This window comes from Balaenoptera physalus, assembly GCF_965194825.1.
Source record: "Balaenoptera physalus genome assembly, chromosome: 16".
NCBI classification, from domain to species: Eukaryota; Metazoa; Chordata; class Mammalia; order Artiodactyla; family Balaenopteridae; genus Balaenoptera; species Balaenoptera physalus.
This window is the reverse complement of record NC_138898.1, coordinates 72,146,236-73,299,668: the sequence shown is the minus strand read 5'-3', so window position 1 is coordinate 73,299,668 and position 1,153,433 is coordinate 72,146,236. Positions and strand designations below refer to the sequence as shown.

At 43.1% G+C, this 1,153,433-nt stretch overlaps 13 protein-coding genes, 9 long non-coding RNA genes and 2 pseudogenes across 72 annotated transcripts in view; 11 read left to right on the top strand and 13 right to left on the bottom strand.

Annotated features, from left to right (window-relative positions):
• The window catches only part of SLC5A11 (solute carrier family 5 member 11), a 55,400-nt gene extending 2,626 nt beyond the window's left edge, over positions 1–52,774 (bottom strand). Inside the window, exons 1-13 of one of the 2 annotated variants that reach the window (XM_082431042.1) lie at positions 51,022–52,774; positions 40,618–40,776; positions 36,574–36,645; positions 31,527–31,631; positions 30,271–30,330; positions 22,655–22,759; positions 21,407–21,512; positions 18,624–18,704; positions 12,904–13,109; positions 8,833–8,968; positions 2,582–2,689; positions 2,093–2,243; positions 336–504 (exon numbers count right to left, since the gene is read on the bottom strand). In XM_082431042.1, the coding sequence (XP_082287168.1) occupies positions 336–504; positions 2,093–2,243; positions 2,582–2,689; positions 8,833–8,968; positions 12,904–13,109; positions 18,624–18,704; positions 21,407–21,512; positions 22,655–22,759; positions 30,271–30,330; positions 31,527–31,631; positions 36,574–36,645; positions 40,618–40,752 (1,434 nt within the window). In that variant the 5' untranslated portion in view covers positions 40,753–40,776; positions 51,022–52,774. Of the gene's footprint in view, positions 1–335; positions 505–2,092; positions 2,244–2,581; positions 2,690–8,832; positions 8,969–12,903; positions 13,110–18,623; positions 18,705–21,406; positions 21,513–22,654; positions 22,760–30,270; positions 30,331–31,526; positions 31,632–36,573; positions 37,785–40,617; positions 40,777–51,021 lie in introns of those variants that run through there. The other variant, XM_082431043.1, reaches the window with a different exon arrangement.
• The window catches only part of LOC309645687, a 702,435-nt gene extending 335,365 nt beyond the window's left edge, over positions 1–367,070 (top strand). The window contains exon 2 of the long non-coding RNA XR_014255016.1: positions 361,332–367,070. This is a non-coding gene — a long non-coding RNA (uncharacterized lncRNA). The remainder of the gene's footprint in view (positions 1–361,331) is intronic.
• Positions 67,084–69,934, bottom strand: LOC309645667 (large ribosomal subunit protein eL21 pseudogene; annotated as a pseudogene). The gene has a single exon. The product of its transcript is annotated as a large ribosomal subunit protein eL21 pseudogene (transcript).
• Positions 75,523–172,077, bottom strand: TNRC6A (trinucleotide repeat containing adaptor 6A). Of its 12 annotated transcripts, XM_082430920.1 has the most exons (26): positions 171,921–172,077; positions 171,493–171,540; positions 171,324–171,383; positions 149,655–149,742; positions 141,898–141,919; positions 124,673–125,056; positions 112,073–114,649; positions 110,551–110,727; positions 109,482–109,657; positions 108,321–108,353; positions 106,657–106,737; positions 106,252–106,303; positions 101,187–101,329; positions 100,647–100,793; positions 100,346–100,483; positions 99,732–99,860; positions 99,203–99,280; positions 98,729–98,939; positions 95,140–95,271; positions 85,000–85,158; positions 84,213–84,353; positions 82,683–82,790; positions 81,241–81,462; positions 79,047–79,117; positions 78,124–78,263; positions 75,523–77,602 (listed from the first exon to the last, which is right to left on the bottom strand). In XM_082430920.1, the coding sequence occupies exons 1-26, from the start codon at positions 171,923–171,925 to the stop codon at positions 77,227–77,229; spliced, it is 5,898 nt and encodes a 1,965-aa protein (XP_082287046.1). In that variant the 5' UTR covers positions 171,926–172,077; the 3' UTR covers positions 75,523–77,226. The 12 variants fall into 12 exon arrangements, with proteins under 12 accessions (XP_082287046.1, XP_082287053.1, XP_082287054.1 ...); XM_082430927.1 differs by lacking the exon at positions 100,346–100,483; XM_082430928.1 differs by lacking the exon at positions 100,647–100,793.
• LOC309645694 lies at positions 102,604–106,245 on the bottom strand. Its single transcript, XR_014255022.1, has 2 exons — positions 104,185–106,245; positions 102,604–103,230 (listed from the first exon to the last, which is right to left on the bottom strand). It is a non-coding gene; the product is annotated as an uncharacterized lncRNA (long non-coding RNA).
• LOC309645693 lies at positions 198,517–304,771 on the top strand. Its single transcript, XR_014255021.1, has 2 exons — positions 198,517–203,812; positions 299,251–304,771. It is a non-coding gene; the product is annotated as an uncharacterized lncRNA (long non-coding RNA).
• LOC309646081 (5'-AMP-activated protein kinase subunit gamma-1 pseudogene) lies at positions 263,885–266,120 on the top strand (annotated as a pseudogene). The gene has a single exon. The product of its transcript is annotated as a 5'-AMP-activated protein kinase subunit gamma-1 pseudogene (transcript).
• On the bottom strand, positions 312,902–345,069 carry RBBP6 (RB binding protein 6, ubiquitin ligase). Of its 3 annotated transcripts, XM_082430938.1 has the most exons (19): positions 343,786–345,069; positions 339,117–339,216; positions 336,783–336,819; positions 332,302–332,346; positions 330,111–330,199; positions 329,897–329,993; positions 329,402–329,541; positions 327,511–327,624; positions 326,375–326,547; positions 324,805–324,908; positions 324,349–324,686; positions 322,297–322,393; positions 322,110–322,188; positions 321,946–322,000; positions 320,549–320,617; positions 318,170–318,532; positions 317,786–317,887; positions 315,191–316,948; positions 312,902–314,902 (listed from the first exon to the last, which is right to left on the bottom strand). In XM_082430938.1, the coding sequence occupies exons 1-19, from the start codon at positions 343,949–343,951 to the stop codon at positions 313,321–313,323; spliced, it is 5,508 nt and encodes a 1,835-aa protein (XP_082287064.1). In that variant the 5' UTR covers positions 343,952–345,069; the 3' UTR covers positions 312,902–313,320. The 3 variants fall into 3 exon arrangements, with proteins under 3 accessions (XP_082287064.1, XP_082287062.1, XP_082287063.1); XM_082430936.1 differs by lacking the exon at positions 327,511–327,624 and having other exon boundaries at positions 343,786–345,068; XM_082430937.1 differs by lacking the exons at positions 317,786–317,887; positions 327,511–327,624 and having other exon boundaries at positions 343,786–345,068.
• Positions 367,071–376,028: 8,958 nt separating the features above from the next.
• LOC309645684 lies at positions 376,029–970,991 on the top strand. Its single transcript, XR_014255013.1, has 2 exons — positions 376,029–378,064; positions 970,462–970,991. It is a non-coding gene; the product is annotated as an uncharacterized lncRNA (long non-coding RNA).
• LOC309645680 lies at positions 385,197–479,938 on the top strand. 6 transcript variants are annotated; one of them, XR_014255004.1, is made up of 5 exons: positions 385,197–386,738; positions 387,164–387,300; positions 388,681–388,799; positions 476,418–476,469; positions 478,322–479,938. It is a non-coding gene; the product is annotated as an uncharacterized lncRNA (long non-coding RNA). The 6 variants fall into 6 exon arrangements; XR_014255005.1 differs by having other exon boundaries at positions 476,418–477,287; XR_014255006.1 differs by lacking the exon at positions 478,322–479,938 and having other exon boundaries at positions 476,418–477,828.
• CACNG3 (calcium voltage-gated channel auxiliary subunit gamma 3) lies at positions 464,813–552,014 on the bottom strand. Its single transcript, XM_082431119.1, has 4 exons — positions 550,972–552,014; positions 475,876–475,959; positions 470,111–470,251; positions 464,813–465,652 (listed from the first exon to the last, which is right to left on the bottom strand). The coding sequence occupies exons 1-4, from the start codon at positions 551,180–551,182 to the stop codon at positions 465,141–465,143; spliced, it is 948 nt and encodes a 315-aa protein (XP_082287245.1). The 5' UTR covers positions 551,183–552,014; the 3' UTR covers positions 464,813–465,140.
• Positions 516,601–543,301, top strand: LOC309645681. The gene is made up of 3 exons (XR_014255010.1): positions 516,601–523,503; positions 540,866–541,863; positions 542,633–543,301. It is a non-coding gene; the product is annotated as an uncharacterized lncRNA (long non-coding RNA).
• On the top strand, positions 576,550–584,696 carry LOC309645688. Its single transcript, XR_014255017.1, has 2 exons — positions 576,550–577,474; positions 578,651–584,696. It is a non-coding gene; the product is annotated as an uncharacterized lncRNA (long non-coding RNA).
• On the bottom strand, positions 585,280–900,933 carry PRKCB (protein kinase C beta). 3 transcript variants are annotated; one of them, XM_082431039.1, is made up of 18 exons: positions 900,376–900,933; positions 899,310–899,341; positions 769,249–769,331; positions 735,831–735,942; positions 732,976–733,104; positions 680,198–680,354; positions 678,864–678,998; positions 673,296–673,392; positions 666,186–666,332; positions 640,336–640,509; positions 628,097–628,188; positions 626,287–626,349; positions 620,997–621,135; positions 616,873–616,953; positions 616,477–616,584; positions 611,365–611,505; positions 592,159–592,307; positions 591,889–592,040 (listed from the first exon to the last, which is right to left on the bottom strand). In XM_082431039.1, exons 1-18 carry the CDS (start codon positions 900,543–900,545, stop codon positions 591,983–591,985), a joined length of 2,067 nt encoding a protein of 688 aa, XP_082287165.1. In that variant the 5' UTR covers positions 900,546–900,933; the 3' UTR covers positions 591,889–591,982. The 3 variants fall into 3 exon arrangements, with proteins under 3 accessions (XP_082287167.1, XP_082287166.1, XP_082287165.1); XM_082431041.1 differs by lacking the exons at positions 591,889–592,040; positions 592,159–592,307 and adding an exon at positions 585,280–585,927 and having other exon boundaries at positions 900,376–900,928; XM_082431040.1 differs by lacking the exon at positions 592,159–592,307 and having other exon boundaries at positions 585,805–592,040; positions 900,376–900,931.
• Positions 748,970–762,004, bottom strand: LOC309645692. Its single transcript, XR_014255020.1, has 2 exons — positions 754,626–762,004; positions 748,970–749,580 (listed from the first exon to the last, which is right to left on the bottom strand). It is a non-coding gene; the product is annotated as an uncharacterized lncRNA (long non-coding RNA).
• CHP2 (calcineurin like EF-hand protein 2) lies at positions 927,690–976,238 on the bottom strand. 8 transcript variants are annotated; one of them, XR_014254994.1, is made up of 9 exons: positions 975,984–976,238; positions 975,495–975,567; positions 975,306–975,386; positions 975,049–975,179; positions 974,800–974,861; positions 973,917–974,039; positions 954,619–954,693; positions 948,401–954,144; positions 942,622–947,816 (listed from the first exon to the last, which is right to left on the bottom strand). XR_014254994.1 is itself a non-coding variant. In XM_082431133.1 (8 exons), the coding sequence occupies exons 1-8, from the start codon at positions 976,048–976,050 to the stop codon at positions 939,819–939,821; spliced, it is 696 nt and encodes a 231-aa protein (XP_082287259.1). In that variant the 5' UTR covers positions 976,051–976,233; the 3' UTR covers positions 927,690–939,818. The 8 variants fall into 8 exon arrangements, 4 of the variants coding, with proteins under 4 accessions (XP_082287259.1, XP_082287260.1, XP_082287258.1 ...); XR_014254995.1 differs by having other exon boundaries at positions 948,401–953,991; positions 975,984–976,232; XR_014254996.1 differs by having other exon boundaries at positions 948,401–953,370; positions 975,984–976,231.
• Positions 976,239–992,218: 15,980 nt separating this feature from the next.
• On the top strand, positions 992,219–1,020,403 carry ERN2 (endoplasmic reticulum to nucleus signaling 2; the record flags this gene model as incomplete). Of its 6 annotated transcripts, none has more annotated exons than XM_082430975.1 (22): positions 999,822–999,905; positions 1,001,533–1,001,638; positions 1,001,999–1,002,032; positions 1,002,251–1,002,323; positions 1,006,203–1,006,275; positions 1,006,415–1,006,522; positions 1,006,849–1,006,950; positions 1,008,216–1,008,480; positions 1,010,317–1,010,395; positions 1,010,488–1,010,635; positions 1,010,747–1,010,868; positions 1,011,573–1,011,728; positions 1,011,998–1,012,166; positions 1,016,778–1,016,862; positions 1,017,001–1,017,190; positions 1,017,269–1,017,368; positions 1,017,448–1,017,647; positions 1,018,925–1,019,072; positions 1,019,161–1,019,288; positions 1,019,825–1,019,948; positions 1,020,030–1,020,097; positions 1,020,180–1,020,403. In XM_082430975.1, the coding sequence occupies 22 exons, from the start codon at positions 999,822–999,824 to the stop codon at positions 1,020,390–1,020,392; spliced, it is 2,775 nt and encodes a 924-aa protein (XP_082287101.1). In that variant the 3' UTR covers positions 1,020,393–1,020,403. The 6 variants fall into 6 exon arrangements, with proteins under 6 accessions (XP_082287098.1, XP_082287097.1, XP_082287096.1 ...); XM_082430974.1 differs by having other exon boundaries at positions 1,011,995–1,012,166; XM_082430972.1 differs by lacking the exon at positions 1,001,999–1,002,032 and having other exon boundaries at positions 992,219–999,905; positions 1,011,995–1,012,166.
• A 99-nt stretch (positions 1,020,404–1,020,502) lies between these two features.
• Positions 1,020,503–1,039,980, bottom strand: PLK1 (polo like kinase 1). Its single transcript, XM_082431056.1, has 10 exons — positions 1,030,303–1,039,980; positions 1,029,426–1,029,594; positions 1,028,516–1,028,660; positions 1,027,416–1,027,509; positions 1,025,863–1,026,082; positions 1,022,927–1,023,082; positions 1,021,900–1,021,977; positions 1,021,544–1,021,698; positions 1,021,260–1,021,442; positions 1,020,503–1,021,012 (listed from the first exon to the last, which is right to left on the bottom strand). Exons 1-10 carry the CDS (start codon positions 1,030,708–1,030,710, stop codon positions 1,020,806–1,020,808), a joined length of 1,815 nt encoding a protein of 604 aa, XP_082287182.1. The 5' UTR covers positions 1,030,711–1,039,980; the 3' UTR covers positions 1,020,503–1,020,805.
• A 2,856-nt stretch (positions 1,039,981–1,042,836) lies between these two features.
• DCTN5 (dynactin subunit 5) lies at positions 1,042,837–1,063,123 on the bottom strand. Of its 2 annotated transcripts, XM_082431136.1 has the most exons (7): positions 1,062,955–1,063,123; positions 1,062,135–1,062,203; positions 1,054,649–1,054,767; positions 1,050,995–1,051,106; positions 1,047,108–1,047,210; positions 1,044,194–1,044,418; positions 1,043,452–1,043,564 (listed from the first exon to the last, which is right to left on the bottom strand). In XM_082431136.1, the coding sequence occupies exons 1-6, from the start codon at positions 1,063,000–1,063,002 to the stop codon at positions 1,044,195–1,044,197; spliced, it is 675 nt and encodes a 224-aa protein (XP_082287262.1). In that variant the 5' UTR covers positions 1,063,003–1,063,123; the 3' UTR covers positions 1,043,452–1,043,564; position 1,044,194. The 2 variants fall into 2 exon arrangements, with proteins under 2 accessions (XP_082287263.1, XP_082287262.1); XM_082431137.1 differs by lacking the exon at positions 1,044,194–1,044,418 and having other exon boundaries at positions 1,042,837–1,043,564; positions 1,062,955–1,063,120.
• A 53-nt stretch (positions 1,063,124–1,063,176) lies between these two features.
• PALB2 (partner and localizer of BRCA2) lies at positions 1,063,177–1,086,969 on the top strand. Of its 7 annotated transcripts, XM_082430942.1 has the most exons (14): positions 1,063,178–1,063,433; positions 1,065,231–1,065,290; positions 1,065,428–1,065,530; positions 1,068,022–1,069,491; positions 1,070,065–1,070,196; positions 1,071,401–1,072,215; positions 1,072,576–1,072,647; positions 1,074,370–1,074,531; positions 1,075,644–1,075,729; positions 1,075,986–1,076,147; positions 1,077,574–1,077,690; positions 1,081,800–1,081,887; positions 1,084,103–1,084,251; positions 1,086,465–1,086,969. In XM_082430942.1, the coding sequence occupies exons 1-14, from the start codon at positions 1,063,359–1,063,361 to the stop codon at positions 1,086,673–1,086,675; spliced, it is 3,702 nt and encodes a 1,233-aa protein (XP_082287068.1). In that variant the 5' UTR covers positions 1,063,178–1,063,358; the 3' UTR covers positions 1,086,676–1,086,969. The 7 variants fall into 7 exon arrangements, with proteins under 7 accessions (XP_082287069.1, XP_082287068.1, XP_082287070.1 ...); XM_082430943.1 differs by lacking the exon at positions 1,077,574–1,077,690 and having other exon boundaries at positions 1,063,177–1,063,433; XM_082430944.1 differs by lacking the exon at positions 1,070,065–1,070,196 and having other exon boundaries at positions 1,071,392–1,072,215.
• A 5,028-nt stretch (positions 1,086,970–1,091,997) lies between these two features.
• Positions 1,091,998–1,101,141, top strand: NDUFAB1 (NADH:ubiquinone oxidoreductase subunit AB1). Its single transcript, XM_082431143.1, has 5 exons — positions 1,091,998–1,092,214; positions 1,098,045–1,098,167; positions 1,099,037–1,099,124; positions 1,100,088–1,100,187; positions 1,100,977–1,101,141. The coding sequence occupies exons 1-4, from the start codon at positions 1,092,047–1,092,049 to the stop codon at positions 1,100,177–1,100,179; spliced, it is 471 nt and encodes a 156-aa protein (XP_082287269.1). The 5' UTR covers positions 1,091,998–1,092,046; the 3' UTR covers positions 1,100,180–1,100,187; positions 1,100,977–1,101,141.
• A 6,565-nt stretch (positions 1,101,142–1,107,706) lies between these two features.
• UBFD1 (ubiquitin family domain containing 1) lies at positions 1,107,707–1,122,587 on the bottom strand. 3 transcript variants are annotated; one of them, XM_082431131.1, is made up of 7 exons: positions 1,122,408–1,122,552; positions 1,121,894–1,122,223; positions 1,120,796–1,121,004; positions 1,118,105–1,118,170; positions 1,117,838–1,117,943; positions 1,113,935–1,114,017; positions 1,107,707–1,111,457 (listed from the first exon to the last, which is right to left on the bottom strand). In XM_082431131.1, the coding sequence occupies exons 1-7, from the start codon at positions 1,122,430–1,122,432 to the stop codon at positions 1,111,347–1,111,349; spliced, it is 930 nt and encodes a 309-aa protein (XP_082287257.1). In that variant the 5' UTR covers positions 1,122,433–1,122,552; the 3' UTR covers positions 1,107,707–1,111,346. The 3 variants fall into 3 exon arrangements, with proteins under 3 accessions (XP_082287257.1, XP_082287255.1, XP_082287256.1); XM_082431130.1 differs by lacking the exon at positions 1,107,707–1,111,457 and adding an exon at positions 1,116,512–1,116,562 and having other exon boundaries at positions 1,122,408–1,122,587; XM_082431129.1 differs by lacking the exon at positions 1,113,935–1,114,017 and having other exon boundaries at positions 1,122,408–1,122,584.
• A 174-nt stretch (positions 1,122,588–1,122,761) lies between these two features.
• Positions 1,122,762–1,150,777, top strand: EARS2 (glutamyl-tRNA synthetase 2, mitochondrial). 7 transcript variants are annotated; one of them, XR_014254988.1, is made up of 10 exons: positions 1,122,762–1,122,972; positions 1,125,377–1,125,532; positions 1,128,768–1,128,957; positions 1,131,488–1,131,960; positions 1,133,091–1,133,199; positions 1,135,656–1,135,809; positions 1,135,923–1,136,053; positions 1,137,541–1,137,646; positions 1,140,391–1,140,426; positions 1,140,693–1,140,727. XR_014254988.1 is itself a non-coding variant. In XM_082431072.1 (9 exons), exons 1-9 carry the CDS (start codon positions 1,122,834–1,122,836, stop codon positions 1,141,357–1,141,359), a joined length of 1,572 nt encoding a protein of 523 aa, XP_082287198.1. In that variant the 5' UTR covers positions 1,122,766–1,122,833; the 3' UTR covers positions 1,141,360–1,142,165. The 7 variants fall into 7 exon arrangements, 5 of the variants coding, with proteins under 5 accessions (XP_082287200.1, XP_082287202.1, XP_082287201.1 ...); XR_014254989.1 differs by lacking the exon at positions 1,140,391–1,140,426 and having other exon boundaries at positions 1,140,693–1,140,710; XM_082431072.1 differs by lacking the exons at positions 1,137,541–1,137,646; positions 1,140,391–1,140,426 and adding an exon at positions 1,141,276–1,142,165 and having other exon boundaries at positions 1,122,766–1,122,972; positions 1,140,693–1,140,828.
• LOC309645678 lies at positions 1,142,528–1,149,459 on the bottom strand. The gene is made up of 2 exons (XR_014255002.1): positions 1,149,329–1,149,459; positions 1,142,528–1,149,000 (listed from the first exon to the last, which is right to left on the bottom strand). It is a non-coding gene; the product is annotated as an uncharacterized lncRNA (long non-coding RNA).
• Positions 1,150,778–1,153,433: the final 2,656 nt, after the last annotated feature.

Sequence of the window (1,153,433 nt, the reverse complement as noted above, 5' to 3'; positions counted from 1 at the left end):
TCCAGAAACCTCAGCAAGCTCCCTCAAGAGCGTGGCTTTCTAGTGATGGTCACAGCAGGGGTCAGTGATTCGAAAAGGGCTGGAGATACTTATCTGTTTATCTTTTACATATAATTAATCAATTACATATAATTCCCTGTTAATTCAGCTTCCCTGTTTAAGCACAAAATGCATCAAAATAGAACCCGCATTGCTTTTTTTCAAAAGCCAGGGAGCACCTTCCCTGTATCTTCCTCCACAGAACTCATCCTCCCTAATGACACCTGCCATCCTCATGTCCCTCTCCAGTCCCCTTCTCTCCCATCTGATGGGCTGAAGGGCTGATCCAGAGCTACCTTTTCGTTGGTCCGCTTCCAGAAACATCCCATGATGAAGACCACAGCCACGGGAGGCTGCAGGTAGGAGCTGATAGACTGGATGTAGATGAAGAGTTGGCCGCCCTGGCTGGCCTGGACCACAGGGATCCAGAGGATGGAGACCAATACCAGCAGCAACACAAACACCCTGGTGCCGGATGGAGAGAGACACCCCCCCATTAGTGTTTTATCTCCCCTGAACACTTCTCTCTCTTTTTTATAGCTTTTTGGAGGTAGAATTTATATACCGTAAGATTCACCCATTATAAGTGTGCAATCCAGTAACTTTTAGTAAATTTATAGAGTGGTGCAACCAACACCACAATCAAGTTTTAGAACTTCCATCACTCCGAAAAGTCCCCCCATGCCCATTTACAATTTATTCTTGTTCTCACCCTAAATAAGCACTTATGTACTTCTGTCTCTCTAGGTTTGCCTTTTCTGGATGTTTCAAATAAATGGTATCATACAATATGTGGTCTTTTGCAGTTGGCTTCTTTCACTTAGCATGTCTTAGCATGAGGTTGATCACATATCATGTATCAGTATTTCATTCCTTTTTATTGTTGAAAAATATTCCATTGAGTGGATACGCCATTGTGTACCATTGTTCACCCTTCACCCATCAGTGGACATTTGGATTGTTTCTACTTTTTGGCTATTGTAAAAAATGCTGCTATGAACATTTGTATACAAGTCTTTGTACAGCCAGATGGTTTTATTTCTAGGGATGCAATTGCTGGGTCACATGGTAAGTTTATACTTAGCTTTTTAAGAAAATACCAAACTGCTTTTGAACAGTTGAACCATTTTACATCCCCACATGCAATGCACTAGAGTTCCAACTTCTCTGCCTTCCTGTCTGCCTTTTTGATTATCGCCATTCTAGTGGGTGTGTAGTGGTATCCTGCAGGAACTCTCTAGACTACAATCTCGCTTTTTAGATTATTCTAGATTACAAGTCCTTTGTCAGATATGTGGCTTGCAAATATTTTCTCCCAATCTGTGGCTTGTCGTCTCATTTTCTTAATGGTGTCTTTTGAAGCAAAAAAGTTTTGGGTTTTGATGAAGTCTAATTTCTTTTTTTTTTTTTAATGGATTATGCTTTTGATGTCATACCTCTCCCTAACCCAAGGCTGAGACAGCCCTTAGGTACACCTTCTTGAGGGGCAGAGTCCCAAGATGCTTATTAGCATGTATTTTACATAAAATGTACATGCCACTCACTTCAGTCATTTTCATTCCCACCATTAGATATCAGGACTTTGCACAAGACTTGTTAGAGAAACCTTGCCCCCAACCCCCAGAACACCCTTCTCCCTTTTACCTGGCTAACTCCTGTTCACCCCTCAGGTCCCAGTCCAAGTTGGAGACTTTTCCTCTGACTCCCTAGGTCTCCTGGCTCCTCCATCATAACATTCACTGTGGTTATAACTACCTGTTTACTTATCCTTTTCTTCTTCTAGCTCCACAAAGGCAAAACCGAGTCTTTTCTTTTCACTGCTATATGCCCGGCACCTGGCACGTAGTAGGTGCTCACTGAATAGCTCTTGAAGGAATGAACGCCTTACTCATCCACGGAGCCCTGATGTACTTCACCTTTGCCATCAGAGGAGGCTGAGACAGCCTGGAGAAGTCGAAGGCTGGACTTGCCCTCTGGGTGGCTCAGCTTTCTCCTCCCTGGGTTATCTGGACTTTTCACACCCCTGCCTGGCCCCAACCCAGTAAGACTTTACCTGCCCACAATCATGAGCTCCTTCTCAGATGCCCGAGGCCGGAGATGATTCCAGAGGTCCATGGTGAAGATGGTGCTGGCACTGTTAAAGATGGAGGTGAGGGAGGACATGAGCGCCGCCACCATCACGGCCATCATGAGCCCGCGGAGCCCTGGGGACAGAAGGGAGGTCTTTGGGCCTCAGGCTTTTCCTGCCTTCACCGCTGACCCCATTTCCCAGGCCCATAGCCAGCTGGTCCCGAGAAGTTCAACTCGGAGGAGGCGGAACTCAGGGGTGGGAGCCGACAGGGGGGACTCAGAGGGGCGGATGGGGCAGAGCCCGCTGTGTAGCCAGGGCCGGAGCTTTATCTGGGGGCTTAGTTCCTCAGCCCAGAGCGCATTCTTTCCCACAGCCCTCCCATCTTGTCCCCCTCCTCAGATTAGAGCCCAGCCAACGTCCTCCTTTCTGGGTGCCCCGGGGGGACTCAACTGAGGGGTGAGGGACCATTACCTGTAGGCAGGAGTTCCAGCACAAGTTTGGGATACGCAATGTCAGAGCAGCCGGCGGGGTTGCTACAGACCTTCTGGCAGATTTCTGGGTCTGCACAAGCCACTTGGTCTATGGAGGAAACAAGCCCAGAGCTGAGCAGGCGGACCCTCAGAGCCCCAGGTTTGGCCAAAACACGGCCTGGCGCAGGCCAGCACCAGGAGACAGGGTTACTGTATATAAGTGTACAGTTCAATGAAATAAAAAGGAGCCTAGACTTGATAAACCACGGCCTTGTTACTTAACCATTCTGGGCCTCAGTTGCCGTCTATCTGCAAAACTGGGACAGTAACAGAACTCTACTTCATAAGATTATAGTGAGGATTGACTGAAATGATATACATTACACGCTCAGCACAGAGCCTGGGACACAGGAAGTGCTGAATACATTTCAGCTGTACTCTTGTAACCCAAAAAAGGCCGAGACACCTCACGGCCGGTCTCAGCACAGAGCCCTACATGGGGCTCCCTAAGCCCCCCAAAAGGACACAAGCAATTTACATCCTTACCTAAGTTCATCGGAAGTGCAAAGGAGAATGCCATCACTTGACACGTGGCAAATATTTTAAAAGCTCCTCTTTTCCCCATCTCCTTCTCAATAGTATACATAGTTCAACAGCTGTTCCTCATTTTAGACTCATAAGAACCCAACCAGGCTCTGAATTTCTCTCTCCTCCTCTTTCTCCATTTCTGTATCAATTCTTTTCTCTCCTGAACAGCATTTTGATTTTCTAGTGTAAATCCACCCAGACTTCCTGGCACCTCTAGTTCTTCATCTCTATCATGATGAACACATGCCAAGCTTAGAAGCATAGACCTCCTGCTTGGAAGACAGAAGAAGAGATTTGAAAATTATACGAGTGTGTGGTGCAGAGTAGACGCTCGATACATTTTTCTTGGGGAGAGACTAGCTATCTCATTATTAGTGTAATCTTTACAGAGGGGAAGGGACCTGGTTATAATTAGCCAGCAAGGTCATGTCGGAGACAGAACAGGTCTCTCCATCCAATCCAATCTTCCAGAAGAGGAAGGCCAAGAGAATGTAGGTTGTTTCAGTGGTATGGCACGTGTGTCTGAATGATAGCTTTCTTATTACTTTCTGTCTTCCTCAGCTCCGCATATCTGAGCTGAGCCACGCTCCTCACCGCCAGCTCAATGCCAACACAACACCACTTACCCCCGCTGGACCACTTATAAATCCTCAAGTCAGGACTTCCCTGGTGGCACAGTGGTTAAGAATCCGCCTGCCAATACAGGGGACACGGGTTCGATCCCTGGTCCGGGAAGATCCCACATGCCGTGGAGCAACTAAGCCTGTGCGCCACAACTACTGAGCCTGCGCTCTAGAGTCTGTGAGCCACAACTACTGAAGCCCACACTCCTAGAGCCCGTGCTCTGCAATAAGAAAAGCCACTGCAATGAGAAGCCTGCACACCAAAACGAAGAGTAGCCCCCGCTCGCTGCAACTAGAAAAAGCCTGCGTGCAGCAATGAAGACCCAACGTAGCCAAAAATAAATACATTTTAAAATAATTTTTAAAACTAAATAAATAAGTAAATCCTCAAGTCTCTTTGGCCTGTTGCATCTAGGAATAATTCCCATAAATAACTCCTAGACCCTCCCTCTGCTCAATCCAAAGGCCTCTGTCCTTCTTCCTCATTCTGATGAGTAACGCTGCCTTCCGTCCCACCTTCTATGGCAAGTGGGAACTACCTCGAGCCTCAGTTTAGGGGTGGGCTTGGAGCCCTTCACTGCCCACACCCATCTCCTCCCCGGTTCTGATGCAGTATCAATGTCATGATGATCATGTAGCTGAGGCCTCAAATTCACAAGTGGCCTCAAATAGAGATGTTTGACAGTATCTCCAGATGAGGTGGTATGTCTAGTCTTTATATTTTTGTATGTGTTAAAACTGTTAATTTAATAAATGTAAACATTTAAAGTACACCATAACTTTAAAATCTAATATTGTTGGGTTTTTTTAATTAAAAAAATTTTTTACTGCAGTATAGTTGTATAGTATACAAGTTTACAATGTTTCAGGTGTACAGCAAAGTGATTCATATATAAAGAGAATATATATATATATGTAAAAAGATATGTAACCCTGTGCTATATAGTAGGTCCTTGTTGTTTATTTTATATATAGTAGCGTGTATCTGTTAACCTCAAATCCCTAATTTATCCCTCCCCTAATATTACTGATTCTTTTTTTTTTTTGCCACACCATGTGGCTTGTGGGATCTTAGTTCCCCAAGCAGGGATCGAACCTGGGACCCCTGCAGTGGAAGCGTAGAGTCTTAACCACTGGACCACCAGGGAATTCCCGATCCTTCATTTGCTTTTTTAAGATAGCATAATACCTAAGAAATGGAAATCACCCCAGGCCCCTTCATCCATTAGGAAGCCCAAGGACTATCTGGTCTTTGTAAAGTTTCTCCACTCACTGTTATGTCTTCTCAAAGCTGGGACCCTTCCCTCCACTTACATCCTCCAATGGGAGAGGAAATGGGTGCTGTGGCCACAATTCATAATACGAGTAACAATTGCTATGGAATAAAAGTAGATGCCTCCAAAACTCTGATTCAGCCTTAGACAAAATTAAGACCGCAGACCAAAAATGATATTTGACAGGAAGTATTGAGAAGAAACAACCTCGTTGAGAAAAATGCTTTTGAGAGGTCAAAGTTCTTGGCTTGTTTATGACTTGTCTGCGGAAGTTTAGGAGAAGATTAGAAAATAGTTATATTCCTGTGGCCAGAACATGGTATGGAGCCTCCCAAGCGGGGCGAAGATCTTGTTTATGTTCAAGTCTTCTGGGTTTGGGCTCTTGTTGTCCAAAAGCTCCTCTCTTCAAGGGACACCAAGAAGGAACAAGACTCCCCCTGAAAGAATTCATTTAATGACCTAGTTTTTGTTTAACCTTCTAGGAATGCAACCTTCAACCACGAAACACGTGACAGACACAAAGTTTATAAAGCATGTTTAGGGCAGAAAATTGTGTTTGTTCATTCAGGCTAAAGAATATGTTCATCATAGGGAACTAGTTGGCTCAGCTAAGTTATAAATGAAACCAACAGCCTTGTAATTGTTAACCCACCATTCACTAATATCAGCTCACCTGTCTTGGGTGAATTAATCAACCATTTCATATATGGAGTGGACTCCCTTGTCAGATCCTATGATGCTTGAAATAAAGGATGGCCCTAGCAGAGTCCAATCCAAACACAGCACCAAACCTCCTTCTTCCAAATGCCAACATTCATGGAAGTTCACTATGACTCGGATGCGGCAAATAAACACTGTACATACACCTTCTCATGTAATCTTCACAACTCCGTGGGGAAGATATTGCTATTATACCCATTTCAGAGACAAGTAAACTGAGGCCCATAGAGACTAATAACATCCCCAAATCATAAAGCTAGTATCATGGATAGGATTCAAAACCTTAGCTTATTCCAAAGCTCAGGTGGAGATGATTGGCTTTGTAAACAGGAACATTTCTAGACTCTTGTGTTTCATTGTTTTGAGGGTTGTTTTGTTTCTTTCTTGGTTTCCACTAGAGTTCCTTTATAAGTGGGCGCTATTTCTTGGACGGACTAAGTGGAAGAGGATGTTGTCCAGGTTCAAGAGAGCTCAGGATCAGAGCATCCTTTTAGGCAGTGCTGGACCCATTTGAAGATTCAGCAGGTTGCTGATGGAGCTGAGATGGAGAGAAGAGTGGAAATGGGTAGGAACAGTGGCTTGGCCTGGCACCTGGCCCTTTAAACTAGGGCTTCTCAATCTTCTGCCGGGCACCACCCCCAGAGATTCAGATTTAAAAGGTCTTGGACGGGACCTGAAAGTTTGCATTTTTAACAAGTTCCAAGGCAACCCTGATGCTGCTAGACTGGGAACCACACTTTGAGAAGCTCTAGTCAAGACCTTCAAATACACCGCACCCACCTCACCATCTCCACCCTACCTCACTCTCTTAAATTCCTTTCACACTATTGCTAGTACCAAACGCTAGAGTGTTTTGATATCAATTTTCTCTTACTTTTTCACGAGTACCAGACTCATCTGTTACGTTATAAACTCCTTAGGCGCATGGAATGTGACATTATGTTTCACTTAACAACCATTATTGATTGGCTGACTGCTAAGAGTGAGGGTCAGGGTCTTGTTATCGATCATCCTGATACTGATCCAAAGCTTAAGATGTGATTTCCTGAGAGAGACAGTAGCATGATTAAGAGTCAGGTTTTGGAGGCAGATGCCCCTGGATTTAAATCTTGGCTTACCCAGCACTAGCCAAGTAACTTCCAGCAAGTCCCCTGACCTAGGAGTGATCTAGAGTCCTCTTTTTTCCTTAACAGCTTCATCCAATCCATCATTCATCTGGTTGGCTCCGCTCTAAATTATATTTTCAAACCATCCACATGAATAAACTGTTGCCTCTTCACAGAGGCCTTCCCTGGAAACCCTGTCATAGGAGCCCCTGCCCAGCCTTCCCTGTGATGTTTCCCTATGCATTTTCCTCACAGCACTTAGCACAGTCAATGAATAGCTCACTGACGTATTTTTGCCTCCTTCACCACTGAAGCGTAACCCCCCCAACAGCAGGGATACTGTATGTCTTGTTCCCTTATGGATCTCCAGGCTCTTCTAGAAAAAGGCCTGGCAGATAATTGGCTTTCAAAATATTTGTTGAATCCATGGAAGAATAATAAATGAGTGAATCAATTAATTTCTCTGAGCTTTAATTTCTTTCTTTCTTTTGGCCACGCAGATTGTTGGATCTTAGTTCCCCGACCAGAGACTGAACCCTCACCCTCGGCAGTGGAAGTGTGGAGTCCTAACCACTGGACCGCCAGGGAGTGCCCTGATTTCTTTATCTATAAATGAAAATAACAATAGTACCTATCTCATAAGGTCCTTTTGAGGAATCAATGAGATAAAACATGTATAGAATAATAAAAGTGAACACTTCTATAGTGTTTACCATGTGCCAGGAACTGTTTTAAGCCTTAGGAAATATTATCCCCATTTTACAAGTGAGGAAACAGAAGCACTTAACAGAAATTAAGTGATTTATTCAAGGTTCACAGGAGCCAGGTAGTGGCAGAGCCAAGATTCAGGCAAGGCATTTCAGATCAGTGTTCGTATTCATAACCGCCACACTCTACTGCAAAGCTCGTCACACAGGGACTGGCCCTTAGCGCAATGAATGTTGGCTGCTTTAAGCCACTTTCTTTGTTCATATGTTGCCTTGCCCCTTAGCTGTATATTTTCCATCAAGTCACCATAAAAGCAAGATCCCAGTTCTTATCCACATCTGGGATTTTTCAAGCCTTGTGCCGCTTCCCTGGAAAGAGGACCCATGGCTCTGGGTTCGTCATCCATCAGGGCTGGAGAAGCGCAATCCCAGCATCTGGCACCACGGACGGCTCCCCATCCTTTCTCTTCCCCAAGTCCTTCCACCTAATTCATAGTTCTAAATTATTTTGACAAAACTTCTGGACTAACCATTTCATCCTACCCTTCCTTTACCTCTGCAACATCATGTAAGATAAGGCATAGGGGAGGGAGATTTCTGCCCATTTGAGTTAATAACAGCTTTGGTCAATACAGGGTTAAACTTAATGAGGCAGAAAGGCGCTTTCTTCCACACAGATCACCAGTTCCTGACATCACGGCGACTCCCAATAACATCCCCCACCCCTAGTCCTGTTTAACCCCCATGCTGCAAACCTCATCCCTCTACCAAGTTAAAAAAAAAAAAAAAAAAGCTAAGGCAAATACTCTAGAGGTTTTGATACCCCTGATTTTGTTAAGAAAAGGAACCCCCAAAGGGTTCTATTGGGCCGAAGTTGCCAAACCACTGGGTTCAAACATTGAAGTGTGAGGGGAGCCCTCACATGAGATTTCAGGGAGCTGACATCTGGAACCATGAGATTTTAGCCTAGTTTGTGGTTTCAGAAAATATATAGTTGAGGCAAGGTCAACTATAGGTCTCCATTCAATTTGGCCTGGGACATTTATAGGACGTTCCCATTGAACCAATGTTGGGAAACAGCACTGAGTCAGTAGTTGCCGGGATGGAGACACCACAGCTGAATCACCAGGAAGGGACTCCAGCTGCATTCTTGAGGGGCAGTCAGTAATATGTTCAGGACACTTCCCAGGTTCTGAGACTCACAGACAACCTGTCCTCCCAGCTGTCTCCTTACCTGGAAAGAGGACACGGCTGACCATACCAGGGAACACCATGATGAAAAGGGGCAGGACCTTCAGGTATGCGGCCATCAGAGAGCCTCCTTTGGCATGGGACAGGTTCTTGGCAGCCAGAGTCCGCTGAACAATCACCTGGAAAACAGTGGTGTGGTTGGAAGGTGAGATAGCTTTCTCTTAAGGCCAATTAGGTGTGCATGGCTTCTTGGTAGGCATAGTAGACCCAGGAGCTTGGTTTGCCTGCCTTCTCTAAGGAAACATCTCTCCTATTCTCAATCCCTGTGATCCAGTGGTCCAGTTGGGGTAGCTATACCAAGGCAGAGAAATCAAGAACGGGAAGGAGGATAGAAGAGGAATGCAAATACTTTGCTAGGAGTGATGAGTTAAGAGAAAGAGAGGATCTGAGATATTGCTACCAACAGGATTGGCATGTCTGGACTTGTAGTTACTGCATACGGTGTGCCTAGGTCTTATCCTAACCCCCTTCTCTCTGTTGGGTGGCATAAGGTAGGACTTGTTAAGATTCATCCACTTAGAACAGATTGGTGGTTGCCAGAGACAAAGGGTGGCGGGTGGGCAAAATGGATGAAGGGGATCAAAAAGTATAAATTTCAGTTATAAAATAAATAAGTCCTAGGGATGTAGTGTACAGCATGGTGACTATAGTTAATAATACTGGATTGCATATTTTTAAGTTGCTAAGAGAATAGATCTTAAAAGTTCTCATCACACACAGAAAAGGTTTCATCACAAGAAAAAGAATTATATCAATAACTGTATGGTGATGAATATTAACTAGATTTATTTTGGCGATGATTTTGTAATATATACCAATATCGAGTAACTAAAAATATTTATCCACTCAAAGGGAATGACATGTTCTAGAGTGTTTTCTGAGTAGAAGACTGGTCCCCAAAAATCCTACTCCAGGCTTCAGATTGAATCTACATGAACTCAGAACTTTCTCTACTATTTCCTTAGGCTTTGGATCTTGAAGCATCTGGAGAAGTTGCAGAGGCCTTGGTGAGTTACTAGAGCTTTTATGAGTTGGTTCAGCGAACTGTGGACAAGAGGAGTGAAATGTCATGACCATTATGGTGCTATGGTGAGCAGGACAAAGTGGGAATTCTCCCCATTTTTTAAAATAATGTTCATCAATGGCATAAGCTTCCTAGAGCGTCCTGCTTCTTCTTTTGAAACCCATTCCCTCTCCACAAGGCTACCCTGTCATCTTGGGTACGGAATCTGCCTGATCCAGGGGGAGGCACTTGACCCACCCCTGGCCAACCAGAGCCCTTATACAGGGTATTTGGATTTGGGACTTGGAGAGTTGTCAGTCTCTTTGCAGTTGGTCTGCAGTGAGAGACCATGAAGTCAGCAGGTAAGAGAGAAAGACAATGGAGAAAGAAACCAGAATAAGTTCCAGCAGTTTCTGAAGGCTAGTTCAGCTTCCTGCTGTTTGTATTCCATGAGCTAATAAATCCCCTACCCTCTTCCTAAGCTGGTTTAAATTTGATTTTTTTTTTCTGTGTCTTGCAACCAAGTGTACCCTCACCTGCACAGATTATTATTATTTGTTTGGATGCTGTCAGTGAAAGACTCTAAAACGTGGCGTCAGCTTATGTGAGGAAAGGTGGAGGAGCAGTGAGTTTCCCTCTATCCAGAGCTGGGAAGTCAGCTGTTTAACTGTTACCTGTCATTTCTCAGGACTCCAAACATAACACCTATTGGGCTTTCTAGAACACTTAAGAATGTGATAGTTACATGGAACGATACAGCAACTATAGAATACTTTTTACTGCTTCATTAAGGTGCCAAAAGGGGCATGCAAGCTTCAATCCTTGTCGGTCCATCTGGAAGCAGAGAGGAAAGAATTTAGAGCTTTGGAAAACCAAGCCCTTTCGACAGGAGATCCAAAGCTGTGACTGAAAAGAACGCTGGCTTTTATTCCCACGAAGCGGCGCCTCCAGATGTGAATCTGAGACAGCTGAGTAAGTTTTAAGAGAGTTGTTCGGCTCAAAACCCCACAAGCCCTGGGAAGAGGGTGTCGCCCTGTAGGACAACCCCCGGACCCAAGTAACGGAGCATGACTCGTAGGAATGTTATGAAAATCAGTGAGTTAACATACAGGAAATGCTTGGATCAGTTACTGGTACCTGGTCCAGCGTCAGTCAATGTTGGTGTCATTACGATTATCGATGGTGATTTACCTCTTCCGTCTCTGCCCGGGAGGATGAGGAACACGCCCCCAGTCAGTGAACAGCGAATGCTGCTTTGTCTTTCTCCTGCTCTGAAATGAGCTGCACAGGGCAGCAGCAGCACAATGGACTAACACGGTCTTTGGACTCAACGGAATTCAGCTCAGCAGCCACAAAACCAGAAGTCATGGGGTCCAAGGAGGGCTTGGGTTTCTGGGCCCTCTGGCCCTGCCTGCCATTTGGAAGAAGATCAAGTCATCCTGGATTAAGTCCCCAGGCTCTTGAACAATGCGAGGTGGGCTGGAGGTGGGCTTCAAGCCTTGCACACTGGAATCCCAGCTAGTAAGGGTGTGAGGCATCTCAAGGAAATATTTGTATGGATTAATAAATATAAGCTGTTGAGCCGCATCAAGAGCCGTGGCATAAACCCACAGCAAAAATGTAAATGTTTTAAACGGTGTATTAAATGCCCCTGCAACAAAAGGGGTTGTGAGCAAATTCCTAATGCTTCCCTTTTTCGCAATTATTAGGAAGCCCACTTAATGAGGAAACAGAGGCTCAGAGATCTTAGACAGTGTCCCGAGGTTTTGCCACCTGAACTTGATTCCAGGCCTGTTAAGGTTAAAGCCCGGGCTGTTAGCCTCCGTCTGAGCTGTCTCCCAGGGTCTCTCCAGCCTGAGATTTGCTAACAAAGAGGAGGAGTGCTCTCTCTTAATGGGGCAGTATCGCACCCGTCGTCTCTAGCTCTTTACTCAGGAGTTCTGACCCTTGGGGTGACCTGGATTCACTCTCTGCAGCGTCCCCTCCATCAATTCAGTGGTCCGACTCCATGATCATTATTTAAAGTCTCATCAGCCCTGAATATGAAATAGGGCTTCCAAAATGGCACACAGATCTCTGATCATTAATGTAATGGAAAAAACCATTTCAACAGATGATATATTCACAGGGTTTGAAACCTGAGAAAGTATAAACAGGTGTGCAGTGAAATGGCTCCCATCCATCCTGGCGCATCTGCCCACCTCCCTGCCCACAGGTAACTGCTCTTAGTTTTATATACGTCCATCGGAGTTTCCTTCAGCACATACAAGCAAGTGCAAATATGGGTTCTATCTCGCCCCCCCACCTTTTAACACCAAAGGGCTTATTATACACACCACAGTGCCTTTTGCTTTTCTAATTTCTTTTTTCACACCAGTTATATATTTGCTGGAAGGGCTTTGCTTTGGCGGGTCCCTCTGCCTAAAACTCTCTTCCCCAACAATCACCAGAGCCCACACACTCTCCTCCTTAGCTCAGAGGTCACTTCTCAACCATGACTCCCTTAATCACTCTATTTTAGATGACACTCCCACACCCTCCATTTCCCACCCCCACCCCCCGCTTGTTTTTGTTTTTTTCTTTAATGACAGTTATCACCTTTTAACGTTCCCCATAATTTATTTATTGCCTGTCTACCTCCACCAGAAGAAGGTGAGCTCCGAGAGCCTGTTTGATTTGTTTCCTTGTGATTTCCAAGTGGCTGGCACATAGAGGACACCTAGTGAGTATTTGTGGAGCAAATAATACCAATACCAGTTTTCACCTCTCTTTAAAATGTTTCATCTCTTTTGCTTACTGGATCTTTCCAGACATCCAGCAGGATGTATCAAGCTCTCCCCTTTGCAAATGTCAGCAGCTTTGGATTTGCCGCGACATGAGCAAGAATAAGAAGATAACATGTAGAGCAGTAGCGAGAAAGAAGTTCTCAAGGAAGTTTGGGGAGAAACGCAAATAAGAGAACAGATAGCGGGAGAAAAAAAACCCAGCCTCCAGATACTCCAAGGAAGGAAGCGTCCCAGAGAGCACCTTGCTCAACCTGCTGCCCTGTACCTGATCGGTGCACCAGTACCAGAGGGACGGGATGGACATTCCAAATAGGATCCCAGGCCACGGGAGATCAGATGTCAGTGGGTCTCGGAAAATATGGAAGGCATCTTCCCGGGGCAGCCCGCAGCTGCTGTTCCCACTCCGGTTGCTGGCCACAGCCAAGAAGTATTTCTCTTCCAGGGCTTCCAACCCGCCGACTGCAGCAAAACCTAGTATTCAGAGGAAACCCAAATTTGCCAGGAACTCAGACTGATCCACAGCAACTCATGAGGGAATGGTCGGAGATTGGTGAAATCCTACTTAGAACAGAGATACCAAGGAAATTTAGTTGACTTAAAGGTTCTTCACCTTTTTTTTTTTTTTTTTCATGCCTTTGGTAGTGACTATGGATTGCTTCTCAGAATAATATTTCTAAATATACAGTACAAAATACATAGATTGTAAAGGAAACCAAATATGTTGAAGGCACCCATCAAACCATAAAAACTCTGACATAGTAATTTATTTATTTGCTCCGTTAAGTAGAAAGACCCCACAGTGGGTCAAATAACAATTTAGTTTAAAAATAACCATGGACACAGTGTTTCAATACATCAGAAGCAACTGTAAAAACACTTGGATAAAAACCTCGGGGGGGTATGTTTTGGTATCAAAGTCACAGATATTGCAAATATTCCTGTGGTTTGTTGCCTACACTAATAATTGAAAGGTGATAATATGAAAATAGAGATGAATTTCTTTCCCATCCAAGATTCACAAAACCCCTGAATTCTGTCCAGGCTAAGAAAGCCTGCCTTAAGGAAACATTCTTTCACCTCTGAACTTCTTCTCAGCTACTCTCAATTCATGGTATCACAAAAGTGGTCCAAGTAACTTATGGCCTTGAGCAAGTCACTTCCCTGTCTGAGATTTGGTTTCCTCATCTGCAGGTGGGGATAATGTAGCACCAACCTCACAGGGCTGGAGAAAGAGTAAGTGAGATAATGCACATAAAATGCACAGCATCTGGCACCAATGTGTGTTGTCCTTAAAAAATAATAAAGCACTGCAATTTGCAGATAATTTGCTTCTTTTCATTAATTGAACAGATTCAAGATTATCCCCAAAATAGCATTGCTCTCACCAGATTATGTTCTGGAGGGTTGTGTTTGTCTTTTTGTTGTTGTTGTTTTGTTTTTTTTCTTGTGTTTTATTTTTGGTTTTTTGTTTTGTTTTTTGTTTGTTTCTTTGTTTTTTGGAAAGAGAAAGGGTTGATGTTACCACTTGAGTAGGAGTGATATGTAACCTGCAGCCTGGCTTATCTTTGCTGAAGATTGTGGTGAACAGTGGCTACTGGGGGAAAAATATTGTGATGATAAATTTTTGTCATGCTTTTTTTTCCCTGAAAAATTATTTTGTGGTAATGGGAGGGAGGGAAGTTTTATTAATAATTGGACCTGCCCATCTGAGTGTGTAAAGCACATACATATAGATAATATCAGGTAGAAAGGCTGAGAAAAGAATCACCCCAGGATGGGTGAAAATAAAGTAGGCAGAGCATCGTAAACTTTAATGTACCCACGAATCACCTGGGAACCATTAAAAAGCGTACCCTGATTCAGCAAGTCTGCAGTGGTGCCTGGGAGTCTGTCCTTCTAATGGGCTCCCAGTTGACACTGATGCTGCTGGCCCATGGACCACAGTCTGAGTAGCACCCATGTAGGAGACATCAGGGTACCAGATGAAATTTGGAATCTTCTTGGTATAAAGGAAAGTGGGGGAATCTTGATTTCAGTCACTTTAATAAGCTCCATTTTAGGTCAGTTTTTCAGTTTCTCTTGTTTTTTGTTGGTTGTTTTGTTTTCCCTAGATAACCAGTCATCTACAAATAATAAGAATTTTGTCTTTTTTTCCTGTGTGTGTATTTTATGAGTTTTATTTTTTATTGCATAAATAATGAGATAGCACTCTTTTTTTGATTCTAATGGTATTGCTTCTAGTTTTCTTGGTGCCTCTTTTTGAGTGTGTTTTTAAAACAAATATGCTAATCTCTATTAATTTCCATTAAGGTTTCCTACCCCTTGAGTCAAATTTAGTAACTAAAATTTTCCTAGAAAAACATGGATTTTAAGCGAGTTTTCATGTAGCTTTGTAAATTATATTCTTATCATCTAAATTTTTCTCTCTGTGCTTTTAGTTCCTTTTCTCATTCCTGATTATACTGCCTTGTTTTTCTCCATTTTCCTTTATTTGATTTCCCACTGTATTTTCTGGTTCTTTTCAAATAAGTAGATATGAGAGTAATTCATTCTGTAGTTTTTTCTAATTCACTGGATTGGACTTTCATATTCATGAATGTAAATGTTTTTCTAGGAGTACAGCTTTGATTTCACCATTAGGGGTGAAATGTAATGTGCTCATCATATTTTCTAAAGTCTGTAATTGCAGTTTTTATTTCCTCTTTGACCAAGCACCATTAAGGAGACTGCTTTTCTAAGTAATTAGATTTTTAAAATTTATACTTTTTCCTAGTGAATTGAAATTTTTTTTTGTTTTGTATAGGTAAAATAATATAATCTGAACAATATTTACATGAATATTTTTGCAAAATTTAGTTAGTTTTTCAATGATTCACTTTTGTAGATGGTTCTGTGATGCTGGGGAAAAGGTATACTCACTATTATGAGAATGTTTATTCATTTATATAATTATAACTCCCAAAAGCTTATTTATGTTTTGGCTTCTTGTTCTGTCATGTGTTAAAATTTTTGGTACTATTTTGGTTTCTATCAGTTTATTTTATTTATAACAACTTTTGCTTTGTGAATCTTGCTGCAAAGTTATTTAATACATAAAAGTTATATCTTCATTGTAAGTTTGCTTTTTTTTAATGTAAAATGACTTTTCCCTCTGTTTAATGCTTTTCACCTTATGTTGTTTTATGTGTGCCACCTGAAAAATTATATAAAGTGAAAAATTATATAAAGTTTAATTTTCTTAACCCAAACTATAATCCTTAAGTTTTGTTGAGAAAATAAACAATATATGACTAAATAAAAGCATAATAGCACAAATAGTTATATTCGTGAAGGTGAAAGATCTGTACATTGAAAACTATTGATATAAATAACAGTGATGAAAGAAATCGAAGAAGACACAAATAAATGGACAGATATTCTGTGTTAATGGACTGGAAGATTAATATTGTTAAAATGTCCATACTACCTAATGTGATCTAAAGATGCAATGCAATCCACAGATGCAATGCAATCCCTATCAAAATTCCAATGGCATTTTTCACAGAAACAGAAAAAAACAATCCTAACATTCACACGGAACCACGAAAGACCCTGAGTATCCAAAGCAATCTTGAGAAAGAAGAACAAAGCTGGAGGCATCACATTTCCTGATTTTGAACTATAGTATTTTGAACTACAAAGCTATAGTATTCAAAACAGTATGGTATTAGGACAAAAACAGTCATATAGATCATGGAACAGAATTAAGAGTGCAGAAATAAAACCATGATAAACCAGGCGATTGGGATTGACATATACACACTACTATATATAAAATAGATTAATAAGAACGTAATGGGAACTCTACTCAATACTCTATAATGACCTACATGGGAAAAGAACCTAAAAAAGAGTGGATATATGTATATGTATAACTGATTGACTTTGCTGTACAGCAGAAGCTAACATAACATTGTAAATCAACTATACTCCAATAAAAATTAATTTAAAAAAATTTTAAAAATAAGCTTCATGATGAAAGAAAGAATGAAAGAAAGAAAGAAAGAAGAGAAGGAAGAAAGAAAGAAAGAAAGGAAGGAAGAAAGAAATAAAGAAAACCATGCATATATGGTCAATCAATTTTCCACACTTAAAAACCTGCAGATACCTTGGGAGAAAGTCTACTACATATAGCAGAATGATGAAGGTTGTTGAAGGTTGATCTGTAATCTCTCTCCTGACTGATTGTAATGAATTAAGTAATGGAACTTCCTCATTGAGACCCCATACTTTTAGGGAGAAAGATCAGGAAGTTTGGCTAACAATAACAGACCATGTCAAGATCTATCTTTGGGCTCTCTTGCCTCTAAAACCTGAAAGTGTTGTGAGTCATTTGTGTGGCACTGGGAGGTTCAAAGTTTTGCTATTTATGATAGCAACTACACCAAACATTTATCTAGTGAGGCCAGACATGTGTCCTTTATATATTTATGACTCATTTGTATTTCCTCTTTATATATACCAGTGAAGTTTTTCTTCTACATGACGGTCCAAAACATTTCCTGTTAAAGTTAATAATAAACAAGTCTTGTTGCTGTTCTTGTTGTGAAACTAATTTATTATTCCATGAATTTTTGTTTGAAAGGTAGAAGTGACACATGCAAACATTCAAACTGTGCAGAAAGGCACAATGTTAAGGTAAAAATTCTTGCCTATACTCTTTGCCTCCTGCTCTTAGACTCTTCCCACAAAAGTTATTACCACATTATCTTCCCACTATTATCACCAGGGCGTATGATGGGGAAGGAAGGGTATGAGATCTGAAGTCAATCTGACTGGGTTTGAATCCTTTCTTTGAATTCTAGCTTTGTGACCTTGAGCTAACAGTTGGTGCCTTAATTTTCTCATCCAACAAAAGGGGTAAAAATAATACTGATATCATTGGGTTGTTATGAGCATTAAATGATAAAACATCTGGATCACAAGTGTTTTAATAGGTATTCGTTTATAAATTTTTAATTTTGAGATAATTATAGACATACAGAAGAGTTAGTTGTATAAGTAGTACAGAGAGTTCCCATACACCTTCACCTAGTGTTACTGTCTTACATAAGCAAAGTACAGTTACAGAAACTAAGAAATTAACATTGGTGCCTTACTATTAACTACAGTACGGGCTGTTCAATTTGCACCACTAATGTTCTTTTTCTCTTCTGGGATCCAATCCAGGATCCCACATTGTGTTTATTTATGTTTCCTCCTCTCTCTGTAGTTCCTCAGTCTTTCCTTATTTTTCATGTCCTTGATACTTTTGAAGAATACTGGTCATTGTAGTGTGTAAAATGTCCCTCAATTTGGGTTTGCCTGATGTTTATTTACGATGAAGTTGAGGTTATATATTTTGGCAAGAATGGCACAGAGGTGATGCTGTGTCCTTCTTAGTGTTCCATATCGGGAGCTACATATTGGTACGTCTGATTACTGTAATACCAGTTAATATGCCTCGATCGCTTAGTTACAGTGGCACGTGCCATGTGTTTCCACTGTAAGGTGGCTATATTGACCTTTGTAGTTAATAAATATTTTGGACGTGATACTTTGAGACCAAGCAAATATCTTATTTCTTCATAAACTTTCATGCGCTGACTGCAGCATTTATCATTGGATCTTGTCTGTAGTAATTATGACTGTGGTGTTCTAATAGTGATATTCTATTTCCCTCAGTCTGTCTTCATTTATTAATTGGAATTTTCCTGTAAGGAAGAGTTTTCCTTTTGCCCCCTTTTATTTGTTTATTTAATTATTTATCCATGTCAACATAGGAGGATCTATTAACTTTTCCTTAAAAAACAGTAAGTTTCCATGATATGCACAGTTCTCTTCCAGCTAAAATTACCATGCCTCAAGCAGGAATCCCCAGCTGGGTTTGAAACAGTGATGAAAGCAGATGTCCATGCTTGAGAGAGGTGCTGTCATCCACCCAAATGACCCTGGGACCGCACTTACTGTAGCCCATCAGGGTGAGCGCTCCTACAAGCATGATCAGAGTCTGTAGAGCATCCGTGTAGATCACAGCAGCCAGGCCACCTAGTGGGAAGATGAGCACTGAAGTGAGGGTCAGGTACCCTGGTGGAGAGGAGTTACTCTGGGTGGCAGAGGGAACTTGGAATTTCAAGACCTGACGGGGGAGAGTTCCTAGTGTTGATTGTTTGCAAAGATGGCCACAATATCTCCTTCCCAGGTGCCTGCCCATTTTGTAATGTGGCTTTGCTGCTCCTTTCATGTGGAGGTGAAGTTGATTTCTCTTCTTCTTAAATACGGTTTGGCTGAATGACTTGCTTTAACCAATAGATACGGTGGAAGTGATGTTGTGCAGCTCCAAGTCTGGTCCTCAAGAGGCCTGCAGTTCCTGCTCTTGTTCTTGTGTTGCCCCGAGAACACTATGCTTCTTTAAGAAGCCCAGTCTAGCCTCATGGAGCATGATGGGCCACCTGGAAGGAAAGCCCAGCTGACAGCCAAGCTAACCACCAGCCACCTGAGTGAGACCATTTTGTTCCACCCAGCTGTTCCAGGTACCATCTAACTAATATAATTCAACCGAGCCAGGTGAGAACAGCAGAAAAACCACCCAGGCAACGCATGGAATGAATTGTGGGCAGAAATAAACCATTAACTCCCTAATGGGGGGGTAGGTGGTTAGTTACACAGTAATTTCTAACTGACATGGGAAGTGATGCTTGGGCCATGGTCCCCAAGCTCTGAAGACCTTTATTTTAACATTGGAAAAAGGATGTGAGTACTAGGTATTCGGAGTCTAATAGGCTTCCCAAAGAGGGTCTCAGTGGTTGGCCTCAGTGGATTCTTATTGGTCTCACCACCTAGAAAAATCTTTGTAATGACAATCATGGTAGCAAATCCATCAGCATCTGGACAAAACAATCTTTCCAGTCTCTTCCCTATCCTTTTCTCCTTCCTCTTTCCCTACAGAGAAGGGACACTTATCTGACATGAACATATTTACTCATAGGTAAAGTCACAGTACACTAAAAAAACCAAACAAACATTCATGTGGGTGTGTTGTTCTGTGATTCCTCCTTCTTTGCCCCAGGAATAGGGTCATCTCACAAATGGAGAGAGAACTGGCTTAGCATCTGGCCCCAATTCTCTGCTGGCCCCACTCAGGCAATTAGTCAGCCTGAGTGTGGTGAGATCCTGAAGATTGGTACCACTGAAACCCACCCACGTTTCTATACTAATGTTTATTGGGCATTTATCACTTACCAGGCACTGCATCTAGTATTTTATTCAATCACTCACCAAACATCTGGTGAGCGCCCAACCTAGTTCTACGTGGTAGGGATACAGAGGCAAACAAAACAGCATGTTGCCTGTCTCCTCGGAGCTTCTAATGGGGGAGACACCCCCAAACAAGGAAACAGAGAGATAGATTGGCAATTGCAACTAAATCTTTCCTTTCCCTGTGCCTCAGACACGTGGCTTCTGTTAGCGCTGAAAACTCAGCCCAGATCTTTCTGCATCAGCGGGCTTTTGAATTTCTGAGAACTGGTCACTCTTCTGTCTAGAGCCTCCAGTGGTGTTCCACGGCATTTGGGACTAAATCCAGGCTCATCTGATTTCCTTCGAGGCTCCGGTGCCTGCCCTTTCCTCCACTCCTTTCTCCTCCCATCAGGGCTGTGGCACAGCACGATGCCGGCGTCACCACTGTCACTCCAGCTTTTATGAGTGGCCTCTCCCGAAGCTGGACAAAACTCAGCCTCAACACGTGTGCTCGCTCAGCTTTAGCCACCCTGACCGCCTTGCTATTCCTCAAACAAACAACACGGGTTCTCATGTCAGAGTCTTCCCTTTATCTCATTTAAATCTGGTCCACATGTCACCTTAGAGAGGCCTTGCCTGAACGTTGGATGGAAAAGAATCCTCCCACCATTATTCCCCATCTTGTAATAACAGTACACTCTGACATCACTTACTGGCTTCCTTGTTCATTGTCTGTCTCCCCATCCCCACTAGAATGGAAGTTCCTCTGGAGTAAAAATTTTTTCTGTCATGGGAATTCCCTGGTGGTCCAGTGGTTAGGACTGGGTGTTTTCAACGCCCGGGTGGGCCCGGGTTCAACCCCTGGTGGGTGAACTAAGATCCCACAAGCTGTGCGGCCAAAAAAAAAAAAAAAAGAGATTTTGTCTATCTTGTTCACTGCTATGCCCCATTTCCTAGCACGATGCCTGGCATATAGTAGGTGATACATAGATAGATATAGATACAGAATTTGTGGAATGAATTACACCAAGAGGAGGTAGAGAAGGATGAAACTGGAACAGAAGATGAGAAGGTGAATACTCAAAAGCAGATACATGTCCAGGTGCTGCACTCCACCAGCCACTCTTCTGGGATGCAAGTCTGAGGGGGAAAGTTGAGGCTCCCCGGCCTCAGGCTCCAGAATTGCAGTGGTTTATGGTCTAGCTTTGTATAGTGTGTGTGAATACACATGCTCAGCAGTTAGTAGGTTCTAATGAATAGTTCTTGAATAAATAAATGGAAAATAGCTTTATGCAGTTGTGGTACCTTTTTAAATCCTCCCTTCTATCAGGCATCCCTCTTCCTTTGGACAATGACCAAGAGAAATCATATTATCTGGGGTGATGGACTGAGGGTTCATGAAGACATGGTCTTGGCACACTGGAACATCAGAAGACAAGCCAGGAAAAGACAGGGTGGCCCACAGCCCCTGCCCACCACCTCTCCCAGAATCACCCCTTGTTCAGTCGTACCTGCAACAGTGTATAGAGCTGTGATGACCAGCAGCCCAACTATGGCCAGGTACAGATTTAGCTGCAAAGACTGCTGAATGAAGATGGCACCTGCATACATGTCTACCTGGAGAGACATGAAGTTGATGGGTGAATGAATGAATGGACGTTTTAGCACAGTTTCCCCAGGCTCAGGCCCTAGCCTTGATTCTGGCAAACACAGAAACATCATATGATGTCTTTTCTTCATCTCTTCCTAGATCAGGGGTCTCAAACGGGAGCCCTGTGGGTGATTATGTTTGAGACCCCTTCACTGGGTTAATACAAGCTCCTGAGTCGTCTTCCTGCTTCTATTCTTGATCTGCCTACTCTCCATCCTCCACACTGCAGCCTTTATCAAATACCATCATGATCATCTCATCCTCATCAAAACTCTTCAGTAGCTCCCTACTGCCCCCAAGATAATGTCCAAATAAGTTAGAGCTGTATACCAGGTCCTTCATGGTTTGCCTGCCACTTGACCTCATTTTCTTTACTCACTTCATGCTCCCAGTTCTCCAGACACACTGAAATACACCCTGTTTCCCTTATTCTGTCCAGCCCTCTGGAATGCCAATCCCCCTTTCTCTACAGCCTCCTCAGATGTAACTTTCCTTGGGAAGGTTTCCCCACATCTGTAGCTTCCTACCAGAATGAGAGCGAGCATTGCCCTTCTGCCTTTCACATCTGGAGCTGACACAGAGTCAGTTATTGTTGTTTGAATTGAATGGAATTCCTCTGCCCACCCCCCTCCCCCACATAGGACAAGGTTCCCCCCAGCTCCAGATGGAAGAAAAGAGGGCATCAGTGTGAGTCAGGCTGAGCAGCACGTACTGGAGGTTGCAAAGCATCTGCTCTTGGCTGCTTTCCAGAAGATCTGCCCATCCAAACGTCAGGGTGGGGCAGGCTCAGTGGACCATCACACGTATGATTAATAGTTGATAACTGCCTGATCCCAGGAGGAAGATGACAGACCTACCTGAGGGCTCTCCGAGTCCCATTCAGTGATGGGCACCATCCCAAGATGTTGCTGAAGAAGCTTTGGCAGGAGAAGGGGGAGGAGTCCTTTCCTCTACCTTTTTCCCGTACTTCCTCTGCCCCTGCTGAGCTTTTGCCCCCTCCCCTCCCATCTTCCTTGAACCTCCCAGAAGCTTCCTCAATAGGAGGAGAAAGTGGATGGGGAGGGACACCACCAGCTGAGCTTCTCACCAGGCTGTGTCCCCACCTTACCGAGATCTTGGTGAAGATGTAGATAAACAGGTAGAGCACAGCCAGGATGATGGGGATCCTGTTGCCGCCAAAGCGTTTCCTTAGGTATTCTGGCATCGTGGTGACCTGGGGACCAGAATTGAGATCTTGCCACCCAACAGCCCTTCTTCCCCCTCCCCACTTCTCCCCAAACTCAGAAGCACAGATGGTCTTCTTGGGATTCTCAATGGGAGACTTAAAAGAGAGGAGAAAATGGGAACAAAGGGGTGGGGTGAGGATGGACCGGGGTTCTGTGCAGAGTTATGTATCCAACTATCATATATCCCAAATGTATACGCCACCCCAATTTTTGCCCTCTCCTGTGTTATTAATGTTATTACATAAAACTTATTAATATAGATGTTACTATTATAAAACTTAATGTTTTTCTTTAAACCCACTCATGTTTATATTGAAGTAAACTTATCTAAAAAGAAAACTTCAAATCACCACTGTAAATGAAAAATCAATCCTAAACTTAAGGGAACAGCAAAAATACGCACATGGATAATAAAATAACTCATTCATGTTCTATTCTTTCCTGGCAACTTCCTCTTGCACACCAAAAACCCTGGGCCCAGAGCCTACTCATTCTTTCTTTTACAAAAAAAAAAAAGAAGTTGTCAGGAAAAGTGTTGAACAGGTGTTAAATGCTCACTAACACCAACATGCGACTTTACCCTTGAGCTCACTGAAAGATGATGGAAGAGGAAATAAGTTCGCCAGGTGATTCAGTGTAGTTGGCTCCATGTCTAACACCTAAACTCATCTCAAGCATCTCCATTTGTCCATGTTCTAACCTTTGGGGAAGTTGCTCTCATGTAACCCTTCAGTCACGTTACCAGGAGCAGAGAATCCAGAGACAGCAGAGAAACCAGGGAAGCACTGAATTAGGTCCAGATGGGTGGGCCAAAGCTAGGTGCCATTACCATATAGGGCACCCCAGGGGTTGAGCCATACCGAGGAGAACCATTATTTGGGTGGCACTTTTCTTTGGGGATAGCATGTCCTTGCCCAGTCTCCTCACTGTACCCACAGACTTGGGGGTTGAGACAATGCCATGTCTAGACAATGGAACCTCAAATGCACAACTGTTCTTCCATGAGGTCCTGGATGTTGGAAGGGAAAAGAGTAATGATTATGTTTGCAGCCCCTCGACCAGGCTGTTGCTGCTTGGGTGTTCCTTAGTCTAACCCAGGGAGTAGACTAATGGGTACCCGACCATGAGCTGATAAATGGCAAACCATGCATCCCAAGGTCAGATTGTGAAGGCAGAAGAAGCTGGGAGTGGAGACTGGGAGAGACTGGATGGCCAGACTTGATTCAAGAATGGTAAGTTGTTAATAGTAGAACATGGGTACAGTATTCAAGACTATAAGGGTGTCCAGTGTAAAATTATTTCAACACTGATGTAGGTTTGAAATTTTTTTCATAATAAAATATTGGCCAAAAAAATTGAACTCTAGGAATAAACAGACACCTTAAAATTTAAAAAAAGAAAAGAAGCATCTCTTTCCTCCCCCTGTCCCCAAAAGGGCAATTCGGGATTCTGACCCTCATGAGTGGCTTGCCTCAACCCTCTGATTGGCTGCAAGGCAAACACAGCAGGGATTTTCCAGAAGCACATTGCACTGAGCTCTGACACTCTATCAGGGAATAACACATGGAGAGATTCAATCAAACCGTATTGAATGGACACACTCTTGGTGATGGTATGAAAGCTAATTAGAGAGAGTGCATGAGAACTTCAGCCCATTCAGATAAGTGGACCAAGGAAGATGCTCCTCAAGAGGATTCGCTATCTCGTCTGTGAATGACAACCACCAGCTGGTCTTGTTGTGGAGCGAGACGCCTATCACTGGCTGACAACTTTTATTATCAGTTGTCCTCCATTACGATCTACAGAGAGCCGCGCAGCCTGCTACAGGCAGGAAGTTTCTAATGAGCTAAGAAAGGAAGGAGGCATGAAAGTCATCAGAAGCCGAGCAGCACTGGTATCTAGAAATCAAACTCTGGGGAGAAATGTGAAGCTAGCTGACAGATGGGAGGCAGAGCCTAGGCTGTTTGTCGTAAAGTAGCTAAGAAGGCAATTTGCCAGCAAGCAAGGCTGAAAGAGACAGAGACAGAGAGGTGAACGACTGTTAACACAGGAACCACCCTCTGAGTGTTGCTGGGTGAATGTTTACAGGAAATAAATGCAGCCAATGACGACTGCCCTGAGGGAGGACCGCCCAGGTTCCTCGGTCTGGTGACCCCTCATCTCCTGGGGGTGGAGGGCAGTGAGGGAACTTCAGCATCTCTCTTACTCTCCCTTGAATCATGTCCAGACGCCACACTCGGTCCTCATATAAAACCCCTCCCTCTTCCTCGGAAACCCATGCCATCCGGCCATAGCAGCTTCCGCCCACCCCAAGCCTCCCGGGAACGCTGTCCAGCAGCCAATGAGAATTCAGCTCCTTCACTGTCTTCCCCTCTTTCTAGACTTTCCCCGAGTCTGGAAGCAGCTTCAAGGACAGTGAGGAGCGCCCACTGGGACGTCTTGTACAGTGTCTTAGTTTGTTTAACAGATGGGCATTTCCACTCCAGCAACCCATTTCTCCGGCCAACATCCAAACCTCATCATCTCCTGGACCCCATTCACCTCCGAAACCCCAAATTTTCATCAATGCAACCCTTTCGTTTGCTGACTCTGATGACCCCGGCTTTGGGACCTGACCAAGACTTTCAGTCCCTAATTGGTGCCTCTTCTTTTGGGTGTGAGCTCATCCTTCATTTCACTTCCTTCTGAAATCATGGACCCTGCTACTGAGTAATTTCAACAGATATTTTTCAAATATCTACTATGTATCAGGCACTATTCTAGACACTGGGAGAAAACAGAGATAGTTCTTGCCCTCCTGGAGCTTACAGTCTAATGGGAGAGACACACAGTCTAGGGCAGTGGCTCTCAATGGAAGGAAGAGATTTCATACCTCCCCAGGGAACATTTGGCAATGTCGGGAGACACTGCAGCTGCCACAGTTTGGGGGGGTGCTATTGGCATCTAGTGGATAGAGATCGGGGATGTTGCAAACATCCTACAATGAACAGACTACCCCATCCCTCACACCTGCATAAAAACACACAACAAAGAATCATCCTCCCCCAAATGTTACTACTGCTGATGTTGAGAAAGTATAGTGGGAAAAACACACAGTCTAATGGGAGAGGCGTATTAATTTAATAATCACACAAGCAAATGCAAAACGGCAACTATGGCAAACACAATGAAGGGGGAGACTTCACCTAATCAGAGAGGTCAGAAAGGGCTTCCTGGAGGAATAGTTGCTTGAAGTAGGATTTGGATAGATGATAGGAGTTAACCGAACCACAAAGGAAAAGGAAAACTTTCCAACAAGAGGGGAAAGCACTGTAATGGGCTGAGGACGTAGAGAACCTGGTGAGGATGAGGAACTGCTGGACCAGTGCTTGGAATGCAGTTGGCATTCAGCTCAATAAATGCTTCTTCAATGAACAAATAAATGAATGAACTGACAGGAGTAAACTGGTGGTTAGAGAGTAGGGTGGGTCCCACAGAGTAGGGGGGGAAAAGATATTTGCAACACCTATAATCACCCTAAGGGCTTGTTTCCAGAATGTATAAAGAGCTTCTATCAATAAGAAGAAGCTATATAACATAATAGAAAAGTTGGCAAAAGTCCTAGACAAGTTACTTCCCTAAAGAGAAAATCCAAATGGCCAGAAAATATATAAACAGAATTGCCAATGGAAAGAACAGTGAGGGGGACTTCCCTGGTGATCCAGTGGTTAAGAATCTGCCTTCCAATGCAGGAGACCCCTGGTTGGGGAACTAAGATCCCACATGTTGTGGGGCAACCAAGCCCGCACGGGGCAACCAAGCCCGCACGCTGCAACTACTGAGCCCATGCACCACAACTAGAGAGAAGCCCATGTGCTGCAATGAGGAGCCCGTGCACCACAGCAGAGGATCCCACATGCTGCAGTGAAGATCCCATGTGCCGCAACTAAGACCTGATGCAGCCAAAAATAAAATAAAGAAATAAATAAATATTTAAGAAAAAAAAAAAAAAAGGAAAGCACAGTGAGACATTACAACACACCCACCAAAATGGCAAGAATTTTAAAGTTGGAAAATACCAAGTGTTGGCAAGGATGTGGAGCAATGGAGCAAAGGGAATTTGCATACACTGCTGGTGAGAGTATAAACTGACAGAGCTACTTTGGGAAAAAGTTTGGTAATATCTAGTAAAGCCAGATAAACACATCCAATGACCCAGAAATTCCACTTATAGGTAGATTTTCTCCAGAAATGCATGTTTATATGCATCAGGACACTTGTATAAAAATGTTCACAGCAGCATTGTCCATCATAGGCTAACATTAGGAGCAGCCTTGTTTATGTGCATCAGGACACGTATAAAAATGTTCACAGCAGCGTTGTCTATCATAGGCCAACATTAGGAACAACCTAAATGCCCACGAACAAAAGAATAGACAAATATATTGGGGTATAGTCAACTACAGAATACTACATAGCAATGGAAATTAACACACCAGCTACATGCAAGGAAAGAATGTAACCCCCCCAATTCCATGTATATTTCATTCCAAAAAAGTACAATTAAACCATCTTGTTTAGGTATGCCCAATTGAAACTGTGAAGAAAAGTAAAGAAGTGAGTCCAGGGCTTCCCTTGTGGCGCAGTGGTTGGGAATCTGCCTGCCAATGCAGGGGACACGGGTTCGAGCCCTGGTCTGGGAAGATCCCACATGCCGCAGAGCAACTGGGCCCATGAGCCACAATGACTGAGCCTGCGCGTCTGGAGCCTGTGCTCCTCAACAAGAGAGGCCGCGATAGTGAGAGGCCCGCGCACCGCGATGAAGAGTGGTCCCCACTTGCCGCAATTAGAGAAAGCCCTCGCACAGAAACAAAGACCCAACACAGCCATAAATAAATAAATAAATAAATAAACCCCCCCCCCAAAAAAAAAAAAAGAAGTGAGTCCAGTGAAAGTCACTGTGAAAGGAAGGCATCGTGATCTGCTAAAGGCACGTGGGGGAATGTTATATTTTGTGTCTTTTTTTTTTTGGCCACCCCATGCAGCATGTGGAACTTCCCTGACCTGAGATTGAACCCGTGCCCCCTGCAGTGGAAGCACGGAGTCTTAACCACTGGACCACCAGGGAAGTCCCTATTTTGTGTCTTGATCTGGGTGTTCATTTTACAGTAGTTTGTTAAGCTGCACATTTGTGTTTTACCACTTTTCTCTGTGTTTATTTTATTGCCCAATAAAAATAGATTGGGTAGCTTTTAATCTTTTTTCAGCACTCTGGCATTTATTATCTAATATGGGCTTAATCTTCTCTCTGAATAAGATGTTGTCCAAAGAATGTCTAGAGCCACAGGAATTTTTTATTGAACAACAGAGCTTGGAGATTCTTTCACAGCAGCACAACTCTGTCAGTTTCAGCCCTTTTCACAGCATGATATCCACAGTACAGATGCCCAGTCCCCTAATGAGCGATACTGTGGTTGCCCACAGGTATTTCTATTACAAACTATAGAAGTCATTTCAATTCTTCATGCCTCTCATTAACCTTCGACCACACAAATTCCTTCCTCATTCAGCAAATGACACTGTCTTCTACTTCCCAGGGAAAATGGAAACCATCAGCTGAGAACATCTGGCCACCCTACCCATGAATTAACCTGCATCTCCACCATCCTTTGCTCTTTCCTATACTAGGTGCTCAAGAAATATCTGCTGATGCTTTGGCCCAGAGATCCTCAGTCGCAGTCAGTGTTGTTCTATCCCAGAGATTTTGTCTGTGTGGGAGCTAATCACAGGCGGGTATGGGCAGACCCAGGCCCCCAGTCACCAAAAACCGTGCTTTTAGACTCAGTATCCTCTCCAAGTGAGGTTATTTATCCCTACATCACTGCCCTTTGCATAAGATTGCACTACTTCTGGTACAGAGTGATTTTTTTTTTCAATGATTTCTCTGATCATTAAGTAGTTCTTTCCACTTTGTGTATTTTTTTTAATTTCTGTAATAAAAAGTTAAAATCAGTTATTGCTTGATGAATAACACTATGATATTGTATGATCTTGCCCTGTGTAGTAGAATGTCTAAAACAGAATTAAGTCTAGATGGTATGAATGACAGAAAGCTGTCAGTAAGATCACAGGTGATTTTTAAGTTTATTTTTTATTTTATTTTATTTTTTAAATTTTATTTATTTACTTATTTATGGCTGTGTTGGGTCTTCGTTTCTGTGCGAGGGCTTTCTCTAGTTGTGGCAAGCGGGGGCCACTCTTCATCGCGGTGCGCGGGCCTCTCACTATCGTGGCCTCTCTTGTTGCGGAGCACAGGCTCCAGACGCGCAGGCTCAGTCATTGTGGCTCACGGGCCCAGTTGCTCCGCGGCATGTGGGATCTTCCCAGACCAGGGCTCGAACCCGTGTCCCCTGCATTGGCAGGCAGATTCTCAACCACTGTGCCACCAGGGAAGCCCCTAAGTTTATTTTTTGATTTTATTTTTTGGCTGCACAGCACAGCATGTAGGATCCTAGTTCCCCCACCAGGGATCGAACCTGCGCCTCCTGCATTGGATGCACGGAGTCTTAACCACTGGACTGCCAGGGAAGTCCCTAGAAGTGATTTTTTTTAACTACTTTTTTTTTTCAAAAAGTCTAAAGCAGCATTATTTTGTAACAAAAATTTTGACATATCACATCAGCCAGAAATAATTATTATGGTTTTCGGTGCAAAGGAAGAAAAATAATCACTGAATCGTGTGTGTGTATTTGTGTCTGTGTGTGTGTATGTTAAAAGCAGTAATATGTTGTGGCTTAAACATTTAGAAAAGACTGTGATTTTTACATTTGTGTTTTGGCATTTAAAAAATTTTTTTGAGCCTACGTTTCTTCCAGCTTCCGAAAGCCCCTGCCCCCCATGTATCTCTGATGTCCATTACCAGGTGGGAAATGCTAAGGACAGGGTCCCTAATTGTCTCAGCTGTGCATCATCCCACACTAATGCTGGGACCTCTTAGGGACTAACGCAGAGGCCCCCAACCCCCGGGCCGCAGACCAGTACCGGTCCGAGGCCCATTAGGAACCGGGCCGCACAGCAGGAGGTGAGCAGCGGCCGACCCATCGTAGCTTCATCTGCCGCTCCGCATGGCTCCCCATCGCTCGCATTACCTCCTGGACCATTGCTCGCATTACTGCCTGAACCATCGTTCACGTTACCGCCTGACCCATCCCCACCATGCCCCCTTCCGTGGAAAAACTGCCTTCCACAAAACCAGTCCCTGGTGCCAAACGCACTGCAACGGAGAGTGGCCCCCGCTCGCCGCAGCTGGAGAAAAGCCCGTGCGCAGCATCGAAGACCCAATGCAGCCCAAAATAAATAAATAAATAAATATTTAAAAAAAAAATTTGGGGACCGCTGGTATAATGGATGTCCACAGGCAGGAGGGAGGGAAGGATGCTGGTGGGAGGGAGGGAATGCAAAGCTGACCCTCCCAAAGGGTCTTCCTATTCCATGGCACCCCAACCCCCCTCAGACTCACCTGACCAGCGATGTAGATAGGCAGGAAGATCCAGGCCAACATCAGCACGGAAAATAAGCCCTGCCCGAGAAAGCAGAATCAGGGTTCAGCTCCGCCCACACTGCGGTGCCAATATGGCTTTCCCTGTGTCCAGATGGAACCCGGCCTCACCTGCCTCTGGTCCCATCTCTTACTTACTGAGTAGCTCACCTTCCCTGGGCTGTCACATTTTCATGTTTAAATAGGACACAGGGATGAAGTGGGGCAGAATGGAACTAGAAGCTCTTCGTGGCTCCCAGTGTTGTGTGCCCTAAACCTTGCATGACCCCCTTCGTCCCCTTGTGTTCCCTCCCCTCCTTGGGCTGGGCTTAAATCAAGCCTGTGAGTTCAGGCAGGCCACCCTGATGAGTAGCTGGTGATGCTGGAAGAGTTTACACAGGTCTCTGAGACTCATTTTTCTCACCTGTGAAATGGGAGTAACTGCCCCCACTGGGTTGTTGGAAGGAAATCAGTGAGATGATGCTTACTGAGTACTTACGATACACAGGCATTCCTGTGCACACTTTATAAGCATGAATTCATTTAATCCTCTCAATGACTCGATATGGCAGGTACCATCATGATCTCTGTTTTATACCTGAGGCTCAGAGAGATCTAGTAACTTGCCCAAGGTCACACAGCTTATAAGTTTTAGAGCCCAGATGTGAACCCAAGCAGTCTGGTTCTAGTCTGTAATTGAATCCTGTAATATGATGATGTATGTGGTGTACTTAAGTCTGTGGCACAGAGTAAGTGCTTAAAAAATGTGAGCCATTATGAAGATGAAGATCACTATTAATAAGTGCATCCCTTCCCACTAAGTGAAAATCATCCTGCTACATAGAAGAGTGTGTCTTATCTCTTGGGTATATGTGGGGTGGCGAAAGATCAAGAACCACTGAACCACAAAGTTTCGTCATGGGCAATTGATATCTAATACACAGAAACACCCTCCAGTCCCACAAAACCTTCTATCTTCTGCATCCACACGGGAGAGATTCTGAGCCTTCTTCACACATATATTTGCCTTATGGGCTCCCATCAAACAAACACAGGGAGGCCTGGGACTTGCAGATCAAACTGATTTTTGTTAACTAGGGGTGCCCTTGATGATTCCTGTTTGTTTTTTCATAAAGCACCACTCTATTTTTGAAAGAGCAGAGCATGCATACAACTGCCCCCCGGGATCTACCTACTGGGTACAGGGTGGGCTGTCCATGCCCTGGTAACATACGTACATTAAATTCATAAGCAGTTACAGAAAGACCCGCAGCAGCACCTGACCCTGCCAGGCCAATGAAATGTCCACTTCCAACATTGCTGGCAAACAAGGATGCACCCACCTGTGGGGAGATGATAGATCAGATCTTGGAGCCAAGGTCTGCTGTAGCTTCTTCCCACCACCAATTCTTCCCATTCACCAAAGAGACCAAAACAAGAGAAGTGGAGAAAGCAGGGCCATCCCTAGCCCATCTAAGCAACTTTTTAAAAATTAGAAGCCTCTGCTTCCCTAAGACTCTTTTACTTCCATGTTTAAAAAACTGGCATAACAAATATACATATCTATGATGCCTAAGATGTGAATTGTGTCCCCTCTAGGGTTGTGCAGTGCACAACTTGAACAACTGTATGCAGCATCCCTGGGGGGGGAGGGAGGATGACAGGTGTTGCAGAAAGTGCTTCAGGATGAGAATCATGAAGGCTGTGTTATTCCCCAGCTCCGCTTCTAACTTAGCAAAGAAGAGAGCCCTCCTTCTAGTAGAAATCTAAGTGGCCAAGACGGTACTTGATGACCCCAATCCCTGGTCTCAGCTGATTGCATGAGACAGGCCTGGGCACCTGGCCCAAGCTGAGCCAATTACATTCTCTCTCCTGGGAATCTGGAACTGGGGAACCATATTTGCTGGTCCCTTAGACTGGGGGTGTGTAACCCAGGGAGGTGTGTGTGTAGTAAGGGGATGGGGGGGCAGTGAGTAGCATGTTCAGCTATGCACTCATCACTGCCACTCTGCTGAGAGAGAGGAGAATGAGGTAGACTTGCAGAGAAAGGCAGATCAAGAGAGGACAGAGCGAGATGGAGACAGATAGAGACAGAGATAGGTGAGGGAAGGAGGGAGAAAGAGACAGAGAGGGAGCTATCTGTGAGAGGACTGTTGTGCCTCCCATTGACTTTCTGGTCTCTGGTTTTCATCTGATTCTATTCCATTGATCTGTCCTTATACCGGTATCACACTCTCCTGATTACTGGAGCTTTGTAGTAAGTTTTGAAATCAGGAAGTATAAGTCCTCCAACTTTTTTCTTCCTTTTCAGAATTGTTTTGGCTATTCTGGGTCCCTTGTATTTCCATCTGAATTTTAGGATTGGCTTGTCAATTTCTGCAAAAAAAGAGGGGGGGATGCAGCTGGAATTTTGATAGGAATGGTGTTGAGTCTGTAGTTCAGTTTAGGGAGTATTACTATTTATGTTAAATAGATACTATCTAGTGTGCCATTTTAATTCCCTTATTGCTAGCTCAGGCAGCTACAATGCCAAACAATTGCCACTGATTTTTTTTAAACTAATGCCTCTGGGTAAAGGGCTGCTCACACTGGATGATCACTGAGTCAGATCAAATAAAGACAAGTTGTGCAAGGGAAGCTTTCCAGGGAACTGCAAGATGGGTAAAATACTGACAATAATATGAGAATGGGACTTTGAAAGAGATCCAATCCTGTTCTAACCAGTGGCCTTCAAGACTACTGCAGAGCTGAAGAGACCAGAATGAGAATAGAGCCAGGTAAAACACCACAAAACTTCCTGTTCTTATTGAGATTCAGCTGTTTTTCTTGAATTAAATCTCCCTGGATGGTTACTAGCATTAGGTCAATTTCCAGAGTTCTGAAAAAGTTGATTTTGACCATTTTGCCACTGTTCTCATTGCTTTTATGCAGGAGGAGATTTCAAAAATCTTTATTCTGCCATTCCCAATGACACCACTCTGCGTGCTCCTCTGGTTTTCCACTCTTCCCATAAAGAATCTGCGCTGGCCTGTGGCTTATTTTGATCAATATAATGTGGTGAAAGTGACACTGTGTGACTTCCAGGCCAACACACAACAGCCCGGCAGCTTTCATTTTTGCCCTTGGAATCAGATGCCTTGTAAAAAACCTTGGGCTGGGCCATTCAATGATGAGAGGCATACAGAGAGAGTGAAGTCCTAGCCTTCTAGCCAGTCTAGCTCCTACCAGAGCCCCAGATCTGTGATGAGGCCATCTTGGACTTCCAACCCTTCCCAGCCACCAGCTAAACGCAGCTCCATGAGTGACTCTAAAACAGCAGGGGACGAATCACCCACTCAAACCATGCAATCATTAGAAATAATACACTGTAGCTGTTTTAAGCCACTAAATTTGTAGGTGGTTTTTTAGGCAACAACAGCTAACTAATGTACTTGTTCCAAAGCCTATTCTCTCTCTCTCTCTCTCTCTCTCTCTTTTTTTTTTTTTTACTTAGTCATTACAGAGAAAATGGATTTATTAATCAGGGGCAGACCTGGATTAACAAAACTCCTAAGATTTACACATAAAAGCAGAAAGCTAATTGATTTCCAGTGAGACTTACAACTGGGTATGCAGCCGGATATTCAAATTGTCTAGCCTCTCCAGCCTCTCCATGTAGATAAGCTACGTGAGAAGCCAAACTATAATCAGAAGGTTGCTTTGTGGACTAGAGCAGTTCATAATGTGATTCAAATGTTTAGTGCTATCAGACTCTGTTTACCAGCGATAGACATCTGCTACTTGAAATGAAATGATGGGATCTGCACAAAGGCACCTGCCCCCTGGACAGTGTTTAGGTGGGCCAAGGCTGTGAGACACCACATAAACCTCTAGAACCAATTCCTATAAGAACTAGTATTGATTTTCTATAGATGTTAACATTTTATCAAGCCAAAGCCCATACTCTTAACCACATCTCCTTCACATTGACATCATTCGCCTTCGGTGAAGAAAGCAAAAAAAGCTCCAAAATTTCCCTTTGCTTCTTGACCTGGGGAAGGGTCATCCAAGGAATAAGAGCAGAGAAATGGTCCCAGAAGTGACATGCAAAAGCAGGCATACTTAGGTGGGCTGCTGTATTCCTACTGAATTTTAGGAACTCAGCATCACTCATCATAGAGACCACTAGACCAGGATTTCTTAAAACTGTCACTGAATATTTCCTTTGTAGCCTTCTCTAAGTTCACTGCACCTGCACTGCTATTTACTTAATATTTTACCTTATATTGACTTCTTCTTTAACTCATATATATGAATCACATATTATTTAATCAATGTATTATATATTAATACAATATATTTGTAATATAATAGTATATGCATATATGTATATATATATGTACGTATGTATCCACAGCCTTAAGTAGAAAATCAGTGTCACTCGCTCTACATAGAAGAGAACCATACAAATAAAATGAAATTGAAAATAAAATTATTAAATTCTAGCTAGGTTCTCTGGACTACCAAATTCACTTAGCCTGAGGCTTGCATTCTCTTTTATTTTTATTTTATTTAATTTATTTATTTTTGGCTGCGTTGGGTCTTCGTTGCTGCACGCAGGCTTTCTCTAGTTGCGGCGAGCGGGGGCTACTCTTTGTTGCAGTGAGTGGGCTTCTCATTGAGGTGGCTTCTCTCATTGTGGAGCATGGGCTCTAGGCGCGTGGGCTTCAGTAGTTGCGGTACGTGGGCTCAGTAGTTGTGGCTCACGGACTTAGTTGCTCCGCGGCATGTGGGATCTTCCCGGACCAGGGATCGAACCCGTGTCCCCTGCATTGGCAGGTGGATTCTCAACCACTGTGCCACTGGGGAAGCTCCTGCATTTTCTTTTAAACACAGAGATTAGCCAGTGCTGGAAGGTTGGTAAAACCATATTAGTACCAAACTTTGACTTTTTCTTTTATGTAACCAGGAGGATTGACAGAGAATAGGAAAGGGAATAATGTTCTTACTAAGTAATTTGATGTTATTTAATGCTGTGTCTGTGCACAACTGAAAAATCATGGGGCACATGTTACTTATATTTTGGGAAACACTGCACTAGATTACAAGCTCCCTGAGGGTGAAGACGAGCTCACTAATGTCTCCTGTGTTTGGCACACTGCTGGACATATTCCTCAGGGAATTTTTTAAATGAATTCATTGAATATATAATCCAGAGCTCATTTTTGGTATCTTTTGAGGACACTGTGGTCATTGTCTTTAGACATCTCATGGACCAGAATCTTATATACCTGTTATCTCTGTATCTTACATCCTACATCTTTTGGACTCCCTGCAAATGGGAGATGTCTTCTCTCTTTTTAGTTCAAAGATTTAACACTTATATTAGGAGATCATGAATAAAATTATTATTCCTGATCCCCTACTCAGGGCCCAGGAAGCAGAGGTCTGTGTGCATGTGTATGTGGTGTGTGCACATGTGTGTGCATGTGTGTATTTAGTAATGCCTTTAGCTACCCTTGAAAAGAAAATACTAATTGGGCTGTTGTGTTTGTTATTTATGTTCTCAACGCCCATTCCACCTTGTCCCAGTCATGCTCTCCAGTTTTCCTTCAGGGTCTAGCCCCTCTCATTTCTCATCACATATGCCTCAGAGCAGGCGCCATGCTCCACAGCTTAGGCACTGAGTGTGTGACCCAGGCTTGAGCCAGTTGGCACATCATGAGCCAGTTAGCACATCAAACTACCTTGGTCACAGTGATTGGCACAGAGATGGGCAAGGGACACAATCAAAGATGGGATATTTTCCAGGGATACTGCCATGGAGGCAGGTGCTCTTCCCTTGCTAGGCTGGAACTTGAGAGGATGAAAGGTCTGGAGCAGTGGCCGCCATCTTGTTGACATGAAGTTGAGCCTGTTTGGGAATAGCACCCATCCAGAAGAAGAGAAGCAGATAGAAATAGATAGATGATAGATAAATAATGGATAGATAAATGATAGATAGATAGATCGATGATAGGTAGATAGATAGGATAAGCAGAGGGAGAAACCAGGTCCTAGTTATCACCTGGGCCCCTATACTGTGCCATACCTGAAACCAGACCAACCCTAAGTTTTTCCCTTAGGTGAGCTGATGAATTCTTTTTGTTCAAACAAATTTGAGTTGGAGCTAAGCCTTCTCTAGTCTAGACTGTGACTTCCAGACAACATGGAACCAGAGAGTCCTGAGCGAGCAAAGGTTAGACAGAATATCAGCACTTGAAGAGTCCTTGAGAAGTAATTTTAATTGAACCAAAGACTACTTACTGGCCACCACACCATGTCCCCTCCAGCTAGAAAATAGCCTTTCACAGTGTCTCTTTTGGTCTTCACTGTGGACTGAAACAAAGAAGAGGGGTGGGTGAGGGAAATGTTAGCAATCAGACACCTCCCAAAATGGTCTAGGCCACAGATTATAACCCGGGAGTCCAGCAGGCCAGACTCAGACATCAAATTTATTTTGGGTTTTTTTTGTTTATTTGTTTTTGGGTTTTTGTTTGTTTTTGGTTTTTTTGCAGGGGTCCCTGAGCGATACTTCCCATGGACATTGTTTTCCTGAAATATCTTACTTCACTTTTTTTTTTTTTTTTTTGCCACGTGGTTTGTGGGATCTTAGTTCACCAACCAGGGATCGAACCCGGGCCCTCAGCAGTGAAAGCACAGAGTCCTAATCGCTGGACCGCCAGGGAAGTCCCTCAACTATAATTAAAAAAAAGATAGAGGGACTCCCCTGGCAGTCCAGAGGTTAAGACTCCATGATTCCACTGCAGGGGGCACGGGTTCGATCCCAGGTGAGGGAACTAAGATCTCACATGCCCCGTGGCTCGGCCAAAAAATAAAAATTAGAAATTTTTTAAAAAGTACAAAACTCTGAGGTCCTTTAAAAAAAAATGACTTCCCTGGTTGTCCAGTGAGTAAGACTGCGCTCCCAGTGCAGGGGGCCAGGGTTCAATTCCTGGTTGGGGAACTAGATCCCACATGCATTCCGTAACTAAAAGATCCCACATGCTGCAATGAAGACCCCGCGGCCAAATTAAATATAAATAAATAAATAATTTTTAAAAAAAATAAAGTATAGTTGATGTGTGATATTACATAATTTACAGCTATACAATATGGTGATTCAAAATTTTTAAAGGTTATACTCCATTTATAGTTGTTATAAAATATTGGCTATATTCCTTGTATTGTACAATATATTCTTTTTTTAAATAATTAATTAATTAATTAATTTTTTTGGCTGCATTGGGTCTTTGTTGCTGCGCGCGGGCTTTTCCCTAGCTGCAGCGAGCAGGGGCTATTCTTCGTTGTGGTGCGCGGGCTTCTCATTGCAGTGGCTTCTCTTGTTGCAGAGCACGGGCTCTAGGCGTGTGGGCTTCAGTAGTTGTGGCACGCGGGCTTCAGTAGTTGTGGCGCACAGGCTTAGTTGCTCCGTGGCATGTGGGATCTTCCCGGAGCAGGGATCGAACCCATGTCCCCTGCATTGACAGGCAGATTCTTAACCACTGCGCCACCAGGGAAGCCCTGTACAATATATTCTTGTAGCTTGTTTTATGCATAATAGTTTGTACCTCTTAATACCCTACCCCTGTATTGCTCCCCACCCCCTTCCCTCTCCCCACTGGTAACCACTAGTTTGTTCTCTATATCTGTGATTCTACTTCTTTTTTGTTATATTCACTAGTTTGTTTATTTTTTAGATCAAATATATTTTGTTTGACCCATGGTTTTTAAGAAGATTTTCATCTGAATGCCCTTAGAGGAGACATAAACTCTTGAGGTCAACACAGCCCCTACCACTCCCTCCCTCACAGATGTATAAGAACCCACTAGATCCCCCTAGGCATTTGAGTTTTAGACTCATGGCTTGTATAGACAAGCCACAATGAGCTATAGATAGCTCACAATGGATATCATTTATTGAGTATCAGTACTACGTGATGGACACTATACTAGGCATTTTGAAGCATCATCTCATTTTTAATCCTCACCAACTCCTATGAGGCTGATGTCATCAGGCCAGTTTAACAGATGAAGAAACTGAGGCTTGGAAGTAAAGTCACATATCTAGTGCCACATTTCTACAGAGCAGGAGGCTGGGAACTCAAACCCAGGTCAGCCTGATTTCAGAGCTCTTCAGGAGTGAGCTTCCTGGCATTAAAGATACTTTAACAGAGACATTTTAACCACTAAGTAGCTATTTGTGATCTTGGATAAGTTGTTTAAAACTTCTCCCAGCCTCTGGGTGCAGGTGTTGGTGAGAGGAGTCTTACTGGATGGGAGATGACATGAAATGATACCTTTTCATCCCTGCAAATGATCTTACTATAGAAGACAGACACTACGGCTCATTCCTGCTGAACCCTGACGCAGGAAGTATTTTCCAAGAGTAAAGAACTCCTTGTGCTAAAAGGGATCATCTAAATCCATGGCTTCAAAAACCAGTAATACATCAGAGTCTCCCAATTCTCTTGTGAAAATATAGATTCCCAGGACCTCTAACCCTCACCCTAACTCTACCCCTACACCTAATCCTGATCTCAAACCTGTCTGACTCAAAAGCCCTGACTGTTGGGAATTCCCTGGTGGTCCAGTGGTTAGGACTCAGCACTTTCACTGCCGGGGCCCCAGGTTCGATCCCTGGTCAGGGAACTAAGATCCCACAAGCCATGCAGCACGACAATAAATAAATAAATGCCCTGACCCTTAACAACATCTCACCCATCTCAGTATCAGATCCATGGTCTTTGGGATGTCCAGCACTTTTATCCCCTGATTGATCTGGAGGAGGGAAAGCTAAGGGGTAAGAGTAGAGAAATGATCTACGAATAGTCAAACTGAAGTGGGGACACCTCAGTAGGCTACAGTTTTCAAGTCATTTGACCTGAAAATCAGATAGCAGCACCTCCTCTGCACTATCCTTTATCCCAAAGTTACTATCTCTTTAATATGTAAAGCGTTCCTAGAAATTGATAAGAATAAGAGCAAGAACTTAATGAAAATGGAAAAAAAATATGAAACCATACTTCACATAAAGGAAGCAAGTAGTTCTTAAACATATGTAAGGATGTTTATTTTAGCCTCACTCATTATAAGATAGTACATTTAGATATTGTGTTTCCCTGTCAGTTTGGCAAAAATGAAAAAGTTTGACAATACAGTGTTGCTGTGGATGTGATAATGTGACTTTCATACATTTAATGATTTTGTGCAGATTGGCACTACACCTAAGGAGGGCAGTTGGACACAAGCTATCATAATTACAAATACATATAACCTTTAACCTGACGATTCCACTACAGGGAATTTATCCTACATTATAGTTGTATACATCCAAAATAATGTGTCCAAGACTTGTTTATTACAGCATAAATTTTAGTGTTAAGAGATGGGGAACAATCCAAATGACCCTCAGCAAGAAACAGGTTAAATAAATTGCAGTATGATCTTCTATGGAATACTGGGCAACTTTTTTTTTTTTTAACAGCTTTATTGGAGTATAATTGCTTTACAATGGTGTGTTAGTACTGGGCAACTTTTAAGAAGATGCAGAAGCTTCCATATACTGATATGAAAATATATCCAGGAGACATTGATCAGTGAAACATATCAAAGTAATAAACAGTATGTATAATAAGCTACCTTCTATTTAAGAATGAGGGAAATATACACATTAAAATTTGCTTGGATTTACCTAAAGAAACTCTGGAAGAATACACTAATGAACTAAAAAGTTAATAACAGTGGTTGCCTGTGGAGGGAAGAGTAGTAGTAAGACTTTTCACTCTGTGTCATTTTAAGTTGTTTTTATTTCATTGTCTTTAAAAAGAAAAACTACTTTTTAAATAATTTTTTTTGAAAGAGCATGGGCTTCAAAGTGAAGGAGATATGGATTCTAACCCCAGCTCTCCTAACTTACTAACAGAAAAAGGAACTTAAATTCTTTGAGCCTCAGTTCTCTTATCTATAAAATGGGGTATAGCAATAGTACCTTCTTCATAGCGACCTGTGCAAATTACATGAGATAACATGAGTGAAAGTGCCTAACACGGTACTTGACACACAGTTGATACTCAATGCATTCTTTAAATATTAAAGTTCTGATTAGGAAATTCCCTGGCGGTCCAGTGGTTAGGACTCTGCGCTTCCACTAAAGGAGGCACGGGTTCGATCCCTGGTCGGAGAACTAAGAACCCGCATGCCATGTGGCACGGCCAGAAATAAAAATAATAAAAGTTCTGATTACTGTATGACCTTGAGCTAGTCTCTCACCCCGCCCCAGCCACTTTCCCTCCCCCTGACCTGGCTTACCCATAGTCCAACGGCCAGGACAAAGAGGAAGTACAGAACCAGCACTGCGATGTCAGCTGGTTCCAGTGTCCTCTGGGGAAATGCCTCCAGGGGATCTGACCGCGTGGGCTGAGGACCGCTGGGGCTGCTCTCCATGGTCCTGAATGAACTCTCTCACCCCTGTGGAAGAGCAAATGTGTGTCAGATGCCAGGACCCGGGGCCACTCTTCTCACCCTCTCCGTGACTGCCTCCTTGCGACATCCGAGCAAGAGCACACACGTGGAGGAGACAACCTCGGGAAGGCAGATGTATCCACCCACTTACTCACTCAGCAAACATTTACAAGGAAGTCACGTCAAATCTACAGTTAATGTTTACCAATCCAACCACTCACTTGGCAAAATACAAAGAAGAATACACAATTTAAGTAGTACAGGTGTTTCACCACCCTCTTCCACATATCCGGGAGTGAGAGAAAAACAAGACACCTGCGTCAGTCTCTGTTCCCCAGGTACCTCACTGCTGGGTGAAAGTCAAGCCAGCAATTTTGTCAGAGGCTCAGCCAGTCAATACAATCTTGTTTCACTGCTGGATATGCCCATGAAAATGCATATATTTAATAAACACTTATATAGTACTTACTACATGCCAGGCATCATCCTAAGTGTTTATAAACCTGCGAAATGGGCACTGTTGTTATCATACCATCTTACAGCTGGCAAAATTGAGGCACAGAGAAGTTAACTAACTTGCCTAAGGTAACACAGTTCAAGTGGTAGAGCTGGGATTTGAAGGCTAATAATCTTGCTCCAGAATCCATGTTTTGAACCAGTATCTTAAGGTATTTCTCAGTATATTGCACTTCCTTGGGCAATTTAAGGGATTCCTGTGGTGGGTAGAATCGTGTCCCCCTCAAAGATGTTTACATCCTAATCCCCAGAGCCTGTGAATGTGTTACGTTATATGACAAAGGACAATTACATTTGCAGATGTAATTAAGGTTGCTAGTCAGTATCCCTTTAAATAGGGAGTTTATTTAAGTAGGACTAATGCAATCATTAGGGTCCCTAAAAGTGGAAGAGGAGATTAGACGAGAGAACCAGAGAGATGAGAGTGTGAGAAGGATTTGGCCTAGTTGCTGGCTTTGATAATGGAGTAATGGGGCCATGAGCCAAGGAATGCAGGTGACTTCTAGAAGCTAGAAAAAGCAAATTAATGGATTCTCCCCTAGAGCATCCAGAAGGAAGTCAGCCCTACTCTCACCTTGACTTTAGCACAGTAAGACCCATTGAGAACTTCTGACTCCCAGAACTGTAAGATAATGAACTTGTGTTGTTTTAAGCCACTAAGTTTGTGGTAATTTGTTACAGCAGCAATTGGAAGCTAATACAATTCTCAAGGGTAATTTTTTCACTATAAGCGATCTGGGCTTTGACTTATTCCTGTGTTAAGATGGCTCCAGTCTGGAGGTGTCAGCCTCTAGGGGTTCAGGAACGAAAAACTCAGTCCTGCCCTCTATGATGTGCACCCCAATAATGGGGTAAACCCACTCAGATAATAACACAACGTGATGTTTCATACAGTGGAGGTACATAGAGGTAGAGGTATTAAGGATTCAAGCTTAGGAGTCATCAAGCTGGCTCCACCATTTACCAATCCTGAGAACTTGGACAAATTCCCTAACTTCTCTAAACCTTAGCATTCCCATCTGCAAAATGGGGCAATAAGAGTTTACATTTCATAGACTGCTGTGAGCTAGCACCTGTGAAGTGTTAAGAACAGTGCCATGCACTGCTGTGCTCAGTAAATTGTAGCTGCTATTATTACTATTACTAATTTTCTACAATGTGCAATGAGGTAAGGACCACCTAATTTTACATGGAGAAATCCAGATGGTAGCATATGAGCTGGGTTTTGAAGAATGAGTGGGTGGTCCTACACAGCATAAACAGGTATGAGAGAGCGTTCCAGGCTAAGACAACAGTACCTACAGACATTGAGGTGTGAAAAAACATGTCATGCTTAAGGAAACATCAGATTCTTGCCTGAGTATTAAGTAAGATTGGAAGGAGGGAGATGGGCTGTGAGGCTCGTATAATGCTATGAAGACATTATACCAGCCCTTTGATGTCAATCAAAGGATTCTGTAAGGTCAGTAATTTTCAAAGATAACATCAGTTGTCATCATCTTCAGATATCATCCCCTGTTTTTATGTTTTTCATTTTAATTTTGTTTTAATTGAGCATTTTAAAATTTATTTAATTAATTTATTTTTGGCTGCGTTGGGTCTTCGTTGTTGCGTGCGGGCTTTCTCTAGTTGTGGCGAGTGGGGGCTATTCTTCGTTGCGGTGCGCGGGCTTCTCATTGCGGTGGCTTCTCTTGTTGCGGAACACGGGTTCTAGGTGAGTGGACTTCAGTAGCTGTAGCACACGGGCTCAGTAGTTGTGGCTCACGGGCTCTAGAGCGCAGGCTCAGTAATCGTGGCTCATGGGCTTAGTTGCTCTGTGGCATGTGGGATCTTCCCGGACCAGGGCTCAAACCTGTGTCCCCTGCATTGGCAGGTGGATTCTTAACCACTGCGCCACCAGGGAAACCCCATCCTCTGTTTTTATAACAAATATTTTGTAATATTCCTTTTACTGAAAACTGAAATGAAATTCATAGTGTTACCTACCTACACACATAATTTTTAAAAAATCAATACAATGCTCTAACTCTATTATAAAAGAGAAATAAAAGCAATTTATGATTAAAATGATGGATAATCCAAAATGTAACTGCTCCATCTGACTCCCCTGCAAGACTCAAAGGGACAGTCAGATCATTTTACCTATTATACTGAATAAATTTTTAATTTAAGAGAAATAAGAAAATAGGAATCCATTCTATTCCAGAAGCGCAGAATAGAGCCTGAATTTACAGAGGAACACCAGAATGTTTAAATTTGTGAAAAACGCTTTGTGATTTTAAATGTTATGAAGAAGTCCAAACAACTCCCACGATATGCCATGCTTTTAACTTAAGATAGAGCCCTCTGAGAAATATCAGAGACAGCTTGGTGAAAATAAAAAGCAGGTATATTTTTTTAAAACCATTTTTTAAATGAAGTAAAGTTAATTTACAATGTTGTGCTAGTTTCAGGTGTATAGCAAAGTGATAAATATTCTTTTTCAAATTCTTTTCCATTATAGGTTATTATAAGATATTGAATATAGCTCCCTGTGCTATTTTTTTAATGTAAAAAAAACCAACAGCCAACACTTTGTGTTTTGTGCAAACTGTTTCTACTCTCGGATAATTGTAAGCATGTTTTTCGTCTGCATGAAGGTCAGGTAGGACATCTGAAAGTCCTGGTTGCTTGGGGAAGTTCTGTGGATTTCAAGATGTCTAGCACCTCTGGTCTCCACCCAGCCATGGTACCCCAAGTCGTTGTGACAACCAAAAATATCCTATAAATTTTCAAAACATCTCCCGGTAGGCAGCAATGCCTCTGTGGCACCCCTCTGCTCTAGGTTAAGAAATGCTACTGAAGAATTTTGAACAAGGCGGTGGAGGTGGTGCAGGGCAGGAGAGGCTTGACTGGAAGCAAAAAAGGTGGGTGGGAAGGGTATTTTGAAATGACCCAGACTTGAGAGGAAGTATATGGAGGGTGAGAGAAAGTGCATTAGAGAAATAATTTGGGTTAGAATAGGTAGGACCTGGAGATTAATTAACAGGGTAAACGAGAGAGGGGGAGAACTGGGGATAGTTTCCTGCTTCTAATCAGAGCTGCTCAAAGACAGAATGGCCTGGTCACCTGGGCGGGATGTTCCTTGTTCTTAAAGCGGAGTTCTTCATCTGCAATACTATTGGCATTTTGGCTCACTTAATTCTTCGTTATAGAGAGCTGTCTTGTGCATTGTAGGATGTTTAACGGCATCCCTGGTAGCTACCCACTAGATGCCAGTAGCACCCTTCCCACAGTTGTGAGAGCCACAAGTGTCCCCTGGGTTGAGAACCACTGCTTTTGGGCCCTAGAAGATTGGACAGTCACTTAGAGAAGATGCCTCAGGGGGGCGCTCAATAACTTTTAACGTCCCTTCCCACGCCGAGTACAGTATACTGGGGCCAAGCCTTGCTCTTCTGTTGAGAGGATGCTCACAGCTTCTCAGACCTGTGAGAAGACTCAAGCAATCAGTGATCCATAGCTCTCATCCAAAGATGAAAGGACAAGAGAAGGCGGGAAGGAGGGAATATAGACTTGCCAGTATCAGGCAAACCCAACTCACTTACCCCGCTCGAATGCAGGAGTGCGTAGTGGAAGCCCCAATTCTACCTCAGATCACCCCTCAGCCTTCCCTGCCTCAGTCATGCCTAGGTTTTATGATCGTTGTCATCTGTCCAATGGGATGCTAATAACCTAAATGAACCAGAGAACTTGCAGGGAGAAAGTGGGAAGGGAAGACTGGTGCTGGAGACCCTCCCTAGGGTGGAAGTAGAGGTTCATAAATGAGGGTCTAACCAGGAGGCTGATTCTGGAGGCTTGGGGAGGACAGGGTAGATGGTCCTTAAGGCTGACTCAGGGGTGAAGTGCCTGTTAGGTAGGTAGTGTCCTTATTGCTACTCCACAGGCAAGGAAGTGATGTCACATGACTTGAGTGCCCAAGGCAGGACTCAAATCCAGATCTGTCTGATTTCAGAGCCTGCATTTTTTTTCTTTCTTTCTTTTTTTTTTGCCATGATTTTAAAAAAATTATTAAAGTATAGTTGATTTACAATATTGTGTTAGTTTCTGGTATACAGCAAAGTGATTCATATGAGTATATATATTCATATATATATATATATATATATATATATATATATATATATATATATATATCCTTTTTCAGATTCTTTTCCATTAGAGGTCATTACAAGATATTGAATATACTTCCCTGTGCTATACAGTAGGTCATTGTTGTTTATCTATTTTATATATAGTAGTGTGTATCTGTTAATCCCAAACTCCTAATTTATCTCTTCTCTTTCCCCTTTGGTAACCATATGTTTGTTTTCTATGTCTGTGAGTCTATTTCTGTTTTGTATATAAGTTCATTTGTATCATTTTTTTAGATACCACATATAAGTGATGTCATATGATGTTTGTCTTTCTCTGACTTACTTCACTTAGTATGATAATCTCTAGGTCCATCCATGTTGCTGCAAATGGCATTATTTCATTCTTTTTTATGGCTGAGTAGTATTCCATTGTATATATATATATATATATATATATATATATATATATACCACTTCCTTATCCATTCCTCTGTTGATGGACAACTAGGTTGCTTCCATGTCTTGGCTATTGTAAATAGTGCTGCGATGAACACTGAGGTGCATGTATCTTTTCGAATCAGAGTTTTCTCTGAATATATGCCCAGGAGTGGGATTGCTGGATCACATGCTAACTCCATTTTTAGTTTTTTGGGGACCCTCCATACTGTTCTCCATAGTGGCTGCACCAGTTTACATTCCCACCAACAGTGTAGGAGGGTTCAGAGCCTGCATTTTCTTTTTTTTTTTTTTTTTTTTTTTTTTTTTTAAATTTGTTTATTTATGTATTTATTGGCTGCCTTGGGTCTTCGTTGCTGCACACAGGCTTTCTCTAGTTGAGGTGAGCAGGGGCTACTCTTCGTTGCTGTGCGCAGGCTTCTCATTGCGGTGGCTTCTCTTGTTGCAGAGCGTGGGCTCTAGGTACGCGTGCTTCAGTAGTTGCGGCACGCAGGCTCAGTAGTTGTGGCACACGGGCTTAGTTGCTCCGCGGCATGTGGGATCTTCCCGGACCAGGGCTTGAACCCGTGTCCCCTGCATTGGCAGGCGGATTCTTAACCGCTGCACCACGAGGGAAGTCCCCAGAGCCTGCATTTTCAAACAGTTCAACTGCTCTGAAGTATTTTGAAGTACTCTGCTGCTTCCAAAACAGGGGGCTTGGGGAAGATGAGCACTAGGTAGTGGAGGAAGCAGCTTAAGGTGGAGATTGATGCTGAACTGGGGAGTGGGGCAGCTTGTTCCAGAACCCCACAGGTCCGAAAGGGAGGAAGGGGAGGAAGGAAGGAAGAGGGGCAGCAGAAAGACTGGTGAGCCAGCCCTCCCCCGTGTCCAGCCCAGCTCCCAGCCGCCCCTTCCAGGCCTCTGCCTGCCAGGCACCGAGAGGGGCGGGAGCAGATAAACAAGTCATTCATCACCAGCTCCGGGCAGGCTGGCACCAACTCCAGGCTCTTCCTGAGTCCCAGGGAGGGGGGTGGGCCCTGCCGGCACCCAGGAGGGACTGACTGTGTCTTCAGGGTGGGAATAGGAGCTCAGACAAGGGACCAGAGAAGCTGTGGAAGCCAAGTGCTGCGGCCTCGGCCACGTGCTCCCAGGCGGAGCCCTCCACGTGCCCTTGTTCAGTAAAGTCACGCTGCCACCGGGACAGGGATCATCTCTAAAGCTTCGTGAGCACTATTTATTGAAGTGCCAGGCCTGGCGCTCGCTTTACATTGGTCCTCTTATCTCATCCTCGTCAGCCCAGTGAGACAAACACATTACACCTCCATTTTACAGGTGGGAAATGGAGCCACCAAGAAGTGACAGTGAGCTGGGTTCAGGGCCTGGCCGTGCCACTGGCCTCTGGGTCACACTAAGTGCCAGAGGTGGGATTTGAACCCAGGTCCTGAACCGAAGCTCATTGTTATCCAATACTAGCTGGTGTGTCTCTTTTTCCTCCCTTCCTCCTGCCCTTCTCTCCTTCTTTCTCTCCTCCCCTCCTTCAGTCCTTCCCTCCCTCTACTTGTTTCTTTTCCACAAACATTTATTAGGCACCAGCTGTGTGCCAGGCTCTGTGCTAGGCACGGAGGACAAAGTGGTGATTACTGTGGATGTGGCCCCCAATCCTCGAGAGATCTCACTCAGCCCCTTGCAGCTCCTTGTGTGCCCAGAGCCACCCGTTGCACTGCCCTGGGAGGGCTTCACCTCCTGGGAGGGACCCTCCCCTGTGGGAGGCCAGGGTTGACAGGAGTCTAGGTAAAGCGGGCGTTGTAACAACGGCCCTGTTTGCAAGAACACCCTACCCTTGCAGTTGCCAATTGGCCAAAGAACACAGGAAACTCAGCAAGCAGAGACGGCTGCTCACCCCTTTCCTTTCAGCCGCTTACATAATTTGCCAGAGCAGATGTGGAAATTTTCCCCAGTGCGAGGCAAGGATGGGGAAGTGTGTCCACAGCAGGGTGAGGGCTCTGACTGTGTTCCCTGCGTTCGGTTTCTGAGGCCGTCTCCTGTGTGTGTGTGCACTGGCGGGGCTACAGTATTCTCTACAACGTGTGCATCTGAAACATTTCATGATGGAAGGAAAAGGAACAAGCGGAAAAAGATTTACAGCATAAAACCCTATGTGTATATTAAACACATTCTGAGGCAGAAAATAGTACCAACTATTTTGCCAGGATGCAGGCCTATTTGCTAAAGAACAGCAAACACGTTAGCAGGGACAGAAAATGAAAGAGACAGAGAGAGAAACCAGGGAAGGACTCTGCTCTGGCTAAAGATGACAATGACCATCTAATTACAAATTTTAATTATAGGCAAAAACTCCCCAGGAAATAGATACACTGCGATCAAGTGTAAAGATGTTAGAACTGCATTGCCCGGTTCAAATCCCAGCTCTACCTCTTACTAGCTCCGTGATCTTGGGCAAATAAGCTCTCTGAGGCTCAGTTTTCCCATCTATAAAATGGGGATATTAATCAGACCTATGTCACAGTTTTGCTAAAAGCATTAATCGAGTTCGTTATAGAACGTGATCAGGTCCAGAATACTTGGTCTGACTCCATCCTTCTTGTAAAACCAGTAAAGGAAAAAAGAAAAAGAGCATGGACTTTGTGGTCACGCAGACCCTGGCCCCTACGTGTGTGAATCTCACTTTAAGCACACCGTACCCCTAAGAGGTCAGGTCTCTGGTTAACCCCATTGAACAGGTGGGGAAAACAAAGCCCAAGCTGGGGCCCCAAGGCCACGCCACTGGTAAATGACTGAACCGGGGCTTCCAACCGGGGCTTGACCTGCAAGTTCCTAACCACTGCTCAGCATGTGCGCCCTTGGCAGGGAAAATTCCAGAGGTGACAACAAGGGCCTGCACAGGCCGCACCTCCTGGGCCAGCAGATACTCACACCCTTTCCTTCCACTCCTTTGTGGAGGCAACTGCCTCCTTCCTCAGCCACAAGCCTGGCCTTTGGCTCAAGTCCAAGATGCCCAGAGAGGCTGGTGGTAGAGGGAGCCCAATCAGAGGGAGGGGGTCAGTTCTGTCAGGCTGAGTGGAGCTGTCAGAGCCTAAAACTGCAGAAGCGAGGGCCGAAGGAGGACCACCTCTGGCCTGCTCAAGCAGCTGATGCTATGTGGTTCATTAGGAACGGGTCTCTAGAAAAAAGGGCCAGAGGACAGATTCCAGGGGTCTCTGAGCTGAAGCAGAGGCTGGGACTCTCCCCAGCCTGTTAGAAAGAGCCACCTCTCCGGTCATTAGGAAGGAAACAATGGGCACGGTAGGGTCTGGCTCAGGAGGTTAACACGTGTGAGTACAAGGGAGCCAGGTGAGGTTTCTCCTCCCCCCGCCTCCCCCCTTCAGTGACGACCTTGTCTCTTGATTCCTAGAGAGAACAGATGTCACAAGAACACCTTCTGAGCCCCAGACCTGTCCATCCAAATGCCGGCGTGGAATCTCTCACGGATGCCCAGTCGGCATCTCAAACGTAATACATCCAATTCAGAGACCGCAGTCTTCAAGAGCTGTCAGTCCTTCCCATCTCACTAAATGGCAACTTCATCCACCCTGCTGCTCGGGCCAGAAACCCGAGAGTCATCCTTAGGTCTTGCATTCATTCATTCATTCATTCACTCATCCAGTGGTCTGTGAGCACCTCCTACGTGCTGGCCACTATGTCTAAGCACCAAGGATGCCAGGGCTCGCAAACATACCATCAAAGACATTATAGTGTCTCTTGCTCAACTCCCGGAATCTACTGACCTCTAATTCCATTCTGTTCTACTTCTAAAGCAGAGCTGCAATCTATCCATTTCCCCTCACCTTTACTTTTATTGCTTTCATTCAAGCCACCGTCACTGGAAGAATTTCCCATCTTGCCTTCCCGATGACACTCTTGCTTCCTTGGAATCCACTCCCCTTACATGGAAGTCAGAGAGATCTTTAAACATAAATCAGATCAGTTCCCTTTCCTGCTCAAAGAATCAGCGTCTGTTGATGTGCTCTGCTGTGGCCCCAGCCCCATCTCACCCTGCTCTTATTTCTATCCCTGAGCACTAGTTCTGCCTCAGGGTCTTTGCCATTCTGCCCATCCCACCCACCCCGGCCTGGAATGCTCTTCCCTGCACTCTTGGTTTGACGAACTCCCACTCATCCTTCAGATGGCACCCTACTGTCACAGCCCCAGAGGACTCTTCTCTTGGCTTCAATCTAAGTTGGATCCCTAAATGATTTGCCATCACAGCAAACATGACTTCCCATAACCGTTGAATCAAGCAGGACATTTGATTTGTACGATTCTCTCATTACCTCCCGCTCCCACTCTACTGTAAGCTCCGCGAAGGCAGGAACCCTGTCTCGCTCACATCGTGTCCTCAAAGCAGGCACTCAGTAAACACTTGTATAGCAGACAAATGTGGAATTTTCTCAGCCTGCGATTGTGACATCCACCCCCAAACCCCGCCGCTGCCAAAGTCATATCCTCAGGATGCCCTTTGGAGGAGGGCATCTCTCTCAGCTGCTTCCCTGGAATTGGTCATCAAGATATCATTTGAAAACCAGACCTTGTGTCTAAGCTCACGGCTGGCCGTGGGAGTTGGGTCTCAGCTTTGCCTCCTCACTATCTGTGCAAGCTTGGGCACGTTTCTCAATGGCTCTCAGCCTCTGTCTGTGAGTTACAGTGGCGGGGCCAGCCAGACCAGGCCCAGGATGTGAGGCTCTCAGCACGTGCCTGGCATATTTGCTTTGCATGGCAGTTACACATCCCCCAGGGTTTTGTTGTTCTTTGTAGGTATTTTTCACCTGCTTATCTCTTGGGTCCTCGTGAGTCCGCCACACCTGTGGCCTGGGCTGTGCTGAGGTTCACGCTCTCATTTGACAGATAAGGAACCGGAGGCTAAGTGAGGTGAAATGATCGCTCCACGTCCCGGAACTCGGTTGAGTGGAGGAGCCGCGAGCCTCGCCTGCCCGGTGCGCCTGCCCGGTGCGCCGGCTGTACCCACCCCCCCAGACACACTCCGTTTGCCTCGACAAGCCCTCTCCCAAGGAGGGGAGCTGTGCAGCCCTCACCCCGTCCTTCCTGCCAGCATTGCCTCCGGTCCCCAGACCAGCTTCCCCAGTTTGCGGAATGGGTATCAGTTTGGGGGGCTGGGAGTAGGGAGTCTTACCTTCCACTGGATGCAGGGCCCACCTGCCCTGGGTCCTGTCGGTGGCGTCTGAGGCAGAAGGAGAGAGAGGTGGCTGTGAGGAGGGAGAAACTGGGCTCCTTTTCCCTCGCAGCCAGAGTCTGAAAGAACAGCAGTGGCCCTCCTTCCGGCACCGCCTGCTAAGAGAGGCTCCTTGCAGGTCAAAATCCAAATTCCAGCCTGGGCTACAGCAGGGCTTAGAGGAAGCGTGAATGATCTCCCTCGGGGCAGAGGAGAGGTCCCCGGCCGGCCCTGAACCCTGAACTTGAACTTGAACTCTGAGCAGGCCCCTGCGGGGAAGATGGGCTGACCTGAGCCCCGCCCACATGGCCTCCCCTCCTCACCTGGTGGGGGGCCCATGGCTGGGGAGGGGAGGGGAGCTGTTGCAGCCCGGGGCACCGTCCTGCTCCACTCACCCACTCTGCCACTGGCCCGCCTCCGCGCTGGGGACGGGCGGGCTTGGGACGAGCTGGAGGGGGGGGAGGGGAGACGTTGGCAGGGGAGGAAGGGGACAGATGGAAAGTCCCAGGAGGGCACTTGCCACGGCCCTACCGCTGCTGCAGCACTAACAGTGACCACCTTTGTTCGGCTCCTTTTCCGTGCGCTCTCCAGACGAAGGCAGCACAAAGACAGGCGCCTGGAGCCCAGATGAGTTGTCAGGAGTGACCGAGCCGTGGCCGGGGGCCCACGTCCAGCCCACAGCACCAGGACAGGCAGTGGGGGACAGCAGAAGGCTTGCACTGGATGCTCAGAGCATTCAAAATTTAAAAAAAGAAAAAAAAAAAAAAGATAGCTACTAGCCTTTGCAAAACGAGAGACTGAATAACACTCTGGATTTCCCACTTTACTAGAACAATCTGAAGATCTGGCCAGACCAGACCCACATGGACACAGGACGGCCACTGGCTAGAGCAGAGGTGTGGCCATCCCTCCCCCCTCCACCACAGACCCCACCTCCAGCCCACCTCTCTCCTTCCCTTGTCCTGCCCAGGCCCTGGGCGGGGGCAGCCCCTGGCACAGAGTAGTTCAGAAAGCATGGTGAGAATCAATATGCTCCTGGTTCTGTTCTAAATGTTTCCATGTCTGCTCACTTGGTCTTTCCAGCAAGCCTCCGGGACAGATCTTATTATTATGTCCACTTTACTGGTAAAAAGACAGAGGTAGAGAAGGGTGAGTAACTTGCCCAAGTCACCAGCTGTGAGTGGCAGAACCAGGATTTGAACCCTGGGCGTTTCATTCTAGAACGCTACAGGGCCAGTGGGTGTGGCTTAGAGACGCATCCCACTGGACAGAGGGCACCCTGGATGCACAGAGACTCAGCAGTTGGACTGACGTCAGCATGAGCTGGGGCCTGCAAGGTGGTGGCCTGCCTGGGGGGACAGATGGACAGAAGGAACAGCTAGAATTTGGAGAAAGGAGATGGGCGGACAGAGAGCCAGGGAATGGACGGCCTGAGCCTGTGATCTGCAGCGGAGGACTCAACATCAGGAAGGCAGAAGATGCATTGCTCCACCAACCTGGGGTCCAGTCCTGATTTCTTGGGGGCATGTCTGGGGGACCACGGGCACGTTCCACGGTCACGGTGCTACAGACAACGCACGCAGATGAGAGAGGTGGGCCAGATACGGCTGTGGCAGACAGGAGAGCTACATCCCAGCCGTGACTCAGCTCCAACTGGGGGAACACAGGCCCAGTGGGGCCAGACCTTCCAGTTGTCCTAGAAAAACCGGAAGTCCAGAAATTTTTATCCTCATGATTATTCATCTGTGAGGGCTGATTGTGGCCCACTGGTCACTGGCATGTCACCTCTCACAGTTTCTCTGATTGTCAGGCTTTTTTGGCCCTCTCTTAGTGCTGTAAAGAATAGGAGAGAAGATGGTGCAACCACTTCGGAGAATGTTTTGGAAGTTTCTTATAAAGTTAACATACCCCTACCTTATGGCCCAGCAATTCCACTCTTAGGTATTTATCAAAAGGAATGAAAACATAGGTTCCACAAAGACTTTACACACATGTTCCAGCAGCTTTGCTCACAATAGCCCCAAGGGGGAAACAACCCAATGTCCATCAACAGATAAATGGACAAACCGTGATGCCTTCATACTGTAAGCAGATAGGTTAGGGGGGTCCCTGGAGAAAGAGAACCAGGCATGGCTTTCTTGACATAAGAGAACCCATTTTGGCCGAAGACATTTTGTGATCTACACCTGGCCACAATGATTACCCTGGAACACAGTATTTAATGATCTTAAGGGAACAAAGGAATGCAGGAAGAGAAAAAAGGCAGTCAAACAATGGTGCTATGATAAGGGAGGGTCCTGGTTCCTCAAGGAATATACATAATAATATACCTTTGAGTTCTGCAGGAACTAAGGCCCCCCCCCGCCAGTTGGAGGATGGAAGGATGATGTTGACCCTCTTAACTTCAGTCAACTAAAGCTTGGACTCTGTTGACCTTTGCCCCAATTCTATGCTGAATTCTCCTCTGCTCAAGTCCCCTCATGAAGATGCATGTACCCTTCCCTTAAAACTTCCCCAATTTTGCTGTTCTGGAAAACACTGCTTTGGGAAGGATCCCCGGTGTTCTCCCTACCTGCTTCAAGTAATAATAAATCCTTCCTTCTTCCGATCTTAGGCTTGGTTGTGTCTACTGACACCATTAAGCTGCAAACCTGTTAGGGGAACGAGTGACTGAAACCGCCCGCCCTGGCCAGGCCTGATAGCAGCCACTTGCATGTGTTATCTTACAACAGGAGGTCCTGGTAAGGAACGCAGAACTAACAAGCTACCACCAACTGGAAGAATTTGGGAAAGGTCAAAAGGAGAGAGGAGACACCAGTTCATATGTCCTACCAACCTCCGAGAATCCTTCTCGCTGGAATCCATCTTGGCTGAGCAATGCTCGTGCCACCAGGAAGGACCCTGAGTCAGAATGACTGGCCAGAGACAACCCAGAAACTAACCCCATTACCATAAAACCCGAAACTGCGAGCCACATGGCAGAGCAGTTCTCCTGGGTTCCCTTACCCTCCTGCTCTCCACCCGGGCCCCCCTTCCCAATAAAAAGTTTCTTGCTTTGTCAGCACGTCTCCTATGTCTCCTTGGAGTCTTAGACTAGAGCCCGCTCTCAGGCCCTGGAAGGGGTCCCCCTTCCTGCAACAAACCCAGTTTTTGGGTAGCAAAACTCCATGGAAAACCACATTCGTTTTCAGTAGGACAAACTAGTGACACATAACGCCATGCATGAATCTCAGAATTATGCCAGATGCAAGGAAGTACACACCTTATGACCCATTTATGTGAAGTTCAAGAACAGGAAAGATGAATCTATGGTGATAGAAGTCAAGAGAGTTAAAAGCATTTTCTGGAGAGACGGAAATTTCCATATCTTAACTAAGTGGTAACTATATGGGTATATACCACTGTTCAAATCCATTGGACTGAATAAGATTTGTGCATTTGATTACATGCAAATTACACCTGAAAAAAAAATAGGGCAGAAAGTGTGAATGATGAGTTTGGCAAATGCAGCTCTTGCTTCTCTGATGGTAGAGACTGCGGTCTTCACTCAAATCTTACCTCCCAGGATTTAGTTCCAGCCCATTGTCTCACGTAAGAATGTGGGTCCCATGAAGTGCCTGATTTTTCAAGAGAAATCCCAAAGTCTGGGCTTTTATATGAACGCTCCTGTTTATAAGGTTTGGCAAGTAATTTGGAATTAACAAAAACCGTTGAAATGCTGTACAGTCAACCCTCTGTATCTGCAGTTCTGCATTCTGGAATTCAACCACCCACAGATCAAAAATATTCAGGGAAAAAAAATCTGGAAAGTTCCAAAAAGCAAAACTTGAATTTGCCACGTGCGGGCCACTATTTATATAACATTTACATTGTATTAGGCAGTGTAAGTAATTTAAAGATGATTTAAAGTATACAGGAGGATGTGATACGTGTAGGCTATATACAAATACTACACCATTTTATATAAGGGACATGAGTATCCTCAAATCTGGATATCCATGGGGGTCCTGGAACAAACCACCTGTGGATACCAAGGGACCACTGTGTGTATCAAGAGATGCATGTGTGATGTTGTGATTTATAGGAAGAAATATACATTTGGTCTTCGCCCCCATTTCTGGCACAGAGCTCCTAAAACTTTTGGAATTTTCTAAGTGACCAGAGTGAGTAAGTTGTCTTTTGTTTTGTTAATGAGGCTACATTGGGATCTCACCTATTGTTGGGGCCTGGTTACCAGGACAACTAACCAGGTGTTTAGAGGGTTGGAACTTTCCGTCCCACCCTCTGACTACCGGGGAAGGGAGAGGGGCTGGAGGTTGAATCAGTCACCAATGGCCAATGACTTAATCAATCGTGACTATGTAATAAAGCCTCCATAAAAAATCCCAAAGGACAGGGTTCTGAGAGCTTCTGGGTTGATGAACACGTGGAGATTTGGGGAGAGTGGTGCTTTTGGAGAGAGCATGGAAGCTCCTGGCCCCTTCCCCATGCCTTGCCCTGGGCATCTCTTCCATCTGTCTGTTCCTGAGTTATACTTTTTATAACAAACTGGTTATCTAATAAGTAATATGTTCCTCTGAGTTCCGTGAGCCACTCTAGTCAATTAATCAAACCTGAGAGGGGCTTCCCTGGTGGTGCAGTGGTTAAGAATCTGCCTGCCAATGCATGAGACACAGGTTCAATTCCTGGCCCAGGAAGATCCCACATGCCGTGGAGCAACTAAGCCCGTGCGCCTCATCTACTGAGCCTGCACTCTAAAGCCCGCGAGCCACGACTACTGAAGTCTGTGCGCCTAGAGCCCGTGCTCCACAACAAGAGAAGCCACGACAATGAGAAGCCCACGCACCGCAATGAAGAGTAGCCCCAGCTCGCCGCAACTAGAGAAAGCCCGCGCACAGCAACAAAGACCCAACACAGCCAAAGATAAAAACAAATAAATTTATTTAAAAAAAAAAAAATCAAACTTGAGGAGGGGGTCTTTGGAACCACCGATCTAGACCCGGTGAGTCAGAAGCACCTGAAGACCTGGATTTGCAATTGGCGTCTGAAATGGGGGAGGAGGTGGAGGAGGGCCGTCTCGTAGGACTGAGCCCTTAACCTTTGGTATCTGATGCTACCTCCAGCTAGATAGAGTCAGATTTGAGTTGAATTGGACACCCCGCTGGTATCAGAGCATTGCTTGGTGGCCAGGGGAGGGGGCTGGGGAGAGGGACCCACATGCTGACATTGGTCCCAGAATCTTACCCAGTATCCCCAGGGCACACCCTCTGCTAGACTGGAATCCAGGCTGAGCTCCACATGAGGTCATGATTCTTTCCTGTATTTTCTACAGCCTTTTAGAAACACACCTTCATCCACCCACACACTATACTCCAGTGTTGCTATTTATAGTAACAATGGAAAAGAGTTGTTAAAAACCCTGAAAACCCTGAAATAGGTGAGTTTTCCTGACCAGCAGGCAAGGGTGGTGCAGTGAGCCCAGCTGGGGGATAAAACGGGATACATTTTTTAACTTAGTAGCTGTGAGACCTGGGTGCAAACTGATGTTCACACGCCTGCTTGGCAGGAGATGAAACAAACGAGAGGCCACGGGAGAACGAGAAACACCGGGCTAGTAGAAGGTGCTTGGTCAGTGCTGGCTCCTTCCCTCTGCCTGAACATAACCCCCAGTTACCTGTGTGCTGCCTGCCTTGCGTTTAGTTGCCACTGGGAATCTCAAGCCTTATTCTTTCTCTTTATGATGGCTTCAACCAGGAAACACTGAGCATTCTCTCTCTGTCTCTGGTTATGTTTGTTCCCTGCTCCCAGAGTCACGTTTCCCACAAATCTGTGACTTGGGTGGCCTTTCATCCGCAGCGGCTGCAGGACAGTGCGCAGCTCAGGAGCCCAGAGATGGGGGCAGGCAGACCCCAGCCTCCTTCTGATTCCTCTGCTGCCGGCTGTGTGTTCTTGTGTAAATGACTTAAGTGCTCTGAACTCAGATTTTCTCATCTGAAAAAGGGGATGTCATAACAATAGTCCCGAGCCATTTTATCAGGAAGACTCAACGAGATAATCCATATAACATTCTCCATAGTACTAAGATGCTATTTTTTTCTTTTTTCCTCTCATTATTTCATGAATGTCCAGTTGAGTTTCTGGAAAACTACAAGACCTGAGGCGTCACAACAGACTGAAGGCGGAAGCAGATGTCGGCATCCAACTGTCTTCTATTCAAACAGTCATTAAAGAGATTTGCAAATGTGTAAAACAATGCCACTCTTCTCACTAAATCTTTTGGGAAAATATGGTTGTTTTTCATAAAAATGTTATTTACTTAACACGCAAAGGGTTTGTTATTGTTCTTCTGAAATTAATTAATATTTTAAATTGTTTCTTCATTTAAACACCTAATTTGGTAAATATCTCTACCTATAACCCACATCAATGAAATGAAGGTGTTCTTCCTTATAATGGGATCCTGAGACAAAAAGTTTGAGAATCCCTGCGCTGTGACAAACTTGAAAGGAACCTGTGGATCTGGGAAAACTCTTGGAAATGGTCTGTCTAAACCCAAATCCATACAATTCATTAAAAGGTGTGTCCTGATCAAGTGGACCCTACCTGGGAAGCCTGTTCGTGGCCATAGGGTCTGTGGGAGAAAGTTGTTTGTAACTCAGGAGACCTTGCCGGTCAGTGTATAGTGTGGATCGTTAATGAATCAACAAGGATTCTCCTTAATCACTAAACACTTTAACAGCAGGTCATCTGTGACAGCGAGGTTGAAGTTTGGTGTGTGACATGGACACACTTGGAGATCATTGGAGTGGAACAGGATCCCGTGAAAGCCAGCTTGACCAACACTGCCCCCACTGCCCCACCAGACACTGCACGCGAGTCTGGGTTACAAGAGGTGGTTGTAGTGACAGCGCACGGTCATTGCCATCATGTGAGTTCCAGCCTGGGGCCAGCCGTATGGCTTGTACTTGAGTCCCTGGGCTCTGCCTCCAGTGTTTGTTTAAATCCTGGCTCTACTAACTTGGTGGCTTACAGCCACCTCTCTGCTTTACTGTGCTGTGCCTCAGTCTCCCCCATTTGTCAAATAGTTAGGGTTGTTGTAGGGATTAAATAAAAGAATTATTTGAAGCAGTGACTGGCCAGCAAAATCTGCCCTTCTCCCTCCCTGCATGACATGTGAGAGGGGGTGGAACGAGAGGGGGTGTGATCTAGGTGATTTCTGTCTCCCTTGCTTAAGAGAGAGCCATTCTTTCCTGCCTTCCTGCTGGTCAGGATGGGGATGAACCGGAGTGACGTTGGAGGCACATGTGGAAGCCAGAACTGCTGCCAGCAGCCTGGGTTCCTGGTGAAGCAGAGAAGCCGCCAACGTGGAGCCTCCCCGTGGATGGAGAAATGAAACAGACAGTGTTGCAGGAAGGGGGACCCCTTCCAGGGCCTGAGAGTGGACTCTTTTCTAACACTCGGAAATGAATAGTCTGAGGAGACACACGTGCTGAATAAGCAACAGACTTTATTGGGAAGGGGCACCCGGATGGAGGGCAGGAGGGTACGGGAACCCAGGAGAGCTGCTCTGCCATGTGGCTCGCAGTCTCAGATTTTATGGTGATGGGGTTAGTTTCCGGGCTGTCTCTGGCCAATCATTCTGACTCAGGGTCCTCCCTGGTGCCATGTGCATGCAACTGCTCAACCAAGATGGATTCCAGGGAGAAGGATTCTGGGAGGTCGGTAGGACATATGGACTGGCATCTCCTCTCTCCTTTTGACCTTTCCCGTATTCTTCCTGTTGGTGGTAGCTTGTTACTTCCGTGTTCCTTACCAGGATCTCCTGTCATAAAATAACTCATGCAAATTGTTACTGTCTTTGCCTGACCACGGGGGGGGGGGGGGGGGGGGCAGTTTCAGTCAGTGTTTCCCCTAACAGGAGTTTGGAGCAGAGAAAGGTTTATTGCAGGGCCAAGCAAGGAGAACGGGTGGCTCGAGTTCAAGAAACCTGAACTCAAAAAAAAAAAAAAGAAACCTGAACTCCCCAATTTTTTTTTTTTTTTTTAGCCAGGTGGTGCAGCATGTGAGATCTTAGTTCCCCAACCAGGGATCAAACCCATGCCTCTTGCAATGGAAGCACAGAGTCTTAACTGCTGGCCTGCCAGAGAAGTCCTCCCCAGTGGTTTTGGGGGAAAGTTTTTATAGGCAAAATTTGGGGTGAGGGCTGCAGGGTGTGTGACTTTCTTCTGATTGGTTGGTGGTGAGGTAACAGGGAGGTGCTCCAGGGATCTTGCTCTCAGGCTAAAATTGCCATCCTCCACCGGGGTGGGGGCCTTAGTTTTGCAGAAGAACTCAAAGATATTGTTATGTATGTTCCTGGCAGAGGAACCAGGACCCTGCCTCATGGCTGCACTATTGTTTCTTGACTGCTCCCTCCTTTGTTTCTGCATTATTTTCCTTCCCTGATTAGCAAGTTTTGCCCTTGCTCTCTGCCCTTTGGAACTCAGGGAAGGTCATGGAGGCTAAATGAAGCCTATTTCCTACAAACAAGAAATGGGACACACAGAAAGGATTTGTACCCGGGAGCCCCACAGGGTCCTGCTCAGTTCCACCCACCAAATATGGCCCCCTGCTTGTTTTTGTAAATAAAGTTTTATGGGAACACAGTCATGCCCATTTATTTGCATATTGTTTCTGATGGCTTTTGTGCTACAGTGGTAGAGTTGAGTACTTGTGACAGAGACCATATGGGCTGCAAAGCCTAAAATATTTACCATCTGGCTCTTTACAGAAAACTTTTGCTGCCCCCTGACCTACAGTACCACCCAGTGAGTTAGTGTCCCCAGAGTTTAGGGCACTAACAGGAAGGATTTTCATCCCCAACTTTCCCTCTCAGAAGGTAGTACAACCCTCTGGTTGGGGAAATGTGAGTGGAAAGAAATGTAATCCAAAGCAACTCTCTGGTAAGAAAGATAAGCCATTCTCAGAAACCCTTCAGGGGACTTCCCTGGTGGTCCAGTGGTTAGGACTCCGCCCTTCCACTGCAAGTTCGATCCCTGGTTGGGGAACAAGGATCCCACAAGCTGCTTGGTGCAGCCAAAAAAAAAATGTCCTCCAGTCTGGTTAACAAGCCATGAACATCAATATGGTTATTTTGAGGCTTTTAACGTAAATATAATCCTTCTATATCTTTATCAGCTCCATTGAGAAAAGCAACAAACAGGATGGGATTGTGAACAAAGCAATCTCTAGAGACTTCTCTCTGTTACATGCTTTCATACTTAAAATCTCAAAATAGTTTGCTGAGGGGAAGAAGCCAGACAAAAAAAGAGTACATACTGAATGATTCGGTTTACACAGGATTCTAGAAAATGTAAATGAATCTGTTGTGACAACAGATTAACATTTGCCTGGGGGTGGGGATGGCAGGACAGAGGGATATTACAAAGGGGAACAAGCAAATTTTGGAGGTGACGGGTCTGTTTATTAGCTGGATTGTTGTAATGGTTTTTTTTTGTTGTTGTTGTTGTAATGGTTTTATCAGTTACACATTTGTCAAAACTCTTCCCATTGTACATGTAAATATGTGTCCTTTATCGTAGGCCCTTTATACTTCAACAAAGTTGTTTTTAAAAAGTATGAGTCTTAAATATCATATCACTTATATGTGGAATCTAAAATATGGTGCAGATGAATCTATATATAAAACAGAAGCAGACTCACAGATATAAAAAAAACCTTATGGTTACCCAAGGGGAAAGTGGGGGAGGGATAAATTAGGAGTTTGGGATTAGCAGATATACACTACTATATATAAAATAGATAAACAAAAAGGTCCTACTGTATAGCACAGGGAACCATATTTAATATCCTGTGATAAACCATAATGGAAAAGAATATGAAAAAGTATGTGTATATATATATAACTGAATCACTTTGCTGTATACTTGAAACTAACACAGCATTGTAAATCAACTATACTTTAATTAAAAAAAACAAAGAGAACTCAGATTGAAAAAAAAAGTGTGTCTTAAAAATAGAATAAAACAAAATAAAAAGTATAAGTCTTCTGTAAATGGGTTCTTATGGAGAAACACAGACCATTGCAACATGAAAGGGAAGCAGTGAGGATCTCTTTCCAGTTCTTCCTCTACAAACTTCCGGAAGGAGATGGTTAATCTCCACTGTTCAACCACATCACCCACCCAGGATTCCTTTTCTACTCTTCCCGCTGTGCTCTGTGCCCCAGGAGGCTGACCTCAACGAGCTGTATCACCTGGCCTCCTTTGTTTTCCAGCCTCCAGTTAGATTTGGCCAATGGGAGGCACCAGCAGGAGATCAGAGGGTAGAGGAGAGTGGTCGGGGTAATTTGTCCCTTCCCCTGGGCCACACTACCCCTGCTCCCTTGCTGCGTCCCTGCGGTCCTGGCAGTGGCTTCGTTCTTCCATGGCCACTGCTCCGCAGAAGCTGTGTAACATTATTGCCTCCTTCTTTCCAGTCTAGGAATAGCTGTTCCCCACAGTGACTATACGACTATACCAACCCTTGTTGGTACCCCTAACCCCGCCTAAATCTCAATAAACAGTCCCTTTAATACGGTGTCTTTGGTTAAATTCTTTAGACTGTGATATCTCTTTCATGCTGGAACCCTAACTCACAAGGCTTCCCATTGTCTGTAGGATAAATTCCATATGACACACTCTGTTGGGATTATTCTCCTCTCCTCGGTTCCTGGGAACTTGGGTGTGAAATTCTACCTTTTACTTACTTACTTACTTACTTATTTATTTTGGCATAAGTTTAGGAGATTTTCCAGGAGAAAGGCTTTCCTGGGTCTAGCTGTCTGCTCTTCTAAACAATGGTTAAAAAAATTTTTTTTTCCTGCAGGCAATGGGGAGTGGTATCTTTAAACACCCTCTTGAGTGTGAGCTACAGAAACCCAACTCAAACTAGCTTATGCAAAAATATTGGTTCACACAACTGGAATATCCCAAGCTTCAGGTCTGGCAGGATCCGGTATCTCACGTCATGTCATCGGGCCCTGATTTCACTGGCTGTGATTTCTGGTCTTGTCTTTGCTCTCAAGCAGCCTTCTTCTTCACCATGGTCTTGAGAGGCTCCAGCTAACATCCACTCAGATTCAAGTCCAGTAGGAAATGAAGATTCCCCAACAGATTTGACAACAGTCCTAACAGCCGTTGGCCTGACTCTTACTGGTCCACATTGGGTCACATGCCTATTCTTGAACCAATCACCCGAGCCACAGAACGCAAGCTCTTTTTCCCTGCCGTCCTTGAGTTGTTGCCAAAGAAAATCAAGGTTCGTATTTCTAGAAGAAGGGGGAAGTTGTGCTGGACAGACAAAACCAATGCACATCCACCCCTTTTGCTCATTGGTTCATTATGAGGATTGAGTGAAAAGTGCTTGGCTGGGGCATGGTTTATGATGGGTTCTCCCACAGACATGTGGCTGTATCCTTTCGCTCCCAGAAATTGAATGCCCCAAATCCCTTCCGTGAGAGGGTAGATGTGCCCAAGAATGGAGACGGTCCTGTGTCATCTTTCTGTAACTCCTTTCTATCACATAATCCCCTGAGGAGCCATATCCTCCTGTGAACCATTCCAGACTCTTTCTAAAACTAAGCAATGTAGACATAGATGCACGTGTGGCCCATCAACTTCATTTGCACCCAAATAAAAATGAGATTATCCTAATAGGGTTTTCTGTAACTGTACTTATTTTCACTTAACTATGTCAGAGATGCCTTCCCGTAGTGGCTTATCCCTATCTATCTCATTGTCTTAGTGGCTGAATATTCCAGCTTCTGGATAAACTGTAGTTTATTTAACCAGTCCTTTCTTGGAGCAAATACTGCCGATGTCACCCAAAATCCAGTTTCCACTTTTTCACTAATAACAGAACACTCACATTGTCTATGGGGACATGATATTCCAAATAAAGACTCCAAGTCACAGCCCCCCAGCTCGGCGTGATTAAGTTCTGCCTCGTGGCAGGTGAGCATAATTGAGGCATCGACATGGGGGTCCTGCCCTTAAAGAGAAGGGGCATGTACTCTCCATACCACTGTATCTCTTCTTGCTGGCTGGGATGTGACCAAGGGAAGGAGATATCTCGGGCCATGCAGATGAAAGAAACACTGCAAGGATGGAGGGAACCTGGGGTACCAGCCCTGACTTCTGACAGCCAGATTGCTCAGTGACAGAGAAGCCACAGCAACATGGTCTTGTTAGTGAAGCCACTACTCTTTGGGGGTCTCTAGTCCAGCGGGTGAGCCAATACCCTGAATATATGGTCCTCCAACCAGCATCAGCGTCACCTGGCCACACCCCAGACCTTGGGACTCTGACTCTGCCTTTTAACAATATCTCCAGGCGAGTCCAAGCACGTTCAAGTTTTACGACAGATCTGATATCCTTAATGAAGGGCGGTTCCACTGTCTGCAGTTTTCTATTACAAGCAAGGTTGCAGTGACGATTGCGGTCAACGTCCTCTCCTAGACTGGAATCTCTCTAGGTCAGATCCTAGGCGTGGGATTGCTGGTCCATGGAAGATGGACCTTTACAAAAGTTTTTGAGAGTATTTGTTTGGCTGTTTTTGATATTTTTGTTTTGTTTTGTTTGTTTTTTTAAGATTTAAGAAGTTTCTAGTGGGAAAATCTCAGAAAAGCTTACTTCTCATACCTTCTTCTAGAAAAAGGGAAATCACGGTACGCCCCCTGGTGGCTGTCTTCTCCATTTACAAGCAAGTGGGTCCAGGGCTAAAAGACCTTGCAACCCCAAACCCGCCAAGGGTTAGTAAACCCAGAGCAAATGAGGATTATGCTCTCACTGGGTGCCTTCAAGGCTTCTCCCCACAAGAACCGCTGCAATGGTCATGCAAGCAAAGGGCTGTATGCAAGAGGACTGACACGCCAGTGCAAGACTGACAAAAAGAGTCCGAAAAAATGGCTAGATGGAAACATAATTGTTGCACAACAAACCACACATATAAAAAATGTCCAATGCTTCCCTGGTGGTCCGGTGAGTAAGACTCCGCACTCCTTATGCAAGGGGCCTGGGGTGGATCCCTGGTCGGGAACTAGATCTTGCATGCTGCAACTAAGAGCCCGCGTGTCACAACTAAGACCAGGTGCAGCCAAAATAAATAAATAAATACATAAATTTTTTTTTTTTTTAAAGTCCAATGGATGAGTTTTTTTTAAATTGAAGTATAGTTGATGTAAATATTATATCTTTCAGGTGTACAACACAGTGATTCACAATTTTAAAGGTTACATTCCATTTACAATTATTATAAAATATTGGCTATATTCCCTGAGCCGTACAATATATCTTTGTAGCTTATATATTTTATACATAGCAGTTTGCACCTCTTAATCTCCTACCTCTACCTTGCCCATTCTGTCTCCCCACTGGTAACCACTAGTTTGTTCTCTGTATCTGTGAGTCTGCTTCTTTTTTGTTATATTCACTAGTTTTATTTTTTATACTCCACAGGTAAGTGATACCATGTGGTATTTGTCTTTCCCTGTCTGACTTATTTCACTAAGCACAATACCCCTCAAGTTCATCCATCCATTTGTTACAAATGGCAACATTTTATTCTTTCTTATGGCTGAGTAGTATGCTACTGTATCAATATATATATCCCACATCTTCTTTATCCATTCACCTGTTGGTGGACACTTAGGTTGCTTCCATATCTTGGCTAGCATAAGGGATGAAATAAAATTTATATTTTAAGGCAAGACAAGAAAAATTAAACAAAAAATTCTCTGTGTTTGCTTGGGCCTCTTCCCTCCCTCCCTCCCTCGCTAATGTGCAGTGTGCATCTGCATTACACATTAACCAGAGCTCCTCAAAGATGGGAGTGCCTGCTCAACCATAAAAATCAATTTTTTTCTTTCTTCTGACACTAGCAATGTAAATTCTTTAAAGAATAGTGTTCTTTCCCAACTCTGCAGGGGGTCATGGTGACCTGCTTCTCGCCTTGTACGTGCTTACTTGGACTATGTATCCTTGGTGAACTTTATGTAAAATTATCAGTATGTCATTTTGATGTATGGTCCTTAGTCTCGAAAATGTGTATGACTGTGCTTTTGGCTTCTAACAGGCAAGTTAGCTCTCAGAGCTTTCTAAGAGTCTGTTTCCTGGGTTATAATCCTCAATTTGGCTCAGATAAAATTCTTTTTTTTTCTCCTTAACTTGATTGTTAATTGAATTTTTGTCAAAATAAGTAATGCTGTTATGAACATTGAGGTGCACGTATCTTTTTGAATTAGTGTTTCTGTTTTCTTTGGGTATATACCCAGGAGTGGAATTGCTAGGTCATGTGGTAGTTCTGTTTTTAGTTTTTTGAGAAACCTCCATACTGTTTTCCACAGTGGCTGCACTAATTTACGTTCCCACCAACAGTGTACAAGGGTTCCCTTTTCTCCACATCCTCGCCAACATTTGTTATTTACAAATAACTTTTTGATGATAGCCATTCTGAGAGATGTGAGGTTATGTCTCACTGTGATTTTGATTTGCATTTCTCTCACGATTGGCAATGTTGATCATCTTTTCATGTGCCTGTTGGCCATCTGTATGGCTTCTTTTTTTTTTTAAATAATTAATTAATTAATTAATTTATTTATTTATTTTTGGCTGTGTTGGGTCTTCGTTTCTGTGCGAGGGCTTTCTCTAGTTGCAGCGAGCGGGGGCCACTCTTCATCGCGGTGCGCGGGCCTCTCACTATCGCGGCCTCTCTTGTTGCGGAGCACAGGCTCCAGACGCGCAGGCTCAGTACTTGTGGCTCACAGGTTTAGTTGCTCCGCGGCATGTGGGATCCTCCCAGACCAGGGCTCGAACCCGTGTCCCCTGCATTGGCAGGCAGACTCTCAACCACTGCGCCACCAGGGAAGCCCTGTATGGCTTCTTTGGAAAAATGTCTATTCATTACTTATGCCCATTTTTTAATTAGGGTGTTTCTTTTTCTGATGTTGAGTTGTATGAGCTGCTTATATATTTTGGATATTTACCCTTTGTCAATCATATTATTTGCAAATATTTTCTCCCATTCACTAGGTTGTCTTTTCATTTTGTCGATGCTTTCCTTTGCTATGCAAAAGCTTTTAAGTTTAATTAGGTCCCATTTGTTTGTTTTTGTTTTTATTTCCTTTGCCTTAGGAGACAGATCCAAAAAAATATTGCTATGGCTTATGTCAAAGACAACCATTAAGTTTTGACATATGCATGCACCTATGAAACCATTGACACAAGAAAATATCCAACATCCCCTGAAGTTTCCTAGCACCCACCCCATCCCCAGACAGTCAATGATCTGTTTTTTGTCTCTATAGATTAGTTTGCATGTTCTAGAATTTTATATAAATGGCATTATGTAGCATGCACTCTTTTTTGTTTGGCTTTTTACACTTCGCATCATTATTTTGAGATTCATCCATGTTGTTGGGTTTATCTATAGTTATAGTTCCATCGTATAGATTGATTGATCAATTGATTTTTTTATTTTTTTAATTAAAAAATTTTAATTGAAGTATAGTTGATTTACAATGTGTTAATTTCTGCTGTACAGCTAAGTGATTGTTATACATATATATACATTCTTTTCCATGACAGTTCCGTTGTATGGATATACCACAATTTGGTTTTTTATAAATTTATTTATTTATATTTTATTTTTGGCTGTGTTGGGTCTTCGTTGCTGCACGCAGGCTTTCTCTAGTTGTGGTGAGCGGGGGCTACTCTTCGTTGCAGTGTGTGGGCTTCTCATTGCAGTAGCTTCTCTTGTTGCGGACCACGGGCTCTAGGCACGCAGGCTTCAGCAATTGTGGCATGCAGGCTCAGTAGTTGTGGCTAGTGGGCTCTAGAGCGCAGGCTCAGTAGTTGTGGTGCACGGGCTTAGTTGCTCCACAGCATGTGGGATCTTCCCAGACCAGGGCTTGTACCCATGTCCCCTGCATTGGCAGGTGGATTCTTAACCACTTCACCACCAGCGAAGTCCTTGTTTGTTTTTTTTTTTGTTTGTTCATTTTTACAGTCCAGGTCTTTTATTTTCTTTACACCATCATGCCATGAATTAATAAGGAACAGGCTCCAACAGTTCAGGCTCCTTTTCATTGGTTCTCACGAAGTGTGCTTCTCTGGGTGGAGCAGGCTGGCACTTCAGTTGAACCCAAGTACCTTTCTCCTTGGCTTCTTTTTTTTCTGATCATTTTCCTTCACACGTTTCAGGAAGCTATCTCGGCTCTTAGAGTGCTTAATATGCTCCATATGCACATTAATTTTCTTGGCAAGAATCTTGCCCTTAACTTGTTTGTTTACAATGATGCCAACAACATTCTGGGTAACATGGTAGACTCTGCCAGTTTTGCCATGGTAACATTTATGGGGCATTCCTTTTGAACAGTGCCCATTCCCTTGATATCTACAATGTCAACTTTCTTGTACATTCTCATATATGTGGCCAAAGGAACAACTCCATGTTTTCTAAAAGGCCTAGAGAACATGTAGCGGGTGCCCCTCCTCTTTCCCGTTGTGTTGGTCATTCTGGCGAATTACTGGAAGATGGCGATTCCGGCCAAAAGGAAGCCACAATTTGTTTATCTGTGCATCTGTTGGCGGATATTTGAGTTGTTTCCAGTTTGGGGAGACTGTAAATAAAGTGCTGTGAACAACAGCATAAGTCTTTGAATAGACACATTTCTTCCTTTCTCTTGAGTACACGCCTAGGCGGGGAATGGCTGGATTATGTGGTCAGTGCAAAATTAGGTATTTAAGAAACAGCCAGGACTCCCCTGGTGGTCCAGTGGTAGAGAATCTGCCTTCCAATGCAGGGGGCACGGGTTCGATCCCTGGTCGGAGAACTAAGATCCCACAAACTGTGCAGTGCAGCCACAAAACAAACAAACAAACAAACAAAAAATTGTAGATAAGGGATAGTGGACTCAGATTGTATTATATTTCTGTTGTACAACTAAGGAAGCAGACTCAGGGCTATTCAATGTCATCAGCAAGGCTACCCAGCCGTGCAACCGTTCAGCACATCGTTATTATCTGCCTGCCACCAACCACACACTCTTCCAGGCACTGGAGAATCGAGAGGGGGAAAAACAGACAACCACTGTCTCTTAGGAAGCTAATGCTCTCACGCAAAAACTGTGCATGAATGTTCATAGTAGCATTATTCATCACAGCCAAAGAGTAGAAACAACCCAAATGTCCATCCGCTGAGGAATGGATAAACAAAATGTGGTCTATCCATACAATGGAATATTATTCCATTTTCTGACACATGCCACACATGGATGAGCCTTTAAAACATTATGCTAAGTGAAATTTGCACTAAGCCAGACATGGAAGGTCACATATCATATGATATAGATGGTTTATATAAAATGCCCAGAATAGACATATCTATAGGGGCAGAAAGTAGGTTAGTGGTTGCCTAGGGCTGGCAGACGGAGAGGAGATGGGGAGTGACTGCTAATGGTAGAGAATAATGAAAATGTTCTAAACCTGACCATGGTGATGACCCCACAACTGTGAATATACTAGAAACCACTAGATTTTATGGCATGTGAATTATCTCTCAAACTTGTTATGAAAAAAAAAAGAAGCAAATGCTCTTGGAGTGAAAGTAGATCAATAAAGACAAAAATACAACTGATTTTTTCCAGAAGTAGCAACCTACTGGAGGAATACACTTAAACCAGCTTTAGTTTGTCTGATCGCTGCTGCTAACTATTCTACGTCTAATAGCTCAGTTATTATGCTTTCTGTTATGAGGACAGTCTCACTCTGGGATTTAAGATTCTGTGTTAGGGTTCTCCAGAAAAATAGAAACAATAGGACATTTAAGGAATTGGCTTATGTGACTACAGAGGTCAGCAAATCTAAAATCTGCAGGGTAGTCCAGCAGGCCAGGGACCCAGGAAGAGTCAACGGTGTAGTTCAAGTTCAAAGGCCATCTGCTGTCAGAATTCATTCCTTCTTGTTCCAGGGAGGATCAGCCTTTTGCTCAATTCAAGCCTTCAACTGATCGGATGAGGCCCACCTGCACTATGAAGGACAATCTGCTTTAATCAAAGTCTACGAATTTAAATGTTAATCTTGGGACTTCCCTGGTGGTCCAGTAGTTAAGAATCTGCCTTCCAATGCAGGGGACATGGGTTTGATCCCTGGTCAGGGAACTAAGATACCACATGCCTTGGAGCAACCAAGCCTGCGTGCTCTAGAGCCCATGTGCCGCAACAAAAGCTCCTGCATGCCGCAGTGAAGATCCGAGTGCCACAACTAAGACCCAATGCAGCCAAATAAATTAAATAAATAAATACATATTTAAAGAATAAATAAAATAAAAAATTTTTAAGTGTTAATATCATCCAAAGACACTCTCACAGAAACATCCAGAATAATAACATCCAGGGGCAGGGACAGATGGCTGCGGGCCAGGTCACTTCAGAACAAGTCCCCCCCCCTTTTAATGGTCATTTTCTTGGAGAGCCTCTCCCTTACCCTACCCCTTCCCCCCACCAGGGTGGCACCCTCTTTCCTTAGCCTGTTCCCTCACTCCCAGGATGGAGACACCCTTCTTTAGCCTGTCCCCCCTCCCCAGGGTGGAGACCCTCACTGCCAGGGGTGTGCAAGTGCCCTTGGGAGTGAGTGCCTCCTTCCATGTCACACCCCACGTACCTCCCTTGCCTCTCCATCATCCCAGTCCTGCCTCTCCAGGAAAACTGCATCCCCATCCCCCAAAGGGTCCAGTGGTCCAGTGGACCCATCCCTGAATACGGATGGATTCAGTTGTTCTCAGTAGGTCTTGCAGGGAGGGCCTGCTCCCCCCAGCTGTGACTGGAGGATGAGAAGGATGTCCCCAGCCCCCATGTGAGGTGCATGAGGAGCTGACAGGGGCGGGGTGGGGGTGGGGGTGTGGGGCAGAGCATCCAGCCATTGCCAGCAGGGAGCCAAAGGCTGGTGGGGAGAGAGGGCTGGACGTACTGAGGGACTGGAGGGAAGCCAGTGGAAGGCTGGTGAGCGGGTGGAAAGGGCAACAGGGGAGGCCGAGGCCAACAGGGCAGGTCCTGCAGGGCCTTGAAGGCCATGGGAAGGAGCTTGCGGTTTTGCCAAGTGCAGTGGGAACCACTGAAGGACTGGCGGCTGGGGAGTGACCGGATCTGATCTTCACTCCGCAGCCTGATGGCAGGATGACAGTGCGTTTGTTCTGGTAACGCACTTGGGCTCCTTGGAGATGGCAAGAGATGCTGTGAAGGAAATAAAAGAGGTCACGTGCTACACCTGGCTTCTCATCCTCCGCGCTGTTGGCACTTGGAGCTGGATCATCCTTTGCTGTGGGGTCTGTCCTGTGCGTTCAAGGACATCTAGTAGCATCCCTACCCACTGGATGCCCGTCTCTACCCACTGGATGCCAGGAGCAGTCTCCCCTCCCCCTAGTTGTAACAGCAAAAATGTCTCCAGACATTGCCAACCGTCCCCCGGGGCGGGGCCCTAAATCGCCGCCAGTTGAGAACCACTGTCCTGGACTAGAGAACAGCTGTGGGTGGGAGGGGACTATTCGAGAGGAGTCTGGGAAAGGGTTCCGTGCAAAGGCACCTCTGCTCGGGGTGGGATCAGGAGTCAGCCAGCTGAACACCTGGGTCACGACTGATTCAGAGGAAGAGGGGATGCCCCGGGGCGGGAGTGAGAAAGAAGGTCTGGGGAGGACTGAGGAGAGGAGAGCAGGTGAGGACGGGGGTGACAGCCTTGGGTACACCAGCTTGCAGGCTGCGGTAAGGGTTTGGGTTTTTTCCTAAGTGCTACGGAAAGCCATCAGAGGGTCGTAAACATGGTGGTGATGTAATTGAGCCGAGGCCCTAGAGTTTAGTGGTACAAGAGGACTTTCTGGGGTGATAGGCTCAGGTTATATCTTGACTGGGATGAGGGCTACATGAGCGCATGCATTTGCCCAAACCCACTGAGTGGTACACTTTAGAACTGGGCTCCAGCACTGTATGAAAATTATGTTGGTTTTTAATTTTTTTTTAAAAATTTTATTTATTTTTGCCTGCATTGGGTCTTCGTTGCTGCACGCGGGCTTTCTCTAGTTGTGGCGAGTGGGGGCTACTCTTTGTTGCAGTGCGCAGGCTTCTCATTGCGGTGGCTTCTCTTGTTGCAGAGCACGGGCTCTAGGTGCATGGGCTTCAGTAGTTGTGGCTCGCGGGCTCTAGAGCGCAGGCTCAGTAGTTGTGGCGCACGGGCTTAGTTGCTCTGCAGCATGTGGGATCTTCCCGGACCAGGAATCGAACCTGTGTCTCCTGCATTGGCAAATGGATTCTTAACCACTGCACCACTAGAGAAGTCCAAAATTTATGTTGGTTTTTAAAAGGATAAAAAGCAAAGCTCGCCCTAGCTGTTGTGAGGAGGGTGGATTGTGGGGCAGGAGCAGAAGCTGGGAGAAGAGAGGAGTGGCTCCAGCAGGAGACGTCCGGGCTGAGGTCGTGGGGCTGAGGATGGAGAGATGGTCAGATTAAGGATCTCTTTCAGAGGAAAAGCAGATGGATTTTGGATGTTGGGGGTCAGGGACTGAGCTAGTAGGTGGTCTGATGAGAATTTCAACCCAGAGTGGTCTAATTCCAAAAGCCATGCCCTTAACCAATAAAGGTTATTTTACCTACTCTCGCCCTCTCTCTTTTTTTTTTTTTTTTGGCCACGTGGCATGCGGGATCTTAATTCTCCAACGAGGGATCGAACCCATGCCCCCTGCATTGGCAGGCGGATTCTTAACCACTGCGCCACCAGGGAAGCCCCAGGAGTTGATTTTTAAAACTATGAAATCAGCGAAAACCCAGGTGTTCAGTGATATGGTGAAACTGAGCAGGATCCTGTGGGGCTCCTGGGCACAAAAGCCTTTCTGGGTCCCCCATTTCTTGTTTGCAGGAAAAAGGCTTCATTCAGCCTCCATGCCCTTCCCTGAGTTCCAAAGGGCAGGTTTAAACACTTGCTAATCAGGGAAGGGGGGAGTTGGGGAGACAAGGGAGGAGCAGCCTAGAAACAAGAGTGCAGCCTTGGGGCAGGGTCCTGGGGCCCCCTCAAGGGATACACATAACAATGTTTTTGAGCTGTGTTGCAGACACTGAAACGCCCACCAGGTGGGAGAAGTTAACTGTACGCTGTCCACAGGCACAGACCCCAGACTGGATGGATCCAGAAGGTTGATGATGCTGACTCCCAATTGCCTCACCATCAACCAGTCAGAAGAACGTCCACGAGCTGATCACACCCTCTTGGAACCATTACTATAAATCTCCTCACTAACCCCTCCAGGTCAGGACACACAGTTTTGAGGGCACTAGCCCGCTGTGGCCCCTTTTGCCTGGCAAAGCAATAAAGCTATTCTTTTCTACCTCACCCAAAACTCTGTCTCTGAGACTCAATTCAGTACCGGGTACAGAGGCCAGATTTTGGCTACAACGGTAACATGGTAATGGGGTCCATGAATTGGATTCAGGCTTGCAGACTGTTTAGATCTTGGGATCCAAGTTTGTCCTCTTCTGGAAGTTGCTGGACTGTGGATACAGCTTCCCTCACTATCCAAAACCCAGCCCTGCTGTACCAGCAGGTTGGGGTGCTTCCCTACCTAGTGAGTCAATGGCTGGCCAGGACAGGGGCGTACTGGTCCCTGAGGGCTGAGACAGGGCCCAGAGACTCAGTGTAACCTAGCAGGACCCCATGAGGGCCTTCCCCCAGATACTCTGCTTTAGCTCCTCTATGAAGTACCTAGATAATGGTATTTGATGCAAATTTCCTGAGATGTTCTGCAGATGTGAAACTGCCCCCCCCCCACCAAACGGAAGATGTTAACTACTTGATGACCATGAGCACGTAGCCCCAGGCCTCCTGGAGCCTAAGGACTGATAAAGTTAACCCCTGTGACACCACCCTGTTCCCCCATCATCAGCCGATCAGAGAACTGTGCACGAGCTGATCACGTACCCTGCAACCCCCGGTCCCTCACCTGGCTTTTAAAAATGCTTTGCTGAAACCCTTGGAGCTTGAGGCTTTTTAGGGCATGAGCCACCTTGTCTCCCTGCATGGCCTTGCAATAAACCTTTCTCTGCTCCAAACTCCGACGTTTCAGTTTGTTTGGCCTCACTGTGCGTCGGGCACATGAACTTGTGTGAACATCAGGACTGGGAAATCACTCTGACGCCCCTTTACCAGAGTGATCTCTGCCACTCAAGTCATCCGGAGCTGGAGCTCTCCAGCCCTGCTTCTTCAATTCAAATAGGGTTCGTGGGCCTTATCATGGCCCATCTTTCTGAAGCACCGGAGACTTTTTGAAGAACAGCAATTTAACTGGCTATTTGAAACATTATCTCTAGGTGAAAATGGGTATGATGGAGCCAAATGCAACATTCATATGCAGCTTTAACCTAAAGTGAAGAGTTCAAAACTCTGCCCCCAGATCCCAGAGAGATCCACATCTTCCATCCTCTCCTTAACTTCGGGAGTGTGTTGGTGGACAATTTGAGCCACACTGTACTAGGACTTTGTGTTTCCTGTCCTAGGGCCAGGCTGGGGTGCTCTGAAAATGAGAAAACACGTACAAACACTAGGTATGTAGAGAAGCCTTTAACATACTGTTACTGTTATCCCCTCCCCCCAGGACGCTGCAAACACCTACTCAGAGGCAGGGCCAAAGCCCTGGTCTCTGTAAGGGGCTCTCAAGTTTCATCTGGGTGGTTTCTGGCTCTCGCCCAGGGACCCTGCTGCTCACATCTGAAATCAAAGGATCGACTGGAAAAGATCTCCTAAGTTTTGAAGAGGGAAAATCAGTCAAGTCCCAATGCATGCAAATTATCTCTCAGCCAAATATTAAGCCAGCTTGCTCAGTGCAACCTCGTTGTCGCTCCAGGCTCGATTCAGCTACCTCCTCCTTCACCTCAGCCGTTATCTTAACACTATTTAGACCCTACCTGTCAAGGACTTCACCTCCACCTGGTTCATCCACCCCCCCAGTTTGACAGCACGGCACTACCACAATTTTTGGTCCTCAAATGTCAACCGGCAGCAGCTGTTATCCCTTCAATATCTACTCAGCAACTACTGTGTGTGTGACCACGTGGATTACAAAGACTAGCAAGAGATTATTCACTGGCTGCAGCTCATTCATCAACAGCAATGACCAGAAAGGGGATCGTGGTTTTGAAGCACGCACCAACGGGAGGAGGTACCTAAATATGATGGAGGAAAAAAGCCACCCCGGGTAAGCTGAACCCAGTGATTACTGTCTTTGAGGGGAAGGCAGGGTTGGGCAGGCCTGCAGGGGAAGGAGAGTGGAGCCAGAGCAGCAAGGCACAGCAGCTCAGGATGTCCAGAGCTAACACACGTCCAGGGGCACAGCAGCTCAGGATGTCCAGAGCTAACACACGTCCGGGGGCACAGCAGCTGTGTGGCCCTTGCGAGCTGGATTTGGAGATGCGTGACTGGACGTGTTAAAATGTTTAGATCAACTCGTACAGGCTGTTAGTGACTTGAGGTCACAGAGCCAGGGGAATGTCATGGTCAAACTAATGGCCTGGACTAAGGACTGAGGGACGGGCAGTTGGGAGAGATTAAGAAAGATTTAGGAGGAACACAGTCGCTCAGGGACCAGAACTGTTGTATGTAAGGACTAGGCAAACACCAAACCACTTCTAATTTTTTAAATCAAACACTTTATTTTCACATAACAAGCGCAAAAAACTCCCAAACACTTTAACAATACAATTAACGCAGTTATGAAGTCAATTATATACTACTCAAAGCCCCAAAAGGTCAATCAGCTTAACGTTCCAAACATTTCCAGACGTGGTTTTTCAAAGCTACCTTTGGTTTTTGGAAAAACCAGTATGGAAGTCAATATACATTGAATGCATTGAACAACATTTGCTTATATTAAGGTGTCCAACAACATTAGCTTACACCTGGCAAGTTGGAGCATGATTTGAAGTCATACACTGAAATACGTACACAGGTTCTGCCCCGGAGCTCCTGCAGTGAGGAGCGAGGAGGGCCGTGAAGGGGGAGGAAAAAGGCCAGTCCAGGCTGTGGCATTTCTCATTGTGTAACAGAGGTATGAGAGTTTAACACTAGAACACTGTCAAGTCATTAAGCTTCATGTTCCAAATGGTCTCTTGCTGAGGCTTGAGATGGGCACAGATGGTGGGGAAGATGAAGTCACAGAAGAGTTTTGAGCAACAAGATCCCAAAGACGCTCAAAGAGGGCAGGAAGGAGCAAGCGACAGTTTCCCATCGTCCTCACATTATTTCAGGGTGAAATTGTGTCTAAGTTCGGATAAAATATTCAAATATTTGCTTAGATTTTTACCGGTTGCTCTATGAGAACCCTCATACATAGCAACTTTGAAACTTTCATTATAAAAAAGAGCGTACAAATAAATTCACAAAAAAGAGACAATTAATGTTGAGCAGCCAAAAAGTCATGGTTTATTATATCTGAAGAAATTTCATAATTCAAACACAACCAAACTGTACATTTTACAATCACATTCTATTTGTAAACAGTTAAAAGCCACTGACTTCTTTTGCATCTTAGGACACAAACAGTTAGAATCAAGGCAATGAAATGATGGCAAATTCTGTACTGTTAAAATTTTTACCCTTGTTTAGTCTCTCTTCTTTGACTAAGCAAGCATTATAATACCATTTGTGGGCAAAAAAAGGGGAAAGGAGAGAAAGAAATTTTAAAAATGGTGTAACTCGTTAGTTTGCAACAACATTTAAAATTTTCTTTATACAACGAACAATCCTGTAAGCCCAATACCTTGGTTACAGTATGCATAGTTACTGATTTCGGCTTTAAGGTACAACAGTTAAACATTAACACAGTCACAAGAGAGCAGAAACATATAGAGCCACTTGATGGGATTACAAAAAATCATTACCTACTGATAATTAGCAAACCATCATCACTCACTAATAAAAAGACAGCATCTGAAAGCAGAATCTCAAACTCCAGCTTTAAGCGTTTTTTTGTTTTTTGTTTTTTTTCCTTTTTGGCAGAGAAAATTCTTTAACAGAGCAATATGTAGTATCAGTGCTAAAAGTTGGGGTTTTTCGTTTTTTCCTATAAGAAACTACAAGGAGGTTTTTTTTTTTTGTTGTTTTTTTTTTTTTTAAACTGGGGAACTGGTTTTCCTGAGAACCATGCTCTTTGATTTAGGACAGGAATAGAAAAACAAAAGAACATGGCCAAATGCTGCTCCTTTTTCCCAGAGATAGAAAGCATCTTTTAAATCATCCTCCATTTTTTTTTTTGTCTTTTAATTTTTTTTTTAAATGATGGAAGAGTAAACATTTTTTTCTCAAAAAACAAACAAAAAAATCTGTAAACAAGAAGGTTCAACGTGGGAACCTTCAAAACAAAATGGAAAGCCTATTCAAAGTGCAGGGCCCGTCCTGGGTGGCAGGTGGGCTGCAAGTCACAGCTGTGGCCACAGTTTTTCAAACTGCAGAGCGAAATTCTTTAGTTTTATAACATGAAAAAACTGGTGCAATACTTTCATTTATAGTCCTAAGTCAGTATCATAACTTGATCTTTTAAACTCCACGATACCACAATAAGGTAGGCAAACATCAAGGCATAGTAGAGAGCGCACACCTTTTAAGAACATCCTTGAGTAAACATTTACACTGGAACAGCTGCCCCCCCATATTGCCGATTAGACGGAGAGAACATCATTCAGTGCAAAGTTAAAAGCTCATACATTATCAGCCCAAAAAATGGTTTTGCAAAAAGAAAAAAAGAAAAGAAGAGAAAAAGAATGAATGGGGCGGGGGGGGGGGGGGGGGGCGGGGTAGAAAGGGGAAAAAAAAAGAACCCAAAGGCTAAACATGATGAATATACACAAGTGAGCTCATTCTATACGGTGTAGCATGTATGGCGCTATTTGGGAGTGTAAATAGATAGATACCTTTTCACATTATAATATTGGCCTGCATGATTCAAGTATTCAAACTGATATGTTTCAGGGAAAACAAAGTGGAAAATGTGCAGAGAATAGCTGTTCCCACAGGTGGCCCTGGCTGCAGGCGGCGAGCCCAACTTAGTGCTCCTTTCTTTCGCGTCTTGAGGTCGCAGTTCTGAGTCGAGTCTACACTGTTACATGGACTCTCCACCCCCACCCAGGTGGTCAACAGAAAGAAAAGCGTTAATGGGGGATGGGCTGCTAATTCCCCGGGGGTCGCTGCTGCTTGGAGGACCCCACAAGCTTGTGGAATAATGTGGGGTCCCCCAGAGGGAAGTGCCATGAAGGTCTCCACAGTTAGTTCCCGACAGCCCAGCACCATTCCAGTGATTGAGATCGGTCCGGCTGGAGAATGAGTGGGAACAGTCGAGGGAGCCCAGCCGGCTCTGGCTGGACCCGAGAGACTGCCAGCTGGGAGAAGGGGTCAGAGACTGACTTTGTGCAAAGAAACGACTGATCTCCTCTTCACTGGCAAACTCAGCAAGAATAGTAGTGTTCCCCAGTACACACCTGGAGGAGAGAGACACAAGCGGGCTAGCTGAGGGGTCTGAGTCAAAGTCAGGGTGACACTGTCTCTGCTACAAAAGCAATGGAGGGCGAGAGGGAGAGGGCGGCGCACACAAGGACCCAGCGTGCCCTCCCTTCCAGCCAGCGTGTGCCCCGGAGGCTGCACACGGCGGGGGCACAGCGCCCCGGGCTCTCCGGGCCCAGCCGTGCCACCCGGTGCTGCTGTGGCATCAAGATCATGTCATGTCTTCTTGTCTCCTACCAGGCAATTTAAGGGATTTTCTAGGGCCATTTGGATCTGGTGTGACACACGCCCTTCTGAGCACTGCCCTCGGAGCCCAAGACACAGCGAGGCTGCAGCTTTTAGGAAGCGCTCACCGCGGGACCCCGAGTGCTGGCCCAGAGGTGGCACACAGAGTCACCAGCTGCGTTTTCATACACACAAGGGAGCCCTAACGAGAGAATTCCAAACTTGCAATCCCAAGGGCATTTTCCAGGTGCCATGCGCAGAATGGCCAACTTACATGTGCAGAGACTTTTGTGCCTTCACTACCTCTTCTTTTGAACTGTAACGGACCAAAGCATTTCCATGTGGGAGGTTCAGGTGGAATGTTATCAGTGGGCCATGCTGCATGCACAGAGTACGCAGAGTCGAGCCATCGATCTGGAAACAGAGCGTGGCAACTGCCAATTAGATGCACCGCCGTGAAGACTGTCCAGGTAGCTTGTCCCAGGCTGGGACTCTGGTCCTTTCTCTCTTGCCCAAGGCTCTGCACTCCTGGTGCCACTCTTCACTGGGACTCACTGCTGTGACAGGGTACAGTGCCCCCCTCCCCACCTCCACTGGTCCCAGAGCCATACCTCCGTGGCCTCTAGACTCCCGGGCATTCCCCAGATCCCCAACTCCTTAGTTAGTCACTGCCCCTGCTGTGGCTTCATGTCTTCTCTCTTCCCTGCCCTGAGGACAGGATGCAGCAAGGCACTGCTCCCTGGGGAGGAGGGGGGTGGGCTCTTAACACCCAGCCTCCAGAGGAGGGGGCAGTCCAGGGACTAAGAAAACGTTCTCATCTAAAAGGGCAGACAAGTTTTCTCAAAGTGCAGTACAAGGACCACCTGCATCAAATTCATCTGAATGCCCTTATAGAAATGCAGATCCCTGACCCTAGCCCAGATATACTAAATGAGAGTCTGTGCGGTGAGGTCTAGGACTCTGTATTTTTGGTCAGCTCCCGTGCATTTTAGTGTAAAAACCACTGGATCAGACCACCAGCCTGCCTGAGGCATCTAAAGACCATTCTCTGCTATTTCCTCTGCCTGGCCTTGACATCTACTCAGCACCACCTGGAAGGCCTGGGCAGTCCTCATCTCAGACTTAAACCAGAATGGAAACCTTTGCTTCCATGCTGCCTGGCGTATCCACATAAGCCAGGACACCTGATGTTCTTACCTGAGGTGTAAGGTTTTTCAGAACAAGCCAATTTGTTATTCTCCCTGAGCTGCTCTCACCCCAGCTGGAACCTAAACAAGGAAGAAAAAGGACAAGTCAGTTTTCCAAGACTGTGGCCTGAATGACTGTTGAGGACAAACACACTCCAGTCAAACTGCAGACACTCAGGAGGATCATCTGGGTGCGTGGCGCCCTTCTCTTCCTTCTTACTTACCTGTGCGTCTATGTGGGTTATCCTCTCTGTGGGCCCAGGATGCCAGCTCACTCCAGCTCTGACCAGGTGTTAATTTCTGGGGCACGGGGCTCTGCCTCTGGGGGCTGGGGGCTCAGAGGGCTGCCAGCTCATCACATGGTGGGCTAGTGAACCAAAGGCCAGATGCCTTTGGGGTCTTCCCATTTATAAAGCTAAAACTATCGCAGAATGGTAGCCTTTGGGGAACGGCCTCAGCTCACGATGATCTCAGGTTATCACGTGATGACTCTGCATGCACGTCCCACAGGGTGTGAAGTTCGAGGGGATTTAAGAGCTGGCAGTCGTCCAGACGTTGCTCGTTTTAGTCTGGGCTACCACAGGGGCTCCACATCTGGCTCTCCTGCCCAGCCCTACAGCATCGTCTCTCTCTCCCAGCAGCAGAGGTTTAAGACATGATCAAGTCACTTCTGTCTACAACTATTTAAAAGTGCCTCAGACCTGATGAGGATGATTATAATTTTTGTGACTTTCTGTTTGAATAAAAAAAAAAAAAATCCCACAGGACTCAGAGGCAAGAAATATACACATCAATTTTCACTGCAAAGTAAAGGAGCTGTTACAGTGGAGGATTACTGGACTGAATGTCAATATTATGACATAGTATGAGTGTGTTTCGTGTTTGGTAATTGCAATCATTGTTGCTTTTGTTGTGGTCATCCATGTACAGTGCTTGGTGTCAGTCTCTTCATCTCTTGTAAAAATAAAATACAGTGTGTGTGTGTGTGAAAAAAAAAAAAATAAGTGCCTCAGAAACACTCCAGGTGGCTTAGGAAGATGGCTGCGTGACACAGCCCGTGACAAGCTCCAATAATTCCAACAGGAAACGCTTGTGCTTTCCCAGGTCTCTGCGCCTGGCACATGCTGCTCCCTCTGCTGGCCTGGCTGACTCTTCCAGGCTTCCTGAGCCCATTCAACTCCACCAACCCTCCTGAGGGGGAGGGTGCCACCAGGCACTTAGCTGGCACCCAAAAGACGTCTGTGGCCTGAAAGAACCACTTACACATGACACCAATTACACTAACTTGCATTCAGTAGCTTGGAACAGACTCATGTGCTTTTTTCACACAATTAAAACTTTCCCCCAAAGGAAACACTGCAAGTTTTATTTCAGCCAATCACCTGTCCTAAGATCAGAAAATTATTAATGAGGTTTTACTACAATTTTCAGCCTGGAGATGAGAAAGTGTGGTGCATTTGGGGGGCGGGGTAGAATGGATGAACTGGTAGACGAGCTCTGAGTTGTGTTTGTGGCTGTGTGTGCTGTGTGTGTTGTGTGTGTTGGGGGGAGGCGGGCGGGGACATGATGCCAGTACAAATCCAGCGCTAGTCATTTACGGAAGGTGTAGAGAGGTAAGGGAACCATCTGTCCCAGTTTTCCTGGGACAGTCTGGTTTAGGCCTGTACAGTTAATTAACAGCACCCCTTTTCACTCTCAAACGTCCCTGTTTAATCAATAAATTTTATGGTCATCCTAAGTACAGGCCAAGCTTTCACCCAAACAGACCCCATTCTTCAAGGCCCAGATGGGCTGCTCCCACCTCCCCAGGCCTGTCACATGACACTTCTGCTCCATGTGACACGGTATTATGACAAGCCTGCCATGAGCAGGAAGTTACTATACCTAATAAGATGAGCCCTTGAGGAACTTCTGAAAGAAAGGAGATCCCCATTCCATTAACTTTGTCACTGACAGGTGTGTGTCTTTGGGGACATGTAAGTAAACTGGGCAAAATTTAAAATAAAATTTAAGACTCTCAAAAGCATGGCAATTGCAGAAGATAGCAATGAACTAGGAATCTTATGTTTAGTTAAGTTCTAATCTTACTTTATAGAGGCTAATGCAACAGTCTGCTATTTATGTCTCTGTTAAACTAGACTGTTGGTACTGGTTAGTGTTCAGCAAATAAGCCACATGAAACCACCTTACACATGTCGTCTCACCTGGGGTGTACCTGGCGTCAGAATTTCCCCATCCTCCACCTACACGAAGGGGAGAATTATCCCACGTAGACAAGGGTGGCTTCTGACCAGTCAGTCCCGGAGGTGGGCGGGACGGAGCAGTGATGTTTTTAGGTGGCAAAGGGACCTTCCACAGCTCATGAGCCAGAGACGTGTTTGTAACTGAACCAGGAGACCATGTCAATTTGGAATCACTATTTCTGGCTACTCAAAGGAAGAAAACAAAGTGGGAAAGAGGGGAGACAAATGCTTTCAGAAAAGAGGAAATTTAAATAATGACAACACCCATTCCCCCACTAAAAGCAAATCAAACAAACAAAAAAACTTTAAAAAAAAACCCCAAATCAAACTAAACTGAAGAAGAAAAACAAAAAGCCAAAAGGAAACTGCTCCCTTGCCTCAAAACAGACTGTCTCTTATTAATAGTTTTAAGACCTGTGAGACCCTTAGTCCAGCGTAGACAACTACACTGAACACTGCTTTGAGCTGCTCTAAAGTAGCAAGTGGGAACTCCATACCTTAACAACCATAATGAGTTGCTCAAGACCAACACTTAGGCCGTGAGATTTCAGCATTGTGTTATTCATTCATGAAAAAAGGACTACAAAAGCAGCCCTAACTCAGGGAGTCTTCAGAGCAGACATTCGCCGGGGGCTGCTCTGTGCTGAGCGCTGGGCTGCTGGGCGCTTGGCGTACGCTACCTCTAATCCTCACACACATTCTACTGAGGTTCAGAGAGGTTAAGCAACTTGCCCAGGGGTCCAGTGCACAGCCAGGAACACAGAAAACTAAATCAAAATAATACTAAAAAAAACGAGAGAGCAGAAGGGGATAGAAAATTTTATACCTTCTGTCACCATCAATTATTTTTTCTACCTGCTCATAAGGAGCATGTCTTTAAGTCAGCACGTCTCAAAGTGTGATGGGAAGACTGGTCACAACACAGTTTATTACTGGTCTGTGACAGTACAAATACAGAAATTCAGAGTGAGCGTTTGTAAACTCTAACAGCAATATGACGCTGCTGTAACTCCCGTGTGTACTTTAGCAATTCCAAGTTCAGGTTTACTATATTTTACAAGTTATCAGTCTGCAAAGGATTGGGCATTAAAAAAATAAAAGGTCCTTCACTACAGACTGTTGAGGACTACTGCTTCGAACTGAATTACATTTAATCTGAGACAGCTCTCAGATGAGAGTGGCTATTCAGTGAAACCTGATTATTTTAGTAAATGACTACTGGATACAGTGCATTTTAAAAGGGGGCAAACGGTGTTAAAAATATCTTCCCAGGCTCAGAAATATACTCTCCCAGCTCCCTGAAAAGAAGACTGAATCAAAAGAAGAGGTAAACACAACGGCCCTGGCCCCAGGTTCTGCCCCTTCCTCTGCCAGAGCCTTGGCAAACTCAGGACAAGGCCCACCTGAAGTGCTTTGTGCTGTACTGCTGAGGGGAACGTTGTAGTTGGAGGCACGAATGGATGACCAGGCACTAGTTGAAGGCAGCGTGGTGTTCAAGGATGAGGATGACCCTGCACGGGGAAAGAGCACAATCAGTCACCCCAGAGCAGGGGACACGGCGTTAGAGAAGAAGCGAAAGCACCCAGTGAACCCGCAACTTAACAGTACGCCACAGAAAGGAAGCAGCCATGTTCAGGGCCACAGGAACGGCGCCCATGACTGTAGCTTCCTTCCTGCCTTCAAAACAGCATGTGGAGAGCTTGCTCACTGTTTCCACCGTGGCTCAAAAGAGGTATCCCTCCCATTCCGGTCTTCTCATAACCGTCTGTGAGAACGCACCCCAACAGTGGGATCCAGCAAGAGACAACACCAGCCCTGCTTCTCAGTAGTGGGCTCCACTGGAGCTCCCAACCTGTCTCTGAACTCTAATGACTTCTTATTGGGCAGCTCACCAAGGTGCCCTGGCACTGGCACTACCAGCGAGCCAGGCCTTTGTCCTCTCCCATCGTGCCCCATGTTCAGTCTCGAAAACCTAGCCTTTCTTCCTATTTTTTAAAAAACCCCCTTGACCACTACCCTAGTTTAGCTCCAGACCCGACCATTATGTGGATCACTGCAACAGCTCCTGCTGCCAGATTCTTTCATTAACTACCAGGCTGTGAGGTTTTATTGCTGGATCTGTCCCCACGTTCTCCTGTGAAAGTAGTGGCTTTAACTATTTCTATACATAGTTGTCTGCTAAATTCAGTCATTTTAGAATGATGAGGATTCTTATCTTACCATTGTGATCTGGCAAACACCTGTTAACAAATTATGTATTTAACAGAAAGTGTTGACTGTTTTATATTTTCTTTATTACAAACTGTTTAAAGGGAGAGCTGTGAGGCTGTATGTTACAGAAAGAGAAGATACCGTCATTCATTTCATTCACCTTTCTTCTACTGCATGCATGGAATACTTGTATATGCCTGGGGTGAAAAAATAACCATGTGGTAGGTAGGAGGAAGATTTTATTTGATAACCCATTAAAAAGTGCATCTGGACTGTAGGGACCCTTAAATTTTTCTTATTTTCACTCTCTGTGAGACAAAGAAAGCCAATTCCTTCTGCAAATGAAAGTTCTTTAACATCCAGAGTGTATAAACAAGTAATATAACATCTTCCTTAAGAAACACCCATTTCTTAATAACCACAGTACAGAAACTTGTTATAAAATGGGTAACAACCTTCAGTTGTTAATACAGTTACTGGAAAGCAAATGTTTGTTGGTCCTTTGCGTTTACCATATCAAGTGATAATAAATCCTCATCATTTTAAAAGTGGCTAAAGAGTCACCTACGGGAAATCGAGAATTCTGTTATCACTGTCACGAGCCCCTTGGAGGTCAGGCGCTGTGTTGTGCTGGAGTGACTCTCGCTGCTCAAAGTTTCACATCTACTTTGAGCCACTGGCCTGCATCATTCAGAAATCCTGAGTCGTATCCGCCTACATACCACTGTTCCTGTCCCTGAGGTGGTCGACTTCCCGCACAGTATTAATTGAAAGATTGTTTATGACACTGCCAGGAGTGACATAAGGGTCAGTTTCAGGGTCAATGTTTGGATAACCTTTCCATGGTTCACCAGGGCGAAATTCTGGAAATAAAAATTTAAAATTTGTTCAGGCTTAATCATCATCTGAAAATCCATCAGTCACTACCCAAAAGTTTTATTCCTAAAGTCTATGCAATTATCAAATATCTTCCAATACTCTCAAATTATTCTCCAATACCCTAACAGGCTGACTCAACACCACAATTAATATAAACTGTTTTTTATGAATAACTTGCAAATTTTTTCTGGGTTTATATATTCTTAAAAGTAACATTTTAAAGTGCTTTATTACAAATCACAAAGCCACAGCAACTTGGATAGGATGAAACCGGTCATAGGTGCATTTCTGGTGATTCCTCAGTAAATGGAAATGCTGTCACCTCTGTCCCCAGACACAGCTAGAGAAGAACAATGAACGAATGTTTATATCATTCTTCGCACTGGCCTAATCCCTCTGAGGGACTAATCCCACCTTCACAGATTGGAGCATAAAGGCACTGGTAATGGGCCAGGTCACTCATCAGCCCAAGACCTGGGCTCAACTTTCCATTCACATTTCTGTGTTCTTGCTCATCCTTCGCATAGTTCAGTCCAATCACACAGAATCGGGGCCAAATCATTAGTATATCTAGAGGTATCGACATCTTATGGGCACAAACTCTCATAAAAGAAGATGTCGGCATCTTACCTGGTGGCCAATTAACACTGCTAGAGCCGCTGGGCGATTTGGCACGTGGCCAGCCGTCCCCTACGGAACCCGGAGGGCTGGCTGGTGAAGCACTGCTGTTCATAAAGTCATAGGGAACAAACGGAGACTCTTCCAGCCTGAAACCACTTGAAATAGCACCTACAAAGAGAAAACGGAAGGGAACTGTGAGCAAAATATAGTATCGCATTTATTTCTTGTAGTTTGTCAAATATAGTAAGACAACTTTTTATTAGATCTGTGGGTTCCAAACTCTTCTGTAGATTATGTGAAGATGTGAGGAGGAAAGAAAGCCCTGTGCTTTCTTCCAGGCTTCAATCACTTCTAGTCTCTGATATGAATGAGGTCCTTGCCCACAATGACAGTATATTCTCACAAAAAGCCAAGTAAATGGACAGAGGGCAGAAGGAGAGAATGTGTGTTAAGGAGGGGGCAGGGACCGCATGGAAAGAGTCTGGGGGAAAAGATTCTAGCCAGTGGGTGCGGCCTGCACAAAGACTTGAGGAGAAAAACTGTTCAGCACATTTGAGGAACTGAAAGATCATTTTGCCTGAAAAAGAGTAAATGGGAGAGAGAACAACATGAAGGAGTGGGGCCCTGATCGTGAAGGGCAGGGATGACCAAGTACATTTCGTTTAAAATGCTTGGCATTCAAAGATCCTGAGGTGGGGTGTGCACACTCTAGCTGTCCCAGGCCCTACCACTCCAGCCTGGCCTACGCCCTGCCTGTTTCCCAAAGGCATCAGAATTTACAACACCCTCAGACAGGGCTTTGTAGGACTTGGCAAGGAGTTCTTTATACTGAGGGGCTTTAGGAAGGGAAGTAATACAATCCCATTTGTTTTGAGGTCCCATTTGCTGCAGCGTGGAAAATGGAAGGAAGGCTAGCATAGAAGCAGGGAGACCATTAGGAGACACAACAGATGCATAAACTATGTATTTGGGAAGCAGAATGGGTACTATTCACAGATGGACTCAATGTGCAGATTGGAGGAAGGAAGAAATCAAGAACATCTCTTAGGCCCAAATATCCATCAACCGATGAACGCATAAACAAAATGTGGTATATATTATCCAATTCAACTATAAAAAGGAGTGAAATACATGTGCATGCTACAACACGGATGAACCTCGAAAACATTAGGCTAAGCCAAAAATGCCAGTCATAAAAGACAAGATATGAAATGTCCAGTACAGACAAATCTGTAGAAAACAAAAATATTAGTTTTTACTTATGGCTAGAGAGATGGGAAAATGGAGGTGGGAGGTATGACACCTAAGGGGTTCTTCTAGGGTAAGGAAAATGTTCAAAAGTTGATTGTGTGGGGCTTCCCTGGTGGCACAGTGGTTAAGAATCCGCCTGCCAATGCAGGGGACACGGGTTCGAGCCCTGGTCTGGGAAGATCCAACATGCCACGGAGCAACTAAGCCCGTGCGCCACAACTACTGAGCCTGCACTCTAGAGCTGCGAGCCACAACTACTGAGCCTGCATGTAACTACTGAAGCCCACGCGCCTAGAGCCTGTGCTCTGCAACAAGAGAAGCTACCGCAATGAGAAGCCCGCGCACCGCAACAAAGAGTAGCCCCTGCTCACTGCAACTAGAGAAAGCCCTCGCACAGAAACGAAGACCCAACACAGCCATAAATAAATAAATAAATAAATAAATAAATAAATAAATAAATAAATAAAAACCCCACTTGGAAATAAAGTGGGATATATAAAGAAGTAGTTGCAAGTAATACAGTAAGAAAGCATAATTGCCAAATTCTAAGTGATTAATTCTTACGCAAGAACCAGCAATGATAAAAGCATCTGCCCCTCTTTTTAACAAGAAACAATATCTACTTATTCAAACTTCATTTTATTAAAAAGGACAATAGACATAACTTAAGCGGCAGCCTCGATCCAATTACATTCTATTAGACACTGCATGGGAGAGCATCAGAAAAATGAAATGTAAAATTTATGTGGTAGGTTTAGTTTAAGCAAACAGAGCTGGATTTACACTGGAGAAATGGTGCTGTCTTAGAGGCAGGGCACTCATGAGATGACAATGAAGGCAATAACAGTAATGCTGAAGGCTGAGACCCACCGGCCACTTACGTGTCTAACCCTATTCTAGTGCTTAGGTGCTTCAGAGTTATTGCCTTATCAATCCTCAAAACATCACAAGGGGTACTATTATTACTCCCATTTAGCAGATGAGGGACCGAAGTTCAGAAAGGTTAAGTTACTTGCCAGTAGCTAATAAACAGCAGAGCTAATTAGTAGCAGAGGTAGGTGTCAATTCTAGGGTCCATATTTATTTTGACATTTTGCCATTGTCTCAGCTCCCACTCCCTCTCTTAAGGAAAATTCCAAATGTGATATACCACCGCCTGGCAAATTAGCTTAGAATTCAGGGCTGCTTGATTTCATGTTCCAATGTTCCTTCAATTACACGACAATTTCACCTTTAATTTCTGATAATCATCAGTCCAATGTCTACAAACCAGCAAACTGACCTTTAAGCCAAGTTTAGTCAAAGTTTCAAGATAAAATCCAATGAAAAGGGAAGGAATGAATGTAACAAAATATCCTTTTAATACTAATCAGAGGAACAATGATTTGGTGTTACTTAAGTCAGAAAACAAGAGTTTCTCCCGGCTCTTCGCTATTATTTTAAAATCACTAAGTCCTGTCAATCCTGCTGCCGACCTAGCTCTTTTTTCTCCTCCTGTGATTGCAAAGGTTTCTGAATTATTTTGTTCTGGGTCCCCCGGTATACAGAATAGAGTCAGATTTTGCTTTATGGTTCAATATGAATTTCTTTTCATTTCTTTATAGATTCTTTAAAAACTCTTTGAAAATGTTGATCTATCTTTTCTGAAACTGTGGAAGGCTTACAGTTTTTGTTTAGTGGGTATCCTTATAACTTACACATTTAATCTTCATTTCTTTTTAGAATACTTTGAGATATAATTGACATACAACATATTAGTTTCAAGTGTACAACATAATGATTTGCTACTTGTATATATTGTGAAATGATCATATAGCTTTTGAATAACGACACATGAGATCAGACTACTGTGATCTCTCGTTTGGCCACGCTCTGGATTAGGCAGCAGTTTCCTAACTATCTCTCTGTCCACTTCAACTCCCCAGTTCTTCGCACTGCCTCTTCAAAAATGCCAATCTGATCATGTCACTTTCCAGCTTAAAACTCTTCAACAGTTCTCCATTACAGAGGAGTAAAATTCAAACTCTTCAATAGTTCGTAAGGCTCTTAAAACTCTAGCCTCTAAGGCGTGAGCCTTACGGTTTTCCCTCCTTCCACCTCTGCCTGGCTAATGCCTGTTTATCTTTCATATCTCAGCTTAAGGGATCACAGGCCTCCTGGAAACCGTTCCCAATTGCCCTCAACTAACTCTAAGACTAAAATAAATGTATTCCAGCTCCTGAACATTGTACTTTTCTCTGGGCAATGAGGAGGGGAAAGGGATTTTATAAACTCTGGTTAAGTCACAGAATCTTAGGACCATAAAGTATCACAAATTCCCCAGTCCAAACCTCACTTGACCCACAATTCCCCTGTTAAACGGCCTTGCCTCCACTCTACTCTACTTCCCTTAATGAATCTCGTTTTTTGACTCTGGAAGGTGTGCAGTAAAGGGTTAGCACAGGGCTAGACTGCACATGGCAAAGAGCTTCAGGGACTAGCCCTTGATGGCTCCTGGGCTCCTGTTAACTCACAGAATAGCATGCCAGATAAGAGTTCCTCTGCATACATTGGGTCATGGCCACGCCAGAGAGTTTATGATAACAATGTGATTTATGGTGAACATCTGTTTTTGTTTGCATGGGGCCTGGGTCATTCTGTTTTTGTCTGAACTCTGAAGGGTCTGCAGGGGGTTGGAGATTGACAAGCAGGTGTGCTCCATGTCTATACAACTGACCCCTGACAAAAAACTGAGGACACTAAGGCTTGGGTAAGCTTCTCTGGCTGGCAATACTTTGTGCACGTTCTCACACATTGTCGCTGGGAGAGTTAAGTCTGAGAAACTGCACTGCGAGATGACAACAAAAAGCTTCTCCTGGTTTCTCCTGGGCTCTGTTCGGTGTGCCTTTTTCCTTTGTTGATTCTGATCTGTATTCTTGTGCTGTAATAAACCATAACCATGAGTATTACTGTTTGTCTGAGTTCTGTGAGTTCTTCTGGGAAACCAGTGTCCTTGGGGATCTCTGACACGGAAGATTCTCTTGAATTTGCCCTTTCTTCTCTGCTCCACAACTATCTTACTAGCCCTCTAAGCTTCACTAGATGGGGATAAAAATAGAACCCACGTAAGACTGTGATGCAAAAGATCAGAGCCAGCCAAGCGTCCCCACAGGCCTCTCCTGTCTCCAGGCTCAGCCCATCTCAGCCCAGCCTGACTATTGCTATCAGATCATTCCCCCTTAAAAAATGATCTCTACACTACTCTGGTACTATGGAAAAACAACCCCGTTTCCTACAACATGGAAATACAAATGCCAATGAGGCCAATCAGGTTTTATATACAAGTGAAGCAAGTTGCCTACAGAAAAAAAATCCCATGGTCCCTCCTCAGATAGAAACATGACTACAGGGAAATATTTCTCTGGTTAGGGGTTACAGAAAAATACTTCTCCACCAATGGGAGGGAAGGTACAGGTGTGAGGGGAATGGGAAGAATGAGCCAGTAAGCACATGGGCAGGAGCCACTCAACTCTGGGTGGTGACTGCTCTCGAGCTTGGTGCCGGCAGATCTTCACATTTCTACAGAGATGCCAGAAATCTGAATCTGTACATGAAATTTCCTGAATGTTTAAACAGATGTTGGTTCAAAAAAATTATTTTCAAAATAGTGTCTAACAAAACGTAACACACAGACCAGCAGTTTTGGGATCTCTTCTAGAATACAAAGTTAGATGCCAATTTTATCTTTATAAGGACAAAAGAACAAACTGCACCAAAATAATAATGGAAATAAGATGATTAACATTTCTCTATTTTTTTAATATAAGGAAAACTGAAAACAAAGCAAACAAATAAAAAGACTGTGCCTGAGAAGAAGATTCTAAGTCTCTACCAGGAGAAAGAGAGATAGTAAGAGAAGGAAAAGAACCACAGAGCAAAGAGGAGCACTTCTGGGAGAAAATGATAGTATAAACAATTAGAGAATTATTATGATAAGAAAAAGCACTGTCTTTAAACAGACTGAAAAGCTTAAAAAAAAACCCCCAAAAAACAAAACCCCAACCTTTTAAGACTTGAAATTTAGAGGGTTCTTATATACAGATATAAAACTAACCTGGTCTTTCTTTCTAGAGATGAAGACCAAAACCACACCAGGTCAACGTATATTTCTGAAGTCATTTTTACAAGGAAGGAAAAAATACAACAATGAAGAAAGAATAAAAGCAACCATAGAGGAGAAATTCTATCAAACATTCTTGATTTTTAAGGGGATAAAGTAAAAGCCTGGAGATCTCAAAATAATATCCATGAAGGGAAGACTACTAGTCTTGGGCTGGTTCAGATTAGTTACAGGGCCTGCTAAAGTAAAGAAAATGAGAACATTTTGGGGGTGGGGAAGCATATAAAAATTTAATTTGTATTAACAATACAAAAATAATTTTAAAAAAGAAAAAATGACAGTTTCAAGGTGTCAAGTAAATAAAGAATAGTAGAATAAACTCACGCACTTATGGTCAATTAATCTACGACAAAGGAGGCAAGAACATACAATGGAGAAAAGACAGCCTCTTCAATAAGCGGTGCTGGGAAGACTGGACAGCTGCATGTAAAAAAATGAAACTAGAACATTCTCTAACACCACATACAAAAATAAATTAAAAATTGATTAAAGACCTAAATGTAAGACCAGAAACCATAAAACTCCTAGAGGAAAACATAGGCAGAACACTCTTTGACATAAATTGTAGCAGTATTTTTTTGGATCCATCTCCTAAAGCAAAGGAAATAAAAGCAAAAATTAAAAAATGGGGCTTCCCTGGTGGTGCACTGGTTAAGAATCCGCCTGCCAATGCAGGGGAGACAGGTTCGAGCCCTGGTCCAGGAAGACCCCACATGCCGCAGAGCAACTAAGCCTGTGCGCCACAACTACTGAGCCTGCGCTCTAGAGCCCGCGAACCACAACTACTGAGCCCGTGTGCCACAACCACTGAAGCCCACGCACCTAGAGCCTATGCTCCGCAACAAGAGAAGCCACTGCAATGAGAAGCCTGCGCACCGCAACGAAGAGTAGACCCTGCCTGCCACAACTATAGAAAAGCCCGTGTGCAGCAATGAAGACCCGACACAGCCAAAAATAAATAAATAAAATAAATAAATTTATTTTTTAAAAAAATAAATAAATAAACAAATGGGACCGAATTAAACTTAAGAGCTTTTGCACAGCAAAGGAAACCACTGACAATGAAAAGACAACCTAATGAATGGGAAAAAATATTTGCAAATGATATGACTGATAAGGGGTTAATATCCAGAATATATAACAGCTCATACAACTCAACATATAAAAAAAACAACAACACCCAATTTAAAAATGAGCGGAAGACCTGAACAGTTTTGCAAAGAGGACATGCAGATGGCCAACAGGCGCATGACAAGATGCTCAACATCGCTAATCATCAGGGAAATGCAAATCAAAACCACAATGAGATATCACCTCTCACTGTCAGAATGGCTATCATCAAAAAGACCACAAACAACAAATATTGATGAGGATGTGGAGAAAAGGGAACATTGTACACTGTTGGTGGGAATGTAAATTGGCGCAGCCACTGTGGAAAACAGTATGGAGGTTTCTCAAAAAATTAAAAATACAACTACTAATGACCCAGCAATCCCACTTCTGGGTATATATCCAAGAGAAATGAAAACAGGATATCAAAAAGATATCTGGGGCTTCCCTGGTGGCGCAGTGGTTGAGAATCTGCCTGCCAATGCAGGGGACACGGGTTCGAGCCCTGGTCTGGGAAGATCCCACATGCCGCGGAGCAACTGGGCCCGTGAGCCACAACTACTGAGCCTGCGCGTCTGGAGCCTGTGCTCTGCAACAAGAGAGGCCACCAGAGTGAGAGGCCTGTGCACCGCGATGAAGAGTGGTCCCCACTTGCCGCAACTAGAGAAAGCCCTCACACAGAAACGAAGACCCAACACAGCCAAAAATAAATAATTAAAAAAAAAAAGATATCTGCACTCCCATGTTTATTGCAGCACTTTTCACAAGATATAGAAACAACCTAAGTGTCCATCAATGAATGAAGAAGGTGTTGTATACACATACAAAGGAATAATATTCAGCCTGGAGAAAGAAGAAAATTCTGCCATTTACAACAACATGGACGAACCTTAAGGGCATTAGGCTGAGTAAAATATGTCAGACAGAGAAGGAAAAATACTGTATATCATCTATATGTGGAATCTAAAAAAATACAAAAAAACTAGTGAATATAACAAAAAAGAAACAGATTCAGATATAGAGAACTAGTAGTTACCAGTGGGGAAAGGGGCAAGATAAGGATAGGGGATTAAGAGGCACAAACTATTAGGCATAAAATAAGCTATAAGGATATACTGTACAACACAAGGAATTTAGCCAATATTTTGCAATAACTACAAATGGAGTATAACCTTTAAAAACTGTGAATCACTATATTGTACACCTGTAACTTATATAATATTGTACATCAACTATATTTTAATTAAAAAAAAGAATAACAGCAACCTACACTGAAGTAAAGGAGGAAGAGCATCAACCTCCTTATTCTGAAGAAGAGAACGTTACTAGAATATGTTCATTAGATTGCTATGTATACAGGAATAAAACTATTGTTTAAGCTAATTACTAAAAAACAAAAACTCACTGCTCACATTCCAGGTTTATGCAAAATCAAACAATAAAATGCATGATGAAAAAAATGATAAAAAACAGATACTAAGTTTAAAAAAAGAGAGAACATAAAATACAAAATTAAAAATTAAAATATAAAATTACTAATTGAATTGAATGAAAAACAAACTTATGATAATAGGCTGCTTATAAGAAGACACCACCACCCACTACCTGCATGTCACATGCCAGGCAATGAGATAGGAGCTTAATAGTTATTATCTCATTCAATCCTCAACAGTTCTATGATGTATCGTTTCCACTTTACAGATGCAAACACTGTGGCTTAAACAGGTTAAGAACTGGGATCAAATCCCCAGTCTATCTGCCCTCAAAACCTATGCTGCATGATGACACGCCATTATATGACGCATACTATATACCAGTATGCCCTAGGTAAGTATGCCGAGCACTTGAGAATATACGATATACATTACACCTAAAACAGCAGTGAGAGGAAGGAAACGTTTTTACAAAGAAACTGAGGGTCAGACATGCAAAACAGACATGGAAAAATGCATTTTAATCAGAGGAGACAGAAAACCATACGGCAGAAACATTTTTCTGAGTCTCCACGTCCTATCTCTCTACCCATTCTTCTCCAGGTTTCTTTACTACTACTGGCTCTAGGATTGTGTGTCCTTATTCCCTTCGATGCACCGTCTCTCTGGGCAACCTTGTCCATGTCGACGACATCAACATTCTGATGAACACAAAATCTTACTCTTGCCCAGATTTTTCTTCTGAGTACCAGGCCTCTAATTCTAATTTCTTACTGGGCTTTTCCATGTTGAGCTATCCTTAAAATACCACACTCAACAAGTCTAAAATCCATCCATTACCTGTCCCAGCAGGCCTGCTTCAATTCCTACATTTACTCTACCATTAACTGCATTACCGTCCACTCATCCTTTCACCTAGCAAATGTCCCCCGAGTGCTGCAATGTGCTCAGTGGGGCTACAGGTAAGCAAAGCATGGACTCTCTCCTCCAGGAATTTATGTCCTGTGACAGAAACAGGCCTAAATGGATACTTACACAAGACAGATACACATAAGCGGTGCTATTCGAACACAAAGCCTGGAGGAGGCTTCTTGGAAATGACTCTTGAGCCCAGGGTAAGGTATAGGGTTGGACTGGGGAAGGCAAGAAGCACAGGAGGCACATCACAGATAATCATGTATTTGCAGAATGAATTAAGTTAGTTACCAAGCTCTTTTGTCCTTAATTCTAACACTCTCTTCAATGCACTCCGTCTTCTCATGTCCGTTGCCCTTTCTCACTTACGACTCCTTTAAGCCTTAGGTGCCTTTAGATATCCACCATTTTCCTGTTTAAGGTGATTTTTTTGGCACAAAAGTTTTCCATGATTGCTCAATACCTACTATTGCAGCTACACCTTCCTCCTTTCTCTCACTTGTACCTTCACCCCCAGACATGCCCACCTAGCAGAACTCACCAGGAGGTCCTGTCTTTGAACGTTTCACATGCTATCCTCTCCATGGTGTTCTTTCTCCACTCCTTTGGTAAGCTTGAAGACTCAGTTCAGACCCATGGTTTGTTATTCCTGACTCACTTCTCCATTAGATTTCACATTCTTATACTATTTATCCTATCGTATGTATTAACTTTTATAGCACCTATCACAGTGTAGTAAAGCTGTTTACATGTTTATTTTTGCTACCAATGAGCTTCTTCAGGGCAAGTATTTTTACTTGCTTACATACAGTCAATTGTGTGCATGTATGTACATATGTATCTATGTGTATTCCAGGTGGCCTAGCACAGTTCTTGGAAAGCAGAAACTACTCCATTAACAATTACTAGATGAATGGAAAGAAACTGTTAGAAATCAAATTATGGTAGAAGTTTTTAATCCCTTATATCAGATTAAATTGAGTAAATGTTAAGTAGAACACAAAAACAATAAAATAATAGCAAAAAACTAAATGACCATCTAAAGAGGGAATAATTAAAAAATAAATGTGTAATCTGACCTGTTTTTCACAATAGCACAATAAAGGTCAATTTTTTTGGTTTTAACTAAGACTTAATAACTAATAAAGCACTTTTTAATAATGAGAAAAGGTTCTTAAGAGAATTTAGCTATGAAAATATATATTTAAAATAAAATAAAGCCTAAATTTAGTATTCTACAGTTTTTTTTTTAAAGTCAAAATATAAGAATGTATTTTATACCATGTTTGCTGGAGTTTTGATCCAAAGATGTGTTCACAGAAATGCTGTCCACTGTAGTCCACTTCCTTAGTCTTGACTGTGGCTCTTTAATACTGTTCATATCCATATTTACATTCAAGTTTGAGTTCAAGCCTAAAAATAAGATAATAATTTTAAAAAACCACTTTATAAAATATAGCATATTTTCCTTCTGGTACCACACCTTTCATTTTCTAGAAAAACATATGTAGCTAATCTAATGTTTTCAATTCTAATGTTCCTTAATAAATATCATCCTGCAAATGTGGCACAGCCAAATGATTATAGACAAAGGCAAGGCAGGCAGGACAGACACTCTGGACTCCTGGCCGATGCCACGCAGAAACAACGTCAGAAGAAAGAGCCATGGCTAGATTATCAAAGAAAGCAACACACAGAAATCCTAAATAGCTTGTCTAACACTCATTAATATAACATTTTCAAAACTGTTAGTACCATAAAACTGTTAGTACTATAATTGCATTAACTGTGGGAAACTACTCCATATAATTTTGATTATTTTTAAATTCCTTGGCAAAATAACAGAAAATTCTACGACAGCCAAATATTAAACTTTATCTATTAAAATATACCTTTTAGGTACTTCCCAAGAGAAGAATTACATATGATCACTTTCAGTTGCTAACTTTTGCTTATAAACAATTTTCAACTGCTTCACCCGCGAAAGGATATTATCATTTAAAAGTAAAAATGTCTTGCTCTAACAATTGTACCTTAGGGCAAGACTCCCGTATCCCAAGGTGCAACTTACCTGAACTTTGCTGATGACACACATCAGACTTAGATATTCTCTTGGAACAAAGATGGAAATTTCTATCTTAGATACTATAGTCAGAAAACTGACCATTAAGCCAGTGTTTCTTAAAGTGTGATCGTGGGGACCAACATCAACAGAATAATCTGAGATGCTTGTTAAAAATGAGAACTTTAAAAAAAAAAAAAATGAGAACTTTTTGGAATTCCCTGCTTCCACTGCAGGCGGCATGGATTCGATCCCTGGTCGGGGAACTAAGATCCCAAAAGCCGTGCAGCGTGTCCCACCCCCGCCCCCCCGAAAAGAATTGATGATAGATGTTTTCTTAAACTGAAGTATGCACAGGGTAAGAAATTACAAGTATAGGGACTTCCCTGGTGGCGCAATGGTTAAGAATCCACCTGCCAATGCAGGGGACACAGGTTCGATCCCTGGTCCAGGAAGATCCCACGTGCCACAACTACTGAGCCCTCGTGCCACAACTACTGAAGCGTGCAGGCCTAGAGCCCGTGCTCCGTAACAAGAGAAGCCACCGCAATGAGAAGCCTGCGCACCACAACTAGAGAGAGCCCGGGAGCAGCAATGAAGACCCAACGCAGCCAAAAATAAATAAATAAAATAAATAAATTTATTTTAAAAATACAGTTTAAAAAAAATAATAAAAAAAATAAAAGTATATAAATGGGCACACAACGAAAAGTCAGGATGAGTTCTTAAAAAGTAAGTCAGGTTCTATTACTTTCTTGCTTCAATCTTCTCAGCGCTGAAACTCACACTAAGATCCTGCATGCCATGTGGCACGACCAAAAAAAAAAAGAAAAAAAGAAAACTTTTCAGTGGGAGCCAGAATCTTTAACACACATCGAGGTGGTTCTTAAACTAAAGTTTCGAAACAAATGTTTTTTAGATACTTGGGTCTGATGAGTCCCTGTGACACCAGGTCAAGCTTAAAACTTTAATAATATAAATTCTCTAATATCACCCCTATTTGGAGAGAGTAATTAAATTTGCTGCTCTCTGGACTCATTAATTAGACCCAATACTTGGCAAGTTTCTTCTGTGAAGGCTTAGATAGTAAATATCTTAGGCTCTGTGGGTCACATGGTCTCAGCGTCTCTATGCAACTCTGTTGTTACAGCACAAAAGCAGCCATAGGAAATACACTAACAAAAGAGCATGGCTGTGTTCCAATAAAATTTTATTTATAAAATCAGGCAGCTGGCCAAATTTGACCAATGGGCTGTAGTTTGCCAATGCCTGATTTAGACAACCATACTTGTGCTTGCCTGGGTTAAGCAGACTTTTTTTTTTTTTTAAATAAATGTATTTATTTATTTATTTATTTATGGCTGCATTGGGTCTTCGTTGCTGTGCGCGGGCTTTCTCTAGTTGCGGCGAGCGGGGGCTACTCTTCGTTGCGGTGCGCGGGCTTCTCATTGCGGTGGCTTCTCTTGTTGCGGAGCACAGGCTCTAGGCGCGCAGGCTTCAGTAGTTGTGGCACATGGGCTCAGTAGTTGTGGCTCGCGGGCTCTAGAGCGCAGGCTCAGTAGTTGTGGCGCAGAGGCTTAGTTGCTCCGTGGCATGTGGGATCTTCCCAGACCAGGGCTCGAACCCGTGTCCCCTGCACTGGCAGGCGGATTCTTAAGCACTGCGCCACCAGGGAAGCCACTAAGCAGACTTTCTTAATCAAGAAAAAGTCTCTTGCTGTAAGGGCAGCGAGGCTAGGAAATCCCTTACTTAGAAACTTATCTCCTCACTGGCCCAATTTATATGTCCAGTATGTAATCAGTGAGAGTCACTTCCTTTCACTAGTGAGACCAAAACCTCTCAGTGTACACTTGGGTATTCTTTTACCACTATACTGTTGTCTCTGGGATGACCTGGCTTCTCTGGTATTCACCTACAGTGGTAACTGACAAGGGAATGTAAAGAGATTGCTAACAACCCCTAAAACTCAAAGTTCCACCTACGTCCTAGCTGAGAGTCCATGGCAATACCAGGGAGAGCCAAATCATGTATCAGGTTCAGCCAAAGTGAAACGGCACCAGGGGCAACAGCAGGCCCAACTCCTGCCCACCGCCCGGAACGTGCTAGTTAACTGACTGTCTTCAACAAAACTGGGCCTGTTAACCAACAAAGCTGGTTTACAAGAGAGAAAGCAAAAGTAAAATGAATAGGGTGTGAACAATCAAAGGTCAAAATATATTCAAAGGCACAAGAAGAAAAGGGACCTAAGGAAGGAGAAGACATATAAGCCTGAAATTCCCAGAGGGAATAAAAAGCCTGGAGACATCATAAAAAAAGAGAGGGGGGGGGAGCTACGGCAAAAGGAATAAAGGCAATCCCTTCTCTCACCCCTATTTTCTACATTTATGCCAGTAATCATTTATAAATATTTAAACAGTAATTAAAATTTCAGATGTGACTGTTCCCAGTTGTTTCCTCAAAGCAGCACTGCTCAAAATTTCTCTGGCGTGCTCTAATAATTTCAGTCCTCCCCTCCAATTCATATCCTACAATTCAGATATCTGAGTGTTAAAAAGAAATAATATCTTTACACTAACTCATTTCAAAAGAGCATGGGATTTTTTAAATAGTGTGATTTTCTCGAATGGAGAAGGGCCTTCCTGAAGCATGAAGAGGCTAACGCTAGAAGGGGCGTGGCCACTCTCTGAGAGGGAACAGCTAAAGATCAGCGTGGCACTCACAAGAGAACATCTGGACAGGTAAGAGAGCAGGATGTTAACTTGTGGTCATGAAGCACCAGCCGAATGCTTTGGCCAAGGAGAAACCCACCTATGGGGAAGTTGCTGAAAGCATTTATTGGTGATGGCCCTTTTTGCAGCTCAGGTGTAGTGTGGGGCATGACATTTTCAAGGAAAGATTTCATGGCTGGCTGATGGAGTGACTGCTGCTGAGACGGCGGAGTCTGTTGCTTCACCAACAGGTTTGGATCAAGTTGACGAGATGGTTGCATCATCTGCTGCTGCACACTAAGAGGTCGACCCTTAAAACGACAAGATGACTGTGAAAAATTGTGGAGAAAAGTCTTTAGAGACACCTTCATTCCCCTTCATTTTTGAATTCACTTCCTTCTCAGCAGGAAGGTGAAGAATCACTATATACCAGTTAATAAGACTTCTGGGCAGACAGAAGACTTAATAAACAACCTTTTCCATTATAGTTTAATAAAGGCATTTCGACTGTCCTCTTACGATGGAATTGATATAAGTTGAGAACAAGCAAAGCAAGGGGAAGGATCAGATCTACCTGCTGGTCTTGCTGCTGCCGGTTCCCAGAAGGCACGCTTCTCTGACTCTGCGCCCTTTGCTGCTGCGCTAACAATCGCTGGAGGGAAGATTGCAAAAAGGTCATCAGTATCACGTCATCATAGACTAGCGTGCCCTAGAGTGACGGTGGCAGAGGGACCTACAAAGGCATGGTTTCATCTAGTCAATGCCCACATGCCCTGCCTCATCTAATATCTCTTGTTTGGACTCTCTGGCCTCCAGCCATTATGTTGAATTCAGTCTTTTGCTCAATCTAAACTTCCACTTCACCAGGGAAATTTCTCCTGATCATCACACCCCGACCACCAGCCCAGACTTGGCTGGCCTTGCTCACAGAGCACCCTGCCCTTCGAGTTCACCATCTGTCTTCACAAATGGACTGTACGCTCCCTGAAGGCCATGACTATGCCCGTTTTGTTTCCTGCAACACTTCCTGGGCACATTCTAGTGTTTAGCACACAGTAGACACTCAATAAATGTATACTGAGTAAGGCTATTATTCTACTTACCTGTAACTGGGAGATCTGAGAAAGCTGGTTTAGTTGGGATAGCTGGTTCAGCATGGCTACCTGCTGAGGGCCAAAGAGCGGATTCAGGCCACCGTTGTTTGGTGCATACTTCAGCAATGAAACTGGAACCTTAGGATCACAATGGTAGGTTAATAATAACAGTAAATAAAAGTAACTCAAGCTAACAAAATGTACTGTGTATTTTAAATTATCAGTAGAGCAATTAAAATTTGTGGACTATTACTGGGGGGGGGGATTGTGTTCTAATAATTGTCTTTCTTGACTTCACTAATTTATTGTTCACATATATTTTCACATGTTAAGTATACAGTGACAGAGATGAATCTTAAGCCAGTCAATTTACTTTGCTATTGTCTTCCTCCCCTCAAGGTATTTTATGAAAGAGAATGATAAATTTTAGGTTTAAATTATCTTTGACTCATTTTCTTCACCCTACCCACATCCCTCTGTAATAATAACTAATTCAGAATTAGTTTCATCTCAAAGTTGCCAATGAATACTATGATGGTCAACTAGTCATCTCATTCAAATATAAATGTATTCAAGGTTCTTTTCCAGATAAAGAGTAGAGAATATAGTGGGAATTTATTGACCTGAGGGGAGAGTAATGGAGGAGGCACTTGAGCACGGAGATGAGGCTGAGATGAACTGAGAGGTTGTGCTGGAGGCTGCTGCATGCCCCGGGGTTGTGCTGCTGTGTTTCCAACACCAAACATACTGGGATTGCCATTCTACGAAAACAAACAACCGCCACCAAGTAACACTGGGATTCTTTAGGGATAAACACCTCATTACCACACTGTAATATTGATTTAAACACAGCAACTACATGTAAGAGAGATCTTATTACTTATACAAATCAACAGAGAGCCTAAAATACTCATGTGGACTTACCTGTCTAACAGAATTCAAGTTTTGCATACCCAGCCCTGCTATGGAGCCAAGGGCCTGGTTAGGTAGTGCACTATTTGAAGGGGGAAGCTTCATGCTTTGACTGGACATAAACTGCATGTTTTGGGATTCATCTGCTACAATGCCATCCTGATTGGACAGACAGAAAGATGTGCAACACCAGCCAAGCAAACAAGTGGAAGGGAGAAATCATTGCAGGAACAGAAGAGAAGTCATATGACATTCCAGCATCAACAGGAAACAGGTAGAAAACAGAAGAGATCGGATTAGTGTTAATTCTAGAGTACATAAAAAGAACCAAACATACTTTATGGGATTAAGAGGAAAATATAAATGCAACCCCTATGATAAATCGAGACATAAAAGGACAATGAACTACAAGTCCAGTAATATTTGGCACTGGGTTATAACACTTTATATTATATTAAATGTTCTAAATTGTTAATGAGAAAATTATGCTATTAAGTGTATTGCTTTCTTAGCCACAGGGAAAAACAAACAAAAAACAAACGAACAACTTACCTTATCAAAATAAGGACTGCGCTCCATGGAAGACTCTTTGGAAATCTGAGGCCGAGAACCAGGGCCTTTCCCGACCGTTCGATTGTAATCACCAATATTTAGGCTATGTTTATCTATCTCCATTCGTTTGTCTTGTAACATTCCTAATAAATGCAGGAGACTACGTTATCAAGTAGGAAGATAATTAACCTAGATGGTTTCAGATAAATGTACAGTAGAAAGAAAAATACTCACTTCCAAACCAAAATGACTTCTGCCTTGACCAGGACATGTGAAGAATGCACTAGCATTTAATAAATCTTGCATTCCTCACAAGTTGGGTTTAGCGAATACTGTTATTTTATTGAACCAAATTAACTTGAAAATAGACTAGGAAATAGACGGTTAAGACATCTTTGGCCATCTATAATCTGCTTAATTTTAAAATAACAACATAGTTTGCAATAACAAACAACAGAAATAGCACCAAGACAAGCCATCATCTAGCAGATGCTTACAAAGTGCCAGGCACCGTTCTGAACGTGCATTCTCATTTAATGCTAATAACTCTACTATCATCACCCCCATTTAGCAGACAGGGAAAGGTCTTCCTCTTTTCTCAGGGCTTGCTCCGCTCTCCTCATTCTGACTAAGCTGCAATAAATATGACCTCCTCTCATGGAAAGCCCCTGTCCGGCAAAAAATCTTTACTCAAAATAGCCAGCTCCCAGGCTACAATCCTACTTAAACAAATCTCTAACTTCACTTCCTTATCTTATTATACCCGTTCTGGGTTCTCTTTCTCCTCCTCTTTCCATAGCTGAGCCCACTTCTTTGTGTTTCTTCGATGCTGGGATGTACTCAGTATGTTCAAGGTCTCACTCTTTCAATTCTCTCTCTCTCAAACTGGCCTCCCTCAGGCTTATTCACTACCAAGGTGACCCTCAAATACAAATGCCTACTCTGACTTCACTCCTGTGCTCAGTCGCACATCTTTAACTGCCTGCTAAGCACAGCCACTTGAATGCCCCTTTGTCACTTTTGACAGGTGAAACCAAGCACATGATATCGCCCCTAGATCCTCATGGGACTCAAAAGTGGCATCTTCATTCTCCTAGTCACACAGCCTTGAGACCTTGGTTTTTACCTTGCGAAAATACCTTCTCCTCCCATTTCCCAGTTCCTCAGGCTCCACATTTTCTCAGTCCTCAGATCTCACCCATAATTTCTTTGCAACTGCTGTCCTTCTTTGACATGCCTGCTGCTGCAGCCACCACAACACTCACCCCTACTACCCTCATCCTAGGCAAGTGGAAAAGAAAAATTTTAACAAAAGGAAAGTATTCTTAAAATAGGTACAATTTTCAAATGCTGCTGCTTTCCAGAAGTACTGGTCCAGATATGTGAATAACCCACCTTTCAGCACTTGTAATTAAGAGCTCTCCCTTAAATGGCAACGAACTTTTTTTTTTTTTTGGCAACGAACTTTTGCAACAACCTCTCCTCTGTTCTCTTTCGCCCGTTAACGGTGTCACCATTCACTGACGCACCCAAGCTAGCCATCTTGAACTCTTTTCCTCACTCTCCACATCTAATCTTGTAACCAAACCCAACCAACTCTTCTTCCAAGTCTCTCTCCAAGCTGTTCTTTCCTAACAATCCACATTATTTTTGCCTACCTAAATAAAATCTTTTCAAAAAGTGGCACGATACATCCTCTCTCCAAACCACTCCTCCAACCATTCCGCGTCACTTTATTCATTCAGTCATTCATTCATTTATTTAGTTTTGGCTGCGTTGGGTCTTTGTTGCTGCGCGCAGGCTTTTCTCTAGTTGCGGCGAGTGGGGGCTACTCTTCGTTGCGGTGCGTGGGCTTCTCATTGAGGTGGCTTCCCTTGTTGCGGAGCATGGGCTCTAGGCACACGGGCTTCCGTAGTTGTGGCACACAAGCTCAGAAGCTGTGGCTTGTGGACTCTAGAGCACAGGCTCAGTAGTTGTGGTGCACAAGCTGAGCCGCTCCGCGGCACGTGGGATCTTCCTGGACCAGGGCTTGAACTCGTGTCCTCTGAATTGGCAGGCAGATTCTTAACCACTGGGCCACCAGGGAAGTCCCCGCATCACTTTAAAAACCATCTGAGTGCCAAACGTGGCAGCCGCCCCTTGACCAATCCTTTAAGAAGACCCTTGGCTAAAGTTACCAATGACTTGTCCTAACCCCCAGGATCAAATCCATTCCAAGACAATCACTTTCCTCTTCTCAAATCTCTATTCTCATCTGACTACTGAAAAATTACTCTATTCTACTCTAACTTGTTCCATTTCTCCTCAGATCTTTCCTTAAATGTCATTATTCCCCCTAGAGTTTGTCTTTGGTCCATTACTCTATAAGCCTCCAGCCAACCTTCTTTTTTTGTTAAACTTTTTTACCTTTTTTTTTTCCTGGCCGTGCTGGCGCAGCTTGTAGGATCTTAGTTCCCTGACCAGGGATCGAACCCAGGCCTTTGGCCGTGAAAGCGTGGAGTCCTAACCACTGGACGACCAGGGAATTCCCTAGTCAACCTATTTTTGAGGCTGTACTATCATCAGTGTCTAGTTACACTTACTATCTCCAGCCCTATCTCTTCTAAGCTCCACATCCAGATTTTCTACTGCTTACTGGACATCACCACATGGTTGTCATAGCAACTTTAAACTCAGTCACCTTGTCTATCAAACCTGTTTCTCCTACTATATTTCCTATCTCAAATAATGGCCAATTATTGATTTATTGTCTCTCAGCTTCAAATTCACACTTTCTGACTGCTCTGTGAAAATATCTGGGCTCTACATTTCTTTCCTTCGCCAGCTGGCACTGAGGCTTTGTCACTAGAGGGCGCCGGAGAGACACTGCAGGCGGCAGTTTTGCCTACGTGCCCTTGGCGGCTTTGGCAGTGCTTCCAGCTTCTCCTGTGCCCTACACTTGCAGTGCAGGGTGGTCAGCCTCGCTCAGAGGCCACCTTCTCCCAGCATTCCCACGTACCTCCAAGCAGCTTTGTAGCAGAGTGTCTAAGGTGAGACATCTCTCCATGAACAGCTTTTCCCAGCACCCTAGAAGGGTAGATTTCCAGCAAGTTCCAACAGCACAGCAGCACAGCAACCTCTCTGCCATTCAGTGAGCCATGGAGGAGGCAGAGCCTTGTCATCACAGGAATAGACACATATTCTGGATACGGACTTTTTTCCCCTGCCATCCATGATCTCACAAAAGGCCTTATCCATCACTCCTCACAGCACTGTGAGGACGTGATCAAGGAACTCATTTCATAGTAAAGGAAGTAGAGTAATGGGCTTAACTAACTGGTCTTACCACATATATCATCACCCAAAAGTAGCTAGCCAAACTGATAGGTACAAGTGGTTCCTGAAGACCCAGTTACAAAGCAAGCTGAAAGACAACATCCTAAAAGGATGGGCTTCTGTGCTACAGGATGCAGTTAAGAACCGATGTCACTGAACCAGCTGGCAAGGGGGCGGGGGGGGGGGGGTCACCTGCTGGCTGGAGTGACTGACTCTGATTACCAAGGGGGACCTGGTTTCCTGCTACAAAATGAAGGCAGCGAAGACTCTGGAATCCGGGCAGGTGGGCAGGGGGTGGGTGTGTGCTTCTGGGGGTGCTTCTTAGTAGTTCCATGCCCAGTAGTAAAGGTTAATGAAAAAACTATAACAACCAAAAAAGGCAAGATGACCGAGGGCTCAGACCCTGCAGGAATGAAGGTTTGGGTCACTCCATCAGCAAAAGAACCCAGAGCAGCTGAGGTGCTGGCTGACAGTGGGGAAGTATGGAATGGGTAGTAAAAGAAGGAAGCCAAAGATACCAACGAGAGCTTGTGACCAATTACAGAAATAAGGATGGCAGTAGTTTTGCATGTTATCTATTGCTTATCTGTATAGGCCATTTTCTTTTCTCTTCCCTTTTTTCACTTTTTAAGCTGTTGAACAGCTGTTTAAGCTGTTGATTTTACAATTTAGTCTTTAGGTTACTTCTTATACCTGCTATTCATGTATTCATATATTCTTGAGGAGTCTCGTTATTACCCCTTCCTAGCCAATCCCTCATTAGTCTAACAGTGACTCTTTACATTTGTATTAAACGTTCCCTGTTCAGATCACTACGTAGTCTCTCTCTTCTGCCTGGACTCGGACGGATACAACAGCAACAGCACCACAAACTAAACCGTCCAGGCAAGAAAGCTGGGGATTATCTTTCACCTTTTACCGCACCCTCACCCTCATCCTCCACAGCAAATCGATTCAAGCCAGTCATCAACTTTTATTGATTCTAATTCCTATATCTCCACTGAATTCAGATTCTTCCCACCAACTGTCTTAGTTTAGAGCTTTGAAAATTCTCACCGGCTACAGCAACAAATCTCTAACTGGTTTTGCTATGTTTAGTATCTTTTAGTCTTCCTCTGCTGCCAATGTTTTCTGCCCCAAGATATTTTCAATCTACAGCCATGATTATTTTTGTAAAACATAAAACCAAATCATTTCATTCTCCTGGCTTAAAATTCTTTAATCCCATACTTTCAGAATAAAGCTCAGACACCCAAGCTCCTCATGATTTAGCACCTACCTAGTTTTCTAGCAACCTCACCTAGGTAAAGCTTTTACCGTCACCACACTCCCACCACCTCAACCAATTTATATTTCTTCTTCCATTACGTGGAACTACTTGTTATTTCTCCAGTATGGTTTAAGATATCTCTATCATGTATCTGGGTCTTTGTACACACTGTTCCCTAAATTAAGAAGACTATATCACTCAACCTGGATAACTTATTCTTGACAGGACTAAATTTGAGGTAACCAAAGACTAACAGTACCGCTACCTTAGATCTGCACAGTGACTTACACTTTAAAAGGCACACTGACTCATAAAATCCCCACATTCTAATGTATGCTAGAGAGAATAGGAACACTGAAACAGAAACCCAGGTCTCCCTCTCCTGGTCAAGGTCAGTGCTCTTTTAGTAGGATCATGTCACAGATAAGTTTCTCCATCAATGATGAATATAAAACTCAAACTGATTTAATTTTTTCTTACCTCCAGAAAGGTCCATCTTATTGCTCTGTACATTTTCTTCTGGTGAGTCTCTCTGAAGAAGGAAAAAGTAGCATGTAAGTAGACCTTATCAATGAAAATAAATTAAAAGTGAAGAATTTTACTTTATTTCCTTATCTGTGAAATTTAAGTGGCTCATAAAACTTCATTTTTCACTAATATGATAAAAAAATTTTTTTAAATGAGACATGAAAAAAAAAGATATGTGATCAATGTTTTTAGCTAAAAAAAGAAAAGAAAAAGACCTCATGGAAAATTTTATTCTAACCTCAGCATATTCATAAGGACTCAAAAGAATTATTTGTTAAGAAAACAAAAAAATGAAATTAGGGTAAGTTTATGGATCACCATTAAAAGGGGAGGAGGTCGCCAAGAAAACATACTTACCGAAAAACTGATATTTGAAAACTGTTTAACAAATGGATTTATCCATGCTTCTTCTTGTTTGTTTCCACCTTTCATCATTCCCTTTGTAAAATAAAAGAGTAGAAAGATGCCATGGCCATCTCTATTTATCTGGGTATAGTGATGGATTAATAAAACTTCAAGACAATTCCCAACTCTCATTTTTAGCCAATAAATTTCTCCTCCAACCAACTCTTCTCACAGAGTTGTTCATAATTAAAAATCAACTTATTTGATTTTCAACTTCCTTTGCTCCAGTCCTCTGGTATAGCTGTAATGCACAGAGAAATCTCTAAAGGCAAGCAGTCAGAAGGAAAAGACAGAAGCAAAGGGCCTTGATGACCCACAAAAAGTAAAAAGGTCCTCTGGATAATGGAGAACTGTTCATCCGACAGTTTCCAATTTATAAATGAACTGTGTCCTACAAGATTAATTATAATTTGGATTTGTAGAATTCTCACACAAAACCAAAGTAAGAAGAGTCACCAGGTTTCAGGTTAGTCCAAAGAAACCAATTAAACCCATAATTTAATTATGCTATGTGCACTGTACTGAAAAAACACCATATGTTTCCATATGAAAGAGTATTTTAAAATTCCAATTTATGCTGCCAAGAACACAGTATCCCCAGCAGCAACTAAAGCTGGGATTCCTCCTACTTGGTGTTGGCTTTCTGTGGCTGCTTAGGGTATGGGAGGTACGGAAACTACTTGGAGACATGACTTGAGAGAATAAATGGTCCATGATTAGCAGTCTGGTAGACGGGGAGGCTGGAAGCCATAGAGACCAAGGCCTCCCATTAACGTGAGGATCACAGAACCATTCTCAGTTTGTTGCCTTCATTTCCCTTTCCCATTGCTACTACCTATTCCTTCTGACTGTGGAACAGAACACAGCTTCGTAATTTCCCCCTAACTGCAGGTCTCTGAAGCAAGCATCTAACCCTTTCCAAGGTTTCTGAAGTAGGCTTTGATTCCTTTTCCTTTTTCACCCCCACCCCGTGCCTAACTGGTTGCCAAGACCTGTCTCTTTTATTCCAAATGTCTCTCACAACAATCCCTTCTACTAAATATTTATTCTTGCTTCCCAATTCAGGCTGTCCTTTCTAACCAGAATGAATGCAGAAGCTTCCTAACTAAGATCACTAACTCTGGTCTCTCCTCTGTTCCAATTTATCTTTCATACTATCACTGGTTAGCTTTCTTTAAAGAAATTAATTTTAAAAACCAAACTGATGTTGCCTTCTATTCAATTTGATTGGCTCCATATTTTATACAAAATAAAGCTCAAATTCTCTGGCATGTTACTGAAAACACTTTGGTATCTGCCCCTAATCTAACTACAGATTAGACTGTCACCTCTTCCCTAAAATTCTGTATTTTAGTAACATCAGGCTAACACTTTCCCTAACACACCCCACTCCCAGGCATCTTCCAAATTCAAGCTAACACTCCTTAGAGCAACTCTTAATGCCCCATACTAGACCCTGAGCTCCTTGAAGGTATGCTCTTATCCTAGTGTTTCTGAACCCCCAGCACCAAGCACAGTACCTGGCACACAGCAGAGGCTAAATAAATATTTGCAGTTGCTTTCTAAAAGATTTTTACTAGTAGAAACAAAGGAGAAAGAGTAAAAAGGCTACACACCCTTTCCCTTCTCCTTTTTTTGCCACTCAGACCCTGTAAGGAAAGACAAAGTCACAAAACAGCATGGTCCAGTGGGAAGAACACAGGGTTTGGAATTGGAAGACCTAAACTTAAGTCCTTGCTCTGTCACTTACTAGTTATGCAACTTTGGGCAAGTCACCACTTTTTCCAGTCTCAAATTCCTCATCAGTATTCTATCTCAGAAGGTTATGAGGATCAAATGATTTATGTAAAATATGGGAAAGCACTTCATAAGCTATATGGTGAGGCAGTAGGCAAATTCAGCCAAATGAAAAATTTTAAAAATGAAAATGGCAGGTCCTAGACTTAGAATCCCAGGATAAAAAGGGAGGGACCCTGGCAGTGAGCTACTGGGTATTTGACTTCTAAGGTCCCTCAAAAAGAAACTGTTCTCAAATAGGGTGGAGAGGATATATCAGAATCACCTGGGGGACTAGGCACATATTTTCGAAACGGTCCCCAAGAAAATCTGACACCAGTGTTCTCAAACCTGGCTCTGCATCAGAAACATTCAGAGAGCTTGTTCAGGACAAGAAACTTGGTCCAATTTCCAAAACAACAGTAGCCTAGGGTACAGGAAATTATACTTTTTAAACAAATGCCATACAATTCTGATGAACAGCCAGGTTTGGGATAAGATCTGTCCACATTTAAAAGCAAAACAAAACTCTATTCATTCCTAGGGATTTTTGTCACAGGACCTTTCAGGGTGGAGAAGGGACAAAGATGGGGGATGAATGAGGAGGATGGTAACTCTGGGTAATGGGGAGGTCGGGGACTCCAGCTGAGGAGGTGGAATGGGAGACGAACTGGCAGTGGGATGGAAAGAGTCGACATGGAGATTTGCCCTTCTCTTCATCCTCGGCACTGCAGGCACCACCCTGGGGCGAGGGGTTGTCCCAGGCAGCACTGGTGGAGGGGGAGGAGGAGAGAAATCCCAAGCTGTAGCAGTGGGGAGAAAGGAAGTTCCTGTAGTCTCGTGTTTTTCTAGGTGGCTGCCCATACAAGAGGTTCTACCTAAGTTGGGGACTGCATAGACTATACTGATTGCCATAAACGGGTAGGCAGGACATTAGTTTTCCGTGGGTAAACTACCTTTGGAATTTAAAGTTTCAAGGGCTTTGCCCTTGAAATGTTTACCTTCGATGACATTTTCTTTGTATATGGTGGCCAATTTAAAGATGAATTAAGCTCTTGAGATGAATTACTATTCCACATTCCAATCTCTACATCCTCTTCCTCTTCCCAGCCAGTGGGGCGATTTCCAGGTAATGGCATATCATCACCACACCAGCCATCTTGCATAGATTTTGGCCCTGATTGTGGATTTGTGATAAAGAGAAACATGCTTTAATCAAACAATTCTCTCTGGAGGCTGAGCATTCATTAAGCAGGCAGAGCTGGGGGAGAACCTAAAAAACCCTCTTTTATCTCCCTTACCAGATCTGCATGGCAAAAACGTATGTTACATGCTGAGCTAAAAGCTACATTAAACAAGAATTTATTTTTATTAAAATTTTCAATAAAACACCTGCCATGCTTTTACAAATCAGAGGGTTCCTAAACATGGGACATCGGTGGCATTCTTGTTCGTACTTGCTTAGCAAGCTGCATGGTGACGCACAGGGCCCAGAGGATGAACAGAATTTTTAAAAATTAATTTTAATACATATTTTTAAGGAGAATGGCCCAGAAGTACAGCAAGTCAAAAGCAGAAAGTATCTCATCTCTATACTCGGCCTTTGGAATTCCTATGGGAATAGTGACAATGTTCATCTGAATATTGAGGGTCCTTCCTGAACTCTGTTCATTTTCTGTGTAATATTCAGGGAATTATCTGGAACCTGAGCCAGACAGTTTGGACATGTGTCCCCATGACTATTATACTCAGTCTCTCGTGCTGGATAGCATGAAAGTTGCTTGACTATTTCTAAATAATCCAATTTGGTAAAATATAATATTTAGATTTGGTGAAGTACATGCAAATCATTAATAGTTATACACTTCTAAGAAAAAGAAAAGATAGGAAATTCAAAAAGGTAATAAAGCAAACCACGTTAACAAGTTCAAAGAGCCAAATAGTGAAATCTTCTAGTATGATAATACACAGATACAATATCAATGACGTAAGCATTATCCAATTACTTAATTATAGTCAATGAGATCACCACTGCTACAAAACGGAAACCAGGAATTATCAATAACTTACCAGATTTGCTTAATGCTTGTGGACCAACAGAGCTGGAGCCCCACGTGGATGTGCTGGATGCCGCAGCAATGGGTTCGCCCCAGCTGGGACCACTGTCTATGGGTTTACCCCATGCTGAAGTACCATTATCCACAGTTGTGGCTGGGGTAGAAGTCTCACCCCAGGGCTCACCCCAGCCTTTAGAAAGTGTGGGAAAAGAAGTCATCAGCACATGGTAGGGGCAATAAGGAATACTTAGGGAACAAAAAGAAGAAGACCTTCACATTTATGTATTAAATAATAATGTTGTGATAGGCAGAAAGGATGGCATCTGTTTTATGTAAAGAAGACAAATAATTTCCCATGATTGTAATTTAACTATATGGTATGAATTTTTTTTTCACCTCTTCTTTCAGAATTGCCCTCTGGGTGTACAGCAGATTCTTTTGAATACCCTTAATTATGGCAAGTCATCCTCCTTTGAAGATGAATTTAACTCCTGGAAAAGTCAAGTCATTCTGAGTCAAACCTAGTGAATTAAAGCAGGTGATCAAGCTGGGTACAGTATGTGTATAAAATTTTTACTATACGTACAACCTTTCAACATCACTGTTCTGGAAAAAGCAATTTACTATAAGACTAATAATAGGTAGGCATCCTACTTTTATACATGCTGAACAATGCTTCTTAAAAATTTTTTATTAGGTTGTCCAAAGCAAGGCAAAGCCAAGCCATAAACACACTGTTTAAAAGAACCAAAACAGCCTTTCCCTTAGACACATACCTGTTTTTTCTAAGAATTATACCTAAATTAATAATACTCAGAAAAAAAATTAGGTGCTGAAAGGTTAGTTCATGAAAACACTTCTGTCTCTACATCCAATGGGATTATTATTCAATAAAACCTCCATTAACAAAGACAACACATCTCAATGACAACTAATGAAAAATGTCATTGTCAAGATAATTTGCAGAGGATAGGAATTAGTTCCTTGCTATAAGACGAAAGTGGAATATACTAGAAAGATATTATTAAATGTTTTAAGCAAACATACATACACGCTATATCCAATAGACTTAGATTTCATGCTTACTTAAGTAAATTCCTTCTAAGGCCAAATATAGTACCTAGTTTTTTAGAGAGCACTGTGCTTATTAGACACTTGTTTTATTTCTGGGGATATTTTAGTCAAATAATAAAACCAAAACGTGATGGCTTGACTCAGAAGAACTGAAAAAAGTGTACAGCATTCCAGCTTGACATCACTTTTCCAATTCTGCCTTCTACAGCATTCCTAACAGAGAATGGAGTGTGTGGGATTCACAGCCAACACTGCCAAAGGCAGAGCCCTGTTCCCTGATGGTAAACACCTTCCGCATAATTTTCTTCCCTATAAACTTCTCCTGGATTAGAGTTAAAAAAAGCTTTGTGTGCATATCCAAATACTTCGTCAAACAGATCTTATAGTAACAGTAACTTGAAACAAGGTTCACAATACTGTGAAGTACTTTGTAACACAGACTCCATAAAATAAAAACTTACCAGAGCCACTGCTTGCCTCTTTGTTTGAGATGGCACTTGCAGATGGTAGCAACTGATGATGTACCTGTGCTTGCTGGTCTGAACGGCTGCTGCCATTTGGGACGTTTTTGTTCCACATGTTCACATTTTTGTAGTTGTATTTGCTTGGATCTCCCCAAGCTGAAGTCCCATCATCGATCTCCATCTTGCGACGTATGGATTCTGGGGATGGTTCCTCCCAGCCTGTGGGCTCTTCTTCTTTTGTTGGGGCTGGTATAGGTCCTCCCAGCCAGCCTGTACCAGGAGGTTTGCCTGTAGCTGATGGGATTCCCCAAGATCCGACATCTTGTTGCTTGTTCCAGTCTGGAGAACTGACTGGCTTTGACGAATCTCCCCAACCTAGAGACTGATTAGACTTTGGAGGATCTCCCCATCCCTGGGAAGGATTCGGTTTAGAAGATTCATCCCATCCTGATGAATTATTTGGATTTATGTTATTTCCCCAAGTAAAAGAACTAGTTTTACCAAGTTCGTTCCAACCAGAAACGGACCTATCACTGTCACTACCTCCTGAGCTAGATTTCTTATTAGCCTCACCCCAATGGTTACTCCTTGAAGTTTCTCCCCAGTTATCACTGGCAGAAACGGACCAACCTTGGTTTGATTTTTGTCCATCACCCCATCCCTGTTTGTTCTTTTGCGAATCATTCCATGCAGACTTCTCTTCTTTGCAATTCCCCCACTGATTGCTCTTGGCCATTCCTGTAGCAGCAGAATCATCTTCCCATCCCCCCTGGCAGTTTGAGCCTTTGGAATCTCCCCACCTCAGAGTAGGTTTGGGATCTCCCCACCCCGATACAGATGAGGTATCATTACTACTAGGGCTAGTCTTATCTGTACATGCCCCTGAGTTAAAAGTCTGTGTTGCAGAGCTTCCCCAGGCCTCTGTCCCATTGTCAGTCTTTCTTTCCCCTCTAGGTGATGTTTCGGTATCCCAGGCAGTATTCTGCTTAATAGGAGTCTGTCCCCAACCAGAGTTGGATAGGACACGTGGATCTAAGTCAGTTCTGTTTACAATGCTTTGGAGTAATGTGTGCTGATCAATTTTTCGTCTATCTCTACTCTGATTTTCCCCAGTTACTTTTTCCTCAAGGCGTCCAGTGCTTTCTGTACTACCTTCACTCTCCACTGTACCTCCCGTTTTGGCCCACACACTGTTTTGCTCATTTGTCTGAGATGTGGCAGAACCCTGATCCTCTTCCTCAGTAGATTTCCATCCGTTTGTAAACTTCTTACCATTGCCATTTGCACTGTCACTGGAATGCTGATTGCTAGGCAGTTTGCTCCATTCCACGCTGGGTATATTAGTGCCAGTGTTTTGTGCAGGAGTTCCCCATCCTCTTCGACTTCCTCCAGAATTTGCACCATTTCCCCATGATGCACTCTGGGAATTCACTGCCCCAGACTCCCACACACCTCCTCCTTTACTTGTGTTAACTTGAAAGTTAGTGCCCATAGGCCCGTTTATGCCAGGCTGCATTAGAGTTGCATTCACAGTGTCACCATTAGCTTGGCCATTAGGGCTTGAACATTTGTCTCCAGAGTAATTAGAACCATAGGCACCCCATGTAGTACCGTAAGAGCCTCCACTTTTTGACTCTCCATTGCTAAGGTGAGAAAGGGAAGTGCCATTTACAACCGACGGAGCCTGTATCTGAGGATGATTCATTGTGCTCACACGCCAGGCCCCTGTATTACTAGGCAGTTCGTTATTCTGTACTGAACCGGAGTTTGGTAAACTAGAGGTCACAAAGTTAGTAGTGTTATTTGGTCCAGTCATTTCAGTGGTAATATTTTGAGGTTGACCACTGAATGAAACCTTCTGTGTACCACTTACTTCAGATTCACAAGTTTCCTGAAGGCTTCCCCAGGTACCATGGGTAGAAGAACCACCCACTTTAGAGTTAATACTCTGATTGTTAGGCATCTGGCCTAAGGTACTGCACTGAATATTGATGCCAGAACTACCACTCCCTACAGGCCCTTTTAGGGCAAGTCCGTTGTTCTCTAACACTGGCCAGGCACCATGGTTGCTAGCTGAATTCAAAGTGCTTGGATTTAACCCTCCATTTGATGAAGAACTTACAGTGCCCCAAGCATTCATTCTATTGTTGCTACTTTCTGATTTGCTTTCAGGAGCATCCACAGAGACCTGACATGTGCTTATTATGGCTCCATGGGAAAAACCCCATGGCCCAGTACTACTTCCATGGCCCACATTATTGCTGCTGCTACCAACCACAAACTTGTTTTGGGATCCAAGTCCAGTGCTATTCCGAAGGCCATCATTTTCACCACCTGTGCTCCCTGAAGCCATGATAGTGACGTTTCTCTCTGATTCAGAACTGGAGGCAGAATCAGCGTCCACACATTCTGAGGCCAACTCTGGATCACTGCCAGGGACTGAGGGCCATGCTTCTTTTTCAGGCGAGTCGTTTACAACAGCATTCTTACAGTTTGTGCTAGAGTCACCTGTAGAAGACACAGGTCCCCGCTGCGAATTTTCATAATGGGATCCTGAAGTATTGTGGTTTATATCTAGAATAAAGGAGAAGCACAGAAATATATGATATGTTTGGAAAACTGATGAATATATTATAAATGTACGTGGCTCCTCAACATCAACAAGATATAATACTTGGCAGTGTAATTACAAGGGCATTGGTTATATCTCAGCCACCAATTTTCCATATCCAATAATTAATTCCACATAGGCAGGGAATTTTGCTGCTTTGTTCATGGATGTTATTCCAAGAGCCTAGAGCAGTACCTGGAACATAAGAGTTCCTCAATAAATATTTGAATGAGTGAATTGTTAACATATCAGCAAGTAAAGAATTTGGAGTCAGGAAGGACAAGGTAGTAATGATGTATTAGGATAATGGAGCAACCCAGGCTTGGAGGCCCAACATGGGAAAGAAGGGGCTGGGATATAAATGGTTAAGGACAAGTGAACAGGCCAAACTTGATAAAATGTATTAGAAATATATTAGGAATCCTTTTCTATCCATACTTTTTTAGAATAGCTTTTTCACACAACTGTTTTGGGTATTACAAGTTTATAAGAATTATAAAGCCTTTTCCATTATATTTCCATTTCATTAGTGTTCATATTCAATCTGAAAAATACTGCATGCAAGTAAAAATAATTTTAGTTCTACTCTCCTTCATAAAAATGTCTTAATAGCCATGTTTATTAGAAGACAACAGAAAAATGGCTGATATGCTGAAGATCAAAGTTATTATGATTAAAAAACCAACTGCTGACATTTGAAGACATTAATGACTAGTCACATAATCCTATCTTAGACTTACTGCTATGTACTGATGTTATCATCTAGTTATTGTACTGCATGTAGGGCAGGCAGTTTTAGTGCTTCTAATGCTTTCCCAAATTCATTACTCTCAATTCAGTTTAAGGATCTGGTAGTTAGAACTCCTCAGAGATATTAACCTGCATAAGATGTTTGCATTTAGACTGTCCCTAGCGGGTTGCTCATATTGTAGTTCTCTACTACAGTAGTAACCAGAGTCATATGTAGTGTTTCTAAGTAATACATATGCTCAAGTCATGTCCCAGATGCAATGAACCAACCACCAGGCATTGTAAGCCCAGAAAGTAAGTGTCACTCACTATAAGGGTATTGCTAATATGGAAAATCAGGTTCATCTTGCATCATTTTCTCTCAAAGCACAATTGTTAAGCAGCAAAAGGTGATGCGCTAGAAAGAGTCGCAAAAAAAAGGACCAGACAGAGACCAAAAATGTATACATAATTCACCAAATATAGATATACAGATATAGATATATAGATATACATTTTAAAGTTCTGTGACTCTGACTTCTGCTCTCTGATTAAGAATCATTTGGCAGTTTTAAGCTGCCAAGTAAAGCTTTTCATCTTTCAGTGCCCATGAGGAGGATTCTTCTCATGAAATAAAGGACACTAAAATGTCACTCAGTCTCACTGGGTAAAAGCAAATCAACAGACCAGCACTGCACTGCCAGCAACACCATTTGACACGCTGGAGCACATGCTTTATGTGCAATGTTGTCACAGAATCCTTGAAACAACCCTAGAGCACAGGCATTACCTTCACTTTACAGATGAGGAAATCGAGGCTCAAAGGTGGTAGAAAATAAGGTAAGAAAGGCAAGAATCATCATTAGGTAAAAAAGCAAGGTGGCCCAGAACATGGCTGGAACTCTAGAGATACCCAGGTGCAAGTCTGGACTCTATGTAGTAGCTGTATGACCAAACCTGCAAAATGGGGATACAAACAGTACGTACGTACTTCTTTACCTGGTTGTTTAGTTAACCTACTGTCATACGCGAAGTATGTAGCTCAGTGCCGGTTTCAAATAAGTGCTCCATGAAGGGCAGTTTGGTGTAGTGATTAAGAGCAAAACTCTGAAGCCAGCCTGCTTGGGTTTAAAAGCCGCTCTGCCATTTACCAGCTATGTGACCACAGGTAAGATCCTCAATCTTTCTGTGCCTTAGTTTCTTCATCTGTAAAGTGGGAATAGTAACAGTACCTATCTCACACAGCTGCGAGGATTAAATGATTAATAATTAAAAGTGCTTTGAACCATATCTGATCCAGATTAGGTACTTAATAAATGAGGACCATTATTTTCACTAATTAATGTGTATCAGTGATTATCATTATTTTTCAGTCCTATCTCTAAAGCACATGTCATTCCACCATGCCTCCCTCATGAAGAACAAAATTAGAAATCATATAAGAAATTGCTTACTTTAAATCTCCATTTAGATATCTCAGAAAGGATGCCAGCTCCTAGATTATATCCCTACAGGTGCCTCCTCCCAAAGGAAAAAAACAATCATGCTTCTTTACTAGTTTTCCTCATCTCAGTAAGTTTCCTAAAACCTAACATTTATCCTTGATTCCTTCCTGTCCAAAACATCACGAAGTCCCAAATCCATCCACTTTTCTCCAAATCTAAAACAAGCAAGCCATCACCATCATCATCTCATGGACTACAGCAAAATGGGATGAAAAAAGATCCTAATTGTAATGGCCACAAAAACTATAAAGGAAGTTGGGGGACTTCCTTTGTGGCGCAGTGGTTAAAAATCCGCCTGCCAATGCAGGGGACACAGGTTCAAGCCCTGGTCCCGGAAGATCCCACATGCCACGGAGCAACTAAGCCCGTGCACCGCAACTACTGAGCCTGCGTGCTGCAACTACTGAAGCCCATGCGCCTAGAGCCCGTGATCCTCAACAAGAGAAGCCACCACAATGAGAAATCCGCACACCACAACAAAGAGTAGCCCCGCTCGCCGCAACCAGAGAAAGCCCACACGCAGCAATGAAGACCCAACACAGCCAAAAAATAAAAAACTATAAAGGAAGTTGGAATAAAGCTAACATAAATACTTAAAAAGTCATATATGATTAAACTTTACTGCAGGCCATAGCAGACAACTTGATTAAGTATAGAAACTTGTTCCTCAATAGGAAGATATAACAATGTTCCTTTTAAGTATAATTCAATTATAAAAAAATTACTAACAAGAGTCTGTAATTTGATTAAAGTGATTTAAAAGTTCACGTAAAACAAATAAGAGGATTAAAAAAACTCTTGTTATCATGTAACAGTTAAATAGCACTGTACTACCAGAGTACATAAGAACTTCAATTGAACAGAAAAAGTAATCCAGAAACAGACCCAAGTATATTATCTAAGGTTATATGTCAACAGTTAGCATTTTAAATCAGCAAAAGAAAAGGAATATTCAATACTTTATAAAGATTTTTTTAAATGGACAACCTATCAAAAACAATTCCAAATGATTCAGTGTTAAGACGAAACCAAGAAGTTATTTGTGAATGAGAATTTTTTATACATAAAAGCAAAGAAAGAAACCATTAAAAAAACAGAGATTTGACTACTTACAAGTTTGTTTTTTTTTTTTAATGCCCAAATACATCAAAAGCAAAAAGCCCCAGAAAACAGCAAAATACACTTTGCAAACCAATTCTATCACCTTTAATGTTAGTGAAACTTTCTCTCACAATCTGGTCATGACCTAGTTTGGAGGTGGTAATGTTCTAAATTTGCCTTTTGCCGTGTACTCCCATGCATTTTAGGAAAATAAGAGATGCCAGCAGTAATTATTAGCTAAAATTCCATTTTTAATCTGGAATCTACTCGACACTTTCCCAAAAACCTAAATTAAAAGGTATCTCGGGCTTCTCTGGTGGTGCAGCGGTTGAGAGTCCGCCTGCCGATGCAGGGGACACGGGTTCGAGCCCTGGTCTGGGAAGATCCCACATGCCGCGGAGCAACTGGGCCCGTGAGCCACAGCTACTGAGCCTGCGCGTCTGGAGCCCGTGCTCCGCAACAAGAGAGGCCGCGATAGTGAGAGGCCCGCGCACCACGATGAAGAGTGGCCCCCGCTCGCTGCAACTAGAGAAAGCCCTCGCACAGAAACAAAGACCCAACACAGCCAAAAATAAATAAATTTATTTAAAAAAAAAAAAAAATGCTATCTCAAAACCTGCATTTACCAAGGCTGGATCACAAAGACATTTTTGTTATGAAAAACACTGCAGCTTAGACAGAAAAATAAAAATCTAAGAGTAGGGGAGTGGGGTAGGGAGTCAGGGTGGGGGTGGGGAGATTACTAGCCTGACTAAAACTATAAAAAGTGCAGGACTCCTCAGCAATCACAACTAAAACATTTCAGAGTCGGAGACTACTTCAGAATTGGAAGAAGTCAAATAATATATTTCCCTTACACATAAGGAAGCCAAAAGCCAACATTACAAATGATCTGGAAGACAAACATATAGAAACATCATTAAGTAGAAGGTGATAATTACACTTTTCCAGGAAATGGGAGGAAAGGGGACAGTTCAATATTACTGAGTGTAATGCAAAATACAAATTTTAAACTAAGATTTGGAAGACTGCACTGAGAAACATCTGAAATCCAAAATATCATCAGCATCCTACTCTCATACAAAATTGCCTTAGCAGGACTGAGGGCAGCTCTAGTACCATACCTCAAAAAGAATATTAAAAAAAAAAAGGAATTCCCTGGCGGTCCAGTGGTTAGGACTCTGCGCTTTCACTGCCGAGGGCCCTGGTTCAATTCCTGGTCGAGTTCCTGGTCGAGGAACTAAGATCCCGCAAGCCATGAGGCATGGCCAAAGGAAGAAAAAAAAAGAACATAGCAGTGCATTACGTAGCACCTATTCAGAAAGAAGATATGTGGGGTAGAGCAAAGACTGGTGATAATTCAAGGGAATTGCATAATTCATTCAGGAAGAATTTAGATCCAGGAAAATTCATACAATTTTCTAATTAAATATGTATCATGTAACAAAATGGCTAAATATGTGCTTTCTGCCTTAAAGACTTCCAATCTCACCAAAAAGAAAGACCTTCAGAAGTTAAGAGTATTTAGGTTTTATAGTACTTCCAGGAAGTATGAACTGTTATCATTGGGAATATAAGAGAACCTTAGAGGCACAATTTCAAATAGTATTTGAGTGAGAAAGTTAAAAATGTTCCCTTAGGGACTTCTCTGGTGGCGCAGTGGTTAAGAATCCGCCTGCCAATGCAGGTTTGAGCCCTGGTCTGGGAAGATCCCACATGCCGCAGAGGAACTAAACCCGTGCGCCACAACTACTGAGCCTGTGCTCTAGAGCCCGCGAGCCACAACTACTGAAGCCCACGCGCCTAGAGCCTGCGCTCCACAACAAGAGAAGCCACCACAATGAGAAGCCCGCGCACCGCAGCGAAGAGTAGCCCCCACTCACCGCAAATAGAGAAAGCCTGTGCGCAGCAACGAAGACCCAACGCAGCCAAAAAAAATTAAAAAAAAAAAAATGTATCCTTAGTTATTCTAGCCTCTAGTCCAGGGGCTGGCAAATTAGAAAATATTTTAAGTTTTGCCAGCCAGATGGCCTCTGTGGCAACTACTTACCATAGTAGCTAGGAAAGCAGCCACGGATACCGTGTAAATGAACGGGCATGGCAGGTTAAAGAAGACAAAGGCAATACCACAACCAAATGCAATGTATGGATCATGACTGGTTTCTGGGGTAGGGACTGTGGGGAGACGACTACAGAAGACATTCATAGGGTTGTTGCTCTAGACCAGGTGGTGAGTGTCTGAACCAGGTCAATGGTGGCAGCAGTGCAGAGGAGAGAGGAAAGCTGAGAGATGTTCTGGAGTTAAGATCAGCAGGGCATGATAAACCAGTGGCCTGTAGACATGAAGAAGAAGGAGAGTTAAGCATGATTTTAAGAGTTCTAGATGGGTGACTGGATGAATGGGGTTGCCGACCTTTTGAACAATGGGATCTGGAAGGAGAAACTGGTATGTGGCAAGATAATGAGTTCGATTCTGGACATGCTGAGTTTGAAGGGCCCAACATCAGCTGAAGACATCCAGAAGACATGGAACCTAAAACTGGGGAAAGAGATGAAACAAAGCCATGGGAGGGAATAAAATCTGAAAACTGGTCAAAGAAAAATGAAAGAATGAAAGAGCTTTAAAAAGGAGGAAATGGTCAATGATAAAAAATGTAGATATATATTAAGATAAGAATGAAAAAGTCCGTTTTTTAACCACAATTAAAAATAAAAAAAGTCTGGATCTGGCATACAGAAGATCAGTGCCCTTAGTAAGAGCCACCTGAACCAAGTGAGCAGGAGCCAGGTTACAGAGGAATGAAGTAATGTATTAGAGATTCCAAGTATAGATTATTTTTTTAAGAACTCTAAAAGTAGAGAGAAATTCTACAATAGCCCCAAGAGAATAGGAGTTTAAAGGAATTTATTTTAAAGATTATAAAGACCTGAATATGTTTACAGACCATGGGACAAGCTGAGAGCAAGAAGTGGAAGTTCCAGGACAGCGAGGACGTGTATTATACTGAAAAGACAGCTAAGAGCATAGGTGGATGGACAGTATTTTAATCTTTAAACATCTCTGGAAACTTTAAGTTTCTTAAAAAAATCGAAATGTAGGAAAATCTATAGTGTAATATAAAAAACACTCACACACCCCTCACCTTAAGAAATATACTACTAAGATAATAGAAAACTCCTGTGTACCCCTCCTCTTGATTACATCTCCTGTGTACCTACCCCTCCTCTTGATTACATCTCCTTTCTTCTACAGTAAGTAACTGAGTGGTAACCACATAAAATGCTATATTTGAGTTTATTCATAAGCAAAATACGTTGTTTTGCAAGCTTTGTATTTTATATAAATGATATCACACTATAAACAAAAAGACATTCTTGGTACCATCTGCAAAAATGTGAACATGAACTACGTATCACAGGATATTGCTGAAAATATCCCTCTTCTGCTTAACGGTGACTGTGGTATCATGGTTGTATAGAAGACTATCCTTATTCTTTAAGAAATTACCTGTGGAAGTATTAAAGGTGAAGTGCAATGAACATCTGTGCACACGTGTGCATATGTATCTATATATAATGTACTAGTAACGGATGGATTTGAATCTATTTGTTTAACTTTTCTGTATGTGTCATGTCAGTTGGACGATAAAAATGTGGGTTGGAACACTCTGGCCCATAAGAACAATACTGCTGCCAGCCCTGTTAAGCATTAAGTCCCCCCAAATCCTTTATCACATAGCCTTCAGGCCCCCCAAATTCAAGGGTTTTTTGTGGGAGTAGCAGGGCCTGATACCTTAAGGCTCTAAGAAATCAACTGCAAAAGAGAGGTCCTTCAGTGATGACTGAAACCATCACTAAGTGTTTGAGGCACAGCCACAAACCGGCAGCTCAGCCTGCAGAGTTGTGTGGTTTGACCAGCACAGGGTTCTAAAAACTTAAAATGAGAATGTAAAGGTAGTCAGGCAGGGTACAAAATTAATACATTTACCACAGTTCCCATTACTTCTTTTCATCCTTTACTCCACTTACCTGCTAGCCTATGAAGGCATTTAGTTTGTGTGACCTCTAATTTAGAAAATACCTAATGTCATCTAGGTACTATCCCTCTTCCTTGATTGCAGTGAATAAACAAGAAATGCACTCTGTGAGTACAAGGGAAGCGCATCCAGCACTCCTCATCTTTACCATGCAAACTTTTAAGTAAATGTCTATGTATGTATTGCATGTATTAATTTAAATGTCAAATCTATTCCATTACCTATCTCTGTTCAGGAAACAAAAAAACCAAACACAAGTACAAACAGACAAAACAGTTAAGATTATGTTCCCACATTTCTGAACTACATATAATTCACAACATGCAATTTTTGGGTTTCTGGGCTATTGTTCATGCTGTTTGTACTGTCCAGTACGCTGCTCTTCATTGATTGCTAGGCTATTCTCTAATCTGCAAAATGAAAATTAAACATGTTAATACAGTGTGTGGGTCATAAGCACCCCGTAAGGGTTAGTCACTATATTATTATTATTATTGTTGTTATATTATTATTAGCCCTTCGGGAGCCAGGACAGACCTAAGAAGTCCTCCCTAATTCACAGACACCCAATGCTCTATTATGTGACTAGTGTTTCTATTATCATTTCTAGTAGCACCTAAAAAATATTTTAAGGTAAATATGTGACTATGCTGTTAAAGGGGGATTCATAAAAGTTTAAAAAAAGACAAAAGCACAAGTCTGGTTCTTCTGCAGAATGCTTTGCCTTCATCCTCTGCAGTCTCTAGCTGTGTGGGGATTTAATTTTAAGCCTCAGTCAGATTGCTGCACCCTCCTTATTTCCATCTTAACCTCCACATTCACTCAGTCCACCTTTGTAAAGTTGTTTTAGAAACAGGTGGGATATTTTTCCTTCTCAGCCTTGTTTTGAAGCCTTCTTCCTATGCCCACATCTTAGGCTTTCTTTTCATCTGAATGTATACCCATAACACTTTTGGGTTTCTTGACCCATATCAATTTTTGAGAAATAAGATTCTTATACTCCCACTGTTTCCATTTCAAAAACAGCTTTGCTTTTTCATTTCCCAAATTGAAAAAGCATATTCAACATATATTTTCTAAATTTACTATCCCACTTTCCTGTTTGTTAATTATCATACCACTATTACTTAGCTTGCAGTAGGTACTCAAGCATTTGTTGTATAAATAACCTCTCCTAGGTTTTAACCACAATGATGCTGATGACTCAGTACATCTGCTTTGCTTCCAACCTGACTTCCCAGAGGAACTTCAAACCAAATTGTTAATTGCTTGGCATTAGATCTAACATGTCTAAACCAGACTCTTCCTCCTGAAAAGTGCAGGTCCTTCGGTAAAAGTTTCAGGGAAGTTAATTCATTCAGTGCCTAAATATTAGGCACTAAACTAGCTGCTTTAACATGTCACATAAAATCATCCTCAAAGCAACCTTACAGATTGGGTACTACGCTTTACAGATTAGCAAAGACAGTCAGATAAGTTAAGTGATTTGGCCAAGCTTATGCAAGAAAGTGTGTAGGGGAGTAGAAGTAAGTATTAACTTGGGCTGATAATTTAAGTTTGCATCCTTTCCAATAATGTGCTTCTCTGATTACCTATGCTAGAAAAATCACATCTGTGTCCTCTTCCTCCTTACCTATCACCACCAATATGCTGCCAAAGCAAAGCACGGTTGTTATGAACATAGCTTTGGAGTCAGACAGATCTCGATGTGAGTGCAGGCTCTGCTACTTATTAGCTGTGAAATACCATATTACAATGTAGAGTAGTTCCTGGTATATATAAGAGAGCATAGAGGTAGAAAGTGAATATTCTACCTGGGATAGTTAGGAAAGGCTGCTCAAACGAGACTCGAACACACGGAACAATTAAGTAACCTGCCAAGGTCACACATGCTGGTATATGGTGGAGCTAGGACTTCAAAACCAGGTCCATCTGGCTCTAGAGACTCTGTTCATTACCAGTCTGCTACTGTTTTCATGTGTGGGAACCCTGATTATCCTCTATTCTCTATATGACTTGTGGTAAAAGTGTCAAAATAGTTCAATAAGTGAATGGACAAACCAGTCGTCAGAACATATCAAAACAAACTGGGCTTTGAGAAAACTGTAATCACATACTGGATATATCTTCTGCCTCACAATCATGACTGAGCTGAGAAAAGCCATTCTGAGGCAATAACTGAAATGCATGTGCTCTGAATAGAATCTTCATGGCTGGTAGTCTCTTTACTGCACGTGGTAACTGATCTCAAGCCATTTTTGTCTTGGTGCCTCAGTTTCCTGTACTGAAAAGCGGAGATAAGAACAGCTTACACCTCTCAGGGTTGTTGAGGATTAAATGCAATGACGTGCACAGTTGCTCAGCACGTAACTTAGGGGTGCTCAATTTTAGCTGTAAGCTGTGTATTCAAATGGGTAAGACCTGGAGGGAGAGCTCTAGTTAACCTACAGGAAACACTTTCAGATTCCCCATTCATAACTTCTGTATAGAATTCTTATTTTTACAACACAGATACTGATGAATACAAATACATCACCAAACAGGCATGAATTTATAAACTTGCTACACTGCTAATGATGACAGTTGGAGTCTCGTAAGAAATGCCTTCTCTCACCTGACTGGTTTTTGCTGATCTGCACCTCTCCGTTATTTTGTGGCTGTTGATTTGTTAAAGCACTGCTCTCTGACTGGCTGCTTAACACTTTAACAGCAGATCCCAGGTTTGCTGCTATGACAGGAAAATGCTGACCCCTCTTTAGAAGCTGCTTATGTTCCTGGTGGCGAAATCGAGGTGGAACTTCGCGCGGATACCGAGGCAAGGCCTGTGGTGGCTGCGGCTGCGGCGGCTGCTGTGGCTGCGGCGGCGGCTGCGGCGGCGGCTGCTGATTGTTGGCTGTGGCTCGCTTGGCATTATTATTAGTGCTGGTTGCTGTGGAAGTGCCGTTATTAGAGTTGGCAGGCTGAGGCTGGCTTACACTGGGCTTTATCTGTTCTGGCACTAATCCCAACAAAAGAAAAGGGGTGGAAAAGATTAGCCAGGAAAGTGCACCTCCATTGCAAGCCATCTAAGTAAAAAGGCGCTAAGAAAAACAATCCTAAAGGAACAGAAGCGTTACGTGTGCAGGGGTATCCTCGTTCACGGGCTCCAGTTCTCTTGAGAAGGATCACTGCCAAGTGTCAAACTTTACTTCCGCTAACCACCTGTCCGGTAAGGGGGTGGACACCAGTCAGCAGCCCCTGTCCCGGCCGACAGTTCACGCTCACCACCTCCTTCCCATATTACCTCCAATTAGAGAACAAGCACTGACCGCACAACGCTGGAACTCACAATAACTAAAAGAACAAAGGTGACAAATCAAGTTTTGGTAATCCCAAAAGAATCCTCAACTCCCCAGTAACCGTTCTTAATCTGCCTCATGTTTAATGTGTTTGGTCCCTATTTTTCATCTTTGAAAGACAACACAAGAGTAAGGGTAGAAAATAATCCTGCTAGTTCCCTTACAAAACAGCAAAGTTAACATTGTTTTTTGTTATTAAAATATAAAGCCTGAATCAAATAAGACAAATTCAGAATTGGGATGTAAATAAAAAGATCATAGACTGAAATCTATGAGACTAACCAAAATTGGAGAAATAACTTGGATACCCTGTCTTAAGCGAGTCTGAAAAATAGCTATCTGTCTACTGTATGAACAGTCAGAGACTACAGTGAATTTCTGGACTCCTAAAAGAGATTAAATAAGTAAATAAACTGACGGAAATGCTCTAAACCAGTGAAAATATACCCCATCTCTAAAACTACAGGGAGGCAGCGTGGCGTATGAACTTTTGGTGCCAGATGGACCCAGGTTTCAATCCCAGCTCTGCCTTTAGTAAGCCTTGTGTCTTTGGACAAGTTGTAAAAACCCAAGCCTGTGGTCTCCTCTGTAAAAGAGGGATAACACCTATTGCTTGCAGAGCTATCCTAAGGTTAAATATATTTATGTTTACAGAGCACCAAACACAAGGCTATACACGCATACTCTGGTTTATTGTGCTTCACTTTATTGCACTTAGAAGATATGGTGGTGGTTTTTTTGGTTTTGTTTTTTTTTTTTTACAAATGGAAGGTTTGTGGCAACCCTGCACCGAGCAAGTCTATCGGCGCCATTTTTTCCAACAGCACCTGCTCACTTTGTGTCCCTGTTTCACATTTTGGTAATTCTCGCCATGTTTCAAACTTTTTCATTATTATTAGTTATGGTGATCTATGACCGGTGATCTTTGATGTTACCGCTGCAAAGAGATTACGATCCACAGAAGGCTCAGATAATGGTTAGCATTTTTTAGCAATAAAGTATTTTTAAATTAAGGTATGTACATTTTTTAAGACATAATACTATTAAACACTTAACAGACTACAGGATAGTGCAAACATAACTTTTATATGCACTGGGAAACAAAAAAATTTGTGACTCGCTTTATTGTGATATTCACTTTATCATTTTGTGTGTGGCAGTTTTAAGTTATTAGTTTTTAAAATAAAAATATATATTCACTTTACTCCGGTGGCCTGGAACTGAACCCACAATATCTCTGAGGTATGCCTGAAGAGTGCCTATTTTTTAGTGATTGGCATAATACCACTTTGTACTTTTGTAGCAGTTTAATGTTTCTCTGAGATTTTGATGCATCTTCACAGATGTCACTGTCAGATAAATAAAGTGATTCGTCTCCATGTGATCCGTGAGGACACTCAGAGAAAGCTGTTCAAGAGTTAAGAGCTCCAACCCCACCACTCACTAGCTACGCTGTATCTGTGTCTTTTCCCTTGTCTATATGGTATAGACAGTCTTGATCTAGCACCCAGCGTAATGTAAACACTCAGTAAACAAAAGCTATTGCTGTGGCCCAAATAAAAGAAATATTTATCAAATGCCTCAAATGTATACGATTCTGTGATAAAGTGTTGGTCACACGGGTTGTTTCCAATAGCCACCCAACTTCCTCTTACAAACCCTCAGATCTAGAGCCACCTTTCATTTAACAGTCTAGCCTCACTATTGTCTTCTTTCTCTGAACTGGTAGATTTAGTCTATATCACTAATACTGATACTTTTTAATATATGATCTTGACCTCTTATTTTTTAAAATCTGATTGTGATTTTTCTAAAGTAATACAAAGAAATTGTATTTCAGGAGGAATTACACTGAAAAATCACAAACATTACATCTATTGCTTGGAATTCCTTCCATTCTTGAAGGCAACCGAAAAGCCTCTTATTAGCATTTGGGTCAAGTGCATTCTAGGTCTAATTACTTTATGTAGAAAATTCTGTCTCCTAGACAATTTTATGCTCCCAGAATGTAACAATAATGTATATTCCTCTGTCATGAGGAAAATAAGGAACTAGAATATTCTAAAGTACCTCTGAAACCAAAAGAAGATCAAGTATATGTAACTATGAAATTATACGGCACATAAAAACTCTAACTCAGCTTTTACATGCCTAGTATTGGGCTCAGTATGGTATTTGGCAATTGAATGTAACCTTAAAGTGGTACAGTTACCCACTGCTAAAATACAAATTTGCCCGCCACTTCATTACTAAAGGGAAAAGATTGTGACAACAATTTAATACCCAAACAAGATGTTATTTATGTGAGACAGTAAAGTGTTGTTTAATACATTCAAGGAATTAGAAGATATCCTTCATGCAAACACTGTGAATAACCTACATGAAGACGTGTATAAGAACCCTAACACTACTTCAGAAGTGACTAGGAACTCAGAAGCAGTATTTACATCGGTCACCCAGCAACCCCACACCTACCTCAAAAATTCAAAGAACTCCTGTATTTCTAATCAATAAAGCGCCATGGGGAAAATAAGGCTGAAATAGATACTAGTTTCTAGGGCCAGAAAACTTCACTGACACCAGTAAAAACATTAAGACACGTAACTACTGATTATAAAACTAAACTAAATAATCTAAAGTAAAATCTCAGATGTAAACATGGGATGTAGTCGTAAAGAGTAAAGGAGAAGCTAACAGCGCGTGCACGTGTGCCAGGGTAAGGGTGGAGCTGCTGGGTAACAGATATAAATACTGAATAATTTTCGCTACTGTATATGTGTAGTTAAAATTTAGGTTAATTATGTCAGTAAATATCTAAACCATTGGAAGGGGGAAAAATGACAAAACGATCCATTCAACAGACACAGAAAATGCAATAAAGAGAATTACTTTTAAATTGTGGTTAACATGAAATACAAAATGAAATGTCAAGCGTAAGACTCAAAATATCTGTAATCACAATAAAAATGTGAGTGGGTTAAATTAACTAGTTAATAAAAGACCTTAAACAGGGTTAAGAAAAGAAAAAACAAACTTAAGGAATATACTTATCAAAAATCACTCCTGAAACGAAACAATGCAGGAAAATTGGTGGAAAAAAGTCCAGAGACAGATATACTAACAAGAAATGCTAACAAAACTTAGATGAAAGCAACACTAATATCAGACTTTTAAAGTTAAAAGAGAAAGCATTATAAAGATTTTGCATATTGATAAAAGAAAACAACTAAAAAGAAATAAACAGCTAAGAACCTTTATATACCAAATCTTAGTATCAAAACATGTAAACCAAGTGGGGACAGAAAAGAAAAACTGAGAAAAAGCAAAACCATATATCTTGAAATGAGGTAACACCTTTTTTGACAAGTACCCAAGAAACAGTCATGAAGTGCACACACAAACTATTCAGCACTAAAGAAAACATCAATAAATTACAAGAAGTAGGAATAATACAGATGGTATTTCTGGATTACAATGGCATCACACTAGAAACACTAGCAAATACAACTGCCTTACTTAAATAAATTTTGAGTTGAAGAGGAAATAAATACCAAAACTGTAGAATTATATATATTAAAAAAAATAGTGAAAACAATACACATAATAAATTTTAAGATACCATAGACTTAATTATTTTCAACAAATGAGAATGAATGTGAAGCAACCAACTCAAGTTAAAAATCGAACTAAAGGAAGCAGTAAGAAGGAATCAGTAAAAATAAAAGTAGAAATCAATGACTTTAAAAGTGAACCAATAGCAAATAAAGATTTGAATAAATATATGACACAAATATAAAAAAGGAGTATAAACAATATATGCTATAATTTTACATTTTGATCTCTGGAATATTTTACATTGTTGATTCAATAAAAGTTTTTTGGAATGCAAATAAGAGAACCAATAAATCCAAGGCATGGTTCTATGAAAAAAGTAAACTACGAATTAACCTAATTTTTAAAAAAGAAAATGGAAAAAAAATAAGAAATGATTTTCTAAAATTAAGATATTTCTTAAGGCTCCACTCAATAAATAATTGGAAAAACTGGAGGAGGGAATTATTTAACACTGATCCCAGAAGAGGCAGAAAAAAATAGATTAATTAGTATAGAAGAAGTGGAGAAATTTATGAAATCATCAATCAGGATCACATAGTTTGATCAATACTACCATGCATACTTCTTCATTTTTTTGTTAACTAGCATACTTTTAAGAAATATTTATCTCTAAATCAAATGCTATTTAAATTGTTGTAGGGCACAGCATAAGATGGGATACCAACATTAACACTGTTACAAATAAATCAGACAAGATTTTCGTAATCCTAAACAATGGGGGAAATAAAAGAAGAAATATAAATAGTACTGGGGAAAAAAGGACATAACTTCAAATACAGAGATTCTGTAAAGACAAGAAAATACTATAATCTATACCAATAAAACAGAAAACCCAGCTAAACTGAGTGTTCTACAACATGGCTTGGCAAATCTTTCCTGTAAAGGGCCAGAGAGTAAACATTTTAGGTTCTGCAGGCCATACAGTCTCTGTTGCGACTACTCAACTTGCTGCTGTAGCACAAAAAAACAGCCATAGACAGCACGTAAGTGAATGGATATGATTGTGTTCCAACAAAACTTCACATAAAAAAAACAGGCAGCGGGCCAGATCTGGCCTGCAGGCTGTAGTTTTCCAGCCTCTGCTCTGTAAAATGTAATTTACCAAAATGAGCTCACAGAGGAGTAGAAGATCCTATGGAATAATGACAGCAGAGGACACTGAAAGATCCTGCAAGATTTACCTCCCTAACGAGCACCTGGCTCAGATGACTTTACAGGGAGTATGTAAATAAAATCCTCAAGAAGCATATATAATATCAATCTTACATAAACTGTTCCAGAACAAAGAAGTAAAGGTTCAAAAGACTGGCTGGATTCAAATTTTGGCTCTCCAACTTACTAGCTACATGACCATGGGCAAAGTACTTATCCCCTCTGTACCTGTTTCCTCATCTGCAAAACAGAGTTAAGTATTAATACGTACACCCATCAGGTTTTTGTGAGGTTTTAACAAGATAATAGACGTAAAGAACTAAAAACAGTACCTGGCACATAGTACTCAATAAATGTTAGTGATTACTATTACCATCTGGGTAAAAAAAGGGAGGAGGAATTAGGATGAACCTCAGGTTTCTGGCCTGGAATCCAAGTAGACAGTAGTACCATTTACTAAGATATGAAATGGAAGACAAAAATTAAATTTGGGAAGTATGTGAGAATGAGTTTAGTTTTTTTTTGTTTGTTTTTTTAACTGTTAGGTTTGTTATTACTATTGGACAGCCATTCTCAAACTTTTTGGTCTCAAGACCCCTTTACACTTTAAAAAATTACTGAGAACACCAAAAATCTTTTGTTTATGTGGGTTACATCTATAGATGTTTACCATACTAGGAATTTAAACAAAGAAGATTTTAAAATATTTATTGACTCATTAAGAAAGTCCTTTATATATTAAAATAAATGTTTTTAAAAAAAAATTTTCCAAAACAAAAAAAGTAAAGTATGCATTGTTTTACATTTTTGCAAATCCCTTTAACATCTGGCTTAATAGAAGGCAGGTGGATTCTCACATCTACTTCTGCATCCAATTTGTTGTGACTTGCACATTATGTACCCTCTAGAAAACTCCACTATATACTCATGAGAGAATAAGTGGCTAGACAAAGTCTTTCTACTATTATTATGAAAATAGTTTTAACCTTGTGGATCTCATGAAAGCTTCAGGAAGCCTCTCAGGTGTCCTCGGGTAAACTATGAAAACCACTGCTATAAGAATGCTACTGAATATATGGTTCTAGAATTTAGTAAAAGTTTGAACTAAAAATATGGATTTAGGATTCAGCATACAGGTAGAAAAAGAAGTTATGAAGTTGTAAAATAAGAAATGGCAAGACCTAAAGAATAGGTTTAAATAGCAGACAGAAGAAGAGAAGTCATGGCAAGAATAAGTTACAACTGCCAGAGAAGTAGGAGCGCTGTTGTTTATTTTAGTAAACGGCCTCACTATCTATCTAATTACTAAAGCAGGGACATCTTCCTCAAATTCTCCCTATCCCTTTAGGTCCAGTCAGTGTAAAGGTCCAACAGATTAATTATCTCCTTGATACAATCCAAATGCATCCTTGGTATCTCCAATGTCACTGCTGTGATTTAGGCCCTTATCATTTCATCTTGCAAAAACCTAATTGGTCTCCTTGGCTTAAGTGTTGATCCCATCCCACCCCCTTTTCACTCTCCCCAAATCTATCATCTCTCTGCCCCACATTATCTATATTATTAAAGTGCTCTCAGAATTAATGCAAAGTCCTTAGCACAGCCCCTATCTACCACTTTTCCAGATTCATATCCTGCTACATCCACACACATCTCCTCTTCTGCATCAAATACCTCCAATTCTCTGAAAGGCATCATGCTCTTTCATGACATTCCTTTCTTGAAAATCTTTCTGTCTACCACCTTTCCTAGGAAACAACTAATCACCCCCCACTACCCCCCTATTCAGCTAATCTTAGAAGTATTTTATGACAACATCCCCTCCGCACTCCCATAAAACTCTTAGGCATTCCTTACACCAGAAGTCCCCAACCTTTTTGGCACCAGGGACTGGTTTCGTGGAAGACAACTTTCCACAGACGGGGGTGGGGCGGTGTGGTTCAGGCAGTAATGCGAGAGATGGGGAGCAGCACGTGAAGCTTTGCTCCCTGGCCTGCCACTCACCTCCTGCTGTGCGGCCTGGTTCCTAACAGGCCCGGGGGTTGGGGACCCCTGCCTTACACTACATGTGTTCTGTAAGTGCAGGTTTCTTACTTCTTCTTCCTTTTTCCACTTGGTGTTCCCAGCACCAAGAACAGCAAATGGTATGTTCAAAAATCCTAGAGAAATCAGAAATATACCTTTGCCTGGGTCTTAGCTCTGCTTCTTCAAGGAACTCTTACCTTCCTACCCAAAATTTCCCATCTTAAATTACCAACACAAAGAGGAACATAGCTGATTTGTCCTACAATCCTCTAGGTTTAGCTGACTGAATAAATTCTTCCACCGAGCTTCATTAATGAATTTCTGGATGAAACGACCCTATTAACAAATTCTGCTCTTCAGCAAAATACCTTAGGCAAGGTACATCTGTTCTAACGTACAGATCTTCTTTAAGAGCTAGAGGATACCCATACAATATTCACAATATGGTATTTCCAAGATATTGGTTAATCTGTCCATCAACTTTTGTCCAAATATGTGAGATGCAGAAAAGGGGGATGATGAAAGATTTATTTTTCAGGCAGAGGCACGTGCTTTAAAAAAAAAAAAGTCATCTACTGTATAGCACAGGGAACTCTACTCAATATTCTGTAATAACCTATATGGGAAAAGAATCTGAAAAAGAATGGATATATGTATAACTGAATCACTTTGCTGTACACCTGAAACTAACACAACACTGTAAATCAACTATACTCCAATATAAAATAAAAATTAAATTAAAAAAGTCAGATTGTCCTCAAGTCTCTCTTTCATAACTAACAATTCTAGAAGTGATCCCCAAATTTATTTAATTAAAAGTGCTATGGGGCATGTGTTTAAAACAAAAACAGGTTTTTCAAGCCTCACAGATATACTAAATCAGAATCTGTATTTTTAAAAGCACATATCACATGTTTCTCATTTCTGAGTAAATTTGGAAAACTGTTCTACTAGATACTGTAGCAACATCTACAGAGCTTTTGACTTCCATTTGTGAGTCCAAAACAAAACAAAACAAAACAAAAGATAATACCTAACAATTCAACTACAAGTTAGTGACAGGAACAACAAAAAAAGTCCCAAACACATTGGGGGAAAAAAAAAGTTTGCAAAAGTTATATAATAAAGGAATTTTTAAATTTAATTTTTGATTAATTTGATTTTTTTAATTAGAAAAAATGGTCCCAAATATATATAAAAATGAAGTTCAGATAAATTAAACAGTTATACTATACAATGCTAAATTTTTTAAAAGCTTTCAGAAAACACAGGCAAAACTTTTTCTAAAATCTGGATAAACGGTGGGTTTTCTCAGCATAAAAATGAGTCAAGAAATCAAAGAGTAAAAATTGGTTAAGTTTGAGCAAATAAAGTTATGCAGTATATTTTATTTTTTCAAAGGTGTCTGTGTGTATATATTTATTCCAAACTAAAAGGCAAACTGGAAAATATCTGTCCTTTGGAACAAGTTAAAGGGATCCATTCCCTCCCCTCCCACTGCCCACCCCAATTTTCCCTAACCAAAGGGGAAAAGGTACTGTTTTGGTTTAAGGCTGCTAAACCTAACATAGGAAAGCATTCAACAGAGTCACTAGAGTTTAGGACCGGAGTCTTAAACTAAGAATATAAATGTTATTTAATTTTGCTTTCCTTCTTCTAAACATATATTTGCATCTTCTGCATATGTACCCCCTATGGGGTCTGATACTTAGATATTTCTACCAGGTATCTCATCCTCAGAACAACCTCAAACATATAATACAGTCCATAATCTTAGAAATTTTTGCATCAAACACATTAAATGTAATGTTAATGAGCTTCTTATACAGAGAGCTCATGTAAATAGATAACAAAAACTCTAGGCCCAAGAGGTAAATGGGTAGAGAATGGGCAATTCATAAGAGCAAAAAAGTACAAACAATTAAACATATGATACTCCATTTTATCAATAAACAAACTGATTTATATTTTAATCAAAGCAATAAAATACCAATTTTGGCCTGACAAATTTATAAAGATAATATATCCCATTCTTATGTTGCAAGACATATTCCTTGCACTATGGCAGAGACACTGCACTGTGATTCACCCATGCTGGGTTGGGTTCTACTTTAATGAGAGGAAAAAGCAAGTCATCGTCTGGGTGAGGAGGAACTCTGAAATGACTGGGGAAACTGCTAGTATGATGTTTCAAGGGACTAAAAGGTTGCCAGGATACTGCAAAACCATAGTTGTGGGAGCTACAATTTACCAAGTATCAGTTGGATGCCACACAATTTATCTAATATCTCTTCATCCTCACCATGATTCTATGCATTTGAATTATTACTTCCATTTTACCGATAAGGCAACTAAGGGCAGAAGAAGGCTGCCCATGACTAAACATCTAGTAAATGGCGAAGCTAAAATTTAAAACCAAATCTGACCTCCCAACTAATGTTCCTCCCAGTATACATTTTCATCTTACTTATAAGAGCAAAATCAAACTCTCCAAAAATAAAGGAATGACTAATTCTGGCTTAATGACTTCGAAAGCTACAAATCAAAATTTTCTAACCAGCATTTACAATAATAAGTTATCTATTACACACTCAGCATTAACTACCCTCCAGTGACTTATGTTCTATATTATATATCATTTCATTCCCACATTAAGTAACCTGGATTATCTCCTTTTGATAGAGTCAAACCGAAGTTTAGAGGTTACAGTACTTACTCAAGGTCACAGAGATAAGAACTACAAAGGCAGTATTCAAATCCAAGTTTATCTGACTCAGAAGACTGGACTTTTAACCACTATGCCTGGTTTACAGCAAAAATTCCAGGATTATCTTATTAGATGAATCAATGCTTTTTGCTTCTGGCAAAATGCTGCCTTTAAGTAACATTTTATCAGGCCTACTTTCACTAAGGCTACTGGCACTGAGAGAGAGAGCTCTTAGTAAGCATTCTGAAGCACAGCTACTATTCTAATTAGAACTACAAGTATATAAAAGTGAAAATTATGATATATAATGTGTTTTTTCCTAGTCTGGAGCTTTCTTTTACCTGGTTATAACTGATAAAGCTATTCTTGCTAATCCATCCCGACTTCTACTCCAAAATTTAAACCAGAAGACTCCTGATTTGTTTTCTTTGAAACTGAAGACCTAATTGTTGCCCAGGCAGAGTATCTCAGGGATCAGGACACAACCATACGATGCCTCCAACAACTATGGGCTCATTAGTCTCTGAATCTAGTTTTTGACAATAGTTTACTTTGTTAACTGCAGTAATCTCTGCTTTTCTCATATCTATTTCCTGTCTCCTTTGTCCTGCTCCAGTCTCATCAGACATCTGAATTCACCAAAATCTTTAATTTCTACTTATTTTAATAATTTATTAGTATTTATAAGCAAACACATCTACATTTGGTAGAAATAAAATGGTTCTTACCTAAAACAAAAAGGGGTCCTTAGCATTCTTCATAACCTCCTGAGTACATAAATCTAGATTTACATGTATAAATCTATATAAATCATTTTTCTTTCTCAATAGGAGAAAAGGAAAAATGGTGACTCTGATATACCTAAAAACAGTACTTTTTATTGACTCCCATGGAAGTAGACGCCCATTTCCCCCCTTCCTGTTAGTGCAGAGTTAGAAATCTTTTTGTTACACAGCTCAAAGACATCTTCATAGAAACACATTCACCATTAGTAAATTCTTAATCAGTAACAACCTCTTCTTCTTCAAAGAGGTCAGTACCCATTTGCCTTCAAAATCTCTCATAAAGCCAAAGTACTATCATGGCACGTTTGGAATCAGAACCTGGTCTTCCAAATATTACCTAATACCTGCCTGTAGTACAAAAGTCATGCTTCTACCATGCATACTGTGGAGAGAAACACTGAACTGAAGCCCGATTCTAACAGCAGACCTTTCCAACCTGTGTGACAGGAGTCGGTTACAGGGATGCTGAGGGGAGCAGCACTTCAGAGGCCAGGGGACCAGACTCTCTAGGATCGCCATCCTCAGCTGAGAGCAGCCTCTTCTGTTTACAACAGCCCCACCAATGTCATTTCCTACATGTGCCATTATGTGAACAAGGTCAGGCAATGTGCTTCAAGTCACAGTCTATTTGGGTCTCAATTTTCTCCTCTGAAAATTTATGCAGTACAGTGATCCTTTGTCAGGCCACCAAAGTTCCTGAATTTCATTATCGTAGGTGGCTTTGTGATTGAGAAACTTATGATCTCATGGGAAAACAGAGTGCTAAGCTGAGATCACAGGTAAAAACATTTAAAACAAAGATGAGAATGGAAACACAGTGGGGTCAAGGACTTGGAGTTTGTTTTGTTTCATGCACAACAGTGACCACAACAGTGCATGAAACAGGGTGGGCACACAATAAGTATTTCATGAATGTTAAATGATTCCTGAAAAGTCAACCACTTCACACATCACAAAACTGTCGAAACCTCTCTGATTCAAAAAATTTTGCTGGTAATACAATTTTTTATTTATTTCTTTGTGCTCAGTCAACAGGGAAATACTATAAAATCTGCTGGAAGATCTTTCTGTAATATTTTTAAAAGATGCATTGTTTTAGTTCATTCGTTGCATATTATTAAAGCATGGGCAATGGTGTAGCTCTCCTGTTCTGTCTTCCATGTAACTAACTACAGGGATATTTTCAAAGAAAAAGAAGCAGTACAGCCCAGTAGGGTTAGTAGTCCAACCCTTACTCAGACACCAATCAGCTGCATAACCAACAGGCAAGTTACTTAACCTTTCTTAATCTTGATTTTACCTGTAAATGGTGATAATACTATCCACTCTCATAGGGCTGTTGAAACGATTAAATGCAGGCTTATATTGTGCTAGTATACACTGATGAAGCCCTATTCCTGTATTAGTTTTTAAATATCCACTGCATTAAATCTCACAGTTCCCAGGCTGCTGCCCTAGTCCCTTCGCTGGGTCCCACACACTTCCCAAAATTCAATAGCTAAGGGTTACTCTTAGCACATTAAGATCTTAGGTCTGCTCCAGTACAGTGTTATGAACCACTGGTGCCCATTCACTATTCGTAATTAAATATTTAGAATCTCACCTTGACTAAATGAAATATAATCAAGCACAATATAAATATAAAGCACAGTGCATACTACAGAGTAATTGCTCAGAGTTAGCTATCATGATGCCTCCAATATGATGTGACATGCAGCTGATTTAACAGCTCTTGAATATTTTGATCACTCCCTAGATCAATGGATTTAAGTAATGAAATTGTGTTTGATAGAAAAACAGGCTAGAATTGAATACAAATAATGGTTTCCAACTATGGCAGGAACAAAAATGTGTTTTAAATGCTGATTCAATTCTCATGAGTTTCTAATTAATCCGGAAAGAGAATAGCCACAATAAACTATGCTTCCCTATGTGATCACCAGAAAACAAAAAATCTGTATCAAATTTTCTCTATTCCTGCTTCCATCCCAGGCTCCCCTCATCTCCTTTAGGAGCTCTAGGGTTTGTTATTCTCTGTAATTAGCTTGCTTATGAAACCACTTGAAGAAAGCACTGGCATGATATAGACAGACAGACAGAAAAATAAATATTAGCTGTCAAAAATTAACAGTGCTTATTCTTTTGCAAGGAATGTACAATCAGTATGCTTCTAAAACAAGCCAGTGTCAGAGCTGGAAAGCTGTTTTTTAAAAATGACGTTTATTCTTGACAGAGTTCCCAGTCCTTCCCTGTCTTTACAATGTATAGGTCCACAGGATACCCATCCGTTCCTATATCTCACCATCATTTTTTTAGCACTTCATTCCCCTGCTGTTTCAAAGAGATACTCATCATATACATATTTTAGAAAGGAATTTCAAATATTCAAACGTTCAAATAGCTATGCTCCTTACAGTTTTTCAAAGTTCAAGTCACAAGGTAAGAATAAAATTTTCAGAAATTTCATTATGTCACTCATTATAATGGTCCACATTTTTATGAGATGACGCATGAGTCCACTGCACCAAGAAATAAACATCATATTGTTTTCATATAAGAAAGCTGGTCCAGAATTTAATTTATGACACCTTACAAAAATCCAGCTTTTATACAGTTTCACCACTGAATGAGAGCAGCATCAGTAGGTATTATTTAGTCGGGAACGGCAGTAGCCTTAGAAAAGGAAATAGCTCATTAAGGCAGAAGTCTACAGGGAGTGCCGGGCCTAACCAGTTATGCTCAGTCTGAGCACTAAAATCTTGACTCTTAACAACCAAGAAGGTTCTAGAGCTATGTGGTCCAATAAAATTTAAAATTCAGTTCCTCAGTCACATTAGCCACATTTCAAGTACTTAACAGCCACATGTGACTAAACCTGGGCTTTATATAGACTCTATAATACAGAAAGACAAAAATGATGCTGACAGTATAAACTATAATCCTGAATTAGGTGAATTCTCCTGATTTTTAAATGTTGGCAATCAATTAAAAATTTAAAGGGTAACAATAAAAACACTGTGTGGAGACCAGAGGAGATCAGGGAGAAATGACAACTAAACAAATTATCTTGCATTGGATCCTAGAACAGAAAAGTTAATGGAAGAAGTGGTGAAATCTAAATACAGTCTGGAGTTCAGTAATATCAACATATGTCAGTTTCTTAGTTTTGACAAATGTACCACAGAAATGTAAGATGTTAATAATGGGGAACTGGGTGAGGTCTATATGGAAACTCTCTGTACTATCTTTTCAACTTTTCAGTAAATCATAAATTATTCCAATAAAGTTTAGTAAAAAAAACAACTGTGTGAGCCAAACCCATATACCACAAGCCTCCAATTTATAATCTAATCACTGCCATAAACACCATATATTGTACACACCACGAAAATAAATACATTTTCATGAATCAGAATAAGTGTGACCAAGTATGAAGGGAGCTGCCATCAAAAGAAGGATGAAGTGAGTAAAATAGTTGGCAAAACAACACATAAAGCATTTTGAAGTGACTTTCATATACTCAGCCTAACATTCTCAGAATTGTGGAAAATCTAAAAAAAAGATTCAAATATGTTCATGTTTTATGTATGGATGTAAAAGAATGACTTACATTTGGAAAGGATATAAACAGTAGGTACTCAAAGATCATGTCTGAAGAAACAAATATCCATGGACCAGTTAAAAATCTAAGACAGAATATAAGTGAATGCCCCAAGCTTAATACACATCACAACATCCTAAGAAACTGGAAAGGGAAGGATCAAGGGCAGTAAGAGGGATCCATTAGAAGATGAGTTCTGAGAGGGTTAGAAAAGCTGAAAGGCATCCTTGGCTAAGAAATGGGATCAAAAAGAAACAAACAGGAATGAACATGAAAAAGATAAGAATGATCTGAAAAGTATAAAGGAGTGATGGGAAACAAGTTGGTTAGATCATGGGAGGTCAGATTAAAGAGGGACTTGAAAGTCAACCAGGAGTTTGGTTTTGAAGCAAAGCAACAAGGAACAACTTAACATTCCTATCCAGACGAGTGGTGTGAGAAAAGTGGAGTTTTAAGAAAATTAATTTGGTCATGTTCCTACTAAAATTTTTTTTTCTGGGGGCCACGCCGCAAGGCTTGCGGGACCTTAGTTCCCCAACCAGGGATGGAACCTGTGCCCCCTGCACTGGAAGCTCAGAGTCCTAACCACTGGACGGCCAGGGAATTCCCCATGTTCCTACTAAATTAATTTGGCAGTGCTACTCCCTATATCATTCCACATCCCTGTAACTTTCTTAGACATCCAAATTCAAAGCCACAATATCACCTTCAGGTCCTCTTCTGATCTCACCAGTTGCCAATCCTGTCAATTATATCTCAAACATCTGTCATCCATCTCCTACCTCTACTGTCAAGACCTCAGTTCAAATCCTCATTACCCTCTCTATTCCTTCTCTTCTCTCTCTGGTACTGCTCCTTTTTGGTGACACTAGACACAACTGACAAAGAAATGTTCTTAAAGCATAGCTTATGACCATGACCTCTAAGTGCAAGAACCTTTGCTAGCTCTCCACTCTTTAAGCAGCACGAAGTCCTCTGGTTCCCCCTACCTCTATGCCTATATTCGGCCCCTTCCCTTTAACACCCTTATACTCGTTCTCTGAATATTCCCTCTTCTTGTCCACCTGCCTCTTCTGCCCAGTGTCTTTTTTCTGTTAGCTCCATCTTTCAAATCCCTGCCCATCTTTCAACCAAAACTTTCCATGTTAAGTGACTGCTAGATTTAAAAGAATGAAAAAACAAATGATGTCACCCTCTTCTTAAGCTCTTCAGTGGCTCCTTGAGTACATTTAGCATATAAGGCCCTCTCTGACCTGGTCCCTGCCTACCTCCTTCAGAAAAACCCTTCAACCCTGACCACTTATCACTAGGTATTTAATGCTCTTGGAATACCACCAATGCACATAACATCACATTATGTCTTGTCTCTGTGCCTTCAATCATGCAGATCCCTCTGCCATTTCATTCTTTCTTTGACTGGCTGTCTCATCTTTAAGACTCACAACCTCAAAAAGGTCTTCCTTATCTGTTCTTGTTCACTCTCATACAGCTGCACCTAAAAATGTTACCTTAAGCAATGCCTTGGACTTCCCTGGTGGCGCAGTGGTTAAGAATCTGCCTCCCAATGCAAGGGACACGGGTTTGAGCCCTGGTCCGGGAAGATCCCACATGCCGCAGAGCAACTAAGTCCGTGCGCCACAACTACTGAACCTGAGCTCTAGAGCCCGCAAGCCACAACTACTGAGCCCGCACATCACAACTACTAAAGCCCACGCACCTAGAGCCCGTGCTCCACAACAAGAGAAGCCACCGCAATGAAGAGTTGCCCGCGCACCACAACGAAGAGTAGCCCCCGCTCGCCGCAACTAGAGAAAGCCCGCGCGCAGCAACGAAGACCCAATGCAGCCAAGAATAAAAATATAAATAAATAAATTTATTTTAAAAAAAGCAATGCCTTACCTTAACCTCTAATAAAAGCAAGCAGTTTTGAGTGCAGGTATCAGCCAAATGCAGAGATTATACTTTTGGTATAGCTTACGTAAAAATTCAGAATCTTTTGGCCTAACAAGTTCAGCATCAGAGAGCCCTACACCTTTCATTACAGGTAGTCAACTCCTGGGAAGGTGAAGAACTCCTGATTCAGGATGTGAGAGGAATTAGGTTCCTGTTTCCTTACCACCCTGAAGTCTTTTGCTTGGCATGTACTGGGGGCTGTTCAACCTGACCATAAGGTTAGCAATCTACTATTCTCAGTGATAATATAGAATGGATGTCACTGTCTGCCTACAGGAAGGAGTGGGGGACAATATTATACAGAGAACAAGGAATAAAGTCCTAAAGGTAGCTCCAGACAAGAAGACTTTTAGATGGAAGACTGAAGGAAAGGCACATGTGCTCAAAGACTCCAATCAAGGAAGTATGTTAGGAAGTGGTGTTTATTCTAGGAGATAAATGTAAGGTAGGTCTCGAAACAGTATATTTTTAAGGTGGTAATATATACTACAATAAATCATAAACCCCAAAAGATGACTCCACGGTGATGTCACTGAAGAAGTCTGTCCCCACCCCCTGTTCCTTTCATGCTCTTCTCTCTCCCATCCTGGAGGTGAATAAAAATGCATATCAACAACCTTCCTTTAATGAAAAAAGAATAAAAAATAGCTTTAAACAACGTACCTTTGATTTTTTGTTCAGTGGCCTAAAATAAAAACAAACAAACAAAAAACAATGTAATTATGAAACTGAAAGAAATGGATTGTTATGATAAAATGCTCATATATTACTATTACATAAGACATATACATTTTTATTAAATAAGGAATTTGTCATTTAGGTGAACTGCATAGGAAAAGATATGCAAAGAAAGCATGCTTTTCCCACAGATGTGCCCCATTGTCCCTGACACAATGTTTATTAGTAAAAAAAAAATTCTTGAAATGCTTTAGGCACAAAGCAGAAGAGACACCACTGTACGACAGTATATAATAATAATAATGATAAATGGAACTTCACTTCTCTCATCATTTAGCTTTAAAATTATATAACTGTCACCTTTACCTTTTAATGGCTCTAATGAGTTTTGCAAATGTTTAAAGGGCTTCAAATTTTCTTGTTTCACATGATAAAACATGAATTAAGTTTTCTGGAAGAAAAGCTGCATAAAGCTTCTTCGGCCAAATTAGTAATACATTTAACTCCTGGAAGTTAGGCTGCTACAGTTAAGCATGGTGAACGTTTAAGTATTTTTGGGTGGGAAAATTTTTGAAACATTTGTCACTTCTGACACATCTGACAATTCAATTAAAATTACTGTGTTCTAAAGTTAAACTGACATGGGCCCTGCTTCCCATGCCTGCCCCTACTTCCACTGTCTCTGACACAACAGGGAGAGGGGCTTGAGGACAGTAGGCCTGCCTCAAGGTGTCTGGCTCAAACTTCAAGGGCCTCAAAAAGAACTGATTACAGACAAAGGCCACAAGTGAAAATCAACTTTTTGATTATGCCCAACTGTGTGGGAATCCTAAAAAAAAAAAAGATACAAGGATAGGCAGGGAGGTGAGGGAAGATTGAATAATTACTAACTGAATAACCAGGAATTGTTTCTAAATGAAGATAAAGCTTTTCTTAACTGTCATAGGGCAGGATAATTCATTTTGCTTAGTCATATTAAATTGTTACCAAAAACACCATTTTAAAAATTATATCATTATAGAACTATATGGTAAAGAACTATATGGCAATTACCATAATACTGAAGCCACACCAAACAGTAATCTTTCCCCGGAAAGCCAGAGTCAATCTATGCACTGAAGCACTTTCCCAAGTTTTAGAGCACTAGTGACACATAAGATAATGGAGGCCCATCTTTTACTTTATATGGATCGAAAATTAAAAAAAAAAAAAAAATTGATGGAAGGACAATGGCAGAAGACCAGTCAACTAGCTTGAACACTTAATTTATTTCTGGAAGAAATTGTTTTTAAAATCTGGTAATAGAAAAATAGTCTTATTAGAGAGAACTCAGTATCTGAATACTTCCAAGTATTACAGGCATCACGTCAAACTATAAGATAACATAATTTTCTGAAACCCAAAAAATAAACACGGAAATTATTCTGCATGTTGAAAACAGATTTTATGTGTTGTTCTATGCGTTGTTTTGTTTTTTTGTTTAACTCACCTGGTCTCTTCCACGGTTTACTTCCAAAGGAAACTAGGCTACAGTACATAGAAACCATGACCACATTACTAAACCCCACGATATACAGTGTTGCTCTTCTAGGCCTTACAACATGAAGGATATCTACTATGCCAACCCCTTTGGGAAGAAAACCTCCATGTTGCTTGAGAACAATGATCAACCTCATTCAGTACTGTGTCATCTACAGAGAACAGCACCAAGGGGACACTCAAAGGAGTCTGCCCATCAGAACACCAACTGATCTAGTGAAAGAATGTAAGTAATAGAACCCAAGAGCTCCTGATTAGGAGGAAATGGAACTGAAAGAGTTCCATTTCGTTCAAATAGGTTTTGTTGGTTGGTCCAGGGAACTTGTGTATTACTCAAACTATTAAAAAGAGAATTTTCCAAGTGGGGTCAGTGATTTTAAGAATATTTGTCTGCACTGTTCAAAAAGGTGGCCACTATCCCCATGTGTTTACTGACCACTGAAACAGAGCTAGTGTGAAGTGATATGCACAAAATACATACCAGATGTCTATTATTTAGTATTTTTTAAAAAGGTAAATAATTTCACTGATAATATTTTATACTGATTACATGTTGAAATAGTAATATTTTGGATATATTGGGTTATATAAAATATATTAAAATTAACTTCAACTTTTTTTTGTTTGTTTTGTCTTACTTTTAAATGACCTTGTCATTTAAACCCTCTGGGTCTCAGTTTCCTAATCCCTCAAATGGAGGAAGAGAAAAAAAACCTGTTCTGCTTACCTTTTCAGGGCTATTATAGGGCTCAAGTAAAATATAAAAAGATCTTTTCTGGATAAATAATACTATTCAAACGTGAGGTATCATTGTGGATCTTGTACAACAGAATTAAAGGATTCTGGCAAACTGAGAGGCAAAAATATTTCTATTTTGAATATTTTTTTCTTAAAAACAAACAAAAAACCTGAGCTGTGATTCCACAAGCAATTATCACAATTGCCTCAGTTTATTAGTGAAGGCATCAGACAAGTGGCAGACACACCCATGCCAGGTCCATGCCAGGTGCTTTGTTTCTGTCAGGCTCTGCACCACTTATCCCAGCTCCTCGACCCGTAAGTATACCTCAGTGGTTAAGAGCTCAGAGTCTGAAGCCAGACTGCCTGGCTTTGACTCCTGGCTCCACCATTTACAGTGCGACCTTGGTCAAAATTAGTTAACTTCTCTAAAGCTCGGTTTCCTCACCTATAAGACAGGCAACAAAAACACCTACCTCAGAGTTGTTGTGAGGCTAAAAGGATTGAACTCATATAAAGAGCTTAGGGGGAAAAAAAAAAAAAGAGAGCACGCTTAGGACGGTGCCTAGCATACAGAAAGCATTCAACAGATATTCCCTAGTGCCCTGAATCTGAGTTATGCTTTGGCTTTCGCCCATGCTTTGGCTCCTTTCTCTCACAAACTTGACTCAAACTCACTCCCAGATCCCAGGTCTTACTTTTTTCCTCTTTTTCTAATCATCTAAAATGTCTTAACAGTGCCAGGTATTAGAAACTAAAACAAGGAATAAAGAATTAATAGTTTGATTCACTTATTTTAAATGAGATAATTACTGGTTAGAGATCTTTTCTGTGATTTCTCAGCAAGCAGCACACTGTCTAGAACCCAGGTGTGCTGAATGATTTTTTTAAAAAGATAAAAGAGAAGAGTAAGCTTAAATAAGGGCCAGGACTGTAAATACAATACCTAACTGCCCTCGATGAGTGCAATGCTCCAGGCCTGGTCATATTACCACTTAGGTTACTGAGAAAATTTGCTACTTAGACTGCTGAATATGATCTCTAGTCTCAGAACAAACAGCCTTTGGGAGACATAACTAGTAAATACTAAAATTTCCAAAAAGGAGGAATGAAACTGGAAGTTTTCTACAACGAAAGTCTAATTTAAGCTCGAAATGAGTACATTTAAATCCACAAAGCCTTTCATAAAAATCCCTTCAAGCTTTTAACACAATAACAAAAATATCCATGAACACTGACTTTTAAACGTTCTCAACCGAAAGGTCCCAATTTGTGTTGGTGCCTCCTTCCAACCCTCAACCATTATATGCTTTCTAGGAACTACAATTACATGTTTAAAGTAAAGTTTATACTAAATGATCCCTCTATAATTAACCTATTTCTCATCCTCCTTTTTCCTCCTCACTACATTTCCCTCAAGATTCCATCTAGAAATTTCTTCTAAAAACAGAACCTAGAGATAAATCCATGGTAACAACCTACTACTACTATTGCTACCCTTTTCTTAAGTACAGAAACTACATTCCTGTGCTATATCAAATTATTTTCTGAGCCTAGAATCAGAAGATAAGCAAATAGCCATAATTCTTAGATGTGAAATAGAAGGCTTTTCAAAAAATGAAAAATAAAAAATCATCCATTGATTTCTATTATTAACTAGAGATGTATGGAACTGAAATAAAATAAAAACCATGTAATTTTGTGTCAAAAAATTTTAAAGGAATTTAAATATTTAAATTGATATTTAACTAATTAACAAAATTAGAAAAACTATCATAGTACAAATAGTGCACTGAGCTTTGTTTGGTGTCTAATTGTTTATATAAGGAGTTGTGTATCTAGTTTTTTATTTAAAATAGAAATTAAATTAACTCTGGTCTGAATTTAAATTTCTTTAAAAGACCACAGTTAGGGACTGTTAAATCTGTTTTCTGTATTCATGGCATAAAGACTTATTAAATGCCTTATAAAAACCACCATATTATTTCCAGCTTTAAAGTTCACCTTTAGTTGGTGAAAAATAAAGTAAGAGTATAAGATAATGTTCTGTACCAAAAGGATAAAGCCATAGCACCGAGTTTTGGAAAACCTGGGGGAATTAGAAGATTTCAATTCTATTCCTGTTCTGTCACCCTGATGGTGACACTTAACTCATTTTAATGCTTGTGCTCCTTATACATAAAATGAATGGATTAAGACAGATAGTATCTGAAGTCTTTTTCAGAAACAAAAATATATAGTTTTTTTCAAAGTGTGCATAGGTTACATAAAACAAACAGATTGTTTTTACCATAGTGAATTCATGTTTCAACATTTATATAAATGGGCCTGTCTCCCTAGCTTATGGAGATCTCTGTCACCTACCTGGATACACCTGCTGGCTCCTACTACAGACAAAAGACAAGCTCCAGGAAACTTATGTTAAAACTCCTGTGACTCACAATCTTTCATATGGGCTATAAGTGTGCCAGCCTGGGATAGTTTTCCTTTTATTTTGTTTTTAAAGAGCTATGTGGTAACAGCCTACAGAAATACCAGCTGTCCTCATTTCACCAATGGGTTGTATTCAGATTCAGTTGTAAGCTGGTTAACTAGAGAACAGTCTTATTTACAGTGGCATTAGTCTACTAAGCTTAACATTTATTAGAGATATTAAATATTCCTTTATATTGTGTTCAATCACTAGATATTACTTTTTCTATAGGATACATAGGAATCCCTATCAATGCTGAAGATCTGACAAAAGAAAGGGGGGAAAAAAAAAAACCTCCCCATCTCTCTAATGGTCATGGAACCACATCTCTGATGATGGTTCCAGTGGGACATAGTTGGGGTGAGAGCCTGGAACCCTCAGTGAGGCAGGGATGGAGTGGTAAACAGTATGAAGAACTCACTTCAGATTTTGTGAGGGGCCAAATGCCACGAAAATCATCATTTGTGTGTTAAAGACACTGCCTTGGTGATTTAGATTTGGTTATAAAGAATATAAAGGTAAACTTTAACAATTAGAGTCATTTATTTATATACGTTACAACTTAAAAATTATACTCACATTACATATTTAAAAATACAATATTTAAAATTTTAGAAGTTCTCATTACAGGAAAAAAAATTCTCCAATTAAGTATGGATACGATTAACCAGATTTACTGCGGTGATCATTTCACAATACATACACAAATACTGAATTATTATGTTGTACAAATGAAACTATTAAAATGTTGTATATGCCAGTTATACCTCAATAAAAAAAAAAACACACTAAAGAAATCATTCGAGGGACTCCTCTCTTTCTTAGAATTTCCTCAGTAAATAGAGTAAATTCCAAATAAACATACTTCACTATATAATAACTTAAGGCCTCTTCTCTTGTCATTTCACATACATCCTGACTTACCAGCTAAATCTTAAACTCCTTAGAAGCAGGGATCAACATGGCCTAATGCATCACTCAGATGCTTGCCAAACTAATGATTCTACACAAAGTATACTCAAGCATCTTCCTCAATATATCTCAAGTTTCTTAGAGGCTCTTTTCATTAAGTAACTGGCCTTCACACACGGAACAAGAGTCTGATAAGCCTTCCTCCCAACCTTAGACTTACAGAGGACACAACTTTTTCATAACAAATCCTAAGCAAAGATTGATCAAATTGCAAAGACCATCCTATACCACCAACAGGCCTCTGACAACGGCCTAAGGCATCATCAATGCCAAACCTCTATACTAGGAATCTATTCCAAACCCTATAACAATTACCAATGAATCTCTTCCCATCACTCCTGAGTAAACAAAAGGCCGACAACAAGGGTCACCTATTAAATCAACTCATCCTCATCACTCTTAATCCTCCACAGTGCTCTGTACTCTGCTCTTCCCCTGTTTATTTGCTTCATCACACCCTAAACTCTGCAAGTTCAGAACTGAATTATATTTCTTTTCCCCTTTCTGTGTATCCCCTAGCCTGGTTAACTGCTCCCAAAATGTACTCAGCCACTCACTCTGGAACCTAAAAGTCAATCTAGGTTACTCTCCCTTCATATCCTTTCAACAAGTTCTGTGGATTCTTTTAATAGTCCCTTCACCAATAACTCAGCCTCTAGTTTCTACCCCTTCCAATCCAATTCCACAACTGGCCAAGGTTCTAAATACAATTCTAAAATACAAATTTTTATGTCACTCTACTAAAATGTCTTTGGTGTTTTCCCCAACACCCGATGGCCAAAATGTGAGAAGTGCCAACAGTTATGACCAACCCCTCCAGTCTCATCCCGACATTTCTACACTTGGCTCCTTCCCACCGCCACCCCCTGCAATCAAAACCCATACTTTAACACATACAGGCTATAGACACTTAATTCTCAGTTTATACTGCTGGAATCATTTTCCATTCTGCTCCTTATTCACTTGGCTAATTTCTATTCTAAGAAAATTTCCCTGTCCCTCTACCCCATTTCAGGCTGAGTTAAGCACTTCTCTCTGTGCTTCAACAGATCCCTACCTGCCATAGTTTTGTATCCTGTTTTTCTCTACTAAATAGTGTGGAGATAACTATGTTGCTCTAGTCTATATCCAGTTCCTAGCACAAAAAAGGTATATATTAAAAATTAAAATCATAACTTTTCATTAGAATACAGAAATGGAACAGTAACGTCACTGGGTCTTCTGGAACATTTTTAAGGTCCTTGAAACGCTGATGTAGTAGGAGATGAGTGCCTAACTCGGTTAACTGTCATCAGCCTCTAGTATTAATTTGGAAAAATCTTTACAGGCATGTTTTATTTTTCTGCAATTTGTGTTGCTTTGATTACAGTTTTTGATTAATGTATTGGTTAAAGATCTTCTGCAGCAATTATGTCTTTGGCTTATTTTTAAATATCCTAACATAATCTGCAAATTAAAAAAATCAGCCCATGTACTAAATAAAAAGAGAAAAGGAAATTGACACTTTGTTTCCTATTGTTTATTACTATTTCCTTTATTACTTTATTTTCTATTATGTGTATGTATTACATTAACTTATTTTATTCAACTCTCATTTTACAAAACATAAGGAAACTAAGGCCCAGAGAGGCTAAATAAAGTTGAAGGCCACACTGTTCTGTATGCTATGTGGGAGAGCCCGATTTCAAAGCCTCTCTATGCAGCTACAAATTCCATGCTCTTCTCACTATAAAATGATGTATTATGAAAACCTAGGAACACCTAATCGAAAAATAAAGACCTATGCAAAGCACTTACCTTCGAAAAAAATTATTGGCAAAATCAAATAACTATGCATTAAATTGTACACACTTAACAAGTTACTATTAATGCATATTCAAAGACATTAAATATTAAAATGAATCTCCACTGAAGTTAAAACATTAAATCAAATGCTTTAAATAATCCGATAAGAGTAATTTTCTTTTTTAATCTATGTTTAAACTGCTTAATATAAATAATTAGTTTATACATATACTACCTTCTTTTGAGCAGCTTCCTTCTTTTTCTTGTCGTCTTTTTTCTTTTTCTTTTCTTCCATCAACTGTTCTTCTTCTTGCACTAAATCCCTGAACCACACAGTTGCAATTAACTTTCCCAAAATGAATTAATAACAGTAATGTTGCATATAGATTCATTTTCACTCTTATTAGAAGTAAAGACATGGCAAATTATTCTTTTATCATTCATTGAAATAAAACACAACTTGCAACCTCAGTCTAACTATACAGCCACTGCACAGTACTTTTCTTTAGTAAGCCACAAGTAGTAGAGCTTTTATCTTAATGTTATATCAAGGAAGACAACCTAAAGTTAGCAAATTTTACACTGGGAAACAAGCAACTGCCTCCAATTCTAGAATGTAAACAACATCTCATGAGCAGAGTTACCTTGCTTCTGGCCCCAATTATCAATTAGTAGCTAATGGCAATGCCTGGAACCTTCCCCACAATCCTCTCCTGACCAGGTATCTGGGGTATCTTCAGCTCTCCTTGCTCTAAAAAGCTTTATACCTATTTTTAGAACACAACTTATTCATAAATAGATGACTTGTATTTTAGCATTATACTAATTTCATATCCTATAAACATTCTAAACTATTCTATCAATACTTGGGAAACAATCCATAATGCACTAACATATGTAAGTTTGTTTCAATTCTTAAAATCAGAAATGTTCAAATTTGTCAACAGAACCTCTGGCTCGGGATTTCAAAATGAATGGGCAAATGTATTTGTCTTCTCCTTTCTACTCTCCCTCACTGAAATGATAGGGAAAAGGGTACTAGATCTATTCAGAGCTGATGAATAAACAAGAGCAAAGGAAGCTGCAACCTAAGAATAAACACAAGAGAAGTCTTAAACGGCTGTATGTGCCATCCTCTGGTAGAGCTCCAGAGAGGCTCCAAGATTAGAGCTGGTTGAGCAGAAATAGGCACAGAGCAAAGACTGCATAAGGAATAGAAAGGCCACAACTACTCAGCTCTTTCCATCCACTTTCCATTCCTATATGGCTACATGGCCACAGGTAGCAGATGCATTTAAATCCAGCCTAAAACCAAAAAACCAACTCTCAAGTGAAGCCTAACGATCAACACCCTTCACATACACAGGGCTCCCCATCAGCATACCCCCAGCCCTTTCAAGGTAGGGGGCTACTGGGTAATGAAATCTACACAAAGTTGGAGGAAACATACTCAAGTTACCTACATTAATTACCCTAGAGTCTAGAACCTAAACCTTCATTCATAGTATCAAAAGACAACCAAAAATCACGAGATACTTAAAGAAAATCAATACACAAAGAAAAAGTACCTAACTCTGCACTGAGGAAGCTTTCCAGAGGGGACATTATGAATACCAGGCAGAGAAGGTTCAAGGGACATGAACTAGACACTTGGGAAACTGTAAATAATTCATTAAGGCTGGAATGCATATGGCAGTGGGGATGCAGTAGAAGATAAAATGGGAAACACAGACAAATACATACAAAACTAGAAGGGGTGCTATAGGTGCATTCCATTGAGATTACACAAAACTTAAGTTGGCTTTGCTGATGGAAGAAACTGAGAGGAGACGCAGGGAGACCATGAAAAACAAAATGAGTGACATTATGTAAATTGATGATAATTTAGTAAAGTATACAACTGCTAAAATCAGAAGTTGGAAGAAGAGGATGGTAACTGTTGCTGTATTTCATTCCGTTTTGTTCAAAGCAGCACTGTCATGTGGCTAATGGAGTAGCAAAACAGATTCAAGCCAACTGTAACCATGACTCATTCTCTAGCGTTCTGTGTGAGGGAGGTAATGAGAGTGAGCAAGCTCACTCACTGTAATCCTGGAAGCCAAGGCTGAGACAGCCACAGCATGTGAGAGAAAGAGTAAATTCGTAAACAAAAGCAAATAAGTGACATCATTGTCATGTTACTCAACCAAAGCTGTTTACTAGCTCCAAATACCTAAACTCCTTCAGCCTCAGTTTCGTCATCAAAACTGGGGATAAATTACCTTACGCATCTACTTCCTAGCATTTTTGTAAGGTTTAAATGAAGAATGCTTACTTAACACATTTGAGTAAGACACTCAAATGCCTAGTCAGGAGCCCCTCTCACCAATTCTCAGTGGCATCTCTAAGACTGTACTCAGTCTACTTTTGTCAAGATATTTAGGGTCACTTATTATGCAGAAACTCAGGAATCTTTAGCATTTGTTCTTTGTGTTTGCCTGTGAATTACAGACAAGTCCTTTTCTAACCTTGTTCTACATCACTATAATTTTACTCTACGGGATGTTCCTTTACTATTTACCCGGAATTTTTTTCTCCCTTCTCAAACTTCATTTTGAAGACTTTTTGATGACATTAGCAAATGTTTTCTTGACCAAAACTGGTCTCTTTAGTACTTAAAAGATGAACCATATTTCCTCAAGGAAATATTATAGTATCAGTTGATACCAGAAGCATAAGAGAAAAAAGTTCTCTTCTTCAACACTGTCATCACCACCAACTAACCACACATTTCCCACATCTCCTTCAGAAAGCCAACTGGAAAAAAATATATAAATATACCCAAACACTTCGACTTTCAGAATTTAAATGCTAGTAGAGAGTCATTTAAGATATTTAATTCTATCTTTCACCATACCTATCAAAAGGAATAAGGGTTGATGGATTTGATAGGTCTAAATTGTCCATGTTGTACATGCTAAGTTGCACATGCTCCACAAAGACAACATTCCAGTCAGCAATCATTCATCCCTTGAAAGTTAGTAGCAAAATATCTCAAATATGCAAGTTCTGGATCTAGGAATGAGAACAAACCTCTGAGTGATTAAAATGTTACAGTGACTATGCTGGGCAGTTTATTTTCCCATTTGTCACTTTTTTTTAATGATAGGGACAGGTTTCCCTTCTATAGATGAAGAAACTGAAGCTCAGAAAGGTTAAGTGACTTGTCCAAGGCCATATGGCTAGTATACAGTGGAGTAAGGATTCAAATCTTGGTTCCCAAAGTCATGGTCCTTCCTTTCCCCTACACCATAATACCTCCCAAAGTACTAGCTCTCTTTTCAGGAGCCACAGAGAATAATCCTTTTCCTTTAGATAGGTTAAGTGATAGATCTTCTCACTTTTATCTTTTCTCCAGACTGTGTGCCTCCACAATCCTTTTCTTATTTCCTTCCACCTTTTATAAGAACACTTAAGAACAATGTACTACAGGAAATACAAAGTACTGGAGTTCCAAAAACCATGGGGTATATAATCAGGAGCAAGAACTGCAGAAGACTCAAAGACAAAGACTAAACAACCACTGGTTTTAACAAGAGGGGACCAGGCATTGGTGATATTTAAGACAGCAATTTCAGTATTTTTTATTTTATGAATGTTTGTGGGAGGACAATGTGGGAGAAACAACTAGACCACAACTAGTGAATAGTTGTAAGGTCCATATTTGAGGAGTTCAATATTTTTGTGGGGGTTTTTTGTTTGTTTAAGAAGAGAGAGAAGTAGGAGAGTAGCTAAAAGGCTATCAGAAGTGAGCAAAAATGCCTGTCTTTTTAAAAAAAACACTCATGAAAAATGCAAGGTGCATGACAGAGTACATAGTACTCTATCATTTGTGTATAAAGCGAGAGAGCCTATGTATTCATATTCATCTGTATGTGTCTAAAATGACTCTAAAAGAACACCTGAGAAACTAACAGTAATTGTGGGGGAGGAAGCAGAAGGAACTAGGCATCTGGGGCCCGAGAGGAAGGGAGATCTCACTGTATAAACCTTTTCATACAGTATTTTAGTTTCTGAGCCATGTAAGTATTCAAAAACTTAAATATTAAAATTTTTCCAGTATTAATATTAAATTTTAATATTTAAAAAGTAAAAGGCTAGGGCTTCCCTGGTGGCACAGTGGTTAAGAATCTGCCTGCCAATGCAGGGGACACGGGTTCGAGCCCTGGTCCGGGAAGATCTCACATGCCATGGAGCAGCTAAGCCCGTGCACCACAACTACTGAGCCTGTGCTCTAGAGCCCGCGAGCCACAACTGCTGAGTTCGAGCGCCACAACTACTGAAGCCCACGCGCCTAGAGCCTGTGCTCTGCAACAAGAGAAGCCACCGCAATGAGAAGCCCACGCACCGCAACAAAGAGTAGCCCCCGCTTGCCGCAACTAGAGGAAAGCCCATGCGCAGCAACGAAGACCCAACGCAGCCAAAAAAAAAGTAAAAGGCTGTTCTGTTTCTGGTTTGCTCGGAGATTCAGTCATGAATGCATGCTATATTCTGTTAGATTTCTTTTCTGTATCTATTGAAATGGTTACAGAATTTTTGTCTTTTGATCACTGATAAGATTAACTCTATCGATGGATTTTCTAGTATTGAACCAAGCTTTGTACTTCCTAGTATAAAGCCAATTCAATATATTATTTTTTAAAATAAATTGCTGAGTTTTCTTTCTAATAAAGGCAAAAAACTATAATGCTACACTATTTTTTAATACTAATTTCATTGGCAAAAATGTTCAAGAATAACAATATCCAGTGCTGGCAAAAATGAAAGTTAAGAGGTTCTTGCTTATATTACTGGTAGAAAACTACTATAACCTTTTGGAAAGTATTGTGGTAACAGTTTTAAAAATTAAAGTTACACATAATCTGAGACTTCCCTGGTGGTCCAGTGGGTAAGAATCCGCACTTCCACTGCAGGGGGCACTGGTTCAATCCCTGGCTGGGGAACTAAGATACCTCGTGGTGCGGGTGGGACGTGGGGGGGGGGGGGGGGGGGAGGAAGGGAGGGAGGGAGGGAGGAAGGAAGGAAGGAAGGAAGACATAACCTAACCAGCCACCCCATGCTTCAGAATGTGTCTTACAGAAATAAAGCACTAGTACACAAGGCCATATGCGTATGAAGGTTCACTGCAAGGTTCACAAGAGCTGAAAAGCAGAAAAGTTGAATGTCCATCAATAAAGAAATGGCTTTATAATAGCATAGCATATTGTATTGAAAAGAAGTTGATCTGTTTATTGATTTGAAGGAATGTCCCTAACATTGTTAAATGAAAAAAAAGCAATTTGCGGAACTGTGAACAGTGTTAGCCCATATTTTTTTAAAGTTGTCTGTATATTTGTATAACTTTATACAAATTTAAGGAAAGACATGAGGAAATACCCTCCTGAACTAGGACATCAGAGTAACCTCACAACTGAACCAACTGTTTGGGGAAATTGTGACTTTTTTAAAAAGCATATCCCCATGGAAAATGTTATGGTAAACATGCATTATTTTTGTAAATTAGTACCAAAAAAATGTTTTTTAAAAACATCATGTCTAGGATTTGCTTTTACTACTCCAGGCCCCACCCTATCTTCCCAAAAAAGGAAAACAGAAAAATGAAACAAGATTGACAAAATGTTGACAATTGCTGAAACTGGGTAATAGGTATATGAAAGTTCTTTACTCTGTTCTATTTTTGTGTATGTTTGAAATTTTCCATAATAAAAGACAAAAATGATCACAAGCCTCCACCCAAATGATTAAAGACAACAAGGTGGGAGATTAGAGATAGATGAAGCAGATAACTGTGTGAACCAAGTGTCTTGGGAACAGGAAGAGAATGGGTAAGACAAGTGTCCATAATGGCAGCAAGACAGACCTGGGATCTAGAAAGCCGATCCTGGAACTGCTCTTCCTGATGCTTGGTCAGTTTTCCCTACATTCCCAAAAGGAGTATCATTAAAAGCAATCATTTCCAAAGGATACTCTTGTAAACTGCTGTTGGATATGTACTAGCAAGGACCTCTGGTGAGCAACTTAGAAGTATCTATTAATACTAAACTTTTAAATGTCACTATGTTTATGACCCATCAATTTCAATCTAAGCTTCTACAAAAGGAAATGTACAAAAATAGATACTGTGAAATAACAGCCTAAAAGCCAATCAATAGGGAAAAATTAAACAAATCATAATGTACTCATACCATGAAATACTATGCATTAGTTAAAAAAAAAAAAAAAAAGGAGGGGAGTTATAGATTTCCATGATGTGCAGAAAGGAGTTATTAACACAGCAGGTTTGAGACTGTGATCCTAAGAAAGGACTGCAAGGTTGGCCACTGGCTGGTGTCAAGGAACTTGGATTTCAGGGAGGTTCCCACCAATCCCTAACTGATATGGGTAAGCTTAGTACAAACAGTACAGTTATGCTGAAAGCCTACTTTTTTTTATGGCAGTTGGGAATTTTGGTACACGTTAGGCAGAGGGTACCTACATAACCAGCCCCTAAGAAAACCCCTAGGCACTGAATTTCTAATGAGCTTTCCTGGTAGACAGTTTACATATGTTATCATAATTTGATGCTAGAGAAATTAAGCACATCCTGTGTGACATCACAGGGACAGAAATCTTGGGAGCTTACACCTAGTTTCCTCTGGATTTTGTCCAATGTGTCTTTTCCCTTTACGGATTTTGTTTTGTATACTTTCACTGTAATGATTCACAGCCATGAGTATGACTATATGCTGAATCCTGTGAGCCTTCCTAGTGAATCATCAAACCTGAGGGTGGTCTTGGGGAACCCCCCCAAATGTGGCCTTAAAGAAAAGATCTCTAAGACACACTGCTGAGTTGAAAAAAGATCAAGGTCCAGATCAGTATATCACTTGTTAGAAAAACAAAAACAAAATCCCATTAAAAAAAGTACACATCCACAGGATAGCAAGGAAGCAGATCCTCAAGGTACCTGGATGATCTGACTCTGCATCCAAATCATTTAATAATAACCTACACAATGTTTAATCAATAAATCAATAAGAATGTGCCTGGGGATTCCTAAAGTCAAGCAGTCTGCTGTGTACTGGGAGAACCCAAGTAGAATACATGGTTTTAAACTACAATTTTGTAGGAACAACAACTGAACACACCCGCAATATGGAAACAGGAAATCATTTGGTAGAGGCCATAAGCAAGTTCAGGAAAATAAGACATGCATATGAGCTGTCACAGCTAAGCAAAGCTTCATGGAGCAGTAAGAAGTTGATCTGGGTCTTAAAGCAGAGGCAGGATTTCTAAAGAGAGGTGGGCTTTTTCAAGCAAGGGAGCACGAAAGGGCACGGACACCAGCAAAGCATGGAGACCTGTTAGCACGGCAACTGCAGGGGCCGGTGTCGACTGGGATAGAAAAGGGAGGAAAAGCACTGGGTAAAAGCAGGAAATAAATGTGCTAAATAGGGTGAGAAGGCTGTTGCAGTAATCCAAGTAAAAGCGCTATGTCCTGAACCATGGTGGTGGCAAGTGGAAATGAATAGCAAAGAATAAATCCAAGATAATCACAAGAAATTGGAATAGTTGACAATATTAATAAGAATGACAAAAGAGAGACAGGTTAATGACAACTCCAGACTGCAGAAAGCAAAAATTTTTAAATGGAGGCGCTGCTGTTAGAAATGATAATAGAGGGGCTTCCCTGGTGGCGCAGTGGTTGAGAATCTGCCTGCTAAGGCAGGGGACACGGGTTCGAGCCCTGGTCCGGGAAGATCCCACATGCCACAGAGCAACTAGGCCCGTGAGCCACGACTACTGAGCCTCCGCGTCTGGAGCCTGTGCTCCGCAACAAGAGAGGCCGCGACAGTGAGAGGCCCGCGCACCGCGATGAAGAGTGGCCCCCGCTTGCCACAACTAGAGAGCCCTCGCACAGAAACGAAGACCCAACACAGCCAAAAATAAATAAATTAATTTTAAAAAGGAAAAAAAAAAAAAAGAAATGATAATAGAAAATAGGGGGTTACTTTCCACAGGGCCCAACTAGCCTATCAGTCACAACTTACCATAAGTCAGCTCACCTTCACACAGAAGCCAACTGTATGTTACAAGCTAGTTTTGAAAATAATTTCACATCTTCTGCCAAAAAATGTTCACCTACTTTTTCCCTTACACTTTATTCTGTATTCTCCCAGCCTTCCTGCTTCCCCTTTTCCTATCTGCTTGTCAGCCTCTTTTTTCCTCCTTCTTGTCCTCCTATGCCTAAATTAATCACCAAAGCCAGTCTAGCACCACACAACAGAAGTCACTGGTAACCTTCAAAGCTATAATTTCACTAGATAGTAAAGATGGAAACCAAACTGCCGCGAGAGGTTAAGAGTGATCAGATTTTCAAAAATTTAGCCATGATATGAAAAAAAAAAAACAGGATAAAACTGAAGTTTTTTTTTTTAAATAAGGAAGACTAGTACTTATTTGGAAGTAGAAAAGGGGTTAAGGAATAAAGGTATCAGAGAAGGTGATAATAAATGGGGTAACACAAGAGAAGCTTGTTTACAGTCACAGGTAGTTTATACCTGCAAATGCTAAAGTAGTCAAATAAAATTGATACACCCATAAAACGGAATAACTACGCTGCTGTAAAACAGATAAGGAAGGCCTCCATATTCTGATATGAAAGGATCTGAAAGGTATATAGTTAACTGGGGAAAACACTAAGGTTCAGTATACTATCTTTTGTGTTAAAAGTGGGGAAGAGATAGGAATATATATCCCTCATATGCTTGTATTTGCGTAAAGGAATTCTAGAAGCACACACATACAGAAACTAATAAAAATACCTATTTGTGATAGAAATATGTGGAGAAAAGAGGACAAAAGACAGGGTGGCAGCAACACTGTGTGTTTCTAGATAGCATTTGATTTTGAACCATAAAGCATAGGCAGGTAGTGAAGCATAGGTGGTAGTGAAGTCAGCATATCTTCCTCTTAAGAATGAAGAGAAAATAAGAAAATAGGATATGATGAGACAGCAGTGAAGACACAGAGGACACATAGTCCGGATCTCCTCAAAAAGCAGGAGGCTGAGCTTGAAGGCGGCTTCTACTGGCCTCATCAACTAAGCAATAAAATAATGCTAGTAAAGGATTACAACCCACTGAATAAATGAAGAATCCATGCGTCCCTACTGATGTGAATAAATGAATGAATGGATGAATTAACAGGGTAAAGGGACAGATCATACAGTAGAATGTCAACTAATGTAGCAAAAATAATGGACTTAGAAAATCACTATTTAGCAATCCATTGACTCAGGCAAGAATCTTGATGAGAAATAATATATTTACATAGTCTCAAAGTACTCCCAACAATATAATTATTAATTACAAAGAGAAAGTACTAACTTTACAGTGGTGAAACCTGACATATACCAAGTAGTTGGTATTCAACTTACCCAAGTAGTGTAAGTTACCATCGCCAATAATGAGATAAATGGACATGATGCACCTCCTTATGTGAGGCACTAAGCAAAACAACATCAGTCCTGTGCTATTCCTGCCAAAAACACATAATGTAAATCTAATCAAGAGGAAACATCAGACAAATATAGATTGAGGGACAGTCTACCAAATAACTAACCTGTACTCTTTAAAAAATATCAAGGTCTTCAAAAACAAAGACAGACTGAGAAACTGTTCGAGAATACAGGTGACTAAACAAACTTGAAAACTAAATGCAGCCTGTATTCCTAGATCGAATCTCTGACCAGAAAGAAGTTTTGTTTTTTTTAAATTTGCTCTAAAAGATATTACTAAGACAACTGGCAAAATTTGAGTAAGATCTGCAGATTTGCTATTAAGACTGTACTGAATAATACTTTTCCAATTTTGATAATGGCACTGTAGTTACTAAGAAAATGTCTTTGAATTTAGGAAATAATTATTTTATTTTTAAATTGAAATATAGTTGATTTACAATGTTTCAGGTGTCCAGCAGTGAGTCAGTTTATACACAAACACACGCACACACATTCTTTTTCAGATTCTTTTCCATTATAGGTTACTATAAGATATTGAATATAGTTCCCCGTGCTATACAGCAGGTCCTTGTTGTTTATTTTATATATAGTAGTGTGTATATGCTAATCCCAAATCCCTAATTTATCCCTCCCTCCCCTGCCCTTCAGTAACCATAGGTTTGTTTTCTATGTCTGAGTCTGTTTGTTTTGTAAATGAGTTGATGTGTATTATTTTTTTAGATTACATATATAAGCGATATCATATAATGTTTGTCTTTCTCTGACTTACTTCACTTAGTATGATAACCTATGTTTGCAGCAACATAGGTCCACCCATGTTGCTGCAAATGGCATTATTTCATTCTTTTTTTATGGCTGAGTATGTTAGGAAATAAATAAGTTTTTAGGGGTAAAGGGACATCATGTCTCTAAGTTACTCTTAAATGGTTCAGGAAAAAACCCAGTGTGCATGTAAAAGAGAATGAGAAAGCAAAGGTGGTTAAATATCACCATTTGAGGAACACAGATGGAGGCTATTCAGGAATTTTTTGTCTATTCTTGTAAAATTTCTCTCGGACTGAAATTATTTTCAAATAAAAAGCTCAGGTCGAGGATAGTGATATTAGAATTTTAAAAGAACTGGAACCCCCCACCGTAGTGACAGGAGCACTGTACAGTTTACAAGGTGCTCTGAAGAGATCATCCATTTTGAACCCACAACGCCAAAACACAGAATTTATGTTATTCCCATTTGACACTAAAAGAAACCAAGGATTGGAAGCTCTAAGTGACCTGTGTAGTATAAGACAATGGTAAAGGCTGACCCCAAATCTGGTTTGCTAAACTACTCTCCTAAATCTGCACCTCTTTTGAGGCTTAACAATTACTAGTTCCTTCATAATTCTTTCCAACTCATACAGAACTCACCCTTGACCTCTGATTAAACAATGCTCATTTTCTAATTATTTCAGATGTTAATCTCACTCTTCCAAATAGAACTAATTACTGTTCTGGGGATAAAAACCAGTTCTACTTATATTAGTACTCCAATTTAATACCAATTCCTTCTTCCCTGCTGTTACTAACACTCTAACCCCATCCACCACCACACATGCACTCCTGTCACTCTTTCTTCTACCCACATTCTACTTCTTTAAGGACCAGTTTAAATCCAGTCTATTCAAGCAAGCATTTCCTGGGCAGCACAGCATGAGGTTAAGAGCTCTGGCTCTGATCCCAAAGAGGTGTGGGCTTAAATCTCAACTCCACTACCGACTTGTGTAAGCAACTTGTTTAATTTCTCTAAAGCCTCCATCTCCTCGTTTATAAGAGGTCTTAAACTGCACCTCCCTGAGAGGGTTGTTGTGAAGATTAAATTAGGTAATGCAGAGGAAGTGCTTAAGAGATGCACATAAGTGTACACTAAACATTAGCTACAAGAAACTAGGTACAAAATATGGCACTAAACTAACATTAGGACACAAAGAAGACTGCGACCAAAGAAAGGAGAGGATACGGTAGAAAACGGAATTGACACACCTCTTAGAATGGCTGTCATCAAGAAGACAAGAGGTAACAAGTGTAACAAGTGTTGGTGAGGACATGCAGAAAAGGGAACCTTTGTGCACCGTTGGTGGGAATGTAAATTGGTGCAGCCACTATGGAAAACAGTATGGAGGTTCCTTAAAAAACTAAAAATACAACTACTAATGGCCCAGCAATCCCACTTCTGGGTATATATCCAAGAGAAATGAAAACAGGATATCAAAAAGATATCTGCACTCCCATGTTTACTGCAGCATTATTCACAAGATATAGAAACAACCTAAGTGTCCATCAATGAATGAAGAAGGTGTTGTATACACATACAAAGGAATAATATTCAGCCTCGAGAAAGAAGAAAATTCTGCCATTTGCAACAACATGGACGAACCTTAAGGGCATTATGATGAGTAAAGTAAGTCAGACAGAGAAGGACAAATACGATATGATTATCACTTATATGTGGACGCTAAAAAACCTGAACCTGCAGTTACCAGGGGCTGGGGGATAGGAGAATTGAGGAGATGTTGTTAAATAGTACAAACCTGCAACTCCTGAAACTAAGGGGAATAAGTTCTGGAAATCTAATGAACAGAATAGTGATTATAGTCAACAATACTATGTTATATGCTTCAAAGTTGCTCAGAGACTGGATTTTAAATGTTCTCACCACAAAAAAGAAATGATAATTATGTGACATGATAGAGGTGTTAGCTAATGCTTCAGTGGTAATCATATTGGAATACTGTAGACCCTTGAACAATGCAGGGGTTAGAGGCACTGATCACATGCAGTCAAAAATCTGCATATAACTTTACAGCTGGCCCTCCAAACCCACAGTTCCACATCTACCGATTCAACCAACCACAGATTGTGTAGTACTGTAATATGTATTTAGTGGAAAAAAAAAAATCCACATATAAAAATCCACACAGTTCAAACCCATGTTGTTCAAGGGTAAACATGCATATAAATATTTCAAATCAGCAAGCTGTACACCTTAAACTTGCACAAAGTTAGATGTCAATTATATCTCAATAAAACACACACACATACACGGGCAATGCACTAACTGCTGGGGGGAAAAAGAAAATGGAATTGATTTTGTTAATCATACCTTAATAAAGTGGGAAAAAATTAAAAAGAAAAAATGGAACTGGATATGTAAAAACAATTATTAATGCACAATGCAGAATGAGGTAGATGCCAAACCAAACAGCTCAAGACCCCAGATTCTAGATTCCAAACCAGACCATACCCGGTACCAAAAGACAAAGATATCACAAGAAAGGAAAACTACAGATCAATAACCCTTGTGACCACTGACTCAAAAATCCTTAACAGAAGACTAATAAATTGAATCTAGCAACATATAATAAGGACTATATGCCTTGCCCAAGAGGGATTTATCCCAGGAATGCAAAGTTGGTTTAACATATGAAAATCAATGTAATACAACATTAATAGAACAAAGGATAAACCAACATGATCTCAACAGACACAGAAAAAGCATTTGACAAAATCCAACACCCTTTCATGACAAGACAAAAACATTCAAACTAGGAATAGAAGGAAACTTCCTTAATCTGATAAAGGCCATCTACAGAAAGCCCACAGTTCACATTATACTTAATGGTTAAGACTGAATGCTCTTCCTCTAAGATTAGAAACAAGACAGGGATGTTCACTCTTGCCATTCCTATTCAACATTTTACTATAGGTTCTAGTCAGGAAAATTAGGCAAGAAAAAGAAATAAAAGGCACCAAGATTGGAAAGGAAATTATAAAACTTTTCTTTATTCACAGTTAATATGGTCCTAGATATAGAAGTCCTAAGGAATACACACACACACACACACACACACACACACACACACGAGTTCAGCACAGCTGCAGGATACAGGACCAACATACAAAAATCAATTGGCTAATGTGCTAAAACATGTATGAACCTTGAGAATATTATGCTAAGTGAAAATAAGCCAGTGACAAAAGGACAAATATTACGAGTGGTTCTAGGAACCACTCAAGAGAGGTTCCTATAACAAATTCATAGAGACAGAAAGTATAATGGTGGTTCCCAAGGGTAGAGGGGAGGAGAGAATGGGGAGTTATTGTTTAATAGGTACAGAGTCTCAGTTTTGCAAGAAGAAGAGTCACTGGTAGTGACAGTTGCACAACATTGTGAATGTGCTTAATTTCACTGAAATGTACACTCAAAAATGGTTAAGACAGCAAATTGGCCATACCAAAATTTTAAATTTTTGTGCTTCAAAGGACATCAAGAAAGTGAAAAGGCAACCCACAGAACAGAAGAAAATATTTGTAAATCATGTATCTAATAAAGGACTTGTATCTAGAACATATAAAGAACTTTTACAACTCAACACTAAAAACATAACCAAATGTAAAATGGGCAGAGGATCTGAATAGACATTTCTCCAAATCAAATACACAAATGGCCAGTAAGCACGTGAAAGGATGCTCAGCAGTATCAGTCATTAGGGAAATGCAAATCAAAAAAACCACAGTAAGCTATCACTTCACATCCACTAAAATGACTATAATCAGAAAGAACAATAACAAGTACGGGTGAGGATGTGGAGAAAATGGAATACTCATACACCACTGGTGAAAATGTGTGCAGCTGCTTTGGAAATAGTTTGGCAGTTCCTCAAAAAGTTAAACATAGAATTACCATATGCCCAGCAATTCCACCCCAAAGTATATACCCAAGAGAACTGAAAATGTACGTCCACACAAACACTTGCACATGAATGTTCACAGTATCACTATTCATAATAGCCCAAAAGTGAAAGCAACCTTAATGCCCATCAACTGAGGAATGGATAAACAAAATGTGGTACAGCTATACAATGGAATGTTTTTTGCCCATAAAAAGAATTAAGTATGTGCTACATGTATGAAATGTGGAAACATGCTAAGTGAAACAAGCAAGACAAAAGGCCACATATTATACGATTCTATTTATATGAAATGTCCAGAATAGGCAAATCCATACAGAGTATAGATTAGTGGTTGCCAGGGGATGGAGTGAATGGGGAGTGATTGCTAACAGGTATGGGTTTTTTTTTGGGGGGGGGGGGTATAAAAAAATGTTCTGGAATTAGGTAGTTGTGATGATTGCACAATTCTGTAAATATACGAAACCACTGAATCATGTACTTTAAAAGAGTGAACTTTATGGTATGTGAATTTAATCTCAATAAAGCTGTTAGAAAAAAAAATTGAGGGAGAAATTGAAGGAGACATTCAGAGAAGGAGGAACTGAGGACAGGGCAAAAGGTAGAAGGGATAAAGCTAAACAGATAAGCTTAGCACAGACAAGAGTTTGGTCTTCAATTCCAGAGTCACTAGGGAGGCAGCAGAGGTTTCTAAGAAATAGTGCGTGACAGGCTCAGAACTGTGGCTTGAGCATGATTAACTTGCAGCAGTGTAGAGAATGCACATTTTATGTCCCTTTCTATTTTTACATGGTAAGATTCTCATTTATATGCCTCACATCACCTAGGGATTCACAAGAAGAATATTAAGTAAAACATATTTCTCTGACAGCCTTTGTATGGTCAATTATCAAAGTAATGCTTAAAAATACATTTTAAATTAGTGCATATTTCACACCACACAGCACTATTTCCTTGTGTTTTAGGGGGATACTCCAAAAGAATAAGAGAAAGAAGGGACCCAAGTCAACAAAACACAGATGTCGAAATTATAAAAATATTCAATATCACTGCAGCAAGCTGTTCAATAAATGCTGGCTGACTCAAAACCACTAGTAAGAATAGCAAAACAAGTGACTTGGTTTAATCTTGTTTGTTATTATACAAAATCCAATCAATTGTTGTTTGCAGAAAATATCTTGTAAGGTTCAAAGTATAAAATTCCTTAACCAAGTTTCAATCTGTTTTCAACATTCCATCTGAAATGGGAAGTCAGCTGAGTCATGGTCACACAACATACTACTGCCTAAAATTCAAAATGCTTTTCCCTAGTTACAAGAGTAGAAATGTTAGGATTTCTGCTTCATAACCAGCTCACACAGAGTACGCAATTCATTTTAAAAATAAGACCACCTTAATATGACATTTAAACTATACAGTTGGCCCTCCATATCCCAGGTTCCAAATCCACAGATTCAATCAACCAAGGATCAAAAAAAATTCCAGAAAGTTCCAAAAAGCATAACCTGAATTTGCCATACATGGGCAACTGTTTACATAACATTTACATTGTATTTACAACTATTTACATAGTATTTACATTGTATCAGGTATTATAAGTAAACTAAAGATGATTTAAAGTACACAGGAGAATGTGTACAGGTTATATGCAAATACTATACCACTTTATATAAGGGATTCGAACATCCTTGGATTTTGCTATGGGCTGGGGTGCGGGTTCTGGAACCAATCCCCCTCAGATACTGAGGGACAACTGTATTTTCATGTTGTTGGTCTTTTGGGTTTGTTTTTTTTTAGAGAACCTATGCCTTAGTCAAATTTTACTTTCTCTCTTTTAAATCTTAAAATCTCCCTTTTACTGACATTATTCAGCTCCTCTAACATCCTCCCTATAACACAATGTTTCTTAATATTTGGGGAGCCATGAGCCTTTGAAATCTGATAAATGCTGAGGATCATCTTTTTCTTTTTTTTTTAAAGCACACATTCAGTTTTTCAAACTACCTCATACCAACTGTGGTCCCTCTGTGGAATCCAGGATGAGAAACCCTGTTCTGGTGGCACAATGCCACTCTAATTTCATTGGGGTATTCTTCTGAAGAATGCATATCACAAGCCCATCCTATGTTTCATTTTCTTACCAGGGTTCAGTTTACTACTGGTGAAAGCCAAAAACACGCAACTTTTATGTCTAACAATAGAAGAGCTACCTTCAGAATAACCCTTCAAAAAAGCTGCAATCATTATAGTTGGCCAATTTAAAAAAGATTGTAATTACTGTAACCTCAACTATTTAAAATTATACCTCAGTTTCAACTAATTGTTTGGCATATCCTAAAATGGAAGAAACACTGAGCTAGTGTAAAGGTAAAAGTACTGGGCAAACTTTTAGCTAATTTCCTTCAAAGGGGTCAGGGAGAGAGCCTGATGTGATGCACTAAGAACAAACACGTCACCTATGTGATATTCCTGCCAAAAAGGTTTAACCTGAATCTAATCATACAGAAACAACCAGACAAATCCAAATTGAAGCCTGCAAAAACAACTTGTCTGGACTATTCCAAAATGTCCATGTCATGAAAGGGGAAGAAATGCATAAGGAACTGCTCCTGATGGAAGGAAATTACAGATGACTAAATGCAACTCTGGATTAAGGAACTGAGAGAAAAGAACAAACTACATTTTAAAAGATACTATTAGGGGTTTTCCTGGTGGCGCAGTGGTTAAGAATCCGCCTGCCAATGCAGGAGACACAGGTTCGAGCCCTGGTCCGGGAAGATCCCACATACTGCAGAGCAACTAAGCCCGTGCGCCAAAACTACTGAAGCCCGCGCGCCTAGAGCCCGTGCTCCGCAACGAGAGAAGCCACCGTGATGAGAAGCTCGCGCACCAAAACGAAGAGTAGCCCCAGCTCGCCCCAACTAAAGAAAGCCTGCGCGCAACAACCAAGACCCAACGCAGCCAAAAATAAAATAAATTAAAAAAAAAATTAAATAGCTACCCGACCCCCCCAAAAAAATGTCCATAAATAAATAAAAAATAAAAGACATTATTAGGACAACTGGGAAAATTTGAATATGGACCAAATAGTACTGTAACAAAGTTAAACTTCCCCGACTGTGATAATTTGATTGCTGTTATGTAGAATGCCCTTGTTCTTGGAAGATACATGTTGTCTTATTTAGGGGTGAGAGGGCATGATAAAACAAATTTAGCAAAATATTAGTAACTGGTAAACCTAGGTGGAGATACAGGTGTTCACTGCACTATTCTTGCTACTTTGCTGAAAATTAGAATGATTTTTTAAATTTTTTAAATGAGAGGACATTTTCTTGATTTTGAGTGAGAGACGTCATAAGTCAGTCTGACAAGAATATATACAGCCATATCTATTTTAGTCTTTCCAATTATGGGCAATACTTCTGAGGTTGTCATAAAACAGAACTGTAAAGGACTGTATTTTATACTTGCACACTTACTTCAGATGCCAAAACTCCCAAGAGTTACAGAATGGTACTCAGATTTTTAAATGATGTTTATATTTAAAATTTCCAGAGGGTTGTTACACATTTTAAAATTAAGCTTACAGTTTGTGATTCATTTATTCTACCAATTGATATACCACATAGCTACCAAATAAAGCTAGAAAGAAACCTACTAATATGAAATTGCTGGCCTACAAACTACATCACAGGAAAACAACAGAAAAGCTTAACAAAATCATAAGGTGATTTTTTTTTTTTTCCCAGATAAAGTTTGGTGAATTCCAAGAGCAGGGTCCACCTTATCTAGGAAGACCTAATGCCCTGGTTTACTCCTGCTGTCCCTAGTCTTTTCTTATTTAGCATGTCCCAAGTAAAGGTGTCTCAGATAAAAACGTTCCAATTTAGATGCTACATTATATGGTACATAGCATCTTTAACGACTTCTCTTAAATGATGGCATTTAATGGTTGGTTTAGGGAGAAAAAAAATCAGCATTAACATGAAGCATGTAGTTCTACTTTAGACAACACACCCTACATTATAGTAAATTAGTAAAATGGTCATGAAATATATTGAGGGAATTGTTCTCACATTTTCAGAAAAAAAGGAGAAACCAAAGTTATCTTTCTTCTATTGTGCAATATAAAACACTGCCTAGCTGTAAGAACCCTATAGTGAGAGTCAAAAGGCCTGTTTGAATCCCAGCTCTGTCACTTGTTAGAGACTATAACCTTGACCATAGCTTTCTCATCTGTAAAATGAAGGGATAAGAATGTTGGCTGGGATCATAGTCTAAATCTAAATATTCAATGATTCTATCACTTTGGATATATATATATATATTAAGTTAGATAAGTTGAGTTACAAGAGATTTTTTACAACTATAAACTGTAGCTTACCATCTTCTCTCTCCAAACTCCTATTTCTGTTCTCACATCTGTTCTGTTCAGAGGCTGGGTCAATCTCCCATTCAGCCAAGATAGAGACCCCGTGCATTTAGACAACTAATCACAGACTAAGTAGCTGCCAAACCCCAGATTCCACATCTTCAGTATCTCACACTCTCCCTTCTTTTCTACTACCATTTTAATTCAGGTCTTCATCACACCTCTTGCCCAGATCACTAGTTATCATTTTTCTATCCTATCACCACTCTACCTAAAAGCACCTAGTAGCTTCCCACAATGTAAGATTTATGCAAAAAGTCCTCAACCTGATATTCAAGAAACTCTACACCTGCCCCCACCCTTATATGCCAATCCAACTGAACTACTTACTGCTATTTCAAAATTCCCTATACTTTCTGGATTTTGTGCCTTCATTTCTGCTGTTGTTCCTACATTGCCTTTTTCTCTGCCTTTCAAAACTGATTCCATTCTTTAAAATTTAGTTCCAATGGCAATCTCGCAGATCTAGACATTACAGTTCTCTTTTGAATGCCCAGGATACCGACAAAAAGTGACAATTTTAATGGCCAACAGTAAATTAAGATAGTTTACCTCGTGTGGGCAACTAAACTTATCTATTGTGCCAATTTTGTTTAACTGGCACGGGCTACCTGGCATGCTGTCTTGAGGGTTTGCAGTTTAGCAAAGGGAAAGGAGAATGGCAATATAACTTTGTCATTCATTCAGAGACTAGAGTTTCCAAACACGGGGTCTACACAATGGGAATTTGGAGTTCCATGGTATTAAAACATATCTAACATTTAAAGATTTAACGTTAAAAATCCAAATGTTTGGTTATCTTCGTGAAACATGAAGATCTACAACAGTGTGGGTGATTTTGCCCTCCAGGGAACCTCTGGCAGTATCTGAAGACATTTTTGATTGTCACGTCTGAGTATTTCTGGTAGATGCTGCTGAACATCCCACAATGCACAGGGCAGAATTCACAATAATACATGATCTGGTCAAAATGTCAACAGTGCCCAGGTTGAGAAATTCTGATCTACAAGTGTTGCTTGTATGTGTGGGTTGTGCCTCCCCAAAAATTTTTTCAAATTTTTCAAGGTGAAGAACCATGCCTCTTGTGAAGCAACACAATACAGTCCAAAGCATACCAGTGGTGTGGCCTCCTGAAAGCTACTTAACCTCTCTGTACATCAAAGTCTTCACCTATAAAACAGGAACAGTAAAAGTACCTACCTCACAGTGTTCCAGGATCAGATGAGTCAATATAAGACCTTCAGAAAAGTGTGCCAGGCAGACAGAAAAAACATTCAATAAATTCAGCTACTTCCATTCTTCCCTTCCCTAGTGCCTAGTCTTCCATTTGGAACATATAAGATGCTCAAGAAATGTTTACTGAATGAATATAGGATAATGCCTTCCTGGGGAGAGCACAAATGGGTAAAGACATACTCTCCTTATTTGTGAAAAAGGAAGCACAGAGCTAAGGATGGAGTTGAAAGGAAGCATTTACCCACCTAATCATCTCTCTCCCTCCTCAGGAAACTTTTAACCTTTAGGAAATGTTCCCCTCTCACAGGGTCCTTAGTACACAGTGCCCTGTTGTTTTTCCTTTTCATTCCTTCTGACCAACTGAAGAGCCTTAAGTATATGAATGGAATGGTATCTTCTTTTGACTCTTACATCATCTACCTTGTATTAGTTATTTATGTACCCATGACAGTCCTCCTCCTAGATTGCACATGCTCTCTGTGGCCAGGGACAACACTTGACTCCTTTTTATAAAACCCTAGGGACCTAGCAGACCTTAGCAACTAGCTGGCCCAAACCTCTTGTTTTATAGATTAGGAACAGAGAGGCTAAGTGATTTGCCAAGAGTCAAGGTCATATTGTAAGTGCCAAAGCTGGGATTCAGACTCTGATACATAGCTGATACAGCGACTCCAAGTTCTATCCAACTGTAATAGCATATAAAAATTATACCTGTGGTAGAGACCGTTTTTAATTTATAGTCCCAGAAAACCTCCATAGGAATTACACTGATATAGTTACCTGACAAAGCAAAAACAGAGAGACTGATACCTCCAAGCTCCTTTCTGAAATTACACCTTAAAAACTCAATCTGTTTTATTTAACGGTTTCATATCTTAACATTTCTTTAATAGCTTTTGACAAAACTTATTTAAATATCCAACAGTTATTTAGTCAGTGACATCGGGTTTAATTTCCTTTAAGTGATCCTGTAATTATTTTGAATAACAGAAAATCTCTTATTTGGTAAGACGATGACGTCCATCCTTCACCGACTGAACAGATTCTTTAATGATCACTTTAACAAATTAATATCTATAAAACTCAAAAGACTAGCAGCTTGAAATTATTCTATATGCTGAAAAATATTCAGATGATTTGAACTGTGAATGTTAAGAACCTCAACACAAGCATAAAACTTACAATCACCAAGCACAAACTACATTAAGATCTGAGACAGAGAAATTTTATTTTATTCTGTTCAAGTGAAAGAAAGCTGCTCACTGATTAGGTTTATCTAGAAGTTTCTCTGAGTGTCCCAATACGATGCAAAAGAAAACGGCGAATAAGAAAGGAAAAGACTGTAAGACAGAAAATGAATGTGAAAAAGAGTTAAATACGGTGCAATGCCCTGATGCTTAAGCAATTACAGCTCAATAAAGCTCAACATTTCCATAAAGGCATCGTTTAAAAAAACCAAAAAACCCCTTTGTGGTGATGATTTAAATTACCAGTGCAAAAGCACTCAGGTCCAAGAGGAATGAGAACCACTTACTGGGAACAGATTTTTAATTATTTTACCAGCTGATAAAAAGAGCACACACCGAACGTAGATAAAAATGTATTTGCAAAAGAAAACAAAACGCAGCTTATGCTTGGTAAAGTTCAAGGGCAAAACTGTTTCCAGTGCAACAGAATCCGCCTGACTACAATGTGTTGAAAAAAAATGCGAACACATAGTATCTTTTTATAAAGGCAACAATTTGAGTTACAAAGTAATAACGGGGAAGCCAAAACAGTTTGACAGCCCGCCATAAGGGCCGCCTCAATCATGAGTCACACAATGCCTGCAACCATTTACAATAGTAATTAATGCACAAGTCCCCTAATTAAATTCTAAAAGGGTGAGAATGCTTTAACTAAGTTTACAAGAATTGCTTTTCGCTGTGGTTCCCCCCCCCCCAAAGAAAGGAACACACGCGTAATTACGCATCTCCCCGCAATCCCTCCATCCAGTATTCCCTCCGGCCTCTTCTCCGTGTCTGCTCCCTGCGTGCAAAAGAAAATGACACCGGGTAACTTCTAAACCCAGCAAGGGCGAGCCAGAGTGGAAATACAAGATTAATAGGTCGAGAGGCGGTAAGCTAGCCCATCTTACCTGCTAAGATTTCTTTCTACGTCTTTGGTAGCTTTAGCTTCCAATTCTCTGGAACAGAAAAGAAAAAGGGAGAGAGAGAGAGAGAGATGCGCATGAAAACGGAGCTGCTGCGGCAGAGGCTCGCGCCGGGGCCGGATGGGGAGGGGGAGGGGGAGGGGAGCCCGTGGGGGCTCACAAAGCTGCGGGGCTGCAACCCCGACTGCGGTCAGGCGGCGCGGGCGAGCCGCAGCCCCCAGCCCGGCCCCAGCCGCGCAGCGCGGCCCCTCCGGGCCTCCCGTCCGGCCTCCGCAGCAGCGCAGCCGGCTTCCCTCGCGCCGAGGCCCGAGGTCTCGGGGACGCCCGGCGCCGCCGCTGCAGCCCGCGGTCGCGGGCCCTGCGGCAGCGCCCGAGGCTCCTCCCGCCCGGAGGGAGGCCCCCGCCCCGCTCACCTCATGTGTGTAAAGTGCACGAGCAAGTGGGGCGCGGCGAGTGAGGCTCGCGAGCCTCAAGCCCTCCGTACCGCCGCGGGGAGAGGCCCGAGCCGCTGCACCAGCGCCATTTTCTACACCGACCCGCTGCCGCCGCCGCCGCCGCCACCGCCGCCGCCGCAGGCCCCAAACCGGAAGTGAATGCCCCACTCGGCAACCCCTTCCGGGGGTGTCGCGGCCACCGGCCTCAAGATGGAGGTCCTAGCAACTAGAGCCGCAGACGGGGTAGGCCCTTGGCAACCGCCCCGGCGCGGCGCGGCCCCCGGCTGGACCTCCCTGGGGGGATGGGGGGGTGGGGGGTCACAGCCTCGGAGGCGCCCCGCACAGCGGCAGGGGGCCTCGCCGAACTCCGAGCCCAGCCTTTCTTGGCACGGCCGCCTCGGATTCTGACTTGAGTCCCTCTCCTCCTCCTTCTTTGCTGCGACACAAGTTTCCTTCCCTGCTGCCCGGCCCCTCCCCCACCAAAACACACCAGAAAAAAAAAAAAAAAAATCGCCTAAACCGCAAATTCTACCCCAGCCGCAGCATGATGATCCCGCGCTGCTTTTGAAATCCGCCACTTCTAATTATTTTTGACCTTGGGCCAATTATTTAACCTCTCTGCTTCTCTGTTTCCTCCTCAGATAAGAATGCATACCTGAGGATGACAGGTTTAAAAGCGATTTTTATCCTTCGAATTTGGCAGACCATTTGACTCAGCAATTCCACTTGCATGAACTTCTGTTCAAAAAATAATCCTAGATAGCTACAGATAATGTCACCGTCGTGATATTGTCCTGCGTTGATGGTGGTGAAAAATTGTGAACGGCCAAAATGTCCAACATTACGACGTGGCTTTAAAAACTAAACTCCTGTAAATAGTGCTGCAATGAACTTTGTGGTAAATGTCTCTTTTTGAATTATGGTTTTCTCAGGGTATATGCCCAGTAGTGGGATTGCTGGGTCATATGGTAGTTCTATTTTTAGTTTTTTAAGGAACCTCCATACTGTTCTCCATAGTGGTTGTTCATTGCAGCACTGTTTACAATAGCCAGGACATGGAACCAACCTAAATGTCCATCGACAGATGAATGGATAAAGAAAATGTGGCACATACATACAATGGAATATTGCTAAGCCATAAAAAGAAATGAAATTGAGTTATTTGTAGTGAGGTGGATGGACCTAGCGTCTGTCATACAGAGTGAGTCAGAGAAAAACAAATATCGTATGCTAATGCATATATATGGTATCTTAAAAAAAAAAAATGGTACCGATGAACCTAGTTCAGGATTAAAGAGGTAGACATAGAAAATGGACTTGAGGACATGGGGTGGGAAGGCGAAGCTGGGGTGAAGTGAGAGTAGCATCGACATATATACACTACCGAATGTAAAATAGTTGGCTGCTGGGAAGCAGCAGCATAGCACAGGGAGATCGTCTCCTCGCTTTGCCATGACCTAGAGGGGTGGGATAAAGAGGATGGGAGGGAGGCTCAAGAGAGAGGGGATATGGGGACATGTGTATGCATATGGCTGATTTGCTTTGTTGTGCAACAGAAACACAGTATTGTGAAGCAATTATACTCCAATAAAGATCTATTTTAAAAAAAACTGAACTACTGCATGCGTTAGGATACTATAAAAATGCTGGAGAGGAAGAGTAATGGCACAGCGGAAAATGGTTACAATAGAATAAGTAAAAAAGCAAGTTCCTAAGTAGCTCACACTGTGAAAGCAGGTAGATACAGTAAGATACTTATATATGAAGACAGTAAGATACATATGTGTACATAAAGTAAAAATATATACCGACATGTAGATACAAGATACATACCTACGGGTAGATACAGCAATATACATACCTGTATATACAATAAGATACATATATTCGTGTGCGTATGTGTGTATTCTTCCTCTCAAAACGCTTTTTCTTTTTTTTCTTTTCTTTATTTTTGGCTGCATTGGATCTTCGTAGCTGCATGGGCTTTCTCTAGTTGCTGAGAGCGGGGGCTACTCTTCGTTACCGTGTGCGGGCTTCTCATTGTGGTGGCTTCTCTTGTTGCAGAGCACAGGCTCTAGTCACATGAGCTTCAGTAGTTGTGGCACGCAAGCTCAGTAGTTGTGGCGCATGGGCTTAGTTGCTCTGCAGCATGTGGGATCTTCCCGGACCAGGGCTCAAACCCGTGTCCCCTGCATTGGCAGGCGGATTCTTAACCACTGCGCCACCAGGGAAGTCCCTCACAACGCTTTCTTCCCCCTAAAGATGATTCCAACTCTGTGCTTGCAATCCATTCCTTCTCAGGAACCTCACTTTATGGACCATCCCATTTTCCTCTTTCTACTGGCTTTGATCCTTTCATTGCCTTTAAAACATGCCCAAATCTCTCCCATTAAAAAGAAACAAAACCTCCCTTGACTGTCCAGTTCCTGTCCTCTCTCAGGGAGATGTGTAATAAGTTAATGAATAAGGGAATGAATGGATGCACAGAAAGTCCTAAAGCATATGTACAAAAATATTAACTGATGATATAGTTAAGTTTTTAATTTCCTTCTCTTAATGTATCTGGCTTTTTATTTTTTCATTTTTATACAATGAGCATGTAAAAAAATTTTTTTTTTAAATCTGGTTTACAAAATGTAAAATGTAGGGGGCACCAAATAAATGCTAGTGACTTTCCTTTTCTTGCCATATCCCTAAGTTTGATTCATCCATGCATATATTTGGGTTTGTTTTCTTTTATTGTTCTTTCTACTTAAAGCATTAAAAATTACATTACAGCATTTCTTTAGGAGTTAAAAAAATGAACATGTATATATAGAACAGTATGCTTTCATACCAGGTTTGTGAATAGTTTTCCACAAGAGCATAAAGCAATGTAATATTTATCAACATTTACACAGCTGTTAAGATTAACTGATTTTTTTAAAAAAATTAGACTTTCTTAGGTTTGAATAAATCATTGATTCTCATTTGGGGCAATTTGGCTCCCTAACCCTCACACAAAGATTTAGCAATTTCTGGTTTCTGATGGTCACAACTGGATGCTACTGGTACCTAGTGGGTAGAGGCCAGGGATTCTGCTAAACATCCTACAGTGCACAGCACAGCCCCACTCCCCCCCCCAGCGTGAGAGTATCTGAACCAAAATACCAATAGCACCCAAGGTTGAGAAACCCTGGAACGAATTCCCAGCTCCCGGGAAGCTGAGAAGATATAATTTCTTGAAGATCTTTTCAGAGTGGTTTGACACAATCACATATGACTTCTCCAGGGCTGCATTATGAAGTCATGCTAATCACTTTTTGATTATCTCTTAAACTAGGTGCATAGGGGTAGGTCAAAGAAGAATGACAACAGAAAACCAGCACTGATTCCTTATCAGAAACCTACTGGACTTCCCTGGTGGCCCAGTGGTTAAGACTCCATGCTTCCAATACAGGGGGCATGGGTTCAATCCCTGGTTGGGGAAGTTCCACATGCTGCATGGTGTGGCCAAAAAAAAAAGAAAAAAGAAAAGAAGCCTACTAAGGGGTCTTCTCTTATTATTCTTTCTCTTTATTAATAATTAGTCTCTCTATTGAATATTTCCCATCATCATACAAACATATTCTAGTAACTTCCACAATAAGAAAAAAATGCAAACAAAACAAAAAAACAACTCCATGGATGCCTCATTCCTCTCCAGCTTCATTTCTTTTCTTTTTTTTCTCTCTTTCCCAGAAAAACTTCTTGAAAAGGTGTTCTATACCAGCTGCTTCCAGTTGCTCACCTCTTTTCCCAGCCCACTCTAACCTGACATCCCCACTCCTCCCCCCAAATAGCTCTTATCAAAGTCAGAAATGACCTTGAAGCTCTCAAACTCAATAGTAACATTTCTATCCTGCTCTTGATTTACTTCTTTTTTTTTTTTTTTTTTGGCTGCCTTGGGTCTTCATTGCTGCACATGGGCTTTCTCTAGTTGTGGCGAGCGGGGGCTACTCTTCGTTGTGGTGTGCAGGTTTCTCATTGCGGTGGTTTCTCTTGTTGCGGATCACGGGATCTAGGCACGTGGGCTTCACTAGTTGCAGCTTGCAGGCTCAGTAGTTGCAGCACATAGGCTTAGTTGCTCCACGGCATGTGGGATCTTCCCGGACCAGGGCTGGAACCCATGTCCCCTGCATTGGCAGGCAGATTCTTAACCACTGCGCCACCAGGGAAGCCCCTGATTTACTTCTTAGCTGTATTTGCCACAGCTGACCAGTCCTGCCTTCTTAAGAGAGCTTCTTTTCCAGAATGTCTTGGCAGCACATTCTCCTGGGTTTCTTTTTACCTCTCTAGCCATTTGTTTTTGTATCCTTTGCCATCATCTCTTGCTTTGTACCAAAGAAATGTTGGAGAACCCCAAGGCTTTGTTCCAGACTCTTCCCCCTCTCTGTCTCTCAACTTTCTCCTTGGGATGAGTAATTCCATCCTTTCTCTTGTATTTAAATACTATTTAAATGTAGATGACTCTCAAATTCATATTTTTAGCCCATATCTCACCTGTGTACCCCAGAATGCTAAAATGCCAGTCTTTCTGGGCAACAAATACATGTGCTAAGTACCGTGCTAGGGCCCAGTTCTCAGCAATACAGGAGCAACTACTCCTGTGCATTAAGTCTTAAGAGGCAGACAGATTTTTTCTTTTTAAAGCAAACTATAAAGTGTATAATTATAAACTATGACAAGTGCACAGAAGGAAAGAAATGTTGTGCTAAGCATGAAACAAAGGAACGTTACATAGATTGTGTGGTCAAAGAAGGTTTCTTTGAAAATGTAAAGCTTCATCTGAGAGCTGAAAGATAAGGGGCAGCCAACCCAGCACCTAGGGAACAGCAGAGGAAGGGTCTCAGGCTGGAGGCTTAAACTGTGGGTCCTTATTGTGGATGAAAACAGGCTTCGTATTGTATTTAGCTTTAAATCCACTGGTGCCACCATTTTTACTTACTTGTATAAACAATTAGGGACAAAACCAGAAACAAGGTTTTTACAGAGTAATGGGTTTCACTAACATAGCTGGTTTAAGTAAGCAAATGCCATTTCCTACAACAAGCATATTCTCTAGATTAAGTGAAATTATAATATGTTGCATGCCTTATGGTTGAAGTTTCCAGTTTGAGAATTTGTATATAACATTAAATGACTTTCCTACCATAGCTTTTTATGGAATAGCTCTGGAAGAATCTGTAACTATCTCAGGAAGCTTCTTGCTTCTTCTTAGTGAGCATAGTAAGAAACAGAGGCTGTACAAAATTAAACGTAAATAAGATCTCTTCTCCATTTGTCTTTCTTCCTTGGGTTTTTTGTTCCTTTGGTTTCTGAGGTTACCAGAGCTTAAGTGTTCTTCAACCCTCTCTTCCTTATCTAAGAAGGGTAAATAACTAGCCTAATACTTGAAAAATTATGTACTTGAAAGGATTATTTTTTCTCCCAAGTCTCTACCAAATACCATCGTGAAATATATATATATATATAGACAAAGCTCACTCAAAATATTTTTAAATTTAGAAAAATTTTCACAATAATGTATAAATGGATATTGAAAACATGAACACAAATGAAATTTCCTGGAAAGAGTAGTTATTTTATTTAACTAAAATCTATTTGGTGCTTAATACATGCCAATTATGCATTGTTCTAAGTGCTTTAAAAATATTAACTGATCATTATCATTGTCCTCACACAGCCCAATGATGTTATCCCCATTTTACAGATGAGGATAATTAACTTGCCCAGAGTCACCTAAATAATAAGTGGTAAAAATCAAGCAATTTGGCTTCCGAGCCTAGATCACTAACCACTACATTGTAGATCTGTTTTTCTCCACTGAATGAGACCCCACAGCTCCTTTTGATAAGAAATATTTTGTAACACCACCCTTTCTATCCCTAAATGATCATCATAGATAGTATAAGCTACCTAACATATAATTTTAAAATCACATAAAATGACATATCTGAAATAAAGTCAAAGAAAAGTAAATAAACTAAAATGTCTTTCACTATGTAAATACTCAGTAATGGTCTACACTGGAAGACTCAGTAAAGTAGGCAGATCCTGGCACCTATGTGTTGAATCACTCCTACAAATGCAGCAGTGTTCAAATAACTACTCATACACCAAGAACTGTAGTGATGCTGGAGATGTAATTTATCTGGAAGAGAGAACAACTCTCAGTCAAGTTCTGAACAACTACAGAACAACTCTCTTTCAATTTAGGGGAACATTGAATTACTGAAAATTTAAGTGTATAGTAACACTGAAAAAAGTAAAGAGTTAGGTCCTCGGATAATTATAAACATGCTTTCACTCATGAGAATGTCCGGGGTCGGGGGGTCCTACATTTTGTGGGACTGTCCCTGTCCAGCCCCTCTCCACTGAATCCCACCTCTTTGTGACAACCCAAACCCCTTCAGCAGTTTCCCCCACCCCTCTGAGGAGTGGAGGTGAAATATTACTCTATGGAGAACCATTGCTGTGGATTGAGGAAAGAGCAGAGGAATGCTACTCCAGTGACAACCTAGCAAGGCACGATTAACAGGATTAAGGGTACTATAATGGGGACAAATGACGCTTCTCAGATTGATGTGTCAGAATTTAGCCTTATTCCGGACTTCCCTGCTGGCGCAGTGGTTAAGAATCCACCTGCCAATGCAGGGGACACGGGTTTGAGCCCTGGTCAGGGAAGATCCCACATACCGCGGAGTAACTAACCTTGTGCGCCACAACTACTGAGCCTGCGCTCTAGAGCCTGTGAGCCACAACTACCGAGCCTGTGTACTGCAACTTCTGAAGCCCGCGCACCTAGAGCCCGTGCTCTGCAACACGAGAAGCCACCACAATGAGACGCCCGCGCACCGCAACAAAGAGTAGCCCAGCTCGCGGCAACTAGAGAAAGCCCACGCGCAGCAACGAAAACCCAATGCAGCCAAAAATAAAAAAAAATAAAAAATTAAAGAATTTAGCCTTATTCCTTCTCTGTCCCATTCCCCCCACCACACACAAACCTGTCCCCAAAGAGACAATTTCCCCCAAGTAGCAGTAATACCCCGCACTAAGCTGCCCCAGCCAGAAACCTGAGTCAATTTTGACTCTTCCCTCCCACTCATCCAATGTATCACTGTTACTTTGTTTCCAAACTTCTCTTATTTTTCCCTTCCCCTATTTCTCCACTGCCAGCCCCCATAGTATACCCTGAAAACTCCACCGATTCACTTTTCTTCCCCTCTCTTTTTTGTTGTGGTATAGTTTAAATACAATAAAACGCACACATTTGAAGTAAAAAAAAATTGATGAGTTTTGACAAATAAATACACCCGTGTAGTTATTTGTCAAAATAAATACCAAAATCAGTGTAACCAAAATCACTATATAGAACACTTGGTCAGCCCTGAAAATTCCCTTGAGCCCCTTTTCATCACTCACCTGATCCCCCTCGCCCCTGGCCCCCCCCCACACACCTGACACCAAGAAACCACTTTTCTGATTTATATCACCATGGGTTAGTACTGTCTGTTCTGGAAGTTCATATAGATTGAGTCATATAGTATGCGTATATGTATACTTTTGTGCCTAACTTCTCTTGCTGAATATATCCTAGTCATTCATATTGTTGCATGTGTCAGAAGTTCATTCCTTTTTGTTACTGAGAATTATCCCATTAAATGAATGTACCACGGTTTGTTTACCATCCTCCTGTTGATGGACACTTGTTTCCAGTTTGAGGTTATTATGAATAAAGCTGCTATGAATAAAGCTGTATTCTTGTACAAGTCTTTTTTTTTTCTTTCTTTTTTCTTTTTTTGTGGACAGTAGACATATGTTTCTATCTCTCTTGGATAAACAGCTAGGAATAGAAATACTGAATCACAGAATAAGTTCATTCTTAACTACATAAGAAGCTGTACGGTGTTTCTGAAGTGGTTACACCAGGTTACATTTCCAATCCCCGGAGGGGCTCTGGTGCGCCACATCCTCACCAGCTTTATACACGTTCACATGAAATCATTCTCCATTCAGCAGCCTCAGTGATTTTTCTTAAATTGAAAACTTGATCATCTTACTCCTGAACTTATTAAAATCATTCAAAGGCTTTCCAGGGCTCTTGATTCAAAGCCTAGTATCTTTAACATGGTCTGCAAGGTCTCCCACTGTTATCTCCAGCCACCACCCCTCTCTCCTTGCTCCAGACAATTCAATCCAAGGGCTTTTGGGGGTTTTTTTGGCCATGTCACATGGCTTGCAGGATCTTAGTTCCCCAGCCAGGGGCTGAACCCGGTCCACAGCCATGAAAGTGCCAAGTCCTAACCCCTGGACCACCAGAGAACTCTCCAAAGGGCTTTTCTTTCGTTTTCTAAAACGTGTCCAGTTCTACACCCAGCCTTACCATCCTTCAGCTCTCAACCACATGTCACTTCCTCAGGATACTTTTTGACCACCACCCGCCTTGACTTTATTAGGTCTCCCAATGACATATTGGGACATATGTCCCAATGACATAAAGGCATCCTCTATTTCTGCTTTCTGACATGATCACATTTGTAATGTACTACTTCCATCATTATTTGTTTAATTTTTGATTCTCCAGATTCTTTTTTTTTTTTAATTAATTAATTAATTTATTTATTTTTGGCTGTGTTGGGTCTTCGTTTCTGTGTGAGGGCTTTCTCCAGTTGCAGCGAGCGGGGGCCACTCTTCATCGCGGTGCACAGGCCTCTCACTATCGTGGCCTCTCTTGCTGCAGAGCACAGGCTCCAGACGCCCAGGCTCAGTAGTTGTGGTTCACGGGCCCAGTTGCTCCGCGGCATGTGGGATCTTCCCAGACCAGGGCTCGAGCCTGTGTCCCCTGCGTTGGCAGGCAGACTCTCAACCACTGCGCCACCAGGGAAGCCCTCTCCAGATTCTTTATAAGCTCCAGGAGAGCAAGGACAATACCTGCCTTGTTCTCACTATATCTTTCGCGTCTAGCACGTTGCCTAGTACATATTAGGCCCTTAATAAAATTTATTGGATGAAGGAATGATTCTTCCATGCTTGCTTACCTCCCTCTATCCAAATATCCACACTGCTACCAAACTGGTTTCCTAACAAGTAAGTCTCATCAGGTGCTGCTGCTGCTAAAAATTCTTTTTTTTTTTTTAACATCTTTATTGGAGTATAATTGCTTTACAATGGTGTGTTAGTTGCTCCTTTATAACAAAGTGAATCAGCTATATGTATACATATATCCCCATATCTCCTCGCTCTTGCGTCTCCCTCCCACCCTCCCTATCCCACCAGTCTAGGTGGACACAAGGCACCGAGCTGATCTCTCTGTGCTATGTGGCTGCTTCCCACTAGCTATCTATTTTACATTTGGGAGTGTATATATGTCCATGCCACTCTCTCGCTTCGTCCCAGCTTACCCTTCCCCCTCCCCGTGTCCTCAAGTCCATTCTCTACGTCTGCATCTTTATTCCTGCCCTGCCACTAAGTTCTGCATAACCATTTTTTTTCTTTTTTTTAGATTCCATATATATGTGTTAGCATACGGTATTTGTTTCTCTCTTTCTGACTTACTTCACTCTGTATGACAGTCTCTAGGTCCATCCACCTCATTACAAATAACTCAAGTTCGTTTCTTTTTATGGCTGAGTAATATTCCATTGTATGTATGTGCCACATCTTCTTTATCCATTCATCTGTCGATGAACATTTAGGTTGCTTCCATGTCCTGGCTATTGTAAATAGAGCTGCAATGAACATTGTGGTACATGACTCTTTTTGAATTACGGTTTTCTCAGGGTATATGCCCAGTAGTGGGATTGCTGGGTCATATGGTAGTTCTATTTTTACTTTTTTAAGGAACCTCCATACTGTTCTTCACAGTGGCTGTATCAATTTACATTCCCACCAACAGTGCAAGAGGGTTCCCTTTTCTCCACACCCTCTCCAGCATTTATTGTTTGTAGATTTTTTCATGATGGCCATTCTGACCAGTGTGAGGTGATACCTAATTGTAGTTTTGATTTGCAATTCTCTAATGATTAGCTATGTCGAGCATCCTTTCATGTTTCTTTTGGCAATCTGTATATTTCTTTGGAGAAATGTCTATTTAGGTCTTCTGCCCATTTTTGGATTGGGTTGTTTGTTTTTTTTGATATTGAGCTGGATGAGCTGCTTGTATATTTTGGAGATTAATCCTTTGTCAGTTGCTTCGTTTGCAAGTATTTTCTCCCATTCCAAGGGTTGTCTTTTCGACTTGTCTATGGTTTTCTTTGCTGTGCAAAAGCTTTTAAGTTTCATTAGGTCTCATTTTTTTATTTTTGTTTTTATTTCTATTTCCGTAGGAGGTGGGTCAAAAAGGATCTTGCTGTGATTTATGTCATAGAGTGTTCTGCCTATGTTTTCCTCTAAGAGTTTTATAGTGTCTGGCCTTACATTTAGGTCTTTAATCCATTTTGAGTTTATTTTTGTGTATGGTGTTAGGGAGTGTTCTAATGTCATTCTTTTACATGTAGCTGTCCAGTTTTCCCAGCACCACTTATTGAAAAAGCTGTCTTTTCTCCATTGTATAATCTTGCCTCCTTTATCACAGATAAGGTGATCATATGTGTGTGGGTTTACCTTTGGGCTTTCTATCCTGTTCCATTGATCTATATTTCTGTTTCTGTGCCAGTACCACACTGTCTTGATGACTGCAGCTTTGTAGTATAGTCTGAAGTCCGGGATCCTGATTCCTCCAGCTCCATTTTTCTTTCTCAAGATTGCTCTGGCTATTCGGGGTCTTTTGTGTTTCCATACAAATTGTGAATTTTTTTGTTCTAGTTCTGTGGAAAATGCCATTGGTAGTTTGATAGGGATTGCATTGAATCTGTAGATGGCTTTGGGTAGTATAGTCATTTTCACAATGTTGATTCTTCCAATCCAAGAACATGGTATATCTCTCCATCTGCTTGTATCATCTTTAATTTCTTTCATCAGTGTCTTATAGTTTTCTGCATACAGGTCTTTTGTCTCCTTAGGTAGGTTTATTCCTAAGTATTTTATTCTTTTTGTTGCAATGGTAAATGGGAGTGTTTCTTTAATTTCTCTTTCAGATTTTTCGTTGTTAGTGTATAGGAATGCAAGAGATTTCTGTGCATTAATTTTGTATCCTGCTAGTTTACCAAATTCATTGATTAGCTCTAGGAGTTTTCTGGTAGCATCTTTAGGATTCTCTATGTATAGTATCATGTCATCTGCAAACAGTGACAGTTTTACTTCTTCTTTTCTGATTTGGATTCCTTGTATTTCTTTTTCTTTTCTGATTGCTGTGGCTAAAACTTCCAAAACTATGTTGAATAATAGCGGTGAGAGTGGGCAACCTTGTCTTGTTCCTGATCTCAGTGGAAATGCTTTCAGTTTTTCACCATTGAGAATGATGTTGGCTGTGGGTTTGTCATATATGGTCTTTATTATGTTGAGGTAAGTTCCCTCTATGCCTACTTTCTGGAGGGATTTTATCATAAATGGGAGTTGAATTTTGTCAAAAGTTTTTTCTGCATCTATTGAGATGATCATGTGGTTTTTATTCTTCAATTTGTTAATGTGGTGTATCACATTGATTTGCGTATATTGAAGAATCCTTGCATTCCTGGGATAAACCCCACTTGATCATGGTGTATGATCCTTTTAATGTGCTGTTGGATTCTGTTTGCTAGTATTTTGTTGAGGACTTTTGTATCTATGTTCATCAGTGATATTGGTCTGTAGTTTTCTTTTTTTGTGGCATCTTTGGTTTTGGTATCAGGGTGATGGTGGCCTTGTAGAATGAGTTTGGGGGTGTTCCTCCCTCTGCTATATTTTGGAAGAGTTTGAGAAGGATAGGTGTTAACTCTTCTCTGAATGTTTGATAGAATTCACCTGTGAAGCCATCTGGTCCTGGACTTTTGTTTGTTGGAAGATTTTTAATCACAGTTTTAATTTCAGTGCTTGTGATTGGTCTCTTTATATTTTCTATTTCTTCCCAGTTCAGTCTCGGAAGGTTGTGCTTTTCTAAGAATTTGTCCATTTCTTCCAGGTTGTCCATTTTATTGTCATGGAGTTGCTTGTAGTAATCTCTCATGATCCTTGGTATTTCTGCAGTGTCAGTTGTTACTTCTCCTTTTTCATTTCTAATTCTATTGATTTGAGTTTTCTCCCTTTTTTTCTTGATGAGTCTGGCTAATGGTTTATCACTTTTGTTTATCTTCTCAAAGAACCAGCTTTTAGTTTTACTGATCTTTACTATCATCTCCTTCATTTCTTTTTCATTTATTTCTGTTCTGATCTTTATGATTTCTTTCCTTCTGCTAACTTTGGGGGTCTTCTGTTCTTCTTTCTCTAATTGCAGTAGGTGTAAGGTTAGGTTGTTTATTTGAGATGTTTCTTGTTTCCTGAGGTAGGATTGTATTGCTATAAACTTCCCTCTTAGAACTGCTTTTGCTGCATCCCGTAGGTTTTGGGTCATCGTGTTTTCATTATCATTTGTTTCTAGGTATTTTTTGATTTCCTCTTTTAGTTCTTCAGTGATCGCTTGGTTATTTAGTAGTGTATTGTTTATCCTCCATGTGTTTGTATTTTTTACAGATTTTTTTTCCCTGTAATTGATATCTACTCTCATAGCGTTGTGGTCCAAAAAGATACTTGATGTGATTTCAATTTTCTTAAATTTACCAAGGCTCAATTTGTGACCAAGATATGATCTATCCCAGAGAATGTTCCATGAGCACTTGAGAAGAAAGTGTAGTCTGTTGTTTTTGGATGGAATGTCCTATAAGTGTCAATTAGTCCATCTTGTTTAATGTATCATTTTAAGCTTGCGTTTCCTTATTTATTTTCATTTTGGATGATCTGTCCATTGGTGAAAGTGGGGTGTTAAAGTCCCCTACTATGATTGTGTTACTGTCAATTTCCCCTTTTATGGCTGTTAGTATTTGCCTTATGTATTGTGGTGCTCCTACGTTGGGTGCATAAATATTTACAATTGTTATATCTTCTTCTTGGATTGATCCCTTGATCATTATGTAGTGTCCTTCTTTGTCTCTGGTAATAGTCTTTATTTTAAAGTCTCTTTTGTCTGATATGAGACTTGCTACTCCAGCTTTCTTTTGATTTCCATTTACATGGAATATCTTTTTCCATCCTCTCACTTTCAGTCTGTATGTGTCCCTAGGTTTGAAGTGGGTCTCTTGTAGACAGCATATATATGGGTCTTGTTTTTGTATCCATTCAGCCAGTCTATGTCTTTTGGTTCGAGCATTTAATCCAGTTACATTTAAGGTAATTATCGACATGTATGTTCCTATTACCATTTTCTTAATTGTTTTGGGTTTGTTATTGTAGGTCTTTTCCTTCTCTTGTGTTTCCTGCCTAGAGAAGTTCCTTTAGCATTTATTGTTAAGCTGGTTTGGTGGTGCTGAATTCTCTTAGCTTTTGCTGTCTGTAAAGGTTTTAATTTCTCCGTCGAATCTGAATGAGATCCTTGCTGGGTAGAGAAATCTTGGTTGTAGGTTTTTCCCTTTCATCACTTTAAATATGTCCTGCCACTCCCTTCTGGCTTGCTGAGTTTCTGCTGAAAGATCAGCTGTTAACCTTATGGGGATTCCCTTATGTGTTACTTGTTGTTTTTCCCTTGCTGCTTTTAATATTTTTTCTTTGTATTTAATTTTTGATAGTTTGATTAATATGTGTCTTGGTGTGTTTCTCCTTGGCTTTATCCTGTATAGGACTCTGCGCTTTCTGGACTTGACTGACTATTTCCTTTCCCATATTAGGGAAGTTTTCAACTATAATCTCTTCAAATATTTTCTCAGTCCCTTTTTTTTTCTCTTCTTCTTCTGGGACCCCTATAATTCGAATGTTGGTGTGTTTAATGTTGTCCCAGAGTTCTCTGAGACTGTCCTCAATTCTTTTCATCCTTTTTTCTTTATTCTGCTCTGCAGTAGTTATTTCCACTATTTTATCTTCCAGGTCACTTACCATTCTTCTGCCTCATTTATTCTGCTATTGATTCCTTCTAGAGAATTTTAAATTTCATTTATTGTGTTGTTCATCATTGTTTGTTTGCTCTTTATTTTTTTTCTCTTTATTAATTTTATTTATTCATTTATTTTGGCTATGTTGGGTCTTCGTTGCTGCATGTGGGCTTTCTCTAGTTGCGGCGAGCAGGGACTACTCTTCATTGCGGTGCACGAGCTTTTAATTGTGGTGGCTTCTCTTGTTGTGGAGCATGGGCTCTAGGAGCAGGGGCTTCAATAGTTGCAGAACATGGGTTCAGTAGTTGTGGCTCATGGGCTCTAGAGCGCAGGCTCAGTAGTTGTGGCGCATGGGCTTAGTTGCTCCGTGGCATGTGGGATCTTCCTGGACCAGGGCACGGACCCGTGTCCCCTGCATTGGCAGGAGGATTCTTAACCACTGTGCCACCAGGGAAGCCCTGTTTGCTCTTTAGTTCTTCTAGGTCCTCATTAAATTTTCTTGTATTTTCTCTATTTCCAAGATTTTGGATCATCTTTACTATCATTACTCTGTATTCTTTTTCAGGTAGACTGCCTATTTCCTCTTCATTTGTTTGGTCTGGTAGGTTTTTACCTTGCTCCTTTATCTGCTGCATATTTCTCTGTCTTCTCATTTTGCTTAACTTACTGTGTTTGGGGTCTGCTTTTTGCAGGCTGCAGGTTCGTAGTTCCTGTTGTTTTTGGTGTCTGCTCCCAGTGGGTAAGGTTGGTTCAGTGGTTTGTGTAGGCTTCCTGCTGGAGGGGACTGGTGCCTGTGTTCTGGTGGATGAGGCTGGATCTTGTCTTTCTGGTGGGCATGACCACTTCTGGTGGTGTGTTTTGGGGTGTCTGTGAACTTATTATGATTTTAGGCAGCCTCTCTGCTAATGGCTCGGGTTGTGTTCCTGTCTTGCTAGTTGTTTGGCATAGGGTGTCCAGCACTGTAGCTTTCTGGTCATTGAGTGGAGCTGGGTCTTAGCGTTGAGATGGAGATCTCTGGGAGAGCTTTTGCTGTTTGATATCATGTGGGACTGGGAGGTCTCTAGTGGACCAATGTCCTGAACTCAGCTCTCCCACCTCAGAGGCTCAGGCCTGACACCTGGCCGATTCACCAAGACCCTGTCAGCCACACGGCTGAACCACCCTTCTAATGTATCTGAAACTCACTTTGACTTTACTTGTCTAGTTTTCCACAATTTCCCCCAGAGCCCAAGTGGCTGTAATTAAGGATGTTGAGCACAGCTTCCAACAGAGCAGAGGGGTAGCGTACTGGAGCTGAAGGACCTAAAAATTCTTAAAGAGATCTCTGTACTCTATAGAATATTAACTGAACCCCCTTGCTTAGCATAAAAGAACCCTTCTTCAAGAACTCTTACTATGTAACCTACCCTATTTCTTAGAATTCCTATTTTGTGTTCCAGTGACACTGAGTTATTGCTACTTTCTCATGTTTTCCAAAGCCTCTCTGACTTAAACATGTTATTTCTTCTGGGTGGAACATCTCTCCTATTATGTATACTTAACATAAACTTCTACTTCAAAGCCCAGCTCAAATGCTTCCTACTTTAATAAACCTTCGCTGAGGTTCTCTGGACCTCATACTAATATAGATGGGATTCATGTATCAAAACTAACCTAGACTTCACTGATTGTTTTCCCTTCCTATTCAGGTGGAAACTCAGCCCCCCCTAGAAAGGACCCCTTGAGCATTTAGGGCTGGAATCTTACATGTTCTCATGAGATAACTCATTTTTTCCAGTCACTGCTGCCATGTAAGGTCCATAAGAGTGGGGACTTGTCTGTGATGTTCAGAGTTGTATTCCCAGTACCTAGAGTGGTGCCCAGGGGTATCAAACGTTGAATTAATATTTGTTGAATGATGAAGAATGAGTGTTGTCTTCCTTCCAAGCAGTCCCACCAGGTGTGTCAAGGAGCATCATTGTTCTCCCAGGTACCTGCTTGTGACCATCTTGACTACCAGCAAGAAATAGATTCTCCTAGACATCTGCTTACTTTCTTAGATCTGCTGGGTTTTGCTTTATCTTACAGATGCAAGCAACATTCTTTCATAATGCTTTTGTTTTCCACCAGATCCACCAGGCACCTCCATTGTTTTGTTGAGGATCAAGTAGGTACATCTACCTCTTACTAGGTCCCTCAACATTTACTGCTAAAGTAATCAGTTATTGTTTCCCTTTTTCTCTGAATTGAACAAGTGATAATGGCACCTGCTTTGCCTTGAGGGCAAATCTCCTTTACTCTCAGTCCATTAATTTTGATGAAGAAATGCTGCATTGAGCATTTTTATGTTTAAATTTTTTTATACCCACTGACCAAATTTAGGGTAATTTTAACACTAAAATAAATAAAGACATTAAGGGATTACAACCCTCTCAATAAAATAGGAAACTATATATCTGCGTAGACACAAATGTATATCATTCATTCATTCATTAAACATTAGGTGAGGAATAGGGGCTTCCTCATCCACTTCCAACCAAGGTGGAGCAACCAAAACTCTATTTACCCTCCCTTCTGAAAAAGCTAAAAATACAAACAAAATTTATGAAACAACAGTTTTTAAGATATTGAACATCAAGGAGTGAATGAGGGTGATCCCTGAGGGAGGGGAAACAAATGAGGTGAGCCCTATGATTGCCCTAGACTACTGTTTGAGGATAGTTTCCAGGCAATGGTACAGTGGTACAGGGAGGGGGAACCCAAGCAGAGTGGACTCCCTGAATTGAGACAATGTAGCTGAGAGACTGGAGCAGTCAAGGTGGCTAGATTGACAGGTCAGAGCCCCAGAAAGCAGAGAACCACACACATGGAGGGCTCTGGAGATCTGCAGAGGGTCATGTTTGGGTCTTTAGCTGAGAACTGAATAGTGCCTCCATGTCATGAAATAATTCAAGATTGGGAAATATTGGAAGGATTAGAGGAACAGAGTCAGATAACAACAGACTTCTTGTTAGAAACAATGCAAGCAAGAAGACATGGAACAACATATTTCAAGCATTAAAAGAAAAAAATTTGGTCAACCTAGAATCCTATTACCTGCAAAAATACGTTTAAAAGTCTTTTAAAATAAAGACTTTTCAAGCTTAGAAAATCTGAAATAATTGTCACCAGCAGATCTGTACTACAAAAAAAAAAAAAAAAAAAGTGGTAAAATGAAGTCCTCAGACAGAAGGATAATGAGCGAGATAGAAATCCAGATTACATAAATGATAAAGCGCACTGCAAATGGTACCTACATAGGTAAATCATAGATAAATAAGAAAAATATTTTTCTTATTATTTAAATATCATTAGAAGATAATTGTTTAAAACAAAAATGAGAAAAAGATACTATGGGGTTGACAACATATGTTGAAATAAAATGTAAGACAAAGTAACACAAAATCTGGGAGGGGAGAAATGGATGTATTGTTGTAATGTCTGTTTACTAAGATGTATACTATTGCTTAAAGGTAGACTATGATAAGTTAAGACTGTAAGTGTAAACCCTGAAGCAACTGCTAAAATAATACAATAAATAGTTATGGCTAATAAGCCAACAGAGGAGTAAAAAGGTGTAAAGTAAGGGTTCAACTTTATTCTTTTGCAGGTGGATATCCAGTTTTCCCATCACCATTTGTTAAAAGACTGTCCTCCAATCATTAAAAGTTCTTGGCATCCTACAAAGTAGTAAAATGAAGTCATAAAAATTACAGAACTAAAAGTATACAGGAAAAAAAAAAAAAAGGAAAATGGAAAGAAAGAACAAACAGGACAAACAGAAAACAAATAGCCAAAATGTAAAATTTAAATCTACCAGGTCACATCAGTTGTCTAAGCATCTCAATTAAAGGCAGAAATAGAATGGATAAAAAAGGAGGATCCAACTGTATGCTGCGTACAAGAAACCCCCTTTAAATACTAAGACACAAACAAGTCAAATGCAAAAGGATGGAAAAAATAAACTAGGCTAACACCAATCCAAAGAAAGCTGAAGTGGTTATATTAATACCAGACAAAGTAGATTTTAGAGCAAAGACTATTACCAGGGAAAAAGATGATTGTTTTGTAACGATAATGGGTCACTTCATCAGGAGGGCATAACAATCCTAAGTTTATGCAGCTGCTAGGAGGGCTTCAAAACACAGCAAAAATTGACATAACTGAAAGGAGAAAAAGACAAATCCACAATTGTATCCAAAGATTTCAACACCTCTCGCTCAATAATTGATAGAACAAGTAGACAGAAAATCAGTAAGAACATAGAACAAGTGAACAATATTATCAACCACTTGACTTAATTCACATATACAGAATACTCTACACAATAACAGCAGAATACACATCCTTTTCAATTGCATGCAGAATACTTACGAAGATAAACAATATCCTTAGTCATAAAAGTCTCAATAAATTAAAGAGAATTCCAATCATACATGGCATGTTATCATACTCAACAGAATAAAATTAGAAATTGATAACAGAAAAAGATCTGAGAAATCCCCAAATATTTGGAAACAAAATAACACACTTCTAAATAGCCCAAGGGTCAAAGGAGAGATCAAAAAGGAAGTTATAAAGTATGAAAAATGAAAATGAAAATATACCAAAATTTGTAGAATGTAGCTAATGCAGTACTTAGAGGGACATTTATGGCACACTAAATATCTATATTAGAAAATAAGGTCTCAAATCAATGACCTCAGTTTCTAACTTAAGACATCATAAAAAGAAAAGCAAATGAAACCCAAAATAATAAGAAAGGAAATAATAAAGATCAGGGTGATAATAAGTGAAACAGAAAAAAAAAAAGAGAGAGAGAGAGAGAGAAATCAATGAGGCAAAAAAAACTAGTTCTTTGATAAACTAGTTTTATCAATAAAATTCATAAATGTTTAGCCAGAAAAAAAGATAGAAGACACAAAGTAGTAATATCAGAAATGAGTGAGGTGATAACACTATGAATTCAATAGATATTAAAATGATAATAAGGGAATATTGTGAACCAGTTTATGCCAAAAATTCAGCAACTTACGTAAAATGGTCAAATTCCTTGAAAGACAAACTACAAAAACTCACTCAAGAAGAAAGAGATGACCTGCATGGTCCTTTATCTATTTAAAAATTTAACTTTAAACTGATTCACTTTGTTATAAAGCAGAAGCTAACACACCATTGTAAGGCAATTGTACTTCAATAAAGATGTTAAAAAAAAAAAAAAAATTTAACTTTATAGTTAAAAACCGTCCCATGAAGAAAACTCCAGGTTAAGGTTTCTTCATTTATTCTAGCAAATATTTAAGAAATAAATAATATAAAAATCTACCAAACTCTTCCATAAAATTGAAGAGGAGGAACTATTTCCTATTTCCTTCTAGGAAGTCAAAATTACTCCAGTAACAAAGGCTAAGATATTACAAGAAAAGAAAACTACAGACCAACATCTCTAATGAACACAAATGCATGAATTTAAAATTTTTTTGCAAAACAAACCCAACCATACATAAAAAGACATATATATATTCCACAACCAAGTGGTATTTATCCCAGAAATGAAATCAATGTAATTCATCATATTATAAAACTATAAAAGAAAAACCACATAGTCATCTCATAGATGCAGAGAAAGTTTTGGACAAAATCCAATATTTATTCCTTATTTAAACAAAAAAAACCTCATAGCAAACTAGGAATAGAAGGGAATTTCCTCAACATGATAAAGGGTATCTATAAAAATTCTACAACTAACATTGTACTTAATGATGGAATACTGAATATTTTTCCTCTAATATCAGGAATAAGACAAAGATGCCTGCTCGAACGTCTTCTATTCAACATTGTTCTGGAAGTTCCAGTCAATGCAAAAAAGTGGAAATGAAGAAGTACAACTGTCTTTATTCACTTTCTATGCAGAGTGTTCGATGGAATCTAAAAAATGCTACTAGAATTAATAAGTAGGTTTAGTAAGGCTGTAGGATACAAAAGCAACATACAAAAATCACTTACATTTCTATACAATAGCAATGATCAATAGGAATTTGGAATTAAAAATCACAACCATTTTCAATGGCATCAAAAATATGAAATGCTTAGGGATAAATCTGACAGAACATGTGCAAAACCTATACCCTGATAACTACAAAATATTACTGAGAGAAATTAAAGTGTACCTAAATAAACAGAGATATATGGTGTTTATGAATCGGAAGACTCAGTATTATTAGGATGTCAGTTCTTCCAATTTGATGTATAGATTTAATGTAATGATAATCAAAATCCCATCAGGTTTTTTTTGGGGGGGCGGTTTGGCGAAAATCGACAAGTTGATTCTAAATCTCATCTAGAACTGTAGAGGACATATAATAGCAAAAATAACCTTGAAAAAGACCAAACAATTGGTGGATGTAGACAACCCAACTTCAAGACTTACTAGAAAGCAGCAGTTATCAAGATAGACAAATGGATCAATGTAACAGAACAGAGAGTCCAGAAATAAACCTATACACATATGCTCAATCTATTTTCAGCAAAGGGTGCAAAGACAATTCAGTGGAGTGAAGATAATCTTTTCAATAAATTTTGCTGGGTATTTATATGCAAAAAATAGTACCTCAACCCTTACCTCATATCATATACAAAAATTAACTCAAAATAGATCATACACCTAAATATGAAAACAAAAACTAAAAAACTTTGAAAAAAAACCTCAACTACTTTTGGAAGTAAATATAGGAGAAATCTTTGTGACCTTGGGTTAGGCAATGATTTCATAGTCACCGAAAACACAGTCCATAAGGTATCAGAATTAAACATTTCCACTCTTCAAAAGATGCTGTTCAGAGAACGAAAAACCACAGACTGGGAGAAAATATTTGCAAACCCCATAAAGAATTTATATCCAGAATACATAAAGGAGTCACAAAACTCAATAAGAAAGCAACCTATTTTTTTTAAATGGGCCAAAGATTTGAACAGACCTTCAGTAAATAAGATATATACATGCTCGAAAGCTTTAGTAATTAGAGAAATGCAAATTAAAACCACAATAAGATACCACTACTCACCTATAAAAAATGTCCAAAATTAAAAAGACTCATTATACTATTGTTGGTAAGGATGTGAAGCAACTGTAGTTCTCATACACTGCTGGTGGGAATGTAAAATTATTTGATTATTTTGGAAAACCATTTTGATAGTTTTTTTAAAAAGATAAGCACACACCTACCTTTTAACCTTGCGATTACATTCCCAGATTCTTACCCAAGTGATATGAGTGCATTTGTCCATACAAAGACTTGTGCATGAATGTTCATAGAAGCTTCATTTGTAACACTTCAGAACTAGAAACAACCCAGTTGTCCATCAACAGAGGAATGGATAAACAAACTGGTATAAATCTATATGGTGGAATATTCTTCAGCACTTAAAAGGAATGAGCTATTGATATATACAACATGGATGAACTCAGACCAAAATTAGTACAAATTGTATGGTTCAGTTTATATAAAATTCTAGAAAATACAACTTATTTTATAGTAATAGAAAGTAGATCAGTGCTTGCCAGGGGATGGGGAAGATTCAGGGAAAGACAAGAGGGAAAGATTACAAAAAGGCAAGAGAAAACTTTTGGGGGTGATGGATATGTTTACTATTTTGATTGTGGTGATGGTTTCACAGCTGTATACATATGTCAAAACTTATCAATTATACACTTTAAATATGTGAGTCAATAAAGCTGTTCCCCCCCCCCAAAAAAAAAAGCTTGGCAAGGAACAGGATATTTACATAATTTCAAAACACCTCCCACAAAATACTCAAAAATGTAAAAGGAAAACAAGTAACTTGGAAATATTACTTGTAATTGGAGAAGCCTGACAGACACCCCCTCAGTCGAGCGATCAAAGTGAACATCATCAAGAGACGGATACTTCTAAATCTAGCACCACCTGGTAGGATGCAATGAGAAGAACACAGCATCGTTTTGTGCTGTTCCTGTCAAAGATGCATTACTTGAACCTGATCATGAGAAAACCTCAGACCAACTAAATTGTGGGGCATTCTTCAAAATAACTGGCTTGTAATTTTTTTAAGTGTTAAGGTTATGAAAATCAAGGAAAGACTGGCTGAAGGAGATTAAAGAGATGTGGCAAACAAAAACAATGCTTGACTCTGAACTGGATTCTTTCCCTACAAAGACATCATTCAGATAACCATAGACCTGAAAAGGGTTTGAGGATTAGATGCTATCAATGTTAATTTCTGGATTTCAATCATTGTATTAAGGTTATGCAGGAGAGTTTCTTAGCTCGTAGGAAATATACACTAATTTATTCCAGGGTGATGTGGCACGGATTTGGGTCTATTTTCAGGTTGCGTCAGCAATTTACTCTCAAATGGTTCAGGGGGAAAAAAGTTCTTTTTCTGTACTTCCAACTTTTCTGTTAACTTGTGATTGTTAAAAAAGAATTCTTCTATTTACAACTTTGTTAATGTATTTGAGATATCTGTGGAACAGATTCATAGAAGTGGACTAACTGGGTCAAAGGTTATGAACATCTTTAAATGCGGTAAGTATCACCAAATTGCCTTTCAAGGAGATTGTGCCAATTTATACCCTGGCCAACAGTTTATGAAAGCATTTATTTCCTCTCACTCCTTTTGGACACTATTAAACACTTTTATCTTTGCCAATCTGTTATCTCATTTTAATTTATATTTCTTTAGTCACTAGCAAGGTTGAGAAACTTTTTATGTGTTTAAAAGCAATTTGGATTTCTTTTTTGTGAACTACATCTTCATATCCTTTGTCCAATTTTAAAGCTATTCATATTTTCCTTTTTATTTATGAGCTCTTTGTATATTAAAGAAATTGTTTTTTTGTAGTCTGAATTGTGAACACTTTTTTCCTAGCATGTTATCTATCTTTTAACTTAGTCTATGCTGTTTTTATACTATGCAGTTATTTTCATTTTTATGTTGCCATTCATTCCTGTTCAGCTTCTGAGTTTTGTGGCTTGCTTAGAAAGATTTTCTTCAGTTCAGAATTATATGTGTGTGTACACATGTTCATGTTTTCTTGTTTTTGGTGTCACTTATTTACATTTAAATTGTTTATTCGTCTGGAATTTATCTGGTGTAAGAAATCAGATAAGCACCCAGCTTTAAGTTATATTTTCTCAAATGGCTAGCCAATACCCCAGTACTGATTACTGCATTGTATGATTTTATTTCTTTTCTCCCAGATTTGAAATACAGCTTTACCATATACTAGCTTCTCAAGTGTACTTAGGTCTATTTCTGAATTCTAACCTGTTTCGTTAATCTGCCTTTCTTTTTATGTACCAGTACCAAACTTTTTTCATAAAAGCAGCTTTATAATATGCTTCAATGCATACTAGGGTTAATCCTTCTTTATTACTTTTCTTCTTCAGAATTTTCCTGGCTAGCCTCACTTGTTTATTTTTCCATTTGAACTTTAGACTCAGTGAGTCTACTTCCAAAAAAACCTCATATGTATTTTTATTGATATAAAGTTAAAAATAAAGGTTAATTTAGGGAGAATATGCATCTTTACACCATTAAATCTTCTTATTGATGAACAGGGTATGTATTTTCATTTGCTTCTTCTTTCATTTTCCTTCATTTTTGTTTTGCCAACCTTGTAAAAGTGGGTGTTGGTGCGCTTTTAAGTACAATATTTTTCTTCCTTTTTTTTCATAGCTTTTTTTCTGAAACATAAAAATGCTGTTGATTTTGGATATTTGTTTTGCAACCAACTACCTTTCAGACTTAATTCATTGTGTCTAAGAGATTTTCTTCACTTTTTAAAAGAGATTTTTCAATAGTACTCTTGGATTGTCTAGATATGTAATTATACTACCTGCGAATAATCATTATATTGTCTCCACATTGGAATTCTTAAACTTCTTATCTTTAAATCTTGGTACATCTAGAACAATGTTTAAAAATAGCTGTTTAAAAAAAAAAGCTGAATGATACTCAATACTCTGTAATGACCTATATGGGAAAAGAATCTAAAAAAGAGTGGATATATGTATATGTATAACTGATTCACTTTACTGTATACCGGAAACTAACACAACAACGTAAATCAACTATACTCCAGTAAAGAATTTATTTAAAAGTTTACTGGGATGCTTTTATGATTGACAAAACAAAAATTTCAATTAGTGAAAAAAAAAAGCTGAATGAACTACAAAAGTGAACACACACGTAACTCCACACATCCCCCTCCCAGTTTCCACCCCGACACACCTCCCCCCAGGAAACCACCACCCTTGTTACAGCAAACAGGTTGTGGTGCATTTTGGTTTTGAGATGCTACTGGATTCTGGTTTGTTTATCAACAATATGCCGGCTTTGTGGAAAAAGTTGACTTTCTTTATACAGTAGGTTGAAAATTACTAAATTGCCAATATTCAACTGTTTTGGAACTACAGAAACAACAATTGCATTGGAGAAGATTTAAACAAATTAAAGGACATCCAGAATGCTTAATATTGTTAAGATGGCAACACTCCTCAAATTGATTGAGAGATTTAACACAATCTGTATTGGAATACTAGCTGGATTCTTTATAGAAATTGCCAAGCCAGTCCTAAAATTTATATGGAAGTATAAGGGACCCAGAATAGCCAGAGCCGTCTAAAAAAAAAAAGAACAAATTTGGAGGACTCATATTTCTTGATTTCAAAAGTTACTACAAAACATAGTAAATAAACAGTTTGATACTGACATAAAGAGAGACATATAGATAAATGGAATAGAATTGAGAATCAGGAAATAAACCCTCACATTTATGATCAATTGATTTTCAACAAGGATATTAAAACAATTCAATGAGAGAAAGAGTAGTTTTTTCAACAAATGGTGCTGGGACAACAGAATAGTCAAATGCAAAAGAATGAAGTTTGACCCCTAACTTATGCACATAAAAACATTAACTCAAGATGGATCAAAGACCTAAATGTAAGAACTAAAACTGTAAAACTCTTAGAAGAAAACATAGGAGTAAATCTCTTTATGATCTTGGATTTGGCAATGGTTTCTTAGATATGACACTAAAAGCACAAGCAACAACAACAAAATAGGTAAATTAAATAGATAAAGTGGACTTCATGAAAATTAGAAACTTTGGTGCATCAAAGGACATTACCAAGAAAGTGAAAAGATAACCCATGTAACGGAAGAAAACGCTTGCAAGTCATACGTTTGATGAAGGACTTGTATCTAGAAAACCAATGTAAGGAACACTTAGAACGCAATAATAAAGAGACACAAAACCCTGCACGGCAAAGGAAACCATAAACAAAATGAAAAGACAACCTACGGAATGGAAGAAAATATTTGCAAACAGTGCGACCAACAAGGGCTTAATTTCCAAAATATACAAACAGCTCGCACAACTTAACGTCAAAAAAAACAACCCAGTCAAAAAATGGGCAGAAGACCTAAATAGACATTTCTTCAAGGATGACCAACCGTTAAATGAAAAGATGCTCAACATCGCTAATTACTAGAGAACTACAAATAAAAACTACCATGAGGTATCACCTCATACCAGTCTGAATGGCCATAATCAAAAAGTCTACAAATAATAAATGCTGGAGAGGGTGTGGAGAAAAGGGAACCCTCCTACACTGTTGGTAAGAATGTAAATTGGTGCAGCCGCTATGGAGAACAGTGTGGAGGTTCCCTGAAAAACTAAAAATAGAATTACCAGATGATCCAGCTATCCCACTTCTGGGCATATATCTGGAAAAGACAGAAACTCTAATTAGAAAAGAAACATGCACCCCAATGCTCATAGCAGCCCTATTTACAATAGCCAAGACATGAAAGCAACCTAAGTATCCATTGACAGATGAATGGATAAAGAAGATGTTTCATATATATATATATATATAAATATAAAACACACACAATGGAATATTAGCCTAAAAAAGAATGAAATAATGCCATTTGTAGCAAAGGGATGGACCTAGAGATTATCATACTAAGCGAAGTAAGTCAGAGAAAGACAAATATCATATGATATCACTTATATGTGGAATTTAAAAATAATGACACAAATGAAGTCATTTACAAAACAGAAACAGAGTCACAGACATAGAAAACAATCTTATGGTTACCAAAGGGGAAGGGGACGAGGGATAAATCAGAAGTTTGGGATTAACAGATACAAACTACTATATATAAAATAGAGAAACAACAAGGACCTACTGTATAGCACAGGGAATTATATTCAATATCTTGTAATAACCGATAATGGAAAAGGATCTGAAAAAGAATATATAAGTACGTGTGTGTGTATACATATATATAGTTTTATATATATATATAACTGATTCACTTTGCTGTACACCTTTAACACATTGTAAATCATCTATACCTCAATTTAAAAAAAAAGGCACATAACACAAATAAGAAATGTGCAAAGGATCTATATGACATTTCTCCAAGACAAACGGCCAATAAGCACATGAAAATATGCTCAACGTCATTAGTTATTAGTTTTGCATTATGTTAGAAATGCAAAAAAACCAAAACCAAAAAAACCTCAGTGAGATATCACTTCACACGCACTAGGATGGCTATAATCAAAAAGATAATAACAAGTGTTGGCAAGGATGTGGAGAAACTGGCACCCTCATACACTGCTGGTGAGAATGTAAAATGGTGCAGCCACTTTGGAAAACAGTCTATCAGTTCCTCAAAAAATTAAACATATAGTTACCATATATACTGACCCATCAACTCCACTTCTAAATATACACCTAAGAGAAATAAAAACATGTGTCCACCCAAAAACTTGCACACAGACGTTTTTAACAGTTCTGTTTATAATAGTGAAAATGTAGAAATAACTCAAATGTCTATTGACTGATGAATGCATAAAAAATGTGTATATCCATTCAATGGAATATGATTTGGCCATAAAAAGGAATGAAGTACTGATACCAGCTATGACATGAATGAATCTTGAACACATTACCCTAAGTGAAAGAAGTCATTCGGGAAAGATCACATATTATATGATTCCATTTACATGAAATGTCCAAAATAGGTAAATCCGTAGAGTCACAGAGTAGATGAGTGGTTGCCTAGGGCTGGGATGGAGAGTTGGGGGACTAGAGTGGGAGATAAACGGTATTGAGGTTTCTTCTTGGGATGATGAAAATGTTCTAAAATTGATTATGGCGATGGTTGCACAACTCTGTGAATATACTAAAACCCATTGACTTGTACACTTTAAATGTGTGAATTGTAGAGTATGTGAATTATATCTCAAGAAAGCTGTTGCCAGAAACATGTCAATTTCATACGGTTCAACCCAATATTGTCCAGTATCTTAAATAGCACTGGCTTATATGGTATGGCTTGAAGATTTGATAGAGTTTATGTGTGAATCTGGGAACAGAAGAGTGAGTATAAAGACTACCTGCATGAGAAGATAGGAAAGGAGGCGACCCGTGGGGGCAGCGGGAGGTTTGTTTGCTTGCTGAGGATGGGAGAGACTTCGACTTCCCATATAGGAGGAGGAGAAAGAACCAGCAGAGTGGGAGATGCTGAAGAAATAGGAACAAGGTTGATGGATGACCTCCAGAGTCGGGGCGGAAGCAATCACCTGGGAAGGAGTCCAGCCTCCCTCCCATAAGACCAGAAGGAAGGGGGAGAGGATGAGTTCGGATACTAATTAGTTGATGGTGCAGAGAATTTTTTTTTTCTTACTGGCCTCAATTTTCTCTGGAAAGAAGGCAAAATCATTTGTAAAAATAAGAGAAGAGAAATCAAGGTCGTGGGTTTGAGGAGAGGGGAAAGTTAGAGCTCAGTAAGGGGAGTGAGCGAGGAACCCAGAGGGGCTTGGGAGCCTGAAGACCCGGCTGCCAGCAGAGGAATAGATTCTGAAGTGATGTCGAGACAAGACCCCTGCAGTTCTTCCCTGCAGCCTCGTTCGGGAGCCATTTCCTCCTGAGTCATTCCTGCTTCGGGCCAGACAACCCCAATTCTTTCAATATTACTCATACACTTTGGCTTTGAGCCTCTTCCTCTCTGGATAGTCTCCTCTGAACTGGCTGCCTTTGGCAACCTTCCTCCCAGAACTGAGTGTTCTTGGCCGGTGAGGGCTGATCCAAGTCCACCTCCCTGGTTCTGAGCCCTGTGCTTTCATTAATTCAACCTAAGATGACTAGATTCCCCTTGGCAGCCTCACGGCATTGGGTCAGTGTCAAACAAATCCAAAGAGCAGACAGAAATCTGTCTGATAACACATCAGCCCCCCTTGTTAGGCACGGGAAAATGCGGGGTGGAAGGAGACCAGTGGTTTGTCAAAGAAGCTAGAAAGATATTTAACATGTTGGCGAATGTCTAAATGTGTGGGATCAGGGAACAGGGTGGAGACACATAGGTGGGTAACATTCCCCAGGGGTGGGTAAGGCCAGCCAGACTTGCACATCACCCATCACCTTGAACCTAATTACTGAGCATAGCCAATCAAGCACCTTTACCCTGGAGATCCTCAGCCCATTAGGGTTCAGGAGAATCACAAGAGAAAGGGGAGGGTGCCAGGGAACCCTAAGAAATATCTTTTGACCCCAGCTATTGGAGTTATACTGGAGTTACTGCTGGTCTAAGTCTCTGGGCACCAGGAGGCATAGGGTTCCTGATTCTAGAAGGGACAGTATGAAGTGTGGTTGAAGGAACATAGCCTTTGGTGTCAGATGTAGACTTCAAGCCTGTCTCTGCTACTTATTTGCTGTGTAACACTAGAATTTGACACACTGCTTAGCCTCTTGGAGCCTCAGCTTCCACATCTGTAAAATGGAAATTAATTAATATCTCTTCTCTTCAGGGCTGGCTGTTGAGGAGATGGTGTCAGTGGCCGTCCAGGGCTACTTTCCTGTTCATTTCTGGGTCTTTGTTTTGGTTGTTCCCTCGGAAGCACATTTTACACAAGCCAGGTTTGCCTGAATATCTCCTGGTCATCCTTTGCATCTCATCTGGCTCTCTTCTGTCTCCTGCAAGCTCTTCTTGATTAGGTGTCCCTCTCATGCCCGCTTCGCTTACCCCCTTCCCAGGACTAACTGCACCACATCAGAACTCTTTACCTGTCTGTCTCCCTGCCAGGTCTGTGGAGGCAGGAGCAGGATCTTGCCACCGTCGTACCCCCAGTTCAAGGCACACGTTGGGCACTCAACAGATAAATGTTGATGAAAGGAAGTTTTGAAGATGAAGTGAGATCATGCAGGTTTAGCCCACGCCTCCCAAAACACACTAGGAACACGAAAGAATACTTACCCACTTTGTACCCTCTCTGTAGGTGCTTTGGCTCCCTTAAAATTCTCCCCAAATCCTGTGGGGAGACTCCAGGGAAGAAAGCACAGACTCTGGAAACAGAATGCATGGGTTCCTATCCTGCCTCTGCCACTCACCAGCTCTGTGATTGACCCTATCTGTGCCTCAGTTTACTCACCCATGAAATGAGTCATGAGGTTGCCACGGAGATTAAATAAGCTACTATTGGCATAACGCTTGTAACAGTGCCTGGAATGTAGTACATACCATGAAAGTATTTAATAAGCATCTGGAAAATGCCCCACACCAGTCCTCCTGGCTCTCCCGCCATGCTCCTTCTCTCCCACTCCAGCTGCCTGTGATGATCTCCCACTATTGTTGATAACAAAAATGGCACCTAATCCAATCTTGTGGAGTCTAGGCAACCTCTGTCTCGGTTAGATTGCAATCAGCCACACTCCTGTGATTACTGAAACCATGGCTTCTCCCACTTTAATGTGTCTCTGAATCAATTGAGGATCTTGTAGATTCTGATTTGGAAGCTGGGGCAGGCCTAAGATGATGCATTTCTAACAAGCTCCCAGGTGATGCTGATGTTGTAAGTCCACAGACCACATTTGACTTAACAAGGACCTAAACAATAAGGATTGGTTTTTCTCACAAATAAGTGAGAAACAAGCATATAAGTTAATATTAGAAAGAGGATTAGAAAGAAAGAAATCAAAAGGTACCCTGACATAGGTAGTTGCTACCATTGTTTTAGCATTTTAATGTTGTCAGGGTCTGTGATTCTCTTGGCCACAAAATGGCTGCTTTAGCTCCAGCCATCAAGTCCAAGACCCAGGCAGAGAGAAGGGGGATGGGTCAACAGGAAGGCCTGTTCTGAGCATGTCTTTTTAATACAAAAGCAAAAGCTATCCCCCACACCTCTAACAAAGCTCTGCTTACATCTCATTGGCAAGAATGCTTTCACATGGCTACCACTAGCTTCAAGGAAGGATGGGAAGGTGTTTGGGCACAGTCCTGCCTAAAACAAAATGGGAAAGAATAAGAGGAATGGATAAGAGATAAGCAACTGGTAATACCAGCCAGTCTGTGCATATGCCCAGATTCATGTACACACCACTTCTTGTCACTCTCAGAAAATTATGGGATTAGTAAAATAATTTTTCTCTGCCTCTATGGTTCAGGGATGGTGCATAATCTTTGAGCTGAACAAGCACCTTTAGCACGAAGTCTTTCCCAGGAAGCTTCTCAAACCGTCATACACATAAGGAGGGCAGTGGAATAGTGAAATTCTGCCCATTCCTGCCATCAACTGTTTCCCTTCTTCTATTATTTTTATTTTTTTAAAATAACAACTTTATTGAGATATAATTCACATACTATAAAGTTCATCCTTTTACAGTGTATAATTCGACGGTTTTCAGTATAGTGACAGACTTGTACAACCATCACCACTATCAACTTTAGAACATTTTCATCACCCCCAAAAGAAACTTCATATCCACTAGCAGTCCCTCCTCACTTCCCTTCCTCCAGCCTCTGGCAACCACTAATCTATTTTTTGTGTCTATGGATTTGCCTATTCTGGATATTTCACATAAATGGGATTATACAATATGTGATATTTCACTTAGCATAATACCCTCTGTATTCATCCATGTTGTCACAAATGGCAAGAGTTTATTCATTTTTATGGCTGAGTGATATTCCATTTTACATATATATATATGTGTGTGTATGTATATATATACACACATATATATAATATCACAGCTTCTTTATCCATTCATCTGTTGCTGGACACTTAGGTTGCTTCCATGTCTTGGCTATAGTAAATAGCGTTGCTACGAACATTGAGGTGCATATATCTTTTCAAATTGGTGTTTTCATTCCTTCCTTCAATTAAACTAGTTTGCATTGGGCTTCGGTCACTGGCAGCTGAAAGCATGTGGCTAATACCGTCAGGCATTGTAACTTAGGATGGTTATGGGCATGGGCTCCAGCAGCAGACAAACTCGAGTTGAATTCCCCTCCTGTCACTTGCTAACTGCTTGACCTCACTTCCAAAAGCCTCAGTTTCTTCAGCTTCAAGAGTGGGTAAAAGAAACACCCTCATGGTGGGATTCACTGGGAGGGCCCAGCACACAGGTGCAAGGAATATCACAGTGCTTCATGGCTTTTATCTAAACCACAGGGAATGCTGCTCAATATTCTGTAATAACCTAAATGGGAAAAGAATTTGAAAAAGAATAGATACATGTATATGTATAACTGAATCACTTTGCTGTACACCTGAAACTAACACAACATTGTTAATCAACTATACTCCAATATAAAACAAAAATTTTTAATGAATGAATAAATAAATTAACAAACAAATAAGCCAAATTAAAACCCTGGGAGCTTCATCAGCTCACTGGACCTGCTCAGCTGCCCATGCTGGTGGGTGATGGTCGTGGCAGAGCTCTCGGGCCTTGCTCTTGGATCAGTGCATTTAGCACCATTGTCTGAGCCCATGTGTTGGGCTTTTAAAGATAAGTGGCTTGGCTTCTGCTGTGTGGAGCTTGGACAAAGGGTCCTTGGCTAAGATGGGAGCCCCAGGCCACAGTCCAAATGGCCACATGAAATCATTTCCCTCCGAGGTACTGCCACCTCCCCAGGGTGCTGTAAGAGGTGGGACATGGGTGGGGACACGCCAGTCTCTGGCCCATGTCTAGTCCTGGGGACAGTTCAGCTCCACTCGGTACTCATAGCTCTGTCTCCCCTCCATCTAAGATACCTGCCTTTTCCCCTCATCCTCAGCGATGACCCAACGTAAGTCCTGCAACAAATAATATTTCGAAGAACAAAGCCAGAGATGGGGGCTGTTTTGAGGTTCCTTCTGCTTTCCTCCATATCAGCCAATCCCTTTCAGGTGAGAGAACACAAAGTCTGGTTTCCTTCTTGGAGCAAGGGAGGGAAAAATCCACTGGGACCACACTATGAATTAATAGCTGGCTAAATTATCTTGCCATAGTATGAGTATGCTTATATGATTATTTTTCATAATACTACTATTATTATTTTAAAACTATTATTTTAAATATACTTCAGTTGGGAATATATTTGCCAGTTCACCCTAGAATAAATACAGCTTTGGCTCAAATCTGAGACCTCAAGGATTTGTCATCAATCGTTTAGTGCAGTGTCTGGCACCTACTGGAACCATGATAAATATTAGTTTTCCTCCCAGAAGGTTCACTAAGAACAGTTCTGGGTGAGGTGTTAGATATTAAGCGTTGACCATCTTTTTTTTTTTTTTAAGGTGCTGGTTGGCAATATATTCTTTTTTTTTACTTGAAGTATAGTTCATTTACAATGTTGTGTTAGTTTCTGGTATACAGCAAAGTGATTCTATATATATCTATTCTTTTTCAGATTCTTTTCCATTATAGGTTATTACAAGATACTGAGTATAGGTTCCTGTGCTATACAGTAGGTCCTTGTTGATTATCCATTTTATATATAGTAGTATGTATATGTTAATCCCAAACTCCTAATTTATCCCTCCCCGCCTCCTCTCTGGTAACCATAACATTGTCTTTTTTTTTTTTTTCCTGCAGTTGCATTATTTATTTATTTATTTATTTATTTATGTTTGGGTGTGTTGGGTCTTCGTTTCTGTGCGAGGGCTTTCTCTAGTTGTGGCAAGTGGGGGGCCACTCTTCATCGCGGTGCGCGGGCCTCTCACTGTCGTGGCCTCTCTTGTTGTGGAGCACAGGCTCCAGATGCGCAGGCTCAGTAGTTGTGGCTCACGGGCCTAGTTGCTCTGCGGCATGTGGGATCTTCCCAGACCAGGGCTTGAACCCGCGTCCCCTGCATTGGCAGGCAGACTCTCAACCACTGTGCCACCAGGGAAGCCCAACATTGTCTTTTTTATTTTTTTATTTTTAAAGTTTATTTTATTTATTTTTTAATTAAAAAGAATTTTTATTGGTGTATAATTGCTTTACAATGTTGTGTTAGTTTCTGCTGTACAATGAAGTGAGTCAGCTATACATAACATTGTTTGCTATGTCTGTGAGTCTATTTCTGTTTTGTAAATAAGTTCATTTGTATCATTTTTTTAGATTCCACATATAAGTGATATTACATGGTGTTTGTCTTTCTCTTTCTGACTTACTTCCCTTAATATGATAATCTCTAGGTCCATCCATGTTGCTGCAAATGGCATTATTTCATTCTTTTATATGGCTGAGTAATACTCCATTGTATATATGTACCACATCTTCTTTATCCATTCCTCTGTCAATGGACACTTACATTGTTTCCATGTCTTGGCTATTGTAAACAGTGCTTCTATGAACATTGGGGTCCACATATCTTTAGGGCTGACTATCTTTTAAATAAAGACTGAAAATTACAGAATTGCATGTACAGTATGACACTTTATTTTTTTAAAAAAGCACATAGACAGCAACAGTATGTGGATTCTATAGAAAAAAAGAAACGTTTAGAAAAACATCCAGAGGGATAGACTCCAAGCACGCTGAACCGAGGCAGGGAAGGGGAGCCCAGGATTGGCAATGGCAACTAAAGGGGACTAATCCTTACCTGTTACATTTTAATTGTTTTAAGGAGAAGATATTCATATATTTTGTGTACAATTAAAATCATTTTCTAACAAGTTAACTTATGATTGGAAAACAAGTGGGCGGGAGAGGAGCCAAGTAGCCCCGAGGAAGGGTATGCACAGAGTACCCTTTGCTTTGCTTTTTTGGCCCTTGGGTCTCTAACATGGGGTTTCCATAACCACATGGAGTTTTATTTGTTTGTTTGTTTGAGAAAGGGACAAGGAACCCATTATCTGAAATCTGGTTGACTCATTGCTCTAAATATCAAAGATCTTCACCTTTCTGGGTCTGTTCCAGATCTCCAAAAACTCCAGGCAGCCCTGGAGATTATAAATTTGGAAGCAAAAAGGAGGAGATATGTGGGCAGTGGAGCAAGAGGGAATCAGAATATTGGTGAAAAGACTAGCCAAGTCTGGAGGTCAGGCTGACCTATCTTTACTCTCCAGAGACTTTTATATTTCCTCTCACAGAACACATTTGAAAGACCGCATTTATCTAATCAAACATAGCTTTCATAACAAATTTATTTTCTCTTTGGCTGTCTTATCTAATACTACTAATTGTAGCTGCTGAGAAACATTTATTTGGGATTAAGCGGAGTTACTCCCTAAATTACCATCATACAGTCAAAAAGCAAAACAAGGGACTCAGTGTTGAACGAACCCAGGTTCACAGTTATTGCCACCGTGCCATCTTGAGTGGCATACTTTACATCACTCACTTTTTGTTCCCTTATCTATAAAATGGAGCTTAAGTAAACTAGTATTTGTGAACCGATTGGAACAATGCTTTTGGTTTTCACATAGTAGGCACCCAATCAATGTTAGGGTTACTTTATCTAGGAAGGATGTTTCTGTACCTTATCAGCCACAAAATAATACAGAAAGTTACCATTCCTTGAAGGTTTTTGTCGAGAAAAACCTCACTTTTGAAGACCATGGAATGGGAACTTCTGGCTGAATGATATCCCTGACACTCCCTATTTCTTTTCCCTTAAAAATTTTTTTTCTTCATAGCATGTATCACCACCTAACCAACTTTATCCGTGTATTTATTCTTTTTGTTTATTGCCTGTCCCTCCACTGAGACGTCAGCTCTATAGGGGCAATGATTTGTGTCCGTCTTGTTCTCTGCTGCATCTCTGGCAGCTAGCCTAGTGCTGGCACATAAGAGCTCCAAAAATTGTGTTGGATGCATGAATGAATATTCCTAAATTTTCTCCAGCTCTGCATACGGTCCCACCATCTCAGAACGTTTGGAGTCTGAGGAAGGATTCTTGTCAAGGTGGATATTTTAGCCTCCAGTCTTAGGTGTCTCCTTCAGTTTGTCCTTGACCCATGTCCACACCAGGCATCTAACAACATGGTCCTGCTTCAGTCTCAAATCCGGCTCACTTTCCTCACTGCCACCAGAGGGCTCTTTTTAAAGCACTGGATCTGGTCATGTAACTCTTCTCTGGAAGAATCTATGTTGCCTCTTGATGGCTAGATCCCCATGTTACATGTTTATACCAGTTAGGATGCTCCTGGATTTATTTTTAAACCAGAAAACATACCTTCAACGGAAACAATGTGGACATGAAATGAATCCAGTAAAGAGTCTGATTTGACCCCGTGGCTCCTGCTCCATTGGCCTTGGCTCAGTCCTACGTAGGTTTCATTCATGGGCTCGTAGAGAGAAAGCAGCTTCAATGCTGGCCTCGCTTCCTCACTCAACAACGTCCAGAAGAGGAGAGACCAATATACCTTTTTAAAAAATTTTTATTGAAGTATAGTCGATTTACAATGTTGTGTTAATTTCTGCTATACAGCAAAGTGATTCAGTTATATATATATATATATATATATATATATATATATATATATATATATATATATATATATATATATACATTCTTTTTAATATTCTTTTCCATTATGGTTTATCACAGGATATTGAATATATTCCCTGGGCTATACAGTAGGAACTTGTTGTTTATCCATTCTATATATAACACTTTGCATCTACTAATCCCAAACTCCCAATCCTTCCCTCCCCTACTCTTTCTTCCCTTTGGCAACCACAAGTCTGTTCTCTATATGTGTGGGTCTGCTTCTGTTTTGTAGGTATGTTCACTTGTGTCATATTTTAGATTCCACACATAAGTGATAGCACATGGTATCTGTCTTTCTCTGTCTGACTTACTTCACTTAGTGTGATAATCTCTAGGTCCATCCATATTGCTATAAATGGCATTATTTCATTCTTTTATATGGCTGAGTAATATTTCATTGTGTGTGTGTATATATATATATATATATATATATATATATATATATATATATATATATGCCACAACTTCTTTATCCATTCATCTGTTGATGGACATTTAGGTTGTTTCCATGGAGAGACCAATGCATCTTAAGGCTCTCTCTCAAATGTCATGAGCCCTTGCCTCACTTCCCTCTGGACTAGGTTGGGTCATTTCCCCTTCTTAAATCAGTCCCTGCCTCTAGGAGAAAGCCATGCTCTGGTTGACCTAGGTCTGGATTTCTCAATCAATCACTGACTTGGAGGATGTAGTATCATAATTGGTTTTTATCAATCAGGCTCCTCCCTTTACCTGCTTCCATGACGCTGAGGGTCAATGCCACTAGTGGCTTCTGAATGGTGGAGAGGAGGTGGGAAGGGTGTTGAAGGAATAACACAATGTGCTTCACAATATATCTCACAGCACCCCATATACTATTCCTTCAATTATCACAATTAGTATTTTGAATAAATGCGAGTAAATGAATAAATGAATGAGTAGGGTTTCATCTGCTAGAGATGAAAGATGTTCAAGAAAGTTGGAACAGCCCATAAAGCCAAGACTTCTTAGGGTTTGTTACAACTAGAGCCTAGGATGGTAGGGCTGGGAAGAATTTCCAGGAATTAGTCCAAGTGAGTGTTTCAGAGTTCTCCAGAGAAACAGAACTAATAGGTTGTATATAGAAAGAGATTTATTATAAGGAATTGGCTCACAGGATTATGGAGACTGAGAAGTCCAGACCGAGGAGAGCCAACGGTATTGCTTCAGTCTGAGTCCAAAGCCTGAACACCAGGAGAGCTGATGGTGTAAGTTCTGGCCTAAGGCTGAGTCTGAAGGCAGAAGACCGATGTCCCAGCTCAAAAACAGTCAGAGAGAAAGAATTCTTTCTTACTCAGACTTTTATTCCAGTCAGGCCTTCAACAGATTAGATGAGGCCCACCCACACTGGGGAGGGCAATGTGCTTTACTCAATCTACTGATTCAAATGTTAATCTTTACATCCAGAAACACCCTCACAGACACACCTCACCCATAAATAATGTTTAATCAAATATCTGGGCACCCTTTGGCCCAGTCAAGTTGACACATAAAATTAACCATCACAGTGGGTCTTAGTCAAATTGTAGAAGGTCTTGAATGCCATGATAAACAGGTTGGATCTATTCTTTAGTCATTCGACCAGTCACACATTCTTTGATTCCCTGCTTCATGAACTGTGCAAGGAGGTAGGGATAAGATGATGAAATAATGCAGATATAATCCCTGACCTCAAGGAAGTATAGGGAGATACATTCGTCCCCCAGGTATCTGCAGAGGTTTGGTTCCAGGACCCCCCACAGATGCCAAAATTCATGGATGCTCAAGTCCCTTATATAAAATGCCATTGTATTTGCATATAGCCTATGCATATCCTCCTGTATACTTTAAATCATCTCTAGATGCTTGGCACGCTTATGCATGTTGGTACCATTGGGCATCTTCTTCCAGAGCAAGTAGAAAACTTGCTCTGGAAGATAGCCTTTCTCATCTATGAGTTTCTTGAACTCTCCTGGGAACACTGATGCTGCTTCAGCATCAGCCAATGCTGATTCCCCCCTGATTTTTAAGTTCTTGAGGCTGCAGCTTTACAAAGCCAGCCAGCCAACCCCTGCCAGCCTGCATCTCCTTCCTCTCACTCTCCTCAAGCCCCTCACAGTAGTGTTCACAGCAACTGGGTGCTTTTTCACACATAATTTTGCCACCATCAGGGACATCCTTCTGTGACGTGTCTTCTGGCCACACACTTAATGCTTTCTCAGGCTTTGCAGGTACTTTATCACGAACCAGAGAGACCATTTTTGCCATTGTAGGGCCAGCACTGACCCTTCCACAAATTTCAGCTTCTTTCTGCTTCCCTGTGTAAATGCTTGATTCGTTCTTAGCAACCTTATTCCCACTTCCGCAAGCCACATGCTGCTTTTCAAAAGATTAAGATTTTTATTTTCTTGTTGCGATGGCACTTTAGGCCCCCTCTTAGCATTTGATGGATTGCTTTGACCACTTAATTGCTCTTTAGAAGCTATTTTTTTTTTTCACAGAAACAAAGGGTGCACACAACACAAGGAGCAAGGGAACAAGAGGTGAGGCAAACAATGCTCAAGCAAGGAGCTCTGGAGAGATACTGAGGACCTGTGAGGGGCCCGAGGCCGCAGCAGGGCGTGCCTACACATCACTGCATTCATGTGGATTCAGTACAGTGCTCAGTAGGTGGCAAATTCAAGTGTTGCTTTTTGGAAATTTCTGGATTTTTTTTTTTTCAAATACTTTCGATCTCAAGTTGGTTGAATCCACATATGTGCAACCCAGATATGGAGGGCCAACTGTATAGCTAATTGGATAGCTAATTATCTACATGCTACCTCCTCTGGGAAGGTCCCTCTCACTGCTCATCACCCAGTTCTCCAGGGGGACCCGTTTCTCCCTCCTCTGGGCTCCCAGGGTCCCCTGAGGTAGTGGTAGTAACACAACAGGTCTAAGGGCCCTGTCCTAAGTACATGCACTCACTTACGTAGACCTCACACAGCTCTATGTGATGGGCACCAGGACCGTCCCCATTTAACAGCGAGTGTAAGTAACTTGCCCCGAGACACAGAGCTAGTAAGTGGTAGAGCTGAGACCTGAACACGTCAGTCCCGCTCCAGAAGGCAGACTCCTAAACACCACGCTAAGTAATGCCCTCGAGTGGGTACCAGCATCATCCCCATTTTACAGATGAGAAGACTGAGGTGCAGGCTAGGATTTGCCTAAGGCCATGGAGTTTAGGAGCTGAACCTGAAAGCAGGCAGGTGGCAGAGACTGAGCTTCTTCCCCGTCACAACTCCACACCACCCCTGAAGAGGGCTTTGTGGAGACACCATACTGTATATGTTTGATTATTTCCACGTCTTTCTCCATTCTCCAGTAGAGAGACTCCTCAAGACTGAAGACCTGATCTATTCCCCTCTGTTTCTTCAGCTCTAGCACAGTTTTGGCATTTGATCCAGTATGCAAATGTTTGCTGAATGAATGAAACAGTGAATGAATGAATGAATAATTGTAAGTGAAGTTTCCATACCCAGGGTATGGCCTGTGATCGAGAGGGTTTTGAAATATTCTCTGCAAACTGGCCTGTTTCCTAGGCCTCAGGAGGAAAAAAAAAACCTTGAAAAGGAAGAAAGAAAATGGGGCGTAACAAGGATTCCGGGCTGGATTCCATGACGTCACCCTGAAGTTGGATGTCTGGACTGGTAAACAAAGGCTCTTGTGACAGGGGCCCTGGCTGGCCACTCGGCCGTGTGGGAGAGGCAGGGAAAGCAGCCTGCCTCAGAGCTGGCCTCCACCCCAAGCTTTAGCCCAGGCGCCTCTGCATTCAGCAGGTATCTCATCCAAGGGAAAACCAGGACAGGAAATCACGTTGCCATGGAGACCAGAGAGGCCCTTCCAGACACAGGGGAAAATAAACACATTCTGGTTGGACTTAACCCCCACGAAGCCAGGGTAGCCTCACCTCCTAGTCTAAGAGGTCCTGGTTTTCTTTAGAAATGTCCAGTGGCCTCTCCTCCAAGGACCCTTAGCACCAAGGGCTGAATGACGACAACTCCAGCCTGCTCTGGGTCTCCAGGGCAGTGTCACCCCAGGGCTGAAGGAGGAAGCCATTTTTCTGCCTGGACCTAAGGCCTCAGTCTCCTTCACGGCTGGGGGCTCCCTGCTGACAAGGACTGACATTTATATGGTGTTTGCTGGGTGCCAGGCAAGATCTATTAACTCCCCCAATCCTCGTGACAACTCAGTGAGGAAGGCATTGTGTTATTGTCATACCCATTTTACTGATGAGGAAGCTGAAGCACAGAGTCCTTGTGACTCACTCAAGGTCACCAGATTGTTGATGGTGGCATCAGAATTTGAGGTGCTTGGACAGTTCTTGGTCAACAGAGTATAGCACTTAAGACAGGACTTTGGGAATTCCCTGGTGGTCCAGTGGTTAAGACTCTGTTGCTTTCACTGCCAAGGGCCCGGGGTTCAATCCCTGGTCAGGGAACTAAAATCCCACAAGCCTCGCAGCATGGCCAAACAAAGACAGGACTTTGGAGCCTCCAAAACTAGCTGTGTGACCTTGAGCAAGTTAATTAGTGTCTCTGAGCCTCAGTTTCCCCAGTGGTATAGAGCACCTGCCTTGAAGGATTGTTTTAGGGTTAAATCCAATGCACGTTTATTGAGCACTTGCTGCATGTGGGGCACTATGTTGGGCCTTGAAAGTACAGCAGGATGGAAGACAAATGCAGTCCCAAGATCAAGCAGCTTATAGATGGACAGAGGCACATTCAGGACAGAGGGAAGTGCCCCCCTGGGAGCCCCGAAGCAGGAAGGAGTTGGCCCCTTGGAAGAACTGGAAGCCAACGGGGCTGCAGAACCGAGCAGCATGGAGAGTGCCAGAAGCTGGATCACACAGTACCCACGGTAGATTTCTCTCTAATGGGAAGAGGAGGGGTTCCTTCCCAGTCCTGATGCTGTGAGATTACAGAAGAAAGTCAGGTTTCACGGTCACTGTCAGGGGTCAGTCCTGCCTGAAGGGGCCTACACTAGGGGTTCGCTAGCCAATTCCAGACTGAGAGCTAAGTTTGGCCAGCTGCGTGTTTTTGTACACGCCCGCCAACTAAAAATGGCATTTACGTTTTTAAGTCATTGAAAAAGAATTTGAAAAAATATTCTGTGACATGTGAAAATTATATGAAATTCAGATTTCCATGTCCCTAGATAAAGTTGTATTGGAACACAGCCACGCCCACGTTGGCCAGTGGGCTCTGGCCGCTTTGGCGCCGCGCCAGCGGGTTGAGTACTTGAGACAGAGATGCACCGCCCACAGAGCCGATAATATTGAATGTTTGACCCCTGATGGAAGGAAGTTGCCGAGCCCTGGACAAGACGCCTCCGGTTTTGCGGAGCAGAGTGTAAGTAGGTAGAAATCGAGCATCTGGACCTTTGAAGGGCAGCGAGGCCAGGAAGCGGCAGTTCCCTGCGAGTTAGCGGTGATGCGAGTAACAAGGTGATGGGTACCACGCGTGTTGACTTCTGAGGTCCCTCACCACAGTAGGTACGATGATGATCCTCACTTAACACACGAAGAAACAGGACAGATGTCCTTGGGACCTGTCCAAGGTTACACAGCTGGTGGGTGACAGGATCAGGATTTGAACGCAGGCAGTTTGCACCCTGCCACCTCTCCCAGGTGGCGTCAGTGATGAGGCCGGTGTCCCCGGGGACGCCGTGCTGGACCTACAGCTGAGAGCGTGGCTCTTCACTGCACCTCACCTGAGCTACCACCTCACCTGTCACAGAAGCTGCAGGAGAGTCTTTCGAGACCACCACAACTCCTTGGATCCTGGCCCATGTTGGGGGACTTAATTATTTGACAAAGTGTTTGTGGTGACAACCATCTACTTGCCCTCAGATCCAAGTTCCACAGCGCTTCAGAGCACAGGGCTTGGGAGCCCTCCAAAACTAGCTGTGCGACCTTGGGCAATTAATTAATCTCTCTGAGCCTCAGTTTCCCCAGTGGAATGTAAATGCCTACCTTGAAGGACTGTTGTGAGGGTTGAATTCAGGGACACACTTATTGGGCAATTACTGTATGCTGTATGCCCTGTGCCTTTGGGAGGCCAAAAAGATGGACTATTCACAGGGCTCCCTTGCCCTGTGGCTTCCCATTGGTTTTGACCAATAGGGAGCTGGAGAAGGTGAGTGGGGGAGGAGAAAGTTGGAAGGATTTAACCTCCAGCTTCCTCCCTGCTGGGTGGGTGTGACCTCCTTAGGGTCACAGCTCCTGCCTGGTGGCCCTTTTCACACGGGCTTCTCAGTCTCCAGGTTACAGCAGTCACTCTTCCCCTTGGCCCCTTCAGGTCTAGGGGTGATAACAGAGCCCAGTGTAATTAGTCCCTGGGGATACTTATGGTTTTCTGACACCCTCCTTTTCTGCCCTCCTTTGGAAAGAGTTTCTGTATTAAACGCCCTTTAAATTACCTAATTTGAGTGTGCCCTTTCCTGCTGGGACCCCGACTGGCACACTCTTCATTTAAATTAATTTCCCAGCATGGTAGGCTCATTATATTCTGCCCGGTCCCACAAAGGATCTGCTCTTCAGTTCCCCAACACGCTATTTGTAGTTGCGAATCCCATCACAACTTTATGTCAGAGATGAATTACATCCCATACTGGTGAGGGTGTAGGGGATGTAGGTATTTTTATATACTGATGGGTAGGAATGCAATACAGTAAAGACTAAATGCAGGGGAATCTGGCAACATGTTTCAAAATGTTAAGACATCCCTATGACCCAGTAATTTCATCTTTAGGAATTTACCTCAAGAAAATAATCATACAAGTGTGAAAAGATGTTCTATTATAGTCAAACAAATTGTCTATCAGTAGTTGACTAGATAAATTAATTCACCCAGTGAATTTTTTTGAGTACCTATGGAGCTTCAAGCACTGTTCTAGCCCCTAAGGATCTAGCAGTAAACAAGTTTGATGAAGTCTTATTTTCGTGGAGCTTACATTTTAGCAGTTGAATTAATTACAGTACATGTATATAATGAATGACATGCAAAAACACAAAAAAAATTAGTAGTTCCAAATGTATGAGTATAGAAAGATGTCCGTGATATTAACAGAAAAAAAATCTGGCTACAGAACAGTAAGTAAAATAGGATCCCATTTTTATTTGTCAGATTTAGAAGAAAATATGGATGAATATAAAACAAACTTAATGATTATTAATTGGGGCAAGGAGGTAATTATGGACTTTCATTTTATATTTTATACAGTCTATATTATTTGAGTTTTATTGGAATAAGCTTTGCCAATTAAAAAATATATTTTCACTTTGAACAATAAAATCTCTCAGCCTGCGTTTTTCCATTTAAAGTAGTATTTACTTTTTTAATTTTAAAAGTTATACATAAATACATTCTTTGTGTTAAAGTTTCAAAAAATATAGACAAAGTTTAAGCTCTTCTTGACTACTCCAAGGTAACCACGGCTATGAGTTGATATGTTTACCTCCAGATTTATTTCCATGCATTTACATACATTTACTTGTAGCTACAGAAAATATATTGTGTATTGAGTTTTTTTCTTTTACATGAATGATATCCTACAGTAAGTATTGTTCTTCACCTTGCTTTCTAAAATCCAGTGTTGTAAACGCCTTACATTAGTACCAAAAGATTGGCTTCGTTTCTCTTAACCACTCCATTGTACTCACAGTATGGGTACACCAAGTTAATTTAGGCCCTCAGAAGGTTTAGAGCTTGTAATTTAAAATTAAGCCTTAGGTCATGATTTAATTATTTATTTTTACACAATAAATTACCCCAGAATTTAGCATCTTAAAACAATAAATATGGGCTTCCCTGGTGGCGCAGTGGTTGGGAATCTGCCTGCCAACGCAGGGGACACGGGTTCGGGCCCTGGTCTGGGAAGATCCCACGTGCCGCGGAGCGGCTGGGCCCGTGAGCCACAATTACTGAGCCTGCACGTCTGGAGCCTGTGCTCCGCAACAAGAGAGGCCGCGATAGTGAGAGGCCCGCGCACCGCGATGAAGAGTAGCCCCCGCTTGCCACAACTAGAGAAAGCCCTTGCACAGAAACGAAGACCCAACACAGCCATAAATAAATAAAAATAAATAAAATTAAAAACAACAACAACAACAACAACAAATATTTACTATCTCACAGATTCTGTGAATCAGGGTCTTTCACAAGCCTGCACTCAATGTGTTGACCAGGACTGTGGTCTCATCTGATGGCTCAAGTGAGAGAGAATCCACTTCCAAGCTCACTCACATGGTTGTTGTCAGGCCTCCTTGCTGTCTGTTGGCTAGAAGTTCTTCCTCAGTTCCTTGCCATATGGGTCTTTCCAGAGGCTAGCTCACAACATAGTAGCTGTCTTCCCTCAGAGACAGCAAGCAAGAGAAGGCATGAGAAATGAAAGCCAGAGTTTCTTTGTCACTGAATCTTAGAAGTGACATCCTATCACTTTTGCCACATTCTATTCATTAGAAATGATTCACTAGGTCCAGCCCACATGCAAGGGTGAGAAGATTATACAAAGGCAGGAATATCAGAAGGCAAGAATCATTGGGGACCATCTTGGCCATTACCTATCCTGGGAAAGATAAGCAACCACATGAACAATGGATATGATGAAAGATAATAGAGGAAGCACAGGTAATTCAAGGCAGGAGCTGTGTAAGGAGTTATCCATTCATTCAACAAGTACTGAGCCCAACAATTATGTATTGTGACCAGGCACTAATCTAGGTTCTGAGCAAAAAAGTGACGAACAAGGCAGACCAAGCTCAGGCTCTCATGGCGTTTACAATATAGCAGAGGCAAGACAAGGCAACTAGAGAGGTAATGAGCCTAAGAAACAAGACAGCGGTCCTGCAATTCATAAGGGATTTAACAGGTAGACTCACCACAGTCTGTTGGTGACAGGATGTGGTGAGTGAGGGGGAGGGAGGAGTTCAAGATGATTCCCATGTTTCAAGGCTGGGCAACTGGTGGACTCTGGTACCTTGCCCAAGAGGAAGAAAACTGGAGGGGGAATAGACTTAGGGAAGGATAATAAGCTCAGTGTTGGATGTGTTGAGTCTAAAGAATCTCTGGAACAACGAGGTGATACTCAGGAGGCAATGGACACCAGTCTAGGAGCTCAGCAGTGATGCCTGGACTCAAGACAGAGAACAAGACGTCAATGGCGTGGTGGTGATATTTAAGCCACACTAATGAATAGAGAGAGGAAAGAAGGCTAGTGGAACCCTGAGGAATTGGAACATCTATGAGGTGGGGAAAAGGAAAGAGGAGGCAAAAGGAGAGAGAAGATAAAGGAGCAATCAGAGAGGGGGGAGGGAGTGTCATGGATTCCGCAGGAGAGAATTGGAAGAAAAAGGAATGAGCAGCTCTGTCAAACCCAGTTAAGATGTCTCCCTTGGGGCAAAGAAGTCACGGGTGACCATGATGAGAAGAGCTTCAGAAGTGGGGAGTGGGTTAGGGAGAAGGTTGAGGAGTGATTGAGGGGTGAGGAAGTAGAGATAGTGAGAGTAAATCATTCTTGACTTTTCTTAATCCTATTGGTACGTATATGAATACCGAGGCATTATCTGAATTAAACGTCCATCCTTGACGTTATTTTAGTGTCTGCGACGCTGTCAGCTCTTCCTTTCTCATTCAGTCCTAATACTTTGGTTGGGAATAGTTCTATTAGGCAAGAAGGATAGGATTGCTTTTGACAAGTGGGGAAAGAGTAGGAAGAAAAGCCGGGGTGGGGGGGACACCTCTTTCTGACCTGTGATTGTGAGGTTGTGTAACCTCCAGTCAACAGAGAAGCAGAGGTCTCCAGGAGTGCAAAGGCTGAGGTGCTGTGAAGTCCTAGATCCCTTATGGGTACTCAATATCTCCTACCTAAACTGAATCCTCTTTCAAAGCTGAAATGTGTCCATATCCTTTAGCAAGATGGAATCTTTCTTAGAAAATTCAAGCATTTACTATCTAAGTAGGAAGAATCTCAGCTTTTCTCACGCCAACTATCTTTTTGGACTGCTGCAGTATAAACTTGTTCTTTCTGTCCACCAGAGGCCTTGCTTCTTTAATTTTTTTTCTTCCCCTTGGGGTCAGAAAACTGCATGAACTTGATGGTGTTGATTGGAGAATTTGAGTGGATTGACTGACATGGTTCCTTTGGCAGTCTTTACATAATCTTTCTTGTGATCCTTGTGAAAAAATTTACTTCACATAATTGTTCAGATGTAGACCAGCCTGTATATGTGTGTGTATGTGTGTTGGGTGAGGGGGGGGGTGTTTTAAGAGAAACAATGCTTAAAAAGTTTCCTTTACAGGTGTCACCTTCTGTCACAATACACTGAACAATCCATCTGCTTTTGTGTGTCACTCTGTTGCAATGGAGAGAAAAGGATGTCCCCACCTCCACCTGAAATCCAGGCTCTATTACTTGCAAAGTCCGTTTCTAACGAGTCCCAAATTATTAATCCCACCCAGGAAAACTGGCACCTTGCTCTTTGTGGACCACTGATTCATTTAATACTATTTTACTTTTGAATCACTTACAAGTTGGAAATAAAAAGTAGACCATTTCTAAACATTAGCATTTGACCTGCATCGACCTTCTATTGCGAGGTAGCATTTAGAAAGAGGTGGCCAGGGCTGGGAAATTCTAGAACTAATTTGCCATTGGCATTTTCTTGTTCACTTGCTTCCCAAATAATCATATCCAAAGAGCTGTTTTGTTTTTATTTTGTGCCATCCCCACAGTTTCATTTTATTAATGTATGTTCAGACATTAGACTTGCATTTAGGACCTGAAAACAGGCAAGTTTTGCAAAATGTTATGGACAATAAAAATGATCTGTAATCTGTAGACTTTACTCCTTGGGAGAGACTCATCTAGGTCTGACGTGATGTTCCTCAACCAGACTTTTATCATGTATAACAGTGCACCATGGAGGAGGATTTGTGTAGCTCCTTCCATCTTCTCCTCCTCCCCATGATAATGTTTCTGGGGACTGAACCATTGCTGTGTTATATCATTAATTTTAGTGTTAAGTTTCCCAGCCAGTTCATTCCCACTGCACTGAATTCAGAAGCTCCATGATCACTTTTTTCTGTTATTTTTTTTTCACTTCTTGACCTATTTCCTCTGCATTTCACAAGTTCTTTTGTTGCATTGATACAACCTTCTCCTGTATCATTTCTGTTTTTCTTGCTTCCAATAAGATTTTTGTTCCGTTGATGTTTTAAGTTTTCCTTTGTACCTGCTTCATTTTTTTTTCACTCTTGGCCTGTTATCTCATTGAGTGTAGACTGTTTTTCAAACATGCTGCCTTCTTTGCAGTAAATCTTTGTATCAGGAGAAACATTTTCTTCTGAGCTCTTTCATCTTTGTAATTCATCTCATGCTATTAAATATTTTCATAAGTTCCAACATTTTATTTTTTATTCACTGATAATCTATTATTAGTTTAATTTGTTGATCTATATATGTGTTCCTAGAATGCATTTAAGACCGAGTAGATGCTTCAACCAACATTTGGAGCAGGAGGGCAGAAGGAGGTCACTAACTCTATTTCTATAGTGTATTTAAGACTAGACCCTACCATACTTTATTCAGAATCCCCAAAGCTTAGTGCTTGGCTATCAGTTGTCAAAACTTGCCAGGTGATTCTACTGTATAACCAGGATGAGAACCACTGCCTATCTCCTGGCTTATCAGTAGAAGCTAAAAACACCCAGCAAAGCTAGCCCATAGCGCTAAATTTTGAGCCAAGCACAGATAAAACAATAAAGACATTTATTAAGTTCAAGTCTATTATAACTTCATTTTCTTAAATGAGAAAGTGACAAATCTCAGCAGGAGCCTTTAAGGCTTATTGTTAAGGCTAGTGTTGAAAGTAAATTTTGGACATAGTGCTTTTAAAAAACACTCTTGATATTGTTGCTAATGTCGTTATTGATATCACAGATATTTTTTAAATGCTACAAAATTATGGTCCATATTCCTGACTCCCTTTCCGAGGCTGTTTTATGTTTTGATGGTATCTGATGCCAGGCTCTGCTGCTAAGGAGAATGTAGTCTAAAGTGGATGCAGTGTAATTACCACAAAGGTGGGAACTTTGGTCCATTTTCATTCACAGCTGCATTTTGTTAGCTGGTTAAGGTCACCTAGTTGTCTCACAAAAATATTTCTTGAGTGAGTTGCTGAAGGGTTGTTTCACTGCTTGGGTCAGTGGGATTCTCATATGCTGCCACAACCTTCTTCCTTACCTTTGCCTGAGACATGGCCCTGCAAGGGGAACTCTCTGGCATCCCTAGGTGAGCAAAGCCCTGTCCTCTCTCTCCGGGAAGGCAGCGGAGCCATGCCCCCAGGACATGAGCTTTGAAGCCTGGCGGTTCAGATCTGAGTTCACTTCTGACACCTAATAGCTGTGTGACCTTGGGTCTTGGGCAAGTTACTTAAGCTTTCTTTTCTACCCTCTCTCATAATTTTATTATGAAAATTTTCACAGATATAGAAAAGTTGAAAGAATAGGACTATTATGATATATATGATAAATATACAGTAATATACGATGTACTATATTGATAACCCAATGATGAGCCACCTAGATTCAACATTTGTTAACATTTTACTGTATTTGCTATGTTTGCCATATATGCTTACGTATAAGGGTGATATAATTAAAAAAACGATCTTTGTCCCAGGTTCCTGGCACACAGCTCCTAAAACCCTTGGAACTCTGGAGTGATGAGCGTCTTTTGTATGCTAATGAGATGATTGGTGTCTGGGGGCCACTATATATTTTCAGGATGGGGCTGGTCCCCAGAGAGACCAAGGTTTGATGACAGGGTTGGAACTTTCAGTCTCACCCTTCTCCCGGGAAAAGAGAGGTGCTGGAGATATGAGCTAACACCAATGGCCAATGATTTAATCAATCCTGCCTATGTAATGAAGCTTCCACAGAAACCTCTGAATAATGGTGTTCAGAGAGCTTCTGAGTTGGTGAACACATAGAGATACTGGTACATGTAGAGAGGGCATGGAAACTCTGCACCCCTTCTCCCACACCCCGCCCTATGTATCTCTTCCATTTGGCTGTTCCTGAGTTGTATCCTTTATAATAAGCCCCCGAATGTAAGTGCTTTCCTCAGTTCTGTGAGTCATTCTAGCAAATTATTGAACCTGGGGAGGGGGTTGTGGGAATCCCCTGAATTTATAGGCTATCAGTGAGAAGTGCAGGTGACAACTGGGGCTCATGACTGGCATTTGAAGTGGGGCAGTCTAGTGGGACTGAGCCCTTGGATTGTAGGACACCCCACTGGTGTCCAGAGAACCAGAGAATTGGTTGCTGGTGTTGGACAACATCACAGAGTAAGTATATGTACAAGTAAATTACAGGCATCATAACACTTCTCCCCTAAATATTTTGGCCTGTATCACCTAAAAATAAGGCCATTCTCCAACATAAGTACCCTACGTGGCGTTTTCACACTTAGCAAAAATTAACAGTGATTTCCTAATGTCATCTAATATACAGTCCATATTCAAATTTTACCAAATGTCCCTCAAATGTCTTTTTAAAAAACTATTCATTTATTTATTTGGCTGCATCGGGTCTTAGTTGTGGCATTCGGGCTCTCTAGTTGGGGTGCAAGGGCTCAGTTGCTCTGTGGCATGTGGGATCTTATTTCTCTGACCAGGGATCAAACCCGCATCCCCTGCATTGGAAGGTGGATTCTTAACCACTGGACCACCAGGGAAGTCCCTCCCTCAGATGTCTTTAATGACTGTTTTTATTTTCCATATCAAGTGCAAGTAGGATCACAAATTGCATTTGGTTTTTATGTCTCTTTACTCTCCTTTTTTTTCTAGAAAATATCCCTACGCTTTTGTTAATGATATTGTGAAGAATCCAGGCCAATTGTCTTGTAGAATGTCCCACATTCTGGATTTCTGTGATTGTTTCCTCAGGCAGGGTGTGATATTTAACTTTTCTAGGCTTATATACCCATGGGTGCAGTAACAGTACCTGCCAGTTCTTACTAAATACTACTATTTAGTCGATGTGAGGATTAAATGCAATAATGCTTGGAAAGTACGGTACCTGGCACACAATAAATGGTACTATTGTCACATCATGATCAGCACCTTCCTCATCCTCCTCATCCACATCCTCCTCACCACCGCCATCCTCAGCACCGCAGGCTCCAAGCTGCAGTTGTACACAAACTTTCCTGATTCTTTCCTCACCCTTCTGGGATATCTTATGCTCATCTTGCTCTGTTCCTTCTGTCCTGGAGAACTTAATTGATTAATCCTAAGCCAAGTGACTCTCTTAGCCCCTCCAAGAACTGGTGGTTAGCATCTACCCATCCTCCTAAGGACACCCTCTTTGTTCAGAATCACAGATTTATTACTACAAAATGGCTCAGATGATAGTGAGGCATTAACTGGTGTAATGTCCACCTGGGGAGGAAGCAGTTGCTTTGTCATTGTTGGCTCTGGTGGTGACCTTGGTGCTGAGTTTGTTGGTGCTGCAGCTGCTGCAGTGCTGATGGAGGGATGCTGGAGAAAGGAGATTGGCTGGTGAGGAAGGTGAAGAATGTGCTGCCAAAAGACTGGGCTCAGAGCCAGATGCTAATTACGATGGCCCGGGTGTGCTGGTACCCTCTGTCGGCGTCATCTAAGGAAGCAGGGGGGAAGCTGGTGGGAGTGGGGGAGGTGAGAGAAACGGGAAAGGTGAGAGGGACTGACAGGTTGGAGAAATCCACTTGTTCCCCTAGGGTCCACCCTCCCTTCAGACCCAAGCTGTCTGGGAGAAATTGTGGCTGTCACCATAGCAACAGCAGCAGCTGATGCGTGATGCACAGTGTCTTTATTAGAGAACCTCGGTCAAGCTTGTGCCAGTATTTTTCCATCTGAATCTCATTTCTTCAGTCAACGAGAGACCAGAGGCTGGGAATGGCATGGGTGGGGCTGGGGGGTGTTTGGAGATGGAAACAGGAGAGTTCTCAGATATTCTACTGAATTTCTGGGAATTGTAGATTGAAGAGAAGCAGATTTTTTACATTACCTTGATAAGACATAATTTAAATATTCAAACTGCTTCAGAATTCCCTTAAATTATACATGAATTGCTGAAGCAGCATTCCCATTGCCTTCGGAAAGGTGCAAAGCACTGCACACTGGAAACCTCAGTGGAAGGAATGTCTCTGGTCGTGAGCAGGGCCAACCTGGGAATCAGACTGACCTTAGACTCCCAGCCCTGCTACTTCCCAGCTGAGCGGCTTTGGGCTAATTACTTTACCTCATTAAGATCAATGTCCTCATCTGTGAAATGGAGGTAAGAAGAGTAGCTGCCTCACAGGGTTGTGATGAGAAATAAGGGAGCAGATGCATACAGAGTTAAGCCCAATTCTTGACCCTCATTAGTGCTCAATAAGTGGTCTCTACTCTTCCTACTGTGAATATTTCTGTTACTACTACAACTATTCCTATTATTCCACCTATTACTCTTACTACTACTGGTACTCTTACTGTTACTATTCTTACTATTACGATAACAATGACTACTGTTACTCCTCCTCTTCCTCCTCCTGTCACCATGGGGATAACACAAATCAGCTGAGTCAGGATTATGGCTCACTGGCAACTGCCTCTTCTCCCTTAAATGGTACCAGCGCCTTTGTGAGGAGCTGGGGTCAGAGACTGGGAAGACCTTGTTGTTGCCCTCACTGGCTGTGAATCTAGGGTCAGGCAAAAGCATGACTCCACAGACAACTAGGGAATCCTGGAAGAGCAATAGGATCTTTGTTAGAAGAGATCGTACAGCTAATGTATTTCAGGACTTTTTCCAAACTTGTCACTCAAGTATCCCCTCTCTATTTTTGTCCTGAGTACCACCCACGTTGTTCTTTATTTCAGGTTCTTCCCTTGAACTTGACTCCCTTTTTATTGGCCAAATAAATGTGGTTTTGAAGGAAATTTTAGAGCACTATGAAAAATGTAAAACTAGTATCACTTGCCATGAAAGAAAGTCACTGTAAAAAGAAAAGTGATGGAAACAATTCAGTGCTGTTGAATTCTAGCTAATACTTTTTTCCTATTGAAATTTTGAGACTCGGGCTCACCCTCTCTGTTCATAAAGGAGGTTGGCAAGAGGTTGTTAAAGATACGCTAGCACCAAAATGAAACTTTCCTGTGTGAAGTATTGAAAATCACTGGAGGGGAATGAATTTCTCACTGTATGGTCCAGTGATATCTTATGCTCCATGTGTGTCCCCCTGAAATCACTGCTGACCTTAATTAAGAACAAATAATTACCTCTTCTTTGAGGGGAAGGGGGTGGGCAAGAAGTAGGCCCTAGAGCAGACTGCATTTCAACTGCTTCTAATTGTTCAGGCCGCCAAGGACACAGGTGGACATCCCAGTGGAAGGAACGACATGGGTGAAATATGGGGGCACAGGTTATGACCATGCTCCATCAGGCAGCTTTAAGTAGTTCAGTCACTGAAGCAGGGAGGGGCAGGCCGACAAGGTCCAAATCACAAAGGCTTTGTTAGTTGCACTAAGGAATTCCAATTTCATTCACTGAGTAAAGTGCAACCATTGAGATATATTAAAGAGTAGAATAATAAGAGAGTAAAAATAGCTATTGTTTACAAGCACCACTATACACTTGGCATCGAATCTTCACAACAACTCTGAACGGGGCAATATTATCCCTGTTTTACAGATGAAGAAACTACGCCTTAATGAGGTTAAGTGGCTGCCCAAATGTGGTAGATTGCAAAAATGACCGCAACTCTCCATCCCTCCCCGGGTTTGTCACATTGTAGTCACTTTGCAAAGGGACTCTGCAGTTCCTCCCATCAAGAGCGGAATCTGTTTTCCCACCCACTGGCCTTGGGGTCAGCTTGAACCAGAAGAATGTGGGGAAGGGACAATGGGCCAGTTCCAAGCGTAGGCCTCAAGAGGCCAGGCATGGTTCTGCTCATTCTTCTGGAACCCTGACATCACCACGTGCACAAGGCCCGGTTGGCCTAATGAAGAATGAGAGGTCGGGTAGGGCAGAGTCCAGCTGTTCCAGCTGCAGCCCAGGCACGTGACAGAGCCCGGCCAAGATCAGCAAAGCCACTTCTCCAACCTGCAGCTGACCCCAGACACAACAGTGAGCCCAGGCGAGACCAGAACAACCACCGGCTGATCATAGACTCATGAGCAGTAGAGAGTGGGGTTAGTTAGTTTTAGAGCCACTTTGGTTAGCAAAAGCTAACTGAAAAACCTGGCTAACCCAGCGTATAAATGTTGGAGTCAGGATTTGTTCCCAGGCTACGCTTTTTTTCCCCTCCAGGCTGTGCTTTTAAACACTATTTCTCAGGAACACTGAGATTTCCCAGTTACACTGGTAGGTATCATTTTCTCAGCACAGCTCACAACTTTCCACTGAATGTGGACCACAGCTGCCCTGCATCACCACCTCAAAAAGATTTGGTCAACAGATAAAGGAGGAGCAGGAAAAGACTTGGGTCCCGAGAAAATTTTCTACAAATGGCACCTTCAATAATTCTTTGAAGGCAGTGGGTCTCAACCAGAAGTGATTTTGACCCTCTAGGGGACATCGGTGGTGTCTGGAGACATCTTTTATTGTCACAGCTGGGCAGCGCAGGTGCTCCTGGCATATCGTGGAGAGAGGCTAGGGGTGCTGTTAAATATGCAGCCTAAATGCGTATGACAATGCCCCCAAACAAAGACTTATCTGGCCAAAATGTCAGTCGTGGCGAGGTCGACAGACCCCGTTTTAAGATAACATGTAAACAAGACCATCATTATGGCTATGACACAAACGCTTTTGAGCAGCGGATCTCAGCCCTGGCTAGGCATTCGATTCATCCAGGAAATTTTCTTGAAATACCAACACCCAGCCCCCATGCCCAAAGACCCTGACTCAGTTGGGGTGGGGCCATTTAAAAAATTCTTTCCAGGTGGTTGTGACGTACAGCTAGGGCTGAAAACCACTACTCTAGGAAAAGTAGCAGACAATGAGTCATACACATAAGATAGTGAAATGATGTTTTTAAAAATACGTTTGCCCCTTCTCTTTGTCAGAGTAGCCTCTGCACCCGGATTCTTGCTCCCCTGGTGTTAGAATCTGACTGCAACCCTGTGCATGATTCCTTTGAGTCCTGTGGTTTACTTCCCCTAGCTTCCGTCTGTTTCCACCACACTTGCCCCAAACAAACACGTTTTCTCCGATGCAAGACTCTTCCTGCTCACAGATTTTCCTAAGACCTTCATATACAGGAAGATTTCATGATTTACTATAGGCTCTTCTTGGATATTTGGGGATTACTGGCAGGACACTCTTTTCAGGAGACTCTTCTGATATCTCCCTACGTTTATTCACCCTTCTCTTCTGTGCACTCTGGGGTTAATTCAGCAGGCTTGGGATGGTCAAACCATGTACATATCAAAGAAAAGGACCGGCCTCTGATCTGCTTCTGGGAGATGACCTCTAAGCCCTTGGAATATCCTGCCTGATAAGAGTGTCTTCGTATACCTGGGATCTTGGGCCATGCCAGATGGTTTATGCTAACGTGTGATTTATGGTGAGGGCTTTGGGCCATGCTGTATTAGTTCTACTTCCGGAGAGGATGGAGACTGAGTAACTAAGGTCAGTGACACAGTCACTCTATGTCTACATGACTGACCCCCAACAAAAACCATGGATATCAAAGCTTTAGGTAAGCTTCCTTGGTTGTGTTGGGAGAATTAAGCAGTATCTCTATGATTCCACTGAGAGGGTACAACTGAAAGCCAGTGCCTGGAGCCTGCCCTGTGTACCTTTCTCCTTTGCTGATTTTAATCTGTATCCTTTCACTGTAATACACTTTAACTGTGAACATAACAGCTTTTCTGAGTTCTGTGAGCCCTCCCAGCAAATCTTCAAACCCGAGGTGATCTTGGGGACCCCTGACACATCTTCCCACTCCCTATTCTCTCTTTTCACTTCTTCTGGAATAAACTAAAGAGTCCTCTATTTTCTCTTGTAAGGCAATTCTGACCATATGCAGATTATTTGGGGTCTCATGTTTTCTTCTAAGTAGTTTATCAATAAATTTCTTTCAAATAAATTCAGTGCTCTCCATGGAAATGAGGCTGGTAAAAACAATTTTCTCTAGCTTATTACATACTTTTGCAGATATTACTTTGTAAGCATGTATGTGTGTGTGCCTGCACACATGCGCACACACACACAGAACTGTCCTACCATTACCAGAACCAGGGCTGGGAGTTACTTTTCTGCTAGAATCTAGAAATCATTTCCACTCACCATAAGGCCAGTGAAAGTAGAATGAGAAACACAATTGGCAGTGTATCTCTCTGCAGATAAGGTGAAGGTCTCTTCATCACTTCCTCCCAACAGCTAATGACTGTGTAGATTCCACCGTATGGATGTACCATGATTTTTTCCACCAATTCTCTATTGTTAGATACTTGGGTTGTTTCCAACATTTTTGCTCTTCCATATAAGGCACCAATAAAGATTCTTGCATAGTAACCATCAGGCTCTTCTATAATTATTATCTTAAGATAAATTTTTATACATGGTATTTCTGAATTAAAGAGTACAAATGTTTTTAAGATCTTTGATAGAGTATTTTCTTTGAGGACTATATCAATTAAAAATTCACCAGTTCTGGGCTTCCCTGGTGGCGCAGTGGTTGAGAATCTGCCTGCCAATGCAGGGGACACGGGTTCAAGCCCTGGTCTGGGAGGATCCCACATGCCGCGGAGCAGCTGGGCCCGTGAGCCACAACTACTGAGCCTGCGCGTCTGGAGCCTGTGCTCCGCAACAAGAGAGGCCGCGATAGTGAGAGGCCGCGCACCGCGATTAAGAGTGGCCCCCACTTGCCGCAACTAGAGGGAGCCCTCGCACAGAAACGAAGACCCAACACAGCCAAAAATAATAAATAAAATTAAAAAAAAAAAAAATTCACCAGTTCTATGCAAACATGATTGTTTCCCTGCTTCCTTATCACATTGTGCATTAATTATTTGCTCCATTTATTAACAAATTGCTCTACCAATAAGAGGATAGTTAGCTAAATTACAGGACACTTATACTACAGAATATTATGCTGCAAAGAATAAGGGAAGCTTCTGGAATATAAAGGTGAAGAGAAGCAAAGAGATAGACTTTTCCTATCCCAACATAATGAAATGGACAAAAATTAACAAAATCTAGATTTAAAAAACCACCAGGATCATTTAGAGGAAGAGAGGAAGATGTATGACCTCAGGTTTTGGCTCTAAAACGTCAATGGAAAAAAATACAGAAGCTTCATGCAATTAACAGGCAGCTTCTGCCCTGTACCCCAGGAATTGTGAAGAGGGGTGAGGAAGGGGTAGAAGGTAAAGGTGAAAATCCTGAAAAATCCTAGTAATATCCCCCCATTTGGAGAGAAGACAACTGAGGGGATAAGCCAGCAGCCGGGGGGAAAGTCTCCCACACCTACGGGAGGAGAAGCTCCTTGCTTCCATCTTGGTGTCCTTCCAGAGAGCTGAAAAACAGGTAGTGTCTGGCATGGTATATCCTAGGTGGCAGGAAAGCAGGAAAGGAGACAGAGACTGGTCTCGACCACCTCGCTCTACCTACTCACTGCCATAAAAGGACTGGACGGAAGAGGAGACAGTAAAGAAAATATCAGTACATCAGATAAGTCTCCCGATGGTGTGTGTGGCAGGCGGAAGTACCTGGTGCCTGTCCCCCCTCTCCCCCGCCTTCTGGCTCAGAGGGGAGTGGGAGGAACCTTTGGGAAAGTTGGGTGAGGGGATAACAGAGGTGGAGTGAGCCCTGTGATGGGGCATTTAACACAACTGCAGAAAACGGGAACCAGCCTTCAGCAGCCACTGTGGCTCATTGGCTCAGCCTAGCTCTGTTTCCCTTTGCTGCCTGCCCCACCCTATCCCAATGCAAAAACTGACAAAACAGAACCCCAGCAAGCTCACCCATTTTCCTTTATTTGGGGAACTCAATAGACATTTACTAAAGTTGACAAATCAGGAAATGGAGGTTTAAAATATTACCTAAAAGTATAAAGGCAACCTAAAATTATAAAGCTAAAAATTACCAGAAACAAAGTAAGGGGAAGCAAAACAAACATAATCCTCGTATCAAAATAGTAGAAAACAAAGAAAATATTAAAAACAGAAAAGATGAGAGAATGAAAACAAATCATATCTGTTATTTCCATAAACGTATGTGGAGTTTTATAAAAGCAATTTAAAGACAAAGACTTCTTGGATCAAAAAAGCAAAACACAACTTTTGGCTGAAAACAAAAGAATATGTCAAACAAAATATCTCAGGAAGGTTGAAAGGTATGAACAAAGACATACCAGGTAAAGATGACAAAAAGGAAGCTGGGTTCATGATATTAATATCAGACAAAGTTGAATCTAGAATTACACGAGGTAGTTGAGACCAACAGGGGCATTTGATAATGACAAAGGGTGTGTACACGCCACAATTAGGCTAAAACTTCAATGATATGAGGACACAATTGAAGACAGTATCAAAATGATCAGAGCATCAACTACAAACAGACACCAAGGACTAACAGACTTATGTAGCTCACCTCTCCCAGTCCACAATAGAGAAGGAAATTAAAAATGAAGATTTAGAGAACCTCAGCGTACATTTAATTAGGTTGACTTTGTAGTTTTGTATCAAATGCTGTACACTGATAATAGAGGATACATCTTTTCATAGTCCTGTGGAATTTTTACAGCAATGGACTGCGTATCAAGCCACAAAGAAAATCTTAACAAAATTCAAAAAGTAGAAGTATTACAGACCATTTTCAAATAACACAAGAAAACTAGAAATTAACCACAAAATTAGGAGGGAAAAACCTACCACCTACCTGGGTGGGGGAGAAGTGTGGGAAGAGAGAGAGAGATCAAAGAAAATTTTTAAACCAAAATTTCTTAATATCTCAAATAATGGGGCTTCCCTGGTGGCGCAGTGGTTAAGAATCCACCTGCAAATGCAGGGGACACGGGTTCAAGCCCTGGTCTGGGAAGATCCCCCATGCCCTGGAGCAACTAAGCCTGTGAGCCACAACTACTGAGCCTGTGCTCTAGAGCCTGTGAGCCACAACTACTGAAGCTTGTGTGCCTAGAGTCCATGCTCCTCAACAGGAGAAGCCATCGCGATGAGAAGCCTGTGCACCACAAGGAAGAGTAGCCCCCGCTCGCCGCAACTAGAGAAAGCCTGTGCGCAGCAATGAAGACCCAATGCAGCCATAAATAAATAAATAAATAAATAAATAAATAAATAAATAAATAAATAAATTTATGTTTAAAAAATATCTCAAATAATGAAATAAAGTCGATACATATCAAAACCTGTGTCATATGGCAAATATGCATTGTTAAGAGGACAATACAGAGCCTTAAACAAATATATTAGTAAAGAAGGCAAAGAAAACGAATGTAGTATTCAAAGAAGAAGAAAAACAACAAACTATTCTAGGAAATTAGAAGGAAGAAAATCATAAAGAAATGAATCAACTAGAAGACAAAACAAATTTTAAAAGTACAACTGGTTAATCCAAGAACTAACTCTTTGGGATGGGGTGGGTTAAAGTGAAATAGATAAACTACAGAGTGAACTAATTAGAAAAAACAAAAACAAAACAGAAAAAGCACCAAAAACACATTGAAAGTAAGAAGGAAACAACATAATACAGAGGAAATGAAAAGATTTAGTATCTAGCAAAACTTTGTGCAATTAAATTTGAAAATCTGAAATAGATGACTTTCCAGGAAAATATAAATAACTGTACCAAAATAAATACAATGCTAGAAATCTTAAAACAGTAAGCAGGAACAAAACTGAGAATGTTATCAACCAGCTCCCTACCAAAAACCCACCAGACTCAGAGTTTCTTAGAGGAATTCTTCTAAATAGCCAAGAAATAGACAACTCTGCTTCTATGTAAATTGTATCAGAGCACACAGAAGTAAAAGACGTTCATATTTCCTGTGAAAGCCACATCAAAACATGAAAATCATGTCACAAAAACCATATACCAAGATCATTTATAAATATTACATCTCAAATAAGATATTACTAAACAAAACCTAACATATTTCAGGAATGTAGGTAATGCTAAGTGTTAAGAAATCTTTTTTTTTTTGGCCGCATGGCCTGTGGGCTCTCAGTTCCCAGACCAGGGATTGAACCAGGCCGTGACAGTGAAAGTCCAGAAATCTAACCACTAGGCCACCAGGGAACTCCCAAAAAATCTCTTAATAATCATTGTTCCCCATACATTTTGTTTTTTTAAAAACTCGCCATAATATAAAAATTTTAATGTTATTAGCATAGACAACAAAATATTCTCTTACGTCTTTCTAAATCTCTACTGTATATCTGGCTAAACCTCCTTTTTTATTTCCAATTTTTGAAATATGCACTCTCTTTTTCTTTGTAAATCTCTCTAGAGTTTTATTTTATTGATCTTATCGAAGATCTGGTTCATGGATTTATTTAACATTTGTTTTTCTCTATTGTTTAACATAGTAGTGGCTGACTTTGTCATGACTGATTCTATCTACCTCCTATTTTAGTTCATTTAGTTCTTTCCCATAACATCTTTTTATCAGAAATTTATTTCATTACTTTTTATGCTTTCTTAATAAAAGCATTTAAAATTATGATTTTGCCTCTGATTACTAGGTTGCCTCTCTCTCCTCAGTTTTGAAAGGTAGTGTTCTTTTTGTGTTATTTTGTACACAAACAGAAACTAAAGTTTTAATTTCCTCTTTTCCCCAAAGTAATTTTTTAGGGGATTTTAAAAAATTCTAAGTATTTTGATTTTTTCAGTAATCTGACATTATTCATTTATAGTTTGTTTTTATCAAATATGTAATTTGACTTGTACAATTTCTGCCTTTGGAATTTATTTAAGTTTTCATTTGACCTGACGTGTTATCATTTTTTATTCAAATCCTGATTTTCTTGTATTTTGTTCTTTCAGAATGAGAATAGCTTGTTAATCTCTTGCTTAATTTTATTTTTGTTAATATTTCTTATAATTCCATAGAAATAGTTATTTTTTTAAAAATTTTATTGGAAATACATTTTTTTTTTAATTAATTTATTTTTGGCTGCGTTGGGTCTTCGTTGCTGTGTGTGGGCTTTCTTTTTAGTTTCGGTGAGCAGGAGCTACTCTTCATTGCCGTGCGCGGGCCTCTCATTGTGGTGGCCTCTCTCGTCTTGGAGCACCGGCTCTAGGTGTGCGGGCTCTAGAGCACAGGCTCAGTAGTTGTGGCACACGGGCCTAGCTGCTCTGCAGCATGTGGGATCTTCCTGAACCAGGGCTCGAACCCGTGTCCCCTGCATTAGCAGGTGGATTCCTAACCACTGCGCCACCAGGGAAGCCCCGAAATAATTATTTTTAATCCCCACATTCTTTGCCTCAGCCTTGCTTTAAATTTGAGGTAATAAATTCAAAGGCACTTAATGAAAGCTCTAAGATAAAAAAAACTGTTGACTCCAGTTCTTTTGAGAATGCAAAACACTGGCTTTTACTTAAATAGAGTTTTAAAAAACATGTTAAAAACATATTTACAATCTAGTGATAAAATTAAGTTAAATATGTACTTTTATGAATTTCTGTCACCATAAAATTAAGTTTTGGTCTAAGTCTGATAACTATAAAAGGCAAGGAACTTTCTTAAAGTCAGAAATTATTTTAATACTCCTAGGACCGTTAATCTAAAATCTTAAAAAATTAAATATTTGATACAGGAAATGGCATTTGCTAGAGTGTTTGTTGTAGAGAATTTTGCTTGTTTCCTCAATGTTCTAAGCTACATTTATCATGGGAGGTTAATTTTTCTTACTGATGCAATTATAATTAACCCAGCCAGCATATAAACTCTGTATATTCTCTTGGAGTTAAGGAAAAGCTCTTGTTAAGACTTTTCTCCTTACCGAAGTCATATTATAGAAATAAATGGCGATTATAGTGGAAACTATTTAAAACCACAAAGTAGAATCTCACTTTCTTTGACAGTTCCTATCATTTTTTTTCTGCAGTGCTTTGTTTTTCATCTCATAGATGTTCACAAATATTATTATCCTTTAGGAGGATTGTACCTTCTGCCATAAAATAATACTCTGTCCAAAATGCTTTTTTGTCCTCTTTCCTCTAAAATTAATATTACTGTTCTGTTTCTTTTACTTTTATATTTCTGATGTATTTTAGATCACCCTCCTCCCCCTTTTTTTTTGCTTAACACTTTTGATTCACTTTCCATAGGTTTGTCTCCTGGAAACATGATATAGCTAGATTTTTAAAATCTCATCTAAAAGGGCTTTGTTTTTTAATGGGATTGGTTAAGTCTTTCCATTACTGTTCTGTTAGGTCTTATCATTGTCATCTTACTTTATACTTTCTGAAGTTAATGCTCCCTTGTTTATTTTTTCCTCTTGTCATTTGCAATATGAATCATTCTGCCTTTGTTGGTGTTACTGTTCTACTTTTTATAGATTTGTTCATTTGTTTTATTCCCAGACACACATCCTCTGCTTGGGTAGTTCAGAGTTTCCATAATCCTGTCTTAGTGAAAGGCTGTGATCTTAGGGAAGTGGAATGCAATTTCAATTTAGGAAATGGTTTGAAGCGAATGCTCCCAAGAAGCTCCAATTTCAGGACACTTTTACACAAAGTTCAAGAAGATTCCCGAACTGCTCTGCTGATTTAATTGTCTTGACTAATCTGTTTACTCAATCAATGTCAGGTAGGCTGAGGGGAATTTGGGATCAGGATGAAATTAATCAATCCATGTCCTGTAGGCCCTGGGGTAAACTTGATCTATGGGAAGGCAAAAAACTAGCACTGGGGCGTTTATTAATTTGAAATTGGGTTTCTCTAGGTACAGAAGGGCAAATTGAGGATCCCAAACACTTAGATATTTTCCCCTCTCTTTCCTGAGAAAGGTTATGTCGTTTGATCTCATCACCACTTGTTTGGATCCTAATTGCCACTGAATCAACATCTATATTTAAGAAACAAAGGAAGCAGAAGAAAAAGAACAGTAGATATGAAAGTAGGAACTACAAAAACAATTGATGTGTTGGAAAACGTTGAGGTCAGGGGGTTGGATGCCAGTTGGGACCTTAGACTGGAGGCTTTTAATGCAATAGCAGATGGTGATGGGTGTTCTCCAAAACGCTGGTAGAGGCGAGCCTCATAAATTAGTTTTGATCACTGTTTGGCATTTCCCATTTTCAGTTTACAGAAGGGCCACTATATAATTTGTACATCTTCTTTTTTTTTTTTTTTATTGGGGTATAGTTGTTTTAAAATGTTGTGTTAGTTTCTACTGTACAGCAAAGTGAAGTAGAGTTCCCTGTGCTATATGTATATCTTCTTTTTGAAGAATTACTTTTGACATATTCATTAAATATTATAATCATGTGATTATACTTATTTAGACACCATATAATCTCTATTGCAGTTAATTCTATTTAATTGGTGTCTTTGTTCATCTTTCCACTTCAATCAAGGCTTTCCTTTTCTTAAGATCTTTTTTTCCAAATTATTTTAGTTACATGAGTAAGACACGAATGCATTCTTCTTATTAAATCCAAGTTAGTCTAAGTTTCCTCTCTCCCTCTACAGAGGCACAGAAGTAACCACTCTGGTGTGAATCTATCTTTATCTCTCTCTCTTTCTCTCTCTTTCTCTCATCTATCCATCTATCTATCTAATCAATTTTAAAATGTGGTATTTTTTTAATGACATCACATTGTACAGCTTGCTTTTTCCCCTTCCCCACATAGTGATATGTTTTAGAGATCTAACCATAGATCTATTTTAAATTGCTACATAAAATTCCTTACAATGGATACACCACAATTCTTTTGGCCATAACCCAATTGACGGATATGAGATTGTTCTGTTTGGGGGCCACTGTAAACAATGTTTACAATGTTGCAAGGAACTTCCTTCTATATGCCTTCCTGTGTCCATATACAGAACTTTAGGGAAGAAACTAAGCAGTGGAATTGCTCAATTTACTGTTGTCGTTTTGTATTTCTAGAGCTGTGCTATCCAATACAGCAGCCACTAGCCACATATAGCCACTGAGCACTTGAAATAGAACTAAATTTTTAGCTTTACTTAATTTTTAAAATTTTGAAACTGAATCAGAATAAGTTTTTTTTTGTTATATTGAATTTTGGTAGGACAAACAAATAATTGCATTGCATAAAATATTATTGTTATAATGTAGGGCACATATGCATTGGTATAGGTAGGCCACTTGTGCACGTTCCTAGGATGATATATAAACACAACACCTATTTAATTGGTGTATATGGACTGATTCAGTTTGAATGATTTTTTTCTGTGCACTGATGTAAATCACTGTAATGTGTTTACTGGAATATTTTATGCAGACAGTATGAGTTGCATGATACCTTTTAAATTGCAGTTAGTAATTAAATCAAAATATGTATTATTTTAATTATAATTCAGTTACTTTTTTACGTAGGAATCCATTTTAAAGGTATAAAATGAAGGCGTACAAATGATGCAGAATCAAATGGAGTTGCAGAAGCTAGTGACCAAAATAGTAAAAAAAAAAAAAAAAAAGGGACTGGAAGAAGATAATGCCACGAATTTCACAATGAATTTCAATTGTAATTTGCTGTGGCAGAGCAAGATGAAAACGCTGTGTTATGGTGAAACAAACATTTAAAAAAATAATAAAGTGGAAAATATTGAGGCATTTCCAGCAAATATACAGTTGAATTTGATAAGTTTTCTCTCAACATTCAAAAAAGAATTGGTGAAGCACATGAAAAAATGCCCAATATCAGCAGTCATTAAGAAAATGCAAATCAAAACCAAAATGAGATACCTTTTCGCATCCATTAGGATGGCTATTACTGAAAAAACAAACAAACAAACAAAAAACAAATCCAGAAAATAACAAGCTTTGGTGAGAATGTGGACAAACTGGAACCCTGTGCGTTGCCGTGGAAAATGGTATGGTAATTCCTCAAAAAACTAACATAAGAAATACTGTATGATCTAACAATTCCACATCTTGGTATATATCCAAAAGAAGCAGAAGCAGGGACAGGTATTGGTACACTCATGTTTGTAGCGGTATTATTCACAGTAGCCAAAAGCTGGAAGTAACTCATTTGTCCACCAATGGATGAATGGATATACAAAGTGTGGTATGTACTTAAGTGGAATATTATTCAGCCTTAAAAAAGAAAGAAATTCTAACACTTGCTACATGGATGAACCTTAAAGACATTACATATACTAAATGAAATAAGTCAGTCACAAAAGGACAGATATTGCATGATTGCCCTTATATGAGGTACCTAGAGTAGTCACATTCATAGAGACAGGAAGTAGAACGGTGCTTGCCCAGGGCTGCAGGGAGAGGGAAATGGAGAGTTAGTCTTTAATGGGTACAGAGTTTCAGTTGTGGAAGGTTTTAAAAGTTCTGGAGATGGATGGTGGTGATGGTTGCTCAATGTGAATGTACTCAGTACCACAGAACTGTACACTTAAAAATGGTTAAAATGGTAAATTTTATGTTCGGTATGTTTTAACACACACACACAACATTGAAATTAGTTGCCTGAAATCAGAATAAAATGCTGAACAACAAAATTTTAAATAGGTGTTAACAGAATCAGAGATTGCAAATTTGGCCAGTTATAAAATGATTCTTGCACACACATACGTGTGCACACACAATTTTTAATGGAAAGATGGTAAAAGAAATTATTTTTTCAGTTATGAAAATTTTGTTAGAAAATTATGAAGAAGAGACTAAAAAGATATTTCATAACAAGTGAACAAGCTTCAATTAAGCCACCAAACAAATGCCCATAGAATAAAAGAATTTATCAAAGATAAATTAATTCAAATTTTGAAAAATAGCAAATTTTAGCTGAATCATGCCATGAGACACTGCCAAATGAATACTTTGGGTATATAAAGGTCTTCCAAATTTATACAGAAACATTGTAAATTCATGGCTCTAAAAAAACTATAGATTAGAATTTTTGAATCTTTGACATCTGATAAAGATGAATTTCAGTTAGATATGAAAAAAAATACAGTTTCTATCATGCCAGATGGTGCTCCAGCTATGTTCAGTCAAAAATGTGGATTTATTGGAATTTCAGAACAAGAGACTGATGTTTCCCTTATTGCTTCATCCCACCGTATGATATATATTGAAAATATTTGTGTTCACTTTCAGAAGTAAACTCTATGGAAAGTGTTATGGATACAGTTGTTAAAATTACTCAGTGTATGCATTCAAATGCTGTGAATCATCACCAGTTTATGGAAAGGAAAAGAAAGCAATGAATACGATGATCTTGTTTCTTAATCTATGTTCACGGGTTGAGTCATGGAAGAGTTTTACAAAGATTTACTGTACTGTCAATTCCAATTCAAGATTTACTTGAAAGAGAAGAAATTCTTACCAAATATTTAACAATCAAAGATTAAAAAAATGGCAGCATGATTTATGTTTTCTTACTGATGTCATAGTGTGTATGAATGAGATACATTTGAAGCTCTAAGGAAAGAGAAAAAGCTTACTTGTGACCAGGCTAGAAAAGTACAAGGATTTACACTGAAACTGAAATTTTTTTATAATGCAAATCAATAATTTTTACACATTTTAATATGAATCAGTGTACATAATACTTTAAATGGTAATAACCAGCACTATGTAAATTATCTGCAAAACCTACCAAAAAACTGGAAGAAATTTGAAGAAACATTTTTGTGGGTATTGATAAAGTTACTTTTCAATTTGTGCAATACTCCTTTACATTCCATGTGAATAACACTGAGTTGATGCAAGAAACAATGTATTAACATAACTTGGACAAACATAGCTTTGAAATTGATATGCTTTTGCTTCAAACAATTCTTCTAATAAAGATGAATTTGTTTTGTCAATGTGGAGGTGAATATTAAAGGCAAGTGATTTTTTGGTACTTGATTCAGTAATTGGAAAACTTTTAAGCAGGTCTGGAACAACTTGGGAATGTGATTCTACTTTTTCAGCTGTAAATATAAATACAGATCAAATATTTCCAATGAAAATGTAGCATCTGGCTGAGCTGTGCCATGAGAGTTAAATACACCCTGAATTTCAAAGACTTAAAACAATAACAAAAAGGAACATATCTGGATAAACAGTAGGATAAAGGTCCTACTGTGTAGCACTGGGAGCTATAGTCAATATCCTGTAATAAACCATAATGGAAAATAATATGAAAAAGAATATATATACGTATAACTGAATCACTTTGCTGTATACCAGCAAACACTAAATCAACTATACTTCAATAAAATAAAATTTTTAAAATGGAACATATCTCACTAATAATTTTTTATATTGATTACATGTTGATATGACAATATTTTGGAAATATTGGTCAAATAAAATATAAAACTTAATTTCACCTGTTTCTGCCTTTTTTAATGTAGCACTAGAAGATTTTAAGTTACATATGTGGACCTAATTAAACTTAAAAGCTTTTGCACGGCAAAGGAAACCATAAACAAGACAAAAAGACAACCCTCAGAATGGGAGAAAATATTTGCAAACGAAGCAACTGACAAAGGATTAATCTCCAAAATATACAAGCAGCACATACAGCTCAATATCAGAAAAATAAACAACCCAACCCCAAAATGGGCAGAAGACCTAAACAGACATTTTTCCAAAGAAGACATACAGATGGCCAACAAACACGTGAAAAGATGCTCAACATTGCTAATTATTAGAGAACTGTAAATCAAAACTGCAATGAGGTATGACCTCACACCGGTCAGAATGGTCATCATCAAAAAATCTACAAACAACAAATGTTGGAGAGGGTGTGGAGAAAAGGGAACCCTCTTGCACTGTTGGTGGGAATGTAAATTGATACAGCCACTATGGAGAACAGTATGGAGGTTCCTCAAAAAACTAAAAACATAACTACCATACGACCCAGCCATCCCACTACTGGGCATACACCCTGAGAAAACCATAATTCAAAAAGAGTCATGTACCACAATGTTCATTGCAGCACTATTTACCATAGCCAGGACGTGGAAGCACCCTAAATGTCCATCAACAGAGGAATGGATAAAGATGTGGTACACATATATACAATGGAATATTACTCAGCCATAAAAAGGAATGAAATTGGGTCATTTGTAGAGACGTGGATGGACTTAGAGAGTGTCATACAGAGTTAAATAAGTCAGAAAGAGAAAAGCAAATATCGTATAATAACGCATATATGTGGAATCTAGAAAAATGGTATAGATGATCTTATTTGCAAAGCAGAAATAGAGACATAGACATAGAGAACAAATGTATGGATACCAAGGGGGAAAGGGGCGGGGTGGGAGGAATTGGGAGACTGGGATCGACACATATACATTATTGATACTACATATAAAATAGACAACTGATGGGAACGTACTGTATAGCACAGGGAACTCTACCTAATGCACTGTGGTAACCTAAATGGGAGGGAAGTCCAAAAAGGAAGAGATGTCTGTATGTGTATTGCTGATTCATTTTGTTGTGCAGTGGAGGCTAACACAGCAGTGTAAAGCAACCATACTCCAATAAGAATTAATTTTAAAAAATCAGCGAAAAAAAAAGGTACATATGTGGCTTGCATTATTATTCTATTGGACAGCACAGATTAGAATCCTTCCCTTCTGATTAGCACCAGATCTCCCTCTGGGAGAATTACCCACTGTGATTAGGTCTGACAGGAGGGCAATTTAAGGCACCTGCCACCTCTCTCAGCTCCCACACTGTGGAAGCCTAAGGAGCCAGATCCAAGGATCCACGAACTTGGGCAGTCAGATGCTTACTCCTGGGACTTTGATTCTGGGCTAAGTGGTGCAGAGACAGAAGGACTGTTTGGAAGTCAACCTTGACGTGGTATCGGTGGTAGTGTGTGGATCAAATTGTATTGCTGTTACTAATGGGGGGTGGGTTGAAGAGTCAAACAGAATGTCCACTACAGAAGTGTAGCCAGAGGAAGATGTCAAATCAGGCAAAGGTGGTGTCAAGCCATGTGAAGGTTGAGCTAAGCCTCCACATAGGGAGTAAGTGAGAAATGTAGAAGCCAGGGAGGTGGAAACGGGATGGAACGCGGACTGCAGCAGGCGCTGAGGCTAAGTGGTGGCTGAAAGAACCACATAAAGATTAAGTAAGACGCAGATAAGGACTCCATGCCTGCCCTAATCAGCAGTCCTGCTAAGAAAACCATCCTCTGAGTTTTGGAGTGAATACCTGGATTAATTCAGGAAAAAGGACTCTCTGGAACCATCCAATACTATGGCAACCAAGGAAGCAATAGTGGGGATTCCTGCTGACAACAGGAGCCACAGACATGATCTCCCCCCTCCTTCCTTCTGCATGGGGCGGGGGGAGGAGGGAAGTGGTGCCCATTTCCTGTCCCCTCATCCTGCTTTCTCTAAAGACCAGGTCCTGTGCTTCCCATCAATGGGAAGGAGTCTTAATCCAGAGAGAGATTTAAAGGTTCAGGAGCTCAGTCCCTCTGGCTATCATCTCAGGTTTGATGAAGGGTCCAGCTTATAACTGGGCTCCTGTGAGCAAGTCCCTACCTTATGCCCTGGTTCTGATGGCATCTGCCTTCTTTGCTCCTGGACGGAGTCCCTGTCTCAATGCCTTGCTTGGAATGTGGTTTATTCCTCCCAGAGGCTGGAAATGTTCTTTGAATCTCAGCTCAGTGACCACAGCCCTGCTTTCTGCCCACTGACTGATGCTCACCTACCTGACTTACCTGGATCTCAGGTGCTCCTAGACTTCCCACGGCTTGCTCCCCACACCCCTGTGTTGAAACCACCTGTGACAAAATTGCTTGGTCTCTTAAAGTCCGACTACCCATGTAAACTGACCATTCCTTTGGGCACTCTGTTCTGTCTGCAGATCTGAACCTCGTCACCCGGCCTGGGTCGAGAGTCCTTCCCCAAGTGCCTCCTGTGTTGCAGTTTGTCCCTGGGTGTCCAGTCCTGTTAGGAGCCTCAAGATCACAGCCACTAATCTGGGCTGAGCCTTTGGGACGATTCTGCTATCTCAGTTCTCTCTGCCTAGGAAAAAACCTTTCTCTGAGGAACCCAGTGAAACTCAGCCTATTTTTTCTGGCTTTTACTTTGATTAATACCATTTCAATTAGCAATTTTCCTCCTAGCTTTCTTCTCCTTTGTTTTTCCCAAGAGACTAGCTTCTTTAGCTACTTTTCCCTGATTGAGCTCCATGAGGGCAAGTGTATTTGTTTGTTTAGCTCACTTGATGTGTTCCAAGTACCCAGAATAGAACCTGGCACATAGTAGGTGCTCAATAAATAACCATTGAATAAAGGAAAAAGAAACTATGACTCAGACTCCTCAGAGGGATTAATACGCGTTAGCAGTGACTAGTACCCATATTAACATATAACACACAGGATAAAGCATCTTAGGTAGTTTTTGTTTATAGCAAAACAAAAACTTAGGTAGTTTTTGTTTATAGCATCTTAGGTAGTTTTTGTTTTATCAATACTGGTCTTAAGAACATTCCTTAATATATGAAAGCAGGAACTCTTTTCCTCCTCATTTTGATGTGGATTTCATTTTTTGTCCACCTTTCCACTATCACTGCAGGCCAGCTTTACCAGCCATTACCCAGGTGATGTCACACTGATCCAGCAGACCCACCAGCCAGACTTTCCTTATTATTTCCCTCCTGGGTGTCTACAAAAGCCTCCTAACTGGTCTTCCTGACTCCCTTTTTCCCCGACTCCCCAACTGTCCTCTTTAAGCGGCCATTGACTTTCCTAACACTAAATTGCATTGGAGAGAGCACAGGTGTCAGAATGGCCAGAAGGTGACTCACCACCTTGCTATTTGAAGATGGACATGATACGGCGAGCTAGATCCGCCTTGAGAAGATAACCGCTGCCGTGGGAGCATGGCCCATTGGCCTCTGTCTTGGACTCATCAGGGTTACGTTTCAAACCTCCCTTTCTTTCTCTTACCCAGTTTTGATTTCATCCCTGAGTCATTCAGTGGTCAGAATTTTGAGCTGACGCTTCCTCTGGTTTCCTTAGTTGGAACCCCAGGCAGCTCTGGGCTGAACGGACTGACCCATGGGCCCCAGTGTGAGTGATACTACCTGTTCCATTCCTCGGGCAGCGGAATGTCTTGGGAGCCAGGACACCTGGCTTCTAGGCCTGGCTCTGCCACTAGTTGCATGACTTTGGGCAAATCACATCACCTCTCTGGGCCTCAGTGTTCACACCTGAGAAATGAAGGGGTTGCATTATATTAGTGATTCTCTGCTTTTAATTTTTTTCTCCCTCCCGAATATAGCCAGTGATATAGATTTACTTATGAGACACACACACATATGCAACTTTTTGATGCTAATTACATCCCTTTCTTTCCCCCTCAAGAAAGCCTAACAGAATGCAAGGGAATGACAGTGAAAATTTGTTTTTATTAGTATTTTTAAAAAATAAGTAATCTGCAAGCTTGATATTTGGACTGTAATAGAGTTACACTTATTGAGGATTTAATTACCCACTTTCAGAATAAAAAGAGAGAGAGAGGGAGGGAGAGAGAAAGCATAAGGAAGAAAAACTCATCACCTTAATAGTGAGGAATAGTGTGACATGGGAAACAGGGACCTGGTGGCTTCTGGGTTGGTCTCGGTCTCTACAAATCTCCCATCCTGTGAGGTTCATTAAGCTGAGAGTTAAACAATCATTTTTTGATACAAAGCCCCTACAGGCAAACCAATGACATCAGCTCATGTTCAGCTAAAGAAACAAAAATCTCCACCTATGCTTTTCTGCAAGAAAACTTGCCAAGAAAGTTTCTCATCTCCAGTATGGCCTCTTCCTTCGAGATTTTTCACTGGAAACTTCATGCAGTTTTCACCTTCTCTGCTGGCTTACTGATCCTCATGTCAGATATGACTCTGCAGAATTCTATGCAGTCTTCACCCTTGACAACTGCTTGATTTGTGAACCGAAGTGGGTAGCTGCTGAATTAGGTATCTCTAAGGTCTCACCTAGCATCCAAGTTCTGGGAACAGCTTGGCTTAAGCCTACCATCCCCTACCTGGTTTCACCTGATCTAGTGTATGTCTCCACACTCCCGCCTAAGAGGAGGGCTCCGCACTGCTGTTTTAATAATTTTTCTTAGCAACATTTGTATCCATCTTTCAGTATTATCCCTTTGTAAGAAAGGGATATCACTGCTGTCTCACTGTAAGAAAAGATCCCTCTTGCCCATGCTAATTCTTCCCCTTGTACTTTGATCAGCAGCCACCCCTGCCCCTGCCCATGCCAGCATCATTCTTTCTGTCACCTACGTCTTCAACGTCTCTCTTCCCTAATAGACTGTAAGCTGCAGGAGGGCAGAGGTTGTGTCTAGTTTATTCACTGCTCTTTACCACGATCAAGAACTGATACAACAGGTACTTAGTAAGTAGTTGTGGACCGCATGAATGACTGACGGATTGAATGAAGACGTAAATGAATGAAACTACTCTTGTCTACTGATTTCCCACTTTAGCATGTAAACATGCTCTAGTTTTTCTCATTTTTCATGATAAACACTCACACAAACACTAAAAAAAAAAAAAACAACTATCAACCCCAAATAATTCTCTCCTAACTTTTAAAGTACTTGAAATATGTCAGCATTCACTGTTTCCAGTTCCTCACATCCCATTTCCCCTCAGACCTCTGCCGTCTGGTATCTGTTGCAGCCACATGAGTGAAACTGCTTCCACCAACACCTTCAGGAACCGAAATGTTGCCAAATCCAATGGACAAATTTTTGTCTTCATTTTACTTGATCTCCTGACTCTAAATCATAAAAGTGTTTGAATGTCTGCTGAATGAATTTATTATTCTCATATAAGCAGAGGGGAGACAGAAATGATTTTTTAAAAATATATGTCCGCTCCTGGGCATGTATCCAGAGAAAACCACAATTCGAAAAGATATATGCACCCCAGTGTTCATTGCAGCACTATTTACAATAGCCAAGACATGGAAACAACCTAAATGTCCATCAACAGATGAATGAATAAAGAAGATGTGGTACATATATAAAAGGGATATTACTCAGCCATAAAAAACAATGAAATAATGCCATTTGCAGCAACATGGATGGACCCAGAGATTATCATACTAAGTGAAGTAAGTCAGACAAAGACAAACATCATATGATATCACTTATGTGTGGAATCTAAAATATGATACAAATGACCTTATTCACAAAACAGAAATAGACCCACAGACATAAAACACAAACTTAGGGTTACCAAGGGGAAAGGTGGGGGGAGGGATAAATTAGGAGTTTGGGATTAACATATACACACTACTAGATATAAAATAGATAAACAACAAGGACCTGCTGTATAGCACAGGGAACTATACTTAATATTTTGTAATAACCTATAAGGGAAAAGAATCTGAAAAAAAAAATAAGATATATATATATATGTATGTATAACTGAATCACTTTGCTGTACACCTGAAACTAACATGACACTGTAAATCAACTATACTTCAATAAATAAATAAATAATAAATAAGTAAATAAAACCTAAAAAATAAATAAAAATAATAATAAAATGCAAAAATGACAATAAAAACAGCTATTGCTTCAGTTTTCTCCAGGGTGATTAGTTTAAGGGAAGCCAGGTACAAAACCAGTTAGAGATTATAGAGATGCATTTGTTTACTGACTCACTTATTCATTCAAACACACGCATGTAATGAATCCCTTTAATGTGCCAGGTATTGAGGAAAAAAGACAAGGCAGCAGATTTCAGGGAGGGTCCCTCTGGTGGTTGTGCCATCTACCAACGAGACAGGTAATTTTGAATTAAAAAATAATAATAATGCAAACTATTAACGTGTAACTTTTATATAGAAAATGTACACAGTTACAAATGCTCAGTCTAATGAATTTTCAGAGACTGAACACACAAGTGTTAAGAGCACCTGGATTAAGAAACAGAACATTACCAGAATTCCCACTGGGTCTCCTTCTAGACACTCCTTCACCTCCATGATGACTGCTGGCTTGACTCTGACATTATAGATCAGGGTTCCTGTTTTTGTGCTCTGTATAAGCAGCATTGTACAGAATGAACTCCCATTGCCTCATTTCTCTTGCTCAACATGGTATTTTGGGGATTCATGGATATTGTGGTAAGTAGCTGTAGACATTCATTCTCATTGCTGTCTGAATTCTCTTTCAGCAAGACCCTCAACCTCCTCACATAATTATGGTTCCCTCTCTCCCAATAATATTTCCCATCCCCCTTCCCTGCTTTCTCTCCATACTTCTTATCACCATCTAACATACTGTACATTTTATTTATTTTATCTTTTGCTGCCTGCCTAGAATGTAAGTTCCGTGGAGTTGGATAAGTGCTCAATAAATACCCTGTGAACAAATGAACCTCAGCTACTTCCGCATGGCTCCCAGCACGCCCAGAGTCAGGGTGGGGGTGGAATGCCATGTCGCCCAGAAAGAACAGATGGGTCAGGACTGCAACAAAGTGTCATTTAGCAGGAGACGCCAACCTGATGTGGAGCCAGGTGTGGCTCTCCTACTGTGACATCTGTACCGTGACCACGAATACCGATGCGAAAATCCTACATAAAATCCTTGCAAATGATTTTTTTAAGTTTATTAAAACTGAAAAAGAAAAAGGTCCAGAAACATCTATCAGTAGGGAATATCCCTTGGGATATCAGAAAAGTGGATGTGAACTTTCTGTCTTTATATGCTTTTGCATCTATTGAATTATTAATAATAAGGTCTATTGCTTTAGTAATTAAAATTTAAAGAATAACACACCACGGTTAAGTAGAAGTTATCCTAGCATTGTAAAAACCACTGACTATTTATAAACTGATATTAAAGATATCACAAAGGCCTACAGTGTTTTATAAAAAGCACAAATTTAATGTCACAATAATAGAAGAATGCCTGGCTTAGAGTAAGCACTCAAATATTTTTTGAATGAATGAATGTAAAATATATTAATATGTTAGATCATCCCTATAGGTCAAATAAGAAAAAAATAATTGAACTAATAAATGCTGAAAGAGCATTAAAAAAGAATTTAGCATAAAAGAAGCAAGTATATATATGTATAAAGGAATCACTTTGCTGTACAGCAGAAATTAATACAACATTGTAAGTCAACCATACTTCAATAAAAATAAATAAATAATAAATAAAATAAAAAAGAATTCAGCATCCATTCCTGATGAAAACCCTTGGCACATGTTAAAGAAGGTTTCCATCATATGCCTCTCTGCAAACCACTGCAATCTGGCTTCTGCTGGCACCACGCCATGAAAACTGCATTCCCCAAGGCTCTCAGTGCCCTACATATTGCCAAATCCAATGCACTTGGCTGGGGACCAATAAATATGTAATGAATTAAGGAATGGATGATCAAAGAATCTCAGATCAACAGTCAACATCATACTTAACAATAAAACACCGGAGTTGTCTCTTTAAAGTCAGAAGCTAAACCAGGATATGAGCTACCACTATCATTTGATGTTTTTCTGGAAGCTCAAGCAAAACCAAACAAAAAACCATGGAGACAATACACGGTATAGGTCTTGGCAAGGAGACAAAAATGATCTTTCCTTGCATGAAACCTAGCAGAATCATCCAAAAACTATCAGCAATAAGAAGAGAGTTCTGGAAATTTACAAAATAAACACTCAAAAGAGCAATAGTTTTCCCCCCAAATCAGCAAATGGAATGTCCATGGAATGATGAGTTATGAGACAGCTGAGAAAGTACAATATAAAGAAGGCACAGGGAATTCCCTGGCAGTCCAGTGGTTAAGACTTGGCACTTTCACTGTGGTGGCCCAGGTTCAATCCCTGGTTGGGGAACTAAGATCCTGCAAGCTGTGTGGCACGGCCAGAAAAAAAAAAGGCACAGAATCCCATGAATAAAAAGTAAAACAGTCTAGGTGAAAGATACAGAATCCTAGCTTTACAAATTAAAAAGAAAAAAGTTGTATGGAGAATAAGATTTTTTTAAAAAAATTGACTAGGGGCTTCCCTGGTGGTGCAGTGCTTAAGAATCTGCCTGCCAATGCAGGGGGCACAGGTTCAAGCGCTGGTCCGGGAAGATCTCACATGCTGCAGAGCAACTAAGCCTGTGCGCCACAACTACTGAGCCCGTGTGCTACAAACTACTGAAGCCCGCATGCCTAGAGCCTGTGCTCCGCAACAAGAGAAGCCACTGCAATGAGAAGCCCGCGCACCGCAGTGAAGAGTAGCCCCCACTTGCCGCAACTAGAGAAAGCCCGCGTGCAGCAATGAAGACCCAATGCAGCCAAAAATAAATAAATAAAATAAATACATTTATAATAAATAAATAATTGGCTAAATGTGAAGAATAAATGATGCTTATGTTGTGAATTTAACATTAAATTCTAGGTGAAAGAGACAGGCTAGATATCTATCATGAGCAGATCACATACAGCTTAACTATGAGAGAGGGTCAAGGTTGTTAAAATGGGGCTGATATTGCCCCACCCTGGAAAGCATATCCCACTTCTCCCGTTACTGTTTGTAATCACTGTCTGAAGTTCCCATACTTGTAACCTCAGTTTCCCTGAGATGATAATCTGCTCTCTTAGAGAAGTGACTTGACAAACATGGGAAAGTCTAAAAACAAGAATCGGGACGATGACCTTATTTAGGTGCAACTTGAACCCCTTGGTTCAGCAGAAAGTTTTCACGGCCCTTGTGATAATTTGTGGTTTTTGCATATTATTTGAGGTGCGTGAAATACTTAAAAGAATTTTATTATCTAATGTACATTTATTTTGAAATGTTATTGCTTGAATTTTCACACTATTCTAAGTACTGGGCATCTCGTCCCTGCCTTAAGTGAGCTTAAGTTCTACTCAGAGATGGACACAGAGAACAAACAAATACACAACTAATATTATTTCAAAAGTGACTGATACACCTATGGTCAATTAATCTATGACAAAGGAGGCAAGAATACACAATGGAGGAAAAACCATCTCTTCGACAAGTGGTGCTGGGAAAACTGGACAGCCACGTGTAAAACAATGAGATTATAACATTCCCTCACACAAAAATAAACTCAAAATGGTTTAGAGACCTAAATGTAAGACCTGAAACCATAAAACTCCTAGAAGAGAACATAGGCAGAACACTCTTTGACATAAATAACAGCAATAGTTTTTTGGATCTGTCTCCTAGGGCAAAAGAAATAAAAGCAAAAATTTTAAAAATGGCACCTAATTAAACTTAAAATCTTTTACACAGCAAAGAAAACAATCAACAAAACGAAAAACAAAAAACCCTAAAGAATGGGAGAAAATATTTGAAAATGATGTGACTGACAAGTGGTTAATATCCAAAATATATAAACAGCTCATACAATTCAACATTAAAAAAAACAAACAACCCAATCAAAAAATGGGCAGAAGGCCTGAATAGATATTTTTTCCAAGGAAGACATACAGATGGCTAACAAGCACATGAAAAGATGCTCAGCATCACTAATTATTAGAGAAATGCCAAGCAAAACTACAATGAGATATCACCTCACACCGATCAGAATGGGTGTCACAAAAGAGTCTACAAATAATAAATGTTGGAGAGGGTACAGAGAAAAGGGAGCCCTGGTGCACTGCTGGTGGCAACGTAAATTGACACAGCCACTACAGAAAACAGTATGGAGGGTCCTCTAAAAACAAAACTTGGAGCTACCGTGTGATCCAGCAATTTCACTCCAGGGTATAGACCCAGAAAAAACAAAAACACTAATTCAAAAAGATACATGCGCTCCAATGTAGTAGCAGCACTATTTATAAGAACAGCCAAGACAGGGAAGCAATCCAAGTGCCCATAACAGATGAATGAATAAAGAAGATGTCATACACACACACACACACACACACACACACACACACACACACACACACAATGGAATATTGCTCAGCCATAAAAAAGAATGAAATTCTGCCATTTGCAGCAACATGGATGGACCTAGAGAATATTATGCTTAGTGAAATAACTCAGAGAAAGACAAACGCTGTATGATACCACATATATGTGAAATCTATAAAATAATACAAATGAATGTATAGGCAAAACAGAAACAGACTCACAAATATAGAAAATGAGTTAGTGGTTTACCAAAGGGAAGAGGGAAGTGGGGGAGGGAAAAATTAGGGTTATGGGATTAACAGATACAAACTACTACGTATAAAATAGGTAAGCAACAAGGTTATTTTGGATAACAGGGAATTATAGCCATTATCTTGTAATAGCTTTTAACGGAGTATAATCTACAAAAATACTGAATCGCTACTGAATACTAGTTTCATATACCTGAAACTAGTATAATATTGTAAATCAACTACACTTCAATTTTTAAAAAGTAATTGATACTATGAAGAAAATAAACCTGGTTAAGGTGATAGACACGAAAGAGAGTGTACTTTGGATCGAAGACTTCTCTGGGGAGGGATTTGAACTGAGATCTAAAATGTATGAAGGAGCAAACCATGCAGAAGCAAAGCATCCACGCACAGCAAAGAGAGAGTATAAAGTTTCAGAGGCAGAAAAGAGCTTGGTGTGTTCCAGACTCTGCAAGGCAGCACTACGGCTGCAACAGAGTGAGCAACGGGGAGAGGAGGTAGAAAGTAAAGCAGATGTCAGGTCACGTAGGGCCTTGTAGACCATGTGGAAGAGTCTGGATTTTATTTTTAATGTGAAGGGAAGTCTTTGGGACGTCTTGAACAAGGGTGTCATGTGGTCTGATTTATGGCTTTTAAAAGCCCATGGGGGCCGCTGTAAGAATTAGTAGTCTGTTGGGAATTCCCTGGCAGTCCACCAGTTAGGACTCGGCGCTTTCACTGCCAGGGGCCCGGGTTGGATCCCTGGTCGGGAAACTAAGATCCCTCAAGCTTCGAGGCGCAGCCAAAAAGAGAAAAGAATTCGTAGTCTGTAGTGAGGAGGGGTATGAGTGGGAGCAGGCCAGCCAGTTGAGAGGCCCCTTAAAGAGTCCAGGTGGAAGATGATATTGGCTTGGAAGAGGACGGTAGCAGTGTAATTGGAGAGGAGTGACTAGTCTGAAGACAGGTTATGAAGACAGAACCAAAGAACTTACCTATGCCTTGACTGGGTGTGGCATGTGAGGCAGTGAGAAATCAGGAAAAACATGTAGCACTTTGGACCAAACGTCTGGGTGGATGATGGGAACATACTGGGGTCGGGGGGACAGGTTTGTTAAAGGGAAATCAAGAATTCTAGTTCAGACATGTAAAATTTGGGGTGCCTATTAGATACCCATGTGGTGGTGATAAGCAGGGAAACTAGGAGTGCGTTATCAGCCCGTAGGTCAGCGGTCCCCAACCTTTTTGGCACCAGGGACCGGTTTCGTGGAAGACAATTTTTCCACGGATGTGGGTTGAGGGGGATGGTTCAGGAGGTAACGTGAGCGATGGGGAGCGGCACATGAAGCTTCGCTCACTTGCCCACGGCTCACCTCCTGCTGTGCGGCCCGGTTCCTAACAGGCCGTGGACCGCTGATGGTCTGAGGCCCAGGGGTTGGGGACCCCAGCCGCAGGTGGTGTTTACGGACATGAGACCTCAGATAACAAAGGAAAGGATTTAAGTGGAGTGATGTTGAGGTCTGAGGCCTGAACCCTGGGGCATATTTAGGGTAAGTGGGAAGAGGAGGAGGAACAAACAAACGGGCCAAACCGAGAGGGAACAGGAGGCAGACCAAGATTTCGGGGCTGTGGAACACAGGAGAAGAAAATGGTTCATTGTGTCAAATGCTGCTGAGAGGTTGAGGAGGATGACGACAGAGATGTGGGCATTGGATTGGCAAACTGCAGGTCATCAGCGAGCTTCACTAGAGAGGATTCATGGGACTTGTAAAAATCTGATTGGAGCGGGCAATCATGGGGCCAAAAGTACAAGTGGAGGTCTACACATCACACGTCTAAATATTTAAATTTTATCAATCGAGCAAACTGCTAAATAAAATATTATTGTATTTATTACATTTTGGAAGGCGAGATTCAAATTTAGAATTCTCCAACTCCTTGAGTTCCTTACCAGAAGGAACTGGCATAGAGAGAACTGGTACCCTGACCTGCTCCCCCAGCTTTTTCTTCTCTCCCTCCAGATTGAATATCCAAGTTCCACCTACACATGCTTCCCCAACCCTCCACCCTAGTCAACAGCCATCTCTGAGGCATAGAGATAAATACACCACATCCCTTGGATCTGGGGAACAGCCCCTAATAGGCCCTGGGAGCTGGTTTGGGACCATTTAGACAGGGTCCTAGGCATCCTGAGTGAGGTCTGGGGAGGCGGCAAGTCCAAAGGTTTGTGTTCCCCTTGTGGGGAGGCGCATAGCCTGAGGGGGGCCCGAGTGGGGTCCTCTAAAGCATGGGGCCTAGGGGCAGTACTGGAGTGGGTTAAAGAGAGAATGGGGAATATGAGGTGAAGTGGTGAGAAAGCAGTGTAGTCCTCTTTGGAGGGACTTTTCCTATAATGGGGAAGTAGCTGGAAGGAAAGGAAAAGCCAAAGAAAGCTTAGTCTTTTTGCTTTTTAAAGACAGCACTTTTGCATGGTGATGGAAAGGATGAGTGGAGGAGAGAATGGGGATAATGATGGGCCCACAGTCCTTCAGCAGGTGAGAGGGACAGGATCCAAGCCTCAGGGGGAGAGATTGGTACAGACAGTTCTTCCACTATTAGATGAGGGAGAGCAGATTCAAAGAGCACAGATGTAGGCAGCCTCGTAAATCTGGCAGTGGGAAGAAGAAAAATCATTCTTTTCTAATTGCTTCTAATGTTTACAATTATTTAGTAAATGAGATCATCCACTGAGAGTAGGGAGAGACAAGTTGTGAAAAGTTATCTGAGACACTTAATGGTTAAGATGGTAAATTTTATGTTATTATGTATTTTACCATAATTAAAAATAATAATCATCTTAGGGAGTTCCCTGGTGGCTTAGTGGTTAGGTTTCTGGGCTTTCACTGCCATATCCCAGTTCAATCCCTGGTCGGGAACTGAGATCCTGCAAGCCGTGTGACTCAGCCAAAAGAAAAAGAAATTTCAAAAGGTGAAAAAAGGCTAATAAATAACCATCCTTCCTTTTTTCAAAAAAAAAAAAAAAAAGCTACCTGGGAAAACAGGAGAGTAAATATATTAGGGAAATGTAATATTAGAGGCAGTACTAGGAGCTTACTGGAGATTTATGGACATAAATTTAAAGCAAAACCAATAAGCTTAATCGTGCATGTTTTTCCTCTGCTACCTTCAGTTGCCAGGGTACAAACAGGTGAAGCAGGCAGAAAGTTGGGTTAAGAGAGTTTGATTGATGTAAGAAGATTTGTGACTTTAATTAAAAAATATTTAAGAGAATTTGATTGACTTAGACTAAAACTGAACGCTTAAAAACTTCTGGATTAGTAAACAATTTCAGATTTATTAGGTTTGTAAATAGTGTTTCAGTGCTTAGCAATTTTGTTTGTTTCATTTATAAGTCTGCCTTGTCAGACATTTGAAGCACTGAAGAGAATCAAATCTGTAATTGTGGTTAAAAATGCCAAAGCTAAGGGAATGTTATTAATCAAGTTTGTAAGTGATGTTAAATATTTAGGAGAATTTACTATGTCAAATTTACAAGCTAAGTTAGCACTGATATGAGAACAAATGAAAATTAGTCATTAACTTTAGATAAGACTTATAAATACAACAAAATCATCTGTGAGTTATATGTTAAAGGCTTAGGGAAAATTGGGTTTTTACATTTACAAATTTAGCAAATTGAGCATTAATTAAAATACAAGTAACTGCAAGTATACTCTTGTACTCACTAAGGCCCAAATTTAGATGCTAAAAATATGGCTGTTCCCTATGAGATGCCATCTTATGCCAGTCTCACCCTTTTATTTTCTCAGCACAGGTATCTACCTTCCATGTTCCAAAATTCCACTAAAATGACAGAAAAGTATGCATTGTTTATATATACAAAATCATTTATATTTAATATATATTATTTATATATAAAATATTTATATGGTCTGGCAAATTTTGCATGTAGATCTATAATTGCCAAAACTAAGAGTCCTATTGGTAAATCAGAAATGATGAAGAATTCCTGTAAGATAGAATATATAAGGGTTCCAATCAACGGCAAAACTAGGGTAGAGAAACTTGACACTAAACACTCCTGAGGGAAGGTAGCTCTTCCCAAGGAATCCAGGGGGAAATCCAAGATTAGAGTAAACAAATAGAAGAGAGAGAGAGCGGTCTGCCTGGACAGTTGTTAAAGTAATTAAATACAGGGCTGCATTTGGCCTGGCTGGATCAGACATCGCCCTCTAGCTGGCACCTCAAGGCAGATAAAGTTCCCAGGATAAAGACTCCAGGACTACTTTTTGAACAGGGGAATAAATACCTTTCTTGGAGAAGGCTCTGAACTTGAAGGCTGGCCTGGATGGGGAAGCAGAGCCTTTCTTAACAGGGTCTCCATAACAATAGGGACCGAGGTTGGGGAGGAAGAGAAAAGGTTGTCCCCAGTGCCTGGTCCTGTCATTGCTACATGGGTAGCTCTCCAAGGTAGGATGCTTCAGAATAACTGCAGGGGCAGCCGAAGGAGGCAAGCAGTGCCCCGGAGAATACTTAGCTACCTACAAAGAAGGATAGAATATCTCTACCCCTAGAATATAAACTACCTGGTCTGGCAGTACATTTACCACATCTCTTAAAATCCCAGGAATTGGCTCCTGAAATAAGAACAGGGATTCTCATTTGGACTAACAACGCTCCAGCTTCCAACACTGCAAATTCTAGAGAAAGGAGTGGTGGATACAAGAAACATAGTGTCTATAAACACTAGTAAAACTTATGACTATATCTAAATAAATGTGGATATGTTCATTGTGAGAAAAATTAAAAACTGGAACTAGAATTTCATAAGATTTCAACATTGGAGGGGGCAGGAAAGGGTTTGAAAGTAGGTTATGGCTTGAATTATTCCAAGGGGGCTGTAGAGGCAAAGTCAGTCTAGATACTAATGGGAAGATATCTGACAGGAGATTTAAGATGAATTGGAATGGGTCATGTAGGAGGCTTCTGGGGTGCCGGAAATATTTCATTTCTCAACGTAAAAATGTTAAATTTTGTTTGCTTTATGTTTTTTTTCCCTGAGTGTCTTATATTTCTGTACATATGGTATTTTATAATAAAACATTTTAAAAATCAAGAGTGACTGCTAGATTTGGGATTTTCAAACCTGGCTGCATATACAACATGGGGAAGGTTTAAAAATACTGATGGCCAGAGCACATCCTAGACCAAATGAATTAGAATCTCTGGGATGGGGACATATGTATCTGAGAACCACTGTACTAAAAGAATAAAAATAAACAAATTCAACAGGAGGAAACAGTAATCACAATCAATGTTAATGGGTTAAATTCTCAAAGTAAAAGAACTCAACAAGATCACTGAGATCCAAGTTTCCTTCATATCTCAGGTTTCCTATCTCGGTATTGGCTCTGTTCTCAAATTCCTTGTGGCTACAGGACTGCTGTAGAAATGTTATCCCTATGTGCTTTTAGGTTTATATTAAGAGGGAAAGAACTCTTGAGTTTATGCCAGATATCTCAGCAAAACCTTCATGGCATCTCTTTTCTTCTACTGTGATCGTGTGCTTAACCCTGAGCTAATCACTGTGACCAGGAGACTTTGGTTGGCCAGGCCTACATCACAGGCATGCCCACCCCCTGCCCCAAACTCAGGGTGTAGTCAATATTGCCAGAACGACATGGGATGAAAGTATGGGGGAGAGCTGGAGCCTCAGGCAAAACCCAGAAGCTGTTAGCAGAAGTAGAGTGAATGGAAGCTGGGCAACCAAAGAGAAAAAAAAATTCCATAATGGAAATATAGATTCAAGGCATTAGAAAACAATAAAAACTAAACGAAAGTGGGTAGGTTCAAAGTGGAGGTTAAGAGATGGAAACTGGTTAAAAAAAATATCCTGCCCTACAGAAACAGTTGTCTATGGCCTTGACTGAGGCCAGAGAAGAAACTATTAAGGACAGTGGACAAGCTGAGTCAATCTCCATGGTTACCAGTCCATCCTATATCCCCAAATATGTATCTGCAGCTCAGATTTCTCTCTCCACATTTATATACACACTTGCCTTCTGGACAACTATACTACATGTCTGAGAGGCAGTTCAAATTCATCATGTCCAAAACTTAATTATCAAAAGGTGCCAACCCTCCTCTTCTTAAATTCCTTTTCTTCATTAATTACCTCAGGCTCTAAACCAGGAACCTAGAATCATCTTTTAATTCCTTCCTCTCTCACCTCCATATCTCATCTTTCTCTAAGAATGGTTTCTCTCTCCATTCTTCATCAGGATTTAGCACAATTGTAATTTAATCTTTGGGTAATTTGTTTGAATAGTGATCACTCCCACTAGGCTGGATCCAGGACAATAGGCCCATTGCAGTCTTTCCATTTTTGCATCCCCAAATCTGAGCTCTGTTACTGGCGTTCAGTACTGGCGAGTATTTGTAGAAAGATTAAAATCAAGTCTGCCAGCATCGAGTTTTATGTGCCATTTTCCAAACTCAACACTATATTACTACCTGAGTAATCTTCTGAAAATGCAGATCTGACTATATTTTCCCTTCTGTTTAAAATCTTTGCATCTTTCAATGACCCCTCATTCCCTAAAGGAAAGCAGTGTTTCTTAAACTTTCAGTGTCTAATAACTACTTATTAGCTGTCTGGAGCATATTGAAAACCTCCAACTTTAGGTAAACATTCATAAAATTTTTAAATAATAAAATTAGTATAAATTAACTTAAAAATTAATAAGAGGGGCTTCCCTGGTGGCGCAGTGGTTGAGAATCTGCCTGCTAATGCAGGGAACACGGGTTCGAGCCCTGGCCTGGGAAGATCCCACATGCCGCGGAGCAGCTAGGCCCGTGAGCCACAACTACTGAGCCTGCGCATCTGGAGCCTGTGCTCCGCAACAAGAGAGGCCGCGACAGTGAGAGGCCCGCGCACCGCGATGAAGAGTGGCCCCCACTTGCCGCAACTGGAGAAAGCCCTCGCACAGAAACGAAGACCCAACACAGCCATAAATAAATAAATAAATAAATTTAATTTTAAAAAAAATTAATAATATTCAAGTATCCCTTGTTATCCAAGCCTATTTATCTCCTGAGTTTGAGTTTGGAAATCAAGTTCATATAGCAAGGGATACATATACTTGGTACCTGAATTCTGGATAACAAGTAGCAAGAGTTTGGATAGTGCAGTATACCAGGCCTACTAAAAAGAAGTATTCAAATATACTCAGATCCTGAGTTTGGGTAGAGAGAGTTGAAATAGCAAAAGTAGAATGATGAGAAATATCAAGTCAGCGAAAGGGATACTGCTATTTGCAATCAATCATTAAAGTATATAACATACACACATATATATGTGCATCTGGATTAATGACAGATTCCATTTATTTTGTTCTGCTAAACTAGAAAGCATAACTAAGAATTATGGGCAGCAAATGCTTGGTGGCCCTACAGACGGTTGTGTATATTTGGATGGGACCTATACCTAGAAACAGTGGTGAAGTATCTCACTAAAGGCCACTTTTACAAGCAGGTAAGTCAAAGAATATATCTTATTCAAAGGCTGGATGGCTGGATGTTTTAACTTGGATGGTAGTTGCAAATGAATTTCTAATGTTTTTTGTTTGGGCTCAGCTCTGGAAAGAATTTCTCCATGTTTTCTGGCATAGTGAATGGTTTTTAAATATGCCCAATAATATGTTGTTGATGTCTTTCTCCAGAAAATGAAAAAAATCAAGTATTAGGAAAGAGTCAATGCCTGCTAACAAAGCCTCTTCACCACAGTTCAACTTCCTGATATCTTATCCTTGGCACTGAATGTCCTAAGACGTTGGGCCTGAAGTGAGAGGTTTGAGCTTTTCAAGCTACTGCCCAGGGCGTGTTGACACCCACTTGAAATCATTGAGATAACATTTCCTTACAACACTGGTAATGACGACAAGGACCAGATTTATGGTTTCTGGCTCACCCTGGCATTATTGGTGTTATAAAGAAGTCTTATCTCCTCCCTCCTTTCAATTATTCACATGAGTACCTTCCCCTTGGATAGACAGCACGCTTTAGGGTGGAAAAACAGTTTTAATACACGACGTCCATTTCTTCACAAAACACACAGGAAAGACATATGCTCCCTGATGGAGATTTGATTGTGCTAACAATTTTTGTTACTTCTTCAACACTTAGTGAAGATCAGCATGCATAACTGCTCTTGGTAAATAAAACGGTGCAATTTTAGCACCTGGATACAACTATTTTTGAGTAGTCAAGTGAGGTACATGGCAAAAATGGCCCTAATTCTTCATCCCTCCTTATGTCCATGCCCTTTGTCACAGTGTGGTAGCTCCCTCGCACTCTACATCTGAGCTGGCCATGGGACTTGCTGGGGCCCAATGGGATGGCAGCAAATGTGACAAAGCAGAGACCTGAAAAGTGCTTGCATGTTTGGGCTTGCTCGTTCTTGCTCCTCTGCCTTTGCCATAAGAACATGCTTGGGCTAGCCTGCCAGAAGATGAGACGCATAGAGTAGAGTTACCCCACTTGCCCCAGCCAAGTCTATCCCAGACTAGCCATGCTGATACCCAGACACATGAAAGAACCCAGCTGAGAGGAGCAGAGCTGCCCACAGCACCCACAGCCAGGACTGGCTTCATGGCTATGGGGCCTTTGTAGTCACACAGGGTCCTGTGCTAAGAAAAGTCCCATGCTTGGTTTAATGTTCTGCTGTCATGACCTTGAGATTCTTAATAACTTCTGAATAAGGGGCCATGCATTTTTATTTTGCACTGAGCTCCACAAATTATGTAGCTGGTCTTGCCCACATTTTAGCATGACACCTGGATGAGCCTAGCTGAGATGGGAAGAACCACCTCACTGGCCTACAGACCCATGAGATTAATAAATTCCTATTATTTAAGTGACTAGGGTTTGTAGTTGTTTTACATTTTTGTAGCAATAGATACTGACACACCAAACCTCTTTTTGCTGGACGCATGGCTGGTCCTCCATCAGCATTATCTCAAATGCACTTCTAACCTGCATCATATCTCACAAAAATATTAGATTAATTGATAATGAGAATTCAAAATTATAAATTATGTCTTTCTCATTCATATAGCTACCACGGAGATGCAAAAAGCTGGTTCATTCTTTTCCCACAAGTGGTTTTACTCAACTGTAAAACAAAATATTGGCTGTCATCAGTACAACAGTAATAGTTCCACCATCTTTGTGTGCCATTTGTGCTATGCAGCATACTATCCTGACATTAGGTTTGCTTATGGCTACTTTGGCTTTCTCTCTCAGCATTTTATTTGTCCTGAATTTGAGGCTGGCTTTATAAGCATGTTGGCCATAGCATGACTTGTATCTGTTGGTGCTGCTGCCTTGGCATCTTTGCATTTAGAAATAAAATTAATCAATTTCATACTAGAAAATATTATTTTGCTCTTGGTCCCAGAAAAACTACTGGTTGACCTATAAGGTTATGCTATTTTGGAAATGATGCAAAATCTCTGAGAGCATCATGAAGCTCTCTGACAGAGTTTTCTAATACAGAGTGCGCAAGGGGGGATAAATCCCTTGTTCAATAAAGTCCAGTTTTTAGATATTCATAGCCACACTTCCCGTTCCCACTTTCCCTTTCAGCTGCTTGGGTGAAATCATCACGTTCACAGATGCTCTTGTCCCAATAGATCCTGAAGTCCTGTTCACTAATTATGCTTCTGAACTGTAGAGTTTATACTACTATTTTTATCATTGCTTTTATACTTCAATGAACCACTTTTTAGTCATTAATCTATTTTTGTTAATCAGAGCCATAACACAATAGTAACAACAAAAAATGCAAATTTTACACACATAAACAATAATATTCCAATGATATAGCTAAAATAAACTATATCCTAGTAACTGATTTTAACTACACCTTGTTAAGTGTCTGACCAATTTGATCCATCCATATGCATGAACCATTATTAAGAACATAATGGTATTTGATAATTTTTCTTCCATTTCAAATTCATAAAATTTTAAAGAACATATCTTTTTATTACTTGCGCCACAGAAGCTGCTTGAGGACCATTAGTTTTACAGGTTAATTGATCACATTTTAGAAACACTGACCTAAAAGGCCTGAACTCTTTGACATGATATATAAGCCACTTCATAATCTAGTCCCTTGATTCATATAAAACAATAGTTGTTATTAGTGTGTATACACACACACACGTTGTTATTAGTATAACAATAACAATAGCAACAACAACACTTTCTATTTACTGAGATGATGCCATGTGATCAGGTGCCTTTCTAAGCATTTAAAAGGGATTCTCTTATTTCAAACTCACAGTAACCCTAGGAGGTAGGTACTAGTTTGTTATTATGAATTTACAGATAGGGAATTATGAATATTACAGAGGTACTTGCTCAAGATCACAGAGCTAGTAAGACGCCGAGCAGGAATCTGATTCCAGGCTTGTCTAACTCTTAAGGACTATATTACCTGGCCCCACCCTGCCTCTTCAACCTCCCCTTCCTGTACTCTCTCACAAACGCACACAGCCTCTGTATGCCCCAGCCAGGCCACACTACCTTCCATTCCCCAGAGAAGAGGTCTTCCACCTGTGTCTGTGCCCATCTTGTTCCTTCTGTCTGGAATGCCCTCCGTTTTTCCCCACGTCACCCTTGTGAGCTTTCATTCACCCTTCAGCACCCAATTTAAGAGTCTCCTCTATGAAGACTTTCCTTCCACCCACACCCCAGATTTTTACCTTGTCTGTAATATCAGCCTAAATTTTATTTCCTTCCATTCTCCAGACAAAAATGCAAAAATGTCTAGAGTGACAGCTGAGTTACTAAGAATTATAAGATGACAGAACATAATTTACTACATTGTACCTGATTGTTCCCTGGTCTATCATTAGTCGACTCCAGTTATTGATTTATGCCTCAATGAATAGGCAATTCCTTACCTTAAAATGTTATTCTCAGGTGGTCAGAGGACAGAATTAATTTTTATTGCATCTATAATAGCAACTAGTTAACTTCATGAGGCACAGGGAATACATTCTCTATTTTACCCTCTCCAATTTACTATCGGAGAGTGAGATCCATGATAATAAGTAAAATTTCTAAATTCACTGGCGCTAAGAACTGGTAGGGATATTGTTTTATGGATACTTAGAAAACACAGCTCTATCAAGGTGGCAAGAATATATCTTTGGGTCTACTGGTAATTAAGGAAGCTGTAAGTTAATCAGTTATATTCTCTCTGAAGAGAAAGTAGGGGCTTCCCTGGTGGCGCAGTGGTTAAGAATCCACCTGCCAATGCAGGGGACACGGGTTCGAGCCCTGGTCCAGGAAGATCACACATGCTGCGGAGCAACTAAGCTCACGTGACACAACTACTGAGCCTGCTCTCTAGAGACCACGAGCCACAACTACTGAGCCCACGTGTCACAACTACTGAGCCTGCACTCTAAAGCCCACGAGCCACAACCACTGAAGCCCGTGCATCTAGAGCCTGTGCTCTGCAACAAGAGAAACCACTGCAATGAGAAGCCTGCACACCGCAACGAAGGATAGCCCCTGCTCACTGCAACTAGAGAAAGCCCACATGCAGCAACGAAGACCCAATGCAGCCAAAAATAAATAAATAAATTAATTAATTAAAAAAGAGAGAAAGTAGAAGGTGGTGGTTTAGAGCAACAGTTTCTAAACTCTTTTGAACACTCACTTCAGCAGTAGACATTTGAACCTGCACCCCTGCAAATGTGTGTATTTATTTATAGTTTATGTATGTGTACTACTGAATTAACATACAGTATATTACAAAACATTCATGAAATGGAAACGAAAAGGAATGAGGTAAGGAATAAATAAAAATAGAAGTTCCACTATTTTCCTTCCTTACCCAGTGGATCATCTTGTGTACCTGCTGGGATACATTCACACTACTATTGAAGACCAACAGTCTACAGATCAGTCACTGGACAAATACCAACTGGCCCTGGTGGATCCAGATGCTGGGCTCACCCTAGTGGTCCCCAGCACCTGGTTGGCCCCTGTGGACCCAGGATCCAGGTCCAACCATGCAGACTCTGGTCCCAGACCCATCACTGCAGACCCAAGCACCAGGCCTGCCTGGTGAATCCGGGCTCCAGGTCCACCCCCAAGGACCCAGGCACCAGGTCTTCCCACCTGCTGACCCAGGCACCAGGCCTGCCCACTTATGGATATCACCTAGAATCTCTGGATGGGCTGACTGGTGAAGGGCTTTGCCTACTGAAGCCAGTCTATAAAGCCATTCTTCAAGTGTGTAGACACCAACACAAGGCCACAGGATCATGAATAATGAAGAAAACATGACACCACCAAAAGAAACTAATAAAACTCCGATGACTGACCCTAAAGAAATGGAGATCTATGAACTGTCTGACAAAGAATTCAGAATAATCCTCTTAAAGAAATTCAAGGAACTACAAGAAAACACAGATATACAAATAAATGAAATTAGGAAAACAATGCATGAACAAAATGAGAGGTTCAACAAAGAAACAGAAACTATGTACTAAAAAAAAGTAGAAATTCTAGAGTTGAAGAACACAATAATTGAACTGAAGAATTCAATAGAGAGCTTTGGCAGATTTGACCAAGCAGAAAAAAGAATTAGTGAGCTAGAAGGCAGATCATTTGAAATCATCCAGTCAGAGAAGTCAAAGAAAAAAGAATGAAAGAGTCAAGAAAGCCTATGTGACTCGTGATATACCATTAAAAGAAACAGTCGATGCATTACTGGAGTCCCAGAAGAAGAGGGGGAAAGGGGGAAAAGAAAGCTTATTTAAAGAAACAATGGCTGAGAACTTCCCAAACCTGGGGAGAGATTTGGACATCCAAGTTCATGAAGCTAATAGGTGACTCTAAAATTTCAACACCCAAATCATGTTTTCCAAGACAACTTAGAATAAAATTGTCTAAAATCAAAGAAAATGAGATAATTTTTAAAGCAGCAAGAGAAAAAAAAAAATCTCACCTATATGGGAACCCCCATAAAGCTATTAATGAATTTCTCAGCAGAAACTCTGTAGGGCAGAAGAAAGTGGGATAATATATTCAAATTACTAAAAGAAAAAAAAAACTGTCAAGAATACTTTACCTAGCAAAGTTGTCTTTGAGAAATGGAGAGAGAAAGATTTTCCCAAACAAACAGAAGCTGAGGGAGTTCATCATGACTAAACCTGTCTTACAAGAAATGCTGAAATGAGTTCTTCAAGCAGAAATGAAATAACATGAAAATATATGAAAATATAAAAGATACTGGTAAAGGTAAGTATATAGTCAAATTCAGAATACTCTAATACTGTAATATGGTGGTGTGTTAATCAATTAACTCTAGTATAAAGGTTTAAAGGACAAAAGTATTAAAAATAACAATAGCTACAATAATTTGTTAGTGAATATACAATATAAAAGAGGTACACTGTGACATCAAAAACATAAAATATAGGGTGGCAATAAAAGAATAAGAGTTTTTGTATGCAGTCAAAGTTAAGTTATCAGCTTTAAATAGACTGTTACATCTATAAGATGTTTTATTTAATACTCATGATAACTACAGAGCAAAAACCTACAGTAGATACACAAAAGATAAAGAGAAGGGAGTCAAAGCATTCAATTATGGAAAATCACCAGTTCACAAAGAAAGACAGCAAAAGAGAAAGAAAGGAAAAAGGGAACTACGTAACAGCTGGAAAACAATGAGATGGCATTAGTTAAGTCCTTACCTATCAATAGTTACTTTCAATGTAAATGGATTAAATTCTCCAATCAAAAGGCTCAAAGCGGCTGAATGGATTAAAAAACAGAATCCAACTTTATGCTGCCTCCAAGAGACTTACTTCAGACTTAAGGACATGAACAAGCTCAAACTGAAGGGGTGGAAAAATATATTCCATGCAAATGGAAACCAAAAGAGAGCAGGAGTGGCTATACCTATATCAGACAAAATAGACTTTAAGTCAAAAGTGTTAACAAGAGACAAAGAAGGTCATTATATAATGATAAAGGGGTTAATTAATCAAGAAAATACAGCAATTGTAAATATATATACAACCCAAATCAGAGCACCTAAATATATTAAGCAAATACTAGTAGATGTGAAGGGAGAAATAGACAACACTACAATAATAGTAGGAGACTTCAGTACCCGACTTTCAATGATGGATAGATTATCCAGACAGAAAATAAATATGAAACGTTGGACTTGAACTACACCTTAGACCAAATAGACCTAACAGACATGTATAGAATATTCTACCCAACAGCAGCAGAATACACATTCTTCTAAAGCACACATGGAACATTCTCCAGGATAGATCATATGTTAGATTACAAAACAAGCCTAGCAAATAGCAAATGTAAGATGATTGAAATCATACCAAGTATATTTTTTGACTGATATGAAACTAGAAATCAGTTACAAGAGGAAAACTGGAAAATTCACAAATGTGTGGAAATGAAACAACACACTCTTGAGCAACCAATAGGTCAAAGAAGAAATCACAAGAGAAACCAAACAATATCTTGACACAAATAAAAATGAAAACACAACATACCAGAACTTATGGGATACAGCAAGACTAGTTCTAAGAGGGAAGTATAATGCAATAAACATCTCTATTTAAAAAAAAAAAAAAGCAAGGTTCCTAAAGTGAATGAACCCAGCCAGTGCCTCTTGCAATGGAGATGGCCACGTCTTGAGAGTTTCCAACTCCGGAAAAATGAGCATCCTCAAGAGACCCCAGAATCTAACAACAGCATATACACTTCCTTTATAGAGTCTCTTGCTGCTGTGACTTGATTATCACAAGCTCCAGTTTGGTTGTATTTGCTACTTCCCTGCAGGTGATGAAAGCTTTCTTTGCTTTGGTGACTAATGGTATACAAGCTGCCCCTTTCTGGGATAGCAAAAAGCAAGGACTTGTGGGCATGTGTACTATCACTAATTTCATCAATATCCTGCACCATTACTATAAATCAGCCTTGGTACAGATCTATGAGTTGGAAGAACACAAGACAGAAACTTGGAAGGAGGTGTACATACAGGACTTCTTTAAACCACTTGCCTGCATTTCTCCTAATGCCAGCATGTTTGATGCTGTCTCTTCATTAATTCAAAACAAGATCCACAGGCTGCCAGTTGTTAACCCAGAATCAGGCAACATCTTGTACATCCTCATCCACAAATGCAGTCTCAAGTTCCTCAAATTGTTTATCACTAAGTTCCCAAGCCAGAGTTCATGTCTAAGTCTCTGGAAGAGCTACAAATCAGCTTCTATGCCAACACTGCTATGATCTGCTGTATGTGGCTCTGGGCATCTCTGTACAGCATCAATTCTCAGCCCTGCCAGTAGTGAATGAGAAAGGTCATGTGGTAAACATCTTTTACAAGTCTGATGCTATCCACCAGGCAGCAGAAAAGATCTACAACAACCTAGATGTGTCTGTAGCCAAAGCCCTGCAACATCAATCACATTACTTTAAATGTGTCCTCAAGTGCTACCTGCATGAGACTCTGGAGACCATCATCAATAGGCTGGTGGAAGCAGAGGTTCACCGACTTGCAGTGGTGGATGAGAGTGATGTGGTCAAGGGAATTGTATCACTATCTGACAACCTGTAGGACCTAGTGCTCACGGGCAGAGAGAAGCAGCCCTGAGCTGAAGGAAGAGGGCAGGCAGCACCAGCGGATGTGCCCCACTCACTGCCTGCCTAAAGCTCTGGGAATCACAGATAAAACCCGGTGAGTGTTCCTTGCTCAGGAGTCCCCCTACCCTTCTACCTGGGAGCTGGAGAATGCATGGGGAAAGGAAGGAGAATAAATTTTTAGGTGTCCTTATCCTCACAGTACTCAGAAAAACTTTCAGTCTAGCCCATCCTAGTTCCTATCCTTTTATTCATATCCCCCTTTCTGGGCAAACTATGGGCTCTGTGCCCCCCCAGAAAATTCTGATCTGTAAGAGATCCCTGGGCTTCACTTAGCCTTAGCCTCTATCTCTGCCTCTGACTCCACTATAAGATAATAGCACCATAAAACTCTTCATAAAGATATTTTCATTCATCCTGTTTCATGTTGGATGAAAGAGGCTAAATTCATTTTGTGACATTTCTTCCCACAATGGGAGTGGGGTGGATCATTGGAGGAGGGTTTTGGGGTGTCTATGCTGTATGCATGTGAAGGGAGATGGGAGTTAGGTGGAAGAAGAGGGCAGAGTGGTTAGCTGAGGTTATTGCTTTTCATGGTGAACCTAATTAAAATGACAAGAACCCATCCTGAGGGTTGTCTTTTCATCCTGTTTATGTTTTCCTTTGCTGTGCAAAAGCTTTTAAGTTTCATTAGGTCCCATTTGTTTATTTTTGTTTTTATTTCCATTTCTCTAGGAGGTGGGTCAAAAAGGATCTTGCTGTGATTTATGTCATAGAGTGTTCTGCCTATGTTTTCCTCTAAGAGTTTTATAGTGTCTGGCCTTACATTTAGGTCTTTAATCCATTTTGAGTTTATTTTTGTGTATGGTGTTAGGGAGTGTCCTAATTTCATTCTTTTACATGTAGCTGTCCAGTTTTCCCAGCACCACTTATTGAAGAGGCTGTTTTTTCTCCATTGTATATTCTTGCCTCTTTCATCAAAGATAAGGTGACCATATGTGTGTGGGTTTATCTCTGGGCTTTCTATCCTGTTCCATTGATCTATATTTCTCTTTTTGTGCCAGTACCATACTGTCTTGATTACTGTCATACAGAGTGAAGTAAGTCAGAAAGAGAAAAACAAATACTGTATGCTAACACATATATATGGAATCTAAAAAAAAAAAAAAAAAAGGTTCTGAAGAACCTAGAGGTAGGACAGGAATAAAGATGCAGACGTAGAAAATGGACTTGAGGACATGGCGAGGGGGAAGGGTAAGCTGGGACGATGTGAGAGAGTGGCATGGACATATATATACTACCAAGTGTAAAATAGATAACTAGTGGGAAGCAGCCACATAGCACAGGGAGATCAGCTAGATGCTTTGTGATCACCTAGAGGGATGGGATAGGGAGGGTGGGAGGGAGAGGCAAGAGGGAGGAGATATGGGGATATATGTATATGTATAGCTGATTCACTTTGTTATAAAGCAGAAACTAACACACCACTGTACACTGTAAAGCAATTATACTCCAATAAAGATGTTAAAAAAATTAAATTAAATTAAATTTAAAAAAATGACAAGAACCACCCCCCCAAAAAAGAGAAAGATTACAAAACTTTATACCTTAAGGAACGAGAAAAAGAAGAAAAAACTAAGCCCAAAATTAGCAGAAGGAAGGAAATAACAAAGATTGGAGCAGAAATAAATGAAATGAAGACCAGAAAAACAATAGAAAAGATAACACAATTAAGAGCTGGGTTTTTTTTTAAAGATAAAAAGTTGACCAACCTTTAGCTAGACTAAGAAAAAAAGAGGGGACCCAAATAACTGAAATTAGAAATGAAAGAAGAGACATTACAGCTGATACCACAGTAATGCAAACGATTATAAGAGACTACTATGAGCAATTATATGCCAACAAACTGGATAATCTAGAAAAAATGGACAAATTCCTAGAAACATTCAAACTAACGAGACTGAACCATGAAGAAATAGAAAATATGAACAGACCAATAACAAGTAAGGAGATTGTATCAGCAATCAAAAACCTCCCAACACAGAAAATTCCAGGACCAGATGGTTTCCCTGATGAATTCTAACAAATATTTAAAGAAGAATTAACACCAATCTTTCTCAAACTCTTCCAGAAAATTGAAGAGGACAGAACACTCTTAAATTCATTTCACAAGCTAGCATGACCATGATGCCAAAGCCAGATAAGGATGCTACAAGAAAAGAAAACCAGAGGCCAGTTTCACTGATGAATATAGATACAAATATTCTCAACAAAATACTCAGAAACTGAATTCAGCAGCACATTAGAAGGATCATACAACATGATCAAGTGGGATTTACGTCTGGGATGCAAGGATGGTTCAACATATGCAAATCAATAAATGTGATACACCACATTAATAGAATGAAAGATAAAAATCATATGATCATCTCAATAGATGCAGAAAAATACTTGACAAAATTCAACATCCTTTCATGATAAAAAATCTCAACAAATTGGGTATAGAAGGAATGTACCTCAACATAATAAAGGCCATACATGACAAACCCACAGCTAACATCATCCTCAACAGTAAAAGGTTGAAAGCTTTCCCAATAAGATTAAGAACAAAACAAGGGTGTCCCCTCTCAACATTTTTATTCAACAGAGTCCTAGAAGTCCTAGATAGAACAGTTAGGCAAGAAAAATAAATAAAAAGCATACAAATCAGAAAGGAAGAAGTAAAAGTGTCTTTGTTTGCAGATGATATAATCTTATATACAGAAAATCCTAAAGACTCCACCAAAAAAAAAAATGTTAGAACTAATAAATGAATTCAGTAAAGTTGAAGATACAAAATCAACCTACAAAAATCAGTCGCATTTCTATACAACAACAATTAACTATCTGAAGAAGAAGTAAAGAAAACAATCCCATTTACAGTAGCATTACAAATAATAAAATACTTAGGGACAAATTTAACCAAGGATGTGAAAGGTTTGTACACTGCAAATTATAAAGCATTGATGAAAGAAACTGAGGAAGACACAAATAATGGAAAGATATCCTGTGTTCGTGGATCAAAAGAATTAATATTGTTAAAAGTTCATTCTACCCAAAGGCATTTGTAGATTCAATGCAATCCCTATCAAAATCCCAATGCATTTTCCACAAAAATAGAAAAAGCAATCCTAAAATGTGTATGGAACCACAAAGACCCTGAAGAGCCAAAGCCATTCTGAGAAGGAAGAACAAAGCTGGAGGCATTACACTTACTGATTTATTACAAAGCTATAGTAATAAAACAGTTTGGTACTGGCATAATGACAGACACACAGATCAATGAAAAAGAATCTCTTGATTATTTATTCTAGAAACAAACCCATGCATATACAGTCAACTAATATTTTACAAGAGAGCCAAGAATACTCAATAGGGAAAGGACAGTCTCTCTTCAATAAATGGTGTTGGGAAAACTGGATATTCACATGCAAAATAATAAAATTAGACTCCTATCTTATATAACCCACAAAAATTATCTGGAAATGGAGTAAAGATTCAAATAGAAGATCCAAAACTTTAAAACTACAAGAAGAAAGCACAGGGAAAAAGCTCCTTGACATTGGTCTTAGCAACAATTTTTAGTATATGACAACAAAAGCACAGGCAACAAAAGCAAAAATCAACAGGGCGGACTAGATCAAACTGAAAATTTCTGCACAGCAAAAGCAACAATCAGCAAAAGGAAAAGGCAACCTCCAGAATGGGGGGAAATATTTGCTAACTATCTTTTTATTTATTTATTTATTTATTTATTTATTTATTTATTTATTTATGGCTGTGTTGGGTCTTCGTTTCTGTGCAAGGGCTTTCTCTAGTTGCGGCAAGTGGGGGCCACTCCTCATCGCAGTGCGCGGGCCTCTCATTATCGCGGCCTCTCTTGTTAAGGAGCACAGGCTCCAGACGCGCAGGCTCAGTAATTGTGGTTCATGGGCCCAGTTGCTCCGCGGCATGTGGGATCCTTCCAGACCAGGGCTCAAACCCATGTCCCCCGCATTGGCAGGCAGACTCTCAACCACTGCGCCACCAGGGAAGCCCCCTAACTATCTTTAAAAATTTTTTTATTTTACATTGGCATACAGTTAACAACGTTTTGTTAATTTCAGGTGCATAGCAGATTGATTCAGTTATACATATACATGTACCTATTCTTTTTCAAATTCTTTTCCCAATTATGCTAACCATCTATCTGATCAGAGATTAATATCTAAAATATATAAGGAACTTGTATAACTCAATATCAAAATAACAAATAACCTGATTTAAAAATCTAAGGACTAAGGACTTAAATAGACATTTTTCCAAAGAAGGCACACAAATGACCAACAGGTACATAAAAAGATGCTCAACATCACTAATCATCAGGGGAATGCAAATAAAAACTACAGTGAGATATCACCTCACACCTGTTAGAATGGCTATTAACAAAAAGACAAGAGACAACAAGTGTTGGTATGGCTGTGGAGAAAAGGAAACCCTGGAGCACTGTTGGTGGGAATGTAAACTGGTGGAGCCACTATGGAAAACAGTATGGAGATTCCTCAGAAAATTAAAAATAGAACTATCATATCATCCAGCAATCCCACATCTGAATATATATCTAATAGAAATGAAATCACTGTCTCAAAGAGATATCTTCACCCTCATGTTCATTGCAGCATTATTCACAATAGCCAAGACATGGGAACAATCTAAGTGTCCATCAATGTACGAAAGGAAAAAGAAAATGTGATACACACACACATACACACACACACACACACACACACACACACACACACACACACACACACACACTGGAATATTATTCAGCCATAAAAAAGAAGGAAATCCTGCCTTTTGTAACACATGGATGGACCCTAAGGGCATTATACTAAGTGAAATAAGTCAGACAGAGAAAGACAAATACTACACGTTCTCACTTATATGTGGAACCTAAAAAATTCAAACTCATAAAAATAGTAGAATGATGGGGATTCCCTGGTGGCACAGTGGTTAAGAATATGCCTGCCAATGCAGGGGACATGGGTTCGATCCCTGGTCCGGGAAGATCCCACATGCCACAGAGCAACTAAGACCGTGCACCACAACTACTGAAGCCTGCACGCCTAGAGCCCATGCTTCGCAACAAGAGAAGCCACCGCAATGAGAAGCCTGCGCACCACAACGAAGAGTAGCCCCCGCTCACCGCAATTAGAGAAAGCCCGCGTGCAGCAACAAAGACCAATGCAGCCAAAAATGAATATATAAGTAAATATTTATTTTTAAAAAAATAGTAGAACAATGGTTGACAGGGGCTGGGGCTTGGGGGGAATGGGGGAGATGTTGGTCAAAGGGTGCAAACTTCCAGCTATAAGATGCATAAGTTTTGGTAACTAGACTTAACAATACTGTATTATATTCTTGAAAGTTGTTAAGAGAGTAGATCTTAAATGTTATCACTACACACACAAAAAGGTAATTACGTGGAAGAATGAAGGTGTTAACTAAGCATATTGTAGTAATCATTTCACAGTATATATATATATGTGTGTATCAAATCATCACATTGTATACCTTAAACAAACGTATATATATGTCAATAAAGCTGGAAAAAAGGGAGAATTCATCAATACAATTCACTACACTATAAGGATAAAGTAGGAAAATCATTTTATCATCTAAGAAGACACAGAAAAAGTATTTGATAAAATTCAAAAAACAATTCATATTTAAAAACTCCAAGCAAAGAAAAATAGGAATTTTCTTAATCTGATAAGAGATAAAATTCTAAAAAACCCCATTCAACCAAAAAAAAAGAAAAAATCAGTTACTTAATTGTGTAATGTTGAATGCTTTCCCTTTGAGATCAGAATGAGACAAGGATAATTGCTTTCACTATTTCTATTATATTGTATTAGAAGCCTTAGCTGGTACAATGAGGCAATGACAACAAAAATTAAAAGGTGTAAGGATTGGAAAGGAAAAAAATTAACTTTCAGAAAATAGTTTGGCATTTTCTTGTAAAATTGAACTTATGCATACTCTATGATCAGCACTTTCACTGCTAGGTACATAGCTTAGAGAAATTCTTGTACAAGTCCATAAGACATGTACAAGACCAAATGCCCATCAAGAGTAGAATGGATGAATAAATTGTAGCACATTCACTTGGTGGATTATTATACATCCGTGAAAATGAATGAACATACACAAACACAGATGAATCTCAAAAATAAAATCCTGAGTAAAATAAATGTCATAGAAGAATATCTATGATCTGATTACATTTATATACAACTCAAAAAGTTGGAAAAACTAATATATTGGTTAGGGATGCACACATATGTAATAAAACTAGCAGAAAAATTATTATTATAACAGTCAAGATAGAGGTTACCTCTAGGGAAGATGAAGAGAGATGTTACTGGAGGGCTTCTAAGGCACTAGGTAGGTGTTACAAGGACATTTTTATTCTTCAGGCTGTCTGTATATATGTATGTATTTATAATACATGTTTCATGTGTGATACATTTCACCATAAAAGTTTTTTTGAAAGCAATTCTTTTTAGGTCTAATTACCTAGAGGTATTTAGAGGAACATATTCAATGATACCTTGAGCAAACAATCAGTAAAGCCTAGATTTTGGGAAAATCTAGAGGACAAATCATCTTGTTTCTCCAATACAAAATTTCAAGTAAAAACAAAAGAGATGAACAGGAACCTATAAATTACAAAAGATGTAAGAGACATGTTAACCAATTGCCAGGTACAGACCTTGTTTGGATGCTAATTCAAACAAACAAATTACTACAAATATGACAACTGCAGATATGTGAACACTAACTGGATATCTGATGATAATAAGAATTTATTCTTGATTTTATTGGGAAGCGGTGATACAGTGGTTATGTTTTAAAAGGGGGCCCTTGTCTTTTAAGGGACAATCATTCCCTTGAAATCCCCCTCAACATCCTCACCCTTTTCTCTCCTGTGGAATTTGTTCAGCAAAACTTCAACCTGACTTGCACTCCAATATTTACAGATGAAATTTTATCATGTCTAAGATTTGATTCAAAATAATCCTGTTTGGTGGCAGCAGTGGGTGGGGTGGAGGGTTAGTATAGAGAAAACAAGATTGGCCATGAGTTGAAAGTTATTGAAACTAATGTTGGTATACTGGTTTTCACTATATTTATATATACGTTTGAGATGTTGCATAATAAAAATTAAAATAAAATGAAAACCAGGGCAAAATTTTAAAAAAGAACGTCTGCTAAATCAAGATCTGTTTTGAAAGGGAAAATAAATAAAGAAGTGAGTGTGACATTTTGGGGTTCATTACCTTCTCACTCTGCCCAGAATAGCACCATTTATTTTGTTTATTTTATTTTGGCTGTACCGCGCAGCTTGTGGGATTTTAGTTCCCCGACCAGGGATTGAACCCAGGCCCTCAGCAGTGAGAGTATGGAGTCCTAACCACTGGACCACCAGGAATTCTCAGCACCATTTATTTTTCACAAGACAATCTAGATCATGGCTTCTAAATCTTCAGTGTACATACAAGTCACCTGAGGATTGTTAACATGCAGATTTGGATTCAGAATATCTAGGTTGGGGCCTGATATTCCACATTTCTAACAAGCTCCCATGTGATGCTGATGCTGGACTACCTCCAAGAATGCAGTCTTTCACCTCATCATAACCTCTATTCCGTTGAGCTTACCACTTACTCATCCTCCATCATTCCTTCCTGGTTCCATTCCCACTCTGGTCCAGCTTGGATTCTGTGGCTCACCTGGACAATCATTCCCTTGAAACCCCCTTCAACATCCTCGCCCTTTTCTCCCCTGTGGAACTTGTTCAGCAACACTTCAACTCGACTTTCACTCCACCATCTCCACGTTCTTGAACCCAAGCACTTAAATGTTACTGGAGAAAATGAGACAATTTTAAATACATGCTCTCTGTTCTCAGTAGGCACTCTGCTTTGCCCAGCAACCCTACTTCTCTCTTCAGGATGCTTATTTCCAAAATGACCATTTTATATCTTTACGTCCTCCCTCTTCTCACCTCCTTTCTCTCTACTAATCTCCTTTCACTGGGAAAATAAAAGTTGGCAGATAGGAAACTCTTCATCCTCTCAATACCAAACTCTAGAAGCCTTCATGTATCTGCTCCATCTTTTTTCTCGTTATTCCCTCCTTTAAAAAAATAAAAATCTATCATCACCTATTCATTCACATACACTTTGGATCCCATTCCCCTCTCTCCCTTTCAGCTGGACCACTCCAACAGTTTACATAATCTACAGGTTCCTGTTTTTGTTGTTTTAAAGCAAACATAAAATCAAGATAGATTCCCGACCCTGACCCATATCTAAATGGTGCTTGATTTCTGTGCTCCCTTTCACAGTTTATTTACTTTTATTCACTCCTTAACACACTCCAATCTGGTTTCCATTATCACCAATCCACCAAAATTGCTCTTGTCAAAGTCTTCAGCTATCTCCATGTTACCAACTTGAATAGACAATTTTCTGTCCTCAATTTACTCAACGTCTCAGCAACTTTTGACCCAGTTAATAGAATGCTTGATTTTTTTCCTGCCTGCTCCCTTTCCTCCACCAAAATATTCTGATCCTCTCCTAATTCTTCCACCTTAGGAAATGATATTACCAAGTTTAAGTCCCTTTTCTTAAACTCCTATCAAATCCATCAGCAAGGCTTGTTCTTTCTACCTCCTAAATATTTTTCTAATCTGTCTACTCCCATGCCATTTCCACTGCAATTACATTAAACTAATGCCTCCTATTTCCCAAAACAAGCCACCTGCTTCCTTGCCTCAGGGCCTTTGCACACACTGTTCTCTTGCCTAGAACACTGAAACACACTCCGAGTTCCATATGGCCCAAATTTCATTCTAGGATAACAATCACAAAGTCTTCTTGGACTCCAAGTCATTCCCAGATAACCCCATGAGAAGAGGAGACATTTCGACATTTCTACACTGCTTTCTATACCCTCTCATGATTCACGTCCAAAAGAGATGCTCAGACCCCTGCTTGTTCTAAGCAGATAATAAAGTCTGATATATGACCAGGTCTAAGTTCATCTCTAATCATAGCAAAACTGGCTCCAAATTTCCTCTTGGCTTTCAGTTCTTCCCACAGTAGAGGAAGAGAGTATCCAGCTTACCATTTTGAATTCATGTAGTAGGCTGGAAACAAACAGACACAGTATTTTATAACTCCTCTTGTCAAGAGGTATATTTCTTCATCCCTTGAATCTGGGATGTAACCTGTCTAGGCCAATGGAGCACTAGCAAACACAATGCAAGCAGATGTTTGAAAAGTGCTTGTGCATTGGGGCTCACCCTCTCTTGCTGAATTTGGAACTCAGCCATCATATGAAGACAACTGAGCTAGCTAGCTTGTTAGATATGGAGACACATGGCCTGGTCAGTTTCAATTGCCTCTGCCGATTAGCAGACATGTGAGAGAGAACATCTAATATCAACCACCGCCAGCCAGACTGCCAGCTAACTAGCTATATGAGTGAACCCACCCAAGAACAGAATTCCTGTCCAGATGATCCCAGCTGCAACTGTCAACTTGCAGCATAATGACCTATAAATGATTGTTGTTTTAAGCTGTTAAGTTTTGGGGTGCTTTGTAACACAGCAAAAACTAACCGATACACCTCTGGAAGGAGTCTTTTCATACTGCAAATCCAATTATGCTACTTCCCTACTTAAAATGCATTAATGGTTGTTCATTGATCCTGGGATGAAACCCAAGTGTTTTCAGCAAGGCCTACTGTGACCCACATTACCTGACGGCTTCACCTCCTATTGTCCCACTCCTTCTTGCTGCTCTTGAAGTGGTCCCAGTTCTTTCCCGCACCGAGGCCCTTACACATGCCATTCCCTCTACCTGGAATGCTCTTTCTGGCTCTTTACCTGGTTGACTCCTGCTCCTCTTTCAAGTCATAACTTAAATATTATTGTACATCAGCAGAGAGGACTTGTTTGACCACTTTGACCAACTCTTCCCCTTTGCCCCCCAACTGAAGTATGTCTCCATTTATATATTCTCATGCTACCCTATTATTTTTCTTCTTAGCAAATACCTTAATTTGAAATGATATATTGTCTTGTGTGATGGTATGTTTATTAGCTGCCTTTTCCACTGGATTGCAAACTTCATGAGAACAGGATGTCTCTGTTTGTTCACAAATGTAGCCCCAAACCTTGCATACCACCTGTCACATAGGGATGTGGATAGATATTTTTTGAGGCAGTTTATCATAGTGGTTAACAGTGCAGGCTCTGGAGAAAAGCTGCCTGGGCTCACATCCTAGCTCCATCACTTACGAACTGAGTGACAACTAACTCCTTTGTGCCTCAGTTTTCCCATCTCTAGAATGGGGATACAAATAGCACCTCCTCATTGAACTGTTGGATGGATTATGCTCAGTAATTCAGGTGTCAGCATACCTGGAGAACAGTGAACCAGGAGCTTCTGACACTGCCAACATCTTCTTCCTATGAGGCTACAGACACTGCCATGATTAAATTTACATTTGTCTTCCCTGTGGCTAGTTTCTCAGCTAACGCTCTGCTCGTTCCACCAAGGTGCAGCCTCAAACTCGAAGCCGTCTCTGTGGGGTGCCTTGTGACAACTGAGTGAGCCCCTATGAACACGGGATTTTGACTCCTGCTTTAAGACCCAACTTCTTGCACAGAGTGTCAGACATCTGGGGTCAGAGGACGTGGGCTCCTAACTGCTGTAACTGCCCCTCCTGTCTCTTGATGATCCCCTGGCTGAGCAGGGATCTGGAGCCGCAAACAACCACTCAAGAAACAGTTCTGATGGGAAATACATCCATCACCCTTAACACACACGCACACGCACACACATGCATGACAGGAACTGGGCCCTCTGCATTGTCTTAGTAAGAAAATCATCTCCAGAGGGACCGTTAGTAGTTTTCCAACCACCAAGTCCTCAGAAGCTGGGCCTTCAGGTTCTGGACAGAAAGAACATAAAACCTAGGTACCCCACCCCCCAAAAAATGTTTCAAGGCGAGGGGAGAGGAACTCCTAAGACAAGGCGTGGGAGAGAGAAAAACAGAAGGTGTGGGTGAATGAAAAGAGAAAATAAGAGGGGGTGGAGAGGCAGGAGGTGCGAACTAAGAGAGGCTGAGAAGAGAGAGACTCAGACGAGCAAGCTGAGAGAGGAGAGAGATGACGGAAGAGGAGCCCGGGAAGGCAGGAAGAAGAGAGATGGGGTACACATGCCACCCCGGCACAGCCGCGCAGCACTGATCCCAGGAAGCCTGCGTCTGTTTGGCGGGGCCAGAGCCGCAGCTCCCCAGAGCCGGCAGGCACGTTCCTTCCAACGCGCCCAGCCAGGGTGCCTGTGCATGCTAATGAGGCAGTCTAGGACGGCTTCACACACAATTGCTCCAAGTGTTCAGGAACTTACCGGGCTGCAGAAAGATGGGGCACAGCTCCCGGGGCGGGGTGGGGGGGGCCCCCTGCAGAGGGGCCTGGCCTCCAGGTACCCGGCGCTCACGGGTTAGTGGCTGCAAGACGACGGGTTTTCCATTCAGTCAGGCACCAACCCAAAGGGAGGGAGAGCCAGACCAAAAGGCAAAGGAGAGGAGGGGAACCTGCTTGTGTTTTTGGATTTAAATTGTTTTTGAGCCCACGTAGCCCTGGGAGTCACATGCTGCCTGCAACATCACCGGAGTCATCACGTGATACAGGTCCCCCATCATGTGATGAGACAAATCTGCCTAACTTCAGACCCCCGCCCCCACCTCCAGCTCACAGACTGGCAGATCAAGTGCTTCTGGAGGAGCCTCCCCTTCCCCAGGAAGTCAGTGATAGAGGGAGGGATGCAGATGGAGAACCTCAGAGCCCACGCGACGCTCGGGTCTTGATGAATAGTAATATGCCTTTCGCCCTCCTCCTAAGCTACCGCGACTTGGAGCAGTGCCAGCCTCATTTGAATTCCAGCCTTTGTGAATAACTCAAGTGTCGCCACCGTTGCTCCAGCAATTGCAGAGCGTTTGAGCTCACACCATCCTGCCTCGTCCTGGAAAGCCCCGTTCGCCTGCCTGCCCTTCCCACAGCTTCCATGCCTCCTCACAGAGCAGTGGGAGTGGGGCGGAGGTGGGAGACGCTGGAGCTGCAGGAGAAGGGGAGCCGCTCCTGCCGAACCTTCTAGTCTTTTTTTTTTTTCTAGCTGCAGTAGGAGTCAGGTGGGGCCCGTCTGGCTCTGATTAGGCTGTCTCCTCTTAGTGATTGTAGCTCGGCTCTGTCTGCAGCGCTCTCTCTCTCTCTTTCTGTGCCCACAAGCATTCCTTCGTTTCCCTCCTTAATCAGGATTCAGTTAAGTAGATCTGGTTTAAAAATCCATTAGGCTTGTTTCCTCCCATTGCAGTAACCTCCTTGTCTCACTTGTTCCTTCACTCAAACAATCTTTTATTAAAGAAACTCATTTTTGTCGAGTACCTACTGCGTTGTGGATCTTGTGCTAGGCATTGAGAAAGGAGAAGGGAAGGGAAGAGATGTTAAAGAAATGCGTAAAACAAGATCTCCATCCTGGAGGCGCACGTTGTTTGTTAGGGGCAACAGAAACATCAACAGATGTAGTAGACGTAAATTTCAGAGTCACACAAACTCAGGCATGCAAAAACGTGAATCCTCTATTTGTCTACACCCCAACCTCACCTCTCCCTCCAGCCCCCCGCCCCCATTCTGCCCAATATAGGAGATTTAATCTAATCACTTCCGAATAAACTTGTCGGTGATTTTTCTCTGCTTCGGATTTAAAGTCAAATTAAATTTCTGTTCTCTTATCACTCTGCATACTAGGGTTGATACTCAACTCTGACACTCGCTCAAATAAATAAACAGGTAAACAAACTGTATGGACCACTTTCCTTGGAAGGAGATAGTATGACTGTTACTTTACAATCTGGGGGCTGTTTGAGCAAAGGAAGATTACATTTTAAGACCAGATGGGCAGCAGTGTAAAATGCCTATGAGAGAAAAGATCCTGTTCTGAATCAGAAGTTTTGTTCTATTCCGTCCTATATAATAAGAGCAGAAAGGGTGTCTGTGGTAGGCACAAATGGCTGAGTTTACATGATGTGATAGATTAAGTTTCCTGTGTGGGGCAGAGTGAGGGCTGAGGGTAGAAATTAGGCTTAGGAGTAGACAATTAGAGCACTTATGTTTTTGCACTCCTGAGTTTCTGTGACCATGAAATTTGGGTTTGCTGTGTTTGAGTTTCTTCTGCCTTCCACTGACAACGTGTGCCTCAAGGACAGAGATCTTGCCTTACGTGTTTCTACAACTCTTATTCTTTGTCAACAAAACCCCATTATGGTTCCAACAGCAATGTTTCCAGCCCCGGGGATGACTCCATTCTCCTTTGCCAGTGATTGCTCCAAGGATGGACATGTGACAGTTCTTGCCATAAGGGCAAAAGGGTCAACTTCTTGGAGATTCTGGAAAGATTTTCCTACTTGATAAGAGACACACTCATGAGGAAAAAGTTCTCTTCTTGCTTGCCACCTTTTGTTACTTGGATGTGGTCATGGGAGGCAGCCATCATGTGACCATGAGGTTAAAAAAAAATCATTGTCATAATACTAAGGATGGCAAAGAGGAAGAACAGAAAAAACACAGGTCTTTAATGAAACTGAGTTGCCAAACTGACCCTGAGTCCACCTCTCTTAGAAAAATTAAGCACCTTTATGGTTTAAGACACTTTTATCCAGGTATTTTTATCACTTGTGTTTGGAACATATCCTGACATAGCATCCACTGAATTTGGCAGTTGCCTCCTGGTTATCAATGGGCTTGGAAGAATAGCATTGGTGAAGTTGTGGAGGTGGAAGTCTGATGATAGTGAGTCAAGAAGTAAATTGGAAAATTCTGTTCCTGACAATACAGAGGACCAAATAAGCATAGAAAAAAATCTGGATAAAATATAACACATTTCTTTTAAGTGCATAGTTGAGTACTCTGAGAGGGAAGAAGAAAAAGAAAAGCAGAGAGCTAAGCTCATGAGGTAACACTGTGTCATCCTTGGGGAGCTGGTGCTTAATGGGGACATGGCAGCCTTAGAGGATTGGGTTGTAACCTCGAGCAGTGTAGAAGACAAAGTCTGGGGAATTGGAACTGAAATTTCGACAACTTAGGACCCTTAAAGTGCTGTATTCTCACTGAAAAGGTGCAACAGAAAAAGGTCTACATTTAAGTCCAAGAAAGCATGGAAGCTTGTGTGATTTGACCTGAATTCTGGGTCAAGGGAAAAATGACTCCTCTGATAATTAATAACCAAGGCCTGGCTCATGTACTTTGATGTTTGAATATACACTACTTTTATGACCCAGGAATACCCAAAATAAAAAATAACACATAAAGAGAGGAGCCTTGGAGAGGCAAACATAAAACTGACAGAGGCAAGTTCCCTAAACCCAGGCTCCACAGACTTCCCACAGATTAAGTTCCCACAGCAGATGAGTTCATAATCCAAAATGATAAAACACCAGTTATAACATATAAAGCACTAGTAGACAGAACAAAGAGCAGTATTAGGTCCCTCTAAATTTCATACAATAAAACAGTTAGATGGAGACTATTTTAAAAAACTTTATGCTTAACTTTTTAAAAAGAGATACTGCCTCTTGATTTCAAATAAGATGGAATAACAGGATTTGGATGTACCCTTCTGTGTGAAACAACTTAAAAGATAAAATATATAAAACAACAGTTTTCAAGACATAGCACATTAGATAACAAAGGACAAAGGAAACAAATGAGATGAGCCTTATTATTGCCCCATATTACTTGTCTAGAAAGAGTCTTCAGGCTGCAGTGAGAGAGGTGGGACTCAGACTGAGACTGGCAGTCTCCCTGAGTTGAGGAGACAGAGCTGAGAGGCCAGGGAGGCCAAGGCAGTTATAGTTTGCAAGGCAGGGTACTGGAGAGGAGACAGCCTCACGGAGAATGACCTCCAGAGATTGGCAGGGGTGCCCTTCAAGTCTCTAGCTGAGTACAGATCATCACACACATGTGATAAAACTACCCAAGACAACTGAAAGAACCACCCAAAAGGATTAGAGAGACCAATTCCTGGGGCACACACAGGGCCAGAAATAATTCCTGCTCACCACCCTAGAACGGAAAACTTTGTAATTTACAGGGTATTGGGTAGAGTACTAAGAAGTGTCTTGCCTCAGTGGTGGGACCAAATTATCCCCAGACTAAACACAACTCTAGTTCAGCCAAACAATCTTTAAAGCAAGCCTTAAAAAAATCAGTATATTTCTGAGTAACTTAACTCTACCCCATATCAAAGTTAACAATATTTAAAGAAATACAAAAACATCCAGCACATGTCAAAATAAAGTTCACAATTCTACCATCCAATTTTGAATATTATCAAACATGCAAAGAAACAGAAAAATATAACAGAGTGGAAAAAAATCAATCAAAACTGACCTAGAAATGACACAAAATGGAATTAGTATGTAAGAAAATTCAAGCAGTTATAATAATTATGCTCCATATGTATAAAAGCCTAGAGGAAAGATGAAATATGTTGAGTAGAAGCATGAAGATACCAAAATCAAGCTTCTAGATATGAAAACTATAATGACTGAGAGGAAAATTATAATACATAAGATTAAAAGCAGATTATACTTGTAAAATAGAACATTAGTGAACCTAAATACGTAACAATAGAAATAATCCAAAGTGAAGTGCATAGAGAAAAAAAAGATTGAAAGAAACGAACAGACTATTGTGAGCTTTAGAAAAACTTCAAGTGGCCTAGTATACATGTACTTGGAGACCCTGAAAGGAGGGGGATAGAAAAAATATTTTAAGAAATCATGGCTGAAATTTTTCTAAATGGATGAAAACTATAAACACACAGTTCCAAAAAGCTAAACAAACACCAAACACAAGAAACATAAAGAAAACAACACAAAAGAATATCATAATGAAATTTTTAAAAACCAATGATAGAGAGAAAGTATTAATAGCTGTCAGGGGTCACTTCATATCTGCTAGGATTGCTATAATAAAAGAAGATGTTTTGTGGATGATATGATACTATATATAGAAAATCCTAAAGACGCCACCAGAAAATTACTAGAGCTCATCAGTGAATTCAGTAAAGTTCCAGGATGCAAAATTAATATCCAGAAATCTGTTGCATTTCTATACACTAACAACAAAATATCAGAAAGAAAAATTAAGGAAATAATCCCATTTACCATCGCATCAAAAGGAATAAAATACCTAGGAATAAACCTACCTAAGGAGGCAAAAGACCTGTACTCTGAAAACTATAAGACACTGATGAAAGAAATTGAAGACGACACAAACAGGTGGAAAGATATACCATGCTCTTGGATTGGAAGAATCAATATAGTTAAAATGACTATACTACCCAAGGCAATCTACAGATTCAAAGCAATCCCTATCAAATTACCAATGACATTTTTCACAAAAGTAGAACAAATAATTTAAAAATTTGTATGGAAATACAAAACACCCCAAATAGCCAAAACAATCTTGACAAAGGAGAATGGAGCTGGTGGAATCACACTCTGTGACTTCAGACTATACTACAAAGCTACAGTAATAAAAACAGTATGATGGGCTTCCCTGGTGGTGCAGTGGTTGAGAGTCTGCCTGCCATTGCAGGGGACATGGGTTCGAGCCCTGGTCTGGGAAGATCCCACATGCTGCGGAGCAACTAGGCCTGTGAGCCACAGCTACTGAGCCTGCGCGTCTGGAGCTTGTGCTCCACCACAAGAGAGGCTGCGACAGTGAGAGGCCCGCGCACCGCGATGAAAAGTGGCCCCTGCCCGCCGCAACTGGAGGAAGCCCTCGCATAGAAAACGAAGACCCAACACAGTCAAAAATAAATAAATAAATAAAATTTAAACAACAGTATGGTACTGGCACAAAATCAGATATATAGGTCAATGGAACAGGATAGAGAGCCCAGAAATAAACACATGCACTTATGGTCAATTAATCTATGACAAAGGAGGCAAGAATATAAAATGGAGAAAAGAGTGTTCCGTTTTTTTTTTTTCTTATAATAATGGTACTTTGTTTTTGTTTGGTTTATATTTATTTTTTTATCTGGCTGCGCCAGGGCTTACTTGTGGCATGCGGGATTTTTAGTTACAGCATGTGAACTCTTAGTTGCAGCATGTGGGATCTAGTTCCTGGGCCCCCTGCATTGGGAGCATGGAGTCTTAACCACTGGACCACCAGGGAAGTCCCGACAGTCTCTTCAATAAGTGGTGCTGGGAAAACTGGACAGCTACATGTAAAAGAATGAAATTAGAACATTCTCTAACATCATATACAAAAATAAAACTCAAAATGGATTACAGATCTAAATGTTAGATCAGATAGTATAGAACTCCTAGAGGAAAACATAAGCAGGACACTCTTTGACATAAATTGCAGCAATATTTTTTTGCATCCATCTCCTAGAGTAATGGAAATAAAGGCAAAAATAAACAAATGGGACTTAATTAAACTTAAAAGCTTTTGCACAGCAAAGGAAACCATAAACAAAATGAAAAGACAACCTACGGAATGGAAGAAAATATTTGCAAACAATGCAACTGACAAGGGATTAATTTCCAAATATACAAACAGCTGATTCAGATCAGTATCAAAAAAACAAACAACCCAATCAAAAAATGGGCAGATGGGACTTACCTGGAGGTCCAGTGGTTAAGACTCCACGCTTCCACTGCAGTGGGCAAGGGTTCAGTCCCTAAGATCCTGCACGCCGCATCGCATGGCCAAAAAAAAAAAAAAAAATTGGGCAGAATACCTAAATAGACATTTCTCCAAAGAAGACATACAGATGGCCAACAGGCACATGAAAAGATGCTCAACATTGCTAATTATTAGAGAAAGGCAAATCAAAACTACAATGAGGTAACACCTCACAATGGTCAGAATGGCCATCATCAAAAAGCCTACAAATAAAAGATGCTGGAGAGGGTGTGGAGAAAAGGGAACCCTGGTACACTGTTGGTGGGAATGTAAAGTGGTGCAGCCACTATGGAGAACAGTGTAGAGGTTCCTTAAAAAAACTAAAAATAGAGCTAACATATGTCCCAACAATCCCATTCTTGGGCATATATCCAGAGAAAACTCTAAATCAAAACGATACATCCACCCCAATTTTCATAGCAGCACTGTTTACAATAGCCAAGACATGGATGCAACCTAAATGTCCATCAACAGAGGAATGGATAAAGAAGATGTAGTATATATATACAATGGAACATTACTCAGCCAGAAAAAGAATAAAATAATGCCATTTGCAGCAACATAGATGGACCTAGAGATTATTATACTAAGTGAAGTAAGTCAAAGACAAATATCACATGATATCACATATATGGAATCTAAAAAAATGATGCAAATGAACTTATTTACAAAACAGAAATAGACTCACAGACATAGAAAACAAACTTATGGTTACCCAAGGGGAAAGGCATGAGAGGGATAAATTAGGAGTTTGGGATTAATAGATACACACTACTATATATAAAACAGATAAACAACAAGGACCTACTGTATAGCACAGGGAACTATATTCAATATCTTGTAATAACCTATAATGGAAAAGAATCTGAAAAAGAATAAATGTCTATCTATCTATCTCTCCATTTATGTATAGCTGAATCACTTTGCTATACACCTGAAACTAATACAACATTGTAGATCAACTATACTTCAATAATTTTTTAAAAAGATAATATCATCTGTGTAGGCCAAGATGTGGAGAAATTGGAACCCGCATACACTGCGCTTTTGAGAATGTAAAATGGTACAGCCACTTTGGAAAACAGTCTTGTATTTCCTCAAAAATTTAAGAATACCATTTGATCCAACAATTCTAATCCTAAGTATATAACCAAGAGAAATTAAAACATATGTTCACATAAAAACTGGTATATGCGTGTTCATAGTAGTATTAATCACAATAGCCAAAAGGTGGAAACAACCCAAATATCTATCAACTGATGAATGGATAAGCACAATGGAATATCATTTGGCCATAAAAATAAATTAAATACTGATACATGCTACAACATGGATGAACCTTGAAGACATTATGCTAAGTGAAAGAAACCAGTCACCAAAAGAACCACATATTATGACTCTCTTTAGATGAAATATCCAGTATAGACATATCTGTAGAGACAGAAAGGAGATTAGGGCTGAAGGAGATGAGGATATTGGAAAGTAATAGCTAAAGGGTACAGGGTTTCTTTTTGGGGTGATGAAAATGTTCTAAAATTGACTGTGGCAATTGCTGCCAACTCTGTGAATACACTAAAAACCACTGAATTGTATACTTTAAATGTGTGAATCATATAGGATGTGAATTATATTTTGATAAAATTGTTACAAAAAATTAAAAAGCAATGAGAGGGAGGAAAAGACATTTTACATATAGAGGAAACAGAGATAAGAATGAGAACAAAATTTTTGTTGGAAAAATACAAGTGAGAAGACAGTAACAACATCTTCAAAGTACTGAAAGGAAAAAAAATCAACTTAGAATTTTATACCACAAAAAAATCTGTCAAAACTGAAATCATATTAAAAACATTTTAATTCATATGAAAGCTGAAAGAATTCATCACCAGCAGACCCACACTATAGGAATTGTTCAAGGAAATCCTTCAGACAGAGGGAAATAATTCTAGATGGAAATCTGGATCTACATAAAGGAATGACAAACACAAGATATAGTAACTATGCAGGTAAATATAAAGACTCTGTGTCTTATTATTTAAATCTCTTTGAAAATAATGTTTAAAGCAAAAGTAATAACAACGTACCGTGGGTATACAAAATAAATAGAAGTAAAATGGATGGTGAAAATAGCATAAAGATCAGGAGGGGGAGATGGAAATATACTGTTGTAAGATTCTTATATTAACTATATGTGAAGTGAAATATCACTTGAAAGTAGAATGTGGTAAGTTAAAGATGCATACTGTAAACCCTAAGGCAACCACTAAAATAACATAATTAAGAGTCATAGCTAATAAGCTAAGAGGAGCACAACTGCATATAGATATGGATAAATCACTAAGGAGAAACAGATAAATCCACAATTATAGGCAGATATTTCAACATCTCTCTTTTAATAATTCATAGAAAAACTAGACAGGAAATAAGTAAGGGTATAAAAGACCCAATATTTTAACCAACTTGACCTAATTGATATTTATAGAACATTCCACATAACAGCAGCAGAGTACACATTCTTTTCCAGTGTACATAAAACATTTACCAGGATAAACCATGGTCTCTGTCATAAAACAGATCTCAAGAAAATGGATTAAAATTATATGAAGTATCTTCTCCGACCAAAATGGAATTAAATTGGAAATCAATAACAGAAATAAATCTGAAAAAGCCCCCAAGAGTTGGAAACTAAAAAACACACTTCTAGGGGCAGAGTCAAGATGGCGGACTAGGAGGATGAGGAATTCGTGTCTCTGCACAACTAGGGCACCTACCAGGCACTGGTGGGGGACCATGGACACCTAAGGGGATGGGAGGAACCCCCAGAAACTGGGTAGGATGTGGGGAGTAGTGAGGGGAGAGGAGAAGTGGAGGCTGGACTGGACTGGCGCCCCTGAGGGGCGGCTGGGGGAGTGAAAGGGATCCCATGCCCAGAGGGGAAATGGGGGGGACCATTGGGAGGGCAGAGGACCAAAAGGGAGCATGGCCAGCGTTTAGCCGGTCCACTTGGGCCCCCGGGAACCTGCTGAGATCCCAGGCCTGACCCTCTGCACACTGAGTCCCCCTCCAGCCATGCGGGTCCTGAGGGAGTGAGAGGGAGGGAAGGGGGAGCAAAAGTAAAGGCCGGACCTCTGGGACTGGCACCCCTGAGGGGTGGCTGGGGGAGGGGAGGAGTTCCTACACCTGGCGGGACCCACCCACAGTTAGGGGTCCAGAGGCAATGGAGGAGACTCTGGAGGGGGAGGGGGTGGAGGAACGGAAGGGACCGCAGCCAGCATTTTCCCTGTCCACTTGGGCACCAGGGAGCCTGTTGGACTCCTGGGCCTAATCTTCTGCCCTTAGAGTCTCCCTCCTCCTGTGCAGAGCCCAAACGCCGCCCTTACACTCCCACCCAGAGCCCTACCTCTACAGGTGGCACTCTGAGACCCCCTCCAACTGCCCTGGGCCTAAACCACACCCACAAACCCTCACCCAGGGACTTACCTCCAAACTCCGGAACTCCACACTTCAGAGGCCCCCCTCTGGACGTGCCACCTCTCCCCTTCTGCACAGGTGCTAAGCCTAGGCCCCACTCCATGTTTAAACTGCACTCCCCAGCCTAGGCCCCACCCCACCCTAAACCCAACCCCTGCCTAAGTTCCAAACCCCTGTCCAGGCTCTGCACCCCCCTAGTCAAGGCCTTTTCGGGCCTTTTTTTTTTCTTTTTTCTTCTTTTAGGTTGGGCCTCTGTATTACCTTGTTGTTGTTGATTCACTTATATTTTTACTTTTTCTAATAAATCTTTTATTTTTCTAATTTTATTTTATTCTTTATACTTTGTTATTGTTCTGCTCCTTTTGACTTGTTCCTTTTTTTTTTCCTTTTTTCTGCTGTGGTTTCCTTTTACCTTGTTGCAGTTGTTTCACTTATATTTTTATTTTTCCTAATATATTTCTTATCTTTCTAGTTTTATTCTTTGTTATTGTACTGCTTCTTTTTTTCTTTTCTTTTGCCTCGCCACACGGCTTGCAGGATCTTGATTCCCAGGCTGGGGGTCAGGTCTGAGCTCCTCCAGTGGGAGCGCCGAGTCTAAACCACTGTACTAACAGAGAACCTCAGACCCCAGGGAATATTAACTGGAGTGAGGCCTCCCAGAGGTCCTCATCTTGGCACCAATACCTGGCTCTACCCAACTGCCTGCAAATTTCAGTGCTGGATGCCTCAGGCCAAACAACAAATAAGACAGGAATTCAGTCTTGCCCATCAAAAAAAACAAACAAACAAACAACAAAAAATATGTTACAGATGAAGGAGCAAGGTAAAAACCCACAAGACCAAATAAGTGAAGATGAAACAGGCAACCTACCTGAAAAAGAATTCAGAGTGACAACAGTAAAGATGATCCAAAATCTCAGAAACAGAATGGAGAAAATACAAGAAATGTTTAACAAGGACCTAGAAGAACTAAAGAGCAAACAAACAGTGATGAAAAACACAATAACTGAAATTAAAAATACTCTAGAAGGAATAAATAGCAGAGTAACTGACGCAGAAGAATGAATAAGTGAGCTGGAAGATAAAATGGTGGAAATAACTGCCACAGAGTAGAATAAAGAAAAAAGAATGAAAAGAATTAAAGACAGTCTCAGACACCTCTGGGACAACATTAAACACACCAACATTCGAATTATAGGGGCCCTAGAAGAAGAAGAGAAAGAGAAAGGGTCTGAGAAAATATCTGAAGGGATTATAGATGAAAACTTCCCTAACATGGGAAAGGAAATAACCACTCAAGTTCAGGAAGTGCAGAGAGTCCCATACAGGATAAACCCTAGGAGAAACACACCAAAGCACATATTAATCAAACTAACAAAAATTAAATTCAAAGAAAAAATATTAAAAGCAGCAAGGGAAAAGCAAAAAATAACATGCAAGGGAATCCCCATAAGGTTATCAGCTGATTTCTCAGCAGAAGCTCTACAGGCCAGAAAGGAGTGGCAGGATATATTTAAAGTGATGAAAGGGAAAAACCTACAACCAAGATTACTCTACCCAGCAAAGATCTCATTCAGATTAGACAGACAAATCAAAAGCTCTTTACAGACAAGCAAAAGCTACGAGAATTCAGTACCACCAAACCAGCTTTACAACAAATGCTAAAGGAACTTCTCTAAGCAGCAAACACAGGAGAAAAAAAAGACCCATAAAAACAAACTCAAATCAATTAAGAAAACGGTAATAGGAATATACATATCAATAATCACCTCGAATATAAATGGATTAAATGCTCCAACCAAAAGACACAGGCTTGCTGAATGGATACATAAACAAGACCCTTATATATGCTGTCTACAAGAAACCCACTTCAGACCTAGGGACACATACAGACTGAAAGTGAGGGGATGGAAGAAGATATTCCATGCAAATGGAAATCAAAAGAAAGCTGGAGTAGCAATACTCATAACAGACAAAATAAACTTTAAAATAAAGACTGTTACAAGAGACAAGGAAGGACACTACATAATGATCAAGGGATAAATCCAAGAAGAAAACATAACAATTATAAATATTTATGCACCCAACATAGGAGCACCTCAATACATAAAGCAAACGCTAACAGCCATAAAAGGAGAAATCAACAGTACCACAATAACAGTGGGGGACTTCAACACCCCACTCACACTAATACATCATCCAGACAGAAAATAAATAAGGAAACAAAACTTTAAATGACACAATAGACCAGATAGACTTAACTGATATTTAGAGGACACTCCACCCGAAAGCAGAAGAATACACTTTCTTCTCAAGTGCACACAGAGCATTCTCCAGAATAGATCACATCTTGGGTCACGAATCAAGCCTTGGAAAATTTAAGAAAATTGAAATCTTATCAAGCATCTTTTCCAACCACAATGCTATGAGATGAGAAATCAATTACAGGGGAAAAAAACTGTAAAAAACACAAATACATGGAGGCTAAACAGTGTGCTGCTAAATAACCAAGAGATCACTGAAGAAATCAAAGAAGATATTTTAAAAATACCTAGAAACAAATGACAATGAAAACATGATGATCCAAAACTTATGGGACACAGCAAAAGCAGTTCTAAGAGGGAAGTTTATAGCAATTCAAGCTCACCACTTTTGACAAAATTCAACACCAATTTATGATAAAAACTCTCCAGAAACTGGGCATAGAGGGAACCTACCTCAACATAATAAAAGCCAAGTACAGCAAAGCCACAGCAAACACCATTCTCAATGGTGAAAAACTGAAAGCATTTTCTCTAAGATCAGGAATGAGACAAGGATGTCCACTCTTGCCACTATTATTCAACATAGTTTTGGAAGTCCTAGCCACAGCAATCAGAGAAGAAAAAGAAATAAAAGGAATACAAATTGGAAAAGAAGAAGTAAAAATGTCACTGTTTGCAGATGACATGATACTAGACATAGAAAATCCTAAAGATGCCACCAGAAAACTACTAGACTTAATCAATGAATTTGGTAAGGTTGCAGGACACAAAATTAATCCACAGAAATCTCTTGCATTCCTATACACTAATGATGAAAAATCAGAAAGAGAAATTAAGAAAACAATCCCATTTACCATTGCAACAAAAAGAATAAAATACCTAGCAGTAAACCTACCTAAGGAAGCAAAAGACCTGTAGTCAGAAAACTATAAAACACTGATGAAAGAAATCAAAGATGACATAAACACATGGAGAGATATACCATGCCCCTGGATTGGAAGAATCAATATTGTGAAAATGACTATACTACCCAAAGCAATCTACAGATTCAATGCAATCCCTATCAAATTACCAATGGCATTTTTCACAGAACTAGAACAAGAAATTTTACAATTTTTAGGGAAACACAAAAGACCCCGAATAGCCAAAGCAATCTTGAGAAAGAAAAATGGAGCTGGAGGAATCAGGATCCCTGACTTCAGATGATACTACAAAGCTACAGTCATCAAGACAGTATGGTACTGGCACAAAAACAGAAATATAGATCAGTGGAACAGGATAGAAAGCCCAAAGGTAAACCCACACACATATGGTCACCTTATCTTTGACAAAGGAGGCAAGAATATACAATGGAGAAAAGACAGCCTCTTCAATAAGTGGTGCTGGGAAAACTGGACAGCTACATGTAAAAGAATGAAATTAGAACACCCCCTAACACCATACACAAAAATAAACTCAAAATGGATTAAAGACCTAAAGGAAGGCCAGACACTATCAAACTCTTAGAGGAAAACATAGGCAGAACACTCTATGACATAAATCACAGCAAGATCCTTTTTGACCCACCTCCTAGAGTAATGGAAATAAAAACAAAAATAAACAAATGGGACCTAATGAAACTTAAAAGCTTTTGCACAGCAAAAGAAACCATAATCAAGACGAAAAGACAACCCTCAGAATGGGAGAAAATATTTGCAAACGAAGCAACTGACAAAGGATTAATCTCCAAAATATACAAGCAGCTCATGCAGCTCAATATCAAAAAAACAAACAACCCAATCCAAAAATGGGCAGAAGACCTAAAAGACGTTTCTCCAAAGAAGACATACAGATGGCCAAGAAGCACATGTAAAGCTGCTCAACATCACTAATCATTAGAGAAATGCAAATCAAAACCACAGTGACGTATCACCTCACATTGGTCAGAATGGCCATCATCAAAAAATCTAGAAACAATAAATGCTGGCTGGACTTCCCTGGTGGCGCAGTGGTTAAGAATCCACCTGCCAATGCAGGGGACACGGGTTCGATCCCTGGTCTGTGAAGATCCCACATGTCGTGGAGCAACTAAGCCCCTGCGCCACAACTACTGAACCTGAACTCTAGAGCCCACGAGCCACAACTACTGAGCCTGCATGCCACAACTACTGAAGCCCGCACACCTAGAGCCTGTGCTCAGTAACAAGGGAAGCCACCACAATGAGAAGCCAGCACACTGCAACAAAAAGTAGCCCCCGCTCGCTGCACCAGAAAAAGCCTGCGCACAGCAATGAAGACCCCATGCAGCCAAAAATAAATAAATTAATTTAATTTAAAAAAAACAATAAATGCTGGAGAGGGTGTGGAGAAAAGAGAAACCTCCTGCATTGTTGGTGGGAATGTAAATTGATTTAGCCACTATGGAGAACAGTATGGAGGTTCCTTAAAAAACTAAAAATAGAATTACCATATGACCCAGCAATCCCACTACTGGGCATATACCCAGAGAAAACCGTAATTCAAAAAGACACATGCACCCGAATGTTCACTGCAGCATTATTTACAATAGCAGGACATAGAAGCAACCAAATGTCCATCAACAGATGAATGGATAAAGAAGATGTGGCACATATATACAATGGAATATTACTCAGCCATAAAAATGAATGAAATTGAGTTATTTGTAATGAGGTGGATGAACCTAGAGTCTGTCATACAGAGGGAAGTAATTCAGAAAGAGAAAAACAAATACTGTATGCTAACGCATATATATGGAATCTAAAAAAGTGGTACTGATGAACCTAGTGGCAGGGTAGGAATAAAGATACAGACATAGAGAATGGGCTTGAGGTCACAGTGGGGGAAGGGGAAGCTGGGATGAAGTGAGAGAGTAGCACTGACATATATACACTACCAAATGTAAAATGGATGGCTAGTGGGAAGCTGCTGCATAGCACAAGGTGATCAACTCGATGCTTTGTGACGACTTAGAGGGATGGGATAAGGAGCGTAGAGGGAGGCCCAAGATGCAGGGGATATGGGGATATATGTATGCATATAGCTGATTCATTTTGTTGTACAGCAGAAACAAACACAACATTGTAAAGCAATTATACTCCAATAAAGATGTGGAAAAAAATATTTAAAAACTCACTTCCAAATAACCCATGGGTGAAAGGAGAAATCAAAAAGGAAACTAGAAAGAATTTTGAACTGAATGAAAATGAAAACACAACATATAAAAATGTGTTGAATGCAACTAATGGAATATTTAAATGGAAACTTGTAATACTAAGTGAATATTTTAGAAAAGAAGGATCACAACTAAATAACTTTAGCTATTACCTTAAGAAATTAGAGAAAAAGGAGCAAAAGAAACACACAGTAAACAAAAGAAAGGAAATAATAAAGATTAGAACAGAAATCAATGAAATAGAAAACTGAAAATACAGACAAATCAATGAAAAAAACCCTGATATTTTCAAGATCAATAAAATTAATAAATTTCTAGCCATACTGATCAGGAAAAAAGAAAGAGAAGACACAAATTACCAATATCAGGAATGAGAGAGATGACACTCCAAATTTATGGATATTAAAAAGGATAATGGAGAATATTATGATAACTTTATGTTGATAAATTTTACAGCTTAGATAAATTAGACAAATTCCTGGAAAGACAAAAATGATCAAAGCTCACTCAAGAATACTGTACCATATGAGATCAATATATAAAAATCTATTGTAGTTCTACACACTAATAATGAACAACCAAAAATCTAATTAAGAAAGCAATTCCATTTACAATAGCATGAAAAAACATACCTAGGAATACATTTAAAGAAGGATGCACAAAGCTTTTACACTGAAAACCACAAAACACTGCTGAAAGAAATTAAAGAAGATATAAATAAATGGAAAGATAACCACTGTTCATGGACTGGAAGACTTAATATTATCAAGATGGCAATACTATCAAGAGAGATCTAGAGATTCAATGTAATCCCTATCAAAATTCCAACTGCCTTTTTTTTTTTTGCAGAAATGGACAAACTAATCCTAAAATTCATACGGAAATGTCAGGGACTCAGAATAGCCAAAAAATTATATTTTAAAAGAACTAAGTGGGAGGACTCACACTTCCCAATTTAAAAATTTTAATGTGGTATTGGCTTAAGGATAAGCATATATTATCAATAGTATAGAGTTAAGAATCCAGATATAAACCTTCACATTTATGGGCAATTGATTTGGAGAATATGTCAAGATTCAATGGGGAAAGAGTAGTCTTTCAACAAATGGTGCTAGGACAAGTGAATATCCAGATGCAAGAGAATGAATTTGGACCCCCTACCTCCTTCCACAGGCCAAAATTAACTCAAAATGCATCATAGACCTCAGTGTAAGAGGTAAAATAATAAAATTCTTGGAAGAAAATGTAGGAGTAGATCTTCATGACCTTAGATTAAGCAAGTTTTCTTTGACGTGACACATAAATTAACAAAAGAAAAAATAAGATAAATTGGACATCATCAAAATTTAAAACTTTTGTGCTTCAAAAGACACCATAGCAGAAATAAAAAGACAACACAAAGACTGGGAGAAAATATTTGCAAACTGTGTATCTGATAAGGGACTTGGATCCAGACTATATAAAGAACTCTTACAACTTAACAGAGGAAAGACAAATAGCCCAAGAAAAAGTTGGGCAGGGAATCTGAATAGATATTTCTCCCAAAAAGATATGCAAATTGCCAATAAGCACATGAAAAGATGCTTAATATCATCAGGAATGAGGGAAATGCAAATCCAAACCACAATGAAATATCAGTTTACATCCACCAGGATGGCTATAAACAAGAAGATGGACAATACCAAGTGCTGAGGAGAATGTAGAGAAATTGGAATTCTCACACACTGTTGGTGAGAACATAAAATGGTACAGCTGTTTTGGAAAACAATTTGGCATGTAACCCAGCAAATACACAAGACTGAAAATTGAAAATATACATCCACCAAAAGACTTGCACATGAATGTTCAATAGCAGCATTATTCATACTAGCCAAAAAGGAGCAATAAGTCAAATGCCCATCAATTGAGGCATCAACAAAAAGTGGTATAGCCAATGGGACCTAATCAAACTTAAAAGCTTTTGCACAGCAAATAAGACCATTAGCAAAATGAAAAGACAGCCTACAGACTGGGAGAAAATATTTGCCAACAATGTGAACCAACAAGGGGCTAATGTTCAAAATGAAAAACAGCTCATACAAATCAGTATTAAAAAAAAACCTGATAAAAAATGGACAAAGGACCTGAATAGACATTTTTCCAAAGAAGACATACAGATGGTCAAGATGCAAATGAAAAGGTGCTCAACATCACTAATCATCAAGGAAATGTAAATCAAAACCACAATGAGATACTACCTCACATCTATCAGAATGGATATTATCAAAAAGACAAGAATAACAAGTATTGGTGAGGATGTGAAGAAAAGAGAACACTCATGCACTGTTGGTGGGAATGTAAATTGGTGCAGCCACTATAGAAAACAATATGGAAGTTCCTCAAAAAATTAAAAATAGAACTACTGTACGATCTGGCAATTCCACTTCTGGGTATTTATCCAAAGAAGGCAAAAACACTAGTTCAAGAAGATATATGTACCCCTACGTGCACTGCAGCTTTATTTACAACAGCCAAGATATGGAAGCAACCTAAGTGCCCATCAATAGATGAATGGATAAAGAAGATGTGGTATATATATACAATGGAATAGTACTCAGTCATAAAAAAGAATGAAATCTTGCCAGTTGTGACAATATGGATAGACACATGGAGGGTTATTATGCTAAGTGCAATAAGTCAGACAAAGAAAAATAAATGCCTTATGATTTCGCTTACATGTGGAATCTAAAAACCAAAACAGAAACAAACAAAAAAACCAAAAACAGACTCAGATACCGAGAAAAAAAATGATGGTTGCCAGGCAGGGGATGGGGGGAATGGACAAAATAGGTGAAGGGGATTAAGAGGTACAAATTTCCAGCTATAAGATAAATAAGTCATGGGGATGTAATGTACACATAGGCAATATAGTTAATAATATTGTAACAACTTTGCATGGTGACAGATGGTAACTGGTCTTACTGCAGTGATCATTTTATAATGTATAAAAATATTGAATCACTATGTCATACACCTGAAACTAATATACTTTATTATAACTCAATACAAATTTTTAATTAAAAAACAAGCTCATGGAAAGGTATATGGAAGACAAATCCCTTAGCTATACCCTACAAAGAATCAGAGTTACCAAAAGAATAAAAGAGGTGGAGGAAGAGAAGAAGAAATAAGGAAACAGTGGAAGAAAAAGTTCCTGACCTAAAGGAAGAACTTAGGTTGATATAGTTGACCAAGGATTCTAGGCACAAATCTAGAATGGCCTTGAAAACATGAGCAGTCCAGAAATTTATAGAATCTTGGGGGAAACTTTGACATTTTACAGGCCCACGTTTTGCTAAGCTGGAGGACTTGGCAAAGTCCTCCAGCTGACATTGTTTAACAATATTATTGATAACAGAGAGTCAGATTGAGGGATTCCAGCTAAACATAGTGGACTGAATATATTTCCTTCTGATTCTTCCTGAAAATTCACTATAATGATAATAAAGGGAGAAAAGGGGCACAAATGAACAAGAACAAGACAAGGAGAAGAAATAATAGCAACACATTTTTGGAAGGTGAAATTCATATGGACGAGTAGAAACTGACCAGAAAATCAGAGGTCTAAATCAGTAGCCCAGAGTGAGGCTATTCATAACACAGAAGCCCAGGAAGAATCAGAATACATAGGTGACAGATACTACTGAAGGCAGCAATGCAGGTAGGGCCAGAAGGGTGAATACACAGCAGCTCATCCTGCAGAAGAATGGAGACTAGCTCAACGAGAGCAGTGGTTCCCAACCCTTGGCTGCACATTGGAATCCTCTGGGGAGACGTATTAAATCAGAAACTCTGGAGGGTAGCATCCACCCAGTTTTCAGTATTTTTAAAGCCCCCCAGGTAATTTCAATATGCAGCCCTGTGAGAACCACTGAACAGAAAGCCTCTGGATGTGAGGACATCAGGGGTGCTGTAATGAGAATACGAAGATCAACTCTAAGTCTATATACTGAATGAAGCCTACCTGGCTCCCCAAAAGTTCCTGGTAGCAAGCTTTGTAATTATATTGCACCTCCTCTATCCCATTCTGAAGAGTGGAAAATTCCTCTTTGGGGAAACTAGCCCAAGAAAAATGTCTGGGAGGTACTAGCAGTTGGGGCTTCCCTAATGAAATGATCCAAAAAGAACAATAGAACCCACTTGACAAACATCACACACAGTTTTTAATGCAAGGGACAAGAACCAAAAGAAAAAAAAACCCCTCAAAACCTATCATCTCTCCACAAGTCCTATTATATCCATGAAAAAAGAACAAAATGTTACAAAAAGGGAATAAAACAAGAAAGAATTCTGAGAAATTAAAAATATGCTAGCAGAAATAAAACTTGGGAAATGTTGAGGAGTCTTCACCATAAAAAACATAGATAGAAAATAAGAGAAAAGGGGTAAGAAAATTAGATAATCAGTCCAGGAAATCTAACACCTAAATAATAAGTCCCAGGAGAAAACTGGAATGGGGGGATATTGTCCCACAAGTAGTAAAAGAATGTTTTCTAGAACTGAAAGACATGAATTTCCAGATTGAAAGGGCTCATAGAGCACTCAGCAAAATAAATTTTAAAAACTCACATCAATGTACATCACTGGGCTTTTTAATGCACCCAGGATAGGAGAAAGTTCCAGGAGAAAACTGGAATGGGGGGATATTGTCCCACAAGTAGTAAAAGAATGTTTTCTAGAACTGAAAGACATGAATTTCCAGATTGAAAGGGCTCATAGAGCACTCAGCAAAATAAATTTTAAAAACTCACATCAATGTACATCACTGGGCTTTTTAATACACCCAGGATAGGAGAAAGTTCCCAAAAGTTTCCTGGGAGAGGGGAAAAAAAAAAAAAAAATATATATATATATATATATATATATATATATATATATATATAAATGGATTAGAAGTCAGAATGGATTTGAACTCCTTATCAGCAATGCCAAGCTGTATCATGAGAAAGGCCTCCAAGTACGAGTGAAAATAATTTCCAACCTAGAATTCTATGCCTTGTCAAGCCATAAATCAAATGTGGGGTGGAGTAAAAACACTTTTTAATATTATAGGAGCTCAAAAAATTTACCTCTCAGGAATTTACTAGAGCACATGCCCTCCACCCCAAATGACATGCCCTCCACCCCAAATGAGGAAACAAACCTAGAAAGAGGCACACAGGATGGAAAACACAAAGATAAAGTGCAGGTGAGAGGCTGAGGAAAATTCCCAAGATAGTAAAATAAGCTTGTGGGATCAGAGCTGTGCAGCAGGCCTAGAAGAGAACCCATTTTTAAAAAATAGGAATAGCTATAAAGAAGGTTCTAGAATTATCACAAGAAAAAAGAAAAAACTGAAGGAACAAGATTTATTTGAATATGCCAAGAGGTTGTTTACATTCTTGGTAATCCATGGGAAACAAAACACTTTTTAAAATGAGCCAGTTATTAATTCCAGGAAAAACAAAATGTTATAAGAAAGAAATCCTAATATACCAAATGACTTGATTCTGAATATATCATAATGTACACACCATTTGATTAGCCCAAACAGTGAAACTTTTATTTGGAGGATGGGAGAGGATGTATATGTGGTGGGGCAGGGGCAGGTGGGGACAAGGAAGAGCTAAAGTAATAGTTACTGAAGCTTTGTAATATAGTCTGAAGTCAGGGAGCCTGATTCCTCCAGCTCCATTTTTCGTTCTCAAGATTGCTTTGGCTATTCGGGGTCTTTTGTGTTTCCATACAAACTGTGAAATTTTTTGTTCTAGTTCTGTGAAAAATGCCAGTGGTAGTTTGATAGGGATTGCATTGAATCTGTAGATTGCTTTGGGTAGTAGAGTCATTTTCACAATGTTGATTCTTCCAATCCAGGAACATGGTATATCTCTCCATCTATTTGTATCATCTTTAATTTCTTTCATCAGTGTCTTATAATTTTCTGCATACAGGTCTTTTGTCTCCTTAGGTAGGTTTATTCCTAGATATTTTATTCTTTTTGTTGCAATGGTAAAAGCAAGACAGTTTGGTACTGGCACAAAAACAGAAATATAGATCAATGGAACAGGATAGAAAGCCCAGAGATAAACCCACACACATATGGTCACCTTATCAATAAGTGGTGCTGGGAAAATTGGACAGGTACATGTAAAAGTATGAAATTAGAACACTCCCTGACACCATGCACAAAAATAAACTCAAAATGGATTAAAGACCTAAGTGTAAGGGCAGACACTATCAAACTCTTAGAGGAAAACATAGGCAGAACACTCTATGACATACATCACAGCAAGATTCTTTTTGACCCAGCTCCCAGAGAAATGGAAATAAGAACACAAATAAACAAATGGGACTTAATGAAACTTAAAAGCTTTTGCACAGCAAAGGAAACCATAAACAAGACCAAAAGACAACCCTCAGAATGGGAGAAAATATTTGCAAATGAAGCAACTGACAAAGGATTAATCTCCAAGATTTACAAGCAGCTCTTGCAGCTCAATAACAAAAAAACGAACAACCCAATCCAAAAATGGGCAGAAGACCTAAACAGACATTTCTCCAAAGAAGATATACAGATGGCCTACAGACACATGAAAGAATGCTCAACATCATTAATCATTAGAGAAATGCAAATCAAAACTACAATGAGATATCATCTCACACCGGTCAGAATGGCCATCATCAAAAAATCTAGAAACAATAAATGCTGGAGAGGGTGTGGAGGAAAGGGAACACTCTTGCACTGTTGGTGGGAATGTAAATTGATACAGCCACTATGGAGAACAGTATGGAGGTTCCTTAAAAAACTACAAATAGAACTACCATACGACCCAGCAATCCCAATACTGGGCATATACCCTGAGAAAACCATAGGTCAAAAAGAGTCGTGTAGGGAGATTAACCAAGATGGCGGAGTAGAAGGACGTGCTCTCACTCCCTCTTGCGAGAGCACCAGAATCAAAACTGGCTGCTGGACAATCATTGACAGGAAGACCCTGGACTTCACCAAGGAGGATACCCCACGTCCAAGGACAGAGGAGAAGCCACAGTGAGACGGTAGGAGGGGCGCAATCAGAGTAAAATCAAATCCCATAACTGCTGGGTGGGTGACTCACAGACTGGCGAACACTTATACCACAGAAGTCCACCCACTGGAGTGAAGGTTCTGAGCCCCACGTCAGGCTTCCCAACCTGGGGGTCCGGCTACGGGAGGAGGAATTCCTAGAGAATCAGACCTTGAAGCCTAGTGGGAATTGATTGCAGGACTTTGACAGGACTGGGGAAAACAGAGACCCCACTCTTGGAGGGCACACACAAAGTAATGTGTGCATCGGGACCCAGGGGAAGGAGCAGTGACCCTGGGGGAGACTGAACCAGACCTACCTGCTGGTGTTGGGGGGTCTCCTGCAGAGGCGAGTGGTGGCTCTGTTTCACCGTGGGGATAAGGACACTGGCAGCCGAGGTTCTGGGAAGTTCTCCTTGGCGTGAGCCCTCCCAGAGTCTGCCATTAACCCCACCAAAGAGCACGGGTAGGTTCCAGTGTTGGGTTGCCTCAGGCAAAACAACCAACAGGGAGGGAACCCAGCCCCACCCATCAACAGTCAAGTGGATTAAGGTTTTACTGAGCTCTGACTGCCACAGCAACAGGGAGGGAACCCAGCCCCACCCATCAACAATCAAGTGGATTAAGGTTTTACTGAGCTCTGACCGCCACAGCAACAGTCAGCTCTACCCACCACCAGAGCCTCCCATCAAGCCTCTTAGATAGCCTCAACCACCAGAGGGCAGACAACAGAAGCAAGAAAAACTACAATCCTGCAGCCTGTGGACCAAAAACCTCAGTTACAGAAAGATAGAGAAGATGAAAAGGCAGAGGGCTATGTACCAGATGAAGGAACAGGAAAAAACCCCAGAAAAACAACTAAATGAAGTGGAGATAGGCAACCTTCCAGAGAAAGAATTCAGAATAATGATAGTGAAGATGATCCAGGACCTCGGAATAAGGATGGAGGCAAAGATTGAGAAGATGCAAGAAATGATTAACAAAGACCTAGAAGAATTAAAGAACAAACAAACAGAGATGACCAATACAATAACTGAAATGAAAACTACACTAGAAGGAATCAATAGCAGGATAACTGAGGCAGAAGAACGGATAAGTGACCTGGAAGACAGAATGGTGGAATTCACTGCTGCGGAACAGACTAAAGAAAAAAGAATGAAAAGAAATGAAGACAGCCTAAGAGACCTCTGGGACAACATTAAACGCAACAACATTCGCATTATAGGGGTCCCAGAAGGAGAAGAGAGAGAGAAAGGACCAGAGAAAATATTTGAAGAGATTATAGTCGAAAACTTCCCTAACATGGGAAAGGAAATAGCCACCCAAGTCCAGGAAGCGCAGAGAGTCCCATACAGAATAAACCCAAGGAGACACACGCCGAGACACATAGTAATCAAAGTGGCAAAAATTAAAGACAAAGAAAAATTATTGAAAGCAGCAAGGGAAAAACGACAAATAACATACAAGGGGACTCCCATAAGGTTAACAGCTGATTTCTCAGCAGAAACTCTGCAAGCCAGAAGGGAGTGGCATGATATACTTAAAGTGATGAAAGGGAAGAACCTACAACCAAGATTACTCTACCCAGCAAGGATCTCATTTAGATTTGATGGAGAAATCAAAAGCTTTACAGACAAGCAAAAGCTAAGAGAATTCAGCACCACCAAACCAGCTCTACAACAAATGCTAAAGGAACTTCTCTAAGTGGGAAACACAAGAGAAGAAAAGGACCTACAAAAACAAACCCAAAACAATTAAGAAAATGGTCATAGGAACATACATATCGATAATTACCTTAAACGTGAATGGATTAAACGCCCCAACCAAAAGACATAGACTGGCTGAATGGATACAAAAACAAGACCCATATATATGCTGTCTACAAGAGACCCACTTCAGACCTAGGGACACATACAGATTGAAAGTGAGGGGATGGAAAAAGATATTCCATGCAAATGGAAATCAAAAGAAAGCTGGAGTAGCTATACTCATATCAGATAAAATAGACTTTAAAATAAAGAATGTTACAAGAGACAAGGAAGGACACTACATAATGATCCAGGGATCAATCCAAGAAGAAGATATAACAATTATAAATATATATGCACCCAACATAGGAGCACCTCAATACATAAGGCAACTGCTAACAGCTATAAAAGAGGAAATCGACAGTAACACAATAATAGTGGGGGACTTTAACACTTCACTTACACCAATGGACAGATCATCCAAAATGAAAATAAATAAGGAAACAGAAGCTTTAAATGACACAATAGACCAGATAGATTTAATTGATATATATAGGACATTCCATCCAAAAACAGCAGATTACACGTTCTTCTCAAGTGCGCACGGAACATTCTCCAGGATAGATCACATCTTGGGTCACAAATCAAGCCTCAGTAAATTTAAGAAAATTGAAATCATACCAAGCATCTTTTCTGACCACAACGCTATGAGATTAGAAATGAATTACAGGGAAAAAAACGTAAAAAAGACAAACACATGGAGGCTAAACAATACGTTACTAAATAACCAAGAGATCACTGAAGAAATCAAAGAGGAAATAAAAAAATACCTAGAGACAAATGACAATGAAAACACGACGACCCAAAACCTATGGGATGCAGCAAAAGCGGTTCTAAGAGGGAAGTTTATAGCTATACAAGCCTACCTAAAGAAACAAGAAAAACCTCAAGTAAACAATCTAACCTTACACCTAAAGAAACTAGAGAAAGAAGAACAAACAAAACCCAAAGTTAGCAGAAGGAAAGAAATCATAAAGATCAGAGCAGAAATAAATGAAATAGAAACAAAGAAAACAATAGCAAAGATCAATAAAACTAAAAGTTGGTTCTTTGAGAAGATAAACAAAATTGATAAGCCATTAGCCAGACTCATCAAGAAAAAGAGGGAGAGGACTCAAATCAATAAAATCAGAAATGAAAAAGGAGAAGTTACAACAGACACTGCAGAAATACAAAACATCCTAAGAGACTACTATAAGCAACTTTATGCCAATAAAATGGACAACCTGGAAGAAATGGACAAATTCTTAGAAAGGTATAACCTTCCAAGACTGAATCAGGAAGAAACAGAAAATATGAACAGACCAATCACAAGTAATGAAATTGAAACTGTGATTAAAAATCTTCCAACAAACAAAAGTCCAGGACCAGATGGCTTCACTGGTGAAGTCTATCAAACATTTAGAGAAGAGCTAACACCCATCCTTCTCAAACTCTTCCAAAAAATTGCAGAGGAAGGAACACTCCCAAACTCATTCTATGAGGCCATCATCACCCTGATACCAAAACCAGACAAAGACACTACAAAAAAAGAAAATTACAGACCAATATCACTGATGAATATAGATGCAAAAATCCTCAACAAAATACTAGCAAACAGAATCCAACAACACATTAAAAGGATCATACACCACGATCAAGTGGGATTTATCCCAGGGATGCACGGATTCTTCAATATACGCAAATCAATCAATGTGATACACCATATTAACAAATTGAAGAATAAAAACCATATGATCATCTCAATAGATGCAGAAAAAGCTTTTGACAAAATTCAACACCCATTCCTGATAAAAACTCTCCAGAAAGTGGGCATAGAGGGAACCTACCTCAACATAATAAAGGCCATATATGACAAACCCACAGCAAACATCATTCTCAATGGTGAAAAACTGAAAGCATTTCCTCTAAGATCAGGAACGAGACAAGGATGTCCACTCTCACCACTATTATTCAACATAGTTCTGGAAGTCCTAGCCACGGCAATCAGAGAAGAAAAAGAAATAAAAGGAATACAAATTGGAAAAGAGGAAGTAAAACTGTCACTGTTTGCGGATGACATGATACTATATATAGAGAATCCTAAAACTGCCACCAGAAAACTGCTAGAGCTAATTAATGAATATGGTAAAGTTGCAGTATACAAAATTAATGCACAGAAATCTCTTGCATTCCTATACACTAATGATGAAAAATCTGAAAGAGAAATTATGGAAACACTCCCATTTACCATTGCAACAAAAAGAATAAAATACCTAGGAATAAACCTACCTAGGGAGACAAAAGACCTGTATGCAGAAAACTATAAGACACTGATGAAAGAAATTAAAGATGATACCAACAGATGGAGAGATATACCATGTTCTTGGATTGGAAGAATCAACATTGTGAAAATGAGTATACTACCCAAAGCAATCTACAGATTCAATGCAATCCCTATCAAATTACCAATGGCATTTTTTACGGAGCTAGAACAAATCATCTTAAAATTTGTATGGAGACACAAAAGACCCCGAATAGCCAAAGCAGTCTTGAGGCAAAAAAATGGAGCTGGAGGAATCAGACTCCCTGACTTCAGACTATACTACAAAGCTACAGTAATCAAGACAATATGGTACTGGCACAAAAACAGAAACATAGATCAATGGAACAAGATAGAAAGCCCAGAGATTAACCCACGCACCTATGGTCAACTAATCTATGACAAAGGAGGCAAAGATATACAATGGAGAAAAGAAAGTCTCTTCAATAAGTGGTGCTGGGAAAACTGGACAGCTGCATGTAAAAGAATGAAATTAGAATACTCCCTAACACCATACACAAAAATAAACTCAAAATGGATTAGAGACCTAAATATAAGACTGGACACTATAAAACTCTTAGAGGAAAACATAGGAAGAACACTCTTTGACATAAATCACAGCAAGATCTTTTTTGATCCACCTCCTAGAGTAATGGAAATAAAAACAAAAATAAACAAGTGGGACCTAATGAAACTTCAAAGCTTTTGCACAGCAAAGGAAACCATAAACAAGACAAAAAGACAACCCTCAGAATGGGAGAAAATATTTGCAAACGAATCAACGGACAAAGGATTAATCTCCAAAATATATAAACAGCTCATTCAGCTCAATATCAAAGAAACAAACACCCCAATCCAAAAATGGGCAGAAGACCTAAATAGACATTTCTCCAAAGAAGACATACAGACGGCCACGAAGCACATGAAAAGATGCTCAACATCACTAATTATTAGAGAAATGCAAATCAAAACTACAATGAGGTATCACCTCACTCCTGTTAGAATGGGCATCATCAGAAAATCTACAAACAACAAATGCTGGAGAGGGTGTGGAGAAAAGGGAACCCTCTTGCACTGTTGGTGGGAATGTAAATTGATACAGCCACTATGGAGAACAATATGGAGGTTCCTTAAAAAACTAAAAATAGAATTACCATATGACCCAGCAATCCCACTACTGGGCATATACCCAGAGAAAACCATAATTCAAAAAGACACATGCACCCGAATGTTCATTGCAGCACTATTTACAATAGCCAGGTCATGGAAGCAACCTAAATGCCCATCAACAGACGAATGGCTAAAGAAGTTGTGGTACATATATACAATGGAATATTACTCAGCCATAAAAAGGAACGAAATTGAGTCATTTGTTGAGACGTGGATGGATCTAGGGACTGTCATACAGAGTGAAGTAAGTCAGAAAGAGAAAAACAAATATCATATATTAATGCATGTATGTAGTACCTAGAAAAAGGGTACAGATGAGCCCGTTTGCAGGGCAGAAGTTGAGACACAGATGTAGAGAATGGACATATGGACACCAAGGGGGGAAAACTGCGGTGAGGTGGGGATGGTGGTGTGCTGAATTGGGCGATTGGGATTGACATGTATACACTGATGTGTATAAAATTGATGCCTAATAAGAACCTGCAGTATAAAAAAACAAACAAAACAACTAATACTAAACTTTCATTGGGTTATTTGTATGGAAATATGTTAATATAAATGTTTCAGACATTACATGAAATTTCTAAAAATCTTGTATTTGTATGGAAATATGTATGGAAATATGTTAATATAAATGTTTCAATCATTACATGAAATTTCTAAAAATCTTATATTTGTATTTGTATGGAAATATGTATGGAAATATGTTAATATAAATGTTTCAGGCATTACATGAAATTTCTAAAAATCTTATATGTTCTGGTATAATGTTATAAGTCATAATCCTAGTTATTACTTTAAAATGTATATCTCAGAAATAACTAATTTTCTTGTCAACTGCATTATTATGAACTTTCATCAGATCTTTTACCGTGGTCATTTTTAAGTCTTTTGTCATTTACAGACAGTTCTGGGTGTACTCTGATGATTTTGCAAATATGTTCCTATAAAAGGGTTTCATCTTCAAGAAATTCATGGAAAAGACTCTGACAAGTACAGGTTTCTGGTAACTGACTGTACTGCTGAACTGAATGAATAAGCATTTTCAGAACTCTGATGAACTCATAAAAGTGCTAACAAAAGATCAAGATGAAAAAAAAACAACAATTAATTACATGGGACTGAGTGAACTGATGAGGATGAGTATAATTTTTGTGACTTTCTGTCTGAATTTAAAAAAAAAAAAAAAAAATCCCACAAGGACTCAGAGGCAAAGAATATACAAATCAATTTTCACTGCAAAGTAAAGGAGCTGTTACAGTGGAGGATTACTGGACTGAATGTCAATATTATGACATAGTATGAGTGTGTTTCATGTTTGGTAATTGCAATCATTGTTGCTTTTGTTGTGGTCATCCATGTACAATGCTTGGTGTCAGTCTATTTATCTCTTGTAAAAATAAAATACAGTGTGTGTGTGTGAAAAAAAAAAAAAAAAAAAAGAGTCGTGTACCAAAATGTTCATTGCAGCTCTATTTACAATAGCCAGGACATGGGAGCAACCTAAATGTCCATCGTCGGATGAATGGATAAAGAAGATGTGGCACATATATACAATGGAATATTACTCAGCCATAAAAAGAAATGAAATGGAGGTATTTGTAATGAGGTGGATGGAGTTAGAGTCTGTCATACAGAGTGAAGTAAGTCAGAAAGAGAAAAACAAATACAGTATGCTAACACATATATACGGAATCTAAGGGGAAAAAAAAAAAAGGCCATGAAGAACCTAGTGGCAAGACGGGAATAAAGACACAGACCTACTAGAGAATGGACTTGAGGATATGGGGAGGGGGTGGGGTGAGATGTGACAGGGTAAGAGAGTGTCATGGACATATATACACTACCAAATGTAAAATAGATAGCTAGTGGGAAGCAGCCACATAGCACAGGGAGATCAGCTTGGTGCTTTGTGACCACCTAGAGGGGTGGGATGGGGAGGGTGGGAGGGAGGGAGATGCAAGAGGGAAGAGATATGGGAACATATTGTATGTGTATAACTGATTCACTTTGTTATAAAGCAGAAGCTAACACACCATTGTAAGGCAATTATACTTCAATAAAGATGTTAAAAAAATAAAAATAAATAAAGTAATAGTTAATACTTGAAACTGGAAAATCAAGAAATAGGAGTATGCTCTATTTTTGGGTTTTGGGTTTTGCTTTTGTTTTTAAAGAAAGAACTAGCAGAGTTGAAATTGCCTCTGAAGAATTGGAGTCAGGGTGCAATGCGTTAGGGCAGGAGACTGAATGTTAAGTCTTGAGGCAATTTGTGACTTTTAAAACTATGTACAACTTTGTTAAAAACAAGATTTAAAAGCCTTCCAATTGATAATGTGTAAATCATGATCTGGGTGAACTTCATGAACAAACTAACCATCATAGACAAATCCTGGTGGAAGTGTCAAGGTGGGGGGGAGAAGGGAGAATCAGGTTGGCTTTGGCCTTGTAATTCTAAACACCTGAGGGCAATGGAACTTTGTTTTATTGGAATTTTATTATCAGTGACATCTTTTTCAGATGTTAATTGGCCATTTGTATTACTGAGTAATAGTTGAGTTTGTAATTTTTAGAAGTTGTAGAGGGAAAAAAAGTTGCTATTTTAAAGAACAAACTAGCTTCTTCTGCCCCCTAATGGCATAATTCATCACAGGAGAATTGTTTCTTGGTTCAGAAAAATAACTTCATGATTAATTTCAGTTTAAAAGATGAAGAGCCTATGGTATAGGACTGAAAAGAAGGATGATGCTGTACATAGAAAAACGAGAGGAAAATTTATTCTAGGAGAAATGTCATAAAAACTTATGATGACTGAGACCCTAGTGAGATTAGAAGAGAAAAATCAGCACCAAGAAGAGACATCAGGAAATCAAAAAGGGGTAAACCAAGATAAACCAGATCTCAACAACTACCATCAGAAATAATGAGGAAGGACCTGGGTTTCCAACTGACTGTCTGATTTGAAAAATAAAGACCTAAACTAGTAAAGAAAAGGTGATTCTACAAGGCTGGAGGAAAACTGATCAACACTTGAGTTACGCAATAAAACAAAATTTTGGATAAAAAATATTTAATCTGTCTAGAATTTTAAGATGTGAAAAAAAGCTACTTTAAATGGCTATCCAGTTCTCTCAAACTACTTACTGAAAAATCTATCCTTCTCACATTTATTTATGCTGAAGCTGTTACTACTCTTATACTTGGATCAATTTCTGGAATTTTATTCAATTCCACTTAATTGTCTGCCCTTGCTAGTACCAATACCATAATGATTTGAAAATTATATATCTTTAAGTGTTTTTTCCCCTTACCTGTAACAGCAAGGGGAATGAGGTCTGTGTGGCCTAGCCTTCTTCCTGGCAATGAGACCAGGTATAGCAATCTATATTTGGATAAAATTGTCCCCTTTACCAATCAACACTGTAGCCTAAGATCCAGGTTAAGGAACTCTGAAGTGCAATTTCCATCATATCAAAAGTGGACTCAAAGGGAATATTCCTCATGTGCTCCACAACCTACCCTGTCCCTCCAACTTACAAGGTGTTCATAATGCCTGTGATGATCTATTTGTACTTCTCAAGAGGCCATCTGCTTTCTCAAGGAAAAGAATTAAAGGTGTTTATTTTACTTTTTTTTTTATAGCCAACAATACTGTATTATAAACTTCAAAGTTGCTAACAGACTACATCCTAATTGTTCTCACCACAAAAATAAATAATAATTACATGACGTGATAGAGATGTTGGCTAACACAATGCTGGCAATCATATTGCAATATATAAATCTATCAAATCAACAGATTATACACTTTAAACTTAAACAGGTTATGTCAGTTATATATAATAAAATAAGAGTTGTGCTAATTAGGTTTTTTGATATTAGAAACATTTAAAATTACAAGATAGGGACTTCCCTGGTAGCACAGTGGTTAAGAATCTGTCTGCCAATGCAGGGGACACAGGTTCGAGCCCTAGTCTGGGAAGATCCCACATGCCGTGGAGCAACTAAGCCCGTGCACCATAACTACTAAGCCTGCACTCTAGAGTCCGTGAGCCACAACTATGGAGCCTGCATGCCACAACTACTGAAGCCTGCACACCTAGAGCCCGTGCTCTGCAACAAAGAGAAGCCACTGCAATGAGAAGCCCATGCACCGCAACAAAGAGTAGCCCCCACTTGCCACAACTAGAGAAAGCCCACGCGCAGCAACGAAGACCCAATGCAGCCAAAATATATATATATATATATATATAAATAAATAAAATTAATCATCAATGTGATTTTGTAAATTGATATTTATTAAATTTATATTTCCAAAGCCAATTAATATTTAAGATAATTGTTATTTAAATATATATTATTAAATTAAGAAATACACACTAAATATAGAAAAATAACATTTCCCAGAGTAATTACAAGAGGTAATGACTGATTGCATGACGGGAAGTCTGTTCTTTAGCCTGAGATTCTGACTCAAGTAAAGCCAAGATTCTTTGGATTCTTGGATTGGATTCTTTTTGAATCTGAATTAATTTGATGAAGTCAAATTAAAATCCTTCCAAAATACCAGTTCAATTCCGGGGGTTCAAAATTTCATGAATTGTCAGTTTCAACCTTTTCTTAATAATTGCTACTAACTGATGAACTGCTATTTTTATTCTTAGCATATTTCCAACAGTAATAATCACCAGATGGCCACCCACCACTGAGTGACCAAAAAAACCCAAAAAACAAAAACAAAAAACCTTAAAAATGTGGTATTGTGGCAGAAATTACATACTTCTATGTCTGCCCCTCCTATGCTTTACCTGGTATGTAGCACTGATACAGTTTGCCTCATGTTCATTTTTCATTAAATTTGTTAATTTTTAGGACATGAAAAAGAATCAGTCTACCAGCTTTATTCATATATTATTAAGCCTAGGTAAAAACATTGATAAGCAATTATTATAATTTTAAGGTGCTAATGTCTCTACAGAAGAATATTTTCTTTTAAATCCTAAATGTATGTCCACTCTTGTATTAGTATCTTTTACTACTAAAGACTTTAACAATTAAATTGAGCAAGATTCATACTGGCCAAGCCAACTTCATAGCAAATTACTAAATAGCCACATTGCAAAGTGGAAAAGATTCATGTTGGTGTTGGCTTTAATAAAAGATCACTGTTCACCCTCCAGCTTTAAGTGCATAATGAAATTATCAATAGCTATTTTTAAAAAGTCTTAAAAAAAATTTTTTTTTTTTAAATAAATTTATTTTATTTTTGGCTGCATTGGGTCTTCGTTGCTGCACGCGGGCTTTCTCTAGTTGAGGTGAGCGGGGGCTATTCTTTGTTGCGGTGCACAGGCTTCTCATCGTGGTGGCTTCTCTTGTTGCGGAGCACGGGCTCTAGGTGCACGGGCTCAGTAGTTGTGGTGCACAGGCTTAGTTGCTCCGCAGCATGTGTGATCTTCCTGGACCAGGACTCGAACCCTTGTCCCCTGCATTGGGGATTCTTAGCCACTATACCACCAGGGAAGCCCTAAAAAAGTCCTTTTAACATGATCTTAAAATAACCTCAAAGGCAACAAAGAAAGACTTGATAAACTGTTTATACTTGAGGTTACTGAAAAAATTCACGTGAAATCTTTGAATATTCCTGTTAACCCCATTTGTTTCACATTGTATGCCTGTTATTCACTTATAGCAGCTCTACATTACCCTTTATCAAGGAGTTAAATGGTTTACTTTTATTCAGTTCTTTTCATGATCATTCTCAATTCTTAAAAAATGTGAAAAATGTTAATGTCAAAAGGATGTGATTATGATACATAAAAAGAAAAAGCAGGGTACACTATACACATGTATTAGTGAGGCTTTTTGTTGTTGTTAAGAGACCCACTGAAGCTAGCTTAAGTAAATGGCAGTAGTGTAAAAGCACGCATAAGAAAGTTCCAAATCAGAGGTTCTGTTCTATGTAGTTCTGTACAATAAGAACAGTGCTCATTAAAGGAATTAAAGGCAGGAAAAAATGGACAAGACATAGATGAGGCCACTTGCACAAATCAGGATGCATAGACCATTAACTAGCTTTCTACCTCTCTGAATCCCTGTCCTAAACATTTTGGAGGGGATTTGCTTTCTCCATTAGGCATGCTGAGGCTAGCAAAGGAGTTATTTTTAGATTCCTAATTGTAAGGCTTTGGAGTTTCCCTGGCACACTGAAGCAGCCAGTCATTGGAAGGATACTATCACCCAAATCTATAGTAGCTCAAAAGTGTTTTCCTGTCTTTAAAAAGTTGACATATTCCTGGTTTCCATGATCCAGTGAGGGAGACAACCAAACAGAGCCTGTTAGTAAGCACTTTGGTGTTACTATAGCATATTCAGTGATGCTACTGCATCTTGAGTATGTATACTGAGGAAGGCAGACAGCACTGAGAGAACTCAAAACAATCAAGCTAACTCTCAAACAATGGGTAGGAACTTGTGAAGAAGACAGGCAGAGGAAGGAAATTCCAGCCAGGAGAAACAGCCAATTGAGTTAAGATATAACATTGCCTTTTTGGAGAGGTTTCACGTGTCCAACTCCAAATGGCAGGGTGAGGTGGACAAGCTAGGCACTAGCCAGAGTACCCAAGGTTGGACTGAACCTTCATAGGCAGTGGAGTTGCCTGCTCAAAGTAGCATTAGACAACATGAGCCATCAGAATTTTTAAGGATCAAGTACTGCACCTAGCACAGTGCCCGGCAATTATTTCTTAAATTTTCTTTCAAGCCTTTTAATTTTGTTAAGCAGCATGCAGCACCTGTATCTAGATTTGGGGTTTAACCTGTTCAGATACAGCAAGATGGACAAGTGGCAGCAGGTTTTGGGAGTGTTAGCATGTGGTTGAAATGATGGGATATAGACAACTATAGAAGGAAAGACAATAAAAGAATGATTACGGGATGAGTTGAAACCTCAGGCCAATAGAGAATGGAGCTGAAAAAGCAGGTTGCAGATGACATACTGGAGTTTAAATTTAAGATGGGAATGGTGACAGGTGATTAACAACTCTGGAAAATTGTCACAGGAGTGGACTGCAATTAAAGTGAAGGTGAGGGCTTCCCTGGTGGCGCAGTGGTTAAGAATCCGCCTGCCAATGCAAGGGACACGGGTTCGAGCCCTGGTCCGGGAAGATCCCACATGCCACGGAGCAACTAAGCCTGTGCGCCACAGCTACTGAGGCTGTGCTCTAGAGCCCACGAGCCACAACTACTGATCCCACATGCCACAACTACTGAAGCCCGCACACCTAGAGCCCATGCTCTGCAACGAGAAGCCACCACAATAAAAAGCCTGTGCACTGCAGCGAAGAGTAGCCCCCGCTCACCTCAGCTAGAGAAAGCCCGCACACAGCAACAAAGACCCAATGCAGCCAAAAATAAATAAATAAATTAAAAAAAAAAAAGTGAAGGTGAGTTGAGCTTGAAATGAAATAACAATGCACCTAGGTAATGAAACTGACTTCACATGATAGAATTTATGATAAAAAGAGAGTTCTAGATGCCAAAATCCTCGGTGAATGTGGGAGATAGTTTATAGATTTGGGGTCAAGATTAGTTAAGTATTAAGAGTGTAGTCTTGGGCTTCCCTGGTGGCACAGTGGTTAAGAATCTGCCTGCCAAGGCAGGGGACACGGCTTTGAGCCCTGGTCCAGGAAGATCCCACATGCCGCGGAGCAACTAAGCCCACGTGCCTAGAGCCTGTGCTCAAGAGAAGCCACCGCGATGAAAAGCCCGCGCACCACAACGAAGAGTGGCCCCCACTTGCCCTAACTAGAGAAAGCCTGCGTGCAGCAACGAAGACCCATCTCAGCCAAAAAATAAACAAATAATTAAAGAAAAAAAAAAAGAGTGTAGTCTCGCTGGAGTATCTGAAAATACAAGTATGTCTTGTGGGTAGGGTGGGGTGAGGCTGGCAGTGGGCAGAACAGGCATCCCATCCCCGGTGATGGAGATGTCTAGGAATAAAAAAATGTGACTTCAGAATCACAACAAAAGCAGAGCCCTTTAAAGTCAAGTCTGTTTCATTTAAAGGCAGTGTTTCCCAAACTTAATTCAGTCCTGAACGGCTTTCATGAGGTTAATAGCATTCTTATTATCACCCTTACAATTTTTCTTTAAATCATTCGTTTTTCCTTAAATATTAAATGCTGCATTACACACATTTAAGTTATGTTTGAATACCATCTAAAACCGAGTACCAACAATGGTATACAGTACTGTAAATATGGTACACTCTGGAAATAATGAATCAAGGCAAGAAGACAGAAAATTAATAAAAGTTGCTGCTAATGTAAACCCTTTCCTCTTCTACTACCACAGTCCAATGCCCCCTGCCAAAGTACTTTAGGACCACTACCTCACACTAGAACTGGTCTTTTCCTGCTTTCAGCCATTGTCTTCTTAATCTCCATTTATACAGCTATGTTTCTAAAGTACCATTCTTATCCTAGCTCCCGACATACTTTCGATAGCTTTTATTGCTTACAATAAACTTCCTAAACCAGAGCCATTAAGGAAATCCATTGTAGCCTTACCTAGTGCTTCTGGACCTATTGCTGCTTGCTTCTGTCAACTGGACAGATTGGGTAGGCCACAGACTGTTGTGTTATTTAGTACTTTATCAAGGAATTTAATACTCATTTATCAGGGTTTCAAGAAAAATACATAACCATAAACAAAATTCCTCATCTCTAAAATTCAAGTCCAAACTTCTAATTACTATATTTTAAGACCCTTCCAGATTTATTCAACCAGATCTCCGATTAACCATGATTTCTTATTTCTGGCCACCTATTACCAGCCCACTAATGAAGTACATTTTCCATGTTTACTTCAGAATTTTATATATACAGTTCAGCTTATACTATTCAGCTTATACTAAAGTCTCAAAGGATATTTTAAATATGGAAATGGAAGGGGGAAGAGACATGACACACTTTCCTTCAAATAAGGCAAATATTCAACATTTGAAAAGTTTACTGAAAACTTTTATTGTAATCAAAAAGTGACATAACGGAGTTGTAATGAATTCAGCAAATCATTCTGCTGATATTTTAGAACTGATATCAGCTTTTGCCAGGCAATTAAAAAAATTCAAATGTGAAAATTTCACAGTACAGTAAACTCCACCCCAACTAATTAATGGTGGTTAAAAATAATAGGCCCTAGCAAAACCTCTCATGTTACATGGTCACAACTCACAATTCTGTACAAAAGTTCGTGTTATAAAGCTCTGATGTAAAAATCAAATAATCAAGCAGCAATATTTTAAGTGCAGCACAGGGTCTTCCATATCATTATTTACAAGGCTTGAATCTCTTTACATTATAACAAAATTTAATACAGATGACTTAGTAATTAAGTCAATTTTTAAAATCTGCCCTTTTACACAGTGACAGATTTCACTTTTTGGTCATCCTTCTCCTTCTCCTTTTCTTTATCTTTGCTCTTCTTTGACTTCTTTTTCTTATGTTTGTGTTTTTGGCTTTTTTCCAATTCTACTTCAGTGCCTGCATGCTTCTTATGCTTCTTATGTTTTTTATGTTTCTTGTGCTTTTTCTTTTCCTTCTTTTTCTTCTTCTTCTTGCTGTCCTGACTTTCTGCAGAGCTAGCACTGCTACTGTGGCTTCGGGTTTGGCTTCCAGAAGGGCTATGACTTCTACTTGGACTGACACTAGGGCTGCTTTGACTCTGGCTCCTGGTTACACCTACCTGGCTGACTGCTGCTATGTCCAGGCTCTCTTTTGCTTTCTCCATTACTTTATCTTTCAGTTCCTTAGAAATTTTTCCTGAAGTTTCTTCCTCTTTTACAGATACATTGCTTTCACTGTCACTTTCATTATAATCTGGTTCAAAAGCAGCTTCATCAGTTTCTCTAGTTAAGTCAGAGGACAGTCGAGAAGAATGACTTAACTGGGGTTTAGGCTTGATGGTGTTCTTATCAATTTGCCCAGTAACTTGCTCTTTCTCAATCTGTGGGTCCGGTGGGTTAAGTATATAAAGTGATTTATTGCCACTTGACTCTTTATTGTTCTTTGCCTCTAACACATGTTTCTCACGATCTTTACAGGGATTTTTATCTACAGATTTTGTCTCTTCACTTGAACGTTTAGTATCATAAGTGGCTTTGTGATCATGAGGTTTTTTGTCTCTTGAGGGACTAGAGTTACTTTTTTTGGAATCTCCTGTTCCTTTTTTAGGCAAATCTCTCTCCTCCCTTGGCTTAGTTTTTTGTCCAGCTGCAGAGTCTTTACTGCGAGAAGGAGAGTCTTTTCTTCTTGTTAATTCATTCCTTTCATCTCTACGTTTGGAACTTGAATACTCTCTGTTGTCATAATCAGTTTTTTTGTCTCTGTTGGGAGTGAAGTCTTTATTTGAGGAACCTCGAATGGAATCATGCTTATCTTCTTTGCCAGAAGTTCTAGTCTCTTTGGAAGATTGAGACAGACTTTTAAAATTTCCTTGCTCATTCAGACGGTCCAGATTACTATCTTTCTCTGGCTGAGTGCTGTTCTTCCTCTTTTCTGGGTTTTCCTTTTCCAACACTGAATGATCTCGATCTTTGGTTTTCCCCTTTTCACTAGATGCAGAGTTTTTTGAACTTTTGACCTCATGCTGTGTAATTTCATGGCTCACTTCCTTGGTGAGTTTCTGAATTTTCTCTGATGACTCACTTTCTTTTTCAGTATATTTGACTGCATTTGATGGTTTAGTGCTAACATTTTTTATAACACTGGCAGGTTTTCCTACACTTGATATAGGCTGTGTGGTGGATTTAACATCTTCTTCTTCAGATTCAAAGTCATCTTTATCCCATTTGGATTGAGGAACCTGAATCATAATAATAACATCTTCAGCAGGAGCTGTGTTATCATTATTATATTCTTCCATTGTTTTAATGACAGTTCGCTTTGTATCTGTTTTTTCTTCAGATTTCCGCACAGGGCTGCCTCCAGTGGAACTGGTACTAAAAAGAATTAAAATATTTTTTAATTAATGAAGAACTTACAGTTATTAAACATTGATAAGTATAAAAAGACCAACTTAAACATGATAAATGTCCTTTTAACTTTCAAAAGCCACTTATTTTGCTCTGAGATATAAAGATTTAAGTGTATGATTATATAAAAACAAATGGGGCTCACCCCCAAAATCTACTTATCTTTTAACAATTCAGAGTAACCAGCTAACCCCCAACATCAATACATTCTTAATTAACATATTGCACTTTTTCCACCAGCCCATTATCAAATACCTGGTATAATCCACAAGTGTTGAGCTGGATCCTTCAGTTCCAGTCACTTTTCGCCTGACCTTTCCTTTGATTTTTTCTTGTTTAACTTTGCCAGATGTTGACTCCAATTTTTCAGAGGGTTCTTTTGTATTAGATATATTTTCTGTACTTCCAATTTTTTTACCAGTTTCTCTGTTAAGCTTGATTTTTTTGGCTGGAGCAGTTGATGATGAAATTTTGTCTTTTTCAGGCGTCCTATCCAGCTTTTCAATATCAAGTTCCATTTTGCGCTTTGGTGATGGTTTCACTATTTCAGTTACTTCTAATTTAGAGATTTTCATTGAAGATGACTCAAAATCTTTATCTCCACCTTTCTCTTCAGTTTTTCTTTTCCTTTTTTCTCCCTTGCTATCAAGTGGTTTACTTTTCTCATTGGGCTTCTTGGCCTTTTCTTCCTTACTAGTTAGCTTCTCTGACTTGATGTCTTTGGAGTAGTCCTTCTTCACTTTTTCCTCTTTGACTGGTTTTGTCTCCTGGTGTTCCTTCACTGACTTAGAGTGAGCTTTTCTGGGGGTACCAATGATCTTTTCATCTTTTTGAGAGGAAGATGATGATTTCACACTGTCAGTCTTTGGAGTCTCCTCTTTGGCTTTTTTAAGTGGAGGTTCAGATCGAGGAGATTTTTCACGCTCTCCATCTAGTTTTTCTTGAGGTCCTTTAGCAGGTTTTGCAACAGTTTCTTTTTTGGACACAGCAGATCCGTCATTTTTCCGTTTGGTCTTGTCACCTTTTGCTTTAGGTTTATCTTTTTCTCTCTTGTCTTTTTCAGACACTGATTTAAAAGTAATGGATTCAGCATCCATTGGTTCATCTCTAACAGGTGTAGCATCATCTCTACTTGGGAGAACAAACAATGAGTCTGTTTTATTTTCTTCACCACTTGTTGGCTCTCTTGATTTCCTAGAAGTTTCTAATAACTCTGGGTTTAGAAAGCCTTCACTTTCTTCCCCCTTTCTTCTTTTTCTGTGTTTCTTATGTTTATTTCCTTTACCATCTCCTGGAGCATTTTCACTCTCCTTCTCTTTTGACTTTGTATTATCCTTCTGATTGTGACTGTCTCTTGAGGAAAGCTTTTCTGGATAGTTGCCACCTATGTTTCGACTTCTATGACTCTGTCCACCAGAGTACTCCTCTCTGCGGCCTCTTGTGAAGGGAGAATTCCTGATATTAAGTGGTAAAAATCTCTCTGGAGAAAAGTTCTCTCTATTTGCTGATGGTCTAGGCTGTGCTCCAGCAGCATAGCCTTTATAATATTTTTCATACCACTCTCTATATTTTCTCTCCCATTCTCGATAACGTTCTTTTTCAAATGGGTCTCTGAAGTCAACACTCCTCCCGTAATAAGCTTTCATGTCATAAGGTGGTGGAACTTCTCTGTACCTGTTAAAATATTCACGTTCTGTTTCTCCTTGAGGTACATTACGTTTATTAGGAGATTGTCCCCTAAATGCTTGAGGAGATCTTGATCGTGAATGATACCGTCTATATGGGGGTGACCTTGACCTAGATCGATGATACCCGTGAGATCTAGACCGTGAACGGTAATTTCGACTCTTTCCTCTGCCTCTTCTGGGGTATGGAGGTGATCGTGAATAGGAACGAGAATGTGAGCGGCTAAACGATCGAGAATAAGAACGTGATCGTGTTGAACCAGATCTTGATTTAGAATAAGTATATGAACTTCTTGAATAGGATGAACCACTATAGGGAGATTTGGACCTAAAAGCAAAAATAAAACAATAGTTGATAGTTGAGAAATATATACAAAATAAAATACAGACTCTCAGATTTCAGTATGTTCTCCTCACAGTTCATTATTTCTTTATATCGTTTCATCTTAGATGATTAAAGAGGCACAGTGACCTCTATTGGAATGGAATAAAGTACACAAAGATCAGAGCAATCACTTGTTATAAAACAAGAGTGAAATCTTAACAATTAGAGTGAAGTGCATTAATGTACCGTGAGTTATATGACCTAACATTAAATAAAATGCCAATTAAATGTAAACATTACTTCCTATCTGATTATTAAGTAGGAGTAACTTTTTTTGTCCTACGGTGGCCAACAGTCTGGCTTTAAAAGGAGTATCTCAAGCATAAAAAATAAGTCTTTTAAACAAACTTCCTGGGAATATTTATAATTCAGTTTTTCTATCAATAAAGCAACTTGTATTCTACTGTTAGTTCATAATCACACAGGTTAATGTTCCAGCAGAAAGCTGTAGCCTTAGGTAAAAGGGTCCTCAGAAATGTAATCTTTGGCTAGTCCCCTATTTCTTTCCTTCCACAAACATTTCCCAATTATTTCACACTATAAATAACTTCAAGGGACAAGGGCAATTTAATCCCCATAACTGCTAGTTCTACACAATAGCATTTACAGTGAGATATTTCAATAAACAGATATTGGGAAATAAGCTACATTTCCATTTTTATAAACCTAGACCGAATCAGAAAAATTCCATCACTGCAATGTTATTCATATCCATAGCTAATCCCTGGATATTCAAAGTCCCATTTGTAATTCTGTTGTGAAGGCTTGCAAAACACTAACCTGGAAAATGAGCGCCTACGCTCCTTTTGAATCTTTTTGTATTCCATCAATTCCTTAGCAAAATCATTTGTAAACTCATCTAGCTTGGACTTTTTCTTTTCCCTAGTAAAATAAAGTTAAAGAGCGAAAGTTAACAAAAACCATTTAAGAAAACTAACAAGACAAATGTAATTAGATCATGAATGAAATGAATGAAATTGCCATTAGTTTTCCACTTTATAAGTAACTAGGAATCCCTGAGGAAGTTGTTTGTATGGCTTTGTTTAATTTTTAGGTGATTTTTCTTACACTAACTGGAAACACTGGAAAATGCTTCCAAAGATACCTATTTAACGTTACATCAGAAAATGAAAGTGTAGAGTAATTTCAAATTCAAACACTTACTCTTCTTTTAGTCGTCGTTGCTCTCTATAGAATTCCTCCCTGGACAAAGGTGGTGCTTGTGTTGTTGGGATGGTATTTGAATGAGCTGTCTGTACTCCTGATGATACCCAAGGTGCTGATAAATTGGCCGGAGCTGGAGGAAACCCTGGAGGGGGAACACTATACCCAGCAGGTGGTGGCTGGCCAGGAGGAAATTGAGGAGAAAACTGTGGAGGAGGAACACCTGGAGGGAGAGGAAGCGTATGGGGAGGAGGAGGATACAAGGGAGGGGGTGGGACAGGTACAAAAACTGGAGTTGCTGGTAGTGATGGGCCTTGAGTTCTCTGTGATCTTTCGCTGTGGTGTCGTCCACGGTTTATACTTCTGGAAAAATAAATTCCAAGATATTAAAGCATCTGAGACAAGTGAGCTTATCTTTTCTACTCATAATCTTTTCAATCCACAAACAATGGAAAAGAATCAACTATTCAAATAAGCACAGGGACACTGATATTGTTTATATGTAAAAGTAACATAATTTATATGTTAAAAACAACTTTTAAGGCCAGTTAGGGACTGAGATAAGTTTACAAGGCCTTCTTTATATGGAGATGCCATACTAAAAAGTTCTCTTTCCTGAAGTCCAAATTCTCACTCCACAATGATCTCATTACTTCTTAAACTGTCAATTAAAGGAACTGACAGGTTAATGTCTCTGTGACCTATTTCTCCCCAAAATGCCTTCCAAGACCAAAAGTTTAAATGAAGAAAACCCACTTCCTATAATCTTTTTGAGGAAATAAGACCCTTCAAAGTAGAATAAACATGGGACTTCCCTGGTGGCATGGTGGTTAAGAATCCATCTGCCAGTGCAGGGGACACGGGTTCGATCGCTGGCCTGGGAAGACCCCACATGCCGTGGAGCGACTAAGCCCGTGCGCCACAACTACTGAGCCTGCATGCCACAACTACTGAAGCCCGCGCGCCTAGAGCCCGTGCTCTGCAACAAGAGAAGCCACCGCAATAAGAAGCCTGCGCACCACAACGAAGAGTAGCCCCTGCTCACCTCAACTGGAGAAAGCCCACGTGCAGCAACAAAGACCCAACACAGCCAAAAACTAACAAATAAATTTATTTAAAAACAAAGTAGAATAAATACTAGTTTTAACATTTGTAATTAACAACTGAAAATCTCACTTTTTCTCTCAAAGGGTTAGGTTAAAATTAACAGTGCTGGCCAAAGTTTCTAAATTCTGCCTCATCAAAGAAACAGTGGCTTCTTTAAAAAAGTGAGCTTATTTCTGTTAAGCTAAAAGGATCTTTAAATTATAGGTAACTGGTATACAATAGCAGCAGCTGGGATTTAGATTTCAGGCCTCTTTTCAGAGAGTCTGATTTAGTAAATATTATCTTCTTATTAAATATGTGATCTAGCAACAAAACAGTAGTTATCTTTCATAAGCTTAGCAATTCTCTTTGAAGCACTAGAAGATACTCTTTAAGTATGACCCAGATAGTAAGAACTATATGGCTTACTTCTTAGATTAACACTGCTTGTGCATCTTTTGGGCAAGGGCCCCTAACAATCTGCCTCTCCTTTTGGAAGAGAAGATGGTAGAAGATGGGGATAACTGAGTCTAGGGGAGAAATAAATGCAAGTCTTCTTCGCACTTGGGAGCTGAGCTGGTTAACATCCATCTTAAATTAAATCGACACCTTAGTTTTGTCTGGGCCTTACTGACCGCCCTCTACACTCAACAGGGTAAATGTAAGCCAGTATTCTGCTGTGTCTTGACAGGGAGAAAGTAGTCCTTGGGAAGGAGTAGTAAAGATGCAGCCTTAAAAAACCAACATTTAAAACACTAAATGTAGGGACTTCCCTGGTGGCACACTGGTTAAGAATCCGCCTGCCAATGCAGGGGACATGGATTCAAGCTCGGGTCCGGGAAGATCCCACATGCTGCGGAGCAACTAAGCCCGTGCACCACAACTACTGAGCCTGCGCTCTAGAGCCCATGTGCCACAACTACTGAGCCCGCGTGCCACAACTACTGATGCCCATGTGCCTAGAGCCTGTGCTCCGCAACAAGAGAAGCCACAGCAATGAGAAGCCCGCGCATGGCAACGAAGAGTAGCCCCTGCTCGCCGCAGCTAGAAAAAGCCTGCATGCAGCAATGAAGACCCAACGCAGACAAAAATAAATAAATTTATATATATTAAAAAAATACTAAATGGAACCTATTCTTTTATAGGCCTCTTAAGGGCAACTTCTTAAGATTTAAGCGAGGAAAGTATAAACCAAATGAACCCACTCCCCCTACCACTACTGTGCTTTAATTTGTGTTATATTTTTCAGTGTGTCATCAGATTACCGTTTTTCAAGATTTTTAGCAAGCCTACCTGTAGCAGCTTCTCTCCCCTCTTCTAATTTGCTGTGGTGGAGAAACCAGATATCCAAGCTTGTTGGAACTGTGTGGAAAGAAGGATAAAATAGGCTTGAGTATTATACACACCTTTTCGTATGTAGACTTTAATATACCTATTTTAACTATTCTGAAAACTTTTCCTTACTCTCTGATCCTGATTCTTAAACTTGTTTCAGATAGAGATATGAGCAAGTGTTATATTTACTTAAAATTAAATATTCTTTCTGATTAACATATTATAAACAATTAAGCTTCAATATATATTTTATGTAATATTGTATTCTAATTAGCATTCTATAAGTTACTCTATGAACTTATTGTTATAGAAAAGGAAAAGAGCACTTTTATCTGCTGGGCACTATGCAGAGGCATTTGACATGTGAGGTAAGTAGCACCATTCCAATTCTACAGATGAGGCAATGGAGGCTGAGAAGTAGAATCACACACCCATTGTCAATGTCATATAGCTAGCAAATGCAGGAGCTGGGACTCAAACCCAGGTCTGTCTCCAAATCCTGCGTTCTTTCTACTGATATATTCTGCTAGTCTCTCAACTAACATACTTTTTCTAACATACCTTTTCTGTAAGAAGTTTGATTTATCTTTCAAACAAAAAGATTAAAGTTTTAGAATATAAGCCAGTTTACATAAATATATGAGCCCATTTATACGGGTTACATAAACAGAAATAATTATATAAAAACAATAAATAAATCTGATTTTTAATGCCATAGAACATCCTATAGAAGATCAAAGTTCTTAGTACTTCAGGGTAGAAAATCATACCCTAAATAATTTTTTGTTTTTTCTTCTGGGAGATGGAAGGATTTATTACTTGCAGCAAGTAAGGAGAACACCAGGGATCATTCAAAAAACAGTGTGTCCCACACCCTACAGATTTTAATATGCAATAAAATTTCATTAACATAGCTAGTGAAAATGAGAAATTCTGTGTTTGAAAGACTTTAATCTTAGTATGTGTTTATTTACTCAAATCAAAAACATCCAAATTAAAGAGGAAAAAGTTTAATCTACTAGCATAATAACTGATTCAGTATTTAAAATATTCTTTCAAGTAATTCTTATCTGTTCATTAACTGAGATTCTGCCAAGATCACCATTTGTTAAGTCATAAAAGTAAAAAGAATTTACATGAGTTTACATCTTATTATTACAGAAAAGAATTACTCATTTTTTTAGAAAAATTCTTCATATAGTCTTGAATTTGTGACATTTTACATAAAAACTGTGTTAACATGGTATATAAAAGAGTTTACAATAAAAGACACTCAGCACACACTGCTTAGACTGTAATTTCCATTATCCGGTTTGAAAGCAATCATCTGAAGATTATTTGAGACATATACTTACTGTTCCCAACCTGGTCGACCACCACCTGGACGAGCAGTGTTTATTCTTACTGGACCTTGGAAACAAAAATAAACAAAAACAATAAGTAAATATAAAATTACAGGTTAAATAAAGTTAAAATTATTTTTTAAGGAAAAAGTTCAAACCAAAATGATTTTACTCACCAGTTGTGGGGATCAATTGTCCATGCAATAATGACTGTCCAAGCAAAGATGGGGTTCCAAGTACAGGCACCTGGTAACCCTTTAGGAAAAAAAACACAAAAAGGTATAGTTTAAAAAACGAAACAAAAAACTCTACTGTAATAATAATAAAAAAAAATCTCCAAATTTAAAAGCCAGTGAAACTTACCTTCTCTTCCATAAGTGCAGTAATTGCAATTGAAGAGGCTCCCTTTGAATGTTCAGATGCAAGCGCTGCAGCTGGCAGTATTTTATTATCAGAATCCCTAGATAATAATATAATTTACAATACATTAACAAGTCACCAGAAATGGAGGATTAAAGCTACAAACTTCCAGTTAATGTAAGATAAATAAGTACTTGGGACGTAATGTACAACATGATGACTATAGCTAACACAGCTGTATGGTGTATAGGAAAGCTGTTAAGAGAGCATAGATCCTGAGTTCTCATCACAAGGGAAAAAATTTTTTTTCCCTTTTTATTGTATTTACATAAGAAGATGGATGTTAGCTGAACCTACTGTGGTAATTATTTCACAATATATGTAAGTCAAATCACTGTACTGTATGCCTTAAACTTATAGTGATGTATGTCAATTATTTCTCAATAAAACTGGGAAAAAAAGGCAATATTTTCCATATTTTTGAAGAATAAATTCCATGTTACAAAGATTTGAGTCATATTTAAGAGGCCTCTATATATAATACTCACAAAGTTTGAAAAATAATAGACCTGAAGGAAATGTCTGCATTACACAAATATTCTTATTTCAGGAATACATAATCTGTGATAATAGGATTATAAAGTTTACTTTTACATGTAATGAGTAAAAATTATCAAAGGAAAAAAAAGTAAAAATCACATCTTGTTACTGTTTATCCATCACATTTGCATTAAGATCAGTTACATCAAAGATGATGAAAACTTCTGGGGAAAGTAAGAGAGAACTGGACTTTTGAAGAGTTCTTCATATGTAAGTGAAATGTAAAATGAAGGAGCCTCATTAAGAAGTACAATCTATGATAGATATGATAGAAACTGGTTCAGTTTTAAGACTTACAGTAAACCTAAAAAAAAAAAAACTTGAGAGACAAGATAAATAAATAAAGGATTAAGAGTAAATTCTACTTCCACCTCTACCACTAAATCAAAAGGGTAACCTTAGATAAGTCAATGAACTCTCTGGGCCTTATTCCCACTATTAATCAAATAAAAGGCTGAACTAGGTAAGTGGGATTTTAAAAAAAATTTTATTTTATTCAAGTATAGTTGATTTATAATGTTCTGTTAATTTCTGCTGTACAGCAAAATGATTCAGTTATACATATATATATACATTCTTTTTCACATTCATTTCCATTATGGTTTATTACACGATATTGAATATATAGTCCACTGTGCTATACAGCAGGACCTTGTTTATCCATCCTATATATAATACTTTACAGGGATTTCTTAAATATACTTGTAAAGGTCCTACTCCTAAAGATTTTGTTTCTGGGAACAAACCCCTGGCATCTATTTTTTAAAAGCTGGTTGATTTTTTTAAGACTTTATGAACCATTGGATTATAAAGGTCCCTTTCATTTCAGGAGTGGTAGGATTTAAGTGAGTTTTCACTACTCTCCTACATAATTATGCTCCAAAACAATTATTTCTGACCTCTCTACTTCTACCAGTATTTCATCCCCTCCTTCTCTATTTATCCAAATTGTTCTTAGTTCTGCTCAAATCTACTGTTTTCTAATACCACCATAAGAGGTGACCATAAGTGACCTCTCCGTCTTGTGAACTGCAGAGCTGTTATGGGATATTATTCAACATTTAATATGAGTTGCTGGCAATGTGTATAGTTTTTGACCTTGGGATGCTTAATAATTTGCAAATGAATCTCCTTCATTTGTCTGTGCCTCCAGTAAAACTTAGCCATTTCTTTCTTTTTTTTTTTTAATTTGGCTGCATCGTGTGGCTTGTGGGATCTTAGCTCCCCGACCAGGGATCGAACCTGGGTCCCAGCTGTGCAAGCGCCAAGTCCTAACCACAGCCAGGGAATTCCCAAAGACTAGGTCATTTCTTACAAGTCATCCACCTTACTGAGCACAGTGGGATGCAACAGACTGAAGGTCACTAAAACAACTGTTAAAGCAATATACAATAAAAAAAACTACATCACTGATCTCACCTGTTTCCTAACAGTGAGAAATATACATAGACTTACCGAAAAGGCCCATCTGATTTTTCTGAGTGGACTGATATGGAGACTGTTGCAGTTATATCAGGTACAGGGGATGGGGTAGAAGATGGATTTCCAGGCACAGGAGGGGCCAAGGAAGACTGATTAGAGGTTAATGAAGATATAGATGGAGCCGGGTGAGCTGATGAAGATGTCACTGGAATCATCAGAGGATCTTGTTGTCTTGATATTGGAGATCTCATCAGAGGTTGTAGGTTCCGCTGAATGAGTGGTCTTGGAGGTGGTATTGGGGGTGGGGGTGGAGGTAACTGTTTTCTTAGTCTTTTCGTATAACCAGTTTCATTTTTGAAGTTATTAACAGCCTATAGACACCAAACATAAAAATGCAGAAAAATGTAATGCAGTATTTACTCAAGTACAGTTAAATCAATTAAAAGATTTTTTAAAAATTTTCATAACAAGGGATACAAATATAGCTACCTGTCGTAAGAACTTATTGGCAATTAAAGCATCAGGAGAGACATCATTCTGATGACATGTTGGACATGTATGTTCATCTGATTCCAAGAGAGCAGTCCTTATACCTATGTATAAGATTTTAAATATTAACAGAAGCATAGTTAGGAACCCAGTTTTTAGTGAATGAATTAAAAAGACAGTTTACATGTGTTCAGTTACATTACTGTTTTCCAAGCACGCATCACTAACCATTTCTATTCTTAGATTAAGAAATTTAAAAGTAAAATTTCTCTCCTGATAGTACTCCTCTGCTCTAACCTCTCTCTACCTTAAAAACAGAAGTAATGGATATAAGCTAAACAAACATTTAAACTGAGAGAAAAGATGCTCTTTCGCAAATACCATTCTCTTTGTTTAGCTAGTAATCGGAATATTACACGGAAAAAAAAAAAAATAAAGAGATACTCTAGAAAGAGACAAAAACATTGTATGGCCAATATAGGGCTTTTAAAAAAGCATCCCTTGGGAATTCCCTGGTGGTCCAGTGGTTAGGACTCCGCACTTTCGCTGCCGAGGGCCCGGCTTCAATCCCTGGTAGGGGAACTAAGATCCCACAAGGTGTGTGGTGCTAAGAAAAAAAGCATCACTAGAAAAGGGCATTATAAATAACAGAAGCATTATTCAGTCAAGGAAATCAGAGACATCTATAGCACAGCAGGTAAGAACCAATACTAAATTATAGATGCACCGACTATGCTTCAGTGTTGCAAAAAATCCAATCATAAGCGGTCTGTTAAATTCAAGACACACTCTGAAACAAGTCTTAAGTGACCTCTTCTTGACTTTGGTCTTCACTGAAGAGGCCCCATAAGAAAGATTTGTATTCCAAAACTACCTTTTTTTTGTGGCCGTGCGACCAGGGATCAAACCTGTGTCCCCTGCTGTAGAAGTGTGGAGTCTTAACCACTGGACTGCCAGGGAAGTCCCCCCAAACTATCTTTAGAAATGATAAAGACCAGAGCAGGACTGAGCAATGAAATTTTCAGATGACATCATTTTCACCTGGGTAAGAAGGGACAAACTTAAGATAAGTAGCAGAAAAAAATCAAGTGCTAATAGAATATAAATGACTCGAGACAAAAGTCACAAGTAACCCCTTGGCAAATGTTGGGTAGTATCTTTACAGAGTAGTTCTCAATCACACTTAAGAATTTTAGAATAAGCTATTTTTCACATTCCTAGAGAGGGACTTAGATATCATTTAAAAGTACTTCTGGAATATCTAAAGCCCAAAAGGCTTTTAAATTTCTGTATACCATTTAAAACAGAGGAAATAAAAATCCTACATTTTATAAAATCTCAGTAAAGTCACCCTGATGAAGGTAAAGAAGGTGGTCAATTCTAATATTTAAAAGGACAAGGAGGTTGTTTTTTTTTTAAAAAAGTAGCAACAAAAAGTTATTAAATGCTCATTGATTAATTTATCAATAATTCATATTTTATTATTAAAATATACAATATTGCTAACAGCCTTTCCAAGGAAATACACATACTCTAAATTATGTATTGTCAAAGATTCAACATTTCTTACATTCATCACAATAACTGTTTCCACAGCACGGAATGACAACAGCATCAGTCATAATATCTTTGCAGATGAGACACAACAATTCATCTGGGATAGGATCATCTTCTTCTGAAGATGATGATGGTTCCTCTGGTAAAAAAGGTGGTTTTTCTTTTTTCCCAATTGCATATGCTTCTCTGTAAAAGAAAGTTTTAGTGTTTTAACATTGTTAAGGCAAAGTATTTCCAAAAAAATTTATATATTCTACTATACCACAGTGGGTACTTATAATTCAGTACAATGTCAAATCAGTTTACACAAGTGTGTACCTCCCAAAGTAAGGGAGCAGTTATGAACATCCTCCCCTAAACAAAAAGATATAAAACAAAATCCTAAACAATTATAACAAAAAAGAAAAAAAATGCTATCAAAGTGGCTAGAAGGATCTTCGAATCTGTAACTCTAAGAACTGAGAGCCAGAGAAGTAAAGCGACACAATCAGTGCCACAAAGTTATATTTATATGGGTGGCAGAGACGGGATTTGAGCTTAAGCTATGACAACACCCTAATCATTATTTTCTCTACTACCATGTTTCTTGGGGGAAAAAAATTGTTTCTTCTTCCTCCATAGTCTAACAGTCCCCAAAACCTGTGAAGGTACTAATGTGAATACCACAATATGGGAAACTAAAATTGGTACTGACATTACACAATTAAGGGGGATAATTCAAGGGAAATATGTCACTAATCACACCAGTAATTAATAGCCAGAATTAGACTTCAAAACATTGGTCTATTTATACTTAACATTTTAAGAGAGATTAATCTATTTATAGTCAATTAAGAAATATTCATGACTTAAATATTTAGAATATGTGTAAAAAATTTAAAGGAACACCTCAGATATTTGGAGGTCCATTTTTTGTAGAAATGTACTTTGCAGAAATGTTGGGTATTAAATATATTAAAAATAAAAAACCAAAATATTCTATTCTCAGACTTATCACCACTGCTTCCAACACCCTCATCTTCTCTGTAATCATGCACATTTGTAAAACACAGGAATTCCTAGAGAAATCCTTTCTGTTTCATTCTGGAACAGGGTGTGTTCATCTCAATGCTGAAAATGAAAGAATCTCATCTGGACAGAGCAGGGTACCTTAGGTGTGTTATTTGTGTTGCAGTTGCTCCATAGACATCACCACGATTCCAGAAATATGTATCAATTTGCTTATGCCCCATTGTTCCCAATTTGTGAAAGAGGAGTCTCCCACTGCCCAAAAGAGAGAAAAGAAAAGAAAAAAAAAAAAAAAAAGAGGAGAAGAGAGGATAGAAAAAGAAACAGAAGAAGAGTCTAAGTTGCTTATCAGTGGTGTTAGTGGAGAGGGTGAAAGTTTCACTTAAAATATTTGGGTTCCCATTTTCCCCAGTATTTGCTCTGTGTTTGGCACAAATGGGCTTTTGTATTTCAGTATTCAAAAGCAATGAAGTTAATTATTAGTAGGGGTTCACAGGTGATGTTAATTTTTCCAACACAAATTTCTATTTAAATACTTTTATATCTACATATTATATTAATATGTAGCCGTCTGCTCTTTTTTTTTTTTTTAAACATCTTTATTGAAGTATAATTGCTTCACAATGGTGTGTTAGTTTCTGCTTTATAACAAAGTGAATCAGCTACAGATATACACACGTTCCCATATCTTAGCCGTCTGCTCTTAAACTGTGTCTGTAAAAGTCATCAATTTCAACCTAAAGCTGTTTGGAAGTATGTATGAAATGTCTGAATTAGAAACAGCGTAACAACAAACTGCTCTAAGATGAACCACAAAAACACAGGATGGTAGACTGATAAAAAATAGATGGGAGTGAAGTTGAGAAAGTGAGCAGGGTTGGGAGTTTAGGAAAACATTAATTCTTATCTGTGAACTAAAACAATGTATTTACTCAAAAACAATGTATTTACCTACTCAAAAACACTATCTTTTTTCAGTATCATTCTGTAAGCATAGCCATTTTCATCGTCCTTACCTGCTCACCACATCTGACAATATAGCATGAAGCTGAGGAAAACTGTTCTTAATATACATTTTGTCACTAAGACCATGGACATCTATTCTCTAAATTGATGTTTCTCAAGGTATGCCCTAAGGATCCCCTAAACTCATCATCTCCTCGAGGACTTGTTAAAAAAGGCAGACTCAGAGTCTCATCATATAACCCCTGGGGGCGGGGCAGGGCACCCAGGTTGTTTAACACAGTTTTGTAAGAGATTCTTATGCACGATTAAGTTAGCCAACCATATTCCAAAGAACACTTAATATTGTGTTTTATATTGTGAGAGTTTACAACTGTTGACGGTAATCAAAAAGGTAATTAAATGTATGAATAAAAGCAGATAAAATGGGAAGTTATCTAGTTGAACTATGCCTCTAGGTTTACTGTCTATTCATTAAAAATTGGCTCATAAAATCTGAAAACACATTAAAAATAAGCATTAAGGTATAGCTTATAGAGCTATAGCTGATCTGAACTAATGGTTTATAAAATAAACCACACTTCAGAATCTTAAGACTCACACAGTATATCCAAACTTATTCAAGATACCTCAGCATTTCCTTTAATCTTGGCACTTAAATTTGCCTTGTTATCTTGCAGAACTTTTATTCTTAAGCCTCCTGTTTCTCAGAAAGTTTTACTTGTCTTGTTCTTTTAAAGGATGCAAACAGCATATAAGACTATGTGGGAGTATGTATGTGAATGAGGAAGAAAGCAGGGAATGACAGAAAAAGAAAAATTAGAAGACCACAAGGGAAGTGGCACTCACTGGCAGCAAAAAACCCCAAATCCATTTTAAATTTGCTTTAAATGGAGCAGACTGCAGCCTCTCATTCTTAACACAGAAATGCAACATGTTGAGACTAAGTCTTGGTATACAACGTTCATAAGGAATCCAAGTAGCCAACTTACAAGCCCAAGATTAAATAAAACACTATCACCTGGACTGACTGTAGTCTCCATAGATCATACCTAATTTGAATACTTACGCATCTATAGTTGGTATTGCATATTTTCCAGTGTTGGTAAGCATTGCACCTTTCATGTTAGGATCTTTCACCTCCATCATAAAACTTCTGGGAATTCCAGTGCTCTTTTTAATCCTAGGACCAGATTCAAAGTTCTTATCCTATATGTATGGGAAAGGAGAGAGGAGGAAGAGAAAAAGCAGTTACCTTTATTTAATATTAGCTAACACGCAGTGCTAACATCATACATGATCTCATTTAATCCTCACAACAGCCATGTGAGGTAAGTACTATTATTACCTCCATTTCACAGAGAAGAAATAACAGGCTTGGAGAAATCACGTAACTTGCTCATTCAGTGGCAGTGTCAAGATTTGAAGCCTGGCAGTTTGGCTCTAAAAGCTAAGCTCATTTGCCATTGTAATAGAGAAGGCAGTATTTACCAAGAAAAATAATATGGCTAAGAAAAAATTTTAAGAAAGATAAGGTGTATCATAGCTTCTACTTTGAACTTACCCCATTTGTTGGGCAATTCTTAATATAATGGCCAGGTTTACCGCAACGGAAACAAGTATAAGATGGAGGTGGTGGACCTAGAGGTTTCTTCATGTAACTGAAAGGGGAAAAAAAAATTACATGTACACAAAGACTTGAAAAAAATGCTTTTGATATGGGGGGAAGAGACCCCACCCCAAAGTACCTTATTAGTATAAAGTATTTATGAACTTACTTGACTGGGTCGTATTCATGGCCAGATTGCGACATCATTGCTTTAATTTTATCTTCTTCAGAAGCATTGGCTTCAGCCAGATTGGCAGTCTGTTTAACAGGTAATTATTTGACACACACATTAGAAACACATTTAAGACCACACAGCCAAAGACAACACCACTCATCCTGTAAAGAGCAGTATCTAATCTTGCATAAAAACAGTTATTTACAAATATAACCTAGAAGAGGCACTGGGAGTTCGTTAGGTCATTACATGATGTTTGGGTGTCTACGGTGCTGAGGAAAGTCTTTCTGGGGGCACTCAAACCTTAGACCCTGTTTGTACCTTACATTTAAGATTTGCATACTACTCTTCTAAGAGTTAAAAACTGAGATTAAGCTAGGAGAGAAACACTTGATGTTTCTAAGTCTTAAAAATAGTTCAAGTGTCACAGCATTAAGCATCAAATGTCAAGCATATAACTTGGAGGTAGGGTTGGGGGTAGAACAATTGAACATATTATGCAGCAGATACTAGAAGTCAGAAGGCTCTTTAGGTAGTGGTGTCAAATTTCAAACTAAGTGCAAAGCACATGCACTGAGCATTCAAATTTTAAATCCAACTCTCCAAAGATTTATGAACTTTATCTTTAAGGTATTACATACAATAGTCTAGATATAAGCAGGGTCTAAGGGAGTGAGTCCTAATAACTTGAATCTTCAAGCATCTAGCACTCACATCAGCCATTCATTAGGTTTTAGCTTTACATTCATCCACAAAACAAGCAACCAGTTTTAACACTTTATTGTAATTTTATATACAAAGAATGCTTAACATTAACAGAGCTTAGAACAACAGCAACATTTACAGAAAACTGGATTACAGATGTTGAACAACTAATTTGTTTGAACCCAAACAGTAACTTACAAATAGTTAAAAAAAAAAAAAAAAAAAATCCCCCAAACCTCCAAAACTCCGCAACTGCTTCCCACAAAGAAACAATGGTAGGAATAGACCAAAACTCAAATATGGTCCTTACAGTACACATGAATTAAAACAGTGAACTATAAGTTGCTAAAGATGTTAACTCTATGCTAAACCACTTTGCATTAAAAAAATTATAGAGATTGGTTTTAGCCCACTTCATGTTCTAGAATCATCAACTTTAATGTTTACTTTTCCCACAACAGGAGCTTAAAAAGCTGTATTTGTTACTAGGACATTTTGGGGGATACATTCTAGGGGATAAGGACAAAACCTATAACAAAGCCAAAGACAAGATAGGGACAGCACTAATGGAAAACTCATCTAACTCATTAACCTTGGTTGCTAAATTTGGTTTTACATTTCTGATAGCAGGGAAAAAATGATTTTCGGAAAACTGGAGAACTTCCTCCTTGGCCCTCAAAAATCTGCCTCATCTGTAATATTTGCCTTTTTTCCCCTAAAGGCACAATTTGCAAACTAAGTCTATTGTTTTAAAAATGAATCCATCACTAGTGCTTTCCCAAACAAAAGGTACACATTGTTGAGCAGAAAATTGCAAGCAATCTTATCGCAAAACATGGCATATACAATGATTTCAGGAGGTAACAATTTTCCCCTCTGCCAAACATACACATTGGTATATTCCTGCAAACAACTTTATACATTTACACAATTCATGTAGTCTGTGTTCAAACAAATTAGGTTGTTTAAATAAAACTTTTTCTAATGCAGACAGACTACAAGTCTATAGCATAAAGAAACAATTGTATCACATTTAAAATGTTGACCTTCAAGGGATCAATTCAAATATTCAAGAAATAACCACGCAATCGTCCATGTAAAGGAAAGCTTCTATTTTGGCTGCGTAAAGTCCACATAATTTACAGCCAAAACCAGGGAATTCCTCCAGAAATTTGTTAGTTTCCAATGTATAATTAAACAAAATGTATGAGGGAAAAAAGCGAGTAAGTGTAGCTTCATATGTTTCTTCTGTCTTGAAGATGAACAATACTCCAACATTATGGTGAAGCTGATTTCAAAATACTCCCCCTATCTTCTCAAAACAGCAACTACTCTTTACAGGATAGTAATAGTATGTACAATGTGTCTGCAAAATATCTCCTCCCCCAACCCCTCTTAAAACATTGTTCCACATTAAACAAAAAAAAAAAATACGATGTTAGAAAAAGATTTATATTTTCAAGAATATATATATATATACCTTCGTAAGCTGGGCCAGAGAAATAGACGCAGAAGAGTCATCAATCTGTTCACAAAAAATTAAACACACATTCAAGTTCCACACTGAAAACATCTGAAAGTGATCATTTAGTCCCTACTGCCACTTAATGTTCAAATACTGGGCATTTTTCTTAGACGTTTTCTAAAGAATGTTATCTTGTTTTAAAGCTGAAATGTAACTCACCCCACTTATCCTTCTCCACACATCCCACATACAGTAAATAAAGGCTAACCGTTGATAGGGACTCAATTACAATGAGAAAACAGGGTAAACAAAACTATATCACATAGGAAATCTGTTCAGAGTGGTGGTTTAATACTAAGTAAGAGTCCCATGTCTATCAATGGTCTCTAAATTTGATAATGCTCAAGACAATGTACACTAGAAGAGAGAATAAGAAATCTTTCGAACTTCCCTGTAATGCCATTATATAACACTGTAAAAACAAGCAGCTCTTTAAAGGCTCAGATAATTGCTTTAATAAAACAGGTCCCAGATAATTGCTACTTTTTTCTTCTTTGAGTATGTACTGCTCAGTCTGAATAAGTTCATTTATTCTCCCATACAAAGAGTAACAATAGCTAATCTTGCCAAAGAAACCACAGCTTTATCAGGGCAAAGATGTTAAGCCAAATAAAGGGAAACAAAAGGTACCCCGGGGCAGGGCAAACAGAGCAGTTACAGAATGGACTTTAATATGCAGAGAAAAGAAAGTTAATTTAATCAAACAGAGCAAGTATTAAACATGGATATAAAAGGGCTTTAAAAAAAAATTCAAATGTGACATTTAAAACTTCTTCATTATTGTTCCCCTGAATATGTTAATATCAGTTTTAAAAAAATGTTTATGTATGTGTGTACGCACACACCTTCGGCATGTAAGTCTAAAGATATGATTTCCCTACAAGTGTACCAAAATGAAAACATTATTAGCTTCCTATGGAGTAAGTGGGCTGCTTATTCAACATGTTACAAATTTCTCATGCATTATTGGTCAGAACTCTTCTTTAAAATGGAGAGAATGTAACAAGATGTCTGCATCAAAGAAAAAAAAGTGAGTCTTCATCATGTATTTTTCAAGTATTCCAGAGAACTAAGAGTATTAAAATAAAAGCAGCATGACTTAGAGCCCCAAACAGAAATGTAATCAGTTTCGATATGAAGTTCTTAGCCCAATGCCCACCACAGCAGTAATTCAATAAATGGAAACAAAACTGATGTTGGCTAAATTTAAAATACATCTTATAAATATCTTAAGAGTTTTAAAAGTTAGTTTGATGGATATTATTACTGGGATGTTTATTTAAACAAAAGGTTCTTAGCTCCACATTGAGGGACTACAGAGTCCATAATGCACTAATCCCACATACAATCCTAGCCATATAACCCACCAGTGGGTTCTCACTCTTGTGCAGCTTTGAAGTGTTCTTTCCTTAAAGAACGAGTATCTCAGGAGGTAAATTTAAAAAAGAAAAATTGAAAGAACACATAAATAGACTATTTTTATCCAGAACAAATTCTGACCTATTCAATTTATTTTGAAGAGGGCAATATTTTATTGATATATCAACCAGGAATTACCTGAATTTTAAGAAACAAGGACTGAACAAACTGCTGTCAATCAATGAAATTAATAGTCTTTAAAAATAGCCTATTACTGTCTAGAATATGCATACTGATCATTTCCTTAGAAAGAAAGCAATCAGTTATATCACCCTTTTTTATTGCTGGAACTAAAAAACTAACATTTTTTTGTTCTTCCCACTCCTAAGATATAGCTGTCTTTTTGTTACTATGCTGGGCTTTCCTATCCTTCCTTTTAGATTTCTGCCAACTTGTTATTAGTAGTGTATATTTACCTGGTTAAAAGTGGTTTCAGATATTCAACAGCATCTAAATCACTTTTTTCCACCAAATAATCCCTATAACACTTTAATACCTTATAATACACAAGTCAAATTTACCACAAATTTAGAAAGGCATCCAATTGTTTTCTACATATAGCAAGGTACTAAGAAATAAGTGTAAAATGCTGACAAGAAATGCTTTAGAAACTAGGAATTTATACGTACTAAACGTCAATAAATACAGTAACTTTCAGATTTAAAAAAAACCGCTACTTAAAAAAAGTAGTCTCCAAAAACACTTGATTAATGCACACCGTAGACATCAAAATTAACCCACATTCTCACATCTAATTTGTGGTCTTGCATCTGAAAGCAAGAATCTGAAATCTTTTATGCCAACTATATTTGCTTGAAATTAAAGGATCTTACAAAATGTAAGCAGGAAGAACCCGCAGCTTTGGAGTACCAACATAGAAGGATGACTACAAACAAAAGTTGTGGAATATAGATAGAAACAGTCATCCTTGATTAGAGCTGGCTTAAATTATCAAAAGTGTACATACATTTACTTTTACTAATTAGAATTTAGAAATCTGGTTTAGTGATTCTGTCTTAATTGGCTTTTGTGAATTTGCACAATACACGTAAGTCTCCTAAGATGGGCACTAATTACACTTTATGAATATATTCTCTCAAATCTTAAATGTCAGCAAATGTACCCCAAGCAAATAAATGATGGGGATATTAAGTTACCTAATATCTCCACTTAAAATTATTCTACCTAAAAATCAAAGCCACTTTTAAAGTTATTTTTTAAAAAAAGAAGAAAGAAAAGAGAAACCTAAATAAGCATAAAATAAACTGCTTCTTGTAAGTGTAATACAGACATGCCAGGGAACACACAAGGCTAAAAGAACGTTAACTTTATTTATGAACATGTGATCTGTGTTTATACACATGCTAATAAACAAAAAGGAAATAATTGTTTTCAAGAAATAAAACTTCATCTGAATTAGTTTAAATACTATATAAAATGTACTTTATACAAAATGTGTTACATTAACTACTACAGTCACCAGTATAGTCAATCTGATTTGTGCTAGCATTTGGATACATAAAAATCAGTTTTAAACCAATCACCAGCAAAACAGAAACTGTGGACAGTCTTTACAGCATTACGCTTTAAAAAAAAAAAAAAAAAAACCACCCCCCCAAAAAACCCCAAATACCCCAAAGAGGGGAAAAAAAAAACCCCCAAAACACTAAGAGTTGTGATTTTTTAATCACTATATTTAGTTCCATGAGAACTAAAGGCCATATACTTTAGAGAACAAGTCCAAAGTTCAGATATTCTACGTTATCATGTTTAAGATCCAATGATCCAAGGTTAGTGAAATGCCTGATACACAATTAAAAGATCAGTAGCATTTTAAAAGGATAAAGTTGAAACAGCAAGCAATACCCTTAAATTCTACGTGAAGATTTCAGACATCTTGTATTGTGTACAAATCAAGCCTGAGCAGTCAAATGTTTAGAGAACCATCAAGTTTTACAGAACCCAATTACTACAGATCTCTGTTCTGAAATGGATGTTTCACCCCACAACTTAGGAATGCTGCTACCTTTTACTTAAAAGCTCAAAGTCAAAATGGTGTCATACTTAAGGTTATTAAGATGTTACCCTGGTTAAGGGGAGTTACCTTTGATAAGCTACAGCTTTCAGCTGGCTTACAATTAATGCAGCATTTTAATATCTTATGAGAAAGAGGAAATATTTTAATTTGGACAACTGAGCAGACTAGAGAAGTAGAAGACCTCTGTTAAAACTTGAGAACGATGTACTCAATTGTATAAAATCATCAAAATCATCGACGAGACACTGATATACTTGTAGGGGGCCCAATTCCAGGTTTCACTTTACAGTACAGATATAAACAAAGAATAGGAGCTCAAAATTGCCAAATAAAGCAAAACTAAATAAAAGCTGCATCAATGGTCTCTGGAAAGCTCTTTTCTATGACGTGTCTGAAACTGGAGAAAGCATCAAACCTTAAATATATGCTTTGGATGTTGCTAATGCATTTTTCAAAGCCATCAATCAGGCAGAAAAAAAAAACAAAAACCAAAAAAAAACAAAAACCAAAAAAAAAAAAAAAAAACTAAGTGATACAACGTGAAAATGGCAAAATATACACTCCAAACATTTTTTATTGCAAGAAACAAAAAGCACACAACAGCCTGTACATACATACAAAATACTAACTATAGACAGACAGATGTAGAACATGTTACCATGTTCATTAGTGTAAAACCTACATGATCTAAAAAAAGATCATACATTAACTGTACAACACAGCGTCATACAGGAAGAATGCTATCATATTTAATATGAAACAGTGTTTTTTTGGGCACAAACTACCCATTTCTACAAAATAAAGTGTGCAAATTATGCCACATATATCCATATTCAACTGAGCTGTCATCAAATACATTTTATTTACAATACGTACTATGATCAGTTGGATATTAAGTTCTAAAATGATTTACTTCACTGCTACATTATAAAGGTAAAAGCAATGCGTAGAAAAAGTGTGAGATTGTGTTTTTACATACTGCTTTTGAAGTTCCCATCACTGGTTCAGTTCGACTTCTAAAACGACAAAAAGAAAAACAGCATTAGCTCTCTGTGAGTAGCTATTAATGAATTTTTGTGATAAAAACATCTCTCTAATCACACATTTTTAGGAACACAATTTTTCCTTGGCATAAAGATTTAAAATCAGCCAATTTCAGAAGTAATAAACACACTACCTTGATTAATCTTTACTACCTTTGAACAGTTTAAGATACATTTCTGGTTTTAAAAAAAAAAAATCCATACTGGGGAATTCTAGAATAGGTGTGTTATCTTGCCACTTATACAATAAATGTTTTCTGAAAGGTAGTATGAGGATTTTGTTATTTAAGAAACTTTGTCGTTATTTCTTAATAGATTGAACAATAATATTATTCCTCAGTTTCTTAATAGGTACAGACATGAACTTTCATACATCGGATTTCCTTAAAGCAAGACCACTGCTGTTAACATTTTTTAATTTGGATCCCTGAGAAATCGCTGTGCTCCAAAAACTAAATTTCAAATCCAGAAAGACAGGTTGGCAGTTTAATTTTTTAAAAAAGTCTCAAGACAATGACCAAAGACTAAATAAGAATTCTAAGTTCCAAAAAAACCAACAGTCTGACAGAGTATTTTGGTTAAAAGAATAAGTTAAATAAGTTGGTTATGGAGAACTGAGCAAATTGATTTTTAAAATACATACACAAATAAGCTCAAGGAGAAACTCCTTTAAAAGTCCACACAGAAAAGGGGACAAGGGTCATGTTGCTAAAATACAGCCTTTAAAGGCTTAGTTTTAGTTTTAAGTTTATGCTATCCCGACTACAAAGAAATGTCAGACAGCGTATGAATGGAGTTTCTAAATTTGTGCATGATTTGGAAGTCCTGAGATAAAAATGAAGTTTTCATTTACTAGTATTTGCTCAACAAATTCAAAGGCACTTCACGAGGCAAGTATATTACAAAGGAAATCATATACATAGTGAATTCACATTTAATTCTTTAAGGGGCAACTATTTTCCCTAGTATTGATACTTTGAACTATTCTCTCCCCAAAGTCTCTGAATATCAAAACAATCTACTGAAATCAAACGTTTGCTATTTTTAAAAAGCACTTGGTAAATTAAGGAATAACTTCACACTAGATTCTAGGAATTAATTCTTCTCTTACAATGTCTCAAAATTATGTGAAGTTAAAGGCACATAGTTCACTTGGTATTTACAGGAAAAAAAAAAAGTATTCAGCTTTTTAAGTTGTTGCTATACAGAAGATATTACACAAAAGAACCTCCAAACGTTAACATATGGAATATAACTTTACACTAAACTAATGAGAATATTCTTAGAAAACTTGTCCACATGAAGTAAAGCTCCAGGAAATGACTATTTTCCCTCAATTCCAAGAACACATTCCATTTCCTAGGACTGGCAAATTCCAGAATGTTTCATTGACCAAAAGCAGAAATTGCCAGAATTTCAAGTAAGGCTACCTCACCTTTAAGTAAAAATCTCTACACTTTAAATAGCTCAAGTTGCTACCCTTTTCACATATTATAATTGTTATCACCATTGAAATTTCAAGAAAGCAGATAAAATTAGATATAAAGTTTTAATCCTGCCCCTTTAGTGAATTTCTTAAGCTCTAGACCACTCCTAAGATAGTACCACATTCTTACTCCAATAAAGGGCATTTACCATGTGCCAGGCACTATTTAATTCCTACAACTCCCTGGAGTTAAATACTCATATCCCTATTTTATTTTGAGGAATCTGAGTCACAGACTTTAGGTAACTTACCCAAATACAGTAAACGGAGTAAATGGAGTCAAACCTAAGCCTGATTCCAGTGTCTGTGGTCGTAAATCCTAAGCGCTACAGCTTCCCAACAAAAGCCCCGTACTGATTAGGAACAAATGTTAGCATTACTGAATACTCTTGATGCTGACAAAATATTTAGGACAGATCTCTTAAGACACTTAACGTACATTTCTGTAGTGAAAAAATGGTAGGGGGAAAAAGTGTACAGGCAAATAAAAACCAAAGAAGGGTTCAGTAATATTTATTCACTAATTTGAACATCGTTTTCTTGTCTTTGTAAATATTACCTATACAGAGCAAAAAATCTTTCTAATAGCTCTTACTCCTAACTAGAAGTTAAGTTAGCTGGGGGAAGAAATCAGGAAAAAACAAACTCATCCTCATAATTTTAAGGATTAAGAAGACATACTCATTAGGGTAAAGTAATGAGTTCAGTTCTAAAATATACTTGTTCTTTCTCACAAAAAACGTCTATTTTGAGAACTTAAACATGGGATTTAATAAATACTTACATAACATATGTCTTGCTTGTAGATTTAACACCTCCAATAGGAATTCTTCTAACAATTACAGATGAATTCTTAGGAATTAGAGCATTATCATCAGTATATTCTGTAAATAAAAGATAAAGATTTGAATTTCTATTTGGGATTTGGATAAGTCATAGTCCTCAAGAATTAGAAAACTTCAACCAGACATAAATGTTACGGGAAATAATCTTAAATATAAAGGAGCATTAATAACTACATGCTCCTTGCATCCAGATTACTGAAACTGTCAGAACAAATATCCAAAGCCATAAGGGGTTTCTCTTAAAAGGACACCCAATAGTGTCAGCAGGTTCTTGGCTCTGGCACCTCTAGTTTTGTGGAACCCAAAATCTCAGTAAGACTAAGTCATTCTCTATTTAGCCAGTAATGCAGAACATCTGAACTATATGAGAAAAAGCTGTTATTTAGAATGCAAACATTCTCTCTCTCCTAGGCCCTAAATACAGGATTACTGGGGAAGACACAGTAAAAATTAAAATATGACACATTTCAAATACAGAATAAAGGGCTTTGTAATAAAGAATTAAAAGTGGATGCAGCTTTGGATAGTATGTTGATTCAAGGAAGGCCCCTCTGAGGAACTGACATGTGAGACTAAGAAGCCAGCAAGATGTGCAAAAACACCGGACAAAGAATGTTTCAGATAGAGGGAAAAGCATGTGAAAAAATGACACAAAAAGGCCAGAAGAGCTGATGAAAATGAAAGAATGACTTGAAATACAGGTAGAAAGGTACAGATTATATATACTGATTCATATTTTGTTTCTAAGTACAACAGGAAGTCACTGAAGGATTTTAAATAAAAATGATGACAATTTTAAAAACAATATTAAAAACAAAGATAACTCTGGTATCTAAGTGGAGAATGAACCTGCATGGGAACAAGAATAGAAACAGGGTGACTAATAAGGAGATTGCTGCGTAGTTTAGGTAAGAGAGAATAATGATCTGTTCTGGAGTGTGACAGAGAAATCAAGAGTCAGTGTTTTGAGGTAGAACGAAGGCTTTCGGATGGATGTGGGGGCAGAGATGAAGGTGAAAGAGGAATCAGGCATGAATTCCTGGGTTCCTGGCTTAAGCAGCTGGATGAACAAGGATGTCACTTTCTCAGCAGACAAACAGGGAGGAAGAATTTTTCTACTCTTTGGACTATTGCTTGCAATACTTTTCTAAGAATGAAATTAAAAAAGAAGCTGGACCAATGAATTCAACTATGGTTAAAAAAAAAGATTTGCTGTGAAAAGAATTTGTAAAATTACCAAAAAGAAAAATAATCCACTACAGGGAGACAGATGTAAAAATGTACCCATCTCCCTTAATCACACAATCAGGTATCAGGGTTCACTCTTTTAAGATCACTGAGTTTACCTGATTCACTAACGTTACTCAGCACCTAGGGGCTGACTACCACTGTTCTAATTATTTTAAGTTTATCACATATGTAAGCATTTTAAGTTTTTATATGTGTATCAGCTCTATTATTTTTAATCACACTATTACTATTTCCTGTTATAAACTAAATTGTTCAGGAAAGGGCTCTTTTCAATATATTTCAGGTAGTAAGCTGTATCTTCACAAGTATCCAATTAGAGTGATGCAATTTCCTAGATTTCGCATACCAATGTAAGACTACCATCATTATCTTTTGGATAGTTCAGGATAGTCCCAAATTCCAAGCAAGCTCTGAGTAAGAAAAACTGGGAGCAGGGGAGATGGGGTATCTTTTAAAAATTCTGGAACCAAAACCTGGTGTCAAACACAGGACAGTTAAGCTTCTGCCTATGTAACAACCCTCAAAAGAGTTCACTGTGGGAACAAATAGCAAATATGTTCATGAGCTCTCCAAGAAAACTTATTCATTTGATCAACACAGTGCTCTGTCAAGCTTAAAGTCTGGTGCCCTGATGCCACATGCTTTCTAATTGACCCTTTAAAGTACCTGAATTACACTGATGATTTCTTACCCTTTAAATACCTCCTTAATAAGTAGCCTGTTAGCTTCAAAAGACCCTTTCTATGCAACACTGTCATTTCGGATCCAAAAACATGAAGACTATGGATGAAATGAAAAACAAGATGAATTTAAGAAATGGAGAAACAGTCTTGAAAATACTTCATCCTCAGCTTCCAAATCTTTCACACTAAGTTCAGGATAAAGGTTGCTTTGTTGTGTGTGTGTGTTTTTTTTTTTTTGGAGGGGGATTGCAAATAAGCAGAAAATTAGGAAAACAAGTTTATTCAGGAAAAACATTAAAAAAGATAATCTGAGATTCATTTTGAAATACAGTCTAGAAATAAAGAAGAATTCTTAAATCTAAAACATGAAATTCTGATCCAAGCATTTTAGTCTAATTAAGATGTAAGAGTCCTAAACATGGACAGATTTCCAAAACTGTAAGTAATGTTTTATAGAAACATGACAGAAATATTAATTCAAACAAACGAAAGTGATCCAGTTCAGCATTCTTTCCTAGGGACTCTCCTAACTACGAAGCTATAAATATTTATTCCGTCCTCTTTAATTCACTGGACGGTGCTAAAACCAAGTGGCATTCTTACTCAGCTGCCTTGTGACACTGGATGCTATTTCTCATAAAACTCATTAAGTGCCTACATATCTTTTTCTCTCCTAATTTGAGGACTGCATAAGATACAAATTTTCTCTTCTCTTAACCAATCTAATAGCAAAGCTTTCTCCAATAATGACAGTTCACAAATACATAAAAAATATGCTGCTGGGCAAAGCACTTCCCTGCTTTCAGCGTTTGTAAAAATAATGTATCATATAATTTCCTGGCTTAGGAAAAAAAAACCAACACATGACAAAACTCTTAGATTCATGGACAAGAATTCCATCAACAATAATTTACTCCAGTTTAACAAAGTTGTTATCAATTACTAGGTGGAAAAGATGGACAAAGTCTAGCCTTAAATGATTAAATCCTGTTATACTCCAATAAAATATGAAATTGCGTAGTATGTGATTAAAATTGCCTTAATATTCTCTAATTTTATATTTTCTTTCCTCTCATTCATTAAATGTCACATATCAAGATGGCCTAAAATTCGTATAAATCCATCTGTTCTGTTAAGCGTGACTATAATGCTTAAGGGATGCTTTTGTGGCCTTAAAGAATATCTTCTTTAAGGTATTTTCTTGAATAATATTTTTAAAAGCTGTTTCTCAACTGTTCACGATCACCAATAATTTTCCCACATAACTACAATTACCAAAGCCTCACATGAAGTGTCCCTTAGGTCTGATACACTGAAAAAAGGGGGGGAAGTGGAGACTATTCTTTCACGTTATCAAGTGAGTATATAAAGTTCTTCCTTATTGAGTATTTTTGAGTTGTGATATGCCAGTAGTACTGTTTCTTAACATAACACAATTATAGTTATGTCTGGATGTACTGATAAATGGAAAACAGCTCTTGTACATGACAAGAGTTACTCTACCTACCAAACTATACGCCAGACGTGGGGGCCCCCCCAAATTTCAACGAAAAGAACCCATGTTCCACCTTAAGCCAAATTTAGTAATCAATGAAATACTCTAACTAGCACTTCACTTTACTTCTCATCCCATCAGTAAAACTCAAAAGACTGACCTACTAAAAACTACACATCAGCATTACAGTAATGTGAAAAAGAAACCAAAACAAGTTCAAAGCCACAGTCTGAAAAGGCCATTTTGTCTCATTCTCATACCTATGCTACATTCTCAATATTATATAAAATGCTTTTAAAAAGGAGAAAGAACTTAAAGATTCCAATGAGTGGCTTCTACAAATAAGCTACTCATATGGTAGCAGCCGACTATTTTTCAGTATCCTACCTAGTACCAACATAATCATGTAAAGTCTAGCAATTACTATTTTAAAAAAAAGAAAAACCTGTACTTTTGATCTTTACAAAATGGCTAAAGTTTAAGAGTAATGTGATGAACTAAGAGTTCAACTACCTAATTACTGCATTACTAATTCTGGAATTTACACACAAGACAAAAGTGGTCACACCGGAATATACCAAGTTCCAAAAGCAATTCCAACATTAAAGACCGGCTGGATTAAATCCTCTAAAACATTAAAGTGAGGATCTTTCGCCACAACGCAGGCAACTCCAAAAATTAAAACTAACTAAATAAATCAGGGGAGGGAGAAGAGAACACAGAATTTGCCATTAAACCCCCAAATGTGGTTAGGTTATAAAGTTAGAAAAGTATCTCTAGTGCTGCTTTAACAAATAAGCAGCCTGGCTTATGCGCTCCTCCCCTCCTTCTGATGAAAAACAGGTTAGAAAACGCCCCAGGGCAAGCACTCAGAGAACCTGGACGACACCCCCATCCTGTGCCACGGAAATCCTCGTTTTAAAAAATCATTTGGGAGGAATCATCAGACTCGCACGATTGGGGATCAGCCTGTTCCAGATGATCCAAGTACGCAGAAATCAAATAAGTCAAACTCCAGGGCCGACTGCTGCAACCCTTGGCTATCAATGAAAGTCGTCCCCAAAGTGTTTGAACGAACAGTCCCACAAGAGACATCATGGCGGTTAGTCTCCTGCCAGGCACCTCGCCACCAGCATCTCTCTTCCACCAGCGAGGATCTGGAGCCCCTGTGGCTCTTACCTTCTTTCGTCTGCGCGTTGGTGATCTGCAGGTCGCAGTCGGCAGCTTTCAGCTTCTCTCTCCCCATAATCTGCTTCTTTAAGTCGCAGAGGGAGATGTGGAGCCCATCAAAGGTGACGGTATCATAGTTGAGTTTAGAGGAAAATTTATAATGCACACAGGACATGGTGCCAAAGGATTCCTAAGGTTCAGCGAGGAGACGTGGACACGCTCAATATATGTATATTTATAAACTTAAGAGCAAAATATGTACACACACAGAACACTCAGAGACACCGAAGGACCCTAAGGCCTCAGATTAAATAACCCCCCCAACCACAAGCGGGGGTTCGTAAAAACAATAATCCAGAAACACCCCCCCCCGGATATTCAGAATCGCTTCATGTGGGAGGAGGCGGACGAGGACGGGGCAGGGGGCAAGCGAGAATCCGCCAACGGGCACAATGTCACCCCGCTGGGTCCCCCTCGCTCATGCTAAGGGCCGGCAGGAGACGGGGGCAGGCGGTGCAGTCAGTAGCGGTCAGTCCACACGTTAAAGTCCGAACGACCCCGCGGGGTCAGGGGTCCATAGCGCGGCCGCACCTCCCGGTTGGTCTCTCTCTCCGTGGACGGGGGTGACCCAGGCCCCGGGAGAAGGTTGAGGGGAGAGGGCCTAGGCCCGGAGTCCACGAGCGGCCTCTCGCCTCCTCCTGGCTTCCGGACGACCGGCGTCGACTGCCCCAGGCCCAGGCCCCCACCACACACAGACCCCTTTCGCTTGCTCCCCGGAGGCCACGGGCGGCCCCGCGGCCTAGGCCGAAACGCGCGGTCGGCGGAGGAGAGGCCTTCCCGCAGGCCGCCCCCGGCTCCGCCTCCCCCCCGCCGCCGCCGCCGCCAACGCCGCCTCAGACACAAAGCCGGTACTAGGCCTCGGCTAGGCCTCGCAGCGCCTCCTCACCACCCCGGGCCCCAGCCAGCGGCCGGGGGGCTTCGGCTGACCCTGGCGACGCCGCCGAGGCTCCCTGACGCTTCCTCTCGCCGAATGCTCCGCGCTTCTCTCGCCTTTCGCTCCCGTCGCCTTTCGGCCCAGTACCGCAAGATTAGGCCCGGAAACCGCCGGGCAACGGTGAGGGCTCCGCCGTCTCCCTTTTTGTTTCGCCCCCCTGCCGCTCTCGGGCCCTCGCCAGGCGCCGGCGACACCTCCAAGCCAGGCACTATGGCGGACGCGGCCTGGCTTCGGGCGAGCGCCCCACTCCGGGGTCTCTTAAGCAGGGATTGCACGGGCGGCGCGCGCGGGGCGTGCCTGGCGTGCGCGCATAGGCGGGCCGAAGGGCGGGGCCTGCGGCGTCACAAAGCGCACCGGCCCGCCCACGTGACCCCGCGCTTTGTGACTCCTGAGCGCGGAACCTAAGCCATCCGGGAGAACGGAAGAAACCATCTGAGTCAAAGGGTGGGGGGGAACCACCGATTCCTCTCCCCAATTTAAAAAAACATTATGGTTGAAATGCAGTAAACTGTGGTTGCTATGCAAGCACCCCCTAGCTTCCTCTTACAACAAACTGGTTACCTAAAGCTCTTCCTAAGGAGAAATTCCGGAGCAGCCCCGGGCTCGAACTGATAACAACCACTACTGTAAAGATACATTTGAGCTCTTACTATTGGGCTAAGCGCTTTACAGTATTTCCACGCTCGGGAGCCTAGTTGTCTGGGTTGGAATCCTAGCTGTGGGGACTCTAGATTTTACTCCTCTGTGCCTCAGTTTCCTTGGTTATATTATAAAATGTCGTTAAAAAAACCGTATTTGGCTTACTGGGTTGTTAGAGATTAAATTAATGAATACATTTCCATTGTTTAGGACCGTCCCTGGCACATGGTTCAGTGTGGCTCAATAAATGTTAGTTTAACAACATAAACAAAAAACCCGAGGTGGTCAGCACTACCGTTATCTCCAATTTATAGGTGAGGGAACTGAAGCTAGCGAGCGATCATGCACTTTCTGAATTCGCAGAATCAGGGGAATGTCTGCTCAGTGGCGGGGTCCGAAATTCCATCGCTAATTATACATGCCGGGAACTGTACCAAGAACCCCCTCAGTAGATTGGAATATTTTTTCCTTGGTGCATGGGGAAGTTATTATTACATCCATAAAATTCATAATGTAATAAAATTGTGTTCATAAACTGCAATAATCACTATTATTTACAAATGCATTTTCCGCATCCTCTCTGAATTTTACAGGCTGGGATCAGAGAAGTTAGTCACTGGGAGCAAGGTCACACAGCCAAGACGTGGCAAAGTTTGCCAGGGACTTCCTAAATACACACTCCAAATTCTTACTGAACTCGGTTTAAATCAATTATCTTATTGTAAAAGTCTCCTGAAGCCACCTTATCTAAATAGCACCGTCATCATTCTCCATTCCTTTACTCTTAATTTTCTTCCAAGCACTCACTCATCATTACTTACAGGGTGTATGTTTATTTTTAAATCATCTGTCTCCCCTTCAGCTGAGAAAAGGGATTTTTGTCTCTTTTGCTTATACTGTATACCCAGCTCTTAGAACACTGCTTGGACATAGTAGGCACTCAAGAAATATCTGTTGAATAACTAAATACATTTTTATGTGACCTATAGAAATACCATGGCGATAAGATTTTGGCAAATCAAGGGCAGTCCCAGAGACACAAATACAATTTAATTCAACCACATCATCATCAGTGCTTTTCACATGTAACAAATTTCTCTCTCCTTTATCTTTGGTAACTCACTAAAATTTTCTTGCTCTTGGGTCCACTGTAGAACAGCTGCTTTTCTTGAAAAAAATCTCTGTGTGAATGAAAGGGGGAAAATCACATCTAATGAAAGAAAAACTGGACAAGAGTATGGCGAATCGTCTTGGTATCCCTGCCTCCAAAGTGGTCTTTGGTTAATTCCTCCACACCCAATTTAATTAATCAACCTGATGGGATTCAAAGGAGGCCACACCCTTAGGGTAGAGTAGATCAGACCCCTGCCAGAAGAGGAGTAAGTGTACTTTGAAAGAATACAGTCAGTGGTATGACTTGGTCCAACCGTTCTCCTCAGCCAAGAGTCCTTTACAAAGCTTTGTTCACCCTCGGCACTCATTTATGGAGAGCTCACGCCTTATCACATCAAACAGGTCAAAATGCACCCACAACCCACATTAAATATACTTTTGATTAGATTTTTTAAAATTTATTTATTTATTTATTTTTGGCTGCGTTGGGTCTTTGTTGCTGTGAGCGGGCTTTCTCTAGTTGCGGCGAGCGGGGGCTACTCTTTCTTGCGGTGCGCGGGCTTCTCATTGCAGTGGCTTCTCTTGTTGAGGAGCAGCCAGGCTCTAGGCAGGCAGGCTTCAGTAGTTGCGGCACGCGGGCTCAGTAGTTGTGGCTTGCGGGCTCTAGAGCGCAGGCTCAGTAGTTGTGGCGCACGGCCTTAGTTGCTCCAAGGCATGTGGGATTTTCCCGGACCAGGGATCGAACCCGCATTGGCAGGCTGATTCTTAACCACTGCACCACCAGGGAAGTCCCTGATGAGATTTAACTGAGCTGCTTGACTAATTGACAAAATGTTACATTTGGTCCATTTCATTAAATTCCTTTACTAATATCAATTTTGTAAATTTCTTTTGGTTATATGGAACTATATTCCCTGCCACTGCTGTACCCACCTCCCCAGTATTTTTGTAAGCCCTTGAAAAGCCTTTTGTGCTATACCTATGGTGAATGAAGCATCCCTTTCCAAGCTCCTCCTCTGTAGCAATTTTGGGGCTCTCACATCTAGGATTTTTACCTTTGTCATTCTCAAACCCACCATACCCTCACACCTCCACCAAACACATACATTTAGTAGATCTCCTACCTTATTTCCTTTTGCTAAAATTTCCTAATTGGGAGACTGAAGAAGCTCTGCCTGTCCACTGCAGGGGACTTGGACTACTACCCAGGCTGCAGAAGTTAGAGTGAGGCCTGCCCCCACGGAGACTGCATTTATATACATTTATAATCCAATCCCCCAAGTGCCCCAGTAGCAGTGACATCACCAGATTCTTACTCTGGCCTGCACACTCTCAGGCTAAATTCATCAAAGGTAGATACATATATCCCCATACCACCAATGTATCTTCCCCAGATGGTTGATTGATTGCCCTTATATTACCTTTATATTTATTTAATATTGGGGCCTACAAAAATTTTTGCATTTTTAATAGAATCCATCAGTCTTTTTCTCTTCACTTTTTTTTTTGGCCGAACCACTCAGCTTACAGGAACTTAGTTCCCTAACCAGGGACTGAACCCACGCTCTCGACAATGAAAGTGCCAAGTCCTAACCACTAGACCGCCAGGGAATTCCCTCTTTCATGGTTTTTACCTTTACTTGTATACTTAAAAAAGTAGTTCCTGGCCATTCAGCACCCACTTCAGGTATTTATTTGCTTATGTGTCCTTCTAGTTTATGTATGAGCTTCCTGAGTTTAAGTTAAACTCTGTAATCTATTTGAATATTTTAGTGTATAGGATACACAGAGCAAAGATCATTTTATCCCTTTTAAAACTGCGGGGCTTCCCTGCTAGCGCAGTGGTTGAGAATCCGCCTGCCAGTGCAGGGGACACGGGTTCGATCCCTGGTCCGGGAAGATCCCACATGCCGGAGCAACTAAGCCCGTGCACCACAACTACTGAGCCTGTGATCTAGAGCCCATGAGCCACAACTACTGAGCCCGCATGCTGCAACTACTGAAGCCCACGAGCCTAGAGCCCGTGCTCCGCAATGAGAAGCCACTGCAGTGAGAAGCCTGCGTACCACAACAAAGAGTAGCCCCCGTGCTCTCTGCAACTAGAGAAAGCCTGCGCACAGCAACGAAGACCCAATGCAACTGAAAATAAATAAATAAATAAATAAATAACTTGTTTTAAAAAAAACACACCCATTTCTAAAAAAAAATAAATAAAACTAATAAAATAATAAAATAAAATAAAATTGTGAAATATATTGTTAACAAAGAAAAAAAGCATAAATATAGATACTATGATTTGATGCAAACTACAATATGATCTATAAAGGGACTTTGCTTTTAAACTATTTTTATCTTATGTCTATTTATAATAGATAGATGATTTTAGTTTTTAGAATTTTTTTTTTTTTTAGAATATTTTTGCAACCTTATTTTCGACTCCCTTCCATTTTGCCTTCTTAGCAGCATTTTAAGGCACATTTAATTTGCTGAAAGCTAAAGGTCATTGATTATTTAAATCCTCATATGAACTGAGTTTTCAAAAACTGATATGAGCAACCTATTTTCCCTCCACCGTTAATTCACGTATTCACTCAACACTCATTCAATTGGCAAAATTAAGAAGTTTGACTGAGAATTCCCTGGCAGTCCAGTGGTTAGGACTTGGTGCTTTCACTGCTGAGGGCAAAGGTTCAATCCCTGGTCCCAGACCTAAGATCCCCGTAAGTCATGTGGTGTGGCAAAAAAAAAAAAAAAAATTATGATAATACCATGTGTGGGAGATGGGGAACAGTGGGATCCCCTGTGATCATTGGGGGGTATGCATTGGAACAGTCATTTGGAGAAACAGTTTGGGATTCTCTTGCAAAATTGAGCATTCCTATACCCCATGAATCAGTAATTCCACTCCTTGAGTTGTGAAACAGAATTAAAATGCTACTTTCCTAGAAACAGAAAGTAGGGGTTGGGGGAGGGGGAAAATGAGGAGGAGATGTTCAATATGTATAGACTTTCAGTTTTGCAGGACGAAAAAATTCTAATTCTAGTTACACAAAAAAGTGAATATATCTAACACTACTAAAGCATACAATTAAAAATGTTTAAGATGATAAATTTTGTGTTACATGAAAAAAAAAAAAAGACCAGAAATACAGTATCTCGGAAATTCCCTGGCAGTCCAGTGGTTAGGACCCTGTGCTTTCACTGCTGAGGGCCGGGGTTCAATCCCTGGTTGGGGAACTAAGATCCCACAAGCCACGCAACACTCCCCCCGCCCCCCCCCAAAAAAATATATAGTATCTTTCTCATATTATATTGGTTATATACCCAAGGCAAAATGTAACTCGTGTACTTGCACAAGAATTTCATGAAGGCTCTCTTTTTAATAACAAAGAGCTGAAACAACCCAAATGCCCATGCCATGAGAATAGATTCATTAAAATCCATCCAGACACTAGAATATTGTACAGCAGTGAAAATAAGTAAGATACAGCTACATGTAACAATATTGTGATGGGAATCTTTTAAGCTGTTCTTGAATCAAAAAAGCAAGTCTCAGAAGATGGCGTATTATATAATACCCTTTCTGTGAATTTCAAAAAACTAGTAAAACTAAACAATGTGTTATTTAGTCATATGGATATAACACATCTGCAAAAAGACAACTGGAAAACACAAAATTCAGGAGACTCATTACTTCTGAGAAGGAAGGATGAGATACAGAAGAGGAACCCAGAGTTGTTGGTAATGATCTTGGTCTTGGGTAGGTTCACAGGTATTCATTATTTTAATGAAAAGAAAGAAGGAAAGAACAATTAAACTACGAGGGAGCCACGCACAGAGCAATGATGACAAGAGGTCATGAGATCAGGGTTATGATTAATCCACTGATGTCCTCCTGAAGTTCCAGCCCTCCCTTCTTCCCACTACCAGCAAAGAATCTCACAAACAGACAGAAAAATGAAGTCCCTTTCAAAGAAACCAAAATTAGTCTAGCTCCCTAAACTCTTGTAGCACTTAATGCCATAACTGTAAAAAACAAAACAAAACAAAAAAACCCTCATGTTTTGCTTATACTTGTATACTTCTGTTCTAGATTTCTTGTGTTCAGATCAGAGGGGCAACTTGACCCTCAGACTCTGGGTGACCTAGGGACCTGGAGCCAGAACATGCCACCAGGGACCTCATATTGTCCTGTGTCTTCTAACTTCACCTCATAAAAGTGGGACTCAAAACCAGGAATGTTCTGAAGAGGTGTGGCCTCATAAAAGTGCCAGGGGACATTATGTAGAGACAGACACACGCCACGCTTGCTTCTCCTAGGAATGCGAGGGCTCTAGGTAAACGCAAAAGATGAGTAGTTCCGTGCTTTGTGACCACCTAGAGAGGTGGGATAGGGAGGATGGGAGAGTGACGCAAGATGGAGGGGATATGGGGATATATGTATACATAGAGCTGATTCACTTTGTTGTACAGCAGAAACTAACACACCATTGTAAAGAAATTATACTCCAATAAAGATGTTAAGAAAAAAAAAAAGACGAGTAGGAATGGGAATGTTATTGTGCCAGGGCTGAGGTAGAGCTCAGAAACTTGGAGAAGCCTCTTCTCTCTAGGATGAATGTGACCTATTCATTCATTCCCCCAGATATGAACTTTGTAACGAGTGCCAGCGTGTGGCAGGCATTGTGCTGGCTGCTGGGCAATCCGGGGTGAACATATCAAAGCCCCTGCCTGCAGGGCGTTTACAATAAGTAAGGGAAATCGTGTAATTTTAGAGGCTCCCAAACTTGCTGTGTGACCTTGGGAAAGTACTTTAACTTCTCTGGACCTTGGTTTCCTCTGGGGCCTGTGTCATGGGCCTTGTGTGACTGCACTCAGAAGGGCCCTGTGCTTGGTTTAATGCTCTGATATTGCGGTCTAGACATTCCTCTTAAGTTTCATTTTCATTTGGCCCTGAGTCCCACAAAGTATGTAGCTGGTCTTGGTTTTCTTGATTTGCGAAACAGAGTTAAAATAGTGTTTTCCTAGAAACAGAAAGTAGGGGTTGGCAGAGGGGGAAATGGGAAGTGTTTCAGTTTTGCTAGATGAAAAAGTTCTAGAGATCTGTTGCACAACAAAGTAAATACACTTAACACTACTAAGCTGTATGCTTAAAAATGGTTAAGATGATACATTTTATGTTATGTGTAAAAAAAAAAAGATGAAAAAAATAGTATCTTCCTCATATGTTTTGTCAAGACAATTCCCTGACATTGTCTGGCACCCAAGCACCATGTAAATAAATTCAAGTGGCAGATGCTAGAGATGTTTCTTTGACGCGCTTCCCATTTGGATAAACATAACAACAACACCACAACTCTGGCTGGCATTTGCCACCTGTTTCCTATTCACCACGCCCCGTGCCAAGTATTTTTAATGCAAAGCTCCTTAAATTCTCCCAAGAACCCTGCAAATAGGTCCTAATATTATCCCCATTTTATAAACGAGGCGATGAGGTTCAGAGAGATGAAGTCATGTGCTTGAGGTCACACAGGATCCACGATTTATAAAGGAAATTTTTTTTTTTTAAGATATGGCAATTTATTATTTATCTTTATTTATTTATGGCTATGTTGGGTCTTCGTTTCTGTGCGAAGGCTTTCTCTAGTTGTGGCAAGTGTGGGCCACTCTTCATCGCGGTGCGCCGGCCTCTCACTATCGCGGCCTCTCTTGTTGCGGAGCACAGGCTCCAGACGCGCAGGTTCAGTAGCTGTGGCTCACAGGCCCAGTTGCTCCGCGGCACGTGGGATCTTCCCAGACCAGGGCTCGAACCCGTGTCCCCTGCATTGGCAGGCAGACTCTCAACCACTGCGCCACCAGGGAAGCCCAGGATCCACGATTTAAAACAGGGTGTGCCTGGCTGGGGAGGACAGTCTCCTAACCATGACTCTATTTGACAGCAGAGGCGTCCTATGGAGGGGCCCACGGGGAGGGGCATCCTATCTTCGTGTACCAGGAGCAAAGCTGATCCACTGCCGACAGACTGTCCCCGGCCTTCTTCCGTCTCACAGTTACCCTCTGTTATCTTTGATCCTGTGTTTTATCTTGTCTCTGCTCCTAGATTAAGTTCTCAGAGGGCACAGACCTCATCTGCTTCATCTGTCTTCCCTCAGGCACCTGGCAGGTGCCCCAAATAATTATTTGTGGAGCCCCAAAAGGACCCTTGATAAGTGGCTCTGTCTGGCTTCTCCAGCAGTTCACAAGCTTGGTAGATTAACACAGGGCAGTGGCCTTGAATCTACCTTTTAAGGAAGTGCAAACGGGGGCGCCTTTAGGTACACAGGTCATCTCTCAGGCTTTGTGCGTGCCCCTACCCCACTCTGCATCCCGGATTGTTGATCCAATGGGCCTGGCTCTGTGCTGCATGTTGAAAGTGTAGTACCTCCTTTACCTTTACTATGACACTGTGAGGTAGGTCTGATTCTTTTCCCGGTTTTATGCAGGAGGAAAACCGAGGATCAGAGAAGGAAGCCCAAGGTTACATCCCCCAGAGGTGAGACCAAGGTCACAGCTAGTAGTGATGCAGCCAGGATTCAAACCCAGTGGGTGAGCTGACTTACCCTGTGTGGGGTTCCTCGCCGTGCCTGTCCCCTGTGCCTGCCTCCAGTGTCTACCTGTCTTCAGTTTGCTGCTGCTGACAAAGGTATCATTCTCTCACGGATGCTTATTGAGTGACAGCTTGTTCCTGGCATTGCTCGAGGCATGCAGTGAACACGAAGCGCAAGTCTTTTGCTATCCTGGAGCTTCCGATCTAGTGGGGGAGAGCTACAATAAGCAACTAGACAAGCAGAGAGAGGATAACAGTAGAATGTGTTAAGTGCTATGAAGAAAATTAAACCGGGTTAGGGAGATGGAGAGTGACAGGGCGGTGGGTGAGGGTGACTTAACACTGGATGGTCAGGAAGGGCCTCTGTGAGGAGGTGACATTTGAGTGTGAGGTTCTAAGGGAAGAAGTTTCTAGCTGGGGTGAGTAGCATGTGCAAGAGTCCTGAGGTGTGATCTAGGGACAGTCAAAAGGCTGGGACGGCTGAGGTATGGATAACGATGGGGAGTGACAGGGCTTAGGCCAGAGGCATACACAGGGGCCCAATCACGTAGGACCATAAAAGCCATTTGAACAAATTTTGACTTAGAGAGGAATGTCCTAGAGGGGTATGAGAACTCCCTCCCATGTTAACATTCAGGGCAATTTGAGTATGGCTGGTACCACAGCTGAACTATAATTACCTTCAGAAGCATCTGGGAGGTTCCAGGAACTTGAAGGGGCCCAGGATAGCATGGGGCTGTCAGGTGTGGTTTATTTAAAGGCAGAGATTGGGTGGCACATATACCATGGCTCATAGCATCCTTCCCAGCAGTCACGTAATCAGGGTTATGGCTTCTGACAGGTGGAGAAGGATGATCCAAAGGATAGCTGTTTCTTCCTGCAACTCCTGGAGCCTGTTCCACCTGTTGTGCAGGCTGGTGACATAGATCTGGCAGGAACAGGTCAAAGGTAACCCTAATTATCTAGGTCTGAGACTTGGTAGAGGAAGAGGCTGGCAGTAGAAATCTTCCCCAGGGAGGCAGAAAAAGGGAGACGGGAGGGGAAAGCCATGCCCATATTTGAGCCCTGACTCTGTGTTGAGGCATGGAGCGTCTTTCCAAAGCAGAGCCCAAAGAGTCTGATTCAGCAGGGCTTGGCAGGATATGCAGGTGGTTCTGATGCACAGCCAGGATTAAGAACCACCACATTCTAGGTTGCACATGGTTAAGTGCATAGATGCCAAAATAAAAAGACAAAACAAAGCAAAAAACCATGCTCGCAATCCCTATCAAATTACCAATGACATTTTTCACAGAACTAGAAAAAATTTTTTAATTTGTATGGAAACACAAAAGACCCCAAATAGCCAAAACAATCTTGGGAAAGAAAAACGGAGCTGGAGGAATCAGGTTCCCTGTCTTCAGACTATACTACAAAGCTACAGTAATCAAAACAGTATGGTCTGGCACAAAAGCAAACATATAGATCAATGGAACAGGATAGAAAGCCCAGAAATAAACCCACACACTTATGGTCAATTAATCTACAATAAAGGAGGCAAGAATACACAATGGAGAAAAGAGTCTCTTCAATAAGTGGTGCTGGGAAAACTGGACAGCTGCACATAAAAGAATGAAATTAGAACATTCTCTAACACCATATACAAAAACAAACTCAAAATGGTTTAGAGACTAAATGTCATACCAGATACTATAAAACTCCAAGAGGAAAACATACGCAGAACACTCTTTGATGTAAATCATGGCCATTTAGCATCCATCTTCTAGAATAATGGAAATAAAAGCAAAAATAAACAAATGGGACCTAAGTAAACTTAAAAGCTTTTGTTTTAAAGCTGATCACTCCAAACTGATCTACAGATTCAGTGCAATTCTGATCCAAAATCCCTGCAGGACTTCTGTAGAAATTGGCAAGCTGATTTTAAAAGTTATTTATAGAAGTCAAGGAATTAGAATTGCCAAAACAATTCTGAAATTGAAGAACAATGTTGGAAGATTCACATTACCTGATTTTCTGACCTACTATGAAAGCTAAAAAGTCCAGACATATATCCCCATGTATATGTATAGCTGATTCACTTTGTTATACAGCAGAAACTAACACACCATTGTAAAGCAATTATACTCCAATAAAGATGTTTAAAAAAAAATAGTTCAGACAGCATTGTACTAGAGATAGTATAGCTATTTAGATCAATAAAACAGAATAGAGTCAAGATATATATATATATATATATATATGTGTGTATATATATATATATATATATATATATATATATATATATGACATTCTTACAAAGCAAAACTATAGGGACAAAAAAAATCAGTGCTTTCCAAAAGCTGAGGTTTGAAGAGGGGGTGACTACGAAGAGGCGTGGGGTAACTTTTGTGGGTGATGACACTGTTCTATACACTGATCATGGCGGTGGTTACAGACTGTATATCAAAACTCTAAGAGCTGTATGCTATGAATCATACCAATGTTTTTGTAGGTCAGTCTCCCAAGGCAATAGAAATAAAAGCAAAAATAAGCAAACGGGACCTAATCAAACTTACAAGCTTTTGTACAGCAAAGGAAACCATAAACAAAACGAAAAGACAACCTACAGACTGGAAGGAAATATTTGCAAATGATGTGACCAACAAGGGCTTAATTTCCAAAATATGCAAACAGCTCATACAACCCAACAACAAAAAAAACAAACAATTCAATAGAAAAATGGGCAGAAGGCCTAAATAGACATTTCTCCAAAGAAGACATACAGATGGCCAACAGGCACATGAAAAGGTGCTCAACATCACTAATTGTTAGAGAATGCAAATCAAACCTACAATAAGGTACCACCTCACACTGGTCAGAATGGCCAGCATTATAAAGTCTACAAATAACAAATGCTGAAGAGGGTATGGAGAAAAGGGAAACCTCCTACACTGTTGGTGGGAATATAAGTTGGTGAAGCCACTGTGGAAAACAGTATGGAGGTTCCTCAAAAAACTAAAAATAGAGTGGGATCCAGCAATCCCACTCCTGGGCATATATCCAGATAAAACTATAATTCAAAAAGATGTATGCACCCCTATGTTCACAGCAGCACTATTCACAATAGCCAAGACATGGAAACAACCTAAATGTCCATCAACAGATGAATGGATAAAGAAAATGTGGTACATATACACAATGGAATATTACTCAGCCAGAAAAAAGGATGAAATAACGCCATTTGCAGCAACATGGATGGACACAGACTATCATACTAAGTGAAGTAAGTCAAAGAGAAAGACAAATACCATGTGATATCACTTATATGTGGAATCTAAAATACGACACAAATGAACCTATCTATGAAACAGAAACAGACTTACAGACACAGAGAACAGACTTGTGGTTGCCAAGAGGATGGGGGAGTGGGGGAGGGATGGAATGGGAGTTTGGGATTAGCAGATGCAAACTAGTATATATAGAATGGATAAACAACATGGTCCTACTGTATAGCACAGGGAACTATATTCAATATCTTGTGATAAACCATAATGGAAAAAAATGTAAAAAAGAATGTATATATATGTATAACTGAATCACTTTGCGGTACAACAGAAATAAACAAAACATTGTCAATCAAAAAAAAAAAAAAAAAGCTTTTGCACAGCAAAGGAAACCATACACAAAATGAAAAAACCTATGGACTGGGAGAAAATATTTGCAAACAATGCAACTGACAAGGGATTAATTTCCAAAATATACAAACAGCTGATTCAGCTCACTATCAAAAAAACAACATAATCAAAAAATGGGCAGAAGCCCTAAATAGACATATCTCCAAAGAAGACATACAGATGGCCAACAAGCACATGAAAAGATGCTCAACATTGCTAATTATTAGAGAAATGCAAATCAAAACTACAATGAGGTATCAGGACTTCCCTGGTGGTCCAGTGGTTAGGACTCTGTGCTTTCACTGCCAAGGGCCCAGGTTCAATCCCTGGTCGGGGAACTAAGGTCCCACAAGCTGCGTAGCATGGGCAAAAAAAAAAAAAAAACCCACAAAGAACTACAACAAGGTGTCACCTCACACTGGTCAGAACAGCCATCATCAAAATGTCTACAAATAAAAATTGCTGGAGAGGATGTGGAGAAAAGGCAACCCTGGTACACTGTTGGTGGGAGTGTAAATTGGTGCAGCCACTATGGAGAACAATATGGAGGTTCCTTAAAAAACTAAAAATAGAGTTACCATATGATCCTGCAATCCCAAGCTTGGGCGTATATCTGGAAAAGACAAAAACTCTAATTAGAAAAGATACATGCACCCAAATGTTCATAGTAGCACTATTTACAATAGCCAAGACACAACCTGAGTGTCCATCAACAGATGAATGGATAAAGAAGATGTGGTATATATACACAATGGAATATTAGCCATAAAAAAATGAAATAATGCCATTTCCAGCACATGGATGGACCTAGAGATTATCATACTAAGTGAAGTAAGTCAGACAGAGAAAGACAAATATGATATCACATATGTGGAATCTAAAAAAAAATGATATAAATGAACTGATTTACAAAACAGAAATAGACTCACAGGCATAGAAAACAATCTTGTGGTTACCAAAGGGGAAAGGGGGAAGAGGGGTAAACTGGGAATTTGGGATTAACAGATACACACTACTATATAGAAAATAAATAAACAACAATGGACCTACTGTATAGCACAGGGGACTATATTCAATATCTTGTAATGACCTATAATGGAAAAGAATATATATATGACTGAATCACTTTGCTGTGCACTTGAAACTAACGCAACATTGTAAATTAACTCTACTTCAATTTTAAAAGATGGTTAAAAAATAAAATAAAATCTTTGGGAAAAAGATCACACTCGATCCCAAAATGCTCAAAGGATCTGGGGTCTGATGGGCCCATATGACCCATTGCTCTGCAGACAGGGGGCAATAATATTACCTTTCCTTCAGGGTTGTCCTGAAGGTGCAATGTGGCCATTAGCAAGAGTGAGGCAAAATCCTTCTCCCAGTCATGGCCGAGCACCTCCCTAGATCAATCCCATGCAGTTAACAGCTGTAAATGCTGGATAAAATGTAAAAAAGTTAACTACCTGAGGGCACTGGAGAATGACCAAACACAGACCGTTGCTGAAGGGGTGTCATCGCGTGGAAGAAAGGGACAGGACCCGGGTGCATGTCCCGTTTTCAAAGGCAGGGCAAAGGGGTTGGGGGTGGGGGTTGGCTGCATCTCTGCCAGAATGCCTGGTTTACTGGCTTGAAGAATCAAGAGAGCTAAGTGTGCGTGAACACGGCCTCTGGAAATTGAGGGGGCAATCCTGGAAAGGGAGATCCAGAGAAGAGGAACCCCCCATTCTATACGTGAGCCCTGCTCCAATCTCTAGCAGAACCCTTGTATACAGGGCAACTCCAGCTGCAGTTAAACAAAGTGAACGGATACACTTCAGCTAAGACCTGGGGTGGGGCGGGGGGCAGCCTGCAGCTTGAGTTCAGCCAAGTTATCTGCCTGCTTCAAAAAAAATGAAAGACTTGCCTGGTGGCGCAGTGGTTAAGACTCTGCGCTCCCAGCGCAGGGGACCCAGGTTCAATCCCTGGTGAGGGAACTAGATCCCACGTGCCACTCGCGTGCCCCAACTAAATGTTCGCATGCCACAGCTAAGGAGCCTGCCCACAGCTAAGACCCGGCACAACCAAATAAAAATAAATTAATTAATTAAAAAAAAATAAATAAAGGAATGAGACAGCCTGCTCTGTACTGATATGGAAGGATATTCAAAATATATAAAGTGCAAAGCACAGTAAAAACCAGTGTATAGGGCTTCCCTGGTGGCGCAGTGGTTGAGAATCTGCCTGCTAATGCAGGGGACACGGGTTCGAGCCCTGGTCTGGGAAGATCCCACATGCCGCGGAGCAACTAGGCCCATGAGCCACAACTACTGAGCCTGCGCGTCTGGAGCCTGTGCTCCGCAGCAAGAGAGGCCGCGATAGTGAGAGGCCCGCGCACCGCGATGAAGAGTGGCCCCCGCTTGCCGCAACTAGAGAAAGCCCTCGCACAGAAACGAAGACCCAACACAGCCTAAATAAATAAATAAATAAATAAATAAAATTTAAAAAAAAACCCAGTGTATAATAGGCTTCTAAAATTGTATGTATACATATCTGTGCGTGTATATATATATATGTATACATGCATATATACATACGCACTTGTATATATCTAGAGTATTTCTGAGAGGATACACAAACTGGTAACGGTGATTGCTTTCTGGGAAGGGAAAATGGAATTAGATTTGTCCAACCCTATGAGAGGAAGAACCACTTTCTTTCCCCCTTTGGTTTTGTTTTTTTTCTAAGTCAGAATCACTGAAGTATAATTTTCATACAGAAAAATTCACTCTTTTTAGTTTACAGTTTTCCAGTTGTTGACAGACACATACAATCACGTACCAGCCACCACAGTCAAGATGTAGGCTATTTCCATCGCCTCCAAAATTCCCGTGTGCTCCTCTGCAGTCAACCCCTCCCTCTATTTCCAGCCCCTGACAACCATCGACCTGTCTCCTGTTCCTACAGTTTTACCTTTTCCAGCTCATCCTATAAATGGAATCATACTGTATGTTGCCTTCTGAGGCTGGCTTCTTTCATTTAACCTATTTAATTTGACGTTCATCCACGTCGTTATAGCCACAGTTCATTCCTTTCTGTTGCGGACTCCTCTTGCATCGTATGGATGCACCATGGTTGGTTATTCATCAGTTGAATATTTGGGTCATCCCTTTCTTTCTTTCTTTCTTTCCTTTCTTCCTTCCTTCCTTCCTTTCTTTTTTTGGCTGTGCTGTGCAGTATGTGGGATCTTAGTTCCCTGACCAGGGATCAAACCCACGCCCCCTGCATTGGAAACACAGAGTCTTAACCACTGGACCGCCAGGGAAGTCCTTGGGTTTTCTTGTTCTGGTAATGACACTGCTATAAAATTCATGTTTAGGTTTTTGTATGAACATGTGTTCACTTCTCTTTGGTAAACACCTAGGAATAGGTTATTGAGCCACATGGTACGTGTATGTGTAACTTTACAAAAAAACTGCCAAACCGTTTTCCAAAGTGGCTCCGTCTTGCATTCCCACCAGCAATGTATGAGATTTCCAGTGTGTCCACAGCCTTGTCAGTTCTTGATAGTGTCCGTCTTTTTCCTTTTTTTGGCCATTCTAACAGATATGTGGGAGTATCTCATATATATGTCCCTAATAGTTAATAATGAGGAACATCTTTTCACATGCTTGTTTGTCACCATATATCTTTATAACAGCATTACTGAGATATAATCCACATACCATAAGATTTACCTTTTAAACATATAAATTCAGTGGCTTTAAGTATATTCACAGAGTTACGCAGCCATCACCACTAATTTTAGAACATTTTCTGTCACCTCCAAAAGAAACCCATTAGCAGTCACGCCCCGTTCATGCCTGCCTGACCCTGCCTCCACTCCCCCAGCCCTGCCCCAAACCATAGTTTGTCTTCAAGGATTTGCCTATTTTGGACGTTTCATATAGATGAAATCATGCAATACATGCTCTTTGGTGTCTGGCATCTTTCACTTAGCTCATGTTTTCAAGGTTCATCATGTTGTAGCATGTATTAGTACTTATTGCCAAATAATTGTCCAGCTTTTTTTAAAAAATAAATTTATTTATTTATTTATTTTTGGCTGCGTTGGGTCTTTGTTGTTGCACGCGGGCTTTCTCTAGTTGCAGCAAGCGGGGGCTACCCTTCGTTGCAGTGCGTGGGCTTCTCTTTGCAGTGGCTTCTCTCTTTTTTGTTTTTTAATACAAGTTTTACATTTAATTTTACTTGGACTTACTAACAAAGAAAAACTGAAAGGAATTAATATACTTTAATAAAAATATTTCTGTGACACAGAAGCTAATCATTCTTAAAAGAAGTCTCTAAGACAATGTGTTATAAAAATTGAGGCTGGAGTAATTTCTGTAACTTTTTAAAAAATAAATTTATTTATTTATTTTTGGCGGCCTTGGGTCTTCGTTGCTGCGTGCGGGCTTTCTCTAGTTGTGGTGAGTGGGGGCTACTCTTCATTGCGGTGCGTGGGCTTCTCATTGCGGTGGCTTCTCTTGTTGCGGAGCACGGGCTCTAGGCATGAGGGCTTCAGTAGTTGTGGCTCGCGGGCTCTAGAGTGCAGGCTCAGGGCTTCCCCGGTGGCGCAGTGGTTGAGAATCCGCCTGCCAATGCAGGGGACGTGGGTTTGATCCCTGGTCCAGGAAGATCCCACATGCCGCGGAGCAACTAAGCTCATGAGCCACAACTACTGAGCCCACGTGCTGCAACTACTGAAGCCTGCACGCCTAGAGCCGGTGCTCCACAATGAGAGAAGCCACTGCAATGAGAAGCCCGTGCACCGCAACGAAGAGTAGCCCCCGCTCACCACAACTAGAGAGAGCCCGCGCACAGCAACGAAGACCCAACACGGCCAAAAATAAATAAATTAAAAAAAAATCATTTTAGAGTGCAGGCTCAGTAGTTGTGGCACATGACGGGCTTAGTTGCTCTGCAGCATGGGGGATCTTCCTGGATCAGGGCTCGAACCCGTGTCCCCTGCATTGGCAGGCGGATTCTTAACCACTGCACCACCAGGGACGTCCCCTGTTCAGCTTTTTTATGGCTGAATAGTACACCATTGTATAGTTTTGTTTATCCATTCATCAACTGATGAACATTTGGATTGTTTCCACTTTGGGGCTATTATGAATAATGCTGTATGAATGTTCATGCACAAGTATTTGTGTGGCCAGATCTTTCCATTCTCCTGAGTATAGGAATGGAATTGCAGGGTCATATGGTAATTCTATGTTTAACTTCTTGAGGAACCACCAAAATATTTTCCATAGCAACTATTCCATTTTACTTACTTTTATTTTTTATTCTTTTTAATTAAAAAAAATATTTTTGGCCACACCACACGTCATGTGGGATCTTAGTTCCCTGCCCAGGGATTGAACCCATGCCCCCTGCATTGGAAGTGCGAAGTCTTCATCACTGGACCACCAAGGAAGTCCCTATTTTTATTTTTTTAATTTTTTTTTAAATTGAAGTATAGTTGCTAGCTATTCCATTTTACATTCCCATCAACAACGTATGAGGGTCCCTGTTTCTCCACATCCTCACCAAGGCTTGTTATTGTCTCTTTTTTTATTACAGCCATTAAGTGGATATAAAGTGGTATCTTATTGTGGTTTTGATTTGTATTTTCTTTTTTTAAAATATTTATTTATTTGGCTGCGCCGGGTCTTAGTTGTGGCACATGGGACCTTTGTTGCCATGTGCAGGATCTTTAGTTGCAGCATGTGAGCTCTTAGTTGTGGCATGCGGGATCTGGTTCCCTGACCAGGGATCAAACCCACGCCCCCTGCATTGGGAGCGCAGAGTCTTATCCACTGGACTACCAGGGAAGTCCCTGTATTTTCTGAATGACTAATGATGTTGAGCATCTTTTCATGTGCTTATTGGCCATTTGTATATCTTCTTTGGAGAAATATGTATTCAAGTCCTTGAACATTTAAAAATTGGGTTATTTGTCTTTTTGTTGTTGAGTTTTAAGAGTTCTTTATATAGTCTGGATATAGTTCCCTTATCAGATATATAATTTTAAAACATTTTGTCCCATTATATGGTTTGCCTTTTCCCTTTATTGATGATGTCCTTTGAAGCAGCAAAGTTTATAATTTTGATAAAGTGCAATGTATCTATTTTTTCTTTTGGTGCCATATCTAAGGAACCATTTAACTGGGGGGAAAACAGCATGTAACATAAAATTCACCACCTTAACCAGCTTTGAGTGTACATTTCACTGATATTAAGTGCATCCACAATATTGTGCAACCATCACCGCCACTCGTCTCTAGAACCTTTTTACTCTTGCAAAACTGAAAACTGAAACTCTGTACCCACTAAACACTAACTCCCCATTCTCCCCCCTTCCCCTGAGCTTATTCTTTTGTATTGTGCTTCTTTTGTTCAATATGATGTTTGTGAGAACTCTCTATGACAAGGCAAATAATGATGTAGCTCATTCATTTTCATCGCTATATAGTGGTGCTTCTCAAAATCAGACCATCCAAGAGGTCAAAACTGTTTTCATAGTACCAAGTATACACACATAGTATATAAATACTAAGGAGAGATTCGCCTTTTTTATCTTTATTCTCTCATGAGTATTGTGTAGCTTTCTAGAAAAAATGTACTGTGGAGCTTTCTAGAAAAAATGTACTGTGGAGCTTTCTAGGAACTACATGATGTGAGATATTGCAACAAATGAATGCAGAAGTAGATATGAGAATGCAGTTGCCTTCTATTCAGGCAGACATTAAAGAGATTTGCAAATATGTAATGTCGCCATTTTTGCTAGGCTTTAAAAAAAGGTATTTTTCATAACAATATTATTTATGTTATGGTATATATTTATTATTTTTAAATGAATTAACAAACATTTAAAAAGTTTCTCAGTTCAAACTTCCCACATGGTAAATACGTATAGGTATAAATGTAAACAAAAGCTCTTTGGGGTGGTTAGTAGTTTTTAAGAGTGTAAAGGAGTCCTGAGATCAAAAAGATAATCACTTCTGTATAGTATCAGTTGCATGAATATACCATAATTTATTTATGCATTCTACCATAGGTGGACATATGGGACGTTCCCAACAGCATTATGAACAATGATCTTATGAATGTTCTCAGATGTATATATGTATTGCATATATACACGAGGAGAGGAATTATGCATCTTTAATAACGTCATACTGTTTTCTGAAGTGGTTGTACCCACTCATATTTCCACCAGCAGTAAAGGAGTGTCTATGAATCTCCATTCATACCAACAGATAGAATCACAACACTTTTAATTTTTAAAAAATTTTTATTGGAATATAGTTGATTTACAATGTTGTGTTAGTTTCTGCTGTACAGCAAAGTGAATCAGTTATACATACACACGTAACCACTCTTTTTTAGATTCTTTTCCCATATAGGTCATTACAGAGTATTGAATGGAGTTCCCTGTGCTATACAGTAGGTCCTTATTAGTTATCTATTTTATATATAGTAGTGTGTATATGTCAATCCCAATCTCCCAATTTATCCCTCCCCCGCCTTTACCCCTTGGTAACCATAGGTTTGTTTTCTACATCTGTGACTCTATTTCTGTTTTGTAAATCAGTTCATTTATATCATTTTTTTAGATTCCACATATAAGTGATATCATATGATATTTGTCTTTCTCTGACTGACTTACTTCACTTAATATGATAATCTCTAGGTCCATCCATGTTGTTGCAAATGGCATTACTTCATTCTTTTTTATGGCCGAGTAATATTCCATTGTGTATATGTACCACATCTTCTTTATCCATTCATCTGTCAATGGACATTTAGATTCCTTCCATGTCTTGGCTATTGTAAACAGTGCTGCTATGATCATTGAGGTGCATGTATCTTTTTGAATTAGAGTTTTTGTCTTTTCTGGATATATGCCCAGGAGTGGGATTGCTGGATCACATGGTAGTTCTATTTTTAGTTTTTTAAGAAATCTCTGTACTGTTCTGCATAATGGTTGTACCAATTTACATTCCCACCAACACTGTAGGAGGGTTTCCTTTTCTCCACACCCTCTCCAGCATTTATTATTTTTAGATTTTTGATGATGGCCATTCTGACTGGTGTGAGGTAATACCTCATTGTAGTTTTGATTTGCATTTCTCTGATAATTAGTGATGTTGAGCATCTTTTCATGTGCTTTTTGGCCATCTGTATGTCTTCTTTGAAGAAATGTCTATTTAGGTCTTCTACCCATTTTTTTTGATTGGGTTGTTTTTTCGATGTAGAGGTGCATGAGCTGTTTTTATATTTTGGAGATTAACCCCTTGTTGGTTGCTTCGTTTGCAAATATTTTCTCCCGTTCTGTGAGCCGTCTTTTCATTTTGTTTATGGTTTCCTTTGCTGTGCAGAAGCTTTTAAGTTTAATTAGGTCCCATTTGTTTATTTTTGTTTTTATTTTCATTACTCCAGGAAGTGGATCAAAAGGACATTGCTGCAATTTATGTCCAAGAGTGTCTGCCTAGCTTTTCCTCTAAGAGTTTATAGTGTCCAGCCTTACATTTAGGTCTTTGATCCATTTCAAATTTATTTTTGACAACACTCTTAATTTTTTGCCAATTTAATGATATGGCATAAAATAAAAAGCATGATAGAGATCTACTTTCTGTTGTGTATTCTTTTGCACATTTTGACTTTTGTTCCATGTGTATGTTCAATTATAAAAGTTACCCTAGGGCTTCCCTGGTGGCGCAGTGGTTGAGAATCTGCCTGCCAATGCAGGGGACACGGGTTCGAGCCCTGGTCTGGGAAGATCCCACATGCCGCGGAGCAACTAGGCCCATGAGCCACAACTACTGAGCCTGCGCGTCTGGAGCCTGTGCTCTGCAACAAGAGAGGCCACGATAGTGAGAGGCCCGCGCACCGCGATGAAGAGTGGCCCCCGCTTGCCGCAGCTAGAGGAAGCCCTCGCACAGAAACGAAGACCCAACACAGCCAAAAAAATAAATAATAATAATAATAAATAAAAAGGTGCTAATAATAAAAAAAAAAAGAATGTTCACTGTAGCATTATTTGTAATAATGGAAAATTGGAAACAGCTTAAAAAAAAGTTACACTATTTTTAAAAGCAAATTTGTCTTTATAAAGTCATTTAAAAAATAACTTTCCATACACATATGTTGAGAGTGCTTACATATATTTTTCACTGAAAAATTTCCATGGAAAAACAGAATGTGCTATTCATCAGCATCTCTTATTTTTGGGCAAATATGGGTAAATGGAAGAGCTGGGATTTTAAGCCATGTGTCTCTCTTATTCCAGGCTCTTTCACTTCTCTTTAGGAGAGCATGGTGACAGGTAGCAGGTCTTTTCTTGTTTTGTTTTATTTTGATTTAATTTTAAGCCACCTTTACGAGGGGATGCTGCTGATAGCTGCCCCCTAATGGACATTTGCAAAACTGCTCCCACTGGAGGGTAAGAAACCCCCTTTGGGTCCCTCACCACTCTCCTGATGAAAGTCAGGTCTCTGTTCTGTACTAGCATTCTGCTTCCAGGAGAGAGTAAACAAATTGATAATCTTCAGTGTGGCCAAGGTGTAAAGAAGTAACATTCTTACCCCTGCAGCATGAGTACACTTTCGGGAACCAGGATCGAGATCAACCTGTAGCATCACAGCTTTGGTTACAAGTTTGGGTTGGCTATTTATCAGACTTTAGAGGCATCACAGACTTTAATAGTTTCCCACCCTCAGCACTATTGACATTTTGGGCTTGATAATCTCTTGTTGTGGGGCTGTCGTGTGTATTGTAGGATATTTAACAGCATCCTTGGCCTCTACTCACTAGATAGATACCAGTAGCACCCTTCTCCTAGTTGTGACATCCAACACCTGTGTACAGTTGCCCTGACAAGAGCTAAAGTGTGCATACATCACCTTTATACAGAGAAGCCTCAGCCTTGACTTACTACCCGTCTTTTATACCATATTAGTCACATGGCCCTAAGGCTCACATGCAGATTCAGAGAGCCTCCAATACAGGTGCATTCCTGCATTCCCACACAGCAGAAAAAACTCAGGACATTCCATATTCACCCTAACTCTTTGTTTTCCAAGGAAACTGTGAGAACTCAGAGACCTGGGGTCATTCTCAGGTAGACCTGCCCCAGCCCAGGCCTGAAGCTAATTAACACTTTACTTACACTGCCACAAACCCTACCCAGCAAATTCGAGTTCGTTTATTAAATGCTTCCTCTCCCTACAGAGACACTGTTCATGCACCTCTCTCCCACCCACCCCACTTAAAAAAAGAAAGAAAGAAAGAAAGAAAGAAAAATAGCAGGACTCTCTGTCCGCCAGGACCTGTATAGCCTCATAGCAGCCTCCATCAAGTCTGCTTTCAGGTCTCCTGAGTCCTACATCCCAGATGAACTTCATGGGACCATCGAAAAATCTAAGCTTCTGGGGTGGCATGCAAAGGCTTACTTTGCTCCTCCACTTAAAATACTACCCACCCCCGCTCCTTGTTTTGGCCGAGCTGTGCGGCTTGCAGGGATCTTAATTCCCCGACCAGGGATGGAACCCAGGTCCCGGCAGTGGAAGCGTGGAGTCCTAACCACTGAACTGCCAGGGAATTCCTGAAATACCTCTTTTAGAGCATGTATATTGTGCTAGTGAAGGTGCAGTGCCTACATCTAGAAGCACTTGTCAGCGTGCAGAGACATCTAAAAATGTTCCCTTGAAAGAAAAGCTTAAGGAAATTTCACAGGGCATGATTCCACTCCAATGGGACACCAAGATTCTTTCAAGACAGTGGTAGCTTCTTATATGACAAAATAGGGAACACTGGCAACTGCTGAAAATTTGCTGGGGCCCAAGGGAATTCTGGAAATCTCAAAGAGTTGTCACTCTTCATAAATCACAGCAAGATCCTTTTTGTCCCACCTCCTAGAGAAATGGAAATAAAAACAAAAATAAATAAATGGGACCTAATGAAACTTAAAAGCTTTTGCACAGCAAAGGAAACCATAAACAAGATGAAAAGACAACCCTCAGAATGGGAGAAAATATTTGCAAATGAAGCAAGTGACAAAGGATTAATCTCCAAAATTTACAAGCAGCTCATGCAGCTCAATATCAAAAAAACAAAAAACCCAGTCCAAAAATGGGCAGAAGACCTAAATAGACATTTCTCCAAAGAAGATATACAGATGGCCAACAAACACATGAAAGAATGCTCAACATCATTAATCATTAGAGAAATGCAAATCAAAACTACAATGAGGTACAACCTCACACTGGTCAGAATGGCCATCATCAAAAAATCTACAAACAATAAATGCTGGAGAGGGTGTGGAGAAAAGGGAACCCTCTTGCACTTTGGTGGGAATGTAAATTGATAAAGCCACTATGGAGAACAGTATGGAGGGTCCTTAAAGAACTAAAAATAGAACTACCATACGACCCAGCAATCCCACTACTGGGCATATACCCTAAGAAAACCATAATTCAAAAAGAGTCATGCACCACAATGTTCATTGCAGCTCTATTTACAGTAGCCAGGACATGGAAGCAACCTAAGTGTCCATCAACAGATGAATGGATAAAGAAGATGTGGCACATATATACAATGGAATATTACTCAGCCATAAAAAGAAACGAAATTGAGTTATTTGTAGTGAGGTGGACGGACCTAGAGTCTGTCATACAGAGTGAAGTAAGTCAGAAAGAGAAAAACAAATACTGTATGCTAACGCATATATGTGGAATGTAAAAAAAAAAAATGGTTCTGAAGAACCTAGAGGCAGGACAGGAATAAAGACGCAGATGTAGAGAATGGACTTGAGGACACAGGGAGGGGGAAGGGTAAGCTGGGACAAAGTGAGAGAGTGGCATGGACATATATACACTACCAAATGTAAAACAGATAGCTAGTGGGAAGCAGCTGCATAGCACAGGGAGATCAGCTCGGTGCTTTGTGACCACCTAGAGGGGTGGGATAGGGAGGGTGGGAGGGAGAGGCAAGAGGGAGGAGATATGGGGATATATGTATATGTATAGCTGATTCACTTTGTTATAAAGCAGAAACTAACACACCATTGTAAAGCAATTATACTCCACTAAAGATGTTAAAAAAAAAAAAGAGTTCTCACTCTTCCTTGAAAATGCTTAGTGCTCTCAGAGATCCTCACTTTACCCTCCTCCCAGGGCCATAACGTAATTCAACAATCTATCTCCACCCTAACCCCCTCCTCCCAGTTTAGTTTGATGAAAGGATAAAATGTAAACTTGAATGTACTGATGGCAACTGGGGAGACCCTGCCTGGAATGGAGTTGTCACCAGTGGAGTTTTCCTAGAAGCAGATCCTGCAACAAGGATGTGAATGCAAGTAGTTTATTTGGCAGTGGATCCCAGGAAGCCTCAGTAGGGTATTAGAGTCACAAGACAGGGAAGGGAAGGAAGCCAATTAAAAATGTTTTATGCAACAAGTTACTGTTGTGGGCAACTGGGGTGCAAACCCCACTGGGGAACTCGGGGAGATAGTATAGAACACGCATCACAGAGTTAAGGCAACCCAAAGAGAGAGATGGGCTGCTAATCTATCAATTCTTTTTTTTTTTTTTTTTTTTTTTACTGTATATTTATTACATCCTTTATTTTGGACATTTGGTTGTTTTCCTTTTTTGTTGCTGTCGTCACTGCTATTATTAGCATCCTACACACACTGTATCTTTGTACACACCATATCAGAATGTCTCATAGTATAAAGTATTATAAATGTAATTGCTGGGTAATCCATCAGTTTTTTGTTTTGTTTTTGGCTGCACCGCGCAGCATGCGGGATCCTAGTTCCATGACCAGGGCTCGAACCCATGCCCCCTGCAGTGGAAGAGGGGACTCTTAACCACTGGACCACCAGGGAAGTCCCCCATCAGTTCTTATCAGCATTTGTTAAGGGTACTCCAGGCTTTCCTTGCAGGTGGACCAAGTAGGCTTCCTTGCCTGTGGCCAGAGAGAGCCCTGAGGCCAATATAGCTGCTGCTGAAGCTATAGCGAAGGGTGTGTGCTTGGATTCCCTCATGCTTCACGTTGTGTTCTTCCCTCTGTCCTGTCACCGATCCTTCTGGGTGGTGGCCCATCATGACAATTTCTTTAAAAAAAGATTGCCAAAAGGAGGGTCCGTGGTATAAGCTCAATCTCTGCTATTTCATTTGGTCCTGAGGCCGTCATTTATCTTCAGTCACCATTCTCAACTCTCCTCAACTTTTGGCCAGCAATTTTTTTTCTCATACCTTTCTTTTTATTGAGATAAAATCCACAAACCATAACATTCACTCTTGTAAAGGGGACAGTGCGGTGGTTTTTAGTATCCTCACAAATTTGTGCAGTCATCACCACCATCTAATTTCAGGTCACTTTCATCCCTCCATAGCCATTAGCAGCCACTCCCCACTCCCTTCACCGCCACCCGCCCCCCCCCACCCCCCCGCCCCATCCAACCCTTGGCAACCACCAATCTACTTTCTGTCTCTGTGGACTTGTTTGTTCTGGACATTTCCTATGAATGCAATCATATAATATGTTGTCTTTTCCATCTTGCCTCTTTTCCTTATCACAGTATTTTCTTTTTTTAAATTTTTAATTTTTTTAAATTGAAGTATAGTTGATTTACAATGGCGTGTTAGTTTCTGGTGTACGGCAAAGTGATTCATATATATATATATATATATATATATATACATATATACATACACACACACACATATATATATATATATATATATATATATATATATATACATATACAGATCAGATTCTTTTCCATTATAGGTTACTACAAGATATTGAATATAGTTCCCTGTGCTATATAGTAGCTCCTTATTTTTTATCTATTTTACATATAGTAGTGTGTATCTGTTAATCCCAAATTCCCAATTTATTCCTCCCCTCCTTTCCCCTTTGGTAACCATAAATTTGTTTTCTATGTCTGTGAGTCTATTTCTGTTTTGTAAATAAGTTCATTTGTGTCATATTTTAGATTCCACATAAGTGATATCATGATATTTGTCTTTGTCTGACCTACTTCACTTAGTATGATAATCTCTAGGTCCATCCATGTTGCTGCAAATGGCATGATTTCATCCTTTTTTATGGCTGAGTAGTATTCCATTGTGTATATATACCACATCTTCTTTATTCATTCATCTGTTGATGGACACTTAGGTTGCTTCCATGTCTTGGCTATTGTAAATAGTGCTGCTATGAACATTGGGGTACATGTATCTTTTCGAATTAGAATTTTCATCTTTTCCAGATATATGCCCAGGAGTGGGATTGCTAGATCATATGGTAACTCTATTTTTAGTTTTTTAAGGAACCTCCATGCTGTTCTCCATAGTAACATAGTATTTTCAAGGTTCATCCACGTCGTAGCACGTATCAGTACATCATTCCTTTTATGGCTGAATACTATTCTATTGTATGAATATAACATTTTGTTTATCCATTCAAGGTGGGCATTTGGGTTGTTTCTGCTTTTTGGCTGTGATGAACAGTGCTGCTATGAACATTTATGTACAGTCTTTGTGTGGACATATGTTTTTATTTCTCTTGGGTATATACCTAGGAGTGGAATTGCTTGGTCATATGGTAACTCAAAGCTTAACTTTTTGAGAAGCTGCCACACCGTTTCCAAAGCAGCTGTACTATTTTACATTCCCACCAGCAATGATGAGGGTTCCAATATTTTCACTTCCTCACCAACACTTGTTCTTCTTTTTGGTTGTGGACCTCCCAGTGGGTGTGTAGTGATATTTCACTGTGGTTTGTATTTGCATTTCCCTAATGACGGACGGTGCTGAGCATATTTTCCTGGACTTATTTTGGCCACCAATTCTGCTGGTGTGACGATTTAGCCTAGAACTTCATCCCTGAGGGCTCTGAGCCCCAGGTTTCCATGCCAGAAGGAGGCTGGGGTTGCTGTAATTGCCTCTTCACAGTTAAAGTTGGGCATAGGAGACCAAGGGGCACCCCAGGAAATCCTCTGAGTTTCAGAATCCTCTTCTCTGTCCTCATTATATAGCAGCAATCCCATGTCCTTGTGACAGTGAGTCAATTACTCTGCTAATATAGTAACTACTTCTTTTTTTTTTTTTTTTTTTTTGCCTGCATAAGGAGTCCAAAGTGACCAGGTAGCAGCTTAGCTTTAGGTTAGTGGAACGGTTACTGTGTCACCCTCCTTTAGGAACCAGAGCCTTTAGTTCAGGAGAGCTTAAAGTTGCAGGGAGAGGAAATACAGATTCCCTAAGTGGGTTGCTGGGAGTGATGGTGGAGGGGTAGTGATGTCTCTATACATTATAACTTATAATGTATAGATGCATTATAACTTTTAGGGACACACCATCATATAATGGCTGTTGGTTCAAATTATATATTGCATCTTGAAGGACTGCATACTTAACCCCCCAAGGTATCATCCTGGAGCTGGTGTCTTAGCTGTGCTTTTTTTTTTTTTTAATTAATTTATTTATTTATTTATATTTTATGGCTGTGTTGGATCTTCGTTTCTGTGCGAGGGCTTTCTCTAGTTGCAGCAAGTGGGGGCCACTCTTCATCACGGTGCGCGGGCCTCTCACTATCGTGGCCTCTCTTGTTGCGGAGCACAGGCTCCAGACGCGCAGGCTCAGTAATTGTGGCTCACGGGCCTAGTTGCTCCGCGGCATGTGGGATCTTCCCAGACCAGGGCTCAAACCCGTGTCCCCTGCACTGGCAGGCAGATTCTCAACCACTGCACCACCAGGGAAGGCCCCCTTAGCTGTGCTTTTAAGAGGCCATTTGAGCATTCTTTCAGACAGGCAGCTTCTGAGTGATGTGGAATATCATGTCCATGTCCTTCATCATAAAGGGAGGCCCTCGGTCTAAGACTTTGTTACCCAGGATCCCATGATGGAAAGTCAGACACTTTGTCAGTCTCCTGATAGTGGTGCTGGCCAAGGTACTGGGTGGATAGGAAAGGTAAACAAACCCATACTTGGAATCCAGATGAATTCCAGTAGAGACAAACCACTAGCCCCTCCAGGGTAGAAATGGTCCAATGCAATCAATCACCTTGCCACCAGTGGGCAGGTTGGGTTCTTCCAGGGATGGCACTATACTGAGGGTTTAGTGTCAACAGGTGATGCTGACAGGCTAAATGTCCAGCAGCAGCCGTGACTGGACCAGCCTTGGTGGGAGGCAGCCCACATTGTTGGGTCCTTGCTGAGCCTCCAACTCTGCCTGTGTTTATTCCATTCAAGGGCTCACAGTTATGGCACAATAAAAAGGCTGGCCAATCTCCACTGAACAAGTCACCCTGTGCACCCAGTTTTTCAGTTGTTCTCTTTTGGTGGATGCCTTCTGATGATTATTAAGACAAGACACAAAGATCCACATACTTTGTGCCTCTCTCACAGATCCATCCACATACTTCTGCTTTAAGATCTCTGATCTTCTAATCTGCCAAGAAGTTAGCGTATATCCTTAACTCAGGCCACTTTCCTCTTCTCACAAAATACACTGCCCAAAGCTCTGTCCAGTCTTTCAAAGCTGCCCCTGGGTGGGGAAGTCATGCAGGAGCAGTGAGTTTTCAGATCACACCAAAATATTGAGCCAAACCATCCATGAACTTGGCTTGGATTTTCTCCTTCCCCAAGAGGTATGTAGGAAACCCTTCATCAGGACATAGGTATGAGCTGAGGAAGAGTATCGGAACAAAAGAGGTAGATAACAGGGAGGTCTGGGCCACATGTTTGTATAACTTAAGTAAGCCCTCTGGACCTGCTCAAGACTGATCCCAAATGTGCCATTTCCACTGTACTGTGGGTTTCTAAGGCACTTGCCCAATCTTATGACTTGGTGGGTCTAACAATAGCCAGCTCATAATGGGTGTCCCATGGTTATGTACTCTCTACTAGAGTCTCTACTAGAGACCAGTAGCATGCCAGGAGCTGATTTTTCAAATATTGAGGAGTTCTCTGATGCAGATGGCATGGCCTTTGTCCAGAACCCTAGGGGTCTGTGTTGCAATTCTCCTATCAAGTCTTGCCAGAGATTTTACCCAATGTCATTTTCCACCATGGGTACCTCTCTGCCATGGGATCTGCCATGTTATATGGCTTAAGTCGCAGGACCCCTTGTAATGTGCAAACGCTACTATAAAGCCCTGTTTTGCTCTGGGCCTATTCAAAATCAATAGCTTTCTAAGTTAGCAAGAAGCAGCATCCCCAACTATGTATGAATTGTCTCTAAAAGCCCGAGGCCAACCTTGTGCTGTCTTCTTAGTAATATGAAATGCAAGCTGCAGTATTCTTCCCTTTATCTTGGAGGGGATGTCTTGCTACGCCCCAGACCACAAGGTTGGAAGGTAAACCTCACCAATGTGGCAGGCTCCTGAATCTCTGTAGAGTTTATCTCCTCTCCTGTCATACACCAGAATGTCCAGATATTTTCTACTTCCTGCTCACTAGGTCTGATGAGCATGGTGTCATCAGTATAGTGAACCGGAGTGATAGGTATAGTGGACCAGTGGGATGTCCAAAAGATTGAGATCACTTGGGACTACACTGCCACAAAGAGCAGGAGGGTTGGTATCACTCTGGACAAGATCACGAATGTGAACAAGTGAATGGAACTCCTCAGGGTCCTCCTTTCTGATGAGGATTGAAAAGAACTCATCTGCCAGGTCAAAGATGCACCCAGTGCAGAGGCTGCGTTCATCTCTGCTGGTGAAGATTTCCAAAGAGCAACAGGCAGCCACAGAAGGGTGTAGATCAGGGGAGTGATATAGTTACTTATATTCGCACTGTAAAGGGTCACCTGGGATTCTGTATAGGGAATAGATTGGAGGAGAGGGCAGGAATAGGTGCAGTCAGAGCACATATTTTGTGCCCTTTGCATATATGGAGTTGTTGCCTGGTGGGCTTGGCGGTATTTGCTGAACAGCTAAGTGAAATAGTGAACGCCCAGCCTGCCTCTGGACCCTGGGTGCTGTTCTTATTCTTGAGCCAGTTTTTCTGTTACTAGTATCCAAAAGCATCTTAATGGATAAAGCTACTGGTAGGATGTAGCCCTGGAGCTGCTCGAGGTCACCTGTGCCATGACATAGAGAGAACCTACCTTCAAGAGAAGCCAACACAGAAAAACTGAGCCAATAGGTTCAGAAAGACAAATTCCCAAGGCTATTTTTTTTTTTTTAATTTTATCAGAGAGTACTTGGTTCACAATGTTGTGTTAGTTCCCAAGGTTATTTTTTGAACTCCTGAATCAGCAGTGCTGGCATGTTCAGTTACATGAGTCTATTAACTAACCCCTTTCCCTCTTTATTTTTAAGCCAGTTTGAACTGAGTTTCTGCCATTTGCAATGCAAGAGTCCTGACTCTTACAAGGTTGAACCAGAAGGCGTGAAAATGAAATTGCTCCCGCCATGGGATGGGAAGAGCAGCAAAACGCGGAAACTGAGCAGGCTCTGATGGAAGGGCTCTGACTTGACTTTGCCATTTGTAAACATGAAGATCATTCTGAGATTGGCTGTTGAAACCAACTAGAGTTGGGTTGGAGCCAAGTACTGTAACATAAGAATCTGATGGACTTAGGAGTAGATGGGGGATGGCACAGTGGACATTCAGCGCCCACCCACATGCCCCTGGCACACTCCATTCCATTGCATGTTGACTGCATCTGACTGCAGGCAGCTGCAGCTCAGTTTGAGCACTCCCTGTTGGACTAGGAGTGCTGGAGAGTCAGTGCCTGGGAGTAACTCTGAGCGTTTTACGCTGTCTCCCATTGTCCCCAGTCACCCACGGCAGCAACCAAAGCTCCCCTCATTTGCTTCTTTCCTTCTCCCTGTCTCACTTACTTACTTACTTATGGATTGAATTGTGCCCCCTCCAATTCCTAGGCTGAAGCCCTAACCCCAGTACCTCAGAATGTGACTGTATTTATTTGGAGATAAGGCCTTTAAAGAGGTGATTAAGTTAAAATGAAGCCATTAGAAAAGACAAAAACTCTAATTTGAAAAGATACATGTACCCCAATGTCCATAGCACCACTCTTTACAATAGCCAAGACATGGAAACAATCTAAGTGTCCATTTTTAATTTTTTTTAACATCTTTATTGGAGTATAATTGCTTTACAATGGTGTGTTAGTTTCTGCTTTATAACACAGTGAATCAGTTATACATATACATATGTCCCCATATCTCTTCCCTCTTGCGTCTCCCTCCCTCCCACCCTTCCTATCCCACACCTCTAGGTGGTCACAAAGCACTGAGCTGATCTCCCTGTGCTATGCGGCTGCTTCCCACTAGCTATCTATTTTATGTTTGGTAGTGTATATATGTCCATGCCACTCTCTCACTTTGTCCCAGCTTACCCTTCCCCCTCCCCGTATCCTCAAGTCCATTCTCTAATAGGTCTGTGTCTTTATTCCCGTCTTGCCCCTAGGTTCTTCATGACCATTTTTTTTAGATTCCATATATATGTGTTAGCATACAGTATTTGTTTTTCTCTTTCTGACTTACTTCACTCTGTATGACAGACTCTAGGTCCATCCACCTCACTACAAATAACTCAATTTCGTTTCTTTTTATGGCTGAGTAATATTCCATTGTATATATGTCCCACATCTTCTCTATCCATTCATCTGTTGATGGACTAAATGTCCATTGACAGAGGAATGGAAGAAGGTGTGGCACATACACACAATGGAATGTTACTCAGCCATTAAAAAGAATGAAATAATGCCATTTGCAGCAACACGGATGGACCTAGAGATTATCATACTTAGTGAAGTAGGACAGACAGAGAAAAATAAATATCGTATGATATCACTTATATGTGGAATCTAAAAAAATGATACAAATGAAATTATTTACAAAATGGAAATAGACTCACAAACATAGAAAACAGACTTATGGTTATGAAAGGGGAAAAGGGGGAGAGGGATAAATTGGGAATTTGGGATTAACAGATACACACTACTATATATAAAATAGATAAACAACAAGGACCTACTGTATAGCATAGGGAGCTCTGTTCAATGTGATGTGGCAGCCTGGATGGGAGGGGAGTCTGGGGGAGAATGGATACATGGATACGTATGGCTGAGTCCCTTTGCTGTGCGCCTGAAACTATCGCACCATTAATAATTGGTTATACCCCAATATAAAATAAAAATTTAAAATTAATTAATTAAAAAAACAGACACACCTACATATTCACACTTATAGAGTTGTTATTTTTAAAGTTTATATATACAATGATATTTTCCTTTAATTTCCTCTATGTTATGATGTGTGGCATAAGAAGAGAAAAAAATACTAAAATTTTCCATTTTCTCATGAAAAAAATGATATCAACTGATCTAGGACTTTCACAATGTATACTGTTAAGGACATGGGGAGGGGGAAGGGTAAGCTGGGATGAAGTGAGAGAGTAGCATTGACATATATACACTACCAAATGTAAAATAGATAGCTAGTGGGAAGCAGCCACATAGCACAGGGAGATCAGCTCTGTGCTTTGTGACCACCTAGAGGGGTGGGATAGGGAGGATGGGAGGGAGACGCAAGAGGGAGGAGATATGGGGATATATGTATATGTATAGCTGATTCATTTTGTTATACAGCAGAAACTAACACAACATTGTAAAGCAATTATACTCCAATAAAGATGTTAAAAAAAATAAAAATTAAACACACACACACAAAATAAAGGAATAAGTAAAAAAACAAAACAAAACAAAACCCAGAAGTAGACTCACAGACATAGAAAACAAACTTATGGTTACCAAAGGGGAAAGGGGGGGGAGGGATAATTAGGGATTTGGGATTAACAGATACACACTACTGTATATAAAAATAGATAAAAAACAAGGACCTACTGTATAGCACAAGGAACTATATTCAATATCTTGTAATAACCTATAATGGAAAAGAATCTGAAAAAGAATATGTACGTATATATAACTGAATCACTTTGCTGTACACCAGAAACTAAAACAACATTGTAAATCAACTGTACTTCAATTTAGAAAAAAAAAAATGAGGCCACGAAGGTGTGCCCTAAACCAATCTGACTGATATTCTTATAAGAAGAGTTAGGCTGGGCTTCCCTGGTGGCGCGGTGGTTGAGAGTCTGCCTGCCAATGCAGGGGACACGGGTTCGACCCCTGGTCTGGGAGGATCCCACATGCCACGGAGCAACTAGGCCCGTGAGCCACAACTACTGAGCCTGCGCATCTGGAGCATGTGCTCCGCAACAGGAGAGGCCGCGATAATGGGAGGCCCGCGTACCGCGATGAAGAGTGGCCCCCACTTGCCCCAATTAGAGAAAGCCCTTGCACAGAAACGAAGACCCAACACAGCCATAAGTAAATAAATAAATAAATAAATAAACCCAAAGTTTAAAAAAAAAAAAAAGAAGAGTTAGGCCACACAGAGAGACAGCAGGGGTGCACACAGAAGGACAACCATATGAAAAGGAAACAAGAAAGCGAAGGCCTCTGAGGAATTCAACCCTGCTGGCACCGTGATCTTGGACTTCCAGCCCCCAGAAATGTGAGAAAATAAATTTCTGTTGTTTAAGCCCCCCAGCGCATGGAATGTGGTTATGGCAGCCCAAGCAGACTAATACATTCCCCCAGCCCTCTCCCAGTGCCTCCTGGGACCACTTCCCAAATAAATAATTTGCACTCAAATCCTTGTCTCAGGTACCCAACTCTCAGACCAGTGATGAGAAGGTCCTTGAGTGTACGGAGCTTTATAGACCAAGCTGCAATGCTCAGAAGTCAGGGACACGGCGATAGAGTGCAGGGGTTAAAAGTGTGGATTTGGGGGGAATTACCTGGTGGTCCAGTGGTTAGGACTCTGCCCTTCCACTGCAGGGGGCACAGGTTCCACGCTTGGTCCAGGAACTAAGATCCCGCGTGCCGTGCGGTGTGGCTTAAATAAATTTTTTTGTTTAAAAGAAAGGGATGTGGAATCTAAAATATGATGCAAATGAACCTATCTACAAAACAGAAACAGACTCATAGACATAGAGAACAAACTTGTGGTTGGCGGGAGGGGGGAGGGAGAGGGACAGACTGGGAGTTTGGTTTTGATGGAAGGAGAGCTTAAAAACAATGACAACGGGGCTTCCCTGGTGGCGAAGTGGTTAAGAATCCGCCTGCCAATGCCAGGGACACGGGTTCGAGCCCTGGCCTGGGAAGATCCCACATGCCGTGGAGCAACTAAGCCCGTGTGCCACAACTACTGAGCCTGCACTCTAGAGCATGCAAGCCACAACTACTGAGCCCACATGCCACAACTACTGAAGCCTGTGCACCTAGAGCCTGTGCTCCGCAACGAGAGAAGCCACAATGAGAAGCCTGCGCACCGCAACGAACAGTAGCCCCCACTCACTGCAACTAGAGAAAGCCTGCGCAAAGCAACGAAGACCCAACACAGCCAAAATAAATAAATAAATTTATATATATTAAAAAAATAACAATGGCAACAAGTTTGGGGTTAGTAGATGCAAACTATTACATTTAGAATGGATAAAAAACAATGTCCTACTGTATAGCACAGGGAACTCAATATCCTGTTATAAACCATAATGGAAAAGAATATAAAAAAAGAATGTCTATGTGTGTAACTGAGTCACTTTGCTGTACAGCAGAAATTAACACAACATTGTAAATCAACTCTACTTCAATTAAAAAAAGAAACGGGGTGGAGGTAACTTCTTAGGATTTCCCTGGTGGTCCAGTGGTTAAGACTCCACACTTCCACTGCAGTGGGCACAGGGGTTCCATCTCTAGTCGGGGAATTAAGGTCCCGTATGCTGTGCTGTGCGGCCAAAAAAACCCCCAAAAAACAAAATATGTGTGGGATTTAGAATCAGACAGAACTGGGCTCACATCCTGGCTCTACAGTCTCTTGGAGCAGTCGCTTAACCTCTCTAAGCCTCAGTTTCCTCTTCTGTAAAATGATGATACCGTAGTACCTGCCTTGCTGGGGTGCTGGGAGGATGACCTGGGAGGAGGCATGTCAGGCATGCTTAGCGCCTGCCAGGAGGGTCCACACTTAACCAGCAGCAGCTAGTCCTAGCAGTGATGGTGTTCATGACACCTAAGTCCCTCCAACCCACGTAACTGGAGGGCAGCCTGAGCTCCGGGACGACTGCAGGCCAGGTCCTACGCGGAGCTCCATGGGTGGAGTAAAAGGAAGTAAAACCGTGGCATCCCTGTCTTTGCTGAGTTGCTAGTCCGGGTGGGAAGCCAGGTGCCCTGAAACGAGTTGGCTTTCCACGGCGGGTTTTCTTACGTCCCAGACAAAAGAGCATTTGGAGGGTGAGCGGGGATCTCCGTTCTGGTACCTGCGTGGTAGCTTCTAAGTTCGAGGACCCGGATCCTGTCTTTTGCTTTCCATTTATCGCCAGAGTCTAGCATAGAGCCCCACATGGATGGATACATATGCATATAAATTTGGGGGCAGGCCCTTTAGAACTGCAGCTTCTAGGTGTGAAAAATAGGTGTAAAAGCCTTCGTCACAGGATGTTTGCGTTGTTCCAGTGATGTTAGTGAAGGGCTTTATAAGTGGGATTATCTCTTTGAATACAAGACGATGGCTCTCTACCGCCAGGCACTGTGCGTCCTGGATAAACAAGAGGGTTCTCAAGCCAGACGGGATTAGGTTAAACTTCCCTCCACTTCCACTTATAAACTGTGTGGATGTCACCACGAGGAGTAACTTTTCTGTGGATTAGCACAATTCAGCATTTAGTAAGCTCTCGGAAAAAGCTACCCAAAAAGCACCTTGCTGGGTCCCCTTAGTGTTTGGACATTTGAACCTCTCCTACGAGCTTTCTGCTCAGTTCTCTGTCTGACCACTAGAGGTCAGGCTAACCCCAAAGTTGAAAGCACCTTAACTCTGTGTCCAGAGGCAAAAGCGGACTTGTCCTGTGCAAAGTGTACACATGCGCCTTCCCAGGTGTGCCTGTGTCCCCCGCTACCAGCGCTTGGATTTTATCCCTAGGCTAAGACGATGGAAACGCCCAAACAGGGCAAATGCATTGAGTTACTTCTGAGAAATCATCAGGGTAAAAAGGAGACAAAAGAAAGAGAAAGCTGGAAGTCATAATAATTTCTGAGTCTTTAGGAAAAAAAAAAAAAGGATTTCCCTGGCGATCCAGTGGCTAAGACTGTGCTTCTACTTCAGGGGGCGCCGGTTGGATCCCTGCTCGGGGAAATAAGATCCCACATGACGCGAGGTGCGTGTTCGGGGGGAATTTCTGAGTCTTAACAATGTGTGGGGAACTTTTAAAAGAATTTTACACATATTAACTGATTTAATGCCTATAAAAGTCTATGGGGTGGGTATGGTTAGTTTCATTTTACGCATGTAAAGCTGGCATAGGGACATAAACGACTGAGATTGGCCTGAGCCCAGGACTTACTGCCATGAAGAGCCAACGAACTTATTTCAGGCCTGGAGCTATGAACCACTAAAGGCTCTGAGCACTTTCCAGGTGCTGATTCTTTCCGTCTTTGGGCCAAATCTTTCAGGTGTGTTGGACCAGACAGGGCCCTTGATCGCTCCCTCCTTCTTTCCTGTCTGTGGCTTTTTGGGGGTCACACAGACATAGGTTCCAATTCTGGCCCTGCCACTTGCCAGCTGTGTGGCCTGGGCAAGTAGGACCTCGCTGGGCCTCAGTTTCCCCCTCTGTCAATTGTAGAACCTTCCTCACAGGTCACCCGCCAACCTCTCTGACTCCTCTTCTGTCTCTGCTGGAATGTGAGTTCCTGGAGGGAAGACTCCTTGTTTAGTACATTTTTTCTAATGCTTGGAATAGTGCCAGGCACATAGTAGGTGCTCAAGAAATATTTGCTGATATTTGCTTGACTCTTCCCACTGGATGTCCCTTGAAGTGGAAGTATTCCCCCCTTTCTATATTCCCACCGAGGCAGCATGACATCAATCATTTCCTAATGACTGTTAAGCCATTCATGAATTCATTCGCAAACACGTGTGCTTCTCTCCTGACAAGTTCTGGAACTACAGAGAAGCATAAGTTGCCTACTCTTGAGAGCTTCAAGTTCAGGATAAGACAAGCTGGCGATTATGAGTCCAGGTCTCTGCGGTCCAATCCCCTGTTGGATCCACCATCCCTAGACATTTCCTGTGTACTTGACCCTTGCCCACTTAGAAGCAGAACTCATCACAGTTGTCTCTTTGGTTAAGGGAAGAGTAGCACTAGGGCTGGACAGTTTCAACAGGTGCCACCAAATGTCAAGAACCGGGAGCATCTCTGAGGCTGCACTGGAGAAAGGGCCGTGGGCAGGCTGGGTCCAGTCTGAGCTCTTCTCTGAATGGACAGGCAAGGAGGAGCCAGGCTTCCCAGTCCAAGTCACCTGCTAAGCCTCCTCCTAAAATCCATTGCTAAGCAGCCAACCACACTCAGACATGTCGTGCACAGCCTTGGATCCTAAATGCAAATGGACGCATTATAACCCAGCCATACCTGCTTGGCTTCAGCTAATTTGGGGGAGTCTGGCTCAGGGGCAGATTTGATATCAGGGGGTAGATCAGATGGACCTGCAGCAATGATTGGGGCTCACATGGACATCACTCCTCACGCTAATCAATCAGCAACATGGCCGCTACTGCTGTCCTTACTGGACCCCGTTATGTGGCCTCTCAGCCCTGACGCTGTGCAGGACTCGCTCACAGGTCACAGCATACATTTCAGCTGTATTTTCTAGGCGTCATTATTCCAAGTCCTGATATAAATCAACCCCCACAGCAGCCTTGTGAGCTGGGTACTGTTATCAGCTCCATTTTACAGAAGAGGAAACTGATGAACACAGGTGGGAGTCATTGGTCGGAGGTCACGCAGCTGTAAGTGGCAGAGCTAGGATTTGAATGCAGGTGGTCCAGCTCTCCCTCCTGGATGCTGTAAATAGACAAAGGCTGGGGTGGCTTTTCCTAGTCTGGAGTTTGGCTTTTTCTTTGGCTCTTGATCTTAAAAACTGAGAATATGCTTCCATTGTTCTCTGCTTTTACAGTGACAACTATCTCCCTAAGGCAGTGGGTGAGTGACTCATGTTACGTTGCTTGGGGGATTGGGGTGGGGAAGGATGGCAGAGTAACAAGAGATGGACATATATCACATCTGCCTCTACGTATCCTGCTCCCCATCTCCTCTGCCTTCACTTAATTCTACTTCCTGTCAGCCTCAAGTCTTGAGGATGGGTTCTAAGATTCTGTGGCTGGCCCAGGCCTGCCCTTCTGGGATGCCCTCTTCCTCCAGGGCGGTGTTGGGTAACAGGAATATAATGCGAGCACTATTTACAATAACCAGGTCATGGAAGCAACCTAAATGCCCATCGACAGACGAATGGATAAAGAAGTTGTGGTACATATATACAATGGAATATTACTTAGCCATAAAAAGGAGCGAAATTGAGTCATTTGTTGAGACGTGGATGGATCTAGAGACTGTCATACAGAGTGAAGTAAGTCAGAAAGAGAAAAACAAATATCGTATATTAATGCATGTATGTGGAGCCTAGAAAAATGGTACAGATGAACTGGTTTGCAGGGCAGAAGTTGAGACACAGATGTAGAGAACAAACGTATGGACACCAAGGGGGGAAAACCACGGTGGGGTGGGGATGGTGGTGTGCTGAATTGGGCGATTGGGATTGACATGTATACACTGATGTGTATAAAATTGATGACTGATTAAAAAAAAAAACCTATATTAAATAAAAAAAAAAAAAGAAATATAATGCGAGCCACAATACATGATTTTAAACATTCTGGTAGCCCCCTTAAAAGGGTAAAAAGACACCACTGAAATTAATTTTAATATTGTTTTAACCCAAACTATCATTGCTTCAATGTGTATTCAGTGTAAAAAGTCATTACATTGTTTTCTTCATACTAAATCTTTGAATAAGCCGGTGTGTATTTTATACTTACAATCACAGTTCAGACTAGCCACGTTTCTTTTCTTTGCTTTTTTTTTTTTTGCCACACCGCATGGCTTGTGGGATCTTAGTTCCCCGACCAGGGATTGAACCCGGGCCCTCAGCAGTGACAGCACAGAGTCCTAACCACTCAACTGCCAGGAAATTCCCTCTTTTTTTTAAATTAATTTTTTAAAATTGAAGTTTAATTGATTTACAATGTTGTGTTAATTTCTGCTGTACAGCAAAGTTAGTTATACATATATATACATTCTTTTTTATATTCTTTTCCATTATGGTTTATCCCAGGGCATTGAATATAGTTCCCTGTGCTGTACAGTAGGACCTTGTTGTCCATCCATTCTGTATGTAATAGTTTGCATCTACTAACCCCAAACTCCCAGTCCATCCCTCCCCCCTCCCCCCTTCCCCTTGGCAACCACAAGTCTGTTCTCTATGTCTGTGAGTCTGTTTCTGCAGACTAGCCATGTTTCAAATGTTCAATAGCCACATGTACTCACTGGCTCCTGTATTGGGTGATGCAGCTCTAGACCCTGGATCTCTCTGTCCTGCAGCTCCATCACTGATGTCAGCAGGTGGCTCTGAGTCCCAAGACAATGTTTATCTCCAGCTTACTCTCTCCTGGAAGAATGAGCTTGCTGTTAGTGGAGAATCTGCCCTTGGTTTGCAAACCAATTGCAAACCAATTGTGGGATATTTTCTAGAAGGCAAATGCTAAGCCCCAACCCAAGTTTGCTTAACTTACAGAGAGCAGGACGATAGTCATTCATTCAGCAACTACTTACTGAAGACTTCATAAGTTCAAGATCCTGCTCAAGGGCCTGGGCAATGGGAGCAAATTCTCTCTATGGAGAGAGGATTGGAGATCTGCAGAGGGTCCCCCTCAACTCTGCAGCTGAGTGCTGAGCAGCGCATACGCGTGAGGTTCCCCGAAGCCAAGGAAAGACCACCAAGAAGAATCAGGCGGAGCTTACACATGTCGGGAATTATCTGTGTTCTCACTGTTGGGGCCCAGGGCAGGCCACCCCAAAATATGCCTCAATGGCATATTGATTTTTTGAATTAAATAAGAAACAGCTGATGCAAATGGGACACTTTGACCCTCCTCCGTGTCTCCCTGAAAGCAGGAAATAAAGCCCTCATGTGAAAGGTGCCCTCCCTGCATCTGGATGTAGAAGGACACCCTTATCTCCAGAGGTAGGGAATTATCAGGCCAAGAAGCCTATATAGACAAAACCTTTTTTCTTCTTCAATTTACTATCCCAAGCCCAAACTCTGTTTAGATTCTTCACTAAGTTTCTTTGTTCTGTCAATTCCTCACAAATGTATTGTTCCTTTGTCTAAAAAGTATAAAAGCTGTCTGCTTTGGCCACTTCCTAGGTCCCATTTCTATAGGGCCTCCATGTGCATGAATAAAAATTTTTTTCCTATTAATATGTCTTGTGTCCATTTTATTATGTCCAGCCACAAGAACTCAAGAGGGGTGGGGGGGAAATTTCCCCCCCCTAACATCACCAACCAGAAAGGAAAGAACTCCTAACATGTGGGATATGGAGCAGAATCCTGAGAAAGATATTGCCTTGGTCGTGCCCAAATTAGCCCTAGACTAAGGCTGTTCTGGACCTGCCTAGCAATCTTAAAAGCAGGCCTCAAAAGGTTCAAATTATTTCCACTAACTTAACTACATCCTAAAACAAAACCTCCAAATATTTGAAAGAATACAAAACAAAACAAAACAAAAAACCTTCAGCACTCAACAGGGTAACATTCACAATGTCTGACACCCAATAAAAAATCACCAGGCATACAAAGAAGCAGGAAACTATGAGTTATAATGAGGAGAAAAATCAATCAATAGGAACAGATCCAGAAATGTCAGAGATGATTTGTAGACAAGGACATTAGAACAGCTATTAGAAATGCATACCACGTGCTCCAGAAGGGAGAGGAAAGCATGAGCATGTTAAGGAGAGACACGGGAGGTTATTATAAAAGACCCAAATCAAACTTTAAGATCTGAGAATCTTGAGGAAACCCAAGCAAATCTTGGCTCCAACACTTGCTGTTTTTACCATGGGCACGTTAACACATCTGTCTCAGCCCAGGTTTCCGCATCTGCTGCGTAATAGCTAACGTACCTCGAGCGTTTGTTCTGTGCTAAGCACTGTTCCAAGAGCTTTCCACAACAAAACTGCAGAGGCTGGGGCTCCGGCTGGGGGCGCCCGTGCGCCCGCCCCGCCCCATCTGCCCTGCGGCCGCCCCTCGGCCGCCCCGGAGACGTGCCCCGCGTTTCTACGCCGGGCGCAAGCGTGGGAGGGCCGTCACCTCCCGCGCCGGCCGCGCGTCCTCAGGAGGCAGCAGCGGGGCGGGACCGAGCCGGCAGGCGCAGCCATGTTCTGGGCCCCCGAGGTATCTGAGCGCCTCGACGATGCGGCGGGAAGCCGCTCCCGCTGGGCGGCCGTCACAGTCTGGGCAGGCGACGCGGGGACTCCGCGGCCTCACTTGCAGGCCCGTCACGGCTGCTCTGCGGTGACCGCGGGGCGGGTCCCCGCGGGGCCACTTCCCAGAGTTCCAGCCCGATGGGGGTTTGCCTCAGCGCCCGCGTGCAGAGAGCCAAGACCAGCTCCGAGAGCTCAGGGGAGGGCTTCGCAGCCGTTCAAGTGTGCAGCCCGAGAGGCTGGGACAATTAAAAGCCTCGCGTCCCCAGTTGGAAGCTGAAGAACGGGCATTACCTTCAGTCGCAGGGTCTCGTTTGCCACTTGAACTTTTCACTTGCTCAGCACCTAACCCAGACCCCCCAACAGGTCACTTTTGATGGACGATTGAGTTTAATAATGCTTGTCAAGCCAGACACAGCAAACGCTGAACCTAAGTCGTCGCGCACCCAGATCCACTAGAGGGCAGGTCTACACCTGCTGAGTTCCAGCGCATCCTGCAAAGAACTCAGGAGACAGGAAAAGAAACGTCCTTCCTTATATGCTTAGAGGTGTTTTTCTCCATCAACACTTACACCTGTTGAAGATTTTGCCCCTAACCCCAGGTCTTGTAACATATCCCCATGTTCAACATCAAAATAAACAAACTGTTCTGTTTGGCCCAGGTTAAGTGGAACTAGTCTAGGATCAAAAATCCTGGGCAGGTTTCTAGATTGAAGAAACATTGCGATTTTATTCGGCAAGGTCACTTTTAAATTTCAGAAGTGAAACCATAAAAATCAAGATGAAACATTTCAAGTCTCGGAGTTACTATATATATGACCACCTTTGGCTTGCATGCTTAATGATTTTTGTCTACTTAGTGGTGGTATACATAAGGCTATGATTGGTACAACAACGAATGTGCTATCTCTTGCTCAAAAAAAAAAAAAACAACAACTACATAGGTGCTGTTATTATTGTCTCCATTTTACAGATGAGGAAATGAAGGATGAGGCACAGAAGGCTTGAGTAACTTGCTGAAGGTTCCATAGCTCAGAAGCCTGGTGGATCCAGGATTCAAACCACAGTCCAAGCTCTTATCCTCTACACTCTTCTGCCGTTCTCAACTCTGTAAGATTCGAAGAATAATCATGTTTGCCTCGAAGGCTTACAGTGTTTTAAAATTATTTTTTATTTCAGCTTTATTGAAGTATAATTGACAAGTAAAATTGTAAGATATTTAATTGTACGTCATGGTGATTTGATACACGTATACATTGGGAAAGGATTCCCTCATCTAGCTCATTCACTCATCCATCACTTCACATAATTATCTTTTTTTTTTTTTCAGTGAGAACATTTAAGTTCTAAGTTTTCTAGGTTCTACTCTCTTAGCAAATTTCAATTATAAAATACAGTGTTATCAACAATGGTCACCATGGTTGTTTTCAAATTGAAGTATAGTTGATTTACAGTGTTGTGTTAATTTCTGCTGTACAGCAAAGTGATTCAGTTATACGTGTATATAAATTCTTTTTTATATTCTTCTCTGTTATGGTTTATCATAGGATATTGAATATAGTTCCCTGTGCTGTACAGTAGGACCTTGTTGTGTATCCATTCTGTATACACTAGTTTGCATCTACTAACCCCAAACTCCCACTCCATCCCTTCCCCACTCCCTCTCCCCCTTGGCAACCACAGGTCTGTCCTCTATGTCTGTGTATGGTCACCATGTTTTACATTAGATCCTCAGACCTCATTCATTGCATAGCTGAAAGAGGGTTCAGAATCCCTGGTGAGGGGAGAGATAAGGCCTGTAAGGTCTCGAATGAACACTAACACCCACTATTTACCAACTGTGGGACGGAAGGTTCAGGAGGCCACAGCCTGCTCTGGGCAGTTTTGTAGAACCGTTGCTTCCCTGGGGTCCCTTAGAGACCATCCCACATCCCCATGTGCCTTTCCCTGGAAAGGAGCAAGTGATGAAGAGTTGCAGCTTCCTCTTCCTTTCTGCTTTGCATGGAGCACGCCAGCTCTGCTCAGAGAAGGCCCTTTAGTGTCCTTTGCTCTTTTTTGAGTCTCCAAAACAGCACACTTTTTTTGTTTAACGATATGGCCAAATCTCAAAAAGAAGCACACATAGGCATATTGAGCAAGTGATCCAGGGTAATCTGGCTTCTGAAGTGTCCTTTGCCGGGGGGAGGGATAAATTGGGAGTTTGGTATTGACATATGAACACTACTATATTTAAAATAGATAACCAACAAGGACCTATTGTATAGCACAGGAAACTCTACTAAATATTCTGTAATAACCTAAATGGGAAAATAATTTGAAAAAGAATAGATATATGTATTGATATATGTATAACTGAATCACTGTGCTGTATACCTGAAACTAGCACAACATTGTAAATCAACTGTACTCCAATATAAAATAAAAATTTTTTTAAAAAGTGTTCTTTGATGCATTTTGAAACACAATTTGATTTAATTTGTTCTGGATTAGGTCGACGGAACCTCAGTTTGAGCTCTGGTCAACTCTGCTATTTCCTGTCCAGACCTATCCTCGGGACCAAATAATAGAGAAGAACACATCTCCAGTTCACTGTAGACATCACTGAACAGGTTGGAACTATTTTCTTTTATGAAACTATTTGTTTGCATAGATACTTCTGTAAATTTTTTCAAAATTAGGTTAGTATGAATGATACATTTATTCCTTAAAATTTCCATTTATTATTTCTTATTACAAAAACAATGCATGATCCCCAGAGAATATTTAGAAAATGTAGGTAAATAAAAAGAAGGAAACAAAAATTACCAGTAAAGCTGCCAGCACACTTTAAATTTTGATGTATAGTTTCCCAGCATTTAAAAAATGTCTAGGGACTTCGCTGGTGGCGCAGTGGTTAAGAATCCGCCTGCCAATGCAGGGGACATGGGTTTGAGCCCTGGTCCGGGAAGATCCCACATGCCGCAGAGCAACTAAGCCCGTGCACCACAACTACTGAGTCTGCGTGCTGCAACTACTGAAGCCCGCGTGCCTAGAGCCCGTGCTCTGCAACAAGAGAAGACACTGCAATGAGAAGCCTGCGCACCGCAAAGAAGAGTAGCCCCTGCTCGCCGCAACTAGAGAAAGCCCGCGTGCCGCAACAAAGACCCAGTGCAGCCAAAAATAAATAAAAATAAATTAATTAATTTAAAAAAAAGTCTATCTGATGAAAATGGGGTCACACTTCTACAAATTGATGTATCATGGAGGTGTTGCTCAGCCATTGCTTGTTCTTCTGTAACATAAATTTTTGTGTGGCTCCATAATAAATATACAGTAGGTTACATTTAATGCAAATTTGAATTACACAGTTAGAAGTAGTAGGATATAAAATATTAATTAAAATTTGCTTTATGGGCAAAATTTGAAAGAATGTAAATCCTGCTTTGCATTTATTTTTGGTAGGGAATTTAATCTTGCATAATGTGAGTTTTGCATTCTGCAAGATCTCCAGCAAAACAATCCCTTGCATAAAATGTGACTGTCCTCTACTACTGTTTATTTAGCCAGCCCCCTATTGATGGTCACGTATTATTTCAATGGGCTTTCTTGAAGATAAATCTTTGCACACACCCATGATGATCTCCTTGGGAAAAATTCTTAGACGTGGAGTTGGTGGGTCAAAGCTTTTGATGCACATTTTCAAAATCCCATCCTTAAAGGTGGTATCGACATTTTTTCAACAAATATCTACGTAGTGCTTACTATGTGCCAGGCACTATTCTACGAACATCCTCATGATGATGATATGCAGTAGGTACTATTATTATCATCCCCATTTTACAGATGATGAAGCTGAGTCAGCAGCGGTTGCCCAGGTCACTGAGCTAGTAAGTGCTAGGGCTGGCTTTGGAGTCCTAGCTCCTAACCACTGTGCCATGCATGCTGCTTCTCCAGCATTTTGAGCAGTACAATATGAGGTGGTCATTTTCCTGTACCCTTGCCCACAATGGGTAATATCTATCTGCTCAAAGGGATTGTGAATATTCAGAAATACTATTTATGCTGGGAAATCAATCCACCTGTTAGGGAACCGTTGACCGAAATCACCTGCCTTGGCCAGGCACGATGATAACCACTTGCCTGAGTTGTCTCACAACAGGAGGTCTCGACAAGGAACACAGTGCTGCCACCGAAAACTAAGTGGGAGAATTCGGGAGGGGCCAAAGGAGGGAGGAGACGCCAGCCCATATGTCTTCCCACCTCCCAGAATCCTTTGCACTGGAATCCATCTTGGCTGAGAGATGTTTGCACCACCAGGAAGGACCCTGAGTCAGACTATGGGCCAAGCAAGATGATTGGCTAGAGACAACCTGGAAACTAACCCCATTACCATAAAATCTGAGACTACAAGCCACGTGGCAGAGCAGTTCTCCTGGGTTCCCTTACCCTGCTGCTCTCCGCCTGGGTGCACCTTCCCAATAAAGTCTTTTGCTTTGTCAGCATGTGTGTCTCCTCGGACAATTCATTACCGAGTGTTAGACAAGAGCCCACTCTTGGGCCCTGGAAGGGGTCCCCTTTCCTGCAATATGCCCAAAGGTATTTCTGAACACTGGTACTATGAGAGAGAGAAAGGAAGCTCTATTCCTTGGCTATCAGTGAATTGCTAGCCTGTTTGATTTCTTTTTTAAGAAACCCCATCAAAGTATTTTCAGAAGCTTCCCCCAGGCAGAAGAGACATCTCGTCTTTGGTCTTCACTTAACAGATGTTTCTGGGGTCTACCTGTTCTCCCCAAGTCTCTGCTCACAGCACCAGGATTTTAAGAAGCTCTCCTAAGCTCTGTGGCCCTCTTCCCCTGCTCTCTGCAACAGATGCTGGTTCCATGCTTTAAGGACTCTGCAGCCTGCTCTAGTCCCTGATCCAATGCTCACTGCAGTGAGCATTCAGGCTGAAAGACTAACAAAGAGGCATGAAATTCTGTACCTTTTCACTGGAGGTACAAGAGCTGACTTCATTTACCCTACCTGAGCTCACCTGTGGGATGACTAGACCCTTGTTTTAGGGTACACACACTAAGCTGCTATAACAAAAATATCCAACAATACATGGCTTGAAGCAGTTTATTCTCTCTTATGTAACAGTTCTGAGGTGAGCACTTTCCATTGCTGGGGTGGTTCTAACCTGCATGGTCTGTCAGGGACCCAGGTTCCTTCCATCATGTCACTTTGCCTTATAGGCTAAGTCATAAACTTCATCTGCATGGTCAAGGGGAAAGGAAAAGAACACAGAGGAGCCACGCCCACTGCTTAAGTACTAGGTGCACGACGGCACTTCCACTTGAATTCCATTGGCAGGAGCTGAATCACGTGGTCACACCTAACTGCAAGGGAGGCTGGGAAGTGTAGCTTGGCCACATATCCGAAAAGGAGAGAATGGATTTGTGGGCAAGCTAGTGGCTTCCAGTAGACTCTCCAAGCAGGAGACAAACCCAGCTGGGCATCTGTCTGCACATAGTGAGATTTTCATGATATTTCTCTTTCTTGACCCTTTCCCTGTATCATAGCAGAGGGGCAATTTGAGAATAAGATATTTAGTGGGAATGCCCTGGCGGTCCAGTGGTTAGGACTCCACACTTTCACTGCTGAGGGCCTGCATTCAGTCCCTGGTAGGGGAACTAAGATCCCTCAAGCCATGCAGTGAGGCCAAAAAAAAAACAAAAACAAAAAAGAATAAGCTATATAAGCATGTGAAATTATTTAGTCTGAGTACACCAACTTCATGGGCTCTGGAAACTTACTCCTAAAAGCATGAGTTCAGGGACTTCCCTGGTGGCGCAGCGGTTAAGAATCTGCCTGCCAATGCAGGGGACACAGGTTCGAGCCCTGATCCGGGAAGATCCCACATGCCGTGGAGCAACTAAGCCTGTGCGCCACAACTACTGAGCCTGTGCTCTAGAGCCCGTGAGCCACAACTCCTGAGCCCACGTGCCACAACTACTGAAGCCCACGCTCCTAGAGCCTGAGCTACTCAACAAGAGAAGCCATTGCAATGAGAAGCCTGCGCACCACAATGAAGAGTAGCCCACGCTCGCCGCAACTAGAGAAAACCCGCTCGCAGCAACGAAGACCCAAGGCAGCCAAAATTTAATTAATTAATTAATTAAAAAAAAAAAAGCATGAGTTCATCTTGCTGTTTGCTCTGACTCAAAAATTAGCTCACAGTTTAAAGTCAGAGCAGGGTATACAAACTTTGGAGACAAAAAATTCTGAATGAGAAGCCTGGCTCCACCTCTGACCTACTCCTGTGTGACTGTAGCCGTGTTCCATAAACTCTCTTGAGTTTTCATTTGCTGTGAGGATTATAGACGCATGCAAAGAGAACCAGGTGCAAATCCTGGCTTCTGTGACACTAGGGAATTCTCTTTATTTATCTGAGCCCTGGGTTTCCTGGAGAAAAGGGGTAATACCCTACTTCTCACTGGGTTGGGTAAATGAAATATGTCCTGTGCGGGGAGGTCAGTATAGGCTCACAGTACTGAGAAGTTCCAGAAGTATTCTATTGATACATTCAGGCTCAATCAGTGCAAATATCCTGACTCTGTCTTCCTCTCTATGTCAGCTTCATCGTTAGTCTGCCTCTGCATGTTGACGAGATGGCTGTGACATACTCAGAGGAAGAGCTTCTCTCCCAGACACACACCTTCAAGTCTCATGGGCTCTGGTGGATTATGTGCCTGTCTGAACTGCGATTTGGGGGATGAAATTAGCTGATTGGTTTAAATCCATGGGGTCCTGGAGCTAGGGATGGGGTCACTCCCCAAACAAGTTGATGGAAGCCATATAGTTCCTCTGAAGAGAAACTGGGCTGTAATTACTCGAAAGGCAGCCAAAACAACAGATGTCCACTACAGAGAATGTGTTTGAAGGATGAGTTAATTGGGCCTCATTATGGTCCAATTTTTATTTGTTTCTTGAATTATGAGCTGATTTCTTCTGCTGATAGATGAACTATTCATGGTCTCTGGCAGTTTTCCTTCCTGACCTTCTTAGTTGCCTTCTAGAGTTTCCTTTTATTGCTTTGCCCACACCCATGAATGCTTTTCCCCCCATGGCATCTTCAACTTCTTTCTGACCCCACTGGTTCATCAGACACCCCCAAACCAATGGATTGAAGAGGAACCCAGTCGGAGTCCATATATATATGTATATTTTTTTTTAATTAATTGATTTATTTATTTTTGGCTGCATTGGGTCTTCGTTGCTCTGCCCAGGCTTTCTCTAGTTGCGGCGAGTGGGGGCTACTCTTCGTTGCGGAGCACGGGCTTCTCATTGCGGTGGCTTCTCTTGTTGTGGAGCATGGGCTCTAGGCGCACGGGCTTCAGTATTTGTGGCACATGGGCTCAGTAGTTGTGGCACACGGGCTCTAGAGCGCAGGCTCAGTAGTTGTGGTGCACGGGCTTAGTTGCTCTGCAGCAACTTAGTTGCATGCTCTGCGGCGTGTGGGATCTTTCTGGACCAGGGATCGAACGCGTGTCCCCTGCATCGGCAGGCAGATTCTTAACCACTGCGCCACCAGGGAAGCCCAGAATCCATATATTTTTGAACTTGTCTTTGAAGGAACAATGAACTTTTTGTCTCCAAAGGCTGTGATATACATATGTATCATAGGTTTTTGGAGACAAAGATTTTACATATATATATAATTATATATATGTATATATACACATATATATGTTAATATGGATAAGTAAATTTTAAGGTCTCAGTTTCTCATTTGTAAAATTTTGCAATAGAAACAGGTTCTCTCTAAGTTCTTTTTAGTATAAGGGCCCTTGGGAGATGCAGTACTATAATATAACAACAAGAATAATAGCCAAAATTAATTATGGAGTACTCCCTAAATGCTGCCCTAAACTCTAATGTATATGGTATTTTATCTCATTCGATCTTTACAACATCCATACGAGGTATGAACTATTATTACCTCCTTTTAGAGATGAGAAAATTGGGGATTAAGGTGGTTACATGCCTTGTTCAAGGGCACACAATAATTGTCCACTTGGAACTGGAATCCAGGTTGGTCAGATTCCAGAGTCTGTGCTCTTAACCCTGCTATACTGTCACCGCAGCTTCCACTGGGGAGGAAAGGACTCAGATTTGGGAGTCAGAAGACTTGGACTTAAATTCTGAATTCAGCACTGTGTGACTTTGGGAAAGTTACTTAACCTCTCTGAGCTTTAGTAAGATGTAAGATGGAAATGATAATTACTACCTTATGGGTAAGGGGTTAGAATTAAGATTGTTGAATTAATAGATGTAAAATTTTGGGAGCATAGTAGGTGCTCAATAAGGGACATCTATCATAATAGCCCACTAAACTAAGCGAATTAATAGAATAGATTGCTACCAGGCAGACAAGAACTATGTGAATGAATCCCTGGCTTCTGAGTCACTGCTCTAAATACTCATCATAAATAAGTACGTTTGTGAAAGTGATTGTCCTTAACAAAACTTTGCCTGTTTCAAACTGAAAAACATGCATTTGACATAAACAATTGGTAAGTGATGGAGCAGGGATAATATTTTTAAAATACCCATAGCAACAAATGCTGTTTTGCAAGCAGAAGTGTTTTTCCTCTTTCAGTGATCTGAGTCATTTTTCCTCTTAAGGGGAACAGTTTTCGCTATTAAGGCTCACTCATGAGATTCATGTACCCAGGAAAGAGGAGGGATGAAAACCCCTGCTGGCACAAGGGAAGTCATAGGATAGGGGAGAAGGAGGATGTGATGCATGAGGAGTTCTGAACAGGTAGGGAGAAGTGGAGCAAATGCCTTCTTTCCAGTCTGGAGGGGTGGACCTAAAAGTAGCGGAAAAGAGGAAGGACATGGGGTTAGATAAGTGTGTTCCATCTCCCTCCCTCTGGATCAAGACTCCTGTGTGGAGGATGTGGATTAGAAACAGCTAGAGGCACTTGGAGGAAATACTAGAGCAGTGGTGCCTGGGCCACAATCCCCACTTGGCACTCTGGGGTGAAAAGTCATAGGGAGCCCTGCACTACAGTGGGGAGGCTGTATTTATACCGTTGGGGGTTTGGTGTACCTATGCCACGAGGGCCTGTGCTGGTGTCTTGAGACTCTTGTCAATTCCCTGGCGCCTGGGAATACCCAGCCATCCCTTCCACCATCACCAATAAGGACAAAGAAAGCAAGTGAATTTTTTTTTTTTTCCTTTGGCCATGCCGCAGATAATGTGGGATCTTAGTTCCCTGACCTGGGATCGAACCCACGCCCCCTGTAGTGGAAGCACGGAGTGTTAACCACCGGACCGCTAGAGGATTCCCACCCCCCCCCCCCCCCCCCCGCCGCCTTTTTTTTCTGGTAGTGAATTTGAACCTTAAATTGGATTAACGATTTATCCAAAAGAAATTGAGCCAACTTGAGAGAGCCTGTTCTGAACTAGAAGTGACCAAGTTACCTTAATTGGAAGTTAAGATTTTTCCACCTCTGCCATATCTCAAGAGCAAGATATTTATAGACAAATGAGAAAGCTTATGTTTTGCACACCGGGTTGTAGTGTACAGCACACACTGCTGGTTGCCCTGAGTTTAGGTGTCCTTCTTTCTGGACAGTCATTTGTTCCAGGAAAGTAGTTTTCTCCCCCACAACTCAGAAGCAAATACTGATTAGTCCAAACTGGTCACTGTGCCCCATTCCTTGTCAGTGATTTGTTTCAGCATGGGCTTGTGCAACACCTCTGTCCATGAAATATTGGGACATCTCCTGGAGGGCATCTGGGAAGATTTTCCTCATTGAAAAGGAGAGACACACAGGGGAGAAAGTCTCTGTTCTAATGTAGGTAATAACTGGAACTGTGGCAGGCAACTTGGGACCTGGAGAGGTGGCTAGCTGAGGACTAACAGACACACTGTGATGGTAGGGTAGGAAGCTAGAAGGAAACTGGGTTCTTTTTTTAATTTTTGGTCATGCCATGTGGGCATGGATTGAACCCATGCCCCCTGCAGTGGAAGCACAGAGTCTTAACCACTGGACAGCCAGGGAAGTCCTGGAAACTGGGTTCTTGATGATGCTGTTGGATTCCTGAAATGACCACCCTACCTCCACACTTCTTGGTATGTGAGAGGAATTCCCTAGGTTAAAGCTATTTGAGGGCTTCCCTGGCGGTGCAGTAGTTAAGAATCCACCTGCCAATGCAGGGGACACAAGTTCGAGCCCTGGTCCGCGAAGATCCCACATGCCGCAGAGCAACTAAGCCCGTGCACCACAACTACTGAGCCTGCACTCTAGAGCCCATGAGCCACAACTACTGAGCCCACGCACCACAACTACTGAAACCCACATGCCTATACCTGTGCTGTGCAACAAGAGAAGCCACCACAATGAGAAATTCGTGCACCGCCACGAAGAGTAGCCTCGCTCGCCTCAACTAGAGAAAGCCTGCATGCAGCAATGAAGACCCAACAGAACCAAAAAAAAAAAAAAAAGCTATTTGAGATGAATATCTATTACTTGCAGCCAAAAGCATCCTAAATGAGGCAGAATGTGGATAAATTTTCGACCTTGCAACTCTTGCTTCTTAAATGTATCCATGTGATTGTAAATAAAAAGGAAAATGGTGTTAAGTCATTACCATTGAAAACCGCCTGGATTACTTCCTTCAGGCAGACTGTTGAGCCCTCTGGGTTTGACAGCAGGATCTACTTCACATGGTAACACCTCCTCTTACTTGCCTTCAAAACCTTTCCTAAGGGAAGAGATGAAGCCATACTTGTTAATTCTTCTTGAAAATAAAAAAAGGGATCCTTTTTGCCCTTCTAAAATGTATTATTAAAATATAAAAAAATGTGTTCTTCTAGAGTTGCCTGGAAAGTGAACTGGGAGCAGTTAAACATCAAGCTCATTGCCAATTTTCGGCTTCAACTGGAATCACCTTTGCCTTTTCCTGTGGAAGAAAGAAAGTCTTAGAACATAAAAGTATTTCAAGAAGAACTGGATTTTAACTGCTGAGCTGACCAGAGACAGAAGGCTCACACCGATGGGAGCTGTATAATTTGGCTCTCTTTTTAACATTCAGAGTTCTCTCTGACTCTCCAAAATTTTATCTACTTTGGTTGAGCTTGTTTTTTCCCCAATCAAATGACATTTCTTGGAATTCATCATCACACATGCCTACTTACTTTGTGCAAATTATTTCAGGATAATTTACTAGCTGGGGAGAATGAGGGAGGGCAGGAAGGATGGAAGGAAAGATAGAGGACAGGAGGGAGAGAGAAAGAGGGGGGGAACTAATCCTCTCAAGGACTCTTTTCCATTACAAAATGTTCCTAATTTCATATTCAATGGACCTGCAATCCTCAAACCATGTCTTCCTTTTTGGAAATGCTGTTATGTTTAAAGTAACTTCAAGAAGTGAGTGGAAGGCTGGGATAGACAGAAGATGTAAAATTGTCACTAGTTCAACACTGTTGCAGTTTGAACAAGCTCAGATATTATTTGATTTATACTGAGGGCTTTGAAAAGGGCTTATTGGAAAAAACATTTCCATTACAAAGCAAATTTTAAAAACAACAGTGTTATATAAGTACAAACAAATGCATACAATTCAAATATTATTATGTCCTGACCTTTATTGTCATGTGGGTCTCTCATACAAAGTAGTAGATAAGAATCAAATTTAAATTAATAATATTGTAATAGTTGTTATTCAGTGTAGCATAAACCCCAAATATTTAGTGGCTTAATGCTCTAGACATTCTGTATCACTCATTCAATTCCTGCATTCCTAGTCAGTGGTAGATCTCCTTGTAATCATTCAGGGACCCAGTTGTATTAGTTATCTATTGCTGTGTAACAAATTACCCAATGAAAACATTTGTTATGTCACATAGTTTCACAGGGTCAGGAATTTGAGACTGCCTTAGATGAATGGTTACGGATAGAGTCTCTCATGAATACAATATCTTGTATTCAAGATACTGGCCAGGGTTGCAGTCATCTGAAACCTTGACTGGGACTATGGGATCTGCTTCCAAGATGGTACTCTCACATGACTGTCAAGTTGATGCTGGTTGTTGTTAAGAAGCCTTAGTTCCTTATCACATGGACCTCTCCACAGGGCTGCTTGAGTGTCCTTACAGCATGGCATTGGCTTCCCCTAGAGGAGTGATCCAAGATAAAGCAAGACAGAAACTACAATGTCTTTTATGATTTAATCTCAGAAGTCATCATTTCCATTGAATCCTATGGATTACATAACTCAGTCCTATTCAATTGAAGAGGTGAATATATGGGTATGAATACCTGGAGGTGAGGATCACTGGGAACCATATTGGAGGTTGGCTACTACACTAAGATCCTTCTCTCTTGTGGCTACCATCCCCTTGGGTTTTAGCACTTTTTGCTTCAAGGAAGAGGAAGAAGAAAGAGGACAAATGAGCCCCTCCCAAAAGTGGGAAGCTTTTATGGACGAGGAAAAGAAAAGGTGCACATTGCTTCCACTCACACTCCATAGCTAGAACTTGATTATATGGTGCCTCTAACTATAACGGTGATTGGGAGATGTCCTACTTTGTTGGGAACAGCAACAACCTTAAACTATGGAATTGGGAGCATGAACGTTTGGTGGAGATATAATGGTCTCTGCCATAGGAAGGCTAAGAAGAAAATATAGGCAGAATGGTTAACATAATGGCATAGAGCAAATGCTCAATGAATGCTAATCATTATATAGAGTTCTTCTGACAATCTAGTGCCTACCCAAAACCTGGCATGTATGTGGGTAAAATAAATGTTTATTGTTTGAATGGATGAGTTAAGGTAATGGATGTACAATGGATGTACAAAATAGTACACATGGTAGGGATTCTAATGATATTTCTGAGTTAGTAAGTTGTACTGGCTATCCTATTGAGGTACAGATCTTCCTCTGGAGATGGATATTACTGTCCCCATTTCAGCTGGTCAAATAGAGATAGCAAATACTTAAGGCTTTGTGGACCACAGGGACATTGCTGCAACTACTCAACTCTGCCATTGTAGTGTGTGAGCAGCCATGGACAATTCCAATAAAACTTTATTTACAAAACAGGTGGTGGCCCAGATTTGACCCAGCAGTCATAGTCTTCTGAACCTTGCTCTACAGCATTGAGAAAGGACATGACCACAAGCAACGTCATGGATAAATCTTTAAAAAGTATTGAATGAAAGAAGACAGACACACAGGAGTTCCTTGGTGGCCTCGTGGTTAGGATACGGTGCTTTCACTGTAGAGGACTGGGTTAGATCCCTGGTCGGGGAACCAGCCTGCATGCCACGCAGCCGAAATACAAAAAAAAAAATAGAAGACAGACACAAAGGCATCTTCCATTTATATACAGTTCAAAAGCAGTAAAAATGAAACTATATTGTTTAAGGGTACATACTGAGGTGGTGAAACTATAAAGCAAAATGAGGAATTTATTATTTAAAAAGCCAGAATGGTTGTTACCTCTGGGGAGTAGGGAGGGGTTGGAATCATCGGGAGGGGCGCAGGAAGGATTTCTGGGAGTGCTGGCAATAATCACATTTCCTGACATGATGGTGGTTTCATAGGTGTTCACTTTATCCAGTTCGTTGAGTTGTATATTTGTGTTATATGTACAAAGAGTGCATTCTATTTCTTGATACGTGTTGAAGAAAAATGAAGATTAAGAATCATGCACCAGGGCTTCCCTGGTGACGCAGTGGTTAAAAATCTACCAGCCAATGCCGGGGACACGGGTTCGAGCCCTGGTCCAGGAAGATCCCACATGCTGCGGAGCAACTAAGCCCATGCGCCACAATTACTGAGCCTGCATTCTGGAGCCCGGGAGCCACAACTACTGAAGCCCGCGTGCCTAGAGCCTGTGCTCCGAAACAAAGAGAAGCCACCGCAATGAGAAGCCCGCGCACCGCATTGAAGAGTAGCCCCCGCTCGCTTCAACTAGAGAAAGCCCACGTGCAACAATGAAGACCCAACGCAGCCAAAAATAAAATAAATAAATCATAATTAAAAAAAAAAGAATCATGCGCCATGCTATTATTCTCCATAAACTAACTGAAATCCCTTTTCTTTGGTTAGCAAATATTAACCTTTGTTTCTACATCATTTTTATTAGTCAACTCATTTGTATTCAGCCCTGGCTGTGCATCAGACTCTCCAGGGGAGGGTTTCTTCCTCCCAAACAGTTGCCTGGAGCCCATGCTCTTTAAGATTTTTGATTCAGCAGATCCAAGTGGGACTTAGGCCTTGGTAGTTTGCAGACACTCCCCAAGCGACAGTGATAGGCAGCTGGGGTAGAGAGCCTCTGGTTTAAACTCTGCTATCTCATTGCAAGTTCTGCATAGTATTCCCCTTAGTCACACACTTCACCCCCAATATTCATCCAAGCTGACAAGCTGAGCATTTTATTTTTAATTGCATTTGCCTTGAAGTTAGTTTGCCTTTGAGTAAAAAAGACTGGTCCTATTTAAGGTGTTATCTCATCTGGCATTTATTCTAGCTTCCCATTCACCCCTTCCTAAACTCCAACACCTTGAAACAGCCTTTTTGATACATTCATTTCCTTATTTTAAGCCAAGTGCACATTCTTGGCTCCTTACAGCCAATCCCACCACTCCTCCTTTCTCCGCAGTGCTGCAGTGGGTTTGCCACCCACCCCAGCGTAGATAAGTGCCTGTTTATCCCTGCCTTTGTTTCTGGGCTCTAAGTCAGTTTCCTATCACGAGGAAGCATTCCTTCCATCCTCTGCTGACTCATCTTTATCAGCATTTACTGGAGAACCTTATCAATAGCCTTTTGAACAACTACATAAATTAAATTTGTCCCTCTTATCCTCCCTTTTTATTTACCCTTCCAAACATCTCTAGCAATTGCAAAATATTCCAGATTGACTTCCTCTTGGAGAAAGCACTGCACTTCTTCCCTGTAGATTTAAAATAAATGTTTGATCATTTGTTCATTGGAAGGTAATCTCTACTTCTGTTAAAGCCAGGGTAACCGTAAGTCCCTATTTGCCTTGGACAGTTCTGCCTTATGCCTGGTAATTGTTAATGGTGCCCCCTTTTACTTAAAAAAAAAACGAAACAGTCTGTTTGCATGATGCATTTTATGATTACTTTATTAAAGTCCATGCAGTATACTTGAAAGATAACTAGAGGAAGAGTCAGGAGAACTGGGTCCTCACCCCAAGAGGCACAGACTAGCTGTGTGGCTTTGATCATCATAAACCCTCACTCTCAAAGTGTGGTCCCCCGGCCAGCAGCATCAGCGTCACCTGGGAGCTTGTGAGAAATGCAGAATTTCAGGCCCCAGCCCAGACCTGCGGAACCAGCATTTGCATTTGAATAACACTCCCAGGTGATTTGGACGCACGTGACAGCTTTTGAAGCGCTGTCCTAAACCTCACCTGGCTTCAGTTTATTAGAAAAATAAAAATTGTCCAGCCTCTGCACAGTTAAAAAATTATATCAATGCGTTCAACTCATTGCATTTAAATAACAAACCCACAGGAACAACAGAGAAGTACATTAAAAACATGTACTTAACCTGCTGGATGACTTGCTTTTTTTAAAAAAAGTGAGTGAATGGACTCTAGTATCAAATTAAAGTGCTACAAGCATCATTTAGTTGTCATCGGATAAGAAACATACCTGGTTATGGTGGCTCTCATTGGAGGAGAGTAATCTACATAACAGGGGGCAGACGTGGGCAGCTAATACTCACAGGAGCTGGGCATGATGTTTACTGTTAAAGTGGATACTGTCTGGGTAGGGCACCAACAGCATCAAATGCATATTTTACTAAATTTGATGCATTCTTCTCTGGTCTTTCTAATTAGTAGTACAAGTATTTACTAATTATTCTTTGATAATGGTAATGTTAAAAATTCTCTATGAATGCTTTTCAGACATTTTCATGGATGTATCTCTAATGTCATAAGAGTGGGAATGGATACCGTGAAGCAGGCAAACTGCTCTCTAAAAGTCTGGCATTTCCTTGAAGTTATGTGTTATATCTCTAAAATTTAAATAAATGTCATCTACTACTAAAAAGATGAAAGAAAGAAAGAAGAAAGAAAGGAAGAGAAAGAGTGAAAGAGAGAAAAAAAGGAAGGAAGGAAGGTACCAGTCTTAAAAATCCAAATGCTGGCATGGTCTAGAAAATACTTAACTGGTTTGTTTGTTTATTTATTTATTTATAATAAACATTAAAAAAATATTTATTTGGCTGCACCAGGTCTTCATTGAAGTGTGCAGGATCTTTAGTTGTGGCATGCGGGATCTAGTTCCCCGACCAGGAATCAAACCCGGGCCCCCTGCATTGGGAGCGCAGAGTCTTAACCACTGGACCACCAGGGAAGTCACTTAACTGGTTTATTTATGATTACTATAGACTTGTTCACCAAATATTTTGACTTGCATGAATGTTTTATTTCCCTGTTTTGCATTAAAGATTCTTACACAAATGAAAATAGAAACAACAAAAAAATACTTGTCAATACCTGTTTTTGTCTCCTATTTTTCCATTCTTAATCATATACTTAAGATCACTTTTACCCACTCAAAGAAAGTATGATATTCAGGTTTCCAATAACAGCAGAAAAAGAAAACATATTTTTATTAACTTGAGGAAGAAGTTTTTTTTTTTTTTTTTTAATAATTTTTTGTTGATTTCTTTTTTTTTTAAATTAATTAATTAATTTATTTTTTTATGGCTGTGTTGGGTCTTCGTTTCTGTGCGAGGGCTTTCTCTAGTTGTGGCAAGCGGGGGCCACTCTTCATCGCGGTGCGCGGGCCTCTCACCATCGCGGCCTCTCTTGTTGCGGAGCACAGGCTCCAGACGCGCGGGCTCAGCAATTGTGGCTCACGGGCCCAGCTGCTCCGCGGCACGCGGGATCTTCCCAGACCAGGGCTCGAACCCATGTCCCCTGCATTAGCAGGCAGATTCTCAACCACTGCGCCACCAGGGAAGCCTGAAGTTTTTTTTTTTAATTTTTTTTTTTTTTAATTTAGTTTTGGCTGTGTTGGGTCTTCGTTGCTGCATGCAGGCTTTCTCTAGTTGGGGCGGGTGGCACTCTTCATTGCAGTGTGCGGGCTTCTCATTGCAGTGGCTTCTCTTGTTGCAGAGCACAGGCTCCAGGTGCGCGGGCTTCAGTAGTTGTGGCACGTGGGCTCAGTAGTTGTGACGCGTGGGCTCAGTAGTTGTGACACGCGGGCTCAGTAGTTGTGGCGCATGGGCTTAGTTGCTCCGCGGCATGTGGGATCTTCCCAGACTAGGGCTCGAACCCATGTCCCCTGCATTGGCAGGCGGATTCTTAACCACTGCACCACCAGGGAAGTCCTGGAAATGTTTCTTTTTGTACTGGAACTTAAGGAGCACGTGCAGCTTGCTCTCTGGGTGTTTGGGGCATGATAATTACTGTTATAGACAGAATAGTTGTGTCCCCCCTCCAGATTGATGTGTTGAAAGTCTAACCCCCAACGTGATGGTAGGAAGTGAGGCCTTTGGGAGATGATTAGGTCGTGGAGGTGGAACCTTCATGAAAGGGATTAGAGCTCTTTAAAAGAAACCCCAGAGAGCTCCCTTGCCCCTTCTGCCATGTGAAGACACAGGGAGAAGACAGCAGCTGTCTATGAACCAGGAAGGGAGTCTTCACCAGACACGGAATGTGCAGGTGCCTTGATCTTGGACTCCCCAACCTCCCGAACTGTGAGAAATAAACTTTAGCTGTTTATAAGCTGTGCAGTCCATGGTATTTTGTTACAGCAGCCCACGTGAACTAAGACAGTTACTCGTTCAGCACAGGTGGCAGGAGGTTGTAATCTTCCAGCGGTAGGCCTGTAGGCCTCACTTGCCTCCCACAAAACACCAGTGTCAACTTTCTGGAGGCCCAGATCTGGTGTAAGGTCCAGGGTAATTGCTGGCACCAGACACAGAAAAGAATGTCCGTGGATCTTTGATAACATGTGACTTCATGGAGTGCCACTGCACCAAGCTTGTAGCAATAAGGTTTCACTGCCCTATTTAAGAACACAATTTATGATCCCCACAGCATGACATTCTCAAGAGGATAATACGCAGAGATGTGAAGTTTTAATTTGGGGATGCTGAGTCTGGCCAATGTACCCATCCTGTGGGGCCCAGAAGCTTCCAGTGTTTCACTCCCTGTATCCCACTTCCCATGTGCAGACTGATGACATTTCATAGGGGCTGTACATAGGCTAGAACTTTCACATCACTCTACAAACACTCTTTATGCACCATGCTTGGAGGATGTAGACACTTGGGGAGTTCACAGTCCAGTGGGGGAGACAATCTCCAAGATCACAAGACAGTTTAATGAGAGAATGAAAGAGACTGCACCCTGTTTGTGGGGATGTGATGTACCTTGCTTACCTGGGAAGGTCAAAGAACAAGTTTAGGCAGAGGTAAGGCTTGACTCCAATCTCAGAAGATAAGTAAGCATGAAATAGGCAGGTGACATCCTTAGGGGGAAAGTCACTGTAGGATAGTGGTTCTCATCAGGGGACTAACTCCTCCATCCGCGCCCCCCTTAAGCCCCCCAGACGTTAGGCAATGTCCAGAGACATTTTTGGTTGTTGCAACTTGCCGGGGCACTGGGTGCTGCTACGGGCATCTAGTAAGTAGAGGCCAGGGACACTGCTACCATCCTGCAGTGCACCGGACAGCCCCTACACCTGTCTAGCCCCAAATGTCAGTTGTGCCAAGGCTGAGAAACCCTGCACTAGGGGAAAGGCAAAGCATCTTTAAAGGACTTGAAGTGTCAGGGAGCATAAGTAGGTCAGAAAATGGATGCAGATGTATCTAGAAGTGAGGAGAGAACTAAGGAGGGACTTCTGATGTGTGTTTCTCCCAACACCACCAAGCAGTTCTCCAATCCTCAGCGGACATTGACTGGGTTTCCTACAAATTTAATTAAATTCTTACACTGTCTTCCTGGAGATAGCATCAAATCCCACAAGTTAAGAGCTCATTCCCATAAGATTGCCTCCACTTCACACATCAATCACAAGTCCAGGTTGTCACTTGTACTTCTGGTTGACTGGTTATAAATTGGAGGTTCCCAGACCCCTTCCTCAGGTTTGATTATTTGCTAGAGTGGCTCACAGGACTCAGGAAACATTTACTGTTGTTTACCAGTAAATTTATTTATTTTTTATTGAGGTGTAGTTGATTTATAATGTTATTTAAGTTTCAGGTGTACAACATAATGATTCACATTTTTTAAAGTTTGTACTCCATTTACAGTTATCATAAAATATTGGCTATATTCCCTGTGCTGACAATATATCCTTGTAGCTTATTTTATTGTTTACCAGTTTATTATAAAGGATATTATAAATAATACAGATGAACAGCCAGGTGAAGAAGTACACAGAGCAAGGTCTGGAAGAGTCCTGATCTTCCAACATCCAAATGTGGATGCATTTGCCGACCAGGAAGCTCTTCAAACCTCATTGTCCAAGAGTTTTTATAGTGTTTAATTTGTAGCCCGCCTCCCACTCCCTTCCCAGAGGTCAGTGGGTGGGGCTGAAAGTCCCAGCCATCTGATCACTTGGTCTTTCAGGTAACCAACCCCACCCTCAGGCTATCTAGGGGCCACACCCTAAATCACCTCGTTAGTGTAAACTAAGGTGTGCTTAAACAGGCTCCTTATGAATGACAAAAGCCATGCCTATCACTCAGGAAGTTCCACAAGTTTTAGGAGCTTTGTGCTAGGACTGGGGACAAAGACCAGCTATATTTATATTTCTTTTTTTTTGGCTGCACTGTGTGCTGCCCAGCATGCAGGATCTTACCCTGACCAGGGATCAAATCCATGCCCCCTGCAGTGGAAGTGCAGAGTCTTAACCAACGGACCGCCAGGGAAGTCCAAATATATTTCTTACACGGGACCAAATTTAAGAAGGGCTTTGTCTATCAAAATAAAAATATTGAACATTGGGACTTCCCTGGAGATTCAGTGGTTAGGACTCCTAGCTTCTACTGCAGGGGGCCGGTGTTCAATCCCTGGTTGGGGAACTAAGATCCCGCAAGGCACGGGGCATAGCCAAAAAAATTAATTAATTAAAAAAAAAAAAGAATATTGAACATTAACATGGGGCATTAAGAAGCCCCAAATGGATTATTTTGAAAGTTAATATATTGAATAACCTCATGATTGGGGTCATATGCCATTTATATCTTTCCTAAATATGATATGATAGATATACATTATGTCACAGATATTATTTTTATAATAAAATATTATTCATCTTAATTTATTCAAGAAAAATTAATCATAAAATGAAATCACAAAAGAACTATGAGAAAATGTGTGTGATTATTTTATCAGATCCTAGGGAGGAGGAAAGGCTTTTTTGAGCATAACAGCAAGAAGAAAACCTGTAAAGGAGAATGCCCTTGGGTTTTACTACATAAAAATTCAAAACAGAGTTTAGAAAAATTACAAGGAAACAAGGATAACCTTGATAAACATAAAAATAATGGAAGAAATTGTGAAGGAAATGGTTGATTTCATTACATTACTCTTCAAGTATCTGTGAATCAAATATGTGTTAAACAAAATGAAAAGGCAAAAGGCACTGTAGGAAAAACACTTTAATATCAAAAATAGTCTTCCAATTCAATAAGAAAACCTCAATTATATCCAAATATGAAAAATCAGCAAAGGACATAGATTTGTGGTAGGCACATAAATAGGTAACAAACAATGAAATAGTTTAACCCTGTGATGAAACAAAATTCATATTTTATGGCTAGATGAAAAATTTAAACATAAAACGTTTCTTTGCCCATTTGGGCCTCCTCTCTCCCCTTTAGTGTGTTGTGTGTGTCTGCATTAACCAGACCTCCTTAGGAGAAAACATTCCTTCTTAACCTCATCAAGGGTCACAACTCCTTAGGAGATAACCTTTCTTCTTAATCTTGTAAGGGGCCATGATGACCCGTGACCCATGGCTTCCTTTGTCTGCGTGTAGATCTGGACTGTATACACTGTCAATAACATGTCATTTACTGTATGGCCCTCTGTCTCAAAAACTTACATAACTGTGCTTTGACCTCTAATGGGCAGAACAGTCCTCAGAGCTTTCTGAAAGGCTGTCTCTTGGGTTATAATCCTCAGGTTGGCTCGAATAAAATTTTCCATTTCTTTCTTAGATCAACCGCTTAATTTTTGTTGTCGAGCTTAAGCAGTCAGGGGCAGGAAATAGAGTGGCATTGGTGAAACCGAGCAGGGCCCAGTGGGGCTCCCAGGCATGGAAGGCCTTTTTTTTGTCCCCCATTTCTTGTAGGCAAGACTCCAGCCTCCATGACCTTCCCTGAGTTCCAAAGGGGAGATTTGAACAGTTGCTAATCAAGGGAGGAGCAGCCAGGAAACCACCTGAGGTGAGATTAAAGGGACCAGAGAAGCTCACCAAGATTAGGAGAGACCACCTGAGACCCTGCACACACCCTAATCTGGTCAGCAACCCCACCCTTGCCATAAAACTCCTCATCAAACTCCCCTGGGTTGGGACACAGAGTTTTCGAGGGCAGGAGCCCGCTTTGTCCCCCTTTGCCTGGGAAAGCAATAAAGCTATCCTTTTCTGCTTCACCCAAAACTCTGTCTCCGAGACTCGATTCAGCACCAGTGTACAGAGAAGGTGAGCTTTTGGCATCGTTGGTGGTGAAGAGTCGGCAGGTCACTGGGTCTGTCAACAGCACAATGCACCAGGGCTGGCAGTGGCCAAGCAGCAGAGATACAGAAACAGGACAGGAGTAGAGCTGGTGCAAGTGACTTCCACGCTGCCTATGGAAGCCCGTCTTGCACATGACACATCTGCCCCCCTCCTTTGAGGACTCCTAGAAACACACAAGAGGGAAGTGTCTTACCATCTGATGGCTGGTACTAGCCATCCACTGGACGGAGGGCAAACTGAAGGTGGACCCTGCGTGCCCATTCTATTTTAGAAGCATCACCTACCGTTATTTGAATTCTAATGCAGTGACTAACCCCTACCCCAAGAATAGACAGCCAGAGTCCCCTTTTCATTATGGTTGGTAAATTGCTAGCTGAATGGTACCAGGGTGATTTGGTGACCCTGCTGGACTTTGGGATACACCAAAGAAAGAAAAAACTTTTGAAATTACTGGGATTTTATCCCCATTAGTCCCGGAGGTGAGACAATGGCTATGGGGAGAGTACTACTGAGGCAGGGAAGTTTAGCTTGAAAATTGTTTCAGGAAGAGGTCGGGGAGGGCAGGTGTATTTATAAGGACCTTTCCATTTAGACAGATGGAAACCAATCAAACTGGCTTAGAAACAAAACAAGAGATTGGCTCATGTAACAGAAGAGTTCAGGGGTACTTGGCTCATGCAACTCAGAAGGGACATTGGTTTTCGATCTCACACTCTCCATCTCTTGGCTCTGCTTTCTTCGTGTTAATTCCATTCTTGGCTTCGAGGCCAGACATTAGAGGGTTTAAAGCAGCCTTGGGTGCAGGTTGGGGGATGGCAGTTCCTTTGGCTGCTTAATGGCCATTTTTAGCATTCCATATCATTTTAATTTGTTTTACAAAAAAACGGCTTTATTACATTGCCCTTTTAACCTTTTAGTCTGTAATGACAGAAAAATCAAAGGCTAAGGTGCCCTCCCACACCTACTCCAGGGGAGGACACGTCAGTCTTCCTCTCATCATTCGAGAGAAGCCCTTTCGAGTGAAAGCTGAACTTCTATCCCAGCTTCAGGGGACTCAGCTGATCCTAAAATAGTTTTGGGGGGCAGGGGATGGCCTCTCTGAAAATCTCTGCTCCTTGAAATCTTTGAAGGCATACAACCAAAAATGGCTCTTGAAGACAATGAACAACAAAAAATGTAATCCCCAAACCAAGCCTGGCATAGTGAAAAGTGGCCCCAGGAGAGAGAGGGTGTTGAGTTCAATGTAAATTCCTCTGCATATTTACTTTGTGATGTTGAAGAAATCTTCAAACTATATTCCACTCCTTCACAAAAGGAGAGAATTGGACTTAACTGAGTGTCTTCTATTGTTCTTTATGTGTATTCAGTCCTCATAACAATTCCATGAGGTGGGTTATTTCCCCTTGTCGATGAAAAAAATTAATCAGTCGATCTAAGAAAGGAATGGATTTTTCAGGCTTCCCTGGTGGCGCAGTGGTTAAGGAATCCGCCTGCCAATGCAGGGGACACGGGTTCGAGCCCTGGTCTGGGAAGATCCCACATGCCACAGAGCAACTAAGCCCATGCGCCACAACTACTGAGCCCACGCACTACAACTACTGAAGCCCGTGCACCTAGAGCCCGTGCTCCTCAACAAGAGAAGCCACCACAATGAGAAGCCCGCGCACCGCAATGAAGAGTAGCCCCCGCTCGCCGCAACTAGAGAAAGCCCGCGCGCAACAACGAAGACCCAACGCAGTCAAAAATAAATAAATCTATAAAAAAAAAAGAAAAATAGAAATGGAAAATTTAATTCAAGCCAAATTGAGAATTATAACCCAGGAACAGCCTCTCAGAAAGCTCCGAGGATTGTTCTGCCCGTTGAGGTCAAAGCACAGTTATGTAGGTTTTGAGAAAGAGGGCTGTACAACAAATGATGTAGATAGTTTGCGCAATCCAGATCTGCAAGTACAAAGTGGTGGGTCATTGTGACCACTTACAAGATCGAGAAGGAATATTATCTTTTAAGGAGTTGCCTTGTTGATGCTAGGAGAATGCTACTCTTTCTGGTTGAGCAGGTATTTCTGCCGATGGGGAGGTTTGGTTGATGCATAATGGAGATACGCAATGCACAGTGCAGGGAGAGAGGAGGCCAAAGGGCAGAGAACATTTTTTGCTGTTTAAATTTTTCTTGTCTTGCCATAAAATATGAATTTTATTTCACACCCTACTTTATAAAAGAGGAAATGGAGGTGTAGAGAGGTGACTAGCCTGGGATTTGAACTCAGTTCTATGCTGCTCCTGGGAGGGCAAATGTACAGTCCCTCTGAGAGCTGAGGTTTCAGAAAAGTTTTACAAAGCTGATGCAACTGCTAAGAACAGAATTGAATCTCTTTGGCTCAGGATCTGCCAGCTCAATTGCTTTTTGATGACTTGTGTTTTTTTTTTTTTAATTTAAGGAACCACACCCCGTGTTCACAAATAGATGCTCAAAAAAGTCAACTGCAGAAAGCAATTGGAGCCACGGGGTTGTGAGCTGACTGTGGAAGGGGCTGAGAGTGTCCGCAGACACAGTCATCCTAACAGGACACTTTTCACTAGGGAAGCCAGACAAAAACCCTGTTAACGAAGCTTCATTAGCTACATATGTTTATTTATTTATTTATTTATTGGCTGCACCACACGGCGTGTGGGATCTTAGTTCCCTGACCGTGGATCAAACCCACGCCCCCTGCATTGGAAGTGTGGAGTCTCAACCACTGGGCCACCAGGGAGGTCCCATTCCTTAGCTGCTTCTTTTTTAAAAAATATATATTTTAAATTAATTAATTAATTAATTTTTGCCTGCGTTGGGTCTTCGTTGCTGCATGCGGGCTTTCTCTAGCTGCAGCGAGCGGGGGCTGCTCTTCATTGCGGTGCGCGGGCTTCTCATTGCAGTGGCTTCTCTTGTTGCGGAGCACGGGCTCTAGGCACTCGGGCTTCAGTAGTTGTGGCGCTCAGGCTTAGTTGCTCCGCGGCATGTGGGATCTTCCTGGGCTCGAGCCCGTGTCGCCTGCATTGGCAGGCGAATTCTTAACCACTGTGCCACCAGGGAAGCCCCCATCTTAAAAATCTTAAAGCTCTATACCATCTCACTCTAAGCAGGGCAAAACCACGTTTCCTCAAACCTGTTTCTCAGCTTGGTTTCACAGGTTAGAAAAAAATACTACTCCTTCTCCAGAGAGCCATGGAAAATACCGTGAGTCCTTCCTGAAAGGGTCTCGAGACAGCAGCAGAGGGGCGAGGTACATCACATAATATACAGGAAGCCTTTCTAAAAATGACCTCTACTCACCTCTCTCCCCAAAGTCCCACATCTTATGGAGGTTCCTTATCTCCTTCCTTATGCTCTACCTCCCCCCCCATCTACTAAGTTCTCCTGTCTTAATCACCCCTTCCCCTCTTTGCCTCCTCTTTCCAACTTCTTCTCAAGTCAGATCTATGTCTTTTTTTTTTTTAATTTTTACTGAAGTATAGTTGATTTACAGTGTTGTGTTAGTTTCAGGTGTACAGCAAAGTGAATCAGTTATACATATACATATATCCACTCTTTTTTAGATTCTTTTCCCATATAGGCCATTACAGAGTATTGAGTAGAGTTCCCTGTGCTATACAGTAGGTCCTTATTAGTTATCTATTTTATACATAGTAGTGTGTATATGTCCATCCCAATCTTCCAGTTTATCCCTGCTCCCCCCTTCTCTCCTGATAACCATAAGTTTGTTTTCTACATCTGTGGCTCTATTTCTGTTTTGTAAATAAGTTCATTTGTACCATTTTTTTAGATTCCACATACGTATAAGCCATATCATATATTTGTCTTTCTACGTCTTTTTAAAATGCCCTTGTGTAAGATTCTTCATGTGTTCTGCGTCTTCATCCATTGCCCCATCAGCAGATCAAACAGTCAAAGAATCCTCCCCTCCTTGGAAAATGGGGTTGGGTGTGGGTGGGAGATTGTAAACATTCATCACATGATTTGTCCTCATCACACCTCTTGGTCTCCATCATCTTTCTATCCTCCCAGGGCTTTTGTTCCCATCCCTCTCACAACACCTATTCTTCCACCTTGGAGTGACTTCCGGAGCCTCATTCTCTCCGGTCCGCCAGCCCCTGTCTGATGTCTCTTCATCCCTTCTCAGCTCTGACCCATCTCAGGGATTATCTCCCTTGTACTTATCCATGTCTATCTTTTTACCATACCTGTCAAGCCAAACTCAATTCAAATCCATCAGTGAGTCATTTTTGCATCTCCTCTGGAGAAAATCACACAACTTGAACACTGATGCCTTGCAAATCCATGGCAACAGATGCTGGGCCCCCAGAGCCACTCATAAGTCCTTTCACTTGTCTGCAACCAGTTTCTTCTCTGGTTCCCCTCAACCTGCATCCAGTGGGCCTGAAGCCAAGTCATGTTTGGACTTTGCAGTTACAAAAACAAATAATTCCTCTCCTGCCTAATTTGAGTGTTTATTGAATCTGAATTGGGTTTCTTCCACTTGAAATCAAAAGACTCCTTACAAATAGAATTAATGACCCTGAGCTCAGAGAAGGTGCTGGGGGAAAGGGAGGGGAAAAAAAAAAAAAACCCTTCTGAATGGATATTATGTTGGGAATAGCTATTGATTCACCTTGGTGTCTAGTCTCTGGAAACTCTGAGGACAAGTCTGGTTGTCTGGGAAGCACAGGCAGATCTCATAGAGAATATTCTGGAAGACAATTGACAAGAGCAGCTCTGCCCTCTTCCTGTCTTTGCTCCAAATCCTCCTTAGAAAAGCAGAACTGCCTGAGGTTTGAAATGGACAATCAGACACTGCTAACAGCTGCAGCCCAAGAACTTCGGTTCTTGGCAAAAGGATCCTGACACAAAAGTATTTCTTTGTGGAAAATTATGCATTCATCGGGCTCATTTGAAACAAAATATGATTTGCATCTTAACTTCCTGTAACAAGCTCCAGTTCTTCTGTGGATTTCATAATGTCTGATTTCGTTGGACCAGATTGGTGGGGCACATGCTTTACCAAACAGTTTAAATTCAAGCCCAGGTTTTTCTTATTTTAAATAGCAACAGCTGCTAAGCATGATAATTATTGTATTTCATCAAAATAAACTCACTAAGTTGCTTCTGACTATTCCTTGGAGCTGCTCTGCTGGGGGCTGAGGGTCCTCAGGGCTGTCAAAGGTGGTGCATAGTTTTGATCTGAAAAACACAGGAGATGAGGCTGCAGGCTGGGAGGTGGGGGACGCGGGAGATGGATGGACAATTCCAGAAGCAGAGAAAGGAAAAATTCTCTAGCTGGAGGCAGAGCCAGTGAGAGTCTTCCCTCTCAGTGTCTGGTTGGGCTTTCTCTCTGCAGTGTTCAGCAATTCCAAGTTTCTAAAAGATTGCAAGGATATGAGAGGGAAGGAAGAAAACATCAGAGCACTGTCATGGGAGCGTTATATATTCATAAGGCAGCCAGCGTGATCTCTCTTAAAGAGAATTCAGACCATGTTTCTCTCTTACTTGAAACTTCCCCCCAGTGGCTTCTTCATCCAGCAGGCTGCACCTTGGCTGCCCATTAGAATCACTGGAGAGCTTTAAAAAAAACCCCAGCTGCCCAGGCTGCACCCCAGACAAATTATATCAGAATTAGTGGGGTGGGACTCAGACATCAGCATTAGTTTAAAGTTTCCTTGGTGGTTCCAATGTGTAGTCAATGTTAAGAACCACTGCATTCGATTCTGAATAAATCCAAATATCTGACCATAACCAGGGAGGCCCTGACTGATCTGGTCCCTGCTGTCTGAACTCAGCTTAAGTTACTGGTCTTTTAGTTCTTTGGTCTGTGTGGATCAAAGAATTTTCTATACTTTTCATCATGGAAATATCATACTTTCTATGTCCTGGAAGACCCTGTGTGATCTGGCCTCTGGCCACCTTGCCAGGCTCTCCTGGACCTCCTCTCATTCCTCCTACTGCCCTTCCTTCTGTTCTTTTCTGTTCATTAAATGCATCTCTCTTTCCAGAACCCCTGCACCTGCAGTTCCCTTTGCAAGCCTTCTGTGACATCACACCTCTTGTTTAGTTTCCATCTCATTACTGCATCTGTTTCCTGTATAGCACATCATTGTCTGAAGTCATCTTGTTTGTCTACTTGTTCTTTTATTTATTTATTTATTTGGTTGTGCTGGGTCTTAGTTGCGGCATGCGAACTCTTAGTTGCGACATGGGGGATCTAGTTCCCTGACCAGGGATTGAACCCGGGCCCCCGGCATTGGGAGCGTGCAGTCTTAACCACTGCGGCACCAGGGAAGTCCCTGCCTACTTGTTCTTGATCTCTCTTTGAGAAGGTAAACTGCAACCTTCTAGATATTATTCAGTTGATATGTAGCAGGTGTTCAGTAAATATTTGCTGAATGAAAGAATGAATGTACGGTAGGTCACTCAATAAATATCAGCTGAATTAATGACCTCTTAGGATCCTTCTAACAACAGGTGTTGTTAGCACCATCTTGTATGGATAGATAATTCATCAGGATCAGAGGTTTGGTAACTTTTCCAAAATTACAAATCATGGCATAATGCCACTGAAGGAGAGTGCGTGTTGGGGAAGCAGGGAGAGGGATTATGGATTCTGGGGGACTCTGCCATCACTGGAAACGGCACCTCCTTCGCTGATTGGCAAAGATATGTAATTAGGTTTTAATTGTGGGCTTCTGAAGGGACTATATTAAAACCACATCTGTGGCAGCCTTTGGTGGAATCTGACTTTCTGACCTTCTAGAGGGTGACGGGAGGGCAATCACAATGACTTTGAAACCGAGGGAGAACCTCATTATTTGGGGGTGACATGCTCTCAGCAGCCGCAAAGGAGCTGGGGGCTGGGGAATGGAGCAGGTCTCCGAATCTCAGGGATTTCCCTGCTGTTGACTCATAGCAATCATTAGCTGGTCTCTAGAGATCTGCACCCTGCACGGAAACCAGAGAAGGCCTGAGTCATCCCGTGGTGGTCTCCGCAGCTGGTCAGTCCACGTGACAGGGCTGGAAGGAGTGTGGATTTTGGCTTCCTCTGCACAATTGGCCTGGGAGCCTTTATCAGTATGGAAAACCAAGGGCACCTTGCTTAGCATCTGGATTTTAAAATAATAACAACAATAGGGGATGTATTAGTCTGCTCAGGCTGCCATAACAACATACCACTGGCTGGGTGGTTTAAACAATAAAAACTTTATTTCTCACAGTTCTGGAGGTGGGTGGTCCAAGATCAAGGTGTCAGCAGGTTTGGTTTCTCCTGAGGCCTCTCTTCTTGACTTGCAGACGGATGCCTGCTCGCCGTGTCTTCACGTGGCCTTTCCTCTGTGTACAGACATTTCTGGTGTCTGTGTATCCAGATTTCCTCTTCTTATAAGGACGCTAGTAAGATTGGATTAAGGCCAGCCTAATGGTCTCATTTTAGCCTAATTACTTCATCAAAGGCCCAAATATAGTCATTCTGAGGGACTGGTTTAGAGCTTCAACACATGAGTTTGGGGGGGACATAATTCAGCCCATAGTGGGTGACATTTATTGACTGTTTATTGCATGTTAACTTCATGCTAATTATTTTGCAAACATCAATCACCTCACATAATTTTCCTACCAACCCTAAAAGTCCATACTATTATAACTCAGTTTATTTAAAAAAGGAAAAAAAACTGAAATAGGGAGTTTAAGAAAATTGTCCACGTTTTTTTTTGTGGGGAGGGACGGTGGTTTAGAATGCAAGTTTTATTTTTGAATCCCCATTGAAATAAATATGTTAATCTTTGAAAAATATTTGGTTATATGCCACTAAAATTATCCTTAGAGCCCCTAGTGATAGTCGTGCCCCATTCTGGAAAACTCTACCATAGGGAATTACTGGAGGTCCCCTGGGGAGGTAGGATGAGGGCACCGCTTGTTGAGCAAGGGTCGTCTGTGTCCCAAGTAAGCTGCTTGCTGCTGTTCATAATTCTCTGAGCCCCAGACCTACCAGCATATTGGATCTCATCTTTCCTGGCCGGCAACACTTTGGTGGTTCCCTATTCTCTTCTAGATAGAAGAGTAAATGCCTTAACATAACCTACAAGGTCTTTGGGGATCCTGGGATAGGCCTACCATGGCCCCATCAGGCTGGTGAAGAGAGGGAGACAGGAGACAGGGAGGATCCCCTGGAGGAAGTGGAAAATTGTCCAAGTTTACACAGTTAAAAATACCAGAGCTCAGATTCAAGCCCGGGTATCTCTGATTTTGAAGTCTGTTCTCATAAAATCCGTGCTAAGTTGCTGAATGCTACAATTCTGGTTTTTCTGTTCTCTCCATCTGAAATAGCTATTACATACATTTTGTGAATATCAAATATCTAGCTTTCATATCTCTTAATCTGTCCTTGAATAGTTTTTAATCTCTTTATTCTAAAAAAAAAAAAGAGAGCTCCTAGGAGATTTTCTTGCATTTGGTCTTTAAGTCGTTTATTCGTTTTCTTGCAATAACAAATCTGCTCTTTCTTACTTCTACTTGCATAAAAAAATTCATAAATGAGGTTTTCTCGCTTCCAGGTCATTTCCTATTCAAGGTATCCCTTTGCCATGGTTTCCCCTTCTTGCTTCTGCAAGAACACTAAGGAAGTGAGTATCAGCTGGGCACTATATGTGAAATAAACATAACAGTCATGCAGCCATCTCTTCTGAGAGGAAAGGAAGACCATCTGCTTTAGAAATCATCTCGTGTAAATAAACACACAAATAAACCAGGAGCTGCCTGGGGAAGCTGCCCGCCTGCCCACAGAAAACTTACCCAATGTTCCGGGCAGGGCAGTGTTGGCCAATGAGGCCATGCTTGCTTCACTGCGTTCTCTGTACTGTTCACCAGCTCTCTCACTTTCATCTGTCTCTGATTTTCAATCTCCTGGTATGAGACCAGAAATCTCCTCTAACCTACAGGAAACCTGAAGGGCGGTGGGTTAGGAACACTGTAGAGTTTGGCAGCATGGAGGTGGAAGAGAAGTTGAGCATCACTCTGAGGTTTAAGCCCCAAGGTTGAGAACTTAAAGCTCTGAATTACCTTGAACTTGAAGCACCAGTACAACAGCAAGGACCACTAAATTTTCCCTTCCTCTAAATGATCTCACGTCCTGTCTGATTTGCTACAGAAGGAGGGGTTGCAGGCTCTCCTCCTAGGTAAAGAGAGCTGTCCTGTATGGAGCTTTCTTTGGCCTTCTCTAGAGTCCCAGACAGAAAAAAAAAAAGAAGAGTGGTTTGGCTTATTTCCCTGCTGGAGAAGCAGAGGGTGGCTTGGTGAAGGTCTTTGAACTGAGCGCTCTGACCCTTGCCAGGATCCCTTTCCTCCTCTGGTCCAGATGTCTTCCCTGTCAACCAAGCTCCCCCCGGGAGGCATTTCCATTGCCTCTGGCTTTTTCCCCCCTTCCCTGTGTGTTTGTTTAGATTCTAAAAAGGGATTTATTGCAGCAGCCTCTGGGCATATGTTCAAAAACACCCAAACCGGGAGGAGAAATTTGCCCAAATTCACATTATAACCATCCACGCAGAGCTGCCCCCAGCTATACTGGGGGGGACTCTTCACAACAACCTGAAGGACGGTAGAGTTATCCTTTGCCAAATCTGAGCAGTTCAGGCCTCAGATCACTTTCTGAATACTCAGTGAGATGGGTTCAGAGAAACAGTGCCAACGACCTCCATCCAAGGATGTGCACATGGCTGATGACTACACCGGGATGACTAGGAGGGGGGCACCTCCGTCACCCCCAGGGGAGATAGCCCACCCTCCAATTCTCCTTGATATTATTCATGCTGGCCCTTTGCTTTTCCTTTCAGTCCCCTTCTCTGCTGCCAAATTTTGACAACTCTATCTCAGTTATAAATTTTAGAAATCATCTGTTTTTATGAAGCTTTCCCCCGTCATTGGCACTGTTTGCCCTGTTCTCAGAATTAACCTCTTTCTCGTCTATGCTCTGTTAGCATTGTGTATACACCTTTCACTCCTGCACTTGAAACATATTTATTCACCAGTTACTGGGTGCTGGTCTTTTGTTGGGCAATGGAGATATAGTGGTGTGTGACAATATAGGAGAGTTTAGCCTTCACGGAGCTTAATTTCTAGGTTGTAGAGACAGACCAAAAAACTCTCATTAGATATTTATCTCCCCCACTAGATTATGAACTGCATCACCGTCATAGGGGGCATCCTCCTCCTCATCTTACCAAACCCTGTGTACCACTTGCTGTGTGCCTGGCTCTTTAGACACCATGCATATATTAGCCCCCGTAAGGCAGGCACCACGCCTTACTCTGTGCACCGTCCCCCACCCCTGCCGTGGCCCATCATGCCCAGCATCATGCCTGCCACGTGGTAGACACTCAATTCATCTCTGTTGAATTTGTGATTCATCTATATTGTCATGTTGATTAATTATAAAGAAGCCTGGGCAGGTGACGTTTATAACAGAAACCTTCAAATCCAAGGGGAGCCCATTAGGAACAGATGTTTCCTGTTTTCCTTAACCCTTATCTTTCAAGCACATTCAAACATACACGCAAAGTCTAACTAGGGGAAACTATAATGACTTCCAGTACTTATCACAGAGGAAATGTATGCAGGGGCTTGGTTATACAGGTGATGGAGAAGGTAATGGTAAGGTGTGATTGATTTCAAAAATGGCCAGAAATTTTTTCTCTCCCATTTAGAAATAGAGTCTATTTCTTTACGTATCGAGTTGAGGCAGGTCTCGTGACTTGCTTTGGGAAAAAGCAACGTTGTGTAAGTTCCAAGCTTGGGCCTCAAGAGGTCTTTCCTATTTCCCTTCTCTTTCTTGGAACCAGCTGCCAATTGAATATATCTGGGCTAGGCTGTTGGATGATGAGAGGCATATGGACCCACCATTGCCCCAGACGACAGCCAGCCAGTTCCCAAAGTGGAGCCCCCTGCTGATTTGGGCTGAGTGTGCCCAGCCAAGACCGGCGGAAGAATTGCCCAGCTGATCCCAGTCTAAATTGCTGCCTCATGCTTTGTGAGCTACAAATAATGGTTGTTGTTTTAGACATTACTTTTTTTTTTTTTTTTTTTAATTTTTGTCTGCGTTGGGTCTTCGTTGCTGCGCGCAGGCTTTCTTTTTTAGTTGCGGCGAGCGGAGGCTACTCTTCATTGCTGTGCGCGGGCTTCTTATTGCGGTGGCTTCTCTTGTTGCAGAGCACGGGCTCTAGGCATGTGGGCTTCAGTAGCTGTGGCGCCCGGGCTTAGTTGCTCCGCGGCTGTGGGATCTCCTGGGACCAGGGATCAAACAGTGTCCCCTGCGTTGGCAGGCGGATTCTTAACCACTGTACCACCAGGGAAGTCCAGCCATTACTTTTTTTTTTTTTTTTTTTTAATGAAAGCTTCTTTATTTATTTATTTAATTTCTTTTTGGCTGTGTTGGGTCTTCGTTTCTGTGCAAGAGCTTTCTTTAGTTGCGGTGAGCGGGGGCCACTCTTCATCGCGGTGCGCGGGTCTCTCACTTTCGCGGCCTCTCTTGTTGCGGAGCACAAGCTCCAGACGCGCAGGCTCAGTAGTTGTGGCTCACGAGTCTAGTTGCTCCGCGGCATGTGGGATCTTCCCAGACCAGGGCTCGAACCTGTGTCGCCTGCATTGGCAGGCAGACTCTCAACCACTGCGCCACCAGGGAAGCCCCAGAGCCATTAAGTTTTGAAGCAGTTTGTTTCAGAACAAAAGCAAACTGGTACATGGAGTAATCCAGAGATTAGCAACAGCAGGGAGTCACTACTATCTGAGGCTGTAGAGACAAAGGGAGGAGTCCATATAAATGGGGCCCAGGGTAACCAGATCACCCAATGGAAGAGGAGTGAGGGCAGAAGTGTCCCATGGAGGCTTAGAGGCACAGAGCAGCTGGAGTTGATTGAGGCAGAGGGGGGTGGAAATACCCTGGCTTCTCTCTTCTCTCTGCCCTCCAGTCTCCCACCAGGGCGGGACATCAGCTGAGCTCAGCTGGCAGCCAGGAGGAACAAGAGCCTGGAGATGCAGGCTTCAGGGGTCAGCCCTTCTGCAACGCAGAGGAGAGGAAGGGAAGGGCTGGGAATGGATCCAAGTGCAAATAGGCCCAAGACTGATCTTACACATCCTTTGAGAGAAAGAAAAAGAAGTGGGATTACTTCTTTTTTATTTTATTCCCTATTCAGGAATTTAGCCCAAATTAAAAATGAGTTCTAGCTGTTGGAAAATTGTCATTGCAAGTGTCTCTCAACTTTTGACAAAATATTCCATCAAACTGTATTAGCCTATTTATAAAATGTTGTACCCACATTGGCCCATCAAAAACACATCATTAAAACATAGCCTGAATGATGCTCTTGTTAGGTCAAAAAACACAGACGTTATAAAACACTAATTTGATTAATTTCAATTCATTCAGCAAGCATTAAAAACTTTTTGTATGCCAATCAAGCACAATGAAGGGTGACACAACATATATGCACACACATATAGACACAGACAATTGCAATAAAGTACAAATGTTGTCACTGAGGTACAAACAGAATGGGGTGGGGTCATTTAAGCTGGGTCTTGAAGAATGAGTAAGAGTTCACCAGGTGGAAAAGATAAAGAATAGTTTTTCAGGAGGAGTGTGCAGAGGTTCAGAGATAAGACACAGATGTCATATTTAATAAACTCTAAGTAGTTAGTGTATTGTAATTTGGTGTGGCTGAAACATTGACTGTGGAAGGGATATGGAGGGAGATGACGCCAAAGAAGTGGCAGGGGTTAGACCATGGAGGCCTTATACGTTAAGTTGAAGAGTTTGCCCTTTCAGGGTAATTGGGAGACATCAACATTTTAAATTTTATTAGATTTTTAAGAATTCAAATGATACATGCTTATTTTAAAGAGTTAAAAAATGATGTAAAAGAAAATAAAGGGTCACGATTTCGGTTCTCTCCTATATGGGAGGTAGCCAGGGCTAGTGTTCAGGAGAGTATCCTGACATACCTTTCTCTATTTGAGGGTTGGTTGGTTTGCTTATTTGAGCTCACCTGGATTGCAAAAAAGATATACAGTCATCCCTTAGTATGGGGGAATTTGTTCTAGGGCTCCTGTGGATAGCAAAATCCAAGGGTGTTCAAGTTCCTTACAAAAAATAGCATAGTATTTGCGTATAACCTATGCACATTCTCCCATATACTTTAAATCATCTCTAGATTACTTATAATACCTAATACAATGTAAATGCTATGTAGATAGTTGCTTGTGCAAGGCAAATTCAAGTTTTGCTTTTTGGAACTTTCTGAAATTTTTTTCCCCCAAATATCTTCAGTTCAAGGTTGGTTGAAACTGCCAATGCAGAGCGCAGGGCTGCAGAAGGCCAGCTGCAACTTATCCTGCAACTTGCTTTTTTCCCTTAACAGTATATGGACATCCCTCCAGATGAGTTAGATTTAACTCATTTATTTATTCAACCATTCTCTTACTGGTGGACAAGTTGTTTTCTGTTTTCAGCAATTACAAAAATATTGCAGTATGCCTCCTCAAGATGAGTCTGGGTATATTGGGGCTTTCATTTCAGTAAAACAGATTCTCAAAGGCAGGATATCTGGGTCAATGGATGTTTGCATTTTTACTTTTAATGGATGTGTCCAGATTACTTTTCTAATAGGTTGTAGAAATTCCTATTCCTCAATGCTGTCAGCCGGAACTGGACATTATCACTCTTCCACTTGTAAATTTTGGTAAATATAATGAGTGGAAAAAAAAGACTGCATTGGTTTAATTTGCATTTCCTTGACTTCTACAGACATTGAGCATCTTATGTTTATTGACAATTTGTACATTCCCTTATGTGAATTGCCTGCTTATTTTTCTATTCAGTTGTCTTTTTTTTTTGTAAATCATTTGGTAAAAGCTCTTTGAATATTAGTAATTGTTAATCTTTATCTGTACGTTTTACAAAGGTTCCCTTTTATCCCAGATTATCATTTGTATTTTTTTAAAAAAACTTTTTATTTGGAAATATTTAGAGACTAACATGAAGTTGTGAAATGGTACAGAGTCCTATGTACCCTTCACCCCACTTCTCCCAAGGGAAACATCTTATGTAACTATAGTACACTATCAAAACTCCATTTGTCTTTTGAAGTAGTGTATGGTGCTATTTTGCGTTCAATAATTTTCTTATAAATTTTAGTATCTGTTAAGGTAAGTCCCACCACTTCATGCTTTTTCTTTATTTTCTTGGCTATTCTCAGATTCTTATTTTTTCCATTCAAAATTTAAAATAATTTTAGCTACTTACACCCCTTGTCTTCCACCTAAAATTCTGATTACAACTCAAAGTTATATATTAGTTGGTGAAAGATAGACAATCCTGATTGCAATTCACTTAAAGTTATATATTAGTTTGTGAAGGATGGACATTTTAAGATACCAATACCAAGTTTTCCTACCCAGGAATGTAATATTTCTCTCCAGCTATTCAGGTCTATTCCCTTCAATAAGAATTTAGTTCTCTTCATGTAGATCATGTACTTTCTTTTTTATTTATTTATTTATTTGTTTATTTATTTATTTATTTATTTATTTATTTATTTATTTATTTGGCTGCCGTTGGGTCTTCGTTGCTGCGCGCAGGCTTTCTCTAGTTGCAGCAAGCAGGGGCTACTCTTTGTTGCGGTGCTCAGGCTTCTCATTGTGGTGGCTTCTCTTGTTGTGGAGCACGGGCTCTAGACGCCTGGGCTTCGTTAGTTGCAGCACGCGGTCTCAGTAGTTGTGGCTCACAGGCTCTAGAGCACAGGCTCAGTAGTTGTGGCGCACAGGCTTAGTTGCTCTGTGGCATGTGGGATCTTCCCAGACCAGGGCTCGAACCCATGCCCCTGCATTGGCAGGCGTATTCTTAACCACTGTGCCACCAGGGAAGCCCTAGATCATGTACTTTCTATGGATAATTTGTTCATAGGCATTTTACAATTCTTGTCACTGGTATAAATGATGTATTAGTTTTCTATTGCTGCTGTAACAGATTACCACAAATTTAGTGGCTTAAAACAACACAAATGTATTATCTTACAGTTCTGGAGACCAGAAGTCATAAAATCTGCTGTCAGCAGAGCTGTGTTCCTTCTGGAAGCTCTAGGAGGGGGTCCATTTCCTTCCCTTTACCTGCTGTCAGAGGCCGCCTGCATTCCTTGGCTCACGGCCCCTCTCTTGAGTCATTCCTATGTCTGCTTTCATCTTCAGATTGCCTACTCTTCCCTAACTCTTCTTGCCTCTTATAAGGGGCCATGATTACATTGGGCTCACCTGGATAATCGAATAATCACTTCATTTCCAGGTCCTTAATCACATCTGCAATGTTCCTTCTGTCATTTAATGCAACATATTCACACGTTTTGAAGATTAGTATGTGGACATCTTTGGGGGAGGATGTTATTCTATTCACCACAATTGAGGTTATGTTTCGTGTCTTACTGTTTATTGCTGGCATGAAGAAAATTTTATTTATTTTTGTATTTTTAACTACTATCATTCACCTTACCAAAGTTTAATTACTTCAAACAGTTTTGGTAGAATCCTTTAGATTTCCTAAATATACAATTATATCACATGAAAATAATGTAATTTTTGTCTCTTTTTTCAATATTTATTTATTTAATAATAATTAATAATTGGTATATCACATTAGTTAAGGTCTCCAAAGTAATGCCAAGAATGGTGATTCTGACAGAAATGACTTCAGCTTTATATTATAGTTGCTACTAGTTTTGGGTAAATAATTTTTATCATTTAAAAATAGCTTTCCTTTTTGTGTGTTGGTGGGAAATGAGCTCATAAATGCTTTTTCCTCCATAGGGGGTTGAGGAGGTGGTGGCTAGACTCTCAAACCTCTGGGTCCAAATGGTTTTTTTTTAAATCACTCAAACTGAGATAAAATCAGACCAACTATATATTAGTTTGGGGCAATCCCACTAAGGACATCCCAGGGAACCCCAGAGTCTATCATACATCTCTTCTCAGGGAGCCATAAAATCTTTCTCTCAGCCCAGGAAGGAGAACTCTCAGATCAACTCCTGGCCTCACACACTGTCCAGTTTCCATCAGAACTCTTATTTTGGTATTTATGCTGCTGCAAAAACAGATCGCAAAGGGGAGGGACTGGGGATGTTCACCCAGTTTGTCGTCTTCCTAGAGTCTCCATAATTACGTCACACTGAAGTTTTGAAGCAGAGTAACATGATTAGATTTCTGTTTTAAAAAGTATTTCTGGAAGAAGCTTAAGTGATTGCTTTGAACAGGATCCCAGTTTTAAAAAAATATGACAAGGGGAACTGTTACATAAAATATGGTATATCTACAGAGGAGATTATACCAGGCTGTGAATACAAGGAAACAGGTCATCTTAGAGGGAGCCTGTCACACCATGGAACACTATGTAGCAGTCCAAATAAGGTGGTTCTGAATATACTGACATGGCAAATCTCCAAGACATATTAAGTGGAAGAAGGAAATAGCAAAACCATTTATGGCACCCTTAATGTTTTTAAAAAAAAACATACAAAAAATAGTAAAAAAATTTTTCTGTGTAGATATGCATAGAAAATATACAAAACACTCCCAACTGATTACCATGGTTAAATTTTGAATTTTTGATTATCTGTATTGTTTACATTTTTAAAAATGATAATATATTCATGTTTTGTGCAATTAAAAATGTTTCAAAGAATAAATAAAACAGACTATTGTGAGTGCAGAAGAGAAATGAAGTAATATGAAGCTGGAAGTAATATGGCATTAAGGGAGATGCAGAAAAATGGAGAAGGGAAAGATATTTAGGAAGTAAAAACCAAAATATTTTAAAACATCTGATAGAGGGAATTCCCTGGTTGTCCAGTGGTTAGGACTCCACGCTTTCACTGCCGAGGGCGTGGGTTTGATCCCTGGTCAGGGAACTAAGATCATTCAAGCTGCACAGCATGGCCAAAAAACCCCAAAAACAAACAAACAAACAAACAAAAACCAAAACACAGCATCTGATAGAAAGGGAGGCATCTAGGATGACTTAAGGTTTTGAGTTTAGGTGATGGGGTGGATGAGATTTTAGGGGAGCTGGCATCGGGGTAAATGTCCAAACTCTTAATTTCCTTAACAATGCCTTCCAAGCTTAAGGCATATAAGGCCACTGATACCTGTTGGTTCTGTATCTGGGGAGATGATTAAGAGAAAGCTGAGAAATAAACCTTCACCTAAATTCTTGCCTACAGTGCTAGATTAACCTTGCCACTCCCTAGAGGAAAATGCCAGGGCAATTAGTTATTATTACAGTGACAGCGGTGGCCAAAGACTCCAATGTCATCCCCTTGTTGAGTTAGGCTGGTGGGCACATGAGCCTAGAACGCATGACTTGCCTTGAGTGGTAAAGCCTAAATAAACAACTTCAATCTTCCTTTTCCCCCATCCCACTCTGAAACCCCCTTGGTTCTCTACCTAGAAGAAGGCTTGGACCTTTTCCTACCCCACAGTGACCTGGGATCAAAGAGAAATGAACCAAGATTGGAACCCATAAATAAGAATCCAAAGAGAAGAGACAAACACCATGAGGATGCTAGAGCTTCTCGCCTCTCTCAGCTTCACACTAAAATACACACACACATACACACACACACACACACACACCACCCCCAACACCCTGGGGCTTGCACTACCCAGGTCTTAGTGCATAAAATGAATCCTCTTTAGATGTGTGTGTGTGTGTGTGTGTGTGTATCTGTGTGTTGGAGCTGGCCTGGAATGAGGGTGATGTTTGGTGGCACTTAGAATTCAAATATCTCTTCCATAGTTTGTTCTCCTTCAGCTGGAGTTAGTTTGCCAACCAGACTGTGGACAGCAAAGAGTGCTGTTGTTTTGATCACTTATCAGAGGAGATAATGCTCATGACTTCAGTCATGAAAACTTCTCCCAGCTGTTCATCTGGAACCAATGGAAAATGACCACTGGATTTAACAAGAGCCCTTTCCAAATATCTCTTTGGCATTGGCCCCAGAAGCTGCTGAAAAATGTCAGAAAGGAAGTTAATAAATTAACATCAAGGCCACACTCCACTGGGCCTAGGAGCCTCTCTGGGTTAATTATCATCTCAATGGTGTTCAGTTATAGGGTCCAGTCAGGCCCCCGAGTGTTTAACATACTAAACAAAGTCCAAACCGTGCACCGCTTGTGACATAAAATCCTTAGACATGCCACTACTTCACATTTTTCACACTCCAAATCTTTCTTTATCAACTTAATCCCTTGTTTCCACAGAGTAATTAAAGCTCCTTTTCTACTTCTTCCACTTAAAAAAGCCAGCAGGGAATCACCCCCTCTCCCCCTACCCCAGGTTCACTGGCTGGAACTTGGATTCTTCTGCACTCACAGCAGGGACTCTCAATCCAGGCCACACACTGGAATCACCTGGGAGCTTAAGAAGCCCGTTCCGAGAGACGTAGACTTAATTGCTTCAGGTAGGGCCCAGGCACCAGGATTTTAAAAACTTATCAGGTGATTCTAATGGGCAGTCAGGGTTGAGAATGACTCACCTACAGCCGGGACATGCTGCTCATGGACTAAGCAAGCTACAGCTCTTCCACGTGGATTTTCTCTAATTCCAAATCTCTCTTGGTTCCACTTTTCTAAAATTCTAATCTGATTGATAGAACATTCTGTGATGATGGCGTTAACCTAAAACAAGAATATAGCCACTTATTTTACCAGCAAAACAAGTTTATTTGGGAACAGCAAAGAAATGAAATTTGGGACATGCAACTATGGTGAACCACACGCAAGTCTAGTAAAGCAAAGGAGGGGAAACTCTTTTATAGAAGAAGGGGGAGTTGGGAGGGGCTGTTATGTCCACTGGAGGAAGCTGGGGGCTTGAAGTATAGTGGTTTTCCATTGGCTGAGTTGTGACAGTCTCTCATTGGCTGACCTGTTGCCAGGCGAGGAGATCTTTCTTCCTCCTGCTGGTGGTAGTAGAGTAGTGTCACTTCCTGCGGGGGATGCAAGGTAAGTGTCTTCCTGTTGGGATCTGTATTGATGTGGAATGGTGCATGCATGAGAGCTCCCCCTTTGGTCTCCTGACTCCATTGTAATAGGTTTCTATTATTTATTTATTTTTATTGGAGTATACAATGTTGTGTTAGTTTCTGCTGTACAGCAAAGTGTATCAGTTATACGTTTACATATATCCACTCTTTTTAGATTCTTTTCCCATACAGGTCATTACAGAGTATTGAATAGAGTTCCCTGTGCTATACAGTAGGTTCTTATTAGTTATCTATTTTACATATAGTTGTGTGTATATGTCCATCCCAATCTCCCAATTTATCCCTCCCCCCCTTTTCCCTTTGGTAACCTTAAGTTTGTTTTCTACATCTGTGACTCTATTTCCATTTTGTAAATAAGTTCATTTGTACCATTTTTTTTTTAGATTCCACATGTAAGTGATATCATATGATATTTGTCTTTCTCTGTCAGACTTACTTCACTCCGTATGACAATCTCTAAGTCCATCCATGTTGCTGCAAAAGACATTTTTCATTCTTTTTTTATGGCTGAGTAATATTCCATTGTATATATATGTACCACATCTTTATCCATTCATCCATCGATGGACATTTAGGTTACTTCCATGTCCTGGCTATTGTAAACAGTGCTGCAGTGAACATTAGGGTGCATGTATCTTTTTGAATTACAGTTTTCTCCAGATAGATGCCCAGGAGTGGGATTGCTGGATCATATGGTAGCTCTATTTTTAGTTTTTTAAGGAACGTTCATATTGTTCTCCATAGTAGCTGAGGTTTCTCTTTATTAATTTTCACAAGGGAAATGCTCATATCAGGACTGGAACTAGAATGAGGCAAGTGAGGCATGTAGGGTACATGCTTTAAGGAAGCTCTTACTTTCTTCTTTTCTTTTTTTTTTTTAAATCAATTTATTTATTTTATTTATTTATTTTTGGCTGCATTGCGTCTTCCTTGCTGCACACGGGCTTTCTCTAGTTGTGGCGAGCGGGGCCTCCTCTTCTCTGCAGTGCACGGGCTTCTCATTGAGGTGGCTTCTCTTGTTGCAGAGCATGGACTCTAGGCACGCGGGCTTCAGTAGTTGTGGCGCACAGGCTTAGCTGCTCCGCATCATGTGGGATCTTCCCAGACCAGGGCTCGAACCCGTGTCCCCTGCATTGGCAGGTGGATTCTTAACCACTGAGCCACCAGGGAAGCCTGGAAGCTCTTACTTTCAGATGCCGACCCTTCACTTGCACAATCCTGGGAGTGAGTGCTTCCTTAAATTTTGAACATAAGGTGCCTCACCCTAATCTTGTCCCTGCTTCATATAGCATGTGCATTCTTTTTTTTTTTGATCACATTTTTTTTTTTATACAGCAGGTCCTTATTAGTCATCAATTTTATACACATCAGTGTATACATGTCAATCCCAATCGCCCAATTCATCACCACCCCCCAACCCGCTTTCCCCCCTTGGTGTCCATACTTTTGTTCTCTACATCTGTGTCTCAATTTCTGCCCTGCAAACCAGTTCATCTGTACCATTTTTCTAGGTTCCACATACATGCGTTAATATACAATATTTGTTTTTCTCTTTCTGACTTACTTCACTCTGTATGACAGTCTCTAGATCCATCCACGTCTCAACAAATGACCCAATTTCGTTCCTTTTTATGACTGAGTAATATTCCATTGTATATATGGAATATATACACATCTTCTTTATCCATTAGTCTGTCGATGGGCATTTAGGTTGCTTCCGTGACCTGGCTATTGTAAATAGTGCTGCAATGAACATTGGGGTGCATGTGTCTTTTTGAATTGTGGTTTTCTCTGGGTATATGCCCAGTAGTGGGAATGCTGGATCATATGGTAATTCTATTTTTAGTTTTTTAAGGAACCTCCATACTGTTCTCCATAGTGGCTCTATCAGTTTACATTCCCACCAACAGTGCAAGACGGTTCCCTTTTCTCCACACCCTCTCCAGCATTTGTTGTTTGTAGATTTTCTGATGATGCCCATTCTAACTGGTGTGAGGTGATAGCTCATTGTAGTTTTGACTAGCATTTCTCTAATAATTAGTGATGTTGAGCAGCTTTTCATGTAGCATGTGCATTCTTGATGAGGGTGTTACTGCCTCCAAGGGGACAAAAATTGGTTCCTGGTTTGGGGGGGCAAAAAAGTCTTGCTGATTTTATGTATGAAACACATATATACATATATGTATTATAAATACATATAATACATCTGTGTTATTAAAATTTCATGGGGGTGGCAACTAGGCAAAAAAAGTCTAAAAAGGCTTTTAGAGGAAGGAATAGTGAAAAAAAGGTGGGGAAACACTGATATAGAACATTGAGCATAATGCTGTTAAGCGCTTGAAATGGAGCTAGTGAGACTGAGAAACTGAATTTTAAATTACATTTAATTTTAAGTCATTTCAATTTAAATACCTACCTATGGTTGCTGATTACTATGCTACACAGCTCAGATTGAGAGAATGGACAAGACAAATAAGATTATTACAATCCCTGCTCTGGTCCAAAGCACAAACATCCTGGAAACAAACGGGCTCTCCCTGGCAGTTCACAATATAAGCACTGATCCACTCACTCACATAATATCTCAGAACCCAACGCATATTACCAGCCATGCACCAGGGAGGGGCCGACAAGAAGCAGAGCGGAGGAAAAAGAAAGATCAAACTCAACAGGGATAAATGCACTATAAGAGGATAATGAAGGCAGTGTTTGGGAGGCAATGATCTCCAAGCCACATGACCGACCTCATTGAGGGGTGCTTGAAACATACCGCTCACCCTCTCTTACAACCAGAACACCTTGCATTTATACTTTTTTTTTTTTTTTTTTTTGGCTGCGCTGTGCAGCTTGTGGGATTTTAGTTCCCCAACCAGGGATCAAACCCGGGCCCATAGCAGTGAAAGCACCGAGTCCTAACCGCTGGACCGCCAGGGGATTCCCACACTTTGCATTTGTAAAAGGTAATTTTTCCATAAAATGTCCTGGCTTTGCCCTCCCCAAAGTCCCAGTCTTAAACTTGTATCCCTTTACTTGTCCATTGTCACCAGGATCCCCAGTATGCCTGATGCATCTGTTTCTTATTCTAGAACTCCCTGGGCTCACGCATTCTGCTCCAAAGGTGCCTCCTGTTCCCACAGTTGTCCAAACTGGAGACACCCCTCGACTAATTCTCCAGCCTAAATCTGCTGTGCCCTCAGGAGCCCAGGAAGAACAGTATATCTTCCAACCGTACTTTTCCTTAGCTTTAAAGAAAAATTAACAGTAAACATTTTTATCTCAAAAGTGTCTGTGAGTCAAGAGTTCGGGATCAGATTAGCTGTGAGGTTCTGGTGTGGGGTCTCTCGTGAGGCTGCAGTTGAGATGTCAGCGGGAGGTGTAGTCCTCTGAAGGTTCAGTGGGCTGGAGGGCCCGCTTCCAAGATGGGTCACCTCACTCACACGGCCAGCAAGTTGGCGCTGGCTGTTTACAAGAGGCCTCGGTTCCTTGCCACATGGACCTCTGCCTAGGGCTGCTTGAGTGTCCTTCAACTTTCGACTCTTCAGTAAACTTTTTCTATTCTGAAAGTACTAAAAGTATTTTCTTTTACCCACCGTTATTCCTGCGGCAGAGCTAAATGCAGTGACATCATATTGATAGCTTGAAATCAGCTGCAGTTGAGTATTTTCACCATGGAAATCAGCCGGTGCTTCAACTCAAGTATTGATTTGTTTTGTTGATTAGATGTCCAGACTTTAGAAAGTGTTAAAAATTTTAATAATGCAGATTAAACATAAAAACGTGTCACATCTACAGCGGTTACGTTGTGAATACTACAAAATATTGTGAAATCGTGATTGAACTGTAGCCGTAAGTTGACCATAGATAACAAGATTTCAGCAAAATTTAACAAAAGCATTCCATAAGAATTAATTGCACAATAAAGGAAACAATCAATAGAGCGAAAAGGCAACCTATGGAATGGGAGAAAATATTTGCAAGACATATATCTTTTAAGGGGTTAATGTCCAAAATATATAAGGAACTCTTACAACCCAATAGAAAATAACTAATAACCCAATTAAAAAATGGGTTAAGAATTTGAATAGACATTTTTTTCCAAAGAAGGCATACAAATGGCCAATAGGTGTATGAAAAGATGCTCAATATCAATAATCATCTCCCTAAATGCAAATCAAAACCACAAAAAGATATTACCTCACTCTTGTTAGGGTGGCTATTATCGAAAAATCAAAAGACAGTTAAGTGTTTGTGAGGATGTGGAGAAATTGCAACCCTCATACACTGTTGGTGGGAATATAAATGGTTCAGCTGCTATGGAAAACAGCATGAAAATACCACAAAAAATTAAAAATAGAACTACCATATGATCCAGCAATCCCATTTCTAGTGTTTATCCCAAAGAACTGAAATCAGGATCTCAAAGAGATGATCACCCGTGTTCACTGCAGTATTAGTCACAATAGCCAAGATGTGGAAACAACCTAAATGTGCATCAGTGGATGAATGGATAAAGAAGATGTGGTCTGTACATATGATGGAATATTATTCAGCCTTAAAAATGAAGCCAATGCTACCGTATGCAGTAACATGGATAAACCTGGAGGACATTATGCTAAGTGAAACAAACCAGTCACAGAAGGACAAATACTGCATGATCTCACTTATATGAGGTACCTAAAATAGTTAAAGTCATGCAAGCAAAGAATAGAACTGTGGTTGCCAGGGCCAGCGGGAAAGGAGATGGAGAGTTTTTAATCAACAACTATAAAATTTCAGTTTTGCAAAAGGAGTAAGTTCTAGAGATCAGCTGTACAACAGTTGTGCCCAGAAATAACCATGCTGTGTTGTACACTGAAAAATTTAAGAGGATACATCTCATGTTACGTGTTTTTAACTGCAATAAAACTTTGAGAAAGAACTAATCAGCTATGTGTAATTTATAGCAGAGTATTTTATATTTCATTATTATTTGCAAATTGTGTGATGCCCTTTCTTTATATCTGCAAAGTGTATAATAAACTTATGTTTGCATACACACGCATGCATTTTTTTCCCCCTCAGAGCTGGTTGGTAAACATATACCAGCACTGCCGAACGTGGCTGTGCACGCAGGACTTTGGGAAAAGGAGTGCTGCTGTGCAGTGCCAGCTCGGTCCCTGCCAAGCTCAGATTCCCGCTTCCTGACGGCTCTGTCCCATGGCAGGAACCGTGCTTCCTCCACCTGGGACTTTGCCCAGAAGTGCAGTTTGGCTCTGACAGTAAGGCGTCCTCCAAGGAGCTGGCCACCCACATCTCTGCCTTCTGCACACACTCGCTTCCCTCTGCCAAATCACCAGATGTGAGACGTGTCTCAGCACAGGAAAGAAACAGGAAAGATGGTGGGGATCCTGAGCCCCTCAGTCCTCAGCCTCCTGCTCTCTACCCAGATGTCAAGGGACTTGTATACAGACAAAAACCAAGGTTTTCTTTCTCTAAGAAATGTTTCTTCACGTGTGGCTTCCAACTATCTCCTTTAGAACCGCCTGGTACACGTGTACTTTCCTGGACCCTAGTCAGGCCTTCTGGGTTATCATCTCTAGGGTAGAGTCTGAACTTTGAACTGCTCTACTCATTCATTCATCTATTGAGTGCCTGCTGTCTGCCAGGCACTGTTCTAGGCTCCGGATATACCAGGGAACAAAACAGACAAAACCCCTGTTTGCATGGAGGTTATACTAATGAAGAAACACCAAATAGACAAGACATGTATGGAAAATATATAGTATATTCGTTAGTAATAAGTGCTAGGGAGAAGAATAAAGCCAGGATAGGGGGTAGGAAGTATGAAGGGGAAATTTGAGTAAAGATCTGAAAGAAGATAGTGAGACATGTGGCCGTCTGGGTGGAACAGTGCTCCAGGCAGAGGGAACAGCAAATACAGCAGCCCCAAGGAAGGAGTTTGCTTGTGTAACACGGAAGAACAAAATCTGACTCCATGTTGAATCGTTTCTTTTCTTTTTAACCTTTGCTGTCCATTGCTCTTTGTTACTATAATCACTAAAAAGATGTTGTCTATAGGTATTGACATACATAATGGCCTCCCCCTGGGAACCCTGCCCCTCTGTGTAAATGTTAAAGTGCCTTTGTTCAGCTCACAGGGAAGCATCCTGACCCTGTTCACCTGTGAATGGCTGCAAGAAAGAAGAAATTAACACATCCCCTCCCCGAGGCTGGCCAAACCAGGAGATGTTTTGCAAGACTTATGGCCTTATTACTTTACTTCTTCACCTCCTCCCCCTCTCTGTTCTATAAAAGAAACTAGCATCCAGACCCCGATAAGATGATACTCTAGGACATTAGTCTGCTGTCTTCTCGGACACCCAGCTTTCTGAATATAGTCGTTATTCCTTGCCTCAACACCTCATCTCCTGATTTATTGGCCTGTCATCCAGCGAGCAGAGTGAGCTTGGACTCAGTAACACTTGGAGTGATCAAGGAAAAGGAGGAGACCAGTATGGTTGAAGAATTCCCAGAGATTCTTCTGCACACAAAAATGGAGAACTCCTAGCAGAGCAAATGCCGCTAACTTTTTCATGTAAAGTCTGTCATCCTCCGCACACTTGTGTTTCCAGACCGTTCCTCCAGTTCATTTGTTTCTTTCACCAAACATTTATTGAGCACTTACAAAGTGCCTATATTATGAGGCTGAAAGTCCTTCACTTGTAAACATTTTCTGGCATCTTTGCCTGTCAATCCAACACCCTCTGATCCCAGTTGGATTTCATTCTTCAGTTTCTTGAACCTTAAGTTACGAGCCTACTGCCATCCCCCAAACTCTCTGCAGTTACCCTTTATTCTCTGCTTGTGGCCACAGGATAACATTAGTTCCCCAAACCTGGGTCCAGTTCCCAGAACCTCCCTGTCCCAGCAAAAGGTTCAGGTCCTTCACTGTCCTGCAAGGGGCATCAGGAGATTGAGTTTAGTCTTGGACATTGAGCTTGAGGCACCTGGGATGCACATAGGAGGCCATGCACAGCAGGTCATTGGGTTGGTAGCTGTATGGCTCAGAAGAGAGGGCAAGGATGGAAGTAGTGATTCAAGTCACCATAATCATTTGTTGAACTGCTTTCCATGTGCTAAGCTGGTGGTTCTCAACCCTGACTGTACATTCAAAGTGTCTGGAGAGCTTTAAAAATATATAGATGCAAGAGTCCTACTGCAGACCAATGAACACCAGATCTCTGGGGGTGGGGCCCAGGCATCTGTACATTGTAAAAGTGTTCCAGGTGATTCTAACATGCAAGCAGAGTTGAGAACCACTGTGATACATGAGCGGGATCAGTGATTCTCAACCTTGGCTATGCATTGGAATAAACCAGGGAGCTTTAAACAGTATTGCTGCCTTGGTCCCATCCACAGAGGTACTGCTGTGTTAAGTGGTCTGGGTGCAGCTGGGCTTGGGGAGTTTAAAAAGCTCCCCCGGTAATGAAGTCCAGGTTGAGATAAACCTTGGATACTCTCTTCCTCCATCCACTGAGCTAGGTGATGGACATCTGGGATGAGAGGATTACAAAGATGAACCAGAAATCTTTCCAATCCTCAAGAATCTCACTCTGGCTGCCATGGACATGCCCATCTGTAGCTTTGCTTGCCCTGGACTCCTTTCTCACTGGCAACATCACCTTCCTTCTTTAGGGGAACTCCTCCTACTTCCATTCCAACAATATGGTTTTTAATGGGCATTGCCAACCGTGACCTGCCCTGTTCCTTTGGCTATAGTCCTGAGCCAGGAAAATCAGAACCCTCCTTGCAGTTTTCTGAATTAAAACTATGGGAAGTGGGGTGAAGCTGAGGAGATATGAGCTTGGCCACCACTGATTGCCACGCTTTCAGCTTCATGGAGAAAACAGGTCTGAAAAAAAGAAAGTACCACGCACCCAAAAGGGAGTTGTGTGTGTGTGGCGGGGATGTGAGGGTCGGTGGGCAGATCGCGTGCTACACAGGAGCAGGGAGTACCTGAGTTCCCAGTTTTTTATTGTCAATGAAGGCAGCTGCTTCCTCATCTTCCCAAGATTTAGTTACCTTGGTCAATAAATTTCCCACTTCGCCTCAGTTAGTTGAAACTAGGTCACATGAAACAATTTAAAGAACCCTCACAACACACAAGCCTTGGAGGAATTAATCGAGGAGAAGGATTAAGGCATTAGGTAAAACCAGCCCCTTTGAGCTCAGTGGTGGAGAGGGTCTGTTGATGACACAGGTGAGGGTGTAGCCTTGGGCTCCATCTAAAATGAAAGCCCTCAGCCAAAAACTCAACTGGATTGCAAAGGCATTTAGGACTTGGGGGAGAAATGAAAATGTATTCTTCTATATCAGAGGGAAAAAAAGTGTCTAACAGGTTGTGAATAATTCAGATTTAATTACTAGGAAAATGCCTTCCTTTTTTTTTTTTTTTTTTTTTTAAATTCTTTCTCCTGCCTGATGCTTAGGCAGCAGGTTTAGGAGATATTTTTGTTCCAGAAATTCTCCTTGAGAACTAGTGAGCCAAGTCCTCAGGTTTCTTCTTGTTGTGTGTGAAAGCCGGGGTGTTTGGATGTGGGCAGGAAGGAGCTGCAGGTATCCTGTAGCTCTTCCTACTGAATGCTGCCTGGCATGGTACCCACTCTGGGGGTCCCACTCCAATGCCTGGGGCCTCTGAGCTTGTGGCTTATAAACTGGACTGTACAGGTGTGAAATTCTCCCAGCCATGCAGATGGGTGCCATTACAATTCTGTGGTATTTCATCTCAGACACGGCCTCATCACTGCTCAGCAATCCTATTACACACCTACTGCCGTCGACTTCAAACCTCATTACTCACTTGGAGCCCTCAATACTCTCTATTCCATGCCCACTCTCCCCTCCTCCCCAGAAGATGAATTTTAAAAATAACAGCTTTATTGAGATTTAATTCATATGCCATAGATTTCACCCCTTTAAAGTGTACAATTCAATGATTTTTAGTATATTCACAAAGTTGTACAACCATCACCACTATCTAATTTTAGAATATTTTTATAACTCCAAAAAGAAGCCCCATACCCATTAGCAATTACTCCCCATTGCCCTCCTCCCCACAACCCCTGGCAGCCACTAATCTACTTTCTGTATCTACTGTTGCAATAGGATTGCCTAATCTGGACATTTCATGTAAATGGAATCATATAATATGTGGTCTTTGTGTGTAGCTTCTTTCACTAGCCTGATGTTTTCAAGGTTCATTCGTGCTGTAGCTTGTATCAGTACTTCATTCCTTCTCATGAGTGAATAATATTCCTTTGTATGAATACATATTTGGGTTTTCCATTCATCAGTTGATGGACATTTGGGTTGTTTCCAATTTGGGGCTATTATGAATAATGCTGCTATGCACATTTGTGTACAAGTTTTTGTGTGGACATACTTCCAACTCTTTGGGGTGTATTTCTAAGAGTACCCTTGCTAAGTCGTATGGTAACTCAAAGTGGTAACTTTGCTAGGTCATATGGTAACTTTTGAGAAACTTCCAGACTGTTTTCCAAAGTGGCTGCACCGTTTTACAATCCTATCAGCAATGTATAAGGGTTCCAGTTTCTCCACATTGTTGCTAACATTTGTGATTGTCTGTCTTTTATATTTTAGTCATCCTAGCAGGTGTGAAGTGGTATCTCACTGTGGTTTTGATTTGCAAAACCTAATGATTAATCTTTTCCTATCAAACTTACACACTTTGTCCATTGTAAAATTAGGTTATTTTTTTATTATTAAATTGTAATAATTCTTTATATAATCTGGATACAAGTCCCTTATTATATATATGATTTCCAAATATTTTCTCCCAGTCTGAGGGTTGTCTTTTTACTTTTTGTCCTTTGAAGCACAAAATTTTAAATTTTGATGATGTCCAATTTATTTATTTTTTTCTTATCACTTTTGCTTTTAGTGGCATATATCTAAGAAACCACTGCCTAATCCAAGGTCTTGAAGATTTACTCCAGTGTTTTCTTTTGGAGGTTTTATAGTTTTATCTCTTACATTTAGGTATGATTCATCTTGAGTTTATTTTTGTATGTGATGTGAGGTAGGGTCCAACTTTGTTCTTTTGCATGTGGAAATCCAGTTGTCCCAGTATCATTTGTTGAAAGACTTTTCTTTCCTCATTGAATTGTCTTGGCAACCTTGTTGAAAAATCAATTGACTACAAATGTAAGGGTTTATCTCTAGTCTCTCAATTCTATTCCATTCATCTGTTTACCCTCTTGACAGTACCACACTGTCTTCATAGTGTAACTGTAGTAGGTTTGAAATCAGGAGGTACAAGTCTTCCAACTTTGTTCTTTTTCAAGATTGTTTTGGCTATTCTGAGTTCCTTGAATTTCTGTATGAATTTTAAGGTCAGCCTGTCAATTTCTGCAAAAAGATTGCTGAGATTTTATAGGGATTGTGCTGAATCTGTAGATCAGTTTGGGGACTATTGTCATCTTAACAATATTAAGTCTTCTGATCCATGAATGTAGGATGTCTTTCCTTTTCTTTAGGTCTTCTTTAATTCTTTCAACAATGTTCTGCAATGTACAAGTCTTGTACTTCTTTTGTTGAGTTTATTTCTAAGTACTTCATTCCTGTTGAGGCTATTATAAGGGGAATGACTTCTTAATTTCATTTTTGTATTGTTCATTACTACTGTATAGAAATACAATTAATTTTTGTATATTACTCTTATATTGTACAATGTTGATGTATCTGTTTGTTAGTTCTAATTGTTTTTGTGTGTGTGTGTATGTGTGTGTATATTCCTAAGAATTTTCTATGTTTTCGGCAAATAAAAATAGCTGCACTTCCTTTCCAGTCTGGGTTCCTTTTATTTTTCTCTTGTCTAATTGCCTTAGCAGAAGAGTTTTGGAATGGTTGAATATAGTAGTTCTAGTGGGTTCATGGACTTTGAAATAGTCAGATATGGTTATGAATTCTAGCTCCACCACTCCACTCACTTTCTGTGTGATTGTAGGCTGGTATCTTGACTTCTTTGAACCTTGATATATTTTTTAAAATTTTTATTAGAGCATAGTTGGTTTACAATGTTGTCTTAGTTTCAGGTGTACAGCAAAGTGAATCAGTTTTACATATATCATATATCCACTCTTTTTTAGATTCTTTTCCCATTTAGTCCATTACAGAGTATTGAGTAGAGTTCTCTGTGCTGTACAGTAGGTCCTTATTAGTTATCTATTTTATATATAGCAGAGTATATATGTCAATCCCAATCTCCTAATTAATCCCTCCCCCACCTCCCCTTACCCCCGGTAGCCATAAGTTTGTTTTTTACATCTGTAACTCTATTTCTGTTTTATAGGTAAGTTCATTGTACCCTTTTCTAGATTCCACATATAAGTGATATCATATGATATTTGTCTTTGTCTGACTTACTTCACTCAGTATATAACAATCTCTATGTCCATCCATGTTGCTGAAAATGACATTATTTTGTTCTTTTTTATGAGTAAGTAAAGAGCCTTGATATTTTACCTGTAAACCCAACTTGCAGGGTTTTTTTTTTTTTTTTTTTAGAAATTCACGTTCTTTTATTTATTTATTTATGACTGTGTTGAGTCTTCGTTTCTGTGCGAGGGCTTTCTCTAGTTGCGGCAAGTGGGGACCACTCCTCATCGCGGTGCGCGAGCCTCTCACCATCGTGGCCTCTCTTGTTGCGGAGCACAGGCTCCAGACGCGCAGGCTCAGCAATTGTGGCTCACGGGCCCAGTTGCTCCGTGGCATGTGGGATCTTCCCAGACCAGGGCTCGAACCCGTGTCCCCTGCATTGGCAGGCAGATTCTCAACCACTGCGCCACCAGGGAAGCCCTGCAGGGTTTTTAAAAATGTATTTTTTTAAAAAAATTATTTATTTATTTGGCTGTGTCAAGTCTTAGTTGCAGCATGTGAGATCTTCGTTTCGGCTCACGGGCTCTCTAGTTGTGGCGTGCATGCTCTAGAGTGCGTGGGCTCAGTAGTTGTGGTGCGCGGGTTAGTTGCCCGGCAGCATGTAGGATCTTAGCTCCCCGACCAGGGATCGAACCTGCGTCCCCTGCATTGGAAGGCAGATTCTTAACCACTGGACCACCTGGGAAGTTCCTAAAACTATATTTTTTAATTAAAACATTATATATATATAAGTGTATATATATATATAATTAAATGCACAGGTCTTAACTGTTCAGTTTGATGAATTTTGACTATTGTATACATTTGTGTAACAACCATCTGAAAATAAGAAATGAAGCATTTCCGTCACCCCAGAAAGTTCACTTGGACCCCCTTCTAGTCAATCTATTTCTTCCATCATCATAGGTTCGTTTAGCCTGTTTCATGTAAGTACAACCATATAGTACGTTCTCTTTCGTGACTACCTTCTTTTACTCAACATAATGTTTTTGAGATTCATCCATGCTGTTATGGGTATCAATGGCTTATTTCTTTATATTGTTGAGTAGTATTCCATCATGTGGACATACTACAATTTGTAATACATCCTCCACTTGATGGACATTTTGAATTGTTCCCAGTTTGGGACACTATTATGAATCAGGTTGCTATGAACAATTGTGTGCATGCCTTTTAATAGATATATGTTTTCATTTGTCTTGGGTAAATACCTAGGCATGGAATTGCTAGGTCATACAGTAGATGTATCTTTAACTTTATAAGAAACTTCCAAATAATTCAAAATGGTTGTACCACTCTGCATTCTCACAGCAATGTATGAGAATTCCAGTTGCTCCATATTCTTGTTGACATCTGATTTTAACCATTCTAATAGGTTTGAAGTGGTATCTTGCTGTGGTTTTCATTGGCATTGCCCTGATGGCTAAAGATGCTGAGCACCATTTCATGTGCTTGTTGGTTAATGTATATTTCCTTTTGTCAATTTTGTTCATGGCTTTTGCTCACTTAAAGAAAAATTGAGTTGTTTGATTTTTATTGTTAATTCATAGGCGTTTAAAATATATTTTGGATACTCTTCCTCTGATATATGCACTATGGTTTTCCCCAGTCTGTGTATGTAGGTTCGTTTTGAGATTCAAATGAGGAGTGATATGTTAAGGACAGTGATGGGCACATAGTAATTATTCAAAATAAAAAGAACAGAGGCTACCAGGGCATGATCTCCCTCAATTTTCCGACCATCTACCCTGAAACTTAGCTGCATCTCTACCCATCCTTAGCATTTTCTCCCTTGTTTTAGAGGAAGAGAAGAATTTCTCAGCCGAATCCACCTCAGCAGAGATCTTGCTATATGAATTATGCCCTCCTATAACTTTTACATCTTTATCCTGTACTCATACATATTCAAAAATCTGAAGTTTCTTCTTTTAAAAATAAAAACAGGTGGGAGGAAGATAAGGAACAATGATCTTACATGACCTTTTTCTTCTTTCTGGAAATTTTTAGGATTTTCTCTTTATTCTTGATGTTTTGCATCCACGTATGAGACTTTCAAAATTCATCTTACTTCTCAGTGTTCTTACCTGGTTAGCTTCTTACAGGCCTGGCGTAGTTGTTCTATCTCCCCAGTTAATCACCTTGACAAGTACTCCTGGGCCTGCCCTTCCTTCCTGTATCCCTTGACTCTGAGCTTGGAGTCCCTCTCCATACATTCCTACCTTCTCTGGAGATTCCCCTGCAAATTTTGGGGTGATGGTTCCTTCTAGTTTTGTTTATCTGTAGCGTGTATGTTGTCTGCTTCCCAGCTTCAGCTTTGACTTAAAATTTCTGACCATCTGATGACACTTTCTTGCTTTCCCATGCCTTTGTGTGTTTGTTTCTTGGGTTTGGGGGTAACAGAGATATAGGTGCTATATTCAGTTTGTCCTAATAGCCAATCTCCAAAGAAACTTTCTAACATGCTACTTATATATTCAGTTCGGAGCATGGTATTGGTTTATTGTAGGCAGTCAGCAAGTTATTTGCAGAATGAATCAAGGGACAAGTGTGTGGGAGAGAAGCTTCCAGACACTGTAAAGCCCACTAGCCTCCCACTCCTGACCTCCATATATAGTGTTCAGGAATATGTACTGTAGAAATAGATGGACTAGTTAGGGGACTCTGAGCAAGTTATCTTGCCTCTCTAGGCCTCTCATTCCTCATTCATAAAATGGGGATGGTAAGAATTCCTACCCAGTGGGATTGCCATGAGGATTAATGCAGCAATGCACATAAAGTGCTTAGAATGGCATCTGGTGCATATTAATCAATAAGGATTGAGTTTCTTTTAAATTAACAATGAAATATTTCAGGTTCGAAAACATTTCTGAGTCACGTGGTCTATGTTACTTGCACTCTTACCAGCAGCCTCCCTTCCCCGAATCTGCGTCCTCATTCACCTGCACCTTCCTCCGCTTTACACCCATCCCATCCCCCCAGCATCTATGTGCAGTCTCTCCTTTCCAAGCAACCCAGAAGCTTGTCACATAGTCTTCCCTTTAATGGTCCTTAGTAAAAACCCTTAACCAAGCCTGTCATCACTGTCAGTAGGAGGTGAGTAAGCCATTAGCATTCCTTACTTAATGGACCAGTATTTCTTTTGGGGGTACCAGTACCAATTAAGAGATGGAAATAAAGTTTTAATCTTGTTTCCTGATGGACATAGTACAATGTGCGGTAAAACAGCTTCTCTTCAAGGCACCACACAGGTGAGTTTGAGAACACCTTTGTCTGGGGTGTCATCGGAGCAGTGACATAGAGGTAATCATCTTAGAAGTCAGACTTTAGAAATCCAAATTGCTTCCTGGGCTCAAAGAGTGGCCATATGGATCCATCTGGGCTAGGTTGAAAGGCATGAAGGTATGATTCTAGAGAAAGTGTTGGATAAAAAAGAACACAGGGGATGCATCTCTGACAATTAAGACAGCACCACGTACCAAGAGATGCTTAGAAATGTAGAGGATGTATTTCTGGTTGGATAAAAAAAGCGCTCATTCATTTGGTGACTGTTTATTGAGCACCTACTACGTGCCAGTCACTCTTCTAAATACCAGGATTACAACAGGAAAGAAAACAGACCCAAATCTCTTCCCTCATGTTACTTACATTCCTGTTTAAGCGTAATGGGGGACCACGAGGCCAGAGGAAAAGGAAGGTTTGGTTGGCAGATTGGAGACTTTTCGAGATGATTAATGAGCGAGATTAGAATTCTTTGAGGTAGAAATGAGGGACAGATGAAAGACCTTGGACCTCTGATCTTCCTGGGAAGAGGAGTTTAGAAATTCCGAGAGCTCATTCTCAGGGAACATGTGGGGAGGGGCCTGGGCAGGTCTGTGGAGGGCTGAGAGACAGCAAGAGGACTTGTTAGCTGGTTTGGTGTTTGGAAGTGGTTCTGGAAGGAGACACGATAAAGTGTTGGTGGGAGGGGGTGGTGTGAACTCACAAGCAAGCTTGCCTTGCTGGGGTGCTGATGGTGAGAGGAATCCAGGGCTTTGGGAATGAGAAAGACATGGAATAATGTATTGGTTATGGGCATGTGCCTTGAGTCGGGGTCTGCCACCTGCTGTGTACATGACCTTGGAAAGTTTTCTACTTTCTCCTTCAGTGAAGACCTTAGTTTCTTCATCTTTAATGGGAACAACGCTGTAGCTTGTTGTGTGGATTTGGCAGGCTAATGCGTATATATGTATATTAATATGTGCCTGGCATTATGATCCTGTTTGTAAAGTTGTGTCTCCACGGGCTGCTTCATAGCCACGTCTGGAGGGTGACTGGAGGAAACACGCCTCTTTTTCCTGAGACCGTCACAACCATCGTGCGGGGGTGAGGGGCTCAGCCATCCAGGGTTACTCAGGGTCTACTCCAGCCGGGCAGGGGCTCCTGGCTGCCTCTCTGCATCCTTGCACTTTGAGGCCTCTTTTCACTTTGTTTTAAAATATTTCCCGAAGCTCTAATTGCTACACTTCCTCAAATGTTTTTAATACAGGCAATCAGCAGCTACTGCAATTAGGAGGACCTAATTACCATCGGCATTCTTTCTCTTCCCTCAGAAACCACCATTGGAACAGTCACAAATAAACCTTAATGAAGACCAAAGATCTTTCTTCAGTCTAAAGCCATTTGTAATCATGATCTGTTATTGTCAGAGCCAGCAGGCAGAGGAGTCCTTAGAAGGACTGTTGCATATTCAGTAGTGGCAGCAGCCGCGGCAGCAGCAGAGAGAGATGTGCTGGGGCCTGGGAGGAGGTGAGCAGGCAGGCGTGGGGCTGGGGTTCTGTGGTCCAGGCCTGAATGGGTTGGCACTCAGTCTATTGCTGTGCTTTCACTGAACCTTAAGAATAAGGTTTGAGGGACTTCCCTGGTGGTCCAGTGGTTAGGACTTCGCCTTCCAATGCAGGGGGTGCAGGTTCGATCCCTGGTCGGGGAGCTAAGATCCCACATGCCTCGCGGCCAAACTACCAAAACATAAAACAGAAGCGATATTGTAACAAATGCAATAAAGACTTGAAAACGGTCCACATCCAAAAAAATCTTTAAAAAGAATAAGGTTTAACTATACTCCAATTAAAAAAAAAAGGAAAAAAAAAAAAGGTTTGATTAATTAAAAAAATATATACCTATAGTCCCTGTGTAATCACAGCCCAGATCAAGATATAGAACATTTCCAACATCCTGGAAGGCTCCCTCCTGCCCTTCTGTGATGTGTCCATCAGGGTAGAATCAGAAAAGCAGAACCATGATGAATGTTAGGTTATCAGGGATTAAAAGAATTTGACTGTACCCAACTGTGGGAGGAACTGGGAAATTAAAAGTTCAAAAAAAGGGCGTAGAGGGATCAGAAAAGGTGCTCACTTGAAGCAAGGACACTGGTGAATGAGTCAGAGATTGTCAGGAAGCCTGGCAGCTGGCCACGTCCAGCTGTAGGAGTGAGACCATAGAGGAGCTGGTGTAGAAACCCATGGGAAGCTGTTGGTTCTTTAGCTGCTGCCTCTGTGCATTTGCAGTGAAGCATCCTGTGGTGATTGTGTCACTGCGGGTCAGCAGGGCCGGCATTCAGGAGAAGGGCTGAAGGCGGCGTGCAGAGAGCAGAGCCAGGGCAAACTGGAACCTAGTAGCATCTGTTTCTCACCGCCATGAACATTCAATGGGGGCTGCTTCACTCTGGGCAGCTCTAACCTGGAGCCACTCAGGGAAGGTGATTCTGGGAAGCATGGACCCCTGTACAACCAGGCTACTAGAACAATCCGGCACAATGGAAAAATGTTCACGTCCACTAAGTGGCTGGTGAGGTTGTGTCCTCCAGCTGCGAGGTTGCAGGGCTCTTGAGGAAGAGTCTGTATGTTCCAGCTGCACGACACCTAGAACAGTACCTTCCCCAGAGCTGGTGAGGGGAGGAGGTCTCAGGCCCTCCTCCTTCCTGTTCCCATCTCTCTCCAAGAGAAGGCAATGCTGATGGAGTGGGGTCAGATTCTTGGACAGTGGCCAAGGTCACTGTGCTTTAATGTGTGGGTGTGGCCTATGGCTGTAGGGCTAAGAATAGTGGTTCTCAACCTTGGCTGCCCAGTGGAATCATCTGGGGAGCTTTACAAAATGCTGATGCCTGGGCCACCCCCAGAGAGTCTGGAGTGCAGCCTGGGCATTGGGATTTTTCCACTGGAGAGGCAAGACCTGCAGCTTGGTAGGCTGGATCTCCTCTTTTCAGGGCCTTTCTTCTTTCCCATGCAACAGAAAGGTTGAGTGCCTCTGAGGCTGGCTTCCTGGGGGTAGGTCTCCTCTGCCTTCATTGCTTCGCCTAAATGATTAGATTTGAAACACAGAGGAGTGAGACACTCTCCTTAGGCCTTAAGGCCAAGTCGCCGGCTTCAGTCCAGTAGACCAGATTCCTGCATGGGCCAAAATGCTCCCCCCTTCTCCCCACGATTGTAAGGGTTCTCCACAGGGTCAGAGAAAATCTATCTGAGCATAGATAGGTCCACTTATCTGGGTCAGAATTCTCAAAGCAGGCTGTGTATAAAATCCTCTGGTGTAATGTACAGTATGTCGCTATGGTTAACAATACTGTATTGTCTATTTGAAAGTTGCTAAGAGAAAAGATCTTAAAAGTTCTTAAACACATACACACACGTTACCAAGTCCAAGTACGTACTGCTCGCTGCGTGACAGGCCAATAAATCGAGAGACGAGTTGTTGGGACAAGGAATAGAAACTTTATTCAGAAAGCCAGCAGACTGAGAAGATGGTGGACTAATGTCCCAAAGAACCATCTTGGCTGAGTTAGAATTCAGGCTTCTTTTATACTAAAAGGGGAGGGGGTAAAGTCAAACTTTTCCTGGTTCCAGTCAACTTCCAGAGGGGATGAGCTAATTTCTTCCTTCCTGTAGTCATTCACAGGTGGGCCTGGTCAGGATGTTTCCTGTGAGGTAAACAAAGGTATTTTAGCATAATGCTCATTACCTGGGACGCAGGGTTCCCAGAGATGGGCCATTATGTAAATTGCCCATAGCTGATGGGCAACGAGTTAGTGATTAACCTGTAATAGTCTACAAAGGTAATTCCCTATTACACAACTGTAACTATATGAGGTGTTGGTGAAAAATTCATCTGTTGATCTAAGAAAGAAATGGAAAATTTTATTCAAGCCAAATTGAGGATTATAACCTGGGAACAGCATCGCAGAAAGCTCTGTTCTGCCTGTTAGAGGTCAAAGCACGGTTATATACGTTTTTTGAGACAGAGGGCTGTACGTTAAATGACGTATTATTGACAATTTACACAATCCAGACCTAAGTGTCATGTGACCCCTTACAAGCTCGAGAAGGAACGTTATCTTTTAAGGAGTTATCTTGTTGGTGCTAGGAGAATGCTGGTCTTTATGGTTGAGCAGGTGTTTCTGCTGGTGGGAAGGTCTGATTAATGCATAATGCAGATACACAATGCTCAGTAAGGGGGAGAGAGGAGGTCAAAGGGCAGAGAACATTTTTTATGTTAAAATTTTTCTTGTCTTGCCATAAAATATGAATTTTATTTCACAAGGTGATGGATGTGTTAATTAACCTTATTGTGGTAATCATTTTGCAACATATACGTATATCAAATCATTACATTGTAAGCCTTAAACTTATACAATATATATGTCAATTATATCCCAGTAAAGCTGGGAAAATGATCCCCATGAGACTCTTAAAATACCCCCTTGTCTGGGCCCCCCTCAAAGCCAATTGAATCAGAATCTCAGGGAAGGAGGGTCCTGGCTTAGGTATTTTGTATTTTATAAAGTTTTGCTTATTTTATAAAAATTTGTACTGAGCTATAGTATATTACAGGAGATTACACATATCTTAAGATTTCAGGAGAATGAAATTTTACATAAATCTATACCCATGTACCAACATCCTGATGAAGCTATAGAACTTCCCAGCCCCTCCAGAAAGCTCCTTCCTGCCTCTCCGAGGCAGTAACTCGTCCCAGCTCCCCATGATAGGGTACTTCTATCACCTGAGATTCATTTTGCCTGTTCTTGAACTTCACAGATAGAAATGGGGCCAGGCAGCATGTGGTCTTTTGGATCTTAGCTTCTTTCCCTAAACACAGTGTCCGTGAGATTCATCCACGTTGTGGGAGTCAGCAGTTATTCTTTCCATCAGATGAATGTGCCACAATGTATGCATCCATTCTATTTCTGATAGAAATGTGGTGGTTTTCAGTTTTTGGCTATCATAACGAACCTCCTATAAACCTTTTTTATGTGTCTTTTGGTGTACACACACTTGTCAATGCACTCATCTTTCTTAGGCATATAATTAGAAGTGGAATTGTTGGGATATAGGGCAAATGTATGTTTAGAGTTTCTATATAGGGAATAAGTTTTTTGCTTTTTTTTTTTAAGCTCCTAAGGTAGTTCTAATGTTTAGCCAGCATTGAGAATAACCGATCTGGAGGGTAAGTAGAGGCACTTTCCATAAACGTGTGGCTTCACTGTAATAAAACCCAAGTCAAAAGCGGGCTTGCTGTGCCTTTAACATAATAAGGCCAGATTTGTTATTTCTCAAGGGGTAAGGTCAAGGTCAATTTTTTTTTAATTAATTAATTAATTAATTAATTTTTGGTGGCATTCGGTCTTCGTTGCTGCGCGTGGGCTTTCTTTAATTGCGGCCAGTGGGGGCTACTCTTCATTGCGGAGCGCGGGCTTCTCATTGCAGTGGCTTCTCTTGTAGCGGAGCACAGGCTCTAGGCACGCGGGCTCCAGTAGTTGTGGCACAAGGGCTTGGTAGTTGTGGCTTGTGGGCTCTAGAGCGCAGGCTCAGTAGTGTGGCGCACAGGCTTAGTTGCTCCGCGGCATGTGGGATCTTCCTGGACCAGGGCTCGAACCCTTGTCCCCTGCATTGGCAGGCGGATTCTTAACCACTGCGCCACCAGGGAAGCCCAAGGTCAATTCTTAAGAGACAAACACATTTTTCAGGTAGCCTAAATGGGAGTGGTTTACACAAGGGAAATTAACTTCACATCTGATTTCAATTACCTTAGTAGATAACAAGCCATTGCCTAGGGTGGAAATACCTGCTGCCCCCATCTTTCCCTGCACCCCTCATCCATGGGACCAGGACTCTTCCTTCTCACCACCTGGAAAAACTAGAAGAAAGTATCAAAGCTCACCCTTTCCACCAGCATACAGAGCCGGGGAGAAATCTCTTCATATTCAGGAGGCACTTGAGATGGCACTTTTTGTAACACATGAGACCAGCCTGGGACTCATGGGGCTTTATTTTTATGGGGTGGGGGTAAACTATGCTTGAGGAAGGGGCATGTGGTATATTGCACAGACTCCAGGAGGAGAAGGAAAATAATACTATATAATATTATAGCTAATAACTAATATAATTACAAGTAATATAAATATAATTAGTATATAATAATACATAATATAATAATAAAATAAAGGGAGTATTAGTGGACAAAGGAGAGGAATACTTTCTTGAGACTTAAGCATTTGTGCTTGGACTTAGAAAACATACATCTGTTCTCCCCTCCCAGTCTGGTTTCCACATTAGTTGTTTATTTCCTACTGGCAAGTGAAAGACTTGGTTTCTATCCTGTTGGAAGGGCACAGAGAGGGTGAAACCTATGGGGTAAATTCCCTGCCAGGCAACTGAAATCCTAACACACCCAAGGCTGTCTCTGAAGAGAACTCAGCTTTGGTGTATGTGGCAGATGCCACGCCAGAAATTAGGGTCATTTTCTCTGCCCTAGTGGGAGAGGTAACAGAAGGTCATGCTATCACTCTTGGGCCTTTGTATTGTGATGCTCTGGGCCCCTCTGGAGGAAATCAAGCTCTGTTCTCTGGGAAGTGGAAGTAATCACACTCTTTAAGGAGAAGCTTCCAGGTGACTGTGGGACCTTCTAGGAATAATCCAGGTACCTTTGAAGGGTGAATCGCCCCATCTTCCTGGAAGAGTGAAAGAAGAGCTCTTAAGGGCTCAAAGGAGTTAAACAACTCTTGGGTAAATCCCTGGGATGGATAAAAACACAGAACTTCCTGGGTGCCTGGTAACTTGGGGGATGGGTTGAGGGGACTGTAAGTGGAAGATCTCCCTTGGAACTGTCACTGCTTGAAGGGCTGCCTTGACTTTGAATTGTGACAGCTGAGGTCGGTAATGGACAGCAATGTGGGCTGTCAAGGAAGGGTGTCAACAATGGGTGGGTGGTACACCAGGACATGGACATTGTCTGTCCCCTAATCTTCTCCTATTTTCCTCCCCACTCTGAAGCCTGCTAGTGTCACCAAATGTCCTTTCCTTAAAATTTGCTATCCCTCTGTTAGGGAACCATTCATTGACTGAAACTACATGGCCCTGGCCAGGCAGGATAATAACCACTTGCATGAGTTATCTCACAACAGGAGGTCCCAATAAGGAACATGGAACTGACAAGCTACTGTCAGCCAAAAGAATTCGGGAGGGGCCAAAAGGAGGGAGGGAGATTCCAGGCCATAATATGTCCTGCCCACCTCCCAGAAACCCTCGCACTGGAAACCGTCTTGACTGAGAAATCCATGCGCCACCAGGAAAAGCCTTAAATCGGACCAAATACGGGCGCAGGTGATGCTGAAACTTGGCCTCTGTGCACCGGTGCTGAATCAAATCTCAGAGACAGAGTTTTGGGTGAAGTAGAAAACAATAGCTTTATTGCTTTGCCAGGCAAAGGGGGACACAGTTAATACCCTCAAAACTGTGTGTCCCAAACCGGGGGGATTTGGTGAGGAGTTTTATAGCAGTGGTTCAAGGGCAGAGTTGCTGATAAGGATCTGGGTGTGTGCAGGGCCTACAATCCTTTAATCCGGCCTCAGGTGGTCTCCTGATGAGCTTCTGTTGTTCTCAAGGTTATCAAACTGTGACCTTCTCTCTGGAATGAAGAATGCTTCATCAGGTAGTTAACATCTTCCATTTGTTGGGGGATTTATTTATTTATTTATTTATTTATTTATTTATTTACTAGTTATTGGCTGCACTGAACAACATGTGGGATCTTAGTTCCCAGACCAGGGATTGAACCCATGCCCCCTGCATTGGAAGTACAGAGTCCTAAGCACTGGACTGCCAGAGAAGTCCCTTTTGGGGGTTTTAATTCTGCAAAAGAGCTCAAAGATATTGTTATGTATGTTCCTTGAGGAGGAACCAGGACCCTGCCCCAAGGCTGCACTACTGTTTCTTGACTGCTCCTCCCTTGTCTCTGCATCCCCTCCCTTCCCTGATTAGCAACTGTTTGAAACTGCCCTTTGGAACTCAGGGAAGGTCATGGAGGCTGAAGCCTATTTCCTACAAACAAGAAATGGGGGACACAGAAGGCTTCCGTGCCCAGGAGCCCCATAGGGTCCTGCTCAGTTTCACAGGCAAGATGATTGTCCAGAGACAACCTAGAAAGCTAACCCCACCACCGTAAACCCTGAGACTACAAGCCACATGGCAGAGAGGTTCTCCTGGGTTCCTATATCCTACTGCTCTCTTCCCGGGCACCCCATCCTAATAAAGTCTTTTGCTTTGTCAGTACATATGTTTCCTCTGACAATTCATTTCCAAATGTTAGACAAGAGCCCACTCTCAGGCCCTGGAAGGGGTCCCCCTTCTGGTAACACGTCTAGTGTTCTCTGCTCTCTTCTGCTGATGGGAGGGATGAGCTCTGATCTCCATTTCTCCTGGTTTCTCCACATGGAGAGAAAGAAGAGTGCTGGTCCCATGGAGGAAGGGTGCAAGGGTAGAGGGGATATTTTCCAATTCCACTGTGCCTTTGAAACAGAGCAGGACCCTGTGGTGCCCTCCTGGGTATATATCCTTTCAGTGTTCCCCCATTTCTTGTTTGTAGGAAATAGGCTTCATTCAGCCTCCTTGACCTTCCCTGAGTTCCAAAAGGGCAGATTCAAACAGTTGCTTATCAGGGAAGGGAGGGAATGCAGAAACTAAGGAGGAGGAGTCAAGAACACTAGTGCAGGGGCTTCCCTGGTGGTCCAGTGGTTAAGACTCCATGCTTCCACTGCAGGGGATATGGGTTCAATCCCTGGTCAGAGAACTAAGATTCCTGCATCCCACATGGCAAGGCCAAAAATAAAATTAAAAAAAAAAAAGCAGGGTCCTGGTTCCTCCTCAAGGAATATACATAACAAAATACCTTTGAGTTCTGCAGGAACTAAGCCCCCACCAAGTGGAGGATGGTGACTTCAGGCTGAGCACAAGATTCCTGGAACACCACCCTGTTACCTCGTCACCAACCAATCAGAAGAAAGTCTGTACACAGTGAAGGATGTCGAAGACTCTGTCCCACTCCCCAAATGATTCTCCTTTTAAAAGCTTTCATGGTTGAGCAGAATCTTTGGAGATGGTTTTTGGACACAAGTCTACCTTCTCCCTAGGTTGCCAGCCTCCTGAAAAAGGCAACTTTCCTTTCCAACCAACACTCAGTACTCAAGTATTGGCTTTTGAATGGTGCCCTGAGTTCAGTAACACCTTGCTTTCTCCTCCTAAAGTAACTGAAATCAGAGAATGGATTCCTATCGAAGATCCCCTCCCCGCCATTTAGTAGCCCTCAGAAGACTACATAGGGGAAACCTACAAAAAAAGAAGAGAGGTATGGGCTCATGCCAGTTTTGAGTCATTTTGTAGAAATATAAGATTGATGACTGTACTGACTCCTGCCCAATGTTGTGAAATATTTAAAATCTAATAGAGTGAATACTAACATCATTACTGGGGAATATGAAAGTGTTAAAGTATTGGAACCCTGACGCTACCCAGGCCTAATATTAATTACGAGGAAGCTTAATATTTGAACAGAATTGGAATGAACTGGGCTGCTTTAAAAGCCTTCCTTTGTGTTCAAAGAGGACTTTATCTTCTGAGGGATGGAATGGCCTCCATTTGCATAATGTCTTTCCTTTTGTTCCTTCTGTTGTCCCAACTAATTGCTTTAGAATATCCGACCTCTGCTATTTCCCCTATCTTTCTTACCAATAATGATTTCCTCTTCCCTCTTGATATGTAAAATGTAGGTAAGCTGGGACACTTCAAAGCACAAGACTTCTTGTGAATCTCCTACAGCTGGGATGGCAATATGGACACATTGACCACGGGGTGCCCTGAGAGTGGCTCAGGCTGGGGAAATAGAAGCCAGCTCCCTGGGGCTCCCTGCTAAAAGGAAGTGTCTTGGGAATTCCTTGGTGGTCCAGCGGTTAACAGTCAGGCTTTCACTGCTGTAGACCCGAGTTCAATCCCTGGTTGCGGAACTAAGATCCCACAAGCCGTGAGGTGTGGCCAAAAAATAAAATAAATAAATAAATAAAAAATAAAAGGAAGTGTCTCGTTACGTGATGGGAGAGGGTAGGTTTGAAGAAAAGATGATCAGATTTAGGTTGTAGAAGTTCCCCTTCTTGAGAGGTATTTGGAGTGGAGGTTGCCAGTGTGAAATGAAATTCATATTTTATGGCAAGACAAGAAAAATTTAAACATGAGAAGTTTTCTCTGCCCTTTGGCCTCCTCTCTCCCCTTACTGTGTGTTGTGTACCTACATTATGCATTGAGCAAACTTCCCGCATCGGCAGAAACACCTGCTCAACCATAAGGAGCAACATTCTCATAGCACCAACAAGACAAGTCCTTAAAAGATAACATTCCTTGTTGATTTTATAAGGAGCCATAATGATGCTTACATCTGGATTGTGTAAACTGTCAATAATATGTCATTTAATGTACAGCATTTTGTCTCAAAAAACTTACATAACTGTGCCTTGACGTTCAATGGGCAGAACAGTTCTTGGAGATTTCTGGTATGCTCTTCCCAGGTTATAATCCTCAATTTGGCGTGAATAAAATTTTCCATTTCTTTCTTAGATCAACTGATTAATCTTTTGTCGATACCAGCTTCCTTGTGGTTAATAAAATTGGTTAAGTTTCTGTGACTCGGCTGTTTTCCCTTCTCAAAATTGTCCTGGAACCTTAAGAGGCAAAGATACCAGGGCTGGGGATGGAGGTGCGGAGGGCTAATGATGAAATAAAATTCATGTTTTATGGCAAGACGAGAAAAATTTAAACATAAAATGTTTCTTTGCCCATTTGGGCTTCCTCCCTCCTGTTTGGTGTGTATTGTGCATCTGCATTAACCAGACCTCCTTAGGAGATCACATTCCTTCTTAATTTCATCAAGGGTCACAACTCCTTAGGAGATAACCTTTCTTAACCTTGTAAGGGGCCATGATGACCCAAGACCCACTACTTGCTTTGTATTATACATGTAGATCTAGATTTCGTAAACTGTCAATAATACATCATTTAATGTACAGCAATCCCTTTGTCTCAAAAAATTATATGACTGAGCTTGGATCCTCAGTTTGGCTGGAATACAATGTTCCATTTCTTTCTAGATTGACTGATTGATTTTTCATCAACAGTAGTATTGGTAATTATCTAACAAGTTCTCACTTATTAAGCACTGACTATGAGCTGGTCATGTGTTAAGTGCTACACAAGCATTTGCCTCGTTTAATCCTTACTGTACCCAGTAAGGTGGATTCTATTGTGATTCGCATTTTGCAGTATAGGGGAGGAAAAAACTTTTCCTCTACCCTCTTCGACTGAGTGTATGGGGCTGTGCAAATTAAACCGACAAAAGACAGGTAACAGAAGAAGAGGCTGTCAAGGAGGAATACATTTTTCTCTTCCCTTCTAGGTTCTTCTGGCTGGTCTAAGAATTAAACTGACATGAGACAGAGTAATAGGAGAAAACCAAACAAAATTTAATAACACGTATACATGCGAGAGACCCAGGAAAACTGAGTAATTTACTAAAATGACTGAAATCCTCACCTTAAATACAATCTTCAGTTTAAGACAGAAGAGGATGTTAGGGGTAGGGATCTGGGACTTCAAAAGTAAGGAAGGCAATTCACATGGAGATGGAGAAGCAAATGTTTGGTAAATAAATGTTTGCTGGTCCAGGCAGAGGCAGTGGGACACAGATGAATTTTAACAGATGTTGTTTTGTTCCTCCCTGTGTACACACCTAAGGTCTTACTATACTTATCTATGGTGATAAAACCCTTCCTAGAACAGGTCCTCTATCTACATTCTTTAGGCAGCTAAGGGGGAGGTCAAAGTTTCTTCCTGAGTCTTCTGTTTCTTACAAATAATCAACCTAGGGAATTTTCTGGCAATCCAGTGTTTAGGACTCCAAGCTTTCACTGTTGAGGGCCTGAGCTCAATCCCTGGTTGGAGAACTAAGATCCCACAAGCTGCATGGTACAGCAAAAAAACCAAAAACCAAAAAACTAATAATCATTAATCCTCATGCTGAAGAGACACATTTTGGGGTGGCAAACTTTGCTCCCCTACAAGACATACAAATTTTATTTGATGTTAATATATATATATTTTTTTACACGTACAAGGGGATCTCGCAGAAAGGAAGTAAAAACTCAAAGAGGTGGTTCGGTCTGAGCGCTTATATACCATTTTAACAAAGTGCAATACATTTGTAGAGAGGCGACCAGACAAAGGAAAAGGGTTTGGGCTTCTAGGGGCAGTAGATTGCGGGAAGGTAAATGTATGGGGGGAAACAAAGAAAGATAAGGGTTATTTCAGTTCAATTTCTTTATGCAAATTCAAGTTGGTGCCGTCACCAGTGACAAGAGTTGGTTCCTCTTCCTGGTACAGGATCGAGGAGGGGTCACAGCTTCACTAAGGGAAATTTATGCCTTGCCTTTAGGCAGAAAGGGGGAGGATAAAGAGCTTTCCCTGCATCTGCTGTTTCTTGATTGCCTTCAGCTCAAAATAAACCTTATGCCAAAGTGGCATATTTCGAGATGGTATATCCTGATCCCCTTCAGCAGCTGAGTAAACTGAAGCATAGAAAGCAACTTGCCTAAAGTCACAGAGCTTGAACTTGAACTGGGTCTGCTTTAAAGATAGGGTAGGCGGGGCCAGGGCAGCAGACAGAACTGCACCTGGCAAGGCGGTCATGGTCATTGTCAGGGAGGGGGAAATCTATCCCTCTCCCCTTCTTGAGTTCTTGTGGCTGGACTAATAATAAAATGGACACAAAGATGAACAGGAGAAAAAGAAACAAATTTTAATTTATGTGCACAAATAAAAGAGGCCTGGTAGAAATGGGATCTAAGAAGTGGCCAAAGCAAGCAGCTTTCATACTTTGTAGGCAAAGAAATGATAAATGTTTACGAGCCAGTTTATTGCCTCTTTCTTTTCTCCTTGTCATGTTGACCAGCAATGCCCAGATGGTGGGCCCTCTACCAGCTTGGGTCCCCCAAAGTGGGCAACATGAGTGAAATCCTAGCTGACCACATTGGACACATAGCGTGTATTTTAAGCCACTGATATTTGGGGGTTATTTGTTTCCACCTTTTAACCCAATTTATCCTGATTATCTCCCTTTACAGATGAGGAAACTGAGGCATGGAGAGATTAAGTAACTTGTCCAAAGTCACACAAATAAAAATGGTGGAGCCAAGATTCAAACTCAACCATCTATTAGTCCTTGCTGTCTAGAACCCTACAGCGTCTCAGACTGATGCCAAAAACTCAGCCTCTGTGCACTGGTGCCAAATCGAATCTTAGAGACAGAGTTCTGGGTGAAGTAGAAAAGAATAGCTTTATTTCTTTGCCAGGCAAAGGGGGACACAGCAGGCTTGTGCCCTGAAAAACTGTGTGTCCCAACCCGGGAGGATCTGGTGAGGAGTTTTATAGCAATGGTTCAAGGGTGGGGTTGCTGATAAGGATTAGGGTGTGTGGGGGGCCTGCACTCCTTTAATCTGGCCTCAGGTGGTCTTGTCTGGAATGAAGAATGCTAACATCTTCCATTTGTTGGGGGTTTTAGTTCTGTAAAGAGCTCAAAGATATTCTTATGTGTATCCCTTAAGGGGGAACCAGGACGCTGCCCCAAGGCTGCACTATTGTTTCTTGGCTGCCCCTCCCTTGTCTCTGCATCCCCTCCCTTCCGTGATTAGCAGCTATTCGAATCTGCCCTTTGGAACTCAGAGAAGGTCATGGAGACTGGAGTCTCTTCCCTACAAGCAAGGAACGGGGGACACAGAAAGGCTTGGTCATGCTAGGTTTCAAGATTGCCATCTTTTCTAAGGCTTAGTTCTTCAGCTTTCCATTGAGAGTGGCTTTTAATCCCTCCTTCCCCCACCCCAAACCTTTGGCAATGTCTGGAGACATTTTTGGTTGTCACAACTTGGGGGGGCAGGGCAGTTGTGCTACTGGCATCTGGTGGGTAGAAGCCAGGGCTGCTGCTAAACATCCTACCATGCACAGGACAGCTCCACAGCAAAGAGTTATCCAACCCCCAATGTCAATCGCACCGCTGTTGAGAAGCTCCGCCTTACACGAAATTCCTCTGTTAACCAAAGTTAGCTTCTTTTGCTTGCCACTGGAGACTTGGTTGGGTTGTTATGAGTTAGTTAATTAATTAATTGAAAACAGCAGGGTGTCAGTGCTGGGCCTGGTCTTCGCTGACATTTGCCTGACTGATCTGGAGGAGTAACTGGTGAGAGCGCCCCATGTGCCCATGACACTTAGCTATGCCAGGGAGTGAAATGCCAAGCCGCTGGCGATACATCGCAGGAAGAGCTCACCAGGCTGCGTGAGTGGGCAGAGCAGTTGCCAAGGACGAGCTTCAGTGTGGGCAACTGCAAGGTGCTGTGTTTGGCAAAAAATAATCCAGGCTATACTTAGAGGTTGGAAGAGGATGGAACAGGATAGAAGAAAATGAACAGAAATGGAAAGAATTCCAGAGAGTGATTCCCAAGCCTGATTTTAAGACTCACCTGAGCTCCAGCTAACGACACTGATGCCGAGGCCCTTGCCCTGGATGTACTTGATGAGAGGTCTGGGCGCTACTATCGGATCGACTTTTTATCTTCTGCAGGATTATAGACCCTGTTTCCCCAGATTTTCTGATTTTCAAGAGAAGCCCCAAATCCTGGCTTTTATACGTAAGTTCCCATCCCGCCCCCCCTTTCTGGTAACTTTTTTGATATAACGTCAAGCCTATAGAAAAAATGTCAAGAATGAAAAAAGAGCTCCTTCCCATACCCTTTATCCAGATTCACCAGTTGCTATCACTTTGCCCCATTTGCTTTATCACTCTAAGTTCCCAATTTTTATAAACAACCTATGGATCAAGCTAAACAAGAATGTGAATGGACTTTGTTCCTTAAACTGTCATTGGTGACTTCTGAAGCTCAGGCTCCCTTCTGACGAATTAAGTAAGAATCTCTGCTGGGGCACCTGGACATTTGTATTTAAAAAAACCTCCTCCAGATGGTGCTAATGTGCATCCAGGGCTGAGAACCACTGGTCTGGGTCCCTCATGGTAATTTTATTCCCCTTATTGGTGACTGGCTTAGTGGTAGACACGGAGCCTAATTCTGGCCAAAGAGAATAAGGGGAAAATCTAACGGAGTAACTTCTAAGAAAGGTTTCTTCCCTCTTAAATACACACAAGAGGGACTTCCTCGGTGGTCCAGTGGTAAAGAATCCACCTTCCAATGTAGGGGATGCGGGTTTGATCCCTGGTCGGGGAACTAAGATCCCACATGCTGCGGGGCAGCTAAGCCCGCGTGCGCCACAACTACTGAGCTTGCGTGCCTCGGTGAGAGCGCCCACGTGCTGCAAACTACAGAGCCCACGTGCTCTGGAGCCTGCGAACCACAACTACAGAGCCCATGTGCCCTGGAGCCAGGCGCCACAACTAGAGAGAGAAAATCCACACGCCACAACTAGAGAGAAACCTGTGCACCACAACAAGGAGCCCACACACCACAACAAAAAAGACCCTGCATGCCTCAACGAAGATCCTGTGTGCCGCAACTAAGACCCGATGCAGCCGAGAAAATAAATTAAAAAAAAAAAACAACAAAAAGACACACAAGGGCTTCCCTGGTGGCGCAGTGGTTGAGAATCTGCCTGCCAATGCAGGGGACACGGGTTTGAGCCCTGGTCTGGGAAGATCCCACATGCTGCGGAGCAACTAGGCCCGTGAGCCACAATTACTGAGCCTGCGCACCTGGAGCCTGTGCTCCGCAACAAGAGAGGCCGCAGTAGTGAGAGGCCCGCGCACCGCGATGAAGAGTGGCCCCCACTTGCCACAACTAGAGAAAGCCCTCGCACAGAAACGAAGACCAACACAGCCATAAATAAATAAACAACAACAACAAAAAAGAACTAATCTACCGCAGAAGTCTTTAAAAAAAAAAAAAGACACAAGAAAGAGGCAGCTTTTGTGCTGGATGTTGCATCTGGCTATGATGGGATATTTTATCTTGGTATGATGGATACTGGCCCAAGGATGGAAGCGTGGAAGGATGGAAAGACTTTGGGTTCTTGGATTTATCTTTGAGCTGCTGAATTAACTAACCTGTGAGCCCCTTTATCTTGAGATTTCTTTTTACAGAGGAAACATTTTTTCTTACTTAAATTAAATGGCAGAGATGACTAGTCACTTGCCAAAGATCAATGACTATCTTATATTATGTAGAGATATTACTAGGAAACAATTCTTCAGCCATGGATGATGTTTTCAGTATCACCTCCCCTGGAATCTAGATGGAACCATGTGACTGCTCTTACTAATGGAATGAATGGGTTACTTCTGGGTCAAGGTAATTAAGTTTAGGTGCATGATCCTTCACTTCCTCATCACCACCCCTCACTTCTCCTCCTCCCCCCATCTACCGAGGTGGGTGATATCAGGACCACCCTGAAGCCACAAGATGGCAGAACTACAAGATAGAAGCAGCTTGGTTCCCTGAGTTACAGCTTGGAGCAGAGCCATCCAGGAGTGTTACTCAGCCAGAAACACCTACATTGGACTCTGTGTGAGCAAGAAATAAAGGTTTATTTGGTTAAGCCCCAGAAATTTGGGGGTTTGTTATGATAGCTTAATTTACCTGATAAATACAATCTAGTTAAGTTAGAACTGGGTGTTACTTTCAGACAAAAGGTTCTTACTTAAAGCGGGAAAGAAGGACCCATGAAGTCCAGACCACCATCTTAAAACTGTTTTTTGTTTCTTTGGGTTTTTTCTATTTACAGAGAGGGAATCAGCGTTCCACAGATTTAATCTAACCTGCAGGAGTTGCTTGCTTTCAGCCTAGTAACTTGGCCTTGCCATTGCCTTTATGGTAGCTTTCATTTTAGGCTGATGATTTACTAGCCCTCAGACACTGCCACTTGGTTTCTGGTCCCTGGTTCTTTCTCAGTCTTGGCTCTTTCTGAACTGAACTGGCTTTGAGGTTCTGATCTCCCTTCTATAAACATCCTGACTAAATACCATTCTGGTCCAGCTGTCCTGCTGTCCCTAAGAGGGATTCTCAGCTGCTCCCATATGGCTGGGTGTTCCCCAGTTCTGGAAGCTTCAGAGGTTCTAGTCAATGTTCATTTGGTAACTAGGAACAGAGACTCACTCAGGGTTGCTTAAGGCAAGGGGAATTGTTGAAGGAATTCGGAAAAAGTCTCCCAGAGATCTGAGGACTACACCTGCAATACAGCTGGGCCTGGAGGAAATGGGACAGGGAAGCTATTAGAACCCAAGGAAGCCACTCTCTTCCTCTCTTTGTGATATTTGTTTTCCCCTAAATAGTACTTAATGCATTCTCCTTCTCTCTTTCCTTCCTTTGGATAGTTGAGCACTTACCAGATGAGTAGCTAGAACGAGACAGTCAAGTACACCGCTCTCACAGAACTTATCTCCTAGTAAGTAAACAAACAAGCAAAAGATAAAATATTACACCCTTCCAAGCTATCAAGAGAATAAGTATGGACTATACTAAAGAATAACAGGGGATTTGCTTTTGAGAGTTGGTAAATGAAGAGGTGACTTGTCAGCTGAGACCTGAAGAATGAGAAGGGGACAGCCACATAAAGAGAAGAGAATTCAGGCAGTGGGAACAGCAGGTGCAAAGGCCCTGAGGCAGAAATATGTTTGGCTGGATCAAGGAACTGAAAAGGGAGGACTTGTGACTGAAGTGTAGGCCACGAGATAAAAGGTGGCATGGAATAAAGATGGATAGGTTAGTATGATTTTTTTTTTTTAATTTAATTTTTTGTCCTAGCCACATGGCATACGGGATCTCAGTTCCCTGACCAGGGATTGAACCCATGCCCTCGGCAGTGAAAGCGCAGAGTCCTAACCACTGGACTGCCAGGGAATTCCCGTTAGTATAATCTTTATAATGCAAGACCTTGGAGACCAGGGCAAAAATTTGGATTTTATTTAAGTATAATGGGAAGGCTTTGCATTCTCACGACCAAACAGTTTTTTGGTTTTTTTTTTTTTTAGTAACTTCAACTTGCATTTGGCCTATTTTTGCTGCCCTAGTCCCAAGGCTTCCTTATATCTTTTCTGTTTTGCTCCCCGTAGCCAACTAGCAACTGATTTCTGTGTCTCTTAGTTAAAATTCCCAGCGGAGATCATCTGATTGTCTCAGTTTACCTTTTTTTTTTTCTCAGTTTACCCCTTTAAGTCAAGTCGCAAGTCCCAGGCCACTGGCCACCCTATGAATGGGTTGGCTAGCCTTAGATAAGGTGCAATCTATGATCCAGTCAGCTGTGCCTGGGGGCAAGGTCATGTCCAATTCATGATCATGTCCACCTACCAGAGACTGTGGATAAAGCAGGCAACGTACAAGCTCTTAAAGAAGTACTTCTAAAGATAATATTTATGAAACTAGTATTTCACTGGGTGCCTAACATATAAAATTTCTGAAAATACATATTAGATTGTCTCCAATGTATCCCTAATTAAAACTCTTAAATGGCTTCTGAATGTACTTAGGATCAAAATTCAAAATCTTTAACATGCCTGTAATTTGACATCCTCTGGATCCAGCTTTTCTTTTAGTCTCATCTGATGCTACTCTTCCTTTATGTGCTCCAGCTTTACTGACTTTTTTAGAGGAGGGGTCTTTCCAGTCTCAGGGCCTTTGCACACGCTGGGGTTTTTTCTCCCTCCATGTGTCCCTCTTTTACTTGGATAATATTAACTCTACCTTTAGGTATAATTGTAAATGCCAACTCCTGTTCCTTGACTCTCCATCAAAATTAGAGCCCTCTGTTTACATGCCTGTGTACTTTTTACTCTCTACCTTCCCTTTATGACACAGATCGCAATTGTAAATGATGTTGATTTGTGTGTTTACTTGTTTAGGACTTTAGTACTTGTTTAGTACTGGACTGGGAGTTCCATGAGGGCAGTGGTCATATCTGTGGGGATTATGGTTGTTTCTGACACATAATAGATACTCAGTAATAAGTGCTAGATGAATGAATGAATGAATGAGTGAGTGAGTGAGTGAATGAATGAATGCCACGAAGTGAGAGATTATGTGGCCTGAGGAATCACTACAGACTTCATGGAAGGGATGAGGCTTAATCTTGGCCTTGAAGAATGGACAGAATTTGGAGAGGACAAGGGAAAACATTGCAGGCAGGGATAATACTCATTGACAAAGCTAAAGAATTGGGAATAACTATGTGGACACTGCCTTGATTAGAGCAGAAGAGTGTCAACACAATCTGGAAAACAAGGGGGAAAGGGCCCAGGAGGAAAAACGTAACTCTGTGAACAGTATTAAATAATAATAGCTAACATTTATACGATGATTATTGTGTTTCAAGTACAGTTCCAAATGCTTTATGAAAATAAGCTCATTGAATCCTCACCACAAACCTATGGAGTGAGGACTATTTTTGTGTCCATTTTACAGCTGGGGAAGTTGAGGCACAGGGAGATTATCTTGTGAAAGTTCTCTGGCTGATAAATGCAGAGTTGGGATTCAGATCTGGGCAGTGCAGCTGCAGAGTTTGCTTGCTTGAATGTTATGCCCTCTCGAAAGGTAGAGAAGAACTTGGCAAAAGATCAGCTCTGGGGGCCGCAGAATAGAGAAGCATAAAAGAGAAACCCCAAGGTTCTGGTCTTGAGATTGGCCGTAGGATGCTGCTGGTCCAGAAATGAGTGGGCTGGGAAAGGGAACTGCATTGTGGGGAGAAGGAGGTTGGGAACTCAGCGATGGAGCAAGAGATTTGAGAAGTGTGACCAGAGATGATTAGTGAGCGGCTACTGCGTAGGCTTTGGAATTAGGTTGGAGTACCTGCTTTGCTTTCTCTTGCAAGTTTCAACATCTATCCAATGGGTTAACAATAGTACCTACCTCGAATTTTAGGATTAATGAGACAAAATAAGAGAAGTTCCTGGCACATTGCTTGGCACACACAGTGGGAGCCTAGTGAATGTGAATACTCTTCACAGAGGATTGGATGACCAGGATTGCCTGGGGTCCTGGCTGTGAACCACGAGTGTTGATATGAATATTTATTTGATGTCAGCCAGCTGGGTCCAGCTGATCAGTCTTCAAGCAAAGACACTCTGATGGCCCATGCACCAAAACCTTGCAGGGAGCAGACCTAGAGGTGCGGGGGTCCTTCCAGGCATCAGGTACCTGCTTCCCTCCTCCTGCTCTCTGGCCTTTGCAGAAGGCTCCGTACTGGGTCTCCAGAGCAGACACCCAGCTAGTTAAGCCCCTGGGACCTTTCTCCCCATCCCCGATCAACTCCCCAGATGCCTTGTTTTTGACAAACTCCTAGTTCCCAGGGCTGCAGGTTGCTTCTTCTTCCCCTTCACAGTATTCATCACCTATTTACTCCATCTCCCAGATCCTTCCCCTCCAAGGGTGCCTAGAGCCACTTTTCCCAAAGTGTGGGGTGAGGTAATTTGATGTGACACACAGCTGCAATATTAGAGAGAAGTATTAGTGAGAAGGTTTTCCCCTTTCTGGTTCTCCTGATTAAGCCAAAGCAAGCGTCTTCTTTGGTGCCAGAGTATCTTAACTAATCTTTCTAACATTTTGGTTATATCCTTTTTACAAAGAGCAGGCAGCTGGCCTTCGGCTTAGAACAGGCAGCAGCTAAAATATGGTGTGATTGTGTTGTTTTTACTGTATTTATTTTCCCAGTTACCATTTGCTTACAGCAAGCAATTCCAGTTTTCTTTTTTACAGTAGTGATATAAAGTTCACTTTCAAGATATATTTATTGAAGTAAAAAATGAGTCAATTTAAAGAGAAACATCAAATAAATAATGGTTAATGTGGTATGTGGATGTGAAACGCTTCGCAACGGTTCAACTCAGATGACTGACATTTGGGAAATTCTGGCAGAGGGAGGAAATCAGTCAAATTAGGAAGCAGAGGCTTGCCTCTAAACGCTGGCTCTGTTCATCAGCCCCTAAGATACTCTTCTTGAGCCTCTATTTCCTCACCTGCCAAAATGAGGATAATAATTCCTACTACATTTGGGGTTGTCTTAAGGATTCAATGAGGTAATTTGATGTATGGGTGTAATTTGCATGCAATGACTCTCAAGTGTCAAACAAAACAAATTGTTACTAGTCTGCGCTTTACAATAAAATTCACCGAGGGTGTGAGTGTAGGCATGTGACTGGTTTCCCAGGACTTCGAGCTTGTAGCAGGGATGAAGTGTGGGCAATCACATACCCTCTCTGGCCTCAGTTTCCTCCTTGGTAAAATGGGGATATTTCTAGAGGATTAAATGGTACAATATGTGTAAGGTTGCAGAACACAACCAGGTACCAACAGTGTCAGGTAAGCATGAGCTCCTACGACCATAACTCTGCCCCCTTGAGTGACTGAACCCGGAAGTGGGAAGCTCCTTGGAGGTGTGACGAGCTGGTGTGCGCCACAAGCACCCCAGGAGTCACTGTGGGCAGAGGTGACATCCATTTCTCATGCTTTTATTTATTTATTTATTCATTCATTCATTTTTGGCTGTGTTGGGTCTTCGTTGCTGTGTGCGGGCTTTCTCTAGTTGCAGCGCGCGGGGTCTACTCTTCCTTACGGTGCGCGGGCTTCTCATTGCAGTGGCTTCTCTTGTTGCAGAGCATGGGCTCTAGGCATGCGGGCTTCAGTAGTTGTGGCACGTGGGCTCAGTAGTTGTGGCTTGCGGGCTCTAGAGCTCAGCCTCAGTAGTTGTGGTACATGGGCTTAGTTGCTCTGCAGCATGTGGGATCTTCCCAGGCCAGGGCACGAACACATGTCCCTTGCATTGGCAGGCAGATTCTTAACCACTGTGCCACCAGGGAAGCCCTTCTCATGCTTTCTGATATCAATTTTTCAAAATATTCAAATGTCCTTCCACTTTCTACTCCCCTGTCCCCATGCCTCTCAGAGCCTGTACAAAGTACACCCTTCCCCCCAAAAAAGAATAACTCCCATTTGGCTTCTATCTTCCTGCAATCATGCTTGCTGTGGACTGAATGGGGTCCCTCCCCACCATCCAAATTCACTTATCGAAGCCCTAACCCTTGATGTGGTGATATTTGGAGATGGGGCCTTTGGGAGGTAATCAGGGTTAGATGAGGTCATGAGGGTGGGGCCCTTGTGATGGAGTTAGTGGCTCTGCCAAGTGAGGACACAGTGAGAAGGCAGCTGTCTGCAAGCCAGGAAGAGAGCCCTCACCAAGAACCAAATGTGCTGGCACCCTGATCTTAAACTTCCCAGCCTCCAGAACTGTGAGAAATAAATGTCTATTGTTTAAGCCACCCTGATCTCTAGTATTTGTTATGGCAGCCCAAACTCAGATAATGCTCACTCTACCCAGAATTCATCCAAAAATTTTAAAATATACATATTGATTATTTGCAGTGTGCTAATCATTTTACACATGAAGTTTTATTTAAGCCTCACAACTCTGTGGAGGAGAATACTGTACCATGCTCCATTTTACGGATGAGGAGACTGAGGTTTGAAGGTCGGGTGGGTTTTCCCAAGGTCCTAGAGCTACTGGGTGCCAGAGCCAGATTTTTGAACACACGCTTGCCCCCAGTAGCTTCCCGGGATTTAGGTGAGAGACACACAGACTCTGACATTTGTAGGAGCACCCTGCTGGCCTCAAGAGGTAAAGGAGGCCCTTCCTAGTGGCTAGAGTGTGGATGAGCAAAGCTCAGCTTCCAACACATACATGAGGCAGTTTGAGGGCAGGGCAAATGAATTTGTAAATTTGTGCAGGAATTACCCAGAAGAAACAAAGCACCCCAGCTCGGTTGGTTACGACAAGGCAAAACCTTTAATACGTGAGTGCTTATTACAGTAGCTGCTTCAGGGCTCTGACATCTTTGATTTCTGGGCATGTTTTTCTAACACAGAAAGGTGAATGCCTCCCTCAGGGCCACCTGGGCCGTCGGTGTCCTGAGGATTTGGAGTGGACAATGGGGACAACTATGCACAAGTCTGGGGATTCGGAGATCCCCCCCCCGCCCCGCCCAGCCACCACCCGTGACTTTGAGTAAAGTCCTCTTCCAAGGAGGGAAGAATGTGGAGGTCCTTCCAGTAAAGAAGGAAGAAAGGAAAACATCTGGCACAGATACACAGAGAGAGATGTCATGGGATTGGCTTGAAAAGTCGGGGAGGGACAGAGGGGTTAGGACCTGGAGGGAGAGGGGCGAACTGTGGGAGAGGGCTGAGTCCATTTGGTTTCAGTCTTTGTAAAAAGTAATACCATCACGAGGACCATGCCATGCAACCTCAGAGACACCTCTGTCCACTTCCCCCCGGGCTGTGCTGGGGTGGAGGGCAGAGGGCAGAAGTCAGTTCAGACGGGCGTGGTGCGCCTGTTGGCCGGATTATTATGCAACGACTCTTTGAACTCTTTGGGCGTGGAATTGTGGAACTGTAGAAAAGCATGGTCCCGGTCGGAGTTGAGGAGGGTCCCCATGGTGATCTTTGAGGGGTCCCGGGAGAGGGTGAACATTGAGATGTCAGTGGAAGGGATGGTGTGGAAGCCTTTGCTGATGGGGGACAGGTCTCGGGATCTGGGCTCTGTGGAGCGGGAACTTGACCGCCTCCGGAATCTATACCTGTAGGGTGGAAGGCGAGCAAAGGTAGATTTCTTCAGGAGCTCCGAGTGGGATTTGGCACGTAACTGCTGATGTTTTTCTATATAGATGTGCACGGCGACTACTCCTACAATTTCCGCGATGATGAAAGAGAAGGCTCCGAAATAAAAGGACCAGCCATAGGAGTAGCTCTTTTTGGAGTCACGCTGCCCAGGGTCTCCAGCATTGGCTGATATATAAACTATGATGCCGATGATGTTGCTTAACCCTAAGAGAAGGGGAAAGAAAAATACATCCTTTATAAACCTCAGAGGTGACTGTCACTTTGAGGCTGGAAATATCTATTAAAAAAAAAATGTGGAGTCAACAGGGAGAGAGGAGAATGGACTTATGGCCAGGAAATCCAGCTGCTGAGCTCTTCTTGCAGGGTCTGTCTCTCGGGAAATGAAGAATTCTGCCGCTCCATTCTGGGTGGGAAGCATTCAGCTAGAGAATTCACCTTACTCTTTCAGCAAGTGCAGTAGAGTTCAGAATGCACGTACTTTCCCTTAGAAGCAATTCATCCCCTCAAAGCTTAATCTTCAGCAATAAGTCATGATGACGGTAAAATGAACGAGATGCAGATCCCTGCCCTTGAGTTCCTCACCATTAGTAGAAGAAACTGACATGTAAATGCAATTATAGCAAAATATAGTAAGGGTTCTTCCAGAGACACAATATGAAACGATTCAGGAGCAAAGGGAGAAAGAGAGAATGATTAAACCCCCTTGTTCTGAAGACAAGGTGACATTTAAGCTAGGTTCTGAACATCAGGAGATGAAAGGTGATTGACAATGGAGTTGAGAGTGACTTACTAGTAGGGTTCTAGCTTGGATGAAGGGGAGGTTGATGGTATCTTGAGCTAAAATAAGAGGCAGCAGAGAGAATAGGCTTAGAGAAGAGGAGGTGGGTTGGAAGTGCTTATTGAGAGTCGGAATGTGGTTGCTGAGTGGACATATATGGGTCTGGAGCTGCAGTTTGGGGAACGAATGGGGAAGGTGCAGTAGCTAAGTCTTTTTATCTGCACAGGATACGATAATGCTTTAGATTATCTGTTGTTCAAGCATCAAGAATTGGGGAACATGAAGCTGTTGTCCCCAGTAGACAAGGTCTGCCGACTTAGAGTCCCCATGTGCCAACGGAATAGCCCTGGAAAGAGCTGACTAGTCGCTTGGAGAGAAATTGATTCTCCAAGGAGTAGTAAGAAGAAACAATAGAAACTGAGGGCCTGGGGGTTGCCCTCATCTGTGACTACTTCTCTCACATTATTGCTCCAAAGGTAGAATGTCTCTTTGTGTCCTTTGCTTTAAGGGTCTCATCCGGGCTTTGATACCAATAATGACTCAGGGAGGTTGGTACATCACCTGGAGTCTCCTTGCCTCCAAATCCGGGCTGCCTGTAGGGTGGTTCTAAATGGAAGCTGTTTCTCATTACACTTCCCAGTACCAGTTGGTAAATAACCATTTCCAGTGGCCTCCTGAGTATCCTCTCCATTCCTTGAATGCCCCATACTCTTCTTGGGGGTCCCCAAGATCTCCCTGGAGTCCAGCAACCAAAGGGTTAAAGCTTGGCATAGCAAGGGCCACCCCACTCTGCTCCAGTGCTATCGTTCTGATTTGTTGGTGCTCATGCATTAAGGGGAATTCATATTTTGAATACAATCTCTGGCCATATTCCAGCTAGGACTTACCCCTTAGAGGGCAGGGCCAAGGTCTGTTTCTTCCCTGTCTCCTCTTGGCCTTCCCCAGCGCAGGCCCTCAGCAGGTAGGCAGCGAGTTCTAACCACTGAGCTATTTCTTAATATGGGGGTTGACGCAGCCAGCCCTGTGTCAGGCTGCAGGAAACCACAGGATGAAAAATGGCTCCTCTTTCTAGAGTGTCAATTTGGCTTGAAGATGAGTAGGGAAGACATATTCTTTTATATTAAAATGAACATGAATATAATGAGGAGAGAGAAGAATTCACATGAATTTTTAAGTATAAATGGGAGACAGACTTCAAAGACATTTCAGCTCACGGAAGGTGGCTTCTGGTGATGCCCCCTGACTTCTCAGGGCCCCGTTTTCGCTCTCCTCTGCCCACAGGTAAATTTTGGTGGCAAAGTTTGAGAAGCCCTGAAAGGAAGTCTTGCTGGGAATAAACAAAAGAAGCTCAAAGAGAGGCTCGGATGTCAGCCCAGGTTAAAGGAAGCGGCAAGCCAAGTGAGTTGCCACTTATTTCTAGGGCACTGATGATGCGCCAGGCACTGTGCAAAGTCTTTATGTGCATGATCTCAATTAATCATTGCAACAGGCCTGCTTAAAAAAAAAACACCCCTCTTTTACAGATGAGGAAACTGGGACACAGAGAAGATAAATAACTTTCCAAGTCAACACAGCTGGGAAATGGCAGAGGTGGGATTTGAACCCAGGACTGTCTCTTGGCCATGGGTGGATTTAGATTTCAGTAAAAGAAGCTTAGGAAGAACTAGATGTAAGTGGGTAATCACTTTCTCCCAACCATTAGACCGTAAGCTCCCTAAGGGCAGACCTAGGCTAGGTTTGTTCATTACTATGGCCTCCTCTCCTTGCCCAGAGCCTGACCCAAACAAGAGCACTGTGCATATTTGTTGAATTGCATCAGCATGAGCATTAAATGCTACAATGTATATAGTAGCAGTTATTATGCATCCAGCAGTTACTGCGGGCTAGATGCAGTTCTAGGCCCTTTCCATATACCAACTATTTAATTCTCTGAACAGCCTTAAGTGGTAGAGCCATTATTATCCCCATTTTTCAGATGAGGAAACTGAGGCACAGAGTGGTTAAGAGACTTGCCCGAGGTTACCCAGCTGGGAAGCGGTAGAGCCATGATTTGCACCAGGCAGCCTGGCTTCAGAGCCCATGGTCTTGAGCATAATGCCCAGTGCCTGGCACATAGTAGGTACTCAATAAAGGGTTGTTGACTGCTTGCCTGAAACCACAGAACCTTAGAATAACTGAGCAAAAAAAGAACCTTAGGGAGTGCTGAATCCTCCCAAATTTTCACTTTGTAGGTGGAGAAACTGAGGCTCTTCAGGGTCCTCAGGGAGACCAGTGGTGGGGAGATAGCTAGGATGAGACCCCCAGCTTCTGGCTTCCCCTCAGGACTTTGCTGCTGCCCCTCATGTTCCCCGGTTCCCATGTGTCTAATCTACCTGCCATCTCTCACAACACCCCTTGTGAGAAGAAGGTTGCTGGTGACACACTCTCCCTCAACAATCCCCCTGGGGGACAAAAGAATGATCTTCTCCTGTTTAGGAAACCCTCATGTCAGCACAACACAGCATCCTCTGGGTCAGTCAGAGCCCAGGAGGTCTGGAGGGGGCCACCAGCAACTAGAACGTGCCTCAAAGCAACACAAGTCCCTGGGTTTACCAGCTGTTGCCACCTGTCCACACAGGGCATCACCTTTGGGCTAATCTTATTCTCCTGACAAGATGGCGGCTTTCCCCCTGGTCTGTTGCTTGAGTTGGTTCCCAGAGACTCAGAGCTGGATGCCATCCACCTTTCCCATTTCACAGAAGGGAAAACAGTAGGGAAGAAACTTGAGCAAGATCTTGGAGGAGGCTGGGATGCTGGGCTTCCAACTTTGGAACTATATGGTGTTGCTTTTCCAGTACTAGAAAATAATTGTGATTTTTATGTTCAACCTCCTTCCAGCAACCCTATAAAATGGGTACTATTATTATTTCCCATTTTAAAGTCAAGGAAACCAAGTTATAGGGATTTGGTAACATTCCCAAGGCTCCACAGGTAGAGCCAGAATTCAAATCCAGGAGGGTAAGCCCCTCTCACCCACCATTTTATACTCCTCCCCACGGTTCCTACTCCAGTAAATATTCTGCCGTTATGGGTCAAAGTTTGGAGGTCATCACCAAAGAGTCAAGCTCCCCTCCCTCCCACCCCCACCTTGTTCTTTGCGTCTCTAAAGCATTTCATCCAGATGGCATTGGTTGAGGGGTGGGGTGGGAAGAGATTGTAAAGCGATGGTGGAGTGGAAACCCAGAGGGCAGAGAGGACGATGAGGAGGGTGGTGGAGGGATGGAGATGAAGCGGGGAGAGAGGGGGCAGAAATAGGACCTCTTCCTGGGGACCGCCTCATCCTTCTTGCCACCCTGTGCCACCTTCCGGTCAAGGCTGCTATTGATGATAAGGTCTTCCCCGAGAGCATCTGGGGCTGCTGATTTTTACCTTGTTCCCAGAGATGCTTTGAACAGTCTGAGGATTTGTGCGCTTGAAGAGCTGTGAACAACAGTTAAACCAGCAAACACAGGTCTCAAAGGGCCAGAGATAGTGTATGACGATGTCCAAGTGAGCAGAAAGATGGACCCCTTTGAAACACACTGAACCCATCTCTCAGGTCACACATTACACACACCATACATGCCCCCTGCCCACTATGTGCAGACATATACGTGCACCCTCTTATGAGTCATTCCCCGCCTCTCTAAGCTGACCTTCTCCTCATCTTCCCTCCGTGCATTCTCAGCTAGAATGTCAGCATCTTTGGTTCTAATTAAAGTCTTTGGTTCTCATTCTTAACGCACAAGTTGAACGTTTTCTTGTTCCTTCCCTGGAGGGAACCCTGAACAGCCTTGCTTTGTCCTGGTGGCCCTGGCTTGGGTTTGGTGTCTGTGATGCTCTCAGGGCTGAGGCCAGATGCTCACCTGCAGAGACAAAAAAGATGCCCGCGCTGAGGATGACGTTGTGTCTGCTGCGGTGGAACTCGCTGGCTGCCACGCAGAGCCCGCCGAAGAAGAGCAGCGTGACACTGAGGATGGGGAAGACGCTGGAGGCCCTCACAGCCCCTGCGGAGAGAAAGAGAGAGGGTTCCCCCTGCACCCAGTCAGCCCCGGGATCCCCCCCTCCATGGGCACGGGGGTGCCTGGTTGGAGGACAGCCCGTGAGCAGGAGGACAGAGCCTGCATCTAACATGGGTGCGAGACCAGTCCGGTCGCTCAGGGCCCTGTGCTTGAGGTTAATGCTCTTTAGTCACCATCCTGAAATTCTTAATAGCTTTATCTTGAATGTGTGTTTTATAAGTAAGTCTGATGGGTCAATGGAGCGTGCGCCCTGGGCTTGGAGCCTCTACTCACGTGACATCCCACCCCCCATCACCTCCCCACCTCCTGTTCTCCGTGGGATGGGTCCTCAGCTGCTCACTCCCCCGCCCCAACCAGAGACCACTGCCACCCTTGGCTTGTGGTGTGGGCCTGGGCATGGACGCTGGGAGAACCAGGGTTGGCTGAAAGCCCTAGGCACCTGCGAGGGTATGCACTCACCCCTTGAGTGTTCCCGTGCCGGAGGGAGTGTGACATTTCATAGCAAATAAAAGACACCATGACAGATGGAGAGAGAGATGGCAGAAGAAAGGCAATAGCTTTTTTTGCCTGCGTTTTGAACCAGGAGCCCGGGATTTTCATTTTGCACTGGGCCCTGCAAATCATATAGCCAACAGGGCATCCTGGGACTCCCATTAGATCACAAGCTGTTCACCGAAACGCAGAGTCTGTCCCAGCACACATCTACATTTGCATAGTACTGAGTCTGGCAATGCCCATTTGATACCCATTTAGTCACTGAATAAGCAAATGAATTTAGTTATTCATTCAACAATATTTTCGGGCACCTACCAAATGCCAGGTGCTGTGCTGTGTCCTGGGGTACTGGTGGAAATGTTTAACCACCCCAAGGGTGCAGGTGCTGCCTTTCTAAGGGGACGAAGGGGACACTGGCTGAGGGCTGGAGCAGCAGCGTCCTAGAGACCCATGTGTTAACTCTTCAGCTGCTGGATCACAGAGAGTCCCTAATGTTCTGGGGCAGAGGGACCTTCAGGTGGGGATCCCAGTATTTACCCAGCCAGTATAAGAGTATTTCCTGGAACACCTGGGCCAGAATATCAGTTGGATAAATCCTGTGTCCATTGAGGTACAAAAGAGCTAAGGTCCTGCCCTTATGGAGCTTACATTCTAATAGAGATGACGGGCAGGACCTGCTACCTAATTTGCAGGGCCCTGTGCAGAATGAAAATGCAAGGCCTCTTGTTCCAAAAGTATTAAGAACTTCAAGATGGCATGGTAACTAGACTTATCATGGTGATCATTTTGAAACGTAGAGAGGTACCAAATCACTGTGTTGTGTAATGGAAACCAACGTAGTGTTGTACATCAGATATACTTCAAAAAACAGACTCATAGAAAAAGAGATCAGATTTGTGGTTACCAGAGGTGGGGCTGGGGGGAGGGGGAATTAGAGGAAAGGCACAAACTTCCAGTTGTAAGATAAATAAGTACTAGGGATGTAATGTACAACATGATAAATATAATTAACACAGCTGGATGTTGTATATGAAAATTAAGACAGTAAATCCTGAGTCCTCATCACAAGGAAAAAACACTTTTTTCTATATCTTTAATTTTGTATCTACGTGAGATGACGGATGGTCACTAAACTTACTGTGGTCATCACTTCATGATGTATGGACGTCAAACCATTATGCTGCCCACCTTAAACTTATACAGTGCTGTATGTCACTTATATATCAATAAAACTGGAAGAAAAAATAAAATAAAGGATGACCGTCAAAGGCAAATCAAAAAAAGAAGAAGAAGAAGAATTTTAAGATAGTGAGAGCAGAGCATGGAGCCAGGTGTGGGGCTCTTGAAGGATGGGGCCGGTGTGGCTCAAAGGATGGTAAGAACCCAGGGCTGAGCTGACTGTGCCTTGGACTGGGGTGGCAGACAGGTGGGGAGAGGTGTCGGACTCAGGATATATCCTGAAGGTAAAGCCAACAGAATTGGGGGTGGGATATGAGAGAAAGGGTTGTTGAGGACGACTCCCATGCCTGGTGCTTAGCCGCTGAGCCGGCAGCGGCATCTTTAAAGGCACGGCACGCGTGCAGGAGGAGCAGTGGGGCAGCAGGAAGGTGGTTGGTTCATCTTCGGCGTGGAAGTTCAAAGCTCAGTGTTCAGAACTTTATGTCCCTGCATTTATTGTGTGTTTTCCTGTGGGTTCAGCTGCAGCCCTTCCTATTGCTACTGCGTGGCGGTGCTCACGCTCCGAATGCAGAGGACTGGGTTTCCACAACACCAGGACTGTTTTTGTTTGTTTGTTTGTTTTTCATTTTTCATTTTTATTTATTTATTTATATATATATTTTTGGCTGTGTTGGGTCTTCGTTGCCGTGCGCGGGCTTTCTCTGGTTGCGGTGAGCGGGGGCTACCCTTCCTCGCGGTACGTGGGCTTCTCATTGCGGTGGCTTCTCTTGTTGTGGAGCACGGGCTCTAGGCACACGGGCTCAGTAGTTGTGGCGCACGGGCTTAGTTGCTCTGAGGCATGTGGGATCTTCCCGGACCAGGGCTCGAACCTGTGTCCTCTGCATTGGCAGGTGGATCTTAACCACTGCGCCACCAGGGAAGTCCTGTTTGTTTTTATGGGACAAGTTTTCTGCAAGTTTGGTAGCTGACTTAGCCTACGGGGATTGCCTGGGAGGGCCGATGGAGAACGGGGGTGAGGGGCCGACGAAAGCAGACAGGGGTGAGGTTCTCTTCATGAGGAGAAGAAAATGAAAGAGTTCTAGCTTCTGCTTAAGGATGGCCACTCCAAATCCCCCACCACTGGGGTCTGGGCAGACCAGGGTCCCAGTAACTGTCCCTGCTGCAATGGGGAAGTTTTGGAAGGGGCTTCAAACTGCCTAGAAACCTTGATGGGAGAAGTGAGGCGTAGGGGGAGGGATCCTGGCTGCCCTGACCCCTGGGAGCGTGATTAAATCAGTCCCCATCCTAGCTTCAGGCCAGTCAGTCACAGCCCTGGCCCAGGCCCGGCTTGCTCTCTGCTTCCCTGCTCCCACACAGGCTTGCAGGAGGGAGGGCTGGCCCCCTGATTCATTTAGCCCCCAGGTCAAGGGGGGATCCCCGGGAAGTAGGCGCTGGGATCTTGGGTGGCCATAGCTTATTTATTACTTCTAAATACTTACACATATGACCTACGGGTTTCCATGTGAACCTTGGCCCTGGGATCCACAAATATTAGGGGTGGGTCTGTCCCCAGTGATTTCAAGCGTGCACAGATCTTTAAAGAGATCATTTGCATTGTGTACTTGATGGGAATTGCTTGAATATTTAATGTGATGAGTTCAATCGATTAAAGGAGAGCACCTTAAAAAAATTTGTTTTAGTTTCGAAGTATGATTAAAGTATGATTATGCCCGAAGGAGATGATCTGAACATTGGAAGCTACTGAATTGTGTTGGTTGTGTATATTTGAAACGTGTGGCTATGAGATATGGGAATGTGATTGTTTCTCATGTGGTGCAGGAACCACTTGGCAACCAACTGGTGGCCAGATCCCACCTCTACCCCACAAGTGAGATAAGAGCAGGTTCTATAAACTGAGGCTACAGGTGTCGGTCTCACACAGGACATGCTCTGCTGCCATTCTCTCCTAACTCAGTTTACCCTGGATAGGTTCTTTTTTCTTTTTTCCGGCTGTGCCACGGGGCTTGTGGGATCTTAGTTCCCTGACCAGGGATCGAACCCGGGCCCCCTGCAGTGGGACAACCAGGGAAGTCCCTGATTAAACCTTCTGCTATAGGTTTAAGCTGCAGCCTCCCTAACCACACATGAGAAAGAGGAAATAGCAGAATAATCAATGTGCAGAATCCCACCCCACCAGGGTGTGGTCGCAACAGGAATTGGCAGCACGTGTGCTGGATGGGCCCGGAGACCCCTGCAGGAGTGTGACCCTGGCGCCACGTGACTGGCTCGGGGATTCCAAAGTTCCCTGCAGGAAATTCGTGTGCTCAGGAAGGTCCCTCCTTAACTTGGTTCTGTGGCTGATGGTGAGGACCTCCACCTTCCCAGAGGGGAGAAATATATTTTGTCGGAAAAGTGATGGATCTCTTGAAAGAAATTAAAATCAGTTTTGCAAGTTGTGAAATAGAGGTCACAGTTCTGTTTAGTCCCCAACAGGGCCAACATCAAAATAGGAAAGAAAAACAAAAACTACAGTCACTCTGGTAAAACCCCACTGGAGATGACTTTAAAATCATCCTCAAAAGGAGGTCCAAGTAATCTACCCCAAACTTTGGTCAAGCTACCTCTCTAAACGTGGCCTCTATTCCCACATCAAATCCTTTGAAGCTGCTCATATAAGTTCTAGTTGGCATTTGGGTAAATCCTAGTAGATGGATAAGGACTGAAAAAAGAGAAATAATATGTTTATGTTTTAAAAATTAGCTTAGAAATGACTTTCTTTCAAATTGACCCCTCGCACCACTTACATTGTTATGCGATTAAAGGCTCATATATAGACCCACTGCCCATCTGTAGACTAGCAAGCATGAGTAAAGCTAAAAATGATTTTAATTGTAAAAACACTCTTCTTGAGCTACGAGTTACAAGCACAGCCCGAATAGCACAATTTCTTGAAGTTTTTATGTATAACAGCAGTTTAAAAAAATGTTACATTTAACACTCTCTAATAGTAAATTAGTCAATGCCTTAGAACTTTTCTTTTGCGTGAACTTGACACACCTCCCTGTTGAAGAAATTCTATCCAAATTACATTAAATCCCCAATTCTCTCTGTGCCTGGATTAATGTCAGGCCTGTGGCTGCCACTGGCCTTGACCATTGCTCATCCCATGCCCCAGAAAAGAGCCAACATGTATGGCTTCGTGAGTACATGTTGGCCCCGGGCGGAGCGTAATGTGCATCAGCTTATTTAATTTTCATGACCCTGTCAGATGGATGACATTATCATCTTTATTGCTGACTATGAAGAAAGGTGAGAGATGAGAGGTAAAGCAGCCTGGTCCAGGTCCAACCCAGCTAGTAGGGCGAAGCCCAAGTCAACCAGAATCCAGAGCCCTTGCTCTAAGCCAGCACACTGTTGCCTCCTACGTGCTGCGTTTGTGACAGTTCCATGTCATATCCAGGTTACTGACCTTGGGACAGTCTATGGGGAGACACTGGTCCTGCCCCAATGAGATTGAAACTGAAGAGGGGTGAACCTTGGTTTGCTTTTATTCTCCCAGGCCTTGCCTCTTAGGACCTCGCCCATTAGCACCTCACCCATTAGCACTTAGCCCATTAGCACCTCAAATCAGCCCTCTGGGGAAGGTGAAAACTTGTATTCAAGCTGAAGAAAATCCTTAGATTTCCTCCTTAGCAGACTAAAAAGAACTTTTCAGTTTTGACACAGCTCCGTTTTTTTTTTTCCTATTTCTATTTCATTGAAATGAAAGAGATTCAGATGTCAGAACCACCTGAATGTCTCTGTCTAGCAGCAAAGATTTTCCTGAAGCTTCTTTGCACGTATCCATTTCTGGGGCTGGGTATTGGGGAGCCTCAAACTCAGAGGCAGCTGGACAACCTCAGGGCAGCCCTCCTCGCTCACCCCTCCCCGGGGGGACCCGCGAAGGGGGAACTTACGCAGGAGATACTCAGCCGTGTCCTGTTCGTAGTCAGCATCTTCGGGGAAGTGATCAATTTTCTTGCACACGCCTCGGAAAGCCCCTGCGGAAACAAACGTGGCCCTGAGCTGGCGGGCGAGGGGTGAAAAGAGCCCCTGGGGCCCAGCCTGCGTCCTCACCCCCACGGGGAAGATGCTTTATGATTGTTGCAGGCTCTGCCTCGGTTGGCCCATCAGCATCTTTCTTAGGGCACAAAAAGGAGATCGGTAGAGGAAAAAAATAAAAATAAAGCCGAAGATGGAAACTTTCTGCTTCCTAGATTTTGCATGATGTTGGGATCTGTTTAGAGGGGCAAAGAGCTATGAAGCATAAGGATTCATCATGAGAACTGTCTCGTCTTATCTTTTTTCTTTTTTTCCCAATTAGTGAGGGGAAAGGGGAAAAGGAAGCGGAATATATATATACACACATATATTCATATATACTTATATATATTATATTATATATATAATATTTATATATATATATATATATATATAAATTTATCTTCCCATTTTGCAGATGAAGCAGCTTGAGGCAGCTGGCCATAAGAATTCTGCTTGAAGTCATACGGGTAAGTAGTAGAGCCAAAATTCCAATCAAGTTCTGCTGACTCCTTGGTGTGGATTCCAGGCATGGATTCTGGAGTAACCCACTCTCCCTGATTGGATAACGCTCATATCTGGCATAGGACCGCCCCCTTCCCCGCTCCCCTCGCCCAGGACCACAGCTTGCTGTGCTCTGCAGTGTGGCTCACTCCTTCAGGGGGCACAGAATTGCGCAGGTGCACCCTGGGGAAACTGTCAGCATTTTCTTTTCTTTCTTCAACATCAGCCTGACTTAACTTGTTGTGGGTGTTTGATAATCACTGTGGTGTTTGTTAAGTAGACAATTAACCAACCTCTGGGGCAGCGAATGGCTCTGCCAGTTCTCATAAATGACAAACAATTTCAGAACCTCTCACCACAACACAGCATGAAACGATGCCTTATTGTTCTCGTCTCTGCCGGCAGAGACGGCCTGGAGGTGAGGGGCAAGGTGGTGTCGTGGACAGTGGACAAGGCTTATGTTCACACATAGCTGGGCTTATATTTCAGAGCAGTTACTGTAAGAATTAAATAAGGCCATATATGAAGATAAGATAATTTTCGCAAAGCTCTAGGCACGTCATGATAATGGCCAGCACTTTTTAAGTGCTTCTAGTGGGCTAGGCACAGAGCTGAAACCTACATTCTTCTCTCATTTACTCTCATCCACTGCCTTAGGAGGTAGGGACTATTCACACTGATATTTGATGAGAAGACAACGCAGGATCACAGAGGAAAGAGAGTTGGCACAGCTGGTGAAGGGAAGAATCAATATTTGAATGGGCTTTACCATTACAGTATGAAGGTAGCCATTATTATTATACCTATTATTAACTCATAATAATGAGTGCCATGTATTTTTTTTAATTTATTTTATTGAAGCATAGTTGATTTACAATGTTGTGTTAGTTTCTGCTGTACAGCAACATGATTCAGTTATACATATATATATACATAATTTTTCATATTCTTTTCTATTATGGTTGATTACAGGATATTGAATATAGTTCCCTGTGCTATACACTAGGACCTTGTTGTTTATTCATTCTGTATATAATAGTTTGCATCTGCTAATCCCAAATTCCCACTCCATCCCTCCCATACTGCCCCCCCACCACCCTTGGCAACCACAAGTCTGTTCTGTGAGTCTGTTTCTGTTTTGTGGAAGTTCACTTATGTCATATTTTAGATTCCACATATAAGTGATATTATATGGTATTTGTTTTTCTCTTTCTGACTTACTTCACTTAGTATGATAATCTCTATGTTCATCCATGTTGCTGAAAATGGCATTATTTCATTCTTTTTTATGGCTGAGTAATATTACATTGTGTATGTGTGTGTGTGTGTGTGTGTGTGTGTGTGTGTGTGTGTGTATCTCACATCCTCTTCATCCATTCATCTGTCAGTGGACATTTAGGTTGCTTCCATGTCTTAAAGAGTGCCATGTATTTAACACATACTATAAATAGGCTCCAAACTAGAGGCATTTCACAATAAATGCAATGTGATATGAGCCCATCCTCTTGGTTCTGATTCTCTGCTTACCAGGCAAAGAATGGACTCAGAACCAAGAGGGTGGGGTCTTGGAGAGAAGGCTTGAAGACTCAAGGAAATTCTTGGAAGGAAAACAAACTCAGAACTCCTTCCCTGATATTGAAAGAAGGCCTTCATTTTTCTTGTTTGGATTTTAGAGTTTCATTCACAGATTCCTGTTTGCTTTTAAGCCCCATCGCCTTCCAGCTGGCTGGGTAACAAATCAGAATAAGTCACACACATGAAGCACTTACCATCTACCACGTGCCATTCTAAACACTTTACATGTTTTATCCTCTCTAGCTCTCAAGACAGCCTGGGGAGGTACCTGGTATTATGAGCCCTGTTTTACAGATGAGGAAATCTGAAGTAAGTGATTTCTGCAAGGACACAGCTATAAGTGGCACACTCAAGGGTAAGTCTTCCAGACTCCAAAGCCAAGTTCATAACCACTACTGTGAATTGCACTCTCTTCAACACATTTTAGAGTTGTAAGCAAAATCCTTTGCCAGATGGCTTTATGATAATTTCACGGTCCATCCACTGCTATGAACGGGACCAGTTGGTTTTTCCATCCACTGTGCTTTTTCCGTGATGTGCATCAGGGGCCACAGAGCAGGACGAGGATGGTGGTTGTGGGACCACCTATCATTAGCTGTTTTACATTCTCCACGAAAGATTTCATAGGAAGGAAATGTTCAGCTGAAGATTAAATGTGAAAGCTACTGAAACAGACCAGTCAGAACCACGTGGGGATAAGGAACTACACACATGCTCACATCTGCTTGTGAAATGGGCCTTTCCTAAGGTGGCTTAAGGCAACCTGAAGCTAAAACGTGGAGCCAGCAAACACCAGTAGCTCCTGGAGAAACAGTCACGAATTTTAAATGGTCTAAAGTGTCCCACCACCTGTTTTATATAGCCCACAAGCTAAGGCTGGTTTTTGCCTATGTAGATGATTACAAAAAAATCAAAAGAAGAATACTGTTTCATGACAAGTAAAAAAATAGATGAAATTCAACTTTCAGTGTCTATAAATAAAATTGTATTGAAACACAACCATGCCCATTTGTTTGTGGTTTTCGTGCCAAATGGCAGAGCTGAGTAGTTGTGGCAGAGACGGCAAAGCCAAAAATATTGACTCTCTGGCTAAGGAAAATTTTGCTGATCACTGGCCTGGAGATTTCTGTCCTGGGAAGTGGCACAAACTCTGGGAGGGCAAAAGTGGAAAGCAAACAGGAATTTGGGCCTTCTTGGGACTGGAGGACGTACTCCAAGCTGGTGATTCTAAAGCAAATAATGCTCATCTATGGCAAATCTGGGTTGCAGAATGGTTTGTTTGGTGTATTTGTTTGTTTGTTTGTTTTGTTCTGTTTTTTACTTGTAGTATTTTATTGTATTTTTAAAAAATTAAATATGCTGCTGCAATTTAAAATTCAGGATATGTCACATGAATGCTGATTTGCAGCTTCTCTTGAAAAATGGGGCTCTGTGTCCCACATTTCCATGGGAAAACAATCCCTAGCAGCCGGGCATCAGCAGCCCCCCCTTTGGACTGGGTGCCAGCTCTCTAGTTGGCCAAAGTTTCCCCCACCTCCCCAGACCCTATGTCACTTGAAGAACCTATGGCAAATTACCTCTCCAAACCTCAGTTTCTTCTTCTTCTTCTCCAGGATAAAGATAATAACAATAATAACTTCATGGGGTTGTCATGAGAATTAATTGAAGCTGTAATAGTAGTTACAGCACCTGGTGCTGTACTCAGCATTTTCCACAGGACTCTGTTAAAATCAGGTAATGACGTAAGGCACTTAGTGCAGTTCCTGGCACATGGTAAGAACTCAATAAATTATAGCTATTCCTACCATTGGTTTTGGTAGGTATTTTAGGACCAGAAGAGACACATTGATGCCATGGTGAGATTTTAAAAAGCAATATAAAAGGAAAGGGAATCAAGAATTTCCCTGAGGAAGACTCCACACTGAAAATGAAGCTGCTGGCGCAAGTCATACACTCATCAAAAAGTGAACTTGGCCATTCCTATAAGTAGCATATTGCCAGCTCCCAGAAATAAGCACTGTTTAGCATTTCTGTATGTTTCCTTCCAGGCTCCCCTCATACCCCCCACTGCTCCCCCTACCCCCAGGCTTTCACACACAAATTGTTTTATAAAATCAGGATCTTGCTGGTCTTCTTTTCACTTACATTATCTCATCAGTATTTCCCCACATCCGTAAATCTAAGAAAAAAAGGATGGGATTGGACTTGCCCATGAACTGCAGAGGCTGGAGCCAAAAGAGATGCTGAAAACAGGTACCCTGCAAGGATGAAGTCAGGATACAGAGATAAGCACTGCCCTAGCAGAGTTTAGGCTAAGGCACTGGGGCAGAGAGAAGCAGAAACCAGGAACGTGGTAAACCAGGAGAAGGATCAGTGGGGGTTGATCTGGGGGACAGATCCAGTGGTTACAGGTGAGAGGTGATGGGAACCCAGAGTAGAGCATGTAGAAGAGCTAGGCTGTGAGAATCCACAGACTCCAGGACCCCAGGAAGAGGTTTGGAATGGCAGGTAGAGCCGGGAGAGATTCCCCGAAGTGTTGAAGTGTAATTACAGAGACTGGCTATGGGGTGACAACAAGCCTCATCCTGGGCAGAGAAGATTGTGCTAATGGTTCTTCTCTGGCTCAGACAATGGAAGGATACTTCCTTCCTATGAGGAAGGCACCTCCTTTAAACCAACAATCCTTCTCAAAGGTCAAACCCTAGAAATAGTCCCATTACAATCAAGAATGAGATATGAATGCCCACAATTGCCTCTATTATGTACCATGATTCTACAAGCTCCAGTGCAAGAAGAAATAAAACAGAATTAAGAGTTATATGCAATAGAAAAAAAAATAGGGTAAAATTATCATTTTTCCAGGTGATAGAATAGTCTATTTGGGAAGCTGGAGGCAATTTGCTAGGAAAAAAATAGTAGAATGAATGAAAGAACTCAAGAAGTTGGCTTCTTCTAAGACATTAAACCATACAATAAAGCTGTAATAATTAAGTCATTGTGGCACTGACATTTAAAAGGAACATTTATTAGGATATTTTTTCAAAGAAGAGAAATACTACGAAGAAAATAAGAAGCAGTCCATTATCCCGTATTCAGATAATCCCTGTTAAATTAAAAGAATATATGTATGTAGTTAGAAAATTCAAACAGTATATACAGAATGGCATAAGATTAAAGTAAAAGCACTTCCCTCATCACCAAAAATTCTCTCACTTGATAACTTCGTAGAGTGATTTTTGTTAACTAAATGTTGAATGAAATCATGTCTTAAGCTGAGATCTGAAGGTTAATTAAAAGTTAATCAGTGTAAGGGAGGTGTGTGCCTTCAGGCAGAGTGGAATAGTGTGTGAGGTGATGAGAGGCAGCGAGTGAAGTGATGGGAGTGAGTGAGTCCCCATCTGGGGACTAGGAGTAATTCAGGGCTTTCAGAAGATCAGTGGTGGTTGGTCTGGGGGACAGATCCAGTGGTCACTGGTGACAGGTGATAATGTGATGGGTACCTGGGGTAGGGCAGATATGAAAACTGGCCTGTGAAGATTCATTGATTCAAACTTTTTCTCCTCCTTCCTTCCTTCCTCCCTCCCTCCCCTCCCCTCCCTTCCTTCCTTCCTTCTTTCTTTCCTTCCTTCCTTCCTTCCTTCCTTCCTTCCTTCCTTCCTTCCACTCTTCCCCCAAATTTATCAAACACCCACAGTGTACCAGAGCTGTTTTAAGTCCTAGGAATTGACTAGTGGCCAAGATAGAGAAGATTCTGGTCCTCAGAATTTACATTCTCACTGGAAAAGAGAGTCTATAGACTAGTCAATAAAAGAACAAGATAACTGTGCTCTGAAGGAAGCCCACAGGATGATGTGATGGTGACTGTGCATTGGGTGGGGGAGATGGTGGGCAATTTGGGGCAAGGTGGTCCGGGGGAGCAGGTGAGCTCAGACATGATAAAAAGAAAGAGTCAGTTGTGTGAAGAGCCAGAGAAAGAGCTTTCTAGGCCGAGGGCACTGCAGGCACACAGGCTCTGGAGTTGGGAATGAGCTTGGTTAGTTTAGGGGACAGAAGGTAGGCCAGTGGGTGGAAGAGGGCCTGCTGTGGTGGCGTTACCGGGTCCATCAGCTGCCCTTCTAGCTGTCCCTTCAGCATTGAGGTCTCTGGAATGTCTAGGAGGTTGGGTTGCACAAGGACCAAGGTCAACTCCATCTCTTCCTTAGGATCAGGGTAACCTAAAGGACCTACGTGGTCCTGAGTGGCTTCCAGACATGCAAGGGAGGTAGCCAGGGTGGGGAGGGAGCCCCTAAAATGGGATATTTTTGTTTTTAACTGTTAAAGCCCTTGTCTCCAGGGAAAGTGGTGCTTCCACATTCCTTGGCTCAGTCTCCATCCTGGTTATTTCCTTTCAGATCGGAGTACTGCGGGCACCCAGCCTGATCCTGGGAAATGGCCATCAACAGTCACGAAGTGGGGATTAGACTGTTTTGCTGTGAATTTTTACAAATGAGTCAGATTCTTGCAATCTGGAGAAACAGAGCCTGCCCCCTCTTCAGCAGGTATGTATTTGACCTGGAGAGAGGTCGTGTGGTGCAGTGGTAGGAACAAAGCTTGGAGCCCTCAGGCCTGAGTTCGAATCTCTATTCCACCACTTACTAACTCACTAGTTGGGCGACCTTGGGTGAGTTATTTATTCGCTTGAGGCTTGGTCTCCTCATCTGTTAAAAATATCAACAATCTGCAGATGTTAGGCTTTCTCAAAGAAATAAGTACACTATCTGCTGTTTGTTTAGATGTACTCTGGGCCAGGCATTGGGTTAAGGGATCTCTGGGTACTGCTTACCACCCCACGGAGCAGGCACTCCTACTGGTCGTAGGCTGGGGTGAGGAGTATGGATTCTGGAGCCAGACTGCCTGCATGTGAGTGCCAGCTGTGCCACGTATTAGCTACAAGTTACTTAACTTATGTGTGTCTCAGTTTCCTCATCCGTAAACTGAGAATACTAACGGTATCTAGCTCGTGGGGTTTAATAAGGATTAGAAGAGTTAATATTTGTCAAGTGCTTTAGAGCGATGGTAAGCATTGTGTGTGCGTGTTAATTCAGTCAATCCATTTCTAGATGGGGAAACTGAGGCCTAAAACCAAGGTCTGTCTAACTAACCTCAGAGCCTGAGATCTTAGCAAAATCCCCTAAGTGGCACTAACACAGCACTGGGCACCAAGAAGAGGGTTAACAAGGGACAGGTCTTAATGTTATTTGCGAACTCTGTTTCGGGCATGGGGGCACAGGAAGCCAGGGGGAAGCTGGAGATCGTGTCTCCTCCCTGCCACCCTCACATGGACATATCTACACATGGGCAGGCCTGTGTGTGTGTGTGTGTGTGTGTGTGTGTGTGTGTGTGTGTGTGTGTGTGTGTGTGTGTGTGTGTGTGTGTGCATGTGCACCTGTACAGGGCTGAGCCAGGCAGGAAGCCTGAGGAGTCGGCCCACCCAGCAGGAATAGGCCTAGACCACCTGCTGTACCAGGTTTGGGCAAGGGCCAGACAGAGCTTTTCTGGGTCAGCTAAAGACAGCTCTGCCTTTAGGGGTTTGGGCCTCAAGTCAGGAAATACTAGACCCAGAGCAGAAAGACCTGGGGAAATGAGAGAGTCATCCAAGGCCCAACCTTTTCAAGTTTGCGGTCCTGAAGGGAGACCCTGAATGGGGAGCAGCTGTCCCCAGGATGTCCCTCCTCTGATGGGAGGAGATCCCACTGGCAGAGCCGCTCAGTGGTCTTCAGGAGGAGCCCCATCCACCCCCAATGAACTGGGAGCAGCCCACATTGATGGTCCTGGGCACAATTTGGTGGCCGTGGCACCACCCAACCTGACAAAGGATTACTTCTGAGCAGTCTCTGGACCGTTACCATGTGCTCAGAGTGAGGGTGGGTCCTCCTAACCAGCCCACCGAGCCCAGCATCAGTGCCCAGAACCTGGTCCAGCCCAGAAACACAGCCAAACCAGTGCCCAGAGTTTGGCCGCATCTCAGCCACGAGTCCAGCTGAAGTGCCAGGGCCCTGAAATCCAGCTCAGAATCAAAACCAAGGCTCACTGGAGACCAGGGCTCTGGGTCCAGTGATACAGGTCTTTTAAGTCCCCACTGTGATGAATCTGCCTTGAGAAATCAGGAAAGAAGAACAAACATCAAGTTTGTTTATGCCCCGGACGTACTTGTGTTAAGAAAGCAAAAGTCACCACCTGATTGTAAGAATGTTTGGGTTCCTGGGGTTAAAGCAGTGTTAAATATCCTCTTTATTACAGAGGATAAGTTACCTTAAAATGGTGATTCTCAACATGGGCTGCAAATGGGAATTACGGGGGCTGGGGACACAGTAGGAAAATACCGATGCTCTGTTCTATCCCTGGAGATTCTTACTAATTAGTCAGGGCATCTGGAGTTTGCGGAGCTCCCCAGATGAGTCTCACTGTTCAGCTAAGGTTGAGACCCACAGCCTTTAGGGGAATCCACTTTAAAATACGGACCATTATTTCATAGCAAATAATAAAGTTCAAAGATGTACTTCCAGCTTTACCTTGAAAATGAAAAGATCATTTATGAGAATATGTTTATTTTGTCTTATCTTTTCTTACTATGCACTAGGGTGAACCAAAAAGTAAGTTATGTGGATTTTTAGTGGGAGGGGGCATCCTTTTTCTGATAAAATCACATGATGGTCCAATATGAAATCTTTCACTTTCCCAGCTGGATTATAAAATCTGACTTTCAGAGCAGGATCATAAAGTGGGTCATTTCTGCAAAAAATATTTGAGCATGTCATCATTTTCTCAAGGGCTTCTCTTAATCCTTTAACATTCAAATCACTGGATGCGCCTATCACATCATCACTCTTGTCTGTTTGCTCTTCTCCCATCATTAACCAGTGCCCCCCTGCCAGGCTCTCAGCCGCCCATGGCTGGCATGTCACACCACGCCAGCAGATCTTCAGTGCCCCTCACATCCATCTCATGAAGTCCTGTGTATTTTGTGAGATACACAATCTCACTTTGCAATCATTTTTGCCTCCTATTTGCATTGTATGGTCACATGCTGACAAGAGCTGGCAATCAGAGAGAGGCTGCCCGGCAAAGACCGTGAATTGTAAGGTATTAAATGGGGGTGGTGTGGGGTTGGAGTTGTGTTTGAGTAGAGACTGGCTTTATAAATGGTCAGGTGATGAATCACATATTCACATTAAGATGGAGTTTGCTGGCTTGTCTGTGCAATCGCGCATGTGCAGGGATTTGGATAATGAGGACCCTGAACTAAACTTGGTCTCTCTGAGCAAGACGAAGCACTTGGGGGTCCAGCAATTATGGCCCACGGCTCCTAACAAGAGCACCATTGGAGTGAGTGAGCTAAGGAGAAATAAACCTCTTCTTCTGAGGTTCCTGAACTGCTGTCAGTACACATCCTGAATTCAGTCTTGTTCAGCAGATGTCTACTGAGGTGCCTGCTTTGCATTAAGCAGTGTCCTGGGCACGTCGGATTCATCGGTGAATGAAACAGTGTAGGTTCCGGATCTCAAGGCTGTTACATGCTAGCGGGGGAGAGACCGAGAGTGAACAAATAAATAAACAAAACAAAGGTTTCTGTAAAAAGGAGGAGGTAATTTCAAATAGTGATAAATGCCATGAAAATAATAAACCCCAGAGAGAGAGAGTGACCTGGGGGCAGTGGGGGAAAATTGTGAGATTGGGTGGACAGGGAAGGCCTCTCTGAGAAGGTGACCCAAGTGACAAGATGAAGCCACTCAAGGGAAGATTTGAGAGAAGAACTTTCTAGGAAGAGGGCACCACAAGTGCAAAGGCCCCAGGGAAAGATAATAGTGTGTTTCTGGAACCATGGGAAGTGCAGGGAGCAGAGTGAGTGAGGGGGAGGCAGGATAAGACCAGTTCCACGAAGGAGCCAGATGATGGAGTCCCTTCCAGGCCAGGGCTGGAAAGCTGGAAAGGCGTGTGGTCCATGCTTTTGGAGGGCTTTACACATGTGAGAAACACAATCTGATTTGTAGTTTTAGAAGATCTCTTAGAAGATGGCAGGGGCTTGCAGAGGAGCAGGCAGGGAAGAGCTTCTTCAGAGGAATCATTGAAAGCCATCCTGAACCTTCTGAAGAAGTAACTGCCGATGGGGGAGGAACGGCGGTCCAGCCAGAGTCCAGCCACATCCACCCAGAGAGATGCTCGATCGAGAGAGTGTCCTGCCTTAGAGCCAAGTGCAGGAAGGGGAGCTCAGAGCAGGGCCCTGTGGGTGCTACCTGTCCTTCTCTGCACCCAGTTCTAGGCCTGATTCATTTCTGAAGAGCCTGGTGTTGGGCATTTTGCTTCATCAGCCCCTTTGCTCGGTTTGGGGTAAAATCTTTCCCTGGTCCTTAATTATTTGGTTGATTGCAGGCCTAACTGGAACACCAGCCTAGCCCAAAGCCCAGGTCCTAGCCAGTCCTGGATCACAGAGCCGAGAGCCCGGCCCATCCTAGCCGAGACGGCAGTTCTATCCAGTTCTGTGTTCTAGATCCCCTTTGCAGCCTGGCACCCAGCCTGGCACCTGGAACTTCACAGGCGCTGGTGTAGGATTAACCAACTATGCAGAATAAACCACGTGTTTGGGGTACCAGGAAAGCAGGGGTACAGAGTGAGAGAAAAAAAAAATGAGAATTGGAAATTAATTCGAGCCCTGGTCTGGGAAGATGCCACATGCCGCGGAGCAACTAGGCCCGTGAGCCACAATTACTGAGCCTGCGCGTCTGGAGCCTGTGCTCCACAACAAGAGAGGCCGCGACAGTGAAAGGCCCGCGCACCGCGATGAAGAGTGGTCCCCACTTGCCGCAACTAGAGAAAGCCCTCGCACAGAAACGAAGACCTAACACAGCCATAAATAAAATAAATAAATAATTTAAAAAAAAAAAAAAAGCAAAAAGAGAAGGTCGGAAGTTGGAAGTCATCTTAATTCTTTAAAAAAAAAAAAAATCACACAGGAAAAACTCCAGAAGTGTGTTGATCTTTCTTATTTAATAGCTTAGTATTATTATTTTAGTATCAGATTATCTATGAGGGTGGGGTGGTCACCATAATCATTTTAGTGCTTCTAAAAATCATCTTAATCCTGCCTTGGCAAGCTTCGGCAGGAATCGAGAACCCATCCATTTCCAGACCACACAGGTGGCTGTGGCCATGGCAGGGGCTCTGGGGAGAAGGCTGCGGCCCCTTCATCTCTGCTGCTTGTAAGTGGTGACATTTTTCCTCCAGAGGTGCCTGGAAACGTTAGACCCACCTGCATAAGAATCACCTGGGCTCTTAGGAAAAAAAAAGCACATTTCTCGGCCCCCTACACGACTTAGTGATTTAGGGAGAGTCTGAGAAACTGCTTTTTAACAAGCTCCTCCAGGATTCTGATGAGCACCGGAGTCTGAGAGACACTTTCTGCAGCCAGATGGATGCGTGGTCATTGTCACACACGCAGAGGACTCGGCCTCTGTGGGTATATGAGGCCTTGGCTGGGGAACAGGTCCAGACAGCATTTTGGAGGGTTTGTGGGGAGCGATTCCCTCTTAGAAGATTGAGGTTGAGGCCGTACAAGACTTTTTCTCAACTAGTGCGCATCACACAGTCCTGAGTACCTGCCCCCGGCTGTGAGCTCAGAGCAGCCCATTCTTTGGACTTGGCCTTCACATTCCCAGGCGCTAGCAGTTCCCAAAGGCAGCGCCACACATAGTCACAGAGACACACTGACAGACCTGAGGGACATTCATTGTGTGACTTGGAATCTACTCCTCATTACTGGACCCCTTCATTTGTTCTTTAATTGCTGTAAGCAGCATGTAAATGGCACACTTACAGTATAACAGGTGGAGGTATGGCGTTCAAAAGGTTATTGTTATTTTTTAATAGACTTTACTTTGAAAAGCAGTTTTAGGTTCACAGCAAAATTGAGGGGATGGTCCAGAGATTTCCCATATCCTCCTCCCTCCACACATGCGTAGCCTCCCCGTTATCTGCCTCCCCACCAGAGTGGTACCTTTTTGTTATAACTGATGAACTTACGTTGATACATGGTTATCACTCAAATCCATAGTTTACATTATGGTTCATTCTTGGTGTTGTATATTCCATGGGTTTGGACAAACGTGTAACAATATGTATCCATCATGATAGTGTCACACAGAGTAGTTTCACTGCCTTAAGAAAATCCTCTGTGCTTCACCTATTCATCCATCCCTCCACTGAACCCCTGGCAATCACTGTTCCTTTTACTGTCTCCATAGTTTTGCCTTTCCCAGAATGTCATATAGTTGGAATCACACAGTATGTGGCCTTTTGAGATTAGCTTCTTTCACTTAGTAAAATGCATTTAAGATTCCTCCATGTCTTTTCATGGCTTCATAGCTCATCTTTTTTAGCGCTGAATAATATTCCATTGGATGTGCCGCAGTTTATTTATCCACTCACCTTGAAGGACATCTTGGCTGCTTCCAGATCTTGGCAATTGTGAATATAGTTGCTATAAATATCCATGTGTAGGCTGTTGTGTAGATATAAATACCAAGGAGTATTTGGGTAAATACCAAGGTGTGTGATCCAGAGTACAGTGAGAGGGAGGGGTGTGAGTAGGACAAGGTGGGACGGGAGAGATGAGAGGAGGTCAGATGGACTTTACTCTAAGGGCCTGGTTTTATTCCAAGTACAGCCCAGGTACACATATACCAAAGCATCCTCCAAAGTGGCTGTTCCATTTTGCATTCCCACCAGAAATGCATGAGAGTTCCTGCTGCTCCACATTCTCTCCAGCATTTGATGTTGTCAGCGTTCTGGATTTTGGCCATTCTAATAGGTACTTGTAGTATCTCATTGTTTTAATTTGAATTTGCCTGAAGACATGTGATGTGGAGCATATTTTCATATGCTTTTTTGCCATCTATATATCTTCTTTGATGACATGTCTGTTTTGGTCTTTGGCCCATTTTAAAATCAGGTTCTTTGTTTTCTTATTGTTGGTTTTTAAGAGTTCTTTATATATTTTGGGTAACAGCCCTTTATCACATGTATCTTTGGCAGATATTTTCTCCCAGTCTGTGGCTTATCTTCTCATTTTCTTGACATCGCCTTTACAAAAGATTGTTTTTTCAACCCTAATTTGGCACTTTCTTCATTAAAAAAATAATCCAGAAAAGTTTTGGGTTTTGTAAAGTGGCATCTTTTAAATCGTGAGGGACCTGGGCTCAGTTTCCGCCCCCCTGCAATCTCTGTGAACATGTTGCAGGATCAAACCCACAAACCTGGAGTCTATGTTGAAACTGTCCATATAGAAAGCCACACTTTCGACATTTTGTGCCATTCTGACTCCACTAACCTGAGAAGGAGGAGAGAGAGTCTCCTGCATCTGTTTCCAGCTACCTTGGACTGCTCATTTCAACCTTCACTGGGCAGCTCTGCCCAGCACGAACAGATTTGCTCCCAAGCAAATCCATCCTGGGCCCTGACATTTATCCAGCATCTTTAACTCTTTTCTATTCATTAAGCATGGGTGGTTGCCATGGCAACCATTAACTGCACCTGACATCCAGGAATATTTCTGGCGTTTCGAGCAAACACCATCCTGGGATTTAGTTCTGCAGGGTAAAGAGCCTGGCTGCCTCCCTGTAACCTGTGCGGACGTCATGGTTTCTCCCCTGAATCTGAGGTGCCCTCCAGGCCTCTTGCCTGTCTGGGCGGGAGAAAGAATGTGGGGCCTCTTCCTCCAAATCCCCCATTCTCACTGCCCACTCACCCACCAGAGTCCTTCTGAGTTGCAGTATGATGGGGGTGAGGCAGGGGGCATCTCTAGGTGGGATGAGTCTAAGGGCAGGTGTGTGTGTGTGTGTGTATGTGTGTGTGTGTGTGTGTGTGTGAGAGAGAGAGAGAGAGAGAGATGGGGTAGGGATGCCCCCGCCTACCCCCAGGGGAGCATCTGGAGTTATCAGAGGTGGATACAAATATATTTTAGAAAAGCAGAGAAGGTAAATGGGCCTGGTGCCCAAGTGTGGATGTGACTGTATGCCTGTGTGCTGGCGAGTGTGTGTGTTTTGGGGTGTGGTATATGTGTACCTGTGCTGTACTTGGAATAAAATCAGGCCCTTAGAGTAAAGCTCATCTGACCTCCTCTCATCTCTCCCGTCCCACCTTGTCCTACTCACACCCCTCCCTCTCACTGTACTCTGGATCAGCTATTCTCAAACTTTAATATGGGCACCTTGTAAAAATGCGGATTTGAAACCCGTAGGTCTGGGAAAGGGGCTGAGATTCTGCCTCTTCTGGGATTTCTAACCAGCTCCTAGGTGGTGCAGATGCTGCTGGTCTGTGGACCACACTTTGAGTAGCCAGGTCTGGCCCAGGGGCTCTCATTCCTGGCTGACCCCAGATCACCCAGAAGCTCTTACATAGTACTGGTGCCTACGTCGACAGATGAATGGATAAAGAAGATGTGGCACATATATTCAATGGAATATCACTTAGCCATAAAAAGGAATGAAATTGAGTTATCTGTAGTGAGGTGGATGGACCTAGAGTCTGTCATACAGAGTGAAGTAAGTCAGAAAGAGAAAAACAAATACCGTATGCTAACGCACATATATGGAATCTAAAAAAAGTGGTACTGATGAACCTAGTGGCAGGGCAGGAATAAAGACGCAGATGTAGAGAACGGACTTGAGGACACGGGGTGGGGGGCGGGGGGAAGGGGAAGCTGGGATGAAGTGAGAGAGTAGCACTGACATATATACACTACCAAATGTAAAATAGATAGCTAGTGGGACGCAGCTGCATCACACAGGGAGATCAGCTCAGTGTTTTGTGACCACCTAGAGGTGTGGGATAGGGAGGGTGGGAGAGAAATGCAAGAGAGAGGGGATATGGGGATATATGTATACTTATAGCTGATTCACTTTGTTGTATAGCAGAAACTAACATAACATTGTAAAGCAATTATACTCCAATAAAGATATTTAAAAAAATAGTACTGGTGCCTAGACCCCAGTGCAGACCAGCGGAATCATAATTTCTGGATGTGAGGCTCAGTCTTTTTAGCTCCCCCAGGTGATTCTACTGTGCAGGAGATTGAGGAACACAGCTTTTTGCCTGGACCACTCTCTCCCGGCCCTTCAAAGAGCTGTCTTGTTCTTAGCGTTTAGATCTCCACCTGCCTTGAACACTTTCAGTCACTTCCTTCACAAAGCTTATGATTATATGTGAATGTGCTTATTACCTTGTTTATATTTATTGCCTTGTTTAATTTCTGACTTCTTCACTAGAATATAAGCACCACCGTGTCTCAGACATCTTCTACAAGGCCTGGTACGTAGTAGGTGATTCATAAGTATTTATCGAATGTCTGTTGTGTGTTGTATCTGAGGGAATTTTAGACAAGGTGGCTTTCTGTTGGATAAGGACAAAAGTCCTATGCAGTCCTCTGTGATCTGGACCTTGCCCATCTCCAGCTTCTTCTCCCCACACTCCTCTTGCATTGGCTTTGTTTTTCTCACCTGCCTCAGGACCTTTGAATCTGTACTCCCTCTGCCTCATACATGCTTCTCTATCCATTCCCCATTTGATTAATTCCTACTTTTCCTTAAGATCTTACCATCCACACATCCTCAGGCTGATGCCATCTAATTATTTGCTCTCACAGCACCCCATGCTTTTCTTTTGGGGGACATATTATAAATAATTAATTATGGGTTTAATTGTATGTCTGTTTGTTCTACGCTACTATAAATTCCAAGGGGCTTCCCTGTTGGCACAGTGGTTGAGAGTCTGCCTGCTAAGGCAGGGGACATGGGTTCGAGCCCTGGTCTGGGAAGATCCCACATGCCGCAGAGCAGCTAGGCCCGTGAGTCACAACTACTGAGCATGCGCGTCTGGAGCCTGTGCTCCGCAACAGGAGAAGCCATGATGGTGAAGAGGCCCACGCACCGCGATGAAGAGTGGCCCCCGCTCGCCGCAACTAGAGAAAGCCCTCGCACAGAAACGAAGACCCAACGCAGCCAAAAATAAAAAAAATATATATATATATATAAATTCCAAGAATGCATCTCCTTTTTATTTATTTATTACTTTTGGCTGCGTTGGGTCTTCGTTGCTGCACGCGGGCTTTCTCTAGCTGCGGCCAGCGGGGGCTGCTCTTCATTGCGGTGCGCGGGCTTCTCATTGCAGTGGCTTCTCTTGTTGTGGAACATAGGCTCTAGGCGCGCGGGCTTCAGTAGTTGTGGTGCACGGGCTCAGAAGTTGTGGCTCGCGGACTCTAGAGCACAGGCTTAGTAGTTGTGGCACACGGGCTTAGTTGCTCCGTGGCATGTGGTATCTTCCCGGACCAGGGCTCGAACCCGTGTCCCCTGCATTGGCAGGCGGATTCTTAACCACTGCGCAACCAGGGAAGCCCCATCCATCTCCTTCTTGTTTACTGCTGTCTTCCCAGTGCCTGGCGCACAGTAGGTCATTAAATAAACAAATAAGTAAATGAAGGGATGAGTATTAAGTATCTCCTCCAAGTCTGAAGTCTTCTCTAAGCTTCTTGTGTTAGCATCTCTTCACTGCCTGAGACCCTCTTATTCCAGAGCCTTTCGGAACCTGAGCCCTTGAATTGCCCACTTTCCTCTTCCCTCTTCCTAAGCCTGTGGCTTTTTCTCTTTGGGCCCTCAAGCCAAGCCCACTCCTTAGATACATGCATCTCTCTCCAAGGCGGATGCTGAGGCTCACAGCACATTCACTGTGCCCCCTTCAGCTGGCAGTGCTGTGCCCTGGTTGTGGCCAGCCAGCCTCAGGCCTGGAGCCTACAGTCAGTTGTCACTAGCTAGGCTGGTTCAGGATCCAGTGGCAGTGGGGAGAGATCATGGTGTGTCTCTCTGGTGATCAGGGAGGCTGAGGTCACTGGTCAGTACCAGGACTCTGGAGGGGACATCTGTTCTACCTGCCTGAGGATTGTCCATTTTCCCATCTCTGGTATCAGCACCCTGATTCCATTGTAGGAAATCATTTATCCCTCACTTCAGTCCATGTATCGGGTTTGCGGGGGGAGAAGGGTGACGCCATTATTAGCTTGGAGGCGGACATGTGATGACCAATCAAAATTCTAAATTGGCCTGGCTGTTGTGGTTGGCTAAAGGGGGAGCCCATGACCTAGATGTGACCAATCAACACATTCCACCAACCTGATCAGAGTGATTGGCTCAGGGAAGGGCAAGTGACCAAGCTGGTCTATTGAGGATAGTCCTGGAGCCTTGGCTAAAACTGTTAAGGAAAATGTTCCTTCCCACTGTGTTGCTAAGGTAGTAAGCTGGAACTGGAGCTTGGCAAGGGCCCCTCTTGGAGAGGGCAAGCCTGAGGGTGAAACTGAGATGAAAACGTATTGCTGAGAGGGGTTGAAGGTCTGAATCTTGATGACATCATTTGAACCCCTGGATCCAACCATGCCTGAATTAGGTAAACCCTTGGGTGTTTCAGTTACATAAGCCAGTAGCTCCTCAGGCTGCTTATGATTATTGGAGATGGGTTTTCTGTCATTTGCAGTCAAGAGTGTTCACAAATATAAGATCACCTTCTTGGAACAGTAGTCTCTACTGTACATTAATATATTAAAAATCCTGTTATTTGTCAATCCCAGTTCTAAGCACTTTTGATCTAATTCTATGTGATAGGTACTCATCTTATTGATGAGGAAACTGAGTCATAGAGAAATATGTAACTTCCCCAAGATGACACATCCAATCTGTGGCAGACTCAGGATTCAAACCTAGAGTCTGGTTCCAGAGTCCATGCATGTACCCCTCTCTTTCCCTGCCTCTCTTTCCAAAACTGACTGTACTCAGTGTTTGCCATACATTATTTCACCCTCACACCACACCACTCTTGTTATGACCGTATTACAATGTGTAAATTGAAGCTCAGAGAGGGTAAGTATCTTACCCAATTAACACAGCCCATGAGGTGCAGATTCAGAACTTAAATGCAGGTTCTTCTGACTCCAGAAATCTCAGTGTGCTCCCTCATGACTAACCAGAAAAGGATTCAGTAACCAGCCTTTTTCTAGGCTCTCACAGACCCTAATTCCTCCGCAGAGCTTCCTCTGGGTGTGAGAGTTCTCAGTCATTTCACAGCCTCAGCCTGTGCCCCATTTGGACCCTTTTCTTTCACCAAGTATGAGTTTCAACCTTAGGAATCCAGATTCTGTTTCTTTCACTCAGTAAATATTTCTTGCATAAATGAATGAGTGTGCCTCCTGCTGAAAGAACTGGATTGACAATCAGCAGTTACTGAATTTCAACAGTTACTGATACATCCAGGAAGTAAAGCTGATTCAGGCATGGTGGAATCCAGGGTCTCAAATGAGATCTTCAGGATTTGAACTCTCATCACTCCTCTGTGGTTTCAACTTCCAGCAACTGTCTAAAAAGCTACCCATTGAAGAGAATGGGTGACCCCAGAGCAAAACACATCTGTCTCCCAGCTTCAGGTTTGCCCCAAGCCCGCGTTGCAGACCCGGGCAACTCACGTAACCATTTCCGGTCTTGGTATCCACGTTTGTGAAATGAGGATCACTAGCCCTACCTTTCCTGCTTCTCAGGCTTGCAGGAAATCAATCAGTGAGGTCGTGGGCACAGGAAGAGGACTGAGCATCATTCCCCAAGAGCAGAGCTCGCTGGAGTGGGCGAGGCTTGTGCGCCTCTGGGGTCTGGCAGCTGGGACTCAGGACAGGGAGAGCCCAGACTACTAAGTGTGCTGGATCTCCAGTGTGTGGAGGAGTAAAGTGGGACAAAGCTGTGTGGTCGCTGACTCTTCTGGTATATTAACTGATCTCCTCCGCCGCCCCCCACCCCAGCCATCCCTTTTCCCCGTCATACTTTCTTTTGCCCCAGGGAATGAGGAAACCTCAGCAGATGCCAGTATGCACATAAGATGACCCAGACCAGACGTCCCCACTCCTCCTGCCCCTCTGAGCTTAGATGCCCTTCAAGGAAAGGGATTGGCTGAGATTAAACTCCTCCCCCAATGGAGCAGGGCTCCTAACAAAAATTCATTCATGTTACTCAAGAAATAGCAATTAGCCACCTGCTAGGTTCCAGGCACCAGCCTAGGCACTGGAACTACTGTTCCATGACATAGAAAACACCCTGGGACCCGTCTGGGGGGAAGGGAGGACAATTGAACAGATGATTTCAGACAGTGATCAGAGCTCTGAAGAATTGCAAACAGGGTGAGGGGCTCGGGAGTCACCGAGGGTGACGATGCATCAGGAGTGTCTCTGAGGGGCATGTGTGGCCTGAGGACGGAATGGGGAAGGAACCAGGCCCACCTTAGTCAGCGGGAAGAGGAAGCGCTGAGGTGGGAGTGAGCTGGGCTGTCGAGGGACAGAGAGGACCCCGTAGGGAACAAGAGAGTGGAGGGAGAAGGAGACGGAGGCTGAGGCCACGGGGCCGGCGGGAGCTGTGGGCCACAGAACAGCACTGGGGTCTTATTCCAAGTATGGTGGGGACTTGGGGACAGAGGGTAAGTGGGAGAGTGATATGACCCAATGGACATTTTTAAAATGACCCCTCAGGCTGCCGAGTGGAGAATGGTCTTGACAGGGAGAAGCACGAAAGCTGGGGCCCTGCGGTCCTGGGGTGAGAGCGATGGATGATGGTGGCTTTAACGAAGCAGGCAGGTCGGGAGGTAGGAGAAGCTTTTGGCTGATTCTGTAGTTTGAAGGCAGAGCTGACAAGATTTGGATGTTGGATGTCAGGGGAGAAAAGAGGCATCAAGGTTGTCTAAGTTTTTGGCCTGTGTGAACAGGGTAAGTAGTGGTACCAGGAAACGAGATGGGAAAACTGGACAAGGTTTCAGAAGGAAATTAAGAAACTAAATTCACTCTCAGAAAAATACAGTTGTATTCATGCAGACTTCGTTTGTGGGCTGAGATCTGTATTCATTAGATATACAAGCAAAGAAGTTGGAAGATGGGCTTCCCTGGTGGTGCAGTGGTTGAGAATCTGCCTGCCAATGCAGGGAACACGGGTTCGAGCCCTGGTCCGGGAAGATCCCACATGCCACGGAGCAACTGGGCCCGTGAGCGACAATTACTGAGCCTGCGCGTCTGGAGCCTGTGCTCCGCAACAAGAGAGGCCGCAATAGTGAGAGGCCCGCGCACCACGATGAAGAGTGGCCCCCGCTTGCCACAACTAGAGAAAGCCCTCACACAGAAACGAAGACCCAACACAGCCATAAATAAAATAAATAAATAAAATTAAAAAAAAAAAAAAAAAAAAGAAGTTGGAAGAAGTTGTGTTGGAATCGAGCTCCCCCACTTCCTGTGTGACCTTGGGCCTGAACTTCATTTTTCTGTAAGTGAGGACACTAGTATGTTTCTAAAAGGCTTTACTGTTGTTGTTTGTCTGGGGGAATTCAATAAAATAATGTATATAAAGCATCCAGCAAGGTGCCGGACACACACTGGGTGCTAAATAAAAGTTAGTTTTAACTTTCTTCCCTTTGCCTTTCTAGACAGAGGTCAGGTCTCCGTTTGTGGATTGATATTTATCAATAACAACCTTGTGGAGGTGATGATCTTGATCCATGCTCAGTATCAACTGCTTTACATAAACATGGAGTCAGAGTGACCTGGAATGGCATCCTGACTCTGCCACTTACTAGCTGTTCATCCTTGGGCAAGTTATCCCGCCTCTCTGAGCTTTAGTTTCCGTAGTTTAAAATGGGTATAATGATGCCCTCCTCAGAGGGCTGCTATGAATATTAAAGGGACTATGTAAGAGCCAAAAAGTTTGGAAACATCTTAGATGACTCTCAAGATGGGAAGGGTTGGATTCATTGAGGTGTAGCCATACTATGGACTATCAGGCAGCCTTTGCTCTGACTATATGGGTTGATCAGGAAAGATGTCCATAACGGATGCATTTTTTTTTAAAGTTGCAGTTTAATATGGAAGGTGTCACCTCATTTTTGTAAGGCAGAAAATAAGTAAGTAGATTATAAGGCAGTTTATCTGAATAGTGGCTCTAGGAGTTGAGCAGTGCACCACCTGAGCAACTGTATATAGGTTATTTTGTGGATTGATAGCTAAATATGTAACTACTGATTTAGACACAGAATAGTCATGGATATAGATCTGGACATAGATACGTCTCAATAAGGATAGTAAAAGATTGAGAAGGTTACTTTCAACAGCGGTTACGTCTGTGGGGTAGGGAGGGACAGAATTTGAGTGGCAGAATGGGGGGACAACTTTTGCCTCTTACTCTATTTCTTAAAGTGGCTTATGAGTGAGTTTTACATTTTTGGTTCCATTTCCCTATATTTTTCAGATTTAAAACGCTCCAAAAAACAGAGGTAGTATATAAGAAAATGTTTAGCTGATCACTGTCTGGGGCTTGTGTGTTCAATAAAAATGGCAACCAAAGGGGGAAAAGAGGCAATCGAGAGTTTGTTTGATGAGGAGGGGCAGGTCTGAAGGCTAAAAGAAACTGTGGCCATGAAGCTCACAGCTTGTCTTGCCAGTTTCTGGCAGGTACCCAAGAGTGACCAGGGCTCCTTCGAGGTGCTAATGAGGTCATAGAGCTGTTCTCAGGAGCTGGCTGGGCTTGTTTCTCTGGGGATTTGGAGACAGTGGCTCCTTTTTCTCACCTAGCTAAGGAGTGATGCTGATGTGAGAGTTTCAGTCCTAGTAGGAGAGTGGGAGTCATCAGCAGGGCATGGGGTGGCCGTGGGGGTGGATACATCTGAGTTCCAGGCCATTCTGCCCTCCCCCTCCAGCCAGTCTGGCTCCCAGTTCAGGTCCCACCATCATACTAGCTGTGTAACTTTGGCAAGTGAATTAACCACTCGAGGCCTCAGTTTCCTCATCTGGAAAATGGATATAATCATAGTCCTTAACTCTTAGGGTTGTCATGAGGATTAAAGGAGATCACATAGGGGGAAGTATGTCACATGGTGAAATACTCATGAACTCCCAGCTAGAATTCGCATGAGTATTATTTCCAAGGTTTGCAATCCATTTTCCAAAATTCTGAAATCCAAAAAGCTCCGAAAAAAAATGAAAAGTTCCTTGTTATTTATTTGGGAACAAAGCTGTGAGGTCATGACATGGACTCAGCTGATGGCAAAACCTGACCTGAGCTGACTTGAGAAAGTATCCATGGTCCTTATGGATCTCGCCTGTTGGAACTATTTTGAAGTTTTGCTGCAGAGTCATTAATGCATCTGATAGCAGGGTGCTGCCCAGAGGCGTTAAGCCATCTACGGTAAATGTACCCTAGTCCCTTTCTAAAATCCTAAACATTCTGATTCCTAAAATGCATCTGAGTACAGGTCTGTGGGTACAGCTACAGCAAAACACGTGTTCCCCAGCCTTCATGCCTTTCTCTGTATATTTATACCAGCTTTTAGTATTTGTCTGATAGGTCTCCTTAAATCAACTCGCCTTTTAAAAACCCAAATTTATTTAAAAGGAGACTTTATAACTTGACTGTAAATGGAAAGCTAGTATCACTGGCCATAAATAGAAGGCCACTTAGAAAATAAACACAATAAAAACAAAGTGATGTTATTAAATTCCAGCTAGACACTGTGAATTGAAAAGTAAATAGCTTTCTCCGCATGTGGTGAGATGTTATTTAATACAATGTCCGGATTCCAGGCATTAGCCATGGTAGGTGCCCCCTGAGGCATGGGGGCATGGGAGCCTCTGCTGGTGTGCTGTACTGTAGCCCCCAGGTAGAAGGAAGGGGCTAGGTAACCCCCCTTCCATCTGGGTTGGGTGGCACTGATTTTCAATGCCTCAAGGAACAGCATTAACAGGGGCCCTTCATGTGATTACAGCAGCCAAAATTTGCCCAAAGCCACCCTACCCCACCAGTAATAGGCAATTTCCTCCTGATCTATAAGGCCTGTGTTGCTGAGACTTTGTGTTGAAGGGGCCACCATATAATAACCAGGGGGTAGCAAGCCTAGAAGCTGGTGCCAGGCAGGTAGCTGGTGTTGTTCATTCATTCGTCCATAAAAGGATCTACGGAGGGCCTACTATGTGCTAAGCACCACACCTGGCTCCAGGGAGGCAGAGGAACATTAGACTAACAAAATCTCCGCCCCTGTGGATGTGGGAGAGAGAGAGAGAAGGAAAAAGCTGGTTACTGCGGGAGGGCCGTGCTGTGAAGGAAATCATCCAGGTGCCGGGACAGCCAGTCACAGTGGGAGGAAAGGGAAGCCTCTGGAAGGGGCATCTGAGCTGAGGCTGGATGCTGAACATGAACCAGCCACGCCCAGAGCAAGAGGGAGAGAATCCTCCCTCGGGGTGACCAGCAAGTGCAAAGGCCCAGAGGCTGGAACCCTTGAGGGCAGCGCTTCCCAAACTTCAGGGGTGCAGAATCCCCTGCAGGGCTTGTTAAAATGCAGATTCCCTAGAAATCCTGATTCAGCAAGTCTGGGATGGGTCCAGGGTTCTGCATTTCTAACAAGCTCCCAGGAGATGCTAATGCTGCTAGTGTGGGGTCTTTCTATTCTGCATGCCCCACCCCGTCCCCACTTACAATGCCCTTTGAGGGAAGCTCCTCACCTTCTTACAGCCACTGGTTTCATCTACAAGCACAGATCCCCCTGCCCAGGGCGGTGGGGTGTGCGGGCTCTCCAGGCATCCAAATCTGGAGTGCAGACACTCCAGCTGCAAAACCAGGCTGTGTGCTCTCCAGCCCTCATTTTGCCAGGAGCCAGCCCATGGCCTGAGTGGGAACAAGGAGGCTCGTTTTCTCCAGAACTGTGGCTCCGGGCTCCACGGGAGCCCTGCCTGGGCCCCCGGGCTCACGCATCCCTGTGAGCAGTGGCTCTTCCCAGTTCTCCCTGTGGCCCCTGGAGCAGGCTGAGAAACACACCATCCCCTCCACTCTGTCCACCTCACCTCCCGCCATCTGATTCTGCTACGATGCCCTGGTGCAATCTAACAGCCTCAGCGACAGCCAGCCTGGCAGCATAGCTCAGTGGTTAAGAGCTCAGACCCAGGCATAGCCAACCACAAGCTGAAACCTGTCCCTGCCCCTTCTTGCCCGTGCAGCCTTGTTCAAATTTCTCAGCACCTCCAAGCTGCAGTTTCCTTAACTGGAAAGTTGTAATGGCCAATTCAATGAGATAATATAAATAAAGCATGTAGCGTGTCCCTGGGACATAGGCTATGTGGGCAATAAGGATGATGATGGTTACTCTGCAGCCGGATGGGTCACTTGTGGGATCCTTTCATTCTTGTTCCTTCATTCATTCCCTAGTTTCAGAAGCTGGTCCTACTTGTGTGATGTCTGTGTCCTAGGTACTATACAAGGCATTTCCCCTGTTATGTTACTACTATGTTATCACTTGTGCATTTTTATCCATATTTCACTGGTGAGAACACGACAGGTCAGGGAAGATAAGGAATGCTTGATGAGCCAGCCAAGTAGCCAAGCTGGAATTTGAACCCAGGTCTGTTTCCACTCCCCATTGGGCTACCATACCAGAACCTTGGGGGGATGCCAAACTCTCCCTCACCCACAGGAGCCAAGGGCAGACTAGGCACAGCCTGGAGCTAGTTGAGGGGCTCCAGGACTGCTGGGGGTGGGGTGGAGACTTGGGTGTCTCAGCCAGGCTGCTGGGAGGAGGTCTAGGAAGATGGCCAGAGCAGAACAAAACCACAGATGGATCAATCTGTTGTCATTGCAGCGAGCAACATGGCTGCCCGCTCCGTGCTGGCTCTGTGGGGATGCAGGGAAGCAGGCCAGGACCTTCCCACAGGAGCTGTGTCTCACTGGGGCAAGAGAGCACAGACTCGCAAAGAGGGAATCCAGCTGGAATGAGTGCTCGGTGTTCAGAGGAGCTCCCAGAGTGCTGGGCATTCGGGCAGGGGCTTGAAGAAAGGCCGAGACTGGGCCTCAGCTGCTGTACTGATGTGGGAAAGCCTGGGGCATGTGTCGGGGGGAGCACAGCGCAGACGAACAGGAAGGGCTCCTGCCAGGGACTGGAAAGGAAGACTGCGCCTGCTCCTGATGCCATGCAGGATCGATAAAATCCAAAGGGTGCCTGAGATCCTCCAAGTGGGCAAGGTATTGCTCTAGCCTGGCTCCTGGGCTGTGTGGCCTTGGGCGAGTTACACTCTCTGAACCTCCGTTTCATCCTCTGTAAGACACGGATAATAACCGTACACCCTCCCTAGGATTAGACGAGACACGCCTGTGAGGCACATAGCACGCTGTCTGGGTCATAGTAGTTGCTCAATAAATGTTATCGATCCGAAGATACTGCTGATGGTGAGGGTGGTGATCAGAAGAGGAAGAAGTGAAGTGGCGGTGTGTTCTGACAGCTGAAGAACCACACCTGAGAAGCCCACATGTCCCTTCCTTGGATTTGAAGACCTTTCTCTTGGGATGGCTGGGAAAGATACAAAGGTGGGTGAATCTCGACCAAAGATACAAAGCGAGTCGGCAGTCTGACGATGTGGCCTGGCCCCAGATAAGCATTCAATGAATACCTGTTGAATTAATAGAGTTCCAAAAATAACTCTGCGAGGTGTGGAGGAGAGGCCGGGGATGCTGAGTGAGGGAAGCACCAGCATGACCGGAGCAGGGGTGGGGGTGGGGTGTTTTAGAAGCTCCCAGATGGAGCCATCTCCTTAGGATCTTCAGGTGGGCAAGGCCACTCCCATGTTCCGGGAGCTTCCCTAAGAAAGCCGGCAGAGAATAAAAATAGCCCGCAGAAACCCACAGCTTCCTTATACAGCCTTGCAAATCTCTGATTTCTCAATCATGTAATGCTCAGACCACACGGCTCCTATTTTCCACTCCCTTCCTACCTGGATTTCCTGATTGTGGGGGGCTTCTGGATGGCGTGAAGATGAGGGAGGTTGGGTAGGGGGGATACAGGAGGGGAAGGAAAAGGAGGAGGAGGAGGGGGAGAGAAGGGGAGCGGAAGTCCTTGGAGAATTTGCTAGTTTTCAGAATGAAGCTGCCACAGGGTGCTGGGGAGTCAGTGGGAGCACAGAGACATATATAAATGTCCATCCTGTGAGGACCGGGGCGGCCCATACAGGCAGAGCATTTTGATGGCCAATAAATCCTGGGAAAAGAACTGGGCTTTGGCTCAGACCAAGGAAGAGTCTTTTCTCTAGATCCATCCATGAGGGCAGGGCTTCCTACCTTTTCCACATCATGGTGCCCTGGGGCAAAAGGTCAAGGCCACTCACAGCCCTGAGGCATAAAGGTTCAGCCAGGGCCGCTGGGCTGCCCTGAGGGCCGAGGGGATCCAGGCCTCTGCATCAGGGCCAGCTTCAGGGGTGGAGGAATGGACCGGTCTCACAGTGTCCCATGCTCAGAAGAGTCCTATGCTTGGTTGAATGCTCTGCTCTTACTGTCTTGAAATCCTTAACATTTTTGGAAAAATGAAAAAATTTTTCATTTTGCACTGGTTCCGTTAAATTAAGGATCTACTCCTGTTCTACGCACCGGTAACCCAAGGCACATCTGGAGAGGAGCTCTGTTTTAGGGCATTGAGACATGCTAGATATACCTTTTTGGCCATTTTCATCTTTTTTTTTAACTAATCCTGAAAGGTGTAGAAAAATGAAAGTTTTAAAAAAAATAGATGTGCTAGAGAACAAAAGGAAACAAAAAGCCCTCTTAGTGTGGTGTTATGAGCTTTGACTCGAGCCAGAGTGCCTGGGTTCAAATCCTGATCCTGACAGTTCAAGCTGTGTAACCTTGGGCAAAGTTGCTTAACTTCTCTGAGTCTCATTTTTCTCATCTGTAAATTAGAGAGAATAACAGGATTTATCTCAAAAGTGAACCCTCCTACATTGTTGGTGGGAATGTAAGTTGGTATAGCCACTATGGAAAACAGTATGGAGGTTCCTCAGAAAACTAAAAATAGAGTTACCATATGATCCAGCAATCCCACTCCTGGGCATCTATCCAGACAAAACTCAAATTCAAAAAGATACATGCACCCCTATGTCCATAGCAGCACTATTCACAATAGCCAAGACATGGACACAACCTAAATGTCCATCAACAGATGAATGGATAAAGAAGATGTGGATATACAATGGAATACTATATATAGTATTCCATTGGAATATATACAATGGAATACTACTCAGCCATAAAAAGAACGAAATAATGCCATTTACAGCAACATGGATGCAACCAGAGATTATCATACTAAGTGAAGTAAGTCAGAAAGAGAAAGACAAATACCATATGATATCAATTATATGTGGAATCTAAAATACGACACAAATGAACTTATCTACAAAACAGAAACAGAGTCATAGACATAGAGAGCAGACTTGTGGTTGCCAAGGGGGAGGGGGTGTGGGGGAGGGATGGAGTGGGAGGTTGGGATCTGCAGATGTAAGCTATTAGATACAGAATGGATAAACAACAAGGTCCTACTCTATATCACAGATAACTATATTCAATATCCAATGATAGGGACTTCCCTGGTGGTCCAGTGGTTAAGAATCCGCCTTCCAATGCAAGGGACACAGATTCGATCCCTGGTCGGGGAACTAAGATCCCACATGCTGCGGGACAACTGAGCCCGCACGTTCTGGAGTCTGCGCGCCACAACTAGAGAGAAGCCCGTGTGCCACAACGAAGAGCCCATGCACCGCAATGAAAGATCCCTCATGCCGCAAGTAAGACCCGACGCAGCCAAATAAATAAATAAATATTTTTTTAAAAATCCAATGATAAACCATAACAGAAAAGAATATTAAAAAAGAATGGATGAATATGTATAACTGAATCACTTTGCTGTACATCAGAAATTAACACAACGTTGTAAATCAACTATATTTCAATTAAAAAAATAGGATTTACCTCAGAGGGTTAATGATGAGAAATAATGATGAGAAATAAATGAGTTCATATAAAGTTCTTAGAATAGTGAATGTTTTAGCTACTATTATTTTAAAAAAGACAAAACGTTATACACACTGTGATTGCTATTTATTCAGGGCTTACTGGCTGCTAGAAGCATACTTTCATTCAATCCTCACTACAACACCGTAAGATACATATTATTATTATCACCCAAGTTTTTACAGATGAGAAAACTGAGGCACAGAGAAGGTAAGTGACTTGTGCAAGGAAACATTGCTAAGAAGTGGCAGAGCTGGGCTTTGAACCAGTCTAGCTCTGGACTTGTACACTGTACTCCTCTTCGTTACACAACTCACCTAAGCTGGGGCAGGACATAGATTGTTTTGATGGGAGGGAAGAGACACTGAGCTGGGTTCACACTCCGATCCGTTTTAGACCTGCAGCCTCCCAGCCAGGGGGTTGTGTTTCATCATGTAAACCATATTTTCCTACTGCCTAATACAGCCCAGCCCAGCCATCAATGTTTAGCTCCCTATTCCTTCTTGTTGACTTTGATTTCATATTTAGAACAGATTGGTTGAAGGCTGACTTTAACATTTTTCCAAATCAACCCCCAAATATGTCAGTCCAGGGACAGACATGATGAGTGATCATCTTGGTCTGTGGACAATGGTCTTGGCTTAGAGAAGCATCACTTCTCCCCAGGGTGCCCTCACCCACTACCATTTTATTTCTTTAGCACACACTTAAAAAGCTCTTAGAATGTGCCAAGCACTTTTTAATAGCAATTTATATATATTAACTCATTATAACTTTGTGGGATACTAACATTGTCCCCATTTTACAGATGGGAAAATTGAGACACAGAGAAGTCAACTAATGTGCCTTGAGTCTCTGTGTAGAGTTTTGGCTCTTAACTTTTGCCCCATATTGTGGCTAAAGGAGACAACCCAAGTGTCCTGTGGCTGGCTTCCTGCTTCCCAACATAGAAAAGGGAAACAGCCTGAAAATGCCCTAAGGACTGGGTACCTTGTGTTTATGCTGGAGAGCTGGCCAGGAAGCAGAACCTGTGGAGTCCCTGGTTTTGTGCCTTGCCAGGACATCACCTGGAGTATATCTGGGAGGAGTGTCTGCTTCCATTTGAACTCTAACAGCCCCAGGAGAATAGCTATTCATCTGTACGTACTGACAGCTCACAGCAGGATGTAGGGAGTTCAGAAAGTCCCCTGCTTTGTGAACATTCTTCTTTGAGGAGAAGAATACATGGTGAAATGTCAGTGCATGGATTCTGGAGCCAGACAGCCCAGGTTCAAATCCCAGCACTCCCATCTGCTAGCTGTGTGACCTTAGCAAATCGCTTAAACTCTCTGTACCTCAGTTTCCCCCATCTGTAAATGGGGATAACATTACCTACCTCCTAGGGTTGTTGTGAAGCTGAAATGAGGTATTACTATATGGTAAGAGATTAGAACAGCACATAGTAAACACTGTCTAAGTGATAGCTATTTTCATTGTTGGGTCTTCCCTATCTCAGAATAGTTGACTTCTCCGTATCTTGCCCTCACTCTCAAATGTCCAATTTGTTAACATTGTCTGTCAACTCAATGTCCAAAGCATGTTACTATTCGGAACGCTTCTTCCTCACACTGGTCCAAGCCACCATCTCCTCTCACCTGGATGTCTCCTCCTAATGGTCTCCCTGCTTCCAGTCTCATTTACTTCTTTCCCACAGTGATATTTGACAAAGAAAACCACTTCATGTGACCCCTCTGCTTTAAAGCCCTCCAATAGCTTCACACCACATTTAGAACTACATCTGAAGTCCCCACCATGTATCATGATGCCCTCCATGATCTTGTCACTGTCTACCTCCCAGCCCTCATCTCCTACAATGCTACTCCACTGGTCACTGTGCTCTGGTCATGCCAGCTACAAACACACTGAGCTCTTTGCTGCCCCAGGGCCTTAGCACACCATTAGCATGCCATTCCCTTTGTCTGGAATACATCTCCCCTGTATTTTTTTTTTTAATATTTCTTTTTTTAATTTTTTTAGATTTATTTTTGGCTGCATTGGGTCTTCATTGCTGCACGCGGGCTTTCTCTAGTGGCGAGCGGGGGCTACTCTTTGTTGCGGTTTGTGGGCTTCTCATTGCAGTGACTTCACTTGTTGTGGAGCACGGGCTCTAGGCACGCGGGCTTCAGTAGTTGTGGCATGTGGGCTCAGTAGTTGTGGCTCGTGGGCTCTAGAGCACAGGCTCAGTAGTTGTGGCGCACGGGCTTAGTTGCTCCACGGAATGTGGGATCTTCCCAGACCAGGGCTCGAACCCATGTCCCCTGCATTGGCAGGCGGATTCTTAACCACTGCGCCACTAGGGAAGCCCTCCCCTGTATTCTTACGTGGCTGGCTTCCTCTTCAGCTGAGACTCAGGTCTCAGCTCAAATGTCACCTCCTCAGAGAGGCTCCCCCTGCCATCCTGTGGTGGGAATGATCTGATTTACTCTTTAAGAAGATCATTCTCCCTGCTTTGTGGAGAAATCATTACTTATGCAGCATGTCCTTCCACTCTTTCTACCAAGCCCCATCAGGCACCAGGCACCCCTGTATGAAAGTACGTGAACTGTAATTCATCTGCTCAGTCAACAGGCATTTTGCTAGGAAGTGTGTGCAAAACCAAGGCAAACGAGTAATATTCGTGCCCACCAGGAGGTCACAGCACAAGCTAGAAGCTCATCTGGTGGTTTTTGCATGCTGAAAACATTTCGTTTCTATAAAGAGTGAAGTTGCTCTAACAGGTGTCAGGAGGCCTGGGTTTGAATGCAGACTGACGCTTGCTGGGATGACCTTGGGCAAGTTACTTAAACTTTCTGAGCCTCTCCTAGCTCACTGTGCTGCGGTTCGGAGAAAAAGACAAAGTATGAGAAAGTACCTAGCACTAAATAGCATTTGTTTGCTGACTTTTCTTTTTTACCCTATCATTAGTCCTTTTTTCTTTGTCCAAATGCCCTAACTTTGTGCGCATTGGAGAGATATAAAGTGGTGCTTAAGCGCTTGCACTCAGAGCCTGACTCCACTGCTTGATTAGCTGTGTGGCCTCAGGCAGGTTGCTTGACATCTCTGTGCCTTAGTTTAGGCATCTGCAACATGAGAACAACTCATAGAGCTGTTGTGAAGGTTAAACGAGCTCATTTAGGAAAGGTAGTTAGGCCAGTGGCACCTAGCAAATGCTTCAAAACTGTTGGCTTTTTACCGCTGATAATATTAATCGATTAAGTGCTTACAATGAGTTCAGGCCTGGACAAGAAGATGCGGGAATCCAGACGCAGGTAAAACACAGGCCAGCTGCAAGGACAGCTGGTAGAGATGATGGATGGAGTGGAAGATACAAGGGCCCAGCCAGCGAAGTCGTACGGGCCGTGCAGATCCTCAAGTGCAGAGGAAGGAAGTTGGCGTCCCGCCTCTGCCCTGGCCGCTGCAGACACTGGCAGAGCAGATGGCTTCAGGAACAGCCACGCCCAGGCACGAAGCAATGAGGCGTGGATCTGCGCCTGCTCCCGGGGGGCGGGGACTGTGGCAACCGACAGTACGAGGGCTGCACTGGGGCGATCCACCATCTACCCCCCAGCCTGTGAGGTCATTCCACCTTTATCGGCCTTCCTCCTGGGTCCCTGGCTCATCTGTTCATTCAGGCAAAGTTTTCTGAGTGTCCACAAAGTCAAAGGCCCTGTCCGATACCCAGGAGTTTCAGATGCAAATAAGGCCAACTGGAGAGTTCAGCATGCAGCGGGGGAGGCAGATGCAGCAGCAAGATGCAGGTCAGAGAAGACAGGTCTCACACCCCTGGACCGACAAAAGGAGATCCTTCTATTGCAGGCCCGGGGGCTGCTGGAGGGATCATGACCTCTCCATCGGACCCCCTATTTAGGGAGATGCCACCAACTGCCAGAAGTAGAGCCATGAGTCAGAAAGGCAGACAATGCAGTGAGTCCTCAGGGGTTGAGAGCCCCTTCCCATCACACACCAGGCAGGATTTCTTCCCTGCTCACACCGTTCCCTACAACCATTTTGTTGAATGGGGGACCTCCAGTTCTTCTAAGAGGTGCATGGAGAAGAGGCAGGCTTCGGTGGTCTTCCTGTGGTGGTGGTGGTGTGGTGGTCTGCTGGGTACTGGGTTGGGGAGACTGAAGGTATAGTTTACAGAAGAGTTCGGAGTTTAGTGTGTGACCTGAAGTTGTCTTAGCTTGTATGCCTAGGACACAGATCCTAGAGGCTTGCACGCCAGAGGTTTATTGGGATGGGCTCTTGGGAACAGTCCCCCGCATGGTAGGGGAATGAGGGAAGCAGGACTGGCCAGAGGGCGAATGGAACTGTGATGCGGTTGTTATGTGGCCTCAGCCCCCAGGGACTCTGGAGCTGAGATGGCATTTAGAGTTGTCCTGAATGAAAGCAAGGGGGTGGGGCCTATGTACCTCTACCTTGAGCAGCCATTGGATGTGGGATGCCCCTTGGGAAGGAAGTGACCTCGGCTGAGGCAGCTCCTTATGCTGAGGGCAATTTCCAGAGGGGGTTCAGCTCTGAACCGGCTGTGTCAGCAGGTGTAATCCAGCAGCTGGAAGATGAGGGGACCCCAGCATCTGTCAGTCAGGTCAAACAGACTGGGGTGATATACTCTTGGCTCTGCCACTTACTAGCTGAGACACCTTGGGTAAGTCAACCTCCAGGAGCCTCATTTTTCCCATTTGTAAAATGGGGATGAGGCCAGGAGGGGCTTCATAGAGCTGGGGTGAGGGTGAAGTTCTAGCACGGGACTTGGCAGTGTTATGAGAGGTGTTGTTATGCCTGAGATAGTGCAGGATATCACATCTAATGCAAATTGTGGAATTTGTGTGTGTGGTTTTTTTTGGGGGGGGAGGGGCAGGAGTTGGGGGTGGGGAGGATTGTGTCCAGGAAAGCTTCTCACAGTTGGGGACAATTGAAGTTTGAAGGCACTGTGGTACCTGGCCATATAGGCAAAGGTGTGGAGTGGAGGAGGGGGACAGCAAATGGCTAGAAGGAATAGTTACTGGGCGCAGTGGTGAGAAAGAGGCCACGGACTGCCAGGTGGTTCCCGTCTTTTGGGGTCAGTGCCAGCGCCCTCCTCTCTTTGTCCCACATGCCTGCTGCACAGGAAACCGCGGCTTAGTACCTCACTGCTTCTGAAACTGCCATTCAACCTTTTTACCTTGCTCAGCATGGCTGCTTCACCAGCCAGAGGGAAGAAACGAAAAGCCCACAAGCAAGAAGAGGAGCCCCGAGCTTCCATGGGGAGAAATATAAGCCCTAGTCAAATGCAAAGAAACCCAAAGGGCAGTGACCACAGTGACTCCAAGAAAAGCCCACCGGTGTGATAATTCCCACTCCTGCTGAGGGGCAGTGGTGCAGGCACCACCGGGAGGGAGGTACCAAAGCAAACCCGCCTCGCTGATTCCATCAAAAGAATCACACCAACCGGACCTGGGAAATGTGCCATCGATTGCCTGGTGTCCAAAAGGTGATTGAGGTCAGATCTGAGCCTATCGCACTTTTTTTCGTTGTTCAAATTAGACAGTTCACCCTCTGAGAGCCACCCTCTCTGGATTCCCCAGCAAGGGTGTGCATGGAGATGATAGGAGGAAGTAATTAATCAATGAACCGATTTGTTTATTCAGCTAACACTGATTGATCGTCCAATATTTGCCAGGCACTGCTCTAGTTACGGGGCCACAGAGAGGACGATGTTGGATTACAACTTTCCAAAAACTCAGTCTGTACTGTTAGAAGTCAGGGTTGGCAGTGACCAGAAGGAGCATGAGAGAAGCTTCTAGAAGCAGATCAGGTGATGGTTACACAGGAGTGTTCAGTTTATGAAATTTCATTGAGTTTAGGATGCATTTCTCTGTGTTGCATGTTACACTTTAATTTTTCTAAGTTTAAAAATTTTAAAGCTCTAAGTACTAAAAAGATGACTGGTACCTTTTCCCACGTGCAAATTTTTTTAAACTACCTTAAAATATGTATAAGGAAGTACAGCAGATTCTAATTTTATTTCCATGATGACTAACTTTGGTCAGTTTTTGAAACATCAAATTTCATTTATAAAAAGCTTTTCTCTCTCTCACATCCCCCCGCCCAACATATTCTTGCCCAAAGCACATGCTTAGTTTACCATGAATCCAGCCCTGATGGTAAATAAAACCTGCAAGGTCTCGGTCTTCCTGAAACTGAAATTCTAATGAACAAAAGCAGCCATTCCACAGCCAAATAAATACAGAAACACATTAACTGCAGATGGCAATAAATGCTATGAAGGCAATCGAACAGGACAGTGGGGTACGGATCCGGTGGGTGGTGGGACTAGCCAGGGAAGGGGACCTGAGACGTTGATGTTTAAGTAGAGTCCTAAACGGTAAGAAGAAGACGACCACAAGATGAGTTTTCTAGGCAGCAGAAACACGAGGGCTAGGGACTGGGGCATTTGTTAGAGAATGAAAAAAAAAAAAGATGGATGTGGCTGGGAGGTGTTGCAGGGATGAAGCTGGAGAGGCAAGGAAGGGTCAGAACAGGCAAAGCAGTTTTTTCACCTCCAGTTGTACCTTATAACCACCTGGGGAGCTTTTTTAAAAATACCAGAGCCTGGAACCCACCACAGTGAGGTGGGGCCCAGGCAGGGGTGTGTTTAAAAACTCCCCAGGTGATTCAGTGTGCAGCCAGGGTTGAGAACCACTAGTGTGGCACCTGGAAGCCCAGAGCTGCTTCAGTTTTGATGTGCAGCCCAATCATCAGAGGATCTTGTGAAAATGCAGATTCTGGTTCAGTAGATTGGGTCCAGCAGCTGCATTTCTAACAAATTCCCGGATGAAGCTGATGCCCCTGGTCCAAGGACCACACTTTGAGTGGCAAGGTTTGGGGCTGGGATTAGGAGGCTTATTTTTAAAGAACCATGGGAAGTTAGTGACGAATATTAAGCAGAAGGAGAGCTCGACCTTACGGGTGTTTGCAAAAGATTACTCAGGTGACAATGAAGAAAATAGATTGGAGGGAGAAAAGAGTGGAAGCCGGAAGATAAGAGATGAGGGAAAAACGGGGAACGCTGGGTGCCTTCTCTTGCTTTCCATGTTGCTTGAAGCCCTGGGGATTCTGGGCGTCAGGAGAGCAGGAGAGAGATTCGAAATTTACAGTGTTCCAGGCTTTAATCTAGAATCCCTCTCTATGTCATCTTGCTAAACACTCAGAACTATTCCATGAGGAATAACTCCCCCAAGTAATGACTTTCAAACCCAGATCTGTGTCCCAAACGCAGGGATCTCGGAGAGTAGAAAGGAGGTGCAGATTTAGGGAGGTACAGAGGACCAGAAGAACATGCAGTTGTTTGGAAATTTAAGAAAATGATCACGAGCATCTCCACTCTTGTTGCTAACTAACCGTGTCTTCTTGGGTGAAAGAACATAGTCTGCCTGCCAAGATGAACAAAAGAAGTACGGTTTTCATTTGGAGGCTTAATCTCGCTGGATAGGTAATAATTCCCCCAGCCCCATTCCCTGCCTTGCGGGATGCTTTCAAACCAATCCCCACAGCCCTGAAAGAGTCATGAGTTAGAAAAGCAAAAGAAGCAATGAAGACCACAGGGGACAGGGCATACGCCTTTGCAGGGCGGGCAGAGGCCCCTCCCAGCCCACACACACACTTGTTGTGACTGTGGTGGGCAGTGGGGTGCCACACTCCCTGCAACACTGCACAGAGAAGTTGACTTGGCTTGTCCTACCGCTGATGGTTTGCTACCTTCCAGTCTTAATCCCTCATCCTCCAGAGAATCTGGATTCTAACTTGTCTGGAAACTCATTGACCCAGGAAAGAAAGAAAAGTGCACGTTTTTGCAAGACACAGTAACCCAGTGTAATTCAAACTTTGTAGTATGTGGGACCCCTTTATAATATAAAAAGAGGGTCATGGATTCCCACATAATTGAGTTGTTATGGTTTTCCTATGAACAGGAGAGTACCAATACCAAAGGCCCAAACAGGGATCCTGAAGGTCATATTCTGCCAGAGGACATATTTTGGTTGGCTCTGACAGCGTTTTTGGAAAGATCACCAATCATAGCCAATATTTTAAAACTGCAGGGGTTCACACAAGAATCTAGATTTCTGGCTTCTTCAGAAAAATCAGAGGACCTGACAACAATGGGCCCACATTTCTGCAACAGGCCATGAGTTTTCCAGTTTGCCAGTGCCCCTTCCCTCATATGTAACCCACCTGGCTCTGTAGGCACCTGAGTTGTCGTGACCCTTTATACAGATTCCATAGTCCATTGTTTGCCCCATGAGGTCTCAGGTCCACAAGTTAGGAATAAAAGACTAACTCTTTATCTGGACTTAAAAGCAGTTTGGAAGCCACTCAGATCAAAAGATCATGGTCATGGCTCAAAAAAAGCACTCTACAAAGAGAGAAATAAGCATAGAAATAACCACAGCTTTTCCCCTGGAGTGCTTCTCTGATGTTAGTGGTCTCTGGGTCTCAAAGTGGGTGAGTTGTGCACACAAGTACTTTCAGATTTTGATCTCTTCCAGCAAAAAGGACTGCCGGTCCTTCACATAGCACAAGAAATGTTATCTTAGCATGCGTCATTCTATACTGTGTGTGTGTGTGCGATCAACTTTATTAAAACCTGATTGGCAGCAAAAAGGTTCAGGGCATACTTCTCTAACTCCTGTCCTCTCCCCCAGCCCTCGAAAAAGAAGTTCATGGAAGGCAGTATGGCAATATAAATCAAAAGTCTTTAAAATATAGCTATCTTCAAAGGAAAAACACTAATTCCAAAGGATACATGCAGACCAATGTTCATTGCAACATTATTTAACCTAGCCCAGATATGGAAGCAACCTAACTGTGCATCTACAGATGAATGGATAAAGAAGATCAGGTACATGTATACAATGGAATATTACTCAGCCATAAAAAGAAATGAAATTGAGTTATCTGTAGTGAGGTGGATGGACCTAGAGTCTGTCATACAGAGTGAAGTAAGTCAGAAAGAGAAAAACAAATACTGTATGCTAACACATATATATGGAATCTAAAAAAAAAAAAAAAAGGTCATGAAGAACCTAGGGGCAAGACGGGAATAAAGACGCAGACCTACTAGAGAATGGACTTGAGGATACGGGGTGGGGGAAGGGTAAGCTGGGACAAAGTGAGAGAGTGGCATGGACATATATACACTACCAAATGTAAAATAGATAGCTAGTGGGAAGCAGCCGCATAGCACAGGGAGATCAGCTCAGTGCTTTGTGACCACCGAGAGAGGTGGGATAGGGAGGGTGGGAGGGAGGGAGATGCAAGAGGGAAGAGATATGGGGGTATATGTATATGTATAACTGATTCACTTTGTTATAAAGCAGAAACTAACACACCATTGTAAAGCAATTATACTCCAATAAAGATGTTAAAAAATAATAATGATAAAATAAATTTAAAAAAAAAGAAGATGTGGTACTACTCAGACATAAAAAAACGAAATCTTTCTATTTGTACAACATGGATGGATCTAGAGGGTATTATGCTAAGTGAAATGGGTCAGATAGAGAAAGAAATACTATATGATCTCACTTATATGTGGTATCTTAAATACAAACAAACAAACAAATAGAACAAAACAAAAAACAGACTCAGAGATACAGATAACAAACGGGTATTTTCCAGAGGAGAGGGGGTGTGGGCGTGGGCAAAATAGGTGAAGGGGATACAAACCTCCAGTTATAAAATAAGCCACAGGGATGTAATATACAGCATAAGGGGTATGGTGAATAATATTGTACTAACTTTGTATGGGGACAGATGTACTAGGCTGTGATTATTTCACAATGTATGCAAATGTCAAATCACTATGTAGTACACCTGAAATCAACATAATATTGTATGTCAACTATATTTCAATTAAAAAATATACATAGCTAATTTCGAAAAGGAAGAAGGCTAGAGCAAACCATGTCATACTGGATTAGAATTGGAGACATGATTATGAACTCATGTTTAGCTTAATATAGATACAGATAGATAAATACAGAAATAATTACAGATATGTTCATACACATGGCTTAATACATACACATACACTTCCAAGCTCTGTCTGCCAGGAGGGCCTAGAATAAATGACAATGAGCATAGCCAGCACCCAGTCTTGGTTTCTAATCCCATTCTCCAGTAAAAGGAACCAGGAAGCCTTGGAAAAATGATTTCTTCTAGGTCAGGGAATATACAAGATGAGCCCGGAGGATCCTGTATGCCAGAAAATGAGGAAGTTCTCAGATACAAACGATGGGGGAACGTCAAAAGGACACAGGAGCCAAGTGAAAGAGCTCCCAATGGCCAAAGCTGGGAGAATTGGAGGAACAAAATAAATAATGGCGTAATGGATTATAATCCAAAGTATAAAATGTCTATGAGTCCATATGGATATAAATGAATAAATGAAAGAATGAATGGGGGAGAATGGACAGTTCTCCTATACAGAAGGAGTCCAAATAATTTATGCAGATACGGCCCCCTCAAGGGAGGGGAGTATAACCCCTCACTCATTAAGTATGGGTTGTGCAGAGTAACTTCCTTCCAAACAGCACAGTACGGAAGGTGGGGGGAACAACTCTACAGTGGAGGAACCTGATAAACACGACCTCAGCCTGGTGATCAAGGTCAACATCCAGTGACGTCATGTGGGCTACATGTACCCTTGATGTGATGTGACGAGAATGGCACTTTTTGTGGTTTTCCTCTCAAAACTCCATAATCCCTGATGCGATCATGAGAAAAACATCAGACAAAGCCAAATTGAGGGACATGCTACAGAATTAGTACGTCACAAAACTATCAAGGTATCGAAAACAAGGGAAAACTGTCACAGCCTAGAGGAGCCTAAAGAGATGTGATGACTAAGCATAATATGACATCCTGGATGGGATCCAGGAACGGAAAAGGGACACTAGGTAAAAACTAAGGAAATCAGAATAAAGTATGGGATTTAGTTAATAATGTATCAATATTGGTTCATTAGTTGGAACAAATATAGCAATGTGAGATCTTAACCACAGGGGAAACTGAATGTGGGGTATACAGGAAATCTCGGTCCTGTCTTTGCAGCTTTTCTGTAAATCTAAAACAATTCTAAGTAAAAAGTGTATTTAAAAATATGCACATCTTTTGACCCAGTAATTTCCGTTTTAGAAGCTCCATCATAAGGAAATTATGATGAATGTGTGCAAGAATTTATTCACCACAATGTGTGTGTGTCTACTGCTTTTAATTGGAAGCAAACTAAATACCCAATAATAGGAGATTAACTAAATAAGTTATGGCACATCATACAATGAAATACTATCCAGTCATTAGATAATGCAGGAAAACATTTGTTGATATAGAAAAGGTGATCATGATGTTTTAGTGAATGAATAGTACATTACAAAAAATGTACAGTATAATCCCATTTGGGTTAAAAATAAGGGATAACTACATAAGAGTAGAAAATGTAAATATATATTCAATGGTTATATCTGGTATGAGAATATGGGGATAATTATTGTGACTTTCAAACTAATTTTTATTTTCTAAGTTTTCTATAGTGAATAATGCGTTGCTTCTATAGTAAAAAAGAAAAGCCATTATATATATAACACAATTATATATATGTATATATACATAATATGTATAATTATATATGTAAAAAACTACAGGCTTCCAGGCCCAGGCTGTGGACTCCCACTCAGTCCACAGTGTCAGGCAGCTATGGGGTCAGATCCAGTCTTTCCCTTTCTCAAGGCCACTAGAAAAACACAAGATCTTTCCAGTGCAAGAGTTGTGTGGCTGAACATGTCTGGGAAACAGAGCAAAATGGCCCAGGCGGGGTGGAGAGGCTCTAGAACCTTCCAGAGACCTTCCAACAGTCACTCCCTGTCCATCACTCTGGGCTCCTTTTTTGCACGACTCTCAAGAGCCCTTAGCCTCAGAGAGGTCTGCTCAGGCAGCCGAGGGCAGCGGACTCAGCAGCCGGCCCCGTGCATAGTGGGTTCTCAATATACACTTGTTGAGTAAACGGAAGATGTGTGCCTCCTCCCTCGATTACGGCTCGAATTGAGAGGACTGTCCTTTTGGCTTTTGGAGGACTTAACTCCCCTAGCACAGCAGTCGTCATCCCAGCTGCCCACTTCCATCCCCAGAGCAGCTTCCAAACAAGCAGGTGCTTAGGATTCTGGCTTAATCAGGTCTGGAGGAGCAGGCAGGTGTCAGTACTGTCAAGCACTTCCCAGGTAATTGCCCGTGCATCCAGGACTGAGGATGTCACTGCTGGCTGTCCGCTCAGCTCCTGTCCCTGTCCGAAGTCCGAAGCCCATCTGCACACCCCAAACGACGGGCAGCCTCTGGATGAAGGACACGAAGCCCTTTTTGGCCCAGGCATCACCTCCTCGGGACTTTTGTGACTCACATAGGCACAGAGCAGCCTCTCTCTCCTCCCCTAATGGTATTCACAGAATTCTGGTTTTATAGCACAGTAGTAGTTGTCATATACATCAAGGAATGAGGAGGGTTAATGCTTTAATACCTTCACTTAAGCGGGGGTGGGGGGGGTGGTGGGGGAGAGAGAAAGAAAGAGAAAGAGAGAGAGAGAGGGAGAGAGAGAGAGACACGTTATGGAGGAAACTGTAGATCTCGAAACGCTCACCAGGGTGAGCGCACATCCCCAGCAAACCCAGCCTCCATTTCCAGAGAATGGTTGAGGAGTGTCTTCAGAGATAACAGCAGTATCACCACAGTCCCCTGAGCTTCTCCTTTGCAGCTCTTATCTCAAAAGTAATTGATTAATTTTTTGTGCACAGCTGGGTGTCTGGTGAGGAAGAGGTTTAATTTTGTTTTCTGCAAGAGAAACAGTTGATCTGTAGTTCTGGAAGAGCTGCACGTTCAGAGGGCAAATTCACAGAAGGAGACCAAGATGTGAAGTTGTGGAGCCCTGTTCAGTGCAAACTGGCCCAGCTGATGGTGCAGGAGGGCAAGCGGACCCCTAGATGGAAGTGACCCCAGAGCGGGGTTGGGGCAGGGCAGGGGTGGCGGGGAAGAGACAGGACCAGGACTGAGGTCATCAAGCGGGAAAGAGAGTCAGGAATTGGTGGACACGGGGAGCACTCCTGACCTTGCCATCCTGAGGGCAGACTTGAACTTGAATCTAAGATCTGTACGTTTTATTTTGGTGTGATGCAAAATTCTCCTCCTTAACTCCTCCAGTAGAACTTGGTAGTTAGAGGTGATGGCTCTGGCTCAAATCCTGGCTCTGTCACTTAGAGCTGTGACCTAGGAGGGTTACTTAACCACTCCAAGCCTCAATTTCCTCCCCTGTAAAATGGGGATAATCCTTACTTCTCTCTTAGAGTTGTTTTAAGGATTCAAAGTGTTATTGTATGAAATATGCTCAGAATAATACCTAGTTCATAAACTGCCAAATCACTCAATAAAAGTCAGCTCTTTTTATTATTCACACCTTACAGGATCACAGCAGCCTGGGTAGAAATTGCACCATCTCTGGAGACTCTGATCTAGCTGCTCTCAGTGCCAGGAGTAGCAAGTTGAGACTCTATAGGGGATTTCCCCCTCCCAGAAGCGGGCTGGGTGGCTTGGCTGCGAGGAGGTCCATTTTGAAGCTGGCGTCTCGGTTGGCAGCTGTGAAACACCATAACCTCCAGGGAGCATATCTGGGCTCCAGTTCAGGCGGCAAGTCTGGAGAAAGCTGAGTGAACATTTGGACCCCAGGAAGCAACCTGGAGACTTAGGAAGAGACCCAAAGAAAGAAATTGGACTTCCAGCTAACCTGGCAGGTGGTAGGCTAGGATTTGGCCTCTGGAGGGCGCTCCGGAGAAACCATTCCTCAGCTCAGACTGCAGTGGCACACCTGCCTTCCTCCACCTGCATGTGAGAGCAGGTACCACCTAGCGCCGCCCTATCCCCAACTCCTGACATCTAGTGAACACTCAGCATCCATCATTTGAATGAATGAAGAAGTGCAATATATTTCCCCAAGTCCTTTAATACTTACTATCTCATTTAATTCTCAGCCCTAGGAAATATGCAAGGCAAGAATCATTTATTTAATTTTGCCAGATAAACCGGCATAGGACTCATAACTGGCAAGATCCCAGGTCTCAGACCCCGCATTGTTCTTTCTACTAGAGCATGCTGCTTCTAAAATATCTTTCACTTGTTTGTTTTGCCAGGAGTTAAGGACAATATGGTTTCATCACCATCATCCACCTAGACTTTGGGGGAGTGTATAAAGTCACTTGACCTCCTTGCCAAGCATCCCCTGGCTATAAAGACAATTATCTCCTCCAGTGCCCTGGAACCTGGACCTCCTGCCCGTCAGGGCAGACGGACTTGTCCTGCAGCCTGTGGGCAGCATTAATGAACAGCAGCTGGGAACCTCTTTGGCACAGGTGGCTCTGCTGCCAGCAGGGATGGTGTTACGTCCCTTCACACTGACTGATTCAGGGTATTGCTCGCTCCCAAGCCAAGTGGATGCTGGCCCAGCTGCCTGGAGGGGAGATGTTCTGGTGTATTCTTCCGATGTCCTCTATGTTAAGAGTTTGCAGGTAAGCCGAAGGAAGCAATTTTACTACCTAGATTCACCTTCTTGCTCCCGCGTCTACGATCAGGTGCACAACACTAAGCTTGTGGGAAGAATACATCTTTTCAGAGGCAGCAGATTTTCTCAGAAGAGAGATAAGGCAAGCGTAGTTTTCTATGAGAACACATTCCTGCAGTGGAAGACGAGGCTGTAGATCAGATGGATGGGAATAAGAGGCAGGAGGATTGGAAAGCTCTTGATTCAAGGGTTTTTGTTTTGTTTTGTTTTGTGTTTTTTTTCCCCCACCCATAATGTTTCCAGTACAAATCCCAGAACCAGATGCAGGGTTTAGGAGTGAGAGAGGACTTCCCCTTTCTAGATCTCCCTTGGCACTTTGAGCAGGCACACAAAAACATCTGTTGGCTGATGCTGGGCAGATAGTTGTGCCTCTCTGGTCCTCAGCTTTCTCAAGCAGAAACTGAAATGGAACCAGATCAGAGAAGCCACCAAATCTCGGCTGCAGAATATTTCCCTGTCAGCTGTAGAGGGTATCACGAGAATCTTATTACCAATAACAGTGTGAGTTCTGAAATGTGCACGTGACGTACTTTTTACTTTTATAAATCAGAGCAGGTTCTGTTCTCACTCAGTTGCTTTCTGATAGGCTCTGTTGAGTGGAGTCGGGAAAAAAAGTGGAGTGAACAACCCTATTGTTATCCATTTTACAGATGAGGAAACTGGGGACTCAGAGTTCAAAGTAACTTGTACAGATTCACAGCTGCTAGGGATAAAGGCAAGATTCAAATGATGGCAATGTGGTTCCAAAGACCACACTCTTAACTGGCTGTCAAGTGGAGTGACAAGGTCAAAGAGAACCAAAGACTGAAGGTCGCAGTTGGAGTACCCTTGAGGTCATCTAGTCTAATCCTATCTTGTAAAGAAGGAAATAGGCCCCCAAAGGGCATGGTTTATTCCACAGTACAGAGCTGGGGGACAGAGCTGAGACTACAGCTAAGATTCTGACCTTTGCAACAGAGAAGACTTCAATATTTTCTTGACAGCTCCAGAATCTTTAAATCCAGGGGACAAGGACTTCTGGACATGGATGGGGTCCCACGTCCAGAGTGGCCAAGATCTGAAAGTCAGGTCTACACAAGCAATCATCCAAACGTTTCCAAGAGCCAGATGTTTGACACAGGATGGACTTGACATCCAAATGACTGAATAGATGTTTTACTCTCTCCCTGCTGACTTTCAGGTCTTCTGGTCAAGCACCTTGGTTTGGTTGTCTCCAACACACCAGGGTGCCATCCTCTCTGTCCTTCCCCGTTCCCCATCCTGTCTGGGGAGTTTAGGCTCTTTTCCCTAATCCATTTCATTTTTCAGGATTATTGTTTGGTTCATTCTGGCTTAGCTTGTACCCAAATTTCTTAGGACTGACTCAAAGGAAAAACCATTTTGTTAAAATAGATGCGTTGCTTTTAAACAATTTGTCCTCCTACTCACTTTTTCTTTTTGGAAGACAGAAACTGAATATAGATTTGTGGGAGAGAGATAAAGAGGGAACTGGAGAAGAGGGGTAGAAAGGAAGAAGGGGAGAGGAGAGAGGCGGGGGAGGGGATGTGATGGAGGAGGGGAGGAAAGGACTGGGGGGGTGAGCTCCAGGGCTGATGCCAGGAAGTGAGCCAGGACCCTTCCCCATTTCCGGTTGTGTACAAGCTTCGACCCAAGACCAGGCCTCGTTTATGTCAAAAAGGAATCCATGCCCAGCTCCCTGCTGAGGCACTGTCCCTAAACGCCTAGTTTCATTGGACAAGGGGAAAGAAGGCCCCTCTCTGGTCTCCTAAAGGGGGCGGGAAGCCAGTGGCCCGAACCCAGGAGAAACCGGCACAGAAAGCCCTCCACACGGGGATTCCTGCTGACTCTGTTTCCCCATTCATGACTCCGAGAGAGGGCTGATTGAAAAACCCAGCCGAGTGGCCCCTGCGGGAGGACAGTTCATGCATATTCAAATCCCTCCCTTCCAGCGCTAAACTTAGCAGCCACCTTGCTCATCCCGAATGCCTTCCACCTCCGCGCACCCGATTATCCGCTCCACCTGTGCCCAGGAGCCCCGTCTGGTCTGTCGCCCCCATGTCCTTATCTCATCAATAGCCACCCCTCGTTTACCCGAGTCTCTCTGTCTGTCGGCTCACCCTGAAAGTCCACTCTGCCTCTCTTCGGAAATACAACCTCCTTAACCCTTTCCTCCACTCCCATACCGTCTTCACGTTCTCACCTTGAGCTCACTCCGTGATAAGAACAGCGAACACTTAGGCTGGTTTTACTGCGTGCCCCTGTTCAACGCATCTTCCGGGTACCAGTTCGCTTAATCCTATCACAATCATGTGAGGCTGGTGCTCTTATTGTCTCTCCCCTTTTGTTTAACAGATGAGGAAACTGAGGCACAGAGGGGTTAAGTAACTTGTCCCAGGTCACACAGCCAGTAAGTGATAGAAGCAGATCTTGAACCCAGAACAGTCTGACCCCCAAAACCACGTTCCTAACCATGAAGCCATAATAACTCAACCCTGCGCAGCCGGCTTCCACCAACATGATTGGTCTAAGGAGGATACTGAAATGGCGTCTTATTCAGGCCCAGGACCTTAGAGGGCACCTTGTCTTCTCCTAAAGGATCCTTCTACCCCTCACTTGATTATTTAAGCCTGTGTGGTTTGTCCTCAGTTGACAAGGTGAAAGAGCTGAACGTTTGCCTGAAAAATGCAGTCTTTAAGTGCGCCATCACACACAGGAGACTACCCAGCAAGGGCAGCAGGATATGCAGACCACCACCCACCTCCCGGGTATTCCGAGCGTCCCTCTGGATGAAGCCAGACCAGCAGAGATGAATCACAGTGCTGTCAACATCAGCAACAAACAACAACACGGCCACGGAATGCTACCTACATGCCCAAACTATTCCAAATACCTTATCAATTATCATCTCATTTAATTTCCTTAACAACCCTGTATAAGGGAGGTACTAGTGTTTTGCCCGTTTACAGACGTAGAACCCGACTCCCAGGAAAGTGAAGTGATGGGCCCAAGGTCCCACCACCAGTAGTGGCAGAGCTAGAACTTGAACTTGTACTTCCGTCGCGCTCCTCAGTGCCGTGCACTGTGGCTTTGGGGACTTTGCCATCTGCCCACGTTGAAGATACCATGTTAGGAAGGGAGATAGTCCTTTCTGATCTTGGTACCAAAGAGAGTGGTATGTATCTATATATCCTGAAATTTATTTATTTTGAAGAGTTACTAAGTGGCTGACACTGTGATAAATGCTTTATGTTTATTATTTCATTTTACCCTCAAAATAGCCCCATGACTACAATTAGTATCCCATGACAGGTGAAGGAACTCCAACTCAGAGAGGTTAAGTAATTTGCTCATAGACAAGCCTTGGAGCCTGTCTGGGAGCCCAGGTGGGCCTGACCAGAGGTCTGCTTAGGGTTTACCTGCATTCTGAGTGCTGCAGCTGCGCACTTGACCAAGCCCCCCCTAGTCCAGGGGCTTCAAGGGAGCCTGGTTTACAGGCAGCCTTATGAACCTCCTCGGCAAGAACGTATTTCATTATGAGATGCATTTTGCTCTCATTCTTGGCTCAGTCCAGTCCCCATATTTTCTTTCTTAGTCCAGTTAAAAAATTGGACCTATCTTTTCTTATTTTGTGTACCTAGAAACTGCCTTAAATTCTTTCTGGAAGACGATGAGTATAAATCAACAAATATGTTAAATATTAATTTTGAATTCCCATAGAGCTTCTGACACACAGTAGGTCTCGATTATATCTATGATGATGTTTGTCATAATCTCACTCCTGACTGGCTAGATTCTAAGCTTCTCTAATCCCCCAGCATCAGGCTTCCCACTGTTCTTGCCCCGATCCCAGATCTTTCTCTGTGGTTGAGTTTTCTCTGCTAAATAATAGCCAGCATTATTTAATGTTTCCCATGTACTTGGTACTGTTCTAAGGCGTTTTCAAGACATAATTCAGCCCCCACAGCAATCCCATGAGATAGATATTGTCCCCATTTTACGGATGAGGAAACTGAGGCACAGAGGAATCAAGTAACTTGAATAAGGTCCCACAGTTTATAGGTCATGGAATCAGTACTGCAAACCCAGGTGGTCTGGCTTCACAGCCTGAATCCTTAACCCCTATGTTGTGCTCCCAGTTGTTCCAAGGGCAGCGGGGCAGCCTTGGTGAACTGAGCCGAGAGAGCCCCTGAGAATGAGTTCTGCAGGAAGCTGGAAGGGCATCAAGGACCCAGGCACAAAGGGCTCCCTGCGGGTGGGTGGCCACCCATTGTGTTGATGGCTCAGGCCCACAGGCTTCATCAAATCCCTCTGAAATGCAAGGCTCCCACTCTTGTCAAATTGAACGGGCTTTGCAGATTTCAGTTTCAATCCTGCCAACTTGAAAGTTTTAGCATTTCAGCTGTTTCAGAATTATAAAAGCCTACAAATGCTAAGGCGCTTTTTTTAGAGTTTAAAAAAAATGTGTCTTTTCCCCACCATCACATAACAATCTGAAGGGATTTTTTTCAGATTCTTGCCAAATGTGTATTTTTAAAGATTGCAGTTGGCCAATGACCAGAAGTGGAGACTCTGGGAGGAATGTTGAGGAAGTTCTAAGATGCGTTCAGAGGGGAAGCTCTTTCCTCTCTGCAGAGCCCCGATTCTGCTAGGGTGGATCCTGTTTGTTTCAGCTTTCTCACTCCCTTTGGTGACAGAGTGTTTCCCTAGGACACTGACACTTCAGCTAGTTGGGTGGCCCAGAGGACATTTGGACTGCAGCCCTGGCCAGGGAAGACCACCATTGCTGCATGAAAATCTTCCGGCTCAGCAGCTGTCACCAGGAGCCAGATGGCCCTCAGTGGACAAAGTTACTGCACCAGGTACCAGCTTAATCCCCACTAATTAAGTGTCTCATGCCTGTGTGTGTATGTGTGTGTGTGTGTTTGTGTGTCACAGACTCTCCCCTGGTGTGAATCAGCTCCATCATCATTTTGCAGTGTTTCAGCTTCAGATTGCAAACATCCAACAACAAATAGGAGCCCTGCTTTCTAACGAGCTGGAGATGTGTGGAAAATAGAATCACTCACAGTAGCAGGGAGCCACAGATGTTCCAGGGAGGCAGCAGGCCGTGCCAAGCACAGACGGTCCGTGTGGCCATGAGACAGGATGCAGAATCTTGTGAGGAAAGTGATGCCCACACAACCCAGGAGATGAAGGGATGAAGACGGGTGGGATGGAATCTGGTTCCTTCTTCCAAAGGCCTGGCCTTCTGTACGGCAGCATGACACTACATTTGGAAATGGTCCAAGAAGCTGAATGTTTACATTTGAATAACTTCACTACCAAAGGAAGGGCTTCTAAGGAATCTGAAAGACCTGGGTTCAAATCCCAGCACCCACACTTATCAATTGAGTGCCCTTTAAAAGTCACTTAACCTTTTGGGGCCTCAGTTTTCTCATCTGTAGAAGGGGGTAATCAAAGGATCTACCTGCTGGGTTGTTAGGATTAAATGAGAGTACAAACAAAGCTCTTGACATAGTACCTACTCATAGCCGATGCTCAATAAACAGCAGTTATCCTCACCGTCACCACCACCGCCATCATCATTTCTAGCTCTGCAATCCTAGCAAGATGATCCTGACTCTGCCAAGTTTCATTTTTGTCCTTTATACAACGGGAATAGTGATGCCTATTTCACAGAGTTGAGTTAATGTTTATTAAGTTCCAAGACAGTGCTCAACACACAGGTCCTCAAAGGTGGATTCATTTTCCTTCTCCCCTTATTAGCCTTCAGCCTTACTATAAAAATCATTGAATTTAATTATTGAGAATCAATATTTGCCCAGCATAATGCAGGTTCCCCTCAGGACCTGTAAACCAAGAGGCATGGGCATTGACTGGTCCCCAGTGAGATGATGCTCTAATAGGTAAGACAAGATGCTGAGTGGGGGCTTCCCTGGTGGCGCAGTGGTTGAGAATCTGCCTGCCAATGCAGGGGACACGGGTTCGAGCCCTGATCCAGGAAGATCCCACATGCCACGGAGCAACTAAGCCCGTGCGCCACAACTACTGAGCCTGTGCTCTAGAGCCCGCAAGCCACAACTACTGAGCCTGCATGCCACAACTACTGAAGCCCGCGCGCCTAGAGCCTGAGCTCCTCAACAAGAGAAGCCATTGCAATGAGAAGTCCGCGCACCGCAATGAAGAGTGGCCCCTGCTCACCGCAACTAGAGAAAGATGCGTGCAGCAACAAAGACCCAACGCAGCCAAAAATACATAAATAAATTTATATGTATAAAAAAAGTGCTGAGTGGGATGGTTATGCTGCCTGGGAGACCAGGAGACTTCGAGAGTCTCATAAAATTTGCTCAAGGGTAGATAGCATGTTGGTTTCCAACCCAGGTCATTCTGACTACAGAGTCTATACTTTTAACCATGACTATCTGTTGGCTATGGTGAGAGAATGGAGAGAGGTCAAAGTTTCCCAGTTTCTCTTAGTTGCTTCAGTTTTCCATTTTGAGAAAGAAAAAGAAAGAGAGTGGGGAAGGGAGGGTAGAAGAGAGAAGAGAGAGAGGAGGAACAGAAAGCTGGCTTTGGAGTTGTGTGCAGGGCAAACAAACGTGTCCACCTAGTATTCTGGGAGCCCACTTGCTCACTCAGCTCCCTCTGAATAGGAAGCCCTACCTGGATGTCAGGCTCACTGCTGTGTTCCTCCTCCCCTTCAGGAGGCAGGGCTTGGCCTGTTCAAGGCGAATGTCAAAGCTCATGTCACTTTGGGGCTCTGATAAAAAGTCTCAGCAATGGCTTGGAAGAAATCTCACATGGTTGAGAGCACAGATCTTGGAGCCAGGCAGAACTAGACTCAGACCCCAGCTACACCACCTACTAGATGTGTGACCTTGAGTCAGTGACTTCAACTTTCTAGGCCTCAGATTCCATTTCTGGAAATTGAGGATGGTAATGAACAGTATCTCTCTCTTCCACGGCAGCGAGAGTGAAATGAAAGACATGCACTTGAGGCACTGGCTGATTACATGGGAAATGCTCAGTAAACGGCTTTGTTGTTGTTTTTACTGGTCTCAGAGCAGTGCCCCCTGAAGGCCGGCATGGAGATGGCAATAGCCAGTGCTACAGACAACTCAGGGCTATTTGTGTATCCCACCCAATCTAGAGAGTCTCCTTTCAAAGCAAAAGTCTTTGAATTTGTGTGTGTGAGTGGGCGGTCTTTTATTTTTAATAATTACCTGATAACCAACCCCCCCTTGCTAAAATCTATCAAGATAATAATCTGTCAATATCTATTAAGATTATAAGACCAAATCTCTATTGATCCCAGCAATCTCACTTTTGGTAATCTAAAATAGAAATAAAAACACCAGTACGTAAGGACATATGCATAAGAATGACCAAAACCAAAACAAAACAAAACTGGAAACAAGGTGAATGCCCATCAGTGGGGAACTGGTTGAATACACTGAAGTGATTCCATTCTGTGGAATATTATTTAGCTATTAAAAAGATTGAGTTAGATCTGTGTCTAGCGACCTGGAATGATATCCATAATATATTGAGGGAGAAAAGCAAATGGAAGCTAATAATATCTCCAGTGTGATTCAGTTTTTAAAATCAAACAATGTCCCCTCCCTTGTGCACGTATGTGTGTGTTTTGAGGGTGAGGAAGATGAGGAGGAAACACAGCTAGCTGTTAACATTGGTTACTTTGGAGTTGGGCGGTGTGGGGACGGGGTGGGAACTGAGCAGGGTATATTACTTCTTTTTCTGTTTTTGGATAGTTTCACTAGTTACAGTAAACACATTACTCTTGTCATTTTTGAAGAGGGAACTTTATCTGTGTTTGCAGATGTAAGAAAAAAAATAATGGTGTGAGGTAACCCTGTGAGATCACATAACTAAGAAAGTATTTTCTTCACAGCCTAATTGCCTGAGGAAAGGGGCCACATGTTTTCAGCTTTGTACGTCTAAGACCAGCAAGGTGCCTTCCTTATCCAGAGAAAATACTCAGTGAGTGTGAAATATATGCGTGAATAACATTTACTCAGCCAGCATTAGGGGCTCTGGCTTTTCAGTGAGCTCACTGAACTTGAAGTGAGTTTATACTCAAATGAATCTTCTGATGATGACTTTGCTTAGCTAATTCTTTACCACAGAGCTACGTTCTTGAACTTTTCCTTTTCAATGGTTTTATCAGTGACTCTGTGAGAATTGCAGTGGCAAGCTAGTCAATCACAGTGGCAGGGAACTTAGCTGGGAACTCTAGTGCCTTTGCTGGGTGAGAGTTGGGATCCCCAAAAGGACTTCTTTGCATTAAAACCTGCCAACCTGAACAAGATGAAACTTTAAATCTGGGTTAAAAAGTCCCAAGAGCAAAAACATGTTGCTTGAAATGCATTTGGCTAGCTGCCTTCAAATAGCTTTTCCCAGCTTCTTAAAAAATACATAAAAAACCAGAAAGAGATGAAAACTCAAAGCTTAAAAATTAAAGACTGAAAGACAACTCAATGGCACAATCTTGGAAGAAACAACACCAACTATAAATGCAGTTGGAGACAAAATGATAAAGTAGAGAAGAAAAAAGATAGACTTGGAAGAACATAATCTTTAAGCAATCACACTGTTCAACTCTATACCAAAACATTTATACGTTTCTATGAAGTGAATGATTTTCGAGGAAACAAAAAGGACTCCAGAAAAAGGCCTGTTATAGACAAATAAGGCATGAAAGAAGTTGTCAAATAACTATTTTTCAAAAGGCCCCAGGCCCAGAGGGTTTTACATGAAAATTTCCATGTTGTTGAATCTATTTCAGAGCAGAGGAAATCATTTTATCAAGCTACTACAACTCTGATATCAAAACTTAACACAAATAGCATATCGAAGGCAGACTACAGATACATTTTATTGACAAATATAGAGAAAAGTCCTAAATTACATAGTAGCAGACCTATATCAGCATTATATTATCAAAAATAAAATATAGCCCAAAAGGATTTATTACAAAAATGAAAGATACTTTGTACTATGAAAGGTATTAACACATCTTATCCTATTAACAAACCAGAGAAGAAAAACCGTGAAATCTCGGTAGATATCCAAAAATGTAAACCTCCATACCCATTTAAGATTCTTAGTTAGCTAGACGTTGATAGAAACCTTCCTAGCATGATAAAGAAAACCTTTCTAAACCAATAGCAAATACCATGCTTCTTGGTGAAATCCTGAAGAGCAGGATTAGGGGAGCAGGAATCACCCTGGGAGTTTGCTAAAATGCAGATCACTGGGACTTCCCTGATGGTCCAGTGGCTAAGACTCCACACTCTCAATGCAGGGGTTCTGGGTTTGATCCCTGGTCAGGGAACTAGATCCTGCATGCCGCAACAAAGTTCCCACGTGCCGCAACTAAGACCCGGTGCAGCCAAATAAATGAATATATTTTCTTAAATGCAGATTAGTGGGTTTGCCTAAGTTCTGGGATTTATACCTAGGTCTGTAACCACACTTTGAGAAACAATGTCCATAGGCATCACAATTACAGTGAGGAGCAAGGCAAAGGTGGTCTTTAAGCACCACCGCTGTTGACCACCATTCTCTAAGGCTCAGTCAAAGAAAAGAGAGTAGGAAGAAAATAAGTTCTATCTCTTATTTGCAGATGATATGATTGTTTACCTGGAAAACCAAATGAAATTAATTACCATGCAACTGGCACCAATAAGAAAGTTCAAGCAGCTTATAAATAGATAATTACAAATTGGTAGCTTCCTCACACACCAGTAATACGAAATATACAGAAAATATCCTGGGAAAGCATACCCATTAACATTAGCAACCAGGAATATAACAGCTATCTAAAAATAATATACCCAATCAATGCACAGGCTTGAATGAGGAAAATGGAACAACTTTTCTAAAGGACATAAAAGGAAACATTAATACACGGGAGATTTATTATGTTTTTAAATGAGGAAGATTCAATGTTCTGAAGGTGTCTATTGTGCCCAAATAACTCTATTAATTAAATTTTTATTAATATTCCATTTCTCTGGCAAGTTGACAGAATGGTCAGAAAATTCACTAGGAAAATCAAAAGAACTAAGAACATGTTGGTAAAGAAGCATACTAAGGAAGCACATAGTAAGGAAGCACTTCTGGTATTAAGAATCTTTAAAACTATGGTATTAATTCAAACAAGTATGATAGAACCTCAGAAATAGAAGTATAGATTAAAGAATAGAAAGTCAGATACAGATCTATTGTGTGTGTGTGTGAAGTTAATCAAAGAAAAAGGCCATAATTCACTCCAATGTGGATGAACTATTTCATAAATAGCTTAATTTGTGGTTTAAATATTGAGGGCAACTTTGTGTCCAAGTTCTTGAGATTCTCATATCTGCCAACAACGAAAGACAGAAGGAAATTAACATGGTGGTAGCTGAGGGGTAAAGTGCTCAGGACTAACCTGTAATGGGCTCAATACGAGTCTCCAGGCCCATGTGGCTTCTTAAACATTTAATAAACTCATAGGCTACATTATTACAGGGTCAGAAGGGATGGATGTAGGATTTTAGTCCCCATTCCATTATTTACTTGATGTTTGACCTAGAGCAAATCACTCAATTAACCTGAACCTCAATTTTCTCATCAGAAAATGGGGATAATGCACACAGGTCCTGACTCATTCATAACGCTGTGAGGGAAAATGAAATCATATACGAAAGCCCACTGTAACTGTGAAGTGTTGAGCAACAGTGGACATCTGGTAACCCTATTCTAATTTAGGCTGGTGTCACAGCACAGGGGTTAGGAGCCCAGGCTGTGGTGAGAAGCTGCCTGGGTTTATTGCATTGTGGCTTCGTCATCTACCATCTGTGGGATTTGGAGAAGGTTCCTTCACCTTTCTGTACCTTGGTTTTGTCATTTACCAGCTGTGGCTCCTTGGGCAAGTTACTTAACCTCACTGTATTTTGGCTTTCCTCATCATTAAAAGGGTAATAACAATAGTACCTACCCCAAAGGTTGTTCCAGGTAGCAAATGAAAAAGCATGCATACTGCTTAGACCAGTGCCTGACATGTAACTGATGCTTGTTGTTTATCATCATAATTATCTCTGGGGATCTATGCCTCTCCTACTCCAAGGTTGGAGCACATAGGCCAGTCTGCCCTTTGGGACCCCTCATCTACAGTGATTGGTTCAGTAATAGACATAGACCTAATCAGAGCCAGTGAAATACAATGAGACTTATACTTGCTGGGAAAGAAACTTATATTCTTCTGTTGAATTCAAGCAGAGAAGCATATAGCCCTGAGAGCTGCTGTTATGTATCTGTATCTCTGAGTCTCTCATCCATTACTCTGAAATGGAGTCAACAAGAGAGGAAGCAGGGGAAAGAATGGTGAGAGAAATAGTGTATTTGTGAATTTGATACATCAAGTCATACCTTTACTGTCCAGGTTTGTGAGCCAATAGACTCAGTCTCTCTCTCTCTCTCTCATCTATCTCTATCTCTCTATCTCTTTTTCTCTCTCATTCTTTAAGTCAGTTAGAATTGGGTTTTCTGTCACTTGCAATTGAATGAATTTTAGGTGATGCAACAGTATTATTGTACTATTATGACATCAAACAAAATGTTCCCCAATTCTCCAGAACAGAACAGATTGGGTCTTGTTAACATAAACTCTGCACTTCATACATTTTTCATCCTCAGTGTGTGGTCACACAATTATGAATGACAATCCTTTATCCAAATGATGGGCCTTTAAAAGATAAAAACAACACTGCCCTTTTCCAATTCTGGTTGAGAGCACAGTGCTAGAGACAAGTCAAGAGCTTCAAGCTCATGACCTTCAAGCAGCAGCCCCAGGGCTGGAATGGAAATTAACCAGAAACCAGCATTTCAAATTTCAAAAGGTCACCATTTATGAAAATATTCTTTAGTGTTCACCCCAAACCAGATGATAAGTCAGAAATGGAAGGAGTGGGGCTGAAACAATGGTTACACACAACTTGCTTTCCACGACCCAGTAAACTCTATTTGTGCCCAATTAGACTGGCAGTGACCTCCTGATGTTGCATTCAGACTTTCAACATCAGTTAATCTGGCACACTGAACCTCATCTAGTGACCTGTCACTGGGTGTCCCTATAGGAATTAACAGAGTTTGGAATGTACGTGTTTGTCTTCTGATCAAAAAGCATAGCTACATATATGGGGAAGCAATTAGACAAGACATCTCTTACGAGTTTTGGATCAATGTATCCAATGGCCCTCTTAACACACGCACTTGAATATTAGATGAGAAGCTATAAATTCAACATGTTCAAAAAACCAAACTCCCCAACTCCCCCTACAAACTTTCCATCAGTAAGAGGCATCACTGCCCATCCAAAGGTGAAGCCAGAAACACAAGAGTCCCCTGACTTTATTTTTCTTCACCCTTGACAAACAACAAACAGACACTTCTCTGGATTCCAGCTTTTACACATCTCCCAAAGTGATGGCCAATGTCTCCATCAGCACGGCCACCTCCCTAACAAGGAGGGTCATTGCTCCTGGATTATTGCATTAAAGCCTCTCAACTGGCCTTCAAATATTCCTCTTCTATTCCCCCATCCACTGTCCACACTCCATCTGCAATGAGCCTCAAAAATGAAAACTTTATCACGTCAGATTTTTTAACTACCATTTTAAACTTTATAAAGGATTCCTGTTGCCCCCCAGGATAATGTCTGACCTAACACACTTTCCACGGATCTGCATGACTTGGCCCCTGCCATTCTCTGCACTCACCCCACCTATGAATGTATACTTTTCTACGGCCATTACTGAGTGTTTTAGTTCCCCTATTATGCCATGCTCTCTTCAGCCTCCAGACATCCATATGTGCTGTTCTTTCTTCCTGGAACACTACCTCATCCCTTCATTTCTCTAACTCACATTCATCCTTCAGTTCTTGTGAGAGTTGTAGTTTTTATTTTGGAAAATTCTTAGTCCAGGGATGCAGCTTGGTGGTTAAGGGGAAAGGCTATGTAGTCATATCATTTGAGTTCAAATTCTGTCTCGGACATTAGCTAGCTGTGTGACCTTGGGCCAGTTACTTAACCTCTCTGTACCTAAGTTTTCTTATCTGTAAAATGGTGAAGATAAGCATTGTTAAATGGGTTAAATGTGATCATGTAAATGACTTAGCATAGTGGCTGGTACATAAACTGTCAGACAATGTTAGGTATTATCATTATTTTACATGCCATACATGGATGCTTCCAAAGGCTCTGTCTTTGGTTCCATTCTCTTCTTTTTCACAGCTTTTTTGGAGGCTCTTATTCTCATTCTCTTATTCTCTACCCTTTGCCACTGATGATTTGCAAATGTGTATTTCCAAATCAAACTTCTTTCCAAACTTCTAGAGTCTCTCACTGAGATTATTGCAGTGGCACTCACCACCCTCCTCTTGCGGCTTATCTCCCTGTTCCACTCTCACATCTCTAAAATCTGTTTCCACATGGCACCTGACTATAATTTTAAAAACGTCAGTTCAGATCACATCACTCCTCTGCTTAAAACCCTTCAATGGCCCTTCCCATTATCTTTCGACCAGGGCTATCAACCCTGGCTCTGTTGACATGTGGGACTAGAAAATTCCACTGTGGTGGCTTTCCTGTGCATTGCAGAATGTTTAGCAACATCCCTGATGCCCCTAGATGCCAGGAGTACTCCCCAATGCCCCTACCAAGTTGTGACCACCAAAAATGTTGCCAGACGTTGCCAAATGTCCCATGGGGGGCAAAATTATCCCATACTGAGAACCACTGCTTAGCCTAAATTCTTGATATCTTATGATAAGTGTCCAGGTCATTCCTGCTCATCCTGAGGACCAGACTGGAGTCAGTTCCACTCAAACCACATGGACAGAGGATCGAGTGATAGGGTGACATAGTAACCCAAAAAGAAAATCAGAGTGCTATTACCAGAAGAAGGGGGATGGATGTGGGGCTGGCACAACAACACACAAACAGGAGCAGACGTTCCTGGCAGCATCCCCAAGCCTCCCTTCGATTCCCCATTTCTCTCTGTTTCCCAGTGCCTAGCACTGGGACGGGGCATGAGAAATGTTTGTTCAGTGGGTGCCCCAATAGTCCCTTCCATTCCCTAAACTTTTCATCTTCACACTCAGTCTCTTTAACTGATCATTTGAGGTAGAAGGTAGACAATTTATAAATTTAAACCCCTATCCACCAAAAACTTGAGGACTCACAGCTCAGTTTCCCTACCCTCTGCTTTGTCTCACATGTAGGGAATCTCACCACAAATCCAGAGCTTTGACCTCTTTGTAGGGACATAGCTAAGCTTTGTCGGTGTTTGTGAACAAAGACACAAGACACGGTGAATCCTTCAGGCCATGTCAAACTTGATACCAGCAGGGTTGCATTTTAATCCAAGACACCTCTTTCAGCACCTGCTGAAATCTCACGTTGCCTCTTACATTCCAGTGATGGGGGAACAATGGCTGAGCTTAGCTGCAACTAAAGAGAACTCAAAAACAGAGAAATGGGAACCCGCCAAGGGACCGTGTTTCAGCTCCCAGTGGAGAAGAAAAGACAGAACTAGAAGGAAATCTTATGACAGAAGTATGAAAATGCCTTCTTTAGTTTCTCTCCTCAACCTCTTGAAGTTTGTCAACAGAGTGAAAATTCAGCTGTAGAGAGATTCTCCAGTTTTGGGGTCTCAGGACTCCTTTACACTTGTGCAAATTATTGAGATGTTTCTATGGGTTAAATCTAACAATACTTACTGCGTTGGAAAACAAAACTCAAAAAATTTAAAAATATTTATTTTTAAATCATTTGAAAATAATGATAGACCCAATAGCATGTTAACATATGTAACATATTTATACGAAAAATAGCTATATTCTCTAAAAAAAAAAAAAAGCGAGAAGAGTGGCATTTGGCTTTACATTTTTGCAAATCTCTTTAGCGTCTGGCTTAATAAGAAGGCAAATAAATTCTCATATGTGCTTCTGCATTTGACCTGCTGCCAAATGTTTTGTTGAGATATATGAAGAAAACCTAGCCTCATACAAATATGTGGTTGACAAAGATAGATGAATCTGAATAGCCTTTGAAGATAATTGTGGATAGTCTCCTTTGATATTACACCAAAACTCGACAAGCAGTAGTTTCTTAACAGCCAGTTGCAATGTGGAATTTGAAACCATATTCATTAACTTTTTATGCTCTAGTACATTAAAATCCCTTGCTCTTTCTAATTCTGCATATTGAATGAATCTTTTACCGAGGGATCATTTTTAACATCATGCATCGGTCATTTGGAAAATATCAGCTGAGTTATACAGATCTTCCAAATCTGGCACATTACACAATAGAAAAAAAAATTACATTCACTCATGGGGGCAGATAGGAGCAAAATTGTAATTTTTACTTGAAACCTTGAATTTTTCCCTTGGCAATAAATACTGTCAGTTGTTTCGTTGAAGTGACAGGCTCACTTAGCTCATTTTCGAGAAAATGTCTGCCAAATACCCAAGCCTGAATAACCATAATTTGCCTGTCAGTCGTCCTTTCAAGTAAATATGATGTTTCATGGGAAAAAAGCAGCTAGTTCAGCTCGCAACTCAGTTGCACGAGTGCCTTTGCTGGAGACCCACGGTGGCCTTTGGTTTACAACGGAAGTGCTTTACGTGTCTTTCCCATTTTGTCACATACAAGGTTCAGGATTTAATAAAAGTAATACCTTTTTGCTGCTTCACCAGGGATGTTTCAAAGTGAAACTAGCACTTTCTTTCACTGTGAGTGAGTGGTGGTGGTGATGAATACGGTGAGAGCTAGAACCATTTGGTTCCATTGCTGTTATTCATGCTCAGGCTCCAGGAGTGTTACCCACCATTGTTTTTGCATCATCTGTGCAAGTGTCAACATAGTGAAAAAGGCAAATCACATCTTATTAACACTATGCAATAGTTTTGACTTTGCAGACCCCCATGAAATGGTGTTGGAAGGCTCCCCTTACTCCTGGGCTTAACAGAAGACATTTTGAGAACACTGGGCCATGACATCAGCATTAAGGACATCAGTTTTCAGATTTAAAAGACCTGGGGTTGAATCTTCCCTCTACCACCACTCACTAGTTATGAGAATTTGGACAGTTACTTCTCTGAGTTCCATTTGCTCATCGGTAAAATGGGTATAATACCCCATAGGGCTCTTGAGAGGACCAAGTGAGATAATGCATACAAGCACTCAGTATGCTCTTGCTACAGTTATTTACTGAGTGCTAATTGTTCCCCAGTGTGGCTCAGCTGGGGGATATTCTAGAATACATATTCCCTAAGGTTTTGACCACCTTCATCAACAAGTATGAAAGGAATCGGGCCGAAGATGTATCACCAAAGATCATGAATCTTGTTTCCTGGTAAGGTCTCTATTAGCTATGTCATTGGCTTTGCCTCAGGGAAGCAAAGACTTGTGAAGATTCTCAGGGACTAACAGAACAGTGGTATCCATGGCCGGGATGAATCCTTGCTGTTGGCAGAACAATGCAGATGGGCAGATTCTGTCTGATCTATTTATCACAGGAAGATGGTAAAAACCAACACCAAATTAGTACTTACGTGTGCCAGGCACTGCTCTAAGTGCTGTACAAAGAATAACTCATTAAATCCCTATAACAACCTTATGAGTAATAATCCCCTTTTTATAGATGAGGAAATTGAGACACAGAAAGATTAGGTAATGCATCCAAAATCACACAACTGTATGTGGTTGACCTGGGATTTGAGGCCAAGCAATCTGACTGTATAGGCTGAGTTCTTAACTACTACACTGCACTGAGGAAGCAGGAAAAAAAGGGAGGGAGGAGTGATTTTTCCAAAAGGTTTCTTTCCCCACCACAGGGCTTATGTTTAAAAAGCCTAATTTTGCTCTAAATGACCTGTTTAAAAAAACCCTTTGAATCAATCAGAAACACCAGGAAAAATGAAAACTGTACAAAGCAAATACATGGCATGATTTTGAACAACTAGTTAAGTGTTAGAAAGGAGACTCCATCTTTGAATGACTCAGAGATTTCAATGACATTGAAACCAGAAAGAAAAACATGTAATCCTAGAAAACAACTTAGCTTTGCATCAAACATTGTCTACATGATCATAATAATGTTCAGTGGTTTTCAAACTCCAGAATCAATCTATAGCTCCAGCATGGAAGACATTAGCATATTTATAGAATAGAATGCAAAAGGAGTGAATCTTGACCATGAAGAAGTAAAAATATAACCAATAGACATGGGTACGTGTGTGTGGTGGGGGAGGGTATGTGGACATCCTCATTCTACAAAGTGGGAAGCTAAGACATTCTACCCAAGGTGGTTGGAAAAAGAAATGAAGATTAATGTTATTTTTAGAAATTAGAAAGGTAATCAATACAGAGTGTGGAGTGAGTTAGCTAAATCCTCACCTATTATGGCAGGAAGTCAATAGATTATAAACCAAGAAATAGAAGATAAACATATTATTTAGAGATGTGGATGTAACCACCAGAGGAACTGAATCAGAAATGGTTCTAAAAAAAAAAAGCTTGCTCTGAGGAGTAGGATTTGGAGTAGGGAGGGGTGAACCCCCTTGAGGTAGATGCTTGTCATTAAAAGCCCTTCCATATGATTTGATTTTTAAAAATAGTGTGCATGATTAAATGTCTTAATAAATTGTAAGATACTTTTTTAAAGCTTTTGAGTAAATTATGAGTAATTTGACCTGGAAGAGAAAAACATACCCTTTCTAATCTCCTTGACAGAGTAGAGCAGAAAAACAGGGAAATGATATATATTAGAGATTCACCAAACTGGAAGTAGCAGTAGTTCTGGGGGTTAGGGGATGAAACCTTGCCTTGTCTATTTTACTTTAAAAGTTGGTATTAAGAATATGTTTTTGTATTACTTTTATGTTAAAAGTGTTTTAATTAAGAAAATACAGTAGGAAAAACATGCCACTCAAAAACATGACAAAAATCAAATATCCAGGATTGTCTGTAAAAAAAACAAAAACAAAAACAGGGCTTCCCTGGTGGCGCAGTGGTTGAGAGTCTGCCTGCCAATGCAGGGGACACGGGTTCGAGCCCTGGTCTGGGAAGATCCCACGTGCCGCGGAGCAACTGGGCCCGTGAGCCACAATTGCTGAGCCTGCGCGTCTGGAGCCTGTGCTCCGCAACAAGAGAGGCCGCGATGGTGAGAGGCCCGCGCACCGCCATGATGGGTGGTCCCCGCTTGCCGCAACTAGAGGAAGCCCTCGCACAGAAACGAAGACCTAACACAGTCATAAATAAATAAATAAATAAATAAACGAAAAAAAAAAAAACAGTTCAAAAACTTAAAAAAGAGAGAGAAATGTGTCATCACTCAATCATCACTCAGTTTGTCTCCATGGAGCTCTAGAGGTAGGCTGTTTTCCTGTTCTCTTTCCCTTCTGCTTAAGGATAAGAAGCCAGGGGCTCTGAATTCATGTCCACTCCAGCCCCCAACACATGGGAGAGGTCGGTTCTCCTCTGTGTGCCCTACACAAGCCCTCCTCACGCATTCGGCAAATGTGTTTTGAGCACCTATTGTAGGCCAGGCACCTTGGGGACACACTAGCCCTAAGAGAACACTTCTGTGATGATTAGTCCCCCTGACTAATCCAGGACCCCCTGCCTTATGCACCAGGAGCATTCTGCACTGTTCGCCTGGGTGCACTCAGCTTCTTCCCTACATAATTGTGAACTTACCAAAGATGGGACTGTGTCTACTTTATTCTCTGCTGAATCCTTGGCACCTAGCACAGTGTCTGGCACACAGTAGGTGCTAAATAAGCCCTCATAGAGCAGGAGGACCAGGTTGGAGCTCCCCTCAAGTGCAAACCGCTTACTTCACAGCTCCTATTGCCTCTCCAGACTGAGAAGAGGGACCAGCATGGGAGAAGATGCCAGCTTGAGGGGGAGAAGGGGGTGAATCTGTGAGTCAGGAAGAGGTTGCCCTACAGGAATGATGACTCCAAGAGCTTTGTAAGATCTGGTAAGCATTAGAAACTTCCACGTCATTGTCATTTCGTTTAAACCCCATTTCCCCATAATGAGAAATACAATACCGAAGACAGTAAGGGACCATGGCTTGTTTTCAGGGGAGGAAGGAAGGCAGTGCTGAAGAGATGCTATTCCACTGTGCCCAGTCTAAGAGAAGCACGAGGGCGAGGTGAGGCAAAAGCTTTAACGATTAGAGCTGAAGTTTTGCCTGGGGGAAGCAAGGAAGGTCACAGGACAAACTGCTCCTTCTATCAAGCAGCAAATAATGCAGGTGAGGAGAAGACTCAGACATGGCAAATTCAAGAACACGTCATTCCTGGGATTAAACTCTTCCAAAGGCTTCCAGTTCACTCTAAGTCCAAGTTCTTACAGCTTCTTTCTGGCCTCAACACCCTCACCTATTTTCTTTTCCTCCTCACTCATCCTGTTCAACCCCACTGGCTTCCTTGCTCCTTAAACACCCCAGGCACCTCCCCACCTCAGGGCCTTTGTACTTGCTGTTCCTTCTGCCTGGTAGGAATGCTCTTCCCACCTGGCTTGGTTCTTTACCCCTTTCAGATCTGGGGTTAAATGTCACCTTCTCAGGGAAGCCAAACTTGACCACACTGTTTAAAATTTCATCCCCCTTCCCCTCCCCAGTACTTCTGCCTACTTTAAGAGAGTTTGGAGAAAGTCCGTGGTCTTGGGCTAGGACTCTCCATTTCCTATGCTCAGCCCCAGGGACTCCAACTGGAAAATCATCGTTGGGGGTGGCCCAGATTGACTTTTCCTTGGTTCAGACCTCATTATCTCTTAGAATCCAACCCCTGCCATTTCCCCACTGCTCAGAGCTAAGCCATCACTCACCACAGAGTAAAAAAGCAGAAAAGAGCAATTATTATGCTGTGCAGCAGACCTTTGACTCAGATTAACATCATTGCCTCTTGATTTGATCTTTTTATTTTTCTCTAAACACTTAGGGCATTTTGATTGCAAGCCAGATTCATCTTTGGTGAAAAGTAATATTTTGAAAAACCAGGACTTACTTGATAGTACATATTTTAAGACATTTTAAGCTGATAAACAGCTAATTGGTTCTACTGTCCTGTGATTTGCAAAGGGTCAAAATGATTTGTTGTAAATATGCATCTGTATTAACTGCTCAATGCCAAAATCAATTTCCACAGGTGACAGTAGAATTTTGTAATAGATGAGGTGATGGAAGGCACCTCAACAGTTACCCGTGAGTTTCTGAATCACTTTAATTTAGCTGGTAGGTATTATTGTATTCCAAGGCAGCTATGCATGATGCTGAATAGCATATGCTATGGAAAATAGAGTGGTGGAAATTCCATTTCCTAAACATGCAGGTGTCCAAATATATACAGAATCTGAAGCACGAAGAATAGAAACAGTGCCTGCCAGATCTGTGCACAATATATCCCACACAACATGTATTTTCCTTTTTCCTTCCCCAAGTTTGCACCCAGGATATTGAGGGAATTTTTAAATGAGACTGTTAAACTACTCTGGATCATTTCTGAGGGGGAAAAAATGGAAAATAAGTGATGGACAAACAATGTTGAGATCTTCAAGTCAGACTTGCTCAAAATACAGGCTGCTGAATTACCATCCATTGTGGCAGGGATTATAAGATATATTATTTTAAAAGTAGTTTGTGAGCACTTAATGGCAGAACAATGATTGTTAGGGATTAGCATGGATTCACTAAGAGAAACTCAAGGTAATTAAATTACCTACTCACAAGCAATAAATTCAATGTATATTTATTAAGAATCGACTATGTGCCAGGCTCTTGTTCTAGATTAGTGGTTCAGGGAAATGTGGTGGATAAAGAGTATTTGGATGGCAAAACATATGTGATAATATTTCTTACAACATGCAAGTTAAAATGTGGATAGAGGGTGTTAAGTCATGCTGCCCCAAGCTCATCTCAGCTGCCCGTTTCTAGCCTACTCAGGCCCAAGGTCACTAAGAACCAGACCTGGTGGTACACTCGTCTATTCCATGTCTGGTGTGGGTTGGGTGCTCTTCCAAAATGTTTCTGGCCTTGGCTGCTGCATGAGAGTCAGGCTGCAGAACCCTAAGTACGAGAATTATCCAACCCAGAAAACTTGACTCCCGCCTGACACAGAGTATAAAGCTCAAAGAAGTCAAATGAATGATGTGCCCAAGTCTAGTCCTCAGGAAGTGGGACAGCCACGAACATAATGGCACCCTCAAGTTTGCAAACACCCCAAATCCAATGTAGAAGATGCAAGAATCTCCAATAGTCTGCTCATCTGCGTCTAGTTAGACTCTGGAAAAGAAACTGTTCTTCCGAATGATTGGTGTTGCCTTTTATTTTTTATTTACATTTGATCCAGAGGTGGTGTTTCTTCACAACCTACTGCTATTATGTCTAAATCTTGCTAGCTTTTACCATATCTTTTCCTTGACCTTGCTTTCTGGATGTGGAATAAAAATTGACAAAGGCTGGGTTAATTATTTTTCACAATAGTTCCAGTCATTGAATGGTTCAGAGCCAGTGACTGACATCAAACTCTCCTGGATATAAGAGTGGGCAGGTTGGAAAAACCCAGCCCAGCAGCCCTGGGCAGTGCAGTGTGTGGTGATTAAGGTGAAGCTTCTGGTTCAAGTCCAGCCCTGCCACCACCTAGCAGGTGATCTTTAATTCTCTAAGCCTCAGTCTCCTTATTGGTGGAACAGCCCTGCTAGTTGTACACTGGGCTATTATGAGAATCAGTTGCATCTGTTTATACTAGTGCTTATCCAAGCAAGTAGAGTACAGTAATGAAAGGCAGCACAGGGTAGGGTTGGAAACCCAGCTCTGCCTCTTACTAACCACATGCCCTCTGGGTCCCCATTCCTTCATTTGTAAAATGGGGATAATAGTAATGTCTACCTTCTGAAGAAGGCACAAGGATTAAATGACGTTTGTCAAGTGCTCACGTAGAACAGTGCTTGGCATAGAGTCTGTGCATGTTAAAGAAATAAATAAATGCTCAGGAGTTAGCCCAGAAATGAACGTGCAATCTGCCCCAGTAATTGTAGCATGGCACACAGAAGGTGTTCATTAAGTGTTAGCTAATTATTATTTTACTGTTTCCTTGGCACCTCTTTCTAGGGTTCTCATGACCCATTCTCTCTTTCTGCAGCTTCCTTAGAAGCAACCCCAGGATCCATATTGTCATGTCACCTGCTTACCGATCCCAGGAGGAAGGGCAGATCTACCCTGGAAGCAGGCCCTCTCGTGCAAACCCAGGAAGTAGCCCACAGATGATGAGTCTCTGCCTTGTAAGGAACTGTCTTAAGCCAGAGAGCTTCTAGTGCCAGACATTTCTGTTCATCTGCATCATTTTAGAGCAAGCCTCAGTAGACCATCAAAATGGTATTTAAATCCTGAATTCTTTCTCCTCCTTCATCTCTGTTTTTGTGTTTTTGTTTCTAGTTTTCTTTATTTTTTTCAGTTTTCACAGTTTCCTCTGTTCCTTGCCCCATAGTGTTAATGTTACTTAGGGTTCTGTCAATTTCCCTCTTTGTAGTCATTGGGGTTTCTCGGACACTTCTTGTGTACTTGCATGTCTTCAATTACCATCTATGCTTGGATGATCCTAAGTGTCAACCCAGGTTCCATCTCTGTCCTAAACTCTATATTAGTGATTCTTAACACTTACGGAGGATGAGACTCTTTCTATAAAAGTGCCCATTCACATCATAGTCTTCATGAAGCTTCATAATCATATGAACCTCATCTGTGGAACTATATGGATGAGTACCTCTGTCTAGACTCTCAGTACCAGCTGCCTGTTGTGGACCTCAATTTCTTCACCCTCACCCACCCAGTAACCATGTCTGATAGAGTTTACCTTCAGTCTGTCTCTAGGGTCTTTTTTTTTTTTTCATTGCCATCAGAACACAGGTTACCAAAGCTTTCTTCTCTTGCCTGCCCCAACAGATATTGTTCCCTGTGTACCTGGCCAGGGGCTGCCTTCCCTAGAGACCATCAGAGGGGAAGATCTCATTGACTTTCTTTCAACCTCTTCATGGCTCAGAAAGAGGACAAGGACTGTCTGGGCAAAGAACTAAGTGAGAGTTCTTCAGGAAAGAAAAGAGAACCCAACAGAATACCTGATCTGAAGAGTCTATGATAAAGGTAAAACGTGTAAGAAAAAAAGAAAGCAATTCAACATTCTTCGGAAAACAAAGGGTACTTCTAGAAATAAAATGTTATTACCGATTCCTGCAATGAGATATAGCAGGGATTGGCTAACTTTACTTTTTCTGTAAAGGGCCAGACAGTAAATATTTTAGGCTTTGCAGATCAAGCAGCAAAATCAAGGATACTATGTAGATATTAATACAACAGTAGAGAAAACAAATTTCCATAATTTTTAAATTGACAACATTCAGAATTATAGATGCTGAAATTTGAATTTCTTATCATTTTTATGTGTCATGAAATATTTTGAGATGTTATTTAATTTTTTCTACCATTTGAAAATGGACAATATATTCTCAGCTTGTGGGTTGCACAAAAATAGGCAATGGGCCAAATCTGGCCAATGGACTGTAGTTTGCCAACCCCTGAGATGTAATTATGTATCACAGTACATATACATCATTAAATTTTCAACTTGTAGAATTTTAGAGACAAAGCATGATGACATATATCCTGTTTATTGATAAGTCTGAACTAAGTGGTATATAAACAGGCACTTGTTTTATTTTGGCTTTCAACGGTGTTATGTCCAATCCCTCATTTTCTTAATGATATTTTGGGCAGATTTCATAACTTTACAGTCACTTTTGGTTGTTAAAACTTCCAATTGCCTATCTGATTGCAAAGCCGTATCCCTACTCCTCCCTCCTTTATTTTATTTTTCTCACTGTATTTATTTATTTATTACTCCTCCCTCTTTTAGATGGGAATACCTTCAATATGCTGTGGCAGGGAACAAGAAGGAAAAAAAGGCCAAAAGTGCCACTTCACTTAGCTGGGTGAGCTTGCAAACCATTCTTGTTCATTGCTACTGTTCCTCCAGCTGACACTGATGGTCAGGTTCTCTGCACACAGGAGTCTGTATGTTGACTTTCCTCTGGAGGCACATGCATTTGTTATTAGAGGGCCCTTTGGAGTCTTCCCACTGCAACTTCCTTCCTGATGTGAGGTGCCTGAGTCTGGTCAGTCTTTTCCATCCCACCTTGGCTCCCATCGCTGGCAACCCACAGCCCCATGCTGCTGGGTCTGCAGTTGGCCCATACAGTAAGTACCCTGTGAACATTTTTACAGGCCCTCCTCCGTCTGGATGGACTCAGTTCTAGACCAACATGCATGGTTTGGGAAGTGGAGCATGAGCTGATTCTCAGCCCCTGCTTGTCCCTTAGGCCAGGTAGCCCTGTGCAAGACAACACCTTCATGAACATCACGTAGCCCTGTCTAAGGTCTTCTTGCCTAACAGGATGCTCTCTTGGGTGGGATACTGAAAAAATGGCTCAAGCTCTCAAGTATCCACCATAGATCCACTCAACTCAGAGACCTCTCCATTCTAAACAGGCGGACCTGCTGCCATTCCCTCTCTCAGCTCTGGTCTTGCCTCTTTTTTCCAGCCACCCTCAATCTTTATGAATGATTCTTCTTGGAGCCACAGGTAAACTCACTGAGGAGCCAAAATTATTGGAAGAAAGGGTAGTGGTATAAGAAAGCGAACTTGGGGCTTCCCTGGTGGCGCAGTGGTTGAGAGTCTGCCTGCCAAAGCAGGGGACATGGGTTCGAGCCCTGGTCCGGGAAGATCCCACATGCCACGGAGCAACTAAGCCCGTGAGCCACAACTACTGAGCCTGCGCGTCTGGAGCCTGTGCTCCGCAACAAGAGAGGCCGCGACAGTGAGAGGCCTGCGCACCGCGATGAAGAGTGGCCCCCGCTTGCCGCAATTGGAGAAAGCCCTCACACAGAAATGAAGACCCAACACAGCCAAAAATAAATAAATAAATAAATAAATAAATTTATTAAAAAAAAAAAAAGCGAACTTATCATTTGTCTTAGCAAATTGATCTTGTCTAAAATGCATGAATCAAGGACTACTGGTCAACATATTATTTAGAGGTATGAAGGAATGAAGGAACCACAAGACACAACTAAGAACTAAGGCAGAAACAGATGAAACTGCTTGCTACTTTTGCTTCCTCGTTGTACAGGTAAGGAAACTCATGCTCAGAGGTTTAGCAATTTCCAAAGTCTTGTAGATAGTAAACGGCAGATTCAGGTAAGAACCCAGGTCTGCCTGACCTCAAAACCCCTCCTACTATCTGATATTCTTTGTGGCCACACATAAATTGTTAAAGGCCTATTTGCTCCTACATCGAAAAAGTAGACTCCGGCAGGGTCATGGGATGAAGGAAAAGACAAACAACCTTGGAGTTTTGTAGGCTTCTTTTTAACCTCAGAAACATTGGTTTTCATTGCGGATACTTCCACATGTCGGAGTATAATGTTCAAATCGTTAAAAACATAATTCTCCTAAAATACACAGTGAGCTTATGTCAAGTTTTATTCAATTCATCAGTGAGGGAACCAGCAGAATGACAAAGCTGGCTCAAAGGAAGATGTTATGTACTTTTTTTTCAAAGAAAAAAAATCTGAGGGTCTTCCCTGGTGGCTCAGTGGTTAAGAATCCACCTGCCAATGCAGGGGACACGGGTTCGAGCCCTGGTCCGGGAAGATCCTACATGCCGCAGAGCAACTAAGCCCATGTGCCACAACTAATGAGCTCTAGAGCCTGCAAGCCACAACTGCTGAGCCCAAGTGCCACAACTACTGAAGCCCGCGCGCCTAGAGCCCATGCTCCACAACAAGAGAAGCCTGAGAAGCCTGTGCACCGCAACAAAGAGTAGCCCCCGCTTGCCACAACTAGAGAAAGCCCACGCAACAAAGGCCTAACGTAGCCAAAAATAAATAAAATTGTCTTTAAAAAACAAATCTGAAATAATATCTTTACGTTATCTATAAAACTGATTAATGTCCTAGAGGGTGAGCAATAGTCCACAACATTTGAGGTTATCTCCTCTAATGAACAGAAATCATTTGTACCTCTACTGAACTAAAAAATATATGTGCATCCTCCCAAGTTTTCGACAAGTAAACACCTAACTATACAACTGGGCCTGAATCTATAATAAAAGCTAAGTCAAACAAAGGTACATTCCCCCGGAGAAATAGATGACCACTTAAGTAAGCTGGTTAGATACTGCTCTATGACATTAAACATTAAAAGGTCACACTCGGGCTTCCCTGGTGGCGCAGTGGTTGAGAATCTGCCTGCCGATGCAGGGGACACGGGTTCGAGCCCTGGTCTGGGAAGATCCCACATGCCGCGGAGCAACTAGGTCCGTGAGCCACAATTACTGAGCCTGCGCGTCTGGAGCCTGTGCTCTGCAACAAGAGAGGCCGCGATAGTGAAGAGGCCCGCGCACCACGATGAAGAGTGGCCCCCGCTTGCCGCAACTAGAGAAAGCCCTCGCACAGAAATGAAGATCCAACACAGCCAAAAATATAAATAAATACATAAATAAATTAAAAAAAGGACACACTCATCTTTTTGCCTGATTTCTTGTTTTATTTTTTTCTTGCTGCGTGCTGGTTACCCACACCAGTCACCCATGCTAGTAGCTTACAGTGGTCACCCCACCTTGGATTGCCCGTCATTTGCCTTTACTCCAATCCAGAGATAACATCTCAAATGATTAAGCAAAAAAAAAAAAAAAAAAAGTATTTTCAAGCTATCTACTTTCTAAGATGGGTAGAATCCTAGGGTCAGAAGGCTGGGTTTGTGGTAGAAAAAAGAGGAGTCCTTTCCATCAAGGATGACGCAACTAAGAGTAAGATTCAAAACTATTTAACCACAAGTAGGACACAAGACGAGCCAATTAGAATGGATGCTTCCACAGGGCTGGAACATGATCGTGATGGCCCTGCTGGACCAGGTTTTAACCTCTTACTTGGTGGATCTAGTGGATGTTTGAGAGGTTCCATGAAGGGCTTAGGGCTAGTGGCGGGGGTCTGGTGAGGGACTTGGACCAGTTGTTGTTTATCAACAGGGAGGGAAGTATTTCAACATTTTAACAAACAGTATGGCTATACAAACATGTTCTGGCTGAATATTAGTCATGCTCACACCTCAACCTCTGCCACCTTCCCCATCCTGACCTGCCCCCAGACACAGTCATGGTCAGTCTCCCCCATCCTGTCTTAAGACTCCAGCCCATTTCTCTCTTCTATCTGCCTCATGGGCTTTAGGGTCAAGGTAGAAGAGTGGAGAGAAAGGAATAAGGAGAAGTTCAGGAGTAGGGAAGAGAGTAAGAGAGTTCTAATGCATTCTGCACCCACGTCCAAGGGAAGGTGCAGCATTAAATCTAGGACAGGGGGAGCAGAAGTGACTACTTGGTACTGTTTCTAAGCTCTAGGGATATAGTAGTGCCCCAAACAGACAAGAATCCCTGTACTTATGGAGTTTATATTCTGCTGGGGGCAGATAGGAGATGTGAAAATTATGAGTTAATATATGTGAAAGCACCTAGCGTGGGCTTGGCACATAGAAAATACTTATGTCCTTCTCCCAACCCTGTCCTCAACCGCGTCTTTGAAGCTTCCCCGAAGGCTTCTGAACACATAAATGAAGCTGGAACCCCATCTGGCTGAAAAAGTCAACCATCTGGAGATTTGGAAATATGGGGGAATTTCTAATGACTGGTTAATTTTTTTTCAGTTTTTCAGCCAGATGTTTGATGTCATCCAGGCCCATCTGTAGCAGAAATAGCAGTTTATTGAACCTCTTTTTCGTAATTTTAAGTTCCCTGTCCTAAAATCCTAAGTGGGCTTTCTTTTCTTAGTAAGCAATTTTTTAATGAATTGAATAAGTGATTATTGACTAACAAAGAGCAATTCAGGAATCAAAAACGAAAATATCAGAAATCTGGATTTAAAGGGGCTTTTAGATAATTTCCGGGGCTCAAAAGGCAGCCTATGGGTCAAATTCAGCCGTAAAGTGAGTTTGGTTTGGCTGGCACTGCATGTTTAAAAAGTTAAACTAGTTGCCCACATTTTAAAAATCAGGAGATTTAACATCTAGCTTTTTAAAATTTGGAATATTGGGCCAAGTTTGGTATACATTTCCCCAGAGTAAAGATCGACTCAAGCCACGTAGTAATTGTTTCCAATGTGCCACAGTCCGCACTACTCTCTGTTGCCCACACACTGAGACCAAGTTTCAGTTACCTTATATCTTCTCAAACACACTCTTACTCCTTCCCCCACGCCAATATAACTGAGGTAAGAGGACTGTGAAATGTTTGTTTCACACTTTACATTACCCGCCGAGTCCACAGGGACCTTTGGATTTGTTACTTCCTAATCTTATCTGAAGCTCTCATTTTAGAACTGGGTAAACTGAGGTCCAAAGGAGGAAATAACGTACACAATTCACATAACTATCAGTGACAGAAATGTGATTAGCACCCAGGGTTCCTTGCTACTAGGCCAGTGGTCTTGCCATGATCTAAACACATCACTTTGATTATAACTAGGAGTTCAAGAGGTTTCTTGATGAGAGAATCACATATTGAACATGTTCTCATTCAAATTCACACACCGCCATTGAAAGCACGCAGCAGGTAGGGGCACTGCTTTGTGAATGCCTTGCGTGCTTTCCAGCTAATGAGTCAGGCATTCATTCTGGCTTCTCAGTGTGGGTGTCTCTACATAGGTTGATTGTTTTTTCACTCAAAGAGTGTCCTTTGCTGCCTCTGAGTTTTTGCCTGTCTGGTGGCTCCTGCCCCCCTGTAGAGGCTGCACAGGCATGCTGAGTGTTCTGGGATCTGGGGCTTCTGAATGGAAAAACCCATGTGTCAGGGCATTCTCACAAGCTAATATTTGTACCAGTAGCAACCTATCCACTAGAGCATGAATTAATGCTCCCTAGCAAGTGCTCAGTGAAGCAACATTGCTTAGGTGAGGTAGTGTCTGCTGAGTTTAGGTATGTGACCTTGGGCAAGTTATACAACTTCTCCTGGCCTCAGTTTTCTCGTCTGTAAAATGAGGCTAATACTTATACCTGCATCACTGAACACCTTTGAAGATGAAAGTTATTTTTTCAAAATTCTTAGCACAATCCTAGCACATAGTAAGTGCTAAATATAAGTGACTTTCTGGTGAGTTATAGAAATGAAAACTGGAAACATCTCTTCTCTCACTTGAGAGACGTGATCCTTCCTAACACACATGGTCATTCCCAGACCCATTGTAAATACTCAACATGTGTTGGCTTTAATATCGTAATTGCTTGGAGGAATTTTAGAAAATTAAGATTCCAAGTGATCCACCACAGACCCATGGAGGCAAAGAACCTAGTTGTGGGGGCCTGATAATCTATTTTTTAAATCTCCCCATATGATTCTGTTGACTAGTTAAGACTGGAAACAATTGATGTAGTTTTCTTATACTTGAATATCTTTGGTGGTAGACAGCTCATAACTTCTGAAAGCTCCCCATGCCATATTAGATAGTTACTTATATTGAGGTAAAACCTGTTTTTTTCTAGCTCCCACTTCTAACCCCTTGAGGCCACATAGAACATTTCAAATCTTTTTTCCATATGACAGCCCTTCAGATATTTGCAGACAGCTGTCATGTCCCTCTGGAGCATTCTCTTCTTTTGTATGAAATAGCCACATTTTCTCATGACTCTTAAAAATGTATGGATGCCCCCCCCCCCACCCCAGTTATCCTTTAACACTTAAAGGACCAGAAAAATGAGGATGCTAAGGCTTTGGGAGACAGGACATACTGGGCAGGAGATGGCTGTACACCTTCACTCCAGCAGAGGATGGATGCTTCCTACTGCATGTGTCTTCCCATGCAGAAAGCAGAGGCTCCTGCAAATTCCTTGAACACTTGATATGTTCATTACATGAAGGAAAACCTTGGCTTCAGATTTCAGCCAGGCTTATCTAGGTGTTGAGTATATGGGTGTACACATAGCTAAAATTTTATTGTGATTCATTAAAGTTTATGCATCTTACTGTATTAATACTTCGAAATGTAAAAAAATAAAAAATAAATAACTGGGCCAAATTGCATGGAGACTGCAAGAAATTTTCTCAGAAGAATTCACCTGACCAAGAACATATCTTAGATTAATCTAATTTCTTCTTGATTCAAATTCTCACTTCTCCCACTAAGCCCACAGAATAACTGGGTGGGGTTCCAATTGCTTGTACAAACTGTGGGTGTAGGAGATGATGTTGGAGAAAAGAGAAACCATCAGTTGAGAAATTCTGAGCAAGGATTCAGGAATTTCAGGCCCTAAGAGGGGAGGTCAAAATTGGTGATTAGTTGGGAATTCCCAGGTTTAGGTCAAGGGGGCAGAAGAATTGGAAATAACTGAAACTTGGTCTACGTATGTGCCATTTCTGGATTGGGAGGCACCTCAGATTTTTTATGCCAACCCTGGAACCATCTAAGCATCGAAACATCCACCAAATCTCAACTTTATAAAAGATGACTCAATTCTTTATTGTTAACATAGGAAAGGGAATTATGGTATTTCCTTAAGGTAAATGACTTCACCATATCTGATCACAAATAATCATAGATATTAGATTTTTGTCAATGTTTAGGAAAGAATTTCCATCAGTACCTTGTATACAATAAGAGCTTTGGATAGTGCTAATTCATGACCACCTATTCCAAATTAATTATTTACCAGATTAATATACTGAGGGTTGGATGGGTAAATGTCTTAGCCAAGGTCACACAGATAGTTTGCAGCATTACCCAGGTCTTCAGACATCAAATACAGTAATCCTTGTTGCATTTAAAGTAGTCCTTTCCTACCTGGGCTTCCCACCAGTTGCAAATTTGCGATGGAAACAGAATCAACTCTAGTAGTGCTACAGTCAGGAGAGCAGTTGTTCAGAGTGTCAGAACATGGGAGGAAGGCCAGGCAATGATGCAACATTACACTAGCAAGTGATGTAATAGCATGATTTCCTAAGCAATTTACATAAATGCAACTTCTCAAGAAGCCCTGACAAATGCCAGCCAGTAGGAATGCAGGCATGGAGAACCAATGGCAGGCAGGGGAGGAGAGCACATAGGAAACACAGATTTCCTTGCTCATCACTATGACAAGCTTCACAGATTCCTCAGAAGCCTGAGAAAACTCCCTTCTGTCCCTCTAATCCAGTGCCTTCCCTCAGGCTCATAGGCTCTAAAGAGCTTTGGTTTCCTTCTCTATTTTTCTGTTTACTCCTACTGACATCCAGGCATTGCCCAATGATGCTGAGAGTGACTCCTGGTGTACTGAAAGCAAGTTTAGTAGTGAGACAGGCTACCTAAGAGCTTGACATTCTAAAATTGGTCTGTCCTCTTCATTATCATTTAGAATAAATCCTCAATTTTTTGAATGAGAAGTGGTATGCTGTGATTCTTGGAGAATCAATCTTATGCAAATGTCATAGAAATATATTTGTTGGGTTTGCAGATGCTTTAGGGAAGAAGACAGGTGGACACCAAATACCAAGACTTCAGGTTTGTTTTTTGATCCCAAATGGAGATGTATTAATAAGTTTTCTTAAAATGTGTGTGTGTGTGTGTGTGTGTGTGTGTGTGTTTAGAGGTTCATATATGTTAGTCTGGAACCGGTTGGCAATGGAAGTTCATGAAAATATCTAGTTAGACCAAACTCAGAAGAAACTGATAAGACTATGTTGAGAAATAAGGAAATAGCGCAGAGTGTGCCAGGCTAGGTCAGAATCAATCTCTCTCTCTCTCTCTCTCTCTCTCTCGCTCTCTGTCTCTCTCCCCCTCCCCCTTCCCTCCTTTTCTCCCTTCACCTCTCCCCCACTGAAATGCAACTTAAGCAGAACCAAAGACCCCATCTCAAGCCAGAGATCAAAGCAAAGCAGTTCACAATATACCTAGAGGTTTTAGATTTGAAGACTTTTTTCTCAACTGCAGAAGCTGCCTAGAGTACCACAAAATCTCATCTCATGAAGCTTATACCAAAAACAATCAACAAGACCCAACCCTTTTATCCCACACAGCATTAGTCTTGCTTGGAACAATCTGGACATCTGCACATTCTCGGCAATAATTTGAACTATCTCTCTTTCCCCATCACTGCCTCCATCTCCCCAACGACACACTGGAATAGCAGAATATCAGAAACTGGATTATTTAGGGCCATTGAGAGGAATTTGTAAATACCTTCTAAGCAGCAGGTCCTCCACAGCCCTGAATGGGTCATTACTTCTTCATTCTTCCTGCTGGTTTCATTATCACTTGTAGATTTAGTCCTGCACACACCTCTGGAATATAACCAGTAGTCCGTGCCCACTGCAATGGTCATTAAACTAAAAGCTGCGAAGGCTCCCACAGTAGTGATCAACATCTGGATTCCTCTGTCACACATCCTCATAATTCTTCATGGTACTCTAGATGGCTGGGGGTTGGAGAGGGAGGTTCAATGCCAGAGGGGAAAATCACTCTGCAGCTGGGTAACCTAGGACAGGCCCTTCCAAAAATTCAGGTCTCCTTTTGTCAGCATCCACAGGGACTTTGGGAAAGCTGGGATTTCCTGTCTGGAGCTCTCTCCAGTTCCCTGGGTCGCCTATGGCCCTCGGAAGGGTGCAGGCTCCAGGGGGTTGGTCCACATCACTGCTGCCTTCTGAGGGTCCCTGGGTTCCTTTCATTCCTCAGGAGCTTGGTAAGCATGAGGGTCCGTGCAGGGCATGGCTCTGGAGCCTGGAGCTGCCAGCTCGGTTTGAGATGCGCCTGGCTCCTCACAGCCCCGGGAGACTCAAGGCAAAGAAATCCAGCGAGGTCTATGTGTGTGTGTGTGTGTGTGTGTGTGTGTGTGCGTGCGTGCGTGTGTGTGCGAGCGCGTGTGCTGGGGGTGAGGGCGGATGGCAAAAAATAGCACTGCTGGGAGGCGAGTCTCTGAGAAGAGCGTTCATTGCTTCCCCAGCCTCCCAGGAAAGCTCTCCGCCTGCTCCCGACACCCCCGCTCAAACTGGAGAAAAGACGGTCCCGGGGCGGGGGCCGAGAGGTTTCATTGGAGGGCAAAGGTCTGCGGTGCTGAAGGGACAGCTCCCCGCCTGTTGCCCCGCCTCCGCCTTCTTAACGCCCAGTTTTAAGTCCGTGGTGCTGAAGGGACAGCTCCTCCGCTGCTGCTGCACCCCGCGCCTTTCCAGCGCCCGGGCTAGAGACCTGGGGTACTGAAGGGTCTGTCTTCTCCCCGCCCTTCCCAGGCCAGCCAGCCGGCTCGGCTCTGCCTAGTCAACCCACGCTCCGCGCAAAGTTTCGGGAGACCAGGGCAGTCAGCGCCCCGGCTCCGTAGCGCTGCAGCACGACCCCGTTCCTCCTCTCCCGCTCCCGGAAGGGTTAAGGAAAGGGGAAGGGGAAAGGAGCCCGCAGCGCACTCTGGCGCTCTCGCCGCTCCCACCCGACGCGGCATTCCCTCCCCACCCCCCCACCCCCAATGAGCCAGGCAAGTTTGCCTTTTGCTGCGGGCGCCGCTGGAGCCCATTGGGGAAGACCGAGTCTTCTTAAAGGGGCCGGCGATTCCGGGCGACGGTTCTATGGCTCACTTGGGCGGGCAAAAAGTGTTGTCGTAGGCACATCTGTGGATAGTCTGTCTCAATTTGGTTCCCCAGAAAACAAACCAATATGTCTACCCTCCTTTCTCTGGAGCTCTGGTTTACACTGGAGACAACGTGCTCAGACCAGACCCGGAACTGTTCATATACATATGATAATGTATTACTAAAAGACAGAAGGAGCTAGAAGTATGTAGACTCTATTATATACATATTAGGGATTTGGGCCGAGGGGGTGTGAGATTGTGGTCTCTGAAAACACATATATTTTAACAACCCTACATTTTGGGGTTGGCAGTGGTGATGGATTCAAGGTGGGAGAGTCGCTGAAAATGTCAGATTCTCTTCAGAGGTCCCTGGGATGTTCATTTGTTAACATCCTTGTCTAAGTTAGACCAGGAGGCAGGTGAAGTTGGGTCTGCTTTCCTTGTTAGTCCAAAGTGCAAATGTCAGTTCATACCTGAAAGCTAGTGAGATGCTTCCTTGGAAATAGCCAATGTTGCAATGTTGCAAAGGATCAGCATTTAACTAGCTTTTTATTACTATGTATTCTGAGCACAGCGAATACACTAAGGACAGTCCACAGAACGCCCTTATTATTTTCTTTTCTTTGGCATGATGGTACAGATACCCAGAGGTCAGGTGTTTGGAATTGAGGCTGCTTGGGTTGTTTCTGCCGTCCCTGAGATGTGTTCATAACCAACTGTCATATTTGAATGTTATTTAACTGGACAAAAATGATAATGGTGCCATCTCTGGCTCTCCATCTGAGAGCTTCTATCCAGATGAATGAGTAGCAGCAATGCATGGAAGAGTTCTCAAATGCAGCTCACAACTGCTTGGTGACTCTGCTACTTTTTACATTTTTTTTTTGGTTTGTTTTTGGTCTCAAGTTCACTTAAAGGCTTGGTTCTTGGTGTTAGATATACCTGTGCATGCATGTGTAGGTTTGAATATATAGTCATCATGTGACTGTGTTTGAATGTTTACCTGTGCCGTGTTCAATTTAGTTATGAGTTCTGAATGACTGGGAATTTGTTGTAGAAGTAAAGCAGGTATGTAAAGATATGTCTGTACCTGCTTTCAGTTCGCTGCAAGCAAACTGCAGTAAGCCTGTTTGCTGCAAATGCATAGCTGTGTGCATTTGTGGGTGTACATGCTTAAGTATAGGAGTAAGTGCATGTAGGTTTATGCACCTACATGCACTTACTTGCATATGCATGTGTCGTGGACCACAAACACTGATTTGTGGGCAGGAAATAGAAATACTGAAATTTTGCCACATAACCAAAATAGAACAGATAAACTTGGGGCCAAGACCACAGCTAGTCATACCCCAGAAGAATGATAGGAGGTAATGGGGGAAGATGTACAAGGCCTTCTACAAGTTACTTATTGTTTTTTCTTTCCTGAAAAGAAAAATTGCTTCTCTGTAAATGTCTTTTTTTTTTAAAGGAAAAAGCCATATGTAACATGGAAGTGAAGTTGGTCTTTCCTGAGAAGCGTTACTAAATTAGTGAAATTTTCTTTCCCCATCTCTGAAACTTAAATAATATGAAGTAATTAATAATGACCAAAGCAGCTGTTCCAGGATCTGTTTGTTTCTTCTCTTCTTCTGATAGGAGTGAGAAAGGTCTTTTCCCAAAACAGGATCATGTGATTGGCAAGTCAACGGGCTTTGGGCTTTGGAAGAATGTGCTCCAATCACTCCATTCACCAGACGCACAGTAAAACAAAAGCAACCCCTGCTCTACCTCCTTGGTCTGTAATATAAGCCCAGACAGACAAGGTATGGTTCCCAGAAGGTCCAGAAGAAAGGAATCAGGTATCCAGGTAGACAGTGTGGGGTTGCGGAGAAGGGTCAGGAACTCAGGCAGATGAAGGCGACAATCATGGGCCAGGATGTGGACAATTTTTCTGAAGGAGAGAAAGGGAACAACATAACAAGAATGAAACTTTATACTGAGCCTCTGGCTTGGTTTGGCAGGATTATCCTTTACAACCCCTGCCCAGGGCCAAAGCTGATCACAGAGAATGGGAAGACCTGAACCTGCATCTGGAGAGAGTCAGAACACCTGACTGGAGTGGGAGTGCAGAGACAGGGAAGCCGTCAGTTAGTTCCTGATGATGCCTCCCCACTTACTAGGGGGTGACCTCATCCTTTCATTCAATTGAATGTGTGGGTGTGTGTACAGGTGTGCGTAGAATAGGCGGCTAAGCCTAAATGTAATTGCTCATTTTCACCACTAGAGGGCTCTTTCACCAGATCCATAAGGGATCCAAGAGATTCAAAACACATCTTCCTTATAATGATGGAGCCAGGCTCTTTCTCTGTGTTTGCAGATGACCTTCTTTGATCCTACTAATGTGGCAGGAGACTGGGAGGCACTTAAGCAGTTTGAAACTGATGTTTGATTCTCTTATTAAGACTACTTTCCACCCCTCCTCCATTGGATTCTTAGGTAGTAGAGTAGCTGGCAAGGTGGATTTGTGCTTTTTTCTGTTCATCCTCTCATAGGTCAGAATTACCCCCACGTCAGAAGGGGTCAGTGCCCCTGAAAGTGGCTGTGTTATTTAGGAAGGAGTACCGGCAGCTGATTCAATTCAATAAATGCTTTGTGTGAGTGCCTACTATGTACAAAGCATTCTGCTTAGCAGTTTGGAGAATACACAGATATGGTTCCTACCCCCCAAGGAGCCCGTTACATAGTAGGGGATATTTTGTTAGTGCATTTTGGCTGTAAATAGCAGAAACTCACTGGAGCTGGTTTAAGAAATTGGGGTTTTGGTATAAGGATGTGGTGCTATTTCAAGAAACCTTCAAGCAAAGGCCTCAGCAAGGAGCTGAAAAAAGGGAATAAAAGCCATCAGGAGTCTTGACAGTCACTCTATTTTTCATCTCTGTCTCTTTCCATATTTCTAGTTGAAAAAGATTGTTTTGCCTTCTCTACTCGTTGATCTTCAAGATGCAAGCTAGATTTTGAGGTTTTATGTCTCCTCTATCCAAGAGATCCACCCAGACTCAACTGGGCAGTTTTAGGCTCAATTTAAAACTTCCAGGGGAGACCAACTGATTGTGTCATGTGCCACTTCCTGGCCCAACCTGCTGTGGTCATAGAGATAGGGTCATGTAGTATAGACATGGCTATTGGGACCAGCCTCTGTGAGTTGAGGGAGGGAGAACAGTTCCCAAAGTAGGAGGAATTTTCGAGACATCTCAAAAGACTTTGAGAAAAGTCCATGTGATTCACTTTTGGAGCCACTCTGATGATGCCCAGGCACTCAGCAGTAAAACATGATCATGAATGAGAGACAACATGGGAGGGCTCTGAAGATATTGGAGTCTCTGCTAGAGGTAGAACTGGGCTGGGAACCAGCTTCACCTTTGTCTATGCTCTTCTTCCAAGGAACATAAATTGAAAGAGAAAAACTCTTCTGCTGTAAAGACACCCACATGAGTGTAAGTTAAGGAGATGGTGAAGACCAAGCAGACATAGACCGAGGGTGTACTGTTTGCCATCCCGTAATTCCCCCTTGATGTTCTCACACAGTCTAGTTATTAGTTTTCCACTTTTAGACTCAACCTATAGAAAAAGCATTGAAAATGAAATATGGTTATAAAACATATCCTCATTTTATTACTTAAAATTTAGCCTTACTGAATTTCTTTCAGTAACTGAAATCCCCTATTCTCTCTATCACACCCAAATACTTGAAAGTTAGGTCCCTACTGTCTACAACAGTGATAGGAATTGGATGGTTGAAGGAGGGGAAGGAATGCAACATCCCGATATTACAAAGACAACAGCCAAGAGATACTGTCTATAGTTGATGGAAGCACCAGAGGCTTATTATTGAAAGTTACAAAGATAACCAGTAGAGGAACCATAAATATTCAACAACTGTATTTGGAGTGAAATAAGTTAAGCTAAGACAGAAATGGCTAACTGTGGTAACTTTTGGGGAGGGCTGGAGTGGGACCAGGAGCTGCTTTTCATGACAGCCCCTTTGATCCTATTTGATTTTTTAAAAATCTTGTGCATATATACTTTGATAAATGTTTAAAGTCAATTAAAAAATAAATGAAAACAGTAAGCAACATGCCACCTGTCCATCTTTCCAGCCACCTCCTGCCTTGTCAGTATAGAAATGCCAGGTGTTTCCTGTGATTCATCCATCCATTCCCTGTTCCTGGAATGCTCTCCCCTGAGATATCCTTCTCATAAGAAAACATTTATTTTGAAATAATTTTGAATTTACCCAGATGTTCTTTCTCATGATTCAATCCCTCGCTTCATTCATGTCTCAGCTCAAATGTCGCCTTCTCAGAGAATCCTTCTTTAACTGCTCTAAAATAACACCTCGTACTTCCCTCTGTCCTCTCCCTCTTCTTTGCTTTTCTCCATAGCACTTATCAATATCTGACATCACCCTATGTACATATATACATATGTATGTATATGTGCCTGTGTGTTTATTGCCACCTCCCCACCTAGAGCAAGAGAATTCATATCTAAATTACAAGACATTTTTCTTGATCACTTGGAACTCTCAGTCTGATAGAGAGAACAAAGATAATTGAACAAATAAGAAAAATTGTAGTAGATGCTGCTAGTATCCCATAGATGTCTGGATCCCCTTTGCTAGGTTGGTGCATTTGCAGCACTAACCTTCCCACCCCCTCTGCCAGCCCTTGGTTGCCCCTTCTTGGGAGAATTGCTCTCAGCCGATAGGAGCTGCCTCACCCAAGCGATCCCTCCCCCAAGGGACAGCCTACCGTCAATGAGTGCTGATACAGAGATGCAAAATCTTCCCTCTTGCCAGAGGCAAGGACAATTCTGTGGTGCAATTTATGCTCCAGAGTCCTCCATGGATCAGGCCAAGGCTAGATTTTACCTGGGACCACATCCTTATTTGACTTTGTCCCCTTCCCCTGTGGTTCTCAAACTTAAGTGTGCATCAACGTCACTTAAAAGGCTGGTTAAACAACAGCTTACTGGTTCCATTCCTAGAGTTTCTAGGCTGGTTCGTGGAGTTTTTCACTTCTAGCAAGGTCCCTGGCAAAGCTAACGCTGCTTGCTCCTCTGGGAGGTCACAGGTGGAGACTCACTGCCCTGCGTTATGCTTGTTCCCGTACTCCCTTACAGGTTTTTCCTAAAGATCACTCCTAGATCACTCCTAGATCACTTCTAGAAGTTACATGTATCTGACTCCCTGCCTCAGGCTCTGCTTCTAGGGAACGCTACCTAAAATATCATGGAGGTCTGGTAAGTACTCTGCTAGGGAGGTGCAAGTGAGGGAAAATTCATGTCACTGGGGATCGTCAAGAAAGGCTTCACAGAGGAAGTTCCATTTTAACTGAACCCTTAAGGGTGAGTAGCCAAGTAAGGATCAGGGGAAACTGTGTTGCAGGCAGTTGGACCAGTACATGCAAAGCCCTGGTACATGATGAGCTTGAGGGAATGACAGGAGTTTAGTATGGCTGGAGTGTGATGTGGGGTTAGTGTGGCAGACTTTTCGTGCTTGAATATTATGTATAGATGAGATGTTTGTCCATGAATACTCTTCCAGAAAATAATTGAAGCTTATTAGATTTTGGAGGAACTATTTTGCCACATATGACCCAAACTTGGGTAGCAACCTGTGACTATGACACCTCTAAACAGGTAAACCCCTGAAAGATTCTTGAGCCCAAGAGGAAGCTTGTTCTCCCCCAATTCCACCTCAGATGAATCCAGGGAGAGAGATGGACAAAGAAGAATCTTCCAGAGGGCAGAGAGAAGATGATGGAAAATAATAGATACGGGAGTTCCTCCTTGCTAGCCAGGAAACTTCTTCCATTCCCAGGAAAGAGAAATTTTGTTATTCCTGCTCAGTTGGATTGGATAATTTCTATGAACCTGTGGATGCTCTGTGTAGCCCAGTCTCTGCATTTAAAAGAAGCTCTTAATGGTTATCTGGTTCCATCTGCCCAGTTGAATAATGGGTGTGCTGGTAGCAAGTATGTTATCTTTTAGTTTAGACCCAAAGAAGACACACCCAGACCTGCTGAAGAGGACTACACATTGTTCAGAAAGCCTGCCCTCTCAGGCGATGTCTTGGGATTGCCTCCTTTGGGAAAAGGTGAATGTGTTCTACGTATGGAAAGACTTTTGCTGGCAAAGGGGTGGACTGTTGCAGAGGCTGCTAGCTGCTTCCTAATGATCTTTCTTCATTTCTTTTTAACTAATAAAACTCCAGCTGCAGTTGGGGATGCTCTTTGTCTACTTGAAAGGAAATTACGTCTTTCAGTTTTCCGTGAAGAGAATGGTGGCCCTGTAACAAAATTCTGACCAATAAAATGTAATTAAAAGTTGTTTTGTGGACGATAGCCAGAAGGTGGAAACAACCCAAGTGTCCATCGACCGATGAACAGATAAACTTATGTGTTCTATACATACAATGGAATATTTTTCAACCAGAAAAAGAAATGAAGTTTGGATACATGCTACAACATGATTGAACCTTGAAGATATTTTGCTTAGCGAAATAAGCCAGGCACAAAAGGACAAATATCATATCATTCCACTTATAAAAAGTACCTAGAATAGGCAGATTCATAGAGACAGAAAGTAGATTAGAGGTTATCAGGGGCTGAGAGGAGAGGGGGATGGAGACTTATTGCTTAATGGTTTAGGAATTGTTTTGTGTGATGAGAAGTTTTAGAAATAGAGAGTGGTGATGGTTACCTAACATTGTGGATGAAATTAAATTGTACACTGAAAATGGCAAATTTTATGTTATATAAATTTTACCACAATTTTTAAAGTGGGGAAAAAAAGAGTTGTCTGTGGTGTGTAAAATCTCCTTCGAGGGGGCTGGTGGTCAGACTTTGATAACCCACAGTGTGTTGCCCTTACCTTCTCTTTCTTCCTGCCAGGAACTGGAATTCTGTGCCAGAGGTCAACCAGCTGACTTGTTACCATGTAAGCACATGTTTAAGATAGCTGAAAATAAAATAAAATTGGAGAAGCCTGGGTCCCTAATAGCATTATGGAACCACCATCCAAGGCCAGGATTGATTATCTCCAAAATCATTATTACACGACAAAAATAGACTCCTTAATTTATTTCACTCCTTTTCAATTTTAGCAGATGAAAGCGCACTTGACTCTCGACCAATGGAGGGGTTAGGGGCGCCACCACTCCGCTCAGTCAAAAATCCACGAATAACTTATCGTCTGCCCTCCTACAAGTAGATGCAGTTCCTCTGTATCTGAGGTTCTGGTTCTGCATCCGCAGATTCCACCAACTGCAGGTCGTATAGTACTGTAGCATTTACTATTGAAAAAAATCCCCATGTAAGTGAAACAGTGCAGTTCAAACCCTGTTGCCCAAGAATCAATGGTAATTCCTAATTTGTACAGATGAAGAGAAGTGGAATTAGGTAGTCTATTGGTCATGAAGCTTCTTTTTAAAAAATATTTTATTGAAGTGTAGTTGATTTACAATGTTATGTTAATTTCCACTGTACAGAAAAGTGATTCAGTTATACATATATATATGTATATGTATATATATTCTGTTTCATATTCTTTTCCATTATGGTTTATCACAAGATATTGATACTGTACAGGTCCCTGTGCTGTACAGTAGGACCTTGCTGTTTATCCATCCTGTATATACTAGTTTGCATCTGCTAATCCCAAACTCCCAGTCCTTCCCTCCCCTCCCCACCCCCCGGCCATGAAGCTTCTAGTCAGAGCTGACAGAAACCCAACTCAAAGGGTATACAACAAGCAAAAGCAATCAATCAGTGCCTGTGATTTAAAAGTACAAAAGTAGATAAGCTCATGAGCAACTGGATCCAGGGCTTCAAACAATGGCATCCAGGATCTGCCTCTCCATCTCAGCCCTGACTCCCTCTCCACCAGCTCCATCTTCAGCCTGGCTCTCTTCTCAAGTACCAAGGACTCCTGTTTTGCATTCTACCAGTTGAGCAACCTTTTAAGAAAGAGGATATGTCTCCATCAAGAGTTACAACAAATGTCTTGGGGATGGTTCCTCATTGACCCATTTGGTTCAGACCTACCTGAGTCAATCGTGGTGGCCAGGAAATGGAATTCACTGATTTTCAGGTCTGTGCTATCATTCTGTCTCCAGACACAGAGGGAGGAAGATCAGCCTTACCTTAATCCGTGTGAACTGAGAGTGGGTAAAGGGCTGATTCTTTGAGGAATTTGAGGGTGATGTTACCAGAAGAAGGAAGAAGAAAATGAGATGTTCACTGTGCACTGCAGATAGGTAGATGCCAGATCCCGCAGGGCCTTTTCACCATGCTAGATCATTCAACAAATATCTATCAAGACCCACTTGTTTACCAGGCCCTGCTGTAGGCACTGAGGATGCAGTAGTGAGCAGCACAGATTCCCTGCACCTAAGGAACTTGGTGAGGGAGTTACCAAACAAAAAAATGCAAGTAATGATGAATGCTGTGAAGAAAAGAAAATGAAATCAAGTAATTCGATAGGATAAAAGCAGTGTTGGCAATGGAAGAAGGACTGCTTTAGGGAGCACAGTCAAGGAGGGCATTCTGAGGAGGTGATTTTGAGCTGAAAAAAGTCAGAGGTGGAGGAGGAGTTAGCCCGAAGAAGATCTAGGGAAAGTACTGCCAGCAGAAGGATCATCCAGTGCAGAAGCCCTGAAATGAGAATGAATGTGTCCTTGTTGAAGGACAGAATGGATACTGTGGCAGGAGTCTTGTGTACAAGAGGAAAAATGACAGCCAAGGAGGTCAGGGAGGTAGGCTGGGGCTAGATTACATACAGCGAGTGTGCCAGGGTAAACAGTTTGGGTATCCTTTAACAACATAAAGCCATTGCACAAGTTAAGCAGCAGAGTAACATGACCTGACCTATACTTTGGAAATTTCACTCTAGAAATAGACTCCACCGGGACAAGAGCGAAAAACCAGGAGATGAATCAGGAGGCTATTGCATTTACTTGGGCTAGAGATATGGGCGTCTTAGACTAGGGTTGTTAGGGAATATGACTTTTTTCCTGAGGGTGGTGGGGAACAGTGAGAGGTTTTAGCAGGAAGTGACGTGATCAGATTTGTATTTTTTTAGTGGTACATCAGAGCCTTGGTTCTGCTCCTCTAACTCTGAACAGATTTGTGGGACAGAAGCTTATATCTACGGAAGCACCAAACACTGTACTTGGGGCATGGCCGAAAGTATGGGGTTTGGAGTCAGTGAAACCTGGATTCAAGTCCTAATTGCATCACTTGCTGTGTGACCTTGAGAAAACTACTTAATCCTTCTTTGCCTCTCTTTCCTCATAAATAAAATAATAGGACCTATTTCTAAGGTCAGTAGGACCTCCTTATTGTATAATGAGCATTACATATGATAATTCACATAAGTGCTTTACATAGTGCCTGACACATATGAAGTCCTCAATAAATGTCAGCTGCAGCTATAAATAAAATGATGCCAAAGAAGCCAGCTCTCTTAATGAGATTTGTTTTAATCTGCCACCTTCAGAATAACAAAAAGCTGACTATTACGTGGTTAATCACTTTCCATAGGACTTGTGCACCAGGAAATCAAAATGACCCAAGAGGCAGTTAGAGATACAAAAGGTGTCTTTATTGAGAGATGAGATAAACACCTCAATAGTCAACTAAGAGGCTTAAAACCACTTTGGAAACCTTCCTAAATTCAGTAGAACAGGATGTGGTTTAGGGCTTTACCTGTTGGCTTGGAATGTTGGCCAAAGCCCCAAAGCTGAAAACAATAAACATGAAATAGTCCCACATCCAGAGCCAACGAGCTGCCAAATGACTCCCCAGGGCTCCCCAGGGCTCCTGCAGTCCTCCCTCCGATAACTTCTGTCCGGATTATATGGACTGAGGACTGGAGTTCAATGAGGTGGGGAAACAATGAGCCGTGAGCCTGGGGGAGGAAGGTGCTTTGGCTCTGGGTGGCTCCTCCCCATCAAGTCAAGTGAGAAGAGGTCCAATCCACTCACTGACGGGATGAGGGACCTACAAGAAGGGAGGCTGACACCTCACTCCCTGGCTGGTGCTTGCCGATGTGGCCGCCCTAGGCTGGCACCTGGAACAAAATGGTGGGCGGGAGCCAAGCACCGAGAGGAGCACTTGAGAGAAACTAAGTGTCATCAGGTGTTTGGAGCATGCATGAACACATGAACATAGAGGCTGTGTCTGGTTCCTGCCTGGAGAACCTTGAAGGCAAGAGGCTGGCTAGAGCAGCCCTCGATTATAGGGTGAGGAGAGAGGGCACCAGGAAGGCAGCCTCGACTCCCAGCGTTTGGTGTTGCAAAGATGCACATGCACAGTATCCACGTGGATACTGAGGAAATGAACTCAGCTCAAACTCTCTCCATGGGACCATACTCACCAGAGAACAACATTTGAATGCCAGCAATGCAGAGGGCATCGGCAGCCGAAAGAGAACCACTGATGGCATCATCTAAGTAAGAGAAGTTTTACCTCTTACTCCTCTATCCAACCCTCTTCCCACTCCTCAACCCCAGAGGAGCCAGCAACAGGAGAGGAGGGGAAGCAGAGAAGGACATCCCAGCAACCTCCCCTACTACACGGAGCCCCTCCACTCATGATCAGGCCGGGGCTGGAGAGAAGGAAGGACTTTGAATGCAAGGTTCATATTTTGATTTCAACTGAATTGGACTTTAAAAACCTTTTCATTATGAAAAATTTTCAAACATGTATAAAAGTGGGGAGGAAAGTGTAATGAATGAATGAATGCCCTTGTACCCATCACCAACAGCAAGAGTCGTTGACCCATGGCCAATCTTGTTTCATCTCTATGTCCCATTAACTGCCCCTCCCCACTGATTTATTTTGAAGCAAGTCCCAGATCTGATATTATTCCTAGATTGGGCTTTGAATGCCTGTGAGTCCTCATTACAAAACTAAAGTTCTTAACATTGAAATTGCCCAGAAGACCCTGAGTTCTGCCCATTGTTTATTTTGTACAATCTCTAGAACATAAAGTTCACTGAGGGCAGAGAGTTTTTCTATTTTATTCACTGCTCTACCCCCATACTTGTAATAGCACATGACACATAGTAAGTGCATAATACGTATTTGTTGATTAAATGAATGAATAAATTATTTTTTCAGAATCGTCCAGCCTTCATTTATCATGACCTGAGAGGTGCTCAGATTGAGGCAAAAGATGAAATTTTTATTTTATTTTATTCAATTGGCTTGCCTCGTGGTGACCCAAAGTTATTCAGTGAAATGTCCCAGCCTGAAGGACTGACTGGGGTAATCATCTCTTCTGAGAAACAGTTTTCAAAATGATTCCAGACAATGGTATAGAGGTCATCTCTTCCTAAATCCTGTGTATTTATACATTTCCAGGAGAAACTTGCAAACTGGTAGCTCATAGGTTCTGTCCATCCTGCTGATGTTTTGCTTCACCACCTGATTTTACAATTTGCATTGCACTGAATTAAATTGTGGGCCCACATTTCAGCCAGACATTGGTTGGAGGAGAGTAGCATCTGCCCCCTTCAATGAGGCACGCCTGCTTCATTTTACCACAGTCTCCAGTCCTCCCTATGATCCTCCACCTGCGTCACTCCTAAGTCACCTGCCTGGCTCCAGTTGGAACTCTGGTTTAAAACAAAACAGAGACATGGAAGTATAGATTCTGCCAACTCCCTTCAGTTTTTTTAAACGTATGATCTTATCCATGAAACCAGCTGGGCCCACTGTCATTCTTTGACTAATTTTTCAATTTTTCCCATGGTTTTGTATCTTACTCAGATCTTTTAATTCTCCTTTCCAAATCAATTTTTTGGCCATATATGTTTTTCTATAATATAATCTATTTCATCCAAATTTTCTAATTTATCAGTATGAGGTTATGCATAATATCTTCTGCATTTTAAATTTATTTTCCTTAACTGTAATTCTGATTTCTCTTACTCCTAATGGCACCTGTCTTTCTTCCTCTCCTTGATTAGATTAACTAAAAAAGTATTTCTTTTTTATTGATTCCCAACATCACCAAAGAGCCACTTTTAAATTTTGTCTCATCCATATCATATTGAGTATAAATATTTTAAAGTTTCAAATCTATGGATGGCAGCCCTCCATAACTGTCAGCACAGATAAGGCTTTACCCCTCATCTTTAAAAACTAAAAAATACGACACAAATGAATTTATCTATGAAACAGAAACAGACTCATAGACATAGAGAACAGACTTGTGGCTGTCAAGGGGGCGGGGGGTTGGGGGAGGGATGGATTGGGAATTTAGGGCTAGCAGATGAAAACTATTATATATAGAATGGATAAACAACAAGGTCCTATTGTATAGCACCGAGAACTATGTTCAATATCCTGTGATAAACCATAATGGAAAAGAATATGAAAAAGAATGTGTATATATGTGTATAACTGAATCATTTTGCTGTACAGCAGAAATTAACACAACACTGTAAATCAACTATACTTCAATAAAATACATTTTTAAATACATAAATATATATAGCATATGTATGTATATATGTATATACATATATATGTTTAAATATATATATATTTAAATATACATATAGGAGAAAGGAGGAGCAGATAAATATTAGATGCCTGTGATCAAGTGATCAAGTTGCCTTCTTACCCAGAACTTTGTCTAGATTTTTTATTAGTTTTAATTAACTTTTAAATTACTTTATACTCTTTAATCAATCTGGAATTTACATTGATGTATAGTGAGATGAAGATTTAATTTTGCTTTGTTTACCCCCCAATATTAATCAATTGTCCCAGTGTCATTATTGAATATTTCTTCTTTCTGCATAATCTTGGATGGCCACTTTTATTATCTAATAAAGTCAGGTACATGAAAGACTGCCTCAGAGCTATCTGCGCTATTCCATTGATCTATGTTTCAATATTTATGTACTATGCTATTTTAATCTTTGAAAATTTCTCGTCCATTTTAATATCTGTAGTCAGCATGTTCCCTAATTATTCTTCACTTTCAGGTTGTTCTTGGCTATTTTGCCCATTCATTCTTCAGGTTGAATTTTAGAGTCACTTCATCAAATTCTCCCCCTTCCCATCAAAGGAACACAAAACTAACAAATATAAAAGTAATTGAATGGGGATGTTTATTAGAATTATATCAAACCATATGTTTATTTAAGAAGAACTGACATTATTAAGTAACAGTACCTTGATTCCATTCATCTGATCTTGTTTTAAATTCCCTTGATGAATTTTTATTATTTCTTCACATACATTCTGCACACCCCTAGTTATATTTATTTCTAGGCAGGGACTGTTTTTATCCCCATTTTAGAAGTGAAGAACTCAGCCATAAAAAAGAGTGAAATAATGCCATTTGCAGCAACATGGATGGACCTAGAGATTACCATACTAAGTGAAGTAAGTCAGAAAGAGACAAATATCATATGATATCACTTATATATGAAATCTAAAAAACATGATACAAATGAACTTATTTACAAAATCAAAATAGATGCACAGACATAGAAAACAAACTTACGGTTACTAAGAGGGAATGGAAGGGAGGGATAAATTGGGAATTTAAGATTAACAGATACACACTACTATATATAAAACAGATAAACAACAAGGACCTACTGTATAGCATAGGGAACTATATTCAATATCTTGTAGTAACCTATAATGGAAAAGAATCTGAAAAAGAATAGATAGATGATAGATGATAGATAGATAGATGATAGATACATAGATACATAGATACATAGATAGATGATAGATAGATAGATAGATAGATGTCTAACTGACATATACCTGCTGTAAACCTGAAACACTGCAAATCAACTATACGTCAATTAAGAAAATTAAAGAAATAAAAAAAGAAGGCGGAAAAAAAACAAGTGAAGAAACTGAGTGTTGCCTAAGGTCACACAGCTAGTAAATGGTGGAGACTGGATTCGAATCCAGATCAATCTGAAAGCAGAGCCTGCACCCTAAATCACTATGCTACTTTATTTAAGATGATAAGATTTTAAGTATATTATAAAGATTATATTATACTTAAAATATATTATAATATTCTGTTATATAAAGAGTTTTAGTAATTATTTTCCAGAAAAGCATCATCTTCATCAAGATTTTCCAGTTTGCTAACAAAGAATTGTACATTGTACTTTCACTTTTTTTTCTAATTTCTTGAGTTGGATGCTTACTTCATTTAATTTCCTTTTTCTTTTTTCTTAATGAATAGAAACCATTTTGGTGGCCCTCTCCTTTCCACGCCCCCTCCCCACTCTCTCTTCCTGAATTAAGAACTTCGTCCTTTGGGTACCTCTGCATATCGTCTTATCCTCCAGTTGCTGGAGTGGAGAGATGGCCATTCTGGATGGATAATGCTCTGGTCAGCCCAGGCAGGTCAAACCCTTGATCCCAGGGGTTGGATGTTCAGCTTAGTTCAGGGTTATATGGTTCAGCTCTGTGTCCTCAGCCAACACTGAGTAGACTCTCCCAGTCTACCCATCTCCTCCTTGGCTTAGTCCATGGAGCAGCCAGAAATGACACTTTTAAAAAGTTGACCAGATCATGTCACTATACTATTTTTTTTTAAACTTCCAAATTTCCCATTTTTCTTAGAATAGACCCACATTCTTTACCTTGGCCAACAAGGCCATGTGTGGTCTGGCCTCCTTCCCTCTTTGCCCACATCTCTTTTTTTTTTTAAATTAATTAATTAATTTATTTATGGCTGTGTTGGGTCTTCGTTTCTGTGCAAAGGCTTTCTCCAGTTGCGGCGAGCGGGGGCCACTCTTCATCGCGGTGCGCGGGCCTCTCACTGTCGCGGGCTCTCTTGTTGCGGGCTCTCTTGTTGCGGAGCGCAGGCTCCAGGTGCGCAGGCTCAGTAATTGTGGCTCACGGGCCCAGTTGCTCTGCGGCATGTGGGATCCTCCCAGACCAGGGCTCGAACCCGTGTCCCCTGCATTGGCAGGCGGACTCTCAACCACTGCGCCACCAGGGAAGCCCCCTGCCCTCATCTCTTACTCTATTTTTTCTTGTTGACTTCAAGGCTGGCCCCTTTTGTTTGTTTGTTTCTTGACTGTGCCAAACCCTTCCCCTAACCCTGGCTTTCCTCTCAGTGTTTCTGCTGCCCAGGTTGCACCTCCTCCAGAATCACATGGCATAGATCTCACGTCTTGTCCCTCAAAGGCCACTTCCTCAGAGGGGACTGAAGGCAGTGCCTTAACTACCACCAGTCTCATCACTATTTTCCTTACAGCATTGATCACAATCAGCAATGCTGTTATTTATTTCCTTGCTTGCTTGTCTGTTTTCTTATCACCTGTCTGCCGCATTGGAGTCTGGGGACAAGAACCATATCTGTCTTCTTGCGACGTCTCCAGGGCCCGGCACAGTGTGTGGCACATAGTGGGAGCTCAGTCAATACGGTACAAGTCAACTCAGTGAATCAACGAAAACCCAGCCTTGCTGCATCCTAGCTGGGCGACTTTGGACAATTTCACCCCTTGAGCTCAGTTCCAAACCTGAAAAAAAAGACAACACCATGGGGGTGTTTTGAGCCAAAAAAATGAAATCATGTAGGTAAAGCCCTTTGCTCTCTGTGTGGCACATACAAAGCTCTCAAGGAGGAGTAGCACAAATCATCATCACCATCATCATCATCATCGTCCCGATTGTTTAAATTTAAGAGCACTGTCAGAAAGGTAGGTGGAGAGTTGCCAGACATGATTTTGTGGGATTGGGGTCTATTCAGTTTGGAATCAAATCATACAAGTCAAGAAGATCATATTTTATTTTATTTTATTTTTTTGCCAAAGTCCAAGAATTGATGATTTTTTTACAGGAACTAATTCACACTAACTGTACCTAATGACAATAATTTATTCTTATCTCTCACTGTTCTGGGAATTGACTGGATCAGCTATGTGTTTCTTGCTCAGGGTTCTTCTCTGGTTGCAGTTAGATGGTGGCTGGAGCTGGAATCTTCTCAAAGTCTTCCCCACCTGCACATCTGGTGGTGGATGCTGGCTGTGGCCTTGGACCTCAGAAGGAGCTTTCACAGGGAGCACCTCCATGTGGCCTCTGAGGGGCCTAGGCTTCCACACAGCATGGCAGCTGGGTCCCAAAAGTGAGCATCTCAGGACATGGAGCCCGGCAGAAGCTCTATAGCTCTTTCTAACCTGGCCTTGGAAACCACAAGGCATTAATTCCATCACATTATATTCGTTAGGAGCCAGCCCAGATTCAAGAGGAAGGGAATTAGTTCCATCTCTTGACGGGAGGGGTGTCAAAGAATCTGTGGACGCGTTTAAGACCATCACACTAGTCATATTGAGAGGAAACTGATGTATGGATCAGACGATTCTTTAATAATTAGCAAAAATAAATGCAGTTGTCAAAGGGCTCAGAACATTCATGTCGGCTCATTAATGCATTTTATCTCCTGGTTGGCATTTCAGTATGGTGATTAAGTTAAAGTGCTAGATTTATAGCCATCGAAGTTCAAATTCTGGCTCTGTCACCTATTAGCCTTGTGACTCTGGGCAAGTTTGTTAACTTCTCTGGGCTTCCTTCTCTGTAAAGCAAATGTGATAAAAGTATAACATACGACAAATGCTGGTTCATGGGGAGCATTCACTGTACGGTGATGACAACCCGAAGCCCCACCTCCTCCTCCAAGTCCTTTACTGTTACAGACACTCCAACCAGACGCGAAGCATGCTCCTTTCAGAAGAGCGAAGGGCACCTTGCCCACACCCGGGTCACTTCTGGTGCTTGAGTTCCGCTCTCCTCCCAGTTCCTGCAGCTCTCAAGTGAGCCCCCCTAAAGGCTGGCTTCCAGGCTGCCAGGGTGGGTGGGCATGGCAACAGCCCCATTGCAGCCGGCGCGTGGCCAGGGACTCAGATCTGCCAGTGTGGGCGCAAACACTCCCTCCCCAGAAAAGCTGCTTGAAGGCATAGACTAGGGGAAGGGAAGGTTAAAAATAAAGAGTGGTCATGTTCGGTTTTGAAATTAAGGAGAGCCTGGACTCAAAGAGCCCTTCGACTCTCTTGCTTTGGGAGAGGCAGAGCGTCGAGGTGGGGGCGTCCTGGTGCTTAGACCCCGAATTCATAGGAACACCTTAGAATCGGGCAACCACACCGCCTGGCTCACAGCCACGGTCTCGTCTGAAACATTCATGTTTCGACTGTTTTCCGGGGCCTGGGGAAATAGTAGTGCTTGTCCTTAATTTGCTTGTCCCTTACAGAGATTTTTAAATTTAAAGTTTGATTGTTTTTGAATCAGGCTTTTGCCCTCCCGGTATCCCCCAACACTCCCTATTATCTGTGTCCAGCCAGCTCAGCTACATCAAATACTTTCCTGGCTCTGATAGACACTCAATTTTAGTTTCCATCCCACTTATTTTGGCTTTTCCTGCTCTCCCAACAACAATAAAACTTACATGTATGACGCACACATGGTATCCCCAGAACTGTGCTCAGCATTAATCAGTTATAACCTCAATTACTATCCTGGAAACCCTGCAAGAAAGATATTTCCCCTCCATAGAAGGGGCAACTAAGGATCAGAAGGGTTAAGCAATTTACCCAAAGTGACATGGTGTGTAAAAATGGCAGGGCTGGTATTTGAAGCCAGGTAGTAGCAATTAGTTAGGCATTTTTTTAGTTGCCAGTGACAGAAAATCCACTTCAAATTGGTTTAATTCAAGAAAAAAAATGATGGTGATCGATTGGCTCAAATAGAGTATGTCTGGGTCCTGGGGCTCAAATTCCATCTCTCAGCTCTTGTTTCTTCTATCAGTTTTGGGCCAGCAATACCCTTGCAGTGGCAAGATGGCTTCTAGCCTCGCCCAGCCAACAACCTATCCCCTCACCAACCCCAGTCGAAAAGAAAGAGCTTTTCTTTCTTCTTTTTTTTTTTAAACGCCCAGGATATGATGACTCTGGTAAGAATCAAATCACACAATCATCTCAGGACACCTCATATGGCCAAAGGTATACGATGGGTTTAGGTTACAGCTTTATGCTTGAAGACTTGGGTGGGTGAGCCCCATTCTGAACCATAGTGACTGAGAATGAGGGATGGATAGAACCACAAGGAATATTGGCGTGCTCTTTCCAGAAGGGGAAATGTCCACTGCATATGCTAGCAAAGAAGTTTATTGCCTTGCTTACAGGCTTCAGAGACACGGAGAACCTCCCATTAAGAGTGATAGGTGGGCTTCCCTGGTGGTGCAGTGGTTGAGAATCTGCCTGCCAATGCAGGGGACACGGGTTCGAGCCATGGTCTGGGAAGATCCCACATGCCGCGGAGCAACTGGGCCCATGAGCCATAACTACTGAGCCTGCGCGTCTGGAGCCTGTGCTCCGCAACAAGAGAGGCCACGACAGTGAGAGGCCCGCGCACCGCGATGAAGAGTGGCCCCCGCTCGCCGCAACTGGAGAAAGCCCTCGCACAGAAACGAAGACCCAACACAGCCAAAAATAAAGCCCGTGTCAGTCAAATTAGAGTACACACTCTAAATTCTAAACCAATATCAAGATCCATCTGTTAGAGGATGTAATGTTAAATAATAGTATTTGTGATTAAGAGTTAGCACATGGAGGGTTAGTTCATGAACACTTTCCACAGAATGCAAATATAGTACACCAACACATACCATTAAAATATCTACATCATCATCATCATAGAAATTACTTATTATTTGCCAAATACTGTCCTGAGTATATGTGTAAACACACACACCAAATTTTGCAAATAAACAAGTCACAAAGGGAAAACACTTCCTTCAAGATGCACAGGGCAAGGTCCAAATGGAGAAATGAACAAAAGTCACTGAGAAATATAAGAGAAGATGTGAAGAGCAGGAAAAATCAGCCTGTGTCTAAATAGGAAGATGATTATTATAAAGATGGAAATTCTCCCCAAATTAATGTACATATGCCTCAAAATAAGGTGAGATTATTCTTCCTGAAAGTATCCCCATATAAGAGGGAGCCACCTTATATTTGAACGCTTACAAAATGTTTCATGCTGTGGGACCTCTCTCTACTTTGCCCCAAACTTCTTCTGGGGAAGACACATACCGTACAGTAAGACCCACCAATGTTAATTTTACATGCTTGTAGAGGATACCCAAGGGGCTTGTTAACCCAACGAAGGAAAACTTTTTTAAAGGAGGCAAATTTAGTAATTATTTCTGGGGTAATGATTCCACAATATTAAGTATCAGATGTCATCTTAAGTAAAGATTTCAAAGATCACAGTAGAAAACAATATAATGTTCATGTGGCAGTGGTTAAGAATACATTTTCAGGGATTTTTTTAAAGAGAAAAGAACATTATCACCATTATGCAAATGGATTCTCTGGTTTGGCACAAAATTTCCCAGGGGCATCCTCACAGAACCATCTAAGTGCTGCTCATCAGGCAGAAACAGAGTAAAGTTAGTGACAGTTATTGTCTCTAGTGGTGACACAAGTTCAGATACTCACAAAAATGCAAGTGGAGAGTTTGAGTAATATTTTTTCTTGGCTTGTGAGAGTATAAAAAGGTGTTTCAAAATTAATGTATTACTTTATGTACTAACTCAAATAAGTGTGTACCTAAATCTATACATAAAATGCTATGAGTAGACATTTGCTATTTAAAAAAAAAAAAAAAAAAAAAAAAAAGTGTTAGGTAACACATTAGGAACTAGGTGGCTCTGTGCCTATAATCTTAGCATCCAAAAGTAGGTGACCCTCTAGTCTGAGCTTTTAGGAGGCACCTGTTATTATCTCCCAGACTCCCATTCCCCTTTCTTTTCAAAATTATATTACCATTTTCTTCTGGGAAACCATCCATCCCCATGTGATTCAAGAGGACTCTCTTACCTCCACCCTACTCCAGGGGCGAGCACGTGACCCAGGCTTGGCAAATCTATCCCTCTAGCTAAGATAATTAAGTTATAGATGGATATTCAAGCCAAGCCAGTAAAACTCAGTCTCATAATTTTTATTGGGACTATTAGAAAAATTAAATTCTCCTCCCACTCGTATTGCTAAGCTCTGGGGGTAGTGACTGGAGCTTCTGGAGGCCACCAAGAAAATGACGCCATGGAGAACATTAGATGAAGTCAGAGAAGGACAGCTTTCGATATTGTATGAGTCCCTGGACACATCTGTACCTGAAGCCAGACAGCCCAAGGCTCTTTTAGTTACCTAAACAAATAAATGATTCTTATTCTTTTAATAACTCCAGTTTGAGGTGGGTTTTGCCACATGGAAACCTAGGAGGGTCCAAAATGCAAGTTCAATACCCAACCAGGTTTTGGGTTCCAAGAGGTAACAAGGCAGAAGGACGCTCTTCACACTTAGCCAGAGGGAAGGGAAGGGTCTGTGGTCCTCTGGTTTCAGGGAGCAGGGTGTCTGTGGGCTGGGGCCTGTGGGGTGTCAGAGACACTCCTAGTGAGGCTCTATCCCAAACCTTCTCCCCTCAGGCACCGCCCGGTCATGTGGACTTTCTCGTTGGAAACTCCCTGGAAGTTACTCCCTGGCTGATTAGCAATTAGTCCTTATCCTAGTTTTTTCCACCTCGCTTAGCAGAAGCCATTCTGGAAGAAACATTTTAATGTGAGGCTTAAACACACAGGCTGTAGGGTCTGACAGACCTGTGTTCATGCCTTCATTTGACCACTTAGCAGCTATGTGACCTTATTCAAACCATCTCTGAGTCTCAGCTTTCTCATCTGTAAAATGGGTTGAATAATAACATCCAGCTCCTACAGTTTCTATGAGGCTAACGTGAACTTAACACTGGTGGAACCTAGGAATAATTCCCTCCCAGAGCTAGCTATTGTCATCATTATAAAGCAAACTGCATCCCCTCAAACCCCCCACCAATGTTCAGTTTTGTCTGCAACTTCATTTGAAATCTCTCTCTTTGCCGTGTTCTTTCTTGCTCATGGGCATTTTTGCAGTGGAACTAACCACAGGTAATTGACATTGTCAATTGATTTATGAACAAAATGTAGTAGCCAAGAGCATAGACTCGGGAACTGAACTGCCTGGATTCAAACTCTGCCCCAGTTCGTGGCTGTGTGGACTTGGACAAATGGCTCCATCTCTCTGTGACTCAGCTTCCACATAAAATGGGGATGATAGGTATTGTATCTGTCTCAATGGGATTAGGTAAACTAATATTTGTAGGGTGTTTAGAATAGGGACTAGCACATGGTAAGGGCTCTATAAAGGTTTGCCATCATCTATATGATTAATTTAGTGCCACGTCAACTACAAACATGGTTCAGTGGTCACGTACTGACCTGTGGTGGGCACAAGCAACTCTGTGTACGTGGCACGGCTTTGCTGAGCTCTGTTTGCTTGGGTTCTCTAGTGGTCCTGCTAATCCCAACATCACTCAGTGATACACACCTTTATAAATACACACTTTGGTGACAGCTCTGGCCCTGCCAACATTCTGTGTGGGTTTTAAAATTTTTTATGTGATCCATAACAAATTTTTAAAAGCCAGCTTGCATTAAAATCTGGCTCTACCACCTGCTCTTTTGTCTTGAGCAAGTTACTTACCCTCTGAGCTTCAGTCTCTTCCACTGTAAAATGACAAAAGTAATAGTACCTACCTTATAGGGTTGTTGTGAGGATTGAATTATTATTATAAAGCCCTAGGATAGGGTTTGGTACATTATAAGTGCTAAATTATTATAAATAATAATGTCCAGTTAATAAGTTCTGCAGATGAAATACTTTCTCCCCCAGATATCCTTAGAAGACTCTTAAAAGAGCTGAAAATGTGTACCTGCTTATCTTGAAGCCTGCCTGACATATGTATTAAATGGACATATTTTATTTGCACAGCCCAGAGTTTCAAAAAATTAGAATTAGTGGCCCATATTTTAAAATCAGGACATTTTATATAAAAATCTAGATTTCTAGCTTCTTTTGAGGAATGGAAAATACAGCACCGTTGGGCTGCATCCTTGCAGGTTGTCTCTTGGAGAGGATGCCACAGTGGCTTCTCACTTCAGACAGGATGAGGCACTCTCCAGGTCAGAAACTCTTAGCTCACAACCCTCTTATTTTTCTACTCCTAGAATGTTTCATGCATTTGCCTTATCTGCCCGGCTCCTGTAATAATGAAAATAATAGCTGACACATAAACGAAACAAACTTTATGCCAGGCACTGTCTCATTCAATCTCCACAACAATTCTAAGGAAGAGTATTATTGTCACCTCCCAGCTTAAGGGTGGGAAGACGTGGCTAAGTAACTTTCCAAGGTTAGGCAGCTGGTACGTAGCAGAGCTGGGAGTTGAATGCTCTGGATGTAGAGTCTGGGTTTTCGCCACCCCACTATAGAGTAACCCCTTTATTCTAACCTAGGCAAAGTCTTCTGCAGTTGTATCAATGAAATGGGAACGTGTTCCAGGGGGTCGATATTCAGTTCTCATGGTCATGTTGGCCAAGAGGGCTTAGTTATGGGTGCCTAGGGTCATGATTTGGGAATTAGCTGCCTAATTTCCATGATACCCAAAGACTTATTCTAAGTCCTTGATACTCAAGCTTCTACTGAGAAGCTCCTGCTGGAAGGTATTGAAGTTGGAGGGAGAGTCTCTTCCAACCTGAGTACCTCCCAACTCAGCCCCTGAACTGTAGGGCATGGAGGACAAAACTCATGCCTAGAAGTTGGTACATTCTGCTTATCCTTTGTAACCACTGATGCACCCCTTCCTAGATGGCTGTATTCACTCTCCAAACATTCTGAGAATCAAGTCAAGGTGACATATCCTTCTACTGAAGGTGCTACATAGCATTTTTTTAAAAATGTGTCCCTTGGGGCTCCCCTGGTTGCGCAGTGGTTAAGAATCTGCCTGCCAATGCAGGGGACACGGGTTCGAGCCATGGTCTGGGAAGATCCCACATGCCGCGGAGCGACTAAGCCCGTGCACCACAACTACTGAGCCTGCGCGTCTGGAGCCTGTGCTCCGCAACGGGAGAGGCTGCAACAGTGAGAGGCCCACGCATCGCGTTGAAGAGTGGCCCCCGCTCGCCGCAACTGGAGAAAGCCCTCGCACAGAAACGAAGACCCAACACAGGCAAAAATAAATAAATAAATAAATATATTTTTTAAAAAAAGTGTCCCTTTTTGATAAACATAAAAATCTCACCATGGCCAGGAAATTCCTATAAACCCTCATCCCATAGCCTGTGATTCTTGATTGAGAAATTCCTCCATTTTCTACACAGCCTTTCTAGCAAAATTTGGTCAAGCTTTCCTTCCTGAAGTCTGTATTATAGAAATAAGACATTTTCCCCTTTTCCGGTAATAAAGTTATATGATAATATTTGAAGATGTTGTTTCAAAATACAGCTCATCCCTTATTCCAAACCCTGGAGAATCACTGATCTACGAGTGATTCTCCTGGATTTTAAAAACAATGTCTTTATCCAAGTGGTAGCTTTTGAGATAATGCCTGACAACTGCTATCAAATGCTTAACTTTGAAAATAAACTCGCAAGACACAGAAGATGAACAGATGGTCTGTGAGTTTTGTCCATTCTCTGTAGCTTTCCACCACTCTCTGCAGCGTCAGACATAGAGGCATTTGAGCCAACCCCACGTGGGTGTATTGTGAGGGGGAGGCAAGTTGTCCACAGGCCTGAACCATACAAAGCAATGGCTGGCTGTCTTCAGGGGTCCCGCAGAAGGGCTGCACCACAGACGGGGGTTCTTGCTCCCGGTTTCAGCTGGTGAGGGCAGCACCAATGGGGAAGGGGTTTAAAGTCATCAGGGTCGGGCTTCCCTGGTGGCGCAGTGGTTGAGAGTCTGCCTGCCAATGCAGGGGACACGGGTTCGAGCCCTGGTCTGGGAAGATCCCACATGCCGCGGAGCAACTGGGCCTGTGAGCCACAATTGCTGAGCCTGTGCGTCTGGAGCCTGTGTTCCGTAACAAGAGAGGCCGCGATAGTGAGAGGCCCGCGCACCGCGATGAAGAGTGGCCCCCACTTGCCACAACTAGAGAAAGCCCTCGCACAGAAACAAAGACCCAACACAGCCATAAATTTAAAAAGCCCTCGCACAGAAACGAAGACCCAACACAGCCATAAATAAATAAATAAAATTAAAAAAAAAAAAAAAAAAAGTCATCAGGGTCCCCTGGTTGTCAGAGTGACATTAGTTTCTTCTCATCTTGTTTCCTAGTATGATTGGGACTGAGATTCCATCTCTGACTTCACTTGCCTGGTGGCACGCCCACATTGGAAGGGTTTGTTTCAGAATTCCAGTTTGGCCCATTTATCAGTAGTTGAGTCAAACTCTACACTATGATCTTGTCCACACCAGGTGTATTAGTTTCTTAGAGATGCTGTAACAAATGACCAAAACTGGATGGGTTAAAACAACAGAAATTGATACTTTCATGGTTCTGGAGGCCAAAATCAAGGTGTTGGCACAGTCTCACTCTCTCTGGAGGCTCCGGGGGAGAACCCATTCCTCACCTCTTCCAGCTTCCAGCAGCTGTTGACATTCCCTGGCTTGTGGTCACATCCTTCTCTGTTCCTTCTTCATGCCGCCTTCTCTGTGTGTATGTGTTACCGCCCTTTGTGTCTCTTTTGTAAAGATACTTGTGATGGCCTTTAGGGCCCACCCTGGTAATCCAGGGTAATCTCTTCATCTCAAGGTCCTCAGTGTAATTACATATGCAAAGACTCTTTTCCCAAAGAAGGTGAATTTTACAAATTCCAGGGTTAAGACTCAATACTTGGTGTGTGCAGGGGGTGGGGGGGGGGTGGGGGGGCAGTCCTCAACTTACTACCCCAGGTTTTCCCCACCACTGCTGAAGCCCTTCCCCCACTCATCCCCAGTCTGGTTCTTTATTCCCCCCTATTCCTTTATCCCAAGCGTCACCCCCCCAGACTGGGGACTAGCCCCACCCTGCTTATGTCACCAGAAGGGATGTTTCACTCCCTTCCAGTCCAGGCCTCTTCCCTTCCGAAAAGCCACACAGACCCAAGAGTTCTCTAAAGAGACTGATGCTGGGCTGGTTGAGGTTATGCAGCTGGGAGTCAGCAAACCTGTTTGGCTAGATAGTCCTTCTCTGCGTTTTTTTTTTTTTTTTTTTTAACATCTTTATTGAAGTATAATTGCCTTACAATGGTGTGTTAGCTTCTGCTTTATAACAAAGTGAATCAGTTATACATATACAATATGTTCCCATTTCTCTTCCCTCTTGCATCTCCCTCCCTCCCACCCTCCCCATCCCACCCCTCTAGATGGTCACAAAGCACTGAGCTGATCTCCCTGTGCTATGCGGCTGCTTCCCACTAGTTATCTATTTTACATTTGGTAGTGTATATATGTCCATGACACTCTCTTACCCTGTCACATCTCACCCCACCCCCTCCCCATATCCTCAAGTCCATTCTCTAGTAGGTCTGTGTCTTTATTCCCGTCTTGCCACTAGGTTCTTCGTGGCCTTTTTTTTTTTTTTTTTCCCTTAGATTCCGTATATATGTGTTAGCATACTGTATTTGTTTTTCTCTTTCTGACTTACTTCACTCTGTATGACAGACTCTAACTCCATCCACCTCATTACAAATACCTCCATTTCATTTCTTTTTATGGCTGAGTAATATTCCATTGTATATATGTGCCACATCTTCTTTATCCATTCATCTGTCGATGGACATTTAGGTTGCTTCCATGTCCTGGCTATTGTAAATAGAGCTGCAATGAACATTTTGGTACATGACTCTTTTTGACCTATGGTTTTCTCAGGGTATATGCCCAGTATTGGGATTGCTGGGTCGTATCGTAGTTCTATTTGTAGTTTTTTAAGGAACCTCCATACTGTTCTAACCCTAACCTACCTAAGGAGACAAAAGACCTGTATGCAGAAAATTATAAGACACTGATGAAAGAAATTAAAGATGATACAAATAGATGGAGAGATATACCATGTTCCTGGATTGGAAGAATCAACATTGTGAAAATGACTCTACTACCCAAAGCAATCTACAGATTCAATGCAATCCCTATCAAACTACCACTGGCATTTTTCACAGAACTAGAACAAAAAATTTCACAATTTGTATGGAAACACAAAAGACCCCGAATAGCCAAAGCAATCTTGAGAACGAAAAATGGAGCTGGGGGAATCAGGCTCCCTGACTTCAGACTATATTACAAAGCTTCAGTAATCAAGACAGTTTGGTACTGGCACAAAAACAGAAATATAGATCAATGGAACAGGATAGAAAGCCCAGAGATAAATCTGCGTTTTTCTCATTCATCTCTATGAGGACCGCAGCGGTCCTGCACCTCTGCTTCCCCCTGCACTATTGCAATCGTCTCCGTTGAGCTTCCTTTCTCCCTCTCACCCTTACAAAACCATGCTCTCTAAGGTAAATCAGATCACGTCAGCCTGTTGCTTCATGTCTCTGCGGGAGACAGAATAAAGGCCCTCTGAAGGTGTCCCCCCCAATCCCTGAAATCTATAAATATATGACCTTACGTGGCAGAAGAGATTTGCAAATGTGTTAAAGATCATGAGATGGGGAGATTATCCTGAATTATCTGGATGGGCCCCATGTAATCACAAGGAAGGCAGGAGAGTCACAGGTAAAAAAGATATGACGACAGAAGCAGAGGATGTAGTGATGTGCTTTGAAGATGACAGAGATCCACGAGCCAAGGAACCCAGGAGGACTCCAGAAGCTGGAAAAGGCAAGGAAATAGATTCTCCCCTAGAGCCTCCAGAAGGAACCAGCTCTGTGGACAACTTGACTTTAGACCAGGGAGACTGATTTTTGACTTCTGACATCCAGAACGACAAGAGAATACATTTGTGTTGTTTTAAGCCACACAGCTTGTGACAATTAGTTACAGCAGCAACAGGAAAGTAATACAGTGTCCAGGGGATTCTCACTGAACTTAGAATAAAGTCAAACTTCCCATCAAGGTCTACGAATGCCTACAAGATCTGGCCCCTGCTTTGCTCTCTGGCTTCACCTCCCCCACTTTGCCGAGTCTTGCCTTTCTCCAGTGACATGGGCTACTTTCTGGTCTTTGGGAGGCCAGGTCTCACGCTATGGAACTTGCTGTCCCTTCTGTCTGGAATGCTTTGCTCTGGCTCCTTATCACTGACCTCGAACTATCACCTTCTCAAGGAGGTCTTCCTTGAGCGTTTGGGTTAAGTAGCTGATGACCCAGCCATCCCCATCCCTGCCAGTCTCTACCCACCACTCTGCTTTGTTTTCTTCATAGCAGGTATTGCTATCTGTAATGTTATTCACTGTATTTAATATGTATCCCTCTCTGCACATCAGCTGCATGAGAAGAGGGCCCATGTTTTGTACCCCATCTGGAATAGACATTAGTCCTAAAGAGAGATTTAATGAATGAATGAATGAAATATATTCAATCATACTCAGGTCTAATGACTTCTCTTTGCAGTGCAGTCATGGGCTGCCTGACACAGTTTCAGTCTTTGTAGCATAATAATGAGGAAGATGGGATCTGGAGGCTTTTTCTGCTTGCTCCTCTCTTCAATCAGAGTTTCCTCCCCCTTTACATCATTTTAAAATATTTTCACCTTCTTTCCCTGTAAGCCCGCCCCTGGGCTCTGTTCACTTACAACTAGTAGAATTTCCTGACAATGATCTTGGGGTCAAATATCCTTGGGGGCTCCTCAACTAAAGTTCCATGGTTCCTTTCAGCTTTCTGTTGCTTAACTAGGGCAGAGATATGAATCTAATGCTGCTTGTGTTTAGGGGGGTTCAAGGAAACTCCTCTGTTTTGAGACCAAGGGCCCTTCAATCTTGTGGGATTAAATAAATGCTGATTAATGTTCTATTTAGGAGAGGCTCAAATCTTTTGATGCAAGAAAAAAGTAATTTCCATTCGGATAAATGGTGTCAGTCTGGCCACCCACACCAGCTCAGAAACTCCCAGTCAGAAAAGGGATGATCACAGTGTCTCCTCCCCACCTTCACTTCACCTCTGAGGACGGGGTTGATCTGGTTGATCAAGATTGAGCACATTCATTGAACACAGTGTTGAGACCCGCCTCTGTCTCCCATACCCCATCCCATATTATATCTCTTAGAGGATACCCTTTACACCTATGTGGTAGGCAGCTTCTGATATGTCTCCCAGTGGTCTCTGCCTCACTTATTTATGCCCTTGTGTAATCCCTTCTCCTTAAGTGTGGGCTGGACCTAGTGACGTGTGAATCACTCGTGTGATTCCTTTACAAAAGAATGGCACCTCCCACTTACTGGTATTCTCACTATATTGCCTTCTTAGCTTGTACACTTTGATGAAGCAAGCCGACATTTTGGAAAGACCCAAATGGCAAGCAACTGAGGGCAGCCTCCAGCCAAGAGCCAGTGAGGAACTGAGGTTCTCAGTCCAATAGCTCACAAGGAACTGAATCCTGCCAACAACAATGTAAGCAAGCTTTGAAGTGGATGCTTCCCTAGTTGAACCTTCAGGTAAGACCACGGCCCCTGTCAATACCTCGATTGAAGCTTATAAGGCACTCTGAAGCAGAAGACCCAGCTAAACTGTACCTGGACTCCCAACCCACAGAAATTGTGAGCTAATATGTCTTGTTTTAAGTTGCTAAATTTTGGGGTAACTTGTTAACAGCGATAGATAAGTAATATAACTCACACGATATCTAGGAATTCTCCATGCAATCTAACCTACCCTGGGGTTAGGATCCCACAATGGGATATAAAGTCAAATCTTCAAATACTGATCAACTTTTCATTTACTAGGCACTGTCCTCTATGCATTTATTTCCTTCTTGCACCTCGTGAGGAAGAGTGACTGGCTGAAAACAGAATTGAATGTTCTTGCATCTTTTGTTTAAACACCATTGTAATCTCAGCCCTGACATCTGGCCTGATATCAGCAGTCCATATGCCAGGGAAACTAGCATTCTATGGGACAAAATCCATAGTGGAGGGAGTTCAGTCATTTGGGCAAGAAGTCTAAAGTGCAATCGTGTATTGTTTTGGAAAATCAGGATTCACTTTTGGAGCCACCATTGCTTGTCTAGGAAGTGATGAGCAGCAGAATTCCATGTAGGTCAAAGCAGTTCCACATCAAAATCAGGAAAGATACAGGACCTCAGCTATTTGGCTTTCGGGCTTTTAGAACCAGATATTGATAGGTGGTACTGGATTGGGTGTCCCAGATTTGGTTATTATTTATCTTGCTTTTCATTCCTCCCTGGCTTCTCCAGCATCTCAGCTTGTATGTGTGGTGAGAAAAAGAACCATGGCAGGAGTAACAGGTGAGGATTTCAGAACTTTGTCTTCATTGGTCTGAAGAACGTATAGCACCAGCTCTCAAGTTGACTCTTGTTATCCCACTGGCAAGCCTGAACTTTAGCACCGTATCTTTGTTATGTTGAGATTGAAGAGACAAGTAGGGTGACTGACTTCTGGTGATCTATGAGGCCTGACCATGGGGCATCCCAGGATGTTCCTGGAAGTTTCTTTCCCATCTGTCTTATTTCTTTGATGTCCCCTAAGTTCACGAATGGTGCCCTTGTTGGACTCCGTGGTAGATATAAAGTTGGTCACACATTTTTCCAGCCCTCTGTCCATTTGCCTTTGCAATGTGTTTTTACAGTGCCTCCCATCCAAAAGTAGAGTCCATTTCTCCACCCCTTGAATTTCTCTTATGGGAATGCAGCAACCATGACATAAGCTGAGGTTTGAAAAGCGCTCATGCACTGGGGTTTGCTTCCCATTGCTGCTCTTTGTAGTCCTCAAAACCACCACACGGGGCTTCCCTGGTGGCGCAGTGGTTGAGAATCTGCCTGCCAATGCAGGGGACACGGGTTCGAGCCCTGGTCTGGGAAGATCCCACATGCCGCGGAGCAACTAGGCCCGTGAGCCACAATTACTGAGCTTGCGCGTCTGGAGCCTGTGCTCCGCAACAAGAGAGGCCGCGATAGGGAGAGGCCCGCGCACCACGATGAAGAGTGGCCCCCGCTTGCCACAACTGGAGAAAGCCCTCGCACAGAAACGAAGACCCAACACAGCCATAAATAAATAAATAAATAAATAATAAAAAAAAAAAAACCACCACACGAGGAAGCCTATGTTCTAGCCTGCTGGAATGTAATAGAGCACATGGAGTAAAACCACACCATCCCAGCTGAGCCTTCCCTAGACCAGTCAGTCTTGCAAACTCTGTGCATGTGAATGAGGCCAACCTAGACCATCCAGTCACCAGCTACCCTTCCAGGTGACTGAAAATATACAGGCAGGTCCATCAGAGATAAGCTGGGATGGCCAAACCAGAAAAACCATTGTGAGTTAAATAAATGGTTGTTTTTAAAAGACGCTAAGTTTTGAAGTGTCTTGTTACTCAATATTAAATAATTGATGTAGACGTATGCATATGTTTCTACCAACACATCTCCTTGGTGGATTTTGAGTCCCTGAAGGCAAAGGACTATAATTCCTCTGAACGTCAAATTCAGGCTCTTGCCTTTGGTGGTGAACTTGGCAATGAAACCATGGGGACTCTGTGGATCAAATGCAATGACAAGTGAGTCATTCCTTTAATTGCTTCTCAGTATTGACCTGTCTCTCAGCCTTAAGGAATCTTTGGGGTAACCTCAAATTCCCATCTTCAGAGAACCCACCATTGTGGTTTGCTTCCTCAACATACATTCCCCTTCTTCCGAGAACAGCTTCCGATTTTTATTCAGAGTGTGGTCCCTTACCCAGTCTCAGTTAATGTGGTTTGGGTGGCACTCTACCCCTAGCTCCAGAGGTGCAGCTCCTGATGTATGTAGTAAGCAGTCTCCAAGATGACACCTAGAGGCCCCCACTTCCTGGAATTCTCACCTTGTATAATTCCCTCCTTTTGAGTATGGGATGGATTTACTGACTTGCTTCTAAAGAACAGAAAACAGTAATATGATGGGATGTCACTTCTGAGACTGGGTTACTACTGAGATTAGATGGCTTCCAGATTAGACACTCTCACTTGATTCATTTTCCCCCAGGGAAGCCGTGTCCAAAGACAGTTCTATGGAGATACCTATCTTGCTAGGAACTGAGGCTGCCAACACCATGTGATTAAACTTGAAGTGAATCTCATCTCCCCCTGTCGAGCCTTCATGTGTGACTGCAACCCTGGCCAACAGCCTGATTGCAGCCTTATGAGAGGCATTAAACCAATGAAGCCACACCACCCAGATTCCTACCCACAGACACTGAGAGGTAATAAATGTTTGCTGTTTCAAAGTTTCAGAATAATTTGTTACACAGCAGTAGATAACTAATACAACTTGGGTCTGGCCAAAGTGCCTCACCCACCATTCCTCTCCACCCCAGATACAGTGCTTGGTTCAGGGACGTACATGGGACCAGACTGAGCCAGTCAGAGGAAACTACAGGGCTCTTACAGGAGCTCCCACTCTATCTCACTGGACATGATTCCAGGAAGATAAGGGGCTGGGACTTTTGCAGTCTTCTTGTGCCTACGAGTGGAAAGTCCTGGATTGTCTTGTTGGTCTCTATATGCCCAGCACCCAGAACTATGCCTGGCTCAGAGCCGGTGCTCAATATTTATGAAATGAAACTGGTTTATATCCAGCAGAGGGAGAAAATATGTGGGGCTGGCATGAAAAAGGGAGGAATCAGAAGTAACAATAGCAAACTCTTCTCTAATATCATCTTAAATGGAACATGCCATCACACATCTAAAGAAATCCACGGATTTTTGCTTTCTAAATTTGATGCATTGAATACACAGTTTCTTCTTTTAAGTTGGCTTTACCCAATTTTAACTGGCAGTTTCTAAAATTCTGCAGAGTACACTAGGATCAGTGGCTTCACTGTATCTGCCCAATGCCCATTTCCTGGGGGTCTTCCAAGGAGGGAGGAGATGAATAAATTCTGTGGAGTCATGATGTACTTGGTGTGACAGAATTGCTCTTTTCTGCTACCCTATGGCATTAGCAGCTACAAAGCCATGTGTTACCGATTGGACTACTACATCTTTCAAAAAGAAAAGAGAAGCATAATTTCATTCAGAGAAGAAGGTGTCAGGCTCACACCCATTGATTCAGTAACGTGACACTCTGATCTCAGAGAGAATGGGGCTCCTTATCATGCCAACAGCTTTTAGCAGTGATCTCCCTTATTTTCCCTTCCTCTTCTGACCTCCTTGGACAAGTATGGCTGTTGAGAAAAGGGCAAACCCCTGTTTGTTTTGTTTTGTCTGTTGCAGATACTAAGTTAGGAGAAAATAGTAAAAGGTAAGTAGTTTTACAAATATGAGTGATATCCTCATAGACCATGGAAGGGTTCTCCCTGTCCTGACTCCAGTCTCCTTGCTGACTTTTGTCATGGCAGCAATGAAATTATGTCCTGTACTTCGTGCATGAGGATTTAATACACACAAACTACTCAACTGGATGACTGAGCAGATACCCTGATTACGGGCACAGGAAAATATGAGGGTCATTAAGCCTGTGACTTGCAAATGGCAGAGGTCTCAACCTCAAATGGCTAGAGCATCCAGAGAAGTGGATGAGAGCATAGTACAATAGGGGGTGGTGGAGACTGTGGCAAAATAAGAGGATGCACTGCTTTTAAAGGAGATAGCCATTTTTCAGTTCTGTTGAATTATTTCCACATGGAAATGTAGGCCCAATGCTGCCAGTCTTCTGATTCTTTTTCAAGTGAATCTGAAAGTCTAGAAATTTACATAAAAATTCCATTTTTTAATGTTGACAATGATTTCAATTAAATGAAATTCTGTGCAAGTGAAACGAAGTTCATCTACGCATCAGCCTATGTCTCTCCAGTTTGTAACCTCTGCGCCAGACTCTATTTAAAAGCAGACATGTAAACGAGAGTTTGCATATATTAACTCAGTTTAATCATATCAATTCTTAAACAAAAAATTTCCTCCAAGAGACAATAGTTCACAGTAACTGCAAAGCTTACTCACAATTTAAAAATACCAGTCATGCTTAGCATTCAAGGGGATATTATAGAATAACTGTAAAAACTTTTACCAGGAACATTAGCTTCTGACTTTAAAAATTACAAATGCTGAAGCATTTTGGTATCAGACACAGTAGTTCTGATATCGTCTGTTCATTTGATGAGTTTCTGGAAGTTTGGAAAATTGTACCTCTATAATGGGATAAAGCGCTTACTCTAAACTAAACATTTTCAGATGTAGAAAACAAACTAGCAAGCTACACATACAAAGAAAAGCCCTCTAGGACAAGCTCTCCATGTGTGGAATGCCAGCATATGCACCATGAATCCTGGAAGACTAGAATAGATACATACACCTGCCCTGAAGTCTTATACTCCAGGCTTACAATGGAGTTTGCATTCACCTACACATTAATGACAAACTCTGGGTTAGTATAGGAGAAGCCAGCAAATTCATTTTGGTCCAAGTTCATGATGAAGAGTTTATCAGTAGGCGTGAGTTCCACAGGCTGTCTGGTGAACTCTTTGTCGAAATTGGAGGCGTCTCGCTTGTCTCTCTGCCAAATGGAAAGCAAACACATTAACACAGCATAAGAAGAAGGAAACGTGACCAAGACGTGCCAGTTATTGGGAAGCTGATGGCGTCTCATGGGCAGAGTCGGGAGGAGACCTGTGCTGACAGGGTTTAGCAGCTGCATTGCAATACTATCCCCTAGCTTTCATTTCACATTGTGTGTTGGCTTCAGGAGAGAAAACTTGGTGGAAATTTTCTAAGAAAGGAAATGAGACCTTGACTTTCTTTAAGGATTGCCAGAAAGTGAGGTGTGTGTGTGTGTTTTGTTTTCCTTGGCTTTGAGATGAATTGAGTTGGAAACTACCTCTGATCAGGTGTGATGTCATAGAATTAGTCATGCTAGTAGAGAGTCCAGGAGGAAACGATCCAAGAGCGCCCCCTGTGGCTAGGAGGCTTCTTTCTTTAAAGAGGAGCAGAGCCACACGACCACTCAGCTCCCCAGAAGGCAGAGTGGCAAAATGGGGACATCAGATCACTGCTCAATGAAAGGAACAGATCACTATCCACCCCACATTCCCTGGTGCAATCTAGGCTTTGAAGGGATGCTCAGAAATCCACCCACAGACTAGAATTTGGGTCTTCAACAGCCAGAGTTTCTTCCAAGGATGTTTACAGCAATGTATCTAGTCAACAAACTCCTAGTCTGGAAGGGCAGCTTTAAAACATTCTATTCTCCTAGTTAGTCTGGCATTTTCTTTTTTTGGGGGGGGAGGTGGGCATCAATCCCAGTTTGCTAACTGCAGTTTGGGGCAAGTTTCACCAGGGAATGTCAGAGCGTGGGCTCATAACAAGATCTCACATCTGGATGATGCTCTCACCTCTTCAGGGTCCTTATCAGCCTATGCTCTTCCCATCCTTAGCCCCCACCTAGGGGCAAGTAGAGGTCCTCGCCCCTGGTGCTTTGACATATGAGAAAACTGAAGCACAGGAAAGTAAAGTGACTTGCCCAAGATTGCACAGTGGGGTAGTGATTTTTCCCAACCACATCGCTCCTAATTATGCTTCATCTCAGCCTCTCTGACTTGGGGGAAAGCTTGATGGCTGGTTTATTGCAGGACAACCAAGGATAACGTATGGGTTTCACAGGTACCGGGCAGGTTACCTGGCTGAAGCCAGAGTGGTGTCAGATTGTAGAGGGGAAGGTCAGTGAGGATTGACTGATTTGCTAGAATTTGGTCAATGGCCATCCATGCTTTAGGTTTAACCCCTAAAGGGTACTGACTGACAAGGATTTCTCATTACTGGATTCATTTCCCTTTGCAAAATACTTCTCGCAAGAATGCCTTCTTTTTGGCTGCTCCCCTGAGACAGGTAAAATGTCCCTAAGAAGTGCCCCAATTACTCTTCTGATGTATGTGTAGGGGTGTAGGGGTGAGGGGGACGTGAAGAATGCACTTTAGTAAGTGTGGCCAGAGGGGAGTGGGCTGAGATGCCGGTGGAGCTGATTTCTGGACAGTGGACCGTCTCTTACCACCCCCCACCTATTCTGCTTTGTCCTGTCCTGCCTGCTGTCAGCCTGTCCTGTGTTGTCCCAGGCACTGAATGCGTTATTTGCTGTGTTCAGAGAAAAGCTTGAATTCCACACCACCTTTTCCTTTAATATTGCCTGTGCATCCCTCTCTGGACCCCACAAGTCATACTTCAGCATCTTTTTTTTTTTTTTTTTCTTTAGCATCTTTTTAATTGTCTTCATTGCACTTGCTGCTGTCAGGAACTGTCATGATTATTTATTGCCTCTTTCCAGGAGGGCAAGGTCTTTGTTTGTATACTTCCAGTGCCAAGACTTGGCACATGGCAGGCCTTCCACAATTATTTGTTGAATGAATGAGTCAATGAATGAAGACTTTATGAAAGATGAGCCTCTTTGCTTTCTCCAACTTACAGTTGCCCCCAGGGCTAGAGATCATACTCTACAGCAAAACAATGGAATTTGTTCCTATTGATCCTACGGGTCTCTCACACGGGCCCCTGTCCATTGTGAGCCCCAATATGGACAGAACTGTGTTAAGTCCCTTCGAGATCTGAGAGCTCCAGGGCTGGGTGTGGGCCCTGGGTACATCTGGGGCTAGAAGCAGGTAGCTGCCTCCTTTCAGGTTCCCCGCCGTGGCCTTCCCTGCCTGTGGGCATCCAGAAGAGGTTCCCTTCCCACCAGCCCCAATATTGAAGGCCCTTCCCCATGTGTTGTTCTGGTGATGACTCATGCTTCCATCGTTCACATGGTCTCAATAGGACTGGCCATTATGGGCAGATCTTCATAGAAAAGACCCCTGAATTTTACCCTAGCAGTTGGGAAAGAATGGGCCTCTCTGTTGGGACAATTCCTTTCTGGGTTGATAGTATCTGAAGCCACATGAGAATAGTTTCACTCCTCCAAGGAGGGTTACTGATTCCACTGGCCTCCTATTAATTCCCCAAGAAGGTCACTGTGACCATGGCCCTGTGCTTTCTTAGAAGAGAAGCTGGTTAGTGAGAAGTCCAAGAAATGAAAAGAGGGATTCTAAGATCCTGGTAGACAACGACCCATGGCTGCCCTGGACTGTGTTTCGGTTCCTTTGGATGATTTTATTTAGTTTCTTTTTAAAAACTTCTCCTCTAATTTAAGTTCTTTTGGAAAATATCAGCCTGTCTCATCTAGAAGAACCAGGTGGTGTTGAGCCAGGGGCAGTGTCTCCCTGAGGGCCAGAAAAGGTAATGCCTGCAGGAATCTGAGTGATGAACCCCAAAGGTGAGACTCAGGACTCGGAACCGAGCTCTGAAACCAGTTCCCTCTCTCCATACAAGCATCCCCATACAGGTATCTCTGCTCAAATCTTGGTGATTCTGTGAGCTGTTCAAGTATGGAGACTGTGCCTTCGGCCTTCTGGAAGGAAACTCACCCCAGGTACCCTCTTGCCTCTCTTTCCCCACCATTGCACTATATGATTGTCCCACAAATCTGGGTCAAGAGGGCACTGCTGCATCTCCTCCTTTAGCCTCAAATGTGATCTCCAGAGAGAAAGCAGAGCCCCACAGACTTTTGATGACTTCTTCTTTCTTAAAAGAAGCCTTCCCTGATTAACCCAGAGACTAGTTATCTCTAGATTACATCATGCTTTTAATTACTTGTTTAATGACTGCCTTCTTGGATTGCATCTTCATGGTTCCCCACCATGCTCCTGGCACCCAGAATAGAGCCTGGCACAGAGCCGGTGCTCAATAAATGCTGGTTGGGTGAATGAATGGAGGGTGGAATACATGGACGATCGCAAAAATAAATTCAAAATCTTCCTTCTTGGATACCTTTGCAAAGTATTCCCCTGGGATTATACATGTTGAAAGCTCTGTTTCTCAGTCTCCTCTGCACTTGAAATGTTGATAGAAAAGGCAACTGCAGGAATTCTGACTAATGATCCCTCTCTTTCACAGAAGGCTTCCCTGACCAACCCTCAGCTCGGTGTGTTAGGGGAACAGAGACTTTGGCTCAAGTACCTATTTCTGCAAACTATTAAACTTTTGAAAAATAATGGCAGCAATTTGGAAAATGTAGAGTGCAGTGTGTGTGTGTGTGTGTGTGTGTGTGTGTGTGTGTGTGTATACACACACACACAGAGTATATTCTTTCTATTTATCTCTATCTACCTAGTTCTATCTATCCATCCATCCATCCTACATTGTTCTCTAAAGTTGTCTGTAATCTTTTATTGATGGGCCAATGTTTCTCCATCGTTTTTAATCTTCCTGAGAGCATATCCAAGAAAAGGCCTGGTGACCCAACAGCCAGGTGAAGGACCTCATATAACTTGTCTGTTGGTGGGCACAGCTCAGAGATGGTAGTCACAGAGCAGAAAGAGGCCTGCACCGAGAAGCAGGAAACTGGGTTTACAGCCCAGCTGGCTGACATTGGGCAAGTCACTTCCTCCCTCCAGATGCTGGTTTCCCAACAATAAAATGAGGAGGTTCTGCCCCGATTTCCCTCCTTCTCTCGCCACCTGAGCTTGTCAGCCAGGACTTCATGTATGCTTTCCCTGACGTCTAGATTGCTACCACCACGGCGGCAGCAGGGCTGGTCCCAAAGCCCGCAGCAGGGAGACGAGAGCGGGCAGAAAGCAGTGAACAGCAGGGGGCTTTGCCGAAGTGGAGATCAAATCATGGTTTTTTAAAAGATGAGAAGTCTCACTTCAGGGACATTTGTCAAGTTTTTAAAGTTCCCTTGATGGTCTCTTAGAAGCCCTGGCACTTCCAGAAATCACTGGCCTTGTGACAAGAGTTGTCTTTAGGGCTGCCTGAGGACAGCAGGGGACAGGAGGCAGGGATGGAGGACCACCCGCTGTCCTCGTCTGCTCAGACGGAAATGGGATTTCTTCCACCCAAGGGGTTTCCTTGGGCTTCTGGGGGCTCATAAAGCTACTTGCTAGAAAGGTTGAGTGTGAGCTGGGAAGAGTAGCAATTTTGACAAGAAAATCAAGAGCCCCAGCCCGGCTCCTAGCTGGACCCTAAACTTGCCTCTGGTGGGAATGTGGGCCTTGAGCTCTGATATTGCTGGAGGCCCCCCTCGCCAGCTCACCCCACCCCATCACAGGCCCCCAGGAGTCCCTGAATGGTCCACAGTCCCAGCCTCTCTGACCGGCTAAACACTGGGGCCAAGATTAAGTTCTGGGTTTAGTTTTTTTCTGTCGTGAAGCCTCAGGAGGCCCCATTTTGTAGTTTGGTTCCATGTTTTTCAAAGAGAGCCATTTTCCTTGAAATAGTATTTCTTCTTTCTTGCTTTCTTTTTTTTTTTTATTGTATCTCGATGCTAGAAGAAAAATGGCACATAACAGACATCCAGATACGAACATTTCCGCAAACATCTTGCAAAACAACATCAAAGTGAGGAATACGACTGTCTATGCTTTCAAGAAATGGTCTTTCTCAGAGCACTTAATTAGCTTTCCAAAGCCAACAACAAACCTAGACAAATCCCATCCACGCAGGCACGGGTCTGCCAGGCTCCAGGGCCGTCTTCTTGGTAAATCAAAGCAGGTCATTGTGGTTAATAACATTTGGACACGTATTTCAAAGCATGTGTAACAAGAGTAATTTTTTTTTTTTTTGCATTTGAACAACAACAGAAATAAAACCCCAAAGCAAATAAACTTTGAAATGTAATGTAAAACCATGGCCCTTCAGGACCTTGCTAAAGTGACCATGTCTTTTCAGGGAGTGGGTCCAAATGCCCTTTTCAAGTAGTTTGGGGATGAAGGTGACTGGGGACACAGGGAATCAGAGCTTACAGCGTTGAGGTAGCGCCCAAGCTGGTTGGCTTATGACTCCTTGAGGTGCCCTTAGATTGAAACTGTCTCAAAGCACACTCTTGGAGTTTTAAAAGGGCTTAGATAATCTTCTGAACTTTGAGTTTTAAAAAATAACAAATAAAATTTTATTTTTAGCATGTTCTGTTCAAAGCTCCCAGTGCCTCCAAACCAGGCAGAATGGAGGAAACTCCCTCTAAGTCAAAGCAACCACCTACTTGGATACAAGCCAAGCTCCAAGTCCAGAAGTGGAAGAATACTGCTAGCATCCAATTATCCACTTGTTTGGCAGGAAAAATCTAGATTGGATGGTTGGGATTGGAAAATGTGTGAAAATGGCAGCGCAGGAAAAAAAGGGAAGAAAGCAGGCATGTTCTGTCCCCACTGGACCTACTTCACTGACATGCTGGGGAAAATAAGTGCTAAAAGGACTTTGATAATGTGCTAATTATGCAGCCACATTTTCAACATGCCATCTGCATAATCCCATCTCACAGAGATGCTCCAAACTACCTGAGGACATTTGGGTCCTGAAACATGGTCACTCTAGTTTCATCAGCAAATAAAACATGGATGCAACTTTGCAATTAAAAAAAAAAAAAAATGTCACCACAATAGCCGTTGAGCTTGAACGACAGAAATGCAGGACGGAAATCTACACATCTACTTAGCTCTTGACTTCAGGTTTTAAAAATTCAGAGTTAACAAAGGAAAATCCTTCGAATTCTGATTGGTCAATATTCCTGATGACTTCCTGGTCAGGAGGTGTTAGGACTGGTGGATGGCGGGTGAAAAATCGGTCGAAGTTTTCAGCATTTCGCCCACACTATGAGAGGGGAAGAGAAGAATTTGTGGTGGGTGGGAAAAAAAAAAAAAACAACCAAAACAAAACAGAACGAAATAAAACTGGGTGAGGTTTTCTCCAAACCCTTCCCTTTCACTACCTCAGAGAGGTTGTTTTGATGATCAGAAATGAGAGCAACATAAAATGCAAAATTTTCACGACCGTTGATTGGCACATGACGTTGGGCTCCCGACCTTCAGTTCCTGTAGCTCGTGAGCTGCCTCTTGTATCCTTCTGGGCAGTCAGGAGCTGGATGGCAAAGGCATGGGATGGTGGGGCTGGTGGCATGTGGCATGTTCTCCCGACCCCACCCCAAGGAGTCAGCCAAGCTCATTTTGAAGGAGATGTGATTAAGGTGCCTGAGATATTTCTTGGGCAGAAGATGCAAAGTAATGACACATTTATACATCACCTTAGAGATCCCAATACTAAGCAGCAGGTCCCTCAAAGCACTGTCCTCTGGCTCTCAGTCATCTCTGGAGATGTTTTCCAGCTCCACAGATACAGGAGTTTGTTACAAACTCCAGTCTATGGAGAAAGAGCTCAAGACCTGGGTTTGGTGCCTGCAATGGCTGGGCAACCACCAGGCGAGACAAGTCACCGACCCTTAATTACAAGGTGCCAGGAGGTAAACTCAGCCATTCTCCCTCCAGGTGCAAACAAAGGGTGTGGGATGAAACCCAACCCAGTGCTTTGGTGAGGCAATCCAGCTCTAGAGGGAAAACCATCGCCATTTCTCACTCATCCTGCTGTCCTTCTCTATGAAAAGGTCCTGGTCTGAGGCAGAGTGATAACGTATGTGTGTGTATGTACATGTGTACACTCATGCGTGAGTGCACGAACATGCACACGCCAGTTCTCATCTAACGAGAAGGGATGAGTCAGTATATCTGGCCTTCTTTATTCTTCACCAGCAAACCCATTTACATGAAATCTCTGTTTCAGCATCTAAAGGAGGCAACCACAGCCTAATAGCATAGTAGCAGCAGTAGTAATAATAATAATTATGACAGTTAATATTTATTATGCATTTGCTATGTTCCGGGCACCCTGGAATGCTCTTTCCTTGTATTATCTTATTTCATCCTCCCAATGATCCTATGAAGTGGGTATTATTGTCATCCCTATTGTACAGATGAGGAGACTGAGGCCAAGGAGGTGATGTAATTTGTTCAGGGTCCCGCTGCTAATGAACAGGAGAGCTGCCGCCGTGAGCCAGGTCTGTCTGATGTCAGAGCCCAAGCTCCCAGCGCCATGTTGCAAGAATGGGCTGGTGACTGACCGCATGGAGTGGGGTAGGGGTCAGGGGCAGGGGGGAGAAGCCAAGGATGGGGATCATGAGGTCTCTGGTTTGAATGACAGAGAACACGCTTATATCAGTCACCAAGACAAAGAATGCGTGAGAATTCAGAAAGATGACTATTTCCGTTTTGGACATGATGACTTTGAGGGGCCACTGAGATTCTCGGGGATGATCTGAGGGAGTCAGAAGTATGGGTTCTGGAGCTCAGGAGAGAGGTCTTGAAAAAGTTTTTTTAAAGGACAGACTATGGAGGGTAGAAAAAAAGATAATAACAATAGTAATTAAAACCACTGAGCACTTTCTAGACAACTGACATTTGCTAAGTGTGTTGCATACATTAGCTTTTTAATTCACATAACCACCCTGTGAGGTAGGTATTCGATTGTCATTTGCCAAAGGGAATATTGCCCCTAACACTTAAAGCGGTAAGAAGAGAATCAGGAGAGAGCTGCAGCAGACAAGCTGAGGATGGAGAGGAATCCAAGGAGAGGGCATTGTTACAGCTGAAATATCTCCAAGAGGTCAACCAGGAAAGTTATTGAAAGTGGGCCATGGCATTTGGTAATTGGGAGGAGACTGATGAGAAAATGCAGGGCTGCTGCTGAACTTCAGTCCTTGGAAGAGGGAAGATAAGTTGAAAAGCCAAGCAGTACAAGCTCCTCTTTCAAGCTTACGATCAAGGGAAGCAGAGGTACTGGATATGTGTGCAGGAGACCGAGTTCTCAGAGGGCCTCGGCTCCTGTTCCCTTCCCACTGGGATAGAAGGAAGCCCATGCACCTGCAGACATGGGTTCGAATCCTGCCATCACTGACCGCTAGTTGTGCAACTCCAGCCAAGTCCCTTCAAGTCTCAGTTTCCTTTCTTGTGCCCTGGGGACAATTCGGACTTATATTTAAGCAGCATCACTGGGGCTGTGTCCAAAATAGACCGATGGGTGGACAAGGGGAAAAGGTGGAAAAAGTGAGACCAGTCAGGAGGCTGTTGCATAATCCAGGCAAGAGATGATGGTGGCCTGGAGGAAGATGACAGTGGGGGAGATGGGAAGATGCATTTGATTGGGGGGGGTCTACTTTGAATTTAGAGTTGACATGATTTGCTGATGGATCGGACGTGGGGTATGAGAGGACTTGTGGTCTGAGTGACTTGGTGAGTGGGGGACACGAGGGGTAAAGCGTGTTTGTTGGAAGACATCGAGCGCTTGGTTTCATTCATGATAAACTGGAGAGTCCAGTGGAGGTGCCAAGGGTCAGGCGGGAGTCCCCTCGCTGCGGGGTGGGGACTGAAAAGGAACCAGTGCTAGACTGATGGCAGAGGCAGCGGGGAGGGTAGAAGATGGTTGCGATCATCCAGAGGAGAGAGATGGTGGATGGGGCTGTGGAAAAGAGGCTGGAGCAGAAGGGATAGAGCTGGAAAAAACAAAGAGGTATTTGTGGCAGGGATGCAGGAGTGGGATAGCGTGTTACGAGGCAGCCCGGCGGGTATTTCCGGGTGTTGGGACCTCAGCCAACCAGTGCAGGAGGCCTGTTAGGTGAGACACAGAGAGTCTTCAGGGGCCATTTTTCTTTAAAAACCAACCATTTCCTATCCACACCAGAAGGCTGCTGCCTTGCCGGGGCCTCCCCAGAGGCTGTGATGGGAGACAGAGGACCAGCTTCTGGCACCTCCGCTGCCTCCTCTCCCATCACTCCCCCCACTGCCTGGAGAACAATGAAATCTTTAAGTGAGATAGCAGAGAGAAGATGCAGGAACAGGGGTTAACCAAGGGGGCACAATACAGCGGGAGCGTGATTTCCTTGCTAATAAGCAGCTTACAGAGGCTGGCAGATCACAGCCTCCCTAAGTGTTTCCGTGTTTTTCAAATGGAGCTGTCACTGCCCATTAGCTTCAGGAGCACTCCCTAGATGGAGACGTCAGCCCTTGGGAGGCACGGCCCTGATCAGCTCTGCGCCTGCTGTGTCCTTGGAGAATGGGCAGCTCAGCGGCTGGGATCTAATTGCAAGCGCAGCGTGGACCACACCTGCTTCTCTGGCTGTCTTGGGTGGATGCTTCAGCCTCACTCCGTGGCGAGAAGAAAACCCAACCCCCTTGTCATCACTGGGGCTCCTGGAACAGGAATGGGGGCCAAAGCCAAGTAGGTTATTTAAAATCACAGGGAACCTCTTCCCGGGTTGGAGAGGGGAGTGAGGATTGTGACTTGTTCCCTTGCGCCCCCGAATTTAAGAGCCAAGACCGTTTGAAAAGCTTATCTGTGAGCCGTCACGTGTGAGCTCTTCTTTTCTTTTTCTTCTCTTCTTTCTAATTTCTGTTTCATTGTGTTAATAACACCTCCAAGTCTAGCTGTCTAATGTGGAGTTGGCTCGGTCACAGCAACCACAGGGATCTTTCAGAGACGCCAGCCTGGATATGTCATTCCCTGCTCTAGTCTGCTATGGCGCCCCACTGCCCAAAGCCACACTCCTCAGCATGGCTTACAGGCTGTTTAGGACTCGGCCCTGGTCACCTGGTCAACAGCCCCTTCGCTGCCCACGGTCCCGCAGCCCAACTCCTCCCACCCCCAGCACACCCGCCAGCTGTCCTGAAATTCTCCCAGTTCCTAGAACCCTCATGCACTCTCACCTCCGAGCCTTAGCACAGGCTGCCTCTTCTGCCAGGAACACTTGCCTCCCACCGTGTTCCCCATCACTGTCTACGCATCCTCCTCTGTCTCCAGACACTTCCTCCAGGAGCTTTTCCTGGACTCCTGCTCTGTCTATACCCCTGGGTTTATCCCATCAAGATATAGGATGTTCATCAAAGAATTGTTAGAGGGAAAAAAAAATTTTTAAATCAACTCTCGGCCAATAGGGAAAAGAGTTAAATAAATAATGATCCATCTATTTTATGTATTGCCATGCAAAATGCTTTTAAAAATTAAAGTAAGATGTAGAAGAATATTAAATAACAGTTATACATAATTAATGACAGTGTATACGATATGTTCCCATTCTATAAATTATAGACAAAAATGTGTATGTACTATCTGCAGGCATATTATATATGTGCTTCTAGAGATTGGGAGAGTTACAGATTGTTTTTCTATCTTTTACGTTTATTGTGTTTTTAAAAATTTAAATCATAGTCAAGTAGTATTATTTTTGTGTGTAATAAGGACAAAAACTACAAAAGCTATTTTAAATGAGGGAGCTATTACAGTGGAGGAAAGGGGGAAAATGGAAATAAAGGGAATGGGAATATTTAGCCAAATTGCCAAAATCTGCCTGGCGCTGTTTAATGTACTTCATCTTAGTTAAAAACCCTAAGATCTCCCAAATGGCTGCCCTAGTGTGTATTTGGGGATGATGACAAAGGCTAATATTTAGGTTATCTAAATGGGCATCTTCTGCCCATCGGTGTGCTGGGCACCAAAAATATGATGACACACAAGACAGACCCTGTCCTTGCCATCATTGAGCTTATTATAGTCTAGCAGAGGAGACAGATGCACACACAGGCCATGGCATGGTGCCACTTGACAAGTGCTGTCATTGAGTACAGAGGTGAGGAACGTGAGAAGGGCCAGGGAGACTTTCCGAGGAGATGACATCTAAGCTGAGTGGGACCAGAAAGAAAGACACTGCTTCTTTGGAGGAGGGAAAGAAAGAGCCCAGGGAAGAAATGGAGGTGAAAAGAGGTCAGGGACAGAGCAAGATGCTGGAGAAGAGGATAAGGGTCCACCCCATACTTGTCACTGCTTAATCACGTTTGATAACATGAGGCCAATGGCACAGGGGAGATTCCTGCCCAGCCTCCATCAAGACACCAGAGACTAGGTCACAACGAACCGAGACTAGGTCACAATGAAAAGATACCCAAGCGATATGGTCTGACTAAAAGACAAGGGAGTCTCTCTCTCTCTCTCTCTCTCTCTTTTTTTAATGTGCAAATTCAGTGAAATTCGGGATCCTTTTCACGCCTATGGTTCTCTGCAGCAGGAGAACGCAGGAGGGACCCACCCAGGGAGAAGTGCCCAGCCATGCCAGGCACACGCATTTGATCATTTTTAAAAGTTGTCTGTGGACCAAGGTGTTTCTCTGGAGCAGAGTCAGACAATATTCTGCATGGTCTGGACTTTGGCAAAGAAGGAAAGATGAAAGCCTCCTTTCCTAATAATGAAGGTCCCTTACAATCAGGAATATTTGATCTCTGTGTCTATTAAGGAGGAAGCTGGCAAGAGAGGGGGTCTTTTGTGCTTGATAGCAAGTTTCATTTTTAAGAAAATTTTCATTTAAAGACAACACGCAATGTTTTGTTTTCTTCCAGATCTCAGGTTAAATGCTACCGCCTCAGAGCAGGCGAGGTGATCCTCTGGATCACCTCCAAGTAAAGCAGATTCACCCTTTCTCCTCCTGTTATTCACCCTTTCTCCTCCTGTTGTTATTCTCTCCCAGAGCAATCTGTTCATTTCTTCCACAGGAAGTAAAATACGTGAATATCCCAATCTACAATTACATGTTTATTTCTTTGCGTATCTGTATTGTCTATATTCCCATCTAGACTGTAAGCTCTATGAGAGCTGAAGCCACATCTGATTTGCCCACCCCTGAATTTCCAGGTCCCAGTACAGAGTAGGCACTCAATGTTGTCAAAGGGATGAATAGTAGCATATATTAAGTGCTTATTATTAGCCAGATACTGTATAAGTGCTTTATAAGCATGATCTCATTTAATCCAACAGTTCTATGAAGTCTGCTATACAATGAGGAATAGATTTAGAGCTTAAGTAACTGGCTAGGATTGGATCCAAGATCTGACAACTGATCCATTTATGCAGAAACAAATAACTTGTTCACAAGCACCAAGAAAAAGAAACAACAAAACCCTTTGTAATTCCACCACCCCAGTACCTTTACTATGTTAACATTTTGGTCTGTGTCCTGGATGGCTGGATGAATTGACGGATGGATGGTTTTTACTCTAAAAAATGTAGACTCATCACTTTATTCTTTAGCCTGCTTTTAAAAACACTATGTGAAATATACTCTCAACTTTTTCCCATGTCAACAAAGTATCATATTGTTCTTATCTATTCTTCACCATTTATCCTAAACCTATGTTGCTGGCTTCAAATAAACTGCCCTCAAATAGTAATTAACCCTTTTACTTACTTATGTTTTTATAGCTTTGATTCTCACAAGTTTGTAAGATAGGCAGGAAAAGGATTATCTCCACTTAACAGAAAATGTGAAAAGTTAACAATCTGGTCAGGGCCATACAAGGTAAAGGAGGAGAACCACGATTCAGAGCCTGCTTGGCTTGATTCCAAAGACCACGGGGCATCAGGGACATCTCACTGCCTTACAGACTGTATCCGATCACGTGGCATGGACTTAAAAGCTGACCTGGGTACCAATCTCAGCACCATCAATCCCCAGCCAGATAATTTGTAAGCAGGTTAGCTAAATTCCCTAAGCCAGGTTTTCTGTTATGTCAAATGGATCTATCTTGCAGGATGCGGTGAGGCTGATTTGACAAAATGCACATAAAATCTCTGACATTGTAGCTGGTAGCTGCTGTTGAGTGCTGACTTACCCAGTCCTGCCCAATGAGCTAATCTGATGGGCGTGGCTGTACCCTGGCAACTGAGGGATCCTACAGGCCCTGCCACACCCCACCCAACCTATCCTGGTGAGGTAGAAGGTAGATGGGCCCCTGGGCTGGACAGCTGGAGTTTGTCCAGCAGAGTAAACTGGAGCTTTGTTTTCCCTAGACATTCCAAGGACAAAGCTGGTGGCCGGGGCTGAGCTCTGCCAGAGTAAAGAGATAAGACAACCACATCTATCACCTCCCCAGCTGCCCAACTGCACATACACAGGAAGGCTTCTCGGGGGTCAAAAAAGGAGAGGACGCCACCCCGTAATAGGTGCTGTCAAACCTCCCACAGGCCTCTGCGCTGGAATCCATCTTGGCAAAAAACATGTGCACACATATTGGGGAGGGCCCTAGGACAGGTCAGGTGTGGAAAACAAGTGAGATAATTGGCCAAAGGTAAGCAAAGCCCCGGAAGAACTGCCCTATATAAATGATTTAACCACCTCTTCACCGTACTTCTCCTCATTAGGGAGGACACCCACACCCTTTCTCTCAGGGTGTGTATTTCTGCCTTCTTCTGTCTTAACTAAACAAGCTGTTTTTCTGTGTGCTCTCCCACGTTATGCTGTGTCTCTGATAATAAACTTTGTACCTGTTCTTAGAGTGTTTGCCTCTTTGAGAAATTCATTTTTCAAACAGGGCAAGAGCTAGGGCAACTTTGCTTCTAGCCTCTAGCCCCTGGCGGACTAGCGGCTAGGATTTCTGGTTTTCACCCAGGCTACCCAGGTCTGATTCCTGGGCAGGGAACTGAGATCTCTCTTCAAGACTGCTCACTGCTGTCTCTCTGAGATCACGAGCATATTATCATTAACAAGTTATAGGCACTTAAAACACGAAATCTTTCCCACCAAGGCTGGCAGGATATGTGGGAAGCCAAAAGGTGAAGCCAGGCCCTAGGGCTCCTGGTTAGAGGAAGTGAGGAAAACGTGGGCCCAGGCACAAAAGGGACACCTCCCCTCTCCCGTCCAAGCCTCACTCCCTTGGAAAGACATTTCGAGCAGTTTCACACACCACCTCTGAGTTGCTGTTTTTCATACTCTAATTGGAGGGCATTTTGTGATTGCTTTTAAGAAACTGCACTTGTATATAAACAAAAAATACACTTTTGTTCCTTCCCTCTCTGGGTCACGGGCGTGTCTTGATCCTCCAAGTTCAATTGTCATCAGAAGTCTTCATGCAGTATCTCTGCCGGGAGTGGTTATGGAGACAGAAGGAAAATCAGTCAGCTCAGTGCCATAAAAACAAGGGAGAAGAGGGGCCTGAAAAGGAGGGAGAGACTCTGAGCTTATCCTACAGGTATACTCGTACATATAGGAAACTAGGAAGCTACTGAAAGAATGAAGTAGATTTAGATGTGCTGAGAAAAAACAATGATATCACTTATGCGGAATCTAAAAACAATGATACAAATGAGCTTATTTACAAAACAGAAACAGACTCACAGACTTGGAGAAGGAACTTGCGGTTACCAGCGGGGTGGGGGGCGGGGAGGGATAGTCAGGGAGTTTGGGATAGACATGTACACACGGCTACATTTAAAATGGATAACTAACGAGGACCTGCTGTAGAGCACAGGGAACTCTGCTCAATGTTATGTAACAACCTAAGTGGGAGAAGAATTTGAAAAAGAATAGATACGTGTATATGTATAAATGAATCACTTTGCTGTACACCTGAAACTAACACAGCATTGTTAATCAACTATACTCCAATCTAAAAGTTAAAAAAAAATAAAAAACAACCTCCAAGATGGAAGGGAGGAGTAGAGCCAGGCATGGGAATTGAACACGAGCACTAACATCCTCGTGTGTAATGCGGAGGACTTCTGTGCTTGCACACAGCGTCTCCAGAAGGTCACCCAAGGAAGCCGGTCGCAGTGGGTGGCTCTGGGAAGGACAGCCAAGGAGCCTACTTAGGGGTCTATGGGGAGGTACTTAATTTCACTGCATAGCTTTTGATGCTGCTGGAAGTTTTTACTTTTTCAGATTTTTTCTTAAGGAAGGAAGATCAAAGTGCCCAATTTGATGAGGTCAAGAAAGATAAGTCCACCACGAGAGGAGACAATTTTGAGGTCATTGCTGACTCAAGGAGAGAAATTTCAATAGAATGGTGGCGGCAGAAGCCAGATTGCACTGAACTGTAGAAAGAATGGAAGGTAATGAAGTGGAGAGAGCAAGAACGCCTTCCAAAGTTTGTCTGTATGAGAAGATAGGGCAGTAGCCCTAGTGGTAGGATGGAGGGATCCAGGTTTGAGGCAAGGGATTTTTAAGACGAGAGACTTAGCATGTTTCTGTGTCGAGGAGAATGAATCAGAATTGAGTCAGAGTGGATATCTGCTGGGCTTGCAGGCACAGTGGCTTTATTTTTCTTGGAGGACCCACTCCTTCCCCTCTGCAAGATGTCCACTTTAGACAGGGGCAGACCCAGGCCTGGCCGATCAGAACATTCCATCCCCCCGACCCCCAGGCCCAGTGATTGCTTTAGAGATGACCATATGACCCGATATCTTCCGACAAGATTGAGTTCCAGGCTGCTGGGAAGTTTAGGAAAAGGAAGCTCTTTTTTTTCGGCAGAAATTGAGAAAATAATGGGACGTAGTAAGTCTGGAGTAGCTATGTGCCCCAGAAAGCCTTCAGGGAATGAAGAATGAAATCAACAGACAGGAAAGCAATCCCAGGGAGACAGAGAAGTGGATGGCTTTTGATATTGTTGAGACCCTGGATCCAGCCACAGCTAAATACTTGAAAAAAATTTAGTCATTACATCAGTTTGAATTGGGTTCCTATTTGCAACCATAGGAGCTTTGATTAATATAGAGAGAAGCTGTAGGCACAGACTGGCCAGAGCAGACGTGCAAAGGACATGGGAGAAGGGGGGGTTCAGAGCAGAAGGGGAAAGTCTTCACGGGGGGCGGGGGGAGGCACCTGTTTGCTGACATACAGAGGGAAAGAGGTCAAAGAGGTCAAGATGACTATACAGGAGCAGGAAAGCCACCCACCCATGGGCACCGATGGGCCTCAATTTCCCCCCGACTTAGGAGGTGGGGCTATCAGTTGAGACCAAGGGGACTGGAACTTTAGTAGGGGCACCTTCAGAAAACAGAAGCTTTGGGGACTTGCCCAGGGGACTCAGAGAGGGATTGAGGGGGCAGGCTTAAGAGCCCCGCTGAGATTGGAGAGCCTGCGATTGCGGACGCTCATCTTTACTCAGCTGCTGAATAGCAAGGCTGGTGGTTTTTTTGTTTTGTTTTGTTTTTTGGCCATGCCGCATGGTTTGTGGGATCTTAGTTCCCTGACCAGGGATTAAACCCGAGCCACAGCAGTGAAAGTGCTGAGTCCTAACCACTGGACCGCCAGGGAAGTCCCAAGGCTGGTGTTTGAATCCTGGCTCTGTTGACTCTCTGTCCACATTCCTGCTGCTTGACCCAGTCTCCCTGGATCCATGTGTTCATCTCCTGAAGTTCTCCCAACCTTTGGTCAACAGCTTTCTGGGGCACTGTGATAAGAATTACAACCTGGGCAGGGTTGACGGCAGAATCTAAGGAGCTAGATTTCTCTGGACATTCATTCAACGGAGCCCATCCCCCAGGAAAGTACTTAAACATGGGACTGGACCAAGAGCAGTTCAAATCCCACATCTGTGCAGCTGAGTTTGGGAGATGAGAGAAGAAACATCATGGAGGCAAGAGTATGGGCTTCGACGGGAAAGAAATAGGACTTCAAATTAAATTGGCTGTGTGATCACGGGCAAGTTACTTAACCTCTCTGAGCCTGTTTCCTTACCTGTACGGGGGAGCTAATAATACCATCTATTTCCTGGGATTGTTGTGCAGATGACATGAGATCAATAAATTAGATAGAGTGCTCTGCTTTCTAGTAAAATTGAATAATTTCATAGAACATGCCTGACCCATTTTATTGTTACTGTTGTAAACAGTGTTACTAATAAAGTCCTTCATGCATTAAATGGAGGGCGAGTTTTCTTGTCCTGGTTCTGTCATATTCCCTGTGCAAGTCACTTGGGGAAATCTCTGGGCCTCTGCTTCCTCATCTATAGAATGGAGGGGTTGAATTCCACTTCTAAGGTATCTTTCAATTCTTGACCTCTGTCACATTTCAGTGGTTACGGCCAGACATATCCTAACAGTTTCATGCTCTCTCTCAGCATGTGACCTTCCCGCCTACCATTTCAATCAAACCATTGGCCCCTCTGCCAAGGGACAGCTCAAAGTCACGCACCTGGCAAATGATTTAGGAACCTCACTTGGCCCAGGAACCTGTCAATTTAAACCATCTTTCAAAGGGAGCCTGGCTGAATCCACAGTTTAAGTAGGTTCTCCATGGATGGATGGAAAGGGAGATAAACAGATACACAAACTCCAGGCTACATGTCCTAAACAACCCTTGGCTATTTGTTAGTGTATGGATGTAGCCTAATATTTTGATTATGATCTCTGCAAACTCCACACTCTGGATAACCACGAGAACAAACAGAACTGGGTGGGAAAACGTCTACTTCTTAACGAGCCTGCCTTGAGTGCCTCATTTCAGATGCTGCCATGCCCTGCTTCCAGGGGTTATTCAGTGTCTGCTGTCTTTGCCAGCCTCGAAATCAAAGCCTTAAGGAACAAGTGAGATTTGCATCTTTTAAAAATCCTGCCAGTGAATTGTAAAAGGTGTGAATACGCTACATGTTTGTTGCAATATTTTAAAATAAATTTTAATTCATTTGAACTGTAAGAATACTTAGTCTTTTTCTATCATGTAACAGACACCATTAGATGCTGTTATCATGGTTCTCTCCCATCAGTGCTATCACAAACCTTATTAAAAGGGGCTCCAGGTGCTTCTAAAAATCTTTCCAAGATACTGAGCAGGTGAAATCCATGGTTCAAGTCCTGGCTTGGCCACCTCCAAGCTGCTGGACCTTGAGCAGATGTCCTAACCTTTCCAAGTTTCATGCCCTCATCTGCAACACAGTGACAATGACACTTACCTCATAGGGTTGTGAGAATTAAATGAGGTAATGCCTGGAAGGCACTTAAAACAGTGCCTGGCACAGACAAGAGCTCAATATTTTTTCCATGTATTTGAACAGTACAGGTTTTATGAGAAGTATTTTAAATCCCAATATTCAAAAAAATATTATCCTCTGAGCATTTGGTACTTTGGGGGAGCTAGATTCTATTCTTAAATAAATCATGTTAAGTAAAAGTTAGCTCCCTTTCTTAAGCCTTGAATTTTGAGTTTTAATAGCAAACATACAAAGGTTATGCTTTGTGGCTTCAATTCAGAAATGTCAGCACATCAAACACACGTTCAGACACACACACAGAGACACTTACTCATACAGTGTAAAGGGCAATTGGGTTTGGAGGAGAATTGTCACATGAACAGAATTGCAGCTCATTAAAGCAGTACTTGAAGCTTTTGACCTCAGCTACATAAACAATGTTTTCAGATGACAGAATTACCAAGAAACCAAGTTCTGTGAGCAGTTCGGCATTTAGACACCCAGAGGATGCGAGTAATGGTATGTGATCCAGTAACCTACGCAGTATTTTGGAAAGGATATTAAATGAAAGGCTGAATAAAGTAGAATGGGGAGAAGGGGCTCTGTTTTTTTAGTTTGCAAGATTCCAAGACTTTCCAGATGTGCAGATGCCTCAAAATTCTATGGGGCTTTATGTAAAGTGATGAGAACAGAGAATAGGTAACCAGAGCAGAAATGATTGGCATCAGCCTGTCATATGGTTGGGGCTGGAGTCTGTGAGCCTGACACCAAGGCTGGAAGGGAAGGAAGGAGGGGTGAGCCCGCTCATTATGTCTAGACAGTGTCAGATGGCCGCCCTCGATGAAAGGATGTAGGGAAAGAGATGTTTCTTAATGACTATGTCCCGTCCAACTGTACTCAACCCCTGCCCAGAGTGAAATGACGATCAGATGATCATGTCTTAGGACAAGAATAGAGCCACGCTTACTAGTGGGCAGGCCTCTGTACACACACCCTAGCACTGCAGGCTCCGTGGACTGTAATGAAACAGGGCATCCTTGTCGCCTTGTTACTTTTCTCTCACTCTTCAATTTGCTGCATCTATGCTGCCCGTTGGGTGAGTTGATCCAAGGGCTGCCTCCATGGGGTAACTGGAGCCTTGAGCCCAAGGTCTGTGTCCCTACCTCATTTTCAGGGTGAGCCCTGCGTTAGGTGTCATGGACACCACTGGACGTCACCGAGGCAATTCATAATGATATACGAACGCCATCGAAATCTCAATCAGGCGTTTTGATTTAAACACCTTATGCTAGCCTACCGTGCACTGTGACATTATAGCACCACATACCACAAATTCTCCCATAAGACATGCTCACCCGCGGTGCGGCCTCAACACACCCTCCAGGACAGCACAGCCACATTCCAAGCTGATCATCAGACAGCACCTCCCACCTGGATTAGCGCGAGAGTCTCGTAACCCATCTCCTGATTTCACCCCTCCCCCCCCATAACAGTCAGATCAAGATACTGCTCTGCCCATCTTAGCTGGAGTAAAAGCCGCAGATCCTCAATGGCCTGTACCCTCTGCCCCTCCCGCGGCCTCTCTGATCTCATCTCCTTTTACTCTCTCCCTTGCCGGCTCAGCTCAGCCACCTGGACTCTCTGCTCTTCCCTGAACGTGCCAGGCCAGCTCCTGCCCCAGGGCCTTTGCACCTGTTACTACCGCCAAAACCACTCTCTCCCCCAGATATACACATGGCTCCCTCCCTCCCCCACCTTCTTCCCATCTTTGCTGAAATGTCACTTTCTCAGTGAGGCTTTCCAACGACCCTATTTAAAACTGACGTCTCTGTGACCCTGCTCTCCCAATCCCCATCCTTCCATAATGCTTAGCAACTTCTGACATAGTCACGGATTTCTATGTTCATTATTTGCCCACTCCCTCTAGAATATACAGAGATTTTTATTTTTATTGCTGTGTCTCCAGGGCCTAGAACAGCACCTAACATCAATAAACACCTGCTGAATGGTTGACCCATAACGTCCCCACTAGAGGACAGAACCAGAACGCGCTGCTTCTCAACCCACCACACGCCCAGCCACATACTCCGCCCCTCCACCACAAACCAGCACCTCCCATCCGCCGCACACTGACCTACAGCACCCTGCCACGCGTCCCAAGCCACATTCCAAGCACGTTCTGTACTAACACATATAGACCCCTTCAGCACAGCCCTCACCATGCCACACGGCACACTGACTACAGCAGGATCCACCAGTCAACTCACTGGCTGGTGGGACCCCACAGAACCATGGTGTAGCCCCTGCTACACCGTGGTCCAGCAGCATCCTCTCACCTGGGATCATGGTAGAAATGCAGCATCTGAGGCCCTACCCCAGACTGGTTGGATCAGAATCCACAGTTTAATCAGACGCCCAAGAGACTCTGTATGCACATTAAAGCTTAAGAAGCTCCGCTAGGCTGCATCATGGCACCGGTAGCGTTGGCTGGGCAACGACAGACTGCGGAAGTCACAGCCCCCTGCATCCAAAGTCCAACAATTCATGCATTGCGTCATCAGATCCTTCATCACACAACCAAACGATGCCATGACAGATACAAGTCAGCGCCCAAATTACAGCCCTTTATAAAAAGGGTAGCTTACACAACAACCAATTTATTTGAGACACACTGCTGTACATGAGAAAAACACCCTGTGCTCTAATATATATCCCTAAAGAATCCAGTATGTTCCTCAGCCCAGTGATTGCAGCAGCCTATTTGACAGCCTTTCATTTAATCACTCATTTATTCAGTAAAAATGATTAAGCACATGTTATGTGCTCAACCTTATGCTAAGCACTGGGATCCAACCCTGAAAAAGACAGTCGCAATCTTTTAGTCTCGTCAAAAAGACAGACCTTACACTGAACAAGTCATTACGACAAAGTGTGATGAGTTTGTTGATGGGACACTAGCAGATGATCCCTACTCAGGAATCGACAAGAGCCTCCCTGCGTGGGTGACGGTCTACCGATTTGATGAGGAGGAAGGAGGGAGGCACCAGGAGGATGGGGGATGGAGGGAGCACGGGAAGGCTTTGGGGTTTCCAGGTGGCTGGCTCCACGTGGGGAAAGCCAGGAAGGGAAGGGAAGGCACTGCATGTTTGAGGAACTGAACGACAGTCAGAAATGCCAGTTCTTGTAGTAAGGAGTCTGGGGAGGCAGCAGAGACTGGACCTGGGGAGGTTCTAAAAGCCATATATGCTAAGGAGCAATAGACATTATCCCGGGGCTGGCAGACAGCCATCAGGGGGGTTTTAAGCAAGAGAGTGACATGATCAGATGCACGTTAAAAAAATTACTCTTGTACCCGAAACAATACACCAGGCTAATGTGTTTCAGTAGTTTCCAATGCTACTCTGCGAAGAGCTCTTGCCACAATAAAAGAGAACGACTTTAAAAATCTATTTAAAATTATTTTAATGAACGTCCAATAATAGCACCCTTCACTGATGTTTGAATATAATCCTCTGTTATTGCTCCATGTTTTTTCTTTCTCTTGCTGCACTCTATTTAATAGCATGCATGAATCAGGAACACTGACAGATACATGCATGCCTTTTAATATCCTGCGAGGCACATGGAACTCTGCACACACTCACTACGGGCCTTTCAGAAGGTGTGGGGAAGGGGAAATGTGAAATCCTTGGCGGGGGGGAGGGGCTCTAAGGCTGGCAACTGTTGTGTGAAAGGCATATGCCCAGATTGAATCAGATGAGTGGGTGGTGTATTCATTATTATGTTTATTTCTAATTCACCCGAAGAAAATCAAGGGCAGTGCCTCTTCCCCTTAGAGCTGGTTGTAGAACATCTTGAAGTCTATAGCCCAGTCCAGTCACTGTACTTTGAAAGTCATTGTTAAACCCGCATGAGGCATTTCAAGACATTGGCTGGCTGGAAACCATATCCAATATAGAACAGTTGAAGGATCCTGTTGATCATCACTAACTATTGTAATCTTTTTGTATCATCAATGATAAGAACAGCTAATTTTTCCTGAGCACCTTCTCTGAGCCAGGTTAAATATTCAAAGTATTTAACCAGTCAAAATGGGCTCTGGTTGTCAGTAACCAGTCCTAACTGGCTAAACTTCAACCTGACTTTGAGTGATCACTATCCGAGAGGTTATAAACTGACAGCCACATAGGGTTCATGGGTGTGTTTTATTTGACCTGATTTGTGTTTCATTTTTAAAACTTTTGTTGCTGACATATTTATAAAAGTAGTGAGATTTCATATGAAAATCCCAATGAGGATGGAGCAGTGCAGAGCCTGCACCCCTACACGCCCAGTGCCCGGCTCACAGAAGGTTCTCAGGAGACGGTAGCTGTTATTATCATGGATAATATAAAAAGAATACAATAATTAGTAATGAGCCACAGGATCCTCCAACTGGTCCGCTGGAGACGAACACCCGCAGAGTCCTTGAGGGCCACCAGCTCCCCTGTCTGCCCCTCTCCCCACCACTCCCACCTCCCTCACTGACATTACCTGCCTGGCCTCTGTAGCCACCTGTTCCTGGAAGGTACCACCTCTCACTCAGACTGTGTGAGAACCAGTGTCTTCCTCTTAAACAGATTTCTCTCCTTGCCACATTCCTTTGGCCTCTGTCTAGCTTCCCTGCCTGAGCTTTTGACCATGAACTCCACAGCAGTGATTCCCAGCCTGGAGTGTTTATCAGATTCACCCGGAGAGCCCCACCCCCAGGGTTTCTGATTCAGGAGGTCTGAGGCATGGCCTGAGAATTTCATTCCTAAAGTTCCCAGGTGATACTGCTGGTCTGGGGACCACACTTTGCAAAACCACTGCTCTACACGTAAAGAATGAACCTCAAATGTCAGTGGCTCAGTGCCGGTGGGGATGGGGGCATGTGCATCTTTCCTCTGGCCAAGTGAAGAGAGATCGGTCCACATTTTGAGGCCTCGTGAAGAGCCCCACAAAACCCAAGTGGGTTATGTGTGCCACCTCCAAGTTCCCAGTTTCCCGAATGGAGAATGCACTCTTCTCTTCCAGATTGCTTTTTGATCTTTTTTGATATAACGAAAGTGATGATACTGCCTATGACATGCAGGTGTACACATGGAGCAGGTGTACACACGAACCCCAAGTGTGAACATGGACATTATCTCAGGGATTGGCGCCAGCAGGACGCAACACTGTTCTGCCCCCCAGAGACTCTGCACCTAACACAATGACCAACATGTGCCAAGCCGCTAACAAAACCCATCAACCATCCCAGAGCGCCTACTGTGTACCGGGCACGTACTGAGTGCTTTATGCATTATAAGCCTCCTCTGATGGAGAAACTGTTATCATTGCTGTACTACAGACGATGCAGCAGAAGAGCAGAGAGGGGAAACGGCTCGTCCAAGTTGTCCAGATGCAGAATAATCAAGAGATGGGGGCTTCCCTGGTGGCGCAGTGGTTGAGAATCTGCCTGCTAATGCAGGGGACAGGGGTTCGAGCCCTGGTCTGGGAAGATCCCACATGCTGCGGAGCAACTGGGCCCGTGAGCCACAACTGCTGAGCCTGCACGTCTGGAGCCTGTGCTCCGCAACGAGAGAGGCCGCGATAGTGAGAGGCCCGCGCACCGCGATGAAGAGTGGCCCCCGCTCGCCCCAGCTAGAGAAAGCCCTGGCACAGAAACGAAGACCCACCACAGCCAAAAATAAATAAATTTCAAAAAATTAATTAAAAAGACACCAACATGAACCTTCAAAAAAAGATCCTGCAACAATAAAGCCTTAAAAAAATTAAAAAAGCGATGGTTTGTTGGACCCACTGTATTCACTGAGGGTCAGACACTATTAGGAATATTGTGCTCAATCCTGTGTCTGTATTTTAAGATGGATGTCGATTACCTGGAGGACAAGAGGCACCCGGAGGTGATGTCACACGGGACATGCTTGCAGGTGGAGGAGGGGCGTGTTTAGCCTGCAAATCGCAGGATTCAGGAGTATAAGGATGTGCTACAGAGAAAGAGGCTCTGGTTGATAGAGCAGGACCCAGTGATGGCAACGCTGGGGAGGCTGATTTGATATCAGTATACATGTTGGCAACAATGAGAAGGACCACAGTGTGGAACTGGCTGCCTCTAAAAGGACCCTGTATCTGAACACCAGGAAGTGTCCAGAGAGAAACAGGATTCATCAGGGATGCTGTGATTCTAACCATTTGGGATGTGCAGGACTGGCGAGATGACAGAAGCAGCTGGGAGGCTTTCTTAAACTACGTGTCCTTTGCCCCGGGCATCCTGGTGTGCCTCTAACGGAGTCAGACGCTCTGAATCCTGGCTTCCTCACACACTGGCTGAGTGACCTTGGACAGAGCACTTAACCCCTCTGTGCTTCCATTTCCTCTTCCATTACATGGAAGCACCTGCATAATAGGTTGTCTTGAGGATTTAATCAGATGCTATGTGTGAAGTGTTTAATATGGCCAGATAAGTGGCCAAGAAATTAATAATAATGATATCAAAACAAGCACCATTATCACTGTCGTTTTCTTCGTCTTAACATCTGAGACCCTCACAGTTTCAGGTCTCGATGACAATGTTTATGGTCACTTTTCAGCCTCAGTCGGTAGTTTTACAACCCATAATAAAGTTACCAGGTCTCCGCTGTACTTAATCTAACAAAGAAATATCCTCCCAGTAGAACCCCGATTAATTCAGGTGCAAACTCCTCCTCCCTGCCGAGTCTTCGGGGATGGAAGCACTACCGTGTGCACACAACTGCAGGAAATGTGAGACCTTTACTATTCTATTATAACAGTTCTCTGAGAGCTATCTCTATGCCCAGAGCCTCCAGGAGGGCTACCAGCACGTCACTCATTCTGGTTCGCCTTGGGTGGGAGCTGGCTGGTGGCTCTGTCTTCTTTACTGACTCAGATGGAGTGTATATTTCAGAATTAAATTTAAATACTGTTGAGATACACAGCATGACCTTTTCAACGTCAGTATGAAGAGAAAATGACACAGTTGAACCAAGGAAAGAACGAGGGCAAAATTAGATTCTTTATCACTGTCCAAAAATGGATTTGAACTCTGCCCACCTAAGAACCATTCCCCAAAAGCTGCCAGCTCGGACAGTTACAAGAATTGAAAAGAGAAAACAAAAACTCGATGTCCATGGTCTTTCCCACATTTATAGAGGCCGTGTGGATGGAAATTTCCATGTTCGTACCCACTGCCTTTGAGTATAAATGTGAGCACGCATAAATCGAGGTCCACCCTCGGAGGACACCGGGGCACACGCATCGGAGGGAGAAAGAGCACATTATGACGCGGACCCCACAACCAGAGAGAACGGTTTACTTACGGCTTTCGGCTTATACGGGGGTTGAATCTCTTTGCGTTCAAGCTTCTCCCAGTCAATATACCGGAAAAACGCGTGCTCTTTGATGTCACGTTCACCTTCAGGTCCACAACCCAGACGTTTGCCCGGGTGTTTCGTCATCAGCTTCAAGAGAAAGAGAAACATGGAATTTAATGAATTTCAGAAGAGGAAACGTGGGACTCTCAGAAATGATCACTCCTATGAATTAGGGGAGACAGCGCGAGGAAGAGTCCCAAATAATCTTTATTTTTTGCTTTTCATCCAAGCAGTAATTTCCTAGCCAGGTCTGTCTAATAGGAGGACCCGACAGCAGTGTCTGTTGTTCCCTGTCCCAGAACAAGATCCCTGATGGTTAATCAAACCTCAGCCTGAATGTGGCCCTGAACTTCAAGTTAGAAATGTCACATGATTGGGGCTTCCTTGGAGGCGCAGTGGTTGAGAATCTGCCTGCCAATGCAGGGGACACGGGTTTGAGCCCTGGTCTGGGAAGATCCCACATGCCGCGGAGCAACTAGGCCCGTGAGCCACAACTACTGAGCCTGGACGTCTGGAGCCTGTGCTCCGCAACAAGAGAGGCTGCGATAGTGAGAGGCCCGTGCATTGCGATGAAGAGTGGCCCCCGCTTGCCGCAGCTAGAGAAAGCCCTCGCACAGAAACGAAGACCCAACACAGCCCAAAATAAATAAATAATTAATTAAAAACTTAAAAAAAAAAAAGAAATGTCACTTGATTCATTTTGATTTATGAATGAGGTTTATGCAGTTACTGATGCATGTAATGAGAACAGTTTCAATATCTTCAAATTCCCCTCCTGCCACCACGAGGAAACTGTGGAGTTTGACCAAAGCAAAGGGCACGTTCATTCAGATAATATTTGCATTTCTCAGTAAAGCACTTGTGAAAATGACAAGTCAGAAGAAAAAATATTAGTCAAATGGACCCAAGTTTCAAGTAATTACTTTCCAAAAGCTCATTAAATAGTCAAAACCTAGCCCAGCTCATTTCTCTTGTATCACACATTACAGTAAACTCCGCTGAGGTTTCTTTGGTGTCCCATTTAAATTACTTAATTATCAAAACCCTCCATCTTTGGGTCTCTGAGCCAGTGCTAAATAACAAGATGAATAGATGCTCTAAGATGAAACCAGACAGGTTTCCTCTTGTAAATGAATCCAAAGCAGCATGAAAATATCTCTGATCTCAAGACTTCAGCAAATGCACAGAGAGTAAAGACGGAGGAGTTGATGATTAATTAAAAAAAAAAAAAAAAAAAAGATCGGCAAGAGGCCATCAAAAGAAGAAACAAAACGACTGGAACATACAAGACCAAGAAGCTTCCCAGAGCTGACCTGACACCAAGTAGCCCATGACGGTAGACTCCTTAGATTTTTGCCCAGGGCTTCAGGATTATGGGGGGAGGGATGAATCCAGCAATTCACACCTACTCTGTTGGACATTTAGCTCAGCCTGATTCTTGCTACAGATAATTTGTCATCAGAAGCTACCCTCCTACACACACACACACATACACACGCACACACACACACACACACAAGCACATACTTTCCCTGTATGCTTTACCTTCCAGGGGAAAAATAACTGGGCACTTATGTTCTAAGCTACTTCTTTATTTATATATTATATTCCTGGTCTTACCTGATTCTCACAATAACCCAATGAGTTGGGTGTATTACTTTTTACCATTTGAGTGACAAGGCAACTGACACAGAGATAGTAGATGGCAGAGCTGGGACTGGATCTCACCTCTGCTGACCTTTAAACCTTGCGTTTTTAGAGAAATAGATTACATGTGGTTCCCCAGGGATATGTGTGGCCTGGCTTGGTCAGGAAAAGTTTATGGAGGGCAAGGAAATTGGGCCAAGCCTTGACATTTGTATAGGATTAGGATGGCAGGAAAGAAAGGGTTACGAGGTCTTGGTTAGCACAACCAGTAACCCTATCAATAACGGCTTCCGTGTCCTGAGCGCTCCCTGTGTGCCCAGGCTCTGTGCCAAAGGCTTCTCAGCTGTAACACATCACTCTTTCATCTCCACAACAACACTTTCAGGCCTCAGAAACTATTATCCTCATTTTCCACATAAAAAAACTAGGTCCTGAAAAGTAGTCACCTACTCAAGATCACACAGCTAACCAGCAGAACTATGCTTCGAACAGATCAGACTGACCCAGAGTCTTGAAGCTCCACCTTACAGTTTCTTCTTGTTTTCACCCTAATGTGTGGCCAATTGGGGCATCTGTCTGCTTTAAGTTTGTACAAAGTGGGAATGGTGATCTGAGCAAACGTATACTAATTTTTTTTTTATGGTGGAAAATAGGGTCTTTAATGGGATGGAAAATAGGACATTTTCAATTGGAATGGCACTGTTTTCAAAAACCTAGCTCACCTTCCATGTAGGCAGGAGAATGCCAGGCGAAGGAAAACCACTGCAGAAAACACCCAGCACTAATGCGAGGCTCTGCTCAGCTCCTGCACGCTGAACTCCTGTGCCCAAAGCCAGCCATGCAGACAGCTGGACTGAATCACTCTTCCGATCTCTGATCACCTCCCAGACAGATCCCCTGGGGCCCACGGTTCAGGAGGAAGCATTTGGCTGTTCACTTGAGCATTACCCCTTCTCTGGAGCATCAACCTTGAAGAAAAAGCCCACATGGGCCTCAGCCGACACAACTCAGAAAGCTCCCCAAACCCAAGAGTAAGAAAGTCACCCTCGTTAATCCTGAAGGTTATGGGTCTGAAATTAATAGAAATCTGCTCTACCAGGGAAACTGCTAATTGGAGCTGAAGCTGAATGCAGCTGACCTGGAAAACCCTCTCCTCCATGACCCACTTAGAACCCCAGCTGTCTAAGCAGGCAGAGCTGTGAAGGAGAAGGTCTTGAGCATGTATTGAGCACCTACTATTGTGCCAACACCATGCAAAACGCTTAGCTCTTCTGTTACGTCATTTAACACTCTCCAAAACTCTGTTTAATGAGGATTAATATTCCATTTTTGGAGATAAACAGAAGCTCACAGATGCAAAGTAATGTGCTCAAGACCACGCACCTAGGAAGTGAAAGGGTTGAAATTTGCAAATGGTCTTGAGCTCCAAAATCTGCCACTTTAAAAATCCCCGTCTCGGGAGATGCAAGCTCAAAAAACAAGAGGAGGCTAGCATGTAACATAGCAGTGCCAGCATTAGTAATAGTGGGAGTAATAACCCAAGGGTTTTAGAGCAGAGTGCCAGACTCTCTTCTAAGTGATTTCCTTGTATTAACTCATCTAGTCACCAGAGAACCCTATGTGCAATCCCATAGGTGTGTCCTGTAGACAATCTGTAGATGTAGTTGAACAACTTCCCGGTTGTCATAGGGCTAATAATGCTGGGATTTGAACTCACATGGGGATTTTTGCCCAGAAAAATCAGGATAGGAGAGGGCACATTCTATCTAAAGAGACCTTGGCTTCCAATTCAGCTGACTGATGCCTTACAGGAATGACGGACCAGCATGGAGAGATCAGATTTTTTCAAGAGAAACTGGACAGCTGAATGTTGATGGGAAATCCCCTCATCTTTAAATGTTGGCAATTATTAAACAAACTGAGAGCTCATGTATGACCTCCTCCCTCTCCCCAACCCCGTATAATGTCTACAGAGGTTTGCCCTGGCCTTGTTCTATGCCCTCTCTTTGCCAAAGGGCCTCGCTTAAGCTCCTAATGAACCTCTCCATGCTCTGTTCCTCATCTTCCCTCTCCCTGCCTCATACCCTCAAAAACTATTTTCAACCTATAAATTTTAAGATGTTAGGGACTGAGATGAATTCACATATGTTCTCCCCAGGGATATTTGCATCCTAACCTATGCAGCTGACACACAAAGCTTAGGTGATGCACTGAGAGTGGGAATTTAGGCAGCACGGCAAGGTGCTTCTAGATCGAGGGGCTGGTCCAGCTGCTATAAACCACCTGAGTCTTCAGCTTTCCTTCACCCAAGCCAGCTCACATGCTGTCTGATGGGTGAGGAAGGGCAGGGCTGGGTTGGGCAATGGGAAATCTGCAAACACTCCGAGAATCTAGGACTGGCGGCCCTGGTTTATCCAGACACACAGGTGGGCATGCTCTAACGCTGAGAATGCACTGGTACTGCTGACTGGTGGGAGGGAAAACTTTATAAAGGCAGCATCCCTGGGCCCTGTTCTCTAGGGGTCTCTCAGTGTTGCTTTCATACTTCCATCAGTTGAAAAGTTACCACATTTGGTTAAGATACTTAAAGGCAGTGGTTTTCTAGTGACTTTTTTTTTTTACAATACAGATGCCCAGATTTACTCTCTGGGGTGAGGCTGAGGTATGTGCTTTCTGAAAAAGCACTTCAGGTCATCCTGATGGCACCAACGGGGAGGACCCCTGGTCTCCAGGGACTCACCCAGGTCACTGTGAGCACATCCTGGCCGAACACAAGATGCATAACAAGCAATCCTTACCCCAAAACATGTGTCCTGCTTTGTTCACAGGTGCAATTTGCATACATCACAATGTACAAATGTGCGAATTTTTCAGCCATTTGTGGGTTGGGGAGGGAGTGCGGGTTTGGGGACACTCAGTTTGGGTCAACTTATCTAGAGAATTCCTTAAACTCAATACTGCTTGATAGTTTCTTAGGACAAAAGTCACACGCTCCTAGTATTAACTAAACACGTAGGCCCCAGCGCAGAGTGAAGCTGACGGATTCGTGCCGCAGAGCTCTTGCGTACCTGCCCCTGGGTTCCAGCTCTTTGGCAAAAGTCTCTGTGCTTCCTACCTCGTTCATCCCATTAGCATTTCCCTGTGCTGCCTTAGGGCCCGGAGCCCAGGCAGCAGCACGATGCTATCTGCAGGCAGTCCTTCACGGTGCTTCCGTGCAAATGAGAAAAAAGCTCCCTTTCCTCTGGGCGGTAGCAGCTCTGTACCAGGCTCACAGGCTGGCAAGTGGGGTGAGGGGTGGAGTTCAGCCTCCACTGCCCCTCCCCCACCCTGGGCAAAGCATCCTTGCGCAGGGCACAACCAGCACCCCTGTAGGTGGCGGTCCTGGCCGCAAGCTGTAAGGGGCTCACTCACCCCTTTGCAGATGGCCACAGCTTCCTTGGACATGGACTTTGGATAAGCCACGTTGTGTTCCATGATAGACTGGAAGAGTTCATCTTCATCCTCCCCTTCAAAGGGTGCCTGTGGGACAGAGGATAGGGTGGGAGAAGGAGTCCTGCCTGAACCTCCCCCAACTGCCCCAAAACAACATGCGCTGCTCCCTGGGGGCCACAGCGAGGCCACACTCAGGGATTCCAGGGAGAAGATAAGGAAAACTGGTGAACAGACTAGGGTAATAACCCCAAGGTCATGGAAGTCATAGAGGTTCAGATCTATGAGCTGGTATCAAGCTGACACTTTCTCGTAAAGAAACCATGAGGATGGGGAAGGGGGAGGACTTTCCTTACAAATCACTTAAAATTCAATTACCTGCCCAGCCAACATCTCATACAGCAGGACTCCGAATGCCCACCAATCCACGGACTTCCCATAGGGCTGATAAGCAATTATCTGGAAAACAGAAGGCATCTGTCAGGGAGACTGCAGGTTCTTGCAGCGGCTGAGACTGAATATGCGCTTCTTTTACAATAAGAGTGGAGCATCCCTGGGGGCAGGGTGGTGGGGGGAGAGTTCTTCCTTTGCCTGTCACCTGCCTATTGTGAAAGATTAAATTGGCTGTCACAGTCCCAGATGTGGGTCTCTGTCAAAGAGTCAACAGGGAGCCCAGTGTCCACCCAAGCTGTTTCTTTACCTTAGGAAGATGGATATCCAGAGATACCCGCAGGCGGGGAAAACATCTGTGGATGTCACATTGCCTTTTTAAAGCACCTAGTATGGTTGTGTTATTTTAAATTTTAATACAGTGAGCGTGGCATTTTAAAGAAGAAAACCCATCTTCGTTTCTCATTCCTAAAGTAATAACATTTACACAACAATGTGAATATATTTAAGGCTACTGAACTGTATGCTTAGAACTGGTTAAGATGGTAATGTGCTTTTTTGCCAAAATTAAAAAAACTTTTAAGTTAAAAAATGTAATAGCATTTATTACTATTTTACTATTTATTGAAAAATATAGATAAGCTAAGAGAATGCAATTAAAATCACCCATAATCCTTTATCAAGAGAGAAATTATGATTGATATTTGGTCTATTTCCTTCTAGGTTTTTTTCTATTAATATATATTAAGCTCTGTGTGTAGGTATGTGCTTTACATAAATACTTTAATGTGGAATTTTAATAAAGTATTTTATTCATTTAGCATTTCCATGCTAATATCTGCACATCAACATAATCAGCTTTTACCTCTGCATAATGTTCCATTGGATGGATATACTAAAATCTATTTCATCAATACCCAACTGATTAGGTTTCGTCCACATAATTAGATATCTGGACATTTGTCCAATTTTTTTTTCCTTAAGATAAATTCCTAGGAGTAGAACTGGTGGATCAAATGGTACACATAGTTTTAAAGGTTTTGCTATTTATTACCGAATTGCCAGAGCATGGCAAAGTCTAGAACAGCTGTGTGACCATCCATCAGGATGTAGGGGTGTAAAACTAACTGTATCAAAGGGATTAGAAGGTGATACAGCAAAGGTTAAGGGCTGAGGATTGAGGGCCAGACAGTCCAGACTTGGAATCCTGACTGCTGTTTCCCAGCGTGTGACCCCGGGGGAAGTTACTTAACTTCTCTAAGTCTCAGTCTCCTCATCTACCAAATGAAGTTTATAACAATATCTCTGTCATAGGGTTTTGTGAGGATGAAAGAGAAATATGTGCCTCTCACTTATTATGCCCTCGAAATGTCAGCTATGACTCAAAAGTTCTCTAATTCGGTCATGGTTTGTTTTACTCAACACATGTGTCTGAGCAACCTTGGCTATAAAGTAACTGTCCGTTTATCCAATTCCATCTCCCACCTCGGCTTCTGCCCTGAAATCAGAAGTGTCCTCTGAGGAGAACTGACCTCAAGGGATGAAGAGAAAGCTTTCTGGGAGAACACCTATTGCAAGTGTTTCCACACTTTTAAAGTACTTCATGTCTCCTTCGATCCTCATGACAACCTAACAAGTTAATCCTTTTACAAAGGGAAATAGAGCCTGCGGGAGGTGAAAGAAGTAGCCGGAGGCGATGGGGTTAGTTAATGGCAAAGCAGGGGGAAAGCTGCCCTGAGTTTATTCCTCTCACCAGCGGGCTGTGAGCTGGAGGAGGATGCAGCTTCCCCAGTAACACAAGTCGGGGCTCGTGCTTGCGGCATCATGAGCACCCGGGAACTTTTGAAAACCACAGATGTGGAGGCCCACCCTGCAGGGATTCTGATTCCATGCATCTAGGGTGATGCCTGGACATCCCCACTTTCAAAGCTCCCCAGGTGACTGTTTACTTTTTGGCAGCAGGACTTGTGAACCAGAGATCATTGAACTCATGGCAGATCAAGGAATTGTGTCTGATGTCCTAATCAGCAAAATGATAATAAAGCAATGTATGTCACATGCGGATAACTCCATTGGGTCCTAATAAAGGATTAAGCGCTTAAAGGATTACTTTCCAATTCCTCAAGTAATACACAAATACATTTACCTCGTGAAAAATTTAAACAGTACACAGATTAAGCTAAATTCCCCCTTTACGATGGCCTTATCCTCAGAGGTAACCAATGTTGTAAAATCAGTCTGTAATCTTCCAGATTTTCTATACTTCTGCATGCATATCTACATACTCATAAGAAACATACAGCAGTGTTCTGTGTATTAGTGCTATTTTCCAGAAATGGTGTCATATTGTATTTATCATTCTGTAACTTGCTTTTTTTCTCTCAATGATATTTCCATATCTGCATATACAGATGCCTAATAGTATTCTGTACTATAAATCATTCAGTATATTGCCCATCCCTTAACCAACAAACATTGTTCAAGGTAGTGCAGACAGGTGTGCTCTGATCTTTGTAAGGGCTGAACAATATTTCTTTTTTTTAAATTTATATTTTATTTTATTTTTATTTTTATTTTTTGCTGTGTTGGGTCTTCATTTCTGTGCGAGGGCTTTCTCTAGTTGCGGCAAGTGGGGGCCACTCTTCATCGCGGTGCACGGGCCTCTCACTATCGCAGCCTCTCTAGTTGCGGAGCACAGGCTCCAGACGCGCAGGCTCAGTAGTTGTGGCTCACGGGCCTAGTTGCTCCGCGGCATGTGGGATCTTCCCAGACCAGGGCTCGAACCCGTGTCCCCTGCATTGGCAGGCAGATTCTCAACCACTGCGCCACCAGGGAAGCCCTGAACAATATTTCTTAATATGAAATGTAGCACTGTTCCTTTATTGATCGTCTTTGAGGTTGCCTTCCGTTTTTCAATATTTTTTTGTTAAGATTTTTTTGATGTGGACGACTTTTAAAGTCTTTACTGAATTTGTTACAATATTACTTCTGTTTTATGTTTCAGTTTTGTTTTTTGGTTTTTTTTTTGGCAGCGAGGTGTGTGGGATCTTAGCTCCCCGACCAGGGATCGAACCTGCACCCCCTGCGTTGGAAGACAAAGTCTTAACCACTGGACCGCCAGGGAAGTCCCTATTTTTCATTATTAAAAATAGTGCTGCAATGAAGAAAGGACTTCGAACACATATCTTTCCACTTATGGAGTGTGTGTGTGTGTGTGTGTGTGTGTGTGTGTGTGTGTGTGTTGCAAACTAGATTCGTAGAAGAGGAACAGCTTTGGTAACAGAGTATGCAGGTTTTAAATTTAGTGCCAAGCTACTTAGTGACATGGGGCCTCCCATCACCATTGTTACATATGAAGCCTTAACAGTCAAGAAAAGAGGAATTCTAGAATGTCCATTTCCAAGACTCTATGCCAAGCTCTCAGTTCCTTTCCATAAAAATCCAGTAACAGATTGCAGAATGCCACCTTTCTGAGCACCAATTCAGAGAAAAAGGAAGGCTATCATCTGGCACAAATTTTTGTACCATGACACACTGGGGAAATCCATTCTGCAACTGACCGTTTCCTTTGGGAAGGAACAGGGAGGCACTAAAATAAATCTTCACACTTTCATTTATATCTTAATCATAGGAAGAAAAATTCTGAGTCTTTTAGGATTTAGCACAACTACTGCATACCTATTAGTACACAGATCCTGTGTCATAAGTCAGTCCAGAGAATCAATCAATCCCTTCCCCCCTCCCCCTCCCTCCCTCCCTCCCCTGAACAAATGTTTCAGTGTCATAATTAGGAGGTATCCTATGGCCATGAGCCATAGCAGCTTGATGAAGAATGTTACTGATGTGTGGTGGATGGTTCTTTTGAGTTTTATTTAAATTTTCTCCCAAACGTTGATGTATTTTGGGCCTGAGCTTCTGGATGTGTGCTAAGCTAACTTTCATGTGTGATCGCAAAGGAATAATTTAGAGGACAGGAGAAGGACCAGCCTGAGGTTTGCTTGTCAGGTACCCCCTGAACCTTTCCCAGCTCCTATGTGGCCACCTAGGGCCCCGGGGAGACATCAGTACATCAACACAACACAGACACACCTTAGGGGTTGGCATCAGCTCACCTCAGGGGCGATGTAGTCTGGAGTGCCACAGAAGGTCTTGGTTGTCACTCCGTCCCAGATGTTTTCCTTACACATGCCGAAATCAGCGATCTTGATGTGACCCTCAGAATCCAGCATCACATTGTCAAGTTTCAGGTCTCTGTGCAGACAGAAGATTTAGAGATTTAATTAAATGCTATTTATTTCAAGTCAACCAACAGCCACTCATTATGCACCAGACACTACAGCAGGGGTGTTGGGGGCACAGCCATGGGTACGACCCAGCCCTTGCCCTCCAACAGCTTATAATCTGGCAGGGAGATACAAGGGTGCACAAACCCCTGTGCTTTGCTTTTCCTACAGAGCCAACTGTGCCAAGCGTCTCAGAAGGACACAGTGAGACAGCAGCTCTGAGAAGAGTGATCCACAGACAGCTAAATAAAGGGCAGAGCATCCACAGAAGCTTCCTGTATCCAGAAGCATCTCCAGAGTTGACCTCTGCAACTTCAGGACCGCTTACATTTCGTAGGAAGATATGTTTTACACAAAATTTTTATTTTTAAAAAATCTCTGAAGATCATGGAGAAAAAAACGGATTGAGAGCATCTTATTTAACACCAAATGCCCCAAGCTCTCCTAAGCCAGTTCCTAGGCCATGAACCCAGGAGTTTCTACTGACTCTTTCAACCAAAAAATATGTGTTGCACACCTACTATGTGACAGGCACTATGCTTTGAGTGAGGTATATACTACAAACAAGATAAACAAGCATCCTGCTCTTGTTCGGATTAAATTCTAGTAGAGGGGAAAAGACAATTACCAAGTATTCAAATCTATAAGCATGCTTATTATAGCTTCTGATGGATGGTACCAAGGAAATAAAAAGAATGAGATGGACAGGAACTGAAGGAGGTTACTGTAACAGAGTGTCAGGAGGGTGTCACCTCCATGGAGTGATGTCCTAAATGGCACGGGCTACACTCCCATTCTTTTATTTCATCCGTGTTGATGAGGAGAGTTTGATGTTTGGGGACCCTTGCACACTCCCAGTGTATCCGAAGACTCCAATATCATCACACTTTCCTCCTCCCTAAACATTGACTCCAATGTCATCACATGTTGGTGTTTCAGCATCAATGAGTAGGGACAATCTATGGGCCAGACTTCCTCAATCCCATTAGAAATCCAACTTCTTCAGAGGTAAAGGGATCTACTGTTCAGTTCAGATCTCTCCTTTAAATCATCTTCCCTGGGTGGTGGACATCTGTGGCTTCTGCCTATTCTAGCATCCTGGGGTGAGAGCATCCTACTGTTCCTTTGAAGAACCACCTTCCCTTATTCTCAAGCCATTCTCAAGCATCCTAATATTCCTTTGAAGGACCATCTTGCCTGATTCTCAAGAACCACCTTCCCTGATTCTCATGGTTGGTGATGCTGCCCTTAACTTCTGGTTCGAGGAGTGGTCATGTGGCCCTGTCCTGGCCAGTGGAAATGCTGCTGGTCACAGTGACTGGTTCAGGAATGGCCACGTGACCCACTATGAGCTACTCAAAGCCCCTGAACATCAACATCAGCCCTGGCATTGTCGCTGATACCATCAGGTAAGAGATAAGCTCTTTTTACATTGGGATTGCTCAGGTGGTAGACAGTAAGTCTAGAAGTGCCAGGGGTCACAGATGGAGGGAAGAAAGCTAGTATAGATAAAGCAGAACTAGAGAAAGAGAATAAACGCTCATAACATCATTTGAGCCACTGGATCCATCCAGGCCTGAAGTGAGATCTGCCTCCTGGACTTTTCAGTTATGTCAGCCAGAAAAGGCCTCCTTTAACGTAAGTTAGTTTGAATGGAGTTGCTGTCATCATCTTCAGCTAAACGAATACAACCTGAAAATATATCCTGGCATCTACTATCTGTGTCTGTGAGGTCTCTTCATCCAAGGGGAAGCTCACTTGCACCCCAGTGTTTACCAACAGCAACATTCCACGATCTCTGGTGCTGTCCGTGGTGCTACCCACATCCAGCCTTCATGCTTCTCTACAAGCCACAGAGGTCTCTGAAGGCCAGCTTGGAACTTAGAAAAGCTGACTTTGCAGAAACTTGTTTCACCTAAACATACCAGGTCTGCATGTGATTTGATTGACAGAGATCCATGACATTCCCCTCAGCTTGACCACATGCCCCCAAAGAGGCAGCTGGGGCAACTCTGGAAGTGAGGACATCTTCGTCTATTATAGAAAAGGAGCTTCAGGTGCTAAAGGCCAGCAGGTCATGGGGCTGGAGCACGCCCCGGTCATATTCACTGTCACATAATAGTGTTTTGATAGCCCACTCCATTCTTTTGTTTAATGTAATAAATCCTCATTTCTGCTTCTAAAGGGGGCTGGCCAGATGTTTCATGTTCACAAATCCATCAAGGGCAAAATCAACACACATTCTAGAGACGGCAATCTACAAATCAAACACTAAGTTTGGAAGGGTCGTTTGTCCTCCCCCCAACCAACATCTCCAGCCATGGTCCTCAGAGAGGGCAAGTCTAGCGTGATTCCTCATCCTCTTTACTTAAGAACTGTCCAAATAACTAGAGATCCAAATGAAGAAGAGGGGGATTTATAACATTTAAAGACTTTACCAACATGAAACCAATCTCTATGAAATTAAAAAACCATACATCTTCTGTCATGTAAATTTTTTTTTTACAGTTTTCACTTGATTATCAATTGCAAATACTGTCTCCACTGAAGTTCCTGATTGTGAGCAACAAAAACCAACTCTGACTATTTCAACCGAAAAAGGAATTTTTTAAAAGGGAATTGGGGAGCTCAGAGAACCTCCAAAAAGGCGGAAGAACCAGATTTGGAGGCTACACAGCCAGGAACAATGCCTAATTGCAGCACAGAGATGCGCCAGCGAAGATGCCACTGATGTCACCACTGGGCACAGACATCACCCTTTGTTCCATGAAGCCCTAACACTGGGCTCTGGATGCTGTTCCTAAGAACCGCTTCCCTCACGCCTCTGGCAACCAGACATAGCTGATTGACTATGGTCCCTCTCGATTCTACAGTCTCTGTTTTCTTGGTCACTAACTTCTAATTCAAGGTCTTCAGTGAGTGTGATGAGCATCAGAGCCTGAGTTGTGTGTCTGCTCTTCCTACAGGGAGGCTGTGAAAGTATCTGGCACGTTCAATCTTTAGAGGAGGATATGGACTCCATTCCTACTCACAAATGAAAGGGGTTCAGATGTTGAGTGGCTTAAAAAAGTGATAAATATGCCCTAAATGTATAAATAATGGAGGAAGAAAGAGAGAATGTGTCGTTAGCAGAAAAAGCTTTGCACTTAGGCACGGTCTAGCACCTAGAATGCTAATCTTTGCATTTTACGACTTGGACCAAATGGACCCCAGATCCCAATCCAGCTCCCTGCTAGACTGGAAACCTTGCCTTCAAACCCAACCCTGTTGGCAAGGACTCTAATCATTTCATCTCCTGTTTCCTCCACTGGGACTGGATTTTCTTCCAATAAACTTACAGTCCCCTGTTTGATCTTCTCAGCAACGCTTGAGTGCCTTGATTCTATTCTGGTGGAGGCCCATCTTGTATAGGAGTTAGGTTCAAATGTCAGCACATAAGGTGAAAACCATGTAGAGTGAACAATTACCCATGATCCCTGGTGTTTTGGTTAAGCACCAGCTGAAGTCACGGGCTTGAATTTAGGGGTCATGTCGTATGGAAGATAATGTGCACCTTTCAACACCAGAATTACATTCAGCACAAGATGCTCCCACCATGACAGTCAAAGGAGAAACTGGGGGAATTAGAGGCTTCACAGGTCCTGTCTCATGCATACGTGGTGACACATATTCACTGAGGACGAGCGTGGGCTGAATGACCACACAATTTACAGTTTAAATTATTATGGTTACTCTCTCTGTTTCTATTTCTTCACTGAGATCACACCGTGCCACGTAAAGCCACTTGGCTTCCTGACCTTCATTCCTCCATTCAGGAGCACACAGGCAGAGTGGGGACTCTATGCATTCCGGATTTGCTACTTCATGGAGTGAAAAAAAAGCCCCAGGACTCTGCAGGCTTCCGGCAAGGCCCTCACCTTCCATCCCTCCATCCCACCAGGGCCCATAGCCTCACTTCCAGTTTCTGCCTTGAGATCATCAGGGCTAATCTCTTTATGCCTTTTAGTCCCATATCCTTCAATTGCTTTAGGAAGACCAGGCCTCCGAGGGTCTTCCCTAACTCTTCAGACCCTAATCTCATGCTCTGTACAGAATGACAGGCAACCCACCACCACCCAGCCCACACCAGCCCCCTCCCCTGCTTGACTTTCCTCCATAGTACTTCTCACTACTCGACAGACTGTATTTGTATGATTTATGTATCTGTCTTCCACCATTGGAATATGAGTTCTACAAAGGTGGGGCTTTGTCTGTTTTCTTCACGCTGTATCCCCACCATCTAGACTAGAGGCCAGCACATGGTAGGCTTTCAATAAATGTTTGTCAAATGAATGAATGAATGAAATGGACTTTGATGACTCTTCAGGATCTTTTAAATAGACCCTCGCCCATGCCAAGTGCCCTTTGGAAGCCCCGTGCCACGCACCAGCCTCCCTTGCATAACAAACCAACGCAAGCCTGCACTGTAATGCCATTTGCATCCGTGTAGTGTAAGGAGAACTGTACACCCTGGACTCACTGACAAATAGCAGCCCCAGGCTCCATAGTCTGCTTGCATGAGATATAAAATGGAATGACTCATCCGGCTATGATCATACACTTGCTCCTGCAAAAACGGGCAAATGCCAAGTCCGGAGCTTAATCCTGTCTTTCGGGGCAAGCTACTCAGAGATCCATTTCCAAATTGTAGTTACATAGCAAAAAAAAAAAAAAAAAAGAAAAAAGGAAAGAAAAAAAGAAAGAAAGAAATTTGTTTCCTAATAATATGATCCAGAACATTCTGCCAGCCACGATGCTTTGCTTGCTCCCCAAACGTGGGGTCCACGGGTGAGAGAAAGAAGGGCTGGGTCCCCAGGGGCGAGCCTCCTCCTCTGAGGAAATGGTCTCACATTCGAGGCTCTGAACCATCACTGGAGGAAGAGCTTCTGTCACCGTATAGAGCTGCCCAAACTTTGCCAGGGCAGTGGGCAATGCTGCCTGGCAGAGCACATGCCCAAGTTAGCACTGGAGGATTCCTCCCCCACTGTGGATTCTAATTTTAAAAGCAGTTAAAGAAAGAGGCAGGGAAGGGAGGAGCTGAGAAGCCAAGGAGATGGAAAGTACAGCAGTGTTCACTTACCGGTAAATGATGCCCTTGCTCTGTAAGAAGAACAGACCGATGGCAATTTCTGCAGCATAAAATCTGAAATTAAAAAAAAAAAAAAAAAAGCAATGGAGAAATTCAAGGACACCATATGCTTGGCAACTCTCAGAATTCAATACAATATTGAACTGGGCATAGGGCATTAATGTTCCACCACAGATGGTGAACCATGCATCTCATAAAACGAAGTATGAGAGTCTGGACGGATGAACAGGGTTTAGAGAGCTATGAGGCTAAGGACAAAATGGGGTGGGCAGAGGTTCAGCAACTGCTTAGTGGAGAGGAGGCCACGGGATATGATGAACTGGCTGGAGAATGATCATTTCCGACTACAGCAGGACAACGGCTAACCTCTGCTGAAGGCTCACCATCAACCTTGCATCATTTCAGGTTAGCATCTGATTAAATCTAAATAACAATCCCATAAGGTAGGTGATACTACTACTTCCCTGTTCCTCAGATGAGGAAACTGAGGCTTAGTGACAAGAAATAACTTGACCAAGTTATACAGCTAATGAATGGCACAGCCAGTACTGGAAACAGCATCTGGCTAAAGCGTAAGCTCTTCATGAAGGCCCGGAAAGAAACAGATTTTTGAGAGAACCAGAAAGCCCCGTTACAAAGGTTGGGTGGGCCTTTGGGGAACTCTGTAAAATGTCCTGACAATGTGTCTTGTGTGATAATGGAGTGAAGGTCAGTGGTCAATTAGATGTCAGAAGTAAAAGAAGAGCCAACCCATTAGGGCTGTGCCAAGATACACAAATGGCACGACCTGGAGGCACGAGAATGCAAACCCTGCCAGAATTAGTGCTCATGACCTGGGCAGGTGGGAGGAGGGGGGCAAGGCTGAGCTGAACAGGAGCCAGCAAGCCTCTGCAATGATGGGATGGGGCCCTAGATGAGCCTCCAGAACTTTCTAGCGGGACAATGAGAGCCTGGCAAACTCCCTAGGAGAGGTTAGCGCTGCTGATGCTATGACTTGCCGTGCTCCTATTCTCCAACAGCCGGGAGAAACAGGATGAAATTTGTGTTCTAAAAAGAACAGACCAGCTGCCTTGTGGACTGAAGGGGACAGAATGAACTCAGCGGGGGAAACAGATTTCCAAAGACCCAGAGTCAGTCTCCCCACCCCAAGAGCCACAGAGCGTAGTCACTATGCAGCTTGAGCCTTCATCTCCCTGGAATGAGGGCATCTAAGAGGGAGAGTGGTGTCAGACAGAGAACGTGAGCAAAGAAGATCTGGGTCAGAATTCTGGATCTGCCTCACGCTAGCTCTGTGACCTTAAACAAGTCTCTAAAAACTCTCTGGGCCTGGCACATAGTAAGCTCTCAATAAATATCAGCAAAGGAATACACAAAACCTACAATGACATTCCCCAAGGAAGCTATAGGGCTTTCTCTATGAGCCAGGGGCAAAACTTAGAGATAGGGACTTCCCTGGAAGTCCAGTGGTTAAGACTCCACGCTTCCAATTCAAGGGGCGTGGGTTTGATCCCTGGTCAGGGAACTAAGATCCCACATGCCACGCAGCGCAGCCCCAAGAAACGTAGAGATAAAGAAATAGCTGTGGCTTTCAAGCTTCAAGTTCTTAGCTGGTGTCAAGAAAGAAAGAAGTATCCCATCTCAGCAGAACACCCTTTGCCCTGGCCATGTATTTCTCAGAAGCCCAAGATGTTTAAAGAAAAAGCTCAAGATGTTTAAAATCCCTATTCGACTAAGAACCCAAAAGAACTAACAACCCACCCATTTATCCCAAGGGAAAAGCACAGCACCAGTTCTCACTTACACAGCGTGAGGTTCCTTGAACCGGCCCACTTGTTGGATGTGGTACATGAGGTCGCCACCATTCACATACTCCATCACAAAGTACAGGCGGTCCTGGGAGAAGACAGTGAAGAGCAAAGTCAGCCTCTTACAGTTTCTTGGGTTCCAAACGGAGAGCAGGTAATAGCTGGGATTTATGTTCAAAACCACCAGGACTCTATGACAGGTTGGGTGCACTGTTTCCTCAAGCGGAGTATTTGTGCCACTGGAAGTATGCAAGTGACCACAGGCAGTATGTGAATTGTTTTTTTAAATTAATAACGCTAACTTTATACTTGTCAGTACTGGAATATATAATTAGCACATTAATCTCGTGACTTAGTGGCTATCGTTGTTTAGTAAATCTTATTTTAATAAACAGTGGAGACTATTAAGTGAATCATATACAGGTAATAGGTAAGCTGTGGGAGCTAGCCTCCGCCATGTCCCCTGTGATTTCCACTGCCTGGTGTTCACATCCTGGTGTAGTTCCTTCCCTCTGAGAATTGGACTGACTTGTGTCACCAATAGGATATTGTAAAAATGACAGTGTGTGGCTTCTGGGACTGGTCGCGTTGTGAAATATGTGTTTCTGTCTTACTTATATATTGGAGTGGCTGGGTCGCTGTGTAAAAGGGGGTTTGCTGTCAAAAGTCGCCAAGCTATTGTACGGGGCTGTAAGACCAGGAGGGGGGTAGCAGAGAAGTGATGTGTAGGGCAAAGGGTCCCTATGAAAGCAATATAGGATTTGAAGTCTCTTTCCACTACCTACTAGCTGTGTAACAGCTGTTACTTAACCTCTCGAATCTCCAGCTTTCTCTCCACCTGTAAAGTGGACACGACCCACCTGCCCATAGAGTAAGTACCAAGATGACGTATGTGAAGTGTTCTAACAGTGATGGCGGCCATACAACAAAGGTTTAATCCACCACTAAAAAAAAGCCTTCCTTATAGTGCACAGAACTTGATCTTACATATAACAGTCATGTGTGCATTTATCAAATGTGTATTGAGTGTACAATAATTAGAATAAAAACAACGAAATGAGGCTACCACCTGGCGAGCACTATGTGACTCAGCTGAGCGCTTTGCATATTTTGTCTCATTTTTCTCTCTAAACAACCCAACATGACAAACATTACCTTTTCCCCCTGGCAGGATTTGAACCCCGGGCAGGTTGGTTTCAGAGTCTACACCTGTAACCTCGTATTATGCAGCTTCCCGTGTAAGGTTCTGACCCAGACATTGTATGGATGTGTGGTGTGTCCTCCCTTCTGGGAGCTTCCGGTCCAGGGGAGAAGAGAAGGGACGTCAAAAAAAAGCTGGCAGACCACAAGGGACGGGTACAGGTTAATCAATTATTTTTGAAATGTTGAAGGACTTTCTCAGCCCGACTCTACTTCACCCTCTCAACATCTCTAATGAGAGGCAGAACCCTCCACTCCAAGGCATATGAGGTTTGCAAGAAGGTCACTTACAAGTTAGTGGCAGAGTGGAGACAGTCAGCCAGAAGTGCCGACACCCTGCCCCTGGTTCTTTGGGGGTTTTCTGATAGAAAACAAGCCTAAAAATAGCATCTGTCTTTGCTGCACGTTGAAGAGAACCAAAACACTTGCTTTTAAAAATTATTTTTAAAACTAGCAGATGGCATCGGCCACAGAGAGAGAAGTAAGTGAGGGAGAGATTTCAGTTGCTTGCTTTCTGCTTGGAAGAACTCAACTTGCCCCCCACCCCCAGACTCATTAGTCAGAATCCCAACATCAGGGAGAGAGCTCCACGGTGGGTAATGCCATGTTCTGTGGTCTGTTTCTACCACTCACTGTATTCGGGGCAACCCTGAGATCTGTCATCTTCGAACTGTACTGAGTGTGGCATTGGCACACCAGTGCTTCAGCTATTAAACATTATGGTTTGCATCTTGCTGTCCTTTCATTTTCCGAGCAAACACTTAATGATGCCCACTCTTTGCCAGGCTCTTCTACTGCCAGAGATACTACTGTGAATGATCCGTGGTGCCCGACGTTAAGGATTCCCCCAGGCAAGTGGGGAGACCAGATAAACTTCCAAATGGCAATGTTTCCCAAAATGAGGTGGGAGATAATTTTAGGTGGGCTATGTTTTTACCTTTAGAGTTTTGTGTTTATTTTAATGCATATTATTAAAAATATAACTAGCACCTTAAGACCCTGATTTGATGGCTATTATTGCTGAGGAGGGAGAGTAGAATGCATGGAGTTACAAAAGAGGAGATGTGAGCAAGACATGGGATCAGATTATGATGAACTGCAGAAGGCCATCCACCCAAACGTCAGTCATCTCACTTACGTTAAGATCTTTACCATGTTGTTCTAAATCATCTACTAAAATTTACTTATTTTAAAATGTTTTTTATTAACTTACCTTATTTTTTTTTTTTTTTACTTAAACACAGTTATTTAAAAATTTTAAAACTTCATACCAAAGTCATAAATGGAGATTCATTGTCTCTGTAAAAAAATAAATGCCTCTCTGGAGTCTATTGACTCCATGCTATCACCAGTCTGGCTTTGGTACATCAATCCCTTAAATGACTTATTTTTAAAATAAATGCAATTTGCCCATGTACTTCACCTCCCACTCCAACACAAGGAACATCAAAATTTGGAAAACACTGCCAATGGCAATCTAGAGCCCATCTTGAGCAGAGAAGTGAATTTTAGAACTTTTATCGAGCATTTATGTTTGCAATTCATGGTATTAGGTGTTAAAAGGGCAAAAATGATAAGGTATAGGTCTTGCCGTCAGAAAATTCAGAATCTTGGTTAATTCCATAGGAATTCAGAATCATGGTTAATATACAACTAACTAAAGCCATCATCTAAAGTAGGATGTGTTCAGAGAAATTTCATGAGAGGTACAAAGAGTGAGCTCTGGGGACTTCAGCTCACCCACTACCTCCAATTCTGACATAATTATTCCCCCCATAGTGCCCTGAAACCTGACTTTGTTCCCCACGCTTCCTATAAAATTATTCCAAGGCTTCACAGGTCTTTCTCATAGTCACGTGCAGTGGGTTTGGATCAGGACCTACTTGCTGGCCTCTCCTACATGGACATCGGAAAGTATGTATTGAGTATGGACTCCAAGTCCAGCTTGGCTCCTGCTACCTGCTCTGTTTTCCAAAGAGGACTTGTCACAGCTCAAAACATCAACTCTCATCGCTCTAGGCTGATGAATCTCGACTTCAATTTCTATCCTCTCCCTTTCTCCTGAGCTCCAGTCAGCTCCAGCTGGCTACAGGACGTTTCTACGTGGGTGTTCCACTGTCAACTCCAATTAAAAGCTCCGAAAGGCAAGCTCACCATCTTTCTCTTCAAACTAGCCAGTCTGCTCAACTTTCAAAGTGTTTCTTCCAAATTATCATCGTTATTGCGGTTATTCTTCATTTACACACTGCCCTTGTCTCCGAAGCGTGAAACGACTTCAGTTAATTATAAATTTCCTTTCTCCGTGACCGCTCATGTTCAATCAGTAAATAAATAAAATTAAATATCTGTCACCGCAGCGTGCAAAATGGTTGGATAGAATTTTTCAAATTTGGAGTGTGAATATGAGGATAGTCCGATTTAAAACGATGGCTGGATTGCATGTGCAGAATTCACCAGGGGAGGCCCTGGATAGGGCAGGGCATTTAAAGAGATAATCACTGTTCCTCCAAGACAGCTGAAAGTGGGATGTGACACAATGCCCATGTGACTGCCAGGAGGACACTTGCCACTTTTAATAAGATACCACGGACAGAGAAAATCAACAATGTGGGCAACTCTAAGCGTGTACCCTGCTCTAAGGTGAGTTGCATAAGCGCTAATCTATTTAATGATCTTTAGTGATTTTCCAAGCTGGTCAGTGAATCAATCCTGTCTGTAAACTGTTCCTCTTACTGCAAAGATCCATCTGTTTCTATCAAGAAGCTGTGCAGTTAAGAGCCTTAGCTGTGGCATGAGCTAATACTGGGTTCAAGGGCCGGTTATCCTGCTTACTTACTCTGAGACCTTGCATCAGTTACTTAAACTTCCCCTGCCTTCCTAAAGGGGCAGGAATAGCTTCTCTTCCATATGGGTTTGCAAAGATGTAACAGATAATGCATGGAGTCCATGCAAACTCACAGAGGCTCACTCAAGTGAGCGTGTGGACACCTTCTTTCCTCTGTATTCTATAGCCTAAGAATCACTATCAGAATCAAGCAACTTGATGCTCCTCTAACTGTATTTTCTGCTTTCTAAACTTTGCCCTTCCTCATAGAGAGCAAAGTTCTCAAGGGCTAGGGCCATCTCTCTTCTTCCTTGGAATTCTATGGACCTTTGATTATTGAATGAATATGCAAAGGCCACCATCAAGAGGGCAGAGAGAACCAGGCTGTGTCTATTCCTCCCCACCCCAGCTCTATATGCCTGGGTTGCATTCCTGGGTCCTTTCCTGCACTCAAGATTCTTGGATGGCTTTAGTTGCCTGAGGCCCAGACACCTATCAAGCTCTCTCCAGCTTCCTCTCCTTGGATGCATTGAATACCATGTTTGCACTGCTAGCTAGCAGCAGGCTATGTCCTGCTCCAACCCAGTTGGTCTCCTTGGATTCAAGATGGCATCTCCCACCTGACAAGAGCACCAATTATTCCGTCCCTGTAGATACAACCCCTTCTTAAAGGTTCCTGCTGAATTAGTAGCCAATTAATAGGTGATTGGGCTAGGAATAAAACAACTGACCTATGCTGAATCAATCAGATTCTCTTTCCTGTGTATGAATTGGAATTCGGGGAATTTGGTGGGTAGGCAAACTGCAAGGGACTAGGGAAGCCATGTTACCATGAACAGGGGAAAAACAAAGAAAGCAAGGAAAAAGAAACAGAGATCTAGTCTAGAAAGCTTTGAAGTTACAGTTTCTAGATCTTCATGATGCTCAGGTACATCTTTGCCTTTGGGTTGTTTTTCTTCCAATAATTCTTTTTTTTTTTTTTTTTTAACAACAGCTAGTTTGGAAGAGGTATTCTGTTTCCTGCAACTCAACCATGGTCAACTGAGACTACGGCCAAGAGTTTCCTACAGCAACGCCGTTACATTAAACTATATCCTTGGATACTGCTGCCAACCCAGAGTTGACCCCGAGTTACCAGGACCCCTTGGACACTCTCGGTGCTCAATGGACGTGTCGTCAGGGGCCAACTCTACAAGGGGAATCATCCTCATCCCCCTCCCTGTCCCTTTTTGCATTCTGGGTTGATGCCCCTCCCAGCATGCCTTGCAACTGAGTTCTTGCTGGGCTACAACAGCAAATTTGGGGAGGAAGTAATTCCTGTCCTTCAATGACTCATAAAATCTAATTCTATTTAAAAAAAAAAAAAAAAAAGAAGTGCATATGTTCAATTGAAAAGAAAACATTTAAAATAGATGTTTTGCTAAGGAGACTTAACTGCCTGTGCCCACTGGCGGTCGGGAAACTGCATGAATGTGCTGGGCTGACAATTGTACCCGGGAAAAACTGCAAAAGGGCTGGAGGAAACATAATCCTTTTGTGCCCCTCCAGCCAGGTGCCCCTCCAGCCCAGCTCAAATAATGTGGGTAGCCTCCCTTTTTGTTTGTTCTGCACTTTGTACACCACCTCTTCTAATCCTCACTTCTTATGTCACTTTAAAGATGATGAAACCAATATGCAGATCTGTTAAGTGACTTCCTGGAGGTCACACAGCCAGTAATCATAGACCCAGATTTATCTGACTGAGAAGCTGGTGCTTATCCCTTTGTGCTTCTAGAACAACTGGCCTAAACCCCATTCTCCGAAGATCAGTTCCTCTAATGAGCAATTCTCTGAAAACTCAACCCCCTTCTGATGGCTTTTGTATCTGTGTATTTGAGTATTAACTTTTGCCATCTTGTGGCACATTGAACACTTTTAAAGTGTTTTATTATCGACTCTCCTGAAATAATATAAATTCAAAATGAAGACAATTACCCACTGGCCCCTCGCTAAATCAAATCAAAGTTTCGATTTATCTGTGTCTCTGATTCTTTTCCGTGTGCAGATTCAATTTTAACACATTTAGAATAATCTTTTAAATAGAATGTAATATCTTACATTTTCTGTTAACATCGCGCCATGCATGCTTTTCAAGGATCTTTAAAATCCAGTTGTCTAAGAATACTTCTGATGTAACTTTGCTTTTCTAAACAAGTTTTTAGAAATTAAATTTGTATCGTTTTAAGCATGACAAAAATTGTTTTGTATATTGGTAGGGTGTCTTTTTCCTTTTTATCTATTCTGACCACCTTCAAGATTTTTCTGTTTTATCAAGGATCTTTTACCTTCCAAATTCTAAGTCTCTAGCAAAAAAAACATATCAAATTTGCAGCATGTTATAATAAATTTGTCATTTTTTAAAAGTAGCTGATTCAAAAAAGAATTCTGGGTCACAAAATACAAAATGACACTCCACTCAGGCTACGCTGGCCTCCTTGCTGCTCCTCAAATATGCCGAGCATGTCCCTGCCTCGGGCATTTACACTCACTCTCCCTGCTGTCTAGAACACTTTGCCCCTAGACATCCACGTGCCTCACTCCCTCATTTGCTCTGGTCTCTGCTCAAATGTCATCCTTATCAGAAAGACCTTCCTTGATCATCCAATCAAAAATAGCATCTCTGTCTTCATCCATCCATCTCTTCCCCCTTTATTTTTTATTATTATTGTTTATTATCTGTCTCCTCCATTCGAATGTAAATTCCCAAGGAACAGGGGACTTTATCTCTTTTGTTCACTGATGTACCCTCACAGGGATGCAGCTGGGTCCTGACACATTTATGTCAACAAATAAATATTTGTTGACAGAATCAATAATCCTTAGTACCCCCTGTAGACTGGCAGTAATGATCTGACTTTCAGGGATGTTGGCTTTAGGGATACTGCCTATTCCAGCCAGGACGCCTCCACCTCTGGAGCACCAATCTGGGGGTCAGGGGATATGCAACTCCAGAAGGTGAGCGTGAGACGATGACCACCTTCATGGGCCTTCCTGCTCACCTGAGCCAGGTTAACAATGGCTTGTTTCACCTATAGGCAGGGCTCCCTAAATCTGAAAACCACTCCCACCACGAAATCTTTCCGATCATCGCAATATCCTTGTGGGGTAAGTAGGTGACTCTTTCATAGTGAAAAGAACACCTGAAGGGGCATTAGGACACCTGCCACTTACCAACAGTGTAACCTGAGGCATTTCAAATTTCTGAGGGTTGGTTTCCTTTACAGAAGTGTGGACAGTAATATGTGCTTGCGGTGTTCTTGTTAAAATTAGATGTGATCATGACAATGAAGATAATTTCTAAACTAGAAAAAGGAATCTGGAGGTCAGGCAGAGGCAGGATAGCGAGGCTTCGGGGTTTGGGGTTCTAGAGTCTTACAGAACAAATGCCAGTGCCACCCCCCCTCCCTGTGTGTGCCATTGCTCAAGTTACTGAACTTCTCTGAATATCAGCGCCCTTATCTATACATTGGGGGTAGTCACAGGGCCCACCCAGTCGAAGTGTCAGGAGGATAAAATGAGAGGTTACCTGTAGAGCACTGAGCACAGTGCCTGACACAGGCTGACACACTAAGGCTGCTGCTTTTTGTGCTTTTGATCATCCCTGTTGAGGCCATTTTGATAGCAACTCAACATAATCTACTAGTAAAAGCTTGGGCTCTGGGTTCAGTGGGCCTGTGACCCTGTGCTGTGTCCAGGGAAAACTACCCAACATCCCAGTTCCTCAATCCGTTCACCTGCAAAGTGGGGGGTCAGATAATCCCTTCCACCCAAGATGTTTTGTGAGGCTGGAACGAAACAGCGTTTTCAAAGGCCCACAGGATGGCAGATGCGCAGACAGAAAGTCAGATCCACTCCAGGGATGGGAAAGCTGAAGGAGGGAGCACCAGGTGTGGGATGCGGTGGGGCCCCTGCTGGAGCCTGGAGACAGGCTGGCTGCTGGCGGTTCTGCCCCACGCGTGTCAGATAGAGTGGAAATCGGGTAACGTACACTCAAAAGACCTCATAGTGCGGTGATTAAGTGTAAAGCCCCTCGGAGCCAGGCTGCCTGGGTTCGAGTCCTGGCCCTGAAACGTACTAGCTGTATGGCCTCAGTGCCCGTCTGTGACATTGGGATGATGTCGGGACCCATGCAAGGGCTGTCACGGACGTGGCTTATGATGGCCGGTCCTGTGCCTCACGTATAGTAGGCGTTATTAGGTCTCTGAAATAAATTTATGTAAAATTAAAATATATGTGCTTAGCCAAAAGAAAAAGTAAATGAAAAAAAATTTTCAGTGGGGGCCTTTCACTCAAAGAGCATCTGCTGCTGAGTGGATGTGAGATGGGAGGGTCTCTGCTCTCCCCTCAGCCAACCCCGCTCAGCCCCCAAGGGCCTCGAGCTCAGCTGGCAGTGAGTGTATCTCCCCATGCCAAGCGTAACTCTGTTATTTAAAGTTATATTTTCCCCCCAAACAATACGGCCCCTCAACGTGAGTTAACGATTTCATCTGATCCTCACCAACAAAGAAAGCAACCTGTTCCATCCCTGGCCTTGCTGGAGTGGGAGACTGTGGGTCGGTCTTCAATAGGAGGCCTCCATCCCCATACAAGACTCGAATCTACTCAACTCTCGTGTTTTACGTTCTCTCGGTTCTTAATCTCTCTTCCCTGGCAGGTGACAACTCCTGGAGGGGACTCAGGGTCTGCACAATTTCCATGCACACCCAGACCCTACTCTCCAATTCCAGAAAGCATAATGAAATACAAGGCTCAATGTTAAAAGGAGAGCCTCAAATCCACTCTACTCTATCGTGTTTAAAACAGTAAATTACAAATGAAGATACTGTACTTAATGAATATTAGTCACAAATGACCAATTCCCCCCAATCTCAACACATCCAACTGAAATTGAAAACTGCTGCTCCAAGTTAGCCCAGCCTCTTCCTTGAGAACAAGATCGCCTTCTTGTTTACCACTCAGTCTGTTTACCACGGAGACTGCACTTTATCTGGTGATGTCCACGAGTCAGTTTGGGAACCACCAATGGAAAAAAAGAGAAGATGTGAGAATGAGAGAGTCTAGAGGTCTAACAGTCTAGTCTAATCCCATTTTTGTCACTACTTGAATACCTTTAGGCCTTAACTCCCCAAGGTAACACTAGGGATTTGGACTTGTAAGATGTATGCCCTTCCCGATCTTTGCCAAGTCCCAGGTAATGTGAATTATTGCTCACTTAATATTTTTCTTTACAAGGACTCTATTCTTTTACTCAAAAATTTTATTTTAAAAGCAAACTTTTGTCACCTTTGGGGCATAACAGTGAGCCAGTTCATGAAAACTGTCAAATAACAAAAAAAGTGTCATGCATCTATCCTGCCTTTCCTATATGAACTGTATCACCAGGGGACCAAGCAACAGATGAGGGAAGTCTCTCTTTATAAAAGAATTCCAACTAATAAAGAAAAAGGAATGACAGAATTAGGATATCACCATCTCACAATCCTTAATGAATTCATGGACCTAGGCACAGAGCATCACTGGTTGCCAACACTTTACAAAAAGAGAGACAACCGGACATTATGTGACTTTGGATGAAAGAACACACACAGCCACCTATGGTCTTGCCAAAGGGCTCAAACCTGGGTCTGACCGAACCTCTAGGTCCAGCTACCAATTTGCAGAAAACACAGAGGACAGAGGAAACATGTGGAGGGGCCCCATGACTATGCACTCAGCAAAATCCAGACTGTGAAAATGCTGTGGGTCAAACAGCCCAGGATCTTTAGCAGATAAAAGAAAGGGATGGAAGGAATGGAGAGGGAAATCACCCTATTAAAAGACAAATCAAATTTCTACAAATGGGAAAGAGTAAACTATCTTATCAAGGGATGATAAAACTATAGAGACAGGCAAGGAAGTCAAGCTACCATTTGGGGGGAGATTGAGATTGGGATGCAGAGAAGCTTCTAGAGTGGCTGCCAAAGTTCTTTCTCGACCTGGATGGTGGTATGAGGAACTTAACCTTGTAATAACTCATTATTAAAACATCAATTGTGTGTGGTTTCTCTATATTTGTCTTATAATATCTCAAAATTTAAAAATAAAAAGACTTTATATTGTCATAAATGAAAGAAGTCTGTAAAAATATATAGAAAATAAAAGCAAAACAGCGACTTAGAAACTGCTATTTGCCAAAGCTCAGAACCTGAAGCTTGGTCCTGTCTCTTCGTTAAAAAGTCAAGTGTTAGAAAGATGTTAATGGCCATGCTAGCACCAAACAGAAACATTCTCTTCGAGGCACTCAGAAGAAAATAAAGTGAACTGAAAAGAACATAATTTAAAGTCCGTGCACCACCCAAAATCACCCTTTGAACTACCCAGGACCATTCTGCATGGTGGTGCGTGCTCTATACTTTGGCAAACACGATTTCAGCTCTTAGTCCTGCCTGCAGTGGAGTTAAAAATGTTCTTGTAGCCCCTCGTCACCAGCAGACCCCAACAAGAGGCTGGTGGGTCAGAGCCCCCGCAGGGGAATACTGTACACATTTGCCTAGAATGTTCCTTCTCTTGATGACCTGTGGTAGGGAGATTGTCTGGGATTCAGGAAATGGGTCCCAGCAGAAAATCATCCCTGCACCCAAAACATAGATGCCCCTGTGGCGATCAGGCAACAACCGAAGTGAATAACCAGCATCTATGAGCGTTTACCAGGTATCAAGCACTGTGTTAAGTGTTTCTCATGTATAATCTCATTTCCTCCTCATAGCAACCTTGAATGTAGCTCATTCACAAATGAGGAGACTGATACCAAGAGGTTTTGTAATTTTCCCAAGGCCACTCAGCCAGAAAGTGACAAAGCTGGGATCTTAACCCCAAATGTATCAAGAGACTACTTAGAACAGGGAAGGGGCTGGGTTCTGGCTCTACCCCTTTCACAACAGGTAGTTCTATGCCTGGCGTATGGTCTGCACTGAGAAAACCCACCTCAAGCCCAGTTCTGGGTCTTCCTAGGCTGGAGGGACTCAGTCTAACTTAGCAGAGCACAGGACTTGGTGATGTTGGAGAAGAGAGCAAGTCCCAAGCTTTAAGGTACACGCAACTTGCAATAGTGTCCCATCTCGCACAGGGGTTGGGCTCTACAATCAGGATGTAGGGTGAGAACTGGAGAGAGTCAAAATAATATTGAAAACTCCCTTAAAGCATCTTCAAGACACTAGGCCTTTGGCCCTTAGAAGCTCCCAAAGCAAGAATTAACTTTGTATCTCTTTTCATTTAGGCTCTGCCCCATCTCCCCCCTGCCCCCTGCCCCACCCCACCACAGTGCCTGGTACCTGGGAAAGGCTCATAGATGAGGTATAGAGCTGAGTAAGCTGGGTCCCATTTCTGAGAAGGTCATGTTCTTAAAGCAGAGGAGACAGACATGAGGATAGTTATAAGACAAGGCAATGGGGGCTGTCATAGCAGAACCTGGAGAGGTGCATGGGTCCCCAAATTGTTGCCTGATCGCCACAAGTACCCCCCTAGGTATGGAGACCAAGGTCTAGTCTGAACAGGGGAAAGGTAAGAAGTTGCTTGAAGGGCCAGCTCTTATTCTCACAGATAGAGGTAGGATCACAGTCAGTGGCAGATAGTACCCGGATGCCCCCTTCTTCTTAGGAGCCCGGTTCTGATCTCACAAGTCCCTGCCCAGGCTGTGTCCCCTGCCCCGGGAGTCCTCTGAGGGCTGTATTGTCACGCAACCCCTCCTCCAAGGAGGTCCATGCAACCTGCAGCGTGAACTCGCGCATTTATCGGAAGAGTCCAGAGGGTCGACTGTGATCCTCTAGGGGCACATAGGAGGACCTTTTCCCTCATCCCTATCTGTAAGTTCTGCTAGTACATCTCAGATTGTGAGTCCTGAATTCCTGTCCGCAAGTCACCTCTTGCTGCCAGAGGAAGGCCCTGCTCCACTGGTTATAAAACCAATTGCCTGAGTTCCTTTATCTTTGTTGAAACAGCATCTGCCTCAGGGGAGGGTGCTTCTCAGCAGCAACCTCAGAAATTCTCCACGGTCGGCCGTCCCTGGGCCCTGACAGCTGCCTGTCTCTAGGAGGGGAAGGGCCCGGGTGTCTCTTTGCAGTGGCCGCTGCCGGGACAGCTCTGGCCAAAGCCTGAAGCCTGGAGATGGAGTGGCCCAGGCCCCCAGGCAGTTACCATGGTCTGGAAGCAGGAATGCAGCTGGGTCAGGAAGGGCGGCTTCCCGGGCAGGGCCAACACCCGCTTCTCTACCATCGTGCATTCCACGTCATCATCTTGGATCACCACGTCCTTCTTCAGGATCTTCACGGCGTAGAGCTCATCTGTGCCCTTCCGCTCTGAGAGCATGACCTGCAAGAGAGCGGGCACGTCAGTGGAGTAGTCAAAGGGGCCCCGGGGAAGCCACAGGCGGCTGACGGTCACTCAGGTCCGCTCCAAGCTTAGTCCACGTGCCCTCGGTGAATGCTGATACGCCAAGTGAAGTTTCCCACAGACCTCACGCCTTGAATGGCTGAACCCAATCAACAGAGGATGGATCCAAAAGAGAGACAGACTCACAGACGTAGAAAACAAACTTATGGTGACCAAAGGGGAAAGTGGTGGGGGCAGGGAGGGATAAATGAGGAGTTTGGGGTTAACAGATACACGCTACTATAAATAAAATAGATCAACAAGGACCTACTGTGTAGCACAGGGAACTCTAGTCAGTATCTTGTAATAACCTATAATGGAAAAGAATCTGAAGAAGAATATAGGGATATAAACTGAATCACTTTGCTGTACACCTGAAACTAACACAACATTGTACATCAATTATACTTCAATTTTTTAAAAAGCATATGACTAAAAAAAATTTTTTTTTAATTTTTTAAAAATAGAGGATGGTTCCAAGAGTGATGAGCAAGTATTCAGATATCCCTTTGGGATATGTATCAATGCCCAGCCAAACATGACTAGAACCCCATGAGGGCAAGTATCTTTGCCTGTTTTGTTCACTGGGGTAACCCAAGAGTCTGGAACAGTGCCTGGCACACAGTAGGTGTTCAAGAAGTATTTGTTGAAGGAGGGAATGAGTGAATTCCTGAAAGAACTGAATTTGGGGCAATTGTTCCCTTATTCTTTCAGTTGTTTAATATTCATTAAGAGCCTGCTAAGCACCGGGGAAGCAGCATTAGATGATCAGGCACGTTCTCTGACCCTGCATTCCAGGGAGGAAGGAACACTTTGGACATTAATTACAGGGATGATGAATGTAATATTTTAACATCCTCTTCTGTTGTCCTGGGGCTTCCTTTCATACAGCTGTGGTCACAATCTGAGCATGTTAATCAGTGTGGCTTGTGACACATCATTATTTTCACTGGCTGTGACTATGCCAGAGAGAACAGTGACCAGCAGGTACCATTCTCAAGAAGCCTCTTAGGGAGCATGGGGCAGGACCACATGGTACAAGACCTAACCTGGTCTGGGGGCTTCTGAGATGGCTTCCTGGAGGAAGAAGCAATCAGACTGAAGTAACTATATACTGCGTGTACTGTGTCAGATATTTTGCAGGCAATAATATCAATCACCACAATATTTTGAGCACTTACCAGGGTGTCAGACAATGGTTTTCATTTATTATGTCTCATTCACTTTGCCTAAGACCCTAGGAAGTCGGTACCATGAAGAACCCTATTTCAAGGGGGGAGGAGCAACGGGGTGGGGGATTAAGAGGTACAAACTATTAGGTATAAAATAAGCTACAGGGCATATTGTACAACACAGGGAATATGGCCAATATTTTATAATAACTATAAATGTAGTATAACCTTTAAAAATTGTGAATTACTATATTGTACACCGGTAACATATAATATTGTACATCAACTACACTTCAATAAGAAATAAATAAATAAGTTTAAAAATTAATTAATTAATTTGGGCTTCCCTGGTGGCGTAGCGGTTGAGAATCTGCCTGCCAATGCAGGGGACACGGGTTCGAGCCCTGGTCTGGGAAGATCCCACATGCCACGGAGCAACTAGGCCCGTGAGCCACAACTGCTGAGCCTGTGCATCTGGAGCCTGTGCTCCGCAACAAGAGAGGCCGCGATAGTGAGAGGCCCGCGCACCGCAATGAAGAGTGGCCCCCGCTTGCCGCAACTAGAGAAAGCCCTCACATAGAAACAAAGACCCAACACAGCCAAAACTAAATAAATAAATTAATTTAAAAAAAAAACAAAAACAAAAAAAGAAAACAAGCTCACTCTGCATCCTGGGTCTCTAGCTTTAAAAAAAAAAAAAAAAAAATTAATTAATTAAAAAGAAAAGAGCCCTATTTCATAGGAGCCCGGGGCTCAGGGAAGGTAAGTGACCTGTCACACCACAAATTCAGTTAGGGACAGAGCCAGGATTGAACTCTGGTTTACCTGTTCCCAAGGTCTCTGCCTTTATACACTCCACTTGCGAGAGTTCCAGAAGAATCCTCAAGGAGTCTAGGTGGCTGAGGAAATGAAATGCTCGTACCTGACTCAGCTGGAGGACCAGAGAGTGCAACAGAGGCCTGGGACCAGAGGGAGTGACGCACAGAGGGAGCCCCGAGGCAGGAGGGCAGCTTGCAGACTCCGCTCGGCTCCTGCCCTGATGGTAAGAGGCCTGACTGCACGGCAGCTCTGGGCTGCGCTCGCCGCCCCTCACAGAGGCCCGTATCCTGCCCGCACCACCTTCCCTCTCATCACAGCCAGGGGTGGCCATGGGCGATTCAGGCCTAGGAATTTAGAGCACTTAGGGAGAAAGGCCCTGACGCACACCTCCGCATCAAGAGGACTTTCCCGACTGCTTTCTCCCCCAGCCTCACCATAGAAATACGAGCTGCCAGCTGGGCAGGTCCTCCCTGCCGGGCATCCACTCAGTCCTCACAGCAGACCCACTCGCATCCATGGCAGAGTAGGGCTCAAAGTGCTGGAGTGCGTGTCTTTAGCTTATTTCCCATCTCCCTCTGCTCCCTCACGGGTACCCAGAGCCGTTTTTCCTTCCCTAGTCCTCACCAAGGCAGAAACAATGACTCCACTAAGATGTTAAGAGTAGGCTGGAGACAGGGGTTTTCTGCTCCCAGATTCCCGAGAAGGCAGGGCTGGGGCAAGGGCGGGGAGGAGGGCGGAGAGGTGACTTAGCCAGAGGAGAATGGGTAGAGAGACTGAAGGAGGATGCAAGCAGAGTCATCAGCTGAGAGGACCCCCAAGTACACAGGAGGGGCTCAGCGCTGAGCTGGCTGTGAGTGTGGCAACCCCACTGCCCCGTCACCACTGGTCCACGTACCGTCTAACAACCCAGAATACTCGTAGACACACTACCCCATCCAACCACCACCCAAGAACACAGGGGAGGGGCCCTGGACACCTTGAATGTCAATGCAGTCCCCTGTCTGGAGGAGTAGCAGGACAGATGGCTGGGAATTTCCCCAGGCACCAGAGGCAGGGGTGAACACCCTACATCTGTTTCAATTACTCCCCTTGTACAGATGAACAAACTGAGGCTCAGAGAGATTAACCTGCTGGAGCTGATGATTGTTCTAAAGATGCAGATCTGACCAGGCTACTCAAATGTTTCAAGTCCCTCAGTGACTCCCGCAAGTCAAACAATTTCTTGACCACATCCTGTTCTTTCTTTTCCTTTGGCTATTCTATTCCCACTGCCTGTAGTGTCCTTCCACACGCTTTCACTGCTCAGAAAATCTGAGATTCAGCTCAGATGTTACCTTCCTCTATATCCCTCAATGATCCACGTAGACCAGACAGGTCACTCCCTCCTCTGGACACTGGGACTGCTTTGTATCTATGGCAGGTACTTTAGGGCAAGTGTTTCCAAACTTCAATCAATCATTCACGTGCCTTTTTCACATTTTTTCCCTACCACTTAAACTGGTATTTACTTAGTATTTTTAAAATCTAGTCACATCTTTACTTAACTACATTTATCTGAAAAGGAAATTTTATATCACCACCATTAATGGCAAGCCAGTATCACCAGCCATAAGTGGAAGATGAGCATAAAAGTAAATAAAAGCGGGGGCTTCCCTGGTGGCGCAGTGGTTAAGAATCTGCCTGTCAATCCAGGGGACACGGGTTCGAGCCCTGGTCCGGGAAGATCCCACATGCCACGAAGCAACTAAGCCCGTGCGCCACAACTACTGAAGCCCACACGCCTAGAGCCCGTGCTTCGCAACAAGAGAAGCCACTGCAAAGAGAGGCCTGTGCACTGCAACAAAGAGTAGCCCCGGCTCGCCGCAACTAGAGAAAAACCCGTGCGCAGCAACAAAGACTCAACACAGCCAAAAAATAAATAAAATAAAATAAATTAATTTTTTTAAAAAAGTAAATAAAAGCAAAGCAGTGCTAGAAAATTCTAGCTAGATACTGCTGGCTGCTGAAGGTTCCAAGCCAGGCCTGCGTTTTCCTCTTGTTTAAGGAAAAAAGTGATATTAGCAAATGTTAGCTATTAATGGTATGTTGTCATCAAATGAGACTTTCTGATTCAAGTAATTAGAAAGACTAAGAGAAAACATAAAAAGAGAGAAAAACCTTATCATTCATATGGCACCTATGTACCACCTTAAAAAAACTCAATTACTCAACTAAAATCATCTTGCAAATCATCAATACTATGTGCTTCACACCTTAGAAAATACTGTTGCATTTGTAGAGATATTTATATTTCAGTCAATCAACAGGGATGTGTGAAGATTCTCAGTGCCTCGCCCTGCCCTAAGCCACAGGGGTAGAGGGGAGAATATGCCTGTACCAGAGGACACCCCCTCACATCCTGAAAGTGGTACACAAAGGGGCAAACTCTGGAAAATTCCCCTATAGCAGCTGGAGGAAAACAGAACTGACACACACAAAGCATTAATAACAATTTAGAGATAGAACTGAATCAAGTTCTAGAGCAGGGGCCAGCAAACTTTTTCTGTAAAAGGACAAAGAGTAAATATTATAGGCTTCAGGGGACAGTCTCTGTATCCACTACTCAACTCCGCCACTGTAGCAGGAAAGCAGCCGTAGACCACACACAAGTGAATGCGTGTGGCTGTGTCCCAATAAAACTTTATTTATAAAAATAGCTGGTGGGCCCAGCGCCAGTAGTTTGCTGACCCCAGTTCTAGAACATGTATTTCAAAAAAGATAGGGAAAAAATAAGAGTGACTACATTATCAAAAGTGGCCACAGTTTAAAAAATAGAACTACCATACGACCCAGCAATCCCACTACTGGGCATATACCCTGAGAAAACCATAATTCAAAAAGAGTCATGTACAAAAGTGTTCACTGCAGCTCTATTTACAGTAGCCAGGACATGGAAGCAACCTAAATGTCCATCGACAGATGAATGGATAAAGAAGATGTGGCACATATATACAATGGAATATTACTCAGCCATAAAAAGAAATGAAATTGAGTTATTTGTAGTGAGGTGGATGGACCTAGAGACTGTCATACAGAGTGAAGTAAGTCAGAAAGTGAAAAACAAATACCATATGCTAACGCGTATACATGGAATCTTAAAAAAAAAAAAAAAAGGTCTGAAGAACCTAGGGGCAGGACAGGAATAAAGACACAGACGTAGAGAATGGACTTGAGGACATGGGGAGGGGGAAGGGTAAGCTGGGACGAAGTGAGATAGTGGCATGGACATATATACACTACCAAATGTAAAATAGATAGCTAGTGGGAAGCAGCCGCATAGCACAGGGAGATCAGCTCGGTGCTTTGTGACCACCTAGAGGGGTGGGATAGGGAGGTTGGGAGGGAGACGCAAGAGGGAGGGGATATGAGGATATATGTATACGTATAGCTGATTCACTTTGTTATACAGCAGCAACTAGCACAACAATGTAAAGCAATTATACTCCAATAAAGATGTTAAAAAAAAAAAAAGAAGTGGTCACAGTTTAACTTGAATATGGACCCTAGCATGCTTTTCATTTCTTCCAACTCCTTCTTAGAGCCTTCTGATTGGGCAGGGGACCTATCTGGCCACAGCTGATTGGATTAGAGGTGGAGAACAGATCTAGCTTGAACCAATCAGATTCTCTCATTGAAGAATGTGGAATTGGGATGCTCCATGTAGGCACTCTAGGATCCTGAAAAGAAAAACACACAGATCTGCCTAGAGTGGTCCTTTCCTACCACATGCAGGCAAAGAAAAATGACCTGGATGTGGGGGGGAAACAAGAAGGTCAGGGAATGAGCAAAGGCCTTGCTTTCCAGATCTTGGTTCCCGTCTCTCATGAGGCTTGGCTGTTCCCATAGAAACCTCCATATCTCCCCAATAAAGTTATTATTTTATTTATACTAGCTTGAGTGGATGTCTACCTTTTAAAGATCTATAAGACAAAATTATCGCTTGAGGAGTACAAATTCTTAATAAAAATAAAAATTTCAGTAAGTCAAATAGCATCAGGTTAGTACATGACCTAAAACAAGACAAATTCTTCTTTATAAATTCCATTCTTTTTAGGTGCCTCTTGCCTATATCAGAACCACGTGGGGTACTTGTTTACAAGGCAGTTTCCAAGCGCCACCTCTCATCCAGAAGCTCTGACTGTGGCCTGGGAGTAGGCATTTTAACAAGCGCCTCCCTTCCCCTTGATTCTAATCACTAAATTTGTTGCTCTGAGGAACTCTGAGGTAATATCAGAATTGATTCATTTAATATGAGGGATAGGAGGTGTCTAGAAGTAAAACAGATAGAATCCTTTTGAGTGTCCCAACGCTTTCTCCGCAGTCGTTACCAGGGGCGAAAAGGGAACTTTGCTCCTTAATATTCTAATCAAGCTTTCCTTTCAATAGGAATCTCTCTGCCCTTGGAGAGCTTTTTGAGAGCTTCCTGAGAGCTTTCCCGGTATCATGAAAGAAGTGATATTCTGCGGTGGTTTCAAAACATGTCTGTAAATATTTGACACTCCTCAGTCAAGGGGCAGAGTCTATGCCCTCTGCTCTTGAACCTGGGCAGCCTCTGTGACTGCGTCAATGAATGGAATACAGTGGAAGGGATCCTGTGAGACTTGGGAGGTAGCAGCTTCTGTCAGTTTCTCTTGGGACACCTGCCTTTGGAGCCCTAGGCCACCGTGCTAGTGAGGCCACGGCATGAGACCACGTGGAGAGGCCTGGGGACCACACCAAGAGCTTGCTGCCTAGACAGCACTGGGTGCTCCAGCCCCAGCTGTTCCAGCTCCAGCCACTGCAGGACAGAGCCCAAGCCACAAGCAACCAGTGAGACTTCCCAATCTCCTGACCCACATACACCATGAGAGATAATAATATACAAGTGTTGTAGTTTTAAACCTCTGAGTTTGAGGATGATCTGTGATGCAGCAACAGGCAACTAGAACAGATTCACCTGAGTTCATCTGTGCCCTAATGCAACCCAGCCTTGTCAGGTGTGGCCCCTGCTACCTTGCTTTATTTATTTCTTGTGTTTGGTTACGAACACTCTTTTTAATCAAAAAACTTTTAAGGCTTCAATTGAGATGGGCAACAGAGATGGAATTCAGTCTGCCTTCCAAATGTATCGCCTTTCCTAGTCTCACCCAGGACCTGGAAGGCTGGCCAATTCATTTATTCGTTCAGTAAACATGAATTAAGTGTCTGGGATGTGCCAGGCACTGGGGATGCAGAAGGACAATCCCTTCAGGAGGCTTACACACCGGCACAGATGAGTCCAATTCAATTATGATTAAACTCCTGAAAGAGAAGTTCATGGTGCCCTGCGAGTATTCACATGGAGGACTTAACCTGATTCCGTGGGCCAGCAAAAGATGCCCTGGGGAGGTGGTGGTTAAGCTGAGACCTGAAGAATGACCAGGACTAGCACAGTGGACATGGGGGAGGCATATTCCAGCCAAAGGGAAGCGAATCGTGTTCCCTTAGGAGTAAACTACCTGGATCCACAAACCTTGGTCTAGAATTACTGTAGGAAGTGAGCTCTTAAGCTCTAGAACTCAAAGTCCAGATGCCAACTCCCAGCCCTCTGAGATGTCTCCAGCAGAGAGAGCAGCACTGACCCCAAGTCGGGTGGCTGGACAAAGAACGGGTGACGTTCAAGGGAATGGGCCAATGTGTGTGCCAGGGAGAGAGAAGACAATGTGGGGATGACCAGCATGGGAGAGAAGGTGGCCAGTTTGGGGCTGATATGATAACCACCCCCATTTCTTACCTACTCTGTGCATTATTTCATTTAATTCCACACAGATGGGTAGTATAGGTACTGCTACCGTCCCCCTTTCACAGGAGAGGAAGCCAGGGCTTAGAGAAGTTAGGTGAGTGGTCCAAAGTCACTCCTACTAGGAAGTGACCCTTCTAGGTCACCTATCTCCAAAGTCCATGCTCTTAACCATCTGATTCTCTGAGCCGTGAGCACCAAGCGTTGGGTCATGAGGCTGTACTGTCTGCAAATTATTGCTGGAGTGTTTCAAATATGACTCCAGAGCCTGGCCCTGTTCTCCTTTTCCTACCTATCCTACCTGTTGAGACTTCAGCCCTTGTGGCCTAATTCATGGTCAAGAACAGAACACTTATGTCCTTTCTCCATTTCTTATGCAACCACTAACAAACCACTCATCTACTGGTCGAGATGAGCTTGGTCTGAGTTAGTGCTGTGGTCACGACCCCAGTTCATCCATCTAGTCCAAGAGCTCTATTGGGAATTGTGTGCCAGGCATTGATGCTGGGCACTGGTGATGCGTCCGCGAACAGGACAGACGTGGCCCTGCTTCCAAGCAGTAAAGTGGCTTGAGAAGATCTCACTCCCTCCATCTGTGCCCTCAAGTGTTGGTACGAGAGAGAAAAATGACAGAAAAACAGCCATAGCACCAGCAATGGCGATGGCCACAATCTAAAATGCTCCTTTACGTAGACATGATTTTTTAATTAATTGTCTCTCGCAGTTTCTGGAACTCCCAGTTCAGTTAATACCAACATTGAGGGCATGGGCTGTTTGTTCAGCTGTCCCTCCATCTCTAGGGTGAGGATTCCAAACAGGTTGAAAGGCTGTCTTGAAGTGACGTTCTTATCAAATTCCAAGCCACCTCTGTTCCCCAAGAATCTTCTGGGAGAGATGTGATCAACGCAGCAGCTCCAGTGACAGCAGATAAAATGGAAAGTAGCCCAGGGACTCCTAGCCAGAAAGTTGATGGAGATGAACTTAACTGGCAAATCCAAATGGCCGAATGTGCCTGGAACCTTGGCCCTTGACCATGGGACTAGATGGCATCATGGTTAGGGCAGGGACTTTAGAATTAGGAGACCTGGTAAATATCCAAGTTCCACCACATACTAGCTGCGTGACGTTGGGAAAGTCACTTAACTTTTCTGAACCTTAATTTCCTCGTCTATAAAACAGACACACTAGCAATGCTCAGCTTTGGGTGGTGCTAAGGGAACTTTGGGGGATAAAGTATGCAAACTGTACACCTTCATTCAGCTCCGTGCTGGGCAAATGATGAGTACTTAGGGACTTGTACTAGTTATAATAACAAAGAACCAGAAACTGTGTGGCGTAAAACAACAGAAATCTATTCTCTCACAGCTAAGGAGACCAGAAGTCCGAAATCAAGGTGTTGGCAGGGTTGGTTCCTTCTAGAGGCTCTGAGAGAGAATCTATTCCATGCCTCTCTCCCAGCTTATGTGGTTGCCAGCAATCGTTGGTTTATGGACACATCATTCCAATCTCTGCCTCTGTCTTCACACGGCGTTCTTCCCTGTGTCTCTGCCCCAATTTCCTCTTCTTATAAGGAGACCAGTCATTGGATTGGGGCCCACCCTAATCCAGTCTGAACTCTGAACTTGATGACATCTGCAAAGACCCTATGCCCAAATACGGTCGAATTCACAGTATCAGTAGTTAGAACTGGAAAATATATATTGAGGGGAGACAATTCTATCCACTACAGTGGTTATCATCAGCTTCATCTTTTCAGAGAAGGACCACGGGGACCACTTGTGATCCCTGTACACAGCATCAATTTCCAGCTCTCAACCGGCTAAGGAGATTTGCCCCGAGGGACTTGTGTGTCCACGTGCTTACTAATGGGAGAACGCAGAGATAGTTAGGGACCCGCTCCCCACTCCCCCCAACTTCAACAGACACCTGCCGCAAGTCCAAAGCCAAACCAAGCCTCCCTCAATTCGTCTCTCTTACATCTCTCATCCAGTGCATCAACAAGTTTTGTTAGCTCTGCATTCAAAATACATGCCATACCCAACCTCCTTCCTGATCTAAGCCACCATGATCCCCACCCTGGTCTCCTGCAATTGCCTCCTAGAAAATTCTGTTTCCATTCTACCTGCTCCCAACCTCCACGTATACTCTGTCCTGTCTGCAGGACCCTTCCCACAGATACACCCAAGAGTTTGCTCCCTCACCTCGTTCAGTGTGACTTCCTTGCAGAGATCCTCCCTGACCACCTTCTCTAAAGTTGCAGCCCCTTTGTCACTTCCCATCCCTTTCCACTACTTTGTCTTTCTTCCCACACCTGGCATTCTATTAATCGCCGTTTGTTTCTTTTCCTCCCTCCCTAGAATGTTAGCTCCAGGAGAACAGCTGTTTTGTTTGACTGGTTTGCTGTCGTATCCCCAACATCTAGACACTCAATAAATATTTCTTGAATAAATGAATGAAAATATCTGAGTGAGGGTGAAGTAGTTTAAAAAAAAAAATCCCTAGATCTAGGTCACTAAAGATCTTTAGCTACTTGGTTCTCAGCATTGTTTAATTTATCTATGGCTACATCCAACCTATAATTCACAATGAATTTGAGGTAGCATTCAACATTATATAATATTAAACAAGTAGATTTTATGATATGTAAATTATACCTTGATAAATCTGGTTAAAAATGATTATATAGCACATAGTGTGTATGTATATGCACATATTATATAGTGTGTTTGTATGTGTTGTACTATCAGCTTCCTAGAGGCCAAAGCAACCAGAGATACATGAAATGATAACAAAAGTTCATATTTTCTATAGGGAAAATCACTTTTTGAGGAGAAAAATAAGCTTTCCCTAGAACTTAGGTCTAAAGGAAATGTCTCACATGGATCCTGAACACGCAACGCCGCCGTGGACAATGTTCTTAATACCATCCCTATGACAGGGTCAGAGAGGAGGAGGAGAGACCATACCATCTAGCATTGCCAGAGCCTGCAAGCTTGACTAACACACGGGGGTCTGGAAAAGATGCTAGCTTGATGAACTCAGATGGTGCATCTAAAATAGAGACAGAGAGAGACACATTTGGGGCTCATAGTGTCCCCGAACACTAATTTGAGAGGAGAGGATCGGGAAGGTGCAGGGGGCTGAGGGTGCACGGGAGAGGGATGGAGAAGCAAGTTAAGTGTGTACAGGGCAGGCCTCCAGGGAGACCACGAGCCCCTCCCCCTGCCTCTCGCACAACCGCCACACTAGGGAGCTGGCTTGCGGACAAGGTGGGGTGCGTACCCTCCTCTATTTTAGGACTCTGTCTCTTTGAGGGTCCCCCACCCTCTGGGACTGTCTCCTGCTGGGTCTCCACACAGTTCCTCCAAAGACAGAAGACCGAAGACCGGCAGAGCAGAGAGTACTTTACATCAGCTCAGTTCTAAGTCTTAAGGCAAATCCGGTCTCCTCCCCTGCCCCACCCTTTCCTTGGGTTTGCCTCGCCTCTGCTCCTACTGAGCTCCTGTTTCTCCAGGCTGCACATGAGAATTCCCTGCGGAGCTTTTACAGGCTGATGCTTGGGCCACACTCCAGACCAATTAAATCGGAACCTTCTAAATATCTGGGACCTTCCTGTGTGGCCTGCCCTGGGGGAGGACGAGGTGGTGAGCTAGCAAGAGGCCATCAGGATGGTATTGTAATCAGGGGCTGGAGCGCTGGGCACACACTGGCCACTGCTCTTCCAAGGGCGTCTGCCCACGCGGGAGTAGGATTTTGAGAGAGACTTGGGTGCGGCCAGGTTACTAAAAGAAGGTGATCGTCCACATCCTCATCTCTTTACAACATGGCAGGTATCCTGACAAGCTGTTTGACATAAGAATGCGATTTTGACCTTGACAGAATCTGATAAAATGGAAGTTCATATCTAAATAGAACTGTAAAGTCACAGTAGGTACAAGTTCATCTCTGGAACCACGAGTTCAAAGTTTAACTCTATCATGTGCTTGCTGTGTGATCTTGGGCAAGTTACTCAGCCTCTCTGAGTCTCAGTTCCCTCATAGGTAAAAGGGGCATAATGACAGTTCCTCCCTCAGCAGGCTGTTGTCAGAGTAAGTGACATAATGCAGGTAAAGCTCAGAGCCTGGCACACAGAAAGCCATATTGTTAAAGTGAAAGAATAAATACAGAGAATAAGAGGAATGGTGGGTACAGTGGTTCTTTCCCACAGTCTCCAGGTGGCAGAAAGTGAACTAGAGCAATAGACCAACATTTCTGCAAAATCTATTTCCCAGGAGATCCTTATGCGAAGCCCAGAATGAAAGGCAAGGTCGTACCATCTGTGTTTAGAGGTGGGGCTGGCACGAGCCCTCCGGGAGAGGCTGAGGGGACTCTCCTGCAGGGAGCTACATGCTCAGTCCAGACGGGACTTCCCTGAGGAATCAGCAGACCATCTGTCATCTTCTGAAATTCTGAATGGGGAAGCGACGATGTACCCTGGATTCCAGGCCTTCACAGACTCATCTTCTCCAGCAAAGCCCTCCTTCAGACTGAGCCAGGGATGACGAGATGGCTTAAGCCACCCAAGCCCTGATAACCAGAGGCCTGGAATGAGGGGCAGAGCCATTCCTACCAGGAGACCTTGTAAGTAGATGTGGGGATAAATATAGACAAGAGTCCACCGATTCATAGGGCCATGATGATGCTTCAATGATACGTGTCATAAGAGCTTAACATATAGACAGAACTCAATATACTATGTTCATCAGAGTTGATGAATTCTTTACCTTTTGAGGTTCTCCTAACTTTCAACTTTCACCAGACATGAAGATGTCCTAACATGTTCTAGGTTATCTTAAGGGCCTAATTTTAATCCCCCAAAGTGTATTGTTACTGTTCAAACTTTGGGTCAGATTTTCTAAGCGTATGTATCCACACATATGTGTGTTTAAATTTTATATTTGGTGGCGGACACACTAATCGAATATGAAATCATGTGGTTTGGGGGAATCAAATGCATTCGCCTCTAGCAGCAAACTGGAAGTTAGCAGTCTAGGAATGGTTCCTGGCTTCTAATAGCTTGCTTGGGAGGAGCAACTGGGTGGACTTGCAAATTGAGGAAGTACTTCAGGAAAAACTGAAAAGTGGTATAGTGGGGAAAAGATGCTAATTGGGAGTTAATAGTGTGGATCTGGGGCTTCCCTGGTGGCACAGTAGTTAAGAATCCGCCTGCCAATGCAGGGGACACGGGTTCGTGCCCTGGTCCGGGAAGATCCCACATGCCGCGGAGCAGCTAGGCCCGTGCGCCACAACTACTGAGCCTGCGCGTCTGGAGCCTGTGCTCCGCAACAGGAGAGGCCGCGATAGTGAGAGGCCCGCGCACCGCGATGAAGAGCGGCTCCCACTTGCCGCAACTAGAGAAAGCCCTCGCACAGAAACGAAGACCCAACACAGCCAAAAATAAATAAATTAATTAATTAATTTTAAAAAAATAGTGTGGATCTGGGTAGGACTGAATCACTTTGTGGATACAATCTTCAAGTTGGTGAGACAAAAATAAGAGCAGTGATAGCGTGCAGATCAACTGGGTTATTTCATGATTTATTATGTAAGGTTTTCCATATTTAAAATAAAATCTCTTTATATGGTTACCTACTGTATGATTCCAACTATATGACATTCTGGAAAAGGCAAAACCATGGAGACAGTAAAAAGATTAGTGGTTGCTAGGGGGTAGCGGGTGGGAGGGATGAATAGGCAGAGTGCAGAGGATTTTTAGGGCAGCGAAACTACTCTGTATGTTACTATAATGGCTGATGCATGTCATTATACATCTGTCCAAACCCGTAGAACGTACACCACCAAGAATGAACCCTAATGTGAATTGCATTCTTCGGGTGATAATGATGTGTCAGTGTAGGCTTATTGACTGTAATGAATGTACCACTCTAGTGGGGATGTTGATAATGGGGGAGGCATGGAACTGGGTGGTAGAGAAATTGAGTTTTCAGATCAGAGGTCAGGGGGACACGTGTTATTAAGATTTAAGCCTCTTAAAATGATGCCATGTCACACATTAGATTTAATCAAGTTGAATTTTTGCCCACTAGCAGAGAAAGCCAATGGAAGTGTGAAACGAAGTTTAGAATGGAGGTACTTTCAGCCGAGTCATCTCTGGCTCATGTGGACTTGCTATTGTTAAGCAAATGTCACTACACCCATGGAAGGAATGACTCACAGTCACTGCTGGAAAGAGGGAGGAGAGGGAATAAGAAGGTTTAAACTTGAAACGAGGAGCCCTGAGTTTTAAATGAAGAGGCTTAGCTGGATTTAATAAGTGTTTAATTGTTTGATTGGGTTGTAATAAGAAATGCAAAAGAACTATTATTTCAAAACTCTGGGTTGTATCACTTCTAATTATTGATATCATAGAATTGATATGGTGGAATTGATAGATATCCACTCGAGTTATTGAAGTGTTCTCTTGAGCTCAAATCAATGCTGGTGTCCTGTAGGTTTGCTTAGTCAATTTTCTTTGAATCACATGTTATACTTGACAAAGCTAGATGGTTAAAATAAAAGCAGATTTAATTTGACTCTTTTTTAAACAGTTCCCGGGAAAACAAACCAATGATTGATGCCTTTTACCAAAAGAAAACGCAATGAAACCCTTAAGGGTCTGTCATTCATTTCAACTATTAGGCGCACAAAGGAAGCCTGTTTCCCTATCATCTGATCTGCTCTGTGCACACAAGCCTCCCTTTATGATTGGGGTCACAGACTAATGGAGAATGGGTCTTCTCCAAGGCAGGAGTGGAGCATTTTGAGGCTGGGTGGCACAGTGGTCATGTGTTCGGGAGCCAGGCTCTCTGGGCTTGGACCTGCATCCACCACTGCATGAATCTGGAAGTCTCTCAACTCTGAGCCTCCGTTTCCTCATGTAAAACGGGGACAATGACAGCACCCACCCCATAAGATCGCTGTGAAGACTAAACAAGCAATGCATATAAAACACTTCGACAGGTTCTCAGCACTCAAAATACATTATCAATCTCTGCAGTGATTTTCAATGAGGTCAATACATAATATGTAACAGAGCTGACGGGAGGGGAAGGATCGAAACAAACTATGGCACGTTTAATTATATTAACCATCCGTAGGTGTACATTCAAAATATTTACCATGGGGCTTCCCTGGTGGCGCAGTGGTTAGGAATCTGCCTGCCAATGCAGGGGACACGGGTTCGAGCCCTGGTCTGGGAGGATCCCACATGCCGCGGAGCAACTAGGCCCATGAGCCACAACTACTGTGCCTGCGCGTCTGGAGCCTGTGCTCCGCAACGGGAGAGGCTGCGACAGTGAGAGGCCCGCGCACCGCGAAGAAGAGTGGCCCCTGCTCACCACAGCTGGAGAAAGCCCTCGCACAGAAACGAAGACCCAACACAGCCATAAATAAATAAATAAATAAATAAATTAAAAAAAAAAAAAAAAATATTTACCATGGGTGTTGGATGATGAAAATCTATAGGTCTCTGCTATCATGTTTGTTGTAGAAAAGATTATGGGTAATGTTGTTAGTAAACAGGGATGCAATATCTTAACAGGACTAGAATTTCTGAAATAGCGCGTAAAGATGCAGTTGACATGGATGTGTGGAGGGTGAACTATGACAGCATAATAATTGGACCAGAGGCCGTGAATTATCGCCCGACACAGAGTTTCCCTGTTAATAGGCTCTATCTGGCCCTTCAGTAAGAGGACTAGATTTAACTTTGTATTATTTTTCCCACAGAGCCAGGCAACATTTTGAAGACTATACAGACTTAAAGGAAACACTGGCCTGTGTGCCAGACAGACCAGTATTTTCTTCCTTCTCTTCGAGGAACTGCCCATATCACATTTGCTTTTCAGAGAGTCTATTCCTGTTGTCCTTCCTGACAGATGGCTGGAAAAGTGACCTGTCCCTTTGGCCACAGCTAATTGGATCACATGATCACTGAGCCATACTGGCCCATCAGTCTCTTTCCTGGGGTTTTAAATTCTAGACTCTTCTAGATTTGGGGATTAGACATTGAGAATTGAGACGTGACGTAAGGCTGAAGGAGGTAACATTGATGCATATCACAGTGAGAGACGTCAGCAAGAAGCCAGAGTGACAGATTGGGGTCCCCAGGATGGAGACGATGAATGCTGGGTTCCTGGAAGCTTTCTGGTCCCAGCTGCGCTTCCTGCCTTTGGATGTTGGGAGATACACAGGGACATGCCATGTCTGTCCAATAAATCCCCCTTTACTCCCTGTGGCTTGACAAGAAAACTTGAATTCCAGACGTTTCACTTTCCTTGATGTAATTAATTTTATTGGGAAAATAGACCCTTATGCATTTTTGTTCTGTAATTTACTATCCTCTGAGGGGTGAATGTCGGGGCTACAGAGAAGCAGTAAGTCACTTCATTGATGAGAGACCTGGACGAATTCAGAAAGTGGAAGGGCCTCACCGTGACTGGGGAAAATGAGTTGGCAAAAAAACCACGGCAGTCAGAATTGCATACGAAAGACTGGGGGCTGGGAGGAAGGTGCCATAATTGGGAAAGAACCAAAGAGAAGGCAGGAATCCAAGATCAGACAGCAAATGTCAAAAGGTTCTCTGGAAGAGGATTAAGGGAACAGGTAGCAAAGACTTTGAGCTATCTGTGAACCATATGATAAAGGACTCACCATATGGTGCAGGAAGATAGCAAAGCAGGTTGAAGTAAAGGGAAGAGCTTTTGTCTGTAGGATTATATAACCACCTCTAATGTATGGACGTATATGTGTGCATGTGAATCCACACTACTAATGAGATTAAAATTAGGATAGACTCCCACAACGGGAGCTCTGAGACTTTAGAAAAGGCCTTTGTTACTGGTAGAAACTGAACTGCCTTTTTATCTCCTCAGACAATTTCTTCCTGTGGTAATTCAGTGCTGCACTTGGATCCAGCAGAAGACACTGGAGTCTGGGGCTTGGAGCTCTGGATTGTTCTCTTGTGCCCAAACTCAAAGCACACACTAGTTAAGTACCCCAGTGGCTTTTGGGGAGACAGTTTGGAGGTTGTGCTGTTGGGGAGCTAGTGTTAGTAACCAGGGCCAGCTTCAAGCACACTGGGGACCACGATCTCTGTAGGGGCTCATGAAAGTGTTTTAATTTCTTTTAGAATCACAAGAAAAAAAAAATGAACTTTTAGGCTGAAGAAAATGCTTTAACATGCAATATTAATACATTTGTCCTTACACCAAAGCAGTCGAAGATACAGTTTTTAACTTTTTTTTCATGGTGTAAGGAAGAACCCACAAAAGTCTCCATAGCAGTTTTGAAACTGTTTCAAAAAAGAAAAGACTAGCAGTTTGGTGGAGATGAGTGGACCCAGAAGTAGAGAAGAGTGCTATTAGAGATGGAAAGAGGCAACTAGAATCACAACACCTGATTTCAAGTCCTGGTCCTGCCTACTCCCAGCTGTGTAGTCTTGGGGAGGTCACTCAATCTCTCTGACTTATAATTTCCAAATAGGTGTAATAGGGTTAATATCAGTAACTACCTTGCATGACTGTGGTAAGAAATAATATGATGTGTGATGCATATAAATCCATAGCATGATCCCTGGCAATTAGTATGAGCTCAAAAGTTGGAGGCAATGGAGATGGGCAAGTGGAATTGTAGAGGGTGGGGATGGGAGATAGAGCTGGTGAGGGTTAGAAGAAATGGAGGCTGACGGTGGAAAGGGAACCAGCTGAGGAACCACACACACTAGAGACGCCACCAAGACTTGGAGGACCCCACGAGCGGAAGCCTGTAGAGGAGGTGAGAAGGGCAGGCTCTAGAAGAGAGTAGCCCATTCTCAGGAGCCCTCCCAGGAATCCCTGTTGATGGCTCACAGTTCCGACGGGTGTTTGCACATGCACAGGTAATTGACAAACACAGAGTGAGGAGGGAGAACAGAAAATCTGGAGGCTTCCATCACGATGCACATGGCATTTGTCTAATGGCAAAGGCTCAGAATGAAAACAAGGCATGCAAACTCTGCTTACACTTACAGGCAAAGAGCAGAGAGGGGGAAATGAGAAAATAAGAGGGGAAAACAGTTAACCTTCTAGAATACGTTTGTGACATGGCAAGGCGACCACTGTTGAGACTAGAAATGCAAGTGTTAAGTATCAAGGCAATCAAGAGCCTAAGATCACATGCATCTAAACCAAACCTGGTCCGTTAAATGCCCCTGACGAGCTCTGTGACTTTACCAACTTATTTCAACTACCTGCATCTCCTTTCCTCATCTGTAAAATGGGGATATAAGTAGCTACATCACAGCATAAACATGAGCCAAAACATACAAAGCACTTACAACAAAGCCTGGCATATAGTAAGGACTCAAAATGTTAGGTGCCATCACCATCTTCATCACCACCGCCACCACAAGAATATATGTTCCATGAGGGCAGATATTCTTGTCTGTTTTGTTCACAGCCATTTCCTCTGCACCTAGAACAGTGCCTGGCACATAGTAAATGCTCAACACATATTTGTTGAATGAATAAATCCTTAGTCATGCTGTCAGTGGGCAGTTATTATAAAAGTGATACTCCTCCCTGGTATGGGTTCCAATCTTAGTCTCAATTCCTTTCCCTCATGTCTGCCCTCTGTTGTCATAAGCAGCCACCATGGCTTGTGCTCAGATCTGGAGAGTTAGGAGCTACGAGATCACTGATAACCTGGGAGACGGGCGATTCAGAAGTAGTTGAGAGTAGAAGTCACAAGGCAAAAGGATAAGGCACAGGTGAGTGCGGAGGAAGTGTAGGCAGCAAATCTCAAAAGAGCAGTTTGATTCTCTGGATATAGCCAGTGAGTAAAGGACAGAGAAGGGAGAGTCAAGATCACAGAAAACACCTCTAAGGATACAGAAAATGTTGAGCATGCTTCTCATCTAAAGGAAAGGATATAGGGGAGAGGGAAGATCAGAGACTTTCTGTACCTTCCAGATATACACAAAAAATGTAGCAAAAGACTTCATGTTCTTAGGAATACAATGGTAATTGAAGTACCAAATTGTCATGTGAGTGTAAGATCTTGAAGGCAGTTTTTCATAAAATGTGGTACTTCTACCATCGGCAATACAAGGACAAAATTATTTTTCTTTTAATAGATTCTCCTAAGATATATTAAAATAAATATATGACTGCTAGATCAAGCCTGTGATTTCACATACATTATCACTTAGAGCAATGCTAAGAAGAAGAAAAGGAAGTCAACTAAATCAATTAAAAAAAAATATTTAAGGGGAATTCCCTGGCAGTCCAGAGTTTAGGACTGCGCTCTCACTGCCGAGGGCCCCGATTCAATCCCTGGTCAGGGAACTAAGATCCCACAAGCCATGCAACGCGGCTAAAAAAAAAAAGAGAGAGAAAATATTTAAGATAGTATAAAGGAGGTATGTACGTGCTTAAAAAAATAAACAAAAAAATAAAAACAAGTGCATAAATAGGTAATAGTTGGGAAACTTGGCCAAGGCTATACTCAACCCTTTTGTACAGTCTGAATCTTGAGCCAAGGGAGTTGGTGTCAGCACCTTGGAGAGTGGCACACAAATGCTGAGTCTCTGGGGCGCCATAGGAAAGGGGCCACTGGCTAACACTAAATGGCCTCCTTAGTGACACTCAGGCACTTAATATCATCAACCTCTTGGGCATTATTCTAGGAAAGTCAAACACCAGAAGAGGAGGCTTAATGGTTTTGTCTCTCACCTCTCAGCTTTTTATTTTTGATCATCTTCGATGCATACAGAGCAGCAGACCTGAATGGGACTCTTTGAAGAGATAAATGTAATACCGGGGCACTCAGTTTCTAAAGACTTGCCACTTTTCCTTTTAATTTTATAAGCTGCTGACTTCTTCCTACTTGATTTATTCCTGGCTTATGCTATGCTTCAGGAAAAGCAGCACTAACACCTGGCACGTTCCATGATTTGAACACAAGGAAATGTCATCGAGAAGAGAAGCTTAAAGTTTTTTGTTTGTGGGGCATGAAAATTGGGAGTTCTAAAGGTTAAAGTCAGAAGGTCTTTCATGTCACCAAGAAGAATTCCAGCCAGAGCTGAAAAGTAGGGCGTATGGCTGAGACCACTATCTTTCCATCAAAATTGTTCTCCCAGCGTCCCTTGCACTGAGTCATGTGACTAAATTCTCTGTAATAGTGTGTAGGCAGAAGTGATGGGTGCCACTTCCAAACCAAGGCTTTTATGAAGCAGCTTGTGCCTCCTCTGTACTCTCTTTCCCCCTCCGCACTCTGAGTATAGACAAAAACAAGGCTGTAGGGATTGATGGGGACGGTAAGATGGAAGGAACCTGGGTCACTTAATCACCATATAGAGAGCGTGGGTGAGGTCAGGAGAACCCATCTTGGACTGTTACATGAATGAACATTAAACTTCTATTGTGTCTGAGCCAGTATAGATGTAGAGGTCTTTTTCTTATGGCAGTTGAATCCACCCTAACTAATAAAGGAGGTTAGGTGTGTGGGGTCAGGAAGAAGAGACGTCCTCTTTTTTTTTTTTTTGCCACGCTGCATGTGGGATCTTAGTTCCCCAGCCAGGGATCAAACCCGTGGCCCCTGCATTAGAAGCACAGAATCTTAACCGCTGGACCGTCAGGGAAGTCCCAGAAGAGACATTCTGAGATTTCCATTTACTCCCTCCCCTCTTTGCACAGTTAACTTAGCTCATCCTTTAGATAAAGCTCAAGAGCCTCTTTCTCCCAGAAGCCTTCCCTGACTTTGGCCGGGGCCGATCCCACTCCCGCAGGCTCTCCCAGCACACGGCAAACATCACAGCTGTACTTTACACCTGTTAGTGTGATTTTTTTTTTTGATTAACGTTTATACTCCCACTGGGTTTTTAAGTATGCATTTTTCAAAATTCATAGAATGATACACTTCCTTGTGCATTTTGTTGTATGTAAATTTTATTACCTTAAAATGATGAAAAACAAATATTGAATTCTGGTTAAATGATATGCATGCTGAAGAGTTCAGGGGTGAAGTGTACCGATATCTGCATCTTGGTTTGAAACGCATTAAAAAATGGGTTGACAAAGAGATGGAGAGACATGTGATCACGCATATACAGTCAAATGCTGACTGCAGAATCTAGGTATTGGGTATCACGGGTGTTCATTGTATAATTCTTTTCACTTTTCTGTATTTTAAAAATTTTTCCTAATAAAATGTTGGGGGGAAGTTCAATGAGAGTAGGGACTCTGAGTACGTTACATAAATAGAATTATTCTATGTACAGTGTATTTTATATTACTAATCCTAATGTTCTGTGATTTGCTTCCATTTTTACCTGATACTATGTCATGGACATCTGTCCATGATGACAGATAGACAGACAGAGATATGAGAGACACAAAGACCTCATTCTTTTGAAGGTATCATGGATACACCATTATATGTTTAACTTTCACGCTACTGATAAACATTTGGGCTATTTTCATTTTTTTCTATTACTGATCTTTTCCTATGATAGCTCTTCTGTGCTGCTGGATTTGAGCTTCTATATGTTAGCTCTAGGTCCACCACAACATGTTCCTGCCTTCCCCACACCACCAACCCCCCCCAGCAGGCCAGTATCCTCCACAGGCAAGCGTCCACGAGTATAAGAAAATAATAAGAAAGCCCTCATTCAAACTTCCCAGCATGATTTTCTAAAAACATCTGGATCATACAAATCATTACCACAAGCACATCTGAAGTCTCAGAAAGCAAGTGATATTAGCATTAATTAAATATTCAATGGGTATTTATTATGGCACTTTAGAATTAGGGGAATCAAGTCTGTAATGTACAGAGTTGTATTTGTGCTGTGTATACACCTTATCAGAGACTTGCTGCGTTTGCTTTATAAGCTCCACTTGTATAATCAGTCTGAACAGTGCATATCTGCCCAATTTATATATCTGGAGCACAATTTAAACTGCAGAAATCACTCGACAACCACAGAGGTAAAATTCTTGAAAAGTGTAAAGGTTGGCAAAGCAGAAGTCAAAGGTTCAAGAAATCAGAAAAAATAGAGAGGATAAAACTATAAAAATAAACATTAAATAACAAATGAATAATACATGCAAATGCTCTGCAACAGTAGTTCTAGAGGGCGTCTATCTCCAAGTAAGCCAGACATGCCAAGAGGCCCTGCCCTGGTGTGATAACGCTCCCAGGGAAACGCTTTCACATGGTCAGGAAAGCAAACTCTCCAAACTTTTCTTCTTTTTAAAGTTTCTGAAACAGGGTTTACTCGTTTGGAACTCAATGGACTTCACACTTGCTTTGTCCCTTGTTTCATTTTCATAGGTCTTAGCAAAATGCTTGTGTCTCTTCCTAGTCGCTCCACAAATTATTACTGTCTCTAAGAGCATGTTTTTCTGGGCCAGATCTGATACAGTGGGCCTGCGGGAGGGGAGGTGTGAACAGATGACCCAGCGGTCCATGTCTTTCATCTTTGGCGGGGGAGCAGTTACCGCTGCTGTGTTCTTCCATTTAAGGGGGTTGATGTATATATCCCACAAGACTGCAAAACGGTAAAAGTAGGCATTCAAATATAAAACCACATTAATTTAAAACCGCGACTGGCAAAACAAGAGTTGCAAAGGATTACTCTATGTTTTAAAGGATGGTAGGGGCTTCCCTGGTGGTGCAGTGGTTGAGAATCTGCCTGCCAATGCAGGGGACACGGGTTCGAGCCCTGGTCTGGGAAGATCCCACATGCCGCGGAGCAACTGGGTCCGTGTGCCACAACTACTGAGCCTGTGCTCTAGAGCCTGTGAGCCGCAACAAGAGAGGCCGCGATAGTGAGAGGCCCGCGCACCGCGATGAAGAGTGGCCCCCGCTCGCCGCAACTAGAGAAAGCCCTCGCACAGAAACGAAGACCCAACACAGCCAAAATGAATAAATAAATAAATAAGTAAATAAATGTAAAGGGTGTTATTTAAAAAAAAAAAAAAAGGATGGTAGAGGTTTTTGTTATTCTAGTTTGCTTTCATGACACACTGTTGTTTTCCTCTGTGATTTATTGGATGCCACATCCCCAGTCTGGAACAGAACTCTCAATTATTATAACAGTTTCCATGGAAACATATCATCTATTCTCTCTCATTCCCTCACTGTTCCCCAAGACCCACTCTCCCACTTCTCTATCCACATCCCCCCAACCCCAATCCTTTCTGTAAGACCCTCCAGAACTTCCATTCCTCAGTCAAAAACTCTCCAATCTGTATTGTTGAGTGATCAAAAAGGTGAAGAAATGTGTGTGTGGTCTGCTAACTTTTGAGGCAACAAGGACAAGAATAAATATGCATATTTATATTTGTTAAATTAGCAGAGAGAAACTGGAAAGATGCAAATTAACAAATCAGTTTGTATATGGAGGGCAGTAGCAGCAAGGGGGCACAGAAGGATGTGAACCTGAGTGGGAGCAAGACTTCTCAGTGTTTATCCTTTTAATATAATTTTAATTATGAACCACGTGAAAACACTGCTTATTAAAAATATAATTTAATTTTTTAAAACTCCCCGACAGCCTCAGCTTATTAGAAGCTCCTCTTCATTAGGCTTCATTCTTCCTTGTCATCATGGAAACACCCCCATCTCTGAAATCTAAATGTCCCTAGTCTTCCTAGCATTTTAAATCTCTTGGCCTCACCCACTTGATTCTCATCCCTAGGCCCCTAGACTCCTTCTTTCTCACCAAGGTTATAACCCTCTTTCTGCTTTGACTTCCTTCCAGTGTGGATGTCATTTTTATTCATGTATTCAGTACACTTTTACTGAGGACCTGCTAGAACAGGCTCTGTTGGATCTGCAGTGGGCACCCCTCTTCCCAGAATCCTTGACTCCCTTATTACTGTGATCTTCTAGGGCACTGATCCTGCTAACCACCACCCTTAGCTCAAATCCACCATCTACTTCCCCATCTCCACCCCCAGGCTGCTCAGAGCTGCTGGCAAAAAGGCCACAGTGGCATGGACCTCTACCGTCACTACTGCTTATTCTCTAGCCTTTTGGACCTCCAGGCTGCTCAGCAATCTTATTCCGTGTTCCTACTCTCTATTCTCACTCCCTGCCAAGGCTCTTCAAACTCTGGGCCACCACCTCAGATTCCTTAGTCCATCACAGCAGATGGATGGACCTTGTGGCCCATAGAGAAAATTCACGCATTCAGTCTAGACCCTGAATGAATTCAATCCACAGGCACTGGAAGTACAGCGGTGAACATGACAGAGCTCCTGGCTCTTGTGGAGCTCAGGTCTTAGAACAAGGAGACAAACCAACAAACAAGCAAGAGAAGTATCATCTGGTGATGGGTGCTAGGAGAGAGTTAAATATAATGGAGAATGAATGAGTGGCTCTTTGAGTGGTAGTTAGGGAAGACTTCTCAGAAGAAGTGATATCTAAGTAGAGATGGGAATTACAAGAAAGAGCCAGCTCTGCAAAGAATAAAGGGAACAGCATCACAAAAGCTCTAAGAGAGGAAGGAGCTCTGTATGTCTCAAAGAACCTCATGTGGCCCAAGCACAATGGGTGATGGGGAGAAGGAAAGGAAAAGAAGGTATCAAACAGAGAATAATTTAAATTGATCAGAATTTAAAGAGTGCTGTAAGCCAAGGACACAGTATAGAATTTATTCTATTTGTGAAGTCACTGGAGGGTTTTAGCATGGGAGTGAATTGACCTAATGTAAGTTTTTAAAAATAACTATGGCTGCTGCATAGAAGTATATTAATTATAGGTCACAAGAGTGGAAGCAGGGAAACCAGTTAGGAATGTCTGCAGTGGTCCAGACGGTATTGTATGGCATAGATTAGGGCTGCATTAGTGAAGATGGAGAGAACTCAGTAAATTCATGATATGCTTTGGAGGAGGACCTATCCAGACTAACTAATGGATTATGCATGGCTGGGGTAAGGGGAGGACAAAGAGAAGTCAAGGATAACTCCCAGATTTTTGACTTAAGCTACAGAGATGGGGAAGGAAATTTGATATTTTTGCACACCTGAGTTCATGGTCTGAGATTGATATGAGACATACTGGTGGCACACACAGGGATTAAAAGACTCACAACACTAAACAAGTCAGGAATACTTATAACACAATCTCAACTTCCGTGAAACAGCATCTCCTAGTACCTATAATAGCATCCAGAATCACTCTACGAGTCCCAGGGTCATCCTTCAACTGTGCTGCTGTTTGAAAAGAACCACCTCCATTCTCAGCTGCAAGAGTAATCTTTTCCAAAACCAAATCTGATCACGTCACTTCTCTGCTTCAGACTTTCAGTGGCTCCCCCCTGCACTGTGAATAAAATCCAAACTTCTCATCACAGCTTCTAAGGCTTTGCATGATCAGGCCCCTCCCACCTCTGCAACCTCACATCCTGCAACCTCCCCCTGCTCATGACATTTTGGCCCCAGCACCTTCTGATGGTGCCTAGAATGTGCCCAGCTCTTGCCTACCTCAGGGCCTTTGCACTTGCCGTTCTCTCCGTTGCGAACATTCCTTCCTAGCTCTTTGAATGTATGGCTGGTTCATTTTCATCCTTCAGGTCTCAGTTTCTACGTCACTTCCTCAATCTGAGTGGGTCCCTTCTTGATCTGTCTGTGACACAGCACTCCATTCATTTCCTTCACAGTATTCGTTACCAACTGAAGTGTAGCTCTATTTACTTTTCACTCTTTCCCTCACTGAAATGTAAGCCCCATATGAACAGCAAATGTGCCTGCCTTGTTAGCTGTTCCTTCTGGAGCAGGTGCCACCACCCAGCCATACTGTACCTTGCCAAAGCTGCCTTTTCCAAGCACCATCAGGAAGTGAAAATCAGTCAGTTTCATCCGGTCCCTGTTCCCGTTGTTGTCAAATTTGGATATGGTGTTAGTCGTCTTTTCTTCAGGAGCCTTGGTCCCCTGATTGATCTTGGCCCTCTGGAGGGAGAAGCACACAGAAAACATCATCAGAGTTTTGAGGATGCCCTTGTACATGCTCAAACTCACATATAGGCTGCAAGCTGTGGTTCCTGCAGCTCATGCCCCCAGCCTGGTGAAAAGCATGGCCCAGCTTCCACAGTGCAAACCCAAAACGTGGAGGCCAGCCTTGGCACCTCATTTCTCTTTCACCCCTCGTGTCTCATCCACCACCAGGAACAGTCACTGCTTCCTCCCAGCTGTCTCTAGAATTCCTTCTTCTTTCCATCTGCACCAATACCACCTGTCATCATCTCTCACCTGGACAACCCACCTTGGCTCCCTCCACACTGGGCTTTACATGTAGTCACAGTGATCTTCCACTTCTTCATACTCAACCAAGTCACCGCCTGCTTCAAATGCTTTGGTAGTGACCCGTCATTTTTAGGATAAAGACTTCGGTGCTTTCACTGGCCCAGACGGCCCAGTATGATCAGGCTCTACCTGCTTCTCCAACCTCTTCAACCTTTTCTCGGCTCCTTCTTCCCTGAAACACAGCTTCTTCCTCCTTTCCCACCTTTGAGTCCCAGTTCCCTCCCACTCCAGGGCCTTTGCACCTACTGTTGCTCCTGTGAGGATGACTGTTCTCTCGCCTTCGCCAACCTAGTTACCTCCTGCTCCACGTTTTCACTTCCTCGGGGAAGCCTTCCTTGATTCTCTCTGTCTGGATGGGCTGTGCCTCTCTGCTCCCTTCATCCACCTCACTTCCCATTTACACTGCATGATAACTGTCTGTTCACTTGTTTTCCCCAACAGACTGGAAACCTGCCAGGGCAGGGAATATGTCTCATTCTCCGCAATTTCCCTGACAACTAGCATACTTTCCAGTTACATATTTTGTTGGATCAATGGATGGATGAGGCCCATGTCTGTCCTCAGTGCAGCGGGGTGGGGGCCTGCTGCTGTGAGCAGCAGAATGATGACTCAGAATGGCAGCAAATGCTGTGAAAGCAGGGGGAGAACAGGAGGCCAGAATATTTGTGATCGGAGTCTAAAGTGGGGGATGTCTTGTAGGACTGAGCCCTTAACCTATGGGGTCTGCACTAACTCCAGGGAGCTAGCGCCAAAACTGAATTAAATTGTAGAACACCTAGTTGGTGCCCACAGAGAACTGGAGAACTTCTTGGTGTGGAAAACCCACACACTTGGTGTCGGAAGTATTGTGAGAGTGTCAAGTTTTCCTCTATAGGGTATGTAGTTTTCAGCATCCGGCTTCTTTCGCTCATCCTAATGGCCTTGAAATTCACTCGTGTTGTTGCTTGAATCAGTGATTTGTTCTTTGTACTGCTGAGTAGCATTCACTGTTTACGTTTATTCATTCTTCCGTTATGGGCATTTGTGTTGTCTCCACTTTTTGGCTGCTAGCAAGGCTGCTGTGAGCATTCTTGGTCCAGTTATCTTGCAGTAAAGATATGTTGAGATTTAAGTGTCTCTGGGACGATCAAGTGTAAATAAATACCCAGTAAGCAGTTGTATTATGTGGTTTTCGGGTTAAGAAATGACATAAGAACTGGAGACAGGGACTTCTCTGGTGGCACAGTGGTTGAGAATCTGCCTGCCAATGCAGGAGACAGGGGTTTGAGCCCTGGTCCGGGAAGATCCCACATGTCGCGGAGCACCTAAGCCCGTGCACCACAACTACTGAGCCTGCGCTCTAGAGCCTACAAGCCAAACTACCGAAGCCCACACACCCTAGAGCCCATGTGCCGCAACTACTGAACCCGCGTGCTGCAACTACTGAAGCCCACACGCCTAGAGCCTATGCTCTGCAAGAAGAGAAGCAACCACAATGAGAAGTCCGCGCACCGCAAAAAAGAGTAGACCCCGCTCGCCGCAACTAGAGAAAGCCTGCACGCAACAACAAAGACCCGACGCAGCCCAAAAAACAATCATTAAAAAAAAAACCCCAAAAACTGGAGACAGATTTGGGGGTTAAAGCATAGAGGGGGCAGTTAAAACCAGATCATTAGGGAAATTGCAAACAAGAAAAGAGCCTTGAACAGAAGTTGCATTGGTATTTCAGGGCCATGTCCTCCCATCATCCCAAATTCTCACCCTCCAGCCCCCAGAGATTTTCCCAGGCTATCCCAGTCCAAACATATCCCTCCCTCCCTCCCACCATCCCCGTGCTTTATTATGATGTCTCCCACCTTCTCTGAGTCCCAACTCAGGACCCACCCGATTCACACACTCCAATCTCCAGCCTGTGAAGATCCACGTCCTGACTGTCCCTGGTCCCCAGTCTCCGTTCCAGCCCTGAGGTTTGCTTCCATCCACCTGCAGGTCCCAGCACCCCCTGCCAGTGGAGCACGAGTGAGGTGCACACACTTCCCTATTTCTCCATCTGACTGCTTAGAGGAAAATTTTTTTCCTGTTCTTCAAAGAGCAGCAAGCATCCAACAGCTTGATTCCTCAGTCCTTCAAGCAACCTTCTCTCCTCTGAATTCCACGCTCCATCTCAATTTGCTTGTGTGACTCTTCTCACAGTTACATGCTATAGACCGAGAATGTTTGTGTCTCCTGAAAGTTCATATGTTGACATCCTAACCCTCAAAGGTGATGGTATTAGGAGGTGGGGCCTGTGGAAGGGATTAGGTCACGAGGGTGGAGTCCTCATGGGTGGGATTAGTGCCCGTATAGAAGACACCCCAGAAGAGTCCCTTTGTTCCTTCTGCCATGTGAGGACATAGTAAGAAGAGGGCCATGGGGACTTCCCTGGTGGTCCAGTGGTTAGGACTCAGAGCTTCCACTGCAGGGGGCATCTATCCCTGGTCAGGGAACTAAGATCCCACATGCTCTGGGCGTGGCCAAAACAAAACAAAACAAAAAGAGGTCCATGAGGCAGGAAGCAGGCCCTCACCAGACAACGATTCTGCCGGCACCTTGATCCTAGACTTTCCAGCCTCCAGAACTGTGAGAAATAAATGTTGCTTAAGCCACCCAGTCTATAGTATTTTTGTTATAAGAGTCTGAAGTGACTAGGACAGAATGTTATCTCAGCCTCTAGATGCTAGATCAGAAGTCTAATAGCCTTATCGGTCTGGTCTGCACTAATATTTAAATTAGTTGAGATCTGTTAAAAATCAGGAGATGTCTTACAAAAACCCGAATCCCAGCTTCTTCTAAAGAAGCACATCTGGCAAAACTGGGCCCCATCCATAAGAATGGGGCATTTAGATGGGACATGAGGTCTCCAGTTGACCGTCATCACCACCACACCCTGCTGTCTCACACTAAGCTTTTCCCCCTTCTTGTTACCTGCCCAGTTCTAAAAACATTTGGGACAAGAACCCTGTCCTGTGTTCCTCTGAACGTCCCATGTCTCCCAGAGGCCTCGTGCCTAGCAGGTCTTCCATCAAAGAGCAAACATTTTTAAATTGAGGCCCGAATTTAAATGATCCTCTATCTTGCTGGGTTGGATACGGCTTCAGAAACAGGAATACACTAATGGTTGCCTTTTCATGTCTGTAATTTAGAGCCTAGGACTTGGTGCTCAAAGTTAAAGCAAAGAGATGCGCTTCTGAGCAAAGAGCCCTGCCTCTTTCCAGACTGCGCTACGGGAGAGTGAAGGCGCCCCGGCTGCCTGGCTCCAGGGCCCCATCTCAGATGAGGAATGCCTTTCTTGGCTTAAACTAACCTCCACCCTTACAAGGAGCTCCAACGGCACTCCCGTACCCAGCAGTGGCGGTAGACACCTCTGTAGGCTAGTGGTCCACGTAGATGCTCCCCAACCCCCAAGCAACCCTTCCAAAGACCAGAAGGAGCAGGTTCTGAGCTTGATTTATTCTGGGGCGGGTGGTGAGGCAGGGAGAGGGCTGCTAAGGATAACAACCACCTGACACCTGAATGATATGACATGCCAGACACTGGTTTAAATGCTATCTCACTCACTCTTCACATACCGTAGGAGGTCAGAGGTGCCATGATACATACAGGTGGGGAATCAAAAGCTCGGAGAAATAAAGTAACCTGCCTTCAGCACCCAGCAAGGAAGGGACAGAGTTGGGATTCCAATCCAGGCAGGCTGGCTCTCGAACCACCTGAACAGAATAGGCTACACTGCACACATGTGGCTCCAGGTATCCAGCCAAGACCCCTCGGCCCTCTCCTCTCTATACCTGGGGCTGCTTGCCGCTTACACCTGTGACTCTGCCTGCAGGCTCTTTTCCTGGTTGCAGGAGCAAGCACAGCCCACAAGCAGGCCAAGCTGAAAGTGCTGGCAAGTTAATACCCCTGGAAGCAGCCTTCAGCCAGTGATGGAAGGGGAGCTGGTGGATAATACTTCAGCTGCCTGCCCCTTGACTGGAAACCCTGCGGTCCGGTTAATCCCCGGCAGGATTAAACCCCAGCTGCCCACAGTGGTAACTTGCTGATAATACATACTTTTCCTGCTTCCTTCTTTCCCTGCCTCACTTTCCCACTACTCTAGATGCTTCTTGGGGTCACCTCCCAAAGAAACCACCTGCACTTGAATCCTTATAGTCTGTTTCTGGGGAAACTCAGAGTTAGACAATGACCAGCTGAGGGATATTAGAAAGTTGCTTAACCTCTCTGGGCCTCAGTTTCCTCATCTGTAAAAGATGAAGGGGGATGATAAAGGTACCGACCAGTCATGGTGGTTGTAAGGACTGAATTAAATGACTTAATATTTCTAAAGCACTTAAAACAATAAATGGCACATAGTAAGCATTTTATTAAATTAAAAAATTCTAAGCCTGTCAGAAGACCTATTCTGAACCATGCAAAATGGAGTCTTCCCTTCCCTGGCCCATCGGCAAGGCCACAGCCAGACAAAAGTCCCCAAACAGAGCCTCCTCCAGTGTTCTGAAGCATACCACGTGTGGTAACTTCACCAAGCTCACCCTACCGTGAAATTCTATTACCCCAATTTCTGCAGCTCGATTTTACCGTCACTCAGAATTTCTCCAGATAAGAGGCTTGAAAGTAATTTCTGAGTCATTCTGGGTGCTAATTGGTTATTGCACAGGGATTACATTTCTCACGTCCAAGGTCAACTGAAATTCCTCTATGTGTCTGAGAACAATTTTCGGTCTCTTGGAAACATTTTTTTAATCAACAAACTATGGTGTGGAGCAATTACCACTCAGGCATAAACAAGCGTTTGCAGGCTCTTGTGGGAAATAAAGGACACATTTTGTTGCACGCAGATAAAACAGTCCTTTCCTTCAAGCCAATAACTGGCCCAGACAAATGCTCTGTTCATGTAGGAAATGTTTTCCTGGGTGTTCTGAAATGTCACCCTGGCTGCCCTAAGACAGAAGAAATCATTTTGTAAAACTGAGACTTCATTTTTTACAAGAAAACACCGGTCTTGTTTTTTTCACCCACAAGAGGACATTTGTAACTCGGCAGCAAACGGACCCCACTCCATCAGAAAGCTGAAGGAAGGAGAAGAAAAGGGTTCTCTGGAAGGCCTGCCCTCCTGTCCTAAAATGTTATCACGGTCCAGTTCTCGACTCTCCTGGGAGGGAAAGTTCTTTCATCAGCTCATTTGGGCTTGAGCGAGCTGCTCTATAAGGATGAACCTCACTGATCAAGTTCACTGGAGAATGACTGTCAAGTCCAAGGTCAACATGTTTATTCCACTTGTTTCCATGAAGGGAAGTCCCACTGGGTCAGAACTGTCACCAGGTTTTATGGAGGGCACAGGCTCAAGACAAGGGTCAGTACACAAGTATGAGTCCTACCAAGTTGAGGGGACACTAAGATGGTTCTTGGAATAAATGCCAAAACCCTTGCTAAAGTCAGCACAGTCCTTCTACTCTGGCCCCACCCACCTCCCAGCCACACCATGAACTCACCCTTTGCTCTCTCTTCTCTACCCACACTGGCCTTCTTTCAGTGTCACAGAGTTGCTATATAACTCCCCACCACAGGGCCTTTGCACCTGTTCGCCTCTCTGAATGGAATGCTCTTTTCCCCTCTTTACTTGGTTAACTTCCCTATTGTTTCCTCAATGACTCCTTCCCTGTCCTCTCAGACAAGGTTACATTTCCCTCTTATATCTTCTCAAAGCACCATGGACCTCTCTTTCACAGAACTTTACCTGGTCATATTCTGCTTCTATTTGCTTGTATGATTACTTGATGAATAACAATGACAGTAACCTATTTCATTTTAGCTATTTTATACATTTTTCAGAGTTAGTAGGCTGTCATTGCTTATCTAGAATTGATTTCCCATCAGACTCAGTATATTAAGTTTCTGTGAACAAAATAACATGTTTTCCCTTATGAAACTACTTTAAAATCACTCAATACACATATAATGAAGGGACTCAAACCCATTTTCCCCAAAACGTTTTCTTTGTAAAACTGGGATGTGTCCTACATACCTGCTAGTCTCATATATGGAGTTTATTTGGCTCCACAGAGCGGGGGGGCTTATCTGGGGTAGAAGCAGACCAGCGCTATGGCCCAAGGTCAGAGCCAAGGGCTCTTAATCTTCGAAAGATGCATCCATGGGTATTTCACGGAGTCACTAGCACTATCAATTCCATCTGTTAATACGGCACCATCCTGCTGACAAATCCAAATCCAGATTCTATCCCTCAGCAAGCCTACTTGACTGAGCTTCCAAAATATCTCTACCCTGTCCACTGCTTTCATTCACCATTACTAACATCCCTGTCCAAGCACCAGCAAAATGACCTGGGTAGTGAATGAACACTCTCAAGGAAAAGTCTAAATCTGAATGAGGACAGGGAGGCAGAATGACTTTACAAGGCAGGGGACACTTAACTGGGGTCTTGAAGGATAAACAGGAGTTTTCTGGAAAGCAGAACAACGTCGCAAAGGCACAGGGTCAGGAAAGGGCTTGGTAGAAACCACACCATAAACAAGAAAAACAGTACAGAGGCAGACTCAACCGGTTCCCACTGATGCCGAAAGAAAGACATCTCACCTCAAATTTCTGCCGCAGTTCCTCGTTGCCCTCACTGCCTTCCGGTGGCACAGGTACGTTGAAGTACTCGCCTTCCTCCTGGCTCAGTAACTTAAACCTAAAGGGAGCAAAGGAAAGACACATTCCATGACTCTACTTAATATCATTTTGTTGATTAGGATAAGGGAGGGAAGTCTATAGAAAGCTCTGCTTTAAAAACATGTGTTGAGGGTTTTTTGTTTTGGGGTATGTGTGTATGTGTGTATCCAGGGACACTATATATTTTTATAACCATCAGAAACACATCAGAAAAAAATGGGTTTATAGGATGTAAAGTTCTCTGTCTTGTCTCTCTAAACACACACAGACACACACAATTTTCTTGATTATATCATTCAATGTTTCTAGCTACTATTTTGGTCCATTATGTGCTTTCTGATTCTGAAAGAATGTTGAGGATCTCCCACTGTCAACGTATTCCTATCACGCTGTCCCAGCATTTCTATCCCCTTTCACTGTAACATGCTGCCACCCGGCCATCCCAGCACTTGGATGACTCTGGACTTGTCTCACTGACGCCGTTTTTCTATGCAGAAACCTTCCCAAAGTGCTCGGTAGTCAAGCTCCTGAGAAAGTACACAAGCCCTGGAGTCAAACTATGCCTGGGTCCAAATCTCACCTCTTCCCTTGCCTCTTTGGATAACTGAATAAGCTAGGTAGGCCCTCTGAGCCTCGATTTTTCTCATCAATAAATAGGAATAAAAGTCTTTTTCATAGGATGACTGTGAAGCTGAGACATGATGATGCATGTAAAATGATAAGTCTGGTGCCTGGCGTTTAGCAAGTGTTCAATAAAAGGTATCATCATCATTGTTACTGATATTAATATCACTATAATAAACAAGATGGTTTCAGTTTGTTTCTAGACCACAAAGATGTTTCCATCTAGTCAGACTGAGATGAGTGTGAGGAAGGAAAAGGGACATTCCAAAGGCACTGGAGTCAGCAGGGGGAAAAAGAACCCAAAACTCCTCACTCCCAGAGACTTTCTAACCAGAATTTACAATTTTCATCACAATTTTTTTTCTCCATTCACAAATCTTCCTAGGCAGCTTCTAAAAATAGAGAGATAGGTGACTCAAAGCAGAGATGACAGTTTGAGCCTGGACACCTCCACATTTAATATTCAGTGCTCATCTTCCAAACTGCCAAAGAAATTACCAAAATAAATACAAAAATAAGAGAACATCTGTATCTTTGCTGGAAATCAAGAAGGGTGCTATACACACAGCAGGGACTTTCAGGAAGTTCTGCAAATTAAAGTATTAGTAAGAGAGCATGGAGCAGTGTTTGACAAAATTCCTCCACCTTTGTGGATTTTGCTAAATCTGGATGTTATTTTTGACAATGCTTTTCATTAAATCAGCTTTTCGAATAATAAATTCACTTTAAAAAGACACTTTATATCTCTTCCTTGTAAAGAAAGCCAACAACACCTGTTATAAGCAGAAAGTATGTATCTGTAAAAAATGAAACATATGCAAATCAAAGTTACTCAAAGCCAAGTAGATGGTGTTGCTTACCAAAGGCTCTGAGACTAATGCCTGCCCCTTTTATTAAAATGGGAGATCAGCAAGCAGCAAGGGTTAAAGAGTATTAAGGATACACCAGCGCCCTCTGAGACTTTCTCTGCAGTAAACTCAAGAACTGAAGCAACACCAACAAAAGAATAGTTTGGGGACTTTTGGGGACTTCCCTGGCGGTCTGGTGGTTAAGACTCCACGTTCCCAATGCAGGAGACACGGGTTCGATCCCTCGGGGAACTAAGATCCCGCATGCTGCATGGCGCGGCCAATAAATAAATAAATAAATAAACTAAATTAAAAAAAAAAAAAAGAATAGCTTCGTCAGGGTACAGTTCAATATGGCTGATGCCCCACCATGTACTACCTAAGCCATCTGGGGTCCCATACTTTGGAAAATACCCATCAAAGGGGATTGACCAGCTGTGATCAGCCAATGGGAACCTCAACAGGACCCCACTAACAACGCTGGAACAGACCAGCAGGGACTGGATGAGGGTCAAAAATTCCGACCCATATTCAGCAAGTACAGGACACGTCAGCCCCCGGGGCACTGGTTAGAGCACGGCACCACCACCTCACGTTTGCTGTGGCCAGTACACCGTCACTATGGCCTCCAAATATGGACAATTGTGCCCATTAGAAAAGAAGAGCAGGAACCCCTTCCGACTTTGAGATGCACAAAACCAACAGGGGGAAGATGCCCCTCCATGGGCAGTAGGGCTGCCTGCCGTGCAGCTGACTCCAGCCGTAGCCCTCTCCCAAATATCTACAGGACCAGGACCCTCGATCCAACAAAGAAGAACTCCAAAAAATACAAAAGGCTCCTTTCTCCCTTCATCTGGATGTGAAAGATTAGAACAGGGACACTCAACTTTTCTGTGTTCACCCTTCCAGAAGGAGGGCATGTGGAAAACTCATTAAAATAAAGAGAAACGATGAGGAATCGGATTCCCGTGAACTAGAACTGGTGCCAAAAGAGAGAAAATTCCAGAAAATATCTAACTCATATTTTCAATGAGATCCAAGAGGTTGATGCATCTATGAAGCGGCAACAATCTGAGCTTAGGAAAGACTACTTTCAGAAGAAAAATATAATCAGTAAATTTTAAAATCCATAGGAGACAGTAAACACTAGGATGGATAATTCAGAAAACAACTAGTGAATCAGTGGACAAACTAGAGAACTTTTTCTGGCAGTTGGCTTGATATTTATTATATTAATTAGAGTTGAATGGAATGCTTTATATACCACTAAGAAAAAAATGCATATTACCAAAATTAACCTACAACATCAAAGAGGGGAATATTGCAACACATATTTCAGCAAAGACATAGTATTATCCATCTTACATAAAAAGTTCTTCTAAATTAATAAGAAAATGATAGGCAAAACACCAGAAATAGTCACTTATAAATACAAAAAAAAGGCAATATATAAGTGAAAACATTCAGCATAATTAGTAACAAATGTATGTATAATAATAATAAATATTTATATTATAAAATAAGAAAAGTATATATAAAAACGTGTATCATGTTATGTATGTATATTATGTAAATATGTATAATTAGTAACAAAATATGTATAGCCTTTGCATCATCTTTGAAATTTATAATACCAGATGTTGACAAGCGTAGGTGAAATGAAAAGTCTCACACAGCATTGGTGAGAATGTAAATTGACTGAAAAAAATTACAGAACATTATGGCAAATACTTGAATAATGCATATGGTGTCAAAGCCATTGATTCCAGGCTTAGGAATTTATTAGGAAATAATTAAAGCCATGCACAAAGTTTTCACTATAAGTATGTTTACTGTAGAATTATTTATATAGGTAAGCATTGCATATCTTATAATAAGAATATGATTATGTAAATTGAGGCTGATCTATAAGAATGGACTATATGAAGCTACTAAAAATGATGTTGCCTAAGATTACTGAATGATAGGGAAAAGGGTTCATAATGCATTGTTAGGTGAAAAATGCACACTGCCAAACAGTATGGACAGTAAGTTTTCATTTTTGTTTCATACAAACGCACAGAAAAAAAACTCTAAAAATGGTCAATAGTGATTATCTCTGGGCAATGGGATTCCGATAATATTTTGTTTGCTTATTTATATTTTTCTAATAATTATTCAATTAATAATAATGACTAACACTTACTGAGTGCTTACTATTTACCAGACACTGGGCACTTCACTTATATTAACTAATATAATGTCACAACAATCCTATGACTTAATTACCACTATTACCTCCAAATGAGGAAAGAAGGCACAGAAAGGCAAAGTAACTTGCCCAGGGGTACACAGCTAGGAAGTGGTAGGACAGAAATTCTAACCCACGAAGTCTGATTCCAAAGCTTTAGTTATTTTTTGTGTGTGATAAGACCGAAACATGACTATGAGTAATAACAAAAGAAAGCTTAAAGAAATATGACTTTAAGGTAACAATGATTTAGGATAATCTGTTCAGCTGCAGAAATAAAAGAAAAGAATGAAATAGCAAAGGAAAAAATAAAACCTTTAGAAACAGAAACACCATGATAAAAATGGAGAAATTAAGACCAAACATGTTAAAACACTTCCCTACAGAAAAGAGAAAAACACTTTCAGAATGACGTTTTCTTTTTTCTTTTCTTTTCTTTTCTTTTTTTTAAATCCAACAGCATGTCACTTGTTACACGAAGCCAGAGGACTTGGGAAGACTGAACATGGAAGCATGGACAAGGATTGACTAGGCAAGAGGTCCCTACAATTCTGCAACCAACGTGGCCAGGTTAATTCTCTCTGTGCGGGACAGTTTCTCCCTAAATCTCCACATGGTCCATTCCTTCACCCCCATCAGGTCTTGGCTGTATGTCACCTCTTCAGAGAGTCCCTTCCTGAGCACGCTATTAAACCAGAATGTCACCGTCCCCCGGCAGTCCCTACCCCTGTTTCTTGCTTACTTTTCTCTATAGCATTCATCAGCATCAAACACTATTTTCTACTATTTTGTATCTCTAGTGACTAGAACGGAGTGGACACTCAATATATATTTGAATAAAAGCCTACAATAAACGCGGAGGAGAGACAAGGAAGTTGTAAGGAGGACGATGGAAAGGATGTGAGGGCCCAGGGATCCATTCTCTTTCTTGCTAAACCAGTTTGATTTTGATTGTCTTTCACTTGTAACTGAAAAAGCCCTGAGCAGGGACCTTTCAGAAATGAGACAATTTCTCTTAAAGAGATAGAAGCACCCCTAATTACTACTTCTCCCAAAGTTCTAGTGCCAAGGTGGGCCATCTCTTCTGACTCCTTTACTCAGATAACTGGGAAAGAAACAGTTGCCAAAGAGGACTTATCCAGCCTCTTTGATGGGAATATTGGGGAAGGATTTTTTGCCATTAGAAGGGAATAAAGCAAAAATGTCAGAACAAAGGAGCTTTTGCAGCTGACTAAGACAGCAACCTTCCAGCACTTTTGTGACCAGGCTTGGTAAGCAGTCCCAATGAAGAAGCATCTTCTTAAGGAGTCAAAATCTGACAGTGGATTACACATATCTTCTGGGTAAAGTGTGAGAGCCCTTTTAGTGCCCATGGGGCCTGTCAAGCCATATAATTGTGTAAAGTGGGGCAGATGTAAAACAATAGGGACTGGTGAGGACTGTGGCAAATAGAAAATCCACATCCTGTCTAAAGGGGGTATTAACTATTCAACTGTCCTCATTTTTGCCCTCTAGGTCTAGATTTTTATGGGAAATTTCCTGATTTTGAAAATATTGGCAACTAATTCTTTTTTTTCTTTCTTTTTTTTTTCTTTTTTTCTTTTTTTCTTTTTTTTTTTTTGCATGAGGACTAAATAAAACTATCTATGAGGCAGAGCCAATCTACCAGCTTTCACTTTGTGATTCTGCTTTAGTCTTTCACGTTTAGGAGAAAAAGGAAAACATACTTGCTCCCACATTTTGATGGACCAAGCTGTACTGTTGCTTTCAAAGAGAAATTTCCCTTACCAGCCATCAACACCAGCTTTCTGCAGTTCAGAAATCCCAAATGACAAAGATCCCATGAAGTCATTCCTACTGGTCAGATCCCAATCCCAAATCTCTACAGACAGTCTTCTGTCTTTGTCCGATTCTTTCAGCTGGCTGCAAAGAGAAAAAAAAAGAAGTCGGTGGAGGTTATGGTGATTTCTCAAGCAGATGAAATGTACAAGAGGACAAAGCCTGAAGGTAGGAATTTTTAAGGATTACAGGCTGTTGTAAGAAACATATTCAGTTTCCATCCCAGGCAAGCTCCCCAGGGAGGTAGAGCTTTTCCTGTTTTACAGCCTGTGGTTTAAACAGGCAGAGGACCTAGGCCAGCTCTGACAGGGACAGTTCTAACTACTTCTGCTGCCTTATGTCCTAATAGGATCCATGATGTTCAGGAAATCCTATTGACACAGTCACTCTAAGAACTATAGATGTCAGTCATATAATTGTGTGAGTGTTTGCACACATGCGGGTTGAGGATGAGGCTGAGGAAATGTATGAAGGAAAGAGTCTTGATGGTGCCAGTCTAGGGAAAATTGTTCTAGGGCATGTCCTTGACTGAGGCTGAGATAGGCCCCCAGTTTCGCCCTGAGAGGGGAAAGAAGGAACGAGGCACCACAAGGAATCATGCTTTTGGCCCATGGCCCTTGAAGTCAGACTGTCTGTCGCTGAATCCTGCTGCACCCTGTATTTGTTGTGGGACGTTGGCCTGTGCTTTAATCTCTTTAAGCCCCGTTGGTAAAATGGGGATGAAATGACCAACGAAGCTAGATCACTTAATACAGTGCTCGTTATACATAGTATATGCTCAATAAATATCGGCTGATATATGTCATATTTGTTGGCCCAGATGCATCGAGAAGTGAACCCACATTCTTGGAGCACTAGCCAGGGAAAATCCTCCATGGCAGCTGGCAGAGAGCTCCCGGCAAGCTACAGGCCCAGCATTACCCACGCACCCAGCCCTAGAGAAGTCATCCCCACACCCTACAGGTTATGTCCCATGTTTGCCAAGACCCAGAGCTTCTCCCACAATTTGCCTTCACCTAGCAACACATCACACTATTTTCCATCCCACCCACTCTCCCACACCAGAGACATTCTCAGCACTGTATAAAAAAAAAATTCCAATTTTTACTTGGCTTGCAATGCAAAAATGCAGATGGAGGGAGGAAGGAAAGGAAGGAAGGAAGGAAGGAGGGAGGCAGGGAAGGAGCAAAGGAAAGAGAAGCTGGGAGAGGACCTCCCCAACCTCAGGTGGCCCACAACCCAACGTGCACCACGCAGGCTGGGCTGCAATGATTTTAACTTACAATCTAAATGTCTCGTTCCACTCAGGGTTGAGGGAGCACTTGATGGTTTTGGTCTTCTGCTTGCTCTCACTCTTGGGATCAGGAATCAGTTTCAGTTTCACGTAAGGATCTGACAAGCCATTAGGGTCCATAGGTACAAGGTTTTTAGCATCTCTTACTAAAAACAGAAAAAGCAGTTTTAGCATTAATAGCCCCAGAATATTTAAGCACCAGCTACTGATGGTTGTAGAACCTGTGAAAAGATCATTGGCATCACACTTACTTAATGGGAATTTTCATTTATTAACATCAACAGCTAAGAAGTGTACAAAGTGAGATAAACTGAAAAGATGTAGACTCTGCTCTATATTGGTTTAAAATTGATTTCTGACTTTCATACTGCTCTCCCCACTCTGCCCCTTAGATTAACTGTAAGTTCTCTAATCTTATTTTCCAAAAAGTCTACAAGAAAGATTGGCTTCTTCCATCTAGCATAATGCTTTCAAGGTTCATACACATTGTACTTCATTTATGACTGAATAATATCCGCTTGTATGGATATATCAAATTTTGTTTATCCATTCAACAGTTGATCAATATTTGGGCCATTCCCACCTTTTGGCTATTGTGAATAGTGCTGCTATGAACATGTGTATACTCTGACACAAAAGGTCACATATTCTATGATTCCATTTATATAAAACATCCAGAACAGGTAAATCCAAAGAGACAGCAGACTAGTGGCTGCCAGGAGCTGGTGGTAGGTGGAATGGGGAGTTACTACCTAATGGTTATGGGGTTTCCTTTACAGGTGACAAAATTCCTTGGAACTAGATAGAAATGATGGTTGCACAACACTGTTAATGTACTAAATGCCACTGAATTGTACACTTTAAAATGGTTAATGGTTAATTTTATGTTATGTGCATTTTACCTGAATTCAAAAAGAAAAAGCTAAAAGACAAAGAGTTGCCCTCTAAACCAAAGTGCAACTATTTTCCATGTAGCACCCATAACCAGTACCCAGACAAGCCACAGAGGGCCACAGAGAGACAAAGAGCAACTTTACCATTAGGCTCCACCCTCAACCAAGAACACCCTGGGTAAAGGAGGCTTAGAGAGGGGAAAGGAAGCAGAGGTCGGCAGTGCAGATGCAACTGGGAATAGGGAAGATAAGGTAGAATAAGACATCAACCTGGAGAAATGGGAAGAAGTTAATTAGGAGTCAGATCAAAACCAGCAATGTAGACAGCCAAGGGAAGTAATGTATTAGAAGACTCAATCAAACTATCTGCTAGGGGCTTCCCTGGTGGCGCAGTGGTTGAGAGTCTGCCTGCTAATGCAGGGGACACGGGCTCAAGCCCTGGTCTGGGAAGATCCCACATGCCGCGGAGCAACTGGGCCCGTGAGCCACAACTACTGAGCCTGTGCGTCTGGAGCCTGTGCTCCGCAACAAGAGAGGCCACGATAGTGACAGGCCCGCGCACTGTGATGAAGAGTGGCCCCCGCTTGCCGCAGCTGGAGAAAGCCCTCGCACAGAAATGAAGACCCAACACAGCGAAAAATAAATAAATAATAAATAAATAAATAAATTAAAAAAAAAAACAAACTATCTGCTAGAAGGCTAATAAATAATGACTCCTACCAGGAATGCAAAGATGGTTCAACCTTAGAAATCTATTATTAAAATATTCATCATATTTATAGGTCAAAGGAGAAAACCATAGGTTCATTGCAATTAGCTAGAAATAACAGGAAATTTTCTTCACAGGATAAAGGATATCTGAAATAATAGACACCAAAGTTAACGATAAATGCAATCCCATTAAAGTCAGGAATAAGACAAAGATACCCATTACCACAGCCATCATTCAACATCTTTCCTAAGTATTTCATAAGTGTAATAAGATAACAGAAACAGAAATGTAGGGGTAAAGCATCCCCCATTCCCTGCAACCTTTGCTTCCACCCCCATTACCTCCTCCCTGGTGCTTATCATCCGGCAATTACACTACTTTCTTAAACTCGGTTTCATGTACCCCACGATCTTATGCCACTTCCCATTTTCCAGTTCATTAACTCTAGTACCCCACTGCTACAGGCCTTTCATCACCAATCAGTCTATTGAGCACAATATATTTTCTCTTTCTCCCCGTTCCCTCTTGCCTTTACTCCATTCACCCCCAGTTTAGAGTTTTGGGTGCATTATAATCACTCCCTGAAATTACTCTCAACTCCCTTACTCCTCTTTCTTTCCATCTTATCTGACAAACACAGCCTTAGTTAAATTCAAATATTTTCCCTTTATTTTCCTACATGCAAGCAGCTAACCACTGCTAGGGATGGGAGTCAGGGGAGGCTGACTTGCCTAAGATCATATAGCTAGTAAAGGGTTGAGACTGAATAAATGAAGTGAGGAAAGGGCTGGGTGGACTGTCTGAGGAGTGACAAGGGACCCTGGGACGCAAGTTGTAACTTACTCTGCATTGACACTGTTCTGCACTCTAGTACGTGGCCCTTTCTTCCATTTATCCACAGGTTGAATTCATGTTCCATCTCAGCTTGCAAGTTGTATCTCATTTTTGCACCAAAAGCAAGAATTTTTCCTCTTTGATTTGGTTAAGCTCCATAAGCAGGTCCCTAATGTGTTAGGCATTCTGCTAGGTACTGGTGACAGGGGGGCCAACATAAGATGTTGATCCTGTTCCCAAGGAATATATAAAACCAGATTTATTCAAAGTATAGTTGATTTCTAATGAGACAGTAGCCAGGTCATATAGTGTAGTGGATACAGGGCTATAACATGCCAGGGTCTGCATCTTGCCTAGCAGGTATTTCACATTTTTAAATCTCAAATTCTTGATCAGTGAAATGGAGATAATACATACCTCATTGGGTTATTATAAGAGTACAGTCAGACAAGGAATATACACGTTTAGCACAGAATCTGGCACCTAGGGAATAGTCAATAAATGCTAGCTATATTATTGCTATTTCATTGTTATTAAAATTCATATTCAGTGCCCCTTTTACCACATTTGTCTATTTTTATTATGAAGACAACCATTTCCAAACAGACTGATATTAAACAGAACCACTTGTGGTTTTCCTTCTTGAGAATAATGCATCCGACTCTTCCGTTTGAACCCTTCTAGAGGAATGCTTCTCAACCCTTAGCGTGGATGAGGGTCACCCGGAGGACTTGTGAGACACGTATTCCTGGGACCCACTCCCACAGATAGATTCTGATTCCGTAAGTCTGGAGTGACACCTGCTCATTTGTTTCTCTAACAAGTTCCCAGGTGATGCTGACGCTGCTAGAGCACAGAGCACACATTAGGTGAAACTTTCCAAGATGATATAATTTCTTAATATCCCCATGCATTTCCCCCATGGAATACAGTCTCCAACTGTTACTTTCATTTATTGAGCCTTCCAAGGAAAACAGCATGTGCCAGTTTCTAGGCTGGGATCTTGGAACGACACATCTATCACTCTAGGGAGTTGCATAAAAACATGGTTGGAGACGCTCTGAAGTGCGAGAAACTTGTCTGTCTGGTTGATTGGCAACACATATGCAAGTGGAAATAGCTCGTCTTTCTTCAAAGACCACACTCCCTCCCCTGTCTTATGAACTGACACCACAGGACAATCACCAGGACATCCCTCTACTGTAAGTTTGCAACCTCACAGCTCTTTCAGAGTGCTCTTTGCAGCACTCTGAAAGACAAGTGTATGTTGTATTCTTGAGCCAATCTCATAACTAATGGCTTAAGAATGACCTCTCCCTGGGCATCTACTTCCCCTGAACCAAACATTCCTAACTGAGGCATGACTCCATCTTTCCCCCAACCCTTATAGAACCCTTTCTTCTACTTCTGTCCTTTTGGGTCTCTCCTCTACCAAAGGGGCCAAAAATTTCTGTGGAAAGGTACGGAACAGAATTGATTCTGGGACTGTTGGCATGCATATCTCCAAGAGCTCTGGCTCCTAAAGCCACTGTATCATGAGCAGTTGACAGTAGCTGCAGGCTAAGATCCAAAGGCCTGTCCCTCCTGAAGCTTTTCAAAGTACAGTCATGTTTCCCAGCAGCAAGAGAGCTGCATATGTATCAAGAAAGCAAATCTCTCTAGACCACACTTGGCGAGACTGACTTTGATTTTTCTTGATAAATGTTTCTTTACTATCTTTGTTGAAATTCAGCCAGCCCAGATGGTACAAAATGCTTCACACAAAGCAGAAATAGCAACCTTCCCCCCCTGGTGGAAGTCTGCTAAGTGCACAGGAGAAAAGTGTCCCAATCAAGAGAACATTGCTTGCCTTGGAAGTGAAGCTGGCTGGGGGGTAAGATCTGGCTGTTTCCATCAAAGGGCCTTCAGAGCAAATGAGGCCTCTGCATTCTGGTGCAAGTTACCTAACACAGTGCTGAATCCATAAAAGATAGCACTACTGTTAACTATTTTCCTAAGAATCGTTCTTCACCAAGAACTTTCCTAGTCTTTTTTTTTGAACCAACTATTGGAAAGTCTGAATAACTGTGTTGCTTTATAGCCATTATCCTACACTGTGTGAACCAGGAGCTTCTCTTTATTAACTCCTTTTGAAGGTACTTTCTTCAACATCACGAGTCTTCATTTGCCCTCACTACATGTCCTCAGAACAGTTATTCAAAGCAACACCCACCAACATTAAGTTATGTTTGAGGATGTTTGCAATGACAAAAAGTAGGAAATAATCTGAGTGCCCATCAACAGGGGAAGGGGTAAATAATCTAGAGCATATTCACCCTGTGAAATACTATGTAGATGTCAATAACACTGGGCTATCTACATGCACTAACATGTTGAAGAAAATAGCAAGATGAAGATAGACAGTTACAGTATAATGCTTCTTTATTTAAGAAAAAGGTCTGAGGACATCAGTGGTTCAATTGATGAACTCTGGATCGGGACTGTGAATTAGATAATAGCATTGGGTCAATGTTACATTTCCTGAGTTGGATAACTGTACATATGCAAGAGAATGTCCTTGTTCTTGGGAAATACACACTGAAGTATTTAGGGGCAAATGAGAACCACGACTCCAACCTATTCTCAGATGGCTCGGAAAAAATATACACACATATAAAAATATTTAATAGAGAGAATGATAAACCAAATGTAGCAAGATATGAACAAGTGGTAGATCAGGTAAAGAGCATACAGATATTCCTTGTACTGTTCTTGCAACTTTTCTGTAACTTTGAGATTATGTCGAAATAAAAAGTTTTAATAAACAAGGCCCTCCAAATCTTCAAGAGGCAAGTACAATAAAATAAATTTTCTACAAGGTCATATATGAGTGTAAATATATAGAAAAGAGTCTGGAGGGATAAACCCAAAATTGGCTTGAAGTAACGGTTACATCTGTGGAAGAGGTAAAGGAATCTGGTTTGGGGGCTGGGGGCAAAAGAGACTTTAGCCTTAACTGTCATATTCTGAATTTATTACAAAGAGAATGCATTCTTGTATTAACTGTGTTATTAAAACTTAGTTTAAAAAACAATTCAGTTGTGGTGCATCTACAGCCTCCAAGAATCCATTGTTCTGGCCTTCAGAGACCCGCACCCTGTTCCCCAGAGACTTTTTAGAGCAACTAGATCTGCAAAGATCATGGTTTGAATCCCTGAGCCCTTGGTGAACAATGCACAGACCCAGAATGACCTCATTAAGATCAGCTGGATGCCCCCAGCACCTATCCCAGGATCAAAGCAGGGTTGGAGGAAAGAGACTAAACAGGTGAAAAATTTCAGAACTATCCACCTATTTTAGCTCTCCTGCTCTGCACCCCCCCCTCCTTCCATTCCAGTGACCTCCTGATGGATGACCTTCGGTTCACTGGACCTTTGGTTAACCCCAAATCCCTCCACACTGCCCTGCTACACCTTCTTAAGTTGGAAGCTTCTTCAGCCCTCTACTCCTAGATCCACATCCTTTTGATTCCTGTTCACTTATTACTTCTTCTAACCTCAAGGTTCTCTGATGCTACAGCTTTTGGGAGCCATGGATCCATCAGAATCCCCTTCCAGTCATCTTAACTGGCCATCCCTGGCCTCATCTGATGGAATCTGATTACAAAGTAAGCAAACCTGGGGTCTTTGGGCAGCCCACATGCAGCATCTAAGGCATCCCAAGCACATCGTGGCCAAAGGCTCCTAGAACAGCTGGCTTCCCGTCACTGCTGGCAATGGCACAGTTATCACACATCCATTTATTTCTGTTGAGACAGACTTCCAGCTGGGACCGTCACAGTGTGTGTCTGGAAGAGAGCCTGTCAAGCCAAGGCAAGTGAAACGATGATGGGGGAGCTAATGCAGGTGAATCAGGAACCAAATTAGCAATAGTTAGACTCGAGTCACACACACCTTCAGGTCTGAATCCTGCCTCTGCCTTTACTCTCACTAACTGGGTGCCCGTAGTAAAAAGACTTCTCTGAGCCTGAGTTCCCCTGTCTCCGAAATGCTGATAAAGTCACATACAACTCAAAGGGATGTGTGATAATTATAGGATGGCCATCCATGCCAGTTTACCCAGAACAGCCTCAGTCTCTATCTATTGTCCTTTTACTCTTAAGAGAGTCCAGTTCGGACAATAAATTATATGGTTCCCCTAATTATAGAGGATAATGGTGTTGAAGTATAGTGTAAAGCACATGGCAGAGGTTCAACAAATGTTGATTTCCTTTCTCCTTTGAGAGAATTTAGATCAAATTATATAACTATTAAGATCCATTTCAAGGTTAAAAGAGCATCTCTCCAATGTGATTTTCATATAAATGAACCTAGAGGAGGTAGTCAGAGAATGACAGATGATCTGAAGCCAAATGTGATAGATCCCTTCCTTCTTATATTATGGCTTCCTCTCCATCCCAATCCAGCCACCTGGAGTCTCACCTGGAATGGCTCTTCCTCTGAACTCCCCAATAACCTTTTTTTTTTTTTTTTTTTTTTAATTCAGACAGAAAGTCACAAAAATTATACTCATCCTCATCAGTTCACTCAGTCCCATGTAATTAATTGGTTTTTTTTCATCTTGATCTTTTGTTAGCACTTTTATGAGTTCATCAGTTTTTCATCAGAGTTCTGAAAATGCTTATTCATTCAGTTCAGCAGTACAGTCAGTTACCAGAAACCTGTACTTGTCAGAGTCTTTTCCATGAATTTCTGGAAGATGAAACCCTTTTATAGGAACATATTTGCAAAATCATCAGAGTACACCCAGAACTGTCTGTAAATGACAAAAGACTTAAAAATGACCATGGTAAAAGATTTGATGAAAGTTCATAATAATGCAGTTGACAAGAAAATTAGTTATTTCTGAGATATACATTTTAAAGTAATAACTAGGATTATTACTTATAACATTATACCAGAACATATAAGATTTTTAGAAATTTCATGTAATGTCTGAAACATTTATATTAACATATTTCCAAACATATTTCCATACAAATACAAATATAAGACTTTTAGAAATTTCATGTAATGTCTGAAACATTTATATTAACATATTTCCATACATATTTCCATACAAATACAAATATAAGATTTTTAGGAACTTCATGTAATGTCTGAAACATTTATATTAACATATTTCCAAACATATTTCCATACAAATACAAATATAAGACTTTTAGAAATTTCATGTAATGTCTGAAACATTTATATTAACATATTTCCATACATATTTCCATACAAATACAAATATAAGATTTTTAGGAACTTCATGTAATGTCTGAAACATTTATATTAACATATTTCCATACAAATAACCCAATGAAAGTTTAGTATTAGTTGTTTTGTTTGTTTTTTTATACTGCAGGTTCTTATTAGGCATCAATTTTATACATATCAGTGTATACATGTCAATCCCAATCGCCCAATTCAGCACACCACCATCCCCACCTCACCGCAGTTTTCCCCCCTTGGTGTCCATATGTCCATTCTCTACATCTGTGTCTCAACTTCTGCCCTGCAAACTGGCTCATGTGTACCATTTTTCTAGGTTCCACATACATGCATTAATATATGATATTTGTTTTTCTCTTTCTGACTTACTTCACTCTGTATGACAGTCTCTAGATCCATCCACATCTCAACAAATGACTCAATTTCGTTCCTTTTTATGGCTGAGTAATATTCCATTGTATATATGTACCACCTCTTCTTTATCCGTTCGTCTGTCGATGGGCATTTAGGTTGCTTCCATGACCTGGCTATTGTAAATAGTGCTGCAATGAACATTCGGGTGCATGTGTCTTTTTGAATTACGGTTTTCTCTGGGTATATGCCCAGTAGTGGGATTGCTGGGTCATATGGTAATTCTATTTTTAGTTTTTTAAGGAACCTCCATATTGTTCTCCATAGTGGCTGTATCAATTTACATTCCCACCAACAGTGCAAGAGGGTTCCCTTTTCTCCACACCCTCTCAAGCATTTGTTGTTTGTAGATTTTCTGATGATGCCCATTCTAACAGGAGTGAGGTGATACCTCATTGTAGTTTTGATTTGCATTTCTCTAATAATTAGTGATATTGAGCAGCTTTTCATGTGCTTTGTGGCCGTCTGTATGTCTTCTTTGGAGAAATGTCTATTTAGGTCTTCTGCCCATTTTTGGATTGGGGTGTTTGTTTCTTTGATATTGAGCTGAATGAGCTGTTTATATATTTTGGAGATTAATCCTTTGTCCGTTGATTCATTTGCAAATATTTTCTCCCATTCTGAGGGTTGTCTTTTCGTCTTGTTTATGGTTTCCTTTGCTGTGCAAAAGCTTTGAAGTTTCATTAGGTCCCATTTGTTTATTTTTGTTTTTATTTCCATTACTCTAGGAGGTGGATCAAAAAAGATCTTGCTGTGATTTATGTCAAAGAGTGTTCTTCCTATGTTTTCCTCTAGAGTTTTATAGTATCCAGTCTTATATTTAGGTCTCTAATCCATTTTGAGTTTATTTTTGTGTATGGTGTTAGGGAGTGCTCTAATTTCATTCTTTTACATGTAGCTGTCCAGTTTTCCCAGCACCACTTATTGAAGAGACTGTCTTTTCTCCATTGTATATCTTTGCCTCCTTTGTCATAGATTAGTTGACCATAGGTGCGTGGATTAATCTCTGGGCTTTCTATCTTGTTCCATTGATCTATGTTTCTGTTTTTGTGCCAGTACCATATTGTCTTGATTACTGTAGCTTTGTAGTATAGTCTGAAGTCAGGGAGTCTGATTCCTCCAGCTCCATTTTTTTGCCTCAAGACTGCTTTGGCTATTCGGGGTCTTTTGTGTCTCCATACAAATTTTAAGATGATTTGTTCTAGCTCTGTAAAAAATGCCATTGGTAATTTGATAGGGATTGCATTGAATCTGTAGATTGCTTTGGGTAGTATACTCATTTTCACAATGTTGATTCTTCCAATCCAAGAACATGGTATATCTCTCCATCTGTTGGTATCATCTTTAATTTCTTTCATCAGTGTCTTATAGTTTTCTGCATACAGGTCTTTTGTCTCCCTAGGTAGGTTTATTCCTAGGTATTTTATACTTTTTGTTGCAATGGTAAATGGGAGTGTTTCCATAATTTCTCTTTCAGATTTTTCATCATTAGTGTATAGGAATGCAAGAGATTTCTGTGCATTAATTTTGTATCCTGCAACTTTACCATATTCATTAATTAGCTCTAGCAGTTTTCTGGTGGCAGTTTTAGGATTCTCTATGTATAGTATCATGTCATCCGCAAACAGTGACAGTTTTACTTCCTCTTTTCCAATTTGTATGTCTTTTATTTCTTTTTCTTCTCTGATTGCCGTGGCTAGGACTTCCAGAACTATGTTGAATAATAGTGGTGAGAGTGGACATCCTTGTCTCGTTCCTGATCTTAGAGGAAATGCTTTCAGTTTTTCACCATTGAGAATGATGTTTGCTGTGGGTTTGTCATATATGGCCTTTATTATGTTGAGGTAGGTTCCCTCTATGCCCACTTTCTGGAGAGTTTTTATCATAAATGGGTGTTGAATTTTGTCAAAAGCTTTTTCTGCATCTATTGAGATGATCATATGGTTCTTATTCTTCAGTTTGTTAATATGGTGTATCACATTGATTGATTTGCATATATTGAAGAATCCTTGCATCCCTGGGATAAATCCCACTTGATCGTGGTGTATGATCCTTTTAATGTGTTGTTGGATTCTGTTTGCTAGTATTTTGTTGAGGATTTTTGCATCTATATTCATCAGTGATATTGGTCTGTAATTTTCTTTTTTTGTAGTGTCTTTGTCTGGTTTTGGTATCAGGGTGATGGTGGCCTCATAGAATGAGTTTGGGAGTGTTCCTTCCTCTGCAATTTTTTGGAAGAGTTTGAGAAGGATGGGTGTTAGCTCTTCTCTAAATGTTTGATAGAATTCACCTGTGAAGCCATCTGGTCCTGGACTTTTGTTTGTTGGAAGATTTTTAATCACAGTTTCAATTTCATTACTTGTGATTGGTCTGTTCATATTTTCTGTTTCTTCCTGATTCAGTCTTGGAAGGTTATACCTTTCTAAGAATTTGTCCATTTCTTCCAGGTTGTCCATTTTATTGGCATAAAGTTGCTTATAGTAGTCTCTTAGGATGTTTTGTATTTCGGCAGTGTCTGTTGTAACTTCTCCTTTTTCATTTCTGATTTTATTGATTTGAGTCCTCTCCCTCTTTTTCTTGATGAGTCTGGCTAATGGCTTATCAATTTTGTTTATCTTCTCAAAGAACCAACTTTTAGTTTTATTGATCTTTGCTATTGTTTTCTTTGTTTCTATTTCATTTATTTCTGCTCTGATCTTTATGATTTCTTTCCTTCTGCTAACTTTGGGTTTTGTTTGTTCTTCTTTCTCTAGTTTCTTTAGGTGTAAGGTTAGATTGTTTACTTGAGATTTTTCTTGTTTCTTTAGGTAGGCTTGTATAGCTATAAACTTCCCTCTTAGAACCGCTTTTGCTGCATCCCATAGGTTTTGGGTCGTCGTGTTTTCATTGTCATTTGTCTCTAGGTATTTTTTTATTTCCTCTTTGATTTCTTCAGTGATCTCTTGGTTATTTAGTAACGTATTGTTTAGCCTCCATGTGTTTGTCTTTTTTACGTTTTTTTCCCTGTAATTCATTTCTAATCTCATAGCGTTATGGTCAGAAAAGATGCTTGGTATGATTTCAATTCTCTTAAATTTACTGAGGCTTGATTTGTGACCCAAGATGTGATCTATCCTGGAGAATGTTCCGTGCGCACTTGAGAAGAACGTGTAATCTGCTGTTTTTGGATGGAATGTCCTATATATATCAATTAAATCTATCTGGTCTATTGTGTCATTTAAAGCTTCTGTTTCCTTATTTATTTTCATTTTGGATGATCTGTCCATTGGTGTAAGTGAAGTGTTAAAGTCCCCCACTATTATTGTGTTACTGTCGATTTCCTCTTTTATAGTTGTTAGCAGTTGCCTTATGTATTGAGGTGCTCCTATGTTGGGTGCATATATATTTATAATTGTTATATCTTCTTCTTGGATTGATCCCTGGATCATTATGTAGTGTCCTTCCTTGTCTCTTGTAACATTCTTTATTTTAAAGTCTATTTTATCTGATATGAGTATTGCTACTCCAGCTTTCTTTTCATTTCCATTTGCATGGAATATCTTTTTCCATCCCCTAACTTTCAGTCTGTATGTGTCCCTAGGTCTAAAGTGGGTCTCTTGTAGACAGCATATATATGGGTCCTGTTTTTGTATCCATTCAGCCAGTCTATGTCTTTTGGTTGGGGCGTTTAATCCATTCACGTTTAAGGTAATTATCGATATGTATGTTCCTATGACCATTTTCTTAATTGTTTTGGGTTTGTTTTTGTAGGTCCTTTTCTTCTCTTGTGTTTCCCACTTAGAGAAGTTCCTTTAGCATTTGTTGTAGAGCTGGTTTGGTGGTGCTGAATTCTCTTAGCTTTTGCTTGTCTGTAAAGCTTTTGATTTCTCCATCAAATCTAAATGAGATCCTTGCCGGGTAGAGTAATCTTGGTTGTAGGTTCTTCCCTTTCATCACTTTAAGTATATCATTTAAGTATATCATGCCACTCCCTTCTGGCTTGCAGAGTTTCTGCTGAGAAATCAGCTGTTAACCTTATGGGAGTTCCCTTGTATGTTATTTGTCGTTTTTCCCTTGCTGCTTTCAATAATTTTTCTTTTTCTTTAATTTTTGCCACTTTGATTACTATGTGTCTCGGCGTGTTTCTCCTTGGGTTTATCCTGTATGGGACTCTCTGCGCTTCCTGGACTTGGGTGGCTATTTCCTTCCCCATGTTAGGGAAGTTTTCGACTATAATCTCTTCAAATATTTTCTCTGGTCCTTTCTCTCTCTCTTCTCCTTCTGGGACCCCTATAATGCGAATGTTGTTGCGTTTAATGTTGTCCCAGAGGTCTCTTAGGCTGTCCTCATTTCTTTTCATTCTTTTTTCTTTAGTCTGTTCCGCAGCAGTGAATTCCACCATTCTGTCTTCCAGGTCACTTATCCGTTCTTCTGCCTCAGTTATTCTGCTATTGATTCCTTCCAGTGTAGTTTTCATTTCAGTTATTGTATTGGTCATCTCTGTTTGTTTGTTCTTTAATTCTTCTAGGTCTTTGTTAATCATTTCTTGCATCTTCTCAATCTTTGCCTCCATTCTTATTCCGAGGTCCTGGATCATCTTCACTATCATTATTCTGAATTCTTTCTCTGGAAGGTTGCCTATCTCCACTTCATTTAGTCGTTTTTCTGGGGTTTTTTCTTGTTCCTTCATCTGGTACATAGCCCTCTGCCTTTTCATCTTGTCTATCTTTCTGTAACTGTGGTTTTTGGTCCACAGGCTGCAGGATTGTAGTTTTTCTTGCTTCTGCTCTCTGCCCTCTGGTGGTTGAGGCTATCTAAGAGGCTTGATGGTAGGCTCTGGTGGTGGGTAGAGCTGACTGTTCCCAATAACCTTTTATCCTTTTAATCCCCTGCTCCCTTTACACCAATTTTTTTTTTTAACCTCATCAAACCCTCAGATCCCTCAACTCTTTCCTTTCCTCTGGTCCATCAGTGGGTGCCTGAGTTATTACTTTTTTCCTAACCCTACCAATATGGAAAGCCCTCCAATCACTTCTGGCCACAGGCTTAAATATTCTGTCTTTTCAACAACATCCTGTCTGCATACCTCAGACCATCAGTGATATATGGCTTAGAGAGTGCCCCTGGAGAAAGTGGGGGCTTGATGCATGACCCACTCAGGGTCTCCAACCACAGCTTGGCCCTCCACACCACCTGTCAACCCTACTGGGTGTGCCTAGTCAACCCCCCTCTCATTCTCGACAGAAGCAATTTCAAGACCTCATCATTTTAAGGCTCCCACCTGATTCCCGCTCCATCTCGTTCGTCTGAAGATCTTCTGTATTATGTTTGTGTCATGAATTTCTAGTTCTATTATGTTTTCATCAGAAAATGTGGGCTGAGCCACTTCTGGGGCATTTTGTGAAGAATTTAATAAGGTTTGCATTGCAAGCTAACATATCACCAATTTTGTGCATACTAGGGAAAAAGGTGTTTCTCTTATGGAAGGGTTCAGGCTTCAAGATAGAGGTATTTGACACTCACTTTAATTATATTATTTAAGTTATCTATATCCATATTCTTTTTATCTGTTTTATCTGTCAAAGACTGACAAAGTATGTTTTAAAACCCTCCTGTGATGGTATTTCTATAAATTCCTCCTTTCATTTCTAGCAGTTTTTGCTTTTATGTATTTTGACCCTGTGTTACTTGAGATTCATGACTATTTTTTGGTCTTGGATTTTATGTTTCATTCTTTAAAAATTCTTTTTATGCAGTTTATTATTTGTTTGTCTTGAACTCTACTCTCAATATAGGTGTTTTTCCATTTAGCTGGTCTTTTCTCCAGGAACATCTGATTCCATTTACCTGTGGATCAATGCTGTTTGTCCTCTACATCTTTTTTTTTTTTTTTCATGATTGTAGTCATTTCTTTGTCCCTTTTCCCTGCCACCTGGAAGTACTCCTTAAGCTTGTTTCCATATTACTGATTATATTTTCTGCAGTTGGCATTCCTCTATTTACTGTTTCTATGCATTTTAATTTACTTTATTTTTTACATTACTTTTTATTATCATAACATGAGATCCTTCTTGCTTACACCTTCCCCGGAGCCAGCTCCTCTTTCACCTCAGTCTATTGCCTTACCTTCTGTCCTCCCCTGCTCTCAGTCTCTCTCTCTCTTCCTCTCTCCCTCCCACCCTCCTTTCCTCTCCTTATCTTTTATCTGTTTATTTTCTGCCTGTGGCATATAATTTTTTAAATTAAATACAGCATACAGTAATACTGACTTTTTTTATTTTGGTGTATAGTTTTCTGAATTTTAACACACGTATAGATTCATGTAACCACCACACTACCAGGACACAGAACAATTCTATCATTCCAGAAAAAATCCCTTGTGCTGCCGCTTCATAGTTACAGACTCCCCCCTCCCTCAGTCCCTAGCAATCGATGATCTATTTCTCATTTACTACAGTTTTATCTTTTTAAGAATGGTATATCCATGGAATCATACAGTATGAAACCTTCTGAGATTGGCTTCTCTAACTCAGCAAAATTCCTTTGAGAGTGAGCCAAGTTGTATGTATGAATAGTTAATTCCCTTCTACTGATGAGGAATATTCCACTGTATGGATGTACCACAGTTAGTTTATCCATTCACCTGTTCAAGGACATTTGAGTGGTCTCTAGTTTTTGTTGATTATGATAGAGCTGTGCAACTATTCATATGTTTTTGTGTGAACATAAAGTTTCATTTCTCTAGGGTAAATTCCTAGGAGTCAGATCATTAAGTCATATGGTAAGTGTATGTATACATACATACATACATATATATACGTCAAAAGGTTTTCCAGAGTGACTGTACCATTCTGCATTCCCACTAGCCATGAATGAAAGTTCCTCTCACTCTGCATCCTGCCAGCACACTGTATTCACAGTATTTATTATCGTTATCATTTTAGCCATTCTAATACGTGTATAGTGGTATTTCATTGTGGCTTTAATTTGTATTTCCCTAATTTCTAGTGATACTGAATATCTTCTTGCGAATGAATTTGCCATGCTTATATCGTCTTTGGTGGTGTGTTTGTTTGAGTCTTTGAACCATCTTTTTCGTGAGGTTGTTTTCATACTTATGACTCTGAGAGTTCTTTACTCTGGATTCAGGTCCTTTGTCAGATGTGTGATTTGCAAATATTTTCTTCCAGTTTGTAGCTTGTCTTTTCATTCTATAACAGTGTCTTTTGCAGAGCATACTTTTTTAAAATTTTAATAAGGTCCAAATAATCATTTTTTTCTTTTATGAGTCATGTTTTTAGTGCCCTGTTTGAGAATTCTTTGTTTAACTCCAGGTCATAAAAATTTTCTCCTGTTTTCTAGTTTTATACCTTTATATTTTACATTCAGATCTATAATCCATTTTGAGTTAATTCTTATATAAGGTATGAAGTAGAAGTTGAGGCTCATTTTGTTTGCATATGGATGCCCAATCTTTCCAACATCACTTGCTGAAAGACTGGATAGTCTTTCCATTTCTTTGTTTTTATACTTTAAAAAAAAATCAATGGGCCATATTTGTGTGGGTATATATCTGGACTCTCTATTCTGTTCCAGTCATTTATGTATCTATCCCTTTACCAAAATCACACTGCCTGATTACTGAAGCTTTATATAGTAAGTCTTAAGATTGAGTACTATGATTCTGCCAACTTGATTCTTCACCTTAAAAATTGTTTTGGCCCTTCTAGTTCTTTGGCCTTTCCATTAAATTTTAGAATCACCTTGTCCATATCAATAAAAAAAATCCTGCTGAGATTTTGATTGGAAATTCATTAAGTCTACAGATCAATCTGAAGAATTGACAACTTTACTGTATGCTGAGTCTTCAAACATGGTATGTCTTTTCATATATTTAGGTATTCTTTGATTTCTTGCAGTGTTTTATAATTTTTAGCATACAGATCCTAGACATGTTTTGTTAGATTTATAACAAAATATTTCATTTGTTTTGAAGTTATTGTAAATGGTATTTTAAAAATTTTAGTTTCTAATTGTTAACTGTTGATATATAAAAATACAATTGATTTTTGTGTGTTCACCTTATATCTTGCAATTTAACTCATTAGTTCTTGGAGGCTTTTTGGTAGATTCTTTTGGATTTTCTACATAGACCATCGTTTTCTATGTACAGAGACAGTTTGTTTTTTCCCTTCCAATCTGTATTTCTCAACCTGTTTTTCCAATCTTTTGTTTATTTTTATTCTCTTACTACACCAGCAAGATCTTCCAGTATGATGCTGAATAGAGTGGGTGAGGGTGGACATCCTTGTCTTGTTTCATAGTTTAGGGGGAAAGCATGCTGTCTTTCATTATTAAGTACCTTGTAGATTTTTCTCTAGATGTCCTTTATAACATCACGAAAGCTTCCTTCTATTTCTACTATGCTGAGAACTTTTATCATAAATGGATATTAAATCTTGTCAAGTGCTTTTTCTTTCTTTAGATTATTAACATGGTGGAATACATTAATTGATTTTTAAATTATTGAACCAGCCTTGCATTCCCAGGATAAAATTTACTTGGTTGGGGTGTATTATTCTTTTTACATATTTCTGGATTTGATTTCCTAATATTTTGTTGAAGATTTTTGTATTTATGGTCACAAGGGATAATTTTAGTTTTCTTGTACCGTTTTTGTCTGACTTTGGTATCAGGGTAATGCTAGCCTCATAAAATAAGTTAGGAAGTGTTCCCTACTCTTCTGTTTTCTAGAAGAATCAGTGTCATTTCTTTTTTAAATGTCTGGTAGAATTCCACAATATAAATTTCATTTCAAGTACTTCTTTATCTGGATTCCACAAATTTTGATGTGTTGCATTTTCATTTTCTTTCATGGGTTCAAAATATTTTCTAATTTTCCTTGAGATTTCCTCTTTGAACCATAGATTAAATAGAAGTTTGCTTTTTAATTTCCACATTTTTCCAGGGGCCCTACTCCCATGATTTTAATTTCTACCTAAAAGCTCTTTACTGAGCTTTTTTTTTATAATAACAGAACACACAACTGTCTACCATATATCTGGTACTGGATATCCCATAAGTATATCAACCCAAAGCATGTCCAAGAATACTCACTCTCATGAAGTAAGTCAGAAAGAGAAAAACAAATACCGTATGCTAACACATATATATGGAATCTAAAAAAAAAAAAAAAAAGGTTCTGAAGAACCTAGGGGCAGGACAGGAATAAAGACGCAGACATAGAGAATGGACTTGAGGACTTGGGGAAGGGGGAAGGGTAAGCTGGGACAAAGTGAGAGAGTGGCATAGACATATATACACTACAAAATGTAAAATAGCTAGCTAGCTAGTGGGAAGCAGCCACATAGCACAGGGAGATCAGCTCAGTGCTTTGTGACCACCTAAAGGGGTGGGATAAGGAGGGTGGGAGGGAGATGCAAGAAGAAGGAGATACGGGGATGTATGTATATGTATAGCTGATTCACTTTGTTATAAAGCAGAAACTAACACCCCATTGTAAAGCAATTATACTCCAATAAAGATGTTAAAAAAGAGAGAAAACTTTCATGTGAACCACTGAAAAGGAAGAGATGAAAATGAAGTTTTTTAAACATTCTTTTCTAAAAAAAAAAAGAATACTGCCTCCCTGTCATTATCCCCCATCCCCCACCTACCTACCAGCATACAGAACAGAGCATATGTGCTCCCCCTCCTTCAATGCGATCCTTGATGAGTGCTTAACCATTCACCCAACTGTGGTGAGAAATCTGGAAATCACCTTGGTCACCTCCCCTCGGTAAAATCTTTGACTGTGTACTATTCATTCTACCTCTTTATCATTTTATGTACCTGAGTCCTTCTTACTATCCACACTGTTACCACCTTAACAATAATAATTGTGTCATCGGGTTATGTGATTACTAAGTTATATCTGAAGCCTGTAAAGTGCCTGGTATTGTCCTTGGCAGGTAATGAGTGATGGGTAAACAGCATTTGCACATGGCTGTTGTTTGCGCATTCCCTTTTTCTCTCCTAGCTGATTTCTTGCCTACAGTCTTTCTCCTTTCTGCGCTTCCTCCACGCCCCTACATCAAAGGGATCTTTCAAAACCTCAAGTCTGATTACATGCTCTCTAAACAAAACCCTTCATAGTTTTAGAAAATCTATTAATATTATTCACTATAAAACTAGGTCAAAGGAGAAAAAACATGTAATTATCTCAGAAAATGACAAAAAAGACAAGTGACAAAATTTAATAATCATTCTTTCTTTTAACCCTTACAAAAATAGGAAGAGATACATGTTTTTCTTGGTATAATAAATGTATCAAAGGCTTTCATCATGCTTACTGGTGAAACTCTAGAGGCATTTCTAGTTCCCTTAAGGCTGCAATCAAATTAAAAATGCCTACCATCACCACTATAATTTAACATAATTCTGGAAGTACCAACCAATACAATTACATAAAAGAAAAATATTAAGGGGCTTAGATGTTGGAAAAGAGAAGACAAAATTAGCTTGTATTGTCTCAACTGTATCTTAGAGAAATTCTTCAGTGGTTCTGGCAAGAGACTGACACTCTCTGGTTTGCAGCCCTGATAAATTTTTCCTTTTTTTAATCTCTTAGTCATTCAGTGGGAATTTAGAAGAAGGAGAAGTTAAATATATGGTCTCAGTTGAGCATGAATTACTTTTTTAATTTAAAAAAGTTACTCTAGGGCTTCCCTGGTGGCACAGTGGTTAAGAATCCGCCTGCCAACTCAGGGGACACGGGTTCAAGCCCTGGTCTGGGAAGATCCCACATGCCGCGGAGCAACTAAACCCGTGCACCACAACTACTGAAGCCCACGCACCTAGAGCCCGTGCTCCAAAACAAGAGAAGCCACCGCAATGAGAAGCCCGCGCACTGCAATGAAGAGTAGCCCCCGCTCGCCGCAACTAGAGAAAGCCCGTGTGCAGCAACGAAGACCCAACGCAGCCAAAAATAAATAAAATAAATAAATTTATTTTAAAAAAATAATTTAAAAAAATTAAAAAGTTACACTAAATCTGGGAGAAAAAATTCTTTGCTTAATGGGAGGCCAGTCTTGTGCACAATTACGCTCAACAAACTTGAATTGGATACAACTTGGATGCCCCAAGATCCAGTCAGCTGATTCCCCCAAGCTCAGAGTCTGTACATCACTGCCAAAACCATGCAAATTTCATGCTCTGTAACTGGTTTCTTCTTAGAGCCAGAAACTTGGAAAGCTGGGCATTCTACAATCCACTGAACCCAGTTTAGTGTCATCTATTTTCTACAGAGGTTTCCCTGGTCACTCAGGGTCCTGCAGTTCCCAGGGTTGCTCTGCACCTGCTATGACTCTATACAGCCTCAACCCCTAGAGGTCCAGAGACCACTCCACTCCCCGGAGAGGATCTGGGTTAGTCACTCTTTGAGATCTCACAAGCGCAGCCTCTTAGTGCCTGGCACTCCCCAATGGTGTCGGCGATGTCACCGGGTCCCCCTGGCGATGCGGGGAGAGTGTGCAGGGATTCATGTAGATAGAGGAGGCGCTCTTCAGACCAGCTTGGAAAAACAAGAATAAACCCTGTCCCCATGAACATCTGTTCCCCTCAGGCCGGGCCTGGGGGTCTTTCCTTATGCCTAGGACAGATGGTTTGTCAGTAAGGCACCCAATAAGCTAGCTTTATTTCTTGTTTTGGAGACCACCTCATGCCACAGGTTGAGAGAAAACAAAGAGAGACGAGGCTTACAGCTTCTCTGCCTGCATCCTCAGGACAGGAACCCTGACGGTGTGCCTGGCCCACCACCCCACCCCCCACCAACCCGTGCTGAGCAAATGCAGCAGAGGCACCGGGCGGGTGGCGTCCAAACCCTGAGCTGCAGTGGCTGCTGACATGGCTTTGGGCGCTGCTTCACAATGTGATTATTTCTAAAGATGTGACATAAATACTAACATGGGGTCCCTGGAGCTGCAGAGTCACTACTCGGCAGCTTAATTTCGACATTCAATCAAAACTGTCCGTCGGCGGCTTTGCGCAGCCCAAGTAGCAATGGCCAGAAGCCCCACAATCTGCTCTCTAAGTGATGAGTTTAATTTCCAGAGGCTCGGGACAAAAGCCTTCCAGCTCTGAGGAAGGCAGGCTTAACCTCCCTTCTCTAGAGAACCAGTGCATATTTTCTCATTTCTTCAATGGGCGCCCCGGTTTGATAGAAGAGTCCTATCTACATTAACCACATCACTGAATCATGGGACCCAACGGATTTTTAAAAACCCGACAGCCACATTCTCATGCCATGTTCCCCAGGCAGTCAGAGGAAAGGGCTGTCATTTGAAGATAAGTTTTCTGTTTCTTTTACTGTCATTTGGGGATGATGAGGGAAGAAAACATCTGTTCAGAGAAGTCCCAACAGAGGAATATTCCCCCTTACGTACTGTCAAACATCTTCAATGGCACAGAAGCACTAAAAGAGGGATAATTTTCCTGCTGGACCCATTTATCCTAAATGGATGGATGGATGATTAAAGCAATGGGTCTTAACCAGCCTGTAGGAAACAGGCATCCTTCCCACTTTCTTTTTATTATAATTTTACCAAACTATTCATAGCTCAGGGTCATTGTAGCACCTACTAAATCCTCCCCACCTTCCCCCACTCTTCACCACTGTACGTAAACACACACACACACACAGACACACACACACTATATTCAAAATACTTCCAAATGCCATAACCCGAGTACCAACTAAACAGTACTGATGCCATCCTCAGAATTAGAACAGGGTCTTGAAGGCCCCTCGAGATGCCCAGGTGTGAACTTTAGTTGCTGGGCTGCGGGGAGGTCCGGGGAGGATCTGGAGAGCAGCTGGGACAGCAGGGAGAGCCACCTTAGGAGGGTCACAGCTACTTGTCAGCTGGCACGGAGCATAATCTGGAAAAATGTCCTAGTTGCCCTCAGACACTCATGCACATCCAATGACCATCTAGAAAAGGGCACACAGCTGGCGTGGGGAGAATTTTCTTGCTTCTGGTCTATCACAGCCCCACCCTATGTCTCTGCCTGATACCCCAAGCTCAGCTCAGACTCAGGTGAGCATTTCGGGGACCCTGCCCAACAGCAGATGCTGTCCTCTGGCTGAGAACAAGCTCTACGATGTTTCTTTCTGCAGCTCAAACCACAAGTTTGAGGCACACTTGCGGCGGGTAATATGTTGAGGTTTTAAGTGATGTGCTTCTCCCACTTCGCACTTCATTGAATTCTGTCATTTATACCCCAAGGCCCTTTCCCCCACCACCTCCCCCCCCTGCAACCGTGCAGCTAGACTTGAGTCATTCATGCCTCAGGGAGAAAGTTGTCGGGTAGGACCCAGGGACAGAGGCAGCACGTTCTCGGCTGTTCAGTTGTGAAAGCGTCTGTCTCTACCGTCCTCTCCATCAGACATCAAAAGCAGAGCTCCAGGCTGGCAGGCAGAGCACAGGAGACAGCAGAGATCCCTCTTCACTACCTGATCAGTCCCTCTGTTCTCCAGACTCCCAGTGAGCTCCACTTTCTCCTCCTTCAGCCAAGGCTCCTATACACCCCCCTCACGAAACAGACCCCCAGGAGCACCGCCGCCTGCCTGTCTCCTGTCTCGGGAAGAGACAGAGTCCAAATCCCAAACAGGCTTAGCTGGGACATATAAACAAGACTCGTACGACTGTCAACAAGCGCAAAACAACTCCCCTTCTTCCCTCACACCAGGAACTGAAAAGCGGTGTTGCAGAGAGAGGGTTCTCCAAGGGGGAAAGCGAGGGTGTCCCAGACCAGAAGCATCAGCGTCTCCTGGGGACTTGATGGAAATGCAAATTCCCAGGCCTCTCCCATCCCACCCCAGCCCACGACCTCCTGAGTCGGAAACTGATGGGAAGGGGAGGGGAGCCCAGCAATCTGGACTCTAATGCGCCCTCTAGGTTATTCCGCTGCAGACTCAGGCGTGAGAACCACTGCTCTCGACCAGCACCATCCAACAGAAATCCCTGGGAGGATGGAAGTGTTTGCTGTCCCACATAGCAGCCACTAGCCACATGTGGCTATTGAGTACATTTCACTTAATTTTAATCAATTTAAATGTAAGTAGCCACGTGTGACTACTGGCTGCCATACTGTAAGCACAGCTCAGACCGCCGCGTCAGCCGCCCTTCACCCTCTCTTCCTTCCAGGTCAGCCTGTGAGCTGCAGACAAATTAATCTTCCTAAAGCAAAGATCTTATTGTGTCATTCCCACTCTCAAAAAATCCTCAGTGACTCACCATTGCCTACTGACTTTAAGTCCATGCTCTTTTTTTTTTCTTTTTTAGGAAGCCAAAAATGATATATTCCAAAATATGATAGAAATCAAGATTAAATCCTAATAGCTAGTGGCAAACGAGCTCTTACTATGAGCCAAGCACTAAGTGCTGTACATGTTCTATCTCATGTAATCCGCATGGAAATCTTATGGCGTGTATATTATTGTTCTCCCCATTTTACTGATGTGGAAACTGAGAGCTGAGGAAGTTAAATGTCTTTTTCAAGGTCACATAGCTGGTTAACAGTAAAGGTGGGATTTGAACTCAGGCTGTCTGGCTCTAAAAACTGCACCCTTAACTGTGACATCACTCTGCTGCTGAAAACCGAGGCAGGTCAGACCTTTCCCCTCTGAGTGTGCCTCTTATTGAATCCACAGCTGTGCTCATATGTTCTGTGGCAGCAGCTTCCAGGTCTGTCTTAAACATAGCGCTTGCCCTTCTATAATGAATGAGCAAAAGCCACCTTCAGATGTCTTGGGTTCCTTCAAGGGGAGATCAACATATTTCTCCCCAAAAGAGCATCCTTCCACCACCTCAGAAGGTGTGTTGGGCACATTTTAGGTGCAGACAGCACATCATTCAGAAAAGTATTTTAAAAATAATAGGGGGAAAATACTGAACTTTAGACTAAGACATGTAAAAAGTGGTAAACCGGTTGAAGGCAGGTAGGATGCAAAAAGGTGAGCAATGGAAAGCAGTCTTTGGATTAGGAGAGGCTCTTACATCCGGAAGAATTCCAACCCTACCCTCCACCACAGGGCTGACAGGCAAATACTGAGCAAGCAGTGCTACCCAGCAGAATGGACATAGCCAAAGCCCTGGAGTGGACCTGAATTCTCCCCCCCGGACCAGATGTTAGCCTTTTCACTGCTGGATCAGGTCCCAGGGGTCCTGGAGAGGAGACCAAGGAGGCCAAGGAGGCAGAGGGCACTCAGGTTATTGATTATTTGCAAACTGATATAGAAGTGTTTAGATGTTGTGACAACCAGCCCTGATCTAGATGACTGAGCATTACATGATTATCCTCTTCTTTAGAGTTAAAGATACTTGAGGTACCAAACAGTTTAGTTTTTAAACAGTCTTTAAAAGAGAGAGTTCAAGGAAGCAGATCAATGGTTGCCAGGGGCTGAGGGCAGAAGGGAATGGGGAATAACCGCTTAATGGGTACGGGGTTTCATTTTGGAGCGATGGGAATGCTTTGGAACTGGATAGAGGTGGTGGTTGTACACACAGTGAATGTACTAAATGCCCCTGAGTTGCTCACTCTAAAATGGTCAAGTTAATGTTACGTGAATTTCATCTCAATAAATTAAAAAAAACAAAAGAGAGAGCTAGAGAGTGGGTTAACCTCGAGCCAAATTGCCACCAGCCCAGAAGAGAGCAGCAAGCTGAATTGGGCACCTTCGTGAAGATAATAACACCCTGGCGAGACCCTGGAGCAGGGCCCAAAGATGCCTATGATCCCTCCAGGATGCGTCCACTGTGATAACTGGTTCCTTTCCCCACTATAAGTCTACAGCCTTCCCTGCCACTTCCTCCTCACGTGTATCCCAAACTCCAGTCATACTTGACTGCTTGCTGCTCCCTGCAAGTTCCCGTCTCTGTAGGAGGAGACGGACACGATCTAGTGTCCAGAATCATGTCCCACAGCAACTTCCCAAGGGATACGTGCAGAGTGGCTGAGCCAGGCAGATAATCACTCTACTGCACTAGGACCTTCAGCCCAAATCGCAAGTACAACCAACAGCCCTGGTGAGTTGGGCTGGACTAAGAGTTCTTAACTCTAGATACACATTAGAATCACTGGAAATTGGATGGGCTCCTTTTGCTTCCTTTCTCCTACTCCTGTTTGTTTTCCTGGTGACTCAGAGAGAGTAGTGTCCCAAGCAGGAGATAAGCCCAGACTCCTCTCCATTCCAGCTATCTGGAGCTCTGAGAGGTCTGAAGACAGAGTAAGCCTCAAATAGAAGCCCAGGAAAGAATATTATGGGTGTATCATGATGATGAAGTCGTTAAGCTTCCCCTCATCTCTCTGAGCCCCACCAGCCCTCTAGCCAAGGCTCATGAACCAATAGCGTCATCCAGGTCCTTAGCCTTGAGCCACGTCCCCACATCAGCCATGGCATAGAGAGGAGTTTCCAACTCCCCCCGGAGGCCAGAGTGTGCACTACCCTCTACCCAGTGAGTTCCCTCCCTTGGCCCTTCGCTCATTCTGGCAGTTAGATCTCTAATGCCGCCTCTTCCCAGAAGCCTTTCTTGACCTCATCTGACCTACCAACAGGATTATTGCTTTCTTATGTTCAGCAGCACAATATACTTTAGGGATATATGTTTGCTTGCCTTACTTGTTCTATTATATTTAATAGAACTCTTTAAGGGAAGGAACTGTGACTTCCTAATATTTCTGGAAGGAGCACAGTACCATGGCTAAGAGCAGACCTGGATTTGAGTCCAAGTGATGCCATTTTCTAGTTGTGTGACCTTGGAAAGTTACTTAACCTCTGTGAGCCTCAGTTTCCTCATCTGTAATATGAGAACAGTCATCATGCCACCTCACCAGCTTGGGAGGGTTTAGGAGCTATAATGCACGCTAAGGGATCAAACCTATTACATACTCAAAAGCCTAGGCGTTATTATTACTCTAACCCATTAAGTGCCTAGAACTGGGACATGTATTTTGTAGGTACTCAGTACATGATTATTCAATCAGAATAATTCCCTGATTTCCTGCAAGGTTAAAAGCTTCAAGAGAGGAAGGTCTTTCTATTGTGGTCACTTTTGTATTCCCAGCCCCAGCACAGCATCTGGCATGTAGTAGATGGTGAATCAATGAATGAATTGATAAGGGATTAGTGAGATGTTCCCTTCTCTCCATGCCCTAAAACCGCTGTAGAGCTCCAACGGCAGCATGGGTCAGTGCCCCTCCTGTGGTTTCTCAGAACACCTTGTCCTGATGTCTGGCGCAGGACATGTAACCCTTTACTGTGGTTATCCATGTACCTGTCTTACTGACGGTCGTGACTCCAGAGCCCAGCACAGTGTCAGACACTCGCTGAAGGAGAGAATGACCATGAATCTTATGACCTTGGGAGGATCCCAAGGCCTCAAGCCCAGAGAGAATTCACAGGTTTTGTGATTTGGGTTGTTCTGGCTGGTGACACTGCCGATGTTGACAACAACATTCATTGAGCACGTGTTACGTGCACTTCACACACATCCCGGTATTGCCCGTCCCCAGAGCCTAAGTTCTTCACTTCCACACTTTGCCACCTCTCTCTGGGAGGCAGGAATCCAACCTGTTCAGAAAAGGCAAGTCTTGACTGATTTAAGAACAGACTGTTCCGAGAACTTCTGCTTCATTTGCCCCAAGGTGTGGGGATTGGACTAAACTCTTCCTCCAGCACAGCACCTCCTGCATTTCAAGGACCTGTATCTGATCTAAAGCCACTGTCCTTACCAAATTAGTAGAGCTGGGGGGTGAGAAGCTCAGTCAGAAAGCTAGAGATCCTGGGTTTTAATATAAACACTGCCACTCAGTGCTATGTGCCCTAAATGTCACCGAACTTCTCAGTGACTCAGTCTCCCCTAAGCATTGGTTCTCCCTTGGGGCTTTGCCAATTCAAATACAGAGGTTGAGACACAAAACAGAAATCTGCTGACGGTTTCTGGCAGTCTTGTGGTGCTGGAGAAGCAAAATCTGGAGTGCAGGACCTTGCAAGGAGGAGGGCCCTAGGAAGTCTTCAGCCTCACTAGAGCTGGAAACCTCTAGTGGCTCCATCATTGGACTGGGAATGAACCAGAGGAGGAAGATAACTTCATCCAGACCTCTTTGATTTGGCATATGAAATGACTGGAATTCAAACCAAAGTTCCAAATATGCCAAGAAATAGGACCAGAAGTAAAAACAGGCAATAGGACAGATCCACAGGTGACCCAGACACTGGATTTTAAAATAACTGTTATTGAGAGGGTTTTTAAAAAAAAAAAAAAAGGGTGACAATATGGAGAACTTCACTAGAGAGCTATAACCTATAAAAAAATGTGACATTTAGAATTTAAAATACAGTAATTCCCAAATTGAGGGGAACTCTACAAAACACCTGACCAGTACTCCTCAAAATTGTCAAGATCATGAAAAACAAAGAAAGACTGAGAAATTGTAATGAAACAGAGGAATCTAAGAGGATATGACAACTAAATAAAACTTGGTATCTTGGGTGGAAACCTGAAACAAATAAAGGATATTAATGAAAAAAACTAGTTAACACCCAAATAAAGTCTGGAGTTTTGTTAACAGTAATGTACCGATTAATGTTAATTTCTGAGTTTTGATAAATGCACCATGATAAGGTAAGATGTTAACAATAGGGGAAACTGAGTGAAGGGTTTATGGGAACTCTGTACTATGTAACTTTCCCATATATCTAAAAGTATTCTAAAATAAAAAGGTTTAATTAAAAGTACAATAATTAAAATTAAGAACTCAATATAAGGGTTTAGCAGCAGATTAGAAGCCATTGGAAGGCATATTAGTGACTGGAAAAATAGCTCATTTAGAACCATCAGACTAGGGAATTCCCTGGTGGTCCAGTGGTTAGGACTCCGAGCTTCCACTGCAGTGGGCACAGGTTCGATCCCTGCTCAGGGAACTAAGATCTCACAAGTTGTGCCTGGAGTGGCCAAAAAGAAAAAAAAGAAGAAAGAAAGAAAAGGAAAAAAACCCAAAATAGAACCATCAGACTAAAGCACAGAGAGCAAAAAGGATGGAAAGTTTTGAAGACAGTGTCAGAGACCAGTGGAAAGGTCTAATCTATGTGTAATTGAAATCCAGGATGAAAAGAAGAGAAGGAATAGGGCAGATGAGTGGCCAAGAATTTTCCAATACTGATGAAAGATGTCAAGCTAAAAAATTCAAGAACAGAATAAATACATATGAATGTACACACACACACACACACACACACACACACACACACACACATTCCTAAGAACATCATAATCAAACTGTTGAAAATCAACGATAAAGAGAAAATCAAAAGCAGCCAAATGAAAATAAGGCACATTACCTTCAAAGGAGTAAGAAAATAAGAATATGAATAAGAATAAGAACAATGGGGTAACATCTTTAAAGTGCTGAAAGAAAACAACTCCTGATTTTGAATTCTATACCCAGCAAAAACATTCTTCAAAAGTGAATGTGAAATAAAGGTATTTTAAAATTTATTTCCAGCAGGCCTCAATTAAAGTAAACGCTTAAAGGGGTTCTTTACAGAGAAAGATAATGATTCTAGATGGAAATGTGAATATGTAGGAAGAAACAAACAAACAAACCAAAAAACAAAAAGGATAAATATATTAGTAACTCTAAATTAATACTGATTGTACAAAGCAATAATAATAAAGTATAATTTAAATGACATGTAAAATTAAAACAGGGTGAGACAGGGTAAATGGAACTCAAATGTTTAAGGACCTAGGGTTATTTGGTAATATAATGGACTCTAAAAAGTCAAGGATTTATGTTGAAATCTGTAGAGCCAACATAAAAATAATAACAATATATGGCTAACAAGTTAATGGAAGTGAAATGATAAAATATACTCAAGTGATTCAAAATGAGGCAAAAACAAAGAGGAAAAGGAATGTAAAACACATGGGACAAATAAAAAATAAACAGGAAGATCACAGACATAAACGCAAATATATCAGCAATTACATTTAATGTAATGGTCAAATTAAAAATCAAATAGACTGGATTTTTAAATTATGCTTATAAGAGACACATCCTGAATATAAGGATTGAAAGCAAAGGGAAAAGAATATACATTTTTAAATGTTCTTCTTCCTTTCATTTTCAATCATTTTCACTTTACATATTTTTTTTCTTTTTCCTTTGTCTTTCGATGTTTCCATATCCTTATATTTAGGGTTTTTTTCCTTTTTACTTCCAGTCACTCACTGTCAACCACTTTCATGAGAGAGAGAGAGAGAGGCAGAGAGACAGAGAGAGAGAGAGAGAGAGACAGTCTGGGAAGATCCCACATGCCACGGAGCAACAAAGCCCGTGCGCTGCAACTACTGAGCCTGTGCTCTAGAGCCTGCAAGCCACAACTACTGAAGCCCGCGCACCTAGAGCCCGTGCTCTGCAACAAGAGAAGCCACCACAGTGAGAAGCCCGCGCACCGCAACTAAGAGTAGCCCCCGCTCAGCACAAGTAGAGAAAGCCCACGTGCAACAACGAACACCCAATGCAGCCAAAAATAAAAAATAAATAAATTAAATAAAATAATTTAAAAAAAATAAAAGAGGAAAATGCACAGTCATAATAGGAGGCTTGAACATAGCTCCTTCAGTAACAGAACGAGCAAGCAAAATAAAAATCAACAAAGATACTGAAGACATGAACAGCACAATGACACAACCTTAACCTAATTTGCCCACATGAATACTACAACAACTGCAGAATATATATTCTTTACAAGTGCACAGAGACTATTTCCCAAAATTTCAAGAGGATGAAATGATGTGTGTTCTCTGACCACAGTGGAAACAAACATAAAATCCATAACAAAAGATAATAAGAATATCCACAAATGTTTGAAAATTAAAGACACTTTTAAATAGCCCATAGGAAAAAGAAGAAATCATAATAGAAATTCAAAAGCTTCAAACCTTGTGAAAGTCAGCTAAAGCAGTGCTTAGAGGAAAAAGTTCATCTGAAAATCCATGATCTAAGTATCTCAAAAAGTTAGAAAAAGAGCAAATTAAACCCGTGCACTTTCCCATTGTGCTAGTTTTTTCCTCAAGTTCCCCTCCCCCATCCTTTCCTGCCCTACCTTCTCCTCCTCCCCACACCCAACACCCACCCCAGCAAACCCAGACTGACAACCTGGTGTTTACCCTTCCACACCTTACCCCTTGCGGTGACAATCACTTGGAAACGAAGGGATAGGGAGAGTTATTCTACAAAAACGGAATCACTCTGTACCTGTTACCCGGCAAAGTGCTTTTCCTACCTCACAATACATCTTGTCTATCTCTCCACGTCAGTCAATTGAGAACTAACTCATTCTTTTCAAACTGCCTATTATACCACCGTATGCACGGACCACAAACTATTCAGCCATTCATTCTTCCATCAACAGGTATTCAGGACGCTATTAGCCTTTTGCCATCACACAGATGCCATAAATACCCTTGTACGTCCTTCCCAGAGTCCTCAGAATTCCCTGAACAAAACCTATACAATGGGAACCCTCACACTCTAGCGCTAAAGTTCTCAAACATTCTTCCTGCCACATGAGTATTTTTGGAGGCTATACACTCCTTTTCATGGGCATTCCCAGCATGAAACTCGGTTCCCCAAATCACAGGCTGCAAACTCTATTTCCTTCTTCCCTTACAAGAAAATGCAACCTAATGAAAGTATATCCAAGTAGGCTCGAGCAGGAAACAGAATTCAATTCAGATGGTTTAAGAGACTTTAATTAAGGAACTACTCAGAAATGTGAGGTCAGGGTTAAAGGAATCAAGAATGGATGGTGAGGCACCCAGAGACTAGCAATGGTGAATGTCACTGCCACTCTTAGGCTGAAAGGCAAAGGGAGGAAACAGTGTTACCAGAGCCCAGTGCACCCTGGAGCTGGGGCCCAGAGCAGGGGGATTGGGAAAGAACACCTCACCTTCTCTCTCCTGCAATCCTCTTGCCAGTGCTTCTTACTGCATGCACTCAAGCAGAAGCTAGAGGGCCCAGGTGATGCCCTCCACAGGGGTTAGTCTCCTGAGACACAGGGAAGAGCAGAGAGTGGATGGGGACTGAGGAATGCAAGTACTCAGCACAGCAGGCAATTGTTAGTTCTAATTGGTAAAAGGAGAGCATCACTCCAAGGCTGAGTGAGGGGCCAACCAGTTAACAGAGGCCACAGGGAGCTGCCCTCCTGGATATCAGGGTGGTGGAGGGAATGAAGGAAGGGGAGACAGCATGTGGCAGCACAGGGTGAGTTCACCCACAATGGGCTGGTTACAGGGCGGGTTCTTGGCTTGCTGTGTGACCTCAGGCCAGTTGCTCAACCTCTCTGATTCTCAGCTTATTAGCTATAAAATGAGACGACTCGGTATCTTCCCTGCCTACATACTCCTATTTATGCCAGTGAAAGAATGAAAGTCTGTTTTTCCATTCTCTGAATGTAGACTTGGTCATGTGAATTGCTTTAGCCACTGGGACATTAGGCAGTGTGATATAAGCAGAGACCTAAAAAAGTGCTTGTGAACTAAGGCTTGAGTTGAAATGCTCTCACTTACTGCTTTTGAGACGCCTATGACTACAACCACATGAACAAGCTAGAGCCAGCCTGCAGAATGGTGAGAAGCACAAGGCTAGGTCAGCCCTGTCACTCCAGCTGACACTGAGCAAACCACCACGTGTGAGACTGAGGCCATCCTAAACCTTGCAGCCCCAGACAAGCCAGCCCAGGTCAGAAGAACCTCCCAGCAGACTCACAAAATTGAGAGAAAGAATGTTTGTCCTTTTAAGCCCACTACATTCGGAGTGATTTGTTACACAGCAAAAACTTACTGATACAATTACTAATGAGATACTGGTAACACATCTCCTCCCCAGTAGCAACACAGTAGTAGGTTGGAGTACCAGAGGTACAAATGGTGGGGCAATGCTCCAGAATGTCCCATGAAGCTGTCCCTAGTGAACCTTCTCAACAGCATAAGTGTTTTCAAAGTCCAGTAAGCCTCAAATTAAAACAAAAAAAAAAAAAGGAGGAGTGGGGGCTGGGGGGAGATACAATCTAAATCTTTAGATTGCTTTGCCCCTCCAGGCTTCCTTTTCTCCTCTTTTTTAACAAATTGCCCAGCGTAAAGAGTTCTTTTCTTTCTTCCCTCCCAGGAAGTTATTTATTTTTATGGGCTTCTTTTGGGAAATAAAAATCAATTTTGGGTTGCAAGTGATACATTTTACTCTCCCAATAATGAAAGCTAGAAAATTAAAGGCCCTAAGGAACAACCTCTCTGTACAAAAATGATGTTGAATGCAGCCCTAATATTCTTGTGTGAACATTTTATAAATTGTGACCACCGTTTGCTGATAGAAACCTGGAAATCACTCACAGAAGACACAAAGCTACTGTGAGCGATGGCTTCATACCGGGTGGGCCCAGGCAGGCTCACGTGCCCACAGAAAGGCACTCGTGGAGAACTTGATCTGTAATTCACAATTCTAGAAATTTGTATATATCAGGGGACTCCCGTGTGTGTGTCTAGGAAATCAGTTCATTCACTTATTCAACACATAATTAATGAGCATCTATTATGTGCCTAGACCTGGTGATACGATGAACAAGACAGACAGAGTCAACGCCTTCAAGAAGCTTACAGTTTAGGGGAAAGATACAGACATTAAACAGGGTGTCTTAAGTCAGGTTGCCCGAAAACAGACTGATGTGGAGACTTGTGTGTAGGGGTCTTGCTGGGTCTTACCCTTGGGAATAACCCCCGCAGGGAATGAGGGAAGCAGGACAGACAGAACAGAGGGAGGAATGAAATGGCAATGCAGTCATAACAGACCTCACCCGATCTATTAGGGAGCTCTGAGGTCGGGATGTTCCTTCAGACATGTCCCCAGTGGACACGTCTGTACCCACCCCCCAACCAGCGACCAGTCCTTGGGTGTGGGCTGCGCCTGGACAATGCAAGTCTCTTCAGGGCAATTCCTGGAGGACTAAGCTGTGAGTCGTCAGCAGCCAGAGCTCCCCATGCCTGGGGCAGAAGTGCCTCAGTTATGAAAGGGGGATCTGGGTGGCGTCCCGCACCATCCACCACACAGAGAATCATTATAAGTGGGATGTGTGTCGTGAGTTCAGACTTCAGAGCAGGAGGCACCTAATGTGGACCAAGGGTTAGCGGGTGTCACTGTGGTCTTTTCTAAATGGCATCTATAAAGTAGCTTGAGAAGAGTCCACTAACTCAAAACTCCCCAGGTGCTAGGCACTGTGAAGGTCCCAGTACACACTCTCCTGGCACCCCTGCCGTGACTCTGCGAGGTGTGTGCTCTCCCTGTTGGGCAGTTGAGGAAGCAGAGTCTAAGAGGGGCTGACTCACTTGCCCAGAGTCCCACAGCTGGTAGCTGGCAGAGCTGGGATTTGAACACCTAACTATGTGACGACAAAGGCCTAGAACCTCTTCTGCATACTTCCTGCCCCCTTTCCCAAGCATCCTGAGCCCTTCCTTCACGCTTTCTTCCATTCCCACTCTAGAAACGACTGAGTTTTTCTCATAAATGACTTTCTCTCAAGCGTCCTCTCCTGACCCCTTCCTTTTACAACCCACACTCTCTTAAGAGCTGTCTACACTTCTCTTTCCACCTCCCCTTCCTAACACCCAGCATCCTGGCTTTTCCTGCCACCATGCCACTGAACAAGCACTGCCCAAATCCCTAAGTTAAATGACCAAATCGGGAGGCTGTCTCCACGCTCAGCCTGTTCTCTCTACCATTTCCAGTTGGCAGCACCTAACAGGCTGGCCACGTTCACTTTCTTTCTTTCTTTTTTTTTTCTTTTTAATGTGGACCTTTTTTTTTAAAGTCTTTATTGAATTTGTTACACTATTGCTTCTGTTTTATGTTTTTTGGTTTTTTTGGCCACGAGGCATGTGGGATCTTAGCTCCCTGGCCAAGGATCGAACCTGCACCCCCTGAATTGGAAGGCAAAGTCTTAACCAATGGACCTCCAGGGAAGTCCCCGCTTCACTTTCTTGAACTCTCTCTTGTTTCGGTTCCCGGGACCCTCCACTCTCCTGGCTCCCCTTCTTTCTCTCAGAGCACCATTTTTTTCTCTCCTTCACTGGTTCCTCTTTCTCCACTAACCCTTGAAGTGGCTCCATTTCCCAGGGTCCCACCCATACTATTCTTCCAACTCCCCGCCTTCTAATACCTGGCACATCCAACAGCTTCGGCTCCACTGTTAGGCTACTGACACCTGAACCTCTGCTCTCGGCTCTAATTTCTCAGTTGGGTGCCTGGATATATAGATCCACCTACTGGACGTAGTCACCCATGTGAGCCCAAAACGTCGCAGACCCAGCTTGTACAAATCCAAGAGCATCGCCTTTCCCTCCAAGTGAGCTTCTTTGACTTCTAACCCTGATTGCTTATCACTATGCACGCGTCTTCCCGAGCCACAAATCTCAATTAATCCTTGACTCCTCCATCCTCTCCTTGACTCTCCACATCAATTGACTCTCATCTGTCCCTTTCTGTTGTCACTTCCTTAACTCAAGTGTGCATCTTCTCATCCATCCTCCTGAGATCCTTCTCTTTCACTGCCACCAGTGGTATCTAGATTAGGTAATTACCACCCCAAATGGCTCATCAACTACTGAATAACGTCCAAAATCCCTAGAATGCATGAACAATTCTTCTGTGATACGGCATCGATCTGTCTTCACAGATACACTCTGTAGTCTCAACACCCCAGAAATCCAATGGCCCTTCGGGCCCAGGGTCTTCACTCCTGCAGTCACTTCATCCTCACAGCCCACCATTTAACCCACTTTGCCACCTGTTTAATCACTTGTTCAGTAAACATTCACTGTGCGTCTGCACATGTCAGTTGTACACTAGGCGCTAGCCCATAGTGGTATGAAAAATAAGACTGGTTCCTCCCTGCATCCAGTGGAGGGAAACAGGTAAGAAGCAAAGAAACAAATCAACAACATAATAACAACACGGGACAAATACGAAGACAGTGTTAGACAGGGTAATGGGGTAGAGGGACTGGGAGGGGATTCATTCTTTGGATAAGGCTCTGGGGTGGCCTTTCTGAGAAGGTAACATTTGAGTGGACAACTGAGGGGTGACCGGAAGCCACCACATGTAGAGCTCAAGGAAGAACAATCCAAGCTGAGGGAAGAGCAGGTGCGAGAAGGAAGGTCACTCTTGGTGGAACAGCGAGGAGGCTGTCACGGCAAGAGGACAAAGAAAGAAGACGAGGTTGGAGGGAGAGGCTCAGCGAGAGAAGCAGCCCCTGCAGGCTCTCAGAGCAGGGCCAGGGGTCTGGATTTCAAAGGAAAGCTCTGAGAAGCCTTAGAACAGTTTAAGTAGGGGAAGGGCACTGTCTGATTTACATTTTAGAACGCTCCCTCTGGCTGGGTGTGAAGAGTAGATTTCAGAGGGCCAAAGCCCATGAAAGCTCTATACATCTTTCAACACATGAAACAGGCGAAGCTCCCCGCTGAGTCCTAGCAGGGGTTAGTCCTCCCCCTCCAGAACGAACTCCACTGCCTTTGACTCTGCGAAGCCTTTCCCAGCCCCATTGCGTGGAATACTTCTCTCCTTGGCAGGCACCTCCCACAGCACTTGTCTTCAAGCTGGGTTATCACTTCACCCGTGCCCCCTGTTAGAGTCGGTCCTCTCTCCCTTGCTCTCTTAGTAAATTGTGAAATACTCTGTGCGGAAGGGGTCATACTCATTCACAGAGCCCTCTCGGTGTCTGGCAAGTGGCCTCCCACACCGGAGAGACTCAAAGAACAATGGAAGGAGGGAAGGAAGGGCGGGGGGAGGAGGGAGGGAGAGAGGCTCAAAGAAAATATCTTTGTGTTCCCCAGGAACGCTGCGCATTAAGAGCCTAGGTTTACAATCAGTCACGTCTATATTTTAATTCAAGCCCCGCTGCTCACTAGCTGTGGGACTTTGGGCAAGTAAATTCACCTCTCTGAGCTGCACTTTCCTCATCTGTAAAGTCAGAATAATAGTAGGAAAGGGATAGGTATTATCTCATAGGGTTGTGATGAGGCTCTAATGGGACCAAAGAACACCAATGCCCCTCCCCTTCTCAAAAGTATACCTGTTTGGGAAGGGCAGGGGTGGAGCAATCCAAAATATGGCCCCATGGCTACAGGACACTGTTGACAAGGTTCTGTCTTCTTCAGATTTTCATTTTTAACAAACGTCTGTTGAGTGCTGACCACGAACACCAATGCAACCATCACCCCCGTTATATCTGCTATTAACAGTTGGGGAGAGACACATCCAATGTGCTCGTGGATGAGGGCTGAGTCTGGCCCCTGCCAATGTGCCATGGACCCAAGATATGCCTGAAGCAAGGCCATGGAAATAGGCCTTTCACATTAACTTTCAGACCCCAAGCCTCAGTGAACAACCCACTCCCTGGAGACCTGGCAGGCAGCATCCCTGCTAAAGTAATCTGCAGGCAAGACATTTCAAGCCCAGGATCTGCCTACCCATCCATCACCCCCCATCTAGGGGAACCTGTAGCCCACAAGCCCCAGGCACTGCCTCTTGAGCTAATGATGAGCTGAGACAGTGATCAGCCCAGGTCAGTCTGACAACAGGAAGCCTGGATGGGAAGGCTGGGGAAATAATGAAAGCTCACTCATCCCTCAGCCGAAGTCACCATTTCAATTCCTAAATCCTCAATTTGTCACAGTGGTTAAGGACTTCAGGGATCAAACGTCAGTTCTGCCACCTCCTAGCTAAATGACCTTGGGCAGGTCAGTTAAGCTCCTTGGGTCTCAGTTTCTCCACCTGTAAATGGAGATCAAATGTACTAATACAGGTAAAGAATTCTGCACTGTGCCTGGCACTTAGGAGGTCCTTGCTTTGTGTATTTTATATTTAGAGAGATGGTAATGATTTTGGCAAGGGAACTGCACTGTACAAGCCCCTGCAAAACTAGGAGAAATAAGCAGAAAGATACCAGGGAGCATCCTTTGGGTCTACTGGCTCTTTGTGAATATACCCATGTGTCTTTCTCCACTGTTTCCTAATTTCCTGCGGTTTTGTTCACTTGTCTTTCCTTGCTTCAAAAGGCTGCTTGGATTGGGATTTCTTAAGCTACAAGCGAAGACAGTGAGTTAGACTGGAAGAAGAAATAAAATCAAAGGATCATTGATCCTCAACTTGGGGGGGCAGGCTCTTAGCTCTTATTCCAAGTGCCTGGGGAAACCCATGTTCTGAGCCGAGGCAGGCACCCAGCGAGGACCACGGAAGCTGGCGTGAGAGCCCAAATCCAGCCATCCAAGGCTGCGTCACGCAGCTCCACAGGAGGAGGAGGAACAGACAATAGCAGTCTGTTACCGCCATTTCCCTTTCCTGCCCCAGCCCTTCTCAGAGCCCAGCAGGCAGCTGATGGTAACTCGCAGGCGTCTGACAGCCTGTGCAAAGCGCACAGTCTCTCCGGCTTCCAATCACCAGGTGTCTGAAGGGGTTGCAGGAGTAGTCAGCTTCTGCCCTCATTAAAAGCCCTTTGGTGGGCCGAAAAGATGATTGTTAAAGGAACTGCCAGGTTCATCAGCCTACTGATGAGGAGGCGGGCAGAAGTCCCCAGAGCTCTGACATCCACACCCAGCCAAGGTGGCCCCCTCATTTGCATCTCATTTGCATGGCATACTTAACAGGACTCCAGCTTACACTGTCGCACGCTGAAAAGAGGCTCTGCCGTCACGTTTGTGCAAATGATCCCTCGGAAGGGGGTCCACAAAGCAAGCCCACACGACGGTCTCGGCCCTCCAGTAAAACAAGACCTCAATCGGACCACAGTGATGCGGGCAGATGTAGATGGCACTATTCTGGGATGGATGACCAACTAAATAAAGCCATGGTTACATCATGCACAAGGCCAGACAGGGAAAATTCCAAACGTTTTCAAGAAACTGTGTTAGAACGATTCAGGCTAATTGCATGCAAGTCTTGTACTATGAATGTCAAACTACACCAGCATCACATAAATGAGCTGTCAGAGGTTTGGTCAGAGTTCCCACAGAAAAGAACCTTTCCCCTCTCTCAGAATAGTTCCTGTTTTGTTTGACTGATGCACACACATCCCTCCTTGGCAAAGGTTTTCCATTTTATTGTCCAAAACCCACAGTTTCCCCCAGTACCCCTGAAGGATTACAGCATTGCCTCTCAGGATAATGTGGGTGCTAACATCTCTATTAAAGGCAGACCTGGGTTCAAATCCAAGCTCTGGCACTTACTAGCTGTGTGGCCTTAGCCAAGTCACTTAACCTTTCTTGAGCTTCAATTTCCTCCTCTACAGAATGGAGAAAATATTAGTCTCTATCTCGCAGGAATTAAATGATGTATTGCATGTAAAAGTGCTTGGTACAATGTCTGGTACCTATTACAAAACAGAAAGTCAAGAGGTACTTCTTATAACTGAGGAAACAAGAAATGGAGCTGTAAATATACAATCGGCCGTCTGTATTTCCAGACACAGGGGTGGGGGAGGGGAGCCGACTATAAGGGATTTGAGCATCTGTGGACTTTGGCATCCACCAGGGGTCCTGGAACCAATCTCCGCAAATACCAAGGAACGATTAAAACTACTAGAGCCACAATACATTCTTGGAATCCATTATTGTGGCTCAAATTCCTTACAAGGGATTACAAAGACTTCAGCAGCTGCCTTCACGTTACCTCTGCCTTCCTCTCCTCCCCTTGGCTCCCTCCACTCAGACTCGGGGGCCTCCTTGCTGCTTCCTCAACCTTGTTGAGCACGCTAATGCCACAGGACCTTTGCACCGACTGTTCCTCTGCCTGGAATGCTCTTCCTCCAGGGAGCTGCATGACTCCCTCCTTCATCTTCAAAAGTCTTTACTCAAATGTCCGCATCTCAGTGACACTTTCCCTGCCACCATTATCTCAATTTGCAAGTCCTGTCCCCTCGCCCATACTCCCAATCCTCCTTTTCTGCTTTATATTTCTCCTTAACACTTACCATCTGACGTACTGTATATTCTACTTCTTTACCTACTTTATTGTCTGTCACACACACTAGAACAGAGGACCAACGGCAGCCTGCAGGCCAAATCCAACCCATCACCTGTTTTGTAAGAAAGTTTTAGTAGAACACAGCCACGCCCATTCATTTACATATGGTCTGTGGTCACTTTCATGCTACAATGGCAATGCTGAGTAGCTGTAACAGCAACCATATGGCTCCAAAGTCTATCTGGTCTGTAACAGGGAAAGCCTGTGGAGCCTTGCACTAGAATATAAGCTCCATGAGGGCAGGGTTGTCTTGTTCTCAGGCAAATCTCAGTGAGCAGTCAGTGCCTGACACCTACAAGATGCTCAATAATATGACCCTTTTGTTGAATGAGAGACCCAGAAGTGGCGGTACACCTGTGCTGCAGGTATGTGGGGGAGGGCACCAGAGGGATGGTGTCAGCGAGCTAAGTCCTGCTCAGGAAGTTGGAGCCATGAAGCAGTGAAGTGAAATAGTGACAGAGCATGTCATTAAAACATAGAGCTCAAGTACAAGAAGAAAGAATTTCAAATGGTGTCCTCCAAGGCAGTGGTGCTCAGAGCGTGGTCCCCTGGAGAGATGATACATCGGCATCCCCTGGGAACTTGCTAGAAATTCAAATTCTCAGGTGTACCCCAGATCTGCTGAAGCAGAATCCCTGGGGTAGGACACTCTGTGGGTGATTCTGGTCTCAGAAGCACCACTCTACAGAGAGGAACTGGGGGTGGAGGAGGGGACGCTGCTTTCCATCAGAGGATCTTCAATGCACACGGGGTTTTTTAACTCTCTAGCTAAACGAGTTTGATAATACCATTAAATAAAAAGTTTTAAATGTATTAATCACAGCTTTTTACTTTCTGTGTTTCTGATGCTTTGACATCTGGGGCCTTGCTGACCCCAGAAAGACTGCCCTTCCCAAGGCTAGCCAATTCCTAGAGATAATAAAATCAGCTGCAAGGGTACCTTTCAGAAGCAAAGCAGCCAATCCAGAGCCCATGCCTCCAACCGTCTCCTTTATGGAGCTCTTACACTCCAGGCCACTATTCGCCTGCACTAATCACACCAGGGCTGGACAACTAGAGACAGCCCCTTCTCTCTAGAACCCGCTGAAATTATTCAAACTAGCCAGTCCTAAGCCTGCTTAACCTGCCTCACCCTTTCCTTCCCATGGAAACCACAAGAAAGGCCCCTCCTACTCCCTCTGCCTCCTGACTGACCCTGGTGTTTCCCCAGGTGGCCCTGTGTGGTGTGGCATTCCCTCCTGGGAACTACAAGTAATAAACTATCAACATCTTTTCACTGGCCACCTTCTCCTGATCCACTGGCCTCACCATGCCTGAATAAGACCTACATTTTAAAACAAAAAAATAAACAAATATGGGGGAGGGGTGGCGAAATGGCACTGACCTGATACAAAGAACAGTGTCAGGGAAGTGACATCCAGAAGACACTGGAACAGAGCGAGAGGTTACGAAAAGCTCTCAACACAGCCCTAGAGCAAAGGGCCAGATCCAACAAGACGAAGTGCATCCAGCCCAACCTCAAGTCTGAAAAAAAACCAAAAACTGCACAAGGACATAGGAAACATAGGCTAGCAGCACCTGGTGGAGTTGGCATAAGAGGTTTAACTGAATGTAAACCTAAAACAAATCAACAGTGTGATGGGGCTGGCCTTACCCCAAACCCCCCAAAACAATAATGTCGTCTGAGGATGCAGAAAGAGAATGACGTGGTCCAGAAGAGTGTTGTTCAAATGGTGGGTCATGACACATCTGTCAGTGGTTAATGAAATCAACTGAGAGTGAAGACCATTTTTCTTAAAGGGTTTATTAAAGGAACGAGAATAGAACAGAACAGGAGAGAGGCTGTAGAAGAGATGACACTATATCCAAGTGCACAGCTAGCATTAGTACGGGTGAGTATTATTTCATGATGGTTTGGTATCAGTTGTGAGTGTGCATGCCTGTGTTCGTGGTGGGTAAAACCTATCTCTCGTAGTGAGTTGCCGTCGGAAAAGTATGAAACCGCTGATCTAGAACGAGGAAGGGGACGATCCCTCTCTCCTCTGCCACCCCTGGAGGGTTCTCTCTCACTCAGGTCATGCTTGATAAGGACGCTACTCTAAGTAGAGCACCGTCTGCGAGGAGTTCTGGATCTGTGTTGGTGAGGGGACACACAGCTCTGTCATGTGGTGTTTGAAATTGTGGTTTGTGGGTTAGGGATTAGATAGCCAATGGCTGAAGGAGTTGGGGCAGCTTCACCTGGGAACTGAAGGATTCTGGGGCCCCCAAGAGCTGTCTTCAAATGAGTAAGAAGCTGTCGGCACACCTGTACTGGGTGACCCAAGAGATGATACTAGTAGAAGCTTCACGAGGTTAAATAATATACCCTTTGGTAGCCCGACGTGCCTGGCTTACTGGATTCCCTACTAACTGCAACCTGCCTGCCTGGACCACTCACTGCTCTTCCTCTGGTCTCCCAGCACACCGTTCCCATCCCCAGCTTCTCCAAGCTTGCGTAAGGTCAAATTCCTCCAGTAAATCCCTTGTTCCATTGTCTGCTTGGTGACTCTGATTCTCTGAATGATACGGGAGGCTTGCAAGGCCCAGAATCCATCCAGGTGGGAAGTTGGTTTTCCCATGAAGACCTGTTCCTCCCAGAAGCTCAAACCACCTTGTGTCCTGATGTTTCCCTGTGTAACCTGAACACCTTTTTATTTTTAAGTGAAAACGTTTTCTCAAGATACTGCTGTGAACTTTATTCTATCCCTCTCCCTCTCACCTTCTGGATGCCCTCAGTTCCACCAGCTTGAGCACCCAGGGAGGCAGGATGGGGTAGAGGTTAGGCACACAGGCTCTGGCATCAGCCCGGCTTTGAACCGTAGATCTGCCACTTCATGACTGTGCAACTTTAAATGAATTACTTAACCTCTCCAAGCTGCAGCTTCTTCACCTGAACAATGGGGGTGAAACCTCAAAGGTTGGAGGTGAGCACGACATGCGATGCTTCCCTTAAAGCACCTGGCACACAGTAAGTGCTTAGTACATGCTGGCTGCATATATAACCGGAACAGTGTCTTAAGGTGGCAGGCTTAGCAACCAGGTCCTCTGAACTCCTCAGCTGGGCAGGCACCCCCCCTCTCAGGGCACTTCAGTGGAGCCAAATGCCTCACTTCCTCATCAAAGAGTCAGCTTAAGTGTTGTAAGTTTTCCAGGACATATGGTACCCAGGAGGGTAGTAATAAGAGAGAAAACAACAGCTGACATTTATTAGGGGTGCCTCTGACCCCTCTCTCTGCCTGCCCATTACAGTCTCCAAGAAGCTGGACTTCTCACCCAAGAAACCATGTCCTGAAAACATGCCACTTTGGGAGGAAAGAAAAAGCTCACTAAACAGGAAACTCCAAACTTGGCAAATCCTGCAAAAATCAACCAGGGAACTTGGAAAGGGTTGGGTAAACCACGCCGACCAGACTAGCGGCAAATACATATGGCACCCCAAGTATGTTCCAGGTGGTGTTCTAAACACTTGCACACACAGCCTGTGGGATTCCCACAGCCACATGGCCCTGAGGTGGGTACTTCCACCACCTTCACCTTGTCCTCCTGAGCCATCCAGGTATTCCCTACCTTCCAAGCAGGAAGAGAGAGCCCCTGGCCCTACCACAGTGAGGTCTGAAGAGAAGACCTTCCCCATTAGTCCACCTCTCACAACCTAGGAACTCAGCCAGCCTCTTGGGCAGGTCGTGGCCGATGAAGCCAGCCTTTCTGCAAACAGGCAGGCTGACCTGAAGAACTGGTATCATCATCAGCCTCATAGCCCAGCAAGTACTGGCTCGAACGTTCCTGGAGGAGAAAAATGGGCAAGCGGGGGGTACTGGGAAAACGGAGCCCTGGGAAGCAACGTCTCCATCAGCGCAAGGCAGCCGGGCCCTGCACCCACTTCCTCCTCGGTGGCCCGGGGAGAATCACTCTAACAGCGGGAGCTGTGCTTGTGCGGTCCGCGGCACGGCCGGACACAGGAAGTGTTTCAGAAAAGGGAGTGGTGTTACCCCACCCCCAAGGAGGGACAGAGGTGGGAGAGATGGTGTTCAAGAGCCTCACGCTCTGGAACCGACATGGGTTCACGTCCCAGCTCCACCCCTTTGGAGCTGTGGCACTTGAGCAAGTCATAAACCTCCCTCTGTGTGCCTCACCTGTAAAATGGAGATGATATTAGTAACTCTCTCACAGGGCTATTGATAGGATTACGTGAGAACACTGGGAAAGTGCTAGCCCTCAGCCTTATTTTATTTCCTTCATAACCTTTATCACATAAAGAAGGATTCTGTTTGCTCAGTGGTTGTCTCCCATCATCAGAAAGAACACAGATGTTCATTGCAGCTCTATTTACAATAGCTGGGACAAGGAAGCAACCTAAGTGTCCATCAACAGATGAATGGATAAAGAAGTTTTGGCACATATATCCAATGGAATATTACTCAGCCATAAAAGGAAACGAAAGTGAGTTATTTGTAGTGAGGTGGATGGACCTAGAGTCTGTCATACAGAGTGAAGTAAGTCAGAAAGAGAAAAACAAATACCATATGCTAACACATATATATGGAATCTAAGGGAAAAAAAAAAAGGTCATGAAGAACCTAGGGGCAAGACAGGAATAAAGACACAGACCTACTAGAGAATGGACTTGAGAATATGGGGAGGGGGAAGGGTAAGCTGGGATGAAGTGAGAGAGTGGCATGGACATATATACACTACCAAACGTAAAATAGCTAGCTAGTGGAAAACAGCCTCATAGCACAGGGAGATCAGCTCTGTGCTTTGTGACCACCTAGAGGGGTGGGATAGGGAGGGTGGGAGGGAGGGAGACGCAAGAGGGAAGAGATATGGGAACATATGTATATGTATAACTGATTCACTTTGTCATAAAGCAGAAACTAACACACCATTGTAAAGCAATTATACTCCAATAAAGATGTTAAAAAAAAAAAAAAGAAAGAAAGAACACAGTACACAAGAGCAAGCGCGGTCTTGTTCGTGATGGTAAGGTGCCTGGCACACAGGACGCACCTGACGAGTGCTTGCTGAAGAAGCAGGGGAAGCAGGATTCGAACCCAGGCCTGACCCCAAAGCCCTTGCGCAAGCTCTGGGATCCTAGACTATATTGGCCTGTAGATTGGACTACATTGTACAGACTTGCCTCAAGCCAGTGAGAAGGGCAGGTGGAGCTAGTGACGGAAAAAGCGAGGTATGCCTTCTCTCCCTGCAGCAGGAGACAAAGGCACAGCAGAGAAGGGCTCTGGTCATTTTACATGAGCCGGGGCTCCGAGCTGCGTGAGGACCATTTCAGGGCACGCGGGGAGGTTCAGGCGGCCGACAAAAGGGGATTCTGGCCCCTGAGATACTAACACCAAAGCTTCAGGACAGGCGAAATGTCATGGCCAAGGTGGGCTGGGAGGCACACACCACCCAGCCTCCACCTGTGGCCGTCCCTGCAGAAGCAGAGCACGGTAAAGCCTGCCATCTAGTGGACGAGGCGCATCCCGTTTCACTGAGATTGTCCACTAGCAAGGGGTATGGGATTTTAAAGCGCACACAGAGAGAGACCTACAAGACGGCAGAGGAGTGAGACGTGGAGATCACCTTCCTCCCCACAAATACATCAGAAATACATCTACACGTGGAACAACTCCTACAGAACACCTACTGAACGCTGGCAGAAGACCTCAGACCTCCCAAAAGGCAAGAAACTCCCCACGTACCTGCGTAGGGCACACAGAAACCCCACACACCCAATTAGACTCACCGTTTTCAACAACTGCATAATACCTCATAAAATGGATATTAGCCCAATTAGGCTGGTTCCAATTCTTTGCCACTGCAAAGAAAACATCAATAAACATGCTTGTTCTGGATGTTATTTCCTTCGATGCTAGTGATTTATTTCAATAGGATAGATTCCCAAAAGGGAAATTTGAGAGTCAAAGTGTGTATATGTATATATATTTTAATAGATATTGTCGGACCACTTCCCCCAAAGGCGGTAACAAGTCACAGCCCTGCAGGTCCTGGCAGGGCCCCCACCAGTGCCATTCAGCAGGCATTTAGGAACCACGACCGCGTATCCAGCACATCCCAAGGTTTGGGTGCCTCAGACAGCGGTCTGGGTTTGACAGTTCTCACAAGACTTAAACACTCAGGGAACAAGAGAAGGAACACTGGGTAGAAAGACTTTAGCTCCCTCCATCTTCTCAAGTCAACTCCACCTCCTTCAGTGTCCAGACACCAACTACCACCTACCAAGTCAAAAGTCTTCCCATGAAGGGTGGGCAGGGGATTCTTGCCCTGGCCTCAGCGGTGTGCAGACAACTATCTATAATGCATTGAGAAAGATGGTTAACTTCCATAGGTAGAGATAGGATTTAACTCAACTTCATTACAAAAACACTAAAGAGAAGCAAAGTAACATGGGTGTCTTGCTAAGTTTGTTTTAAGGGAATGTGCTCTCCAGTGAGTACACAATGAAGTGGTTTGCACAGATCTATTTTACTGCATTACAATTTACACCCCCCCTCAAATTTAACAACTATCAAGTGTAATATAATCTAAAAGATCTTAGGTGCCCTGGCGCCCTAATTCCCGAAGTCCGCAGGGGTGGGGGGCATGCATGTCGGCATACACGGGGATTGCTCTGAGAATGGTGTTCACAGCTTTCACCAGATCCTCAACGGCAGCTGTGACATCAAAAAAAGAGGGTGAACGTGATAGGGGATAGGGTTACACATCTATCAAAACTTAGCCATTGTACACTGAAGATGTGTGCATTTCACTGTATGTAAATTTTACCTCACAAGTTTAAAGAAATTGTAAATATGTTTTGAACTCTTGTTGATGATGTGCAGGCTGAAGTGTTTAGGGGGAACTGAATTGATATCTTCAATCTACTTTGAAATGTGTCAAAAATAAGACAAACTGATAGATGGAGAGCGAGATGGATGGACACATGATTAAGCAAATGTTAATGGCAGGATCTAGGTGGCGGATAAATGACTGTTCACTGTAAAATTCTTTCCACTTTGCTGTATGCTGGACATTTTTCATAATAAAATGTTGGGGGGAAAATACTAACCAGTAGTATAATAAAGGAGTGGGAAATCCACAAGAACTGGGCCCTATCCCCACTCCAGGATGTGTGGCCTTGAGAAGTGATTCCTTTTTCTGGGCCCCCGTGATTCACCTGTTTAATGGGGGGAGAAGGGGATAACTGTTGCTGTGACACCTTCCATTACGGACAGTGATGGTGTTGTGGTTTCACTTTGTTCTGCAAGATCTGGGCATCTCTTGAAAGAGATTCTTATATATAAAGTAGTTAACTAACAAGGACCTACTGTAGAGCACAGAGACTACTCAATACTCCATAATGACCTACATAAGAAAAGAATCTAAAAAAGTAGATACATGTATATGCATAACTGATTCACTTTGCTGTACAGCAGAAACTAACACAACATTGTAAATCAACTATACTCCAATTTAAAAAATTAAAAAAAAAAAAAAGATTTTGGGGGGAGGAATGGCTTTGAAGGCAAAGGCTGCCCCCTAGTGGACCCTAGTGGCCTAGCTTGTGATTTTTTTTTTTTTAATTGAAGTATAGTTGATTATCTTTTTGAATTATAGTTTTGTCCTGATATACACCCAGGAGTGGGATTGCTGGATAGCTTGTGGTCATTTTATATCCCTGCAGTTGATGCATGGCTGGGTAGTATTTTGAGATACTAATCCGTCTGGGTTTTTCTTCATTACATTTCCTTTTTCCTCCCTCCTTCCCTTTCCCCTTAAATCAGAGAGCTAGCTCGGGGAAGGATGTGACAGGAAAAAAGCAGAAATAGCCTTCAGGTCATTCTGGCTCTGTGTCCCAAATTCCCAAACCTCTGAGGTTTTAAAGAGGAAATGGACAGACAGTGTCTGAAAAACACTTGAAGGGCAGTGAATGTAACCTGACAAGAAGGAAATTCTCCATGGTAAACAGAAGGAAGAAAGATGAGAAAAAATTCCAAGAGTCCTAGGGAATTGCCAAGACCCTAGGTTGTGATGTTTGTCCAGGAAAAGAGATTTGTCTTGCCCCCTGTTGTATCCCAATGGTCTAGAACATGCCTGACAAACAATGGAAACTCAATACATATTGTTGAATGAATAAGTGAATGATTGGCAGAGTGAGTGAATAGATTCCAGAGGAGCTTATAACTAGAACGTAGGGAAGGGAAGTCACACTCAACAGCTAACAGCCTCCCTCATCCCCTGCCATTTTTCCAGCCTCCAGACTTTTGTGCACCATATTCCCTCTGCCTGGAATGCAGCATCATGGTGAGACTGAGGGCCATCGAGCTGAACTGCCTGGGCTTAGATATGAGACTCACCACTTACTGTGCAATTCTGGGAAAGTTAGTTAACCGGCTCTGTGCCTCAGTTTCCTCACAGGTAAAATGGGGATAATAATAATACCTACGACAGGGGATTGTTCTGAAGATTAATGAGTTGATCTGTGTAAAGCTCCTGGCATGTAATAAGAACTCAATAAACAGAGCTGATATTATTTTTCTTATTTACCCTGACACAAAGCTTGCTCCACCCAGATAACTCCTATACATCTTACAGACTCAACTCAGCCATGGCTTCCTTCAGGAAGCTTCAGGTGCCCCTCTGAGAGCCCCCATGGTACCATCACACCATCTGCCACATTGCAATATAATTATCTATGTCTATCTCTCCCACTAAGCTGTGAGCTCCCCGAGGGCAAAGATGAGATCTCATTTGTCAATGGATACAACCTGGTAGTCAGGCCCTTCCTGAATGAATGAATGAATGAATGAACATCTGTGCTTACTGAGCCCATCTCACCTTCCTACCTATAACGTGCCACCTTTCTCACACTGTAAACACCTAAACACCAAACTATCCCCACCTCCCACCTCATCCCTCAGGTACACCATACCCAGGCCTGCCCTCTGCTCTTCTGGTCTTGTCCTGCCATATTGGTTATGGAAGGAAGATACCCAAATAGAAGGGCCCTCGTTGGTTTCCTTGAACTCTTCCCCCCTTGTTAGAGTTTCCGTGGTGGGCAGAACCTTTTCTACCTTGAAACAGTTCTTTACATAACAAGAGGGGCTTCTTTGAGCCTTCAACGTTAGTTTCCTTTCTCCTAAGAATGCTTTTAAAGCTTCTTTTGGAATCTAGTGTACAGGTGGATACGATCCTCGACCTTTCCCAATAGCCTGTCAAGGATTTATGTTCCTATGGTGCTCTTCTTCTTTTGATGTGTGGTTGTCAGATCTTGGGAAGGATTTAAATACAAAGTATTGGGAGTTCCTAAGTCTTTCTGGGAGATGCTTCAGTCTGAGAAGGTTGTGTACAACATAATACATTGTAAGAACACTGAATGGGTGTCCCAAAGAGAAACATCTAAAACGTCGCTCCTCTGCTTTTTTTAAGAACAGCCCCAATTTTTGTGAGATAGAACTATGGATATGGTTAAGGATTTGCAGACTGCTGCAATGTAGATGGAAATGTTAATAACGGGATATTAGTTGCTATGTTAATAGGGAGATACTGAATTGAAAAGGGTTATTTTATATATAAGGACATGGGCTTCATAACCTCCAGGAGCATTTTACAACTTTGATCAGGGATTCTGATTGTACTGCCTCCCCTCCATGGTAACACAGGGCATCATGATGTCCACATGATTTCCTGTGATTCTACAGGTCCCACTGTTCTGTGTCTTTTCTACATTATCCAGGGAATGAGGGTAGTTATGGCTCCAAAGGGTGAGTCCCAGTCCCAGTAATACTTGCTGTTGACCTTGGACCTGGTCCTTCAGATTTTCTGCGTGGTCTCCTTCCTTAAGGATGATGGTGTGAATTGGATTATCTGCTGAACTTTTTAGCTCCTCACTTTAGAAGGCACTGATTTGGGAATCACCTGTGAAGTTCTGGTATCCACCAGGATCCTCTAGTGGTATCTCCTTCACACATATATCCACTGATTCCACAAATACTTAGTGATGTCATCACATTAGGTGCTGGGATGCAGTGGTGAGTCAAGACAGACACAGCCCTGCTCTCACGGAGCTTAAAGCCCAGAGGAAGATGCAGACACTAATCAACCCAACAAAAAAGCACAATTGACACAAGTTCAAGTTCAGGATACCATGAATGTCTACAATAAAGGGAGGTCTAGCGAAGCGTCCTTGATTGTAAGAATGAGCTGAGACCTACAGGAAGAGGAAGAGTAAACTGCTGGAAGAAGACAAAAGGGCAAACACTCCAGATGGAGGGGAGAGAGTATGCAGATGTCCTATGGTGGGTGGCAGCCTGGAGGGGATGAAGGATTAAAGAAAAGCAAGGAGACAGAGAATAGATAATGAGATTACCACGTTACAGTTAGCCTGCCCTAAGGGCAATGAGAAACCAGTGATGAGCTTTTTAAAGAAAGAGAACTGACTGGATTTCCCTTCTGAGTTTGACCTGCAAGATCCCTGACAGCAGATATAAAGCCAGGATTTCAGGAGCCAGAGGAGATGAGGAAACCTTCAGATCTTTCAGAAGCACCTGTAGCCTGGTGCCTCTGGAGATGGTGGGATTTCAAAGAGCATGTGACATTCAGGAGTCCTGGGCTGGTGAGTGGCAAGTACCAACACTGGATGTGCCTCTACAGTCTGAATGAAGCAGGGCGATTCAACACCACAGGTCATGTTTGGCCTCACACTGCTGGGAAGGGCTCTCTTCTCTCTGATTTGTCTGGCTGAGATCAAGGAGGAGCGCCTGGAGTCCCAGCAATGAAACCAGAAGGATGCTTGGGAGATCAGAGGTACACCCAGGAGACCCAGACCCTGCCAGCTCCCCTCCACTCGGGCCAAGGCACCCAGCTCCCGGCTACCGTGAGTGTTGGCTGTTAATGGCTCACAGATGCCCCATGTCCAGATAGCTGCCCTCAGTCTCACAGAAGCCATGGATTCTGGGAGGTACCATCCCACTTTCAATCCCAGTAGCCTGGAGCAAAGACTGACTGCCTTAGCCAGCCCAGGCTGCGGAAATAAAATACCGCAGACTGGGTTACTTAAACTACAGATGTTTATTTCTCACAGCTCTGGAGGCAGGAAGTCCAATATCAAGGTGCAGGCCAATTCGGTTGCTGGCGAGAGCCCTCTTCCTGGCTTGCAGGTGGCCACCTTCTTGCTGTGCCCTCATGTGGCCACAAAGCCACCAAGCCCATCATAAGAACCTCACCTTCACCTAACTCTAATTATCTCCCAAAGGCCCCATCCCCAAACACCATTTCATTGGGTTAGGGCTTCCACATGTGAATTTTAAGGGGACACAATTCAGCCCATAGCAGTGTCTGACCCTAACAGAACAGCCCTCTTGCCTCGAGGAGGGACTGACCCTGTGCTATAATCTGTGGTCCAGGACTCCATGGGATCCAGCGACAGCTGGTCTTCAATGGAGACCACACTCTCACTCAGCTTTTCCCTCCTCTACCCTCACTCCTCATCTCATGAGCAGCCCCAGTAAATCACTTGAACAAAAATCTCCATCTTGGCTCTGTATTTAGAGAACTGCAGAAAGCATCAGGTTCTTCTATCATCAATCAATCAATGATCCCGCACCAGGTACTGACCGTGCCTGGCACGGTGAGGAGGCAATAGCAGGGCACAGTGACCTGCAGACAGGAGGCCCAGGTGCTCATCCCTGCTCTGCACGAGACATCAGGCAAGTCGTCCAACCTCACCGAGTCTTAGTTTCCCCTTCTGTATGTTGGCAACACCACTATCTCCACTGGATGACCCAGTATCAAAGCACTTGGAAAACCACAAAGTGCTATTAGTATATTGGTAGCTATTCAGTTAGTGCTAGCAGAACCGTGAGCATGCAGATATTCTGTCCTTAACTTTAAGGGAGTCCTAACTTTTCTTCCTTCCTCTTGTTATGGGTTGAATTGTATCCCCCTAAAAGAGGTGTTCAAGTCCTAATCCCAATACATACGAATGTGACCTTTTTTGGAGATAAGGTCTTTGCAGATGTAATAACCAAGTCAAGATGAGGTCATACTAGATTAGGGTGGCCCTAATCCAGTGCCTGGAGTCCTTAGAAGAAGAGGAAATTTGGATGGACACACAGGGAAGAATGCCATGTGATGATGGAAGCAGAGATTGGAGTGATGCAGCTACAAGCCAAGGAGCCCCAAAGATTGACGCCAACTACCAGAAACCAAGAGAGAGGCATGGAACTGACTTTCCCTCAGAGCCCTCCTGAAGGAACCAACCTTGCCGGCACTTTGATTTCAGACTGCTAGTCTCCAGCCTCCAGAACCGTGACTGAATAAATATCTGTTGTTTGAAGCCACCCAGTTTGTGGTACTTTGTTACAGTAGCTCTAGGAAACAAATATACCACACCCCTCATTGGGATTGCCTGAAAATCATCAGCTTGTGATCAAGATATAAGACAGTGTATCTGTGATTCAGGGGGAAGACTTTGACCTCGAATTGGAAGAGAGGTTGTACTGTACCACGTGAAACAAAGTGCCCAAGAAACACACATAAGAGGTAATGCAGCTAAACCACAGAGGGAATAAATAAGGTATGGGGGCAGAGTTAGTGCAGGGAACTAAACCAAAAAGTAACCTAGTATATCACAATAGTGAACAGACCTAGGGGATGCCACGTGTGACTCTCTAAGCCTGTTTTCTGATAGGTAGAACGATAATACTACCTAGCTCATTAGAGTTACTGAAAATTTTTAAACAAGATATTGCCTATAAGTGCTTTGCAGGGTGATTAACACACTTAAAAACTCAAATGTTAGTCACTGTTGTATGATGATGATGATTACAAACGGTGTGAGCGCTCAGAAGCACAACTTCTCTGAGCCTCAGTATCTTCATTCATAAAACAAGTGTAATAGATATTTCACAAGGCTGTTTTGAGGATTGAAAGAGGTCTTTTCTCTTTAATTGAAATATCACTGACATATAGCACTGTGTAAGTTTAAGGTGTAGGGATGTGTTGATTTGATACATTTGTATATTGCAATATGATTACATCCCTGGCATTAGCTAACACCTCTATCACCTCACATAATTATTTCTTTTTTGTGGTGGGAACAATGGATGGACCTCGAGAGCATTATGCTGTGGCTTGGTTTTGAGCACTGCGCATTTAATGGGTTCCTTGAAGGTTGGCTGGCCCTAGTAATGTCTGAGCCAGTGTAGTTCCTACAGAATAACAGTAGAGAGCAGCAAGGTCTCATTTTTGCCCCTCCAGCCCAGGAAGCTTAGACAGTGTGGGAAACCAGCTTCTCGTGAGGCTTTTCCTCCTGGGGGGACCCTCAAGCATTTCACTGGGAAGAAGTCAGGTCAGCCATTGCCTTCCTTTCAGAGGAAAAAACAATCCAACGGAATACACGTTCCATAAGAGCCCACTGGGTGTCATGAACCTCAGTTTAAAACAGGGATTATATTTTACAGGGCTATCTTTCAACTTTTATGTGGGGTAGGCTCAGTGCTTCAGAGCTGCTGAACCATTCCAGGGCCTCAGACCAATTTTTGCAAAATCAATCCCTTCTATGATCAATTTCCTAAGCTATCAAGTCATAAAACCTTGTTTAGATTGACAAATTGTAAATTCTAAGAAGTTTGACACAAGCCTCTGGGGGAGAATTCCTTCAAAGTTTTAGTCCCATTCTGGGGACTTCCCTGGCGGTCCAGTGATTGAGACTCCGTGCTTCTGATGCAGGGGGCGAGGGTCTGGTCCCTGGTCAGGGAACTAGGATCCCACATGCCGCACAGCGCGGCCAAAAAATACATAAAAAATAAAATAATAATAAGATAAATTTTAAAAAACAAAGTTTTAGTCCCATTCTGGTCCAGTTCAGTGCTGCGTTTACTGTAGCTTTATGGCTGAGCAGTTACCCATCCAGCACAGCCAGATTTCCATTTTGTTTGAGCTGCACATGTCAGAGCCAAGCATTTTGTGAATGCTCCATTAGGAGGGACAGACACCACGCTGCACATCTCATAAGAGGCTGTATTATCCCTCTTTCTTATTACTATGAAGTATTTCAGAAGCGCGAAAAGTATGGAGAATAACAGAACAGGGACCAGTGAGGCCGCCGTCAGGTTTAAGAAAGAAATACTTCAAATACATGGAAAGCCCCCAGGGGCGCACAGTGCCATAAAACTAAGGTGTTCAGCATTTTGTCTGCTCTACTGGCTCCTTTGAGGTCTTCGAGAAAAGTAATGTACTGCTGGTGCCCCAACTCTAAGCTCCAGCGCACCGGAGGCGCTGAGAGCTTCTCCCTGCGGGGATGGTCTCTAAGGATGCCTACAGCGGGGATGGGCTGTAATGGGGGGCGGCGGCGGCGGGGGGAGGGGGTAGAAGAGGAAGGCAGTGTCACCGCACCTCTCGCCCCGCCCCTGCACCGCCCATCCCTCCACCAACCTCCCCTCCCCTAACTCAGCGGTCCAGCCAGGTCCGAACCTAGCGGAACCGGAGCGGGAGCCCCAGCGCCACCTACCGACAACGATAAGGACCTCCCTCTCGATGTGGGCCTGGATGTAGATGCGGCCGCGGCGCTCCGTGTGGTCTGTGCCGCAGAGGCTGGGGACGTTCATCACGCAGCGCTTGTGGACGTTCATCATACAGGCTGCGGGGACAGAGGGAGGGTGCGCGGCTCAGGCTGGTCCAGGCTGGACCCCTCCTGTTCCCCTCCTTCCCTCCGAAGCTGGCGGAGACCAGCCGGCCGTACCCGCCCTGCCCGGGTCTCCTCAGAAGGGCTTCTCCAACTCTCCCCCGCACCCGCCCCCCACCCCAGGCCCTGATGGACAAAGGAGGAGGAACATGCCCGTCCTCCCGAAAGGCTGAGGCGCCTCGCGCACCCCCGACGGCTCTGAAGCCAGAGGCACCAAGCTCAGCGGCACGGGCAGCAGGTAACGCAGCGAGAGAAGCTGCGGATGTGGCGGGACCTGACCCGCCAGGCAGCGCAGTGTCCCCACCCAGGAGCAGCCACGCAGGGTGCATGCCCCAAATTGCCGAGATTGCCCCATTTTTCAAGATTAAGCAGGAATCCTGACTTGTGTGTGACCTCCCCCGATTTTTAAATATTGACGGCCCATAGGTTGGTTTCTGTGGAAAGAGTCTGAGAATGGGAGTTGTGAGCGAGCAGGTTTACGGCAAGGGCTCCTGGGCGGGAGGAGCTCGCCCACGAGGAGGCCCGAGGCTGACAGTAAGGGGAGCTCTGGACCTCCAGTGACCCTTCAGAGTTGTCCCAAACGGATGCAAGAGGACCAGGCCTCTGCACCCGGGCACCTGCCATGAACCACCTCCTGGGAGGGGCATCATCTTGGGACCTGAGCAGAGCCCGTACAGTATCCACCGAAACTAACTGCAAGAAAAAGAATCAGACGCAGGGTAAGACGAATGGAATAGGTCTGAATCGGACCTTCATGTCTCCTGTGTGATACGATAAATACAGGCTCCCTTCCCACACTCCTGCAGTACATCTGTGCTTCTTTCAGTGGGTGGTTGGTTTCCCCTAAGTCCTACGGCTGCTCCAGGAAGGTGTGCCTGGAGTCCAGTGTTCTCTAGGGGACCCTCGTTCCAGTTTGAGAAGCCAGGAGGAGAGGCTAGATCACCCCATGGCGCCTGCATTTCAGGAGATTCCCCGGGGAACTGGGGGCACGGCATCCCCAGGGGCAGGGGGTGCTGAGGACATCCCTTCTCAGCCCGCCCAAGCTCCAGGAGGCAGCAGGCAGATTACAAAACTGGAAAGGAACTGTGGGGAGAGAGAAGGATGGTGAGGAGGAAGGGAGAGCCCCCTGGAACCTGAGTGCCCACGTTCGGGGCTCTGCGTCAGCCCAAGCTGCCTCCCACCCACCCCTCTCTGTCCTTGAGGCCCACTTGGGGCCCCACATGCACTAAGAGGAATCAGTGTCCCACAAGAAGAAGGCACCTGCACCACTCTCTCCCTGCCTCTGTTATGTGTCTACCTGGGAGCCCCCATTCACCACGCATGTCTCTGTGGCTCTTGCCCTGTTTCTGTTTCTGTCTCTCGGTACCCATATCGGTGTACGTCTCTTCCCTGGTCTCTGCTCCTCTGCTTCAGCATGTGTCTCTCGCTGCCTCGTCTGCACCTATGAATAAGTCTGTTTCATGCTCTGTGCCTGTGTCACGTCTCTTTGTCTCCATCTCTTTCTGTGTCTCTCCATGTGTGTGTTTCTGCCTGTCTCTGCTCTCTCTCCATCTCGGTATCTCTGCAGGAGCCTGTCTGAGTGCATCTCTCTCTGTGTCACTTCCAATCATTGTGTCTGTTGGTCCGTCTGTCTGTCCCTCCTGCTTGAGTCTCTCTCTAGCTGGGCCCCTCTGTAGCCTCACCCATCGCTCCCTACACCAGGGCACACATGTCATCTGCCCCCTGAATCCGTCCCTGTCTGTGCTTGTGTGTTTCTCTCTGTCTCTTGCTCCCTTCCTCCCTATCCACACCCATACTCCTCTCTGTCACTCTCTGCCCCTGAGAGTTTCTCTCTCTGTCCTCTGGGCCTCAGGACCCCTGTGACAGGGACAGTCTGGCCTCATGACTGCTCAGCCTGCTGGGGTCAACAGGCCTCTGGGAGCCACCAGCACTGAGCCCCACATCTCCACCCCGTCCCCTTTGCAGCTGCAGCTCTCAAAGCCTGCTGGCTCCCCCACCCCTCAGGCCATTCAGTCCTTCACTTAGTAAAGAGAAGTCCTGCCCCCTCCTGCCTCTTCCCACCCCAGCCTGGTCAGAGAATCACATGCCCGCCCCACTTCTAGCATAAACTGTAGGTGCTGAAGGGAGGCAGATTTCCTCTCTGCAGAGAAAGGCATCAGCCCCGCATATCAGTGCTGGCAACAGCTGTGTGCGTGGCTGCAGGAATGGCCCCGATTTGTCCACGCCTCCCTGTGTCCACACCTGTGGACTGTCCCCTCCCACACGGACTGTGAACCTTGCCATGTGACTTGCTTTGATCAGTGGGACTTGCCCTCTTAAAGCACTTGGGACCTCCGTGTGAGCAAGCTCAGGCTAGCCTGCTCAGGACGAAAGACACGTGGTCCCCCAACCCCCGTCATTCCCATCATCCAGGTGACAGCCAGTCATCCTTGCGGACAGGTGGGTGAGGCGCTCCAGGCCCAGACAGCCCCTCACCAACCTGCTAACCCACCACATAGGCATGAGTAAGCCCAGCCCAGGCCCAAAGGACAGCCTTGCAGAATCATGAGCTACATAAATGGTTATTGTTACTCAGCAACAAACAAGTGGTACCCAGCCCACCCAGGACTTGGGAGAATGTGCTGTAGACCATGAGGAAGCAGCCCAGTCAGCAGAGGCTGCCAGAGAGCAAATGTACTTACTGTCACATTTCATCCCCTGGTGGATGAGTCCATACAGCAGTGACCCACAGTGGTCACAAAACGTGGGGCTGGAGTATGTGTGGATCTTGAACTTGTGTTTGCTTCGGGGGTCCTAAGGTCAAAAGAAACAAACAAAAGAGGCTGGCATCAGTGTGGCATGCCACGGTTTCACACTGCACTGAGCATCACTGGAGAACTCCTAGAGAAGTGAACTCGGCCCCCAGCATTCATCATACTTGTTGGGACCATCACTGGAGCTCTGTGCCCAAACACGGTGCTTGACAAGTAATCATTGAATGAATGACTAAGACAGCTGATGGCTCCCATCCTGCCCCAGCACACTCACTGTGCCTGCAAGTCCTCCATCTGGGAACCCAACCTACTGACTCTTGTCTGCAGCAAGGACTCCACGGACGGCAAACAAAACACCAGACAGATCAGGTAAACAGGTCCCCTTGCTCCTACCTCTCTCTCCTTTATCAGCCAAGCAACTTCTGGGTGATCTAAAACCCAAGTCTGGGCATGAAACCTCCCCAGTAGGACCTCATCATCTACGGGACAGAGTTCAAAGTCCAATGAATAGTCTACAGGTTGTGACAGAGACTACTAGTTTTCCACCAATACCCATTCTTCCTTTCAATAACAGAACCCTTGAGTCTTAGCAGAGACCTTGGCTGCCCAACTATAGACCACATTTCCCAGTCTCCCTTGCAGCTTGGTGTGTCCATGTGATTGAGTTCTGGCCAACGGGATGTACGTGTTTCAGTCATTCCTTTAAAAGGAAGGTGTACGCCTCCAGGGCCCCTTTTTCCCTTCCCACTGGCTGGAAGATGGTGAGAAGTGGAAGTGACCACCTTGGACACAAACTTGGACCCACCAGCCCTGGACTTTGTACTTTCGGACAGACATCTGAGAGAAAACCTACCTTCTGTCTTGTTCAAGTCACTATATTTGGGGGCTATTTGTTACAGCAGCTTACACCATTCCTTAACTAACTAACATGTCCTTCCTAACCTGGCAATGTAGTGCAGTAGTTAAAGGTCCAGACTTTGAAGCATAAACTGCCTGGGCTCTTCTTTGATGCATAATTTGGGACAAGTTATTTAATTTCTTTGTGCTTCATTTTCCTTGTCCGTATGATGGAGAGAATGATATAAGTTATACGACCATTGGGAAAAACAAATGAATTAACCTACGTAGAGATCTTAGAACAGCCTGACACACAGTAAGCAGTATAAGCTTTTGCATTATTATTACTAGATCCCCCATGTGATCCCAACTATGCCCCCAAACACACACTATGTTTCCAGTACACAGGACTTGCTCATACCCCCAAATATGCCATGCCCTTCATGACTCTCTGGCTCTGCATGATGTCTTTCTCCTTCAAGAGCTACTCTAACCAAAAAATTCCTTCTTCTCTTTCCCATCCCAGCCTGAAAGTTGCTTTCTCTGTGAAAGAGAAAATTTAAAATCATGGGCCCTAGGTTCCAACCCAGGGCTGATCTGATGTTCTAGCCTTTGCTATATGCTACCCATCTCCTAATTCATTCATTCATTCATTCATTCATCCATTCACATTTATATATTGATGCAGGTGCCTTTTAAAAACATATTCTAATAGAGACAGAAAATGAACAAGTAAGCAAATAAATTGACAGAATAAGTAGAAATTATTTTATGTGCGATTAAAATGATGAGCATTTCTCCTTAGGAAACTGTTATTTACAACATTTAAAAATAATCCTTATACCTTCCAGAATGGCTAAAATTTTAGAAAATTGATACTGACAATACCAAGTGGAGAGAACACTATTGGGACTCTCCTACGGTGCTGGGGAGAATGCAAAATGGTAGCACCTCTCCGGAAAACAGTGTGGCAGTTTCTTATAAACATACCCTTATAACATATGACCCAGTAGTCCCACTCCTAGATGTGAAATGAATACATCTATCCACAGAAAAACCTGAAAGTTTATAGCTACTTTACTTATAATAGCCAAAGTCTGGAAACAACCAAAGTATTCAACATTCAACGTGTGAATGGATAAACAAAGTGTGGCATGTCCACACAACGGAATACTTCTCAGCAGTAAGAAGGGATGAATTACTGATACAGGTAACATTCATGAATCTCAAAAGCATTAGGGTAAGATAAAGCTGTCAAACACATGCTGTTTGATTCTGTTTAAATCAAAGGCTACACGCTATATGATTCCATTTAAATGACATTCTAGAAAAGGAAAAACTATGGGGACAGAAAATAGATCAGTGGTTAAGAAGGATTGGGGGTGGAAAGGGGATTGACAACAAAGGGACAGAATGTGGGAACTTCTACGGGGTGACTGGAATGTGCTATATATCAACTGCGGTGAATTTTACTATATGTAAAGAAAGTGAATTTTGCTGCTTGAAAACTCTGTCTCAACAAGCTTGCCTAAACTCCCGTCCATCCCTGAACGCTTTCGTTGGCCTGCATCTTCTTAATGAGTTACAAAGTTTCTTTCATGACATTCCAAGCCTCTGAGGTGAGGCAGATGAAGTGTTGGCCCTTGCACAGCTCTGAACAGCCAAGTTTAAGAGGCTGGGTCAGCTCTGCTCTGGCTGTGGGACCCTGCAGGGCTCCCAGGCTGCAGAAGGACCCCAGGAGCCACTTGTCCTGCTCGAGGATTGAGGTGCTACCCTAGTAACAATTTTTTGGAAATCAAAAAAGGAAACTAAAGGCTCCCAGTTGATGGCTTAACCGGCCATGTTTCCATTCTTAGGCAATGAGACGCAGAAATACATCTGGTTCTTGGAAATAGTCCCAGTGCTCTGTGCCGTAAGACACTTCCCTGGCCTTTGAGAATTCACCTTAAAGTTGAGAAATGAGTGTCTCAAATCTGCCTAAAAAGAAACACCTGTTCACCACTGGTATTGGCCTGAAGGGGGAGCTCAAGGCTTCTCTCACTCCTCTACTCAGCCTCAATGGAGGAGAACCTATCTGGTTGGTCAGAGTCCAAGACACTGATTGGCCCAGCCTCGGTGGGTGGAGCCTGCACAGGCTTTAAAAGCTGCGCCACCATCTTTCTCTTTCTCTCCCTCTCCCAGGAGGCTGCTGGGTGGCCGTGGCCTCACCCTAAGGAGGTTGGGCATGAATGGTCTGGACCAGCTCCACTCCAAGCCCTAGGACAAGTTCTCTCTCTCCTCTTGGTTTTGTATTTCCTTCTGGGTTCCCTGATATGTTAACCTATAGGAGCCAAGAATTAGTTTTGAGTATGTTTTAAATGTCCTTAGGCCTACCTAACATAGAAAAAAGGAGTTCCCAAGGGCCTCATGAGCTCTACTTCAAGATTTGAAGCAAAACCCCAACTAACAATAAAGTTGCTCTTTGCTGGCTTTGCACTTTCCTCCATGGATAAATCTTAGTGAGGAATCTCAGGGAGGAGGATTCAAGCATTTCTGACCACATACTATTGAAACGAGCAGGACCCTGCGGGGCTCCTGGGCATGGGAGCCTTTCTGTTCAGCCTCCATGACCTTCCCTGAGTTCCAAAGGGCAGGTTCAAACAGTTGCTAATCAGGGTAGAGAGGGGATGCAGACACAAGGGAGAAGCAGTCAAGAAACAACAGTGCAGGAGGGAGAGTCAAGATGGCAGTGTGGGAAGATGAGGAGTTGGCTTCTCCCCACAACTAGGGTGCCTGCCGGCCACTGGTGGGGGACTCTGACACCCAAGGAGATGGGAGGCACCCCATAGTGAACCGGTAGGTTGTAGGGGGACTGAGGGGGGAGGAGAAGTGGAGGCCAGACAGGATAGGCACCGCTGAAGCCAGGGAGATTAGGAGAGGCAGGTGGGAGGGACTCTCTGGGAAGAGCAGAAGAGGAGCAGAGGGTGACGGCCCCGCCCACTCGGGCCCGGGGAGCCTGCTGAGCTCCCAGGCCGGGTCCCCTGCCCTCCAAAGCCCCCTCCAGGCCACGTGGGTCCTTAGGGGCATAGGAGGGAGGCCGGGGAGACCAGGAGAGGCAGGCGGGAGGGGCCCTCCGAGACCAGAGGAGCAGGAGAGGAGAGGAGGGTGTTTGCCCCGCCCACTCGAGCCCAGGAAGCCTGCAGGGCTCCCAGGTGAGGTCCCCTTCCCTCTGAGACCAGGGGTGGGGGGCACGCCTGGGCCCCTTCTGTTCCTTGAGCCTAAGCCCCACCCCCCACAGCCCCCAGGGCCTTTTCCTGCCCTGCGGGTCCTGAGCATAGGCCCTGCCCACCACCCAAACCTTGCCCTTGCTTAGGTCCCACTCTCCACAGCCAAGGCCTTCCCCCACCCCTTTTATTTTCTTTTCCCTCCTCCTCTTTTTTACTATTGTGGTACTGATATACCTTTCAGTTGTTTATTCATCTATATTTTTATTTTTCTATTCTTTCTAACATATCTGTTAGTTTCCTAGTCTAATTTTATTTTTTACTTTGTTAGTGTTCTTTTTTTCTTTTTTTTTTTGCCACCCCATGCAGCTTGTGGGATCTTGGTTCATGAGCCCAGGGTCGGGATGAAGCTCCTGCGGTGGGAGCTCTGAGTCCAAACCACTGGACTAACAGAGAACCTCAGACCCCAGGGAATATTCATCAGAGTGAGATGTCACAGAGTTCCTCATCTCAGCACCAAGACCCAGCTCTACGCAATAGCCTACAAACTCCAGTGTTGGAAGCCTCAGGCCAAACAACCAGTAAGACAGGAACACAATCCCATTCATTAAAAAAAAAAAAAAGAGAGAGACAGCAAAAAAATATGTCACAGATGAAGGAGCAAGGTAAAAACCTACAAAACCAAATAAATGAAGAGGAAATAGGCATCTACCTGAAAAAGAATTCAGAGTAATGATAGTAAAGATGATCCAGAATCTCAGAAATAGAATGGAGGCATGGATTGAGAAAATACAAGAAATGCTTAACAAAGATCTAGAAGAACTAAAGAACAGAGATGAACAACACAATAACTGAAATGAAAAATAAAAATACACTAGAAGGAATCAATAACAGAATAACTGAGGCAGAAGAATGAATAAGTGAGCTGGAAGACAAAATGGTGGAATAACTGCTGAGGAGTGGAATAAAGAAAAGAGAATGAAAAGAATTGAAGACAATCTCAGAGACCTCTGGGACAACACTAAATGCAGCAACATTCAAATTATAGGGGTCCCAGAAGAAGAAGAGAAAAAGAAAGGTTCTGAGAAAATATTTGAAGAGATTATAGTTGAAAACTTCCCTAACATGGAAAAGGAAATAGTCACCCAAGTCCAGGAAGCACAGAGAGTCCCATACAGGATAAACCTTAGGAAAAACACACCAAGACACATATTAAACTAACCAAAATTAAATTCAAAGAAAAAATACTAAAAGCAGCAAGGGAAAAACAAAAAATAACATACAAAGGAATCCCCATAAGGTTATCAGCTGATTTTTCAGCAGAAACTCTGCAGGCCAGAAGGGAGTGGCAGGATATACTTAAAGTCATGAAAGAGAAAAACCTACAACCAAGATTACTCTACTGAGCAAGGATCTCATTCAGACTTGATGGAGAAGTCAAAAGTTTTTCAGACAAGCAAAAGCTAAGAGAATTCAGCACCACCAAACCAGCTTTACAACAAATGCTAAAGAAACTTCTCTAAGCAGGAAACACATGAGAAGAAAAAGACCCACAAAAACAAACTCAAAACAACTAAGAAAATGGTAATAGGAACATACATATCGATAATAACCTTGAATGTAAATGGATTAAATGCCCCAACCAAAAGACACAGACTGGCTGAATGGATACAAAAACAAGACCCATATATATGCTGCCTACAAGAGACCCACTTCAGACCTAGGGACACATACAAACTGAAAGTGAGGGGATGGAAAGAGATACTCCATGCAAATGGAAATCAAAAGAAATCTGAAGTAGCAATACTCGCATCAGATAAAATAGACTTTAAAATAAAGACTGTTACAAGAGATGAGGGACACTACATAATGATCAAAGGATCAATCCAAGAAGAATATAACAATTATAAATGTTTATGCACTCAACGTAGGAGCACCTCAATACATAAGGCAAATGATAATAACCATGAAAGGAGAAATCAACAGTAACACAATAATAGTAGGGGACTTTAACACCCCACTTACACCAATGGACAGATCATCCAAACAGAAAATAAATAACGAAACACAACCTTTAAATGACACGATAGACCAGATAGATCTAATTCATATTTATAGAACATTCCACCCAAAAGTGGCAGAATACACTTTCTCCTCAAGTGCACACAGAACAGTCTCCAGGATAGATCACATCTTGGGTCACAAATCAAGCCTCTGAAAATTTAAGAAAATTGAAATCTTATCAAGCATCTTTTCTGACCACAGCGTTATAAGATTGGAAATCAATTACAGCAAAAAAACTGTAAAAAACACAAATACATGGACGCTAAACAGTGCACTACTAAATAAGCAAGAGATCACTGAAGAAATCAAAGAAGAAATAAAGAAATACATAGAAAAAAATGACAATCAAAACATGACAACCCAAAACCTATGGGACACAGTGAAAGCAGTTCTAAGAGGCAAGTTTATAGCAATTCAATCTTACCTCAAGAAACAAGAAAACTCTCAAATAAACAACCTAACCCTACACTTAAAATAACTAGAGAAAGAAGAACAAAGAAAACCCAAAGTCAGTAGAAGGAAAGAAATCATAAAGATCAGAGCAGATATAAATGAAATAGAAACAAAGAAAACAATAGCAAAGATCAATAAAACTAAAAGCTGGTTCTTTGAGAAGATAAACCAAATTGATAAACCCTTAGCCAGACTCATCAAGAAAAAAAAGAGGACGCAAATCAATAAAATTAGAAATGAAAAAGGAGAAATCACAACTGACACTGCAGAAATACAAAGGATTATAAAAGACTACTACAAACAACTATATGCCAATAAAATGCACAACCACGAAGAAATGGACAAATTCTTGGAAAGGTACAATTTTCCAAGACTGAACCAGGAAGAATTAGAAAATATAAACAGACCTATCAAAAGTAATGAAATTGAAACCGTAATTAAAAATCTTCCAACAAACAAAAGTCAAGGATCAGATGGCTTCACAGGTGAATTCTACCAAACATTTAGAGAAGAGCTAACATCCATCCTTCTCAACTCTTCCAAAAAATTGCAGAGGGAGAAACACTCCCAAATTCATTCTACGAAGCCACCATCAACCTGAGACCAAAACCAGACAAAGATACTACAAAAAAAGAAAATTACAGACCAATATCACTGATGAGCATAGATGCAAAAATCCTGAACAAAATACTAGCAAACAGAATCCAACAGCACATTAAAAGGATCAGACACCATGATCAAGTGGGATTTATACCAGAGATGCAAGGATTCTTCAATATATGCAAAGCAATCAATGTGATACACCATGTTAACAAATTAAGGAATAAAAACCATATGATCATCTCAATTGATGCAGAAAAAGCTTTTGACAAAATTCAACACCCACTTATGAAAAAAACTCTCCAGAAAGTGGGCATAGAGGGAACCTACCTCAAGATAATAAAGGTCATATACGACAAACCCACAGCAAACATCATTCTCAATGGTGAAAAACTGAAAGCATTTCCTCTAAGATCAGGAACAAGACAAAGATGTCCACTCTCACCACTATTACTCAACATAGTTTTGGAAGTCCTAGCCATGGCAATCAGAGAAGAAAAAGAAATAAAAGGAATACAAATTGGAAAAGAAGAAGTAAAACTGTCACTGTTTGCAGATGACATGATACTATACATAGAGAATCCTAAAGATGCCACCAGAAAACTACTAGAGCTAATCAATGAATTTGGTGAAGTTGCAGGATACAAAATTAATGCACAGAAATCTCTTGCATTCCTATACGCTAATGATGAAAAATCTGAAAGAGAAAACAAAAAGAATAAAATACCTAGGAATAAACCTACCTAGGGAGACAAAAGACCTGTATGCAGAAAACTATAAGACGCTGATGAAAGAAATTAAAGATGATACCAACAGATGGGAGATATACCATGTTCTTGGATTGGAAGAATCAACATTGTGAAAATGACTACACTACCCAAAACAATCTACAGATTCAATGCAATCCCTATCAAATTACCAATGGCATTTTTTACGGAACTAGAACAAAAAATCTTAAAATTTGTATGGAGACACAAAAGACCCCGAATAGCCAAAGCAGTCTTGAGGGAAAAAAATGGAGCGGGAGGAATCAGACTCTCTGACTTCAGACTATACTACAAAGCTATAGTAATCAAGACAATATGGTACTGGCACAAAAACAGAAACATAGATCGAAGGAACAAGATAGAAAGCCCAGAGATAAACCCACGCACCTATGGTCAACTAATCTATGACAAAGGAGGCAAGGATATGCAATGGAGAAAAAACAGTCTCTTCAATAAGTGGTGCTGGAAAAACTGGACAGCTACATGTAAAAGAATGAAATTAGAACACTCCCTAACACCATACATAAAAATAAACTCAAAATGGATTCGAGATCTAAATGTAAGACCAGACACTGTAAAACTCTTTGAGGAAAACATAGGAAGAACACTCTTTGACATAAATCACAGCAAGATCTTTTTTGATCCACCTCCTAGAGTAATGGAAATAAAAACAAAAATAAACAAATGGGACCTAATGAAACCTCAAAGCTTTTGCACAGCAAAGGAAACCATAAACAAGACGAAAAGACAACCCTCAGAATGGGAGAAAATATTTGCAAACGAATCAACGGACAAAGGATTAATCTCCAAAATATATAAACAGCTCATGCAGCTCAATATTAAAGAAACAAACAACCCAATCCAAAAATGGGCAGAAGACCTAAATAGACATTTCTCCAAAGAAGACATACAGATGGCCAAGAAGCACATGAAAAGCTGCTCAATATCACTAATTATTAGAGACATGCAAATCAAAACTACAATGAGGTATCACCTCACACCAGTTAGAATGGGCATCATCAGAAAATCTACAAACAACAAATGCTGGAGAGGGTGTGGAGAAAAGGGAACACTCTTGCACTGTTGGTGGGAATGTAAATTGATACAGCCACTATGGAGAACAGTATGGAGGTTCCTTAAAAAACTAAAAATAGAATTACCATATGACCCAGCAATCCCACTACTGGGCATATACCCAGAGAAAACTATAATTCAAAAAGACACATGCACCCCAATGTTCACTGCAGCACTATTTACAATAGCCAGGTCATGGAAGCAACCTAAATGCCCATCAACAGACGAACGGATAAAGAAGTTGTGGTACATATATACGACGGAATATTACTCAGCCATAAAAAGGAATGAAACTGGGTCATTTGTTGAGACGTGGATGGATCTAGAGACTGTCATACAGAGTGAAGTGAGAAAAACAAATATCATATATTAACGCATGTATGTGGAACCTAGAAAAATGGTACAGATGAACCGGTTTGCAGGGCAGAAGTTGAGACACAGATGTAGAGAACAAATGTATGGACACCAAGGGGGAAAAGCCGCGGGGGGGTGGGGATGGTGGTGGGATGAATTGGGAGATTGGGATTGACATGTATACACTGATGTGTATAAAATTGATGACTAATAAGAACCTGCTGTATAAAAAAATAAATAAAATAAAATTTAAAAATTAAAAAAAAAAAGAAATGGGTTAGAAACTGTCATATCCCTACCCCAGCATCACCACTTGATTTCCAGTGTCCCTGGTCATCTCTCCCACCCTTAGGAACCAGGTTCCCACAGGGTCCTGGCATGATTCTTCTACCCACTGTTTCATGGGGTTGAGCTCCATCATGCTTTGTACTAGGCAAACTTGGATTCCAAGTTTTCTTCCACTTCTGATTCTGATCCAAGAGATTGCCAAATAACAACAACAAAATGATAATCAACTATTGTGACTCTTACTGCCACCATGATTCAGCAGACTCTCTGCCAAGCACTGTGCTAAGTGTTCCATGTAACACCATTAAAGCTTCATAATGGCCAATGAGAGAGGAGTTATTATCCTGGTATTCCAGATGACTAAACAGAGGCTTAGAGAAGTAACTTGTCCAAGGTCACAAAGTAAGGAAGTGGGAGAGACAGGAGTGGAATCAAGTTTGTCAGGCTCCAAAGATGCAGGCAACAGAGTGGGGATGCCCGAGTGTCACCTGGCTGCCTCCTGCTCCTCAGCCTTCCCAGAGGGTCTCCCACCCAACAGGGGGTTACAGATAGTGACACCCTTCATCCCACACAAATGCAGCACCAGCCAGAGTCAGGTCACTTGGAGCTCCCCACCCCCACCCCCAAACCAGAGTCTTCACTGTGAACAGATACTCCCCAGGACCAAAGGACAGGCCGAACCCAGCTCAGCATCTTCAGTTTATCACCTGACTCCAGGCACATGCAGGTAAGGAGGAAGGAAGCAGGGATGAGAAACCAAAAAAAAAAAAAAACACGAAACTTTAAACCTCTAAATCAAAACCTAAAATAGCCTTTCTCCATCTGAATGGGCTGTGTGGCCTTGTGCACAGGTGGGCTGAAATCCGGCTGAGCTGAGGCAAAGCTGCAGGAATACAGAAGCTGTGTTGAAACACAAAGGTCATGAAAGCCCACACCAACAGCATCAGTCAGAGTAGGAAGTCAGAGCAACCTGTAAATTCAGACTGTGTCATCCCTGGACCTTTACAGGCTACAAAAGCCTGGAAGGTATGCTTCCTGGCAGGTCGACAGCAAGGCGAACCTGGAGATCTCGTTTGAAAATACTGTCAGAACAGAAGGAAGTTTACAAACACGGGCTCTGGAGTTAACTGTGTGGCCTCGGGCAAGTGACTTAAGCACTCTGAGTCTCTGGTTCCTTGTCCATGAAATGGAGATGAAAATAGTACCCACCTCACAGATTGGTTGTGATGATTAAACCTCCCAGCACAGTGCCCTGTACACAGGAAGTACAGGCTCCTGATTTTATTACTCCAAAGAGAAAATATAATCATGGTAAAACTTCCCAAACTTCAGTCTTGAGTTGTCATATTTTTGCACGTCTACATACTACCTATAATATTATTTATTACTTGGCGCTTTTCTTTAACTCGGCTTGCCACTTTTACTTAAACCTGTTTTAAAATAAAACTCTCTAAGAGTGTGAACTTGTGGGATTGATGTACAAATTATGTTTTTTCTAATACACCTTAAAAATGAAATAGACAACTCTTAAAATAAAATTTTAAGATGTTCATCCCAACGGTCTCCATTAACAAGCTGTGGAAACACAGATACACATATGCCTGGTAGGTCGGCCGACTGGTATTACCCTTGGGGGCAACTGGGCACCTCTATCAAAATTCCAAATGCTTCTCCCCTTCTGACCCAGTCGTTCCACTTCTGCGAACTGATCCTGGAGATAAGCCCACATACATAGGAAATTATATACGTACACGGTTGTTCACTGCAGCATCGCTTATAATAGCAAAAGACTTTAAATGAGCCAAGTGTCATAGATAGGGACGTGCTTAAATAAATCATAGTGCAGTTACACAATGGTCTACTATTCAGGTATAAAAATGAAGAGTTCTCTGCACTAATATGGAAAAATCTTAAGGGTTTATTTTTAAGTGAAATCGAAAAAGGAAAAAAGCCAAACCCAAGGTGCAGAAGAGTGTGTGTCGCATACTACCTTTTGGGTGAGAAACTAAGGCGGGATAAGAAAGTATACTCTAAATTACTCACACCTGCATAAACAAATGCTAGAAGGAGAGGCTGCAAGAGAAGCTAAAAAAAGTGTTTCTCTAGGAAGGCAGGAGGGAACAAAGTGCAAGGGAGTACGACTTCTCCATATATACCTCTGTAAAGTTTTGATGAAAGTAGAATATTTTCGTGTTTATCTGGGTACCACGAAACTCCCACAGCACGTACCAGCACACTGGGTAACCCGACAGCACCACCATGCCCCAGACTGCAAACAGAACGCCAAGAATTCCCGAGAGACAAAGAGGCAGGGAAACCTTAATCGGGATGTTGTGGACTGAGATTCTGTGAACACGAAATGTGTAGAATGTTAGAAGCTGTAATTACACAGTTGAAAGGGGGACACTATAATTTGGTGAAGATCTTTCATTATGTTCCCGGAGAAGAGAGTGAATAGTACTGATAACGCTGTGCAGATGTTCGTGTGCCTGAGGAATGGTTTGATACACCACGCCTGCTACTACCCCCGCCCCTTGGGCAAATAAGTAATTGTTCCATTAAAGGCAAGCTTCTGTTGTGTCAACTTTGGTAGAATTTTAAATATGATTTCCTGGGTTACAATCTGCACTGGAGTCAATGTCTATATTAGGGGTTAATTAACAGCCACGTTCAAACTTAAGGCCCAGCTCTCACAGTTATTACAATAGCTTTTGGACTCTGAGGCGAATTACTTAACCCTTTTAAGTCTTAGTTTCTTCATCTAAAAATGGGATAATAATAATATCTAATTCCTAACTTGATGCGAGGGTTCAATGCACTACTGCATGAAAACTGCCTAATAGTCACTGGTGGAAGTAAATATTTTTAAATGTTCACTGTTATTGTTAATTTTCTGTCCATATTCTTTGTCCATGTTTAAATTCAAGTTGGTTTCTTTCTAAATTATTTGTAACAGGTTCCCTACACAATTTTAAAAAGAATATTAACCACTTATCTATGATCTATACAGTAAATATTTTCCCAGTTTTTCATTTGCCTTTTAATTTTGTTGATGGTCTTTCTCTCAACATCTAACACTGAAAGTGTATTTGTTTGTGTGTGTTTAAATAAAGTGCAATTTCTCCCTTTTCCTTTATGGTCTCTGTCTCTGCTGCTATATTTAGAAAGTCCTTCCCAGTATTTTCTTCATTCTCTTACAGTTTCACTTTCTACATTGAAATCATTATTGCCCTTGGAATTCATTTTAGCAGGAGCTTCTTGAAGAAAGGCCTTTATTTTTTCTTACTGTTTAGCAAGTTGTAGCAACAAATGTATGGAATGCATCTTCTTGTGCTGATTTAAAATGCCTCTTTTATCATACACTAATTTCTCTTGTATCCTTTGTTCATTTTAAAGTTTCCTCTTATGCTCCACTGAGCTGTCTCTTAACTAAGAGATGTGCCTCAGTACCATACTATTTTAATATATCATAGGTTTATAATATCTTAGTACCTAAAAACATGCGTTGTATATCCACCCACCCCTACCCCAGCATTACCATCCACTTTCAAAATTTTCTTGGTTGTTCCCACCCACATATTCTTCCAGATTGTATTGGAAATGCCAGTCTTTGTCAACCCTGCTTATTGTCCCTTCTACAAAAATTCCCACCTACAGCACCAGCTCAGTGGGCAGTAAAGCATCTGACCTCAGGCTTCCAGCCAGCGCTGAATGGACCAAGGTCTGGTCAGTGACGTGCAATTTATGAAGGAAGAACTAGGCCAATCAGAATTTAGAACAAGGAACAGTGCAGTGGCTGGGAGCTGAAGCTCAGTAAAAGGGGTGGGGTGGGGGGATGGAGAGAGAAAGAGAAGAGGGGGAAGGAAGTCACATGTAATTTGAGCCTTCCTTTATGTGCTTCCAGAAAAGTGCTGTGTTTTCTCCCCCCTCAACTCTTCTTGGTTGTCACTAATGTTAAGCTAGTCTTCTCCTTTCCAGGATTTATATGTTATTTAGACGAGCGATTTCAATTCAATAGCTAAGTCAGCGGTTTTTAACCTGGTTATGCCATCCTCCGGGGCATACATGCAAATCTCTTGCAGAGAGGTATTTCCAGGCCTCGGGGTGGGACGCACAGCCATGGAGCCACGATTTTACAGGGGTATTGTATCCCTCAGATTTACACAGAACATTGGTGAAGAGCTCAGAAGTGGCAACACTGGGCCAGCTCTCCTGAGGGCAGCCCTGGGCTGGAGCCCAGTCCTGGCCACACCCTTTGGGTGGGGCTCAATGGTCCCCACCCAGCCCACTTGCAACTGGCGGGTCCCTGCAGGCATCTGAGTTTGTAACTCCTGCCAGATCCCAACTCCAACTAGTATAACCCACCAACTAGTACAACGGAGGGAGACCATAGGAAACAGCAACTGTGTCCATTCATGGAGCCTCAGGGAGAAGTGTAGACCCAGCCTCAGGTAAAAGTGGGAGCCCTCATTCTCCCAGCAAACAGGAGCTGTCTTCCTTCTTCTGGAAGGCTGTGTGTGTGGACAAGCTAGCCCCAACTCTAAGTGGCTTCAAGGCATCAGGCATTGGACATGCAGATTCAGCTCCAGTTTGGTGTCTGAGTTGGCAGGGGACGAGAAGCGACACCCTTTCCAGCAGGTGAGGCCTAGACCTGGTCGGGTGACCCTCCGCCTGGTATAGGGTGCAGTTCACCATGAAGAGGAGGTTTAGTGGGGTATTTAAACGGTGAGGCTCCAGGGATGTCCCTGGGGGTCCAGTGGTTAAGACTCCATGCTTCCACTGCAGGGGGCATGGGTTCGATCCCTGGTCAGGGAACTGAGATCCTGCACGCTGTGCGGCGCAGCCAAAAAAATAAAAAATAAAATAAGACAAGAGGTGAGGCTCCGTGTCAGGTTGCCTGGATTAAAGCCAGCTCCACCACTTACTAGCTGTGTCCCTTGGCCATACCCTACACACTTCAGTTTCCTCATCCGTTCATCAGGGACAATAATGATAGTTATTTCCTGGGATTGTTATGGGGAGTGAATTACTTAAAACTTTAACAGCTGCCTGACACAAAAATCTCATAGGATTATGAGATTTTAATGAGTTAATATTTGTAAAGAGCTCAGCACGGTGCCTGGCACTTAGTAAACACTGTACGTGTGGAATGACAATAAATAAATAAATGTTTCTGCTTTCTAGATTTGTGAGGGTTCATGAAATCATGATTATATTGTGCTTAGCGCAGGGACTGGCAGGTAGTACGTACCTGATGGATGTTAGCTCAAAATAAAAACTACATCTATGATCTTGGCCAAGTCACTTCCATGCTCCAGTCTCAGTTCCCCCTTCAGAAAACAAGGGGGTTAAGCTGGGTACTCCCCAGGGGCCTTTCAAGCGCTGACACCCTCTGCCATCCAGGCTGTTCACACAGCTCTGGCCCGCCTCCTCCTGTGAATTCACTGCTCAGTGTACAGCAGCCTCTCAGGGAACAGACACACTGCCACGGATCACACCGTTGCTTTATAAGTAAACCCTCCATCAGCCACAAAACACACATACCCATCCTCTCCCCTCGCTGCCCCTCCTCCCCCCACAGCGCCATCAGCCCACAGAAGGAGGGGCACCCCCTCCCGCCCAGTGAGTGCAGGTCGCCCAAATGCAGGACCAGGACACGGGGCTATTCAGCTCGCAAAGATGCTGTCAGCTTGATTCCTGGGCTCAGGGCGCCGCGCTCGGCTTCCTGACTGCTCCCTCTGCCACAGAAGCCCTCGGCACTCCCAAGCCTGCATTTCAGAAGAGCAGAAAGAGACCTTATGCAGAAGGACACGCAGAACACTGCTGAAGCGAACGCCTCTCAGGCCACCATCGGCACCTGGGACACCACAAGCCCACGGAGGTTCTGATCCTAATGGTCCTAACTCTGGGCACTAGAAACAAGGGTCCTAAACCATTAGGTCCACAGAGACAAGGAACCTAACTGAGGAAGACGAGCCCTGTGCATGCCGACCTGTCACCCTGTCACCAAGTACATCACTGGGACACCACTCAGCTCAGCAGTCACTTGCCATGCACTGTCCTAGGTGGGGAGTACGCCAACAGCAGACACCGTCCCCACCTTCAGGGATTTCTAGATTCCAATGGGGGATGATAATTATTACTATTATTATTATTATTATTATTATAGTACAGTTAAGTCCCCAACGTATGAACAAGTTCCATTCCGAGAGCGCGTTCGTTAAGTGCAATTTGTTCGTAAGTCCAACAAAGTTAGCCTAGGTACCCAACTAACACAATCGGCTGTATAGTACTGTACTGTAATAGGTTTATAATACTTGTCACACAAATAATACATAAAAAACAAACAAAAAATAAAGAAAACATTTTAAATCTTACCATACAGTACCTAGAAAAGTACAGTAGTACAGTACAACAGCTGGCATACAGGGCCTGGCATCGAGTGAACAGGCAAGAAGAGTTACTGACTGGAGGAGGGAGAGGAGGTGGGAGATGGTAGAGCTGAAGGATCCTCAGCAATAGGAGACGGAGGGCAAGCTGCAATTTCACTCACGCCTGACGCTGATGGCACGGGTTCTGGTTCCTTGCTGGATTCAATTCTATATATACCCTCTTAAAAAAACAATCCAGTGATGTCTGGGTAGTAGCTCTTTTTTTCTCATCATAAATGACATAGTAGCACTGGATTGCATGCTGAACGGTTGCTGCAACCTTCGTGTACCGTTCTACATCCGGGTCCTGTGCCTCAAAAACTAACAGTGCCTCCTCAGATAAAGAAAACCCCCTTGCCATTTCCTGCATCGTGTATCTCTTCGGTTCTTCAGTTACTTCTTCTTCCTCTTGTCTCTCTTCATCCTTTCTCGGCACTTGGCGCTTCTTAGCAGTACCAGCTACACCACTGCTGCTTTTACGCTTGCTTCCGGACATCCTGGGCTTGAAATAAAGATACTGTACTACTGTACTCTATACAGTACTGTAAAGTACACAAAAGCACAACCACTTGGAGAGGATGCACGCACGTGATAATGTATGCCAGACACGTGAACTAACTTAGTGACTGGACATGTGAACGCACATTCGAATCTTTGACAGTTCACAACTTGAAGGTTCATATGTAGGGGACTTACTGTAATAGCTAACATATGCCAGGCAGTCTTCTAAGAGCTTTACATATAATTAACTCATTTGACCCTCACTGACCTTGTACAATAGGTTTATTATCCCCATTTTACAGGGGAGAAAACTGAGGCACAGAGAAGTTAAGTAACTTGTTCAAGGTCACACAGCTGGTGACTTGGACCCAGATTCTAGGCTCTCTGTCGTCCCATAAATAAATGTTAAGTGACCCTATGATGTGTGACAGCAAGGAGAGGTATGTGGGGCTATAAGAGTGCAAAATAGGAGGAACGGACCTGGTCAGGGAGGTCAGGGAGGGCTTCTCTGAGGAGGTGAGCTGTGGCCTAGAGGATGAGTACAAGTCAACCAGGGTTTTTAACCTTAACACACATTAAAATCAACTGGGAGGCTTTGAATCAACAGAGATTCTGACTTCATTTGTCTTCAATGGGCCCAGGCACCAGTATTCGGTTATAAAGCTCTGCCGATGATTCAAACATGCAACCAGGCCTGAGACTCACTGAGTGCAAGGGCAAGAAGAGACAAGAAGTAGCTGGTAGAGGTAAGAGCAAGGCAAATGCTGGTGGTGGGAGAGCTGTTAGGGAGGACAAGAGACTGAAGGAAGGAAGCTCAGGGGTGAGGAGTGAGGGGTCAGGAAGAGGCTGGAGGGACGGCCGGGGCCACAGCATGCAGGGCCTATGAGTAGAGCGGCCATATCATTTGTCTTCCAAAGGGGACTCCTGTGAGAATGGCGGGAATGGCAGGGGCCACAAATCCTCTGAGATTCCCATACAACAGAATAAGCAGGTGTGTCTATGGGTAAGCTTACGAGGACCCTGTTATCAAGCCAGGTCAGAGAATCAACTTTGCCTCAGAAACAATGGGAAGCCACTAACGTGTCGTCAGCAAGGATGATGACAAGATCACTTCTGGTTTTTGGAAAGATGGCTCCACAGCGATACGGAAATGACAGGCTGACGAGACAGAGAGGAAGCAGGGAATCAGGACAAGAGACTACTTACTGGTCCAGGGAGGGTGGGTGGAGCCTGGACTAAGGTCCTGTCTGTGGGGATGGAGAGAACTGGGTCATGTGTATCATTGTGAAGAGCAGACTCTAGAGCCAGACCAAGTTCAAATCCACGTTCAGATCTGCTTATTCGTCATGTGACCTGGCAAGTCAGATGACTTCTCTGCCTCAGGTCCCTCCTCTATGAAATGGGCATACAAATAGTGTCTTTCTCATGGGGTGACGACTCAGTGAGTTAGTGTGTGTAAATCACTTCGAACAGAACCTGACATATGATAGGCGCTAGTGCAGGCACAAGTCGTTTTATTGCGCTTCGCTTTATTACACCGAAAAAGTATTGAATTTCTTACAAATCGAAGGTCTGTGGCAACCCTGTGTCGACCAACTCTATCGGTGCCATTCTTCCAACAGCATTTGCTCACTTCCTGTCTTTATGTCACATTTTGGTAATTCTTGAGATATTTCAAACCCTCCACCAGCAAAAAGATTATGACTCACTGAAAGCTCACATGGTAGCTAGCATCTTTTAGCAATAACATACTCTAAAATTAAGATATGTACATTGTTTTTTAGACATAATGCTACTGCATACTTAATAGAATACAGTATAGTGTGAACATAATTTCTATATTCAATGGGAAATCAAAAAATCCACGTGCGGACTTCCCTGGTGGTCCAGTGGTAAAGAATCCACCTTCCAGTGCAGGGGACGCAGGTTCGATCCCTGGTCGGGGAACTAAGATCCCACGTGCCGCGAGGCAACTAAGCCCATGCGCCACAACTACTGAGCTTGCGCGCCTCGACGAGAGAGGCCGTGTGCCGCAAACTACAGAGCCCACGCGCCCTAGAGCCTGCGCACCACAACTAGAGAAGAGAAAACCCGCATGCCACAACTAGAGAGACGCCCGCGTGCCACAACAAAGAGCCCGCATGCCTCAACGAAGATCCTGCATGCCACAACTAAGACCCAACACAGCCATAAATAAATAAATAAATAAATAATAAATCTTTACCAAAAAAATCCGTGTGATATTCGCATTATTGCAGTGGTCTGGAACCTGACCCACAAGATCTCCAAGGTACACCTGTAAATGTTACCTACAATTATTTAGGAGGTACAACAGGAGTTGGCAATGGAGAGAATATTAGGGTGGGGAAAGTCTGGGAACACAGAAGAGGTCCCAAGAATTGACCCGTGCTCAGTAGAATTTTGGAGATTCACAGTTAAGGGGTAAAGAGGATCAAAGACAGACAGTTGCTTGAGGAAGGGCTGAGATGCAGAATTAAGGAGCAGAGCCAGAACCTAAACCTAAAGGCTGAGATTGAAGGAATAACAGGTCCAAGATTCTGAGTCAAGCAAACACATAACATGCAAGACACTGTTTTAAGCTCTTTGCATAAACTAGCTTATCTCATACAACACCCCTGGAAAGTAGGTAGAGTACCATCCTCATCTTGAAAATGAAGAAACTGGGGCACAGAGAGGTTAAGTGACTTACCCAAAGTCACACAGCCAGTAAGTAGCAGAGCCAAGATTTGAACCCAGGCAGGCCAGCTCCAGAGTCCATACTTTTAATCAACAAGCAAGACCAGGCACCTGAGCCTGAACATTTCACTCTGCCCTCACCTCCAAACTACCGCTGAAAGTACCAGGAGTTGTTTAAAAATAGGAGAATCTATTTCTGCCCAGAAATCAGGGAAAGGTGCCAAGTAAATGACAAAACCTCTTGAAATGTTTTTCAATATATAGCAAAGGTGAGACTTGAATTGAGAGAAGGGCAGCCTGGCCTGGTTCTCCTTATTTAAAAGAATGAAGAATGGCGAGGTCTGATGGGGGGTGGGGGGCAACTGAGCAAACATAGGAAGTCGAGTTGAATCCTCACCTTGCTGTCCCTGGTAGCAGCAGGCACTTGAAAAACATGTGGAATGATGAATGACCCCCTTGAAGATTGCAGGTGAAGCAAGTAACTACCGGACCCCCTGCAGGTCCCACTAGACACAGAGAGTGCAAGGACAGCAGGGGGCGCTGCTGCAGCTGCTTCCTAATCAGGGCTCTGCCCCTGTCAATTTACAGCTCAACCACATGGCCAGGGAAAAGGGCCCTCTGCATAATTATGAAGCTCCCTGCCTTGGACTGTTGCTCCCTCCACACTCCTCAAAGAAGGATGATTTGACTAAATCTATATTTTCCCTCTCCCTTCATTGGTCGGGGCGGCAGGGAGGGGGTGGGAGCACGGGGCGGAGACACGACCTTCCACTGACAGTTCCCACCTACAGAGGTTATAAACTGGTGGTACACAGAATGAATCCAGTGCAAAAATATTTTTAAAATATACCACACATGTAATTCTCGAATTATTTGTCAGCATCCACATTTGGGGAATTCAGGCATCTCCTGAAAAACGGGAAAATCTGGATCTTGGTCCTTTAAAGAACAGGAGATTTTTTTAAATAGAAAGCTGAGTAATGGCTGCCCCTTTCGGACAGCGTGCACACACCCCAGATAGACGCTCCCTGTTAGCACTCATTTACTGCCTGGTCCTGGCTGGCTCTGAAGCCAGACCTCCTTATAAATGGAATACCACGCATCCTTTCAAAGTCAGGTGGCCACAAACAAAACATTGAGGAAAGCAGCCAGACACTAGGGAGGGTCTCCTGTACAATTCCATTTGCATAGCGTTCAAAGCAGGCACTCTCTTTTCTATAGTGGCTGCACTATTTTGCATTCCCGCCAAGGGTGAGCAAGGCCTTCTCTACATCCTCACCAACATTTGTTGACAACATTTGTTGTCACTGGAGTTTGTTTTGATAATAGCCAGCCTGCCAGGTGTGAGGTCTCACTGTGGGTTTGATTTGCATTTTCTGATGATTACTGAGCATTTTTTCATACACATGTTGCCCACTTGTATGTCTTCGGATAAATGTCTACCCAAGTCCTTAGACCATTTGGAGGTTCCTCAGAAAGTAAAAAATAGAACTACTATATGATCCAGCAATTCCGCTTCTGGGTATTTATCCAAAATAATTGAAATTAGGATCTTTGAGAGACTTTAGCACTCCTATGTTCACTGCAGCATTATTCACAATGGTGAGGAAACAACCTAAATGTCCACCAAGAGAGGAATGGATAAAGAAAACGTGGCATATACATACAATGAACTATTATTCAGGCTTAATAAAGAAAGAAATTCTGCAACATGGGATGAAATAAGCCAGACACAGAAAGACAAATATTGCATAATTCCAATCATATGAGGTATCTAAAATAGTCATATCATAGAATCAAAGAGTAGAATGATGGATGCTAAAAGCTGGGGTGAAGGGGGGGAACGGGGAGTTACTAATCAATGGGCATAAAGTTCAGTTTCAAGATGAGTAAGCTCTAGGGACTTCCCTGGTGGTCCAGTGCTTAAGACTCCGCACTTCCACTGCATGGGGCGCAGGTTCAATCCCTGGTCGGGAACTAAGATCCTGCATGCCGTGCAGCGCAGCCAAAAGAAACATTAAAAAAAAAAAAAAAAAAAGGATGCGTGAGCTCTAGAGATCTGTACAACACTGCATCTACAATCAACAATACTGTATCATACACTTAAAAGTGTATTAAGAGGGTAGATCTCATGTTAAGTGTTCCTTCCAAAATAAGATAAAATAGTTCAATAAAATAAAGAAAGCAAGCAAATGGCTGTTGGCCTGGGTAGTTGTTACCTTGATGAAAGGGTTTGGAGGTGTAGGGATTACAAGGGAGCACAGAAGGGCTTCTGGGGTTCTGGTTACAGAGAAATGTTTGCTGTGTGAGAATTCATCAAGATGGACACTTTTCATGTATAATAAACAGTTTTCAAAAACTATATGACCAGCCCAGACTAAAGGCAGCACTTTTGAACCCAAATTCTAAATTCTTAGAAGAGGAAGTCTGATTGGTCCAGTTTGGGGCAGATGTCCACATGTATCTGGACCCAGCAGAACCAAGGCCATGGGTTCAGACAGCCTCTGGGGGCGCAGATCTGGGAAGGAGGTTCTCAGAGAAGAGGGTTGTCTGCTTCAGTTAGATTTTCCAGGTGAACAGGGTTGAAGTAACAAAGCAGTTCGGGGTGCTGGGTAAGCGCACAGACCCGGGCCAGAGTGCCTGGTGAATCCTGGCTCAGCCACTCACTGGTCATGGAACCCTGGGCAGGTCCCTCAGTCTCTGAGAGCTCAGTTTCCTTATCTGTAAAATGAGATTGATAACAACGGGTAATCACCTCATAGAGTGTAACGAAGAATAAAGAGATGTTACATGTAAAGTGCTTAAAACAGAATCATATCTATGAATGCTGGTTCTTAGATATTATTTAAGTAAAATACTTGGACATCCTAGAATCCCAGACCACTGAAGTTGGGGGAGGACGGGCCTTCTGACTCCAGGACCAGCTCCTTTCACATCCCTCCAGGCTGCCTTTCTCCAGGGTCATCTGCCTTTGATTTCTCTATTTCCCCCAAGTCTGCAGCCTCCACAGGCTGAGGTCTTCTGGGAAATTCCCTTAATCAGGCTCTGAGGCTGGTCCCACCCCACAACCAGGAGAAGCCAAAATAATTCATAAGACAGGACACCCCCACCTCATTTAGTCCCACCACCTGTCCTCTTTGTGCACGGGAGAAACAGTTGGTTTCCATTCCCCAGATGCTGCACACCGTGGATTTGCTTCTTCCTCCACAGCATGAAGCTCTGTGTCTTTGTGACAGTGAGGGACAGAGGGCTGTTGAGAAGCAATTCGTTCTGACCTTTACATGTGCATTCTGCACTGTGGATGCCATCAGTGGCACATGGCAAATGGGAGAAGAAGAATCCGGTGGAGTTCATTTCACAGTCAAAGAATTGCACTTTGCCACATTACTATCATTTTTATTAGACTTTTGCCCGGACCAGCCCATGGGAGGTGCCTTTGTATTTCCATTTTGTGACAAGCAAGATGGAAGCATGCCATGCCAAAAATAAGGCTAGACTTTTGAAACTCACCCTCTAAGATTCGGAAGGACTATTGGTGGTAACAATATTAATTAGCACTTACTATGTGCCAGGCACAGCAAGAAGCCCTTAACATGGACTAACTCATTTAATCCTCACCTGAACCCTGTTAGGAGGGTGTTATTTTATCCTCTTCTTACAGAAAAGGAAACTGAGGCAGAGAGGTGGGGTAACTCGCCCAAGATTATTCAGCTAGTTAGTGGCAAACCTGGAATTCAAACCCCACCATTCTGGTTTCAGAACCACCCTACTATAGGACCTTTTGTTGGTTTCCAAACTTGGCTCCCCCGCAGAATTACCCAAAGGACATCGAAATACAGACCCCCAGACCCTTGTCTGTAGCTCTTCAGGTGAGGTCTGTTCTTAACAGGCTATCCAAATAATCCTTAAGCATTCAACCTGTCTGTATTCTGCAAAGTAGCATTTAGAAATGGTAGTGGACATGTGCTGTTTTGATCTGCAAACATCTCTGCCTCCTTTTGGGGTTAGCAGTGCCTCAATTCTCCATCAAAAAGCCATCCCACCCCCACTGTATTTAGTTCCCTAAAGAGGGAACACTTTCAAGTCCCAACCAAGGGCTGGTTAGGTAACTTAAGCTTCACCACATAATGTCTCTCCTTCCGGAATTTGAATTTAGGGCCAAAACAACACAAGAACCAAAATCAAATACAACTGGTCTGGTTGTTTGGGAAGGTTTCTTCCAATTCTCTAAAGTACATTATACCCTTTTCAATAAATTTCTTTATAACAAGCCAACTCAAGGTGGTTTCTGTTGCATGCAACCAAACAACACTAATTAGTAAAAGAATAACCAACATGGGAGGAAAAGCACACCTACCACAGATATCACCTCTGCAGCATCCATGACAACTGGTCTTTGCTCTCCTGGGAGGGGAGCTAATATCCGTATACAGGAATCAGGTGGTCAGTTTGGGCTGTTCTTCCTTAGCCTGCACAGATGGTCCTCAGTCCTGATTCTGTCCTTTGAAGCTATACCAAAAATCTATACAGTAGCTCTTTAAATGTTTAATGACAGCCTAGCCTTTGAGCTATCCAGGCCAACCCTCAGAGTGCGTCCAGCCCCCTTGTAAGGCGTCCTTTTGCCCTTTGGAACATACACCTGGTTATTGAGCACTTTTGTTGTGAATGTAGAAGTTACAGACTGCAGTGTTTAGTAGTAAATAATAGTCCTGGTGCACTGCCAGATTTAGATAGGTAATAGATAAATGAGAGAGATTGTGTGTGTGTGTGTGTGTGTGTGTATCTGTACTGTTTAGGCTGATTTGCCCCTAATATTATTTATCCTTGAGAGTTATAGATGAGTTTTGCCCTCAGGTGATGATGAGATCTTACCATGATGCCAAGAGGGATATTCAACCTTAACTGTTGCTTCAGCTCCTGGAAGGAGCTAGACAGTCTTGGAGCATCGTCAGAACCGAACCGTGGGCTGTCCCCGCTTGGGGTTATGAAAGACTAAACAACCCAGGCTTTGAGAAGAGTGCAGCTGACTGTTATGTTGCTTTTTCTGAGCCAAGGAGACCAGACAATGCCATGTAAGAGGAGGTGGGCCCTTTCTCTGATGACAGGGATGTCCTACTGCCACTAGTGCTCAGGCAGGAAATGGGTGGGGCCTGGATTGGCAGAGCTAGGACGTCCCTCCTCTGAGGCCAAAGGTGAACTGGTCAACAGGGGCCAGAATCTTACCAAGAACACCTGAAGATTCCCATTTGGAGGACTAAGCTGGCTCCCAGCTGATGGAACATATTAAGAGTAACCACATCTAGGGACCTCCCTGGCGGCCCAGTGGTTAAGACTCCGCACTTCCACTGCAAGGGATGCGGATTCTATCTCTGGTTGGGGAACTAAGATCCCGCATGCTGTGTGGCCAAAAAAAAAAACAACAAAGAGTAACCACATCTAGAAGCAACTATAATTGCTTACAGTTATACCCAAGCCTTCGCTCAGGTTTGATTTTAACCAAATTAAGCGGGAAGGCTGAGTCCACGCTGGAGGTAAAGTGTCACCAAAAACAAGACTGTATTGTAGAAACCAGTTACAGAAATTCCCAATCTTCAGAGTTCTGCGGGCAGCAATCTGGAATAAAACACTGAGCAGAACTGACAAGTGGCCACCAAAATGTGTTTAGGAAATGTGGTCTTGTGTTTTTCTACATGTGTGTTTTTTTTGTATATTTGTTGATATATCATACATGTCCTTTGTTGTCTGCTTTCTTCATTTATAATGACTATATAGTCCCATGTCAATAACATTTTAATCACTGTGACTTTTTATTGAAGTATAATTCACATACAGTAACGTACAGATTTTAAGCATACAGTTTCATGAGTTTTGAAAAATGTGTGCACCTGTCTAGGCACCATCCCAGTCAAGAGGTAGGACATTTCCATTACCCCAGACATTGTGACATTTTAATCACTGTACAGCATCCCATCACATGGATATGTTTTACTTACAAAAACCCTAATTGGCAGTCATTCAGGTTGTTTCCAATTTTTCATTAGTATTAAATACTGATACAATGAATATCAATTTAGCTAAATATATACAAATATTCTTAAATAATTCCTTAGTAAAAATTCTTAAGCCAAAAAGGTCATTAACACTTTTGGTACATATTGGTAACATTCTCTGGAGAAAGATTAGACTAATTTACACACACTGGTGAGTGTGTAAATTAGTCTAATCTTTTCCCCTCTTCCTCCTGTTTATGCTTTTTACTTTGAGTCCTATTTCTTTTGATATTATTATTAAGGCCCTGTTTTATATGCATGTGTGTTTTGGGGGTATATCTTTGCCTCTTTTATTTTTAACCTAATAAGTTTCTCTTGTACAATGCCTAGAATTATACATGTATCCAGTCTGATAAGTCTTTTCCTTTCAGTAGAAAATTTCAATCCATTTACATTGGGTTAGGTAACTGAAATGTATACTTTCTAGATTTCACAGTTCCTTGCTGGCTAATTTTTATCTTTGTTTTTATATTTTGTTATATTGACCAAAATGTTCTTTGTTATTTTTATCTCTAGATTGCTTCTTTCACACTAAAAAGAGTCTATTTGAACCAATATGACTATGCCAAGAATTAAATAGTATTAAATATTTTATTTAGGATCTTTAAATTTAGACTCTAAGTTTACTATAGTTTCATTTTGTTTTAATTAATTAATTAATTATTTTGGCTGTGCTGGGTCTTAGTTGCGGCACGCAGGATCTTCGTTGCGGCATGTTTAGTTGCAGCATGCGAACTCTTAGTTGCAGCATGTGGGATCTAGTTCCCCGACCAGGGATCGAACCCGGGCACAGAGTCTTACCCACTGGACCACCAGGGAAGTCCCTAGTTTAGTTTTTTATGCCAACTTTATTGGGTTATGCTGGTTACCGTGGTCAAGGTAGCTTATAATAATAAACTGTGGCAGCTATTGATTTCGTCAGCTCCTCAAAGTTTCCCATCCCCTCTTCTTATAACATACATTGCTCTCTGAGCCATAGGGATGCCACGTGATCCAGGCCTGATAAACTGTAAACAGTTCATTCCCTTAACAACTGAGGACCAACCAATCAGAACCTTTTCCTGAGACTGATTATAAATGCAGGAAGAAAGAAGGCCACTTCTTCCTCTAGGGTTTCCATCTTTCCCTGGGGTCAACTACAACCAGGCTGACAGACATATTTACAGACATGTCTTGTCTACAGTAGGCACAAATGAGGCAAGGACAAATCAGTCAGGGTCCCAGCAGGAAACAAATGGCATATTGAAATTAAGAGAGTTTAGGGCAGATTTCATAAAAGGACTATTTAGAAAGGTGTGGGCATGGTGTTGAGAAACCATGAGGGAGAGTGCAGTAACTGGGGGCAATTAAGAGCAAAGGGACAAGAGAGTAGCTCCTGGAACCCAAAAGGAGAGAATTGTGTAGAGGTGACTGCCTTTAGAGGAGCAGCAACCTTCAAAGAGTAAAGCCAAGAAGACTTCATGATAAATACCCTGGGCTCACCCTCCAATCTCCTATCAGTCCCTCCCCTTGAGTCAGAGGGTAAGGGAACCCCAACGGATGCAGCCCTTACAGATCAGTCTCTCAGGGAGAAAGCAGAGAGGATCTGGAAGGACAAACAAGACAGCTGGCACAGCAGGCGAGGGCCAGTGTGGTAGACTACAAAATGGCCACAAATCTCCCCTTCCTGTACGCATCTCTGCAGTGTGACTTTGCAGGCCCTCCCATCCAGAGGTGTAGTCTATTTCTCCACCTCTGAGTCTGGTCTTGGCCATAACCACTGTGACACAAATAAAAGCTTGAAAAACACCTGTGCTTTGGGGATTTCCCTCTCTTGCTGTGCTTGGAACCCTGAGACCAGTGTGTGAAAGAGCCTAAACTTGCCTACTGGAGGAAAAGAGACCACGTGGAGGAGGAATGAAGTGTACCAGCCAACAGGCTGCCAAGTGTCAGTCATGTTCCTGAGGCTATCCAAGGTGATCCTGCACCAGCCAAGTCACTAGCTGACCAAACACATGAGAGAGCTCAGCAGTGATCCGCTGAATAGACCCAGATCAGAAGAATGACCAAAGCAGCCCAAAGAATCATGAGAAACAATAAATGATTATTGTTTGAAGCCACTAAACTTTGGAATGGTTTGTTACACAGCAAAGCTAACTGATACAGCTGATAATGAGAAAGCATCTTGCAAGTACTGGATCCTCAGTTCCAGTGTCTGAGGCCCTTGTCCCTGAAGCTCTTACTCCTTCTCAATGTCCTTTCCATGAGCCGATCTCTTTTCCTAGTGCTGATTTGAGTTGGATTTATCTCATTTTCAATTTTTTAAAATTGTGAAGGTTTACTTTTTCTCTGTAATTTGATACAGTTTAAAATGAACAGATTAGGTATAAAATAAGCCACAAGGATATATTGTACAACAAGGGGAATATAGTCAATATTTTATAATAACTGTAAATGGAGCATAACCTTTAAAATTGTGAAGCACTATATTGTATACCTGTAACTTACATAATATTGTACATCAAATATACTTCAATAAAAAAAGTAAAGCAGGTCAAAAAAAAAAAAGAAACAAAGATATTTTAAGGCTCATTGTTATGAAAATCAAAATAAAATAAAATAAAATGAAGAGAAACCCTTCATTCTTCTAAAGTTTAAAATAATTTACCCATGAAGTCTATTATTCTGGAGCTCTGGGAGAAGAAAAGCTTCTTGGGCAATGTTCTCATTTCTCTCTTGATTATTCTCCTGTTATGGTTTTCAATTTCTTCTTGAGACAAAATTGCCAATTTAAAATTTCCTAGAAAATCATCCATTGCAACCAGATTTTCAAGCCCATTAGCATTTATATGCATATTCTTTTTAATGTATAAATATAACATTCTTTTAAAATTTTCTTTTATTTCCCTTTTATTAAATCTTCAACATCTAACACATGATTTATCATTTTTAATATATTTCTTCATAAAATAAGACTTGATTAAGAAACACAAAAGGATACACTCAACGTTACTGCCCGTGTCTTTCACTGACTGATTTAGTGATGGAATCAGGAGGGCACAGGGCATAACAGTGAGTTTTATTCAGTACCTTGATATGAATGATAAGAAATTATTATTTCTAAAACCATAAAATGTTGAAGACATTATCTTCAGACAAACCAGCTAAAGAGTCCTTTTGTACTTTTGTACTGCCTGGCACAGAGCCTCTGCTCAACAAAGTTAGCTATTACTATTACCTATTATTCCTTGGCAGGTCCTGCATCCCTTCTTGAGTAGGAGAGACTCCTCCAGGGATTAATAATAATTTAGAAACCATTTACTGAGTGCCTTCTTTGTGCCAGACACTATTCTGGATGTGGTTCAAGCAGACTCTCATTGAATGCTCACCAAAAAAAAACTATGACGTACGTACTATTTTCCCCATTTTAAAGATATAAACTAAGGGTCACAGAACTGAAATTATTTTACCAAGATCAATGGAGCCATAAATGTCAGCACTGGATTTTGACATCAAGGTTTTCTGGCTCCAAAGTCTAGGTTCTTTTCTCAGCATTGCACCATAGAATTTGAGGTTTTGTGTAAAGTAATGGAAATGGAAACAGTCATTACGTCCTAAGGGCATGATCTGGGTGGAGGCATGGACAGAATTATCAGTATATCCCTGATTAGGGAAGTAAGCAGAGCAATGAAATGCCCTCAGCTACCTGCACCAGGGGCTTACAAGGACACTTGTGCTTAACACTTTCATGCAATGACTCTTTAATCTATTTGTTGTTAATCCCTTTGTTGTGGTTGTAGTTAACTCTTTTTCATTTTAAGGATTTCTTAAAACTTATTACAACAAATCTATGTGGTTGGTACTAATATCCCAGTTTATGGATAAGGAAACTGAGCCACAGAGAAGGAAAATGACACACCCAAGGTCACCTCATGAGTAACTGGCAGAGTCAGGACCTGAACTCAGGTATGACTGACTTCAGAATCCACACTCTTAACCACCATTGTCTCTGGGTGTGATTCTTAAATTGTCCCATTTGTAGCTGGAGGGCACTAAGTCAGCCAGGGACCTGGGGCAGACAATAAATGAGGTCTGTTCTCCTACTGAGGCCATCTGTGACTCTCTGAACTACAGTGAGACCCACAGGTCTTTTATGAAGTCCAGTGTGATGTGGCCTCCAGGGATTCTGTTCCACAGTGGTCCCCTGGGTCAACAGGACCTGCAGTAGTTTGACCAGAGATTCTTTCCCCTCAATGAAGATTGAAGTCTATTTCTTTACCACTTGAATTTGGGCTTGACCATGAGACTACTTGATCCAGTGGTACATTATCAAACATGATCCACAGGCTGAAAAAGCACTGATGCACTGGGACTCTGGGAACCCTGAAACCTCATGTGAACAAGGCAGAGCTGGCCAGCTGGAGGATGAGAGGCCATGTGGAGGAGAACCAAGGCACCCAGGCCACCAACCGGCTCACTGTCAGTCATGTGAATGGGGCCATCCTAGATCATCCAGCCACCAGACATCCAGAGACACAAGCGAGAATCCCTTAATTTTTGTGCCCAAGAAAAGTACCTCACTTGACTCATCCTAGTCCCAGCCCTCAGAGACAAGTCCTCTCTTTCTTGTTCTGAGAATATCTCTCAGGACACTGTGTATGTGGTCAGTATTTTAAGTGCTGGGTAACTGTAATGTCCATATGTAATGCTTATGGCAATACCAGAGACTTGGTCTCCCTGAGAGGTCCAAGAGACAGCAGGATTGAGCGTTTCCAAGCAGATGAGACCAAGAACCAGGAGGATGCCTATAGATGACCAGAAGTACCACCCAGGAACTCTGCTGTGTTTTGAGGTCCCCCAGTGGTGGGTGCCCATATGTATTGCCTGTTCCCATGGGCACTGAATGGTTGGGTCAGTAGCTGGGTTCACTGGGACAAAGCCTGATTCATAAAATTCCCTCAAGTAGCCTAATATGCCATGATGGAGACCTAGAAGGATGCCAACCACACAAAGATCTACTAATATCCAGAATATTCCCTGACTCAGACTGGATTTGGAATAGCAGAACGTAGAGGACAAAACCTAGCACATTCCTTTTTCAAGGATGGAGACTGTGCTTTTCCACTCCATGAGCTTGCTGCATGCCAGCTCCTCCAAGGTCACAAAGGAAGAAGGCACTCCTCCATACCTGCATGAGCCTCAGAGAGCCTGGCCAGGTTGGCAAGGAAGTGTGGCCAGATCTTTAATCATGTCTCCAACCATGGACAGAAAAAGGTCAATGAACCAAGTCAAGCCAGTTCAAGAGTCTGGACCAATTCATCATCCTCAGTGCCAACCGGCCTTCTTGGAACTGTGTCCAGAGATAGAATCATTTCAGGTAGGCTGCCAAATCCTACGCATGCGGGCTGCAGGCAGTACTGCCTGCTCTCCCCATGCCCAAGGCAATGAACGGCTGCATGGCTCCATTCACAAAGAGCAGGGTCTCCTACAACTTACGGCGCCTACACACTCCTAGGAAGGACAACTGCCAGGTGGCAGGCAGAGGACCCATTCATTCTTCAGACGTATTTGGTAGACATCTGTCCTTGCTGTCTGCCCAGCATGTATTCACTGTAATTCATTAGCACTGTCATTACCGTCTTCACATACGTACCAGACACTGTCTTATATGTATATACTAGGTACTCTTAGCAAAGTTATAAGGTAGGGTTTTATTCATTTTCAGCTGAGCAATATAAAGCACAAGGGATTTAAGTACTTTGCCCAAGGTTACACATGTCTACGCTCCATCCATAGCCTATGATTTTAACCAGTACACAGTACTGCTTCTCTAGTTTTCCTCTGAGGGACCACCTCTCCCCCACTCTCAAATCATGGGGTAGGCACACCGGCCCTCCTCGCCAGGAGTAAGCACATAACCAGGCCTGCCAATCAGCATAACCATCCTCTGGTTACATATGACCCAGGGTCCAATGAGACTTTAGCTCTTGTCATTGGAACTGCAGCACTGATAAGACATTACGACTGAAGGTACCACAGCCACCATGCTCTCGTTAGGAGAAAAATCTTCCTGAAACAGAAACCAGGACAGAGGAAGGCTGGGCCAAGACATGGAGAAAGAGATTCCTGAAGACCTCATTTCGGCCCCTTGATTCACTGTGTCTGAAGCCAGTCTACCCTTGGAGCTTTTCAGTTTCAGGGACCAAAATTTCCCTTTTCACATAAAACAGTTTGAGCTCTTTCTATCTTAGGCAACATAAAAAGTCAAGGAATAAAGACAGGATATGGGAAACACCATCCTCTTGGCTGCTCTTTGAGCGCCAAGCCTTGGTCTGCATGAACATTCAGAGCTGCATAATGGGGCCATGCTGTCCCCCCAGTCTTCCCTGCCTGCTTTCCTGGGGACAAGAGATAGAATTGCACTAAAAGGGTCAGGGAGTGTGATCTGAGACAACATGAAGAATGGTCCCATCTTTGTCTCTGAAACAAGCCTGTGAGGGCTTTGGTTGTTCTCTGCTGCCTAGAGTTTTTAAACCCAAGTGCCACAGTCTCCAAGCAAAGCAACTTCAGTATTAGCTCTAGAGTGTGCGTGGTATGCCCCTGATTTGCAGCAAAATGGCAGATGACCACTTATAGAAGGGCAGCAAGAACATATGCAATAACAGAAGGTAGTTATCACCACCCACTTCAAGCAACCTCAGGTCAGCTGTCAAGTCTAAGGGACCCAGGACAGGACCAGTGGGAGACAAAGCCAATGGGGAAAATTCCAGGAAGGTGAACCAAAGCAGGAACAAAATAAGAGAACCAGGGGTGACAGCTGCACAGAGGGTACGCTGAACGCAGTTCATGACTGGGCCAATGGAAGAGTGTGCATGGTGGAAGGTCCAGGACAGTTTCAGTTGCATGGAAAAGAATAACGCAAACAGTGAGACTTTACCAATAAGAGGTGCTTCTTATCTCACATACAGAGTCTGGGCATAAGAGGACTCAGCGTTGGCTCAGCAGCTCACCAATGGCATCGATGACCCCCGTCCCTTCAACTCTTCCACCCTGCCATGCTCAGGATGTCAGCCGTGTCTCCCTCATTGACTCAAAGGGTTGCCACAACTCCGTGCATTATATCCTCCCACAAAAATGTCCAACAGAACAAAGTAAGGAGTGTCTTCCCTTATCAGAAAGGAAAGTCCTCCTAGAAGCCCTGCCCAGACTTCCCCGCAGTTCCCACCGAGCAGAATTGGGTCACGTGCTCACTCACTAGCTACGAGGGAGCCTGGGAAAGCAAGTAACAGGCATCTTCAGCTTTTAGCATGAGAGGTGGCCTCTGCCAGAAAAAGAGTGGGGGCTAGGAATGCCTGTTGGGTAGGCAATCCACATGGTACCCCAAACTTTTGGTAAACTTGCACCAAGACTTTGCCATATCCTTATAGCACTCACACTGTCATTCACTTAATATTTTCCTTGAGTCAATTTATCTTTTGTTTAACCTAACTACCTTTACCTAGATAGGAAATTTTATATCCCCACCATAAATGCAAAACCACTACTAGACACATTTTCCAATCCATATTAAAATAAATCCATAATGATCAAAACAAAAATTGCCAGGTTTACCCAGAAGCATCCCTTGTCGCACCAGCAGTAATCATACTCTGGGGTACACAGTAGCAGGATAAGCTCACTTCTTCCTAATTCTTGGGCCCTAGTACAAAAAATTCCCTACCAAAGAGCTAAAAAGTACACTATAAGGTACCATCCTAACTACCTTTTTATAGTAGCCATAAAAATTTAGCCCCTGCCCACCACTCTCATACCTCAGCCATAAACATGAAGACATTTTGCAGAATCACAGTAGGGAAACTAGCTGGTTTCTTGAAGTCACACACCCCTCTCAAAATGTTTTTTGTTTTGTTCTTTCCCATTAAAATGAAAATCATCTCAGAGGCTATAGGACCATGACATCCTGACTTTTTTGTCTCAGTATACTCACAGTTACCCAAAAGGATGCATTGACTGTGGACAGAGAGAGGTGACCAGGGCCCGTTACTTACATCAGAGGCTGGACCCTTGTCAGCGCCTGGGCAGGAGAAAGTGACAAACTCATGGCACCGCTTGTGCACGACAAAACAGCAGACTGCAAAAGAGAAAATAAGGGTAGGAGTGGGGGAAAAGGAAAGTGGAGAGTAGGAAAGGAGGGGAAGAGAGGAAGAAATCGTTAAACCTGGACTTCACGACAAGTAAAGGCTTTATACCAAAATAAACAATGCCTTCAGCTTCTGCACCTTGTCTTTTATTGAAGTCAAACTCTTGGGTACACCGACGTTACAACTTGCAAATTACTTCGCTTGCAAAGTTAACTAGGGTTCAAAAGATCACGTATGCTCAAGATTACACACCCCTGAAGATCCCTTAAGTTGTATGATCTTCCACTACTTTTGGAACAGAATGTTGTTTTTCAGATCGGGCACCAGAGGAAGCTGTTGGCTTGTGTTTAGGTCCATAACGCTTAAGAAGTATGTACATTTAATCACTAGAATCACACTTAGAGAGATGCGCGTAATGTGAAGGGCATGTAGAAAAAGAGTGAGCAGGAACGGTGGACCCACACCTGCATCTCACCCAGGAGCAACCGTCAACTAAGTGGAGGAAATAGGCTACATGTTTACATTGTCACTTTAGCAGTTTGAAACCAAATGTGTACATACATATATTTGAATTTGTATGCGTTAAAACGCTCCACTATTTGGGGACTATATTACTTAGGGGGAGGGACAATTAGAGAATACATACAAAGTAAAACTATTTTTTGTTGTTGTTCAAATCTATTTTTATAAACTCTAGACTGTGGGCTCCTGGAGGATGGGCACCACGCTCAGAATCTTTCTAAAGGACATTCTCAGTAAATGAAAACAGAACAGGAAACCTCAGGGCTACCACTAGTGATATAATGAACCTGGGCAACAATCATGAATGCTGCCAACATCAGAAAAAGACACTACCTGCCTGCTGATGAAAGTACTATGAAGAATCCTACCACCTGTGAAGTATTCCTGCCAAAATAATCACACCTGAATCGGTTCAAGAATCTTCACCCAACTACCAATTTACCGCAACTACAAGTGACAGAGACGCATTTTAAATGACACCACAGAGAGGCAATGAGAAAAAAAAAATTTAAATACACAAGAATGGGGTAAGCTACAAGATGTTTTTTCAACAAATAAACTGGAAGAGGACAGGAGAGCATCTGTCCTCTTCTGGATGATACTGTAGCGATGGCTGCATTTAGAGAATATACAAAAGAAAAAGTGAACCCTAGTATAAACAATGGCTTTTAATTAATAACGATCTATCACTATCGGCTCATCAATTGTAACAAATGTACCACACTAATGCAAGATTCTTTACAAGCGCTGTACATATATTAATTCATTTAATACTCCTAACGACTCTAAGGCACGCTATTTCATTTTTTTACATTCTTTTTTTTAATATTCTTTTCCATTATGGTTTGCCATAGGATATTGAATATAGTTGTCTTCATTTTTTTAATTGAGATATAATTGATATAACATTATATTAGTTTCAGGTGTACAACATAATGATTCTATATATATATATATATATATATGACCATAGCAAAATGATCATCACTGTAAGTCAACATCCATCACCAAAAATAGTTATAATTTTTTTGTAATAAGATCTTTTATCTACTCTCTTAGCAACTTTCAAATATACACTACAGTACTATTTACTATAATCACCTCGCTATATATTACATCCCCAGAACATATCTATTTTGACCACTTTCACCCATTTCACTCACTCCCCACCCCCACCTCTGGCAACCACCAATCTGTTCTCTGTATCTACAAGTTTGCTTTTTGTTTTTGGTTTGGTTTTGTTTTTGTTTTAGATTCCACATATAAGTGAGTTCATATGGTATTTCTCTTTCTCTTTCTGATTTATTTCACTTGCAAATGTTAATAATTGGAGGAACTAGGGTGGAAATGGGGTTGAGGGAGTATATGGAAACTCTGCATTTTCCAATCAGGTTTTCTATATGACTAAAACTGCTCAAAACAACAACAACATACAAACAAAAATGGAAAACTGCAAGAGGAAAGTGGCAGGGCAGAGGAGAGACATACATTCAAAGAGATTTAAGAAACATATCAACTAAATGCAATATGTAGACCTTGTTTGGATCCTAATTTAAACAAACTAATAGTTTTTAAAAATTATGAGACAATCAGAAAAGTGGAAATATTCACTTTTTGATGGTATGAGAGAATCATTGTTATTGATATTAGGGAATTATAATTTTTGATGTAATAATGGTATTATGATTATTTTTGTTAAAGAATACTTACCTCTAAGAATACATCCTATAATCTTTATGGATAAGGTGATTCTATTCAAAATAATTCAGTGTGACATAAAGGAGATAGAAAGGGCAGGGTTATAGAGGGGAAAAAAAATTAGTCTTGACTGATCATTATTTAACCTGGCTGATGGACACAGGAGGATTCATTATACTAATCTCTCTACTTTTATGTATATTTTCTATAATAAAAACATTTTAAACCCTCGTGGTGTAAAAAAAAGAGTTCCAAAGGGGCCAATTTCTTTCTCCTTTGCTTTCTCCCCTTTCTGTTTTAGTATTTACTGTATTTTATAAATAATATATGCTTTGTATGAAGACATTTGTGTCAAACAGTGTGTTTGTGTTGTGGGGGGGGGGTGGTCCCTCTCTGTGCCTGTACATCTGTGACTGCTGAGAGAAATACATGAGCAGTGGCCAAAACATGTCACTGATCGTTATCTTTGGGTAGTAGGACTACAGATTCTTTTCACTTACAATCTTACATCTGTATTGTTTGAAATGTTGACAATGAGTACATATTAATTATATAATCAGGGAAAATAAGCCCACTTTCATTTTGAAACAAAACAAAGAGTCAAAGAAAAACAAAGGTCAGGAAATGAAAAATATGGCTGCCCAAATTGGAAACTCAGTGGTTGGGCTGATATAGAATGGAGACAGCTAAAGAGGAACTTAGCAAACTGGAAGTCTAAATTGAGTGATTTTCCCAGAATTCGGCAAAAAAGCAAGAAAAAATAAAGGAAACGATACAAAACTGTAGGATAGATCCCAAAATTCTAACATCCATATAGAAGGATATTCAGGAAAGAACAGAGAGAATGGTAAAGAATGTGTAATTAAAGAAAACAGAAGGAAGTCCTCTAAAGATTAAGAAGAATTTGAGTTATTAAATTGAAAGAAACTATCAAGTGTCAATAGATATGAATGAAAAAAACAACTAATGGTGAGGATTATCAAGGCTCTGAGATCATTGTGAGGATGTGTCCAGCAGTGGCAGGAAGAGAAGAGGAGAAAGATTACTGACAAAGGAACAAAAATAATTTTAACGTCAGATTTCTCGCCTGCAACTTTGAATTCTAGAATACAATGGAGCAATGTCTTCAAAGGTTTAGAAAAAGTCGTTTGAACCTAAAACCCCATACATAGCCAAACTAGCATTCAAGTGAAAGTACAAAATAAAGACATTTCCAGAATATAAGAACTTGGAAAATTTACTTCCCACAAAAGAAGTAATAGAGAATATACACTCCGCAAAACAACAACAAAATGAATGAATGGGGCATAACAAACAGTGGTGAAAGAACAAAAAGAAAAGCTGGGCAGGGGAAGAGGGACTTAAGTCATAAAGAGATGGGGTTGGGAAAAAGACTATAAAATTGCAATATGCCAGGAGTCTTGTCTTATTCCTCAGGAGTTTACAGGTATTGAGAAACTGCATTTAGGACATTATAAGTTTAAATATGTGTGTTAACAATTAAGAATAAAAATAAGAATAGAAGTATTATATACAACTTGCAGACCACTAAAAGAAAAAAATGGACAAAGAAAACTTAATCCAACTGCACTTCAAAAGGCCTTCCCATATGACCCAAATTCCTGTAAATACAATTCTTTTAACTTTTATATGGCATCATTTGCACTTTAAACTCTTTTATCCATCTGTAATTTCTTGGTATCTGAAATGACATGGGAATCTAATTTGCCATTTTTTTCCAAATAGATAATCAATTGTGCCAGCATCTTTTACTGAATAATTCATCCCCTCTCCACTGGTCTCAAATGCCAACTTTATTATATGCTAAATAATTATAAACACTGGGGTCTGTCTTTGGGCCTTCTGTTCTGTTCCACTGATCTGTCTTATAATAAAGCAATATGGGATTTAATTATAGTACCTTTATAATATGTTATATCTTGGTTGGGCAAGTCCTCCCTCATTATCCTTATTTTCAACATTTTCTTGGCAGTCACCACGAGTTCCAAGTGAACTTTAGAATTGGTTTATCAAGCTTTTAAAAATACCGATGGAGGGACTTCCTTGGTGGCACAGTGGTTAAGAATCCACCTGCCAATGCAGGGGACACAGGTTCAAGCCCTGGTCCGGGAAGATCCCACATGCCACAGAGCAACTAAGCCCGTGCACCACAACTACTGAGCCTGTGCTCTAGAGCCTGCGAGCCACAACTACAGAGCCCACATGCCACAAATACTGAAGCCCACGCACCTAGAGCCCATGCTCCGCAACAAGAGAAGCCACTGCCAAGAGAAGCCCGTTGCACCACAATGAAGAGTAGCCCCCACTCGCTGCAACTAGAGAAAGCCCGCGCACAGCAACGAAGACCCAACACAGCCATAAATAAATAAATAAACAAACAAATAAATAAACCGATGTAATTTTTATTGGAATTATATTTAGTCAATTCCCCACCCCCACCCCCAGAAAAAAAATTTATTGGGACTTTGGTAATTAACACTTTCGTAACAATGAGTCTTTCTAGCAGGAATAGGGTGTCCCTTTGTTAAAATTTTATTTTATGTCTCCCAATAAAGTCTTAATTTTCTCTATAGTTCTACAAATTTCTCTCTTAGTATTATCTGAGAGGTCCTTTTTCTACGCTATTATGATTTTTGAAATTTCTCCCATTTTGTTATCCAAGTGGTTATCATTTACAAATAGGAAAGAAATAAACTTTCAGTGTATTTATTTTGTAAGCATTTTTTAAATTTGTAATAGTTTTTGTGCGTTTTCAGTTGCTTCTGTTGAGTTTTCCAGGTAGAGAATCATATTATCCCCAATAATAACATTTTTTTCTTCTCCTCCCTGATAGATATGCCTCTTTTTTTTCCCCTTAGATTTCCATGTCAAGAATTTCCAGAACAATGTGGAACAAAAGGGACGACAGCAGACAGTCCTGTCCCATTTGGAGCTTTCACCAGCTTCACCTCTCCCTCACTCTCTTCTCAAACTAACTTTTGGAATTTACATTTTCCTTTGGAATTATCCATAGTGTTCTTCTCAGTGTGTTTCCACAGCATCATGTTATCTGGGATGGTGCTGTGCCCTTTCTCATGCTTTCTTCACGTTGTATTGTTAGGGAATCTCTCTTTTTATTTTTTCCAGAGGTTCATCTTCCTTGTTGTCCATTTTATTATTCTTTCATTTTAAAGAAGCAAATCATGGACATATTTCTCAATTCTATTGTTTTTTTCCTACTTGATTAATTGTTAGTTTTACTCTCACTTGTCCTACTTCTTTTATTTGTATTTGTACTTTTATTCCTTATTAGTTGGGAGTATCTGGAGTCAAATGGCCAGGTTTGGATGCATTCATCATTTGCAAACTATAGTACTTGGGCACATTATCTTATCTCCCTGTGCTTCAGTTTTCTCCCTGAAAAATGACGGTGATAATAATAATACCCATATTACAGTGGTGTTGTCAGAATTAAGCGAGCTAATCCATGCTCAGGACTGTGCCTAGCGTATCATGAGTATTCAACAAATGTCTGCTGCTTTTATTCATTATTCTTTTTAAAGCTTCTTGAATTGACTGTTCAGTTAATTTCTTCCCATTCTTCTTCATTAAAAGTTTAAGATTTTAAAGCTAAAAACTTTCCTTTCAAGCACAGGTTTGGCTGCATCCTGTGTTTTATATTTAGTGCCATCATTGTTTTAAGTTTCTAAGTGGCCTATTACTGTGGTTTTCAGTTCTTCCTTAACCCAGAAATGTTTAGGAAAGTTGTCCCCCCCCAACCATTCACCATTTATAGGCAACTACTTTAGTCTAGAACCTTTCTTCAAAATATCCAAATTATAGTTATGATCTTATTCATCCTTACTCTCTTTGAGGGAAGGAGGGGGGCTCATCTCTAGTTTCCTAGTGTCTACCACAATTCCTGGTACAAAACTGATATGTAAATAAATGTTTGGTGAATGAATGAACAAAAGAATGAATATCATCAGCCACAGAAAAAGAAGAAAGCCCAATCAACTTCGTGGTAGCTGTAGCTCCTGGCTGGCCTTCCACATTCTACCACCATAGACAGGGGTAGGAAGACACCAGTCATCAACAAGGTCTCTTTAGGCAGCCTTCCAATTAGCCACAAAATAAACAATCCATCCCCACCAAGGTAGACTCAATAAGCCAAGGCACTTGGCTATACTTCGGTGTACTCTACAGAGAAGCTGGGAACAGACTGGAAAGTTGGTAAGCTTCCAGTGCAGGTACTTACTTTACACAATGCGTTTCTAAAAAGTTCTGCAAATCACATTTCCCACTAACTAAAACACTTCACAGAAAAGTAGTAGGGCTGGCTATTTAAAGAAACAAACTAAACCTTTTTGTGATACAAACAAACACCCCCACATTTCTATTTGGCAAATTCAGGATAAAACTAGCTTTTCTTAAATAAGAGCCAACATTCAATGAGCTGCTGAAACACGTACCAGGTCCTTCTTTCAAACAGGTACCTCGTAAGAGCCAAGAATTCCTAGATGCTTCACAGTTTATTCAATAACTCCTTGCTCTGTAGAGGTTAAAAGCCTGCAGCCTACAGCCCTCTGAATCCAACCTGTAGCCATGCTTTCTTAGGACTACACAATGCGGTCTCAAACTCAAATGCCTAAGGGACAGATAAGCAATGAAAATGTCTGAGGGTCAGATGGGAGAATGCATGCAGGACCTGTTTAAAAGGGGAAACTGCTACTTGGCTCCAGCAGAGAATGAGATTAAGGTCCCAAGCACTATCCTCCTCCACTCCTCCCGTATTACATGTAAAATCACAAAGGTCACAGGCCTGTAGGTAGAATAACGTCTTTCCCCAACCTCACCAAAGATGTCCACGTCCTAATCCCTGGAACTTGTGATTATGTTACTTTACATGGCAAAATAGACTCTGCAGATGTGATTACATTAAGGATCTTGAGAATGGGAATTATACTGGATTATCCTGGTGGGCCCAATTAATTGTGATTACAAGGGTCCTTATTAGAGGGAGGCAGGAGACTCAAGAGTCAGAGAAGGAAGTGTGACTATAAAAGCAGAGGCTGGAATGATGCCATTGCTGGAAAGGAACACAAGCCAAGGAATGTGGACAGCTTCTAGAAGCTAGAAAAGGCAAGGAACAGATTGTCCCCTAGAGCCTCCAGAAGGAATGAAGCCCTGTAGACATCTTGATTTTAGCCTCATGAGACCCATTTTCAGACTTTTGACCTCCAGAACTATACGGTAATAAATCTGTGTCATTTTAAGGCATTAAGTTTGTGGTAATTTGTTATACCAGCAATAATAAACTGATATATCAGCCAAGGATCAGAAACAGCTCATTGATTCCAGAAGACCTCTCTGGAGTATCTGCCCCCAGAAAGCAATGGGACCCCAACTCTACCTCATACTGCACCCACTCCCCAATGCCCAACTCTAGCCATTATAATTTATTTGTTGCATCCAAAGAGAACTAGATGAAGTCATTAAATTTTTATTTTCTCTCTTTGGAGTTGATCCATCTCTTGTACCCTATTCTCACCAGAGTCTAAAATGGGAAATTGACATCTTTGGGAAGCAATCTTTGTCCCTGAATCCATAATTACCTGAGATAGATATCCCAGAACTGGCTACAGATGTCTGTGTTGGGAGAAAAAAGAGAAGGACCCTCAACACTCTCCTCAGCTCTCATCTCTCTCAGGAGGCCCCCAAACAGCCATTGCTCGAGAGAGAAATCCACAGTCTGCAAGAGCTACAGGCCAGGCCTCTGGATCAGATGGACCTCAGTTTGAACCCTCATTTTACGAGCCATAAACTGAAGGACATTAGCCCAATTACTATGGCAATACTATCCCAATTACTATTACTATGCCTCTCTGAGCCTCCGTCTCCTTCTCCAAAATAGGAATGATAGCAGTCCCTACTCTGAGAAGGCTGTTGTGAAGCTCAAATGAGACAACACACACAAAGTGCTTGGTGGAAAGGGGCAGTTGAGTTGGAAGCACCAGCATCGCAATTTTGCTTTGCGATGGCCAGGGAGGACCTCTTTCCTCCCAGGTCAAAGCTGACTCACAGGCACGAAATTCTGCCTAGTATCCAAGATGAGGTGGGGCTCTCCCACGTGCTTTCTGGAACAATCTCCATGATCAAAGGCAGAAAGGCCTGGTAACCATCTCCACCTAACACTTGGCCTCACTGGCATTCAGAAGAGTGACTCACATGGCCATGGACTTGAGTCTGGAAGGGCTTTCACATCCATGGTTTCACCTGAGCCACATCATGGCCCTGTGAGGAAGGTGTTTTGATCCGCATTATAACGACAGGGATGCTGACACTCAGGGAGACATGACTTGCCCAAGGGTGTCCAGCTAGTCGGTGGCAATGCTTGTATTTGAAACCAGGTTTGTCTTTCTCTTGAGCCCACACTCTCAACTCACATGGCGTGGCTGCATTTGTGTTTGTCATTCATCTCACTGTTCCAGAAGAAATCCTCCCCTGCTTTCCTCACCCCAGCCATCCAATCAATTGCTAAATCCTACTGATTCTTCCTTCGCAACATCTTTCATACCATATCCTCCTCTATACTCCTCACTGATTCCACCCTAACCACCCTCAGTAACTCAGATGTGGAATTTTGCAATGAAACCTTAACTGGTCTCCCCCGAAATTGATGAGCCTGCCTTGATATCTCATCTCTATGAGCCAAAGTTTCCATAACCACAGAGGAGATAAGACCACCAATGTTATGTGATTGCCATGATATCTAAATGAGACATCGTGTACAGATGCACAGCATCAGGGCACAAAGTAAGCTCTCAATGAAGGTTTATTTACTTCCTTCCAGGTTAGAGGTTTACAGTCCAAGCTCTGCAGCCAAGCTGCCCGGACGCTACACCAGGCACCACTATTTGTTAGCTCTGTGACCTTGAACAAGTCCATTGACCTTGCTGTGTCTTGGTTTCCTAGTCTATAAAATAGAAATAATAACAGTGCTTTTCTCATAGAGTTGTTGTGAGGATTAAATGAGGTCATCTTAGCACAGTGTGTGGACACAGTAAGAGCCTAACATATAATAAATGCTGTCAATATTATTCCTACCTACTTCCCTCCACCCCCTGCAGCCTACACACTCCTGGAAAATTCATCCTGTGAAACCTCAGCTTGATATTATTTCCCTGCTCCAACACATTCACTGGCTGCCTATCATCTAAAGTTGCACTGTCCAATATGGTAGCCACAGGTGACATGGGGCTATGCCAATTTAAATTAATTAAATGAAATTTAAAATTCAGTTCTCCATTCACACTAACCACATTTCAACTGCTTAATAGTCACATGTGGCTAGAAACTACCACATTGGGCACTCATCGTAGAAAGTATTATTGGACAGCACTGGCCTAAAGAATAAAGTTCAAATACCGCAGGCTGACATCCATCCATCCACATATAACCACCGTCTAACTTTACTCTTATCTCCTCTCACTCCGTTACCCCACACTCCTGCCAGTCTGGATGACTGTCCCTTTCTATAATATATTTTAGTCATTCCCTACTGTGCAAATCTGTTCCCTAAATATATCACTACCAATAGCCCATCCCATGATGGCCACAAGGAAATTCAAGGCAGAGAGCTTAGTTCTCCAGCGAGCAGACTGAAGGCCAGATTGGAGTAGAAATGACACATTCCACAGGATAATTCAGCTCAGGAGCCCCATGGGACAGATAACGGTTGGCTCATCCTACCTACTTTATTGCAGGGGTTACAAACTTAAATGCCTACAAAGGCCAGGCCTTGTGACTAACTGAAGCCAGCCTGGTGTAATACAGCAGGGATGGGTGGCTGGGATGAACTAGAGAGCACATGTCCATCCCTGGGATACTCAATTCCATTCAACAATGGCCCTGTGAGCGCTAGTCTGGTGTTGCCAGATGGGAATTTTTTAAAGCTCTGTGCAGACCATCCAAAAACATCTGAGTCGCACCAGTTTACAAGCTCTGTTTTAGCTGGTCTTCCTGACTCAAATACTTTCACCTTGATTACTTATTATCTCTGAGCTAAAGTATCCCCAACCAAAGAATGGGGATAAGATCACCTACTTCACATGTAGTTGTGAGGATGAGACCAGATTCACGTGCTTGGCATGTACCTGCCCCATATCTAATTCTTAATAAAAATATGAATGAGTGCATTAACAATGAATGAATAAATGAATGACTGGACTTTTTTGGTCACCCCCTCACTCAGAAATCACCCACCACGGCTGAGTCAAGAGGAAGGCAGCTGTGGCCAGGGCGGTGGGTGGCAATGTGTGCATCTGTGGGCGGCTGGCCCCAGCACAGTCAAGCTGCGTGAGCTCAGAATCATCTCACAGCCCTGCCTGGCCGGCCTTGGGTGTGCAGTGAGGATTTCTTTTTAAAACTGTATACCATGCTTATGGCTTAAAATTCGAACATTACAGATGAGCATATGGTTGAGAATCACTGCTCTACTCCATTATCGGAGGGAACTATTTCTTGTCTATCCTTCTAGAGATATTCTCTGCATGTGTGTCAGCACATGTGAGTCTCTACCTATATACGTAGTATAATTCTCTATTTCCTTTTTGTTTTTTATCTATGTCCCTTTTGTTTCATCCATATGATACAATTCTACACCCCTGGTTCTTAGCCCTGGCTGCACACTGAGTCATTTGAACTTTTCAAAACATATGAGGGCTCAAGTTCCACCTCAAGAGATTCTGAGTTACTGGGGGGAGGCTGGGAACAGATGACTCAAATGTTGAAGAGCATTGCTGATCTGCACACTCTACCCATGCTTTTTCCCAAACTAGCACAGCTGGAGGCCCATTCTATCTCAGTATGTAGAGAATGACCTCATCCTGTTTCCATAACTGCATCTTATTCCATCATATGGGGCTACCATTTATTTACCCAGTGTTAAAGGGAATTTGCAAAGTTGTGATGATGATGATTGCCTCCTGTAAGAGAGGAGGGAGCAGAGCAAACTTCATTTGTTTAGCAACTGCCCCGCGCTACAGAGAGAACTCAAAAGCAAAAGCAATAGCCTTGCAGTGGTCAGCAAATGCAGGAAAGCAATGTTTTCATTTATAATGTTACCAAATTTATTTAACTAAGCCAGATAAAGCAGTGCAGCCAACAAGAGGTAAAGGACAGGCCTCAGAAGTAAACAAACCCATGAGAAGATAGCTGCCCCACACCACCACCTTCTGCTATACCAACCCTGGGGAGAAGGGCCTGGGCAGGACAGCTGCTGGGAATATCCTGCTTGTTTGGATAACACATGGAGACTGTTCTTGACCCCTTTGGCCTCCCCCTTTTGATCAGGCCCCAAAGGCGGGGGCAGTAAGACAAAATACCATGGCCTAAGGGGAAAAATCAACATCCCTTCATTCACCAGCTACATCCCACCCTAGAGCTCTCAGACCAGGAGAAGAGCTGGTCCCGAAACCAAGTGTGGTGAACACGCCCAACCAGCATCCCTCCTCTCTGCTTCTATTTGGGGCATCTGCTCCCCAGTTCCTGTGAGCTGGCTAAGGATGCCCTCACGCCCAGCTCCCAGGGTGGACATAGGACCCAGGCCACAGTGTGGATTCAGGGATGGGCATGTGACCCAAGGCGCCCAGTGAGAATCAACTTCAGGGCTCTTGCTGGAATTTATTAGGAAAGAAGATTTATTTTCCAGCAGTACTGCTAAGCTGGTGGGGAATGAATCTGCATCTGCCATCTTTATTATCACTAAGGAAAAGCTTTTCTGAGAATGAAGCCAACAAAGAGAAGAGCAGAGCCAACAGGTATCTGATAACCACATATGAGCACCTGGATTCAACCAAGCCTGAAGGGAGAACCCCTTGACTTTTCTGTATAAGTCAACAAATCCCTCCTTGTCTAAAGCAACTTGAATTGGGTTTTTGTTTCCTGAGACCAAAGAACGTATGACTAATAAACCAAAGGTGAGAAGTTAGAGGATGGGCAGTGAGGGCCCCTCTTTTCTCCTATGTTTCATGTGTTCCTGTAAATAGATCTCTTTTCTTTTTTATTTAGGGGCTTGATATTAAGAACATTCAATTCTATCAGTCAGTGTTGGTGAATTGAGGAAAGATGGGATACAGTGTTTCACCCTACCCTTATTCCTCTAAATATCGTAGTACTATGAGGATGGCTGCACCTAGGAGTTTGCTCAGGTAAGAAAGAGTACCAGGAGGTATAAGATTTGACAGGTCTCCTTTATCCACAGGCGCCTGTTACTTGGGCTTCTTTTCAGTAAGTGCCTGTAGGATGGGCACACCCACATCGCGGATGCAACAGAGATTTACACCATCTGTCTACTACCAGCTCCTACCCTTGCTCATGAAGGAGGGGCCACATAGCCACAAGGCCAAGTCTTTTCTTGACTGTCATGTCAAGAAATAACATGAGTCATATCTGCCAAATTGTGCCTCCAGAGCTAGTGGCTTGAAGCCCAGAGATAAATTCATGTCAATCCAAGTCCCCTAACTTACTCTAAAAAGCAAACAGAGAAACTTAATCCTCCGGCAGGCAAAACACTAGCAACAGCTCTGCAAGGAGGGGTGGCCTGTTATGTGAACATTGCAAATATCACCCAATCAAAGACAGGGCCATGGAGATTATAGCGGGCATCTGTTGGTTTTGCCTGCACAGCATCCATTCTCCCTTCTGGTAAGTGGCATGTTGATTTTTCCTTTGGGAAACCAGCCTTGCTCCATGATGTGCAGTCTTGGTGGTGCTGTCAGTCAAGGTGCCCAGCTCTCCCCTGGCCAAGGGGGGGGGGGGGCACGTGACCCAAGATCAGCCAATCAAACTCTTGCTTGAATTTGATTCTTGAATCAGTAGCGTTGCCATGTGAAGGTAGCCCATTACTTCCTGCCACCTAGATCCAAGAGCCACTGTCCTGGACCCTGTTCCAGGGTCCACTGTTCAGGGTCCATTCTTCTGGACCCTGTTCTTTCTAAGGCCTGCCACTGCGTGCATGTAGAAACCCATACCTTTCCACTTGCTTTTTAAGACACCTACAGTCAATTTTTATTGCTTACAAACAACCGAACAACTCTGGCCAATTCAAAGACATCTGATCTCACCCCCTTCTATAACATCCCTGAGGGATGGTCATCAAGCTTCTCATTGCACACCTCCAGGACAAGGACTGCTCCACCTCCTAAGAACAACTCTAATACTAGAAAGTTCTTTAGACTGCACAGAACTCAGCCTCCCTGTAACTTCCCGATCCTGCCCTCCGTGGCCCCTTCCCCCTTTCCCTGGCTCCTCCTCCTGTTCCCCCTACCCCTTAACCTACTGGAATTCCTCAAAGGTCTGTCTCAGGTGCTGGTCTCTTCCCTGTGAACACTCCCCAGGCCATCTTGTCAATCTACAGACTTTGTAAATCTGTTCATGCTGATGACTCCCAAATTTGCACCTCTCAGCCAAGAGCTCTCCCCTACTTGCTCAGCACCACGATTTGGATCTCAAACTGAAGTTGCCCCAAACCAAGTTCTTGTTCTTCTGCCTCATTTCTGTTGTTGCTGCTTTTATAAAACAATTTATTAAATACGATAAGATATATACTTTAGAGGAGATGATGGTTACATTCAAAAGGTCTTTGAAAAAATCATGTAGTATCCCATTTTTTAAATTAATAACATTTACATTCCTTCGCCTTCGCCCTGTTATTAGACAAGTTTAAATTCACATAAAGTAACATGATATCTGTAAAGCTGAAAATTTTCCAAGCATATTGATATATTTTTCTTTATCACAACCTTAGCACAGGTAACAATGAAGATATATACACAAAAAACTAAGTCCCTTGTCTCCATCCCTACTTTTATTTATGCTTCCCAGACTCTACAAAAAGGGATTTGAATATTCAAATAATAGCAACATAAATCATCAAAGATCATCAAAGGGAAGTAAAAAGGGAATTTTAGGAAAATGCTTGGTGTTTCAACTAATTTAGTCTCCATTTGTATCCACCTTATATTCAGTTCAACCCTGGAAACCAGTGCGTTGAGGAAACAAAGTTGTTATTGTTCTATTTCAGGGACACACTTGTAGTTCTTTACATTAGACATTTGTAGCACCTCACCTCTGAACCCAAACTTAAAGAATTAACCACAGGTAATAAAGTCAAGGTTTTTCCAATGTTCAGAGGTTCATCGGTGTTCACAGGAAAAAAATAAGGACTATGTTGATACTGACCCTCTGAATGCAGCGTTTGTATTTTTGACAGAGGGGGGGAAATAATCAAGATCTCTGGTGAGAATCTAAATGCTACTTAGTTTAAACTTCTGCCTCACTTCTGATGCTTCCTCTTACTCATCCCGAGAGCCACCCTTGGCTCCTCCCTCACTACTCACTTCCAGTCACCAATTCTGTCACACCTGACCCCAAATTATCACTCAAAACCAGCCTACTTCCCTCAGTGCAAAAATAGCCCCTGTCTGTGTTCTCCGAAGCTGTCATCTTGTTTCTCTAATGCCTGTCATCCCTCAGATCTCAGATGAGATGCCATTTCCCCCAGTTCTCCTAACCCACCAGCCTAGGTTTAACCTGCTTATTGTGCAATCCCACTGGCCTGAAACTTTCTAAGCCACTTTATTATTTCCAATCATATAATGGGAATAAAAAGAGTACCTACTCATAGAGTGCTGGGAGATTAAACAGAACGACAAATTAAAAACTTGAACAGAAAAAATAAGCCTTAATACCTGGCACATAGTAGGTTCATCATAAATATTAGTGACTGATATTGCCATTGTTGTTATTACTATTAAGAATAATACCCTTCCCTCCCAGACTAACTCCAAGCAGAAGAACCACATGCTGTGTTCACTACCGTACTACTGGTGCTGGCACATGAAAGAAGTTCAATAATATTTAATTGACTGATTGACTGATAGAGATTTGAAGCCAACGACCGTGCCCCCCCACCCGACCCATCTCCCCTTCAGCAGACTAAACATTTTCATTTCCTCCCAATATATTTGGGATGCAGGATACAAGCTCCTCACCATCATGCTAGGTGCCCTGAGACAAGTAAAGTCATAACAAAAATGCCCTCATGATGGAGACTTTGCACTTGCTTTCTTTTTTATTTGAATAAGTCCGCTGAGGGTGGAAAATCTAAGTACGGAAAAAGAAAAAACTGGAAGGAAACACATAACACCTGAAATGTTGATGGGGGGAGTGATGTCTGGTTGTAAGGACTTTGGGGTCTTGTTCTTCTTTTTATAATTCTTTATTCCTCTAATATTTTAAAATAATAAAGCAAATGTAGAATTTAATAAACTTCATGAGGCTGGGGTTTTTTTCACTAGACAAAGAATTAAGCAAACTTTTATTGAAGCTTAAATTATGGTATGGAAATACATTTCAACTGATTTAAGTCCAACACCATGAAGAGAGAAATTATGGTACCCAAATTTTCCCTCCTTTATCATACATACTAGGATTAATTAGATTACTATTCAATCTCTAGTTTTCATTTTTCTAGGCTTTATTCCATACAAATTTGTGCAGTTTTTCAACATTATATAGAAATCTAAAATCTATTAGAAAAAATATATACTATAAAATATATCATTCTAGATGTACAGTTTGATGTGTTCTGACAGATGCATTACATCCGTGTAATTATCCACAATCAAGAGAACATTTGCATCACCCCAAAAGTTCCCTTGTACCCTTCTACAGTTAAATCCGTTCACCCCAGCCCCAGCCTTTGGCAGCCATTGATCTGCTTTCTGTTAGCATAGATTAATGGAACCACACAGTATGTACTATTTTGTGTCTGCCTTCTTTCACTCAGAATAATGTTTTGATTATTAATGATTAATAATGCAGTTGTCAATATCAGTAGTTAGTTCATTTTTATTGCTGAGTAGTATTCCATTATATAATTATTCCCAGGTTTGTTTATACATTCATCTGTTGATTGATATTTGAGGATTTTCCCCCCAGTTTTTGGCTATTATGAATAAAGCTGCTATGAATATTCATTTATGTCTTTGTGTGGGCATATAATTTAACTTATCTTGGTAAATACCTAATAATGGTATACAGTAATTCTATGTTTAACTGTATAAGAAACTGCCACTTTTTTCCAAAATGCTTGTACCACTTTATTTTTTAGAATGGAAACAATCCAATACATTATTTTTTAATAGGTGTATAGGTCTCTTGGGGTCTGAGCAGGAAATGGAATTCACTCTAGATGTTCAATTAAAAAACACTAGCAACTGTGGAAAACTGTTACCACACCTAGGGCTACAGGTATAATCTAATGAAAAAGAATAACAAGAGCCCAGTGAGAGCTGAAACCAAGGAAGAGCGACCGCTGGCCAGGAGCTGTCACTGCAGAAGGAGGCCAGAGATGGAGGGAGGGTGTAGAGGGTGGAAATAACCCCAAACTCTCTCTCCTCCTGCCCTCTGGTCTCTGGCTGCCACCTCCAATTGGCCCAACTCAAGACAAAAGCCATCAGCAGGGGAGTCCAGGAGATGCAGTCCACTGGGGTTTACCTCCCCAGACACAGGGCAGGGCAGAGAAGGGTGGAGAATGGTGGCCCTAGAGAAAGGATCTCGTGGAGAGTAGCTAGACACTGTCTGTCCGCAGAGGAGGGGAGAAAAAGGACAAAGATTTGCAATGCTGCCAGAGGTCAACATTCACAAACCAGCGGAACCATACTATTACTATTGCTACCACTACTACAACTGCAACAACTACTACTACTACTATTACTGCACCACCAGTAATACTCCTAGCAATAACAACAGCAACTTTATTGAGTGCTTACTATCCCCCCAAGCACATGCTAAGTGCTTGTAAGGTTATCTTGTGTAACCCTCACTACAACTAAAGAAAGCAAGTCTATGACTATCTCCCACTTCACAGAGAGAAAAAGTGAGACTTATGGAGGTTTAGAACACCTGCCAAGGGACTCCAGAGAGTGGGTAAGCCCTAACCACTACTCCATACTGCCTCCCTCAAAGGAAGGCCTGGAGACTCAGGCCCCAGTGCTCACCCTGTGCAGTGTGCACAAGCCACTCTGCACCTAAGTCTCCCCATTTGTGAAAGCAGGTCTACTTATCCTCCCTTTGGGACTATTTGAGCATTTAATACAACAGGGCAGTTCCACAAACATTTTTTGAGTCCCAGCGGCCTTGTGACACCATGATCTCTAATCCCATAAGGGCTGCAACAATTCCTTTCAAATGAAGAAACAGTGGTTCAGAAAGATTCTCGGAATCTTAAAGCTACTTGCCCAAGATTAAAGAGCTAGTAAGAGGCAGAGGAGGGACCGGAACTCAGGTCTACCTGTCCCCAAAGTCATTCTCTGCCCTTCAGGGAAGAGCAGGAAGGGTAAATAAAATATTACGTTTGTAATAAAATGTACAAACGGTGAGGGTTTGATGCCTTCACGCTCAGATCCACATATTGGCCCGCACGCTGTGAGACTCCAGTGTGGGGCTTTGCGTCAGCAGCAAAGCTCCAGGGCAGCCAGTGCTGATGCGCTTCCCTCCATCGCCAGCTGCTTCACCTGCAGAACCCTGTGGCCCAGAGTCCAGGAGTTGCCCGGGCAACCACCCACTCACTCAGGCATCCTTTACTGATCTTCCGGAGTGTATTTATGGCGGGGGAGGGTCACGGGGTGTTTCTACCCTTTGGTGCCTTCTTAGAGATGACGTTAGCCTTTGGCACCTCCACTAATTTCCCAAGAAATCCAGCAAGATCTAAATACAAACGCACAAGCTGCTGCAGTCTCGAAACTCAGCATTCTTGTCACGTCTTAATACCCTGTCATTTGAGCAACACTCATCCTCCATGCACTTTGAAATCTCTTCTGCTTTATACTCTGCCAAACGGTTCTGATGTTTCTGTACTGGCATTGACATGACGGAGAAAGGAACATGTGAGCCATGAGGGCTTCAAAAATAGCCTGGAACTTTTCAAGGAAGGGGCTCGTAGTGGGATGACAGGCAAGCTATTCTGCATAACAAAGCACTGTGTCCCCGGAGTCAGGCACAAGCCCACCCCTCCCCACGTACACTCACACACACCCATCAATCACTCCCTGAAATATCATATCTGTGGGAGGATGAGAGGATAATGGTATGATCAATGAAGCTCCCGAGAGGGCTGGTGGATGGACTCCATCCAGTGGGAAATTCTCTACTGACAACAGGTCAGTTTTGCTTGGAGTTAACCCATACTGATGATGATGATGATAATAATGATGACGATGAAGGAGGAGAAGGCGGGGGGAGAAGGAAGGGGGAGATGGCAACAGCAACAATAGTTAATATCTATTGATTGTCTACTATGTGCCAGGCACTGTTCTAAGCTCTTTACATAGATTAACTCATTTAATCCTCACAACCCAATGAGATAGGAATTACTAACAGCCCCATTTTACAAGTGAAAAAAATGAGGCTTGAGAAGTTAAGTAACTTGACAGCAAGTGACAGTCAGGCTGGAACCCAGATTATCTGGCTCCAGAGTCTTAATTCTTAACTGCTACCCTCCACCTGTACTCCCCCCCAAAGAAGCCATTATCCCAGGTCCCCATTACAGGGGATGGAGGAGAAGCTTCCTTCATCCGAAAATTTTATGGAGAGACAGCACACAGAACCCTTTTCTCTGGACCCTCAGCCCCTAGGAATGCCTTGAGACCCACACTGAATCTCAGCATTTACTGGGCAGGCATGTCCCTGAGTGAGTACTTTCACCTCAAGAACCTTTGGGGGCAGGCTGCCATATTATCCTCCACTTTCAAGATTAGGAAACCAAGGATCAGTGTGCCGGTTTTCCCTGCTTCCCCCCCAGATCCATTCTTCACCGGACTCTGCTATGATCTGAGCCCTGGAGGGCTGACCCCTGCGGAATTAATCACCTAGTCCCCCTGCCTCCTGGTTTCCAGCTGGGCTCAGCCAATGGGTGGGACAAACAGGTGACTGGAGAGAAGGATAGAGGCTGGGGTACTTCCTCCCCTTCCTCCTTGCCTTGATGCTGCCATTCGGGAAGCAGTTACATCCCTCCAGGACCACCGTTCATGCTGGCAAGCCCTTCTTCCTTAGCTCCATAGTCCCCACGCTATTTCCTCCACTTGCTTCTTCCTCCCTAGAGGTGTTAAATAATCCCTTCATTAAACATGCTTCATTGAAGCTGCCTGAGGGATTTCTGTTTCCTGCTGGGATCCTGACAGGTACAACCACAAAGGTAGAAAAACTTGTCCAGAGACACACGGCTAATAAAAGGCAGGTGAGACTGGTTTTGCGCCTAGAGTCCACCGTCTCAAGCACTCTGCCATATGGCTTCCTCAGAGCAGAGGTCACTAGCTCTAAGACCTCTGAAGGTAAGGTTAGTGGCAGAAATGAGTTAAGCAAGTGGCTGAAGTACAATAGGGGGTGGTGGCGACTGAGGCAAACCGGAGAGCACACGCCCCACTTACAGGTAACCACATGTAAAAGCGAGCACTGAAGCACCGTGCACACCGAACACAAAGCACCTCCATGACCTTTTCTCACATTTTCCCCGGCATCTCACCACTCCCTCTCCAGAAACCTCCTGCTGTCAGAATTACTCCTGATAGCATCCTAAAGTTCTTTTCTCCTCAATCCTATTCCCAATCCTCCCCACACAGGCTTCTAAATCAGTCCTCCACTTTTAAAAGATGCAGGCAACAAAGATAATTAATTCTCTGGCTTCAAAGGCTGCTTCCCGGACCCACTGCATTTTCTGAACGTCACCACTGCCGCCACCACCAGCCTCTTGCCCCCATGGGTAACTATGTGCACTGCTTCTGTCCTCCTGATATATGCTATATGGGGACTGGGAACCCAGCCACAGCTGCTGTCCGAGGGAAGGATGAGAGAAGGAATATTCGCTCTCGCTGCCTGCAGTCTGCAACGTAGCAGTGTCATCTGCACCGTGGGCAGAAAAGGCACGGGAACCTCCCCGCGGGAGAGAGAGGAGGTGTCCTCTGCACCGATGACCTTGACATCAGCCCAGCTGCTGGTGTCCAGAGCAGAGACTCCCCTCCTCCCAGAGCTATTGGTAAAGCATCTCACAGCAGGGGGCTGCAAACTGGCGGCCTCGGGCCTCCCTGGGTTTGGCCCGCACTGTGCTTCATAAAACAATATAAAACCATTGCCAATAAATGCCGGAGAGGGTGTGGAGAAAAGGGAACCCTCCTGTACTGTTGGTGGGAATGTAAATTGATACAGCCACTATGGAGAACAGTATGGAAGTTCCTTAAAAAACTAAAAATAGAACTACCATATAATCCAGCAATCCCACTACTGGGCATATACCCGGAGAAAACCATAATTCAAAAAGAGTCATGTACCACAATGTTCACTGCAATGTTCACTATTTACAATAGCCAGGACATGGAAGCAACCTAAATATCCATCAACAGATGAATGGATAAAGAAGATGTGGCACATATATACAATGGGATATTAGCCGTAAAAAGGAACAAAACTGAGTTATTTGTAGTGAGGTGGCTGGACCTAGAGTCTGTCATACAGAGTGAAGTAAGCCAGAAAGAGAAAAACAAATACCGTATGCTAACGCATATACATGGAATCTAAAAAAATGGTACTGATGAACCTAGGGGCAGGGCAGGAATAAAGACGCAGACATAGAGAATGGACTTGAGGACACGGGGGGGAAGGGGAAGCTGGGACGAAGTAAGAGAGTAGCACTGACATATATACACTACCAAATGTAAAATAGATAGCTAGTGGGAAGCTGCTTCATAGCACAGGGAGATCAGCTTGATGCTTTGTGATGACCTAGAGGGGTGAGATAGGGAGGGTGGGAGGGAGGCTCAAGAGGGAGGGGATATGGGGATATGTGTATACATATAGCTGATTCACTTTGTTGTACAGCAGAAACTAACACAACATTGTAAAGCAATTATACTCCAATAAAGAGGTTAAAAAGGAAAACATTGCCAATACTTAAATAGGAGAGTTCATGGGGTTTTTTTTTTTCATTTTATTGAAGTATAGTTGATTAACAATGGTGTGTTAATTTCTGCTGTACAGCAAAGTGACTCAGTTATACATATATATTCTCTTTCATATTCTTTTCCATATGGTTTATCACAGGATATTGAATATAGTTCCTTGTGCTATACAGTAGGACATGCTACATATACTAGCTTGCATCAGCTAATCTCAAACTCTCTTATGGTTTTTAAAAATCCGTTTCTGGCTTTTCTTTCCAAAAATCGAAGTTATGGCAACAATGGGCCCATATTCTTGTGTGGTGACAAAGCAGTTAAACCCGAGTCCTCTAACACGGAAACTCCAAGAGGGCCGGGAGTTTTGTCTGGTTCATTCACTGCTCTATCTCCACACCTAGAACAATGCGTGGCACATGGGAGATACTCAATAAACATGTGTTGACTGTAGGAATAATTGCTCCCCCTTCCAGACCACCTTGTATTCTCCACTTCACAGCAGTCCCCATTTGGCTCAACTTACCCAATTAAGTTCTCCTCCAGGCCCCTGCAGACAGTTGCGTTTGAGACCCCCAACTTACAGTGTGGAATTTAAAGGCAGGCTAGACACAGTCCCTGCTCGTCGGAAATGAAAGATGAGAGGAGAGAATCACCATTATCCCTTATAGAACGGGTACTACGTGCCAAGCATATATTGGCTCCTTTAATCCTCACAACAGTCACATAGTAGGTCCTGTTATTATCCCTACCATGCAGAAAAGGAAGGTGAGCACAGGGGGAGAAAGTAACTTGACCAAGAAGATTACATAGCAGCAGGTAGGGAAGGCAGGATTCAAATCCCGGTAGGCGACCTCCAGAGCACATGAAAAATAACCCTTCAATGATGAAGGAGGGAACAGCCAGGCCACAGAGACCCCTTGGCTTTAGTCCTCCGAGCCCTAATGAAGCTACTCCTCAGCAGAGACGGAATTCTGGGACTCCATGGCTTGAAGCAGTGATGCTCTGGGTTCATTTAATGCATCTTCGACTCAATTCAACAGGAAGCCACTGTGAGCAGGTGCTCCATGAGGAGCCATCCGAGAAGCTGCTTAAAGAGTAGAGTTTCACTTGGCCTCTAGCTTCTCAGCTCAAGATACCCCCATGGTCCTCTTAGTTTTGCTCTAACAAAAATGTCAACTCACAGATGGTCTTTCCTCAAACCGCATGAGTTGCAGTGGCCAAGAGAGAGATCATTCAAACTTGGCCGACCTACTTGGACCCAAGTGCCTCAGCAGGAGAAAGGAAGCTTCCAGCCCAAGAGCGCCACAGAGCAGCTAAAGCTGGCAGCTGGAGATGAGGACAAGCGCTGCTAGACAAATGTCTGGCTGCAGCAGGGATAGGGGAGGCCCCGCTCTGCATTTGGGCAGCCTCCGGAGCGGGCGGAGCGGTGGAGCGGAAGGTTTAGGAAACACACTGACTATTTCAGCTAAAACCCCAGCTCCACACGTCCAGTCGCCTGCTGATGGGGCAACTCCCCTCTGAAGGGCCTCTGTTTCCTCATCTGTACAATGGAGCTGATCAGATTTTTATATTTGTTCATAAAGTCATTTATTCAATTTATTTATCCATTCGTTGTTCACCAAACACGTACTGAATGTCTATTGTGTGCCAGGCACTGCCCCAAATATAAGAGTAAATGTATATATTATACGTCATTAAAAGTTTATATATCTTAAAAAAAAAAAAAAGTAAATGATGAATGAGATGGAGGAGATGTTTGCCCTCCTGGAAGTTACTGCACAGAACTCTCGTCCAAGTTTTCCCATCTCTGGGATGGAGAGAATACTGACTTTGAAAGGCTATTGAGAGAACTAACGTTATTTTTTTATAAATAAAAAATAGCAAGCATTTACTTATCAAGTGCCAGGCAATGCTCTAGACCAGAGGTCAGGAAACCTTTTCTTCAAGGCTAAGGGAGTAAAGGGACTTCCCTGGCCGTCCAGTGGTTAAGACTCCATGCTTCCAATACAGGTGACACGGGTTCAATCCCTGGCTGGGAAAGTCAGATCCCACATGTCACGCAGCATGGCCGAAATAAATAAATAAATAAAATTTCTAAAAGGCTAAAGGAGTAAGTATTTTAGGTTGCACAGGCTGCCCAGTCTCTGTCACTACTACTCAGATCTTCCTTGTAGCACAAAAGCAGCCACAGACAACATGTAAACAGGTAGACACAGCTGTGTTCCCCTAAAATTCTGTTTACAAATCCAGCCAGTGGATCCATGAACCATAGTTTACCGACTCCTGTTCTAGACCAGCCCTGTCCAGGAGATCTTTCTGCGATGAGAGAAACATTCTGTATCTGCACTGTCCACTTGGAAGGTGGATATTGTGACTGAGAAACTGGATTTTTTTTTCATTTCATTTAACTTTCATTAATTAAAATTTAAATTTAAGGGCTTCCTTGGTGGCACAGTGGTTAAGAATCCGTCTGCCAATGCAGGGGACATGGGTTCGAGCCCTGGTCTGGGGAGATTCCACATGCCGCAGAGCAACAAAGCCCACGTGCCACAACTACTGAGCCTGCGTGCCACAACTACTGAAGCCCGCATGCCTAGAGCCCGTGCTCCACAACAAAGAGAAGCCACCGCAATGAGAATCCCACGCACCGCAACAAAAGAGTAGCCCCCGCTCGCCGCAACTAGAGAAAGCCCGCGTGCAGCAACAAAGACCCAAAGCAGCCAAAAATAAATAAATAAATTTCTATACACACACGCGTGCACACACACACACACACACACAAATAAATAAATAAATAAATTTAAGTAGCCACATGTGGCTTGTGGCTACCATATCTCACAGGAAGGAGAGAGATGCCTTCTAACGTGTTTAATCCCCCCAGCGGCCCTAAAGTACACAAAATGCTAGCATACTGTCACAAGCAGATCCTCAAAAAACCCAAGTGAGGGTTTATTGTGATGTTGCTGGTGTTGACGGTGATGATGGTGGTGATGCCAGCAGTTCTCAAACCAAGAGCCACGCCCTAGGATTACCCATTCCCAAGGCTAGCCAGAGGGAGGAACATCGTGTAGAGATCAACAACAACTAATTGAGACAAAATGAGAAGAGGACCACCTCACGCGGCCGCCCCAGGCAGCCCTTGGAAGTCCTCGGAAACATACCCCTCACGAACCTTAATGAGCCTCTTCCCCAGGAGGGGCAAGGCCACCCTCCTTAGATCAAAGAGGCCAACAAGTGCCGGCAACAGTCCACTGGGCACCCCAGTGACATCAGAGAAGACCGTCTCCCACCAGAAAGGGGATAGCCTCCAGCCCTCAACTGAAATTGCCCTTCCGCCATCGAGGGGAGTAATGAGATCACGACTCCTAACTGATGTGCAGCAAAAGCGGCACCACAGCCTCTTTTATCCCCCCCCCGAATTTTCGAAATGCAAGTTCCAACTGTCCAATGAGCCTGCTATGTTTCAGGTTCTGTTCCAGGCTAAAAAGAGCTATTATTTGTTGAGAGTGTATTATGTGCTGGACACTGGATAAAGTAAAATAATTTGTAAGTAGAAATAATCATAGTTTGCATGGATTCCATGTTGACCACGTGCCGGGCACCATGCTGGGCACTTCCTATGTGCGATGACCACTCACTCCTCACAGTGGCTCAGTGAGGAAGGGACTATCTCCATTTTATTATTTTTATTATTATTATTTTTTTTTTAGCCGCACTGCATGGCATGTGGGATCTTAGTTGCCCGACCAGGGATCAAACCCGTGCCCCCTGCAATGAAAGCTCGGAGTCCTAACCACGGGACCACCAGGGAATTCCTCATTATCTCCATTTTAGACAAGAGAAAACTGAGGCTTGAAGAGGTGAAGGAACTTGGCTACGTTCTCACAGCTCAGGAGGGGTGCAACCTGAATTCAAACCCGGGTTCGTCGGACACTAGCCCAGACTCGAAACCCTAAGTCTGGACCGCTGAAGATAGAATGATGAACCAGACAGATGTGGCCCTGCCCTGGCGGGGAAGACAGACGATGGCACAGGTCACTAGAGACTGAGTCAGAAGCCCAGTGGTGGAGGAGGAAAAAGCCCAGTGGAGCGCAGGGAAGGGGATCTAACCAAGACTTGGCAGAAAAGGGTAATCAGGGTGGAGGTCCCACAAGGAGTGACTTCTGAGCTGAGGTCCAAATAGTGGGTAGGGGTTCACCAACCAAAGGGTATGCCAAAGTGGGCTCCATAATTAGGAAAATCACGTGCAAAGCCCAGAGAGTGTGTGGCACATTCAAGGAACCCAAAGAAACACAATGGGGCTGGAAACCCCAACGTGGGGGTAGGAAGGAGGGAGAGACGGAAACCTGAGTGGTCCCAGAGGTAAATAGAGATGTTAGGAAGAGGAGCCAGTGGGAGGTGGCCAGGGCTGGGGCATGCTGAGTTTCACGTCTAGGTGGCACGACCAAATGGAAATCCCTGACTCTAGAGGGTGGGGAAATGGAGGTCTCATCTCAGAAGTGAAGTCAAGACTGGAGATAGGAGGTCAGAATCCTGCCCAGGCAGGCAAGAGCAGAAATAAGGAGAGGATTCACAGAGACAGAGGAGAACAGAGCACTGAGCCCAGAGACGTGGCGTATGGACATCTGTTGTTTATTTCTGTCCAATATCCATTCCACCCTGTGACAGCACTTTGGTCTTTCTTTGGGAAACCACCTCTCCCCACTCTCAGTCCTTGTGGTTCAGGTGGAACTAACTCTAACCTTGGCTCAAAGGGTGATTATGTGGCCCAGCCTGGCCAGTGAGAATACTGCATCCTCCTGGCCACTGGGGTCGGTTTGGGGACGTACACATGATCCAAGACAGGCCAATGAGAATGACACTGAAAACTTCTGCAGGGACTCTCAGGACCGAGGCACTTTTGTTCCACTGATGGAGCTAAGCTGATGGAGATAAATCTGGACCTACCAGTTGCCACTGACTCATTAGCAAAGAACACACCTGAGAATAAAGCAATACAGAGGAAAGCAGAGTCATGATGTGGACAGAGTCAGATGGCCGATCATCATCTGAATACCTGGATCACACCTTCTCTGAAGCCAGTGTATCCCGAGATTCCCAATTATGTGATCCAATAATTTACTTTTTTACTTAAACCAGTTTGAGTTGGATTTTTCTGTCATTTACAACTGAAATACTGAGACACTTGGAGGTGCCTAAAATTGGGTAATCAAAGAAAGAAGAACCAGTGAACAAGAAAGAAAAGGAGGCATCAGAGGTAGAAAGAGAATTGTACCAGGTGTCACAGAAACCGAAAAGGGGAAGAGTAATTTTAAGAAGGGACAGCCATCCGTTGTGTCAAATGCCACAAGGAGGATGAAGACGTAAAAGGCTATTGAAGTTAGGATCCTGGGCGACTGTTTGGGACAGCCCAGAAGCAGACCCTAAGATGCTGCTTGAAGTACAAGCAGTTCATCTGAGAGGTGACTGCCGGGAGCACCAGTAAGGACTGGGGAAGTGAGACAGGGGAGGGAAGACAGCCTAGAAAGGATGCGTTTTCAACCTCATTACCACCTTGGGCAACTGGATCCCAGTCCTGTTCCAGGAATCACAAGCCTCAGAAGTATTTCTCCCTAACTCCCATCAGTTACTGGTTGGGGGCTGTTCCTGCAAAGGGGCCATCAAATTCCCCACTCCTCGCATGCCCAGTCTAACAAGCATGTAGACAGAATGAGCCAACGGCCAGAGCAAGCTCGCAGGCAAACAGATGCAGGCGCTGCCAGGTGGGAGTCAGGCCAGAAGGAGAAGGGACATGAGCGGGGACCCCCAGCAGTGTCTGCACAGCATGTTGCCAGTTTCTCTGCACCTCAGTATCTTCATCTGTAAAATGGGGGAAACCACCCAGAACTGCTGTGAAGATTAAATGAGGATAAATCCATACTTAGCCCGGCACCTGGGAGATGGTGCTAATAAACACGTGCTAATATTTTTTACTTTGGGTGACCTTTGGGGTTGTGATTTCTATACAGGGTTATGGAAAGCGGGACCACAAGTGGCAGCAGAGAATGCAGACTGCTAATTTGAGGCAGCACCAAACCCAGGAGACTCCGGCTGGATAAATAATAATCGCTAATATTCTATTTAAACAGCAAGCAAGCTTGTGTCTATTTGTGTGCAAAAGTCCTCGATTTAGCAAGAAGGCTTTCCTGCTAGGCACTGCCTTCCCACCCATTCCTTTGTAAAACACCAGTCACTCCCACTACTGGAAGCAAAACAGCAACAGTGCATTCACTCAGTTTTCTTTGGTCCTATCCCAAAGTTGCATTAGTGAAAGGTTTAAAGATCAAATAGAGAGACGAAGAGACTCAGAAACTGCCCCCATGGTATCAGCTTCTCAACAGTCAGGGCTCCTTTTTTGGCCAAGGTTGATTCTACAATAAAAAAATGGAAAGTGGCCAGGCACATAATGATGAATCACCATAACACCTCTCATATGCACACAGCTCACCAGGGTTTTCAGCACACTGTTTCCTTTATCCTTGACATGATCCACAGGGGGTAAGTAATGTATCTAAGTGTTTATTTTGTAATTATTTTAGCATTTACATAACACTTACAATGAGCCAGACACTCTTTATCTGTTTTATAAATATTAATTCACTTAATCCTGGTAAGAACTATACTCCATTATTACCCTCATTTTACAAATGAAGAAAATAAGGCACAGAGATGTTAAGTAAATTGCCCAAGGTGCACACAATAATAAGTGGCAAAACCAGGATTTGAATGAAGGCAGTCTGGGCCTAGTACCTGGCTCTGAACCACGCTGCTACCTCTAAGGCAATGAGTGAACTTGAGCTCTCCTAAACCCTGGCACTAGATCAATATATTTCTGCAGGCGTTGGTAAGGAGGCATTTAAAGTAACAAAGAAAGAGAAGGAGAAGAAATAACAGTTGCCAACAATAGCTAACATTTACTGAGCACTTCCTAAATGCCAAGTGTTGTGCTCAGCAATAATAATGACAACAACAATCTTCAGAGCAATGCTAGGAGGTAGGGCCATTTTATCCCCATTTTGTAGATGAGGAAATTGAGACTTTGATCTTGTGTAAGGTCACTCATCACAAAAGTGGGAGAGCTATTAATTGAAGCCACGTCTGCCTGCCTACTACTAGATGTACTGCTAACTTTAAGACCAGTGACCCCTGCAGGTAGAGAATAATGGAGCATTGAATTTAAGGACAGTGGGGCCACCCGCTCAGTTCCATAGACCACAGCTCCCTGGTGATGGCCAGACAACAGGAAAAGTACAAAGAGGTGTCTTCAGGGCTGATTCAGAGGGTGGTACAAATACTGAGGTGAAGGGTGGAGAAAGAGGTTTTGCTAAAACTGCCCAGGAACAGCCTGAGAAACCCAGACTTCAAGAGGGCCAGGAGGGCGGAGGCTTCACGTACGACCAGACACAGAGGGAACAAGCGCTGTGCCCTGCTAAGTACTAGAACATGTGGCTGAAGCTTTGTTTTGATGGAGTGTTTTTGTCTCCTCTCTCCTGGGATACCTGAGGCTTTGGGTGGGTACTCAAATTTTTCAAAACAATAAAAAATAAAAGAAACAGAAAACAACATTTCCTTCCCTTTTCTTTACTCTTTCAGAGCTTACCAGGTCCAGGGGCCATACAATTACTAGTTTATCATTCAACTCTACTTAGAATAAAAGTCGTAGAATTCCAGTCCCTGACCATAATCTCTCGGACACATGTATGTCCTAAAACTTTTTTCTTTTTTTTAAAATATGCACATGTTTATAGCACCTTTTTTTTTTTTTTGAGGTGTAGTTGATTTACAATATTACAGCAGTTTTGGATGTGCAACACAGTGATTCAAAATTTTTATAGATTATTCTCCATTTAAAGTTATTATAAAATATTGTCTATCTTCCCTGCTTATTGATTTCATACATAGCAATTTGTACCTCTTAATCTCCTCCCCCTCCCCCTTTCCCTGTCCCAACTGGTAACCACTAGTTTGTTCTCTATATCTGTGAGTCTGCTTCTTCTTTGCTATATTCACTAGTTTGTTGTATTTTTTAGATTCCACATATGTGATAACATCCAGTATTTGTCTTTCTCTGTCTGACTTATTTCACTAAGCACAGTACCCTCCAGGTCCACCCACATTGTTGCAAATGGCAAAATTTCATTCTTTTTATGGCTGAATGGTATTCCATTGTGTATGTATACCACATCTTCTTTATCCATTCGTCTGCTGATGGACACATATGTTGCCTCCATATCTTGGCAATTGTAAATAATGCTGCTATGAACTTTGGGGTGCAGGTATCTTTTCCAATTAGTGTCTAAAATTTTTTCTTTATTAACTTCAACTTTATTCATATTGGACACCACTGTACATTATCTACTGGGTCTATTTTTAATAGTATTTCTTAATTTAATAAGCAATTCATGAATACATTCTCCTTTTAAAAGGCTGAATTATTTTTACATAATCAAAAAACGTCTAATCTTTTCCTTTATGGCTTCTGGGTTTCCCTCACTCAAGGTTATAGGTATATGCTCCTAAAATTTCCTCTAATATTCTTGATTATTTTTACTTTAAAATCATTACTCTGTCTGTAAATTTACTCCACTCGTAATTTCTTCTTTTATAAGATGTGAGTTAGGAGTCAAATTTCGCATCCTTCCATGTGGCCACCCAATTACGCCAGCCCCATTTATTAAATAAACCACTCTTTTCCCATTGATCCAAAATGTCACCTTTTAATACATTAAGTTCCCATGTTTCCCAAGACCTTTCAGTCCTCTTTAGGACTCTAGCTTCTTATGCCACAGCTGGAAGAATTTTCAGCAATCATTTGAAGTGTGTTTCATGGCTTAACAATAGGTATTTTACCTTTTAAAAGACATTTCTTAGAGGCACTTTCATGCGCTGCTGGTGGGTGCATAAATTGGTACAACCTTTTGGAGAGCAATTCAGCAATATCTACTACAACTGAAAATGTTCCCTTCACTTCTTTTGCCCTAAAACCCTCCTTCTAAGAATATTCTACAGAAATAGTTACTGAAGTGCCCAAGAACGTGCACAGATGCATTGCTCAACAAGAGAAAAAACTGGAAACAATCCAAATGCCCATCAATAGGGTATTGGTCAAATAATAAACATAAATATAATATAAATAAATATGGTGGTCACCATATTATGGAATACAATGTAGCCATTTAAAAAAATATGGTAGATCTAATTAAGGCATTGATACAGGGAAAAGTCCAAGAGGTAACAAGTCAAAACACTGTAGGCTGTAATATATAGGATATGCTTTCATCTTTGTTAATTAGTAATATCTGTTTATATTTACAAGTAAAAAATTTCAAAGGATAATACAGCTAAATGTTGTCTGTAGTCTCTATAAGGTAGAAACTTTCTATCTAGATTACACAGTTATACATTGTTACATTCTTTTATAATAAGTGTTTTTTTGGTGACCAAAAATACAAAAATATTTGGTAATTAAGAAACACAAAAATAGAAATGCAGACAGCCTGTGAATGAGTAAGTATGAAGTAGTCCCATTTGATTAATGAGGATCCCACGGCACCGGAAGTCAGTGTAGGAACAAAACTCAAATTCAAAGGAAAGTTCCTTTCAGCCCTGTGGTGCCACCCCAACCCATGGCATGCCATCCCCTCAGGAGGAGTCAACCTCTCTCTGACCTGGCTCCAGTTGCTTGGCCTTGGTCATCCACATCTACCGTCTTCCCCTCCATCAGAACCCCCTGGTCACCTGCTCAGGGCAGAGGCAACACTTCCAAGGTCTCACCCATGGTGGGAGAAGTAAATGTCTCACTGGCACCTGCTGAGAGTCATCAGTGGCACCCAGTGCAGGTAAGTAGACAGGCTGAGTCCAATACTTCCTGGTAACCAACACTGGAGAGCCAGGAGGCTGCACCTTCTCTCTCCATGTGCTTTTGTGATGTTATAGGCAATCTTAAGCATTAGTGCTGTTGCTCCCCAGAGAATACCTCCACCTGCCCTAAGGCACACATATCCCCAGATGCAGAACACTGGGCCAGGCTGAGACACTGTTCTGTGCTGGGGATGGGGGCAAGAATGGGGCCTCAGAGTCAGTGAAGAACCTGCCTGGGAACAGGAATGAACTGAAGTACGCAGATAGGAAGGCTGGATATATCATAAATGTGGCATGAAAGGACACAGGTATAGTCCACCAAAGAAACAGCTGTCAAAAGTAGGCAAGACTGGCTGACACCATATGATAATCATGATACTCAAACTAATGACCAGCATTTCTTAAGTGCCTACTTTTATCATGTGCCTGACATTGCTCTAAGTGCCTTACATCAACTCATTGAATCTTCACTATAACCCTATGACGTGGGTATTTTATTCACAATTTACAGATGAGGAAACTGAGGCAGGAGACCACAACGTCACATAATAGGCAGTGCGCCTGAGTTGAACCAAGGTGTTCTGGCTCTAATGCCCATGCTATACTGTCAGCTCAGAAGGCGTGTACTCGTCACTGACCACTCCCAAACGCTTTCATCACTCTCTTTACTCCATCGTCTACACTGACTCTCATAAAAGGGTAAAAGTAAGCTTACCCCCATTGGAGAAAACGTCTAGCCACGGGTCTTGATATAAGACACCTCCCAGAGGTACTGAACAGGCCAGGAAGTGCACAGAGCCTGCAGAGCCCACCACCCCATCTGAGGAATTTCCCTCTGGAAGGGTCTTCTGCAAGAGCCCCTGAGGCTCCTGTCATGTGAAACTAACAGAGCTCCCCTGGTCACAAAAATTAGCCTAGGAAGATTTCCCTAATACCTCCTTCTGTCCACCTGCTTATATCCCTCTTATAAGTCTTAGATTTATGTATTTCCTTAGTCCTTTTATAGCATTCATCACATTTAATATCTGACTGCCCTCTGACTGTATACTCTTTGAGAACAGTGACTGTATCTGTCTTATTCATTACTGCAAGCCTGGAATTCAGCATAGTGTTTGACACTTGAGTAGGTGCTAAATTAACATCTGTTATGGAATCAGATGGATGGATGGATGGATGGATGGACGGATGGACGGGTGGGTGGATAAATGGATCATGTGGCCTGGCGTAAATTTTCCATACCAGACAGTGTCAAATTAAAACCAACCAGGGTCTCTCTGGGGTGGGGAGATAAGAAACACAGCAGATAGCTTTGGTGAGCTAGAACGTACATGGAGAGAAGCCCACAATCCCAGCTCTCTGAGAGAGGTGATAAAGCATCCTGTCTTGGTGTAACCATGTGGCTGATGAGACCATTTCCCCCTCCATCCTATTTCCCCATACACACCTGCAGTTAACCTTCACTCTACCTAAGGTATTCTAGACAAGCCTTTCCTCTGCAACCTGAAGAATCCATCTAGCACTCAGGGAAATTTCACTGCATTCTAACTTCAGACCAAGCTTAAAGCCAAAGGAATAACTCCAAGGAGCAGAATTTCAAGCAAAGGGGAGCCAAGTAGGGGAGCCTTTCTAAAAGTCCTCACATCACACAAGGAGAGATGTGACCTACCAAGCCAAACCTAATAAAGCTGGCCTTGGCTGTAAAAGCATCTCTAGAACCCCTAATGCTGCTCCCAGAATTAGTTCTACTGCACCCAGGGGTGCTGTATCCCCACCAACCTGACAGCCCTGTGCCCAACAGAACTTGGTCCAGGAGATATGAGTGACTGTGTGATTTTACTCATAGATTGAGTACCCCCAAACACACACACACACACACACACACACACACACACACTGCTCCAGCCATACTGAACTCTCAGGCATTCTCCACATGCGTCATGCTCTCTCCTTTCCATCAGCCTGAAATGTTCTTCCCCTAATTATTCTTTGCTTGGCTAACTGTATCCACCCATTCTTGATTATCAATAGATATCACCTCTTCTTGGAAGGCCCCCCTGACCTATCCCCAAGATCTGAACAGATGTCCTCTTATACACTGTCAGAATTGCCTGGGTGCACCCCAATCATGGCATCTCTGAATTGTTTTGTAATGCCAGTTTACGTCTCTCCCAGTTAGATGGTGAGCTCCTTGAAGGCAAGACTATCATTTATTGTAACTGCAGTACCTAACACTCAATGAACATGTTGAATGAATATACGAACGAATGAATGAATACACTAACACATTACACCTCCAGCTGAAGCCCTTTCTTTCTTGCCATGAAGAGCTTCACTCAACCACCCACACATTCTTGAGACCACAGGAAGAAAATCAAATAATCCCCAAAGCTCTAATTGGCAAATGAAAACAACAGCTAAAAGGAAACGTAATTTCTAACAGGGTGAAAAGCTCTCAACAGAAAATTCTCAATTAATTCCAACAGCCCCTGAGTGTGATGCCCAGAGCTGTCTCCCAGCTGCAACAGGGGGTTGCCCAGTGCCGGCTGGAGAGCGGAGGCCCCAGCTGAACCGGCCAGCTGCTGCGGAGCAGACACTGGGGAAGGGCAGCCCCCAGTCAGCGGCCAGATCATCCACACTGTCAAGAGAAGCTGGAAACTGTCTATGGTTTCTGAACGTTGGCAACAAGTCCAATGCTGAAAAACAAAACCCCCATGGACGGCTAGTTACCTTTCTCTGGAGTAAAGCATGGAGAAAAGAACAGCTAGGTGGTGAAGGCTCGGGCTCTGGAGAACCACAGTCATGGGGCTCTGCCATTCACTGACTGAGTCCCTTCCAGCAAGCTGTTCAAGCTCTGTGCCCCGGGAAACCAGGAGGATAATGCCATCTCACAGGGCTGGCATGAAGATTAAATGCAATAAGGCACACAGAAGGCTCAGCACAGTACCCACAGTACCCTGCACGTGGTAAGCGGTAAACAAATGCCCTCTCTCTACAGACCAACTGAGACCAAGGTTTGCAGCCTCCCCCAACTGCACTGCGATTCCACACCCACAGCGCTCACTCCTGAATCTGCCAATTCCGGCCTCATCGCATCGCACAGCTCCTGAGCCAGCTTCCCTCCATCACTCAGGTCTGCGTGCAGAGCATTTCCATGGCAATAACCTGCTCCACAAAAGGTACAGTAAATATTTACTATTTTTTCACACACTTCTGCTTATTTGGGTCTAACAATCTAACTGGCATGCTCCACGGCTTCGGAAACCGACAACGGAGAAGCCAAGCCTCTGGGAGCTGCACAGAAGCACCTTCCGCAACAGGGACAGCAGCCAGCCACGTGGATGAGGAAGAGCATCACGTAGCCACAGATCCAGAGACTTGAGGAAGCTCGGCTTCAGGATGCCTCCCAGACCGCTTAACCTCCTCCGGCCAGCCCAGCCTCCCAGCATCAAATGCGGTGCGTGGCAAAGATCCTTAACATGCCCTCCGCCCTCTCTCTCCCTCTCTACTCAGACCCCCGACACCCACAGACAAGCAGAGGTCCTCTCAGAGAATTTTTCAGCCTCGTTCACACATACACAGAACACGATACCTACTCAGAGTTTTAAATGATAAACGCCCAAACGTGCACGTGTACACACACACACACACACACACACACACACACACACACACACACACACACACACACGAGTCTGATAACCAGCAGAACCCCACTGTGCCTGCTCAGGAAGGGGAAGGCTTCCTGGAATGAGGGGGTGCTTCTCTGCTCAGGGCTTTCGAAATGTCAGCTGAGCCAGGAAAGAGGTTGTGATTCACTCCCTGACTCACTCCCTTCTCTGCAGCAGACCCCATCTCTGGAAGGGAGGGCAGCACACAGCTTTTTCATTCACTCCCTCATTCAGGCCTAAAACCTGTTTGCAGCAAAAAAAAAAAGCAAAAAAAAAGCAAACTCATTCAGGCACAAACCTCTGTGCCCAGCCTTGCACTAGTCCCTGAAGAGACAGACATGAATAAAATGTAGTCCCTGCCCTCAAGTTTCTCACGGTCCGACAGATGGAAAACAAACAAGTCAGCACAAATCAAAGCACTATCAGAGGGGAGATGAACCCAGAAGCCATTTAGAAGACTGAAACATTTGACCATAAAAGTATGGTAGGTCCACATGGCAAAACAATTTGTAAACAAAAAGGAAAGACACAGGACAGAGCAGGGGGATTTATTTCCAACATATAGCATAGATAAGAGATAGGTCTCCACCATATATAAAGACAGTTAGTATCAATCAATAAGAAAAAGCCCACTAGAAAATGGACAAAGTAATATGAAGAGGGAATTCCCAGAGAAAGCAATACAAATGCGCAACAAGCACATGAAGATAGGCCCAACTGCATGAATATCTGGGAAATGCAAATGAATCCAAGATACTTTTTCACCCATTAGACTGGCAAAAATGGAAAAGAACGATAATTCCCAGTGTTGACACCCATGTGGGTTGAATGAATGGTGAATGGATGAGTGAAAGTATCGTCAAGCCCCTTACAGGTGGAGGAAGGACATTCCATTAGTTTTGTTACTTGCTTCCCTCCTCCCATGTGCTTTGCACGTGACAGACACTCAGCAGTCCTCTGTAGGATCCAGTGAAACAGGGAAGGTATTGCTACCTATCCGAGCTGCAGAGGCTTTTTATTACTCAAACACCCCTCCCCATGGCTCTTCTGGGATCGGGGTTGATTCAAGTAGGCTAATGGATCTGGGAGCAGGAGAGAGGGACAAGGAAGAACAGGGCTTTTTACCCAGACACCAAAGTGCTCCTTCGACAATGGCCACTCCCCCATCCTCCCCAGAGGCGACCCAGGCTGCTCGGCGTGCCTCTCACTCACAGACAGAAACGGGGACCAGAAAAAAAGGGTTTGTATGTGATTGTTCACCGTGGAGAGGAAATAGACCAAGAGGCAAAAGGCGAAGTAGAGAGAATGGAGAGGCCTTTGCTAAAGTGAAACTGCAGAGAGGCACCGCCCTATAAGGCAGAGCCAAGCCTTAGAAATGGGGGCACCAGGCCTGAGGGGCCCACAGCAGAAGACCCCTTCTGTTCCACCCAGTAATGGAAATAGCCAACACTTACTGTTTACTGCGTGCGGGGCACTGAGCTAAGACCTTCAGGTGCCTTATCCTTACAGCCCTCTGATGTAGGTACTCTCATGCTTGTGTTACAAAGGAACTGAGAGAGGTTAATCAACTTGTTTGAGGCTACACAGCTTGTCAATGGCAGCACTGGGATTTGAACCTAGGTCTGTCCAACCCCAGAACCCACTACTCTTAACCACATTGCTTGACTTCTAGCTGGTGTAATACTAGGAAGTCAGGTCTCAAGGAGGAAGTCCTGCCCAACAATGGGTTGGGACCGGAAGGAGGTTTATCCACCACAGGAAAAGCAGGAGCACAACGTGGGGGGTGGGGGGGGGCGGGGAGGGTTGAAGCATCCAGTGGGCCGGACATCTCAGAAGGGAGTCGCTATCACCATTCGGGGCACAGAGGGCCTGGAACCTGGGTTACTTCCGGGCTTAGGTGAGTGTGGGTGTGCCCCACCATCCTCCCCACCCACATCTGTTTCCCCTAGGGGGATCAACAGACAAAAAAAAAAGAAAAACTTCACATCAGAAGGGCTGAAGCTGCTGTTGGCAGAAGCATCAAGGAAGTGGGCCGCTGGGGGGACCACATCCGCCCCACAGCCAGGCTCCTTGGGACATCATGGGTGTGGCAACGGGGAGGGTGAAGGAGGCTGGTCCTTCGGCCCAAGTGAAGGATAAAGAGGCTCTGAGTCCCATCCCAGACTGAGATGCAATCTGGAGTCAGGTTTAGCTGGACTCATGTGGCTCTGACAGATCTCACAGAGATCTGGTCTAACTGTGCGACCTTGAGCAGTTGACTCAAACTCTCCAGCCTCAGTTTCCTCATCTGTGAAATAAGGATGAGAATGGTATATTCCTAGGGAGCAGGGTTAAGACTGGGAGTGGAGATACCACCACTTAAATCAGCCTGTACCTGCTGGCTTTTGTGCCCACCAAACCACCTCCTCTGCCACTAAATTGGAAACTATGAGAGTTTGCCTATTTCACTGCTGTATCTCCAACACCTACAACCACGTGTGGCATACAGTAGGCACACAATAAATACTGATTGAATCAGTAAATGCCAGGTGCTAAAAAGGAGGTAAAGAAAGAGAGAAGAAGGGAGGAAGTTGAACCCCCAGGAGGTTCCCAGCCCATGAGAAGCAGCTGAGGTCGACCAGTTAGCCAATCCGCCTCTTTTGGAGTACTGCCCACAAGAACATTAACTGCTCTGTCACAGTTAACAGGACTCGGTACTGCTGATCAGTAGGGGGCAGCCAGGGTTACTTTCTAACCCGTCTCCGGGCTTAAGCGAAGGCTTCCTTTCCCTTTCTTTTCTAAGAAAGCCCCAGAGGACAGTTCTTTCTTTCTCCTCTGAGCTTCAATCTCATTCTTTGCCCCCAGCATCCACCCATAGACTCTGGAAGAGTATAAACATCCTAATGTTCATCTGTGGTCTCGCAGAGTGCAAGCTCCAGGCCAAAGTCAAGTGTTTATGCCTGAATCACTGTCACTAGAACAGTTGCCTCTATTACGACTCCTCGCATTGTCAGTGAAAACCCAACAGGCGTGCCCAGTCCAGGCCTCGATCTGATGAACCCTGTACCACTGACGGGTGATCTACAAAGGCCTTTCCACACCCACGAATCTCTTACAGAAGATGGGTAGTGGTTTAAAACAGCGGTCCCCAACCTTTTTGGCACAAGGCACCAGTTTCGTGGAAGGGAATTTTTCCACGGACGGGGGTGGGGGGGTTCAGGCGGTAACGTGAGTGATGGTTCGAGTGGTAATGTGAGCAGCAGATGAAGCTTCGTTCGCTTGCCCACCGCTCACCTCCTGCTGTACAGCCCAGTTCCTAACAGGCCGCAGACGGGTACCAGGGGTTGGGGACCCCTGATTTAACATATGCGCTTTGGGGCTTCCCTGGTGGCGCAGTGGTTGGGAATCTGCCTGCCAATGCAGGGAACATGGTTCAAGCCCTGGTCCGGGAAGATCCCACATGCCGTGGAACAACTAAGCCCGTGTGCCACAACTACTGAGCCTGCGCTCTAGAGCCCGCAAGCCACAACTACTGAGCCCATGTGCCACAGCTACTGGAGCCCACGTGCCTAGAGCCCGTGCTCCGCAACAAAAGAAGCCACCGCAATGAGAAGCCTGCGCACCACAACGAAGAGTAGCCCCCGCTCGCTGCAACTAGAGAAAGCCCGTGCGCAGCAATGAAGACTCAACGCAGCCAAAAATAATAAATAAATAAAATAAATAAATTTATTTTAAAAATAATAATAAATAAATAAAATAAAATATGCTCTTTGGGGCCAGATGACCTGGACTCAAATCCTGGCTCCTCCACTTACCAGCTGTGTGACCTTGGGCAAGTTAGTTCACTTCTTCATGCCTCAGTTTCTTCAGTTGTAAGAAAAGGGTAATAATGCTACATCACTGGGTTACCATGAGACTTAAATCAGATAATGCACTTTAAAGTGTTGTCAACAGTCAAGATTCTTATTTACAAACAACAGAAAGCCACTCTAACCAGTTTAGGCGGGAAAGGCGTTTAATCTCTGGGAGGCCTAGAGAATCTGACTGGAAGCCACACAGCCCGGAGGAACACCTACACCATAGCACAGAAGCCGTCGGTAGAGGAATCACTGCCGCCACCCTAGAGTCTGCACCACAGACGCTGTGAATATTCAACATTCACGTGCGATGGATCCTGCTAGAAGCCCTTCCACAACTGCCTGCATAGTCTGGATACATCTACCACCTCTCTCTCCAGAATGGATTGCCCAGTGTCTGCTCTTTCTCATCACTAGCAGCCAATTCAAAGTCCAGCCAGGCTGCAACCAATCGGCAGATCACAGGTCACAGGTCTGTGCACTAACTACAAGGGAGGCTGGGAAGGTGAGTTTCTGAATTCTACATTAAGAGGGCAGAGGTTTCTAAGGTAGGGAATTTCCCAACATAAAAAATGATGTTTAAGAGGCCAGAAAGCATGACAAATGTCCCCTATTAGTTCTTGGCACACTACCTGGCACATACATGCTCAACAATTAGTAGCCATCCCCTGGAAATGTGTTTTAGGAAACGTGCTTTGTGCCCCAAAGCAAGGAGGTTCCTGTACCCCAGCCTTTCCTCGTCACCTCTCGGCCCATCTGTTATCTTTCCAGAAGGTCTGGATTAAGTCCTTACCCTTCCTCCTCCTAAGTCCTAACTCTACTCCTCTAAGTGTCTTTGGAGACCCTACGAGAAACCTAGAGCCCAAAAATGGAGTCAAGCTCTTCTATGACCTAGAGGCAGAATGCATCAACCAGCTGGAATCACAGATTCACAGAACTTCAGAAGCCCCGACTGGAAGGTCACTCTGTACTACTGTCTTATTTTGCAAATTTAGAAATTAAATCCTAAAGAGGAGAAGGGATTTGGCAAAGATTGCGCCACAAAGTCCTTGCAGAAACAAAATTAAGCTCAAGGAAAATGAAAAAGAGGGGAAACCAGTTTCCAGAGTCCCCACAGCAAGCTGGTGCTACAGCAGAGAAGATGTCCGTGGCAGGGCTGAGCAGAGGCAGCTCCAAAGGAACCAGTCTGGAACGAAAAGGATCCTGCCCTGTGAAGAGCAATCTTGGAGGCCATGGGGAGAGAAAGGAGAGAGTTTTAGCAGTAGGACACCGAAATGCTCTGTCAGGCTGTCCTAGCCCCTGACTACTCAAAGTGTGATCTGTGAACCACACCATCAGCATCGCCTGGGAGCCCGTTAGAAATGCCGAATCCCAGGTCCCGCCCCAGACCTGCTGAATCAGAATCTGCATCTTAACTAGATCCCCAGGTGATTCATATGCACGTTAAAGTCTGGCAAACACTGAAGAGGAATTCAAGAAGAAAAAGTCAGGCTGCTGAGAATCAGCATTTCTGTGAATCTACCATGTGGCAGGCATGACGCTAAGTGCTTTATATACTTATCGCATTTAATCCTCTTAACAAGCCTCTGAAGTAGACTTTCAGGGTCCCATTTTACATATGCGGAAACTGAGGGTTAGACAGGAGATGTAACTCACCCTTCACCACTATGTCCACCTGGTCACCCACCTCTACGCCGTCTCTGGGTGGTCTCTTAGGTCACCTCTTTAGCAAAGCCATCCCTGAATGGAGCCTCTCTCCAATACTGTCTTGGCAGAATTAGCCAGCCCTGTTAGTCTCTGGTATTCAAAGGTGCCTTATGAAACGCATTCCTTGACCTTGATCTTGAGCCTTGACAGCCCAGTAAGGTGAGCAGAGAGGACACGGGCCTCAGAATCCACTCCGCGGCTGATTACAATAACAGATACATTATTCAACCCCTCTGAGCCTCAGTTGCCCCATCTATAAGAGGGGGAGATAAATACTAGGTTCCAGAGTCCGCAATTGTGCTGGGAGAGATCAGAGTGAGCTTTTTACTGCCGTTCGTGTTGCCCCATTCACACTCCCTCCTCTGGGGGTGGGCTAGAACCAGTTCATGCATCTCTTCTCAACTCCGTTTTCAGGCATGTCACATGAAATTGACTATGGCGGGGTATTTACACCATGGGAATTGGCCATCAGCAAGCCTTACATACCAGGGTTGTGTTTTTGTTTCTTAACCAGAGAGCCAATTATTGAACATTTATGAGCACACCACTGCTTCCTCCATCCCTCCCTGATCCCCAGATCAGTACGAACTGCCAGCACTAAGATTCTATGGTTCCTGGTCTGTGACTTCCAGGAAGCCAAGAGGTCACTCAGTAGACTTCTCATTTACTCACTCAACCGATACTTATTGGACACATATTATGTGCAGGTACAGCCTATCATCCCTCCATGAGGGTTGGCAGGTGCCCTGCCATCTGTCATGCATCAAATCAGAAGATGGGTTTTCACAGCTGTGACAAGTGGGGGGGAGGAAATTAACAATAAGTCCCAAAGGTGGCAGCGGAAGGATCACACACATCATTTCCGGATCATCCCCCATCAATGGTAAATTACCTCCTGACAACAGGATAACCTTCCCCCAGACTCACCCACACTCACCACACACAGCAGGAATTGAGTGAAATAAAGAAAGACCTAGCCTTTCATGTTCCCCCTGCCAGAAGCGCCAAGGTGCCCCTGGAGTGCCTGGAAAGTCCAAAAACTTGGATCTCTAGTCACTGAAATGAGGGAGCTGCTGTCCCATACCGCTCAGAACCCTGCTCTCTGCCCCTCAGTCCTGCCATGTCCCCTCTGCCCCTCATCCCCCTCGATATCCCCCTCGATAGCCTCCTCTCTGCCCTCCAGCCCCTTCTCTTTTTGCTCATCGGCACCCCTCCTTGACCCTCAGTCCCCTCCTCTCTCTGTCCTTCATTATCCCCTCTCATTGCTTCTTAGCCTGCAGCAACAGGGAACAGGGATGGAGACAAATCAGGCGTTCCCTAAAATGCTGATATAAAGCTAGTCAATTTGAATTAATTTCAGCAAACTGGTTTTTGGAAGGTTGACCTAGAGCTGCACCATGAACTAGAACCCATGAGAGTTTATGAACAGGTGATGGAGGAAAATTACTCAACTCTCAGAATCCAGTCCATCAAGAACTGTCTCTGACCCCTGAACACTGTCACCTTTTGTAGCCCTCCCTCCAGCCACCCAAGGACGGCTGTCAGCAGGAAAGGGACCTGCCTTGAGTAAGGCATACATATTGGAGTCCACCTGCACCCCTAAGCCCTGCCAAGAAAAAATGTTGGCCAAACAGAACCATCTGAGACCATGGAGACCTTGGCTTCCCCAGGACGGCCAGAGTACGCTAACATTTGACTTGGATGACTCAAGCAAGCGTGTGTCATTCCAACTCGCCCACAGCAGGGCGAATAAAAAATCTAAAGATTTAACTTAAAAAAAGTTTAACATGTTAATTTTCTAAATTTAAAATGTTTCAGAAAGAAACACAACCTACAGAAGGATAATTTTAAGCTATATTAAAGCTCAGAGATGACATCATGGAATTCTAATTATACAGACTCTGAGGCAATAGAGTCAGGCAACCTTTCCGGATACAGTTAGAAATTTTTCACAACTTGCCAACACTATGCTGGTATCCCATCTTCTGGATACACCAGAAGTCTCCCTTGTAGAGTATTTGGAAAAGTGAAAGTAATGGCACCCTTCTGAGACCACAGGCAAGACTGGGACTCTCCAGTTTCAGTGTTTTCTCCAAATTTTTCTCCTAAGATAAGATTATTTCTACGAGCATATAGGAAGATGAGAGTTGAGACCAGACCAAAACAATCATGAGTTTATAGATCCATATGGAACCAAGCTGTTACCTCTCTAGAATAAAGTGCCAGCAGTGACCTGGGGCAAAATCTGGGGATCCAATGCCTTCCCCTTGTCATCTCTTTCCCTCCATGTTATAAGGAAAAAATGAATTAATTCATTAACAAGATCCCAGAACAGCACCTGACATGTAGTATACCCACAATAAATGTTAGGTTTGATGATACTGATGATGAGGATGAAGACACGAAAGATGATATAACCAGGTGGGGAAGGAAGAACCGCACTTCTAGCTGCCTGTGGGGTTCATGCCCGTTGCTATTTCATGCAAGGGTTGTGTGGCAGGGTGGAAAAAATTTAAATCACTCCATTCAATAACTTTTCCTATAAAAATACATTCCCTGTTTCTGAGATGTCTTAGGCAGCTCATGGTATCATGAATCCATGATCTTTCAACTGAGTCCATGATCTTTCCCCATCACCATAACCTCTCCAGTTTCTGCTGTTCCTCTTTGCCTGACTTTATCTCTACGTTCCTATCCTCAGAATTGCCCTGAGTGCTCCAGGGGAAATGAGAGGATGGAAGAGGTAGTCACTGCCCCCAAGAAATGATAATTGTGAATAATTTCTTTTTCTCCTTTCCTGAAATAAGAGCAAAGTTCAGAAGCAGGAAGCAGTTAAACCAGACAAGGAGAAGTTAAGATGCCTCAAACTCTCGAATCCATGCTTAGTTTCCAAAAAGGATTTTAAGGCCAGGCTTCCTGGTGTTTTTAAAGGGTCAAGGGAATTAGCCAATCCAAGGAAGGCAGCAGAAAGGGAATTAACTTTTAATGAGCAGTTGTTGAGGTGCTACCTCTTACCAAAAAAAAAAATCATAGTTAATGCTACTCTACCCTAGGAGAGAGGTTTGATTATCTTCATATGCAGGCAATGCAGCGGACACAAGGCAGAGGTGGCTTTGCCAATCCATGGTTAACATTCAAGTTTCCCACATGTCCTTCTGTTATAGAGGGTTACAGCACTCTTCTCTGACCTTCTGCCAAGTGTGCAGATGTGGAAAAGGAGCTGGTGGGCAGGGTGGTGGCACTGGAGATCAGAAGGGATTATTTTTCCATTATGTCATTCATCCAACAGCTTAGAAAGTCATTGATTTTGGTTGATATGTTTGGTAACTAGCCCCTTACCTGTAACTCTCTTATTAGTACTAATAGTTTTTCAAGTGATTCCTTTAGAGTTTCTAAAATAAATACTAATGTAACCTGTGAAAAATGTTAATTTGGCATTCTTTTTTCCGGTATATAATTACTACTTATATCTGTTTCTTGTTTCATTGACTAGAACATCCAAAATGACAAATAACAAGAGTTGATCCTTCAACCACCCTTCATTTATTCTTGATTTTAATGGGAATGCCTCAAATATCACAAAATTAAGCACATTTTTGGCTATTGGTTGGCCATAGACAGTCTGTATCATGCTGAGAAAGTACATTTTTATTCTCAGTTCTTTCTCCAAGAGTTTTTACCCAAAATTAATATTGAAATTTTAACAAATTCTTTTTTGGCATCTATGAAGATGATCATACTTTTTCCTCTGAGATACTGATGGGATTTATTAATAGACTTCCTAATAATAAACCATAATGTACTTCTAGAATGAACCTTCCTTAATCATGATGCAGTGTTCTTTTAATATTCAAAAATTTCAACTTGTCCAGGTTTAATTTAGGATTTCCTGTGTTTATAAGTGAGATTATACTATGCTTTATTTTTTGTGTTATCTTCATCAGGTTTTTATGTCTGTATGCTACGTCAGAGGAAAGAACCGAGATAGTTTTCTGCTTTTTCTATGGTTTAGAGAAATTTTTTTGAAAACCAAAAGGATCACTTGTCCTGGAGGTTTTGCTAATGGATTTGAAAACTTTCATCATTTCCTTCCTTGCTCTTGGTCTAGACCAGGCGCCGGTAAACTACAGCCTGCAGGTCTGCCGCGTGTTTTTATAAATAAAGTTTTACTGGAATACAGTCATGCCCATTTTTTTACAAATTGTCTACGGCTGCTTTCGTGCTACAATGGCAGATTTGAGTTGTTGCTATAGAATGCCTCACAAACCTAAAATATTTACTATCTGTCCCTTTAAGAAAAACTTTTCCAACCCCTAGTCTAGACAGGCTCTCTTTTATGGTATATAATTAGGGCATTTCTGTTTCCTTAGATTTTCAAATTTAATACCAAAAATTAACAACAGCTAACCATCTGAGTTCTACAAAGTGCCTAGCAATGGGTTGAGCTATTTACATGTATTGGGTTGGCCAAAAGGTAACATCTTACGGAAAACCCGAACGAACTTCCAACCCAGTATTACTTCACTGAATCCACACAAACACTGCATTATTATCCCCATTTTACAGTGGAAGAGATTGATCTTAGAGAGAGTAAACAGCTTGCCCAAGATCAGAAGGGTGTAGTAGAAAAGCTATGACATAAATCCAGGTATACCTGTGCTGGACACACCATTATAGTATGTCATAATTTTTTCTATCCCTGTATTCATGTCCTTTTTCATTCCCATTTGCAATATTGTGGATATATATATACTCATTATATGTATTATATATTCATTATATATATTCATTTTATATATATGATTAGTTAAAAGTAGATCTATTTTATTGGCTTTTGTTTGTTTTGCTTTGTCCTGTTTTTCAGGGCTAATTCTTCGAGTTATCAACACAATGCTTCTTACACATTTTAATGCTCTATTTCAACAGAATATAAAATTTTATATATTCCAATGCTATAGTCTAATTCTGCATTCTTACTCCTGCTTTCCTTAGGTTTCTCTTGTGGAGTTTTTCTCCCTTACCTCTTGAGCGGAATGCTTAATTTATGGTTTGTTAATATTTTAAAAAGCATTTATGACTATGAATTTGGGATATTGATTTTACACTATCTATAGTTTATAAACTATACTAAATAGCCTAAATTTTTAGTTTTTAATTGAATTTTTTATTTTGAGACAATTGTAGGTTTCCATGAAGTTATAAAAAATAATAGAGAGATCCCACATATCCTTTACACAGTTTCTCCCGAAGGTAACATCTTGCAAAACTATAATATGATTATACCACAACCAGGATATTGACATTCATATAGTGAAGATACAGAACATTTCACAAGGATGCTTCATGTTGCCCTTTTATAGTCACACCCACCTCTCTCTGCTCCCACCCTCTCCTCACTCCTGGAAATCACTAATCTGTTCTCCATTTCTATATTTCTGTAATTTTGACATTTCAAGAATGTTATATAATTGTAATCATACAGTATAGTATTGAGCTTTTTTAAGTTGGCATAATTCTCTGGTGATTCATCCAGGTCGTTGAGTGTATCAGCAGTTTGTTCCTTTTTATTGCTGACTAATAGTACATGGTGTGGACATACGACAATTTGTTTAGCCATTTACTTATTGAAGGACATTTGGGTTGTTACCAGCTTTTGGCTATTATGAATGAAGATGCTATAAACATTTGCACAGAGGTTTTTGTGTGAGCCTAAGTTTTCATTTCTTGGGGATAAATAAATTAGAGTATAATTCCTGGGTCATATCACAGTTGCGTGTTTCATTTTTTAAGAAACTGCCAAACTATTTTCCAGAGTGGCTCTCCCATTTTACATTCCCGCCAAAAATATAAGAGTGATGTAGATGCTCTATATCCTCACTAGCATTTGGTGTTGTCATTATTTTTTTATTTTAGCCATTCTGATAAGTGTGCAGTAGTATCTCATTGTGGGTGTGTGTGTGTGTGTGTGTGTGTGTGTGTGTGTGTGAGAGAGAGAGAGAGAGAGAGAGAGAGACACTGAATATCTTTTTATGTGCTTATTTACCATCTGTATCTCCTATTCAGTGAAATGTCTGTTTATATCTTTTGCCCATTTTCTTATCAGGTTGTTTAGTTGAGTTTGGAGGGTTCTTTATACGTTCCAGATAATAGTCCTTTGCAGATAAGTGGTTTGCAAATATTTGGTCCCAGTCTGTAGTTTGTCTTTTCATCCTCTTAACAGGATCTTTCACAAAGCAACGGTTTTAAATTTCTATGAGGTTCAACTTACCGATTTTTCCGTTTATAGTTCATGCTTCTGGTGTCAAGTCTAAGAACTCTTTGCCTGGCCCTAGATTACGAAGATTTTCTGCTATGTTTTCTTCTAAAAGTTTTATATTTTATGTGTAAGTCCATGATCTACTTTGAGCTAATCTGTGTAGAAGGTGTGAGACGTATAGGCCAAAAGGTTCATTTCTTTGCCCATTGGTGTACAGCTGCGCCAACACCACTTATTGAAAATCTATTTCCTACACGGAACTGTTTTTGTGCCTTTGTCAAAAATCAATTGTGCACACTTGTGTGGGTCTATTTCTGGGTTCTCTATTCTGTTCCAGCAATCTATGTGTTTATCCTTCCACCAGTACCACAATGTCTTGATTACTGTAGCTATATAATAAGACTGATTCCTCCCATTTTATTCTTCTTTTTCAAAACTGATTTAGCTATTCTAGCTCCTTTGCCTTTTCATATAAATTCTATAATAATTTTGTTTATACCCACAAAATAATCTTGTTGCGATTTTGATAGGAATTGCATCAAATCTGTACATAAATTTAGGGAGAACTGACGTTTTTATTGTTGAGTCTTTCATGTTCTTTGCTACTATATAAAAATACAATTGAGGGCTTCCCTGGTGGCGCAGTAGTTGAGAATCAGCCTGCCAATACAGGGGACATGGGTTCGAGCCGTGGTCTGGGAAGATCCCACATGCCGCGGAGCAACTAGGCCCGTGAGCCACAACTACTGAGCCTGCGCGTCTGGAGCCTGTGCTCCGCAACAAGAGAGGCCGTGATAGTGAGAGGCCCGCGCACCGCGATGAAGAGTGGCCCCCGCTTGCCGCAACTAGAGAAAGCCCTCGCACAGAAACAAAGACCCAACAAAGCAAAAAATAAATAAATAAATAAATTTATTTTTTAAAAAAAATACAATTGATTTTTTGGTATGTTTATCCTGTACCCTGCAACCTTGCCAAACTCATTTATTAGTTGTTGTAGTAGGGTTTTTTGGTCTTGCTGTTTCGTAGATTCCTTGGGATTTTCTGCACAATCATGTCATCTACAAATAAGGACTGTTGTATTTCTTCCTTTCTTATATGTATGCTTTTTCTTGCGTTATTACACTGCTTAGAACTGACTAGAACATCCAGCACCATGTTGCATATGTCCCAGGGTTATTAAGGAAAGTGGTTTTCTTTAAGTCCTTGAGTTTTATAACTGTTTTTCTTAACTTCTAGTTTTACTTCATTTTGATCAGAGAAAGTTGATGGCATATTTTCTGATTAAGTCTTCCATATAAAAGACAGTAAATTAAGTAAATTTTCCTTATCCTCACTCCCCTGCTGTCTACTTTGCAGTCTTCATTAACATAAACTAGGATTTTAGACTCAATCTTCATAAAAGATTATGAAGTTATTTTTATATCATATTGCCTTTCATTCACAAATATTTTTGACATCTAACATCTATTTTATTTTAAGACTTTACTTTTGAGAGCAGTTTAAGATTCGTAGCAAAATTGAGGGGAAGGTACAGAGCTTTCTCATATCCTCCCATACATGCATGGCCTCTCTTATTATCAACATCCCCCCACCAGAGTGGTACATTTATTACAACTGATAAACCTTCTGCCATCTATTTTAATGTGAGGCTTAAAGTGATTATTTGGACTCAATATTATGTTTAATTACTTGAAGGATTCATCCCAGTTCCTCTATACTGTAACTCCATCCTTAAGTTCTTAGTATTAGACCTTCTGTCAATCACATAGAGGACATCTTCAAATAACTCTTTCATTGATGGTAGATTTCCAGTCTTTTTTTTTTTTTTCTTTTAATTACTTTATTTATTTATTTATTTTTATTTTTGCCTGCCTTGGGTCCTTGTTGCTGCATGCAAGCTTTCTCTAGTTGCGGTGAGCGGGGGCTACTCTTCGTTGCCGTGCGTGGGTTTCTCATTGCGGTGGCTTCTCTTGTTGCAGAGCACGGGCTCTAGGAGTGCAGGCTTCAGTGGTTGTGGCTTGTGGGCTCAGTAGTTATGGCTCGTGGGCTCTAGAGCGCAGGCTCAGTAGTTGTGGCTCACGGGCTTAGTTGCTCCGCGGCATGTGGGAGCTTCCTGACCCAGGGATCGAACCCGTGTACCTTGCACTGGCAGGCAGATTCTTAACCACTGCGTCACCAGCGAAGTCCCTCCAGAGTCTTTTTATATCTGAAAACTGGCTTTCCATTGCAGTCACACATTAATGACAGCTTGACTGAGATTCAAATATGTAGATGATAACATTTCCCCTCAAAATTCTGTAGACATAGCTGCATCATCTTAAATTCTGTGTTACTCATTGCAAATATACATCCAGGCCCTGTATTTGCCAAAAAATAGTTTGTGTCGATTATCTTTGGTCCTGCTCTCTGCCCACTTTGGTGATAGCTGAATCCCCTTCTCAAGCCAAACTGGAGGGCAGGCTAATGTACACAGCACCAGGTTTTTAGCAAGCACTCATCCACTGCAGCTCTGTTGTCCTGAAACAGACTCTTCTCCCTCCTCTGCTACTTGGTTCTCTGATCCCAGGATGCACTCACACCATAGTTCCTTTGGTCTCTCTTACGCACCTTACCAATGCAAGCCTCACCACTCAAGGTTCAGTTTGCCACCAACAGTTCCCTACACACACCAGTGCACAAGTAAACTGCCTCCTTCACCTTCCTGACTTCTCTGAATGAATGTAGGAAGATTAGGGGTTGTAAGAAGCCTCTGGTTATTTCAACAAGTGATTCTTGAGCAGAAGAGGGACTTTTTACTTGGGTCTCTTCGTCTAGGAATAGGACAGTGGAAGAGAGACAAAAAGTTTTTCTACTGCTTCCAGTTGGTCTTAGTTTCTGGAGGTGATGCCTGGAATGAGTGGACCCAATTCAGCCCCATGTGTCTTACCATTAATGGAGATTTCACGGAGATTCCAACAACTGGTTGTTTATTTTTAAGTTGTCAGTAGTGTTTCCCCTATTCTATGTTATCTTAGTCATGCAAGGCAAAGAGGGACTGATAGTCAAATGTTACTTTCAGCCTATGCCACGCCGAGTCTTTATTTGGAACTATAGAGCTTTCAATGTTCATGGCAGTTACAGATTCTGTCCGGGATGAACCAGAGTGGCCTGACCGTGTAATCACATGAGAGGGTTTCCTCCCAGGGCACTGCTCCACAACAAATTCCCTAGAACAGTGGTTCTCAAAGTCTAGTGTACAGAAGCATCACCTGGGGAGCCTGTTAAAAATTGATCAGGCTCCACCCAAAAGTTCTAGTGGAGTCTTGGGTCTGCATTCTTAACAAATGCTAGGGGATGCTTGCTGATGGTCCAAGAACAGGCCTTGGAGAACTGAAGCACCAGAAGCATCTCCTCTAAAACCACCAGATGGGAAATTATCAGCTGTCCCTTCTTTTTTTTTTTTTAGCAACAAAGTTGTTTTTTGTTTGTTTGTTTGTTTTTTTGCTGGACTTTTTTTTTTGTTAACATCTTTATTGGAGTATAATTGCTTTACAGTGGTGTGTTAGTTTCTGCTGTATAACAAAGTGAATCAGCTATACATATATATATATCCCCATATCTCCTCCCTCTTGCGTCTCCCTCCATCCTCCCTACCCCACCCCTCTAGGTGGTCACAAAGCACCAAGCTGATCTCCCTCTGCCATGCATCACCTGCCCCTTCTGATATTTCCTCGGAGACAATGGAAAGAAGCAAATATAACTCTTCACCTACTACAGTTCTGAAGCAGAGCTGCCTGGCGCAGCAACACTGGATAACGTGATACCTTCTCAAAATTCTTCATTGCTAGTTGGACTCCAGCAAATGCCCTTTCACCAATACATAGAGGAATTCTAGTGATGAATTTCTACACGTCTGAAATGATACATTTACCGCATTATTCGTAATAGCCCCAAATTGGAAATAACCTGAAGTCCACCACCGCAGGGCTGGTTAAATAAATTATGACTCATCCATACAATGGAAAGCCTGGCATCTAATTTTTTTAAGTTTAAGGAACCTCTCTTTGTACTGATATAGAAAGTTCTCTAAGATGCAAGGTTGGGGAGGTAGGCGGGACTAATTCAAATATGTAAAGACTGGCATGGCATGAGCCCCTGCCAATCAGTGAGGATACCCAACCAATCAGAACAGAGGCCAGCCATTCCAGCATACTGGAGCCTACTAACCAAATATTAGCAGAAAGAGCAAAGTGGAGAATATGGGCTGCAGTATGCCACCTTTTCCTGTGAAAACAAGGGAGTAGAAGAAAACACTTCTGGAAGGATACCCAAAGAAGGGGTGGGTAGGGGGTGGATGGAGGACAGACATGAATGAGAGACTTTAAAACTGTACACTCTCTTGTATTCTTTGAACCATGTAAATATATTACCCAAAAATTACATTTTAAAAAAGTCTATTTTTTTTTTAAATTAATTTATTTATTTTTGGCTGTGCTGGGTCTTCGTTTCTGTGCCAGGGCTTTCTCTAGTTGCGGCGAGCAGGGGCCACTCTTCATCGCGGTGCACGGGCCTCTCACTATCGCGGCCTCTCCTGTTGCGGAGCACAGGCTCCAGACGCGCAGGCTCAGTAGTTGCGGCTCATGGGCCCAGTTGCTCCGCGGCATGTGGGATCCTCCCAGACCAGGGCTCGAACCCATGTCCCCCGCATTGGCAGGCGGATTCTCAACCACTGCACCACCAGGGAAGCCCTATTTTTTTAACTTAAGAGGGTTTTGATGTGGAGAAGGGATATGGGTGCCCAAGGCTGATGTGATATAAGTTTCATTTTATATTCCTCTTGGGTTCCTGTGGTTTGCTGTTTCTCCAATGTGCCCACTAGTAAGCAGTTTGCTACAGTCATGAAGGTGGGGTGAGCCTGCTGTGTCTATACTGGTAAGTGGTTACGGTCCAATCAGTGATGCTCACAAGATTGACTGCATCAGGCTTTATAAAAAGTACAGATTATCTCGCCCAGTGGCTCTCAAACCTGGCTGCTCCTTTTAGTCACCTGGGGAACCTTCAGTAAAGGCTTCTGCTCCAACCCCACCCCCAGATATTCTGATTTAATAGGTTCGAGGAAGGGCCAGGACACTGGGACTTTTAAAAGCTCCCCAGGTAAACCTAACACACAAGCACAGTGACAGCCTCCTGACTGGGCAGATCTGAGGTGAGGCTCCGAATCTGTATGTACGAACACGTCCTGCAGGTGACCGGTGTTCAGCCAGGTGTGTGACCAGCGGCTCCAGATGTTCCTGCTGCCCAAAACAACATCCTCTTACCCAGCCATCACTGCACTCAAGCAAGGACTCAAGCATTAGCAAAGGCCAGGTTCAGAAAAGAAAAGCCCACTTTGCTCAAGAAGAACCCTGTTTTCTAAATGAAATCACATTCGGTTATTCCTAAGTGTGTGGTTCACATTCCTGTCACCCTGGGTTTCTTCCCCCTTCTCTTTCCTCCCGAAGGGCTTACAACCCCAAGGACCTCAATCAGAAATCATTGGACTTGCTACCAGTGCTGGCATCCCAGCCTCAAGGACCCCCACCACGCCCACTCCAGTAACAGCCAGGCCGAGAGGGGGTAGGCACATGTGCAAACACGTTCCATTCTGACCTGAAGTGGACAAGAGCCCAAGATGGGTAAAACTTTTATAAACAGAAAATAATTTATGGAATTGATTTTTGTAACAAAAGCCAGTGCACCTACTTGAGCAAGCACAATTCCTAAGAATCAAAAGTTAAAGAATATCTTCCCCTTAAAATTACTATGAAAATAGTAATTAGTCCCTGAAGGAAGCACTCCTGAGGCAATCCCACACCACTTTTCTGCAGACATACCCTGGCCCTTTCCAGCCAACAGAGCCAGGCCTAAAACTGACAGTGCTTGAATGTCTTTGAGGAACCCACAGGGAGTGAAATAAGGGGAAGTGGGAGTTTTTAATGTCCTAAAAACAGAAGAAACACTTTTTCCCCAACATCTAAAAATCAACATTTCTCTTGAAATGCCAGACATTCTGCAAGACAAGGTGTCCCTAGAGAGAGGTTGCAGCAGAATCTCCTTCACACCCTGCTATGACCACCTAATCTCATTTCTCTAAATGTGACCTAATTGGAGAAAGAAAAACATTTATACCAAAATGACAACAGACAGAACAGACAGAATCAAGCAAGGCCAGGAAGGAAATCCTCCATTGTTCAAAGGGAAAGTTTCATAAAAAGAAAGTCAGATAGAGAGGCGGACAGATGAATGGATGGACAGATGTTGGATGCCTGCATGCCTGATGTATGGATGGGCTGATGGACGGGCTGATGGACGGATATCAGTTCACACAACGCTCAAAGTCAGGGCTTTACAAACCAGCCTTTAATACCAGAGCTAAAGGTCTTCATGTGGGAAAGCATTAATTTTCTGCTTAAAAAGATTATTGTACATGCTCTTTCACCTTGTTTTCCTCCCAGATCTCCAAATCATGAAGCGTAACTGTATCAATTAAGATGCTCTGGGCTTCAATGAACATAACAGCCAAGTAAATGCTGCTTAAACAAAAGGGGCTTATCAAAAAATATCACACACAGGGCTTCCCTGGTGGCGCAGTGGTTAAGAATCCGCCTGCAGGCGACACGGGTTCGAGCCCTGGTCCGAGAAGATCCCACATGCCGCGGAGCAACTAAGCCCGTGCGCCACAACTACTGAGCCTGCGCTCTAGAGCCCGCAAGCCACAACTACAGAGCCCACATGCCACAGATACTGAAGCCCGCACGCCTAGAGCCCGTGCTCCGCAACAAGAGAAGCCACCGCCAAGAGAAGCCCGTTGCACCACAACGAAGAGCAGCCCCCGCTCACCGCAACTAGAGAAAGCCCACGCACAGCAACAAAGACCCAACACATCCATAAATAAATAAATAAATAGATAGATAAATAGACAAATAAATAATTTTTTTTTAAAAAATATCACATACAGAAAACACTTGAAGCAGGAGGTTTCTGGGGCTGTGAGTGGTTCAAGGCTCTCAGCACTGCAATTCTAGGGATCCATTTATAGTCACAAGGTGGTCGCCATGGCTCCAACCATTGTTTTCATATTTGACAACCTCCAAGGCAGGAAGAAGGGCTGAGACAAAAAAAGAGTTCTTTTCTCTTTTACACTGGCCAAAACTGGGTCCCACGCCCATCTCCAGACCAATCATTGAGAGCGGAAATAGAACGATCTTGCATCACTCATACTTTGTCCCTTGGGCACATTTTCACTAAAGAAAACCAGGAACGATTGGGGGATGGCTGTTGGATGGACCAACATCATCTGCTATAGCATCTGTTCCCACTTCTCAATCCCCAGATACCTACAAGACCCCCTCCAATCAGAATGCACTCTAATAATTCCCGAAGCGTGCCCTCCAGAGAGATTCCAATAACCTCATTCCCTCTGTAGACACGTTCTCCACCTTCACCTCGTCAGCCTCTTCCTCAGGGCACTTAGGATTACAAGTGTCAGAATCCCACAAAACTAGTTCAAGCAAAGAAAGAAGTTTTGTTATAAGGAAACAAAGTAACTCACAGAAACCAGGGGCAGCCACGGTAGTTTGGCTTCAATGCAGGATGGTCAAGAACCAAGGCAGCCACTTCCATCTCTCTGTCCACACAACCTCTGAGCCTGCTCCAGAAGCAGTGAGGCTTTGTTTGCTTTTCGGTACACATCGCACAGTCCCTGAGACCACACAGCCTTCCAGTCTGGCGTTGACAGAGGCTAGCTGGCGTCTCTCAATGCAAAGTCCAAGTCCCAGAGAAAGAATCAGGTGAAGCCATGCCTGGTCCATCAGCAATGGGCAGGAATCCCAGTCACATGATTCAAAGGCAGATGCCAGGGGCCACCCCTTGGGGCCTGTCTGCCAAAGAGTAGGGAATGCACAGACCTCAAAGTCACCCTAAGGGGGTCTGTATGAGCTCCCTTTGCAGGAAATCCACCCTTCTCCTGGGACATCAGCCTCTAAGACCCAGCAGGCCAGAAGGATGGGAAGGAAAAAACAGCAGTCATCCCAGTACGACCACCTGACGCTCCCATCTCTCGGGAGCACAGCTGGTGGGCACAGCTGGAGAGGAGGGAGGAAGCATACAAATGCTCACCACACTTCGCCCGGCAGCCGCCCTCTGTCTTCCCTCCTCCCTGCTCTGTCTCACGTTGGCTCCCGCCCAAGGCCCTTCTCACACTCTCACACCCACCTAACTACACTCACCCTCACGTTCAGCGCTCCACTCTGGGCCCCTTTCTGCCAAAATGCTTTCCCACACAGGGGTCCCTGTCTTCCAGCTCACTCTCCACGCACATGTCTACCTCAGAAGTGAGCTTGGTCTATTTTAAACTCCTATAGCTGTCTGCCATCTGTCTCGTCTGGGGGCCTCGTGGTCTACTGAAAGAACAGAACTGAATTTGGAAACACGGAAACTGAAGTCTGGTTCCGGTCCCACCATTAGCTCCAGGACCTCGGGACAATCATGGCCCCCTTCCCATAGCTGATAAAGAAAACTCTCCCTTGGTTAGTTCCTGGGGCTGTGGGGAGTATCAGAGGAATGAAAGATAAAACGCTTGGACAGTGAGGTGAGAGTGGAAAGAAAGGTCTTTGAGGGCGTCTTCACCGACCCCTAGCCATGGCGGGCACTGTTCAGGAATTACTGGCTTCCTTTACTTCTCTGACCAGACACTCCCAGTGTTCTAGGTGACCAGTCAATGCCAGACTGGGAATCCTCAAGTCCATCCTGGCGCACTGATGCTTGGAAATGGTTACCATGGCAATCAGCTCTGCCACTTGCTTCGTGAGTGATCCTGAGCAAGTCATCAACCTCCGGGAGCTTCAGATTCCTTCAAACATGACCACGCATCTGTTCAGTCACAAGGTACGACCACAATACTGTCAAGGTGTGTCTCTAACATTGACACCATAATAGAACCGACCACACAATGTTGTTGCATGCATTAAGTGGATGCAGGGCTTAATGCATGCAATTAATAACAATAATAATATTAATAACAATAATAATATTAAATGCCGTCTATGTTTCGGGTCCTGCACTAAGAGCTTTGCATGTATTAATTCATAACAACCCTATGAAGCCCATAAAGAGTACTAAATGCTCTTTGTCTGGAGACATAACAACCACAATAAGTTAGAAGGAAGAAATCTAGAAAGACGGACTCTGAAAACCACATTTAACTTCTTTCCTAGAATCTGCAGACAAGTCATTTAAATGCTCTTCAAAAGAGCAACTCCATAAACTCAGGTGGGAAAAAAAACATCCACCTTGAGCACCTGCCCATCCACACACAAAGTGAGGCTGCCTAGCGGGCCCATCATTATCCCTTCCCACACACTTCCTGCCATCTCTCCTCAAGCTGTTCTCCTCCCCCAGATGCAAGCTTCCCACATCCAGAAGACACTAGCTGGCTGGGAGACAGCTGCCTTCCCGCGGAAGCAGAGTTACTAGGAGGTCTGATAGTCACATGAATCTCTACAAATCCCATATCAACCACAGCAGATGGCAGATAGAAGCATTACAGATGCAAAACATTACAGAAGGTTTTTAGGGGGTTGCATGTGGGGAGTCACATTTCACAAGACACGGTCTCCTACCCCCTCACCAGTCCCCCTCCTCACTGTCTCCCTCCCCGATGGGCTCAGGAACCCCCAAAACCTTCCCCGTCTATTCCGCAGAAAGGTCGACCTCTCCTCTCTGAAACCCAGGCACCAGAAGAAAGGGAATTTCACCTTCTCCCAAAGGCTTTATCAAAGTATCAAAGTATTTTTCCACATAAAATAAGATCCCTTCCAAAACAAAACTGGCGTAATTGATCTTTTATCCAAGAAATATTTGTTGAGCATCTATTATATGCCAGACACAATCCTAGGCCCTGAGGCTACCAAAGTATGTAAGTTAAGAGGACAGCCTCCGTGTATCTGTGGGTATGATCATGTATAAAGTGTTATTACGGTAACATGTATTGAAGGACTGCTGTATTCCAGACACTGCCGAGTGCTTTCTATACGTTATTTTACTTCATTCCTCACAACCTCCTCTGAGGTGTTTCATTCCTGTTTGACAGATGAGAAAACCGAGGCTCAGAGAGGTAAATACACTGCCCAAGATCACACAGCTAGGAAGCAAAAAAGTTTAAATTCAACCCCAGTTCTGTTTGATTCAAAGTTCACACTTTTAGCCAGTGTGCTCTGGAGGCCACATCAGCCTCTAGTTTCTAATTACTCAATAATAATTACTCCCCTCTGCCTCCATGATGGACCCCAAACTCTGCAGCAAACCTTCCTACGATTTTCTATTATGATTTCCCAAAATGCTTTTCAGCCACCTGGATTCCTGCCATGAGGAGGGACTCACGTATCCTGAAAACATCCCTCACGCTTTCTCTCTCTCATGCAGCGCCCGCTCACTCACCTGTCCTCCCCAGTTCTCCATTCCGAAACTCCAGCTCCACCTGACAAAAGATCTCCTTAAACAAAAGTGTAATACAAAAGGCAACTGCTTACTTTTTGCTTATGAGAAAAGAGCAACTACTCTATTATTCATATCCAATGCCAGGCCAGAGTACGAAATTAAAATCATGTATCGAGGTTATTTTTCCAGGTTAAAAAGAAAGTCACCTTCTCCAGGAAGCCCTCCAGTCCCCCTACAGAAGTGTGTTTTCCAGCCTATATTCCTCACTGCCCTCTTCTTCTACCTTGCTCCCAGTCCTTATCACCGTCTCTTTCACACTATGGGCATCTATAGAAAGCTCTCTGCCCCTAATAGCGATCACTTCCTTTCACGATGCCGAGCTCCATCCATCAGAGGCCCCCCTACAACATACGTGCCTCTGTGCCTTGCACAAGCTCTTGCTCAATAAATGTCTGCTGAAATAACTCTGTAAGTGCTTTCATTTCAACAGTATTTCCAAAGCCAGTGTCCGCCGCCTGGGGCCCACTTCTCCTCTCACCAGAGTTGACATGAGCTCTTGGGGAAAGCTCATCACACTCCGTGACTGCAATTACCATTGGTAGGCAACTGGGTCCCAAATCTCTGTCTTGAGCCCAGATCGAGGCCCAAAGCCCCAGGTCTGAAGATCACATGCCAACTGATCTGTGCCACTTGGACATCAACTAGGCATCTACAAGGGAAACTCCAAGCTCCTTCAAAACATGTTCCTCTTCCCGTGGTCCCCATCTCTGTGAACTGCACCACCAACCCACCCCACACCCAAGCCTGAAGCCTGGGAGCCGCCCCTGACTCCTCCCACTCCCAGTCAATCACCAAGTTCTCTAAACAACACTCCCTAAATATCCCTCCAAGCCTCCATCCACCTCTCCTTCCTCACTGCAATCCAGGCATCCTCAAGTCCAGCCTAGATCACTACACCTGCCTCCTCCCACCAAGTCCCCTCCTCCAGCCTTGCCACCTGGAAACTCACCTTTCAACTGCAGCCAGAGTGGTATCTAAAAGGCAACCCTAATCATGTAATACTTTATTTAAAAAAAAAAGACATCTGTACCCTCAGAATAAAATCTATACTCTTCCGTTGGACATATGAGCCACTTATAATCAGGTTCCTGCCTTCCTTTTCCCTAACCACATCCCCACCTTATAAATATACAAGGACAGATGCTCTGTGCCAGCCAAGCCAAACTGAATCCTCCTGTGCCCTTGCATACGCTATTCCCTCTGCCTAGAACCCCCTTCTCCTTCTTTCCACGCCCTCCATCACTGAATTAAATCTATCATCCTGAAAGCTAGACTTCGAGATCATTTGGCCCTGGAAGCCTCCCTGATGCCTTCAGTTAGGTGCCCCAACTCTGCACGCCTCAGGATCCCACACTTACAGCAACCATAGCACCGAGGCCCTGTATGGGCGCCTGCCTGTTGATGAGTCTGTATTCTCTACTAGACAATGCTTCTGTCATGGCAGGGACTTGCCAACTGTGATCACTGTTTCACTGTTGGACATCCCCCACCACCTGACACAGCAGGTATTCAATTAATACCTCAATGGATAAATAAATCAGGTAATGTGCACATCAAGGCTTTTGAGAAAACTCTTGAGTAAAATAATCTTGCAGGGCAATATTTTGAAGCCCGGGAGCTGCCTGGTAGACTAAGATCCTTTATTCAAGTTTTTAAGACGTCTTCTTGTTTGGAAAAAGACAGGACCATCTCAGGCAGGGTTGCTAGGGTTTAGCATTGCAGAGCTGACAGGACAGTGTCGAGAACAGAGTCCCCGGTACTCTGCTAGAAACTGCGGGAATACGAGCTCTCTTTCCAACCTTAAGAACACACACGTCATGGTTAATGGGGGAGAGTCAAGGAGTGACTAGGACGGAAAGAGTACCCATGGCCACAGATACCCAATGACCAGCCAGGCCTGAGAGTACCCCAGGGGCGTGTCCTGCAGAATGAAAAGCGAAAGGGATGCCTCTTCCTGGGTAGTAATGCACTGAGATATTCCCAGAGCAAAGGACAGCGATCCCAATGGAAGGCACCCCAGGCAGAGATTTTATAAAGAGAAATAGCCCCCAAAGGGATAATGTCAGTGTTTTCCTATTTGGGGCACTTTCTGTCTCATTCCCCTTTCCCTCCTCTCAGCATCCTTCTAGAAGCTGTGTTCCCTTCTTCCTCCATTGAGTGCTTAGGATTTGAGGTAAATTAGAAAGTGGTTAAATAACTGTATCCAAAATGTACTCACAGTCAGATGCTGACCTAGAAGGCTTTGTCTAATAGACTGCAAAAAGGTCCAAGGAAATAGCGAACCTCAATAGCCTGTTAAATATTGATAGTTTTACCCAGATCGGGAATGAAGCTATATGGGGTCTACTCTCTAAGTGTGCAGATGACGTGCAACTAGGTGGGCCTAGGGAGGCTTTGAATTTTAAAAATCAGGATCTAGAGATATCACAGTCTATTAGGAAGTAACGAAACAAAGATGACTATTAGAGTCTTGTGTTGGGTCTTGAAAAATTATTTATACATGTCCCTAGAAGAAACAGAAATGGGTTAGCAGGAGGAACACAGAAATATAGAAGGTCAGCTGGATAATGGACACTAAGTCAAAGATTCTGATTCTCCCTCCTTCCAAGCATAGAGCAGTATGGAACCCACCCACCTGCTTTGAGGTTAGGTATGGCCATGTGACTCACTTTGGCCAATGATATGTGTTTGGCAGTGCTGGGTACTGCCAGGGAGAGCTTCAAGAACTACAAGACTTGTGAAGGTCCCCTTTCCTTCCTCAGTGATTATGGAAGTATTCTGCAAGTTAGAGTGTCTGTTGGCCAGGTCCCTTTTGTGAGCAGAATAAGAAACCTCTCCCCTCCCACCCTACCCAAACCATGTTGATCGTGGTTGGGACTACAAAGAATGCCAGGAACTAGAGTGATGCCAACATCAGTTCAGTATTAGGAGAGACTCTATGATGACTAGAGCTGTCCAAACATACCACTTTGAGAGCAGTATGTTAGTAACTCAAGACTGGATGGTCACCACGATATGCTGTGAAGCATTAGATGGTACAGTGAGTACTTACTTAACCTTCTTTTAATAACAATATTACATATCCTTCTGAAGAACTGTCCCTTCCCCACTCTTGGCCCACATAATTCAAATAGTGTTAATTCTACTCTGAATTCCAAGCGTGCACAAGGCTGGCCAATCAGAGCATTACTTTCTCATTGGCCCTGGTAGCCAATTCAGAAGCAGTGAGATACAAGAGAGATGAAGCTACTCTTCCACACGTGAACTTGAACCTAGAGGAAATGTGAGGAGAGCTTCCTCTGCCATCCTGCGATAGTGAGGGGAGGCTCTTCTCTTTGACAGTGGAGCCAATAAAGAAGAAGTAGAGATGAAATGAGAGAAACCATGTCCCGATAACATAATGAGCCCCTGGATCAAACTATACCTGAGCAGATACCTTTAGATTTTTCACTTACATAAAGCAACGAATTTCCTTCTGAATTAAGATAGTCAACTGGTACCCCTTTTAATAAGGCGCCCACTCTCCAGCTCAACACAAGCCCGACCACCATCATTGTTTTACACCCAACCCACTTCACTCATTTATGCTTCCTGCCTGGATCCTGTAGGATTTGATTTCAATCCTTTTACATTTACATATATGTCCACAGATAAATATGAACATGTTATTTTAATCGGCCAACATCTTTTTTGAACGTTGAATATCAATGTTTTCATGATCTTACATTAGTGTTCCATGTACTCTAACACTAAACATCTCAGTTGGTAATTAACCATGAACTATCATGGCCGCAAGCCTTTGCCCTGCCTGCACTGCCCTTTCCCTAAGCTTTGCGGATTAGAACTCAACTGAGCCTGCAAGAGTCAACTCAAATGCCTTCTTCTTGTGAAGCCCGCCTTAATGACTGCCCTCCAAGAATTATGATTCAGAAGTAAAGGTTCATTCCCCAGCATTCTTGTAACCTGAGAGCGTATCAAGTCTTAGCCCTTATTTCTTCCCACTTTGTGTTACACTTTTGTAGGAACGAGGCTGTCCCTTCATGAGACCAGCGGATTTCCAAGGGCAAAGATTTAAGTCTCTAGCACCTTCATAATAACTTACTTAATCACTCACTAGGTGCCAGCATTTTACCCACCTTTTCTTGTTTAAACCGTATCACAACCCCTATGAGGTGGGTCCTATTAATGTCCCCATTTGAAAGATGAGGAAACTGAGGCCTAGAAAGACTCAAAGTCCAAGAGCAGTTTTCTTAACCACCATACCACCAGGGCACACTGCTTCCATTACCCTGTACTTAGAAGGCAGTAGAATCTGTAGGATGAAACAACACTTCCACCAAATTCTGCAGGACTCTTGAAGGATTGCCTTTCCCCTCTTCCATCCCCCTTCCCCAGACTCTGCTCCAAGCCCTGGGGGGCCTGCAATGGGCTGTCTCACCCACTCCTCTCCCTTAGAGATTGCAGAGAACACTACTCTCTGCTCCCACACGTCACCTGACAGCAGAGCTGGGTAACCTTCCCTCATCACACAAGCCTTTCCAGCAGCTCCGCTTCCCTCTGAAATCACATTAAATTGTTCCATTAGTGTCAAAAAAGGAAGATGCATGATACTTTTATGAATTTCCTTTTTTAAAAAAGTTATCTTCAGAACTGTGCTCGTGCTGACTGCTTCCAGAAAGTTGGAGGTTATTTGGGGGCAGAATTTATTTGCAGAAAACCACAAAATTGGTCTAAATGCCAGAGTTTACTCTAGTTGACTTGCCTGAAACAATACAGACGTGATAATGCAAAGTAATGGAAATCGACTTGAACAGACATTTCTCCAAAGATGATAAGATGTTCAACTTCACTCATCAGTAGGGAAATGCAAATCAAAACCACAATGAGATACCACCTCACATCCATTAAAATGGATACTATCAAAAAAAAAAAAAAAAAAAAAAGGGACTTCCCTGGCGGTCCAGTGTTTAAGACTCTGCAGAGGGCATGGGTTCGATCCCTGGTCAGGGAACTAAGGTCCCGCATGCCACACGGCACAGCCAAAAAAACAAACGGGGACTTCCCTGGTGGTGCAGTAGATAAGAATCCGCCTGCCAATGCAGGGGACATGGGTTCGAGCCCTGGTCTGGAAGATCACACATGCTGCAGAGCAACTAAGCCCGTGCACCACAACTACTGAGCCTGTGCTCTAGAGCCCATGAGCCACAACTACTAAGCGCACATGCTACAACTACTGAAGCCTGCGCACCTAGAGCCTGTGCTCCGCAGCAAGAGAAGCCACTGCAATGAGAAGCCCGCGCACCGCAACAAAGAGTAGTCCCCACTCGCCGCAACTAGAGAAAGCCCGTGGGCAGCAACGAAGACCCAACGCAGCCAAAAATAAATACATAAATAAATAAATAAATTTATTTAAAAAACAAACAGAAAATAACAAGTCTTGGTGAGGATGTGGAGAAATTGAAACCCTTATAGACTGTTGATGGGAATGCAAAACAGTGCAGCCACTATGGAAAAGAGTATGGGGATTCCTTTAAAAAAATTGAAAGTAGAATTACCATATGATACAGCAATTCCACTTCTGGGTATATAGCCAAAAGAATAAAAGCACAGCTTGAAGAGGTATCTGTCCATCCATGTTGATAACAACATTATTCACAATAGCCAAAAGGTTTCAGAAGCAATCAAAGTGTCCAGCAATGAATGAATAGCTAAACAAATCGTGGTATACATATGCAATAGAAAGAACGTGGATGAACCTTGAAGACATGGTGCTGAGTAAAATAAGCCAGCCACAAAATACAAATCCTTACATAAGGAACCTGGAGTAATCAAAATCATAGAGACAGAAAGTAGACTAGTGGTTGCCAGGGGCTGGGGGGAGAGAGGAATAAACAGTTGTTGTTTAATGCATATAGTTTCAGTTTTGCAGGATGAAAAGAGTCCGCTACACTTAGAAATGGTTAAGAAGGTCAAGTTTATGTTGTGGGTATTTTACTACAAGTTTTAAAAATCATGGAAATCAATAAGTATTCTCTCTTTAAGATAAAATGGTACAACCCGGAAAGGACCTCGGGAGTGCTGCATCAATGCTCTGTGGAGTAGAGGGGTTTGGGTTTATGTTGGTGGGGGGGCGTTGGAGGCAAGTTGTTGGGAGCAAATTGCTGTTCCCAATGAGCCTCCATCCCAAGTACCAAAGATTATGAGGCTCAGAAATCTCGCGGGAGTCCCTGCAGCTCCCTACACACGGCACACGTGGTGGAGGAGAGATGCTGAGTGGAACAGAGGCACAGCCAAGAAACATCATGGTGGCAGGAGAGGGGCTGCGTGCTCCAGTGGCTTTGAGCTGCAGAGGCAGAGAAGGAGGGATGGCTTAAGGGAGACTGATGAAGGAAAGCACGAAGGTAAGTCCGTACCCCTCCATCTCCGCTCCCTCTTTCCCCTGCCACTTCCGGGTATCTAAGCTGACAAAGAGGTTTCTAGAGATCTAAACTTTCCCTTCTCCTTTAATCAGAGACTGAAAATTGTGAAAACAGAAATGCCCAAACTCTTGCAAAACCCATCTCAACGGTCAATATTGGACCAACGTAGACCAATTCTGCATAGAACCGGAAACAGGAAAGCCCCTTTGCCCCTTTGTGCATTCATTCACTCAAAAGTGTTATCTCCAATTACAAATTAGAAATGATCTTGGTCCAATGAAGAAAACAGACAAAAATCAGTAATTTTTTTCTGGTAAAAAATAATAATTATAAAACCACAATGTATAGAAAATGCTATGAAGGAAACAAATTTGTCACATTAATGAAGACTACGGGCGGGCACAGAGTCCTCCTGTGGCAGATCTGCTAGGTGCACACCCCATGCCCATCTCCCCTTCCCTCTCACTAACAGAACCCTGACATTGCTCAATGTTCCCAAATAAAAATATTCTAACTTACAGCTTCCCCTTCAGTCTTGGCCAATAAAGATATACATGGATTCCCTGGGAAGAGTATCATTATCCCTTCTCAAGTGAAAAAGACAAAGCCTTGCAAGGAGAAGACTTTTGGCCATTCCATATTCTGCACGCCTAGAATGTAGACTGAATGCTGGGAGGTTCTGCAGCCATTCTGTGACCATGTGAAAGAAGACTACCTGCTAAGGCTGGTGGAGCAGGAAGAACAAAGAAACTTGAGTCCTTAAAGACATCATCCAGCTGCTACACAAGTTCTGGTTATCTACATTCTTACCTGCCTTTTTTTTCTTTTTGCTTGATCGTATTTTTTTTTTTTAATTTTATTTATTTATTTATTTATTTTTGTCTGCATTGGGTCTTCGTTGCTGCACGTGGGCTTTCTCTAGTTGTGGTGAGCGGGAGCTACTCTTCGTTGTGGTGCGCATGCTTCTCATTGCGGTGGCTTCTCTCGTTGTGGAGCATGAGCTCTAGGCGTGAGGGCTTCAGTAGTTGTGGCTCGCGGGCTCAGTAGTTGTGGCTCACGGGCTTAGTTGCTCCGCAGCATGTGGGATCATCCCGGCCCAGGGCTCAAACCCGTGTCCCCTGCATTGGCAGGCGGATTCTTAACCACTGCGCCACCAGGGAAGCCCAATCCTATATTCTTATTACTGCAATGGTGATATGTTGCTTTTGTGTAATAAGAAAAACTAGTAAGTGAGGCTTAGAAATATATTTGATGGCTAACATAGTTACATGACTCTCTAAACACATGTAAATTTAAACAACAAAGTGAATGTTTCACATTCAAAATATTCACCTTAGAAGGTTTAATAAAGAAAACTGGGTCTACATGAAATTCCTAAAGAGGTATATCAGAAACATTTTCAAGCCATGATAGGTGCATTAGAATAAGTGAGTAGCCAAATTATGTTCAAACCACAGCATCACGCAGATCTTTAATCATAAAAGTGTTAAGGCTATAAACTTCTCTCTAAGCACAGTATTGGCTAATCTCCTAAGTTTTTTCATATAGCACTCTATTTTTCTTCATTTATAGCTGCTCTGCAATTATAGTTTTGAGTCCTATTTAATCCAAATATTAAATATTTATGCTATTTAAGAATGTAAATTTTAATTGTTTGATGGTTAAGTTTGGTTGGATATTTGTTTCACTCCATCCCTCACAAAATAGGTAACATAATAAAGAATGAGTCTTTATTCTCGACTTGATTCCTTTTTCACTCAATAATGAAAACTTGGTCATGTGGAATAGACTGAAATTCAGGGAGAAAGTAATAGAGCAAGTCTCTCCTGGTGGATCTAGCTTAATTCATCAATGACAGATCATTACTCCCTGGGTTTTCCCATAGAAACCCTCTCAGCTTCTCCATCACCACCATCCCAGTTTCCTTTACATCCTTGTGGGCTCCCTCCCATCCCTCCAAGTGTGGGAAATGCCCCATTCCCAAGTCAAATCACCCCTCCTGTTTAGAGAGTCATAAGATTCATTTACTTATACAAAATGACCCCCACCATCTCTAGGAGGTTTTCACTGTCCTTGCTTACAAACCTCATTCAGTAAGACCCCCATATTTTCCTCTGATCATACTAACTTGAAGTGTTTCCTCGATCTATTCAAAACATTCTGGGCTAGCAACGTAAGACCACCAGGAAAGTCAAAGATGTCAAATGTGAAATGCTTTGATTAGTCCATCACATGCCTTCAATTTGGAGGCAAGTAGATGTTTCTAAAGCAGACACAGAATTCTTTATCATTTTGAATCAGCTTTATGAGATCACTTACCCTCTGACACTCCTCAACCTCTTGCCAGAAAGTGTAAGAAACATCTGATCCTCTCTCTGGGCCTCTGCTGAAACATTTTCTCAACCAAGTATAAATGAAGGTCAGTGCCTCTGTTTTAAGTGTGGTCCATCTGGAGAATGGCAGATAGGTCACAAATGGCCTTTTGCCAGTGACCGCCACCTGGCATGCGGCTCACCAGCTCTGTTCTTTGCCTTTGTCACTCAGATCTGTCCAGGCCAATCCCATTCATAATCTGGACCTGCAGTCCCTCCTAATCTCTGAATGGGCATCCTTCCTTTAGCTGCCCCTGGCCAGGCCATATGGACAACGAACTTGGACAAAACCACAGGAAAGGTTTCTCCGAGTCAATACACACCAATTTTAAAAATACTCCAGGGATATCCATACCATGGACCATGACGCAGTCATAAAACAGAATAAGGACATTCTTTGTGTACCAATATGGAACAAACTCCAAGATATATAAAGTTTAAAAAGCAAGGTAAGCTAACATTTGAATGTGTGTGTTTTGGGGACAGAAAATAAATATATATGATTTGCATGTATATTATGGGCTACTTCCAGAAGTACACACAAGAGATTGGCAATATTGGTTGCTACAGGGAGATAAATTGAGTGGCCAAGGACAAAGGGTAGGAGAGACTTTTCAAGGTAAACCCTATTGCACATTTTTAATTTTGAACCTGTGAGTGTATATCACTATTTGAAATTTAATTTAATTTAAACTTTCTCAAAAAGTGATCAGCCATATAACAGGAGACAATGATGCCTGATAAAAGATGCCACTGAGCTGTATTTCTTGCCTTGTAAAGATGTTATATTACGTTAATTGAGGGGGATGAAAAGCAGATTTCAGAATAATGTGTTTTAATTTTGGTTTCTAACTTTAATTTAAAATGCATATAAATGTTGATTAAAATCTGCAAAAATATAAACCAAAATGTTAATAGTCGGTTTTTTCCTGAGTAGTGGAATTACGGGTGATTTTTACTTTCTCCTCTTGGTACTTTCTCCTCATTTTCTAATTGAGAATTTTTTTTAATATTTTTAAATTTTTTAAAATGAAGAATCCACCTTTAAGCTTTTGTCCTACACACACATGCCACTCCTTCCTAGGCAAGGCAGGGGTTCCTACACCACAGGACCTCGCAGGGAATACCTTATTTGGAGGAGTGACAGAAGGCCGCCAGGAAACAGCCCCTTGGCCAGAAGCCGAGGGAGGAAGGCAGGATTTTTCAAGGCAGAGCCATAAACCTCAGCATCAAATAAGCAGCCAGGCTCTTATTTCAGCCATGTAAACAGTAATGTGTATTCATTAAAACTGCATTAGTCTAAGGAGTCCCCAGAGATCGGGGCTAACAGGCCAGAGGTGGGGAAAGAGGCTGCGAAGTGCACCTGCTGTTTCCTAAGGCAATGCAAACAAGCTGAAAGCAGCCAGGGCAGGGCCACCCAGAGGGGCTTCATGGCTCTCCTCAGTTTTGTTAAAGGTAAACAAAGATTGAGAAAAAGGAAACCTCCAGGACCCCAAACATCTGGCTTGCCTGGCCCGAACCTTTCCTGTTAAATGGCTCTTGAGGAAAATGTAGGCCTGGTGGACATCCCTAGCACGGTCCACTGCACAGCTGGACCGGACCACGAAGACGGCATCACAGGCAGGCTGCTTCCCCTTCCCCTAGTGGCCAGGCATCACCTGAATGAGTGAAACCAGCCAGGCAGAAGAGTTGTGGCCAACATGTGTTGAGGCTTACTCTTCAAAGGGTCTGTACGTGTCTTAACTCATTTAAACCTCCCCAAAAGTGCCCACTCTGTGAGGTGGGTACTAGTACCATCCCCATTTATAGGTTAAAAAAACGAAGCATAGAGAAGTTAAATAATCTGCCCAAGGATACCCAGCTATATGGCTGTGTCCAGACTTGGAAGCATATCTCACTCCCGAGCTCATAATCTTGGTCACAACACCATTCTGCTTCTTCCAAATCTCGCCAAGCATCCAATTCAAACCAAAGCTTTAAAATGATGAGCGATGACCCTGTGCCAAGGATCTTCTGAGTAGCTAATGAGAGTAGGAACCACAGTTATCAAATCCACAACCGCCACTGGTGGGCTGTATTTGCCCCATTGTATAGATTAAGTAACTAAAGCTTAAAGGCTCGGGTATATTTCCAGGTACTGGGGAGCATTCTCAGCCCCTCAACAGGAATGGAGAGTGGGCCAACCTCTGCGCCCAGGAGGGTGGCACAACAGGGGCACAACTTAAGCTAAGGAAACCCAGAAGAGTGGCAATAGCCCCCAGATGCAGGGAACAAAGATTCCTTCTCATTCCCGGTGCACAAAGCCAAAAATCACCTGAGCGGGAATTCTGAGATGCTCCAAACCTTCCCCCACGGAGCCAGAAAAATGAGAAGAGCTTCGTGCCCCAGAAGTGGGAGCCAACCAGCAGCTTCATGCTTGCCTCTCCCTCCCCTAAGACATCTCTATCTAGAGCTTTCGAGGTTAGCAAGTCTGACGTTAACTGTTTGTGTCACATCCCGCTCTTCTCCCACACTCCCAAATGACTCTCCTAAACCTTTGGGAAGGAGGAGCTGAGGCTCACAGCTCCAGAGCTGCTCCTTCGCCCAATAATGAACATCGCCGAGGGCTCAGCTCCAGGCACCCCACCTTGACTGCCTCTCTGCCCCACAGTACTGCTGTTATATGACCCCGCCTGTCACCCCAGTTCACCAGCCACCAGATCTAAGCTGGGATAATCAGATTCTTTTGGAGACTTTAGAATGGAGGCTGAGATTCAAGGGGAGGGACACCAGGCAGCTATGGGACGTCATCTTCCATCTAACATGTAGAGTAAAAGACAAGGAAAGCAAGGAGGCGAGAATGGTGGAAACAGATGAAGAGAAGTGGAGATGAGAGATGGAGGCCCCAACAGTCTTCCAGTTCCCAGTTCTCTTCCCTCCCTTCAACCAGGCTGACCTTTCTCTTGGACGCAAGCAATGTCCCTGCATTCTTACGCTAGATTTCCCTTCTAGCGGTAGCTGACTCGAGTTGGTTTCTGTTTCTTACAACCAAAAAAGGTTAACTAACACACCCACCTCTCTCTCTCCTGGGACCTCTGGCCGATGCACCCAAACAGCTGGAAATAAGTTAACCGAAGGAAAAACCGCAGGCTAAAAGTAACACAAACAGAGCGAGAGCCAACCCTGGGGCTGGTTCCAGGCTGAAGGGAGGCTCCGAGGAAGGTCAAGTCACCAAGTATCTATTAAGCACCTATCAAGCAAGGCTGCACTGTGAGGGGAACAACGGACCACTCAAATACAGACCTTATAGTGGAGCTTATAGTGGAGGGAAAAGGTTCACCAACAAAGCCATTAGTAAGAAGTAAGAGGAGACATGCAATTAAGGGTTAAACTGTAGATTCTAAGCAAAAGGTGAGTTCTGAGAAGTCTAGTTCTCTGGAGGATGCAAAGGGATGGATCACATCCCAGGTCAGGGTAAAAGGCAGCATCTTTGAGGAAGCAGCGCTTCTTAGGGACAACGAGAAATCTACTTTGGCTGCACTGAGGCTCCAGGGAGTGGAGGGACATAAGGCTGGAGAGACATGTGGGAAACAGTGCAAGGAGGGGGTCACGTCCAGGTTACTCTCCCATCACTATACCCCACCGTCCTGATATCTGCCATATCCACAAACCGTTTGCAATACGATTCATATTTTTCTTTAAATTGACTTACTCTTTAAAGCATTTTTAAAATGGAAATCGTCTGGAAAAGTTAAACATAGAACATAACTCATATGGCCCAGCAATTCCACTCCTAGGTAAATACCCAAGAGAGCTGAAAACATGTTCACACAAAAATTGTATGTGAATGTTCATAGCAGCATTAGTCATCATAGCCAAAAGGTGGAAATAACCCAAATGTCATCAGTTGATGACGGGATAAACAAGATGTGATATATTTTGATGGAATATTTTTTCAGCCATAAAAAGGAATACTGATACATCTATAGCATGGATGAACCTTGAAAACATTAAGCTAAGTGAAAGAAACCAGTCACAAAGGACCGCATATTGCATGATTCCATTGATATGAAATGTCCAGAATAGACAAATCTAGAGACTAAAAGTAGATTATTGGTTTCCAGTAGCTGGGGGAGGGAGAAATAGGGAGGAAGAAACGGGGAGTGACTGCTAATGTGTCCGGGTTTCCTATGGGGGTGATGAAAATGTTCTGGAATTTAGATAGTAGTGATGACTGCACAACATTGTAAATATAAAAATGACAGAATTTTACATTTTTACATGGTTAAAATGGGGAATTTTATGTTACGTGAATATTTATAAATTTTAATAAAATTTAATAATTTTAATAATAGTAATTTTTTAAAGGAAACAGAATGAAAAACCAGCATCTCTTAACATAACTAGAAGCCAACCATAAACATAAACACAAAGAAAACAAAACAATGTTAGTTTCATTCTGGCTTAACATGATCCCATGAATGGGATTAGTACCCTTATAAGAAGAGACCCCAGAGAGGTTGCCTCCTCTCTCTCTGCTCTCATCAAGTGAGAATGTGATGAGAAGACGGCCGTCCGCAACCCAGCAAGAGAGCCCTCACCACGCTGGCACCCTGATCTCAGACTTCCAGCCTCCAGAACTATGAGAAACAAATTGTTGTCGTTTAACCACCCAGTCTGTGGTATTCTGTTACAGGAGCCTGAACGGACTAAGGCATTTGTGATAGAGAAACGTGGAAAAAAACTCAAAGAGCAGGAGGACTTGGTCAAGCAAAATAGGGCCATCGGCACAGCACAAGAGTCTGCACCATGGGGGCTTCCCTGGTGGTGCAGTGGAATCCACCTGCCAACGCAGGGGACACGGGTTCGAGCCCTGGTCCGGGAAGATCCCACATGCTGTGGAGCAACTAAGCCCGTGCGCCACAACTACTGAGCCCGCGTGCCACAGCTACTGAAGACAGCACGCCTAGAGCCTGTGCTCCGCAACAAGAGAAGCCACCGCAATGAGAAGCCCGCACACCGCAACAAAAGAGTAGCCCCCGCCCACCACAACTAGAGAAAGCCCGTGCACAGCAACAAAGACCCAACGCAGCCAAAAATAAATAAGTAAATAAATAAATTAAATTAAAAAAAAAAAAAAGAGTCTGCACCATGAAAAACTTGTGTCATGGAAAGGTATCTACGGACACGGAAAGTGGATCATGAACCAAGAAGTAAAAAGGATAAGCGACATCAGGTTTGCAGTCTGGATCTGTTCATCCCCCAAACAGGTATTAAGAGTCAGCTCTATGCCAGGCACTGTTCTAGGCACTGTGTACAAAACAAAACAAACTCCTGTCCTCTGGGGACATATATTCTAGTGGTGTGAGGTGACAGCACCCTAATGACATGCAAGAGGAATGCGGGTAGTCCCTGGGGGGGCAGGGGGGTGACAGTGGGCTGTTCTTCATCATCTTCTAGTTACACAACTTCCTCCTATGTTTTCTCTATATTGAGTACGTGAGGGGTGCTTTGAAATAAAAGAAAACCCAAACCCCTCAGCAAGGCATCCTGAGTCTGGCTCTCTGTCTCCCATCAGAAGCTGCATCCCGTGTTGGAGCCACACCTGGGGAGGATGTGTGTTGGTTCAACATGCTCCACACAGGTGCCTCTGCAAAAGCTGTTCATCTCCTGGAGCTGCCCTCCCCACACTCTGCCTGGCCCATCAAACTCCAATGGGACCCCCTTCTTCAGGTCACTCTTACATCTCGACCGCACACGGTAACAATCATCCCTCCTCTGCAGCTGTCAGCAGTACTCCAGACCCCACCTCTAATTGGCTAATCTTCAGAGCCACTGTTCCCCTCTGCACTTCTTCCTTCTCCCAGGCCCCAGGGACTTCACCCACCTCTCTTTCCTCTTCCCTCTCACTCCCACACTTGCCTATTCAATATGGAATTTCTCTCCCCACCTGCCACTCCCAATCTCCCAAACACATGACCCTTTTACTCCTAAAACAGTAAACTGACACACCCTCAAATCACAAAACTTCTGCTACCTCAGGTTTCAGAGTCACTGCTCCTGGATGCATGGCCAGGTGAGGCCCTTTGCCTGGCGGTGCACTTGGCAGGGGGAAAGGCTCAGGCCAGGCCCAAGGGAGTTCTGGGAAATTCTCTGCAGGGCCTGGGGGGAACTGGGGTCTCTGGTCTGTGAGATAGAAAGGCATCTCCCTTCCCGGCTCCTAGATGTCTGGCACCCTTGAGATTGTGGATGACGGAATCTTAGAATAAGAAAGGGCTTGACGTGCATCTAATCAAGAGTCTGCTCAACCCAGGTCTGATAAAGCAGTGGTTCTCAACTGGAGACAATCTAGGGCCCCGAAGACATTTTGGTATGCCTGGAGACGTTTTCGATTGTCATAACTCAGGGAAAGGGTTATTAATACTGGCATCTAGTGGGTAGAGGTCAGGGTTGCTGCTAAATATCCTGCAATACACAGGACAGCCTCCAATAAAGACTTATTCAGCCCCAAATGTCGGTAATGCGGAGACTGAGAAATCTTGCTCTAACTAAACCCCTCCCACCACTGGGAACTCACTTTCCCCTCCTGCCACCCAGGCAACCCACTGTTCCTGCTCACAGTATCTCTGGCTGAACCTGAAACAGGCGGGCCTTGGTTCCACGTCCTTGCTGTCTAAAATCCTTGCTGTCTAGCTGACTCTGGAGGCTCTCAGAAAATGAGTACAAAATCCCTCCTCCCTAATTTAATATATGATAAAGGCGGCATTTCAATTCTGTGGGAAGCGATGGATTATTCAATAAATGGTATTGGGACAACTGGCTGGCCATCTGGTAGAAAATAAAGCTAGATCCTCACCTCCCTCCTAAAACCAAAATAAATGCCAGATGGATTAAAGATTTAAATGCAAAAAAAAAACAGTTAAAGTAGTAAAAGAAAATGTGGGAGAACCGCTCCATAATCTCATTGAGGGGGAGGCCTTTCTAAGCAAGACACAAAATGTAGAATACATGAAAGAAAAGATTCATAAATCTGACTAGTTAAGAATGTTTAAATATCTACAGAGTAAAAAAAATTCCATTATAAACCAATTTTTTCAAAGTTAAAAAAACAATTTTATATACTATATTATTATATCACATTATATATGAAACATATGTCAAGGCTAACATGTTCTTTAATAAATAAAAACATCTTAAAAATCAGTAAGAAAGCAGGAAAAAAACAGGCAAAACACAAGAGGCAATTAGTTCACAGAAAGAGAAATAAGAAGAGTTTTCAAACATAAAAAGGTTCTCATAAGCAAACAAAGGCAAATTAAGGAGAAAGTGAGATACCCGTTTTCCATTGATCAGGTTGGCAAAATGAAAAAATCTGATACTATTTTGTGCTGGTAAGGATCTAGCGAGAAGCTGTCTGATGCAAGTGCAAACAGATCTGCTATGGAAAGAAATTCAGAAGCATCAATCCACATTTTAAAGCACATACCCTGGGCTTCCCTGGTGGCACAGTGGTTAAGAATCTGCCTGCCAATGCAGGATACACAGGTTCGAGCCCTGGTCCAGGAAGATCCCACATGCCGCGGAGCAACTAAGCCTGTGCGCCACAACTACTGAGCCTGTGCTCTAGAGCCTGTGAGCCACAACTACTGAGCCCACGTGCCACAACTACTGAAGCCCACGTGCCTAGAGCCTGTGCTCCACAACAAGAGAAGCCACCACGATGAGAAGCCCGCACACCGCTCTCAGCAACTAGAGAAAGCCCGCGCGCAGCAACAAAGACGCAACGCAGCCAAAAATAAATAAACTAAAAAAATTTTTTTAAAGTAATAAATGAAGCACATACCCTTTGCCCAAGTGATCCCAATGCTATATCTATCCTTGCATAGTACCCAACCCACATAGGTAAATACAGAGAGGAATGTTCGTTACCGTATTGTTTGTAATAGCAGGAGACTGTCAATGATGCCAATGCCCATTGTCAAGGGACCATAGTATTCATCAAAGAGAATACTATGAAACACTTAAAAATAACTGAGGCAGCTCTATCTATCAATCCCATGAGATTGCAATACCATGAGGAAAAGCAATATATGAAATGGTATTATATTTTCAATTGTGTAAAGAAAAATGGGTGAGTGCATTCAGTCATTCGTTCAACCAATATTTATTAAGGCACCTACAACATGCCAGGACGCTGGGGATTCCCCCAGGAGTGAGTCCATCAAAGTCTGTGTGGGTTGCACAAGCTTGGAAAATTATTAGAAAGAAACACAGGAAACTGATAACAGGGGAGGCTCTGGGATGTCAAACTTGGCAAATCAAAAGTGTGTCCTATGCAATATTGGGGACATACTTATACAAAGTTATTATTTGTTTATCCAAACTTCAGATTTCACTGGGCATCCTGCTAACTGGGCAACCCTACTTTGGAGGTGCGGGGAGGGGGAATGAGGCATCCAGGATAGAAGGGAGATTTCCTTCATGCTCCTGTACGTGGAAATGTATTGCACTGTTTGGAATAATAATCAGGCATATGTATTGCTTTTATTATTTTTTTTTTAAACTGACATGACTGAATAAGAAAAGAGGAGAAGTTCCATGGATGTGAGGCCCAACTTTGCATAAGCTGCAAAGTGCATTCCTGGGCAGCCCTCGGAGCAGTCTGGCTGCGCCACAGCCGCATTCCAGGGCCAGCTGCTTCTCTAAATGGAAGCGCTCTGCTCTGTCCCACACCCAGGCAGCAAGTTAGCAAGCAGGATTCCGAGCTGCGCTATTTAAAAAAAAAAAAAAAAAAAAGGCCCAATGCAAAAAAACAAATGTAGAGAACAGTGGGGGAAAGAAACACCAGGCAAGCTAGAAACTAGCCTTTTCCAAGAGAACAGAGAGAAATAAAATGTCACCTTTCTTAAACAGCCTGGCTTTAAGGATCCTTTGGCCCTCTCAGATCATCTCCACCTGTCCTTACCTCTTTCTTAGGAGAGATTTTATCACTCAAAGAGGGAAAGTGCATTTTATGTAAAGATCTCCCAACCTTCACGTCCCAAACATATTTTGAGCACTAACAACAATAACTGATGCTTATGAAACACTCACTATATGCCAGGCACTCTTCTAAGTATTTTAACCAATATTAACTCATTTAATTATCTCAGCAACCCCATGTGACAGATGCTATTATTATCCCTTTTGTACACATGTGGAAATTGAGGCACAGAGGGGCTCAGTAACGAATGAAGATCACACAGCAGATAAGCAGAAGATTTGAACCCAGACAATCTGACCCCAGAGCCCACACCCTTCACCACAGGCCAGGCCTGTCGTAGGCACTGGGTGGTGAACAAGATAGACACACTCCTGCCCTCGTGGGGCTTACGGTTTGGGAGGGCATCTGATCCTCCACAGGAAACAGAGAAGCTAGTGGCAGAAGTGCCGAGTTCTAGGACAAATAGGACTGGGAATATACCACCATTCATTTAGTCAACAAACATGTAACAAGGGCCTAATATGCACCTAGCATTGCTCTAGGCACTAGAAGACGCAGCCTCAAACAAGACAAGCAGATCCTCGACATCGTGAAGCTTATGGTTCAGCGAATGTGCAGGAGGAATTGTAGACACCATGTCCACAAAGGCCTGTCTGCGGAGGGGCCGTTTGAGCTGGGGGGGACACTGAAAGCTAAGACTGCTCAGCAAGGGCTCAGCATTTGAAAAGTATTCTAGGCAGAGGGACCCGCATGCCACAAAGACCCTGGGTGGAAAATGAGTTCAGGTTGATCCCCATACCCCACCTCAAGAACCCTTCCACTGCCTCCTTGCCCCCTCAGCCTTCTCCTCCTCCCAACCCTAAACCCATGGGCCGCTCTGTGCTTTTATAATGATTTCCCCTGCCAGCTATCTGCAAGATCTAAGGCAGAAACAACTGATCCACTTACAGTCCCGAGGCATGTGCTTGCTGATGAATTCAAGTGTTGTGTTTTTTAACTCCCAAAATTAAGGCACTCTGACTGTTCGTGTTCTGACCAAGCTTTGAGAATCTTTGCCGCTGATGAGAGAGGAAGGAAGTGGCAATACCAGTGGCCAGATGTACAGAGCAGACCTGTCCAAATACACAGGGAAAAAACCAGGACTGAAAGCAGCAGAATCTCCATCTCTCTCCCACTCCACCTCTCTCACTCAACAATCTCTCTCTCTCGCCCGCAGATCTCTCTCCCTCCCAGACACACACACACACACACACACACACAGCTAATGTGTTCTTCCTGCCCCTACTCACAAAATCTTGGGGCCCTGTATCTTTCTCCTAAGCAGGAAAACAAAATCAGCACTCTTCACCACAACCCTCTGAGAGGAAGAGTTTACAAATAATACCTGTCAAACTTCGAGTCCAGTTCCTGAGCACATACACATCAAAAGATGACAGCTATTATTGTTATTGTGCAGAAAATAATGGTGGAGAGTGGAAGTCTGGAGCCAGACAACTTCAGTTTTAGTCCTAGCCAGAAGACAGCTGCGTGAGCTGTCTGTCCAACTGCTCTGCCTCAGCCTCCCCATCTGTAAAATGGGTACCTTTATAGTAGTGCCTGTACCTCACAGGACAATGAGTTACTGCAGGGGAAAAGGCTTAGAACAGTGTTTGGCACTGAAAAAGTACTGTCTTAATTGCTAACTTCCACTACTGCCACTACTATTATTACCATTTTGTCATTCTTATTATTAAAATCCAAATCGAAGTCACTGGTGAATTCTCAAAGGATTTCTGATTAACTACAAAATAGCAGCGGCAAATGTGCCATAGTTATGCAAGATTAGCATCAGAGGAAACTGCGTGAGGGGTGTATACAGGCACTCTTCTGTATTAACTTGGCAACTTTTCTGAAATCTAAAAGTATTCCAAAATAACAAGGTTCTTTTTTTAAAAAAAGGCAGAGGCAAACATTTTCTCACTGCCTCCTCAGGTCTTCTCCCTCATCAGCAGAGAAGCCCAAGTTTCAGAAAGGACAGAACATCATCCACACAGATAAGACACACACACACACACACACACACACACACACACACACACACACACACACACACACACACACACACACACCCCGGCCCCCCACCCCGCCCACCCCACACCAGCCCGCCCTCTGCTCTGCAAAGCCATTTATCAACTGGCTGTGAGTTAAAATCAGGTCTCTCCCCAGGGGTAAAAATCCCAACAGGCTCAGACCTCTACTCGCCATCAGGTTTTCTCCTTTTTCAATGAATATTTATTGAGCGCCTACTGTGTACTGGGTACCCCTCCAGGGGCCGGGAAATACAATGAGCAAGACACACGCAACCGAGGTATCTTTCTGCACCAGCGACAGGAGCTTAGAGAATGTATTTGCAGGCCAGCGTCCTTCTGTGGCCTCCAATGCCGGGAAACGGTCACTGCAGGGTTTCTTTTTGGCCCCTTGAACCTGTGGGACCTCAGAGCAGGTGCTGCTACCAGCCAATTCCTGCAAGAGAGACTCCAGGGGCGGCGGGGGCGGGGGGACCCTCACAAGCTCGGACGACAGTCCACAGCCTGGGGAACCCAACCAGGCTGGCTCCTGGGCAGGTCTGGCAGAAGCAACACAACGTCTCATTTTACTCCTAATTCACATTCCAAAGAGAAGGGCAGAGATGTCTTTAAAAGAAGACATTTCTCTCCCACGGCTTCCTCCTCTTCTAATTCCCTCATCTATCCTTCTCTCTCTCCCCTTCCGCTGCTAGCTGTTTCCTGCAGATAAAAACACCCCACAACTTCCAGTCTGCATAGCGAGATTGCAGCCAGCAGGCTCTAAATGCCGACTCTCCCAATCAAACAGCAGGCGCCCCCGTGGAGTTAACGATATTTTTTTTAACCAAGAGAACCCGTGCCTTCTACTTACCCTTAGGAGAAAGTCCACTGGGGAAGGGGGTGGGTGCGATCGGTCAGGAAGCATTGGCTGCAGAGAGAGGCTCTTGCTGCGCTGTATGAACCGTGCTCAATTTGTAAAAATTATACCCCAAACCATCACAAAAGCTCAGAATGACAGACACAGTTTATATTTCCAAACCATCCTTGGGCATTGCATTTTGATTAGGGAAAAAAGTTCATCTTATAGATTAGAGAAATCAGTTCCAAAGGGGGGAGAGGTAGAGGTTCCACTTTCAGCTCAGAAACCCACAGGAGAAGGGGAGAGTCAAGGACCAGAAATAGGGCCCATGAAGAAGGACACACAGAGTCAGATCCCGTTGTTATCAGAACTCTCTGGCCAAGTTTAAAACACACATGCCTTTTTGGCCAGCAATTCCATTTGCAAGACTTTGGATTAGAGATGTACTAACACATGTGTGTCCACAGTTGGGTACCAGGATATGCACAACAGCCTTGTTTGTTAAGGCAAAAGACTGGAAATAGCCCAATGCCCATCACCAGGAGACCAGGAGACATGGAACATCCGTAGAAGGGAACACTGTGCAGCTATTAAAATGAATGAGGCGGCCCTATGTGTGCCCTAAGATCTCTAAGATACACTGTCAAGTAAAAAAAGGCAACAAGCAGAAAACAATGTGCATAAGGCGCTGCTAAGGGTATAGAAAAGATTCATATGTGGAATCTCTCTTTACTAATACATGCAAAACTAGCAACAGAGCTGTCCTTCTAGAGAAAAGAATTGGGGGCTTGGGGACAGGGGTGGAGGGGAGATTTGTTGCTCCTGTATACCTTTGTTGTACCTATAGGATTTCAAACTTTGCATTATATACTCAAAACAAACTGTTTTAATGGATAGTAGATAAGTAAAAATACCTAGGAAAAGAAGATAAAGGAAGTTATATAATTAAGATCAACAGATGCATACACACACACACACACACAATTCCCTAGAAACGGTGATAATTGATACCCGCCTCCCTCCGTTGGTTTTACAGAATTGGTACTTCATAGGATGAGATCAGGGTTTCTCAACCCTGGCACATTGACATTTTGAACTCTACAATTCTTTGTTGTGAAGCTGTCCTGTGCATTGTAGCATGTTTAGCAGTATAACCTGGCCTCTGCTTACTAGATTCCAGCAGCAACCCTCCAGTTGTGACAAACCAGACACAACCAACTGTCCCCTGGGGACAAATCACCTGAGTTAGGTGATGGGGTCCCAAGGAACAATAACTGTGCCTTCTTTATTTCCTTCTCTCTCCACACTTAATGAGGTACCAAGAGTTCTTATGGATAAATAATTACAAATGAACAAAAGTAATTTACAAGGCTTTTTCCAAATTTTTACTTACACATACATGTGCGCGCGCACACACACACACACACACACACACACACACAGTTTGGCACTGGGGCTGTCTGAATGCTGAGAAGGGTACATCCATCATTCTGTTTACACCACTAAGTTGATATTTGATGTTTGTAACCAGGGAAATGCCCCTGGTTCTCAGCAGAAAGATTTAGGGGAAATGTCTTCCCAGCAGTGAAAGAACAGGGAATGTATTGGTCTCACCAACAGATAAGGAATGGAATGTGCTGTTTGCCCTAAGCTGTCTGTTCTTTGATAATTACTATCCCTGACCTTCCATGCCCTCCGCAATGCCGACCAATGTTACAAATGCCAACAGCCAACCCCTGATGTCCCTGATGCCTGAAGGCCAACATCTCCGCCCCCTCCTTCCCTGGGAGCAGATGGAGAAGCAGTTGTTCCACGTGCTTGGCTGTGCTGAGTGGCAGACTTGCACTTCTGCAGAAACTCCAAGAGTGACCCCGACAAAGAGGTCATCAAGAGGACAGAGGACAAGTCCTGAGCTCCAGTGAGAACTACCTCTCACCCAACCCCCTCCATAAAAGAAGAGTAACAACTACTGTCTTTGGGGCACTTACTATGGCCCAGGCATGGTGCTAAGAACGTCACAGACATTAATTACGTCATTGGATCCTCAAAACAACCCAACGAAGTAAGTACAATCATCACCACCCCACTTTACAGATGTACAAGTTAAGACACAAGCAGGTAAAATGGCTTGATCGAGATCACACAGTTAAGGATTGCATAGTGCCTGCCAGACAGTAGGTTCTCATAAACTAGTTGTATTATTATTTTGTAAATGTTGCCACACTGCTTCCTATCTCAGGGCCTTTGCACAGGCTATGCCCTCTGCCTGGAATGCTTTTCTGCCAATCTTCATCTAGTTTTTGTTTAAACTTCCCTTTGTCAAGAAAGATTTCTCTGACCCCCAAAATAAGACCGATCACCTTGAGACACATTCCCACCCACTCTATTCTTCTTACTTACAGCACTTACCACGACTGTAATTATGTTATCTGTATAATTATTTGCTTGTCTGTCTCCCATATGAAATGGTAAGTTTCATGAGGTAGGGACTGGGTCTAATTTGCTCACAATTTGGTGAGCACCTAGCACAGTGCCTGACACAGAGCAGGCACTCAATTAAATACTGGATGGACATAAAAATAGAAGGAAGGAAGGGACAGAGGGAGGGAGAGAAGAAGGAAGGGAGGGAGGGAGGGAGGGAAGGAGGGAGGAAGGAATGAAGAAAGGGAGGAAGGGAGGAAGGAAGGAAGGAAGGGAGGGAAGGAGGGAGGGAGGAAGGAAGGAAGGAAGGAAGGGAGGAAGGGAGGAAGGAAGGAAGGGAGGGAGGGAGGGAGGGAGGGTAAGTGAATAAACAAATGACTAAACTTTAAAGATAAGCACGGTTGGGAACTCCTTGGCCATCCAGTGGTTAAGACTCTGCACTTTCACTGCTGAGGGCCTGGGTTCGATCCCTGGTTGGGGAACTAAGATCCCATAAGCCGCAGAGTGGCCAAAAAAGAATAAAAATAAAAATAAATAAATAAAGATAAGCAGGGTCTTAAGAGATCAATTAATCCAGTCCCCTCCTCATCTTACAGTTGAAGATAATAAGGTTCATGCAGGTTAGGGTCAAATCAGACAGGATCCAGTATTAGGATCTGGTCAGTTGCAGAAAAATTGGTCAGTTCCAGGAACAAGAGCTTCCAGGTGACAGATGGATGCACCAACAGCAGGTGCACAGGAGAACCCTCAACAGGTAATATCTGCATTCGATTAGGGCTCTACCCAATACAATGGGTGCATTTAAATTCACCCCAAGTACCTTCTTCCAGGCTTATAAAATCAGTCTGATTATCCCTTCACAAAGTCTAAAAAAGAAAAAAAAAAAATTTCTTTCACACATCAACAAGCTGTAGTCTTTAGATTCAAAATGCCCTTGCAAACCCACAGGAAACGCTGTTCTTGTGTATCATATCACAGCACGAAGTCCCCACTTCCTTCGGGGGAAGAATGAAGCCATCTGGCAGGAGTTGCTCTCAGCTCTTTCCCGCCACCCCCCTCCTGCTCAGGGCTCTGCAGAGCTCGCACATGCCTCCCCACCCCCTGGTCCATCCCACTCCAACAGAAGCACCGAGCTTTATCCTCATGGGCCCTCCAGCCTGTTTATACAACTAGGTTCTACACTCTAAGGGGTGCATATTTTATATGGTCAACACCTCGCACAGAGCCTGGCACATAGTAGGTACTCAATAAATGGTTATTGGATGGATGGATGGATGGATGGATGAACACTCCATCTGGCTTGCGGATGCCCTCTCCAACTCTTCATTTGATAACCTACGAGAAATTAACTGTGCTTCTGTGTATTACTTTAATTCAAAAGCTAATTGTTGAATATAAAAAAAAAGAATTTAATGGAAGCAACATTAGAATAAGGCTATTTCATCTCTCGGGGCCTTTGCACGTGCTGGTCCTTATGCCTGGAACACTCACCCTCCTCTCTTCACACAGCTAATTCCACCTCTTCCTTAAGGTGCCAGCATTGCTAAACAGGTATCCCCACACATGCTCACTATTCTCTCCTCAAGCCCCTTATCTGCTTCCTTTATAATTGTTTTTAACTTTCAGTCTATTTTTCTGTTTACTCTTTTTTGTCTCTCTCATCCTCTAAGGAGGTTTGATGAAGTCACAGACTAGCTCTATATGACACGCTTCTTTCCCCAGCACCTAGCATAGTGCTTGTATATAGTATGTGTTCAATATCTGTTGATTGCATCAATGAATCAATCAATTAACTCATTAAGAGGGAAATGGATCCCCCCAAAATAAAAGGTGAATAATATAACAAGTAAATTTTAGGAGTCACATCTCAAAAAGTCTTCTTGAATCATATGAAATAATGCAAATATCAATAACAATTCATGTGAAATCAAATATATTCCAATTTTTTCATAAAATTCTGGCTGTTAAATCTTCAAAGGCAGGAGAGTAGATTGAGAGAGGGAAGTAGAAACTTGCAAAATCCCTTGTCTCGCAAATGTGTGAATCGGTTGAACTATCCCACTTAAAGACAAAGATTTATAATTTGGAGAAAAAAATCAAAATTCAAATATATACGGTTCACGAGAGACTTGCTGAAGATAAAATGACACAAAATGAAAATGAAGAAATGAGAAAGCTGCCATGAGTAGAAATATTAATATCAGACAAAGAAAATTTGAAGCATGAAAATACTACACAGGACAAAGCTGGGTGTTTTGTATTCATAAAAAGTACATCAGTAATAACAAAACCAACAGTGATATGGATTCCACGTGCCCAGCATTATGTTAAGCACATTATATTGACTACATCATTTAATTTACATATACAAAAAAAAAGTTACACTGGCATCATTATTACCAGCAAGCTTTTAGGAGAATATAAAACTGGCCCATCATTTGCTAAGAACAGCCAAGAAGGATTTAACACTGAAGACTAGAGAACCTGAAGCTCTGACTCCTACAACACAGAAATAAATTCAAAATACATAAAGCAAAATTTGTTTTAAAAAATCACTATCAGGGACTTCCTTGGTGGCGCAGTGGTTAAGAATCTGCCTGCCAATGCAGGGGACATGGGTTCGAGACCTGGTCCAGGAAGATCCCACATGCTGCAGAGCAACTAAGCCCATGTGCCACAACTACTGAGCCTGCACTCTAGAGCCCGCGAGCCACAACTACTGAGCCCACGTGCCACAACTACTGAAGCCCGCACGCCTAGAGCCTGTGCTCCACAACAAGAGAAGCCACTGCAATGAGAAGCCCACACTCGCCACAACTAGAGAACACTGGTGCACAGCAGCAAAGACCCAACGCAGCCATAAATAAATAATTAAATAATTTTTTTTAAAAATCACTATCATAGTGGGAGACTAGCATACTATCCACTCTTTGACAAATCAGTAGACATTATTAAAATTATATAAGGGCATTTAGCTCAAGAAACTAGGAAAGAGTCATAAAACTGAGAAAAGAGTGAGGAGGAAAACAGGAATTAAAATATCAGGAAACAACTGGAAGATAAATTTAAAGGGTGGTTATTTGAAAGCAAAAATAAAACTAACATTCTGACAAAGCTCATCAAGAAAAATTTCAAAAATCAAAAATAGCAACTTCTCAGTAAAAATGAGAAAAGAGACAGAACTGCAGGTGGCAAGGGGATTTTTCAAATCACTACAGAACAACATATACAGTCCCATACTTCAATTAAATAATCATTCCTGGGAGAACATAACAAATTTGAAAGCATATCAATAATGATCATGGAATAAATTATAAAATTTGTCAAATAAGTAATTCCAAAAAAGGGAACTAGGCCCAAAAAGTTGTCTTATTTGGAGGTACTATAGAAAATTAAAGAACATTATAAACCCTTTACAATTTAGACTCTTTCTAAGTAGAAAGAAAGAAAGAGAGAAGAGAAGAGAAGATAGACCGTAATAGCGAACCAAAAAAAGTAAACTACAGACCAATTTCACTGATGAATATAAGCTCAAAGATCCCATATATAATGTAAATAAATTTAACCCAATACCATAGTACAAGAATAATACCAGAATGAATCAACTACTGGGGAGACAGTAACAATAAAGGTCATACATTGTTTTGGTGTTTTACAATGAGCATGTATTTTTCAAAAGCAACAATGTGCTTTTCTGTGAGAAAATTAAAGCAATGATTATATCCAGTGATCAAGAAAATTTGGAAATGCATGTACTCTAGGTGAGGGTATAAATTACTTACAGCCTCTCTGGAGAGCAATCTGGCAACAAAAGCCTTTAAAATGGCCATACCCTTTGACTCAGAAATTCCAATTTTGGGAACTGTGATGGGCTGACTGAAATAAAGGTCCCATTTTTTTATGCCTCTGGTAGCCATGCCCCTTGGCAATGCCCTCTGAAACTAGGTCTGAGTTTGGCCATGTCACGTGCTTTGGCCTATAGGACAGAAGCAAACTTGTCACAAGCACAAACTTGAAAAAAGTTTGTGCACTGGGGACTTCCTGCTGCTCTTTGCAGCTCTGTGACTGCTATGTAAACAAGGCTGGCCAGCTGGAAGATAATACCATCACCATCCAGAGCAATCCACCAGCTGATTACAAATGCATGCACGAGCCTAACTGATTCCAGCACAGATCAAAAGAACTGCCTGGCCCAAAGTGCAGACCTGCAGAGCTAAACAAATAGTTGTTGTTTTACACCACTAAATTGTGGGATTATTTGTTACACAGCAAAAACTAACTAATACATGAACTTATCCTTTGGAAATATTAAGAAGTAGCCATCTATAAAGATAAATATACAAAGATGTTATTTATAACAGTAGTTAAATAATGTTAAATAATAGGGGCTGCTTAGGTACTTGAATATTTATTCAATGCAAATCTATGCAGCAATTAAAAATCTTTTATAGCAAAATTTGAGGTGGCAAAATATTTATAAGATAGTAAATATTCTTAGTGCAAAAGAAGGTTATAAAATCTATAAAATAATATTATGGTATGAGATTATTTTTGTAAAAAATGAAAATAAATATACGTCTTTATATGCATGGAAAAATACTGGAATGACAAAAATGTTACCTATCAGTCTTCAAACATGATGACTTTTTTCCTTTGTTTTTTTCCTACACTCTTCATATTTTCTACATTGATCTTAACTCAGGGCTTTTTTTTTTTTTAATTCATTTATTCATTTATTTCTGGCTGCATTGTGTCTTCATAGCTGCACGTGGGCTTTCTCTAGTTGCGGCGAGCGGGGGCTACTCTTCATTGTGGTGTGCGGGCTTCTCATTGCACTGGCTTCTCTTGTTGTGGAGCACGGGCTCTAGGCACGCGGGCTTCAGTAGTTGTGGCATGTGGGCTCAGTAGTTGTGGCTCACAGGCTCTAGAGCGCAGGCTCAGTAGTTGTGGCACACAGGCTTAGTTGCTCCGCAGCATGTGGGATTTTCCCAGACCAGGGCTCAAAGCCATGTCCCCTGCATTGGCAGGCAGATTCTTAATCACTGAGCCACCAGGGAAGCCCATAAGTCAGGGCTTTTAAACAGTCACTGGGCTGCTCTGGGAGCTGAACCTGGAACACTCTGAGCCCACCAAAGGCCACTGCTGAGAAATCAGATAAGGGGTAATCCAGGCATGGATGTTAGAAAATCCTCCTAGTATAATCCCTATTAAAGCACCCTAAGCATGGTGCTTGTCAGCATAGCTGGGAAAAGCAAAAGGAAAAAGAGCTGGAACAGGCCACCATGTTGCTGGCAAAGGCCTTCACCATGGCCAATTTACTGAGTCCAAGTCCAGCAAGGTTACCTGGCTTCTTCCTTCTACTCAAGTCTCATTCTTTCTTCCAGCTTCTCCCTGTCATGTTCCCTTCTTACTTTTCCCTTTATTTACTCTTCATTTGGATTTTCTCAGAGTCCCTTTGGGAGAAAGAGAAAGGATTCAGGCAGGGGGCTGGAGGGGAGGTATCCAAAGATGAAGCACATCCAGGGTCTTAGCATGGCTTCCATTACACTCCATCAGACCATCCCTAGAATTCAAGAATAAGCACCAGCGGCATTCCAAGTTCACCCTCTAGACTAAGTGACCAAGGGAGGTAGATTTCCAATCCTGCTAAAAGGATGATGATTTATTTATCCCCATACTAATAAGCTGGTTCCATTCACATGCTGTTGTGGAGATAGGACCTGGGTCAGATGATAGGCTGAGACCAGAAAACTTGGATAATAGTCTAGTTCTGATGCTAACTTGATATCAAACCTAAGAATTCACTTCACCTCTCTGGGCCATCTTTTCCTCCTCTGCAAAATGGGCCTAATACACCCCCTTAGACTGTGTTAAGCTCCCATAAGAACTGATGTTTGTCTCATTTGTTCGGTGCTAGATACCAACAGGTACTCAATACATATATGTTGAACAAAATAAATAAAACTACCGATCTGGGCTTCCCTGGTGGCGCAGTGGTTGAGAATCCGTCTGCCAATGCAGGGGACACGGGTTCGAGCCCTGGTCCAGGAAGATCACACATGCCGCGGAGCAACTAAGCTCGTGTGCCACAGCTACTGAGCCTGCGCTCTAGAGCTCATGAGCCACAACTACTGAGCCCACGAGCCACAACTACTGAAGCCCATACGCCTAAAGCCTGTGCTCTGCAACAAGAGAAGCCACCGCAATGAGAAGCCCGCGCACCGCAAAGAAGAGTAGCCCCCGCTCACCACAACTAGAGAAAGCCCACGCGCAGCAGTGAAGACCCAACACAGCCAAAAATAAATAAAGTAAATAAATTTTAAAAAAACAAAACAAAACAAAACACCGATCTATTCACTCACACAGGGCTTCATATGAAGAACAGATAAATGGGAATGCGAGTGCTTTGGCTGTATAAATCCCATTACAAAGACAATGTATGTTTTAATATTTTTTTACTAATATAAAATAGAAATAACACTGTCTTGGAAATAACGTGCTCATCCCTTGAGGTAAAAGCTCTTGGACTTTGCAAAACAAGGTTTGAGGATCACTGAAGTAAGAATTAAAGCTCATGACCTTAAAATGAGTTAATCCACCACATCAGCCAACACGGCATCCTGAAGCAACGGAGTTTTTTTTTTTTTTAACCAACCATGCTGTCAGCCTTTAAAGTCCAGGGCATATAGCACAGAAGGGCAAAGGGGGTGTTATTTCACAACATTCTTACTGAAACAGTTGCGGGGAAAAGTAAGCTTTCCCAACACATCTGTCTACCACCAATTAAAATGTGGACTGTTGAGGCCCTCACCAAAGACCTCCTCTCAAGGGCTGCCAGTAACAGGTACATCTTTATCATCAAGACCAAGGGAGTCATGCCTCTTATTAACAGGCATTTGTTTCAGCAAATGTCACAAGGAGATGTGGGATCCAGCCATCTCCCAATTTGCACACACTTGAAAGCTGTTGGTGTTACAGTTCTGGGAGCGCGTGGGCAGGGGGCCTAGGGTTTTTCACACATTACACTGGAAAGGATTCTAACTGCACAAGAAGGTAGGTTGTGGGATGCCAGCCAAGCTAAACACTGACAAATTTCCTTCTGGTCAGAGCCTGCAAAATTTCTGTGCTGTCTTGGGTGAAAGCTCCTTTCCTGGGTCAATGTGATGGGCAGACACATGGCATCCTCATTCACAAATTGCTTCCCTTAGATGCTCATCAGCCTCCCCAGGTCATCTACACAGCCCCCTGCAACTGGGCGTTGGATCTAGAGCCAAAATCACCACAACTGACCAGTTCCTCTAATTAAAATTTCATGCTGCTTTTTTGTTGAACTGGAGATTCTAGAAAAAATAATAATAATAAACCCTGACAAACTCTTGGAGACATACCCAATACAGGAAACTGGGCAATGTACCTTAGGAAATACCCAAGAGAGCCCCCTGTCCCTCAGTTATGATTTTTATTATTTAAAAATATATATATTTATTAGCACATGCTCAAAGGGAAAAAAATGGAGAACATAGATGCATGCACCTGCAAACATATATACACACACACACACACACACATACATACACATACATACACATACGCGAACAATAGGACTCACAACCTTACCACTCAACAATAAGCACGTATAAAAACATACAAGAACATCTTATGACCCTTTGTTTTTTCCCTAAGCATACACATAAAAATAAACATCCTATTTCATAACCTGATTTTTTCCTACCTAGCCATGTGTCATGACCATTTTTCCAAGGAAGGCAACAAGTATTTTTTGTAACAGTCTAATAATCTATCATATGCTTTAGCTTTATTTACCTATTGGATAGTTTCAATATTTACAATTATTCTGTGCTACAAATAGCAGCACACATCTTTATACGTCTCTGTTTCCTAAATGGGCTCAGGGAGTGAAGATAATTTAAGTAAGGAAGTACAAAAATGATAAAGCTAGGTATGCCTTCATGGATATTAAAATATCCTAAGGTTATGGTAGGATTTGCTGTGGGAAGAAAGATCATGAATCAGGTCCCAATGTCTTCAATAAATGGGAGGAGAGACTGGTGGTCTATAGATGGAAGAGGGGAATAAGCAAGAGGGCAGAATGGTCATTGAATATGAGGCTTAGAGGTGAGCTCTTGAATGAGAGTAGGATCTTCAGGAAGCAATGACAAAGAACAAGAGGAAAGCAAACTTCTGACTCCACAAAGATTGTTGTTCCTGAATGGAATGACATCCCCAGGAGGAAGTCAGGATCCTCTCCAGGCAGGAGGAAGGGAAAGCACTCTACACAGTCAAGTCCAGAAGGCAGAGCGGAAAGAGGCAACAAAGGGATCAAGAGAACAAGTAACCAGGTATGAAGGAGGTGATGACACTGGGACTGGGGCTTGCCTCTCAGCCCATAACTGAGAACTACAAAGATGGGAAGCGTGGTTGGAGGCAACCAGCCTCCTAAGTCCTCAGTGGGGCACAGGTCATTTTGCTTCCAGAAATAATTAAGGGTCCTGGGTAGTGTCTCTCCTAGTTTAAAAGAAGTGGTCAAAGATATGTTAGGCTTAAAAGACATTCTGCTCTGGGTGACAGCTGTCACAGAGAGGACAAAGCCCCCTACAAGGTTCAGAGCAAGACAACATAGCCTTGATGTGGGCAAGGACAGTCTCACAGGGTTCAGGGTAGCTTCTTGCAATAGACTAAGGGCATTAGGAGGCTTGCAGAGAGACAAAGAAATCTATCTTGGGGATTTTTTTCTTAATTCAGGCAATAAAATTGGAGAATGAAAGGTCAGTGTGTTCCTTCTCAAATATTAGCTACCTCAGTAAGGATTTTCAAGGGAGCTGTAGAATATAGGATTCAGTAGAACTTCCTAAAAGTTAAATAGATCTATTCATTAATTGCCTTATTTAAAGAATATGTATTGAGCATCTACTATGTGCAAAGCTCCATTCTAAATATTAGAACAAGAGAAATGAACAAACGAGAGTACATTGTATATAGTTAACAACAAATGAATAAACATATAATAAAATGCCAGCTAGTAACAGGTGCTATAAAGTAAAGGGAAAGGAAATAAAAAGACTGTGGTGTTATTGTACACAGATAGATGAGAGGTGAGAGAGGACTAGTCAGGAGAGCTGGGTTATATTGTGGTAATAAACAACCCCCAAACAGGCAAAGGTTTCTCTTCCTCTCACACTACATGGTCATGCCAGATTGGCTAAGGGACCTGTTCTGTGTCTCCAGGATCAGGTTGATAGAGAAGCCTTAACTCAAAGATTGCTCTGGAGAGTCTAGAACCAGCAATGAAATGCTTCGGCATAAAGTGACATACACCACTTTGGAATACAACTCATTGGTCGGAACGACTCATGTGGCCCTACTCACCCACAAGGGAGCCAGAAAGTGCAATCCTACCATTGGTCTGTAAAGCCAAAACCCAGAAATATTTAGTGAAGAGCATGAGTCCTTATGAAAGATGACAGTTAAATGGATGGATAGACGTAATAATAGTAATCGTTAACACATAGCACTGCTATGAGGCAGGTACTATGGAAAGCACCTTACACATACTGACTTATATAACCCTCGTAACAATACTATGAGGTAGGCTCTATTATTATTTTCAACATCAATCTCATTTTTGAGATTGGATGGATGGATGGATGGATGGATAGGTGGGTGGATGGATGGATGGATGGATGACCAGTCATGTTGACTGGCAATAACAATGTCAACTAAGAAAATATAAGAGCTTGACTCATGCCACCAGTAGAAGGGGACTCATACACCTGCAGGTCTCACATTCATTTCACCAGTCTTGGTCATCCAACTATGTCACCACTTACATTCTCAACAGCTGCAACAGAAAAAAAAAAAAAAAAGCTGTCATAGTCTTCCAGGCAGAAGGCCAGAGGCCCATGTAAACATACAGCATGCTTGCCAGTGAAACCCTTCCAGCCATCTTGGAACCACAAGCCTGGTACCCAATGGCCACACAGAAGCTCCTTCTTGGCAGGTGGGGAGCAGTAACTCCTCACAAAGACGGGGACGACTCAAACAGGCTGTGGTTGAGAACAAGCAGATGTGACTAGGGCGGTGGAGGGAGGGGGGACAAACTGGCCGTTATGGCAAAACCAGTGGTGCCTGAGTCAAAAGCAGTGGGTTTTGAGGATTTCCCCTGCTCTGGCCCCAGCACACACTTAAAATGGGAAACAGTTACCAAGCAGCATTTTGCCTGCTAACAACATTCAGCTTCCTGGATAAAGAGAATACAGAAAGGCAGCAGGGAAGATAGCTTTGAATGTTCTACCCCAAAAACATGGGCCCTGCTATGGCCCATGAGGGCCCATCATCTCCCAGGGGAGGAGGGCTTGTCTGTCAACTCAGGAAGCCACCAGGCCCACCCAAACAGCTTTTACGGAGCTTCCCCTAGCTGAGCCGAGCTGTGCTTTCCACTGCTCAGCCCAAGTGTCTCACCAACTCAGCAACTTCAAAAGCCACCCAGATTCAGCATCTGCCCTAGGAGGCAAGCTGAGTCAAGAGAGGGGATCAATTTACTGCAGCAGTCCATCAAGGAGAAAGGACTTGCCTAAAGTTCTCTAGTCAGGCCCTGCTATAACCAGGCTGGGAAAATGGAAAGGGGGGTGACCTGATGCCCTAAAGGAAAAGGGGGAAAGCAGAGTAAAGCAAGTCAGATTCTTGTAGTTAGCTGTAGGAGCCAGGAGCACTCAAGAAAAAACCTGGGAAGATGCCTGGAACCCAGCTGGGGAGAAAAGAGCTAAAGCCACACAACCGCTAGCCATAGGGGCCGGCACCCCCAACTAGAGCATCGTTCAAGGGTACTGCCGGCCAACCACTCGGTTTATGCAGTGCCTGGGGACTTGGGGATTGGTTCCAGAATCACCTTTGGGAAGGGAATGGAATGGAATAATGTCCATGGCCCAAGTGACCCCCGGCTGAAAATGGAGCTTCTTTTCCTAAAGTCCAAGATGACAGGTAGAGAACTGAGTCAGGCTGAAACGTAGGAATGAAGGAAGGAGAGGCACGCACCCAAAGAAAAGAGACCGCCTTTGTGCGGTGCTCTAGGCAGAGAAGAAGGGGAGAGGTAGAACATGAGGCACCAAAGGAAAAAAATGGTAGCGATAATAATGATAACCCTTAATTGAGCACCTACTGAGGCCAAGAACTCTTTTCACTCCTTAACATGTTATATGCCAACCCTCACAATGACTCTAAGAGGTAAGATGAGGTTGAATGCCTTGCCCGAAGTCACACTGGCTGCAACTGGAACCTCAGTCTGTCATATTCCAGAGCTGGGTTTCCTAGAGTAACAGAAGCAAGGAAAGGAACCAGGCAAGAGAAGCCCCTCTCAAGAGAAGAGGTGATCCATCTACAAGTTAAGATGAACTCCCATGACAGAGCCAGTCAAATGCCAACAAACAGCAGAGAAGGTGGTTAGGGACACTTTTTAGTGTAAGGTTTGGGTTCAAATCCCAGCTTTGTGACCTCAAGCGAATCTGTCAACCTCTTAAAACCTCAGTTTCCCCATCTTTAACACAGTAACAACGTATTTATCTCAAAGGGTTGGTTTGAGGATTAAAAGAGAAAACAGATGTAATATTATAAGCACAGTGCCGGCACATGGCAATCACTGAAAGTTAGCTAATGTGCTAATGCTATTAGTATCACGCTCCTCAGACCTGCTGGTGCCTGATATAGGATCAAAAAGAAATACTCCAAGACCCAGGCCACTTCATCACAAGGTCAATTTGGTGGGGGCTCAGAAGAGCTCAAGGGTTCTAGAAAGACATCCAAAAAATACTTTCCCCACCAGCTTCCTACTTGTCTGAAATATACATTTCCCAGCACACAGGGCTTTCATTTCCCCATTTAAAAACAAACTCAGTGCAGACGTAGGTTCTCACTGGTGGGAGCGTGGGTGGCCAAGCTGGGGGGCCAATCAGGAATGTAGTGTTTTTTAAAACAAGACGCTGAGGGGGCTTCCCTGGTGGCACAGTGGTTAAGAATCCACCTGCCAATGCAGGAGACACGGGTTCGAGCCCTGGTCTGAGAAGATTCCCACATGCTGTGGAGCAACTAAGCCCGCGTGCCACAACTACTGAGCCCGCGTGCCACAACTACTGAAGCTCGTGCACCTAGAGCCCATGCTCCGCAACAAAAGAAGCCACCGCAATGAGAGGCCCGAGCACCGCAACGAATAGTAGTACCTGCTCGCCGCAACTAGAGAAAAGCCCGTGCGCAGCAACGAAGACCCAATGCAGCCATAAATAAATAAATAAATTTATTAAAAAAAAAAAAAAAGACGCTGAGGAAAGTGCTAAAAAGCCTCAAAATCTCCGATCTGCCTAAGAAACACAGGATTGATTGGGTTAATAAAAAAGCATAATGATTAGTACATTTCATTCCTAAAGAAATAATATGAGTAAACAGAGGGAAGGTTAACATCATTGGGACAGTGGCTGGCACATAGCTGGCTCTAATAAACAAACTTTATTATTATTATTATCATTATTATTATGTAAGACTAATAAAAAGTATTATCTTTGTTATTATTATTTCTGTCATTATTATTATTGATTCCTTTGAGTGATACTTTACATGTATCATCTCACACCATCTTCACAATAACCCCTGAAAGGTAAGTACTATTTTTTTTTCTTTTTTGGCCACACCGCTTGGCATGTGGAACTTCCCCAACCAGGGATCAAACCCGTGCCCCCTGCAGTGGAAGCACGGAGTCTTAACCACTGGACCACCAGGGAAGTCCACTAAGTACTATTATTATCTTCAAATTACTGATGAAGAAACTGGAGTCCAGAGAAATGAAATAACTTGCCCAAGATCATCCACCTATTGGACCTGGTTCTCAAATCCAGGTTTGTCTGATCCCAAAGCCCCTGCACCTAATCTCTACCCTACTATATCCATTCAATCATCAGTATTTGCTGAATGAATAAATGACTCCATGGAGAAAAGGGCTGCTAGGATGCCCCAAAAGAAAAGGAGATGGCCAAGCTCCCAGGGTCCTCAGGATGCAGCGCTCAAACAGAAAGGCAAAGAGAATGTTCACATTTTTCTAATGAAGTAATCTTTGCAAAGAGGAGCTTGGACCGAGGGAAGGAACTTGGGGTTGATCTCCTTTGTAAAGGAAAATGTAAACATATGACAAATGTAAGTTCCTGGGTCCACATGTATACTATATGGCGGAAGTCTATGGAACTTCTGATGAGGTTTGCTTACATCGAGAAGGCCTTAGCCACTGGTGATGGACACAGTGGCGCAAGCTCAGTATGGGTGTGAGAGTCACGTTAGGGTCCAAATCCCAATTCTGTAACTTGGAGTAAGTAACCTATACTCTCTGAGCCTCTGTTTCCTCACCTACAAATGCTACCAGTACAGTAGCTACCCGCAACATGTGGCTGTTGAATACTTGAAATGTGGTTAGTTTGAATTGAGACACGCTGTAAGTGTAAAATACATACCAACATTTGAAGACGTAGTCTTTAAAAAAAGTTAACTATTCCATTAATCATTTTATATTGATTACATGTTGATATGATAATATTTGGGATATAATGAGTTAAAGAAAACATTAATCCAAATTAACTTCACTTGTTTCTTTTGACTTTTTAATGTGGTTACTTAGAAAATTTTAAATTACATTGTGTGGCTCATGTTATATTCCTATTGGACAGCAGTGATCTACAAAATGTTAGGAGGTTGATAGGAAGTTCAAAGAAGATGTCATATGTTAAGAGTTCTAGGCGTCCAGTATTGTGTTCATTTCCCTCCCCCACCTACATCTGATCCAGAAAGTCCTTTCAACTCCCAAATCTGCCAATGCCTCTCCAAACATATCATGTCTCTCTCATCATCTCTCACCTGGATATCTGCAGTGGACTCCTAACTCATCTTCTACTTCCACCCCAGCCACCAAGAATCTATTCTCCATTCAACAGCCAGCAGGAGATGTTTTAAATACAAATCCAATCCTTTCCATCCCCTATGTAATAGCCTCCAGTGGCCTCCCACTGCACTCAGCACAGAAGCTTATCCCGGCGTAAGAGGCCCCATGTGATATGGCCCCTGCCCACCTCCCCACCTGCTTCTCCATCCACACCCACTAGAACCCAGCTACAAGATCATGCTGAGCTGGTTTCCTCCTCATGGCCTTGACACTGCTCATGCCAAGGGCCCAGAACAATATTTTCCCCCATTCTGCATGGCTGGCTCCTTCTTATCTTGTGGTTCTCAGGTCACATGTCACTTGGTCAGGATGGTCTTCCCTACCTAAAGAAGACACTCACCACACCACTCTGTTGCCTTCTCCTGGTTCAATCTCTTCATGACATTCACCACACACTGAACTCATTGCTTTTTCAATTCGTTTACTTGGATACCATCTGTCTTCTTGCTGGAATATCAGCTCAATGAGGGCAGGGATCTGTCTCAGCCATTCTATCTCCACAGCCTAGACTGGCGACTAGAACATGGCTGGTGCCCAATAAATGCCAAGTGAGCAAGTGTCTGTGCCAGCTGGAGCTGTGGAGGAATTAGAGGCCAGGTCCCCAGAACAGTCTGCCAGAGACGCTTCCGCTCCAGCCATGCCACGTCTGGGTATAATATCCAAAAGAACTGAAAGCGGGGTCTCAAAGAGATATTCATACACCCATGTTCACAGCAGCATAATTCACAGTAGCCAAAAGATGGAAGCAACCCAAGTGTCCATCGACAGATGAATGGATGAGCAAAATGTAGTGTATACGTAACACGGAATATTATTTAGCCTTTAAAAGGAAGGAAACTGACACCTGCTACAACATGGATGAACCTTGAGGACACCATGCTAGGTGAAGTAAGCCAGCCACAAAAAGACAACTACTGTATGATGCCATTATATGCCACATCTAGAGTAGTCAAAATCATAGAAACAGAAAGTAGAATGTTGGTTACCAGGGGCTGGCGGGAGGGGTTAATAGGGAGTTGTTTACAATGGGGACAGAGTTTCAGATTTGCAAGATGAAAAAGCTCTGGAGCTCTGCTGCACCGTAACATGAATATGCTTAACACAAGTGTACTGTACATTTAAACATGGTTCAGATGGTAAGTTTTATGTTTTTGACCATGAGTTTACATTTTTTTTAATATTTTTTGAAACAATAAAACTTCCACCTATCTCAGGGAACAAAATAGAAAGCTATACCTAAGTCAGCTAAAAGGAGAGGAAAAAAGAACAAAAATTGGGGAAAGAGCCAGAAGAAAATAAGTTAACATAGAGCCCCCAAAACTGTCCTGTCCATTTTTTGACATTCACCTTTGGAAGATGGACACAGAGACCCATGGATCTGGGCCCCCATGAGCATCAGGGGGAGTCAAGAGGAGGCAAACACTCCCATTAGCATCACTACTAAAGACTTCCTAGAAATCTGCTCTGAGGATCTAATTAGGGATGCAGGCGCAGGATGTGCTTATAATAGTGAGAAATGGAAACACTTCCATGACCATCCTTGGGGCACCTTTTAAATTAAGTATGGTCAAGCCATGCAATAGAGACTATGGAGTCACATGAAAAAAACAATGATGAAATCTGACTTGACAAATGGGCAGTCTCGAGTGTCATCATGACCCCGTTTGTGTGAGAGAGACAGAGACAGAGACAGAGAGGGATATATACCAAGGTATTGACATTTGGGGGAGGGGTGAGATTATTTGCTTTCTGTGTATTTTGTAATGAATGCTCCGTAACGAAGATGTATTGCTTCGGCAGTGAGAAGGCATTATCTTTAAGAAGAAAACACGGCAGAAAAAAATGTTTACAAGAAAATGCTAGGGATCCCAAAGAAAATTCTAGTACCCTGAGAGTCAAATTATAGCACAGCAAGAACGCCCAGCAAGGAACAGAAAACACAAAACTTCAGTTACGTAATTCAGGAAGGCCCAGAAGAAGCTGCCGGACACCCGCAGAGACCCAAACAGACCTTTTGGAACTCAAACCAGGGCAGAGAAAACATACAAAAAAGTAACAGGACCCATCCAGAGATGAAAGATTAGGTGCGCAGAATCACAGGGACAAAAGTGAGTGTAAGAAAGAGGAGGCAGGAAACAACATTCAGGCTTCTTTCAGGGGCCATGGGGGCTTGGGGGGGATGGGAGGGTTGGTAAGCGTACTCCCCACACCGCGTCCCAGGGAGCCCCTATAGTTAAGCTAAGGCTAAGAGGAAAGAGCCCTTCTATTTAGCTGTCATCTGCGTGAGCACAGGAGGTGAGTCAGGCAGCCCCTCTAGCAGAGTGGAAAAGCCCCAGGAGCCTGCCAGCTGACCTAGCTTCCACGGTGATTTCTGAACTGGGTGGGGATACACACAACAATGTTTAATAGTGTGACTCTCAGAGCTGGGGACAAATAAAAATAGTAGTAAACACTTTCACAGCATGCGTTCTGTGCCAAGCATTGTTCTAAATTTTATATATATACATGTATCCTCATTTAATCTTCTCAACGACTCTATGAGATCGTTATGACTCTTATCCCCATTTTACAGATGAGAAAACTGAGGCACAGAGAGGTCAAGTAACTTGCCCAAAGTCATACAGTTAATTAATGGCAGAGCCAGGGTTCAAACCCAGGAAGCTGTGGCTCCAGAGTCTACGCTGTGAACCATAGGCTGTTCTCTCTCAGCTATCCAAAAGACCACAAACAAGTGCTTTTCTCAGACTACTCTGACGTCTGTTTGTAGGAAATTCACCTCAAGGAGAAATTACACAGAAAACCTCAGGGTTGAGTATCGTTGCACCTCATCACAGGCTATGAAAACAGCCCAAGCTTACCCGACGAAACCACTTTCCCACTCCCACCTCCCCTCCTTCCTCAGACCATGGCCCTCAGTATTCTCTGCTTCCTAGGTGCCCACAAAACATGAAAACCAGCTCTCCGCAGGGGCCACACTGCACTCACCACTCCACTCCACTGTCTTAACACATGCTCTGCAAGCAGAGTAAGTCAGACCCTGCTCTACACTCCCCGGCTACGTTACCTGAGGAAAGCTAATTAACCTCTCTCCACCTCCATTCCATTTGTAAAACAGGAAAAACAGTATTAAAGTCTATACTCATTACTCACAGATTCCATATTTGCAAATTTGCCTACTTGCTAAAATTTATTTATAACCCCAAAATCAACACTCACAGGATTTTCATGATCGTTCTCAGACACATGCAGAGTGATGAAAGATTTGAGTCACCCGACGCACACATTCCCAGCTGAGGTTGAACAAGGCTATGCTCTGCCTCCCTGTTTCAGTTTTCAGGTTATAAACAAGTATTCTTTTTGCGGGAAATCAGTACCACGTGTTTCGCATTTTTATGCTTTTTGTTGGAAACTTAGCTGTTAAAAATGGCCCAAAGGGTGTGTTCCTAAGGGCAAGAAGGCTGTTATGTGTCTTTCGAAGAAAATACGTGTGTTAGATAAGTTTCATTCAGTTGTGGTGCTGTTGGCCACAAGTTCAATGTTAAAAAGTCAACAATAAAGTGACTTTAAACAGAAACGCACATAAAACAATGTTATGTATAGATCAGTTGACAAAAATGTCATGGCCAGAGGCTCACAGGAACCTGACCCCATATTTCCCCTAGGAGCAATAGTTCAGTATTCACTAATTCGGCGTTTGCAGCAACTTTATAGGACGTACCGACCTCAAGTAACGAGAATTGACTGTACCTCATAGTACTGTCAGTCTTAAGTGAGCTGATATCACTAAGGCACTTAGAATAACACTTCGACCACCCGATGGGCTAAGTAGGCATCTTCCTTTATCACTTATACACATTCTTAGCTTGAAGACTGAGGTGAAATAAAAGAGAACTAGGGCCCCACCCAGAACAACAGGTGTTCTTGACTTGAGTTGAATGGGACGAATGAGTGGGCCAAATATTCAGAAAGAAGCTTTGACCATGTGGCACACCACTGGTGATGAGCTCAGAGCTGATGGTGGTTTTACGTTGAGGAAAGAAGACTCCAGGGAGCATTCACGGGGTTCACCCACCTAAGATCCACTCCCCTTGGTTTTCCTCCTTGGTTTTCCTTGAGGACTATTACCTGGGGTCTTGGTGGGGGTCAGCAATTCTGGGATGGTCATGTGACTTCAGGCAGGCCAATCAGAAGCTCACTCCCTGGATTTTGCATCTAGAACAAAGTTATTCATCCTGCCTATGGTGTCTTGAAGGAATGGACCATTAAGTCCTGCTTTCTAGATCCCCAGAACGTCTCTGGTTCCAGGACTTTCCAAAGCCTACATCTTCATCTTTTCCTTCACATCTCCGATTTCTCTCATATCCTGCTAATAAATTCATTTCTGCTTAAATTAATCAGAGTCAGTTTATGTTACTCACAACCAAGCATCCTAACCAAGACAGGAATTTCAAGGGATAGCCTTTTTTCCATCCCCCTTCCCTTAGACTTAGACCTCAGCATAAAGGAAATTCCAGCTATTCATGCACACAGAGGTCTCACAGAAATGGGACCTAAGAAGTGGCCAAAGCAGGCAGCTTTTATACTTTTTAGGCAAAGAAATAATAAATTTGTAAGGAATTGACAGGACAAAGAAACTTAGGTTTTGGATTCTCAATTAGTGAAGAGTTTGGGCTTGGGGCAGCAAATTAAAGAAGTCATAGGTTTGTTTATACAGGCTCTCAGCCTGAATTCTCCATCTCTGGTGATATAACTGAGTGTCTTCCACCTCCAGATGCAGGGAGGGTACCTTTCACAGGAGAGATTTATTTCCTGCTTTCAGGGAGACAGAGAGAAGGGTCAGAGTGTCCTTCTTGTGTTGGTCGTTTCTTAAGTAACTTTAATTCAAAATAATCAGTATGCCATTGAGGCACATTTCAGGGCAGCCTGCCCTGGGCCCCAGCAAAGCAAAACATATGCAGGGGCCACTGGTGAACTCTGCTAAAGGGGGACCCCGGCTCTCCTCGGTCCTGTCTCTTTCACTATTTTCGTGATATGACTTGAAGAAAGGATCAAATGAGTCGGAAGACAGAAGTAGCATCTTAAACACATGTGACAGAATGGATTTAGCACAAGCAATCAGAAGGTCCAGAAACCCAATTTCCGAGTCCAGGAATGCAAGTTGGATTAAGAGGGTTTTAGATTAAGCACTTTTGAATCACTTAAGGATTTCATCAGACAAAAAGCTAGTGAGTCAGCAGTATGAGAGGGCTGCCAAAAAACAGTTAACGATTTTAGACAAATTGAAGTATATTATCTACACCAGTGATTGCAAATCGGTGGCCCACGTATTGTTGGCCTACAAAAATTGTTTTTTAGTTTTAAAAAAGTAAATAAATTACCAATACTCCTAAATTAGAAGTCTTCCCATAAATATTCTGAATTCCTGTCTCTGTTGAAAAAAAAAAAAAGAATCTGGCAATGCTAGGCCTGTGCTGCCATACTGGCAACAATTGGCTGGAGCTAAGTGGCCACTCCTTTGAGATGGGGCACACTCCCTTTATTTTGCCATTGTCCCTACCCCTCCCTGTGGTCTCCCCATTACCAAGACTTGCCAGTTGCCAACTCTCATCACACTTGGATGGTTATTTTCCCTATGGTACAATTAAAAAAATATATTCTTCTGTGCCCACATAATAAAGGCTGTATTTTTTTAAAAAGGGTATGTTTCCAAAAATTACATACTTCTTTGTAGAAGTGAAGAAAATTCTTATGGTTTAATATACAGGTATTTTTTAAATCTAGGATGTTTCATGTGATTAAGTTATCTGCCTGGGCTCCTGTAGGAATTTGAATTTGTGAACCCCAATCTATAACTTGAGATGTCACGGTTCATCTCTATTCAGGGATAGGCAGACTCTTGCTGAAGTGTTACACAGGATTTCAGAATCCATTATTTATAAAGTACATGGACAAGCTGGAAATTTGAGGACAGATTCAAGAACTCTTAGTTCACACATACAATGAAATTCACACATATGCTGCCCATTCCTTTTAATGCCTATATGTTGACATGGAAAGACTGACATTTTTGGTAAAATCAGAAACTTGTGGAAATGAATGTTCAGCCTAAGACTATTTTAGTTAAGTATATGAATATGTGGGTGTAGGTATGTATTTGTTATAGACAAAGAAGAGCAGTTTTCCCATCCAACCTTGAAATTCAGAGATTCTGTGACATTTCCGTATTCATGACAGCCAAATATAAGATCAGGAAATGAGCAAGTGATTTACAGAGGCAGAAGGCAAGAGTCTAGTGTAATTAGAGGTCAAGAGTGCTGGGGAATACTTTAAAAATAATGATTTTTATGAGACTGAGTGGGAATATATGTTTGAGAGCCTCAACAGTAGGCAGAAAAGCAGCCCTGAAGTAGATATACTGATAGTAGCTGCCTCTAGCTGACATCTTTTGGGTTTCTTCCCATCCCTGACTTCTCTAAAACCTATAGAGGCGGGATCCCAGCTATAGTGTCTTCCACATCCATACCCTCCTACACACACACACACACGCACACACACACACACACACACACACGCACACACACACACACACACATACACACACGCAGCTAAATGGCCTGAGTGTAGGCAACCGACCCAGCGGGGGCCATCAGATTATCCCAAGAAACTTAGAATTAGACCTAAGAGATGCTATGTGTCCCAGTTGGGAAATACTGTGAATATGGCAAGAGCACAGTTGATCCAGCGTAAACATAAGCCAAGAAAGCCAGAGAAGGGAGAACAAGGCAGACGCGTAGGAAGAACCCAGGGCCCGGAGACAAAGAGAAGCTGAAAGGGCACAGCTGCCTGTGCTCTTGATGGCTGGTTTTCCAATTCTTCTATCCAGTCCCTCATGAAGCTAGGCTGAACTTCCTGCCCTTCGATCACAAAAGAGAACCTCCAATACTAATAGTAACAACATAGGCAGCGGCTCACGTCCAGAGATGCTTATCATCTGCTCAACAGTAAGTGCTCTCCATATATGAACTCATTTAATTTTCCTGAAAACCCTATGAGACAGCTAATAGCACCCCTCCTTTTAACCCCCCCCATTTTTTATAGGTGAGGAACCTGAGGTGCAGAGAGCTTAAGTCACTCCCCAAAGAGCACCGAGCTAGGAAGTGGCAGAACCAGAACCGGAACCCAACAGTGCAGCCGCAGAGGCCTTGCATTTAACCATTAACTGTTCTACCTCTTGGCCTCAGTTTGCTTGAGTGAATTTCCATCCCTCGTGACCCAAAAAGCCCTGCCTGAGACACAGAGAAGCCACATGGACTTGGGGAAAAGCAGCCACCTGGAAGGCACTGTCACGGGAACCCTGCCAGTTCTTCTTGCTAAGTTGGCCGGCAAAGGACTCTTTCCTGCATCAAGGTGGTTGCTGGACCAGGGCCTTCGGACACAAGCAGAGCCGTGGGGAAGCCATTCAGGCACTGACATAGCATCCCTTAGACCAATCTGTGTTGGGTACCCACTCTGTGCCAGCTTTTGTTCTAGGAGCCGGAAAATTAGCAGAAAATAAGACAGGCAAGGGCCCTGTTTTCCCAAAGCTTACTTTCTAGAAGAGGGAGATACACGAATGATTCTACATGGTGATAGATGCCATGAAAGGAAAAGAGGAGGGTGATGTAATAAGAATATTGAAAGGGATACTTTTAGGTAGGGTAGTTGGAGAAGGCTTCTGAGACAGGCAATGACTGAGCTGACATGGAGATAATGAGACGCAGCCACGACCCTAAGAAGAGTCAGAGAGGCACTGCGGTGGGAAGAAGCGTGCGAACTCAAGGAACAGAAGTGCGCACGGTGGCTGGAGCACGCGTCCGTTCCACCCCTCAGTGGGCCGGGCGTGTGGAGAGAGAGGCGACCCCGCTCCAGAGCCCTGAGAAGGAGCAAGTGCGGTAGGCTGCAAAGATGGCCAGGTCTTCATTCCCCACCCCGTGTCCACGCCCTTCGCAACGTGGCTTTGCGGCTCCTCTCCTCCACTCCCCACTTCTCGAATCTGGGGTGGCCTGTGACTGGTTTGGGGCCAGTGGAAGCAGCAGAAGTGACAGTGCGCCAACTCTGAAGCATTTCTCAAGAGTCCTTGCATGCTTGCGTCCTTAGAACCGTAGAACCTTTTGCCCAACGGCCCATGAACAAGCCTGAGTAGCCTGCTGGATGGGAAGACACACAGGATCCTTCCGCCCTAACAAACACACATCCCAGCGCTGGACACATGCGCGAAGCCGTCCTAGACCTTCCAGGCCCCAGGTAACCTGCCGGCTGACCACAGACACACGAGCGAGCCCAGCCAACATCAGCAGAACTGCCCACTTTTGTGCAGTTTGGGGGTAGTCTGTAATAAAGAAATAGCTAATTCATACGCCTAGGGTGATGCCCAGACAGAGAGAAGCGCTGTAGGAACAGTCAGAAACAGCTCATGAGAGGCTGCTTTGTGGCCGTGCTTGGCAGCCCTGCCAGGGTCCTGATAACAGCACTGCCGCAGAGAGGCTCTGCCGCAGCCCCAGGCTGATGCCCCGGAGAAGCAGCTGCTCCGACACCAGGAAACAGCAACACCCAGTGGCTTCATTCACTGAAACTCCGCAGTGAGAATCAGGCACACCTGACTTCAAACCCCAACCCTGCCTCTTACCAGCTGGGAGCTTAACCTCTCCCACCTCTGTTTCCTCACCTGATAATGGAGTAAATATATAAAGCACATTAGAGAGTACCTGTCACGTAGACATAGCACTTTTGTGTTGTGTAAGTTTACAATTATTACATATAAACAAAAGGGAGGGAAAGTCCCCATGTGAGGCCCATATCACTCACTGGCGGTATGTGAAAGAATTTTAGGTGGAATATGGACGTGGCATTCAATCACGGCAAACTATAATAAGTAGTGGTTGTTCCCTTTTCAATTTTTTTTCAATCCTCGTGATTCTATCAAAGGAGACAGTCTCAGTTTGGTGCTTATATATGTTTTGAACACCACTCTAGTATTTGGTGAATTCCCTTTCGGAACAAAGCGGGGGGGTGTTTCAAATTCAGATCCTTGTCAGCCAATAGTACCTTGCTAGAATTTCATATTTTTAAATTATATTCATTTTATAGTTACTAGTTCTTTATGATGTTATTTTTTTCCATTTATATAGTGATAAAGTTTCCTTTAAAATAAATGTGTTGAAATGAAAAAGCAGACCATTAAAAAATATTTTTTAAAAGACAGAGTGCACACAGAGCAAATATTATGAAGAGCAGAATATTAGGGAAGACTGAGATAAGGAAAAGAACATGGGTAGAATATGGAATTCAACCTGGTTCAAAGTCCAGCTTACCCAAGTTAGTAGCTATAAAACTGTATTAGTCAGCTTTGGCTAGGTAAGGCTACAATAACAAGCAACCCCAAAACTCCATGGCTTACAACACGCAAAGTTTAGTTCTTGCTCATGCTACATGTCACTGCAATTGTCTGTGGCTCTGTGGCTTTGCTCCATGTGTCTTTCATATGGCGGGATACAAGCCAAGGAAACAGCCCTTGCTTGGTCCTGGGGCAGAGGGGAAAAGAGTAATGGCCAAACCATGCAATGGCTCTTAAAGCTTCTGCTTTCATATGGCAGGATATAAGCCGAGGAAACAGCCCTTGCTTGGTCCTGGGGCAGAGGAGAAAAGAGTAATGGCCAAACCATGCAATGGCTCTTAAAGCTTCTGCTTAGATGTACAGTATGTGAAGTCTGCTCAATTCCACTGGCCAATGTGTGTCACATGGCCAAGCTCCACATCAACAGAAACAGGAAAGTTCATCTCTCCTGTAAGTAGATACTATACCTCACACAGCAATGGATGGGGATATATAATCCTCTTACGTGGAGAAAGCAAATAATTGACTCAATAATATAACCCACCATAATGACCCTGGGCAAGTCATCTCATTTTTACTTCTCCATTTCTGAAATGAGAATACCTACTTCAGAATGAAGCTCAATAAATATGAATTCCCTTCCCCTTTCCCATCTTCTGAGATTCATTCAGAGCAGCTCAAACCAAATTTAGAAAGACCTTGGTAGACCAGCTGTATTCAAATGTTTAGTCCAAGACCTGTAAACAGCTAACAACAAACCCAGTGATTATTCATGTGAGATGAATGTACTCCCCTCCTAAGCAGGGACTTAGGGGACTGTCCCTCTATGCCACTCATGTCGCCACCTTATGAAAATCTTGCTGGAAAAACACTTACCAGTTCCAGAACTAAAGAGGAAATGGTTATATTAATTGACATCATAATATTAGTGTAGTAATTAAAAGCATACATTTTGGAATTGGAATCATGACTCTGTCATTTGTATGTGACCTTGAGAAAGTTAAATAACTGGGCCTCAGATTTTCCATAAAATGGGACAATAAACTATTTAAGTCATAGATTACTATATTGAGATAATTCATATGTATGGCTTATTACTGTGCCAGGTCCAAATAAATGCTCAATAAATAGAAACCCTTATTAATGCTGGTACATGTCCCAAAGTATAGATACTCAAGCATTTCAAATCAACGTTTGGCACCGAGTATATCCAGTACCCTTGCTTATACCAGTTGTATAAGTCTGAGTTCAATTTTTATTTCCCATTCTTTGATATGGGACACCGCACTGCTCCCTGGAAATCCTGTAGAATTCCCTGACCTTGTCTCTATCTATAAAGGATTTTCAATTCTTTTTAAAGAACCTAAAGAAACAAAAGGTACAAAAGTCATTTCTGAAAGTGATAAATGGATGTGGACCATGGCAACATCGGTTTCCCCAGCCTTCTGTTCACAGGGCATTTCAGCAAAAGGCTGCTGTCAGTATACAAGGAGACCCTCACAAAAAAGACCCTCAAGGACAGGATCTCCATTTACTCTTTTTTGGAGCTGGATTCCCTGTCTTATGTGTGGTGGACATTTTTAGCAACAAAGCTTATTCCATCTCCCAGCTGGAGGACTTGTCACCAATTACTTGGAAAAGAGATGAATAATTAAACAGACTTTTCTCTCATGATACTAAGTGGAAGTGTCTGGGTAATAGTGAAAGGTTAGAGATAATAATCTCCCTGTGGCTCACAGCAGTTTGGTCTATTTCTTTTTTTTTTTCAATTTATTTTGGCCACACCCCGTGGCCTCCAGAATCTTAGGTCCCCCACCAGGGATCGAGCCCAGGCCATGGCAGTGAAAGCTCTGAGTCCTAACCACTGGACCACCAGTTTGGTCTATTTCTAAGTCTGCTCAAGCTTTCAAAGTTTCCTTCCTTGTCTGCACAAGTTATGACCCTGAGTTAATCACGTAAGCTCTCTGAGCCTCAGTTTTCTCACCTTTAAAGTGGGAATGATAGATTGTTTGGAAACACTTTGTTAGACTTCAAGAGCCAAATCAAGATAAGGGAGTCTCTCATCTGGACATCAGAGTGACACAGGAGTCAGGATTTGATGAAAATAGACCTGAACAAACACAAACACAAATAACTAGTGTAAAACAAAGAATGTGGCTCACCAACCAGTTCTACAAGGATGGAGCCATCAGCCGCTGCAGTCGTTAACAGTGCACCCAGAGAGGAATTCAGGATGAGAGACAGGACAAGGCACTCAGCCTTGGAAAAAACGGCCCCTTAGATAGTCAGGTGTGTACCTCAGGAAGAATTTTAATGGCCCCAGAATCTTGCATCTGCCCATACATAGAAAAGCACTAAAATCATTAACTTGAGATACCTGTTCCTTGTGACTACAGTAATCTTTTACTGAGATGTGTGCTTGACAGCAACTACTCCCTAGCCAAAAATCATATATACACTGGCTTCTCCCCCTATCTCTGCACAGCTGGTCCCTCAGAGCTGCCAAGAGGCTGTCTCCCAGGCTGCAGTCCCCAGTAAGGTCCCTGAATAAAACTTAAACTCACAACTCTTAAGTTGTGCATTTTCTTTCAATCAACACTAGTGAAGGACTGGTGTTTAGTAGATTAAAGTAAAGATTCCTACAAATCAACAAGAAAATGTAAAAAAAAGGGGGGGGGGACATTTATAGAAGACAAAATGCAACTGTCCAAGAAATACGTAAAAAGAAACCTCACTAGTAATCAAGAAAATGTCTATTAAAATTAAATGCCATTTTTCTCCCCTCAGACTGGCAAAAGTGTTAAAGCTTGGCAATATCATAATTTAAGGAAGATGTAGTAAAACAGAAACACACACTGCTGGTGGGAATGACACCGGTCACTCTGGAGAACATTTGGCAGTATCTATTAAAATCCAAATCGTGTACCCCATTACCATGCCATTCTACTTCTCAGTAACTAGAGAAACACATGCATGTGTGTGAGACATGTACAAGGATGCTTATTGCAGTACTGTTTGTAATAGACACCACCCCTAAAAAAATAGAATCTAAATGTTCCTCAACAGGGAGTGGCCATAAAAATGGGAGAAAGGTCATACTGTGGAATACTAGGGAGTATGTAGTTAAAAGCATAACAACAGAGATTGCTCTTCAAAACACTGTGAAGTGAAAAATCAAGTTGCAGGATGATGAGTGACGTATGACACCATTTAGCAAGACGTATACGCACACACATAAACTCTACCATATAATCTGTATGGATACAAATATGAACAGAGAAAAGGTTCTAAAAAGAGACACCAATGGTGACCTCTGGGGAAGGGAGAGAGGACCTGGATTGGAATGTCAAAAAAGCCAAAAAGGTCTTTAATACCTTATCCATGATATTGAATTCATCTTAATGAGATTATACTTATGCATTTCTTATGAATTTAACGTTTTCCTTTAACACAGCAGGACGATCTCACTGCATCATCCGTGGTGGGTCACAAGGTCTAGTTGACTCCAGAATCAACAGAAGAGATATGCTTATGGGGATAAATATGGCCATCACTATTACCACATGACCGAGGCTTCCGTCTCCCCAGATGCTTTCTCTTTACTCTGAGAAACAGGAAGCCAAGGCACACCTAGCTTTTTGCTATTCCAATGGCCTAAAGACCTACAGGCTTAATCCCTTCCCAGGGGCGATAATTAACATTTTTAATGCAGGCACTTTACTATCAATAGAGTTAACAACTGCTGCTCTTATCTACTTAGGTGTGAAAAAGAAGAGGAGATGCTTTAAGGGTGGAGGATAAGCAGAAAGGACAGAATTGATAGAATTCAAGAGGCATTCACAGAGCCTGGGGGCAATCTGGCGAGGTCGAGGTTCTGAACCCTGGAAGAGGGGGGTGAAGAGTGAAGACAAAGTTGAAAAAACAGATTCTTTAGCATGACATCCAGAGCCTTTCATATTCTGGGCTTAAGTCTACCTTTCCAGAACCTTCACTCAGTTCCATCTAGCCCAAGGGGGTGCCGAGTGTGAAGGGTAAGACCTCTGACAATGGAAGGGGGTAACCAACCAGCCCAGAGGCATCAGCTGAGACACAGGGACCAGCCCAAGAAGTGCATTCAGGGACTTCCCTGGTGGTCCAGTGGTTAAGACTCCGCGCTTCCACTGCAGGGTCCATGGGATTAGATCCCTGGTAGGGGAACTAAGATTCCACATGCTGCATGGCGCAACCAAAAAAAAAAGGAAGCACATTCATCCACAGTTTCTTGCATTAAGAGACCTCATGGGATAAGAACTATCCTATCTCCACCAAAGGGACTAAAGGGTGGGGAAATGGAGAAAAAGGCACTACCTTATGTTTCCCATTTGATCACAGCACCCCTCAAAAATAGGTTTCTGCTTTAATACGTCTCTAAGTTTTTCTCTTTCCCAGCACTTATTACAATCTATAATGATCTCTTTTTTCCTTGTTTACTTGTTTATAAACAAGGAAATGTAAGTTACATGAGCAGCAAGGACTTTCTGTCTTGTTCACCACTGTATCCCCAGTATCTGGCATACAGTAGGTGCTCAGTAAGTTGTTTGTTTTTTGGTTTTTTTCATCTTGAAGGTGGAGATACTTCCAGAAATATAGCAAGAAGCTTGAAACATAGTACCTGAGGGTGACATAGATTGCTGAGCAGAAAGAATGGTTAAGAAAGAGCACTGGAAATGACCATTTTGGAGGGGACTTTTTTGTTCCTAAATGTAAAGGGCATAAAATCACCAGATTTTATGAGGATTCTTCTCTGTGACTCTATAGGTTGTTTAAAAGTTGGAAACACCATGCCAGCAGTTCCATGGAGGATAAAAGGAGATCCTTATGACAAACTTTCAAAGCTTGACCTCAGCTTAGCTAAGATTTTATTCCATATCCATTAGTGACAAGGCTAGTACAAAAATAAAAGCAGTCACTTCCTCTTTTATGTTTTAAACAGAAAGAGAGGAGAAAAAAAAAAACTTACTGAACTCTGAACTTCCTGTCCTCTAACCACAACTTACTACTGGCTTACTTTGGTAAGATAATTGCCAAATAAATAATAATTAGGTATCTTATTGGCGCTGCAAAGTTTCTATCCGAAACTCTGCCTGGAACACTGCCTACTGATGCCAACCTTTTCAAGGAGCCCATCCAGGGATCCTGACGGAAAGGGGACAAAACTGTCCCAAGGCTGCCAAGAAACTGCTGAGCTCAGCTCTGTGGCTGCTGCAGCTCTACTCACAGGACAGACATCTGCCACGCCAAAATGAAACGGAGCCCAAACTGGCAGACCACTCCGAGGCACAAATCCACAGCCAGATACCCTGGAGGGGCCTTGGACATAGGGTGCAGCAGCCTGAGTCTGGGCCCTGGCTCTACCACTTACTTACCAGCTCTGTGATGTTGGGTAAGTGGCTTAACCTCTCTGGGCATCCGTTTTCTCATATGTTAGAAAGAAAAAAGGCTTTTGTTTCTGATATGGTCAAGCAAACTCCAACTGGACCCAAGCTTCCTGCAGATAACAAGTTTAACTCTGGACCAGAAAACAAAAAAATTTTTTTTTATTTAAAAAAATTTTTTAACCTGAAAGCACTGGAGAGTGAACAAAAGAAGGCAGATTCTGCAGTAAGGGAGCTGAAATCTGAAAGAAGAGAATACCATTTCACAGCTTTTACCCTGAGAACAGGCTGCAGTCAGCATCAAGTGGCAGCTAAAACTCCAATAAAAAACCTTAAGTCTTCCTGGCTTGCAGAGCCAGAGGACAGATTTCAGGTCAACCACAGCTACTGGAAAGTGAGGAGGGAATCCAAGGATGGAGAGAGCCCACAGAGGAGCCCCAACTTCTGAGTACAGGCAGACCTGGGAGATACTGCGGATTTGGTTCCAGACCACCGCACTAAAGCAAATAATGCAATAAAGTGAGTCACACAAATTTTTTGGTTTCCCAGTGCATATTAAAGTTATGTTTACACTATACTGTAGTGTATTAAGTGTGCAATAGCACTATGTCTATAAAAACAATGTACATACCTTAATTGAAAAATACTTTATTGCTAAAAAATACCAACACAATTACAGTAGTAACATCAAAGATTACTGATCACAGGTCACCATAACAAATATAATGAAAATGAAAACATTTGAAATATTACGAGAATTATCAAAACGTAACCCAGGGACACAAAGTGAGCAAATGCTGTTGGAAAAATGGTGCCAACAGACTTGCTCAACGCAGGGTTGTTGCAAACCTTCAATTTGTAAAAAACGCAGTGGGAATTCCCTGGCGGTCCAGCAGTTAGGACTCTGCACTCTCACTGCCAAGGGCCCGGGTTCAATCCCTGGTTGGGGGAACTCAGATCCCACAAGCTGCACAGTGCAGCCAAAAGAAAAGAAAAAGAAAAAACAGTATCTGAGAAGCACAATAAAGCAAGGTATGCCTGTATAAACTCTTCCCAAGTGTCTGGCTGACTCTTGAACCATGCACACATGGGGCAGCCTCAAAGATAGAATAAAAAACAGAACTGACATCTGAACTAATGTCCAAGAGACAGCTTACTGTCCAACCAAGTCAATAGCTTACTAAGATGAAAACTTCAACATTCCTCAGAGAAATACAACTGAATCCAGAATCTCCACAACATAATACAATGTCCAGGATACGATCTGAAATTACTCGACATATGAAAAACCAGGAAAATATGACCCAATCTCAAGAGAAAATACAACCAACCAAGGAAAACAGGGAGGAACAATTCCTACTAGGTTAGGGCAATAATCTGAAATTGTATGAGATACAATGCATTCAGCTGCAAGTAACAGAAAATCCATCTGAAATGGTTTAAGCAGTAAGAGAATTTATTGTCTAACAAGAACAAATTTCCAGAGATAGGGCTACATCAAGGTTAGTTAATTCAGTGGCTCAACGACATCATGAAGGACACAATTCCTCTCCATCTTTCCACACTGCCATTCACAGCATGTCAGCCCTGTCCCTCATGGTCAAAAGACAGCTGCCACAGTTCCAAGCCATGACATGAGGTACTTGAAGAAAAATCCTTTGTCCTGGGTCCCCTTCCTTCCTGATTTGTATGCTGTCCTGTGAGAATATGACTCTTGGTACTTACCACAGTCTTCTTGGGACCAAGAGGGGAGATACTGATGACACTTGGAGGATGGCAGAGCAAATAACTGGGAGAATCCCCAGTCTTTCATGACCCTGTTAAGCCTCTGATTAAACAAACCCTCGAATCACCTACCTCCAGACAGCTTAAGTGTTCTACTATTAACAACCAAAGCGTCCTATCTAAAACAACCACCAGAATTGGAAAGTCAGTAACATTTGCTCTAAATAGAAGACAAGCATGAAAAACACAATGAAAATTATAATTATTAAATCCCAGCAGCCACATAGCTCTGAGCCTGAGGTTGCCTCATTCTTTTTTTTTTTAAAGACAAGTTAGCATGAATTAGAAAGATGTCTGAGACATGGTAGCACCACACTGAGAAATCCTCCTTAACAACCAGAAGAATTAAAAGATAATTGAAGAGGTAAAGAAAAAAAGATACACACACACACACACACACACACACAGACGTATTTCCATGATGTTTAATGTCACACACAATTAAAATCTTTGAGTACCACCAGTAACATGCTTTAGATATTTTGAAAAATACAGCCCTGTATTAATAACTCCCAAATATCTACCGCCATGCCTGACTTCTCATTATTCCCAATTGCCTTTTGGACACCTACACCTGGATATACCACAGGTATCACAAACTCAACATAGCCAACGCAGAATTCACTATCTTCACCCCCAAGCCTTCTCCTCTTCTTGAATTTTCTACTGCTTTTTATGGTACCCCTATTCATCAAGCACCCAAATGAGAACTCCCTGAACAGCTGACAATTATTTATACTACTTTTATTGTTCGATGTGCCAGGCAAAGTGCTGCTCTGCCCCACACAGACATTATTATATCTGATCTTCAGAAATCTTTGTAGAAGGTACTACATTTACCCTATCATCTACCCTTTTTTAAAAACTAGGAAAGCTAAGGATAAGAAATTTGCCTGGGGTCGCAGGATCTGAATCCAGATCTAATCCTCTTTTTTCCTACTTCACAAAGCAAATAGAGACCATCAAGCAAGAATTCCTCAACTGGCCTTAAACTTATTTTATTTCCCACTCATTTTCCCTTCTTTTCTCATTTCCACCTGTGCTCTCCGTTCTCATCTCCTGGGAAGCTATCTTCCTTGGAGACACCTTACTTCACTGCGCTCTCGTCAGCACTTAGCGCTTTCAACCTCACCAGGTTGAGGAATCCTGGAGAGCTTTCTCTCTACTTTCAACGTTCTCCTGCCTTCTCTCTGCCTCTCCAAATCTTCTCTTCTCCAAGCTTAACATTCCGAATCCTTCAACTACTGCCTCTTAACAAGTGTCCCTTCTTTCTCTTGCTTCTCCTCCACCCTCACTGACACTCTGCTTCACTCTCTCACCACTTCCGCTGCCTCAAAACTCAACTTAGAACTTGAGCTCCTCCGTGCAGCCTCCCAGGACCCTGGGACTCGAGCTGCTCCCAGAATCCCCACCTCTATCACCATTATAGTGCATATCACACTGTGTTATGAATGTTTGATTTATGGACTTTCCTATGAGACTGTGGGCTGCTGGAGGGGAGAAACATGCCTTATTGCTCTGTATTACCCCCTGCACATGAGGGGATGGCCGAATATGCCAGCTGGACCACACTGTGCTATTATTCCTTTTATATTACTCTCCTCTATGTGGATTTTGGAAAATACACAGGACTGTAAATGTCAAGTGAAAAAAAATGCACAACTTAAAAGTTGAGAATTATGTTTTATTTGGCAGACAAAACTGAGTACTTAAGCCCGGAAGACAGCCTCTCAGATGGCTCTGAGGGAAGGCTCCAAAGAGATAAGGGACCCTGAGCTCTTAGCAACAAAATGCAGGTACAGACTGCCGCCCTCCACCCAATCAGGAGCTCCACAAGATGGGCTGCCCTTTGGTTTTCAGAAGCTGCCAGTGGGTTCCAGTGTGTTGTGTTATGATATCAATGATTTTTTTATTATATTGTTTTTCTTCTTGGTTTTTTTACATTACATATTTAAAAGGCAGTATCTTTTGTACTGTGAATTTGCAGAAGATGCGTAATACACTTTTTTTTTTTTTTACATCTGTCGGTGTGTATGGTCTGTGTGCTTCTTGTGATGAAAATAAAACCTTTTCATTATAAATGCAAAAAAAAAAAAAAAAAAAAAGAGGTAAGGGAGGAGCCAGGATATATAGGGGTCTTTGCAACAAAAACCAGGTAGTGGAACATCAAAAGATTACTGTTAATTAAAGAAAACCAGATATCTCGAGTTAATGAATTTAGTGCTTTTCTATGTATGGGAAGATGCAAGAGCCTGGGCTCACTGAAATCATTCCTCTGATATGCACCTTAGCTGTCTAGGGCCAGCATCCTGTTCTTTCCCATCCCAAGTCCCCTCAGGGTGCACCGCTGGGGGTGGCTGCAGTGGCTGAGGGCTTGGCAGTGGGCAGCCCATTTTCCTCCATCCTGAGTTACGTGGCTGACGGCTCGATGGCTGCGGCATCCTTTGTTTGCTGATACGGCAGGCAACATTTTTCACTCACACAAACCACACCTTGATATGTCACTATGCCCTGGCCAAAGGCTCATCAAGGGTCCTGGCAGAATCCTCGAACCACGAGCTTCATAATCAGACTGGGCTTGTCGCCCTCTTCAAATACTTCTTAGCGTCAAGTCCTGGGGCAAGTTACTAAATATCGCTGAGCCTCCGTTTCCTCGTGGAGGGAAAATGAGACTTATCTCCTAGGGTGCTGCAGACTTTAAATGTGATCATGTGTGAAGCATTAAGCTCGGTGCCTCAGTAAATTAGAACAGCTCTTTGGGGAAGTTCTATCATTTCATGGACATGTCTGCTGTACGTGAACCCTTCCTTCCAAATGATGCAAGGACTTCATGCTTCTCAGCCAGTCCTCCCAGCCCAGCAGCTCACGCACAAAGAAATCAGCTGACTGCAGTCACATGACCACCAAAAAAAGACCTCAGACCGGAAGCCACTTTCTGAATTCCTCATTCAGGGCCATGGCTAAAAATCTACAGATGTGCTAACTCCCTCATTGGACAAAAACAATTTATTGAAAACATTTTCTCCCACTAGGGAATTTCCTGGTCAAGTCTTGCCAGTTTCACCCACTGCTGTAGCAAGCACACTTTCCCAGCTCTGAGGGATGAGCCGGACCACCATCAAGCACCCCAAAGCCTGCCTGACCGCTGTCCCCCCTCACTCTGCCAGGGGCCCTCCCCACCCCACCCCACCCCCCGGCACCAATGCTCTCTCCCACCCCAAGCCCTTCACCTTAGTGACTGGGAACTCGGAATCTGACTCAGACAGTCCTGAATTCAATCTGGGCTCTGCGGTTCTCAGGAAAACTCTTTATCCTTGCTAAGCCTGTTTCCTCACCTGTGAACGGGGATAATAATAATAGCAAATCTTAGTGAAGGATGAAGATTCAGAGGGAGGAAGTTTGTGAATCCCCAGCTCATCGCAAGCCCTCATGTCATCGCTGTCACCAGCACCATCTCGACATTCCTTTTATACAATCCTAAACTCAAATCTATGTTTGAATCCCAACTCTATGTAACTTTGGAAAAATTTCTTAACTCTTCGTGCCTCAGTTTTCTCAGCATAAAATGGGAATAATAACAGTAGCAACCTCATTGGGCTGTCATGAGGATTAAAAGAGTTAATACATGTGAAACATTTAGAACAGTGCCAGGCACATAGTAAGTACTAAATAAACATCAGCTTGAGTCAGCGGCCTTTGAAAGCCTTATTTGAAGATGTCCACGAAATGGAAATTTCCCTGGCCTGTCTCCCCAGCTAAAAGAGAACCTGCCTGCCGGGGACACATACACTCAAGCAGGAACAGGTCTAGCCCAAATTTCATTTTTCTCTTGAACCTGACTTTTTTTTGTCCCATCTGGAGTGCCCCGGCCTTAGACCCCAAATCAGAGAAGGCCAAAAGGGAAACACAATGAGGCCAACTGTCATTTCAGCCCCCACCTATGGAGGACACCGGAGAATAGAAACACAGCCTGAATCCCAGCCCTTGGAAGGCCCAGCTGGAAGCTGACCTCAGCAGAGTGCCCCCCGGACGACATGGCCCACCTCCATGCCTGCACCTGAAGACCTCCTCCTCCCTCCCTCTGTGCTGATTCTGTTCATAAGACACTTCTTTCTCAACCCACATTATCCCCCAGGATAACCAGTTCTTTGTCTGCACAAGAGGGACAGCTCTCTGCCAGCACTTGACACAGCGCTGGAACACTTCACCCAAGTGACAGGTCAGGCCAGGCAGTTCCATCTGAACCAATAATTCCATTTTAAAAAACTCTTATCCCCCACTTAGAATTCTATTTGGAAAAATAACTCTTATCAGTGATATGTTTAAGGCTCAAAGATGATCATCAAAATAATCTTGGGACAGTGTGATGGGGTGAGAATAAAACATCTAATTATAAAGAATTCAAAACAATGCATTTATATCATCTCTAAAAATAAATAAAGCCTCAACAGTCCATGGACCTCAAAAGTCAACTTCATGGGGCTTCCCTGGTGGCGCAGTGGTTGAGAATCTGCCTGCCAACGCAGGGGACACGGGTTCGAGCCCTGGTCTGGGAAGATCCCACATGCCGCGGAGCGACTGGGCCCGTGAGCCACAATTACTGAGCCTGCGCGTCTGGAGCCTGTGCTCCGCAACAAGAGAGGCCGCGATAGTGAGAGGCCCGCGCACCGCGATGAAGAGTGGCTGCTGCTTGCCACAACTGGAGAAAGCTATCGCACAGAAACGAAGACCCAACACAGCCAAAAATAAATAAATAAAATAAATAAATTAAAAAAAAAAAAAAAAGTCAACTTCATGAGCCTCCAGCACCTCTTGTCTATACTTTTCACAATGACTTTCAAACTGCGTTGACCATCGCCCACAGTGAGAAACACATTTTACATGTGACCCAGTTCACACATGCCTATATATGTATACATGAAATAGACGTTTTATGCAACAATACTTACGTCATGCATTCTACTTTCAAGTTTATTTTTTCACGGTGTTCATGACCTACTAAATTGATTTCATGACCCTCAGATGAGCGATGATCCACAGTTTAAAAAACACATTTAAAGGAATTCAAGAAAACTCTCTCCAGAGTGGAGCTGCAAGGAGGTGTAAAGGTGAAGGTCAAGGCACCGAGGTCACGGAGTCCAGGCTTAGAATAAAGAGGGAATCTCCTGTGACTCAGGAGAGCATGGTAGAGGGAAAGTAAGGGGAGGTATGTAAATCCAGGTCTCCTCCCGGGTAGCTAAATGACCTTGGGCAAGCCATTCCCATGTCCTACTTGGATTAAGGCTCTCTGTAAATGGTATTTCAGTGCTGGAAGATACGGTCTATGAATCTACATAGCAACTAAATCAGTTCTGGGAAGAGGCCAAGGATGAAGGCCCGCAGGGTTACTAACAGTCAAGGAGATACGGTTTGGAATGTTCAACCTCTAAGAGAGAACCGGAAGCATGTTGTGGACCCCACAGAGCATCCCCTAGACCCTACTCACACCTGTAGGACCAGGACACTCCCTGCTGGGAGTGCTGAAGGCCAATGATTCACAGATGCGTCCTCCCTGGGACTCTTCCCTTAAAGAAGAAAGCTGCCTTACCCAAGGTAATGCCAGCTCCCCAGAGCAGCCCACAGCCAGTGCCCACTTGTTGCGGGTCCCCACTGTCCCAGTTCTGAAGGGCCATCCCAGCTCCAGCCATGGGATTGGCTTTGGCCTCTATTACAACTATTGCACTGCAGTTCAACTTCTCTCTTCCCTGCCTCCCTCCATCCCGTACAGGTGTTGTTCCCAAGAGCTCCTCCTCCCATAAGCCACCTGTTTGTAAATCTTCATCTTTGAAGACAAAGCAGCAATGACATTGGCCAGAGTCACAGGAGGAGACTGAAGTAAAAATGGTGCCTTTAGGACACTTTTCAAAGGTATTTTTGAGAATTGTTTTTCAGAACTAACATTTAACAAGCAATCATATGTTCCTTGCATGCCAGGTCTCATTCAATCCACATGGCATCCTAGGAGGTGGGCTCTGTGCTGTTACCTGCATTTCACAGATGAGGAAACCAGAGATTAAAGAGGTTAAGAAAGGCACCCAAGCCCTCGAATGTGCAGCAATGGAGCTGAGGTCTGAACCCACGCCCTCGACCTCATCCCACTCCACTGCAGCTCTGTGATCACACGTGCCACACTGGATGACACGGCTTCATTCACCTCTCTTTCTTTCTCAGATCTCTCCCTCCTCAAGGGCAGGGGCCTCGTGTTATGAATCTTAAGCATTTAGTGTAGTGCCAAGTCCACAGCAGGACCCAGGTGGTAGTAATGACAATACTTGGTGGTGTATTCAGTAGTGATGGTGGTGTATTTGGTAGTGATGGTGGTAGTAGTCAGTGTTTCATGTGCACTAAGCCCTGGGCTGTGCCCTTTACGTAAAGCATTTGGCCCTTTCACTTCCCTATGACTTGAGTCCTGTTATTAGGTGTTAAGTGGTGAGCGCTGACTCGGGACCCACCGCAGATTCAAGGTCAGTCCAGCAGATGCACACTGTACTGGAACTAAGCAGTCATGAGGGCCACGATGAAACTGGTCTACTAGGTCCCCCAAAATGCCACATGGTATATGCAGCTTCTCCCATCAAGAGGAAGAGTCTCTTCCCCCCTCTCTTTCCTCCTTTATTTCTGGGATGGGCTTGTGATTCCCTTTCACTCACAGAATATGGGAGCAATGACACTGTGCAAGTTCTAAGCCTAGAGTTCAAGAGGCTGGGCCCCTGCTCGTGAATGCACTGGGAACGCACCCACCACCACGTGACCAAGCTCGGGCCAGCCCACTGAAGATGAGAGACCACCTGGAGAAAGGCCCCAGGTGTCCCAGGTGTCCTAGCTGAGGCCCCAGACACGGGTGAGCCCAGCCACGAACAGCCAGTCCTTGCCTAGACCAGAAGGACCACCCAGCTGAGCCCAGCCCAAATTACTGACCCACAGAAACAAGAGCAAAATAAAATGGTGGTGATTTGAAGACACTAAAGGTTTGAGGTGGTTCGTTAAACACCAGATAATTGTGTCCAGTCAAATTAGGTGTTCAGTCAAACATCGAAAAGTAGGACTACCAAAAGATTCTTCCGTAGGAGAGATGACAAATAAGCAAAAGACTTTCCCAAAAGAAGTAACCGGGTGAGCTTATTCCTGACTCCTCATAGCGTTTGTGATGTCCACTGGCAACTAGAAGCTGCAAGAATTCTGACTGGCTGGAAAACTGGAAATTCTGACAAGAACCAGATTGTTCTACCAGCTAAAAGTAAGAAGAGTGTCTCTATTTCACACTAAGCAACACAAACAGACTGTGTTCTCCCCCTAACATCCCCTCCTATGTTTGATAAGATAAAGAGGTCTAGAGTTTCACCTCTCAGGTTTAAAGAAGTCAAGTTAGAGGTAAAATTGGATACACCAGCTCCAAGGAAGTCAAAGGAAACCATGGCTTTGGGGACTAGAGTAGGGTTTGCGGTTCTCAACACTCCCCTGTTTTCTTTTGCTCCCGAGCTGGTCAACGTGCAGTTGACGCAGCCCTGTGCCCAAGCTCCGGCCACGAGAATGTGAGCAGAAGTGATATGTGTCCCTTCCTGGCTGAAGTGGTTCTGAAATGAATGTGCTTTCTTGTGTTCCTTCTCCCCATCCACCTGCCCAGTGGAGAGTTACCTGGAGCCCTGGATGACTGGGCGGGAGGCTGCCTGACCAGGATCGCCTGCAGTGGTCTGTGCCGTGAGTGAGAAATAAATCCCTTCCTCTCAAGCCAGAGGCTTCAAGGCTTATCTGTTATAGCAGCTTTCATAGATTCTGACTAATACCTTAGCAAATAGAGAATGTTTTAAATGCAAGCCCTAAAAGTAGTTTATGAGCTCAAGTTTTCCTGGTATTAACAGAGCTACATTACTGGGTGGGAAAACTGTCAGAATGTCCTGGCTTCTTTGTTCTACAGTTTGCTACCGATGGGCAACATTGAAATGGGAAGCAGATGTCCCCCCAAAAAGGCAAACAGCACCATCCCTCAATGGGTGACTCCAGAAGGTGCTTGTCTCCTGTACAGATTTCACTTCTGTGTGCAAAACTGAAAAAGTCCCCACTAACATTTCTCAGATTCTCAGTGACTTGAAACTATGTACTTTTTTTTTTTTTGGCCACGTCACGTGGCTTGTGGGATCTTAGTTCCCCGAGCACAGCTTGAACCTGGGGCCTCGGAAGTGAAAGCGCAGAGTCCTAACCACTGGACCGCTAAGGAATTCCCAAAACTCTGTGCTTTTTAGTTGTTTCTGTTAAAGTGGAATATACGTAACAGAAAAGTGGGTACATGTCTACAGCTCAATGGATGGTCACAATCTGAACCCCCCAGCATCCAGATTAAGAAACAACATCGCCAGCACCCTAGTAGCCCCTCTTAGTCCCCACCAGTCCCCCGGTGGGTAATCACCATCCTAACTGCTATCGCCTATGATTACTTTCACCTGTCCCTGAACTTCAATTCAAGTGCATGGAATCATACAGAACGTACTGGCATTTTAGCTCACAGGTTGTTTGTGAGAGTCATCTATGCTGTGTATAGCTGGAATCTGTTCATTCTCGTTGCTGTATAGTATTCCATTACGTACCCACTATTCTACTCAGATGGCCATTTCAGTAGCCTCCAGTTTACATTACGTCAAAGGAAATTATTCTCACTCCAGTCCACCAGGGTCCCAAAGAAGGGACTTCAGTGGAGAAACTCTTTATCTTCACAGTGAAACGTGGCCAAAGCCTGAGGCTCTGCCCAAAGTTAAGACTGCAGCATTCACATACTTCTGAAAATCACTTCTCAACAGGATTTAATGAGGGCAATTTTTTTTTTGGTTCAAACAAAAATGACCAGAGCTTGTAAACTAGGAAGTGATACACTCTTTATAAAAATCACAGATCAAGCTATACCAAAACTAGCACCAAAAGCCAAATCAAATGACTCCCTCAATGGAGTTCTTCTCCCCTATACCATTCATTCATTTAAAAAGTATCTACGAGCACATACCACGTGCCAGGTATGGAGCCAAGTACTCCAGAAACAACAGGAAATGAGACAGATGTGGTCCCTACTCTTACGAAACTTACATTCTTGTAGGGAAGACAAACACTAAACACTCGAATAAATATACAATTAGAAAAATGTAAAAGTGACAAGGGGTTATGAGACTACAAGGGGGAACCTGATTTGGAAGATCAGGGAAGACTTCTCTGAAAAAGTGACATTTGAGCTAAGTTCTGAAGGAGAAGTAGGAGGCGAGTGGGGGAAGAGGAAAGGGAAGAGCGATTCAGGCTGAAGACAGAGCAGGTGCAAAAGCCCTAGGCTGGGCAGGGCTGTGTCATACTGAGAAAGACCACCAGTTGGGTCTTCAACCAGAAAGTGAAATGCAAGTGGAAGCATGGTACAAGGGGAGGATTGTGAGGGCCCAGATCAGGCAAACTTGTAACTCATGTTACGGATTCTGGACTCAACCCTGGGAAAAACAGAGAGCCAGCCACGAAAACATAGACCTCTAACCAAAACAGAAAACGGTCCCTCACCACCCTATATGCCAATCCTGCATCCCTAAGTGTACCGGTGGCCCAGATAGAATTATTAATACCCCCAACCATACATTTTGCCACGCACACAAAAAAAATCCAGATAACTATCAAAATTCTCATTTGCCGCTTTGCCTAAACGGTAAAGAATGATCCCCCCCTTTAGGGAGGGAAGGTCTTCAAAATAGGTCTATTCCATAAAAATCCATCACGACAAGAGACAGTCCTGTAGAGCTCACCCTCTACCTTCACCCACATTATTTGCTAGCTTCTTCAACCCAAAAGAGCACATGAACATCCCACCCAGAGGCTGAAGGGACCCCCAAATTTTAAAGGTGAACTTGTCAGAAATCCATTTGAAGTTGAAACGCCATCAACACGTTTCCAAAATGAGGCAGCAGATGGGGCAATCGCAGATTTCAATTCAGCTTTCTGAGGTTCCCCACAAAATTAAAGCATCGAAAGCCAGGAAACTGTAGCACAGAAAGCACTGTGTTCACCCATGTTCAAATCACCTCTCTGACGGCAGCTGAGCACGCCTCCCTCAGATCCACTGTCAGTCCCCCTGAGGGCTCTTGACCACAACATGTAAGCACATTCATTCCTGCATCATGTCCTTGACTCAGGAGCATTCATCCTGCCTCCCAACAAGACTATAAACTCAGTAAGGACAAGACAGTGCCCAGCCCTAGAAATAATGGAAACAGCCCTGTTTATCAAGTACTCACTGTATGTCAGGCAAGGTGCTCAGGAAACACCTGCCATGTGCCTTATAAACTAGGTTCTGTCACTGCCTTTGACCTCTGGAAGAACCAAAAGTTCAAAGAGTTTAAGTAACATGTTCAAGGTCCCATAGCAAGAGGCCAAGATTTATACCCATGCCTTTCTGTCTCCAAAGCACAAATTCTTCACCACCAGTGCAGCATGTGCTCAATAAACACGAGCTGGGTGCATGATAGCAGGAGAGAAGGAGAAAAGGAGTGGGAGGATTCCTTCTAGAGAAAAAAATCACTTCTGCGGCCCTCTACGATTAAGGATGCAGTGAAGAGCAATATCCCTATTGTTAGAACCATAAAAATAACCCAGTAACCATCTCCCAAAATAGGATAATCAACAGTATGACTGACATGAAAGTCCAAACGTCTCTTTAGGATGTGAAAAATGGCAGCAGCCCCTAGATGCTCTGGGAACGCTCCCCCACTGCTTCTAAATGGTCATTTCAGCTTCTCTTACCTGACCTCCAACCCTACCAGCCTGGAATTTCAGGATCTGAGTCACGGCAATTATGGCTTCAGAATGCATCTCATGCTCTTTTTCAAACATTTGGCCATTTCACTCACCCACACACATCCCGCTCGACAGCAATGACAACAGCCACTTCCTAGTCACTACGCTGCCTTCACGAGGTCCAGACCCCCGACAGGACGTTCCCCTCCCACCAGCTCATCCCTCACACACCCTCCTTCCTGTTCCCCACATGAGCCCCTTTCTCTCCTCCAGGGCTCCACTTGTGCTGTCCTCTGCCTGAAACACCCTCCCCTGCCCCCGCCCCCGTGTCAATCTGGGAACTCCTACTCCTGCTGGAAGATTGTTCCCAAATGTCAGCTCCTGTGTGGAATCTTCTCAACCCCTCCTAGGAGTAAGGATGTCATTCAAAGCTTTTTCACACCCTCGGTGTAACACTTCTCATTTATGTACCAGAAGTAATTGGCCATGTGCTGTTCTCCCCTCAAAAGACCAGGGAGATTTTCAAGGGCAAGCATGGTGTCTTATTTCTCTCCAAAGCCCATATTGGAACCTGACATTATACAATATATTTCTTCTACGTTACTTGTTAATTACTATTCTTCTACTAAAATGTATTAATTGCTATTCTTCTACCAAATGTCTCTGAGGGCAGGGATTCTGTCTTGTTCACTGCTCTAGTTCCAGTGCTTAGAACAGTACCTGATACATGGTAGGCACTCAATAAATATTTACTGAATGAATGGATAGATGGACAGATGGCTAGATGGATGTGGAAATGGATGGATGGATGGATAGATGGATGGATGAGTAGATGGATGATGGATGGAAAACAACTGGGTGGAGAGAGGAATGGATTGGTGGGTGAGTGGATAGATGGATGGGTGGATAAAGGCAGGATCATGTTTCACCAGCCCAGGGTCACAAAGCCATGGAGAAAGAAAGCCAGGATAAGAAATCAGGTCTGTTTGATATTTGAGCCTTCACTCTCAAGCCCAATTTTTACTGCCTATCTAGAAGCCCAAAGTCTGGTAACTGGGCAGTGGCAAGGTAAAGGAAGAGTCTAGAATTCCCCCCAGGAACACAGTTATTGTTGAGCAAAGTTAATTTCCATTTACTTAGCAAATGCCAAGACTCAATAAGGGGGATCAGAACCCTCCTAGTCTGAGTCTGAGTTCCCCTTCTGACCCGGTAGGGCAAATTTCTGCATGTCGGCTGAGGGAAAAAGAGACCTCCAAGAGATACAAACAAGCAGGCCAAGGACAATGAAAAGGTAACAACAACAGCAACAGTAACAACAGTAATATTAGAAGACTGACACTCCTGAAAAAAGGCCACCGTCTCTTCCAGAGCCTGCGGTTGCTGTGCCTTTCAACCCTCTGCAACACAGAGCTTCCTTCCAACACCAAACATTTCCAGGGAAGACACCGAACTCCCCTTCCCTACTCACAAGGAGGAAGCGCCAGTAAGAAATCAGGCCCAGAGGTAGAAGAGCATGAGGCTCAACATTAGGTAAAAGTGGGTTACTGGTAGAAGCTAACACATCTTTATGTTTCCACAATTCCCTGTAGACCCTTTATAATAAAAACAATAAAGAACATTTACGAAGTACCCAGATTTGTATTAGAGAGACTGAGACTTTCTCCTTGAAGAAATCAGAAAAATGGAAAGAGAATTGACAAAGGATCTTTTTCTACGTGTGAGTCAATGCTGCTTATTGTGAAACTACTTAAAAATTATCTTCCAAATAAGAGAAAACACACGGCCTAAACCAATGGAATGAATGGTTGTAGAAAATCAGACATGGACCCAGGATGAGGAAGATATTCAGGAGAAAATGCAAGTAATCCTGTGCCCCTGAAAACTGGCTTTCAGCTCACAAATGCCTTTCACTGACAGATTTTGCTCTCTCTCTTTTTTTTAATTGAAGTATAGTTGATTTACAATGTTGTGTTAGTTTCTGGTGTACAGCAGAGTGACTCAGTCATACACTTTAATATCTTGTAATTAACTATAATGGAAAAGAATCTGTGTGTGTGTATACACATATATATGTATAACTGCTCCCTCTTTTTATTTATTCTCAATCTATTGTCTCAGACTTGCCCCTCCACCTCTGAAATGATCTGATTTTTCTCTTTTAGAGCAGCCACCTCGAACTGCAACCCCTGAACAAAAGGGAAGTCGGCTCATTATGAGTTATTAGCTAAGAGGAGATGACGTTCTCTGTCTGCCAAACTGAGAAAGAAGCCATCTTAACGTAACCGTCTATTTCTACTAAATATTCATCTTACCTGCAACCATGGCACAAATAAAGATTCAGGGCTTCTCCACAGAACGTCACAGGGATAAGACCTCCTGCGTATCTTTATCCAGGATATAAGCAGCTTCACGATACAGATTTTTAGCTCCGGCTCCTTGACAACTCAGACTTTCTCCAATTACCTCAAAGAATGAGAAGTTGTCTGTGTTTTGTTTTTTGTTTTTGTTTCTGTGCGGCATGTGGGAGCTCAGTTCCCTGACCAGGGATCGAACCCAAGCCCCCTGCATTGGAAGCGCAGAGTCTTCACCACTGGACTGCCAGGGAAGTCCCTAGTTTTCGTTTTTAATTCCCAGGCCAAAGAATTCCCTGACTCCACCCCAACCCTTACAGAGGTTAGCACCCCCTACACATTCCCATAGCACCCTGTACATTTCCTTCCAAGTACTTAACAAGAGTGAAATTAAATACTGGTGCAATGCTTTGTAGAATGTCTCATCTCCCCCATTACACTGTAAGCTCCGCAACAATAAGGACCCTCTCAATCTCATTCACGCTTGTATTCCTGCCATCTAACATAACTCCTGACACAGAGAGCTTAATGAGTGAATATATTTTGGAAGGATGGATGGATGGATGGACAAATGGACGTATGTGGTAAATATACAAATTTCCTACCAGATTGTCAAGCAGCCATCACACCTCCAAATACCACATGTAAACACTGTGAATTTTGTACACTCTATAAAAAAGCTATCACACAATTTCAGTGGAGAGATAGGATGAGTGAAGTCAAAGAATCCTTGAGATTAGATCAGATGCCGAGAATAAGGGACCAAGCTTTTGAACACATCAGCCAGAGATGATGAACTGTTCAGCTGATCCCCCTTCCCACCCAAGAATTAACTGGACTGCAAAGACAAAAGACCAGAGGATTAAAAATTGTACTTAATAATTTAACTACCTGTAGCTGAAAAGCATCAAAAGGAGATGCATAATCTCAAAATTGTGACGTACTGATCTATTTGCGTGTGTGTGCACGTGTGTGTGTACGTGTGTGCATGTGTGGAGAGAGAAAGAGACAGACGGAGGAAAGAGGACCCCAACAGCAAGAACATGTACAATTTATTTTCAAACCTTCGATTTACCTTTTGACCAGTTAACTTCTCTATATCTTTTTCTTTATTGACCCCAATACACCATAAACATGCTATATCTGGTTCTGGGCAGTACCTGAAGTATCACTGGTACTCAGAAATAATATATTTTTTAATGAGTTTCTAATAACCGGTATATCATGTCAACTAGATTTTCAAAGGTCATATTTTCCATATTTACTTGGAAAGGCATTCTGTTGCCCAGTGACAAAGCTTCAAGCTTTCCCTGAGTGTTCTACAGCTCAAAAGGAATTGGCTGTTGCCTCTTCAACAAATCAACCCTCCTTCTTGCTAAGACTACCAGCATTAACCTACCCTTAAAATTTTTTATTTCATTTGGGACTCTGAGCCCCAAATCCCACTTCAGGTGGAAAAACTTAAAAAGTCAAACCAACAAACACAAATTCAAAAAGCCTCTGCCTTTTATCCACATGGAACCCCCAGGACACATTCAGAAGAGCCAAGAGGTAAGCGGAGTCTCAATCACAGGCCTCTGGGATCTGCTTCCGAGAAGGGAGGGAAGTGGAATAATAGAGGCTTGACTGCACACAAAAAAGGCCCTATTTATGATTCTACTGAGAAAGTTCAACCTGAAATTCAGGATATCATAGTTCCTCGGGAAAAATATGCCAAAAATAAAATGAACCTTTGATTCATCTTTGACTATTGTTTTTAAAAAGTACATATTCTAACCTCTAAGTGTTAACTACAGACTAAAATAAACTTGTATCCTGTAAAGTCGATGTTGATGAAACCAGCAATGGTTTTATTCATGCAATACTTTGGGGATTTTTAAGAATAATGTCTATTAGAAGGCTTAAAAAAGCACAGGGAGCTATATTCAATATCCTGGGATAAACCATAATGGAAAAGAATATGTAAAACAAGAACGTCTCTATGTGTGTAACTGAGTCACTTTGCTGTACAGCAGAGATTGGCACAGCATTGTCAATCAACTCTACTTCAATTAAAAAAATAAAATTTAAAAAAAGAAGGCTTAAAAACTTGTTTTCTAATCTATACAGGAAAGGAAAGAGCTGGTTTACTCATTATAGTCACCAATGCTAGGTCTATATAGTCAGAAAATTAGTGCACTGGGGTTTTTCTAGAGGGTCCATGGCAAGTTTAGATTTTTCTCACAAGAGGGTGAGAAAAGACAATCTAAACAAGCTGGCTGTCTGGGGCTAGACTCACTGGTGTCACCTAAAATCTATGAAGAAACATACCAAAGAAGAAACCCATCTAAATACACGAAAGAGACACAGTCATTTAATGAGTTCCCAAATTAACTCTGTCCCCTTTTGACACAGTTTCCTACAGCTAATCAAGTAATAATGATCATCTCACTTAGAGTTATCGATAGTGGATATTTCTCTTGTACCACCTCATTACTCCTCATCATAACCCTATGAGGTAGGTACTATTAGCCCATTTCACAGATCAGAAGACCGAGGCCACTAGAAATGGATGACTTGCCCAAGTTCACACAGTAAGTAGGTGGCAGAGCACAGATTCAAACCCAGTTCTATCTGACTCCAACCCCATGCTAGGAATTCTGAATCCCTATATTTTATTGCCTCCCTATTTCTAATTAAGTGACTTCCTTAAAAAAAATTTTTTTCTCTCTGCCCAACTGTAAAAGTTTCTTGGGGTAAGAGCCTAATTCCACCCAAAGCCTTGTCTTAACTACAATGAAGGCACAAATGTTGGTCCCTGGTTCCTCTAAATAATGCCACAGAGAGAAGTCTGCCTTGCTTATCTGAGCGGTCCTATTTCTAATCCAGAATTTAGGGGGTTTCATAATAGAGATTCTCAGCTCCAGTCCCCTGTCACCAGAGACATTCTTAAACTACCTCACAGAGAATGGTTTTATAGAAAATACAGAGTGGAAACAAAAAGGGAGAAATTATGTAGCAGTCAATCTAGAGTTCTGTACAAAAGCAAGAAAGTCTATTCTTAAACTCCCCTGAGCACACAGAAATCCACAATTTCCCATGGTTTATGGACTTTCCATCCTTCCTCTCTCAAGCCATCCCAGCATCCCCAATTTCCATGGCAGCACCATGGAGCATGGGGCTCAGTGGTTTCCTTGCCTTATGATCATCCTACACTACTCCTACCCAAGAAAGGCAGAGACTAGATCCTCTCTCCACTTCTACTTTTGAAATGGAAAACCCCCCGCCATAGCTTTTATCTGGGAACATGTCTACCTGAAATTAACCTTACATTTCCCACATACCCCTTTGCAGCAAGGTGTGGGTATGTGATTAAGTTCTAGCTAATAGCATATAGGCAGAAGTATCAGAGGCAACTTTCAGGACAGTGAGCATGTGTCCTTCACCTCTTTGTACCTTTCCTCCTCCTGCTGGCTGAAATAAGGCTGTGATGACTGGAGAGTCCAGCATCCTTCTTGGACTTTGAAATAATTTTCACTCCTGGGATAGTAGAGCACAAAACTGAAAGGAGCATAGCACCTTGGGCTCTGAACTTCTAACTTTGGTGAGAGAATAAAACCGTATGTATTTTCTATAACATACTGATCCCATTTTAATTAGATTCACTTTAAGAGGAAAAATGTGGTGCAAAAATGCTCAGATAAGGAACTCCTCTCTGATTCCAAAACTAGTCCCAGGTAACTCTGAGCACATCTGAGGATAATCTGCCACCTTCCTGGATATCCCTAAGCATGAGATCCTAAGCATCTCAATTTCAAGGGCTGTCAATTTGCCCCTTCCCCCCTCTTGCTCCTTCCCACTCCAGCCCAAATGGAATTTACTACCAAAGCAGTGACACAGGGCGACCAGACGTTCACAGCTGGATTTAAGACTCTCACCTGGCAGCCAGCTCCATAGCAAAGCAACCCTGCAGAGCCAGTCTCCTCTCACACCAGCTGCCCCACCACTGGGTTACTTTGGAGACAATCATAGGAGCAGATATTTTCTGAGTGCTTAGTCTGTGCTGAACTCTGGTCCAAGCATCTTATATACTGTAACAACTTGGAGCCACCCAGCAATTTTTTAAGGTAGGTATTGTTACAGGGACCCATTTTATACACAAGGAGCCTGAGGTACAGAGAGGTTAAGTAAAATGGCTGGGAAGTCTCAAGCCAAGATTCAAGCTCACAGTGGTAGCCTGATAGCCTGTGCACATGCCCGCTACCCTACACTGCCTCTCAGGGAGAGGAGAAAAAGAAAGGCAATAAAAAAAAAAAAAAATTTAAACATGCTTACCTCTAAAGCTGCCATATTTCATTAGAAACTTTAATTCTGCTTTACTCACTGCACCAGAAAATGCCTACCATTTTCCTGGCTTTGAAAAAACAGATCTGCTGTTTCAGATGTGTCATTACCTGCACACTGAGAAGTTAACTTTCCCAACCGTTAATAACGGCAGAGCAGGTGGGATAGGAAAGCAGCAATAAAAATGTTCAAAAATCACCCCTGACCTCAGCAAGAGACAAAGACAGAAACCGATTCATGGAAGTGAGAGGTAACTTCAAAGATCTTCTACGTGTTCCCGTGCTAAGACACCCCTGGCATTCTGCTTCGGGGGTCAAAGTTCTAGAAAACAATCCAACCGTGTGCACCAAGGCCGAAATTGCTGCCATTTAAAGGAACGTGGGAAGTCCTCTGGTGCAGTGCGTAAAATTGGGGCTCCAAACCTTGGTAAAAGAGGGCAGAGGTTGGGGGTCTACAAGGCTCACTGGCTGAGCGGGCTCTGCCCAGATCTCAGGTGAGAGGTCATATAAGTCTCCGAAGAAACCAGTGCCACGCTGCCAGCACTCTGCACAACTGACAATGCCACTCACTCTCATCAGGGATCACTCTACTTTTCTCTGGAGGGTGGAGGTGCTACAACAGAACTGTCAGTCAGTGCTAAGTCACATCTCAGACTCTTTAACATTCAAATGTTTTCTTCCCCTGATCTAAACCCAGATCGCCAGGGCAATCAACTTGCCCCTAAGACACTCCCCAGAAATGTGATATTTCTCACCAAACTCAACCACGTGGACCTGGTCTAAAATGGGGGAAAGGGGGGACCTTCCAGACCAGAGGTTGCAAACTCAAATGCCTTATAGGGGTCAGAAATGGGTGAAGCAGGCCTGGTTGGGATCGACTGAGACAAAATGGTGCATGTGCACCCTGTCCACGAAAACTGCTGCTCTCAGCTCCAAATGATGGTTCTAAAAAGAAAGTGGGACCAATGCTCAGCAAACTTGAAGCTGCAAAGTCAGATACTTCGTGAAATCTCCCAGTTCTAAAATGTTGGCATCAAATTCAAAAAATGTTTGACACCCTAAGGGTTAAACAAAACTACAGATGATTTGGCATCTGAAGAGCAAATCTGCAACCAGAGACGGCCGAGTCACCACTAGGCTGGGCATCCCTGGCTAGGGTAAAGGATCTCAAACCCGATGCAAAGACCCAGGTAACCAGTCACTTGGAGTCCTTCCTGTATCTAGCCAGAAGATAGAAAGGGCAATTGAAACCAGGATCTGAGAAGCATCCCATCTGGAACCACTTCTTTCAGAGAGGGAGGAGGCCCAGGGGACAACCACAGTCGCCTTTCTAGGGGATGCACCATCTGCAGAGGCAGGGGCCACCTGTAGAGACCTCTATGAGGCAGGGGAAGTGGAAGGACACATGAACAGGTATTGGGGGGGAGGGTATCTCAAGAAGAAGTGGCCAGGCAGGATAGGTTCAGGAGAACCTATGTTGACTCTTCTGGTGCTGGTTAGGGAGAAAGGGTGGATGCACTTCCTTGGCCAGCTGAGCCTCCCAGCTCCACTGGTCCTTCCTGGATGGAGTATCTCTGCCCCATATACACACACCACTTTTAAAGACCTTTCTGTGGTGATGAATTCCTAATTTGGGAGGTCACTCTGACAAATGTAATTCCTTCACTCTCTGCCTAACTCAGTCATTTCCAGAAAGTCTTTTTCACCTTCTCCTCCCGCAAACAGCATCCTTAGAACCCCACAGCCTACCTTGGCACTGGAATCCTTGCTTCCCGAAGCCCCTGCAAAGGCAGAAGGAGACATGTCAGGCAGCCCGAGGAGACCAGCCACCAGTTAGTTCCCCCCCAGAGTCACCCCACTTCCCCCTGCCCCTCTAGCCCAGGTGCAACCTCCCAGCCACAGGCGGGTGCCCAAGAGTCTTCCGCCTCTGGGGGGGAGGGGGGAGGTGGGAGCTCAGCGGTAACCTCCACCTCCCCTCAAAAGGCAGAAGACAGGAGGCTGCGACCACCAGGTGGCGGGGTGGGGGGAGCGTTTCCGTCGTGGTGGGAGGCGGCGGGCAGGCGGGAGTTCTGCCCACAGAGATGCCCGAGTGCCCTCGGGGAAAGAGAAAAAGACGCATCTAGAGGGAGGATGGGAGAGCCCCCGCGGCGGTGGCATTCCCTAGGGGACTGGGAGGGAGCGAGGACTCCCCATGCCTAGAGAGACCGGGGAGCGGAGGGTCCCCGCAGTGATGTGAAGGGGGGAAACTGAAGAGTGGAAAGGGGAACCCAGGCCCTCAGGGAGAAGCAATAAGAGATAACACGGGGCGCTGCCCCCGGAGACACAGAGGAGGAGGAAAGAATGCCCCATGCCCGCAGGGAGACAGAAAAAGGGCACCCAGGGTTCTGCCCCCAGAAAGGAGAGAAGGGGGTGAGGGTGCCTCGAGCCCGGAAGGAGGCAGAGAGACAGGGAACCCCGCACGAGAGGGCACTCGAGGCGCTGCCCTCCCGGGGAGGGACAGCGGAGCCCCGAGCCCTGTGGAGAAAGGGCGCCCGCGCCGCGACCCCTAGGCGCTCCGAGGCAGCTGGGAGGAAGAGAGGGCACGAGGCACCCCGCGGTCGGCTGTCTGGGACCCCGGGGAGCGGGAAGCCGCAGGACTATCCACCGGGGAGTCCGGGACAGAAGGGTCCGGAGCGGCAGCCCGGGATCTGGGGCCGCGGCGGGGCTTATCCTCCCGCGGAGGCGCGGGGGGCGCGGAGGACGCGAAGAGGGGGTCCCCGCGAACGGCGCTACCCTCGGAGCCCCGGGAAGGTGCCCTGCGCCGGCGCGCTCTCACCAGATGAAGTCGGTGCAGTGGCTGCAGAAGGTGGGCTGCTTGAAGAAGCGGGCTGTGAATTTGTGGTTCTTCACCTCGTGCACGTTCTTCTGCCGGAGGGCGCCTTTGCGGGCGAAGCGCACCGTGCTCTCCTCGCCCTCGCTCGGCGGCCCCGCAGCCGGGTCAGCCATCTTGCGCGCGGGGAGCGGGAGCACGAGAGGTGCCGGCCAGGGGCCGCGGTACCGCGGGCTGCGGGCCCGGGAGGCGCGGGAGAAGGCGGCCGCTCTGCCGCCCGGGGCCGCGGACGCTTCCCCTGCGCCGGCTCTGGCGGCCGCGGCGCGCGGAGCTGGGGCTGTCACTCGCCCAGCTGCCGCCACTCGACCAGCTGCGCTTGGCACCGCTGGCCCCAGCTGCGGGGGAGGGAGGCGGAGCCGCGGGCAGACCCCGCCTCCATCATTTGCATCGCCCTCAGGTTCCGCCCAGCCCCGCCAGCTGCTTTACATACTGGCACCCCGAGGCTGCCGGCCTCCCAGAGAAGCGTTCTCAGCCGCAGCGCTGCGACGCGGGGACCGCAGCCAGGGACCGTCAGACCTGAGCCTCTCCCGCTACCTCGTCCTCGGCCCGGCTTGCATGAAGGCGATGAGCACCTTGGGTGCGCCCCGGGGGAACCGAGAACGGGGGCTGGGGCCTGGGGGGTAGGGGGTGGAAAGGGTGGGTGCGACGGTTTCCACCCAGGCCTCTGCAGAGACTGGTACCCATCCACCCCGTATCCGTGCCATTGGTCATTCTGCACGCGTCTCCTGGAGGGATGGGCTACCGCTGTCACTCATTCGGAAAGGCCTGTGGCTCCACACACTTACACACACATACGCACACACAACTGCAGAGGGAGGGGAGGGGCAATCTTTACTTTATATATACATGTCTAACTCCACCACAAAGACAATTCTTGGCCTTGCTTGCCTGACCATTTAGAAGAAGACTCCCTACCTTCTGTCCATTCCCTCCACAAACAGACTCAGTTTCCTCAACTGTGAAATGAGGCCATTAAAGAGACTCAGTTTCCTCAACTGTGAAATGGGGCGTGGGGAGAAATTTAAGAGGCCAGTATTTCCTCAACTTTCATTCATTCTTGACCCATCTTCACAAATGCTGGTAATGTTTGTGCACCATCTAGAAAAAAATCTCTATCTAGTTTCTGAGTTCAAATAGCAAGACGTATCCTTACCATGAAAATCTCTCCAGATGCTGCCACTTGCCCAAAACACCAGCATCTGAGGCCCTCTTTTGTTTGTTAAGGGAGATTTACAAATTTTAGAGAGATGTTAAAGACATTAACATCCAACTGGGACTCTCTCCTGGATGGAATCTGAAGGATGGAAAGGTAACCAAAAGAGTAATAATTGTCTACATAAGCAATTCAGTGTGATTTAGTGCCCCATCCACACACTGCATCTAAACGTCCCCCCACCATGCCCCACACTCTGGGAACACAGTGCTGCATTAGACTATGAACTCCTGCACTAGACCTAGGCTCTGAGAGCAGGCTCTGCTCAACATTGTGTCACCTTGAGCCTAGCTCTGTGCCTGACACCTTCTCAGAGCTCAATAAATATTGGTTGAATAAGTGAGTAATTGTGTGAACAAGTGAGTGAATGAAAACTTAAAGGGCATTACCCCCTACCCCCAACCCGTGTCCAGTAGGTGTTCAATAATACTAAACATCAGGTGCTAGGTGGGTGTCACAGGCACTTGCAGTGTCTTATTTAGACCTCCCAGCAACCCTGTGTAGGTCTAGTAACTTTCATGATGGATAAAGACAACAAAGCTCAGAGTGTTTAGGATAGACCCCCGAAGTCACATTGTTGTTGAGCGGTGGTTAAACCTGCCTAAGTACAAAGCGTACTGGTGACAAAACGGTGAAGGAAGACAGGATGGACTTGAACCAGCTACACTGAACTTCTGCCTAATGAAGCTCAGGTCCTACTAGGATGATTTTACCTGGAAGCTGCTGAGTCTAAGTCGTTATTAAGTGACATGTGGAGAGCAATGGCTGTCATAATAGAATGTCCTTTTCCTACGTAGTAACTCAAAGGAAACAAGGAAAAAATAGCATTCACTTTTAAGGTTGACATGTTTGGGAAACTGGACGTGCCTGTCTATTATTAGTCCTTTAAGAGGCCCCATCATCTCCCAGGGAAGCTTGTGAAAACATCCCAGGAGACATTGCTGCTGAAGTAGATTTTCTTTGAACTGATGAGCTGGAAGCTTGAAGCCCACATCCTGCCTTTTGAACCAAGAGCTCTGGATGACTTTGGTCTGTAACAACAAACAGTACCTCATGGGGCCTGGGCCTAAAGATTCAAGGGCTGGTAGATCCTGAAGAACCACTCAGTTCCTGGAGGGGCTGCACCATCTGAATGTGAGCAACACAGTTCCCATGGGACCCAGATCCTATAGGGCAGGGGTCTCAAACTTGTGGCCCTTGGACACATTCTTTTAGCCAGCCCAGTGAACATTTATTTTTTGGTTCAGATTTGTAGAATTTCACCTAAATATCCAGATTCTGACTTCTCTAGGAAAAAAAGTTATGGTTACATGGAGCCTGCATTCCTCTACTTCCTCATTCATTTGTTTACTCATTCAGGATTGCATTTATTGAGCACCTGTTACATGCTGTTCCACACACTGTTAAATAAAACAGGCAAAAGTCCCTGCCTTCATAGAACTAATGGGGAAGATGCACAATAACATAATAAACTAACAAATCTATACTAGGTGGCATGGAGATTCATGCTGTAAAGAAACACAAAGCATAGTAAAGGAATGAAGAGTGACAGCCACCAGGGAAATCCTCTATGAAAAGCAAAGACCTGAATGAAGTGAGAGGATGAGCCATTGGGCTATCAGGGTAGAGAGAGTTCCAGAAAGAGAAAGGAGCAAATGCAGAGGACCTGGAGAAGTAGTGTGCTTAGCATGTTGCAGAAGCAGCAAGGAGGTCTCTGTGGCTGGAGTGGAGAGAACAGGTACAAGACAAGATCCATAGAAGAGCAGGGCCTTGTAGATGTGGTAAGGACTTTGGACTTAACTCCAGAGAATGGGAAGCCACCAGAAGATTGAGAGCAGAGAAGTGGCCTGATATAATTTGTGGTTGGTTTTTTTTTTTTTTACGATTACCCTGGACACTATGCATAAAATAGATTGAAGGTAGAAAGAGTAGAAGCAGGGAGAGCATTTGAGGTCATTTGAGTAGAGGAGGCAAGAGATGATGACAACATGGCATGGTGCCCCTTGGAGAGAAAGGGCAGCGGTTCTCTGTACAATGGGCATGGGCCCTCTAGGTCGTTAGAGCCCTCACATGGTCCACTCTGCTTATAAAAGACTGAATGCTGGCCACTTGAAAGATTTCAGAGGCAATGAGAAGGCAGGTTGCTCTGGCTGGGAATGGAGTCCAAGAGCTCTTAAGCTTAGGCTTCAAACTTGCTGTATATATTAGTTTCCTGTGGCTGCCATAACAAATTATTGGAAAACTAGGTGGCTAAAATAACAGAAATTTATTCTCTCACAATGCCAAAGGTCAGAAGGCTGAAATGAAGATGTCTGCAGGCCCTACTCCCTCTGGAGGCTTTAGAGAAGAATCCTTCTTTGACTATTCCAAGTTCTGGTATCTGTCAGCTTTCCTTGGTTTCCTTAGTTTATGGCCACATCACTCCCATCTCTGCCTTCATCTTCACATCAACTTCTCTCTGTGTGTCAGTCTTCTCCTTTTCTGTCTAGTTTCCCCGGTGTATCTCTTACAAGGACACTGGTCATCGGATTTAGGGCATGCCCAGAAAATCTGTAATAATGTCTTCATCTCAAGATCATTAACTTAATTACATTTGCAAAGACCTTTTTACCACAGGAGTTAAGACATGGACATGTCTTTTGGAGGGGCTACGATTCAATCCACTACAGTGCATAACCTTGGGCAAGTCACTTCCTCCCTCTGGGTCTCACCTTCCTCCATTGTAAAATAGGGGCAGAGATGTAGTTTGCCTTCCAACTCTTTCATTAGAAGGCAACCCTCTCACCAATACGGTAGTCACTAGCCCCGTGTGGCCACTGAGCATTTGGAATGTAGCTAGTCTCAACTGAGATGTGACTGTAAGTGTAAAATATATCCCAAAACATCAAGTACTTAGTGTGAACAGAATGTAAAATATCTCATAAATAATTTTTATCTTCAGTGCATGTCAAAAATATATTTTGGATATATTGGGCTAAATAAAATTTCTCTCTAAAATTAATTTTACCTGCTTCTTCTTACTTTTTTAATGTGGCTACTAAAAAATATAAAATTACATATGTGACTTACATTATATTTCTTTGGACAGCTCTATTCTAAAGAATAGATTTTAAAATAAATTAAAATTTGTAAGTAGATAATAAAAGTTCACTCTATTCTATGTAGAATCAGTAGTGGTACCTTGACTGGAGGCTGAAGAATCTGCTTTCAAGATGCTCACTCACATGGCTGATAAGTTGGTGCTGTTAGTTGAGAGCTCACCCAGGGCTTTGAGCCAGGGACCTTGGTTCCTCTTTAGGTGAGCCTCTCCACTGGCAGCTTGAGCTTCCTCAGAACACGGTGGTTGAATTCCAAGAATGAGTGTCCCAAGAGATAGAAAGTGGAAGATGATAGTTCCTTAAAGCCTGATCTGAAAACTGACACAGTGTCATTTCTGATATATGCGATTCGTCAAATAGCCACAGAGCCTATATTCAAGGGGAGACTCCATGTCTCAACGAAAAGACTGACAAAGAAATTGGGGGCCACCTAGGAAGAGCTCAATAAATATTTATTGCATTAATAAATTATTCAAATTAATAAAATGTAACAATTCCCATCTGACATATAAGGAAACAGAGATTTGAAAAAATTAAGTCACAGTCATTCTAGGACTGCTACTATTAATAATTAAAAGCTAATATTAAGAAACAGGAAACTATGGCCCAATCAAAGGAAAAAAATGAACCAACAGAAACAGTCCCAGTGAAAGACAACACAGAGAACCTACTAGACAAACACTTTAAAACAACCATCTTAAACATAATCAAAGAACTAAAGGAAGACATAAAGTCAAGAAAATGGTGGATGAACAAAATGTAAATATCAAGAAAGAGAGAGAAAACCTCAAAAGAAACCAGAAAGAGATTCTAGAGCTGAAAAGTATAGAAACTGAAATGAAAAATTCACTAGAGGGACTCAAAGGCAGATCTGAGTAGACAGACAAAAGAATCAGTGAACTCAAAGATAGGACAATTGAAACTATTGGAGAACATTTCTCCAAAGAAGCCATACAGATGGCTAAAAAGTACATGAAGAGATGCTCAACATCATTAATTATTAGAGAAATGCAAATCAAAACTACAATGAGGTATCACCTCATACCAGTCAGAATAGCCATCATCAAAAAGTCTACAGAGAAGACCTCAGACTTCCCAAAAGGCAAGAAACTACCCACGTACCTGGCAATGTGGCTGACAGAGTCTTGGTGCTCCAGCCGACTGTCAGGCCTGAGCCTCTGAGGTGGGAGAGCTGAGTTCAGGACATTGGACCACCAGAGACCTCCTGGCCTGATGTAATATCAATCAGCAGGAGCTCTCCAAGAGATCTCCATCTCAATGCTAAACCCAGCTCCACTCAGTGACCAGCAAGCTCCAGTGCTGGAAACCCCATGCCAAACAACTAGCAAGACAGGAACACAACCCCCATTAGCAGAGAGGTTGCGTAAAATCATAATAAGTTCACAGACACCCCAAAGCACACCACAGGACGCAGTCCTGCCCACCAGAACACAGGCACTAGTCACCTCCACCAGGAAGCCTACACAAGCCACTGAACCAACCATACCCACTGGGGGCAGACACCAGAAACAACGGGAACTATGAACTTGCAGCCTGCGAAAAAGAGACCCCAAACACAGTAAGTTAAGCAAAATGAGAAGACAGAGAAATACGCAGCAGATGAAGGAGCAAGGTAAAAACCCACCAGACCAAACAAATGAAGAGGAAATAAGCAGCCTACCTGAAAAAGAATTCAGAGTAATGATAGTGAAGATGATCCAAAATCTTGGAAATAGAATGGAAAAAATACAAGAAAGTTTTAACAAGGACCTAGAAGAACTAAAGAGCAAACAAACAATGATGAACAACACAATAAATGAAATTAAAAATTCTCTAGAAGGAATCAATAGCAGAATAACTGAGGCAGAAGAACGGATAAGTGACCTGGAAGACAGAATGGTGGAATTCACTGCTGCGGAACAGAATAAAGAAAAAAGAATGAAAAGAAATGAAGGCAGCCTAAGAGACCTCTGGGACAACATTAAACACAACAACATTCACATTATAGGGGTCCCAGAAGGAGAAGAGAGAGAGAAAGGACTAGAGAAAATATTTGAAGAGATTAGAGTTGAAAACTTGCTAACATGGGAAAGGAAATAGCCAACCAAGTCCAGGAAGTGCAGTGAGTCCCATACAGGGTAAACCCAAGGAGAAACACGCCGAGACACATAGTAATCAAATGGGCAAAAATTAAAGACAAAGAAAAATTACCGAAAGCAGCAAGGGAAAAATGACAAATAACATACAAGGGAACTCCCATAAGGTTAACAGCTGATTTCTCAACACAAACTCTACAAACCAGAAGGGAGTGGCATGATATACTTAAAGTGATGAAAGGGAAGAACCTACAACCAAGATTATTCTACCCGGCAAGGATCTCATTCAGATTCGATGGAGAAATCAAAAGCTTTACAGACAAGCAAAAGCTAAGAGAATTCAGCACCACCAAACCTGCTCTACAACAAATGCTAAAGGAACTTCTCTAAGTGGGAAACACAAGAGAAGAAAAGGACCTACAAAAACAAACCCAAAACAATTAAGAAAATGGTCATAGGAACATACATATCAATAATTACCTTAAACGTGAATGGATTAAATGCTCCAACCAAAAGACACAGGCTCTATGAATGGATACAAAAACAAGACCCATATATATGCTGTCTACAAGAGACCCACTTCAGACCTAGGGACACATACAGACTGAAAGTGAGGGGATGGAAAAAGATATTCCATGCAAATGGAAATGAAAAGAAAGCTGGAGTAGCTATACTCATGTCAGATAAAATAGACGTTAAAATAAAGAATGTTACAAGAGACAAGGAAGGACACTACATAATGATCAAGGGATCAATCCAAGAAGAAGATATAACAATTATAAATATATATGCACCCAACATAGGAGCACCTCAATACATAAGGCAACTGCTAACAGCCATAAAAGAGGAAATTGACAGTAACACAATAATAGTGGGGGATTTTAACACCTCACTTACACCAATGGACAGATCATCCAAAATGAAAATAAATAAGGAAACAGAAGCTTTAAATGACACAATAGACCAGATAGATTTAATTGATATTTATAGGACATTCCATCCAAAAACAGCAGATTACACTTTCTTCTCAAGTGCACACGGAACATTCTCCAGGATAGATCACATCTTGGATCACAAACCAAGCCTCAGTAAATTTAAGAAAATTGAAATCATATCAAGCATCTTTTCTGAACACAATGCTATGAGATTAGAAATCAATTACAGGGAAAAAACCGTAAAAAACACAAACACATGGAGGCTAAACAATACATTACTAAATAACCAAGAGATCACTGAAGAAATCAAAGAGGAAATCAAAAAATACCTAGAGACAAATGACAATGAAAACACGACGATCCAAAACCTATGGGATGCAGCAAAAGCAGTCCTAAGAGGGAAGTTTATAGCTATACAAGCCTACCTCAAGAAACAAGAAAAATCTCACATAAACAATCTAACCTTACACCTAAAGGAACTAGAGAAAGAAGAACAAACAAAACCCAAAGTTAGCAGAAGGAAAGAAATCATAAAGATCAGAGCAGAAATAAATGAAATAGAAACAAAGAAAACAATAGCAAAGATCAATAAAACTAAAATCTGGTTCTTTGAGAAGATAAACAAAATTGATAAACCATTAGCCAGACTCAACAAGAAAAAGAGGGAGAGGATTCAAATCAATAAACTTAGAAATGAAAAAGAAGTTACAACAGACACCGCAGAAATACAAAGCATCCTAACAGACTACTACAAGCACTCTATGCCAATGAAATGGACAACCTGGAAGAAATGGAGAAATTCTTAGAAAGGTATAAACTTCCAAGAATGAACCCGGAAGAAATAGAAAATATAAACAGACCAATCACAAGTAATGAAATTGAAACTGTGATTAAAAATCTTCCAACAAACAAAAGTCCAGGACCAGATGGCTTCACAGGTGAATTCTATCAAACATTTAGAGAAGAGCTAACACCCATCCTTCTCAAACTCTTCCAAAAAATTACAGAGCAAGGAATGCTCCCAAACTCATTCTATGAGGCCACCATCACCCTGATACCAAAACCAGACAAAGACACTACAAAAAAAGAAAATTACAGACCAATATCACTGATGAATATAGATGCAAAAATCCTCAACAAAATACTAGCAAGCAGAATCCAACAACACATTAAAAGGATCATACACCACAATCAAGTGGGATTTATCCCAGAGATGCAAGGATTCTTCAATATACACAAATCAATCAATGTGATACACCATATTAACAAATTGAAGAATAAAAACCATATGATCATCTCAATAGATGCAGAAAAAGCTTTTGACAAATTTCAACACCCATTTATGGTAAAAACTCTTCAGAAATTGAGCATAGAGGGAACCTACCTCAACATAATAAAGGCCATATACGACAAACCCACAACAAACATCATTCTCAGTAGTGAGAATCTGAAAGCATTTCCTCTAAGATCAGGAACAAGACAAGGATGTCCACTCTCACCACTATTATTCAACATAGTTTTGGAAGTCCTAGCCACAGCAATCAGAGAAGAAAAAGAAATAAAAGGAATACAAACTAGAAAGAAGCAGTAAAACTGTCACTGTTTGCAGATGACATGATACTATACATAGGGAATCCTAAAGATGCCACCAGAAAACTACTAGAGCTAATCAATGAATTTGGTAAAGTTGCAGGATACAAAATTAATGTACAGAAATCTCTTGCATTTCTTTACACTAATGGTGAAGAATCTGAAAGAGAAATTAAGGAAACACTCCCATTTACCACTGCAACAAAAAGAATAAAATACCTAGGAATAAACCTACCTAGTGAGACAAAAGACCTGTATGCAGAAAACTATAAGACACTGATGAAAGAAATTAAAGATGATACAAAGAGATGGAGACATATACCATGTTCTTGGATAGGAAGAATCAATACTGTGAAAATGACTATACTACCAAAAGCAATCTACAGATTCAGTGCAATCCCTATCACACTACCAATGGCATTTTTTACAGAACTAGAACAAAAAATCTTAAAATTTGTATGGTGACACAAAAAAACCCTGAATAGCCAAAGCAGTCTTGTGGGAAAAAAGTGGAGCTGGAGGAATCAGATTCCCTGACTTCAGACTATACTACAAAGCTACAGTAATCAAGACAATATGGTACTGGCACAATAACAGAAATATAGATCAATGGAAATGATAGAAAGCCCAGAGATAAACCCACACACCTATGGTGAACTAATCTATGACAAAGGAGCAAGGATATACAATGGAGAAAAGACAGTCTCTTCAATAAGTGGTGCTGGGAAAACTGGACAGCTACATGTAAAAGAATGAAAATAGAACACTCCTTAACACCATACACAAAAATAAACTCAAAATGGATTAAAAACCTAAATGTAAGGCCAGACACTATAAAACTCTTAGAGGAAAACATAGGCAGAACACTCTATGACATAAATAACAGCAAGATCCTTTATGACCCACCTCCTAGAGAAATGGAAATAAAAACAAAAATAAACAAATGGGATCTAATGAAGCTTAAAAGCTTTTGCAAAGCATAGGAAACTACAAACAACACGAAAGGACAACCCTCAGAATGGGAGAAAATAGTTGCAAACGAAGCAACTGACAGAGGATTAATCTCCAAAATATACAAGCAGCTCATGCAGCTCAATATCAAAAAAACAAACAACCCAATCCAAAAATGGTCAGAAGACCTAAATAGACATTTCTCTAAAGAAGATATACAGATTGCCAACAAACATATGAAAGGATGCTCAACATCACTAATCATTAGAGAAATGCAAATCAAAACTACAATGAGTTATCACCTCACACAAGTCAGAATGGCCATTGTCAAAAAATCTACAAACAATAAATGCTGGAGAGGGTGTGTAGAAAAGGGTACCCTCTTGCACTGTTGGTGGGAATGTAAATTGATACAGCCACTATGGAGAACAGTAAGGTTCCTTAAAAAGCTAAAAATAGGGCTTCCCTGGTGGCGCAGTGATTGAGAGTCTGCCTGCTAATGCAGGGGACACGGGTTCGAGCCCTGGTCTGGGAAGATCCCACATGCCGCGGAGCAACTAGGCCCGTGAGCCACAACTACCGAGCCTGCGCGTCTGGAGCCTGTGCTCCGCAACAAGAGAGGCCACTATAGTGAGAGGCCTGCGCACCGCGATGAAAAGTGGCCCCCGCTTGCCGCAACTAGAGAAAGCCCTCGCACAGAAACGAAGACCCAACACAGCCAAAAATAAATAAATTAAAAAAAAAAAAAAAAGCTAAAAATAGAACTACCATATGACCCAGCAATCCCACTACTGGGCATATACCTTGAGAAAACCATAATTCAAAACAAGTCATGTACCACAATGTTCATTGCAACACTATTTACAACAGCCAGGACATGGAAACAACCTAAGTGTCCATCAACAGATGAATGGGTAAAGAAGATGTGATACATGTATACAATGTAATATTACTCAGCCATAAAAAGGAACGAAATTGTGCCATTTGTAGTGGGGTGGATGGACCTATAGACTGTCATACAGAGTGAAGTAAGTCAGAAAGAGAAAAAAAGAGTCTGTATGCTAACACATATATATGGAATCTAAAAAAAAAAAAAAAAGTTTCTCAAGAACCTAGGAGCTGGACAGGAATAAAGATGCAGACACAGAGAATGGACTTGAAGACATGGGGAGGGGGAAGGGTAAGCTGAGACGAAGTGAGAGAGTGGCATTGACATATATACACTGCCAAATGTACAATAGATAGCTGGTGGGAAGCAGCTGCATAGCACAGGGAGGTCAACTCATGCTTTGTGACCACCTAGAGGGGTGGGATAGGGAGGGTGGGAGGGAGGGGATATGGGGTTATATGTGTACGTATAGCTGATTCACTTTGTTATACAGCAGCAACTAACACAACAATGTAAAGCAATTATATTCCAATAACGATGTTAAAAAAATAAAATTAGAGATTAAAAAAAGTATACAAGCAGTAAATGCTGCAGAGTGTGTGGAGAAAAGGGAACCCTCCTACACTGTTGGTGGGAAGTAAATTGGTACAGCCACTATAGAGAACAGTATGGAGTTTCTTTAAAAAAAACAAACTAAACTAAAAATAGATCTACCATATGATCCAGCAATCCCACTCCTGGGCATATATAGAGAGAAAACCAGAATCCGAAAACATACATGCACTCCAATGTTCATTGCAGCACTATTTACAGTAGGCAGGGCATGGAAGCAACCTAAATGTCCATCAACAGAGGAATGGATAAAGAAGATGTAGTATGTATATACAATGGAATATTAGTCAGCCATAAAAAAGAACAAAATAACGCCATTTGCAACGACATGGATGGACCTAGAGATTGTCATACTGAGTGAAATAAATTAGACAGAGAAAGACAAATATCATATGATATCACTTATTTGTGGAATCTAAAAAAACAAGGGTAGAAGTAAACTTATCTACAAAACAGAAATAGAGTTACAGATGTAGAAAACACCTTATGGTTACCAGAGGGTAAGGGGGGGAGAGATAATTGGGAAATTGGGGTTGACATATACACACTACTATATATAAAATAGATAACTAATAAGGACCTACTGTATAACACAGAGAACTCAACTCAATACTCTGTAATGGCCTATATGAGAAAAGAATCTTAAAAAGAGTGCATATATATATGTATAACTGATTCACTTTGCTGTACACCTGAAATTAACACAACATTGTAAATCAACTATACTTCAATAAAAAAATTTTTTTAAAGAAATTATTGAAGAACAGAACGAAAAAAGATAAAAGAAAAGTGAACAGAATCTAAAAGATACCATCAAGAAATCAAGATATATATTGTGGGAGCCCAGAAGGAGAATAGAGACAGAAAGGGCAGAAAGAATATTTGAAGAAATAATGGACAAAACATCCCAAGTTTGACGAAAGACATGAATATAAACATTCAAGAAGCTCCAGTAACACTAAGTAGGATAAACTCAAAGAGATTCAAACTGAGATAGGTTATAATCAAACTGTCAGAAAACAAAGACAAAGAGAAAATGTTGAAAGCAGCAAAAGAGAAGCGACTCATCATGTACACGGGATCCTCAACAAGATTATGATCAGATTTCTCATCAGAAAACTTTGGAAGCCAGAAGACAGTGGACTATGTTCAAAGTGCTAAAAGGAAAAAAATATATAACTGTCAACCAAGAATCCTAACTGGCAAAATTGTCCTTCAGTTTTGAGGGAAAAATTAACACATTCCTAGACAAACAAAAGTTTAGGGACTTTTTTTTTACTAGATGTACCCTGCAAGAAATACTAAAAGGAGTCATGCAGATTGAAATGAAAGGACACTAAACAGTAATTCAAAGCCCTATGAAGAAATAAAGATCTCAGTGAAGGTAAATAAATGAATGACTATTATAAAAGCTAGTGTTATTGTAGAAATGGTTTGTAACTTCACTTTTTGTTTTCTACACAATTTAAGAGGCTAATACACTATTTTACAAAAGAAAAAATATTAGCCTAAAGCTAGTATTATTGTAACAGTGGTTTGTAACTCCACATTTTATCTTCTACATAATTTAAGAGACTAATGCATCATAAAAAAACCTTATGAGTTTATGTTTTTGGACACACAATGTATAAAGATGTCATTTTGTGGCACCCACAACTAAAAGAGCTGGGGCCACAAATGTATAAAAGCAGAGTTTTGTATATTGTTGAAGTTAAGCTAGTACAAATTAAAATTAGAGTGTTTTAACTTTAGGATGTTAAATGTAATCCCCATAGTAAGCACAAAGAAAATAGTTATAGAATATACACAAAAGGAAATAAGAATAAAATTAAAATGATTCACTACAAAAAGTTAGCTAAACACAAAAAAGACAGTAATACAAGAAATGAGGAGTAAAAAAACTATGAGACATATAGAAAAAAATAGCAAAATGACAGAAGTAAGTCCCCCTTTATCAGTAACTAATTTAATTGTAGAATACCCAATCAAAAGTCAGATATTGGCAGAATGGATCAAAAACTATATGATCCAACTCTATGCTGTCTACAAGAGAATCAGTTTAGATCCAAAGACACAAATAGGTTAAAAATGAAAAGATGGTGAAAGCAGGATCTTGAAGAGATATTTGTGTGCTGATATCATAGCAGCATTATTCACAGTAGCCAAAGTGTATAAGCAACCCAAGTGCCCATCAATGGTTAAGAAAATGTGGTATATACATACAATGGAATATTATTCATCCTTAAAAAGAAAGGAAATTCTAACATACGCTACAACATGGATATACTTTGAGAACATTATGCTGAGTGAAATAAGCCAGTTACAAAAAGACAACTGAATGATTCAAATGAGGTAACTAGAGCAGTCAAAGTCATAGAGACAGAAAGTAGAACAGTAAAGTTGGGAAGAATGGGGATTTACTGTTTAATGGTATATTGAGTTTCAGTTTTGCAAGATGAAAAGAATTCTGGAGATGGATGGTGGTGATAGTTGCACAATAATATGAATGTACTTTATATCGCTGAACTATACACTTAAAAGAGTTAAGATGTTAAAATTCATGTTACATGTTATATACCACAATAAAGAAAATGGGGAGAAGGGCTTCCCTGGTGGCGCAGTGGTTAAGAATCCACCTGCCAGTGCAGGGGACACAGGTTCAAGCCCTGGTCTGGGAAGATCTCACATGCCGCGGAGCAGCTAAGCCTGTGCGCCACAACTACTGAGCCTGTGCTCTAGAGCCCGCGAGCCACAACTACTGAGCCCAAGCACCACAAGTCCTGAAGCCCACACACCTAGATCCCGTGCTCTGCAACAAGAGAAGCCGCCGCAGTAAGAAGCCCGTGCACTATAACAAAGAGTAGCCCCCACTTGCTGCAAGTAGAGAAAGCCTGTGCGCAGCAACAAAGATCCAACGCAGCCAAAACTAAATTTAAAAAATAAAATAAATTTATAAAAAAGAAAAGAAAAGAAAAGAAAATTGGGAGAAAAGTAAATGGATTAATGGATACAGACTTTCAGTTTGAAAAGATGAAAAAGTTCTGGAGCTAGATGGTGGTGATGGCTGTACAACAATGTGAATGTACTTAATGCCACTAAACTGTACACCTCAAATGGGGGTTAATATTGTAAATTTTATCTTTTGTATTCTTTACCACAATAAAAAAGTGAATGGAAAAAAAAAACCTAATATTGATTAGACACTTACATTGAACCAGATCCTGTGCTAAACGCTTTACATGCATTGGTGTCTCCACTCTATGCTTCTTACATTGTGTACAGATGAGAAAATTAAGTCACAAAGCTGTTCAAGCAACTTTTCCAAGACTCTGTGTTATAAACTGTCAGCACTAGGACTTAAACCCAGGTCTTCTGACTCCAGAGCCCATGCTTTAACCTCCGCAGCTGCTTTTATGACATTCCCTGGGAAACATATTTGTATCTGGTAAGGATGGGACACTTCTGCATAGGAAAGCTCTACCCAAAAAGATAACCAGCCCTTTAAAAAAAAAACTTTTTTGTTGCAGTATAGCATACATACAATAAGGTACATTAATTTTAAGCCTACAGCAGAATATGTTTTTACGTACCTCGACACTTATGTAAATTCCACCAGCAAAATACAGAAAAGTTCTAGCTCCCCAGAAAACTTTCCTGCACCTTTTCCCAGGAAATATCCCCTCCAGAAAGAGCCACTGTCTGACTTCTATTGTCATAGATTAGGTTTATTTACTTCTAAGAATTTTTTAAAATTGTTGTATAATATGTAACATAAAATTTACCATCTTAACCATTTCTTTTTTCCCAGTTTTACTGAGATATAATTGACATAAAAAATGTATTATTTTAAGGTGTACAACATAATTATTTGATATATGAATATATTATAAAATGATTTTCACAATAAGTTTAGTTAAAATCATTCACCTCACATAGTTGCAATTTTTTTCCTTGTGATAAGAACTTTTAAGATCTACTGTCTTAGCAACTTTCAAATATACAGTACTGTATTGTTAACTACAGTCACCTTGGTGTACATTACATCCCCTGAACTTATTTGTCTTTTAACTGAAACTTTGTGCCTTTTGACCAACTTCACCTATTTTGCCCACCCTCATCCCTACCTCTGGCAACCACCAATCTGTTCTCTGTTTCTATGAGTTTAGTTGTGTTCTTTTTAGAATCTACACAAGGGTGAGATCATACCCTATTTGTTTTTCTTTCTCTGACATTTCATTTACCCTAATGCCCTTGAGATTCATCCACATTGTCACAAACAGCAGGATTTCCTTCTCTTTGGGGCTGAATAATATTCCACCGTATATATACCACATTTTCTTTACCCATTCATCCATTGAAGGACACTTTTAGGTTGTTTCCATGTCTTGTCTATCATAAAGGATGCTTCAATGAACTTGGGGGTGCAGATATCTCTTTGAGATAGTGATGTCTTTTCCTTTAGATATATGCCCAGTAGTGGAATTGTTGGATCATACACTAGTTCTACTTTTAATTTTTTGAGGAACCTCCATACTGTTTTCCATAGTAGCTGCACCAATTTACATTCCCACCAACAGTGCACAAGTGTTCCCTTTTCTCCACATCCTCACCAATAGTTGCTATCTCTTGTCTTTTTGATGACAGCCATTCTAGCAGGTGTGAGGTGATATCTCATTGTGTGGTTTTAATAAACCATTTCTAAGTGTAAAGTTCAGTAGTGTTAAGTTCATTCACTTTGCTGTGCAACCTGTCTCCAGAACTCTTTTCATCTTGCAAAACTGAAATTATTCCCATTAAACCACATCCCATCCCCCTCCCCCAAGCCACTGGCAAACACCTTCCTACTTTCTGTCTCTATGAATTTGACTATTCTAGGTAATTCATGTAAGTTGAATCATATAGTATTTATCTTTTCATGACTGGTGATCTTAGTTCAAGTTACTATGACAAGTTACCCTAGACTGGGTGGCTTAAACAAACATTTATTTCTCATGAAGTCTAGAAATTTAAGATTAGGATGCCAGCATGATCAGGTTGTTGTGGGAGCTGTCTTCTTGGTTATGTCCCCATGTGCCCTTTCCTTGGTGCATGCATGGAGACAGAGAGAGAGAGAAGAAGAAAAAAGTAAGGAGAAGGAGGGGGGGAAGAAGGAGAAGAAGAAGAAGGAGAAGGAGGAGAAGAAGAAGAAGTAGGAGAAGAAGAGGAAGGGGAAGGAGAAGAGGAGGAGGAGGAAGAGGAAGAGGAAGGAGAAGAAGGAGAAGAAGAAGGAGAGGAAGAAGGAGAAGAAGAAGAAGTAGGAGAAGAAGAGGAAGGGGAAGGAGAAGAGGAGGAGGAGGAAGAGGAAGAGGAAGGAGAAGAAGGAGAAGAAGAAGGAGAGGAAGAAGGAGAAGAAGAAGAAGTAGGAGAAGAAGAGGAAGGGGAAGGAGAAGAGGAGGAGTAGGAAGAGGAAGGAGAAGAAGGAGAAGAAGAAGGAGGAGGAGGGGGAGGAGGAGGAGAAGAAAAAGAAGAAGAAGAGGAAGAAGAGGAAGAAGAAGAAGAAGAAGAAGAAGAAGAAGAAGCAGAAGGAGCAGAAGGAGCAGAAGGAGAAGAAGAAGAAGAAGAAGAAGAAGAAGGAGAAGGAGAAGGAGAAGGAGAAGGGGAAGAAGAAAAGAGGAAGTCTCATGTCTCTTTTTCTTTTTATAAGGGCATTAGTTTCATCATAGGGCCTCCACCCTCATGACCTCACCTAAACCCGATTACCTCCCAAAGGCCTCATCTCCACCTACCACCACATTGGGAAATAGGGCTTCAACAGATAAATTTGGTGCAAGGGAGACACAAACGTTCAGTTCGTCATACTGGCTAATTTCACTTAGCATAATGTTCTCAAGTTTCATCCATGCTGTAGCATGTATTAGTCTTGTCTATTCTTGAATTTCATATAAATGGGAATCATACTGTTTCTGGACTTTTTTTCACTGTACATAATATCTGTGAGATTCATCCATTTTTTTGGTGCATGTCAGTTTTCATTCTTTTTTTTCTTTTTTTTATTGCTCTGCATGAATATACGACAATGTGCTTATCTAGTCAATGTCAATGGCCATTTGGATTATTTCCAGCTGGGGACTACTTTGGAAAACTCTACTAAGAACATTCTTGTATGTGTCTTTTTGAATGAATATGTATTCATTTCTCTTGGATAAATAACCAGAAGTGGAATTTCTACAACCAGCTATTTTCAATCCTTTGGCCCGACTCCAAACGGCTGGGGCTGTTTGCAGCTATGATGTCATACGGTCCTGTATGTACCCCACTCTCTTCGCTGAGGACTCCTCCTGGAAGGACGCTGTCTCCAGTTTCCCCTTCACTCCTTTCAGGGCCTCCAGTGCCTAGGTGGGTTCTCCAAGCACAGCAGCAAACAGGAACTTGAACAGGAAGTAATTGTGGGTAAACACTGAGTAATAATGAATGCAGCACAATTAAACCCAATATTAGATCAGGGAAAATTCTTGTTTGGTTTGCTAAATTCTAGAAGAAGAAACTGAAAAAATGAAGCCATGAGGGCACAAACGAGGAGGTCAAACACCCAGACTGGAACATTGTTCCCATTATGGTCCTCCAGTCCTCCCAGGAGTAATAGCACAGTAATGGTGGCTCAGCTCCCAGGGCAGACTTGCTGTTGTAAGTTTCCAGCTCTGCTACCCTCCTCATTCAAGGGCTGCAGGAAGAAAGCCAGAGGCCTGCTCATTCTTCGTTAGAAGAGGGTTAGCAAAAGTTGGAGAGGTGTTGAAAACCCACTGGCACCAATCTGAGATTTTCTCCTCAATGTTTCCAGAATAACTGAAACCTAGTTAAATCAGGAATGACTCTCATTTTGAGATTCTGTGGGATTTGGTGCCATGTGAAAGCAATACGAAAAGTCATGGCAGGATCCCCAATTTGGAATCAAGATGCAAAGGGATGACTAAGTCTGAATAGGAAGTACTTTCTGTTTCTCTTTCCTCCCATGCTGCCTCCTGGAAAGAAGGAACTGGGAGTGCCTTCTGCACAGAGAACTTGAATTGGGTGGAGTAGCTAGTTCTGCCCTAAGGCTTCCTTACTCCGCATTTCTCTGCAGGGTCAGGACTAGGGTGAGGAGAGTGAGGCACTCGACTTGAGTCCCAAATTTAAGGGGCACCAAGAAAAATCAATAATAGTTCAATGTAATATATTTAAAAAGCAAAACTAATGCAAAAAAAACAAAAACAAAAACGTGATGAAGGAAACATCAACTTTTTAAACCAAGGTAGGATCTCATTGCCAGGATTAGGGTGAGGTAAGTGAGGCTGAGTCATGTAGGTTCAGAGTAGACCTACAAAGAAATTGTTAGGATTATATGAGCTAAAGCTTGTAAAATGTTTGGAACAAGCTATAAATATGTTCTAATTATTATCATCATCATTATTATTAGTTCATATTAATCATAATTTCCTATTATCAGAATTATTATTATATTATTATTTAGTTATTATCATTATTGTTCCTTGGAGAGAGAGGGTTGTTTCATCACTTGGTATAGTGGGGAGCTGCTGTTCCCATCCCTGCCTCTAAGCAGTCTTTCCTAATTCCTTGAATTTAAATTCGTTGTCCCTCACCTGTGCCCCTCTGGCATCCTGAATTGACCTGATCTTTGCACTTACCCTGTATTGTGTCATCTGTTTATTCATCCATCTCCCTGAGCAGCCTAGGACTTCTGGGAGGGTAGAGGCAGTCCTATCTTGTTTATCAATTTATCCTCTTCAGAGCAGAGCCCAGTGCCTGCCACATAATAGCCCCTGGAACTATATTTATGGTCTTAGATGACTGAGAATTGGTGTCCAGAGACCTCGCCTCAATCCTTCTTCAATAAGGTTGCACCAGATTGGTCGGGAATCGGGGGTGGGGGAATGGCAACCTTTTACATACCTGCCAACTTTCCTATTTAGCCTGAAGTCAAAGAATAATAAAATTATCACTATTGTTTCTTTTAGTGCTAACATTTATCGGGAACTTCATATATGTGCTAAGCATTGTTCTAAACTTTTTTCATGGATTAAGTCATCTAATCCTCATGATAATCACAGAGGTAGATAATTTTTTTTTCCCATTTAACTGAAACAGGCACAGAGAAGTTGAGTGTGTGTCCAGGATCACTCAGTCACCAAGTGGGAGAGCTGTGCTCCAACTCCTCAATCTGACCCCAGAGTCTGTGCTACCAGGCACTAAATGAGACTTGGCTCCCAGGCTCACAGAACCCGCCACCCACATTTGTAAGAAGATGCCAGCTCAATACCCGCCACCCCAAGCCATCTTTACTTAGTCCCTCTTATAATGAGAGAGTGCCAATAGCAAGGACATACGAGGAAAAGAAAATAGATTTTGTCATTTCTCTAAGAGGCCACCTGATCCCTGCATGTTAAAAAGAAATCTTTAATACAACATCTCTTTGTCCTGCAATTCTTTCATATGCTTGGCTGGTCAGCTTAATCTTCAGCTGGCCCAGAAGAATACCCATCCATAAAACTGCACTTCTAGATGCAGTGCATCCTGAAGAGGGGAGACTTTAGCAATCAGTCACAGTGCCAAATGTAGAAAGCAGCAGAGAAACCATCTGGTGAAAGGGATATTTCTTGCACACCTTGTATGTTTTTGGATTTTCATCAGTACATTCCAGGTTTAGGTGTTTTTATAACAAGTGGCAAGGTATCAACCTAGCATGTTTTCTTTGTACCACCCTGAATTCTTCAGACAACAGGATAGAATGGAATGATAGAATATTTTAATTGGAAAATGACTTTTTACTTATACTCATTTTTAGAACAGTTAATGTGTTCCCATTTGCAAAAGTCAGACTGATATCAAACGATTGTCATTGGAAAGTGAACTCCCACCCCAGCCATTCTTTCCACCCACTAGAAATAGCCATGTTTATTCATTTCTTAGTTTCTTGTTCATCTTTTCATACTTTCTTTATCAAATTTACCCATCTAAATATTTTAAAATGAGAATAAATATTCTTTTTTTTTTTTTTTAAATGTAGATTTGTCAGATTCTTCCGGCAGGTCTAACAATTTATTTTATTTTTTTTTAAAGACTTTATTTTATTTTTTTTATTAACCCATTAACTTTAATGAATTAATTTATTTATTTATTTTATTTTTGCCTGTGTTGGGTTTTCCTTTTTTTCTGTGCGAGGGCTTTCTCTAGTTGTGGCAAGCGGGGGCCACTCTTCATCGCGGTGCGCGGGCCTCTCACTGTCGCGGCCTCTCTTGTTGCGGAGCACAGGCTCCAGACGCGCAGGCTCAGTAATTGTGGCTCATGGGCCCAGCTGCTCCGCGGCATGTGGGATCCTCTCAGACCGGGGCTCGAACCCATGCCCCCTGCACTAGCAGGCAGACTCTCAACCACTGCGCCACCAGGGAAGCCCTAAATATTCTTATATATTCTTCTTTCCCCTCTTTCTGACACAAAAGGTATCATATTATGTACAATATTCTGCACTTTGTTTCTTTGTTTGTTTGTTTTACTTAACAATCTATCTGGAGACCTTTCCATATTAGAGTATAGAGAATTTCATTAATTTTTACAGCTGCTTTGTATTCCATGTAAGGATGTACCTGAATAGTTTAAATAGTCCCTAGTGGTTGAATACTTTGGTATTTCCAAACTTTTACTATTGCAAATCATCATGTTCTCCCCACCACAGTGCATCTGTAGAATAAATCCCAGAGCTAGGATCGCTAGGTCAAAGGGTAAGAGCATTTTCAAGGTTGGTGGATGGGGCCAGCTTGCCCTCCACGGGGGCTACAACCTTTTGCACTAACACCAGTCATGATAACAGTGCCTATTTCCCCACATCCTTACCAATGAAGTCTTTAGACCGTTCTCTTTTTGCCAATCTGATAAATGTTAAATGGTATCTGAGTGTAATTTCCATTCGCATTTATCTTATTATGAGTAAGGTTTGGCATCTTTTCATAAGGACAGTGAGTCAAAAACACTTTTATTGGGGACTTCCCTGGTGGCGCAGTGGTTAAGAATCCACCTGCCAATGCAGGGGACATGGGTTCAATCCCTGGTCCAGGAAGATCCCACATGCCGCGGAGCAACCAAGCCCATGCGCCACAACTACTGAGCATGCGCTCTAGAGCACGCGAGCCACAACTACGGAGCCCATGTGCCACAACTACTGAAGCCCGCATGCCTAAAACCCGAGCTCTACAACAAGAGACACCACTGCAATGAGAAGCCCGCGCACCGCAACGAAGAGTAGCCCCCGCTCCATGCAACTAGAGAAAGCCTGCGTGCAGCAACGAAGACCCAAGGCAACCAAATAAATAAATAAGAATAAAATAAAATAAACACTTTGTGAGTGACAGAAGCTCATTAGGGCTAGCTCAAGCAAATGAACGGGAAATTAGCGTTAAAGAATTACAGAAGTGTTTCATGAAGCCAAGAGCAGAAAGCTAGCCAAGCCCCAGGAGAGACTGGATCTAGAAAATGGAAAAACATTAACTAGATTCCCTGTCTCTGTCTCTCTCTCCATTTGTGGCATACAACCTCCTCACAGCCCCCTAAAGTACCTGATACATTTCCCATCCCCCACAGGCACTATCACATAGTCTAAATTCCAAATACACAGTTTCTGCCCCAGTGCTTCCCTAGTCCAATCAGCCACAGTTGGAGGTGGGGATGATGAGGAGAATCAGAAACACAATTTTCGGGGCCCACCTATAGTAGATGCCTATTGGATGCCTACAGAAAACCCACTGCCCCTTCACTAATTGTCCATCCCCCCTGGAGCATTCTGCCAAAAAGACAGAAGGCTTCTTTTTTTTTTTTTTTTTTTTTTTTTTTTGGCAGAGCTCCACTTGGAGGATAGTCTACTCCTCTCTGCATGACCCCAGTGTTTTTCCAAGGCAATCATGGTAATTCTATTCCCTTTGCAAAGGACGGTTTTAGGAATAGACGGATGCAGTTCTAGCCAATGATACATAAGGAAACATTCCTCACTAAAAACAGATACAGTGTCAAGATGGGCACTCTCTTGTTAATGTATGTTGTTGTGTCTGTATGTGATTGTATCAATTAGCTTGGGCTACATAACAAACCACCCCCAAATCTAGTGACTTAATATAGAATCATTCATTATTTCTTATGATTCTGTGGGTTGGCCAGGTGGTTCTTGTGGCCTGGACTTCCTCAGCTGGGGCTGGATGGTCTAGAACAGCCTCACTCACATGTCTGACAATTGACAAGCTGGTTGGTCTAGAGGGAGTCAGCTGGGGAGTGGGGGAAGTGGCTCATATCTATGCTATCAGCAAGCTAGTCATGAAATAGTGTCTCAGGTTCCAAAGTGCAGCAAGAGAAAACAACAACAACAACTCCAATGTGCAAGCACTTTTCAAGTGTCTTCGTGTGTCTCCTTACTATTGTCCCATTGACCAAAGCAAGTCACATGACTAAGCCCTAATGAGATGGAGAAGTAGACTATATCTCTTGATGGGAGTAGCTACAAAATAGTGCAGCCATTTTTGCAACCTATCACAGTGATGCCTAGAACTCTAGTCATCTTGGGACCGTGAGAGGTACCAGCCTGAGGATGGCAAATGAGAAGATGAAAAGGATTCTCAATGATGATGTTGAACCAATGACTTTGTTAACCCTGCAGAGATGCTTCCTTGAAAGTTCTGGTTATGTAAGATAATTAATTTTCCTTTCTGTTTAAGACAGTTGAATTGGTATTACATTATCTTTGCATATCAGTTGAGGTGTTGGGGGTGATATTTCCCAGACAACAAAAGATGGTTTGCCCACAGCCAGACATCCCAGGTTGGCTGGATATAAAAAAATTTCTGTGAAGAAATCCTGGCTGATTGCATGCCTAATACGAGCCAACTGTGATGGGTAGTTACCCCAAAATCAAACTTAAGCATCCTTAATATTATGTAGAGTCCAGAAAATTACAAGCAAAGTCCAGTTCTGAGGTCCAAAAGTCCAAATACACACATAACTAGTTAAGGAGAGGGTATAAAATGTAGAGGATGTGAAAGGATGTGGGGAGGTTTAAGCTCCATATAAAGATATAACTTGTGTGATGATGTCTGTCATGGTCTCTGATGTGTAGGACCTAAAGAAAAAGGAGAAAGACATTATAGGAGTATTAGGAAGCAAGTAAATTGGACATAATGTCAAATATGGCAAAGAGGTTAAGAACAGAGACTGTAAAATTTTTGTCACTGGTCACCTTAGCAAGAGCAGTTTCAGGGGCATGATATGGTGAAAAACAGACTATCAATTAAAGAGTAAAATAAAGAAGAGAAAAGAGGAATCATAAATATAGAATGCTATATTACCTAGGACTCTTTTGATTATGTACCACATAAACCCAATTTAAACCAGTTTGGTGGGAGAGGGGAGACTTGGTGGCCCTTATAATTGATCTGGTGTCTCTTCAATCATAGAAACATCAAAAGGTAGCTAGCTTCAGGCATACCAGGGTTCAGAGGTTTAAACTACATAATTGAAACACTGTCTTCTTTTCTCTCCATTTCTTGGTTCTGCTTGTCTTCTTCTCAGAAAAATCTTTGTCCACATGGAGAAGTAGAGGGCATCCTTCCCAATGGCTCTTGTGAAAGCCTCAAGAAGGATTTTGAATGGTCGAGCTTGAGCGACCTGACCATCTCTGGGCAAGGAGATGGAGTGTTCTCGTTGGCCATACACTTGTTAGCTCCCATTTCACCAAAGCACACAGATTAAACATTTTTATGGACTAAGGAGAGTGATGATTCTCTAAAAGAAGAAAGAATGGGGGAGTGTATAACAGAGTTTTTAGACATGACACCAAAAGCAAGGAAAAATTGATAAACTGGAGATTAAATCATGAAAATTAAAAAGGTTTTCTCTGTGAAAGACCTGGTTAAGAGGATGAAAAGATAAGCTACAGACTGGAGAAAATATTTGTAACCCATAAAGGATGAGTATCTAGAATATATTAAAAACTCTGAAAACTTAACAATAAAAAAAAAATTAGAAAGTGGGCAAAAGACATGAACAGCCATTTCACATCACAAATAAGCACATGAAAATATGTTCAACATCATTAACCATCAGGAAAATGCAAATTAAAACCACAAAAATATATTACCACACACTCATCAGAATGACTAAAATTGAAAAATAGTGCTACTACCAAATGCTGATAAGAATTCAGAGAAACAAGATCACTCATACATCGTTGGTGGGAATGTAAAATGGTACAGTCACTCTGGAAAAGAGTATGGCAGTTTCCTACAAAACAAAATGTGTTTGGGGCTACATCATATTTGAAAAATTTTGTGCATCAAAGGGCACAACCAATAGAATAAAAAGACAATCTACAGAGTAAGAGAAGATATTTGCAAATCATATATTTGACAAGGGATTAATATCCAGAAAATATTTTTAAAAACACTGCAACTCTACCACAGAAAACAAAAAAAATCAAACAAAAAAAACCACTGCAACTCTACAACAAATAATAAAATAACCCAATTTTAAAATGGGCAAAGGACTTGAATAGACATTTCTCCAAAGATGATATACAAATGGCCAATAGGCATATGAAAAATGCTCACATCACAGACAAATGCAAATCAAAACCACAATGAGATATTACCTCACACCCATTAGGATGGCTGCTACTAAAAACACACACACACACACAGAAAATAACAAGTGTTGGTGGTGATGTGAAGAAATTGGAACCCTTGTACATTGTTGTTGGGATTGTAAAATAGTGCAGCTGCTGTGAAAACAGCATGGAGTTTCCCAAAAAAATTAAAAATAGAATTACCTTATAATCCAGCAATCTCACTTCTAAGTATATACCCAATAGAAGTGAAAGCAGGGTCTCAAACAGATATTTGCACACTCACATTTATAACATCAGTATTTGCAAGAGCCAGGAAGTGGAAGCAACACAACTGTCCATCAATGGATAAGTGGATAAACAAAATGTGGTAGATACATACAACAGAGTATTAGTCAGCCTTAAAAAGGAAGGAAATTCTGACACATGCTACAACAAGGATGAAACTTGAGGACATTATGCTAAGTGAAATGAGCCAGTCAGGAAACGACAAATACTGTATGATTCTGCTTATATGAGGTACCCAGAAGTAGTCAAATTCATAGAAATAGAAAGTAGATAGTAGTTACCAGGAACTGGAGGGAGGGAGAAAGTGGAGTTGTTGTTTAAGGGGTATAGTTTCAGATTTGCAAGATGAAAAAGTTCTGGAGAACAAATGCTGCACAACAAATGTGAATATACTTAGCACTATTGAACTACACACGTAAAAATAGTTAAGATGATAAATTTTATGTACTGTTGTTTTTTACCACAATAAAATACAAAGACAGATGATTGATAGGTAGATACATAGATAGATAGATAGGGAGATAGATAGATAGATAGATAGATAGATAGATAGATAGATAGATAGATAGATAGATAGATAGATATAGATGATAGATAGATAGATAGATAGATAGATAGATAGATAGATAGATAGATAGATAGATAGATAGATAGATAGATAAAAGTAAATAGATGCTTGCCATATGGGCTTAGCAACTGCACTGCACTCTTGGATATTTGTCCTAGATAAATAAAACCTCATGTTCACACAAAAACCTGTACACAAATATTCATAGAAACTTTATAATAGCCCCAGAATGGAGACAATCAAATGTGGGCAAATGGTTAAAAAAACTACAGTACATCTATATGGAATAGGAATATTACTAAAAAATTTTTTTAATAATGAAATATTGATATACACAACTTGGATGGATCTCAAGAAAATTATTCTGAGGGAAAAAAAATCCAATCCCAAAAATTACATACTGTATGTTTCCATTTATACAACATTCTTGAAATGACAAAATTATAGAAATGGAAAACATATTCGTTGTTTCCAAGAGCAAGGGAGAAGGAGGAAGGGAGGTGGTGTGGCCATAAAAAGATAGCGTGAGAGATCCTTGTAGTGATGAGATTGTCCTTTATCTTGACTATGGTGGTCACAAAACCTAAACATGTGATATATCACATGACACTAAACACACACACACACACACGAGTACATGTAACACTGGTGAAATCGGAATAGGTCGGTTGATTATACGTGCTATTGTGCTAAAGTTATACAGGGTGTTTCCACTGAAGGAAACTGGGCAAAGGCATATGGGATCTCTCTGTATTAGTTCTTACATCTGCACGTCCATTAACAACTACCTCAAAATAAAAACATCTTTAAAATGTATACCATATGTACTTTTCTAGACGTTTGAATGGAGAGTGATAAAATCCTGATTTGCGGCAAAGGTAGTGTTAAGAAAAGGAGTTTTATTTTTCGATGATAAAGACATCATCAGATGGGGAGAAAGAAGGCAATGGCAGGGAAAGGATGAAAGTTCAGAGGATAGAGAATTAATTGCTGGAGCAAGGCTCCTGGGGAGAAGAGAGGAAATACAATGGATGAAGAGATGAAGCACTTACCCTTGAAAACTAGAGAAGATCCTTGTCCTGGAGGAACACAGTGACGGTGGTAAGGACTGGGAAAATACAGACGTTTCAAAAGGGAGGAGGGAGAAGTTGAGGTTGTTTTAGCTTGTTGGCCTATATATTTTCTAGAAGTAAAGTCAAAACTTGGGAATAAAAAGAGACACAATCAGGTAGGGGCTTGAGGAAAGTGGTAAAGCCTTGTGTCGTGGAAAAGAGAACAACTAAAGATTCATAAAAAGATTTTGACCAGCATAAACGTCAAGCTAAGGATGGTGTGTTAGTCAGGGTTCTCTAGAGAAACAGAAATAATAAGGTGTGTGTGTGTGTATATATATATATATATATATATACACATACATAGAGAGAGAGAGAGAGAGATTTATTATAAGGAATTGGCTCATGTGATTATGGAGGCTGGAAAGTCCCAAAATTTGCAGGCTGAGTAGGCAAGCTGGACACCCAGCAGAGATGATGGTGTAGCTCCATTCTGAATCTGAAGGCCTGAGAACCAGGAGAGCTGGTGATGTAAGTTCCAGTCCAAAAGCTCACAGACTGTACACCCAGAGAGAGCCAATGTTTCAGTTCAAGTCTGAAGGTGGGGAAAATTCAATGTCCCAGCTCAAAGTCCATCAGGCAGGAGGAGTTCCCTCTCACTCAGGTGAGAATCAGGCTTTTTGCTCTATTCAGGCCTTCAGCTGATTAGACAAGACCCACACAATTGGGGAGGGCCATCTGCTTTACTCAGTCTACTGATTCAAATGTGAATCTCATCCAAACACATCTTCACAGACACATGCATAATAATGTTTGACCAAATTTCTGGGCACCCTGTAGCCCAGCCAAGTGGGCACATAAAATTAACCACAACAGATGGAAACTAAGAATTTTTCATGAAGCCAGAGAGTATGATGCTATGATTCCTCTCCAGTCATGCTGAAAAGCCTGAGAATAGGAACTGAGAAAATGGATGGCCAGAAAGGCAGAGGTGTGGAAGAATTGGGATTATTGGCCTGAGAGGTGTTCATTGGACTGACCACAGTCTTGCAGCTGGGGAAAAAAGTGAAGCCAGAAGAGGTTGAGGGACCAGTGGCATTGATGAGATTGAAAAATAGGTTAAGTGGAAATGAAGGTGTGGAAGAGGTGGGAAGATGGGAAGTTATGATCAATAGGTGAAAGTGTCCCTTTTAACATTTTTCAAATAGAGCTGTTCTGGCTGATGCCCAAGTCCTGGTGTGGCCACGAGGGAGTAGAGGAGAAGACCGTTGGTTGAGAAGATCACAGAACAGTCATCCAAAGTGTTGGGAAAGTGATCTGTAAGGACACTAAAATTGCTCACAGTGGTAATGGAGAGGGGAAGAAGAAATTACCTCCTTAGAGAGCCAGGTTTCAATTAAGGCAAAGTGTAGAGCTGGCTTCTTGTGGAGAAGATTCTACAACATGCTGGTTATGAGTGCAGGTGATAGATGTTAGATAGATAGATAGATAGATAGATAGATAGATAGATAGATAGATAGATGATAGATAGATAGATGATAGATAGATAAGTACACATATAGGTACATGTATTCTGACTACCTAGATCCTTAGAACATCCTTGATTCCTGGCCTCAAAGACTGACCTTTAGTTTTACCTGCAGCTATTTAAAAATCTAATAATTTTTTTTTAAGGTTAGCCAGAGTCCATTTATGTTGTTTACAATGAAAGTATCCTGAATGATGCACTAATGCAATTGACTCTTGTTGCCATGATGTGGAGATAGTTATCACAGACATGCTCAGTTTCACAAGCCACACTTCAAGCACTCTGACAGAAGAAAGCAACACTGGAGACATTTCTTTCCATGAGAAAAGCCTAGGAACAAACGATGTGAGTTACCAAGAGATTTTCAATTCTCTGTAAGGAAGGCCTTCCTGTGCATTAGAGGTGCTCAGCAATTTGATGGAATGAATGGAAGGAAGGAGGGAATGAGGCAAGTTAAGATTTTTTTTTAAATTGATTTATTTTTGGCTGTGTTAGGTCTTCGTTGCTGCACGCGGGCTTTCTCTAGTTGCGGCAAGCGGGGACTATTCTTTGTTGCGGTGTGCGAGCTTCTCATTGCAGTGGCTTCTCTTGTTGTGGAGCACGGGCTCTAGAGCGCAGGCTCAGTAGTTGTGGTGCACGGGCTCAGTTGCTCCGCAGCATGTGGGATCTTCCTGGACCAGGGATCGAACCCGTGTCCCCTGCATCGGCAGGCAGACTCCTAACCACTGTGCCACCAGGGAAGTCCAAGTTAAGATCTTTTGATGTCATTGCCTTTGCTTCTTCTTAGTTTGGAAACCATGCCATGCATGGGAACCCCAGGCATCTGGATCCTCTGGAAGACAGAGGGCAGGCTCCAGATTTAAGAGTTTCTCTTTGTGTTGCGCTAAATCCGGCTGCCTCCAACTTCCATATAATATTCTTCACTCCGAGAATAAATCTATTGCCTCTGCCATATGACAACCCTTCACACATTGGAAAACAGCTCTCATACCCCTCCCTCTCTCCTAGCAGTTCTACAGGTAAAACCTTCCTACTTCCTTCTGCATTATAGTAACAAGTCCCTGAATACCTAGTTGACCTTTTGTCTAAACATGCTGTAGTTCCGTTGCCTTTATCAAAGTGGAGGGCCCAGAAGTGAGACACAGTGCTCCAAACATGGTCTGTTCCATGAAGGATGGGGAATTTTTCCTGCGTTATTTCTAATGTTATTCTCCTCGTAATGTGTCCTAACTCTGCCACACTCATGGTTGGCCTGTCTGCTCATTTCCCTCCATCCCGTCTGCATATCTCTTACTAGGCCTCAACCTCATTCTGCTTTCTCCCTGCCCTGTTTATAATCGTTCCTGGGCCTATCTTTTTTCCTGCCTTCTTGAAGCACCTTGGTGAATAGCAGCATCAGTGACTTTGGAACATTAAAATAGTCACGGAAGAACTAAAACTTTGGTGAATTCCTTACAATCTACTTATTGGTTTGTAAATTGATGCCCATACACGGAGGGCAAAGGAGAGACGGAAGAAAGAGGCAGCCACTCCAGATTGGTAGGTGGCCAGGGTAATAAGCAAACAAACTTACATATGAGGCTTGTCTTAGGCAGTAGCAAGATGAGTAGATCTCTGCACCCACCTGCTAGAATCTGTAAAGTTTATGCAGAGGCCTTAGCAGGGTTCAGTCACATATCTAACCCAGACGGTGTTGACAACACATTGCTCTCTCAAGGCTGCGTCCTTGGAACAGCTCTCACTGTGGGAACAGTGGGCCGAACGCGCACATTCCAAGGATGGGGTGGGGGTGAGGAGTCTCGCGCTGCCCGGGTCAACCTCCAGTCGTGTCCTCTCCGTGACCTTCTTCAACACTATTGTTTCAGCCTCCGTTCCTCAAAAGAGCAGAGCCTGAAAGAGGGGTTTAACTTGGAAAGTGATTCCAAAGAGGTGGAGGGTGAAGAAAAGTGAATCAGAGGAGTGAGAGCCACCTAGGGATAAGCTATTGAGCTGGTTACCACCATGGGCAGCTAGGGCTCAGTCCTGCAGAGGTCCCTTGCAGGAGCCATGGGGGATACTCTTCAGAACATGGGACTCAAGAGGGGAGTGATTCATCTGTGGCTCCCGTCCTTCGTTTGTCAAGGGTTGCTGCATCGCTGGTCAGCCCCTTGCACATCCAGGTGTGTGACTGAGTCAGAATAGTTGCGCAGGTCCTTACATTTGCACCATCTGGAGGTGGCAGAAAAGCCCTGGGACAGAGAGTGACACATACAGTGTCACTAAAGTGAGATGCTCTCTGTTTACAACTGGGCACAGCTAGGTGCCACAGTGCTGGCTGGAGTAAAAAAGTGAACCTAAGAGGATGTGAGGGAGAGCAAAAATGTGTCCTAGGCATTTTTATGGTTTAGTGCTGCCGGTTTTATTATATATGGGGATAGTGACTTATGACTAAATATCTCAATCCAGTCCTGATAGCAACACAGAAGATTCCAAAGAAGCATCTCTCCCAGTCCATCCTGTTCCATGCCAATTCCTCCCCAGGCTCTGGAACCCATGCCCAGCTCCTGGGGGACTTTGCTCAACAAATACTCCCTAACACCATGAATCTTCAACTAGACTTCCACGATGCGCCAGAGCAGTGGGAGTCTTTCCCTTTCCTCCATCCACACAACAGCACCAGGGGGCCTTCCCCTCCCTTGTCATTCTTCATGCTGTGACATACCATGGAGTTCTCCTCGTGGTCCTTGGCTGTTCATAGCTTCAGCTCTGAGACTGCTTTAGAATCTCCTGTTAGCAATTCACGCCCTGCCTCATCCCTATCATTGGTAGCATGTCCTTCTTTCCGTCTTTCAGACACGTCCTCTAAAATCTCTCCTCACTGGAGGGCTCTTTTTGTAGTCACACTCCTTCATTGGGTGCCCTCTCCTCCTCTTTATTCTAATCTACCATTGTGAGCATTTCCCAATTCTCTTGATCTAGCTTCCTCTCCAAGCCTCATTTTTTCTTAATTGTCTGATATCTGAGTAGTAGTTCCGACTCTTTCAGATGCAAGTGAGAAAAACTGAATGTAAAATGAATTGAGGGGCTTCCCTGGTGGTACAGTGGTTAAGAATCCGCCTGCCAGTGCAGGGGACACGGGTTCGAGCCCTGGTCCGGGAAGATCCCACATGCTGCAGAGCAACTAAGCCCGTGAGTCACAACTACTGAGCCTGCACTCTAGAGCCCGCGAGCCACAACTACTGAGCCCATGTGCCACAACTACTGAGCCCATGTGCCACAACTACTGAAACCCACGCGCCTAGAGCCCGTGCTCCACAGCAAGAGAAGCCACTGCAAAGAGAAGCCCGTGCACAGCAACGAAGACCCAATGCAGCCAAAAATAAATAAATAAAATAAATTTATTTTTAAAAAATGAATTGAGGATTTGTTTTATTTTTCAGGATTTTTAGACCTCAAATAACTGAAAAATCCAGGGCTAGATCTCAGCTTCAGGCACAGTTTGATCCAGGTTTTCCAACAACGTCCTCAGAAATCACTCTCTTTCCATCTCTTGGCTCTGCTTTCCTGGTTTGATTTCATCCTCAAACCAGCTCTACCCAGGTAGTGGGCCTGGCTGCTCTGAGCTTAATCCTACTAACTTAGTAACTCAAAAGGAAAGACAAGTTTTCCTTTCTCCAGGGTTTCAACAAATGTCCTGAGCAGAGCCAGCTTCAAATGTGTATTAGCTTCCTGTGGCTGCCAAAACAAATTATTACAAATTAGGTGGCTTAAAACCACAAAAATTTATTCTCTCACAATTCCGGAGACCAGAAGGCTGAAATCAAGGTGTTAGAGGACTATACTCGCTCTGGAGACTGTAAGTGAGAATTCTCCTTGCTTTTTCCAGCTTCTGGGGGCTGTCAGCATCCCTTGGCTTCTTTGGTTTATGGCCACATCACTCCTATCTCTGTCTCCATCTTCTTCTCCGTCTTCTCTCATCTGTCTGACCTTCCCTGTGTATCTCTTACAAGGACACGTGTCATTGGATTTTGGGCCTATCCAGATAATCCAGGTGACTTCTTCATCTCAAGATCCTTTACTTACTTACATCTGCAAAGACCCTTTTTCCAAACAAGGTCACATTTTCACAGGGGCTGCAGATTAGGACATGGGCATATCTTTCAGGGGCCAACATTCAACACACTACAATGAGCATGCAATCTGTGCAGTCTCAGAGGACTCTACTCTCGGAAGGGCCCTGACTTGATTTAATGCTCTTCTGTCACCATCTTGAAATCCATAATTGTTGAACAAGGGACCCCACAGTTTGGTTTTGCACTGGGTCCCCCAAACTATGTAGCTGGTTCTGGTCCTGGAACAAATTTACTATGAGAAATCTTTACTTGAGATTGACCCCAGGCCACTTTCCAAAACATCAGACCCCTGGAGTGTGTGTGGCTTTCCCATCTCCATCCCATCGGTCTTTTTTTTTAAATTTTTGGCTGCATTGGGTCTTCGTTCCTGCGCACAGGCTTTTCTCTAGTTGCGGCGAGCGGGGGCTACTCTTCAGTGCGTGGGCTTCTCATCACGGTGGCTTCTCTTGTTACAGAGCATGGGCTCTAGGCACACGGGCTTCAGTAGTTGTAGCACGTGGGCTCAGTAGTTGTGGCTCGCGGGCTCTAGAGCGCAGGCTCAGTAGTTGTGGTGCACGGACTTAGTTGCTCCGCGGCATGTGGGATCTTCCCGGACCAGGGCTCGAACCCGTGTCTCCTGCATTGGCAGGCGGATTCTTAACCACTGCACCACCAAGGAAGCCCCACCCCATCGGTCTTGGGTAAAGACTCTGAAGGGAAGAGAAGGTACTAGGGAACACCCAGCTTAGTGTATCAGGGAAGGTTCCATAATGGAGGCAACCTTTAAACTCAGACATGAAGGATGAAGATCTACGTAGGCAAAGAAATGACAGAAAGGGTTTCAGGCAAAGCGAAGAGCATGGGCAAAGAACTGGAGGGGAGGGGATGTTTGGGGAACTTGCTTATCAGACTTCCTGTTGCTAGAGACAGAGCCAGGCTGTCAGGGGTGCTGACCACAAGGGTTGTTCCCCACTGGGCTAGATGAAGCTAGAGGGTTAACCGAAGTGGTAGGAGGCAGACAGAGTGTCTAGAATGACATGGTCACTTTCTACCAAGGGTCTTGCCACTTCCCTCACCAGCTTGTTCCTCCTGGTTGGCCAGAATTTGGCCCAAGGCAATGGTTCCTCTAGATGTTTTCTCTACCTTCTGAAAGACAACAACATCAGCAAGAAAAAGGAAGAACTGGCCAGAATCTCAGAGTTTAGTTAGCCAAGACTTTCTCCATATCATTGCACTTCTATATAAAGTAAGCATTTTAGTTTATTTTATTTTTATTTTCCTTTATAGTTTATTACAGAATATTAAATATAGTCCCTGTACTATACAGTAGGACCTTGTTCTTTATCCATATTATATATACTAGTTTGCATCTGCTAGTCCCAAACTCCGAATTCATCCTTGGCAACCACAAGTCTGTTCTCCATGTCTGTGAGTCTGTTTCTGTTTCATAGATAGGTTCATTTGTGTCGGGTTTTTTTTTTTGGCCACGCCACACAGCATGTGGGATCTTAGTTCCCTGACCAGGGATTGAACCCGTGCCCCCTGCAGTGGAAGCGCGGCACCCTAACCACTGGACTACCAGGGAATTCCCTGTGTCATATTTTAGATTCCACATAAGTGACATCATACAGTATTTATCTTTAAGAGAGGCATTTTAAATAAGTGGGTAGAAGCTGGACTTATCAATAAATTGTTTTAGGAGTTCTGGGTAGTCATCCAGATTAAAAATAATAATAATAATAAAGGCTAGGTTCTTACCTCACTCCTTTTATCAAATTAATTCCAGATAGGGCAAAAATGTTAAAGCAAAAAAAAAAAGAAAGAAAACAAAACAAAAAGAAATAAAGCCATTAGAATACTAGAAAAATGGGAAATTTTTTTAATAATCTTGGACAAGGGAAGACCTTTTTTTTTTGAAGAAGAAGAATATTCTTTTACTTTCTCTTCTTGTGCCAATGCTCTTCTCTTTTTTTTTTAATTTTTGAATTTTATTTTATTTATTTTTTTATACAGCAGGTTCTTATTAGTCATCAATTTTACACACATCAGTGTATACATGTCAATCCCAATCTCCCAATTCATCCCATCACCATCCCCACCCCCGCCACTCTCCCCCCTTGGTGTCCATACGTTTGTTCTCCACATCTGTCTCAATTTCTGCCCTGCAAACTGGTTCATCTGTACCATTTTTCTAGGTTCCACATGTATGTGTTAATATACGATATTTGTTTTTCTCTTTCTGACTTACTTCAGTCTGTAAGACAGTCTCTAGATTCATCCACGTCTCTACAAATGACCCAATTTCATTCCTTTTATGGCTGAGTAATATTCCATTGTATATATGTACCACATCCTCTTTATCCATTTGTCTGTTGATGGGCATTTAGGTTGTTTCCATGACCTGGCTCTTGTAAATAGTGCTGCATTGAACATTGGGGTGCATATGTCTTTTTGAATTATGGTTTTCTCTGGGTATATGCCCAGTAGTGGGATTGCTGGGTCATATGGTAATTCTATTTTTAGTTTTTTAAGGAACCTCCATACTGTTCTCCATAGTGGCTGTATCAATTTACATTCCCACCAACAGTGCAAGAGGGTTCCCTTTTCTCCATACCCTCTCCAGCATTTGTTGTTTGTAGATTTTCTGATGATGCCCGTTCTAACTGGTGTGAGGTGATACCTCATTGTAGTTTTGATTTGCATTTCTCTAATGATTAGTGATGCTGAGCAGCTTTTCATGTGCTTCTTGGCCATCTGTATGTCTTCTTTGGAGAAATGTCTATTTAGGTCTTCTGCCCATTTTTGGATTGGGTTGTTTGTTTTTTTAATATTGAGCTGCATGAGCTGTTTATATATTTTGGAGATTAATCCTTTGTCTGTTGATTCGTTTGCAAATATTTTCTCCCATTCTGAGGGTTGTCTTTTCGTCTTTTTTGTAGTTTCCTTTGTTGTGCAAAAGCTTTGAAGTTTCATTAGGTCCCATTTGTTTATTTTTGCTTTTATTTCCATTACTCTAGGAGGTGGGTCAAAAAAGATCTTGCTGTGATTTATGTCAAAGAGTGTTCTTCCTATGTTTTATCTAAGAGTTTTACAGTGTCTGGTCTTACATTTAGGTCTCGAATCCATTTTGAGTTTATTTTTGTGTATGGTGTTAGGGAGTGTTCTAATTTCATTCTTTTACATGTAGCTGTCCAGTTTTCCAAGCACCACTTATTGAAGAGACTGTCTTTTCTCCACTGTATATCCTTGCCTCCTTTGTCATAGATTAGTTGACCATAGCTACGTGGGTTTATCACTGGGCTTTCTATCTTGTTCCATTGATCTGTTTCTGTTTTTGTGCCAGTACCATATTGTCTTGATGACTGTAGCTTTGTAGTATAGTCTGAAGTCAGGGAGTCTGATTCCGCCAGCTCCGTTTTTTTCCCTCAAGATTGCTTTGGCTATTTGGGGTCTTTTGTGTCTCCATACAGATTTTAAGATTTTTTTGTTCTAGTTCTGTAAAAAATGCCATTGGTAATTTGATAGGGATTGCATTGAATCTGTAGATTGCTTTGGGTAGTATAGTCATTTTCACAATATTGATTCTTCCAATCCAAGAACATGGTATATCTCTCCAGCTGTTGGTATCGTTTTTAATTTCTTTCATCAGTGTCTTATAGTTTTCTGCATACAGGTCTTTTGTCTCCCTAGGTAGGTTGATTCCTAGGTATTTTATTCTTTTTGTTGCAATGTTAAATGGGAGTGTTTCCTTAATTTCTCTTTCAGATTTTTCATCATTAGTGTATAGGAATGCAAGAGATTTCTGTGCATTAATTTTGTATCCTGCAACTTCACCAAATTCATTGATTAGCTCTAGTAGTTTTCTGGTGGCATCTTTAGGATTCTCTATGTATAGTATCATGTCATCTGCAAACAGTGAGAGTTTTACTTCTTCTTTTCCAATTTGTATTCCTTTTATTTCTTCTTCTTCTCTGATTGCCATGGCTAGGACTTCCAAAACTATGTTGAATAATAGTGGCGAGAGTGGACATCCTTGTCTTGTTCCTGATCTTAGAGGAAATGCTTTCAGTTTTTCACCATTGAGAATGATGTTTGCTGTAGGTTTGTCATATATGGCCTTTATTATGTTGAGGTAGGTTCCCTCTATGCTCAATTTCTGAAGAGTTTTTATCATAAATGGGTGTTGAAATTTGTCAAAAGCTTTTTCTGCATCTATTGAGATGATCATATGGTTTTTATTCTTCAATTTGTTAATATGGTGTATCACATTGATTGATTTGCGTATATTGAAGAATCCTTGCATCCCTGGGATAAATCCCACTTGATCGTGGTGTATGATCCTTTTAATGTGTTGTTGGATTCTGTTTGCTAGTATTTTGTTGAGGATTTTTGGATCTATATTCATCAGTGATATTGGTCTGTAATTTCCTTTTTTTGTAGTGTCTTTGTCTGGTTTTGGTATCAGGGTGATGGTGGCCTCATAGAATGAGTTTGGGAGTGTTCCTTCCTCTGCAATTTTTTGGAAGAGTTTGAGAAGGATAGGTGTTAGCTCTTCTCTAAATGTTTGATAGAATTCACCTGTGAAGCCATCTGGTCCTGGACTTTTGTTTGTTGGAAGATTTTTAATCACAGTTTCAATTTCATTACTTGTGATTGGTCTGTTCATATTTTCCATTTCTTCCTGGTACAGTCTTGGATGGTTATACCTTTCTAAAAATTGGACAAGGGAAGACATTTTTAAGAAAGACACAACCTAAGCAGTGATAAGAGAAAAGATTGGTAAATTTTAACAGGTAAAAAATTTTCATTTCCATGGGGCAAAAAAATACATATACTAAACAAAATCAAAAGACAAACTGCAAATTAGGAAAAATATTCACAACATATATAACAGAGTGTGGGCTAATTTTCTATTATAAAAAGACCTTTTAAAAATTAATATGAGGGGGCTTCCCTGGTGGCGCAGTGGTTAAGACTCCGCCTGCCAGTGCAGGGGACACAGGCTCGAGCCCTGGTCCGGGAAGATCCCACATGCCACGGAGCAACTAAGCCCATGTTCCACAACTACTGAGCCTGCGCTCTAGAGCCCGCGAGCCATAACTACTGAAGCCCGCATGCCTAGAGCCTGTGCTCTGCAACAAGAGAAGCCACTGCAATGAGAAGTCCACACACCGCAACGAAGAGTAGCCCCTGCTCGCTGCAACTAGAGAAAGCCCACATGTAGCAACAAAGACCCAACGCAGCCAAAAATTAATTAATTAATTAATTTTTAAAAATAAAAGGAAGTATAAACACAGACACTTTCACACATTGTTGGTGTGAGCACATGTTGGTACAACTTCTCTGAAAGGAAATTATTAGATAACTATCAAAAATTTTAAATAGGGGGGGAACCTTTGACCCAGGAACTCAAGTTTGAGGAATTTATCCTAGACATACTCTCAAATCTAAGATGTTTGCTCAAGGTTATTTTTTCGGTCCTTGTTTGTAATAGCAAAAAATGGGAAATAACCTTTCTCAATTAATGGGAAAAGAGTTCATTATATTACAGAACTCCCATATAAGAATACTACAAAGCCATTTTTTTAATGAGGTTGATTTTTATGGACTCTGATATTAAACAACTTCCAAGATATTCTGGTGGGGGCCTGAAAGTCTGTATGTGATACACCCACTAGTCGAAAAAGAGTCAAGGATGAGAGAGAGAGAGAAAGAGATCAGAGACAGAGACAGAGAGATACAGACAGACAGACAGACTATACACAGAACAAGTCTGAAAACTTACATAAGAAAGTGATAATAGTAATTGCTCCCAGGGATTCAGATAAAAGAGAAACTTCATTTTCATTATATACACTTCGTTACTCTTTGAATGTCACCATTTTATTATTTTTTTCTATAAAATATTTCAATGAAAACTACTAAGAGGTTGGAGATGCCGGAGAGGAGGAAAAGAAAATAAAACTCACCCATAAGCCTAGTTAAAAAAATTATTTTTCTACAAAGAAAGACGATCCCGTCCCCCAAGTTAACCACTAACAAGTATTGGGCTCAGGTTCTTGCAGAACTGTTTCTGTTTATAAAAACATGGTGGATTGATATTTTGCTTTCATTTACGGATTTTTCTACACTTTCCCTCTCCCCACTGTCTTTCCTGCACCCAAGCAGGCAGAAAGCCAGCTTTGAAAGTCCTTGGCCCAGAGGAAGTTCATAGCAGGTCCAAAAAGCAGAACACCACCAGGATTTCTTGGCTTTGCTCCAAAAATCCAAGCCCATGGGAGAGTGTAGAGGGTTTGCAGAAGATCTAGAAGGGAGAGAAAAGTTTTCAGGTATAAAAGGAACTGGAGAAGACGAAGATGGTGAGTTTATGTTTTACACCGATAGAAGGTCGTTGCTCTCACAGTTGTGTCTGATTCACCTCTCAGGGGCAGAAAACAAAGCATGAGTGCTAGGAGGCATTTACACATTCAAACAGGAGGAAGAGGGCAGTAGGGGAGCATGAGGAAGAGGAAAGGAGAACTTAGAGCAGCTCGAGTGTGCCAAAAATAAACTAGAGGAAGCAGCTGAGTAACAGTGTGATCAGATAAGAAAAAGAAAGTACTGCACGGAGGAGAAAGAATTTCCATTAGGGTGAAGGACATGAAAAGGCAATTCACAGAAAAGGAAATACAAATGGCTTATAAACATAGGAGAAAACATTCGATCTCACACACAATGAAGGGAATGTAAATTAAAACAATAATGAGATACCATTTTCCTCTGTCGGACTGGCAAAGACAAGGTAGATGCCAGCCGGTAAGTGCCTCTGTGCAAGTTAGAAAACGGCGCCCCCTTCTGGGCAGATGCGTCTAGTGACGGGGGACTGGGCACGTCCTGGATTCCAGTGCCACTTGCCCCCAGCCTGGACCTTTTGCAAACAGACTTGTATCCCTCTGCAAAACAGAAAGAAGGTTGAGAATACACGGTGTTTAGAAAGATGCTGAAAAACAAACACTCTCCCACTCCTGAAATAACATTTTCTTGTTTTAACACTATAATTCTAAATAATATGATTATACCTGTATGTCTTAAATTACCAACTTGAAGCTACGTTATCTCCGTTGCTAAGAAAGAAGTGAAATTTAGCTCAGCTTCATTCTCCTTTCCTGCTTTCCCAGTTTTTGTAGGATAGTATTTTTAGTGAATTCCTGCAGTCAGTCAAGAAATATGTATTAAGAATCTAAACACAGTAAGTTCTTTTCTAGGTGCTTAGTTGTTCTTGTGACTTTATTATTTTTATCTTTTTCTTGCCTTTATGATTTTAAATAATACATTTAATCCTTTATTTTTTTGATCCACAGAAGCCATCCTAATTCATATGAATTCAGGTTTTTGCTTTTGTGCTTTTGCAAATATAGAAACTAGCTCTGACTAGAGCTTTAAAAGGAGTGGGGACTTGCAACAAGAAAAGGGTGCTGGCTAGATACCGGGGTGTTCTACAGAATCCAAGGAAGGGCTGAACAACCAGGGCTCAGCAGGGTCAACAGCCGGGACAGCTTCTGAGCCAGAGCAGCAGCAGGAATGTGCCGAATTCCTCCAGCTCCACATGGGTCCAGGGGTGTTAGGGTCGTATGGTATAGACATGGTTGCCAAGACAGTTGCAGAGAAAGGGGATCTGTTGCACCACAATCCCCAGACCTGGAGCCTATCACACAAACATTAACCCGTCTATGCATCAGAATGTTGTTGAGTGAGAATGGACTCAGGATCTTTTTGTAGGAAAAATAGATAACATGTCCCCTATATCCCTTGACAGAACTACCTAGAGACCAGACTGCCCATGCCCCCAGGGGCCTTGTTCTCTCCCCCCCCAGAGAATCCCCAAGTTTTTTTGCACACACTCTTCTTGGCCAATCACTCCCCTTCTTTTGATGCGAACCTTGCTTTGGTGGACTGAGTTTATAAGCAATCTGGGCAGAGGGACCTGACTTCTGTGTTCTTTTCCTTTCTGAACACAAAGGTGCTGGCCTGCCCCCTGATGGAAGCTGCCAGATAACCTCAAGGAGGGAATGACTGAACCACATTGGGGTTGGAAGATGCCTACTGCAGGGAAATCCATGTGAAATGCTTAGAACAGAGCCTGGCACTGGCTAAGTACCATATAGGTGTGTGCTCAAAAAACCAAAACATGCTGTTAGCCTTGGGGTCACACCTACCTGAGTTCAGATTCCAGTCCCGCCACATGCTAGTTTTGAAGCTTTGAGCTGTGTATTCGTTTCCTAGGGCTGCTGTAACAAACTGATGGCTTTATAAAAATACGTACATACGTAAATGTGTTGTCTCACAGTTCTCCAGGCTAGAGGCTTGAAATCATGAAGTCTGTAGAAATCCTTATTTGTTTCTCCCTAATTTTTTTTTTTTTTTTTTTTTGCCACATGGCATGTGGGATCTTAGTCCCCAGACCAAATATTGAACCCGTGCACCCTGCAGTGGAAGTGCAGAGTCTTAACCACTGGGCCATTAGGGCAGTCCGGCTTCTTCCTACTTTCTAATGGTTTTCCAGTTTCTTCGGTGTTCCTCGGCTTGTAGGTGCATCACCGCAATTCTCCATCTTCTCATGGTGGCCTTCCTGTGTCTCTGCATTTAGTTTTCCTTCTGCAAATGCCTGTGTCCACATGTCCCCTTTTTATAAGGATACCAGTCATGTTGGATTAATGCTCTCCCTACTCCTGTATGGCCTCATCTTAACTAATCACATTAGCAATGACCCTACTTCCAAATGGGGTCACATTCTGAGGTCCTGGGGTAGGACCTCACCATATCTTTTGGGGGGATTACACAGTTCACCCCATAGAAGCATGTTTCTTCACCTCCTAGGCCTCAATTTCTCCACGTGTAAAGTAAAAATAACTGTGGCTCTCTCGTAGATCAATATATCTAAACATAGAAAGACATTTGAGATAGTTCGCTCAGACAGATTGGAAGTTTCAGAGTAAAATATATGCCATGATTTGTGTTTGGATGTGAACAGAAAATTTCTGGAAGGATGCATAAGAAATACACCAGTGTTATCTCTGGGGAGGGGGATTGGTGAGCTTGGAGGGCAAGGGGAGGAGGGGTTGAACCTTCCCATTAGGTCCCTTTAGTTCTGCTTGACTTGCTTTATTTTGTTTTTATAATTTAATAATAAAAAAGTGGAATAAACCACAGTGGCTTCTGCCTGGTTGGGTTGTTGTGAGGATCAAATAAATGTGGATTGTAAAACCATTTGGCCCGGTAAGTGCTCGCTGAATGGTGACTGACTGTGGGTATTCTCATTGCAGTTTTCACCAAAACATCCATTTAATAGACAAGAACTGGAAACAAGCTAAATTGCCCAACTAATGGGAAAGATTTATTCAGGAAATTACTGTTCAGCTACTTGATTTATTATTAAGCAGCATTAAAAATTACATTGACCAGAAGGCCATAATAACAAGGAAAACTATTCACAATATAATGGAAAGGGAAAAATAAAAAGCAGGACACAAATTTCAAACTTTGTAGCCTTTAAACAAAATAATTTAAAATCATGTAACCAATATACAAGAGTAGCTTTGCCAGTGTAGCAGGATTAAGAGTGTTTTTTTTTTTTTAATCCTTCATCTTTTTTTTTTGTCCTCTTGTTAATAGTTTCCTTGTTTTTTTTTTTTAAGGAACATGCCCTATTTTTACAACAAGGGGAATAAAATCATTGGAAGTAAAAAGAGACTGAGAAATTAAATGACATATAAGTGATATTATTTCCCCTTTAGAAGAATTTCATATCCAGGCAAATGATCACCCACTTTACAGAAATCCTCATTTTCCAGAGAGAGAGAACCAGCTCCAACATCAACACTGAGAAGCTGATACCGAGTAGGACCCTGTGGAACTCCTGGGCACAAAAACCTTTCTGTGTCCCCCATTTATTTGATTACAGGAAATAGGCTTCATTCAAGCCTCCATGAGTTCCAGCAGGCAGGTTCAAGCAGTTGTTAATTAGGGAAGGGGGGGATGTAAGACAAGGTAGGAACAGTCAAAAGAAACAATAGTGCAGCCTTGGGGCAAGGTCCTGGTTCCCCATCAAGGGATACACATGGACTTCCCTGGCAGTCCAGTGGTTAAGACTCCGGGCTCCCAATTCAGGAAGCACGAGTTTGATCCCTGGTCGGGAAACTAAGATCCCACATGGCTCATGGTGCAGCTTAAAAAAAAAAGGTGGGGGGATACACACAACTATCCTTGAGTTGTTTTGCAGATATCGAAACCACCACCAGGTGGGAGAAGTTAACTGTCCAACCAATCAGAAGAATGCCCATGAGCTGATCACACCCTCTTTGAACCATTACTATAAAACTTCTCACTAACCCCTCCAGGTCAGGACACACAGTTTTGAGGGCACTAGCCTGCTGTGGCCCCCTTTGCCCGGCAAAGCAATAAAGCTATTCTTTTCTACTTCACCCAAAACTCTGTCTCCAAGATTTAATTCGGTGTCAGGTTACAGAGGCTGGATTTGGCTTCAAAACTACATTTTCAAATTTGCAATGATGATCTCTCAAGTTGCTATATCTTTCCTAACATTTCCTTCTTCCCTCTAGTTCCACCAGCCCTTTTTAAACTTTTAAGTTTTCCTTTCCAAATGTTCCAGTCTCTCCTGCCTTTCTTTGATCTGGGAACACCTGTATCGAGTGAATACGAGAAACAGAGTCCATGTTCCCATGTTCAATTTTCCACCTTAACACTCGGCAACTGGCCAAGCAACCTTGATAGTCCCAATGGTCTGTCTTCTTTGAACAGACCAGAGCTGTCTACTTCCATAATTCTTCTTATTTGAGGTCTTAAAATGTCCTTATTGTTGAGTGGTGAGGGGAACAGCCGGCTCTTCTCTTGGGGGTTTTCCTAATCCTGCAGAATTTAGGTCCTGCCTCAGCCCCCTGCTACCTTTTCCCATCTTCTTGGCTGCTGCCAGGAGATGGTTCTCCCTGGGGTAGTTTCCCTTTACCCTCTCATATGGGAGCTTTCACTAGGGATAATTCCCAGTTCTGGGTCATGTGGGCCAGGGCAGGGGGACTCAAACGCCTTCTTTCACTCCACTCTCCCTTTCCACCCTGCATTCCTAGCTCACATTCATTATTATAAAAACATATCATTTATTAAATGCTTATTATCCAACACCTGAGCTCCAGCATCCTCCTGTCTCCTCATCTTCCCCTGAAATATTTGAGTAAGATCTTAAGACCTTGTCAAGAGGATGTAAAGACAGACTATAGACTGAGAGAAAATATTTGCAAACACATATCCAACAAAAGATTAGTATCTAAAATACATAAAGAACTCTCAAAACTCAACAACAACAACAACTAAACCCACAAACAATCCAGTTAGAAAATGGGCAAAAGATACGAAGAGACATTTTACTGAAGAGGAGATACAGATGGCAAATAAGCACATGGAAAGAGAGAAATACCAATTAAGACCACGGTAAGATATCACCTCACACCTATCAAAATAACTAAAATAAAAAATAATGACAATACCAAATGTTGGCGAGGATGCAAAGAAACCTACGTCACTAGTGAGAATGTAAAATGTTATAGCCATTCTGGAAAACAATTTGTCAGTTTCTTTAAAAAACTAAAAATGCAACTGCTATACGACCCCAGCAATCGTGGTCTTGGGCATTCATCCCAGAGAAATGAAAATTTATGTTCATACAAACATCTCTCCATGAACGTTTACAGCAGCTTTATTCGTGATAGCCCCAAACTGGAAACAACCCAAATGTCCTTTACTGGATAAATGGATAAACAAACCAGGGAATATCCACACCATGGAATACCATTCAGCAGTAAAAAGGAACAAACTATTGATACACACAACAACCGGTATAAATCTCCAGAGAACTATGCTGAGTGCAAAAAAAAAGCCAAACCCAAAAGGTTACATCCTATATGATTCCATTTATATAACATTCTTAAAATGACAAAATCAAAGAAATGGAGAACAGATTAGTGGTTGCTAGGGGTTAAGGAGGGGGTGAAGGTAGGAGAAAGTGGGTGTGGCTATAAAATGGCACAAGAGAAATCCTTGTTGTGATGGGAATGTTCTGTATCCTCACTGTAGTTATGTCAAGATTCTGGTTGTGATTTTGGACAAGAGTGTTGTAAAATGTTACCATTGGGAGAAACAGGGTACATGGTACATGGGATCTCTCTGTATTTTTACTTACAGCTGCATGTAAACCTATAATTATCGCAAAATAAAAAGTTTATTTTTTTTTACAAAGGGGAATTACAACATGTAAAGGAAAACTGATTGCTAAATATTACTCACTTCATAGTTAATACTTATGTAGTACTTACCATGGGCTAGGTACTGCCTGGTACTTCAGGTTACTAATTTAACCTTCTCAAATCATATTATATAGTACTATTATGATCCTGTTTTATAGATGAGAAAACTGAGGTTAAGTAACTTGCCCAAGGCGACATAGTTAGTTAAGTGATGGACTTGGACTTTGAACTCAGGCACTCATTCCAGAGTCCTCGGATTTTAGCCACTAAAGCTGTGGTAAAGGTCAGGCCACTCCTCACCGCTCTCCTTAGAGATACAGTCTAGTTCCTAGACTTGCTGTTCTGGCCTCAGGTTCTTCCCTTCATCAGTGTTTCCTTTCTCAGGCCTCCAGAGTGTACATCTCCATCTCTCTTTTTAGAGAAACTTTCAGCCGCAAGAAACAGAACCTACCAATGCATCTGTCTTTAGACTTTGAGTAAATGTTATTATGTCACATAATAAAATGATGGCTTCAGAGTTGGCTAATTCAGCAGCTCTGTTATATCAGTAAATCCCAGCTTCCTTCTGCTGTTCTGTTCTGCCACCCTTGACCTAGCAGCCTCCTCATGACCACAAGGTGGCTGCCCAAGCTCCAGGTGGTACTTTCTCACAACAGTATCCAGAGTCAGTAGAGGGATTGTTTCTTCCCTCTTTGTGTCCTCTCAATCAACAAAGAAAACCTCTGCCAGAAGCCCCAGCACAGACTCCACTTGTGTCTCATTGGTCAGAATCACCTCATGTTCCCATGCCTAAGTCCATCATTAAACAAAGGGGATACGAAAATATGGTTTGTTTAGACCAATTATGCCACTTCCTGGGAGCAGAGACCACTTCCCCTGAAGAACAAGATCACATGGAGGACAGATGGTAGCTGAAAGATAAAAAATAAAAAAAGGAAGTTCTAGTACAAAAGAGGAAGAGGAAACGCTTGTTTTCTAGGAAAAACTAAATTTTCATTATACTCTGCTCACAGAAGTGGGCTTCACCTTGGGGTTCATCCTCCTCCCTCCTCAAGTACAATCTCCTAGGGTCCAGCATGAATTATCAGAATAGGACAGGCCAGCTCAGCAGTTCTCAAACATTAATGTGCCCAAGAATCACCCTAGGAGCCTGGTGGAAAGGCTGGAACTTGGACGCAAGTCCATGTAATTCTAACACTTGGGCTTGCAACTACTGTGCTGTTTAGCTCCCACGTGCCAGCTGTTGTCCTAGGGGCCCCCTTAACGCCCAGAGCAGAGTTAGGCCTAAGAAGTTTCCCTTTACAGTGAGCCCCCGTGACCTGGTTAATCTCTCAGCACATTTCTGTTACCCAATCAGGTCCAGGCGCTCGCCGCTCGAAAACCAGAGTCAGAGAGAGAGAGGAAAGTTGGTGGAAAGGAAAGTTGCTTTTAATCAGAATGCCAGTAGTCTGGGGAGATGGTGGACTGAGTGTCCCCCAAAACCATCTCCATGGGTTCTGCTCAGCCTTGAAAGCTTTTAAAAGGAAAAAGGGAGGTAATCTCAGTTAATCATGGAGATAGGGGGTCAGAGTCATCGCCATCCCCCACTGTGTGCAGGCTTGTCAACTTCTTGTGACTTTGTTAGGGGAACCACTGACTGAAACCGCCTACCCTGGTGAGGCCCGATAGTAACCACTTGCATGTGTTATCTTACAACAGGAGGTCCTGGTAAGGAACGCGGAACTAACAAGCTACCAGAACTGTAAGAATTTGGGAAAGGTCAAAAGGAGAGAGGAGATGCCAGTCTATATGTCCTGCCAACCTCCCAGAATCCTTCCCCCTGGAATCCATCTTGGCTGAGCAGTTGCATGCACATGGCACCAGGGAGGACCCTGAGTCAGAATGATTGGCCAGAGACAGCCCGGAAACTAACCCCATGACCATAAAACCTGAGACTGCGAGCCACATGGCAGAGCAGCTCTCCTGGGTTCCCTTACCCTGCTGTTCTCCACCCGGGGGCCCCTTCCCAATCAAGTCTCTTGCTTTGTCAGCACGTGTGTCTCCTCGGACAGTTCATTACGGAGTGTTAGACAAGATCCCACTCTTGGGCCCTGGAAGGGGCCCCCCTTCCTGCAACAATTTTTTTTAGATGCTATCTTGTTCACACAGTTTGTTCCCAAGATTACTGAAGGGGGAGCTAGGGAAGAGATCTGGTCATCGCTTAATTACTTATTCTTCATTTCTACTTCTTTGATATACGGAAAGAACCAACAGATTGGGCAAGGTAGTGTGTGTTCAAAAGATGTGAAAGGTGTGCTAGGGCCAGAGATGAGTAGAGCATGGGGGCGCCTGGTTTCCGGTTAGCGACAGGACAAGGGGGCCTCCTGCAGAGAACTCTTTCCTGCCAAAAGCTGCTTACATTTCTTCCAGCCAAAAGTGGTGCCTGGCCCCAATTCTCCAGTCCTCCAGGCAGAGAGGTCTGCTCTCCTTTGCAAGTCTCATCCAGGGATCTTCCGCAAAGCGGTGGCCCCATTGTGTGTTTCCATTCTGCCCTCAACCCATCGAGAGTCCTTCCTTTCAATGAAGAAAGGGAGTGTGTGTAATAAACCGATTCTTTCCTAACTTTTCAGATGACCAGTTTGCTCCTACCCTCTCGGGACTACAATTTCCTCGTAAGTAATGTCCTGACCAAGAAATGCCTACAGTCCTTCCAAGCTTTGACATCCTATGGCCCTGGGAGTACAGAGGAGCCTGGAGACGAGTGTGAGTGAGAAAGGAGGGAAAGGAGAATACAATTATTCCTGCAGAACGTTGCCTTGCCCTGGGGAGAAAAGTGGGAAATCATTGATGCCTTTGGATCTCATCAGACACGCGCGAGCATCCGGATCATCCATCAGAATACTTATTTGAATCTAGGAAACTAATGAGCAATTGCCAAAGCTACCTTCCTGCTAATGGTGCACATTGTATTCCCGCTAATAAGCATTGATTGGCACCACATTCAAATGCAAATCTAGGTCTCTGTTTCTTACAAATAACTTTTTTGTTCTTTTAAAGGCAAGCCCTGGGGGACTGAAGAGTTTCAGCTTGATTGCAAATCTAAACTGGGGTTTGGAGATTTTATTCCCTCAATCCTTACCCCGAATTTGCATACTCACCCCATTTTCCCAGAGTCATCAAAAAATGTCCTTTTGGAGTAGACCTTAAATTTAAAAGGAGATGGTGGTCTCAGATCTGGTTAGAAGTTGGTACAGGTTCTAACAACCTAATAAGAGGCTGTCTGCACTAGCAGTATTATGAAAAGATGCCCTGCTTTTCCCACCTCTCTTGAATCTCAAGGTCTTACTATCCTGTAGTTTCCAAGCCTAAGAGTCTTTCATCTTAGTCTTGATATCCATTGTTAAAAAACAAAATTCAACCCAATAAATCATGAATCAAGCAGTATCCAATCTAGCAGACAGAGAGGAGCTCGGAAGAGCTATACAAGGCATGAGATTTTGTGAACAGAAGGGAGCAGGAACAAGGAAGTTGTACTAGGCAAAAAGTGGATTGGTTATTGCAAGGTCATTTCCTTACAGGGGATGGCAGGGATCTATCAGGCAGGTTACCTAACTAACGCTGGCCAGGCAATTTCTTTTTTTTTTTTTTTAATAGATCTTTATCGGAGTATAATTGCTTCACAATACTGTGTTAGTTTCTGTTGCACAACAAAGCGAATCAGCCAGATGCACACACATGTCCCCATATCCCCTCCCTCTTGAGCCTCTCTCCCATCCTCCCTATCCCACCCTTCTAAGTCATCGCAAAGCACCGAGCTGATCTCCCTGTGCTATGCTGCTGCTTCCCACCAGCCAACTATTTTACATTCTGACCAGGCAATTTCTGATTGACTGGTTTAAGATTCCATTTCTGGGAGACCTGAACCTGTAATTAAGTCTTGGTTTGGTGATACGGGGCTTAGCATAAGTGACTTCATTTGGAGACTCTTTAACAGCATCATGTCAACACGTTACCTTAACACACATTATTGAAAACAGTGCTTCAGAGAATAACTGTTCCCCTGCCTGCACTTCTCCTGAGCAATCAGGATCTAGCTCAGACACAGTGGGTGTTTAATGGTTGCCCATAGAGCATTTAATACATTTATGTGCAGCATAATGGCTCATTTCTGCTGCCATCTTTTATTCTTTCCATCCATTTCCTACATTCTATGGAATGTGACCTCCCAAGACTAATCCAAGTGCACAGAATCCAGTGCAATAGCTGAACTATTAGTCAGATTCATGAGGATTTTTTTTTTCTTCACAGCTGCAGAGGCTACTAAGCCTGGCTGGTGATATAGGCAACTGCCAGGCTCTACAATTGAGTGGCCCCTTGGGGGAGGCTGGTTAAGTGAGTTCATCTCTCCTCTCCAGAGCTGGTGCACTGGGACACAAGGGCTCAGGTCTGAGGAAGGAGGCAATATAAATAGGGCTTAAGGCACAGACTTAGCCACCAGATAGACCTGGATTTGAGGCTGAGCTCTGCCCAATAGCGGCTGTGTGACCTGGAGCTAGTTCCTTAACTTCTCTGAGCATCAGTCTCCTCATCAGTAAAATGGGGGTAATAAGAGTCTGTAGTGGATTGTTTACCATACCTTGAGTAGGTCACTTCCATAATCTAATTTTAGCCATGTGCCTTGCTTTGACAAATGCAACACCAGCAAATGTGATGCAAGAAGAAGCTGGAGTTGTGCTTGCACACTAGGGCTTACTCTCTCTTGCTGTTGAGAACCTTTCCACCACCATGTGAACAAGCATGGGCTGGTTGATGAGAGGCATGTGGCTGTCACCCCAGCTAATGTCAAGCCAACTGCCAGATATGTGAGTGAGGCCATCCTAGACTATCCAGCTCCAGCCAAGCCAGCCCAAGTCAAAATAAACTCCCAGCAAACCCATAGAACTGTGAGAAATAATAAGTGTTTCTTATTTTAAGACACTACCTTTGGGGGAAGTTTTGTTACACAGCAGAAGCTGACTGATACACATTTTCTCACCCAGAGTGATGTTTGAGCCTTAAATACATATACATAAAAAGTGCTTCAACCAGTGCCTGACACATAATAAGTATTCAATCAGTATTCATCACATCATTTGATCTTTGAAGCCAGGATACTGAGAGCTTCTTGGAGGTGATCTTCACTGAAACAGAGGGGGCAAGGAAAGAAAGTCTGCTTTATTTAGCCAATGGATCAGAACCAGGACCAGACCTGGTTCTCTGGCACAGGGCGGCTCTTCTAGACCCTGAAGATCACCACCAGTCATTTCTGATCTGCACAGATATGAGTATTTCATTCCAGTGCCATCTTGATGAGTTACATCTGCTGCAGGGTCAGTCAGAGGGAAGGGGCAGGCCCTTCTACTCCAATGCCACCCACAAAATCCTGCCATCACCTACCCCAGACCCAATGGGTAACACAGCCACCCACCCAGGTGGTCTGACAAGAGCCGCTTCCCCACTAGTCAACAGGTCTGGGGAAAATCTTGGCTACAGTGGATTCACATATGGAACATTTACACTTATATCCAAATTACAATACCTCTGAGCCTCCTGCCTGCACCCCATTCCTGTGTCCAAGGAGCAACCTCACCTACACTCACACACCAGTTTCCCACTGCAGTCTGAAAACACAAAAGTTGCCAAGTTCTTTCTCTCTCTGTTTCAGACTGAGATGCAGGAAGCCACATAAAGGAACGACTAGCTGACAGTGTCCCTTGTGAGAATGTGCTGGCACTGAGGTGCCACCTCCCAATGCTCACAAAGCAAAGAGGTCTCGGAGCTCCACACAGGGTAGATTCTGCACAGAACTGGCCCCTTCCCATCGTTGCATCATTGCAACTGCTTGTTTCCCCAACAGTAGCAAAGGCTCTCAGAAAAAAGTTCTGCAGACAGCATCTTTGTAAAAGCCAGACATTGGAAACAACCTGATTGTCCCTCAACAGCAAAATGAGCTTAACAAAAAAAAAGTGTTGTTAATTCACACGATGGATGGAATGCCAAGGAACATTGAGAATGCGCAAACGCTCCATACAATAGCTTGCATGCATTTCACAAATATGAAGTTAAGTGAAAGAAAACACTCACAAAAAAGTATTTTCAATAAATCTACATAAAGTTCAAAACCAATCAAAATCAAATGGCATGATTCAGGGATGCATTCTAAGGTGATAAAATAATGAAGAAAAGCAAGGGGCTGATTACCAGAAACTCAGGAACATTGTTTCCTTTTGGGGGTGGGGAGGAAAAGGTTTCAAAAGTAAAGAAGTATGTGCAGGCTCTTGGGGGCTGGTCGTTCTAGTTCTTGATCTGGGTGGTGGTCACTTATATGGGTGTTTGTTATATAGCAATTCCTCATGCTGTCCACTTACATTTTATGAATTTTTCTATATGTGTGTTATATACCCCACCCACCCCCTAAAAAAAGATTTTTGAAAAACAATTCTATAGCACATGTTCTTTACAATTCTAATGACAGAGGTTCAAACTTATTCCACGGAGTCCAGCAGATACAGATGCCATGTCATCCTTTCCTCACTCCCATTGTTCCTGCCTTGCCTCACGGACTCAGATCCAGGATCCTAATACCTCCTTCCTAAGCCAGTTATACAGTAGGTTATACAATAATAGCTCCCATGACCATCAATGGATGCAAAGGGATATTGGTCATGGTGGTGATGGGAGTGGAAGGAGTTTATTTCTACCATAAGGTCTGAGCTCCTCTTCAGCCAACCAGAATGCCAGTAGTAGTAGCAGCAGAGTAATCGAGCAGGACCCTATAGGGTCTTCCCGAGACAGACCCCTCCCCCATACCCTTTGCTTTAGTTCCTCTCTGAAGTACCTAGATAAAAGTATCTGATGCACACTCCCTGAGCTATTTTACAGATGCTAAAACCCCCGCCAAATGGAAGAAATTAACTACTTGATGACCATGTGCACCTAGCCCCCAGACCTACTGGCACCTAAGGATTGATAATGTTAACCCCTGTGACACCGCCCTGTTACCTCACCATCAACCAATCAGAGAATTGTGTAAGAGCTGATTACATACCCTGAGATGCCCCTCCCTCACCTGGCCTTCAAAAATGCCTTGCTGAAACCCATCGGGGAGTTTGGGCTTTCTGAGCACTGGCTGTCTCAGACTCCTTGTATGGCACCCTGCAATAAACACTGAACTTTCCTCCACACAACTGGGTGTCAGTAGATTGACTTTACTGCCAGTGGGCGAGCGGACCCAAGTTTGGTTCAGTAACAGCAGCAGTAGCAATAATAGTAGCAATCTTCTGTGTGGATATGGACCCCACTTGGAACAAGGCTAGAACCCGCTTGTACATCCTAAGTTGGACTTCCAGCCACACTTGGTCCCCGCTCAGCACATACTTTACCTCAGCACATACTTCAACAGTGGGTGTGTGTTTGCAGGTCTGAAGAAGAGAGTATATGTTCTGTGCCCCATCAACCTAAAGAGAGGAGAACAGAGCCCAGAAGAACACCAGACTTTAGGGGAGGGCAGATGAGAGAAGACCTCAAAGGAAATGAGAAAGAACAGCCAATGTGTGGTGGCCAGGAAGCCCAGGAGGAGCCAGGTTTTACAACGTGGAGTCAGGTTCAAATGCTGCAAGTCATAGAAGACAGGTGGAATCAGCCCAGTTCCCAGGGCTGTGATTCCCTTTGATCTCCGGTGGCCTTGGCCTGCGGCGGCTTTAAGCTGGATTTTGGTTCCCCGGCCAGAGATTGAAGTCAGGCCACGGCAGTGAGAACCCTGAATCCTAGCCACTAAACCACCAGGGCCAGTGACCAGTGACAAGGCCCTGGCCCGTCGGCTTTGTAGAAATGGATTTCCACAAAGAGACGGAAAGTAGTGAAACCAGTAAAGTACTTATTAGGAGGAAAAAGAGTGTGTGTGAATAGACGCACACAGGCGGGTTCAGGAGAGAGTCGTGCCCTCGTGGTAGTTTGAATCACTTTTATGGGGCATTTCTTCTGGATTTCCTCTGGCCGATCATCTTGCTTTGCCTGGCTCTGAGTCCGTGTTTGGTTTAACTCAGGGTCCTCCCCTGTGTGTGTGCGCATCTCTTAGCCAAGATGGATTCTAGGGAAGAGGCCTATGGGTAGGTTGACATCACCTACTGTGGGGTGACACCCCCTCCCTTTTTGACCCCCAAGGAGCCTTTCTGCGCATGTGTAGTCGGGAAGGTCTCCTTGACCTCAAGAATGGGATATGTGGTCTCTCTGTCTCTTATCCGGGCAGGGCTCAGCTCCTCTCTGCCCCTGCCATTACTGTTATCTTAAAGTGTCCACTGGAGGCAAAGTCCAGCTATTTACCCTGTTCCTATTGTTATTTCTATCTGGAAGTGTAAACAGGAGGCTGGCTATAAATGTCTAACCTGGAGCCCATCTACCTCCTGCCTCACCTTCATCCACTATTTTCTATAAATTGCGCACATCTGTCCTAAAACTCCATGAGTCTAAATTACATTCTGAAAAATAGTTCTGGAAGGAGGAACACAAAACTACTCACCGTGGTTAACTTTGGGGACCAGGATGAGTCCAGTGAAGGAAGGACTCTCACCTTTTTACTTTATATGCTTCTCAATTATTTTAATTTTTACAAGGAGCGTTCATGCATTTGAAATTTTAAATGAAGAAAAGAAAATAGCTACATGTTAACTAATACTAGCTTAATGATGTTGGAAGAAGGGACCGGTAGCACCTGGCAACAGAAGAGGAAAGAAAACCAGCTGGGGGTTGTTGATGGCAGATTGGGGATTCGACAGGTGAGGACTGAGGTGAGAGGTGGCCAAAGGACACGTGGTGTGAGGTGACCTGGTCCAGGAACTGTACAGGTGGTGTGGTCTGCCCCCTGCTGGAAATACAACAGCAGGAGCAATTCCTGGTTAGGTGTTTTTAGCAGGCTCCCCCAGCTATCGATGATCTTGTAAAGATGGGCAGGAAATGAAGACAAAGGAAGAGGGTGATGATATTTGGGCCTCAGTCCTCACTATGTGCTCTGTACTTCTGGGCTACTTTGGGCTTTCTGTCAGCAGTGACTGGGTTCTAAGAGTAAGAGACTTAAGAGAGACAGCCAGGCAGAAAACAAGCTGTCTTTTTATGTCCTGGTCTCAAAAATCACACACTGTCCCTTCCACCACAATCTCTTTGTCAAAGCAATCACAGAGTCCCGCCCAGGTTCAAGGGAAGGCAGATAGACTCTGTCTTCGATGTGGAGTGACAAGATTCTGGAAGAGCATGTGGGAGAGGAAATATTGCCGTGGCCAGTTTTGGAAAATACGGTCAACTGCAGAGGTCTTGGGAGACAGGAGGATGGGTGATAAATTACCTGCTGTGCTTGAAGGTGAAGATATTCCTGAGAAGCTGTCGGTGTAGGCAGAACTGGTAATGAGCATGTTGAAAACTAATAAAGCAAAATAAAGGAATTATTCATTCCAGGGAAAACAAAAACTTACACAAGAAGGAAAGGGAAGCGTAGTATACGACATGGTTCAGCTAATATGGCATTTATATCGTCATAATAGTGTTAAGCCTTAAATATTGATGTGACCCAACCTTGTGCTACGATGAGGTTAAAGATGGGAATGGAAATGGGTGGGGAGTGTGTAAAAGAGTTAAATCCTTGATATTAGGAAGTCAGGAAGTAATGTTGCAATATGGTAACATAATAAGAAATATACAGTTAGTCATGGTCCCCCATTCCCGGCACAGAGCTCTTAAAACCCTTGGAATTTCCTGAGTGATGGGATAAAGGAAGAATCTCCTGTTATTCATAATTAACTCCTTTAACCAGACTTGAGTTTATGCAAATAAGATGACTCAGTGGGCCCCTAAATGGCTTCCAGATGGGGGCTGGTTGCTGGAGGAACCAACCATGGGATTAAAGGGTTGGAATTTCCCCTGACCTCTAGGGAAAGGAGAGGGCATTGAATTGATCACCAATGGCCAGTGATTTAATCAATCATGCCTACATAATGGAACCTCCATAAAAACCCTAAGCATTGGGGTTTGGAGAACAACTCTGGGTTGGTGAACACATCGAGGTGCTGGGAGGGTGACGTGCCTGGAGCTTTGCTGCCCTTTGCCTTCCTGGCCCCGTGCCTTGCCCTGTGCATCTCTTCCATTTGTGTGTTCCTGAGTTGTATCCTTCACAGTAAACTGAAACTAGTTAAGTAAACTTTTCCTTAGTTCTGTGAGCCATTCTAGAAGATTATAGAACGCAAGGAGGGGGTTGTGGGAACCCCTGACTTACAGCCGGTTGGTCAGAAGTATAGGAGGCCTGACACTTCTGACTGGTATCTGAAGAGGGGACAGTCTTGTAGGACTGAGTCCTTAATTTGTGGGACCTGACGCTAACTCCAGGTAGAGGGTGTCAGAGTTGATTGAATTGTAGGACAACTAGCTGGTATCAGGGAATTGGTTGTTGTGTAGGGAGGGCAGTCGGGGGAGCCCATGTGTGGTGTCAGAGCTGTTCTGGGGGTAGAAAGAGATCGTAGCAGTAATGTCTGGAATTGAAAAGATAAGAAACAGCAGCACAGACATAGATTTATAAATATGGAGGTAAATCAGAGAAGAAATGGCCAAAGGATTTAAGGAATATGCCTCTTTAAACTGGGATTGGGTGGGTGGGGGAGGAGACCACCAGTTTCTACCTTGAACTTGGTGCATACTGGGCTTTCGTATCCCGTCTCCCATCCTAGTTACCACGCTGAGGTCTCTGCAGACTGTTACCTTCAGGATACTGTGTCACCCTCTGCTGGGGCCCCAACATGGCCTCTTCGGACCCTTCAAATCATGAGACACACCACCCAACTCAGCTTCTCTGAGAGGCACATGCCCAAACTAAGACTCAAAAGTCACCCGCCAGGAGCTGGCTTACCCTTCGCACCAGGCCAGGAACTCCTACCCTCCCAGCCTCGGAAAGGGAGCAAGAGTGTGCCCTACAAACGCTGGATTTGTGCTTGCCTCGTACCTGCCGAAATTCAAAGAGCTCACCTAGATAGTCCTCCCCAGAAAAAAGGAACTGTCTACCCCAAGCCCAAACTCAAGTCTCTACCCTAAATGGCGAAAACTGCTTGTACTTGGCTTTTTTTTTTTTTTTTTTTTTTTTTTTTTTTTAAATTAATTAATTTATTTATTTTTATGGCTGTGTTGGGTCTTCGTTTCTGTGCGACGGCTTTCTCCAGTTACGGCAAGTGGGGGCCACTCTTCATCTTCATCGCGGTGCGCGGGCCTCTCACTATTGCGGCCTCTCCTGCTGCGGAGCACAAGCTCCAGACGCGCAGGCTCAGTAATTGTGGCTCACGGGCTTAGCTGCTCCGCGGCATGTGGGATCTTCCCAGACCAGGGCTCGAACCCGTGTCCCCTGCATTGGCAGGCAGACTCTCAACCACTGCGCCACCTGGGAAGCCCCCTGTACTTGGCTTTTTAACTTTATCAAAGTCATAATGATGATGTCTACCATTTATTCAGTGCTTACCACGTCTCAGGCACCATTCTCACCTCTTTACATTAACTAGTTAATTTACTCTTTATAACAATCCCATGAGGTAGGTATTATTATTGTTGCTGATGTCATTGCTGTTACTATTATTATTCTCATTTTTAAGAGAAACGAGGCACAGACGGATTCAGCACTTCAGCATGGCAGCACAGCACCATCCTGACAAACAAAGGCTCTGGTGCCAGATTGTCTGTGAGGAATCCTTCCGCAACCGTTTTTACTAGCTATGTATCTTTGGATGTGTTCATGCCCTTGGTTTCCCCATCCATGAAATGGGGTTAATAATTGTTCCTATCCCACGGGGTTATTCTGAGACTTAAATGAGTCTTTTAAATTTTAAAATTCTCAGGACAGTGCCCGGCACATATTAATTGCTATATATGTGTTTGACAAATAAGTCAACTTTCCCAGGGACGCTGAGTCAGTAGGTGGTGAAATGGGATTTGAACCCTCACAGTGTGGGCTCTGGAACTGTCTCTCTTAACCACTCATTATGAAACCTATATGTTAAAAAAAATTTTTTAAACTATAGGTGATTTACAATGTTGTGTTAGTTTCTGGTGTACAGCAAAGTGATTCAGTTATACATGTATATATTCTTTTTTTTTTAAATTAATTTATTTTAATTTATTTATTTTTGGCTGCATTGGGTCTTTGTCGCTGCGTGCGGCCTTTCTCTAGTTGCAGTGAGCGGGGGCCACTCTTCGTTGCTGTGCGTGGGTTTCTTCACTGTGGTGGCTTCTCTTGTTGCAGAGCACGGGCTCTAGGCACGCGGGCTCAGTAGTTGTGGCTCGCGGGCTCTAGAGCGCAGGCTCAGTAGTTGTGGCGCACGGGCTCAGTTGCTCCGCGGCATGTGGGATCTTCCCGGACCAGGGCTCGAACCCGTGTTCCCTGCATCGGCAGGCGGATTCTTAACCACTGCACCACCAGGGAAGCCCCATGTATATATTCTTTTTCATATTCTTTTTTTAATTAATTAATTTATTTATGGACTGCACCGCACAGCTTGTGGGATCTCAGTTACCTGACCAGGGACTGAACCTGGGCCATGGCTGTGAAAGCCCGGAATCCTAACCACTAGGCCATCAGAGAACTCCCTTTTTTCATATTCTTTTCCCTTACAGTTTATGACAAGATACTGAAGATAGTTCCCTGTGCTATACTGTAGGACCTTGTTGTTAACCTATTTTATAAAAAAAAAAATTTTTTTTTTAAGGGGAAATCTAGAAAGTAAAATCTCCCCTTCCCTCCCCAGACCTCTATTCCCACTGCTCAGAAGTAACCATTATTAACAGTTTCTTGGGTGTTCTCCATAAAAGTATCAACATGTATTGCTTGTGATTTTTTAAATGGCCATTTTTAGAGCTTCAAAAAAAATTATAACTCAATGTCCAATCTCTACCAGACTCTCCATTACGGGGGTAAGGAATATGTCTAGAGAACTCTACAATGTTTCCATCTGCACTGAAGGATTTATGTTCTCAGCTGTGGGACAGAAACGAGTATAAATCTTGGCACCCAGAGAGCTGCAACAACCTCCTCAATTTATCGCCCTTAGCTAATGTCGAAGGCATGATGCTTCAAACATCAAAATTTAGGAGATTGCACAAAAATGACACATTAAAAATACAAATGCTTGCTTTATATTGCTAACACATGTTGGTTAGGGAAAACTAGGCCAAAAGCATGTTCAGAAAAATATTTTTTAATGCACTTCATTGACATACTGTGAATAAACTATTTCTAGGAGACTTCTTCCGTATACTGCTTGGAGGAGGATGGGAATTAAGATGGAAACTTTGGAAATTATAGGGAAATATATTTTTCTAGAATTGGCACAGTATCAGATAGGAATTGCATTCAGCTACTAGTAACAGAGATCAAGTTACTGTGGATTAAACAATGTTAGGGTTTATTCTCTGTTGTAAAAGTCTAGAACCGGCATGGCGGCTCCACAAAGTTATTTGGGATTCAGGCTCCTTCTCTGATTCTTTGTATATAACTTCAAACCTCAGGGTCAAGGTTGTCCATGTTCACATTATGGCTATGGAGCTCATGTTGTAATTGGGTAGAAGACGAGGAAGGGAAAAGAGGGTTGTCCCTCGCAGCTAAATCATTGCCCATTAAAAAGATTTAAAGACCTGTTTACAGCTCATTGGCCATCCTTCACTGCAAAGGAACCAAAGAAATGTTGACTTTTAGCTGGGCACTTTGCCACTCCAAATAAAATCAGGTTTTTATTTTTAAAGAAAGAGGGAATGGACAGGCTACAATAGGCATCTAGCAACCTCTGCATTGGCACCTTCTCCAAGAAAAGGTATAACTTTACTTAAGCAGGCACAAAACTCTTAATTTTCCCAAATGTATTGCTCCTGTAGAATCTCCCTGCTCTATAAAGGGCACCATTCTCTAACCAGATACTCAAGTCAAAAACCTGCGAACCATCTTTGATCCTTCTTTTACCTTACATTCCAACCATGAGCATGTTTTGCTGACACCCCCTCCAGGATATGTCCCATACCTTTCTAAATCTAACCGCCACTGTCACCGTCCTAGCCCAAGTCCCCCTCTTCCTGTCTGGTCTTCCTGCTTCCACTCTTTTTTTTTTTTTTTTTTCCCAGTGGCAGGTCCCTAGGATTCCCCAGACCTGCAGAATCATGATTTCTAAAGAAAAGCCCCCAGCAACTCTAATCCAATAAAAATTAATTTTTTAAAAAAAGAAAGAAGAGCCCCCAAGAATCTGCATTTTAAATAAATCCTTGGGTAATTCTTTTATTATGATGATTAAATACTAATAACATAAAATGTACCATTTTAAGGTTTACAATTCAGTGGCATTAGATGCTTTCACAATGTTGTGCAACCTTCACCACCATCTATTTTCAGAACTTTTTTCATCACCCCAGTGGAAACCTCATACCCATCAAGCAGTCAAAATCCATTCTTCCTGTCCCCAGGCACAAATCTGCTTTCTGTCTCTATGGATTTACCTACTCTGGACTTTTCATATAAATGGAATTATACAATATGTGGCCTTTTCTGTATGGCTTCTTTCACTTAGCATAACGTTTTCAAGATTCATCCATGTGGTAGCATGTGTTAGTACTTCACTTCCTTTTATGGCTGATATGTGGAAATATCACACTTTGTATATTCATCTTTTGGTAGACATTTGGGTTGCTTCTACCTTTTGGCTATTGTGAATAATGCTGCTAGGAACATTTGAGTACAAGTTGTTGCTTTGTTTTGTTTTTTGGTTTTTTTAAAATTTATTTATTTATTTATGGCTGCATTGGGTCTTCATTGCTGCACGCAGGCTTTCTCTAGTTGCAATGAGCAGGGGCTACTCTTCGTTGCAGTGCACGGGCTTCTCATTGCAGTGGCTTTTGTTGTGGAGCATGGGCTCTAGGTGCACGGGCTTCAGTAGTTGTGGCATGTGGGCTCAGTAGTTGTGGCTCATGGGCTCTAGAGCACAGGCTCAGTAGTTGTGGCACACGGGCTTAGTTGCTCCGCAGCATGTGGGATCTTCCCAGACCAGGGATCGAACCGGTGTCTCCTGCATTGGCAGGCAGATTCTTAACCACTGGGCCACCAGGGAAGTCCCTGAGTACAAGTTTTTGTTTGAACATGTTTTCAGTTCTTTTGCGTATGTACCTAGAAGCGGAATTACAGGGCCATATGGCAATTCCATGTTCAAGTTATGGAGGAACTGCCAAACCCTGCTTCCATTCTGCCCCCTTATTTATTTTCCACACAGCAACCAAAGTGACTTCTTTAAAATTTAAAACAGATCATGTTACAATCCCACTTAAAACTCTCCAACGGCTTCCCATTTCTCTTGGAATAAAATCCAAGCTCATTATACTGACCTACATACTATGGTCCCTGCCCCTCTTTCCAATGCATCTCTTAACTCTCTGTCTTCACTTCTAAACGCTTTCTGTTCCTGCCTCAGGACCTTCGTACTTGCTTTACCCTCTGGCTGGAGTGCTCTTCCTCCTAATCTTTCCATGGGAGACTTGCTCTCAGCCTTGAGGCCCCACCTCGAGCATCACCTCCTTAGAGAGGCCTCCACTTACCACCTTATCTGAACTAACCGCACCCCACCCTCAATTGCTGCCTATAGAATCACCCCGGTTTACTTTCTTTACAGCACTGGCCCTTATCTGAACTTAACTCTTTAATATATGTTTGGTTGTATTGTCTGCCTCCCTCTCTAGAATATGAGCTCCATGACAGTGGAACTGTTTGTTTTGCTAATCCCTATAACACCTGCTTTCACCTCAGTGCCTGGCAAGCCAGAATGTTAATGAATATTAATAATTAATTAAGTAATCATTCACTCAGAACTGAGTCTGAAAATTTTGCTTGGAGTTAGGAAAGAGATTGGTGGGGGTTTCGATGAGAAGTGGATGATCCGAGTATTAAATTAAATAATTTTGTGAATTACAGTTGTGCTGGGAAGCGACAAGCAGACCTCTTGAATATCAACTTAGTATCCACTGAAGTGTAATTATGAAAATTCAGATATAAAATTGAAGGAAAATCAGGAAGAGTGCTTAATTAAAAGAAACACTTATGAGATTGGAAACCAGCAATTTCTCAACAGACAGAATAGCTTAATGATTAAGAGTAAGCACCATGGACTTCACCACTTAGTAGCTCCATGACCTTGAGAATATTACTTCACATTCATAATTAAATGTGAGCTTAATTAAAAAATACCTAACTCCAGGTTTATTGTAAGAATTAAAGGAGGTAATGCTTGGGACTTCCCTGGTGGTGCAGTGGTTGAGAATCCGCTTGCCAATGGAGGGGACACGGGTTTGAGCCTTGGTCTGGGAAGATCCCATGTGCCAAGGAGCAACTAAGCCTGAGCGCCACAACTACTGAGCCTGCGTACCACAACTGCTGAAGCCCACGTGCTTAGAGCCCGTGCTCCACAACAAGAGAAGCCACTGCAGTGAGAAGCCCGCACACTGCAACGAAGAGTAGCCCCTGTTTGCCGCAATTAGAGAAAGCCCATGCGCAGCAACGAAGACCCAATGCAGCCTAAATAAATAAATAAATAAATAATTTTTAAAAAATAAATAAATAAAAAATAAATGAGGTAATGCTTGTGAAAGGTTTAGCTCATTAAGTAGTCATTATTATAATTATGCCTTTATAGCTACAATTTAGTAAAAATATAACAATTCAAATGGTATAGTTTAGAGTGATGTAACCATTAGAAAACTTTGGTAATCACTGAAAAAGAAACTGTAAACTCTATATTATGCCCATAGGATATGTGAACTCACCATTCAATTCCTTTGACAAAAGTCTATTGAGCATCTACTGTGCCAGACAACTGTCAGCCTCAGAAATATAGATACTGTCCCTGCCCTTAAGGAGGCCGTATTCTTAGGTGAAGGCCATCAAAAAGAGATAATTCTGGAGTGGCGTGATAAATGCAGTGGCTGGGATAGCTCTAAGAAGCTTCCAGTAGTTCCAAGCCCCGATGACCATCAGAAGTAATCTCCTGGGAAGCTGAGGTTTTAAAAAACACTGAAGTAGACACTACCATTGTCTCCCAGATTCATTCTCCCCTTCTTCTAAGAAATAGAACTTTTAGCTATGGATTTGAGCATCCCAAATAAAGAGTACATCTCCCAGCCTCTCTTGCATCTAAGTAGACTAAGAGGCTACTGGCCAATGGATGTGAGGGGATGCAACGCAGGCAACTTCCAAGTAGTGCACTGCAGCGGAAGGTGTGTGCCCTCCCTCTTCACCTTTCCTCTCTTCCCATTGGCTGGAATTCAGAAGACACAGTGGTGTGCCAACTTGGACCATGTAGAGGAGAGTAGCTTTCTAGGAATGGCAGAGCAGCAATGTGGAAGGAGTCTGGCCTCCTAACAGACATCCAGAGCAGAGCTGTCATGTAATCTTTGACTTTAATGCAAGAAAGAAGTAAATGTCTATTTTGTTTGAGCCATTATTATCTGGGGTCTCTGTCACTTGAAGACAAATCTATTTCCAAAAAATATATACAAAATTCCTGGCCTTACCTCTGCAACTTTTATTGTAGTAGGTCTATGATGAAGCCTATATTTTTTAAAGTTTCCCAGGGAATTTATTTTGATGTTCAGACAGTTTTGGGAACTACTGAGTTGCAAATGGCTCAACAAAGCACTACCAGAAAAGGTCTTGAATAGTAAGTAGGAACCAAGAGTGGGGGAAAAGACAGTCCAAGGAAAGAGGAAAGCCAGAATCAGTGAGAAACCACATGGTGCCACTGAGTAAGAACCTCAAATGTTTAGCACTCCTAGAACATGGAATAATAGGCATGCAGGAAAAATAGATGAAACTAAAAAGACTGCAGAGGTAATGCATATTACAGAGGGCCTGGGCAGCTACCAGAATACTAGACCTTATAAGTCCAGTTGTGGAAAACTGTTTAAGAGTTTAAAGGAGAGGAGTGACCCAATTAGACTTTTGTTTTTGTTTTAAAATGTTTAACATCTTAGAACACTTGTCTTTATATGTTTATACACATTTTTACAAATGGGGTTATAATGTATATATTGTTGTCTTTTAATGACAGTAAATATTCATCTATAGCATCATTTTTAAATTTTATTTATTTATTTATTGGCTGTGCTGTGTGGCTTGCGGGACCTTAGTTCCCTGACCAGGGATTGAACCTGTGCCCCCTGCAGTGGAAGCGCGGAGTCCTAACCACTGGACGCCCAGGGAATTCCCTATAGCACCATTTTATTTTATTTTATTTTTTAAAATTTATTTATTTATTTATTTATTTATTTTTGGCTGTGTTGGGTCTTTGTTTCTGTGCGAGGGCTCTCTCTAGTTGTGGTGAGCGGGGGCCACTCTTCATCGCGGTGCGCGGGCCTCTCACTGTCGCGGCCTCTCTTGTTGCGGAGCACAGGCTCCAGACGCGCAGGCTCAGTAGTTGTGGCTCACGGGCTTAGTTGCTCCGTGGCATGTGGGATCTTCCCAGACCAGGGTTCGAACCCATGTCCCCTGCATTGGCAGGCAGATTCTTAAACACTGCGCCACCAGAGAAGCCCCTATAGCACCATTTTAAATAGATAAATACCACCTCATTTTATGAATATGTATTATTTTTAACCAGTCCCATTATAGTGGCTTCATTCTTCTTCAGTTTAGCTAAGCTGGAACTACATTTCCAAGAGTTCCCTTCCCTATAGTCTGGGTTACAGTTGGCCATGAGAAAAATGTATGCAAGATTGGGCAGGCAGAAGTGAAGGAGGTGTCTTTATGCTCTGAAGGTCAGCGTATGGCACTGTTGCCACTCACACACGTTGCGGCTGATCTGCTGTTTCACCTTGTCCGTGTGGGGCCGCAGCCAGACCTGCGGCTCCTCCAGCAACTCTGGGTCTCCTCTGGCTTCTCCAAATCCTGGGAGATGCATGTGATGGGTGCCAGCTTCTCCTGCCAGTTACCCACATCATCAAGGCTTCAGGTGGTAACAGGTTCCACTCTGTCCTCACCGGCTCCTGTTCATCTTTGCATTCCCCGACTTCATGTATGTTTTTCCTTCCCAACTGTCGACATCAGGCCCAACACCAGAATTCAGAAAAGCCACCCCCTTACATACTGACTACTGGACCACTGATGACCTGTTCCCGCAGATGTGCAGGGTCTAATCTCTATACTAAGTTCCTTAGTCCCTTTCACCCTTAGTGGTTTTGCTTCTCTGACCAAACTCTAACTGAATCCTGTCTCTGTTCATCGGGTTCTCTGGGAAGGAGACACTGAGACGGACTTAGGAGTGCAGTTGGGAGTAACACCTGGGAAGATAAAACAGTGAAGAAGCAGGATTGGCCAGAGAGAGCCTCAGATCGCAATGCAGACTTGGCACAGGTTCCGCCAAGTCAGCAGGGAGCTCTGGAGCACAGTTTCCTGCTAGAGGAGTCCCGTGGATGAGCAAACTCGCCAGGCTCTTGCACCTTGCTCAGTCCTCAGCCAGGGCTGCCTCAGAAGAACGTGGCCTCTGTGTGAGAGTACGGCGGACCCTGAACAGGTCAAAGGTGGAATCTGCCCGCTCCAGCACTCCTTGCAGTGAAGGACAAGTTCATTCTTGAAGGGACAACCCAGAGGCTGCCCCGCCCACAGTCACACAGTTAATTGACTCCGGTTTTTCACGTTGTTATAAACAATACTTAGGTGAATAATCTAGCAGGTCAATCTTTTTGCTCATCCATAAGTATTTACTTAGGATTAATTCCCAGGAATGAGAGTTCTGGGTCAAAGCATAGGGCCAGTTTTGAGGCTTTTGATTTATAAAACCAGAGTGATCCTCAGAAGAATTAGGGTTTTAATTAGAATTTAATCAACATTGAGGCTGAACATTTTTATATGACTTTGGACATTTGTATTTCTTTAAAAAAATTTCTTGTTCATATCCTTGCCCATATGATATTCATCCTTTTTAAAGGATTTGAAAGAGCTATTTATATGTAAAAGATTTTGACCCCTTGTCTGATATGTATAACGCAAATGACCCTTCTGTTTGCCCTTTGTCTTTAACTTTTTTCATGTTTTTTTGGATATACAGAATTTTTTATATATTTAATACTATTAATAGTTTCCTTGGTTATTCTTAGAAAAGCCTTGGCCACTCAAGATTACATTAATATTCAATTATATCCTTTTTTAAACCATGATGTTTTATTTTGTGATCTGATTTGGGGGGTCTAATATATAAATGTATAATGTTTTATCATACTGTATAAACTATGTGTGTGTGTGTGTATGTGTGTGCGTGTGTGTGTATAGCTGTCCTTTCTTTTTTTGTCCCATCGATCTTTCTGTAGTAATAGCCCAACTGTTTTAATTATTTTGGTTTCATAATAAATATTAACTAACATATAGTTAAGCATACACAAATATAATAAGCATAACGTGTGTTAAGTATTTAACAACTTTGTTTTAATTATTTCGGTTTCATGATAAATATTAACTATTCAACATAACAGTGTTTTGATAATTTTTATTTCATGATAAATGCTAACTGGTAAGGTAAGACCCATCTTAAAATTTATTTTTTTTTACATGTCTACTTCTCTTCCTTGTAAGGTTATGCATCTGTTCCTATATCCACGTGTGGCAAGTAAAAGATGGCCATAAATTCTTTCATACTCCTCCCCTCCAGAGAGAGAATCTGTCTCCCCTCCTCTTGTGGGCTCTGTGACTGGTTTGTCCTGATCCATTATGGCAGAAGTGATGTTGGGCCAGTTTCCCGGCCTGGGCTTTTCCACTTCCTGTCTCTTAGGACACTGTCTCTCAAGCCATGGAGGAAGTCCACAACCTTCACATTGCCATGCCAGAGAGCCCCGACTTCAAAGCATCCCTACCAAGGTGACACACCTGTGAGTAAAGCCAGTTGGACCCTCCAGACCAGCCTGTGTGCCAGCTGAATACCAGAGTGGCCTCAGTCAACACCACGTGCTGCAGAAGCATTGCCCAGCTGAGCCCTGCCTGAATCCCTGAACCACAAAATCATCAGGTATAATAAAATGGTGGTTGTTTTAAGCTAAGTTTTCGGGTGATTTGCTACACAGCAACAGAACATCATATGATAGAATATCATGACTCCCTATGGGAGGAGTAGACTTTCCTGCTCTGTTGACTTCAAGTTAGACTGTGACTTGCTTTGGCCAATGATATCCAAGTAGACAAGGCATATGGCAGGTCTGCACAGAAACTTAGCCACGTTTCCTGCAGCTCTTTTGCTGTCCCTCTGCCATGCGGCATGTCCCTGACAGGGGCTGCTCCTTCAGCCTGGGTCCTGCAGCATGAAGGCATGTGGAGCAGAGGGCAGCTGACCCACAGCTAACAACATACAGTGTAAGCAAGGAATAAACTCTTGCTGTCTTAAGCCATCAAGAGTTAGGTGTTGTCCACTATCACAGTCACACTTAGAATAATATACTACACAGCTGTTATTTCTCTCCCCTTTCATCATTATTGGGAAAGCCCATTTCCCATGATGAAGTCTGAAGATGTCAGATATTCATTTTCCTAGCCTCCCCTACAGCTAGAAGTGTTCTTGTTCTGGCCAATGACAAGTAAAAGGCAATCTATGAGTGGGATATACTTTTGGGAAATATTTTCCTCAGCGATCAAAATAGACAGACACAAAAGGAGTTATCTTTAGCTGCCCTGGCCACCCACCTGTTCTAGACACTATTCCTGTGAGGGTGTGATGGCTAGAGCCACAGCAGCCATCTTGTAACCATGAGTCAACAAACCTGAGAATTAAAAGCCAATATGCTGAGGAATGGAGGGTTAACAAGATCTTGGATCTTTAATAAAATTGTTGAGCCACTCAGCATCTCTAGGACTGCCTACCACCAAAAACATCTTATAATGTGAGACAATTGTCTCAATCGTGAAGGCACTGTTAGTTGGTAATTCTGTTATTTGTAGCCAAAAACAAAAACAAAACAAAACACTTAACTAGTATACAGTTATCTGTTGATTTTGCCTTCCCAGAACCAGCATGCAGCCTTTTTCTTCTGGCAACAGCATTCTGATTTTCTTTTAAGGAAGCGATACCACACACACACACACACACACACACACACACTCACACACACACACACACACACACACACACACACACACTCACATTTTATGCAGCATTTGGTACAAGTGAGATTGCAATCTCCAGCTCCTGGGGTGAGCATGTGACCAGTCTGGCCAATCAGAGTGGTACATCCATCCAGCTATAGTGAGGTTTACTTCTTTAAGCTGAGGTTCACTTCTGTGTCTTTTGGCAAAGCTATTGGGAAAGAGAGACTCCCTTTTCATTGGGATTGCTGCTGGGGAATGAAACCAACGCAGAGGAAAGCAGAGTGCAGAGTGAAAAGACGGATTTCTGATGACATCAATGAGCCTTTGGGACTGTCCTTTGCCAGGTCTACCTTTGGACTTTCCGTTCAGTTATATGAACCAACAAACTCTTATTCTTTCATAAGCCGGTTACAACGGAAAGATTCCTGACTGATACAGACCAGAGTCCTGGTTTACAGGTGGGGCCAAGGGGCCTCAGCTGAAGTAAAGCAGGTTGGGGGGCGGGGTGACATAGGGGAAGGACAAGACATAATAACTCTACGAGGTACTGCTGTTATCTGTCTCTTTCATGGATGTTGGAGGCTGACGCATTGAAGGGTAAAGTTCCTTACCCAAGGTCGTTCAGTGAGTAATAAAAAGGGTCCAGGTTCAATCTCAGGCTTAATAGAACTCCAAAACTCAACTTATTTTTATGGAACCACACTGATTCTCAGGGTAGCTCTATAACCAAGAATCAAGTCTATATAATGCCTCGTAAACATCAAGAGAGTTTTATTGGTGTTGGCTGGGTGGGGCAGAGGACAACCCATGGCTTCCTTCTATTGTATTTGAGAGTCAAGTTCAGAATTCTGTTTCCTGATTAGCCATAATTAGGTTTATACAACATTACTTCTGAAGTGCTACTCCCCAGGCCTCCTACACACACTGTCTCAGGTTCAATCACCTTGGCAAGGAAAGGGGCTTCTGGAATTCCCATCTTATTTCCAGGATATGCAGATGGGTTCTTCCAGAAAACGCCAGGTCAGCGAAAGACCTCCGCAGCAGCCCTGGTGGAGCAAGTGGGGGCAGTGCCAGTGCCTGTCCCGCACCTCTCGCGGAAGCGCCTCTCAAGTGAGGATGCCAAGCACCAGGCCGTCAGCCCCTCCCTTGACGACCTTTGCCACCTGAGCCCAGCAGGTAGGCAAGTTCACAGGCCCCGTTTCCAAGCTCACAGTCTTACCAGGTCTGGACACAAATGCCAGCAAAGGGCTGTTGCTCTTAACGTTTCCAGCTCTGTAATAAGCCGTCTGTTGTAACGCCTTGCTACTTGTCCCTGGACCTGACCTGCTGAGTGGGTTCCATTTCAGTGCCCAACCTCCGCCAAACCCGAGCTGACCAGCAGCCGGCCCGAGAAGCGGGATGCCCAGCCCACCGACGGCTGCCTCCAAAATGGTCCCTGGACCCAGGACTACTGCCTTCCAGTTCCCCCAGCCAGTGGATCCCGAAGTGTAGGAAACACAGCGTTCATGTACCCAAGATGATTTTCAGAGGTAACCCCACAGCTCTAAATAACCCCAAATCACACAATGAAAAGGTGATTCTTTCTCCATCCTTCAGATCACCACAGAGGAGCTGTGTTTCCCGTAGGTTTGTCTTTACAACTCTTTAACACTTGCTAATCTCTCTTTTTGACATTTGTGTGTCTGTTTGTTTCTTTGTACATATTTTGTTTACGGCAGTTTCTAATTTACAGGAGTGATATTCAGTTCCTTTATAAGCTCAAATACATACATTTTAAAACAAGTCGATTCATAGACAAATAATAAGTAAATAATGGCACAGCTCGGAGAGACCGTATGGCAACAATGACGAGGGTGGTACACAAATCACTGCATCTGGCAACTGCTGATGACAGCACAGGGCTCCCCACCGGTGTCATCAGAGCCCCCCGCCCCCAGAACAAATCCATAGGCAACTCTGTCAGAGTGGATATCAAGAGGGTCAGGTTCAGACAGTTTACACCACAACAGCCAGACGGATGCCCCGCCCTCCTGCCTGACAAAGGTCTCCAACCTCCTAAGCTCGGTGGGATCCTGAAGATTTCATGCTGAGAAAAAGTGGGGGCAGTTTGCTCCCTCACCCACCAGAACAGCAAGTAGAGTCTGGGGGATCCCCCAGGCCCTCCAGGGACCCTTATTCGGTCAGGAGCCCTACTCACTGGCAGAGAGCAGGTGTGGACCCAGAGCCTATGGGCCAGTGTTATGCCCGGTGCCCTGTGGTTGTTGGAGAACATCTCACGGGTAGCTGTCACCGGAAGCCTGGCCGGAAGCTTTTTTTTTAAAATATTTATTTATTTATTTGGTTGCACCTGGTCTTAGTTGTGGCTCGCCAGCTCCTTAGTTGTGGCATGTGAACTCTTAGTTGCGGCATGCATGTGGGATCTAGTTCCCTGACCAGGGCTCGAACCCAGGCCCTCTGCATTGGGAGCGCAGAGTCTTATCCACTGCCCCACCAGGAAGTCCTGGCCAGAAGCTTTAGGTCAGCATTTCTAAAAGTTTAGTCTTTGGACCTCTAACATCAGAATCACATATTAAAAATATAGATTTCCCTGGAGACTCAGGAGCTCTCAAATGGCGCCAAAGCGTCTGAACTTTTTAATCAGATGATATTTACTGTCAGGAAAATTTGAGAAACACTGTAATGGGGAAAAGACCACGGATAAAGATTCATTCCCTCTCTCCCTCTCCCTCTCCTCTATTTCTCTCTGTACACAAATCTTCCCCCACAGTGTCTGGAAAACATAGCTACTCAGTGAGATTTACACCTTCCCCCCACCTTTACTTGGAGCCAAAAACTAAACAAACATCTCTCAATCAAAAAGTCTTTGCTGGGCTTCCCTGGTGGCGCAGTGGTTGAGAGTCTGCCTGCCGATGCTGGGGACATGGTTTCGAACCCTGGTCTGGGAGGATCCCACATGCCGCGGAGCGACTGGGCCCGTGAGCCACAACTGCTGGGCCTGCGCGTCTGGAGCCTGTGCTCCGCAACGGGAGAGGCTGCGATGGTGAGAGGCCCGCGCACCGCGATGAGGAGTGGCCCCCACTTGCCGCAACTGGAGAGAGCCCTCGCACGGAAACGAAGACCCAACACAGCCATAAAAATAAATAAATTAATTAATTAATTAAAAAAAAAAAGTCTTTGCTCATGTAAAAATCCTCTGACACAAACTCAAAATTTCGTAAGCAATCAAATATCCTCTTTGCCCCCCCTCCTCAACTGTGAGCCTCACCTGTCAGAATCATATGATCAAAATGCAAAAGTTGGGGCTTCCCTGGTGGCGCAGTGGTTGAGAATCTGCCTGCCAATGCAGGGGACACGGGCTCGAGCCCTGGTCTGGGAAGATCCCACATGCCGCAGAGCAACTAGGCCCGTGAGCCACAGTTACTGAGCCTGCGCATCTGGAGCCTGTGCTCTGCAACAAGAGAGGCCGCGATGGTGAGAGGCCCGCGCACCGTGATGAAGAGTGGCCCCCACTTGCCGCAACTGGAGAAAGCCCTCGCACAGAAACGAAGACCCAACACAGCCATAAATAAATAAATAAACGAATAAATAAATAAAAAACAGGGATGATCCTTTAAAAAAAAAAAAAATGCAAAAGTCGAAGTGGGGCTAATGTGCCACCCCAGACAACTTCACGTTCCTAGAGCCCCAAAGGTGCATAGTCTTTACATGGCCTCAAACTCCCTGGACTCGGAAAACGCCAGGAGCTGTACAGTCACCTAACACGTGCTCCCTCTGAGTGTCCCACTGAGCGCCTGCAACCACAGAGGGCTGTGAGCTTGTGTTCTGGAAGGTCTAGCACATCTCAGGTTGAGTTTCTCCAGAGCGTCCTGAGACAACGCTTTGACAGCTAGCTGTTTATACGTGAGGTGACGCAGGAGGCACTGACAGGGGAAAAGGGAGACAGGATAGAAGGAGCCAAACAGGGGGCCATACCAAGCAGGTTAACACCGTAGGCAGCTGGGGCTCAAACCTGCTGGAGATTTCTGAGAATGAAGAGAACGTGCCCCTGTTGTCCCACCTGAGGGGTGAGGAAGCGGGTATTTATCCTCCAATTTCCATCTGTCATTGGTTGAGAGCTGCTTGCACGGACATTGACTCCCTGGCACTTCCACCTGCCCCTCACAAAGGCTGAGCACGTGCCTACGGCAGGCAAAGCCCTTGGGCAGTGTCACCGACGCTTGCAGGAAGAAGCCGTTGAGGTGGCTCAAAAAATTAAAAATAGAACTACCATATGATCCAGCAGTCCCACTTCCGGGCGTATGTGCAAAGGAAATGAAATCACTATCTTGACGAGATACCTGCACTCCCATGTTCTTTGCAGCCTTATTCACAATAATCAACCCAAACGTCCATCAACAGATGAGTAGATAAAGAAAGTGTGGTATACGCATACAACGGAATATTGTTCGGTCTTTAAAAAGAAGGAAATCCTACCCTTTATGACAACATGGATGGACCTGGGAGACATTATGCTGCATGAAGTTAGTCACGGAAAGACCAGTGCTGCATGATTCCTCTTATATGAGGCATCTAAAATAGTCAAGTGTGCAGAAGTAGTCAATGGAATGGTGATTCCCAGGGGGTGGGGGGAAGGGGCTATGAGAACCTGTTGGTCAATGGGTAAAAGTTACAGTTATACAAGGTAAGCTCCAGAGATCTGCCATATGACAGAGTGCCTAGTCAACAGTAATACTGTGCACTTAAACATATGTTAAGCATGTTAGGTCTCATGTTACATGTTCCTACTACACGTTAAAATAAACCTAAAAAACAAAGGGACACAGGAAATTTTTGGAGATGATGGATATGTCTATTACCTTAATCATGGTAATGGTAATACAAGTGTATACACATGTCCAAACTCACCAAGTTGCATACATTAATTATGTGCAGTTTTTTGTGTACCAATTATATCTCAATAAAGCTGGGGGAAAAGTCATTGACATATACAGTAATGGTGAATGCCTAGCAGCTGATGTGCTGATAAATGTTTAAAAACAGGCTCTCCTAAGCAGAAAAGTGCTGGACTATTGCATCTGCCAATGTCTATGGTGTAAATATTCCCACTGCAGCAATTTCAAGCTACCAAGTCTGACATCACTGAAAGCAGACTTAGGAAGATAGAAGCACAATTGGCTCCCAATGTGTCTTGTATCAATGTGTTGATACAAGACAACTCCAGCACAGGCCTGGGAAGGGATATGAGCGGGGTACCGACAGCATCTCCTTTACGTATAGCCAGAGTGCTTTGCTACAGACATAGAATCTCATGATTTTATGTGACTTTGACACTCTCTTCTGTGATATGCCAATGCTTGAACATCTTACCGTGAAACAAAATGGAAGTACTCTCCAAATCTTTTAATTATTTCATACTCTAGGAAGGTATGTCTTGTTTATTATTTTTACATCACGTCTTCCCCCACTACCCACCTTCATCAGTGAAAACCCACTTAAGAAGCCAGACTTCAAGGATCCCTCCATTTGGTCAACCTAATACTAATGGATATCTCTTATTTTGCCTGACCAGCATCATTTCCCCTTCTGATAATAGCCCTGCATTTTCCTTTAAGCAACCATCCCTCACCCCATCTTGAGTCCTCCTCAGGCCTTATTTCCTGGCTCTGGCATTTAGCACATGACACAGTCCTGGCCAAATAGAAAGTTCCATTCCCCTGGAGAAAGGACAAGGTTCCAGGGGGGCCTAATGAGACTCTTTGCTTGGAATTATTGAACAAGAAACTCTCTTCCCTCTGCATTACTAGGCTAGTAGGATGGAAGCCTGGAGCTGCTGGTGGCCATCCTCCACTACAAGGAAAGAGCCCACCTGAGAACGAACACAACACAAAAGAAAGCTGAGATGAGAGACGGAGAATAACTGAGTCCTGATAGCATCATTTTGGTCCTTGGATTCAGCTGTGCCTGAGACACTTCCAGACTTTTCCAGTTTTCCGGATACTTCCACACTTTTTCAATACATGAGCCCATAAAATTACTTTTTAACTGAAATCCCTTTGATATGGGTTTTCAGTCACTTGCAACCAAAAATTTTCTGGCTGATTCACAGATTTGAGATCAAATGAGTTGGTAAACACCCCTCCAAGCTTTTCTCCTTGGCCCTAGTTAGAGCTCAGTGTACAAGTAAGAATACAGTTCACTGGGGCTGGGCCTCCATGAGGAGGAATCCCAAGCAGAACTGGTCCATGTAAGCTACCCAAAGGCACAAAGGGGGTCATTTCAGGATCCGGATGCTCATTTTCTGCTCGATGTTCATCTTCTCTAAGGACTGCAGGGAGATGGGTGGTAGTCAAGAGGCTTGAATTCCAAACCTCTATGCTTCCAACCTCCTCTCCCATCCCCCAGGCCCCATGATTCCCTGGGGGACCCCCTATCTTTCTGCCCCTCCTCCTTCCAACTTCATTTCCCATGTCCACCTGTCCTAGGGACTCCTGGTCTCAACTTCCCAGGCCTGAGGGCATCCTGACCTTGGCAAACTCCAGAAAGGACACAGCGCCATCTCCATCTTCGTCGGCTTCCTGCACTGTGCGGTCGGCAATGCTCTCCAGCTGCTCTTCTGTCACCTGTACCCCAACCATCAGCCGGAGTACCTGGGTGGTGGAGGAAGAGACAGAGACAGCCATAAGGAGGAGGCGCAGGGACTACTAACAGCATCCCCCAAATCTTGTCCGCGACACCACAAATGTTAGTACCAATTTTGTAATCCATCCCTCATTCATTTTCCCCCGATTCCAGTCACTTCCCACCACAGCCCCCAATAATTCCCCCATTGCTTCTCCATCCAACGCCCCCATCTGTCATTCACTATCCCACTCTCACCTCAATAATGTGCCCAAGCTCATTACTCAAGCCCAACCTTAGAACCCAATCTCCATCTATCCTCCACCCCCATCCCCCATCTCATCCTCCAACTAGTCCCAAATCCATCCCCCACCTCATCACATCTATCCCAGAGTTTCTCAGTCTCAGCACTATTGACATTTGGGGCCAGATAACTCCTTTGGCGGGGGGAGGGGGGCCACCCTGGGTATTGTAAAATGTTTACCAGCGTTCCTGACCTCTACCCACTAGGTTCCAGGAGCACCACCCCATCAACCAAAAAGGTCTCTAGATATTGCCAATGTCATTCAGGGGGCAAAATCACCCCCAGTTGAGAGCTACTGATCTATTTCCAACCTCATACCCAAATGTTCCCCATCCCATCTCCCAAGTAACCCACACTCCAACCCCACCCACTCCCATTCCCCACCCAACACCCCAGTCATCTGCATCTCCCACCCACCAATCATCCCTCCATCACCCACAGCCATTCCGTTCAACCACCCCACCCTTCCCTTGGGTTCTTCCAACCTGCAGCATCTCTTGCCTGGAGATCTTTCCATCTCGATCCAGGTCGTAGAGCTGGAATGCAACTGGGAAGAGAGCGGAGGGGGAAAAGGACGGTGGGTCTTCCTTGGTTCTCTTCCCTCAAAAGTTCACCTTGGAGGAGTGTGGTGTGGGGGTCACCAATGGGCCCACAGAGGGAGTGGAAGGTGCCCGGGCCCTCTCAACGGGTGTGGTCAATCTGGGGTCTCACTCGGGTAGGGGGCACAAACTCACAGCGAAGTTTGTTCATTCTGCTGTTGAGGGGCTCGGGTTCCTTGGGGTCCCGGTTTCTGTTGTCCTCATCATCTACAGGTCGAAAGCGAGCCAGGACTCTGACAAAGCCTGGAAAGTCTAGGTGCAGACTCCTGGGGGGTGGGGGGAGGCAGGCAATGGTGCAGGCAGGGTGGTCGCCGTGGCCCTGCCTCTGCCTCAGGCCCTGACCTCCCCCCACAAGCTCTCACCCCCATCTCCCCACCCGCGGCGAGGCTCACCCGTCAGGGAAGAAGCTGTCTATAATGCGGTCTCCCAGGGGGTTCACGGCCAGCGCCCCGATCTGCTGCAGATCCACGCGGCTGGAAAGTCAAAGTTTAAGGGGGGTGGGGCAAAGACGGAACATGGTCAAGGAGGGGACGGGGTCAGAGAGGCAGAGGCGAGAGGTCAGAAGGCCAGCTCCGGCTCACCTGAGGTAGCCCTTCTCATTCCAGTCAAGCGCTCGGAACCGGTGGTAGAGGCGGAGCAGACTGGCCTGCGAGACTGCGGGGGCGCAGGTGGACGGTGACTCCCCGAGGACTCTGGGGACGCGGCCGGACCCCGGGGCGCGCTCCATCCCCAAGGCGGTCGCGGGGGTTGAGCGGGGGGCGGGGGGCTGGCTGGAGGGAGGCTCCACCCGGGCCCCGGGGCCGAGCGGGCGAGGTGGGACCCGGGAGATCCGGGAGGCCAAAAGAGACCAAAGCCACCCCCTCCACCCGCCTCCGGTCCTGCAGTCTGCCTCGACCCCGGCTGGAGGCTACCTGGGTGCCCGCAAGCCCGGAGCCGGGACCCCTGGGTGAACGCGCCCCCCGCCCGCGAGCCCGGCCGCTAGGATCTTCTAGGTTCTCCCGGCCCCGGGACCCTCCCCCGGAGCGCCCCGGAACCCCCCCGGGTCGCCGGGCGCTGTGCGCCGCACTCACAGCCGGTCTCCCGCCGGATGCTGTCCACGTCGGGGATCCTGGCGGCGTGGGAGCTGCGGGAGCCCATGGCCGAGCTGCGCCGGGGCCGGCGTCCTCCCCGTCCGCCTCGCAGGCGCGGCCGCCTGGTGACCCCTGGGCCGAAGGCCACAGCCCTGGCGGGGAGCCAGGCTCCTGAACCCCGCCGTTCCTCGCCTCCCACCCGCGACCCGGGCGAATAGAAAACCGTGCCAGGGTGGCGGGGTCAGCGGGGCGGGAGCGGAGAACGCGCGGTTGCATCTCGAGACTCTGAGATCGGGCGGGGCGGGGCGGGGCGGGGCGGGGCGGGGAGGAGCTGGGCTGGGCCGGGTCGGCCGGCCGCGAGTCCCCGCTCCCACGCTCGCCCCGGCACCGGCCCGCCTCCTCCCGCCCGGCCCAGCCCTCCCTCCCGGCCCTGGGCCTCCCGGGTGCCGCCGAGCAAGGATCGAGGTCCGCCCTTCTTCATCTGGAGACAGAATCCAAGCCCTTCTGGGAAGTAGGAGACGGGTGGGCAGGGGAGCTAGGCGCATTCGTCCCAATCCGGGATGGCCCCAGCCTGGGGCCCCCTCCCCAGGCAAGAGGGCCTGGAGGCAGAGGCCTTGAAAGAGTCCCAGACGGGGCTGAAGCGAGGAGGGTTGGGAGGCGGAGAGCAAGGGCTGGTTTAAGTGGAAGGAGCGCCGGGTTTGAAAGACTTGGATCGGAATCCCAGCTATGCTTCTCGCTCTGGACAAGTCAGCGTATCTTGGTTTCATCTCTTTTGTTTGGTCCACATAGCCTTGTTGTTTAATTGAGTCAATGCTTAAAAATCTGGATATTTAACCCCAAATCCCAAATTCCTGGCTTCTGAAAAATCAGATCTGACACCACTAGGCCCGCAGTCCTGCCTGGCGCCGCTTGGGGGCAGCTGGGAACAGCTGCCATGTGTACAGGGGACATCCTGGGGGGTCGTCTTGCTATAGGCCCCAGCCAGCCCGGCTGCTCCCTTATGAACCCTATTGGGCTCTGGTAGAAGCTCCAGCTAAGGTACTGACTTAGCCCTCCGACCAGCCCTCAAGCACCAGGGGAATCCACAAGCAGCCTGAGGGAGCGTTACAAACCTCACTGTCACCAACCTTAACGTAATAATAATGACAACGACAGCAAGGGCTCTCATTTATTTTGAGCACTCACCATGGGCCCTGCACTTTGCTATGCCTTTTAAGTGCATTAACTCACGTGCTTGCTACACTGCCATCTTCCCACTTTTCTGTGGTGGAGGCTGCCATCGCTTGAAATAGCTGTGAACTGTTATAAGGCATGTATCCTCCATGGGGGCCACATCACCCCCAAGGGGGCAAAAATCTTCTTTTTATGTATGAAACACAGACACACATATAACACATAAATAGATATATATCTGTGGTATTAAAATTTCATGGGAGGGACTTCCCTGGTGGTGCAGTGGTTAAAAATCTGCCTGCCAATGCAGGGGACAAGGGTTCGAGCCCTGGTCCGGGAAGGTCCCACATACTGCGGAGCAACTAAGCCCGTGCGCCACAACTACTGAGCCTGCGCTCTAGAGCCCACGAGCCACAACTACTGAGCCCGTGAGCCACAACTACTGAAGCCCGTGCGCCTAGAGCCCGTGCTCACCAACAAGAGAAGCCACCGCAATGAGAAGCCCGCGCACCGCAACAAAGAGTAGCCCCCGCTCGCCTCAACTAGAGAAAGCTCGCGCCCAGCAACGAAGACCCAACGCAGTGAAGAAAAAAAAAAAAAAAGATTTCATGGGAGAGGGGTGGTTAAGGAAAAAAAAAGTCTAACAATGCTCTTTAAGTGGGGGGGGTGATAATTTTTTTAAAGTTGAGAAACTCAGTTGTAAAGGAACAAGCGCCACAGGTGTCCAGCTTTGCATGTATCATTACCCTCTCTTCCCCCATCATAATCACATATATACACAAATTTCCCAAGGGGAAAAAAAGGCAAGCTGTTCATTACAAGGGTTCAAGTTCATACCTGCCTTGAAGAGACAGAAACTGGAGAAACAATAAAGCCTCTAACCCCAGGCAGAGCCTCACATCAGATAAGCCTTGAAAATATTGATCTAAGAAGTGCGTGCTTCTCTTTTCAGGTACCCCAAGGATTAGGCAACTGTCATAAAGAATGCTTGATTCCCTTTCAGATGCCCCACAAGGACTAATGCATGCGGGAAACTACACTGCTCCCTAATGAAGCCAAGCAATCACTCCCGCGCCACCCTGGGAGTGTAGGATGGGTTAGGTTCTGAACCCAGGAGGGGGTAAGAGTCCCTGGGAGGCTGCAATAATCATCAGTCCAGCTTGGGCTGCTGATCTTGGAAAGAGCTCCTCCAGCCTTAATCTCTGAGTCAGTGCTGCACTAAAGTAAATCAGGCCAGAGAGCAATTAACAACCCCAATCCACATGCCATCACAAGCTTACAGGAAAACACTGTGCTAGAACTGATTCCTGCTTCATGCGCACAAGTAGTGTTTAAATCAACTTCACAATTTACATGGCCACATCTTTTCAGGGCATTTCAAGGGGAAATGTTCTGGGGAGAATTTCATCTGAAGAATCTGTTGAATAGGATTCAGGCTAAACGTTTGTCATTTGCTTTTAAGCTGCATAAAAGTTGCTAGCCATTCTTGAGGAAGCACTACTGAGGTTCAACTGGAAAAATGCAGATGCAAGAATAGTTGGGGAAATATAGAACACTTGCAACTCAATAACAAAAAGACAGCTCAGTTGTTTTTACAATGTTCTCAATGAGTTTAATATTTTAATATATGTTAGCGCTCCTTTTCCCCATAAAACTGCAGGTTCCATAAGGGTGCAGGGCATATAAGAAATTATATAGACAAAGGCCAGACACCTGGGAAGTCCAAATATCTGTGTCCTCATGCTGAGAGCTCAGGCCAAGAAGGCTTGACCAAGCCCCCCTTTCTGCCTTCATACTGCAAGGGGAATTTGGTTAGTTTTTCAAATTAAGCCTTTAAATTTGTCAGCTTAACAGGGAGCTTACGCGTTCCAAACTCATCTTTCTAGCAAGAGTCAAGTTACACCACACACAAGGTGGCCTGTTTCCTGAGTTATTTAATTAGAATCTACAGATATCCACAGGGAAAGCATACTTCAAAACAGGCTGCCTCTTTGGGAGAGAGTGGGGGTGGGTGCACAAGTGTGGGAGGAAAGAACAAGACGATGCCCCTGGGAGATATTAGCTCCAGGCTTGTTTAGTTGGGAGCAATGATCTTCACACATTAGATTTCCAAAGACGTGCCTGGAAAGGAGAGTGGGCTGGAGCTGAGCTTGGCTGTCACCACGTGGAAGAGGGAGCTGAGAATTTCAGACAGCTGTGGTTCTTGGAGCAACCCGACCCAAGGGAACCACACAGAAGAGTCCCCTCCAAGACAGCTGTCCTGGTTAGGATAAGGTTCAGCTGCTGTAACAAAGAGCCTCCACATAAGAATCGCAAGTAGAAGTTGGCATCTCTCTCATGTTTGGGTCTGGAGGCAGACAGTCCAGGGCTGGTTTGGCAGGGCTGCTCCAGGAAGCTCCTCTCCCTTGGTGCTCTATCATCCCAGGGACGTTGCCCTCATCCAGGATGGACGCAGGCCAGGATGGACCTCCAGCCTCAGAGCTCACGTTCCCACCCGCAGGACAGAGGGAGAAGCAGAGAAAAGGGCCTGCCTCTCCCTCCTAGGAAATATCCTAGAAGTCATGCAAATTGCTTCCCATTCCATCCTGGAGGGAGAGCTTAGTCACATAACCAGCCTAGCTGCAGAGGAGGATGGGCACTTCTGTAGTACTGGGCAGCCATGTGCCCAGCTAAAATTTGGGGTTTCCAAATAACCCAATTTTTAAGTGAGCCAAAAAAGTCTTAAATTGACATTTCTCCAAAGATACACAAATGGCCAAGAAGCACATAAAAAGATGCTCAGTATCATTAGTCATTAGGGAAATACAAATAAAACGACAATGAGATTTCACTTCACGCCCACTAGACTGGCTAGAATTTAAAACAAAACAAAACAATGGAAAATAACGAGTTTTGGCCATGATGTGGAGAAATTGGAACCCTCATACATTGCTAGTAGAAATGTAAAATGGTGCAGCTGCTATGGAAAACAGTTTGGAGATTTCTCAGCAAGTTAAACAGAATTACCATATGAGCAATTCCACTGCTAGGTATATACCCAAAAGAATTGAAAACAGGTGTTAAAACAAAAACTTGGGCATGAATGTTGATAGCAGCATTATTCACAATAGCTACTATGTGGAAAGAATCCAAATGTCCACTGATTAATGAGTCAATAAAATGTGATATATCCATTACAATGGAATACTATTCAGCCATAAAGAGGAATGAAGTGCTAACACATGCCACAATATGTATGAACTTTGTAAAGTAAAATAAACCAGTCACAAAAGACCACATATAATGTTATTCCATTATAACATGAAATGTCAAGAATAGGAAATCTGTAGAGACAGAAAGTAAATTAGTGGTTGCTTAAGACTAGGGGACTATACTAGTGGGAAAGGGAGTTATAGATAAAAGGTACAAAGTTTATTTTTGAGGTGATGAAAACATTCTAAAATTGTGGTGATGGTTACACATATATGTGAATATATTTATCTCTTAAATTGTACACTTTAAAGAGTGAATGATATGCTATGTGAATTATATCTCAATAAAGCTGTTTAAAGACAAAAGCCAAGAATAGCCTGAAAAACTCTGGAAAGTAAAAAGTAATGAGGGCAAACTAATTCTAACAGATTTTTAAATGTATTATAAAGTTACAATGAGCTATGAGGTAATAGGGCAGGAATAGACAGATAAGAAACAGACAAGAAAGTCAGAAACAGACCCAAATACATGTGGGAATTTGACATGTGATAAAAGTGACATTTCAAATCAATGGGGGAAATGTGAATTACTCAGTAAATGTCATTTGGGACATCTGTCTTTTGAGGGAAAAAATAAAGCTGTACCCCTACCTTCACATACCTAAATTAATACCAGATAGAATAAAGGTTTAAAATGAAACTATACAATACTAGAAGAAATCTTAAATGTTGTTATAGTCTTGAACCTGAAGGCCTTTTAAAACACGAAACAAAGCACAGAAACCATAGAGAAAAGATTGGCTAATTTGACTATGTGAAAATTAAAATCTCTGTATGGCGATACATAGAGAGATAGAGATCTCAAAGTCAAAAACACTAGCTGGGGAAATATTCAGTCTATATAAAAGACCAAAGATAATTTCCTTAGAATACAAAGATATCTTAAAAATCAAAAGGAAAATGACAAGACGACAAAAAGGAAAACCAAAAAACCCCACACCTCTCATTAGAAAATATGGGATAAGATGTGAAATAGAAATGGTAAATAGCATAAGATGCCCAACCTCACAAAGTTTAAAAGTACATATTGTCTCTAGAAAAAATAAAAAAAAGAAAACAATAATAAAATTACGCATTAAAACAAGAGACTATTTGTACCTTTGATGTGGTCAAGATGGCAAGGATACAGGTCATGAACCTCAAGTAGGCAAGAGTCATGTCTTACAGGGTCTTGCAGAGTCTTTTAGGTCACAAGTTTTATTTTAAGTGTGAGGGGACATCATGGTAGTGTTTAAGATGGAGAATGAGGGGGGCTTCCCTGGTGGTGCAGTGGTTAAGAATCCTCCTGCCAATGCAGGGGACACGAGTTTGAGCCCTGGTCCGGGAAGATCCCACATGCCGCAGAGCAACTAAGCCCATGTGCCACAACTACTGAGCCTGCACTCTAGAGCCTGCAAGCCACAGCTACTGAGCCCACATGCAACAATTAGTGAAGCCCGGGCACCTACAGCCCCTGCTCTGCAACAAGAGAAGCCACCACAATGAGAAGCCCGTGCACCGCAACAAAGAGTAACCCCCTCTCGCGGCAACTAGAGAAAGCCTGCGCACAGCAACGAAGACCCAGTGCAGCCAAAAATAAATAAATAAATAAATAAGAAATCGACTCCAAAAAAAAAAAAGATGGAGAATGAGATAACCCAATTTCTGTTTTAATAACATCACAAGAATCACTCTGGCTGTTATGTGTAGACTTAACTAGGGCAAAGTGGAAGCTGGGAGACTACTGCAATAATTCAGGCAGAAGACAATGGTGAATCAGTGTGCCACAAGTGGAGGTGGTGAGAAGGGGTCAAATTTGGGTTCTATTTCGAAAGAAGGGTCCACAATATTTGCTTATGTATTGGATGTAAAGTGTGAGAGAAAGAGAGGAGTCAAGGATAATTCCAAGGATTTGGTAGTAAACAACTGGAAGCCACCATTAGCTGAGATGGTGAATGGAGGGAAAAGAGTACATATCAATGGGAGAAAATTTTAAAGTCCTTGAGCTGCTTGTTATACATCCTAGTAAAGATGTTAAGTAGTTAACTGGGTATGGGAGTTTGGATTTCAAAATAGAAGTTGGGACAAGTGTTATATACTTGCTATCCTGTGTTTTTATTTTCATTCATCTCAAAGTATTTTCTAATTTCCTCTGCGATTTATTTGACCTATTGATTGTTTTGAGTGTGTTGTTTAACTTCCACATGTTTGTTAATTTTCCAGTTTTCCTTCCCTTATTGATTTCTAGTTTCATTCCATGGCAGTCAGAAAGGATACTTTGTATGACTTCAGTATTTTTAAATTTACTGAGACTTCTTTTGTGGACTAATGTTCCATGTGCATTTGAGAAGAAGGTGTATTCTGCTGTTGTTGGGTAGAGTGTTCTCTATATGCCTGTTTGGTCTAGTTGGTTTATAGTGTTGCTCAAGTCTTCTATTTCCTTATTCATCTTCTGTCTAGATGTTCTATACAATATTGAAAGTGAGATATTGAAGTCTCAAATTATTATAGAACTGTTTACTTCTTCCTTCAAGTCTGTCAATGTTTGCTTCATATATTTGGGAGCTCTGTTGTTTGGTGCATAGGCATTTATCATTCTTATATTTCCCTGAGGAATTGACAGGACTATACATTTGGGAATTATCAGTATATAGATGGTATTAAAACTATGAAACTGGATAAGATCATCTGTGATGTGAATGAAGGAAGGAGAGAAGAAGGCCCAGGGCTAATCCCTGGGGATCCTCCAACATTTAGAACTTGGGAAGAGAAAAAGAATTGGTGAAGGAGATTGAGAAGGAGTGGCCAGTGAAGTAGAAGGAAAATCAGGAGTGTGGTTTTCCAGCTAAGTGAAGAACATGAGTCTGGTAATAAGAGTCAATATAATATGCATAAATTGGAGTTCCTGGTTCAAATGTGGATAGTCATAGGTAAATTTGGGGATTGTGTGTATGGAGTGCTTTTCAAAATGAGGACTGAAAACACCCATCTCCCCTTTTGCTTACTAATGCCAGGCTGGGTGCTACAGCCAGCCTGGCCTGTGGGGTCTTGGCTCCATCAAGGGTTGGCACATTTCTTCTGTAAAGGGCTTGAGAGTAAATATTTTAGGCTTTGTACATCCTTCAGTCTCTGCCACAACGACACAATTCTGCTGGTGTAGTGCAAAAGCAGGCATAGACAATGCTTAAACAAATGGACATGCTTGTGTTCCAATAAAACTACCTATGGACACTAAAATTTGAAATTCGTATCATTTCCTTGCATCAAAAAATATTATTCCTTTTTTTTCAATGATCTCAAAATGTATAATCGATTCTTAGCTGTGGATCATACAAAAAGAGGCAGCAGGCTGGGTTTAGCGCACAGGCCATTGTTTGCTAATCTGCTCTAGATTTTAACTTCTGCATTCTCTACAGACTGTGCTCAGTAAAAGACTGATATGCTTGCTCTTCAGAGTTCTCCAGGAAAACTAGAATTTTGCATGAAGACTGAAACAAACCAGAACTGAGTGGGGGCATACTGTCTGGAGTGCCTCAAAACCTAATGGATGCTAATGGAAACATTGGCTTTAACCCAAGAGTACCAAGCCATTGTTCTCAGAGACCTTCAGGGCAATTTTGTTCATTTGGGGAGGAAATCTCAGAATGAAAGCCAAACTCGTTTGCGGGGAAGAAGGCTGAAGAATCAGGTTTGGGACACTTCCCTGCTGGTGCAGTGGTTGAGAATCTGCCTGCCAATGCAGGGGACATGGGTTCGAACCCTGGTCTGGGAAGATCCCAGAGCAACTAAGCCCATGCGCCACAACTCCTGATCCTGCGTGCCACAGCTACTGAAGCCTGCATGCCTAGAGCCCGTGCTCCGCAACAAGAGAAGTCACCGCAATGAGAAGCACGTCCACTGCAACAAATAGTAGCCCCCGCTCACCACAACTAGAGAAAGCCCGCACGCAGCAACAAAGACCCAACGCAGACAAAAATAAATAAATGAAATTTATAAAAAAAAAAGAATCAGGTTTGGAAAAAATCATTAAGTAGGACAGTTCTGGACAGCTGTCCAGAACTTAACAGCAGAAGCCATCACAAGAACAGTGCAAAAATGACTGGTTGACCCAGGAATCCCTCTCCTAGGTACATAGAAGAGAAATGAAAATATATGTTCGCCCCAAACCAAAAGGTGGAAACAACTGATGAATAAATAAAATATGGTATATCCACACAATGGAATATTATTCAGCAATAAAAAGAAATGAAGTACCCAATACATGCTGCAGCACGGATGAACCTTGCAAACATTATGCTAAGTGAAAGACGCCAGACACAAAAGACCACGTGTTATGTGATTCCATTTGTACGAAATGCTCAAAACACACAAATCCATAGAGACAGAAGTAGATTTGTGGTTGTCTGGGGATGGGGTGTGGGTGTCCACGGAGGTGAAGAGTGACTGATAAAGGGCACGGGGCTTCTTGCTGGGATGGCGAAAAGTTCTAAAACTGATTGTGGCGATGGTTGCACTACTCTGTGGATACACTAGAAACCATTGAATAGTACACTCCACATGGATGAATTATATGATATGTGAATTACACCTCAACAAAGCTGTTATTTTACGAGAATGTCCTTTCCCTCTGCCTCTCAGGCTGTGAAAGGACTCAAGGGGCAGGCTAAGTCCTTTGCAAGTGATAATATAAAAGAATTTTTGCCCAGCTTATGACAGTGTATCTCCCTCTGTCTCTGTCTCTCTCTCTCACACACACACACACACACACACCTCCTTATCTTCCTATCTGTCTTTCTGCAACCATGAAGGGAGAACCACAGTGTCTCCTCTTGATCCCCTGTCCAGGTCCCCTTTCCCTGCCAGTGTACCCAACCCCCAGCTGCCAGGAGTATTGGCTGCTAACTCATGAAGCGCCCCCTTTCTGGAAAACTGCCCTCGGTCAAAAATGAGCGGCCCTTGATGAGAGGTTGCACACACATACACACACACGCTCCAGGGCCAAGCTCGGCCAGCGGCAGGCAGAGCAGCCCCTTTGCCCCCAGGTGGGATTTGCTCTGTGGGGAATTTGTGCTCCAGAGCTTCTCTGCGGGATCAGAAAGAAGCTGGCCTTCAGCTGAGATCACATTCTTGCCTCCATTTGTATTCTCTGCCCTACTCTGCTTCCCTCACGCTCAATAAATCAGTTGAACAAGAGTCCGCGTCTCCGGTTCTGCTTCTAGGAACCTGGCCTAACGCAGAGCCTTACAGAACAGAGAAGTGAGATTGAGCAGGGAGGAGGGACCAGGAGGGAATGGAAAACAAAGGAGAGGGTGGGTGACGTCTTGTCCTCAGTGGATCCCGTGGTTGTAGGCAGACTCAGGAAGCAGTGTCCCCGGTGGGTGGGGAATTTCGTGCACCTCTGAGCTCAGGTTGTGTCGGGCCCAGCAGTGAAGTGTGGCCCAGAGTCAAGGCTGAGGCCATTCGCCCCATCTCTCCACTGAACCCCATGCTCTTCGGGCACCCCAAGAGCTGGAGGCATCTTGGGACAATGCCCAAGGCTTGGTCGCTGGCTTTCCTGGATGACAGTGAGGCTTCTCCTGACAGCTCCCATCTCCCAGTCTTCATCCCTAGAGGTGAATACTGTGGCCCCTCTTTCACGTGACTTTTCCCGAGATATTTATGCACACACAGGGAAAGATGCGTGGAAAACAGGGGTTCCTCCTAACAGAAAGGGATCTGTTCCAGAAGCCTCCCTCAGCAGACTTCCCCGTACATCTCACTGGCCAAGGTTTCATCACATGCTCCTACAAAACAGCAACAAAAAATAAAAACACCAGCAAAGCAAATGGGCAAGTCTGGCTGCACATTAGAACCACGTGGTATTTTTTAAAATGCCAGATGCTGGGGACCCAACCTTAGGCCATTAAATCAGAAGCTGAGTCAAAGGATCCACAGCCAGTGACAAATGTCAACAAAACTAAAAACTGGGACTGGGTCATCTCCTGGCCAAAAAGAAGAAAAGGTGAGGGAAAGAGACAGAGTGGAAGAAAAGGACAAAATGGGTGAAAAGTGAGGACTGAGAGGCTGGGAGAGAAGTAGCAGCTAATGTGTCCCATTGTCTGGTGGACTTAAATGACAGTTCTCCCCAGGAAATTGCTCCACCGATTTATTCATCTGAGAAATATTTACTGAGCAGGCATGTGCTGGATGAGGGGGTTAGAGCTGGGAACAAAATAGACACAGTCCCGGCCATGCGCTTTTTCCACTTAATATTATACGGCTTATATTCAGCCATATTGTTTAGTCCCTGTAAGTCATTGTTTTGACCGCTAACATTCATAGCCTGACTTTGCCAAAGTTCATCTATCCACTCTCCCATTGACGGGCCTCCAGATCTCAGTTCTTATAAACAATGCTGGTGCAAACATCCTTGTACATGTTTCCAGTTTATACATGCAGGAGTTTTTCTTGGTGAAGAAGTTTTTCTTGGTGAAATTGCTGGGTCACAGAATATGTGAATATTCAACTTGAGGAGATAAAATCAAACTCTTTTCCAAAGTGTTGGATTTTACACTTCCACCAGCATTGTCTAAGCATCCTAGACATTTATAATTCAAATGCTCAGGACTTGTTGAAAGGAAATTAAATGATTAAAGAAAAGGAGTTTTAGGGTCAGGATTCGAGGAATCTCATGGGAACCTAGAGTGGGAAGTTCAGTTCCCCAACAATCTGTTTTTTTTCTCTCTGGGGCAAATCACCTCCCATCTCTGCTTTTCTCCTTCTGTGTATCCTCACTTCCCTCTGCAGGTCAGCATTCTCTGAAAGGCTCCTAGTGTCTGTCTCCTCCATAATTTAGACTTGCCCTTGACTTTGGGTTCCGTGGCATCAGCTCTGGCCCAAATCCTACAGTAGATCACAGTTCCAATGCTCCCAAACATTCCTATCGTTAATTCAGATTTTAAGGCTTAACTGGGGTCAGGTATCCATACCTGGTCCACTCAGCTGTGGCCTAAGAGTCTTGGTCACGTCAAGGCAAACACGACTCCCTAGGTCCACTCCTTTTGCAGATACTGTGAGGGCAATTCCAAGGAAAGAATCACATGTGAGACGTGTGCCCCAAAAGCATTTTCCACACTTACATTTGCTCTCCCTAAACCACAAGGTGCCACGCCAAATACACATTGCCAGTTAGTCTCACACAAATACACTAGTAATTCCTCTCTCAGCATCAGAAGCCATGAGGCAAAGAATTTAGCATACTGTCTCATCAGACCATGTAATTCTTACATGCTAAGAATTAAGGGAAACAGACTCTCTTAACCAGGACAATAGACCACGCTTAGGCAGGAAATTCAGTTCCTAGGTCAACACGTAATTCAAAAAGCAAGCGCAGGCAAAATTACCTATTACCATGAACCTTAGTATACATGGGTTTTCTGTCTATGACCTTGTATGATAACCCATACAACTAGCTGAATGCTATATGTCATCTGATGTGATAAGGAGAAAAGAGTGCTATACACCCTCTGATGGGTAACCATCCTCATCTCATGACAACACCACTTAAACTATTCTTTTCCCTCTTTTCTGGGTATATAATTGCATTCAAATAAGTTAAATAAACACACATTTGATGCAACTCCAGTGGATCAGAATCTCAACACTTACAAGCATCTCCATTCTCATGGAAAGCTCAGGAAAACCACGAATCTAGGCACTTGGCATGTTTCATGCCTTGAGATGTTAGGTAATAATGTTATGAAACCATCACAATTAGCAAGACACTTAAAAACTAAGCATCCAATTCAACTAGAGTCTCATGAAGATAAATGCAAATTAAAACTAACCTGAGGGCTTCCCTGGTGGCGCAGTGGTTGAGAATCTGCCTGCTAATGCAGGGGACACGGGTTCGAGCCCTGGTCTGGGAGGATCCCACATGCCGCGGAGCAACTAGGCCCGTGCACCACAACTACTGAGCCTGCGCGTCTGGAGCCTGTGCTCCGCAACAAGAGAGGCCGTGATAGTGAAGAGGCCCGCGCACCGCGATGAAGAGTGGCCCCCGCTTGCCGCAACTAGAGGAAGCCCTCGCGCGGAAACGAAGAGCCAACACAGCCAAAAATAAATATAAATAAATAAATAAAAGAGCCTTCCCTAAATTTAAAAAAAAAAAAGAAAGAAAAGCAGCTTCATTATTTAAAAAAAAAAAAAAAAAGTAAAACACATTCTTATTAAAAAAAAAAAAAAAAAAAACAAACTAACCTGAGATACCATTTTTCATTTTTGAGATTGGAAAAAAATCCAAAAGTTGGATAAACACTGTTGGTGAAACTATAGGAAAATAGGCACAATCCTCCACCGCAAGTGAGTGCATTGATTGGCATAACCTCTGTGAAGGTCATGCAGGCGCTGTCTATCAAAGTTATAAATTGTACACTCCTGGCCCAGCAATCCAACGTCTAAAAATTCACCCTACAAATACATTTGCACACTTGTAAAATGGGGTGTACACAAGGTTATTTGATGTAGCATTGTTTTTCCCAGCAAAAAAAAAACCAAACAAACAAACCTGTAAACCACCCAAGTATCCATCGGATAATAAATTACAGAACCATGAAACACAATTACAGAACCATGAAACACAATGAAACTGTAAAAAAAAACAACTTCCAACAAACAGATATAGAGAGATCGCCAAGAAAGATCAAGTTAAAAAAGCAAGTTGCATAACAGTGTGTATCACTGTGAATAAACATGCTATCTTTTCTGTAAAAAGCTGGGAGAATACAAATATATATATGCACATATTTATTCATATTTGCATAAGTAAATCTTGAAGACACCTAAGAAACTAATCAAAGTGGTGACTTGGAAGGTGGGAGGACACAGTGCAATTTAGGTTGAGGGTGCTAGCAGTTGAAGGGGGACTTTTAATTTTACCTTTTTATCTGGTTAGAATGTATTCACTATTCAAAAATTTAATTTAAAAAATTTTTTTAATTCAGTGTAAAAGGGGAAAAAAATCTAGCATCCAGAACATGAAGACAAACCTCTATAATCTGAGAACAAAATATTTCATGCCAGGAAACAAACAAAATATTATTTTAAAAGTGTATTTCATCCTTAATTATCTCGAAACAAAATAATTATGCTGTGTGAAAGAGGCCAGACTCCCCCCAAAATAGTAAATGCTGTATAATGCCATTTATATTAAACTCCACAAACTGCAAACTAATCTATAGTGACAGAGAGCAGATCAGGGGGTCAGGGAGCAGGAAGGATGGGAAGGAGCATTACAGAGGGACACGAGGAAATTTTGGGGTATGAGGCTCTGTTTGCTATCTTGACTGGTGATGATCTCATGGGTGTATACAGATGTCAAAACTTATAAAATTGTGAGCTTTTAATATGTGCAGTTTATAATCAATTACACCTTAACAAAGCATTTTTAAAAGTTGTTTTCACCATTTTTCTACATTTTTAATTTCAACTTTGTTATATTTTATAGTACATACTTCTATAAGGACAGGAATTATGTATATAATTTATCAGTAATTTTACCCTTATTTGAGGGTTCATATTCAAAAACTTTTTCATTGACATGTACACACTGTATTTAAAATGGATAACCAACAAGGACCTGCTGTATAGCACAGGGAACTCTGCTCAATATTTTGTAACAACCTAAATGAGAGAAGAATTTGAAAAAGAATAGATACATGTATATATATAACTGAATCACTTTGCTGTACACCTGAAACTAACACAACATTGTTAATCAACTATACTGCAATATAAAATAGAAAGTTAAAAAATATTTTCTCATTTAGAGAGGTGTACGATCACAGATGCATGGGAACGACTGGCTGAAGCCAAAGTCAAACCCAACTACCGCAGCAAAGCCCACACTTTTAATCACTACACTCTACTGCCCCCTGCTGTACGTAGGTTTTGTAGCCACCCTTAACCTACTCTAGACTAGTTCCCACGATTTTAACGATGAGGAAAAATGAATCCAGGGGCAAAATATTTTTATCAAAGAGCTACCTAGTATAAAATAGATAACTAATGAGAACCTACTGTTTAGCACAGGGACCCCTACTCGATGATCTATGGTGACCTAAATGGGAAGGAAATCTAAAAAAGAGTGGCTATATGTATACGGATGGCTGATTCACTGCTGTACAGCAGAAACAACACTGTAAAGTAACTATACTCCAATAAAAATTTTAAACAAAATCTATCTAGAGCCAAACTTTTCTAAACCACACACACACACACACACACACACACACACACACATGCATACACACTTACACATATACATACACATACACACCACACACACATATCCATGCATACACACACACACATGCACGCACACACACACAGCACGAAGCAGCTCCAGGTCTCTCTACCACACCAGCCGCAAGGGAGATAAAAGAGGAACCATACAAAGCCATGAATGAAAAGAAACAAAACTGAAATAATCTGGTCAAAGTCCGAACTGCAAAACCCTTCCACTGGAAGGACAGGGGTGGAGAGGGTCCTTGGGCTCCACTCGAGAGCAGCCACCTTCCTCCTTTCTCAGGGTAACTCAAAGACTTAAAACCAAGTCTCTTGTCAGGCAAGGGGGCAAGAAAAGGTAACTACAAAAATCATTCTTACAGGTGGATGCAAGAGAGGACCGGGGTGAGGGGGGAAGAAATAGGTGAGGGAGATTAAGAGATACAAAATTCCAGTTGCAAAATAAATGAGTCCTGGGTATGAAATGTACAGTGTGGGGAATATAGTCAATAACTATGTAATATCCTTGTATGGTGGCCTGGCACACATCAGACTCTCAGTATCTTTACCATTGTCGTTGTTGTTCTCTATCTTTCCCTTCTCATTCCTCCCACTCCCTGTCTTGATGGGCTGGAAGGACGCATTCAGGTCGGTTGTTTTCCTCTTCAGGAGCTGGCTTGGATCATGCTGGTCCATCAACACCTCCAGAATCAGGTTATTTATTTCAACCAGCGTCTCACCTGTCTCACTTTTCCAAAATTCTAGAAGTCAATAGGATCCAGAAGGATATCTCAGGACCAGCATTACACCCCAAAATTTAGAAAATACAAGCAAATATTAGAACCAGAAATGACTACAGCAGCCGCTTAAAATCAAATCATTGACTCATCCCTAAAGTAGCGTTTTCCAACCCCAAAGCAAGATCCCTGATCCGAACATCTCAACTCATGTTGCTATCACCAGCCAAAGGGAAAGTGTGTAGGCAAAGAAGATAGAAGAAGGAAAAGAGAGGAAAAGCTTTCTTGTTTTCTTAGCTTTGCCAAGATGCCAATTGTCCTAATTTCCCCACCCCTGATCTTAAAATTCCTGGGAGAAATCCCTCATCAAGTGGTTAATCCCCTCTTATTCTGGGGGTAAGGTGGAGAGATAAGTCTACTATCTGTGGGGTGTATCTCCTCTCTGAGCAAGTGACATCTTACACACTTAGACCAGTGGTTCTCGAACCCTAGTGTGCCTCAAAATCATCTGGAGGGTTTGCTAGAACACAAATTGCTGGGCCTCACCCACAGAATTTCTGACACAATAGGTCTGGGGCCAAGGCCAAGAATTTGTCATTCTAACACCTTTCCAGATTCTGCACTATAAACGAGTCCCGGAAGAGAAATCGAAACTCCACTCATTCTTCAGTGAGGTGAGCAATTTCTTGGCTGAATCAGATAATACATTCCAAATAGGAAGAAGAATATTTCCTTGATTTCTTTTATGCCATTCACAGACACAGAACACTTTCAAACTTAATGTGCATTATGAACATTTTCTTTCTCACTTTCTTTTTTTTTTTTCTTTCTTTCTCACTTTCTTAAGTCTAGGCAATCAACAAAACAATGAATCAAGCCTGGTTTGTAGCATCTGCTTATTGCCATGGTGTAAATACTCCTGCTGTGGCTGATTACAAGTTGCTAAAGTGATGTCGCTGAGCGTGGAGTTGGGATGCTTCTATGCTGGTAGCAAGCATATGTGGTAGTTCCACCATACAGATACCGTAGATGTAGATGATCTCAAGGGCAGAGAGAACAGTAAAACAATTAGGAAGTGATGAGTTTTGAGTATTTATTATGTTTGTCTTAAATAAAATATACTTAATTGTAAGTTTATATAATTTAATTTTTTTACAATGGTTGTGATTAACTGACAGATCTCAAAATTCCAGAAAATGTAACAGTCGGCTCTCATGAACTGACTCCAGCACACCAATGAAATACACACAAAGAAGTATGCAACCAGCACCCGTAAGAAGGAAAAACACAACATGACCAGATCCCCAGACGACTCCCTCGTGCGTCCTCGCGCTCACTGGCCTCCTTCCCTCAGAACCCTCGGTGGATAACCTACACCCTGACTTCCAACAGCTGAACCGGTTTGCCTGCATAGTAGGTTACACCTATGGAAGAGTAAACCTGCAGTTTGAAGTATTACCACTAGAGGCCTCTCGTGAGGCACAGACAGAACGCTCCTCCTACAGGACTTGGAATGCTGCTCCCATACCCAGTCTTGGGTGCTTACTCCCCTCTCTCGGTCTGGGGGGGCCGTTGGTTACAACCCAGGGTGGGAGGAAATAGAGAAATAACTGAGCGCTAAATCTGAGCGTGGGTGAGTCCCCGGAGGAGTTGTGGAGCCACAAGTTTCCCAGGGGAGTCCCAACTGGGGCTTTAGCCTCAAACCATAATGTGCTCTGCCAGTGAGCCAGCGGGCAAATGAACAACGAGGATTGCTTCTGCCCGGGTCATCACAGGACCATATGCCTTGGTGCCTCCTTTATCTAGACCAGATGAATCCATGGCAAAACACGTCGAGAGAAGAACAGGGGAAAGGAAGTATAAGAGAGTTCAAGTTCGGAGACTCGGGGACAAATCTGGGTTTGAATCACTGCCTCTTCACTCACTAGCTTTGTGAACTTGGGCACATTTTACTTTACCTCTCTGAAACTTAGTTTGCTCATCTGTAGAATGGGAACAAAACTTTCCTTGCTAGTTAGTTGACAGAGTAGGTAAGATCCTATATGTGAAGCAAGGAGAGGGTCATATATTTTTTCAAAAGTAGTATTTTCATCATCAGGATGAAAAGAAGACTCCTATTTTGTTTGTGAAGGCATTCTAGTGCTGAGTTATGCACAGAACTGACAAAGTGTGGAAATATGGGGGTTAAAATAGCTCTGCATAATATATAAACAGCTATTTCATTTGGGCAAGGACTTAAATGCACATTAATGCATACACACACCGCACATATATACATCTACTTTTATGTAAATGGGGTAGATACATAGTGATATTTTTCAAGCAGCTTTAATTTTTTTCTTTTTTGCTGGTTTTACCCCTTTCTTAGTATAACATACCATCTCTAGCATACCACAAATCCTTGCTAACAAACTAATATATTGCATTCTGTATTTTTATCCATATTCATATAAAATAATTTACATATATATACATATACTTGGTTTTACAAAAATAGGTCCCTATAATGATCTTTCTGCATCTTGCTATTCTTAGAAATCTTTCTGAGTTAATAAATACACTCTTATTTTTAGTGGCTGCATAATACTCCAAAGTACAAATGTTCTGTAACTAGGTCAGCTATACCTCAGTTGAAGGCTACTTGCTTTGTTTCTACTGGTTTGTACTAATAACAATGCTCCAATAAGCACTCTTATATCTCTATCATTATAAATCTTTTAAAATATATTTTAAAAATAATTTTATATACAGGTCTTTTATTTTTATGGGAAATATCCTGAAAATGGGTTTTTCAGGTCAAAGGGATTATGCAATTTTTATTTTAAACAAATGTTTCCAGATTGCATCCAAAAAAGTCTGTAACAATTTACATTTCTGCCAACCCCATATGAGAATATGCTCTTCCCCAAATCCCTGGCAGCAGTGGGCTTTGCCTTCTTATTTTTGTTTGTTTGAGGATTTTCTTTTTATCATGGACATTTTCAAACATCTTGAAACCAAACAGAATAGTATAATGAGCCCCCAAATACTCACAACTCAGCTTCAGCAATTGCCAACATTCTGTCATTACCGTAGCCTTCTTTTTAATTTTTGCAAATTTATGGACATAAAGCAATATACTTGTTACTTTTTAAAAATCTTGTTTTTGCCTTTCTCTGACTGGTAGTGTTTTTGAGCACATTTTCACACGTTTGGAGTTCATCTTATGTAAGAGCCTATTCATAGCCTTTGTATATTTTTTGGTTGTCTTCTTCTTGTCAATTTATAGGAGCCGTTTGTTATTATAGATGTTAATCTTTATATTCTGTGTTGCCAATACTTCTGATGTTTGTTTATGGTATCTTTTGCCCTTCTAAGGTTTTTTAATTTTTTATATATTTTAAGTATACTTTTTTTTCTTTTTTCTTTTACAGCTTCTATATTTTCTGTATCACAAAAGAAACTACCCACCACCACCACCAAATGTAAGCTGGTACAACCACTCTGGAAAATTGTTTGGCAAAATCTACGGAAGATGAACATATACATATCCTATGACCTAGAAGTTCTGCTCCTAAGTATATACGCAACAGAAAGGCACAGATATATTCACCAAAAGTCATGTGCAAGAATATTCATAGCACTCCATCATATCCAAAAACTGGCAGGGGAAAAAAACCCTAATTCCCATCAACACTAGGCTGGATAAATTGTGGTATATTCATACAATGTAATACAGCAATGAGAGTGAACTACAACTACACTTGATGACATGGACAATCTCACAAAAATATTATTGAAAAAGAAACCAGACACAGAAGAGAATATATGGTCTGATTCTATTTATATAAATATCAAAAATAAGCAAAATTAATTTATGGTGTTAGAAGTCAGGGTAGAGATTGCTCTTAGAATGGGGTATAAGGGACCTTGTGGGGTTGCTGGTCATATTCTGTTTCTTGATCTATGTACAGGTTAAACAAATGTGTTCACTGTATGACCTATGATTTGTTCACTTTTCTGTATGATATATTTCAATAGAAAGTTGACAAGATCCACTTGAAAATCTGCACACAGATGTTTATAGCAGCTTTATTCATAATTGCCAAGACTTGGAAGCAACTTGTCCTTCACTGGGTGAATGGACAAATAAACTGTGGTACATCTAGACAAAGGAATGTTATCCGGCGCTAAAAAGAAATGACCTATCAAACCATGAGAAGACTTAAGGAAACTTAAGTGCATATTACTAAGTGAAAAAAGTCATTATGAAAAGGCTACATACTGTATGATTCCAACTACATGACATTCTGGAAAAGGCAAAACTATGGCGACAGTGAAAAGATCGGTGGTTGCCAGAGATTGAGGGGGAGAGAGGGATGAACAGGCAGAGAACAGAGCATTTTTAGGGCAATGAAAATACGGTGGTGTATTACACTATAACGATGGATACCTGTCACTGTACATTTGTCCAAGAGAATGTACAACCCAAGCGTGAACCCTAAACTGTGGACTTTGGGTGATAATGATGTGTCAGCATAGGTTCATCGCTTGTAACAAAGTCACCATTCTAGTGGGGGATGTAAATAATGGAGCCAGCTCTGCAATTTTAAGGGCAAGAAGTATATGGGAAATCTCTGGACCTTCCATTCAATTTTGCTGTGAACCTAAAAGTGCTCTAAAAAATAAAATCTATTTTTAAAAAAAGAGTGAGAAAGATTTACTTTCTCCTGATGGATAATTATGCCATGGCATTTATTGAATTTTCCAATGAATTAAAATATTATCTTTATTATTTATTAAATTCTCAAGTATGTGGATATATATTTCTGGATTCTCTATTTGATCCCACTGACATATTTTTCTATTTGTCAACTCCTGTGCTGAAATTATATTGATATTTTAGTTTTTACAGTATGTTCTGATACCCTGTAAGACAAGCCCCCTTCTCATTATTCTTAATTTTCACACTTTTCTTGGCTATTCTCAGGCATTATTCTTATATATGATCTTTATTTTAGCCAAGTATTTTTTCCCATACATTTATTTATTTTTGGCTGCGTTGGGTCTTCGTTGCTGCGCGTGGGCTTTCTCTAGTTATGGTGAGCGGGGGCTACTCTTCCTTGCGGTGCACTGGCTTCTCATTGCAGTGGCTTCTCTTGCTGCGGAGCACGGGCTCTAGGCACGTGGGCTTCAGTAGTTGTAGCTCACGGGCTCTAGGGTGCATGGGCTTCAGTAGTAGTGGCACGCAGGCTCTAGAGTGTAGGCTCAGTAGTTGCGGCGCACGGGCTTATTTGTGGGATCTTCCCAGACCAGGGCTCGAACCCGTGTCCCCTGCATTGGCAGGCAGATTCTTAACCACTGCACCACCAGGGAAGTCGCAATTTTAACCAAGTATTAAAGACCATGGAATAGATTTAATATTATAGCAATAATAGAATTTCATTATACTTACAATTTAATTTAGAGAGAACTAATATTTTAATCATATTAAGTGTTCCCACACAGTCATATCTTTTTATTTATTCACATTTTTGTTTTACAGCCTTCATAAGACTTATAGTTTTCATATACGTCCTGTTCCTTTCTAGCTAAATTTATTCCTAAGGACTTTCTTTTTATTGCTATCTATCATGATTGGAATATTTTTCCCATTACCATTTCTGGTTTTTCCATTCTTTTGCTAGAATGGAGAAAGGTTATTGGTTTATGTATGTGTCCAGAAGCAGAGCACAAACCGAGGTGTGGTGAATAAATGTAACTTTATATCTTTATAACTCAATTTAACTTTTTATTTTAAGCTCCCTTGTGCCAGGTGGAAGAAATTCATTCCCATCTGGCTTCTCCCAGCTTTTCTCCGGGGTGGGTTTAAATTCCATAGAGTTTACATAGTGCCAGGAAGCAAGAGGGCACCGAGTCCTTGTCATGATCTGTCCCAGCCGCCATCCCCTGAGATGCCCATGGTCTCATTGTGTCCTATCTCTTGTCCTTACTGGTCTCTACTGCATTGTCCCTTTTTCTTTTTGTAGAGCCTTTCCCTCTCTTTCTCTCTCTCTCTCTCCCTCTCCCTCTCTGCCTCCCTCGGGCATGTAGAAAACCTCCCCCCACCTCCAAATCTCACTAAGCAGTGGAAACCTCCTTAGCACCCCTTCTCTGCCCAGACATAGCACACAGCATCTCCACCCAGAAGTGAGACACGGATCCCCTTGCCCTTGGATCCCACATGTTTACATGGCGTCCCATCCTTGGGTGAGGGGACTGCAGAGTGGTCCCCCTTTCTCAGAGACCTGCAGCATCTTCTCTCTCCTTTCTCCTCCTTATCCTCTCCATGTCTAGGGAATCTGTTCTACTCTCATTATTCATTCTCTTAAGTCTAGGTTCATGCCATGAGTTACACAAATACTCAAAAGGTAGAAGAAACTTCTTTTTCTCTCTTTCTGCTTCCTCATCCCTTCTCTGAGGCAGTAAATTCAGAGCAGCCTCACTCAAATAGGAGAAGGGCTGTCAGGGGAAAAAGAAGCTCTGGAAGGGAAAACATTGTTAACATTTCAACACAGTACCCACCAGACGTATAGGCGCAGGAAAAAAACAACACTGGGGGAAATATGACAGAATGTTAACAGGGATGCTGTGTTTCCAAGAGGTGGAACAATGAATGAGTGTTCTTTTCTTATTTATATATATGTTTTGAATTTTGCAAAGTTTCTAAAACGTGTATTATATCTTCACACACACACAAATTATCTAAACCAGTTCACTTGTAGTTTGTAGTCTATGCAAATCAAATTTATCGCATGAGAAATTCCTGTGAATCCAAGCATAATTAACAAACACAATGCACAATCCGAAACAAGTGTACAGTGTACAAAATATAAAGCATAAAGAAGGGCTCATTCACATGCTCAGTAGCTTGGGTTGGTTTCTAGAGTGACAAGCAACCACTTTTGTTATGAAGTTAGGTTTGAGGGTACTGGATGAGCTAAGCATGAAGGAGTAACCAAGTGAACTAAAGACTTCCTGATGTACATATTTCTAAAAGGGGTTTTTACGCCATGAGGGAGTCGGGCTTTCCAAGGCTACATTTGATGACAATGTGGTTAGAGGATGCCTTAGGTTTGGCAGGTTCTTGAAAACAGAGCCTGAGACAGGGATTCTTGCTCAAGTGACATGTTGGGGAGACCTCTTTAAGAGAAGGGGAGTGAGGGAAGCAGGATGGGGCAGGGGGAAGAGCCAAGGAAGGAGGGGTCTCAGCTGGAGACCGGCTTCAGCCTCATCTCACGGGGACCTCTCGAGCACAAACTGCACCACAGAGTTGGTTCCACCTTGAGGCAAAAGGGCCAGTCTTTTGTACCCCATGTCCGTCAGTCACGGGCAGGGGGCACTGGGCCGCTCCAGTGGCCAAGGGCAATTCTGTAGAGAAGCAGGCAACCGTGAGCCCCTAGCGCTCCCCCCTGCCCAGCAGCTGGGGAATGCAGATGCCAGCCAGGCAAGATTTACTTGGGGTTACTTGGGCAAGCCTGGGTGACCATGAGCTGATTACAATGTGGGTCAGGTTCAGCGTGCGGGAGCAGGTGACACTGAAGGCACCAGAGATGACAGCAGAATTTGGGGTGGAGACGAAAGCTATGGGCCAGCCAGCAAAGTCTTCATTGACTGTGGGCGGTGTGACCAGGAGGGCCAAGGATGACAAAGAGGAGGAGGGGGAGATGGTGGCAGAGCCAGGCTGCACGACCCTCAAATCAGCAGGGATTTTTACACAAAGAAGGAGAAATGAATGAGTCAAAACTTGAAAACGAACCGGATCCCTGCAGGCCCTCCCTGAACCAAGTCTGCCTGCAGCTAGGACTGTAACTGCCATAGCCATGCAGCCTTTCATGTGTGCATTTGATATCTAATGCTTAGGAATCTGCAAGTTCTATGAAAACAGAGACCTTATCTCTCCTGCTTCCCAGCCTGCGATAATAGATCAATATTTATTGAATGAATAACTGAACCAGCCAATTAATCTGTCGTTTATCATTTCTCAGTAGAGGCCACTAGCATAGTAACAAAGAGCACACGCTTTGAGGTCAGGCATCTGAATGTGAATCCCAGTTCTGAGCCCCAGCTTGTACATCGGAAATGCTGTGAAGATTAAATGAGTTAATGATGCATGTAAAGCTCTTGGTACAATACTTGGCAGGTGGTACATTCTCCATAAGGGCCACCGTTGGTAAAATCCCTTTTCCAGGAAAGCTCAGAGCCATCCCTTGCGGGGTGACCGAGGGGAGCAGGTGTGAGTGCGATGGGAAGGGCGGGGGAAAGAGCAGAATTACGGGATAAGGTTGCGCCCCGGCCCCTGCGCACCCAACTGGCCCAGCCCGGGGCGGAGTCTCTTCCTGCCGGGCGGGAGCCGTGCAGTCCCCTGGAGGCCCCAAGGGACCAGGCCAGCTGTGTGGATGCTGTCTATGCGGGCTATGGCGAGCGCGGCCCGGGGATCTGGCCCTTGGTCCCCGCTCCTTCTCCAGCTCGCGGCGCTGCTCGGGACGCTCGGGCCACAGGTGAGAAGCGGGCGGACGCGGAGCCTCCAAAGTCGGGTCCGGGGGCGCAGACGGCTGGGGCGCGGCGGGACCACAGGGGGCGCCTCTCCCTCCCCCGGGTCCGGGTCGCCCCAAGTCGGCCCCTGGCCGGAGAAAACTTCCTAGCTTTGGGGAGTTGCCGGTTGCCCCACGAGCTGGAGAGACTTGCCGGCGTGGAAGAGCGCAGGTAGACCCAACACCCCGCGCATCCTGCAGCATGGGGGTGGGGGTGGAGGGAGGGGACCCTCGCTTTCCTGCCAGGCCTCCTAAAACTTCTGGAATCCCGGCTTCCTTGGAACTTAGGATCCCCTTGAAGGTCCTCTGTCGAGAAATGCGCCCATACACCCAGCTTTACAGACAAATTCAGGCGGATCACAACGCTCCCCGCCTTACCCGTGACTGGACCCCTGATTCACAACCTCTGGGATAAATAAGCCGGAGGTATGGGTATCTGGTCCAGCCCTGCCAGGAGCGGAAAAGTCCAATCTTATAGAAATGCAGTGAGAAGGCAAAGCCAGGACTAGAATCCACGTGTCCAGCCTGGAGCCCCCAGAACAGTTATTGGGATCATAGAGGCACCTGCTCCTGCCACCCCGTGCCCACTTCCAGCTCAGGACCCACCCCATGGTTGCCAAGTAGGAATGTGGGCACAGTGTGGCCAGATTGGGTGTTTCCAGAAAAAATGAGAAAAAAACTAGAAATGAGAAAAATGAGAAATCTTGATTTTTTCAAGTGAAATCTTTCCAATTTTTAAAAAATTGGTAGCTAATTATAAACAAAATTTTTAAAATGATGATGGTCAAACAAAACTCAACAGTGGGCAATCAGTCTGCAGCTTCTGCAGATCACTCTCCCTCCTGCCATGCTGCAGATCACAAAACAGGCCCAGAAAAGAGAGGGCCAGAAGGCAGTTTCCTGACTCTACTCCAAAACCATCAGCTTGGCCCCAAGCCTGAGGGTCCTGGAGCAGGATGTGGTCTTTGCAGGGGTGCGGCTAGGCCACCCGGATGTTAGGGTTCCTGCTAGGAGCTCAGCCCCACCCTATTTGCTCAAGGAAGGGCCGGAGCAGGTGAGTTAGCCCAGCAAGGGCCACACGCAAGGGCAGCACCAGCCCTCCCTCCCTTGGCCACCCCCAACTTGGTCCAGGGGGCCCGCTGGAGCCTGGCACCAAAAGCAGCTGGGCCGGTTTGGGGAGACGGAACGGGCTGGGGGAGGCAAAGGAGAAAGGGACCGGGCACTGGAACCAGAGAGATGGTGGTTCAAGTCCCAGTTCTGCCATTTACCTTTGTGGCTGGAGGCTAATTACCTAACATGCCTGAGCCTTAGTCTCCTTCACCTGTACAATGGTGAGAATAATAGCATCAATCTCTTAGGGAGGCTGTAAGGGTCATTGAAGTCCTTTTGTAAAGGAGCCAGGCCCCCCGGCTCCCACCGTAACCCCTCTCTAGGGTCGTGGAGATCAGTGGGTGGAGCCAGCAGCTTCTCCAATCCTCCTTCCTTCTTTCTCTGATTCCCTCTAGGGGAAGGGGAGTCACAGCCAGCCCTGCCTGGAGCAAGCACTAGGGTGGTCCCAGGCCTCTCAGAAGAGGTGACTTTGTTTCCACTGCAGGTTCAGACCTTCACGCCAGAGAACCTCTTGTTTGTGTCCACCCTGGATGGAAGTCTCCATGCACTGATCAAGCAGACAGGGGACTTGAAGTGGACGCTGAAAGACGGTAAGCAAGGGCAGTCACTCCTCCCTCCTTGGATCTTGCGTTGGGGGGAGGTCACCTTGGCGTGGACGATGAGAACATGGGGTCTAGAATCCAATAAGCAGGTGTCTGCAGGCAGCTCTACCACTTATCAGCTGTGTGACTTTGGGAAAGTCACTTCACCTCTCTGAGCCTCAATGTCCTCACCTGTAAAATGGGGTCAAGGGTAACAACCCTACCTCACAGAGTTCTTGGGAGGATTACATTACACTCGTGACAAATGCTTGGCTTGGTGTCTAGCATACAGTAAGCACCAATGTGAGGTATGCCTTTCAACGGGGAGACTGGAGGGGGCTACTCATGCCCGTGTCCCTGTCCCTACAGATCCCATCATCCAGGGGCCAATGTACGTCACAGAGTAAGTGGACCCCAAGAAGCGGGCAGCTGAGAGATGGGGAAGCCATAGTTGCCTGGAGGGGCGGGTGGGCTGGAAGTAAGGGAAAAGATTTGGGTCTGGAGCTCTGTGGTGCCTCCTTCGAGGGTGGGTTCCTACTGGCGGGGAGGTTGGAGGGCAGGGGCCGTCTTGGAACTAGGGGGCGTGCACCCAACCTTCCCCCGTTCCTCTCTGCCCCACAGGACAGCCTTTCTCTCAGACCCAGCTGATGGCAGCCTGTACATCTTGGGGACGCAGAAACAACAGGGATTAATGGTGTGTTTCCTACAGTGCTTGGGATGGGTGAGGGTCAGGGCTTCTGTTAGCCAGAGCACTGAAAGGGTGGGAGGCTGTATGGTCAGAATCCAAGTGTCCTGCAGAGGATTAAGTCTGAGAGCACTAGGGGAAGGCTGTCTGGAGGGGTCTGTTGAAACGGGGTGGTAGGGTGACTCTGGCTGTGTCTGCAGAGCAGGCTGACTGGATGACTGTCAGGCCTCTGAGGGCGTCATGGGGGGTTCTCCAGGGGACTCTGAGGGTTTTAAGGGGAAACCTATGTATCAGTTAGCTTGTGCTAAATAACAAATTGCCCCAAAACTCAAACTTAAAATACAAACAATTTATTTAACTCATAATTTTGTGAGATGACAATTTAGGCTGGACTCAGCTGGGTGGCCTTGACTGAGTTTGTGCAAGCATCTGTGGTCCGCTGCCGGTCAGCTGCCTCTCTTTCTGAAAACTGGTTGGTAGTTGGCTGGCTTTTGATGGGGGCAACTGGGCCAGGGGTCTCTCACCTTTTAACAGGCAAGCCTGGGCTTGTTCACATGGTATCAACAAGGGAACCAGAAGCAGCAAGAGAGGGAGAGGCCAGTGCATGAGCATTTTTCAAGCTTTGCTTATACAGTCGTCCCTTGGTATCCGCAGGTCAATCGTCCCCCACCGCCAAAATCCAAGGATGCTCAAGTCCCTTATATAGAATGGCATAGTATTTGCATATAACCTACACGCATCCTCCCATATACTTTATTTTTTTTTAATATTTATTTATTTATTTTGGCTGTGCCTGGTCTTAGTTGTAGCATGCGGGATTTTTATTTAGTTGCAGCACGTGGGATCTTTTAGCTGCGGCATGCATGCGGGATCTAGTTCCCTGACCAGGGATCGAACCCAGGCTCCCTGCATTGGCAACGCGGAGTCTTACCCACTGGACCACCAGGGAAGTCCCCCTCCCATATACTTTAAACCATCTCTAGATTACTTATAATATCTAATACAATGTAAATGGTATGTAAATAGTTGCCAAGTGTGAGGCAAATACAAGTTTTGCTCTTTGAAACTTTCTGGAACTTTTTTTTCCCCAAATATTTTCAATCTGCATTTGACTGAATCTGTAGGTTCGGAACCAGCGGATAGGGAGGGCCGACTGTATCGCATTCGCTAAAGTCTCATCAGCCAAAGCTGGTCACGTGGCCAAGCGCAGAGTCAGGCAGTGTCAGAATTCTGACTGTGCCATGCGATGCCTGCCAGGACGGTCTTACGTATGTGATTTAGGAAACTTAATTGGTAAGAAATGTTAGTATGTAAGCAGGCAAGGTCCCAGCAAACAGGTGGCACACTGCAATGGGAGAGTTTGAGGGGGTTTTATTAACAGGATTACTTACAAAGTGTGAGCCGAGGGTAGGAAACCGCAGGGCAGGGTGCTGTGTCCTATGGCCCATACCGTGGGGTGCCATTTATCAGCCCTAAGCTCAGAGGAGGGGAAGGATCCAGAGGGGGCTTGAGGAGAGGGCCACCCGGAAGGAGCTGAGGCCTTTGGGGGAGGGACACAGCCAGCCCTCGATGACTCTGTGGAGAGGAGACCCAGGAACACTCGCCCTGATTCTGCCCCCTCCCCGTATCCCAGCCCCCGACTGGAAGCCAGAGCACAGGGCGCCCACTGATGGAATCTAGACAAGTATGTCTCCCATGCGGAGAGCCGGGTGGAGAGTGGACCTCCAGTCTCATCCAGCTCTGGGGGTCATCACTGGGTCTTATGGGCAGGTGTGGTTGTGAGTCACATCACTCTCCCTGCATCTGGGATAAAGTCCAGTCGCCCTGACAAAGCACATCAGGGCCAGCTCACTTCTGCAGTCTCTTCGCTCACCTACAGGCACCCATGTATGCACACACCTGCACACACACCGATCAATTTATTGAATGTGCCAGCGCTGGGGCTTCACCCAGCTTGTCCCCAAGAGTCTGGAACCCTCTTCCATTCTGCCTCTATTTCCCCAACTCAGTCAGGATCAGCCACAGCACGCTGCGATAACAGCACACAAATCACCGTGGCTCCACAGAGCTTGCTTCCTGCTTACAGCGTGTGACCAACGTTGGTCCCCCGGGGGCTCTGTACACTGTGGTCTACTGGAGACCCAAGCTGTTAGACACTGTATCTCAACCGAGGCTTCTCAATCACCAAAGCAGAAAAGGAGAACGAGGTGAAGCACACCCTGGCTCTTGTAGTATCCATGTGGACCTGGTCTTTTCTGCTCCCTCCCTCTGGCTAAAGCAAGTCTCATGGCTGTGCCCACTTTAAGCAGGAAGAGAAATATAATCCACCAGGAGCCCAGAAGAAGAAGCAGAATATTTGTGAGAAGTGCTCCCCTTCTCCTGGCTCTTTCCTACTCACCCCTCAAGTCCCAATTTAACAGCCAAACTCCTTCCCAATCCGTGATCTTGCCTCCAGCTGACCTCACTTTCGGCCACTCTGCCCCTCTCCATCCCCACTCCTGGTGCACTGGCCTCCTTGCTGTTCCTTAAACATGCCAGTTGGTAGGTGGCCCTGCCTTCGGCCTCAGCATTCTGTCCCTCTGCCCAGAGCACTCTCCCTCCACATGACCCTGTGGCTCACTCCTCCCTTGGCTTGGGTTCTTACTCCCTAGCTGGGCTATGTGAAATAACATCTCAAATCAGTGTCTATCCTAGTTCTCTGAGTTTGTTTTAATAATATTTACCATTACCTGGCATTATGGTTTATGTGTTTTTGTTTGTTTATTATCACACACACACACCAAAAATGTAACTCTGTGCAGAAGGGCACTTGGTCAGTCTTGGTTACAACAGAGTCCCAGCACCCGGTTAGTAATAGGTGCTCATTAAACGGTTGTTGAATGAATGAATAAACAACTGAACTTCTTCCAGCAGTCCATCTTCAGTCCCCCACATCTGCATCAGGTACCCTCAACTTCATGTGCTCCCCTGTCATGCACTAACCCTACCAACTATAGGTTGTATGGACTTCTTTTGTAGTCCATCCTGACTGAGCCCCCGGGAAGCCCCGACTCTCTTTCCCTCAGCACTTGCTTGTGCCTGGGGTGCTGTCTGGCAAGAGCTCTGTATGTGGAGTTTGGGGATTTTTTTCTCTTTGATGTAATTTCAAATGTAAGGAAAAAATGCAAAGATAGTTCAGAGCAATTGTTTATTCCCGTTACCCAGATGCATCAATTTTTAACATCTTATCACTTTCACTTTATCATTCTCTCTTAATAGATGGATAATATTACACATGTGTATATAAAATTCCTTTTTCTGAACTATTTGAGAATGAGTTGCAGACATTATGCTCCTTTACTCCTAAAGCGTCATTGTGTATTCCTAAAACAAGGACTTTCTCCTACATAGCCTGAGTGTAAATTATCAAAATCAGGAGATTTAACATTGATGCACTAGTGTTATCTAATCCACAGTCCATATTAATTTTGTCAAGTTCCTAATCGTGTGCTTTATTGTTTCCAGTCCAGAACCCAAACCAAGATCACCCCTTGCATTTGGTCCTCATGTCTCTTGGGTGGAACAGTTCCCCAGCCTCTCCAAGACTGTCATGGCCACTGAAGTGTTCAAGTCTCAGCAAGTGTTTTTGAGGTGGTCAGGCCGGGATCATGTGATCAGGTGGCATCTTGGCACTGGGAGTGGGATTTTCTGCAGCTCCTTAAGAGGTTGTGTAGCAGAGTGGTTAAGTGTGAGGGTTCTGGAAAGTAACTGGCTACGCTCAAGGCTGGCTCTGCTACTTACCAGCTGTGTGATATTAGCCACATTACTTAGCCTCTCTGGGAATGGATATGATATAATTGTACCTAATGAATAGGTTGTATGTGCTTCTCTGCTCTTTCCACTCCCCAGAGACTGCCTTTCACCATCCCCGAGCTGGTTCATGCCTCCCCCTGTCGCAGCTCTGATGGCGTCTTCTATACAGGTAAGCATCTCTCCAGCCTGGGGTCCTGGTCCAGCAGGGACTGGACCTAGGTCAGGATGGGCCAGCTAGGCACAGCACAGAGAGGCTGCACACCCTCTCCAGGCCATCTTGAGAGCGAGCACATTTCCCACCTCCACAGGCCGGAAGCAGGATGCCTGGTTTGTGGTAGACCCTGAATCAGGGAAGACGCAGATGACCCTGACCACAGAGCGACCCTCTACCCCCCGCCTCTACATCGGCCGGACGCGTGAGTCAGGCCCCAGCTGCTCCCCGAGCTCTGGGCAGCCCCCGTTTTGCTCTGCCCAGGCCTGGCAATTGCTATCCATGCTGGGTCCAGGCCAGTCAATCACTCTGTCAGTCAACAAACACTTCCCTGAGCACTGAACAAGAAGCGGGGGACACAGCAGTGACCAAAACAGACCTGGTCTCTGCTATCCTGATGCTGCTTGCAGACTCTGGGCTCCAGGCTGGGTGCTCGGGAAGCCCCCGCCCCCATGAGATGATGTCCCCCGGGTGGGGGTAGAGGAGCCCCATGTGGGCGCTCCTGGTAACCCTGCTTCTGGGTGTCCCCAGAGTACACGGTCACCATGCATGACCCCAGGGCCCCAGCCCTGCGCTGGAACACCACCTACCGCCGCTACTCAGCAGCCCCCGTGGATGGCTCACCTGGGAAATGTGAGTGTCTCCCTTCTCTGGCTCCACCTGGGAGCAAGGTCCCCAGCTCAGGGAACCCTGAGTGGTATCCATGACCAAGCCCCACCGCATTCTGACCCACCTGAACCCCTGAGGGACCCCACGTACTGAATGACACACCCTTGATGGACAGCCCTAAGTGACCCCTCTCAACGCCCGGCCTGACCCTCCTGCACCCTGAGCAGCTCTTAACATCCTAATTCCTCTGCACTCCCAATGAGCCCAGCCAGGTCACCCTGGGCGCTCCCCACCTCCTGAGTGACCCCAAACAACCCCTGCACGCCCTGAGCAGTCCCCCCGTGTTGAACGACCCTTGACAGATGACCCTAAGTGACCTCCCCCAGACTCACCACCCCCTTGATATTATAACTGTCCTTCCCTATGTTTCCTAAAACTGTACAAATGTTAGATTTTTAATCTTTGGTAATATGATATTACAAAGAAATTGCTTTTCTTCTGTTATTGTTCAGCTCAGTCATCTTCATACATGCTTAATCCTTCTAGTCACTTGGGTTATTTCATCTTCTTCTTCTTTTTTTATTTTTTTGTTTCATTTCCCTTGGTACATCAGTGTCTGTGTTACTGGTTTCTAAGAACTCATTTATGACTAAGGACGCTAACCATTTGTCATGCAATGCAAATGAAACGCCATATTTTATTGCCATCAATTTACTACGGTGTTTTGTATTTTGGTTGTGTATTAAAATATAATCATGTTGTGTTTTAAAAAAAAATAATAACTCTCCTTCCCAAATGCCTGAGTGACCCCAAAGTTGCCCTAAGCCACCCCTCAGACCCGGACTCCACCATTCCACATGAGAACTCACGCAGGCGACCTTGACACATCACAGGTGACACCCACAGGGCCCCTGGCTGACACCCTTCACATTCTAAATGACTTCCACGTTACCCACATGTCTCCAGACCACCCTAATTGACCAGCAGCCAGACCATGACTGACTACCCCACATCCTAAGCGACAAGGACTGATTCACACACCTGAGTCGCCTTTGGATGACCATGACTGACCCCCTACATCTTATACAGCTGCCAGTTGACCCTGATCAGAGTGACCCAGTGAACTTCCTATGTCCTGATTACCCTCCAGGTGATCTCACCTGACCTCCACATACCTGAGTGGCCCTCCTGATGGCCCACCCTCAGAGCAGCTTCCCACCTCAAGATGCTCCGAGGTGCCTCAGGTCAGGGCTCCCTGACCACATCTCCACAGCCATCTTTCTTGGCAGACATGAGCTACCTGGCATCCTGTGGGATGGGCCTGCTGCTAACAGTGGACCCACGAAGCGGGGCGGTGCTGTGGACCCAGGACTTAGGCGTACCTGTGGTGGGCGTCTACACATGGCACCAGGACAGCCTGCGCCAGCTGCCCCATCTCACACTGGCTCGGGACACCCTGCACTTCCTTGCCCTCCGCTGGGGCCACATCCAACTGCCCGCCTCAGGCCCCCAGGACACCGCCACTCACTTCTCTGTCTTAGACACCCAGCTGCTGTAAGTGCCCACGCCTGGGGACTGGGGAGGAGCTTCTGCAAGTGTTGTAGCCCAGGTCCAGTGGGCAGGTGTGATGTCCGACCATGACACGCCAGTGCAGCTGAAACAGGGGTCAAAATATTTCAAGCAGTTTGGTAAATAACCAGTGCCCTGCACCACCCCCCATGTGCTCCCAGGACCCCCTGGATGGCCCCACTGTTCAGCAACTGATAGGGTAAAGTCTGGCCTAGGAGGGGTCTCCACCCCAGTGCTACAGCTGGCACCTGTTCTGCTTGGTAGGTACTATATGTTTACTGATTGTTAAAAACTTTAAATATGACCCTTCCTTGCAACACCAAATACATTAGTGTTCCCATTTTGGGGAGCTGGGAGACAGACTGGGAAAATTGGGGATTATCCTTTCTTTCAGTTCATCCCACAAATATTAATTGAGCACTTGCTATGTAGCAATTGCTTGCTAGGCTCTTGGGGTACAGTAATACAGCCAGTGTTCCTACCTACAGAAATCTCAGAGTCTAGTGGGGGAGACAGGTATGTAAAGATGTAATCATAATATGGTATGATAAAGGATGAGATAAGAGAAGTATAGGGTGTCATGGGAATGCATAGGAAGGGCACCGAAATCAAGACTGGGGGCAGAAGGCAATCATAGAAAGCTTCCTAGAGGAAGGGACCTATAAGTTGAAACCTAAAGGATGAAGAGGAAACAAGAGAGAGAGAGAGAGAGAGATCATGGCAACCAGGGAACAGATTAAATTAACAAAATAAATAAGGCTGGAGCACAGCTCCAGGCAGAGAATAAGGTCTGAGGCTGTTAAACAGGGATCTTGTAGGATCATTTAAAGGGTTTGGGACAAGATTAAGGAGAAGCCACTAGAGGGTTTTAGGAAAAGAAGTGATTTGATCATATTTTCATTTCAGAAAGATAACTGGCTGCAGTGTGAAGAGTATCTTAGAGTTGTGGGAAGGAAGTGGTCACAGAATATCGCATTAGTTCAGGCAAGAGATGAAGACACTTTGGACCAGGCCAGAAACGCTAGAGATGGAAATAAGTGGAGGGTAACAGATATTAAGAGGAAAAACTAGTACGAATTTGGTGATTAGAGCAAGGAGTCAACCATTATGCTCAGGTTTCTAGAGGCGCATGAGTGCGGTCATTTTCAAAGGTAGGGAGCACTGGAAGAGGAAGTGGTGGGGGTGAGGAGGAAGTGGGGGAGGAAGGGGGGAGAAAGGGGGGAGGAGGAGGAGCAGCTAAGGAATGAGGAGATGAGTTCAGATTTACAAAATTGAGCTCATGGAAGAGGTCTGGGCTAGAAATAGATTTAGAAACAATGACTATAGAGTTTGTATCAGTTAGCTTTTGCTATATAACAAATCAGCCCCAAAATTTAGAGCTTCAAAACAAACAAACATTCATTATTTTTCAAGATTCTGTGGGACAGCTGGGTGGTTTTCTGGTCTGAGCAGCCAGATGGTGGCTTGGCTGAGCCTGGACAATCTAGAATAGCTTCACTCAGCTCTCTCGTAGTTGGTGGACTATTTAGCCTACAGGACGTCAAATGAGGTCTCTCATGCCCCCGCACACTAGCCTGGGTTTCCTTCCTTGGTGGTCCCAGGGTTCCAAAGAACCCCATGAGAGGGCAAACTCCAGTGCACAAGCATTTCTCAAGACTCTGTTTGTGTCACATCTGCTATTGTCTCACTGGCCAAAGCAAGTCACTTGGCCCAGCCCAGAGTCAGTGTGGGCGGGGATAATACAAGGACACAGGTACTATGGTGACTGAAACTACCCACCACCATCACTCATTCTTCTCCCCTTTTCCTCTCCCACACTAGGATGACGCTGTATGTGGGGAAGGATGAAGCTGGCTTCTATGTGTCTAAAGCACTGGTTCACACAGGGGTGGCCCTAGTGGTGAGAAGCGGTCTCTGAGGGGCTGGAAAGAGGGGATGGAGCAGGAGAGAAGCCTCCCCCCACCACTCCTGACTCTCCATCTTCTGCCATAGCCTCGTGGACTGACCCTGGCCCCCACGGATGGCCCCACCACAGATGAGGTGACACTCCAAGTCTCAGGAGAGCGAGAAGGCTCACCTAGCACTGCTGTCAGATACCCCTCAGGCAGTATGGCCCTCCCTAGCCAGTGGCTTCTCATTGGTGAGACCCCCTCTCCCCAAATTTAGAGTAGATAAAGGATCTGTGAGCTCAGTTTCTGAGCTGGAAGGCTGAGATCACCTCCAACCCATTGACATTTTCCCTGCCCCTTAGGACACCATGAGCCACCCCCAGTCCTGCACACCACCATGCTGAGATTCCATCCCACCCCAGGGAGTGGGACTTCTGGGACCAGACCCTCAGGGGGCACCCAGGCCCCAGCTCTCTTCTTGGAGGTCAGTGCTAGAGGGGTAGAGGGCATGGGGGTAGATGTGGCAGGGGTGGGCAGCCCTTGGACCTTTTCCTCAGGCTTCTAGGAATAACATTTGGGGGTGGGTCAACTGACCTCACAATTTCTCGGAAGGAAAACTTTCATTTGTTGTTATTGCCAGAAAAGTGTTAGAAGTGTTAAAAAGATATTGGCTATCTAAATTGTGAAACATGGATCACAGTTTTCTTTATTCTTCCTCAGTTTAAAGTTTACAAAATGTTTATCAAGTGAGAAAATGAAAACGGAAAAACTATAAAAGCATGCCCTCCTGGGAGAGGACAAGAGTTGCTAGTAGTTCAAGTTTAGAAGGAACAGGCATGACCTGGAGACATAATTATCAAATCTGGTTGCTTATCAGCATCACCTAGGAGCCCACTCCAACCCCCCTGAATTCAGAATCTCTGGAGGTGGATATCTGAATTTTTTGGTGATGCCCCAAGAGTATCTGAATTTTTAGTGATACCCCAGGAGATTGCTGGTCCTCAGTTAGGTCTGAAAGACCAGTCTACTGGGGCACCATGGTGTTTCAGCACCATGGAGAGCGCCAGGTTCCCCACCACTCACTCATCACCCCTTCAGCTAAGCCCAGCCCTATACTGGGTCATGAAGAAGGGTTAGGGGTTCCACAGTGGGAGGGACTGCTAAGAGTGAAAGGTTCTTTGTCCCCAGCTCCTGAGCCTGAGCCGGGAGGAACCTTCGAACCTGGAGCTGCATCCTGAAGAGAAAACCCCAGACCTGTATCCAGGACTGGGACCCCAACACCTGCTGGTAGCCAGCCTCACTGCTCTCCTCCTGGGAGGATGGCTTCTCTTCCTGATGAGGCAGGTAAGCCCATCATCCCTGGCCTCAGGTCCATCTTACGGTCTTCCTAGGGGGAACTCTGCTCCTCCTCTCCAAGCCCACTTGGCAACTTTCTCCCTCACCCAGATCCAATTCTGCCCCCTGCCGTCCTCTTAGCAGCTCCCAGAGCCCTTGATACTGTGCTCTTTATGCCAATGCTCCAGGGACAGGCCATCTCAGGCACAGCTTCTGGGCCCATCATGGGTCAGGGGCCGGCCAAGGCTGGGCCCTCTTAGGCCCCCATGTTTCAGCAGCAGCAACAGCAGCTGGCAGAGAAGCAGTGGCAGCAGGCTCCCCTGGCACCTGCAGGCCCTTCTCACATCTCACAGGATGCTCAGTCCCAGCCCTCCGGGGCCACCCCACGGAGCCGGAAGAGGTTTCAAAACCCCCCAGAGCAAGACCAGCCACTCGAAGACCCTGAAGGTGAGCTTACATGAACAGGAAAGGACAAAGTCAGGGACAGAAAAGAGAGGGGCAGGTTTAGCTTCAAAGTCGGTATATTAGAAGCCACTATAGTGGGTTAGCCAAGCCTAAATGAGTTAGAGAAGAGATAGAAGAGAACTTCAAATAGTGCCTGCTATGTAGTTGAGCCCTCTAAAAATGTTTGCCATCATTTTTACTGTTGTCGTTATGTTCAAGGACCCTGGATGCAGATAGAACTGGGTATAGATCTAACTCTACTAACTGTTAACTTTGATGAATCGCTTAACTCCTCTTAGCTTCAGTTCTCTCATCTGTCAAATGGGAATAATAACACCCCCCCCCATGACATCACTTCATTATGAGAGGTTACATCACCATTACTATTAAACCAGACTATGTGATGTTATTAATATTTGTGTTAAAATAACATCATATTTGGTAACAATAATAGTAAATCACCTAGGTACCATTTGGTTCCTTTTCTCTTTAGGGCTTTTTTATTTTTTAAACATTTCTCTTCTCTTTTCTCAATTTCATCCTATAAACAAGCCCTTTCAAGCTTCCTCTGGAATCTGTGGGATACCCCAGGGGAACTTCCACGTGCTTTTAGTGGTCAGTCCAGGCTACTTCTCTCCTGTTCCTCCGGCTCCGGGCTGGGCTGGCCTCGGTCCTTTGTGTGAACTGCCGCTGGACCTTCCTGTCACTGCTCAAACCACTGCCTCATGCCTTGGAGCCGCTCTGCTGTGCCCTTAACTCAGCGTGAAGTCCGCCCCATGCTTGGCGTGATGCTCCCATGCTGCTCCCAAAGTTCCCCCTTGCGTTCGCCTCCCTGTGCTGAGAGGGAAGCAGCTCTCTTCCTCGGGGCTCAGCTCTTGTAGAAAGCCCCCCACTGCCGAGTTGCCTGAGCCCTGAGGGTTGCAGTTCCAGTCACTTTACTGGCTCTGGGGCGGGGGTCCAAGTAATACTCACCCCACTGCACCCCAAAACACTCATCTCCTTGGACATTCTGACTCGAGCCAAGTCTTTCCCCAGATGACCCAGACTCCACTTTGTCCCAGGTGGTTCTCGTCAAATGCCCTTGCTGTTCCTCCTGCCATCATCCTTCAGGTGTCCCTCACGACCCCGGTCCACGGTCCCAGTCATTGACAGGATGGAATTCCTTCCCCAGACGTCTCAGTCCCCTTGTGAGTCCGTAGATACCAATAATCCTCAGAGGAGGAGAAAAAAGGATGTTGAATCCCAGCCCTGGCTCATCCTTGATATATAAAACACTTAAACTTCTTTACTCACTATAAGAAAATAATCAAAGTGATATCAGTGCTTCAGGACAAGAATCCCAGCTAGAGCTTGGTACCTTTGTTACAAAACTCAGTGGTAACAATCTCTATATAATACTGGATTCCCTCTGGAATTGAAAAGAAACCTTTCTATTTCTTTCACTTTCTTCATTTAAAGTTTTCATAAACTTTACTTTGGTGTTTTCATGACCTCTAGGCAAAGCCAGGAAAGGACAGGCTGTTATTAGGCTCTGTGATAAATGCCGTGATGGGGGTGGGGAGGATACAGGGAGCTATAGGAACACAAAGGAGGGGCATGTAGCTCAGACATGGGGACATGGGAATTGTCCTGAAAGGGAAGTCTAAGCTGTGATCCCAAGGATAAGAGGGAATTACCCAGGTGAACAGGGAGGAGGGGGGCAGGAGCAGTCCAGGTGGCACCAGTAGCACAGGCGAAGGTTCAGAGATGAGAGGAAGCAGGGTACACATTCTGGAAGCTGAAAGGAAGGTTGCAATCTCATGCTCATGGGTAGGTCCGGTGGATAATGTAAACAAGTGAAGCAGCCACATAGGAGAGAGAATAGGGCGTGGTGGGACTGTGGCAAACTGGAGAACGGGTGCTTTGGCTCAGCCTGCCTTGCTCACTGCTGCAGTCTCGACCCAGGGCATGGCTCAGGGAATATCTGTTGAGGCAGTGACTGACAGTGGCCACTGCAGGTTCTTAAACAGCCCTTCTCAACTCAATAAGTATATACGGAGTGAATATGTGCTGCGCAGGTGTGAGGAACAGGCAGAGTTAATAGGCTGGGACTTGCCCATCCAATATGCAACAATATGGAGTCCAGTGTATCAAAAATCTTTAGTGCAGGGAGAGTCAAATAAACGAATGTGGCAGATGGCAGAAAAGCTTCTAGAACCACTCTCCAAAAAAGCCCCCGCCACACTGGCACCGTGTGGCAGCCTATTCTTATTCTTAGGACACCTATGTCAGGAACTCTGACCTTGGATATCTTGCTTCTCCTCTTGGAGTGGGGAGAGGAACGTTCTTTGGGACCTTTTTATGGTTCACAAGATCAACAGTGGAGTCCTGTCCCACTCTCATTTAACCTCCACAAATCCATCTACACGTGCTTGGTTGGGTGTCCTCCAGGACCACCAGCTACATGGTACATTCAGCGGCAAGTGGGCGTAATCAAGCCTGAACCAGAGTTAACACTGAGAGCTAACATTTATATAGTGCTTACTGTGTACCGGGCACTTTTCTAAATGCTGTGCATGCATGAACTCGTATGATATTCACAACATTTTTGTGAGGTGGATACTATCATAACGCAGATTTTATGGAAGAGAAAATGAAAGGTTCATGGCACCCCACCCCAGACTCACAAAGCCAGTTAAGTAACAGCTCAGGAACTCAAAAGCAGTTCAACTTTGGGATGTTACCTCTGTTTGCATTTTGGCAATACCCATGAAAGTAGGTGACCACTTTAATGGTTTCCCAACCCGTGTAAAAGAAGCAACACAATACATCACATGTTCTTGAGGTTTTCAGAGGGAATTCTGACTGTACACTGCTTCCCCACCATGTGACAACTTTTGATTACTTTAGAACTTCTCTCCTGCATTTGCTGCTTCTCCATTATCATGATATAGAAGGCTGAGCAAATGGTGAATATGTTTGTGCAGACTGAGCCTCCCAGCTTATTATTATTATTATTTTTAATTAATTTATTTTTGGCTGCATTGGGTCTTCATTGCTGCGCCCGTACTTTCTCTAGTTGCGGCGAGCGGGGGCTACTCTTCGCTGCGGTGCGCGGGCTTCGCGGGCTTCTCATTGTGGTGGCCTCTCTTGTTGTGGGGCACAGGCTCTAGGTGCACGGGCTTCAGTAGCTGTGGCGCACGGGCTTAGTTGCTCTGCGGCATGTGGGATCTTCCCGGACCAGGGCTCGAACCCGTGTCCCCTGCATTGGCAGGCGGATTCTTAACCACTGCACCACCAGGGAAGCCCCCCGGCTCATTATTTCTGCGTTCAAGGCCAGAAGTCTGGCCTCCATCCCAGCATTGAGGGTGCTTCTGAATCTAGAGTTAGTTCTGAATCTAACCCAGAAAGCACGTAGCAAGTCTTCACCTCATGCCAAGGGCATCCAGAGCAGGGAAGGCAGACACGTAAGAGACAGGAAACGCAGCAGAACGAAGCAAGTGGTACAGAAGAGGGGTCGGAAGTGCTCAGGGACCCTCACCTGGAGCCAGTTGAACATGGCTTGTTCAAACAGGCTTTCCCACAGCTCTGTCCCTGCTTCCCGAACTGCCGGAGAGACAGGGCCATCTTACTTGTGGGTGACGTGCTTCCAGCAAGGCCCTGGGCCCACGCTCCTGAGTGTCCAGGGTATACAAATTTCGGTTACTGCTTGCATCTCGTCAGGAGATGAGAGTGACTGTTTAAGCAAATAATCCAGAGCAGTGCTGAGGGACAGCTTAATACTTTTCTCACTGATCCCTGATGCTGATTTTCATTTGCTTTTCCTAGAGCTGATTAGAGAGACTGAAGCTGGCAGCTCTTCCTAAGGAGAGTGTTCTCAGGGCCACGGAGGGGCACGCAACTCTAGGGGCGTCAGATACACTTAGCTGCGAGTATGGGGCCCCTTGGATCTGAGCAAGGTGCAGCCTGGTGCATTGTGAGGGGTCTCTCGCAAGCAACCCAAAAGGAAGAGCAGTAACAGTCCAAGTCCTCTCCTCGCCTGAGCCAACCCCACCCTTCTTAACAGGAAACCGAGGCCTTCTGGGGAATCCCTGCTGCCCTAGAACTAACTCTGGGGCAGCTCAGCATCCAAGTGCCCACTGACCCCGCCCCGCCCTCTTCCAGGACAGTCTTTTCTGCAACAGCATTCACCCTCCTCATGCTTACGGCTGCCAAAACTCACCTTCCCGTTTGAAGCGAATTCCTCAGTTAAAAGGGTTTATTATAACTGGTGGAGGTGGGTAAAGGAAAGAAACCTGGGCAGAAGATGCCAAAACAGGGAGAAGGATAAAAGAGGACAGTAGAGTGAACCTCTCCCCCACCCTTTCTTCCATTAATCCTCATAATAATAATAGGCAGGATCCTTGACATAGGTCCCACTTTACAGATGAGAGGACAAGGGCACAGCAGTTAAGTCACTCGCCCAAGTTCACACGGACTGAGTGGCAGCACGAGACACTGGACCCAAGCAGTCTGGCACCAGGCGGGGCGTGGAAGGGGGAGGCCGGAGAAGGGCCGAGGCGGGGGAGCCGGGACTGGGCAGGGCGGCGGCGGTGGGCGGAGGCTCCCTGAGACCCCCCTCTCCCCTCCCCCCAGCCGAGCAGCTCACCGTGGTGGGGAAGATTTCCTTCAATCCCAAGGACGTGCTGGGCCGCGGGGCAGGCGGGACTTTCGTTTTCCGGTGAGCCGCAGCCAGGAGCCAGGCTGGGGATGGCCACTGTCCCTTGGAGAGCCATTCTTTCCGAGAACCCCCGAGGTGGGCACAGTTCCTAACCTTTGCCTTCGTCTGCCCTCTGGACCTCCGCTCGCCACCTCCCAGGGGGCAGTTCGAGGGGCGGGCGGTGGCCGTCAAGCGGCTCCTCCGTGAGTGCTTCGGCCTGGTCCGGCGGGAGGTGCAGCTGCTGCAGGAGTCGGACAGGCACCCCAACGTGCTCCGCTACTTCTGCACCGAGCGGGGACCGCAGTTCCACTACATCGCCCTGGAGCTCTGCCGGGCCTCGCTGCGGGAGGTGAGGCCTGTGCTCAGGGATGGGCGGGGGGCGGGGTCCTGGGCCGCGGGGTGACGCTCTGCCCCTCGCTGCTCCCAGTACGTGGAACACCTGGAGCCGGACGGCTGGGGCCTGGAGCCCGGGATGGCGCTGCAGCAGCTGATGGCGGGCCTGGCCCACCTGCATTCCTTACACATAGGTACCGGCCCCTCCCACCCTCCATCCAAGCTCCTGACTCCCCCCTCAGCTCTCAGCTCTGCTCTGCTCTGCTCTCACAGTGCACCGGGACCTGAAGCCCGGCAACGTCCTCATTGCGGGGCCCGACAGCCAGGGCCGAGGCAGAGTGGTCCTCTCAGACTTTGGCCTCTGCAAGAAGCTGCCCGCTGGCCGCTGCAGCTTCAGCCTCCGTTCGGGCGTCCCCGGTACAGAAGGCTGGATGGCGCCCGAGCTCCTGCAGCTCCTGCCCCCAGACAGCCCCGTGAGTCCTCCCGCCGCCCCAGGCCGCAGGAGTCCCTCCCTGCCCAGTGCCTCTCCTGCCCGGGCTCCAGACCACCCGCTGTGTGACCTTCAGTCACTCCTCCAAGCCTGTTTCTTCATCTGTAAAGTGGGGATAATTCCTCCCTTCTTACCTAGGACAGTGGTTCTCAACCAGGGATGATTTTTGCCACCTTTGGGCAATGTCTGGAGACATTTTTGGATGTCACACTTGGCAGGGGAAGGGAGGCTTGTTACTGCCGTCTAATGGGCAGAGGCCAGGGATGCTTGCGAAACATCCTACAACGCACAAGACAGTCCCCCAGGACGAAGAGTTATCTAGTCCAAAATGTCAGTAGTACTGAGGTTGAGAAACTCTGAACTAGAAAATAGTTTTCATCTCTACTGTGCTGCAGAATCACTGGGGAACTTGAATAAAATTCAGGTGCCCGGGCCCCACACCCAGTAACTGACCCCCAGTGACTGTAACGTGTAGCCAGCGTGGAGAGCCACCCAGATGTGGAGGGTTTGGGGGAGCATCACATGAGCTGATATAACTGGAGCACAGTGCAGTATCTGAGCCCTGGAGACACTTGAGGTGGAGACCCCAGGATTATAGATTTTTGAGTCGGTGTGTAGGGGAAAGTCACAGGCATGGATGAGAGTAACACGCAAGGACAGTCACCAGGAAAGCCACCCCACCCCTGAAGTTTAGAGAAAGCTAGAATTGGTCAGCCTGGAGGCCCAAGGACCAAAGCACTGATGTTAGGAGCCTGTGAAGGTTTTGATTTTCTAAATTAGCAGCCAATATTTTAACTTCTGGGAATTTCCACATAAAAATCTAGATTTCTGGATTCTCTTGGAAAATCAAAGCTCTGCCACCCGAGAAAGTCCCCTGCAGGCAACCAGCTGGAGCTAAGTGCCAGTGGCCATGTGTGCACAGGGCCAGAACCAGATCATACCGTCCTCACCGCTGCCTTACTGCCTCATGCGTGCCCAGCTTCACTTGGTTGTGTTGCCCACCAGACCTGGAGGAGTGACACTTGGAAACCTAAACTAGAGGCTCAGTAGGGGCAAAGATTTTGGATGAAAACCGTGGGTCCCTTTCAACAGTGCAGAGGGGAGGGGATCTAGGGCCAAGAGGATGCCTCTTGGGACGCGTCCTTGTCCCCTAGTCTGAGCCAGACCCCCCAGCTGCCGTGTCAGCCCAGCGGAGAATGTAGCCCGGCAGACTTCCTGGGGCAGAGACTTCCTCCTTATGCTGCTCCCTCTGGCCCCCAGACCAGCGCAGTGGACATCTTCTCTGCGGGCTGCGTGTTCTACTACGTGCTTTCCAGTGGCAGCCACCCCTTCGGAGAGAGTCTTTATCGCCAGGCAAACATCCTTGCAGGCTCTCCCTGCCTGGCTCACCTGGAGGAAGAGGCCCACGGTGAGGGGGACGTGGGCTGGCAGAGGAGCGAGGAAGCAGGGCAGAGCCTGCGCGGGCCTGAAGCCGTCCCTCCCTCTTGCCCCTACAGACAAGGTCGTTGCCTGGGACCTGGTGGAGGCCATGCTGAGCCCCCTGCCACAGGCTCGTCCCTCCGCTCACCAGGTGCTGGCCCACCCCTTCTTTTGGAGCAGAGCCAAGCAGCTCCAGTTCTTCCAGGTCAGGAGGAAATCTGGGGAGTGGCCCCAGAAAGTCCCACGTTTGGGTCCTGAGCAACAAGAAAGGGGAAGCCAGATTGGCTGGGGGAAAAGAGACTCTCGTCTACCTGTTCTAGGCCACCCAGCTCCTTATCTCAATCAAGGCAGAGCCCAGACTTCCGAACGCTGCCATCTTGGCACTGCACGGTCTCCTCAGCACCGCTTCCCCAGCCCAGCTGCCCCTTGTGTGAGGCTAGACCCGGTTCCTTTCAGCCCTAGTCGTCTCTCCTGCTATACTCATGCCCAGACAGCCCATTCCACTTGTGTGACCTTGAGCCTCTTAAGCCTGTTTGCTCATCTGTAAAACGGGGACGACAGCACCTCTGTCACTGGTTGGATTAGACCCCGCACAGCACGGAGAAGCCACACTCCACAGAAGGCAATAATACTTACCCTAAACCGAGCAGCTTTGGCTGCTGCACTGCCCCAGCCATGGGACACTCCTGGCCTGTGGCCTCCGAGCGCGGTCAGGAGGCTCAGGAGCTCTGTGGGTCCTAGGACGTCAGCGACTGGCTGGAGAAGGAGCCTGAGCAGGGGTCCCTGGTGACGGCGCTGGAGGCAGGTGGCTCCGAGGTGGTCCGGGGCGACTGGCACAAGCACATCTCAGTGCCGCTGCAGACAGGTAGAGGCCAGGCTCGGGTGGCCCGGGAGGCCGAGGGGAGCCCAGCCGGGACGGCTGTGCCGACAACCTCCCTGTGCACAGATCTGAAGAAGTTCCGGTCGTATAAGGGGACGTCGGTGCGAGACCTGCTCCGTGCTGTGAGAAACAAGGTGTGTTCCAGGGCTGGGAGGGGCCTGGATGGGGGGAGGCGTGGTCCAGCTAAGGCCGGGCTCCCTGCTCCGACCCCTGCAGAAGCATCACTACAGGGAGCTCCCGGACGAGGTGCGGCGGGCGCTGGGCCCCGTCCCCGACAGCTTCGTCCAGTACTTCACAAACCGCTTCCCACGGCTGCTCCTCCACACGCACCGCGCCATGAGGAGCTGCGCCTCCGAGGGCCTCTTCCTGCCCTACTACCCGCCGGCCTCAGGGGCCCAGGGGCTGAGCCCGGGGGCCGCTGGGAGCTGAGCTGGCCTGGCGTCGAAGAGATCGGCAGCGGCTGGGCCGCTAGGGACACCAGAGCAACAGTGTGGCCGGAGCCCGGGTGCCAGGCACCCCTCGGGGAACACAAGAAAAAGGAAGATTCATATATGTTTAATGTAATATAAAGGCAAGGAAAAGACAGTCCCGAATTCAATAGCAATATTCTGTACAATTCATATGGTGGGGTTGAGAGGGAAGGGGAAGAGGCCTCAGAACCCACACCGGGACATGTACAAAAATAACTTACACAGCAGCCCCACCTGCAGGGATGATGGAGCTTCTGCCCCAGCCCCCAGGGCTGGGGGACACCCCATAAAATAGCACCACGGGATCTAACCAGCGCGGGCCGAGGTGCTGGTGGGGGGAGGAGGGTGCCAGTCCAGGGGGGTGGGGGGGTGCTATGAGGAGGCCTTGAGGCGGTTGGTGGCCGAGCGTGAACTCAGCAGCTTGTCCACCATGGTGCGGGCGTAGCGCAGCCGGCTGGCCAGCTCCTTGGAGCAGCCGTACTCCTCCAGGAGGCTCAGGCGGTACGTGCGGAAGTCCCGCTTCTCGTCGATGTAGGTCACGGCAGCCATCAGCGGGCACAGGATGAGTTTGGTGTGGTCCTGTGAGGGCAGGAGGGGAGCGGGTGGACGGACCGGGGGTTACTGGCGATTGAAGCTCCCAGCTGCCTGTGTGTCTCGGCGGGAGTAGAGGGAAGATATCCCAGCTAATGGGGGTGGTGGGGGGCATTTCACTCCCTTCTGCTGACACTGCCAAGGACAGGTCCCGTGCCTCCCACTCCCCACCCAACGCCGTGGGCCGCTGAGAGGCACAGATACCTGGCCCCAACCCTCCACGGCCGCAGCTCACCTGGAAGAAGTTGATCTGCACGCAGCCATTACTGAGGTGCAGAATGATGGCGCTGCGGGTGCGAAACCAGGTACGCAGGTAGGGTAGCCGGGCTAGCTCGTCGCCTTCCCGGGGCGTGATGTTGGCACCCGCCTTCAGCAAGTGTTCGCTCATGTAGTTTCGGAAATACTTGAGGAGGGTGATCTGGTTGGAAAGTGAGGGAGGGCGTCCGGAGCTAGAGCCTGTCCCCTGGCAAAGCCCTCACTCCCAGCAACAGCGGCTCACGCGGGCCAGCCAGCACTCACCTTCTTTATCAGGGAGTTGGGATGGGAACTCACGGTGAGGTAGGACTCCGTGCCATCACGCTCGATGTACTGCAGGCTGTCGCCGTCGTTGTAGAGGATGAGGCGTGTTGAGTCGTTGAAGAGCACTCCCACGCTGTTGTCACACAGCTGGTACCCTAGCGGTAGGTGGAGGGAGGCCTCAGAAAGGGGCGGTGGGGAGCAGGGGGCCGTTAGGGGCTGGGACTAGGAAGCCTGGGAAGGAGACAGGAGAGTGTCGAGAGAAGAGGACGTGGGAGCCAAGAAAGGCAAGAGCCTGTAACAACTCGAAGGGTTGCTAGGCGGCACGTGAGCCACTGCCACAGCTGGGAGAAACCTACCGAGGCCGTACTTGTCCGAATAGTCCACCCACTTGCTGACCCAGAAGATGGGGATGCAGGCGGGATCCTCAGCCTCCTCTGGGACAGAAACAGACAAGATGATCGATCAGCACCAGCCTCTTCCCCTCTGGTCCACTCAGGCGGCCCACACCAGGGAGCTTGGTCAAGAGGCCTGGAGCCTTCTGCCAGCAACAAGCTTAGACAGGCAGCACTGAAGCAGAAAGGTACAGTGCAGAGCGCCGAGTCCACTCATGCATTCGGCTGACCCATTTATCAAAGGCCTGCTGTGCACCAGACACTGTTACAGGCAGCGAGCAATGACAAAACCCAGCCCTCCCTGAGCTTGCATTCTGGCTCTAGGGATAGAGACCAATCAAAATAAATGTGCACAGAATACGTAAGTTACTTCTATCATGGTGCAAATCAGTGAGTTTTAAATGATTAAAAAATTGTGAGAAGACAGACGATCCCAGATACGTGAAAATGTTATGTTCTGTGCATGTGACGATCCCTTCTTTTAAATACAATAAACAAATACGGAAACTTTAGAATATGTTAAATGAGAAGTGTTGTGGAGAAACAAAGCAAGTAAGAGGAGTGGGGGCAGGGAGATGATCATGGCGGTGACTCTGGCGCAGACACATGAAGGCAGCGAGTGTGAGCCTTGCAGGGATCTGGAGGAAGTGCGTGCCGGGAGAGCAAAGGCCCTGAGGCTGGAGCACATCTGGGTCTGTTATTTCCACTGTCTTGAAGGCTACAGAGGGATTCCCTGAGCAGAGGAGACAGTGTGTGCCAATGTATACAGGCGGCACATGGAGGTGCTGGAAGGTGGGGCGCTTGTGGAGACAGATGAGTCAGAAAAAGAAGGAAGGGGCCTGACCATGGAGGGCCTGGGCCAGTAGGCTAACTTGTTTGCACTGTAATGGGGGAAGTAAAGGTATTACGGAGCCGGGGGCCTGGACAAGCCACTGGCACTCCGGGGCTGACTTCCCTGCCCTCCCCAGACACCCGGGCCCGCAGTGCCCACCTTGCCTCACCAGCCCCCTCTCTGAGGGCTTGGAGGCATTGACGCTGTGCAGCTGTTGCAGCATGTCGCCGAGGTGGCAGTCGACCGCCTCGCTGGCCTCCCGCACCACTGGCTCCTCTTTTTCCCGGGGACGCTCGGGCATGGGGTTCTCCATGCCTGGAAGGAGATGAGACATAGTCATTAGCTGGGCACAAAAGCTGCAGGTTGGGAGGGCCCGGGATCCCCGGCCACAGCTGGTACTGCCCCCAGAGAAAAGCTCTTTGTGCTGCCACTGCTTTAGGTAAGTGCCAGGTTATTAGAGCAGCAGCTGCCCTGCTCAGGTGACAGCACCTGGTACTCACTCATTGGTACCTCCAGGGCCAGGCCAAGCCCTGTAGGAAGGCTCACGGCCACACACAGCCATAGAGCTTCGGACGCTCAGACCTCTAACCCAATGCTGGGCCCTGCAGGGCACCTCTGGTCACTCAGGGAGACAGCTAGAAGGCACGAGCAGCTTGGAGCTGCCTGGCTTCAATCCAAGAATTAAAAGCATCTTTTGCATCCAGGAAAATGGAAGGGCTCAGTAAATCGCAACCCATCAGCAAGATGGATTAAGCAGGCATTTAATGAAAACGTAAGAGATTTTTTCCACCCTAAAATTTGCTTTATGTACTTATATGTGACTGAAATCTGAAAAGATACACACTGAAATTTTAACATCAGTTATATTTGGGTGGTAGAAGCATGGATGATTTTTACTGTCTTTAGGCTTAAATGTTTCTTTCCCCACCAACATGTGCTAGTTCTCCTTGTGTAATATGAAATTCTTAAGATATTTAAAGATATGAATTTTCAATTAAAAATATCTATGCTGTGATAAGGACTTAAGTGTGGAATAATAACATATTTGGGACTTGCTTTAAAAACTCTAGCAAGGGAGTTCCCTGGAGGTCCGGTGGTTAAGACTTGGTGCTTTCACTGCCGGGGCCCGGGTTCAATCCCTGGTAGGGGAAGTAAGATCCTGCAAGCCACACAGCGCGGCCAAAAAAAAAAAAAAAAAACATGAAAAACAAACAAAGAAACCTCTAGCCAAAAAAAGGGGAAGAAGGTGGAAAAGATAAAAACAAGTATGGGCAAATGTTGGTAATTATTGAAAACAGATGATGAATAAATGGGGATTTATGTATTCCAAAAAAATTTCACCCTACTTTTGGCTAAGTTTTGAAGAATGCTTTATGTTCAAAAATTAAAACCGAAAGAAAAGAAAAGCAATCCTTAAAATAACAATATTACATTATAGCTCCAAGATTAAATATCCATGAGTCCATACCGACACAAATAACCAAATAAATAAATGGGAGAGAAGTGACAGCTCTTCCTCACAGGAGAACTCCAATTAATGGATGTAGAAGGAACAAGAAAAGGAGAAAAGTCACCATTAGAATACTACAGTAATAATTGCTGCAGGCAAGATCCACCATGGATGCTGAAATCAGTAGGCTAAAGTTTGAGAAGAAATAGAATCCTCTCAGAGTAACTCCTCACGAGGTATTAATTAATCACAAAAGGAAAAACAGTAACTCTGCACTGGAGGTACCACCTTAACCAAGTGATCACCAATCAAAGGAAACAGTAATATAACCAGTGAAAATATCAAAAATTAAAGCCAAAAGAAAAAAGTAATCCTTAAAATAGCAGTATTATAACTGAAACAAATGAACTCATATATTAAATTGGTGCTATAGCCACACAGAGAAATAACGTATTTCAAGTGGCACTTTTTTTCTTAAGTGAAATATATTCCAAAGACAAATAGAACTGCAAGAAAATGAACATCATTTCATAACATACTTTATAGATGTTGAAAATTCATGTATATAATGTAAGGAAAAAGGGTTTTCGGTGTAAGGAAAAAAAATACAAGTATAAAATTTAAAAAGTAAAAATCCTATAATATTATATTTAAATCAGAGACTTATAAATTACCAAAAGAAAATTAAAGTAGTAACTTCACAGTGGAGAAAAAGATTGCTGTAAGAGAAGTTTCATCAATGTTAAATTTCCTGAACTTGATAACTTGATAACTGTGTCCTGTGCTGTGGTTATGTAAAAGAATTGTTTTTAGAAAATATACACTGAAGTATTAAGTAGTAAAGGCCAGAATGTGTACAGCTTACTATCAGATGGTTTGGGGAAAGAAATTTAGAGAAAGTAAATGTAGAAAAATGTTAATTGGTGGAGAAAAGGGGGAACAAGATACAGGAAGTTCTTGTCTATTCTCACTTTTCATAATTTGAAACAATATCAAAATAAAATGTTCAAAAAGTGTGAATCAGAAATAGCAGCATAAATTCAAGGTCCCCGCCCCCTTCCCAATCATGTATTTCCTAATTCTGTTCTCTGAAGAGATCTAGAAACAATGACAACCCAAGCAATGGGATGTGGTTTTGTAAGAAAATGTCCAACCTTTTAAAGAAATGCATACTGAAGTTTATGGGGTAAAATGACAAGATGTCTGGGATTAACTTCAAAAATACTTCAAAGGAACGAAAAAGGAGTGATGGAGCAAACATGACAAATCTTGATAAGTGTTGAGTCTGGTGGGGATGCGGGGTCTACTGCATTGTGCTCTATGTGTATACCTGAAAAATTTCAACATTTTTTCCCAAAGACCATGCAAGGTGATATTAGCAATTTTTTTTTAGATACAAATTTTTCAGGCATGGCGTTCAGCCACTCTCTTCTTTTGGGGCATGATGGGTCTGATTCCGCCATGGTAAGGTCTGTCTTTCCTGACAGGGCTGTGGGGAAGGGCATTTTGCCACACGAGGATGGGGACTACGAATTCAAGGACTGGGGCCTGTCCTACCACACACCTGAGCTATGGGGGCCATCCATTCACACACCTGAGGCCTAGGCTCCCTTGGGGTCTGCTGTCTACCCAGACCCCGGTTTACCTTTATTGAGGATGGTGAGAGGCTTCCGGCTGCTGGGGTCCAGGCTACTGGGAGCAATTGAAAACCTGGGTGGAATGGTGAGGCAGGTGATGGGGAGGCGGGCAGGGATATAGCCAGAAGTGAAAAACTCGTCATTGAGCAGCTCCTGAATGGTTGGACGGGCAGTGGGATCTGTCTGAAGCATCTTCTGGATGAGGGAGGCGGCCACGGGGTTGATGTGCTGGAGCAGAGAGGGAAAGACGTAAGTAGGATGTGATGGGGGACCCGAGTGCAGAACTGCCACCAAGAAGCTGCAGCCCTGGCCCCGGCCCCGGCCTCAAATATGCCATGTTCAGCAGCTATAAACATGCCAAGTTTCCACTAGCAGCTTTACTGAGTTGACAAGTGTCAAGCTAAGTTGTGAGAATGACAATTTCTCCTTCCTCTTGAGGTCACTTTTTCCCAAAATTTGCTCTTGCATAATTCAAGTTGCTCACCACTAGAGCAGCACTTGAGAACACAGGCTTCAAAGTCATAATGACCTGGTTTAAGTCCCAGTTCTGTCCCTTAATACTGGCTGTGACAACTAACCCAACTTTCTGGGCCTTTGTAAATTCATCTATAAAATGGGGACACAGCACCAAGCTTGGTGCCCTGGTGAGGAGATCCAAACCCAGTGCAGGTCAAATGCACACTAATATTCTAGCATCAACTATGCACTTACTATGCGCCAGCAAAATATTCTAAGCACTTCATATATATTAACTCATTTAACCCTCACAGAAACACCCAGGGGGTGAAGATCTCTATCACCATCTCTCTTTTGCAGATGGGGAAACTGAGGCACAGAGAGGTTAAGTGCCTAAGAACACACCCCCAGTGAATGGTAGAGCCAGCACCCACACGGGGGCATAGTCAGCTGCAACACCCACACTCGGAACCACTCTGCTCTGTCCAATAGTGACCCTTTATGACAGATTCAGTCCACCTGTCCTTATGGGCTCTTGGCTTCACACAAGGCAAAGACACCAAACTGGAAAGCAGTCGTATGCCAGGCTGCTGCAGGCTATCCCTCTCAATGCACTCATGCTGGTGGTCGCGAAGCACAGCGGTTCGCAATTCTGTGAGCGCTCATTGTATGCAAGGTGCTCTGGGGTAGGGACTCCATTTTATAGATGGGAAACTGCAGCTCAGAAGATTCAGGCCATTTGTCTATTGTGATCTGGCTGCTAAGTGGCAGAGCCCCTCTGAATCAAGACAGTCCACTTCCAAGGCTTAAGCAGCACGTCTCTGTCTGCCTTCTACTTCCTTTCTGCTCTCTGTTTTACACATCTTTTGGGTTTATCTGCCCAACCTTTCAGAACCTACAAACTCTCTTCCCCAAGAACAATTCTTTTGTGCACATACGTCAGGTTTTGTATGCAATTTCAGACAAGGACCCTCTAAAGCTCTTATGGCTACCCTAGGGGTAGGACTGACCCACCTCTGTCCCCAGGATATGGCTGGGCTCAGTAAATAGCTTTGGGGGGAAAAATTAAATAAAATAAATGTAAACTTAAAGTGTTTTTAGTCACCTTGGGAATACTGTACTCATTCTTCTTGATCCGGAGGTAGGTCTCTTTTAGGCAAGAGGTCTCAAAAGGTGGTTTGCCCACTAACAAGGTATACCTGTAAGCACAAGGAGGGATTTGGCTCAAGGCTCCTAACCAAAACCCAGATGCCGGAGGAATCCTCTCAGGACCAGAAAGGAAGTCAGACACCTTCTGGACATTCACTATGACTCTGGGGTCCCGGAGGACAGTCTGCAAGTCCACTGAACAGCCCCAGGAGCCAGGACACTGGCAGGGAGGAGTCCTCAGTAGAATACAGGTGATGAGACTCGGTTCTCATGGGCCAGTGATTTTTCTGCTATAGCCTGCACTATAGCAGGGCTCCAGAGGCTGCCAGCCAACACAAAACAGGTCAAAGCAAGTGGGCTACCTGCTCCTACAGAGGCAGCTCTTAAGTACAGAGCTAAGTAATAGCTCTGTACTTAAGGCTGCAAGTTTTCATTTGAAAAAGTTCCACTGCAAAGAAGTAGGAAAGCCATTGCAACAACTCATTTCTAACTCTCCAGTACCAGGGCGACCATGAAAGGGGTGACACCTGAACAGGCCCAACTCTCTGCCTGCCACCCACCCACCTCTGATGGCCTTGATCCAGACAGACCACAGGACCTCCTCCTGCCAGCTATAACTACTGGCCTAACTCCTCCCACCCATTGCTGCTTTCTAGATCAGTGGTGCTAATACTTTATTGTGCATGGAAAAGCTCAAGGGTCTTAAAATCCAGATTCTGATCCAGTCAGCCTGGGTCCTGAGATTCTGTGTTTCTAACAAGTTCCTAGGTGATGATGATGCTGGTCTGCCATACTTTGAATAGCAAGGTACTAGAGCAAGTTTGTGGAGACCTTCCCTCCCCCATTCCCCAGACCCATGGCCCAGGCTGCAGGAATCCTACAGGATACACCAGTGAGAAGAAAAGATATGGAAATGAGGCTTCCTTTTGGATCAGTCTTTCCTCTGGAGCAGCCTTTCCAAAGGCAGAAAGGTCTACAGGATAAGGTCTGCCAGGTGAGATATCCAAAAAGGCCTCTGCTGAGGCTGGGTGGGTCCTGAGACAACTCCCAACTTACATGATGCACCCAATGGACCACACGTCCACCTCGAAACTGTGCCCTTTCTTGCTCAGCACCTCAGGAGCTATGTAATTAGGAGTCCCGCACAGAGTCTTCTTCCGTTCCCCGTCATACTCGACTTTGGTTGCCAGTCCAAAATCCCCTGGGACAGAGGGAGGAAGAGGGGGGACTCAGATGCTAGCCTCTGCCATCCGTCAATGCGGACAGCTGGTTCAGGTGTAACCATCAAGAACCAGGGTCGTTTGATCCCTCAAGCCTCTAGTTCTTGTGTGCAGCAAGGCTTGCCCAGGAATCCTCCCACCATGCTGGCCCCAGGGAGGGGGCCTCCCAGAGACCCTCTTCACCCCCTCCCTTAGAAAGGAGGGCTTTGCTTCTAAAAGGGAACTGGTAGGGATAGCAAAAGTCACATGCCTTCAGGGATTAAGCAGGTAAATGTCAAGATGGCTACTTGGCAAGTTTGTGAGGAAGTGATAGGGAGGGGTGGGGACTGTGGCAAAGCAGAGGGCACCTAAAGGGAACAGCTGCTTTTCAGTCCAGCAAAGAGCTGCCCCTGTACTGCTGGAGCAGCCGACTGTTTAAAAGAAGCCCCGAATTCAAAATCAAGCCTCCCGATTTAAAAAAGTGAAAACAAATTCAAATCCTTTTTTTAAAAAAAAAATAATACTGTATAGGAGAGCACACACACCCAAAAATGCATCTGCAGGCAAGACACTGGCTTTTGGCTCTTTGTTCTAAATTTCTGTACTAAAGAGAGGCTTCTAGAGGCAATCAACAGCCCAGACTTCCTACCATCCTCTTCCTCCCTCCCTTGTCTCCTTCCGACTTCCTCTCTCCCTCCCTCTCTCCCAGCTCCTCCTCATTCCCATTTAGCGTAGTGTCAAGTGCCCCTGCAGGCCCAGCTCCTCACCTATTTTCACCTCCAGATCCTCGTTCAGGAAGAGGTTGCCCAGCTTGAGATCTCTGTGAATAACGCGGTTTCGATGCAGGTACTGGCAGCCGAGGACGATCTGCCGCAGATAGTAGCGGGCCTCGGGCTCCGTGAGTGCTTTTCTCCGCTTGTGCAGCTCCAGGAGAGACTGGGCGGGGGAGGGAAGGAGGAGTGGGGAGTGGGTACTCAGGCCCAAGGCAGGGCGGGTGTGTCATTAGGTGAAGGCAGCCCAGGACCCTACCGCCCATTCCTTCTCCAGGACAACTACGATGTAGACTCTCCCCTAAGCCAGGCCACAACCGTTCATAGCACCCCCTCTCCCACCAGCTCCCTCCCAAGTCCCTTACCTGGGACCCCTGTCTCAGCCCACTCCGGAAGCTCAGAGTCCCCATTATCCCTGCCCCGGGCCTCTTCGCAGCAGCAGATCCCTCTCCTGACCCCTCTCCTCCCCGAAGCTAAGTCTGGCTCCAACTACCTTCTGCCTGACCCAACCCACTCCGGAAGGTCCGGGTCCACAGCACCCCCTACCTAGCAACTCCGGAAGCCCTGGCGTCCATTAGCACGGTTCTCCCGCGACCCGCACCTCCCCCACTCGGCCCAACTCCTAGCGTCCGGGAGCCGCCTTCCCTGGAGGCAACCTGACCCGGGCTCCACTTAACCGGCACCCCATCTCCTAGAAGCCCCAAGTGCCAAGCACCTCTTTCCCCGAGACCTTCTCCATCCCCAGCTCGAGGTTCCCAGCACCTCCTCCCCAGCAGCTCCGAGCCCCGGGGCGCTCCTTCCCCAGCAGCTCCGGGTGCGGGCGCCCCAACCCCGGTCCCCAGGGCAGCTCCAGTCCCCCAGCAGCGACACTCACCCTCCGGCGGCAGAGCTCCAACACCACGAACACAAAGTCGTTGTCCTCGAAAAAGCCGTGGAAGCCGACGACGTGCTGGTGAGCGAGGCTGCGGTGAATGGATATCTCCATGGACATCTTCTCCTTCTGGTGCGGTTTGAGCAACAGCGACTTAGGCACGATCTTGCCCGCAAACACCTCCTTAGTGTCCGCGTCCGAGATCTCGAAGCACTTGGCAAAGCCGCCCTTTCCCAGAAAGCGGCCCCGCAGATAGCGCCGCCGGCTGCGCGGGTCCACTAGGACCTCCGGGATCTCTTTCGCCGGCGGGGCAGCCGCCGGGGCCCCGGGAGCTGCAACTCCAGGGACCCCGACTTTCCCTGGATCTGCTGGTGCCCGCGCCAGCTTCCCTGCAGTTGCCGCCGCACTCATGTTCCCGGAGTTGCTCAGCGGACCTAGCAAGGTCTGGGCAGAGGCTTGGCACGGCTCTGCTCCTCCTCGAATTCAAACGCGGCGCCGGGAACGTTACAAAAGCCTACGCGCTACTGATTGGCCGCGGGGATTTAAAATCCAAACCCGCCCGCCGCGCGGCACTCTGGGAGCGCTCTGCACTGCAGCCGCCTTTAAACCCGTACCCAGCCCCTGGGGGAGAAGCTTGATTGACAGGGACTCGCGGACCGAAGACACGTGGGATGCCTGGGAAACCAGACCCCGTGCGGGGACGCCGAGACCCAGCCCCAGGAGAGGGGGAGTTCAAGGTTTCTCCCTTTCTTGGCGGCCGGGGGAGCTCCTGCAGTTCACAAGCACCTCCTCCAGGAAGCTTTTCCTAGCACCTTCCTCCACCCCTCACCCCACCTTCTAGATTGTAAACTCTGAGAACAGAGACCTGGCAGCGCCAAGAGATAGCTTGGCAGAGCCCGAGTACCCACCTCAGAGGTCATCAACTCTCTTCCAAGTCACCCCAATAAACTAAAATCTAAGTAAAAAGAGGATGCTTGCCAGGCAAATGCACCTTCAAGACAAATTCCCTACTCCCCTCCTTCAAGTAACAGCAGGGACCACTAGCATCACCATCACCTGGGAGCTTGTTAGAAAGGCCAAGATTCAGGCCTCAACGCAGACCTCCCAATTCAGAATCTACCCAGTGATTTGCACACATACTGAAGTTTGAAGAGCACAGTACCGGACACCACCCTCCCCCACCCCTGCCCCCAGGCCATTCTGCAAGAAAGTTGTCTGGCTGGCTCACTGCTCTATTTCCCAGTGCCTAAAACAGTGGACCCTCAATTGTTTGGTAAGAGGGAAGGATGGTTGGTAGGCAGAATCCCTGGCAAACTGGTAGGCCGAGGCCAAATTTGGCCTGCAGAGGTGTTTTGTTCGGCCTCCCACTTTTTAAAATTTGGATTCATTTACAGGACTTAAAAATCAAGAGAGGAAAAAAAAAAAAATCAAGAGAGCTCACATAAAAATTCAGATTTGTGGCTTTCCTTAAGAAAAATCATTAGCTGTGGCAACTCTATGCCTACTTACCTTGCCAGTTTGTCACAGTTCCCTGCTACCCCCCTTTGCCCACTTGGCTGTCTGGCTTCCGTAGATACTGGAATGGTAACCCTGAGAATTACCCAGGTAAGAAGCCCTGTAGCGTCCAATGATGTCTTTGCTAGGACTCAGCAAAAGTCAACCATATTACAAGTACCTTTTTATCTGACTCCCAATAAACTGAGAGGCAATGAAGACCTCTTTCCTACCCCATGTCCTAAGCTCTCAGCACAATGCCTGGTAAAAAGGAGTGATTAAAATATTTTCTAAATAAAAGCAAGTTTTTTTTAAAACTAAGTTATTGGACTTCCCCTGTGGTCCAGTGGTTAAAACTCCACGCTTCCACTACAGGGGGCATATGGGTTTGATCCCTCGTTGGGGAAGTTCCGCATGCTCTGCAGTGCAGCCAAAAAAATAAATAAATAAAATTATTATTTTTTTATCCCTGTGGTGTGTAATATTCTCTTTTATCTTTTTATAAAGTTGAATCTATGTACCAAAAAAGCATACTATCTTTTTTAAAATTTTTTTAAAAAATATTTATTTATTTATTTATTTGGCTGCACCAGGTCTTAGTTGCAGCAGGAGGGATCTTCGTTGCGGCATGCAGGATCTCTTGAGTTGTGGCAAGAGGGATCTTTAGTCACGGCATGTGGGGCCTTTAGTTGCGGCATGTCGGCTCTCAGTTGTGGCATGCGGGATCTAGTTCCCTGGTCAGGGATCGAACCCGGGGCCCCTGCATTGGAAGCGTGAAGTCTTAACCACTGGACCACGAGGAAAGTCCCTATACATATCTTAATGGGACAGCTCAGTGAATTTTCACAAACTGAACACACCCCATGTAAACAGCACCCAGATTGAGAAAGAGAACACGACCAACACCCCAGAAGTCCCCCTTGTGCCCTGTGTTGGGGTACCCCAAGACTACCCACCCCCAGTTCGATGATTCACTAGAAGACCCACAGGACTCAGCATATAGTCCTACTCACAGATGGCTATGATTTATTACAGTGAAAGACTATGAAGCAAAATCAGCAAAGGGAAAATGTGTATAGGGCAAGATCCAGGGGAAACCAGGCACAAGCTTCTCAAAGTCTTTTCCCAGTGGAGTCACACAGGACACACTTAATTCCTCCAGCAATGACTGTGACAACATGTGTGAAACGTTATCTACCAGGGAAGCTCATTAGAGACTCAATGCCCAGGGCTTTTCTAGGGGCTGGTCACATAGGCACCCCCTGCCTAGCACACACCAAAATTCCACATTCCTGGAAGGAAAGCAGGTATGCAGCATCAACCACATTGTTTGCACAGTTTAGGCCCTGTGAGCAACTCTTATCATTTAGGGAATGGTGAGAACCCTCCTGAAATCCAAGAACCCAGATGCCAGCCAGGGCCGACCTTGCGAGCAGGCCTTTCTAAGGAGGGCAGTCTCAGGCCTGCTTGATTAGCTCTCTTCTGCACAGTCCACCTCCTTGGCCCTTAAGGGCCAAGTCCACTTTAGAGCAAAATTATTATCAGCAGCACCGCATACAAAAGGGTGAGACCAAGCTGCAGTATGGAACTCAGTTATGCCTTTCGTTCATGGAAAGGCAGCACTGGGAGCTTTCCTTTTCCTTTGTTTCTGAGAAACAAAGATCATAAATGCCCCCCCCGGCCCCGCCCACACCTTCCCCAAAGCTCCCTAGCTGCCAGGTTTCTGTTTCTTCTCATTGTTACAAAATCAGCATGCCCCACAGATCAGCAATCCTAACTTTACATTTTTTCAATCATCTCTTATTCTCATCCAGGCCTTTCATCCAGAGGGCTGTAGGCAAGAGGTACAGAATATTTTTGCAGATAAATATTTTAATACAATTTAACCAGAAAGATATTCAGGAATTGATCAGGATATGTTATGGGCTGAATTGTGTTTTCCCCAAATTTATATATTGAAACCCTAACATCCAGTATAGAATGTGACTGTATTTGGAGATATGGCCTTTAAAGAGGTGATTAAAGTAAAATGAGGTCATCTGGGTGGGCCCTAATCCAATATGACTGGTGTTCTTATAAAAGATTAAGACACAGACACTCACAGAGGGGCAGCCGTGTGAAGACACAGTGAAAAGGCTGCCAGCTGCAAGCCAAGGAGAGAGGCCTCAGGAGAAACGTGCCAACTCCTGCTCTTGGACATCTAGCCTCTAGAACTCGGAGAAAATACATTTCTATTGTTTAAGCCAACCAGTCTGTGCTACTTTGTTATGGCAGCCCTAGCAAACTAATAGAGGATGAAATCCTGAAGTTAAAAAATTTCAAAGTGGGTTTATGTAACCTCCCACCCCTTTTATCCAGAGACAGCCTAGAAAAGATCAATCCCTTTCTAGAGACAGCTACATCTGAATAATCAATCTGCCTTACTAAGGTGTATGTACAGAGGGAAACGTGAGGAGGTAGAGTAAGGCTATCAGCCCATTGTAGTAAGTTGCAGCTAATCCAGAACGCCGAACACACAAATCAACAGCAGTGAGCAGCCCCCCCGCCCAGAGAAGGCCCAGAGTCTGATCTGTCAAAAGCAGGCAGAGGGGTCGAAGTCCCTGTGACGTGCCCTCCTCCAACTTGCAGGTTTTGGTAGGGATCACAAGTTAGGATGCAATTAGCCTCTGCATTAGACGTAAAGAGCTGATCAGCAGCTTGATTTTAGATGGTCCCATCAGAGAACAGGCCCTTTCCTATGGGCATTTGTATGTGACCCAGTTGGTGCAGCCAGCATCCACGATGTATATTTTCACCGTTTAGAGCTCCACAGAAGGGGTCCTAAATCTCCAGTGGTCCCAGGGTCTGAGCCTTGTTCACGGAGCCTGGGTCTGCTTTCAGTCCAGCACACCTCCTGCTGCGGCTGAAACAGTGCATGACAGCCAGGGTCAGGTTTCAGCTTAGACTCAGGTCCAAGCAATTAGGATCAGTGAATTTGGGATTCCAATCAAGCCAGGTGCTTTTCTTCAGGAGCAGCAAAGGCATGCTGCAGTGCCGAACAGCCACGGTCCAAGTCCAAGTGACAAGCAAGGCTTCCTTTTTATCTTGTCAGTCTCAGAGTCCAAACTGACCCACTCAAAAACATGCACATCAGACTGGACAGCCATCAGGCTCTAAGGGTCAGATATTTGATTTCAACAGGGCTTATTAGCAATTTAACTGCTTTTTCAAAATCCAAATGTGTATTTCCATCCAGAGACTGCCTCTCTTTTCATGTTGTCACCCTCTTTCCAGAGGCTCCAACAGACACAAATCATAGCAAAAATCATCAGTTACAGAGACTTGTTCTAGTTCTAATACCCAAAGAATTTAAATTCCAACCCACCCCTTGATGGTAAAAGCGAGGAAGCTGTACCCCACCAATACCTTCTTCATTTTTGCATGTTTGAGATGGTTCCTCTAGCATTTATGAAATTACAAGCATGTAACATTTTAAATCAATTTTATCATATATCCAGATACAAGAACCACAAAATACAAAGCCATTTTAAAAAAACTTCCCTTTTTCTCTCATTGCAAATTTACACAAACCCCTAGTAGGAAATTCAGCATTTATAGGGTTATCATTACAGGCCTGCAGTGTTAACTCTTTTCTGCACAGGCCCCCTTTCAATTACAACCCCTCAAGGGTATCCACTATCGTAAGGTATGATTTTTAAGGAATGGATTCAACCAATTAAAAAAAAGTTAGGGAATTCCCTGGTGGTTCAGTGGTTGGGACTGCACTTTCACTGCTGAGGATGCGGGTTCGCTCCCTGGTCGGGGAACTAGGGTCCCGCAAGCCGTGCAGCGCAGCCGAACAAAATTAAAAAAAAATTTTTAAAGTTAGAGTGTTTTTCATTCATACATTCAAAGGCCTGTTGAGTACCCACTGCATGCATGTTTTATTTATTCCATTTAGGAACATTTACTAAAAAAATGATGAAGCATTGAAGAAACTTTAATTCCCTTTCATCCTTTAACAGCTGTTTTCATATTCCCTTCTAGTCCTTGTCAACATGGACTTTCAATTTTATATAGCTGCAAGTGTGCCATGTTAATACAATCTATTTGCATGGTACCAGTAATAATAATACTAACAGTGAGCCCTATGGACTTACTATACGCCAGGCACGGAGCTAAGAGCTTTACAGAGATTATCTCATTTAAGCCATACAAAGACCCTAGAAGAAAAGGATTACTACTCCCATTTGAAGACGAGGAAATGACCACTTCTACATTAGGATACTTGCCCAAGGTCATGTAGCCAGGAGATAGCAGAGCTTGAATTACAACCCAACTCTGCTGACTCCAAAGCACACCTGTCTGCACACTGCCTCTCAGGGCCTTGTTGTTCTGGCAAGAACCAAATCCCAGACTCATTTGGTTCACTTGCTCACTTGCTCACTCACTCCTACCAAAAAGCAAATACGATGTGTTGGTTAAACTCATGAACTAAAGAAACCCTGGGTTCAAATGCTGTGTGACTTCAGGCAAGTGACTTAACCTCTCTGTGCCTCAATTTCCAGGTCTATAAAATGGGGATATTTACTGTGCCCATCTCCTAGGATTCCAACTAGGAGATGACATGCCTATCTCCTAAGGTTTTTGTGAAGAGATTCTATGAGGACAGTACTTCAAACAGTACCAAGCACATGGCTGCTGCTGTTGTTGTTGTTATTATTACTACTACTGAAATAAAAAGAACCTGTACCTATTCCCAGGGAGCTCAAGAGTCTTCAACAGGACTTTTCAGTTCCTAGGTCTCTCATATTTCCTTGTTCTCCCCTCTCCTCTGGCCATACTGCTACCTCAGGCTTTTGCTACTTCCATCAAAAATCAGAAAGTGCACCCAGCAGACACCAAAGGCTGAGATGAATGCAGCTGAAGAGACAAGTTGGCAGCGCCAAGAAAACCCACGGGCTTCGACCTAAGGTTTGAAACCCAGAGGTGTGGACTCCATTCCTGTGTCTCTTTCTTGAATGATTTTCATATGCACGAACCATGTGCCTGATGCCCAATGGCCTTGGAGATACAGAACAAGCTATTTAGTCTCCTCGGGGAAGCAGGATGTCCTGTGCTACCTCTTCTCACTTCAGGGTCCAAGTCAGAATGCATAATGAAAGCAGGTGTGGCCAACCCGCCAGCAAAAACTTCAGGAAAGCAAAGGACTAACACCGGCAGAGCAGAAAGTGCAGTCCTCAGGGCCAAGTGCTTTGCTGCATAATACATGGACTTTGCAGTCAGATAAGACTTGGCCTTGATTCCAGCTCAGCCATTTATTAGCTGTGTGACATTGGGCAAATTTACTTAACCTCTCTGAAGATCGGCTCCCTCGTCTGTATAATGGGTTGTAAAAATCCCTACTTTTTTGAAAGTTGGGAGGAGTAAATGTTTTCTAATAAGTGCCTGGCACCCCATAGATGCAAAGCAAGGAAGGGTCAATTCTTTCCCCCAACTCCTCTTTGTGGTGAACTGATTATAAAGGGAAAGATGGTCTTAATTTCATGTTTAATTAAAAAAAAAAATATATATATATAGGAATGCTGCACCTTATACAATAGTTTCACTTTCTAATAATATCAATAGTATAAGGTATACCTAATAGTATAGTACACCCAGTATACTATAAGGGGTATCATTCCTAATAATAGTAGTTGTAACTACCATTTACTGAGTGCTTACCCTGAGCCCGTACTCATGCGTCCCATGTACGAATGCATTTAAGCTTCATAATGACCCCTACACATCTTCCCCATTTTAAGGATGAGAAATCTGAGGTTCCACAAGGTGAAATAACTTGCCCAAAGTCACAAGGCTAGAAAACAGCAGGGTGGGATTTGATCTGCTGCCCCCAGCACCCACACTCTTCACCACTATGGTGACCCTCAAGAAGGGCCCCTCAGGCCTCCATCGGAGAACTGTTTCGTTTCCTGGGCTAAGCTGTAAGATCCCCACGGGCAGGGACTGGCTCCGTCTTATTCTCCACTAGGGCAGTGCCTGGCACTCAGCAGTGACTCAGTAAGTATTTGTTAAATGAATAAATGAGTGATGTAGCTGTGGCGCTACATGACTACAGGGCGCCCCCCTCCTAGCCCCAACGGGCAGCAAGTACACATTCTACAAAAACACAGCCCCATCACTGGGGCTCTAGAAGTGTTTCAGTGATCATGGACTTATGGGAACTGGTCCAAGCTGGCAGGACATTTTGCTGACACCTGTTATGAAATAACCAGGCCTCTGAACACATTGTTCCAACATTGCCAATGCCATTTCAGGGGTCTTGCAGCTCCACAGCAGCTACCTCTAGGATATCAGCCAGCTAGATGTGACCACCCAGTTTTGTTAGATGCAATCTGTCCCGGCAAATGGCTGAGGGTGAGTCAGAACGTGGCTGGAGCTCCATGTTCTGGACACACTGTGGGCTCGCATCAGCCAGACCAAGACACCAAGGGAGGCTTCCCTAGCCACCAAGATCGCTGCTTTATAGCTGAGAAACTTCCAAGGATGTGTTAATAGGAGCAATGTTTGTCTGATTCATTTCAAGTCTGTCATCACCCAGATGGGCCAGAGTGACTAAGAAAGGCACTGTGGCCTTGGCTCTAAGTGAACTGGCTCATGCAGAAGTGACTAATTCAGAAGCCACCACAGATCCCAACCAACCACAAGGGCCCTGTGCAGCCACGTGAAACAGAATCGGTCAACAGGAGGCTCACAAGTCAATTGTTCAACCTGTTCCCTGCACCCAGGATCCTGCAATGTGAGACTTATCTGGGGTAGGGTGGGGACCAGGGGTAGGGGGACTCACATCCAGGTAATCAGCCCATGAAGTATGTGCCGGATATACACAGGCTCACGCCTGCCTCCTCAGGAGCTCACAGATAGCATGGGCTCAGACAAGAGCACAGGCACGTAACTAGAATTCTACCGAGACGTTGACAAGGGCCCTTCCATAGGTGCTGTGGGGCCCACGAGGAAGCAGTTCCAGGCAGAGGAGCATCCTCCAAATGGCTCTTGATTGAACACTCCACTTCGGCTAAGTAACATCCTCTCTGTGCCTCCAATCCAGTCCCAGGTACCCCTCAGGAGGTACTCCCCAAGACCAAGAGTAGTGACAGATTGGGCAGAGGATAAGGCTGGGCAAAGAAGACATCTGGAGAAGGGGAAAAGTCTGAACTAGACACCTGCTGATTCTTCCTGCCTGGCACCCATGCATTTCCTCTTCTGGTAGAATCACCCCCACCACAGCCACCAGGCACCAACTCTCAGTCCATGTGGGTATGTGCCCCAGGCCCAGTCAATCAGTGTATTCCATCTTCCTGGCCACAGTGGTTACTTGAGGCTGGATACCTCCAATCTGGACCAGTGAGAGCCAGGTCCAGGGGTTCTGTCAGAGAAGGGGAGCTCTTTCTACCGATAACTGGAGCTGCAGCGTCACATTGTGAAGGCTTGAGAATGAAGCCAACTCAGAGGAAAGCAGAGTCAAGAGCTGAAGAGAGACAGGTCCCTGATGACGCCACTGTGAGTGCTGGGATCCAGCGCAAAGGCAGCTCTAGACTTGGCCTTATCAGCTACATGAGCCAATAATCCCCTCTCTGCCCTAAGCCAACTGGAAAGAGTCCCAACCAAGGTCTCTTCCATCCCCACTCTTCTGGGAGTATTCTGAGGACAAAGCGACTCTCTTCTCTGGGGTTATAATTGTCTGGTGACAGATTGTCCCTGGGGTGAGAGCCACCATGGAGACAGAGTCCAGCTGGCTTTTCCTAGGATACACACGACTGTCAACACACTTTCAAACAGTATCAGTCCATAATTATAGACTCCTTGGCTATTCGTAGTAGCCATTGTTTTTGTCTTCCCAGCACCTTGTTTTGGAAATGGGCTCTGCTGTTTCTCTACAATGCAGGGATGGAGGAAAGGTCATGACCCAGATCAGGTTAATCATAGGGCCACACACTCTTGGCCACAGTGGGCTCACAACAAACCAGTAAGAACCTTTCTCTGGAATTTTCCAAATTAGAACTGGAGGGAAGAAACCTTTCTTTCAGGGTCACCAAGCTGGGAGGATGCAAACCTGGAGCTGTCAGCTGCCATGTGCCCCGATGCATGGAGAAAGCCCACTTGCAGCAGCAGAAAAGGAAGTCAACACACAGGCAACACACATGTCCACTCTCTCCCTCTCCTTCTACTACCAGAACCTCCTTCCGCAGAGTTTTGGCTGCTCAGCTAGACACTAAATTTACAGCCTCTCTAGCAGCTAAATGTGGCCACATGACAAGACAGTAGAAACTTGGGTGCCTGAGGACATTGCGGAGCCCAGCCTCCTACCTTCCCTGGACCACCTGCCTATTGCTGCACTGTTAGGTGAGTGACAAATAACCTTCTCTTTCGTATTCAAATAATCTTCTGTATTTTGATGGTTCGCGGCCCAATCTATACCTCTACTAATGTGAAGGTGAAAAAGATATAAAAGCAAAGAGCCCTGATGGGGTTTAAATCTCTGGATATAGTTGTCCCTGCAATGATAAGTTATCACTTATGGGGTGCTTCTAAGTGCCAGGAACTGCCCACAATGTTTACATGTAGTACCTCATTTAATCCATTCCAACTCTATGGGGTGCTACTGTCATTCCTACTGTACAGCTTACAATGGGAGGGCACAGACAGATTAAGTAACTTGCCCAGGGTTCACATTACATTGCTTCTCAAGCTAGTCTTTTCCGTGATTTGTTGTGTAAGCCAATAAAGCCCCTTTTTTTGCTTAAATTGGTTCAAGCTGGATTTCTGCCACTTGCAAGAAGCATTCCAATTGGATTTTTGTCTAATCTAGTTTCTGTGTTCCTTTATAGAGTGCCAACTATGTGGTACAGAACTGTGCGACGCAATTTGATGGCTGCAAGCAGGATAATTCTCCCAAGAAACTGGCTCCCATTTAACTAGTCAGATCACAATTGTAGCTGCAAGACAACAGGGCCCGTAGCAAGGAGACAGTCTTCTCAGAGGGAGCACTAGGTTTCCTGCCTGTGGCAGACATTGCCGGATGGGTCGGCAATACCCATTCCCAACCCCCTTTTCCTTGCCTGCCTGAAAATGCTTTCTGTACAGCAAGGGCTGGCCAAATGATCCAATTTGGGCAATGAAAGGTATTAGAACACGGAGGGATCCCTGCATAATGATTAAAAGTATGGGCTCTAGGGCCAGAATGCCTGGATTCACCATCACCTTAGCTATAGAAGTGTGGGCAATTTACTTTACCTCTGTTCCTTGGGGAGGAAAACTGGACCTACCTCACGGTTATTGTGAGGATTAAAGGAACTAACAAAGGTAAAGAACTCAGAAGAGTACCTGGTACATGGTAAACACCATAAATGTTAACAATTGTTATTTTTATCACCTGTCTGTGTCAAAATGGAACACTCTCTAAGGTCCTGTTAAGTAAAAGCAGCAAGGTGCAGGACAGCACATCTAGCATGTGCTCGCATCTGTATGAATACAGAGGTTGGTGTGTATGTGTGTATCTGCTCGTGCCAAGCGCAGACTAACTACTGGTAGGACAGATCGAAAACTGTTCTGAATAGTTGCCCCTGGGAAGTAGAACATGGGACTGGATTCTGGGTTGGGAAAATCTACTTCATTGTAGCTCCCTTCTTTACTAACTGGATTGGATTTTTGGAATCATGTACTCAAATTACTTAAAGATTTTCAAAAGACTCAGAAAAAAAACACTCCACTTTCTCTTAATTTTGGTTGTTCACCAACAAAATGGACAGTCAAAAGCTTATATGTCAGTTATATCTCAATAAATAAATAAATTAAAAAGAAAACGAACAGTTAGTCGTATAAAGTGGCAAGCTTCCTTTTGCAGGTATTCAAACACAGGCTGGAAGGGAATCTGTCAGACACGCCCTGGAAGATTTCTCTAGGAAGCAAAAGGTTAGCCTAGGGCACATCTAAGCTCTGCCAACTACAAGATCCACCTTTTTGGTGGCACAAAATGGGAAGGGAGCTGGGGGATATGGCTCCCCAAAAAGCTGCAACCATCAAAGACTGCTAGTATCAGACAGGACACAGCAGACTGTCCCCTCGTACCAGGGCAGACCTGAAGAGCGTGGGCTGCAGAGCCAGGCAGACATGCACATGTGCATGTGACTGCTGGGTCAGCCACTTCTTCACCACGAAGATTGGAACAAGTTATCTCATATCTTTGAATTTTTTCCTCATCAGTAAAGTGGGGATAACGTCCAGCTTACAGGGCTGGTGTGAGCCCTAGGTAGGCAGGTGAACATAAAGCCCGCAGAAGGGCACCAGGCACACAGTGAAGTGCCCAAGAGAGGCTGCCATCGCTGGAGGTGGACAAGGATCACCTGCAAATGACTTGCTTCACGTGTCAATCTTTTAAGGTACAAACATAAAAAATGACAAACCAGAAAGCAGTTTTACATTGAACTAGCAGAGATGACTGCATACAGCTCTTTTTGCAAACCCCATAACCAGATATTAAGTCAAGACAGCTGCTGCTAGATCCTAACCTTCAAGGCTAAACTGTCCTACCCCATTCACAGCAGCATCAGAGCTTCAAGCAAGGCCAGCCTTCTCAGGCCTTCACTCCTGTATCTTCCTACTAAACCAAGAGGCCAGAGCAGAACAGGAAGGGTTGTGCTATTACCCAGAAGATAAGAATGGCCCTGGCAACTTCGTTTACTCCTTGGGGCTCTGTGCCCCCAGATGATTTTAAGTGGCCCCCATGTACATATGAGATTGGGCCCAAGTACAGATATTTTGGTCTGAACTGTGAGGTTTATGGCAAAGAAAGGGTGGGTTGAATGGTTTTAGGTCAGGGAGCAAGTGTCACAAATGCTACATCTCCAGTGAAATGAGGCATATACTGCTGTCCCCAAACACCATGAGGCAAGGAGTGGCTGCCAGACTAGTCCTCCCACGTGGGAGACTCAAACCTGGGACCCTGCAAAAATAAAATCTGGATGCTAAGGGCCCCCCCTTTTAGTGAAAGCCAAGGCCCTAGAATAGATGCTAGAAAGTCTTTTATTAGTCACCCTGAATTAAAATGACAGTTCAGGTCACTCTGGAAAGAAGAGAGATACTAACCACCCTCCCTTCAAGTTTTAGTAGCCAACAGGAATCTGGCCTCTGAAAAGTCGCAAAACACTTTTTTTTCCAGATTATGAGCAGCTGTGGCAACTGGTCAAATGTGTGAGCAGCAGGGAAGCTGAGAGTGATCCCTGTGAGCAGAGCTCACTGTGGTAGCTCATGGCCATGGGCAGCACAAGAGCGTCACAACCTCCCCACTACGACAGAATGCCCTGCTCCATCCAGCCATCCACAGGATCCAGGGGTGGGAGTGCTGGAAACAGATGAGTCCGTGTTCCACACATAATGGTACAGAGTGACTGTTAATACATACGGTTTAAGCACAGCATTTGGAGACAACTCCTCCAGACGTTCTGTTACTAAAGTCTTAAGAGCTTAGAGCCTGGGAGGATTGAGAAACTCTAAAGAATTACACCAAAAAAAAAAAGAAAGAAAGAGGGTGGGAGGTGTCAAAGACACAAGAGCTCTTTGTAGATGCTGACTGGCTCACTTTGTCCCCAAGTTCATCTTAGAGCTCAAGCGAATTCGGGACACAAGGCAGAGACATTAGACCTGTGTCAAGGGCAAAAACTTCTGGTAGTAGCTCTTGGTGACGTCAATCATCAGCTCCTGGGTACATTCTGGGAGCTCCCCTGAGAAGAGTCCTGAGGAAAGAAAGACCTGGTCAACCACGAGGAGCCAGAGGAGGCCCACATGCAGCTCTGACTTATGTTGAAACCTCTAGAAGTCTCCTTTCTTCAGTCATGAATGTCTAAATACTAGGTTTTCCATTTTTGGTGCTAACAGAATATTTCCACTGACCATATCTTCAAGATGATGTGAATTTGTGTGTGTGAGAGAAACAAATAATACTTTCCCAAAATGCAGAACTATATCCCAGGGACTTCCCTGGTGGCACAGTGGTTAAGAATCCTCCTGCCAATGCAGGGACACGGGTTCAAGCTCTGGTCTGGGAAGATCCCACATGCCATGGAGCAACTAAGCCCGTGTGCCACAACTGCTGAGCCTGTGCTCTAGAGCCCGCGAGCCACAACTACTGAACCCATGAGCCACAACTGCTGAAACCCACATTGCCTAGAGTCTGTGCTCCACAAGAGAAGCCACCGCAATGAGAAGCCTGTGCACCGCAATGAAGAGTGGCCACCACTCACCGCAGCTAGAGAAAGCCCGCACACAGCCACGAAGACCCAATGCAGCCAAAAATAAAAGAGTAAAAAAAATAAATAAATTAAAAAAAAGAGAGAAATATATTCCAGGTAAAAGAGGTTAGTACATCATGGCATAACTTGAAGAGTTAAGGCAAATCTGACTACATCAGACGTTGTTCCAGGCAAGGATTCGTCCATCTCCTGGATTCTGGGGTGACGCCTGCTGGGCAAGCCAAGGTGAGAGCTCTTGAGGGAAGAAACTGCCCTGCTATTCATACAATGAAACTGAATCCAAGACCCGAACATGCTAGATATATTCAAATCACAGATGGAAGCAGAACAGAAACACCCTATAGAAAGACAAAAGATGGGGGAATCCTATTTAAGAATTTCTAGGAAAGAGGCATTCTCACACACTCTGGGTGGACGTGTAAACTCATACAGCCATTTGAAGAGCAATTTAGGAATATCTAGCAAAACTTTTAAAAGTTCATACCCTGTGACCTGATAATCCAACTTTTAAGAATTTATTCCACAGATAATCTTGCCCAATTGAACAATATATATACAAAAGCATCAATGCAGCAAAGTTTCTAATCATGAAAAACCAGGTGCAACTTCTTTTGATCCATTATGCCAGAGGATGATTAGTTATACTGTGGGACATTTATGCAATGAAAACCATGAAACCACTAAAAGGCATGAGGTGACTCTCACCATACTGACAAGAAAAGATGCCCAAGATATACTGTTAAGGAAGCAAGTTTCCTAACAGAACAGAGTATGATTCTGTTTATAAATGTAAAAACAGTTTCATATTATATACACAAATATATGTATAAACACACATACCTATACACTCATACGCATATAAAAACACACACATATGCTCTTGTATATATACAAAGAGAAACTAGGATAGAAAAAATGGTCTTAAAAGATACACAATTCTCACAGGCACCTTTTACAAACTAGCAGCCCATGTTAGATTTCCAAATATATGTTTAGTCTGTAAAGTAGTTAATCTCCTAAAAAAAAATTAGTACTCAACAATTAAAAATTCAGAAATACCATACAAAAATTCAGATTTTGAGCTCCTCATGAAACACCAGAAGTTCTCATGATATCATGCCTGTATTCTTAAACAGCTATGATAGGCTATTGCTTCAATCATTTACATGATCTGCCGGGCTCCTGTGGACATCTGAGTTTTTGGTCCCTAACCCAGATCCTTTCTGTACGGTTTGCCTTTCATTTTGACTCAGTTTCATGCTGTGGAGACTTCCAAAAATATGCTAGTTTTCCTGCAACCCTATGCCTCTTCATTAAAGGGGGAGATTGCCAACAGCAGTATCTAGATGGTTAGTATTTGTTTGTGAAATCACATAAAATAAACATGGGAAGTACCCTATCAGTGCAAAAAGTACTGGACTCTAAATAAGGAGTTCTGGGAGTTCCCTGGTGGTCTAGTGGTTAGGATTCAGTGCTTTCACTGCCATGGCCCGGGTTCAATCCCTGGCTGGGGAACTGAGATCCCAAAAGCCGAGGGGCCAAAAAAAAAATTTTTTTTCAAATAAATAAATAAATAAGGAGTCTTTAGTGCTTGTCAAAGCTTTCCCCCCAACTAGCTCCGATACGTCGTACAACTCAACCTCTCTAGGCCTCAGTTCCCTCACCTATACAATGATCTCTAAGGTCCCAGGCAGAACCTCCACACACAGTGTTTATCTGGATTTCAAATACCTAGCAGTGCTTCCCTGCCATCCGCCATCAGTGCTCAAAGACCATAAATTGGTTCTGAGGGCCTTGAATAAGTTAAAAGAGATTAAGATATTTCGTCAGCAATACACTTCTCATCTCAGCTCAGATGCTTGTCTCACAACTCCTAAAACAATCGCCGTGTTGATCTAGCACTTGTTAAGAACTATTAAACTTTCTCACAGTGGGAACTCATTATGGGGAGAATTACTAAATAAAAGTCTCTTCCTCCTCTGCCAACAGAGGTGCATGAAAGAGCAGAATGGCCCATTTCCTCCCCAAAGAATCCTAGTGGATGATTTTGTACATCTTTGAAATTTGTATTCAGTGATCTGAGTAATGAGATTTTTAAAAATTGGAATAACAAATAAACCACCCAGTGGTTAGATGTCATATATTGTCAAATCTCTCTCTTCATATCATCTTCCATCTGTGAATCTATGATGTGTCTTTGCATGCGCTATGTGATTTCCACTGCGTAAAACAACATGTAGAAGAAAAGAGACTGTCTTGAGGTGGGGGTTGGGGAATGTGAGGTTTTCTTCTTCTTGCTTTTCGGTGTTTTCCAAACTCTCTAGGATGAGCATGGATTGCTTTTGTCTCCTCACATGCTTGTAATGTGTAACTCTGAGCTCATGAGGGCTTTGCCTATGGGCAAAGGTCAAGAGATAATGTATTTGCTTCTCTCAGGTGTCCTAGAGCTCTCACTGGTCTTAGAGCATGTTTTATGGTAACTTTTCAGTTAGGGCATTCCTGGGCAGGACGGGAAGTACAAGTTCAAACCCCAACCAATGTGAAGGTAAGGCCATAGAATTCTTTGGACACACTTTTTCTTTTTCCACCCAGAGCCCAGGCCAAGAGAGACATGCTTCCTCATACTTTTCCTGTGCTGGTGACAGATTTGTCCTACATCAATTTTTTACTGAGGGATAACCCTTCGAGAGGATCTCTCTGCCATGTGTGGATCCGAGGCTTTATCTCTCATCCCCACATGAGCATCAAATCCTAAACCACACTACTATGAAGACGGCATCAACTGAAGCAGGCTTAAAAGTGTGGATTTAGTTTCCTCTTTGCTTCTGATCCTTAATAATTTCCTTGTGAATCCAATTATGCATGTAAAAGGACACTAGTTATATTTTAGATAGTATTTCTGAGTACTCTGTACCAGGAGAATGTTTAAGTTAGCTAGATCAACATACTGTTAGAGATAGAAATCGCATGCATTACTTTTGTGAAAGAAAATAAACTTGAGTTTTAATAATCAACACCCAAGGTTACCTGGGCAGCCTGAGAAGACGGTGAATGGTGGGACCACAGTTTCTGGGGGTAATACTGTGTTGTCGAGAATTTTGCAACAGTCTTTCAACACACACCGGCGCCCCTGAAATTAAAATCTTGTTAATAGGAAATAGACCAGGAAATGGGAGTAAAAGTTGTCTTGTCTGCTGTGTGGAATGTATTTATATTTTCTCCATTCATGATATCATACAATAGTCATGGACAGTGACGAGAGGCTTGGCTACGATTCCCTCCTGCAGGTGGTACATGACAAGCAGGAGGTAAAAATGTGAGTGTGTATGTGTGTGTGTAAATTTGAGGTGGGGGTCATACACTAGGGACAGTTCAAGTTATCTTAGGCATTTCATACTACATGAAATTCAATCTTCAAGAATTCTGTTTACTTTTCTTTCTTCCTTTTTTTTATAATTTAGTGGATATCTGTTGTTTTGCTTGTCCAACATCCATTTCCCTTTCTTCTGGTAACAGAACATATTTTTTCCTTGGATACCGCCCCATCCTCATCTCAGTCCATGTGCTTCACCTCCCATCCCAAACTATGAACCCCAAGCCTGGCCACAGCCACTGGTTTAGGGAATCGGCGTATGAGCCGACGATGAATCTCAACGTCAGGGCTTCTGCTGGGACTACTGGGAAAAGAAGCTCTTTCCAATGGGGATTCTAGAGGACAGGACAGAATCCTGGACCAGCCACTGGTTTCCATGAGGAAAGGACCTGCCTGAGAGCCTCCCAGAGGAAAACAAAAAAGGGAAGGGGATTAATTCTCATGACATCAACTGAACCCCTGGAGCCACTTATGTATGAAATTAGGATCTACTTCTGTACCCTTGGTTCATATTAGCCAGTACATTCATTTTGCACCTACCAATTTAAGGTCTGTTTGTTCTTTTGCCAATTCCAACTGGACAAGTCTGGGCAAATTCTTCTGGATATGAAGTTATTAGTTCATTTGTTCTCCCATGGGTAAGTGGTAGTTATTAGATGGTTTAGGCTGGATATTATGCTTGACTTTATCCACTGTCATCGCTTTTCAATTCTGCCATCACCCAAGGCATTTTGGGGGCAAGAAATAAGGTCTGGGAGCTTCATCTCTTTCATGGCTTAAGGGAAAGGAGAGGCCTCTGTATACGGTTAAAGTTATGTCTCAGACAACTTGCTGAGTAAATGAAAGATAGCATTTACATCATCTGGGTCTGTAAGTTTACTTGTGTTCTGGTCAGATGATCTGATAAAACATCCCCAGGTGGCTGAGGATGCGGAACACCTAACAAATACCAGGATAATGCTAACCCATCTAGATCTTAGATTTTACCAAAGCATATGAAAGATACTTCGATTTGGTTGTGTTCAAATTTTCCCCCAGTATTAAATACCTAACTCTTATGTATGCCCAGGAACTCCTGGGTAGATTGCCAAATGAATTTTTTAAAAAGCTTATACCTCTAAGGTCTGAATTTCTTCAGTGGCTAACTAAGTTGTCTCCAGTTGGGTGGATAACAGCCAAGTTGGGCAACATCTTTAGGTCAGAAGCAAGTTATGACTGCAGCTCTTCATTTCTCCTTGGAAAGTTTTCTTCCATGAATTACCTATTATTGGCAACATCAAAAATCGGGCAGATGGCCAGCTCCCCTGGTGACTCCCAAATTAACTCAAAGATGTCCCATGACGCCTAAGCTCCTAATAACTCAGACTAAGCACATGGGGCACTGAGTAAAAGGAGACAATGTGCTGCGTATGGCAGGACACATTCACAGAGAGGGACCTGCAGACACAGGGCCCTGGAAGAGAGGGACAGTGGAAATGAACCTTCTCACCGTATACTACCAGCCACCACACAGCCTGAGGGCACCTGCTTTCTAGAGTTGGCCATTCTGCCCACTCAGAGAAATGTGCTCAATTGGGTTTCAGAGAATTCTGGGTAAACTGATCAATTACATGGCAGCAGAATAAAAAATGCAGGTACTTCTTAGGCATCAATGGCTTGGCAATAGCTGAGGAGATAAAAAGCTGAAACTACTTCTTTATTCTTTCCTGGAGAACTTTCCAAGAAGGAGTTAAGAACTACATGTTGCTAGTAATACAGCTACCCATATCTCCTTATGTAAGTTATTTAGCAAGTTACTTAAATCCTGTGAAACAGGATATGAAACCAAGCCCGTAGGGATGCTGTCAAAACTAGAGACAAAAGTAAAACTCATGGCATGGTAACAGTGCCTATTAATATTGCCTGTTGGCTTTTCCTGCAGACATTTGGGCAATTCTGATTAACACCCACACCTTCATATATCCAAGCATAAGTTAGACTACCACATGGGATGCTACAGGAAGGATCCGTGTGTCATGAGGACAGTTGGACTCTAAATGAGTTCCTGCTAGCTCTGAGATTCTCAAAGGATCTTTCTCCTGAGATTACTTGGGAATTTTTAAAGGCTCAGCAAATAAGTACTGTCAATACTGAACAATGACAATACCATGAATTGATGTATTGAAAAGTGATACATAAAGCAGAGCACCTAACAGTAGGAATAGAATTCCCTAAGCTGTGGGAAAAGCATTTGGATTTTAACCGTTCAGACATTTGGCTCTGGGGCTAAAGGACTAGGCTACTATGGTGATGTCTTCCCATCGCCGAGGAAAATATCAGAAAAACCCAGCTGTGTCTTGGAAAGCCAGCTTTGGTCAAACAGTCAGAGTGAGGGGAGAGGATGGATTTCTTCTCCCTTTTCTCAACATCAGCCCGAACCACAGACGTTCTGTCTCTAATACATACTAAGGAACTCCCCTGGAGAAGAGTATTTGGCAAGACAACTACTCCCTTTAATTCTGAGTAACAAGTCAGACTGGAAGGTTCTTCTCAGCAGCGGGGCTCACCATTGCACTGTCCACCTTTGCTGTGCCCTCATGGCTCCTGGAATGTGACGGCATGGCTTCTGCAGGTTTTCTGATACTCTAGGGTCCTAGTCTTACCCAGAGCAGGGAACTGACTCTAAATTAAGGGGAGTGGCCATTTAAATGCATGAAAGGGGTCTTGGCTTTTCCCAGAATCTGAGGGACAAACATAAAATGTAGGAAACATTTTCCCTGAAAATTTAGGCAGTTTGGCTCTGATCATTAACATTACTCAGGATGGTCTCAGAAATCCTAACTGAAATCAACCTCTTCATCTATAAAATACCAAGAAATTCAGCCTTGGAAAGCCTTGGTTGGGTTAAACAAACCGATATCGAGGCACCTGTGGACCAGGGTCCTACAGGTTCTGCTGAGGGAGGGGTCGCCTCGCACCTGGCACACCCAGCACCTTGAACTTCGTGCAGCTCCCTAAACGTCATGCCCGTTGGTGACTCTGACCCTTACACATGCCAATCTCTTCCCTGAAACACTCATTCTCCTCTTGTCTAGGAGCCAATTTTGATGCACCCTTCAAGATCCCCTCACCCCCACCAGATTGTAAGATTCTTGAGGTGAAGCAACAGGTAGGCCACATAGCAACATGGCTATTCATACCACTAGGGTTCAAATCCCAGCACCACCATTTACTAGCCTTGTCAAATCCCCTCATATCGAAGGTCTTCAGTCTCCTCACCTGAAAACAGGGATAACAGTACCTAGTACCCTTGGATGGTTGTGAGGATTAAATGAAATAATCAAAGGTAAGAGTTTAATGTCATATGGAAGAGGTTCCATAAAGGTTAGCCATGATTATTAATGCCTAGGAAAAACTCCAAATTCAGTAATAATTCTGATAGACCAGTAGACCAGAAAGGACTTCTACCCTGCTTGATGACAGAAGCAGAAGCCCACTGATGTGGGGGACGCGAGCTAGAGAGGGAGTGAGGCTGCTCAGCCAGCCAAGTCACCATACTCACAATCACACAGTTCTTGCCAACGTGAACATAAGAGCCAATCTGAGCTGCGTTGACCACACAATCTTCCTCAATAAAGACATGGTCCCCAATATGTAAAGGAAAAAATGCAACGCTATAGAAGAAAAAGAAGATGAACAAAGAAAGGTCAAGGTGATGTACTTTTGGTCAAGGTTTATAGAACTAAAGATCGTAATCTCAACTCCATCGTCTTGTCTTAATAAGACTGTTCTTAGCAAGGAAAGAATCCTCAGGCTTTAGGAATTCTATAATGTTGAAGAAGATGCATGTGACTACTAAATCGAAATCAGAAATATTAGAACAAGGAAATGTGAAAGGAAATAGCAAAACAGTAAGAGCAAAACCTTCAAAGCTAAAAAATCTGGCACCAAATAAAAACGAATGAATGTTTTGCTCATTACTGCCTCCTTTGAAAATGCCCACAGATCACATTTTCATTAATCTGCTCTATAATCCTTCAGGGGACTGATGTGAGGTTCATGGGATATAATTCCCAACATGCTAAAAATTTATATATTGACTGGCTTTATTGAGAGTCTACTATATGCCAGACTCTATGCTAGGAACTGGGGAATACAATGGTAAGCAAAAGGGATGCAATCATGCCCATGGAGCTTACAAACAAGAGAAGAAAAGAGAGATTAAATAAATGATTAAATAAGTAATTAGTTACAACTGTGATAAGTGCTACAGAGGAAAAATAACACATTATGAGAGCATATAACAAAGAGAATTTACTCAGACTGGAGGTTAAGTAAAAGCTTAATTGAAAGTGACATTTAAGCCAAGACTTAAGGAGTCAGTCGGCTTTCTCCAGACTTGTGACATCATTCCCATTCTCCAGGACTCCTCAAATGTCATTGACAGTGGTCTGTGATCATATTTACAAGAAATTTCGGTGCCTTGGGATGTAAAATATTTGGACTAGAACTAATATAAAGCAGCTGGATGCTCACTGGCTCTTTCCAGTCCTGTGTTCTATTTTGTCAGGAATATTTTGTCAGAGATGATACCTGTCCTCCACAGACCTATACTTTATTTAAATCTTCCTTAATTCATTTGCATTTTTGGTCTGGACCCCTTGTGTGGCAATGGATTCCTTGATCTTATCATCTACAACAGTAGTGTCAACTCCTTAATTTTAAATTAAAAACTCCAAACTTTATACTATTATCTGGTCCTGGTATTGATATATACAGGGGAGGAAATTGACATTCACCTTCTATTCATGTGTTGCTATTTACACTTTCATATTTCTATATTTCTCATGTGGACTATTCTAATTTACACTTCCCTCCATTCACCAATAAGCTTCTTATTCATTCTCAGTCCTCTTCCTGGACCATACCCAGCCCAATAATGCTTTTATCAGGAGGTGGAGTCAACAACTCTAGCAGAGCATCAGTCACTGTATGAAACCATGAAAGGGCGTCACAGGGTTTTCTGATTTCCACTCAATAGTCCTTTTTTTTTCTAAATTTTAAAAAATATTTATTAATATTTTGGCTGCGCCGGGTCTTAGTTGCGGCACATGGGATCTTTAGTTGTGGCATGTGGACTTCTTAGTTGCAGCATGCATGCAGGATCTAGTTCCCTGACCAGGGATCGAACCCGGGCCCCCTTCATTGGGAGCACAGAATCTTAACCCACTGGACCACCAGGGAAGTCCCCTCCCCTCAACAGTCTTCTGAGGGACTTCCCTGGTGGTCCAGTGGTTAAGACTCTGCGCTTCCACTGAAGGGGGCCCAGGTTCGATCCCTGGTCAGGGAATTAAGATCCCACATGCCACGCAGCACGGCCAAAAAAAAAAAAAAAATAGCCTTCTGAGCTAATGAGCAAATGCTTTCATTTAAATTTCATATGATTTACAATGACTCCCTGCTCCAATTCCTGAACGTAATGAAAGCCTGGAGCACAACATCACGACGGGAAATGCAGGATGATTCCTGCATGATATACACCCAGGTATGACAGTCTGAGTTAGCTGCCCTCTTCTCTGTTCCTTCCTAACCATGTTCATGCCCCAGTGACAGGAGTATTCCATTCTATAGTGGCTATCATGTTATAGCATCACATTCTACAGTAGCTATCTGTTTATGTAATTATTTCTATCACTAGGTTGTTGTTGTTTTTTTAATTGAGGTATAGTTGATTTTCAATATATGTTTCAGGTGTACAACACAGTGATTCACAATTTTTAAAGGTTATACTCCACTTATAGTTATTATAAAATATTAGCTACTATTCCCTGTGCTGTAAAACATATCCTTGTAGTTTACTTATTTTATATGTAGTAGTTTGTACACCTCTTAATCGCCTATCCCTGTCTTGCCCCTCCTCCTTCCCACTGGTAACCTCTAGTTCAGTATATCTGTGAGTCTCTTTCTTTTTTGTTACATTCACTAGTTTGTTTTACTTCTAACACTAGGTTTTGAGACCCTATTTGATCCATCTTTATATGCCCAGCTTATAACCTAGTGACTGGCATAAGGAAAGCACTCAATCAATGCTTGTTGAATTCTTGGATGAAAAGCAGATGGTGCCATAGGTAGGAACCAAGAGGGCAAAGGGAGAGAGAGGCAAAGAGAATACCATCATATCAAGCATAGAGGTCGGTTTTCCTGCCCTGTCCATGCCCTTTCTTAGACAATCCTTATTCCCACTGAGAGATCAGTGGGCCTGACTTGACCCTGCTCTCTGGGTCAAAGCTGTTTAGACTAGGGGTGGCACTTAACTCATACTAAGCTAATTAGATTCCCTCTCCCAACATTTTGTTAATAGGACCTAAAATCTCTGGTTGGTATCCACTGGAAGCCTAAATGGAGAAGTGATGTAAAAAAAGGGCTGAGGCAGCAAGGTTGGCTCCATGAGAAAAGCTGGAAGATATAGCTGAAAGAAAAAAGAGGGAAGCAGAAGTGCAGAGAGGAGGACAGTTAAGAAACAATATAGGGCTTCCCTGGTGGCGCAGTGGTTGAGAATCTGCCTGCTAATGCAGGGGTCACGGGTTCGAGCCCTGGTCTGGGAAGATCCCACATGCCACGGAGCAACTAGGCCCGTGAGCCACAACTACTGAGCCTGCGCGTCTGGAGCCTGTGCTCCGCAACAAGAGAGGCCGAGATTGTGAGAGGCCCGCGCACCGCGATGAAGAGTGGCCCCCGCTCGCCACAACTAGCGAAAACCCTCGCACAGAAACAAAGACCCAACACAGCCAAAAATAAATAAATAAATAAATAAAGCAAGCTTTCAAAAAAAAAAAAAAGAAACAATATAACCTTGGTAACAGAGCGGTAGCCAGACAGAATAGTGGTCTTGATTCTGGCTAGCTGTCCAGTTCCAGGTTCTAGTCCCTTGTGAAGCCTGACCCCTTTTTCTACCCTTAAATTCCATCAAATATGCCTGTGGCTGTTTAATCAGAACCCTCTTTGCTTTTGCAAGCTTAAGTGGATTGTTTCTGGCAACTAACCACCAACTAGACTAAGACAACCAACACCAGAGTTGTGTTCATTATGGTGAATTCTTACTTAGTGTCCCAAACAATAGCATAGACCTGCTCCTTCCCCCACAACTCAACACATGGATAGTACCACCAGTAGCAGCATCTTGCCCAAGACTGAAACACGTCATTAAATTACATACCCTTTGCTGAATTTCTTGAATGGTGGCCTTATGACACTCCGACTTTTCACGACACAATGACGTCCAACTCTTACATTTGCCAGATCCCCTCGAATAATACAGTCATTCATCACAATGGTCTACAAAACAAAGCATATTTTAAAAAGCTACCAACATAGCCTAAAACATAATGAAAAAGAGTAGAAAACAAGAAAGTTTGAGAGTTATGCTATACTCTACTAAATCACCTGTTCTGTTAAAAGGGGTAACTTTTAAGGTAAAGAGAATTGCCCTCATAATACTGATTGCAGTTCAAGATGTTCCCAGTACATCACAAGCTTTGCCCTTATTATCCCATGAATAGGACTCAATGGATGGACAAACATTTATTGAGAATACCTGTGGCAGACCTGGTCTGTGCACCTCCTCAGATGCACTCGGTTCCACCTGACCCCAAGCCTTGGCTGCTTGCTCAGTGAGAGTCCTGGCTGTTCTCACCTTTGTCTAATCTCCTAACGCTACTATCTCCAACTTCATGCTCCAGAGGTGGATCCACTGAGGTTCTGCTTCCTCTCCCAATTTCTGGACCCAGATTATGTGCTACACTGCAAGGTGTGATATCTGGCTTCCCCAGAGGTTGCCAGGAGGGGCTGAATAACACAACCCAGAAACTGGGCGGAACTAATGCCCCATACTTGGTAAACAGTAGGCATTCTTGAAATGTCTGCTGAATAAATGAGGTTTAAAAAAAAAAAAGTGCACGTGGCTGGGGTTGCGGCTGGGAAAGTAAGCAAGGGACCAGATCATGAGGAATTACCTGCGCTGAGTACAGAAGTTCAGATGTTTTTCCCTAGCGGGTATAAGGAATCAATGAAAGATTCTAAGCAGAGGATTAACACAAGCGAAGCTTCATTTTAGAAATATTACTCTGGAAGCAGTCTGGAGCCTGAATGGAGGCAGGCAAGACTGGAGGGGAAGTGATGACCCTTCGGATGGATCAAGGTGAAACGAGATGGTGGGCCTTACCTAAGGCAAAAGCTGTGCATCAGGAAAAGAGAAATAAATCAGAGGCAGAGAAATCTGAGCAAGCCTTTAGATCCAGCTACCAGCTCAGAGGAAGGAGAGGGGAACAGAGATCACATTAAGCAACACTGTGTAAACAGAATCAGTCAAATTCAGAAATTTGAAAATACTGCAGGACAGTGAGCCAGTTTCCTCAACATATAAATGGCATGCGGAGAAAAACGAGGCAGGGAAAGAAAACTGTTACAGATTCAAAGAGACTTAAGAGACACATCAACCAAACAGTAATGTGTATTTGACCTTGTTTGGATCCTGATTTGAACAAGCCAACTGTAAAAAGACATCTTAAGATAATGGAGGGACTTCCCTTGTGATGCAGTGGTTAAGAATCCGGCTGCCAATGCAGAGGACATGGTTCAATCCCTGGTCTGGGAACATTCCACACGCCGCGGAGCAACTAAGCCCGGCAGTCACAACTACTGAGCCTGCGCTCTAGAGCCTGCGTGCCACAACTACTGAGCCCACGCACCGCAACTACTTAAGCCCGCATGCCCTAGAGCCTGCGCGCCGCAACTACTGAAGCCCGCGCGCTCTACGGCTCGTGTGCTGCGACTACTGAGCCTGCATGCTGCAACCACTGAAGCCCACACGCCTAGAGACTGTGCTCCACAACAAGAGAAGCCACCGTGATGAGAAGCCCGTGCAGCACAATGAAGAGTGGCCCCCACTCGCCGCAACTTGAGAAAGCCCGCGCACAGCAACGAAGACCCAACGCAGCCAAAAAAAAAAAAAGATAATGGAAAGACTGAACACGGAATGAGGATTAGATTAGATGATATTAGGGAATGACTGGTTTTTTAAAAAATATATTATAATAACGGTCTTCTATACATTTTTTAAAGCCTTTAAATATTAGTGATATACATTGAAATATTTATGGGTGAAATAATATTATGCTTGCAATTTGCTTTAAAATATTCTACTCCAAAATTGATTTGAACTTGGCAGGTGAGTATAGAGATGAAGCAAGAATGCCAGAATATTGCTAATTGTAGAAGCTGGTGAATGAGTATATAGGGACTCATTATATGTTCTCTCTACTCTTATACGTGTCCTAAAAGTTCCATAATAATACTGCTCATCTATAAAAAGTAATGAACTACTAATCCATGAATATATCCAACAACATGGATAAATCTCAAAAACATTATGCTGACCCAAAAAAAAAAAAAAAAAAAGTACATGATTCCAATTACAGGAAACTTGAGAAAATGCAAAACTAACCTCTATTAGTTTTACACAGGTTACCAGAAAAGCTAGAAGAAGGCTTGACTGCAGAGGGACACAAGGAAACTAAGGTGATGGAAATATTTTATATCTTGACTGTGGTACTAGTTGCATAGATGTCCACATCAGCCAAAACTATTCAAACTGCATATTTAAAATGGGTACACTTTATTGTATGTAATATACCTAAATAAAAATGATTTTTTTAATGTTCCATTATAAAATATTTAAAAAGAAAAAAAAAGAAGAGACTTTATACGACTCGGTCATTGTTTAGATGTTGGGTAAGAGAAAAAGAATCTAGGACAGTGTGAGCAATTCTGGGGATTAGATGATAAATTCAATTTTGAAATGCTGAGTTTGTGGAATCTGTGGGATGACCAACAGGCAGTTGTAAATAAAGGTCTGGGACCCAAGACAGAAGGTCAAGCTAGAGAAGTAGATGGGAATACCTCAAATATAGGTGAATTTAGATAAATCACTAGCCAGAACATGAGGCTCTGAGAAGATACTAAAAAAGAAATGGGCTCACACCTGGAAGAGTTTACCAATCTGACCCACATATGTTCAGTCTATAAAACCTCTATCGGTAAAAAGAAATGTTCACATCTGCTACTGATTGTAAAGTATTACAGGTCCTCTTGGTTTTTTTGTTTTGTTTTGTTTTTGGCTGTGCCATGCAGCTTGCGGGATCTTAGCTCCCTGACCAGGGATCGAACCCAGGCCCCGGCAGTGAAAGTGCCGAGTCCTAACTACTGGACTGCCAGGGAACTCCTCTCGTGGTTTTTAAAAGCTATCTTCTTCAAGCTTAGAGAGATGCCTATTTCTAGTACATAATTCTTTCATCTGAGATCCTTAATTTACTTCAATCATTGTTTTTCAGCTTGTGTTTCCATCTACAATCAGAGAAAATGACTTATTTTTCTTTTGGAAGAAAACAGAATACCAAGAGTTCTGAGTATTTGGTAATGGCTGTGATTGTTTTATTGTGTTTTAAGTAAAGATAACAATCTTAATCTAGAAATAAAGAAAATCCATATAAGTCCCTCAGTCAGCCTAAATTACATTCCCACGGAGGAAGCAAACACACAAAAAACATAAGAAGGAAACGATATCACAGATGGTCAAAGAAATTTAGCAAGCGGTATTCAAACCCTGGTTTCCTATCTCATAAAGAATGGAGCTAAAGAAGAGAAGTCAGATTAAAAATAGAGGCAACAGGGTGTTAAAATGAAAGGAGGTGCCTAAAAAGATGTTTCAGAGAGAAAAACAGTATTAAAGCAGACTTCACTGAACTCAACAAGGACAAGGCAGAGGTGGCAAGTTGGGGGTCTGAGGGCTGCACCTAAAAATGGTTTTCTCTGGCCTCTGCAGCCATTTTTATCATTTAAATTAGATGCTATTATGTGAATAGTAGGACATTTTACATTTTTAAAAATCCAGATTTCCAGTTTCTTTTGAGAAAATCAGAAGCTCTGGAAGTATAGGTCTGCATTCCCATATGGCAACAATCATCTCGAGCTTAGCTAGGTCCTGTATTCTCCAATTCACCAGGCTCCACCATTCCGGTTTACACCCAGTCCTCTTTGCTCATCTGATCCCTATCTCTTCCTGCAGGCACTGTGACACCCGATAGAAGGGCTCAGGAAAACAGAAATGTCAAAGTTCTGAAAGGGACAGGGGCTGGAAACAAAAATGGATTGCTCATAGTAACAAAAAGCTGGAAACAAAATAACTATCCACCCATAAGAGAGGGGATAAACCGAATTGTACACAGCAGTGAAAATGCATAAACCACAATGAATCTTAGAAACTAAGCTGAGAACGATGTTACTTACTAAATGTAATATATGTTTTCTACTGTTATTATTACAATAACTGAGGGTAAAAATAGTCACAGAAAACCAAGTAAAGCTAAACAATATATATTATTTAGAAATACACACGTATGTGGTAAAAATTTTTTTTTGAAAAATACAGAATTTATAAGACAAAAAGTTCAGAATAGTGGTATCCTCTTGGAAGGAGGTAGAAGAAAGAAATGGGAGAAGAACTTCAGGCTGTACTGTATTATTATGCACTGATTATGTTCCAGTTCTTCAGCTGGGTGGTGGGTTCATGGTGTTGATTTAATTTTTATGCTTCAAAACATATATATCGCGTATCAGTCTTCTGTGTGCACCAAATATTGCCAAATAAAACACCTTTCAAAAAAGAAACAGAGGGCCCCGAATAACCAAAACAATCTTGAAAAAGAACAAGTTGGAAGACTCATATTTCCTGATTATAAAATTTACTACAAGTCTACAGTAACCAAAATAGTGTAGAACTAGCATAAGGACAGATATATCAACTATAGAATAGAATTGAGAGTCCAGAAAGTAACCCATACATCTGTGGCCAGATGATTTTCTATAAGGATGACAAGACCATTCAACGGGGAAAGAACAATCTCTTCAACAAATGGTGCTGGGACAAGTAGATTTCCACACCCCCAAAAATTAATTAATTAGGACCCCAACCTCACATCATATGCAAAAATTAACTCAAAATGGATCAACGACCATTTAATAAATACAAGTGCTAAAACCATAAAACTCTTAGAAGAAAACATAGGAGTACATCTTCATGATCTTGGGTTTGGCAAGGATTCTTAGATATATGACACCAAAAACTTAAGCAACAAAAGAAAAAATAGATAAACTGGACTTCATCAAAATTAAAAACTCTTGTGCATCAAAGAACATTATCAAGAAAGTAAAAAGACAATCTACAGAATGGTAGAAAATATTTGCAATCATAAATCTGATAAGGATTTAATACCCAGAATATAAAGAACTCCTACAATTCAACAACAAAGAGACAACAAGATTTTAAAATGGTCAAAGGACTGAATAGATATTTCTCCAAAGATATGCAAATGGCCAATAAGATAAAAGATGTTCATCGTAATTAGACATTAGGGAAATGCAAATCACACTATCATATATAAAAGATAACTAATAAGAACCTACTGTATAGCACAGGGAACTCTATTCAGTGCTCTGCAATGACCTATATAGGAATGGAGTCTAGCAGAGAGTGGATATATGTATATGGATGGCTGATTCACTTTGCTGTACAGCAGAAACTAACACAACATTGTAAATCAACGATACTCCAATAAAACATTAATTAAAAAAAAAAAACACAATGAGGGGCTTTCCTGGTGGCGCAGTGGTTAAGAATCCGCCTGCTAATGCAGGGGACACAGGTTTGAGCCCTGGTCCGGGAAGATCCCACATACTGTGGAGCAACTAAGCCTGTGCGCCACAACTACTGAACCTGCGCTCTAGAGCCCATGAGCCACAACTACTGAGCCCACGTGCCACAACTACTGAAGTCCACGCACCTACAGCCCATGCTCCACAACGAGAGGCCACCACAATGAGAAGCCCGCGCACCGCAACGAAGAGTAGCCCCCGCTCGCCGCAACTAGAGAAAGCCCGCGTGCAGCAACAAAGACCCAATGCAGCCAAAAATAAAATAAATAAAGTAACTAATTAAGAAAAAAACACACAGTGAAATATTGAATACCTTTCATATACACATCCAAAAAACAAAAAACCCAGAAAATAACAAGCGTTCATGAGGATATGGAGAAATTGGTACTCTCTTGCATTGCGGTGGGAACATAAAATGGTGCAATTTGGCAGTTCTTCGCAAAGCTAAAAAATAGAACTGCCATATGACCTAGACACCCCACCCCTAGGTATGTAATAAATAACTGAAAACAGGGCTCAAATATATCCTTGTATGCCAATGTTCATTGCAGCATTACTCACAATAGTGGAAAGGTAGAAACAATCCAAACGTCCATCAACAGATGAATAGATAAACATGTACGTATATACAATGGAATATTATTCAGTCATGAAAATGAATAAAATTCTGATACGTGCTACAACATGGATGAGCCTTGAAAACATTATGCTAAGTGCAATAAGCCAGCCCAAAGGACAAATCTTGCATGATTCCGCTTAAATGACATATCTAGAATAGGCACATTCATAGAGACAGAAAGTAGATTGAGGTTACCAGGGTCTGGGAGGAAAAGGCGATGAGAGTTATTCCTTAGTGGGTTCAGAGTTTCCGTATGAGTGATGAAAATGTTTTAGAAATAGATATAGTGGTGATGATTGCACAACACTGTGAATATAATTAATGTCAATGAACTGTATACTTAAACATGCTTAAAATGGCGAATTTTGTCTTAAATACACACACACACACACACACACACACACACAAATCTTCCCTACAAAATCACAGAAAATGTTTTGGAATTAGCTGAAGGATTTCAAAAAAAACTCCACATATTTGCTAACGAGTCAGATGGAGTTAACTGAATTTTCTAATTTTGTACTGAAACAGTGTATCTATAATTACTAATTACATCTAACTACCAAACTATGTTTCTCTTCCATTAAACCTCATGGTATGATGGGGTAACAGACACAGTAATTGTGTCTCTACTGAAAATATCTGTGATCTTTTGATTATGGTGAGACTATTTTACCTCTAGAAGTTAGAGATTTAATATTTAAAGGAAAACTGAGTGTTCCTAATGGCAGGAAGAAACCATGGACTTCAGTGTTTGTCAAGCTCAAATATATCTTGATATTTTCTCTGGTTCTGAAGTGTTCTAACATTATCCCAGGTTTATGCTCATCTCTGTGCTATTTCAGTTTATTCAGACGACAAGGTTCTGAGCCTTTCACATTCCATTTTTCAAATGCATTTCAGATTTTAGTTATCTTTCCCAATTCTCAAATTAAGTTTCAGTTAATAATGGATCATTCATTAGTAAACAGATAATTATATCAGTATCCCTTTAGTTTCTACACTAAAATACTGTGTTGTCTATTTATGTTTTGTGTCCAGTAATACAGGACACACTACAATACTGTCTAATAATTTCAGTGCTGGGTGCCATTGTATTTTGTGCCTGGAATAACAGGGAAAAGGCTTTCTGTTGCCTCTTTTTACTGCATCTTTTTTGTATTCAATAAACCCAATTTGGAGAATTAAAAAAGAGAGAGAGAATTTTAGCATATATAGCAATAAATGGGAGACAACATTTCATCTGCCCTGCTGATGTGATAATCAGTGGAAAGAAAGCAGAAATATGCATCCCGGAGCCGGCTCCGTCCCTTACCTTGCCGTTGAGAACGATGTTCTGACTTCCACACAGTACCGACTGGCGACTAACTTTGTTCCCAGATGCCTGCAAGGAAATAGCAGAAAACCGAGGTGAGCAGACTGAGTGGGTTCTGGGCTACAGGTTTCCACCAAAAAACCTCATACTGGAGGGAAAAGGACTTGCAATGGGGTGTCGTCTGCAAAGGAACGAGTCAGGATATCAAAAAAGCAAGGATGAATTAGGAACTTAGGGATTCAAGGAACAGACCCAGAAATTGGATGTGGTACGTCTATAGCCTAGCGGCAACAGGGACACAAATTCTCATTTCTATACTTCGGTTTTACAGCCCTAAAACCAGGATAATGACTTTACCAATATCATAGAGTTGTGAGAATTTAATGAAAAAATAAAGAGTAATGCTGACTGAGCACTAACCCGGTTTCGAGCAATTTACACACATCTACATATAGTTTGTATTGACTATAAAGAACCTAACAGTCTTTAGCACGTAGTGATAAATTATGACACGTTAGTTTTTAAAAACAATTTTTTTTTAAAGGCCTGAAGCCCAGAGCTGTAATTATCAGGATGGGTGAGGCTTGTCCTGCTTTCTGGAAGGGGGTTTATCTCTACGAGGAAATCAGGAATACATTTTTAAAAGCCTAAACTGGCCATGCAAGGAATACATAACAATGCCAGACAAGACATGAACTCTCACTGTGTAATCTCGGACTAAACGGCAAAGGGACCTGGGGTGGGGCAGGGACAGGATGGAGACGGCGGCCTCAGGGAACGCTGGCTTGGAGAGGGGAGGGCAGATGTCTGGTACGCGCACCGTCTCGATGTACTCGGACTTGTTGTAGAGAAGCTCGCCCAACTCCATGGCCACCAACTCCTCTGCGCAGCTCCGTCTCCTGTCAAAGCCCGTCAGCCTCTCTCTCCGCCTGAGACTCTGGCTACTTCCGGCTGCTCCTCCACTTCCGCTCTGGGCGGTCTGCGGTCTCATCCATAGCTCGGCTCTCCGCTGGGTGGCCTCGCTCCATTGCTCTGCGGTCTCTGGCTGCGCGTGCGCAGGCCGAGTGGCGGATGTAATTGGTAGGGGTGATTGGCGCGCCCAGCCCGCGTGGGCCGGCTGACCGTGGGCAGACTGGATCCCGGGCACCCCGTACCTTCCCCAGGAGCCTCGGGGCCTAGGGCCAGGCGGGCTCCTCGTATCCGCAGGCCCGGGGCCAGCGACGGATGCTCTTTTTGTTGGCCGCCGGCCAGATGGAAGAGCCTCCTGGGAAGCCCCTCAGCTGTGAGGAGAAGGAAAAGGTGCCGGGGATGCGGGAAGGGTTGACTCAGAACTTTGAACCCCTTTCCCAGGATTTGAGGCATGTCTTTGTTTCCTCCACCGTCCGAGGGCGGCAGTGACCTCTCACCATCTTCTCTGGACTGAGGGAGCACAGGAAGTGAAAGTGTGGGAGATGGCATTTGAAGAACAAAGTTTCTTTACAGCAGAAATGCAAAAGTACAAAATGTAAAACTGTAGATAAAGCTAAAGTCCGCTTTGACACTCTCCCCAGCCCACCTTGCACACTCTCAATCTTGGCTTCTCCCACCCCACCCCCTTAAGTAAATCTCTTAACAATCTGGACTTCAGACCTTTTTGTGCACCTGTGTGTGTGTGCGCGCGCGTGCGTGTGTTGAACGGGCGGTGGGGGTGTGGAGGGGTGCGGTTGTGTCCTTTAACCACCAAAAACTAATACATTTTTTTGGAAAGGTGAATGTTCGTAAAAGGTATGATCCGGATGGTTCTGCAACTTCCGTTTTCCTTCTCTGTGTTTAACATCCACATTAGTCCATGTTTACCTACTTTATTTTTAAAAGTTCTTTATAGTATCCTGCAGCGTGGAAGTGCCGCCTTTTCTTTACATATTACTCTGTCGAGAGCCTTTTAGGTTGTTTGCAGCTTTTCTTTCTACAACAGTGCTGCCCTGAATATCCTTACACATGCCACCTTGTACGTGGGCCGGCGAATGTTGTTAACTTGAATGCATCTCGTGCTGGCTCTTCCAAGCATCGTGCTGAAACTCTTCATTCACAATAACTCATCAGTCCTCTTATCCCATCCTGCCTTGCAGTGGGGGTGACAGAGGTCATTTACAAGTCAACAAGCTAATTCCCAGACGTTGATAAGAATGGTGATAAGTAGGAAGCTGTGAGAAGCAGTCTAGCATAGAGGTTAAGAGCACAGACTGCGTAGGTGTGAATCATGCCGTTTATGAATTGTGTGATCTTGGACAAATTGCTTTCCCTGTGATCTTCCCAAAGCTAGCTCTTTCCTCCTTCCGGTCTGGGCTCAAATGGTAGTCCTCAGAAATGCCTTCCTCACCACTGTCTCTAAAGTAGTCCATTCTCCTGTAGCCCAGACACTCTCACATCACCCTGTTTGTCTGGGTATTGATTACCATGTGAAATCATCTTACCTGTTTATTCGTTTCCTTGTTTATTATCTGTACCCCTCACTATGTGTAAGCTGCCTGGGAGCAGGGGTCTTGACCACTGTGTATACCTAGCAGCTGGAACTATAACTGACACACGGTGGGTATCAGTTATTGTTCTAGGTGCTGGAGATACCTGGACCAATGACTGATTCATTAGTTGAATGACTGTCTGAGGATGACAGCCCCTGCTACCTTCAAGGATCTCACAGTGAGATGGGAGGAAACAGCGAAGTAAACAGACAATATGTGTAATAAGTACTGTGATAAAGCAAGCACAGAGGAGAGGTGGAATGCCTAACTTGGATTTGGAGAAGGACCTAGAAGTTTACCCCAGGGAAATAAAAATCTAAGCTGAGGCTTGAGGAATCAGTAGGAATTAGCAAAGTGAGTTGGGGAGGAAATGCTCCAGGTGATAGGAACAACTTATGCAGAGATGCTGAGATATTAGAGAGCTTGATGTTCTGTGAGAACTGAAAGTAGAATGAGTCAGGGCCGCTTCCTCCACTGCCTCTAGCTGAGGGACCTGCTGGGCGCTGCACGCTTGTGTCTGATAGGCACTGCATCCCTTCTCTCTGATGCCTCCTTTCCACCTGCTCAGTTTTGTTTGGTGTTTTTCTTCTTCCAGTTGAAGGAAAAATTAGCATTCTTGAAAAGGGAATACAGCAAGACACTGGCCCGCCTTCAGGTAAGTGAATCTTATCCTCTCAAATTGGTGTTGTGGTGCAAAGAATATAAAAACAGCTCTTTGTTTAATAAAGCTTTTAACCAAAATTTATTTCTTTTTTGTAAAATTGCTTCGTGAGCTGCTTTTGTTTTCTCTAGCGTGCCCAGAGAGCTGAGAAGTTTAAGAATTCCATTAAGAGAACAGTAGAAGGACAAGATTCCTCGCTCCAGCAGGAAGTTTCAACACAGCTAACCGACACAGGTAAAGCTAGCCCATTCACTTATACTTGCTTTATTATTCATTTCCCAGGTAAATTTGGCTGTGGTTCTTTTTCTCACAGTCAGAAGATAAGGAGTAGCAGTAGACTCTTTTTTTTTTTTTTTTTTTTATTTATTTATTTATTCTTGGCTGTGTTGGGTCTTCGTTTCTGTGCGAGGGCTTTCTCTAGTTGCAGCAAGCGGGGGCCACTCTTCATTGCAGTGCGCGGGCCTCTCACTATCACAGCCTCTCTTGTTGCAGAGCACAGGCTCCAGACGCGCAGGCTCAGTAATAGTGGCTCACGGGCCTAGTTGCTCCGTGGCATGTGGGATCTTCCCAGACCAGGGCTCGAACCCGTGTCCCCTGCATTGGCAGGCAGATTCTCAACCACTGCGCCACCAGGGAAGCCCCTAGACTCTTTAAAGTGTACAATTCAGTGGTTCTTTGTATATTCAAAAAGTTGTATAACCTAGTCACTATCTAATTACAGAACATTTTCACCACCCCTAAAAGAAACCCTGTGCCCATCCTACCCTTAACCCCTGGGCAACTATTAACCTACTTTTTGTCCCTGTGGATTTTCCTATTGTGGACATTGCATATAAATGGAACCATACAGTATGTGGCCTTTTGTGACTATCTTCTTTCACTTAGCATAAAGTTTTCAACTGTCATCCATCCATCTGTACATTCATCTAAGCATGCATCAGTACTTCATTCCTTTTTGCAGCTGAATAATATTCCATTGTATAGATGTACCATAATTTGTATATCCATTTGTCAGTTAATGGACATTTGGGTTGTTGCTACTTTTTGGCTATTATGAATTTTGGTCATTATGCTGCTATGAACATTCATGTACAAGTGTTTATGTGGACATATATTTTCAGTTCTTTCAGGTATGTACCTAGGCGTGGAATTTCTAGGTCATACGATAATTCTATGTTTAACTTTTTTGAGGAACTGCCAAACTGTTTTCTACGGTGGCTGTACTGTTTTACATTCCCACCGCAATGCACAAGGGTTCCCGTCTCTCCACATCCTTGCTAATACTTGTAATTTTCTATTTTTAAAATTATAACCATTCTGGTAGATATGAAGTGGTATCTAATTGTGGTTTTGATTTGCATTTCCTAGTGACTAATGATGTTGAACATCTTTTTGTGTGCTTGTTGACCATTTGTATATCTTCTTCAGAGAAATATCTATTCAAGTCCTTGCCGATATTTTAATTAGGTATTTGTCTTTTTATTGGTGAGTTGTAAGGGTTCTTCATATATTCTAGCTATTAGACCCTTATCAGATAACATGATTTGTAAATATTTTCTCCCATTCTGTGAGCAATAAATTGTATTTCAGTTGGATTGCATATTTAGTTGCTCTTTTCCTCTCTTAACTTTTAGCAATTATATTTATTGCTTAAATATTGGAAAGATGATCTTTTAAAATTATTTATATATGCACAAAGAAAAAAGTCTGGCTGGGAATATTTTAATAAAAAACAATAATCATTTCTTATGTTAGAAGTCAGGTAATTTATAATCATAAAATTGGAGGCTAATGAAGTAGAAAAGTGGTATGAGGGACTTCTCTGGTGGTCCAGTGGTTAAGACTCCACGCTTCCAATGCAAGGGGCACGGGTTCAATCCCCGGTCAGCGAACTGAGATACCAGATGCCGCGCAGTGCGGCAAAAAAAAAAGAAAAGAAAAGTGATATGAAAATTACTTGAGCCAAAAAAGATACACAAAGTAAAAAATTAGGTGAGATACGGGGGAAATGGGGAGATGTAGGTCAAAGGGTACAGAGTTGCAGTTATGCATAATAAATAAGTTCTGGAGAGCTAACATACAGCATGGTGACAATAGTTAATAATACTGTATTGTAGGGACTCCCCTGGCGGTCCAATGGTTAAGACACCATGCTTCCACTGCAGCGGGTACAGGTTCGATCACTGGTCGGGGAACTAGGATCCTGCGTGCTGCGCGGCCCCCAAAAAAAAAAAAAAGGAATAATACTGTATTGTATACTTGAAATTTGCTAAGAGAGCTGACCTTAAGTGTTCTCATGACACGCAAAAAATTGTAACTATGGGAAATGATGGATATGTTAGCTTGATTGTAGCAACATTTCACAATATATACATATACCAAAACATCACATTAAATATGTACAATTTTTATTTGTCGGTTGTACTTCAGTGAAGCTGGAAGACAAAACTAAGAGAAAAGATGATTGCAATAAAGAATAGATAATCTTTCAGTTTAAAAATCATTCTTCCAGCACAATTCCATTTTTGTTACATTTACTTAGTATTATTATAGTTCATCAGATCATTAAAAACTTGAGCTTTGATCTGTCTGAACGAAATACCATTGACTCTCTTTTAAATAAATGTTTTGTAGTATTTATATGTAATATTTAAAAATAAATATGGGGTAGTTTTTATGTCATTTTAAAAGGAAAATATTAACTATATAATTTTTTTCTCCTCAGAACCTAAAAATAAAGTATCTCCTTGTGACACGTTACAAATCAACACCCACGTCGATAAAGAAACTGGAGAAAAGACACCTATCACACTTGACCTTGAGCCTGAGTCCTTTAGCCCTGGACGAATCCCAGCAGAAGGATCATGCACACAAAGATCAGATGATATCCAAGAACATTCTCCCTGCAGGGTCAGTGGCCCTGATGGTAAGAAACGGGAGAGTAAGCTGCTAGGGAGAAGAAGGAAACAGGAGAGAACATTTATTTCACAGGAGAGAGAGTCTTTCTTTGACGTTGATTCGCTCATACTCTCTGGAAAAAGACTAAAGGAACAGGAAGAAATCAATAGAGTTAATCCTAAGACACCTGTAACTGAGATAAGAACTTACCCGTCAGGTCCTAAGTTTGACATTCCGGATTCTCCAACTCCAGTTACAGGAAATAATGTAGGGAGTGTATTAATTCTACCAAACGCCAAACCACAGAGAGATGTTGATGCACTCTTAAGAGGAAATAATTTCCCCAGGGTGACTACTCTTCCTTTGCATGCTCCGTCAGTCAGCAGTAGTGGTCAGCACCTTGAGCATAAGCCTCCTAAAAGTAACTGTGAACTTACTACTCACAGTTTAAAAAACATTAGCCCTGCTTCACCTGTAAACTTAGAGACACAAAAAGAAAAAATGACTGTCTTTACAGATAACCCAGAGGTAAACAGAAGTATAACTGCAAGTGGCCAGCCGCTTAGAAGTCCTAACTTGGAGGCAGATAATTCATGTTCTATAAATGAACTCACCTACGATAACTTAGTGGCAAATGAAAACCAAAACTTAAAAGAACAAAATCACACAGAGATGTCTTTTAAATCTCCCAATAATGCTCTTGGTGGTAGAAATGAAAGTCCTCTGGAAAAAGAAGTTCTAAGTCAATCTAAGAGTCTTAGCCTAGAAGTACTTTCTCCTGCTTCTACAGAAAATCAAACACATTCTTGCACAGTGCTTGAAGGCCTTCTATTTCCTGCAGAATATTATGTTAGAACAACACGACGCATGTCAAATTGCCAGAGGAAAGTAGCACTGGAGGCTGTAATACAAAGTCATTTGGGTGTCAGAAAAAATGGGTTTAAAAATAAAAATAAGGAATCTGCTAAAAAGTTAAACGTTTCCAATGAAGAAACTAACCAAAGTGAAATTAAGATGTCAGACACATATGCAGAACAACCAAGTTCAAAAAGTCCTCAGAAACTTCTCTTGTTAACTGAAGTCAACTCTCCCGCTGGCCCCACTAAAGATGACTTTTCTAGGAAGGCGGTTACCCAGCCATCTGGTAGAAAACGCAAAGGAAGAAGAAAGTCAGCCTGCACCCCTCTGTTAGATCACCATGAACTACTTTTGCCAACTTCTGGCATATCAGGTGTTAATAGGTCCAAGGAAGAAGTTACCTTGCACAAAGATCGGAATGAAAAAGCAATTATTCATGGTAAGAAGAGAGAGAAAGGTAAATTGAGTTGTGGTTGATGGTGGTGGTAGCTAACACTATGTGCCTGGCACTTTCTAAATGTTGTACAGATACTAACTCACTGAATCATGACACCAACTGTACGTGAGGTAGAATCTGTTTTTATCCTCACTTTACAGATGAGGAAACTAAGGCAAGGAGATCAAAGTATCTTTAAAATGACAGAGTCAGAATTCACCCCTAGCTGGATGGTGCCAGAGTTCACAAATATGGTTGAAAAAGTTGACACTTAGAAGGAAACTATATTGGATATTTACCTAAAATTAGTGTTTATTCAGGTACCATACAATCTTTTATCCATGGGGAGAAGTAACTAATATAGGGAATGTTTTTGAAATAAAATTAAATCTGTGTCAGAGTAAGAGTCCACTGACAAACTCTTAGGGATGATCGTCTAGCAAAATGCAATTGTTCTGAGCCACTTTTGGGGGTAAAATATCTAATACCTCAGTCTCTCTGAGGTCTGTAGGACACAGATTTTGAAGGATATCAAGTGACATGTTATAATCTAAACTTCTTTATTCATTTACTCAGGAGTTATATCTGATAAGCTGAGCACAAAATCTGGATCATTCACTCCAGTTCTGTGTGAGAGCTCAGCAACTTTCTGTAAAGGGCCAGATATGAAGTATGGTCTTTGTGCTGCATCACAGCTACATGAGTATAGTGTGAAAGTCACCATAGACAATATGTAAATGTGATCGTCTCAATAAAATTTTATTTACACAACAGGCAGCCAGCTGCTCTATACCACTGGATGCAGGCTTTGGTCTGTGAGCTACAATTCATTAATTAATTTAAAAATAATAATCATGACTTTTGTATCATCATTTTTTAGGCCAACAAGAAAACAAAGGAATGGGAATATAGGGCAATCTAATAATAAACTTGAAATGTTCTTTTGTATACTTTGAAATAATCTGTGATTTCAGTAACCTGCAGGTACATTAAAAAATTTTTTTTTCTTGTGGTGACCTTCACATAACATAAAGTTAACCTTTTTAAGTGAACAATTCAGTGACGTTTAGTACATTCGCAGTGTTGTGTCACCATGACCCCTGTCTAGTTCCAAAACACTTTCATCACCCCAAAGGGAAACCCCATACCCATTAAGCAGTGTCTTCCCATTTCCTCTCGTCAGTCCCCGGCAACCAGCAATCTGTATGCTATCTCTGTGGACTTACTTATTTGGGGTATCTCATATTAATGAAATTATACAATATGTGACATTTTGTGTCTGGCTGCTTTTACTTAGCTAGTTTTTGAGATATACCCACATTGTAGCTTGTATCAGTTTATGGCTGAATAATATTCAATTGTATACATGAACCACAGCTTTCTTATCTGTTTATTAGGTGTTGGATGCAGCTACACTTTGAGTGATACAGAATTCCTGTCGCTTTAAGTCTAGTAAATTACTCTTTGCTTGAAAAGGGGACTAAGTTTTCTTCAGTGAGAAGGGCCAGCATTTTGTAGACTGTACTCTGGTAGCCTGTTGGAATCATAGTTCTGGATCAGAAGGGACTTTAGAGATTCTTAGTCCAGTTCCCGTAGGAGGGACAAAGGAAAATGATGTGAATTGACTTGCCCAAGGTAACACAGCGAATCCGTGGCAGAGCTGGGACTCGACCCCCGTCTCCCTTCTAGCTAGTGCTGTCAGCACCACATTGATTTTGCTCCTGCAGGAGGAGCTGCTAGTTAACCACTAACCTATGGCTGATTTTTGAACCGTTCACTGAGATTTCAGAGTCATGGGTGGGAAAAGTAATGAACTCTGCACTATATTGGAGTTTAGAATCTCACTCTTCGTTGGGAATTAATGTCTCTTGTTGGGTATTTGTTCTGTTGCTTTCTGTTTTAGAGAAGGAAGGTCATTGTCAAAAAGAGGACTCCCTTTCTTACAGTAATTACGTGTATTTATCTTTGGATGATGATGCTTTCAGTTCTTCGTTTCATAAGAATGAAATGCTAAATTTAAAGCATCTGTCGCCTTTTCTCAAAATCACAGACTTTCAGTTACCTGATGAAGACTTTGGGCCTCTTAAGCTTGAAAAACTGAAGTCTTGCTCAGAAAAGCTGATGGAGCCTTTTGGATCAAAAACGTATGGAGAGGGACATCTTAAAGGGGGAAATTGTGTTGCTGTGGAGGAACTGAACCCTAAACAAATCACTATAGAAAAGGAGGATGGGAAAGAGGAACTGATCATCCTGCCAGGAAAGGCACACCCTAAAATGCCAAGCAAAAAAAGCCAGCCTCAGGAGAAGGGCCTTTCTTCATCCATTTTACTTTTCACTCCTGTAAATACTGTTGCATCTGATGATAATGACAGACCGACAGCAGACCTGTGCTCACCCGCTTTCCCCATCTTAGGCTCTACTCCAGCTTTTGGCTCCCAAGCCCATGGAGAAAAGGTGTCTGCAGAGGTTGTTGGACAAGCTTGCTCTACACCCCAGCTTTCTCACTTAAAAGCCACAGTCAGCCTTGCTAGTGATCATAAACAATTTTGGAGCAGCCCACCAAAATTAGATAGCAGCCTGCATGTGGCAGGAAGGGAAGGACAGCCTTCCTGTGACTGTGACTCTGGTCCCCAAGCAACACCTCTACCCATCGAGTCATCAACCTACAAAGAAAATCAGCTCCGTGGAAACATGTGCCAGGAATCACGGAAACATTCCACTGAACAGGTACAGACTGCTTCCTTTGTGAAATTTTATCTGAAGAAATGAAGTATCTTAGTGAATATGGACAGCGTGACCACCTTACACATCAGTTCCTCAGTGTTTAAAAATGTTTAAATATGTTTCTGTGATATGGCTTCACTATAAACATTAAGTTCATTCTGGGGAAATTAGGATTAATTAAAGAATATATATTTTTAAATATAAGGGACCCTATTCTCTTTGTTATCAATGAAGTTGTTGCATTTGGAACTTTGCCGCTGTTACCATAGAAAATAAAACATAGGAAATAGTTTGATGAGTGAGTGATGCAGGCAGATATCATACATAAAGTATAAATTAATTATGTGACTTCTGTTTCCACAGACGGAAATAGCAGACGTTCCTGCTTGTGATAGCTTAAACCCAGGCACCCTACAATTGGTTTCAAAGTTAAAGGTCAGAAAGCTGTTAACTTATAATATGTCTTGTGACTTACATGTGAAAAATGTGATGAATTGATAGGAAGATGCAGAAGAATTTGATCATTAGAAAAACTTGATAGAATAGATTCAGAAAAACAGATTTAAATTCTTTGTTTTCCGCAATATTTACCTGTGAATATATTTTGAGATCTTCTGAAGAAGTTTATATGTCAAGCTATTGCCAAGAACAACTTAACTCTCCATATCTAAATTTTAAATCAGGTATTTTGACAGAGAGAGAGGGGGGTCATTCATGACTCTCCTACCCAAATGATGTAGTATTTCTAGAAGAATCACTTATGGTGATTTGTAAGAAAATGGGTAGCAGTTCTAGGTTATGACATAGTGAATGGTTAATTTTCATATGCTATGTGTTATATATGGTTCTGAGAAATATAAATTATAATATTCTGTTAATGATATTTTGGTAAATCCTGAGAAGTGGATTAGACCCCTGTCCTGCTTAACTTTTTATACTTGAAGTAGGATGGTGTAGAGCAGGGTTTTTCAATCTCAGTACTGTTGACATTTGGGGCTGGATAATTCTTTCTTGTAGGGGACTGGCCTGTGCATTGTATGGTATTTAGCAACAGCCCTGGTCTCTACCAGTAACACTCCCTTCCCAGTACTGATGACCAACAGTGTCTCCAGATATTGCTAACTGTCCCCCAGGGGAGGGTTGCAAAATTGCCTCTAGTTGAGAACAACTGGTATAGAAGAAAGAGCTTTAAATCCACATAAACTATTTCTGCGGATCACTGGCTGTGTGATGTGGGACAAATCATTTAGCCTCTGATCCCCAGATTCCTTTTCTATAAAAGACACATAATAATACCTATGTTGTTTCAAAGCTATTCATAAATCAATTTTAATAACTTAGTTTCTTAAAGGAATCAACCATTTCATTCATATTTTCAAATTTGTAGGTAAAAAGTTATTTATTATTCTTACAGCTTTTTGGTCTGTGTATATGCAGTTAAGCCTCTCTCTTCTCACTCCCCATTTCTATATAAAAGTATTTTTTTCCTATATCAGACTTAAGAGGTTTGTCCATCCTATAGGTCTTCCAAAAAAACTGGTTTTTGGTTGTGTTGATTGTTAAATGAGTTTTTTGATTTCCTATTTCATTTTTTTTTTCTATTTTTATCCTTAGTAATTCCTTCCTTCTGTTTATCATTGTGCTTATTTCATTGTTCTTTTACTGACTTCTTGAGCTGCTTGCTTACTTTATAAATACCTTTATAATTATAGGTTTTTGGGTTTTTTTTGTTTCGGGGGGTTGGGATATACTGCTTTGGCCACCACATTCTGCATGTTCGTTTAGAAATAATATGTTGTTTCAGTTTTATTCCCTCTTCAACCCATGGGTGCTTCATCAGAATGTTTCATTTCCAAAGGTTCTTATGGGACTAATGTTCCAGTTAGTTCTTATGGTCTATTTTTTTGTGGTTAAATCTGAATCTTTTCCAGTCTGGAGCTACATGTTTTTAAATCTATCATTGTAAGTGTGTATGGACAATTATTGTAGTTACCTAAGACCCACAAAGCTCTTTCTTTTGACCTGCATAAAATTTTAATTACATTTAGTTGGTATTTCATCTAATCCTTGTAATCCATTACTTTTCATATTTATTCTTTTTATTAAACAGCCCCCAAGGATCCCTTTAACATAACTGTTGTTGCCATTCTGTGTCAGAATCCTTCAGGTTCCTGTTCTGTGGATGTGAGTGCCATGTGGTGGGAAATAGCTGGTTTCAAAGAGCGGTGTATCATAACTGCTTGTGAATACGTAGTTTCTCTTTGGAAACCTCTGGATACTTGGCAGTGGGAAAAAATTTATTCCTGGCACTTCGCAGAGGTAAGTCAGAATATTATAACTGAAAGAGATCTTTCCAATCATTTGCATGGTAATATAGATGTGCAGCTTACCAAAAATATGGGATCTATGACTATGCAAGACAGAGCAGAGAGATGCGGTTTATCCCCAACATTTTATTATGAAAATATTCGAGCATACAGAAAAGTGGTGCAGGGGGCACCCATATACCCAGCATCTAGTCTCTACAATTAACATTGTGCTTTATTTGCTTTATCATGTTTATCCAGAGATGGATTTTTACCTTAGACCTGCTGGAGGAGCTTGGAATTTCATATCTATTCTGACTTCTAAACTTGCTGATACCCCTGTTCCTTACCTCTCACCAAAATGTTATTTCTGCTTTTTTTCTGTATATACTTTCTTCTGTCCTTGTCTACCTTCGTACATATCTTACATGGTTGCAATCTTGGTGTGCCTTTTCTTACCGTATAAACATGTTTCCTGGTTGCTACATATTCTTCATACTTACTTATTTGTTTATTTTGAATTTTATTTTTCCAGCTTTATTGAGGTATAGTTGACAAATAAAATTGTAATATATTTAAAGTGTACATTTGTGATGTACACATGTGATGATTTGATATACATACACACTGTGAAACGTTTCCCATAATCAAGTTAATCGACTCATTCATCACCTCACAGTTTCCTTTTTTTCTTCTTGGTGAGAATGCTTAAGATCTACTACTGTCTTGGCAAATTTCATTCTTGTTCTCCAGTATACCCCCAGCTTCTAGCACTGTGCCTTGCAGAGTGTTGCTCAATAAATATTTGTTCAGTGAATAAACTTACTTTAAATGGCTACATATTGTTCCATTAATCCACATGCCAGAATTTATTTAATTATTCTCCCATTGCTAGAGCATACATTGTGTTAAATAAATGCCACAATAAACACTATTATGCACATAGCTTATTTGGATTTAAGCTTATAAAAATAGGGTGTTTGCTGAACATTTTCACATTTGTTCAAATATTGGAAACTATCCTGGTATAATGACACTAGAAAGGAATGTGACAAATTTTGGAAAATTTAGATTAATTAAAGATGAAACAACCAAATATAATTTTGGCTGCTTTGTTTTATTTAGGTCCCAGTATTACAGATAGTTCTAGTGCCTGATGTTTGTAATCTTGTGTGTGTGGCTTTGGGAAATTTGGAAATCAGAGAAATCAGGTATGTAATTCTCAAGGAGTATTTTTTTCTTTCCCTTGATTTTTCTCAGCTTGTTTTGAGCACAAGTTATAACCTAGTCTTGAGTCTTGAAGGAATCTAAATTAAGTCTAAAGAGAGATTTGTTAAAAGACAAACAAACAAACAAAACTATCAATGACATCCCTGACTAAAGTTTCCTTATAAAGTTTGAACCTAGTTCTTTAATATTAAAGACTTATTCCTGACTTCTCTGCATTTTTCCTTATATTTGGTTTAGGGCACTACTTTGTTCTCCTGATGGTAAAAGTGAAAAGCAAGTGCTCCTGAGTTCTGGAAATATAAAAGCTGTGCTTGGCCTGACAAAGAGGAGGCTAGTCAGTAGCAGTGGGACCCTTTGTGATCAACAAGTAGAAATCATGACGTTTGCAGAAGATGGAGGGTAAGAAAAGCATTGGTTGATTTTAACTATTAGATCAAGAATGATTTTATCACAGGGTTTCAGAGAGAGTTGAATCAGTAGCATCTTGTTTTCTCTGCTGTATGTGTAGTACAGCAGGTTCTGCCTCAATACTGGGCTATAACATAGAAGCAGTTTAGGGAGGTGGAGCCAGACATGGCAGGGAAGAAGGCAGTGGAGCAGAGAGGCTCAGCAAGTGTAGTTTGTTCTTCAGTCTCCCTTGACATCTCTGTGTGTCCTTTAAGTATTACAGATACCTCAAGATCCTATACCCTTTTCTGGTTTCACAAACTCGGTTTCCATTGCTTCAGGTACCATCTGGATGCTGGCTACTTGCAAACATATATTTCTAACTCTGAGCTCTTTCTCAACCTCTAGACCTGCGTGCCTATTTATTAGACATCTCGTGGATACCTCAAATTCAACATGCTAAAAATGGAACTCATAGCATCCTCTATGTCTGTAATACACTCATTACACTTTATTGTGATTTTTAAAAAATTTATTTATTTTATTTATTTATTTTTGGCTGTGTTGGGTCTTCGTTGCTGTGCGTGGGCTTTCTCTAGTGGCGGCGAGCAGGGGCTACCCTTCGTTGCGGTGCGCGGGCTTCTCATTGCGGTGGCTTCTCTTGTTGCAGAGCACGGGCTCTAGGCGCACGGGCTTCAGTAGTTGTGGCTCACAGGTTCAGTAGTTGTGGCTTGCAGGCTCTAGAGCGCAGGCTCAGTAGTTGTGGCACACGGGTTTAGTTGCTCCATGGCATGTGGGATCTTCCCGGACCAGGGCTCGAACCCGTGTCCCCTTCATTGGCAGGCGGATTCTTAACCACTGCGCCACCAGGGAAGCCCTATTGTGATTATTTATCTGTCTTTCCTAATGACGGAGGGCATGGACCTTGTTTGTCTTATTTAATCCATGACCTGTTGCAGTAAAATAGGCAAGAGATAAATAATTGTTTGCTTAAATTAGGAAAGCATTAGTGGAAATGGGGAGAAACAGATGGATTTGAGAGAGATGAGATGATAAAGCCATTAGGACTTGGTGATTGAGTAAATAGAGAGGAAGGACACAAGGATAAAGTCCATATTTCTGGGTTGCTCACCTGGGTGGGTGGTGGAACGGTTAGTTGAGATAGCAATGCAGAAAGAAACACAAGGTTTAAAGAGAGAGCTGGTGAGTTTAATTTTGGATATGATGAATTTGAGGTGCTTGCAATATATCCAAGTAGGTAATATGAAAGTAATAAATGTTCATTGTAGAAAGTTTAGAATACATGTGTTTTCTGGTTGAAATTTTTTTTCTGGCATTAGGTTAGTGTTTATTATGCATAGTTCAATAATATGTAGAAGAGCTGCTTAGAAACTGCTTTGGTGGAAAGTGCTGATTTTTAATACTGTTTTTAATGCAGAAGCAAAGAAAAACAGTTTTTGATGCACCCTGAAGAGACTATACTAACTTTTGCTGAGGTTCAAGGGATGCAGGAAGCTCTGCTTGGTACCACTGTAATGAACAACATTGTTATTTGGTAAGCTTTCCCTCGAGGGCCTCAGTTTCCTCATCTGTAATATAAGGATTTACCTCTAATTTCACAGGGTTATTAAGATTAAATAAGAGACTCTGTAAATATGATTGTGTTTTTGTTTGTTTACTATCAAATGCTATATACTTGTCTTAACAAGATTAATTCAGACAGTCCAAGCAGACAATTTTAAAATAAATGAAATTTTTTTTTGTTGACAAAAATCTACTGCTGGGAGTTCGCTGGTGGCCTAGTGATTAGGATTTGACGCTTTCACTGCAGAGACCCGGGTTTGATCCCTGGTCGGGGAACCATCCCACATGCCTCACCGCACGGCCAAAATACAAAAAAAAAAAAAAAAAGTATTGCTTCCAGTTAATGGCTGAGTACCTTTCTCAGACTAATTCTCCTACTTAAAATACCTATGAACTCTGCACAAAATATAAAAATCAACTATCTGAAAGCACTAGAGAGCAAGAAAAAAAGAAATATGCTGGAGGAAGTTCAATACTTAGAAGAAGGAAATGTCACTGGGCGAGTTTCCTGTTCAGCGGGCAGGCCCCAGTCTGCACACTCAGTTATTAAAAGCCTGATAGAAAATGTTCTGTCCTGCTGGCTTAAAGGACCGAAGGATAGAAATCAAGGTAACTACAGCAGCTAGAAAACAAGGAAGAAAAATCCCAAAAAGTAGAGAGCCAGAGAAGGAGCCCTAAACTCTGGCTATATTCTCTACCTAAATATCTGGCTGACCTTTAAGCTGCATGTATGCAGGACAGACTTGAAGCAGCCCAGGTAAAGCAAAAAGAACTGAACTGGGTTTTCGGCATTTGGAATTTGAGTTTAGCCAATTTCACTGTTTACTAGGGGGAAGAAATCAATATTCTTCAGAGGAACCTAACAGAATGCAGAGTTTATGTGATGTGTCATTCATAATGTCTAGAATACTATCCAAAATTACTAGATGTATAAAACATGATTACAGGATTCAAATTAACACACTTGTGATAGGGAAACTGAAGTCGAAGAGTCCCCAGCCACCTCTCTTTCCTGACTATGGGAGAGAACCACACCCGGCCACAGACACTTGTAAGGTTAATTTGTAGGAGGAGAATAGGTTGATTTTTTTTTTTTTTTTCTCAGAAGCCTTCTCCATTAACTATTCCCTTGGGGCCAGAATGGGTCTTGGTGAGAGAAAGTTAAGATGTTAGTGTCACTGCTACCTGCCTGTTTGGCATTTTCCAGTCCTAACCCTCTAGGAATAAACTAGAAAAGCATGACCCCTGAGAGAAACTTTGTCCCCTCCCCACCAGGGAGCCTCTGGAATTTGACCATGACCTAATCTGCCAGAAGACCTTGTTTTCAGATGTCCTGCCGTCTTCGAGGCGCAGGTTTCCACTTGAGGCACTTTCCTCAGGGTTTCCACACATACGTCTTGTTTGAGGACAGCGTTCTTAATAAAACTTGTCTTTTCTATTCTTTCTGCTATTTCTGTAGCCTGGACTTGCATTGTTCGGCTCCTATACTATTCATATAATCTAGTACTATTGGTCTCCGTGCCATCAATCAATATTCAACCTCCAGATCATCTTTTATACTATTGCTTTATAAACACCCATCCTCCCGGTCCTGCTACCTCCCGCCGCCAAAAACAAAACCTTCAGTGGGGGCCCATTTTGCCTTCTGCAGCTTTCATTTATGCTTATGAAATGCTTATGCTTCATTACAAAAATTCCTCGCCACCTGTTCCCTATTCCTTCACTCCCTTTTTTCATTCCATCCTTCAGTTCCCCCCTTCTAATAATAATAGCCTTTGGCATTTCATAGATAAGGGATCCCAATGGAATTTGAGGCTAGGAAGGGACCTCTATACTTAACATCTAAGTATCAGTTTAAATTCTAAGTTTAAGGTTGCCTTAAGTTGCCTTAAGTTCTGTTGTAGCACCTCAACCCTCATTGATGTTTTCCTCTCTGAGTTCATATTGCCCTTATTTTTTTTTTTTTTTTTAATAGATTTATTTATTTATTTATTTATTTTTGGCTGTGTTGGGTCTTCGTTTCTGTGCAAGGGCTCTCTCCAGTTGCGGTGAGCGGGGGCCACTCTTCATCGCGGTGCGCGGGCCTCTCACTGTCGCGGCCTCTCTTGTTGCGGAGCACAGGCTCCAGACGCGCAGGCTCAGTAATTGTGGCTCACGGGCTTAGTTGCTCCGCGGCATGTGGGATCTTCCCAGACCAGGGCTCGAACCCGTGTCCCCTGCATTGGCAGGCAGATTCTCAACCACTGCGCCACCAGGGAAGCCCTATTGCCCTTATTTTTAACTTAGTATATACTGCCTTGTATTATGAAAGTCCTTGAAGATAGGTACTGTATCTTATATCTATTCTCAGTGTCTGTCTTAGCTCCTTGCTTAGAGTAGTTACTCATAGATGTCTATCAAAAGCTATCGTTTACCTTTTGGGCTCTGTATCACTTTACATTTACATACAGTAGTTGTTCACCTTCCCTATTGACCTCCTGATTTGTTAGATGTCTAAAGTGATTCATATTATAATCAAGGTTCAGTGGTCCTTTTTGAAACTATTGCTGAAGGTCTAAATATTTAATCTTAATCGAACTATACTAACCGAGCACCCATCTTTCAATTATTTACTAGGTATTTGAGTCTCTACTTATGTACCATTCCCTGTGGGAGATGCAGCTATGAATCAGATATGAACTCTCGTCCCAAGGCCCCTAAAATCTAGTAGGGAAATAAGATTGCTTTGCAATTCAAAGTATATAATTCCTCTACAATGTACATAAGGTCAGAGTGATACAGATTTAAACAAAGTGCTTTGGGATTTGGGGAAAGCGCAATTACTAAGTACAGAACTTGTACTAACCTCTGTAAGGGATAAACCATTCTGGTGTTCTCTATATGAGGAAAACCTTGCATAAGTACATGAGAATTTAGTTTTCTGTCTTCAGTTTTTATACACAGTACCTGGTGCATAGAAACATCAGAAGTATTTGTTGAATGCATATATTATACCCTATTACAGTATATATTAAATAAAATATGAGGCCTATGGATAGTACTATAGGGAATTGGAGGAGAGGAGATTTCTGTGGACTGGTGCAGACCAGGAGAAGTGATGGAGTCTAAAGGGAGCTCATACAGCTGGGAGAAGATGGGACATAATCTAGGCCTTAAGGAATAGATGGGCATTGTCAATACAGGGATGAGAATTAGTCAGTAATGGGGAGTGCGTTGGAAAGGATAGCTTGAACAAGGATATAGAGCCAGGAATATGCACAATATTTTGTCCAGACAATTAGAAGATTTCAAATAAGGGAGCAGTGAGTAATATAGTGTTGCAGCACTGGATTCATGAGGGTTATAAGTACCATGAAAAAGAATCTGGACTTTATCTTGTGGCTAATGGGGAGCCAATTGAAAGTTTCTCACCAGTAGAGTCACATGGTAGAACAGTTAATCAATGTCACAAATCCTCAATAAAGCTAAGGAGTGGTTCCAACAAACTTTATTTTTTTCTTCTTTGTATTCACCCTCTCCTGTCTTCCTTTTTCCATTTTTTATCCCATCTCAGTCCATTTTCTCTCCATTATCTTGGTCTAGCCACATTATCTTTTCTCTCCATTATCTTGGTCCAGCTCTAGTATAAACATATATTATAGAGACGTAATTATAAGTCTATTTTAGGTGTAGTCTCTCCCCTAACCAAATTTGGTTTCCTGACCATTGTCTTCCATGGAAAATATAGGCATAACAAGAAGAGTGATAAAATCACAATAATAGAGCTATGCCATGTGCCTAATTTCAATACAAGTAAAATGAGATAATGGAAAACTTTTCTCATGGAATGTGAAAAGATTTATCCCTCGTGGCATAGCTAAACTATTAAATCTAAAGCTAAACTATTAAATTACACTGTTGGCCAAGTTAAACTATAGTTTTATTTTTAGCTAAATTGGTGGCTAAACAAAACAAAGGTGCTGTGTCCCTTAGTTTTTCCCTTGGTCACCTCCTAAAGGATTCTGTGATAAATAAGAGAACATTATGTGAAAACCAGTTTGCTGGAAGAATATTATGACTTATTTATTTTTGGTGTCCAAGGAATTTAAAAACTGGTCAACTCCTGAAAAAGATGCACATTGGTGATTCCTACCAAGCTTCAGTCTGTCACAAAGCTTATTCTGAAATGGTAAGTAATGATCTGCTGGGACCACTTTGTGTGTTACTATTGGCCTCTCTGAGTGAGAGCAATAACTTAGTAAGTAGTAATTACCTGACCCTTCCTGGTGCCTATTTTTTTTCAAAATTGGATAGCAGTGTTTGTTCTTTCTTAAAATTTATCAGTGAAAATAAGTGATGGCACAATATGGCTGGGTAAAATTTCTGGCTGTATGACTTAAGGGCAAACCTTGATTTCCAGCTGTGAATTTGTACCTAGAAATAGTATGCCTGTTATCAGACTTGGCTCCCAACCACATTGCCATAAATGATTTATGATGTGAATGAATGCCCTTAGGAAGGATGATTAAATGGTCCTAGACATGTTTTTCTCTGAGGCTTTAGGATTCTCATATAGAATCCAACACAGCTTCTTAGCCATTGCGTTAATAGACTTGGCTTACAGTCCAGTGTTAACATCTGAACAGGGTGAAGGTATTTGTCCAGGAGTCAGGGGTAACTGCCTGAGTATCCACTGTTGAGCCACAAGCAGAGGCAAAAGCAGCCAGCTCAGCGCTGTGTGCAGACTGACCGGCCCAGCCGCAGTGGCAGCTCTGTGAGCGTCAGCACCCAGATGCTCTGAACACAAAGGATATTGGGTCTTTCCCTAGCCTAGCAGCATCTGTGGAAATGAACTCAAAAGTTGTGTGATCTTAGGGACTTCCCTAGAGGCCCATTGGTTAAAACTCCACGCTTCCACTGCAGGGGGCGTGAGTTCAATCCCTGGTCAGGGAACTAAGATCCCGTATGCCACCAAGAAAATGTTGTGTGATCTTAGATAATCTATCACATTATCTTGGGGCTAACTTTTTTCATCTTAAAATAAGAGGGTTGAATTTATTTCTGGAATGATTAAATATACCTACTAGGCATTTAAATAATTTTACATTTTTGTTTTTACAACATTAATACCTATTTGATATTGAAACATGTAACACAGAAATGTATAAGATAGGAAGTAAAATTTCTCCATGAAGCCAACCTCCAGAAATAATAGTTAATAGTTCAGTACAGGAATCAGCAAACGTTTTCTGTAAAGTGCCCAGATGGTAAATATTTTCAGCTTTGCAGGCCACGTGGTCTCTGTTGCAGCTACTCTACTCTGCCACTACAGCCCCAAGTCAGTAGAGGTAATACGTAAACAAATCGTGTGGCTATGTTCCAATAAAACTTTTTGGACAATAAAACTTTCTGAGACTTGGATTTCATATAATTTTCATGTGGCACAAAATGTTCTTCCTCTTTTTTCCAACCATTTCAAAATGCAGAAACCATTCTTAGCTCATGAGCCATGCAAAGATAGGCATTGAGCCAGATTTAACCTGTAGGCCACGGTTTGCCAACCCCTAGTTAAGTGTATAGCATGTAACATTTTTTGACTCTTGGTTGTTTTTTAATTATAAAGGTAATTCATTCTCATTATAAGAATTCAGTCATTCTATTGATAGAAATGGATGAATTAGAAATGAATGTTATTAATCCTAAGATGGCCCTATAATTAATTTTCCCTATTTTACCCCCCAAAATAACTACTTTCAACATACAACATACATATATATGTATATATACATGTATGTGTGACATATATTTTCACACACGATAATGTTATTATTAGGACATGTAATTTTAAAGCCAGGAGAGGTCTGTAACACATTTTCCCACAGAAACAACTATAGGTGATGGTGTCTTTTTTTGGTCATTTTTACTCTATAAATAAATAGGCTACTGCAAACTGGCCTGAAAATGCAGTCACCACTTAAAAGATTGTTTTTATGAGAAAATGTGTTACGAATTTTCAAAAACCAACTTACAGATGAACATTTCTAGTCTGAGGACTCCCTCCATGTGTTTATATGCCCTTTTTTCTTATGCCAGCATTTTCCCAAAGAGATGGCATGAGATGTTAGCAGGCTGTAAAGTGGAGGAAGCTGATAAGTCAGCTAGTCATGCCTGCAAAGACTGGCTGTAAAGTCACAGGGAGCCCTCTGCTGGAGAAGCCAGAAGTCCAGCTCAGTGATACCCTCAACAGTTCTACCTGGAAAAGAGTGAGCCAGGGATTGAATCCTGGACATTTAAGAGCCTGTTGACCGTTCCTGTAATTCTTTAGTTTTGTCTCTGCCAGTGCTTTCTTTTTCCCCACATACTCTGGATGATTTACTTGGTTATTAATTTTTCTCCTAAATCAGGGGCTCCTGTTTGTTGTTCTGAGTCACCCTTGTGCCAAAGAGAGCAAGTTGTTGGGAAGCCCTGTGTTTCAGCTGATTGTGATTAACCCAAAGACGACCCTGAGTGTGGGTGTGATGCTCTACTGCCTTCCTCAGGGGCAGGCTGGAAGGCAAGTGTGTTATTGCCATTTAATGAGTATGACATTTTAAGAAGCATTTGTGCAAATACAGAAACCATATATTTTTGTGTCACTGACATGAATGGAAACATGAAATACTACAGATCATGGTAAAGAATGTTAAGAAGTAGGATGAAGTATGAAGTTTAGTAGATCTGAGTCAAACCTCAGATTCCCTACATCCTATGATCCCCACTAGTATGGCACTGGATAGGTATTTTATGTGTTTTCAAGCCCTGTTTTTTCCCATACCAAAAAACAGGGCTTCAAATACAAAGTAATTAATATTTTACAAATACAAAGTAATTAATATTCTCTATTTCAAATACAAAGTAATTAATATTCTCTATAAAAAACTTACTATAATTTATGTTCTTTTCATGAAACCTAAATTAAGGAAGTTTTAAATGTACAAAGATATCTTTACTTTGAAATCTTGACTGAACCTTCATCATGGAGGCAGTTGATATTTATCTTTTGATAAATATTTATCTGTTGACTGATGAGAAGATCTATTTACCAATGCCATAGTTATTGTCATCCCAACAGTTTTCTGAGCTATGTAAAGCTCTGAAGTAGTGCTGGTATTAGGCGAACCGAGCAACATCTGAAGGTATCATTTATAAAGACTGCCATTATTAATGTTTGAAAATAGACCTGGTAAATCAGGACCACAAAGGTTAGCTTTAGTAACTCACAAGGTTAAGGAACCTTGATAGTTACAATGTATATTTCTGTGTTTCTTTGGATCTTGTGCAAAGCTTGCAAGATGATGGCATGTTCTAAAAGTCTCTCTCCCTATGTACTTAGCCAGCTGTGGCATTTCTGCAAATGCTCTTAGCTCAACAAGATCCTCAGAACTCTCATCTGCAATATATGCTTGCATAACACTTGTTTTCTTGGATATAAAGAGAGAACCATAGTCATTGGCCTAGAAATTGAGGATACAGATAACTACCTGGTCAAGCATTTCCTTTGTCACTTTTCAAACCCATTTGTTTAGTAAATCTTGAAAGCCTATTTGGTGCCAATCCTGTAGGAAGCACTACTATTTCCAATCTCATGGAAGTTAGAAGAGAAACCTAGTGAGTTCAAGTTTTTGAGCACAAGCCACCTGTTCTCCTTGCTTGGCCTTTGCAGTAAACCTTTCTCTGTTCAGAAAAGAAACAACTAGTGACTGCTCTTCAGTGCACACAATGCCACGAGGCTTGCACTTTTGGGGAGCACAAAGGATGGAAAGGCACCTTAATTGGCAGTGGAGGGTTGGGGAGAGACTGTCAAGGAAAACTTGATGGATTTTCAAAAGAACAGCTAGGAATCAGCTATACAAAGGTGGGTGCAAGCCAGAGATAAAATATATCATTCAGTTCACTCACAGTATTCACTGAGGGCTGACTGTACCAGGCTCTGTGCAAGGTGCTGGTGATATGGCAGTAAGGAATAACCATTAATTTTTATTAAGCACTTCCTGTGTGTTAGGTACTGTGCTAAGCTTTTTATATCAACTGTTTCATTAAACTTCACAACAATCCTATGAAGTAGGTACTCATATCATCATATCCCTGTTTCACTGATGAAGTTAAATGACTTGCCAGGGTTGCACATCTCTTACTTTGTTAAAATTCAAACCCCAGTAGCTGACTGCAGAGTCCTGTCTTAAAAAGACAACCAGATTTGTTTTATGATGTTTACATTTTTGTGGGACCAAACATGGAAATTGGAGAATCTCCCATAGTGAGGAGTGCTGTGAAGATAAACAGAGGTGCTGCGATAGAGAGGGAGCAGAGTGTACGTGTGTGTGCGCTCTCAGATCTCTGAGTAGGTATGACCTTTCTACGGAGGCGACAGGCCTGAATGATGACCAGAACCCAGCCAGGCTAAGCTCTGGGGTTAGAGCTGCCAAGGAGAGGGAAGAGCAAGAGCGAAGACAATAAGGTGAGACGGAGCTCAGCTGGTTTGAAGAGTGGGAGGCAGGCCCCTGTGAGCTGGTGTGCAGGGGGATACAGAGGTGCATCAGAGAGACAGGCAGGGTCTCTAGTCATTATGGCCAGCAGTCCTGGATTGCAAACACAGGCATTCCTATTTCCAGGTAATTTGGTTCTTCCTGAGAGCATGGTTTGGGCCTATTTTTTTTCATGTTTTTTTTTCTGTTTGTCTGTTTTTTGATATGTGATCTGAATTGTCTTTTCTCTGCTTGCTGTTAGGTTCCTGGAAGGTGACGTGAAAGATCATTTTGCAGCAGCAGTATTAACTTCTGGAACCATTGCCATTTGGGACTTACTCCTAGGTCATTGCACTGCTCTCCTTCCACCTGTCTCTGACCAGAACTGGTCTTTTGTTAAATGGTCAGGTGCAGATTCTCATTTGCTGGCTGGACAAAAAGATGGAAATATATTTGTATACCGCTACTACTAAGTTAGGGTAAGGTTGAAACACCGTGTTCTGGATATTTTTGGCCTCTTAGTACTTTTTGGAGTTGTTACTATAAAGGAGACTATTTGAAAGTCATTTAAAATAATTACCTGTATTCATTCAGGCAGACTTTTTACTCCGTTGGTAGGGGCCCTACTAATCTTGAATGTTCATTTATACTTACTTGGGAGAAACGGATTTTAGGTTGATTTTTGTAATTCCTCACATTTGCGCATTTGCTTTTAAAGGTGTATCTACATAAAGCTTCAAATGTTAATAAATATTTATTTTGATACATCCTGTTTGGCATATTTTTTCCTATCCTGTAAAGATCATTTTCAGAAACAAGAACTAATTATTTTACAACTAGAATATTTAGTCAATGATGCTTGCATAGTAAAAGTAAATTTCAGTTAACTCAGTATACTAATACGCAATTACTTTTTATGCTACTTACAATACTTTATTTTCACATATCTACCTATTTAAATGCTAATTTAGAAATGCTGTTGTGCTTTTTCATTCTCACGTGCACCCTTGATAGCAGTGCCTGCATTTTCACTAGAGTCACTTAGAGTCAACAACACAGCTGTACTGAGTACATCATCTTCACCTTTGCCTAAGTGGTTTGAGAGACGGCAATTTTTAAAGTCCTAATCTGGTGGTATCATTGGAAACTTCATCCCAATCTACAAGTATTTATTTGCCTAACTTTCTTAAGTATATTAAGAGTATGTATTCACGATCTATATAAGGTAACTATTTGCACCATTACTTCTCTTTTAAAGATACCTTTTTATGCTATTACTGTAGTGGGTTTCGCTAACTTCATTACTACCCTTTAATACATTTGAATAAAAGATTTAATTTTCTCTCCTATACTAATTCTGTTCTCACTGTCTCTAACCTCAAATGAGTTAATACTTTGCAAGCACATCATAGATAATAGATGGATTTTCACAAAGATATAATTTACTCAGGAACCCTGGGAAACATGTTATCTTGATTTTAAGAGGTAAGAAAACTGAGTAGATCTAAGTTAGTAACAGTAGAACAAACACTGAGTACGTACTTGACATAGTAGGTGTGAAAATGATTGCCGTGAGGGCCCCACACCTCAGAAGTGCACAGGTTAGTGATTTAATTTAAATACTGTGTTTTAAATTGAAAGGGTGTGTTCAGAGTTCGGCTATGGAAGCTCAAATGGGCAAGCACAACACGGGGTTCAAGAAAAGCTTCATGAAGAATGACAACTTAGCTGAGTCTTGCAAGGTGAGTAGGTCAGAGCAGAAGCGAAGGATATTCCAGGCAGCAAGGACAGTATGGTGTGAACTACAAACAACTCAGTGTTACCAGATGATTATGCCATGGGGAATAGACTCAGGAAGCTAGAAAGGTAGCCAGGGAGCTTGTGAGGCATGGTAACAAACCTGGACTTTATGCTGCAGGTGAAGGGGCTGTTGAAGGGTTTGAGCAGTGAGGCCATAAGGTCCCACTGTAGCCACAGTGAATAATGGATTTATGGAGGCCAAGAGTAGAGGCAGGGAGACGCCCAGAAGGGCCTGACCTGTGGCAGGGGCAGTGGGACTGAAATAGCTGAATCAGAGAGAGATTTAGGGGGAAAAAGAAACAAGCAGGAGGACTAAGTGAATGCATGATTAGGCAGCAGGTGAAGGAGTCTTCAGTTTCTGTCTTACTGGGGTGATGGTGTCAGCAATTGAAATAAGGAACACACAACGGGGAGAGAACTGATCTGAGTGCTTATAGATCATCTGACAATAGGCAATTGGATCTAGGACTGTGAAGCTCAGAGAAGAGGCCAGGCTGGATGCAGGTGGCAATTAAAACCTCTGGAGTGAATCAATTCTGAAAACTTGTATGTTTAAAGTCAAGAATGGGTCAAGGACAGACCCCCAGAATCAATGTTTAAATGATGAACGGAGGAAATAGAGCCATGAAGAAGGCAGGAAAGGAATGGCCAGAGAAGTTGTGTCTATTAGACTTAAATTAAGATGCAGTGGTGAGGGGCTTCCCTGGTGGCGCAGTGGTTGAGAATCTGCCTGCCAATGCAGGGAACAAGGGTTCGAGCCCTGGTCTGGGAAGATCCCACGTGCCGCGGAGCAACTGGGCCCGTGAGCCACAACTACTGAGCCTGTGCATCTGGAGCCTGTGCTCCGCAACAAGAGAGGCCGCAACAGTGAGAGGCCCATGCACCGCGATGAAGAGTGGCCCCTGCTCGCCGCAACTAGAGAAAGCCCTCGCAAGAAACGAAGGCCCAACACAGCCAAAAATAAATAAATAAATAAATTTATTTTAAAAAAAGAAGATGCAGTGGTGAGGTTTATGAAAAGTTTTAGTGCTGTGGGTGGGAGGTCAAGTAAATCTAGATTTCAGTGGATTAAAGGGTGAATAGGACAAATTAACTTACTTACAAAACAGAAATAGAGTCATAGATGTAGAAAACAAACTTATGGTTACCAAGGGGGAAAGGAGGTGGGGAGGGATAAATTGGGAGATTAGGATTGACCTATACACACTGCTATATACAAAATAGATAACTAATGGGGACCTACTGTATAGCACAGGGAACTCTACTCAATACCTTGTAATGACCTATTTGGGAAAAGAATCTAAAAAAGAGTGGATATATGTATATATATAACTGATTCACTGCTGTACAGCAGAAACTAATACAACATTGTAAACCAACTGTACTCCAATAAAAATTAATTTTAAAAAAGTGAATAGGAAGTGAGGAATTAAAGACCGAAAGAGTAGATTATTCCTTCAAGAAGGTTGACTATGAAAGGAAGGAGGAATGGTGATATTAAAGATATATCAAAAAAAAAAAAAAAAAGATATATCAAAGGCTACTGGAGGAGGTCTCTGACCTTGTTTTTAGGCTAGGAGAAACTTTGGCATGTTTATGGGCTCAAGGGAAAGAGCCAGAAGCAAAGGAGAGGTTGAAGATGTAGGGGAGAAGAGAGAACTGGTGGTACAAGGTCCCAGGGGGAACAGGAAGGGATGTGACAGTAGTGCAAATGTGCTGGGAGGAGGGAGGGATGACTGGTGGGCTGGTGGGGTGATGTGTGCAAGAAGCTGACATAGTTTATGCTTACGCATCCTTTGATGGGAGTGCTACTGAAAAGCACCAGTGCTCTCTCTTAAATCTTCCCCAGCTGCTAAGGACTTGATCTCAATCTTAATAATGAACCTTTTCCTCTACAGACCATCTAGGCTGACATTTTCTCTTTATGTGTTTGCTGAAGGGAAAAGTAGCTCTCCCAAAATATGTCATTTTAAAAGAGGTGATTTATTATGTTTGACCAAAAGAATTAAATGTTATCCAGAAATACAGAGAGGTTATGGGAAGAGAGGGTTCCAAACATGGACTTGGTAGGCTATCAAGCTCTTCCTGAGTGCTCCTTCTTCTGAGACCATCATAGATCTGGCCCATGGGTCTGCCACAGAGCATGGCCAGGAAGGTGTAATCAGAGGCTGGTGTGTCACTGGTGACTTAAGCAGATCTTATCGGCCCTAATCCTTGGACTCCAGTCAGATTTTTGGCACCAGTTTTCTGCAGAAATGGAAGGCTGCTACTCGAGGTGGAGCTTGGCCATTTATTCACTGACCATTCCAAAGAGGTGATACAATTGCTCTTCCAATTGCTTAATAAGCAGTGAAGTGGTGGTGATTAAATCAGGCTGCAGCAGAAGCCTGGGGTGGACTGCTAGCACGGCCATAGAGACTCTGGTTGGCATCACCAACAGTAGGGTGATTCTGGGGGGTTTCTTTTCCATCCCCCTGATTGATGAAAGTCTTGGCTCAAGTATCACCTCCAAAGAGAGGCCTTCAGAGAGCAACCTGTCTAAAATGACATGCCTCCCATAGCTCTCATTACCCCCTTCCCTGTTTTATTGTCCATCATTGTACTTATCACTCCTTCCTAGAGGGTTTTTTTTTCGTGGGGGGGGGGTAGGGGGTTGTATTTTTTTTGTTTGTTTATTGTACATTTTCCCACTAGAATGTAAAATCTGAAAATAGACTGCCAGTCTGGCTTGCTCACTGCTGTAGCCTCAACAACCAGCACATAACAGATTCTGGATATTTTACTGAATACATAAATAGAAATTACAACAGTAGGATCATAGTATGCATTCTATTTTAAATTAAAGGCACTACCTTTTATTTTACTTGAATTTAACAAAAGTAAAAAGAAACTGAAGTAAAACTAAAGGCGTTGTTGAATTGTTCATCCAGGCAGTATTCAGAGTTTGGAGCCATTGTTCTATATGTTTGGATTTCACTGCTGAGAAATATGAATGAATTAGCACGCTTAAACTTTCTCCCACTTACCCATTTTTGTGAGCTATATTATTTATACATTGTCAAGTTTTAAAATATGTATATTGCTTTTATTGTAATTCCCACATTTATTAGTCTTAGTTAAATATTTACATCAACTCATATTTTCACATTCTTATGAGTTTTGACCTATTAAATAATTTTAAAAATAATTTTAGGGCTTCCCTGGTGGCGCAGTGGTTGAGAATCTGCTTGCCAATGCAGGGGACACGGGTTCGAGCCCTGGTCTGGGAAGATCCCACGTGCCGCGGAGCAACTAGGCCCATGAGCCACAATTACTGAGCCTGTGCGTCTGGAGCCTGTGCTCCGCAACAAGAGAGGCCCGCGCACAGCGATGAAGAGTGGCCCCCGCTTGCCGAAACTAGAGAAAGCCCTCGCACAGAAACGAAGACCCAACACAGCCATAAATAAATAAATAAATAAATAAAATTTAAAAATATATATATATGAAGTATTGTCATAAAATTAATAAAAAAAATTAATTTTAAGTTTTGACCTATTAAATAAATTTAATTATTTAATAATTTTAATTTAAATTAATTTAAATTCTTCTATGGAAGAATCGCGGCATCAAAACTTTTTTTTTGGCGGTGCCCTGCAGCTTATGGGATTTAGTTTACCGACCAGGGATCGAACCCGGGCCCTCGGCAGTGAGAGCGCGGAGCCCTAACCACTGGACCGCCAGGGAATTCCCGGCATCAAACCTTTTAAATAAATGTATTTCAGAACTTTCAGAGAATAAACAAAAATAAGTTCCTTTCTTGCGTCAGTGATGAGTGTTTAGGAAAAGACAACATCTTCGCCCTTTTAGCTCTGGCTCTAGCAGCCATTCGCCTCCGGACCTGGAGGGCAGGACCGCGCGCCCTGAGGGCGCAGTGCAGCCAGGAGCCGCCAGGGGCCGCCACCGCGGGCGGCTCGCGACAGCGCCGCTCTATGCGTCGCCTATGCGGAGGTCAAGAGGATACTGGACCGGAGGGCGCGGCGCAGTGCCTCCTGGGTCGGCGTAGCCATGGCGGCTCGTGTCCTTTGCGCCTGTGTCCGCCGACTGCCCGCCGCCTTCGCGCCGCTGCCCCGGCTTCCCACGCTGGCCGCGGCCCGGTCACTCTGCACTACCCTGTTCCCCGCGGGGGCCAGGGCGAGGCCTGGGGCTCCGCATCCGGCCTCGGTGCTCACGCAGGTGATTCGCGGTGACTTTGGGGGGACTTGGCTGGGGTCAGGCGTCGGGCCCGCTCGTGGTGGTGGGGACGGGCCAGGCACCGGGGCCGCAGCTACTGTGGCTGCTGTTGGCGGGGGTGACCCGGGGACACCTGCTCGCTCTCCGTCCCACTGCCTAACGGTGCTTGGTTGATCCCTGCCGGGACCCGGGGGACCTAGTGATTACGGGCAACAGCACAGACCTTCCAGTCAAACACCCTTGGGTTCGAAAGCTGACACCGGAATTTTGGAAAAGCCTTGTAACCTCGCTAAGCCTCAATCTGAACCGTAAAAATGGGATACTAGTTTCTACCTTGTGGAGTTTCAGCGAGGTTTAGAGGAGATGATACAAGTAGAGTACCGAGGGCGGTGCTTGGTAAGCTCTCACAGTACTGGTTGCCGTTAATCGTAGTGATACTGGTAAATACCGTGATAGTTTTCTAGGATAAAAATAATGACAGGGTGCAGAGAGGAAGACACCCTGGCCTACAGCCTTCTTCACAGCAGTTCTCCCTGGATTTCTCCCTGTGGCACCTTGTGTCTGTTTCTCTTGGAAGGATAGGAAACAAGTAGTATCTAGTTTTTTTTTTATCTGATGAAACCTTTTTGAGAATGAAACTTTCCTTAGGTCAGTGATTCTCAACCGTGGCTGCACATTCAAGTCACCTGGGTAGCTTGAAAGAGAAAGAAAAATAAATCCCTCGTGGGCTGCACCCCTCCCCGTCTGATTTACTTCTCTGGGATGAGGCACTGACATGTGTTTAAGTTCCCCAGGTGATTCTGAAGCGCCTCAAGATTAAGAACCGTTGTCTTATAGTAGGATCGACTCCCAAGGTTAAGTTGAGAATTCCCTTTTCAAACTCCAGGACTTCATGTAATTGTGGTTTCAATCTTGACTAAGATATGAGAATAAAAACTAAGGATGCCCTGGCCAAATCAGTTAGAATCTCTAGAGGTGGGGCTTGGTCATCGGTTTTTAAAAGTTGCCAGTGATTCTTTTACGCAGCCAGTGTCAAGATTTACTGACAGTGTAGTGGATTCATTCAGGGGGCATTGTCTTATCGATGAATCAGAAGGTTAAAAGTGTCCCCTTGAAGTTGAGTTAAAAGAGCAGTGTGTATAGTTGCCATTTTGTTCCTGAGACCGACTTTGGTGTTAGGCTAAGAGGCAAAGTGATATTCCTTATTCTTAGAGCGCTGCTATTCAAACTTGATTGTGCATACTGATCACCTGTGTTAAAATACAGATTCTGGAAAGGGGCCTGAGAGTCTTCATTTCCACAGGGCTTCCAGAAGACCCTGCTGCTGCTGGTCCTTGGACCACGCCTTGAATAGCAGGGTGCTTGGAGATGTTCCACTGCCTCTGCTCGGTTTGCAGTTACCGCAGAGAAACCGTTTTCTTTATATTTACGAAGTGGTTTTGACTGAGTGCTCCCGTTTAGCCACCTTATATCCTTTGCGGCTTGAAGTGGAGAGTAAAGACTTGGTTCATTGTTGAGGGATACAGAGGTGGATACAAAAGAAAGACATCAGTTCCTGTCTTCATTGGACACGTGGCAGCTATATGTTAACCTTGCCAGCTTATTCCCTGCTGTGCTTTCTTCCCTAGGCTGTTCTGACACTACTTTCTCTTGGTTCATCTCTTTTTGTACCTAGTTGGGAACTTTCTACCAAATCCTTAAGTGTTGGTGAGGTCCAGAGATCTCTTACCACACACTCTCCCTGGCCTGTCTCTTCAATTTCTGTTATTGCCTGTATGCCAGTCACCCCAAACCTCCCCCTCCAGCCCTTATTCATCTTGTCTGAACCTTCACTCGTTCTACCTCTTCCGTTCTGTCAGGTTTTCCCTCCTCAAATCCATCCATTATGTTCGCCCCAGAGCAACTAGTTATTCATTTATATACTAACTGATTCCCCCAAAAAAGGAGCTAAGGCAGCTTTCCTGGGTCTAAAAATATAACAGTATAAAATAGAAGGTACGAAAAAAAGGATAGTGGCCTAAAATGGGGCCTTGAAGTCTTATACTTGACCCAGAACCCCAAATCTGAAGTGTCTGGCAGCCAGAGCACAGAGAATTTCCATAGAGTTCTGGGGCCCAGCACCCAGATGAAGACAAAGCACCTGTGCAGGGGAAGCTCAGCTGTTGCTGGTACTGGAACCAGACTGACATGCATGATGGTGTTGGACTTGGGGCTGCGATCATGCATTCATTTTCCCCACATCATTCATTCCCCAGGAAGACAAACCTATTTTGTCTTACTCAAGGCTCTGCAGCCCCAGGCCCTGTCTCTTCAGCCTCAGGGCCCATGTCGGTGTACCACCTTGCCCTTTAATCTCCAGCAACATGAACTGATTTCTTCCTACACATTACACTTTCATGCCTCGTTTCCTTTTCTTGGCCTGTCCTTCCCTCCTTGAAAAATCTGTCCCCATCCTTTTCCTGGCTAATTGCAAGTCTGGAGTCTCTACCTTCCTGGCCTCTCAAGGACTGATTGACAACTTTTGTTACTGAAGCAGCCTACAAATACCTTTGCCACATTTTTATTATAATTGATATGTTCTGTTTGTATTGGTCTTCTCCATTAGACCATAGGCTTTTCTGAGCGTAGAGGTTATGTCTTATTTATCTTTGTGGATCCAGCCCACCACACAGTGCTTGGCACATAAGGTAAAGCTCAAAGGCTGCTGAGACAAGCAGGTAGTAGGTAAAGGCAAGACATTGCCACATGTGAGGACAGGTGTGTGTACAGTGCAGAAGCAAGAAGAGAGGCTTAATTACCCCCAGTCAGCATGGTCTTGAAGGCAGCAGTTTCTCAAGCAGTCGGGGCAGGATGTGATGGCATATGCGGAGGCCAGGAAGAGCCTGGCACTTACTTAGGGATGACCCTTAGGCGCCTGTGGAAGGGAGAGACCCGAGTTGAGGTGGGAAGACAGGTATATTGAAGGGCGCTGTATACCGCACTGAAGAATGTGGGTGTTCTCTGTCTAGGTCACAGGGAGTAAAGATTAAATGCAATTTGTTGAAGGAGTGTTTGAGACCTTCCTCCCAATCAGCTGGGCTGGGTGACCCAGTAAACATGATGATGAGGGAATGGGAAGAGTGGAGGTTGGCTCTGAGGTTTCTGGCTAGAGCCCCAGGTGGTAGAGAAGGAATAGAGGTCTGCGAGCAGGTGTTTTGGAAACAGGTAAGGAATTTATTTCCAAACTGAGATTGAGATGTCTGTGCTATCTGGGTAGAGCTGTCCAGGGGGTAGTTTGCAGAGATGGTCTTTAAAGCCATCTGGGTTCCTCTGAGTTTCCCTTAGAGATGGACCCCATTGGAGGTAAGATGGACGTTAATAGTCAGGTTTACTTCTACTAGTCCACAGGGTAGTCATTCTTTCCCTGCAGACAGTGCCTTCTCTGATGTCTGTGGGAGGTCATTTTGTCGCATGTAATTGTTAAGTGTAGATCTTGGGGGAGAATAATTAACACCAGAAGCAATGTTGGCTGTTGGGGACATTTTTCAGAAGTGCTTGTCCATTCTATATCTTTTTTTTGTTTTTGTTTGTTTTTAAATGGCTGAGATCCAGTAGAAGGGAGGCAGTAAGACCCTCCAGGAGGCCATTCTGGGAAACCTGGGGCAAGATACCTAACCTTTCTTTCTCAGTTTCCTCATCTGTAAAATGGGGTTATTATTAGCTCTAAAGGAGATGACATATGTAAAGTGCTTAGGGCGGTACTATGGCCTGACATAATGATAGAAAATCAATAAAGAGACCAGAGCTGGGCAGTGGCATCGAGAGGGAAGGAGTCAGATCGAGTACTTCGGGGCTACACTACTGCCAAACTCTCAAACTGGCAGGTCGTTGTCGTCCTGATCCTACTAGATAGCCCTAAATAGCACTTCCTAGGTGTGTGCCAGGCAGTGTTCTAAGCCCTTTATGTTTCATGATCTCATTCATGCCTCACAACAGTCCTGTGAACTTGGGTACTGTTGTTTATGCCCATTTTACAGATGAGGAAACAGGCATAGAAAGGTTAAATAACTTGCCCAAGGCCAAACAGCTAGTAACAAAGAGCTAGTGCCAGGGTACTTCTGTCATTCCGGAGTCTGAGTTCTCACCCGCTACACCTTCCTGCCTCCTGCTGAGCCCACTGCAGCCACCCTTTTAGACTGGCATATGGTCTCCAGGTGGAGTCCCCTTTGATCTCATTTAATCACAGGGTACCCACCTGGCCCCTGTAGGCACTTGCCAGTGCTGCTGGGGTCCTTGCTGACACCTAGTGGGCCGCTTGGGTTAGCTGCGTGCAAGCGCGCCCTCACCAGCTTCTTCCTTTCCCTTGGGTGCCGTGCACATCAGCCTCCTCTGCCTCTCACCCTCTCCCAGCGATAATTCCACCTCATACCACCTCTTGCTATGCACACAGACGAGGCCTCTGTTAGATCTTTCCACCTCAGATTTCTTTTCTGTCATTACCAATATTAAGTCATGTCTTCTCCCTCTTTCTCTTTAGTCCTTTCTGCTTCTTTACTTTTATTTGTGGCTTGAAAGCCTCTTCTAGTCATTGTTGATAAGTAGGCTGGTGATGTTCCCAGAGCAGAGGTCTCCATAACCTATGCTGTAGTCGGAAGGGAAAGGAGACCATATAAATTTAGACAAAAAAGAACAAGTGCTCTAAAACTCTGAAAGTACCCAGAAATACTCTTTAGAATATTTGTAAAACTCTTCATCTAATCTCTTTGGCTTGCTGATTAAACCTGATTTCAATACCTGATTTTTTTTTTAAGCAAGATAAATGTTTCTAAAACAGATGTATACTGATTTGGTTCATTTGGCAGTGTTTTTTTATTATGATTTTTCGTAGACCTTTGTGACTCTGGAGGACCTTAACCCCAACAGGCAAACCCACTTTCTGTGGGTTTCTATGCCCTAAGAACTCCAAACTGCAGACTTAAAATCAACTTTAGAAGGAGAACAAACCAGTTCAGATTAGGGACTTCTGCAGTGAGAACTGCCAAACGGCTGTCTCATTTTCTCCTCTTGTGCACCGTACCTCCCACGGCCTTAAGTCCACTGATCTGTGACTTGGAGCCCCTTCCACATTTGGTGAAGGGATCCAGTCAGGACCCTAACACCTAGTTGAATACCAAGTAGGCTAATATCAGAGAGATTTGAGATACTACTCCATCATGGCAAAGACCAGAATGGCTCATTATTTAGCTGGTGGCAACAAGGCAAGCCCACTTGGAAGGAAAATAGATTGGAATGTATGTCTATCAGGCTCCATCATCCTCTTCTTTGGGTTGGTACTGGCTTCATTTGTCTTGGCCAAAGTCAGTGTAATTACTGCCGGGGCCAAATTAGACCCTTCCAGTGTATGGTTCTCAGTGTGAGCTGCCTTTCAGTTCACCCTGACAACTCTTGGCGTGAGTTATTTTGACTTGGGTATTAAAGGTGGCAGTGCCTTACAGAGGCAGTGGGCTGCTTGAGATGCCATGAGAAGCCTTAGGCTCTTCTGCAGGCCCTAGATGATTTTAGTGGCAGTGTTACTGAGCGGAACAAACGTCCAAAGCCTGATGGCTGAACAGAGGAAAGGGGGCCAGTCCTGGCTCTGAGGGGAAACGAGATCCATTTTTATGCTCTTGAACTGCTAGGGCTTCTGAAACTACCCAGCATGAGGCCTCGGTGTGTCCTAATGGCCACAGTTAGAATCAGATGAGGTGGGTTTGCTAACCCCATGAAAGCTTTGTGAAAGACATCTGTAGGCCAGTGCCTTTATTTAGAGGCATTTCAGGCTCAACAACAGTGCTTCCCTACTCCCTTGGTCTAGGTTCCAGGTGGAGTTACACCGCTGTGCCGCCAGTATAGTGACGCACCCCCTTTGACATTAGAGGGAATCAAGGACCGTGTTCTTTACGTCTTGAAACTCTATGACAAGATTGACCCAGAAAAGGTAATTGATGTGGTTTAAATGTTTTTTCTTTAAATGAGTATTTAGTCACATGGTACAAAATCCAAAGGGTTTAAAGGACATTCAGTAAAAAGTCACCCCAGGCACCCAGTTCTCCTTCTGGGAGGTGCCTGACTTCTTGAGTATTTTTCCAGAGATTCTCAATGCACATGGAAGGGCATATATATATATATATATATATATACAAGTACATGTATGTATATTGTATGTACTATGTGATCTGTATCTCCCAACCTTTTAAAAAAAACACAACTGGTAGTACACTGTAAATACTGTTGTGCACCTTGCTTTTTTAACTTAACTCTTCTTGGAGTTTTTCTCACAGGGCTTCCTTAAAACATTCCCTCTTTAATAACAGAATCTGTGGTGTGGGTAGGGTAGTTTGTTTTTGGTGTGGTTTTTGAAGAATTCTTCCTGGTGATCCTGAGGTCTAAATTAAAGACAGGGTGATCGTAGACACTGTGTGCTATTCTTGAGGGAGCAGAAGGTCACTTGTAAGGTGTGGTGTCTTAGTGGTCAGTAAGGCAGCAGGAAAAACCAGACTCTCACATGTCATTCAGAACAGTGATCAGAGATCATCATAAAGTATATAAAGTGAGTTCATCATTAGCTTTATATATATTGCTAACCATTTCAAAATAAGGTAGAGTAAGTTAACATATAAAGCACACCAAGTGTGGGTTGGCACACGTTAAATGTATAATGTTAGTTATGGCTCTTTATGTTTAAAATATGGCCTCTTTATATTAAAAAATCTTCTGTATAATGATTGATATTTCACCATTCAGTTGTCTTGAGAAACAAACGCTCTCACAGACTGAATTTTGCGTTTGGTGTTTCTTTTCTTGCAGCTCTCAGTAAATTCCCATTTTATGAAAGACCTGGGCTTAGACAGTTTGGACCAAGTGGAGATTATCATGGCCATGGAAGACGAATTTGGTAACACACACGGGCTGAGTCTTGGACCTGCCTGTTGTGGCTCTTGATTTCAGTGGATTAAATGCAGAGAAATGCTGGGAGCCTGATTGGGGTTTGCAACAGTCGTGCCCACCCCTCCCCCACTCCTGCTTACTGTCGGGGGAAGTGATTATTAGAGACAGTGCACTTGTTTGGAGAGCACTTACTGCAGGTCCGCAGAGTGCCCGGTGTAATACCAAGGGCTGAGCGACCAGAAGAGGCCTGGGGGAGTGTGGCACAGAGATTCTTGAGGTGGGGCTCCAAGATGAGGGCATAGCACCACCTGTGGAGAAGCTGATGACACCTTGGGGCACCGTCTCCCTCCTCCCCCTCCCCCACCCCCATGAGCTAGGCCTAAATGTCTAGAGAAGTGCTGGGTGTGCCAAGGATAGGGCGTGTGCGTGCACAGACTCATGCGCATGCACGCTTTGGTTTCCTGCAGAGCCTCCCATGCACACTCCAACTTACTCTTGTCTGGGACGGTTAGTTGTGCAAATGAGACCTTTACAAGGTTCCACAGCTGATTTTGGGGGTGAATTGCCTGAGTGGAAGCCAAGGGGCTTCTGTGCCTTCCTACAGAGCAGAACTTAACTACAGTTCCTCAGAGAGTATGCTAACTAGAGGGATGGTATCGGTTAGGGCTACGGGGTTTCTTTTGGGGGTAATGAAAATGTTCTAGAATTAGATGATGGTGATGGTGCACAACCTTGTGCATATACTAAAAACCATTGAATTTTGCACGTTAAATGGGGGAATTTTCTAATATGTGAATTATATCTAAAAAATATGTTGCCTGGAAACATAACAGGCTCACAACTTAAATGGAATTCAGGGTTGCTGGAAATTTTTGATGTACTTCTGGGTATTGCTAAAGTGTTAGATACTTTCAGTTCTAAAGGACTGGCATTTTCTACACTCACGCATTGTTGCACATTTTACTTTCAGGGTTTGAAATTCCTGATATAGATGCGGAGAAGTTAATGTGCCCACAAGAAATTGTAGATTACATTGCAGATAAGAAGGATGTATATGAGTAAAATATCAGGTAAATAACTTGATTTATGGAATTATGTTCTCCCATAGAATTAATCTCTCTGTGGTTCTTCAATAAAGACAGACTTGGGAAGAAATGGAAAAATGGAAGTGCTTGACAGATTTTCACTGGTTATAAAATGCAGGCACCTTCTGGTTATCTGCCACTCCAAGGAGGCCAGCCCTAGTGATCATCTTTCTCCTCCAGAGGTGTTGACAGCAGTTCACTCCTGGACAGGACTCTCTTACTGATTGTCAGCCCTCCTCGTAAAAGCAGCCTTGTACAAAAAACTGTGCAAGGCAACACAGAAGCAGAGACCTCTGCCTCCCTCGGTTACCCACCCAAGGGTAACTGTCCAGGAAGCTGAGATGGCCTGGCTCTTAATTAGGCAGGAGAGGCCTCTTGGGTAAGAGGATGGACTCTAGCGTCAGACACCTGAGTTTATCCTCAGCTCTGCAACATTCTATAAGCCTGTGGTCTTGGGCAGGCTGTGTATCCTCTGTAAGCCTCAGTTTCCTCATATGTAAAATGGGGATAATGATAGGACCTACCTGGGGCTTCTGTGAAGGTAAAATTGAATAGTGTATGGAAATCACTTAATACAATGCTTGATGTAAAGAAGCCTCGTGATAAATATTAGCTATTGTTCTTAGGCTGTAGAATAATCAAGTGATCAGACTTTTAAAATAAAACATTTTATTAGAGTCTATAACTTTATAGTTACCCTGGATTTAGCACCTCAGAGATTATCACTTAAGGTCAGTAGCACCAGAGAGAAACACTGAACTTGTCTTTTGCCAGACCCCTTTTCTTCACTGAGAGAAGACTCAGAAGATGCTGGCGAGTGTCTGGAAGTGAGAACGCATCTCTGCATCATTGCTGACTTTGACAGAGTAATTCTGTGTAGACTTGTACTTAAAGTGTCTTAAGTGTTTTTGCCTGTTGAAAATAAATCTATAAAACCAACATTTTTCTGTCTTCAGTTTTTTAATTTTGTCTCTAAAGTGCTTTCTTTATATTGACATTGCTTAGCATTTTTAGAGATTTGTCTAATTTGTCATTGGTATTCATGCACATCAAAAATATGACTTTTCCAGCAGGGTACTTGAAACAAGTTGCTCTCCCATCACCTTCAGCATGAGGAGTGAATTAGTGATAAAAAACATTTTGCCTCAAAAATGCCTCAAATATATTTGTGCCTCCATTAGTTTACTGATTATTCCATGTATCAGCTGACACCAGTGTGTGGGACTAATTTTTCATCCCTGTCCTAAGGATCTATTTCTGAATTAATGGAATTTAGTGATTTTGGAGGATAAAAGGTTCTCTTTCCTCCTAGAAGATTACTTTGACATTGTGTCTTTGTCATATATCAGTAAGTATTAACTTGTGCTCCTTTTATTCCTAGCACTGCGTTAGGTCTTTGGAATTAATGTAGGCAATTGCCTAACTCTTGATGAGATTTAACTTGAGAGACCTATCATAAAATACTTCTCTACTTTTCCCGAAACTTCTAGTTTGTAGGAGGGAGGAGACCAAGGTCTTGTAGTTAAGTAGGAAGTAGCGTTACAGAGGTGGAGGGACTGGCTTAGTGACCCTCAGCCGGCAGAGAATCTTCATGGCTGAGGGGTGACATGGCAAGATTCTGCAGTCTGGTCTGGGGTTCAGGCCACACTCCCACCTGCTTCTCCTTCTTGGAGGTACCCAATGTTGCCAGTTCCTTCTGTGTCACTCTAGAATTACTATAGACAAAGTCCTTCTGTGTCACTCTAGAATTACTATAGACAAAGTCAGGCAGCCGTATTTCCGGCCTTTTTCAGTAATAGGAAGCATTCATTGTTATACTGCATTTTTTTTTTAATATTGATACTTAACAAGGTATTCTTGGAAAACTGCCAAATTGGAGCATAAGGCACTGCCTCATTCTTTTTCACAACTGCATTTATTCAACAAATAGTTTGAGTGCTTATTAGGCACTAGAGGTCCAGTAGGCAACAAAACAGGCTGCACGAGACTGCTTTGATGGGAATGTACCATAATTTAACATCTGGGGTAAATGTCCTCCTCGCTATTTTAACCCCCATGGCAGCTGCACATTTTACCAAAAATTGCATCTGTGTTTATTGCTGCCTAAGATCATGAAGTCCAGCAGTACTGCCACCGAAGTGACTGCTTGCTAACCTCTTAACCATACACCTGCAGTGAAACGGCCCCTTCACATCATTCTGTAGCTAAGTCCCGAAGGAGCCAGAATGAGGAAAAAAAGCTCACTGAATCACACACATTACTCATTGATGATGCTATTAAAGATCTGGGTGTTCAACAGCAGAGGCCTTTCTGGTCTAAAAACTTGCTGTAAAGTTCTGTGAGAGACCTGTGTGCCACTATACACAGGCACCAAACTGGCCAAATGTAGCATTCCAAAGTGCGTGAATTAGAATAAATGGGATTGTGTGCATAGTTTTTAATTGTCTCCCACGGGTGCCTTCGAGGATCAGTGTGTCTGCTGTAGGCAGGGCCCTTCGTGAGAGGGTGGCTGGGAGGCCTGTCATGACCTGAGTATGGCCCTGTCGCTCTTCTGTGTCTCCCAGACAGCCAGTGCACTCACGTACCCAGTGAAACAACAATGTGCTCACCATGTGCGGTGCACGCCCCGAGGCAAGGCCTCGGTACACAAGGATAAAGATTGTCTCTGCTCTCAGGTAGCTCACCATCTAATACGGGAGACAGTTAAAATCCACATGATGTTTCACATTCAGCATCACCAATACCTGACGTGATGAACCGAGGACATGTCACCTCTGATATTGATAAAACTGATCATGAGCAAACAAATCCAGAAGGTGGGACTTTAAAAAGCCAATGATATGGGACAAAAAGGACAGGGTAACTAAATTAAAGGAGACCAGAGACACATCAACTTCATGGGAAATGTGAAGCTTGAAAGGTTTGGGGGAAAAAAAAGACATTTTGAGGACAATTGGACTCTACATAGGTGATAAGACAAGTGTTAAATTTCTTAGATATAATCAGTATTATGTAGTAAACTAACCTTATTCTCAGGAGATACATACTTAATACATCTTGAAGCATCAAGATGTCTGCAGCTGACTTTCAAATGGTTCAGGAAAAAAAAAAAACAGTAGCAAAACTGTTAACAAATGGTGACTAGCTGACAGGTATATGCACGTATATGGGCATTCACTGTACTACTGTCAACTATCCTGTTTGAAATTTGTCAAAATAAAGAGAAAATTCAACATGATACATGTAACAAAAAGTATATTGATGGCATACAACTGGATATCCAACGATATGGGATTGGTTAAATAGAGATAATTTTACACAATGAAAGATTGGTGTTTTAAGTGAAGAGACTATAAACAGCCTGATTCCATTTCCATAAAACACATACCAAAATGCTAAAGATTACCACCACGTGGTAGAAATAACATTGGCTTATTTTCACTAATCAGTATTTTCTAAATTATAAATACCATGTGTTGTGTAATAAACGAAAAACAGAAGTATTAAAAATCTGTGAAAACTGAGAGTCGTTCAGCAGAAGCTGAGGAGAGAGGCTTGGGAAAGGCATTCCCAGGCAGTGAAGCCTGAGCAGAGTTTCTAAGGCTCTGCCAGGGTCAGCCCCGTGGCAAGGGCAGGAGACATGGAAGCGCCCCCGTGTGCACAGATGTCATTTGTTCAAGCAGGGATATGGCTGGAGCGTGAACTCATGGGTGGGGGGGCCTGTGGTTCAAGCTGTGGCCGGGATCAGGTCACGAAGGAGGGCCCTACCATCTGGTAAGGAACTTGTCGGTAGTGGGTGTGGGATTTTCTGCAGGGAAGACACAGTCAGCTATACTTGAGCTCAGCGGTTGGCGGCAAAGGGTGGACTGAAGGGGATGAGTTTGCTGGTTACTAGAAGAACCCAAGAGAAAGACGCAGATTTGGAGGATGGGATAAAGAGAGATGGATTGCAAAAATATTCTGGGGATAAAGATAGCAGTACTTGGTCAGTTAACGGAGGAAGTTAAGTCTAGGGTATCTCTCAAGCTTATGGCTTGGGCTATTGGTGCTGGGTGAGTTGCTGTCTGAAACAGGGAATAGAGGAGGGTCAGACTGAAGAGGGAGACAGGGACTTCCCTGGCGGTCCAGCAGTTAAGACTCCATGCTTTCACTGCAGGGGGAGTGGGTTCGATTCCCTGGTCGGGGAACTAAGATCCTGCATGCCACGTGGCACAACCAAAAAGTTGAAAAAAAAAAAAAAAGAAGAGGGATATAATTTCAGTTTGGGATGATGGATTTATTTGTGGGATGCCCAAGCAGATGACAGATAATGAGCCAGATCTCAAGAAAAACTCTGGGCTGAGTCAGAGTGTTTGTGAGGTGCTTCCCCTGGGCCTGTTCCCTCCTACTGCGAAGTTCCCACTGAGGATCCCCTCTCCCTCTGATAAGGGATTTACGTGGGAATGACTGACCCTCTGCTCATGAGATGGCCTCTTAGTGCTTAAGCCTAAAGTGAATTCTGCTTCCTTCAGAGGGGGAACAGAGCTGGGGTGGAGAAGCTAGGAGAACTGTGTGAGACTTACCCCTTGAAATTTCTCTATCAAGTGCCCATGTATTACTTACTGTCTTAGCTTTTTAAATGGTAGCCAAGCAATAAATGTCAAGGTTCGAAGTTTACAAAACAAGTCACAAACACAAGTTAGTGCCCTTAAGACATTAAACTGGGGAGAGAAAAGAAGAAAAACTATGAAAGCAAGACAAGAAGTAGCCAAGTTCTTTCCTAAGTTCTCAACAATACCATGAGCATCTGCACAGACTCTGGTGTCAGGCATATCTGGGTTCTGAATCACAGCCTTGGTCCCTGACAGGCATATGACCTTGGCTAAGTCACTTCCCTAAGCCTAAGTTTCCTCCGATGGGTAAAGTGGGGCTGACAAGAGGGACGTGGTGGAGTGGTGACAATGTAACGCGTGTGCGTAATCTGAGCCGGTGCCTGCCAATGGACAGACTCAGTGAAGGAGCTGATGTTACGGGACTTGCAGGCGGAGTATTTAAGAGCAAGTCCCCCGTGGAGAGAGGGTCCAGAAGAGGAACCCACTCTTCACCAAGGCTGGAACCCTAAAGAAGGTCCTTTCCAAGTGATTTACCTGGCACATAGCAAGAGGTCCAATCCCTGCTGGGTGGTCTGCCACAGCTGCTGTTTTCTACACTCTGCAGTATTCACCTGAAAGCCCCAGACTCACAATGAACGGAAGTCAACTAACACATGTCTCGGACGCTAAGGTTATTATGTTTGTGTGCTTGTGGAGGGCAGAGTAACAAGCCAATAAGAGCCCTGTCTGGTATTTCTACTCTGGAATTCTTGCGGAAGAAAACAATTCTCTTTCCCTTGGGGTTGCAAGTCTGGTAGAAGCTAAGTCAAGAGAGAACAAAGCAGAGCCAGGAGTTGGAGGGTCAGGCGCCTGATGTGACTTAAGCGCCTGCATAGGCCTAGGTCTGACACTCCGGATTTTCTGGTTATATGAGCCAAATCCTCTTGCGTAATTCATGTGAATTGGGTTTGTCACCAATAACCAAGAGTCCTCAGTCACGGACCCCTGGAGTCCTTAAATCTCAGACTTAGATGTGGGAGGGAAGCCAGAGTGATCAGAGGACAGGGGGACTCTAGCCAGCGGGGGCGCGAGTTCCCTGACAGCCTCCTCCTGAACCCCAGCTCCAGAAGCTGCAGTAACAGACGGTACAAGACTCACGATGGGAAGCGAAAGAGAGTCGGGGTCACCGTGAAATTAAGATTAAAAACATATGGGAGATTACTTTAAAGTGAGAGAGAAAAGCCAGGACTAGCAACAACAGAGAAGTTAAAAGGGTATTTAAAAAAAAAAAATACAAGACTTGGGAGAAGGACTCAAAAACATAAGGATTACTGATTGGAAAGAACAGTTCTAGAAGATATATTAGACCATGTTACTAATATCATATCATCTGTATATTAGATGATATTGCTGAATTGATATTAGTTTTCTTAGGTGAGGTAACCGTGTCATACTTAGGTATAACAATGGCCTTATTCTTCAGAGATGCTGCTTAAATATTCACAGGTGAAGTGTCATGATGTCTGCATGCCTGTCAAATGCTTCAGCAAAATAAAGTATGTGAGAGAAAGCAAATGGAGTTAATATTTTGACACCTGATGAACCCAGGTGAAAGCATGAGGTGGTCACTAGCATTCTTCAACTTTCTGTAGGTTTGAAAATTTCCAAAACAAAAAAGGGAAGACAGCAAGGGACTGAAATTAGATATGGAGGAAAGTGGTAAAAATAGAAGAAACTTGAAAGCTAGGAGTTATAAAATGCGGTGCAGAGTAGGAAAGGTTCTATCAGTAGAATAAGATAGGCTAACAAGGCTTCAGAACAAAAATAGCCTTGATGAACTGGAAAAGCCAGAGGTTAATCCCAGCTAGAAGCAGCCGGCTGGTGTTGGCACAGGCCTCCAGGGTGGAAAGCACGTCAACTTCCTACAGCCGGCATGGGCTAGACAGACCGCTCGGGCAAAAGCAGGAAGAAGTCCTTGCCTCCTGCCCTAATGACAGTCTGTTCTGTGGGATCCTGTTGTAGAAAGTGTTCTGTTAGCTACCCACAGTTGAGAAAATGCCAAGATATCTACCCCCCCAAATATGGTAAGAAATTCAGACTGGAGTTTATCTCATTCTCCATCTTAGGAGGGTCAATCATCCTATTCGTTTTAAGGTGCCTGCAATAACGGTTCAGAATTGGGATAGAATCCAGAAGTACCCTCTGTGCAGACCGAAGATTCTCTAGGTGGGCATCAGGCAACGAACAGCATATAGCACAGCCCCACCCATCCCTCCCTCCCATATAACAGTTAGAGGCTTAAGAATCTAACAGTGTTGTTTCAGGATTATGAGGTATTGGAAAAGTGGAAAAGAGCCAGGAAGGGGCAGTGAGACCACAACCTTCAGGAACATTTACAACACAGGGGGAAGAGAAGAGAGGGTTCCAGTGGGAGTGGTGCTGGGTCAAAACCAGTTCTGACAAACTATAGTCACTCTTTGTGCCAAGGATTCTGCTTTTGTCCCATTTTTGGTAACAGATTTCCCTCCCTCCTCCTGGGTCTTTGTAGCTTGAGGCTAGAGCTGCAGCTCCGTCTCAGTGTTTCACCAAACACGTCCTCGAAGAGTGAAGTCACACGAGGCGCTAGGCGGGAGGCGTAAGGGCTGGGAGGCAGCTTCCCCTCCAACACCTGGGGGCCGGGCCAAGGAGAACAGCCCTAACAGGGACGTGGCTGACTGCCGAGGTGGTAGTGTGACTAACACAGCGTAAAACAAATCAAACCCCTTTATCAACTATTTTCAGCAGGAACAAATTTGGATATACGTATACGCCAAATAAGTAAGAAGGTAACATGGTACACCACAGCTGGCCAAAAATGGCTCTGGGCCCAGTTCCAAATGTTGGTCAATCCCCAGTACAGATTAGGCGCGTGAAGAATTGGAAGGAAAAGGAGACGCAATTAATTATCAAACTTTAATTGATAGACTAATCTTACAGGATAAACAATAAGACAGCTAGTCAAGGTTACACTTAAAAAAAAAATCCAGCAGCGCAAATCTAATAGACTAAATACGTTCATCTCCTCCCAAACAGGCATTTGATTAAAAACAAAAACCAGAACAGAGCGTACACCACAAGGAAAACATGGTACTTATGTATATTGTCAAATAATTCTGCAGAAGTGGTTAAGAAAGAAAGAGATTTTTAGAAATTCAGAAAGCAGTAGAACCACCCAGCCTGGCAGGTAAATTTGCCAGACGTCGTGCGCTTTGGAGGGCTCCTGACCGCCTATAACTTCAGAAAGGCTACCAGGCCCCTCTAAGAAGGAAACAGGGGCCAGTCTTAACTGGAGATGACTTTTTCACAAAGCCTTAAGACAAAGGGACCATCCTTTCCCAAGACAACAGGCATGAGCAAAGGCAAGGAGAGAAAGAGGCGTCCCTCAGAGGATGCGGTGGAAAGCAAGCCGCCCTCGCGTGGCCCTCAGCACCCGGGGTCCATCCCACGCCCTTCCCTGCCCCCGGCAAAGAGGGCGGGCCAAGTGCGGGAGCCTGGGACCGCTCCTCCAGGCACGTGGTTAGAGTGAGAGTAAGAAGAAAGGCAGCCCCTTCCGGCTGAAATACAGCAACTTTTCAGAGACGTGGCAAAGTGAGTCTCCTTGCCCCTTGTAATCTAAAGCAGCAACTCCGGAGAAAGTGCATCCTTAGTTCAGTTCGACTTCATTTAAAAAAGAGCTAATGCTACTTGCAAAAGGCCCGTCATCCATTAAAATACTTAATACCAAAGAGTTCCAGCAAGTGTCGGGACTGTCTTTCTACATTTTCTGACCAGACTGACTGGAACAGAGCCGAGGGGCCAAGTCGCCGCAGGCACCAGCTGGTCACTATCCTGCCAAGTCGCCGCAGGGAGGGAAGGAAAGGCAGGTTGCCTGCGTGTGAGCGAGCCCTGCAGGGGGACCGCCGGCACGACCTCCCGAGAGAAAGCAGCAGCCCCGGCCACGCCGCCCTGCACGCACGCCCCGGGCCGCAGCGGGGAGACCACAGCCAGGGCTCTGCCCAGAAAGCATCCTGAGGGAAAAATGAACACCGCGAGGCTACCGAAGGGCAAAGAGTCTCAGTTTGCTAACACAGGTTTAGTCAGTACATTCTGGACCGTAAGATGACGATGAAGTGACCACTCACGGGGCCGAGTGACAAGCTAGTGAATACTGCTGGGACCCAGGCACGGCTCTACACCCAACACTCCTCCCAGCGGCTGCTGGTGCCGCCCCCTCGGCTCTCCGGGGCTTCCAGCAAGGTCTCCACGGAGTCGGGAGCCAGAGCCCAAGATGGTTCCAGCAGATTTAGTGAGCTCTGTAAAGCAACACTCAGACAGGTCCATACGAAAAGATGTCATTTACATTATTTATATATCTCCAAGTAAGGAAAAAAGCACCATTTTACTTAAAATAAAAAGGCTCACACAGGCTTTGGTCCTGTCTTGAGATGACACCAGCCTGAGCGAGAGGCGGTTTGGCCCTCGGGGAGCAGGGAGATGGACGGGACACACGCTGTCGCCGGGAGGGAGGGGCGTCAGGTGGCACGGGCAGCCGCATGAGTGGGGCAAGTGAGGAGACCTAGCAGGAAGGGCCTCAGAGAGCAGCCCCACGCGGCCAGTCTGGGGACGGAGACGCGTGCTGCAAGAGACCAAAAGCAGGCGTGTGGCACCGTCAGGACAAGCCCCCGGGACAGGGACGCCGGCCGACAGAAAGGGCAGTATTCAAACAGAGGTGACGCTCTTCCTGCTACGTGACCGTTTCCTCTGTAGGCCCGTCAACTGCAGAGGGAGGCTTCAACAAGTAGCAAAGAAGCACTCTTTTCTCCAGGAGCTGCGGGCCAACGAGGACAGAAAAGCTACAGTCGCTGCTCCTTTTTCAAGGATGAAAAACAGGCAGTTTCCTGAACACTACACTTCCCATATATACTTATGCCCCCCAAAAAAGCAAGAGTAGATTTTTCTGCCCAGATGCATAACTTGCCATTGACTACACCACGAAAAGCAAGAGTCTGTCTGGATGGGCTGGATTCCTGAACTACAGCTTAGAAGGGAAGGGCGCAGAATATCACCATAAACTGGCTCACAAGGAATAGTCATCTTAGGTGAACACATGCTAATACATTTCACAGAATGAGGGGTAACAGTCTAGAATCCAAAGTGTGAAGTTTGGAACATCTCTCGCCAAACCTTACTATGAGGGCCTGCACCAGTGAGAGGAGAATTGCAAAGACAGCAGCAGAGCAACAGCGAACAGCACAAAGGGTATCATTCACCAAGAGACTGTCCCTCGTTCCAGAGTCAACCAAGCCACCGGGAGACAAGAGAACTTCACGTGGACAAAGAACATCAGGGCTAAAACCAGAAGAGGGAGAGCTGATCACGAAAGCCATTTATCCCATTTTCGATGTTTAAATACATCGGCCAACCCACTAGGTCAGATGTCTTCTTCTTGAGAAAGGCAGCATCTCTGAACCTGGGATGAAGGACACTTGAACATAATGCATGAGCAGAAGGACCCAATGGAGATGCGTAATTGAAAGAATCATTGGACTGCTGAAGAATTTCTCGAAACTTCTAAGGAAAGAACGATCTGGGTCTGTGGCTGTAGGGCTGTAGAGCTGGCTTCCACCTGGCTCCTCTCAAAGAGGTCTTTGTCGGCCTACCCAGGCACACCTGTGCCAGGCTGGGCCTCAAAGCCGAACCAGTGAGGGCTGCAGACAACTGTCAAAGCGGCAGCGGATCTCCCCAGAGATCGGGGCCCAAAGGGCAAGACGTTCAGACAGGAGTCACCGCGACACACTCTGCTGCTCAACAATCACCACGGCCAGTGTGAGCGACCCCGACCAGACCCACAGCTCTTCCTCTCCCGCCTCGTGTTCACGAGCAGCAGCGTGGCAAGAGGGAAGCCAGGAAAGGAGGTGGTAATGAGGTACAAAAGGAGCAACTGACATCTTTGGGTTTTTAAAACATAAATTCCAATCTAGGAAGTGGGAAAATAAAAAGGGAAAGAATTCATTCTGAATCAATGGACAGAGAAATATGGCTTACTAACCCCACATTCTGCATACAATTTCATATAAGAGAGGGAAAAACCCACCCCAACTCATCACAACGCAGTCCAAATGTTTGCAACCAAAGATTCATGAAAATAGTTGAGGTGAAATCACTTAAAACAAAAAAAAAAAAAAAAAAGAAAGAAAGAAACCAGAAAGCTTTCGATCATTCCTTTCTAAACAAAATTGGTAGATCTACTCTCAAACACACTTAAGAGTATTCCACACAACATGTTCAGAATTCAGATTTATTGATTTCCACCATATTGACTTTTAAAAATGGTATGAAGCTGACTGCAAGAAAGGGAACCGGTGATTTTAAGTTAAAATTAAGCTAATGGTGAAAGTACATCACCTCTGGCTTCAGTCACCACATCACCTTAGAGTGGATATAGATTTTTTTTGAACAAAGTTCCAGAACTCTGAAATCCAGGGATGCTGCAGGCCTCTCCCAGCAATGTCCTTCACTTTGGGTCAGTCTCCTGGGCCAGAGGTGAAAGTGCTTTCAAAAATACTGCCATTTCCCCAGCACAGTGTCTTTGATTGCATCCACATATTGAGTTGGAACCCAGTACACCCAGTAGTAAGAGGCTTCCGTGGGGCCCAACTGAAACGCCTGGAAGGGAAAAAGGAAAACCAAGCGGTACTTCAGAAGTCAGGAGACTGAGCAGGCAGCACAACAAACACGGGGAGGGCTGAGAAGTGAATTAATTAAAAAGGGAAGGGGGGAAAAAAAAAACTGTGCACATGGGGAGCATTCTCCTGTCAAAAATAAATGGATAAATAAAACATAAAAAGGTGGGAGAGTTAGGCACAGCCGATCCTAAAGCGGTGGTTCCCGAACTTGCGTGTGCAGCAGAGCCAGCTGGGGGCTTGTTAGAACAGACTGGTGGGCTCCAGCCCTTAAAGTTCCTGGTCCCGGAGAGGTGGGGCGGGGCCTGAGGATCTGCATTTCTAACAAGTTCCCAGGTGATATAATACTGCTGATCCAGAGACCAGTTTGAGAACCACTGCCCTAGGAAAACTGTCACACATGCAGGAGGAAACAGACATGAGTGTTCAAAGCAGCACTGTCAGAAATGATAAAAACCTGGAAACAACCTACATATCCATCAGTAAGGGAACGCAAAATTAAAAGTGACCTACTCGTATGAATACTGGATTTACTTTTTAAAGGTATGAACTGGATCTAGAGTTAATACAGACAGATCGTAATGTCGAACCAAAAAAAAGCAAGTTGCAGAACGATACATACCATGATACCATTTATGAAAACTGAAAAAACACAAAACAATACCGTATCTTGGTCATGGATATACATGAAAATAAACGCACAGAGATGGGAAGGATCCACGTGATAAATCATGATAATGGCAATGGGGGGAGGGGAAGACAATGGGGACATTCACTGTTGGTATATTTTCTTTTATTTAAAGCAAGATTGAAAACAAGTTACAAAATATTTACAATAGTCATTTCTTGGTGATGGATATATGGGTTTGTTATAGTACTCTCGGTCCTTTTCTGTGCTTTTTAACATTTCTCTAAGGTGACATTCCCCCTTTTTCTAAGGTGACCTGTGAATCTAGCTAGTGAAATGGCATCTGCAAAGAGGGAAATAAACACTTTCATTAAGACAAAGGCCAAGGTGCTACTTAATGGTGTTTAGAAAAGAAAGGGGGCGATTAGAACCCACCTCTGCCAGCAATGACTCCAGAGAGAAATCAGCATTTAAACTAAATACAAAGGCATTAGCCGTCCACACCACCTCCTTAAAAGATGTCCGAAATGGTCCACTCTACTTGTTTGAAATCCTTCTTCCCAGGCTGTCTGAAAACTGGGACTGCAAACCCTACCGGGTCAAACTGGTGAGACAGATGTTTCGAAAGGGAGTGAAGGGGCCCAGCTGAAAATATTAAAATCCAACTTTTAAAACAGAAAAAATCACTGAGCAGGCAAAACAAATCACCTGCAATCCTTTAAAGACTACAGAGACTAGTGGCGGAAGGGGCGCCCGAGGGCCTGAAAGGAGGCCCTGTGTTGTCGTCACCAGTGCCCGGAGGCACCACACCCATGAGCTGTGCACCCAGGGCTGCACTGCCAGCCACGGCCTGACGCAGCCCCTGAGCTGACAGAGCCCGACAGGGCAGCAGAGGGGACACGACCGGCTGACTTCCTAGAGCCAGGGGACCTGTCATCTGCCCAGAGAGAACTGCCGTGCCTCGAGATCCGCTCTTCCCGGACCTCCCAGCACCTCCCTCTGCCGTGAACTCTGTATGCCAACCCGCAGGCCGGACCGCTAGCCCCTGCTCCTCCCTGGGCTGGGCCGACGACGTGGCTGCATCACTGCCACCTCCTAGGCCGAGCAAGGGAGGCAGCGCCGCCCGCACCCTGTCACTGCTCAAGTCAGGCCCCTGGCACAGCAACTTCGGAGCAAGGTGGCTGAACTCCATTTTTAAAGCAGTCCCTTCAACAGTGCTGGGAAAACAGAAGGTGTCTGCCTAAGCTGCTCAGGGAGTCTCGCCACGGAACTCTTGCTCTGCTCCGCAGACTTGGAGAACGCCTCCAGACACGCTGTCTGGGAAAGAGCAGCCGCTCTCTTTAGAGCAGAACTCCATGCTTACCAGGTCACAGACTACCCCCTCCCCACAGGGTCCTCGGCCACTCGATGGCTGCCCCCTGGGGTAAGCAACAGCACTGCAGAGAGGGCCAGCCTGGTGCCCTCACAGACGCCAAGGCGAGTGGGAGGTTTTGTTTCATACGCAAGACAAAACTGAAAATGAAGACCCACAAGCCATTAACCTCCTCTTTACATTTATTTTCCTGGTCTAAAAACAAAATATTACAGATATGAGAGATGCAAAAGAGATAAAGTGTATCCCCTTTAAACTGCTGGGGGCGGGGTGCGGTTTGCAAAATAAACAGAACGAGGAATAGGTCACGGATTAAGTTCTAAGAACAGGAAGACAACATGAGGGTCTTAAACCTGTGTGTCTTCTCAACACTGAGTGTTCTCCTCAGTGGAAAGTCCACTCCCTGCTGGAGGAGCAGAAGCAGGAGACTAGTGAGGGCTAGGCCACGCCGGCTACTTACCATCATGTGGTAGTCTTCGTGTCCTTCGATAGGTTCACTGACCACATTTTTAATGGAACCCATGGGCAATTTCTCAGTCCGCTCTAAGTTAAGAGGGATTACAGTGATTATTAAAGGCCCCCCTGCTCTACTCCTGTGACTCAGCAGTCCCTCCTCAGGGCTGGTGGCCGGGGGAATCTACCTCCACCCTCTAGGGACGACGGGAGAGATCTTCTGGTCAGTACACCTCCAGCCCTGCTTGGGAGTTGGGAACTTCTTAGGAGCAAATGGGTAACCGGACTTGACAGAGGTATATTAAAGGTTTCTGAGAGCAGAGGTATAGCTTGCCTGGTGTTACTCTGTAACGTCTGATGATTAATAAACACCCAAGAAATTCCTCTGCAACCTTACTGCCAAGCCCAGCCCTGGCTGAGGTCTTTGGCGCCTGGGATAGTCAAGGGGACCATAAAGAGGCAACTGCATGCCCCTGTGACTCGTACAGGAAGGGGGATGCTTGGGGCTTTCAGACCAGTTTCTATCCCTTGATCCTGCTCACTCACCCTCCCCCCCCATTCCCTCCCTTGGCCCCCCACCCCTCCAAATACACACACTTGAAGGAAGTTCTCTGAGAGCATTCATAACCTCTTATGATTAACACTCTAAATGCCACTTATCACATGGGGTCAGAAGACATTTTGCAGCAAGTTCAAGGATGGCAGGTAAGAAAGAGGAGGCAGCGAGGGATGCCTGGAGTGAGATGAGACTGGAGGTGAGCCGAGTGCAGCAGGACAGGGCTGGTGGCAGGAGAGGCGGGGGCACCTGCACGACAAAGCCACCGCCCAGAAGCAGCAGACACCTCAGGGACAGGGAGGAGTTCTCAGCACATGGAGAAACCAAGCCGGAAAACTCATTACAGGCTTTGCAGAAAGCAAAATCTGGAAAATGGGTAAGTTGACAAAACAAACCAGGAACTTAGAGCCCTGACTTGTCGTCTAGTTGGTGACTTGAGACATGTTATTTCCATCCTGTGGGCCTTGGTCTCTGAAAAATGGGGGTGAGGAGATGGGACCTGAAGATGTTCATTCAGATTTTGACTTCCAGTGGCTCTAAAACAGTGACCCACAGGTAGGACCTGACCAGCACTTATCTATAAGATGGAAACCTTTTTAAACACCAGCCATTTTGAATTGTCCAGAGATTTCATGCAAAAATATGGACTTCTGGCTTCTCTTGAAAACACAGAAGATTCAACAATCCTGGGCCCACATTCCTGAGTGACAGCAATCAGCTAGATTAGAGACTCAAGTTCCCTACAAGCAGGGCACATGCTCCCCCGAGGCAGCTCCACGTGGTCACAGGTCCCAGTTCCTGCCTGGAGCTCATTCTTCTCCCTGCACTGGGCCTGAGGCTGTCAGTACTGCCTTCTACACACGCTACCGCAGGAGCCCTTGAGTGCCACTCGGTAAAGCACCCCATCGAGAAAGAGGCCAACTAGCGGCTGGGATGGTCACGTCAGCAGAAAGATGAAGCCAGTGGCTGGCAGCCAACTCCCAGAACAAGCTATCCTCCTCGGACAGTGCTGAGGACACTCAGGTGACAGGACTCCTGAGCTCCCAAGTGAGAAGAAAGCCTGAGGTACACTGACACAGCAGTCTGGGTGGGAATGGAAAGCCCCGCCTTGGTCAACCCTTGAAGACATGAATGTTCACGGCCAGGCTCTTTAACAAGGCTAGTGAGTAATGCGGCTCTCAACAGCTCTGAAGCCCTGATACAACAAGACTCTTCTAGAGCTCTGCCTTTGTGCCAAAGCAGAAAGGCAGCTGCTCCTACAAGCTGAAATAAAACCTCTAACTCACGTGTGGGAGGTTCTCTTTAGCCCCTGCAGTTACGATGTTGTTTCCTATACAACTTCATGACCTGAAAACACTCCCTGAGGAACCAACGAACACTTACACACTTAGTCCTCGTCCAGCTCCCCTGCCTGCACCCACCCTCTGGGCCAGCATCCTTAGCCCCTGCCTCCCATTAGGCTGCCCGAGTGAAAGTGCAAGCCTAGGAAGAGGCGGGGTCTCAGCAAGTCAATGCAATGGTGGAGAACTAAGCAAAATCACCTGCAAGGTCATGAATAAGTGACAACCTGACAAGAGGCAGGGCAGCTCACAATTAAAAAAAACTGATGATGTGACAGGCTCTGCAGAAGAGAATGACCTGCTAAAGGGTTCAAAGGCCCCTGGGAATACTGGGAAAGCCCTTAAATATTATGCACAACTTGCTTTTTGCCCATGCAGTTAGAGTCGAAAGTGAAATGAAGACTATAGCAAGGAATCATAAACTTGTTAGAAAACTCAAGCATTTTGGCCATTTCAGTCTTTGTTCATTTTAAGAATCAGGATAGGGTTGAAAACAAGAAACATTTTCATATTTCACATGATTAAAATCTCACTCTCCGTCACCCTTACTCCAATTATTTTCCATAAAACTTTGGTCCCATTTTAAGCAGAATCATACTAAATGGCCTGTCCCTGAAACCAAGTAACCTCAGACGATGAGATCCCCTATACTTCTCTTTACCATTTACCTCGAACACTGAATACCTACAGTGCTGGCCAGAAACAGGTGAATTAGGCATGTTCGGTTCCCTCCAGGAATCTAACAGGGGGACAGACAAGTCAGAGAGTAATGAGTGCTCTGAGGATATAACGGGGCTCTCTATGAACAGAAGGGGCAGCAATTCATTTGGAGGGTGGGGGAGATATCAGCGAAGGCTTCATTAGGAGAGCACATTTAGGTAGGACCTCGGAAGACTTTGTTAACAACAGGAATGCGAAGTAGGCATTCTGGGTGAGGGCACAGCATGAGCAAAGACATGAGCTGTGCAAAGCACGGTGGGAAGCTCAGGGAGTGATGCAGTTGAAGTACGTAGGGCACAACAATGCAAGTGGGGCAGGAAGCGAGGTCAGAAACTTAACTGGGCCCCATCGTTGAGAATACGGGACACTATGCTTAGGCATTTGAACTTGGCCTTAAAGAGCGCAAGGTTTTTGAGCACAGGAACCAGTGAGGAAAAACCAGTACAGAAGATGGGCAGGACAAAAGAGATCCCAGATGCGGCAGGGATATAGATTAATTTGCTTTAACAGACCAAGTTTTGAGACGCTAGGAGTTAACTGGCGCAACAGAGTGGCAAAGAAAGGGACACAGATAATTCTGGAATGTAACTGACAAGATTTTGAACCATCTGGGGGAAGGGAGAGGGAGGACAGTCAGAGACACTTCCCAGCAAATAGCAAGCCTGATTCACAGGCACAGGCAGAGTAGGTGGGCGGAAGCAGAGGGCAGCCAGGCAGGGAAGGAGAGGCAGGTCCCTAGTACAGGGGCAAACTCTGATCTACAGGAGCCAGGCAGGTGACATAAATGAATAAAGCTGGCTACAATAAAAGATAAATGAAACCGTGAGGACTATAGCACGGACCACCTGAAGCCACTGCTCGGCTCTGGCTGATCGTTGCCATGTGAAAATGCAGGTCCAGAATGGCTAGATCTTTTGCTTCTTTTCAAGAGAAGCACCAAAAAAAAAAAAAAATCAGATCCAGTGTAACCTCCTGATTTTCACAGATTGTGTGTAAACTCATAAAACCCTTGTCTGTGGACTAGACATGGCCCTCAGGCCACACATTTGGAACCTCTGGTTTTGGCTGCAGCTGAAGAGCCAATGTTTGAAGGATTGGCCCTGAGATCAGACTAAAAAGAATGAGGGAAGAGGGTCCAAATAGAAGGCGAGCATCAAAAAGCAAAATTGAAAGCCAGGAGCACACAAAGCACAGTGGAGAAGGATTTCAGAATGAGGAGCGGAATTGCACCCAAGGCCACGCCCTGCAGGGTATGAGAGGCAGTGAGCCAGGAAGAGGTGAGAGCAGTCCGTACCTTTAGTGCCGATCCACAGCTGGTCTTGTTCTAGCTTAAAGGTAAGTCTCACTTTTCCCCCGGACTTATTGTACATGCCAGATAAGGGTACAGCTGGCAGGCGCTCCTGGAGACACAAGAGCATGGTAAGAGAGGGAGGAACCAGAAACAAGGCGAGACAGGAAATGAAGACGGGACAAGAGTCGAGGACCTGATTGCAGGAACCTCAGGAAGTCAGAAGGTGAGCCTGGTTCCTTTTCAGATTGCTCACAAAGGAGTTTGGCTTACCTGGGCACCCTTAACAGACGGCATCACATCTTCAGGTTTTCCTTTATCCAACACTTTCCTGTGTTGCTATAAGTCAGAAGAGATAATTAAATGAAACAGCTGACTGCACATTAGTCTATTATTACCTCTTTGAAAAAGAGAATGAATAAAACCTTAATGTTTTGGTTCAAAAGCTTTTTGTGACTACAGATATGGGTCCTTTGACACTACAGAGCAGTGCTGCCCAGCAGAAATTTCCGTGATGGAAATATTCTATATCTATGCTGTCCAAAACAGTAGCCATGAGTCACTTGTGGCTATTAAGCATTTGAAATGTGGCTAGCATGAGTAAGGAACTGAATTCTTCATATTACTGAATTTTAGTCGGCCACATGTGGCTACCACATTAGACATCAAAGCTCTAGAGCAATCAGGATTTCCAGATTGCTAATTCAAATAAACTTTACTTCCTTCTCCCCCTCCCCCGAAATCACCACTGAAAGAATTAATCATCACGATAAGACAGCCACAAAGGATGCTTGCTCTCCTGGCATGTACAGAACAGGACAGCCGTTTCTATCAACTTAAACTCCCAAAGAAACCTATAAGGATGCTGATAATCAGCTTAGCTGCCTAGAAGGGGCACTTCTTCAACAAATGGAGACTCAGTCCATTGCAGAAATCTTCCCCATAACCCCACCCTCAACCCCAGCTAAACAGAAAGCTCAGGAGCCACATTTCCAAAGAGAAATGCTGATTACTCTATAGCCTGACATTAAGAAGTCTCTAACCCCACTCCCACCTCAGGAGTTTGAAGCAGCTCCTTAAGGGTTCTAATTAGGCTCATGGTCCCCTAAAACTGTTTTTGTCTGGCCCAAATGCCTGAGTCTTGTTTCCTCTCCATCTGTGGCTTTACAGGTACAGTCGCTATCTGGTCAAGCTAGAACCGTAGGGTAACAAGTGGGTAGAGGGTAAACATTTAATCGAATTTAAGCACCAGGTGGCCAAGAGCCAGCTTAAACCCGCACCGGCACGGTGGAAACCCTCTGGTAGGAATAAACTCAACACTACCAGACTACTAGCAAAAGGTCACTCTACATATCAGCCCTAGATTCTTGAGCAAGCTGATGAAAAGCCAGGAGAACGGGTCCCTCTCAGGAGGCCACGTTACGCCTCATAACCGGCATCAACGGAACAAAGCTGCGCGGATTAGAAGCCTAACTGGACTCATAGCTCACAAGTACCTTTTGAAGAATTTTCCCTTCACTGTGGAGAACACTTCTAAAGCCTGTTAAGCTACCAGTAGTAACTCAAAACCTGGATTTAAGAGGCATGTTATGCTCCAAGGGTGTAACCAGTGGGAAGGCTCATTCACGTCTGACATGTTCCTATTTGACAATTTCACACATTGTGGGAGAGGAAGATATGAAAATGGAAATGCACTCATTTAGTTACATTATCATCCCACATTTAGAGGCAAAAGTGTCCAAATAAACACATTTTAGATGTTAATATAGGTTTACAACCCCTTATCTGAAACCCTATGGACAAATGTTTTGTACTTTATAAAGTCTAAAACTTTTTAAGGATTTTATAAACGTAATAGTTTTTTTCTTTTTCGGAATACAGTTTTAAAATACACTACATAATATTCTTTATGGAGTCTAGGGTAGCACCTTGTTATCAAATGTGTTAATATTTCTAGGGCAAAACATGACTATTCACACTAATTCTGATCAGGTTTTGCTGCCAAATTTATAAAAGCACTTGGGTTTTCAGACTCTTTTGGGGTTCTGGAAGCACATATAAGGGATTATGGACCTGTAACACAAAATTGTGTCCTTCTCACACTGTTGGCCATGTGCCTTGGTGCCTAAGGTCACTGAAATTGATGTTGGTCAAGGTTGGTTTACTCTCCTCAGGATACAGACTGAGTTGAGAATATCTATTTTCCTGGAACACATTAAGAGTGGCCAGGAGACTCCATAACTACAAGTGGGGTTTGCTGGGTGATAAGATCACAAGTGATGGTTCTTCCAATCAGTTCCTTCCACAGTGAAACACTCTTACTTTTCCCAATTACAAAAAAGAATCTGAACGGCTACAATGAGCACAAAACAGGCTGGATCTCTTCCATCCAAAATGAGCAACAAAGCATGTAAAAATTCAGGCCCCCATTTCACAGACCAGGAAGAGGGAAAAAACGAAAATCAGCATAGCTATCTTCCTAGTCAGCTTCATTTGGCTTCCTGAAACAGTCAGTTTTAGAGGAACCTCTGAAAGCTACTGATTTCCATGCCTATCCAGAAAAGGGCTTGTTGACGTGAGGGAAGCCACAAGCCAAAAAACAAATGTAAGCACTTGTATAAAATGGAGGATTAATTCCAATAGTGGCATTTTTCTCTGGCGCTAAATAGAAGAGAAACCCACATCTGCTTCATTTCAATACCTGGTCTAAAGCCTGCCTTTACAAAGGCCTTATCCTAAAGTAGATAGACTTGAGACACACTGACCCGCCAGATGAGACAAAGATGCAAATCTCAGGTAGTTGTCACCTCCACTCAACAGCCAGCCGCACCCAACTGCTGCCATAAATTTCCATCATGGGCCCTGTCCAAAAAGGAGCTTATTCTAGAAAGGATACAACCAGCCTAGGCTTGAGAGGACAAAGCCTCACACTTCCCAGGACCAACAATCACACGACAGACTCACTTTCTGCCTGCAGAGAGGCTCCTTCTTGTTCTCTTCGGCCTTTGCGTCCTGCTGGGCAGCATCTTTGGGTGTGTTTACTGCTAAGACATCATTTATCGTGGAGCCAACGACCATGATCTTGGCTCCACTGGTGACTTTTATTTCTCTCAACGTCTTATCCTCAGGGACAAGTCCCTTATACATGACTTTCTGCATGGCAGGCGGGAGACCTTGGGAAAAGGTAGAGGACAGTGAAAGGAAGAAACGAAAAACATTCTTGCACAACAGACCCGAAAGTGAATACTGCTCTATCGCCAATTACTTTTGTGCACTCAGGCAATTCACAACCTCTCTAAGCCTCCAGAACTTCATAAGAGTAATGACAATAGTTCCTTCTGTATGAACTTGTTTTAAGGACTAAGATATAATACACATGGAGCATTTAGTGCAGCACCTGGTATTTAATAACTGATCAATAAATATCAGCTATTATTCATTCCAAGTTGTTCCTCAACCATCTTGTGACTCAAATATTAAGTGAGAGTCCACAAACCCCAGGGATATAGAAACCAATAAGGTTTCTGTTTTTATGGAGCTTACAGGGTACGTGCAGAAAATGTAAAAAGAAAATCATTTCAGATGGCAAACTGCTGTAAATAAGAAAAAACTAAGTAATACGAGCATCTGTGAAGGGGCCAGCATGAGAGCCAAAAACAGTGTTTCCTAAACTTCCCTTATTAGAAGTACCTGAGACATTTGCTAAAAATAATTCCTGGCCACATTCCAGACCCACTGAATCAAAATCTCCAGGGGGAAGGGCCTAGGAGCTGTAAATTTCAGAAGCGCCTTAGGTGATTCTATTAGAGATGTCAGAAGCACGAGTTAGAAACTTGGCCCGAAGAGTCAGAACTGGCATTGAATCCCAGCTCAGCCACGGACTAGCTCTGACTTTGGGTCTCATTTTCCCCACCTGAATAATGGGCACATTACTACTTACTTGGGAGGACTGTTGTGAGCATTGAGAAAGCTGATGCAAGGAAAGCGGCCAGCGCGGTGCCTAGCACAGCGTCAACACCAGGCAGGTGAAGTGGGAAAGGCTGTCAGAGCCACGGGGATTACCTGTAATCGAGTGAATCTTCTGTTTTAGCTCGGAGCCTGTGCTATCCAGGGGAAACTTCACGTCGTGCTTAGTCTTGTTCCAGATGATCTTCAGGTCCACCAGCTCCCTGCCCGCTCCGCCGCCCGCGTCCTCGCCGTTGCTGACCGAGGCCTGGGCCGCGAGGTCCCCAGGGGGCTGGGCCGGGGCAGGCTGCAGACTGCCTCGCGCGGCGCAGGAGTCCTCGGCTGCCGCCCCCGCCGCGGCTTCGGCCTCCAAGCAGTTGAGGGGCCGCGCGGGCCCCTCGGTCGCCACGGTCTCGGCCTCCGTGTCCATGCCAGTTTCCTCCATGCCTGCAAGGGGGTTAGGGGGTGGGCGCTCGCCGCGGGCTGGGCCTGGGACCGGATTCTGCCCGGGCGCCGCCGGACCGCCGCTCCCGAGCCAGGCTGCCCCCCGCGCCGCGCCAGGCCGCATCCCCCAGGGGCGCCCGCCTCACCTCGGCCCGACCCGGGCGCCCGCCACCCCCTCCACACTCACCATCCGGGGCTCCGGCCGCCGCCATGATGATTGTGTACAACACCCACCGCTCCCGCAGAGGCCGCCGGGAAAAGGCGAGCTGGCTGAGATTGGCCCCGGTAACAGCCCCTAATCGCGCACAGCCTGGCCGGAAACAGGTGGAGGTTTCTATGGAGACCCGCCTCCTCCGCTTCCCCGGCCCGGCCCCTGCCACGCTTTAGCTTTCAAGAACCCAGCGGGGCGGGCCCGGGAAATCGCCCGCTCGCTGGACTCTGCCCCCTAGAGGCCGAGTGGGGCCGCAGTCGTGCAAGGGGGCGTGGGCTTGTAGGCTAGGAGGCCTGCGCCTTTAAGGGGCGGGGTTGCGCCTGCTGTGGCGGAAGCGGATTTGCTGGGAGGAGTCCCCGGAAGTGATGCACGGAGAAGCCCACGTGTGCGATTCCACTCCACATGGCTGTGCTCCTGAAGAGGTTGTTGCATCCCCGGAGGCCCCTGGCGGCCTTGGGCCGCCCCCTGGGACGGCGCGAGGCCAGCCTGGACACTCATGCCGGGGCTGCGGTGCGAGTGCGGTTCGCCCCCAGCCCCACAGGTAACCTTGGCGGACGTGACGCTGCAGGCCGAGACCCACCGTCTCTTGCCCGCCCCCCGAACGATCCGAGCGAATCCCTTCCGGTGGAGTCAGACTGGGCGGGCAGTGTGGCCTCATTATACAGAAGCAGAAATAGGTTTACGAGCGGAAGTTTTTCTCATTGCCAGGAATTTCGTGTTTATTGTACTATACCATTTCTTTGGGCCCCTTTTTTCTTTTGTGTATATAGTAAATGTGTATTGAGTACAAAATGTTCTAGGCGCTGCGATACAGTGGACATGGAGAAAGTAGGACCCCCGCTCCCAAGAAGCCTACACTGTAGTGGCTGCAACAAACACGTATAAAAATAACTAGTTTTAAACAGTCACGTGTGTCATGTGGAAAATGAAGCAGGGTAGGGGACTGGGGGTTGGGTAGGATGCTCAAGGATGCCTTGCTGAGGAGGTGACATATGAGCGGAGAACCAGATAACAAGAAGGAGCTAGGTATGTGAAACCTATAGAAGGAACCTTCTGGGCAGAGGAAATTGGAGGTACAAAGGCCCTGTGATTAGTGTTGGAGCCTAGCAAACCAGAGAGTGAGGCAGGGGCCCATTGTATACCCTAGCGGCGATCTTGTCAGGGCCTCCGCACCAGTTCCCCAAATTCTTTTCTCACCAAGGCAACCTGCTTGCCCTCTTCACACCAAGCATGCCTCTCATTCTGAACTCCAGGGTCACAAAGCTACCTTTGTGGCAAGATCTCAGCTACACAGAGTGACAGGGGTCTTTCTCGGCAGGCAGTATAGTGTAGAGCATGCTTCTCAAACCACCCCTGGTGAAAGGACTGGTTTCTGATTTCCAGTCAATTATGGACTAATACTTTTATAAAATCAATATAAAGAAATTAGTAGAAAAAGGAAACTCGTAAAAGCATACAAAATATGAGACTATTTGTTTTTATTGAATTCAAAAGATATAAAGTTATTCTGTCAAATTGCTGTCAACTTGGTTGGGAACTGCCAACAGTTTGCAGACAAGCTCTGGTTTGGGTGCCAAGGCCTGGAATTGTCTGGGCCCAAATTTCTGGCTTTGCCACTTCCTATCTGTGTGGCTTGAGAAAATTATTTAACCTCTCTGAACCTCTGAGTTTTACCATCTGTCAAACAGGGCTGGTAATAGTACCTGCCTCATGGTTTGAGCTAATGCAGCTGAGGCACTGGGTAAGGACTGGTATTCATGGAAAGCACTTAATAAGCAGAAGGCTCCATTATGATGATTTTAATTTTCCTTTCCTTGCTGATCTGTGGGAAAAGCCCATGTTGGAAAGGCTGTTGACTACAGATAGAAGAATGTAGATCATTATAATAACTAAAATTAATAGGGTACTCTGGTCAGCATTTATGCCTCACAGCAACCTTGCAAGGAAGGTTTCTATTTTTTGTTGTTAATCTCTCTAACAAATTAAGAAATTGACACACACAAAAGTCAAGTAGAGTGCCCAAGGGGTAGGAGAATTTGAATCAAGGTCTATTTGATCTAAAAGGTCTTGCTTTCAACTACTGGACCCCTGTCCTCTATCTTGGGGACCTCTGGTTTTGTGGTGGCCTTGTAACTAGCTGAAGGTCACATACATAATCAGTGTTGAGCTGGAGTCTACCTGACTCCAGAGAACCATTTCCTATCCCGTGCTGCCTCCTGTACTTGGAGATGCAGACAAGCTCATTGTGGAGACAGGGCCGTAGTCTGGCCCAAAGAAGGAAGGGTAAGGGGGGAAATGACAGCCCTGGGAAAACTGTTCACTTTAACTTTTCAGTCAGGAATGATGAAAAAGTAAAATATTAAGAGTTTAAACTTGGGTAAAGAGAAATACAGTGGCATCGAATATTACTTTTGGTTAGTATCTAAAGCCAGCACTTAAAGTGTCAAGTAGACAAAATTCAAAATATATGATGTGGATAGTCACGTACATGCATAGAGGGTATGGGCAAAGTGTAATTTTACAGTACATTTAATTAGTAATTAATTTTTCTTTTTGCCCAAGGACTTTATTGAATTTGCATAAGTTAGATGCACGTGTGATGTGGCTTCACTGAATAACTGTCTGCTTCTCCTTTGGATGAAACTTGGCCTTAAGGCAAATGTCAAAGTAGAATGATGGGTGCAGTTGGGGAGATTTGGAGCCATTTTACACAATGACATGCTCCAAAACTTCAGTGTTCTTCCACTTCCAGGATGAGGGTAAATGAGTCAACCAGCCCAGTCCTCTTCTGTGGCAACCTGCCTGCCTGGGTGCCTGATGGGGAGATGGGACAGGGTAGCGCCATTTCTTAGACTTTGATGTTCCCTGAGACCTTGTGTCACAAGCAGAACTTACTTGCCCCTTGTCTCCCCCATCTTGTCTGAGCTGTTCTCTTCTTCCGCCAGGCTTCTTGCACCTGGGCGGCCTCCGCACTGCCTTGTACAACTACATCTTTGCCAAGAAGCACCGAGGGAGCTTCATCCTGAGGCTGGAGGACACAGATCAGACCCGCCTTGTGCCTGGGGCAGCGGAGAATATAGAGGACATGCTGGAGTGGGCAGGTGAGGCTGGCAGGGAGGGGCCCCTTCTCCCAGGAAGGAGCAGGGAGCAGGGAAAGGAGCCTGGAGGTTTTCTCACGTGGCCCAGGGTGGAGAACGCGGAGTCCCTGGAGGAATGAGTACATTTGTGCTGCCTGGGGTGGCAAGTTCCACCTGGAAAGATGCTGAAGTTCCCGGGGCGGGGGGTGGGGGAATAAAAAGCTCCAAGGCTGTTTTGAGATTCTTGTTTTTATCTCAGAATCTCACTTCCTACTGGGAGCGGGCAGGAAACACAGGCCAAGTGGAAGATGGACCGGGAGTCTCCAGGGGTGTGGTAAGCCCGAGAAAGCGCCAGCCCTGTTGATGTGGGAATCCTGGCCCAGCTCGTCAAATCTTCTGATTTCCGGGAGGAGCCGGAACTCCCGGGTTTTTTGTTTTTGTTTTTGATGACTACTTCCCATTGTTAAATCTGAGCTCAGATTTTTTTTTGTTTTTTTTTTAAACCACATTGTATGAGCCAAACAAAACACGTGCAGCTTCTTAAGTCAGTGTCTTTATGGGAAGTTTAATCCTGAGGCCAGCTAAGCTCAGGGAGGACAAGGAAGACTGTATGTGTGTTCCCCAGGTCAGTAGCTGCCTTCCTGTCGGAACAGGTATGACTGTTTAAGCTCGCCGAGGGCAAATGCCAAAAACACCAAGACTGTCTTGAGATGTGTATTCTAGTCTCAGGTAAATCATTAACTAAATTCTGGGTTCCTGAAGGGCAAAAACTGATTTCATTTCTGTCCTCTACTGCAGAAGGTTGTAGCAGAAATTCAGTTGAGATTAGTTGAATAAAAGATTTCATGCACCAACGTCACTTACTGTGGTCCAGGTAGTGGTAGTGTTCAAGCATGGAACCAAGACCCTGCACTCAGTAAGTAGGGGAAGTAGGGGAAGACAGATAAAAGGTGAATTCATTCTTACTACAATATTAAATGATGATAAGTGATGTGGAGAGAAGGGTAGCAGGCGAGGGAACCAGTAGGGAACAGGTCTTGGAGATGGGGGGGGGACTTCCCCAGGGAGGGGCTGGTAGAGCAGAGAGTTGCACAAAGTGAGGGGCCGGCCCTGTGGTTACCTAGGGGGAGAATGCTCAAAGCAGTGGGAATAGCAGATGCAAAGGCCCTGCGGAAGCTTAGTGCTGGGTGTATTTGAGGAGCAGCAAGGAAGCCAGTGTGGCCCAAGCATGGTGAGGTAAGCAGAGGACCTGGAGACGTGAGGACAGGGAGGTTGGCAGGAGCCCGTGACTGGCCACGTGGCGTGGAGCACCTGCTACACCGTGCTAGGCACGAGGGTACCGTGATGAGCAAGACTGCCTGGTGCGTCCTGCCCCGTGGAGCCCCCAGCTCGGCACAGCGGTGTGAGCCTTCTGGCGAGGCAGAGGGCAGGGATCCACACCCCAGGTGGCTGAGTTCTGGAGCTTCTTGCTGTGGGCGTCGGTATGTAATTTACATAGGATGAAATTTACCATTTCAAAGTGGTCTTTAGTATATTCACTGAGTTGTATATCCACCACCACTGTCTAATTCCAGAACATTTCCATCACCCCAAAACGGAACCCTGCACCAGGCACTCCCTATTCCTCCTTCCCTCCTGCCCCTGGCAATCACTAACCTACTTGCTGTCTCTGTGATTTGCCAATTTGGGACATTTCATTTTATGTCTGGCTTATACTTAGCATAAGGTTCGTGTATGTTGTAGCATGAATCGGTTCTTCTTTCCCGTTTATGACCAAACAATATTCGTTGTATGGAAATACCACCTTTTACTTACCCATTCGTGAGTGATTGGGCATTTGGATTGTTTCTACTTTTTGGTTATGATGAGTAAAAGGGCCATGAACATTTACATACTACTTTTTATGTGAATCTGTTTTCAGTTTTCCTAGTGGAGTCTCTCTTAAACCCTGGAGCATTCCGAATGCTGGACACGTTAAGGGTAGAGCAGGAAGGAACCCCAGATGCAGCTAACCCAACCCCCCTTCTCTGACAAATGAAGAAATACCAATACCAACAGTACCAACGATGGTCACAGCCAGGACCTACTGAGCACTGAGACGTGCCAGGCAAGGCGCCGAACCCTTCCCGTAGGCCGTCCCGTTCGAGCCTCGTGATGACCCTCGGGAGAAAGTAAACGTTTGTTCCCTTCTTTTGTAAAGGAGGAAGTGGGGGCTCTGCTAGGCGTCTTGCCTGGCCTCGAGCTGGCCGGTGCCTTTGTGCCCAGGCCCCTCAGCCTCCAGAGATCGTGTGACGTCGGGTGTGCAGCGTTAGCCCTGTCCTCACCTTCCGATTCGTTTGAAAGCCACTTCAGGGCAGAGACGCCATCATCCAGCTCTTCTGCGTCCACCCTGCCTCTCCCGGAAGCGTTTATAAGTTAAATCTATCCTTTGTGACCTGAGGAAACCGGACCCGGGGTTGGCGGTTTCGCTTATAATAGGTCACATTTAATCTAACAGCATATGTTGCAGCTGTTCTACATGAAGCCGTTGCGCTAAGCACTGTGTAAGCACTGGTGCGTTTACGCCTCGGTCACTCTGCACAGTAGACTCTCAGCTCCACTTTTCAGAGAAGGAAACCGAGGCTTAGAAAGGCTAAGGAATGCAGGAGGCAGTCCACCAAGTGGTTAAGAGTGCGGACTTGGGGCCAGCTAGCCTGGCTTTGGTCCTTGGCCAGGTGACGTAACACAGCCCCTCTATGCCCCCATGTCCTCCTTACTGAATGGGGGTAATAACGGCACCTACTGGGTGGGGTGGCTTTGAGCTTTAACAGCGATCACAAAACATAAAAGCAGCCTGGAAGGTGCATGGCACTATCCCTTGTGACAGCCAGTCACGGGCAGAGCCAGGAGTCCAGCCGGGCTGAATGGGCTGTCCCTGAACCACGCTTCTCCCAAGTCCACTGTTCCAGGCCTGGGCTGGCTTCTCCCTCCCTGGGGCGAGGATGGAGGGAGAGGACGTGCCTGTAAGGGCATGGACCGTGGAGCCAGTGCACCTCCATCCGACTCTTATCCACCAGCCACGTGACCTTGAGCGTTAACCTGTCTGTGCTTTAACTCTCCATCTGGAAAAGGGAAATCATAAGAGTAACAGCCGCATGGATTGTCATGAGGGTTAGAAGCTTTGCTGTATGTGTAAAGCGCTTATAACAGTGCCTGGGAACCAGTGTCTTGTGTGTCGTAGTTATTACCGTTAGGTGATTATTCTCGGCCTGTGTTGCAGGCATCCCCCCTGACGAGAGCCCCCGCCGGGGAGGTCCTGCAGGGCCCTACCTGCAGTCTCAGCGACTTGTGCTCTACGCCCAGGCCACCGAAGCTCTGCTGAAGAGCGGCGCTGCGTACCCGTGTTTCTGCTCACCCCAGCGGCTGGAGCTCCTGAAGAGGGAGGCCCTAAGGAACCGCCAGACACCCCGGTGAGAGCCCCAGCCTGTCACAGGTGCCTCCCCGGGGGTGGATGTGTTCGTTAGCTCTTGCTGTGTAACAGATTATCCCCAACTGGCTTATCTCAGGGTTTCTGTGGGTCAGGTTTGGGCACCGCTTAGCCGGCTCCTTTGGCTCAGGGTTGCTCTCAAAGCTGCATCAAGGTCTTGGCCAAGCTTGCAGTTACCTCGAGGCTGGACTCTCAAAGGATCTGCCTCCATCCCTCTCCGAGGCTGTTGCCTGGAGGCATGTGTTCCTGGCCATGTGGGCCTCTCCACAGGGCAGCTCACAGCTTGGCAGCTGGCTTTCCTCAGGGCGAGCCAGGGAGAAGGCAGGGGAGAGGGAGGAAGGTGGAAGCTGCAGCTTCTGCATAACCTAATCGGGGAAGTGACATCTCATGGCTGTGTCGTGCTCTGTGCGTCAGAAGGAAGTCTCTAGGTCCAGCCCACGCTCAAGGGCGGGGAGGACACGGGAAAAACACCATGAGGCGGGGATCACTGGGGCCGTGCTAGCTCTGCCTGCCGCATTGGGCCTCAGGCATGTAAAGTCATTTAAATTATTTCTTATTTTGAATCAGTAAAAGTTGTCTCATGTCCAGAAAGATGTATGTGCAAAGATCTCTCCCAACCCTAGCTCTCGCTCGCAGATTCCCTCTCCAGAGACAGTTGGTGTTAGAACTTTCTTATCTCTCCTCCAGAGGCATGCAGTGCATGCACCGAGGAACGCATATTGGTTCTCTTCTTCCCCGCTCAAATGGTAGCCCACAAGATACGTGTCATGCAGTTTACAGATCCCACTTACTGTCTTCAGGATCGGTCTGTATGAGTCCATAAATTCTCCTCTGCTTGCATGGTATTCCATCACAGGGCTGTGTCATCACTCAACTTGATCAGTTCCTTTCTAATGAACATTTATGTTATCTCTAATCTTTTGTTACTAAAAAAAGAGAGCGGTGATGAATAATGTGGACGTACATCATTTGGCACATGTGCAATGTGTTTGTTGGATTACCTCCCTAGATTTGGAATTGCAGGTCAATTTACAGCTTTGATAGATACTGTCTGGTGGGCCTCTACTAGCTTGTACTCCCATCAGCATCATAACATTCAAGTTCCAGTTTCAGTGAACTGTTTGGACAAGGGCTTGGATGTTCGTACAAGGTCACGCCATCCGCTGCAGCATTGCGTTTCTAATCATAAACGGTCTACTTGCCCATTGACAGAAGATTATTTTTTAAAATTACGATCATGCCCTATCCTGGATCCATACAGCCATTTATTTATTTATTTATTTATTTTATACATTTATTTATTTTTATAAATTTATTTATTTATTTTTGGCTGCATTGGGTCTTCTTTGCTGCGTGCGGGCTTTCTCTAGTTGTGGCGAGCGGGGGCTACTCTTCATTGTGGTGCGCGGGCTTCTCATTGCGGTGGCTTCTCTTGTTGTGGAGCATGGGCTCTAGGCGCGTGGGCTCCAGTAGTTGCGGCACACGGGCTCAGTAGTTGTGCCTCGCAGGCTCTAGAGCGCAGGCTCAGTAGTTGTGGCGCACGGGCTTAGTCGCTCCGCAGCATGTGGGATCTTCCCAGACCGGGGCTCGAACCCGTGTCCCCTGCATTGGCAGGTGGATTCTTAACCACTGCGCCACCAGGGAAGTCCCATACAGCCATTTATGATTGAACATTTAGCTCAGTGTCAAGGATGGTACTTACAAGTGTTACATTTGTGTATCAGTTAGGACACTTTTGGGAGCAAGTAACAAATACTCTGTTTAAAAGAGACAAACCAGAGCTTCTCATACTTTAATGTGCAGAAGAATCACCTGAGGGTCTAGTTAGCGGGCAGCTTCTGATTTAGCAGGTCCAGGGTGGGTCCAGCAGGTCCTGAGATGCTGCATTTCTGACAAGTGAGGCTGACGCTGGAGGTCCACAGACCACACTTTGAGTAGCCAAAGCATAAACCACATAGACATTCATCTTCTCCTTCTGCAGAAGTCTGCAGGTGGGTGACTCCAGGATGAAGCCAGCAGCTTTGAGAAGGCGGGACTCTATTTTGGCCTGTTTCTGCCTCCCTTGCCGCCCCCCTCCCCCATCAGTTCCAAGTGGCTGTAGCACCTTGTGGCTCGCTCTCCTCTCACTTAGAGAGAAAATCTTTCCCAGAACCTTCATCCTCCGCTACCCCACAAGCATACTTTTTTTTGAATCTCAGTGATGGGTCAGTGCTTTAGGGGAATGAGATTGCATGCTTGGCAAAACCAGTCATGATTCACCCCCTTGGGTGACATTTGACGTTTCCTCATTAGCAAGGAAGAAGGGAAACAGGCTTGTGACTGCTGTGCTATGTTATCTCACTTAGTTCTCCCACACAATAACCTTATTATCCCCATTCAAGACTGAGGAGACAGCTGTAGAGGTAAATGACTTGCCCAAGGTCATACAGTTATCAGAGGCAAAGGTAGGGCTCACGCCCGTCACCAGTACTCTTAGTAACTCTTAGTTACTGTGCTGCTCTGCTTCCCAACAGGTATGACAATCGGTGCCGGAGCCTGAGCGAGGCGCAGGTGGCCCAGAAGCTGGCCAAGGACCCCAAGCCTGCCATCCGCTTCCACCTGGAGGGGGAGGCGCCAGCCTTCCAGGACTTGGTGTACGGCTGGAATCGGCATGAGGTGGCCAGTGTGGAGGGGGACCCAGTCATCCTGAAGAGCGATGGCTTCCCCACCTACCACCTGGCCTGCGTGGTGGACGACCACCACATGGGCATCAGCCACGTGCTGCGGGGCTCCGAGTGGCTGGTCTCCACCTCCAAGCATCTGCTCCTCTACCAGGCCCTGGGCTGGCAGCCCCCACGCTTTGCCCACCTGCCCCTGCTCCTCAACAAGGATGGCAGCAAGCTGTCCAAGAGGCAAGGGGACATCTTCCTGGAGCATTTTGCTGCCACCGACTTCCTGCCGGATGCCTTGCTCGATATCATCACCAGCTGCGGCTCAGGGTTTGCAGGTACCCACTCCCCAAGAGGTCCTGGTGGGACCATAGCAGTGAAGAGCCGGGGCCTTGGGTCATGCCACCTGGCCTTCAGTCCCAGCTGTGCCGCCCACTGGCTGTGTGATCTTATACAAGTTCCTTCTTTTATTTGACAAGTGTTTATTGAGCCAGACACCGTGTTACGTGCTTGGGGCTACAGTGGTGAACAAGGTAGATGTAATCCCTGCCCTCAAGGATCTTATGATCTGTGAGCCTCAGTTGCCTCATCTGTAGAATGGGCTAAGTGTCTACCTCACAGGGTTAAGTTAGGGTTCACTGAGCTCCTGACTATGAGGCACCAGCACAGTGTCTGCCACACAATAGCACAAAAATTACAGATCCTGTGATTATTGTAATTACATTATTAATAGTAGTGCAAGTAGGTACTGTGACAGTATTAATAGTATTACTATGACCCTAGTTTATTTCAAGCTTACCAAAGACTTAGGGCCCACATCTTGATGATGCACAAAATAGGATGACCTTTTGGAGGGGGGGCGATTTCTGAAAGTGTGACCATAGTCTGCTTCCTGCTTTTTCTGCTCGTATCTCATTTAAGCCTTAAAATATCCTTGAGGGGTATTTATTATCCCCACTGTTTGTTAGAAGCTTGTGAGGCTCAGAGAGATTGAGTAACTTGCCGAAGTCACACAGCTGGTGAGGGCCGTGGCAGAGGCTCAAGCCTAACCAGGATGCCCACTGACTGCGTGGGATGGGGCCACTGCTCGTGAGAAGCAGCTCCCGGCTCAGCTCTCCTCACTCTGGCTGCACTTTGGAATCCACCGGGAAGCTTGTAAAACACAGTCGTGCTCAGACCCCATCCAGAACCAGTCGGGCCAGGATCCCTGGGGCGCAGCCAGGCGGTGAGCAGGCCCTTCTTGCAGCTCGTGTCTTTGAGGGCGATGAGGGTTGATGTAGCCGGATTGTTGTCAAGCTTTTTTTTCTTTAGTGACAGAACCCTTTCTGCAAATGAAAGCTCACTCGGGCCCTTGATATATAAAATAACTAGAAGTCGAGAATCTGTTAGGGCAGCCTCCCTGGTGATTGAAAGTGGAATGGCCGGGTGGGGGGTGGGTGCTGAGCAGCTGGGCCTGCCTCACTTGCAGAGAACCAGATGGGCAGGACCTTGCCAGAGCTGATCACACAGTTTGACCTGACCCGGGTCACCTGCCACTCGGCCCTGCTGGACCTGGAGAAGCTCCCAGAATTCAACAGGTGAGTGGGGAATCTGGAGCACCCCCAGGAGAAAAGGGCTCACCTACTGATGCTGGGTTCCCACGGTGGAGGGTCTAGTGGGCTCTGGAGTTACACACGCTTGATTTTGACTGTGGGCTCAGGTGTCTAGTGCCATGTGACCACAGGTGAGTCACCTAACCTCAAGCCTCTGTTTTCTCTTCTCTAAAATGGGGCTAATAACAGAACTCACCTTAGGCGATTGTTCAGTTAAATTAAGCCTCAAACTATTTTGCACATAGAAAGTGCTCAGTAAAATGGCAGGTACGGTTTTTGTAGTCACCATTATTCCTGCTCAGCCCCTCCCCCACCCAGCCAACACAGTAATTGAGTGCTGTCTCATGGCGTCTGTTTTACATTTCAAGTAGTTCTTCCCTGCGAAACCTCCAGGCACAGTTACAGTTCAGGTCACTGTTGCCATGTCTCAGGCTAAGGGCATTAGAGGGAAAGCCAGAGGACAGGTCCGTACTTAGGGGCCAGGGACTCTTTGATGCCTTCTCTCGAGCCTTGGTTTGGGGGCAGGCTCTTCTCGGTGCTTTACTGGCATGAGCCCAGGGGATTCACATCGACTGCGGGTTTGTCAAGGATGTTACTTCATGCACTCCCCGCATCAGACCTAAGGTCAGTTGTATGATTTTGCCCTGTTGTGCATATGAGGAGAGCAAGATGTCAGGAAGTTGAATAACCAGCCCAAGTTCAAGTTCACACAGTAATGGTGGGCATCTTTTTTTTTTTTTAATTTTATTTTTATTTATTTATTTTTGGCTGCGTTGGGTCTTTGTTGCGGTGCGCGGGCTTCTCATTTCGGTGGCTTCTCTTGTTGTGGAGCACGGGCTCTAGGCGCATGGGCTTCAGTAGTTGTGGCACACGGGCTCTAGAGTGCAGGCTCAGTAGTTGTGGCGCACGGGCTTAGTTGCTCCCTGGCATGTGGGATCTTCCCGGACCAGGGCTCGAACCCGTGTCACCTGCGTTGGCAGGCAGATTCTTAACCACTGTGAGTGGGCATCTCTTGAGTGGGGCATTCAGGAGCAAACAGTGTGCACATTGAATGCAGCCTGTTCTCTGCCTTTCTTATCACGGAGAAAGCGATATCCCTGGGAGAAATGGAGTCAGAACAGGGGAGATACTTTGTGACCCATTCCAGTCCTCCCCAAAGCATGAGGGGGAGCCAGAGGGAGACGGCGGTGGGCTTTTACTTGGGATAGATGCCCTCAGTTTTTGTGCAGTCGAAGCTGTTCTCTTTAGGTGTTTCTGTTATCAAGCCACTGGTATGATTATTTCAGTAACAGTCGTAAAGATAGTAGTTGTCATAGCAGTGCTAGTGGTGTGGTGGAGGTAGTGATAGTAACTAACATTTATCTAGCACTCACTACGTCCCAGGCCGTGGACTCTCTCAAGCCTGATTTCTTTCTTCCCACTGTCTCGTCTAACTACTAAGGAGGTGCTATGAACAGTTTCAGTACCAGTTTCATGTGATTTCTCTTCGTTCGTTTTAGAAAGTGATGTTTTTGGGCCAGTGAGTGCTCCAGATTGCTTCCCAGAGGGTCTCATCCTTCCAGCCTCTGTTCAGACCCCCTGCCCGTCTCCAGCTGCCGGCGGTGGCAGTAACGCAGGCCTTGTGCTCGGTGCTTGACACACAGCTCCTCGTTTACTCTGCCCAGCGCCCTGTGAGCGAGGCCCCGTTGTTCCCACAGTAACAGACAAGCACCCTGAGCTCCGAATGGTTGTGTAACTTGCTGCAGACATCTGGCAAGGCTGGCTTCACCCACAGGCCTGCGCAGTCTCAGAGCCCATGAGGTGGTCAGCAGTCCCTTGCTGCCTGCCCTTCTTCTACGTCAGGGACAGGGGGCCAGGCGCCTACAGAATGGCCCTCGGCCCCTCGCTGCTCGCTCTCTTGGGTCCCTCCACTCCTGCTGGGGACAGGGTGAGGGCACCCCAGAGACGGGACTGACAGGGCCTGGTTTGAGGCTTGGAGTCTTAGAGGCTTTGCTGCTTCTGAAGGAGGGAACAAGGCGGTTAGAAGAATTCTGAAAAGGGGAAAATTTGACCTGACAGGAAAACTTGAGCTTTTTAACTGTGAGCCGTGAATTCAAAGAACTGTGCCATCTGGACATGGCTTTGAATCCCAGAAATCCATATTCTCGACCTCTGCCCTTTTGCTCCAGAGCCCCACGCTTCGAACTCCGCGAGGAGGCAGGCACCCCCAGGTTCTGCTTTGTAAACTCAGGTGCCTGTCGAGGCCAGGCAGGTAGCTCAGAGGAGGGCGGCGGGCCAGGTGAGAGGCCCTGGCGAGCAGAGGGACGGGCAGACCTTCGGCACCCTCCTCTCTGCTCCAGCCGGAAGGTGTCATTCTTCAAACCCCACCCACTCCCCTGGGGAAGAGGGTGGTCTGGGCTGGAGATGCCCGCGGCAGGACGGTCCCTTGGCTTCCCCGGCAGGCTGCACCTCCGCCGGCTGGTGAGCGATGAGACCCAGAGACGCCAGCTGGTGGGGAAGCTACAGGCTCTCGTGGAGGAGGCTTTCGGGAGCCAGCTGCAAGACAGGCATGTGCTGGACGCGGCCTACGTGGAGAGGATCATCCTGCTGAGACAGGTGTGGTGTCGGGCGCTCGGGGGGACCCAGGGAGCGGGTGGCGCCCCACTCCTCCCCCTCCCGCTGCGTCAGAGCCCCATCCCAGTGCGTTCAGTGACCGCCTCTTCCCCCAGGGTCACATTTGCCGCCTGCAGGATTTGGTCTCCCCAGCGCACTCCTACCTGTGGACTCGCCCTGCTGTGGGTCGAGCGCAGCTGGGCGCCGTCTCGGAGAAGGTGGACGTCATTGCCAAGCGTGTGCTGGGGTGAGTGTCCGCAGGCTGCGCTCAGGGTTCTGCACCTCTCTTCCCTCTCTCCCCACCAGGGCCCCCTTCACTCCAGGGCTCGGCTGTCAGGCCTGCAGTACAGCCCCAGAGCTAGTGAGAGGTTCTCGGTGAGACGATCACCCACGGCTCTCTTGGTGGAGGGGCTGACCCTGAGGAGCCCGGGCTCTCCCGGGAAGAGGCGGTGGTCTGGCGCTGGGATTGGACCCACCTGGGTTCCGTTCCCGCCCCACCCCTCACTGGCCCAGTTAGTTCACCTGCCCAGGGGGCTTCAATTTGTCCAAGTGACTGCACGTCCTTGAGCTTCCATTTCCTCACCTATAGGGTGGAGATGATACTAGGTCTTATTTTAACAGTAGCAGAACTCTCCAGATTACAAGGGCACGAAGTGCAACCAAAATGGGCTTAAGCAAGGGGGGAATGATTGGTGTATGTAATTGCAGAGGCTAGGAAAAGGGCCACCTTGAGGTCCAGCTTAAAGCAGGGGCCAAAAATATGGCACCAAGACCTAATTTCTCCCTCTGTCCCTTTGACTTTCTCCCCCACACTCCTCCACGCCCACTACTCCTTCTGCAGGGGGTCTGTATCGGGTAGATGGAGCGTGGGATGCTCTACCAGACAAGACAAGCGCCTTTCTCCCTTACCTGCATCCACAGCAGCCAGTTTGGGGATGAACAGCTTTCTCCACATCTCCAGGGCCCTGTCATCCCTGGGTTTTGCTCTTGTCCCCATGGTCCGTGGTGGCTCACGATTCAGCCAGGGGAGGAAGGAGGAAAGGGAGAGGGGGACGGGATACTCCTCCCCCTTAGGGACTTGACTTAAAAGTGACACACTCATTTCCACCTGCATCCCGCTGGCCCGAACGCCTATCTTACGGCCTCTCCAAGCTACAAGGGAGTCTGGAAAATGTAGTTTTTACCTTGGGGGCCAGGTGCCCAGCTGAAAATTGTGTCAGTACACATGAGAGGGAGAAAGGATACTGGGGGTCAAAAGCAGCCTCTCTCACAGTCTCCACTGTGGCGGTAAGACAGCAAAACCTTAGTCTCCGACTCCAGCTGTGTCCTGAGATTCACTCTGATGGGGCCTGATTGGCCTGGTTTTTCTGTCTCTGAACTAGTCACTGAGGCCTGGAGAATGTGATGTGCTGACCGGCTTAGGTTAGGTCATACGTGGGACCCTGAGTGGACACCCCCCCCCCCCAACCGCCAAAGCACGTGGGCTGAGGATGGAGCCGGGTAGTTCCACAGGGAGAGTTAGGGCCTGTGGAGAGAGTTATAAAGATTAAATTAGATAATAATAGCAAACACTCGTGTGGGTTTGCTTAACACACGTGCCTACAGCGTGCTATGTTATATATCATATACGTTAGATGTGTACACGGATATGTGTGCATGCTATGTGTGTGTGTATACACTTGAATTCACAGCGACCTAATAAAGGAACTACTGTTGTTATCCCCATTTTAACAGGTGAGGAAATCAAGGCACAAAGAGGTTAAGTAACTTGTCTAAAATAATACAGCTAGTAAATCGAAGGAGCAGGGATTGAGACTCAAGCTGGCTGGGGTGAGAGACCGTATGTCCAATCATATTCTCTATTGCTTATTCTTGGTGTAAAGTACTTGGACAGCCCCTGATAACAAGCAGCCATCACTGTGTTATTAAAACATAACATTTCGGCTAGATAAGAATACAAGTAATGTGGCAAAAATGCAAATGGTACAAGAGGGTTTTAAGCAAAAAATAAGTCTTCCCTCCTACTCAGCCCCCAACAGAAAGGCAGTCCCAAGCAGCAGTTTCCTTTGTGAAATGTCTGTGTATTCAAGGAAATGTGTATACAGCTCCATTCTTCCAATTTTTTGAATTTAAAACTTAATTGTTATTAATACAGTCAAACCTTTTGAACCTCTAGGTTTAAAACCTAGAAATTATTTTAAAAGGTATATTATCAGGAGTCCCATTTTTCATCCTTGTCCCCTGTCTGCCCCATTCCAGAACCCTCTCTGGATGTTACTACTATTCATAATTATATCTAAGTAATCCTTATTTTTCAGCTTTTTTACACAAAAGGTACAATATAGGGAATTCCCTGGTGGTCCAGTGGTTAGGACTCCGTGCTTTCACTGCCAAGGGCCTGGGTTCAGTCCTTGATGGGGAACTAAGATCCTGCAAGCCAAGCAGTGCGGCCAAAAAAAAAAAAAAAAGTACGATACAATAACACTGTTGTCTTTGGGTGGGATTTTTGTTTTATTTCTATTTTTTTAGTGAAGTATAGTTGATTTATAACATTATGTTAGTTTCAAATGTACAACATAGTGATTCAGTATTTTTATAGATTATACTTCATTTAAAGTTTACAAAATAATGGCTGTATTTCCCTAAGTGTCTTTATGCATTTTTTTGCTTGTTTGTTTGTTTGTTTTTCCCTTAACAGTTTATCTTTAGATCTGTCCAGGGCTTAAAAGAGCATCCTCATTCTTTTCTCAGCTACAGCTATTCCCTTTTTATACCACTTTACCATGATTTATATAATTCATCTCCTATTGATGGACATTTGGATTGCTTCCAAATTTTGCGGTTACAAACAGTGCCACAGTGAGTAACCTTGAATAGACATCATTAAGCACCTTTACAAGTAAATCTCCAGGATAAATTCCCAAGAGGTATTATTAATAATACTCCCTTAAGTTAGGACATTCCACATGAGGCTGTCAGTTCTAGTTTACCGGGCTAATGTCTTACCTCCCCACCCCTGCCATGGGATTAGATTTTAGAGACCCTCTGGGGCTCTCACTGAAGGCAGGAAAGCTGACGCCCAAATATTTAGAAGCTGCTGGATCTCTGTAAGTCCCTCTGTGCCCACGCCAAGGCCTGGAGCAGCTCTAACGTGTCCTGGCTGCCAGTGTTGGCTGCCTGGGGCCTGTCACTCTTTCACCAGCTCCTTGGCAGCCTGCTTCCCCACAGTGACATTGAGGAGTGTGTCTGGTTTTTCCCACATTACATTTATTTTTTTTTGAAGTATAGTTGATTTACAATGTTGTGTTAATTTCTGCTATATAGCAAAGTGATTCAGTTATACATATTCTTTTTCATAGTCTTTTCCATTATGGTTTATCACAGGATATTGACTATAGTTTCCTGTGCTCTCTGGTAGGACCTTGTTGTTTATCCATTTTATGTATAATGGTTTGCATCTGCTAGTCCTAAACTCCCAGTCCTTCCCTCCCCCCACCCCGCCAACCCTTGGTCTGTTCTCTATGTCTGTGAGTCTGTTTCTGGTTCGTAGATATGTTCATTTGTGTCATATTTTAGATTCCACATATAAGTGATATCAAATGGTATTTGTCTCTTTCTGACTTACTTCACTTCGTATGATAATCTCTAGGTCCATCCATGTTGCTGCAAACCACATTACATTTTATATTTTCAATATTTCCTCTTCTCCATTTTATAAATAGCAGCAATCATGTGGTCCAGTTTTAAGATGCAATAAGAATGATTGTGTTTCTCAGATTGAAACTGAATTGCTCAAGTACTGGAGTGAGTAAGGAAATCTGCACTAAAAGGCTCTTTGTTCCAATTCCTCTTGAACCCAGTCCCTGAGCCGGTAGCCCTCCACACTGAGCCGATGTGGGGAATGGAGTGTCTGGGCCCTTTCGGGAGCAGGCGGTGTCAGAGGTGGCGTCGAGGATCGTCTGCACTAGTGAAGATCTCCAGCCTCGGTCCCTCCTCCGTGTGGAATGACTCCCCCTGCCCTGCTCCCGGCTCTTGCTGTAACTCAGAATCAGGGCTGGGACGAAGTTTTTGCAGGTCCCGCTCTGACTAATTGGGGACTTTCTCTTGAGCTCAAACATGCTTTGGGGAGAGGGTCTCAGCTGGACTGCCAGGAAAGTGGGGAATGGTTGCTGGCCTGTTGTAGTTCCTTAAGTGTTTCATTTGTGGGCAAAGAATGGTTGTAGCAAGTTGGTGGCAGGGACATTACTGGAGCTGGGGTCTCCTGATTTCCTTCTTTCTGCTCTTCTCTGCTACATCCCCCTGAAGTCTTGAAGCTGTGTTTCAGATCATTTCCCAGAGGGCCTCATTCTTCCATCCTATGTGTAACCCAATCCTAAGTTTCTTTTCAGATCCTCTTGCAATGTCTCTGAGCTCTTGGATGTAATAAATATTAGCTAATATTTAACTTTTTATTGAAATATAAGAGCTCATACTTTCAAGTACTTACCATCTGTTCAGGCAATGTACTTAGTGCTTTACAAGTTTTAACTTAGCCCCACCATAGCCCTGTGAGGTGCAGACACTATTATTATTTCCACTTTACAGGTGAGAAAACTGAGGCATGAAGATTACATGACACAGGTAGTAATCAGTAAATCCTCTTAGTTTCCCTATTTTATGCCCACTTGCTTGGATTCTCTGTGTTTGTAGTCTCTTCTTGGTTGTTGTTTCTTCCCCAGCTAGGATGGGGATGGGGGTAGTAGATATCCCCCCACCCCCAAGGCAGGCTTGAACATTGGTTGTGCTGTTAATGTATATTGTAGCTGATGGATGATCTTCTGAAGTCCCCCCTTCCACCCACTTGCCATTGGCCCATGCTGGCCCCTTATAGACTGGCCCTCTTCTAGGCTTTTAGAAGGACCCGGTATGAGTTTAACTCAGGACATGCTGAACGGAGAACTGAAGAAGCTGTCAGAAGGTCTGGAAGGCACCAAACACAGTAACGTGATGAAGCTCCTCCGAGTGGCCCTCAGTGGACAGCTGGTGAGGCGGGTGGCTGGACTGTGCCCTGGAGCCCTCATTTATCCACTCAGCTAACATTCACCGGCAGCACTAAGCTCAGTTTGGGGGCTGCAAAGATGAATGAAACATGACCACCCCCCTCATTCAGTCATTCAACAGACAGTACCTACTGAGTACCTACTATGTGTAAGCACCATGCTAGGTACAGTGGATACGGTAGTGAGTGAAACATGTGTGTTCCCTGCCTTCATGGAGCTGGCGGTTGACTGGGGCTAATGGACATACCAACCCAGCAAGAGCAGGCTTCTGGACCCATCCTTAGAAATTAGAGCCCGTAAAATGCAAACTCTTCTCCTTGGGATGCAGGCAGCAGTGCTGGGGTTGGCCTGGGGTGTAACTTCTGCAGACCAAGGCTGGGTGTTCACTCCTCAGGCATCTTAAGGCAATGTTTTCTCTTTTTGTTCTTAGCAAGGACCTCCTGTAGCTGAGATGATGTTGTCCTTGGGACCAAAGGAAGTGCGGGAGCGAATACAGAAGGTGCTTTCCAGCTAGAGAGAAGGTGTGCAGGACAGCAGAGGTGGCCACAGGAACTGTACTCGTGGGACCTGCCCTCAGAGGGGAGGAGCAGGAGGCCTGGGGCCCATCGGAAACCTGTGGAAGGACCCAAGAATGGACACAGAGCCTCTGGGTGCACAGGTGCATTTATGGCTCCACGCCAGGCCCATCCTTACCAGTTGGCCAGGGTCACCCAGCCCCCTCACCTCCCTGGCACTGGAAAGGAAGGCCTCACGCATGGTTCTGACACCACAGCACACAGCAGAGGTTAGGAGCTGGCTCGCTGGACAGTCACAGCTCATGTTTCAGTCTGCTTGGGCTGCCATGAAAACATATCACAGAATGGTGGCTTACACAACAGAAAATGATTTTCTCAGTTCTGGAGGCCGGCAGTCCAAGATAAAGGTGTTGGCAGTGTTTCTCCTGAGGCCTCACTCCTTGTCTTGCAGACGGCTGCCTTTTTGCTCTCTCTTCACATGGCCTTCCCTCTGTGTGTGCCCTCGGTATCTCTGTTTGTCCAAAGGCCCTCTTCTTAAGAGGACGCCAGTCAGATTGGGTTAAGGCCCACCCTCACGGCCCAGTTTGAACTTAATCACTTCTTTAAAGGCTCTGTCTGCAAATTCGGTCACATTCTGAGGTACAGAGAGGTTGGGGCTTCACATGTGAGTTTTGAGGGGAACACAACTCAGCCCATACGTAACAGCTTGGCAGCAGCCTGGACTCCTGGGTCCCAGTTCTCGGGCCCAGTTTGACTTTGTTTTTTCATTTTGTTTTGTTTTTTAATAAATTTATTTATTTTTGGCTGTGTTGGGTCTTGGTTGCTGCACACGGGCTTTCTGTAGTTGCAGAAAGTGGGGGCTACTATTCGTTGCGGTGCGCGGGCTTCTTATTGCAGTGGCTTCTCGTGGTGGTGCGCGGGCTCTAGGCGTGCGGGCTTCAGTAGTTGTGGCACACGGGCTTAGTTGCTCCACGGCATATGGGATCTTCCCGGACCAGGGCTCAAACCTGTGTCCCCTGCATTGGCAGGTGGATTCTCAATGACTGCGCCACCAGGGAAGCCCCCAGTTTGAGTTTGGAGCAATGACTGACAAGCTGGGCTGAACTGGCTTGTTAGACTTTCTTTGGGGCTTATAAGGGAAGAAGCCACAAATCTGCCCAGGGGGAACACTTAACGTTTTATACTACTCTTTGTCCTTGGGCTTGGGGCAGCCTGTATCTCCCTTCCCTAAAGGTTGTCTCTTCCTCTTTTCCAGTTCTCCAGACCTGGTCCTTGGACTGGAGACCTTTACCCTGCCTGTTTTGCATCTTTTTCTTCATATTCGCCTCCTTCTTCCACCCATTATTTGTAAATCACTGTCTGTGGGTTTCTGAAATGAGATGTTCTTCTTGGGGTGAATAGGAATAGCTGAAGTGAAAGGAGGATGGTGGCCGGCTACAAAGACCCCTACACGGCTTCTGGGCTTCCCCTTTGTAGCCCCCAGTCACTGCTACCTCCTGGCATTCACATTGAATAGGGCTGACTTCTGTGTGGTGTGTCATGGCTTCCATGTTGTTCTCTTGGATCCCTTACTCTGTGGGAAGCCAGCTTCCACACTGTGAAGACAGTCAGACAGACAAGGATCGGAGGCCTTCTGACAACAGCCGTATGAATGGGCCATCTTGGAAGTCAGTCTTCAGCCCCAGTCAAGCCTTCAGATGACTGCAATGCTGGCTGACATTTGACTTTAACGTTCTTTTTTTTTTTTTTTTTTAAATTGGAGTATAGTTGCTTTACAATGTTGTGTTTGTTTCTGCTGTGCAGCAAAGTGAATCAGCCACACGTATACATATATTCTCCTCTTCCTTGGATTTCCTTCCCATTTAGGTCACCACAGAGCATTGAGTACAGTTCTCTGTACTATACAGTAGGTTCTCGTTAGTTACCTGTTTTATACATAGTGTATATGTGTCAATCCCAATCTCCCAATCCATATCACCCCCTCTTCCCCCTTAGTGTCTATACGTTTGTTCTCTATGTCTCTGTCTCTATTTCTGCTTTGCAAATAAGTTCATCTATACCATTTTTCTAGATTCCACATATGTGTTAATATACGATATTTGTTTTTCTCTTTCTGACTGACTTCACTCTGTATGAAAGTCTCTAGGAACATCCACGTCTCTGCAAATGGCACAATTTAGTTCCGTTTTATGGCTGAGTAATATTCCACTGTATATATGTACCACATCTTCTTTAGCCATTCCTCTGCTGATGGACGTTTAGGTTGCTTCCATGTCCTGGCTATTGTAAATAGTGCTGACTGCAGCCTTCTTGAAAGATCCTGAGCCAGAACCACTAAGCAAAGTTGCTCCTGAATTTCAGATACACAGTTATGAGATAATAAATATTTATTGTTTAAAGCCACTTAGCTCTGGGATAATTTGTTACCCAGCAAGAGATTGCTAATACACTGTCCTTGTCCAGGGGAATAGGGAAAGGGGATTAAAGAATTTGCTGAGTTTCACAGAGACCTAATCCTTGCTTGAAAAGTACATCAGATAAAGTTCTTTGATGGCAAGCAATGGAAACCAACTCTGCCTAACTTAGGTTTATTGGAGACTTTAAGTTTATGGGAGTTTAAATTTGTGAGAAAGTCATAGAGTCTATGGGAAAGCCAAAGAACCAGGTCTTGGAAAAGACAGGAACTGGGGAAGCTCTGAGCATGCAGGCAGCAGGAGCTCATGGCCAGTCTTGTCTGTGTTCTTCAGTGGGAACACATGAACTCTTAACTATTTTTTGTTGTGGTTTCTCTGTATTTTTTCCCCTTCAGTTTTGGATGATTCAGCTAAAGATTCAGAGTCTAAGAAGAGAGTGTCTGGTTGGGCTACCTGAGGTCATGTTACCATTCCTCAGCCAGGAATATATCCAATGGAGGAAAAGTTCCCAAGGAGAAGTAGGGTGCTTTTTCCAGAAGGGGCAATGGCAGAAACAACAGGTGTTCCGTCAAAGGGGACACAAAATAATAATGCTTGCAATTTATTGTGCAGTCACATGAGCCTCAACCACTTCTGGGTTTTAAATTATGCTGGTAGGGGACTTCCCTGGTGGTGCAGTGGCTAAGACTCCACGCTCCCAATGCAGGGGGCCTGGGTTCGACCCCTGGTCGGGGAACTAGATCCTGCATGCATGCCGCAACTGAGAGTCTGCATGCTGCAACTAAGACCTGGCGCAACCAAAATAAATAAATAAATATTAAAAAAAAATTATGCTGGTAAACATTTTAGTTCATCTCTTTAAATCTTCACAACCCCATGAGACAGGCATTATTATTATGGTGATTGTTTCTATGTTTTAGATAGGGAAACTGAGGCTCAGAAAAGTTGATCAACCCTTCTGAGGTTTTAGTATGAGGCTTACGACAACCCAGAGTCCAACCTCAACCCTTGTCACTCTTGAGTGACATCAGAGCCTCCGATTCTAAGACATCAAGTATGCTTACAAGAAACTCTAGCTCTTGGTTAGGGAATCTGACTGTTTTACCAAAATGAGTGATCAAATTGCTGAGTCGATAAAGCTGTGGCCACTTCCTCGGTTGGAGTGAGTTGTCTGAGAAGCAGCATGTATCCTCTGCTCTGGGGTTTTGCTCAGGATCAGAAGGAATGTGTAAAAGGACTTCACAGAGTTTAAATAACCTCAAGTCTGTCCCCCAGTGTTTTTTCAGAGTATAGTGAATTGAAGGCCATAGAGGCCAACTGTCTAGACTCAAAAACTGGTTCTGCCTCTTACTGTGTGACTTCTGTAGCTCAGTTTCCTCATCTGTTAAAATGGGGATAACAGTTGTATCTGTCTCAACAAACTGTAAGAATCAAAATAGATGACATATGTAAAGTTCTTAAAACAGTGCCTGGCACTCAACAAATGTTATCAATTACCATCATCCTCATCAGCAGTATTTTCATTCTTAGAGATGCTGATCTTGGTTGCAACACATAGAAACACACTCAGACTAACTTAAACCATGAAAGTAATTTATTGGAAGAATTAGGACCCACAGATCCCAAGGGCAGGACTCCCAGCTGGACCTTACAAGAGACTGGAATCTGTACCCAAAAACCCATTAGGACCCAACACACTCACCTTTATCGCTCTGAAACTGCAGTTTCTAACCTTTGTCTCTGTCTGGGTGTCTGCTCCTCTCATCTTTCTTCTGCAGGCTGGCTTTCTCTTATCTCTGCAGCTGTTGAACAACTGCCCCAGCCCTAAAGCTGAATCATCTCCCCTCTGCTACACTGCCAATTCAATAACTAGTATTCCATGTCCAAAATCCCAGGAAAGAATCTGATTGGCCTAGCTTGGGTCAGCTGTCTACCCCTGGTCCAATCAACTGTGGCCAGTGGGACAGAGTCATGTAAGCATCATGGCTGCAGGAGACCCACTCTAGTGATGGAGAGGGCCGTTCCTCCCCCTGAGCATATTCTCTTTCCATGGAGTTTAGAGTGTACCCTTGCCAGAAAATTACTATTTTTCTGTAGGTAACTTTGGAATCTCATTCATATTACCTTTATCCTAGCTTATTTTTTTCCTCATAATGCTTATTACTATATGAAATTACATAGTATATTTGTACATGTTTATTGTCTATCTTACTCTAAAGAAGATAAGATTGAGACAGGCAATAAGTTTTTCTTATTCTTGGTTGTAACCATAGCACCTGACATGTTGTCTGACACATAGCAGGGAGTCAGGTAAAGCTCTCATGATGAAAAAAATGTTTGACGCCTTCATCAGTCAGATCAGTTTCTTCAGAAGTGGCAATTATCAGCTGATCTAACTCTACCAGATTCCAACAGTTTCCCAGTTTCACTTTCATTGACTCTGGGGAATCACATCTCTTGCAAGATTTGCAGTTGTAGTTAGCTATCTGATCTATTGCCTGTAAATTGCACTGAATCCAGCTATCTGTGAGAGACTGACCTTTGACAAAGACTTTGAAGAGTGAGATAGATGGAATACTTCAATATAGAGGGGTGTTTAGTGGGACCTAAATTAGAAATTGTTTAATTGATTAAATATGTTTGTCTTATGATGAAATTCCCTACCTTCCCAGGGACCAGGATAATAAATACTTAGAAAATGAGGACTTCCTGGGTGAGAGCAGAACCCAGAGAGGGTAGTTCATGCATTCATGTTCATAGATGTCAGAGGACTTTACAGATGAAGTGAACTTTGAACTGGGTTCTGAGGGATGAGTAGGAGTTTCCAGATCAATGGGGGTTGGAAGGTATTCCAAACAAAAGGATGAAAAAGAATTTCACCAAGTTGGGTGGAGCCAAGGGTAGGAGTTGAGGGAGTAGGAGAAGTAGCTGAGAAACCAGGCAGAGGGAAATCCAAACAGCCCTTCTTTGCCAGGTTAAGGGTATCAAGGTGCCATCTGATGCAAATAGCAAAACATCCAGATTGAAACCAGCTTGAACAGGAAGATTTAGTATCCCACAAAGCAGGAAGTTCGGGGGTATGGCAGGCTCTGGAGTAGGTTAATTAAGCGTTCAGTGACCTCAGTGAGAACTTAGGGTCTTTCCATCTCTTTGTTCTATTGGCCCCAGCATCGGCAACAGCCTTGGGTTGGTTCTCTCTGCTCACAATTGTCTGCCTAAAGTGCTCAGGCCTCTCTGCACTTCATGTTGTCAGAGAGAGCGTGGCTTTCTGTGTCTCTCTCCCTGAAAGCAAGGAAACTTTTCTCCAGCACCCTCCCCCTCGTGACTTCCCCATTCTTCAACCCATCCCTTGGGGAAGTGGGCGGGGGAGTCCCCATAGATCAGTCAGACCCAGAGCTGAGGGCGGGGCCAGCTCTTCCCTGCGTTCCTGGACAAAGTGGGGGTCCATTAGCGAAGACATGAGTTGGGTCTTCATGAAGTGGAAGGTGAGGAGCCACTGAAAGGCTTTAAGTAGGGAAGTGACAAGATCAGATTTCTGTTTTTTTAAAAGATCATTCTGGCAGCTTTGCTGAAGACAGATTTGAGCAGGGCTGGCCCAGGAGCGGGGAGCCCCGGTAGGAAAATGAAACATGAAAGAGGGAAACACGATAAAGCCATGTTTCATCCTCACAGCCTGACCCACCCCCCAACCCCATCTACCTTTCCTGCTTCACTTCACTCATTCCTGCCACACGCACCCCCTTCTCTGGTCTCCCGCCATGTAAGCCTTCCTTTGTGCCGCTATTCTGTCTGGAATACTCTTGTCCATATGCTCTTCTGCCCTTTTGCCTGGTCACCTCTCTCTCAGCCTTCAGATCTTTTTTTTTTTTTTTTTAGTTTATTTATTTTTTGCTGCGTTGGGTCTTCATTGCTGTGCGGGCTTTCTCTACTTGTGGCGAGCAGGGGCTACTCTTTGTTGCAGTACACAGGCTTCTCATTGCAGTGGCTTCTCTTGTTGTGGAGCACAGGCTCTAAGCGCGTGGGCTTCAGTAATTGTGGCACGTGGGCTCAGTAGTTGTGGCACACGGGCTTAGTTGCTCCGTGGCATGTGGGATCTTCCCGGACCAGGGCTCGAACCCGTGTCCCCTGCATTGGCAGGCGGATTCTTAACCCCTGTGCCACCAGGGAAGTCCCCAGCCTTCAGATTTTTGCTCCACTCTCTCCTCTTCAGGAAAGCCTCTGACTCCCCCCAGTAGCTCTCCTTCCTCTGCTATTGATCATCAGCACCCGATTCTTTTCCATAGCACCAGTCAGAATTGAGTGCATAAATAACTGTGAAAGTAATTAGTTCTGCAGTTATTTGTTAGTGTCAGATTGTAAAGTCTGCGGGAACAGGGACCTCATCTGTCTTGCTTACCACTGGACCCCCAGTGCTGAGAATGGTGCCTGTTCACATGGTAGGTGCTCAGTCAGTATTGCTGAGTGAAAGGCCAGACATACACCTGATTGGATCGGATGGTCAGGGTGAGCGGTCAAGTGCACAGTCGCTATGTTTAGTTAGGGTACTGTTTTGCAGTATTCAGGAACTTCACATCATTTGTGGTTACTATTTTCATTAGTGAATTACAGGATATGCATTTTTTAAAATATAGAAGGCAGTAGACGCTTGGCTTGGCACTCATTAAACTCATTATCACGCCCTGGGGATCTCCAACTTAGCCTTCATATCTGGGCAAAATGTTGGGGTCCCAGCCCAGGCCCGAGTGCCCTCCCCTCTGCCCCCTACCACCCCTCCCCCAACCCTGATTGCAGTAGGACAGCCCAGCCAAGGAGGGGGCAGCCTTCTCTATCTAGAGAACTCCTCTTGTCTTGATCTCGGAGAGGCAGTAGTGAGTGGTGGTGTGAAGCGAGATCTAAACTCCCTGCCCAGGAATTGAACCTGGGTAGCCTGGATAAAAACCAGGAATCCTAGCCACCACACCCCCTGGCTCTTGCCCCCGGTGAAAAATACATTTCTCACGGAGGCAAGAGCTGTAAAAACAGGTACAAAGTTTATTATTAGAGACATAGCACAACACAAGTGGGAGAGCACACAGAGAAACAGTTTGTTAAGACAGAAGCAAGACAGAGATGCCCCCAGAGAGAAAGGGTGTGGGCATCCCCCCAATGAGGAGTGCAGTAAAGAGGCGGTTAGGTCATTTATATAGGGCAGTTCTTCCAGGTCTTTGTTTACCTTTGGCCAATTACCTGGTTTCTTTTTTTTTTTTCTTTTTTTTTTTTTTTTTAATTGTATTTATTTATTTTTTGGCTGTGTTGGGTCTTCGTTTCTGTGCGAGGGCTTTCTCTAGTTGCGGCAAGCGGGGGCCACTCTTCATCGCGGTGCGCGGGCCTCTCACTATCGCGGCCTCTCTTGTTGCGGAGCACAGGCTCCAGACGCGCAGGCTCAGTAATTGTGGCTCACGGGCCCAGATGCTCCGCGGCATGTGGGATCTTCCCAGACCAGGGCTCGAACCCGTGTCCCCTGCATTGGCAGGCAGACTCTCAACCACTGCGCCACCAGGGAAGCCCCAATTACCTGGTTTCTTTTTCCACACCTGATGCCCTAGGACCCTCCCCAACGTGTGTGCGCAACTTTTTTCCAAGATGGATTCCAGCCCAGGGGCCTATGGGATGGCCTTAGCATCACATATTATGGGGTGTGCCCCTCCTTTTTGACCCCCAAGGAGCCTTTCTGCACATGTGCAATGTTTCCCTTGCCCCAAGGATGGGAAATGTATGACTTCTTGATCTTTTAACAGGGTTTAGTCCTACTCTGTCCCTGCCATAAAAATGTCCAATGTCTGACAGATGTAGAGAACAAACGTATGGACACCAAGGGGGGAAAGTGGCGGGGAGTGGGGGTGGTGGTTTGATGAATTGGGAGATTGGGATTGACTTATCTACACTAATATGTATTAAATGGATAACTAATAAGAACATGTCCAATGTCTGGTTATTTACCCAATTTCTGTTGCTGGTTTTTATATCAAGGTGCAGATTCTGAAATATAGACAGGAGTCTGGTCATAAATATGTAGTCCTGGAGCCCGTTTGTCTCTTGCTTCAGGAAACGTAAACGGTGGGCTGGTAATGATGAATGTCCACCCTGGAGCCCATCTTCTCCTCACCCCAGGAGGTGTGAACAGGAGGCCAGTTGTAAATGCCTAGCCTGGAGCCCATCTATCTCCTGCCTCAGTCTGAGTCCATTCAGTCCTGTCTTCGTTCATCCATTTGACAAACACCTACTCTGTGCCAGGCCCTGTGAGGCCTGAGGGTGTGAAGAGGAATTAGACAAAGCCTTGTTCATTGTGGGGGCTAAGTCCACAGATTTTTGTTCCTTCCTTCACTCAGTGCCTTAAGCTTTTAAAAATAAGGGCTTCCCTGGTGGCGTAGTGGTTAAGAACCTGCCTGCCAACACGGGGGACACGGGTTCGAGCCCTGGTCCGGGGAAGATCCCACATGCCACAGTGCAACTAAGCCCGTGCGCCACAACTACTGAGCCTGCGCTCTGGATCCCGCGAGCCACAACTACTGAGCCCGCGTGCCACAACTACTGAAGCCTGCGCTCCGCAACAGGAGAAGCCACCTCAGTGAGAAGCCCTCACACCGCAACCAAGAGTGGCCCCCGCTCACCGCAACTAGAGAAAGCCCGCGCGCAGCAACGAAGACCCAATGCAGCCAAAAATAAAAATAAAAAAATTAATTTATTAAAAATAAATAACTAAATAAAACACAAACAAAAGATAAGGCTCCTGCCTCAAGGAGATCACAGTGTCATAGGTGACTAACAATCACAAAAATGCAAGTGTGGAGGAGGTGGTGGAGGAGCAAGCAAAGGGATACAGGGATATGGATATCCTTGGGTGTGGGGAGTCAGTCAGGAAATGCCTGTGTGACAAGGAGTTGGACTATTGTTTTTTGCTTTTAATTTCAGAGAAACAGTGAATAATTTCTTAGTATAAGTATGTCCCATGCAATATTATACTTATACTAAAAAAGTTATTTATAATTGTGTAGGGGTGGCCAAAATGGGTGAATGTGATCAAAAGGTACAAACTTCGAGTTAAAAATAGGTAAGTCCGGGCTTCCCTGGTGGCGCAGTGGTTGAGAGTCTGCCTGCTAATGCAGGGGACACGGGTTCGAGCCCTGGTCTGGGAAGCTCCCATATGCCGCGGAGCAACTGAGCCCGTGAGCCACCATTACTGAGCCTGTGCGTCTGGAGCCTGTGCTCCGCAACAGGAGAGGCCGCGATAGTGAGAGGCCCGCGCACCGCGATGAAGAGTGGCCCTCACTTGCCACAACTAGAGAAAGCCCTCGCACAGAAACAAAGACCCAACACAGCCATAAATTAAAAAAAAAAAAAAAAAAAAGTTAAGTCCTGGGGATGCAATATACGGCATGGTGATTCTAGTTAACAATACTGCACTGTATATTTGAAGGTTGCTAAGAGAGTAGATTTTAGAAGTTCTCATAAGAAAAAGAAATTTTGTAATGATGGGTAATGTTGGATACTAACAAGACATATCGTGGTGATCATTTTGCAAGACACACAAATATCAAATCATGTACACCTGAAACTAACACAACATTATATGTTAATTATATCTCAGTTTTTAAAAATTATTTGTTGTTTGTCTGAAATTCTGATTTAACTGGGCTTCCTGTATCTTTACTAGCTAAATCTGGCAGCCCAACCCTGAGGTACTTTGACAGACAACAGAGGCAGGATGTTCCAGGCTGAGGGAACAGAACAGGCAAAAAGATACGCAGTGGGAAAGAAGGAATCAGAGGTGGTCCCTCAAGCATCGCCTGGAGGGAGAATGATTCGATTCTTGGGCATTACCCCAGACCTACTGAATCAGAAACTGTGTGGGTGGGTCCCTGCATTCTGTGTTTTAACAAGCCCTCCAGGTGATTCTGACAAATGTTAGTTTGAGAGCCACTGATCACATGTCAAAATGTTAAAAGAGTGCAGATGCTTAAAATAAATAACATAAGCCAGGTATAAGAAATATTCAGGAGGTGATGGATGGTTCTTGGTAGGGTACAGTCTCCAGTCATCTCCAGGCATTTGTTGCAACAAGGAAACCCAGCTCCAGTGTTGCCAGATGTTTAGAACTTTCGAGAGATGAACACATGTTAAAGATTTCACTTAAAACCTGGTGAGATGTTACAACCAGTTCAAAGGCGAATCCAAAGAACAGACACATTTATAGATCAGGAATATAGAAATGAATGTGCAAAATGGAGGCAAAGCTGTTTTTTCCACGGGGAGAGGGTTGTGTCTTCCTGGGACAGAATCATTTGCATGTCTATAGACAAGAATAATTTTCCATTGCTTTCAGTTATTTACAGTTTACAGAGAAGTAAAATAATTCCCAAGGAACCAAGATCAGATAACACAGAAGGGCATGCTGTAAACAATGCTTAGTTTTCATTGATTTCATACAAAACTTCCCCAACATGAATAATGTTACAGACTGAATGTGTCCCCTTAAAATTCAAATTCACACACTGAAGCGCTTATCTCCATGTGATGGTATTTGAGGTAGGGCTGTGGCAGGTAATTAGGTTTAGATGTGGTGCTGAGGGTGGGGCCCTCAGGATGGGATTAGTGCCCCGATAAGAGGAAGATATCAGAGCACGCGCTCTCTCCACCCTGTGAACACACAGCAAGAAAGCAGCCCTCTGCAAACCTGGAAGCAGGTTGTCACCAGGAACCCATCAGCAGCACCTTGATCTTGGACTTCCCAGCCTCCAGTGAGAAATAAATGTCTGTTGTTTAGGCCAACCAGTCTGTGGTATTTTTTATAGCAGCCCAAGTTTACTAAGACAGGTAACAACTGTAAAAGAACCTGGCACACAGAGGGGAGTTCCGTCAGGTAATTTCCAAATAGAAGGCAGCAATCTGTCAGATGGAGATGTGTGTGTCTGGACTTATTTTGGAGCTGAAATAGCACAGCAAATGTACTGCTAAACCTAGACTGTGTGTTTATTTGGGGTAGGGATGGGACCTAAAATCCTGTAGCTACCTCTTACTGCTTCCACTGTTCATCTGGCCATTCAACAAATATGTATTGGCACTGGTGTGCCAGGCACTACCCTAGGTATTGGGGACATAAAAGTGTACAAAATTCCTGCTTAAATTAGTGGCGTGAAGCAGGTAATGGAGTATAGAGGATTTGTGCTTCCAAGGAAAATTACACATTGTCTAGAGAGCACACCTTTCCAGTTCCTATCCTTTCTTTCACCGTCTCAGAGATGTCTTACACTCTTAGCTGTAGATAACTGAGAGCAACGCAAATAATCCTTGCCTATAAACATGCAAATTGGGGAATTCCCTGGCGGTCCAGTGGTTAGGACTCCGTGCTTCCCTGGTCGGGGAACTAAGATCCTGCAAGCCCCATGGCGTGGCCAAAATAATAATAATAATAAATAAAAATTAAAAAATGCAAATTAATTCTGAGCTAGTTTTGTGTCCACCTGCACATCTGTTCCAACATTTGTTTATTCTGTATAAACTTGCCCTTTTTCTGACTTATCTTTTGGACCGATTATGACATCCGCTTGGTTCTCTTGTTTAATTAGAGTTAAAATATTTAACACGCGTTCATTTTACAATGCATGAGAACCATGACTTTT

What these genes read in the sequence shown, in the direction of transcription:
- RBBP6 (XM_082430938.1), bottom strand. Translation starts at nt 343,951, where the DNA reads ATGTCCTGTGTGCATTATAAATTTTCCTCTAAACTCAACTATGATACC. An exon ending in CATGAATACGACCCAGTCAA is followed by an intron (nt 329,994 to 330,110) that starts GTAAGTTCATAA and finishes TTCCCCTTTCAG; the next exon opens with TTACATGAAGAAACCTCTAG. An exon ending in ACAATTGATCCCCACAACTG is followed by an intron (nt 322,001 to 322,109) that starts GTGAGTAAAATC and finishes TTTGTTTCCAAG; the next exon opens with GTCCAGTAAGAATAAACACT.
- EARS2 (XM_082431072.1), top strand. Translation starts at nt 1,122,834, where the DNA reads ATGGCTGTGCTCCTGAAGAGGTTGTTGCATCCCCGGAGGCCCCTGGCG. An exon ending in AGGAACCGCCAGACACCCCG is followed by an intron (nt 1,128,958 to 1,131,487) that starts GTGAGAGCCCCA and finishes GCTTCCCAACAG; the next exon opens with GTATGACAATCGGTGCCGGA. An exon ending in TGGCCCTCAGTGGACAGCTG is followed by an intron (nt 1,140,829 to 1,141,275) that starts GTGAGGCGGGTG and finishes TTTTGTTCTTAG; the next exon opens with CAAGGACCTCCTGTAGCTGA.
- PRKCB (XM_082431039.1), bottom strand. Translation starts at nt 900,545, where the DNA reads ATGGCTGACCCGGCTGCGGGGCCGCCGAGCGAGGGCGAGGAGAGCACG. An exon ending in GCAAGGATTCCAGTGCCAAG is followed by an intron (nt 769,332 to 899,309) that starts GTAGGCTGTGGG and finishes TCTCTTTTGCAG; the next exon opens with TCTGCTGTTTTGTCGTGCAC. An exon ending in AGCAAGGGCATCATTTACCG is followed by an intron (nt 621,136 to 626,286) that starts GTAAGTGAACAC and finishes CTGTCTGCACAG; the next exon opens with AGACCTGAAACTTGACAATG.
- DCTN5 (XM_082431136.1), bottom strand. Translation starts at nt 1,063,002, where the DNA reads ATGGAGTTGGGCGAGCTTCTCTACAACAAGTCCGAGTACATCGAGACG. An exon ending in ACATCGTTCTCAACGGCAAG is followed by an intron (nt 1,054,768 to 1,062,134) that starts GTAAGGGACGGA and finishes TTTGTTTTGTAG; the next exon opens with ACCATTGTGATGAATGACTG. An exon ending in TTGGCAAGAACTGTGTGATT is followed by an intron (nt 1,047,211 to 1,050,994) that starts GTGAGTATGGTG and finishes TTTTAATTTCAG; the next exon opens with GGGCGCCGGTGTGTGTTGAA.
- PLK1 (XM_082431056.1), bottom strand. Translation starts at nt 1,030,710, where the DNA reads ATGAGTGCGGCGGCAACTGCAGGGAAGCTGGCGCGGGCACCAGCAGAT. An exon ending in GGATCTGGAGGTGAAAATAG is followed by an intron (nt 1,028,661 to 1,029,425) that starts GTGAGGAGCTGG and finishes CCTCTGTCCCAG; the next exon opens with GGGATTTTGGACTGGCAACC. An exon ending in GAGGGGGCTGGTGAGGCAAG is followed by an intron (nt 1,021,978 to 1,022,926) that starts GTGGGCACTGCG and finishes TTTCTGTCCCAG; the next exon opens with AGGAGGCTGAGGATCCCGCC.
- TNRC6A (XM_082430920.1), bottom strand. An exon ending in ACTTGAATTCTGTTAGACAG is followed by an intron (nt 100,484 to 100,646) that starts GTAAGTCCACAT and finishes TTGTTTTCGTAG; the next exon opens with AATGGCAATCCCAGTATGTT. An exon ending in GCACAAAAGTCTCTGCACAT is followed by an intron (nt 77,603 to 78,123) that starts GTAAGTTGGCCA and finishes TCTCTCCTCCAG; the next exon opens with GTGTGTACTGGGGAACACTA.
- UBFD1 (XM_082431131.1), bottom strand. Translation starts at nt 1,122,432, where the DNA reads ATGGCGGCGGCCGGAGCCCCGGATG. An exon ending in GGCGGCCGGAGCCCCGGATG is followed by an intron (nt 1,122,224 to 1,122,407) that starts GTGAGTGTGGAG and finishes ACCCCCTTGCAG; the next exon opens with GCATGGAGGAAACTGGCATG. An exon ending in GCTGTGGATCGGCACTAAAG is followed by an intron (nt 1,114,018 to 1,117,837) that starts GTACGGACTGCT and finishes CTCTTAACTTAG; the next exon opens with AGCGGACTGAGAAATTGCCC.
- PALB2 (XM_082430942.1), top strand. Translation starts at nt 1,063,359, where the DNA reads ATGCTCTTTTTGTTGGCCGCCGGCCAGATGGAAGAGCCTCCTGGGAAG. An exon ending in ACAAAGCTTATTCTGAAATG is followed by an intron (nt 1,081,888 to 1,084,102) that starts GTAAGTAATGAT and finishes CTCCTAAATCAG; the next exon opens with GGGCTCCTGTTTGTTGTTCT. An exon ending in CCTCAGGGGCAGGCTGGAAG is followed by an intron (nt 1,084,252 to 1,086,464) that starts GCAAGTGTGTTA and finishes GCTTGCTGTTAG; the next exon opens with GTTCCTGGAAGGTGACGTGA.
- CHP2 (XM_082431132.1), bottom strand. Translation starts at nt 976,050, where the DNA reads ATGGGCTCCCGCAGCTCCCACGCCGCCAGGATCCCCGACGTGGACAGC. An exon ending in GACAGCTTCTTCCCTGACGG is followed by an intron (nt 975,180 to 975,305) that starts GTGAGCCTCGCC and finishes CCCACCCCCCAG; the next exon opens with GAGTCTGCACCTAGACTTTC. An exon ending in CCAGGCAAGAGATGCTGCAG is followed by an intron (nt 974,040 to 974,799) that starts GTTGGAAGAACC and finishes TCCACCACCCAG; the next exon opens with GTACTCCGGCTGATGGTTGG.
- NDUFAB1 (XM_082431143.1), top strand. Translation starts at nt 1,092,047, where the DNA reads ATGGCGGCTCGTGTCCTTTGCGCCTGTGTCCGCCGACTGCCCGCCGCC. An exon ending in ACAAGATTGACCCAGAAAAG is followed by an intron (nt 1,098,168 to 1,099,036) that starts GTAATTGATGTG and finishes CTTTTCTTGCAG; the next exon opens with CTCTCAGTAAATTCCCATTT. An exon ending in GGCCATGGAAGACGAATTTG is followed by an intron (nt 1,099,125 to 1,100,087) that starts GTAACACACACG and finishes TTTTACTTTCAG; the next exon opens with GGTTTGAAATTCCTGATATA.
- CACNG3 (XM_082431119.1), bottom strand. Translation starts at nt 551,182, where the DNA reads ATGAGGATGTGTGACAGAGGAATCCAGATGTTGATCACTACTGTGGGA. An exon ending in GAGGACCTGCTGCTTAGAAG is followed by an intron (nt 475,960 to 550,971) that starts GTATTTACAAAT and finishes TTGTTTCCGCAG; the next exon opens with GGGCTTTCCGAGGCGTGTGC. An exon ending in CACGGCTGAGTATCTCCTGC is followed by an intron (nt 470,252 to 475,875) that starts GTAAGTTCCCCC and finishes TTCTCTCCGCAG; the next exon opens with GGGCTGTGAGGGCCTCCAGC.